This window comes from Balaenoptera ricei, chromosome 13, assembly GCF_028023285.1.
Source record: "Balaenoptera ricei isolate mBalRic1 chromosome 13, mBalRic1.hap2, whole genome shotgun sequence".
Lineage (NCBI taxonomy): Eukaryota > Metazoa > Chordata > Mammalia > Artiodactyla > Balaenopteridae > Balaenoptera > Balaenoptera ricei.
Window position 1 is genome coordinate 4,790,920 of NC_082651.1, and position 1,153,433 is coordinate 5,944,352.

The window sequence follows — 1,153,433 nt, forward strand, 5'->3', positions numbered from 1 at the left end:
TTTGAATGTGGAATTCTGTAAATATTACCAATGATAAAGAAAACGTTGGGTATGGTGTATATATATATGATGTATATATATACACAGTTTCCCAACTCTACATACATTCCCCACAGACACACGTGGATGTGGTTAATACACCTGCTGTTGAGTAGGGATTCACCAGGCATGAGAAGCTCCTTTGGGTGATCTTACTGGGTCTTCATGCTATCTTGAATTTTCCCAGCCGCTTAGATAGTCTTTCCATTATAACTCTGCCCACTTTCCAAGTACAAAATCTTATCCAAACAACTCTAACACTTTCCTAGGTATTTCATGTGACATTGGTAAAGGGAAGGGCAGTTTCCCAGCAACACCAGGTCCCACTTTTAGACATAGCTGAGGTTTATTCCTTAAAGCAGTATACACACTTTGATTTGGTTATGAGTTTTTAAAGGATAACTGTTCACCATATGACTACATAGATCTAAGCATATTAAATAAAATATGACATATCATCTTAAATATATAGCTGACATTACAAGAAAGGAAGGAAAATCCACAGACTCTGAAAATAAAGAAGCTGACCATCTACATGACAAGTGGGTACTGATGCTTTAACAGTCATCAGGGCATTTGCTTGTCCGTGTAACCCAGCAATGTATATTTCTAACGCCTACGAAGTGAAGAAGACAAGGTGAGGAGATGAAGCTAAGATAGTGACTTAAAACTGGGTCTGAGTTTACCTTTAGCATAAAGGTACATTAGAAAAAACAGTCCATCATCCAATAAGATAAGGGAATGACTGAGGCTTGTCATGGTTTGGACTTTGCCTGGAAATAAAATTGTTCTCTGAAGATTCATAACCATAATACTACCTTCCCTTGGATTTGGGGTTCAAATTTACATTGCATTGAAGGTCCAGAAAACCCTAAATTGAGAACTTAACATGGAAATCCATCTCAGGTTTTAACAGAACTAAGAAATACAGATGCCCCCCTCTCAAGAAGTTCAGATAATGGAATGATCAGACATAAATTCTAAAATAATTATGTTTAAAATAATGAAGGAAAGAAAATTAAGATAGTCTCAAAACTTGAGAGAGGAATGCAGTATTAAAAATTAAATGTATTTGAAAAGGAACCAAAGAAAACTTCTATGAATAAAAAAAAATTTGTCATTAAATTTAAACACTTAATGGGTGAGTTAAATAGCACATTAGACACAGATGAAAATTCAAATACCGAGAGAGAGATTTTTATGGAGGTACAATGGTCAGAGAAACATCAAAAACAACTTAAAAGAAGAACAAGTTAGGGGATTTGCCCTACCAAATAACAAGATCTATTTAATAAAGCAATATTTTATAGCAATTGGAATAGAATAATGTTGGTGCAGGGATAAATATAGTGTAATGGAGAAAAAAGCCATAATACTCAGAAACAGACTCACAATATATGCAAATCCGATATATGACATGGTAAATCAGTTGGATAAGGACGCATATTTCTGGGACAACTGGTTACACACATGGAGAAAAAAGATGAAGTATATCCCTACCTTATACTGTACACAGACATCAATTTCAGCTTCTCTTCCTCAACACCCCCCCCCCCCCCGCCACTGCTCTCTCCTCCTTCCCCTTTTAGGAAAGGAAATTTTTTAAATAATTTAGTTTATCCTGATATTTTATTTATATCTTTTTAATATATAAATAAATAATATTTAATATAAGCAAACTTTACTTATATATGCAATATATATGAAATGTATGTATATATATATATACACATTGCAGTGTATTGTGTGTATATGTATTCATACTACTTTTATGTGTGTTTGTATTCATACCCTTTACCCTTCTTAGATGGACAGTAGCATACTACACACTTTTTTCTATCTTGCATTTTTCACCTATGGTTATAACACTGTATAGACCTATTCCTCATTCCAACAGTTACATAATACTTCACCATGTAGAATATGTACTGTATAACCTAGTGACGTTGCTTTTTATTTTTTGACTTAGAAAAACTCTCAGGTGCATATGAATGTCCACTGTCTACAAAAAAATTAGAGCAGCTCAAATGGCGGCCCACGAACGAAAAAGGAAATCATGGTTTATTCAAATAAAAGAATATTATGCTGTGCTGACAGGCTCACTAGTGTGTAACCTTAGATGACTTACTTAAACTAAGTGCTGATTTCTTTAATGGTTAAGCAATGGTTATATTACAAAGAAGCTGATAAGTATTAAATAGAATAACATAAGGGAAATGTTTAGTACTATACCTGTCACAGATGAAGTTTGGTCGTTATTGGTGCTATTTAGCAAAGGGACCTGGTGGAGACTGGAAGAGGGCAATGCATATTACCAATGGAAAACAGTTGGTGAAACTGGTGCCTCTACTATCTTGGAAGGGAGCTATGTGACAGTGGATTCCAGCTCTCAGGGAGGAGGCTGGACAATGGGATGCCAGCAGCATGTGTGGTTACTATCAGCTGCATTAAACAGATTATCACAAGAAAGAGATGAATTCACAAAAGAACTGGTCAATTTGAAACCAGGGGTGAAAGGGAATGAATAGATACCAGGAAAGCAAGGTTTGCAGGGGTAAAAGGGAAAGTTGCTCTCTGTGCCCAGGGTAAAAGATAAAACTGAAGAGGTCTTGAGCAAGAGGGTCTATTAGAACTTAGACTTGCAGCAAGAATAAAATCAAGGGCATGACTTCCACATCCTTTCGTTAAAAAACCTGAAGGTCTTAAGGTGTTTCAGAGTGTAGACGCTATTAGGCTTTGATACCCAGTAAATCTGATCAATTGGACAAAACGTTTCAGAGGGAAAAAAAAAAAAAGATTCACGTGTGGTTCTGAAGGATAGGTTCATGGTTCCAACAATTAGGTAGAGAATGACAGCATCATGTAAAGGAAAGAGAACAGTAAATCATTAAATGTGTCTAGAGAAGAACTATGAGTGTAGCTATGATGTGGAGCCATTGGAATCAAAGTATCACATAACAAGTCCATTATATTTTAATGAAGTTTAAGTCCAAAGAAATCCTAAGTCTGACCTTAAAAACTGTGATTTAGTCAAGACACAAAATAGCCCACGATCTCCCACCATTCTTTGGATGGGAACCCCTCTGAGAAAGCAGTTTAGCTCCAAGGAGAACAGATTCTCCTACGCCCTTTTCAGAGATGGCCAGGGAGGAACTGAGATGGAAAAAACTCCCAGAGGGTGGATGTTGAGCTCCATGCGCTAAACTAGGTGGAGCTATTGGGTTGGCTCCTTTCAGGAGGGAGTGAGTGCTTTATGCCCTTTTGGTCCCGATAGTGTTGGGTGGGGCCGTGTGATAGGTGAGTGGTGAGCAGATGGGAAATTGCAAGGCACTTGGGGGCCAGAGCATTGAAGTGCAGAGGAAACACATTGCTGGACTCTGCCAGTTGAGATGGTTGTCGCTTCATCACTCAGAGTCTCAGAGCTAGGAGACCTGGAGCAGAGTCCCCAAGCGTACTGTGAGCAAGAAATGAAATGTCATTGTTTTAAAGCAGGAAGAAGAAGTGCAGGTTGTTCACCACCACAGAATAACCTGGTCTGATGTGATTTATCAGTAAGAGCACAGTACAGTAAACAGACATTATAATAATGAAAATGTTAATGAGTAATAATGCTAATATATTACTCACTAATGGTAGTCTCTTATCTTACATCACTAAAAGTTTACATAGAATGGATAATGGACATTTATATTATGTTTATTTAACAGGTCTCCTCTGTTTAATTGCATCATTTTTGCCTCTTAAGATTTCCTGTTTCCTCACTGAGCCTTACCTTTTCTCCTTCTACATAAATATTAACAATCATCTAACTTGTTCTTGTTCCATTTCTCATCCTCATTTTATATTAATCCCTATACTTCCTTGAACAAGGGTAGAACTTTCTTTGTGTTATCCCCACTTTTGTGCTTTTCCTTAAACAAGGGGAGAGTCCACTTTGTATATACTCAGCACCAACAGAGCGCATGGGCAAATTCCCTCTGTCCCTGCTCTCTGATCACTGGGTGAGGACTGAATCCTTTTCCCAGATGGAGTCAGGGGTGTTGGTTACGGTGCCCAACTCAAAGGGTCCCCTCTTCAGTGGTCAGATATAAAACAGTGTGTGTTCCGTGGAGGTAAGACTCTCCAAACCCCTGCCTGATTCTCTGACACACTGGAGAGAATGGCTGATTCTCTGAACATCTCAACCAACACAGCAATTCCAGGTGGCCCTCCTTCTCTCCTCTTTCCTCCCTCGTGGACTCCAGACTCCCTCTAGGATGTCACTTTTTATCATTAGTCCCTTGCCGTAGGGATGACCTGTCATATTTAACATTTTGGAGAAAGGAAGTAAGGAAAAAAACACAATATTATGGGTTTAATTGTGTTGCCCTGCAAAAGATATGCTGTAATCTTAACACCCAGTACCTCAGGATGTGAACTTATTTAAAGATAGGGTATTTACAGAGGTAATAAAGTTACAATGAGGTCATTAGGGTTGACCCTAATCTAAAATGACTGGCGTCCTTAGAAACAGGAGAAAATGTTGGTGGAGACAGACATGCATAGAGAGAAGATGATGTGAGGAGACACAGGAAGTCTGGAACAGATCCTCTCCTCCCAGCCCTCAGAACTAAGCAGCCCTGCCAAAACCTTGATCTTGGACTTCTAGCCTCCAGAACCACCAAACAATGAATTTCTGTTTTGCAAGCCATTAAGCTGAGGTACTTTGTTATGGCAGCCCTAGAAAACTAATATCCACATGTTTAGAAATTTCATATTATTATTAAAACTAATAATTAAAGCAGTTATGCCAAGATTTTAAGCATATGATGCTTCTACGGAACCGGGATTTAATGATGATTTCCATGGTTCCTCCCAAAATATGGATGATGGCTTTTCCTCCAGAATCTATGCTCTAATCTTCTGATCATCCAGTTATTTGTGGCAGGACCCCTGCCATCCTGTGGACTCTCAGGGTGACCACTCTTAGACTGTCTCAGTGATTTCTCTTATTTTAGGTGGAAATTACATCGCAATGCAACTTTTTATTTTTGACGTTAAAAATGGCAGCTCTCTGCAGCCCACCCCAGGAAGCTACAGATTCTACAGAGGAATCTTAGAGGAAAAATATGAAAACTCAGACATCTATACACCTTTAGTCTAAGGAAGCAGGAAAGCTTAGTCTGGAGAAGTGAAAGTTGGGGAGAGACTAGACACATTTCCTAGCTGTTGACCATAACTAACGAGGATAAAGCAAATAATTCCTGAATAGAGACTAAAATAGGAAATAGGTTTTCGCCAAACATTGTCACCAGCTCTGTTGCTTCCCAGTCTCAGCTCTGACACTGCTTCCTTGATTAAATCCCAGAATCTCAAGAGCCCTCTGTTTCCTTACATGTTAAATAATGGCAATCATGGACAGTAAAGTAAGATATTTTACTTACAATTCTACAAGTGTAATTGATTCTACAATTAAAATATATAAATTTTACAAAAATGTAAAGGGCTTTAAGTATTGACAAAATGTAGTATCAATGAATAAAGCTTTTTTGTCCAATTGTTTCAAAACTTTCAAACATGAACACTCTAAGGTAAGTAAAGGCTCCCTAACTTAGTTTAAATTAAGAAAATGTACTGTCTACGTCAAATGGCATAAACCACCCAATAGTATAATAAAATAATAATCATATAAATCGTTGCATACTGACATAAGATTTAGGTGTCACTCTCACTTCCTTGCTCCCCCCAAAAAGCACATAATTACACACTCATTTATACACATACATGTACTCACACACATAGATTCTCATGTACTGTGTACATTTCCTACCCAGTTTTCCAAAGGTGAAAGTCGAATGAATACTGCTTCCCTCATGTTATTCCTGTAGAAACTCCGACACGGAGAGATTAGGTGATTTGCTTAAATTTATTTAGCACAGAAAATAAATTGTGGAGACAAGAAACAAATCAGAATTCCCTGGCTCCCATTCCCAATGCTCAGTAGTAGACTTTAATGTCTCTAGCTATCATTCTTGCATGAAACATACCAAATAAATATGAGAATGAGGTCACCTTTGATTGCACAAAATAATTTTACTCTATTTCTTAAAAAAAAAAAAAAAAAATAGGGAGGGAGAAAGGATCCCTGAGAAGATGTCATCGGCAGATGTTGTCAGGCTGTGTCTCTACCACTTTTTTTGTGAAGGCTGCCCTAATAGAGGTTCACTGCTTGACAGCGAAATGCCTCTTACTGTGTAGGACTGAAAGAGAAAGATAACTGCGCGACTGTACACTGTGTCAATGGCAAGAAAAACTGTGTCTCTTTCACCTCCAAAGCCTGAAAGCCCTTTGAATACTTGAGCCAGGATCTCCTAAGAGGAATCTATTTTCCATGTAATGGTGTGAATCTCCCACATGGAAACTAAATATTCATGACTTCATGAAAGAGCTAAGCTTCTGGAGGAAAAAAAAAATAGATTCTAAGTCCGTTTTATACATTTTGGACAAGCTAGTATTTGACATACTCTATGTGTTCTGAATAGTATTATAATTTCAAATAAATCTCTACTGACATCATTTCAGTAGTGTCAGATCCTGAAAAACCATCTGATAGGTGAAGTGCCCTTTTTGCGGATTAACCAAATAGACACATGAGGAAGGATGTAGAGAAGGGGAGAGAAAGCAAGCCAAGAGGAGGCGCCCTCTCATGTTTTGAGCTGGGATTGTCCCTTATCTCAGAGCTGCTTTTCTTTCTAAGCATCTTAGAAAGTCCTCCGAAACTTCTTTATGGCTCAATGCCTGGGGCATTTCACAACACAGTCAGTACATAGTAGAAAGAGTTATTCTTGCTCTCTTTCTCTATCTGGGGAAAATATTAAGCAAAGCGGATTACACAGGGGTGTCTCCTTTACAAACTGAGCCAGGTAGGGCAACCAGGTGTGGCTAAGGCATGTGGTCACAATGATGCAAGCAAATGGCCTTATAAAACTGAATAAACCTGTCCAAACCTCATTAAGATGTTCTTTATATGCGGAGAACCATACCTGTTCCTCTTTGTAACCTCTCCCTTCGCCACCCCACCCCCAGGAACTAGCTTCCTACTCACTCCAAACATACTGATTTTGTTGAATAACATACAAAAACGACTTGAATGCAAAATTTCAAGCTGAATCGTTAGTTGATGAATATATAATTCTTTAATTCTATTTTTTTTTTTAATTTTATTTATTTATTTATTTATTTTTGGCTGTGTTGGGTCTTCGTTTCTGTGCGAGGGCTTTCTCTAGTTGTGGCAAGTGGGGGCCACTCTTCATCGCGGTGCGCAGGCCTCTCACTATCGCCGCCTCTCTTGTTGCGGAGCACAGGCTCCAGACGCGCAGGCTCAGTAATTGTGGCTCACGGGCCTAGTCGCTCCGCGGCATGTGGGATCTTCCCAGACCAGGGCTCGAACCCGTGTCCCCTGCATTGGCAGGCAGATTCTTAACCACTGCACCACCAGGGAAGCCCTAATTCTATTTTTTAAAATAACATCAAAATAGCTAAGAAAAAGTACATTTTTATTTTTAAGTACAACCTCAAAAGTTTAGAGATGGGGTAAGCCATCAAACCTAAAAAGCCATCATTCTTTGCTAATTCAGCTGAGCCCTCAGAAATCTCTCAGTCAAATAAATTTGCATTCTTCTAATATTCCTGTTTTATGTCCAGTTGTTCTTAAAAAGGAGTGGATTCAACACTTCTTGGTTTCCAATAAAATATTCCATGTACTAGAAGCTATTCAATGACGATTGTGAACAAAAGCCAGTCCTTACTTTTAAATTAGAATATAGTAAGGGAGAGACACAAGGAAACAGTGCAGAGCAAGGAGTGTATATGGGAAGCAAGAGAAGGCTATTTCCCTCCAGGCTCCAGGCTTGAACTCTGAAGTTTTGCCCGTGTGATAGGAAGGATGGAAATTTGGGCATCCTGCCCACATACTGGTACTGAGAGTCCAGCTCTATTCTAGACCTAGAGAGTCCCCCTGCAGACAACTGAAATTCTCTCCACCATTGCAGCGGCTCTCACACTGTACCTCCTGTACCTCCTATACATTTGGCCTTCTGATACCTCCCAGGTAAAGGCTTTCTTGCCATTCCGTCTAGTCCTGACTACTTTCTTAATCGTCTCCTCCTCAATCTTCCAGATTAGCCAATATACCCTCCAAAATTCTTAGCTCTCCAACCCAGGATTGCATTTTGCAATTTTCTCAAATTCAGGGGGCACGCGTTTGAACCCCAAACATCCAAGTTAAGAGTGACCCGGTAGAGACTCTGGGGAGGCAAGATGGCAGTGTGTGAGCAAGGGTGAAAATGGGAGGGGAGTCACCCATTCTAGGCTGCAATTCCCTTTATTCTATGAGAATTAGAATACCATCTTCATATTGACTCCAGGAGAATAGTTTCCCATAAATCACCCTTATCAGGTCAATGTGATATCACTGCAACCTGCCCCATCATGAACTACACAGCTTTCTTCCAGGAACATAGTAACTCCAACATCCTTTGCCTCAGAAGACTCTAATGGCTAGCACAGCCACTGTGGACCCCCTGCAGATTTCACTCCACAGGAATTTGCACGCAAAGACACCGACCTCCTGAGTGTCTCCCTGTTCCCTTCCTCCCTCCCTCCTGCCTCTGCCAGGCCTGGGACCTCAGCAGCAGCCATCCCTGGCCAGTGGTGTTGTGCTAGTGTAAGAAACCAGCCTAGACCTCTGCAGCTGCCCCCATCAATGCATGCACACTTGGGGCTAGCCTCTCCAGCTGTGCACCTGCACACCACTGGCCTGACACCTGTCATGGGCCTCCATGTATACGTGGGAAGACTACGGAGCTACAGGAGTGCACGACCACTGCCGGGACTCTTGGGCTGCTTATGGGCCTGGGTCTGGCCCTGTCTCCTATCACCAGCTGGCACCCAGGGGCTCACTTACAGCTAGTTCCTTTAGCTGTGCACCTGCACACCCTTGGCCTGACTCTTGACACCAGCCTCCAATGCCACAGGCCCTTGGTGAGACACAGCATCCAACAGCCAGGGTTCCTGTACCCGACAGTGTGCTCACAGTAGGCACTTACCATTGCTGTTGGGAATCATAGTGTATTACAGAAAATCATCAATTTACAAAGGAAGACAGTAAGAGAGGAAGAAAGGAGAAAATAAACTACAAAACATCCAGAAAACTATTAGATGACAATAGATGACAAAAACAAAAAGATGACAATAGAAATTCCCTACCTATAAATAATTACTTTAAATGTATACAGATTAAATTCTCCAATAAAAAGGCACAGAATAGCTTAATGCATAAAAAAAACAAGACTCAACTATATGCTGCCTGTAAGAGACTCACTTTAGCTTTAAGAAAACCATAATTCAAAAAGACACATGCACCCCAATGTTCACTACAGCACTATTTACACTAGCCAGTGCATGGAAGCAACCTAAATGTCCATCAACAGATGAATGGATAAAGAAGATGTGGTATACATACAATGGAATATTACTCAGCCATAAAAAAGAACGAAATTGGATCATTTGTAGAGATGTGGATGGACCTAGAGTCTGCCATACAGAGTGAAGTAAGTTAGAAAGAGAAAGACAAATATTGTATACTAACACATATATATGTGGAATCTAGAAAAATGGTACAGATGAACCTATTTGCAGGGCAGGAATAGAGATGCAGGCATAGAGGATGGATGTGTGGACATGGGCCAGGGAAGGGGCGGGGTGGGATGAATTGGGAGATTGAGATTGACAAATACACACTACCATGTGTAAAACAGATAGCTAGTGGGGACGTGCTGTATAGTGTAGGTAGCTCAGCTCGGTGCTCTGCGGTGACCTAGATGGGTGGGATGGGGGGGAGTGGGAGGGAGGTTCAAGAGAGAGGAGATATATGTATACATATAGCTAATTCACTTCTTTGTACAGCAGAAACTAACACAACATTGCAAAGCAACTATACCCCAATAAAAAAATAAATAAAAATAAAAATAAATAACAGCAAAAAACAAAAGTGGAGGAATAGAAAAATATCTTCCTTGCAACTGGAAACCAAAAGAGAGCAAGGATAGCCATACTTTCATTATACTAAATAGATTTTAAGTCAAATATTATAACCCGAGACAAAGACAGACTAATGGACAATACTCCCTTGAGACTTCAATATTCCACTTTTAACAGTGGATTGATCATCCTGAAAGTAAGTCAATAAGGAAATATTGGACTTGAACTATACTTTAGACAAAATGGACCTAACAGACACAGGCAGAACATTCTGTCCAACAGTTAGTAGCAGAATACACATTCTTCTCAAGCACACACGAAACATTCTCCAGGCTACATTATATGTTAGGCCACAAAGCAAGTCTTAGCAAATTTAAAATAATTGAAATCATACCAAGAATCTTTTCTAACCACAATGGTATGAAACTAGAACTCAATAACATGAGGAAATCTGAAAAATTCACAAATATGTAAAGATATTAATTGTATCCAAATAAATCAATAAATCTAATACAAAGGCAAATATAATTTTTTCTGGGCAAAGTTCAGATAGGCTCATGGCCCACTATAAAAGATGTGGGCTCCCTAAGTTTGGGGTCTCCCTCCTGTCAAACAGCTCACTGTGTCTGCAGGCAACCCCTGCTTTCTCTGCATCATCTACTGGGACCTGTGGCCCAGTGAGCCTGCACAAAAACGATGACATTCTGGCTACTTCTAAGGCTGCAACAAATAAGCTATTCTTTGTCCATTACCCAGTAGCCTAATGTCTCTGTCAGCGTCTGTGTAACTGTGGCAAACCCGTTTGTTAACTCACAATTAGGTTACCCATATCGGAGAAAATAAGATTGAATTCCTACCTTAAAACACATGTCAGAATCGATTTTAGCTTGATTAAAAGCTTAAATGCAAAAGCCGCATGATAAAAACCATAAGAAGACATTACAGGAGAATCTTTAGGGCCTCAAAGTCAAGAAAAATTTAGGTCATAAAAAATACAAACTGTAATAAAAATTGATGAATTTAAATCATTTAATATTGAGAACTTCTGTTTATAAAAAGGCCCCAATGAAATTGAAAAGGCAAGCCATAAACTGGGAAAGGATGTTGCTAAAACAGATAATTGACAAAGGATTAGTATTCAGAATAAGTAAAGAACTTCCAAAATTATCAATAAGATAAAAACAAACAAACCAGTTCTTATAGAAAGAAAAAAAATTCTATGAAAAGACATTTCACAGAAAATATATGAAAAGCTCATATAAAAAAATGCTCAATCTTATTTAGAATCAGGGAAATGCAAATTATAACTACAATGAGATACCTTTCCCTACCCATGAACTGTCAAATATCTTCTTAAAAATCAGTTTATATCAAACATTGACTAGGATGTAGAATAGCAGAAACTTTCCTTTGCTGTTGGTGGGAGGGTAAATTGGTACTTTTTTTTAAACATCTTTATTGGAGTAAAATTGCTTTACAATGGTGTGTTAGTTTCTGCTGTATAACAAAGTGAATCAGCTATATGTATACATATATCCCCGTATCACCTCTTTCTTGCATCTCCCTCCCACCCTCCCTATCCCACCCCTCTAGGTGGTCACAAAGCACCGAGCTGATCTCCCTGTGCTATGCAGCTTCTTCCCACTAGCTATCTACTTTACCTTTGGTAGTATATAGAAGTACATGCCACTCTCTCACTTCGTCCCAGCTTACCCTTCCCCCTCCCCGTGTCCTCAAGTCCATTCTCTAAGTCTCCATCTTTATTCCTGTCCTGCCCCTAGGTTCTTCAGAACCATTTTTTTCTTTTTTTTTTAGATTCCATATATATGTGTTAGCATACGGTATTTGTTTTTCTCTTTCTGACTTACTTCACTCTGTATGACAGTCTCTAAGTCCATCCACCTCACTACAAATAACTCAGTTTCATTTCTTTTTATGGCTGAGTAATATTCCATTGTATATATATACCACATCTTCTTTATCCATTCATCTGTCGATGGACACTTAGGTTGCTTCCATGTCCTGGCTATTGTAAATAGAGCTGCAATGAACATTGTGGTACATGACTCTTTTTGAATTATGGTTTTCTCAGGGTATATGCCCAGTAGTGGGATTGCTGGGTCGTACAGCAGTTCTATTTTTAGTTTTTTAAGGAACCTCCATACTGTTCTCCATAGTGGCTGTATCAATTTACATTCCCACCAACAGTGCAAGAGGGTTCCCTTTCCTCCACACCCTCTCCAGCATTTATTGTTCGTGGATTTTTTGATGATGGCCATTCTGACTGGCATGAGGTGATACCTCATTGTAGTTTTGATTTGCATTTCTCTAATGATTAGTGATGCTGAGCATTCTTTCATGTGTTTGTTGGCAATCTGTGTATCTTCTTTGGAGAAATGTCTATTTAGGTCTTCTGCCCATTAAAGACCTAAATGTAAGGCCAGACACTATAAAACTCTTAGAGGAAAACGTAGGCAGAACACTCTATGGCATAAATCACAACAAGATCCTCTTTGACCCACCTCCTAGAGAAATGGAAATAAAAACAAAAATAAACAAATGGGACCTAATGAAACTTAAAAGCTTTTGCACAGCAAAGGAAACCATAAACAAGACGAAAGGCAACCCTCAGAATGGGAGAAAATATTTGCAAATGAAGCAACTGACAATGGATTAACCACCAAAATTTACAAGCAGCTCATACAACTCAATATCAAAAAAACAATCCGATCAAAAACAGAAATATAGATCAATGGAACAAGATAGAAAGGCCAGAGATAAACCCATGCACATATGGTCACCTTACCTTTGATAAATGAGGCAAGAATATACAGTGGAGAAAAGACGACCTCTTCAATAAGTGGTGCTGGGAAAAGTGGACAGCTACATGTAAAAGAATGAAATTAGAACACCGCCTAACACCATACGCAATAATAAACTCAAAATGGTGCAACATTTTTTGAAAAACTTAGGCATGACCATTTAAAAACTGAACACGTGCATAGCTTTTAATCCCCCAAGTCCAATCCTAAGTATATAGCTGGAAGAAACAGCTGAATCAAGACACATTTAAAAGAATGCCCATAGCAACATTGTTCATAATGGTAAATACTGGAACCGACCCAAATAACCTAAGTAATAACAATGGCCAAGTAAATAGTACCATAGTCACACAAGGAGATATAGCAGTAAAACCTCAAATCAGGATAATATTATGATTACCCTTATGAGGAAGAGGGATAATCATAATATTAGTAATATTGATGATGGCATAGAGGGAACTTCTTAGGGCAGATAATGCTTTGTTTCCTAATCTTGGTTGCGAGTACAAGGACATTAATTTTATTATTATTATTTTTTTAAATATTTGTTTATTTATTTATTTATGGCTGTGTTGGGTCTTCATTTCTGTGCGAGGGCTTTCTCTAGTTGTGGCAAGCGGGGGCCACTCTTCATCGCGGTGCGCGGGGCTCTCACTGTCGCGGCCTCTCTTGTTGCGGAGCACAGGCTCCAGACGCGCAGGCTCAGTAGTTGTGGCTCACGGGCCCAGTTGCTCCGTGGCATGTGGGATCCTCCCAGCCCAGGGCTCGAACCCGTGTCCCCTGCACTGGCAGGCAGATTCTCAACCACTGCGCCACCAGGGAAGCCCTATTATTTTTTTTTAAATAGGTGTATAGTATAAACATTTTATAGGTATACTGTATTTCTCAGTAAAATCTTAAAAGACATTTTAAATTTAAAATAGAACAGTGTGACAACTCCTTCAACATACACAGTATGATGTATAGAAAATCTAATGTCCTTCGTAGTTAACTGAGATAAATTATTTGTTTTAAATGATGTATTTGCATTACTGCTCAAATATCTCGTCTCTAAGTCACTTGCCCCTGTACTGTAGTCGTTACCTCACATCCTCTCCTTGTTTCCAAAACTGGGCTCAACTGCACATTGAAATTGCCTTTGCTCTGTTATTTTTTGGCAAAAAGAATAAAGCTATAAAATACGTGTTTTTTTGCTGGCAAAATGTAAAAGAACTACCAACTCTAGTGCTTTGGGCTTTTAAGGGTGTCTATTTTTCTGTATATAAATTTCATTGTGAGTTAACATTATAGAAGTTTTTTGATGAGTCAGGCAGGCGATCCTGGTGAACATCTTGGCAGATGACGGGATAATGCCACCCTCAAAACGGCGTTAGCTTGTGACACTTCTGAAACGGAGACAAGTATTTCTCCAGCAGAGACTTCAACTCTGTCTCAACGTAAAAACTTGTTTGCATGACATCTGTCCTGTTATTTCCCTTTGACCTGAGATGTCTGTTCTTTCTTTCATTTATGCTTTCATAGAAAGTCTAAAACCAAGGGGTTAAATGATTGTTAAAGTACCTATCAGAGAAAGAAGTAAGGAAAAAGCCACTGGATTGCTCAAACGAATTAGAAATGTTGATTACTACTGCTCCAGGCCAGCAATATTTGTGGTGTTTCAGGCCCAAGGGTGCCAGGCCAACTGTGGAAAAGACAAAATTAATTAATGTTTTCTGAGATTAATTAGAAAATTAAATGGAAGTCTAATGAAAACCAGCATGGCTTAGTTCACTGCATTTACAACTGTGTGCCGCTAAATTTTAGAGTTTTTCAAAATTTCTGTGCATTATTCAAATAAAAATGTAGTGAGATTAGCTGCAATCATTTTTTTTTCAACTCTAGCACCTAATTCCAAACAGAATCAACTATACTCCAATAAAATTCATTTAAAAAAAAAATAATAATAACCACAAAAATACCCAAGGTCCTACTGTATAGCATGGGGAACTATACTGAATATCCTCTAATAAGCCATAATGGAAAAGAATATGAAAAATATATATGTATATATAACCACTTTGCTGTACAGCTGAAATTAACACATTGTAAATCAACTATACTCCAATAAAATAAATTTTTAAAAATGAAAAAAGAAAAAAGAACTACTAAGGACTTCACAGCATTATAAAGCATAGAGCCATCCGATGGCCCTGATCTGAGTTCATGTTCTCCAAAGTACCTCTATGTGGTATAAATTTAAGTATTCCAACATTTTTGGTGGAATTTTGGAAGGTTGCCACAGATTATTTTGTTGACCCCTCAACTGGATGGTCCTTCTGGATTCCATGGGCCTTTTTCCAGTCAAAATATTTGGCCAGTGTATGACTTCTTCCATCAACCAGAGGAGGTGTGAGAAAAAAACACAATGATAAATGCGAGTGGGAATGTGGGAAGAGCCAGAGCATCACGACCTCGAATGTGCTGCATGGAAGTTACGTGACACATATTTTCACCTTCTTTTACCCTGAGTCTTGTTTTCTGTAAAATGGGTGTATTCTAAATGTTTTCCATATGTCCACATTGAGCTGTCAGATACAATGAAATAGGAATTAGCCAATTATCAAGTGACTAATCCCATCAGTGGGGTCCTTATTATAGTTTAATATGGCCCGCATTTAAGGGTATTTGGTAATTGAAAATTATTTTTAACTGCATACAATTCTGAATAAATGCAATTGTCTTTCATCAGACTTTAGAGGTGTCTTATCTTTCTCACGAGCGCTGCTAAGGGTCTTGTTCAAACCACTGCTGCCCGCTTTCCAAATCCAGCTTCTCTGAGCTCCTTTTTTGCTGGTCTCTTTGTTACTTTAATCTCTTGATGCCATAAGATAGAGTTACGTATAGTGGGACAAACAGAAAAGCAATCAAACTCACCTGCTTGACATCAGCTAGGCAATCACCAGACGCAATAAGATGCAGCAGATAACTGACTATGGACTGTATTATGTTTCAGAATCCTGTGATTAGGAATAGAGCAGGAAATTCTACCTGTTTTCACACCTACTTTCCTTGTTCTAAATTTTTTTTTCTTTTTTTTTTTAGGGAGAATAGTCTAGCAGTAGGTTTATTCTGTTTTCTTTTAAAACATATCTAGTACAATATCAACAATGGCCACTATAAAAAATTTTCTTAAGTTTCGAGATATCAGTATTATGCAATTTTTTTTTAAAAAGCCATGCTGTTATATTTTTAACGTCATTTGTAAAGCTTGTCCTTTTACTTTCTTCAGTTACTGAGTTAAACAAGACTTCTTTACTTAAAGACTGAGATTATAAATAAAAACTAAAACTCACCTCCTTTTAAATAGAATAATGTTATATCTCATGATATATTATTAACATTTTTAGTATTTAGATTGGTGTTTCCCAAAGAGTCCTCAGGTTAACCTCATTTGATAAGATGTTCCTTGAATAATTTTTTTTGTGATGAAATAAATTAGGGGAAGGCTACCTTCTCTTGGATTTACCTGGCACATGAGAAATGTAAACCCCGAGAATTCTTTCAAGAAGGACACTGGTCTGAATTTGTGTAAACATACTTGTCTATACATAAAATTTTAATTTAATATCTATTTAGATCTTTAGATACTAATTCAAACTTTGTGTTCTCCAATCAGGAATTGGACTAATCTTGTAAGATTCCTACCAGAGTCCCACAGGCTAATAGTAAGTTGTCCTGGGCGATATTTTGGTTCCATAAGTCAACTTTATCCTAGATTAGTAAAAAGGGAATTGTAATGCCAAGGCACATGTGGAAATATGATGATATTCAACACCCCACATCATAGATCACATCAAATTGAGATACCTGGAACCTACAATAGCCAGAATGAATCTAATTTCTAGTAGAGTTTTTTTTAGTAATGTGTATGTTTTAGTCTCCACAATAAATCTAATATGGTCCCTGTGCTAATTCACCTTTGTTCTCGTTACACTTATGTTACTGACCAGGGTTCTTAGACTCGTTAATCAATGGAAATTGATTCCTTGTCCAGACAAGGAATTCAGGCAAGGCTTTACTGGGACTCGTGCAGGAGGGAGTGAAAACAAGTAACAGGTGCCCTTGCTTGCTCCTGAGGGAGTGGTGAGCTGGTCCCTTAAATGGGGTGAGGTCCAGGGGTCAGGATGGAGGGTGGCTTAGGTGGTCTGCCCACCCCCTTGGCGGTGCTGTGTGCAAGATGCATGGACAGTACCCTGCTTTTGCTCCCCACACCTCAGAAGTGGCAATTGGGTTTTTGGTCTTTTTGTATCTTGTTTTTCATAATTTGTCCCAACTGTGCATGCACACAGCTATTTTTAGACCCTTATAGTTTCTTTGTATTTTGTTGCTGGAGGAGACGTTTGTCCAGGTGCAAGCACTGCAGCAAAGTGTCCCAGGTCCCAGGTCCCAGACTGTCTCACTTAGAAGCATGAGGTTAGCTTTGAGATGACTGGCATACTTGGAGGTGTAGCATCCTCTGGGGACTCCTGTATATCCATGGTCCTGGCCTCTTGTCTTCCTCATTAGCTCTCAAGATGATTCCAATAGGCACCATGCTTGAGAAGTACCCCACTATTGAAATAAGGAGTTTTCTTTCTTTTTGTTCTTTTATTATTCAACTCCCATGCCATATCACACCCCTGCAACAAAACATAACCCCCAAATAAACCAGTTGGCAAGATGCTAAACTATTATAGAGATGGAACTCTCCCTGAACACTCCAGGGGTCATGGGTTTTGCTCACGGAGTAACTGATGTAACAGGAACTTGATTTCATTGGTGAAACTGCCCCACCACGTCATCTATGAAAGGTACAATTTAATGTGTAAATGACCTGTTCTCTTTTGTTTCCGTCACTCTCAGAATGATCAGGTACTCACCTCATCTGTGCTCAATCTACAGTGCGGTTCCGAGAAAGAATAATCACAGTGGAGGTAAGGAAACCAGGCTTCGGACTTTAAAGATGAGATAGATTCAAGGGCAGAAGAGGAAAAAGCAACCCAAGAAGGGCAGTTTATTAATATATTAATATAGCTGGATGACACATGGGAGAAAGACACCAGATTCAGCATTTCTGGTGTCCGAGAAGGACTACGGGGCAGGGGGCTTAACAACCAATGTCACTCACACCGGCATGAAGTAAAGCAGGCAAACTGAAATATTGGATGGAATAAAGGTAGAATCAGGGTCATTCATTGTCACTTTCATGTAAATCTAGTTCCGTTTAGCCTTAATCTGAAACATTCTGGGACTTGCTCAAGGAGGAGAAAGGATGCTTTCACACCCGAGTTTCTGTGTTTAAGAAGCAAGCCCCCAACTTCCTTAAGTGACTGAATCCCTTATAAGCACTTCATCCTGGTTTAGAGGGAAATAAAGCATCCTGGTTAGCATAAAAAAACCTCAACAGCGAGCCCTTCAAGAGCTTTGCTGAGAAATCGGCGCTTTGATGAAATAAGACCCACAAGTGCATACACACAAAAATTCAAAATTTCTTCAAAACAATCCTTCTTGATTTAAAATAGGATATAACAACAACAACAAAATGGGGTTTTCTACAGCTTTCAAATTATATTGTACTCTCAAAATTACAGGTCAGTTACACCCATCTGAGAGGTCTTTTTTTTTTTCTTTCCATCCTCCCTCCCTACTCCCTGGCTTTCCCTAGTACAACTTTTCTTTTCTTTTCTTATTGTTCAGGTAGCACTGTGGATAAAGATGTCAGGAAAAAAATACCAGTGCCCAAGACACTTTGATGGCCTTTTCACTGTGTAATTATACTCACTCTCGAGAACACTAAAGGTGTCCCTTATTGGTGGTGGCAGAAAGACCTTCTTTTTCAGAGGGAGATGGATTGTTTCTGTGGGCCTTGATGGTCTTCAAATTATCTGAGCGCAGAAAAGAGGGCAGAGTGAATTTTATTTTAACGCATTTTATTTCTGAATTTATTTCCCAGTAGCTAGGAGGTGGCGACTGCCCCAGCAGTCAAGTCAGTTGTTATCTGTGAGACTTGATTATGTTTGGACCCAGTCGTTCATTTTGAGCAAGACACAGTTAATGAGGAGAGAAATGAAAAGTGCATCGAGACCCAGTGTGTTTGTGGTAATTTGTGACACATTTACTCCCCGGTTCTTTGTTTTTTCCTCCCCCCTCTGTGCAGGTTCTCTAGAAAAAGGAGCAGATAAGTGAATTCACTGGTAGACAGCTAAGGATGTGGTAGGTAATGAATCTCTCTCTCTATTTCGTCTCCATTGTTGGCAGCAATTGGGGCACCGTTCATCTCTACAGGAAAATGCCAAGAAAGCTCATCTTAACGAAACATCTTTTTTTTCCCATTATTTCACAACCTATTTTTCATTGACACTGATAGTTTCCATTTTCACTACGTCTTTTTTTTTTGGTGCTCTCTTTGCCACTTTTCTAAATAATAGTCCATTAAACAGTTCACAGTGTGTGTTCTGTAGAAATGTAAAAAAGTGATTGGATGATACTAATTAAGGAGAGATTTTGTTTCCACTCATTGCAGATCAATGGTGGGTTACATTAAAGCTGCATTTTGTGATGAGTTTAACACAAAAGAACAGCTGTGCTAAATACATATTTCAAGACATGCAGGTAGGTCAAATAAACATTCCTTTCTTTGAAAAGTTTATGTGTTATAACTATAAATTCTACTTGCAGAACCGTGGGGAGACACAAAGGCTAATTATTCACTACAATTATTATTGATTTTAGTAGAAACTGTTAAGGATAAAACTGAGCTATGTTCGGTAAATGCTAGTTCTTACTTTAATCTGGGTCCTTCAATGTATTGGTTTAACTGTGATATTTTTCCAGTCTGATTTTTAACAAAATGTCCAGTTGAATCAGGTTTTCTGTTGTTACAACAACTTTGAATTGAGAAGGAGAAATGTCAATGAATTTTTGTGACTTAACCATAACTGTCCTCATGATTATCTTTACTATGTGGTGGGTTTTACTTGTTCCCAAGGAATACGATTTTCCTCTACACAAGTTTGAGGAAATACAGTTCAGTTGTGTGAGTAACAATCAATATCCATTAAAGAGTATCATCAACTCTGAGGGACACAAATACTTGGATTAATAGAATTAGAGAGCAGAGGAAGAGAAAATATTTACCTCTTTCACATAAGTTTAGCCTGCAGTGGCTTCATTTCAGACTGTACGTGTGCAACCCAGATTTATACACATTTCTTTCAGTGAATGCTATTTTTTATAGCAGTATATTCTTTGTGCTACCTTTTTGACATTTAGATATAAACAATAGATACTTTATAGCAACTTTCTGCTCCAACTGTAGTGTCACTTGCCTGCAACAATGTCTGCTGCAGTTACTGGCTTACCTACTCATATTCTCACAGATGCAATGTTGCTATAATATTGATTTTTGTCAAGCATGCTTTCTGCTTATGTTTGGGCATAAAAGGTTAGACACTCTAACAGAATGAGATTGATTAAAAGGCTTACAAGGGAGGAGGAATCCAGGATGACTTTCCCAATTCCACATCTGACTTGTTGGATGACCTGGGGCCAGTAGCCCTGCACTCTGTCTAGTCCTCAGTAGAACCTTCCTTAATGGAAATGAGAGCTACCTGGCAGCCCCTGTATGCAATTGGCTTCAAAGGGGTCACATGTTTTGAGGGAGATGCAAGCCAGGTTGTAAAGTTAGGGAATCGGGCCGTGGAAGAGCAAATGTCTTTCAACATGGGATGGAAAGCTTGGGAGGCTATGGTTGGTTATGGAGCTCAGCTTTTCAGAGGAAAGCACAGAGTTCATATTGGTTCTGAATTAAAGGAAATAGTCTTCCACGTGTTTTTGTATTCCAGGGCAATAAGATGAGATGGAAATGAAATTCCCGAATGTAATGTGAATGCCATTGTGTTTTAGTAGATGTATCTATATGTATTTTCATGCATATTTTCCCACATCAATTATGATTTTCCTTTACCACCCAGATATGTGAACTCAACATCTCAGTTACCTTATTTATAAAATCGGGATTGTACTCTCCTTACCTCAGACTCCTCATGAAGGCTAAAGGAATCCAAAAATGGGGTGTGGGACTAGCCCGTTGTAAAATAGACATCATTGTTAACATTGTCGGTTTGTCATGGCATGGCTATGGCAGAAATTGGCACTGATTGTACATGCAATATTTGAATTGATTTTAATTGCTTTTTTCAACAAAAATGTACCGAGCGCTTTCTATAAGGCAGGCAATGTTGTTGGCACTCAGATATGAGTGACTGGTAATAAGTGAAATGAACATGAATCATGTCAGACACTCTGAAGTCCAGAATTAACTTCTCCTTATTCTGTGTTCTTATGAGGTGTCATTATAAATTTACATTCCTCCTTCTTTTCCAACCTCCCCCCATGACATGTACATGGGGTGGGTGAGCTCTGTGATGGACTGGAATGGGAGACTGTAGCATCTCTTCTTTGCAGCTCAGGGTCCAGAATCTAGAGATTGACACCAGATTGTGCATCAGAAAGGGTTCTGAGTGCCTTAGGTGGGAGTTAAGGCCTGAGATGAGAACATGAGGGTCCAGGAGCACTGGGGAGGGGACCGTGAGTCTGTACAGACCACAGAGACGTCAATCACTAGGTCATGCTTTACCACTGGTTGGCTGAGGATTATTTGCATGTTATTATTTGGGCCCAACAAACGATTAACGACTTCCACAGGAGAGATAAGAATTGTCATGTATGAGAAATAGAAAAGCCACAAATGCCAAATGGAAAAATCTGGAATCGAGTATGAATCATTCAAGCAGTTTCCTTAAAACTCTGACTTTCGTTACCTTGATCTTTACAGAGGGAAAGACATGTCAATCTTATAAGATAGCTGTTGCATAGACTGGATGTTTGTGTCCCTCCAAATTCATATGTTGAAAACTAACCTGCAATGTGATGGTATTTAGAGGTGTGGCCCTTGGGAGGTGATCTGGTCATGAGGGTGGGGTCCTCATGGCTGGGATTAGTGCTTTTATAAAAGAGACCCCAGAGAACTCCCTCGCCCCTTCCGCCAGTTGCAAAGCTAGACATGTATTTTTAAAAAGTAAGACATTGACGCTGCTGCAAATAGCATTGTTTCATTCTTTAGAGATGATCACACTGAGTGAAGTCAGACAGAGAAAGACAAATATCACACAATATCACTTATATGTGGACTCTAAAAAAAGCGATACAAATGAACTTATTTACAGAACAAGAAATAGACTCACCAACATAGAAAACAAACTTATGGTTATTAAAGGGGAAAGGGGGGAGGGATAAAGTAGGAATTTGGGATTAAAAGATATACAGTACTATATATAAAACAGACAAACAACGAGGTCCTACTGTATAGCCCAGGGAACTGCATTCAATCCTATAATAAATCATAATGGAAAAGAATATGAAAAAACAGATATATAGATGTATAACTGAATCACTTTGCTGTACACCTGTAACATTGTAAATCAACTATACTTCAATAAAAAAGTAATAGACATTGATATAAATATTAAATCGTTATATTGAGCTTTCAAATTATTCTGACTTACATTTATTACATTATTAACTTCATGTAACCATATAGTATCTCTTATTTTAAGCACACACAGAGTCAAATCAAAGGTTCACTTGAATACACATGGTAGATGGTGGCCAAGTGTGGAATATTAAATGGGGCGAGTCAAAATCAACATTCAATCAAAGGCTAACATCACCATCATAAGATGATGAATCTATGAGATATAGGAATAAATATGAAGCTTTGTCCCAAAAGTATTTAATTATTATTGCAATTTTATTATGAAAGAGGAGTCATTGAATTTTAGGTTGGCATTACAGCACAGGACAAACATTTCACACACCATCAGCTTTTCCATTGCTCTTACAATCCGCTGTACTTTAAACTAAATTGAGATTCATTTTTTATTAAGGTTAAGGGAAGAATAAGATATTTTGAGGGTGGCACATACTTCCCTAATATTTCATCTTTTGCTCATACTGAATACATACTATATATTCTTTATATAGTGTCTGGTTTAAGACAATGTCTCATGGATGACATGCATGATTTTGGAATGTTTCTTCACTTAACTTTCAAATGGTAAAATAGATCTTCTATTTTTAGTTCATTTTCATGAATTGTAAGGAGTTCCCACAAATTGAAAGACTCATTGACCAATGGAATTAAACAGCTAAAAATTAGAATTACAATCAATTCTCATAATTCAGAATAGTTATGTTCTGTAAAGTCGCAGCCAACACTGAACCATTGCTCCCAGGGGAAATACAGGGTTAGAATCCTGCGAGCCTCTGGTTACATTTTCATCAACCTTGTCTTATGTGTGTTTTTGTTTAAAGATACTTTACTTAATACATAGCATTGAGTCATTAACATTGAACTCACAGCCAACAGCACCATAACTCATGCTGCAAGGAAACTTACGTAATATGTATTTTTTTCCCTAAGGCATATCTCAGTTATTTCATGCTTCTGAACCCTAGAAAGCACTTCAGCACTGCATTCAGGAGGTTTTTTAAAGGGTGAAATCACCAGTAACAATCACAAGGATGCAAAAAACAGTGCACTAAATAGGCCAAGAGAAGGAACCTTGTTTACTGTATTAGGGTAGAAACAGAAAATCAGAACATCTCTTGTTCATCCTCAGCTCGGAATATACCTGTACGGTGGCTGAAAGTTTTCACTGCTTTGTACACGTTTGCATGTGATCCTGAAAGTACAGGCTTCCAGTATTGATTTTGGACTTACAAATAAATTTTGGCAAGTAGGCAAATTTGCAAATATTAAATCTATAAGGAATGAGGATTGACTGTTGTTTTAAATAATATTTTATTTGTTGTATGACCCTTAATAGCAAAAAAAAATGCTCCAAGAAAAGAAATATAAAACAGGAGTATAATATTGTTTACATCTAGTTATTCATGCAAGTTGTTCAAAAAATATATTATTCCTGAATTTGGCTAACTCATTTTTTCTAGTTTTAACTGTTAATCTATTTATTTAGTTGTCTGAGATTTCCCAATAATAGGCCTCTGTATAAAATTTACAGTTTTAACAGTTGTCATAAATTATTGCATAATTCCCCCTTGCAATTATAACTATAACTTTATATTTCAGTAGAATTTTACCGTCTAAAACATATATAGAAAAATGTTCTCGTTTTTTCTGATTTTCCAAGAGAATCTAAGTGGTATGCCTTGTTTATATATCAGACGTTATGCTAAGTAGGAGATATGATAACCTATGTTAAATACAGGACCACAGGATCATTGACAATATAAAATTCAGGAGATCCCAAACTGATGGCCTTCTAAAGGCAGTTGGGAAAGTTCAAAGGCAAGTTAGAGGGGTTAACCCAGTGCTAAGGAAAAGCCAAATTTCAGTGCATCCCCTTCAAAATGCTGAGTCTCTTGGTTCTGATCCATTGTTCTTTCCTTCATATCACTCCTGCCTCAGCACAGCCCTACCTTCCTGTGTAAAAAGATCCATAATTGTATTCTATTACTAGCCAAGATCTTACAATTTAAAATCCATTCTTGCGTGAGGAGTCCTTTGTAAAGTAAACAGTTTCTCATCAACCAAGAATGATTTAGGTAGTTTCTTGACTAAAGGCTGGAGACAAGGCAAACTTCTGAATGCATGGCATAGGGGTTTGTTGGGTTTGTTCCAATTCTTTCTTCTGAGAGGCTGTAGAACTTGGAGGTTAGGCTCACACTCTCTGGCGTCAGACTGTCTCAAGTTGTATCCCAGCTCTGTCACTTATTAGTTGTGCAGTCCTGGGCAAGTTACCGCATCTCTGTGTGCCCCAGTTCCTCACCCATCAGTAGGCAGTAGGCACATCAATGGTCCCTATTTTGCTCACCGTGAAGAATATATGAGTCAACATATGGGGAGAGAGGCTGGCATGTAATAAGCACTCATAAGTCTCAGCCAACACTTTATCTCATCACCAATGCCCTCATGGCTTCTTCTATAACCTCTGCAATTGTCAGCACTGTTCCTGGACCTCCCTGCCAGACTCAGGTGAGAGCAGTGTTGAAGTTGAATCCCGCCTCTGTACCCGACACTGAATTAAATCTAGGAGACAGAGTTTTGGGTGAGGTAGAAAAGAATAGCTTTATTGCTTTGCCTGGCAAAGGGGGCCACAGCGGGCTAATGCCCTCAAGACTATGTGTCCTGACCTGGAGGGGGTAGTGAGGAGTTTTACAGTAATGGTTCAAAGAGGATGTGATCAGCTCATGGACATTTTTATGATTGGCTGGTGGTGAGCTAATAAGGAGTCGGCATCATCAACCTTCTGGTTCCAGCAGATCTGAGGTCTATGTGCTTGTGGGCAGCAGACAGTTAACTTCTCCCACCTGGAGGGGGCTTCAGTATCTGCAGAAGAGCTCAAAGATATTGTTGTGTGCATCCCTTGAGGGGAACCAGGACCCTGTCCCAAGGCTGCGCTATTGTTTCCTGACTGCTCCTCTCTTGTCTTTGCATCTCCTCACTTCCCTAATCAACAACTGTTTGAACCTATTCCTTGGAACTCAGGGAAGGTCCTGGAGGCTGAACGAAGCCTATTTCCTATAATCAAGAAATGGCGAACACAGAAGTGTTACAATTAATTTTGGATTCCCCAATTCTGGCTGAAAGTTTAATTTTGATTAGGTTATGTCATGAGACACAAGTAATAGGATAGTCACTTTTGTGACTGAGTTACATTTTATGACTCCATCTTAGTTGGGCAAAGAAAGATTCTCCTGCTGGCATTAAAGGTGCTGTGTTGCAAGAGGGTCCCATGGGAATGACATAAGGGCAACCTCCAGCCACTGAGAAAGATCCTCAGGTAACAGATACGGGGAAACCTGAAACCTCATTTCTCCAACTACAAGGAACTGAACTTTTTGAATAAGCCGAATGAGTGTAGGGAAAGGCCTTGAGCTCTAGATGAGAACTCAGTTCTGTAGTCATCTTGCTTTCAGACTTGTGTGACCATGAGCAGAGAACCCAGCTATGCTGTGCTTGGACTTCTGAGCTACAGAAACTGTAGGATAAATAATAGGTGCCGTTCTAAGCCACTAAGTTTGTGGTCATTTCTTACACAACATAGAAATCTAATACAATAGCCTGAAAAGTGGGAGGGGATTTTTGATGACAACGCTGTGGCCACATGGAAAAGATTCTGTCTGTAGACACAGCCGTGATGTACCAAGCCCTGATATTCAGGGCACGGTACATGCTGGCAGCAATATATGTCCTTTTTCTTATCTGAAGACTTAAACTTGAGGTCGTATGGCCTATGCTTCAATCCCAAAGGCCACATCACTGTGTCTTTCAAGGAAAATACATATTTATCTTGATGGCCATTCCAGCTGGCCAAATTAGACATCACCCTTGAACAAGAGCTATAGGTTTATTTTGGTATCTTGAGCCATAGAGGAGAATTTAACACAATGGCTAAAGGATCACCATCATCAAATACATCTTATACACAACATATACAACTACTGATTTCAAAGAGAATTAATGCACTGTTGGCAAGACAAATGTCCATGGAGACAAATGACAATCTTTCTTCCTTCCCTTTGTGTTCATCCAAAGGAGAAAGGCATGGCTATTTATTGTTTGCAAATGTTCCCTGCACGTCCTTGTCAAAACAATCTGCTACAATTTGAATAAGGGACAGTTTTGAAATCCTTCCCAACTTAATGTTTTCAAGGGTAATATTTTCTTTCGAGTTGACAGACAAAGCCTTCATCTGACAAATGAATGCGCTCAAGAGATTATATCAATGGCTAATCCAATTAAAATTCTTTGAGATGTTCGGTTATCTCTGCTGTGAATTGGATGAGCTGTAGATTGTGGAGAACTGAAAGTTACATTTCCTTCTCTCTTAAATCTTTATTAATTATTTTTTGTACGATTAACTTTAGGGAAATTGTAACTTCTAATTATTTTCCTTACCTTTAGAATGAAGATGCTAACAATAGAAGAATAATCCTACCCCAAACCTGTTTTTTTTTTATATTAGTTTTCCCTTGATTATCATCTTAAGCTTAAACAAACTTATTTTACTAAACCAGTGGATAGAAACAAAAAGAAACCCATGAGTGGGACCAACCAAATGTTCCATTCTTCTCTGTGTGTGTGTGTGTGTGTGTGTGTGTGTGTGTGTGTGTGCACGCGCGCGCGCGTGTGTGCGTGTGTGTAATTTGATTAGTGATACACCTCACAATAAAGCATCAATTCATTATGTTGACTCAATTTCCAATTAGTTACTTTGTGATTCTCTAGACAGAGCTACCAAGTATGTGGTTTGTATGATATAATTTTAGACTTTCAGAAACTTTGCAAGAAAAATAACCAATGATTATTTTGGAATAAAAACACTATTTGAAATCCTTTTAGAAATGAAGATATTAGTGGACAATGGGAACATGACGATAGTGAGGACCTTTTGCCCTTCTTACTTTAGACAGTGGGGTTTTGCCTTCTTGTTGCTATGTGCTTGTCTTTGTATGAAAGTAAGGAAGGAGCAAGGCAGTGTTTTATTTCATTTCATATTATATTATCCTCTTATTTCACTTTATATTTGACATGGATAATACTAATCCTCAGATTTGTGACTTCACTTACTTTGTTAAGAGAGTTATTTTTCTGATTTACAAAATGTTTCAAACTGTCTCCCAAATCTTTCCAATAAATATCAAAGTGAGAACATGAATACACCATAAGGATGTTGGAAGCCTTATGAATATCTGGACATTTCTTAGGGGCAGCTCTGCATCTTGCCTGAGAATTTCCAAACTGGATTATTGTATCCAGTTCTCTAGCAAATTCCACCTAAGGAAAAGGTGTTCCTCTACATCCACTTCACACCTTGTTTTATGTTTTTAATTCTACCTTATAAAATGTTACAACCAGAAAAAAACACATTCCAGTGAAAACATTTTCCTTTATTAAGTGGTTCCTCCATGAAGAGAGCATGGCTATGATAAGAATTCTTTTCTTCCAGTCATTTGGCTATCATAAACTTGGCCCTTCTCTCTTTTACATCCCTAAAGCTTTGCATGTGCGATTATCATAACTCCCTTTTCTGTGGGATTATGTGTAATTAAGTTTTCAATCAATCTGACTAATTAAATGGAAGCACTGTCTGTGGGCTAGATCAGGAGACTAGAAGTCTGGGTTTCTGAGTATTACCACTAGTTCACTAAGTGGATACAGCAGGTTATTTATCTTCTAATTTTGCAATGTGGGGAGTAGAGGGGAAGTACTCAAGCTCAGGTCTACAGGTCCCAATTTTTCTAAGAACCCCAAATTCCTGTCTCTATCTCCTCATGCTCTCTTGAGCCTCACATTAAAATTCCCAAATGCCTCTCCTTGCAGGAGAGTTTGAAAACTCACCAGGTCCATCTGAAAAGTCAGCCAAGAAGGGCTAGACAACCCTGAGGGGTACTGCAAACCCTGGCTGAGGGTGCTGAGTGCCATCCTTGTGCTGGGTTTTGTAGGTTTCACTGCTCAAATGGTGGTAGATACAGGATGGAGTCTACTTTAAATTCATGGGTAAAGACTTTGACTTTCTCTTATTTCTCCATTAGGCATGAATGAAGTATTGTGCTGGGAAAATATCCTTTGTTATATCAATGTTTTCAACTTAGGAATAAATACAAAATAATAGGGAGTCATTTCTGGACGGTACCTTAGAGACACTGTAGCCCAACGTCCTTACTTTCTGTAAGGAAGCTGAGGCCCATGAGGGAAGAGGATGTGCTGATCCCAGAAGGAGCTGGAACCCTATGCTTCATTCCCTGTGCTCTCACCACTCTTCACCACTGACACTAAGGTATGGCTGCTGTTGACACTAAGCATGATGACATTTTGCCAGAATGAGTCAATATTTGAGCAAACGTGACTCCGCTCGGTGGCAGGACAGTGGGCCACCATCCAACATCTCTTAGGTATCCAGAGAAACAGGAGCTCAAGAGCCAAGTGCAGCAAATCCGCCATGTGACCCCTACATCTGTCTCATTTCCCCCAGGGCACATCATTTTGTCACCCTGGGGAGCAAATGAGAGCGGCGGGAGGAACCCTTATGGAACTCATGATGATTCCCAAAGGACAAGCAACTCTCTAAGTGAGAGGGAAGAAGCATATAATTGCCTTCAGGATATCAGGCATCCAAGAGCTTCCAGGCTGAGATGAAGAAAGCTCACTCTTGGTTCCAACTCTTCCCTCCACTGGGCCTTTCCTCCAAAACCCCATTCCCTCCACCAGACCCCCAACTTGAAATCACACCCCTCACCTCACTTAACCCACCCTGAATATTCATTTCCTTCAAAGAGCACATCGGTGCTGACCTAAGCTTCCTTCTTTGGCTGAACACAGCACAAGGGAAAGTTTCCCTTACTTTAAATTCTTCAGTATTTATTTAAATAGTCTGCTCTGTACTATCACGCATTACTAATATGTTGCCTTAGATATGTTCTTTATTTATTTATTTCCTGTGTGTTTTTCACATCACCCTGTAATATTACAAGTTCCTCGAGGGGAGAGGCCCTGACTCTTTCTTTGGTGTTTCTAACAGAACTTACCACTTAATAAGTGGGAATTGAGTTTATATAAATTTCCATGGAGACTTGAGAAAAGGGTGACTTTGTTTGTTTGTTTGTTTGTTTGTTTTCAGCCATTCTTTCAATGTTCTTGTCATGGTGAAACCAGAAAATAAATGCCATGGGCTTCTGGGGAGTTTTAACTAGCTCAGTATCCAAGCACCAATTCATTAAAAGCACGTATAGTTTCAAAATGTAAAACAAATGTTTTAAATGTTTTGTTTTTTTAAATTGTGGATTATGTAACTATATTTTGAAATTAAAACATATATTTAAAAGGTAATATAGATAGATCAATAACTAATAAAGTTTTTGTAGATTGGTTTATAGTGACCCCGGAATCAATAGTTTTGATCTAAAAGTATGATATATCTCTACACTAGAAATGAAACCATTTTGCTTTTCCCTGCTAAACTAATTCTTATTCCGTCATGCTTCCTGCTCACAAATGTTTCAGGGAATAATATGTATTAGAGCTATTAGGAACAGCTCTGCAATGTTAAGTAGTAGAAAGTCAAAAATGGCAAGTCTTGTCATTTAATGTGTCAAGGATCAGATATTAATATTGTATTAAAACTAAGCGATGTGCACTCATAGTTTGCTATTCTTTTCACTTGCAAAATGTCAGCAGAGAAGCAACAGGAAATAGCAGAATGTGGGAGAAAAAAGTTGCCCACACTTAAAGGATGGCAATGAAACAAAATGAAGTTTAATTGAAACAATGAATTGTTTAATTAAAAGAAATTCACATCTCCTATTCATTAAGATATGCATCATTGGGATTCATTTTAGAATAAAAATTTAATATCTGCTTTGTAACTTCAGTGATATTTTCACATACTCTGTTTTTCAGAATAATACCGTCTTATGGAGGAGGAGGGGAAAGAAGTCTGCATTTATGCTTCCTTATGTACTGAGGATATGCCATTGTCTCAAATAAAATTAACAACTTCAAAAGAAATGCATCAGAAATTGTGATTAATCCAGAGATATAAAGGGAGGTGAGAAGGAGTATGACTCAGAACATTCTTGAAAGCTTTAAGATTTAAGTCTCTTAAAATTTACATTCATACCCACTGAATGGTGACAGATCAAGTCATTTCTAGAGAACTCTGAAGGCAGTTGGCACCTTGGATATTGCTTTTTATGGGAAAATTCAGAAGAGTAGAATAAAAAATTCTCTATTAAAAATAAAATTGACTGTTAGAGGAAAGAAACTGATTTTAGAAATACACACAACCACAATTTTAAAATTCTATATTGGTTGAAGAGATCTTACCTCTTGGATCATGGTGAAGAACTATCAAATTATGTGGAGTGACATCTGTCTCCATTAAATAGAGTAATTTCCCAGAGAAGAACAAGACTTTCAACATAACAGGAGACTTGCCAGTTGACAGGAAAGAATGTTCCCCGACTTGACCATTGTTGATGGGACCCTGATGTGTTCTCCCAGGAGTGGATGGTCTAAAACATTGATTCATTAGTCTGTTTAATCTTCAGGCTTGCTAGGAAAGAGATCCTCCTTGATTTAAAGGCTGTCAGGCTGTCATCTCAAGAGGTTCCTCCCTTGTCATTCCCTCCATCCACAATCAAAGAAAATGACATTTCGCCCTGTTATAAAGAATTAGCATAAAGAAGAAAGCCATCTAGAAATAGAACCTGAAATTTTCAGCTAAGGACATCTGCACTGCTAGCTCTACCTACTTCTGTTCCCACTGTAATTTTCAATCATTCAGGTAGATATTTTCTATTCTCAGTATAATGACATCAGTTTTAAAAATCTCTGTGGAAAAAAAAAAAAAACCTCATGATATGGTTAGTGTTGAGTTGACGATTACAGCTTTAAGTCCAATCTTAGTTTTGTAATCTTGGTGTTATCATTTAAAGTGAAAATGTTGATACAGGAACCCAGACACATTGCAAGGAAAGTTGAGAAGAAAAGATTTTGTTGGTGGAAGGAGGAGAGAAGTGTCAACGTTCAATAGAGCTAAGTATTAGGCTGCTCTAAAATTAGTCTTTGAAATATATAACATTGGGTTAGATGGAAATTCACACTGGTTTGAGCTCTGCTCTGAAATTTCCAGATATATTTCACCAGTTCTGAACATGCAGTTTATTAAGAGTCCAAGGTGAAATCTACATGCCTAGTAACTGAATTAATATTATGAAAATATTGTGTGTTTTTAATACCAGAGGACAATATTTTTTTAAATATTTATTTATTTATTTAGGCTGCACCAGGTCTTAGTTGCGGCACGCGGGATCTTTAGTTGCAGCACGCGGGATCTTTGGTTGCGGCATTCGGACTTCTTAGCTGTGGCATGCATGCGGGATCTGCTTCCCCGACCAGGGATCGAACCTGGGCCCCCTGCATTGGGAGCATGGAGTCTTACCCACTGGACCACCAGGGAAGTCCCCCAGAGGACAACATTTACCTGGCATTGTGACATTGTAAACATGGGCAGATACCACTGTTTATAGACAACCATATTTATATTTGCATGATTATCTTTAGTTACCACCCAGATCATATTGACTGATGGTTAAGATGTGTTCTATTTCTCAGCTTCCAGGTCCTAATTATTGAGTTTGCTGGTGTGATCTCCACTGATTATTGGTCATATGTAGAATGGGGATGCTGAAACACTATTAGGATGTTTTTGCAGGTTTGATTGGAATAAAGATACTAAGTATTTAAACATATAGAATTGAGCGCAAATAAAAAGAAATTTAAAAAGATACTAAGTACTAAGGGTTCCTACAATTTCGTGACTGGTACGTAGTTTTGCACTATGTTATCTGGAAGAGAAACATTCCTTCATTCATTTCTCTCCACCTGCTTCTCAATACAGTATTCATCAAGACTCTGTCTTCGGTGGACCACACCCCATACTCCCTTTTACTAGCCCCAGCCTTATTTGTGACTCCATCTTCAACCTGCTTCCACCAAATATAAAATCACTTTCTGCTTACCATCCATTCTATCTTGGAAATATTCCTAGGATGAGCATTCAACATTCTGCATATTCCATGGTCTCATTGAGGCTCTCAAAATGATGTCCTAACTGGGCTACCCACCTTCAATTCTTCCCCTTCCTAATTCTTTGTCAGATACTTGTCAGAGTAAATGCCACATCTTTCTCCAGTTAAATGTCCTAATGCACAATTCCTAGCATCATTTTCTCCTGCTTAAGATATCCTGGGCCCCCCTATTGTCCGTGCCATCAAATACACACTCATCCACTGAGGTATCATCACTGTAGTCCTAAGTTGCGGATTCATTCATCTTCATAACTGGATCTCTCTTCCTACTCCCATCAAAATGGACCATGTGCGATGGCTCCCTTCCCTCACCTTCGCTCTCTTTTCTGCTTCACCTCCACCTGGAAGTGCTTGTCCTCCGTATCTGCCTGTCCTAATTATGTACACTTCAAAGCCCAAAAAGGAACCTTCTCCCCACTACTTATATGAAGCTCTTAACAAGAAAAAAATTTTTCTTTTTGCTTTCTTTTCCCCCTAAACTCTTATGTCATCATTTCCTAGAGCTTCATTTATGAAATATCATTTCTGCTACCTACTTTAGTTATTTACACATTAACTGTACATTTGGGGCTTCCCTGGTGGCACAGTGGTTGAGAATCTGCCTGCCAATGCAGGGGACACAGGTTCGAGCCCTGGTCTGGGAAGATCCCACATGCCGCGGAGCAACTGGGCCCGTGAGCCACACTACTGAGCCTGCGCGTCTGGAGCCTGTGCTCCGCAACAAGAGAGGCCGCGACAGTGAGAGGCCCGTGCACCGCGATGAAGAGTGACCCCCACTTGCCACAACTAGAGAAAGCCCTCACACAGAAACGAAGACCCAACACAGCCAAAAATAAATAAATTAATTAAAACAAAAACAAAAACAAACAAAAAAAACCTGTACATTTCTTACAATCAAAGTACATGTCTTTAAGGCTTTCTGACTCTCAAAAAAGCCACCAATATATACTTTTAAGATGCATATCATAATCAGAAGCATGGTTAATTACAAATATTTTCCAGAATCTTTATTGTTATTATTCTCAAGGAAGTCTAAATCTACCCAAACCAACAGTTTTCTGTCATCACATATTTATTTCTTTTTTTTTTTTTTAATTAATTTGTATATTTGTTTATTGACTGTTTTCCTCCAATAGAATGTAATCTTTTTTTTTTAACATCTTTTTTTTTTTTTTTTTCACACACACACACTGTATTTTATTTTTACAAGAGATAAATCGACTGACACCAAGCATTGTACATGGATGACCACAACAAAAGCAACAATGATTGCAATTACCAAACATGAAACACACTCATACTACATATTTATTTCTGATTTTTGACTCAAGCTGAAGAAATAGAAGAATATTGGGGGGAAAAGCCATGGATGCTTCTATTAAATATTGGCAAGTACGTGAAAGATGAGTTTTTTGGGGGAGTGGGGTGGGTTGTGCGGGAGGACTCCACATACATTTTTGAAAGAAAAGCTTGTGCCCCAAAGAAAAGAGCACACTTCTGCCAAGATGAAAATCAACATGCTTAAGAACACTCCTGTACTGAAACTACAGTCACTCAATGCCTGACCACTCCACAATGTAATAAGCCCTTGAGTTGGGATTTCATTGAAGAGGAGGTATTACCTGATGCCACTGCAGACTCTAGTCTTAGACCCAGGAACACGGTCTTCCCCTAAAACGTTGTGTGTGAGTAATTAGAATTAGAACTGCTGGGGTTGGACATTTAAAAAGAAATAGGTGGTGCAGTATTAGTAGCTGTTACCTGAAAGTGATCCCTTAGGCAAGATGAATAAAGTCAGGTGATGCACAGTCCCTTGGACCACTCCCTTTCATCATTAAATACAGGACTAATGAGGTCAAGACAGAGCACTTGAGTGGGAGAGGTGAATTCTGGAATGACATCTTTCAGGGAAGGGGTATCTATAGAACAGTGAAGTTGCCAGACTGAAAGACAGAGAGGGGAAGAGATGGGGGGAAAGGAAGAAGGTCAAAGGGCTTTTAAATAGTCACCTAGTGTGAAGAAATGAAGTTGACAAGAATTTCACCTTTTCCCTAACATTTTCCTGTCTAGGAGTGCCATGTTAAGATATGGATAAGGAGAGGTAACCAAGGAACTTCAATACTATCCAAATAGGTAGTCATGGAAAGAGATGAGAAAAAAGAAATCTAGATTGTATGGCCCCAGAATGAGTGCAATGCTACGCCGACCACAGGAGAACAGGGTCCTTAGAATAATAAATTTTTCTCCCTTTAGTATCTAAGGAGTCTGTAGTCTCTGCCTTCCTCCCTTTTCTTAGAACCTGATTTTAGCCATTTCCTTCAATCAAATAGAAATGACAGGGAGCAGCTTAAAATGTCATCTTTCCCATGGACATGTCTATTTTAACCAGGGATTAGTCTTTAAGCTTAGGTGCCTTCAGTGATGTTTCAAGCAATCTCTCCAAAATGGGGTATCACTTTAAAGACATCTAGGTTTCCATGCCATCTCTAAAATCTCTCCTAAGTGGCCACATGGAGAACTAAGAGCTGATTAGAATATGCTACCCCAGCTATACCTGTTTGAAGGAGGTGCTATCTTTTATGAGCCAAAAAGCAGCTCCATTACTGAGGATAATTAGCTTAAGAGCTCTTTGCAGTAACTTGGCTTCTTTAAATGCCTTGTTAACTTCAATTTCCCTGACTTACAATTCACCTCCTTTGTGATACACATTATTTGTACCTACTTCAAAAAAAAAAAAAAAAACACTGAAGGTTGCTTTTGTCCAATTGTCGCTAATAGGCTGTTGAGTTCCACACAATTCCTTTCTGGATAAGAATATATTAAATATCTTTAATTGACCCTTGTAAGAATGGAAGGGTTTAGTGTTTTTAAAAAGGAGTTTATAGGAGGAAGTGCCTTTTTCCATCTCCTTTCATGTGTTGTCATTGAAGGAGGCTGATTTGCTAATTAATCTCAGAAAACTGTGATGCTTGCAGGGGTCATAGTTGTGGCAAACTTAGAAACCAACACGTATGCTACATAATTAAAAAAAAAAAATCTTGTTGGTTTCCTACAGGGCAAGCACTGTTGCAGTACCTGCAGGGGTGCAGCAGGAAACAAAACAGAGAGGTATCACTGTGTAACCAAGCAGGGCCATTTGGGGCCTTCCTGGGGCAGGCCCTTCCCCCATATCCTCTGCTGTAGCTCTTCTCTGAAGTACCCAGATAATAGTATCTGATGCACATTTCCTGAGTTGTTTTTACTGATGTGAAATCCCCCACCAAATGGAAGACTTTAACTACCTGATGACCATGAGCACCTGACCGCCCCCGCAAGACCCCAGGCCTCCTGGAGCCCAAGGATTGATAAGGTTAACCACTGTGTCCCCGCCCTATTACCCCACCATCAACCAATCAGATTGTGCATGAGCTGATCACATACCCTGTGACACCCCTCCCTCACCTGGCTTTTAAAAATGCTTGCTGAAACAGAGTTCAGGGTTTTAGAGCATGAGCCACCCGTTCTCCTGGTATCGGCACCTTTACAGTAAAGGCTGCACTTTCCTTCACCACTACCCAGTGTCAGTAGATTGGTTTCACTGCACACCGACAAGCGGACCCAAGTTTGGTTCGCTAACAACTGCCCATGTGAGGCTGACACTGCATGCGACGGTTGGGGTCAATTCAGTTCTAGGTGCTCTGGCAAGTAGAACAGTCACCTGATTTAGACAGACCTGAAACATCTTACTCAATACTCCACATTTTTAAATAAATGCAGGAAAAATTTGCACAATAAAGATTAACATCAAAAACTTGAATAAGCATCTAATATGCTAGCTGAATGAGTGGATTTTGAATTTTCACCTATCTTACTATAAAGGAATACAATAAAAGTCATAATATCTCTATATGTAAAGGGTTAGAACAGTAATTGGAACTAAAATACATTATCCCATTCCAGCCAATTAGCTCTTAGAATGCAAAATCAAGTATTTCCCCAATAGGGAAATTTTGTTGCCTCTCTGATAACTGGACAAGAAATTTAAATAAATCATGCCTCAACTCCATCCTCTGATGCTTCCTGTAGTTTTATTAAAGATTTAACCATGACCGAGGACCATACCAAAAAGTACAACTTTATCTGTCAATTGCCCTAATTAATCCAGTTTTGATTAAAAGAAAACTGACATAAAAATATTCCATGTTAATGTTAAATTATGTGCAGTTACTTTGAAACCATATCTTGAGAAACAATAAAAGAATGGAATATAATACATAGTTGCTGGAGATGAGAGAAAACAAGACTTATGTAGGCAAAATACACACTACTATGTAAAAAAATAGATAACTAAAGAGGACCTACTGTACAGCACAGGGAACTCTACTCAGTACTCTGTAATGACCTCTATGGGAAAATAATCTAAAGAAGAGTGGGTATATGTATATGTATAACTGATTCACTTTGCTGTACAGCAGAAACTAACAAAACATTGTAAATGAACTCTACTCCAATAAAAATTAAAAAAAAAAAAAAAACAAGACTTACATAGGCATTGATGATAAATCAACACCCACCTCCTACCTTCAGGTCTGCCTGCTGTACTTGCCTGTTTTCAGCCTCCAGAGTCCCGGGTGCAAAGTAGTTCATATTCACAGACAGACACTCTGGGCTCAACATCATTCATGTTCACTGTCAAGTCATCACAAATCCCACATTCCCCTCATCTCTCAGGCTTAAAAAATTCATTTAACACCAAGGGCTAATTAATTAACTGGATTTTCTTATATTTAATGGAGAACATTCTAAGCCATTAGAATGCAGACTTGTTCAAATTTAGGTCACTGAAAAGTTCTAAAAGTATGCCTGTCAAGAGAAAACCTAATGATTTTTTCCCAAGATTTTACCTTTTTAGTAATCAGGTTTTTTTTAATTTTTTAAAAAAATATCATGTGAAAGCAGAGCAGGGACAGATGTGTACTGGAATGATTTCATAATCCCTATCAGCATGTAAGTCCTTATTACCAAGATGTCTTTATTTTACACACAAAATAAACTTCACTTTTAAAATGTGCAGCATCATTAATTCTGAAAATAGTGTGAAGACCTGTTGTTAATGTTTGTGTATATTTGATTATAGCAGGGTGCCTCATTGTCTATGGCTAAAGGCAGACAATGAACTTCCAGAAACTATGATTGTCAATTTTTCCTATGTTGGAAATCTAATATCTTAGCTAGTCTTCTATTTGAGGCTGGCAAGCTTCCAACAGCAAACAAAAGCATGAAAGAAAATAGGGATTTGTAACAGTGTATACAAATAAAGTGGTCTTATTCTGCAAAGCTTCAAATTTGCAGATATTCACATATCAATTTTCATAAACACCTTAACTCTGAAAGTAGATCATTTCTCCTGTGCAAATCTAAGGCTTCTTTTTCCTGAGGCTGAGAAATTCCAGGTTCCCTATTGCTATCAGAAATGTACTTTTCTTCATTTTGTATTACCTGCTCAGATTTATGTAAAGATTGTTTTCCAAAATAAAACCCAAATGCAGCCCGAGATAAATTCACAGTAGAAAGATTCAATCAAGCGCCAAATCATTTTTAAAGATTTATCCTTGTGGATGTGCATGGATTATTCCAGCCCCAGCTCTCTGAAATCCTTTGGGTTAAAGTTTGATGACAGTACTCAAAACCGGATTTCCAAAAATGTTAATTCCCAATGAAACTGCATTTTAAAATGTTCAAAATAATATAAGAGGTGGTTTGGGATTTATTTTCATATTCTTCCCCTGGAAATGTAGCTGAGAATATTTGCTGAGGTAAAAGCTCTCTGAGACTTTCACCTCTAACTCAAAAAAGCCTTTCTAGAATGAAGAGGAGTAGAACGTAAACCTCACGAAAATAGGATTCCCACAACATTTCTGTCATATTCTTCAGTAAGTGAACAGACTGACTGTGGACCATATTAACTCATGTGACTCTCTTCTGAGCCGCTGTTCATTCCACAAAATCCAGACCTAAGTCCCCAGGACATAGATGCCCTCAGGTAGCAGCTCCAGAAACATAAACAAGCCTAGAGTCTTGTGAGGGTCGGTGGTTAGGGAGGCTGGATCCATTACCAGGTGGTTGAAGGAGGTTTGAACAACTCCACCATTTTCAGTGTAGACCCTGAACCATAAAAGTCTCTTCACAACCACGACAAAACTTACTAAACTTCCAGAACATTCACAGGACGGATAATGACCACAGGTGCTCCAGATAGTTTTCGAGACTGCAGATGACCTGTAAATGGGTCAGTTTCCCTCACTCTGCAGCTGACACTCAGTCTCCTGGTCTGAAGAAGCCTGAGCATGTAGCAATCACCTTGGAACTTTTGAAAGCCCTTGACATTCCTAAGGAATGACCATCACAATGACCAAGTACCCATGTTGAGAATGCCACAGTTTCTGTCACTTAACTCATAAAGTTTATTTAATAGTAACATCGGTGACTTTAGTGAAAGTGAGTGTGATTTCAAGGAACGTAAGAGCAAATTATGGGCTGCTAGGATCCGGCTTCTGCTAAGTGTTCGTCTTCTAGCTCGTTACCTTTTCATCAGGAGACTCGAGTTCATCTTTTTACGGAAAAAGTAAAAGTTTCCACAGCCCACAGACCTTCCAGGACTAAACCATGAATGCTTAATATGAGCACGTCTGTGATCTATAATACTTTCTGTGAATCACATCATCTTTCAGGATAGGACTGAAACATTTCTTGATCTGCTGACAATACCCTGCAAAGTACCTTGCACTGGACAAGCATTCCTTAAATGCTTATTATTAAAATGAGAAGTGAATGAATTACTAAAATAATATTCACCATAGTTGCTCTTTGTACCAACTCTTTGGAGTGGCTGAAAGCATCACAGATATAGCAGGTTTGTACATTCTGAAAAGCCTAGGTCCAGGTAATTCTTCTATTTATTCGAAATTCCTGTTACATACAATAGGATTCTACCAGGAAGTATGATTTAACTTCTTTTAATTTATGTCATCATCCAATTCTATTTGAGAATAAAGTACAAGTGTTGATACCAAATAAAGCATCTTAACACTATTTGTATATATCCTGAACAACAGTAACATTATTGAAATGGTGATGGTAATGAATACTTTTAAAATCTGACACTATGAATGTTAAAATACAGTAAAATAAATATTGAATGGGACTGCTGCTAAATGATTTCAAATTTTTAAACCCAATAATATTTAAATTAGAAATCACATGTTTATAAATAATTATTATATGTTAATTTACTCACATGCCTTATCATGAGAGAAACTAATAGTTTTAAAAAACCTTTATATTTCTTTCATATAGTGATTTTCTGGACGTTCTATCTCACACTCAAAAGCATATATTCATTTTAAAAAATTGAACAATAATAATACTGCCATGTCATTACCTCAATTGTGAAAATGTTATTATAAACTTAAGGATTTCTTGGGGACTTCCCTGGTCCAGTGGGTAAGACTCCGTGCTCCCAATGCAGAGGACCCGGGTTCGATCCCTGGTCTGGGAACTAGATCCCACATGCATGCTGCAACTAAGAGTTCGCATGCCGCAACTAAGGAGCCCGCCTGCCACAACTAAAGATCCCACATGCCGCAACGAAGACCTGTCACAGCCAAATTAAATAAATAAAATAAATATTTTTTTTAAAGTAAGGATTTCTTAAAACAGTGCCATGAAACAATTTATAATATATTTCAGTGGTACCTATAGGTCAGTGGGAATTACACATATTTTAGAAATCCAGTGTAGTTAATTACTCAATATTTGAGACACGTAGGTGTCTCATTCCTTTTCTAAAGCAGCGTGGCTTTTTCCTTTGTCAACTGTTTGCTATCCAAACAAGGAAGGAAGGAACAAGGAGGAGGAACCCTTAGATAGCCAGTGGGAGTCCTTCTCAGGGCAGGTTTCCAAAGTAAGTGTACAGTTGCCTCAGCTCCACAAAAGATGAGCAGGAAGACAGAGGTGGAGTGGGAGAAAAGATGCCTTGACGGAGATGCCTATAAAGCCCATCAAGGACCAAGCAAAGCAAAGAGGTGAGGAAGGAAAGATGCGAGTGGGGCTGCGGGTGAGGTGAGACAGGTGAGGTGAGGCTTGGGGTCAGCCCAGAAAACTCCAGGGGAACCTAGCTGCTGCTCTTGAATTCAGCGTACTTGCTGGGGCTCAGGCTGCCTCTGCCGGGCAAGGGTAGAGGTTACATTTTATAGGGGAAAGACTTGGAATGGAATTATTTATAGGATTTTTGTGCTCACTTCATTTATATCATTCTTTTTTTTTTATTTTTTTTATAAATTTATTTATTTATTTATTTATTTTTGAGTGTGTTGGGTCTTCGTTTCTGTGCGAGGGCTTTCTCTAGTTGTGGCAAGCGGGGGCCACTCTTCATCGCGGTGCGCGGGCCTCTCACTGTCGCGGCCTCTCTTGTTGCGGAGCACAGGCTCCAGACGCGCAGGCTCAGTAGTTGTGGCTCACGGGCCTAGTTGCTCCACGGCATGTGGGATCTTCCCAGACCAGGGCTCGAACCCATGTCCCCTGCATTGGCAAGCAGATTCTCAACCACTGCGCTACCAGGGAAGCCCCCCATTTATATCATTCTTATTGCATATTTTCCTATATTACCATCAGCCGAATGTAGCAACTCATTACGTGTTTATTTACTTTGTCTTTATTTTGCTGTGCCTAATTTGTGGGTACATTTAAATAGTTGTCACCATATTGTAAGTATATTTTTACCTAATATAGTTTAAACAATACTAGCCTTAACATTCTGATTACAGTATCAGAGGCATCACCGATATTGAGTGTGGTGATTTCCTTGTGGATCCTCACATATGCTCTCTTTCCCATTCATCCAGGCCCGTCCAAACTGGGCTATGTGCCTGGGGTCCTGAGTATCCCTTCTGTACTTCTCATTGGGGCTTGATGCTTTAACCGGCAGATAAATGATAATTTCCCCCTATGTCTTTCAATTGCATCCCCTCAGTTTTGTAGTTTTGTATCTAACTAACATTTTCAATGTTTCTTACATTTGGATTACACTTATATCCTAATTTCTAGCACTGATCCAGATTCTTTCTTGTATTTTCTTCATCATTCTTTTCATGTCTGAAAAGCCAAGTGTTAGAAGATTTTGTACAAGTCATTATCCTGCCCTTGTTACAAACCTCCTATCTTGGTAGCCTCCCAGCCTGGTACTCTTTTTATGCCTGGAGCCCTTTCTACCTCTTTCAAGTTCCGCCACAAGAACAACTATTCTGTCTCTGAATTGCACCGGGCTTGTTTCTGAGACACAGAAACTTACTAGTACAAGTACCTTCCTATTTGAACAGGTCCTCTATCTACATTCTTTTAGGCAGTTAGAGGGAAGAGGAAAGGTTCTTTCTAAGTCTTCAGGGCCTTAAAAATCAGCCTAAATTACTCTACATGCTTAAGAGAGACTATTTGGGGTCACATTTTGCTTCCCTACAGTGGGTTCAGCCACTATGACCAACAGGATGGAGAGTCCTCAAAAAATTAAAAATAACACTAACACATAATCCATCAATCCTACGTTTGGGCATATATCCAAGAGAAATGAAAACAGGATATGGACAAGGTATCTGCACTCCCATGTTCATTGCAGCAGTATTTACAATAGCCAAGATATGGAAGTAATACCTAAGTGTCTGTCAAGGGATGAAAGCAGATGGGAGACATACACACACACACATACACACACTCACACACACACACACACACAATGGAATATTACTGGAGGAAATGCTGCCATTTGCAACATCCTGAATGGACCCTGAGAGCTTTATACTTAGTGAGATAAGTCAGACAGAAAGGCAGATACTTACTGTATGATATCACTTCTATGTGGAATCTTAAAAAGCTGAACTCATAGAAATAGAGAGTAGAGCGGTTACCAGGGGCTGGGGTGGTCGGGGGGGGGGGAATTGGGAAATTGTTGTTAAAGGGTATAAACTTGCAACTAGATGATGAATATGTCCTGGAGATCTAATGCACAGCACAGCGATTACAGTCAACAGTACTGTACCATGTACTGTAAAGTCGCCAAGGCTAGATCTTAAATGTTCCCACCACACATTCCCACCACATGCAGAAAAAAGGAAATGATTCCTATGTGATCTGACAACAGTGTAAGCTAAAGCTGAGGTAGTAATTCTGTTGCAACATACAAATGTATCAAATTAACAGGTTGTGCATCTTAAACTTACACAATGGTATATGTAAATTATATAACAATAAAAATTTAAATACAAAAGAAAAAAAGATGGAGCTTAGAGTGGGGAATCAGAAAACCTGGATTCAAAGTGTGACTTTGTTACTTTTGAATGTGAACAATTAAGTCCCTTAACTACTTTCATCTCAGTTCCTTTGTATGCCAAATGATTATACCAACACTTGCTCATAAAGGTATTATAAAAAACGATTGAAGAAGCATATGTAAAGTAATACTTTCGAGTATAAATGTTTAACCCTAAAGTGATATGTATTATGTGATGGTCAGCTTGTGTTTCTAAGTAACACGATTGTATTACTGTTTATATATTGTGAGTCTCTCCAGCCCAAGACCACCAGGAGCACACTTGTATTTGGATGCAAGTTGGATGCGTTGCTCATGGCAGAGGGAGGGTGCACAGGACCTGACAGGAAGCATCCTTTCTAACACCCCCTCAGTAGGTATTACCTTAGAAGGAGGGTAGACGAAAGTACAGCTGAAATAAGCTGCATTTAATTGCGCAAGAAGCAGTGGTCATTCATAGGAGCCAGAATAGAGGGGTGTTTGGCCATTTTTGTGGTTTAGAGGGCGGTGCTTATGACTTTGTCGATCTTCAGCCACGATTGTGCAGCGTTTTTGTTTTTGTCTTGTCCATCACAGAGTGATCTTGTCTGATGCAGCTGTTCTGTAAAATTGTTTCTGTTCAACAGGAGAACACCAGGTCCTGGCTGTGAGTACCACCAGGCCAGATCCTGGAGGTCAAGGTCTGCTTTTCTCCTTCCTGAAGTAAATGTGTGTACGTGCACACGTGTATATACACATATCTAGAAGCTCAGTGTCAAATTCAAATTCTTTAAAACTGAATAAATTAAATTCTCAACGTATTTTCATTAATGGAGATGAAATCCTTTCCATTAAGAAAATTCAAGCCAACTCTTTATAATTTGGGAAATTATATAGTTCCTTTCTTTTTTATATAGTTCCTTTCTTTTTTTAGTTAGCTTTAAGATTAAAGCTCTATAATATTGAACCAAAAAATGTGTAATTGTCAGATAGCTACAAGTGGTATGAAAAGTATAACCAAGTGTTAAAACATTAAGCAAAAAATAATAACTTTCTTCCAAAAGGGAGAACACTTAAAACTTTGTTGAGGTGAAAAATGTAAATAAACAAAATTTATATGGATGTTTTTCTGAGTTCTAGGTTTGATTATGTCTTGAGCTACCCTGTCTGCCCACTGCCAACAAGAATGAAAAATTATATTTGTGGGGCAAAGAAGAAATAATTATTATTTCCAAAACATAGTGATTCCAGTATGTAGCCCTCAACGATGCTGCTGAAGACAACACAACAAATCGTCCTCAGTCTCAGCCATGCTTGTGTTTTGCACGGAACTATCTATGCCAAATGGTCATTTTTCTCACATTTATTATGTTAACAGGATAAATGCCAACATTTGTCAACATCTTGTAAATGATGCGTCTTAATGAGGCAAGCTACTGTTTCACTCCTCCGAGGAATTTCATAGCAGAATAAGCAAAATATCAGGTTAAAGCAAGTGGGAGGAGATCCCAGAGAGCAAACCTTTCCTATGAACGTATATTCCTTGAGGTTTTGCTTAGAGTGTGTTCTAGGATCCAGGCCAATTTGGCCTAAACCTTTATACAACATTTTAATTATATTTTTAACAAATCCTGCAAAATGAGGTTCACATGTTGATTCAGCCAAAAAAAAAAAAAAAAGCAGTATCTACAAGCTGAACAGAATGCAAGAGAGAGGGAGTGATTAGCGATGTTGCCAAAAACCAATGAATACAGCGTTTTTATAATATCGTGCCCCATTCCATTCATATTGGGTAGATATAAAGACTGGTGGAGGATACATCCTTGTTCTAGAGTAAATGGACCAATAAGTTTTTATTTTACACATGTGTACTTGACTCAGAAGTAGAAAACGTGGCATTTACAAAAACACGGTTAACCTCCTGAGGATGTAAGGCCAGACAAATGTTAAATAAGATAATGCGTAGGCTTGCCCATGTGTGGAAGTCAACACAAGATTATAGTTAAAGCCATAGGTTTGGGATCAGAAATATTAAGTCTCTGCATTTAAGTCCTGACTTAAACTGAATACACTTGGGCAAAGCACTTTATTTCCCTTAATCTCAGTCTCCTGATCTGTAGAATAGAGATAATAATGCCTACTATATGAGATTATTACAATAATTAAATGTGATAATATACATAGAACAGTGCTCATTAAAAAGCAGTTATTGTCACCATTGTATCTGCTAATGAAATTGAAAATTGCTAATCCCTGTCATTAAACGTAAACAGTGGTGGCTGGCTGCTAACAGTTCTGTAAAATAACACGCGTCTTATTGCATTTAGGTTTGTGGGTTGGAGGGAATGGGAGCTTCCTATGCGAACCTAGACTCCTTTACAAAGTAATGAGTAAAGACTTCAACATCTTTATCCGCTATTCAACCCTCGGAAGTGTTTCCTACTCAAATACCTGATCTGCAGATAAAGAAAGATTTGGCAATGGGCTTGGCAACAATGACCAAACCTTTACCATCACTATGATTATCTGAGAGTCAAGGTGGCAGCTGCAGCTCTGGGCATTTTGTCCAAATCCCAGGCAAGAAGAAGCAGCACGGCAACTATATCAGGAAACCAAAACTTTCACAGAAATCATAAGCACATTTCCACATATATATCACACGGCCACTCCTAATTTGTGTTTGTTTGGTCCTTTTGTTTTAAGTTGGACATTTGCAACTACAAACAGAACCAGGGCTCTGCTAAGGAAATTAGATTACCTAAAAGATAGTTAGTCAAATCACACTATGTGTAGTAGATAAGTGGTGAAGGGAAGGTTGTCAGTGGAAGGGAGAACAGGGCCGAGAGAGAGAGACAGAGTTGGAAACCAGTGGTGCTAAGGAAATTTATATTTTTATCCTAAGTGCTATGGGGAACCACAGGAATGCATAGATAGATGTATGCTTTAGGAATATCACTCTCCACACAGTGTGAAAAATTGGACTGGAGTGTACAGTGGGGTGTGCGGCAATACATTCACTCTGCTGATCATGTTAAGGCAGATCATGGCTTAAGTTTTGGGCTTATGGAATGTGAAGGACTTTTTAGGTCACCCAAGTAGAGATGTTAAACAGCAGTTTGGATAAATAGGTCTAAAGGCCAGAAGAAAGAGTAGGCCCATAGACAGAGAGTTGGCAATATTTAGCATAGAGAGAACCAGAGCCATGAGCATAGATGAGATTGTACAAGGAGAATGAATAAATTCTGAAAGATGAGTGGAACGAAGACCATCTACTCAGAGAGACATTTGAAAACCAAGGAGAAGCTTTGAATGATTTGCTTTGCAGAAAGAGTTGTTATAGTTATAATGGAGTGGCAATGTATTGAGGTATTGAGGACCTGAGGTGCCAGTTACCCAATAAAGCCTTTTACAAGCATCCTTTCATTCCAAACTTAGAGCATCCATGGGAAGTAGATACTTTTACTGGGGATTTAGAAGAAAGGAGACTGAAGCTTAACTACATCAAGAAACTTGCCAATTAGGAAGAGATGGATCTAATATCTAACAGGTGTTTGTTTGTTTGTTTGTTTTTTATTTCAGGGATAGTACTTTTATCCATTATAAGCCAGTTAGAAGAGAATGAAAGGAAGAGCTGACCAGGGGAAGATAGAAAGATTCTGACCAATAACTGGACACCTTGACTAGAACATCGAATTCTGCCTAGTTGCATAGTCCCCTTAAGGTGGTACAAGATTAATTACACGAAGACACCAACTGTCCTAAAAGACCTGACATGCGAGAGATTATCCCCTGATCCAATCAGTCATCAAATCCTATTTCTTTTCCTTCAGAAGGGTTGTAGTATATAACAGGAAACACTTGTTGAGACATTTCTGCTATGTTCCCTGGAAAGTAGGCTTGAAAGCATTGTTCAGCAAAGGAAAAAAAAATGGGGTCCACATAGGGTGGGAAATAAAAACCAGCATCGAAGGTGATCAGACAGTGTGAAAGAGAAGTGCACTCAGAAACCCAGACCAAGACTTGGAGCCAGAGTCATTCATTTGTTCACTTAGATAAAATCAGTTGGTACCCACGGTGTGCAAGGCAATGGACTAGGCCATGAAGAGAGGAAATGATGGTGGATGGACAGGATCTTATCTCAATGAACCTACGCTACTGGGGAGGTAAAAGCCATGAGCCATGTCCCTAAAACATGAGAGGACTCAGAAAGACGGTTGATCATGTCTCTCTAGAAAACATGTTGAATGGCCATAGTGAGCCATCTATTTTTTCCAAGCATTAGCTTTATTCACACACACACACATACACACACACACACACACACACACACACACACACACACACACACAGAATCCAAATGGTTGGTTTGTATAACATGATGAAGAAAATAATCTATTTTCTTCAGTAAGTTCCATTTTATACTCCCGTCTTGGAATTAATCCCTCATTTTTGATTCCTCACAGAATCACTCACCTTAATCACTATGTATGACTCCAAATGATTTGTAACTATTTCAGAAAACTGTTTCTGTCATCCAAGAGTCCCTGTCGTCCCATGTGAGAGTAATTAAGGAACGTGCTTAGGTTCTGACGGTGAGCATCTGACACCAAGGTTTGAAAGCATCCTTGACCTCCCAAAGCCAAGTTTTTGGAACATACAACATGTATTCAAAGTCCAAGGTGGTCTTTTTATTTTCTGGCCACGTAACTTTGCTATTTTGAGAGCGGAGGCCACAACTCTTCAGTAATGGATTGCTATATTTTCTTTCTGGAAAGTCTTGTGATTACCGAATAGGAACAGAAGGATTGCTAGTAGGAGCTCCCTGAGTGGGAAAAGAGGAAGAAGAGGGAATGAGACTTTCGAGTTACCTGCTTGGTAGAATCTCTGGGCAGGATTGTTGAAGAGGACGCTGTAGGTAATCAACGGATGCCTCTCTTCCTGGTTCCCCTCCAAGTCACTCCAAGGACTCAAAGCATCAGACACTATTTTAAGGTAAAGAATCAGAAAGTACTTTAATTACATAACACATTAATATGGAATGTGCTTTCTGAACTACTTTCTTGATATACTGTGTGTGTGTGAAGGAGAGAAATGGCAGAGGTTTAAATTTAATAGGGGTCAACTCAAAACCAATTTTGGCCTGAAGTTGGAAACTTAGAAAATGCAGAAGTAGAAAGAATTAAATAAACAGCATGTAATAAAAAATGTGGAAGTTCCCCGTGAAAATATATACACTTTCTTTCCTGTTAATTAGTTACTGTCTGGATCTTAAATCCCAACTTGAAGATAAAGTCAGAAATAAGAAAGTTACACTGATATTACCAAACAAAGCCTACTGGCCAGAAGGCAAATGTGTACTCATCCCAGAGGTCCATATAAATAGAGAGGAAGAGAACAGGTGATTCAAGCATGAGTTTATCCTTGCTGCCTCCAAGGCATCCAAGGTTATTATTAAACATCTCGGGGACAGGGTTGGAATTAAACAAATTGTCTCCAGGAATCTTTTTTTAAATTATTTATACATTTGAAGTTTGTTATCTAAAGAGAACACCTAATACAGATGATAATATTGATACAGTCCTGATTATTCCTATGGGACAGTAAATAAATTCAGAGCTTAGCTTGTTTTCCTCTTTTTCAAGAAATATTATTTCCATTTATGTGTGCTATTATAAAGAGTAGGAGGATTCTGGAGAATGAAAGCATTAACCATGTAGCAAAGTAAAGACACACACTGATTAAAGGAAGTAGAAGAGGTTTAACATGAGAAAGAGATACTAAGGTGTTAGCCTAAAAAAAGTAAGCCTGACAACATCCAGTGTTGGTGCAGCTGTAGAGATACAAGACTCTCAAACACAGTTAACGGGATTATAATTTAGTGCAGCCACTCTGGAGGGCATTTTGGCAGAATCAGGTATAACTGAAAAGGTGCATGTCCAGAAATTCCACACTTCCACGACGAGCATCCAGAGAATGAGGAAATTAGGTCAATAATCAAACCCTATCAGGTACGCTTGTCTTCCTGATCAGTGTTCGTGGAAAATTTCAGAGGAAGGACACTCTCTGTGCAATTCAGAATGCCATTACACCACATTAGATGTAGTGTGGCATTACAGTTGCCATCTTGATTGCAGACTTAGATATAGGTTCTTTTCCTGGCTCTGGCATTGAACTAACTGCTGCTTGACATTGTGTAAATTATCTAATTTTTCTGTCTTAATTTCCTCATCTGCAGCATGTCAGCAATAGTAATATCCACTTCATAGACTTATTAAAAGGATTATTTAAGAACACGTATGGAAAGCATTTAGGAAAGTTCCAAGACAGAGTAAGTATTCAGTAAATATAGTTCTATAGGCATCGCAATTGTAACTATTAGTATACAGGCTTTTTTCAGACAAGCTGCTTAAGCATGTTGTCTATTAATTTTTTAATAGCCTAAGCTATTGTCTTTAGAAGGCAAAGTCACCCTGGGCGTTTGGACCACCCTCAGGAGCAAGGCATGGCTGCTGAGGGAAGCAGCAGTGTCGAAAGACAAGATCCTCAGCCACGTAGACAGACAGCACTCAGCTGAAGACTAGGAGATCCCCACAGCCTCTATAAAGCTGGCAATTGCTGATGTGTTTGGACTTTAGCCCCACAGATACCCAGAGGGAAGGTTAAGGGTTACAGAGTTTCTCCTTCACCACTGCACACAACTCCTGAAGGAAGAGTCTAAAGTCAGCCAATAGGAAAGTGGTGATGACGATGACGACAGGTCATACTATGTGCCAGGCACTGTTCCCAGCAATTGACTATATTCTCCCTCATTAACCCCACAGCAATCTTCCGAGGCAGGTACTATTCTTATCCTCACTTTAAAGATGGGGTAAGGGAGGGACACTGACAAGAAATAAGTGGCTCACAATAACACAGTTAGTAAATAGTGGAACCAGCGTGTGCACTTAGATGGACGGTTTCCAAGTTTCCTGGCTCTTAACCACCAGCAATGGGTCTGAAATCAAGAACCTAAATAGAGGCTAAAGGCGTGGATCCTTTGCCAGAACCCATTACCCCATCTGCCAGATAGATCTTGGGAAAGAGTCGCTAAGCTACATGGTAGAAGCTGGTTGTATTGAGTCTAAGCTGCGTCTGAGTGAGGCCATTTTTAAGTATTGGTGTTCAGCTGGTGCAAAGTGTGCAAATCAATGTTATAGTAGTTTAAGCTTGAGCTTAACAGGCAAACATTATTCTGATACTGCTGTTCTCTAAGAGAGAGTAGTCTTTCTCTATTCTTTCATATGTACAAAATAATAATAATCATTTTAGAAAGCTGAGTGTGCAGAAGCTAAATCTACAGTTTATTTCTTTTTTAAGTTATCACTTTAAGTAGGCTCTTGCAAACCACTTAGCCGAGGGGAGGTCCTAACACACTGATGTTATTGATAATGTGCTCATCTATTCTTGACTGACATCCTGTGTTGCTCTGTGCCCCCAACTGCTGCTATGAGCGTGCAATTTCCACTGACTTCGTAGAATTGCAAGCTGGTTGGCTTCTTAGAAGTAGAGAGGGAAAAGGCTAGAAACAGATCCTTGGCTGACACAGAAGGAAAAGAATGCTGCAAATCTGATGAATAATAACAGTCCTATTTGGATGAAGGTGCCAGAAAATAGAAGCAAACAATCTTAAGATGGGTCAAGGCTACTTTCTACAGAGAATGGCATGTAATGCTATCTGATGAGGGGAATGCATTTGTTTCTTTTCTCTTGTGCCTGCTAAGTTATGTAGGATTGAAGGGGTTGGAAGAATAGGGAAGTTACAGAGATGCAAGCTGAATAGCACCAGGAAGAGGGCACTGCACAATTCCAGAGGTTAGGATGTAGATTCTTCGGCCAAAAGCAGACCGTTTGCAATTGTGTATGCTTGCAAGGGAAATAATGGCTTTCCATTAGTCAGTATGAGTAACCCTGACAATATATGTTTGAAAGGCTTTTTTAAAAAAAATGCACTGGGATTATTTGTTAGGCTGAAACACTTAGAAAATCACTTTTAGTAATGTGGCATGGAGCAAATTAATGTGTGTTCATGTCCCTGTACCGTGTTTCTGATTTTTCTTTTTCTGTCTACGTGAGGCAAACCCAGCATTAATGTCCTGGTGCTTAGATGTTTAGGCACGGGGAGAAGGGAGTCCCAGCAGCTGGAGGAATATGGGTTTCAAACCAGTAAGATATTGAGCATGCACTGGACCGAGTGATACTATTTAGACCGAGAGTGAACAGCATTAGTGGTTCATATGCTTTTTTTCTCAAAGTATCTGTGCTTTTTTTATTGATTGACCAGAAAGTTAACCTTTATTTACATTTATCATAAATATATGATAAATTTTTAATTTTTAAGTTAAATTTGTCTGTGAAAGGTTTGGTGTAAAGAAATGCTTAATTTTTAATCAAATAGATGAATAATTTTCTATATAATTTGGGTCATCAGTTTCATACTTAGAAATCCTTTGCTCATTCTAAAAATAGTTAAACCATTGTTTTTTCTTTGCAGTTTTAGTGCTAGTGATATTGATGGTGATGCTTTCATATTTTACACTCAATCCTTCCATGTATCTGAAATTCTATCCTCAACCATGCTTATTTAAAACTAAGATATTTAGATCACATTTAAAAATATATACTTGTTGAATTCAGTTAGCAAGAGTGTTGATCTAGTTTTTCATAATGACTACCATCACCAACTTCAATCCAGATAATATGCTTTAAAAAAAAAAAAAACACACAATCTGCACTGTTAAGTATGTTTTCCCTGAGAGAGCTTTTAACCTTTTCAGACATTCTGTAAGAAACCCAATCTCTTTTAAACCCCAGAGAAATAACACAGAGCACTTAAAGATTACAATTATTATGTGATATGTTATCACCAATATTTTTCGCCAGGTAGCTGTAGTTTTAAAAAACAAAACAGTGCTAAATGTTGGTCATCTTTGTGCTATTTTGTGAGCTATCCTCTGCACCCTTAAGATAAATTCTTAACTCTTGTCTGCCAGGTCACTGAGTACATTGTTGGTATCACCACTAACAACTAAAACAATAGCTCCTGCAATCAGAACAGTCCGGTACCCAGACTGCAAGCTCCCCCACTCCCAAATGCACTATTACACACAGAAGTAAGCACAGCCTTTGTCTTCGACAAGAATTGAATGAGCACAAGAAAAAGAAAAGATAGCAGAGAGTAAGAGCAACATTAGGCTTTCCCAGGTTCTAAAATAAAAGTCTCAAAACGTGTCCCTCACCTTAAACTACCTCCTTCTGCACAGGAGGGGAATTAGATGCTTTATTGAGAACGGAAGTTTAACTTATAGAAAAATCACTGTCATTCCATCAATGGTCCTAATGGAGAATCGCTTATTCTAAGAACGTGGTTCACTCCACTTTTACATGAAACCCTTAATAAAGTATGGCTGTAACTTCTTTGAGGGAAGTCAACTGGGCCCACGTTGTCTATAATTACACCCTAAAATATCCTGTTACAATCAGAAAAAAGATTTAAATCCATATGAATAAAAAGTAGTTAGATGGGAATGACCTGAGGCTGTCCATCACATAATCCACAGAGAGAAATCAAAAGTTTTACAGAGAAATCTCACATATAGCATTTGTGGATTATTGGACACATTTGTTCTTCAATTAATTATATTTTAAAATACACCTAGTTCTCTCTCACCAGTATGGATTTATCTATTCTCAACAAATGGTTTAGCTGTCAAAAATAAATGTTGCCATTCATTGTAAACAAAAGAAGAAAGGGAATTTTGGTGAGTATTACTGTAACAGCAAGAGCAATTATTATGTACCAGACTTTGGACTAGAACAGGTGTCCCCAACCCCCGGGCTGTGGACCAGTACCGGTCCGTGGTCTGTTAGGAACCACGCTGCACAGCGGGAGGTGAGTGGCAGGCATGAGCAAAGCTTCATCTGCCGCTCTCCATCGCTCCCCATTGCTCATATTACCGCCTGAACCATATCCCCTCCCCAACCTCGGTCCATGAAAAAATTGTCTTCCAGGAAACCGGTCCCTGGTGCCAAAAATGTTGGGGACCGCTGGACGAGAAGATTCCTTCGCACCTCTGGATGTCTACCAGCAAACCAGGTGTGCAGTTTTCCTTACACGATTCTTCCATTACAATGCTCATCACTCTGGCGTGTGAAAACACTCTGTATTTAACTTCTCACTGTATTGAACACATGTGTCTAGTGTGTGGATGAGTTAGTAAATCTCAGATATCGGTTACCTGTGCTTTAGTGATAGAAAGCAGCCAATCCTGGAATTAAGTCATTTCTAAAGGCTCTTTGAAGACAGTCACTTTGTGAAAGAGGTGAATGGCTATGGCAGATGATGTGACAATAGCCCGCCATGTCGGCACGAAGTTCCAGAATGGAATTGTTCTCACATGAAATAGCCATAGAAGAGAATCATTTGTCTCCCTAGTCATTAACGCTCAGAGGCACACCAGCTGAGGAAACTGCGGCAAACTGTTAGGAGGAGGAGAAGGAAAACGTGATTTAGTTCATATTTTTTTCCATGAACATGTTTCCCCGGAAAGGTATTCAATGGTACACACATGGATGTCACAGATATGGGCAGATGTACAATTGCATTGGAATATGTGGTCTCCCTATGTGAATGGGCTGTGGTTTTGATCCAGAGGCCCCCAGTGAAGATGCAGATGTGGATAAAGGTATACTCTGCAGACACACTGGCTAAAAGGCAGGGCTCTGGGAGAATGCCCGACTGCTTCCCTCTGCAGTTCTCCTGGATTCAGGAGCACAGAGATTCTCTGCTTGACCAAACTCCACTCAGGCACTTCTGAACTCTCTTCTCAAAGAGGCCCTGTCTGGGGGACTTCCATGCTCATCTCTGTGTTGTCCAATTTTAGCAAGAATCCTGCTCCGGCAGTTTACCAGAATCTCCCATCCTTGCTCTCTGGTCATCCTTGATATTTGATCAGGTTTCTCCTCCACCCTCCTTATCCCTGGTGTTTCTTCCCAATAATTTTCCATCCACTGACACCACCCCCCAAACACACACACACATGTCCTGCTCCTTAGGTATAAGTTCCCACTTTTCCTTGTATTTGGAATTGAACCCTATCTCTCTCTCCTACTGCAAAACCCCATTGCACTGGTTCCTCTTTGTCTCATGATAGCTCCCTTTGAATAAAGTTTGCTGCCTATCTTTTTTCAAGAAATCTTTTTAACAGGGGAATGAATTTGACAGAATCAACCAAATTACTGAACACCCACTCTCCCACCCACCCCCATGATAAAGGACTTTCTGAAAAGTAGCGGGCAAAGATACTTCTCATCTGTGAAGCCTCTGCAGCTTGCAAGCAGGTGTTGGAAGTGGCTGGATGGTACCAAACTGAGCTCATATTCTGGACCTTGGCCCAATAAATAAGCACTTTCATATATAAGCATATATATAAAGAGATTCTGAGCCCACTAAACTTAACTCTTTTAGTTTTTCCCTGCTTATTTTCTTTGCATAGTTGAGACCTAAAAGATACACATGCCAACACCACCAAGGTCTGAATCGTCCTTTTCCTGTTAGTGCCCTGTGAGTACAGAGACTAGAATAATCTACATAAGCTGCAGTGCAGATGTACCAGATTTGTCTGCCAAATGTCACACGAAAGCAAAGGAATTTGAGAGGATGGGTTGTCATCAAGTAGGGGCAATGACTTATTTATTCACTTGGAAACTCCCAGAGAGTTTTCTGGATCAGCGAAAACAAGCCAAGATTGGTTTACCAACATGTTCTTAAAGGTCACAGATGATTTTGAGGGCTTGTGTTGAAATGAATGTGCTTGGTAATCAAAAGTGCATAAAATATTTGTTTCAAATCAGTTCTCATAAGTCACCACTCATCCAGGTGGAGATTAATAAGTATAGGGCCATTTAGTGAGTCCTGCTGTATGCAGAGAACATGTATAAGGAGGAACCTATACCAGATCGCTCGTGAGGAAGAATTGAATAATAAAGGGCTGGAAGGAAGCTTGTTGCAGGTGGACCCTGACATGAACAATGCAATAGAAATGGGAAATCAGAAGACATGCCTAGGAAGGAGGAAGCCCATCCTAGGGCATGGGGACCAGGGAGAGAGGCTGGGGTGAAGCTGAAGCCACAGGTTAAGACAAGCTGGTGCTCAAGCTGGCTTCAGAGTTACTGAGTATTTGTTCTAACACTTATTAGCTTTGTCATAAGGAGACAATATTATTTAGACACTCTAGGACTCAGTTTACCTATCTGTGGGAAAATCAAAATATTATAGTAGACTTATTTCACAAGTTTGTTTTAAAGATTAAATGTAGAACTACATATGAAGCATTTTGCGTAGCTCCTGTAGCATAGCAAATGTACCCCAAGCAAGCCAGGGTTATTAAGTGTTTTCTAATTAGAAAAGGTGATTCACATTTGGATTAGCACTGTTTCCTAACTCTAAAAATTTCCTCTTGTGATTCCCTCTATCTGGAGAATAGAGCTTCAACATATAAATTTTCAGGGGGACACAATTCAGTCCAAGATATTGTCTTAACCCTGTTTGTTTGTCCACCTTTGCAAATATTTTTTGGCCATATTTTTGGGGGACTATTTTTGGGTTCTCTACTCTCTATCAGTGATCTATGTTTCTATCCTACTGATAATACTGCACTACTTTGGCTACTATAGCTATATAATAGCCCTTCATATCTAAACAATGATTTCTCCCACTTCATTCTTCTTTTTCAAGATTGTTGGAACTACCTCAGGGTCTGTTCATTTCCATATTAATTTTAGAATGAGCTTGTTATGTCTACAAATATTTTGCTGGGATTTTGATAGAAATTGCATTAAATCCGTAGATCAATTTGGGAAGGACTGACATCTTTACTACTTGAATCTTCTAACCCACGAACACATTGTATGTCTTCATTTATTTAGGTGTTCTTTGATTCCTCTCTCAACATTTTGTAATTTTCAGTGTACAGATCATGTACATGTTTTGTTAAGTTTATATCTGGCATTTAATTTTCCTTGGAGTGTTTATAAATGGTAGTATGCTTTTAATTTTGCTTTCTATATGTTGATTTTTAGTATATAGAAATGTGATTGAATTTTGTGAGCTGATCTGGTCCTGAGATGTCACTGAAGTTACTGATTAGCTCTGGAAGGGTTTTTGCTTATTTTTTGTTTATTTGGGTATTTTTTGTTTGTTTCTTTTTCAGATTCCTTGGGATTTTTATGTAAACAATTATGTCATCTTCAAATAGGAACAGTTTTATATCTTTATTTCTAATCTGAATGCCTTTTGTTTCTTTTTCTTGCCTTATTGCAGTGGCTAGAACTTCTAGTACTATGTTAAATAAGAGTAGTTAGAGTGTGTGTACTTGCCTGGTTCCCAATCTGAGAGGCAAAGTCTTTCAGCATTAAGTAGGATGTTAGGTGTAGAGATCACTCCTCACCGGGCTCTGCTGATACCAGAGGGGCAGGGAGGAGAACTGACTAGCCCTGCTTCCAACCACCTTGTTAAGTCTCCTTGGTGCTAGGTGGGGATGGAGGTTCAGCCTGAGGCTAGATCCTGCTACCACCATGCTGGCAGGGGAATCTGAGCACGCTTCGTTTTGCAGGATGGGGTGGGGGCATGAAAGGTCAGCTCTCTGCTGGGCCCCACCAACACTTCCAGGTGAGGGGAGAGGAGCTCACTACCAGTTTCTAGAGGAGTGCAGCGAGGGTATAGCTTTCACAGGTATTTGGACGATATGGGGGGGAGGGGGAGAGGGGTATTTCCAAAAAGGTCTTCTGTTGATAGGTCACTCTTTCTCAGTCCTTTGGTTAGGAGAAACAGGCTTTTCTTTGGGGTTTTGTTTTTTGGGGGGTTTTTTGTCAGTGCCTATTGGTGATTCTGGATGGAGGCTCCTGCTGGGCATGTAGGGTACTGTCCAGGATATACAAGAACAAAAAGGAAACTCAGCACAAGCCACTCCGCTCCTCATGTCCCAGAGACCCTACACAGTCCACCTTCTACTTTCCATCATCTTTCAGAGTCTTTTTTGTTTGTTTGGTGTGTTACGTCCAGCATTTTTATTTGTAAAAAGGAGAATTACAGGCTACACTGTTTTGCTGCAATGGGAGATTCTTGCCAGTGTCCTTTTAACATGCGGCTTCCTCCTGCCTCTCCAATCTCACCCCCTGCGATGCTTCTTCTCACTCATCTCCTCCTGGCCACAGTGTCCTCCTCACTCTTGCTCCAACATGTGAGGAAGCCCCACCTCAGGGCCTTTGCAGCTGCTGCTTCCTCTGCCTAGAGCCATGTCCCTCTAGATACTCACATGTCCTCTGCTCTCTGTTCAAGTAGTCTCTTCCATATAAGGTCCTCTCTAAGGAACCTTCATATAATAGCAAGCTTCATCCCAGTATCTGGGGCCCGCACTGCCATGCTTTATTTGGATTCATAGCAATCATCACTACTGGACGTGCTATGTCCTTACCTGTTTATTATCTGTCTCCCATTCTAGATGAAGGGCAAGGACCTTGTGTCTGTTAGTTCCCTCAATAATATGAGTCCAGTGAATGAATAAATGAGATAGAAATTATCTTTCCCATTTTCAAATGACAAACGAAAGTAGAAACTGAAGTGTAGAGAGATTAATTGACCTGTATGAGATTAGCTTCTTGGGGGAAGAACACTGCCTTGCACATATAGAGAGTAAGATTCTTTCCTCATTCCTGCTCCTCAGATATCAGTTAATTGACTGGACAATCACAAGCTGAGTGTGTTTAAAATGTCGCCCTGACAGCTGTGCAGGGTGTGTCCAACGCCCATGGCTCCCCCGGACAGCAAAATCCTGTGTAGACCTCCACCTACCGAAGCCATCCTAGAAAAACCTTTTGAGAAAGCATTTGCCTGGGGAAATTCACGCCATTTCCCAGGCACGCATTTGAGTGTTTAATGTCAATACTCAAGGATCTACGTGCTACATAATATTCATTACTTTATAATTATATTTCAATTTCAAAAATGTTCATTCTATTTGTTTTCAGGGAATCTCTTTTGAAACTTGTCAAGTAATTAGTTGATCAGCTTACCTTTCAGCATCAAGTGGTATTTTATCTTAATCTAAGATGTCTTTAATAACAAGGTATCAGTGATGTGATAATTCAATTCAGAAGGCTCCAGAGACTGACTTACGTTATATTTGTCATACAAAAGCAGAGACTTACTCAAGTGGAATATGAATATCTGTGTTCAGTTATATTTAGCACTGTGGATAAACTATGCCTTGAAGATATAACAAGTACTTCTAAACATAATATGTATAGTATATGAAAGTAAAGGGTGTAATATTTGTTTAATATAATAATACAACTATTTCATGATATAGTTCCTTTTTGCCTTATGTTTTGAAGATTTAGAGCCAAATCTAATTTAGTAATCAATTCATTTCGGGTATCTGCAAGAACCACATCTTCTGCACCTTTTTAAATGGACTTTACACTTTTATTCTCTCCTCCCAACCTCTTCCTCTTCCCTCCCTCCCTCCTTTTTTCCTTTTTCTTTCTTTCTTCCTTCCTTCCTTCTTTCCTTCTTTCTTTCTTTTCTTTCTCCCTTCCTTCCTTCCTTCCTTCCTTCCTTCCTTCCTTTCTTTCTTTTTCTCTTTCTTTTCTCCCTTCCTTCATCCTCAAACATCTTAAAACATTTTAAATCTTTCTTTAACTCTTTTTTAAACTTTTTCTCCTTTTTTTTCTTTGGCTGCATTGGGTCTTTGTGGCACATGGGATCTTTGTTGAGGCACGCAGGATCTTTTCGTTATGGCTCGCGGTCGGCTCAGGCTTCTCTCTAGGTGTGGCGTGCAGGTTTTCTCTCTCTAGTTGTGGCGTGCGAGCTCTGGCGCACATGGGATCTGTAGTTTGTAACATGCAGTCTCTCTCGTTGAGGCACCCGAGCTCAATAGTTGTGGCACGTGGGCTTAGTTGCCCCGCAGCATGTGGGATCTTAGTTCCCCAACCAGGGATCGAACCTGCGTCGCCTGCATTGGAAGGTGGATTCTTTACCACTGGACCACCAGGGAAGTCCCTCTTTAACTCTTAAATTCCTCCAGTGCATCATTTTTCATATATAATATGCTTATTACACCTTGAAATAAATGTTATAAATGTAATTAAAAATTGGCTCTACCAAACAATCTGATTTCTCTACAGAAACCTAATTCGACCTTGTAGGTTTTAAGGGTTGAATGAACTCTCTCATATCTTGCATTGGTATTTGGGGTACCAAGAAATAAAACTATCTGGTAAACCTACCTCCTTTATTTTAGAGAGCCCATGCAGGTGTGCAATATATGCTAAAATATAATGATTGCTTAGCTTGTTTGTTCCATCCAGAATGTTTGGGATATTCTCTTAGTGTTCATCTTTTGAGGGGTGTGGAACAAGTATTTGGACAGGTATTAGGTGTTTAGTTATAATCTCCCATCATAATTGAAATGTGGGATTTGAAAATTATTGTCCTAGTATTAGGACTATTTCTTACGAGTGGTAAGCAACAGAGACTTCCAAGAAATTGTATAAAACACAGGAAAAGAGTGATGCTCAGAGACAGAAACACCTGAATATGCAGACCGTAAATCTAGAATCCTGGGTTCCACTCCCAGCACCCTCACTCACTACATTGGGATCTTATACAAGTTAGTTATTTGTGCAAGGTTTCCCTGTGTGTAACACGAAAAGCATAACATCACCTGCTTCATGGGATTGGTATGAGGTTTAAATGTGTTAATCTTCCAAATGCACCTGGAACAGTGTCTGGCACATAAGTGTTAGCTGTTATTATTTCTGAGTAGAAGTTGACCTTATAAGGCACTAGCATCTATGGGCCAGGAGACCTCAGTTACATTACCCTACAAGCAGGTCCCCCAATGGCACAACAGAACAAGAATCAGAAGCTACTGAATATGGTTAAAGGAGGGCATGATCTCACCACTGTATCATTTTTAAGTAACTGTACTGATTCTGAATCTGTGTCTTGTTCATTTCCTTATTGAGTCTTATCAGGAATGCTTTTACTTATATATTCATTCAAAACATATTTATTCTCCTGTATGTAGGAGAACAAATAAATAGAATAAATAAACCTACAGGAATTCTCCTGTAGGTTCTGTGGGAAAATCCAAGATGTAATAGATTCTACCTACAAAGGTGTATGGCTAGTATCATAAGAAAAAGTAGAAAATTAGAAAGATGGATGGCTAGATAAAGGATAGATAGATGCATACATACATACATACATACATAAATGCAAAGATGATAAATAAAGGTCAAGCCTAAGACATAAAGATCAGATCTTCATCTATCTACCTATCAGCTCCCCCCAAGACAAGGATTTTACCGCCCCTTGCCCTACTTCTTGGGAAGTTCTTAGAAATATCTATTTATTTTTGTTGATGATTGATCAATGTTCACCTTTGATATTTCTAATTGTCTATTTATGGTTAGCTAAACCCACCAAGCTGTTTGCTTCTCTGCGGACAGATTTTGCTAAATCGATGCTCAGATTCTGCCAGCAACGTGGAGCAGGCATGTCTTTGCTTTTGCAAACACTCTGACGCCCTCCAGCCCCTCACAGTTGGATTGTTTCTGGGATCAGTGGCCAGCCAAGGCCCACCGTGTCCACCCAAATCACACCCCCTCCCAGTTTCACCCCTGCTGGGCTTCAGACCACAGGCAGGAATTGCCTGGGGTGCTAACCCATGCTGCACTAAGGGCCTTGGTTAGTGATATGTGGATTGTTAGAGATTCTGGCTTGCTGGAGACCTTTTGTTTATGGGGTGGGTGGGAGCGGGGAAGGGAACCCTGCCAGCAGCTATATTTGCTACTTTTGCCTAATGTTTCAGTGGACGAAACTTCCCTTGCAGCTTTCTCCCAGCACAGTTCATCCCTGTGCCCTCTTCTCCCTTTTATCTCCTTGCCCTGATGTCTGCTGCCCCCAGGACCTGCCTGTTTCCACCCTCTTGGGTTGGGTGCTGCCTTCAGCTTCTTTCTTTCTTTGTAACTCTTAATGATCTTTTCTCTGTGACTCTCATCCTCAATTATGTTCTCAAAAGGCAAAGTCTGTGCATATGTACACAACTGGGGGACTGTCTTCTCCTTGTTTTTCTTATGATTGTGCCTGTGAATAAAACCCTGAAATTATCAATTGGATAATAGAGCCATGCCGCTCTTCCAAATGGTTGAGTTAAATTGGCTGTGGCTTCAAGTAGTATTATCATTAACAATAACAGTAATAACCCTTCCATCAGTCGAATATTTACTAGCACAAAATAGCATGGTAGCCCCCAACTCGGGATGTATCCAGGGGATTGCTGTCTGGACAATCCTCTAGAAAGGGGATGCCTGGAGGTGTTGCAGGAAGGGGGACCCCTTCCAGGGCCCAAGAGTGGGGTCCTGTCTAACACTCGGAAAGGAATTGTCTGAGGAGACACACGTGCTGACAAAGCAAGGGAGTTTATTGGGAAGGGGTGCCCGGGTGGAGAGCAGCAGGGTGAGGGAACCCAGGAGGACTGCTCTCCACGTGGCTCTCAGTCTCGGGTTTTATGGTGATGGGGTTACTTTCCGGGTTGTCTCTGGACAACCACTCTGGCTCAGGGTCCTTCCTGGTGGTGCATGCAAAGCTCAGCCAAGATGGATTCCAGCGAGAAGGATTCTGGGAGGTTGGTAGGACATATGGACCGGCGTCTCCTCCCTCCTTTTGACCTTTCCCAAATTCTTCCGTTGGTGGTAGCTTGTTAGTTCCACGTTCCTTACCAGGAGCTCCTGTTCTAAGAGAACTCATGCAACTGGCTACTATGTTGCCTGGCCAGGGTGGGTGCTTTCAGTCTGTGTTTCCCCTCACAGAGGGACCTGCCAAGGAAGGGTCCCATCCACATTCCTCGCAGCTCTGGTCTTTCCTCAGGCCCTCCTTCTAGTACCGGTATCCCTGGCAGCCCAAGCCCTTAATGATCCTTCCCCTCCTGACTGTATTTACTGTCTCTTACACTCATTTGTCACCTTACAACACTGCCTCAGATTGTTATTGATCTTTTAATGTGCATCCTGTCCCGTTTACTTTGATCTGGCTGTTTCACCCCAATTCCCGCCTTCTACTCCTATAAGATTTAGGTCTATCAGAGGTAGCTACTGTGTCTCAAACTTCTTCTAAGGGTCTTAATTAACTCAGATAGTTTCCTTTGTACCCTCCCATCAAGGTAGTGTCCCCACATCAGAAAGAATTTGTTACAGTTGTCACTCTTGGTGACACCACTAATAATATGACCAACATGTACTCATCACAGATCTGACTCTGCGTCCAGGGGTAGGCTGAGTCCTTAGAGAGCATCATCTGGTTAACCCTTGTTATGGCAATAATCCTTATTAATTCAATGAGATGGGTAATATTCCCCCCATATTATAGGTGTTGTAACTAACGTTCAAAGAGGTTAAGTAAATTCGTCAAGGTCATGACCCCAGTAGTTTTTAGAGCTGGTCCAAACCCAAGTTCAAAGTTCTTAACTGCCATGTTACTGTGATGGTAATGATAAAAGGAATCTGTAGGATGCATTCTCTCCTGACAGGCACTATCCTGTGCATCATGTAATTCTATCCCATAACACTGAAAAGAAGAAAACAGGGCAAATTATGAAGGAAAAAGTGACCCTGGACATCCAGAAGTCAGAAATAATTGTCAGATTCCTTAAGTATCAGGATGACCGCGGCTTGGTGGCCACCATTACTGCGGAGGTTATTTGAAGAATTGTGGAAGCGGGAGCTGGCGGAACAGGGAACAGATACCCCTCCCCCTTCCCAAGGCACCATTTCTTCTATTCATCTATTGAGGCTGGCACAGCCCTGCTTCTGAGCTTGCCTCTCTACTGACATGGAAATCCTCTCAAGTCCCTGTGAAATACTTCCAAGCAAAAGTATTTCCTTCAACAATATTTATCCTTCTCTAATCCCAGCAATACTCTTTTCTATATGCCATGCCTCATAGGCATGGCATAAAATATTTAGAAGCTTAATAAACCATCATTTTTTCCTGTACATTCCGGTTACATTATCAGAGGTCCTTGGTGATAAATGCTTTCCTGGTATTTATCCCAGCACTTTTGTGACCATCATTTGTAAAGCTTTCTTTGTATTCTGTTACCTTCAGCTGTGCTTCTCTGTCACTTGATTGAATGTATTGCATTCGTTTGGGGCCTATTGTTGAATGACGAAGGAATTGATCCTTTAGCAATTACCTACTTATTGGGGCCAAGCAAGGTCAAGGATATTGCTGGAAATGTTTTAATGCTGGTAAAATCAAACCAATAAGAATTCCTTGTCTGTCATTTTCCCTTAGATATTAAATGATGAAATTAAATAAAATATGATTGTGCCATTTTGGGTGATTGACAATATCTTCCTCTGATTTCTCATTACTTTCTTATTGTTTCGTCAGGTTTTCCTTTGTTTAATTGGCGTTGCTGGCTTTCACTGCTTGGTTGGAAGGTCTCTCTTGCTAGGATTTTCCTTCCTTCTCCTCCTCCACAGATCCATCGTGCAGCCAGGGGAGACTGGCGTGACTCACCTTTCACATTTCCCACTTTCCCTGCTGATGGGGATTTGTTGACATTTTCTGCAAACCCTGTTGCTATTATGAATTGAAAACTAGATTTCAAGCTCCAGCACGCTCAGAGTTAAGCTGCCTTGAAAAGGTGGAAAAGAAATAAATGGGAAAAACATAAAGATTTAGATGAAGAGTCCATTTGTAACAATAAAGCAATCGCATCGCCCGAAACGCAGCCCTCAAACATCCTCTACTGCAGTTATACCAGGAGGGTTTTCCCCTTTCAGAACTTTCTAAAGCTAGACTCCTTCCACTTCTTAAGCTACTGATTGTGATCCCAGCTAATAAACAGATCACTTTTATTATCATGATCATTATTGTAATTCATATATAGTTAGTTATACAGGAAAGAAAAGCCTTGCAGATAGGGAAACGTTCCTTGTAAACTTTAAACACCCTATGGCATTTTTGTGGTTTTGAAACAGAAGTGAAACCAGTTACTTAGAATCTCTTTGTGTGTATCTGCCGATATCCAAGTGTCACAGTTTTGGAGAATCCGATGCTCTTTAAAGTATTACCTAAATTATAGTCTGTTAGATTCTAAGTTGACAATTCTTAAGTCTCCATTCAAAGAGATCTATCCCTATGTGATCCGTACAAACACATACCGTGTAAACACCAAAGTGAAGGCCAAGGCTAAATAAAGGAGGACATTTATCTTTATACACGGGTGGGAATGTAGGTAAACTGTGTGATTCTACATCCATGTAAACTCACACACACACACCCTGATGCCCCTCGTGATTGGTTTAGCCTGTTTTCTGCTACTGGGTTTCAGAAGATTTTCAGACTCGTCCAAACGTTTGATTTTTGTAATTATTGTTGGGATTTTTTTTTTTATCTTGCTCTACATGGAAAATAAAATTGTGATTGAGAGAGTTGGGTCCCAGTGGTCCTGTCTGCACTCTGCAAATGGTTCCATGTCTCTCCCTGCCTCACAATATAGGAGCCACTGAGCTTGGCTGCAGCTAATCCTCTGAGCCCGTTAATAAGCTTAGGAGCACGTTCACTGAAGGCTGACGGGCTGGGCACAAACAGGGAGAAAATATCTACTGGGGGAAGCTGAATTGGTTTTAATCATCTGCTAATCACCAGTAATGAGACCTACTCTGGGGAAGAAAAGAAAAACAGATAGTCGAAGGGAGGTTTTGTTCTTCACAGCAGAGTAACAGGGAATGAGAGGGCAGCTGTTATTAGGAAAGAAAGGATAGAAAGAAAGAAGGGATTTGGCCAGAGCAGATGAAGCGTCCTCTGCAGCGCTCCGTTTTGTTAGCTGAGTGTTTCTTTCATTCGGTCTCTGAAACTTCAGATCTTGCAGGCTCCCTGACAGCCCACCTCGAAGATATTGCTTCTGGAAGAAAGGGGCCTTCCCCTGGCATCCTCCCCGCCACCACCCTCTGCGTTTGCTGCACAGCACTTTACAGGATATCTTAGCTGGAGGAGAGAAGGAAAGGCAATGGCAGTTCTGGATTGGCACCAAAAGAAAACTGGGTGTGTGCAGGGGAGGGGGGTGTGTGCAGAAGGCTGGGTGAGGGCAGAGAGACCCCTGGTCAGGAGGGCGAGGCCTGACAAGGAATCCAAAAAGGAAGAATCAGTTGTAAAATGTCAGTCCTAGCCGAATTGGGTAGATGGTCTTTTTGAGTCCTAGGCACTGTGTTTCAGGAAATTCAAGTGCGGTTATGACTTGTATGCCATTTTGGATGCTGTCATTCACGGACCCTTTCTTCAAAAGTTCAAACTCTTGCCATTGCTAATAATACAACCATATTTAAAGCAGAGGATTAGGAATGCTGTTATCCACTGGACCAATGTTCTCCATGACAAGTTAATAATATACTCATTTGAATCATATTTCTGGAATAATTAACATAATGACTGAACTATGACAGTAGTTTCCCTGTCCACAATGACTCTTCTCTCTTCAAACACTCCTGTAAGCTGTGCCAGAGTGAAAACCCCAAAGCACAGCATCTGTGCTTTGTCTCCCTACCCTCTGTCCCCAGCTCAAAAATTTCCATCAGCTTCATATTGAAATCTAAACCCTGTCCCTGCATTCAAGTTTCATCATACTGTGGCCCTGTTCTCTTCTTCCTGTCCCATGGTCTACGCCTCTGCCCACATGGGCACTACGTCTGCCAAAGCCAGGGCTTACTGTTTCCATATAGTCTGGCCTGACTAATGCTTTTGATTTTCACCAGTGTTTAATAGTTCGCAAGGAAGAGCCTTCCCCCAGCCTAGACAGTCTACTACCCCTTCTCTCTGAGCTGTCATGACAATTTGCTTTCAAGCATCCTGCAGCACTAATCATGTTCTCCAGAATCACAACGATTTCTGTACAAGTCTCTTCTACTCCAGGGCAGTGCCATTTTTCTTTGCATCCTTCACACCATCTAAAACCAGCCAGTACATAGGAAATTCTCCATTTCTTGAAATATACTGAATATTAAGACCTCTAGCAGAAGAAATCAAGTTAAGATTCCAGCATTTTGTAAATATATATTTAAATGGTTAGTTGGGACTCTGGGTATAAGAAACAAGACAGACTTGAATGTTCATATTTATTTTTATTTGTTAGTCATTTATATTCATTATTCCAGCTAGAGGCAATGAGTTGAGACTGGGGAACAGCAGAGTAAAACTATAAAGTATATTTTAGAGAAAAACAGAAAAAGCAAAGCTGGTGGAAAACAGTTACTGTACATCTGAGTCATCATTTCCTAAAACTCTTCACACAGTACCCACAAGTGCTGAGCCTTTGAGAGCTAAGGGCATGCAGTCTCTGCCTTAGGGGAGATCGCAGTCTTAGAAGGAAAGGAAACCATGTAAACAAAATGGTAGCCATCAGCGCTATCACACGGCACGAGCCTGCAAACACCCTGGCAGTCCTGAGGGGCAATCCTCCCTCTGGCTGAAGGAGCTTCCTTCGGGAGAGCTTCAGAGAAGAGGCGACCTGGAAGTCGCAGTCTTGGATCCTAAGAGATTTCCAGGAGAAGAAAGCTAGGACTTCCAACAAGAGGAAAGGTAGAGGCATCAGGAGATCACAGATGTCACTGTGCCTGTGAGAGGGATGCCGAATCATCTGGTGTGGGTAGAGGGGATTTGTAAGGCCATCATCAGAGTTCAAAGATGTAGACACTGGGCACAATATTAAGTTCTATCTCTGAGCCTCGTGACGAGCAAATCCAGGGGGGAAGACGTAAAAGCCAGCGTGACTTCTCTTCTGATCGCTGCCCGTCTTAGCTACTCTGGAGTCTGTGTTCTAAGGACGGAGAGCCCTCCCATCCAAGGACCAGTCCACAGTCCCTTTAAAGTGTGCAGCAGAGACCTGAGCACTTAGTGAGCACTCAGGGTTTACGTGCTTATCACTAACATCGTCATTGTCATCATTTATTTCCAATACTCAGAAAAGTTGAAAAGGAAAGTAGCTAAATTCCTTTATTTTAAAGGAGTGGATTGTGGTCCAGTCAGAGGAAGTGACTTACCAAAGATCAACAATTAATGGTAGTGACACCTTTTATTAGCATAAGACATTTCAAAAGGCTTTGACTTCCATTGTCTCAGACATGGACCACGTGAAGTAGGGTGTAGAGCTACCATTACCCGCAACCTGCAGATGATGTGCTGGGTACCTGGTGCTAATCAGAGGCCAAGGTAGAATTTGAACTCAGAAACTGCCCCAGTGACCACATCTCCCTCAGTCAATACATCTGCATTCTTTCAGCAATTGAAAGGTGAGACCTATCCAAGCCCAGTATTCACGGAGTTTCAATTTAAGTTATTAAGGAGAGTTAGGTTACTGATAAAACTAAGCATTTAAAATGCTGGTTAGGGACTTCCCTGGCGGTCCAGTGGTTAAGACTCCACGCTTCCACTGCAGGGGACACAGGTTCGATCCCTGGCCAGGGAACTAAGATCCTGCATGCCATAAGGCATGGCTAAAAATTAAAAAAAAAAAAAAGGTAAAATGCTGGTTACATGGGTGGGCAACATTCTACTGTTGTGAAACAATGGATTGGCCAGAATACTCATTCTGGGGCTTAATTTATGTTTAGTGGCCATACAGATGCTAGGGCAAGACAAGACCTACAAGCTCATATGATATCTCCCAGTTTAAACACACTGCAGATTTGGGAACTGAATTCAGAGACATGAAGTAACTTTCCCAAAGTCACACAGCAAGAATATGGAAGATTCTTCCTCCTAACACTGCACCTCCTTGCCTGCCTAGGAAGATACAAAGCAGAACAGAGAATGCCAAGTGCAAAAAGAGCTGCCCCATCTACAAGAGCAATTAAGGAGATGCAGTAAGAAGCACAATCCCCTTCTTGAAGGAAACCAGGGAATGCCCAGAGCACCTTTGAAACCCAGTAGGACCCTGTGGGGCTCCTGGGCACAAAAGTCTTTCTGTGTCCCCCATTTCTTGATTACAGGAAATGGACTTCATTCAGCCTCCATAACCTTCCCTGAGTTCCAACAGGCAGGTTCAAACAGATGCTAATCAGGGAAGGGAGGGGATGCAGAGACAAGGGAGGAGCAGTCAGGAAACAATAGCGCAGCCTTGGAGCAGGGTCCTGGTTCCCCCTTGAGGGAAAACAATATCTTTGAGCTCTTCTGCAGATACTGAAATCCCCTCCAGGTGGGAGAAGTTAACTGTCTGCTGCCCATAAGCACGGAGACCCCAGACCGGTTGGAACCAGAAGGTTGATGATGCTGACTCCTGATTACCTCACCACCAACCAATCAGAAGAATGTCCACGAGCTGACCACGCCCTCTTTGAACCATTACTGTAAAACTCCTCATGACCCCCTCCAGGTTGGGACACACAGTCTTGAGGGCATTAGCCTGCTGTGGCCCCCTTTGCCTGGCAAAGCAATAGAGCTCTTCTACTTCACCCAAAACTCTGTCTCCGAGATTTAATTCAGTGTTGGGGTCCAGAGGCCAGATTCAGCATCAACTTTCAATCCTAACTGAATGAAACTGCCTAGAAAAACACTTCTAGGATTTAGAAGCCAAGGCTCTTGATTTTGCTTTTATATCAACCAGTTTCCTGTGTATGGCCCTTAATCAACCCAAGACTCAGTTTCCACTTCTGTAAGATGACAATGAAAATAACACCTGCTCTGTCTACTTGTACTGGGTTGTTGTAACCCTGCAAAGAACATTCTAAAGGTAAACCTGAGGAAGGAGCAGGGAATGGAGAAGCTGAGGTGATACCTGAGCCAAGGGCCTCAATGGGATTAGAGGGGAGAGGTTGAGAAGAGATAGTGGACCCCTGCCCATGGCAGAAAGACCTGTGCAAATGCCCTTGAGTGAGATGGGAGAGACGTGCCTGTAGAGAGCTGTGAGCAGGACCCCAGCCAGAGGGTGAGCTTGGGGCAGAAGGGCTGGACCTGTTGCCAAAGGCTGGGCTTCTACCCTGCAAGGTGTGAGGTGTCTCTGGAAAGTTTAAGCTGGGGAAACTCACATTAGCTTCAGGTCTCTAGAAAGATCGCTCAGGCAACAACGTCAACATTGAATTTGAAGGAGACAGTAAAGGCGAGGCCTGATGGAGACATCTCCTGAGGAATGCCTATGGAAAAGTAGGGAATTGGCAAAGTTGAGTGCAATTAAGGAGTCTGAATCTTTAGGCCATGACAAGTAGTGGAAGGGAATGACTCCCAGTTGGCTGGATAATGGTGCTTCTACTGAATTGCAATATCAGAAGAATGGGTTGGTTGCAATGTGGAATTAAATTTTGTATGTCCTGGTGAGGAAGTTTAGCCCACTGTTGAAAGGAATGGACTTTGAGGTCAAGACGACACAGGTTTTAATGTTGGTTTCAGCACTTTCCACACATGTATGAAACAATGATGTAAAGCCTGGAAGATAAAGAGTACCACATAATTCAGGTGCAGGATGATGGTGGTGGTGGTGGTGGTCATTGGTAGCACAGCCATCCAGGTAAGCATTCCAGAAGGAGAGAGCGCTGAGCAGAGTAGGTCACAGTACACTTAGAACGGGGAGAGTGGTGACATATGCAAAAGAGTTAAAATAAATCACCCATGGGTCATGTATATAGAGGAGAAGGTTGGGGAAGACACAGTGGAAGAGAAGTTTGCCCTGAGAAACGTGGCAGTGGTATAAGACAAGAAATGGTTATTGAGTGAAAGTTGATGCATGGTAGTTTTCCAACTCAAGTGTACCCTTCATGAGAGCAAAGACTGTGTCAGGACTGTCTTTGTATGGCTTATTACAGCACAATGCCTGAATTGGTGTAGGTGCTAAATAAAAACTTACTGAGTACAAATAACTCAATTTTGTTTCTTTTCATGGCTGAGTAATATTCCATTGTATATATGTGCCACATCTTCTTTATCCATTCATCTGCTGATGGACACTTAGGTTGCTTCCATGTCCTGGCTATTGTAAATAGAGCTGCAATGAACATTTTGGTACATGACTCTTTTTGAATTATGGTTTTCTCAGGGTAAGTCAGAAAGAGAAAAACAAATACCATATGTTAACACATATATATGGAATCTAAAAAAAAAAAAAAAAAGGTCATGAAGAACCTAGGAGCAAGACAGGAATAAAGACACAGACCTGCTAAAGAATGGACTTGAGGATATGGGGAGGGGAAGGGTAAGCTGGGACAAAGTGAAAGAGTGGCATGGACATATATACACTACCAAATGTAAAATAGATAGCTAGTGGGAAGCAGCCGCATAGCACAGGGAGATCAGCTCGGTGCTTTGTGACCACCTAGAAGGGTGGGATAGGCAGGGTGGGAGGGAGGGAGACGCAAGAGGGAAGAGATATGGGGACATATGTATATGTATAACTGATTCACTTTGTTATAAAGCAGAAACTAACACACCATTGTAAAGCAATTATACTCCAATAAAGATGTTTAAAAAAAAAAAACTTACTGAGTAAATGGACTTAAATACCGTATCATGCTTATTATAGGCTCCCTTAATGGCCTCCAATGTTCTGGTCTCAGTATATCTGTATCCAGAAAACAGAATTCTCAGTTCAGTGGTTCTCAAGACTTTTCATTATACGTTTGGTCCTAGGATTCGTGGGACCCTTCACAGCACCAAATGTGGTTATGTGTGTTTGTGTGTAACAGGTGTGTGAGTGTATGGGTGTTATTTGGTGTTTGGTAAGTGAGGATTATATATATATATATATATATATATATATATATATATATATATATATATATATATATATGGAATTATTTCCATACTTTTGAGGAAGGGAGGAATAAAATAATGGCAATGCTTTAATTGACTAATGACTAATTTGCTTTACATATTAAACATAGTCCAACACAAAAAAGAGGTATTTGGGATAATGATGTCATATGTGGAATATGTAAAAAAAAAAAAATAGGACCTTCAAGAAAATCTAAAGGTTCACCAAGAAACCAGTAATAATAATATTTCGAGGAGGTGTGGGGGAGATGTATGTAATAGGTACGGACCCTGCTACTGCCATTGTCCTTGGAACTCAGATGTTCTTTGGGGTCCTTTTTCAAATACTTCCACTATCCCTGCTCAGGTATAGAAATCCCACATTAAGAAATTTCGAATCTTAAGGTTCTCCTACAGAGAAACTTTATGATTGCTACCTTGATGGACTTAACACAGAATCATAGATTTGTGGCTTATAAAATTGTGAGTGGATCATTCTGTCTGTTCCCTGACTTCTAAGATACCTGTATATTCTCTAGTTTGCCTTTAGAGGAGGGCTAGGTGGCATAAAGCAGAAGACAGATTTTAAAGTCAAATATATAAAATTCCAGAAAAGTGACTGTATACACTTAGGTAAGTTGTTTATCCTCTCTGAGTTTCCTTTCCCTTTTTTTTATTTAACAAGTGATGAAATGTTAACATCTAACCTCTTTTTTCCTGGGAGCCCAAAATGAAATGGCTTATTAAAACATCTCACACAATGTTTACAATGAAGAATGTATTCCGTAATTTCCCTTTATCCTCCTTATCTAGTCTAAGTATAGTAATAAACTAAATAGGTTGGTTGCTGACGTGTGAACTCAAAAGATCTATGCAATTCAGTTACTAGAAATAGTTACTTATGTGGTTCTGTAGCCTTTAGTCAGAAAAAGACTGGGTAATGCTGCAGTAACAAAATAACCCTGAAGTCAATGCTATACCACTGCAACAGCTTATTTCCTGCTCATAGTACATGTATCTAATTGTGTCAGCTCTATCCAGTTGCTCACAAATTCAGAAGATCAAGGACGGCTCACCTGGTAGCTGGACCACCTGAATTCCAGACCCTACATTCTCCTCAGCAAGAGAGAAGGCTGGAAGGTCACACACCAGCTCTTAAATGCTTTGACTCAAGAATGGCAAATGTAAAAAAAAAAAAAAAAAAAAAAAAGAATGGCAAATGTCATCTGCACCCAGCCAGTCATATAGCCCCCTCTTACTACAGGGAGACTTGAAAAATTGGGAAGTCCATGGATATTTGGTGAGCAGTAAATGTCTCTGCCAAAACTACAGAATGACATATGGCATTCAGCGGGCACTGCATTCACCATGCATTGGAACCTCCAATTAGGACTTTCTATGTATTTCCCATCCCATCCATGACTTTTTAAACTATAACCTTATTTCCTGCTCAGTTCCCACAAAAAGGAGATTACTGGAACATGCACCAGTGAGCTTGCTCACTTTGCTGGGCTTAGAATAAAAATAGTGAGTTGCTTCTGAGGCTCTGTCCAGCTCTAATCTTTGGGGCCACCCAGGAAGAGCTCCACCCACAGTGACCAGCGGACTGCGTGCCCTTTGGTTCTTCTTGGTTCCTTACTCCCTCCTGTCTTTCCCAGTTTCCCCACTAGTGTGCCTGCCTCTGCATTTTATCTTTCTGTCTGTCAGGCCAATTAGCATAGTTTGACAGATTAAAAGGCTAAGGTCAAACCAACAAACCCCTAAAGAAATACTGCTAATTATTTTCACATGTTTTTAAAAATACTTTGCTCTTCAAAGAATTTAACAAGGAATGAAATTCAACTTTGTCTCCCAAGGGTTGGTTTAATATTATATTAAAAAAAATGAATCCCATAGCTTTCTGTGTTCCGTGTTGGAGGAGAGCAATGAACTCATCCCTGGGGTCAGCGATGGTCGTCGGCACTTCCCATGAGGCTCTTTCTAAACTGATACACAAAACGGCAAGCAGAGTCTTACAATACTGCAATAAAACAGTTCCGGGAGATGAGACTGGCTTCGTGTCCACATATAACGCCTGAAGTTAACATCAAAGCAGGAAGGGTAGCCAACAACCCCGAGAGACAGCGTAGCATAATCGTTAGACTCTGGTGCTGCTGCTGTGCCCAGGTTTGAATCCTAGTCTCATCCTCTGTGAGCTGTGAACACTGGCCTCATTTATTCCCTCCATGCCTCAGTTTCCTGATCTGTAAAATGGGGGGCTTGGAACTACAATATCCATCTCATCAGGTTGTCGTGAGAATCAAGATGAATTTGAAGAGTGTCTGGAACTATAGCATCGTTCACTGTCAGTACTTCCTTGACTTGGTCTCCCCACTTTCACGTTGCCACAGAGCAGCTGACTTCTTTGATGCTCAGAAGGAAAATTCGAGTATTTTCTATTTCCTAAAGGATTAGTCATCTGACTGACAGGTATGCAAGGTAACGTGCCAACCCCAACTGCTGCAGGTTAACCGTGCCACGGTCAGCAACACATTCAAGGTCATTGCCGGTCATGCTCAGCCCTGCCAAGAGCAGTGCCTGGGAGGACGGGGTCTGGAATGGAGACGTTCAGTCTCTAGTCACCCGTCAGATTTTTTAAAAACCGATTTAGAAAATGATAATTGAGCCCTGTTGATGGCGCTGCTCCTCCAACGTCTGTGCCTTGTTGGTGATGAGCTCTGGCTCATTCCCAAGTGGGTTATGTCAGGGGGCTCGGGGCTGGGGTTGGGGGGAGTCCAGAGGAAGCTGGGGGCGGGTGGAGAGGAAAGAGGAAGGAGCGAAAGCACTAAACTCAAAAGCTCATTATTCAGCCTCCTTTGAAAGACAAGAACAGGATAGCCTCCGAATAAGAGGCAACTAAAGAGCTCAAGAAAGTCTCCAGCGAAGTCGTTCACTACAGGTGAAAGGCCAAATTACCAGATCAAGTGGCTACATTATCCAAAATTATTCTATTGATTTCAGGGAGGTGTATTTTCCCTGAGATGATTGCCGGCATCTAAAACCTCCTTTCCTGCTGATTTGGAGCACGAAGCACCATCTCCGAGTTTCAAGTTGTTCAAGATGCTTACGAGTCTGTGGGTAAGCGCAGGTCGGCCTGCTGTGAGAGTCTAGTTAGGTCTGGCTCAGAAAGGCAGGCAGGCCGCCCTGGTCCCCAGGGCCAGGGTCTTTGTCACTGTTAAGAAATTTGGTGCAATGAGCATCATTTGCACAGGGAATGTTCTGTGTTCTGGATTTTGGGGGCACGTTTTCTACACTGGATCCTATTTTGGGAAAATGCCACCTTGAACCACTGGGGGCCTCCCAAATTCATTTGGTCACAGATGGAAAGCAGAAAGACAAAGCATTTAACTTCACACATTATGGACCCGCAGGGCAGAGATGCACTAAAGTCAAAGTTGGCGGGAGGGAGGCGGGGAGTGGGGAATAGAGGTGCTTCTAATTTCGTCTAGATTGTCAACCGCAGTCTTTATTTTTAAGGAATATTATGAGAGAAAGCATTTTTAATTGACATATAATTGAACTATAACACTGTATTCGTTTTAGGTGTAGCACATAATGATTTGGTATTTGTCTATATTGTGAAATGGCCACCGCAGTAAGTTTAGTAGACATCTGGAGAAAAAGAATGGTTACTAGAACAACGGTCCATCTAAGTGAAAACTGGAAAAGAATCTTAGAAGGGCTTCTATTTTTTAAGAAAAAAAAAAATGTTCTCCTTACTAGTCTGAATACAATGCCATTTTAACAGTTCAACTAGGTTGTTCCCCACGAATGATTTCTTTGGGGTACAGGGATGGGTGGATAATGCCAGTGGGTAAAAAGTGTCATGAATTCTGCCTATAGTATCCCTCTTCATAGCATCAGAACTCTTATCCCACTTTCCAGGCCACTGTTCTTGGATTCACAGTCAGCGAATGTAAAACCAGGTTGATACGGGGCGTTCTGCAGTTTATGTTTGAATCAAAACCAAGAGAAAGCATCCTTCCCATGTTGGTGAACTTGCACTTCGCATGGGTCCAGAGAGCACCACTGTGTCCGTAAATCCAAACACGGAGGCCGCGGTGCCCTTGCACTTTAAGCCAGTGACCACCGCACTTGCTCTCCGTGGAAGGCCTTCTCCTTCCTGGGACCCCTCCGGCTGATGCTGAACATATTCAAATCTTCCCCTAAAAAGTTTAGTCGGGGTTGCTTCTTCAGTACTGTTTTAACATTAAATATGCAAATAATCATCATTACACTTGCAACAATTACACATGTTTGCGAGCACCTTGTCAAGGGCTGGCAGCGGAGCAATCATTTGTAAAGACAAATATTCCATTCCAAGAGATGTCATGCTGCTCAGAAGATTCTTTTTTGTATGAGTAGCCACACTGCTGCTTCCTAAAGTGTACGGATGAACACGGTCCGACCTGCCAAGAGCTGCCAAGACCTCCCCGCCGCAGAGCAGGTGCCAATCACTTGCCCGGAGCCGGCGGAGGAGCCGCTAGACTCTGAACGGGTCCAGGGCATCCAGTAAGGATGGAGAGTCTCCTCCAGGCCCTCCTCCCCCTGCGGCCCCTCCCCGTCCCCCCCTCCTCTCAGAGGGGCCTTGTGCCTCCGGGATATCTTAACTCCTGAGCTCCGGCCATAGGTTTGTAACAGATGAATTGTCATTTGTAGCTCGGAGGTGATGGGAAGGGCCGCCTGAAACCACAGGCCGAGAGTCACAGCCGGACTTCGTTCTCTTCCCCACGTTTTTTATCTCTCCTCCCTTTTTCCTCCTCTCCCCTCCCTTCCCTTTGCACTCTGCTTTTCCCCTCCCGATTCTTCACGTAGTGACGGATAATTGTCACCATTTACTTTTATCGCATCCAAAGTGGCGGCTTAGAGGGGCCTGGACTCGAGTCAGGACTAATCTTGCCTTCTCCCAAAGTCGGAAAATCCCAAGTCTTGCGGGGTCCAATTGATAACCCTTGTGCTTCTTTTCCATGAAAGACGGATGGCTCTGGCAAGCTTGGGAGACTGCAGATAATGGGATTGACTTGGTACTTAAATCTCAGTGAACCAGGACAGCATAAGTAATTAGTGAATTGGATCTATCCTGGGGTGCTAATGATGGCTAAGTCTGCCCCCATGCCATTCGGAAAACGGCAAGAGGCACATCCATCTCACACAGATAAAAACCAAAGGGACACTGCTCACAGACACCATTTATTCCTTCTTTAATGCACAATTTATCCTAGGAGGGGGAAAAAAAATCTAATTTTCCTCGAGTGATACCCAGAAGACCAAGTGACCACGCTCCCACCAGAGTTCATTTTGATCACAATACTGCTGCTGTTTTTAATTAAGAAAGGCTAATTAAGAGAAACTCGACATTTATCTTCTTATCTGCTTGTCTGCACAGACTCGCAGACATTACCCATATTTGTTTACAATTTGGTTACTGGCTTTCTATCAGTGAGAAGTCTCAGTTTCTATCTGGGTTAGTGCTTTCAAAAGTGTAAGCTCTCAACGGCTTCCCACAAGGATAACTTTTAGCCTCTCAGATCCTGGTTTACATAATATATACATACGTGTATATATACACAATTACATCCATGCATACATACGTATATAGTTTACATATATATGTATGTAAACACTGATTACACCAGGAGTCCTTGTCTTTTTCCTCAATTAATTCAAGTGTAAGGCATCTGTGTACAGACCAGCCTTCTCTCCCATTTTTCTTTTTACGCAGAGTGACGGCACTTTTTGAGGATAATTTAGATAAATGTCTTTTCGTGGAGTTCACTTATCCTCCCAGCAAACATGATCAACAAAGAGCCACAAGAGATGAATGGCATTGCATTTTGATCCAACATGCGTTCTGTCAATGGAGAAGACTTCAAGGCGGACATCTTCCTTCCCCGCCCCCCCACCATCTGATTTGATCAACATTCCCAACAACTAAAATGTCCACAGAATACACTCTGGTGAAGATGACCAGGGACTCTGAGAGCTGAAAGTGAAAGTGTGAAGCAAAGGCATTTCACCTCCAAAGTTCTCAGCAGCCAGATGTGCCAGCCTGACCATTTTTGTACTGATTGATCAGAACTCAACGTGACAGACTGTGAATCCCTTTCCTCGGCTTTGTCCTGGCAAAGGAGCCTTAGCGCCAAACACAGGCTCTGCCTTCCTGGTCTCTTTCAGCCCCACTCTGCAGTGATTGCCTTTCTGCCATCCTTTCATTTGCGGGCTGGCTGGAGCGGAAACACTCAGGAGATGAACCCAAACAATTGGTCAGGGAGAAGCTCGCTTGTAACTTACGTTCCTCCCCCACCCCATCCTACAGCCTAATCCTTTTTGGTCTTGAGGTGAGGTTTCTTTCCGTGATGCTTAGTTTCCCAGTGGCTGGCTTCTCAGAAGGTGTGTTTGTGCACAAGTACAGAACACACGCACATCAGTACATAATTGTATCCAGGACCGAGTGCCCTGAAAACTTTCTTAATATTTAATATTGGAGGAGAATGCGGATGAGGAGAGGATCCCCTTTTTCCTCACAGTCTGTCCCTGATGGGGATGCATTTAGACGAATGTCTGAGGAAAGGCAGTCAGGGTCTCCCTACAGAGAATGTGGAGGGAGAAATTGAGCTCCCTCCTGGATCCTCATGAGTTCTGATTCGAGTTTGTTTCCTAGATATGGATTTTCCTAAGTTTCAGTCTAACTAAAACTTGGCTTTTATGTTCAAACCAGACCAGTCGGTATTAATATTCATGGTTCAAATTATGTCTATCTCCCTTGAGCAAAGGAAGTTTATGTTGATTATATGACTTTGCTCAGAAGAGGTCTTATGTGTGCGCTGAGTGTGTGTGTGTATGATATTCATGTGAACATTGCTTGGAACAGGTCTTTCCACTAGTCAACAAGTTTTCCTCCAAAAAAAATTTATTTTAATTATTTTCTGCTTATACTAAGGAATAACGTAGACTGATGCTTTATTTTATTTATTATTTTATTTTATTTTATGTACTTATTTGGCCATACCACGCAGCTTTTGGGATCCTAGCTCCCCGACCAGGGATGGAACCCGAGCCCCCTGCAGTGGAAGCGCGGAGTCCTAACCACTGGACCGCCAGGGAAGTCCCATACACTGATTTTTTAAAAACTACTTTTACCAATATAACCCCTCAGCATGTAAGCCCACCTTTCTAGCACTCATCATGGTACCACAACAGGAAAATTAAAATACATGTCTTACAATTACTTTGGGAAAACTAGTGACACGTTAAAAATGTTAATTTTACATTTTAAAAATAGCACTGAAGGGGCTTCCCTGGTGGCGCAGTGGTTGAGAATCTGCCTGCCAATGCAGGGGACACGGGTTCGAGCCCTGGTCTGGGAAGATCCCACATGCCGCGGAGCAACTGGGCCCGTGAGCCACAACTACTGAGCCTGCGCGTCTGGAGCCTGTGCTCCGCAACAAGAGAGGCCGCGATAGTGAGAGGCCCGCGCACGGCGATGAAGAGTGGCCCCCGCTTGCCACAACTGGAGAGAGCCCTCGCACAGAAACGAAGACCCAACACAGCCAAAAATAAATAAATAAATAAACAAATAAAAATAAAAATAGCACTGTATATCAGGTGGACTTGAAATGAGGAAAATACCTTTTATCTCTCCTGGGAACAGTGGCACTTCTATAGGGTACTTTTCAGGATAACACATATGTCCAAATTAGCTAAGAAAACTCTGTTTAAAAGTTACAAGATTTTGAAAAGCAAATAGGTGTTACTATGTTATAGCAAAGTAGGCAAGAATAGAGGATGTTGCCGTCCGATTGCCTGGGTGCGAATCCCCGACCTCACCAGTCAGAGCTGTGCTTTCTTGGGCAGGTCCCATCAGCACTCCACCTCAATTTCCTCGTCTATAAAATGGGGATAATAATAGCACTAACTCATTAGATTCCTGTAGGATGAAATCTGTTTCTCCATGTAAAATACTTTAATAGCACCTAGCACATAGTAAGCACAAACAAACCATCCGTTGTTTTTAAGAAAGTTGTATCTTATGAATAAAAAATAAGTTTTGTTTTTTTCCCTATGCCTAAAGGACTTTATGCTTCTACCAGAAACTGGTGACTTCTGAGGTATCCCACTTGCTAAGGAAAGAAGACCCACCTCACAGGTAATATTCATGCAGCCAGCGCTGCCGTTGGCATTTTTCACAGCATGATCCCTGGGAGGAGATGATGAGACTCCTGAAGGTTCAGGCCAAGTGATGGTCAGCCCTGCATCCCCCATCAACCTGGTGTGATGCTTTGCTCATAATGTTCATTTCCGGTCTATTTGGTGGGGGATGACTTCCAGACCTAGACTCCTCCCCTGCCCCAGAATAAGAAAATAACTAACAAGTGTGTTTCTGATATGAGCTGTGATGACATATGCTTTTCAAAGAAGCACGTGACTGAGTAAACGGGACTTCCCCTTTCCATAGCGCCGTTTGTGAATGATTATCTGATTCTGTGTGGTACTAATTGAGGGATCGTGTTTAAGAACTAAATGTAATGTTATGTTAATATTACCCTACAGCAGTTGGGAATTAATGGTGAGATGGAAGGCAATGCCTTCGATGTCAATCTGGTTTCTATGTTTTAATGTTCTGTACCTCCTTTTCCCCCCGGTCCCTAAATCCTGGCCACTAAAAATGTTTCCTACTTTTCTCCATGGATTCATTTGCACGGTAATTAAAAAAATTTTGAGTGTGTTGAAAATTAAAGGAGAAAAGATTTAATAGAATGTAAAGATCTTTTGGTACGATGCTTGCCCTACTACAACCATTTATTATATTTCAGTTTTGATGTTTGTCCTGGAAGCTTTTGCACGATTGTCATGTAGCAGGGATGACGTTGGTATGTGAACTTCCCCAGCCCTAATGGAGAGTTCCTTCACTTCATGAGAAAATGGGGTCTTTAAATGGGATCCTGGCGGGTGGAAGAGCCACGCTCTCTGAGGAGTAGGGTTACTTGGGCAACTTCGATGAAATCTATGAGGTATTCTTTCTCTGAAAGCGACTGAGAGAACTGAAGAGGAAGAAACTGAGAATGAATGATTAAATGAACTTGAGGAGCATTTTTATCTGAGAGACAAGTGTGAAAGGAGGAATAATAAATGACTCCCTGCCTTTCTAGAAAACGATTGCTATCCATTGTCTACTCTGGAAGCCATCTGATAGCCTATGCTATCCACCAATGGGCATAGAAAAGTGGACAAAAAAAGCACAGGGGTCAGCTAAGTAGAGAGAAGAGGCTTAGCCAAAACAAACCGAAATGCTTCATTTCACTGAGGTTTGATTAATGGGATATTAGACACCATCATCCGTGAAGACAAGAGCTAACTAGCCTCCAGCAAACTGCTGTGAATCACACTTCACACATCAAGATGTGAGGTAATGAGATTCTCAAAAAGTCCTACATTTAGAAACAACCCTTTAAACCCAAGCACACAATTCCCTGCTCCCGCCAGCCGCTGGCACAATTCCACTGGTGAAGTTGGAAAGGAAACTCGGCATTTTTTTAGGGGTACTTTTTGTTTGTTTGTTCTTGACCACGGATAGCATGATGGAGCAGCTGGTGTGAGAATAAAGGAAAATATGTGTGTATTGGCAGCAGACAGTTTATAACACGGCGTGATTATTCTCTCAGAGTCTTAAGCATCAGAACTTACAGCTTAAAAAATAATAATTCGCATGGACTACTTTACAACTGCACATTGAGGGTTATTTGCTATTGTTGTTTGACGTGGGATTTTTAAAAGCCTCCTCCCCCTCCCTCCAAAGATCAGTGTGAATTCGTGACCCACATGATTCATAATTGATCAATTTTGAACATTTTAAATTTTTGTTAAGGATTTCACAGCCATCACAGGCCATTTTTAGCCAGGGAATGGCTGCTTGGTAAACCTACATCTCCACCTAGTGGTGCCAGGGAACAGTTAATGACTTTGAACCACAAGGAAATCAAGACTTAGTCATAGTTTGCAGCCAGCATGAAAGCCCTTGGTCTCACAATATTTAAAGATAACATTTTAATCTCAGAATATTTTTACTTCCTTTCCACCCCTCCCCCATACTTTCCTTCTCCTCAACCCTAAAAGCTGGCATTCTTACATTGCAAAAGAGCTGAAAAATATTCCTCCCACTTTATTTTGTATTCTTACACTGTGCTCAAAGGCTTTGACCAAAAACTCATTTGGGTAGCCAAGGATCATCTCTCAAGATCCCCCTCACCCTCCTCTGCTTTCTTATTCTTTGCCAGCTCACTATTTGGCAGGCGTCTCCATTGCTAGACAGGCCAAACTCAAGTTTCTCTATAGAATGCTCAGGGCTTATTCTCAGTCTGCTTGAAAAAAATTCCTGATGGTGGTCCCTCACCCTTCAGGTGAATGAAGGCACCACCTCTGCCCTCCCCACCTCGGATTCTCCCAAGCAGAGAAGTCACATCCAAACTGTTTCCAAGGCAGCAGCCCAGCACACCCCTCTCCCATTAAGCCCTGATGCCCCGGCTTCAAAAGCAACTGTTTAACCCAACTCAGATATCTCAGGTTTATACGATTTGCATAATCAATAAACAATTAAGAATGTTTGGCTTCTTTAATACCTAAAGGACATTTGAATCTGGTCACAGTTAACAGGAAATAGTTTGTTTTGCTTTTCATTTGATTTGCAAGATAGCAGAACCCCTGTTCCTTGGAGATGTGACTGCGGCCAATTAGAGAGAGATTCTTCTATAGTGTTCCTTCTCGCCACTGGACTCGTCCAGGGTATCACCTCCACTGTTGTGAAATATGAGGACCAGGGCTTTTCGGCTGGTACATGTCTAGAAAAATTAAAGCTAACTACGAGAGTCGCTGCTTGCTAATCCCTGTAATTAAATGCTACTTGTCGGAGGGTATATTACACTGAAGCTGCTAACACTGTATTGGACCCCAAAATGTTTAATAATCCTACCCTGCGATGCTGAATTTTTTAATACCTGTTAATGAACACCCATTAACTTCTATAGAAGGCAAAAAGAAATAAATGTATTAAATGTCAGTTCGCTTCTGCTGTAACCTATCTTTTCCCTTAAACCTGGTGTTCTGGCATGCAGTTCCTTAAAAGTGAGGAAATGCTCCATGTGCAGAGAAATCTATGGAGAAAAGCTTAGAGCCATGGAATTTCTAGAGCTTCCTCCACCTTTAGGGCAAATGTTCACAGTCTTTAGCTGAGATGTTTAAGTTCTCCAGTCCTCATCCTCTGTGTCACCACCAGCCAAGAGCAACACACACGTGGTGTGTTTTTCCTTGTACCTCCCCCCTCCGCCCCCGTTGCTTCCAAAGTGCTGCCTTGACAGGTAGGGGGGATTTCACTTGGTTCGGTTGGTAATGCGTTCTCAATATTATTCTCTTTCCGTAAGGAAGAACTGTCGTTGACCACCTTTTGGCCAGATTTGTCTGCAATTACATGGAGATAATCAACACCCCCTCACTCCTTGAATGTCCTTTGGATTTTCCCATCCTTCAACGCAAGTGGGAAGTGATAAGAACATGAAGCGTTCACACCAAGGACACTTTAAGCTTCCACAGAAGGACAGGTCTAGAGCGAAGGAACAAAGAACCAGACAGATTCTCAGAGACTATGTCACACAGGGAGGTTGGGTTTAGGTAGAGCAGGTGAGAAAAGTATCTTGAGTCTGTGGGGCTCCACTTGACTTCCTGGACTCATCCAGCGGCTACACTGCAGCACAGACTCTGCACACAGTCCAGTCCTCCTGGGCCCACCTGTGACAGACACTTCTGTAGGGTGACCCAGGATGGTCTAGTGATGTGGGAACACAAGAGGGTTTCCAGTAGTGCTTGCACTGGACACACACGCACACACACACACACACACACACACCCCAGTCCATCATCCTCAGTGTCGAGAACTTCCTAAATGAACATGAACCCTGTATTTTAAAACTGTTAAGTATTTAGGTAAGAGAGGTACCATCAGTCTGTTTTATTTATTTATTTATTTATTTTGGTCACACTGCGTGGCATAGGGAACTTCCCCTGACCAGGGACCGAACCCACACCCCCTGCAGTGGAGCGCTGAGTCTTACCTACTGGACCACCAGGGAAGTCACATGTCACTTTAGAGGTAATTTAAAGCTTGGGTGGGTGGAGTTGCTTCTGGAATCTCATTGCTCCCTCCCCGACCCCCAGTGCCTGTTGATCTAAGGAGTTGCAAAGGGTCAAAGTTCTGCAGTCAAACCAGCCGGTTTCCCAACACGGCTACTATCAGGGAGAAGACATGGAGGTCTGCTAATAATTGCTTACGCTCCAGAGTTAGTTATTCCCAAGGCGAAAGTCTTTCTGACTTAGTCAACTGCTTTGGCCCCTGTGACAGGGGTCACACCAGCTCCTCTGTCCCTGCTACACAGGGACCCGTACAGTCTGGTGGGTACTGGTCCATCGTGGAGCAGGTGCCTTTGCTGCCCCCGCTGTGGCAGTGAGGCTGCTGGGCTCTGAGAATGAGGCTCTTTCAGCACCACTGACATGGTCAGCACCCATCCCCCCCAAAGGAGTGATGAGTCATGAGCAAAGGGGCTTCAGACCTCAGCCCACAGTAGGTGGAAGATGGTTGAGGGGAACCCTCCCCCCTCAACCAAGAGGCCTTGGGGTCTTGTCACCAGCACAGAACCTTTTCCTTCACGTTTCAGGGAAATTAAACCTCCCACACTGGGCTGTGTCACCTCCTCTCCAGAACCCCCTCATATCAAGGGCTCTTACAAAGAGTAGGGCTTCAGCAAACCAGAAAGCTTCTACTCTTTTCCTTGGTGCAAAGAGTAAGTCTTCTTCATTTACATGACAAAGAAGAGACTCCTCCAATATACAAAGGAGAAAATCTGCTCCAAGATGATTCAATGTCCCATCCCATATGTGCTAACTCCTGTGAACCTAGACAAAAAGGCACCAGTCCTGTAATATACATTATATTATTCTCTGTTCATGCTCAGATCCTTCACAGCTTGGCGAAACTTATTCTGTCATGAAAATAACATCCCAACAGCAAGGCTCTACCTGTCCCATTGCCTTCAGTACAAAATGGGTGGCTTCCCTGTTCCAGGACAGGAAAGGTCTGGTCTAGAAAGGACTGTGGGCCTTAGAGGTCCAGGCCTGGGAGAGGGATCCTGACACCGGTCCCCAGTGAGGAGGAAGTTTCGTGTTTTCATCATGGAACACGTAGGAGAACCCGAAACACACTCGGTGGGTGTTCTTCCTTATCAGTCCTTCCAATTTTGTTTGTTTTTAATTTTATTCCTCTTTTGTATAAGGAAATGTACAACATCAATAAAGGAACACCGGTGGAAACCAAAAGAATCAGCTGAATAACGAACTGATATCTTTTAAAAGAAAAACGCAATGCTGCGGCATATGCTACAGTGTGCCCACATGACAACAGGACACGCCAACTGGAAGATCCACCAAAAAATACCAGAAGAATAAATGAGAGATTGTGTGGAAATAAAAAGGAAGAGACTGAATTTATTTCCAGGACAAAGGCATTCTCACAAGAAAGATACTGCACCAAAAAATACTTATCGCCAAAAGTGTACAAAAACTATCCTTTTCACAAAATCAGGGATTTGTGCCTAAAGTCCCACATTGATTCAAGTACGTACGTCCGTGGTGGGGGAGATCTAGTTTTTCTAAAGTCAAGTGTCTTTCTGTAAGGATGGGCCCTAACAGGAGTCAATTTTCCTTTCATTCCACGTGAGGCACCTAGCGCTCCGAGGAGTGTTTAGAGAATTAAATAAGATGGTCACTTCCTTCTCTTCATCCCCTGAGTAGTCCTTCAGCCCCTACAGAATTTAAAACTGTAATATGTTTGGAATTACTGGATGGAGAGAACAAGAGAGAAGTCCACACTGTGTGATCCCCATCAAAGGCAAACTGTGTAAGCAAACACTTGGCTGGGTTTCCGGCCACTTTCTGCAGCTCCCTCACAGAAACGCTCCCATGGCTTTCTCAGAAGTGCCAAGAGGACGTCACGAGTAGTTCTCCAGTGATCGTCTTGCAGGCCCAGTGCTTAAAGGATAGATGTTATTAGGCCTTGAGAAACACTGTCACCAGCCCCAAACTGAACCTCAGGGTCTAGAAGTGGGACCTGGGAAGAAACTCAACATACACCTGTACATTTGACTAAATTCTGTAGTTCTCTGCTCTGAGGTGTAGAGCAGACTGCGTTGTGAGGAATTCAGCACAGTGACAGCCCTCTCAGCCAACCTTGTTGATGACTTGTAACTGACTATAATGAGTATCAATGCATGCTCTGTTCGTTTATCTGCCCCCTTGTCTACATTTTGATTTAATTCAGAGTGACGATCATTGCTTATCCTGGAGTCTCCCAATGGTTACGGCCACGTGCGGCTTGGGGTGGACGTTCAGGACATTGAATTAATTGTCCTTCATGAAAATAAGATCTCCACAGCAGTGGCTCTTATTCACTCTTGAAATGCACCACTTTGTCGTGTCATTCCTACGTCTGTGTGAAGGTGTGGGGTCTTTGAAGGCTCTCTTTCCCTGGGCCTTCTAGGAATCGAACAGGATGATCCAAAGCGGAGCACTGATGGAAGAGGGATTAGAATGAAAAAACTGTCCAAATCCAAGAACTATTCCATCACCTCTCACCTACTGTTACTTCAACAAGCCTAAACTTATGCGGATCAATGGTACTAGAATCACGACAATCTGATTGCTTGAGAAGATGCCGAGGCGCAGGCTAACCTGTTTTGTTTCCCGTTTCTTCATGGAAACAACTCAAAGAATGTAGCAGCTTAAGGAAGACTTTTCAGCATGCCCAAGTTTTAACCACAGGTCCTCAAGGGAACAGAATATCTCAGAATGTGCTAACCCCACCTATAAACTATCTGAGAGTTTAAATAAATCCTTATATCGCTGCCCTTGCCCAAGTTGAAAATCTTAATGAAGTGATGGCGGCTCTACAATTGCCTTTTATTTCATTTTTTGTCTATTTTTTTCATATTATTTCAGGATGTCCCTTTTCACTCTCCAAGGCCCCATATTTCTCCCGTCTCCTATATTCTCTGCCAGCACAATCACAAAGATAAAGTTACGGAGAGCGGTGCGGGCCCATGGCATCTCTTCCCCTTCCGCCATCTTCTTCTTTAGACTCTCTTTTACCCCCAATTTTTCTAATCAAGATGAAGAAAAGTAAGCTGCTGTATCCCACACGAGTCCTTTCTTCACCTTATAATTATGGTAAATAAGGCAACGCATGAGGAATGAGGGAGAAACGGGGCCCCCAAGGGGTGGCATTTGGGGAAAGGTCGGTTAAGAACCAGAGGCAGTGGAGAGCAGTGGTTAAGACCGCCTTGCAGAGCAGTTCCATCTCATCAGTTTCTCTCCTAGACCCCTGTCTTTAAAGTGGAAAGGAAAATTGTATTGATACTTGCTACTCAACTGCTGTGAAGATTAAATTAAATGATGCATAGGAAACACCTAGTGCAGCCTCACTGGGCTGGCAATGCCAGCCAAGAAGACAGCAGTCCTGTTAGACCTAACAGGACTCTATTAGACCTCCTCCCTCTCGCTCTCATTTCCATCCTCCCGTTCCGCCCCCCAGGCCCCCCTTCCTGCCTCTCTCTCCTCCTGTTCTTTCTTCCTCCTCTGTTGTTTCCCTCTATCTCTACTCCTGATTGAGTTTGTTAAGGGCACATATAAGAGTATAATATGTTTACTTTTTCAATTAAAAAGAAGCGTGGTCCTATTTGTGCAGTGACTTACACCTACCCCTCAACACTTCCTCATCTAAATTCCCAAATACGAGCAGACAGAGCCTCAAGAAACATGGAGGAAAACCCTCACGGCAGTTGCCTTCTAGGGTGCCTTGCTGGAAGGCAGCAAATGCTTTCATCAATATTAAAATTGCAGACCCATCTTTCCAGCGTGCCAGGCCCTGTTTTAGGTATGGGATCATTTCAATATACACGACCTAGTCATGAGACACACTACATGCCAGGCATCGTGCTGCAGGTGCTCCTCACGTTGACCCCGCAATGTCAGTGCCCTCTTAGGCTGAGAACACCAGGAACCAGCAAGGTCATGCATCACACACACTCACCTAGGCCACCCAAGACAGAGCTGAGAGGAAAACTAGGTCCGTTGGACTCTAAGACTCACACTTTCCCTATTACATCTCTTGAAGAAGAGATTAACATCTCAGGAAAAAATGTTCTACATAATTTTCTAGACACCTGAGTGTAGACTGCCTTTCTGAAATCTACCAGCATTCCAGTGAGGTGACATGAATCTGACATCCTGACTTTTACCTCATGGAGCAACCTTTTTACCCCCTACGGACAAACTCCTACTGGACAAGCCAGGTGTGGTTGACTGCAGATTGTCCTTAACCATGGTGGACTCGTCTATCTGACACCCCTGTCACCTGGATAAGAATCCCGGGACCCCACCTACAAGGCTGATTTTCACGGTGCTTCCCTGCACTTTCTCCTCTCAGATCAGCCAGTCCCCGCTCCCATCCTGCCCTGGCAGGGGCTCTTCTTTCATAATTTTTCCTTCAGACATACACTAATTCTTTCCTTTCTTAATTATGGCTTAAAAACACAGCACTGAGACACGCTGCGTTTGCGACTATAATTCATTAGCACTGGAGGCTGTGGGAAAATGTCCTCACCTCTCATCGGCTATTGGAATGTGGATTCTCTGGCTGTTGAGTTTTCCACGATCTTTATGAAGTGAAATGCAATATTAGTTTCGAAGGCTTTCCCAAGCAACTGTCTTCTAATGGGAAAACTTTAACAAAAAATATGTATCGCATACCAAATAGCTAACCTCACTCTCATAAATATTTATAGTGTAGGCAGAGTTGAAACATCCCTGGTAAGATGGATGTGCTTCTTTGGATTTCCAACAAGAAAATGCCTTGCAAGCTGAACCGTTTCTACCGCCAATAGGCACAAGCCCTTGGTGGTGGTCACGGGGCTGGGCCACAAAACAAAATCACTAAGTGTTCCAGGAAGAGTTCATCCCAGAAGAACTTCTCCAATATCCTCCTCTTTCCACGAAAGAGGAGGATGAAAACATAAGAACAAATGTTGGGTTTGGAAGGACCTCAAGCTGCTATTTTGAAGCCACATGTAACTTGGAGGGGTCGGTTATCTTAGCAGTGACTGGTTCTCAAAGTGTGGTCCTCGTGCCAGCAGCCTCAGCATCTTCAGGGAGCTTGTTGGAGATTCCTTCCTCAGGCTCCACTACAGACCCGCTGAGTCAGGAAACTGAGGGGGGGGAGATGGGAGCTGTTCTACCTTTAACAAGCCCTGCGGTGACTCTGATGCCACTAGGTTTTGTGAAACATAGTCGTTTATGATCTCGGAAAAACCTAAGCGTGAATCCTGTCTCCAGGACTGCCCTTGGTGCATGACTTAACCTCTTCAAGCCTCATTTTCCTCACCTATGAAAAGGGGATGATATTACTCACTTTATACAATTGCTGTAAAGATTCATTGAGAAAATCCGTATAAATTGTGAGTCACAGTGCCTGGCACAAAATAAGTATGCAACACAAATTACCTATTATCATTATTATTGTTATTGTTACAAAATCAACACAGTTTAATTAAATGATCTAGGAATAGGTAATACGTGGAGGAAAAGAAAGAGTGACAATTTCAAACAATGTATTCACAAAAGTCAAAGCAGCTTTCTTTCGTGATTAAACGTGAGACTCAAAGGAACTTTAAACTTGATGATTAAAATAAACTTGCTGGGCTTCCCTGGTGGCGCAGTGGTTGAGAATCTGCCTGCCAATGCAGGGGACACGGGTTCGAGCCCTGGTCTGGGAAGATCCCACATGCCGCAAAGCAACTAGGCCCGTGAGCCACAACTACTGAGCCTGCGCGTCTGGAGCCTGTGCTCGGCAACAAGAGAGGCCGCGATAGTGAGAGGCCCGCGCACAGCAATGAAGAGTGGCCCCTGCTTGCCGCAACTAGAGAAAGCCCTCGCACAGAAACGAAGACCCAACACAGCCAAAAATAAATAAATTAATTAATTAATTAAAAAAAAATAATAAACTTGCTGATGAAGTTTTAACTTGATTAAAAGTAACTGCATATGTAACAACAAGGTCCTGCTGTATATAGTACAGGAAACTATATTCAATTTCTTGTAATAACCTATAATGGGAAAGAATCTGAAAAAGTATATATATATACACATATATACTTTTTGCTGTACACCTGAAACTAATACAACATTAAAAATCAACTATACTTCAATTAAAAAAATTAAAAATAAAAAGTAACTACATGTGAAAATCGAATTTTCCTCTCCTATCAAAAAGATAATTTTTGAGGGACCATCCAACGTGATGGGCATCACTGTAGATCCCCTGGGCCCCTCCTTCTGTTCTGACGCAGAGATCACTTCCGAGCCGATCTGCCGGCTCTGGAGGATGCAGCACTCAGTGCCCCGCACTCACTCCAAGGCTGTACCTCCACCTCATCTTCTGCTCCGGGACTTCTCACAGAAGGCCTGCGGGAGCTGCTCACTAGTCACTGGTGTGCAATCTGTAGTCGAGGAGAATTAAGGACCACGAAGCCCCTGTACTTACGGGAGACAGGAGCCAGCGGTTACCCGTCCCTCCTTCCATCCTCCAGACGGACCATCCTGAGACATTTCAAAAGACCCTTGGAAAGGGGCTTCCCTGGTGGCGCAGTGGTTGAGAATCTGCCTGCCAATGCAGGGGACACGGGTTCGAGCCCTGGTCTGGGAAGATCCCACATGCCGCGGAGCAACTGGGCCCGTGAGCCACAACTACTGAGCCTGTGTGTCTGGAGCCTGTGCTCCGCAACAAGAGAGGCCGCGATAGTGAGAGGCCCGCGCACCGCGATGAAGAGTGGCCCCCGCTTGCCGCAACTAGAGAAAGCCCTCGCACAGAAACGAAGACCCAACACAGCCAAAAATAAATAATAAAATAATAATAATAATAAAAAGACCCTTGGAAAGACGAGGTGCAGCTCAGTCAGACATTCTTGAGTTCAATTTCCTTCCTTCCCTGCTGCAATCCCCACCCTCTTGGTCTCCTGCTCTCTGGACTCACTTCCAAAATAAGCCACCTGCCTTCCAAAGTGAATCTCAGCCTCTGCTTGGGGACCTAGGCTGAGACAGCCAACTCCATCCAAAAGTAATAATGGCATAGAAGTAGATATTTTAAAGGTTGCTTAATAATTTTGGATATAGAACAAGGATGTGTAAGCTGAGATCCATGCATGGCCTTCAGATGGTTCCATAAAGCAACTGAAATTTTATCCAAATTTTATACATGTATGGTTTTCTATGTTGTATCTACAATAGCAGATATTCAAAGGAGTCTATGACTAAACAAAGTTAAATTGACTCTTTTTTACAGGTCACAGGACAAATTCTACTTTAATACATTTGAATGACTCTTTAAATTCTTTTCGCATATTCAAGCTTCAGCGTGTTAAAGATTATTTGAAATAGATAGAACATCAATTAGTTCTTGATTTTTGTTTGTTTGATTGATGGTTTGATTGTTTCTTCAAGAGGAGCTGAGTCACTCATGACGTTACGTATTCATCCAAATCTCAAGCCTTTGTTTTGACCAGCTAGGTCTTTGTCCTGGCTCTGGCCTCTGCGCCCCTCCAAGTTCATGTGCTTCCATCCTTACTGATGTTTGTGTTAGCTTTCTACCGCTGCTGCAGCAAATAACCACAAACTTGTGGCTCAGAACAACACAAAATTATTCTCTTACCATTTTGGAAGTCAGAAGTCCAAAATCAGCCTCACTGGACCAAAGTCCGGGTGTCGGCAGGGCTGGTTGCTTCTGGAAACTTTGGGGAAAGAGTCCATTTCCTTGCCTTTCTCACCTCCTAGAGGTCACCGGCATTCCTTGGCCCATTGGCCCTTCCTCAATTCTTTCCAATATTTTGCTACTGTCCCCACACCTCCTGCTATTTATTCTGACCCTCCTTCCACCTGTTATAAGGACCCTTCTGATTACGGTGGGCCCATCCGGGCAACATCTCCAGATCCTTAACTTAATCACGTCCTCAAAGACCCTTTCACTGTCTAACCTGTTTATGCGTCCCATGGATTAGGACACAGATATCTGTGAGGGCTGTTGTTCCATTTCCACAGGGCTCTCCGAGCACATCAAGAACACACCACCTCAGCCGATCTGAGCTGCTGTTCCCTCTCCCCAGCCTGTTCCCGTTATTTGCATGACCAGCACCCTCTCCTCACCCAGGTGTCTGCTCAGATGTCACCTCCGCAGAGAAGCCCCTCAGAGTCATATCTGTCACCACTCATCGTGCCCTTCTTCCTCTTTAGTCTTTTTTAAACACTTGCATTAAGTGCCTCTATGTTACATAGTCATTAATTCATCAAGTTTCGAAGGAGCTTGTGGATCCAGTAGGGAAGATAGAAGGAGACTGAGAAAACAGAAAGGCACAAAACAGAAGCAGACTCACAGATTTGGAGGATGAACTTTTGGTTGCTGGGGGGAAGGGTTGGGGGAAGGGATAGTTAGGGAGTTTGGGATTGACCTGTACACACTGCTTTATTTAAGATGGATAACCAACAAGGACCTACTGCATAGCACAGGAAACTCTGCTCAGTATTATGTAACAACCTAAATGGGAAAAGAATTTGAAAAAGAATAGAGACATGTACATGTAGAACTGAATCACTTTGCTGTACACCAGAAACTATCACAACATTGTTAGTCAACTGTTCTCCAATATAAAATAAAAAGTTTAAAAAAATAATAGAATGTGGCAAACCGAAATAAATAAGGTTCTAGCTCAGGATGACCCAAGGAGGCAAAGGCATTCTGGGGGACACAGGAAAGGTTTCACAAGGTTTTCTGTGAAAAAGTCTTACCTTGATCAGAATAGAGAAGAAAGGGAAGGACTTCAAACCTTCAGTCATGGTTCCTCTGAGCACAGCTGAGATGTTACCATAGCCCAGAGGTCCTGCCAGCCTCCCACACACTGACAGCAGCACCTGTGATATCCAGGGCTCTGGTACCCACTAGGTGATGGGACCTGTACTACCTTTGTCTTCCTGCTCCTCAAAGCCCTATCCATCTGTAGATCTGGCTGCAGAAGGGAGATGCCCCCTCCCCCGACATTTGGCCCATCAAAGTTCCTTTTCAACATCCCCTGGTGCACTGCTTAGCCTTGCAAAGCTGCACTTATAAATGCAGATGCTGTTCCAAATGAAGGAAGCACCAGAGGTAGAGACGCTCTTCTCTAAGAAGAACTGATTATGTAACAGTCAGCAGAGACTCAGGAGGGCCTTTCTGGAATCTACACCTGAGGCTTGAGATTTAACCCAAACACAACCACCCGCAAGCCCAGCTACCACTCCTAGTTGGTAGCTTTGTGTCTGCAGGTATGAATCTTCATAACTGTACCCCTGACTATGTTACCACTAAGAGAGAAAAACAGCCGGTGGAGAAAAGGCAAAATATGTAGAAATACACACTAAAAAATAAAATTCCATGGCAGCCAGTTATATAAAACACACTGCAGAAAGGCCTGTCCTTGGGATCTGACTGGCCGACTCCACACACTGGCTCCACCATTACCTGGGGAGTTCAGTGTCTCTTCCATGTCCGTGACTCAGTCTTCTCCTTGATGAAATGTGGATAAGGATACCATTTGCTTCAAGTAGATTGAGGATAAAATGAGATCATTTACATAAAGCAAAATAATATCTGGCATATAATATCTATTCAATAAACATTAGCTCTTTGTATCATTTGGGTTTTTTTTTTAGCTTTTTATTTTATGCTGGGGTATAGGTGATTAACAATGTTGTAAGTTTCAGGTGTACAGCAAAGTGATTCAGTTCTACATATACGTGTATCTATTCTTTTTCAAATTCTTTTCCCATTTAGGTTGTTACATAATATTGAGCACAGTTCCCTGTGCTATACAGTAGGTCCGTGATGGTTATCCATTTTAAATGTAGCAGTGTGTACAGGTCAATCCCAAACTCCCTAACTATCCTTTCCTCCCTCCCTTCCCACCCGGTAACCATAAGTTCCTTCTCTAAGTCTGTGAGTCTGTTTCTGTTTTGTAAATAAGTTCATTTGTAGCATTTCTTTTTAGATTCCACATATAAGTGATATCATAAGATACTTCTCTTATTTGTTTTTAATCACAAATGGATGTTAATCTTGGTACTGGTATTCACTCTTTGACATGGAAATAATTAGTGGTATCAGTCATATCTTAGCCTGTTTAGACTGAGTGACTTATAAATGACAAAACTTCTTTCTCACAATCCCAGTGTCTGGGAAGTCCAAGATCAAGGCGCCAGCAGATTCAGATTCTGGTGAGAACCTGCTTCCTGGTTTGTGGGTGACCATCTTCTCACGGTGGAAGGGAGTAGTGATTGTTCTGAGCATTAATTCTATTCATGAGGGCTCTGCCCTTACGACCTAATCACCTCCCAAAACCATCGTAATGGGGCTCAAATCTCAACATATGAATTTAGAGGAACACAAACATTCAGTCGAGAGCAAATTGCATATAACAGAATCCCGTATATTCCTCTTTATAATTTATTGACAAAAAGGAGTCATATTTAAAACCATAAAAAAGTATCATATCACTGTACCCATCAGATTTTAAACAAAGGCGTGGTGAAGTAAGATGATGGCCCTAAAGTAAATCAAACTCATCAGCCTGAACACTTGGCCTTCATAAACCATAGACAGCAAAATACTTACAGAGGCGGGGGAAAGGCAAATTGTCACAAATAGACCATTCTGTCTCTGAAATTGAAACACATCTCCCTATTTCAGGTCAATTAACTCTGAAAGAAGAGAAGCTTGGTACCTCACCATATTTTCTTTATTTTTGTGGGCAGCCATTATACGTCCATTATTTGGGTCTAGCGCAGAACCTCAACTGCATATTTACAGCACAAAAAACGAATTTTTCCCGCTCTGTGACCTCTGCCCCCAAAATTGATTTCCCTCTTTGCTATGTGGAAGGTAGTGACACTTATTTTTATTTAACGATGTGATCATGGTGATTTTGTTTCAGCAATCATTTCAATTGTATGCTGTGTGGAGCTGTCATCTGAGAAAGGCTGTTACTGATGCTTCTTTATCTACCTACACCAAACAGCTTTCCCAATTATGTCAATTACTTTCAAATTAATGAAAGATCCTACCTAAACAAATAATCGCTTTTTTAAAAAAAGTTTCCCTATCGAATTATATGATATCATCTTCATATGACAAGTACCGCTCCTTAACCCTCCAAGATAAAAGGCGTCTGTTGGTGGCATTTCGATTCTTATCCATTATTTATACAGGGCATAGGTGTAGGTGCAGCTCATGCTGGGTGCACCCATGCAGACAGAACAAAGCAAGAACTCTCCTTTGGGGGATTAAGGTATAAATGCACACAAGGACACATGAGACAATAAAACGCAATGCAACGTGAGGATGTTGAGAAGTGTGTGGTTATTGTAACTGAAATACTTTGCGAAACAGATGGTTTTTAAGGAGGTTTGTGATAAAAGAAATTGAGTGGGTTTGCTGTACATTAATAGGAGGCTGCTCTGGGATCCTGAGGAGAAGAGAAAAAAGTGGCCATGGGAAGGAAACTCCTTTCCCCTCCACCACCTGGGTACCTCTCCTTAGCTTCCCTGTTACCCGTGTTCCATCACTGGAGAGATGGCACTTGGCCAGTAGATCTATTTCTTCTAAATAAAAGAGAAAGGGAATGAATAATGGTCAGGGAGAGAGGGAAAGAATGTGGTGAGTAGCCTGAGCCCTGGGATTAGGCAAACCGGGGTCAAATCTTGGTAACTGGGAGTCCTTGGGCAGGGAACTCTGCAAGTTTCAGTTTGCTGATTTTCAGATGATTACTACAGGCCCATACATCCCTGGAACCAGATGTATCTTGGAATTCAGGACAATGCAGAATTAACACGGGTAATATGATATGTACGCTGCATAGTACACACCACCCTGGCAAGGTCTGGGGTAATAAAACACAGACCTAATTTTATAGCAAATACTCAAAGCAAGTGGAATAAACAAAGAGAACAAGTCAGCTCAGTCCGGGCTTTTCTGCCCAATGAAGTCGTGTTATATTTCGTGGATTGGGGAGTCATGGCACATCTTTCTGTGAGGAAGATGGAGATCCAGCACACGAGTGGATCAGAGAAATTGATCTGAAGTAGAAATTGATCAGAGCAAAGACCGGCTAGATCACAGGTCTTGACACTATTATTTCATTTCATCCTTTGCCAAGTCAAGGTGGTCTTACCTCGTTCACCCTGCTTCTACCTTCAGCACCAGCACTCTAGTCCTAGTTACCAGCTTTCCTCATGGTCAGCCCCCAGTGGTCACCCAGATCATGAGTCTGCTAATAAGGAGGGGCCACTCTGAGAAGCTGTGTCCCTGTAAACTGTTCTCCACACTGGAGCCCACGTGATCTCCCACCACAGGCAAATCAGATCCCGCCATCCCCTGGCGGAAATCCTGCAGTGACGTCCCATGACCCCCAACCTAGTGGCCCAAGCCTTCGACAAGGTCTACCAGCCCAGCCCCCGGTCAGGCGGCTCTCAGTTCCTGAGCTCCTTCTCCTGTCTGAGGCCTTCGTACCTGCTGTTCCCTCTGCCTGGAATGCTCTTCCTCCCCTCTTCTCCCAGTTCCCATCCTCTTGTTCTTTGGAGCTGACATTCAGGTTGCTCTGTGCTGCCCACACCTGGCCATGCTGTCCTGCCCTACTAGCCCCCAGCACTGTCCTCCTGAGACTCTCTCCAAGGTGGTCGGTGGATATGCTTCTGTGCTTGTGATCGCACAGTCCCTCCAACGGGACATGAGTCCCATGAAGTCAGGGCACCTGTTTTGCTGGCTCTTGGATGGCAGGGCTCAGCACCTTGCTTGGCACGTGGTACCCCGTCAGGCAGGTGCTACTGTCAACTATGTAGTAGATGTTAACAGCCAAGTCTGACAAGAATCAAGTAACTTACACAACATCACAGAGCAAACACAGTGTGAACTCGGGGCTGGGGCAGAGGCATGCCTCCCCTCCGCACACGGCCACGGAGCCGGTGCAGGGCCAGGACGGACACGGGAAATGCACCTGTGTGGGTACAGGCCAGGATGAAAACACAACAGAATTTAACTTTCAAACTGAGGTGAAGAGCTGGTTCAAGACTCTGCGGGGAAAACGCTTAGAACATTTGCTTATAATTGAAGTTCCCCCATCCAGATAACAGAGCTTACAAAAAAACTATTCTGGCTGGCCTCCTGCTCCCAAGTCCGGTGGTGTCATCTGCTCTCTGGGTGGGTCCGGCATGGCTGGCAGAAACGCAGAGCAACCTCACTTTCCAGCAGAAGAAAAGATGGGGTTCTTTCCTTGGTCACATGTCACCCCAAAACACCCTCCGCACTGATACCCCAGGTCTATCGTTGCCCTGATGATAAATGCGTGGTCAGCTGCTCTTTTAACCCCAAAGCAAGCTTGCAGAGTTTATCTTTCAGGGAGTTGTCTGCTCTGACTGAGGTGTTAAGTTCTTTACTTAACATGAGTTCAGTGACTATTTCGATTCTGTATTAAGGTAATAGGTGATGATAGTCATTTAATCTCTAGAAGAGACATCATCATAATTCTTAAGTTCTTTACCAAAATCGTAAATGTCATACCTCTTTTTAGGTGCATACAATGATAGATCAAAAAGTTAGAAGTGTATATTAGACCTATTTACTTTCAGTAAACACTTGTTGAATAATTCCTCTCAATCGTCACGTCTGTGGGAAAAATAATGTATATTTTACATCTTTAAAGAAGAGAGTAACCAATGATATGGTACCTCTTTCGCTACGTATGTATAATCCTTGAATGACATTATACAATGCAGCTTCTTTAAGAAGACTTATCACATCTTAGGATAAACATATCAGACGGTTATCATTTGTCCAAAGATATGAACACAGTAGAACATATAAAAATGAAAAAATGTCTCAGAAAGCAGTGCTAGAAAAAACAAGGCGAATTTCATCTGTTTTTAATGGTAGTATTGAGCTGGACAGATAAGTTGGATTAATCCGGAAATGAAGACTTAAAATATTGAAATGATTCAGAAAGATGAATCTGAATTTAGCACAGATGTTCTAGAAAGAAATTTTTTTAAAATACAATTTAATGATGAACATGCCAGAGCTTTCCTCCTGAGCAATTTGTGGTTTTTGGTCCTGGCTCCCAAATCAGATAGCTTGTGTCTCAGAGCTGCAACTTCATCCATTGTAAAAGGAGGGTAACAGGGCTATTGCCAAAGTTAAATAAAGTCATACTCACATCTCGGCACTAACTAAAGTGATGGAATTATCCCTTTATAGAATTTTCTGGAATTTCCTATATTAGATAATTGGGGAACTTTCTTATTAAAATAAATTCTAATCATTTCATGTACTTGGGTTCCATCCACGATACTGTGTGAAGATGTTAATTGCAAAGGTCAACTGGCCATGACCTTTCCAATCAGGCCTTTGTAGGAATGACCCCATTCCCTACCACCTATTCTCACATTAAATTAAAGCTGTGATGTTTTGATATACTGGCCCCACTGCTGGTCCCAGAGGATCTATCCAGGGCTGGGCAATTGAGTTAAACTGGGCCAGTGAGAACCTTCCCCCCGAATTTGTGGACATGGAACCAGTGAGAGCATAATTGAAGTTCCCCCGCAACAGGCTGAAATAATAAAATGTGAAACTGAGGCGATAAAGAGGGCCAGGATCCAGCCACCTGGGGTGCTTTTGCAGTGAGACTTTGGGGCAGAGAGAAGCTCTGAGGGTCACACGCTTGCCCACTTGCAGCCACGGCGGCTGTAATGTCTCTGGTGAGCTGTGGAGAATCATACGCGGTTAAATGATAAATGAGTTAAGACTATTGATAAGGCTTTTAGGATATAAAGACCGTATGTGCCCCGAAGTACCATTCATGTAACTTGGTCCCTTGATGTTTGTATAAATCATCAGCTGAAGCTTCCAAGAGATTAAAATACTTATTTTTGAGAAACATCAGGAAATCTGATGAAGGTGATACCCTGAAGTGAAAAATGAAAACCAGATGATAGATAAAACGTGATTAAATTCTTCTTGTCTAAAATTAAATTGGTTGATTTTATAGGTGAACCAAAGGCTTATTTATTCTTTAACTATTTTCCTTCCGTATCTTAATTATTGACAATTTTTGTCAATATAAAATATCCACTTTATATCCACTAAGCTGTAGCTGAAGCTAGGCACGTAGGAAGATATTAATCATACATAATACATTTGTGAAAAATGAGAAGTATAGTAAGCCTGGTAACCTATTCTCTAATGCTATTTAATTTAGAAATAAAGTAGGGCCTATTTATAGGGGTAAATGCAATGAAATAATTCTGAGTTATGTATCCAGAATTAAAAGCAAAGCACATAATATGGTGAAAGTTAATTATATCAGCATATAGCTCCTAATGAAAGGAAGTATACTTATTAAAGTGAAACACCCAGGGAGTTTGTGTGGTGGTCAAAGATTCTATATCTAGATTGTTAGTTGCTGAAATCCATTATACTCTTCAACTATAATAATAACAACAATAATAGTAAGTGGCACTTAAATAGCACTTTTCAAATGCAACATCATAATACTTTGCATTTATGTGGGCGTTCACAGTTCACAGAGCACTTCCCCACACAGTGCCTCATGGGAAACTCACAAAAGATCCTGTGAAGCAGGCTGGACGGAGATGCTTCCAGTCAGAAACATCAGGCACCTGAGGTCACACCGGGGTACCGACAGGAACCTGGCCCCTACTCAGGTCTCTTGGCAGTTTCCACATCTATGTGGGAAACAAGTGACCCCTGTAGTATGTTATTCCCTGTAGGACACATGTGCCTGTTTACAGGAAGGCTGAATGAGCCGCAGGTCCTTGAAAACACTCCCTTAAAATGGGATACCTCTTTTGCAGTCATTCAAAATCAAAAATTATAGTAATTATTTTGAGTGTATCTTTAATTTCTATGGCAGCTTGCAATTTACAAAGTACTTTCCTATACATGATGTCATTTAAACCGCATAACTTCATCATCATACAGAAAAGACAGGCATTCTATTCCAATTTTAGCAGAAAGAAAAAAATCCACGACCAGAGAGTCTGACTAGGTCAGCCAAGTTTTCCAAGCTAGGAATGGCCGAGGGAAAACGCTGACAAGCAAGGTCTTCTGATACAAACACAATGCAGTGTATGAAGGAACCCTACCTTTTACATCATTCTAAATAGTGCAAATGTCATTTTACCTCTGAAAGACACGTATCGGATGCCAACCATGGGCTGGGATACAAAATGGTGGCTGATGTTAAGGACACAGAAGTGAGTCTCAAAGTCAGATTTCTTAACTCTGAGGCTGCTTCCCTCAATTCCATTTTCCGGAGGTTCACGGCCACGCTGCTGGGGAAGCAGCCGTGATGCTGGAGTGACCAAAGCACAGGTTTGAGTGTTGGTCTGGCTTGAATTTAAATCCTCACTCTGACCAGCTCTGTGACTCACACGCGTTATCTCCTGTTTCTCTGAGCTCATGTTAAACGTTGGAAAGATAACCTCCACTTAGCAGATTTATTTTGAGTATCCAATGAGATAAAGTATGTAGCACCCATAGACCAGGATCGCACATATAATAAACATTCCTTAAACAGCAGCCTGAAAAGCAAAGAGCCTTTTTTATATATGTTATGCTCAATGAAACAAACAAGGCCAGAGAATCCAAGAAATTCACAACTGATCTCCTATCTGGATGCAGTTTCCCCTCAGCTCCACTTCTCCTTCCACCCCCTGGGTCAGATGATGAACCTCCACCCTCAGCAGCTCCTTTGCCCGAGCAACTTCATCTCCACCCTCACCCTCCTCCGGCCCCTCCTTCTCTTCCAACAACCAATGACCATTTACAATGTGGAAACAAAGACTAATCAAGTGAGAACCAGCCAAAGCGATGTACTCAGAGCTGGCTATAGCAGGGGAGTCAGCCATCACCTGGGTTTTGGTAGAGACTCAAAGGCAGGCGGAGGAGTGGGAAAGATTTAGCGCAGACAAAAAATAGTATTTCATATATGCCCTGATTAGAGGCTGTGGGCATGGGCATCTCAAAGCAGACTAGCTAGAAGTGGGATATTCCATGTGATTGTTACCGGTGCGTATTTGGCTTTCTCTAGTTGGTCCTAAGTTGGAAGTAGGAACAAAAATTAGGTAGGATGTCAATTACTAATCAAGTCCTGGCCATTTGGGGTTGATTATCACTGGGGTTATTGGTTGACTTTTTGGAATATTGCTAGAGATTGTCACCTACAAATTGGCACTTGCCATCTATCTCTACAAGGATTAAATCATGTGCTGCTGCAGCTGCTAAGTTTCAACACCCTCTGAAAGGAGTTCAGGGTGGAGAGCAAGAATGAGGCACTCTGTGCTGTGGGAAAAAACTGGCAGAACAGGTCTTCAGATAGTTAGATATTTTCAGGAGAAGATTTTATGAGCCCAATTCTTATATCTCCTCGTAACTAGAAAAGCACTAAAATCCTTCACGGTGACGTCTGCTCCTCGTGACTAGCGGTAACCTTCACGAGACTAGCAGAAACCTTCTACAAAAAATATGTGCTTGATTGCATGCACTCCCCCTTCACCAAAATCACATATATACTGACTTTCCCCCTACCTCTTTGGAGCAGTTTCTCAGAGTTATCTGAAATGCTGTCTCCTGGGCTATAGTCCTCATTTTGCCCCAAATAAAACTTAACTACATCTCTCACGTTGTGCATTTTTTTTCAGTCGACAAGATCACCTCTGACTTCCTGGGAGTCTGACCTAGAGATAGCAGGCTGGCTTCCTGGGCTTACTGTAGATGTTGGGTCAGTTTCCTGGGCTGGTTGTTGCAGATTATGAGACAGGGTTCTATTTCTATATGTAATCTGGCCACTGGCCATTTGTATATTCAGCCTCTTGACAGTTTTCCATGGATTCCTCCTCCACCCCTCCACTCACTTGCCAACTTCCCCGTAACACTTTTAACTCACAGCGCCCTTGGAGTTATCCCAGAGAACTGGATCTCATCCTCTTTTGTTTACAACTCTTCTTGCCTAAAATCTCCAACCCGATTCCACAGTGTACTTTACAGTGTCAACTCACAAGCTGAGTCTAGAGGGAAACAGCTCTATCCTCGGAGCAGGGCAGTAAGTCCTGGCCAGCACAGCTTCCAGCAGGTACTACCCCTCTCCAGGCACCAGGTTCCATATGCATGTGTGAGGACAGCAGTGGAGCTTAGGTCACAGTCGTGGGTTTACACACAGGTAAAGGGCCCTACCCCCTCCCTCTTAGCTCTACGGGTCAGGGTCTCACCAACCCCTGCAGCTCCACTTCCGGGGCCACCTCCTCTTCCATCTTTTTCCTTATATATCATCCATCCTTAATCACCCAAATTTCAGAAGATGCTAAAATTTCAATAAATACTTGTAGGATGAATTTCCTCCTGGACCTGTGCTTTGTTAGCATGTTTATCTGAAGTCAAATCTAATAGGTAGAATGGTTTGAAAAAGCATTAAACTCACCTTGATATTTGGAGAATATTTGGTGGCCATTCACATATAAGGAGGGTGGCCTGAGTCCTCATGAAGATAATTAAACATTTATCATCATGTGTAGAGAAGCAAGCTTTTCTGTCCAGGAGAGTTTTTGAAAAGATTGCAGTTAACCCCATGGATGCCATAGGGGGCTCTGCTCTTTGGAAGGTCTGTAGTGGAATTCCCTGGGCTCTCCTGGTCTTGGCCTGCAGAACGTGCCTCGTTGTAACAGGAAAAAGCAGGGCTGAAGACAGCTCCAGGCATGTGTGGACTAACATAAGGCAGCGCTTTGAAAGCATCTGATGTTTAGGAAATTCACCTTGACCTTTGGTTTCCTCTTCCTCAGAAATAGGGTCAAAAATTTCCCCCAACACGCACCTGTGGCCAGCAGATGGGAGACAAGATTCCCAATTTGTGGCATTTTGCTCTCTGTTTCTTAGGGCTTGTTTGTGTAAGTGGTGGGGAGGCTGAGGGGAGAAAATTGGGGGGAGATAATGAAGGGAGGGGAAAACTACTGAGTTTGGGGGTCCAAGGTCATTGTTTAATGTGACAAAAGAAGACATTTTAATTGTAAGTAATTAGGCCATCCCTGTTTTGTATCGACAACTCTTCCCTGGGAAAAGAATTTTGATATTACTTCTTTGGGTTTTAAAATGTTTCAGGGTTTCAAAGGCAGACAGGACACATGCTCAAAGCTGGAGAGACCGTGGTCATCTGTATCTCACTGTTGTCCCAGCTCAGGGCCGAGACCCTGTGGACGCTGCCATGTTCTCCCCGGGGACCCGCTGAGTCAGCCTTGAAGAAAGTAGCAAGAACCAAGGCGTTTAGAGCCTGAAAGCCCGGAGTCCTGTCTCATGAGGAGGTACTCATAAAAAGATGTTTAACCTTCAAGGGAGATGCCCTATTGTTTCGACCTTCACGACAATTGGGTGTAAAACTCTGAGTAAACACCTTCCTGACACCTATTACAGGGACTCAGCGGGAGGTGCGGCCATTAATCAGAACAGCCGCAGGGGGCAGGGTTGCTGATGGAGCCCTGGAAAGATGGCTTGGTCCCCTGCAGTTCTCTCTCTTTTGCTTCAAATTAAAACCCAAGGAAATCGAGAAGGAAAGAAACTCCATTTGATTCCTGCTCGCCTCCCAGAGGAAGGGGCAGCTTCGACCTGCCTGGGCAGCAGGAGGCACCTGAAGAATGCTAATGCTACCTGTGCTTTACTTTCTCAGGCAGGGAGGAGTAAAGGGAGCCCAGCGATGGAGGAGCTCCCGCCAAGGGACTAGAGGAGCAGATAAGGCTGAGCTCGTGTGACAGGGCCAGGACTTTCCCAAGGACACACAGGTGGGCAGGAAAGAGGTGGGGAGGTGCCACACAGAGAGCCCCTGGCGGAGGACAGAAGATGGGCCGGCAGGATGGAATCAGCGGAGGTGGGAACCGTGTCCTGGTGGGTCAGGGATACGCTGCAACGCTGGCGGCTCCTTCTCCATCTGCCGCCACCTCAGAGCCACAGAGAGCAAGTGGAGAGCAGGGGCTCCGGACTCAGATCGTCTGCGGGCGAACCTGGCTCTGCCGATTGAGGAACTGACATCACCCCGTGTGCCTTGTTTCCTCATCTATTAAATGGGTTTAATAACACTAAAAACCAGCAGTTAGAATTTTTGCAATGCTGCATATTATTATGACAGTATCTGAAACTCAGACAACGAGTGAGGAGTCATTCATGCCCCAGGTCATTTCTGAGGCAGAGAGAATGAAGCCTGTTATGAAGGATGGTGTCCTCCGAATTAATGGTGAGAGAGAAGTAAAATTAAAAACAGCTACTGGGGATGAAAAGCATCCTTTCACTCTTCCACAGTGAAGGGAAAACATGCGTGCTTAAATTTTAAAAGGGAGGGACTTCCCTGGCGGTCCAGTGGTTAAGACTCTGCACTTCCAATGCAGGGGGCACGGGTTCGATACCTTGTCAGGGAACTAAGATCCCACATGTTGTACAGTGCAGCCAAGAAGTTTAAAAACTGAATCAATAAATTCTTTTTTTTAAAAAAGGTAAATTTTGTAAAGGAGAAATGAATATTACCGGTATACGGAGGATTATGTTAGCTGGCAGCATACAGAGCAGAAGAAAAGCAAAATTTAAGTCTGAAGGGCTAGAAAGCATCTGCTATTCACACGCATTCTCTGGGAGGCCTGGGGAAAGTGGGTGCAACTTTGAAATGCCTCTTATTTTCTCAGAACTTGACTTTTAAACCCCTAAGAAAAAGTTTTCAAATGCAAAACCCAAATACTGATTGAATTACAGGAGAAATGAGAGGAATTAGCTAACTCAGATTTGGGCCTTTCACGGTTTGGGGCCTTCTCAGTTCCCACCCTGCTGCATGGCTGGGTCTGGTTGAGTCTACAGCCACGCGCTGCTTGTCCTTGGCTGTGATAGGTGACCCTGGACTGTTGCTGTTGGTTGTGATATGACAGGAAGTGATATGATGTCCTGTCCACTGTTGGACCGTTCCTTTCGCTAAGAAAGCACCCGCCCACCCTTCGCCCTACAGGTTACGTGAAGGAAAGAATTCACTGAGTCAAGATTAGGTTTAGCTTTCTTTGACTTCAAACCACACACCAGTTTTTGCTGGAGGAGGAGATAAATGTTTCTCCAGATTATCTATAATGATTAGATAAGTTATTTTATTAATAACAAATGTAAATTGTGAGCAAGTCAGATACATAAATGTCCATCAGTAAATCTGACTGAGAAACCAGCCTGTTTATTAATGAGATTTTGTATATATTTTATCTAGGGTCTGGGCCTGCTGCTTACAGGCAGTTCCTTCTGACTTAAAGAGCTCAAGCTCCATTTCTAATTCATGGCAGTTTTTGTTGTCCTTGCTGTCTTGTTGTTACTACCCTCCCCTCTTAAAATAAATATCCTTAATAAAAGTCATTACCGCATTTCCAAATATGTCCATGAATCTAAGCCTGGCCCTGCTTGGAAACAAACCTGATCTAGTAGGCTGGCCTCTCCGTAGTCATCCTCAGGCCTTTCTTCCTTCCCAGGTCCCATCAGAGGGGCTAAAAGCCAGAAAATCTACAGCAGCTTGAGAGGGGTCAGAGGACCCAGACCCGGCCAATGAAGTAAGAGGAGGAATTCTGAGAAAAATATTCCCTCTTTGATGAAAGTAAGGAGGAATAATGGGAATCATCTTTCACCTGAGGGTCAGCACCCTGCCCCTAATCTCCTTTAACACAAGGATGTGATGCTTGTCATTGTGGCCTCCATCTTCTCACAATGAGGAAGGAAGCTTCCAGAAAAGAACCATTACCATCCTGCTGAAGTAGCCCCGGAAGATGCATGGGCAGAAACTTGGGCCCTCAGGATGCTGAGCTACCCACAACTCTGGGACTCCCAATCCAGGACTTCTTACTAAGGAAATAATAAACGAACGTTTTCTAGTTGGGTTTTCTAAAACCCATAGCCAAAAACAATCTAATTGATACATTGGCCTTCTTTTGTGCTTGAGTTTAAAATTCAAAGCTTGAAAACCAAATATAATGTCATCAATCAATCACACATCTTTATTTGTTTGTATGTAATGGTCCATTCCTACATCTATTTGTGGAAAACGTGTTTGCATTTAGTTCTGAGTAAACTACAGTGAGCACAATTCCTTTGTATCTGTCTTCAAAGACTAACATAAAACCTTCATGTTTTCAACTCCCAGGTGGAGCCGAGTTCCACGTAGAACGTATAGCCCTGTGAAACTGGAAGCCCTAAAGGAGAGATCAAATGCTAAGGCAATGCACGTGCAGAAGAGAAAGTGATGAGATTCAGAAAGATGGAAACCATGGAGATAGCAGGAAGCAACCCAGTTGAGATACTAGCAATATACAATACCACTTTAGAAACTAGTCTCCCTATGCTCAGTGTTCAAAGGACAGCGCCATTATGATCCAGGGAGAAGAAGTGCAAAGTGGTGAGTTGTGCAAAGGTGGGCGAGGAGACGCTGAGGTCAACAGGGCTTCAGAGCTGGGACCCCGATACACACATTGTGAGGTGAGGACCACATCTGACACAACTATCGGAAAGTCTCCACGAGTGAGTGAACTAGGGATAAAACGGGGTGTCCCATTGACAGACCACTCTTCAGGAAATCCAATGTCCAATGATTTCTTTTCTACCTGCCTCCCTGCGTGACTCAACTTGCAATGGCAGAGACTTCTAAGGAATAAGTGACCCCTCTTGGCCTCCTAAGAGAAGATAAAGGACAGCAGTAGATCTAAATCAGAGCAATGAGCGTGTTTGGAACCTGGCTAGCACCTTCTTTCCCTGATGACAGGTCTGTTTCTGGCTCCTTTTCAGATGAAAGACGTAAGGAAAGCTGTGGATATTATTATTCTCTGGGAAACGTAGAGATTTGGCGCTCTCCTTTCCCCCCTTTGCCCTGCTGGCTGACCTGTGGCATCTCTCCACTGGTCTGTTTACAATTAGGGTCCCCATTCAGCCCAGGTGTGCCTGTCCGCACATGCTGCACCCATCTGGGAGATGAAGATGAACAAATGTTGAAAAAGTTAACCGTTCCCTCCTTTTCTCACCCTCTCTCCAAAACATATCATATAACTCTTGTTCCACACACTTGTCTGATTATACAACTTTAGCTACCAAGAAACATTCTGATGATCCATCGGATGTTGAAATTACTGAGACGTAATTAATTGTATTGTAAAAGGTTGTCAACCAAAGTCCGCTTTCCACTTTTTCTTCTTTCTCTTGGGGATGTTGACCTCATGAGCTACGAACTTACAAACATCTGTAACTCTCTGTTTTAAAAAAAATCAAAGAAAATAAGCAGTGCTTCCTCACGATGCACTCTGATGAGAAATAAAATCTCGAAATAGAGCAGTTGGATTTGTGAGCATTTGCCAGGAGGCACAATTGAGCAAGTGGTTTCCTAACCTGTGTACCCACTGCCCTTACCAACCAGGCTCCCACTGAACCTTCAGACACTGATTCCCACAAAGCCTGCAAGAGATTACTGGGTACTCTTCTTGGAGGGAAACTCTCAATCTCTCTCTCTCTCTCTCTTTCTATATCTATCTATCTGTCTATCTACCTATCTACCATCTATCTATCTTTTTCCCCTCTTATTTTTAAATTTTTGTTGCCATTATGATATTTAAAAGCCACACTAGCAAAGAAAAATCTATCACTGAACTTGCCCCCTCAGATAAATGCTTCAAACAACTCAATTCCTGCATGATTCAGATAAAGTTGGATTTGGGTTAAGTGTTCCTAATAAAAGTTGTGGAGAACTTTCCAAATGAAGTTGCATAAGAGGTCTTAGCAAAGCATGTCATAATTGTTCAGCCGAAATGCTGTGCCAGGTTGAGAGCAAGTTCATCGGCTTTCAACTGGTTTCCTCAAATAATCGGATTTAAAAATATAGCTTGGATCCACAATTTCCTGAGTTCTATGTATATCCTTCTTGAATTTTCTAGGGGAAAGGATAGCTAAATAATACTTGGCTTTGGGCTGTGTGAATATTATTTTCTTATGTCTATGATTACTGTAATAGGATATCATGAATATACCTGAAACAATGTAACAAAGCAGATTTAAAACAAAGGCTTAAATCTTCTGATACAATCTGAGAAATCACCAGCATTTGCCCTATGAGTGAAGTAAAAGTAAAAAGACTAGGAGATGTTGGCTTACATTTAACTCATAACTAATAATATGCTGAGAATAATTAGCGGTCATTGAAGAATCAGCCATAAACCAAGCAGTAGAATTAATACAAGACTCCTTCAGTGAGAGAAACAAAGACATCTTGCAATGGGCATAATTACGGTCAATACTTTAAATCATTAATTTTTACCAAACTGTGGTTGATCTGCTTTGTACATTGCAAGCTAAGTTAAATGGGAAAATGATGTGCTACTGGTATATTTCTTTAAATAATTAGAAATACACTTTTAGCTTTTTGTTAAATTCTTTAAACTATACAGAATCTTTATCCATAATTATATGTGATCCAGAGAAAGAGAAGATGCTCATTCCTCATCAATTTAAAGATTTTTAAAAATCAAAATCACCAAAATAATTTTAATTTAATATAATTTGTGCATACCTATACATGTGCTATTAAAGTAGACTTGAAATCCATATTACAATGTTCTTATAATTTCTTGTGTTTTAGGGAAAGGATTATTAAAATTCATTTAGAATATTCCACAAATTTCCATAAAGGAAATCTGGATCTTTGATACACATCAAAATGCAATGTGTGTCAAAAATCACTCAAAATTTTTTTCTTTTTAAAAGTGAAGAGTATATACTTAAATGCATAAACAAAAGGAAAATTGAAGTCATGGAAGACTGTTATAAAACAAGGCTTTAAACGTTCACTTGAAGAATGAATTTTAAACATAAAATGCAATACTGTGTGTGTTCCAGTTACAAGGAGTGTCATTTGTAATCCTCCAGCTGATAGAGCACTGAATGCTCTGAGCGGAGTTATATATTGTGGAGAAAGAGTGGGCGGAGGGCTGTTAGGCTAGGCTTTAGAGAACGTTTGTTCATATTTTATAATTACAAAAGCAAAAATGCATATGAGTAACAATGTTCCTTTAAAAATCCACTCCCAAATCATATGAAAATTGTAGAATTGATCTTCTTAATTATACAGTTAACTCCTAATCGTTAGGCATTCTGGCTATAATTCATTTACTCCTAATCTTTGGCAACAAATCACTGGATTTTCTTGCATGTTTCTGTAATGTGTATAATATGAAGACAAGGCTAAGGTTTCTTAAACCCATCAGAAAGGGGTGCATTATTCTGGCCTGATAATGTTTAGACACTTATTTTTAATGAATTTGAGAAGGATCTTTAATTCAAGTTTTGTAGAAACTCCATAATCCAATTTTATATGATTGAAACATACAATACGGAAATGAGAATGATACGCAATTTAGCAACCAGTCAACTGCAGCAGCATTTTATCCTCCAAACCACAAGTTTCATCTGGTGCACTTCTGCTACTATCAGAATTGTGATGCAGCTGCACTAGGTACTGCGTAAAGGTACAGCTGCCTTACTGCCCTGCGTTATTCTCACTTGTTGTCTGTTTCCTTCCCTGCCCGGAAGCCCGCTGCCTCACTATCGTATTCTCTGCATTCCAAATTGAAATGATCATCATCTGTACTTCAAAGTAGAAGCTTTTCAGACAATTTCCATTCTCCCTGACAGCATTTACTCAAATTTCCAAACTTACAACTTCTTCATAAACTCACTACCATTATGTCTAACGATCTTGATCTTCATTAACTGTTTTTCAGATCTGAGCAGTCCTGGATATTACTTTAAAACTGGATCTGTGAATTGCCTACTGTCAGTTAGGCAGGGGATGGCCTGTCCACCCACCCGTTTCCTTCTCCTGGTCTGCAACAGGCCCCTTTCCTCAGCAGGAAGGTTGAAGAGTTCACATCCGCTTAAGATGCTGACCCTGCCCTCCAAGGTCATAGACCTCGTGACACTTCCTAAAACATGCATAGAGGATCCTACCCCGGCTGCCACTGTTCAGGATTTTATTACTCACTCATTTCCTACTTGCAATCAGTAAGTTAGATTTCTTTCAAAGGAAGTTTCTCCATATATATATATATATATATATATATATATATATATATATATATATATATATTTTTTTTTTTTTATTGTGGCAAAATATGCATAACCTAAAATGTGCCACCTTAACCATTTTAAGCATATACTTCAGGGGCATTAAGTACATTCACATGCTGTGCTACCGTCATCATCAGTCATCCACAGAACTCTTTTCATTTTGCAAAATTAAGACTCTACCCATTAAGAACTAACCATCCCCACTCCCACCTCCCCAACCCTTGGCAACCACCAACTAACTTCCCAACTTTGGTAATGCTGACTTTCCAACACTGTAATATGTAGACATAGTAAAGGGAGGCTTTCTAAATATGTTTGCCTAAAACAGTCACACTTACACGTCTGACCCAGTGGACAACAGTGGAACACAAGCTCCCATGAGCTTATTCAGGAGCCAGCACCGAGTCACCATGCAGCCCTCGGTGGCAGACACTGAGGCCAGTTCAGGTCCTCTGTATTTCCTGGATGTCATGCTGTCCTCCCTTCCCCCATCCGAGGTCACCCCCTCCACCCCCAATCATAGTTAAGTGTTCAGAAATCACTTAATATTTGACTTATTAAAAATTAGTATTCACAGGTAACATTTTATTGGATTTTTTACAATTATGTAATCCCCTTTATCATCAATTCTACATATAGAAATAAATATTAAGTGGTATTTAGCATATATATATATAAATTAAATATGGCATTCTTTTTTCACTAATATTTAAGGGATAATAACACTTTCTGGATTAAGCATATAGAGGTGAGAAGAGGAATGTAGAAGAAAATGTATATATCAATGTTAGGAATATGTACCTTTGCCTATTGCTATTCTATGATGTTCTAAAATGTGGTAGCAAAACTCAATGCTAATTAAGGTCAAATGATATATTTATATATGGTATCTGTTTAAAATTGAAACTGTAATAATGATTCTGACCTATAGACTGGGGAAAAAAATAAACAGTATGAAGTACTGACAAAACAAGGCTGATATGTTGAAAAATATCAAAATATTTACTTGGAATCTGTGTGTAACATATAGGTTTTATATAAGACCTATAATGATGTGTTTAATTGTGCAGAAGGAAATTTAAGATCAAAAATAAATAAAAGGAATGTAGGCTCATTAAAAAAGCTACAGATAAAGGTACAGCTAAAACAATAAAGTTAAAATACCATAAGCTCTTAGCCATTGTCTGTGTTTTAACTTTAGAATCATATCATTTTTATACCACATTCATATCAAACTGTCAATTCCTGACAAAGTGATATTACCATATACTCTGAAATATGCTATGTTTCTTCCTTGGATAAATACACATTCCTCCATATCCTTTTAAGAGAAGATTCCAGGGTATTTTCCTTTGTAGATATTTCAGTGGAGAAGCAGCATTTACAGTCTGGGTTGGTATAAAATGATGAAAACTTTTGTGTGACTATATAGATGTCAATGGCTTCTTAGCTTACAAGGACATCAAATTTAAACACATCCAAAGAATATCAGTAATATTTTAGAAGTATGTTTGGAAAATATCACTATTTTCTTTTGTCCAAAGTTTTAAACAAATAATGTTTATAACTTAAGCCTCAAATTCAGTTGCTGATTTCACTTAATTGCTCCATTTCTTTTTCTTTTTTGTCAAATGTTGTACAACTTGTGACTTCTTTTGTTATTCATCAGGTCAGGTTTGAATTTAATGATATAAGTAGCATTTTCTCTGGTTAATACAGTTTGATATTGCTTAAGCTAAAAAAGCATCTCTTAAATGCAAATCAAAACTACAATGAGGTATCACCTCACACCGGTCAGAATGGCCATCACCAAAAAATCTACAAACAGTAAATGCTGGAGAGGGTGTGGAGAAAAGGGAACCCTCTTGCACTGTTGGTGGGAATGTAAATTGATACAGCCACTATGGAGAACAGTATGGAGGTTCCTTAAAAAACTAAAAATAGAACTACCATACGACCCAGCAATCCCACTACTGGGCATATACCCTGAGAAAACCATAATTCAAAAAGAGTCATGTACCACAATGTTCATTGCAGCACTATTTACAATAGCCAGGACATGGAAGCAACCTAAGTGTCCATCAACAGATGAATGGATAAAGAAGATGTGGCACATATATACAATGGAATATTAGCCATAAAAAGAAAAGAAATTGAGTTATTTGTAGTGAGGTGGATGGACCTAGAGTCTGTCACACAGAGTGAAGTAAGTCAGAAAGAGAAAAACAAATATCGTATATTAACACATATATGTGGAATCTAAAAAAAAAAAAAAAAGGTCATGAAGAATCTAGGGGCAGGACAGGAGTAAAGACGCAGACTTAGAGAATGGACTTGAGGACACGGGGAGAGGGAAGGGTAAGCTAGGACGAAGTGAGAGAGTGGCATGGACATATACACTACCAAACGTAAAACAGATAGCTAGTGGGAAGCAGCTGCATAGCACAGGGAGATCAGCTCGGTGCTTTGTGACCACCTAGAGGGGTGGGATAGGGAGGGTGGGAGGGAGGGGATATGGGGATATATGTATACGTAGAGCTGATTCACTTTGTTATACAGCAGAAACTAACACACCATTGTAAAGCAGTTATACTCCAATAAAGATGTTAAAAAAAAAAAAAAAAGCATTTCTTTTCCCCTAACAATTTGGTGTATGTTTCTCCAACGAGCCAAATCATTCAGCTAAAAACTAGCCTCATTTCACTCAAAACAGAAATTTTAAAACAATTTTAAAAGGTTATACTTATGATTGCAGGGTGTTTATATTAAACACAATAGGAAATTAACTCAAAACACTGATAAAAAAATCATGTAACATTAATGTCAAGCAATGTTCCTTGTCATGCAATGATAACCTCAAAACACCTCCCTCAGTTTGTAAGGGTGACTGCAGCCGAAGGCTGTGTTCGACTTTTCTACATTGAAGAAAACATTTTTATCAGTTGGAGGAAGAATTATTATTTTGTACATAAAATATATTTTGTGTACTCAAATCAGATGAAGTTTCCAAGCATTTTATTCATAATTTTCTACTTATGTATATTGACCTTTTTTTTACTGGTTTCTTCTAAGTGCTCCACACTGGGATGTCAAAAACTGCTTGCAAAAAAAAAAAAAAAACTGCTTGCAGAAATAAAAGTATCCTCATTATGCAAATTTAAGTTCCACTGATAGGCATGTTCTGTTTTATAAATTACATCCTCTTGTCAGAAGTCAAAGTGTATTTGAATAACTTCATGGAAATTGTCACCAAGATTTAAAACTGTGTGTCTTATATGCCATTGTTGGTTTAATCCAGGGGCTGAAAAATGGACATGTATTTATTTTTAAATGTGTGCATGATTACTGCGTCACAAATGTTATCTAAATGAAACCTAGATGCAAGTGTAATTTTCATGTATATTTTGATAAAGTTTTGCATTTTATAAATGTATTTTAAATTTCAGGTTTAATAAGATATGCTAAGTAGTGTTAGTTGCTGTATATTTTAGTGCCAACAAATTTGTTTCCTACACACTTGGAATTTTCCTAAAGGGTAAAATAAATATACATGTTTTCACAAAATTATTAAAATATCAAAAATTAAAATGAAAAGGGGATTTGATTTATGAAAATTATTTCCTGTTCGCCAAGATGAAAAACATTACCAATTTGCATTTACATGTCACATACTGGAAAACAAAATGTGGTCTCATTGAAATTGAGAACATTTACAAATATCCAAACATTGAATAAATGATTTTTTAATGTGAGCTAAAAAAAAAATCTAATAGTTTTAAATTTACTACTTACACCATCAAAAGAAATCTGGAAGAGAACTGAAGGCATACACTGACATGATCATTTTATTATAGAAAAAAAATGTATTACATTTCCTTTTCAACCATTCCTGATAAAAGATCAGATTTCAGTTAAAAAAAAAAAAAAAAAAAAGTACGTCCTATACAGAGCGGTTGCGTTCGGTGCTCATTTGATTTTACTTTTCAGAATGACCAGTACCACTGTTAGAGTAATCTTTGATGTTACAAAAAGTGGAAAAATCAAAGTAAAGAGCTAAATCTGTTCGGTTTTCAAACATATTAATCTTGTCAAGATAATACATAAAAATCAATCCTTGAAATTTTTTCCAGAGCCCGTCTCCTCTCTTTTATCCAAAATATGAAACCACTTAGGAGGATAAAGCAATGTAATGTGAATGACTTCAGAAAAATATCCTAAGTTATATTTTGGCTAAATATATTTGAAAATGGCCCAAGTGGCCTGAGTTTGCATGGTCAGAAACGATGTTTTTATCACCCCTGGCATTCGTCATAGGTGCTCAGCTCATGTGTATAGCAGACTGAGATTTCTAATACTGCTTTTTTAAAAATTCAACTGAGTTTCAAGCCCCTGACAGTAACAAATACAAATTGCACCAGCCCCCCCAAAAAATTGTCGGGGCTAATTTTAATATTAATGAATTCTTTACAACCTCAGTTCAGCGGTTTCGATTAAGCTTTAATTAGTAGCCAGAGGGGAATCCAAAACAAAAATAAGGAGTTGAATTGCTAATTAAGTTAGTCTGATGAGGTAGAGTTTTAGTAAAAGACTGGTTTTTGTTAGCTGTGCAAGTTCTGACAACCTAAAAATACTAAAGATTATCATTATTGTAACTAACGTTCTATGTTACCAACAGCTTTCTGCACAGAGCAGGCAGTTCCTTAGAGTTCCATGCTTTTGTCTGTTAGTACTGGAATTAAAGTCTTGTTAATAAGAGAGCACTGTATGTGGATGAGAGCCCAAGACAAGCCTGTGGAACTTGAACTCTGATTGGTTATAAATTAACCAGTTACTACACCTAACTGAATGTATTTACCCACCAACAGTTTTCGTGTCATTCACTACAGTTTCCACAAAGATCTTATTTATTTGAAACTGATGTTGGAAAGGAATTTGCTTTCTACTGTTGACGGTGACTCTATTTTTGTTTATGTTCAGGTCCTGAACAACTCGCAAAATTTCATGATTTGTAATGAATTTGAAATTTAGAGAGTGGAAAACAAGAAGAGCCCACCTACTATTCCCAATAAAATATACCTCCTCCTATACCTCTATTGATACTCACTGTATGGAAATAATACCTGACATCTTTTTTTGATTATTTGGATGCTCTCAACAATAGGTTTTGTTGAAGAAGAAAAAATAACATGGATAATTATTATTTCAAACCTGAAAATTAACCCTTTAGTACAGTTGCCTATTCCTAGTGCAATACGGATGCTCCCTGGTACCCCAAAGACTACTAATTATCCTCTTGAAAGCTCTCTGGTGACGGGGATTCGCCCAGACTGCACCAGAGGAATGTGAACCATCTTCTTCAGGATTGTGGAGAATGTAATTTGATTTCTCCATACGCCAATGTTTTCTGTAATTTGTATTTTATCCTTTTGCTTAAGGTTTCAAAGCCTACAAACCCAATAACTTAGGGATAAGAGAAGACAGAAAAATAAATGATATTGTTTCTAGGGTATTAAATATAAGCCCGGCTATCAGAGCTGCATGGCACTGGCGAATCGTAATCAGGTGCTTTGATTTAACACGGTTTTGTTTTATAATAAGATGGTTGCCATATGTTGGAAAACCTATCTGCCTGTATCTGAGGGGCTCCATACCTCTGTAACAAATCCAAAAACTCATTTTATAATACCTTAAATCTACCCATTGTAATGTAGCTCCACAAGTGTAAATCCCCATCAAACTTTGCTCATGAATGTGGCTGGAAGATTACCTATATTATCATCGAAAGCCAAAGGGAAGCAGTGAATTAGAATGCAGTGGATCTCGCAAAAATAACTTTCAGTAAATCTTTTTTCAATGCATAGTTTACAATCTTCTTTTGCTCAGCATGAAACTGATTAAGATCCCCCTTCTAAAGAATATTTTCCCCCTCACATAGACGCATTGTTTAATATAGTTACATCCCCCAATACTTGACAAATCAGAATTTCAATGCCGCAAATGTGATGCTTGTTTAACAGCAGCAGAGAGTATTAATAATTTATCTATTTGAATGTAGAATAGGTTCCAATTATAGTATTTCACATGGTGCAGCAACTGAACACACTTTCTCTTAGAGGCAGAGAGAAATCTTCAGTGTAAGCAAGCCCTTGATATCTGCTGGAGGATTCATAAATTGCTACACATTGTTAAATATTTCTATCAATAGTCACTTAGTTACATTTTAAGTGATTAAATATTAGAAGTTAACATTTAAACAAGTGAAAAAAACAATGAAAACAAGGAGAAAACTTTTCTTTAAACCAACGCTATCGGTTTCTAAAGAAGCATTCTGGAAATCTAAAAAATTAAGGATGAAATTTAATCCCCAACATTTTTTTAAAAAAATTTCTTTCCAAAAAAAAATGCATACTACAGTTTGAGGCAAGGTATAAGAACAAAATAATTAGAACATTTACACTCTTGCTTAAATATCTCGCTCATAACAATTCATGGTTATGTTTCGGGGATGCCAAGATTAATTAATTCAGTGAGTCAGAGTCAAATTAAAATATTAACAAACAAAAAAGTCAGATAAACTTGCTATTGGAATACTTTTTAAAGGGTACTGAGGGTTTTATTTTACTAATAAATTATTTTCTGGTATTGGTGTAGACAAAGTCTAAAAAATAAAAACTGCCTTTAAAAGTAGAAATGGATATTATTTGTTACTTCTTGATTACAAAATATCTCAAAAAATTTGTTCTTTTTCTCATCATTAAGATATTAAAGGATAATGCTTCAAGTAGGTTTTTTCATCTCACAAGAATACCCCTGACTTCAACACATGAAGTCAAACAGAGAGCATCCCAGGAAAGATATATTCTTGGGCTTGGATGTAAAGAATATTTAAAATATGATAAGTCTACAATGCTATGGGATTTCTTTTTTTGATGCTTTTAATATTTTCTTTCATCTTGTGAAATTCTGTCTTTTCATGTTATTCATGAATATAACTGATGAGATATGCATACAAATATGCACCCACTTAGAAAAAAAATTCAAATGTGCCTCCCAACACGGCACCAAGGAAATAACTAGGGTAAGGGCTGTGTTCCCTCCTGTTCACTCAGTGTCCAGAGGCAGGGTCTCCTGTTCCTCACCCTCCACACTGGAGTCCCAGAAAGTCTCAGAGTGAACGTGGGGAAGCAGATTTACTTTTATGTTCAAGGGTCTTCTTAAGATCAGATTGCTTTTACAATTTTAAAGGTAGAGAAGTCACTGAGAAAAGAAAATGATAGAAACCTTTAAATTTCATTTGAAATCATTAGATGATACTTTCATGTCAAGAACTTGTTCAGGCAGAGAGAAATTAAGAAAAATTAGCACTTTTTCTTTTTCCTTGTCATCTAGCTGTGGAAATCTAAAAGAAGCAACTGTTTCGCGGAGATGCATCATTTTTAGGTTTCTGAGTAGCAGATCTTCTTCGCTTTGATGCCAGAGATAAGAGCCTACAGGAGGTTTTAAAAATGAGTATTATGAAAATAATAGAGTTGCTTGCTGCTTAGCTGTAATGCTTACTTTATCTGTCCTTAAGTAAATAAGACAGCAGCAGCATGCAAAACCATCCTGTAAACATAATCACCTGTTCTATGAAACCCCCGCAAGCATTAGATTTTTAGCAAAGTGAGCTCAACAAGAATTTTGAATACTATATCCTGATGTTTTTTAAGAGATTTTAACATTTTTGTATCTTAAAGGTTTATTTGGTCTATAACTTGAGAATAACATACATACTGTATTGAATGTTTTTACATGTGTTATTGTATTTTATTCTCAAACCATGGGAAAGAACAATACTAGCATTTCTTAAGCATTTACTGGTGCCTAAGTTCTGTGCTAAATCCTTTCAAAGCCTTGTGCTGTTGCTTTGGAGATATTCGCAAGAACACAGGCAGCATGCTGCAAATGCCATTTAGCAAAGCAGCTCTGAGCCTTGAGCTCCACTGCCATGTCTGAAAATGGTCATATGACTGCCTTTGATCACGGTTACCTCCACCCAGCTACCCAGCCCTTCACAGTAGGATCTATCCTACACAGAAAGCAGGTAAAGGAGGTGGTGCCCAGGAGGGATATTTAGAGCATGAAAGATTTACTTGGCAATGCGGTGGTGAAGGTGGAAATTAAGTCTTTGAAAAGATTTTGTCTGCTATTCCATTTCGATATCAGAGGAAAGGGAAGAAGCAATAGAGTCTTATGTGCTTATTGCTTTTCCTCACCCTTGCAGGTCACTGTCTGGTGGAGTATCTGGCACATAGTAGGGAGTTCATAAAGATTTGCTGATGAATGAATGAACGAAGCATCTCCCTGGGACCAAAGCCACTGGTTGTGTAAATTACATTTCCACACCAACACAGACACTGAAAATGCCACCCTACCCTTGAAAACAGCAAAGTTAAGGATCAGCACGTTAGGTGCCTGGAGAATCAGGCCAGGGCAGGAGAGCAGCAGAAGAGGCGCTTCTGAGTGATGAAGACTGCTGAGTAACCAGGAGTGCTGCGTGGAAGAAGGGGGCCTTAGCATCAACACAGACACCACCTGTGAAGAGGGACAGCCATCTCCAGCAAGGTGATGCCCTCGGGAGATGCCTCTGTCCATGCACAGTGCCGCAGATGGGGCGAGGTGTGAGCAGGGCATGGGACTTTGACCGGAAGCAGGTCCCTCTTTGAGTTGGGTCTCCCTCAAGAACAAGCCACATCTACGAATCTTAGTCTGATCAACTATACAGTGAAGAAAAGTTCCAACCTACCTCAAAGTGGGTTTGGAGGGTTGCTTGAGGCAACGTGTATGGACCACTTATTAAATGAGCAAGTTCAATATAAGGGTAAGAATTTTTCCAATCAACCGTTACTGGGATCTGTGGAGCTCAAGATTAGGATGGTGTCTCATAGACCTGGCTTCCCTCCCCAGCTCTGCTTCTGCTGTCAGTGACCTCTAACATGTTACCAAACCTCAGTTCTCTCACTGGTTATACAGGCAGCACGGTCGTGCCCAGCTCCAGGGCCAATTGTGAAGATGCAATGAAAGGGTGTCTATCCCATGTCATAGCCAGTTGGACAAACGCAGGCCATGCTGCTACGTGGAGCACGCCCTGTGCACCAGGCAGGGGCTCAAGCCATGGGCGTGCATCACGCTGAAGATGCTTGACACCACCTGGGGTGTGGGGCCATGTGAACGTGCTTCCCAGAGGAAATGACAGAGGGACAACGTGATGCGGGTGACGGGGGAGTGACGCGGACGACAGGGGAGTGACATGGGTAACAGAGGAGTGACGCGGGTAACAGGGGAGTCATGCGGGTAAAAGGGGAGTCATGCAGGTAACAGGGGAGTGACACAGGGAACAGGGGAGTGAGGCAGGTGACAGGGGAGTGAGGCAGGTGACAGGGGAGTGAGGCAGGTGACAGGGGAGTGATGCGGGTAACAGGGGAGTGAGGCAGGTGACAGGGGAGTGACATGGGTAACAGGGGAGTCATGCGGGTAAAAGGGGAGTCACGCAGGTAACAGGGGAGTGACACAGGGAACAGGGGAGTGAGGCAGGTGACAGGGGAGTGAGGCAGGTGACAGGGGAGTGAGGCAGGTGACAGGGGAGTGATGCGGGTAACAGGGGAGTGAGGCAGGTGACAGGGGAGTGAGGCAGGTGACAGGGGAGTGAGGCAGGTGACAGGGGAGTGACACAGGGAACAGGGGAGTGAGGCAGGTGACAGGGGAGTGAGGCAGGTGACAGGGGAGTGATGTGGGTAACAGGGGAGTGAGGCAGGTGACAGGGGAGTGACGCAGGTGACAGGGGAGTGACGCAGGTGACACTGGAGTGCTTCACAAGGGGAGCTTCTCCTTGCCCTCCATTTGCCTCTTTGGTCCTTCTCATCACTGGGACATACTTAAGATACGCTGCCAGCCTGGAGAAGTGCAGCCTCCTCCCTCCCCAACTCCTTCTGTAATAATGCAGCATTCAGAGAAGTTGTCCTTTTCCTACAGAGTGGAGCCTACACTGGGAAAACCAGTGACATTTCATCTTCACTGAAGACTCCTGGAGGAGCAGCTTGCACTTCTAGATTCGCTCAGTCTCTCTTTTGACGCTTACACTTGGCAGCAAGCTCACTCAAGGCAACAGCTCAGTGCATCTCCTGCCCTGAGCCTCCAGCCTACCCTCTGGAACTGGACTGCCCTACTACTGCTTTTTCCCCAAAATGTGCATAAAATAAGAAGAGAGGAATAGGGCAGAGAGGGGTGATTGTCAGCCTCTTCACCAATAATTCCTGCCACTTCCAGAGTTCTTCTCTAATGGGTCATCAGAAAGGGGGCTTGCAGAGGTCACTGTGAGGGAGTAGGGAACTGGAGAGATGAGCTCTGGAGAAAGCAGACTAGATGTCCACCTAAGACTTCCAGATACTGACAGAAAAAGCCTTTTGCCTGCACAAGAACTTTCACTACTTGATATGTAAACATGATGGTTAGCAATATGGTCCTTTCTTCAAAACTGCCACTTGTAGGGAACTTGTAGAACAATTATCTGAAAACATCAAGCCAAATGACACCACATACTGTAAAATCCATGTGAATGATAGACTAGAGACATGCTAAAGTCTATGATGGGTTTTGTTCTTTAATGGCTCTATTCTGAAAACTGCCCAAATTTTAAGAAACACCAATACACTAGTTCCCAAATGATACATGGGACCTGTATTCATCATGACCTCTCTAGAATCTGTGATTTTATTTGAAATGAGATAAGCATATTATGCTTTCTAGAACCACAATGATACATCTCCCTTCTAAAAGAGGAGTTATTACAGTTATTGTGAAACTGACTACTTGCAAACATTCTCATAGCTTTGTAAAAACTTTTCCCTCCTGGATCTGTGGAGCCAAGGGACCAAGGGCAGTGTCCAGTCTCAGCAGGATCCTCTTGATGGAGGACATTATTATCACAGAGGAGGGGGACATACATGCCTTGATAACATTTCCATTCATTGCACATGTTTAATGAGTTATGCCATGTTTCGGATCTAGATAGAAATGGTCTGGGAAAAGGCAAAAGGATTGTTCTTTTGTCCTTTTTCACAAACTATCAGATCCTATTTCTAAAAATTAAGGTCCAATACAATTCTTATTCAGAGATAATTAGCCAACAGCTTTGTGGCCAGGGATAACAGGGCTGAGGTGCATCTTCAAAGCTGAGCTCCTCAAGGTGTGAAGGGCTAGGTCCTGAATTTGCCTTCAGAGGTTATGACCTTTCCTGGAGCTTACAAGGTAGTAGGCAAAATGCAGCTTTCTTACCTGTTGTGGTTTTAAAAGTAGCTGAAACCAAGTAAATTGTTTAAATCCCTCTCTCACAGTTGAGAAAAATAAAAAGTCTATTATTAGTAATAAGCTATGTCTTCATTAGAATGTGTCATGTAACAGGTTTCGAGAAAAATGTGTCAATAACTGGCAAAGGTTTGCTGATCATTAATTAACACCTCTGAATGAATACAAACTTATTATCCTCACGTATTATAGGTGAAAGTTTACCATTAAAATGTCTTGACATTTATGAATATTGTTTTTTGAACTCTTATAAGTTATATTTAATAGGTTAATTTAAAATCATTTTTTTTTAAAAATCCCCATTTCAAAAAATTATTCTCTGGGTGAAAGATGACGGTGTCTTAAAAGTTAATGCCTGTAACAGTCCCTTAGGAAGAAATTAGATAATTTTGTTTTTTATATAAAATCGCACTAATTTTAAATTTGCTTTCATTTTCTCACCTGTCTTTGTAGAAACAAAGCATAAATGTAGTCTAGTTGCAATATGTCATTCAGGCTGTTTTTCACCTGAATTACTCTGGATGCCTAAAGTAAAATGCTAGCTCTTGCCAGCAGGAAACACAAGTCAGAAGAAAACTGGTAAGTCAAATTCAGTACATAAAACTTCAGTACTGTTTTTTTTAAGTTTGTCACAAGTGAACAGTTTAGGTTAAAAGGTTAATAGAAACACAAATATGATTTTCCTGATAGTTACCTCTAATCTAATTTTCATTCAAAAAATAGAGTCAAATCCCCTTTTCATATTCCTATCCCTTCTAAAAGAATACATTTTTTCATTACAGATGTATTTTGAAGGAACGAGGGAATCTTCGTTTGAAATGACTGGGACAGGATTAAGAGAAAAGAAGAAATGGCTTGCCCCGTCGATCTATTTCTAGTTAGGACAAAGTAGAGCGTTGTTCACTGAGGGGTGAAATCCCATGTTAGTTTTATCTCCAAGAAAGGCAAATGGAGAAGGAATAATTTTGTGGTAAGATTCCAGTCACTTGTTTTCCTAGGTAGGTTATTTCTAAGTTTCAGTTTGTTGATGTGGAATCTGGCAAGGCCCCAGGTGTGCCTGTATTTAAATTTTAAAAATTTAAAAATTAGAATCACAATGGCTTTACTTCCATTGAAAATCTAAATATATGGCAAATAGCCACGAATGCATTTAAGCATTGAACATTGTTGAATTTTTTAAAATGCAGTTTCATTATCAAGCACTCACATGATTTAATGCAAAGATACATGAATTCATGAATCTAAATCATGGGATACATAAATTACTTAAGTAATAGATTGTTTTAAAAATAAATGTCTATTCTGGAGAGAAATTACAAATAGTCTATATTCAAGACTTATAGCTCTTTAAGGCACATTTCTCATTTAGTGAAAAGAATTTAAACCATTTATGATTAAGAATACAAGCTGGTGTGAGAACATAACTTATAAATACATGCGCATGAGTGCACTTGTGGAGAACTCTCCACTGCCTAGCTCAGATTACGTAAACTTAATGCCCACTTGATATCTTTTCTAAGTTATCTGGTAATTATGTACATGCATTCCTCGCTCCATTTTATGCTATTCTCTTTTATTAATCAAATTAACAAGATAGGCAGTTAAGGAACAGCTAAGTCATTTTTAAAAGGTAATATAATTCTACTTTGCCATCATTGAAACATTAACTCTATCAGAAGTTTCTGTTCCATATTTGACAACCCCGGTGCTTCATACATGGTAACCAAACACCCTAGACTAGCGTCACAACTATTTAGATTTCAAAATTCTATTTCTGTGCCAGACCCCTGTCAAGCCACATGTTCAGAGCTTTTATCTGGAGAATTTAACCCAGTTAGGTTAATGTAGGATTGATAACATAGTTCATGCTAGAAGGATTTCCTTATATATTTGGTTTATTTGGAATAAGTAACTAAAAGATAGTTTAGACGTTCTCTTAAGAAGTTTTGATGAATTTATTTTCCTTTTCTTCTTTTTGTCAAGTTTTACAATACCTTTGGTTTATTAGTTTATATTTGGGAACATTTGCTACCATTATTGTTGTTATCCCATAGAATAACAAAATATCATACATTGCATGCTATATATATATATAGCATTATGTACGTTATATATTATAGATAATATGTGTTATCTATAATAAATAAATATTTTATGTCTACTCAATTATATAATTTGTGCTCCAAAATAAAAGGGGAATCTTCAAGTCTATCCAGGTAAAAAGGTGTATTATAAATTCCATAATAGCATCAAAGAATAGCCTAGGAAATATAGTTTGAAAGGACAGATTTATGTATCTATAGCATCTAATTTTACCAATTTTAAAAATATATAAAATCTTAACAATTCTAAAAGATTGCCGTTATTTTTCACTAGTTAATATGAGTGTTTAAAATTTGGTTTTAAAGTAAACATGGCTTACACATTTCTTAAAGTTTTCACAAATTTACCAATTTGTCATATTCTAGTGAATCTGCTCCTTAATTTGCAAAAGCTTGCACAGTCTTTGTACATAAAGAATATTACAACTTTAAAAATAGCTTTCAGACTCTTGTTTTATGAAGATGCATAAAGATGAGTCATTTGTCTAGGAAAATAAAATGATAGTGAAGACAAATGTGCTTATGTCAATACACTTATATTAATATTAATTTTATGTATTGATTATTAACTACTTGTGTGCTGAACTATTTTATTATGTTATTGACAATTTGACAATTTATTTTACAGCATTGAAAACTTCTTCATTATTTAGGGGTCATGTTAGAAATAAATACAAATTGGTAAGACGTTTTGACCTAAATATTCCTTTGAAATCATTAAAGTATCCAGCTATAACTTGAAATATTTTGGCAAAAGTATCTAAGATTTAAGCCATATCAAGTAGTAAATAAATATCTGATTTTTTAAAATCTTACATTTTAAATATACCCTAAGAAATACCTATTAGGGGTTTTTAGGTTAACATGAGTTTAAAGTGTCTAAACACAAGTCAGCACTTGAATGGCAACAAGAAATAAATGTTAAAACTCCTTGAGGGTTTGGGTTGAGAATGATTATGTTTATGTTACTCATGATAATGTATTTTAATACTTATATTTCTGTGTCTTTGGGCTTATATTCCAATATAAGTGATTTTTTTGCACCAAGATGTCATATCCTGGTTTACAGCCGGGGGATTCATGTACTGCTAAAGAAATCTTAGTGCTTCAGATTATCCTTAGAAAGTCACCATAAGGGGAGGGGCGGGGAGGGGACAGCATCTTTTTGGTGTCCAGCCTCTTTTCTTTAAGGGTTAAGGTAAAAGAAATTCACTAAGCTTTCATTACTGCATCTGTAAAAATTGTTAATAATATCCTCCCAGACTACTATGAGAATCAAAGTAGGTCATGTGTGCTCAGTAGGCTTTGTGCTATAAAACATCCTAAAAATGCTATAAAGATTTAATAAGCATCTTTTATAAAAAGTAAATATATCTAAACTTTTAAAAATGCCATTTGTGTGCTCGCTTCAGCAGCACATATACTAAAAATCCCATCTGTATTTTCAGATTTTTGTGTTTCTCAGGGTAGAGTATTCCTTACATTTACTACCTCTGTGTAAAGTGGTTGTTCAAAAATTGCTTCTTCAAAATTATATATATATATATATATATATATATATATATATATATATATATAAGAGATCATTGATCAAAAGTCTTCAGACAAAGTCTACAGTGATTGTTTTATGTGAATGTAAAAGATCACCCACTAGATCTATTTTATTGGCAAAAAGTTTACTATAAATGTAAATACAAAACGTCTGCATAAAAATATGACTCTTTGAAATCAACGACACAGAACCTGAAATCAAAGTAAATACTGTCCTAATTGAAAACTTCTTGGTAGTTCATATACTTACCCTAATAATGCTTTTGCTTAGAAAATTTTGAAACCCATATTTTTTGGAAGAGGCTTTGTACTTTATTCCATATTTTTGACCCAGAAAAGAATCGGTTAGCCATGTCGTTAAATTAATTCAGCAAGATCAAATGACATTTTACTGTTTAAAATGAATTTTAAATGAATCTAACCCACTCAAAGCACATTTGTTATCAATGAGAATATTTTTTAAAATGTACAACTAACACTTAGAGAAATTTCTGAAGACAAGTTCCAAGACAAATTTGAACAATGGCACAGATTTGAATATGTGTAGGCTTGAATTGAGATGTCAGTCCAGACACATGTGGGTACTACGGAAAGTCCAACAATGACTTTAAATAATTCTTGAGTATTTATTTAGAGGAGGTACTTGACACTGCGTGGAGAAAGCCCAGGAGACTCCTCATCTCAGCATGGCATGTCTACTTAGCAAAGGAAAGTTCTATGGCAAACAGAATCAGCCCTCCTTAGATGACAGTTGGTGGCCATTTATTGGACCAAACCATGGGTTCTGTGACACTTCACCATTCTCCATCCCAAGAGATTTATTCTTTCCAACTCTGGCAATCCCATGTGGTACTATACATATGAGGATTTCTTATAAACAGAATTTTCTCCATCCTGCTATATTTTCTGTGGTGTTTCATTGTTTCTTGTGTATTGGTCTCCAGTTGACATGTTATGTTCTTTATCCACACAATTGGTCATGGTACTTTCTTTTCCATAGTCACAGTTTATCGTTTCAAAAGAGTTAACTTACTCAACCCAGAGGTTATTAATGGGATATTCAAAGTGGTGGGTACGCCCTTCCTACCTTTGGAAATAGGTGTCATTCTTTGCTCTCCTCCGTTACCCGAAGAGCGGCCTCAGATGGAAACTACATGAGCTAGAAACTGTAGGAATGACAAGGTTGACCTAATGAACAATGGCCTTGTTTGGGTTATGTGGATCCCAATATCTATCCACTAAATGACTTAAAAACTTACCCACTTCCCTTATGACTACCCATTTGTTACTAAATAATATTTAAGAAATGATGGTGTATATTGTTGCAGGAAAATTATGTGCCCAAGAGAACATAATTTCTCTGAGAGTTTGTATATTAGAAGTCAGTAAATATTTGTTGAATGAAGGCAAATGTGAGATGAAAGAATTCTGGGAATATTTGGTCTGGTTGTAATATTATGCTTTGAAATGACAGGTGGAACTACTATTCTAGGACATAATGTACTTAGTCAGACTAAACTCTTTTTCAAAATGAAGGTAAAAGGAACCAGAAATTTGAACATGGTCTTTGGGGAAAATACTTGAGACCATTAAACTATCAATTATACCAAAAATAGTTGAACCAAATATGAATATCATTAGTAAATTATTTTTGTTGCCAGCATTCAGAACATTGAATTTAAGAAAAGAATAGTTTATAAAGGTTTGGAAGCTCCTTATGCATTTATAGTTTTATCTATATGTCTCTATGAAAATATCAAAACAAAATTGCATTGTGTCCTTCAAACTGATCATGGAAATGTCTTTTTGTCTTTTGCCTACATTTTCACCTTGCCAATAACAAGTTTACTGACACTAAACCATGACACATAAAATTTTATGAATATGAATGTGTTTTATGAATATGAATAATATTAAATTAAAATGAGTCAAGAAATATAATTTGGTAGAATGTTCTTGATATACACAATCAAGTAGGAATATTTTACAGCCTTTAAGTAGGTATTGTCCATTAGAAATAAACTGTGTATAATCATGCTGTTAAGTAGGTAATATTAAATTAGATTGTTAAGATATGCAATTCAGTTCTTGGAATACATGTCCAATTGCCCTGAAAAAGTGCAAAAAATGACTTGCCTTAATTGCTTTTCTTTCATTTTTTTTTTTGGTAAGCCCAAGTCAGGGTGCTGGTTTGGTGTAAGAAACTACTCACTTTTTGTAACAAAGTAATCTCACCAATTTGCAAATTATACTAATACTGCCTTGCAAGGTCTACCAATAACAGCTTCAGTCCAAACCTCAGGACCAATATGGATAACTCAGGATCCAAACATTACTCACAGGAACCAATGAACAGATACTTTTTTTCTTCCCCATTGTGAGTAAGACTAGGCTTTGAAGGGGCACCTATCTTTAGCTAATATAAGCACTCTGAGTATACCATTTGACACACAGCATTTATAGGGCTAAAGAGTAAAAGCAGGCATCCCTACTCTCTCAACTTTGAAAAAAATGTTGAAATTTGGAGCTACAGGATGAGACCTCATCACATTTGATTTGGCAGTGAAGGTTACGGTTCAGGTGGGAGTTAACAACAGACAGTGGAGAGATACTAGCATTCAATTAACTAAATAAGAACTACCAAAAAAAGTGGTATTTGATTCTGTAAGTTTGAAGTGAAAAAAACAATGCTTGTTGAAGTTAAAGCATTGAAGTTACACATTTTTCAGTGTGTGCAAAACCCAGGATCAGCTAAAAACAGTTTACTTTTAGCCTAAAATTCTAAGAAAACCCTCAATACCAAATAGAAATATATTAGAATAAAGAAACTTAAAAAAGAATAATGCAAAATATGATGGAAAATTACACCTCCTAAATCAAGGTTTTATCTATTATCAATATTGTGTTGTAGATAAAATGTACCCTTTCTTAAAGGGATGACAGAATGTTTACAATTTAGCTACAATTCAAGTTTCTTTGCACTCAGTGTGGACTTTAAATACATCACTCATCCATTGCCTTCCTGTGCCATTTTTCTAAGATCTTGACCATACGATGCTTTTCAAATGGCCAACATCTACAATGTTGAGATCTGCCAAAGAGCAAATCAACCTTTATAATTAAAGTTGACAAGCTGACAAGAAAAATGAGTGTGTACTTGTATATATATATGAATTTTTATGTCACATTGCAGTCTGTACACTTGTTTGGTTTTTGTCAATAGCCGAGGGCTCATTTCTCTGTACCAGAAGCATGTTATATTCCAAGGTCTTCAGACAGCTCCCCTTCGCCCTAGTGAGTCCGTTGATTAATTTTGGATACTCTTTTTAATTAACACCCCCAAAGGAGATCTAGATTATCTAGCCTATAGTCCATGAAAAACAAGTGAATCTGAAGAATAATGACCCAGGGAGACAGGCACACTCTCTCCAAATAATGTTATAAGAACACTGAGTCTCTCACAAGTCAAAATCGTGTCAGGCAATGCCTAGGGAGGACATAGGCCTTTAATCAGGGCAAAAGAGAGATTTGTATTAGTCTAATTTAATTTTCTTTTTGACAAGGAGAGGAGTGATAGATGCCCCTTGACAGATGAAATATGGTTCCCCAATGCAGTCATGGTTGCCATTGGCCTTGATTAGTAACTGGTCCCATTTTGACCTCCAGGAAGATGAATTGATGAGTGACAGAAAAGAGCGGAGCAATTAAAACAGTAGGACGAAGTAGGAAACTAGCTAATTGTACCCAAACCTGTGAAACCTAATCATAGAACCAAGAAATGTGATGCTCATGGCAGCTTTCATAAGTATGTCTAAAGACATTAATCCTTTACAAGTGAGGATTACAACTGAAAAACTCTGACAAGACGAGCTCCAGAAAGAAAATTTGAATTCATACCTTTAAAAAAAACCTTTTCTGGCGAGCAATTTTGAGAATTGTTTGTTAAACCATCTGTTGCATCTGTCAGAAATGATAGGACGTTCAGCCCTCAATAATTTCCAGACTGCATAAAGAATAGGTGAAAAAAATTTTTTAGCATGACTTTTCAAGCAAAAAAACTTTTTTAGGAAATCAAACTAATCTTGACACCTAGGGAAAAGAATCTCAGATCAATCTATTAACTACAGCTTTCACTGTATTTCATTCTAGACCACTTGACTTTGCATAGCATAGTCAAGGAGCGTTTTCGAAGCTGAGTCATCTAATCACTACTGTTGTGCTAGTTGTATTCGGCCCTGAACAGCTCCACATTTAGAAAAGCATATGCCATACTATCTGTTCTTCTTTGAGGAGAAAAAGAAATCTTCCAGTCGATACTATGTATTCCATTTTTACCCTTACTAACAAAATGCTGAAGTTGTTTCTTCCTCATCATTTGGGTGTTTAAAACCTCTAACCTGCAAAAGCCTGAAGCTGGGGCGAAGTGAGAGTAGCATCGACATATACACACTACCAAATGTAAAATAGACAGCTAGTGAGAAGCAGCAGCATAGCACAGGGCGATCAGCTCCGTGCTTTGCAATGACCTAGAGGGGTGGGATAGGGAGGGTGGGAGGGAGGCTCAAGAGGGAGGGGATATGGAGACATGTGTAGCCATACGGCTGATTCACTTTGTTGTGCAACAGAAACTAACACGGTACTGTGAAGCAATTATACTCCAATAAAGATCTATTTAAAAAAAAAAAGCCTGCTAAGTAGTCTATTTTTAACACATTGCTGTGACCAAATGTGGATGCACTTTATTGAATTTCTTAACCTAAAATAAGAATGAATGGCCATAACTTAAAGTAACAGTTAAGCAGGTTACCATTTCAAGGCAGCTAGTCTTAAAAGAAGAAAAGTAATTGTAAATAAAGTTATTCTTCAATGTGAAATATGAATTCCTACTTTCACAGTATATATTCATTCAGTCAGTCATTCAGGCAGCAAGCATTTATTTAGTGCCTTCTATGGATCAAATGCTGTAAAAAGTGCTGTGCTTACAAAGTGAATATAAATAACTCCCAAAATGGCTCCAAATTCCCACCTCCCTGTACGCTGGACACCCCCTTTGCAACTTGACCTCCCCACTCTTATAAAAAGGTGGAGTCTATTTCTCTACCCCTTAAATCTGGCATTGACTATATAATGTACTGTAGCCAATGGGCCATTGGAAAACATGAAACAAACAGCTTTGAAAAGCACTTTCCCACCGGTACTAGGAAAGGGAAAGCCTGGAACACCAAAACTTTGGGTGATAACAGAGAAAAGAATTAAGTAAAAGAGACTGAGACATGGAGATGTCAATCATACTATTGTATTAATAAAGTTACATTAATATGAAAAAATCTGATATCAATAGATTAGTCTTATGAATATTATTATGACTAGAAAGATTTATAATTGAATTATTATTAATAAAATTATTAACAAATATACTAGAATTTACTAATCCAAATTCTTAATTACCTTCCAAGTTTTTAGCTTTGAGATATATACTTATAATTCTATATTACTACCACAAGTTATTTTGAAAATATTTTTGATAATGCCCTATTCACTGTATAATCTACATAAGGAAATCTATCATATTATTAAATCTATTGGTTTGGACAGAAATTGTATTATTCAAATTTATCTCTCCCCCATCTAAAGGATTGCACATTTTCAAAAAATAAATATAGCTATTAAAGAATGTGCTATTTTTGAAAATACAGATCTATCTCAACTTACAATAGGGTTACATCCTGATGAACCTATCACAAATTGAAAATAGCATGAATCCCAATACGTTTAATACACCTAACCTACCAAACATCATAGCTTACTCTAGGTTATCTTAAACATGCCCAGAAAACTTACATTAGCCTACAGTTGCACCAAATTGTTTAACACAAAGGTTAGTTTATAATAAAGTGTTGGCTGTCTCGGGTACTTTATTAAATACTGTAATGAACGTGAAAACCAGAATGGTTGTATGGTGGTACAGAATGGTGGTAAGTGTATCAGTTGTTTGCCCGCAGGATCGCGCGGCTGCCTGGGAGCTGTGTGTTGCCTCTTCCCAGCATCACAAGAGAGGACAGTACCACATACGGCTAGCCTGGGCAAAGACCAAAAGCCAAAATTTGAAGCACACTTTCTGCTGAATGCCTATCACTTTTGCACCATCATAAAGTGGAAAAAACGTAAGCTGAACCATCATAAGTCAGTGACGATCAGTATTCCAAGTACTGTGTTATAACTTGAGAATTTCCTTTCTAAGAATACTTAGTAAATATGGTGGAGGTCATTATACAGTTGAGAAAAAAGATAGCCAATAATAGGATAGCCTAATTAAAAAAAAAAAAAAAAAAAAAAAAGACAAAATCGATCCCTACCACACAACCTGTATAAAAGTCAATTCCAGTTAGACTGTAGTTTCAGCATAAAAATAAGACAATAAATCTTCTGGGAAGTGGCATAGGAGAATATCTCTAAAACTTTGGGTAGGAAAAGTATTCTTAAACGAGACACAAAAAGCAATAAGAAAATAAAAACAAATAAATAAATGTATTTGAAAAAAAATTATAAAAAATAAACCATAAATGAAATGATTTATAAATTAACTACATTAAAATTAAGACTTCTTTTTATCAAAGACATTGTAAGTTGAATAAAAAAAAAAACCCACCGATTGGAAGTCTCATGTTCAAAATATACATGAAGAACTTCTATAATAAAAAAGGAGTGAAGACCCAGTAGAAAATAGATGAGAGGCTGGAAGAGGAAGAGTATATCCACAGAATAAGGACTTTCCAGCAGCCAATCAATATTAGTAGTCAGAAAATGCAAATTAAACCATAATAAGACCCCACTAAAGATCCACCACAGTGGTTAAAATGAAAAATACTGAACAATTAAAGTAAGAGAGAAGAACTTCCTGTTTCACCTACAATACGTAAAGAACTTGAAATTCATTACTTCATCCTTACAACAAGAAAAAGCTAGAAAAAACTGAAAATCAGCAACTCTTCTTGGACCCATCAGGGAACTGAGTTTGCAAGTGAAACTGACACCACAGAATGTATAGAGTCAGGCGCATCCAGGAAGATGAAGTACTTGAGATTTGCTTACTTGCAACAGAAGCTACATAATGCTATATAACTAGTAGAAACATTTAAATAGTTATTTTGACTAAAAGTTGGAAGCTGAGTGAGACCTATTATGAAAGTCATAGGGGGTTCCCACACTTTCACTAGCTTTCCCTCTGGAAACCCTATTAGGTTTGCACAGGAATACAAGAAAGTTCCCCAGTGACCCCTGCAAAGGAAGGGAAGAATAGCCTTTGTGGAAACCTCTGACACTTCTCCCTAACGAAGACCTAGTTGGGACCTCCCTGGTGGCGCAGTGGCTAAGACTCCACGCTCCCAAAGTAGGGGGCTCGGGTTCGATCCCTAGTCAGGGAACTAGATCCCACATGCATGCCACAACTAAGGAGCTGACCTGCCACAGCTAAGGCCCGGCACAACCTAATTAATTAATTAATTATTAATTAATTAATTTTTATAAAAGACCTAGTCCCTTGGGAGAAGAATTTCACCAATTCAATTCTGGGTGAAGAGGAACTCTGCCCTATTCCATCCGAATGCCGTGGCTAGTAAGGAGCTAGGAGGCATGAGGGAAAAACTCAACACTGGAGTAGGGATAGCAGTAGTCCTGAAAGCCAACCATCCAAAGCACCGGTACACTGAGAAAGTGAGACTTAATCGGAATATCAGAGAACATCTCCCTCCCCTGCACACCGCAGTCACACTGACAAGCCTCCAGTAACAACAGGAAATTACAGCTGAAAGAGCTGGGAGACTCAGATCCTCTCAGAGAAGTAGTAGAAAGGCAAACCACAAAGCCAAGATGGGAAGGCAAAGCAAATCCACCAGAGGAATTTGAACACTCTGGTATCTATAGCTAAAACATACTCATTTTATAGCTGAATTAAGATAAACTCTACCACTAAAGTTCTATTGCCTTAGGACCTATTACCTGATACATGTCCATCTTTCAAGAAAAAAATGCAAAAGCCATGATAAAAAGATATATATATATATATATATATATATATATACACACATACTGTAAAGAGATAAAGCAATCATCACACCAGATATATATACGATTAAGTTGCTGGAATTATCAGGCACAGAATTTAAAATAACTATGGTTATTATGTTAAAGAATTTAATGGAGAAAGTAGACAACATGAAATACCAAATGGATAATGCCAGCAGATATAAAAACTATTAAAAAGAAGCAAAAAGAAATGCAATATTGACATCAACAAAAATAGCAGAGGGAGGACATTCAAAATCCTCTCTTCCATAAAAGCAGCAAGAACAATGGCAAAGATCGTCAATTTCAACTTTTTCAGAACTTGCAGCAATCCATAAGAAACAAACAAACAAAAATAGTAAAATAGCACGCATAAATTCTAACCTCTTGGCAATTTCATTAAATGTAAATTAATTAAATATTCCAATCAAAAGGCAGAGATTGACAGAATGTATTAAAAAATAGAAACCATGATTCAATCATGCTATCTATAAAATATGCTTTAGGTTTAAAAACAGAAATAGATTAAAAGAAAAAGGATTTCTTAAAAAGTACAATGAAAACAGTAATCAAAAGACAGCATTAATGCTATACTAATATCAGGCAAAATAAACTTTATGAAAAAATTAATAGATATAAAGAAGGATATTTTATAATGATAACAAGTTTAATTAATCAAGAAGATATAACAATCATAAGAATGTATGTATTACTATCTAACAATAGAGCCCCAAAATACATGAAGCAAAAACTGACAGAACTGAAGGCAGAAATACGCAATTTAACAACAATAGTTAGAGACTTCAATACCCAATTTTCAGCAGTGGGAAAACCAACTAGATAGAAGACCAACTAGTTAATGGAAGACTAAAGCAACACTATAAAACAACTGGAAACACATCTATAGGACACTCTCAAACAAAAGCAGAATACACATTGTTCTCAAGTGCACATCAAACATTCTCCAGGGTACTGCATATTTGAAGCTATAAAACCAGACTTAATACATTTAAGAGATTGAAATCACACAAAATATGTCTCTGACCATAGTGGAATGAAGTTATAAATCAAAACCAGAAAAGAATTTTGAGAAATTCACAAATATGTGGAAATTAGGCAATACACCTCTAAGTAACCGACGGGATCAAAGAAGAAAACATAAGGAAAATTAGAAAATACTCTAAGATGAATAAAAATAAAAACATAACACATAAAACTTCTATGATAAATGGACTGAGAGACAGGAAAGAAATACATGTACCTGGGAAATTTAAAGTAGTACAGTTTGGCTGAGGTGTACAATGCATAATAGGATTCAGAGGAGAAAGGAAAGGTGAGTTGGGAGAATAGCCCCCAGAGGAAGAGTGGCTACATAATAAATAAACATTAAGGTTTTGTACTTGATCCTGGAAGCATTCTGGAACTATTTTGATTTTTAAGCACGGAAGTAAAACTTAGGATTTTAGCCAAGATGATCTAGCATGGCAGGAAATTCCTAAACAGATACGGTTTCTCCTGGAGACCCATCCTTCTTTCACTCCCTTCTAGTCCTTTTCCGTTTTCACTGGTTTTCACCCAGTGCCCATACTCACTGTGACCCAGTGAATCTGCCTCTTCCATACCAGCTAGAAGAGGCAGAGTTCCTTACCAACTTTTCAAATTTTCTCCAGCAAAAATGCCCTATCTTGTGTTCCTTTCCCTGGGAATTCCATGCCTCGTTAATGACTAATGAAGTAGAGGTAACAGATTAATGAAATAAACACATTCAACACAGAAGTATTCACTGAATACCTAGAATGTGCCATAGAGTCAAGTCAGTACTGACAGCCAATGTTGTTTTGTACGCCAGTATATACATAATGTTTGCAAAACAGTATCTCATTTATCACATTCTTTGAAATGCATTTTCTATTCCCATTTCATTGGTAAAGAAATAAAAATGTAGACAAGTTCGGACAAAGATGACAAAGGCAGAAATGGAGGTTTTGCCAGAGATGACAAAGGCAGAAATGGAGGTTCCTTGATATAAGGTCAGATTTCCTGAGAAAACAATCCTGGATTTACTCAAGAAATTACCACAATCAAAAAAGTCATCAGCGTTAAATTAATGTTGAAAATTAGGGGCTGTTGACCCTGATAATGTATAAGAGAAATACCTAAGAAAGATATTTAAGCTAATGAAATATGGTCTTGTTAAATGTTATGTGAATAAAATAGTCCATGCCTTAAGTATGTATGTATAAGAAAGAAAGAGGGGGAGAGAGGGAGGGGAAAAGGGAGTGGGGGAAAGAAGGAAGGAAGGAAGGAAGGAAGAAGGAAGGGAGAGAGGGAGGGAGGGAGGGAGGGAGGAAGGAAGGAAGGAAGAAAAAATACTGAAAGAGTATAAAAGTGACCTGATCATCATGGAAGTGCCTTTTCCTACTTGAAGGTGAGTAAACATTGTCATTTCTCTACAGACAGAATCTGAAGATTCCCTACAAACACTGCAGAACAGCTTTTAAAAAAAAATCAGGTAAACAAAAGTTAGGCTAGATGGCAGAAACCACAGCCAAGTTCATGCCATCATAGCAATCTGGTTAGAATGTTGTCAATGCCTGAGATTCATGGCTGTAGAACAGGACACCAGTACTATGAATATCTTTTAAACTGTCTCCATACCCTCGGGTCAGTATCTGAAATTTCACCTCTGTGGAAGGAGGTTTGGCTAAGCTTGGGTCACATGCCTTTGTCCTGCCTGGGCTGTCAGGGGCTGGGAAGGTGGGCATCTCCCTGGTTTATCCTGCAGTGAAGCAGGTACTAGATCCCACCATCACTGCCTATAATTGGGGTTTGTGTGTTCAGTGCCTACAAGGATGAAAATACGTGCACAAAATACTTCTTTTGTGGCCTAATAGCCACGTTCTTCTTCCATTAGTAAGACTTCCAAATGAAAGGATACCCACTCAAGAGTGTAAAACTGTCCCTTGCAGAAGTGGAAGTACACTCCTACCTTTCTCAGTGGGAGACAGTGTTGTCAGTTATTGCATCCAGCTCCAAACACAGGATTCCTGCCAATGCATATCCTTCATCTTATTAAGCTGGAATCACATCCTGGAATTCTGTAATATTTGGACAAAATTTAATAATTTAACTACTGCCAACACACCCAAGTTTTATATATATATATATACACACACACACACACACACACACACACAATTTATATATAATATATAATAATGTATTATAGAATATATAATAATATGTATTTGTTATTTAATATATTTAAATATACCATGATATAATGATATATGTAATATGTGTGTAATTCATATACACATGTATATCTACATATGCAGAGAGAGAGAGAGAGAGAGAGAGGACATACAGATAAACACTAAACTCTTTGTGTCCCAGATGGTCATGGCTGGTACATACGACTTCCTTCTTTCACTACCAACCTCATTTTGTCTTTAACCAACAAAGCAGCTGGTTAGACTTCTTCACCCCCTGGGGTCATCCAGTTTCATGTTGGAGGCATGTGACTCCTTGGTGGTGTCTTTGCTGTAGGATCACAATCCTCTCCCATTAACTTCCTCTCTGAATAACGTCAGCACAGAAGGAGCCCCAGGAGCTCACCTATGCTCCGTCCCCAGGACTTGCTACCCCACGGCAGAGCAGCAGCCCCAGTTCCTCATTGATCGTCCAGGTCTCCATAGCTCCCGTCTGCACCATGATGGACAAGTGGGCAGACACTGCTGTGGCAGGAGGCTGTCTGACACCCACGGCTGGGCTAACACGTCCTCTGATACCGAGGAGACTTTTTTTGCAGCGGGAGCCTTTTGATTAGCATTCACATCAGGCACACATATTCTCACATCTGCAGTCTGTTCCTAGCTTTCTATCCGCATACCTGTTCATTGTCAATTCACAACTATTGCTCATTTCGAATCCCCGACCATCCAGCCAAACAATTTGCCCCATTGTATAAATTAGCATCAATCCATATTTCAGCTCTCTCCTTGCCGTGTAAGATAAACTATTGGGAGTTCTGCCCGTGGGGAGGATTTTCATTCTGCATTGTTTTTTTCACGTATGAACAGGGTTTTAACACCCTTAAACCCTCTTCCCAGTGTAGATAGCCACCTGTAACTCAGATTCCACTTTTTTCCTTCTCGCTGTAGGGGACTCCTGATGAGTGTAGAGGTGTGCATGGGAGGAGGGTGGCAAGGAGGCAAGAGAGGGCATGATCGGAGCTTGACCGAGGGCTCATGCCTTCTTCACATGCCTGGCTGTCTCCAGCCTGTCCCCTCATAGCGCACCTCCCCCACCTGAGGATTCAGTGCTCCTGGACATGCCAGAGCTTCTGTCAACAGGAATCAAGCTGACACCCAGTTCTTCATGTGAAGCATGGTTGGCACGGCTACCTGGAGCCCCAGGGTCGTTTTCCACCCGGGCAGAGTAACAAACCAAGAACCATTTCTAAGAAGGAGGCAGCTCACTCAACACCTTGGGATGTTCGCTGTGAATCTACTTGGCAGAATCTCCGCACAGTGTCCAGAGATGCAACATAAGCTTTATAATCTAATGAATTTGCAGACACAAGAAATTACGCCTCATGCGTTCAACTTGAATAGACTTAGCGGGTTCAGACCTTATTCTTACGTGGCAACTTAAGCTAGAGGAGATTTCATTCAATTCGCTGCTACAAAACCTTCCCAGCTGAGGTGTTTCGGCACTTGCGGCTGTTAGAACAAAATATTTAAACTGACAATGACGCTAAAGGTCACTTCCTTATCAGAGACCACTCCCCAGTTTTCAAATACAGCTTCCCACTAAATTATAGCAGCCTCTTCGTTGAAAGTTACACGTGAGCAGAACAAAAATTAATTTTGGTTCATTTGCCTACTGTGGGCTAATTTCAGATTCTTTCAGAAAAGGCCAAGAAATTGCTCAGGGAAGACAAGAGTAAAGATTTTAATATACTGAATGGGAAGGGAATCAATTTCCAGACGTATAATCCTGTAAAACAAAGTGTGTTGATTTCAGTTTGGGGATGAGTGTTTAATAAGCTTGTTCAAGAACCCCGTGCCCCTAAAAGGTTAAGAATCATTGATCTGAGGAATATCTGTTAGTAGATTTTTCACACATTTTAAGCAATAGCATCTGCCACGGCTTCTCACCTCACAGTTTTTATTATTTTTAATTATATTTTCTGAATGTTTACATGTTGTTCTTATCTCACTTATAAATACAGTTAACTTGTCTTTAAAAAAAAAGGGAAAACTTCAAAAGTCAAATGGAACACTTTACTACATAAATTAAGGATTAAAGAGACAAATGATAACATGATAAAGTGATAATTGCAAGTTCAGTTTTGATCAAAAGAACATATTTTGTTTGTCTTTTACTTGGCATAAATTTAGCAATTTTTCATATGCCAGTTACATTGATATTTTTCTAGGAAATAGTCATTGTTAAGTGTGATCACAGCAAAATACTTTAGAGCATTTAGTAACACCGATTTCATGATGTTTACTGTAATTCTTACTAATGCAGATGAAAATGGACTTTGTTTCACATCAATTCACTACATTCAAGCTAAAGTGGGTTTTGGTTTGGCCCCCAGTTAACTAAAGTCCCAACCAGCAGAGATGCTGGTGCTTTGGGTTGACTTTAAGGGGATGTATCTCCATTGACTGCTGCAGGGTCCAGGCAACACTGTCGCTGTTGAGGACCTAGAAAAGTTCCTGGGCTTGAAAAGACAGAATAGGTTTTTTTATGCTGAGTGAAAGTTAGTTTGGGGGGGTTTTTTGCTTGTTTGTTTTTGTAATGGACTTTCTGCTGAAATTATACATAATCCCTAAGCAGTATCCTCATTCAGAGACCTTATGAGGGTTAACTATTCCTGAGTGATTCATTAAAGAAACACAGAAAAGCGGACCTCTCCCACCCCACCACCACCTAGGCTGGGACACCCTTGAAATCTACAACCTTTGAATGCCTCTTTATTCTTGACCCATATCTTTCCATCATTACAGATACTGGATGGTCGTGACCAGATGCAAAGTGGTACTTTCTAACAAGAATTTGGGTAAGCATTATCTTTACTGTACCACAGTGATGTTCGCTATGCACTATAACAGGAGGACCCTTTTACAACTTCAAAAGTTCCTTTCTCTTACACACACACACACACTTACACATCTTAAGATATGATATGCAGCCTCGGCTGCAGTAGAATATTAAACCATGTTTTCTGTCAGTGTGATATAAAGAAACAAGAGGCCTCATGTAATTTGGATTTTTCCAGGTATCTAATTTCAATCTAATGTACTGTTGTGAAACTAAGCCAGTAAATCTATATGGCTGGTCCATTTGGGGACTTGGTCTGCTATCTTCGGTCTGTGACAATTTCTGGTTTCCATTCCTTGTCCAGGGATGATCACAGTGTGATTTGCAGGTATAACTAACAAATGAGATCAATTAAAATGTCTACAGGTGGCACCTGTCTGAGTATAGGGTTGCACTAAATGATTCCCACAGCTCCGTTTCCTGTCGCCCTACCATCTGCAGGCCCTCTCCACATGCAAAGTAACAATGAAGGGTTGTTTCCTAATGGGCATAGACCGAGAAAGCAGACCTTATTCTATGGCCTGGCTATATGATTATTATCACTAACGGGGAAACAACAGGTGTATTTTTCAACTCCATTTACACAAACGATCCCTGTGTTTCATAGCATTCATTAATATAGCTTCTTGAATTGCCCAATTTGTTACAAATTTGTACTGTCAGCTGCCTTTGTGATTGAACTGAATTTGTAATGAAACTGAAGCTACCTTTCATTTGTGTACATTATTGAATACTTTGATCATTACAAGACAAATTTGATACTTTTCAAAGTACTTAGGTCATGGAGAAGGGGAAAATGGTTACTTCTGGATAAAAGTCACAATTGAATAAGACATGCCAGAGTATTTTTACATTTATTCTACTAAATCTTTGTAAAAAAATAAATAAGTAATGGACACTTGGCCAAAATTTATGATCATAAAGCATTATTTTAAGTAGTATGTAGAAATTATGGTGCAGGTATATTTTTGTTTTTAGGTTTGAATCCAGTTAAAATGTTGAGTTGAACTTTGTAAACATGCCTTTCATTTTTGTTCTTATTTTGGGACAACATGAGCTAGGTTGTATAATCAAAGGTGAATATTTCTGTTCCAGGATATATTTCTCAAGTCACAAATTGTATTTATGAAATAAATTGATATTATTAGTATACTTGAAACTACAACTTAATGGAATTCTCAAAAGCTAGCCAGAGTCTCCATTTCTAAGTGACATAAATCTCAAAATTAGAATATACCAGAGAGTGTGAGTAGAGAGATTTTTGCCTACTAAATCATTTGCAATTCTCTGCCTCAAATATCTAAGCCTCATATGAGTCAGATGGCCACACGTACCAGCTTGCCTGGGAAGGTCCATGGTTAATGCCTATTCCCCATGCATATTTTAAAATAGGCCCCTTTTATCCTCACAAGTGGGTTTGAACAAGCAATCATCCAGACATGCAACTTGTAAGTCTAACAAAATAACACTATTCAAGTTAGTTACATCTTATTTAAGAAAAATAAGATCGCAGTTATAAAAATCTAATTAAAGGCACTCATTCAAATAAGCCGCAGTTAGATACAAGTGATTTCCTTTTTCTATAAGACAGCCAGAGCACCCTCAGTTGTGTAGACTGTGGCTTCAGAGACGCTAAGTGTGATATGATTCTTGCGTGTTAATGTTCAACTGGTTTAGTCCTTTAAAAATAGTCACACAGAATTGCCATTTAATTATCATCAGTCCCCACATACAGTACTACGCCATATCTTATTCAGCAACAAAGACTAAAATACACGGGGAGGAAATCTAATTATACCTTATCTCTCATACCATTTCTCTGCTATAGGTTGCAGGCAGTAGGATTCAAACTACAGAATCAAAGCTACTCTAATCATTTCTAGCATGAAGAGTGGACTCAACAAAGTTTATATCACAAAGAAAGAAGATGCTCACACATTTAAATTTTTAAAAACATAGGCCACTGAGAAGATGGTCATAAAACCTGTAGGAAATGGTGCTCATCTGGGGGCAGTACCATGCATTTAAAATCTTATTGTATTTATATCTAGATAGATAGATAGATACAGAGATAGATAGATATAGAGGTATGTATCTATATATAAGAGAGAGATATATTTTAATTATTCTCATAAAAATAATATTGCTGAAATTGCTCGAAGCTTCCAGAAACTTCTTAGCTAATAGTGTGTTGGAATAGATAGAATCTGAGAAATAATATAGCTCAATCTCTTCCAATAAGTCTTCCTGAAACTTAGATTCAGGAAGGGAGACTAATTTACTCAAGGTCATAGAGGAAGATAGCTTTAGAGTTAGGGTTCTAGCTATCTCTGCCCTCCCTCCCTCCCTTCCTTCTTTATTCTTTAGTATCTTTCTTAGGCAGCCTGGCACCACAGCCCTCCCTGCTGCCCTCGGAGCATTCAAGGGGCACAGCTGTGCCTCATGTTCATGGGCAGAGATGCCATTTGCTCATGTGACCTGATCTAGTTCACACCAAAGTTCTTCACTCCGTGTCTGGTGAATTTAGAAGTTTCGAGATACCTTCATAGCTGATAAGTGTCTGCTAGAGGTGGAGGTCTTGACATCACACAGTGATTCATCCACATTCCTAACATCCACATTTCATAAGCCCTCAGGAAGCGTTCACAGGATACTGTGAGGATCACTGTTCGGTAGAGTGAGCAGTGACCTAGTTAAGTAACTGCAATGAAATACCAGATACTAGGCTGGGATGACTCCATGGGCTATCATTGTTCTGAATACAAATTTTTGCCACTACACTTGTTGCAATGGGCTAAGACTGTGTTTTTTCTCCAGCCTGTCCTCTCCAGCTAGACCTTGAGCACGTTGAGTATTGCGTCAATGTTTTTTTTTTTTATGTCAATTCTCATCTGCAGTACCAAGCTTTCACCCTTTAGTAAGTGATTATCTAATGGATGAAAAGATGGATGGATGGAAGGAAGGATGGATGGATGGTTGGATGGATGGACAGACAGGCATTCAATGGGCCTAAGACAGGCAATTTGATAAATAGTATTTTAGGAAGAATAAATTTAAGAAAGGTGGAAAAACTCAGAGATTTATTGAAAACTAGTATCAACTGGGGTGAGCTTTTGTAGGGCAAGTGATGCTGAGAAGGACATATCACTGAGGACTTTGTTTGATCAACTAAGGAAATATTTCTTTTAACGTTTTGGCCATGCCACACAGCATGTGGGATCTTAGTTCCCTGACCAGGGATGGAATCCATGCCCCCTGCAGGGAAGCATGGATTCTTAACCACTGGACCACCAGGGAATTCTCCTAAGGAAATATTTCTAATGAAAGAGTTTAAAGTTCTTAATAAGGGGAGGGAAGAGACTTGATTTGCATATTTTTGAGGTAGTTGATCTACCAAGTGGGTATAGAATAATTATCTCTGTCTCCAGGTTTATTTAAATATGGGAGAAGTAAAGTATAAATGATATTTTCTAGAGGTGTAAATATTATATAAGCAATTCTGTGAAAAATGAATCCAAGCCAACCAACCAGAAGATTCTTGTCTTGTGTCATTCAGTCATCTGCATGCCCATCAGACCTAAACACCAGCTGTAGTAAGCTCAGGCCTGGATTCAGAGTTTAGAAAAATTCACAGTCTAGGCCTACTCATTCAGCTCACCAAGCATGGCAGCCCCAGATTTGGAAAACTTTCAGGTACCTTTTCATCCCCTGAGACCTATGATCTCAGGCCTCAGTCCTTATCACCTTCTACCAAGGAAAAGGAGAAGTCAAAGTCAGAGATAATAGTAAGAATAATAATAGCTCATCATAGTCATGAACAAAACAAAATTCATCATTTTTTTTTCTTTTTTGCAATAGACTAGCAATCAGGATTGGCCATATGATGATTATTAAGGAATAAGAAATAGGGTTCTAACAAGGGATCCCAGTGCGGGCCATCTGCAGGGGTTAGTTACAGCTACAGCACATAGGGAAACCACTCTTTCCTCTTGTGTTTTTGAATCCAAGTGATTAATGTTGTGTGCTCTTCTATTCGGGCACTGTGCTTAAAAGCATTGTTTACCATCACCTTGTAATCAGAGTGCCTCAGCAACCTCCTATTACCCTTGAAAACAGTGTGGCTGCAATTTAGACCTGAAAGAAATAGGTCTTGGATGGGTCCTTTGAAGCTTAAAGCTACTCTGAAGTCCTGCTATCTCTATTTGTAATTTGTTTTCAAGAACAGTGATTTACATTTCAGTTGGATTACACCTTTTAATGCATCACAGAGGTAAAGTGGCCACAGCGCAAACAGTTAGCTCTGCCACATTTCAAACGATGCATTTGAGCCACTGTAGAGAGGGTTACAGTTACAATTAAAACCCCAAGTGGGACAGTTCTTTTCAGGATGTGGCACTAACCATTTGTGGGTGATAGAAAGAGACATTACTGCTGTCCGCACTGCTATTTTAAAGTGGCATGAAAAAAACAACTCTGTGCCAGGAAGAGTTTCCATATCCCCAGCCACCACTGAACGAGTGAAGATGAGGGCTCCTGGGAATATTATCTCACAAAAATTAAGTAAAAATAAGGTTCTTGTGGGGCTGCTTCACATTTTCTATGAGTGTACAACTTCTGTTGGTAAACAGATTCTACTAAAAGACCAAATTAAGCCAAAATGAGATTGCAGAGCAAAAGTAATATCAATATTATGATGAATTATTATTTTTAACAAGTGCTTATTTATAAAGATATTTATTAAATGCATTCATATTCACTTCATTCTATAATTGAGATTATTTTTTAATTTTCAGCTGTATTGAGGCATCAACTACATATAATAAATCCATCCACATTTGGTGAATTTTGGCAGTTGCTTGCAGTCACATAACCACCACTACAATGAAGACATAAAGTTGTCCCATGGCCACTGAAGAGTTTCCTCGTGGCCTTTTTAATCAATTCTCTCCCCTGACCACACAGCCCAGGCCACCATTGATCTGCTTTATGTCACTATACTTTTGCCTTTCCTAGAATTTCACATAAATGGAATTATATAGTGTTGTTAGGACCTGACCAATCCTAACCCCCAGTGATGATAGTATTAGGAGTCGGGGCCTTTCAGATGTGCATGCATCATGAGGGTGGAGCCTTCACGAATGGGATTAGTGACCTTATATAAGAGATCCCACAGGGTTTCCTAGCCCCTTCTACCATGTTAGGACACAGCAAAAGGTGGGAAGTCTGCATCCCAGAAGAGGACCTTCACTGCAACCCAACCAGGCTGGCACCTGATCTTGGACTTCCAGCCCCCCAAACTGTAAGAAATAAATTTCTGTTCTTTATAAGTCACCTAGTTGGTTGTATTTTGTTATAGCAGCTTAAACAGGCTAAGACAAGTATGTAGTCTTAGCTTTACATTTTTCACTTCGCACATTATTTTTGAGATCCAGCCTTGTTGTTGCATGTATTAATGCTTTGTTATTATTTTTATTGTTGAGTAGTAAAGCACTATTGATGAATATTTTGAGTTGTTAGGGGTTATTATGAATATTGCCATTACTTACATTGTATAGAAGTATTCAGTACTTATGTGGACATGTGCTTTCATTTGTCTCGGGTAGATGTCTGGAAGTAGGATTGCCAGGGCACATGGTAGAACAACATTTAACTTTCTACAATACTGTCAAACTGATTTCCAAAGCAGTAGTACCATTTTGCATTCCTCCTGACAATAGGAGAGTATTCCAGCTGCTTCACATCTTCATCAATACCTGGCCTTGTCAGTCTTTTGAACTTTGTTCATTCTTGTGGGTACATATCAGTATAATATTCTGGTTTAATTTGCATTTCATTGATGACTAGAGATGGTGAGATGTACTTTTATGTGCTTACTGGCTCCCTTTTCATCTTCTTTAGTAAACAGTTCAAATTTTGGCTTTTATTGGGTTATTTTCCTTCTTATCATTGATGTACATGAGTTTCTTATGTAGTCTCAATATAAACCCTTTCATACATATATGTTTTGCAAAAAATTGTTGGTTTGGTTTGGTTTGGTTTCGTACTTGGCCAGGCCAAAAAACAAACCAAAACCAAAACCAAAAAACTTCATAGAATGTTTTTTGTTGTTTTTGTTTTTAAAATTTATCTTCTAATAGTTTAGGAAACAAAGACTTTGTATTAAATGATTCTACATGTATGTTAATGGTCTAAACTTTCTGTGCCCCAGATACCCTGAAAAGTATTTGTACTATAATTGAAAAATCAACTAATAAAGTTTTCTTGAATGTCCCTTGGAAATTCAGAAATAGTAGGTCCAAAACTGAACTCATCATTTTCCCTTGTGAAATGTAAGGCTTCTTATATGCTCCTATTATTCGCCTCACAGTCACAAATTTGGGAGGCATTGGGTACCTCATTAATTTGGCACATCTAATTGGTCACTAAGTCACATGGATTCAGCCTCCTAAATTAAGTGTAAAATTCATGTCTCTCCTCCATCCATGCCACTCCCCTAAATAGAGCTAGAACTTCGTTTGACCTGTTTAATGATGTCCTGACTCTTCCACTGCTTCCAGCCTAACTGTGCCCATGGTGTCCTCTTCTCTGTTCACAATGCTACCAGCTCACTTTTTTGGCAGAAAAAAATCTAGTCCAGAAAAATCTTTCCAGTGCCTTTAGGATCATATCCCAGCTCCTTAAGAGGGCATACCAGGGCTTCCCTGGTGGCGCAGCAGTTAAGAATCTGCCTACCAAAGCAGGGGACATGGGTTCGAGCCCTGGTCTGGGAAGATCCCACAAGCCACGGAGCAACTAAGCCCGTGTGCCACAACTATTGAGCCCACGAGCCACAACTACTGAGCCCGCGTGCCACAACTACTGAATCCTGAGCACCTAGAGCGCATGCTCCGCAACAAGAGAAGCCACCGCAGTGAGAAGCCTGCGCACCACAATGAAGAGTAGCCCCTTCTTGCCACAACTAGAGAAAGCCCGTGCACAGCAACAAAGACCCAATGCAGCCAAAAATAAATAATAAATTAATAAATAAATTTTTTTTTAAAAAAGGAGGGCATACCAGCTCATTACACTATGGCTGCAAATGGATAACACATCCTGCTTCACAAGTCCTCCACCCATCACGAGTACTGAACTATGTGTCATACTAAGTATTTCATACTGTTTTACAAATCTTTCCCATCTGTTTCCTCTTCCTGAGCCCACTGCCCACCTGCTTGTCCTACAAATGTCAGTAACTGTGGCACATGCTCCAGAAGTCTCCATGACATTTCACCCCCTGACCAAATCATGTCCTTTCCCTGAGGCTGCCATAGCACCTGGCATGCCTCTGTCATAGCACTTATCACACTTCACCACCACTGAAGGATTATCTCTCCCATGGGTATAAATAACTTATGTGGTTTTTGCAAGATAGATACTATAGAGTTGAGAAAGTATAGAACTAGGAGTGATGGTCTGGCAAATGATGTACTAGAGAGATTCAAGAATCAGTTCACCCATTCAAGCACTATATCTATAAAATAAAGAAATTAGAAAAAGGAAATGAAATAGAAAAAGCTGAAACATACTGGAGCTTAAAAGTACAATTGCTGAAATGGAAATTTTACTAGTGTTTCAACAGCAGATTGGAGCAGGCAGAAGAAGAATCAGTAAACTTAGACATAAGACAATTGAACGTATTGGGTCTGAGAAGCAGAAAGAACATGAATGTAGAGAAATAAAAAGAGTCTAAAGGACCTGTGAGACATCATAAAGTGTATCAACATTCACATTATAGAAGTTTCAGAAGAGGGAGAGAAAGAGAAAGGGATAGATGGGACATTAAAAAAATAATGGCTGCATTTTGGTGAAAGACATAAATCTATACATTCAAATAGCTAAAAGAACTCCAAGTAAGATAAACTCAAAATGATCCACACTGAATACATTTTATTCAAATCATTTAAAGACAAAGGCAAAGAGAGAATCTTGAAACCAGTAGGTGAGAAGCAACTTGTCACTTAAAAGGGGTTCTCAATAAGGTCAAGAGCCCAGCATCATCAGAAACCATGGGGGCCAGAAAGCAATGGGATGACATATTTGAAGTGATGAAAGGAAGAAAAAAGAAAAAACCTGTCAACCAAGAATTCAACATCCAGTAAAATGATGCTTTAAAAATGAAGGAGAAACTAAGACATCCCTAGACAAATCTAGGAAGTTTGTTGGTAGCAGGTCTACTCTGCAAGAAATACAAAAAGGAGTCCTTCAGGATAAAAAGATGCTAGGTAGTAACCCAAAGCCATACAAAGAAATAAAGAACACTAGTAAAGATAATTGCATTGGTAAAGATAAAAGCCAGAAGTATTGAAATTTTTTGTTTAAATCTCATTTTTGTTTTCATATAATTTAAAACACAAATCATAAAAAAATATAAATCTATGTCAATGGCCACACAGTATATAAAGATATAATTTGTAACAACAACAGCATAAAGGGAGAGAGGGAAGAACTGTGTTGAAGAAGAGTTTATAAATGCTATTGAAGCTATTGTCAATTTAAGTTGGATTGTTATAAATTTAGAGTTTTAAATGTAATCCCCAGGTTAACCACTAAGAACATAATGTAAAAACATACAGAAAAAGAAATGAGGAGGGGAAAGCATACACACACAAACACAAACACACACACATAAAGAATCAAACACACAAAGAAGCAGGCAGTATTAGAGGAACTGAGTAATAAAAAAGATACGACATATAAAAAGCAAATAACAAAATGGCAGAAGTCCTTCCTTATCAATAATCATTTTAAATATAAATGGATTAAACACACCAATTAAATACAGCTATCTAACAATACACTGTCTACAAGAAACTCACTTTAGATACAAATAAGTTGAAAGTGAAAGAATGGAAAAAGATATTTCACGCAAATAGTAACAAAAAGCTAGAGTAGCTGTATTAATATCATACAAAATATACTTTAAGTCAAATACTGTTAAAAGTGACCAATAAGAACATAACATATTGATACAAGACTCTATCTATCAAGAAGATATAACCATTCTGTATATTAGATTCAACTACATATTATATTATATATAATATAGTACAATTATATATTATGTTATATATATAAAACAGTTATATATTATATTATATATATACACATATATGCACCAAGCTACAGGGCCACAAAATATATAAAGCAAACATTTACAGAATTGAAATAGTTCCACAATAATGGTGGGGGGGAGAGAAGAAGATGGCGGAAGAGTAAGACGCGGAGATCACCTTCCTTCCCACAGATACAGTAGAAATACATCTACACGTGGAACTGCTCCTACAGAACACCCACTGAACGCTGGCAGAAGACGTCAGACCTCCCAAAAGGCAAGAAACTCCCCACGTACTTGGCTGGGGCAAAAGAAAAAAGAAATAACAGAGACAAAAGAATAGGGACGGGACCTGCGCCAGTGAGAGGGAGCCGTGAAGGAGGAAAGGTTTCCATGCACTAGGAAGCCCCTTCGCGGGCGGAGACTGCGGGTGGCGGAGGGGGGAGCTTCGGAGCCACGGAGGAGAGCGCAGCCACAGGGGTGCGGAGGGCAAAGCGGAGAGATTCCCGCACGGAGGCTCGGCGCCGAGCAGCGCTCACCAGCCCGAGAGGCTTGTCTGCTCACCCGCCGGGGCGGGCAGGGCTGGGAGCTGAGGCTCGGGCTTCGGTCGGATCGGATCGCAGGGAGAGGACAGGGGCTGGCGGCGTGAACACAGCCTGAAGGGGTTAGTGCACCACAGCTAGCTGGGAGGGAGTCCGGGAAAAAGTCTGCAGCTGCCGAAGAGGCAAGAGACTTTTTCTTACCTCTTTGTTTCCTGGTGCGCGAGGAGAGGGGATTCAGAGCGCCGCCTAAACGAGCTCCAGAGACGGCGCGAGCCGCGGCCATCAGCGCGGACCCCAGAGACGGGCGTGAGACGCTAAGGCTGCTGCTGCCGCCACCAAGAAGCCTGTGTGCGAGCACAGCTCACTCTCCACACCGCCCCTCCCGGGAGCCGGTGCAGCCCGCCACAGCCAGGCTCCCGTGATCCGGGGACAACTTCCCCGGGAGAACGCAGGGCGCGCCTCAGGCTGCTGCAACGTAACGACGCCTCTGCCGCCGCAGGCGCGCCCCGCCTCCTCCGTACCGCTCCCTCCCCGCCCCGAGTGAGCCAGAGCCCCCGAAGCAGCTGCTCCTTTAACCCCGTCCTGCCTGAGCAAAGAACAGACGCCCTCAGGTGACCTACATGCAGAGGCGGGTCCAAATCCAAAGCTGAACCCCGGGAGCTGTGCGAACAAAGAATAGAAAGGGAAGTCTCTCCCAGCAGCCTCAGAAGCAGCGGATTAAAACTCCACAAACAACTTGACGTGCCTGCATCTGTGGAATACCTGAATAGACAACGAATCATCCCAAATTCAGGAGGTGGACTTTGGGAGCAGGATATATTAATTTTTCCCCTTTTCCTTTTTTTGTGAGTGTATATGTATATGCTTCTGGGTGAGATTTTGTCTGTATAGCTTTGCTTTATAATAGCTTTATTTTACTTCACTATATTTTATCCTCTTTCTTTCTTTCTATTTTTTCTCCCTTTTACTCTGAGCCGTGTGGATGAAAGGCTCTTGGTGCTCCAGCCAGGCATCAGGGCCGTGCCTCTGAGGTGGGAGAGCCAACTTCAGGACACTGGTCCACAAGAGACCTCCCAGCTCCACGTAATACCAAACGGCGAAAATCTCTCAGAGATCTCCATCTCAACATCAAGACCCAGCTTCACTCAACGACCAGCAAGCTACAGTGCTGGACACCCTATGCCAAACAACTAGCAAGACAGGAACACAGCCCCATCCATTAGCAGAGAGGCTGCCTAAAATCATAATAAGGCCACAGACACCCCAAAACACACCACCAGACGTGGACGCGCCCACCAGAAAGACAAGATCCAGCCTCATCCACCAGAACACAGGCACTAGTTCCCTCCACCAGGAAGCCTACACAACCCACTGAACCAACCTTAGCCACTGGGGACAGATACCAAAAACAACGGGAACTACGAACCTGCAGCCTGCGAAAAGGAGACCCCAAACACAGTAAGATAAGCAAAATGAGATGACAGAAAAACACACAGCAGATGAAGGAGCAGGGTCAAAACACACCAGACCTAACAAATGAAGAGGAAATAGGTAGTCTACCTGAAAAAGAATTCAGAATAATGATAGTAAGGATGATCCAAAATCTTGGAAATAGAACAGACAAAATGCAAGAAACATTTAACAAGGACATAGAAGAACTAAAGAGGAACGAAGCAACGATGAAAAACACAGTAAATGAAATTAAAAATACTCTAGATGGGATCAATAGCAGAATAACTGAGGCAGAAGAACGGATAAGTGACCTGGAAGATAAAATGGTGGAAATAACTACTGCAGAGCAGGATAAAGAAAAAGAATGAAAAGAACTGAGGACAGTCTCAGAGACCTCTGGGACAACATTAAACACACTGACATTCGAATTGTAGGGGTCCCAGAAGAAGAAGAGAAAAAGAAAGGGACTGAGAAAATATTTGAAGAGATTATAGTTGAAAACTTCCCTAATATGGGAAAGGAAATAGTTAATCAAGTCCTGGAAGGGCAGAGAGTCCCATACAGGATAAATCCAAGGAGAAACACGCCAAGACACATATTAATCAAACTGTCAAAAATTAAATATAAAGAAAACATATTAAAAGCAGCAAGGGAAAAACAACAAATAACACACAAGGGAATCCCCATAATGTTAACAGCTGATCTTTCAGCAGAAACTCTGCAAGCCAGAAGGGAGTGGCAGGATATATTTAAAGTGATGAAGGAGAAAAACCTACAACCAAGATTAATCTACCCAGCATGGATCTCATTCGGATTTGATGGAGAAATTAAAACCTTTGCAGACAAGCAAAAGCTGAGAGAGTTCAGCACCACCAAACCAGCTTTACAACAAATGCTAAAGGAACTTCTCTAGGCAAGAAACACAAGAGAAGGAAAACACCTACAATAACAAACCCAAAACATTTAAGAAAATGGGAATAGGAACATACATATCAATAATTACCTTAAATGTAAATGGATTAAACGCTCCCACCAAAAGACACAGACTGGCTGAATGGATACAAAAAGAAGACCCATATATATGCTGTCTACAAGAGACCCACTTCAGACCTAGAGACACATACAGACTGAAAGTGAGGGGATGGAAAAAGATATTCCATGCAAATGGAAATCAAAAGAAAGCTGGAGTAGCAATTCTCATATCAGACAAAACAGACTTTAAAATAAAGACTATTACAAGAGACAAAGAAGGACACTATATAATGATCAAGGGATCGATCCAAGAGGAAGGTATAACAATTGTAAATATTTATGCACCCAACATAGGAGCACCTCAATACATAAGGCAAATACTAACAGCCATAAAAGGGGAAATCGACAGCAACACAATCATAGTAGGGGACTGTAACACCCCACTTTCACCAATGGACAGATCATCCAAAATGAAAATAAATAAGGAAACACAAGCTTTAAATGATACATTAAACAAGATGGACTTAATTGATATTTATAGGACATTCCACCCAAAAACAACGGAATACACATTTTTCTCAAGTGCTCATGGAACACTCTCCAGGATAGATCATATCTTGGGTCACAAATCAAGCCTTGGTAAATTTAAGAAAATTGAAATCGTATCAAGTATCTTTTCCGACCACAACGCTATGAGACTAGATATCAATTACAGGAAAAGATCTGCAAGAAATACAAACACATGGAGGCTACACAATACACTACTTAATAACGAAGTGATCACTGAAGAAATCAAAGGGGAAATCAAAAAATACCTAGAAACAAATGACAATGGAGACACGACGACCCAAAACCTATGGGACGCAGCAAAAGCAGTGCTAAGAGGGAAGTTTATAGCAATACAAGCCTACATCAAGAAACAGGAAACATCTCGAATAAACAACCTAACCTTGCACCTAAAGCAATTAGAGAAAGAAGAACAAAAAAACCCCAAAGCTAGCAGAAGGAAAGAAATCATAAAGATCAGATCAGAAATAAATGAAAAAGAGATGAAGGAAACAATAGCAAAAATCAATGAAACTAAAAGCTGGTTCTTTGAGAAGATAAACAAAATTGATAAACCATTAGCCAGACTCATCAAGACAAAAAGGGAGAAGACTCAAATCAATAGAATTAGAAATGAAAAAGGAGAAGTAACCACTGACACTGCAGAAATACAAAAGATCATGAGAGATTACTACAAGCAACTCTATGCCAATAAAATGGACAACCTGGAAGAAATGGACAGATTCTTAGAAATGCACAACCTGCCGAGACTGAACCAGGAAGAAATAGAAAATATGAACAGACCAATCACAAGCACTGAAATTGAAACTGTGATTAAAAACCTTCCAACAAACAAAAGCCCAGGACCAGATGGCTTCACAGGCGACTTCTATCAAACATTTAGAGAAGAGCTAATACCTATCCTTCTCAAACTCTTCCAAAATATTGCAGAGGGAGGAACACTCCCCAACTCATTCTACGAGGCCACCATCACCCTGATACCAAAACCAGACAAAGATGTCACAAAGAAAGAAAACTACAGGCCAATATCACTGATGAACATAGATGCAAAAATCCTCAACAAAATACTAGCAAACAGAATCCAACAGCACATTAAAAGGATTATACACCATGATCAAGTGGGGTTTATCCCAGGAATGCAAGGATTCTTCAATATACGCAAATCAATCAACGTGATACATCATATTAACAAATTGAAGGAGAAAAACCATATGATCATCTCAATAGATGCAGAGAAAGCTTTTGACAAAATTCAACACCGATTTTTGATAAAAGCCCTGCAGAAAGCAGGCATAGAGGGAAATTTCCTCAACATAATAAAGGACATATATGACAAACCCACAGCCAACATTGTCCTCAATGGTGAAAAACTGAAACCATTTCCACTAAGATCAAGAACAAGACAAGGTTGCCCACTCTCACCACTATTATTCAACATAGTTTTGGAAGTGTTAGCCACAGCAATCAGACAAGAAAAAGAAATAAAAGGAATCCAAATCGGAAAAGAAGAAGTAAAGCTGTCACTGTTTGCAGATGACATGATACTATACATAGAGAATCCTAAAGATGCTACCAGAAAACTACTAGAGCTAATCAATGAATTTGGTAAAGTAGCAGGATACAAAATTAATGCACAGAAATCTCTTGCATTCCTATACACTAACGATGAAAAATCTGAAAGTGAAATTAAGAAAACACTCCCGTTTACCATTGCAACAAAAAGAATAAAATATCTAGGAATAAACCTACCTAAGGAGACAAAACACCTGTATGCAGAAAATTATAGGACACTGATGAAAGAAATTAAAGATGATACAAATAGATGGAGAGATATACCATGTTCTTGGATTGGAAGAATCAACATTGTGAAAATGACTCTACTACCCAAAGCAATCTACAGATTCAATGCAATCCCTATCAAACTACCACTGGCATTTTTCACAGAACTAGAACAAAAAATTTCACAATTTGTATGGAGACACAAAAGACCCCGAATAGCCAAAGCAATCTTGAGAACGAAAAATGGAGCTGGAGGAATCAGGCTCCCTGACTTCAGACTATATTACAAAGCTACAGTAATCAAGACAGTTTGGTACTGGCACAAAAACAGAAATATAGATCAATGGAACAGGATAGAAAGCCCAGAGGTAAACCCACGCACATATGGTCACCTCATCTTTGATAAAGGAGGCAAGCATATACAATGGAGAAAAGACAGCTTCTTCAGTAAGTGGTGCTGGGAAAATTGGACAGCTACATGTAAAAGTATGAAATTAGAACACTCCCTGACACCATGCACAAAAATAAACTCAAAATGGATTAAAGACCTAAGTGTAAGGCCAGACACTATCAAACTCTTAGAGGAAAACATAGGCAGAACACTCTATGACATAAATCACAGCAAGATCCTTTTTGACCCAGCCCCTAGAGAAATGGAAATAAAAACACAAATAAACAAATGGGACCTAATGAAACTTAAAAGCTTTTGCACAGCAAAGGAAACCATAAACAAGACCAAAAGACAACCCTCAGAATGGGAGAAAATATTTGCAAATGAAGCAACTGACAAAGGATTAATCTCCAGGATTTACAAGCAGCTCATGCAGCTCAATAACAAAAAAACGAACAACCCAGTCCAAAAATGGGCAGAAGACCTAAATAGACATTTCTCCAAAGAAGATATACAGATGGCCAACAGACACATGAAAGAATGCTCAACATCATTAATCATTAGAGAAATGAAAATCAAAACTACAATGAGATATCATCTCACACCAGTCAGAATGGCCATCATCCAAAAATCTAGAAACAATAAATGCTGGAGAGGGTGTGGAGGAAAGGGAACACTCTTGCACTGTTGGTGGCAATGTAAATTGATACAGCCACTATGGAGAACAGTATGGAGGTTCCTTAAAAAACTACAAATAGAACTACCATACGACCCAGCAATCCCACTGCTGGGCATATACCCTGAGAAAACCATAGTTCAAAAAGAGTCATGTACCAAAATGTTCATTGCAGCTCTATGTACAATAGCCAGGACATGGAAGCAACCTAAGTGTCCATCATCGGATGAATGGATAAAGAAGATGTGGCACATATATACAATGGAATATTACTCAGCCATAAAAAGAAATGAAATGGAGGTATTTGTAATGAGGTGGATGGAGTTAGAGTCTGTCATACAGAGTGAAGTAAGTCAGAAAGAGAAAAACAAATACAGCATGCTAACACATATATATGGAATCTAAGGAAAAAAAAAAGGCCATGAAGAACCTAGTGGCAAGACGGGAATAAAGACACAGACCTACTAAAGAATGGACTTGAGGATATGGGGAGGGGGAGGGGTGAGATGTGACAGGGTGAGAGAGTGTCATGGACATATATACACTACCAAATGTAAAATAGATAGCTAGTGGGAAGCAGCTGCATAGCACAGGGAGATCAGCTCTGTGCTTTGTGACCACCTAGAGGGGTGGTATGGGGAGGTTGGAGGGAGGGAGATGCAAGAGGGAAGAGATATGGGAACATATGTATATGTATAACTGATTCACTTTGTTATAAAGCAGAAACTAACACACAATTGTAAAGCAATTATACTTCAATAAAGATGTTTAAAAAAAAAAATAATAATGGTGGGGAACTTCAATACCCTTCTTTCAATAATGGATAGAAGATCCAGACAGAAAATCACTAAGGAAATAGAAGACTTGAACAACCCAGTAGACCTACTAAGACCTACAGACACTCCACACAACAGCAGCTGAATACACATTTTTCTTAAGTGCACATGGAACTTTCTCCAGGATAGACCATAATGTTAAGCTTTAAAATAAGCCTCAATAAATTTTAAAAATTGAAATCATATGAAGTATCTTCTTTGATTACAATGGAACTAGTTAGAAATCAATAACATAAAGAAAATTGGAAAACTCACAAATATGACAATTAAACAGCACATTTTTAATCAACCAACAGGTCAAAAATGTAATCACAAAGAAAATTAGAAAATATTTTGAGATGAATGAAAATTAATAGGATGCAGCAATAGCAGTGTTCTGAGAGAAATAGCTATAAAGGCCTACATTAAAAAAGAAGAAAAATTCAAATCAGTAACCTAACCTATTTCTATTACAAATAGAAATACAAAAGCAGACCTAACCCAAAGCTAGTGGAAGGAAGGAAATAATAAAGATTACAGTAGATATAAATGAAATGGAGATTAGAAATACAATATAGAGAACCAATGAAACCAAAAGTTGGTTTTTTAAAAGATTTACAAATGTTGAAAAGTCTTTAGCTAGACTGACTAAGAAAAAATAGAGAAGATGCAAATAACTAAAATCAGAAGTTAAAAAGGTGACATTACTGCTAATCTTAGAGAAATTAAAAAAATTATAAGAGAAAACTAAGAACGATTGTACACCAAAAATAGATAACCTAGACAAAATGGAAAAATTTGTAGAAATTGCCAAAACTGACTCAAGAAGAAGTAGAAAATATAAACAGACTTATAAAAGTAAAGAAATTGAATCAGTAATCACAAACCTCCAAACAAAGAAAAGTCTAGTACCAGATGGCTTTACTGGTGACATCTACCAAATATTTAAATAAGGATTATCACAAATCCTTCTCAAAATCTTCCAAAAAATATGAGGGGGGTGGGGAATATTTCCTAATTCACTTTAAAAGGCCAGCAAAGACACCACAAGAAAAGAAAAATAATCAACATTTCTTATTAACATCGATGCAAATTTCCTCAATAAAACACTAGTAAATGGAATGCAACAACATGTAAAAAGGATTACAACCATGGCCAAATGGTACTTATCCCCGTAATGCAAGGGTTGTTTAACATAAGAAAGTCAATTGATGTCTTATACCACAGTAATATAACAAAGAAAAAACACAGATGATTATATAAATTGATGTGGAAAAATCACCCGACAAAATTCAACACACTTTCATGATTAAAAAAACAACAACAACTCAGAAAATTAGGAATAGAGGAAAACTTACTCTATATGATAAAGGACATTTTTATAAAGCCCACAGAGAACATCATACTCAACAGTAAAAGACTGAAAGTTCCCCTGTAACATCAGGGACAAGGCAAGGATGCCCACTTTCACACCGTTGATAGTCAACATTTTACTGAAAGTCCTACCCAGAGAAATTAGACAAGAAAAAGAAGTAAAAGGCACCGAAAATTGGAAAAAGAATTTTATTTCTATTTTTAGATGACATGATTCTATATATTGAAAATCCCAAAGAATTTTTACAAAACTAACTAGAGCTAATAAATTCAGCAAAATTACAGTTTATAAAATCAAACAAAAACAAAAACAAAATACTCCATTTTGTTTGTATACACTTGCAATCAACAATCCAAAAAAAGAAATTGTAAAAAAATAAAATTCTACTTTAGTATCCAAAAGAATAAAATGGTCCAGGATAAATTTAACCAAGGAAGTAAAAAACTTGTATACAGAGAACTAAAAAAAACAAAAAAGTTGCTGAAAGAAATTAAGAAAGATTTAAATAAGTGGAAAGCATCCTGCATTCATGGATTGGAAAATTTAGTAGTTAAGATGATAATACTACCCAAAGAGATCTACAGATTAAATGCAATCCTTATCAAAATTTCAATGGCCATAGATTATTAGATATGACACCAAAACCATCCATGACAAAAAAAAAAAAAAAAAAAAGAATTGGACTTCATAAAAAATAAAAATAAAAAAAACAAGGCTAGGTCTGGCAGACAAGATGGTGTTTCAGCCAGAAATAGGAGACTGACAGAGTGCTGTTGCTTTTGTTGTTGAGATACCTCTAAAGAGCTACATGTGTAATGGAGGCTAAAGGAGGGTAGAGGACAGACATTCTAGTTTGAGAAAAATTTCAAAGCGTCAAAAAGTTTGTAAGAGGGATGGGTTAGTGTTATAGACTGAGGGGGTATAGGAATTCTCAGTGTGCATATGCATTCTGCAAACTTGAGGTTTGAAATGAATTCTTCATAGCTGTGGTAGGCAGAATAATGCTTCCCCAATTAAGAAAAATGCCCATGCCCTAACTGTGGGAACCTGTGAGTATATTACCCTATATGGCAAAAGGGACTTTGTAGATATGATTAGGGTTAAGGACTTTGAGATGTGGAGATTATCCTGGATTATCCAAGATAATCTAATGACATGATGCCTTAGAAGAGAGAGACCAGCATAAGAAGAATTCATGCCGCCATTGCTGACTTTGAAGATGGAGGGAGGAGCCATGCGCCGAGGAATGTAGGCGATTTCTAGAAGCTTAGAGAGCACAGAATGGATTCTCCCCTAAATCGTCCAGAAAGGCATGCAGTGCTCCCCACACCTTCATTTTAGCCTTGCGAGACCCATGTGAACAGAGCTGTAAGATCACAAATCTGTACTGTATTAAGTCGGTGGCAATTTGCTGTGGCAGCGATAAAAACGAACACAGTAGTTTTGGGTTACTAACATACATAGATACACATCTATATTGAAATTGTGTGTGCCTGTGTGTGTTTAGGTATGACTAGAAATGCTAATTGCCTGGTCATTCATACAGTAAGTAGGGAGCAAGTCATTGGTGACTAGCACAGAAAGGGAATCGCCCCTCCTGCTCAATCTATCCTATGCATTATCTCATTTAATACTCCTGAAAACATGCAAGGAAGTTGCATTATTCCAATTTTAGTAATGAAGAAATAAAGAGATGTTATTGCCCAGTGTTACAATCTAGTAAATAACAGATTTTTCTGTTTCCAAATTCTTTCTGATTCTTCTCTACCAGAACTGCCCTCTGAGGAAGGTCAGAGGGAGGTAACGGTGGCTAAATCTGATGTGATTGTGCCTTGTACTCGGCATATACTCACAGCAAGCAAGGAATCATCATAAACTGAGGGACAGGGTTTCTCTAGTGCTTTAGAAATGCCCTCTTTTTCCACCCTCCAAACCACCAACTTCACAAATCCTCAGCACAATGCTAAGCTCTCAAAACAAGTAACTAAGGGAAAAACCAGGGATGGCCTCTTTCTTCAAGAGGCTCACAAGTATTTGGAGAGACAAGAGAGAAGGAAACTTGAAGAATGTAATTAAGCACTAAGTTATACAGAGCTAGAGGTTCCTAGAAGGCAGAACCAGTGGGATCTGGGGATATCAGTGTTGTCCACACAAACAGGGAAGGATTTGGCCAGACTCAACAGTGGAGCTGAACCTCCAGATGCCTCAACCCATCCTGCACCATGTCTGAGGGCCAGATGGACACCAGACTCTTGCTGGGTGTCAGGAGACATCACTTTGCCCTCAAGCCTCTCACAACTGTGGTACGAGGTTGAGACCAACTTTGCGTTGGGATGTGATATGTGCACATCAAAGAATTTAGATAAAAATTGGGGAGGAGAGAGTAGGATCAATCCTGATGGTGTAGGGTAGGTTCATCAGACTCAATATCATGCCACGATTTGTTTGTTTATTTATTTTAATTAATTTATTTTTGGCTGCGTTGGGTCTTTGTTTCTGCACGCAGGTTTCTCTAGTTGCGACGAGTGGGGGCTGCTCTTAGTTGCGGTGCACGGCCTTCTCATTGGGGTGGCTTCTCTTGTTGTGGAGCGCGGGCTCTAGGCACGCGGGCTTCAGTAGCTGTGGCGCACGGGCTTAGTTGCTCCGCGGCATGTGGGATCTTCCCGGATCAGGGTTCGAACCTGTGTTCCCTGCATTGGCAGGCAGATTCTTAACCACTGCGCCACCAGGGAAGCCCCTGTTGTTTGTTTTTTAATAGGTTTGTGTCTGCAGTAATTCAAACTTAGGTAGTTTCATGTGTTGTTCGAAAGACACCGTCTTGCCAATTTGTATGTAAGTTGAACCCCAGAGGTGGGCACCCCTGGAGTTCCAATGACTGGGAAGTGCCGAGTATTGGTAGAAATGAAGGGAACTGGCTAGCGTTTATGCCATTTGAGTTTCACTATAGTATACGGAGGATCATTCTTTGACGAAATGAAATACATTTTGAATGTATTCATTTATAAACTCCCTTGTACAAAAATTCAGACACACACACACTGCATTTTACTCACCTAACTTGTACTGGGTGTATTCTGCGTTCTGATCTGAGAGTAGTTAATCTACAGTGAAATGCGTTTCAGAAAATAGGTCTCTTCGTGCCTTGTGGCCCTTGTAGACTTTGATGACTATCTCTTGACTGATGCATACACTGCCTTATTTTTCCCAGGGGAACTGACTTTGTTTCTCTGGCTGTTAACTCTTTTTTTTACACAGCATAGACATCTACATCTCTGCCCTCTTTCCCTTGGAAGAGTTTCACCAAAATACAGCTCTAGCTCATCCTTGTTTCTCTTTCTTTTTTTTTTTACCCTGCAAAAAACCTGTTGCCCAGGAAGCTTTGCCTGCCCTCCTGAGCAGCTTTCCCCCCTCACTCTGAGAGCCACCAGACCCAGACTCCAGCACTTCCATCAAGATGGAAAGTGCCCGTGCTGTGGGGTATTCCACATGGGCAGCTAGCCTACTTAAGCCCTTTATCTGGAAAGCCTAATTTGCAGAAGAATTCTCAGATCAGTCACCACTTAAACAGTTTATAGGCAGCCAGAGCCAGGAGGGGTTAAGAACAATCTTTGAAGTGGGCTTGGATACAGAAAAGGATTTAAAAAAAAAAAAAAAAAAACTGAAATATTTTGAAGGTGTTTAAGTTTGCTTATTACATGTCTTTTTCTTCAAGGTAACTGCTTGATATATGGTTGAAATTCTGAAATGATGCCAATTGAAATGTAAAATAATCAGAACTTCCTGCCCCATTCTTATTTGAATAAACCTTATTACACACTGCTTTTACCCGTGACTGGGTTATTGCAGCATGGAGTCGATATCATTCACATGATTTAGATTAAATTACACCAGCACGGGTCTCTTTCCTTTCTTTTCTCTCTCCTGAATATAAACTCACTATGATTTTCCTTTGGCTGGCATTTGCTCCTTTGACTTTCCCCCATATTCATGAGATCGTGTATGCTCCAAACACATAACATTATCAACTTTAAGGGCTGCAACTGATTGAATATTTTGACACATATACCTCTCTAATTCCTGAAGCCATATGGACGTGCAGGATGCCATATGGAATAAAGTACTCTGCCTCATGAAATGATCCAAAAGCATTTTTTTTTTTATTAGCGGTTATTTCCTTGAACTGAAAACTGATTAGATTTTGAATATTCCATCACTGGCAATAGTAATCTAGCCAACTATATATTCTTAGCAGCATCTTTAGTGATGGAAGTATATTGCTGAAGCAGAAGTCCTTGATGGGGGTCAACCGCATTTAAAAAAATATCAGGGAACAGGCTACTTCTATATTCTTTGTATGTCCCTTAGGACTCCCTGCAGAAAACAACAGAAAAGCCTCAATTAGCTGTCTTAACAATGTGGAAAATGGAATCTTTTTGTATAAGGAGAAGTCACTGGCATCACAGTGAAAGGGTTGGTTGGTCAGAGGTTCAGTGATGTCACCAGGAACCGGCGCTCTTTCCGTCTTTGCACTGGATTCCCCTGGCATTTCAGCTCCACTCTCCAGCTGGCTGCCCTGATGGTTGTGAAATGGTTATATCAACCTGGACATGACAACCGCACACAACAGTGTCCAGTGGAAGCAGATAAAAAAATCTCTTCCTGACGATCACTTTTATAAGAAGAAATCCTTTCTCAGGAATAATTCAGCAGATACTCCCTCACGACTCTTCTGAGTTGTCACATGCTGGCTTCAGAACGAAGCGTATGTAAGGAAAATGAGATTTCTGTGACTGGCCTAGTGAAGCTTGTGGCTGTAGGAAAAAGACAGAGATCCGGAATCAAAGCAGTGCGCTCTGAGAAAGGAAGACAGAGGCAGGGGCCACATGGAGAGCCTTGCTATACTCTTATATTTCTTTATATTAAGAAAATTAACATGGTCAGACCACCTCCACAAAAACCTGCTGGGTAAATTCTTTAACATGGAGTAAATGAATGGAATTACCCCCAAAGACCATTAGAAAAATAGTTAATTGAAATCTGAGACAGTTCAGCCATGGGTATTCATTGAAATTGACTTTTCCAGGGCTACAATATCTATTTCTTAGAGAATATTTTACTGAAAATAAAGGATATGTAGAATTGGTTTTCTTCTTCTTTGCCAAATGGCTGTATGGGTGTTTTCAAATCACTAATCTCTAATCTGCAATTCTTTTTCTATTTATAGAATGTGGTGCTTTTTGAATATCTTCTATGAGGTACGAAAGATGGTAAAGTGAGATGAAGGGCATCCATCAGGCACTCAGAACTGGGGCTTCTTTTGGCAGGTCAGGCCCCAGACCTTCCACGTGGCTTGAGACAATAAATCCCTTGTCCACTTGAATACTGAGTCCACACGGTGGCTCCTTAAACAGAATTCTGAGCTTTTTTTTTTTTTTTAACATTTGCAGAAAATTTGAACTGGCCTATCACGCTGAGGAGCAATGATGGCCCTGAAGTTTGGAATCCCTAATCTATACAAGCTCATTCTCTGACTCACCGTGTGAACTACAGCGGCTTACACGAAGAGGGACTCAGAGACCATATCCTCAAGGCAGGGGTGGGTGAAAATGGTACTCGGTGATTTCTGAACTCAAATTCAGCTCTATGGTTCTGTGATTCTCATTTGAGTGAAAATAAAATGTCCCAAAATGTCAAATGGAAGCAAATCATGGTGCCCAGCCAAAGCTCAAAGCCACAGGTAATCACTGAGTAATGCTTTGACTATAGCTTCTGTGCAAATATGGGCATAGAAGTCAAAGTTTCTGTAAACTACACTTCACAATTAATAGATTCTAACCCAGAATGGATTTCTCAGACTCTATTTGCCTCAAATGTTAAAAAATTATTTTGTTTGTTCGTTATATACAAAATATGACTTTATTTTTGGCTACAAAGTATTCTCTAGTAAGAAATCTAGGTTTTAGAGGTGAATGTACAAAAAAATTGGAAGCCACTAAAGTTTAGCTTTCCTTGTCTAAGACTAAATTACATTTCTACCTCTAAAATCTAAGGTAACAAAGAATATTTTGTGTCAATAGTATGTAGGAGAAAATAAGTTGTAATGTTTACAACTTGTTTATATGTCATCTACTCTCATTTTTTTTGTTCACGATTCATTTTCCTTCATCTTCATATTATGTATTGAAATTCTTTTATCCCATTAACACCCTTTCTTTCAGAAATCTGTAAATGAACATAATTAAGAAACATTTTTTTAAGCACTAGCTTCTGAAATATTCATTATTAACCTGCTGGCTACACTTGTCCCTTTTTATATTTATATAATTAATTATCTCATTCTGATATATACATTTTCAAATAATTCATTAATACTATTCAGGTTTCGACTTGTCTACTTCTTCTTTCTGCATTTAAAGGAAATGTTTTTTGTTCAGCATTTCTCTCACCTTTTAATTTTCTAGTAGAGTTGAAACACTTGAAGACAGTGAAAGTTGAACCATTTTTCTATTTTGCTGAGAAAAGAACATGACAATATATTTAAAGAACTTGAGGAAAGGAGTAGCACTAAATATAAATGGTGGAAACATAGAAGATGCATGGCCCAGATATTAATTCTGGGGAATTCATGGGGTCAGGTTAGTGCCAGATCCAAATAATCTAAGACTGCTGCTTTTAAATAGTATTTGAGTTCTAATTTTGGTTGATGAGTCCCATCCTGCAGTTTTTCACAGATGATTTAATATAAATAATCCTTGTACAGTTTCCAAGTTCTAATTTTCTATATTAGAAAAAAATTGGGCCCGGGCTAGTAATGAAGCCATGTCTGGCTCAGAGGATGAGCCAGCATCATTCAGTGAGCTGAGAAAATTTAGCATCAGGATACTCAGCACCTACAAACCATCTTACATTGTCTAGAGTCACCAAGGAAGAACCCCGATGATATTACAATTGTTTTTAGCGACAAATTAGCGGCTTTCGGTACTTTCATCCAACTGAAAATAATGTTAACACAGGAAGAAAGGAAGTAGAGAACTTGGCACCACTTAAAGTGTTTCCAGACCTTGAGTCTTCTTTAAATGACTAAATTACTCTGGAAGATTCATTTCATGCTTGTTTACTCTGCAAAAGCCCTTCACTGGATGGCTAAGAAAAATTAAAATCGGGAATGGTCATGGTGCTGCTAAAAGCCACAGCTGATTTTCCTGAATAGGAATTTCCATCTATACAAAAGTCAGTGAAGTTTTACAAAGATTTGCTGATTCTAGCAAATTATGCTGCCAGATTGGGCCTGAGAATAGTTGTCAGAGAACAATCTGAAGGTACCCATGGAAGTCAGCTAGACGCCTTGTTCAAAACGTCAAAGAACTACATTGACACTACACTACATTGAGCCTTGATATTGTGTATCTATTGTGCCTCAAAAATAATACTTACAATTTTAAAAAATTGTATATGTCTAAAAATGCTTGGACGGAATTTACACTCTCCTCCCTTATTCCAGCCATTTATTTAACAAATAAGTCACACCCTGAACGCATACCCTGTGCCAGACACTAACGTCCCAGTTGGGGAAGACAAATGAGCAAAAAATAAAGCAATGACGTCAGATATTATGTTTGCTTATTTGTTTTTCTCGTGTGGGTGTATCAGCCCCAATTGTGTGGCTGGCCTTTGGACAAGGTGACAGAAGAGGTGACATTTAAGCTCAATCTTGAATGACAAAAATGAATAAGCCAGTGGTATATCTAGACAAAGGGTTTTCCAAGAGAGGAAACGGCTGGTACAAAGTCCCAAAGACTGAAAAAAAAAAAAGTTAGTGTGTTCAAAGGCAGTAAGAAAACCGTGTGGTGTGAAGCTTGTACTTGGGTGAGGGTCAGGGAGGGAAATAGTGTAGGAGATAAAGGAAAAGAATGAGTCAGAATCCAGGTCAGTAGAACCTGTAAGCTTTGCAGAAGACTTGGCTATAATTCTAAGCGTGATGGTGAGCTGCAGGAAGTGGCAGGTATGAGAATGGGTCATGAATTTTAAAATCCTTCTGCCTTTACAGGGAAAATGAATTACAGAGGAATCAAAAAAGGGGGTCAATTACAAGGCTATTGCCTATTACTCAGGCAAGAAATAATGGTGTCTAGGATGCAGGAGGTAGAAATAGATTGACAAGATATAGATTCAGGGTATATCCTGAAGATACTTTAGAAAGGACTGCTGAGGAGTTGGATATGGAGAAATGTGGGGAGGGGAGGGTCGTGCCTGATGGGGGGGCTTTGGCTGGAGAACTTGCTTGTGAGGTGGTGCAGGTAACTGCCCTGGGGGACACTGAGCTGTAGGAGGGTGTGGGGAGTGAGGACTCAGGATCTCTCCCTTGTATATACCAAGTCTGATGTGTAAATTAGGCATCAGAATAGATACTTAATAGTTGATACTCTGGAGACCTAAAGAATTTAGGTGTGGAATTTTAAGTTTGGAAGTTGTCGATATTTAGAGAGAATGTACACTCATGGAACTGCTTGAAGGTACCTAGAAGACCAAGTGTAAGTTCTCAACACATTGGTATCCATTGGGGAGGAAGAAAGCAGGAACAGAGGCTAATACAGACTGGCCTGGGCGGGATCTAGGGGGTAATTAGCCCTAGATCTATGCATTAAAAGCAAATGCACACTTTTCAAATTTTAGGACATATTGACTGTTACAGAACTTACATCCAAAATAATGCCATCTAAATAGTTTTATAGTGCATGTGTGTAGGGGTGCGTGTATGTGTGTGTGTGTGTGTCCCATAAAACAAAGTCCACACTTCAATATAATGAAATGTATTAATGAGAACAGGAACCATGTCTGTTTTACTTATTATTTTATCCTGGTATTTAGCAGAGTAAATGGTACATACTAGGTACTCCATGTGAATGAATGAATGAATGAAACCAGAAAATCTTGCTTTGTTGACAAAATCATCTTGGAGCATTTATGTATCTTGTATGCAGTTCTGAGCTTCCAAAAGCTTAGTGTCAAAGACCCTTCTCTTACTCAACAACCCTCCGTGTGCTGCGTGTTTCTGTCATCTATGACGGCCTCTCTGAAGGGCCATGCAGCCTTGTAGCCTTCTCCCACAGCTGGGAGACCGATTCTGTGCTGAAGACATGTCAGGGACACTCTCCATACCAACCATACAGCCTCTTCCCTCTAGGTCACTAACAGTTTCACTTCCTCTCTTCGAAAGGAAATTACTAGGTAAGATTTTCCAATTTGGTGCATTATTAATATTTCCCACCAGCATATAAACCTATCTACCACATATTTACCACAATTCCGGTCTTTAAAAGAGAAAACGAAACCTCTCCCTTGAATCCGGACTCCCTGCAGTACACAGGGTAGGTGACTGGATGAATGGAAGCACCCTGTCCAAGGCTCCACCTGGGAAAACTCCTTTCTCCCCCCTCAGCTCACCTGGGGCACATCTGGGACTCACGCTGACTGGTACTCAGGTGGCCGGCAAGAGTCCTGCCGTACCAGTTTGTTAAAATACAGAACTGAATCACTTTCATCCAGATGTAAAGAACCACTGCCCTGAGCCTCCCAAAATAGCCATCCCCGGGCCTTCATATCTCCCCAAGATACAGCAACTAAAGTGTTAAACTCTGCAGCTCTGTGGTCAGTGTTCAGCCAGGTTGATCTGACTGGAAAATGCACCTTTTGGGGATACATCCCTGGACGTCTGACATTCAAACTGGGTGAGAGTGTGAGAGGTAGTTTATATTTGAAATATTACCTAAGCTCAAATTCTTTTTTATTTGTTTAAGTAAGATAAATAGACAGGAATTAATGATCGTGTTCTCTCCCTGAAGCCCACTTTAAGAGCTCTGGACTTAACAGTATCTAAGGTTTCTTTGAGATTACAAAAAAGAAATCTTCTGGGATCTTATAATCCACAAAGGAAACTCTTCAAATTCAAAATTACATTTATAGTGTTTCATATATAAAATTCCATTTTACAGACAATTTTTTAGAAATATAGCTGTTCTAAGTATATCCACTGATACTCTTGTGTGCACAAATTTTGTTCATATCAACAGATATAAGGGAACTAAAACATGATGTATAAATTCAAATCCAGTATTCATTGCTTAGCCTTGTCAACTTGGTTAACAGGACACTCGAGGTCACATGATTAAGGGTAATTCTGAATATGTGAATTCTTCAGCTGTTGATCATATTTACACATGTGGACTTTCTATTTGGCTGCATACTCTGTGGGCAATTTTTCTACTTCTGTTGAATTAACTTAATAATGTCGCTGCTTGAAATAGCCTAGGATGTAGAAAAATGTCAATGATTTTCAAAAATGTCACCTTTCCAATGTAGAGAATGGTATTTTGTTTTCTTTTAAAAAAGTAACAAAAATAAAGCATTTGTATTAAAATATTCTCTGTGAAGGCACCTAGGAATCTGTGTGTTACACACGGGTAGACACTAATTGATCTTTAAGTGGGCTTGTTGGCCTTACCCAAATGAGCAGAAATAGGTTGGACCATCAAAACTTCGGGGTGGTTGTTTTTGACTTGAGTATGGCAGCATGAATAAAACCCTCCCAGAAGGAACTCATTATATTTAGAACTTTCTCTTTTCAGGTATGGGACAAAAACTGGAGTTTATTGAAGGCCATCAAGTCTTCCGGTTTCTAAAGGGACTGAGAAGATAAGCTAATTTTGAACTCAAGACAGAGACCATTTTGGTGCATCCCACTGAATTCTGTTGTTATGAGAGAGGATTGGTAAAGAGCATACATGTTTCTTTCTGTGCAAACACATTTGAGATTCAGAAAAGTAAAAGCCCCAGATCAAATACAAACCCCTATCAAACTAGCCCTAAAAGCACTAAGGACATCAAAAGCAATGTCTGGCCCGCACATCAAAACAAAACAAAAATCAAATAAAATCCTCCATACCTAGTGAGGGTCTGTTTTAATGAAAGAAATCATATACACCGCTGTGAATTACACAAATTCTGGGGTAAATGCATTGAAAATTTGCATTTTAACTGCCATTTTGATATCCATAAGCTAATGGAAAAGAAGAAAGAATGGAGTGGTACCATGCACACATCTGCAAATGGGAAGCTGGAGAAAAAAAGTCAAAACCACAGAATAAAAAAAAAACAAAAAACAAAAAACACAGAATAACAGAGAATGTATTTTCCAGGTAATTTTTTGCAGTATTACACTTGGTCCTTCCAACTATCTCAAGTATCAGGTATTACTATGGGCCCCATTTTTTTAAGGTTTATAGAAACTAAATATATTGTCAGGGGTCAAACTGGCATGGACCAGGGACTGAAATCCAGATTCATCAATGCAGAGTTTATGCGTTGAATCAGGATTCCACAAAGAAAGAAAGATGTTCCTGTGAGCACTTGTGCTGGCACTTTACATAGTGTCTCTTGTTTAATCTCCACATTAATTTTTCTCCACGTGGTTGGAAGTTAAGTATATGTTGAAAGAATAAATGTAGTCATGAAAAGTGACTGCATCTTATTCCTGGGCCAATGCTGGAAGGACAGAAGGAAACAGCAACAAAAGGCAGAAACCAGAGATCAGACCCAGGGTTACTGGGATAAATGTAACATCACCACACACAGCCCTGGAGAACATCAATTCTACCATATATGGGACACATGTTAGAACATTTTTAAAGGACAGGATTACCCCAGCAGGCATGAAGACTTGGGGAACATCCAGACATCTGGGTTTTAAAAAATGAGTTAAGAAAAGTTGAGGAACGTTTGACATAGGCCCTTCAGTCCCTCAAAGGTATTGTAATAACTGTGGTTCTGTTTTCTTTGACATATAAAGTATTTTCTACTAATAAGTTTAACTGGGATTAACTCAAGAAGTATTACCCTAGATTTAAGAATAACACACTTTTTAGTATAGCAGAGAAAATGTAGAAAAATAGTATCTCTTAGTCGCTTTACTGGGAAAGCAATTATAATATCATTGCATGAGTTAATTTTGGACTTTGGGGCGCCATCTGGCCTCATTTATGTACCTCACGATCTCCTACTAATTGTATCAGTGAGGCTGCACTGGGTTGCAAGTAACAAGAAACCCAAGTAGAATAAGCTGAACATCCAGGAGCTTATTTCTCTCCAGGAGAAGAGGTCAGTGGAAGGGAGAGAAGGCACAGGTCTCTCGGCTTCATGATGCCATCGGGACCCAAAAGCAAACGGGTGGGTGCATCTCCACCATTCCATGCACGTCCAAGGTCAAAAGGAGGAGTGAAGAAGACAAGAGGATTTTGCCTCCAGCAACTTTGTCTTTTCATTCAGGAAAGAAACTTCCTCTCCTCCTACCCATCTCCTGTCTCACCCTCCGCCCCCGACCCCCTAGTAGACTTGGCCTTTAGGTCTCATTGACTGCACTGAGTATATATGGACATATGCTCCCTCTTTAACCAGTAGTTGGCCAGTGGGAGGGAGATTGGAGGAACTGATTGACATTCATCAGTGTTCATCTCTGGGCTGGGCTGGAAGGTCTGCTCACCCTGACTTCAAGTGTTCTCAACCAGATGCCTGGCAATGAAAAGTTCCACTGGCGGGGAAGCCTGGGGGTGGGATGGGGTAGATGGCTGCTGAGTAACCACTAAGCTTCTGCATACCAACGGCAGAAATTTTATTTCACAAGGTGTAGAGGCTTGATTGAAATTAGTGCGTTTCGTTATCCAAAGAGAATCCAACAAAAATTCATTTTAAAACCTCTATATTTACCTTTACAAATAAAACATAGACTGGGACCACACATATTGAAGGTAATTGAGAGAAAAATGTGATTTAGGACTTGTGATTCTATTTCCTTTAAAATTAAATGATGCATATTTCAGGCCAACACATTTTAATCTGCGGTTTGGAAATGCGCAAAGTGGCCCTTATACTAAGCAAATGGAATGATTAACATAACTACTATACATGCTGCTTTCTATTTCTAGTGAAACATCACTTTTCTTCCATGTTATCACTGCTGCACCATTATTTCAAAAGGCCATGAACTGTAACAACATATTTTTGAAAATAAAACCCTAGACGGCAATCCCAGTGTGTAAATGTACTCATTATATATAATGAAATGTTAAATTCCTAAAAGGCAACTATAATTAAATGGAGGAGGGAGAAACCACACTGTTAGATTGCATTTATTTGTTATATACTCAATAAGACACCATTGTTTGTTTAATGTTTTAAAGATTTGATGAATGCTTTATTATCCTTATTATAAACAACAAAAATGGTAACATCAGAGGATAGATGTTAAGGAAGGGGGAGAATATTTCAAATAGGCTGAGTTTAAAAAAAGAAAAAAACCCTGCTATTTACAACTTAATCATTTCAATTCTGTGACATTAATAATTTATCAGACCCTGCAGCCTGGGGGGCAGTTCAATATGTGTAATTTATCTTGTGGAATCACTGCTGATGGTCAGTTAACCTAATATGTCCTGAGTGACTCAGCTTGTTAGAAGATAATTTAGTCACCGTCCAACAGTTGGCTCCCTTAGAAACTCCATCATCTGCCATCCTCCGCTTCAAGTGCCAAGACAGTCATGGGAAAAGAGGTGAGGGCTTAGATTAAGTACGAGATCGTACGCAGGTAGCTCTTACACAAATACTCAGTGGCAGTGCCAGATGTTCCCCGATAGCAGCATACCAAGAAGGCACAGTTACAGAGCTCTGTTAGGGTAACATGTTTTTATTCTTAAACTATGCAAAAACATCTCATTCTCTCAAGACCAAAGCTGACTTGTTTTTATAATTTGAGAGCCCTCAGTTTCATAGAATTTCATGTGGTATTTATTGTGGGCATCATTCAGAAAGCGTCCCTTTCGATTTAGAATTTGCATGTATATCAGGACCAGAATTTTCTCATAATATCAAATTAAAAGGCAGGGCAGGGGTGGTCTCCAGGTTTCACCAGTAGCCTTTGAGGCATGACAGCTATCAGGGAGAGACTTAAGAAGGAGGAAAAAACCAAATCCAAAGCCAAAATCAACAATTTAGAGTTTGGGATCCCTTAAAAAGAAAACAAAACGAACAAACAAACAAACAAAATGCCCCTTTGTAAAATAATGAGTTTCCGACCTTGGTAATGAGTTAGCCATTAAGCAATTTTACTACTAAGGAAGCTGGTTACTTTCGTTCCATAGCACAAGAAATGTGAGGAAGCCATTATCTGAAAGGACATCTTTCCTAGACCAAGATAAGGATCTTGGTCTGCCTTAATCTGCCACCAGAAATCCCAGCTCGTGATTATTGCTCACCCTTAGCTAAACGTCAGCTGCAAATTAACAGATCATGACATCATGCAGCAGGTTATCTGGGCTGGGTTTTACCTAATAGTCTGAAGAAAGCACTAATCTTTCCCTTCACTCCTGAACGCCGTGGCTAGTCTGGGTCCCTTCTCTCTGGCATTTCTGCGGGATAAGAGGCAATGCATCCTTTTCACTCCAATCTTTCCCACACTGCTGTAGCAAAGGGGATTGTGCACCCTGATGGCTTGATTGGTTGGAAGTGTAAACTAACTGGGAAAATCCTGAATGGATTTTTTTTCCCCCCTTAATCCTTGAGCCAGCTCATTCACATGCACGTGTTTTTAATTTCAGAAAACTGCTACGTTTTGTTCTTAGAAGCGAGGGTGTCACAGAAACCACGAATAGTTACTAAGTCATGAAACTTGTCATTCTCTCAAATGCATCCATCGTTTCTCTTCCCACCATAGACCTGTCCTGCTTTTAAAGTAGAGACGCTGGTCTGCAGATTTGTCGAGGCTTAAGAAAAAATGTGGACTCACATTATGTCTCTCTTGATTCAATTGCTCATGATTTGGAACCTAGGCATACAGCAACATTTTTATCGTCACGGGAAAAAAAAGTTTTAAATGCATTGCAGTACTTATAACTGATATTTTGTTGATGATTTGGAAAATCTCTTTGGAATCATTCCATACGTTTCAAAGAAAACCTCATGCCAGAGGAGGAGAAGAACGAGAATCTAGGCATGAAGGAGTTATTGAGGAGAAAGGATATGGTGGAACAGGGGAGAAATGTGTGAAATACAAACAAAAAAGACCAGAATTGATTCAGTGAAGAATGAATTGAATTAAAGCCTCAGCAAGAGCCCACAGCCGGGCAGCCCTCCACGTGTAAGAATCTTGCCAGTGAACTTTGCAAGTCTCTAAAGTAAGAACGGAGATATAAATGCCCACCAGGAACCAGACACAAGGAAAACACTTTTTTTTTTTTAATCCAGAAAAAGAAAGAAATGATATATTTAACACACACCGACCGTCTAGATGGTGCCAGCTGCGTTCAAAAGCTCATCTCTCAAATCAAAACCATGCTTTGCTTGGACTCTGCAGATCAAACAAAGCTGTTGGAAGATAATTATGCTCTAATCCATCTGCGGTCTCCTTGTAGGTGTTTGGGAAAGCGAACTCAATATTCAACGGAGCAACTTCTCTAACACTTTGGGTCACTAGGATTGCCGGCTCGAGACCCCGATTTAAAAAGCATTGGGCAATGAGTGAAGGTGCTTGCTAGTCTCTGGATTTTTAGGACCCTTGAGTCTTTGCTTCATTTCTACCTTTTCCTCAAGGCTGAGATCAGAAAGTGACTTTGTGTCTTAGTTGTAATTGTACACCGGTTATGGACAATTTGCACTGAGTCTTATTTACGATCAACGAGGTTATGTTTTTTCTCTCTCTTTTCCTCTTTTCTTTTAGCCATATTTGGCGAGAGAGGATTGGCAGGGCGTTCTCCTTTTCAGTATACTTCCCTAGTCAAGGACTTGATTAGCACGTTTTTGCCAGTAAAACACGCCGTAATTAGTTTTTAATAATCAGTATATTTTTGCTCTATCAGCATGCAATCTCCAAGCCTGCAATATTTAAAAACAGTACTCATGGCACAGGATGCCACATATTAACTTTGGGGCAAATATAGCTTTTAGAATAATGTTTTGAAAGCAGCCCCCTGTAAATATAAGGTGGTATAGCACCATATGGAGACTGGGTTTCTGACATATGGCTTGAATTAACAAGTTTAAAACTGTTAGGATCAGTTTTTCTTTCACTGAAGGCAAAACCACAAGATTCAGAAGTGAAATGTGCTCCAGTCGCTGATACAAAGGCTCACCAAACGCTGAGCCTCTTGGGCTAGAATTTTTTGTTGGCAGTAAGTACAAATTATCAATAGTAAGACAAGTTGTAACATGACGAGGAATCACAAGGCTGCCGAGGCTTAGAATTTCACTTCAAATGGTGCTTGCGTGGGCCGACACCACACTCTCTAGCAAAGGACATTGCCTCTTTGAAAGTGGCTTTTGAATTATGATTATTACATCCTCAAAATAAACTGTTTTCCTGGGTTGATATAAAAGATATTTGAAAAGACAAACTTGAGTGACAGATGGAAATGGCCCAGGGTGCCGTGTCTTCTGATCTCTCCTAATTGAACCTTTGTAGGATGAATTGAACAGGAGCAGTTCAAAGATCCGGGGTCCGTATTACACAAATATTGTTTCATTTAATCAAAACTGTCTTTGAAGTATGGCCCCTGTGGGCCACCTGTAGCTTTGAAATTTAAGGTCATATAAAAGCTTTAGTAATGCTGGAGAGGACAGTACACAGCTACAATAAGCAGCTGGACAAAAAAAAAAAAAAAAAAAAAAGATCAAGATGGGAATGAAGGCGGTTTTCATATTCATGTTTCCTTTTATTGCCCTTTTATTTTCTTCAGTGAGCAGAGCTCTCCAAATTTGTGAAGAAAAGCATTACTACGTTCAAACATCCACAGGGCTGATTGTCACCATTGGAAATGTGTTTGTTTGCGGTGCCGCATCTAAACCATAATTATTCCAAGCTTTGAAATATCTGTTCAGTGTTAAGTTGAGCCCAGCTCATCTGAGTTCACTCGCTCCGTCTGCAACTCCCTGTAGGAAGAACATTACAAATTGTCTCTCTCAATTTGTAGCAAGAGTAAGGTTTCCTTTTAGAACTTGATTGGAGTGGCATCAAATATATTTGTAGCCGGAATGGGAAACGCCTACAAAGAAAGAATATTCTCCTAATTGGGGGAAATGCCATTGTAATAATACTTAATAACAATAACACAGTTTGCAAAGCACTAGTATGTACACTACCACCACTGAATCCATAGAGCAGTCTAGGAGACAGTGGGCCTTCTTCCCATTTTATAGACCAAAAAAAAACTCACGACTCCGAAAACTTAAGTGATTTGCCTAATAGATCTCAGCTAGTCAGCGCCAGAAGGTGGACTTGAACTTGGCACTTAAACTTCAGGCTCTGAGCTCTGTCCATCATATCCCTTGAACAGGCTGGTCTCTCCAGGGTGGGAGCACTGCCTGCCCTTGCTGTGGAGCTCTCACCTGGAACAGGAGGGAGATGCATTTCAGGCCCCGTGCAAGCTGGTCCTCGGGATGGAGGACACGTTCCATCGTCTCAGTTGTCCCCTCCTCTGGCTGCCTGGCTGCTGTGGGAAGGCAGGTAGGGGAACAGGGGCAATGGGGCGGTTCAGCCACGTGAAAACTTCGGAGCGTCCCGGGGTCTTGCTTTACTCAGCAGCAGGGCACTAACCATGTTCAAAAATTTTTTTCAAGTGAATTCATTTTCTGGCTATAAACACACATATAGGCCTTTCTTCTGGAAAAGCCTTCTAAGTTATACTTCCACAAGGTCTGTGCCCCTTTTTTCTCTACAGTCTTCTGGGTCAGATCGCAACTGCACATGATTCCTCTCGATCCCAAGACCCTGGTCTTCCATAAATACCTTTAAATGTATGGAGGCCTATAGTGAATCTGGTAATGATTATTACATTTTTCCAAACATTTGTTTCTGCCCTTATACAAATTTTTGGCCTAGCTAGAGAAATTCCACTTAATCCTTTAGTTTACAAAAATCAGGAGAGAATCAGAGAGCAGAGAGCCATCTAGGGACCATCTGGTCCAACCCAGTTATGTCATAAATGAGAAAACTGAGGCTCAGAAAGGCTAAGTGACTTGCAAAAAAAAAAAAAAAAAAAATCACAGAACTGCAGGGGCAAGCACCCAGGCCCCGACTCCCTGATTCCAGGACCTTCTTAGTCAAATGATACTTCCTGAGTGTTCTCTACTAAAGCAAAAAAACAGACAAAAAGTACAAGATTTCAGGCCTTTCAACCCATCGCTCGCCTGCCATGTTTTATTTATTCTTCTTAGCATAACCACCTCCTGACCTAGTACACATTAATTGTCCATTATTCGTCTCTCCTCCAGGAGAATATAATCAGTGGTGTGCTGTGTAGATGATTAACAAGCAGCTCTCTGAACATAAGGAAACCAATGTGACTCGTAGCATTTGCTGATCTCTGAGGTGTCAACCCGCCCACCGTGGCTGATTCCAGGCTCCCGGCGGAATGGACACAGACTCGGAAAGAGATGGCGTGCAGCTGGCCCAGGTGACCTAGAGCAGCCCGGCCCAGAGCGCTCCTGAGACCAGGAGTTACAAACCCTCTGGCTTCTCCCCCATGTCTGCAACAGAGACTGACACATATTGGCGGCTCAGTCTGTACCCATGGGACTGCCTTACAGGGGTCACAGAGACTAGTTTTCTGGAAATTGTGGGAATTCTGCTGCCTCTGTGCTCCTCTTACCATGCAAGGCAGCTGCACCTCTTTTCTGGGGAGAATGTGTACTTTCCCAGCTTCCCTGTTTCTGGTTGATGGACATTGGCCACATTCTGTTTTAACTTAACCTTTAAATGGAAGGAAGCATAAATGGTTGTTTCAGGTGAAATTGTAAATGCAGACGGGGAAAAACTGCATTATCATAATGAGACTCTGGTGTTTGGGAACATTGCAATAATAATATGATTCTTTGGCTGTTTTTTTTTTTTTTTTTTTTAAACGCTTGGAATGACTTCATTCATTCCCTCCTTTGGGAATGCAGGTCAAGCCCCTGGCAGGCATTTTCACAGCATCTCCCTCTCTGCAGCCTCCTTCCAGGAGCTACTTGCAGAGGCTTGAAGCCATTGTGAATCGGGGCCTTTGTAGCGGGATAATGTAGCCCATTATGACTGGAGTTGTATGCTTTAATAATGAGAAAAGGAAATCCCGGTTCCGCTCCGGTAATTAGCGTAACTGGAACTTAAGTCAAAACCAAATATGGGGAGGTCTTCGCTCCACCATATATTTTTGACATTTTTATCTGCAAAATGCTTTGTAGGAAACATGGCCATCATGAAGCACATGTCCAAGAATTTTGATGAACCTAAAGTCAAAACATTCATGATGTGTCGGAGTAGAGAGGCATCTTCAAATACGGAGTTTCTTTCTCAAAGGGTAGTATGTTTTTAAACATAAATTATGGTATGTTCCATAGAGAATTCCAACAAATGACCAACGGGATGCAACAGAAACAGAAATCTATATTATCTCACACACAAATATATACACGTTTCATGCATGTTTTATAGGATTGATCAGAGTCTCGGCCTTTTCTCACTATGGCATGTAATGTAATTCCTATTCAGTTTCACACAGACAGTGAAAATCAGTGAGACATTTAGCTCAAGGAGTTTCTGGACTGGAAAGGTCAAATAGTCCACTGGACATTTATACATTTAGGAATTTCAGGGAACTGAGCTCTTTCAGAAATTCATATGTTCTAGAACGTTATTCCAGGTCATACATTTAATTTCAAGGGAGTGATTTAAGAGGAAACAACTTTATAACCATGGAAAAGTCTTAAAAAATAGAAAATCCAGCAAGGAGTGGCTCAGTGTCAGGGCGCCTTGAATACCTAAACTCTCACCGACACACTCCTTGGGGCAGGCGCTCAGACTCTTCCATTTTCTGTCTGCCTCTGCCTCCGCCCACCCCCTCCCTACCACCCCACTGCATACAGTGAGCACTCAATGTGTGCACACTGGCTCGGATGAGAGGGAATGATTTCAATGGGCTCAACCAGCTAGTCAAAAGCTAACCCCCGTGATTCATAACGGTATTGATGAGAGTAGACTTCATTTTGGGTTGATTCTTTAGGGAAAACGTCCATCTTTCTTTACAAGCTCTCTGACTTCATCTGTATTAGCAATGTTGACTTAGAACAGAACATTTTAGACAGTTTGGTTCTTCAAAGCCAGCCCAACTCGGTTGCCTAATTCGGTTCCAATGGAAAATGTAATATTCATATTTTCCTTATCCCTCGAATGAATATCTTGGGCAAAGTCTAGACCATTAAATGAGGAAAGTGATGGAAATACTGCCACAGAAGAGCATTTTCTTTTTCTATTTACATGAAACTGGCTAATAGCCAGACAGTCTGGTGTTTCACTTAAAACACAGAATCATTTACTGCACAGAGCATAAGCCAGTTGCCTTACCTGAGAGAACCCGTCCCCTTCCAGAGCTGTGCTTTGAAGGAAGTTTATTTCAAGCTTATTCATAACCACCCTGGCAGGGTCATTAGGAGAGTTATGTAAGGCAAGGAGCAGCCCGGTGTTTAATTATCAATCCGTCAAAACACTAGTAGCAATCCCCACCTAAAAAGAGCAATGGCTTGTTGAATGTGCTGAATGAAAAATGTTAAAGCAGTAAAAAATAGTTCACAGGCGAGTTTTAAAGCATAGATTATCACGTAACCAGAGTTTAATTCTACAGTTCAGATACTGATGCAAAACAAAACCAAAAAATAAAAGGATTAAAAAAGAAACACTCGAGGTTTTCTTATGAAAAACACGAAGACTAAATATCATATCAAGAACTGCACTCTCTTCTTTTCAAATGTATGGGTCTAGGGAGCTCCAAGAAATTTTATTTAAAAAGGATGACGCCATGAACGAGGGAAATATTTGACATTTTCTGGAATTTCTGCAACTTAAGAAGCTGTTTTGTGAGGAACAAGTGTTGTCAGTAAACAAGGCAGCCCGGGGCCACCGTTTTCTACCTTGACGACTTCTGCTTGCCCTGGCTGGTATGCTTTTTTAATTTCTGGAAGCTGCAATTTGAGAAGTTTCAAAGCAAACAAAGTAAAGGTTAGTCCTAAAGGGGATGTATTTAGCCTAAAAATAAATGAGCTTTCATAACTCAGGTGAAGTTTCTCTCTCTCTCACTCTCCCCCCACCCCCCTTCTGTCTGTCTCAGGCAAACAGCTATATTAATAGTCATCTCATAACCACAGCATTTTGCTAACAGTCACAGAGCTATATTTAAATTCAGGGCGCTGCTGCCATGAATTCGACAGTATCTTTATAATCTTGTCTTTAAAATACTTGCTTTTGCCCAGCGTCTTTGATCCCTTAGTGACCGCAGAGATCTTGCTGCCATCCCCTCCTCCTTCCCCACCCTGCTGGAGAGGCTGCAGGTGGGCGTGGCCAGAGCTGACCCCTGCCCTTGGGCGTACAGGAAGCATACCCAAGGGTCTGGGGCCCAAACTTATCTGCTTTGCTCCCAGGTGACCTGCTTTGGAGGAGTCCTGCTTTGTTTTAACCCAACACTTAAAATGCACAAGGGTTTTCAGGAAGGGGTCCGAGGTGTTGACCCAGGGCGGTTCAAGTCCTTCCTGGCTTTCAGTGTCCATGGCGACCTCCAACCTGCCACCAACCACACATCCATTCACTGCAAGATAATTATGCAAATATATACTAACTAGGTTTAGTTCCCTACTTAGACTTCCTTCCCACTCCTAGCTCCCTAGCACGGGTGCTGACAGTGTTTTGGAAGAGTTACTAAATAGCTGGAAGGCTTTCTGAATATATCTATCCCGGCCTGTCAAAGCTAGAACAGCGACGGTCCATCTGGGCCTGGAAGACAATTTCCATGGTGTAAAATACTCTTTCAATTCTTTCCTACCAGAGACGACCAGCTGGTGCTGCAATGAGACAGCCAAATCCACTGTGTGTAGACCTCCGCTCCAAGCTAAAGAGTGGCCTGGGATGACCCTGAAGTCGCATCTTTGGAGCAGTGAGCAAAAGCCATCGCAAGGGGAGAAGGCAGTTCCTGGGTTGGTGTCACCGTCTCGGGCTGAGGCCGCAGAAGGCGACTCCAGAAGGATAGCCAAAGCTCTTGAGCAATTGATAAAAATATGTTTTTCTTTCCACTCTCTGGATATTAAGCATAGGAAGGGATTTGGGGGAAAAGAGCCTGAAGTTTTTCGAACAAATGCCTCACTTTTTGAGTGTCTATCTTAGCCAGAAGCCCTTTCTGGCACTTTCCTGTTGTGTGATTGTATATACCATTTTAAAATCATAAACAGCGTTTGAATTTGGATATGTGGGAAGAGTGGAGGAAGTTGGTTCTTTCCCCGGAAGTCCTGAGATTCTGCTTACCCTCCAGTTCTTCCAGAAACATAGTTTGTGAGTGTGTTTCAGTGCCAATCTGGATCTGCAAAGAGTATTAAAAGCCCTGAGGACCTGACAGTGACAGGTCCTCAGTAAGGACCTCTGCCTTTGTCCACATTTTACCTTCTGGGAAGGGTGAGAGGTGTGATCCTTTCCTGAACCACCACGGCAGGGCTCAATATTTGGTACACTGTCACAAAGAACAAACCAAATTACCCAGCCGTGGGAGTCACTGAGGCTCAACACCCCTCAGCTCCCGCCTGGAATCAGAGGTGAGGGGCGGGGAAAGCAGGTGTGGCCACGTGGAAGCTGGGGACATTGTTAGTCGGTCAAGTCAGTCAGAAAGGGCAAAAACTAACAGAAAAATAAGTCAGTCTGCTTAGGTGACGCAAATAAGATTCAAAAAGGAGAGAAATTTTCCATGCCACAGTCCAAGGGAAAGTCATCACATCATCCCAGGGGCAAAGAATTCTCAGAGACCTTGAAGGGGCAGCTCTGAAGTCCACGGTCTGCACAACTTCTCTCTAAACTTAAAGTCTCTATTTTGATCAGGGCTAGTGCAGGAGATGGCATGCTGCAGGAGGTGAGCTGATGAATGCCCTGGCTGGGCCCTGTCTCCACAATTCTTGATGTCTGGGTACCTTGGTACCTGGGTACCTTGATGTCGTGGTGTTCCTGGGAGGAGGGGCCTTTAGAGACAGCAGCACCCCAGCCTCCATGGCATCTGGTTAGGCAGCCCCATCACGATGTCACTACAGTCGGGAGAAGAGTATCCAAACAATATATCCTGGTTTAATCATGCGCTTGGCCAGTTTGGATAGCACTTTGATCTCTCCCAGTGTGGCCAGTGACTTTCTTACCACTCTTGGGGAGGTAGAACAGGGTCCAGCATGTGCACACGAGAACCCTGCTGTTGGGATGCCACAGGGGAAGAGAACCTTGGCTGGATTTGCTTCAGTGCTCTTGCCAAGATTATAGAGAGACACAGGAGGGATTGACAATGTCCATAACGTTACAAAGTCCCTGATGATCGTGGTGGTGAGACCAGGATGGAGGACAGGGATTGGGCGGCTCAAGCTAGTGATGCTTGTGGACATGGGGGCATCACCTGTCACTGAGAGCCCACCTGCTTGTTCACATAGAGTCAAGAGTGGTCCTTGCTTCTAAAAGTGAGTTTAAGGGAAGGATGTTCCATCATGCACAGTAACAGCGCTGACATCCCCAAAGCAATGTATATTGGAGATCAGGCTGCCTAATAAAAGACTTGCCACACCCCAGGTAACCACACCCCAGGTCTGCATGGATTCTCATAGAAGCCTGGGACACAGGGTTAAAATGGTGCCAGGATAAATTGAAACAATGAGATGTCACTACATACCAACCAACACTGCTAAAACTAAAGGATGACAATACCAAGTGAGAGTGAGAATGATGAGCAACTGAAATCCTCATACACCCACCTGGGAGTGGTGGTATCAAGACTTTGGAAAGCTGTTCGGTGTTAATCTACTGAGGTTGAGACCCAGCAACTCCATTCTTGTGTACATAACCCACAGAAATGCCTGAACACCCCCATTAAGAGAGAGGTATACAAATACCCACAGCTGTGTTATTCACAATAGCCCCAAATATGGAAAAACAAATGAACAAATGATTGCCATGATTATCAAAATGGATAAATAAATTATAAAATATTCAAAGAGCGACCAACTATCCCAATTTGCCCAAGACTGAAGACTCTCTAGGAACATAGCACTTTCAGTACTAAACCAGGATGGTTCAGGTTTTGGGGTACAGCACGTAAGAAGCTTAGAAGTTGTCACTCCATCCTAACAAGTAAAAAGCAGAACAAACTGAAAAATCAACAACTCTTTTAAGAACAGTCATATAAGTGAGGTTACAGGGCAAACCACTATCCCAAAATTGGAAAGACATACAGGCAAATACAAAGAATTATAACTTACTAGAGCAGGAACCAATGAGTTGAAACCTTCACAGGAACCAGAGAACTGTACTTGACAAATTGCTGGAGGCCCAGTGTGGACAGATCTGAGAGTTAAAAACTCTAGGGGGACCCAGTCATACCAGGGCCCCATGTTTTTTGTGAGTTTTATCTGTAGGAACTCTATAAGATCCTCAAAGTGAATACTGGAGAAAAAATCCCCTCATGCTTCCTACAGGGGAAGGGGAAAAGGAACCATTCTGAAATAAATCAGAGTATCTCTTCTTCCTAGCAAGGCTTGCCCTCAGGAGAAACTTTACCTGATGGGGTTTTCTCAGAGCCTAAATGACGTGGGAGAAGGGAAATACTCAACTCCAGACTTCTTAAGCCATCGTGTTACACTTAACAGAGATGGGGGCTTGGGGGGGATGAAAAACTCTTGTGAAGATTAGGGTCCAGTGGTACAGACTCATTAAAAGACTGAGACCTAACCATAGGACTGTAAAACACTTCCCCACACCCCACACCTTACCACTACTACTTACTATACTACATTAATAAGGTGTATTTATTACAGTTCCCTTTATGCAGTAGATCATAGCCACCTTTCAATAAAAAATCATAAGGCATATCAAAAGGCAAAAAATACAGTTTGAAGAGACTGAACATGTATCAAAACTAAAGTCAGATATGGCAGGAATGTTGGAACTATCAGATGGGGGATTTTTAAAAACTATGATTAATATGCTAAGGGCAGAAAACATGCAAGAACAGATGGATAATGTAAGCAGAGAGATGGAAATTCTAAGAAAGAGTCAAAAAGAAATGGTAGCGATAAAAAAACACTGTAATAAAGACCATTTTTGACAGGCTCATAAGTAGATTGGACACAGCTGAGAAAAGAATCTCTGGGCTTGAGAATATGACAATAGATGATTCCAAAGCTCAAGAGAAACAGAAAAAAAGACTGAAATTAAGAAAAAAAACAGACTATCAAGGAATTCTGGGACAACTACAAAGAAATAACATGGGCATAATGGGGACACCAAAAAAAAAAAAAAAAAAAGAAAGAGAGATAGGAATAGAAGCAATATTTGAAGAAATAATGACTGAGAATTTTCCCCAAATTAATGTCAGACACCAAACCACAGATGCAGGAAGCTCAGAGAACACCAAGTAGGGTATATGCCAAAAAATTACATCTAGGCATATCAAATTCACATTTCAGAGAATTAAAAATAAAGAAAAAATTTGGGCAGAGACCAGAAGGTAAAAACAAACAAACAAACAAACAAACAAAAACCAACTTTACCTATACAGAAGCAAAGATAAGAATTACACCCAACTTCTCCTCAGAAACCATTCAAATAAAAGGAGAGTGGAGTGAAATATTTAAAGTGTTGCGAGAAGAAAACCACCAACCTAGAATTCTATACCCTGAGAAATTATTCTTCGAAGGGAATGGGAAATAAAGACTTTCACAAACAAAAACTGAGGGAATTTGTTGCCAGTAGACCTGTCTTGCAAAAAAATTAAATGATTAAGAAAAGGAACTTGTATCTAAATGAAGAAAGAAAGAGCATCAGATAATGAATAAATGAAGATAAAGTATAAACTTTTATTTTTCTTATTCTTAATAGACATGAAGATAACAGTTTATTCTAAATAAAAATAGCAATAATGTTGTCAATTATCCTTACATATATGAATATATATGTACATATAAAAGTACATATATACACGTACATATATATGTACTTATTTAAAAGTATACATATATTATTATCTATGATTATATATAAGTGAAATAAATGACAGCAATGATACAAGGGAAAGGATAAAAGAAGTAGGAGTATTTTGTTTTTATAAGGTACTTGCACTATCATGAGGCAGTATACTATTTCTTTTTTAAAGTGAACTTGGATTAGTCATAAATGTATATTGCAAACTCTAGGGCAGCCATTTAAAAAAGTTTTTTAAAAGTATAATTGATATGATAAGAAAGAAGAGAATATGGAATCATATACCATGCTCAATTAAAACTACCAAAGGCAGGAAAAGTGTGGAAGAGAAAAATAGAAATGAAGAACGAGGGCAACAAAGAGAAGACAGTAACAAATACAGTAGATATTAATCCAATTATATCAGTAATCACTTTAAGAAAATGGACCAATTGAAAGAGATTGTCTAAGTGTATCAAAAAATAAGATCCAACTATATGTCTTCAAGAAACCCACTTTAAATATAAAGAAGCATATAGATTAAAAGTAAAGAAAAAAGAAAGATATAACATGTTAACACTAATCAACAGAAAGCAGGAGTAGCTATATTAATTTCAGACATAGCAGATTTCAGAGCAAGGAAAGTTATCAGGGATAAATAGGACCGTATCATAACGATAAATGGTCAATATTCCAAGAAGATATAACAATCCTTAATGGGTATTCAACTAACAACAGAACATTGAAGTGCATGAGGCAAAAACTGAAAAGCTGAGAGAACTTCAAAGAGAAATAGGTAAATCAAATATTATATGTGGAGACTTTAACATCCTCCTATCAGAAATTGACAGATCCAGCAGGCAGAAAAATCAGTAAGGATGTATTGAACTCAACAGCACCATCAAACAACTGGATATAATTGACACCTAGATACATCATATGTCTTCCAACAACAGTAGAATATACATTCTTCCTAAGTTTACATGGAACACTCAACAAGATGAACCACATTCTGGGCCATAAAACACATCTTAAAAGATTAGAAATCATACAATGTCAAATTTCACACCACAGTGGAATTAAACTAGATATCAATAGCAGAAAGATGCCTAGAAAATTCCTGAATACTTGGAGATTAAATAATACACTTCTAAATAACACATGAGTCAAAGAAGAAGTCTCCAGAGAAATTTAAAATTAGTTTGGACTAAATGAAAACAAAAATACAACTTACCAAAATGTGTGGAATGCAACAAATGCAGTGTTTAGAGGAAAATTTATAGCATTGAATGCATATACTAGAAAAGTAGAAAGATCTAAAACCAATAATTGAAATTTCCGCCTTAGAAAACTAGAAAAAATTACAAATTAAATTCAAATTAGCAGAAGAAAAGAAATAATAAAAATTAGGGCAGAAATCAATGAAATTGAAAACAGGAAATCAATACAGAAAGTCAACAAAACCAAAAGCTGGTTTTTTGAAAAGATCAATAAAATCAACGTCTCTAGCCAAGTTAATTAGGAAAAAAGATAGAAGACAAGTTACTAATATTAGAAATGAAAGAGGGGACTACATTTCCTATGGACTTGAAAAAGATAATCAAGAAATATTATGAACAACTCTATGCCCACAAATGTGATAATCTAATGAATGGTCCAATTTCTTGAAAGGCACAATATGTCAGAACTCACACAAGAAGAAATAGACAAACTGAATAGGCCTATATCTATTAAATAAATTGAATCAACAATAACTTTCCAAAAGAGAAAGCACCAGGCCCAGACATGTTCACTGGTGAATTCTATCAAACATTAACAAAGAAATTATACCAATTCTCTACAATCTCTTGCAGAAGATAGAAGCAGAGAGAATACTTCCCAACACACTCTATGAGACCAGCATTGCCCTAATATCAAAATCTAATATCAAAATAGAAAAATAATACAAGAAAACTAAAGCTCAATTTCTCTCATGAGCATAGATATAAAAGTTCACAAATCAAATTCAACAATGAATAAAAAGAATTATACAGCATGACCAAATGGGATTTTTCCCTGTTATGCTGCTTCAACATCCAAAAATCAATTCATGTAATCCAACACATCAATAGACTAAAGAAGAAAAATCACATGATCATATCCAAAGATGCAGAAAAAACATTTGACAAAATTCAACACCCATTCATGATAAAAACTGTCAGCAGGAAACTAGAAGTTTTTCTGCTAAGATCAGGAACAACTGAAAGACGTCCTTTCTTACCACTGATTTTCAACATTGTACTTGAAGACCTAGCTAATACAATAAAACATTAAAATGAAATATAAGGTCTATATATTGGGGAGGAAGAAACAGAACTGTCTTTGATCAGAGACAACATGATCATCTATGTAGAAAATCTGAAGGAATCAAGAAAAAACTCTGGAACTAGTAAGTAATTATAGCAATGCTGTAGGGTACAAGGTTAATGTAAAAATCCAACTGCTTTCCTATATACTAGCAATGAACAAATGCAAATGCAAATACACATAAGGCATACACTGGGTATATTGAGGGTTCAGTTCCAGACCACCACAATAAAGCAAATACTGCAGTAAAGCAAGTCACAAAATTTGTTGGTTTCCCAGTGCATATAAAAGTTATGTTTACACTCTACTGTAGTCTACTAAGTGTGCAATAGCATTATGTCTAAAAAGACAATGTATTCAGTACAAAACATACCTTAATTAAAAAAATATTTTATTGCTAAAAAATGCTAACCATCATCTGAACCTTCACCAAGTCACGGTAGTAACATCAAAGATCACTGATCATAGGTCACCATAACAAATATAATAATAATTAAAAAATTGAAATATTGTGAGAATTACCAAAATGTGACACAGAGACATGAAGTGAGAAAATGCTGTTGGAAAAATGGTGCCTATAGACTTAATTGATGGAGGGTTGCCACAAACCTTCAATTTGTAAAAAATGCAGTATCTATGAAGCACAATAAAGCAAAGTGCAATAAAATAAGGTATGCCTCATTACATTAGCACCCCAAAAATGAAACATTTAGGTATAAATCTAACGAAATATGTGTAAGATCCACACAAAGGAAACTACAAAACTGATGAAAGATATCAAAGAAAAACTAAAGTGGAGAGATATTCCACGTTCCCAGATAGGGAGACTCAATATTTATTGTCAAGATTGTGGTTCTTCCTAACTTGACCTATAGATTCAATGCAAACCCAATCAAAATCCCAGCAGTTTATTTTGTGGATCTTGTCAAACTGATTCAAAAGTTTATATGGAAAGGCAGAAGACCCAGAATAGCCAAAACGATATTGAAGAACAAGTTGGAGGACTAAGGCTAACTGACATCAAGACTTACTATAAAGCTACAGTAATCAAGAGTGTGGTATTAGAGAAATAACGGACAGTAGATAAATAGAACAGAATATAGAGTGCCAAAATTGACCCACATAAACACAATGAATTAATCTTACACAAAGTAGCAAAGGCAACACAATAGCACAAACATGGCATTTTCAAAAAACAATACTGGAACCACTGGAAATCCACATGTAAAAAATGAATCTAGACACTGACTTTATATCTTTCACAAAAACTAACTAAAAATGGATCATAAGCCTTTGTGTAAAATGCAAAACTATAAAATTCCTAGAAGATAACATAGGAGAAATCTTGGATATGACGATGATTTTAAATACAACATCAAAGGTACAATCCATGAAAGAAAAAAATAAACTGGACTTCATTAAAATTAAAAACTTCTGCAAAAGTCAATGTCAAAAGAATATGAAGATAAACCACAGACTGGGAGAAAATATTTGCAAAAGACACATCGGATAAAGGGCTCATCCAAAATATTCTTAGAACTCTTAAAACTCAACAATAAGAAAATGAACAACTCAGTTTAAAATGGGCAAAATACCCAGATGGACACTTCATCAAAGAAAACTTACAGACAGCAAGTAAGCAAATGAGAAGACATTCAACATCTTATGCCACTATTAAATTGCAACTTAAAACAACGAGATACTGCTACACACCTATTAGTATGGCCAAAATCCAAAACTCTGACAATACTAAATGTTGATGAGGATGTGGAGCAACAGGAACGCTCATGGGTGAATCTCATAACCATACTGTTGACTGAAAGAAGTGAGACACAGAACAGTACACTCTGTATGATCCATTAATATAATGTTTTTAAAGCAGGGAGAATTAAATTACTGTGATTTGAGGAACTTCCCTGCCGGTCCAGTGGTTAGAACTCAGTGCTTTCACTGCTGTGGCCCTGGGTTCAATCCCCGTCAGGGAACTAAGATCCGCAAGCCACGTGATGCGGCCAAAAAATAATAATGATAATGTGGTTTGAGATACATACAAACTACAAAGAAGAGCAGGGAAGATTACCTAGAAGAGAGTGGTTACCCTTTCCTTGGGTGGCCCTGGGGTTTCTGGAGTTTGGAACTGAGATGGTTGTTTCACAGCCTTAGCTATATAATAATGCGTTAAGATGTATTAGTGATTATTTTACTATTCTGTTTTTGTGTTATCCAGTTGACCCTGAACACCATGGGGGTTAGGAGTGCTGACCCTCCCTTTAGTCTAAAATCCAACTATAATTTATAGTTGACCCTCCATATCCATGGTTCCACATTCATGGATTCAACAAATTGAGGACTGTGTAGTATTTACTATTAAAAAAAAAAATCCATGCATAAATGGACCTGCTCAGTTCAAACTCATGTTGTTCAAGAGTCAACTGTATCTCCCAATTTTAAAAGGTCAAAACAAAGGAGTAGGAGGAAGAAAGTAGCATCACATCTCAGCAACAAAGCTCTTTTCCTTATTTATTCTAGAGAGTAAGGATTAGAGCAGAAACTGCAGAGATTTTTGAGTCAGAATACCTGGTTCAAACTCTGTTTTTGCCATTTTTTAAACTCTGTGGCCTTGGAAAAGTTGTTAAATAGATCTCAGGCCTGTTTCTTCCTATTTGGGGACAAATAATAATAGAAGCTCCATTTTACGGAGGACATAACTACACTATGTGTTTGGTGCTTTACTTAAATCCTGGGTGTCATCTAACATGGGGACAATAATATCTACTTCACAAAGCTGTTATGAGGGTAGAAAGAGACAATGAAAGCGAAGTGCCCAGCAGAGTGGCCGCACACGTTAGAGGAGCAGTGTCAAGTCCCTCCTCTGCTTCCCACCCTGATGGCTTTAGGACTGTTCTCTGCAAACGTAGTCCTCTCACACTGGCAGGAAAACGTCCAGCCCACATTCGATCTCAGAACAATGTGTCCTGCGGGCATCAGAACACACGTGGATGCTCTGGGGCTGTAGAAAGGGAGGGCCCGGCTCCTTCAGCAATGTCTGGTCTCACTTCAAGTTCCTACCCACCTGCCCGCATCCACTTTCACTTCTGAAGAAGGGCAGCAAATCTCAACTTCATCTTCATCAAGAGGGGAGGACCCGAAATAGTTAAATAGAATGGGCCAGATATGAAGTAACAGAAAAGAATGAATGAAAACATCAAGTCCCTGCTATGAATCCCACTGTTTGGAGCAGGACTGCCCCATCACACAGCTTCAAGAAGACCACGACAGCCCTGGATTAGGACACAATGGTAAGGGAAGGAAGCACGGTCCCTGCCTTGAAGGAGCTGGAGGTGTGGTGGGCTCACGCATGAGGAGAGGCAGGCAAACGTAAGCAGGTAGGTAAACATGAGCAGGTCTGACCCCTCCCAAGAAGGCATGCTGGGGGTTCGGCCTTGCACTTGATCCCACGGCATCAATTCAGCCACTATTATGAAAACCCTGGAGGGGGTAGAATTGGTGTAAGTACCAAGAGACGTTGACTCTACAGCAGATGCTTTGCTGGACGGTAGCTGAGTTAATTCACTTGGTCCTCATATTGCCCTTATTTAAGAAGTGGAGAAATCGAGGCTCAGAAAGATTAAGTCTGTGCTATTAATGGAATGAAGCAGTAGAACCAGTTTATAGAGTTAGGGTAAAGCACATTTTTTTCTTTCCACCATAACCGGAGAGCTCTTTATTAAGCTATTTATTTATTTATTAAGCCTTCTCCATAGGATGTCATAGGTCAACATTTCCTAAACGGTGTTCCACAACACACCATGGCCCACAAAATGTTAAGATGAAGGGTCTCATTTGGTATTAAAAAACAAAAACAAACAAACAAAAAACTAAATAATTCTTCCTCATATAAGACTTCACACCACTTCAAACATACTCGTATCAATTGTGACCTTCCAGAGAATATTTGCTTCAAATTTATTTTACCACTTAAATCTCTTTATCTCTCTCTCACCTGAGTGTTCCATGGTGCAGAGTTTGGGAAACGCTGCCTAGATTTCCACCTACATGATTCTCTGCATATTTCCCCCGACACAGAAAATAACAAGAATGGCAATACCTCCCCACAGAGCCTGTAGAAGGAAGCTTCATAAACCCAGCTAGTATCTTCATTGTTGGAGCATAAACCCAAGTGTGTGCTTCATGAAGAGGCTCGGGGAAAACTCCTGCCCTTCAGCAAACACCACCAGACTTGTTTTTTGCTTTGTCTGTTTGTCTCTTAGAGGAACTCAGAACCTTACCTAAGATTATACTCCAAGGACAATAGGCTGAGAAACAAACTGATGCTTAAATCTATAAATAGAAATGACATCTCAGTGGCCTCCTTAGTAAAAAGGTTCTTAGATCTGGATGCCCACCAGAATTACTGGCAGAACCTTTAAAACACACAGCCCACTCCTCTGGTGGGTCCAGTGCAGCTGGTCTGTTTTGTTTTGTTTTGATGTTCCATGGGTCTAGGCCACCGAGCTGTGACCCTCCAATAGAGGAATTCTACTTCACTAATACAAAGACAGAAAAGGAAATGTTTCCAAGTATTGCCTTGACGTTCTTCATTTAAAGCATAATTTCGTAAAGAAGTTGGGTATACCCGGATGCATAAGAACAGAGAATTTATTGAATAAAATATGGTACATCCTCACCTTCCCAGTTCCCGGAAGAGCTCCCCTCCCCACTTCCTGCTCTAAGTCACGTCACCCCTCTCCTTCGCTTATGGGAAAACTCAGAGATGAAATCCACCACTTCTCCACCTTTTTGTGGATTTCATCATTTAGAAACCCCTTCCTCTCCCCACAAAACTTGACTCTTAAAGTCACGGCTTTCCTGCGAAAGTTGAGTGCGAGCTCTGAAACTTTTAAGGAGCTGCGGTCTTTTCCTCTCAACCCCTCCCCTGTGTCCTGAGCTTCAGGACTCAGCCTTGGCTTTAGAAGCTACAGGGAAACAGGATGTGAAGAGGACAATGAAAGGACAATCTATTTGCAAAATATTGGATCAGTTACAATTTAAAAAAAACAAAAACAACTTGCTTTTTTCAATCTGTAACTTTACCATCTGCCCACCTGGCCATTTCCTCACGTTGCTAGAAAACTCCAACTCTTCTTTTTCCCGTGTTGCACCAGCACAGGGGGCCCAGGTGGGGTCCGTGGTGGAGGGGACTGGCTTGCCCAGCAGGAGCAGGGCTGAGGAGTTGGTCTCCCTCTGCAATTCAGGCCACGAGGAGGGGAGCGGCCAAATCTGGGACGGAGACGCGCAGTCCCATGACCACCCCATGCACGGGGGACAGTGGGTCACCGGGCTCCTGAGGGCAGAAGCAGAGCTCTGGGCACACAGAACAGACACCTGCAGGCGCCTTGAAACCTACCCTCAGTACCGGCATCTGAGTTCAAATGATCTACTTGTTTTGCCCCCAGACACTTATTTTCCTTTTCCTGACTGGGCTGTTTTCATTGTCTCCCTCTTCTTCCAGCTCCAAGATTATACACAGCTTTGTTATCAGAGGGTATGCTTGGAATGTCAGATGCTCTAACCAATCAAATCATTACGCGGTGTAGCTGGGATGTACCTCAAGGGCATAGCAAGACCAATGCCTTCTTTTTCCCGGTGACAGCCAGAGAGGTTATCTGACTCTTCCGGGGGTACACAGCAAGGGAGCAGCAGTACAGAAACTAGAAATCGGGTCTCCTATTGTGTTTCTCCAGTCGCCCTCATGTGTATTCACAGAAGACAAATACACGTTAACATCAAGCAACGCGCAGAATGCCAAATCCGCGCACGCACCCCACACGTTGCTCTCTAGAACCACACATACATGCTTTTCATTATCTGCCTTTAAAAAAAATGTTCATTTCCTTGCTTATCCTCCACAACTGCATGAGCTCAGATAACTAAAAGTTGACTCCGTATCTACATTTTTAAAGCTCTCTTTCTTAGAAGCGTTGCCCATTTTGCAACAAGCCTAAACATATGTGAAAAATGTCATGCTTTATATCATGTGGTGCCTCTGGGAATTTTGTCAAATTATTTCCATTTTTCCACTCGGAGTCCTAATGATCCTAGACACTCACTATGCGAGGGAGAGAAATGCGTGCGCTGCCCCCCTCCCCCTGAAATATTCACACTGGCATGGAGGAAAGGGCTTTCGGGCTCAGTATGCTCTACTCCGATGCATCGCGATCGTCCACGTCCTCTCTTCATACTTGTGACTCTGTTCTTGCTATTATTGCATCTACATCAGCGCCCCGATCATCGGCAGCCTGTCTTTTCTCCTTTGGAACAATCTCTGTTCTCTATACCCAAGCTGCCAACTCTGTGCTTTCATTGTGCTGTTCCCACTGCTACCTTGCTGTCTGTGTATTTGTACCCATGAGTGGGAGCAACTAGCAGGAACTAGAGTACATCCGTTCAGCATCTCCCCCATGGAAACAACAGCAGGCCCCTCGGGTCTCACGTAAGACCTCCATTTACAAAGGGCTCCACTGGGTCCCAAAGGAAAAGGAACGCCTACCAGGACCAATCCGGCGAGGAGAGTGAGAGGCACGTCCTTCCTGTAACGCCAGCATTCTCTTGCTCTGTGGGCATATTCCACACATCTCTGAGCAGGGACAGAAATCAATTCAAACCCTTCCCGGGCTGCAGCAGGTCCCAGGAGGACTGGGGAGCTTGCAGACCTGGTTTACAAACCTTAATTCCCCAGGCATAGGCTCGGCGCTTCTGCTAATTGCCATGCCTGGGTCTGGGGTTGGCTCTAAGACCTGCTTTCAGTTAAATGTCCTGGCTACGCCCCTCACACTGAGGGGCTTTCTTTAGAATTGATTAGAGTGTCCACAAAATAGTTCCCTTAATGCAAAATGTTTCTGTTTTCTCAGGAGAATGAAAGCATCAAAAATCAGATGGAATATTTTAGCAATGGAACAGTCCAAAGACCTCTATTATTTCCCAAATCACAGAAAAGAACTTACTAGGAAAATCATAAATTACATCACTGTGCTGAAATTGCCGAATATTTTGTCATTGGTAAAATAGGATAATGCAAAATTCCCAGGAAGGAATAAGGGGGAACTTGCTAACCCTGAGGTCTTAACACTCTAAGATGCTTGCTTATGCCTCCTCTTAGATTCTGCACAGGGATATGAAACAGCTGCCCACAAGATAAGATTTCAGGGTCTTGGAAGGCCTTGCGGCTGGCAAGGGGAAAATGCAGGAATTCTCTTCCAGCCATTGATGGGAGCCTGAAATTTTACTCTTAGATAGAGATTCAATTTTTTTTTTTTAATTTAAAGATCCATGCTCTGATCAAATGCAAATGAGTCCAAGAGAGTGTAATATTCTCAGCTAGTATTGCTTATTTATACCTTACAATGAAGGATTTGTCAAAACCTTGCTTTCGAGCAAACTTTGACCAGGGCAGGGGAGGTATCGAGAGAGGGTTTTCAGACTACGTTGGTTGAAGAGGGTGGGCAAAGGTGCTTACAGCCCTGGAGGCTAGAGGCAGAATGGGAAGATACACCAGCACATTGATTTTGAGTCCGCTCGGCCCTGTTCACAATATCCAGAGTTGCGGAGCTCCCCGTCAGTGGAAGTGTTCTAGAACACGCTGGCAAGAATGCCACAAACAGGATTTAAATACCACGCGCAGGGCTGGACTCTATCCAGGCCATCATTACTTTAGCAAACACGGACTGTGTACCTTCTACCAGACGCTGCGACAGGATGCATCCCACATCCTCGTGTCTTCAAACAGCTCATTGTCTATGTCAATAGGTAAATCCCACCAGCTCTGTTCACCAGCATAATTCCTCCTCTTCACGAAGTCTGTGGAGTATAAGAACATTCTTACTTGAGCAGCGATGTTAACTAAAGGCTTTGCCCAAAGTGTTTAAAAGAAGCCAGTTAAGTGGCACAGGGTGCTTCTAACCCCGCCACAGCTGCCAAGGGAGCAGCTCGTCGTCTCTTCCGAGAGCTGCCTGCGCAGAGAGCCTGCAGGACTCCGTGGAAAGGGATCTGATTTGGGATGTGCAGCCGCTGACACATAAAGAAACTGTGTACCTTAGACGTTCAAAGCATCCTCCTAAACAGAATCCCAAAGACCTGTTCCTTAAGAACTATTTAAATAAATGATTTGCAGAACCGGAAAGACAAATATTCACCAGAAGTAATCGGCTTTTCAAAAGTAAGTGATTCAAGGGAAAAATCAAAGTCGAATCCAGCCTCTTTCATTTTATTTACAGCACCATCGAGGGGCTTGTAAATCACCAGTGTTCTCCTGTGCTTCCCACAGCCCACCCATGGGGAGGAGGGGTTGAGGCTCAGCTCAAACACTGAAGAGGTGCAGGTCTGATCTGAGTAGAACCAATGGATTGTACTTGTCTTTTTTTTTTGCTTAAGAATTTTTCCTTTTCCCATCCTAGTGCTCGTTATTTCCATGTTATCTTCTCTTCCTATGTGAGATCTGAATCTGGCCATATAAGTGAGACAGCCAGGATCATCTTCTGAATGGACAGACCACCAGTGATCAACAGCATTGAGTCAGGTATATTCTTGACTCAGGTACACAAATGTTGGAAGCAAAGCCATTTGATCAAAACTAAATATTACCTGGTCATGATATAACGATATTGGTAATAGAATCATAATAAAGGTAAACCAGAAGTTCATCTTGACACTATTTCTTATAACATATAGGAGTCCCAGTAATAATAACATTGTGTTTTTCAAAGCATTTTCACATACATCATTGACTTTAATCTTCAAGAAAAAAATACTAGGTAGATATATTATCTCTATTTAAAATATGAGCAAACAGAGTCAGAAAGTTTATATTTCTATAACAGATGAGTAGGTAGAAGACCTAAGATTTGAACCAAGTCTTAGGACTCTGATGTTAGCATTCCTTCAGCTAATATATATATGTATAAATGTATATATATATTATATATATTAATGTGTATATATTATATATATTAATGTATATGTATTTTATATATATATATATATATATATATATATATATACATTCTCTAAAATACTGACTTTTTGACAATATCCAAGAATTTTAATTATGGAACTATAGAAAGTTCTTTCTTTATTCTGTAATTTCATCAGTCTCTCCATTAACAGATATCATACATAGGGCTGATGAGTGGAAGATTCAAAGAAAGCTCAGAGATGTCTTCTACCTTCAAATGAAACAAGTAACACACAAAGGAAAACATAATCTGTGATAGAGTGAAATACTGAGAAGCAAAAGATCAATGAGGATGGCAATTGTTAGGGAAGGCTTAAGAAACAGATTGGATTTGATAAGGAATTTGCCGAAAAGCTCCAAAGGCAGGATAGCGTGGATATGTAGGGAAGGCAGTAGATAATACCTGAGGTCAAGTAGACATTTAGAATTTTACATAGTGCCAGGACTCCAGTCCATAGTATGGTAGGAATTGTGTCCTAGATGGAGACTGGCAAGTAAGTGCCAGATAAACACAATCTGTGGTTTGAGACAAGACTATAATAACAGCAAGCTTCTCGGGGGCTAAAACAGGAAAAGCCAAGGTGGTGACCCACTGGGGTTAAAGGATGACAGTGGTCTGTGGACACCTAGAATAATCTAAGCACAGACGCCCAACCTACTGCAGCCATGCTTGGTCCATACCGTGCCAGTGGGAGCTGGCTCTGAACCTACTGAAATAGTGTACTTGCCCGAGCTTGGCTGAAAACAACAGGTTAGATGGGGTGCCACTGAGTGCCAACCGCTGAGCAGGGTGGGGAAGGCTGGCCTTGGCTGACTGATGGATGACTGAGAAAATTAGAGACAACAACAAAAGTCAGTGATTGTGAAAAATACCACATTTACATGTAACTCAGCTGAGAGGGACCTGGAGACCTTCAATATGGCACCACTAATTGAGAAAAGAGAATTTGTGGCCAATTTCTACATCGTCAGAAGATCTCTGTCTTGTAACATAGTTGAAGGAGCCATGAAGAATCAGAACCAATTATTATCTTCATTATTTTTTTATTATTGCAATATCAATAGTATTATTCAAAATGCACAATAGATTGTATTTATGGAGTGCTGACTCTGTGCAAGCCCAGGGCTGAGCACAGCACACACGGCCTCTCAGTTAAGTACAGTACAACTGAATGCACAGCATCTGTCTCCATCCTATGCATCCAAAGACTCTTCACTAAGGAGGGTGAGAACCAGCGTTCTTACCCCACTGTGTCTGATACCGAGACCAGGGTCTTAACCATTATATAATAAAGGCATTTTTTCATTAAAGATGAACTTCTCCTCAATCCTCCAAGGGACTGAGGAGAAGAATTCCACTCTGCATTTAGGAAAGAAGTGAGCCACCATTTGCGGTCCGGGTTGGAAAACCCCAGAGAGCAAATGGGACTTCGGGAATTTGTTTAATAAGCTGTTGCTAGTGCTTGTGTTTCTCTAGGTGAAGGAGGAAGAACTCCTCCTTGAAACTCTGCCCTGTGCCCTGATGTCACAAGTCTGCTCAGACACTTCCTGGGATGTCGTGGACCTCACAGAGCGAGTTCTCATCTCCCTTGAGCTGCATAAGCTGAGCTGGAGGACACTGCCTACCGTTCGCTGTGGGAGAAGTGGACCCCCCGGCCCCGGACCTTAACTCCAACTACAAGTCCACGGGATTTCCATTAAGGACATGAAAGCCTAAACTCTTACGCAGAATTTTTTTGTTTTTTTAATTTTTGTCTCAACCTGGCATTTGTGGTACAGAAATGAAACAATTCATTTTGACAAGTTGCACTAAACTGAGGCCTGAACCATACTGTGAGAGCCTCTCTGTGGATCCCATAAAATACTCAGGAAATATGCACTTGACATCTGGTTTGCTGGATTCCTGCTGAGAAATGGAGGCTTTGGTGTGAGGCTGTCGATCCGGACTGGCAGATTGGCTGTGCATACAAACGTGCATGAATCTACACAAAGGGGTCATGTTCAGGCATTAATTGGGCATGTTCCAACAGAATCTTAAGGAGGCACATGAGCAGAGATTGAACAGTTGGACTCTTGTGCAGGAAGGCGGTGGAAACTTAGGGATGTGAATGTCAGGCACACACCTCTCAGAAATACAGAATATGAGGTGCATGTTGCAGAAAACAATTTAAATGCCAAGATACTTTTAAGTAAATATACTTAGGAAAAGAAAGGGGAAAAAATGATCAGGACTTGGGAATTACTAACAAAATTGCAAAGTTGTATTTCTCAGTGCTTCCCTGGGTAGGATGAGCAGCTAGCTAGATCACCATAAAATATTTTAAAATTTTAATGTGGGCCCCAATGGATGTCCATTAAATAGAAATGAAATATATGAAGACTAGCTTACCATAGATATACGTAAAAGGCCCATTAGCAAAGAGACTGCTAAATAACAAACCTAGCTGAATGTTTACAATGTCTTCTAATATATGTCAGTGTCTTATACGTCAGAGATAAAGACCACAGGCTTTAGAGTTAGGCTCCAAGTTTCAAAGTTGAAATCTACCACTTCCTAATAGTAGCCTTAGGCAAGTTACTTAAACTACTTGTTCTTCATTTTTCTCACCTCTAATGCAGGATGACAATATATTTTTCACAGTACTGGTGTGAGCTTTAAAGGAGGTAAAGAATGGGTCTTGGAGCTTCTCCACACAGACCTCTCCATGGGCCATTTGGACTTCCCAACATCATGGCGGTGAGGTTCCAAAAGTCAGTCTTCCCAGGGACAGGAATAGGAAGCTGCCATTCTCTGTAGGCCTTAGACTGGGAACTGGCACCACTTTACTTAGACGCTATTCAGCTCATCAAAGCAGTTACAGCATCCGCTCAGATTCAAGGAAAAGGGACATCAACCCACTTCTCAATGGGAGGCCTGTCAAAGAATTTGTGGCCATCTCTAATTCGCCACCATATGGAGTCATAGATTCCTTGGCAAATTTAGTGAAATTCATGAGCCCCCTTTCCAGAAATGGGCATGTACAAAGGTACCAGGCAGTATATTGACCAAATGTTTTATTAAATACTAAAAATAACAGCGACACAAACTAGATAGAAGGTTTAAATTTCTCTTACAGAAAAGTCTGGGATGACAGGGGTATAGCTTCAGACACATACATCATTCAGGGCACCAGGTTCCTTCTGATTTAATACTCTGTCAACTCTGGGATAAAGCCCTTCTTGGCCAAAACTCATTCAACATCAATGTATCTATGTTCCATCCTAAGGAAAGAGTGGAGAACAGCCACGGGGCGACAAAGAAGCTGCCCCTATCACTTTTGCTCACTCTCTCTTAGTCCTTTGGTCACACAGAACCCAGTCACTTTGTCACAACCAGTTGCAAGAAAGATTGGGAAATACACTCATCTAAGTGGTCATGTGACCAAATACAACTTTGTATATTCTATTAATATCAATAATCTCTTCCGCCGCAGGTAACAACAACAACAAAAATTTGAATCCAATTTCGCTTGGTTCCTAGAAACCATAGCAGGCATCCTGGGATCTCAACCAAGGATCCAAGGTTAAGAGCCACATTGTTTAGAGCTTTAAAAGACAGCATTCTAGCTTACAATATTTTAGGGTTGGAAGTATCTTTTCAAATCATCTAATTCTATTCTCTAATTCAAAGATAGAAAACCAGAAAGCTAGAGAGGCTATTTCTTGCCCAAGTTCACATACCTAATGACTAGGGCTAGCTTAGTTCTCCTCAAGGTCAATCCGTGTTCTTTTCACTATACATACCATGACTCACTGTTTAAATCAGTGAAACACCATGGTGGCAGATAGAGATGAGGGAAGGGTTAGTCTCTTTGGAAATGTTAAGCTATTCTTTCTTATTTTCATTCAAAGCACATGTATCTGGCTCTGTACTAGGTGCTGAGAATACCGGATAAATCATAAAGAACAACAAAACACAAAAGTCTTGCCTAGAGCTCAAAGTCTAGTTTTGGAGGAAGTAAATCAGGGTTTATAACATAAGATGGTGAAAATGCTCCACTGGAAGAGGAAGAAATATCACAGAAACACAGCAGGGGATGCCAACTCGAGGAAGTCAGGACAAGAAGGTAATGCTTGAGCAGGGGTGCAACAAGGGGAAAGAGGAGGAGGGTGGCTGCAGGAGAGGACAGATGGGCAAGGGGAAGGAGGACATGTCAAATGCATGGTTGGCACTGGTGTGTCCAGAGGCAGGGCATTTCCTCAGTCTCACTAGGGGAGAAACCATCATTTAAATGAAGGCAACGGCAGAAGCGGTGGAGAAGATGCATTCAAGAAAACCTAGGAGAAGTTGGAATCTAGGGTGTCTCCTCTGTGTCCTGATCAGACAACTGGGTGGGTGGCAGGACCACCCAGCAAGGAAGGGATAGAAGAGGGATTCTCTGTATGTGTGGGAAGAAAATAAATTACATTTTGATACATCGTGTTTGAGGTAGCTTTGCTTACGTTGGTGAAAATATAGAAAATAAGCAGGCAAAGTCATGGTCTTACTATTAGAAGAGCAATCTTGCCTGGAAATGCAGACATGGAAGATCATGGTGTTTAGAGGTGGCCAGTAGGTAAAAAAGCCTCCCAGGAGTGTGCTGGGTGAAAAGAAATTTAAGGGGAATATTTGTGACCCCCTGTGTTTAGCGGTGGCATGAGGAATTGTAGCCAATAAAAGAAATGAGAAAGGGTTGCAAAGGAGAAAGAGGAAAACCATGGAAGCAAAAAGAGCAGTGACATTCAAGAAGAGAACAAATGCCAAATGTGGCTAAGATATCAGGTAAGCGTGAGGACTGAAGAGTGTCCTCTGGCTTTTGCATCAGGAATTATTATCAGTGTTAGAAAGGGCAGTCCCGGAGGAACAAAGGGACACAAGGCAGATTTCAGTGGATTAAAGAAACGAGCCAGAGGCGGCTGCTACTGTAGGCTACTCAGGAGGTCTGGCCACGACGTGAAGGGCAGGGACAGGGTAATAATGGCTACAAAAGATACAAGGTGAATATTATTTTAATGAGGGGAGACTCTTGAGCATGTTTGTATATTGGTGGAAATTAGACAGCAGAAAAGAGGAAATTTAAAATCCTTCAAAAGAGAGGAGCTAATTGATGGAGAAAGGTGTGAAAAAAGACACACACACATACACAAAAGGCTGACTCTGGAGAAGAGATGCAGTTAGACTTGCAAGAGTATAGAAAAAAATTCTCTGGAGAAAAAAGACATAGAGAGAGAAAGGAGGGACGGTGGGGAGGAAGGAAGGAGGAGAGATGCAGGCGGGAGGGAGAGGTCAAGGGGGGCAGGTACAAGGTCAGTGTTGCTGAGAATGGGAGGGGAGATGGTGGAAAAACGTCTAAGAGGAAACAGAAGGCTTGGGATGGGAAAGAAAATGGCCAGGGACACATGGGCTGCAAGTGATGTTTTTGTTCAGGGTTGTTCATCAGCCCAAGAGTGACTTGGTCTTGGGGGTTGGGGGCTGCTGCATTCTGTTGGGAAGGGGAACAGCAGGGACATTAAGAGCCTGGGGAGATGCAGGTGAAGTAGGTCATGGGGACCAGGCTGGACGGAGAAGTAGAAAAGCTTAGAGAAGTTATCTCAGATGGCCTCGGCCTGCAGCAGCTTGAAGCAGGATTTCGGTTCCTCAGCCAGAGATCGAAGTCAGCCCTGGCCCGTCGGCTTCGTAGAAATGAATTCCCACAAAGAGACTGCGCAAGTAAAGTGTTTATTAGGAGGAAAATGCGTACATGTGAATAGCTTCACAGGGGCGGGCTGAGAGAGAGAGTCGTGCCCTCATGGTAGTTTGAATCACTTATGTGGGGCATTTCTTCAGGTTTCCTTTGATCAATCATCTTGCTTTGCCTGGTTCTGAGTCCGTATTGGTTTATCTCAGGGTCCTCCCATGTGCACCCGCACATCGCTTAGCCAAGATGGATTCTAGCAAAGAGGCCTATGGGTAGGTTGGCATCACCTACTATGAGGTGGTGCCCCCTCCCTTTTGACCTCCGAGGAGCCTTTCTGTGCATGTGTAGTCGGGAAGGTCTCCTTGACCTCGAGAAGGAGAAACATGCGGTCTCTTATCTGGGCAGAGCTTAGCTCGCCCTCCTCTTCATCTTGGAGTATCCATCCACAGGGGAAAACCCCAGCTACTCAGCCTGGGGCCCATCTATCTCCTGCCTCAGGAGAAGTCTGGCAGACTGGGATCAATATAGAACAGACAGGACCGAAGGTCCCTCCGAGAAAATAGAGCCTGGGGGAAGAAAGTAAGGGCCTGAGAGGGAAGTAAGTACAGATAGTAAAAGGTTCAGGGCGAGAATGCTGAAATAGAATAGAAGCAAACCCTACTGAAAATGGCAAAATACAAGAGGTTGAGAGGGGAGTGGGAGATGCATGGATCACATGCAGCAGTGGCCAGGGCTGGAGAGGAGAGGACGGTGACTTCAAGCCAGCAAGAGACAGGCTCACTACCCCTTCCACAGTGTATACACCACATGGTTTATGTGTCTCATGCCAGGACCTGGGACTTTCAGGATGGTTGTTTGCAATGTGATCATGTTCTATACTTTAGGAATTAATCATGCCACATCTGTAGCCCTGCTCTTCAGGATCTCAACAGCTGGTTCTGAGATGAAAATGCAGACTGGATGCAAATTTCACATGAGTAGCAGCCGAATGACCACTGGGCAAAGTGCCGGTACCAATCTCTTCTCTGAGATTAGCAGCTCGCAAAGGGTATAGTTTTAATTTTTAATTTCCCCCATAGAAATCACTCTGCAGCTGCAGGAAAGTATGTGCAAGACTGTATAATGTCCTGCCCTATTTACCAAGCCCCTGAAGTCCCATGATCTTGGGTAACAGCATCTTCTCTACCTGACTGTGAAACCAATGGTGGTGCTTTAAGTTTGCACCAACTGATCACTCTGTGTGAGGTGATTATGACAGCGGGGTTGTGTCCTGTTTCTGATTCTGGTACAACCCCCAGGACTGTACAAATCTCCCTTCAGTCCTGTGGCCACAGTGAGGAAGGATGTGGGGAGAGAAGGAGGAAGGATGGAGGGACATCAGAGGGAAACAGCTAAGCAAAAAGTTAACAGAATTTATGAAGCAACAGAAATCATAAAATAAATTTGAAGATACACTGCAACAAAAATGGGCTATTTCATTATATTTCTTTGCTATTTTTTGAGCCAGAGAACCATAGCCAAGCCCACTTGCCTAACTCGTCTACCCCACCTTTTCCAGATTCTTCCGCACATGGCAAAATATGCCTGTGGATTATGAAGGTTAAATACATCCAAATCTCCAAACCTATTCATGTGAGAAAAAAAAAAAAAAGCATTCACCATCAGCCCCTTTCACTCATCCAGGGCATTCCTGTAGAAGTCTTCTCAATGGTTCTCAGATTTGCAAATTGTCTCCCATTCAGTTCCCTTGAGCAGAAGTTTACTGAAAACTTCCGAGGTGCTCAGCGTTAAAGAATACGGACTCCAGAGCCGAGATACATGGGTTAAAATGTAGACGTTGCTTGTTTGACAAGTTAACTTAAAAAACCCCTTCTTCAGTTTCCTCACAAGAAAAACATGGAGAACAGTAACACTACATCCAAGATTGTTGTAAGTATACAATGACATGATATGTGGAGAGATCTTAGCACATTGCTTGGCTGACAGTAAGTACTCAACCAATGCTTGATATTATCATTAATCCTATCAAGTGTTTACAGAGTGTATTATGTGAACATGCACCCCAATGTTCATAGCAACACTATTTACAATGGCCAAGACATGGAAACAACCCAAGTGTCCATCAACAGACAACTGATTTAATAAGAAGTGGTACATATATACAATGGAATATTACTCAGCCATAAAAAAGAAAGGAACAAAAAATTTCATAATTTGTATGGAAACACAAAAGACCCCAAATAGCCAAAGCAATCTTGAGAAAGAAAAACGGAGCAGGAGGAATCAGGCTCCCTGACTTCAGACTATACTACAAAGCTACAGTAATCAAGACAGTATGGTACTGGCACAAAAACAGAAATATAGATCAATGGAACAGGATAGGAAGCCCAGAGATAAACCCACGCACATATGGTCACCTTATCTTTGATAAAGGAAGCAAGAATATACAATGGAGAAAAGACAGCCTCTTCAGTAAGTGGTGCTGGGAAAACTGGACAGGTACATGTAAAAGTATGAAGTTAGAACACTCCCTAACACCATACACAAAAGTAAACTCAAAATGGATTAAAGACCTAAATGTAAGGCCAGACACTAGGAAACTCTTAGAGGAAAACATAGGCAGAACACTCTATGACATAAATCACAGCAAGATCCTTTTTGACCCACCTCCTAGAGAAATGGAAATAAAAACAAAAATAAACAAATATGACCTAATGAAACTTAAAAGCTTTTGCACAGCAAAGGAAACCATAAACAAGACGAAAAGACAACCCTCAGAATGGGAGAAAATATTTGCAAATGAAGCAACTGACAAAGGATTAATCTCCAAAATTTACAAGCAGCTCATGCAGCTCAATATCAAAAAAACAAACAACTCAACCCAAAAATGGGCAGAAGACCTAAATAGACATTTCTCCAAAGAAGATATACAGATTGCCAACAAACACATGAAAGAATGCTCAACATCATTAATCATTAGAGAAATGCAAATCAAAACTACAATGAGATATCATCTCACACCAGTCAGAATGGCCATCATCAAAAAATCCACAAACAATAAATGCTGGAGAGGGTGTGGAGAAAAGGCAACCCTCTTGCACTGTTGGTGGGAATGTAAATTGATACAGCACTATGGAGGTTCCTTAAAAAACTACAAATAGAACTACCATACTACCATTCGACCCAGCAATCCCACTACTGGGCATATACCCTGAGAAAACCATAATTTAAAAAGAGTCATGTACCAAAATGTTCATTGCAGCTCTATTTACAATAGCCAGGACATGGAAGCAACCTAAGTGTCCATCAACAGATGAATGGATAAAGAAGATGTGGTACATATATACAATAGAATATTACTCAGCCATAAAAAGAAACGAAATTGAGTTACTTGCAGTGAGGTGGATGGACCTAGAGACTGTCATACAGAGTGAAGTAAGTCAGAAAGAGAGAAATAAATACCATATGCTAACACATATATATGGAATCTAAAAAAATGGTCATGAAGAACCTAGGGGCAAGATGGGAATAAAGACACAGACCTACTAGAGAATGGACTTGAGGATATGGGGAGGGGGAAGGGTAAGCTGGGACAAAGTGAGAGAGTGGTATGGACATATATACACTACCAAATGTAAAATAGATAGCTAGTGGGAAGCAGCCGCATAGCACAGGGAGATCAGCTCGGTGCTTTGCGACCACCTAGAGGGGTGGGATAGGGAAGGCGGGAGGGAGGGAGACACAAGAGGGAGGAGATATGGGGACATATGTATAACTGATTCACTTTGTTATAAAGCAGAAACTAACACACCATTGTAAAGCAATTATACTCCAAGAAAGATGTTAAAAAATAATAATAATTTAAAAATAAAAATTAAAAAAAAAAGAATGGAAATTGCCATTTGCAGCAAACATGGATGGACCTAGATCTTTTCATATTGAGTGAAGTAAGTCAGACAGAGAAAGACAAATATTATATGATACCACTTATAAATGGAATCTAAAAATAATACAAATGAATCTATATACAAAACAGAAAGGGACTCAGAGACATAGATAACAAACTTACAGTTACCAAAGGGGAAAGGGAGGGGGGTTAAATTAGGAGTATGGGATTAACAGACACAGACTACTATGCATAAAACAATGAGCAATAAGGATTTACTGTAGAGCACAGGGAACTATATTCAATATCTTGCAATAACCTATAATGGAAAATAGTCTGAAACATATATATATATATATATATATATATATATATATATATATATATATATACATACATATATATAAAATTGAATCACTTTGCTGTACACCTGAAACTAACACAATATTGTAAATCAACTATACAATAAAAATAGTGATACAATTCTTGCTCTCAGTCTTGTTTGGAGTGACAAGAGAATGACACAAGATTAGTGATAAAAACAGGCATAACGTACACTGAAATGTGTAAGTAATCTGAATGAGAAATAATCGGTGTTAGCAGAGGTTTTATATGTGATTTGAGCTCACAAGAAGTGGAAGGGTTTAGCTAAGTAAGAAGGAAAAAAAAGAACATGGCAGAAAGAGGATTTTAAATAAATAAAGCATAAGATAGGAATGATTGTCTAAGACAGAGGGAAAAAAGGAGAACCAGATGGGCTCTGAGCATCATGCTGGAATTCAGGGAAATTGGATGGAAGGATTGGCATTCCAAAGCAATACTGCACGAACACTGAAATGTGACAACTCTGTCTTGGTGAGAGCAAGACACACCCTCTGACACATCAGAGAGGAAGTTTGGTGCTGTGCTTCCTTCTGTGAACTTTCTCCAGCCTCCCACCATGCCATGAACTCCTGAGAAGACCATACCTTATTCTTCCTCAAAACCACAGCTCCTCGCTGTGAATGGCATGAAGGAAGCATTCAATAATTTGTACAATTCAAAGAAATGGAGGGAAGAGGGGAGAAAAAAAGAAGAAAAAGAGGGAAGGAAGGAGAAAGACAATTTTCATTTTGGGCACAGGTCAAGGTAACAGCCAGCTCCAGGAATGGAGGGTATAATCCGGACGGGACAGCCCGCACTTTTCTATGGATATCCATGAGTTTTCACTCTTTCAACTCACTATTTTCTCTGCTGATTGAGCTCGGGTTGCAAATTAAACTATCTGCTCTTGCTTCATTTTTGGTGACTGTCCCAAGGTATTCCGTTGAGATCAGCCCCAGTCCTAAGGAGGCAGGTCTGTGCACCAGCAGAATATTGTCTGCTACTTTTAATGTCATCAAGCAGTTATGTGCTAAAAGACAAGCTAAAATAAGAGTGCAACTGAGCAATGAGATGAAAGCTGAGTGACTTCATGATGGGAAACAAATGTAGCAGAACAGACTTCCCCCTCTTTTCCTTGTTCTGTAAATATGAAATTTACTAACACTCCGACTTGCCGCAGATAGCTGCATAAGGCTTGAAGTATATAAATAGTGGCTGTGAGCTCATCAAAGTTGAAGAGACGGGGTGAAAAATCGCAGGGGTTAAATCACAGTTCCATCAGTAAGGATCACCGGCCGGAGATTGTGACTGGCTTCAGTGAAGAGAAATGGGTGCTTCTTTGGAAGAGACAAATTTCACCAAGTCATTCCAAGAGCAAAGTGGAGAGTGAGGAAACAGAAAAATCACTCCCCCGTGGAAGCCTTTCTGCCTCTTGTTTAGCAATGATGGAGTGGTCCCTTTAGGTTTGTGAAAATGAAGGATACAGACACGATTATTCAATTTGTGATTACCTGTGCTTTGCATCTTTCCTATTTCAGAAGAGTTTCAGTTCTTTTCAAAACTCCACACACAAACCACCAGGGCTCCAAACCACAGAGCAGAGAGATTGTCAGGAGTCCTACCAAGGCAGCAGCGGGGGGGAAAAACCAAACCTTCACCCTCACGTGTTTCTTTTTTGCTGTTGTTTTTTAAATAAAGCTGCAATTGGCCTGGCACGATCTGATAAGTGTCTTATTATAAACTTGAACATCAACGGATGGTAGAAAAAAAAGATGAAACTTGCAACTAAAAAAAAAAAAAAAGAAAGACATAAAGAGAAGGATCTGAATGACTGGCAGTTCCCATTTCTTTACAAGTGTTAAATTTCAGTCCCCTGACACTACCACATGTTTCCTGTTCACAGATAATTTGTACAACATATTTTATCATTCAGTTTTAGACACAGTTGAAAGGCTTTTGCCTAAGGCTTGGAACACTTTGAAAACTGTATACCATTTGCAAGGTTTTCTTCTGCTTCACTGTGCAATTAGGTGACTGTCTTTCTACAGACGTCGAATTTATCATTTATGGGATTGTGGATGCATATGTGTGTGTGTGTGTGTGTGCTTAAAACCAAGGTGAATTAGAAAATGAATGGGAATAACCTCCAGAGGAGGGCTAGAGAAGCAAAACGGAAAAGACTGGAGCTCTCCAACAGCAAGTGGGTTTTCCCTCTTAAAGAAGTTAGGTTCTAGAAGGTTTTAGTTCCAAACGTTGTTTACATATTTACTAGGCTCTGCAGTCTCCACGAGTAGTTAAATCCTGGTGTAACAATCCTAAAGAAATCCAGTCTCATTCATCTCTGTGAAAGCAACTGCAGGACCTTTGGTAGCATCCCGCATCTCCTTTGCCCTGTCTTGCCTGCATCTCGCAGTTTGCCTGCGAACCACTTATGTGCTCAGAGCTTCCCCTGGTGGAAGTTGCCCGCAAAAGGTGTTCCAGCCAAGGAGGGCGAATCTGGGACTGGTTCCCAGCAGCGGCCTCCACGGAGTGTTCTGTCGCCCAAGAACAGAGAGTACATAATGTGACTGGGGGTTCTGACTGAATTTCCTATGCGCTTCTGCGTTTTACATAACCCGAATTTTAAAGTCAGATTTGATAAAAGATAACTTATTCCCGTCATTATGCCACTTTGTATTTTTCCACTGAATAATGCAAACGAAAAGAGGGAGCGAGGGAGCCTGATCCAACCCTCCCAGGAAGAGCTTGACTTTCCTGGAGGTTGAATTCCGCACCCATCGTTATGCGGCGAGGCGGTTCTTCTCCAGTGTTTAAAAACACAGCAGTAAAACGGTTGTGGGCGAGGCTGAGCAGCACTGACTCTTTTGCTGGGAGAGGATCTTTAAGGCCTCCATCCGCACTTTCAAATGCTTTTCTCTTCTTCAGACACAGGCGAAGTTTCCACGTTAATTTCACTTGTAACGTGGTTCTATGATATTTGTTAGCCTATAAATCCTAGATATATGTGTTATGTTTTAGGTGATAAAGATTTTCAAGGCAGGTTTTTGTGTTTTTTTTTTAGAAGGGTTTAGAGAATTGAAAAGAGTCCATTAATAAATGTGGCCACTGTCAATAATGATGACTAGGATGACAGATCTGAAATTCATGTCAGTAGTGGGACAGAAGCAACAGAGTTTGAAATCTATTTAGAAAATCTTCACAAACCTAAAGCAAAACTTAGCAGTAAACAGCAGGGGCTGGGGGGAGGGCAGAGAAACCGATTTGCTCCATCTGGTACTGTTACTGGTTTCAGGAGACACTATCGGTCAAATAACACTGACTTTTTGAAACAACTAATCATTAGATTTAAATAATTTTATAGTCCGTATCACTCGGAATGCTAAGCAGGCTAGACACGCCAGAAACGTGTTCTGATGTAAATCTATTGAAATAATTGTAACACACTTTCTGCGATTATACGCTTATTACAGATACAAAAACAAAAAAACAAACACACAATTATATTCAAAGATCAAGTCCACCTAACCGTTCAATGACCCCGTCGATTCAGAAATAGAAGCTGGACCACAGAGAGCTCACAGGTCCCCCATTCACATAGGCTGTTTGACTCCCTTGCTTTTTTGACAAAACATTAAGGATAATGTAAAATGAAGCCACTTAGAGACGCTATCCTCTGTAAGTAATAGGAAAGGCCGATGAACCCTGCACAGACATTTGTTAGATTTATACATGTACCCGGAGCCAAGACTGAGGGGTTTGGGTCAGTCAGAGTGTCACTGTAATCATAATTTACGGAAGGGCAGCAGCTGGCCCAAGCAGCAAAGACACCAACGCTTGAAAGAGCCATCTGAATAAAGTGTCACTTTCCTTTTTGAAACCCATCCAGGATATTTTGCAATGACATAGACTTTTGGACCCAAGAAATCAGGACAGTTTAAGTCATCATTTTATCAAAAGCCTGCCGTCCCTAGGGAGGACCTGCCTGCTGCCTGCTGGACACTGCGACCTCCCAGCAGGACCACTCACAGCGCTTTCCAGTTTCCAGAGGACAGGACACAATTCCTGCGCACATGCGCGAACCCTATTACCTTTCTAATCAGCTCAGCTCCTGAAGAGGCCCTGATAAGTGATTCCACTGTTCTTTACTAGCCAAGTGGGGATGGGGAAACATGCGGGGTGGTCTCGTTTTAGACTGTCACTTCCTTAACATATGGCCCAAGTAAGAGCAAATCCTGAGAGATGGGAAAATAACATCTCTTAAAGATCTGATCATCTTATCCATATGGAGTTTGGAGAAAACCTTTAACCATGGTGGTTCAAAGATACCTACACCTAATAGGCAGTCTCCCCTATGCTGAGCTCAGGGGTGTACAGGAAGTGAGGACGAGCCTTCCCAGGCACGTGAGCAGCTGAATTCACTGTAAGAATTGCCCGGGAAATTGAGCTACCGTGGGCTGCGTCTAAAGTAGGACTTTCAGGTTTCTGAGTTGAACTTATTCTTGCCACTGACTTTCTATATGACCTTGGGCAAATCATTTAACCTGCAAGGGCCTCAGCTACCAGAGCAGCGTGATTCTTGGTCTAAGACGCAATTTCAGAACAGAAGCTCCATGTTAATTTTTCCTCCCTTCCCCTCACTCGACCTCATCTTGGCAGTGCTCTCATGGTGCTTTTCGACTGACCTGCCTGCCCGTAGTATTAGGAGGCCTCGTTGCTCACGCTGGAGGAATGTGCAATGTGCCCCTGGCTGGTTGGGGGCTCTCCTGACGCTGGGACAGGCCTGGTTCACCACCCCCGTACAGGTGTGCAGGTCTGAGCTCCTCGACGGACTAGACCCTGCTCCCCTCCCTGGATCACTGTGCAACTGACTGAAGGTCCTGGTGTCAACCCTCATCTTACTCCGCGCTGCGTGTCAGCCCTCGTGCTCTCTTGGCACACACAGAAACCAGTACCACCATACCTCCCAAGTGCGGGGCAGCAATAAAGCATCCTCCTTAAAAGCTCCGCTTTGGTGGGAACAGCTCTGGGTTCAAAGCCTGCTGTTGCCCTTTACCAGGTACGGGACCTTCAGGTACCCTCTGAAAACCCTCATCGTCTCTGCTATAGTCGGGGAGAGGAACAGCCCCAACGCTGAGAGTCCTGAGAATTAAATGACGTAACATATGTAAAGTGTCTGGCACATACGTGATACTCAGTTATCTCTGGCTGTTATATTTTTACATATGTCAATCATCCCTGTTTCTACAAGACTTGTGCACTCAGATCTCAACCCTGTAGGGTCCTTGAGCGCAGGATTCTCCATCCTCCCCTGTAGAGCTATGAAAATGCAGCAGTAATGCTGGAGAGGTAGCATGAGAGCTGGTCTCATGGTCTCCATTTAGTGCTCCTTCCCCCAAACCATGGGCTGCCCCTGCCCTACTCAGGCTCAGCACGTGGCGGTGAGCGCCTTCTCCAGTCTTCTGCCCACCCCCGTGGTCGTATGGCTACTTGGGAGCTCAGGGTTCCATTTGAGTTCCACGCTCCATGTTAGGGTTCCACATTCAATGTCTACTAGTCAAAAAGCTCTTCTGTTTGGCTTGCTGCATTTGAGTTCAGTTGAACAAACTTCTCCTGGGCTCAGAAATCTTGGCACCTGTGCCATCCTGGGGGTTAAGGGACAACAAAATGGCACGGCGACTACAAACAGCTGACGTAGGATCTCATAATGAGTGGAGAGCAATACGGGGGTTCAGACCCAGGCCTGTCTGAACGAAGCCTGGTCACTACCTTGGAGTCAGTGGGAAGGCAGGCAACATGCCTAGATGATTCTTGTAGGATATCGACTGCTAAGTACTGCAGGTGACACTGAAGCACAGAGAAGGGCCCTCAGCCCTGCCTGGTTTTACAGGGATGGCTTATGAGCTGAGACTTTGGTGGGTGCATGAGAGCGAGCTAGGCGAATAAGGAAGGGTGAGGCAGCAGGGGGGATTCTGAGCAAGGTGATGGAGATACAGAACAGCATGGGGGATGGGGGGGCAGTGGACAGAATTATCCACAGGCAGTATTGCTCCGTCAGAGGTTCTCAGACTTGGGCATGCATCAGAATCACGGGGAGGGCTTGTTAGAACACAGATGGCAGCTGGCTCTTGAGTTTCCTATTCAATGGGTCTTAACTGGGCCCAAGAATTTGCATTTCTAACAAGAGACCACACTTTGAGAGCCCCTGGCCTGGGGCACAGAGGTGATAAAGTCAGGCTGTAGAGGAGATAGGAGTGCCCTTACACCCTCCCAAGTGGAGAAAAGTAGAAGGTCCCTGCTTCTCTCTTCGCATCCCCTATTCTGGCAAGAGCCGGATGCCTCAGGCTTCCTCCTCTGGCCTGAGAGTGAGGATGGAAAGTCCTCACAGGACTGATGCTCTGGGTTGAAGTCTTGGCATGACCTCCCCCGGTGTGCCATGCAGATCCACCAGGTCCGTGCCAGCTCTTGGGGGCACCACTGAACACAGACTCGTAGTCATAAACCTTGATAAAGAATCTATGGACTAACAGCACACACCTGCCTTATAATTGAGCAAGTGGAGAAGGTCCCTGAGCTATTCCAGAAAGTGGTGGCCTGGTGCCACTTTGGTGCCATGGGGTGGTAACTGCACCCGCCAGAGACACAACCTAACCACCAAGTCTCAAGCACTTAGTGAACCGAACTCAAAGATGTTGAAAACATTTTAAGATCCTTCTAAGAATGCCATGTAGAGGGACTTCCCTGGTGGTCCAACGGGTGAGACTCCACGCTCCCAATGCAGGGGGCCTGGGTTTGATCCCTGGTCGGGGAACTAGATCCCACATGCGTGCCGCAGCTAAGAGTCTGAAGGCCGCAACTAAAGATCCTGTGTGGCACAACTAGGACCCGGTGCAAACAAAATAATTAATTAATTAATTAATTAAAAAAAAAAAAAAGAATGTTCTGTAGAAACTGGGTCTATTAATCTTAGCATCTTCCATTTCAGGTGCTGCTTTCAACCAGTTCACAGATTTTCCCTACATATTCTGCAACTATATTGGTTTAATAGTACTCAATTTGTGTATCATTTTGGGAAAGGATTTTATACACTGAATACTTGTTTATATTAAACTGTACTACTTTTTTCCCCTAAATCTGAATTTTTCCAGCTAACAGAACTTAGCAGAGCTATGAAAATTAATAGTTTTTTCAATGAAAGTCTTCATCCAGTATCACTCTATTTGTCAATTCTCATTGGCTGCCTGACAAAAATAATCCAATTTTTCCTTTCTTTGGAGAATTTCTTTGATTACCATTCTTGGGCTTTATAAGAAAATGATTAATATGGTGACTTTTTTCCCATGAGAAATGCAATAACTCACACTGCATTGCACAGGAAGAAAAACAGAGAAATGGAAACACAAACTACCGAATGCTTTAATAAAAGTAGACCCTAGTGGCCCTTATGTCCCTTTAAATGCTTCCAAAATCTCTAAAGTTCATTAGAGGTCACGTCGAGTGGATTGCATTTTGTAGTGCTATACCCTATGTGTCTTTAAATTTGGATTTGACACATTCAATGTATTTTAGGCTGAGAGTAAATTCAAACACTATGTTTCTTCTCACATTTTCTCAATATAATCCTTGTAAATGTGATCCTGCAGTGGGTACCTTTTACCTCTTGGTTGAGAGGTCAACATTAGTTGAATAATCATAAATAAATGTTTCCTGAGAACTCTTTTCAAACATATAAAGCCTAGAAGGGAGACAAACTGCTTCAAAAGCTTATGAGGCACTGTCCTAGCTCATGAATTTCAGGCTCATATCTTGTGTTTTTCAATACGATGTTTTGTCCTAGAAATTTCCCCCATGTCCAGGGAATGACTGACACAGTTCCAAGCAATAATGAGATACCTAAGGTGTTAGTAGAGAATGAGTGAGGTTTGGTGGGTAGAAAACACATTCAGCATCAGAAGGTCCACCTCTGAGCTAAACATCACTCGTACCAGCTGTGCCCTGGACAACCCCTTCCAACTTTCCTCACCTCCAGAATGGAAATAACAGGAAAACAAACCTCGCAGGATATACATATTGCTAAGTAAACAAGAAAGTGTATGCAAAGAACTTTTAAAAAGTAAAGCAATTTATAAATGTAACAGGTTATCAGACTTGTCCATGGTGTTAAAAATCCAATGGGCTTTAGAAATTCAACACATAGACTAATAGATACTGTTTTTGTTGTTGGACCAGAAAGGAAATTCTAAGTATGAATCCCCAGCTTTCTTTAGTCCCTTCCCTTCCCTATTGCTAAATGGAGACCATCTCATCTTTGTGTGTCAAATGCAGCATATGTGAAAATACCTCACGATCATCTTTCACAGGAATTCTTTCCAAGTGAGAAAGCAAGTAATGGGGTCACGGGCTTTCTGGAGTAATACAACCCAGGTTTCCTGTGTGATTTTGATTAGCAAATTCTGTCCCCAGTCTTACTGTGTGTGGGTAAGCTGCAGTCTGTGATTTCATGCACACTCTAAAGGGAAAAGAAGGAAACTTAGAGATAGGTATTTTATAACTGTTCATAAGAAAGGATCCTGAAGTTCTCAAGGAGTCACTTAAGATAGCCCCCTGCTAACCCACGCTAGGTAACTAGTCATAACGCAAATGACAAGTCACGAATTAACAGACAGTGCGGTGCACATTGGCGTCACTCGCATTCTCCTCGTCCTCCTCTTCAGTACCCGTGGTGAAAGTAGTAAAATGCGGGTGCACTGGTCTCTTCTGTTTTGCTTCTTAAAAAAATCCAATTCACACAATTTTCAGCCCAAGCCAAGCTTCCTTGTAGAAGATTTCAGTCTATATTGAGAAACACTTCTATTTTCCTCTCTCTCCTTTTCTGTGGTTTTCAAGTCCTGCACTAAAGTATTAATGAGCCTGAGAACATATACAAAGTATATATTCCTACTATTAAACTTAGGTGTTCTTGAGCCCAGATTACCTACTTTATCCCTGATGTCACCTGTTTACTAGAGGGCCTCTGTAATTCATGTTGGCATTAACAAAAATAAGAAGTATGGGAATAAAAAAAAAATTTTTTTTTTTCAAGTAACTTTGATTTAATCTGAAGCCTTAAGCAAACTCCAAGAACTAACAACTTCAGCTACTCCAAAATTAGATCTCATCTGTAAATCATTAGGGTAGTTTTTGGAGCAAAACCAGAAATTTTTATAATACCTTCTGATTTGGCAGACATCACTCTGCCTATAAGTTAATTTGAGTGGTATTGCCATCGAGTTATTTGTGGCTGGATTGCATATAGCAGCAGAGGGAACAATTTATATTATCTTGGTGAATAAGCAAGAAATTTTCCATAGCAATGCTAGAACAACAAATTGGCTGATAATTAAGCTGGTCTGAATTCAGAGTGTCCACAAAGGTCTGGGATTCAGCACAGCCCAGTATTTGTCTCATTTCTCTATAACGTCTAAGAGTTTTCTCCTAGGAGACTAATTTGGGAGCAGAATTTGGTAGATCTGGTTACAAAAAAGTACATCTCTGGCATATAAAATATTTTCAAGCACTAATTCCAAAATGAATATATGAGACACGTAAAGAGAAGCTGAATAGAGGAAATGATGCCATGAATTTCTCTACAGTAAGAGGCTCTTTGAATAAAATCTCATATCCACACACACACACATGCACACACATGTGCACACTCACATTCGCACACATTCGCACAGGTTAAAATCGTGCACTCCAACCTCCGTGGGTGATTTATGAATTGCTAACACCCCAAGACCAGGGGCAGAAGGAATTGCTTTCTCAAGGTAGCAACTATTTGGAACAGCAAAGACCTAAGCTTTGTGGCCAGAGAGGCCTGGCTTGAACATTAATTAACTGTAAAAGGCCAGCCAAGTCACCCAACCTCTGATCCTCAATTGTTTCCTCTGTAAACTGGGGGTAAAACACATACGTGATACATGATACCTCAAGAAGAGTTCATGAGGTAATGTCCAAGAAGCACCCCTAACCTCGTGGGTGGCGCATGGTGGTTTTCAGAAACTGGTGCATATCATTAGCGATGTCTGCAAACTTGACACATGTAATAGTGCAGCTAATTTCCCAAGGAAGAAAGAAGTTGAGAGAAGGGATAGAAGAATTCAGTTCTAACTCATGTAGAACAACTCAATCCAGAAGACAAGCCCAGAGTCCTTACCTTATTTCAAAATAACTGCCTACCTCTGTTTACCAGAGAGTAAATTTGATATTCTACCAAACTGTGAGTTACGTGCTGTAGAAATTAAAATAATTCACTTTTTCTCCACAGAATTCTGCAGTAAACTGGGTGGATATGGCAACTCAGCATCTTTAAGCTAAATATGGACGCTTCCATCTCCAGGACCCCAAGCTAACAGAGAACTCTCATCTTTGTCTCTCTATCCTTCACCTCTGGCGCCCCAGTGTGCAGACAAAATTTCAGATCTACCAAAGCCTTGGTGGCTGGCGTTGATCAGACATCCAGCATGGTGAGCTTTCAACTGCACTGCTACACTCCTGTACCCGTCTCCTCATCTTGATGACCACTGTATTTTAGCTTATAATAGAAGTTCCTCGGATCCATCTTAGAATTTCAGCCCTTTTCAATTCTTTGTGCTGTGACTTTTTCTTTTCGCACCCTTTATGTTCTTTTTATCAGTTTTAAGAATCTGTAGAGGAGATGGCACTTCTGTATATTCTTCCTTGTATTCCACCATAAAGAATCAGCATGCGAGGGCAGGGATATTGCATGCTCTGACCCACTTCAGGACACTGTTGAGAACTCATTATAACAGCAGGACATGGTACAATTTAATCACACTCAGGAAATTTCATTTCGTAGATGGAATGTTTGTTTCTATTTGGCTTATCCATATTCTGTCATTTCACTGTATCTCACACAAAACAAACAAAAAAAATTGTAGGGAGGAAAAAAGAGAAAATCTGGGGGGAAAAAACGGAGACAGTTTTGCTACCTAGATTCCAACTCACTGAATTTGGAGAAAGATTTGCTCCCCTAAATTGACCAAGAGTAATGAGGACCACATATGTTAAAGTGCAAATTTCGTTCCTAATCCTTCCCTCTTTAAACATTTGAAATGTACTGGGTGGGAAAAGGGGCTCCGAGTTTGATGTATCATCTGCTATAGAGCAGAGTTCATGTTGCTTCGATGTTGCAGCCTGGTGTGTTTTATCTGGTCTACATCTGCCCATGGTTTTAATAATTCAGTTCGTTCTGAGTTTGGGGCATATGTGTTCATCAAGGTTCTCTTTTGTTCAAAGGGATTTTCTGTGACCCAAATCACAAGTTCTTCCTTTAACTGTGTCCTTCCAGTTCTGCAAAGGGGACATCATATTTTTATTTATAAGGACCTCCTCACCATTTTTTTTCCCATGGGTAGAAATAGAGGTAAATTATTTTATCTTCAAAATGTTTTCCTAATGTTTTAACATTATTGTGTCTGACGTCCTTAGGAGCATTCCTTAGAAGTGCATATTTCACTTAAAATCATCTAAAATCCAATTGCAATGGGCTATTAATCCTATTTAGTTTAAAGCCATGTTTAAACTTCCATTCACTTTATTTCTCACCAAGGGACTCCAGGACCCTGATTTATTTTGCAGAACCACAATCCCAGGTTACTACTCCTCTTATACTATTTAGAAGAATCTCATGAGATTCTAGAACCTCCCAACAAGAAAATATATTTGGGAAATTATGTTGCTTGGCTAAATCTCCACGAAGGAGAATAAGAGTGTTGATAAGGATGAAAGTAAATGCTTCCTCCTTTCTGGTGGTTTCCATGAGGGTGTGTTGCCCCTAAACACCCTGGCCTTCTGCTTCACCCACAGCCCCTCCTCCTGGAGATGAAGTGAGTTACCTGACTCAAGACCGGAGACGAGCAAGCGGGTGCGGCCAGCTCGTCCTCCTTCCTTCCTGGAGCCAGGTCCCCACAGGAAGTATCATTCTGCTGGGCTCTCCCCTGCCATCTGTTTACAGAAGCAGACCCCCAGTAGGGACCCACGCTGCCTGTGACCGCTGGACCTCAGTAGTGGCAAGCACACTTTGCTGCACACCCAAGCCCTGTGCCCCCAAATCAGCTTTAGCAATGAGAAAGGAAATCGAATCACAGACCCCCTGAGAGCCCTCTCCCTCATAAAATGCCTCCCAAATCCAAAACATGCACACACAGTTAGTGATGCGCTGGCTCTTTCTCATCTCACTTCCTTACTGACCAGCAGACCAGCAAACCCCAGGTTTGGACCCAAAGAATGTCACCTGAGGTTATAGATGGTCCCAGCTTTCACAGTACTTCCCAGCACCTAACCTATATCCCTCCCTTTGTTGCTCGAGTAGTGAATGAAGTTAAGGTAAATAAAAAGCACAGTGCTGTCAGCATAAAATAACATTTGGCAAATTCACAATAATGAAACAATATGATAATGGGCATTAACACTTGGGTTCCCTAGGACTGTCAGTGGGTGAGCTCATCCACGTGGCTAAATATTCTGGAATTCAGTGGGAAACCTGACAGCAGAAAGCCAGAGTTCAGATCCTGGCTCATCCTTTCACCTGAGGGATCAGATAAAAGTTACTCCCTTCTTTAAGACATTTAATTAGAATTAAAAGGGAGGAATAGGCTACAGTCTAGCCTACTGTAGAGATCAGATGAGCTAATAAAGCTGAAAGGATATATTACTATCAGTAATAGTCTAAATACTCAAGAACTAACACTTCAAATTAATAAAACTTTATTTAGTTCATTATTATTTAAATTCGAATAAAAATAATTGGGCAACTTTTCAAATTTTTCTAATTAAAAAACAAGAACATACTTATGGTAAGAAATTTAGAAAACAGAGAACAGCATAAGAAAGAAAATTAAAATCACTCTTAATTCTGCAATTCAGAAATATACTCTTAACATGGCAGGATCATTTTATCGAATTGTTTTCTGAGTATGGGACATCATATCAGTTCTTATTTGGCTTTATGTTTAAGGGGGCCCCCATGGTTCTCAGCTGGAAGTGATTTTTGCCCCTTTCTCTTCCAGGGGCGTTTGGCAATGTCTAAAAGTATTCTCTTTGTCATGTGTGTGTTAATGAATAAAAGCAAGGAATTCTGCCTAAATATCCTACAATGTGCAAGACAGCCCACAATGAAGAATTTCTAGCCCAAAATGTCCATAGTGACCTAACCTCATATGACAAAGCATCAGGGCAGCTTTCCCTACCCGAAACAGCCACTGTTATTTGATGCGGCACACAAACACCATGGGAGGAGTAATATTTAGAACAGCATTTAGAAAACCGAATGAAGAGGATACTTGTGAGTCTCCAACCGCAATCTGCACTCCATTGTTCCACTCCAAATCTGTGACGTCAATACAACATAATACAAGCGTAATTAGGAAACAACATTCCCAAACTGTTAGCCACTTTGCCACACATCCGATTAGCTGTTGATATAAGTCATTCTCCATTATATATCCCCAAATTATCTGATTGTATTAAAGATATTTATCCTGACATTTTCCTCCTATTATATGAAATGTCTAAGAGTAGACCAGAAATGATTTTCCTTCCCAGTTTCCTCAAACTAAACAATAACCACTTCCACTTCCATCTCTTGGGTCCTCCTGTGCCCCCCTCCCCACCTCCAGTCCTAAGCTGCAATCCACTTGGGCACTTTGGTTTCACATTCTTTTCCCAATTAGGTTGGAAATACCTGACAAAAGGAAATCAACCTTTATTTCAAAATATGGGAAGACCAGGAATTAGAAAACCTGAATTCAGTTCTGTTTCTTATTGGTTACCATTAAATAGGTTCATTAATCTCACTTAGTGTCTTTTGTTTGGATATAAAGTGACCTAATAGTTCCAAGAACCACCCTGATGACCTCAAACAGTTGCTGGGAAGAAACTCTTCAAAGAGGAAAATGTGTCTTGAAATAGGTAACCAACAAGGACCTAGTGGAGAGCACAGGCAGCTATACTCAATATCTTGTAATAACCTATACTGGAAGAGAGTGTAAAAAAGGAATATATATTTACACATATATAACTGAATCACTTTGCTGTACACCTGAAACTAACACAACGTTATAAATCAACTATATTTCAATAAAAATTTTTAAAAAAGGAAAATGGGTCTTGAAGTCTCTGAAAATGTTGAGCCACCAGACAAAGTACACAAAAGTAAAAACAGTGTGCTTACAGCAGGCGGCGTATAACGTGGCCCTGATGATCTGCATTTCCCAGGACTTGTGTCCTTGTAGTCCCCTCCCCTTGAGTGTGGGCTGGACATATTAATTCATGTCTAAGGATTAGAATATGGCAGAAGAGATGGAACATTAACATTTGGTTATAAAAAGACAGTGGCTTCTGTCTTGGGTGCTCTCTCGGGTCACTTGCTCTGGGGGAAACCAGTTGTCCTGAGAAGTGGCCTTGTGCAGACATCCACAGGAGCCTTCCAGCTGCCACGTGAGTGAGCTCAGAAGCAAAGTCTCCACCATCTGAGCCTTGAGACCCTTGCAGTCCCAGGTAACACCTTTGATTGCAATTAAATCTTCAGAGTAATTCAGTTGAATTTTGGTTTTAACAGTAAAATTAAGACAGATCCAAGGACTCAGGAGAAGAGATACAGAGGGGAGATTTTTTGTAAGTTCTATACTGAATTTTCTGACTTAAGTCCCTGGAGATCTGATCACTGATCAATACCAAATATTGAACAGACAAGGTAAGGCATTTGGTACGCTTGAACAGAAGGCGACTCATTTCCTACTGGCATGGAACTTCTGAAATTTTCAACAATGATGTAGGTTTGATGAAAGAGATGGTTTTTCGGCCTTTCTGCTACTCTGCATTAACATAGCATACTTGGTACAGTGCCTGTATACTTCAGTGATAAATGGCATTCGTGCAGCTTTCCCAAACGCAGAAGGAAAGATAATTAAAACCAAACATCTCATCTCAGAGATGTGTGAAGATTAATAAAATGATTCCTGTAAAGGTCCCTGAGCTTTTGGAAAGAAGAATACACCATACAACATATTACTATGTAGTTTCATTTGTAGTGATGTGAGGCAGTTTATAAGCACTTTACATCAAATGAAAAACATAATTAGTACTCCATTAATGCTTCAAAGGTCATTTTATATACAAGGCAATAAATGTAAAATTTGAGCATTTAATCATAAATTAATTTATTGCACAGCATATGTTATGTATATTAAGAGATATATTTTAGAATTTAACTAATTATAAAAATGATAAAATAAGAACAATGCAGGTAAGCTACTTGATTTTCTTCAATTTAAAACTAGATAAAAAGACTTTGAAGAATCCTTTACTGCTCTCTTTCTGTGTGAATTCCAAATTAAGGACAGGCTTCTGCAGACAAATACAGTTAAATGTGGAAAAGAACTTTCTTCAACTATGTTTTTGAACTTTCAATCTAGATGCAGTGGATGGGCTGGATTGGAGTAGAGAGAAGGTGTAGGTGAACAGATCAGTTAGGACTGATGCAAAAGTTCACAGAACAGGTCATAGGGTCTAGACTTTGATGGTGATGGTGGAAGTGGGAAGAATGGAGGCGAAAAAGAAAGATTATTTAAGAATTGTCAGGTCTTGTAACTATCAGTAAAAAACAGAAAGTGGTCCTTTTTCTCTAAAGAAACTGCCAGTATGAAGACATGGAAGAGTACTGAGTCTATTCCAGCTGCTGTGACAGAACTCTACAGACTGGTGTCTTATTTATTTCTCCCAGTTCTGGAGACTAAATCCAGGATTATGGCACCAGCAGATTGGGTATTTAGTGAGGGCTTCTTGGTTCATAAATGGGGCCTTCTTGCTGTGTCCTCACAAGGTGGAAGGGGCTAGGTAGCTCTGTAGCACCTTTTCGTAATGGCACTAATACCACGCAATAGGGCCATGGAAGAGAAAACCACAGGCCCAAAATGGCATCACTTGTGCTAAATCCCATGATACCAAACCCAGAGGTCATATTCAACTTAAATGCAGTTTCGACCTTCCTAAGAAATGTAGTCTTAATCAACCAGTCTGGAATTTTCTGGTCAGCAAGGGTCACGTAGGCCCTCTCCACCCTCCTTCCTTTAAAAACCATCCACTTTGGACAACCCCTCACAACACTCTTGTATTACACTTGCTAAATGGGGTGATGATCGATTCATGAGCTGCCTAATAAAGTCAATTAGACCTTCAAATTTACTCGGTTCAATTCTGTTTTCTAACAGACTGATGGCAGCAACAAGATCTGACGTGAACTTCCGACGGCCTTCAGGGAAAAAACAGGAAACACAGGCGTGGCTCCCACAAACCCCATTTTGAGTTCACTGTCTTTCTCGCTGTTTCCAAGGGCCTTTGGTGAGGTTCTGTGGGTTGAGCTCTGCTCTCTTTTGCATCCAAGCTCCCGCTCTAATTGTCTTTTCAGACCACAATTCTCAGGTTTCTGAGTGGGAAACTCCAGCCCTCAGCTCTGTGCCTGGATTCCATGTTGGAAACTGCTGACAGTTTAGTCTACAGTTCTCCATTTGTTTGAAATCAGTCTGCAGTCCATATTCTGTGAGGTTTGCTGGCTCAACCCTTTCTTCCAATTCAAAGTACCATGGGAATTATTGGCGGTTACCAGCCAGGGTTGGATTTGGTTCTGATGTAAAATCCTGACTGGGTCTGGGATCAGACTTCGTCTAATTTGAGCTGGACTGGGTCAGTGGGAGCCCTCAGGTGAATATTAAGTAAAGGCTAGTTACTAATGGGAAAAAAAATAAAGAGCCACAAACATTGGTGGGCACTGACCGAGCATTGAAAGGCTGTTAGAGCTCTCACCACCTCCCAACTCTGCAGCAAAGTCCCTCTTAGGTATTATTTTGGCTCCAAAAAACCCAAAGGCCTAGATAAAAGAAATGGGTTATTTATATGCAAAGAGTTGAGCATGTCACCTACCAGCACACCTGCTTATTTAATGTTTAAGAATTATAGTCCCCGAAGCTGCAGATATTTAGCAAAATGGCAAAGATTTACTAAAAACAACCTAGAATTGCAAAGGCCATTATGAGGAATGTTCCAAATAGATAAGACAATATATAAAGTACACTTAAAAATGAGGGCTCCCATATTAAACAGAGTGAATACCTATTGCAATTAGTATGCAGAAGACTCCAAACGTTTTCAAAATTCCAAGATAACTTCATTGAAAGATTTGTTGCAAAGGCTGATGAAAAATTAAAAGCACAAAAGTATCTAAAACAACACCTGATTCTCCCACATCTAACCCTCCTAGGGGTTCATTATCAAAACAGTGGCCCAGAAATTGATGTCTCCAGTTGTAATTACCTAGGACACTGGAAAAACGATTGTCCTCAAAGCCCCTATGCAAACTGGTCAATATTAACTTAAATGCCCACACATGGGCCCCTCCTGGAGTAGAAGAAATTCTTAGGGATTTTCTGGTAAACTGATATATTATTCCCTTAAACAGCCAAGAGGAAACTAAAATTAAATTTTATGGGGTTATTCAATACTGTCCAAAATATTTACTGTTTGTCCTGGTTAAAACCTGACAAGATATTTGAAAGGATTTAATAACTCTGATCAGAAAGTTGGCCAAATTGGAAACTGATATTCAGGGCCTGACAGGAATTCGTTAGGCCTTCTTAAATGTACCCAGAGGAAAAGAAACTTTCCAAAAATAGGTGGATGGGTGTGTCAGTCCTTTTTGCCAATTCCAAAACCTCCCCTATTTATCTCAAAATACTTGTAGGTATTGGGATATTAAAGATAGAATTGTCCTCCAAATATACCCCCAAATTTTCTTGTGGAGATACCTTTTCTGGGCCTTTGTGATGTAGATTTACTACCCCCTTTTTCTCTAGAACCTAAAAGCCATTCTTTGAAATGCAAATGTTTTCATCAGGAAAATAAAGAAAGAGAGAGAGAGAGAGGAAGTATTTGGAAATTGGGCTAATGAGAAATCTTACAAATCTTCTCCAGAAACATCTGTCTGCATCTGTCTATATGTTGTGTGTGTGTCCATATAGGTATGTCGTAATGGGAGATATTTTTCTACCAGCGGATGGTATTGCCAAAGTTAACTTGTAAAAGAGCTCTATTTAGCTGGTTTGAAGACAAGCTTTTAAGGATTAGGCATTCTAAAGTAATCAAAAATATAACAGAAACTAAGCCAATGCTTTTCAAGTTCACTTGAAAACTAGTAAATAAAAGCTAGTTTACGTTTACTAGTTTAACTAAAACAGCCTTAAAGTTATCAACTTTGAATATAACGCAGATAAACAACTTTCATTCTACCTCAGTTTATTAGTCTAATATGTTATCTCTGTTACAAAATTTGTCAGCCAAAATAACTTAGAATGATGGCTGATTTTGTCTAATGTTTCAAGCAGTTTTCCTTGGTAATCTAAACATAACTGTTAAGGGCAAGTAAGTAAAATCAATGAAAGTAGGATAAAAAGATTTTTCCAGTGAACTTTCCAAATAAGTTTTCTAAATCTTTTCGGCAACCTGAAACCTTAAAGTTTTGCTAAGATTAAGTTAAATGACGAAAATGTATTAAATATCCAGATCATTTCCAAATAATATAAAATAGTGAAGCATTAATTACTGAACACAGGTTGATCTACTTTTATTGCAGAGAAGCTAAAGATAAAATTGGTTCTACTAGCAAACATGTTTTAGGCCACAGTGAAAGCCATATTTCTAAAAATTAAGTCAAGTGAGTCAGAAAGAGAAAAACAAATATGGTATAATATCGCATATATATAGACTCTAGAAAAATGGTACAGATGACCTTATTTGCAAAGCAGAAATAGAGACACAGATGTAGAGAACAAATGTATGGATGCCAAGGGGGGAAGGGGGGGTGGGATGGATTGGGAGATTGGGATTAACATACCGACACTATTATGTATAAAATAGATAACTAATGAGAACCTACTGTATAGCACAGGGAACTCTACTCAGTGCTCTGTGGTGACCTAAATGGGAAGCAAATCCAAAAAAAGGGGATATATGTATACATACAGCTGATTCACTTTGCTGTACACCAGAACGTAACACAACACTGTGGAGCAACTACACTCCAATAAAAATTAATTGTAAAAAAGTATTTGTGGGCTTCCCTGGTGGCGCAGTGGTTGAGAATCTGCCTGCCAATGCAGGGGACATGGGTTCGAGCCCTGGTCTGGGAAGATCCCATGTGCCGCGGAGCAGCTGGGCCCGTGAGCCACAACTACTGAGCCTGCGCGTCTGGAGCCTGTGCTCCGCAACAAGAGAGGCCGCGACAGTGAGAGGCCTGCGCACCGCGATGAGGAGTGGCCCCCACTTGCCGCAACTGGAGAAAGTCCTCGCACAGAAACGAAGACCCAACACAGCCAAAAATTAAAAAAAATAAATAAATTAAAACAAAAAAAACAACAAAACCCAAAAAACATGTAGGGAAAAAACCAAGTCAGCCACAACATTAAAAAAAAAAAGTATTTGTAAATTTGCCAAACCACAGAATGCTAATGTAAAACACAGTACATAATTGCTTAGCTCTTCATTTTCACTAGAAATTAAAGGTTTCTAAGGGGTAAAAATTCTAACATAGGTTACTGAAGTTACTAAAAATAATAAGGGAAACAAACAAGATAAGTAGGATGTGTTCTGGGGTAAGAAAAGGTATGAAGAATGAGAGGCATTTTTGTTAGGGGAAATGAGAATATTTTTGTCTAAACTGGAAATTCTAGTTATTAAGGACAGATTTCCCTTGTGTAGTCAAGTTGATTAAAATTTGGATTACTACTATAAGGGTTTTAAAAATTAAGCTCTAGTATCAAGAGTTTACTTATGTAAAACTAGAATTTAATTTTCTTTCATCTGCTAAATAGACAAGTAGTCTATTTCATATTGATCTGTGATCTTATTTAGTCAAGTGTCTAAACCTTTTGATACCTTTGACAAACTTCCCTGGAAATCAAATTCTAAAAGTGAAGTCTTTTGACCTCAACTAGCTTTGGAGATTTTCAGATGGTCCCTGAAATATTTGAAAAGATTTCTTCTCTCTCCTTATAAAAGGAGAGATATTAAGCTAATTAGTTTCATTTGGTATTTTATCAATAAATTGAATGGGAAGCATTGTCAAATAAGTGATGCTAAACCTTTCTGATTAAATTTGTCTAAATCTATGTTAATAATACAAATATTCTAGAAATTGTGTGAGATTCCAAGAAATCTCATATGTCCTGGTACAATTTTACCACTTGTAATTCTAGTTTTTATCTTAAAATATTGTATGACATGCTCTGGGACCCCAATAAGAAATGGGCAACAAGTAAACAAGCTTCTTACTGTTGTTCTCTCACCTTCTGAAATTGGTGTCATCAAAACTGAGAGCTACACTAAAAGTTTTGAACCTGACTATCAGGGGTACCCTGGCTGACTTTCAGGCAACAGCAGCAGCAACTGAATCTGTAAAGATTGCGGCACATGTGGATGACATCCATTCTGCTTCTGCAAAACATGATCCCTCAGTGCCAGATTTCTGCCATCCTGATGTCTTTGTAATGTGGCAACAAATCTGCTCTTGAATCAGAGAAGTTAAGATGGGTAAACAATGGCTGTAAGTTAAAGGAACAGTCAGGGTTATGGGAAACCCAAGATGGCCCCTTGGTTCTTCCTGGCTTCCTGGCAAACCTGATTTTCGTTTTTTGCAATCCTTCACCCATCGCAGTGCATTTAAGAAAAACTAACTTTGTCCCTAGAGCCCTCAGACCTCGTCCCTCTGGACCCTTTGAACACCTGCAGCTTCAGATGTTCATTCCACTGCCACTTAGTATGGGTTATCAATATGCCCTTGTTAACGTGTGTATGCATGTTTTCCAGATGGGTTGAAGCCTTCCCCTGCTGCAAGAGTGATGCCCTCACAGTGGCAAGGACACTGTTAGAAAATGTGTTCCTCATTGGGGGTATACCTTCCACAGTCTCCAGTGATCAAGGCACCCACTTCACCGGGCAAATCATATGAGCCTTAACAAAAACCCTGCAAACTTCTTGGAGTTACCACGGTCCCTCTCACCCTCAGTCATCAAACAAGGTTGAGAGAACTAATGGAAAAACTGGACTCAAGCAGAACGAGAATTAATAACATGGGACTGAATGAACTGACGAGGATGACTATAATGTAACAAATTTGTGTTTGAAATATTGCTGGTTCTTTAATGTTTTTTTCAGATTTAAAGAAATCTTTTAAGCTATCAACAATTTGGTAAGATATACCCTTGTGAATAAAGATAAAACATTTACTTAATCTTCCTACCTGATCCTCCAGAATTCAGAAATTCTCAGTGAGTATTCTTATTTCCATGACAGTATATTTGTTGCATAAGTTCAATGAGAATCTGTTCTCCTTGTAACAGGACACAGTTAGAAACATTGGCTATATTACTAAGGATTTGACTGAAATGTCATGTTTGAGAGAAATATGCAGACTCAGATACGACCAGAGAAATATGCAGACTCAGATATGCCCAGTCAAGGAACTGCTTGGAAAAATCAACCTGGTACCTTGCTTACGAAGTTCCAGCAAAGCAGTCTTAAAAAAAGAACTTAAAACAGTCAGTCATTATCCAGTTGTCTTTGAGGTTTTGTTGTACACCTGTAAACTGAACTGGATCATGCATTCTTCTATAGTTTCCTCAAATATCTGGCTAGGACTCACCAAACTTACGTTTCCAATTTTCTCCCACCCTTCCAGTTTGGAATCACTAGGAATGAAGGCAGCCCTTGAGCCCCCGTGGAAGGGACCTCACAAAGTGCTCCTGACAACTGACACTGCTGAAAAGCCAGAAGGCATTCAGACTTGGGTATATACCTCACAGCAAGGAGGACCCCACCTGGCATCTGATACTGTACAAATGCTGGAGATCTCAGAATCAAACGCATGACTTCATACTCAAACATGAAAACCTTTCTTCTTGTCTTTCCTTTATTCTGACATGTAACACCCTCTCTTCACCCCCACTTTCCCATGGTTAACTGGATCAGATAAGTCCCCACTCACTAAGAAATCTCACCACCAACACCCATCTTTGTGAGGCATTTAGGATAACTCTTTATTTTAGGCTATGAGATTCTCGTCCCACATGTGCTAAAAACCTGACTGATCCCTGGCTTAAATGAGTAAATGCAGCAATCCATGTGAATAAATCTATTCCCTGGTTAGGAACAGATACAAATGGGAATATGATCGGAAACCTCTCTTTAACTCTTGGAGACACTGCAGATTCCATTGCTAAAACACTAACTACCCAACAAAAATCATTAGACTTTCTGGCCAAGATTGTTCTTGTTAATAAGATAGCCCTGTATTATCTTTTAGCTGAGCAAGGAGGTGTGTGAGCTGTGGCCAACACCATCCGCTCTACCTGGATTGACATTTCTGAGGAAAACTGAAAGTTACATCAGATCACTGAGCAAACCACTTGGTTTAAAGGGGTGACTCCTTCAACGGGGTCTCTCTTTGATTGGTTTGGGTCTTGGGGACCATGGCTCTGAAGACCACTCCAAACATTGAGAATTGTTCTGCAAATTATAATCATAATAACCTCCCAGTGCAATGTATTCTCTCAAAAGTATGTTCACAGCCCACTAACCACCAGACAAATTGTCTCCCTAAGATGGGAACATTGGAAAAGGAACGAAGAGAATGACTTAAAAATTTGTGAACCCGGAACTGTGGATAGTACAGAGACTAAACAAAAATCTCATGCCACAGTTCACACCACGGATCAACTAAACTGTAAAGCAGTAGCTGAGAGTGACACTAATGCCTTAATTTTTTATCACATCTCTCTATTAAGCTAAGAGTCTAATCAAAAGGGGGGAATTGTTAAAGAGAAAGTGAAATCACGGGACCAAAATGGTGTCACTTGTGCTAAAGCCTATCAGACCAAACATAGACTTAATACCTGACTTGACTGCAGTTTCCACCTGCCCCAGATATGTAAACTTAACCAACAAATCTGGAATTTTCTGGTCAGCACCAGTGAGGATATCTGCCATGTGGGCCCTCTTCATCCCTAGAGGAAGAATAAGAAATCTGCATGATAAAAACCTCTGACCTCCCCTTCCCCTGAAAAAAGAAGATGTTCTGGCCTAAAAATAATTTTTTTTTTTTTTTTTTGCTAGGAGCTCCCTTGTCCTCCTTCCTTCCCATAAAAACTTTCCATTTTGTACAATCCCTTGGAGCACCCTTCCACTTGCTAGATGGGATGCCGCTTGATTCATGAACTGGCTAATAAAGAAAATTAGATCTTCAAACTCACTCAGTTAAATTTTGCTCTTTAATAGGGCTCTACCCTTATGACCTAATCACCTGCCAAAGGCTCCACCTCCACCTCACACTAGGCAGCGGGTTTCAACATAGGAATTTTGGAGGGGCAAACAGAGTTGGACCATAGCATCCCACCCCTGCCCCTCCCCCCAGTTCATGTTCTTCTCACATGTCATCAACTCAAGAGTCCAAATCCAAGGTCTCATAAATATCATCTAAGTAAGATGTGGGTGAGACTCCAGCTATGAACCTATAAAATCAAATATGTTATGTGCTTCCAAAATACAGTGATGGGACAGACAGAGGAGAGACATCCCCATTCCAAAGGGGAGAAAGAGAAAGGAAAAATGAGTAACAGGTCCAAGGTAACTCCAAAATCTAATGGAGCGAACACTAAACCTAAGTCTCGAGAACAATCCTCCTGGACTGCCAGACCCAGTAGGGCAGGAGCTGGGCCCCCGAGGCTCAGGGCAGTCCTGCCCTCATAGTTTTGCTGGGTGCACACTTCACAGCCGCACTCCTGCAGGTGAGTGCCCGCATCGCTCCCAGACTAGAATCGCATGCCACGGCCTCTACAGGCTGGGCGGGGGGTGGCCCTGCCCCCTCGGCCCTGCTGGAGGCTCTCTGCAGTGGCCGTACGCCCACAGCAGCCCTCCGCCTGGGGTGCATACCAGGCAGCAACCCTGCCAGCTGCGTCAACCCTGGGTGGCTCCAGGCTGCTCCACCCTTTAAAATCTAGGTGGAGGAGCCAAGCCCCCTGTGCCTTGCTGGACCCGGTGCATGCCCACTGGGGGCTGCTGGAGCCACACCTGGGGCAGCCTGCAAAGTGAGGAGGTGCCCACAGCAGCAGCTTCTCCTTTGAAATTGCTCTGACTCCCAGACCCATGCACTCAGGGCCTGAGATGAGAGGGGCGTGATCTCCAAACTGTCTTGGACAACAGGTCTCGGTTTTCATTTAGACGGATGACTAATCTTCCCACCGTCTTGATGAAGAGCTCCCGGTTTCTGTTGAGATGGCCAAACCATGCCAGTATCCTTACCAAAGTAGGCCAAACCCTTTCTATTCTCTCCCAAAGGAGCTTTTCCATTCCTTTCCATATGAACAGGCTGAGAATTTTCCAAACTCAAATTCTGCTTCCTTTCTGATGAACAATTTTGTCTTTTTTCTCTCTTCTCATATTTTACTATAAGGATTCACGAGAGGCCAACATTTTGCTGAAATATTTCCTCAGCCGAATAGCCAACCTCATCGCTCACAAGTTCTTCTTTCCACAAAACACTAAGACATGAGCAAAATTCAGCCTTTCTACTTTATAAAAAGGATCACCTTTCCTTCAGTTTCTAATAACATATTTCTCGTTTCTGTCTAAGACCTCATCAAAATGGCCTTTAACACCAAATTTCTACCAACATGCTGTTCATGACCACTTAGATATTCTCTAAGAAGATGGTGGCTGTTTCTATCTCCAAACTCTTGCAGCCTCTACCCAGTACCTGATTCCAAAGCTGCTTCTACATTTTCAGGTGTGCAGCACCTCTACTTCTTGATACCAATTTTCTGTACTAATCAGGGTTCTCCAGAGAAACAGAACCAATAGGAGATCTACCTATCTATCTATCTATCTATCTAGATATATATCTTGACTTAAAAAAAAATGCACAACGTAAGAGCCGTGAGTTGAGTTTATTCAGTGTCTTACTGAGGACTATAGCCCGGGAGACAGCATTTCAGATAGCTCTGAGAAACTGCTCCAAAGAGGTAAGGAGGGAGGTCAGTATACATGTGATTTTTGTGAAGAGGGTACATGCAATCATACATCTCAGTATAAGGTTGCCGCTAGCCACGAGGAACAGATATCTTAGTTAATGGGTTTAGTGCTTTTCTAAGTATGGGAAGATGCAAGAATCCAGGTTTATAAAATATTTCTCCCGAAAATATCTAACTATCCAGAGGCCTGTTCTGACAATTCTCCTAGAGCACAGAGTGCCTCATTCCTGACCTCTGTCCTGATTCCTTTCAGGATGTGTTGACTGTCAGCAACTGCAGTAGCTAATGACTTAATTCTTATAGAACTGAGTTTCTGGCAATATGTAAGAGGAGATTAATTACAGAAATTGGCTCAGGTGGTTCCAGAGGCAGAGAAGTCCTATGAGCTCCATCTGCAAGCTAGAGAACCAGGAAAGCCGGGAATGTAATTCAGTATGAGCCCGAAGACCTGAGCATTGAGGGGCTGATAGTATAAGTCAGGATCTGAGTCTGAAAGCCTGAGAACTGGGAGTGCTGATGTCCAGGGGCAGGAGAAGATGGATGGCTCAGCTCCAGGAGACAGAGAGAGAATTAGCCCTTCTTCTGCCTTTTGGATCTAATCAGGCCATCAGTGGACTGGCCCACCCACACTGGGGAGGACCATCTTGTTTACTCACTTCACCAATTCAAATGCTAATCTCTTCAGAAAATACCCTCAAATACACACCTAGAAATAATGTTTTACCAGCTATCTGGAAATCTCTTACCCACTCAAGTTAACCCATAACATTAAGCATCACAAATGCCATCCAAAGAGCTTTCTGTGACGATGGAAGTGTCCTAGACCTGCACTGTCCAATGTGGCAGCTACTAGACACAAGTGGCTATTGAGCCCTTGAAATGTGGCTACTGCACCTGAGGGGGCTGAACTTTCCATTACATTTTATTTCAATTAATTGCAATTAAAATTAAAAAGTCCCTTGTGGCTAATGGCTACCATACCGGCCAGTGCAAATCAACAAGAATTAATAGCATCAAAAGGGCCATTCGTAGGAAAAGGGAAGGCAGAGACAAGAGTTTGCTTGGGAAGAAGTAGGGGGCACCGATAATGCATGAGTATATCCCATAAGAAAAGAGTACATCGCAACATCATGTGGTGAAAAAGTAGGATAAGAACTACAAGCCATCCTTTAAAAAATGTAAAATCCCTGTTATTCTTAGTGCCCTTCAGTTCACTCTTTGCAGTCTCTTTTTCTCCGTAAGTACCATTCTCCTGGTACACATTCCATTCACACCACGTATTGACAGCCGAACACACTACCCAGGAGGTCGTGTGAGGGAGGAGAAATTCAGCCCTTGTAAAAGCAAGCAGATACTAAAATATCAGGGGCAGAATTTTGTGGAGTAAATCTATCCCACTTCCTTGAGGTCATCGTACTGACACTTATTAAAGGCACGTGATTTCATTATGTGAACACTGAGCAGACCACGATACAGTCAGAGTTGATGTATGGAATAAAATTCAGAGAACAGTAATAAAGGCTTTTCACAATTGCAATAATAACTCATAAAGGAACAGATATCTGGTGCAAGAAATGTTTTAGGTTACAGCTGCTAACTTAACAGAATATGAGTATATCGTGCTTCTCTTCCCCATTTTCAGATTTCCAAAACTTCCCTGAGGTTATGTATAATTAAACAGCTTACTAGCTAATGGAAGTTCACATTTTTTGTTTTACTTTAGCTACTTTCCAAGGGATAAATGAAATGTGGTTCTGTGTTATATTTGAAACTGCAAATACTATGCATAATAAAAATTAACGTGAATAATGGGAACTTTTCAGGTTTTTTTTTAATCTCAATGGATTTTGTAAAAGGTACAAAGTATTAGATCTGTGTACTCGGTAACAGTTTATTTATACCATGGGTATGTTTGTACACAAGTTGACTACTTCTGTATTTATTGCTTTTGATCAGCAAACAGCTTTCAGAAACAGGTATACCTTAGCAGTATGCTGTTATACGTAAGCATAATAATGAAACAGTTTACCAAGTTCACCCCAAAAGGTATAAGCTTTCATCTTATATATGATTACGGCTTTGTCATGACATGATGTTACAGTATAAGGCCCCTCCCAGCTTTAATATTCTATGAGCCTATAGTGTTCAAAATGTGAGAACGCCACACTTTGCATATTAGACTGTTTTTCAGGTCACAGTTTCAAAAACAAAAAAGTCTGTTAGGTGGGTTTCTACGCTCTTCACGGTGGTGATGTAGAGGCATGATGGATTCAATTCAGCCTGTGCTCCCATGAGGATATATCCCACTAACGCAGTGGTTTCCATACTATGCTATTATCCAGGTTGCAGGGAGATAGGGGAACACACTGCAGGTAGCTGCTTCTCAGCTTCTGCCTCAGCCCAGACAGCTTGGTTTTTAATGTTTTATCTATTGACATTCCTGGCAAGGTTTTGTTTTAAAAGCGGTTCTGTTATTAAAACCAAAGAACAGAAAGGAACACAATATTGCAAACACACACACTCACTATACACATACAGACGTGTATGCACACTCAGCATGCATCTGTGATGATTTTTTCCCCATCTGTCCCTCCAGATCCACTGTCTGCCCATCTGACCCTGCCCTGCGCTCCAGGAGGCTGACCTGTAGGGACAAGTCATGAGTTGCCCTGTGCATTGTCCCCTGGCTCCCGTGGAGCTTTAGGCAACAGGAGGTCCATTCAGGAGCCTCCAGAGCAGGAGAGGTGGAAATTAGATGTTTCTTTCTGCTCTCTCACCAAGGAGTCCGGGGGGATGGCTGTGTCCCTCGAGTGGTCTACTCCCCAGAACTGCCCTCTCCAAGGCCACTGACCACTCACGTCAGAACTGTGCACTACCCTTTCTCATCCCCTAAACCCTGCCCAGAACTCTGTAAAGAGTATTTCATTAGACTCTCCTCAAGTGACCCAGGCTGAGAGTGCCATTTGTTTCTCGCTGGGACCCCAAGTAATACACACTTACTTCTGCACATACATCATCATGTGCACACATGAGTGTACACACACGCATACACATGCACACATAGAGAAAACTCCCACCTCCATGCAAACTACCACAATATCAACATCACCGTAAACAAAGGAAAGAGAAGATGCGCATCTCTCCTATTTGTAATTTCTCTAAATGGATATTTTCCCTGGAATTACACAGAAAATTCACTTTTAAAGAGATGCAGTGTTTTTTAATATTAGAATAAAATTTTATTCAATTCTTCAGTTTTTTAAAAGTCCTCTTTACTGTAATTTGAACTGGGCATACCCTTCAAATCAGCAATTACACTTCTAGTAAAGTATCCTTTGAAAATGTGCGAGCGCACATCAATGTATGCTTAAGGGTGTATATAATAGGGGAAGAGCAGCATTATATAAAATTTTTTAAATTGGGAAAATCCTTAATGGCAATCCTTAGGGAACCAAATTTTGGTATGTTTACACTATGTAATACTATGGAGAGAATATAAAGAATAAGAATAGGATCTGAAATGGAAAGAGGTTGCAACAAGTTGAATTACTGACAATACATATAGTATTATTCCTATTTATAAAATGATTACACACATCTGGGTATATTTACACATGTTAAGTCATGTGGGTGGTTCTGGAAGGTGTTTTGCGTGGTTGTCTCTGGAGAGGAAAGTTGGACAGTGGAGGCGGGGTGGCAGGTGGCAGATGGGGACTGCATGCAACTGTAAATCGGTGAGAAGAGCTCTAATTATTTGATAGAAAATACCCCCAACATATGAATCAAAACTATGTATTCCCCAACACTACTTTTTCACCTCTTAATCATTTAGTGTAAAAAATATCAACGTGGAAAAGCAAGTACACCTGTCCTTAACCATGTCTGTTTATATTGAATAGAATTACGTAAGTAGGCAGTTTTGTTTGTTGGTTTTCTTTTGCTTTTTTGCAGTCTCACATGTTGCTGACTCATGCTGCCAAAAGCTCCTATTGGTGCTTTGACCATTTTTTGGAGGGGAAGGTAAACGCCCTAAGTTATTTGACTCTTTTTACATAGTTTAAAATTCACATTTTATCTAGTTATAACTATTTTCTCCTTATCAATAATTATTAGCCAAACAAAGACTATCACTCTATTGTGTGTTTATGGAGAAAAATAAAAATTCAGGGGGCTTCCCTGGTGGCGCAGTGGTTGAGAATCTGCCTGCTAATGCAGGGGACACGGGTTCGAACCCTGGTCTGGGAAGATCCCACATGCCGCGGAGCAACTAGGCCCGTGAGCCACAACTACTGAGCCTGCGCGTCTGGAGCCTGTGCTCCACAACAAGAGAGGCCGTGATAGAAGCCCGCGCACCGCGATGAAGAGTGGCCCCCGCTTGCCACAACTAGAGAAAGCCCTCGCACAGAAACGAAGACCCAACACAACCAAAAATAAATAAATAAATAAATAAATTAATTAATTAAAAAAAAAAAAATTCAGAGAGGTCACAATGTAAAATCATCGTGAGAGATGTTTCTCTCTTCTTTAATTTTCAAGTGTCTTGCAAATTTTCCAAAATAGTTTTCAAACAATAGCGAAGAGAATATAATAGCTATTCTTTCCTCTGGTCTGGAAGTTTATATATTCTTCATGTAAAGTGCTCTATCAATGCTACTGAATTATTTTGTGAGGTGAAAATATGGCCAAATAGGAAAATGAGATATCATTTGCTATGAAGAAATTAAAATATCAAGGCAACATACTTTAGAAAGCAACTAAAATTGCTCAAATCCTACAAAGAAAATTGTAAAAAAAAAAAAAAAACAGTATAACAGTAGTTATCAACATGCAAACTAGTGTAAAATATTTACTTTAGGCTTATTTATTTTCAGATATTTTACTTAAAGTTAGAGAAAACATTTAAAATAGAGTTAAATGCTCCCAAAAAATCCGAATTGGCATGATTGTTTTAATATGAGCCAAAGAAATAGTTGCAAACGCATAAAAACAAATAAATAAAAAACTGACCTGGGGCACATTCATAGAAAACATTCAAAAACGTTGATGAGAAGCTTGACAGGTAAAAACTTCAAAATGCTTAAATTTTTGGAAAACTTTCCAGCAATTCTTGGAAATGGTCCATACGTAAAATTTAAAAGTTGTTTGCAAAATAGTCTTTTACATTTATTTAACAGTAATTTTCTGGTAAGTCATCTACTTTGAATCTCTGAGTGATTGTAGGGGATTCAGGAGAAGAAAGAAGAGAAAATTAGGCAGGAGTGCCATGATGACAGACCTTGTATACCATCCTAAGCCATTTGTTATGGGGAGGGTTATTGTGGAATTTTGTAAGTGAGTGATTGAGGTTATTTGATATGCATTTTGAAATGATTTCTTTAGCATCAAGTTGAAGTAAGGTGGGGACAAGATCAACATCACACAATAAGTCAAGTTAGGAAACCATTAAGATAATCCAGCAGAAGAAAAAAAAATGTACAAAGCTGAATGAGCAGAATCAACAAGATTTGAATATTGGGTGTGTGGGAAGGGAGTCTATTATAACTTCCAATCTTGAGCAATGTGTGGGTACCAGAAGAAGGACCTCCCTGCCCTCCAGGATGCCACTTTCCATTATCCTTTCTGCATCAGCCTCTCCCTACAGAGATGGGGGTCCAGTTGTGGCTGGAGACCAAGAATTTATAGTGATGCCCGTGTAGGGGAGCAAACTTTGCCACCCCAAAATGTCTCTTTGGCGTGTGGATTATTTTGATCTGAAAGCAATCAAAGCCCCAAAGACCCAGGAAGTCTTTCTTTTACCTCCCCCTTAGCTGCCTAAAGAATTTAGATAGAGGGCTTGCTCCTGGAATAGACTATCACCAGAGATACTTGCAAAAAACAAGGGCTAGGTATGGTGGGGTAAACTCTTCGAGATCAGAGTTCTCTCTGTGTCCCACTGTCTCTGCCTCGCCCAGAAAACATTTATTTACCAAACACTTGCTGTTCCATCTCCACGTCAAGTCAATTGCCTCCCTCCCCTTTGAAGTGCCAAACCACTACCCCCAACATCCCCTTTGCCTTTAGCTGAAGACGGTATTTAAAGTGAGGGTTTCAGTCACTTAGGCGAGTTACTCAGTTTTCCTGAGTCTCTCCCACGTATACATGTTGTTAATTTTTTGTGTGCTTTTCTCCTGTTAATCTGCCTCATGTCAATTTAATTCTTAGACCAGCCAGAAGAACATAGGGGGATAGAGGAAATTTCTTCCTCCCCGATAGCTGGCGACGAGGATGGGATGTAACTTTATTGTCTGGACACTGCTCACCCCAAAGATGCTGCACATAAGAGATGCTGGGACACCTGACAAAAGCCATCAGAAGGTGAGAAGTCTGACCATGTCCATCAGCCTCCTGGACCTCTGCCTGCAGGGTCTGCTGGAAACAAGACTGGTAAGAGTTTTTCTCTTTTCTAAAATTAGATTAGCAGGAGAAAATATTTGTAGGGCTAGGTCCTTGGAAACTTTTGTTGGATTTTCTCCTGCTAATAGATCTCATGTCAATTTCAATTCTTAGACCAGCCAGAAGAACCTAGAAGGGTAGAGGAGAATTTCTTCCTCCCCGACACAAGTTATCAAGGTTAAGGACCCTAATATAGTCAGGCTTTGCCTCCTGGTCCTTTCTCAGGAGGACAGAGTACTGGTTTTCTTTCTCACCCTGACCCTGACTTGTCTAGATCCTTTCAGAGACAGTGACTCCCAGGGAATAACTGTCAAGCAGGGAGGCATCATGTCACTGGCGGGGTAGATGTGTGGCCCATGTTTTAGGAAATATAGTTCCTGAAAGTCGAGCAAGGTGGGCAGATGCAGAAAGCACAGAATCTTTAGAAGTAGTTGACGCTGTTTTCGTCTCTGACAACACAGATCTATTAGGAAATCAAGCAGCAGGCGGGAGGAGGCACCCCACATCAGGGCAGAGCTGCCGTTGGAGGAACGCCAACTGAAAAAGGGAACTGGAGTAGGAGCATCTTAATATGAACCAGCCTTCCACTGCAGGCCTGCGGAGCTCTGGTCATCCCCCAGTGGGTGGAGAGGGCAGCCAAGAAAAATCAAGCTTGTGAACAAACCATCTAGGTGGATTACCCCACCTTTCAGCATGTTTAAATAAGAAAACAGAAATAATATTAGTGAGACAGAAAAATTCCCAACCTGAAGAACAAGGGAAACAGAATAATATCTAGAGGAAGAACATTCAGTAAAAATGACACATGGCAGCAACTAGAAGGGAACTTCAAGCCAAATCCTCAAGAGCAGCGAGAAGACAGGCCTCTGTAACCCAGGAGCTCTGAACAGTGAGGAGGGACAGGTCACGTTAATAAGCAACAACAACTGATAAAATCAAGCAAAATGAAAAGGGAAGGGGCTTTTATAAAGAGGACTAACAAGGAAGCTAAAAATGCAGACTAAAATAAAATCCAGATTCAATACAATAAAGAACAGAACCATTAAGGTACGAATCTAATCAGTGATGGGACAAATTTGAGAAGCTCTTCCAAAGCACAAGAAAAGCTTAAAGAAAGGAAGTGTGATTAGTACAGACATCGTTTCTGTTCTTGAAGAAGAGATGAAAGCAAATAGATGAGAAACTATAATCAAAGAGATGGAAGAGTCCTAGCTAGACAGATTTACAGTTGCTCACCTTATTGAGGCAAGATTAATTAAAAATATTTCCACAGGTGGTATTCCTGAACAGAGAGAATTAAAAATATGCCATTTTGCTTTCACTCTGAAAATGAGAGCAATAAAACAATAAGGATAATATTAATAATTTAAAGTATTACATTTATTGATGTCTTATGTTGTGCTAGTAATGCTTCTAGGAACTTTATGTGTATTCATTCATTTAATTATCTATTATTATTTCTGTTTTGCAGATAAGGAAACTGAGTCAGAGAAAGGGCATGCAACTCAACAAAATCACATAGCTAGCAAACATCAGAAGTGGAATACAAAGCCAAGTGCTCTAACTATGGCTTTATGTCTTGAAGAATATTAAAAAAAAAAAAACAAACAGAAAACAGAATATATACCTTCAGAACAGTGAAGAAGATGAAAACAAAAAAACCAATATGTGTATTCCAAAATAAATAAACGGATATGACAAGCAAGTATATGGACACACACAGAGAAAAAAAAGCACAAAGATGACACAAGTAAAACTAAATGTAACATTATACTAAAAAACATCAATCAATTAACTTTCTATTATGGATAAAAAAGCTTTATTAGGCAGAAAGCAAATGCCAGCAATGTACGGTGATCCCTTGGTATCCCTGGGGGATTGGTTCCAGAACCCCTACAGATACCAAAATTTGGGGATGCTCAAGTCCCTTATATAAAACAGCATAGTATATGCACATAACCTATGCACATCTCCTGTGCACTTTAAATTATCTCTATATTACTTATAATACCTAACACCATGTACATGCTATGTAAATAGTTGTAAACACAGTGTAAATGCTAGTAAATAACTATTTTGCCTGCATGCTTGCAAATTCAAGGTTTGCTTTTTGGAACTTTCTGAAATTTTTTTTTCAAATATTTTTTATCCACAGTGGGTTGAATCTGTGGATACGGAACCAACTGATACAGAGGACTGACTGTATTTCTTGGGAAAAATACACCAAATACAGAGAGATGTAAAAAATGGAAGGAAGTGACAGGATAGGAAAAGATAGATCTGACAAGTGCAATAAAGGGAAATCAGAAATTGAAGTATTAACATCAAAGAAAACTGAATTCAAAATAAAAAATTTGGACTTCCCCAGTGGTCCAGTGGTTAAGGCTCTGCGCTTCCACTACAGGGGGCGCGGGTTTGATCCCTGGTCAGGGAAGTTCCGCATGCCGTGCAGTACAGCCAAAAATAAAATAAAATAAGATAAAATAAAATTTAAAAAAAAAATGTAAAAGAGGCAAGGGATAATTTTTCTAAAAAGCACAGTTCTCAAAGGAGATATAATCCCAGGGACAATTCACTTCCTAAAAGCTTATAGGTATCACATACATTTTTACTAAAACATATTAATTATAAACTACCGTTTATATAACACAAAGGGAAATGAACAAATAAAGATGACATTAATATACTATCATTGAATGATCTAATAAATGAAAAATAATCTGCAAGAGATAATAACGTTGATCAATGAGAGGAGGATTCAGTAGAGAGAGAAGTTGACAGATCGTGCAGTGGCAACTGAGTTCTCAGTTGAACCTACAGAGCTCTGGAGCTGGGACAGCCCTCCAGAACTGTCCCAAATTAATTCAAGGAGCCTGGGTTTCTGAATCCCTGCATCAGCCAGGCATTAGCCACAGGCAATTAGCCAGTTAGAGAACCAGCTGTGAGCCTCCAGCAGCTGATATTCCCAGCAGCCTGAGTAGCAGTACAACCATATCCTAGACAACGTGTAGAGATGTTGCTGGAAGGGGGTGGCCTTTACAAAACAACCTCCAGAAGGGGCTAGGGATGACCTCTCACCCATAAAATGTGTGTGGAAGTGATGTTTGCGCTTTGGGGCCATGTGGTTAAGAAACAGGCGTGCCTTCCTACATTGCAGGTTACGGCTGTCACAGAAGACAACTCCAAGATCCCAGTGGTAAACACAATACAAGCTTATCTCTTGCTAATGCAATGTCCATTGTGCATCCAGACATTTCTCCAGGGCAGCCGTTCTCCATCTGCTGATTCAGGGATCCAGTCTGCTTCAATTGTGAGGCATCCACATTCACCGTGCAGAAGAGAGACGGGAGAAGTGAACTGTGCCTGGGATTTCATTGTCTCTGTCTGGAAGTGACGCGCATTATTGCCACTAACATTTCGGTGGCCAGAACTGATCTAATTAACACCACATAATGGTAAAGGGGAGAGAAGTATCGTCTTCCAGGAGCAAGGAATAAGAAATGGAATCTGGGGAATCTACCTCTCCACTCCTTTTTGACTGTCTGCTAGCTGGAGGGAAATGACTACTACAGAGGTCCAATAATTGATCCAGGATGTACTTTTATAACCACAGCAACTAGATGACTGTCTGGGTGCTCCGGGTTTGTTGTTAAATATGTAGCTGACTGACTACCTGAGTAGATGGATAAACTAGCAAAAACAAGAGCAGTCAAAATATCCATCCACGCTCGCAGATTTAGCGAAAGCTCCGTTGGTCACTGCTGCTCTTAGGAAAACTATACTTTTCAGCTTGACCTTCAAGACCTTCCACGATGTGACATAACCCTTCCTCTAGGGTCATATCTGACCACTTGTGCACATGTAGTTTGCAACACAGTTATCCAAAACTATGCATCATTCCTTCAATAATCATTGTGTCCCTTCTCACACTTCCGAGCTTGTGTCCAGGCTGCGCCCTCTGCCTGGAATGCCGTTTCTCTCCTTATGCTCCTAGCAGCTCATCTGTTTTTTTTAACATATTTATTGGAGTATAACTGCTTTACAGTGGTGTGTTAGTTTCTGCCGTATAACAAAGTGAATCAGCTATACATATACGTATATCCCCATATCTCCTCCCTGTTGCGTCTCCCTCCCACCCTCCCTACCCCAGCCCTCTAGGGGGTCACAAAGCACAGAGCTGATCTCCCTGTGCTATGCGGCTGCTTCCCACTAGCTATCTGTTTTACTTTTAGTAGTGTATATATGTCCATGCCACTCTCTCACTTCATCCCAGCTTCCCCTTCCCCCTCCCCGTGTCCTCAAGTCCATCGTCTACATCTGCATCTTTATTCCTGTCCTGCCCCTAGGTTCTTCAGAACTATTTTTTTTTTAGATTCCATATATATGCATTATCATACGGTATTTGCTTTTCTCCTTCTGACTTACTTCACTCTGTATGACAGACTCTAGGTCCATCCACCTCACTACAAATAACTCAATTTCGTTTCCTTTTATGGCTGAGTAATATTCCATTGTATATATGTGCCACATCTTCTTTATCCATTCATCTGTCAAAGGACACTTAGGTTGCTTCCATGTCCTGGTTATTGTAAATAGTTCTGCAATGAACATTGCGGTACATGACTCTTTTTGAATTAAGGTTTTCTCAGGGTATATGCCCAGTAGTGGGATTGCTGGGTCGTATGGGAGTTCTATTTTTAGGTTTTTAAGGAACCTCCATACTATTCTCCATAGTGGCTGTATCAATTTACATTCCCACCAACAGTGCAAGAGGGTTGCCTTTTCTCCACACCCTCTCCAGCATTTATCGTTTGTAGATTTTTTGATGATGGCCATTCTGACTGGTGTGAGGTGATACCTCATTGTAGTTTTGATTTGCATTTCTCTAATAATTAGTGATGTTGAGCAGCTTTTCATGTGCTTCTTGGCCATCTGTATGTCTTCTTTGGAGAAACGTCTATTTAGGTCTTCTGCCCATTTTTGGATTGGGTTGTTTGTTTTTGATATTGAGCTGCATGAGCTGCTTGTATATTTTGGAGATTAATCCTTTGTCAGTTGCTTCATTTGCAAATATTTTCTCCCATTTTGAGGGTTGTCTTTTCGTCTTGCTTATGGTTTCCTTTGCTGCGCAAAAAGCTTTTAAGTTTCATTAGGTCGCATTTGTTTATTTTTGTTTTTATTTCCATTTCTCTAGGAGGTGGGTCAAAAAGGACCTTGCTGTGATTTATGTCATAGAGTGTTCTGCCTATGTTTTCCTCTAAGGGTTTGATAGTGTCTTGCCTTACATTTACGTCTTTAATTCATTTTGAGTTTATTTTTGTGTATGGTGTTAGGAAGTGTTCTAATTTCATTCTTTTAATGTAGCTGTCCAGTTTTCCCAACACCACTTATTGAAGAGGCTGTCTTTTCTCCACTGCATATTCTTGACTCCTTTATCAAAAATAAGGTGACCATATGTGCGTGCGTTTATTTTAGGGCTTTCTATCCTGTTCCATTGATCTATATTTCTCTTTTTGTGCCAGTACCATACTGTCTTGATTACTGTAGCTTTGTAGTAGAGTCTGAAGTCTGGGAGCCTGATTCCTCCAGCTCCGTTTTTCTTTCTCAAGATTGCTTTGGTGTTCGGGGTCTTTTGTGTTTCCATATAAATTGTGAAATTTTTTGTTCTAGTTCTGTAAAAAAATGCCATTGGTAGTTTTATAGGGATTGTATTGAATCTGTAGATTGCTTTGGGTAGTAGAGTCATTTTCACAATGTTGATTCTTCCAATCCAAGAACATGGTATATCTCTCCATCTCTTAGTATCATCTTTAATTTTTTTCATCAGTGTCTTATAGTTTTCTGCATACAGGTCTTTTGTCTCCTTAGGTAGGTTTATTCCTAGATATTTTATTCTTTGTTGCAATGGTAAATGGGAGTGTTTCCCTAGTTTCTCTTTCAGATTTTTCATCATTAGAGTATAGGAATGCAAGAGATTTCTGTGCATTAATTTTGTATCCTGCTACGTTACCAAATTCATTGATTAGCTCTAGTAGTTTTCTGGTAGCATCTTTAGGAGTTTCTATGTATAGTAGCATGTCATCTGCAAACAGTGACAGTTTTACTTCTTTTCCGATTTGGATTCCTATTATTTTTCTTCTCTGATTGCTGTGGCTAAAACTTCCAAAACTATGTTGAATAATGGTGGTGAGAGTGGGCAACTTTGTCTTATTCCTGATCTTAGAGGAAATGGGTTCATTTTTTCACCATTGAGAATGATGTTGCCTGTGGGTTTGTCATGTATGGCCTTTATTATGCTGAGGTAGGTTACCTCTATACTTACTTTCTGGAGAGTTTTTATCATAAGTGGGTGTTGAATTTTGTTGAAAGCTTTTTCTGCATCTGATGAGATGATCATATGGTTTTTATCCTTCAGTTTGTTAATATGGTATATCATGATTGATGTGCATATATTGAAGAATCCTTGCATTGCTAGGATAAACCCCACTTGATCATGATGTATGATCCTCTTAATGTGCTGTTGGATTCTGTTTGCTAGTATTTTGTTGAGGATTTTTGCATCTATGTTCATCAGTGATATTGCCCTGTAGTTTTCTCTATGACATCTTTGTCTCATTTTGGTATCAGGGTGATGGTGGCCTCGTAGAATGAGTTTGGGAGTGTTCCTCCGTCTGCAATATTTTGGAAGAGTTTGAGAAGGATAGGTGTTAGTTCTTCTCTAAATGTTTGGTAGAATTTGCCTGTGAAGCCATCTGGTCCTGAGCTTTTGTTTGTTGGAAGATTTTTAATCACAGTTTCAATTTCAGTGCTTGTGATTGGTCTCTTTATATTCTCTATTTCTTCCTGGTTCAGTCTTGGAAGGTTGTGCTTTTCTAAGAATTTGTCCATTTCTTGCAGGTTGTCCATTTTATCGGCATATAGTTGTTTGTAGTAATCTCTCATGATCCTTCGTATTTCTGCAGTGTCTGTTGTTTCTTGTCCTTTTTCATTTCTAATTCTGCTGATTTGAGTCTTTTCCCTTTTTTTCTTGATGAGTTAGGGTAATGGTTTATCAATTTTGTTTATCTTCTCAAAGAACCAGCTTTTAGTTTTATTGATCATTGCTATTGTGTCCTTCATTTCTTTTTCATTTATTTCTGATTTGATTTTTATGATTTGTTTCTTTTTGCTAACTTTGGGTTTTTTTTTTTCTTCTTTCTCTAATTGCTTTAGTTGTAAGGTTAGGTTTTTTATTTGAGATGTTTCTTGTTTCTTGAGGTAGGATTGTATTGCTATAAACTTCCTCTTAGAACTGTTCTTCCTGCATCCCATAGGTTTTGGGTCGTCACGTTTTCATTGTCATTTGTCTCTAGGTATTTTTTGATTTCCTCTTTGATTTCTTCGGTGATCTCTTGGATATTTAGTAGTGTATTGTTTAGCCTCCATGTGTTTGTATTTTTTACAGTTTTTTTTCCTGTAATTGACATCTAGTCTCATAGCACTGTGATCAGAAAAGATACTTGATATGATTTCAATTTTCTTAAATTTACCAAGGCTTGATTCCTGACCCAAGATATGATCTATCCTGGAGAATGTTCAATGAGCACTTGAGAAGAAAGTGTTTTCTGTTGTTTTTGGATGGAATGTCCTATAAATATCAATTAAGTCCATCTTGTTTAATGTGTCATTTAAAGCTTGTGTTTCCTTATTTATTTTCATTTGGATGATCTGTCCATTGGTGCAAGTAGGGTGCGAAATCCCCTACTATGATTGTGTTACTGTCGATTTCCCCTTTTATGGCTGTTAGCATTTGCCTTATGTATTGAGGTGCTCCTATGATGGGTGCATAAATATTTACATTGTTATATCTTCTTGGATTGAGCCCTTGATCATTGTGTAGTGTCCTTCTTTGTCTCTTGTAATAGTCTTTATTTTAAAGTCTATTTTGTCTGATATGAGAATTGCTACTCCAGCTTTCTTTTGATTTCCATTTGCGTGGAATATCTTTTTCCATCCCCTCACTTTCAGTCTGTATGTGTCGCTAGGTCGGAAGTAGGTTTCTTGTAGACAGCATATATACGGATCTTGTTTTTGTATCCATTCAGCCAGTCTGTGTCTTTTGGTGGGAGCATTTAATCCATTTACCTTTAAGGTAATTATTGATATGTATGTTCCTATTACCATTTTCTTAATTGTTATGGGTTTGTTTTTGTAGGTCTTTTCCTTTTCTTGTGTTTCCCCCCTAGAGAAGTTCCTTTAGCATTTGTTGTAAAGCTGGTTTGGTGGTGCTGAATTCTGTTAGCTTTTGCTTGTCTGTAAAGGTTTTAATTTCTCCATCGAATCTGAATGAGATCCTTGATGATTAGAGTAATCTTGGTTTTAAGATTTTCCCTTTCATCACTTTATATATGTCCTGCCACACCCTTCTGGCTTGCAGAGTTTCTGCTGAAAGATCAGCTGTTAACCTTATGGGGATTCCCTTGTATGTTATCTGTTGTTTTTCCCTTGCTGCTTTTAATACTTTTTCTTTGTATTTAATTTTTGATAGTTTGATTAATATGTGTCTTGGAGCATTTCTCCTTGGATTTATCCTGTATGGGACTCTCTGCCCTTCCTGGACTTGATTAACTATTTCCTTTCCCATATTAGGGAAGTTTTCAACTATAAACTCTGCAAATATTTTCTCAGTCCTTTTTTTTTCTCTTCCTCTTCTGGGACCCCTATAATTCGAATGGTGGTGCGTTTAATGTTGTCCCAGAGGTCTCTGAGACTGTCCTCAGTTCTTTTCATTCTTTTTTCTTTATTCTGCTCTGCAGTAATTATTTCCACTATTTTATCTTCCAGGTCTCTTATCTGTTCTTCTGCCTCAGTTATTCTGCTATTGATTCCTTCTAGAGCATTTTTCATTTCATTTATTCTGTTGTTCATCATTGTTTGCTCTTTAGTTCTTCTAGGGCCTTGTTAAATGTTTCTTGTATTTTCTCCACTTTATTTCCAAGATTTTGGATCATCTTTACTATCATTACTCTGAATTCTTTTTTAGGTAGACTGCCTATTTCCTCTTCATTTGTTTGGTCCAGTGGGTTTTTACTTTGCTCCTTCATCTGCTGAGTATTTCTCTGTTTTCTCATTTTGCTTAACTTACTGTGTTTGGGGTCTCCCTTTCGCAGGCTGCCGGTTCGTAGTTCCCGTTGTTTTCGGTGTCTGCCCCCAGTGGGTAAGGTTGGTTCAGTGGGTTGTGTAGGTTTCCTGGTGGAGGGACTCGTGCCTGTGTTCTGGTGGATGAGGCTGGATCTCGTCTTTCTGGTGGGCAGGGCCGCGTCCGGTGGTGTGTTTTGGGGTGTCTGTGAACTTAGTATGATTTTAGGCAGCCTCTCTGCTAATGGGTGGGGTTGTGTTCCTGTCTTGCTAGTTGTTTGGCATGGGGTGTCCAGCACTGGAGCTTGCTGGTCGTTGTGTGGAGCTGGGTCTTAGCATTGGGATGGAGATCTCTGGGAGAGCTCTTGCCAATTGATATTACGTGGAGCCAGGAGGTCTCTGGTGGTCCAATGTCCTGAACTTGGCTCTCCCACCTCAGAGACTCAGGCTTGACACCTGGCCAGAGCACCAAGACCCTGTCAGCCACACAGCTTGCTCAGAAGAAAATGGCGGGAGGAAGGGGCAGAGCTGGGGCTGTGCATTCCTCTGTCAAATCACCAAGCTGAATTCAGAGCACCACCTTAGCAGCTCATTTTTCAAGATGTAGAATAAATGTCTTTTCCTCTAGGAGGATTTCCAGCAAATAACCTCACTGTGCATATCCATGCCTCTGTTATGGTGTCACATTACAGTGTTGACTGAATCTCTGGGTGTGGTTCTTGTGTGCACACTTGTCTTCCCCGCCAGACTAGAACCCACAGAGAGCAGCTCCCTCTTTCCTCTGGGACCACATTTCTTTGTCTCATAATCAGGAGTCTTTCCCATCACCTACCCCACTGCCTGACACTGAACAGACATTTCATTCCATGTTTATTAAATAATTACCTAGGCTCAAGGGGAGAGACTTTATTCTTTACCTTCTCAGGTTTTAACTTTTGAGGTCCTTGTGCATCTGCTTACCTGGGATTAGGACACATAATACTCGACCCCTCTGGAGGACACAGTGAATTAGAGTCTACCAAGGGCTTTACCTCAAGCTAAGGTTTGGATCCTTGTGCTGAATCTGGGAAGTCTTGCTAACTTGGTACCTGCAGGATAAGTGTTCTTGCTTTTTGCTTATGATCTGGGGGGAAAGATGCGCACAATATAACATTTAGATTGCTGTCCATTTAAATGTCTTAACGTTATCTGAAAATGTAATTTGAATCCTTTGTCTTGCCACCATCATGCCATTAAAAAAAAAAATTAAACAGAAACCATGACAAAATTTTGTTGCTATGTTCAGGGTCCTGTCATTACAACCCAGTCATCGGTGTACTTTTAAAGATACTTTACAGGCCATGGTAAATTGAAAGTTTAAATTTCTTCGTGCAATTTGTTTTTTAAAATCGGAAGGAATTTAATGGGCTCAGTAAAAGCAATTCTAACCCATCACATTTATCTCAGTGTGAAATGTCTTACCATGAGAATATTGCCATATAATGGTAATTATGGAGAATATATTTTTCAAATATTAAGAATAAGCAAAAATTTTAATGTCAGAAAATTTAAAGTAACTTCTAATTAAGAATCTTAAATTAGACTCTTAAATTAAAAATTTAAAGTTAAATTTTAAAATTAATTTTTAATTTACATTAAAATAATTTAATTTGTATTAAAATTAAATTGTTTTATTTTATTAAATATTTATTATTTTGTTAAATTAAAATTTTATTTTCTATTAAAATAATTAAAATTTTAAAATTAAACTTTTAAATTAAATGAATATTTTTAAATATTCATTTCTAAACCAATTGGTAAAAAGAAATACATTGAATAGATATAGCCTTTCTAACCCACTTTTTAAAAATCTAAGATATGATAGAGAACTTTATATTCAGCACATTTACTCATCTTTGGATATAATCAAGAAGAAATCTATCAATTAAATAATCTATCAATTAATTATCAATTAATCTATCAATTAAATAGTTTTATAATTTCATCCAGTCATGGTAGTAGATTCTTATGCATGCATACGGAAAGGAAATACATAGTGAAAAAAAGAACAGTTCTGTAGTTACTTCTATTCTCTGGGTTTGAATAATATTTTATGTTTACATAAAGGGCAATGCTTACATCTATTTGTAACTTATTCACTGTTATTCTTAAATTCCAAATTTTACAATTGCCAAGTAGTCAGGCAGGGAATATTAAGTTGGAATGTATTTAAAACTGCAAAATATTGTAATATAAAATTCTTAACCTTGAAGCATTATATGAATATTTGTAATATATTTAGACATCTCTTAAAACAATAATCACAGTGAATCTGGCATCACTGAATTTAAAATATTTCTAGATTACAATATATTGTATAATATTTGTCCAGAGATTCAGTAAATAACCTTTAATCCAGATATTAAATATTTGTCTTTATTTTACATTTACAAAAATTTGTGTTTGCATATATGCGCTGAATTTCTGTTTTATCTAAGTCTATGAGCAAATTCTGACTTTTCCTTTTTTTTTCTCCTCACTTTGTGAGGAGAAAAAAATGACATCAATGTCAAAATCCTCTGAAACAGAAATATCCAGAGAGCTGGCAAACTCGACAGTCATGGGACCAAGTTCAATCAATTATCTGAGGAGAATTGCTAACTATGTGTAATTATTTTAATACGTATCATTAGGCCATATTTTTGTAGTGTGCAGTTCCTCTTTTACATTGTTTCCTTGTTTCCAGCCCAAGGACATATTTCAGTGTTATAATTTGTTCCTCTTAATGTGACGATTATTTGTGTTTTAGGAGTGATTTGTAGATTTTTTTGACAAGGGACAGGGGGCTCGTCATATTATAAATAAATTACAGAAAATTGGAACCAAACTACTGTTACTCATTGTTATGCTGACAGTTTAGAGGATTCACAGCTCATGAGCTTTGCTAACAAATTTTCAGTACCTTCTCTCTCTTTTAAAATTTTCTGTTTCTTCATCATTGTTGATGGCATTTTCTCTTCTAAATGGCTTGCCCTGTGTATCCATTACCACTGACCAGCCCTGCCTGCATCTAAAGAATAGTAAAACTATGAGGGGCTCCATCTTCTGCCCTAAAACCATCCTCCAAGGTCTGAGCAAACCAGAACAAAGAGGTTCTACAGCTGTTGGGCAGGCTAACTTATTTGATCCGTATAAAGATCTCTTGCCATCAGCATTTTTCAGGTGGGGAAATGCAGACTGGAACCAGTAATAACCTGCCCAAGGAGTCCCAGCTCGGGACCTGCCAGGGGGCCAGCCAGGATCTGAATCCTGGCTTCTCATCCCCACATCCTTGCACCTTGCCTCTACCATGTTGGGAGAGATGCTGCATTAGTAGTGAGTAGAGAGATGTTAGCCTGAAGTTACCATTTTGGTTTGATCAGATGGGAAGAATGGGAAGTTCAGAATCCATGACACCCCACAGTGGTCCCAAGACGTTACACACCAAAGTGGGCCATGTTCGTGGGTTAGATGTTGGAGGTACCTCTTGGCATCTGGGGAAGGCGATACTTCTTCCATGTGTGTCTAAAGTAATGCAGAGACCGTCCCCCCCCCCCCTTTTGTGTTTTATTTCCTGTCTCGTATGAATCATGGAGCACAGTTCTGGCCCTTGGGAACAGTGTCAGCTTAAGGCTGTCGCCCCAACAGAAGGCTCATCGTAAAGGATGAGTATTATGTCTCTTTCATAAGAATTAAAGATCTAATCTGACCAGGGTTCCATCAATGCTGATCAGGGGGAGGGGCTTCTTCAAAAATGGAAGACACATGATCAGCTTTTATGGTCGAGATATCCTAATTATACAGTGGGGATTCATTTTGGGTTACAGGATTTTTATTGGAAACCATTTAATTTTCAGTACCTGTCATTTGAAGTGGACAAGGAAGAGGCACATATAAGAATTACTGAAGCACTAAGCCGGGGCCTCTGTCATTTGCATACATCCATATAATATAATTTTTATCTTCTTTTCACATAGGAAGGCAGTGAAATTGCAGATATCACCCACAGACCGCTGCCTAGCATATTCGTCATAGCAAAACTGTTAAGAAGAAGAAGAATGCGGGAAATTCAATTTTAGGAACTAGCTATATTTATCCACACAAGGAGAACTTTCTCAGATGCTAACAAGGAGAACTTTCTCAGATGCGAAGTAGAGCAAACGAAGGAGAGACTATATTTCCCTCCTGCTCTTCTGCTGTTTTACTGTTCCCCACGTTCAAAATTAAACCGAGTGCATAATTTCCCAAAGCAACTTGGTCATTTTCATTTTGAAGATTAAACAAAAAGCAGACCAATGAGAAAGAAGAAAAGAAACCAGAAGCAAATAAGCAGGAGTTGAGATCTCTAAGTTGTGTTACTAATGCATGCTGCTGGTTGATCTTCGGTCTATTAAAGCAATTTGTGAAGCTATTACGTGTGGTCTGTGCAGCGGAGGGCTATCACCAAGCCAAACAGTGATGCTGCCACGCTAAGCACTTACTCTCGCGCCCGCTCACATCCTGAGAGATGCTGTTTGTCACCATTCAAATGAGGCTTCCAGAAGACACCTTGTCTGCAGAAAATATCACCTTGTCAATAAATCTGCATTTCATCTGAGGCAGAATTATTCTAGGAAGTGCCTTTCAGAATGGCGTACTTACGGCACTGCCTTTCCAACTGTTTGATTCACAGAGCTTTGCCTTCAAGGCGTCTTCTCCATCCCTCCACACGTCCCACGGGCTCACAGTAGCCTCCCAATGCCACCGCCAGCAGGGCCAGGAGAAGACAGGTGAGATCCCCATGATCTTACAAAAGCGAGTGATGAGGCGATTTTTCCCTCCTGGAGAGGACCCAGGGTCCTGCCCCTGGAGGAGGCCCTCGATAATCGTTAAATGAAGGAGCGCAGGACTGAACGGGAGGGAGGATGGCAGGACAGTGAAACACTGGGCTGGTGATGAGAGGGCCCCCGGCTTCACAGAGTAGGAGGGAGACAGGTAAAGACAGGATAGCGAGCATGTGATGGGGCTTCTGCCTGAGCTCCTGCCGGCAGTTTTTACTGTTCTAGACCTCAATTCAAGAAATACCGCCGATTAGGGGCTTCCCTGGCAGTCCAGTGGGTAAGACTCCCAGCTTCCACTGCAGGGGGCATGGGTTCGATTCCTGGTCGGGGAACTAAGATCCCACATGCCGTGTGGCCAAAAAATTTTAAAAATAAATAAATAAGGAAAGGAAGGAAGGAAGGAAGGAAGGAAGAAAGGAAGGAAGGAAGGAAGGAAGGGAGGAAGACTGATTAAATAGGCGGTCATTAGAACTAATTATTTCTTCAACGGACTCTGATACAAGCTTCAACAAATCCTATAAATGAGGGCTTTCAGGAACATATAAGGATTAGGCGCATGACCATGAGAAGGAGGCACTACATTATTGCTATAGGTCAAGGGGATCCGGTGCCTTTCTAATGAATTCATTTTTACCCACTGAAGGCCTCAAAGTTCTCCTGAAGTTACTACGTTGCCTGCGATAAGGTGACCTCTGATATAAACACGTTGAACCGGTGGCGTCTAGGTATCCATAAAGCTCTATCACACAGGACCGCTCCCTCTCATCACATCCTCTGTACCGGCAGGCGCAGTAGTCCCCACCCAGCCTCCCCGCGCCGAAGGCTTCAACGGACGTCCCCTGTGAGCAGGGATTTGGGGAAAGTGATCTGGGGAGAGCCCGGTGTCAATAAATTCATATCGACACTTTGATCACAAGCAGCGTGGGACCGAAAGTTTTTGAACAACCAACCATTTGAGAGTGTGTAACATGCTTGTGAAAATATTCAAGGCATAATTAGATAAATAACAGATCCAGTGTCTATTTTTACTTTGCCTTGATGAGAAGCTTTGCAGGAGAGACTGCTGGTAGTTAATTCTCCTTAACAACAATCTGTGTAATCACAAACCCCAATTAGCCGTGCCTGTTTTATGCTATACAAACTATTTCCTTAGCGCTTCACATCACTACTTTGTAATTAGCTTTCATCTACCCGAGCTTTGACTAAAAAAATATAAAAGAGTGTAAGTGATTGTACTGCCACTCAGTATTCTGAGAAATAATCACCCGCGATTTCAATCAGATTAATTTTATCACCCGTATTAAGGAAAATTACCTCGCTCTTCACTCTCTACAGCTGAGGGCTATTTCATTTCCTGAGATGTTCATAAAAGCATAATATAAAGCAATCTGTAATTGTAAATATCCTTCCCTAATAACTTTGAGATATTTCCTTAATACATCTTTACATTTGGAGTTTCCGTTCCATAAAATACAGTAACAAGTGCTCTATTATGTTTTAAGTGTGTGCTGTTAAGCCGGACAACTCAGTGCTGTCCTTCCTGTTTTTACATAGGGTTATATTTAACTTGCAGATAATGGGAACAAGGTTTAGAAGTGATGGAGCGGAATAATGGCGTTACAGCAATAATATATCTTGCCTTTGTGAGGAATAGAACTTTACAGCCCTATTTCAGGTCAGCCAACACCGATGCCATTTTTCACAGCCTGACAACTTTCACCTTCACCCAAACTCCTAATGCGTTTGCAACACCCTTTCCAGCCAGGACACAGGCCTCTCGCTACTGGTGCCCTTCCTTGTAGAGCCCTTCGGAAAGTAACAAAAAAAGGATGAGAAAAGAAAAGGAAGGAAAAAAAAAAAAAGACTGTACTAGCTGGTGGTGGATTCTTGGGGCATCCAGAGATCCCACACGCGGCAATGCAAAGGGTTGAGACCTTCCACTGAGAGTGAGTGATCACAGGGAGGGTTTCAATCCCGGATGTGTGGAGAGCGGGAACTTTCCCACTGGACCGAGTGCATTACGGCACTTGCCTTCATCAGGTGCAGGGCAGGACTGTTGTTCTGATTAGGCGGCGGGTGGCTGTCTAAGCCGTGCTGAACACTACACTGCAGCTCTCTGACTCCCTGACAAGACGAATTATTAGGTGGGTCATTCCATCAGAGTTGTACCTGGAAGGTGGAGTTTAGAAGTATTCAGGATTCTGAGCTCAAAAACAAGTCAAAGCCCCAAAGCTGGGAACCCTGGGGGGTCTACTTGAAGCCTTGCTGATCATATTAAAATATAATTTGTATCCTGAGCCACCAATCCATAGTTTCATGCATAAGAAGTCTACCAGCATCTAAGATGCGGCATACCTAGCCAACACACACAACTGTATACATCTGTCCTGGTGGGCACAGGTCGTTTAAATTTGATAAAGACCACAGGGGGCAGGCTGGTGTGGAAGGGACGTTCCATCGCTCTGTGCAGTGGACCTTGAATTGCTCTCATATAGGCAGGCCCCATAGGGAAATGAAGTGTTCAGATCGCTTTAATCTGCTCCCCTCCAGCAAACACAGTGGCTTTTGCCGGCTCAACTCAAAAGTGTTCTCCCTTGTTTAATATTCTTCCTGCCTCTCTGTCTCCTGGCAGGTTTGCAAAGGTTTTTTTGTTGTTGTTGTTGTTTTGTTTTCCTGCAAAATAACGTAATGTGGACCAAAACTTTGGGATTTGAAATGGGAAGGGGAAGAAAAGAAAGTGAAACCATTTGTTGTTTTCTTGGTTTTCTGATGCAAGACAGGGCATGGCAGAGACATGCACTTGGGTGTGGAAGCATGTCCAATGAGAAAGGTCCACAGCACCCATTTCCCATATTGAGATTTTTCTGTAAACACTGTTCTGACCCCGACTGCTGATGTAGGCAATGCTTTGACCCTGACTGCTGATGTAGGCAATACTGTGACCTGGGGCAACCTGTGACATCTCCATACCTCTGAGGACAGGCTTTCCAGGATGTGAGCAGTGAAACAAAACTGAGACCCTATAAACTAATTAGCCTCCCTTGTTTTATTCCCCTCGCTGTCAAAAGAAAGGGTTTAACACATGTTCTTGCCTTGTATATTCTAATCCTTCCATCAAGACAGAAGACCTTTTAAAACATGAAGATGTCATCTACTATTACGAAGAAGACTCAGGCTTGTGCATTTCACATAAAATCCAACCAGCACCCTCCCAGACGCTGCTGTAGGGTTGCCCCTGTGCAGCATTCATTTGAAAACATCAATGGGTTACATCACGTTAGGGTACAGAATAAACATTTAACCCTGACCAGGGAAGCTTTGCTTTATGGTATCCAAAGATGTAGCTTCTATTCTAACTTATTACCTATACCTCCCAACATTGAAAAATTAATGGATTATCGCAGGTGGAGTAAGGGCCAACAAGTTAGGGACAAAGAAAGTGTGCGTGTACGTGGGGGAATAATACACATTGGACAAGTGGATGGTTCAAAAGAAAATGTCTGTTTTGAATACCTCTTGTCAGGCATTAGTAACGACAGTCGTCTCCTGGAGGACGTTGGATCTCTTGCTATTTTCCCTGAAGTTCTATGGTATAAGGAAAAGCCAGCAGGCATACAAACAGTGGTGACCGGGACCCACGTTCACACGAGCGAGCCTGACGAGCGAGGGTCGGCGATGAGCCAAGGAAACGTGAGCTGGGTCCCGGGCATCCACCCGTGCTGTCCTGTTAGGTGGACTCGCTGAGGAAAAGCTCAACTGCTTTTTGTTTTTATGGAGGTCAAATTACTCAATTAATTAAAGATTTTTCTTTCACCGTGTAGGAAAATTACCTTGGGAAAAAGCTTTAATTTAAATATCGAAATATTTCTTAACCTGTGAATTTCAAAAGCTTATAAAGGCCAGTTTGATTTGGAATCATCCCTTTTTTTGGGGGGTTGGGGGGCTCGTGCCACGCAGCTTGCGGGAACTTAGCTCCCCGACTGGAGATCGAACCCAAGCCCCCGGCTGTGGAAGCGTGGAGCCTTAACCACTGGACCGCCAGGGAAGTCCCTAGAATCGTCGCTTTCAAACTGAGCTTCAGAGAGTTATGACAGTTCATTTCAGAATGTATTCATTCCCTACACACTGATTTTTATTGAACATTTACTATATGAACACTTACTATATGTTGAATGTTATGCTAAGAACTGGCTGTCAGAGGGAGGGTCTTTTTTTAACACAGTCAATGGAAAGAATATTCAAAAACCTTTTCTTTGGTTTTTTTGTTTGTTTGTTTGTTTTTTACTTGGTCACTGTTTGCAAAAGTACCTAGCTTGAGGAAAAGACGCCAAGACTGAAAACTATGAAATCCTTTTATAAGTTTCTCTTCATATTACCAGGAAATGCTCCCTAGAGATAAGGGTGCGGAAACTCAAATAACCTAGCACATGTAAAATTTGCACTTTTTAATAATAAAAGTAATGGGAAATAAAAAGATCTATGCTGATTCAAGTTATTGATTTAAGTAAGAAAAGTCAGAAATGTGTAATTTTGTTTTTGAGTGATAGTATTCAATGACAAAGGCCCAGCTTCATTAGCAGAGGTACAGTTCCTATTGTCTGACTTGACACCTGACTCACTACCCAGCCTGCTTGCTGGGAACCGAACACCTTGTCCCCAGCTGGTGGCACCTGTGGGGACTAAGCAAAAGGAGAGGCGGCCAGAATGGCAGGGACAACCCACTCAGTTTACAGGCAAGAAACACCAACACAAGTCGCTTCTGCTTGGAGCATGTTGACAGGCAGGGAAAGCACAACGATAGTAGGGGAACAATACGCGCTTAAGATGAAAAGGCAGAAAGTAATTAAAAGGAAGAGAAGGCAAGGAGGCCCCTGGGACCGCATTTTCTCCAGGTTCAGTGGGCTGGTGCCCAGTCTTCCCGTGGCCCAGCCTGACTGCAGAGAGAAGGGGACTGAAGGCCCAGCCCGGATGGAGGGGAACACGATTCTGACCCAGGAGCGATGGGAAAAGCACCAGTCCTTCCCCGAACTTCAGTTGGCGAGGTCACAAACGGCATGAGGCTCATGGTTTTAAAATGCCCTGCTTAGATCGTTCAGGGATATATTAGTATCCTCAGGCGGCTGTAACGACTATCACAGACTGGGGAGCTTAAAGGACAGAAATGGATTTCCTCACAGTTCTGGAGGCTAGAAGTTCATGATCAAGTTGCTTGCGGGGCTGACGTCTGGTGAGAGCTCTCGCCTTGGGTGGCAGGCAGCTACCTTTTTGTTGTGCCTTCACATGGCCTTTCCTCAGTGTATACACACACACACACACACACACACACACACATCTCATGTGTCTCTCATAGCGACACTCATCGCACTGGACCAGGGGCCACCCTTGCCCTCTCATTTAACCCAAATTACTTCCTTAGAGGTCTTGTTTCCAAAAACAGTCCCACTGGGGGTTAGCGCTGCAACATATGAATTTTCTGGGGACACAGACATTCAGTCCACAATAAGGGAATTTTACTAAAATAAATGGCTCAAGTAAGATCACCACACAACGACTGTCCTAATTACCTTAGATGTCATCACACAATAGAGATGGAGGGGTGGAAAAGGGCCTTGGTGAAGAAGCTTAACTGCATCACGCGATTGAAGGGTCGTAGCTGCTTCCTTGGACATTTGTGCCAAACGTCAGACAAGGAGGAGCACGCAGGGTCCACAGGCTCCCAGGGTTCCCACCCTGCCCCATCCCCTGCGGGAGTGAATGCTCAGAGGAGACCCCTTCTGTCCCTCCCGCAACCAGAAGTAAATACAATGGTGCTATTTATTCGCTTTGCTTTGTTTTTTCAGAAGACTCCCTCTTTCCACAGGCTTCATTTAAACAAAACCACATGAAGTTTTGACTCTTTTTTAGGAAAGCCCTTGTGAGCTGCCCAAGCTCCGTGGGGTATTCTGCCCTTTCTAGTCCTTTGCCTGCTACAGCCATGAGCAGACATGTAGTAGCGCTCGTACATTTTTGTGGAATGAGTTTAAAAATAAAGAGAGAACTTTACTCTGTGAACAAACACTTCAAATAAATCCATGTACAGATATACCCAGCAAAACGTCTCTCTGCTGAATATTTTCCTGGTAGGATAACTCCTGGTAGTGTTTTGTTTTGTTTTGTTTTTTGCTCGTCTGTTTGTTCTGTTTTTAGCTATCTCTCTTTGTTTTGCCCCTTAGTGATTGCTCTAGCATCTAAAATATGCATCTTTAACTTAGAGTTTATTTACCTTAAAATAATACTATATCATGACATATAGCACAAGAACCTTACAAGGGTACACTTCTCTTTCCCACTTCCCAACTTCTGTGCTATTGTTGTCACATATTTTTGCATATGTTAGAAACCCCACAATATGTTATTAGTTTACTAGCTTTAGACAGTCAATTATCTTTTAAATAACTGTAAAAATGAAAAAATACTATTTAACATTTACCCATGTATTTAACATCTTTGACGTTCTTCACTCTTTTGTGTAGATCCAAGTTTCCATCTGGTATTACTTATATTTAGCCCAGAGAACTTCCCTTAATATTTCTTGTAGGGCAGGTCTGCTGATGACAAATTCTCTCAACATTTGTTTTGCTTAAAGTGTCTTTATTTTACCTTTATTTTCAAGGGGTTTTTTTCCCACAGGATGTAGAATTCTACATTGACATTTTTTGTTCTTTCAGCATTTAAAAAATGTTTCATTGACTTTGGGCTTGCATAGTTTCTTAACAGAATTGGCACTAACTCTTTTCTTCATTCCCCTTAATATAATATGCATTTTTTTTCTATCAGATTTCAAAATTTTTGACTTTTCACTGGTTTTCAGGAATTTCATTACCATGTACCTTACTGTTTATCCTACTTGAGATTTTTGAGTTTCTTGGATCAATGGGTTTATAAGTTTTATTATACTTGAAAATTTTAGGCCATTATTCTTGAATTATTTTGTAGCACCCTTCTCTCTTTTTCCTGCTAGGACTCAAAATACACATATGATAGGCCAGTTAGTATTGTCCTTCAGGTCTGTCCATTTTTTAGCCTTTTTAAGCCTGTACTTTGTTTCAAAGTTTCCTATTGTCTTGCCTTCAAATGTACTGATCTTTTCTTCTGCAATGTCTAATCTGCTGTTAATCCTATACAGTGAATTTCTCATTTCGGATATTTTGTTTTTCAGTTCTATGGTTTCAATTTCTTCCTTTTTATTGTTTCCATTTCCATCTCCATTATGCTCATGATTTTCCTTTAAATTCTTGGATATATTTATAATAATATTTTAAATTTCTTATCTGCTAATTATATCATCTCTGTCATTTCTGTGTCTGTTTCTACTGACTGATTTTTCTCCAGGTATGGGACACATTTTCCTTCTTCAAATGTCTAGTAGTTTTTATTAGATGCTACACATTGTGGTTGTTACATTGTTGAGTGCTTGATTTTGTGGCCTTTATGTAGAGTGTTGAGCTTTGTTCTGGCAGACAGTTATTAGCAGGTTATTTTTATCCTTTGGAAGCTTGTTTTTAAGCTATATCAGGGTGGGCCTAGAGTAGTTTTTATTGAGGGCAGTTTAGCCATACTAACAAGGCCTCACTCTGCTGAGGTCTCTACTGAAGGCCCTGCAAAGGCAACAGAATTTCTTCACTCAGACCAGCTAGAATGTTATTGCCTCCCAGCTCTGTGTGAGCTCTGGAAGTGTTCAGCTTACAACTCACTGGTCATTATTTTTTTGCCCTGATCATGGAGTTTTACTGTATGCATGTACAGTTTAGTACATAGAAAGTCTTGAGGAAACTCCTGTAAGAGTTCTGTCTTCTCTCTTCTTTCCTCTCTCTCTCCTTCCCTCTCCCTCTCTCTCCCTCTTCCCTCTCTCTCTCCTCAGTGGTACTCTGCTTTGAAAATTCCAGCCACGTGAAACTACCTGTACTACAATCTCTGTCTTGTCAGCTCAGTAAGACCACTCTTCTCTGCCTAAGTTCTTCCTCCTTATGCTCCAGTTTTAAAGAACTCCAAGCAGCAAACTGGGGCGACCACAGCACTCACTTTGTTTGTTTCCCTCTTCTTCAGTATCCTAGTCCTGCAGTGCCTGGTGTTCAATGTCTTTAAAAAAATCATTTCATAGATTTTGTCTAGTTTTCTAGGTATCTATGGCATGAGTGCAGGTTGGTTACTTCAGCATGGCCAGATGCAATCATCCTTTTGCTTTTTAATTTTAAAACTACATAACTTATCTTCGTCTTCCAAAATAATGTCTTTTGACAAATGTTCATATAGAAGTATTATTTTTATATCCCCCAAACTCAATACAACATACCAAGCAATTGCCTAACCAAGCAATACGCAGAAAAGCCTTGAATTACAGTCCATATGCAACTCACAGAATCATGGGTAGTTATGCTAAAATTCACACCAAGTGTCATCATCAGAAGGAATATGTGCTTCAAATGTTGGAGCTAAGAGTGGCCATGGAACAGCAGTAAAAACAACTGTTGGCTAACAGCCTAGGTAATATATTAGTGATCTGGAAGTAGAGCTTACATTGTGCATCTTAATACAGTGGCTTGTTACAGCTATGTGGGACACTTGGAGTACTTGCATTGTATTCAGGACATTAGCTAGGGATTTTGTGTTCACATGGAAGGCCATAAATTTTCCCATTTATGGTAACGGAAAATGACCATCCACTGAGTGTTCTCAGGCAGATATCTGTTTTTCTGCATAGGATCCCTGACGTTGAGCATGAAATGATTGCATTTCCTAATGGAAAGGCTTCTCCCAAAAACATTCCAAAGCTTCCAGGGTAGCGCATTCTCATCCTTAGCAAGGCTCAATTCCTGTCTAAACACCTAGAGAATAGTTTGTGAGGGTTCATTTGAATAAAATCATAAGGAGATTATTTGAGAAATGTCTGAATCTCGACATTGGAGTCCTGCTGAAAGATGAGTAAACCATTCAATCAGGCTCATGCCGAGCTGACTCTAGTAAATAAAAGAAAAAAAATTCAAGAGAGAACCTAAAACATTTTGACCTAAAGAACTGTTAATAGCATGAGAAGCTCTTATGATGAGTGCACATGAAAAGTCCTTATCACAAAGGAGATGCCTAGTTATTAGACAGCTTAACGAAATTTCTGATGTACAGTATTAAAACAATAGAAAATTCCAGTACTGAGGACTGATGTCTCAAAATTCACAGAATGATTATTTTTGACCAAAACCCATTGATTTGAAAGGATTAAATAAGACTGAAACCTTTTCAAACAGAAGCACCCAATTTACTAATGATTTGTACCTATAGGCAAATCAAATTAATTGCACTATTTCTGGAAATGTTACAAGTAGAGAGGGAAATTTCGCATTCATCAAACCCATTTAAATCCATTTGGAACCCTTTCTGAGAGGCATTAAAAAGATTTAGCTGTTTAAGGAGTGAGCAAGGCTATTTAGACACAATTATTTAAAAGTATTAAAACATGCTTCTGGTTTCCCCTTAATTTAGTAGCACGATGTCCAGGACCTCTCTGATGCACTGAATCCATCGTAGGTTTGACATTGGCCTCGGTTGTTTTCTTTTAGCAAAGATTCTGGCATCATAAGAGCCCAGGCCACTTTCTCCTTCAAGAAATATATATTATTAAGTCTCTAATTAGAAAGGAATCAAGAAATAAGCTGTCAGCTGAAATTTATGATTCCTTATAAAATGCTAAGGGCCACAATGGTTCATTTTAAAACGCCGGCTGCCACACATTTCCTTTCCTTTGGCTGCAATCACTTAACAAAGAAAAAGCATTTCTGAGCCACAAATATTACATCTAAGAACTCACAGGAGCGATGTTCAAATGAAGTACTTTGTAGGACAGCATCTAATCATTCTGATGGGATTGGGTTTTATTCTCGCTTACCTAGACTCTGTTTTATAGCCCTCCCTATACTCGTTTGGGGGAAAATGCAGCCATTTTCCCCCATTTTAGTGGCATTAATAGACATAAATGGGTAAGGCTAGGAGGGGGCAAAGAGGCTGGGGAGAGAGGCCAGAGATGCCTTGTGTACAGAGTGGGGGAGTTCAGCAGCATCTCTGCCATTCCTGGTAATAGAAATCGCGCGGTTATAGCCCCAGTCTCCCAGTGGACAAGTACAGTACCCCAGCTTCTCATTACAGAAGAACTGCATCCCTCCCTTTTCCACATTAAACATGGGCTACACTTTGTGAAGGAAACACCCAAGGTCTTGGACCAGTGATTTGGCTCCAGCTTCAACTCTGTTTACCGCTTGGTAGAGCGGCCCCTGCTCCGTGGTGAGGGGACGTGTGCAAGCAGTGGGCAGCGAGTCTGGACACGCTGGTCACCACTCTTTCAAAAGGGCAGCCTCAAGATTCCGGGTGGAATTAGCTCTGCCAACTGCCTTATTCCCTCTCCTCCCACAGACCCACACGCTACAGTCTTTAACAGAAAGATTTCCTGTGAAGTTAAAATCAAGGAGCCCAGCAACTTTTTTTAGATGTGTTTTGAAATGGACATAAATCTGAACAAACCGTACAAACGTGCCTAACGCCAGTTACAGAGCTGACCGTTTACTGCTTTCTACTTTTTTAAACCTATCGTCCCATTTTCAAGAATATTTTAAAGTTACTTTTTAAAACGCCTTTATGCTTAGCACGACATGGCCCCATGTGGACTGGGGAATTTTTCAGGATGCTGGAATGTTAGGCAGAGTTCTCAAGCCTGACAGGTCCTTTTCTCTCTCCATCATCCTAATTTTTAAAGTGTTAAAAGGTCCCCACTGATCCCCTAGACTGCATTCTGACCCAGCTTCCTCTGTGCTTGTTGTTCTGGCAACCAAGCTGTCTTCTAGTAATAACTCCAACACCTCTGCAGGGCTTCAGGCTGTTACTAAGGTTTCCTTGTACCCAAGGTGCCTTATCTCCTTGAATTTGTTGATCTTCAAAAGCAGGGGATGCTTTCCCACTCTGGATAGGGTCAACATCATCTTGCTGGCAGAGTCAGCCAAGCGTTAGCAAGCTGCCCTTGTTTCCAGCACCTTCTCAGCCATGAACAGCCCACATCATGCCCCATGAAGCATTTTCTCTCAATCCTACTTTAGGATCTTATACTTTTATTCTACTTCCAAGTTTCTTGTGCCCGGGCTCCCACTGCCTTCCCAACCCTATTCTTCCTCCACCAAAGCTTAATGGTTCCACTATTACTTAGAAAGAATCCTGGACTTCCAGCGCAGGTAAATAAATGAGATGTAATCTCACCTTGTTTCCCATTTTACAAATAAGAAAACTGAAGAGCGTGTTGACGAAGTGAGTTGTCCAAAGTCACAGCTGATCCCGGGAATTCTCACCTAGGGTGGTGCTTTCCCAGTGTCAAGGCTGGGTCTTGCCCAGTGATTGGTTCTTCATGCCTGTATGATAACCCAAGTGTTTAAGACAAAGAGTGTCAGCTTTCCATGTGCTCTAACTGAAGGAGGGATGAGTGGAGGGGTTACAGGCACCATGTCAGGCAGTGTCTCTCAGCTGCGCCCCCTTCTGGCTACCAGCCACTTCCACTGGGACTTTTGTCGACTGCACAGAAAAGAAGAAACCCACCACCAACTCTGCTGTCACAGGGCCACCTCCTTTTGAAACAATGCTGTCCTGGATTATCTGTCTTCTACCCTCCAAAATTTTTCTTCCCCTCCCTTGACAAAGGGGACAACAATTGCAACAAGTATCTTATGAGGAGTTTGGAAGAGCTGGAAGACCAAGCCATCCAAGGATGCCTGGAAGAAAGGACTCACCAGGGGGACATGCTTGATCCCGATGCGGCCACAGCCGCTGGAGCAGAGACTGTGGAGGTGGAGGCTGCAGCCCTGGAAGGCATCTGAGTGATGGCCCAAGGGGCCAGGCAAAGCATTGCCGATGATGGTGGTTACCCTGCTGCAGCCCTGACGCACACAGGACTACCCTACATGCCAAAGGCAAGGACCTCTCCATCACTGCGAGTGTTCAAGTGGGGATGTGAGAGAGGAAATCCTGTCTCCATACCTGCTAGGGCTCTGGGGTTTCATTGTGCATTTTTCACAGTCGTGATTTTGACTGTTGCTGTTGACCGTGAAGCGCCCACATTAGCAGCCAGCCCTCGACCACACAACTGTGCCCACTTCAGATGTGTGTATTTTCTCACACCAGCCAAAGGGCTGTTGTTTTCCTGCCCTTCTAGTTTGGCTTCCATTTTTAGCTTTTATTTTTTTTGCTTCGGACGTCAATGGCTGTCCTCTTTCGTAATGATCAAATGAGCACTTTGTAGGCAAAAACCTATCAGAATAGACGATATTATAATTTTTTTTTTAATTTTGAGGGAAAGGGGGAATAAAACAATGCACACATTGCCAGGAAAAATGATTCCTCTGAAAAGTAAGTTTGCTTTTAAAATACAGATAATAAAACCACCAAGTTCCCATGCCAAACACCACCATCAACAAATTAAAAACCTTCCACCCTCACACCACAAATGGTAAAAGCCTTGATATCCAGGTGCAGGAAAAGCCATTGAAGACACAGACACCTTGATATCTAGGTGCGGGAAAAGCCATTGAAGATGCAGACACCTGATTTGTAAATACAAATACACATTTTCATATCCACAGAAACTTATATGTGAGAAAGAAAATCACACGTGCAAACACATTGGCTGCTTCCGAAAACTTGGCCCCGAAAGTCGACTATATTTTGCCATTGGCAGATGTTGTTGTTGTTTTTATCATTGGATACGTCGGTATTTTTACACACTTCAGAAAGGATCTCTGAAATCACGAATGTTTTCTAAAACAAACTTAAAGTAAGCATTTACATTCAGGGTCCAAAACAAGGTACCGGTAGAAGCTGGCCCTCTAATGAGATTTTTTTTTTTTTTTCCTTCCCTAAACAAATGCAGAATGATGTGTGATGCACTTTCCAAGCCAGGTCACCTTTAAGAACCCAGGGATGGCCATCGCCACTGAATTACCCGCCAGCCCTCACCAGAGATGTCTGCCGTGCAAAACCTGTGACAAAGGACTGAAATGACAGCACTCTGACTCACTCTTACATTGTGTTTGTTTAGGAAGGTCCTAGAAATTGTATTTCACCAACCACATTCGCTATCAACACACAATTATCTGGCTTAATCATGTGGAACAGTGGCAAATTCACCTGGGGCTTAAGAACTAATGACATTCTCGTCTGAGCTGCTTTAGTGAAATGGCCTAGCACCTGAAGCAGGAACAGCAAGATTGCTCAAGAAAATTTGGTTTTCTGTTTTCATTTCACAGCATAGGGCCTCTGCTCAAATCAACAAACACTCCTGATTAAATAGCCGTGGTAGCTGGCTTCTCCGCACTCCCGCGTGTGGCTCGGAATGTACATCGAGCACCCCAGCCTTTACAGGGAAAGGACTGTCTGCGACTTGTTGGTGATGCATTGTCTTTCTGACGGGGAAAAGAAGTAAATCAATCAGCAGTGCATAATTTGGGTCTGATTACAGTTATTAGCGTGGGCAACCCTTGTGTGGCTGGAAGCACCGCCAGCCCTGCAGCCCCAAAGTCACGCGAACACACTCAGGTGTATGTTTTCCTTTCCTCTTGCCATCTGGGGCGAGGGCATTAAGATTCTGCTTACTCCTGAAAAATCCAGCCCCTACCCTCGGCCTTAACCCCCAGTGTGCAAGGGGCTTTGTAGAGTCACTGCTGACTCTGCTGCTAAATCCCAAGGAGGGGAGAGGCCAATTTTCAAAAGCTGGCAGGGGCGAGAAATGGAGTGTTCAGACTTCCAAATGCTTCAGAAAACGGGGGGCAGGCTCAGCGTTTCTTCTGGAGGGCTGCAGGAGGAACGGCCTTCACGCAACAGAGAGATGGTTGATTTGCCTTAGCAGGCAAAGGCAGACCAGGAGAGCCTACCGAATTCCTGTTTTCCCTCTTGGTGCGTGTTCCACACCAAATGTCCTTTTATTTCTATTTTTGTTTTATCCCTCTCATTAGCATGGGCTGCAGGGCTATCAGTGATAAGCAGAACGCTTTAACTTCAGCTAGAGTTTTTGGTGTTACTGCTAGCTCTGGTGCTGGGCTGCCTGCAGCTGAGCCCAAAAGCCCACTGTTTAGAGAAATTCCGGAAGTCCTTAGGTTTGCCAGCTGTAAGCGTAGCTTCACATGCTCTCCCTCTGATTCCGTGTCCTCACCCTGTCTGCATCTGTCTCACGACTTCTAACTACCACTGACACCACGACTGTCCCTACCCATCGACTATGCGGGAATGCATAAACTGGGAAAAACAGTACTCAGAGCAGAAGCAAAAATAATAATGATAAACCCAAGGCAGTAAAGGATAAAAGAGAGAGAGAGAGAGAGAGAGAAAGCAATAAAGGCTAAAAATTCTCACAAGTCTGAAGATTCGTTGTCATACTGACTTTCAATACTACATTTTTTAAAAAAAACAGGTGGCATTTTATAGGAAAGCCTTTTGATACTTGACAAACTAAAGGTCTTTTTGATTGCGCTCCAAAAGTAACCTGCCTCATAATAAAACGGCTAATGGCACAAACACCAGCTCCCCCAGGCTCCTAAGTGGGTGAATTCATCACACTCTTTTTCACCAGCCAAGTTCAGTACGTGTGGTTTCTCGGTGGACACGCCTGCCAATGTGACTGCTTTGATCGCTGTGAGACAAAGTGTAATCAACCTTCATTGTACAGTTCAAATAAAGTTCCTACATACTCATCACCAACAGTACACGGCTGCCGATCATTGGCCAGAAGCAGCAGTTCCTGACTTCATCAGAAAGAGACACAATACAGCCCCAGATGACATGAGCTATGGGATATTTCTCATAAAAAGGAGGCACTTATTGATACATATGAGGCAGTTTCCATATGAGGAATCGGGGCTCAGACAGGAAATAGCACTAGTTCAAAATCAACTAGCTCTGAGAAGTATGGCTACAACCTGCATCAGTTGCTTCTATGAAGCCTCGGAAATGGAAATGACTTAGAAAAATCTAAAACCACCTTCTTACAAAACAGTACATACCCGGAAGTCCCTTGCCTTGGTAAAGGGCTCAGTGTTGTGCTGCTTTTGCATCTACTGCAGCTTCAGTCTCCCCCAGAACCTCTCCCTCCCTCATCCTTCTACCTACCTTCCACAATGCTGATGCGTCCACCATCCACTATGTGAAAGGGACCTGAAGCTGAACAAGACACAATTCTGCCACTAAGCGGACTACAGTGTGGGTGTTATAGGGCTAGAGAAAAATAAAACTAACGAGTTTTCAGCATCCACTATAATTATAGAAACATATGCAAGAGCTTAAGGAACATAAATGGAAACGAGCATTCTATTAGCAGAAGAAAGTACAGCAACTTTTCACAACGAAAAATGATATTTACACAACAGCACTGAGTTTTGTTTTAGTATCTCAGAGAGGAAGGTTGGGGACGTGGCCTTCCAGGTGGAGGAGACAGCATCGTGCCCTTGTCCACTCTTCTATTCCCTCGATAATAATTAGTATTGCTCTAGGCACCGAAAACAGAGGACTGGGGAGATGATACCATCTCTGCTCTTGTGAACTGGAGGCTACCGGGGGAGACATAAAATCACCAAATGATCACATAGCCACAAACAGTGCCAAGTAGTATGAAGAAAAATAGGGACAGGAGTTCAGAGCAGTGCCAGGCCTCTCTGAGGAGGTGATGTGTAAGCCTAGACCTCAGGAATGAAACTGAGAGACAGTCATGTGCACGAGGCAGGGGGGAAAGCCCTGCTAAGGAAGGAAGACCCCTGCTAAGAGCTGTCACATTTTTGTCTAGACCAGTTAAATCCTGACTATTGGCAAAGGGTCTAGACCTCCTACCCCAAATGGACAAACCGTGTAAATAACCCACTTGGTGGAATTCTGGTTTTACTTTTCTCTCACCACCACGTGCTGCCTGTGACTCTGTGTGAATCACTTCTCTTCCACACATCCACTTCTAGACACATGAGCAAAACAAGAAAAAGCTCAAACCTGACAATAAGTTAATAACAGAAAATCAGTGATGAAAAAAGTTTATCACCTGAAAGCAGTGGTTTTCTCTTGACATGACCAAACTATTCCATTCCCTCCCCTGTAGTCCTGGGACAGAAACAATCTTCCTACTGTCTCAAAGTGAAACGCTTTCACCATCTCCCTCAGCAAGTTGGATTATAAATCCTATCTGACCATTCAAATCTACATGAAGTACTTGTCTAAAAAAAAATTTTCGTTGTTCCATAATCCACTTATTTCCAAAATTATCTCACAATTTTTAATTAAGGGGGGATGAAGTAAAAATACCCAGACTAATTCATTACTAAAAAGAACTCTATTATTCTCTAACCTTAGAAGCATATTTTAAGTTGCAAAAGGAAACTAGCACTCAAGCTACAGGCTAAGGACAGTCAGGTAAATGTTCAGGATAATTTAGAAATGAAAACAAGGGGAATAGTCCATGTTTGCCAAGGTGGAAAAACTCAAGAGTAAGAATACATAGCAACATAGAGAACTGGACACTGCTCAGCGGCTGACCAACAGTACTATCAGGTAAAGTCCTCCTAATCCCTATTTTTTTGGACTCAGATTCTCCATCAGCTGTAATGACCCCTACTCTTCCAAACTACTTAGGCAATGAGAAAATCAAATGAACCACCATGGCTTAAAAAAATATGCTTTTTCTTTTTCAACATTTTTATTGGAGTATAATTGCTTTACAATGGTGTGTTAGTTTCTGCTTTATAACAAAGTGAATCAGCTGTACGTATACATATGTCCCCATATCTCCTCCCTCTTGCATCTCCCTCCCACCCTCCCTGGTGGTCCAGCGGTTAAGACGCTGCACTCCCAATGCAGGGGGCCCAGGTTCGACCCATGGTCAGGGAACTAGATCCCTCATGCTGCAACTAAGACCCAGCACAGCTAAATAAATAAATAAATAAATATTTTTAAAAATTAAAAAAATTGAGATCTTCTTTCAATAAATAGATAAATAAATAAATATTTTTTAAAAATAAAAAAATAAAAATTGAGATCTTTAAGTAAATATTTTTTAAAAATAAAAAATAAAAATTGAGATCTTCTTTAAATAAATAAATAAACAAATAAATAAATATCACCTAACTAAATACATGTAAGTTTATTATACTTTCATTACAAATGTCCCTCCTAGGTCATTAAAGATGGTAACAAATTCTCCATCACTCTGTGCGAGAACAAAGATAAAGGAAACCTTCATAAAACAAGAGAGAACACAGAAAATGCACAGTACCAGGAACAATCCCACCATCAACTTAAAAACCCTTCCCCTCATGAATTACCTCTAAACAACCCAACATGTATTCCAAAACCACCCCTGACCCTTTACCAAAAAATCCCTTTGTCGCTTGTTGTAATTGTTAACACTGGACTATCATAATGTTTCTTCCCAGGAAATTATAAGAGCACTTTGCTCATTAGAAAGAGTCAGGATGCTTCACTAGTCCTGTTCCTGGAGATTCTGATTCACTACATCAGGAGTGGATACCAAGGATCTGGATATGTAACACACACCGCGAGCGATTCTTGCTATCAGGAAGTTTTGAGCAACGCCACCGTGGCCTGAGTGAGCAACTGAGGAGCCTTAAGCAGGAGCCCGGCACCCTCCAATCTGTGCTAAAACCAATTTACAAATGCCTCACCTGGGAGCTTTCTACTTTGAGTCAGAGACTGGCTTCTGGAAATCGGCTAGGGCACTGTTAAAAATCCCAATACTCAGGCCAGAGCTCCTCAGACTAATTACAACAGAAGCTCTTGGGGGCAGGATCCAGACACAGCATCTTTAAAGCTCTCCAGGTGATTCCAGTGTGCAGTGTTGAGTGGACAGAATTCTGAGCAATACTCCCCTGGCTCCTTACACAAACAAGATGACCCCCTCTCTCTCTGACAGGCTTTGGGATCTAGTAATGAAAAGTCAAGGCTCATTAGATTAGCTTTCACTGTCACTTGCTTTATTTTTCTTTGTAGAACTTATCATTATCTAACATTTTAATATACTTTAGTAGTATTTAAAACACACACACACACACACACACACACACAGAGTCTATCTCCCTTTTTTAAAATATATGTTTCATTAGATTGAAGAATTTTTCTGGAATAGTGTACCTAGTATATGGTTGAAAACATTTTTGTGCTGTTATTGAATTGATACTACATATATACTATCAGTTGGCAGAGGATGGGGGGGGGGATAAATATTATTATTAGCCGATGCAACCTTAACTAAGTAGATGGATATTCTGGATGAAAAGAAAGAAAAAATAACTGTGAATTAAGATGTTATTGGCAATGATAATGAAGAGAGATCTTAGATGTAGCAAGAGAAGTGGTCCAAAACGTCAGTGCACTCCTAATAACATGGGCAGATTAGTAATGAATCCGCCACCATGCCGTAAAGGGAAAAATTCTCGTAAATAGCCAACCATCATTAAATGTTTGCCTCACAAAGTCATTTAAATAATAATATTTAAGTGGCTCTAAACTCTTTATGTTCATAACCTCTTATACCTCTGTAAAGCTCAAATCAAACACAAACAAGACCACAGACCAATAAAAGTTCATTTAACAAAATTAATTTAATGTCATACATGATGCTACCTTGCAAAAACAAAAACGCTAATTCTACATTTAATAGGAAAGAATTCTTTTTTTTTTTTTTTTTTACCTTTAACTTGTCCAGTTGTCTCTTTTTATTTTGAGCATAATGAAACATCATCTGATCAACTTTGTTGAAATGTTGTTATTTTCTTTTTGAACAATAAATTTGTATTTTAAAGGTAATCCTTAACTTTAATGAGCATGTATATTTGACAGTGCACTTCAAAATACAATACTGGCAAAATATAAAATGCCAGTTTAATCAAGTTCATCAATGTGTGACAACCATGATACTGACAATAAATATAAGTTATCTGAAGAGATCGGCTCCCCCCCAGGCACACACACACTGTAAATACGGTGCTAAGAGCAGGTTTGAGTGCAAGAACAGGATTTGGGTTACCAGATGATAATAGGTAACATGTTTATATGTGTGTATTTTCAGATAAATAAATATGAAAAAAAAAGACTGAAGTATTGTAAAAGGCCAGTAGCAGTTACATCAGAGTAGTGAGATTACAGATCATTTTTTAATTTTTTGTGTTAGTTTTTGTTTTCAAATATATATGCATTTGTTGAATAATGAGAAGCTCTCCCTTTTACTAAATACCCGTTAAGTGAAGGGTTTCAAAAAGTTACATGTAGTATGAGCTGATTTTATAAGGAAAATGATATAAATGCATCCCAAAGTATTGAAAAATGTCTGTATGTCTATGTACCTAAAACTGAAAGATAACTATCTCTGGGTGATGAGATTACAGATGATTTTTAAGGATTTGTCTCCTCTGTGCTTTTGTGTATGTGTCAGGCACCTCCCAACCCAGCTGCCAATAATTCCCAGCACCCACCAGCGAGGCCTTTGTGCCACCTGCTTCCTTTAGGGTGAGCGAGACTGACTGACTTGCTCCTAACAAAGAGAATTGAGCAGATGTCACTTCCAAGACTAGGTTTAGAAAGACTGTTGCTTCCATCCTGAGCTCTCTCTTGCTCTTTCTCTGGCTGCTGGTCCTGGGGAAGCTGGCGCCATATTGTGAGGCAGCCGTGTGAGAGGTCACTAAGCGCCCTTGGGTGAGCTTAGAGTCAAATCCACACCTGCACCCTTCCCACTCCTAGTGGAGCCTTCAGATAAGACCACAGCCCCGGCTTGACTGCAACCTCACAGGAGACCTTGAGGCAGACACTCTCCGCTCAGCCACCAATTCCTGACCCACAGAAACAGTCAGATAATAAGTGTTATTGTTTAAGCCACTAAATGTTGGGGTAATTTATTATGCAGCCAACAGATAACCAATGAAATGTAGGGTTTTCTTCCCATTAAAAAAATAAACATGTTTACTCTATAATCAGAAGGAGAATTTTGGTCAATTGATTTTCTCCCTCCTTGTGTTTTTCCTTTTCTTCTCCCTTTCTCTTTCCCAGAATTCTATACCTAAGTAGGATTACTCAAAACACTGGGAACCTAATCTCAGTGGCCTTTGCTAACACTATACTCAAACTCCCTGTCCTCTTGTTCTGATTTTGATCGCACCGACGTTTTTCATTTCCCAGTGTACACTTATTAAAACTGCACAAAGTACACTTTTTAACTAGACAGACTATGTAATGAAGTGACCCTAACCTACCTCCTGGAAACCCTGTTCTTGGACTGGCATTGCTCTAACAATAAGCCTAATCCACCTCTTGAAGCCATCTTTGGATGAATAAGTAGAAGAATCTGGCTCTGTGCTTTTTGCCTTGGGATTCCTCATCATAAAGATAAAGCAGCCATTTCTCAACAAGCAACACAATTAACGGACTAAACACCAAATAAATACATCTGTTCCCTGCTCTAGTCAAAGACACAAAAATTGGAGTCTTAAAATGAAGAGGAGATGATGGAAAGCAACAGGGGACCCATGTGATTTGACATCTAAATGGAGGTATGCAAGCACGTCCCATCATGAACAGCACCTAGCACCACTTCCCGCACAGAAGCTACTGACCCCAGGTTCTAGATGATATGTCTGAATCAGGAATAATTTGGTAACTTTCACAGCTACAGAGCGGAACATATTTATGTTGTAGCAGCTGAATGTGTCTTCATGTCACGTTCCAAGAATCACGCCACAGGATGGAAGAGAAAATATTTGAATGAGATGTGGACAAGCCCCAGACATCCCGCTTCAGAAGCCAGATTGCTTGTTGATAGAAAACACTCTCCCTGTTCATCAGGGTTGAGAGCCGATGGTGAGCTTAATTAAAATCAATGGAGAAAAAAATTGAATACTGAGGAGCACTATTTGGGGCTCATGAAATGTAAATGGGTCAAAATATGAAATATCCAAACAACCTTGGGTCCTGGGCTTTGTTGAGCGAGCACCTTGCTGACCCCTGAGAGCCACGTCTCTTCTTTTCCTACCTCTGCCATGGCTGATGAGGAGCAGCTAGAGCCTCTGGTTTTGGAGCAGAAGTCTCTGCACTGCTTCCTTTTGCCTACACTGTCCCCACCTTCCTTTCACCTTTTGTTCTGTTTCCCTGTGAGCAGTCTTGTCACTGTCTCTGTTGCTCTTTTATTGACACCTACAGAGCAGAGAGAATGCCAGCAGGCTGCAGAAAAAGCTTGTGCTTTCGAGTGGCCCAGAACTAAACACTGATTCCAAATAAGAGGAAGATGCACATTTCTTCCTTTTACCTCATTTGGGCACGAGAGTCCCATTTTCTGCACCTGTGATTGGCAGTTCCAAAGAGGTCAGCTGAACGACAATGCACTCGATTCACTGTAACTGATATCCTTTGCTTTTAAGGGATTCATTTAATAGCAAATGTGCAGTTTGCAAAAATGGCCAAACTCCTCAGCCCTCCCACTAAAAATGCCCGTTGTCACGTGGCTTGGAGTTCTCATGAAGGCAGAGTGTATTCCTCCAACCCTCCTGTTTGAGTTGGGCCAATAAAAGTGAGTGGGCGTGTCAGTTCCTAGTCAAGGCCTCAGGAGCCTTCGGGCTTGCGCTTTCTTACTCTGACAATGCTGCCATCAACAGGAGACACACCCAGGCTGGCCAGCTGGGGGATGAGGGGCACTTGGAGCAGAGCCAGATTGTCCCATCTGTCCACGTGGAGGCCATCTCAGCTCACACAGTAGCCAGTTCCCAGACACGTGATCAGGCCCAGCCCAAATCAGCAGAGCCCCCAGCTGAGCCCACACATATAAGCAATAAATGCTCTTTGCTGTGTGCACTGAAGGTTTTGTGGTTTTGTTACACAGCATTATAATGACAATAGATAACTGATACAGGAGAGTCTCAGTACCTACTCTCACTAGAAGGTCCACTGGAGAGACTGATTTGGAAAGTAAACTGGCATGTAAGCCTTGCTAGGGTGTGTGTGTGTGTATGAAACGGAGAGAAAGGACACAGTTGATGTTTCTCTACATGAATAACTATAAGCTGTGTTTAGTTCTTTAATCTCAAGATAACACACAGTAATGTGCCCACAGAACACTTACTCATTCATTCATTCACTAACTTAATAATTATCTATCAAATAGCTACCACATACAAGACATCAGGGATGTAAAGGCAATAGGCTGTGGTCACTGCTCCTGAAGAGCTTTCTGTCTACCTGATGACATATTGGAAAATATAATATAATGAAATGAGTGCTTTGCCTTCTCTTTTTTGTAAATTATAAACATGAGCGAATGTTGCACTTTAGCTCATAGTTATTCGCTTTTATAAATACTATCTTCTAATTTTCTAAAAACAAAATAGTCCAAATGAAAGAAAAGTCAATTTGTTTATTCCTCAGTTTGTAATGTCACACCTCAAGGTAAGACTCCCTTTGAAATATGAAACTCTTGACATTGGCAGTATGGAAAAATAAAGTACATGTCGCTCAGTGGGGGCCAGGGACCTATATTATGTCCTACTGTTGGTTACAGAATTTTCAATATTTCCTTATCCTTTTTCACTCATATGAACTGCAGCTTATAGCAGTGGTAATCATTTCCTGTGTTTGAAAAAGAGATGAAAGCATTCATGGATGAAAGCAAGTTGGATTTAATCTCCTTCTCTCTCATCCAGTGCACTGTACTGATCATTTTCCAAAAAAACAAGACTTAAGCTCATTTTTGTCATGACAAAACTAGTTTCATAATAATCAGATGGCAATTCCTAGTGTACACAATTCTAATATAATTACCAGGAGGAAATGTAGAGGGAGTTGCAGGTTTGAGATAAAGAAAAGCCTGTGAATTTTGTATTAATGTCTCAGACTCTCTTATTTGTGCAAGTAATCAATCTTTCGGGGAGTAGAATAGTAATTCTTTGTGAAAAAAATGACAAGAGTCAGAGGAAGAAAGAAGATAATCTGAGTTCCATTCGGTACACAGCGGGTCAGCTGTGATTGACAAAGCTCATCACAAAACTATAGCTCACGGAGTAATCCCAGTAGCAGAGTCTCATTTGCAGCCCAAGCCGTGTTAATGACATGTTTAACAGCTGCTTGTTGAAGTCTGGAATCTGCATTAACCCGCAGAGCAGTGAACAGAGAAATGAGGGAAAGTACTGAAGTCAAGCCTTCATTATTCTGACAGCCCAGGTGAAAGGGTGTCCAGAGGTTATGGAGAGGCAGGGAGGCAGGTCTGGGAGGTGGAGGGCTCAATTGCATGTGAGGACCACCTCAGACGTGACAGGGGCTGATCAATAAACGGAGAGATTACAAAAGCACACCGACCTGCTCCAATCCGAGGGATTGAAGCAGGAGAGCCTGGCCATCAGAATGAAGCCCTGGCTTGGGACACCAGCTATTACGCTGGCATGACAGTCGCTGTGAATCAACTCAGCGCTAGATTCCGCTGGAGGTTGTCACACTGGGGAGACAAGTAATGCCAAGTTTTCATGCTCCTTTATCCCCAGGAATGTTATTTATTCAGCCCAGCTCCAAAAGCAAAGGCGTATATGTGCCACAGCGTGTTTCCTAGACTTCCTAAAAGAGTATCTGTTGGATTAGCTTAAATGAATGACTAAGCGTGTTTTCCTTAAATACAACTCTTTATAATGGCCCATTGTTCTGTGGATGTGTTTCTCTGGCCTCGCCCTTATAAGAGGGCATCTGTTACTGAGGACAAAGAATGAGGACACAGAGGAAGAGTCGGGGGATTTGGGGCAAATCCCAACTTCTCTACACTTTTTTAAAGTAGCCTTTGGCAGCTTGTGCAAAAGCCCTGAGCTTCAGTGTTCTTACGTATAAAATGGAATAATAACACCTACCTTACAGGGTTATTGTAAGGATTAAAGTAAAACTTGGAAAGCCCCCAACACAAGTAGACACTTCATCCGATAGACAACGTGAGTTTTACTGGAGATGACCACCGTCAGCAGCACAGGTGTGGCCAGTCTGCACAATGGCCCTCATTGGCATAAATGGTACACACACACACACACACACACACACACACGCACACACATACACACACACGCACACACACAAAGCTGCCCTCTGATAAACTGTCAACTCCATGAGACCAGTGCAATTTTTCTACGTTGTTGACTGATTTATCCCAAAACGCTGAAACACTGGCAAGCACATACTAGTCCCTCAAAAAATATGTGTGGGTGACTAAGCCTGCTGTCCCAATATGAGGTGTCTTTCGCTATGCTGCATATTGCTTCTCTATTAGGCTTTCTTCATTTAAAAAAAAACCACTGGAATCATTGAATTACAACATCTTAGAGCTCATTTCATCGACCCTTTCATTTTGCAAATGAGGAACCAACCGAGGCCCAGAGAGAGGTTGACATGTCAAGGCAAAGCAGGCTAAAGAATGAAGACTTTACAACCTCATGGAGTTTCACGTGGGATGGTGTATTCCTTTATACCATGTCTGGATGCTCTCCCTTTAACCAAAGCACCGGGCAGTGAATTTTCATGGTCATTCAGTCATCAAAGCAGGCTTGCCCATAGGCATTCTTTCTCTGGCCTAAGTCATTTTACCTCTCAGGTCTTCTGTGTCCTCTTATATAAAATGAGGAGATTGGAGAAGGCTTTGTTTTCACACTGTGTACTGGGGAACATGGTTGTTTGGGGGAAGTGCAGTGCAGGGGGATCTAAACCCACTTCCATCCTTATATTCCTACACAAAACACAGCACCTTTTTTTTGTTTGTTTTTTGATTTTAAAATGGACATCTTTATTTTTCTCTCAACAATTACTTTTTTTTTTAACATCTTTATTGAGCACCTCTTTCTTAAAATCTATTGTATATACAAGCTTCTACTTAAGATTTGTTTAGGGTTAAAACAGTTCCTCCAGCTAAGTCACACTCGACCAGATGATCTCTAAGCTACCTTCCCTCCTGTCCTTCTTGAGAATAGAAAGAACAAAGTCGATCCAGTGAGAAGGCACTGACTCCTGACTACAGCCCTCCCCGACTTCTCCTTCCAGAGGGATGAGGGTCCCAACAGAGAAGAAGAGGAAGAGGGAGAGGGGAGAAGAAAGGGGACCAGAAAGAACAAGAAGGTCCAGAAGAAGAAGAAGTAAGAGGAAGAAAGCAAACAATTCTATAGTATAGTCAACATTTTTTGGTCCATGTGTATCTGTATCTACCATCTTACTTAATCGTCACAAAAATCCAGTGGTCTAAGTACCAATGGTATTAAACTGGAACAGTAGAGGAGATAAGATAACGTCACCTAACTCAGGCTGCTTCCTTATGGCAGTTTGTCTTAACATTTAGAAAACAAGAATGGTCCAATGGCTCACGTCTTTGAAGTCTCCAAACACAGTCAGCACTGCTTTCCCACAGATCACGGCTTACGTCTGGAATAGCCAAACATCTTCAGAGAACTCTCGTTACTCGCAACGCTACGTGCATTTTTCCGCTTTGCATCTAGGTAGGGAATGCTCTGTTGCAGATACCCTAGCTAGTCATGAGGCCAATAAACAGTTAATTAGCAGGAGGCATCAACCTCAACTCCTTTTATGGCATGCAAATGAAGATAATTAGATATTCTGAAATCATGCCAAGTGTTTAGAGCACTGAGGTTCCTATTTCTGGTTTTGTGATATTCTGGGATTCCCCCCTCCCCCAAGCCACTACTCCCCACCCTCTCCTAGGACCTGAGGGCTTTCTTAAATTTTCTTAAAATGTCTTCAAAGGCAAATGCTTTAAATTCACTTTTCACATATATCTACATATATGTTGGTGTAACTGTAAATATTCATTTTTCACATGTAGCTACAAATGTGTATTTTAAAATGTTCCTTTGGAGGTCCTATACCTCAGTCCTTTATAAAAACCAAATTCAAGAGCCAGCTGGGAAAGTTTGGCGGTCTCCCTTGCTTCCTCCTGCCCTAGTACAGAAGCTTCCCCATTCATTGTGGCTTATCCCAGCATCCCTGACTCTCAGTCCTAAAGAGGGATGCCCTCCCCTTTCTCCCCCAACCGGGTAGTAATAGTAATAGCACCTACAGGCTACAAAGCACCTGCTATGTGTCAGTACCATGCTGGATGTTTTATAGATACTATAATTCCCCCCAAAACAAGAGAGTTACTAGTATTATCTGCCTTTTATATGGAAAAACTGAAGCTTAGAGGTTAAACAAATGTCTAAGGGCACATAAATACTAAGGGAAAGGACTGGTATTCCAACCTAGGTCTGTTTTCCCTAAAGCCCATAATATTAGCAATTAAACTGCGTTGCACTTCCTGGGGATCTTCCTGTGGATGAATGGGATCTTAATGCAATGAACACATGTGTATGAAATGCCTCCTCTCTGGCAGACACCCTTCTAGGCGCGTCAGGTCTGGCAGTAGATGAAACTGACAAAAATCCCTGCATCTGTGGCGCTCACACTCTAGTGGGGAAGACCAACTACGAAGAAGACTAGTAAATCTGCCGCATTAATTCTTGTTTCCTAGGTGAATAGAGTTGAATCTATTACAAAACGGGAGATGATTTGCCTTTCCACATAGCCTTCTGGGAAGCTCCAGGCCTGATTAAAGAGAATGGCTTTTAAAGGGAGGGCGCATGCAGGCACATTGGCAGGCACGCTGGGGGCCTCCAGCAGAGACTGGCAAATCTCACCTCCAGCAAACAGCTTCTTGCACGATCCCTGCCAAAAATGATGCTCCTACTTCAGAAGTTTGGAAATCACTCTGTTTAAGTACTTTAAGTCCATGGAGTCCTAAGGATTCCATGTCAGATGAGAACGTGGAAGCATTTTGGACTGTACAGACTAGTTTAGGTTAAAGATTCTATGAATGGGGCATTTGCTGGACCCTGTCAAGACTTTTCTGAAGAAAGTGAGTTTATACTGACAGTACCAAACAGGAGTTTACCACTGAGACCTGGGCACCTCCCAGGCTGCTCCCAAGGGTACACAGAACATCTGGTGATGCGTCTGGTTAAGGAAATACATGGTACTTTTGCCTTTGAGACACATTAAGACAACAGACACAACCCAAGCTTTTTTACAAAGAAAAATAAAATTCAAGATGCAATTTACCTTACCCCATCTCTTTCATTACTAATAGACTCTTCTAAAAAAATTAATTTGTTGAAGGTTTGATGCTCTGATACTTATTTTAACAAAATGAAGTTGACTGAAAAAGAGTGCCATTCAAGTTCACCTGGGGAGTTATATTCCAAATTCAGTTATTAGAGTTCCTGCCAAATTATTATATTAGAGTGAGTCCATCAGAATATACTGGACCAAATATTCAGGGATATGCATACGGCATGTATATTTTGCATCACTGATGGAGAATTGCTGGCATTCTCATATATGTAACATTTAATATTTCTTTATAAGGTTCAACATAGAAAAATATTTAATTTCTTATCACAATAATATTTTCCCATAAAATGGGACAAAAAGCAAACTTCACATCTTGACCATATTCTCATTAAATTCATATTCTTGATACTCTCTTCACAGTGACAAATTAAAATTCACCATGAGATATTAGTAAGAAAAAGAAAGAGGAAGAAAAAGAAAGAAAAGAAAGAAAGGAAGGAAGGATGAATGAAAGGAGGGAAGAAAGAAAGGAAGGAAGGAAGGACGAAAGAAAGAAAGAAAGGAAGGAAGAAAGGAAGAAAGGAAGAAAGAAAGAAAGAAAGTTGAAGAACATCTTATATGCCTGAAAATAAATCAATTCTTTTAGTCCAAACCCACCCCTCGTCCCATGTGGAGTTTTAGGATCTTCCTAGGCTACCCTGGTAGCAATTAGTGCTATTAACCAAATAATGTCCAGCTCTCTGCCTTCCAGGAACACAGTAGGACTGCACTTCACTGCCATGTTGGAAGTAAGCCATGGCCATGTGACTGGCTTGGGCCAATGAAAAGTAAGCAGACAGGTACTTCAAGGTGGGAGTTTTAAGAACCTGTGCATAATTCACCATCCTCCCAGCCCCCTGATGTGGTGGTCCTGGAAGTAAGTGTAGAAAAGGCACCTGAGTCCCTGATAGACCACAAGGGCCACAGTCTCCTTTCTGGCCCATAGTGGGCATGCAGCATAAGTGAGGTAGAGTTTTCTGTTGGGTTAAGTCATGAAAACGTGGGGGCTATTTGTTCCTTAGCACACCCTAGCCCATCCTTACTGATGCAGCTCAGAAGTGTCACGTGCCCTCAAAGTCTAAAAGCCAACACATAAGAACCTTCTGACTTCTGATGATTTCAGTGGCCTTATTCCTCATCTGTAGCGGCTGTTTAGGGTGGGAGATGAACAGCTGGTGCACAGACTAAGTAGTCCTCAGAGTACTAATTCAGAAAGCTCACCTTATGCCTTGCTTGCTTTATTTATTTATTTATTTATTTATTTATTTATTTATTTGCATTTATTTATTTTTGGCTGCTTTGGGTCTTCGTTGCTGCGCGTGGGCTTTCTCTAGCTGCGGCGAGCGGGGGTTACTCTTCGTTGCAGTGTGCGGGCTTCTCATTGGGGTGGCTTCTCTTGTCGCAGAGCTCGGGCTCTAGGCATGCAGGCTTCAGTAGTTGTGGCACGTGGGCTCAGCAGTTGTGGCTCACAGGCTCTAGAGCACAGGCTCAGCAGTTGTGGCGCACGGGCTTAGTTGCTCCACGGCATGTGGGATGTTCCCGGACCAGGGATTGAAACCCGTGTTCCCTGCATTGGCAGGCAGATTCTCAACCACTGCACCACCAGTGAAGTCCCATGCCTTGCTTTAATACACCAGCTACATGCTCCTGAATTCCACCTCATTCCCTCACCCATAAGACACTGCAGCAATTCACATGTGATCATGTCTTTCTACATAAGATAGCAACCAAATGATTACAGTGAAGTTAATCTTGCATGCTACCTTCTCCCTTTCTAATATTTTGCAGAGAAATGGGAAAAGGCAAGCAGAAGAAAATGCAGGCAGCTGAGACTCTGTGTGAAGTTGAGCAGTTTGGATTTAAAATCCATGGGTTTTAGGAACGTAATTCCTGAACATAAGTGTAAGCCTTCATTTCCAGTCTTTATATATAGCTCAGTAAAAGAGAGAGAAATTGTGTGTTAGGGTTAAGATTTAGCTCTCTTATAACAGAAATATACAAAATATTACTCTACTGCCTGCCCCTTTCCTGTTTCTGGCCCAGAAGTTCCCCAGGTGTTGCTTGAGCTGAGCCTGCTGGCCCCTATCAGACTCTGGAGAAGCAGCAGGTGGTTGAGCATTGACTTGAGAAAAGGAGATATGCAATGTGATATTAAATGGGACTTTTCTTGTGGTCCTGGTTGAGACCCCAAAGGAGAGGACAGTATGGAGACAATTGTCTCCTTTATTCTCAAAAGCAGGCAAAACATCTACATTAGTTTTCCATTCCTGCCGTATAAATCACCACAAATTTAGCAGTTTAAAACATCACAAATTTATTATCTCATAGTCATTCATTCATAAGTCCAGGCAAACTTGATGGGTTCTCTGCTTAGGGTCTCACAAGGCTAAAATGAAGATGTCAATAGGCTGGGCTCTTATTGGGATGCTCTAGGGAAGATCTCCTTCCAGGTCACTCAGCAGGTTGGCAGAATTCGGTCCTTGCCCTTGTAGGATGGAAGTCCCCATTTCCTTGCTGGCTGCCCACTAGGGGTCATTCTCAGCTTCTAAAGACCACCTTCATTCCCTGGCTGGTGGTTCCCTTTGTCTTCAAGACCAGCAGAAATGAGGTGCATTCTTCTTACAGACTGAATCTCTGTCAACCTCATCTTCTCTACCTCCTCTCTCCTACCTCTAGCTAGAGGTTTTCTCTTTTTAAGGGCTCATGTGATTAGGTTGGACACACTGGAAAAATCCAGGATTATGTCCCTATCTTAAGGTCCATAACCTTAATTACATCTGCAAAGTCCTTCTAGCTGTATGCTGTAACATATTCACAGATCCCCAGAATTAGACCAGGCACATCTTTGCTGGGCCATTCTACCAGTAGCATACCATCTGTCTCAGTCAGCTTGGGCTACTATAACAAAGTACCATAAACTGAGTGGCTTGTAAACAAGATAAATTTATATCTCACCATTCTGGAGGCTGAAACCAGGTGTCAACATGGTCAGGCTCTGGTGAAGAGCATCTTCCAGGTTGAAGATGACTGATTTCTTGTGTCCTCATATGGTGGCAAGAGATCTAGCTAGCTCTCTGGCCTCTTATAAGAGCACTAACTCCATTCATGAGGAATCCACCCTCATAACTTAATTACCTCCTAATGCCATCACAATGGGGGTTAGATTTCATCATATGAATCTTGGGGGAACACAAGCATTCAGTCCATAACACCATGTATGACTTGAGAAGCTAAGGGATAGCCTAACTCCAATTCTGTGGCCTCTTTACCAATTGCCACCCACCAGCCTAAATATGGGAGGACTAGAATCTGATTGGAGAAGGGGGTGGGATGTGGAGTGAGACAGAGGTTTATTTGAAGAGACACAGGCTGAAGTATGTTTATAGGGAAGAGGAGTGTTTTGCTGCCTTAAGGGAGGGTCTGGAGGGACACTTACACTCCCTCCTGGTCAAGTGAATGGGCTTAGTAGCCTGGAGAATCTTTGGAGAAAACTGACCTGTGTCCCTAGACTTCAAGGGGCACAGAGACCATGCCCCTGCAAACGTCTGAAGGCAAGAGGCTGCCTATGGCCACAGAGCCGTGGAAAGAGGTTGCGATGAGAGATGTTTGCCTCCTAATGTTGGGCTGTCATGGAGGCCTGGTGGTTCTCCAGGGCCTTCCACGTGAGGGTCCTCACCAGAAAGAAGCTCTAAGCCAGGGGGAAAGATGGGGTGTCATTGGAAGGTGAGAAAGAAAACACAGCAGCCAAGCTGGTCAACAACAGTGTCAACTTGACTGGATCACAGGGTGCCCAGGTTAAACATTATTTCTGGGCACGTCATGAGGGTGTTTCTGGAAGAGATCAGCATTTGAATCAGCAGACTGAATGGAGCACATTGCTCTCCCCAATGTGAGTGGGCACCATCCCACCTGCTGAGGGCCTGAATAGAACAAAACATGGAGGAAGGAAGGATCCATTCCCTTCTTCGTTGCCTGCTGAGCTGTGACTTTGGTCTTCCCTGGCCCTTAGACTGGAACTTACATCCTCTGCTCCCCTGCTTCTCAGGTCTTTGCATTTGGACTGGAATGACACCCCTGGCTTTCCTGTGTCTCCAGATTGCAGACAACAAATTGTGAGACTTCTCAGCCTCCTAAAAGGTGTGAGCCAATTCCTCATAATAAATCTTTGGTCTGTTGCTCTGGAGATCTCTCACTAATACAGATTTGTAGGAACTGCCTATTTTAGGTCTTCAAAGAGCTCATAAATGTTGTCCATGAGAGAAAATACCAGCAATACTGGCATTTGCAACCTACCACTAAGATGACAGAACAGTACAATTGCAACATCCCAAGCCAAGTATGAACTTGCTTCTTAACCTTGCATCTCTCCTCTCCATACCAACTCTGGAAGAGTTAGAAGAAGCAGTGTAAGTATAGAAACTTAGAAAAAAAGAAGGAGAAACAAAGCAAAACAAGGCACCTTCCTTCTTCACTGAGGTTTCAAGCTTGATTCAAGCTTGAGTTGCGGGCAGAGGAAGTGCTCTCCCCTGCACGACAAGTTCAAATTTTGATTTGGATGAGATTTAGGTCTGAGGACTGGTTGATAATATGAGAAAGTGAGCAGAGGAGGTCTGAGCTCTGGCTGATTTGTTATCTTCAGTCAGGGAAGGGAAGGGATATCCTTCAGAACTTGTTTGAAATAGTGGTAAGAAATTGTGAAGTAGTTTCCCTCCAATCTATTTGGTAACCAGTTACATTTGATTTCCTTTGTGATATACTGAGATATGAAAATGCATATAAATATATTCAGTTCTGTATTTGAGCTTTAATTGACATATAGTATGTTTATTTTATGGACAGACCTCTGGAAAATGAGGTACCAGAACACTTGCATAATTCTGAGAAAGAAAATTTGCCATATTTCCCCCAGTAAGGACCTTATATGCTTATATATCAGAGCCTTTGCTCAACTCCAGGAAAGAACTCTTGAAATTATTGGTTGGAATACATCTAGCATTCAGAAATGTTTGGATGTGTTCAAGGCAGGAGCTCTAACTTATGCCTACATGAGTTACTCCAATCTAATTTATTTTTATTTTTGAAGATACTGAGAAAGACATCAATATTTGTGGAACTGTGAATTCTTTAAGTAGTACCTAATCTCTCGCATGCTCAACTTTTTACTTTTTAATCAATAAAATAGAGACATTAATGCTGAGCTTACAGGAAATGTTGTTAGGATTAAATGAAAGAAAGTAACATCTATGAAGGATTGAGCACAGTTTATGGTGGGTACTCAAGAAATGACAGTTATTAACATATACAATTCTCTGCTTGGAAGTAGATGGAGATATTTTTAATACTATAGTTGCAATGTAGGCAAATTGAAAGCTAATTCATTCCACAAACTTTTATTGCACATCTAGATGCTGGGAGTATAAGGTTGAGGAGATATGGAGTCTACCTCAGGACCTGGAGATATATAATTTATTCTGAAGAAATAGGCATAGAATATCTGTTTAGTTCATTAGGGAAGACACATGTAAACTGGCAATCCATTGCAGTGTGACAGTTACCACGTACCAATGTACAAATTGCTCAGACCCACATGTGAATGACTAAGCTATGTGGGGCACTGGAAAGGTAGTAAAATGGTAAAAAGAAAAACAAAGTATCCCAGAGGGAAAGCTTCCATGGAGTCTTAAAGAATACTGACAAGATGGACACATGGGGAACCAACCACCATCATCTGTGTTGCGACAGAGACGGTCACTGTCGGAAGGGCTGTATTAGCATTGTGGGAGGGGGAGAGGATCACATTTTTAAAGTCTGGACTCTTGACTAAGCTAGAGAAAAATCTGCCAATTAGGTTGTATTTGGATATCAAATCCCCACTTTAAATAGACTGGCCGCATCAAACCCAAAGAAATGTTATGAAGACACGCCAATGCAATTCTCTCTACAGATCAGGCAGTGAGCACATTGATCCTCCAAACTTCCCCAGTGAGTAGCCGCCTACACCCTCTACAGTCTCCAGGAGCAAGGGCACTGTCCCCTCCATGGAGATGGCCTGGAGATGCTCCTTCTGGCACACATCCCAGCAGGTTCTATAGCACTGCCCCATGACTTAATTTGTTCTGCTGAGGTCTGTACACTTTACCTTGAGTCCAAATAGTATGTGGGTCCACAAGAGTTACTTCCAGGTTACCCCATAGACACTAATGATTAATAGGTATCCCATTAGTAATTAGTGTCTTGTGCAAAGTCCTTTACTTTCAGCTGCCAAAGAGGAGTTTTACTTTTTGTTCTTTTTTTAAGTCTTTATTGAATTTGTTACAACATTGTTTCTGTTTTATGTTTTGGTGTTTTGGCCCTGAAGCATGTGGGATCTTAGCTCCCCAACCAGGGATCGAACCTGCACCCCCTGCATTGGAAGGCAAAGTCTTAACCACTGGACTACCAGGGAAGTCCTGAGAGTTTTTCATTGGAGACATTCTACCAGCAAAGGAGTCAAGACCTTCCACCTTCCCCATAATTAGATGGTGTGTCCCTTGCCCAAAGGGCTGTTTGCTAATTGTACAGAAACTGAAATTGAATTTTTGTCCCCTTAGCTTACTTACCAGTTACTGGCTAAGATACTGGCTACGTTCTGGGAAAAGCTATGTTAATAATTGCTTCTTAGGTAACTGGGGTGGATTGTACAATATTCCAAAATATGAATAGAGAAGATTAAGTAGATTTAACCCATTGACATCAGGTTTAGCCATGTGAATTAGAAAGACCTTCTTTACAAAGGGATTATACCTCCCTGCCCTATTGACACCAGTCCTGGCCATATGACTTCCTTTGGTCAGTGAAATGTGAGGGGAAGTAGCTTCTGACACTTCTGAGCAAAAGCTTTAAAAACTCACATGTGGCTCTGTTATATTCTCCTTTCCCTCTGCCATGAAACTCACAGTTTCAAAAAGAATTGCTTCTTTATCCTGGATCCAAGAAATGTAATTGACCTGTAGTGAATGTGTAGCATGGCCCAAAAATTAATTTTGATTTTTATAAGCCCCTGACAGTTGGGGGATATTTGTTACTATCACATAACTTAGCCTAAGCTGACTGATACAGACCCTGAGATCTGAGGTCAGCTTTCAGTCTAGTGAAGATTGAAAAACTCAGTTCTCAGAATATATATCTCATCAAAGATGTGTGATACTTATTTGATCAATCTTTGTAACATGGCCTACAGAGAAGGAATTTCTAGGTATATTCCTTCAGAATTCGATATTGCTAGTTGATACTACCAATGAGCCTCAGCCTGTTCCAGAGGATCTGGGGGGAACAGAATAGAAAAATTCAGTATCCACAAGTCAAAGCAAGCCAGGATGGACACTTGTCAGTCAAAGTGTGTCATGTTTACATTCAGCCAAAAACTATTCAAAATTCAGATACTATAAGAGTCTTCCCACAATGCACTGGAGCCTTCCTGGAATGGGAATCATGCAAAGGAAGGTGCACACCCTGCTTTAAATAGCATGTGTTTTGTCTACAATATTTCAAAGAACATCTTTGCATTATTTTAAAATTATTACCAAAAGAATAAAGATGCTTTGTTATGTTCACTTAAATATATGCAGTCCACTTTTAAATATATGCAATCCACTTTTAGGGATAACTATCCCTATGGTAAAAATCCACTGTTCAGACAGTGGGACTGTTATTGTTCTAATCCTGTCTAACTCAACAGGTCCTAAGCACACAATTTCGATAACTCTGAGCTATTCAAACATTCAACCATGAACCAAAAAAGATTAAAAGCATCTCTGAATGGAATCAGGTTTTTAAGGAAATTTAGTCTGCTCAGGTATCCAGAATGTGTCTCTGTAATCATACCTGTATAAAATGAATTTATTTTATATCTGTATTAAATAAATGTTATCAAGTTTATGAAATTTAAATCATAACTGCTTGTACTATATTCTGTTAAAATTTGAAGAATTACAAATACCTAAGATATTCCTTTTGGTCTTTTTTCCCCTTTAGAAATACTTCATTACTTATCCTTCAGGCTAGGGGCAGAAAATCTACGATTTTAGAAATATTGTTATGTGTCCACTAAGAAGAATGGAACTCACAGAGTTTGGCCACAAGAAGATGTATAGACAATCTTTAGTCTATGTCCAAGTTGAACTGATGATTCACTTGAAAATTACCAATCAGTTGGCCAGAAGTTACAGGACATTCTTTTGATTTATTTAATTCTATAATTAAAGTTTACTTTCTTTACATTTTCTTTCAGTTCTTTTTCAAGTTGAAATGGAAATTAACCATAATTTATTCCTTTATGCATCCAAAAGTCTTCATTAGTATCTATATGAGACATCATATGTAACAAATCCTGACTGCCATTGGTATAGCACATAGGTGTGATCTTGATCAAGTTTCTTAACTCATTTGGGTCTCTTTGTGGGGCTAAGAGCAGCTCCCTGGTGAAACAGTGGTGACCAGGAAAGAAGGAATCCCACGTAAAGCACTTAGCCTGCTGCCAGGCATGTAGTAAATAAATGTTAGCTTTTATTATTGTGATGGTTTTATTATTGTTGCTATTTTTATTTGTATTTAATAATTATCCCTAAGGTGTTTCAAAGAGAAAGCAGGGGATGGAAGGTGTGGACAAGATATACACTTTGCCCTTAGCCAGGGGAGAGTCATTCTCAGGACCCTGGAGAAGTGCTGGTGGTATCTGGTGTGCACTTTCCAGACGTTCTGTTCATTTTTCCTTTTATAGATGAGGACACTAAGTCTGAGGGAGGTGAAGGCTCTTGGCTAAGTCAACAAAAGTCTTGAATGGGGAGCAAGAATCTGAATCCCTGCCTCCAAAATCCCCGCCTCTTTTCCATTACAAGCAGTTTCCAAACTTTTACTAAAGAAACACAAGAAAGCATTGTACAATCTGTTTTGAGATTTTTTGAAAGTTTGACTTGTTGTATAGGCAGCATGTTCATGGTTGTAAATTGAAAGACAAAGAAAAGGAATAACATGAAATAGCAGGTTTTTATTGCCTACGTCCTATGATGGCATATAAAATTAGGGAACAATATGAAAAAAAAGGTATATTGCCATAAAAATAATAAGTACACCACTGATGTTTATCATTGTGCTAAAAGATAAAAATTAAGAACCATTCCTTCAGAATTCTGAAACTAAACATTTTTAATAATCATTTTTAAATTCTCACTAACATTCAGTCTGTTTATAGCTTTTCAGTAGAAAATGGAACTCTGCGTTCCTCGGAATCCTCTTTTAGTATTGCCTGTTGCATGAAAATGGCTAATTTAAACTATTCTTTTCTAGCCTGTTCATCAATGTGCAATATCCCAAAAGGGTAAAATAAAAACGACAAATTTATTTACACACAAAAGCAGTGGCATCCAAAGTGAAAAGAACAATGCCCAAAGAATGAGAATAAAAATAAACCATGAACTTCAAACCAGCAACAGCAAATCCCAAACAAGAACTTCTGTGAGGAGTCATCAGTATCAGAGTGAAGCATTCTCCCTTCACTTCCCACTCTGACCAGGGGCGTTTTGCTACAGAGTTCTTCCCTTTCCCCTGCTCTTAGCTAAATATCCTACAGGCACAAGGAACACCTGCAAAATATGAGCATTGTGATTCCCATCGCTTTGTACTAAATACCAAAGTGATGAAATACTTTCAAGCCATCTCTTCTTTATCTGAAAAACAGAGAATGGCAATTGAATTTGGTCTTGGGTGGATTGATAGTAGAGGGAAAAATAACCCTTTATGACATATTCACTTCTTTGTAAGAATTCCCTGATAATATGCACCTCTTTGTTACTACAATATAAAGACCTGTGGCAAGGGAAGGTTTTGGTTTTGGTTGCTGTTTGTTAAAGAGTTTCAAGGGATCAAAGCCCTCCAGTTGAGGAAAAGGAATTTCAGCAGTCCTTCACCTACACAACGTGCTTCTAGAAGCAGGGAGCCCGAGGGCAGAGCTGGAGACAGCTCTCTATGCCTGGTTGTAAGCTTTTATTGCTGAGACCACTGAGACTGGACTAAGTTTACTCTAATAATGCTTTCACTTGCCCTTTCTGGTGACCTGAATTTTGTCACCTGAAAAATCATATACTGAGGTCCTTATCTCATAACCTCATAATAAATACACAATGTGACAGTATTTGGAAACAGTGCCTTTAAACATGTAATTAAGTCTTTGGGGTTGAGCCCTAATTCAATATGACAGGTGTCCTTATAAGAAGAGATTAGGACACAGATGCTCACAGAGTAAGACCACGTGAAGATGCAGCAAGAAGAGGTCTATCCACAAGCCAACGAGAGAGGCCTCAGAAGAAACCAACCCTGCTGACACCTTGATCTTGGACTTCTGACTTCCAGAATGATGAGAAAATACATTTCTGTAGTTTAAGCCCCGCCAGTCTGTGGTACTTTGTTATGGCAGCCCTAGCAATTAATATATCCATCTTTAACAATTCTAATGAAAGAATATTTTCTTAACCAAAATTCCTAAGGCTAACATTTATCGAGTGCTTACTATGTGATAAGAGCACCACACTGGTATCTCTATACCTGAGTGTTTATATCTGTAAAACAGGATATTAATCATACCTGCCAAGTTGTAGTGAGGATTGAACTAAATAAGCTATTTTAACTGCTGGGTTATCATTATCATCCTTACCCCCTCACAGTAGTCCTGCAAGGTATTTTTATCCCCATTCTACAGATGACCACCAAGGGCCAGATCCTACTAACCCAACCAATGGGCAAACTGAAACTCATACTCTCCCAAGTATTTAAATAATTAAGCAACAACTTGGTTAAAGACGAGGACACTGAGGCCCAGAGGCAGCCAGGGGATCAGGACATGAAGAGGTGAATGACCTGCTCAGGGTCACACACAGCCCAGTAAGTGGCTGGTGGGTGTTAGATGGAGGGTCTGACTCCAGACCTCACGTGTTAACCATGGAAACTCACTGCTCCTTCCTTGCCTGTGCGTGGAATTGTCAACCGTGGTGAACCTCAGCCATCAGGAATCAGTGGTTGAATGAAGGACACAATAGTTTACAACATGATGTTTAAAACTTGAGCCTGGATTTCTACTCACATTAATTTAAGCCATTCATATTTTTTAGTAGTGTGTTCATTCTCCACTTTGTACCTATTCACATATTTATCTGCTGAATGAATGAGTTTGGACTTCTCACTTTAGCTTTATGTATTTCAGAAGCTGTTATCACTGTCGCTAGCTACTCCCATTCAACTCAACAGGTGAGTTTTGACACAATGGAATTAGATCATGAGATACACCTTTGCCCCAGGAAAGCCCATCATATTTCCATCTGTGTGAAACTGGAGGAGACTCCTCCTTGATATGCAGAGAAAATTTACTGTCTTGTCTCTAACATTCAGTCCCTGCCCCATTCAGAAGTGGAGCCCATCCAGAGAGCTGACCCAAAGAACATCAAGCAGGGTGCAGGACCCCAGGCTCTGGGTGCTCTGCAAGGCTGTGTACATAGGACCACTCACTGCCACCTGTTCTCACCTCAGGTATCAGCTGAGTCTACAAGCTGCACCCCAGTTCCTGTACTTCCAGCCTATCTCCTGCTGGTTTCTGCCCTTCTGGGGTGGGGGAGTATATCTGGAAATACCAATCTCCTCACTGGTGTGTATATATATATATATATATATATATATATATATATATATGTATATATATGTATATATATGTATATATTTCATTTTCCAGAACATGTTACTTTAAAATATTGTTCAATTTGGAAGCAGAACTAAAGAACATGCCTCTGATCTTTTTATTACCCAGTCTGAACACTTCCAGGCTTCCTGAGGCAAAGCCACTGGCAGGGAGTAAAGGAAGAGGGATTTGTCAATGTGTCAGGAACTGGCCTGAGGCTTGGTTGGCTCACTAGTGCCCGGAACGATGACACCAAGGCAAAGACTTCATGGCAGCAGCCTGGGTTCTCTGGAAGGTCAGGCTGACACTAGCGCCAACCCCTCACCTCACACTTGGTTCATGTAAGATGCAAGCAACAGAAACGACAAAGGCAGGTTTTAATCTGTTGCGATAAGTTTCTAAAGATGAAGTGAACTGAGAATCACCATGGTAAGTGGAAAAATTTAAGTATCTATCTGAGTACATCAGGTTACAAATAATTTTTCCATATTCCCCCCTTGAAATTAAAATCAAGTGAACTTGGGTCATGAATCTTTTAGCAAATGAACTATTTTGCTAGCAGGAGGTTTAGCCAGAAAGGGACAGAAACCTTTTTAAGTTTTTGAAGTAATTCTCTCACCACAAAAGGAAAAAACCTTCCCTCTTAAGAAAAATGTTCTAATTGTACCTGTGTTCAAATTATAACTGGTTTGCTCTAAATGCAATACAATCTTGGCTGTGTATCAAGTAGTTTAACAGCTTTTCTCCAGGTTTTTTTAACCTCCATAAAATATTAATTTTTTTTCCCTTTTAAACATCGTTCCAATCAGCTTGGTTAATGTGATGAGGCGCGTGTGGTGGGGTAACAAGAGCTGTGTTATTACCACCAAATGCTCCACACGATACAGCACAGTCTTTCAGAAGCAAAAGGCACATTGAAATAAAATCAGACTAAAAGTGTTCTTCTATGTTTATGTCTCACAATAGCAATCACCACCACCGTGCAGGGGCGTTTCTTAGCAAGGACTTACTGGCTGAGGTTAACTGCCCAGAGTACAGTTGAAGGCCACCAATTCTTCCCAGCCACTCATTAACCCCCAGGAAATCTCCTGAACCCTGAGGGTCATTGTTCAGTCCTTTAGAGGTGATTTTCCAAGTATTTTGAGTACTTGTTCTTTCCTGAACACCTACAGCCAGCCAGATCGTGTTTGTATAAAGAAAGATCCTTTTTTCTTAAAAGTGGATTGAATTCAGCCTCCCCATAAGGGCACCTTAAAGGGCAGTGGCTCAGAGAAAGCCGCTTTAATTGCATTTTGTCTTCTCCCTTTCTCTAAGGGACCAAGAGAATGGAGAAGCTGAGGGAAAGTAGGGGAGGGAAGGAGACTAGGAGAAGGCAGCGGATCCCAGACACCAAATTCCTCCTTCTCCCAGGAATCACCCTGTAAAGGACATAAGAGCTGCGGGGCTTCTGGGGAGTAAGGAGAGGGCTGCTCAGGACACGAGGAGGTCAGCACGAAGGAAGCGGAGTGCCTCGGCCAGAGCCACAGGGTCCCTCCCGCCAGCCACACAGCCAGGGCCGGGGCAGCAAGGGGCGCAGGCCAACTAGAGGCCAAGGCTCAACTCAACAGGCGGAAGGCAACCTCACCAATTTCCTTCAGCAAATCCGAGGGATTTCTGTCAACAGAGTCCCAAGCATGCATGATTTAATACTGCATGCATATGAATAGTAAAAACTAATTTGTCTATTTATGGCAATAAATAAAATTAGAGACCAAGGTTCAACTCAGCAGACAACCCTACTGATTTCCTTCTGCAAAACCAAGGGATTTCTATCAACAGAGTCCCATGCACACATGTTTTAATATTGCAGAAATTTGAATAGTAAAGGCTAATTTGTCAATTTATGGCAATAAAGAAAATTAAAATTTTTGTCCCCTTTGCCAAGAAAAATTTTATATTTCACCTCAACATTTAATATCTTCTAGATCAGGTGTCTGATATTAAGAAGTTGTATAAGTAACAGAGATTATTTTTAAACCACAAATTAGTTACAGTTGTCTAATGTTAACTTATTGGGGTGTTCTAAGTACCATGCATGTTTTAAGTATCGTGTGTGTATGTGTGACAAAAAGAGAAGAGGGTAGGAAAAAAGAAAGAAAGAGGAAGAGGAGAGAGAGGAAAGAATCTTCTTCTGAGTCAAAGTGGCGTCGTATATTCTATGTGTTAGTATCCCTTCTTTCAAATCATTTCTCTATCGCTTATTAGTGCCCCATAAGAAAAAAAGTGTCAAATGAAAATAAGGATCTTCTGAATAGATATTGTTAAAAATCAGTATATCCCTATTATGACTTAAAACTATTAGGTTCTCTTCTTAGTCATTTAAAATCAGACAAAAGACTGGATACACAGAAAAGACAGATATTTTGTTTATAAATTAAAAAAAAAGTGAAGGCTGTCTCAAAGGACCAATGGCTTTCTAAAGTCATATCGCAGAAAAATCTCTACAGATTCTTCCTTTGGATGAGAGAAGAGAGGAAAACTATTTTCATAATCAGACACATACCAAATTGCCCTACATCGACATTCAGGAGATCCCTAGCTCCCTTACAATCTAGTGATGGGTTTCCCATATAAATTTATGAAACATTATTTTAAATCAGTCCAATGCAAGTCAGCAAGCAGTGAATGGGCATCTGGTCGGAGAAGAGTCCAGCCCCTGTATTTTTACTAGGAGTGTAAAATGAATTGTGACACCCTAAATGCAAAGGGAAGGATGGGAGTTGCCTATTCAACCAGAGTAGAGCCAAGGGAAATTTCTATTAAATGTTTCCTAATTTGACAATGTCTACACAAGCAAAATTACAGTCTTGGGTAAAGCACATTCCATTATTTCTATATCTTGGGCGTTGACATAAATACATAGCAAGTCAGTAATTCAGTCAAACAAAAGTAGTGTCGGGTTCAGTCTTTATAATGATTTGGTAACTGGCATGAATTCAATCATAAAATACCTCAAACCAAGCCTGGACCCCAGAACGCGTGTTGAAGGAGGTGTTCTTGCACCGTCTGACTCTAGGACTTCTAATTCAGAAAGAAGCAAACAGTTTAGCTCAATTGCACTTCCTTTGCCCCAAAAGACTCCGGATCCCCAAGCGTGAGAAGGAGAAATGCCTTCCACGGCTGACTTCAGTCCTGCTCACAGACACTCTGTCCTCAAAGGCTACCCGGTGACTACACGTAGCAGAGTCTGCTGAAGCCTGCCAAGTTGTGATAAAAACAGTTGGACCAGGACTTCCACAATAACTGTTTGGGTGGGTAGGTACAGTTAATTATTATGTTTTTCTTCACCCTTTCAGAATTCATAAACTCTGCCTCAAGGTCAAGGCATGATTTTTCTGTACTTTTAACAGGTCATTTATTCTTAAAATGTTTTGGGATTTTTTTTTTTTAGAGAGAGAGTGAAAGAGCTATGTAACTCTAGGGAAAAACCAACAACTCAATTTGAAGCGATGGTAAATGGGGGAAAAAATGTTTGTTTTTCTTAAATATTTCATTCATTTTTCACCCTGGGATTTTTTTTTAAAGCTGCATGTTTGGGATCATTATTATATGCCAGGTATCTTGCTAAGAACTTTCATACATTATCTTTAGTTTTCACAATAACCATATGAAGAAGATATTTCATTACCATTCTCATTTTACATACTGGAAGTTAGAAAATTTCAAAACCTTTGCAGGAGTCATGTAACTAGCTAGACACAGAGCTGAGATGTGAATTCAGGTCTGTCTTGACTCCAAATCTCTTTACCCTAATTATTGTGTAATTTTGCAACTGAATCATGTTTCTGAGGTAGATTGACTCAGATAACAAAATGAGATTTGCGTTGCCTTCCCTGCTATCATGTTCAAAGGATGATATTTAAAATCAACACTAAATTAGATATTTATTGCCTTGTCATTTTCTTCGCTTTTGCTAAGAGCCTCATGAAATAAAAAGTTTCTTTTCAAAAGACAATGACGATTTCTTTCTCAATTCTATTTCACCTTAAGGGAATCTTGTATAATTAAGGAAGACATTGGCTACCCCCCATTTTCACCCAAGAAAAGCTTTTCTAAACCACTAGAGCTTAGTAGTGACATGTTGATATTATGATGGCTGTCTATCTACCCTGGTGTAGTACTAACACTTTTAACCAGAAAATTCACATTATCAATGTAGAAACGCCATATTATAAATTCAACCCTTTTGGTCCCCTTGGAAATGTTCAACTGTTTACATCTTTGTAAAGGGATCGTTCATATTGTACCAATAGCATCACCTTCCTGCTTCCAGCTCACACACACACACACACACACACACCCTGATCTCATTCTTAGAGGGAGAAATAATGAATAGGGTATTTGAATAAGCAGCTAATTAAATGCACTTAGCCTACATTGCTATCAGCTTTCTATTCAGCTTAATGTATATTCCTTTACCTATGTAATCAAGGAGTATACCCCACGCTGTCAACACCTCAGCCCAAATAATCAAAGCAGCTCCTGGATAATAAAGAAACAATACGCAAACAAAGTGTATCTATATCCTTATGAATTTATGTATGGCTCGAATTTCTTAGATACTCTTTCTATGAATTTCTGATTCAGTTATCATTCTACCTCCACCCAAAAAAGAGTGAAACATCCTTGAATAGTTTCTTATGCCAGTTTATGCTATTTACTCACAATCTAAACATTTATTTAATAAGCGTTTCATGTAATTTTTAAAAGAATCTTCATGAGAAAATGTAACAAAGCAGCATACATAGAAGAATGAAAGAAAACGTGTTCTCTTTTAAAAGAGTATGATTTAAGAGTTCAGATTTATCCATTAAAATGCCTGTTTCAGCCATCTGAATGTTTCTTTCACAGGGAAACAGAAGAATATCCCAACTTGTTTTACAAATATATTTCACATTAATTACCAGATCACTATCAGTCTGGAAAGAATTGTTGTTTTACCAAGTTTCAATAAGTATGAAATGATCCTTGAGGAATGAATGCATAATAAAAATCAAATTGGAGTTGCCTTGTTTCCCAAATGCAAACTTGTTAATTTGTGGCCCGTTTATATACCACAATTCTGAAGGGGAGAATTAGGTCCTGAATGGATATGGCTGAGAAACGGAGGTTGAAGAAAAAGGATATGACATTTCTCAACCAAGCCCAAAGTGTTATGAAAATACATAATGCAATGTGACGCCCTTCCTCATGAAACAGTGACCAGTACAATTATAATAAATATACCAGTGTCAGTGGTGAAAGGCCAGGCAAGATAGTCACAGGGAAGTTACTTTCTTAGATAAATAACACATTGCAGATTTATATTTATGTATTTTCACTAGAGTTGATAATGGGCAAAGGTCTATGTACATTGCAAACATTCAGGGTGTAAAATCTTTTTAACCAGACGCGCTGTGTGCCAAGGAAATAGAACAGTGAAAATAAAAATCAGGAAAAGGTACTGATTTTGAAAAAGTTTAAAAATGTGTTAGCTTTCTTTTATTTTATACCAGTGTACTAACATGGTAACTAAAAGTTGAAACTATCAATGTAAAAATGCTATAGTATAACAAAACCACCCCTTGCCATTTTAATGTGATCCAATATCTCTCTTGGCAACACAGCCTTTAAAAAGTGCCAAGATTTATTGCTTTGGGAAAATATAATAGACTATAAATCAAGCTACGATAACAACTATGAAAACTTCTCTTACTATTTTCCACCTCTGGGCTCACCTCTGCCCAAGGAAGCCCTGGAAACCTTTCCATTCAATAGACTGTGTTTCCAAACAGTTATTTATCACACCTTGTGATAAGGTGGCTTAACCACTGCAGCGAAGTGTCTTGATTTGTCTTCACTTATAGTTATGAGAACAAAGGAAACTTTGATTCACTCGGTTGGGATGAAATGTATCCATATCATAGCAATATTAGGACCTTTTAATCGTCTCTCCATAAGAAAAGATTAAAATGCCTTGGTTATGCGAGATTAAATGCTCATTCAGTAATTGCAACAGACAGTATGCTTTCAGAGTGGGAGAATTAAATTAAAAGAAAGACAACTCTGGAAAATGTACTAGTGGTAGAAGTAGAGAATGTTTCATCAGATCCTGATGTCTCTACAGTAATGAATCTGCCAAAAGATAATAATATTTTAGCGAAAGGTGTGATTGGATGTCACATTATTTATTAACTGTTACCCTAAAATATCGCCTTTGTCTTATTATTAAGAATGGTTAGAGGGCAGCCAGGAGGCCTGACACAAGGCATTAAAATTGGATGGTGTCCATCACAGACCCTGGAGGCGTGAGCTCCACACTCAGTGGTGGAACTCACTAGCACGGCCCACGGACTGGAAAGGTCTCAGTCAAGTCCCCAAGATCAGTCAGTCAGTCATTCACCTGGTCCTTTCCAATGGCCTAAACAAGAGCTGGTCTTTAATTTCTAAATTTGCTTTTCAAAAATTTTCAAATAGACGCACATGCTGGAGAAGACTGTTGGAGACCAGGAAGATTAAGGTTATAAAAGTTGGTGGGAAAATGTCTCCAAAGCCATCTCTGGAGGTTACTGGCATTCTCCTGGGAAGCAAACTTTCACAGGACAGCTTAATTTAACTCCTTAAATTCTCAAAGAGTGTGTGTGATAAAGACTGTGATGGTGAAACAGACACCACTAAAGAGCAAAAGAATATAGACTACTTCAAGCAAAGCAGGCCTGGGGGCTAAGGGAGCAACAGGCAATCGGTAGCTACCTTGAATTTCCAAGGGCCTGCAATTAACCCCCTGAACGGGAATATTAATCTAAAGCCTAAGCAGTGCTGACAAATTGACAGGCATTTATCTGGTCATCCAAAAAAAGAAGAAGAAGGAGGAGGAGGAGGAGGAGGATGGGATGGGGAGGAGCAAAAGGAGGAAAGAAGGAAAAACATAGAATAGAAAAGACAACTAACCACCCCAGGATTCCCTTTCATGAAATACAGAGTAGGTGAAAAACCCGAGGGGACTGCCTTAAAGTGTGATGCCTCTTCCTGCAAGTCTCAGGCGAGGACCATGTTAGTATCTCAGTACAATGGAGAGAGGTCCTTTTGTCCTGGGAAAATGACCCAGAGTCTCAGCACATTTCTGTTTGTAGTCTTTATGGATCATAGAATCGTAGAATAAAAGGGATATTAAGGAACCCCAGGCTTGTTGGGGCTTACAATTAAGGAAGGGACCTTAATTGTAATTCTCAAGATTGGTCCAGCCGGAGGCAGAACCGGAGCTACGGTCATCAGTCATCTGCGCCCAGCGGACACGGACCTGCACCAGCATAGCCCTAGTCCCGCCATGCACAGCACGACCCTGGGCACTGGTCTGCTTGTATCTTTATGCAAGTGTTCACTCAGGGTTTTGTTGCTTTTCATCCAAGGACTCTGCATGCAGCTCCAGCCCTCTTGGGTCAATATTCAATACTGTACTTGTTAACAGTATCTCATCATTTTGGTTTTATTTTCATTCCTACTGATCACAATTTAAAAGATTGTCCCATAGCTCTAGTCTCTAAATCCCTGCATATACAAAATGTCTAATTTCATTAAATAGAACTTTATTTAGTCAGACTGTGTTGATAGGATATCACTGCAATACCCAACATAGTGAAAGATTTAGTAAAGTTACTGGTTATATCACGTAAAACTAACCAAAATGGAGTCAACCCCTTTCCCCTTTACATCCACACAATGACTTGTATTTTTTATTGAGCTGCTGGATTTAGTTGTTTTAGACACATTCTGAGTTCATATTAGGGATTCCCAATATTTTCTACATCAAGACCCAATTTGCTACATTATCCATGTAATGAAATATATCCAACTTTATAATTTACCCACGTATCACATCTTTTCAAAGAGTTTGTCTACCAAACTGCCTTTATTAAGAAAGAGTTTAAGAGTTTCTCCCTCAATCTTTTTTTCTAAAAGGGCAGCAATTATAGTGTGACAAAAGTTAATAGCAATAGGAATAAAAACAGCTACACTCAGTAACATAATTTGCAGGGCCCAGTACAAAATGAAAACGTGGAGACCTGATTTAAAATCAGGAAACAAGCTTCTCTTTTCTTCCGCAGTTTCTCTGTTGAGCTGTCGTGGTACTTTTTGATTACTATTTAATGTAGTGATCCTTCTGGCACGATGATACTTGCCAGGTGAGCGCAGACAACTCCCTGAAGCCTGGAGCTTCCCAGGAAGGCAGGTGACAAGTTGTGGAACCACACTTCATAGTCCCCACCCCCCGAGTTAACTTGCAAAACACAAATTCAAAGATAAAATTTTTAAAAATTCAAGGCGACGATCACAGAGCATCAAACCCCTTCTCATCACCAGGCCCTGGGTGACTACACTAAAGCAGCCTTGAATGAGTAACAACCTTCCTCATCTAAAGACATGAGTGTCATTGCAGTTAATCTATTTTTGGATAAATGTATAATATTAAATACTTTTGAAATATTAAAAGTAGTAGGAACCTGTATTTCACATTTCCTCATTGTTCTAGAGCAGTGCTGTTCAACAGTACAACTAATAACAAGAGGCTATTTTGAGCCCTTGCAATGTGGCTTGATCTGAATTAAGATGTGCCGTAAATATAGAATACACACAGACTATTAAAAAAAAAAAAGAAACGAATAAAAATAGTTACCATGTGATCCAGCAATCCCATTCCTTGGCATACGTCCAGAGAGATACATGTACCCAAGTGTTCACTGCATCACTATTTATAATAGCCAAGACATGGAAGCAACCTAAGTGTCCATCGACAGATGAATAGATGAAGATGTGGCACATATATACAATGGAATACTACTCAGCCATAAAAAAGAATGAAATAATGCCATTTGCAGCAACATGGATGGACCTAGAGATTATCACACTAAGTGAAGTAAGTCAGACAGAGAAAGACAAATATCATATAATACCACTTATATGTGGAATCTAAAAAATAATAAAAATGAACTTATCTACAAAACAGAATCAGACTCACAGACATAGAAAACAAACTTATGAGATTGGTTCAAGATGGCGGAGTAGAAGGACGTGTGCTCACTCTCCCTTGAGAGAGCACCAGAATCACAGGTAACTGCTGAACAGTCATCAACAGGAAGACACTGGAACTCACCAAAAAAGATACCCCACATCCAAAGACAAAGGAGAAGCCACAATGAGACGGTAGGAGGGGTGCAACAATCATAACAAAATCAAATCCCATAACCACTGCGTGGGTGATTCACAGACTGGAGAACACTTATACCACAGAAGTCCACCCACTGGAGTGAAGGTTCTGAGCCCCACGTCAGGTTCCCAACCTGGGGGTCAGGCAACGGGAGGAGGAATTCCTAGAGAATCAGACTTTGAAGGCTAGTGGGATTTGATTGCAGGACTTCGACAGGACTGGGGGAAACAGAGACTCCACTCTTGGAGGGCACACACAAATTAGTGTGTGCATCAGGACCCAGGGGAAGGAGCAGTGACCCCATAGGAGACGGAACCAGACCTATCTGCTAGCGTTGGAGGGTCTCCTGTAGAGGCAGGGGGTGGCTGTGGCTCACCATGGGGACAAGGACACTGGCAGCAGAAGTTCTGGGAAGTACTCCATGGCATGATCCCTCCCAGAGTCCGCCATTAGCCCCACCAAAGAACCACGTAGGCTCCAGTGCTGGGTCATCTCAGGCCAAACAACCACCAGGGAGGGAACCCAGCCCCACCCATCAGCACACAAGTGGATTAAAGTTTTACTGAGCTCTGCCCACAAGAACAACACCCAGCTCTACGCACTACCAGTCCCTCCCATCAGGAAACTTGCACAAGCCTCTTAGATAGCCTCATCCACCAGAGGACAGACAGCAGAAGCAAGAAGAACTACAATCCTGCAGCCTGTGGAACAAAAACCACATTCACAGAAAGACAGACAAGATGAAAAGGCAGAGGACTATGTACCAGATGAAGGAACAAGATGAAATGCCAGAAAAACAACTAAATGAAGTGGAGATAGGCAGCCTTCCAGAAAAAGAATTCAGAATAACCATAGTGAAGATGATCCAGAACCTCGGAAAAAGAATGGAGGCAAAGATTGAGAAGATGCAAGAAATGCTTAACAAACACCTAGAAGAATTAAAGAACAAACAAACAGAGATGAACAATACAATAACTGAAATGAAAAATACACTAGAAGGAATCAATAGCAGAATAACTGAGTCAGAAGAAGGAATAAGTGACCTGGAAGACAGAATGGCGGAATTCACTGTCACAGAATAGAATAAAGAAAAAAGAATGAAAAGAAATGAAGACAGCCTAAGAGACCTCTGGGACAATATTGAACGCAACAACATTCACATTATAGGGGTCCCAAAAGGAGAAGACAGAGAGATAGGACCAGAGAAAATATTTGAAGAGATTATAGTCAAAAACTTCCCTAACATGGGAAAGGAAATAGCCACCCAAGTCCAAGAAGCGCAGAGAGTCCCAGGCAGGATAAACCCAAGGAGAAACACGCCGAGACACATAGTAATCAAATTGACAAAAATTAAAGACAAAGAAAAATTATTGAAGGCAACAAGGGAAAAACAACAAATAACATACAAGGTAGCTCACATAAGGTTAACAGCTGATTTCTCAGCAGAAACTCTACAAGCCAGAAGGGAGTGGCATGATATATTTAAAGTGATGAAAGTGAAGAACCTACAACCAAGATTACTCTACCTGGCAAGGATCTCATTCAGATTCGATGGAGAAAGCAAAAGCTTTACAGACAAGCCAAAGCTAAGAGAATTCAGCACCACCAAACCACCTTTACAACAAATGCTATAGGAACTTTAGGAACTTCTCAAAGTGGGAAACACAAGTGAAGAAAAGGACCTACAGAAACAAACCCCAAACAATTAAGAAAATGGTAATAGGAACATACATATCAATAATTACCTTAAACGTGAATGGATTAAATGCTCCAACCAAAAGACACAGGCTCGCTGAACGGATACAAAAACAAGACCCATATATATGCTGTCTACTAGAGACCCACTTCAGACCTAGGGACACATACAGACTGAAAGTGAGGGATGGAAAAAGATATTCCATGCAAATGGAAATCAAAAGAAAGCTGGAGTAGCAATACTCATAGCAGATAAAATAGACTTTAAAATGATGTTACAAAAGACAAGGAAGGACACTACATAATGATCAAGGGATCAGTCCAAGAAGAAGATATAACAATTATAAATATATATGCACCCAACATAGGAACACCTCAATATATAAGGCAACTGCTAAAGGCTATAAAAGGTGAAAGTGACAGTAATACAATAATAGTGGGGGACTTTAACACCTCACTTACACCAATGGACAGATCATCCAGACAGAAAATTAATAAGGAAACACAAGCTTTAAATAACACAATAGACCAGACAGATTTAATTGATATTTATAGGATATTCCATACAAAAACAGCAGTTTACACTTTCTTCTCAAGTGAACACGCAACATTCTCCAGGATAGATCACATCTTGGGTCACAAATCAAGCCTCGGTAAATTTAAGAAAATTGAAGTCATATCAAGCATCTTTTCCAACCAAAACGCTATGAGATTAGAAATCAATTACAGGGAAAAAAATGTAAAAAACACAAACACATGGAGGCTAAACAATATGTTACTAAATAACTAAGAGATCACTGAAGAAATCAAAGAGGAAATCAAAAAATACATAGAGGCAAATGACAATGAAAACACAACAATCCAAAACCTATGGGATGAAGCAAAAGCAGTTCTAAGAGGGAAGTTTATAGCAATACAATCCTACCGCAAGAAACAAGAAAAATCTCAAATAAACAATCTAACCTTACACCTAAAGCAACTAGAGAAAGAAGAATAAAACAAACCCAAAGTTAGTAGAAGGAAAGAAATCATAAAGATCAGAGAAGAAATAAATGAAATAGAAACAAAGAAAACATTAGCAAAGATCAATAAAACTAAAAGCTGGTTCTTTGAGAAGATAAACAAAATTGATCAACTTTTAGCCAGACTCATCAAGAAAAAGAGGGAGAGAACTCAAATCAATAAAATTAGAAATGAAAAAGGAGAAGTTACAATGGACATGTCAGAAATACAAAGCATCGTAAGAGACTACTACAAGCAAGTGTATGCCAATAAAATGGACAACCTGGAAGAAATGGACAAATTCTTAGAAAGGTATAACCTTCCAAGACCAAACCAGGAAAAATAGAAAATATGAACAGACCAATCACAAGTAATGAAAGTGAAACTGTGATTAAAAATCTTCCAACAAACAAAAGTCCAGGACCAGATGGCTTCACAGGTGAATTCTATCAAACATTTAGAGAAGAGCTAACACCCATCCTTCTCAAACTCTTCCAAAAAATTGCAGAGGAAGGAACACTCCCAAACTCATTCTAGGAGGCTACCATCAGCCTGATACCAAAACCAAGCAAAGATATTACAAAAAAAGAAAATTATAGACCAATATCACTGATGAATATAGATGCAAAAATCCTCAACAAAATACTACGAAACAGAATCCAACAACACATTAAAAGGATCATACACCATGATCAAGTGGGATTTATCCCAGGGATGCAAGGATTCTTCATTATACGCAAATCAATCAATGTGATACACCATATTAACCAACTGAAGAATAAAAACCATACGATCATCTCAATAGATGCAGAAAAAGCTTTTGACAAAATTCAACACTGATATATGATAAAAACTCTCCAGAAAGTGGACATAGAGAGAAACTACCTCAACATAATAAAGGCCATACATGACAAAGCCACAGCAAACATCATTCTCAGTGGTGAAAAAGTGAAAGAATTTCCTCTGAGATCAGGAACAAGACAAGGATGTCCACTCTCACCACTATTTTTCAACATAGTTTTGGAAGTCCTAGCCACAGCAATCAGAGAAGAAAGAGAAATAATAGGAATCCAAATCGGAAAAGAAGTAAAACTGTCACTGTTTGCAGATGACATGATACTATACATAGAGAATCCTAAAGATGCCACCAGAAAACTACTAGAGCTAATCAATGAATTTGGCAAGGTTGCAGGATACAAAATTAATGCACAGAAATCTCTTGCATTCCTATACACTAACAACGAAAGATCAGAAAGAGAAATTAAGGAAACAATCCCATTCACCATTGCAATAAAAAGAATAAAATCCCAAGGAATAAACCTACCTGAGGAGGTCAAAGATATGTACTCAGAAAACTATAAGACACTGATGATAGAAATCAAAGATGACACAAACAGGTGGAGAGATATACCATGTTCCTGGATTGGAAGAATCAATATTGTGAAAATGACTATACTACCCAAAGCAATCTACAGATTCAGTGCAATCCCTATCAAATTACCAGTGGAATATTTTACAGAACTAGAACAAAAAATTTTAAAATTTGTATGGAGATACAAAAGCAGTTTTGAGGGAAAAAAATGGAGCTGGAGGAATCAGACTCCCCGACTTCAGATTATACTACAAAGCTACAGTAACCAAGACAATATGGTACTGGCACAAAAACAGAAATATAGATCAATGGGACAGGATAGACAGCCCAGAGATAAACCCACACACCTATGGTCAATTAATCTATGACAAAGGAGGCGAGGATATACAATGGAGAAAAGACAGTCTCTTCAATAAGTGGTGCTAGGAAAACTGGACAGCTACATGTAAAAGAATGAAATTAGAACACTCCCAAACACCATACACAAAAATAAACTCAAAATGGATTAAAGACTTAAATGTAAGAATGGACACTATAAAACTCTAAGAGGAAAACATAGGCAGAACACTCTGACATAAATCACAGTAAGATCTTTTTTGACCCACCTCCTAGAGTGATGGAAATAAAAACAAAAATAAACAAATGGGACCTAATGAAACTTAAAAACTTTTGCACAGCAAAGGAAACTATAAACAAAACGAAAAGACAACCCTCAGAATGGGAGAAAATATTTGCAAATGAAGAAACTGACAAAGGATTCATCTCTAAAATTTACAAGCAGCTCATGCAGCTCAATATTAAAAAAAACAAACAACCCAATGAAAAAAGGGGCAGACGACCTAAGTAGGCATCTCTCCAAAGAAGACATACAGATGGCCAAGAAGCACATGAAAAGATGCTCAACATCACTAATTATTAGAGAAATGCAAATCAAAACTACAATGAGGTATCACCTCACACCAGTTAGAATGGCCATCACCAGAAAATCTACAAACAACAAATGCTGGAGAGGGTGTGGAGAAAAGGGAACCCTCTTGCACTGTTGGCAGAATGTAAATTGATTCAGCCACTATGGAGAACAGTATGGAGGTTCCTTAAAAAACTAAAAATAGAATTACCATATGACCCAGCAATCCCACTACTGGGCATATACCCAGAGAAAACCATAATTCAAAAAGACACATGCACCCCAATGTTCACTGCAGCTCTATATACAATAGCCAGGACACGGAAGCAACCTAAGTGTCCATCGACAGATGAATGGATAAGGAAGATGTGGTACATATATACAATAGAATATTACTCAGCCATAAAAAGGAATGAAATTGGGTCATTTGTAGAGACTTAGATGGACCTAGAGACTGTCATACAGAGTGAAGTAAGTCAGAAAGAGAAAAACAAATATCGTATATTAATGCATATATGTGGAATCTAGAAAAATGGTGAAGATGAACCAGTTTGCAAGGCAGAAATAGAGACACAGATGTAGAGAACAAACATGGACACCAAAGGGGGAAAGTGGGGTGGTGGTGGGATGAATTGGGGGATTGGGATTGACATATATACACCAATATGTATAAAATAGATAACTAATAAGAACCTGCTGTATAAAAAATTTAAAAAAAACTTACGGTTACCAAAGGGAAAAGGGAGGGAGGAATAAATTAGGAGCTCGAGATTAACATATACACAGTACTATATATAAACAACAAGGTCCTACTGTATAGCACAGGGAACTATATTCAATATCTTACAATAACCTATAATGGAAAACAATCTGAAAAAGAAAAAGTGATTCAGTTATATATATATATAATCTATATATATCTATATAAATATACACACACATAAATGAATTGCCTTTCTGTATACCAGAAACTGACAACAAAAAAAGAAAAAAAGAAAAGAAATGCAAATATTATTTATCTCATAAATAGTTTTTAAAATATTGAGTACATGTTGAAATGATCATATTCAGGATATGGGTTAAATAAAATACATTATTAAAATTAATTCCTTCTGGTTCTTTTTACTTTTTTTAAGGTGGTTACTAGAAAATGTAAAACTGCTTATGTGACTCACACCTGTGGCTCGCACTATATTTTCTTTATTTATTACAGAGCAGACACATCCTGGTGTTATCATTCCCAATACACATCCCCGAGAACAGCATACCTTCTGCGTCCCTCTCATGTCTTCTTTTGATTGTCTAAGATTTTGCTTTTTGTTCTTGAAGGATTAAGTAAACATGTTTTGAAAATAATAGGAAATTGAACAAAAATCAGGGGATCTGGAGCATGGTTCTTACTATTTTACTGAGATGACCTGGGCTCCTCTTCTGTTAAATAAAAAAAATGGAATTGAGCCAGATCATCATTGGGTCCCTTCCAGCATTAACTCCCCAGTGTCCTTACTGCATGTGGGAAAGTGCACTTCAGTAACTGGGAAAGTTATGTAAAAATGTTACTAGAAGAATCTCCCCTACACCCCATTCCTCAGGAATGACTTGTTCAAAATTATGAATTAGTAAATGAATTAGTATCAGCCCTCCAAATAGCTATTGATTAGAATAAGGGAAATGTGTCCCACAGTGGAGAGATCTGATGACCTCGGCCAGAGGTCGAGCTTGGTGGGCATGGTCAGTCCTGACTTGGCCTGGCGTCCTGAGCACCCTGCATCCTGATGTGGTGCCACGAGCACTTCCCAGAAGCACCCCAGAGGCGAGAGGCATTTTGGCCATGCTGGGTCAGCGGTGGGAGCAGCCCATGGGAAGCGGGACTGCCCTGCGGGTGTGAAGTGATGGCTGCAAATCACAGCCGCTGGGCCCCGGCGACCAACGTCCATTTCCTGCCGCAGCTCTGAGCACCCGAGCAGCACATTCTCGTGGCTGCCACACTGTGGGCCCCAGGGGTCTGCTCCTGATGCTCAGCTTGAGCTATCCCACCTGGGGAACCACCCTTCCCGGAGGTCCACGTTGGAAAGGGTGCTTCTCTCCTTGGCCTCTAGGAACACAGCATCTACTTGTGAGGTCCCAGACACAGAGAAAGTCACCAAGCCCAGCCAGATTCAGCTTCTTTATTCTGAAACATTGAGAGCTCCCTTGGGCCTCTGTTGAACCCTCCCAAATCTTACTAGCGCTTTGTGACATTTTTAAAAATAAAACTTTATTTTTATGCGGAACAAGAGCTATCCTTTAAAAAGCTCAGAACAATGGAAATCCCAAATTAAAAAGGCGTAATTCTGGGGCTTCCCTGGTGGTGCGGTGGTTGAGAATCTGCGGTTGAGAATCTGCCTGCCCATGCAGGGGACACGTGTTCAAGCCCTGGTCCAGGAAGATTCCCACATGCCGCGGAGCAACTATGCCCGTGAGCCACAACTACTGAGCCTGCGCGTCTGGAGCCTGTGCTCCGCAACAAGAGAGGCCGCGATAGTGAGAGGCCCGCGCACCGCGATGAAGAGTGGCCCCCCTTGTCGCAACTAGAGAAAGCCCTCGCACAGAAGCGAAGACCCAACACAGCCATAAATAAATAAATAAATAAATAATTTTTTTTAAAAAGCGTAATTCTGCTCTGTCGGTGGTTCCAGCTCTCTCTGTATTAGTCACGGTTCTCCAGAGAAACAGAACCAACAGAATGTGTATGTGTGTGTGCACATATACATATACATAAGTAGATATATGTATACATATAGAGAGAAAGGGAGAGGGAGAGAGAGAAATTTGGAGATCTGTTTTGAGGAATTAGCTCACAGGACTGTGGAGATTCAGCTCCAAAATCTGCAGGCTAGGCTGTCAGGCTGAAGACCAGGGAAGAGCTGCAGTTCCAGTCCAAGGGCTGTCAGCCGTCAGAATTCTTTCTTGCTGGGTGGAGGTCAGACTTTGTCCTACTCAGGCCTTCAACTCATTGGAAGAATCCCACCTTCATTATGGAGAGTCATCTGCTTTACTCAAAGTCCACCCATTTAGATGTTAATCTCATCCAAAAACCACCTTCACAGAAACATCCAGTATGTTGGGCTAAATATCTGTCCACAGTAGCCTAGCCAAGTTGACGCATAGAATTAACCCTCACAGTTTCTAAATGGACTCATCACTTAAGACCCAGCTGACTGAATACCTGGGATAAAAGCTACAACATCATTTTCAGAGAAAAAATAAAAGAAATAAATCTGCAGATAAAAATGGACCCCTCCAAGGCCCAGACGTGAAGAAGAGAAAGAAGCCAGGATAGGACCAATCAGGAAGAATGATTTCTTTACATAATAAAATCATTTCATCATTTCAACTTTTCTCAAATTGGGGCAAGTGAATAACTATACAAAAAAACAAAAGATTGTTTAATAAAATATTAAATCAAGCCCATGCATAATTGTATTACAGGGTGTCATGGTTAATTTTATATGTCAACTTACTTATTGCTCTAGTGCTCAACTGTTGGGTCAAACACCAGTCCAGATAATGCTGCAAAGGTATTTTTAGGTGTGATAAACATTTAAATCAGCAGATTTTGAGTAAAGCAGATGACCCTCCATAATGTGGGTGGGCCTCATCCAATCAGTTGGAGGACTTAAGAGAAAAGTCTCAGGTCCTTTGAGAAAGAGAAAATTCTGCCTCCAGACTGCCTTCAGACTTGAGATTGCAAACATTGACTTCTGCTAAAATTCCCAGCCCAGAGATGCAAAAGCACTCTGTGAGGAGACCGAAGGCAGACAAAATAAAAATATGATCATTAATTTTAAAAAATAAAATAAACTTTCCAGCCTGCTGACCTGCCCTGCCAGATTTACCAGCCTCCACAAGCACACAAGTCAGTTTTTATAAATCTTTCTCTCTGTCTCTCTCCCACTTTGTCACTCTCTCTCTGTCTCTCTCTCTATATATATATGTATACACACAACCTATTGGTTCTGTTTCTCTGGCGAACCCTGACTAAATACAGTGGTGAAGGGGTTTATGGCACCAATGGGCTCAGTATCTAAAACACTTCTCTTCCAAAATAGGTGTGCTGGTCTATAAACAATCCTTATATCTTATTTTTTAAATGTATATATTAATGCTTATTTATTTTTGTTACAAACTTTAAGACATACTTGTGTTAAATTCACAATTGACCAGCACAGAACTCCAGGAAGAGGAAACTAAGATTGCCTGAGATCTGTTCACTGACTCTCAGACAGCAAGCACTTTTTGCGTGACTGAAGTTTACCAATTAATCAGAGGTTTGTATACTCTCCTAAGCATTGGACAAGACGTAAGCTCTGTAAGTACAACATGGTAGGTGGACAGCATTCCTTAGCTAATAGCCAGAAGAGGAGAGACATTTGGTTGGCTTTCACCAGCCTCTACTGCCCATGTCTCTTATCCAGCAAGTTTTAAAGAACTCCAAGAAACAGAATTTACTGACTTTCCCGGTAGCTAATTCCAGAACACACAGCACCCGCCTGCGTGCTAGAAATGATGTTCAGTGGATGACACAAACTACTGAAGTGAGTTCCTCATTCAGTTAATATTATGGTAAAACCAAATATGCACATGCAAAATTATTAAAGATTTGTTTATGTGGGACTCTGATATTTGCCATGAAAATTCCTACAATTAAAATCTGACTGGGCTTCCCTGGTGGCACAGTGGTTAAGAATCTGCCTGCCAATGCAGGGGACATGGGTTCGAGCCCTGGCCCGGGAAGATCCCACATGCCTCGGAGCAACTAAGTCCGTGAGCCACAACTACTGAAGCCCGCGCACCTAGAGCCTGTGCTCAGCAACAAGAGAAGCCACTGCAATGAGAAGCCCGCGCACCCCAACGAAGAGTAGCCCCCGCTCGCCGCAACTAGAGAAAGCCCTCGCACAGAAACGAAGACCCAACGCAGCCAAAAATAAAATAAATAAATAAAATGAATAAATTTATTAAAAAAAAAAGTCTGACTGGAAAAAAAAAGACTTTTTCCCCCCTTTCAAAATCAGTTTCAAGAAACCCTTGATAGAATCAGCTAGTTAATTCTTGGCCTCTTTAACTAACACCACATTTGAAGTCATGTGCCATAAATCAGTTTCAGTTGAGATATTAAAATCAGATTATAGCAGAAAAGTCTTGCAAATATTTGCCTCCAAATGAGTTTAAGAATAAATATATATTCAGTAATTCATCCATATTTAGCAGATATTAATAAGACAAAGCATAGCTTTAAATTCACTTATCATTTAATACAAAGGAGGAAATAGGAAAGTGGGCCTGATTAGCTTGTTTATTCTTAGGCTTGGTAATACCTTATTAAAATCTGAAGTTCAAAATTGATATAATCAGTCAAATGTCAGCAGAAATATTTATTCTGTAAATGAAGCTTTAGTTAATAGAACTTTAATTTGAAGTATTTTACATTTTCTTTTCCTCCATAAGGAAACTGGAAAGGGGGTGGGGAAGTCTTGATAGGAATGTGAAATTAACAAAGAGGTCTGAATTTCCCTTCCAGATCTGTGCTGACACTAGAGGTCAGCAACCTTCCAGAAATGATATCTCAAATCTTCATTTACTCACTGTAATTTACGAATTTTTTTGTGACAAGAACCACAGAATTTTAGGTCAGGAAGTGGTCTTACTAATGACCTAATCTGCTGTTTTTTTTAGAGGAAAAGGGAGTGAGGTCTAGTGAGATCCAGAGACTTGGCTGGTCTCACCCTTACACAGACGCAGGACTGAACTGAGGATGCTGGGAGCTGATCAATAACACTTAGCGATGGGGATCTTCATGGCCACCAAGTTACAGAGAAATTAGGCACTGTGTCCTATAAACGTAGACTAATAACGTTGGAAGGGACAGGGGAAGGAGAGGAGGAGTTACAGGCTTAGAAAAAACATGGTTCCTGGAGAAAAGACAGGGATGAAAGAGCTAAGAAGTCTGCCAACAGCTTAGGGATGCCAATTTCACAGGTTCCACTACCTCTTCTCTCTTGACCTCCTCTCCACGGGGGTCTGGGGCTTGGACACTTGCTTCATTTCTTTCTAAATTCCAGTGAAAATTCCCATAGAGAAACCTTCTCCAGTGTCTAATTAATCCAGCTCTTTACTAGGTTCATAGCACTCAAATCCACCTCATGATCTACCCTTGGCCTTGGGCCTTCATGTGCCAGCCAGGATCCTCATTCTCATCATGGCCTTGGGCCAAATAATCATCACCCCCCCCACCCTCCAATCCCCCCACCCCCCCACCCCACCCCCTTCCTTGTGGTGCAGCGCATAAGAAAGGAACATCAGCTGGAGGAATTGTGGAGAAGTGGCCAAGCCCTGGGTGTTGGGAGACCAGACGGTTTTTTGGAATTCCTGCCCTGCCAGTAACTATGTAGCTTTAGGCAAGTTACTTAGCGTTTTTAAACCTTAGTTTTCTCATGCTTAAAATGGGGATTGTATTAGTACTGGCCTCACAAGTTTTCAAATGTATTAAGTAAGATGTACACATGGGTTTGTCTGTAAGCGAAAGATAATTCGACTCAGACTGTCTTATTAAAAAACAATGGGACTAGGGTGGGGAGGAAAAGTCTAGGCGTGCCGCTGCCGATCCAGGGTCCGCCCTCTCCCAGCAGCCCTTCCGGAACTCACCACCGCCCTGACTGAGTCCAGGAGAGGACAGGGTCCGTGCCTCAGCACCCCAGCTAATCCCCCGGGACTCCTGCTATCTCTGCCCTTACTATAGGCTGCTTCTCCAGTCAATAAAGAGGGGAAGAGATGAGAGTCCCAACAGGTATAGATAGTTGTGTGCTTGGCACATGGCTAAGACTTCAATAAACGTCACCTGCCCTTCTTGTCGTCATTATGATTGTAAGTCACAGTCGCCTACATCTTGCTCACTCACAGCAACCTGTTTGGTTTTGACTGACGAAGGAATGGAGGTTCACAGAAGTTAAGAAATCTGTCCCCATGATTTGGAGTGTGGACTCATACTGTGTCGTTCTCAAGTCTTCCATCACCACTAGGCCCTGCACTCTGGTTAATCAATACATGAGGCATGTCAGGAATGGCTCAAAAGGCTTCTCTGTACTGAGAATGCAACCCTGCAGGAATGGAAATTAGCTATGATACTCAGATTGATGCTGGGTCAGAATAAAGGCAAAATAATTGGTGGATAATTTGTTTAAGATGGAAAGATACTTTTTTTTTTTTCTCAAATGGCTAGATAGGTTGCCTACAAGACACGAAATACTCAATTCGGATTTTATTGATAAAATCTACCCAATTCCAGTATTTTCAGTACCACAGAGGACCTTAATGCAATGATTTTGAAGAAAAATTAACCTCTGAATCTATTCTAATGCATGTCTGTAAAATGTCTACTTACTTTAGAATGGGAGATGTTCAACTTTAGCCTGAGGATACTTCCAAAGCTTTCCAGTCTGTCAGGTTCAGAAGACATACCACATGAGGGGGACAAAGACCCCACTGCTTTGCTTTACTGAGAGAGGCTCAGATAGCTTTGGTTTTGTTTTGTTTTGTTTTGTTCTCTCCCTCTTCCTGACACTGTATCTTTTGAAATTACAGAAGAAAAACTTAAGTTTGTGACTCCTGAAATGGTCAATTAGAAAATCACTTTGAGTGAATATGCAAAACAATCTAAGTACTCTAATACCATAATTAAATATTTGGTGATGGTGATTTCTTTAAAAAAATTAATTGCTGTCTTAAGTAAATAAGTCCAAGTGAGGGTAAAATGACTTTTGAATTTGGGAAGTGGATAAACTACATGTAAGAAAACTCAAGTTATGGCCTGCTATCCAAGATGACCCGTTCATAATTCACACTTTTTTTGTACAGAAACTGACCACTGTCTCCCAAGTATGTTTCCATCGTTTTCTGAGACATGCACCAGGTCGTAAGAAGATAAATATGTTCAAATGAGACTGTTAGCCCTACTATGCATTCCTTCCTTTCCACCAAAAATGTACAAACTGACTTCCAGTTTTGGTGAAATGACATAAATTATTCAAAGGTAAAAACCTTTACAGATCAAAAAATTTTAAGTGCTTTTGTATATCATAAACTTAACATCTATTCTCTCCTTTTTTTCAATAATACTGTCATTTGAATTTTCTTGAAAAATTATTTTTCTATAGGAACAATTTGTTTGCTTTTGTAGTATTATAAATAAGAAATATAAGAAATTACCATGAAGCAAATCCATGATATCTAACAATAAGTGCCATTTTTTATGTAACTCTTCAATCCCATGATTTTTAAGTATTATATTAACATTAGTACCAGGTATTATTTTGCTCTCTAAACCCATGTCTGCACAAGTATGACAGTTATTAATACCCACAAGTTTTCTTCTTCTTCAATTCTATTCAACAAAGTCTTTTAAGAATGCCTACATGACAAACAATATGCTAGGTAATTCCATTAGGTTAATGACAAAAAGAAGTTGTTGAGATTTTTGTTTGTTTGGTTTTGCTTTCAATATTTGTACTACTTTTTTGACAGTGTACACATGCAAGTTCTTCATAAGACATTAACATCACAGTGAGAATATTGGGATAAAACCCATTTCGTATTGCTTTGAAGACTGGCGTTTGACCCATTAATGAGATCACGACCTCAGTTTTCAATACACCCACCTCCAATCTTTATAAAATTTATCGAGCTATTATGCTGAATGCTCAGTTCTAAATGAAGCCAGTGAGACCACACAATGTCATGGTTGGTAAAGTCGACCAAAATAGAGCACTGTGGTCAGTCAGAAAGTTCTCAGGGGTTGGAACAGAAACTGACTTCATGACACATCTTGCTTGGCGTCTAATTCCAACCAGCCAATTAAAACCTCACCTTTGATGTTTCCTGTGTTACTCTTGCTCCACTGAACTTTCCTTCTCTGAATTCAGATAACACTTTTTGCCCCATCACTTGTCTTTAAATGTAATGCTACATGGAATTCTTGCTTTTTAATTGTTTCCAGGGTAGAAGGGTGAGACACTGGTCTTCTCCTGCCCTTGGACTGGGATTTACACCATGAGCTCCCCTAGTTCTCTGGCCTTTAAACTTGGCCTACAACTACACCACAAGCTTTCGTGCATTTCCAACTTGCAGAAGGCAGATCACAGAACGTCTCAGCGTCCAAAACTGCATGAGTCAATTTGTCATAATATATGTACATATTTAAATATCTACATATATGGATAGAATATAGATAGATACAGATATAGATATATGTATAGAGGTAGATGTAGATAAAGATATAGATATAGATACACATATTTCTCCTGTTGGTGTTATTTCTCTGGCAACCCCTGACTAATGCACAGCTCTTCTTTTTTTCCAAGTTAATAACAGTGCAAGGTACCAATGCATGTACTAGTCTGCTCAGGCTGCCATAACAAAATACCACAGACTAGGTGGCTTAAGCAATAGACATTTATTTTCTCACAGTTCTGCAGGCTATAAGTCTATTATTAAAGTGGCAGCAAATTCTGTTTCTGGTGAGGACTCCCTTCCTGGCCTGCAGATGGCCACCTTCTCACTGTGTCCTCACACAGCCTTTCCTCTGTGCATGTGGACGGAGAGAGCTCTGGCCTCTCTTCCTTTTCTGATAAGGACACCAATCCTATTGGATTAGGGTCTCATCCTTATGACCTCACTGAACTTTAATTACCTTCCTAAAGGCTTCAAATACCATCACTTTGAGGCTTAGGGTTTCAACACATGAGTTTTGCAGGTAGAGCACAATTCAGTTCATAACAGCACATGATTGATTAGTGTGAAGACTGCATCTCCCAGCTGCCTTTGAAACTAGGTCACTAAGTTCTCATTAATGAGATGGAAAAGGAAGTGCCATGGGACAGTTTTGGGGACTCTACTTCAAGAAACTGTCCTCTGTTCCTGCTTCTTCATCCCTTCCTCCATCTCGCAGCCTGGAAAAAAAAGACTACGGAGACAAGGGTCACACCTCAGGAATGGTTGGAAAGGATCTGGGTCCCTGGGGGCCTGAGGAGCAGAGATGCCAGACTGCCCTGAGCTGTCTATGGACTGACTTGGATGAATGTGAGAAATAAATTTCAGTTAAGCCATTATTCTTTGAGATTTCCTTTCTGCTTGCAGCCAAATGTTATCCTAATTAATATACAAGATTTACTAAGCTACAGTGAAGTAGATATGTCGTGTAATTACCAAATGTCTTGGGGAAGATTTGAGTTTGCACTTTAAAGTGGGAAAAAACTTTACAGTTTATCGAACATAGGGGTTTCCAAAGTAGATGTCCATTTGCTAAAGCCAACATAGTGTTAAAAATGAATTCTGACTCTTTTAATTGGGGCTTGTATGCCTCTGGTTGCCTCAGGCTCAAGCACCCCGTGTCATTTACACCAGGCTTGCTGTCCACATTTCATTTCCTGCCTGGTTTCTTACATATTTGAAATTGCAATGACTGATTTATTCTAATCCAAATTCTTTATTTTACAAATGAGGAAGCAGAGACTAAGAAGAGTAAAGTAACCAGAGATTAAAGAAAAATGAATACTAGTATTTAGGGCTGCTGACTCCCAGCCAGGGCCTCTTTCCATTGTTTGGGCACCAGTAATCCCTTTGAGTCACCTTGGGAAGAAATACGCCCTGGGGAGAACATTCTGTCTGCATCCTGCAGCTTCCCTGTGGGCCCAGCTCTTTCCTACCATCTCAGCTCCAGCAGGTGCACCAGCGACAGGACACCTCACCCTGCAGTTGGACTGCAGTAGGATGGGAAGCCGGAGATGCTACGTGTCTCCATTTGGCACTTCCTGTCAGCATTCAGCTTTTATCACACAGATTGAGGGACCAGTGTATTACATTCTCAACCCTCTGTCATCTCCTATCACATTAATGTGATATCATCTTAGTCTATTAGAGTGCCGTAACAAAAAAGGAGGTGTTAGAGCATGACAGCACCTGTCAGAGTGTTGCAAGTACTTATTTGAAATCTTGGATTAAAACGGTGTCATGTGGCGTTAGTGGTGGCAACTTGTCCCCAGAGAGTAAGTTCCTTTATTTGCACTACGTAAATGAAGGCGTCGCGCGCGCAGGCTATCCTTAAAGAAAATGTCCCCTCACGGAGTTAAGGAATCAAAAACTGTCGCATGGAGAGGAGCGTAGCGGCCGTGAAGGACCATGCTAGGCACTCCTCTGCTTGAGGGCTGGTTGTCTCAGTGCTGAGCAAGCCAGTCACCTTGTTCATGAACGCTGGCTAAGCTTCTCCAGCCACACGGGTGGACATCCATACTGCTTTGATTATTTCCAAATAGGGCTTTCAAAACATCCCAGCATCCTCTCTAATCTATCTGCACTTGTGTTTCTCATATTCCCTTGACTGCAGACTCCCTGAAAGAGTCGGAATCATCTTGCCCTGTTCCTCTCCACCTCAGCATCCAGCACCATGGTTTCCTCATACCAAAAGCACAGTTTTTATTACCTGAAGATCTAGTGCAAGCTTTTGTTTTTAACAGATGAGGGAACAAGCCAACATACAAGAGCTATTCAGCGGAGGCAAATTATTTAGTCACATTCCTTAAAGCTCACGTGTTTTTATTATACAGAGTAACAGTTTCACTCCTGACTTATAAGGATACAGGCAGACCCTAAATTAAGAACTTAAGATTAGGCCTTCAGATCTAAAACTGGGATGTGAAGTTATCCATCTGGAATTTGAAGACTTCAGTTTATAGCCACAGATTATTACTAGGTGGCTGGACACAAAATATTTACTTTCTTATTATTCCGACTATGCTCTACGTTGGTGAGGAAAGACTAGGAAGTATCAGCTCTCCCAGGTAACAGGGTATTTGGAGAATAATTCTATTGGTGATGATGACCATGGTGGGGGTGACGATATGGCAACATGAGCCATAGGAAAGCTCCAGGGCCCAAGTTGCAGTCAAAAAGGAACGAGCCCTCCAGGGAAATGACAAGCAGATTTCAATGTTGACATTATGCCAGCTCCTTTCCTTCTGGTTTCCATTTTCTCTAATGTTGGATGTGAAAGGTTTAGAAGAAGGAACTGTGAAGTCATGTCCATGCTCTGGGGTTCAATGAACTAAACATGGGAGTTTAATAATTTTAAATAAATGTATTACAGGCTGATGAAGAAACGGAACACTGCATCTCCTCAGAAGCCCCCTCCCAGCCCTCATCAAAAGTGACCACTGTCCTGACTTGCAGGGAAATCACATCTTTGTTTTTCTTTGTACTTGTACAATATGAGCATGCATATTCCTAAATACTACGGCTTAGTTTCACCTGTTTTGGAACTTTTGCTCAACATTATGTTTGTGAGGTTCGTCTATGTTTTTGTGTTCAGCTGTAAATTTGTTAATTTTCAGTCCTGTGTATTATGCTACTATATAGATAAACCCAATTTATTGATCCATTTTATTGATGATGGCAATGTTGGGTTTTTTCTGTTTGAGATAATTCATAATGCTGTTAAAACACTCTTGTATGTGTAGATAGAGAGAGAGACAGATATAGATATAGCTATAGATATAGCTATAGATATAGATACAGATATAGATATATAGATATTTCTTTGTGCACATATACATGCATTTCAGGGGTATATTTCTAGGTATGTAATTTCTGGGTCAGAAATTTTGATTTTCTTCAATTTTATTAGATAATTATAAACTATTTTCCAAAGTGATTCTACCAAGATTTACCATCATTAGCAGTGTGTAAGAATTAATATTGCTTCTTTTTCTGGAACACATTATCTGTCTTTTACAATATCAGCCATTCTGGAGGTTAACGTGGTGTATTTAATTCTGTGTGTGTTAGATGTTCCTGATTACAAATGAAGTCAAGTGTGTTTTAATATATTTATCAGTCACTTTTGAGGGGTGCTCTTCCAAGTTACTCATTTTTTGATTGAATTGTTTGTCTTTCTCTTAGACACATAAGAGTTCCTCATATATATATATATATATATATATATATATATATATATAAAAAACATCTTTATTGCAGTATAATTGCTTTACAATGGTGTGTTAGTTTCTGCTTTATAACAAAGTGAATCAGTTATACATATACATATGTTCCCATATCTCTTCCCTCTTGCATCTCCCTCCCTCCCACCCTCCCTCTCCCACCCCTCTAGCTGGTCACAAAGCACAGAGCTGATCTCCCTGTGCTATGCGGTTGCTTCCCACTAGCTATCTATTTTACGTTTGGTACTGTATATATGTTCATGTCACTCTCTCACTTTGTCATAGCTTACCCTTCCCCCTCCCCGTATCCTCAAGTCCATTCTCTAGTAGGTCTGTGTCTTTACTCCCGTCTTGCCACTAGGTTCTTCATGACCTTTTTTTTTTTTTCCCTTAGATTCCATATATATGTGTTAGCATACTGTATTTGTCTTTCTCTTTCTGACTTACTTCACTCTGCATGACAGACTCTAGGTCCATCCACCTCACTACAAATAACTCAATTTCGTTTCTTTTTATGGCTGAGTAATATTCCATTGTATATATGTGCCACATCTTCTTTATCCATTCATCTGTTGATGGACACTTAGGTTGCTTCCATGTCCTGGCTATTGTAAATAGAGCTGCAATGAACATTGTGGTACATGACTCTTTTTAAATTATGGTTTTCTCAGGGTATATGCCCAGTAGTGGGATTGCTGGGTCGTATGGTAGTTCTACTTTTAGTTTTTTAAGGAACCTCCATACTGTTCTCCATAGTGGCTGTATCAATTTACATTCCCACCAACAGTGCAAGAGTGTTCCCTTTTCTCCACACCCTCTCCAGCATTTATTGTTTCTAGATTTTTTGATGATGGCCATTCTGACCAGTGTGAGATGATATCTCATTGTAGTTTTGATTTGCATTTCTCTAATGATTAATGATGTTGAGCATTCTTTCATGTGTTTGTTGGCAATCTGTATATCTTCTTTGGAGAAATGTCTATTTTTGATGTGAACTTTTGGGGTTATATGTATGTAGTACAAATATATGCTCCAACTTGGTGACATTTATTTTCATCCCTAATGAATGTCTTTTGAGGAACAGAATTTCTGAAATTTAAAATCATGTCTCTAGTCTACTTCATCTGCGTGGTCATCTACCTTTGTGATAATAACACAGTGTCTTAGGGTATAATATTTTAAAAGTCTCAGTTCTGCCATGTTGTTATTCTTTTTTCCAATAATGTCTTAGCCATTCTTAGACCTTTGTACTTCACAGCAATTGTAAAATAAAACAATAAAGTTCCACAAAAATAAAAGTTGAATTTTGATTGCAATTGCTTTGAAACTCTAAATAGGTTTGGAAATAATTAGCATATTTATGAAATCAGGCTTTCCAACCTACAAGCTTAATATATCCCTCCATTCATTTAAGTCTTCTTTAATTTCTCTCAGTAAGGTGTCATAGTTTTTGTGTAGAGTTCTTAAACATTTTTCATTTGATGCATTTTTAGGTACAATTATATTATTGTAAAAGGTATGGTTTTCATTTTAACTTTCTAATCTTCTATTTTTGGTAAGCAAAAATCTAATTTATTTATGAAATTTTGAATATTATATACGTACTTTGTATATTTACACATTTGTATGCTGTTATACACTGAATGTTTGTGTCCCCCTCCAATTCATAAGTTGAAGCCCTAACCCTTGATGTAATGGTACCTGGAAGTGGGGACTTGGGGAGATAATTAGGTGTAGATGAAGTCATGAAGGTGGGACCCTCACGATGGCATTAGTGCCCTTATAAGAAGAATATCTTTCTCTCTCCCTCTCTCTCTCTCTCTCTCTCGCTCTCTCTCTCTCCATGCACAACCAGCAAGAAAAGTCTAGGTGAGCACACAGCCACAGGTGCTGAGTATAAGTCAGGAAGAGAACCAAGATCCCAGTCCCTGGATTTTGATCTTGAACTCCCCAGCCTCCACAATTTGTTGAAAACAAATGTCTGCTGCGATAGCAGCCTGGACCAAAACATACACTGCTCACCTCTCTTGCCAAACTTGTTAATTATAGTAATTTATCTATAGAGTCTTCTAAATTTCTATATATGCAGTCATAGTTATATCATATCATTGTGCCATATTTATTGATTTCCAATTATTATACTTATTTATTTTTCTCACCCTATCTACTATTTGAGCACATCAAGTAAAAAACTGAATAGAAAGGGTGACAGCAAAGCTCTCATCATTTTCTGATCGCAAAGAGAAAGCTTTCATATTTCACCCTAAAGATGGTGTTTGCTGTAGGCTTTTTATAGATCTTTTTCAAGTTAAGAGAGTTTTATTCTACTGCCAGTTTGCTGAGTTTTTCTAAAATTATGAATGCAAGTCAAATTTATTTAAAAACGTCTGCATGTACGTTTTCTCCTTTATCCCGTTAGTAGGATGAAATACATGGATTGATCTTCAAATGTTAAATCCACTTTACTTTCCTGGAATACACCCAACCTGTCATAATGTACTGTCCTGTCTATAATTGTCAGGATTAGGTTTAATATTATTCTGTTTAGAAGTTTACATCTATTTTCATGAGTAGGAATGACCTGTAACTTTCCTTTCGTATAGTGTTCTTGCCAAATTTTGATACCACCGTTACACTGGCATCTTAAAACTAGTTGTGGAATATTCTCTCTTTTTTCCTTCATTCTCTATAAGAATTTGTGAAATACTGATAATATTTATTCTTTCAATACTTGGTAAAATCCACTTGTAAGTCACTTGGACCTGGAGTTTATTTGTGGGAAGGTTTATAATTACTCTTCAATTTCTTTAAAAGTGAAAGGATCAGTAAGGTTTTACATTCCAGCCTTAGTCATTTTGGTAACTTATGCTTTCGTACAAATTCAACCATTTCATAAAAATTTTCAAGCGTATTAAAATAAATTTGCTTATGATATTCTGCCATGATATCTTAATGACTATAGGATCTTTACTGAAGCATCCTTTGGCATTCCTGTTGTTGCTAAGCAAATAAATATTGCTTATCTCTGCCATCTATTTTATAGGTGTTATTAAAGTTACAAACCCTTTTCCAATTAATTATTATTTATTACTATTTCAATTAAGTATTAATTAACCTATTTTTGTTTGTTTTCTTTTTTGTATTTTCTGCTTTTTCCTCTCCCCCACTTTATTTGAGTTTACTTTGTTATTATTTTTCAAATGTTTGACTTAAATGCTTAGTTTATGTATTTTCTTTCTTTTTTTAAATTTAATTTTATTTATTTATTTATTAGTTAGTTTGTTTATTTATTTATTTTTGGCTGTGTTGGGTCTTCGTTGCTGTGCACGGGCTTTCTCTAGTTGCAGCGAGCAGGGGCTACTCTTTGTTAAGTGCGCAGACTTTTCATTGCAGTGGCTTCTCTTGTTGCGGAGCATGAGCTCTAGGCGCATGGGCTTCAGTAGTTGTGGCACGCGGGCTCTAGAGTGCAGGCTCAGTAGTTGTGGAGCACGGGCTTAGTTGCTCTGCTGCATGTGGGATCTTCCCAGACCAGGGCTTGAACCTGTGCCCCCTGCACTGGCAGGAGGATTCTTAACCACTGCACCACCAGGGAAGTCCAGTTCATGTATTTTCAAATCTTCTTTTCTATCATAGGCACTTACTGCTATAAATTTCTAAGTGTGGCTTTAGTTGTATTCCACAAATTTGATATATTTAGTAATTTTGTTATTCGTTATTTAATTTTAATTGTGATTCTTTCGCTTTGATACATACATAGGTTATTCAGACTTTGTTATTATTTTCTAGCTTAAATGCACTGTAGTCAAAAATATATGTTGCTTGATATCAATCTCCTGAAATCCCTGAGGCTAGCTGTGGAAGACTGCGTTGTTGCCCAAAACATGTGCTACCCCTTCTTCTGATGCTCCTCTCTGCAGTAGAGCTGTACTCTTACACCCTAACATCAATCTTAAGCCATGAAACTTGCTTTGCCCAACAAAATCTAAGTGGAAGTGACATGAGATACTTCTGAAATCTCTTTTTCCTCTGCCAAAAAATAGACAGGGTCTCAGATAGAGTCAACTGTGCTATCTTGAGTCATATAATGAAGACATGGAGAAGAACCAGAAGCATTCTCAATGCTATTTGGGGTCATTTGTGACTACAGCATACTCTAGTGTGGTGGGCAGATGTGAGGATAGCCCTGCAGGACCTCTACGTCCTGGAATCCATACCCTTATGTAATCCCTCACCTTGAGAATTTGAGGACTTGTTTCCTGGAATAGAATGCAGCAAATGTGATGAGATACCATTTCTGAGATTGGGTTACCAAAGGACCATGGCTTCCACGGTGGCCACCTTCTCCTATCCTCTGGTTCTCTCTCTCTCTCTCTCTCTCACACACACATCAGCAGACGCCACGTCATGACAACACCCGGGCAGCCTATGCAGAGACCCAGATGGCAAGGACCTGAGGCCTGCCAGCAGCTACATAAGTGAGCTTGGAAGCTGATCTAAGCCAGGCACATAAGTGAGCTAAGAAGTGGATTCTGTAGCCCCAGTTGAGACTTGGGATGGTTGCAGGCCCAGAAAATATCTTGACTGCAGCCTCATGAGATTCCCTGAGCCAGAACTATCCTGCATAGCCACTCCTAAATCCTTGAGCCACAGAAACTATGAAATAATACATGTTTTTTGATTTAAGACACTAAGTTTTGGGGTAACATTATGTAGCAATAGCTAAATAATACATATTTTGGTACCTGAAAATGAGGTGTTACCATGAAAAGATACCTTAAAATGTGAGGGTAGCTTTGAACAAGACAGTTGGTGGAAGCTGGAAGGATTTTTAGGAAATGTTAGAGAAGCATAAATTTCCTTGAACAGACTGTTAGTAGCACTCTAGGTTTTGAGGACTCTGAGTGAGGACTTACAAGGAAATGACAAATATATTTTTGGAAACTGGAGGAAGGGGGATCTTGGTTATACAGTGGGGGAAAGGTTTGCAGCATTATCACCTGCAGTAACATGGAAAGTAGAACATATGTCAAATGAACTAAGGAGATTTCCAAGCAAGTTGCTGAAGGTACCAAATGGTTTCTTTTTGCTGCTTGTAGTACATGCAAAAGGAGAGACATAAATTGTGGGAAGGACTGTTAATCACAAAGGAGCCAGGACTTGCTGGATTTGAAAGTTCTCAGACCCTCAAGATGACAAATGGTTATTTCCAAAGTGGAGAAATGGCTTCCAAGTAAAGGTCAAATCCAGGGCACTCTCAGCAAAATATGGTCTAGAGAGGAAGCTGAGGGTGGGCGTGTAAAGTCTTCTGTTAAATCTTCAGAACGATCAAAGCTGATGCTCCAGAGTGCTATTCAGTCACACAAAAGGTCCTTTAAAAAGTAAGGGCTGGGGGGACCTTCAAGATGGTGGAGGAGTAAGATGTGGAGATCACCTTCCTCCCCACAGATACATCAAAAATACATCTACATGTGGAACAACTCATACAGAGCACCTACTGAACGCTGGCAGAAGACCTCAGACCTCCCAAAAGGCAAGAAACTCCCCACATACCTGGGTAGGGCAAAAGAAAAAAGAAAAAGCAGAGACAAAAGAATAGGGACGGGACCTGCACCAGTGGGAGGGAGCTGTGAAGGAGGAAAGGTTTCCACACACTACGAAGGCCCTTCGCGGGCGGAGACTGCGGGTGGCGGGGGGGGGGAAGCTTCGCAGCCACGGAGGAGAGCGCAGCCACAGGGGTGCGGAGGGCAAAGCGGAGAGATCGGTGCCAACCAGCACTCACCAGCCTAAGAGGCTTGTCTGCTCACCCACCGGGGTGGGCGGGGGCTGGGAGCTGAGGCTGGGGCTTCGGAGGTCAGACCCCAGGGAGAGGACTGGGGTTGGCGGCGTGAACACAGCCTGAAGGGACTAGTGCGCCACAGCTAGCCAGGAGGGAGTCCGGGAAAAAGTCTGGAGCTGCCGAAGAGGCGAGAGACTTTCTTACCTCTTTGTTTCCTGGTGCGAGAGGAGAGGGGATTCAGAACACCGCCTAAATGAGCTCCAGAGACGGGCCTGAGCCGCGGCTATCAGCGCAGACACCAGAGACGGGCATGAAACACTAATGCTGTTGCTGCAGCCACCAAGAAACCTGTGTGCGAGCACAGGTCACTCTCCACACACCCATCCCCCAGGGAGCCTGTGCAGCCCGCCACGGCCAGGGTCCCGTGATCCAGGGACAACTTCCCCGGGAGAACACATGGCGCGCCTCAGGCTGGTGCAACGTCATGCTGGCCTCTGCTGCTGCAGGCTCGCCCCGCATTCCAATAACTACCATACTCCTCCCTTCCCCCGGCCCGAATGAGCAAGAGCCCCCTAATCAGCAGCTGCTTTAACCCCGTCCTGTCTGGGAGGGAACAGATGCCTGCGGGTGACTTACACACAGAGGTGGGGCCAAGACCAAAGCTGAACCCCAGGAGCTGTGCGAACAAAGAAGAGAAAGGGAAATTAAAATTAAAACTTGAATTATCATACAACCCAGCAATTCCACTTATGAGTATACACCCCCAAAACTGAAAGCAAGGTCTCGAAGAGATATCTGTATACCCATGTTCATAGCAATGAATTGGGAGATTAGCATTGACATACATACACTACCAAAAGTAAAATAGCTAGCTAGTGGGAAGCAGCCGCATAGCACAGGGAGATCAACTCAGTGCTTTGTGACCACCTAGAGAGGTGGGATAGGGAGGGTGGGAGAGAGATGCAAGAGGGAGGGGATATGGGGATATATGCATAAAAAAAAAAAAAAAGTAAGGGTGTACTTCACAGATCCTCTCAACTGAACAAGAAGCCCTCTGAAAAGCTTAAGTTCTCACTAGAAAGGGATCCGGAGGTATGGCTTTGTTTAATGGAGTGAACCACAAAGAGATTCTAAGGAGGCCCACAAAGCTTTTGAGAGAATTTTGTTAGGGGAAATATGATCAACCTGGAATGAAATAATCAGAATCAGTACGCAAGGAAAAGAGCCATTTGGACCCCCCAGATTCTATTGGCGGGAGGCAGGTAAAGAAAACTACTCAGTTGCAAACAAGTGCTACATTTCATGAAAAAGAAGGATGATTTTGAGGATGGAATCAAGAGTCATGGAGACTTTTTTCCAGGCCTGCAGACCTAATCAACAAACTTCCAATATTTTTCCTAACAAGATTTCAAAATTGCTATGGACCAATGACTTCTTTTTTTGGCCCCTGATTTTCCCATTTTGAACAAGAATGTCTCAATTATCCCCTATCTGTCCCACCACTGTATGTATATGTGGGGGACATATAAATTCTCTTCTTAGTTTTACAGATTTACAGATAGAAATGTGCTCTCCATCAGAGCTGTACTTAAGAACTATACCTGAGGCACCTCATCCATACCTGGACCTGATTGAAATAATGTCATTCAGAACTTTGAGCTGAGTTTAGAATGGGATGAAACTTTTGTGGGCCTTGAGAGGGTGCGGATGTATTTTGTTGGTTAGAGGGGCAGGACTCATAGGAGGCCAGAGGGAAGATTGTGTTGGGAAACCTGTAGGGTTCCAATTAAACATTTATTAAAACTTCACTGTATGCCTCTTACCCTCTTTTCTAATTTTTCTAATATTTTGTCTTTCTGTGCTTCGATTTGAATGTTTTCTTGTGAGTTATCACCCAATTCATTCCTTCTCTCTTTAGCTGTGTCTAATCTGGTCATAAAACTCTCCACTAAATTTTCAACTTCAGTTATTATATTTTTAAATTCCAGAATGCCCATCTGTCACTGATATCTCCAATATCCTGACCCCTGATCTGGCTTTCTTTCTTTGGTTTTATGTCAGGCTGTCTTATATCTCAATCAGATAAGTTTCAATCAGCTAAATTAGTCAAATTTGTACCGTTTTCTAGGTATTATATTTGCAAAATTACATGTAGAAATAAGTCTAGGCCTTCATTGATATCTGATGTTTGCTTGGCCAGGTACGTGGGGACACTCATACTCCAAGATTCACTCCAATTTTAGTGATTGAGGTGCCATCCTCACAGAGATAGTTCTCCTCAGTTGTAGCACTTAGGAGCTCCAACTCTAAGCTGAGGTGTTTCACCCTCTTTTAACAGGTCCTAGATAACAATCCTTGCTGTCTTAGGCCCTAGATATTGTCAAAAGCAATGTCCAGTCTCTCCCTCTCTCAGCTTCTCCCTTATCAACCATTAGTTATCTTTTGGAGAAAAGATGGCCAAAAACCAGCATCAGTTTTTTGGACCTCTGCCCCCCCTTTAATCTCAAACCACAATATAGTTGATTAGGTCATTACTAAAACATTAATAGGAGGCTCGCTGGATCATACAGAGGCAACGGGGCCAGAACTAACATTTGTGAACAACTTCTAAGTGCCATATGTTTACTATATGACAACCCATTTAAGCATCACTTTAACAAGGTAATTCTTTTGTCCCTATTTTTACATACATAACCCCGAGATTCATAGTGATGAATGACTTGCCTAGGATTACAGTCAGAAAACGGCAGAAACAGAATTTATATACCAAGTTTACCTAACTTCAAAGACCCTTTCCTAGACCCTTCGACCAGTTCACAGGGAGAAAAGGACAGAAAGAAAGTTGAGAGCAAGCATCCAGAGACCTGTACAGCAATTTGGCATGGCCATGACCTCCAGCTGTGCGACCAAGGTCTCCTCTGCTTGGACGGGGTTTGGCAGTATCTGGGAGCTGCTGAGCTCAGACACTGAATCACATGTCACAGGGCACATGCCAGCCTGGCACAGCAGGACTCAGTAGGACAGGAGCCCATGAACCAATGGAAAATTTTAAAACGTGTCTTGCACAGCAAATAACTTGAGAAGCACTGATCATTGACTAGTGTCCATTTATGTGCTACTCTGGGTTGGTGCTCTTGCTTTCCCCTGACGGGAGTCACCCTAGCAACAGCTGAATCTTGGACTGGTCACTCGTGCTGGAGCCTCTGGACCTAGGAGCCTGTGCATGGTGCCAGCTGCCACGCCTGCCCTCTGGCAGGCTTATGTCCATGGAGGCTGGATGTTCCAGTGGCCGCCTGGTCAGGAAAATGACACGACCCAGAAGTGGGGGGACCGTCCCTGGGGCAGCATTAATCAGTTGTTGATGAAAGACTAGGGAGAGTTGGTAGATAAATTCCCCTCCTTGCTCTCTCCAGGCGATGAGCTGGCTTGTTACAATGTGAGGGCTGCCTGCAACACAGCAGCACACACCTCATGTGGGTCTTCCCTCCTTCCCTGCTTCCTGTTTTTCGTCTCCCTCATGCCAGCTTCCCAGGGACCCTACACCCCGGTAAACTATTAGCATATAAGCTTTAGCCTCAGGCTCTGTTTCTAGAGAACCTAGGCCAGGACATATATTATGTAAAATGAACTTGTGAAATGCTTTTCTAATGCTTTAGACCAGTGGTTCTCAAAGCATGGGCCCCAGAGCAGCATCATTCGTGAAATTGCTAGAAATGTAAATTCTCAGGTCCCACTTCAGAGCAAATAAGTCAGAAACCCTGGGAATGGGACCCAGCAATCTGTTTTAACAAGGCTTACAGATGATTCTCTTGCATGCAAGTCTGAGAACCACTGCTTTAAGCTGAATTAGAACTGGAAAAGCTTCTTCCTTTTCAAAGTGTAACTGTACGCTAGAACCTCAGCTCAAGGATGGACCATTTCTTCAGTGATATTCATGATGTTCACTTGACACTATTATAATGGTATATAATCTCATAGCTAAAATATAACATTTCTGCCAAGTACCAGATCAACTGAAAAAAGAAATGCTGCATATTAAATTTGTCATGATTTCTATATTTTAACCCCCATTTTCCTTTATTTTTTTCATAACTTAGACCAACACAGAGAAAACTAAACCTGGGACCATACTGCTGTGTAATTTATTTATTTTACCTCTCATTGCATCCTTCCTGCTTGCTCTTCCTTCTAAGATAGCTATCTAAAATTATAACTTTGTTTTAAATAAAGCATATTAAAGCTAATTTTTAGACTTTCGCAACTCTTCAGGCAATCCACAGGACACCCCCTGGGCTGCTGAGGACATCCAGATTTGGAAACCCCACTCTGATCAGAACCCTGGGTGCAAGTTAGAATCACCTGGGAAGCTTTTAAAATATACTCATGCATTGCCCCCGCGCCACAAAGTAACTGATTTAGTTGGTGTACCGGAGGGACTAGGTTCTGTCTATTTCAACAGCCCTGAGATACTATTCTAATGTGTAGCTAGGGTTGAGAAACACTTTGAGGCCAACTTTAGCTCACAGAGTGCTTACTTTTTGCTCTTTGACCCCGTAAGCCCTGGGGCAAACACACTATTTCATGTGCTTCTGCCTTTCCAAGGCAATTTAAAGAGCAACCACCACTACCACTACCTCACAACCATCAGGAAAAGTTCTAGTAAAATTACGTTCTGGAAGTTGAAGTCAAAGGACAAATCAGAGTCCATTTAAAATTACTCTCAAACTGCAACTCCAACAGATACAGGGTTTTGGGTTTCATTAAAAATGGTTTGCAATTTTCTTATGGAATTGTTACTGCCTCTTGTATTCCCTGCTTCACGCTGTAGTCAGAGCAAACTTGGTCTCCCACAGTCCCAGCTCAAAGACTGCAGCCTGGAGCTCTCCAAGGTAGATGGAGACTCCCCTCGAGGTAACCCAGAACGTGAACTATCCAGCTCCGAACAGTCCCTGGGTGCAACTCCAGGGGGCTGGGGGCCAGCTTCCAGCAAGGCTTCGGAACCACAGGCGCTCCTGAGCCAGCACCCCAGAGTCTATACCGCAGTCTTCTGCCTCACTCTGTGAGTTGGTTTGCGCTGAAATTTTGTGTTTGATTCTCACCTTCTATTCCCTTCGTGAAAATCCCATTATCTCTAACAGCTGTGTGTCAAGAAAAGACATGAATTTTGTGTAACAACAGAAGGATACCAAACTTGTTTTTCTAGGTAGCCTTAGGCAAAACCGTTTTAGCTCGCTTTCTTCACTTATTATATAAAGACTTAAACTTTGTGTAGAAAGAGGGGAGTTGCATTAGGGTGGGAAACTTTTGAAAAAAGGAATTCAATCTCTACAGCACAGAAGAAAGTTTATAATGATATTTTTTAAATAAAATACAGCCTGGATGAAAAAAGGTACAAATTTGCCACTAAAATATTATTTGCGATTTATCATTTCTAGATAAATTCATAAAGTGAAAGAAAACCAGGAAGGTGACATACACTGCTTGTGTAAGCCTTGAAATTGATTTCAGAAGCATCAGTGCTCACTACAAAAGAATTTCACAGTTTAATTAGGATGGCTCAAATCCAGCATCTATATTTAGGATAAGCTGGAAATTACAGTGTAGAAATGAGAATCATCCAGCAACAGTCTAAATGGAGGGGGGGGGGGGGATTCTATAGAAAAAATACCACAGCTTTTCTCAGCTAACCATAAAATTTCTTAACTTTTGTTTTTCAGTGGATACAAACAGAATAATCTCTAAGGATTTTACCAATTCAAGCTGAGGAATGCATTTTTACTAAAATTCCTAAATATGAACTTTTAAGTCTGCACCTATACATATTACCTAAATTATTTTTAATACCTGTATGATCTGCTTAAACACAGATCAATTTGGCAATTAATTTATAACATATCAAAGGAATCTCATTAAAATTCTGAATGTATATAAACATATTTTATACCGCTAATATTTTGGCTTCTTTTTTTAAGTGGTTGGCAGAGTTCTCATGGCACTCTATCATTAATTCCTTAAATATTCCTGTTTTCTTCTCATCATTGGTATATCATCAAATAAATCAGTTCAAACCCAAGATGTTACAGAAAGAACCATATGATTAATTTTTTTTTAATTCAGGAAATGTTTTAAATAATCTTGTACAAGTTATATTGGCTTACCATCCCATAATTTATTAGAGTAGCACATGATTATTTATGACCATAATTATGGTTTTTGGATGTCGAACAAGGGTGTTTTTCTTCTTCCTCTTTCTCTTCTTTACAGTGACCTGGGTCTGCGTTTATATACACTTGTCAGTAATTTCCCTAAAAGCAGTTTAAATGCTCTAAATAATATACTCCAAATTGTTAAGAAAATAAATCGCTTTAGCGAGCTGACCTCCGCAGCTCTGATGCACAATGAGTATGCAGCCAGAAAGTCACAGAGAGAAATTAGAGTCTCAGGAGTAGAGTCTGAAATTCTTTCAAATTAAAGTTACTTGCCTTGGCTGAAGGTTTAATTTTAAATTACAAGGAAGGAAATACTCTAGGTAAAACAGCTCTTAGCCAATTGTAACTAACAAATCAATTGCAGATATCCGGTGCAGAGGCTGAGTGTGCCTTAGTCACATATTAGTGAATTACTTTCTCCTCATTTCTTGATTTTGCAATAGTTCAAGCACTGCCCTGCTCTGTCACCCGAACGTCAGGCCTCTCATTCAGCCTGATCATTCAAATTTTTTTTTTGGATTTTATTTATTTTTTATACAGCAGGTTTTTATTAGTTGTCTATTTTACACACATCAGTGTATATACATGTCAATCCCAATCTCCCAATTCATCCCACTACCACCACCCCCGCCACTTTCCCCCCCCCCTTGGTTTGTTCTCTACATCTGTGTCTCTATTTCTGCCCTGCAAATTTTTAAATGGTCCAGAATTCACCAAACTCCCACTCTGAAGACCCAATGTAATTAAGTTGAGTTTGCTTGCTTGTGTGTTAATGTAAATTGACAGCAACTACTTAACAGGTACACAAATTAACTCATTTAATGTCACTTACAGATAGGGGTTCACACTCTACAGACGAATAATCCAAGGTTAAGTATAAGTCAGTAAGCTGGTGCCACAGCCTTAATGTAGAACCCCTTCCAGGTCAACACTGTCATTCCCTGTGCTGTGTCTGTTTCTGTTCCAGTCTCTGATGAAGCAGTTTTGGAAAGATGAACTTGATCCATCCAGGAGGTGTCTGACATGAGGATGAAAAAACAAGCACTTCCTGTTTCCCTGAAGCTGTCTAGTAACTGAAGGTGAAACCAACAAAGTTGATTGTTCTCTTTCTGGGAAAACGCCCGGGAGCTGGGTAAGGGGATCATGAGTGGAATAAACACCGTGGGCTGCCTTTATTTTCTAACAAATTAGCTAAACACCCTTGATGCCTTATTGCTTATTTTAACTCAAATTAAAAACCTTCAGTCTCCAACCAAAAAACTTTCTTACACTTTCAAACGAACTAATCTGGAGGACAGCCAGTGATTTCTATGACGAGGCAGGCAAACCAAGCCGGGCAGATCTTGTCAGCCACCCTCATTATAGGCACAGGCACTGAGCGGACCCCAAGGAGAGGGGCTTTGGGCAAGATGAGCGGCCAGCCGGCCTGAAGCTGTTCATTTTGCTGGTGCGTGCGCCACTGTGGCTGGCAGGCACCAGGAAAACGCAGAGCATCAAGGCAGAGGCGGGGCAAGGTCGCTTCCAATGTGCAGGCGCACCCAAGAAGGAGATGTTGTGCCTAACACTGCCACCAGGTGGTCGTTCCTGGGAGAGACTTATTTAAATAAAACAAAACCCGCTGAGGTTTTCCTGCTAAGGATCAGAATCTAACCAAGTCTCAGATCTATCATCAGTTCACAGCCAAATGGAGGATTCAATCAGCCAAATGCAGAAGAACCCTGAGTCTTCAAGACAAATAACCCACTTTTCTTCAACACATTAATGGCAGGAAGAAAAAAAAGAAGGAAAGGGAGCTAGAGGCAGGGAGGGGAGGGAAGCTACCTTAAAGGGCACTTAGATACACCGATGAGATGCACTGGGTATGTACATCTCATTCAGATCCTGAGTCAAGCGAATCAACTGTAACAAGCCATTTTTGAGCCAACTGGGGACAACTGGATACAGGCTGGGTGTCAGGTGATATTACAGAATCATGACTACTTTTGCTGATAATACTATTGAGGTTTATTTGTAAAAGAAGGGCGCTTTAACTAATAGATGGATAGTATCCACTGGTGAAATAATATAGTATCGAGGATTTGTTTTAAAATAGATCAAAAAGGGCTTCCCTGGCGGCGCAGTGGTTGAGAATCCGCCTGCCAATGCAGGCGACATGGGTTCGAGCCCTGGTCTGGGAAGATCCCACATGCCGTGGAGCAACTGGGCCCGTGAGCCACAACTACTGAGCCTGCGCGTCTGGAGCCTGTGCTCCGCAACAAGAGAGGCCGCGACGGTGAGAGGCCCGCGCACCGCGACGAAGAGTGGCCCCCGCTTGCCGCAACTGGAGAAAGCCCTCGCACAGAAACGAAGACCCAACACAGCCAAAAATAGATAAATAAATAAATTTTTTTTAAAAAAGATCAAAAAAAGAGCAGGGCTGGGGGTAGATGAGAGGAGGCTGGGAGACTGTTGATACCTGTGGAATCCAGGGAACGAACACATGGGGTTATTATACTGTTCTTTATACTTGCATGTTTGAAAATACCTTCAATAACAATCTGTTTCAACAACCTGCTAATTTACAGGGGAAATTATTGATAATTCTGAGTTAGATATGTGTGTATATCCATGTACATATATCTTTTTAATCTGTCCTGTGGCTAATTCTCTTCACACACACACAGGTGCAGAAAGTTGCCACCTCAGTTGCTCACATGACACATGTGCTGTTGTAAACACTGCACATCAGGTCCTACAAAGGAAAGTTGGCTTTTGAAACAACTTTGATTAAGCAAAGCAGCCGCCATCCCTCTTTAAAGGTCTACAAATCTTAGGAGTCCATTTTGTCTTCTCCGGCTAAAGGCTTTTCTCAGTCAGACACGTTAAACTCTGTAAGGCATACATTTCCCTGTTCATTCAGTTCTATGATGTGGAAGGTTAGAAAACAAGCGTAGGAGATGTCCATTTCTCTTTTTAAAAAACTCACTCCTTGAACACATCTTAATATAGTCCTCCAGGACTTGGGGAAAAAAACCTAACCTACTTTAATAATAATATAACAGTACCTGAACTCAAAGTCAAATTAACATTTTGTATTCAAATTCCATTTCGTATTCAACTTTTTTGTTGTTGAACACTCACAATAAGGCCCCACTTAATCCTCCAGGAAATACAACAAATCAGAGCACACTCATGAAACTGGGCGCCAGTCAGCTTTGATTTTTCTGGTTTGAATTTCATAAGAACAAGAACTACAACATAGAGCAACCATTGGTTTACAAAAGGTTAGAGTTATGAAGGAGGAGGAAAGTTTTCCAAACAGGTAAAGATAACAAAGATATGTTTTACACTGAATTTTTAAAACTTTCACTTAAAAATAGCTATAAAAATATTTCTCACCAAAAACATTTAGTTTTGGTGGTTTTCTTTTTTGTTGTTTTTTTGCTTGGGGATGGCGGGGGTGGGATATAAGAAAACATACCAATACGACCAGGGCAATAGTAACTCTCCTTGTTAATAATGCATGTTATGTTTCTGAATCAAGAAGATCACTTCAGGTGATTAAAAGATGCCAAAAAGTCATTGGATATGTTTCAATTTTCCCCAAATTGCCATTTCCATCAATTCAAGAGAGAGGATTTGTTTTGCTTCACAGCTTCCACAGAAGTTTCCGTCTCTGATCATAAACTTACCGGAGAGGCTTGAGTGCTCCCTGGCTAACTGGTCTCCTGTCTATGCGTGGAGCTGACCTAGCATCACCCAGAGGGCAGGGCTCTGCTCCACAGCCTGGGCTCAGGTCCCAGCTCTGCCCTTTACCATGGTGCTGAGCACAGCAAGTTATTTCATCTCTCGGTTTCCCCAGTTTTAAACTGGGCGTAAATCACACCACTGATGTGAGGATCCAGGCAAGTCTACACCATCAGAGCACTCAGGGGAAAATAACGGGGCAGAGCACCCACCCAGCTCCCCGAGGGGCCCGGCCCACGTGCACGCGCTCCTGGGGCCCTGAGCTTCTGCCTGCTGCCCGGCGGGTGCTGACGATTCTAGGCTCCGCACCTTCTGTTCTCTCTGCCTAGACATCCTCTCCCTGCCCCCACCCCCGACCCATGCCAACTCCTGCATCTCCTTCGGGGCTCGCCTTCAACGTTAACCCTTCCGGAAGCGTTTCTTCACCTCCAGTTAACCTCTGCTTCTGAGAACGTGAAGTCCCCTGACCATCTCCTTATGATTCCTGGGCTTTCGATACTTATGGGTAGTTTCACAACTAAACACCACTCCCGCCAGGCTAAGTTCCAGCAGAGAAGGATTGCCTGTCTGCTCACTGCTCCTCCTGTGTACTTGGCACATGGTAGGTCCAGACTAAACATGTATGCAGAACACACAGGATTTTACAGAAATCTGCCCAAGGGACAGCCAACCCATCCTGTGGGAAGGTGCTGGGGGGGGGGCGGGCAGGGGTTAGAGGGGCTTCCAGGAGGAAGTGGTTCTTCTAAATTCGATACGCACAGAGATGCAGAAAGACAAGGAAAACGGTAGCTGCAGTTGATGCTCACAATGTATCCAGCACTATTCTAAGCCCTCATCGTGTACGAATTCTAATTCTTACCGCCCTCCCGCAGAATTAGGAGTTATGATTATTCCCACTTTACAGGTGAGACAACTGAGATACGGGGAAGTTAAATGAATGTTCAAGGTCATGCGGCTAGTGAGCAATAGAGCCTCTTACGGACAAGCTGGGCGAGCCGGGCGCTGCCCTCCTGACCACCGCCCTGCTGCCCAGCCTGGCTCCGCTAACGGTGCCTGCCTCCACATGGACACCTGTAGCTGCAGCTACGCCTACAGCCAGAGCCACACATAACACGGCAGGCACAGGGAGAAAAAGTTCTTTTCTCCTAAACTACACTGTTGCCAGTGCTTATCATTTTTTTTTTTTTTTTGGTATTTCTTTCAACTTGTAGAACGAGGCTACATGTTAATAGGTGCTCAATAAATAATTGTTAAATGATCAAGTAGAAGGCTTTTACCTAATATTGCTAAATTGAATCCTGAAATATAGCTGCAAGGTTTCTATGATTACTAGGAAAGAGTTAATTAGGAAGAGTACCTACAGGAGTACTCATTATTCTTATAAGAATTCTTGTTATTCTTATAAGAATACTTATTATAAGAATAGGAGCTGTGCAACTTCGGACAAGTTACTTAACTTCTCTGTGCCTTAGTTTCTGCCACTGCAAAATGGGATTAATAAGAGTCCCTGCCTCGCGTGGTTGTTGTGAGGGTTAAGTGGGAACATCCACTGAATATGTATAGCCCCGCACAGCATCACTGAGTTACGCTCCTGGTACACTAATACTGCTTCGCTAGGACCAGTACACCAGCAGCTCCCCGGGACCTGGAACCCTGACTGGCAGGTGGAACAGGAACAGCATTGGCTGACGGCCCTCAGGCTTCCCCAGGGAGCACAGTCTCTGAGTGTCACCCTCCAAAGCCACACCTTCTCTGCTCCCGGAACTCAGGTAGCCTTCCACCCTTAGATCCAGCCACTGCTATTTTCCTCCTTGGGGAAGAGCTGTTACTTTCCATCAAGTCACCAGGGGGCAGTTGTAGCCTAGAGCAACTTCAGGGTCTCGGAAGAAGAGGAACAAGGTCACTCACAGCAGCAATATGAAGGGTGTACATGTCAGGGTGGAGAACCCTTTAACCTTGGGTGACTGGACCTTAAGTCAATGCCGGTGGAGTGGGGGACCCCTATTCCCATCAGCCTCTGCAGCCTCCCATCCCCTGCCCTGTCCAGCCTTGCCCTGCAGGACCAGAGCAGAGCCTCAGCCTGAGATGTCAGCAGGCCAGGCGGGCCCATGCAGAGGGCAGCCCAAGGAAGAAAAGACCTTTGGCCCCAGGCAGAGGCCTGCCTTCAGCCTGGAGGGACTGGCCCAAGTCCCAGTCAGGAGGGCCTGGGAAGCAAATCAAGCCTCCTGCCTGGATGCAATTAGCTACGGACAGGCTCTGGGAATTTGTATGCAAATGTACCATAATGCAACCTTAGTTATTTTCCAAAGCCATAATTTCGTTTTTTAAAAAAACCTCATGCAGGGATAGAAATATCAGAGACAAGTGGCCTCTGCTGACCACTGGGTCACCGTAGAGGTTCCTGGTCACAAAGCCCTATCCATTAATCACCCTGACAGGAGCAATTACGGAACCAATGTGCTACAAAGGGACTGTTGCATTTCCCTGCTGCATGTGAACTGATGAGGGAATGGATAATTGGAAGCATTTTTGGAAAAACAAATACTATTATCCCCAGCTCTCTTTAATTATAAGTTTAAACAGGTATACATTTCCTCCATTCATTCAATAAATATTTATAAGACATGATATGGTACAGGAGAAACATTTAAACAATAAGCATTAGGAGTAAAAGTAGTAGAGAAGCATTTAAGCATCAAAGAGAAAAAGATTTTAAGACAAATTCAAGATTTGTTCTCTGCTTCCAAGTGGCTTGCAACTAATTGGGAAGATGCTTTATTTACAAGTGAAAGATAAATGGCAATCTACACCCAGATGTGATACATGTTCAGTGAATGGTTTGTACCAGCAGTGGTGTAAGAGCTCCGAGGAATGAGAGACCATTGACCACTAAAGAAGTTTCAGGAAGGGGCTGGGACAGAAAGGCTTTGAGAGACGAGTAACAGGGAGGAGAGGAAATTCCACGAAGAAGAGTGAAATTTATAGGAGAACCGTTGGGTTTTAGAGAAGAAATTTCTCAGGGAATTGTGAGAAATTACATGATTGGAACTATATCATGAACAGATTAAATCTCCAATAATGTATCAGATTATATCTGTCATTTGCTAACAAGGGAGATTGACTCTGGGTGACTTAGGAAAAAAAAAAAAAAAAAAGACTAGTTATTGGGGGATGTCAGGGTAATTGAGGGAATGTTAGGATATCCTGAGGGGGCCGACCTGGGCAGCCGAGGCTCAGGTGGGCAGAACCCGGCCGAGTCCAGGAGCCTTGGCAGCCAGGGTTCTTAAGGGGAGGGAATGCCATTCATGGGTCTCAGTGTCCATGACTTCAGATCCCAGTGTCTCTGCGTTACAGATCTCCTTTGCTTGGCAATAGCATCTCTCCGCACCCATTGGATCAGAAGCCTTCCCTCTGCATCAACAGCTGTGGCCAAAGGGCAGTGCCAGTAGCCCCCCTACGCATCAAGACCGTCCCCGGGGAAGGGGAACTGGCTGTGATCCAGGCGACCACGGAGAGGTGTCTATTGTAAGTAAACTCACACCAGGTGCCAGGCACTTTGCTACATAGTGGTGTCCCCTGACTCTGACGTTAAGCCCATTCTCTATGAAATGGGAAACCCGAAGGTGCAGAGCAGGGAAAGAACAAAATAAAAATATGTCTTTAAGAAGAGCTTTCTATGAGTGAAGTGCCTTTTGGATTTAAAGGTAGAACTGACTTGAAGTCAGAGGTGTATGTGACCATGGTCCCCAACAAAATCCGGAGTGTATGTCAAAGCCACGTCCTCCTGGGCCCCTATACTCTACAACTCGGAAGACATGGATCCGGGGGGGGCTGGAACTGGTGTCTGGGGAGACCTCCCCAGCTACTCAGGAGCCACTGAGATAGGAAACCAGACTAGTAATCCTGCCAACAAGCAATGCGAAAAAGCAGCAGACAGAGGAGATGGTGCAGCCTTTGAAAATGATATTGCCGGTTCAGGGACCTGCTTGGAAATGGAGGGTCGTGATTAAGGACAAGTTGAGGTGATCCCAACGGTTCAAGGCCAGGGAAAGGGGACAGCACCAGCAAATGGAATAAAGAGAGCAGAAAGGACACTGGACCATACAGATAATGATTTTGCATTCGTGTCCAAGCAGGACGTCTGAGCAGAGACGGTCAGTAGGCATTGGAACCCAGATGAGAAAAGCAGGTTATCTTCCTAGAGGTTATAATTTGTACATGGGTAATAATGTATGAACAGAATCTATTCAAAATGAAATTAAAATATTAAGATAATAACGAAATCTAAACAGTATTTCAGTGATGCATCTGGATTCAGATTTAACTAACCATAAGAGGTGCTTTCATGAATATTATTTTATTTAACCTTCGCAATTACCCTGTCATGGAACTGAGCTTCAAAGCTCTAAATTATGTAAATTGTCCAAAGTAACACACACATGGGTTGGAGAAGCAAGAATCTGAACCGAGAGCCTTAGATTCCTGAGTTCTTTCTATAACATCTTACCCCTCCTCATTAAGAAACAAACAAAACACCTATCCAGACTGCCAGCAAATAGGAGAAACACTTATATCCTTACTGACACTGTGAAATGTAGATATCTACCTTGTTAATGTCCGTATGGATGATTGTGTTTCTTAAAACTTGAAAAGCCAGGTGAACTAAAGAGATCAAAGACCACAGTCACTGCAGATTCTCAGCCTCGGAGTCAGCGGAGGGAGTGTTTCTGATTCCTCCGTGTCATTGCTACGTAGCCTGGGTACAATTTTGGTTCAAGGGTTTTGATTTGCGGCTCAGCTAGCTAACACGCAGCTCCTTTTCTTCTCCCTATTTTAATAATTCCACAGTGACACCTGCTGGGAAGAAAGCACTGCTCAGCCCCATCCTCACTGGGGGGTCCTGGGCAGGGACGGTGGGGGGCGGCAGGTTCTCCCCTGCCCTCCTCCAACAGCTGCTTCTCATTGGGTGAGTGCGGAGCTCTTCAGGATGATTCCTACCCGGATTCTGGTGCCCTCTGAGCTGGGTGAGTTCCAGCCAGGTCCCAAAGCAGCAAGATCCCCAGGGACTGGCCAGTGAAGGGGACAAGCCTACGTCCCCTTGTCGCTGTGTGACTGGTCCAGCTTCCTCTCCCGCCTCTGCATGTAGCCATCAGTCCCCTCCATCACACCCCAGCCATGATACCACCCGTGGGTCTCTGTGATGCTGTACTTAATAACAAAGTAAAATTGAAAAAAAGTCCCCTGGCGTAACTGAGAAGAAAACGACTTCCGCGGAGAGTGCCAAAATGTTTTAGAAATAAACGGCAGACAACAGAGTCATTGCATATTTCACTAGGCAGGATAGTAATTTATGTGATGTATTTTTAACTGTGAGAAGTGATGGGGGAAACCACTTAAATATAATGTGAGTTGAAGATTTGTCAGTTACGTAGTTCATGCAATGGCAGATCTGGAAAATGTTATAAGAATGGAAGGATTACCAACAAAGAATGCCTACAATTGGAGCTCTTATTTGAGTTCCGACTCCCCCTATCGCTGGGAATTTGCTCCTTTCTGGGAATATTTTGCTTTCTGTGGAAGAAGCTGGAATTTTACACTGTCTGTCAAACGTTCTTTTTTTAATCATCTCTCTCCATTTTTGCTTTTATCCCTCAGGTCTCTATTTTAGCCTCTCTAAGATGTTGAGTTGGCCAGACACGAACTCTGTGGTCCCCTATTCTCTGTGCCCGAAGAGCAGTTTCCCGACCCAGGAAGATGCCTGTATCCACTGTGGTTCCTGCCCTGTCTTAGGTGGACAGGCCCTGTGGAGCACAGTGGAGCATTCGCCAGATCTGTGTCCCCCCATAGAAGACTTAGGTTGGAGTAAATAGTCTTGAATTTGTCCCTGGAATATGTGCTGTGTATATTGAGGCCACAACAATCAGGAAAAAACAGCCTCGTAAGCCGCAGTGACTTCACGCTGAGACACACACCTCCCCCAGCTGTTACCCAAGGATAGAAGTCTCTTATCTCAGGCTGCCCTTTTCTTCCCCCCCAACCCCCCCCCCCGCCACCCTAATACCCCCCACCCTTTGAGATGTGCTCAAGAGCCTTTTGGAAAATTCCCGGGTTTCCAAGGGAAAATTTTCTTTATAGATGAAGCAAGCCCTCTAGTGGCGATTTTGCAAGTTACAACCTCTATTTTAAGATTTGTGAGGAGGCAGGTTCAGCTTCTTCTTTCTTCTAACGACACACCCCGAGCTGGTTCTCACTAGGAATTGATGTGACTTCCATTCCTTGTTACTTTTTTTCCCCAAAAGAATTCTACACTCCTTTCCCCAGTTTGCAGCATCCCTGAGAAACTTTATTTTTGTCCACTGTAATCTGTGCAACTCATTCTTACCCATCAGTCTGGGATTCTCTGTCCCCGTGCCCTTCTCTGCTGTAGAATTGCTGGCCTCCTGACTTCACAAGCCACGTGCTGAGAATGACACCACACTGGCCGTGTGTCAGCTGGACTAGCAAACACTTCTCTCTGAACAGTTTGGCCACGAGCTACAGCTGCAGTGCATTTGAGTTTCAAGGTGTTTCAATGTTTACCCCCAAAGTCACACCATCTGCCATGTCGGTCATATCTAACACCTACACTTGTGCTGTTCTAGTGCTCAAAAAAAGCTGAAAAAGCACATTTCGACTATCTAGGATAGGGTGCTGGGTATGACGTGAAGCCGCTAAAAGCAAAGAAATCCGAAATCAGTGCTAACTCAGATGGGTCCTGCGGCTGCTGGAAATTGCTCTGCCTCCTTCTAAAGCATTTAAATCAACAGACTAAATCCACAGAGCCTCTTAAGAGGACAGCTGTGATGTCCTTTTCGGGATCCTAACCAGTCAGAAAATGGCATGTCGCTTGTATTTAGCCCCCATTGTTTACACCATGTGAAACAAACGTTAAGTACAAAGGCAGAAAGAAAACTCCTGGTGACCAAAGTGCTCATGGTCAAATGAAGAAGAGAGCAAAATAAACAGGTGAAAATCAACTGGGAAGCTGAGCCCATCAGAAACATTAAACACAAGCACGATCGCTGCTGGTTACTCAATGCTCTACAGCGTAGTCCCAACAAGAAGGCCTGCTGTTCCCTCAGATGGAATCCAGGACTTGGTTCATGCACCTTGTAAGAGACAAGCCATCCTTGACTTCTCTCCTTCACTTCTCACATCCAAGATGTATCTAAATCCATTCCCTCGCTGCCCCTCCTGTGCCAGAGGCTTGGCTGAGTTCTCGGGGTCTCTCTGCCTGAACAGCTGTGACACCCTCATGGGTTCAAGTCCTCATGGTCATTTCACCCCAGGCCCCAGCATCCGTTCTCCATGGAGCCCTGTTTCTAAAATGCGCCCCGGATCTCATTCCCACTGCAAACGCCATCGGTGACCTCCCTGTCCTTTGCACCAGTGTCCAAAGTGTGCTGAGGATTTTGATGCCTCAGGATGTTAGTTACTACTGACAAGTGAGAAGGGGCCTCCATGTGGGAAACGACAAAGGTGACGTGTGAATCACCAGGGGACACTGGGGAGAGACAAGGACAGTACTTGGTAGTTTCCTCCGGAAAACCTTCCCCAACCACCTGCAGGTAAATGAAGCCCTCCATCCCCTGCACATCCTAACACGTTATACACACTTATCCCATAGCCATGTGCTTTACACTCTGTGAACACATGAGCCCTTGAGAGGGGGACCACGCCCAGGGTGTTCGTGGTCCACTGTACCAGGCGGTGGAACTAACAGAAAAAACAGTACGTTTCTGAACCAACAAAGTTAGGTCCTCGGTTCAAACTAGAGCTTTCTGTCAAAAGTGAGGACTGAGCTTCATGGTTTTCTGTTTTGAAATTTAAGACTCACGAAACCTAGCCCAAAGTAGGGAAATAGAAATACAACACCATGTATGGGGGTGGAAGTGGATAATTCAGTTTATCAAGGTAAAGGGAATAAGACTTTGTGAATTTGTAAATGGTCATCTAAAAACATGAATCAGTATTTCTTTTTTTAAATTAATTTTTATGGGAATATAGTTGCTTTACAATGTTGTGTTAGAGTATTTCTTACTAATAAGTTCACTGTGAAGGGGTTTGTAGCCCATGAATAGAAAACAGGAGAATGCAGCTAAAGCAAGTCCACAGGATGTGCTAAGGGCCCGTCAGCCCCCACCTCTACCGCCTGGTGGAGTGAGGCTCATACCCCTCCCCAACCCCCCTCAGCCCCTGCACCAGCCCATCCCCCCGCCCGCTCCCGCTCCACCACTGTTCTGTGAACCGTGTTGCACGGGGGGTTCAGTGGTCCCATCAAGGTGGCATCACAGGGCTCCAGAGTCCCACAGAGCCCGCTCGCAGCACCGCCGCACGTAAAGATGATACCGGCCTGCACTGGCCTCTTTCACCCTGACTCTGCCGTCAGTTTTACACGTTCTCCTCTTTCCAAGAACAGAATCTCCATCCTATTAACAACAGCAAAGCATTCTACAGGAAATCTGTAGAAGTTAGTCAGTGCTTTACAGTTGGTGCTTTTCTATTATTCTCTAATTCAAGTTAGAAACAAATGATTTTCCTTATTTGAATGAGCAACTCTACAATTCTTGACATTTTTGGAATTACAGCCACCTAAACTGAAAAAAATCCACAAAGGTCACCTTCTTATGTCTAACATTTGTTTACAAAATTGAATTGGGTTGGAACTAATGTTCTAAGAATTCTCTGTCACGTATGAAAAAATTAGAAACACCACAGGTAGCATAGAGCTGGGAATGGAAACTACCTAAGAAAACAATTAGCATTGGAGGGAGGTCCCGTAATAACACAGAGGCTCATCTGCGCCTGGTTTTCGTGTGCGGGGCAGGGAGCATATTTCAAGCAGATAGCAAGGCGATGTTAAGTTTATGCTGCAGTCAAGAGAGGTCTTCCGTCTCTAATCTGAGCATTAAATTATATTAAATACATTCAAAATAAGCACTGGGTTTGAGAACCTTGGAATAGTGGTCATATATCAAGATTCATCAGTATCCGGAACTGCACACATTATGTCGGAGGCCAGTCTCCACATGACCGATGGCTGAGAAGTTGGGCAGGGCCGACAAAAATCAGTTCTCTTCCTGTCCCTAAGCAGCCGTGACTTCCAGGGAGCCCTTCAGAGATCTGGAGTCAATGTCCTTGTAAAAGGGGCGTGTGGAGGAGCACACCAGCGCTGTCCAAGATCGGCTGCTTCACCTTCCACAGGAGCTCCTCGGCCCACGTGGCTTTGTGCTCGCTGTTTATGGGACCATGGGCAAGTTACGTAGCCTCTCTGAGCTTCCCCTTACTTCTCTGTAAGGGGGAAAGACGAAATCATAGCACTCACTTCCTAGGAGTTTTGTAAGGATTAAATGAGATCCTCATTTATAGTGCTTGGTCCAGTGTCCGGTACATAGTAAGCCCTCAAGAGCTTTTAGCAAAATGAGATACCACTGCACACATATTAGAATGGCCACAGTCCAGAGTACTGACAGCACCAAATGCTAGAGCGGATTAGAGCAACAGGAATGCTCATTTATTGCTGGGGGGTACGCAAAGTGGAAGACACTTCGGCTATTTCTACAAAGCTGGATGTTCTCTTAACATACAATTCAGCAATCACACTCCTTGGTATTTACCCAAAGGAGTTGAAAACTTATGTCCACACAAAGCCTGCACACGAATGTTTATAGCAGCTTTATTCATAATTGCCAAAATTGGCAAGTAACTAAGACGTCCTTCAGTAGGTGAATAGATTTTTTTAAAAAACTGTGGTACATTCACACAATGGAATATTATTTAGTGCTAAAAAGAAATAAGCTATCAAGCCATGAAAAGACATAGAAGAAATGTAAACGGGTATTACTAAGTGAAAGAAGCCAATGTGAAAAGGCTGCATACTGTATGATTCCAACGATATGACATTCTGGAAAAGGTAAAACTGGGGTGACAGTAAGAAGATCCGTGATCGCCAGGAGTTAAGGGGAGAGAGGGGTGAATAGACAGAGCAGAGGATATTCAGGGCAGTGAAAGTACTCTGTACGATACTATAATGGTGGCCGCATGTCATTATACATTTGTTCAAACCCACAGAGTGCACACCAAGAGTGAACTCTAATGTAACCCACGGGTGATAATGACACGTCAGTGTAGGTTCATCAGTTCTGGCAGATGTACTACCTCAGTGAAGGATGCTGATAATGGGGGAGGCTGCTGGGATCAGGGTGTGGGCGGAGGACATACGGGAAATTTTTGTACCTCCTGCTCAATATTGCTATAAACCTAAAGCTGTTCTTAAAATATTGTCTATTCAAAAATTTTAGTTGTGGTTATTGTTATATAAAATCCCCTCCAGCTTCAGACTCTGACGTTATATGTAGCCAATATATATTTGTTGAATGAAGTTCACGTTTACCGTGTTACCCTGGCCTCTGGTGGTGAATTTGCAGAGATGTCATAATTCTTACGTCTGCATTGAGCATTTCCATAGCACTTCTCCCTGATGATGGTTTTTCCTGAGCTGTTACAAATTTTGAGCCTTTCCCACCCCCTACAATTGCTTTGTATGCAGCTGATTACTATTATTATATTTAATTTCCAAAGGAGGAAACATGCACAATGGGTCCTCATCTAGGAGGTGTAATTTGGGCATAAATAACACCTCAGGTGAAACAGGTGAGGCACAATTTGCATCTTGGCATTAAATTAGAAGTAAACCCCAGGAATATTTTATTCCTGAACTAACAATCACCAAGTGGAAAAACAAGAGTGATTAACTAACGTTCCTTGGCTTTCATAATAACTTGGTAATGAATTCAGAGTTGGAGCCGCCTGCCTACGTGCTGGATGGCTCTGGACCTGCAGCCGCCCAGCCTCTCCCGCTGGAGTGCACTGAGTGTCCGGGCAGGTCAGCGGACTACGCATCAGAGAACCTGGGCCCCGTCGCTGACGCTGCACTGCCACGGCCATATGACTTCGGCAAGTCCTTGAACTTTTCTCAGCATCGGTTCATCAGTTTTTGGTGGTTTCGTTTTTGTTTTCAATTTACGGAATGAAGATAACACTCTCTCTGATTTTCCTATCTTGCTGGGTTAAGGGGAAAAAAAGATACATGTGGCATATGCAGATAAAAAAGACAACCCCTAAGGTGGTAACTGGATCAGTGCTCCTTCCTTTAGGTGGGCTGTTGTGTGTAGCGCTCATCAATGGATCCTCCTTCAGCCTCAGAGTTAAGACCAAGGCAAAGTGGGGTCAGGGCTTGACTCACTGATGGCTACAAACAGCCACAGCATTACCAGAGATGTGTTTAGACCTATATCCATCATGCTGGCCACAAATCACAGAGCACTGAAATGAAACACGCAAGCCCAACCAATGATGCAAAGCACTGAATACTTACTCAAGGCCCATACATGCAGTAATGAAACACACAAGCCCAACCAATGATGCAAAGCATTGAATACTTACTCAAGGCCCATATGTGCAGTTTAAACTGCATGTCTTCTAAACTAATAGTTAACACAAGGTTAGCTAAGCTCTTTTGCTAACCCAGGCCCCATTCACAGAAATGGAATATGCTCTATGCTGCTGACTTAGCAGACCCCACCTTGACTACGGTTACATCACCAGTAGTGGGGCATTAATGTCCTGCATCTCAGGATACGACGCACCAAGGCTACATCATCTCTGTGATATTCTTTCCCAAAAGCCATATCTCCAACTTGTCAAAACATCACACAATCCCAAAAGGAGAGACACCTGACAAGGTAATTGACCGGTACCCTTCAAAAGTGTCAAGGTCGTGAACAACAAGGAAAGACCGAGGAAAGGTCACAGACGGGAGGAGGCTATGGAGACCCGGCAACTAAATGCAGTGTGGGATCCTGCATCGGATCCTGCAACGGTGAAGGACATTGGAGGAAAGACTCGTGAGACCCAAAAGAGTGTGCAGTTTTAGTTAGAGGTATTGTACCAGAGCGAATTTCTTGAGAGTTGGCCTGTGGTTTCTCTGTCTATAGCTGCAACTGCTCTGTAAGTTTAAATTTATTTAAAACTAAAAAGTTTTGAAAAGAGCTTGGTGCTTGATGTTCCAGTCTCCATGCACAACAATTCCGAGGAGATACTGGGACCGGGATTACATGTGGTGCAGGATGGGAATGACATCTACCCTGCTTAGGATCGATGCAAAGGGTCAAAATGAACACGGTTGCTATTTCTACCAAAAGCATATCCATAATTAGCTTATGCCAGACTGTGAACAAATGATTGAGAATTAGCTTGATAAGCTCCTGCCAGCAGTCCTCTTATTCCCTATCCCACCACCCCTCCTCCGACCTCCCACTTGCCCGCAAAAGGCAAGTTCCTCCCTGAAATCGCCTGTTCCAGTTCTTGTGTCGACCACTGCTAAGGCACCAGCTCTCCTCTCCTTACATTGTTCCCATGAAGTATGCCGTTAGGGGCTCAGAATAATAAAGACCGCTGTCATAATTAAGCTCTGGGATGTATTTCAAAGACTCACAGACGTCAGAGATGAGGAGGACCCAGCAGGTCATCCAAGCCCATCTCCCTGCCAGCGCACAATGGCTGTGTGGAATTTGGCAGGTCTGTCATCAGGCTATAAAAATTCTAAACTATTCAAAAAATTACCACATTGTATAAATTATGATAAAAAGTTTACCTTATTCCTGGATGATTCTTGAAAGTAGAGGGGGAAAAAAGGAAGTCATGAATAGCTTCCTAAAAACAATTACTGTCCTATTTAGAATATATTTTCCAAGGTGAAAATGTGGTTATTTTCCATTCAGTGAGATAGCCTGTGCTTATTGTTATGCAAGAGTTGCCTCTCTGCATCTGATAAATTAAAATTTAGCCCTGACCCCAGCTGTCCCTCAAACGATATTATAAATGCGGTTTGCCATAGTTCCAACTTCTTCTGGCTTATATTTAAGTGCTGGACTTGAACACAGCTGTATGTGAGGCTACCATTGGCTCAGAACTCCTAGCGCCAGTGTCAACATTCCCCAGGAATGAATGTTACAACAAAACCCCCTAAGGACCTTCGAAGAATCATACTTAAGTGCCTGTACCTTATCAAGTTGGGTGAGGCCTTTTCCAATCAGAATCGTGAAATGTACACATGGACATATAAATCCAGCAGAAAAGGGCAACAGCAACTATGATAACAGAAGCAGGAAGTATTTTCAGTGGATAGAACTTGGAGGAAGATTGAAGAGAATCATTGAAACGTAAGGGTTAATTCCGAAATACATCCTTGGGCTATGTTTCGATGATGTACAAAGTGGAAACCTGGCAGAATAAAGGATAAAGGCGGATGAAGGCGGATGAAGGCGGATGAAGGAGGATGAATTCCAGTGAAAAATGTGACCACTGTGTCCATCACAACCACTCTTGCATGCTGGGCATGCAGAAACGGGTACAGAAACATGAATTATGTCAATATTTTCCATTTTTCTTGAGTTTTCTCTACTTGGCACATATATTTCACCTTTAAACAAATAATACGGAAGAAAATGTAGGTCTGTGCAGTATGGGAAAAAAGGAACATTATAGCAAAACCCATGCCTGGCCTTTCTTTACAAGTACCATGTTAGCTGGGTACATCATGTCTCTCATAAGTCATGGTGGAAACTCACATATGAAGCATATCCCAAGAACCAGAGTTCTGTGTTTGAAATTCTTCATCACTTCTTTTAATGTGACTGCATGGAAAATGTATGCAGATGGGTCCCTGTTTATAAACGGTCGGTCAGTTGGTTGAAACTTAGAATGCACTTTCCCAAAGCTCCAGTGTTGTAAACAATAGCCTACTTCCCAGGGTAGCTCACAAAAGCCTCCTTATCAGAGCTGGTATCATGAACTTGCCCACCTCTATACACAGAATACTTTAAACCTAAGTGCTTCAAGACCTATTCATTCATATACCACCAGGGCTTAATGCCAGCAATCCAGCACTTGTGAATTCTGAATCCTGAGTCTATAGGATAAGAATGGTCATTTGTATGAAATGGTTGTCAAAACTCAATTGTTCATGAAGTTTGAGGATCATGGTATTAAAAATAATAGGTAAAGTTTCAGACACTGCAATTAGCAAGAGTAATAAGACATTTATATGACTATAACAATGAATGGGGGCAGATTAGAAACCAAATACTCTGCAGAAGACATAAACCCCTAGACAGAACCGGGTGAATAATCAGTCCTCCACGATACAGATTTCCTGATTCCCTCCATGGTACTGAAGCAACACGAGCACACTTCCTGCCCCTCTCCCCGTTACTCTTACAGGGAATACGAACTGACCTATCGTCGGGGGACTGCCCCTATATTTTCCTTTTCAGTTTTGGTTTGGCTCTTTGGGTTGCCAAGAATGTGGACTCCCTCAGCTAGTGTAAATGGGGGAGGGGAATATTCGAACAAAACAGATGGTACAAGAAGAGAAAGTCTCACAAAAAGCCAAGAACAGGACACAAAAAGGTCTAGGCTGACTGGATCCTTGAGTTGGAGGCCAGGAGGCACCGACGGCCACAGCAGCAAAAGCTTCCGGATCTCACGACAGCCATCTGGTATTCACGGGGCCCCTCTACACTCTCATGTGGGTGACTTCCTGACCTGCTGGCAAAAAGCTTCATGTGCTTTCTAATGTCTCCATCCCCCTAAGCCTTCTGACTGTTCCCATGACGACTGCTGGCTTCTGTCTCTACTACTTCCTTAAGATACCAAGCAGGACCCTGTGGGACTCCTGGGCACGAAAGCCTGTGTCCCCCATTTCTTGATTACAGGAAATAGGCTTCATTCAGCCTCCAGGACGTTCCCTGAGTTCCAACGAGCAGGTTCGAACAGTTGCCGATCAGGGAAGGGAGGGGATGCAGGGACCAGGGAGGAGCAGTCAGGAAACAACAGCGCAGCCTTGGGGCAGGGTCCTGGTCCCCCTCAAGGGATGCACACAGCAATATCTTTGAGCTGTTTTGCAGATACTGAAACCCCCTCCAGGTGGGAGAAGTTAACTGTCTGCTGCCCACAAGCACGGAGACCCCAGACCAGTTGGAACCAGGAGGTTGATGAAGCCGACTCCCGATTACCTCACCACCAGCCAATCAGAAGAGTGTCCACGAGCCAATCACGCTATCATGGAACCATTACTATGAAACTCCTCACAACCCCTCCAGGTTGGGACACACAGTCTTGAGGGCATTAGCCCGCTGTGGCCCCCTTTGCCTGGCAAAGCAATAAAGCTATTCTTTTCTACTTCCCCCAAAACTCTGTCTCCCAGAATTAATTTGGTGTTGGGGTACAGAGGCTAGATCTGGCTTCACTTACACCTCTGCATATGTCCCCAGTATAAGCTTCTGGGAGAGCAGCAGCTGGGGGAGAAGAGAGAAGGAGGAAGGGGAGAAGGAGAAGAACCCAACGGCCCAACTTTTGTCCCGGGCTATGGTCCTAAGTCACGAGCAGTTGGATGGACTATGGACTGGCTATCCATAGTCCTGGGGCCACATCTTGACACAACTAGCTGTTCTGGTTTTGTGGCATAAACTAGGGGCCGGGTCCCTAGAAAGTATAACAGGAGCCAGTTCTGTGACATTATTACTACCTTTCCTTATGAAGTATGTTTCAACAAAGTGCTCCAAGGAAATAGGATATTCTTAATCCACTCATGCTCGGTGTACGTTAGCTGCACTTAAACTCCTCCTGCTAATTAGGACACATTAAAAGAGAAAGACAGAATCCAGAATATCTGCTAACTTCTGCTCTGTTCCAACTCCTTAAAGAATGACTTTCATTTTCCTAAATGAACATAAATAAGCCACAGAATATTTGTTTAATATAAACATTTATATGCTGCTTCTGTTTCTTCTAAGTCATCAATAAAAGTGACCTTGCTCTGGGCTCACCTCACCCTGATCACTTCCCTTCGCTCACTCAGTCCTTCATTCACCCAGGCGGTGTTTACTCAGTACCTACTGTGGAGACGCCATCACAGAGGGGTTATCAGCCACACCCCTTAGCTGGGCCATCACTGGGGACAGTTAACGACCATGACGGACAGGTAATCTTGCACCAGAACCAGAAGGGATGTCAAAATCATAACCAGTTTTCCTGATGGGTCTTTTGCAAAGATAACACATGACAACCTGGGACATTAGCTGGCGACCTTGTTTTCCAAGCTCTTTCAATGAATGACTCTTTCAATTTCACAGATAGAAAAGATAAGTAATGTCTTTCCTGAGATCACAACCTATATCAGCCGTGAGTAGAAGCAGTGTCCTCACTGCCACTTTCCCATAAATACTAGGAATTCTATTAATTTGTTCCACCAGGGATAACTTTCTATTACATGTGACCTGAGACATGTTTAATACCCTTTGATCATTCACAGGGCAGGGACTGGATTTCTCCTCTCTGGTTAACAGCTGCACAGAGCTGTATCTTCTAACCAAGTCACATTCCAAAACATTTTTATTTCTCTAATCTTAAAACCAGAGGTCACTGCTATCCAGTGTATGTATTGGCCAAATCTGTTTGGAAGTTGCTTGTTTGTCTGTCTTGAACATTCTGTGACATATAAATATTGTATAATAATGAAGGGGAGGCTTAAATCTCCTCTTCTAAGGCTCAACACTCAACCGCACTTCCAAATCTTGTCTGAGGCTTCTTAGGCTGGGCAAAAATGGTTTCGTTTCAATAAACAATCTTCCAAGATCAATGATGCACAAAGTACTTCAGTTCGAAAAGAGGAGACGAGAGGAAAGCCAAGTAAAAAGTAACTCAGACTGGAGGGCCTTGAAGCTGGGGGATTTTTTGAAGTCGTTCACAGATGCTGAATCTACCCTTGACAGGTCATTTCATCCCATTTAGCACTTTTTATTCTTTGTGTTTCGAAGCTCTTAAGCAAGCGGAAGAGGGAGGAAAACGAACGTATCTGATAACGCAGTCTATCAGACTGACAACCTAACTGAAGTTCCCCTGTGGTGCAAGCGAGCCATGGTTCCAAAAAGAAATAACGCAAAAGAAAGGAAAAAGAGGATCACAGAAATCATGCCTTCACGTTTAATTTCAGAGAAGAAGACCTGAAGTTGATTTCTGTGTAGATCAGTTGTGTACCAGTTGGGACACGGGTACCCAGCCCTGCAGAGCAGTAATATGAGCTGGGCTTTAAATAACTGCCAAGTAGCCACGTGGCAGCTGGCGGCAGGCTGGAGAGCGATGTGGTTCAAAGTGAAGCCGCGTAACGAGGGCGCAAGAAGGGCTGGTGTGCAGAGGGCCGTTCTTCATTGCCTTTCTGTGCTTTCCTTTTTATATATATTTAAATGTATTCCCCATTTAAAAGGCACTAATTCAATTTGGATTTTTTTTTTTTTTTTTTTGGTTAGCCAACCACATATGGAAACCCACCCCAGGAACCTCTGAGATAACTTGCCTTTGGCAGTCTATTTTCTATAAAAGGGACCTAATATTACTGTTGTCCCCCTCCCCCCAAGTTCTTCTGGCTCTCATCACACTCCTGGGCAATCTTATACACACAGAGTCAATGGGATGTAAGATGTTCCTAAAACGAGTGTAGGAATGAGGAAAAAAGAAGTGGTCCTGGAAAAATTATATCCACAATCTTTGAAAAGTAAGGTAAGAAGTCTTGGATCAGAAATTATAGAAACATGGTCATTCAAAACTAGAATAAAATAAAAATGAATATAATAGCAATGATAGAGAGCATGTATTAAGTGATTACTCTGTGGCAGGCACTGTTCTAAACACTTTGCATGACCATTTTTGCTGTCCTTACTTTGTGGACAAGGAGATTGAGGCAGAGGGAAGTTCTATAGTTGCTCAAAACCACACTGCTAATAGCTGAACTCGGATTCCAAGCCTGGCACTCACTCTCTCTCTCTCTCTCCCTCTCTCTCTCTCTCTCTCTCTCTCTCTCTCCAGGGCCTTCTCTCTTAACTGGAAGGCCTTCACCCCTGCTAATTGGCGCTCAGTGGGAAATCTGTTCCGAGCCAACCACAGACTGGACACTGCCCTGGGGGCTTTGCCCAATGATATCGTTTGGAGAAAAGTGAAGAGGCTCAGTGACCCGCCTAAGGGACCCAGATGGGTTTTCGGCTCAGAAGTCCACTGCCTTTCCCTACACATAGCTGGAGGTCCTCTCCAACACGGCGAGCAATGGCCTCCAATAATAAGGCAAGGAAGACACTCCTGCAAGGCGGTATCTGCTTTCTAAACAGTGGGCTTTCTATTTTGCACTCAAGGGGCATAAGCCATTCAAGTGGCTTCAGACTCCTATTGCCTCACAGCAGATTTCAGGTGACTGATGTCCGTGCCACACGGACCTTGACATCTGCACCATCCCATTTAATGCCTGAAGCCCCAAGACTGCAGTAGAGGGCGTAGTCAGTGGAGGATCTAAGAGTAGCTCACTTTGTGGTTTTTCATTCATGCAACTAACCCAAGCTGTAGCCCTAATCATTCACAGAAATCTTTCTGTTTTTACTGAAATATGTTCAAAATATTTTCCCTCCACTATTAGGGAGAAGCCAAGTGGTATCACAGAAAGAGCATGGAGATTCAAACACCTAGAAAACCATCTCCAATCCTTCCTAGCTGCGTGGCCTTGGGCAATTTCCATACCCTCCCAGTTTCAGTGCCCTCAACTCCCCATGGGAATGACACCACCAAACAACGTATGAAAGGCTACTGGTACACAGGAGGTGCTCGAGAATCAGAGTCAGCCCATTGTTAATCTTGTCTGGACTTTCACTCAGTGGAAATCTATTATTTTTGGGATACGATTTGCAATTGTCCACAATTATTTAACTCACAATAACCTAGGGTGGACGTTCCCTATCATTCCTCCATTTTAAAATATGTCCACATGGAGAACAAAGTGACTCAAAAACAGTTGGCTCTCCAGAGTCAAAGACTCCAACACAGACCAGGCTGGCATGTGTCTGATATGTGCTGGCTTGGCTGATATTCAAAGAGTGTAGATAATCTTTGAAATATTTAATGACACAAAAATGTTAAAACTGTCATATTAAGTAAAAATCTAAGTTTACAAAACATTTTTCTGGATGACCCTTTTGGTTACCTATTAGAACCATTTATATACCGCTTGACTCTAGTGGTGGAATTATGGGTGAAATTTGTTTCTTTCTTTCTGCTCATTTGTACTTTCTGAATTGTTTAATGAATATGTATTGCTTTTGTAAAGAAACACAGTTTGGAGAATTAAACAGTTTTTTTAATGTCTTTTTTCTGTCCTATTGTGTCTGTGAACAGGAAGTAACAGAACTTGGAAACTGTATTTTTCTGAGAGCTGGGTAGTTAGTGAAATTGTAGGCTTTGGCGTTCACACTTTATGATTGAAACAACAACGTCATGAAGCAACCACATTAATGAGAAACATCATGCTGTCATGTGGACAGGCAAAAGTATTAGAAATCATAACTGTATTGATAATGCTATTGATCAATCAAAACCTACAGTATCTACAAGCATAAGATGTACCCCATATTCCCAGCAGCCTTGAGTTGGTCCACTGGTTGTGCTAGTAAGTCAGTCAGGCCAAGTAGAGAGAGAGTAGTAAAAAAAAGACAAGAACACAACTCTTCTATATATCCTGTTTTAAAAATAAACTCCTCTAATTTTACTACTGATGAATTAAGAAATATAAGAATTTCTTAGAATCCAAACTGAGCCAAATTTTAAACCCTCTTTCTGATAGTTTTATTTTATCACCCCTCTTCCATATACTGTACTTTTCCTTTTATCTTAGGGTATTTTTCCAGATCAAAAATACAGAATCCAGATCCAGGGCTCTAGTGCGGTATCTGGTATGTCTTCTGATTGTCCTTAAAGAGGAAGCTGAGTATTCCCACCACACCAGTGAATGGCTTTCTGACAGTCACCAGATTCTTCTAGAAAGGAATAAAACTAATGCCATCAGATGTAAGCAAGAAATCTCCTTCTCAAACACTTGTCTGGAGAAGTCAGGGAGTATTGAGCTTTACAGCTTCACTAGCAAGATGGAATCGTCTACATAGGCAGTAAGATCCTGACGGATCCACACTGAGACACTGAATCTGCTGTCCTTTCTGTTGACTCCCTGGGGTCCTCTGTACATGCTCGGCTGACAAGCAACGAAGAGTATTACATTTGACCTACACAAGGGACTTGCCAATCTCTCTGTAACCCCAACACCTAATGCTGGAACAAGTACGTGGTAAATGCACAGCCGGATCTTTGTTTGTTTTTGTCAAATTTAATGTAACGAGTGCTCTCCACATCCTGGTGTTTTTAGACATGGACCCCCTGTGAGGGCGGCAGGTAGCGCTGCCCCTCCACACACACTGGCAGCTCCTTGGCTGCACTCCAGCCATGCCTTCCCACATCATCAACTTTCCCTTTGGACAGGATAATTTTCAGAACACACAGACTTGCTCTCATTCTCCCAGGTCTTAAGAATGCTTTCTCTGGTCCTCATATCCTCTTCCACCCAGATCTGTGACTGCTCTCCTTCAAAGACCACCTTCTCTTAGAAGTTGCACAACAAGCTTTCTCCACCTCCTCACCTCTCATTAACTCCTCTTACCAATCAAATCTGGCTTCTGTTCCGGCCACCATGCCAAGACTTCTGCTGTCACTGTCACAACCTCCACGCTTCCACAGCCTAAGGTCACCTTTCCTTCCTCGTCTTAGTCATCTTCTCAGCAGTTCCTTCTCAAAACAGTCGCCCCTCTGGGCTTCCTCAGTCTCACATTTCCCACCAATTCTTCCATGTCTACTTCTGGCCTCTCTTCAGGCTCAGTCTTCGGCTCAGTCTCTAGATGTTGGGTTCCCAGGGCAGAGAGAGTCACTCTCTCTAGCCATCCTCCCTGGTGGCCTCATCTTTCCCATGGCTTTCAATCTGGTGACTGTCAAATGTAAGTCTCCAGCTCAGATGGTTCCTCTGAGCTCCTGATGGCCACATCCGATTATCCACCACCGTCTCAACTTGCACCTTTCACAGGCTTATCAACTATCACAGTATCACAACGAGCAAGGGATTCCTTTCTCCCCCAAGCCTTTGCCTTCCTCTCGTCCCTGCTCCAGTCTCTTCCATCTACTCACTCACTGAAGCGAGAAATCTGACGGCGATTCCTTATTTGCCCCTCTCTCACCCCATAGCCAATCCACCAGCAAGTTCTTTCAGTTTTACCCTTCAGACTATACTCTAATGGCTCAAGGGTTCTGAAGGATGGGGCCTTTCCTACTTCTCCAGCTGTACCACAAACCCTCCCTTCCATGCCAGCCACACAAGCCACCTTGGTGTTCCTAGAACATGCCAAGCTCCTCTTCACTTTCAGGCCTTTTCTCCCCCGAGTTCCCCTCCCTGAAATCCTTTTACTGCTGCTTTTCACCCAGATGGACGCTTCGTATCTTTTATGTATCAGAATACTCAGAATTCTCTTCTTAGAAAGAAATTCCTGGACTATCCAACAGTCATGGCTTTATCTATCATTACGTCTTGTGTATTTTTCTTTAGAGGATTTATCACAATTTATAAATTCATAGTTATTTTTTTTTCACTTGTTTGTTGTCTATATTTCTTCCTTGAATCCCAGTTTGAAGAGTGACAATTAAAGGTCTGCTTTGTTTAGTTATACCCAACATCTACCCAACATCTAGCACCATTTGTGACATACAGTGTGTACACAATTATGAGTGTATACACAATTAGTGTGTATTTGTTGAATAAATTAGTAAATATTTTAGATGAAGAACTCACCAAAATGAGGTGGAATAACTTTCCAAACCACAAGTTTAAAATCCAGAATCGGAGTGCAGGTCTTCAGATGCAGATTTATCACCTTCCCCACCACACCATAAGCTTCTCCCTAAGGTGAACCAAATAAAGAATCTATGGGGGGATCCACTCGGCTTAATGTTCTGCAGGGGGATTGAATGAATGTATCAGCAAGGCGTGCTGCTTTATAAAGGAATCCTTTTATCCAGCAAAGTTTATAACTGTTAAATATTCACCAACAGCTATCAATTGCTAGGTATCAATTGCTAGAAGATGTTCAAGACAGGGTCACTGCCCTTGGGCCTTCACAGGGTAAGAGTGAATAGTCCACTGCACATGCATCACCACATATGCCCTGGATCCAAGAGAGAGAGGCCATGACACCACTCACTGAGTCTCCCCGATACCCCTCACCCTCCATGGGGACAGGCATGCAATAGCATGAAGATGACATGTGTCCTCCTGTTCAGCAAACCTTAAGAGCTTGGAAATGCCTGAGACAGACAGCTATGTGGAAATCCACAAACAATAATGTAAATGTAGGCATTTCTTATATATATACATGTATATATTATAGATGTAAAAATATTTTTGTAAATACACATATATTATGTATATAGGTACATGTGTATTCAGACGTATACCTACTGACAAATATACAGTTTTATCCAAATCTGTATCCAAATACATATGCATACATACCACATATGTATATACATATAAACACACACACACAGAGATTAATCCAACTTTCTCTTTGACAACTCTCCAGATATTTACATACACCCATAAAAATCTTGAGAAAAAAAATGTCTCTTGTATTTTCTGGGGGTGAAGACAATATGCCAGTATTTCTTATAGTGTCTTGCATATCCCACAGCAAAATATGAGGGAACAAGCATTATTCTTTAAGCTGTACTGTACTCTTCTCTAAGCTGTATTGTTTAAATATCTATTTGTTTAGATAGTCTGCAATACCAATGCTATCTGCAAGCACTGGTGAATTTTTTAACAGTGGCAGTCTCTTGTTAGAATTAATGGATAAAGAAGTGCTAAGAAAAGAAAAAAAAAGAGTTGCCATATAAAGGAAGAACCATTAACTCCTGGATTCCCAGAAGAATGGAATATTAAAAGTTTTTATTCTATTGCAGTGAGTCTTCTCCCCCCCAAATTACCTGTACAATACTCAGGTGCAGTGCAGGACGCCAGTGGCTCCAACCATACTTATCTCATAAAGCCAGTTTAGACTACCGCTGTCATTTGTGCGAACCAGAAAAACCATCACTTCAAGAATTAAAAATCATTCTAATTTACTTACTTATAGATACCTTATAGCTACTTATAGACACCTTATGTATAATCAGCCCTCCCCTCCATATGCACCAGTTCCACACCCACAAATTCAACTGTGGATTTAAAATACTAGAAAAAAATTTCAGGAAGTTCCAAAAAACAAAACTTGAATTTGCCATGCTGGGATCTATTTACATAGCATCTACATTGTATTAGCTATTAAAAGGAATCTAGAGATGATTTAAAGTATAGAGGAGGATATACATAGGTTATATGCAAATACAATGCCATTTTACATAAGGGATTGAGCATCCGTGTATTTTGGTATCTGCAGGGGTCCTGGAACCGGTCCCCCATGGATACGGAGGTACTGAGGGAAAACGCACTCTCTCTCTCTACACACACTCCCTCTCTCCATACACACACACACACACACACACACACCCCACACATATATATACATATACATGTGCAATAGAATTACTAGCTATACCATATGATTCTTTACAACCAGAGGTGGATCATTTTACAAAGTTCAACCATCCAATTGCCCCTTCAATTTTGCACGTGAGGGGAAAAAATGACCCTTCGAAAGCCAGAGGGGGCCTCTTGTACTCCTCTGTCATTTCAGACTTGTTCTCTCTAATAATCCCATGTCCACAGCCAGCCCAGGCTGATCGTAATGGTCCTGAGGGTACAGCTCCTACCACTTGCCTAAGCTGGCTAGTTCAGAAGCTCTAAGCTCTAACTGGATGTTTTTATTCTTTCCTCTTTCCCTGCTAATCAGATTAAATGTTCCTTTGTTTACTTTATGCTTATTATAATGTGTATGATGTTAACTATTTTCCCACCCTCCTTGGTTTTTAACATATCTAACATACCCTATTCCTAAGATTTTGTTGGAATTTCTCTGCCTACACTTGATCATCACTGAAAAAATGTCTCCATATATTTAACTCCTTCAGACAATCAATACAAATTTAGTTTCTATTTCATCTCTTTCGTATGAGATGCCATTCCTGGTAGAGCCCACCAGGGAAACAACTATGTCACTGTCCCTGAGAAACCGAATTTTTTTAAAATGTGCTATTCAAATGTATTGATTTCCACTATTCACTTTAACTCTATCCAAATTTATAAATGTAACACACACATACACACACACACAAAGTTGATGACAGATAATTACCAAACATTGACACCGTTTCCATCATAATATACTCTTGTAAGTGGATTTAATCTTCAAATTCAGTAAATACATTTCATAGATTAGTCATAAAAGCAGCCAATGACCAGTAAGAGCACACCTAATAGTATTATTTAAAGTCCTACGCTCAACCCCAAATTGAACACCTTCATTCATTGTCTCTGGAGGGTTTCCTAGCCAGTTTCCTGTGCTCCCTGCCACACGACTGAACTAAACTCCTTGGGCAAACACGATATGCAGAGATCACAGCCTTCACCAAAGTCCAAGGACATAACTCACTGCCCTCTTTCCTCACTCTTTCTAGAAGTGTCACCAAAAAGATATCTTATTTGTTGAACTGAAACTTTATGACGCAAAATCAATCCTCTTAAAAAGATTTTTAAGACTTCATTTGAAAGCTTTTGGAAATAAATCAATACACCAAATAGAGAAATAAAAGGAAACATACTACCCCAAATGAGATAGAAGGCTGTGACGAGAATATATCTGCTATTTTTAAGTATATTTTACTCACTGACACAGCAAATACAACTCACCTTCCTTTCTTCCATGGATTGCTGGTGAAATAGGTCAGGAAATGTGTTTGAACTCATGTGACCGATGCATTACACCTATGAAACACTTCCAAAGTGTGGATCTGTGTAAAAGTGTCATGTACATCAGATATTCAGCCAATTGCCTTAAGATAAATATATGGTAGTCGCATAAGTATTAGAAAGTACGATTAACCATCTGAAAACTACAAATATTCAAACCTTTACTAAAAGCAGCTTGCATGTGAAATTTAAATGATGTATATAATACACAGAAAAAGGCTCCATTCCAAAGTTCCACAAAAAGGAATTGTATTTACAGATGACATGAACTAAGCAAATACATCTAGCATCGTCTGGAAAACTTAATAGCATGCCACAACTTAATATCACAGTCAATATGCATAACAGAACCCATAATTATTTTTGTAATAATCAAGCCAAAAGCAAAGAAATAAATGAAGCAATATAAAAAGGAAACAGAAGAAGACAAAGGAAAGGACCAGGAAAACATTTATGATAAAACTGAAACAGCTTCAGAGACCAGTTAAGGCCCTGAAGTCTTTTTTTTTTTTTTTTTTTAAACAGGCAAGTCCTGTCACTAACCCTTAAAATGCCCTGGTGATCTGCAGATACCTCAGATCTTCACTCTTCCCCCAGAGCGCCCTCCCACTGAAACAAGGTTCAATGGAAAGTACAAGATGTGCAGAGAAGATTCAGGCAATCTCCCCATCATGGGACCCCGGGGTGAAAGCAACAACGCCTCTATCCTACAGCGGCTTCTAGGTGGTCACCGTTTAATGTGCCTCCGAGTCAGGCCCTCAGTATTCAAACAGCTGCGGAGTAAAATGCTGTGCCTGAAACACACTCCGCACACCACGCAGGGCCTCTGTTCCTTCACCAACAGGGAACTCCTCGGTCAGGAGGCTTCCAAAACGCAAATACGACCTAGGATTCTCAGATGGATTTGATTTCAATCAAAATTAGTGCCAAACAAAAATCTCTGATATGCAGAATGTCTACTCTAGTGAATAATAAAGAATCATTCCCACAACCATCCCCCAAAAAGTTATCTTCCAAGAGGTTAAAGGAAAGAGCAGATCTGTAAATGTTAACATACCTGCTGTAAAGCTGAAGACAGGGAGGGACGATAGTTAAGGGAATCAAATGATCAGAAAGACTATAATCCATAAGGTCCTGGGAAAAGTTCACATTTCATGGTCTTTAATAAAGCAAGGCTGTTAGCCTCATCTGGAAGTACTTTGAAAGTTTATAGTTGAGTGCATATTAAAAGCACGTTTCGTCAATAAATTTTCACATGCTGAACATATTAGCAATATAATTTTTAAGTGAAATCTAAAAATATCGAATAGAATTATGTACAAAGGGAAGGCGCTTGGTTTTTACATGTTTTCAACCATATTACAAATACAATTAACCCACTTGAAGTTCATAAAAATCCAATCTTCATTGTATGTGATTTGGTGTACAGATTTGCTTCTTTTAAATATAGTTTAGGATTTATGTAAGCATGCACAATTAAGTGAATACGTTACATAACCAAACTTGTTTTTGGTAAGAAAGCGGGATAAGTGCACGTTGTTTTTGTTGTGACCCACTGTAACTGATGAGTTCACGCAGCCCCTGCTACAAGAACAACTGCTGTCTATTTTTAAATAATGAATAATCTGCTCACAGGTGTCAGTACATGTGTATGTGGATATTTATGTGTGTGGAGAAGAAATGGAGTAAATTCTCTGACAACATTTGTTTGTTGTTCTTAATTATAATCTCCAAAGGACTTTTTTTTTTCTTTGGCCATTTGTACATCATCTTTGGAGAAACGTCCGCTCAGGTCATTTGCCCCTTTTTAAATCTGGTATTTGCTTTGTTGTTGTTGCTGTTATTGTTGTTAAGCTGCAGGAGTTCTTAATATATTCTGGATAGTAACCTCGTTATCAGATACGGGATTCCAAAGGATTTTTTTAATAGCAGCAGAAGTGAATGCCAAGGAGGACGCTTAACTCAAATCATGATTTGCCCCTGGTGACTGTTTTCTGCTACTGCCAGGCCTTTGTTACCCGCAAACTCTAACAAGTGCAGTGAAGGGAAGGCCCATGTTACCTGCTCCCTAAAAAACTAGATAAGATGGTAGCAAGATGGAGTCTGGAGAGATTCTAGGACCCTCTTATTAGAGAAGATCACAAGTAAAATGCATAATTCACATAGCAGCTAAAAAGTTACATCAACTCATTCTATGCTAGGATCATGGAGACAAAATTTTTTAAAAAATGCTCTGTTTTAAAATCTCTCAAGAAAATACTGGTGGCAACAGTTTGATTAGTGATGTAACTGAATATGCCGTGCAACAACTAGAAATAGTAATCCAGCTAGCAAAGAAAAAAATATCCCCGCTGGGGCCAGAAAAAATGACCAGCCGTACAGCACAGAAGGGGTGAAATCCAAGCAGTCTTTCATTTTCATGTTTTTGTAGCTTTCCATGTCAGCCACTGCCTGGACCCAGATGACATACAGCATCACCACCAGGGAAAACAGGATGCCTGAGAAGGACAAAACAAGAGACCTTTAGCCTTTCTGAAGATGTCTGCCCAAAAATGCTATATCAGACCAATCATACGCCTGATGATATAACTATAAAAATATAATTCTAGCTAAATAACCTACTTTGTGTCAGACTTTTTATTGTATGCTTTATAGGCACATCATTGATCTTTAATTTTCAGAGCACTGAGGTGAGGGCTATAGCTGCAGAAGAAAAATGGCAACAGATGACGTGTATTTACTGAGTGCTTACTGTGTGCCAAGCACTGTATTAGGTGCTTGTGAACTATAAGAGTCAAAGATCCCTGCCTAGCGGAATTTATTTTCTAACATTTATCCATTTTTACTGTATGCCTCATTTGTGACAAGCACTGTTATACATTATTTCTTTCAATATGTACAATAAACTTGTGAAACAGGTACTATTAACCCACAGTTTTAAGTATATGCAAACTCAGCTGGTAGTTTTTTGTGTGTTTTTTGTTTTTTTTGCTGTGTTGGGTCTTCGTTTCTGTGCGAGGGCTTTCTCTAGTTGCGGCGAGTGGGGGCCACTCTTCATCGCAGTGCGCGGGCCTTTCACTGTCGCGGCCTCTCTTGTTGCAGGGCACAGGCTCCAGACGCACAGGCTCAGTAGTTGTGGCTCACGGGCCTACTTGCTCCGTGGCATGTGGGATCTTCCCAGACCAGGGCTCGAACCCGTGTCCCCTGCATTGGCAGGCAGATTCTCAACCACTGCGCCACCAGGGAAGCCCCAGCTGGTAGTTTTCATAGCTGATTTTCAGTTCAGGTCTTTCTGACTTTTGTTATATTATTGTAACACAGCTAACTGGTGTTTCAGTTACATATGGCAATGAAAATAGAAGGCAAGGTAAGTACCAGACAAGAACAGAGATGGAAGCACTGAACTAATGTAAAAGAATATACATGACTCTTTAAGAAACATTCTGTGGAATATAAAACCTCAGGTTTGAAATCAAGAGCCTTATTAAACAAAAGAAAGGAAGGAAGAAAGAAAGGAGGGAAGGAGGGAGGGAGGGAGGCAGGAAAGGAGGGAGGGAGGGATGGAAAATGCTTAACCACTAACTAGAAGGCAAGATAATTTATCAACCATTTCAATGTAACTGCAATCCACCTATTCAAAAATATTGTTGGAATTATAAGGGTAGAGAAGTACCATGGTGTTGGACCCTTGACCTTAACAAGCAATATGACAGAAGATCTTTATGAATGCTAAAATTTGAGAATACTACTAAGCATATGCTTTTCCATGTGACTGTTACTGCAGCAACAGAAGGAGGCGATACCACTGCACTGAGTTGCAGATTCAGAAGAGCCTGCTAAGCTGACCCACTAGTGAGTGAGGTCCCCGCACACGAATTTGCCCCAAAGCAAGATATACTTAAGGACACTTGCAATTTGTCCAAAAGTTCAATCCAAACTCACCAAGGATCCACTGTACTCTCTGAATTAACTAACTGGACCATCAGGTATAAAATCTCCATAACCTAATTGATACTCTGTCTAGAAGGTAAACACCACCCTGTGGTCAGGAGCAGAGGCTGGGGAACGTGGGCAGGAGAGAGCTGCTCTTACAAGCCTAGCCGTCCATCACTCTTCTGGGGTTAACTGTGTTCCTCCAGCATTTAGGATGTCCCCTCCCTCTTGGGTCATCAATTTCATAAAGAGTCTTGACAAGTAAACACGGAAGAAGGGCCCATACGTATGTTGAAGTATGTCAGCATCAGAGCTGGAACTTTCTCCTAATCATGATACAAACTACAAAGCTGTGAAGAACCAATGTAGATGCTTCACTAATAAGAACCATGCTTCACTCTGCTGTCTGTAATGTAAATGCAAATACCGGAGCACACAATAGAGCAATTTAACCACTGAACGACAACTGCATCACAGAAAAATAGTAAAGCCATAGCCGGCGAGCAAACTCCTCACAGAGCCGAGCCGTGCCTCAGATTTTGACAACAATATGGTGAGGCCATGTGTTGTCTAGCAACTCTGAGCATTTCAAAACATTTTTTCAGAAGATATACAGACAGTATGCTCTGCTAATGTAAAGGTTTGGCTTGGTTATTTGCATACCATTTGCCTTATGCCAACACACTGCAAACCTTTTTTATTATTTGTTGATATGTTTTGTTTGTTTTTTTAATTTATTTATTTATTTTTATTTTTGGCTGTGTTGGGTCTTCATTTCTGTGCGAGGGCTTTCTCTAGTTGCGGCGAGCGGGGGCCACTCTTCATCATGGTACGCGGGCCTCTCACTGTCGTGGCCTCTCCTGTCGCGGAGCACAGGCTCCAGACGTGCAGGCTCAGTAGTTGTGGCTCACGGGCCTAGTTGCTCCATGGCATGTGGGATCTTCCCAGACCAGGGCTCGAACCCGTGTCCCCTGCATTGGCAGGCAGATTCTCAACCACTGCGCCACCAGGGAAGGCCCCTGTTTTTTTTAATCTTCCTTACATCATGTGAATCTCTTGTGCTTTCAGGTATTTTCATTTTTAAAAATTTACTTTGTGAAAAACCAGTAGATTTATACACCTTTTCTTCAAAAATTGCAAAACCCATTACTGAATTTACAGTATTTTTTAAAAGTATTGCAGGACATCATGTAGATGATTCTTAATAAGGAAGAATTAACTTATATTTAATTATTGCTGTTACTTGAAGAGCAATTACAGCCTGAAAGCAATGAATAATAGTTGTTTCTATCACTACAACCTTTTAACTTGTTCACTAGTTGGAGATATAGTCCATTTAATTCATATCAGATCAGCTTATGATTATACCCATGGAGTAAAACAGCGCTTCCCTACTTTCCCTGCCCATTAAATTGCCAGTGTTTTATATGTATACATGTGTGTTTGTTTGTGTTTGTGTGTGTGTGTATGTGTGTGTGTAGGTAAAGACAGACAGATAAACAGAAGGAAAATGAACTAACAAACATGGAGAAACTATACCAAAGGCCAATGGTTTAGCTACTATGGCAGCAAAAATGGATGATGGGGGCCTGCATGAAGTAAGGGGCTAAGAGTCAGGAGACTGGTACTTATAGCTAGACTAATCAAATAAATACATATATTGAGGTTAATTGGAGTCAAGTTCTTCACTGCCTGAAAAGGGAGTTACAAATTTGAAAAGGGGGAAAGCTAGAATGAACTTTATGGTGTTTTTTAGAATTGAATGTATCAGTGTGAATTTATGGTTTTAGATAGATAAATGAATGAATATAGAAGTAGAAGTATATGTTTGTTTTAAAATATACCTTTGTGCGTGTATGTACCGAGATATATTTTCTGGCTCTGCTTCCTGAGAGGGTCTGGGAGCAACAACACCCCAGGAGCATGGAGGACACCAAGTGTCCAGATCTTGGCTTCTAAATACCAGGAATTAGGCCATCTCTAAGAAATAGCTGAGTCCAGGCTGGGACAGAAAGTACCACGTGAATCTGGAACATCATGTTATACCAAAAAAGTACAGATGTGCTCAGAGAATAATGTGGGCATTTCAGAAGCCAGATCATGGGGCTTCTGCTAGCCAATTCTGAGAACATTTGATTATCAAACAAATAGTGATAGAGGCCCATTACATCTCATCAAATGAAATAGGAATACATGAGCCCACAGAGATATAAATAAGCGAGTGAATAAATAGTGGGGAGAAGGGAATGCCTTTCATTCAGAATGCTAACTTACAAACGTAGAAGGAATAGCTGAATTAGAAATCACCATTTGGCAATCATTTAAGTCATAATTAATTCAGGCAAGAAGCAAAAACAGATACTAAAACTAGTGGATGAAATTTAGATGAGAAATAAATATTTACACAGGCTCAAAGTCTTTTCCCACAAAACACATATTAGTCATAAAGAAAAAATAGTAACTTCACACTAAAGAAACCTGGCAAATCCCACCTTACTCAAGTGATCAAAGTTAATATCACCAAGGACATGACAAACTGATGTCACTCACCACCTCATGAGATTCAATGAGAACACAGCATCACTGCTATGATACTGCAGCGAAAAAATGAAGAGCCTAAATCCAATCATGAGGAAGCATCCGACAAATCAATTCCAGAACATTCTAGAAAATCACAGGCCTGTACTCTTCAAAAGAGCCAAGCTCATGAAGGTCAAAGAAGGATTTATTCTGGTTTGATGGATACTCACATGACACATCTAAATGCAAAGCATGTTCCAGGACTGGATTCTTTTGCTATTAAAGACATTATTGGGAAAATTAGCAAAATTTGAATGGAGTCTCTGGGTGAAGCGACTTACAATTTCTGTGTAAGTCTGAAAATATTTCAAAACAAGAAACAAAATTAATTACTCAAAAAAAAAAAAAAACGTGTGGGGCAAGTCTGGGACTGCGTGTGTTGGAGAGTGCATATGTTGGATATGTTGGGGTGGGAGGAGAGTATATGTGTTTCTTTCACACACTCAGAAAGACACATCTTCTTTCTGTGGGATATCGTGACTATTAATGAACAGTAGTACTATTGATTTGGTCCACCTACCAGGTGAAGAGTCTCCTCTGGGGCAATACCAATACTATGGAAAAATCTTAATCTTTTTCCCTTGATATCTTAAGACCCTCATTCATAAAAACACAAGCAGTAACTGTCTTGAGTGACAAGTGAGTTACATTTCAAACCCACTTGCCACGGTGATTTTAGCAGGAATAGAAAATATTGCCAATATTCCGGTAATAATTTGTTTTAAATGAAGTTATATTTAAATTAGGTCATACATTTTGAAAGCATAATTTATTTCCTATTGAATTTTATAATTTCTATCTTTTGAAGTCCAACAAAAATTCATAAAATTGCTCAATGGAGGCATAATCAAAATATGGTCCCAAAGCCCACGGAGATTTGTGATCACAATGAAACAATGGACAAATAACTGTCACATCAAGAACATGTTGGGTCTCTTTTATTGGCAGTGTGGGGAAGAGCCATTCAAGCTTACGATTTTTGCACAGTTTCTCTCACAAATGTCATACATTCAATTTGGAAAACATTTTTTGAAACAAAGGTCACATAAAAATCAGTCACAAATTAGGGACGCAATTACTAATGATAAAAAACATGGAAATAAAACCAAAAGGATTTCCCCAACGCCAAGTCACAGACTGAGAAATAAAACTGCACGTCTTCAATATTCCACAGATACAAGAACAGAAAAGAAGGCATCCTAGAAAGATCATTTATTTATTTATTTATTTATTTATTTATTTATTGGCCGCTGGCACAGGGCCTGCGGGATCCTTAGTGCCCAGACCAGGGATGGAGCCCATGCCCCCTGCACTGGAAGCGTGGAGTCTTAACCGCTGGACAGCCAGGGAAGTCCCTAGAAAGATCTTTTATACTGTATTATAAAAACTGGATTTTAAAATGCATTCCTAGGGAAAAGCTAGCTACAGAAATGAAAACTTTCTTCTTCAAAAGATAGGCAAATGCCAAACCCCTATATTCTTGCCTAGAAGTACATATACCTATATTTAAAAAAAAAAAAAAAAAAAAAAGCCTTTTGGAGTTACTGAAAAACAATAAACTTGATCTTTAGCTGCTTAGATGTAACTGAATTGCCTTTGAAATGTACTTAAATAGATTGAATCATGGACAGTTATTGGTTACTTGGGGAAGAATCATAAATTCAAGATGATTCATTGGCCTCTTTGCTTCCACACAAATTCAGTGGAAACTCATTTCGGCTTTCAGTGGCCATAGGAAAGGCCGTGGAATTCCACAGTCAAAAAAAAATGCTTCATGAAGGAAGTTATAGTGAATACTACATTAGAATCAGGAGAACTCATCTTTTCTCTGTTCAGAGGACACACACACTGGGGGAGACAGGGCAATTTTCAGCAAGGGCATCTACATAGAACTAGAAAGTAAGCTTCATTAACATTCTAGGGATGATAATACCAGCTTACTCATCGTGTCTATTTTCAGAGGATGGAAATGAGGTCTGCAGTAGTTAACTGTCTACCGAGATCAAAAGTTTAGCCTGTGGCATAACTCAAACTGAAACCCTGATAGCAGGTGTGACACATTAGGTTGAAGACATTCCAAACTATCCTACAATATGGAAAGTATTCCAAGGAGGCAGCTGGAGACTAGGTCTAGCTGGAGGTACCTGGAAGGCAGGGCAAGAGTTCATCTGAAGTACAGACAGAAAGAACAACGTCTGGAGTGCGGGTGAGAATGCTAAGGACAGCAGCATTCATGGAATGGTAAGCCTAGATCCGACATGCTCAGAAGAAAGGACAAAAAGGAAACGTGATAAGCTATGTATTTACTATCACTTTCTAAAAGGAATCATGGCAATTCATGAAGAAATATATAAAAAATGCCTTCTGCAGATCTGCACAGGAACAATGACGTACATAACCGACAACATCCCCACAAGGAGTTTTTGAGGAAGAGACACAAAGTCTTCACACAAACATTTCTTACATTAGCCCATACTAATATCTGAAGGCATTATGGTAAGCTCCCATGGTTTGAAGGTTTTTCTAATGGGTAAAAAGCATTCATTTATTTATTGTTTACTGTGTCTCATTATTTCTCAGTCTTTTAATTGAGGTATAAGTTAAATAGAGCAAAATGTATGGACTTTAAGTGTATAGTTTGATGAGTTTTGGCAAATCTAAACATCAGTGTAGCCACAACCCACTAAAAATAGAACGTATGCATCACTGTACCTCCAGGGAGGTTCTTCATGCACCACCCACCCCCCGAAAGCACCTATCACTATAGCGTAGTGTTGCCCTTAGAACTTGATAGAAATGACATCGTAGCAGCGTGCCATCTTTTGTCTCTGGCTGTTTTTTCCCAACATAATGACTGAGAATCCATCCATGCTGTTGCTTGTGTTAGCAGTTTATTCCTTATGGCTGAGCGGGATTCCACCGTATGAACCTACCAATTCATCCAGTGGTATCCACTCATCTATTGGTGAACATTTGGGCTCTTTCTAGGTTTTGGCTATTATGAATTAAGCTCCTATGAAAATAATATTGCGTTTTGCGAGGATGAGTAGCATTTCCTTAGGCAAACGGTTTTGAAAGAAAATTGGCAAAAAAAAACCCTTTTTACAAAACATGATCTTATTCCCAAAAGAGAAAATGGCCCCGGGCTTACCGATGTTACAGCGGTGACCTAGAGCGCAGCTGCCCAGGCTCACCCCACACCCCGAGCAGGCCCACTAAGCCCTACTGAGGGCACAGTTGTTTTTCTGACATTCTCCTCCTCAAACATCAATTTTGCCAACAAAACCTTGGGCAGTCATGCACTAGTGCTCACGAAGAGGCTAAGCTCTCCAAGTGCCTAAAGCACAGGGATTTTCTGTAACCGGTTGTTTTCAATTCCCTTTTTTAAACTTTCATTATGTATTATTTGAAACATATAAAATATGACATAAAAATGAATGTTATGAAGTTTCATTATAAAATGAACCCCTGGGAAGTGGTCCCCGACCTAGGAACCAGACTACCATCCATGAACTGTTTTTTCTGGGACTCCTTTGGAAAGAGAGTTGCTCCTCAGATACTTAAAGAGAATCTCTGGGCTTTAAGTCAGTGGATAAAATTTAGATATCTCCCTTGAGAACTGGCAAGGGATTTGACCTTTTGGGATGGAATCATGTGCCCCCTCATGATATGGATGACATTGGGGTCTATTAGGATTATCTGATTTGAGCTCAATACTCATACAAGACTTTGGATAATATCTGCAAATTGTTATGTGTAGAGCCACTACCTTTATGTATGTATTTTAAAAGCATGGAGCATTGACTTATCAAATGTAAACACTTAAAAAATTCCACAATATATGAAAACGAATTTTGACATGTGTTAACTTTTAATATGTTAGGAATCTTAAAAATTGCAGTGTTTGAGGCGTTTCTCAACTTCTAAGAAGCCCTATGTGCCATTCAGAGGAGGAAACACGAGCATTAGTGCAGGCTGAATCTACTCTCACAGGTCCATCCAGAGTCTAAATGTACACCTATTTTTTTTTCTAATCATTATATAACGGGGAAAGGAAAATTTACCAATTCTACATTTTCTAAAGAGTAATACTTGTTATTATATTGTAATATACTTCCAAAGCAGTCTTGCATATAGTACATATTTCATTCATTAAAAAATTAGCTTTTCTGGTAAAATAAACTAGAAGTTCTTAAAAATAATTTAAATTGCATTTATGTAACAGCTTGTTCTTCTTTAAATTAATACACATTGCCTTCTCTTATAATTCAATCATGCTCGCTTTTACATATCATATTTCAGAAATTGTAAAACTACCAATGCACAATGGTCAACCGTCAACATTCTTTGCTTACCTCCACTCTTCATTTTCTCTGACTCACTTTCCACTGATTTTTCTCCAATTTTCTGAGATGGCCTGAATAACTTAAACAGTTATAACTTCACAACTGTACATTTTCATTACATCTGTCTGATTTCCAAATATTCATTGCTGCCCTCACCTCCTCATACTACTTCCCAAATACATGAGTTGCCTCTTCCCTTTCATTTTCTGGCCTCATGTTTTATTTAGTCAACCAAACCTACATAATGTCTATCATCTGTCAGATTTTTCAAATATTTATTACTTTCTTAGATTGGTGTAATAACTTTAGGCATTAAACATCCTATATATTCAAAACTCTGTACTCTCTTGAGAAATAATTATTGATAGAGAACGATCATGAGGTTATATCCATCCCTACAAATAGTTAGGGGCTTAATCTGAAAAGCAGGTTCACTTAATGCCAAGGAAGTGTCTACTGATGGTAACTGAGTTTCAGGCAGTATTTAGTGGTTGAAGAGCACAGGTGTGGAATCTGTCTGCCCTGCTTCTAGGTTTACTGTCCAGAAAGCTTTAAACTTTACTAGCTGAGTATCACTGAGCAAGTTTTTTACTTCTCTGTGTCTCCGTTTCTTCATTGGTAAAATAGAGATAATTCAAGTGCCCACCGCAGAGAGCAGTCACGAGGAATTAACGGCGGTGAAGTACTCAGCAAGTCTGCCTCGAACAGGGCTAGCACATAATGAGCACTGGCTACTTTTACTGTTACGCTTTGGCATGAGCTCTTGCTACGGCTAGAAAAGCTGTTCTCTGAAATCTTCTAAAGCGTCAGAGCTTTCTCATGTGACTAGGCTATTTCAGGGCTGGCCAAGAGGCAAGAGAATAAACTTGCCATGGGGCCTTCCCGTTCTGAAGGAAAGGTCGCTTCAAACGTGTCTGCCAGTGTCTCGCTGGAATTCTCCACCAGGTGGCACATGCCACCTCACAGCCCCACTAGGGCACATTCTGGAAAGAACATCAGGTGAACCCAAACTGGGGCTTATTCATATTAAGGACGTTTTCTTTTTCCACTGTCCAGTCAAGCAAACCTCCCGCCCCTCCTCGACAGCCCCTGAGTTACAGGAAGCAAAAATTCTTCCTAGGACAAACCCAGCCTATGTTGATCTGATCATTCAGATGAATCTGTACTCTGTGTGCTTCTCTTCTACACGAGAAAGTATAGATTAAAAAAAGGCCTCAGAAAACGCATAACATAATCTAGTAAAGAAACCAAAGAGCAAAGTGACAGTCTGGGGGAAGGGTGGGGAATGAAACAGAATATTTGCAAACAAACTAAATGCCTTACAGTACTGGGCAAATAGTAGATGTTAATGACACATGTACTTTGGAAAAGGAGAATGAAGCAGATGGAAACTCATTCTGCCCTTCCACCATGGCAAAATTAATTCCAAACCAGAGATCCTATTTATAGGCCAGAAAGTCTGGTCACTTAACACATCTGAAGACTCCCTTTCAGGGTGGAGATTAATTACACCCCATAGTAATATGTCATGTGAGTGAAAGCATTTATTTGCCAGGCCTGTTGCTCTAGCTCTCAGAAAAACAGCTCAGGGCTTCCCTGGTGGCGCAGTGGTTAAGAATCCGCCTGCCAATGCAGGGGACACAGGTTCAAGCCCTGGTCCGGGAAGATGCCACATGCCACGGAGCAACTAAGCCCGTGCGCCACAACTACTGAGTCTGCGCTCTAGAGCCCGCGAGCCACAACTACTGAGCCCACGTACCACAACTACTGAGCCCGCATGCCACAACTACTGAAGCCCACGCGCCTAGAGCCTGTGCTCCGCACCAAGAGAAGCCACCACAATGAGAAGCCCGCGCACCGCAAAGAAGAGTACCCCCTGCTCACTGCAACTACAGAAAGCCCATGCGCAGCAACGAAGACCGAATGCAGCCAAAAATAAATAAATAAATGTTTAAAGAAAAGAAAAGAAAAACAGCTCAGATACATTTTTAATGGGGGTGGGGAGCATTTAGTCAAGTTTTCAGAAAAGTTCCACCAAAGCTATTACTGAGCGAGCCTCTCACACCTCGACACACCTGAGTAGGAGTCGACCAGGAACCAGACTGTCTCCAGCAAGGACGGTGTAACAAGCTCAGGCCAGGGTGGGGACTCACAGGAACGTGCCAGCTCTGGGTCTCCTCTCCCCCCTCGCACCCCTCCTCCTTCCCACAGCCTTCATCTGGTTGAGACACTGAAACTCACTGAACTGGGTGTGACGTGTCCCTTTTGAATTCTTCCTCTGGGAACCTGTTTCCTCACTTTAGTGTCACATACAGGCGGACCGTGTTTTATCGCATTTTGCTTTATTGCGCTTCTCAGATGCTGTATTTTTTAATAAATTGAAGGTTTGTGGCAACCCTGCTTTCAAGCAAGTCTGTTGGTGCCATTTTTCCAACAGCATTTGTTCATGTCATGTCTCTGTGTCACACTTTGGTAATCCTCACACTATTTCAACCTTTTTCATTATTATTATATTTGTTAGGGTGATCTGGAATCAGTAATCTTTGATGTTACTATTACAAAAAGATTACAACTTGCTGAAGACTCAGATGATGGTTAGCACTTTTTAACAATAAAGTATTTTTTAATTAAGGTCCGTACATTTTTTAGACATAATGCTATTGCACGCTAATCAATTACAGCATAGTGGGTCTGGAAGCAAACGCACAATATCTCCAGGGTGTACCTGTGTTCTCCATATTGGTTCCTATTCAAAACCAAGTCTGGACAAGTCTGATTCTAACAGCCTGTTACACATATTTCAACTGATAAGCAACATGGAGAAAAATAAATGCTCAAAGAACTATCTGAGAAAGAAAATAAGGCTTTAAAGTATTTTTGTAAATAAAAGCTCTTCTAAGCGCTTTCCTATTTAATATTAACCAAGGTTGACTTGTTCCAGCACTTGACATCTATAAAAAATGTCAGATCAAGGACATTAAAATTCCACATGATAATAGTATCAGTATCCCACACAATAATTTGGGTTGGATACCTGATACTATCCAAATAAATTCCCAAAGATGACAACTGAAGGCAGAAAGCAAGTGTACAAAGCAGGTAGTTTTAGAAACATAAGAGTGACTGGGTCTTCTGTTCCTACTTGGAAAGCAGATCTGTACACCCAAACCTTTGGACTGAGCAAGAGGGAAATCCGAGCAGCCCTTCCGCAGTTCATGAAAATCTGAGACACTAATTCTATGACAAAAGTACACCTGGCTGATATATCAGTAATACATAGTTTTTATTAACCACTATTTCTTTCCCCCACCCACCTCCAACCAACCAGAGCTCTGAATAAAACGCTGAAGTCCTGGACTTTGGTGAAATACTCAGTTCCGTACTGGGAAGTTATGCTTTTGATTTTCCCCTGAGAGCCTACTTCTTGCATGCTAAGAAAGACGGAGGCTTTGGAAAAGCTGGCAAGTACTCGCTGGCCCTCCTGGCCCGTTCCCCTCACACAGGAGGCCCCCTCTGCCTCTCGGGGTCAGCGGCTGTTTACAGCATACAGACGTGGGGACAGCAGGTGCAAGCGGGGAGATGAATGTGCTTCCCGTAAGTTTAGAATGCCTGCCTCTAGGCTGTCAGCAACTCTCCCCTAATCCCCTCCTGCTCTGGGGCTGTTTCCTCCACATATGCTCCTCCTGCTCTGACTGCCGCCGTGTTCTGCTTTGTCTGGAGGAAGGCGTGAGGAGCAAGGCACGAGCCCCAGCGCCTCCTGTGAGCCACGTGTTCAGTCTCAGCCGAAGGAAAATGAGCGTCGGAAACATGTCCCTTGGCTTTTGTGAGCTATTTTTTCTAGGATTAAGGCAAAAAAGTCTCTTGTATTATGCATCCGTCGCATCTATCTTATCTCAGGTCGAAATGAGTGATGTTTATCATGAGCTATACAAACTCCACTCATCTTTTTTAAAGAAATAAAAAAACAAACCGCAAATCCAGTTTACTTCAGAGTCAGTTTTGCCCTCCACATGTAAGAATGTTATATTCCCTTCATATCCACTTACCCTCCCCATACTGTTTTTAAGGGGGTTCATATCCCTACACTCTTAGAAAGCACTGTCCTCCAGAGCAGAAGGGAGCAGGTTTGAGCCCCATAAGGACGTGCTCAGGCTGTCTGTCCCACCTGGCAGAGGGTTTATACAACTCACCCCGATTCACACCACTCACATTCCCGGTGACCAACAGCAGCTTGGCTGGGCAGACAGCTGGTGAAACAGCTGTCTGGGCAAGAAACATACCCTGTGGTCACAGAATGGGGCAGGAGTCAGGCCACAACTTTACCTCCATCACCTTGCAAAGGACTAATTACACAGCAAAGGTGTCCCTTCCTTCAGCTAACACACCCTGGGCCTGGAGTGTGGGCTTCTATGTTCCTCCGACTTACGAGACGTCTGTGTAGTCTCACCAACGTGAGACTCTAACAAGGAATTTAGCCAAGATTCAGAAGCTTTCCAGGCCCCTCTACTCAGGTGAGACTCTGTCTAGCTCTACATCCAGCAGAAAAATGTAATCCCAGGTTGTCATTCAGGAAAAGGGGATTTCAATTATGGAAGAAGAATCTTTCTACCCTGATATGCTGGTAAAATACTAATTTCTAGCTTTTATGTGTTTTCACCCAATATCAGTCCCAGAACATCCAGATCCCATCCCCATTCTTACTTGTACACTTAGGGATCTTACTCCTGTGTAGCAATTCCTGTATTAATGTCACTTTGCCCAGGCATTAGGAATATTCAGCTGTACAATAATTTTCTCCACATAATTCAAATGTTTTGTAATGTCACGCCTTCTTGCATCTTTCCTAACACATCCAATATCACAGGGTTAGGAGAAAACATGAGTCGGCCCTTTGTATCTGAGTACCCCTGGAGTCCACATTGAAAGAAAATTCAGCAATTGTTTAGGCATTGGGAGGTGTGGATGAGACTCACTGAAACACACTCGGGTGTCATAACGTCCTGACCATTACTGTGTGCTTGGTCCAGAACTGAACTCCCGTGGGGAACACATGGCCCAAGCTGAGGAGGCATCTGCCCAAGTGCAGGGAGTGTCAACATATGGCCTCCAGACCTTTGAGCCATTGACAGAGCAAGACGAAAAACACGGACCCCACCCCTTGCTCACACGTACAGCTGTGACATCAGCATGCCACGGCCATGTGTGGAATGCCCCAAAACAGTCTTCTTGCTGATGCCAAAGAGTCTTTGTATGTGCACACACCCAGCAATGGCCACTTGGAATTTGGTTCTGCCCTGTCTTAAGGCCATCTGTCCAAATAAAGAGAGAGTGTCCAATCTTGTTTGTGGCATTGATAAAGTAGTCACAGCAACTGTGGGCCCAGGCTGCACCTGTTCCCAACTGCCCGGCGGAGCACAGTGTTGGCAAAGGAAGACTGTGAGGCAGGGAATGACAAGGTAAGCCCTAAAAGGGACAGATTTTGGAATACTAGTCCATGGAAAGAGAGCTCTTCGTTTTGAAAACATAACATCTAACCAAAGAAAGCATGACTAATTCAATCCAGTTTAACTCAGTAAAAGACTACATGCACAGTTCCATATTAAACGTAGTACAGAAAAATCTTGGCTGCCCCCAAAAACCTAGCGTTTAGCACATATTTTCCTAGTGTCCATATAGAATAGTATGTAAGTTTCCATCTCCACATCTGAAAGGATTAGTTGCCTATTAACAAATCTGGGGATGTTAATAATAGACAATTGAAAGATTTTGAAAATTCTTCTGTCAATAACACTCAGATTTGAGGATGATTTATTTGCCCCATAACTGCTTTAAAAGATGTGTCTCATGGTAGAAATTGCTACCTGACTGTAAATTTTAGTTATTCCTGAGAACACCACTTTTACTGCCCAAACTGATAAAAAATAAACAGTAATTTTTTTATCTCATCCAACAGAATATCTCTCTGTGTTCTTGGGAAATAAACAGTCCTACACAAACAGTAAAGAATTGTGCCATGAAGGAAATTAAAAGTCAGATTTAAAAAGAAGCATCCTCATGACCGTCTGCTTGAGTGGCTTTCAGGATGGGCTCCCAGAATATGGTGGATCCCTCCCAACCCAGGGCGTTTCTGCATAAAGACCTGAGCCAAGAGGACTTCAGACCCACACCCACTGCAGCTAAAGATTCACTGGAAAAAGAGAATCCAGTGGTCACAGGCACATGGGTGCGAATCAGATGCTTTATCTTCCTTCAGAGTCCTCAGACAAAATAATTCTTTAGCTATATTATTTTCTCAAAAAAAGTATAAAATGGAAAAAATGACCAACAATTTTTTTCAAAAGCACCACACACACACACACACACACACACACACACACACAGAAACACACAATTCTCTAATAAGCCCAAACTCAGGATCAGAGCATTTCTGAGTTTAAAACAATTATGTTGCCCATAATGTTAGTGCTAAATTACTCCTACTACATATTCCCTTTATTGACAAAGATTTTAAAAGATTAAAAAGCAAAGAAGAAGAAGAAACAAATATTTACACATTTTAGTAGAGAGCTATTATTTCTGGGAAGACCATGCAAAAACATACACCTTAACTAGACCTTTGAATAAAGCAAGAGTAGAATGTGATTTGGGGGAGAAGAAATATTTGGTGAAGAAGATGCTCAGTTTTAAGGCATATAAGGGGTTTGGTCTTATGGAATTATGAAGTAAAGAAGAGAGATTATCAATTACGAGATCTAAGTGAAAGAAGTCAGACACAAAAGGCCACGTATTGTGTGACTCCATATACATGCAATGTCCAGAACAGGAAACCCATAGAGACAGAAAGCAGATCTGCGGTTCTCAGGGCTGGAAGGAGCAGAGGATGGGGTTTCCCTGTGGCGCGTGATAAAAATATTCTGGAATCAGATAGTGGTGATCTTTGCCCAACTCTGGGAATATATCAAAAAACACTGCATTATAGACTTTAAAAGGGTAAATTTTGTAGTATGTGAATTATATCTCAATTATTAAAGTTATTTCTTTAATTATGAGCTCAAATGGCTAAATCTGGGTCCTTGAAAACTCAGTGAAGAAAAGAGTTTTAAATAAAAGACAAAAAGAAAGACAGAATAAGCTAAATAGAGGGCCCTGGTCCCCACAGTGGATTTTGGTTTTTGTTTTTTGTTATTGTTTTGTGGTTTTTTAAGCTCTTTGAGCACAGGATCTATCTGATTATTCTTTTTATTCCCTCTGCAAAAAAATTAAGCACAATATTATGCAAAAATAGTGTTTAAAGGAACTATTTGTTAATTGATCATCGATTAAATGATTTTGGGCAACAGCATGAGCCATCTTTGCAGTGATTAGAAAGGCAGTAGAGCTACCCACTCTGTCCCTTTCCTTCATGGTCACTACAATCCCAGGTGAGACAACTGGTCCCTTTTATGGGATGCTGCAATAGAGTAAACTCAGGTACAGTTTGGTCTTAGTCGTACTGTAGTTTGTCTAAATTCCCAGAATGTTTATGTTTACAAAAAACCTTGTGCTTATGTTTTCAGGTTAGTGCTCTGGCTTTTATTTCCTAATTAAATTTAAAAGTCTTAAAATTCACAAGACTCACCTATTCAATTATTTTCCTATTTGTACTATGATCATTTTAGCAGGAATTAGACTAGTTGGAAAGCTAACAAAAATACAGGTTTTACAAAGAAGAGAAGGTATTTAGATAATGCACATGAACCACAATTAAGAAAATGGAATGATGATGATGTAGAAAAAGATGCTTTTTACCTATTAATGAGGGTTTGTAATATCATAACGGGGCTATCTTCTTAAGAGCACACAAAAAGCTTCACCTACGTCCAGATGTTACAGAGAGACATGTTATAACCCTCTTTTATAGGTAGAAAATTAACAGGATAAGAGAGATTAAAAGGCTCTTACAGCAGAGCTTTCCTGCCTAGTGTCTTCATTCATATAATGTGGATACAATGAGCAAATGGAAAATGGGAAGTCCCTGGAAAAGTGTGTGACATATAGGTAGCACTCAGGAAATATTGTACATGAATATTAACATATTATTACTACTAGAAGCATCACCCCTGAAACCAGAAGTGGAAAATATAAAGATATGGGGAAAAACCACGGCTGGAAATCATACCCTTCACAATGGACGTACCTGCTGCGATGTAGGAGCCTCCCCCGGCTTTATAGAGAAGATGGCTGGCGAAGGGGGCTGCGCAGATGATCAAAAAGCTCGCAGTCACCACAGAAACTACCCCAAGAAGCATCAGGACCGCCCAGAAGCCACGGTAAACTGCAGACCCCAGGAGAAAAGGACAAGAGAAAGGCACACTTAGATTGTGAATGCAGCAGACTGTCACACAGTAAGTTTCTCTCTTCAGTTTTCTAATTTCAGCCCCAGCACTGCTGGACGGAATCCCAGGCTGTGGTCCTGAGTTCTCTTTAAAAGGAAGCCTCACCAGACGACTTTGGACTCAATGATGCCGAACTTCTATCAACAAGCGCTTGGTATTTACACCACATATGTGCTTAATATACTCTGGGAGCTCATTTTTCTAACCAGATTATCCATGTTAGAAGTGGGAACACCTAATGTTCTATAAAGACTCCTCTTGAGCAAGTTCCCAGATAGGTCACACATAGGTGTTCACACCAAAAGGACAAGGACATAAAAAGGCATTCACATTCACAAATGCTGCCTCTTAATTCCTGCCAAGATAGTGCTTATACCACAGTGATCCCTTAGAAGCTGGTAATGGTCCCACCAGTCTCCTAACAAAAAAGTACACTTCTATTTAGATTGTGACTCTACTGGAAAATAGTCTTGAGGTAATAAAAATGACAAGCAAAGCCAAAAAAAAAAAAAAAAAAGGGTTTGTACAGACTGAGATTTAAGATCAGATATATTTAAGGCTTACTACTTTCTATTAATATTTGCTCCTAGAAAAATTTAAAATGAGAAGTTATAGCAGTCTCTTAGTCAAGGGCCAGTAAGTCTGAATTAATGGATGCAGCTGGTGATAAATAAATTGTGGATTTGGTGACATACAGTAATCAAATAAAGATGTTCTTTTTTTTTTTTTTTTTTTTAAACATAGGTGTAGAGGATCCTGCCCTAGACTGCACCTTTGCTCGGGGAAGGTTTTTGTTGTTGTTGTTGTTGTTGTTTTTTAAAATTTATTTATTCATTTATTTTTTTTTTGGCTGTGTTGTGTCTTCGCCTCTGTGCGAGGGCCCTCTCCAGTTGCGGCAAGTGGGGGGCCACTCTTCATCGCGGTGCGCAGGCCTCTCACCATCGCGGCCTCTCCCGTTGCGGAGCACAGGCTCCAGACGCGCAGGCTCGGCAGCTGCGGCTCACGGGCCCAGCCGCTCCACGGCATGTGGGATCTTCCCAGACCAGGGCTCGAACCCGTGTCCCCTGCACCGGCAGGCAGACTCTCAACCACTGCACCACCAGGGAAGCCCCTAATGTTCATTTTTGAGTGGGATAATTACCGATCTCTTAAACAAATTCATCATTTCCCAAAGGCTAAAATACAAAAATAAATTCCTACGTGTGTAAATGAGGGAAAGCTCACTGAAACACATTCATGAAATTACAATTTTTTATGAAAATACAGAAACTTTATAAGGAAGCAAAGAATGATTTTTCTCAACAAGCCCACCTGGCAAAGGACAAAATATGTCAATCAACTGGAATCTTTAAGAGAAAAGAGAATGGGAGGATGGAAAATCGAGGAGAGGAACCACTGCAGTTAAATCAGAAAAGAAGGCTTACATTTTCGTGTGAATAACTCGGTTTTGAAGACAGAAACAAAAGGCAGGCTTCCACCTCACATGCCAACACCATCCATTTGGCAGTGGCTGCCAGGCTTACTGGTGAGGAAGTATTCTGCGGCTGTATTCAGGCTCCTCAGGGCACAGGGCAGTGAAGTACTGATCAGCTCTCAGTGTGGGAAGTAAGGGTGAAAGGCTTTGGGCCAAATGTTTGCCATCCCTGTCCTACCAGAGTTTACTAGATAATTGGTGAGCCTCACATTTTACACTTTCATTCACTTCATTTAGCGCACTATCACGCGGTCGTTCTGTGGCAAGTGCTAGGGGTATAAACATTAGTAAGAGGTGGTCCGGGGAAAAGGAGCCCTTCTATCACCTCTCCGATCACCCTCTGAGCACCCTCCAATCACAACTAAGACTAGACAAAATAGCAAACAACACGAGTGTGGAAAGTAAACAACAGCAAGTGGATTAAGGAGGGAAGTAAAACCTTAATGAAAGATCAACTCAGCTACAAGGGGTTTTCTGGGTTTTTTCTATTTTTTTCATCCAGGATTTGGCCTCAAGGCAAGCCAAACTGGGAACTGTGTAAAAAGGTTCAAAGAGCACAATATCCCTAGTGAAGGCCGTCATGCTGGCTAGAGAAGCAGGAGAGGGGCTCTGCAAGCCAGAGTATGGGGACACCTCATGTTTTTATTCTCCTCACCCTGCTTCACAGCCAGCTTCAAACATAGATCTGCACTGCCACCCCCATGGGGGAGTGGGCATTTAACATCCCAAAGATGATCCAACCCTCAGGACAAAAGAATCAGAAAAAGAAACCCAACTGCGCAAAGAGTGGGGGAATCAACTTTTCTCTTGCTGGTCTGCACTGGTGCCGTTGCAGGGAACTCTGCCACAGCACAGGAGACCAAAACACTGAAGGAACCCAATCTTTCTACCCAGAGACACTGGGAAAAAGGGGCCCTGGAAGCCAGAGGGTGTGGCAGAAAATCCCACAGATGAGAGAGGGCTGGACAAGAGAATCTCCAGTTTTGTGTTTGAATCTGTACAAGTACTGAGCTCACTCCCCACGTTGCACACATGCAGAAAACACCCAGAGATGTATAGCAAAGGCTCTGAGAACTGAATTACAGTATAAAAACCACCCAAGTACCAGAGCAAGCCCGGAGCGGTGATGCCCCAGGCAGACCCAAATAGCATAGAGAACCAAACTGACAATGCAACTACTATCACAGAGGAAAAGGACAGAACCATGCCAGTCAGTTGCCTATTCAAACAACAAATCAGTATTCTCCAGAGGATTTTCACAATATGTGGAGACTGACAACAAAATATTCAAAATGTCCAGGATACAATCCAAAATTTCTTGATATACCAACAACCATGAAAATTTGACCAATTCTCAAAGGACCAAGCGATCAGTAGATGCCAACACAAACACCATCCAGACATGTGAGTTATCAGACAGACTTTGAAGTAGCTTTTAGAACCAGCTTCTATGAACTAAGGTGAACACTCCTGAAATGAATAGAAAGATAGAAATTCTCAAAATAGAAGTAGTATCTATAAAAAAGAGAACTAGGCTGAACTTTTAGAGTTGAAAAATACAATATGTGACACAAAAAATCCCTTAGATGGGCTCTCTAGCAGAACAGGGAGGAGAGAGGAAAGAGCAAATGGACTTGAAGAGAGAACAGTAAGAATTATCTAGTCCGAACAACAGAAGGAAAAGAGACTGAAAACAAAAATGACTAGAATCTCAGGTACTCGTGGGACAATATCAGAAGATCTCACATTTGTGTCACTGGAGTCCCTAAAGCAGAGGGAAAAGATATTGGTGCAGAGAGAACATTTATAGAAATAATGCCTTCAAACTTCTTAAACTGGGTGAAAGACAAATTTACAGATACAAGAAACTCAGCAACCTCCAAAGAGGGCACACTCAAAGAAATCAGCCTAGACACGTAATAAGAAAATTACTGAAAACCACAGGCAAAGTCTTGAAAGCAGCTGGGGGTATGGGGGTGGAGATGACCCATTGGATGGACGGGAACAGTAATTCCACGGACAGCAAGTCTCTCATCAGAAGTGACTGAGGCCACTGCCCAAGTCAGAGTGGACACTGCGAGCTGTGGGCACGTTGTCACAATCACTGCAAAGTAGAGGAAAAGGGATCCTGGCAAAGATGTTGACTTGGGTGGTCCCCTTTCATGATCACAGGGTGTGCCTTCGCTCAGAGGGGCTGCTCGAGGACTAGGGCATGCTGGGGACAGAGCAGCCCTGTGTGAGCAGAGGGCAGAGGAGGTCTGACAGCTTCCACTTTCAGGTTGGGGACCCTGAGTAAGCACACAACAGTAAAAGTCACGGCAAAGAAACGACTGAGGCCAGAAGACAGTTAAACAGTATCTTAAAAGTGCCCCAGAAAAAGACCTGTCAACCTAAAATTCTGCCTCCAGTGAAAATATCTTTGAGGGAGGAAGGGAAAAGAAAGCCATTTCTCAAGGAGGAAAATATAGACTTTGTCATCAGTAGACCTGCTCTACAAAGAAATGCTAAAGAAATTTCTTTAGGCTGAAGGGAAATGACACCAGGGTTTCCTTGAAATTTCAGAAGTGCAGGAAGAGAAACAGAAAAGGTGGATATCTGTGTAAATATAGTAGATTATTTTTCTCATCTTAATTTCTTTAAAATATATTTGACTGTTGAAAGTAATATATATATATATATGTATATATATATATATATATATACATATATATATATATACTTATATATCTATGGCATAATACAGTAAAGAAATGTAGGTTTCAGAATCAGAGTGACCTGAGTATGCACTCTTACCTGCAATGTAACCTTGGACCACTTACTTAAACTTATGAACCTGTAAAATAGGAATGCTTTCTGAACCTTCACTTCTGTAAAATAAGAACGTTTGTGTCCATCCTTTAGAGTTCTTAGAAGAACTACTAATAATGTATTTGAAGTGTGTGGCATATCACAAGAGACCAATGAATGGCACTTATTTTGTGGTTGCTTTTATTGCTGTTATTGTTAAAATTGCATTAACGTGACACAGCAGAGGGTATTATGTTCAGTAATAGGAAAGTGGATTACTTCCCCCAGAGAGCCTTGCACACTGTTTTTTATGTGTCACTGACATTAGGAAATCCCTTTAGATTACAGCATACAGTACAGGTCGTGTTGGCCAATACACACAGTTCCACAGAGCTTTCACACTGTCTTCCATGGGAAGGTTCCCTGTCCACTAAGAAGGCACTGGCCACGTTTCATACTGCATGACTCTACTCTTAATTACCCAAAATACAAACAAACGGGGTCAGATACCTGACACAAAGACCAAAACATGGTGGCCTCTGACCCATGCAGAGATGAGCTGAGCTAATCAGTGTGACCCCCTGAGAACGGGAACACTGCAAAAGGGAGAGGATTCACAGCAGAGTCGAGGCTGAAAGGAAGCGCTGGTAGCTGATCCAGAGGAGCTGTGGTGAGCCACGGCCATACCCAAGCAAGAGGGCGGGAATTATGACTCAGGCCATAGAGAGGGCAGAAAAAGCAGAGGAGCCTCTCCACAGAGAGAAGCAGGGGGACTGCCAGAAAGAGAAAACACCTGGTGAGGGTGAGAGAGACAGAGAGCCAGACGGAAACGGGGGATAAGTGCCCCCCAGAACTGCTGTTCCTGAGACCTGCTACTTCCTGCCCTTGGTCTGCCCTAGCAGAGCGGCCTGACTTTTGATTCTGAGTCCCCGGTGAAAGGCAGGAGCAACCGATCTGTACTTAAAGGAGGGGACACCTGGCTGCCTGGAGAGTTGTGACCATACAGACATGGCTTCCAAGTGAAACTCCTTACTGCAGTCACCACAGGCTTTATTTTCTGCCTGTGCTTCAACATTCCAAAGTGCGCAACTTTAAGCCTGTTTCAAAATTTCTTGGAATTTCCTGTTTCTTAGCTAATTATATTACCTAGTTTGCATATGTGGCACACTTTGATTCCAGAATTGAAATGTTCAGTTGTAACGAAGAATCAGCTCCTGGAATTGGGTAGTTCTTTCACTGTCTGAAGTAAAACTGAGGCAATCAGAGAATTTTCAAAATAAAATGAATGTTTTGAGATATTACTAACCGGGTGACTCTGAGAGACCACAGTTTTCTAACATAAAGCACAGTATCCTTCAAATAAGTTTACAAGAAGGATTGAGAACATATATGAAAAGTAGCTGCATGCAGTAAGGAATCAAATGTATTTACTATTATTTTTACGTGCCTTGTAATAAAATACTCTTGTCAACAATGTACTTGACACTTAAAAGATATCTATTTATTTCATGGATCTAGGATGGGGACAAGCTTTCAGTTCTAGTATATAGACACTTTAAAAATTTTAAAGGATGTTCTTGTTTGGTTAGTGGTTTATACTGTTTAAGACTCCTAGACCTTGAACGTATCTCTGAGAATACTTAATTTGTTTCCTTGTTCTTAATATGAGCCCATAAAAACTGCAAAGCCTTGCCTTTGAAAGCTTTGGACTGTACCAAGTGAAAACATCTCTAAAAATCCAATTTGACCATTTAATACAATTCAAAGCTCAACTTAAACAATATTGAATTTCTATTAACTCCTTAGAACATGAAGCAAGATTTACAGTGTAAATAGATTTACATGTAATCTGTATCATCACAATTTGGATTAATTAAAGGAAAGCTTCATCTGAATCTGTGAAACGCCAAAATTAACTACTGTTTTCAAAGAAATGAAGTTCTGTCAATTCTAAATAAATTGGTGAACTGACCTAACAAAGTGATCCTTGGTCCGGTGTCGTAATGAGGAAGATGATGAATAATTAGTCTAACAACAGACTTAGAAATGGTTCTCCTGAAGTACTCAGTTTATTTTCCTAAATCAATTAAACTTTTACCTTTACAGTATTATCCTGTTGTTTTTATTAGAGAAAAGAGACATCAAATCATTAGAGACTGTCTAGTTTGTTAACTAAGATTGTATATGAATGCAAAACTATGTTCATGATGTCTCAGTTCATTCATAAAAAATTGCATAACGTAAAGAGTCTTAACTGTACTGCAAATTCAAATTTCAGATTCAAACAAATACTAAAGGATCTCATGTCCCACAAAGTACCCAAAAGGTCTAATTCCAAGTGACATACCTAGGAAGTGTAGGGAGACATCTATTAAGAATCCTTCAAGTAGAAAACATACAAATCACCCCAAACAACAGGACAGTGAAGGCCATGAAATAAAGTGGGCTTTTAATTATACACATGAATATGTGTGCACGTGTGTGCATGTGCGCATGTATATGTAACTGTGCATGTGTGTGTGTATGCTTGTGCAGATTACCACAGACAGGAAGCCAATGGCAGAAGTGGCATCTGTTCCAAATTTCATGTAAAGGGTTAAAAAAATAAAACCCTACAGTATTTCTTTTCCACTAAAAATGTAATAAAAATGTACAGAAACCTCATTAGTTTAGATGATGGGCAGAAGCAGCCTGAAGTTTTAACTGTGGAATATTTTAGAATAAGTCCCATTCCAAGTCATTCACATCCATCCAATAATTCAAACTGATGTCTCACAAGGGACCTCTGGGCAGGGCCCTGCCAAGCTTGCCTGGTAAATGGGCACGCTGCTGACAACCAGAAGCCACTTAATTTGGCGAACATATTTTGACGGCTCTCCAGGTGCCAGGCACCAAAACCCGCTAGAGCAAGACAGAACCCTTGCCCTCACAAGTTCAGTCCAGTGAGGGAAAAGCAAACCACTTAACGCTGTGGGCTAAGTGCCCTAGCCGAGGGGTGCACAGAACATCACGAAGCCAGATGACTCCTGCACAGAGAGGCCACTGTTTCAGGGCTGGATGGTAGCAACAGAAGGCCTACAGTACTGGGTACAGTTGAACTGGGTCTTGACGTTTGCCTAGGATTTCAGTAGGCAGAAAGCAGGAGGAAGGTGATGGGGGAAGGGAAAGCAGCTTCCCTGAACTGCCACCCAGGTGGATGAGGGGAACGACAGTGAGGAACCCAGGAAGGCAGCCAGGGCTTCACAGGCCACTCGAGAGCTGGCGCTTTATCATACTGGTCCTAGGAAGCCCCTGTAGTCAGTGATCTGAGCTGGTGGCCACATCTGTATGAGAGTATCATTCCTGTAACTGGATAGAGAATGAACTGGCAGGAAAAAGGACAGAACAGGGAAAACAAGTTATGTAGTTATGACAGCCCCCCAGTGGGGACTTATGCCAGGCAGTTGGAGGAGAGGTGAAATGAGCTTCAGTGATTCTGTTGTTACAGGTAGGAAGAAACCAGCAAGATAAAGGCTGTCTTCATGGATTTCATTCATATATCAAAACAGTTTGTTCTGTTGAGATACTAAGAAATCTCGTCTTGATTTTGTAATATTTCAACTTACACGACAAACCCTCTTTCATACAGAGCATAGGGGGAAAGTCAATCCAAATGATCACAATTCCAAATTCGTAGCGTTTTGATAAATTATTTTGTTGGGCATATAAAAATGTAAATATTGTATTTGCAGTTTAAAGATAAACTTAAGTGTTATTCGTTTTTCAAAACTTGCTATCTTGCCTCAGACACCTCATAAAGCTAGTTCAGAAAGCTAATCCTGTATTTCGACACATCCTCAAGCACACACAGCGCGAAGTGCTATAAAACGGTCTAAATGAAGCCAAAACAAAACACGTCACCCCCTCCACCATCCTCGGCAGCAAACGAGAGCCCCCAGCATATGTTGCCGTAGCTTTAGGCAAGACGCTTCTGCTACACAGGCCAGCAAGCCTGTCCTGCATCTCCATGTACTACTTGTCTTGGCGATGTCGGGCAGGTCTAAAAATACAGCAATGCCCGCACCAAAGCAGAAGGACAGGCTGTACAGAGTGTCCGTGTCGGAGCTCCACAGGCCTCGATGTGCCAAGCCAAGCCACGTGCTCTGCTCGGGCCACTGATTTTTCAGGACAAAAAGAACACTGAGAGACCCGACAGAGTTTACTGACTTCCCTCTTGTACACTTGGCAGTGAAGGAATAGCTGAGAGGGAGAAAGCGCCTCGGGAAGGAGGGGCAGGGCCCTCGCCACCCACACTGGCTGTGACCTTGGGAAAGGCCCAGAAGCAGGAGGAGCACAGGTTTCCTCACAGCGTTAATCATTCTCAAGTTTCTCTTCCTGAGAGTCTTGGGGAGGGAGGGGCTGGAAGGGAGGCCTGCTGGGGAGCTGGGCAGAGGGGCGCTGCAGGCATGCAGGTAGGAGAGGTGGCGGCACCCTCAAGGTCACAGTAGCGAGGGAACCCAGGCTCTCGGAAGTGAGGTGAAGGGGATCAGAACAGGCCACCCTCACATATGCCAGTTTGGTATAAGGATTATTTTGAGCTGGGAGCAAATGAGAGTCAATGAATGCAGAAGGAAACCTCGTAGGAGTTTTCCTTATCTAACTGGGAGGAGAAACTTCTGAGAAATGAGGACTTCCAGGGGAGTTTTATGGCCATGAAAAAGACAGCAAGTCAACACCAACGTGGGTCTTTAAACAAAGCTACAAATACAAGCCATATCTTCCATTGCTTTCTCTCCTATATTTTTCCTGGTCACTTTCCCACAGTTTACCACCTGAGCCCAAACCTCTTTTTCCTTTGTCTTGTTGCATCTCCACGTTCATCGTTCTTTGCTAAAAGGCATGTTAAGTTCCGAGGCCTATCTGCTTCTTTGGGTCTTCACGTTTCTTCTCTGTATGCACACATAACCATAAACCTCTCCTATGTCAATGCCCACTTTTATAACCTAATTTGCAGGGCCCAGTTACTGAACCTAAGGGGGTAGAGGAAAAAGTTTCTTCCTTCCCTATGGCGGTGCTGTGTACAAAGCCACTCAGATCCTCACACAGGGGACCAGGTGAGCATCCAGAGTAAGCTCCAGCTCCAAGGTCTTCCTCTGACCCCTGCTGCCTGAGGGGGCCTGGACTGATGGCTCCCCTCCCCGCTCAGCTTTCAGAGCCACCCTGGAGGGTTTTAACATCATACCCAAGCTAGGATTCCAAACCACACCACCTGAATGAGAATCTCTGAGGGTGGGCACAAGCAACCGTACTTTTAAAAGCCCCCTAGAAGAATGGGACGTACAGCCAGGATGAGAATCACTGGACTGTTGAGTCTCTCTGGAGCTGCTAATTTTATTGAGAAGGTGCTGCTCAGCCTTTGCAGGTATTCTCTCCTCTGTCATCACAAAAATCCCTATTTTGTGTTTTACAGGTGAGGCTCAGAGAGGTGAAGTAAAGTCCCCAAAATGAAACAGCCAGTAAATGACAAGGTCAAGATTTGAACTCAGGGCTATCTGAGCTCAATCTCAGACACCATTAGCCTCAATGTCTGTGGTGTTTATTTCCAATAAATTGTCACTGATCCATCTAAGGCTTCTAGGCTCAAATCCTCCCACCCTGGCTCCTCGTACCTTATCCTCCAGAAATGCTGAAATTATACTGAAGTTTCCAGTGGGGAAATGCTGTTATCACGCCTGTAGGCTTTCATAATACCGCCTCCGTTAGCCAGAATACACAGCTTTCCCACTTGTCCTTTGAGATCCAATGAAGCATCCTCCCCGCTCCGCCCCAAAAGGACATAGTGGAGTTACGTCCTCATCTCCACCAGAAGGCAGGAGAGTGTAGAATCAGACTCAAGAGCCGGAATATCTCTTACCAGTTGTGTGACCTTGGGTAAATTACTTAGCTCTCCATGCCTCACTCTCCTTCCCTAAGATGTGATAATAAAGATACCCATCCTATAGTGCCCTTAAGAGGACTGAAAGAGTTAATGTGAGTCAGCCCTGAGCAGTGCCTTGCCTCTGCACTCCATCAGGGTCTTGACACATGCCCGTCACCAGACAGCACTCTGCGTTGTGCTTCTGTCTTTACATTCCCACCTCCACTTCTTGCCTGTGCATTCCTGCAGGGCAAAGACTCAGTCTTGCCCATCTTTCTAACCCCAGGGGAATCTTTATGGCTGGCATGTAATAGATGCTCAATAAAATATGAATAAGTGAATAATCAATAACTTATCACTCAGTCCCCACTGAAATCTCAATGTATACAGTAAAGGTTAGTGAGATATTTAATGGCCATGGGACAGAATGAAGCTAACTCATTCAAAACGGAAATGAATTGATAGTCTTGGCCTATCATCACAACGGCTAGGGATCACTTAAATCCCTACTAGGGAGAAACAGGCACTTGGAGGAGAAGAGCTGAGGAATCAAGTGATGAGATGTTGACACCTGGCTACTAAGTAAGAGTATGAAGGACTATGTAACCATCCTTTCCAGGCTGCTGAATACCCAGTACATAGAAATGAGTCAAGAATATTGGGAACTTCTGTAAATGTTCCTGCCCAACTCTTAAAAATGCCAGAAGAGAGACAAATTTCCTCATTAACTGATTCCCTCTTAAAAAATCAGATCTATTCCTGAGAAGACTTGCTGTCTTTTATACTGAGCCATGAAAGGAACATTTTTAGGATCCCTTTATTCATATACTTTTTTTAAACATTGACTATGAACCTATTTACCCAAAGCTTTTGGCAGACAATTGAAAATAATTATAGCAAAGCCTTGCTTACTTGATTGCAAGTATTCTGTTGTAAGTTTTCTAGGACTCCTGAGCCTTCATTTTCATGTCTTTCAGATGATTTGCCTCCACAAATCTCTAACACCTTAGAAATCACACTTCTCTGAGGAATTTTATGGTCTTTCATTGCAACTATACATCCAGGAATCTTTCTCTAAGGGATGTGGCTCAAAAGTAGTTTCTATATTTCTTTATCAGAAAAGTTAGTTTGAGAATTGCATAGCACTAAAATGATTTGATATTTCCCCTCTATTTTGATCATAAAACACCAGCAAAAGAAGTGATTAACAACTGAATTGAATTCCACTCTTTCATTTACCCATGCTCAAACACTGATTGAAAAATCTATCTTGTATCAGGTGCTGTGCTAGATAAGTAAATACTGGTGATACGCCATGAAAAAAAGTCCAGTATGTGCTATCAAGCAGTCTAATGGGAGAGAAACACACAATCAGATGACTGTCAGCTATGCCAAGGGCAAGGGGAGGACTCTGTGGTATATTACACGGGAACAGAGGAAGGGTAGTTGACCCAGTCTTGGCATATTTGCAGAAGGCTTCTTGGAGGAGATGATTCTCTTTTTTTTTAAATTTTTATTGGCTATATAGTTGATTTACAATGTTGTGTTAGTTTCAGGTGTACAGCAAAGTGAATCAGTTATACATACACATATATCCAATTTTTTTTAGATTCTTTTCCCATATAGGCCATTACAGAGTACTGAGTAGAGTTCCCTGTGCCATACATTAGGTCCTTATTAGTTATCTATTTTATATATAGGAGGGTGTATGTGTCAATCCCAGTCTTTGGAGGAGGTGATTCTTGAACAGGAGAACAGTAATGCAGGAAGTGAAGGCAGAGAGCAGAAAGTATGAACAAAAAACAAGAAAGAAAGCGGGTGTGCGCAAGTAGCCTAGTGTGAAGGCCCAGAGAAGGAAAGCTTTGGTGCTGGGGATGTGGTGAGAGAGAGAAGGTATGAGGCAGATCATGACGGTCCTTGTAGAATATGGTCGTTTACCAGGGGAGCACTTTGGTCCACGTTACATGAAACTTTCCCTACAAACAATATGAAAAATCACTGAACAACTTAAATTAAAATAGGTGTTTTGTCCACATGGAGCTTCAATCTATTAATAATCAAACCACTGGCAAACAGTTTGCAGTCTGGTTTTGTGAGGCGCGGGGAGGTGTTTTCAGTGCGAAAGAGGGAAAAAAATGGCAGTAAAACACCTACTCCCTTTTCTTTATTACAGGCATTTATATTTTCTTGATATTTTTTTCTTAGGGGTAAAATACTTAGAGATAAAGGTACCAAAATATCTAGCAGTACTTCATGGAAACTAGCCTCTCCTGTGAGTAAAATGAAATGGGCAAGAGACCTTATCAAGGAATTGTAATAACAAAAGAAAGGAAGTTAAAAAGTTTCTAGCAACAAAATAAAGGTATAGAGCTGGGAGTAACCATTGGCTGCTGGGGTGAGAGGGTTGTGCAGGCAGTAAGCAGTGGCCTGTCCCAGCCAGCAAATGCCTTGGAAAAATACTCAGCCAGCTTAGAATCTGGACCTGCGTGGTCTGGGATGTGAACCACACACGCGAGGCGTGCTAGCACAGCCGGTGTGAGATGACCATCCCCTGGGGACAGACAAGACAGCTGAGACATAGCTGGCGTCCCTGGCTGGGCAAGCACGCCTCATTTACTCCAGAACAAACATTCACACTTTGTTTATTCACAAACAGAGTCACATTTTCTCCACTGAGCAGGAAACATGATCTCGGCTGTTCAAAGTCAGCATTCACCAAGGACCTAAACCCCTCTTGGGCATCTCTCACTGACTTGGCCTCTTCCAGGGCTCAATCTGAAGGAATGGGGTAGAAATGCCTATCGGCAGCCTTCAGTCTTCACTGACTTGTCCGTGATTTGCTGTGTGTTCTTCAGAAGTGGGCCACTTGTCCAGCCTCCCTGGTTTTCTGCTTGCTCTTGATAAAAAGGTAGACTATCAGTCTCAGAAGTCACTTCCAACTCTTCTGCTTAGAGTCCCAACAAGTGAATAGTCAATATTTCCCTTTGATAGCGAACTGCATAGACTGAACTTCCAAGTCTCCACTCGAAAAGACCAGCCTTCTGAAACTGCACGTTCAAGCAGAAAATCATTGAAAAGATCAAACTTAGCATTCCCATAGCTACTCTACACACGGTCTAGTGGGGGATTTGGTTGTATTTATTTATTTGCAGTGATAAGATACATCTTGGGAAGACTTCCCTCTCTAGCTACTCAACATAGCAAGCTGTTGGAGCAAATGCCCTTCATATTGGGTAACAACAGCTGTGGCTCTGGAAACGAGTTAACGCTTCGCTTTCCATACAACGCGTCCCTTCCCTTAATGATACTAAATCAACACTCTGTGGATGTGAATAATTGCCGCGGCCACTTGCACACTTGAAGCAATGAATCTGAGTCCTAGAAAAAGTGCTTTATAAAAATCAATCATACTTTTTAAAAACTATATTTAAAAATCACTTTTATTTTATTTCTATACCCCCAAACTTGGCTGTAAAGAGTAATAGTAAAAGAAAGACTCATATCGAGTCACCATACGAAAACTAAGAAGTAATATAATAGAACTCACCAATTCTCCCCTAACTAACAATAGATTTTGTTTTAAACTATATACTGCTTGTTAGAAAAATGAAACATAATCTCCTTTACAATGTTATCAAGAAGCTGATTATGGAAACTGAGGCAGCTCACTGCAGAGCATGAACTTTGAGTTGAGAAACCCAAATGCTCTAAGTTTCCTTGGCCTTGAAATGGCAGCAATGAACTCTACCTCACAGCACTGTCATCAAGATCCAAGCAGACAATCTTTGTAAAATAAAAAGTAGGTGGGCTAGCCCAATGACTGCACACAATAGGAGCTTATCATAAGAAATAAAATAAGTCATTTTCTTGTGATATTAATGATTTTTATAAAATAAATAACATTTTTCTTTCTTTATATATTTGTCAGTAGATTAGTAGGTTTCGACATGCAGAAACAAGAAATAAGGATATAAATGAACAACTCTGAAGAAATTATGATGGTGCCTTTGTGCAATTAATGGCTCCAATTATTCATAAACTCACTGGATCTAATCCCTCATGCCAGCACTGAAATTTATCAAGCAGTACTTATGTTTACCATTCATATATTATCATTTAAGAGTAAAAGAAAGAAAAAAGAGATTACACAAAATGTGATCTGTCAAAGGGGAAATAGTGGTAGTGAGCCCAAGAAGAAAGAAATCCAGGTTGCAAAACACTAGGTCAAATTGCTGTGGACAGCTTGCGAAATTCAAGGGTCAGCTCTCAGTCCACGCCCTACTCTACTTCTTAGCAGCATTTGGCCAAGCTTTTCACTCCCTTCTCTGAGAAAAGCTTTCTCTTTCTGGTTTCCAGAACACCATACTCTCCTGGTTTGCTTCCTGCTTCCCTAGCTGCCCATCCTCAGTCTCCTTTGTGGGTCTCTCCTCTTCTTCCTGACCTCTGAACAACAGAGCAGCCTAGGGCTCCGTGCTTGGATCGACCTCCCTTCTCTCTACACTCACTCTCCAAAAGCTCTTATCTTGCCCCATGGTTTAAATATACCTCCATGCAATGACTGCCAAATGCACAGTTTCTGCTCAAAAAGCAACCTTTAACTCTAGACTCTGCGATCCAAAAGCCTACATAACATCTCTACTAGGTGTCCTCAACCTAACAGGTCTGAAAACTCCAAAGCTTCCTCTTAACAATCAACTCTACGCCAGCTTTCCCCATCTCTAAAAATAACAACTTCATCCCTCCAGTTGCTAAGGACAAAAAGTGTCATCATTAACTCTGCTCTTTCCCTCACACCTCAAAATGAACCATCAGCAAATCTGGTCAGCTGTTCCTTCAGAATGTAATTAGATAAACTGAACTTCTGCTTCCAGGAAGATGAAGCAAACATACTTTTCCCTATTGTTTCTTTTAATCACAACTAAAATCCCTGCCGATTATCTATGAAACAAACAGAAGAAGATTCAGAAAGAAGGAAGAGAAGAAGACCAACTAGGAAACTTGGAACCCAAGGAATGATGTGATGGTGAGTTCCCTGGGTTTTGTTTTTGCTCATTCATCCTATACCTAGAGCTAGGGGAGCCAATAACCAGGAAATGGCAATGGACACAGACAACAGCAGGCCCCAACCGCCCTGCTAGGGAAATGCCAGAGAAGGAAGGGAGGTGGGACTTTTATCACCACAGGTGGTAATGGTCAGCTCCCATCCTGTGGTGTCAGTGGGGATGGAAAAGCAAGCAACACAGAAGTGCCAACAATCACGGTCAAAAAATTCCCAACAAAAGCTGTTTGTCCAAAGAACCAGGTAAGGGGCTACCTATCAAAGCAGGAAACTTTTAGTAAATAACCACCTGACACCAAACACTGCAGAATAAAACGTTGGCCCCAACTCCACTGTGATCAGCAAATACCAAGAGGGGAACCTAGTCTTTGACTCTTGATAGACTGTGGTAAGGTGCCCTCTCCCAACTCCACACTCACACATGGATGTATCAGAGAAAGCTGAATATGGAGTCAGGACTTTGATCTCTGCAGGGTAATGAGGCCACCATTCACAGTGACAGTGGAGACCACGTGGGGAACCTGGACTTTCACCCCTACAAGGTGGAAATTAGACAGCCTTTCCCCCTGGGGTGGTATCAGAGGAGGCTTAGTGGAGATTCCAGGACTTTCATCACCACCCAGTAGTAATTAGGCTACCTTTGCATACCTACCATGTCAATGGCAACCATGGTTAAAGTTGTAATGATTCAATCCTGCCCCTCCTGGTCAGGATGGTATCAGTGGAAACATAGTAGGAAGCCAGAACTTTCACTACTGCCCAGCAGTACCAAGAAGAGTTCTCCTTATGTCAACACAGACTAAATGGGGAGCGTGGAATTCCATCCCACCTGATTTTATTGAGGCAAAGCCCACCCCTTCTCCTGCAGGAGCAGTATCAAAAAAAGCCAACCAAAACAGAAGATCTAGAGTCTCATAACATAATACATCCTAATTCCTGGTTTTAATTTTAAAAGATGATGAGTCATCCAAGAACCAGAAAAATCTCAACTTCAATGAAAAAGATCACTCAATAGATGTCAATACAGAATAGAGATGTTAGAATTATCTAAGAATGATTTTGAGCGAATCAGGATAAAAACGTCTCAAAGAGTAAATACGTATATGCTTGACCCAAATTGAAGAGAAAACAAAAGTTACTGGCAAATAAATAAAAGATATAAAGAAGAACCAAAAGGAAAATTTAGAAACAAAAAATATAGTAGCCCAAAATAAAAACTCAGTGGATGATCTAAACAGTGTAGAGAGAGGAGATATACTCTAAAACACATATAAATCAAATGGAATGGCCTGGAATGGAATTTTTAAAAATTCAAGTAACCCATAGAAAGACAGGATAAAGAAAATAGAAATGAAAAACAGACAGAACAAATAGAAAACAAAAATTAAAATGACAGGGTTAAGGCCCAACATATCAATAATAACATTAAGTATAAATGGTACAATACACTAATTAAAAGTCCACTTTGCCTTAATGTACATGTACCTAACAACAGAGTATCAAACTACATGAGGCAAAAACTGATAGAACTGAAAGGAGAAAAGGATGAATTCACTATTACAGTGGGAGACTTCAACACCTCTCTATCAGAATAGACAAATCCTTCAGGCAGAAAATCGGTAAGGACATAGCTAGACTCAACAACACCATCAACTGGATATACGGTTGCGGCCCTGGACGACACGGGTTTGAACTGCATGGGTCCACTAACATGTGGAATTTTCTCAAAAAATATATGGTTGTCCCTTGGTAGCCACCAGGTCCACATCCATGGATTCGACTAACCTCAGATCATGTATTAAGTGTGCAATCCACAGTTGGTTGAATCCACAGATGTGCATCCTGCAGGTGCAGAGTACCAACTGTGGGACTTGAGCATCTATGGATTTTGGTACACCTGGTGGATCCTGGAAACAATCTCCAGCAGATACCCAGGGACAACTGTAATAAATATCTATAGAGTATTTCACACAACAGAAGCAGAATACGCATTTTTTTTCGAACTCACATGAAATAGTCACTAAGATAGACAACATTCTGGGCCATAAAACATAATTTAACAAATTTAAAAGAACAGAAATCAAACCAAGTCTGCTCTCAGACCACAATAGAATTAAATTAAAAATAAATAACAGAAAGATAACAGAAAAATCCCCAAATACACAGTGATTATAAAACACACTTCTAAATAACACGTCAATCAAAGAAGAAATCTCAAAAGAAATTTAAAACATAGCTTCAACTAAATGACAATGGAAACACAGTTTAGCAAGATGTGTGGGATGCAGGGAAAGCCGCGCTGAGACGGAAACTTAGAGCACTGAGAGCTCCTCCACTGGTAGAGGAGGAAGATCGACACTGAGCTCCTCCCTTGGAAGAGGAGGAAGATCGACACTGAGCTCCTCCACTGGAAGAGGAGGAAGATCGACACTGAGCTCCTCCATTGGGAGAGGGGGAAGATCGACACTGAGCTCCTCCCTTGGGAGAGGAGGAAGATCGACACTGAGCTCCTCCACTGGAAGAGGAGGAAAATCGACACTGAGCTCCTCCCTTGGAAGAGGAGGAAGATCGACACTGAGCTCCTCCATTGGAAGAGGGGGAAGATCGACACTGAGCTCCTCCACTGGAAGAGGGGAAGATCGACACTGAGCTCCTCCACTGGGAGAGGAGGAGGATCGACACTGAGCTCCTCCACTGGAAGAGGAGGAAGATCGACACTGAGCTCCTCCCTTGGAAGAGGAGGAGGATCGACACTGAGCTCCTCCATTGGAAGAGGGGGAAGATCGACACTGAGCTCCTCCCTTGGAAGAGGAGGAAGATCGACACTGAGCTCCTCCATTGGGAGAGGGGGAAGATCGACACTGAGCTCCTCCCTTGGGAGAGGAGGAGGATCTACACTCAATCATCTAGGTTTCTACCGTCAGAAGTCAGAAAGAGCAGAGCAAATTAAATCCAAAGTAAGAAGACGCAAAGAAATAATATGAATTAGAGCAGAAATCAAGAATCTGTAGGAAATCAATAGAGAAAATCAACAAAACCAGAAGACAGTTCTTTGAAAAGATCAGTAAAATCAATGTCTCTAGCCAGGCTCTCCAAGGAAAAAATAGAAAGGACACAAACTGCTAACATCAGATATGAAAGAGATGACATCACTACAGGTCCTGTAGACATTAAAGAGGTAATAAAGGAATACTATGAACAGCTCTATGCCCCAAAATCTGACAATGTAGTTGAAATGGACTAATCCCTTGAAAGACACAATCTGCCAAAACTCAAACAAGAAGAAACAGACAATCTGACTAAACATATATACATTACAGAAATTGAATCAGTAATTAATAAACTTCCTAAACGGGAAAGCACTAGGCCCAGATGGGTTTACTGTTAATTTCTATCAAACATGTAAGGAAGAAATTATACCAATTCTCTACAATATCCCAGAGGAAAAGAAGCAGAGGTCATATTTCCTAACTCATCCTATGAGGTCAGTGTTATCTTAATATCAAAACCAGACATTACAAGGAAAGAAAACTACAATCAATATCACTCATGAACACAGATGCAGAAATCATCAACGAAATATTAGCTAATTGAATCCAACAATGTATAAAGAGAATTATACACCATGATCAAGTAGAATTTATACCAGGTATGCATGGCTGCTTCAACATACAAACATCAGTTTATGTAAACCATCACATCAACAGGCTAAGAAAGAAAAATCACATGATCATGTATCAGTAGATGTAGAACAAACATTTGACAAAATCCAACATCCATTCAGGATAAAAACTCTCAGCAAACTAGGAATAAAGGGGAAATTCCTCAAGTTCATAATGCATATTTACAAAAACCCTACAGCTAATATCATTCTTTTTTTTTTTTTTAATTATATGTATGTTTGGTATGATGTTAACTGTTTTTTGTTTGTTTGTTTGTTTTTATTTATTGATTGATTGATTGATGGCTGTGTTGGGTCTTCATTTCTGTGCGAGAGCTTTCTCTAGTTGTGGCAAGTGGGAGCCACTCTTCATCGCGGTGCACGGGCCTCTCACCGTCACGGCCCCTCTTGTTGCGGAGCACAGGCTCCAGACGCGCAGGCTCAGTAACTGTGGCTCACGGGCCCAGCCGCTCCGCGGCATGTGGGATCCTCCCACACCAGGGCTCGAACCTGCGTCCCCTGCATCGGCAGGCAGATTCTCAACCGCTGCGCCACCAGGGAAGCCCTAATATCATTGTTAATGGTGAGAAACTTGAAGCTTTCCCACTAACATCAGAAATAAGACAAGGATGTCGCCTCTCACCACTCCTTTTCAACCACACTGGAAATCTTAATTATGCAATTAGATAAGAAAAAGAAATAAAAGTTATATATATTGAGAAGGAAGAAATAAAGCTGTTTTTGTCTGTAGATGACATGATCATCTAGGAAGAAAATCTGAAAGAATCCATTAAAGACTCCTGGAACTAATGAGTTATTATAACAAGGTTGCAGGACACAAGGGTAATATAGAAAAGGCAATCGATTTCCTCTATACCAGCAATAAACAAGTGGAACTTGAAATTAAAAACAAATGCCATTTACATTAGAGCCCCCTAAAAGAAATATTTAGGTATAAATCTAACAAAATATGTACAAGATTTATATGAGGAAAACTACAAATCTCATAAACAAAATCAAAGAATTAAATAAATGGAGAGATGTTCCACGTCCAGAGTAGTAAGACTTAATATTGTCAAGCTGTCAGTTCTTCTTAACTTGATCTATACATTCAATGCAATTCCAATAAAAATTCCAGCAAGTTATTTTGTAGATATAAACAAACTGATTCTAAAATTTATACGGAGAAGCAAATGACCCAGAATAGCTAATACAATATTGAAGAAAATCCAAGTTGGAGGACTGGTACTACCTGTCTTAAAGACTTACCATAAAGCTAGCGTGGGGCTTCCCTGATGGCGCAGTGGTTGAGAATCTGCCTGCCAATGCAGGGGACACGGGTTCGAGCCCTGGTCTGGGAGGATCCCACATGCCGCGGAGCAACTAGGCCCGTGAGCCACAATTGCTGAGCCTGCGCGTCTGGAGCCTGTGCTCCGCAACAAGAGAGGCCGCGATAGTGAGAGGTCCACGCACCGCGATGAAGAGTGGCCCCCATTTGCCACAACTAGAGAAAGCCCTCGCACAGAAACGAAGACCCAACACAGCCGTAGATAAATAAATAAAATTAAAAAAAAAAAAAGCTAGCGTAATCAAGATAGTGTGGTATTGGCAAAAGAGCAGACATATATAGATCAATGGCACAGAACAGAGAGCCTAGAAATAGACCCACAAAAATATAAACAACTGATATTTGACAAAGGAGCAAAGACAATAAAATGGAGCAAAGAAAATTCTGCTGAAACAAGTGGACATCGGCGTGCAAAAAAAAAGAAACTAGATACAGACCTTACACTCTTCACAAAAATTAACTAAAAATGGATCGTAGCCTTAACAGTAAGATGTAAAACTATAAAATCCTTAAAAAACAATATAAGGAAAACCTTGGGTATGATGATGGCGTTTTAGACACAACACCAAAGGAACAATCCATGAAAGAAATAATTGATAAGCTGGACCTCATTAAAATTAAAAACTTCTGCTCTGCAAGAGACAATGTCAAGAGAATGAAAAGACAAGCTATAGCCTGGAAGAAAATATTTGCAAAAGACACATCTGATAAAACACTGATCCAAAGTATACAAGGAACTATTAAAACTCAACAATAAGAAAACAAACAACTCAATTTTTAAAAAATGGTCCAAAGACCTTACTTAACAGACACCTCACATAATAGAGCTCGTATCTCCCCTGCCTCTGCTACCCCAGGCCCCTTACTTTCCAGCCTCTTTCCATGTTTTATGTTTCTTCGGGCACTTGTCATTTTCCAATGTACTATATAATTGGCTTATTTTATGTTGCTTTGTCTGCCTCCCCTCACTAGAATGGCAGCTCCATAAGGGCAGGGAATAGCACACCATCCCTCCCACAACAATCATCTGGCCCCAAATGTCAGCATGCTGAGGCTGAGAAACCCTGGTCTAAGCACCAGGAGGTGCCCTATCATTAGAGGGGATTTCTACTTCTGAGTGTGGCTGACAGCTCCACAGATGTTACCAGAAGCTTCTGTCAAGGCTGCAGCCTGTCCTCTGTGAAGGGAAGCAGACCCACATTGTTGTAAATAACCAGTCTTGTTTATAGAAAGCAACTGTCCCCATTATTGGAGGGAATGACATAAACTGCCAACCAATCCTTAGATGCCCGAGACTAAATTGTAGAGAACGCAAAACAGCACTCTCTGAAAAAGTGATTTTTAATGACAGCTTTGATGCTGGGCCCTGGAACTGAAAAGCCAATGTTACCCTCAGGAGCTGCAGCCTGTGAAGCCTGAGCGAGTTGCCCTGTGGGCAGCACTTTAACCTGAACGAACACAAGAGAGCCCACACTGGGGCCACAGATGAAAAGTCAGCAGGAAACCAGGAAGTACAGCCCCCCGGTAATATCGCTCTGTGTCTGTCGTCATGGCTGCATGATCCCAAATGTCTGAATGAACAGTAGGAAATTAAGTGAATGTTAAGGTATTTCCAAATATCTAGGTACTTGACATTTGTGACAAAAAAAAAAAAAAAAGACGAATTGTATTTTCCATTAAACTTTGCAGAGTATGCTTTTTTTTTCTACACAACTAAGGCAGAGCAGAAGTATTTAAAACTATTTGGTGAATTTACAACAATGTCCAGAATCACCACATACGAACACAAAAAAATTGCTACATAAGATCCAGCTACACTAGCATAATTGATTTGTAAGTAGAGTTGGGACGTGGGGATCCCTATGTGATTAGATTGCTATGACATGTTGATGTGTCTCCTCAATTATTTAAGAATTTATATTAACTCTTGACTCAAATCTTAATTCATTTACTTGCTGTTTAAAGCTGTGGTGTATAAGGGCATTCATTTTTATGGTTTATCTTGTCTTGTAGCGTGAAGCACGGGATTGTTTTGTGAGGACCTGGTGCTCTCTGCAAGGCTGTGCTCTTTTGGTTGCTATTCCAAGTCCCAGTGTCAGCTAATTGCAAAGGACACCCAGTGTGAGGTGTCACGTTCCTTTCATCGTGCTGCTCTGCCCCCCTTTAGGAGAATGGCTGCCTTCTGACCTCTCCTGGGAGAAGAGGAGGAGGAAGCCTGCGGTAGGGCTTGGCTCTCAGGAGGATTAGGTGACAGAATGCACAGGAAAATGGAGGGGAAAGGCATTGCCACGAAGAGAGAGCAGGGCCCTCAGGCTCCACCCAAGGGGACGGGCCGTGCACAGAAGTGGGACACAGAGCACAAGGTCTGGAAGTCTCAGGCCAAACCAGCAGGGCCTGTGGGTTTATATTTCAAAGGAGCTGACTTTATGGGCCTCTTTATGGGTCCTTGGTGGGGAGGGAGCTACCAGGAGCCACCAGAACTTCTTCATTATCAGCATGTTATCCAATTCCTTTTTGCCCCCTTCTCGTTCTCATTCACTCTACACCTGCACTGAGGACCACCACGTCTTTCCCAAGACTCTCACCTGTGTAGGCGCCTCTGACAACACACCAGTCTGCCCATTGGCTTGCTTCTCAATACCACTTCCTCCTCCTCCTTTCTGGACTGTCCTCGCTTCTTTCCTTCTCCTACGTATAACTGATATTTTACCATCTCCTTTCCTATGACATTTTTTCTTGAAGATTATATCTGATATCAAAAACCATGTCTGCAATTCCTGATCATTATCAGTTGTGCTAATTAATGTCTTTTAAATTAATCGTCAGTTCTGCACATCAAGCTCCTTGTTGAATTATTTCAAACTGGTATTCCACCATCAACCCAAATTTACTGTGTCTAAATCCAAACTAAATCCCCATCCTCCACTTCAAAACATGCCACCTCCTCCTGATTCTCATATTTCTATCCTCCCTACCAAATTTTCTTGAAATAATTCACAGTTCAGTGCTGGTTGGCAAGCAATTTGGTACCTTGGCACAATAACGATAATGCAATTTTATTCCTATCTTTTGATTCACCACCATTCACATTTATGAAAACATAATCCGAAGAACCAAAACAAATTATGACAAATATAACACACATAAAATCATATTTAATGTGGAGGTGGCAACTAGCATTTAAAATCTGAGAAACTATTAGGCACAAATATGGAGACATATGTGCTGACGTAAAAATAGAAAAGTGAGATATACATTTGCATTTATAATGATTAAAACAATGTACAATATGCACGTAAAAAAAGACTGGAAAGAAATACCCTAAAATAACATTTATTGTCTGGAGGAAAGTGACCATATTACCTTGATTGTATGTTGTTTAAACTGAATTGCATCTTGTTCAAAAAGCAATTTCTTCATCGTCCTAGATTCCTCCAGCTTTCTTTTGTTTGGCTACCAAGTTTTACATTTAACTCTTTAAATATCATTTCTATCCATCACTCCCTTTTCACCTTTGCTGCCTCACCCTTGTCCTGCCCTGATAACTTCCAGGCAGGATTACGATGCTGGTCCCCTGAGGAGGCTCCTCTGGGTTGATCCATCAACACTCCCAGCCCTTCTCCTCCTCTGCCACAGAGGCTAGAAAGCAAACAACTCCACATCCCAGCCCAGCAAGGCCCTGTGACACAGTTCCAATGAAGAAAGCATTGGCAGAAATCTACGGGAGAATTCTAGGGACATGTCTGCTCTTCTGAAGATGGAAGAACATGACAGGGGCTATCCACCTGCCAAGGATGGTGGAAGAAAAGGTTGAAAGGGCCTGGGTCCCTGACAACATCATTATAGCAGCTGCTTCTGAACTTCTTATTGTGGGAGAAAAATAGCCCTTATGTTTTAGTTGCTGTTTGTTTTCTGCTACTTCCAGCTTGATGTGCTGCTGACTAATATCTTGCCTAGCTGCTTTCCTGCTTCTAGTCTTACATCATTCACATCACCCTATAATTTTTATGAGTGAAGGATGAACAGACCAGAAAAGAAAAGTAAATAAATAAATATTGACAATAAAAGTAAAGGACAGTTGACACGTGAAAACAATGTTGAAGACCTAAAAAATTATAAAAAGTATGAAAAAAAAAATTAAGAGTAACCACAGTCCATTTAGTAAAGGTTTAAAAAATTCCTACACACATTATTAGTTACTCAGGGCATCAGTATCAGCACCAGAGTACAGCACAGTTAGTGGAGACTCTCAAGAAATATTAATTCTACAAAAATATTCAGTCTACAGTGGATACAATGGTGAGTCAAACATAAAAGGCGTCATAGCAGTGGAGCTTAGAGTTGAATCAGGAAGGAATACGTGAACAAAATAATTATGCAAGTAAATGATTAAAATCTGTGCTACAAATTATCAAATTAAAGCATGGTTTTTATAAAGGAGAACCTGGTCTAGTCCAAGTATTAGTGGGGATGGGGGACCAGGCGCTACACTAAGCTCTGGTGATATAAATTTGAGTAGGTTACATTCTGTGCCTTTGGGGAGTTGGAATAAATAATTAAGAAGCCCAGTAAACAAACAACTACAGTTAAGTACAAGGAGCACTCTGATGGGTGTGATCAAAGGCTATGGGGACACCAAAAAGAAATGACTGATTCACTCAAGGATTGAGTTACCTTGAAAATTAATCTACATTCAGTACATCATCACCAAATGTTACCAAATTAATGAACTATGACTGAATTTAAGCATGAAACAAACCAGAAAATCTAAATTCTGACATATCAAAAGGTAATGAAATTGTTTAATGGATTTTGAAGCACAGTCCTAGCTCAGAAAATAATTCTGAGAATTAGATCACCCCCTCTAAGCTTGGTCAACCATCCAAATGACTAGATTTGAACCATGATTGTATGCATCTGAGATTAAGACAAAAATAAAGGAAACAATGAATTAGACCAGACTGTATACACAAGTCAGGATCAGACAGAAAGGCAGAAAAAGCCAACATAAGTTTACTCTGTTCTTTTATTGAGATCCAACTAAAAGACTTATACTTAAAAGATTTAATACTAAGAACTAAAATCAGCCTTTTCATTCACTGTAGTTTATAAGATTATCAATAAACACCCAGAGACTTGGACCTTACATTAGTTCTGCCAGTGATCAGCTGTGTGAAGACAGAATCACATGGCTTCTCTGAGTCTCAGCCTCCTTATCATGAAAAAGAATAATTTCATCAGTAATATCCAATAATTCTAAAATAGACTTTCCAGAAAAACCATCCACCACTGTATCATTTTCACTGATTTCAAATATTGGCTAACTGTAACTGTAAAAAATCAGGAGAATACAAAGACATTTTACCAATAATTTGCCAGGCCACGATACATCAGATTTCACAAACAATACTTTGAATTTTCCTAAGATAAGCTGGCAAATGTATGATGCCTGATAATTAAGAAGCTATGAAGCCAAAGAGTAGTTCTGGAGTCTAGTGAAGTCTATGTGGCCTCATTAACCAGGAAGCACACACTTTCAACCAGGTGGAATCTTTTTGATGAAATCTATGTCCTTCTCTTGGATAAAGGAAACAATAAAATAATCACCCAAATATAATGCCACATATCATTGTACAGTATTATGAAGATAAATGAAACTTGCATATAGTATTTCTGCTGTAGGACATACCTCTTCCCACCTCAGTCATTTTTACTTAGAGTGTCTGATAAAGTTGCTTAAAGTGAATAAGGAGTTACAATATGTGTGCCAAAGAGGAGTTTGACAATTTAAACAAAATGGAATACAGTTTTGTCACTAGATTCAAAAAATGACACAGTAATTATATGTAATGCCACATAATAATCCTAATGTAATTGCAGTGTAATTTTTCTGACATGCATTTACTATCCTTCTCCATTGTAATTATTATGCACAGATAACGTTACCTTGTTTTTCAAGTTCTCCACTATCTCCTTGAGGTGCAAACTTTTCAAATATGTAGATTCATTTTTAAATATATGGTACTTACAATACCTATCTTATCACAGGACCTCAACATATGAGTATCAACAACAGCAATACTAATATTTATGCAAATACCTAATGTTCCAGAAAGAATGACAAGGAAGGGGTACCATTTTCATAATTTTTTGTAATGTAACTTTTTTGTAACTTTTTGTAGTATATGATTAAATGGTTTGGGACTTCCCTGGTGGCGCAGTGGTTAAGAATCCGCCTGCTAATGCAAGGGACACGGGTTCGAGCCCTGGTCTGGGAAGATCCCACATGCTGCGGAGCAACTAAGCCCGTGAGCCACAACTACTGAGCCTGTGCTCTAGAGCCCGTGTGCCACAACTACTGAGCCTGCGCTCTAGAGCCTGCGAGCCACAACTACTGAGCCCACGTGCCACAACTACTGAAGCCCGCGCACCTAGAGCCCGTGCTCTGCAACAAGAGAAGCCACTGCAGTGAGAAGCCCGCACACTGCAACAAAGAGCAGCCCCCGCTCGCCACACTAGAGACAGCCCGGGTGCAGCAACGAAGACGCAATGCAGCCAAAAATAAAATAAATAAATAAATAAATAAATAAATATTTTTAAAAAATGGTTTATCCTGCTCTTCCCATGCCATCTGTTCTCTCGTCAGTGAGAGGGTCCGTGTCATCCACGATGTAAGAGGGTCTGGCTAGTGTGAATGAGGTGTCTCATGAGGTTTTCAATGGGAAAAGCATCTCCGCTGCACATGCTTCAAGGCCAACAGCCACAGACCCTCTGAGCACACGCAAGCCTGGTGGACAAGCACAGCTGCGTCCTCACCCCTTTTCCTATCCGGACCCACACCCGCTCCATAAAACGTCATGTTAATGATGTGATATAAGCAGATGCTACAGCTTTGACAAACTCAGAACAAAATTATAATGTGTGGAAATACAAATTTTATATAAAGATGAAAAAATGGATGAATGATGTAAAAATTCATTAAGTTCTGTGATGGTTAATTTTATGTGCCAACTTAGTTAGACTATGGGTGCCCAGTTGCTTGATCAAACAGTAGTCTAGATGCTGCTGTAAAGGTATTTTTTTAGATGTGATGAGCATTTACTATCAGCAGACTATAAGTAAAGTAGATTATCCTCTAGAATGAGGAGGTGGGCCTCATCCAATCAGTTGAAGGACTTAAGAACAAAGACAGGTTTCCTGAAGAAGAAGGAACTCTCCCCAAGATTGCACCACAGATATTCTACCCGAGTTTCCAGCGTTCAGACTCAAGACCACAACATCAAGTCTTATCTGAATCTCCAGCTGCAGGCTTGCTCCAGATTTCAGACTTGCCAGCCTCCACAATAGTATGAGCCAATTCCTTAAAATCTCTCCATCAATCAATCAATCAACCTCAATCTCTCTTTGTATACACACACACACACACACACCCATATATAATCCCCTACTGATTGTCCGGAGAATCCTGACTAATACACATTTATTCAGAATGTTAAATATATTAAGTATCTTCTTTGAAAAACAGATATTTTTTGGCTTTGTTTATGACATTGGTAAATTCTGTACCAACCCTAGTTTTAAGGTTTGGATAAACAATAGTAAAAACTTCATGAAACCAGCTGACAATAAAGTTGACATACTGAGCTTATGTACTTTCTAAAATTAGATTTGTGTACTATATATTGTGTACTTTCTATAGAAACTTAGTTTATATATTTTCTATAGAAAAAATAGTATGAAAACATGAAAGAATTCAGGTAATCATGACTCCTAGTTAATGACATCAGACTCTACTTCTTCTATGGGATATCACACACAGCAAAGTTCAATCATTTTGTAGAAATACAGTAGCATAATCATATTCTTATGTGTAACAACTGCAAAAAAATGTTTTAAAATCAGGGTGTATATTCCAATATTTTCCATTGTAAGACCAGTTTTACATCTTAAGGAGCAGTTCTTCCTGATGTACACCACTACTTTCATATCAGAAAACACACTTTTAAAAAAATTATCTTTATAAGTAGAAAGCAAATTACAATGGCTTTAATTTTAGACCAAAGTTGTATTTTATTAAGATTATAAATGGTGTTTTAAAAATGGCATCTTATTATTTTATACATAACAGACTGGTATCAAAAAACATGTTGAAATTATAAATGTTAAATTATTTTTTAATCGCCCACAGAAATGCTGTGGTGGGCATCTTTCAGAAAGACAGGCCCCTCTCAGAGGCCCTCTGAGGAAAGAGGTACTTACTAACTGCAGAGTCATAGGAGGTCGAGTTGTGCTCTCCTCTCATGAAGGGATATGGCGACAGGTAAGCATGCGTGCAGTTCTTCAATGGTGGCTGATTGGCTAGGAAGGAGAGCAGAACAAAGGTATTTGTTACTGAGAAGCTGAGTGAAGGTTTGTTCCTAACAGAAGAGAAATACAGGATCTGGGGGTACACAAGCAAAATAAAACTATAGGTTAGATCAATAAATTCAGAGAATTATTGAATAAGGGAGGAAACTTCCTTAAAAACCTCATATGGTAAAGCACAGGGGACCTGGAAAGTGGATTCATTTATAACATCTAGCTCATGACCTAATTCAAGGGAGAGAATGCCCTTAATACCACCCTAAAATTGAAAGCACCAGATTTCATTCGTTTTCACAACTATATTCTCCAATTCCTAACATAATGCCTAGCACATAGTAGGTATTCAAAAAATAGTCATTTAAAAATCTAATAAATTTAGATTTAACCTTGATTGGTTCTAATTAATAGAAAATTTCTTCTATATTCTATTTTCAGGGAAAAGGTGTAAATGATAGACCATACAAGTTAATAATTCAAGTACATTTTTAGCATTTGAAGAAACCACAAGAAAGAATTTTAATGTTGTTTGACATCGTGAAGATTTCATCATATACCCTCTAAGGAGTAAAATACTCTTTCCTTCTCTAAGTCTTGGCAAACTCTTCCTCTTGCAAAGTCTGACCTACTCCACTTTACCAAAGTCTAAATAATTTTCATTGGCAGATCACATGCTTATTCTCCTCCCCCAAATGACAATCAGAAACTCTATGAAATATTTCTCTCAAAATGCCATTTCATCATTACTTTGTTCCTTTTACATATGCCATTTACCGTTGACTCGTCTTCTGTGATCTCATATTTTTATGTTATATTCCATGATCTTGACTATTATTTAAATACCATACTTTGATTTATCACAGGAGTATTTTGATAAGAACACTGATAATTTCAACCCACAATAAGTTTGAAGGTAATAAACAGTTCTTTCATTGCTGGATGCAATAAGATAAAGTCTAGCTATTTTCAGTGAATTGATTTTCAAAGATTAACACAACATAGGAAAAGCAGTTCAAAGAATGCATCATATTTTTAAGGAGCTATTCTACTTCAGAAAAGAACTTTAAAGTTTCTATGAGAGAATGGAAACATCAAAAGCAAAGCATTTCTTAATATTGCCCACAAACTTGGTTTAAGCCCAAATAGAGCAAGCTTTCATCTGCCACTGCTGATCACTGTTTTGTTATAAAGAAGATTTTTTTAAACTTTGAAGCTCTTAATATAAAATAATACATCTTTAATTCTGGATTTTTAAACTTGGGGTTTCAAGCCCCCAAAAATAGCCAAAAAAAATAAAAGCATTTATTTGCAACATAGCAATAACAGACACTCGAAAAAAATACTATAGATAATATCTGTTTTGTTTATTAGGGTTGGTATATTTTAAACATGAGCAAGGAAACAGCGGATTATTCAATTTTGCCATAAATATTCAGACTCCAATTTCATGTTAGAAAATAATTATTCCTATAGCCATTTCTACTTAATAAAAAGGAATCACTTTATGAACATTTGAAAGATACCCTATTGAGATTCTACAACTAAGAATCCAATCCTATTTTATAAGTGACATGCACCAAATGAGAAACTGTTCATTTTTATTTTAAAGCCAAGGGGGAAAATAAAGCTGAATTTCACTTACTGTACCAGAACTGCCAGATATTGGAATCATTCTCTTCCACAATCCCATTAAACCAACATCTCCAGAAGAATCCTTCATGGTGGAAAGTGACGTTTTCTATCTGTACAGAACGCAAATGAAGTAACTTGCCATCAACACAAGGAACATAATCTAAATAATTACCTCCAGGAAATTTTTTAAGCAATGTATTTTTTCCCAAATAATGATGATCAGTAGCTTTCTACATATCTCTTCTATGAAGAAATAGACATTCCACTACCATTTTCAGATTTCAAGAGGATACATAAAGCTATCCTCATTACTATCAAGTACAACAATATTGTGAAGAAGAAACGCACATTCTGTTCACCTGAACACTTTCCCACTTCAGTCGCAAGAAGCCAATAATCTGATCCAAAAGCCACCAAAAAGAGTAAAACCCCCAAAGCACCAAAGAGAGCCCCAAAGAAGATGGCAATATTTAGTCTCATTTTCAATTCACTGGTTTCCCTTTAAATAAAATAAGAAAATAAAAAACAGCGAACACCTAGCTCCTCAACAAAAAAGAATAAAGATTTTTGAGTAGGCAGAATCTTCTTGAGAAGTGTCTCTGAGCTCCTGTTTTGGTGGCTTCGCTCTCGCACCCAGCTGGTGAGTTTGTATTGCCTCTGCTCTCCCCTGGAGGGACTCCAGCCCAGCAGCTGAGAATGGCTGACTATTTTAGGATACTGATTGAGGAGCTCTCTCTCTCCCATGGGGATCAAAAAATAACTGACCTTCCCCTGACTGTGGAGGGGGGTATCAGGAGCTGGCCAGAATCATCGTTACTGCTGCTGGGTGATCCACAGAAGTGGAAAGAAGACGGAATGGTATGAAGTCATTGACAGTATTGGCCCAAAGTCTTAAGTGTCTGAACAAGCCCCTCTTAATCCAGAATGACCATTACAAACCCAAAGACACTTACGACTCTCTTTGAAGATATATAAATCGCAGCTATAAAGAACCACAAAGACCTCTCTTGAATATAACTGAAGTTGTAATTAACATCTTAATTCTTTTTGGATATTTTTGGGATATAAAATAATTAGTGGGTTGACTGATCTAACATAACAGTGAGCACAATTCAGGTTTTAACTTATACATTCATAAGTGTATTTAAAAGATCAAGAATATGGTAACAGAAACTACTTAAAGTAGAAAAAAAATACTTTTATGTAGCATACACTATGACATAAAAACAGCACTTTATATAGCAGCTCCCAGATCTTGTACAAGTTATTCCAAATAATCATCTCAAAAGTGGACTAATGAAAAAAAAGTCTCAAAAATATATTATTTTCTGGATTAGGATGAAGGAATATGGTCTACTTTTTGTTTCCTTCATGTTAAATATTCAACCTCCTCAAAATATGGGTCTTACTTGATACCCATACAAGTCACCAAATAGCAGTGAATCTATACTTTCTTCATGTCTAGTCTCTATAGCTCACTTCTTTGTTTTTGTTCCATGTCTAAATATGCCCGAGAGCATTTTTTTAAGTATTTGTGTAATATTTTAAGCTCTGCCTTAATTTCTGCCCCAAACTGCTTCCCTAAAGGTTCCAGTCTTAATCGTATCCTGTCCTCCAAGGCTGTACAGCACGTTTAAACTCTGTCGTATGACAGAGCTTTCTGATATTTTGAAGAAGCAATCATTTCGTGCCTCCCTCAAACCCCACTCCACCCCTTAATATAGGTCTTCATTTTTCTAAGCTAAACATCCCATTCCTTTAAACATCCCTTAGATTGGAACAACTCCAAATCTCCTTGCTGTTCTGATTCTTTGCTACGATTTGCAAGTACTTGATTGAGGTGAGGCATAGCGAATATACCGGGTAGAATCTAACGAAGTTAGTATCACCACCTTTCGTATTTGGATGCTGTGATGAGCAGAGTAATGGGTTCCCAAAGATGTCCACACCCTAATCCTAAATATAATCACGTCATCTGTGAATGTGTTACCTTACATAGCAATATCCTGGATTATACAGGTTGACCCAATCCAATCACATAAATCCTTAAAAGAAAAGTAGAGAAGCTTTCCTGACAGTACTCGGAGAAAGAAACGTGACCACAGAAAAAGGGTCGGAGAGTAGCTGGTTTAAAAATGTAGGAAAGAGACCACACGCCAAGGATTGTGGGCAGCTTCTAGAGGATGGAAGAGGGAATAAAACAGATTCTATCCAAGAGCCTCCAGGAAGGAATGTTGCCCTACCAACACCTTGACTTTGGGGATTTCTGACCTCTGGAACTGCAGGATAGTAAATCTATGTTGTTTTTAAGCCACTAACTTTGTGTTAATTTGTTACATTGCTACCGCAGCAATAGGAAACTAATAAAGATGCTGTTCTATAATTAATACAATATAAGATCAAATTAAGGGGGTTTTTGTGGGGGGGCGGGGGAATGCATCTTCAGGAAGTGCTGAGAACTTGCGAGGGTCCAGGCATTTTATCAGATACGCAGGGCCTGATCTTGAGGAGTTCATGAGCCAGTGAGAAAAAAAGATTCTTTAGAATGAGGTACATAAGGTTGAAATTATAAGCTTCTGGCCGCCCCAGACACATCCTAGGGCTGAGCCACACACCCCCCATCCCAAGATGACTGTGGTTGTGGTTTTGCAGCTTTACTGTAGGTGACAATGTTGTTGTTTGGAGAGGAAGAGGAATCTTTTTAAGACGGTTTTATTTATTTTATTTATATTGTAATGACTTGTAAAAATCTATGCATTAATACTAAATCTTTAACAAACACACATTCACAAATACACACACAAACAACTGGATTTTTAAAATAAGTAGAAAGAGTGTAGGATCTGTTACTGCTACAGTTCATCTCAATTTTGGTTTCTGTCACAAAGAATCATCTTTCTGGATGAGGTCTATCAACTAATATTTTTTCACCATGTTTTGGTGTATCCAAAAAGGTATAAGCATCATTATCAAAATGTATATTTATCAAAGCAGCTACTAATGTAACCAATCTAATTGTTTCCAACCATTCGTTCATTCGTGGGCATCCATTTGAGAAAGATACCATAGACTACTTCCGCCATCATCAAACTGAACTCCTTTAGCTCAATTATCCTCAGTGCTTCTCACAGTGCTTGACACACAAGGGGCACTAAGATAAAAGAAAAATCCATTTGTATTAGGACTCTTGGCTGTGATACAAATACGTAGCTTCCTGAGCTATCCAACTGGTAATCCATCAAGAAGAAATGGCTCTGATCTGGCCTGCTCTTTGTGAAACTTGGAGAAGTGGATTTTAGCATGGTCTGTGCTTCCTCTGTAGATAATCTCAAACCATCTTTTTAAGAATCCATAGTAGACTCTTATTTAGAAATAAAATAGAACTTACCATCCAGGGGTCAAAAAGTATCTTTCTTCTTTAGAAAACTGAACCATTTGTCTACCATTTGAAACTCCTAATTTACCATGATTCCTAAAATGTTCCCAACAATCATTCAGTATCTCTTCCCCAAGTTCTCTAGGCAGCTTAAAAAACTGTCTATACTCCAGGGTGATTGTTAAACAGCTGCTGTGTTCTCATGATCTCTTTACAAATTCAGACGTTGGATCTTTTCCCTTTCAGCCTCTTTTCTAGACCAGGTGATGAGGGGAGACAGACATACCCTAGCACCAACCTCAACTCACAGTAATCCTATAATAGAACAACTCCATTGCTACCATACATGCCCACTCCTTTGGTGAATACTGAATCTGTTTTACGCTGATATGATTGTCATAGTGAATCTGCAAGGGCACAAGCATAAGTAAGCATGGTGTCTCAGGTTCAATCCTGTGGGAGACCTTGATGGTCAGAAATGTAAATGGAGGTGCATAATAATAACTAATACTCATGAGCATCTACTGTGTGGCAGACACCATCCCAAGCATATTAGATGCCTTGAGTACAAGTAAGTCTTCAGTAGGTAGAATATGAAATAATCCATGTCTTGGGTGGGAATTTCAGCATCTAAAGGTCTTTTTGGTAGGAGTTAAAGATGTTCCTGGTCTCATGTAGAAGGCCAGAGGTAAGCAAAGAGAGCTCTGCATGGGGTCCCACTGCCAAAGGCAATTCACAATAATTTACAATAATTTGTTTATAACTTTCAGTCTGTCCTCTGGGTCCCTGAGGCTACTCGAGAAGGCAACGTGGCTGACTGGGGACCAGGAAATGACCCTCCAGGATCTGGTGAACCTGGGACAAGAACAGGAACTGCAGGGACCAGCTCTCATTCCCACGTTCTCCTTTGTTACTTGGTATTTCAGAACGAGTATTTCATTGAATTAAGAAGAGGGGGACTTCCTTTCACAGATGACTGATATTGGGCAAACGGTTCAACTCTCTGAGTCTCTGAGTTTTTTTTAATACGGAAAATGGGAACAACGCTGCAGAAGATGATTGGGGGTATCAAGTAAGAGGACGTGCATCAAAGGAGCTGGTGCATCACACACATTAGGCTTCTCTTCTATCCTGCCTTTAGCTGGGGATCATTCTTGACGAAAAAGAAATATTTTTAAAACGAAAATAAAATAAAACTCCCTATGCTAGCATCCCAGATCTGACTCAGGTTTATTTCAACAGGCTAACTTCTCACCAAGCGCTCCCAGCCCTCCTCACACCCATACACACCATCCTCCCTCCTAAGTCACCAGCAGTTCCCCAAATCTCTGCCTATTCTGCTCCCCACGGATGAGAAGTCCCTTCTCTTCCTCCTAGCTGATGAACTCTTCATTAATCCATTCCACAAACATTTACCATCATGCTACTGTGTGCAACATGTTCTTCTAAGTGTTGAGTTACCATCAGCACTCTCCAAGGAGACTGTATTATACAACCTATACCACTTTCCCATATACGTAACTACACTCCTGCTCTTCTAGACAGTTTTGAATTCCTGTGTCTTGAAAAAAACTGGGTCAAGAAATTTTGTTCAATGAATAAATTAATAATGAATGAACAAATGTCCCATGGACAATCTGCCCCATTATCCTTCAAGATGTTACTGGGGACACAGGTCCCAATATCTACAGTGTCCCATTATGAAGACCAGGAGGAAATTTGTGGACGCTAAAAAATGTTGTGTTTCCACAGAGCACTACTGTTATTTTTCATCTTACAGACATTATACTTGATTCATTTGACAAATGCGTATCACTTGCCTGTTCTAAGACAGAGTGCTGTGTCCTCGAACCGTGACAGTGAATAAAATGTGCTCTCTACCCTCAACGAGCTTAATTCTCATGGCACTGAGAGTACTTTTCTTCGTTTTGGTACCTGGAAAGCTCGGAGGCAAATGTGCAAAAGGTGATGTCCCAGCTTCCTGCTTCCCTCCCCCACCCCGACTTCCTTAGTTTCCTTTCTGCGTGCCCCTGACTTTCTCTCTCTCTCACACATATTTTTAATCTAGTATTTTGTATGTGTTTATATAAGCAGCTTCAAATACTTTTGAGAACAACATAAAGACTAAACAGTGAAGCAAACAAACATAGACACTTTGTGAAATCAGATATGAGAAGTCACGATGTTTGGGTTGTGTTTTTCCATTCTGAAAGATCCTTGAATTCTCTGTTCATCCCTGCCTTTTTTCCCCTCATTCTGATTATTTCTACGGTCATAATTTCACTTGGCAATCCTCCTGACTTCCTGGAAATAGCATCCCTTTTAGAGACTCTTGTCATTGGGAGAAATTATGGCAAAAATGTTTTTAATTTTTCAATCTAAAAAATTTTTAGTCAACCTTTTAAAATCTTGAGGATACAAAGATCATTAGCATTCCAAGGTGGTGTGGTAAATTTTTTTTTTTAACAAATTAAATAAAACTTGACAACCAAAGGCTAGATGACCATAGACAATGGAAGGCTTTGCCTATTTTGATTAAATGTCTTTTTATTTAATTAACTGTGTTTTTTTATCGGTAAATACACTAAAACTTAGCAAAAATCCCAAGCCATGCTTAATTTGTGAGTGATAAGGAGCAAAACATTTTTTTCTAAGGTCATAATTTCTAATCCTGATATTGTAATAGTCTTAATTATCTCAAAATATCTAATGAAACTATCTAAACATTCTCCAAAAAAATTAATTCTGGTTCACTTTAGTTTAAAAAAAATAAAAGAATGGCAATGCTCAACATCCAAAAGTGCTGAACAAATGTGTAAACAAATATAGAAATCAAACTTTCAGAAAACTGGAGTGGTTTTTTGGAGATTTTCGGGTAGATTCTTTTTTGTCTTGGAATAATATATTGCAGATCCACAATACTTATCTGCCATTCCAACATCCAAAATTTCTGAAAACCAAAAGCTTTTGGCAAAGCAAACCTGATTGGCATGAGGGTGCACATAACCTATCGTGTGAATTCTTACATATTTGACTTCACAAGCATGAATGTGTTTGATTACAGGGCTCGCCAGGTTCCACAGGGGTTGTTAAGTAATGTACAGTATATGCATGTTGCTACTTTTTCAAAATCCTCAAAATTCTGAGTTCTAAATACACCTGGCCCTCAAGGTTACATATAAGGTTACATATAAGGGATTGTGGTCCCACAGTCCTAGACACAAGACAATAGACTAAATGATGACCCTAAAATTAATTGTTTCCCTTTGATCACTATTGAAACAGATTTTTCCTGCCCATGAACCATTACTTTACATCTCTGTGACTCTAATGACCTTTGTAAATCTCTGTTTTGTGTTATGGTTCTTGGTTCTTGTGTGTCATCCTCCCTGCTACCTCCCCCATCCAACAATATGACAATAGGACCACAATCTGTAATTTTAAGAGACTATTTTCACAAGTCTTCTCATCCTACACAGAGTACAGGAACAACACATAAACTCTATGGGGGTGATAAGAGGTTCTGTTTTTGTTTACTGCTACATCCCTAACACCTAGCACAACGCTTTATGTAGGTGCTCAGTAAAAACTTAGCTGACCAAGTATCAATCTTATTGAGTTGAATTAAATTGGGTTGAACATTGCCATCTGCTGGCCACAGTAAAAAATTGCATTCCATGGTACACTGGTCCACTGGGATTTTTATATAACGCAAATATTGTAAAGCAAGGATTTGCTATTGGGATTTTTATATCACACAAATACTGTAGTGCAAGGATTTGCTATTTTCACAGGATCTGATGCTGAACAGCCTTAACTAAGATGGTGCCATCAAAGTACCAAGGCCCTGATAAATAGCTTATGCTGAACACAACTGTATCAGGATCCACAGGCTCATTCACTTCATTAATGTGGGCAGTTTACACTCCACTAAACTGAGAGCTACTTACACAAGTAACTCACACAAGGGGAGTTATATTACAAAATTATCTTTCACTTTGAAAAAGGGTCCGATGCCTAGCTCCAAGCTCAATTCCCATAAAGAACTTAGTGCACTTAAGTGCTTTAACTCTTCAAAGGGGCAAAAAACTTGGAACTTATTTTTTTTAAAACCTGCCTTCAATTGCAATCAACACACAAAAAAACATTTCAGAAACAAAACTGGGGACCAAGGGGGAAATTTTCTGATACATGAAAATAGAAATGAAAATTATCTAACCTACAGGAATGTATTATATAAACAAATACACATTTAACGATTATAATTTTGATTTAATTTACTCATCCCTTTGTCTTGTTGTATTTCCTTCTGAGGGTACACGTATATTCCATATACCAGAAGCCTTGTGAATGAAAAGGTTCCCCTCTCTGGTCTCTTGGTTGTCAAAGTGCTTTGCATGAATCTTGCATGCATGACTTGAGTCTTAATCTAGAGAAAGACATTTTTATTTATCCTCGGCTCTGGGGATGTTGCCTTCCCCTTAAATACCTTTGCCACTGGGTCTTTCTTTATTTGTAAAGATGAAGATGGACTTTTACATTTCCATTCCTAAGACTTTTCCAAGAAGGGACTTGTGAAAAGTTCAAATGAGCCGCAGGTCTGTGAGCCAGCTCAGGTCGACCCCAAAGGAAAGACAATCCAATTCATGAGAGAGTGTGGGAGGCAGGGAGAGACACAGCCGTGTGACCTTAGTGCCCCCTAAGGGTCTCGTCGGGGGAGAAGTAGCTGGTGTTGCATTGGTGTGAAATTACAGTCAGAATACAGGCAGAAGGGTCTGACCGCTGCAGGTGATACAGACTTCTCTTCATGTTCTGCTCAGCCAAGTCCCTTAAGTTCTATTTAATTTAATTACACGTGTGGTATAAGGGGTTAAGGGAGGACTTATCAGGATACTCAAATAGCACAAAAGCTAAATAACAAAAAAGACAACAGCGACAAAATAATAACACCCAGCACATACGGAGCACTCACTTTGTCCGGAGCATTATTCTAAGAGCTTTGGGCTTATTAACCCATTTAACCTCCACAATAACCCACTGTGGTAAGTGTTGTGGTTTCCCCCCTTTCATCATCGAGAAAATCAAGGCAACTCTGAATCTCTCTATGGCAGAGTTCGTTATTACGGACTGATTTGTTACTCTTCCCCAAATTCATCTGTTGAATCCCTAACCACCAATGTGATTATAATTGGAATTAGGACCCAGGAGGAGGTAATTCCAGTTAAATGAGGTTGTAAGGGTGAGGCCTTAATGTGTAACCCCAGAACACGGAGATAAAGTCAAGAGTTAGATGCTCTAGGCAGATCTCAGCATCAGTTGTCAAAGAAATACTACAAGGTGAAAAAAGTAATAAGGCTTCCATTTTCATCTGGGAGTTTAGAGAACTGGGAAGAGCATTCTGCCACCTTTTCCACGAGTAAAAGGTGAGACAAACTTCAAATGAATGACTTTCCTTGAACCCATGGGAGAATCAAGTTGGTAAACAATCAACTAACTTGTCTTTCTGAGGAAAACTTGTCTTTCTTCTGTAGGAAGAAAAAGGACCCAAGATTTGGGGAAATGCAGAATGGCAAGCATATAAGTTCCTAAGAATATTCAGCTAAAAAGTTCTAATGCTTTGCATTTCTCTAATAATTAGTGATGTTGACCATCTTTTCATGTGCCTCTTGGCCATCTGTATGGCTCCCTTGGTGAAATGTCTATTTAGGTCTTCTGTCCATTTTTTAACTGTATTGTTTGTTTTTTTGATATTGAGCTCCATGAGCTGTTTGTATATTTTGGAGATTAATCCTTTGTCTGTTGTTTCATTTGCAAATATTTTCTCCCATTCTGAGGGTTGTCTTTTTGTCTTGTTTATGGTTTCCTTTGCTGTGCAAAGGCTTTTCAGTTTAATTAAGTTCAGTTTAATTCAGTTTAATTAATTAAGTTCAGTTTAATTAAGTCCCCTTTTCAGTTTAATTAATTAATTCAGTTTAATTCAGTTTAATTAATATTACTCAGCCATAAAAAGAAACGAAATTGAGTTATTTGTAGTGAGGTGGATGGACGCAGAGTGTGTCATACAGAGTGAACTAAGTCAGAAAGAGAAAAACAAATACCGTATGCTAACGCACATAAATGGAATCTAAAAAAAAAAAATGGTGCTGATGAACCTAGTTGCAGGGCAGGAATAAAGAGGTAGACGTAGAGAATGGACTTGAGGACACAGGGTGGGAGGGTGAAGCTGGGGCGAAGTGAGAGTAGCGTCGACATATATACACTAGCGAATGTAAAATAATTGGCGGGTGGGAAGCAGCAGCGTAGCACAGGGAGATCGGCTCGGTGCTTTGTAATGACCTAGAGAGGTGGGATAAGGAGGATGGGAAGGAGGCTCAAGAGGAAGGGGATATGGAGACATGTGTATGCATATGGCTGATTCGCTTTGTTGTACAACAGAAACTAACACGGTATTGTGAAGCAGTTATACTCCAATAAAGATCTATTTTTAAAAAAAAGGTCTAATGAATCAATACAGGCCAAGTGTGGTCAGCATGAAGACCCTGCAGGTCCCATTAAAGGAGGATTTGATCAGCTTACTTTTTCTCAACAATCCTTGAGATCCTTTCCCATCTTGGTATTGGCTGGGAGAGCAGAAAAGCAGCCACTGCCAAACCACTGACCTCTCTCCCCTAAGGAACAAAAGCCTTAATCTGCATGGGGAAGAGCAACAAAATTGTCACGTTAGGGCACTGGTGGAAACCCTCTGTAGCTGAGTAAGACAAGAGGTTAATAAAACAAGAAAGAAAGGGATAGAGAAAGAAAGGAAGGAAAGAAGGGAGGGAGGAGGAACTTTCTCCCCCTGAGAGAAAAGCAGGAATATGCACAGAGCATGCAGAATAGTAGTGAAACTACTCTGTATGAATCCATAATGGTGGATACAGATCCTGATACATTTGTCCAAACCTACAGAATATGTAACACCAAGAGTGAACCCTAAAGTAAACGATGGACTCTGGTGGATAACTACCAGTCAGTGTAGGTTCACTGACTATAACAAACATACCACTGTGGTGCAGGATGCTGATACTCAGGGAGGCTGTGTTTGTGTGTGTGGATACAGAGGATATATGGGAACTCTCTGTACTTCATGCTCAATTTTTCTGTGAACCTGAAACTGTTCTAAATAATAAAGTCTACTAAAAAGAAAACAACCAAAAAAAAACCTCTGTCCCTAAGAGAGGAACTGGAATATGTGATGCCAGGCCCAGCACTACAGCTGAAAGAGGGATGGGAGCACTTGTGAAGGCTACACCCCCAAGACTCAGGTTCGCAGTGCCCGTTTAAGACAGAGCCTGGCTGAGACACAGTTATCAGAGAATGCTCCCCTCCCCTGCCAGCCACCAACGTGCCAACATGGGTCAAGTACAAAAAACAGTGGAATACACCTAGAACTGTAAGAGAAAGACTGTCTCTGAGGACAGTGCAGAGGGAAGACCCAAAGCAAAGACAGGAGCAGATGTAATGAAAAATGCTCCAGCAAACCAGCCCACACCTCAAACGTAAGGTAGGACTAGAGCAGTGTTTCTTACCTTCGGCACTACGGGCATTAGGTACTGGATAATTCTGTTGTGGAGGGTGGGGTGCTGCCCTGTGAGTTGTAGGATATTCAGCAGTATCTCTAGTCTCTATTCACTAGATGCCAGTAGCACACCCCAAATTCAAAGACGTCCCAGGCAGCGCCAAATGTCCCCAGGAGGCAAAGTCACCCTAGTTGAGAAACACTGCACTAGAGAAAGGTCAAGCCTATGGTGTATGGAGGGCAACCGCGGCAACAACAAACTACAATCTCAGACCACTCTCAACCAGATTAACACACACCCTCACGCTGAAGGACTAGCAGGAGGAAAAGTGTGTGTATATATGTGTAATAGTATAATTTCATTATTACTGCCCTATACCACATGCCAAGCTTTCAACAAAATATTACAGGAATGTGAAAAGCAAGAAAAACCAGTCTGAGTTCTACTTCCAGAATGACAGCCAGGGCAGTTCCACGGATCCATTCCCCAGTGAAACTAGTGTAACTCGTGAAATCTATTTAAAACATCTGACCATTTAAATTCTAAGAAAATTGTCCTAAAAGCAAAGAGCAAATGATGAAACATTTGTTCAAAAAAATCTACATAAATTTTGACAAGAACAGCAAGAGTCCTTGACATTTTAGCCATGGCCCACTCCCTCCTTATCTCACAAAATTTACAAAAAATAGTAATTCACAATAGACTACAGGCCTAAATGTAAGAGCTAAAACCATATAACTCTTAGTAGAAAACACGGGTATAAATATTCATGACCATTAATTAGGCAATGATTTCTTATATATCACAGCAAAAGCACAAGCAATACAAAAATTAGATAAACTGGACATGATCAAAATAAACTTTTGTTCATTAATGGACACTATCAAGTAAGTGAAAAAATAACCCTCAGACTGGGAGAAATATTTGCAAAGTATATATCTGATAAAGGACTCGTATCTAGAATATATAAAGAACTCTTACAACTCAATAATAAAAAGACAAACAACCAGTTAAGAAATGGGCAAAGTGTCTGAACAGACATTTCTTCAAAGAAGATATGCAAATGACCCATAAGCACATGAAAAGGTGCTCAATATTATTGCCCATCAGGGAAATGTAAAACCACAATCATTAGATAGTAAGTGTTGATGAGGATGTGGAGAAATTAGAACACTCATATATTGCCGGTAGGAATACAAAATGGTGCAGGCACTTCAGAAAACAGTTTGACAGTTCCTCCATGTTTAAACGGAAAGTTACCAAATGACCTAGAAGCTCCACTGTGAGAGAAATGAAAACATATCTACACAAAAACTGGTACACAAATGTTCATAGCAGCATTATTCATAATATCCAAAAATTGGAAACAACCCAAATGTCCATCAACTAATGAAGAAATAAATAATATGTGGTGTAACCATACAATGAATGTTATTTAGCATCCATGCTATACCATATGGATGAACTATGAAGTCATTATACTAAGAGAAAAAAAAGTCACAAAGGAACACATATTATATAATTCCATGCATTATGAAATATCCAGAATAAGCAAATATAGAGTCAGAAAGTATATTAGTGGTTACCTAAGCTTTGGAGGGCTGGGGGTTTGGAGGGTTATGCTTAAGATGTGCAGGTTTTCTTTTTGGAGTGATTAAAATATTCGAAAATTGATTTTTGTGATGGTTGCACAATTCTGTAAATATTTTAAAAGTTATTGAATTACACATGTTAAATAGGTTGATTGTGTAGTATGTGAATTATATCTCAGTAATGTTGTTTTAAAAAAAAGAAAGAAAAAACACAGTCTGAAGAGACAAAGCAATCATCATAACCAAACCCAGATATGACACAGATGTCGAAATGATCACACAATGAAATTAAAATAATTATGATAAATATGTTAAAGGTTATGTTGGAAAAGGTAGACAATATTTAAGACCAGATAGGCATCTTCAGCAGAGAGGTGTAAACTGTAAGAAAAAATCAAATGCAAATTCTAGATATCAAAACACAATAACAGAGATGGTGATTGTCTTTGACAATTTCATCAGCAGACTAAACGCAGCCAAGGGAAGAATCAGTGAACTTGAAGACAGTTCAATAGAAATTATCCCAGCTGAAATATGAAAAAAAAAAAAAAAGAGTGAAAGAAAAAAATAAACAGAACACATCATTCAAGGTCCAATGGGTAATAGCATTAGGTCATGCTACTGCATCACTGGAGTCCCAGAAGTACAAGACAGAAAATGGGGCAGAGAAATATTTGAAGAAATATGGCTGAAAATGTTCCTAAATTAGAAACACAGCAAATAACAGATCAAAGAAACTCAGAGAGTATAAAGCAGGATTAATACCAAAATAGAAAAAACACACAAGTAGGCCTATCATATTCAAACTGCTGAACATCAAAGAAAAAGATAAAATCTTAGAGGCAGCCAGAGGAAAAAAAACAAATTACCTACAGAAAAATACAGCAGACGTATCATCAGATAATATACAAGGATGAAAACAATAGAGTGAAATCTTATAAGGACTGAATGAAGAAAAAACCCACATCTCACTCTAGAATTCTATACCCTTTAAAAGTAAAGGAAAAAACAAGCCTAGTCATACAATAAAAACAGGGGGAATTCATTGCCAGCACATAAGATAAGAAATGTTAAAGGAAGTTCTTCAGGAAGAAGGAATGTGATATAGATCAGAAACTTGGTTCTAAACAAAGGAAGTAAAATTGCTCTTCTTCTAGTTTCCTACAGTGGAATCCTGGATTATTGATTTTAGATCTTTTTTCTAACATATGCATTCAATGCTATAAATTTCCAAGTGCCACATTTGTTGCATCTGCCAACTTTGATAAGTTGTATTTTCACTTTCATTTAGTTGAAAATATTTTTTTAAATTTATTTTGAGAGTGTATCTTTGACTATGTGTTATTTAGAACTGTGCTGTTAATCTCCAGATATTTCTGAGTGTTTCAGCTTTCTGTTATCTACTTTAACTCCATTGGGACCTAGTTCTAGTACATTTTTTTGTAGATTCCTTGGTGTTTTCTACATAGATGACCATGTGGTTTATGAATAAGGACAGTTTTATATCTTTCTATCAAATACAGATGTCTTTTATATCTTGTGCTTGCCTACTGCATTCAGCTGGGAAACTGATGAAACTCACTGGGAAGCCACCAGAGGTGGGTGCCTATGGAAATGGCCAGGAAGTTACTTGCTGGGGCACCTGGGAGGTTCCCCTGGAAACCAGCTGGGATGCCCACTGAACTCGCTGCCTGTATGGGTGCCACTGAACCTTGCTGGGGGCTAAGGAACACTAAGTGTCTCACATTCTCACGGCTGCCACACAAAGCACGTTAGTCTGGAAGAGAAGCTCCTTCCCCATGCAGTGTCCCTCAGCACGGTCTATTGACAGAGTTTAACATCATGCCACCTAGCAAAGGAGATAGATATGTTTACAGGGTCCAGCTCCAGGATCACACAGCAGGGCAATAATGCGTGTATTTGGAGCTAATAGCAATAAACTGAAAACTGGCACAGTCCATTCTTTGGTACTCAGCTTCCAAATGCATCCTTCTGTCCACATTTCAATTTTCATAAAACAACTCTATTTTTCCACCTAACAAAAGGAAAAAAGCCTCAACAGTCGTTGCACCCATTCTGGCTCGATACATTACTCCACAATTACTCCTCAAATTCAGTCAGTCTTACTAAATTTTCTGTTACCTAAAGACTAAATTGTAAAGTTAGGCTCCAACTGCTTGTATGTAAAATTACACTTGGAAGAAGACAGAAGAAGATTAGCATACGCGAACACCCACATGTATAACAGAGAGAAAATATGCAAAGCTTCTACTGGGCCCGGGCCCAAGGTCATAGCTGATATCTATGGCTTCCTTCTTTTGCTACCTATTTCTTTTTTTTTTTTTTTTTTTTGCCAAGGTTCTTTATCTAAAGGAGAAAACTTTTCTAGAGATTTCAGAAACAGTAGTAATGTTAATGACCTAATTCAAATTGATAACAGCATGACAATTAACATATAAAATTTCATATCTCTAAATGAAGCTTGAAACTAAGTGTCCCTGGATCAATTTATTGCTGGAAACAGCTATTATAGGAATAACAAGATACACTGATTCCAAAACTGAGATTTTTTTTCTTTGATTTTTCTTTTTTTTTTTCCTACCTATTTCTTCCTTCACTTGCCCTCAGCCTAAACATACGCTGGTCAGGGGCCTTCACCTCATGCAAGGATGCAACTCTTCGCTTCTCGAGTTCAGGAACTGATTCTTCCTGAGTTCTATCTCCTTTTGTTTCTATGTTTCTGGAATTTTCCACATAAAGTCCTTCCTCCCGCCACTGTACATCACCCCATTTCTCCTCGCTAACCAGGCTCCATCACTCCAGCCAGGAGAGGTACCCCTTTTGCCTCCTGACGGGCTGGTGGCCTGCGGAGGCCCAAACGCCCACGTGAGGGTCTCCTCTCCTCTCAGGAGAACCTTTGTTACGCCCCTGGTGGAAGCCCTGCCCTCCTGCGACGGAAAACCTCAAAACCAGGCGGCTCCAACTGGCCAAAAGGGCAGCGAATGTTCCAAATGTGAGTCCCCGTCGCGCGCCCCGGAGAAAGCGCTCGCGGCTTTCGTAGAATCCTCACAGCTGCAAGAGGCTGGTCCACACTACGTCCTCCTGTGTTTCAAGGGGGCAAACCGAAACCGCGAGGGGCCAAAGGAACTTTCTCCAGGTCAGTCACAGCCAACTAGGGCCCAGCGAAGCTGACCCTACCACCTAGGCCCACCCCTACCCCTCCTCAGATGAAGCTCATCATCTTAATTACCTCCAGCCCTCCAATAGCATGGGCGGCGGGCTCTTTATCCCCAGGATACGCAGAGCTTCATCAACACCGTCACAAAACCAGCGCGTCGTGCACACACGTCCACTCCCCGGGCGGGACGCGAACCAGCGGTGACCCGTGCAGACCCTCCCGCCGCGCCTGCTTAGGAAGCACAGCCCAATGAGAGCCGCCCGCGGCGTTCGGCTCTGCGCAGGCGCAGCCGCTCGCTTCCGCCGGGGGGCGGGGACAGCGCCGCGGGCCTGTCACGTGAGCGCAGCTCCCCGCGCGTGTGCGCCTATGGAACGCGGGGGCCGAGGCGGTATGTCTCCGGACCGTGGCCTGGCCTCGGCGACACCGAGGCCGCGGCAGGGGCCCAGGCGGGGGCTCCCGGCCCCGGTACCGTCGGAGCCCGCCGCTTCCTGCTTTGTCTCTACGTGCTGGGATTCCTGGTGAGTGTGTGCGGGGCTGGGCGCGAAGTGCCGGCTGCGTCCGCGACCTGAAACCCGATCAAGGGTGCTTTTCTTTGCAGCGGTCTGCCTGGTGATGCCTCCCTACCTCTCAGTCCCGCTCTTGCCCCGTAACCGCCTTACCTCTGCACATGACCGCAAATGAGGCTTGCCCCTCGCGCCTGCACTGGGTCCAGTTCGCGCCCCCCAGTCGCAGCCCCGCTGTTTAAGACGCTCCAGCACCAGCTTCAGTTGTGACTCGGTGACCCGAGTCGCGCTCGAGGGTGACCCTGGGTGTTAGATCCTGTGGCAAGTGCATCACCTGCACCCTGGACAGCAGGGGCGCACGGGGCAAGCTCGGGGAAGCCCAGCTGTGCAGTAGCTGCGGGAGCGGTAGGAACACACAGGCCCTTTTACCAGGCCGGGTGGGCAAGTTCCGTTGATCACCTCGCTTGGGCAGAATGAGGTACATTTTCCTTAGCGTTCCTGGTAGACTGGAATGCTTAAAAATGCAAATCACAGTGAATTATACACATCTGCCTTTCGACAAACTGTTTATATATTGCACAAGACAGGTTCGGTTTTGTTACGACTTGTGGTGCGCGTCCTGGTTTAGTAAGGACAATTATTAATTTCCCATGTAGAATGGAAAGATTAGAAAACTGAGTGTATGGTAGGGTAAGCCATCCAGCCAGCCAGCTGGCCCTCCATTTATTCATGGAATTTCTGAAAACCTGTTATGGGGTAGGGGTTATGGAGCTCCAGGCACTGTAATACACGTTCCCAACCGGGAAGACCTTGCAGTATTACTAACTGAGCTTGTGTTGGTAGTTCCTGTGCCATTATATGCGGGAACCCTACATCTGCCTCTTCACCCCTCTTTTCCCAAGTCTAGGCCTGGTTCAGTTGCCCTGGTTGTGAGCTAATCCGGGTTAGGGCAGCCTTGGGACAAGGACCCAGGAGGATTTCCTCTTGGCTGGGCCTGGGACTTTATCTTGAAGGCAAAAGGAGCTAGTCAGGTTGTGTCGATGGGAGAAGGCTGCCTTCTGAGGCCTTGAAGATGGTCCCCAAGGGCACTGGGTCCTGGCAAAGAGGAATTACTGTTTTCTGCCCAGATGCAGGTGAAGATCACAACTCCCCAGGCTGATGCCTGACTCGAGTTAGGATGCTGAGCTGTGCTTAGCTAGGAGAGGAGCGGGGGGACAGCCTCCTTCCCCATCCTCAGTGCAAGGTGTTCAACAGTCTGTCAAGTTTAATATTGAGTTAGTAGCTGTTAAGACAACGATGGAAGCGTATTCATCAAATCCCTTAGACACAGAACCATGAGAGACCCACCCAGGGAGGGCAACGTTTGCACCAGGATCTGTGTCTCCAGTTACCATGGCGACCCCACCCCAGGCTCAGTGCTTGGGTTCAGAGCCTGGCTCTCCTTCTGATCCCATTTCTTTAATCTTAGTTCAGTCTCAGGATGTGGTGCCTCTTCAGCCTTCCAATCCAGTCACCCAGAATCCAGAACCGTCCACTCTGGGTGTTTCTTCAAATTTGGAAAGGGAGTTCTGTGTCATCCATGCTCTGGTAGGGGATGGGGACCACCCTAACTCAGATGGTACTGGAATCTGGCTCTGCCAGATGAAAAGGATTTGGACCCTTACCTGGAAAGTCCAGACCAGGGTTCAGAGAGTTTTGGAGACCAACATGACGAGAATGCAAAATAGTTTGAGATTTTAAAAATAAATTTGCAGATCATTCAGTATGGCCTTCCGATACAGATTTGAATATTCCAAGCTTCTCGTATGTTGGCTACATGCTGTGCACATGGCACAGTCTAATCTAGCAAGCCTGATGGAAAGTTTTCATAATTTTAATAATTAAAAAGAATCATTAGGTCTCTGATATCTTAAGGAGAAAATGTAAGATTTCCCAGAGTTAAAAGAGAATAGGGAATTTTTTAATGGAAAACGTTGTAAACAATTAAAATATATGCCACTTTGGGTATCCTTGAAGAATCTAAAGGCTCTTTGTTAGCTAACATCTAAGGAATATTATACATAATTTAGTTGTTATTTTTAATATACCTAGGGATGTAAAGACCCCTAAGACTTTTGGGAAGATGCTTTCCAATTGGGAGAGGAAAGGAATAAGATTAAAGCATTTGTCAAAATGTTTTGTTTTTAGCTCTTATCTGTGTTTCCAGGTTTTAATTTGTTCAGGAAGGAAGACTAAGATGACCCTCTAGGTACTTTTTGATTAGCATCCTAAGGTGATGCTAAGAGCTATGATTGCGGTCCTTTCTTTCCTCCAGATACTCGGAGAGATTTAGATTCCATTGAATCAGCATTAGTCAGGTGATAATTCTTTTTAAAAGAAAAAAATAATCCGCGCTTCCCTGGTGGCACAGTGGCTGAGAATCTGCCTGCCAATGCAGGGGACACGGGTTCAAGCCCTGGTCTGAGAAGATCCCACATGCCGCGGAGCAACTGGGCCCGTGAGCCACAACTACTAAGCCTGCACGTGTAGAGCCTGTGCTCCACAACAAGAGAGGCCATGACAGTGAGAGGCCCGCGCACCGCGATGAAGAGTGGCCCCCGCTCGCCACAACTAGAGAAAGCCCTCGCACAGAAACGAAGACCCAACACAGCCAAAAATAAATAAATAAATTTATTTAAAAAAAAATAATCCACTAATCAAGAAATATTTGGGTTCCTACCCTGAAAAGGGTCCTGAAACTTTAGAATGTATTCATCAGATATCACCGAGAGAGGTAGATGTTCCCCGAGAAAGGTTTAAGTGGTCCCCTCTCACCTGATTTCCTTATAAATGGTTATAAGCACATGACCAGTTGCCAGATTTGAAGTGCACTCAAAAGAGGGTGGTTTTGAAGAAGCTATGGCTTCAGAGGAAGGGAGAAGTTGCCTTTTATAGTCATGGAGAAGTCTATTTTAAAACAGAACTTCCTGAGTGGGAAGAGCTAGCAGCCAGCTAGAGAAAGATAATATTTTTCAGGCTTACTAAGTGTTAAAATAAGTCTATCATGAGTTGCTGTTTTCATATTTACCTCCTATAGATTTCAGCCTGACTACTTACAGCTTCCTCTCCCCTTCTCATTTAGAATAATCATTTGAAATAAATGACAAGTGGTACTGGGAATTTTTTTGGAAAAAAAAATCTTGTTGGACAATTGAGTTTCCTTTTCTGAAAAATCCAGAAAACTCAATAGCTAGCAGATGTATTTTGAGTCTTATAAATCGTATAAAACATCAGCAGGCTGATGGGGCAAAGCTGATAGTAAAGCTCAGAAGAAATTGGCTCAGAACCAGAGGAAATTTTAAGTAATCTTAAAATTGAAATAATGAGCCATGGTTCTGGTATTATAAATGTGTCAGCTATTTAAGGTCACTGGATATTAAGTCTATGGCCATCTAAAGCTGTAACCATGGAAGAGGGCCCCTAAGAAGCGTATTTGGAAGTTCGTGTTTCTGTTAGGTTAATGTGCAGCCACCAAGAGAAGGAAGCAAAGGATTAATTGTGGAAGAGAAAAGATATTTCTATTTAACCAGGATTACAGGAAAAGGAATTTATATAAAGAAAACTGTGTGTGTGCAAGATGTGTTTTTCCTCTCCTGAACCAGTTGTAGCAGGTAACCAAGTGACAGAGGAAGGAAAGCAAAACTTAAAGGAAAAAATGTCTTTCTACTAACTCAGAGTATTAGCCAAAACGATCAGTACTTACCCCAGAATTGAAGGAAAGAGGACACGTTTCCACTTCTGCCGTGTCAGACCTCTCTCAGCCATCATGTCTCTTAATGTTCATCCTGTTTCTACCAGGCAGGTACTGTTATCCCCATTTTTTACAGATGACAGCACGGAAGCTGGTAACATGAAATAACTTTCCAAGGGCACATGCGTAGTAAGTGATGGAGCTGGAATTGAAAACCTCTGAGCTCAGAGCCCATGCACCTTCTGTGCCTTAAGTGAAAAACAGCAGGCCATCCCCTAGTACCCCAGCCTTCTCTCTCCTTTCTGCTGTACTGAGACCTTCCCTTCAGGTCTTACCTCGTCAGGCTATAGACGGCACATGGGTCTCTTTCCTTGACTCCGGGAGGAATTTCACATTATTTAACAGGTGCTGCTTTGCTCAGAAATATGCATTATCCCTCCCTCTTTGCTCATTTCATTACTCCGCATTTTTTAAATTTGAGGAATGCATGTAGTACATGCTCCTTGAATATTAAGGATCAGTGACAAAGAAGCTAAAGTTAAAATGGATTCTCTGTCAGGGCGATCCAGGCATTTACAGGTGGCAACTGTTGTAACACATTGTATTTGGATTCCTTGATTCCTTGAACCTGATGAGTATAGCTTACTGTAGAATACAATTTTGAGTTGTTTGCTCAAAATTTTAGATACTGTGTTTTTTTTTTAATCGGTTTATAATTAGGATCACCACTTTAAAAGCACTCAGGCCTCAGTTTCCAATTTGCGTTAATGAGCGTTTTGTTGCTTAGGATTTGTTTGGTGTAAGCATGGTCGTCCCTTTACTGAGCCTTCATGTCAAGTCTCTTGGAGCGAGTCCAACAGTTGCTGGAATAGTAGGTGAGCAATCCTGCACATTTTCAGAGCACTGATTTTCAACCCCCCTGAACTGAGTACCTGAAAACACATCAGTCTTTTAGCTAAGTAATATCCAACGGTGAACTGAAAAGGGGATAAAATGAATTTTCAGACTATTTCAAAGTACGACCGTGGAGCAAATGTAGTTCATCTTTTCCTAGACTACGTATGTTCGGAGAGGTTTCTGGATATAGCGTCACCCCCGTGCCCCAGGCCACCTGTGACGTCACAGGTACTTACTGAGCCTCTCTAACCAGGGAGCTGGTTAGGCATGGACTCCTGCCTGCGGGAACCCGTAGCCTAATGTTATAGTCATGGAGAAGTCATGACTTCTCGCCTCACGCAGGGTGAGAAGGACGCTCTCAAGGTCCCTAAGGGTGACCTTTGCCTCTAGTCTCTCTCCTGCTTTCCCTCAATTTTATTCTGAAGGCCTTTTACTAAAAATTGTATTACTTTACTCTTCCATCTGAAAAATTATTATGGGGTAATTTACTTTTTAAAAATGGTCTTTTTTTCCCTAATGTTTTTCTGTTCATTTCATCCAGTTTTGCGATGGTTCCAGCTGATTTTATGGATGTTACTTATGTTTTTTATAGGCTCCTCCTATGGCGTTTTGCAGTTCTTTTCCGGCACATTGGTGGTAAGTCCTCTTCCACCTGGCAACACATCTTGAAAGTATAACCCTACGCCTCTGAGGCCACCCATCATGGCTGTAGTGAAATAAGGGTTTGAGGTTTACCAAAAAGGAAGTGTGCAGATGGTGAGGACTTGCAGTGCCCTTAGATCAAGAAGGATCCCTCGGTCATCTCTCTCCCTCAGTTGACCTCTGAGAAGACATAGGCCTGAAGAGATGGCATGGCTGGATCTGAAAGGACCTCGCTGAGTCAGAATGAGAGCCTGCTTTTTAAACTGTAACATGTTTTTCCCATGATTCCCTGCCAACTTTTTACTAGGAGAAAAGAATGTAAACAGAAGTTATTACCAGTTTTGTTTGTTTCAATTAATTGACAATCATCAAATCCATTCAGATCTTAGGATTCTATTTGAAGTTGGGCCTTTTTGAACTACATGGCTTATCAATTATAAAACTTAAGTGTGTAGACAGAGGAGCTACTGGGAGTGGTGGGTTGTACACCGACCACAGGGGATAGAAATACCCAGAGCTGATCTCGCCACTGCCACTTCTGACCATGCAGTAGTTTGCAGTTCAGAACCTTTCACTGATGTGCCCCTTCTTTCCTGCCCCTGTGTGCCCTCCACTGCACCATGCTGGTCCTGAGGCCTCGGCGTCCAGTGATTCGTGTGCTACAAACAGAATGGTCAGTTTAGTCCCAGGGATTGATCAGCTGTGACCTTGGTCTAAATAGCTGGTCTCACAGTGAGTGAACACCATGTACATACAACACTATGTTTCCCAAGAGTGGCTCATGTGTAAAATATATTTTATTATTTGTTTTTGTTAATGAATTTATTTGTTTATTTTTGGCTGCGTTGGGTCTTCGTTGCTGCGCGTGGGCTTTCTCTAGTTGCGGCGAGCGGGGGCTACTCTTCATTGTGGTGCACGGGCTTCTCATTGTGGTGGCTTCTCTTGCTGCAGAGCACGGGCTCTAGGCGCGTGGGCTTCAGTAGTTGTGGCACGAGCACTCAGTAGTTGTGGCTCGGGGGCTCTAGAGTGCAGGCTCAGTAGTTGTGGCACATGGGCTTAGTTGCTCCGTGGCATGTGGGATCTTCCCAGACCAGGGCTCGAACCCGTGTCCCCTGCATTGGCAGGCGGATTCTCAACCACTGCGCCACCAGGGAAGCCCCTGAAACTACTTTAATACTCTTAAAAATTCTTCTTTCACAAATTCCAGCTCTCATGACCCCATTTAGTACAAATGAGAATGGTTTTGATGTATAAATATAAAAGTTGGAATTTCTGGGGCTTTCCTAGTTTCATGTGATGTATTATTTTCTCCATAGTGATTAATTAAACATTTCCATGTAATTTAATATTTTAAACTTCTGTATGACATTTCACAGAAACCAGGAGAAGCGCTCCTTTGTCAGCATACACACATAAAATTTCTGTTTGGCAGATACTGTAACTGGAGGCTTCATTTAAATTAGAAATTTAAGTAGAAAAAAAGCCTCGTTTAAATTAGAAATTCAGTTACCACTCACTCGTACTTATGACTCAGCAGGACCCAATGAAATAAAAAAGGGGAAAAACATTTGAATATTTAATTCAAAGTATTTCGTTACAGAAGTGAAAATCAGAAAAGTCACCACCAGTATGTCCAGCATTAAGTCTGCTGGGCATCTCACGGAGGGATTTTCTCCACCCTACAATACGAGGATGACGGGTCCCCATAAAACCTCTGTGACAGACTGAAAGGTCCCGAGCCATCCAAAAGAATCAATACGCCATGCAGGTTGAAACGTGACCGTCCATTTACAGTAGCTTGGTTAACTCTGTACACAGAAAAACTCATTCCCTGACCAGACCGGTATGAGAACTGACCCACAGTTTATTGACTATTCTTAGAGGTAGTCAAGTAGAATTTTATTTGAAAAAAAATTGTAGAAAACTAGAAATATAAAAGGGATTGGAAAATGATGTGCCAGCAGAACACTGAAAACACTCAACAACTAACTAACCATGTGGGTATCTAGCCACCATCTGCTGACCGACCGTCTGAGGGTGTCAGCCACGTGGGAAGTGAATGACATTGGGAAAAATTCCAAAGGGGGCTGTCATTTCTTGTCATTTCTCGTGGATGAGAGCTATGGTCCCTGCCAGGCAGCAGTTACCAGCTGGGGCTCTCACTTGCATTGCAGGTAGGCTGAAGAAAGGACCTGGTTAAAATGTGGGATATAAAATACCAGCAAGCTGGGACTTCCCTGGCAGTCCGGTGGTTAAGACTTTGCCTTCCAATGCAGGGTGTGTGGGCTCAATCCCTGGTCATGGCTTGCCACCAAAAAACCAAAATATAAAACAGAAGCAATATTGTAACAAATTCAATAAAGACTTTAAAAAAAAAATGGTTCACATCAAAAAAAAAAAAAATCTTAAAAAAAAAAAAACCAGAAAACTACCCATTTTGCTCTAAAAGTGGAGAAAAAAAATGAACCAGAAAACCCCAGATCGCCAGACAGTTCTGATTCATGAGCCTGACTTGTTCAAGCTGATGGAGGGAATCAATATTCAGTGTTCAGGCCTCAACATAATGTCACAGCTACTTCAACTGCACAAAGAAACCTTTCAATCACTCTTGAAAGAGTAAAGTATGCACTTGGAACTCATAAAATATTATAGTTCTCATACTTGTTTGTGAAATGCCAGTTTTAACATAAACATGATTTGGGCAATGCAGCAGATGCAAAATGTGCTGAGACATGTAATAAATAACTGCTTCTCGCTTCTTATATAAACAAACATGCCCCCCCCCCCGCCCGCCAGGTAAAACGGTACACTCCGACTCCAAAGCTTAGCAAAAGCCGAAGGGAATTTCACCCTGAAAGTTTGGAGGCATATACAGCAAACACATGTTTCTAAAAAGTGTCAGACTTTGGGGCCAATTTCTAATCGTTTGCTGACAACATAGCTGCTCCCAACAATCGGCCTTAGCATCACATATAAAGAAATAAGCCCTGACTTTGTAAGTAGTTCAAATCAATTTTTTTTACAACAAACATTAAAGACCCATCAAAATTCCCCAGTCACACTGGAACTTTGGCCGGATCAAGTGTTGTTTGAAACAAGGGAATCATTTACAAGGGCAGGATGTTTCTGTACTGCAGAAATTTAGATTGTTGTGACATTTAGTTAAAGGGTTTCAACTCCATACCCTCTCCTCCTGTAGTGTCTAGAAATTAATAATTTCATAAAAAGAAGGTACAGAGAAAAAACTAAAGTCAAATTTCTTTTTCATCTATTTTATCATTCCACAGATAAGGAAAAATTTAAACTGATAATAAAGATAAAATGACATAAGTGTTCCTTTTTAGAAATTTACACAACGTCATCCAAGTGTTTTACCTGACTTTTAATTGGTGAAAGCTGAATTTGGTCTACGTGCTTAACAAGAATGTTTATCATAATAAACATTTCCATGTTTCTCTCCTTCCGTTCCAGAACGTTACACTCCTTCTAATATTTATTAATCTAGGACACCAAGAAAAATCAGGAAATTCATTTTTAAGATCATTTTACATTTCAACCTTCCTTTTCAGATTTCATAAACTGTAACTTAGTCTTCAAACTCTCAAGAATATACATCACATCTCTTGATAAATCGTAGTCCTATAATGAAAATTCTAAATTAAAAGTTTTATTTCCAGCAGATGAAACACATATATATTTTTTTATATATAAATATTTCCATTTAAAATCAAGAATTTTGGCACAGGGTCCTAAACTTGTAGTTTTCAAATTATGTCTACATTGCTTTCCACTGATCAACCTGGGAGAGTTTGGGAAAGAAATTGTGCACTTTTTGAACTTGTACCTTGTGTGTTTACCCTTCCCTCTGTCTCATGCCCAACAATCTAGCAGTATTCCAAGATTTTAGAATATGAGAAAAAAAGGTAGAAGATTTACTTCACGTTGGTGGAGGAAGAAGGAAGGGATAAGATTTACGGCTGAGGATTTCTAAGTACCGGATCTTTTTGTTTAATTTATTCATATTTTTGCAGCAATTGTATGTGGTCACTTGTCTCCTTTGCTGTATCTCCAGTGTGAATCCAAGGGACTACATGAGTGGCTTCATCTCATATCTAAACCCAGAAATTTTGAGTCTTGTTCTAGTCAAGTTTTAAAGAGGGGGTTTTTCTGGGAAAAGTGACAGGCCAATAAAATCTATAGTCTGAGAGATTCCAATATTAATCTTTAATGATTATGTTCCACTTCTTGTCTTTCTGCTGTACTTTTAAAAAGTACTCAGTACTCAGTAGAATTCATTTTTAGATGAAGAATTTGAGCTACTACTTTCTTGAGGGGGGGAGAGGTAACAAATTACAGACTAGTGCAAAAAAAAGAGAACTCCCACATTCTCCAAAGTGCTTCCTGCATAAAATTCAAAACCTGAATTCTCACCAATTTGTTAAACATTGGAATATTGTTTATCCCTACTTTTATCCTTGTCTGCTTGGAGCCTCTGTCCTGGATTCAAAGTTCTAGAATGTGCTACAGAAAAGGTGTAAAGCAGGTGGCTGCAGGTGGGCGTGACAGGGGATCTCCTGCGTCTTCCTCCCAGTATTGCACAATATAAAACCCGGCAGGCCAGCTGTGCAGGTGCTGCCCTGTCATCTCCACACCCACCACGTGAGGCCAGACTTCATCACAAGCTGGCTCTGAGTCTGGCATACAGCATAAGCTGGATTCACCCACACAGCCCTTCTCTTTGTACCATTTAAACACGACGGGGAGATGGACTCTAGATGTCTGTCACCCAAAACGACATCAACGAGGTCAAATGAGGAACGAATTGCAAACCAGCTGGCTCTCATCGTTTCATAGGCGCTGCAGTCCGGGGGCCAGGCCACGAGGTTCTGTCTAGACGCTCCGGCTGTTGCCGTCCTCAGGGGTCTCTGCTCCGTGCTGTGCTTTTCCTTAACTGGCATCAGCTCAGGATCAGGAAACACCACCCCGAGCTGATGGCCCCCCATCCTCTAGGAGCTGCCCTGGATGCCACGGAAAGGTGTTCTGAGTATTTTCAGTGCCGTTCACTGAAAAACTAATTACAGATATACATATTTTTTCATAAATAAAATCTGAGGCATATATGTATATATTAAAGCTTTCACCAGCAAGGGTGTGTTAAAAATTTCAAGTTCTGTCCTTCAAGCTCAATACAGGCACACGTGGCTTTTTTTTCTTCAGGCTTGCAAAGGATACAACTGCTAGCAACAGGTCATATGAGACATTTTATGGGGCTTCTGTTTCTTTGATTTTCTTCTTCTTGGGATAAGCATTCGCCCCGTGGATCAAAGGCATGGCTCTACCACCCAAGGACAGTATTTAGATGCACAGAGGGTTGGAAGTGGATTCCCTTGCTGTGTCAGGTTGCTGAGTAACCAGCCACAGCTGGGCAGGGCCGGTCCCCCCCGGGTCTGCTTTGGCCATTTCCATTAAGGCTTCTCACTCCCGAATCGACCTTTCCGGTTTCCAGGTTCTGATGCCCTTCGGACCAGCCTAGGTGGCGCCTTGGGTCGGATGCCTTCGTTCATACGGTCGCCCCGCACGGAGCCAAAGTGGCCTTTGGAGAGGAGGGGCTGGCAGAGCACACCTGGGGCCTGGGGGCCCCCCTCTTTGCTGTGGGCAGCTGGGGAGCTGTAGGGCTGCCCTGGCCCGGAATCAGCGCCTACCTCGTTCTTCCATTCCATTTTACAGGCCTGGGGGGCTTTCTTTGAGAACTGTTCTGGCAAGAAGCGCCTGGCTCGGGGCTGCAGGTTGAGGACGGTGGTCCCGACGTCTGGGTCTGAGTCACTGCTGTTGCCACCTGCCAGGGAGCAAAAGAATGACAGCGTGGGCGGGCCTTTTAGGGAGAAGGTGTGACAGGCGACTGGCCAATACATTCGTGGGTCCGGCACCTGCTGTGCCCTCCCTGGGGCTCTGGGGCTCGGGCAGGGAGGCCAGAGGGCGCACCCCGACTCCGGCTGAGTCCTGGGCACGTGCATAAGTCCCGTGAGCACGGGTGTCCACAGGTGTGTACTCTTGCTAATTCTGAAGAGCTTCCCATGTGCCAGCCACTGTCCTAAGCACTTTTAAATGCATTAATCTACTGAATAATCACCCACTTTACATATGAAGTAAATGAGGTTCAAAAGATATTAGTAAGGGGTGGAGCTGGATGTCAAACTGAGACCACCTGGCGGCAGCTGTGCGCTCACCTGCCCCATCCGAACGGCCCCAGGGGGCTCAGTTCAGTGTCTGGCACACAGTAAACAGATCAATAATTAGCTGCTATTATGAAGATTCTTGTCTTGATCTAGGATGTACAATCTCATGCACAGCTTTATTTCCTTTATATTTTCATAAAATGGTCAAAACACCAATATGGCTTGCAATCTACATAAAGATTACCATCAAATGAAGAGGTATTAGCTGTCATGTCAAAGCTTTAATAATTACAGCCAGAAGTCAATTATATAGTTGCCTTTATGAAAATATATTAAAATTATTATGAACATTTAAGTTAGAAATGTTGTAAGAATTACAGAATTAAATTTAAACCTTTGAAGATTGACAACTTACTATTTACCTGTTCACCAACCACACACGGTGACATCTGCTTTTGCTATATCGAATAGAATCAAATAACTGATTGAATTACGTATAACGTGCACAGAACTCCATTCCAAAAGGATGCAACACTAATTAAAGTCACCAAATTATTATTATAGATTTGCAAACGACTGAACTCATTGTCCTTAAAAAAGAAGGAAAATTTTTCTATTTTATAAACACTAATAAATAAGTTTAAAGTCTTTTTGCTCCAACTGTATTCAATACCTGCATTAGAAATATTCTTTTTCTTTTGTAGCTTTTCTGGAAGCTTTGTATTTTTTGGTAAGGATAAATATCGGGAGGTTGAGGTGGAAGCCTGTAAAAAAAAAATAGAAAACCTTATTTAGATGACACACATGTCATTTATTGTATGTTACAGGCTTAGAATTCTATGTCAAACCTAACGTTGGTGTTAAAAATTAAAATTTTAGCTCTGGATTCCAAAACTACTGGGTGAGGAGCTGTAGGGATGGGGAGTAAATTTCCAAGTAATAGTCATTTTATTTAAAAAAGGTAAAACCTCTCCTAAAATATCATGGAAATCAATACTACTAAGGAAAACAGAAATAAAGTGGGACCCTTAGGAACAAGGTATGAAAACCACCGGCTTTTCTTAAAGAAAAGCTACAGAAATACCCACTTATAAAAGCATTACTAAAAAAGACTTAGAAGCTACATGGATAGGGAGGAAGATATATGAAAAATGTAGCATGTTTAAGTTGTATTTACTTTCACAAATCTTGAAAATGACAGAACAAAGTGTTACTATAGCTAACTTGCTGGCATTTCCAAAGCCACAGTCTCTAGTTTCTTTAACTTTTAATCGATGCTGCCACATTTCACATGTAAAAAAAAAATAATATTGGGCTTCCCTGGTGGCGCAGTGGTTGAGAATCTGCCTGCCAATGCAAGGGACACAGGTTCGAGCCCTGGTCTGGGAAGATCCCACATGCCGCGGAGCGACTGGGCCCGTGAGCCACAATTGCTGAGCCTGTGCGTCTGGAGCCTGTGCTCCGCAGCAAGAGAGGCCGCGACGGTGAGAGGCCCGCGCACCGTGATGAAGAGTGGCCCCCGCTTGCCGCAACTAGAGAAAGCCCTCGCACAGAAACGAAGACCCAACACAGCCATAAATAAATAAATAAATAAATAATTTTTAAAAAATAATAATAATAATATTGTTCACACATAACCGTTTTGGTCTCTGACAACTCAGTATAGAACATTATTGAGAATGAGATGCACTGCCTGCTATGTTCGATCGATCAATCAGAATATCCTTTTAAAGTGGCTTCCTTATCTATGGCAATGCCCTGGACCAAGTAGAATGCTGAGCACGTAGCATCTGAAACTCCCCTGACGTGCGCGCGCGCGCGCACACACACACACACACACACACACACACACACACGGCCTCCTAGAAGTTTCCACACATGCACACACAGCAGCCCCCCTTCAGGCTGCACCCTCTCCCTGGAAAGGTCAAACAAGACTCTCCAAATGAAGCCTGGCCCTTCCATTCAGTTTAAAACTGTACCCTGTAGGACCCTTCCCCGTCCTCCCAATCTCCTTCCTCAGCCCTTTTAGGTTTATTTTGTCCACAGCACTTACTGCGTCTAACATAACAGATAATTTTCTTATTCTGTCCATTCCTGATGGCCTTCTCCCCCACTAGAATGTGAATTCCACAGGGGAAAAGAGCTTTGTCATTTTGTTCACCAACGTATTCCAAGTGCCTAGACAGTGTCTGGAACGTGATAGGTGTCCGAGCAACGTCTGGAAAGACGTGATGATGAACTCCATCCCAGGATGCCTGTGAATCAGCCCCCCAAGGCCGTCCTGGGCTTTGCTGTTGGAAGCCTTCTGCGTCCCAGAGCCACGAAGTCCCCTTACCCTGTGCTCCCGATTCAAGCTGCTGTCCTTCCGGATGCTTTCCCGAAGGCTGTGCCTTCGACGGATCAGGATCTCCTTGGCTTGCCTCTCACTCGTGTCGGCCGTCAGATTGTGTCGGTTGTAGGACAAAGTCTGAAATGAAAACACAAGCAACATTTTACAAAAACGATGATCACTGCCCGGAAATTCCAAAACTTTACTACATTTCTTTGGCTTTGCACCTCTGATAGGTACGTAACAATGAATGTGCAGAGGGGAAAAACAAGAAGTATAGAAGTTAACATTCTTTCAAATTTTGAACGAATTCATGTGCTACCAAATCTCGATTTCAGGGTAACAGTGGTAGTAATTTCAAGTTATTTGTAGAGATATATGATATATGGGTGTCACAGAAACCCTTAGAACTGCGCTGGGCACAGAAGTGCTCAATTGATATTACCTACTGTTACTAGCTATGATGAAGATGGTGATGGTGGTGGTCTTGTCTAAATGTGTCAGAGCAGGAGCTGTATTGTATTCATTTGTATCTTCTGCAGGGAATATAGTGCTTTGTTCTATTCATAGATATATTCAATACATATATCCACACATGTATTCAATAACTATGTATTTGATTCAACCAATAAAATCCTCTACTTAAGAAAAAAGAATTCATGTTCTAATAAAAGTCGGTGAATACTTTTTTTTTCATTGAAAAGTGTGATCTTTATAAATGAGAAAACGATCGAATTCATCAAGCACCTTCGACTACCTTGAAGTACCCTGTCTGTATTTACCCATCAGTAGTGGCTGGGGAAAAAAACACAAGTCAACTTATACCTTCCCTATTGAATAGTAATTGCTAGTATAAAAACCAACCACTTTGGGCCACTTGGTGGCGCCATGACCCTCTATTAAGTCAAGAACATTTCTTCTTTTCAAATTGAGAAAAGCTGCTGGCTCCGTCAGTAATGATCATGTCCTGGTATTTGAAGCCATACAATTTATAAACGAGGGCTGTCCAGGGCATAATATTTTTAGTTTTATGAGCTCTAGAGAAATCCACTTCCTAAAATAAATTGTATTTAGTAATTAAATTCATTTTCTGATAGAAATAACGTGTACTTCTCGGGAATATCCTTATCCCCAGAACTATATCAGACCTAGCAGAGATAAACAGAGGTAACGCAGAACAGCACTCAACTCCTGCCTTGAGGAACTGGCTATCTAGTTGGGCGTTGAAAGCTAACAAAATAATACTAAATCATGAAAGGAAGTACTAAAACTACGTGGCATGTAGGAGCTCCAAGTGCTATCCCATTCAAAGACAGGTCTGGGAACAACATAGAGGGTGTTGGGGAAACCCTAAAAATCGGAGAATATGGATGGACTGACAGAAAGGAGTGGGACATTCCAAGTGGAGATTCAGGGGAAACCAACACAGTCCAAGGAATGAATTCAGACCTGTCCTCCGTGGGTGTCTGGGTGGGTGAGGGAGAGGTAGAAGGGGGAACTTGAAAATAGATCCCGAAGGCTGAAAGAACAGTTAGTTTAGCCTGAAAGCCACGACTGCTGTGTCTCATTTTCAATAGGAGGACGCTGCGTTAAAAGGGGCTTGAGGAAAAGAATGGAGCAGCCGTAATGTCGGATGGAAGGGGATGGTCTGCGGGGAGGCCAGCTAAGAAGCCACAGAAATGACCCTGATGTGAGTGACTGGGACCCCTGACAACTGCTGTGTCCCTGTGCCACTTCGCCTCACTGTGCCTCAGTTTCTTCATCTGTAAAATGGAGACAACAACAACACCACTTGTTAGAGGATTAAAAGAGGTAATACACGCGACACAGAGAAATGGGGCTTGGCAAACTGTATGCACTAAGTGTTAACTGTATTATTAGCAAACTATGAGAACGAGGTGTTAAAAATGGAAATGGTTTGAAGAGAGTGACTCAGAAGATACAGGAAAGGAAGAAACGATCGCACTTTATGAACAACAAAGAAGGTTAAATACATTTTTAAAAGGCTTCTAAGCAATAAAGCTATTTCATTAAAAAAGCTATTTCATTAAAAAAGTTTTAAAAGAGCAATCAATTGCTTTCTTCACCGTTAGATAACACACTTTTTTTTTTTTTTTTTAATCTCCAAGCCTTTGGTAGCAGAAATCCCAGCTCCCTGGGCCTCCAGCCTAGAGCCTTGACCAAGATGTCTGGGAGGAGAGCAGTACCCTAAAAGGACAGACCCTGGGGTGGGTCTGAGGGAAGGAAGTGTCTGGTGTGGGACCTGCTGAGGGTGCATGATGGTGGGACAACGGCCACTGTAATTGGATAGCATCTAATCTGAAGGCATGTTTTTAGCCAAAGGCAGATACATATTTTGCTAAATAAATTATTCTTACTCGCTGACGGATCTGATAGAGATTTCTTGATAATATTTCTCGAATTTCATCCATTTCGCTAGGTGTGAGCTTCCTTATTTTTTCTTCACGACAGTCACTGTGAAAGTTTAGAAAAAAATATTTTACTATTCAACATGTATCAAATTCATCAATTTTCTTTCTCAGAGATATAACATCATCATTGAAGGAGAAGAATCTTGGGACTTCCCTGGTGGCGCAGTGGTTAAGAATCTGCCTGCCAATGCAGGGGACACGGGTTCGAGCCCTGGTCCAGGAAGATCCCACGTGCCGCGGAGAAACTAAGCCCATGCACCACAACTACTGAGCCTGAGTTCTAGAGCTCACAAGCCACAACTACTGAGCCCACGCGCCTAGAGCCCGTGCTCTGCAACAAGAGAAGCCACCACAATGAGAAGCCCATGCACCACAAGGAAGAGTAGCCCCCGCTCACTGCAACTAGAGAAAGCCCACATGCAGCAATGAAGACCCAACGCAGCCAAAAATAAAATATTAACTAATTAATTTAGAAAAAAAAGAAGAATCTTAAAGAATAACATTTAGGAATTATTCAATATTTTTAAATAATTCAAAAATCTAAAACATTGATTTCAGTGTCAAAATCATTCATACAAGTTTAATCATGCACAAGTTTTTTCAGGGTCTATTCATGCAATTATTTAAGGAGGAAAGACCAGAGTAGCTTGCAATGCTATCACTTTATTATTTCTAATACTCCATAAATTAATATAGGATGCTTTTTCCAACAAAAACTTTAGCTGCATTTTGCTATTATGGCCTATTCTTTTAAATACCTCATTAGAAACATTTACAAAGACACCATTTGTAATATGTATGTACATACAATTGATCCTCATTATTCAGGGATTCCGTATTTGCAAGCTCAACTACTTGCTAAAATTTATAAACACATTATCAGTACTCATCGCACTGTCCCAGTCATTCACAGACATGTGCAAAGTGGAGAAAAACTTGAGTCGTTGGGCATGCATGTTCCCAAATGAGGCCAAACTCATCTGCCTCCTTGTCTCAGCTCTCATGCTGTAAAAAAAAATTCCTTTTCACAGTCTATTTAGTGCCATGTTTTTCACATTTTTGTGCTTTTTATTGGTGATCTTGCTGTTCTAAATGGTCCCCAAGTATAGCTCTGAAGTGCTGTCTAGTGTTCCTAAGCACAAGAAGTTCCTAAGTCTTAATTCTACTTTTTCTGAAGGATATTTTAGCAGGATATGGAGCTCTAGGTTCAGTTACATTTTTTCAGAATTTTTGAAGCTATCAATGGTGTCCACTGGTTTTGCTGAAAAATCAGTTGCCAGGTTTCTTTTCTCTTTTGAAGAAAGTAAGTCTCTTTTTCCCTCTGAGTATGTTTAAGATTTTCTCTTTGTATTTTTTACTTTTAGCGGTGTTACTAGCATGTATCTCATTTGGTTCTCTCCTCATCTAATCTGCTTGGGGTTTTCACAGTTCATATCCTTTATCTATTTGGGGAAATTCTCAGTCACTATCTCTTAAAATATTGCTTCTACCTTTCTCTCTTATCTCCTTCTGGAACTTTTCACTATATATATATGAAACTATCCCATATATTTCTCACTTTCTTTTTCATCATTTTTTCACTCTGTTCTTCATTCTGGTTATTTCCTTCTGTCCTATCTTCCAATTAATCACTTCTCTCTTCAGCTGTGTCTAATCTGTTTTTATACCTATCAAATGAGATCCTAAATTTAGTTATTTTTAGCTCAAATATTCCACTTAGATATTTTTTGTTTATATAATCTCCATGAGGATGCCAAAAGTGTCAATGCCATTTTCTTTCCTTAAACGTGTTATTATTTCTATTTTAAAGTCACTGTCTGATGAATCAATTATCTGAATCCCCTTTGTGCCTATTATTACTCTATGTTTTGTTGATCTTTTTCTCAATGTTTTCAGTCACATTTCCTTGTCTACTCATATGCTTGGTTATTTTGGATTGAGTGCTAGACGTTATATATAAAAAAAATCATGGAGATAGTTTAACGCTCTTTACAATATTATTTCCTCCAGAGAAGATTTAAATTTACTTCTCTTGAGCAGCTGAGATAGAGGCAATCTCAGTCTCTGATGATTTAAACAATCATGAATTGAGATACTTCTAGGCTGGACTTCTTTCCTTTGAGGGTTAAGGTGTAGGGTTTTGAAGGAAAAACCTATAGCTGAGTACATACAAATGCTCCTCCTTCTTCGTAGGTTCTGAATTCCCATTTTATTCTCTAAGACCAATTAGTCTGTCAAAACCTCTGTTTTAGCTTTTTAGAGTCTCAGATACATTCTCTGTATTCCAGAGAGAAAACACCAACAAATACCAGTTCTATCGTCTAGAACTTCCCTCTTTTTTGAATCTTGGCCAAGAAACCCTTCCTCACTGTAAGGGTACTCTCCAGCTTTCAAGCAGATATTTAAAATATATTTTGGGCAAAACATATTTTGTCCTTTTTTCTCTAGTTTTCTCAGAAGGTAGTTGGTCTGGCCCTCAGTTCATTATTGCCAGAAATATGATTTCCTATTGCCTCCCTTTTTTGCTTCTACCTTCCTCTAAAGAAAACATTTCAGGAGAGATGGAATGGTCAATATGGCAATCATTTACCCAACTATGTAGCTATCCATTAATTTTGTTACCTACTTTCCCTAACCCTAAAACGTTTGCCTTTACTGGCTTCTACCACTGGTTTCAAAATGAACTGTGAACAGAGGTAAAAGTGAGATTTCCTTCTTCTATGACCACAAAGGCAATGGCTCCTTTTTGAGAAGCTGGACAGTTGAATTATTCCTTGCTGCAAGCACAAAAGGAACAGTGCATAAGAAAGATCATAAATTGTAAAGCTAGAGTAAACTTTAGGATCAAGTCTAGCCCCATTTTCTACTTGAAGAAACTCAGCATCAGGGAAACAGATGGACCAGCTTAAGGTCACACAATGAGTTATTTGCAGAGCTGGGACTATAAATCAGTCATTCTGCTCAAGCACCACTATTTCCAATTCAGTATAAGGCCTTTATTTCTGAGCCATCCTGACCACTACCTTCTTTTTATTCTTGATTGTGTAAACTACCACAATTTTTACAGGGGACTATAGTCCTAGTAAAAATCACAGTTTATATGGTTGGGTGTGATTTGTAGCTTCCTCTCTCGTTTCAACCCTCCCATAGATAGCATTTGATTTAGGTGACATTTAGCTTAAATGAGCTTCAGGCTCATCAGTGAAAGAAGAAATCAGCGGAACCTGTAATCTGTCATTTTTGTATAGAGGAGGAATGACGCTTACATGATAAACTTGTTTGCTAATTTGCTAACAGTATTTACTGTTCTGCTATGGATTTGCTGTAAGAGTCTGCTGTAAGACTTTAAGTCACTTTACATTCTGGGTCTTCATTTCCTCATTTTTAAAATTAGGGAGATAGACTAGGTCAATGCATCTCAATCCTGGATGCATATTAGAAACTTCCATAAGTTTATTATATACTTATAAATAAACCTATACCTGGTCCTCAACACCAGAGATCCTGATTTTATTGGTCTGGGGTGGGGGGTGCCCAGGCATACATGTTATTTAAATGCTCCTACAGTATTTCTAATGTACAGCGTGGGTTGAGAACCACTGCACGAGATGATCACTGATGTTCTTTCCAAGACTTAAACTATGACCCTGCAAATAATCCATGAGGAAATAGCTTTGTAGTTACATGCATATTTATAATTGCAAATTATAACACACCTTAAAATATTCCATTTCAAAATGTGTGCTAAAGAGGCTTTACTTTCAGAACACATTGAATTGCCCAAAGCAAATATCATAAAGGCATAATCATCCTAAATAAGACAAAGACTTTCTGACTAGTCCACTCTGCAATAACACAACGTGGTGTGATGTGACGTGACAGGACATAACATAATGGACACATTTCCAGGCTTTCACGTTTTAACCAGGATCTTGTTCTGCTGTGAGGTCTTAAGGAATCATGTTAGGAAATAAGTCAAATTTGTTATTATTACTGGTTTCACAAAACTATAAAGACACACTTAGTAATACTAACTTTCATTTGCAAAACAGGACTTACTTCAGAGATGCAAAAGAAGGGACAGTACTTATCATTCCCGTCTCTGCCATCTCAATGGCATGTTTTATTTCAAGCTTTTTATATAAAGACACAATGCTTGACTTGGGTTGGTTCTCCCGAATCAAAAGCCTCCGCAGGTACTTGTCATCAAATTTCTTAAACCTAGAAATAAAGAAAATCAAAGCTTCGATTAATTAACATGCCACGGATTAAGAAGAAAAAGCTGGTTTTACCAATAAAATCATTTCCACTACTCCCAGGGAAGAAAATTAGTAGCAGTGGTTAGTTAGTCTGATCATTATATTTATTTTTATATGTGCAGACCTGAATATATATGTATATGTAGAGCACATACTAGTATATTTCTGTATATACCCATAACACACATATATCTAATATTCACTAATTATAGATTAAAATGCAAATATTTCTACATTTCCTATGTCTCTGCTTCTCCCTTCAGCAAAATTATTCAAAAATGTTGTTAATACTCCCTTTCTCCAATTGCTCTCCTCTGATTCTCTCTTGAACATTCACAGGTCAGGCTTTTGCCTCTAACTGTCCATTGAAGGTACTCATACTGAGGTCATCAGTGACGCCCACGAAATAAATCCAGTGGTCAACTCCTAGTCCTCACCTTTCCTGACCTCTCCTGCTTAAAACAGTGTCTTCCAGGACACCACACTCCCCTGGGTTCCCTCCTACCACCTTCTCAGCCTCTTGCGTTGGTTCTTTTCCTTCTTTCCATCCTCTTATGTAGGAGTGGGTTCAGGCCTGGTCCCCTTCTCCACCTGCACTCGCTCTCCTGTCTTGTCCAGCCTCGTGGATTTTAATAGCATCTCTATACCCAAAACTCCCAAATTTGTGTCTGCAGCTCCAACCTCTCTCCCAAACCCCAGAAATGAGTGTCCAGTTCCCTGCTCAACATCTCCGCTTGGGCATCTCATAGGCATCTCAAACCTGGCATGCTCAAAAAGATCTTCTCCCAAGTCCTCCCCATCTCAGTTAGTGACAACTCCACCAGGTAAAAAACCCTGCTGTCATCTTTGATTCTCCTCCTTCTCCCATATTCCATGTTATGGCCTGAACTGTGTCCTGTTAAAAATTCATACGTTACAGATCTAGTGCCCAGGACCTCGGAATGTGACTGTATTTAGATTAAGTTAAAATGAGGTCATTAGTGGGCCCGAATCTAATATGACTGGTGTGTGTATTATAAGAGGAAATTCGAACACAGACACGCACAGAGGGAAGACCATGTGAAGAAGCAGTAAAAAGAAGGACACTACAAGCCAAGGAAGGAGACCTGGAGCAGACCCTTCCCTCACAGCCTTAGAAGGAACCAAATCTACTGACACTTTGCTCTTGGACGTCTAGCCCACAGAACTATGAGAAAATAAATTTCTGTTTAAACCACCACCGTGTGGTACTTTGTTATAAGCAGCTCTAGCAAAGTAATACTCCACATCCATTCTATCAACAATTTCTGTTGGTTCCACCATTAAAATACACACAAAAATCGAACCATTTCTCACCATTTCTCCTGCCATCACCCTGGTCCCAGCATTATCATCTCTCAATGGGTTCCTGCAACAGGGACCCAATTGGTCTCCCTGCTTCCACCACTGTGTTCCTATGGTCTACTCTCGACACAAGCCAGAGTGATCCTGTTAAAATGTAAGTCAAACCACACAACTCCTCACTTCAGTAAAAGTACAATGACCTGGAGGCCCTGCACCATTTGGACCTGCCCCTCTCAGTGCTGTGCTGCTCTAACTCAGGTCCAGCCTCTCTGAGGTCGTTCCTGTCCTGGAAATGTGCCAGCTGTGCTACCACCTCCACGCCCCTATACTTACTATTCCTTCTACTAGCAACACTCTTCCCCGCACACTTGCAGGGCTCGTTCACAGACCTTCTTTAAGTCGTTCCTTGAAAGTCGTTTTCTCAAAAGAGCCTTTCCCATCCATCCCATTAGAATTGCATTCCCAGAACTCCCTATTCTACTTCCCAGACATATTTTTCTCCATAGCAGACATCACTTTCTAACAGGCTATATAATGTACTTATTTATTTTCTTTTCTGTCTCCTAGCACTAGAGTGACCCATATGGGCAGTTTTTTGTTTTGTTTGTTTTCCTGTCTCACCAGTGCCTAGAAGAGTGCCAGGTGCGCCGTAAGCACGTAGGCAGACTGGATCATCTGGTCCCAATTCCTCCCTGGATCCACACCCTGTAACACATCAAGTTACCTGGCAATGTCCTTCCACCATGGCCGAGGTGCCCTGCTCTGTCCAGCTTCCTGCCGCTGAGCTCAATAATGTCACCTGCTTTGGTCAATGGGCTATTAGCAGACACAATGATGAGAGCAGAGGCTATTAATGGGCTTGTTCATTGAAGCTCACTTCTTGTGCTGCCACATCGCCATGAGAAGGATGTGTACGTAGAGTGACTCAGCCCCAGGACAAAGGTGGAGGTCGCATGAAGCAGAGTTAAGTCACCCCACCTACACCAGAAAAGGCCAGCCGGGGTCAGCTGATGACTGGCCAACCCTCTGAAGCAGGAGCAAGACCAGGCCAGATCAGCCAAGCCCAGCCCAGATCAGCTGACTCTCAGCCTCCTGACTCAAGCACTTTAATAACAAGTGACTGTTCCTTTGAGCAGCTGAGTATTGGGTTGGTTTGTTACGTAACTGTTATGCCAATATTCAAGTGAATCAGCATGCAGTATTTGTTGAGAAAAAAATTAATGTGTCACAGTGATCCCCATAAGCCCAAAGAGGTTAATAGGCACACCTGTGCTATGAAAGGAAGCAAAGTTAACCCGCATTCTTGGTGCTAGCCCTTTGTTCCGAATACTGGAGGGCTAGGAATAATTACAGATTCATCCTGAAAGGGCTTTGCTATTGACTGGCCACTGCACGAAACACTGGGTCTACTTTTTTCTAAGTTTATTTTGAATTTCACGTGAAGCTCATTCAACCAGGACACCTGCCAATAACACAACATCTTTTTAAACTTTTAGTAGTAGTAGTAGTAGTAGTAGTAGTAGTAGTAGTAGTAGTAGTAGTATTGTTTTAGCTTTTCACTAGAGATCCACAAAAGGAAGAATAAACATTAAAGACAATGACATCTGATCTATGTAGTGTAGGAATTGTGCACTTTCTTTTTTTTTTTTTTTAATTTATTTTATTTATTTATTTATTTTTGGCTGCCTTGGGTCTTTGTTGCCGTGCACGGGCTTTTCTCTAGTTGCGGCGAGCAGGGGCTACTCTTCATTGCAGTGCGTGGGCTTCTCATTGCGGTGGCTTCTCTTGTTGCGGAGCCCAGGCTCTAGGCGCACAGGCTTCAGTAGTTGTGGCACGTGGGCTCAGTAGTTGTGGCTCACGGGCTCTAGAGCACAGGCTCAGTAGTTGTGGCGCACAGGCTTAGCTGCTCCGCGGCATGTGGGATCTTTCCGGACCGGGGCTTGAATCCATGTCCCCTGCCTTGGCAGGCAGATTCTTAACCACTGCACCACCAGGGAAGCCCAGTACACTTTCCTTCTTTTTTTTTAATTTATTTATTTATTTATTTATTTTGGCTGTGTTGGGTCTTCGTTTCTGTGCGAGGGCTTTCTCTAGTTGCGGTGAGCGGGGGCCACTCTTCATCGCGGTGCACAGGCCTCTCACTGTCGCGGCCTCTCTTGTTGGGGAGCACAGGCTCCAGACGCGCAGGCTCAGTAGTTGTGGCTCATGGGCCCAGTCGCTCCGCGGCATGTGGGATCCTCCCAGACCAGGGCTCGAACCCGTGTCCCCTGCATTGGCAGGCAGATTCTCAACCACTGCGCCACCAGGGAAGCCCCACTTTCCTTCTTTGCTTCATTTCCATACCTTTCATGTGCCAAGCTACACATAGGTGGCTTCTTTCATTATCATTAGACAACTTTTGCCAAATGTGAGGAACTTCCCTACTGCATGACCCTTTCATTTTGTTCTCAAAGGATCAAATGACTCAAGAATTCTCTGGCAGAACCATTAAAAATCCACAGTGAAAGGACTTCAGAGGAAAGGGAAAGATACCCAACACACCTAAAACAATCACTTGTTTTTTATGCCATTTTTAGTAACATCAACAGTTATGTACAGATCAGAAATGAGATAGGAGAACTGATTTTAAAAATGGCCTGTGCCAGCACCAAATCCCTCCATAGTAACTTCTCTTCTCTACTTGCAACGTACAGTGTGATTGACAATCCAGGAAATTATTTGAAATTTACCTGGAAAACTTCATGCATGGAAATATGTAAGGGTCCACAAAATTATTGAATAAAGTACGTACACGGCAGAGAAAAATGTTAGGCATGTAACAATAATACCTTTCAGACATTTAGTATTGGGTTGGCCAAAAGGTTCGTTCGGGTATTTCCATATGGAAAAACACAAACTTTTTGGCCAACCCAATATTTATAGTCCAATTAGCCCGGTGCCTGTAGGTGTCTGCCTGGAACAGACTTACATATAAAGTATCTCTGCCCGGAACACACGATGGAGCCGGACTTTCTCTGACATCCAGTCCTTCACCTGAGTCCCAGACCAAACCACACGATCACAGCGTTCACCTCTTCCATCACCTACCACTGCCCCAGGGCCTGGGGACCTGATTCTTACACCACGTCTCGGTTTCCCCCTGTAGAGGTAGAAGGAGTGGGATAAATTCTTAGTCCAATCTTCCCTCAGGAAAAGAACAAACTGTTCTGGGTTACCACGCTCACTTACCACTTCAGGAAAGGATTGACAGGATGCGAGAGAAAGAAAAGTGGTTGGGTTGAAAGGGAGACGGAAGATGGATAAAGGCTTGGCTGTGAAAACAACGGAGAACAAGAGGCAGAAAAGCCTGTATCACAGGCTTGGCGGAGACAAGGAAGGTCCCAGGGACGTAAAACAGGGTAACGTTGAAAGTTACGAGGCAGACAGCTAGGGCTCTCTGCTCCACCTCCTGCCTCCCAAAAAGTGCATACTGCCCAAGATAAATGGCCTTTTGTTTCACACTTTCACAATGGAGATTTTAGTTTGCTTTATTTTATTACTATGTGCCCCCATCTGGCTAACTGGGTACTCTGTCCATACAAACAAAATATTTTTCCTTTAGTTATGAAGTCAGGCTGGATCCAAGGGGCCTTTCTACATTAGTAAACAATGTGGTCAGGCTTGTAAAGGTTGTGCCAGCACTTATGGTCTCTGCAACTCATTACTTACCAATGTCTCACACACACACCACACACACACACACACCTGTTTGCTGTGTGACTGTTTTGTTGCCTTTATTATATTGCAAAATTTTAAAGGCCCAAGTCTATGGCTTGTACTTTTCATGTACTCCAGTATCATATCAGAACATGTGAGCAAACAGTAAGCACTCAAAAATGCACTTATGTTCAATTACATAAATTGGTAGGTTGGTCAACTTCAGGTAAATCAGCAGTGGGGAAAATCTGTTAGCAAGTTAGAAAAGAAAAAACAAGAGGGTGATAAGGATCTACCAAGTACAGTTTGGAGCCTGTCCATCTCTCTTCAGGGACCAGCTGAAATGCACGCCTTCAAAAGGCTTTCCCAGCCAGTGATGTGTCGGTGAATGTTAACAAATTACTTTCTGAGAAAAAAAAGAGGCCCTGATTTGTAGCATCTGTCGGTCCCCTGGCACACTCTCACCATGGCTGATTCAAGTCACCAATGTAGATGGCATTGAACTTAGATCAGGGAGGAGATACACACAGTCAGCTCCCACCAGCCCATGCGAGCTGGCTCCTCCTGCACCCCACTGGCCCTAACCCTGCTGTCGGAATCAACCTTACTTCTTGATCCCGTAAGTCTGTTTTTCAGAATATATTAAAGTGTGCACCTAATTCTGCCTGGCCTGTCTACCTCTTGTATTTCAACTCTGAGATCCTTGAAGAGAGGCACTGAATCTTAATTATCATACATATATACATATATGTAAATAGAGAGAGAGAGAGATACACATCTAAGTAACTGCACATAATCTTCCAGAGAAGGGTAGCTTTAAAAATATTTGTTATTTTGGCAAGTCTATGTATCTCCTCAGGTGCTCTGGAGTTCTGCATTTGACAAAGCCCCTCAACATGTATGGGAGAACAAATAGTAATGGAGCCCCCAGTTTTTAACCAAACAGACTGCATTCCTCGGCCGCCCATATAATTAGTCTGGGTCATACAAGGCCAGGCCATGCAATTCAACTGGAAGAACTGTGTGGAATTTCTGATAACTTTGGTTAGGAGGAAGCTAGTATATATTCTTTGTCTCTTCATTCACTTTATTCCTGGAATGTGTACACGATGGCTAATGCTGCAGCAGCCATTTTGGTCTAAGAGGCAACCTTGAAAATGGAGGTTCTTGGTGGAATCAACTAGATGGAAGGGTTCCGGAACCCTGAGGAATCTGTGGAGTGTAGCTCATCTATTAAAGGTACATTGACTACCTGATATTTACATAAGAGAGAAATACGCTTCTATCTTGTTAAACCTACTATTGTTCCAGGTCTCTATTACAGCTGAACTTTACCTTAAAGGACATACTATGGCACAACAGGAAAGATCTGAAACTCTGAAAAATAACACAAGTCAATATGCCCTTCTTCCGATGGAGCCTTCCTTGCTCCCTGTACTGTCCCAGGCGTTTACAAATTGGTTGAACCATGTTTTTATTTTTTCCACCACCTCAAGGCCATACCATTTTTCTTTTTAATATACAGACCATGCCTTGCACAGAGTAAGTGTTCAATAAATATTTGTTGAATTGATTTTCCTGCTCAAAAAAAAAAAAAATGTCCTGCTTCCAGACTGATTCAGAGCCACGTCATAAATTAATGGCAAAAGGCCTTCTTACTTGTCTCTCCAAAAGTTGTGACCCCAGTGTCCACAAACATCTTCAATCCCAGTCTTCACGTGATCGAAAAACTAAAACAGAAAAAGCAGGCTGATTAATTTTACCTCAAATCAGTCATTTCCATTTCTATTTATAAAAATTAGGAATTTCTATTTACAGAAATTCTAATTCTTATTTCTACTTATATTTGTAAACATTTCATCTGTAGAAATTCTAATTATAGAAATTTCTCTTAATATCAAGCTTAAACGTCAAAGACCCTGACAGTTTTTGCTTTTTGTTTATTTGAATAAACAATAAAACAACAATTCATCTTCGAACAAATTGATGTTTGTCATATCAATCTTAGGCAATTCGTAGATTATTTTTCTCATCATGTATATGTATGGCTGAGTCGCCTTGCTGTGCGCCTGAAACTATCACAACGTTGTTAATCGGATATACTACAATATAAAATAGAAAGTTAAAAAACAATATAACAGCCTGTTCATAATTTTGGAAAATATGAAATATGGTAATAATTTTCCAGTAGAAACATTTCAGGTTGAAGGAAGTGATACTCCTGTATTCCTGGAGGAGTGTAGCCTCCGTGGGGCTGTGTTCATTCTACCCCCAATTCACGCCCTTCTGGGTCCATCCCCGGCCCTACCCACCTCACCCTCTGCCAGCTACCTCGTCAGGAAATGAGCGCCATGGTGTCAAGCAGTCTGACTTAATCCAATAATTTTCCCTCTAACCATTTAAATTGTTACACTATGGATACATTCACACCTACCCGGCAATGGATTTCCTCACTGACAGCTTGCTGTTTCTTATTGGACCTCTTAACATCAAGGAACTCCACCAGCGGTCGGATAGTTATTCCCTGCACAGAAGAACAAGGGGGGGAGGGGAAACTTCTTGTCAAATTCAAGAATAACTTTTATTCTCCTAAACTTTGATAACTGACAGAAGATACCCTGCCCCCAAGACTTAACACAGCATATGTAACATTTTGTTACTTTCCTTCTTCCTCTCTAACAGCTGGCCTATTTTCAGAGGGCCATGTCCCCAAACCTGCTACTAGAAGCAAAACAGTGGACAGAATGCAAGGAATTTAAAACATAATTCTATGTAATTCTAAGAAATAGAAAAAGAAAGTAATTCTAAAAAATAATAAAGTATTATCCAGTTCAGAGGAATCACCTACTTGTATTATTCATAGAAAACATCTCAATGATTCATTAATTAATCTATTAAACAATTTTAATTGAGCTTTTATGGCGTACATGTCGGCGGCTCGGGCATTTGGGACACAGGGATGGATGGCTAGTTAAGGACCTCAGCTCAAGGACTTCGTAGTCTCATGAGGAGAAGGATATGCACAAAACCAGTTACAAAGTAGGCACAGGAGGAAGGAGAGAGATACACAGGGAATGGGTCAAGGAAGGCTCTGCAGAAAGGGAACCCTGGATCAGAGTCTTACAAGATGTTGGAAGCAGAACCTAGCAGAGACCTAACAGGAGCACAGGACCAACCGTGAGAAAGGACCCAGTGTGGGTTTGGGCATGTTCACAGGGCACTTGGGAAATGGAGAGAAACATAAGCTATTTAGTAAACCAGGAAGAGGAAAAAACTCCTTAATATAATAAAAAATATCTGCCAGAAATCTCTAGTGAACATCTGACTTAATAATGAAACATTAAAAGCATTTCCATTAGAAGTAGGAACAACAAGGACACTCCCAACCTGCTGTGCCACAATGCTTGTCCTGGTCAGTGAAATAGGAAGAGACAGAGGGGAAAGCAGAGATACTGAAAATAGAGTGACAAGGTTTTTGTTGCTCAAGGATGACCTAGTTTTTGTCCTAAAAAATCTACAACAATCTTTTTTCATTTAAAAATAACAAGAGGGCTTCCCTGGTGGCGCAGTGGTTGAGAATCTGCCTGCCAATGCAGGGGACACGGGTTCGAGCCCTGGTCTGGGAAGATCCCACATGCCGCGGAGCAACTGGGCCCGTGAGCCACAACTACTGAGCATGCGCGTCTGGAGCCTGTGCTCCGCAACAAGAGAGGCCGCGATAGTGAGAGGCCCGCGCACCGCGATGAAGAGTGGCCCCCACTTGCCGCAACTAGAGAAAGCCCTCGTACAGAAACGAAGACCCAACACAGCCAAAAATAAATAAATAAATAAATTTTAAAAATAACAAGAAAATTTAGTAAAGTGACTAAACATAAAAAGAACATACACAAATCCATCCCATATACTAATTTAAAAAAAAACCAGAATAAACACCTACAAAATAGCAATGAAACATACATGTATAGTGAGAGAGAGAACGGGAGAGAATATATTTAATACTAGTATATACTACTATATTATATATTATACTATATGGATACTAAATATATATATATATATATATATATATATATATACACACATACTTCTATACTCTCTACAGAAGTATATAGTACAGTATATAATCCTATCATGAAATGCAAAAAAAGCCTTCACAAAGAGAACTGTAAAATGTAATTAAAGGATATTAAAAAGATTTGAGTTTGAAAAAGACACACACATTTCCTAGATGGGATTAGTTAACAATATTATGATGGCAGTTTTATCTCAATGTACGTGCAATACAATTTCGATAACATATTCCAAAGGATTTTTAAGAAACGTGAATATTTAGAAGTTGAGAAAATGTTCAAAATTAATCTGGAAGAGTAAATGGAACCAGAAAAATTTAGAGAAAGGAGAACAATGGGGAACTAACAGCTCCCAAAACAAACTATCGCTATTATGTTTAAAATGATGTGATACGGGCACTAAAATAGGCCAAGGGAGGAGGGGGTGACAATGCGGGGTCCAGGAAGATCCCCAAGTTTCTTGCCTGGTTGGTCGACGGCTGCCACCACTCGGCATGAAGAATTCACGACCAGGATGGATTACTGGATGTACGGGGAGGGGTGGATATGCTGAGAGACGCTCCCTGACACGACTGATTCCTCGCTCACCTCTCTGCATGTCTTTAAGAATGTTTCTGATAATATAAACTGTGACACACACACATTTTGTAAAGGAGGTCATTAATTTTGTTCCATCAGTCCAGCTTTGGGCATTTTTCAGCTTCACTTTCACTTTCTAAAACATGAATGATTTTGAGCAAGTTTGGCATGAGGCACCTTGTGTTCTAACTTGTAGGTCAGTCTGCCACTCTGAAATAACATAGGCGGTAACAGCCGTTTTCCAATCAACACATATTCTGTAATTTTTAACTTATGTAAATGAAAATAGGTGTCAACATGTGGTTTACAGTGATGGGTGATTTCACTGAGTTTCAGATTCCATGAAGCCTCTAGGTTAATAATAGCTCCAGGAAAAAAAAAAAAAAATCAACAAAGTCAGTGCTATTTATAAAATGAAACAATGTGTTCTGAGGATACTAAGTGTTGTTTCACATGCTTTTCTCTACCAGGTATTCATTCAGTTAATAATAAGTGAGCGCCTTATATTTGTAAATATAGGACATAAAGGTAAAGATGGGACACGGGGCCTGCCCCAGTCACTAGGCTGATTTCTTCCACTAGACGGATAACCTAGAATACATAAAACAAAACTGATCTACTACAGGAAGCAAGTGTGGCCCAGAGCCCAGGTCAAGTCGAGTTTCTAAAACTACAACATAATTAAGTTTATAATTAATAAAAGTATGGATGAGATGCAATGGCACATCTCATTTAAAAATACATATTTGTACAGATGAACCTATTTGCGGGGCAGGAATAGAGACACAAACATCGAGAACGGATGTGTAGACACGGTGGGGGGAAGGAGGGGCGGGATGAATTGGGGTATTAGGATGGACATATATACACTACCATGTGTAAAATAGCTAGCTAGTGGGAACCTGCTGTACAGCACAGGGAGCTCAGCTCCGTGCTCTGTGATGACCTAGATGGGTGGGATGAGGGGGGAGGTCCAAGAGGGAGGGGATATATGTATACACATAGCTGTTTCACTTCATCGTACAGCAGAAACTAACACAACACTGTAAAGCCACTATACCCTGATAAAAAAATAAATTAATTACATTAAATTAAACCCCAAAAAGAAGTATTTGTTTAAACAGTTCCTTTTTAATAGTCCCCATTCTCTCTTAGAATTATTTGCAGTTGTCATGCTGTGCTCAAATGGAATTATTCGATAGGTTCTGCCTTACTTTCTCTCCCTCCCTTTGTTCGTTCCTTCCTCAATCCATCTATTTTGGAGGGAGAGTACATGGCATCCGAATGTCATATTAAGTTCCCCAAGCTGGATGTTATATTCTAAGAGCCTGGGTCTCTGGTTGGGGGACACAGGAAAAAAAAAAAAAAAAGGAATACCTTTGAAAATGCACCTTATTTTACCACATTGCAAAATTCCTCATTTTGGTCACCCGGGGAGCAGCCTGACAAGGCTTAGAATAACAGCTTGTTACCATCCATGTGGGTTAAAAAATAAAGAAACCCCTTCGTTTTCCATCAAACCACTGAAAAACATATTTGCAAAGCACAAGTTAAATTTTCACCCATTCATTTGGCTTTAGCGCAGTAAACCCAACACCCCAGAGTCAGGCCTGGCAGAGGGGAGAACTGTTACACAGGAGCCCCGGAAGAGTGACAGCGAGGTAAGCTTTCTTTTCTCCCTCCACCATCTCTGCTTTCTGCCCACCGCCACCCTTCTGCTCCCAGTAAAGTGAGAAAGAAAAAGGCACTGCTGCCTGATTAAAGAAGGAGCATCTTTGGGTCTGTTCTTTTGGAAGAAAATGATTTCTTTCATTTTTGTTTTTTTGCAATTAAATTTTGCAAAAAACAAAGGGGTGGGGGGTGAGGGCAGGGGGGTGGGGAACGCCTTTCTATTTCTTTGCTGATTTAACAGGCAATTTCCAGAAAGAAGAAACTGTTTGAAGAAACTGTTTTCATTCATTAAAAAATATTACTCTCATTGCTATGCTATCCTATATAAGGCTTTTTCACGTTCCAAACTTGACCACAGAGATCATAAATCTGGTTGGGCACACAGTGTTTATTTTAGAATGGGGTAAATGGGATGAGAACCATAAAAGTATTCAAGGAAGAGCTTGTCACCTTGCAAGTAGGGTGACATGCAGACACATCAGTTTCGGACAATGACTTAACAGCAGATTACAGCACTAATCTAGGATGGAGGCAAAAAGAGGCTCCGCCCTTGGAATTCCAGTCAACCTGGCTCCCTGATGGACTTCTCCTTAACTACTCAATGAATTTCCAGAATTGTGAGGATCTGCCCTATAATTATAGGGACTAACTGAATAATAATAATTGGGCTCTGAAATACATTGAAAGGCATTAAGTTTTTCTTTCTGCTATTATCATTTTACTTAATGTTATAATGCAAACAGAGCAAATCATCAGGTTAAAACCTTGCATCAGGTATTGTGTTTACATACATATTTCCTCTCTACTGCCTGGGAGGGAGGTACCATGGTTCAGATCTTACAGCAAAGCAAACTGAGGCTCATAGATCCTATTAAGAGCTGGGCCAGAACACTAACCCAGAACAGCCTACTCCAATGTCTGTGCTTTCTACTGCTGGATTCTACCCTGCCTCAATCTTGAATATCATTTTAAAACAAGAGAGATAGCTTATATTTTCTATATCATTACCAATCTTATTTATATGACAATGAACATACACGTCCAAGGAATCAGAATCGTTTACTCATTCACTATTCTCCAAGCAAGACTGTTTTCCGGGAAGATGTTAATGGCTTCATCAAGAGGCTACTTTCTCTAATTATCAACGTGATTCAAGGAACGTTAAAATTCTCATTATAAATCTTAGTATCAAATAATAAGCCACGCGTCACAGGAAATTCTGCTTTAGAAGATGGTGCTAACTCAAGAGTATCAGGATGGAAGTATTAAAATATTTCCTACAAGAAATATTAAAATAAGAGGGAAAGGCATTTTAATGTTTAATGATAGGTCCATCAACATAAAAGTTGTCATTTGGAGAAGAATGCATCGCTATTGATCAGAAGGCAAAATTGTATGCATGGATGATAATTAGTTATTTCTACTATGTTTGGAACCCACTAAGTCTCTCCTCCCAGGCTCCTTTCCCTGAGTCCCCTAATAATGGATGTATTCTGGAAAAAAGAACCTTTCTGAAGGCAGCGTGTGTGTATTTGTGTGTTTGTGCATGTGTGTGTTCATCGTCTCCTAAAGACCAGTGGGGGATAGGAAATGGGAGGGAAAGAGATCAGGTCAAGGACCCAAGTGATAGCCATTAGTCTCCAGTCTTTGCACACAAAGCGGGGATAGGGCAGACAACAGCGAAGGGAAGGGAACAGGAGGCGTGGGACCACACAATTCCTCTTCCCATGGGCGTCACAGTGCGTGTCGCAGGGTCATCCTTAAACCTAATCAGGACAGAAGACTGTCCACGGGGCATGCTTGCAGATGCCGAATATTGACCCCCAAAAAATCTCCATCACTGAAGGGTTAACTTGATACGTTACCGTACCAAACAGAGCCAACACAACTATTTTGTTTGTTGCCACTACTCTTTTTAATTTGTCGCATTAAAAACTTTCTTGGGGCTTCCCTGGTGGCGCAGTGGTTGAGAATCTGCCTGCTAATGCAGGGGACACGGGTTCGAGTCCTGGTCTGGGAAGATCCCACATGCCACGAAGCAGCTGCGCCCGTGAGCCACAATTACTGAGCCTGCGCGTCTGGAGCCTGTGCTCTGCAACAAGAGAGGCCGTGACAGTGAGAGGCCCGCGCACCGCGATGAAGAGTGGCACCCGCTTGCCACAACTAGAGAAAGCCCTCGTACAGAAACGAAGACCCAACACAGCCAAAAATAAATAAATAAATAAATAAACTAGGTGTTAAAAAAAAAAAGAGTGAAAAGAGCAATTTATTAAAAAAAAAAACTTTCTTAATCAATGTTAACTATTGATGTACACAGTGTTCATCCAAAGTGGGTGTGCAGTCTTCTAATATGGGGAATCAAAACTTCGCTTAGACCTTACGCCTGAGTTACAATTCCAAAACGCCAAAATACAAAGAGTGTAAAAATGACACCTTATATTAACCACCTGTACGCATACATTCAATGAACAACAGTATACATTTATTGTAATATTTTTCTTTTTCCTATGTGATGTTTGTTCTGAATGCAGAAGTGCAATGTTATGTCTGTCGAATCTAATAACTAAACAACCTGAGCTTGCATTTTGCGTGTCCTCTCTGGAATTACATCTTTTTATTCAGTCTTTTTTTAATCTCACTTTACAAGGCATAGACCCATGGGGTTGGGGGCACGGGGCTGGTTTTACACTACGGATATTTGTGTAGACATGCGGCCGATGGATTCATCTCCAAACGACCTGGTTCTTAATTGCTCTAGACTGACATGCTTCTATTTTTGTATTTGATACTCAGATGTGACACCTTGATCTCTGAGAGCCTGGAGAAGAGTCCAGAGCATTGACTCAGGCTGGGCAGGGCTTTCTGTGGGGCGTAAGGACAGGGCAGCTGGCTTGGGAAGAGGCGGAGACCGACTCCCAGGCCTGACTTGTCCCCCTCAAGCACTCTGCCCTAGGCTGCTCCTGAGACATTAAAGCGCTCAAGGCAAAATGGATTCACTTCCTTTTTCAAATTCTTTCCCATTTGGGTTTTTACATAATATTGAGCAGAGTTTGAAAAACAATTTGTGTCATTAACGCGGGGCACTTGTTATACTATCCTCTTTACACTAACGTATGTTTGAAAATTTTCCTTAATGAAGTTTCTAAAATGTCAAAAAAATAAAAAAGAAGAAGAACAGGCAAATGAGCAAGCACATTAGTGGTTGCCAGGGGGTTGGGCGAAGGGAAGGGAGGGGAGTGACTGCCTAATGGGTATGGGATTTCCATTTGGGGTTATGAGAAAGTTCTGGAGCTAGATGGTCATGATGGTTGCTCAACATTGTAAATGTATTTAATGTCAATGAATTGGACCCTTTAAAACTGTTACAATGGTAAGTTTTATGTTATGTGTATTTTACCACAATAAAAAAAACTGGGTTGAAAAAAATAAAGAATAGAGACATGTATATGCAGAACTGAATCACTTTGCTGCACCCCTGAAACTAACACAATATTGTTAATCATCTCTACTCCAATATAAAATGAAAAGTTAAAAAAAATGGATTCCCTTCACAACGCTGCCTCAGACGTGTGAGACTAGCTAATCGGATGCTTGTTCCAAGGTTCCTGCAAACACACAGTGAAAAGATGAAGGCAGGGAATCTGCTTAATCTCTCCACCCCTGGGGCGCCATCTCCCTGCGTTGAGAAACTCAAACCAACCTGGGATGCTTGAACCAAACTAGTATGTGTCCCTCTAACTGGAACTATCCCTAACCGTAACCGGGTAATACTGTCTTCTCTCTCGAGGGTGGTCAGCAGAGCGCCCCGCAGTTCTGAGCTTGCCTCTGGAGTCGGGGTCCCGGGCTCACCCCCAGCCTCCATCATTCACCAGCCTCTGCCCCTTCTCGCCATCTTGCCTGATCACCGCTCTGGGTCCCACACTGCCTTTCCCACTCGTACCCTTTCCTCTCAACAGCCTCTTCTCACAGCGGCCAGGGGCTCCTTTATACCAAGTAAGACGCATCACGCTTCTGCCCCAAACTTGGATGCTTCCGTTTCACCTGGAGAGGAGCCAACGTCCTGACACTGGCCCGACGGCCCCCGCTGGCCCCTGCCAGTCCCACGTGACCTAAGACTCCTCCGGACTCTCCCTCACCTCCTCTGTCCCAAACCACACTGCCCTCCAGCTGCCAGGTGGGCCACGTACACACCGCCTCCAGACCTTTGTCTTTAGTCCCATTTGCCTGGAATGTTCTTCGGCTCAGCTAATCCTTTTACCCCCCTGCAAACCTTTACTCAAGCATGTTTTTCACCGTGGCCTTCCGCGACTCTTCCATCCAGAATTGTAACCGTACTCCACCCTCACCAGGCCTGAGCCCTACAACTTCCTACTGTCCAGCGTCTCTCACCCTCTAACAGACTCTAATTCCCTCACTTCCTCTGTTTACTTTCACTGGAATGGAGGCTTTGCAGGGTCGGGGATATTTCTGGGTTTTGTTCACTCTTGGATCCTAAGCACCCAGAGCCATTGTCGGGCACACAGGGGAGCCCCAGACATAATTTCTAAATGACGATCTGCAGAACAGAATCCCCTAAGGGCTGGATAATTAACTTCAAGGGGCTGATTAACTTGCAAAGTCAGGATCTTGACCCAGACCCACGCCCTCCTACCACAGCTCTCCACCTCCCCATATTAAATGTGTAGTCACCCCTCCCATCGTTTCAAGGGACGCACAGCTCAGCAGTGAACCCATGTCAAAGAGCTGCTGGGAGGTCATCGCACAAGCAGCATTTAACGAGCACATTTACTAGGTCAGAGAGGAAGACAAATGCCGAGGATTAGCAAGTGCAGCTCATAAATTTCCAGGAGGGAGCTCAGCTCACACAGCTGAGTTTCCTTAAATAGTAATTCTTCTGTGTCAGCCAAGTGACCAAATTGGACTCGCTCAGGCCCCTGCACAATCCAGTGACGTGAGGAAACACCATTTTCCCTCGTGTCCTAACTACCTAAGCCTCAAGATACCTTGGCATCATGTAAAAGGAGTTCACGATGATCACCTGAGTGACCTTGGTTCCTCCTGATAAAGGGAGAGACTTTGCTGGGAGACTGAGCTCTACTCACCAGGATGAAGACAGTGAAGAATATGACCACTATTGCCGCCGTGATGAACAGCTTTTTCCGGGGAAACACGGCAGCAGGAAGAAGAAACACCAGCGCGAAGCAGATGGCCCCGCGGAGCCCACCGTAGGCAATGATGAACTGGTCCTTGAAGGTCAGGGGAATCGTGCGGAACCAGTTAATGACCTGAGTCAGGACAAAGACACCTGAGAAGAAAAACAAAACCAAAGGAAACAGACTGTGTGAGGCCAGGACACAGGAACGTGAAGACGCATTTTTCTGGGCTTCTGTTTCAGGGCAAAGTATTTCAGAACAGGTCCCTTTCCTACCATCCTGCCCGCATTCCTCCTCCTGGCTCGCATCACTGGGCTCTTGGAATCAGAGACGCCAAGAGAGGTTAATTCCACTTAAAGCAAACGCGTGAAGATACTCCGGGGAGGAAAGAGTATGTCAGGATGAGGGGAGAGGAGGAGAAGGAGGAGAAGGGAGAGGCCGTGGAGAGTGAGGAGGTGGAGGAAGGAGATAAGAAAGACAAGAGCCCAAGACGAAGAAGAGAAGCAGCGGCAGCAGCGACAAAGGGAAGGGGCAGGAGGAAGGGCCCATCTCTCCACGCGCGACACCCAGCGCTCACGCAGGAGACACGTGCTCATTACCCAGCGCCCTCCAGATCAGGCAGAAGGCCAGGGTGAAGCAGACGAAGGCCCAGTTCCATTCGTGGTTCTTCCCGACGGTGGACACGCCCATGAAGATGAAGATCAGGGTCTCGCTGACGCTGCTCAACATCTTCATGAAATACTTGATGGTCGTGTAGGATTTCTGAGACACGTTTTCTTCCACGTACTTATTCATGGTCATTGCGCAAGCTGTGATTCTACAAGAAGAGAGGCAGCCTCAATTGAAACAGGACGAGGGTCCCAATCAGAACATGAGTCAGCACTTAGCTAAATGGTGGCTCGACCCTTCCACCCGCGCCTACAGCACCATTGACTGATTTTTGTAAGTGAATGTGATTTGCATCCTTGGAAACCCTACTGTCTCTGGAGGTCTTCGTCGATACCCATGGCCTCAACTGCCCGGCTCTACACAGCTTTCCAGCCTGGGGATGTGGACTTAGGCACCATCACCTATACTGCCAGTATCACAAATATAGACAAACAAGTCCATAATACACTCAAAACCCATCATCTTCCTATAAAGCCAGTTCCATCTTCTCTATTCCTCTAGGGCCCCAAATGCTAAGCTATCGCTTAAAATCCTAAGCTTGAAACTAGGGTCACATTGGAATTCTCTCTGCATCTCCTTGCTATCCCCCTCACCATCTTACTGGTCACCAATTGTTTTCTAACCCTCATCCTGAATCTCTTGGACCCACCCACTCTTTTTTACCCCGACGCCTTAATTCCGGGTCTCCTTTCTACTTATCTACGATATCCACTTCTGGGAAATTCAAAACGTATTCACAGGCTCTGAAAATTCCTAGTGGAAAGAAACGGTTTTGCTTGTTTTCCCAGCACTTCCAAAACTCTGGGACCACAGAGGTCTTCATGTCCCTTTCCCTTGACATCTATTTTTTTTTTAACTTTTTATTTAATATTGGAACATAGTTGATTAACAATGTTGTGTTAGTTTCAGGTGTACAGAAAAGTGATTCAGTTATACATATACATGTATCTATTCTTCTTCAAATTCTTCCCATTTAGGTTGTTATAGAATATTGAGCAGAGTTCCCTGTGCTATACCGTAGGTCCTTGTTGGTTATCTATTTTAAATATAGTAGTGTGTGAGCTTCCCTGGTGGCACAGTGGTTAAGAATCCGCCCATGCAGGGGACGCGGGTTCGAGCCCTGGTCCGGGAAGATCCCACATGCCGCGGAGCAACTAAGCCTGTGCGCCACAACTACTGAGCCTGTGCTCTAGAGCCCGCAAGCCGCAACTACTGAGCCCACGTGCCACAACTACTGAAGCCTGTGTACCTAGAGCCCATGCTCCGCAACAGGAGAAGCCATTGCAATGAGAAGCCCACGCACTGCAATGAAGAGCAGCCCCTGCTCACCGCAACTAGAGAAAAGCCCGCGAGCAGCAACGAAGACCCAAGGCAGCCGAAAATAAATAAATAAATTTATAAAAAATAAGTAAATATAGTAGTATGTACATATCAACCCCAAACTCCCTAACTATCCCTTCCCCCACCCTTCCCCCCGGTAACCGTAAGTTCCTTCTCTAAGTCTGAGTCTGTTTCTGTTTTGTAAATAAATTCACTTGTATCATTTTTTTTCAGATTCTGCATATAAGCGATATCGTATGATAGTTGTCCTTTTCTGTCTGACTTCACTCAGTATGATAATCTCTACGTCCATTCACATTGCTGCAAATGGCATTATTTCATTCTTTTTGATGGCTGAGTAATATTCCATTGTCTATATGTACCACATCTATTATAATACCACACCTCTGCACAGTCTGAGGAAGGAAGGGCTCAGGATGCAGCCCAGACTCCTAGGTTGGACGCCCGAAGCTCTGCACACTCTCCCCTCAGTGACAATTCCAGGTCCCCCGACCCCCAACCCTCTCTCCACTGAGCACCCAGCACATGCTCAATGGTCTGTAATTTCCCAAAGGGGCCCTGCTCTGTGCTGTCTTCTTGGCTGGAATGTACCCCTGGCCAACTCAAAGGCCACCCACAGGGGGAAATTTAGTATCAGCTGGGTGATAGCTCATACCAGCCTCCATCTAAGGAGACACAGTTACTAGAAATTACCAAAAAGGCATCATTATCCAAGGGTGCTGTAGAATGAAACAGGACAGAATCTGAGTGAGCTGCCCGCCTTCCACTGAGCGATAACTGTGCCATGAGCTAACCGCTGGTCATGATCTGTGAAGTTTCCCACCTTCTCAGAGCTCTAGAGCTGCAATGACCCTACGAGCTTTCCCCCAACCCCCTTCAACCACTGCACTTAGTCTCCCTTACCCTGAGATGTCTGATGTTTTACCAAAATCTTCCTACTTTGAGCATAAGGATAAGTAGAAGAATGAAAATCTAAGGGCCTTCTGAGTTGAGACCTAAACAGGTAACCATGAATATATCTCACTGCAAGGAACAGACCTGTTCCTTCCATAGAAAACATGTATATCTATTCTGTGCCCCCTACGAAAACAAAACAAAGACCCCACCAAGCCAAGGACCATGCATTTAGCCTCAACGTCCCTGCCCACAGATTGAGCAGGTATTTCTTTCCGATTTATATGAGTGAGGAATGCATAATTCCTGTGGCTCCCCAAACAAAGAGAACCTTATTAAATGGGCCAGTAAAATTCAGCAGCACAAACACACAGCAGAACCTGTGAAGAGCTGAGGGCTTATCTAATAAGAGTCCATGTCTACAGAGCCTCCACTCTGCCAGGGACGGTGCAAACGCTTTGTGTGAGTTATGTCAGTCAACCTCCTCACAAGCCTCTGAGGCAAGTGCTGTCATGGTTCCCATTTTACGGATGAGAGAACAAAGGCAGACAGAGGTCCAGTGACTCAAGGTCACACAACTAATTGATGGTGGTGCCAGGATTTTAACCCAGGCAGTCCGACTCAAAGCCAGCGCTGTTAGGGACCTACCTCTCGCTCTTCCTGAGCTCTCAGTGAGCTCGATTATCCCTGATAAAAGTGAGGTCCTCCTCCCCTGCCAGGCCCGTGTGCATCCTTTCCCAAGCACAAGCCTCTTTCATTGGTTTCCTATGGCTGTGGTATTAGCAAATACTTAGTGGCTTAACAATAACACAAGTTTATCACCTTACACTTCCAGAGGTCATAAGTCCAAAATCATTTTCATTCTCTTCTTGACCTGGGGCTAACGCCAAGGTGCCGACAGGACTGTGTTACTTCAGGAGGCTCTAGGGGAGAATCAGTTCCTTGCCTTTTCTACTTTCTGGAGGCTTCTCACATTCCGTGGCTCGTGGCCACATCATGCCGACCTCTGCCTGCCTGGTCCCATCTCCTCTGACTCTGACCCTCCTGCCTTCCTCTCATAAGGACCTCTGTGATTTCATCCAGCCCACCTGGATAATCCACTGTTCTCTCCCCATCTCAGGACCCTAACTTGATCACATTGGCGAAGTCCCCTCTGCCATGCAGGGTAACATATCCCCAGGTTCTGGGGACTTAGACCTTTGGGGACCATCGCTCAGCTGGCCACAGTGTTATTGGCACTCACCTCCCTTGTGTGGTGGCCACGACCAAGGGCACGTCCCCCGTGGGCGCGGCCAGGGCTGCTTACATGTGCCTGGTGACCGAAGCAAGCGGGAGCTCTGTCACACTGGCCTGACATGAAAGCCTGGACCCTCCCCCAGCACAGCGGGCAGTAGACACTGCGGACCACAGTGGCAGGTGGCACCACTGTCAGCACCACCTGAATATAAACCACTCGTTTACGGCATTTCTGAACATTTTCATCTTTCATATTTTGGCTCAATTTTTTTTAAATCAGACTTTAAAAAGTAAAAGTTGCCCAATACTAAGTAATGAGGGCAAAAGCCAGAAGAATCTGAATCATACTATGTTTTATGAAGAAAAGACACATACACAGTAGCACACACTAATGAACCTTCTTAAATGGTGCCAAGTTGAAAGTCTGTAACAAAACCAATAAGGGCCATCATTCCTTCTTGAATTCTCTTATCCCGTGCAAAAGATGCTTTAAAATGGTTTGACTATTAAGCATTTAAACTTAAAGACAAATACGGAGAATGATAAACACCAAAGTACATACCACCCAGCTTTTTCCAATCACTTTTACTTTTAACAATAAAGCATCAGCTATAGAGTTGAAACCCCTACATTTCTCATACCAACCCTATTTCCCTCTGTCCCTCTTGGATTTGGATTTTTTGTTTATCATTCAAAAAGTGATTGTTAAAAGGCTAAAGAAAGTTGCTCTTGTGTATGTGCTAATTATTTCCCTCTGAGATCACGTTCACATCATTCACTGGGAAAAATACAAACCATACAGGCAAAATGTAATCTTCAGCTCGTTAAATGAGCAATTAAACAAAAATTTCTATTCAGAAATTATTGAAAACTATAGCTTTGATGTAGGAATAAAAAAATACATGAGGGCTTCCCTGGTGGCGCAGTGGTTGAGAATCTGCCTGCTAATGCAGGGGACACGGGTTCGAGCCCTGGTCTGGGAAGAGCCCACATGCCGCAGAGCAACTAGGCCCGTGAGCCACAACTACTGAGCCTGCGCGTCTGGAGCCTGTGCTCCGCAACAAGAGAGGCCGTGATAGTGAGAGGCCCGCGCACCGCGATGAAGAGTGGCCCCCGCTCACCGCAACTGGAGAAAGCCCTTGCACAGAAACGAAGACCCAACACAGCCAAAAATAAAAAAATAAAAATAAATAAAATAAAAAATACATGAATTATACATGAATGTTCACGGGATCATTTTCCATTGCTTTGTATCCTTAACATGACACCAGAGTGAAGCTCCTGTGTGCCAGATACCTCCCTGTAACTCAACACCACCCCCGAACAGCACAGGTGCGATCCTCCGGGGGAAAAACACCCTCAGCAGGTACCAGAGGCCCCAGAGCCCGGCAATGCCCTGTTCAGGAAACGCGGGTGTGTCTATGACGCGGATGCACCATACAGGCTGGGGACAAATGTTTCAAGGTCGCGTTCCGACCTGTCACGTACAGCTCCATACACACACCCTCTCAAGCAAAGGCCAGGAGGTGTTTCTTTGCAAAGAGGGGTCTTGTTTGCTGTAGGATGCTCTAACCTACATCAAACCACCTCACCTTCAGTAACATCCTACGTACACAAAACTACAAATGAGTTAGTCTCCCTTCAATTAGGGAGGGACACACAATAATACAGTCTCCCTGGAAGAGAGAAGAATAAAACCTTCCTGCCCCTTTCCTGGATCATCACCTATAGCTGATAGTATTAACCATCAGCATAAGTTTGACCCTCCTTCATTTTTCTAAAAGAATTATGAGACGCTTCTAGAGCTGGGAACTGGTGTGGACTGGAGCCTTACTGGGTTTGGAGCTCGTGGCCAGCAGTGCCTTGGGTAGGAGGTCACATCATAGCAAATCACAGTAGCACTGAAGCACGTACAAAGAGGGACGATTTCTTTCTCCACCAGAGAGAACTCATGAAACTTTCACACCTGAAGTCCACAGCCTCTCGCCCTCATTCTGAACATCAGTGTGATAATATCCACACCAAAATAATAACCAAAATAACTCGTTACATTTTAGAAAACTCTAGTTGAATTTCTTAACTCTAAAGCTCCTTCAAACATAAAACTATTGGCCTTCAGTATTCCCAGTCTGACCTTACTTTTATCAGCTCACGTCATTGAATCATCTTTCTCCCTGTTTCCATGTAGATCTCTCTGTCCTAATCTTCCAATTTAGTTCATATGATCAGGAATAACAACTGAACATTAACCAATATTTTCTTAGCGTCTACTCTGGGTCAAGTTCTGGGCTGGGATCTAGGAAGATGAAAGCAAATAAGAGGCAGCTTCTACTTTCAAGAGTTCGTGGTCTAAGAGGAGAAAGAGTCATGGAAAGGTAACTGTAACACAGCATGGCAAGTGCCAGAAACGGAGAAGGGGAAGGATGCTTCGGGAGCACAGGAAAGGAAATCGTTGCTTCTGCCACAAAAGAGGGGACATTTGAGCAGAATCTTCATGGGTAAGTGAGAGCTCCCCGAGCAGGAAGAAGAGGGAAGTGATCCAGGAAAAGAAGAGGACACATTCAGAGCCATGAAAGAAACGAACAGGTTGGTATATTCAGGGACCTGCAGAATTGACTCTGCTGCAGGGGAGAGAGAGGAGGAGAAGGTTCACAGGTGAGGACACGGAAGTTAGGGGCCAGGTAATGACATGTGACATAACTCTTACATGTCATGCTTAGGAGCCCATTGTATAGGCTGGTGGGGAAAATGAGAGATTATATCTTCCACCATGTAATTCATGTTTAATCTCCCCAAACCAACTGGAAGCTTCATGGGGGAAGAAGTGTCATCAATGCTTATCACAGTGCCTGGCACCTCATTAATGTGTTCTGAATGGATGATGACGCGGATCCAAGGATGGATTATTCATCGGAACGGTGGTGTGTCATGGACAGATTTGCATTTTAGAAAGAGAACTCCGAAGGACATGGAGAGGACAGATCTGGAGGAGAAAGACCTAGAGCTTGGAGTCCATTTGTTTCCCACAGTGGTTTTTCGTTCGGTTTTCAAAATCCATTGCAGCACCTGGCCCGTATAACCTCCCAAAAAAGGTCTATGTTTGGACAGGTGTTAGGTTCCATTCCGTGGGACCACGTGGAGGTAAGGTTCATATAGAATTCACTGGGGCCCTCTGCTTTGTTATTATCTTGCCTCACATGGTGGTTTAACATAAATGTAGGGTGATTATCACCAATTTAGAGACGGAGAAGCTAAAGCACTATAATTAGCGGTTTTTACATTCACCAGCAATTGAGGTTTTCTTCATCACTGTATCACTGTCAATGCAGCATACAAAAAAATTCAGGCCAGCTAATACTGTCTCAACGGGCTTCCGGGGGAAAACAGACTTTCTATTCAGATAATCTGTCGCTGGACCATTCTCTGAATAGAAAATTCCAACAAACACTTTTATCTATAGTACTCCACGACTCCACCCTGGCAGCCAATGAATCGATGTTCACGTCTGTGGATGTTCACTTCCTTGCCACCAGAACCCACACTCTGAGAGAGCAGGGGCGACCCTTCATCCACAGGTAGCATGGGTCCCTGCACGCAGCGGTACCAAGCGTACGTTCGCCTGATGCTGGCTGCGTCCACCTTAATGGAGATCCACAGCCCTTCACTAGGCAGTCGGCGGCATCTGTAGAACCAAAGGGAACGGCATCCATGAGGATGGCGGGCGGTGAAGGCAGATTTCTGGCTGTGAAGATAAAACATACACATACCTTGTCTGTGTTCACTTTCATATGGTGTAGCCATGACTCGGTTAGTTCAGTTTATAAATACTAGTGCTTTTATTTTTTTGAAGAGTGGTCAATTCTCTAATTTCGATTCCCACGTTAGACCTGTTCGGTAATCTGAACTGTTAAGAATTAGAACTGAGCTGACAGAAAGAATGTTGCAAAATTCTTTCATGCCTACTCCATGCCTGTGCGTGATCTTAAAAAGTATGGATTCAGTTGCAGGCAAATACAGCCCAAATAACTGTTGCATATTCTCCATAAAGACTTTGCCAAACATAAAAGCATACGCTACTAATCAGTGCCAAGCATTAGCAAAGATGAAGAACAATTAAAAAGCTTTCTCTGTATTGATTAAAGCCAGGTCTGTGGTGACTCAGGGTACACTGTATGTTCTCAGAATAAAGTACTCACTCATGTGAGGTAAATTAATTATTCCAGGGCACGAATTTACTATACAATGGATTGCCTCTTCCAGAAAACCTGACAACCAAGAGAAAGTGAGTTTGACATATGAGAAAAATTTTTTTTAAATTCTTTTTCAAAGAAATATCCAACCACCAAAACTGAACAACCTTTCTTAAAATAGCAAAATGAAATAAATTCAAACAATTATAGATGCTTGATTATTCACGCAGTCTTGCCCATTTCATGGATTTTCCACATCTTGTGTTTTTTTCTACTTTAGATGCTTTCAATTCAGCTACTGTTTATAGCTCATTTCCTGCCTCCTAAAGCAAGCATGGTCTTGTGGAAAGAACACATAAGAGATCACAGCTCAGGGTCAAAAGTGTGATGAAACACAAGGCATCAAGGGACCCACGGCATCCACTGACTCTAGTTGGGGACTGTTGACAAAGGCATGAGAGGCAGGAAGACTGGACCAAGAGCTTGCTGATGGAATTGAAGTTTTCCAGCTGGAGAATGCCTGGTGGGCACTGGGGGTGGGCTGCAGGTGGGACCTGGGTATGAGAAACAGCCACGTGACAACCTTGCACCAATGAGCATGCAGGGTGTTCTCAGGATTCAACAGGAGCACCAGGACCGTCAGCGGAAGTTGTTCTGTTCTGGAAGCTCTCGCTGCTCCTCGCACAAGTGGCACAGCAGTATTTCTAAAAGTACGGTTTGTGGACCACGTGATCATGAGAAGTCCATGGAAAGACGCAAATGCCAAGGCTCCCTCTCAGACCTATGGACGCAGAATCTCTGGCGGGGGCCTAGGGTTCTGTATCTGTAACAACCTTTCCAGGTGATTCCTAAATACATCAAAGTTTGTGGAAACCAAGGGGGCACAGGCAGACAGTTCAGAAGGGGATGAATGAATGAGAAAAAGAGCTGACATTTGAATGCTGTTATTTAAAGATTTATTGGGGAGGGAAAATAAGGGCTAACATGAGATTTGAGGACTAGTGTGGATTTAATGACACTTTCCCACCTATTCTCCCTTCCCTTCCCTTCTTTCAAATTCCATTACTTGTACGTTCCCACCTTCTCTTGCCTGGACTAATGCACAGGTGCCTTCACCCTGCTGCCGGCCACACGTCCCCACCCTCCTGCCCAGACAGATTCCTCAGCCCTGGGGCGTCCAGTGAGCCTGACACCATGCCCTCCAGCTTCCACCCCAGAGTACTATTCAAATATTATCAGTGTCATACGGGATGGTGTAGAAGGGTTTAGAAGCTCTCCAATCACGTATTCACTAGAAAGCAGAAATAAAGTGTGTCACCTCCCTGCTTATTACAGTTTCCAAAGGCTCCTGATTGTCTACAGAACAAGACAGGTCAAGACTAGGCATCTGCTAGGGGTTGAGGGGAAGGAGGGATTGGGAGTTTGGGATTAGCAGATGCAAACTATTATATATAGGATGGATAAACCACAAGGTCCTACTCTATAGCACAGGGAACTCTATTCAATATCCTGTGATAAACCATAATGGAAAAGAATATGAAAAATAATATATATATGTATAACTGAGTCACTTCGCTGTACACCAGAAATCAACACGACATTGTAAATCAACTCTACTTCAATAAAATTTTTAAAAAATTAAAAAAAGACTAGGTATCCGCCTCTCTCATCACCCTCGACTCAGTTCTTGGATGTAGCCCAGCAATTCACCTGCGAGGCTTCTGCCTCTACCCAGAATGCCCTTCTCTCCATCACTAGGGCTTCAACCCGGGGAGGGGGGGGGTCACCAGCCCCACCTCCACTGTATCATTTATATGCTTTATTATCAAGGACCGAGTTTTCCTTGACTTGTAGTCAACACAGATGGGAATGGCCATCTCCCCCCAAGTAAGTTTATGCTCACTGCTTTCTTCTGCTAACAGACTATTTCTTAAACCGTAGGGCTGGTCATGTGACACAGTCTGATCCAATCACAGTTCTCCAAATCCCTGGGCCAATCAGAGTCCTTCCTTTGAAATTCCTTCTAACTGGGGCTGGCAGGGTAGATCTCTCTTTATAGGGACAGGGTTGTAGAGATATAGAACTCAATTTGTCTGTGACCTTTGTTTTGATGAGAAGGAAGTCATCACATAGAGGAAGACAAAGTTGAGAGAGAAAGACGGTCCAGGTGACATGGGAGTCCCTGGTCCCATCAACCCAAGGCCAAATCTACAAGAATTTATTTATATGAGCCGACACATTCCCCCTTTATGGTGTAATCTGGTTTGATTTGGGTTTCCCTTACTAACCCAGAGGCTCCCTCTATTGCCTGAGCTGGGCTCCTGGTTACAAAGACCCCGGTGACTCAAGTTATACAGCTGCGGGTTAGCTGTGAGAGTGCAGTGGGAAGACAGACTCATGGCCCCTCGGGCCTGGGAACACTGAAGATGTCAGACCATGTGCGGTTGGGGGGAGGGGAAAGAGGCAGCAGAGAGGGAGGGCACACGAAGAGAAACGCTAGAGCATCAGAACGCTCACAGAGTCTCCTGGCCAGGAAACCAAGCGAGGAAGGCTTAGGGTTCACACCAGGCTGGCTTCCTACCCTGAGCAGGGAACAACCACACCAAGGGGGGTTCCATCAAGGTCAAGGGGCAACAGGTTTTCCTTTGGGCAACTATCTGTTCTTGGAAGAGCAAAGCTTGACCCCCGCCCATAGCTGAATTCCCTGGTCTAATGCCCTCACGAAAGGAATGGAAATGTGATCTTAGTCGTGTGTCCAAAACTGTCATGCTCAGAAGTGCAAGCTGGGTGGTCACTGTACACTGTGTCTCACTATCAGTTTTCTGAAAATGTTTTCATTAAAACAGAAAAGGGAATTATTCTTGGAAATTATACCATATTTACATTTCTGTTTATAATCCTATTTTGCACCTTGGCCTACATATTACTAGAAAATAACTTTAGCCTTATTATTGCTTAGCCTTCAGAGTCTGAAAGACGAAAATGCCACTTTAAATTGTAAGCTCTAGACCAAGAGCAATGTAGTGATGACTTGATCATCAAATCATTTTCTACAATATACTTGAAACACAGGCCAGCAGTAATATAATCATTTTCAGATAAAGACAAAGACCAGTCAAGAAACAGTCAGAAAAGTAAAGTGATGGCAGAACCAAACAGCAAAAACTAATGGTGAGCTCTATAGAGCAAAGCTAACGGAGATATGATACAAGCCATATATGTAATCTTCGATTTTCTAATAGTCATGGTTAAAAATGTAAAAAGATGCTGGTGAAGGCAACTTTCATAATATGTTTACTTAATGCAACAGATCTAATACACTGTCATTTCAACATGCAAGCAATATAAAAAACATTAATGAGATATTCTACAATCTCTTCGTACTAAATCCTAAAAATCTGATGTCCATTTTACACTTAGAACACACCTCAAGTTAGACTGGCCACATTTTAAGTGCTCAAAAGCCACATGTAGCACATGACCACAACAGTGGATTACACTCAGGAAAACAAAAAAACTGGCAGTCTACCAGTTTTGTTCCTCCTTCAAAAAACCAAGCAAATACTGGAGTTTACCAGCAGAATCTATTTCATTAAAAGTTTAAACCATCAAAATAAATGAAAATAAGTTCCCGAATCATTTACACTAATCTGGGCAGGTACTGTGTGATCTCACGTATCTGGAATCTAAAAAAGCAAAGTCACAGAAACAGAGAGTCAATTGGTGGTTGCCAGGGGCTTGCAGGGGTTGTACGGGAAACAGGTAACAGTGGTCACAGGCTACAAACTTCCAATTATAAGATGAATAAGTTCTGGGATCTAAGGGGCAGTATGGTGACTGGAAAATCCTGGATGTGATGGTACATTCGATAGTACAGGCAGTTAACAATACTGTTATTGTGTACTTGAAAGTTCTCACCACACACACACAAAGAAGGGTAGCTATGTGAGGTGATGAACGTGTCAGCTAACTTTATGGCGGTGATCCTTTTGCTATATACATATATTATCTAATCATCACGTTTTTACACCTTAAACTCACACAATGATGTGTGTCAATCACATCTCAATAAAGCTAGGGGGAAAAAAAGGGTTATCATTTCAAATCCCTTCCTGCCTTTTCTAGTCTTGCCCTGCAGGTGAGGCAAAATTATACAAAAGAAAACAAAAGATAGGTGAGTCACCATTAAAAATACAATACAGCTTTGTTTCTTTTTCACTTTTTTCCTGAATGTGTCCAGAAAATTAAGGGAGATACGATTTGTCCTTTTTCTATTATTTAACTAATTTCCTGCCTCAGTTTACTATCTTCCTCCCTTACCCACTGCCCCCTGCCATGTAGTGTTCGAGGTGGCCATATAAGGGTTTTTTTAAAATATTTTATTTTGGCAGTTTTGAAATACATACTGTTCTTCCACTTTCATAGGTTTGTTATTTTACAATTTGATTTAACTTAAATAGAACTGAATTGGTCACTGTAACAAACTCATTCTTTCTGTTTTGTTTTGTTTTTTTGCTGCACCACGCAGCATGCGGGGTGCAGGATCTTAGTTCCCCGACCAGGGATCGAACCTGGGCCCCCTGCAGTGGAAGTGCAGAGTCTTAACCACCAGACCACCAGGGAAGTCCCCATATAAGATTTTAAAGAGGTCAGTTCTGACCAGTCAGAGCTATCGGTGAAGGCATACAGCAGCATCAAAAACAAAGCTTTTATTTGCCAAGACGATATAAAGTACAAAGAGACGGTGAACAACAGAGCACGAGACCCAGAGCCATAGACGGAAGCCTGCGTTATGGTCCCCTCTCTCCTTTCCCTCCAAACTCTACCTCCCTGCTGTTCCACGTGATGTGCGGGCATGCACAGACACCCCCAGCACCTGGACTTAGCCCTGGTCTAAAGCGTCCTCTCTACCTGTCCTGCTCCAAGAGCCCCAGCTGGCCTGCACTGAAGCCAATAGCTACTCTGCATGCTGGCTGCAGGATTAAGCCAGTTCTTACGCAACTGACTCAGTCTTTAAATAGCCATTTCTTCTAAAAGAAAATTTTTTTGTTTGTTTCAGGGGAAGATGTGGGTGTTAGGTTAGGGGTGAGTTTGAAGTTTAAAGCTCCAACTAGAAATAAGATGATGTGGCCTGCTCGCTCTCTGGTTTTTCAGGCTTTAAGACTAATTCAATTTACATGGAGGCCAGGCCAGAGACTAGGTGATAAATGATGACTTGTGTGCAGACTAGCATTTATCCAGGTTGTGTTATCCAGATTGTTTTGTTAAAGCTCCAGGTCACCTTCTTACACGGAGAAAAACATCCAGTAAACATGAGAAAAGGCTAGGGAAAACTAATAAAAGATACCTGTCTTACACTCAAAATAAACAAACCATCAAACATGATGCTTTGGACCATGTTTTATGAATGTCTTGAAATGTCACGTGCTCTTTTCTTTTGAGAAGACCCGTAAACGTGAACTAGTCATCCCGGCCTGTAGGGCTCTGGTTTCGTATGACTGTATCTTGAAGAGATGGTCTTCTAACTGCTACAACTGGTGGGCAAACCAGGAGCAACCAGAAGAAGCAGCTACAAAATGGCCAGCAAAAGCATGCTTTCTTATTGTTCTCAAAGTTTTCAATAGATGACAATCACCAATTCATACAAAGGAAAACAGGAAAGAAAGGGAACATGATCTTCACAGCTTCCACAGTGACCGCTTCCGTCCAGCGAGATCAGCCCTGCTCCTTGACTTTATCCCTGAGCCTATAATTCTGGAAATTCCTGTTAAAGTCTCATTTTAAAAATATCATTGAAAGGTGCTTGTTTTTGTTGTTAGAGTGGATACTGGGACATATCCTGGACGGGCCTGTTAACTGGAGACCCAGGGCCCAGGCCTCACCCTACAGCCATGGTTTTTGCCCACCAGGGCCTCACTTTGCTCATTCATAAGATGGAACTGGTAATTACCATTTCCTACTTTCTTTGCAATAATGCTGCTAGAATAATTGAAACAACAAATAGAAAATATTTTAAGTGCCCTCTAGAGAAGAAAGACTAAGGAATTATCAACCCATGAAAACAAAACTAAAGAATATTGGGTGCCTGCTGTCCTATCAGAAGGAGGACTTGGCCATGTTCTTGTAAATTCGTAGAGCACAGCAAAGAGATATCAGTATTTCCCGGCAGGCTGCCGGCTGCTGTGGGGACCAAGCATCTCCCTCTTCAGGACGGTGGATTTTCAGCATCCCATGACTGGATTCCAGGGCAATGTACAAGGTGAGGACCAGAAAGGTGCCTGATGTCCACAAGGGGGAACAGAGTTCCAGCTCAGTTCATGTCGGTGTGGATCTGAACTTAGGAATTCCTTAGGCATCTGTTAGTGTCCTTGGGTAAGGGGGATGATGGGAATCATTTTTGTTTTATCTCTGCGCAGTTTTCTGAACATAAAGCTCAAAACACGTGAGCCAAGACACAAATTTCTAAAATCAATGCTATGAGTCCCCTCTCCAACCCCAACTATTGAGCTGTGGTACTCGAAGTGTCCAATGCTATTGAGACGTGAGGGGTCTTGTTTAAGAGACTAGAAACTTTCCCTTAACTTTAGCTCTAGAGCTGTGGAAACACACTCTGACGCATGCACATGCACACACACACATGCACATGTACACACTTTCCCTACCTACAACAACTTATCCCAGTATAGAAATGAGCAGAAAGATATTAGAAAATTAGAAAACAGGAACTTTCATCTACCCCCTAGTGTTTGAAGCTAAAACTCTCCTGAACACACAGGAAGACGTGGACACAAATAATTCCTTAACGTTAAATTAAGAATTGAAGTATTAGGAGAGGCCACAAAGGGGAAAGAAAACCTAAGACTGTCCAGAAGTCAGCTCTCCAAACAGCTTCTAAGACAAAGAACGAGAAGACAGATGGAACTCCACCTCCTATTAATTTACTTGTTGTCAGTGAAAAATCACATCAGATCACAAGTTCATGACAAAAAACCAATAGCAGTGATAGTAGGCTTTGTGGATACCAAGATACACTGCTTCCAACATCTTTCCAAAGAAATCAAAATGCTAGAATCCTGCCCAGTGCTTTCCTACCTACAACTAACACAACACTGTAAAGCAACTATACTCCAATAAAAATTTTTTTTAATTTACATAGAGTAAAATTCACTTTTCTTTGGTATAGAGTTCTGTGAAGTGAGATAAATGCAAACAGCTGTAGAACCTTCACTACAATCAAGATATAGAACAGTTTCATCACTCCCACAAATTCTTTCATTCTGCCCCCTTCTAGTCAACCCTTCTCTTCATGTCTATCCTCTGGAAATCACTTATCTGTTTTGTCTCTATAGGTTTGCCATTCACAAAATATCTTATAACTGGAATCACACTGTATTTATCCTTTAGAATCTGAGTTCTCTCACTTAGCAATATATATCTGAGATTTATCCATGTTGTTGCATATGTTAATTAATAGTTCATTACTTTTTATTGCTGAGTGGGATTCCATTGTACACATGTACCATAATTAATTTATTCATTCACCAGATGAAAGACATCTGAGTTGTTTCTAGGTTTTGGTGATTATGAATAAAGCTGCTGTAAACATTCACACACACACACACAAAAAAGACACTGCATTTTGAACCCAGACCCATCTTCTGCTCTACAGAAAGACGTTTCTTTTTCATCACACTTTTGTATCAACTACCTGCTCATTACATGATCTCATTCTAAGACAGGCTGCCCAAGAGTCCACCCAAGACAAAGCTGAAGCACAGGGGCATCGGAAAGGCATTAAGAAGAGGAAGGAAGAAGGCGAGAGGGATGGAGAAGTGGGAGAGAGGGGAGGACAAACCCTGGGAGGACCAGGTTTCACGCTCCACACTTTTACAAATTCAGAGAGAGAGGCTTCAACCCTTCTCTCAGCTCCCCAGCTGTCTGACCCCTCTGCTGATTTCCCTTTCCGTGTGGCTCCCATTTCTCTTAAACAAACAGAGACTCTACTGAGCATGCTCAGAAGTCACGTGCCTTCACCCCCATTAACCTTAACATCTGCTTTTAAACGGTAAAAGGAGGTGCCATCAGCATGAAGTACGATAGGAATTTCTACACTCGGTACAAGTTAAATGCGGAACAAATGACGAGTTCTATAATAGAGGTGTCCGTGGATGTGCAATGTTAATTACGTCATGACACCAACGCCCTGGACCGACATCCTCCAGTAAGGACGGTGATTACAGCGTAGACGTGCACACGATGCACTTTCCAAAGGGCGGACATGCACGTCTGTGATGTACCCCATACAGGGACAACACACACGGTCAGGTTTTGAAGACCACGCTAATCACCCCACCTTAGGAAACAGGGTGTGACTTCTGAGAACGAACACACTACGACGGAAATCTGTCCCTTCGCTCGCTCTCACAGCATTAACAGGGGTACATGGTAAAATGCAAAAGTGTCTAAATCTCCTGGAATATTTCATGTAATTGTTAACATAATTTCAGTGCACTCACTGTGTGCTATGACAATGTTCATGTCAACGTAATAAAGGACTTTTCTGTGCACTAAGTTGTACGGTGAATGTTCACTTTGAAGTTGTGGACAAAGGTGAGGTTTTTCATCTGCCGACAAACCACAGTAGAGAACTACCCGTGCAGTTTCCCAGGAACACGTGGCCCCATTTGTCCCTGACGTCCTAATTCCCAGAGCAAGGAAAGCCCTGATCCCGTCTTTGCAGGAGGTCGGGGGCGTGAGGCATCACAAGCGCTGTGGACTCTGGGCCCCTCAGACATTTCTAAGCAGAGACGCGCCAGCACTCCAAGCCCATCCGACACTTCACCTGTCCTCCCCACACTCGGGACAAGCATATTTAGGTAACTCTGTGAGGGTTCTAGAACTTCTACATGGGCACTTGGTTGAAATATATTCAAGGTTCTTACACCAACCATTGCTACAATACTGCTGGGAAACTGGACACAAAGTCCCTGCCCTGTAATCTTTGCAGAGACCTTGTCACCAGCTGATCGGACACTTTCAATGACACCAGTCAAAGAACAGTGAGGAAACTGGAAGTCATACAAAAATGATATGAATAGCCACCAGGAAGACACTGCACATTTCATTACTGGGTCAGACTGGATTAATACGGTGCTTTATTTAGGTTCCCTGGGATACAGAAAACCACACAACCTTCTAACGCATGGCTTTCGCTACAGTGGGTTCCACTCTGCTCGTGGAGGGAGACGAAACCTCATCTGCTTCTGCTATGAAAGTGGTGATACGGGGCAAAAACAAAACCATCTTTAATCAAAGCATCACCTAAATCAGGGTGCAAGAGAAAACTTCAGGAAGAACTAGACCTACGTTTACAACATAAAACTCTAAATAGCATAGCAGGCCCCAGCAGGAGAGCCTAACATGTATTAAGCTGTAAATAAATATTTGTCAAAATTAAAATTTTTTTTTTTTTGGCCACAAGGCTTGAGGGATCTTAGTTCCCTGACCAGGGATCGAACCCAGGGCCCCAGGAGTGGAAGTGCGAAGTCCTAGCCATCGGACTGCCAGGGAATTCCCCAAAATTAAAACTTTGACAGGCATTCCATTAGTAAGCATTTCTCACTGGCCCTAGACAAGGTGTGACCATAATATGACAGGCTTATTCTTGGAAGCTGCAGAAACATCCACACCCAACAAGTACCCTCCTTCAAAGTGACCCTCCAAAGGCTAAAACTGGATCCAAACGCTACCATTCTTCGGCCACTTGTAGAACTTTTTGAGAACGTCCTTCCAAATCAGTTAGTGAATGATACACAACTGCGTATTTAATAAATAATTTCTTGCTTTATCCACTTCTTGCTTTATAACCATACCTCTTTCTTTAAGAAGCTGAACTCAAAGTACACGATGGCGTGCCTTATTCACTGAATTTTGCTTTGAATGATGTAAAGCTATGATCTCAAATCAAATCTAACATACAGAGTGAAGGTTCTCTACTACTAACATTGTTCAAAGGAATTGACATAAGCAATTCCAGAATTCCAGACGAAGTTTGGGGGAGACAGCCTGGGTGGAGTTAGTGGACCTGAGCAACACTGAATGGGCATCAAACTCAGAAAATTCTTGGTGCCTGACCATCCGCCCCAACCCTTTATTGTCTTATTTCATGAGATCCAAGAGGTCACTTTTAAGGCTTCCATTTTAGCACCGGGTCATTTGCCTACATTTTTTTTTTTTTTTTGGCCGCATGCGGGATCTTAGTTCCCGGACCAGGGATCGAACCCGGGCCCCCTGCAGTGGAAGCGCGGAGTCTCAACCACTGGACTGTCAGGGAAGTCCCTCTTTAGGATACACTTGGCTGATCCATACTTTCATTTCTTTGAAACAAAGAGAAAATCTACTTTTAATTTTTCTTAAAAGAATTCAAGAACATCTACTCTTTTACATAACATATTCAACTTTCACATCACAGCTTAGAATACGTGAATTCCACGAAATGCCACCAAGTGCTTTTAACAAGGAGTCCAATACTTACGCCACGATGCCCGACAGGTGGAACATCTCGGCTGTGATGTAGGACAAATAGCTGTACAGGAAGACGAACAGCGGTTCGATCACGCGGATGTTGTGTGTGAAGCGAGTGGTAAACGCCGCGATGAAGCCCAGGAAGATGCCAATCAGCACCCCGCCAATCCCCACGACGAAGAAGTTGGCGATTCCAGCAAACACGTCGATGGTCTCGATGGTCTTCATCTGACAGAAAGACTTGAACAGGTTGTACAAGACCTATGGGAGAGGCAGAGGGCACGTCAGGACCCCCCAACTTCCCCGACATCCTCACGGCCCCAGAAATCTTCCTGCCTCCTAACAAGGGCGTGTCTTCTGCACCCCAAAGTGGACGATCAGTGGGAGTGGCTGGCCATCTCTTTATCTCATATTTTAACAGTGCATTTAATAGCTGCAAACAAAAAGCACTGATGAAAGCGTGTCATCAAGAAAACTATTTCTAGACGTGAGAGAAAGGAGACTTCAAAGTTATTTACATGACTTACTGCTAAAACATCATTTTTTGGATCCTAAAGGATTATTTTAAACGGCTTGGTTGCCCTTCAACATACCCTGCTTGCGTTGCCAGTGCTTGGGAAGGAGTATGTCACGGAGAAAGCTTGTCAGTGCTGGCTGTGAATTTAGGGACACTTCAAGGACCCTGTTGTGGGGTTGCACCATGGAAGGGACCCACCCATCCATAGAGGTCCCCTCCCTGAAGACCATCCTCCTCCCAGGTCACTGAGGTCCTTGCCCCGCCCACACATGCACCTCTGGCGAAACACAAGACCCGATGGGGTTTTCTTCAAGCCAAGAGGCAGCAACCAGTGTGTGTGTGTGTGTGTGTGTGTGTGTGTGTGTGTGTATCTACTGTAACTTCATGCACATTTGTCTTTCTAAAGTGATGAGACTACACTATTGCTTGGTTTCTGAAAAATTTACACAGTCTTTTACATAGTTTAATTAAGTCAGGCATTCACACCTGCCGGGCAGGATGCTTTCAAACATGTTTCCAAGGATCACTGAGCAAATGGCATGGGAAGTGATGCCTTCCTCTGGAGTAATTTTTTCATGAAGCCAGCAAGTGAAATACAGTCAGGCACATGCCCTGCTTCTTGTGATATTTGCCGAGGGAATCTCTAAGGAAGCCGGCTAATGGGACACTGGGATGAACACCTTTGGAGTACAGGCCATGCTACACCCTCCTTGGGATTCTGAGAGACTCAAAATTAAACCCATCCGTCCACGGGCACACAAAACGTCAGAGGCGATACCAGGATCCAGGTCTCCTACCTCTGGGTCAGTTCTTCAATTTTAACCATGAGAATGAGTCAGACACTCTGCTAACCAGAGTGTGTCCTGGCAAAAAGCCATTTCACCCTTTTCTACTTCACTTACGGTCCTTTATAGCCTACACATTACAGGTTTCGGGGAACCTTTTTCTCTTTCCTACTGGATCATAAAGTCCTTGTAATTAAGGATCTCACCTTATTATGATTTACTTCTTCCATGTTGCCTAGTAGATAACAATAAATGTCTGTTGGTTTTGACAAAAACAAAAAAACAAAAAACAGTGGATTATTACTTAGAAAGCACTGGGCTTTTCCCTTCTCTTGATTGTTGGTGTAACAGTTGAGAGCATTTGGTATTGGACCAGCAAGAAATGACTTGAGTTTAAGAGAAGAAAAAAGGCAACTCACAAGCCCGAGGACTTAAATATCCTGAAGGATCATCATTTGCCAGAAAAGAACTGGCTTCAAGTCGTGCTGCTTCCTTGCAACCAGAGACTGCTGCGTACGTCAGATTTCATCCACATCAACACGCCACGATCACTTCCTGAGAGCGGATCAGAGACGTGCTATATTTACCCCTTGCCTCTAAAGAGCCCACTCACCGGTCACCTGCTGCCCAGGGAGAGGGACAGATTTTCCAGCCTCCAGCCCTGCACAGATAGCCTCCCCGGGCCACTCGGGCTCTGGGTTCCGACCCCCCGTTTCCACTTGCCTGCCTCCCGCCTGCACCAGTTGAGTGCCCCCTGCAGCTACTACAAGACTCACTTCCTTTATTCCATTCCTCGCTCTCAAATTGAAAATCGCTGGCTGCCTGACTTAGGGAAGAAGGCTCAATACACCTGATGCATTTTTTTAATGCGTTGTGACACCCTGCGGTCTAGGACAGGGTCTCACCACGGCTCTACAAAGCACACCGTATGTATTCAGCCCTGCCCCTGGCTTCTCTCGACAGAAACCCAGCCCCTAAACCGAGGGAAACTCTATCTGTCTTCCATGGCGCCGCTCAAGTCGCTGTTCCTCTCCGGCCTTCCTGGATTCGTACAGCGCCTGTGAGTCGTCCTTCCCTCTGCCCCTCCTGCAACACAGATGATGCCCCAAGCCATCCAGCATTTGGGGACGCGCCATCCATCCTGCGTTGCTGGCGCTGCCTCTTGAATGCCAACCTCATTTCCTCCGAGAAATTAGAAACTCCCTGTGCACAGAAGCCATGTCTTCTCCTCTTTCTGTCTCAGCTCCCCTCCCTACCCCATCTAGACACTGATGAGGCCTCCAAAGGAAGCCCAGGTACTCGTGCCAAAGGAACAACGGGAATACACCGTAATCTTTCCCAAGCTGTTTTCCTGGCAGCCCCAGCCGTGGCATCTCTCAAAGGTACATTCTGTGTTTAATATCCCTTTAGGTTTTTGCAAAGAGTAAAGCTGAGTCACAGGCCCTTCACCTTCAGTGCGTTGTCAGAAGCTCCAGTTTCATCATTCCACTTCCTCGGATGCCGGGGCCACCTTACGAGAAACTAGCTTAGGTAGAGACGTTACCTTGACAACCAGAAAGCTTTCCATAACCTCCCACCCGTTGTACACTGAACCTGATACCTAGGGATGGGCACAAGATAAAATTCTTTTAGTTACAACCAGCCGTAACCCCACAGTTAGTTCATGCCAGTCACGTCCTTTAATTTTACCACAAGGGAATCTATATAGAAAGGTGCTTTTGAAGTTATCATTTATATGTAGTCTATGTATATGTATTATGTATGTGGCTACAATTATGTCTCTAGTTGGTCTGTGCAAAGTTGACCTCAACTTGACAACTGTATCTTTAGAAAACCGAAAAGCCAGGGGTGCCTGTCTGCTGGATGCTATCAATATAACAGGCTAATGTGACAGCTGAGTACTTTCAAATGTTTCTATTCATTATTATGTTTTTAAAAATACTTGTGTATATTAAAATTAGATATGATCTGTTCTGAACTTTGATTTAAAATGTGCAACAATGCAGTGAAATTATGTACTGCAAGGACACAAACAATACAGGGTTTTTGTCCAGCATAGCTCTGTTCCAGAAAAATCGTTTTCAGGTCACTTTTCCTGACATGAAACACAAAGGATAATCATTTTTGCATAAGTAATTTTAAATCTGCTCTGCTATTTGCATAAGCAAAATTAAGGACCAAGTGGTCACTCTTTACTCTCCAGCTTCCTGAGTTAAATTCCACTGCACGGCACATAATGTCTGGGCCGTTAGTGTGTATCCCTAGCTTCTGACTTAAGAGCCAGCTCTCCTTAACCAACTCTAGTTAGGGTAGACTGAGGAAACTCTTGAAATGTTCTTGGAAAATGTGTCAGAATATTCAGTGGTTGCCTTCACACCTTCTAGAAATTACCGTGTAAGCCTAACTCATTCGATCATGGACTACAATGGGAACAGCAGTACTTCTCAGACAGCTGAGAACCCGAACAATCTTTACCCAATAAGCGAAAGTTTGAAAGGTTTTCTTAAAATATTTCCTATAAGGGAAAGCACAAAAATCCTATTTAAAAATCTCAGCTTTTTCTTTTTTGACTGTCATTTCTCCAGTTAATTCCATTCTATGATAGACCCAGACCATAGAACAAAGATTTTGACTTCAATTTATATTATATATTATCAACTTCCCTTTGCTTTGAGACATTTTTATGGCAGGTTTTCTCCCTTGCAAATCTTCTAAGCTCACTATTGAACTTACCAGTTAATTGCCTGACCTACAATTCTGCTCAAGCACCAGCCTACGTTTTTAACCTGACTTCTCTCTGTTTACTCTCTACCCTTCTAGCTGCAGCATTTAGTGACTCATCCTTCTCCATGTATGCAGCAGGGTCTATGTTTTTCATACTTTTCCCTAACCCATGAGTTCCTTAAACCTCTCCTAGAGATAAGACTAGATGAATGAATCAAAGAATCTTCTATAAAACATCTCTACCTCTATTCTTTGAGAACACCTGACTAGGAGACAAAATTATAATTTTTTATACCATCTTCTAATTGTTCCTAACACCTGGTCAATTCAGCCCACTATTCAGCCAGTCTGGTGAAGGAAATACCTGGCGGGTTATTCTTCAGTGTTAGGTGGGCAAACCCCCCCAAGCATGCCCTGATACCTGTGGGAGGTGGCTTTAAGGGTCCACATGGCTTTCGGCCCAGGGTAAATAACCTACCAACGAAGCCTCTTTCATCTGAAACCACTAGAGTCCTTCTGACTTACAGGCTTTGGCCTGGAAACAAGGGCTCCACGTCTAAAGAGCAGCCATATGCCCTTTCTCCGTCCTTGGCCTGCTTCCTGCAGTAGAATGGCTGGCCCTCAACCTGGCTCACTGCCCTCTCCGGGGCAGCCCTCCGTCTCGTCCGTAAAACCGCATCTGATGGCTTCGAGCCTCTGGACAGAAAGCACAGGATGTGCCTCTGGAAGGCACGCTTTAAAGGGTAGTTTAGCCAGATCGTTTGCTGAGATCTGATTCTTGACACACTCAAAGAATGGACCACCGAGGCGACTGAATGAGAAATCTCAGAAGAGAAGGGAAAGCAGTGCAAAGATACGGCAGGTCATTCTGAAACTGACCTGATGTTGCTACCTTGCCCTAGGAGGAATGCAGCAGGGTGCTATTATTTCTTTGTAAAGTTTCCTATACCCTAAATAGACCCAAGATTCCCACACTGAAATTCCCACAGTCTCCCTAGAACCAAGGTAAAAATGTATATATCAAACATTAGTCACGATGGAAAACTTCATGCCTCCGGAAATGAGAATGAGTTATAAAACATCTTCATTGTTATGGCAGTTTCCCAGTTAAAATTTAATACTGGTGAGTTAATGACTAAGCACCGTTAATGAATAATGGAATAAATGAAGTGGGTTTTGTTACTTGAGTGAGGTAACTGCACTGTCTCGAAATAGCTCTTAGCTATACTAAAAAATGGGGTTTCCTTATCAGTAAATTATTTTTATGTAATAATATCTACATGGAGTTGACAAACATCCTTAAAGGTGATATTTTATTCAGGTCAGGGGTCTGAATACAGGCTAACAGAGAATAATGTTGGTTTCTATGTTAACCTGTTTTTTGTGTGTCACATTATTGTAAAGTTTAACTGAATTATTAAAAGGATATTCTAAGCTTGTTTCTGAAGCTGATCACAGTAATCTATCTTTGGACAAGGATCAGATGCCCCATGACCTGCACACAAGACATTAAACATACTGGAAAAGACATCAGTTAAAGAACCCTCTCGGGGACTTGCCTTGGTGGTCCAGTGGTTAAGAATCCACCTTCCAATGCAGGGGACGTGCGTTCGATCCCTGCTGGGGGAGCTAAGATCCCACATGCCGTGGGGCAACTAAGCCCGCGCGCCGCAACTACTGAGCCCGCAGGCTCTGGAGCCCGCGAGCCACAACAGAGAGAAGCTCGCACGCTGCAACGAAGATCCTGCGTGCCGCAACTAAGACCCGACGCAGCCAAATAAATAAAGTAAATAAATAAATTTTTCAAAAATAAAAATTTAAAAAAGTGACAAATTACAAAAAGAATCCTCTCTCCAACTTAGATGGAGGGACCCTCATCAGGCACTCTTTAAGTAACACATACACACTAAAACTGAAGCGAATTGACTCTTTTTTCTCTTGAAATCTATGTTAACTTTTAAATGAATCAGGAATACCATTTTAATAATAGGAACTAACAGAGGGGATAATATAAATTACTTAAGTTACTTAAATACACTTTACTTAACATTTCCTTCAATTTTCTTATTTGCGAAATGGGAAGAATACCTATTTCGTAGGCTGTTATAAAACTCCGAGCACAAGGTATGCGTTCGCTACCATTCCTATCACCATCACTACTACAGAATCCTGGCTAACATAAAACAGCATCACCAGTGCCCGCTGACTGGTTAACCAGCCCAAGGTCACCTGAGTGTCCTTGACTGGTGGAGAAGGTCTGGACAGCCATGTGGGGGAGGGGAGAGGCTTCTCGCCTGAGCTCAGGAAGCAGGTCAACCCTCCTAACGTTCAGCTCATGACAGCCTCTGACTCTAATTATGTGGCAATTAGTGAGAATTAAAAATAGTTTGCATTTTCTGAATAAATACCCATTTATGGGAAAATGGTGAGGACCCGAAGTCTGCCGGCTAAGAAGAGGAAGTGAGTTGTGTGACGAAAAATTTGCCTCCGATCTGGAAATAAAAAATACACCCTCCCCAGATGGAGAACGGCACCCAGTGGGCGCGGTCCTTTCACCTGTACTATACACGTCACACACTGAGAGCAGCACTTCCCACAAAGAACGCTGGGGCCTTGAGTCCTTTGAATTCTGATCAAAAGCCATCACTGTGGAAGCTGTCACAGTGAGAAACCTCCAGGGGTACACAGGTCACAGTCACTGTGATGCTTCTCTGGCAGCAGCAAAGCCGTACAAGCAGACACCAGCCGTACAAGCAGACACCAGCCACACAGCTGGCAGGATCCAGGCAAAATGAAGTGAGGGGCCCTTTGTAGAATCACAGATAAATAACGAATAATAAATTTGCTGAGAATTTTAAGACAGCGAGAACAGAGCCTTGAACCAAGGGAGGGGCCCTTCCCAGCGCAGGGCTGGGGACCGCTCAGCTGCCTGCCCTGCAAACAGGGTCTCCCCTCGGCGGCTGGTGGGTGGCGGCCCCGGCCTGGTGGAGTGATGTCGTGTGAACCGTCACTCACCACTGTCACGGCATCATTCAGCAGGGACTCCCCGAAGACCAGGATGTAGAGCTGCTCGTTGACTTGGATATTCTCGAAGACAGCGAGCACGGCCACGGGGTCCACGGCCGAGATTAAGCTGCCAAAGAGCAGATTCTGCAGCAAAGTGATGTCACTCAGGCCGAAGGCTTCGATCTGGCAGATGCCAAACAGGGACACCCCGATGCCAATGGAATTCCAAAGCGTCCCGACCACGGCGTACCAGAAGATGGTGCCGATGTTCTCGAAGAACGGGCGGGTGGGCATGAAATAGCCCGCATCCAGCACGATGGGGGGGAGGAGGTACAGGAAAAACACATCCGTCTTCATGGCCGGGGGGGATTTCTCATCCACTCCAAAAATAATCCCACCCAGCAGAAGTCCAACCATGATGAGGAGGCAGCTCTCAGGCACTATGGTGGGTAACTTGTGATACAGATGGAAGCCTGTTCAAGAAGAAATAAAGAAAGACGAAATTTGGGTTATGTGAGAATTCTGGAAAAGGCAAACTGGTTCTCTCTGACAGAACCAATAGGTCCTATTTCAAAATCTCCCAGGTCAACGTAATTGGCTACACACTGGCTTTAGATATTACGATGCAAAAAGTCAGATGATCCCCTTAAAACTATTCACAAAGCACATTCAGGTACACATTTCAATTTAAGTCAGAAGTAGAATACTATAGGAACATGATATCTAAACAGCACAGCTTTCATCTAAATGCCTATTAAGTTTTCTTAAGTAAGACAATGCAATTTTACATTTGAAGCAATATTGTGATTCCCAAGACATTTTCAGATGTCACAAACAATTTCATCCTCATAAAAACCCTGAGGAGTAGGCAAGGAGGCATTTTCACCCCTTTTTTTATTTAAGTGGAAACTGAGGCTCAAAAAGATACGAGGTCTTGCCAAGGTGGCCAGACCACAGGCCAGGTTTTGGATCACCGCGGTCCCCTCTGGTATTGAGAAGAGTTTGTAACTTCCTGAATATCAGTATTTCTAATTTCAGATTCCTTCATTTGGAATGCTGAATACGTTTAATTTTCAGATGTCTGCTCCTTCAGAGACAACCAAATCAACATCAAAGGTCCATCAGATAACTACCGAAAAGTGAGGCGTATAAACACGCCATGATCTCCAATGTCATAGAGTTTCTAATCAAGGCAGGAACAGATGTGTTTATGACTTACTCTAGTATAAGGCATCATATGGTAAAGCCCCAGTCAAGCACTAAGGGAACAGAGAAGAGGAAATCTGCTGAGGATGGCATGGACGAGGCTGCATCTTGCATTAATCACGTAGAGAAGGCAGGAAGAGTCTCCTAAGAAGTGAAGGAACGGAAGAAAACACCTTTTCCTAATTCGTGGTGGAGCCCAGTGTGGCTTTAATGCAGACACCATGTTAGGCGGCGGCCCGTAGCAGGGAAACGGGAGGGAAATGCGGGTGGTACCAGCGTGTGGGCAACACAGGAAGCAACCTCACACACGGAAGTCACCTGGCAGGGCTTACGTGAGGCCAGCCCTTATTGGCAAGGCAATAGCGGGCCATCCTGAAGGCATTTCATACCTTTTAGAATTAAAGCAGCAAATGGAAATTATCTGAATTATAGGAAGATTGTATTAAAATGCAGAGTAAGTCCTTAGAAACTTACAATCACCGCAAGTTTAACAAGTAAACCCTTAGAAGCCTACAAACCACACTGAAGTCATAGCATGAAATATGTGTGGCCCCCCCCCCCAAAACGTAACCATAATTTGAAGAAATTTTAAATTTCTTTAAGAGTTAATTTCTAAATAATAAAGTGAACATCTTTTTATATTGGGTATTCAACTCATCCCTCCAGCTTGGATTATTTTCTTACTCATGTTACAGCAGACTCCAATCATCATCGGAGAATAAATGCATTCAGCTGATGCAGCCACACCGGACCCCTGACCCTCTGGCCTGTTGACCTCTCTGTGTTAAACAGAGAAGTTAAAAAAAAATATGTCCACTGAAAACCACATATTTGCAACCCCTCCGCACGCTGACTCCTGCTTCTATAGCAACTTTCCCTGTAAGATAAGGATAACCTGGTACAGCCTCCCTGGCCCCCTGGGGTCCAGTGCGATCTGCTCCTTGGTGGAATGCAGAGCACAAAGGCCCAAGCTGAGGGCGCCCTGTGTGCCCCGGGCCATAACAGCTGCCCCCTGGTTTGGAATCCAGCTCCCCCCTGGTTTGGAATCCAGCTCCCCGACTCCCTGCGTGTGGACTCGGAGGGGTTCCCACCAGGCCCAGGCCAGGTGTGCTCATCTGTGAAATGGGGACACACACACCTTTCCCATAAAGAGCGGTAACAGTAAGTAACCACCGGCCTGCAATGTCACGCATGCCCCGACATTTTGTTTTCTGTCTCTCTTCTACACGAAAAAGCAAGAGAAAACGGTTCTCAAGAAATGCCCAGAAGCAAGGAACAGGATCTCTGCAGACCAACTGGAAACTGGACAAAGCCTGCTTTGGCGGGCTCCTGCTTCCTCTTCTGCCTTTTTCTTTCCTGTTCTGCCACCCAGCCTTGGTACCCTGTGCTCTCACACGGGGGTGCCGTCCTTCACCGTGTTGAAAGGAGATCCTTGCTCCTAAGAACGGAGCGTGGGAGACCAGGTAGGTGGGAGAAAGGAAGAAACCCTGCCTGCTTAAATACATCACAGGGAGGGACCAACGGCCGCCGTGCTCGCCACGTGACTGATCCTGACCAGGGCCCCAGGTGAGCGGGAAACCAGGATGGAGGGCTAAAGGAGGCCTGGAGGAAGGGAAGGGAGCAGGGGAAAATCCCGTGGTCGCCAAAATCAGAAAAGAACAGCAACAGGCCAAGCGCACTTGTTTAAGAAAACAGGTGTTTATGTTTAGAAAAGGCTGTTCGCCTTTCTCTTCTGAATGCTTAGACCATTCAGAACTGGTCTGAGTGACCCTTGCTTGAAATAGGACAGCAGTTACTGAATCTGCCCAGTTGTTCCACAGGCAAGAAGGGATTAGATGAAGCGCAGTCACAAGAGATCTGAGTCCGGTGCTTTTCGGGGAAACATAAGCAGAGACGCTGACTTTTATAACACTCCCTCCTGGCAAAAAAGATTCTGTGCGGAAGTGTCTATTCTTTCACCAACCACAGGAGTCAAACCTCCTAGCAAAGTAGTTAGTCAAAACAAAACAAAATAAAGGCTTCTTAAATTTCACTGTTCACAGAATAAAACAAATAAATCAGCATTTACACACGTGCATATATTTATGGCCCCCCTGGCCACAACCAAGTATTTCTTGAAGAGAAAATGAACTTGAATAGATCAGGGTCATTATCCCACCTAATAATATTGACAAATACATCAGTTATCAGGAGAAAACGTTTTGATGATTTTTACAAGGCTGAACATGAGCTACTGCAGGTATAATCTACTATTTAGTCCAGGGGTCAGTTAACTTTTTTCTGTAAAGGGCCTGATAGTAAATGCTTTCAGCTTGCAGGCCATACTTTGCTATTATAGTACAAAAGTAGCCAGAGATAATATCTAAATGCATATAGATATGTGGTGTGGGTGTATTCCAATCAAAGTTTATTTATGGGCATTGAAACTAGAATACAATTTTATATCTCACCCAATATCATTCTTGTTTTGATTTTGTTTAACCATTTAAAAATGTCAAAGCCATTCTTGACCCACAGACCATATAGAACCATCCTGGGGGCCCTCTCTGGCCCCTGGGCTATGGTTTACTTACCCTGGTTCAGTTTGTACCTTGTATTTCCTGCTAACTTCTATTTAGAGGGTCTGGGGCATTGTACTTGTGTCATTTACTTTTTATTTCTGGAACATAAAAGTCTGTGAGGATGGATGCTTTAAAATTTATTTTATTTTAATTGCAACAAATTCACTTAGTGGCAAAGGGAACAGAATTAGGATCTCATACCAAATACAGAGTCGAGGGACTCTATCTTCATTTCTCTTTGCATGTAAGTGTTGGAATGAACTGAGCTTAAAAACTATAGATCTGGGGGGCTTCCCTGGTGGCGCAGTGGTTCAGAGTCTGCCTGCCAATGCAGGGGACACGGGTTCGAGCCCTGGTCTGGGAAGGTCCCACATGCCGCGGAGCAACTGGGCCCGTGAGCCACAACTACTGAGCCTGGGCGTCTGGAGCCTGTGCTCCGCAGCAAGAGAGGCCGCGATAGTGAGGGGCCCGCGCACCACGATGAAGAGTGGCCCCCACTCGCCGCAACTGGAGGAAGCCCTCGCACAGAAACGAAGACCCAACACAGCCAAAAATAAAAATAATAAATAAATAATAAATTTTAAAAAAATTAAAAAACAAAACTATAGATCTAGGTATAACTGAGTGCAATGCAATTAATTCACTATTTCCTCATTACACATAAAATAATCCATTTGTTAAATTCTGGAAAGAAAGCAAAGTGAACAATAACACAGGAAGCTTCCAGAGAGCAGGATCCATAAAAGAGCAACAATGTAAAAATCTGAATCAGAGAAAACCACCACCAACAACACCAACAACAAAATACAGTTCTAATTAACCAGCAGCACAACAGCAAGGGAAAGCGGAAACCTGCAGAGGTAAGAAGAAACACCTTCAGCTGAGAAACTTCTCACTGGAGGTGAATACAGACACACACGTTCTAACTCATGCTCCATGTTTTAAGAGAGCCTAAAAAAATAATGATATTTATTAGATCCACAAATATTTGCCAAGCCCTGTGTTAAGTAGGGGACAAGTACCCTTGGGAACAAGGTCAGTGAGGGCAGCCATTGTGGCTGCCAGACCCAGAACTAGCTTCCCCGGCTGGTGCTTCTTGAAGCAACTCTGGGAAACTGCGGATTTAAAATAAAGAATATTCAGAAAGTTAGGCCTATTTGGTTGGAGAAGAAAAGGTAAATCTTTATGGAATACATTAAACTTGTTTTTAAGAGAAATAAACAAGTTCATTCAAGTCTAAAAATGCTGACTTTATGTATCCCAATTCACATAGCAATCAAACATACATTTAAAAAAACAGAATTGCAACATGCAGTAGACAGAAGCAGAGAGAAAATAGTAAGAAATACCACTCTGATCAGATACATGAAAACAAACTATCACTGCATGATAACTCTAGTCAACAAAGACCAAGTAAGAAAATTTAACTCTAAAAATAAGTAGAATCAAATTGAGTAAATAAATAATACAAGCAAATAATAAAAAGATAAGCAAACAAATACATAAAAAGAATAGAAGTCAGTAAATAGAGCAGAATTAACTGCTCTATGTCAGTAACATTAACCTGTGAATATGGACTTCTCACAACACTTAGTCACATGCTGGGATTGAAACATAAATCTAATATCTCTCCATCAAAAAGTAGCACAACTGTGAAGATAGAAGTCTTAAAAATGCTCCACTTATGAGATCTGCAAAGGACTTATAATAATAGATAATTGAAAAATATGAAATTATAAAGGAAACATTAAAATTTTGTTGGGATTATCCCAAAGCAGAACTTAGATGGTATTTAATTTTTCCAAATGACTTGACCACTTACACAAAAGAGAAAACCAATATGTGTTTAGTCTGTCCATGAAGAACCTGAGAAGGAACAAGCAGAGTTAAACCCTTAAGAGGGTATTTGTTGAGTACCTTCCCTGTATAAGACTCTAAGGGGGGCTTCCCTGGTGGCGCAGTGGTTGAGAGTTGGCCTGCCAATGCAGGGGACACGGGTTCAAGCCCTGGTCTGGGAAGATCCCACATGCCATGGAGCAACTAGGCCCGTGAGCCACAACTGCTGAGCCTGCGCGTCTGGAGCCTGTGCTCCGCAACAAGAGAGGCCGCGACAGTGAGAGGCCCGTGCACCGCGATGAAGAGTGGCCCACACTTGCCGCAACTGGAAAAAGCCCTCACACGGAAACAAAGACCCAACACAGCCAAAAATAAAAATAATTTTAAAAAAAAGACTCTGAGGGGCCCAGAGATGGATCACAAATGGGCCATGTCTTCAGTGAGCTTATATTTGGCACATAAGACTGTAAGTAATTATAGTACAAGATAGAAAATGATACATGCTATAAAAGAAGAGGTTTAATAAGTACCAGGGAAGTACGGAGAGGAGGGAAATTAATTCAGATGAGGAAATTCAAGAAGGAACTGGAGGAGGTGGCATGGAGATAGCTGGATGTGGGTATTTCCATTCGGAGGGGATGAAGCACCAGGAAGACAGGAGGAAAGGCTGGGCATCCTGAGGACAGGGTGGCAGGGCTGGGCTGAATATGAAGTGTACAGGGCAAGTCGACAGAGAGGGGCCATCCAACAGGGAGCGGCCACACTGTAGAAGGCCTGGAAAGCTGATCCTTCAAAACCCGCCTTTGTTCTGTGGGTAAGGGGAGGGGGAGCCAGTGAGGGTGTCTCAAACCATCCTTGTCTTCCACACATGGAGCAGACAAGCTCCTCCCAAGAAACCAGAGACCAGACTTCGGAAATGAGAGGATCAAGGCTGTCCAGTTAGAGTTTTAAACCAGATGTATGTGATTAACCATGGGTAGAAATAAATAAAAAGTTGATGCCAACATGTGACTAAAACGTGTAAGAACAGCCCAAACTCCAAAGGGATCTATACATAATCTCATAAAGTCCAGTCTGTAAGGAGAGCCACTCAGCACAAGGAGGGGTTAATGACAGAATCCTACTATTTAGCAATGAAAAAAAGAAAAAACCAGTTACATATAACAAAAGAAAAAACTACATTGCAGCATTATATAGGACAGGGAAAAAGCAAGCAATAAAAAGTATCCATCTCATTCAATCTTTTTTTTCATACAATAGACATTTATGGAGACCCCACTATGTGCTGGGTACCATATCAAAGCACTAGGGATGTAGTGGTGAATAAAAGAAAGCTTTTTTCACTGGAAGGCTTCAGTGATGGGCAATAAAATATATAAATCAACCAATAAATACACAGTTGACAGGTGCTGATGAACACTACAAAGAAAGGCAGAGAAGGCTGAGGGTATCCAGAAGGACAGGACAGGATAGAATCTGACATCAGTGTGGGCAGGGAAAGCCTCTTTGATGGGTGACATCTGAACAAAACCCTGCATGAAGTGAGGGTGTGGGACATGGTGGAAGAACTTTCTAAAACAGAGAGGAACAAGGGCCCTGAGTAGGGAGCACCCCGAGCAAGGGGGCTACTGTGGCGGGAGCATGGGAAGTAAGGAGAACATGGTAGGAAATGATGAAAGAGAGGCAGCAAAAAGCTAGAGCATGCCAAGCCTGTCACCACGGGAAAGACTCTGGATATTCTCTGAGACCAACAGGGAGCCACTGAAGGTTTTTGAACAGAGGAGTGTCATAATCAGACTAACAGTTTTACAGGGTCATTCTGGCTGCTGTGGAAGAAGAGAAGCAGGAAGACGAGTCAAGAATCTTCCGGTGGGGCTTCCCTGGTGGCGCAGTGGTTGAGAGTCTGCCTGCCAATGCAGGGGACACGGGTTCGAGCCCTGGTCTGGGAGGATCCCACATGCTGGGGAGCAACTGGGCCCGTGAGCCACAATTACTGAGCCTGCGCGTCTGGAGCCTGTGCTCCGCAACAAGAGAGGCCGCGATCGTGAGAGGCCCGTGCACCGTGATGAAGAGTGGCCCCCACTTGCCACAAGTAGAGAAAGCCCTCACACAGAAACGAAGACCCAACACAGCCATAAATAAATAAATAAATAAAATTCAAAAATTAAAAAAAAAAAGAATCTTCCGGTAACATGGGAAAGAGATGATGGTGGCTTTCACGAACGTGGTGGGGAGAATGAGGAGAGGTTGGATGCTGGATATATTTTGAGAGTTGCTCCAACAGAATGTGTTGCTGGCCTGGATGAGGGATGTGAGTGTGATACTGTGATATAATTTTTAAAAAATAGCTATTTTGTTCTTCATCCCCAGCTCCTGGACAGAGCTCCTAAAACCTTGTTAACTCCCTAAGTGATAAAGGTGCTAAGAGCCTCTTTAAAAGTTCTACTATTTGGTCTTTGCCTTCAAGTCTCAACACAGAGTTCTTAACTTCGTTGGAATTTTCTGGGTGATAGCAGCATCTTTTGCTCTAATCTTGGTAGGCTCCTGGATACGTCACCAGAAAGACCAACTATGAGTAGAAGCTTGGAATGTTCAGCTCCACCCCTCCCCCACCATGGCGACGGCCTCACTAATTGATCTGGCCCATGTGATGGAGCCTCAGTAAAAGCCCCTCAACTATGGGGTTCAGAGAGCTCCTGGGTTGATGAACAAATCTACCCACTGGGAAGGTGGTACATGCCAACTGCACAGGGACAGAAGCTCCTGAACTCAAGACCCTTCCAGACCTTACTCCATGTATCTCTCTATCTAGCTGTTCATCCGTATCCTTTATTATATAATAACCCAGTCAACGTAACTGTTTCCCTGAGTTCTGTGAGCTGCGCTAGCAAATTATTGAACCCATGGAAGGCATCGTGAGAACCCCAGTTTATAGTCAGCCAGTAAGAAGCTCAGGTGACCACCTGGGACTCACAGCTGGCAGCAGCAATGGGGGCGGTGTTGTGAGACTGAGCCCCGGACGAGTGGGACCTGATGCCAAGTCCAGGGTGATAATATCAGAACTGAACTGAATTGCAGGACACCCAGATACAGTCCACAGAGGACAGAGAACTATGTGGTGTGGAAAACCCGCACACGTTTTGGTGGCCAGAAGTCTTCTGTGAGTGAAGAGAGAAAAACAGGGAGTGTTTTTTCTTTCAGTGAGACAGATGAATCAAAGGTGAATCCAAGGCTTTTGGCTCAAACATCTGGGTATAGAGTGGGGTTATTTACTGAGATGAGAACAGGGAGAGAGGAGATTTCAGGGGAGAAAAATCGAGATTGTAAATGCCAATCAGAACCTCCTTGGAAAATACCCAAGGGAGCTTAACAAATTGACAACAAGATCTAGCTAGAAGAAATGGCAGACGATTTCTATAGAACATCATAGATGAGCGATGAGCTACTAGTTCTTTTTTTTAAAAAACGTTGTAGGGCTTCCCTGGTGTCACAGTGGTTGAGAATCTGCCTGCCAATGCAGGGGATGCGGGTTTGAGCCCTGGTCCGGGAAGATTCCCACATGCCGCGGAGCAGCTAGGCCCGTGAGCCACAACTACTGAGCCTGCGCGTCTGGAGCCTGTGCTCCGCAACAAGAGAGGCCGCGATAGTGAGAGGCCCGCGCACCGCGATGAAGAGTGGACCCCCCTTGCCGCAACTAGAGAAAGCCCTCGCACAGAAACGAAGACCCAACACAGCCAAAAATAAATAAAAATTTTTAAAAAAAAGTTGTAAATGCTCTTTATTAGTTTTCAACTTTCAGAATCAACTTAGAGAGGAAAGACGTGAACTATGGTTAGAGGCCAGAATGTAAATCTTACCAACCTTGAAAATATAAAAATAAAGGTATATCTGGTCAAAACTGGATGGAAGAGAGAAAGTTCTTAATATACTCATTTTTGAATTTGGGAACTGAGAGATATTGGCTAAAACTGATACAGCAACAAAAAACTCGTCAGGAGATTAAAAGCATTTACCTCTGAAAAGCAGGTCTAGGCTTAAGGAACTGAGGGAACTGTTGTTATAAACTCTTTAGGATAACTTAAAAAAGTTTTTAATACCATACATATATTACTTTCATTAAAAAACAATACTCAATGTTATTTTAATTGAATAACACACCACTGTCAAAAATACATTGCCCTGTGTTCTTATTAAGCCCATAATGGACAACAGGGTGAAACAGCAAGTCCAAATAATGTCCAACAGTGGTACAAGAATGGGGAAAGAAAGCATAATTTAATCAGAGGTATTAGAGGTCATAAATAAAGAGAAATCACACACACACACATAAATACACACACCCATACACACACATTTCTTTTTTGCTTCTACAACTGTAGAAAATTCCATATAGATCAAAGAGTTTAAAATTTTAAAAATCTATGAAAACAAGAAAACTCCTATGCTGCAATCATCTCACTTACAAAGAAGTGATATATTATAATCAGTGGCCAAAAAGTAAAGAATTCTAAGATAAAAGCCAGGTATGCCTGAATTCACCTTTGTAAAGTCTGCAAAAAAAAAAGTAAGAAAATGAAGATTAAAAAAACAAAAAACCAACTGTTGCTTCTGGGAAGATGGAGTATGTATTTTTCTCTATTCCTCCCACTTAGTACACTTAAAAAGCCTAGGTATCATGTACAAAACAAGCACAAGGAGACTCTGAAAGATGGAGAGAAGAAGGAGGATGGCTAGGGACCTCGAAATCTGAAGAACAGTACGGCAAGGTGTTCCCTGTGTTTCCTTTTTGCCTCCAATATCCCAGACTTGGAGCTGAAGAAGCCAGCAACCTGGAAATGCCAACGGGTGCTGAGAACAAGAGCCCCAACAAAGCCCACTCCATCCAGACAATGGACCAGGAAAGAGGCAGCCTCACAACACGTAATACTTCTAGATAATAACTGCTCTATTCCAGCCAAACCCGCAGAGCAAAGACTGAGCAGAGATTCTAGATCCCGCCCTTACTAGACTGTAAGGAACACCCCAGCCTCCCTACTAGGGTGTGTCAGAAAGGAAAAAGTAGGGCGGTGGGACTTTCTCCACCACTGGGTAGAAATGAGCACCCCCTCCCCCATAGTGCCTGTGAACACTATGTGGGGGACCTGGAATTTGCAATGACAAGGTACCCCATGTCCTCCTCACTGAGGTGGACCAGAGGAGGCCTGGTGGAGAGTCAGGACATCCACTTCCACCAGATGGTAATGAGGACACCACTCCCCTGGGTGTCAGTGGAGGCCACCAGGAGAGCAGCAAGGAGGCACCCCTACCCCATCTCAGCCAAGAAGGTGTCAGTGCAGGCCTAGTAAGGACCAGGGACGGCCGTCGCCATATAGCAGTAATGAGCAGACCCTCGGTGGGCAACGGAGACAAAGTGGAGAACTTGAAAATCTACCCCACTGTAAGTAATGAGATGGCAGCTCCTCCCCACCCCCCCCCCAAGAGTGGTGTCATAAGAAGTCACCTAAAACAGAAGGTATAAATAAGACCCATGGTCTCATAATGTAATACCCCAAATGTCCATGTTCCAATAGAAAACCACTCATCATACCAGGAACCAAGAAGATGTCAAACTGAATGATAAAAACACAATAGATATCACCATCATGATGACAGAGATGTTAGATTTATCTAACAGAAATTTTAACACTGCCATGATAAAAATGTTTCATGAGCAATTACCAGCACACTTGAAACAAATAAAAAAAATAGGAAGCCTGAGCAAAGAAATTTAAAACCTGAGTAAAGAAACAGAAGCTACAAAGAAGAACCCTATGGAAATTTTAGGACTGAAGAATACAACAACTGAAATTAAAAATTCAATTGTAGGACTTCCCTGGTGGCGGAGTGGTTAAGAATCCGCCAGCCAATGCAGGGGACACAGGTTCGAGCCCCGGTCTGGGAAGAATCCACGTGCCGCGGAGCAACTAAGCCCGTGCACCACAACTACTGAGCTGGTTCTCTAGAGCGTGCAAGTCACAACTACTGAGCCCACGCGCCACAACTACTGAAGCCCGTGTGCCTAGAGCCCGTGCTCCACAACAAGAGAAGCCACGACAATGAGAAGCCCATGCACCACAATGAAGAGTAGCCCCTGCTCACCGCAACTAGAGAAAGCCTGTGCGCAGCAACGAAGATCCAACACTGCCAAAAATAAATAAATAAATTTTTTTTTTAAAAAATTCAATTGTATTGGCTCAACAGCAGAATATTAGTAAACTGCAAGTATGAATTAGTAAACAGGAAAGAATTACTAAATTAGAAGACAGAATGGTAGAAATTAACCAATCTGAATGACAGAGAAAAAACAGGCTTAGAATGTGAGGGACCTGTAAAATTATAGTGAAAGATCTAACATTCATGTCATCAGAGTCCCAGAAAGAGAAAAGAAAGAGGGTGGGGCTGGAAAAGTACTCAAGAAATAATGGCTAAAAACTTCCAAAATTTTGCAAAAAATATAAACCTACAGAATGAAGAATATGAATGAGCCCCAAAAAGGATAAACCCAAAGAAATCCACATCAAGACAAGCTATACTCAAACTTTTGAAAATACAGAAAAAGAAAAAAATCTTGATAGCAGATAGAGAAAGGACACCTTATCTATAGATGAGAAAATAGAATTTTAGCAGATTTCTCTTTGAAAATTGTGGGGGCTATAAGGAAGTGGCACAACATTGTTCACATGCAGGAAAAAAAAAAAAAAAAAAGAACTGCCAACCCAGAATTCTATACCCAGCAAAAACAGCCTTCAGTAATGAAGAAGAAATCAAAACATTCTCATTTGAAGGAAAACTAAGAAAATTTGTTGCCAGCAGACCTGTCCCAAAATAATGGCTAAAGGAAATTCTCAGTATGGAAAGCAAAGGAATCTTGGAACATGAGGAATTAAGAAAAAAGTAAAAATACAAGAAATTCAATACATTTTCTTTCTTCCCTTGAATTTTCTAAATTAAGCTTGGCCACTAAAGCCAAAATTACAACGCTGTTTGATGTGGTTCTCAATGTACATAGAGAAAATGTTTTTAAGACGACTATATTATAAGTGGGAGAAGGTAAAAAAACATAAAGGGAGGAAAGGTTTCTTTACTTCACTCACACTGGTAAACGACCACATGAGTAAACTGCCATTAGTTACATATTTATATATATATATATATACACACACACACACACACATACACATACATATACACATACTGATGATGTAATACTTAGAGGAAACACTAAAAAATGCTATACAAAGAGATACCCTCAAAAACACTATTGATAAATGAAAATGGAGTTCTAAAAAGTGTTCAAGTAACCCACAGGAAAAGAAAACAGAGAAATGAAAAACAGAGAGAAAACAGAAAACAAAAGAAAAAGTGGCAGATTTAAACCCAAACACCACAAACACACCAATAGTTACAAAAAAATGTAAAGTGTCTAAATGCATCAATTAAAAGACAGCTGTTAGTAGAATGGATTAAAAAGCATGACCCAACTATATGTTGTATAAAAAAATTTCACTTCATATACAATGATATAAGCAGGCTGAAAATTAAAGAATGGATAAAGTTACATCATTAAAATATTAATCAAAAGAAAGTGTGATTGGCTATATTAATATCAAATAAAGTAAGCTTCAGAGCAAAGAAAATTACCAGAGACAGGGAGGGACGTTAAATAATTATAAAAGGGCCAATCCACCAAGAAAATATGGCAAGCCCAAATGTGTACGCACCAAATAACAGAACTATAAAATATATGAAAAAAAACCTGATAGAACTGAAAGGAGAAATAGGCAAATACATAATTATAGTTAAAAACTTCAACACCTCTCTCAATAATTGGTAAAATAAATAAGTAGATCATCAACGAACAGGATCTAATTCTATAGAAGACTTCAACCAACAACAGCAGAACACACATTCTTTACAAGAATCCACAGATTATATACCAAGATAGAACATTTCCTTGGCCATAAAAACAAATCTCAACAAATTTAAAAGAACTGAAATCATACAGAATACATTCTCTGATCTCAACGGAGTGAAACTGGAAATAGGTAACATACAGAAAACAGGAAAATCTCTTAACTTGGAGACTTAACCACACACTTCTAGCTAATCTATGGGTCTTCACACCCACTAGGATGGCTGTAATCAAAAAGACAGATAATAACAAATGTTTTTGTGGACGTGGAGAAATCAGAACCCTCATGTGCTGGTGAGAATATGAATTGTGCAGCCATTTTGGAAAACAGTCTGGCAGTTCCTCAAAAAGTTAAAGACTTATCATTTGACCTAGGAAATTCACTATTAGATATATATCCCAAAGAAATGAAAACCTGGCCACATAAAAACCTGTACACAAACATCCATAGCAGCATTATTCATAATAGGCAAAAGGTGAAAACAACCCAAATGCCCATCAACTGACAAATGGATAAACAAAATGTGGTAAAACCATACAATGGAATCTGATGTGGCCATAAAAAGGATGGCATACTGTCACATGCTACTACAAGGATGAACCCTGAAAATGTGCTAAGTGAAAGACAGAGTCACAAAAAACCACATACTGTATGATTCCATTTATAGGAAATGTCCAGAATAGGCAAATTTACAAAGACAAGGTAGATTAGGGACTTCCTAGGGCTGGGGCAGGATGGGGAAATTGCCCAGGCATAGCTAAAATATACGGAATTTCTTTTGGGAGTGGTGAAAATATTCTAAATTTGATTGTAGTGATGGTTGCATGTCTGTGAATATACTGAAGACCGTCAGATTGTACATTTTAAATGGGTGAAATACATGCTATGTAAATTACATCTCCATAATACTATTCAAAAAAATCCATGGGTCAAAGAGGAAGTCTCAAGGGAAATCAAAAAATTGAACCGGATGAAAATGAAAATGCAACATATCAAAAGGTGGGACACAGCTAAAATAGCACTGAGAGAGAAATGGACAGCACTACCGCATTCATTAGACAAGAGGAAAAGTCTCAAATCAATAATCTAATCTTCCACTTCAGGAACCTAGAAAAAGAAGAGCAAAATAAACCCAAAAGAATCAGAAAGAAGGAAACTAAAGATAAGAGCAGATCTCAGTGAAATTGAAAACAGAAAAATAGAAAAAAATCAGTGACATAAAAAGCTGGATCTTCTCAAAGAGTGATTAAAATCGACAAACCTCCAGCAAGACTACCAAGAAAAGAGAAGACAAAAATTGTCAACATTGGGAATTTAAAAGGGTACCACTACAGAGCGGGAGGACATCAGAAGGATGGCAAAGGAATACTATGGAGAACTCTACACACACATATGACACCTTACATGAAATGGACCAATTCCCTAAAAAACACAAACAACCACAACTCACCCAAAATGAAGGAGATCAGTTGAACAGCCCTGTAAAATAAATTGAATTTGTAACTTAAAACTTATCAAAAGAAAAAAATCTCCTGATTCAGATGGTTTCACCAGTGAATTCTACAAAACACCACCAATTCTACACAATCTCTTCCAAAAAATAGAGGAGGAAAGATGTCCCAATTCATCTTATGAAGCTAGTATTACCCTGATATCAAAACCAAAGACAGGACAAAAAGGAAAGCCAGAGACCAATATCCTTTATGAGTATTGCAAACACTGTGTTTTAAAATAAGAAATATGGGGGCTTCCCTGGTGGCGCAGTGGTTGAGAGTCTGCCTGCTAATGCAGGGGACACGGGTTCGAGCCCTGGTCTGGGAAGATCCCACATGCCACGGAGCAGCTGGGCCCGTGAGCCACAACTACTGAGCCTGCGCGTCTGGAGCCTGTGCCCCGCAACGGGAGGGGCCGCGATAGTGAAAGGCCCGCGCACCGCGATGAAGAGTGGTCCCCGCACCGCGATGAAGAGTGGCCCCCGCTTGCCGCAACTAGAGAAAGCCCTCGCACGAACCGAAGACCCAACACAGTCAAAAATAAAATAAAATAAATAAATATATTTCCAAGGCAACTAAATGTAACTTTAAAAAAATATATATATTAAAAAAATAATAATAATAAAAATAAAATAAAATAAGAAATATGTTTTTGGTCTTTGACCCTCAGTTCCTGGCACAGAGCTCCTAAAACCCTTGGTATTTCCTAAGTGTCTTTTGTTATGTTAATGAGGTCACTTTCGGAAAGTCCCTGGGGCCCCTTATCTTGTCTGCCCCATGGGCGAGGGGCTCCTTAAGGAAACAAAGTTTCACCTGAGAAATGAAGAGGAATAGGAATTGTCAAAGCCAAGAGGGGTGGAGGAGTCTTCCACGGCAGAGGGAACAAACAGCACATGCAAAACTCTCTGGAGTGGACATGACTGTGGTCCATAGGAGGTGCTGCCAGAAATCCAAGAGAGAGGGTGAGAACAACCAGTCCTGGCCTTGTCGTCCACAGCCTGGATTTACCCCGAATTAGTGGGAAGTAGTAACACCCGACATGGTCAAGGATATGAAGAAACAGGTACACTTTTCAATCAAGACATTGACTAAGTGTTTTGAGAGGACAGTGTTGGCCCACGGGGCTCTCTGCCCTCAGCAACACTGTGCCGAAGTCTTGAGAAGAGGTTTCTTGCACTAGAGCACTTGACCCTGCCTTTGATCTGGCTCCTTTCCGGGGATTTTACTCCACATCTACGGAGAGACACACAGGGAAAAGGTATGAGCTGCACGCATTCTCTGTGGAGGTTCCTATACCTGAACGCTAAAAATTGTGTGCCTCACCTTTTATCGCAGTCTCTCACTTTCCTACTTCCAACTTCTCTAGCTGTCTTCTTTAATCTTTAAGTTTGTTCTTCTGTTTCCCAATGGAATGCATGGCCAACTGGTTTCTATCTGATTACACTAAAGGTTTATGCTTTTATCACTGCTGGCAATTTGCACCTTTGTCTCAATCTTGTTAAGGTTGTAAGAACTACACTATAAAAGTTAAATCTTCACTTTAACCAAACACAAAAGAACAAATATTGCATGATTCTACTTATATCAAATACCTAAAGCAGTCAAATTCATGGAGATAGAAAGTAGAATAGAGGTTACCTGGCACTGGGAGGAGGAGGGTGGGGACTGTTTAATGGGCAGAGTTTCTGCTTGAGATGATGCAAAAGTTCTGGAAATTGATAGTGGTGATGGTTGCACAACACTGTGAATGTACTTCATATTGCTGAATTGTACACTTAAAATGGTCAATTTTATGTTATATATATTTTACTACCATGGACAAACTCTTCACTTTCATTTTTCACTTTCCTACTCATTTTTATCAAATAATTATGGCAAAGTAAAATGAAATATTGACAGAACTGCATAAACACTGCTAAACAAATAAGCATGAAAAGATGATGTCTGCTGATAGGCACTGTCACCATGCATATCACCCCAAATATTAACTCGTCGGCTGATCCCCAGCCTCTGAACTGGGCCTTTGAAAGACAACTGTAGGAGCAGTGATATAAAATGTGCAAAGTCTGAGCTGTTCAGAAATAAGAAGCAAAAAAGAATTTTTCTGCAATTCAAGGCGTAAAAAATGTAATTTTTACAAAAATGATCATAGTAAGACATCAAAAAGAGGGAAATGGGTAAGAAATTATAACATATTAACATAATATAACAATATCATGTAACAATATAACAATCTACTGCTGCACATATGTTTATTATATCAATATTTCCATGGGTTTATTCAAAATAATGGTCAGTGAACAAGGGCACAAGAAGAGTTACAATATTGTTTTAATTATATTTAAAACTGTTAAATTCACTGATTTTATTCATCGAAATATTTTAAAGGAAAGTGCTTACATGGGACCTGAGAATCTACTGAGACTCTAAGACCAGATATTCTTTTTTTTTTAATTTTATTGCTGTATAGTTGATTTACAATGTTGTGTTGATTACTGCTGTATAGCAAAGTGATTCAGTTATACGTATACACATTCTTTTTCATATTCTTTTCCATTATGGTTTATCACAGGATATTGAATATAGTTCCCTGTGCTATAGGGATCTTGTTGTTTACCCATCCTTTATATACTAGTTTGCATATGCTAACCCCAAACTCCCACTCCATCCCTCTCCACCCCTCCCCCTCAGCAACCACAAGTCTGTCCTCTATGTCTGTGAGTCTGTTTCTGTTTTTGCAGGTATGTTCGTTTGTGTCGTATTTTAGATTCCACATGTAAGTGACAGATATTCTTATTTAAATTGACAAAACAGAAGTTTTCTCAAGGGTAAGTAACACTTTCACTTAGGGTACGAATAACTGTCAGGATGACATTTGATTTACCCACAGCATTTACCTTTCACAGATGATGAAGCTGCTGTGTGATCCAACTAAACATCAGAGGCAACGTGAGAAGGACCCGCCGGCCTCCTAACAGCCATCCCAGCACTGTTTCCACGCCTGGGATCCTTATTCGAGGTGTAAAACATGAAAGCCTCTCACTTAGACATTCCATAACAGCCTTCCCATTTTTATCAGTGGTAAGAGTATGTCACCATTTGTATTTACTTACTTCTCTTTTTGTAACATGATCCCACTCTGAGAATGGCATTTATTTTGATTATTATTAAGTGGACTATATAACACATTCCAGATGATCCTGAGTGCATAAGTGTCCCAAACAACAGACTGTGCTCCCTTCAGTATAACCAGGTATAAATCCTAGAAGCAAAATTTCAAATAACATGAAAAAGTCTGGACCAGAGGTTGCAAACTGGCAGGCCACGGGCCGTCATGGCCGGCAGGCCTATTTTGTTGTGTTCATCTGGTGTTTTTAAATATTGAGCTAATATGTGGAAACAGAGTTTGCACGTACAAATTCTCTTGTCTGGTTTATCTTGAAAAAATCAGCAGATTGGGCCCTCTGTCCCCCCCCTCCATACCAATGTGTGCAGGGGGGCAACCAGCTTTAGCCAAGACAAGGGTTGGTCCTCCAGCTCTCCTGCCTGCTTCCCCGACCCTGGGCCCGCTACAAGCATCTCACGGGACCTGCTCACGCACCGCTAGGCCCACTCCGTCTGCTACCTGTCTAGACCTCAAGTCCAAAAGCCAATCTTCAGATGCTACTAGGACTGTAATGGAGACTGGGGGAGGGGCAGAACCTTCCATTCTATTTCTCCCCACTAGTCTTTTTAGACTTCCGACTTCAAGTCTCAGCCATGGCAATGAGATCCCAGCTCAGGCACTGAGATTCCCTGAATTAAACATCTGGCTTCCCACCTCTTAAGCAGGTGAGTGAGGGGCCAGGGGCCTCCCTGTCCCTGCTGGGCTGGTTTCTGCCAATGGGCTGAGTTCTCTGACACGTGCCGGCCAGCACGTGGAGGTGGTGACGTTCACTTCTGCAGGCGGACGTAACATCTGAGGGTACACTGCCGCTGGCCTGGGAGTTTCCTGTCCACTGGAGGCAGGTCAGATCCTGATCCAGTCCTGGAGCCAGGGCTGGGCACGGATTCGACTCACGCCCTGGTCTCATGACCACCTGCACTAAACCCATCCTTCAATCTCAGACTCATCATTTCTATTCCCGGGCCATCAGTCAGATGAGATCAATTCCCAGTATTATATATTCCTCTGTATAAGAAGTTGGGCGCCAAGAATTAGCCTGTATCTAACGAGCAGGAAAAGTATTTTTGCTGAGTAGACTCTGCAAACATCCATAGCTAGAAATTTCATATTTAGTTTTTAACTGGCAGCCTCATGACAGACTGGAAAGTTGTGTGTGTGCCTGTGTGGCGGTGTGCATAACACACGCAGACAAGGACACACACACACACACACACACACACACACACACAGAGTCATCCATGAAGCCCTTTGGGTTCATGGTGCTTCATGTAAGATACTGTATCCAAAGCTGACGGAGAGTTTCCTGTCACAGAAGGACACATCTGCTGGGGCCAAAGGCAGAGGCAGCTGGAGATGCTGCTTTATATATACACACACACACACACACACACACACACACACACACACACATACATATATATATATATATACACACATACGTATGGGGGGGGAGACTATATCTCTCTGGATTTCAAGAAAAGTCACAAATCAAAAACATAACAAGCTATCCCTTCAAATGACAGAACTCTTTGGTCCCACCCATGGAGGTGTCTGGGAGGAACCAGGCTCTGAGCAGGACTAGGGTGGCTGGGAAGATGCTCCTGGCACTGGATCCCTCGGTCCACAGGGTCCTGGGGGCCAGCAGACAGGCCCAGGGGCCTCCCAGGCTTCTGCTGCCCCAATCAATCCGGGGTAGGCCAGTCACGAGCAAAGTTCTCCTGGCTGTTAAAGAGGCTGAAGCAGGGCGGCGAGCCCAGTGAACACGTGGCAAAATAAACAACCCATTGATACAGCCCCCCATCTTGTGCCTCACGGAATTTCTAGAACCCTCCAATCTCTCTTTAAAATCTATTCCAATGAAAGGACAAGCACAGGCCCTGTTCACTAGAGGGCTATGTCCGTGGTCCACAAGGTCACTATTTGTCCAGGGATTTTCCAGGAGATTGACATGCAAGAGACCGGCTGGCTAACCGGCATCAATGTAAAGTATACGTATGATAATTATTTTGCATAACGATCTTGTAAAAAGCAAATCAATCTCTTCCTTTCCAAGATAAGAAACTGTGCTTGAAGTCTGAGGGACACCAGGGAAGAAACAGTAAATAAATAAACACACTGTACTCTTCTGTAATCATATTTCTCACGTCTTCCTTAGAGTTATTCATGGTTTTGAATTTTCTATTCAGTTGTTTACCACTAGCTGGCTTTCAAAAAACCAAAACCAGTTACGTACTTTACTGCCTTGGCTACTTCCTGCCAGACCATCTTGGATTACTCTGGTAATGGGTCATACTCTCCTTCCTGAAGCCACAGGAGCAAGGGGACAGGGGGATGGGTTCCAAGGATGTTCAGTTCTTGCTATCAGCACACTCAGATTCTAGGGCAGCCAACAGAGGAACGACGTGAGGTTTGTATCATATCAATTTTGCAAAATGTTCCGTGAGCACAGTGCAGCCGAGGTGGGGTACACATCCCGTACCATCCAGACAGACAGACAGCCCGGCAAAGATCACCCCCAAAGCTCACCAAGGCAGCAACTCTGCCTCAGGAAATAACAATAACACTGGACAGTGGTCAAAGTATTTCTGCGTATATGACGCCTGGGCGTGAAATACGTGCCTCCTGACACGTATCTCATCCGGAGGAATAAAGTGATCTGGGGGAGTTTCTCACACAGCCAGGTGGGAAACAAGATCCTTGCTGGAAAAATGCTGAGCGCCAGCCCTGGCCACGATGAGCATTCTTATTTAGAAAAGTCTCCAGCTTGTGTTTCATGTGAATTGCAGCTCAGAACGGTCGCAGAACTTGTTCTGCATCTGTCCGGACTGCAGGTTTAGATTGTACAACTGTGAAGCGAATCCTGCAGCCCTCATTCGGTACTCAGCATGCTTAATTTTACTGGGTTTCATCTCCTTGTGCCTCTAGAACCCCATTTTTTTTCTTTTTTTTTTTTTTTTTTTCTTCATTTTCCATTTTAGTGACAGAAGGGGTTTGACCAAGAAAGGATTAGGTTTGGAAGAGATCGTTCGGAGGGTAAAAACTTTCCAGTGTATAGGCATTGTTCAGGGGGAATTACAGAATCCAGGGAGTAGTCAAGTTCTGGTGACTATTTCAGAACAGACCCTTTGCAGAGCCTGCTGGCAGCCGGGGGCTGGCAGGGAGGGAGGAAGCTCTGAGCTGAGGAGTGGTGATAAAACGGTAACCTAGATTCAAAATTCTCCGTGCGGGGCAACAGTTGAAAGCAATTTTTCTTTTATTGCCCCGGGTTAGACGTTAACTCCTGGGATTTGTCTTTCAGCCCATGCGCTGGTAAATGAGTTATGGCAATTGGGGTTTTACTGTTTGCCCACTGTCATCGTGAAGTGATACAAGGCTATCCAGGGAACCTACCCCATCCACCCAAGCACCTTGTGCCAGAGTTTTATTTTCTGTTTGGTTTTCAGTCCTTGAAGAGCCTGCCTTCCAAACAAATTGACCACTTGCTTAAAATAAGCAGATCGAAGTATAGGAAAGGAACCCACAATTGCCGGTAATTGCTACCTGATTCCATTTTTCAATCAAGTGGTTGCTTGCACTCAACTCTAGTCAGCAGTGATTTACATGGTGGGGACCTATGGGCACACTGGGGCCTCGGGCTAAACTAAGAAAGTGCTCTATTTGGCAAACTTACACTCTTTTCCAAACGTCCTAGAATCATAACATTTTTGTCCACTTTGCTTCCTCCCTGGCTTCTGATTACCAGCTCAGCGGTCTTCATACACCCACGTGTCGTACCATTTGCCTTTCACTGCAAAGACCACCAGGGTTTCAAGGAACATCAGGATGTATGAATCTTAAGGATCGTTATGTAGATTCTTACGGCTCCACCTTCATCATACTTAGTATGCTTCATCAAGATAATAGTCAAACCTACTAACGCACTTAGTGGAAAAACGGAGGACCGCACTCCTGCCAATGATGCACATTTGTCCAAAGATTTAGGATCAGTAAGTAACAACTCCCCTGATGTCATGTGACTTCAAAACACAAAATTGAAAACAGCAAGACCAAATGAAAAGAAAAAAACATACAAACAAAAGAAAATCACTGCAGAGAGGAAAGTCGTTAAATACACACATTAAGCTATCAAATCAACCAATCCCTTTGGCAAAACCATTAGCACTTAAAAGCCGGGTTAAGGATGAGGCAAAATAAAATAAAGACTCCTGTGAGAAGCAACATTGATGCTAGATGTGAAACAAATGAAAATATAAAACAGTATTGAGAATGTAGACATGGTAAGTTTTACCACCCAGCGTCCCAAGCTCCACAGAAGTAGACAAACACAAAAGATACAACGTATCAATCCCGGAAACCAGTACAGGAGGAGGGAGGGACAGTGAGTACACAGCAGCTGATAAACAAACAACCACATGTCAGATAGTGATAAAAGCTCTGCAGAAACTCAGCCGGGACTACGGGGCACAGAGAGACTCGGGCTGGAGCTGTTGCAGGCTGGCATATATATTTTCTAATTCCCTTAAAAACGTGAGCTCAAGCTAGAGGCGGCATCTTCCTGGCCTTCCAGACAGTTCACCAGAGAAGGCACAAAGAATGATGTCCATTCTCCTAAGGAGACCAGCTGACACCAACAGTGTATCATTCCCAACCCTGCAGAAGGGAAACTTCAATCAGATAGGAAAGCGGGGGCTGCGATTTCTCATCATCCCTCCTCCTCACCATTCCAGTGTTTTGTTAGAGAAAATGTACAGTCAGCCAATATGTAATTCTGCTTTAGGATACTGGTGATAGGGAGGGTCGGTGGACAGTTTTAAAATAGCAATAATGACTTTGGGTAGCATTTGTTTGAAAACTCTTTCCCATCCAGATTCCTAAAGGAGCCCCGTTTGTACACAAAGGGACTTGGAAATCTACTGAAAAGCGCATTTCCCCTGCCTGTGTGTGAGTGGACATGTCTGGGGACCCCAATGACACTGAGTGGACTCAGCAGCTCGGGGGTGTCAGGATGAGGGTCTGGAAGACAGGCTGCCCCTGCAGAGGAGGGCTCACCTGACTCTGAGTCTTCAGTTTCAAGACAGGAACCTGGGATAAAATGAAGCATTTTCTTTTCCATTGCAAATTAGCTTACAAAAGCAGAATGATGATTTTTAAATGTATGCAACATCAGAAACCGAAATATGCATGATTCAGAGAGAAACCTTTGCATAACACCAACAGCAGGAGACAGGAGCATCTAGACAATCTGATGACTTGCTACAGAACCACTGGACAGGAGAGACTTTGGGGGGCATAATGCTCTGAGGCTTTGGAGAAGGAAGCAGGACATCTGTTCTCATCCAAGGGCTAACCAAATCTCCAAGGCCTGTAAGGCAGCAAGTTTTCTAAGTGGATTAACTGTATCCTCCCAACAACCCTATCAGGAAGTGACCGTCATTATCCTACAGATTAAATAACTGAGGTTATAGAGGTTTATTAACTCACCCCCGGATCCACCGCTAGTAAGTGGGTGAGCTCAGATTTTTGGGCAACAGAGCCTAAGTCACCACTCCAAGCATGTGCAATAAACAGAGGTGCATGATAAGTGACCGAGTGAATTACCATACAAGCTAGTAGATTTCAGAGGGAAAGGGCACAGTATTAAGATATGTGCTAGGACAAGAAATGTAAACCATGAACACCATGGACAAACCAGGATGGATGGTAACCTTCGCTACCACCTGATTTAAGTGAGATGAAACAAAAAGTATCTTTAAACATTATTTAGTTATTTATTTATACAATGATTATTTATTGAGTACCTACTACGTGCCAGGCACTGTTCTAGACAGTGAGTCAAACAGATAAATTCCCTTCCTTCATGGAGCTTACGTCCTAAAGTGTGCATATGTGTCTATGTGCACGTGTGTGTGCGCAATTCAGTACGTGTGTATGCGTGTGCAACAGTGAAACAGATTTAACATCTTTTCTCCTGTAAATCTGTTGAAATAGAACTTTGTCCTATTAAAATTTACATGGTAGCTCAAGTTATAATGGGTTGAACCTCTAACCTATGAATCCTTAATAGGTTAAAAATATATTTCAAAAGCATTAGAATTCTACATTCCCTAAGTTAGGGAGGTAGAGAAGGCTAGACCAAGATTCAGAAATTTTAGATGCACGTTCTAGCTCTGATATTACTTAGGAGTGAGGTTACTTTGCCTTCTCGTAGCGTTTTCTGTCCTACGTAGTGCAGAGTCACCGTGAGATCACACTCACCTTAACTTTGCAGTCACAACTTGCTTTCACGTATTATTTCAGTTGGTCCACACAATGACCCTACGAAGCAGGCAGGGTGTTATTTTTGTCCGACTTTACAGTGAAAATCTGAGACGGTCCAAACGACGTAACAAGGCTCCAGCAGGAAACTCAAGCGCAGGCCCCTGGGTCCAGGTTAAGGGCGAGGGAGACAAGGCACATCAAGGCGCTCCAGAGACCACGGACGGAGGTCTAGAACTTCATATTCGTCTCCATGGAAGGCAGGGTGACAGGGCGAGGCACAGCGGAGTGACCAAGTACACCTGCCACGGACCCACCCCTTCCACTTAACAGCTGTGACACCTAGGCTCTCTGAACCTGTTTCCTCATCTAATTTTTAAAACTGGGGGTCCTAATGGTGCCCGCCTCCCGGAGTTGCTGTGAGGATTAAATAAGACAATGGGTTTAACGCACCTGACCCAAATACCTGGCGTGGAATAAGGCTCCATCCTTGTTAGCTATTGTTATTCTATGAAAGAAGCCACCATGGAGGGATTACCCAGCCTCACCCATCTCTACCCTCCATGCCGCAGTAGGAGACTGTGCTGGGGCGCATTGCACCGCTCAGGTTTCCCAGCCCGTGGGTCACAGGAAACAAGCTCAGGAATCGGGAGCAGCACAAATGGCAGTGGCAGAGTCACAGAAATACGGCAATGGGGTGTTTCACGGCCCTGTGCCTCCATAAGGGGCGTCCAGTGGTTAACAAAACCTTTAGGCTGCCTGAGAGGAGTTCCTCCAATGCAGGGTGGGCACGTGTACTCTGTTTCAGTTTCAGTCGAGACTGCTAAACGTAATGGTGAATTTGATTTTTCTGTCTTTCGACACGTGAGCCTTTGTATGCCAACACTAAGGAATGACATGAAATTCACCTTTAAAGTACGACTTTGTCCTTGCTGGTTATCTGTTTCATATATAGTACTGTGTATCTGTGAACCCCAAACTCCTAATTTATCCCTCCCCCGATTTCCCCTTTGGTAACCATAAGTTTGTTTTCTATGTCTGTGGGTCTACTTATGTTTTGTATATAAGTTCATTTGTATCACTTTTTTTTAGATTCCACATATAAGCGATATCATATGGTACTTGCCTTTGTCCGGTTTACTTCACTTAGTATGATCATCTCTAGGTCCATTCATGTTGCTCCAAATGGCATTACTTCGTTCTTTTTCATGGCTGAGTAATAGTCCATTGTGTGTGTGTGTGTGTGTGTGTGTGTGTGTGTATACACACACACATGTATACACATATATATGCGTATATATATATATATATATGTATACACACATATATATGTGTATATATGAAGGAAGAGGGGGAGGGAGAGGAGGAGGAGGAGGAGTATATATATATCACATCTTCTTTATCCATCCCTCTGTTGATGGACATTTAGGTTGCTTCCATGTCTTGGCTATCGTAAATAGTGCTGCAATGAACACTGGGGTACATGTATATTTCTGAATTACAGTTTTCCCCGGATGTATGCCCAGGAGTGGGATTGCAGGATCATATGGTAGCTCTATATTTAGTTTTTTAAGGAACCTCCACAGTGTTCTCCATAGTGGCTATACCAACTGTATAGCACAGAGAATTATACTCAATATTTTATAACAAGCTATAAGGGAAAAGAATCTGAAGAAGAATATATATATATATATATATATATATATATATACACACACATATATATGTGAATAACTGAGTCACTTTGCTGTACATCTGAAACTAACACAACATTGGAAATCAACTTGACTCCAGTTAAAAAATTAAATTAAAAGAAATTAAAACATATGATTTTGTCACAACCACAAAGAAGGCCTTCAGAGAGCTTCCTGTGCCCTCCCCTGGAACTACTGAAGAGGGAGAGGAATACACACATCTTCAAACAGGAATAAACTATACAAGTCAAGATGAAGAAAGCCCTTGGACAGTGATGAACAATGTGCAGGATTGTTGCAGGAAGTGCATCAATTATGATTCATTACATTGAAGAGATGTAACCGCAAGAGAGTAAACTATAACGGTGCGTGTCTTATTTAGCATGACAAGACACCCATGTTCACACAACACTTTAATGTAACGAACACATGTTTCTCTTGGCCTAAGTTTCTTTTGCTATAGAAGTAAAAGCTTAGCTGTAAATGTTTTCCTCCCCCACAGAGTATCTCATATTATCCCCATGGAAATATTAAACAGATGACACAGATACAGATCCCTACTTCTACTAATTAAATGCAAGAACCAAGTACGGAAGACTTGCCAGGATCACAAGGCAAAGTTAATGGCAGAAGTGGAACTGAACAGGGTCTTCCTACTTCTAATCTGGAGATATCTTTTCCAAAATGTAGGTCCAACACTTCTTCAACTGCTGAACTATTGCTCTTCTATCCAAGTATGGAAATATAGCAGATAAAACAAAGGCAGAATAATCAAATCCTTCATATTGAAAAACTAGGAAAGTGCATACTATTTTCACCTTACATTAAAGAGAACCCATTATGATAGTCCATAAGCAGGACATATCCATGGGCTTTAAATACTACATAGAAAGCACTTTTTTAAAAAGCACCATGTAAAATGTCACTGAGCAATCCAACAATGTGGACACAGAGCCTCCTCTCACTACAAACATATAATATTGATATCTAGCCACACTCAAAATAAAGGGAAATGAGTAGGAAGCCAGGAATAAGGAGAGTAATCAAAACAAGAGATGTCAGTAGGATTTCAAGCCACAGTGAACCAGGGGGATTCCAGACAAAATACCTGCCCTGTGTGCTAGGACCTGGCATTTGAATACCTACACGAGGACAAGAAATGTGACTTCACACCAGTAAGGGAAGGACTCACGCATAAATTCCTGAGTTCCAAGAGCTACTTCGTCCTAAATAAAAAAATAAATAGTAAAAGTTGCCTATAGCCAGGAAAAATGGAAGGAAACATGTCAACTTTTTATGGCCTTGGGCAGAGGGAAAATTCAGCTGTGAAGTATAAAATTCAAGGTCTACACCACCTTATAAGACATATAAGATCTATTTACCTTGAGTCATTTAGGAAAACCAAATTCTTGAGTCATATAGGAAAGCCAAACTGAGAACCAAGCTAAAATCAAGCTAACACTAAAAACCAATCACTGAAACCCTGGGTCCCAGCAAGAACACTCAAAACCATTCTGTAAGAACCTTTCGCAACATGAGGAAAACAGACCACTACCAAGTAAACATCCCCTACTGAAGCTAAATTCACAATAAAAGCTATAATCTATATAAGGAAGTAAATACCCAAAAGGGGAAAGTCAGTAAATGTGATAAACATAAGAATTAGCAACCCAACAGCTAAAAAGAACAATCTGAAAAAAACCTATTAAATGAATACAGTTTAAATAAATAAAACAATTAAAGAAGGAGTAAAAACTATCATTAAGTAATAGAATAGTATGAACAAAATGCAGATGAACTTGAAAAAGAACCAAAAGAGCACAAATGAATATATAATTAAAAGGAATAATCTAAGGAGTAGGTTAACTACAGATTAGAAACACACTGAGAGTAATGTGGTAGGCTGGAAAAAAAGATCTGATAAAAATCACCAAGAAGTAGAAAAAAAAGGAAAACAGATGAAAAACAGAAAACCATAGTTAAGAAACATGGAAGCGCAACAATTTCCAAACAGGAAAAATAAAATAAATCCATACTTAGACACATTGAGGAACCAGCAGAATATCTGAAATAACCAAGTGAAAAATCTTCACTACAAGCAGAGAGAAAAGTCAGGTTAACTCCAAAGGGCAATGAGAGTAACAACATAATTCTCCTTAGCAACCAAAGAGAACAGAAAGTAATGAAATAATACCTTCCAAATGATAAGTGATAATAATTCCAGCACCTATACTCTGTTATATAATATTCAAGAGAATACTCAAAATAAAGACATTTTCATACAAAGACCAAGAGAATTTATCATTCAAAGCCTCCCCTCCCAAAGTATCCACTAAATAACACATTTCAATAAAAAGAAAACAATCTGGACGAAAAGGGTAGAGAGAAGAAGTAACAATGAAGAAAAATCGGCAAGCACGTTTACAAATGTATGTAAACATTGCTTATAAAAATTAAAAACTAACTTGGAGGAAATTAAATACAAACCAGGTGTAAATTACAAGACAAAAAATCAGAATTCTGAAATTGGCAGATAGCAGGTAAAATTTTTTTTAAGTTTAAGTATTATTCATGAAGAGGATAAAACAATAGTAAAAATAGCAAATACTATGTTTACTATGTTCCAGAAAGTAATTTTAATCTTTTACTTATATTAACGAATTTAATTTTCACAACAGCCTAGGACATTGGTACTTTTATTATCCCCATTTTACCAACAGGGCAACTGAGCTCAGAATTTAAGTTATGCGCCAAAAATCATACAACTACAAAATATGTAGGAAAACGTACCTGGGATGTGAGCCAAGGCAGTCTGGCCTGGCTCCTGCTAAAGCAGGTAATCATATTAAAACTGAAGTGTAACCACAAAAGGAATAGAAACAGAATGTATGAAAATGTATAAAAAAATGAAGGAAAAATTTGACTAAGCCAAAATATGGCAAGAAAAGAAAACTGAAGACACAAAGTAAAAGCACAGTAAACAGAGAGCAAAGTCCAAATATATCATTATGCACAATATATGTAATTATATGTCTCCTTAAACTACAGATATTTGAAAATTTAAATTAAAGATAGAAAATCAGCTACAAGTGGTTTAATGAGATACAGCTAAAGGAGAATTATCCAGTTGATTTGATAGTTATGGTAAGGGAAAAGATATGTCTGGAAAATACAGATGTGAAAAACATAGATACAGAAAAAAATACATATGCAAAATGAAGTTTATTTTGAATAGCAGTAGGAATATAATAAAAAATAGACTCTGAGCCACAAGAAAATTATTTAAAATAGAGAAGTTAATACGTAACTTAAAAAGTAAAGGAAGAATTCACTCAGAAGATGTAACAATATTGAACTAGTATGTACCTAATAACATAGCATCAAAATATTGCTATATAAAGCAAAAAATGACAAAATTACAAACAGCAACTGACATCACAATCTTAGAGGTTGATTTTAATGTACCCCAGAACGTAAAAGATAAAGTAGCCCAAAAAATTAGTAACGCTATTAAAGATTTGAACACTATAATTTGAAATTTCATCTAGTCCTCTGTGGGTATGTATATATGTGTGTCTGTATATGTGCACATGTGCCGGTATAAAACTCTGCACACGATAAACAGAGAATACACAATCTTTTTAAAGCAAGCCTTGAAATGTATTTTTAAATGACCACCTATTAAGTCAGAGAGGACATCTCAATCAATATCAAAAATCAATCAGGTCTATATAACCAAAATGGACTAAAATATGAATAAAATAAAAAATAACCACACATCTCTATGTGTTTATTAACGAACTACTACAATTCGAAATAATTATCAGGCTACAGTAAAAAAAATCTCAAGGAAGTTTAAAAATACTGAAAACTGAAGAGCGAAAACTCTATATATGAAATCTATGCAATGCAACTAAAATAGGATCACAAGGATATACTTCTAGCCTTAAATACATATATTGCCATTCCTCTAAGTTATACCCATTTGGGTCATGAGAATTCATATTTAAGAAGAGTTTCATTTAATATTCCTATTTCATCTCATAAGGCATTTATTTGACTTCATAAAGACCAAATTGGATTTTATAGACTTTAAATTGGTGGCTGATACATCACGTAGTCATCTTTTCAGTTTTATCACTAATATGTTGTGTTAAGTTCTCCTCAGAATACAGATGGTTGCATCATCTCCCTGAATTCTTTAGTCTTTGCCATGTTGTTTACTGTTATTATAATTTGCAATAAAGATAAATTTACATAACTTAGAGTATCATGAATATGTTTTGTTTGTAACATAGTCAAGTGTCAGTTTTTCATTGCTTTGAATTTAATGAGAACAAGTAAATAGTCATATTTTGAATAAATTTATTAAGGGAAAATGGCTTATTAGAAGTTATAACAACTAAAGTAAGCTACTGAAATACCTTTGTCCAATTTAATAAGACTAATGTCATTTAGCCATGCCAACTGTGGAGCTTATGAGTTCATAAAAATATTTATCATTGAAAATATTGAAAGCAATGTTAAATATGTTTTCAACTGTAAGTGTTTTTTCAGGGATTAATTACCCTTGTAAGGTGGGAGTCAACATATTGGAAAACAAGTAAATTCAATAATTAATGAGCTAAGCTTTCAATTCAACAATTTTTTAAAAAACACACGCAAATAAAGTAGGAGTAACTAAATAATAAAGTGCAGAAATTGATAAATTAGAAGCCAACCAGAATCTAATTCTTTGAAAAAGAAGCCAACCAGAAAAATTCATAGATAAACTTCTATGAATTTTGATCAAAGTAAAGAAAGATGAAAATAACAATAATAGGAATAATAAAGTAGAACTTAAATACGAAGTGGAGATTTTTAAAATCATAAAAAATAAATTTCTTCCCATAAATTTAAAAACACAAATGAAATAATGACTTTCTAGAAAAATAAAAATACAGATACCAAAACTGAACTAAGAGGACATAGATAAGTCAAACAGAACTATAAACTTTAAAGCAATTAAATCATTAGTGAAAATCTACCCATACACCAACCATCCAATTCACTTGGTTTTACAGTGAGTTTTTAAAACCCTACAAGGAACAAACAAGTTTACACAAAAGGTTCTCTGTATACCTCTTTAGGGCTTCAAGCTATATGAAAGAATTCTGTAAAAAATAAAGCATCTTATTAATAATAAATATTATTCTCATTCTTAAAGTTGATACAAAGAGTAATAGTTTTGGTAGAAAATCACCTGCTATTATTTTAAAAGGTACAAGAATATGTCTGTGGTAGAGTGCAGTGATAATTCTAGAAGGCACCTGAAACAGTCGCTTTAGAAAGAGACCCACTGAAGTCATCCTTTGGACAGAAAACAGGAAACGTATGGTTGGCCCAATAGGAAGGGTTGGAGGTTTTGAGACAGTAAGAAATTAGAAGTCTTCTTTGAGCTTTATTAGGAACACACACAGTCCATCAGGAGGACCTGGCTTTAGACGTACGTTCAAAGCGAGATGTGGTTCAAATAATAAGTGAAGACCATGAGCTTCATCCACTGACCAACCAGCCAGTAAATATGCTTCAGGAAAACAAAATATGACAAAAAGAAACAGATCAAAGGCAAGGATAGGTTTTTTCCAGAGATCAGGATCTCAGTAATCAGGCGGATATTAACCAAAGAAAGTCTGGTTTCTATTTTAAATTCAGGATAGTCTGGAGCCCAGAGGAGAAACCTTCATGGACCAAACTGCTTTGTCTTTCCCTTAAAATAATAATACAAGTTATTTACTTTCAAGACAACAGGATGAAGAGAAGTGGAAAATGCTGCATCCTAAGCCCAAGTTCAAGGGCAAAGGAAGTGAAAAGGGCAGGTGAGAGCTCACACCTGGAAGAGGCAAACAGGCCAGCTTCCCAAGACTGCAAGATAAATGAGGGGGTGTCTGGGGAACCACTGAGGACACAGAAGGGGGCTTTGTTACTTTAAACAGCAGGGGACCCACTGCTTTGTCCCAGCACCCTGAACAGAGGTAGAATGCATGCCCAAGTTTACCCAGTTTAGGACAAATCCCACTGACCCACGTCATGGGCAAGGAAATCAGAGGACACAATCTTAGAACACTCTAGGAAACTTTTCTCTTCTTCATTCTTTGGCTACCTATTATTCCGAGCTGTAGAACTCCATCCCTGTATACAGGATTTACCAAGCAAAGTAAGTATTTATAACTGTTTTAAAAATCAACGGTTCATTCAAAATATAAACACTCAAAATGAAAGAACAATAAGAGTTCACATGCATGAGGATCTAAGTGAAAAACAAATTGGGAGATGTTTCTTGCCAAAATTTTTTTAAAAAACTTTTCAAAGGTGGACTGAATTTGCTATGTTCTTTTATTTATTTAACCTACTTCACACACACATACACATCACCATCATCATCATTTTAGGAAACTTTCTTTTCTACAGAACTTTCTTTCTGACCAAACAATTAGAAAGTCGAGTATCCCTGATAATCAAGTAAAACAATGAAAAGCTGAATCATTCAATACTCTGCCAAAAATGCATATTCTCACTTCTGACTGTAGTTATTTCTAAGCTTATATTGTGCAGCAATCTCGAAAACGATTCTGAATTCACCCTCGGGCATGATTTCAACCTCCTACAAATGCTATTAGGAGCCTCCATTGGGGGCAATCTGTGATCCCTGTTAAGCTTAATCACTAGCAATGTTTCTCTACGTTCTCTGGGGCAGGTAAGCTCAGGGACATTAGGTACACAGCATAAAAGTGCCCCAAATAGAAACCATGGCATTTTGCATGTGTTAACACTCCTGTTACCCCATAGCCTCACGTCCCCCTGCGCTGCTCAATTCATCACCCTACCCAAATGTGAGCCAATTAAGTCATATGAGTCCTGCCAAAGCAATAGTTTTTCCAGTGTAAGAGTTAAAATAGAATTTGAATGGCCAGACCACAGTTTAATGGGCTGTAAAAGTGCCCTTGGTACCAGCACAGTCTTCTCCAAAGCCAAAGAGAAAGTTTAGGGCCTAGGGGAGGTAGAGGGGGGATCCCTGGGCATTTCCCAGCTCCTCTAGGAACAGAGCAGCAACAGGAGGACAGGGCTGGAATATATCAAGGCAGCACCTAGAAAAGACCCTCAAGCACTAGCTTTTGGTACTGGAAGCCTACACTTATTTCTCTGAGAACCGTAGCCTTCACCCCACCACGGCGGTTTCCACTCCACTCAGACCGTTCTGGCTGGGAGATACGAACATCTGTCTGTTTCCGTCTCGGCGCCACCTCAGGTGCAGGGAGGAAAGAGGAAACAGTAGTCAGAGAAGCTCCACTTTTGGTACAGGCAAAGAGACAGGCAGGACAGCAAGTGCCAGGGAACAGAAACACATCTGGATGAGAAAACTGCCCACAGGCAGGTAAATACACCTATGAGCTCACACAAGCAAGAACGCCTTCTAATAAAATACCATACAATTAACATGATAACGTCACATAAGATGAATAGATTGTGATAGAAACAAGCAAGTGTAAAAAGGCCGTGCTCAGAGTAAGAACGCTTGGAAAAGGCAGAGCCTAAAACAGAAGCAGGAAAATGCAAGAGGCAGCCCCGTCCAGGGGAAAAGGAACCGTAGTGCCAGAAAACTGCCGGAGTAAAGCCCTGCTACTCTTCCACCACTCCTGATGGTGACAATATTCAGCGCTCACTACAGGCCCAGCACTGCCCTAAGAAGGGTACACATATCTCTTCTCATTTAACCCTGACACCAAACAAGCCTCCAGGGTAGACAGGAAGATGAGACATCGAGCAGAGCTGGCTGGAATTCTGGCTCACCGTCCGGCAGCAAGGTAACCTCCCCAGCTCTCAGTTTCCTCGTACCTGAAACGCGGTCATCATACCTGTCCCGGGGTGGATGTGAAAATTAGAGATAATGAACTTAAGTGACTACTAGTGGCTGTTATTAGTGTGATTGATCAGATTAAAATAATCAAGAGTGAGGAACAGAAGAAAGCGCTATAATTGAATAGAAATGGCAACAGAGAAGCAGTCATGGAAACAGGGCATGAAAGCACCCCTTCAGTGACAGAGGCTCAGAGAGAGAAAGAGTAGACAGAGCCTGCGCTTGGCTCCGCACTTTGTGCGTCCGTGGGCAACTCGGGCAAACTCTCTGAGTTTCAGTTTCCACCTCTCCCGAGTGGGTATTAATATCTGCCCTTCCCACTTGGCAGGGCTGCTGTGAGGACCGCATGAGATGGCACCTGCGTTTACTATGACAGGCAACGAGTTTATGCAAATGTGCATAAGACAGGGACATCCTTTCCCCCTTATTCCATTTCCCAGGAGAAATTAAAACACTCAACCAGTAGAGCCATGTCAAAACCAGGCAATTACAGGTTGCAAAGCCTTTAAATAGCCCATGCCTCCTTTGGTCACCATTAACAGAATCTAGTTAACTTAATCTGACATCGAAGGTTTGTTTTGGGCTTACTTCCTGCACCCTGCACTTTTCTATAAACCATCCCTGCTTTGCGCTTCCCTCTCAATTTAGGCCTTTGCTTATTCCTCTCTGGAATGTTGTTCCATTTCATCTCCAATTGACCATCTTCTGCTCATCCTTGAAAACCTAGTTTAAACGCATCCTCGGCATGAGGAAGTGCTTCCCTTCTCCCTACACTGCATATCATCTTTTCTGAATGTCTTATCCCACCTAGCACTTTCCTGGATTATGAGTGCTGTGGTGTATGCCATCTCTCCCACCAATCTCTAGGCTTGGGGATGCAGCCATGTTTCTTTTCATCCTTTATGGAGACCTTAGAGCATGGGACCTCTCAAGGAGCAGGTGTATAAAACAGACACAATAATGCATAAATTCTGTCGACCTGATAACTTTTTGGAATCATTACAACAACAGTAGTGGCCGTATTTTAAATTAAAAAGTATTTAAAATATAAAGTACAAATAACGTAAAGCTCCACGATCCTAACAAAAGTTTATGTGGGGTGAAAATAAATGAAGATGAGAAGATCCATTCGGAGGCTCCTGCTTTCCAAAGGAGACTAAAATGTAGTTTGGAAACGTGGGTTAATTATTCTTAAACATGCATCTGACTTCACTGGCCTCAGTCACCACGAAAATGCTTCCTGGAGAGTGACAGCCTCAGCCCAGAGAAAGGGAGGAGACAGGGCGTCGCCGTCGTGCTGCAGGCACTCAGGTGTCCCTGGTCCCCTTCCAGGCACCTCACTAGTCAGGTGCACGGCAGGGTCTGCGTCCCTGCCAAGGCACGTCTCTCTCCCAAGCATCCAGGGCTTCCACCGTTCTAGCCTGGGTGCTGCTGGCGCCCCTCTCCCAGTAGGTGAGACCCATGAACTTCAGCCCACTGCCCTCCTTCCTCAGTAAAGAGATCTCAGCTTTAGCAGAAGCCTCTCACACTCGGCGTTCCAGGCAGAGCAAGCCGCAAATCGCTAAGTTTGCACGGGTTAAAACTCCGGGGCTATTTCCAGGCCAAGGTCCACTCAAGAGCCAAAGCATGAAACTGCCCCTCCCGCGGTCCCTTTCGGCCAGATGAAGCTGCTCTGTCGTCCCTGCCCTGGTGCACTGGGAGGCGGCCACGACCCAGAGGTCAACTCGCCGAACCGGGCACCCTCCCGGCCTTGGTCCCCGCCGCACCCCGCGGGTCCAGCTCGCTCACCGATCTTGGCCAGGGAGGCCAGCAGGATCCACAGGGTGATCTCGAAGGGGATCTGCACGTGGGGGTAATCCAGGGTGAACACCGGCAGTCGGCTCTCCTCGAACGGCGTCGTGCCCGGAGCCACCACGCTCGCGGGGCTGGGCGAGCTGGAGCTGGTGCCCATGGCCCGCGGCGCGTCCAGCAGGGTCTCGGCCAGGGCGCCCGCCGGCCCCGCCACCTGCAGGAGCAGCGGTAGCAGCAGCGGCGGCGGCGGCGTCCGCCGGCTCCGCCGGGTACCCGCCGGCTCCATGGGCTCGGCTCCCCCCGCCGCCGTCGTCCCCGAGCTCGGCCCTCGGCGCGCTCAGCGCATCGCCCCGGAGCGGGCAGCGCCGCCCGCCGGGCCCGGCACGGAGCGGACAGCGAGAGCCGCCGCCGCGGGGCCGGAGGTCTGCCGCGCACCGGCCGGCTCCCTGCCGCGAGCGGGCGCGCACGCGACGCGAGGCCACGGCGCGGAGCCTCGGCGCCCTCAGCCGCCCTCCGCCGCCAGCCGCCGGCCCATGTCCCGTCCGCCGCCCGCCGCGGCCCGCGGGCGGGGGCGGGGCGGGGCGGGCGCGGCGCCGGGGCCGCGGGGCGGGAGGACGGGCCCGGGGCGGGCGCGCGACGCACCGGCCGAGCCCGCGGGCTACGCGGGGCCCGGAGCCGCGGGGGCGGCGGCCGCGCTCGCCTGGGGCCCAGGCCGCGCGCCGAGACCCGCCAGCCTCGGAGCCGGCGAGCTCTGGGCGGAGGGGCCGCGCGGTGGCCGGAGCTGTCCCCGCCCCGGAGGCCGCGGCGGGAGTCCATCCAGGGAAGGGGCCGTCGCGACCCAGGCGGCGCGCGCAGGGGACCCGGGGCGCGGGGCCGGGAGGAGACGCTGGCCCAGCCCGCGCCCCGCAGAGCTCCGTGCCCCTTAGGGAAGGTTCAGAAAAGCCTCCTGTCGTTCCCCTTCCTGGACTTCATCAGGTCGCGCATAGGGCACGCTCTCGGGGCGCTGACGCTCCCCGTGCAGAACTCCGGTTCCCACGCTCCCATCGAAGCCCTTTCTTTTCTTTTCCACCGTGTACGGGTGTCACTCATCGGACCCCTGTCGCTTCCACTTTTCTCCTCCCTGCCCCCGTCACGAAAAAGAAAAACATCCTCTCTGTTTTCAGGCTTCGAGGTGTCCATGTCCGCGAGCAGCAGAACCACCATTATTTCGTGGAAAGCCCGTGATTTGCCGAGCTCGAGCTCGGATTGACCGGCTCCGCTAATTACAGGACGGGCTGTGGTCAGGGCAGGGGAGGGGAGGAAACGTGGTCCTTCTGCACCCGAAAGAGCCTCGTCCGCCAGCGCAGCCCGTCCTCCTGGTTCGCGCAAGGCGTCTTAGACCTGCCTGCAATCTGCTGTCCCAGCATCTTTATCACCAGGAACTGAAGGGACCCTAAAAGCTGACCAGTTGTCCCTCAATTAACTGAAACCATTTTCCCTTCGGTATTTAGGAAATAAAATCCTTCTCTTTTCTCATTTTTTGAAATGTGTCCAAACATGGCTCCTGCTATTAAACACCCTGCAGTTCAACATTCAAAGCAGATTTTCTTTTCAAAGTTCTAACACAGGAAATCCGTGAAATGTCAGCAGAAGGTACAAGAAAAATAATAATAATAATAATAATAATCCTCCACCTAAACAGAACCATATAAGGAACAGCCACCTTCGGACCTTGAAAGTAATGCAGAGACAAGGCCAGGATAAAAATGGGAGGGTTCTAGGAGCTGGCACAGAACACTTCACTTAACACTTTATAAAGCATAACTGTTTCAAAAGTGCAACAGAGGGCTTCCCTGGTGGCGCAGTGGTTGAGAGTCTGCCTGCCGGTGCAGGGGACGCGGGTTCGGGCCCTGGTCTGGGAGGATCCCGCGTGCCGCGGAGCGACTGGGCCCGTGGGCCACAGTTGCTGGGCCTGTGTGACTGGGGCCTGTGCTCCGCAAGAGAGGCCGCGATAGGGAGGGGCCCGCGCACCGCGATGGAGAGTGGCCCCCGCTTGCCGCAGCTGGAGAAAGCCCTCGCGCGGAAACGAAGACCCAACACAGCCATAAATAAATAAATAAATAAATAAATTTAAAAAAAAAACAAACAAAAAAAAAAGTGCAACAGAACAGAATGTAAGGATGTTCTGTCCTCTTAAAAAAAAAAAAAATCATGGAGCCCTGCAAAAATCTGCCTCCTCTTCTCTATTGGAAATTTTCTGGAAATCTGCTGGAAATTTGTATTAAAGGGTGAGTGTCACATTCCTTGTAAGGAAGGAGCAGCAAATGACAACTGCTTTAAAAAAAAAAAATGTGTATCTCTACATGGGAAGCTCTATGCAAGGTTTGCTTGTATTTTTCTTGTTGTTGTTGTTGTTAATCATAAAAGCCAAAGAGATAGACATTCTTGTACCCATTTTATAAGTGAGGAATTATAGATGCAGAAAGGTTTGAAAACCATCAAACAAGCAAACAGACTTACCCAAGTTTACAAATCAAATAAGGGTCCAAAAGGAATTCAAGCCCAGGCCTGTCCATATAACACTCATTCCATCCCACCCTCCACCCTGTGACTATTAGCCCCAAAACAGCAGGTCAGTTTCTCAGGTGCCTTCAAATAGAATAGTGGAGACTATTTTAGGAATTATCCGCAAAAGCCATAGCAGAATAAAGTCTTATTTCCAGTAAGTGACTCAGGCCAGTTCTACACATTGAGTGAAATAATGGTAGGGCAAGGGCACATTCAGACAATAATTTCTAGAAGTTTGAGTCACATAATACTTTTAAGAATAATTGTGCCTCAGAACCAGGAAAATGAATGACAAATCTACGTTTCTGGGACCTTCCTGCCCATGGTAGCTGTAGTGACTACAGACTCCAGTATCACTTTAACTTTATGAATCTAGGCTAGTGTAGTTAAAGGTTATCAACCTTTTCTTACACTTGGAAAAATGCTCTTTTATTTATTCTTATCCATGGAAGATGAACAACTTGGTTTAAAAAACACTTCTTTCATTTCTCCCCTAAAGCAAATAAGAAAGAGTTAAATTGCACCCGCTTGCTGACAAGGACTTGGCTGAGCCATTTCTTCAAAGGGCCCCATGACTGGAGCTCAGCCCCTGAAAGTGATACCACCACCCATTACTGTACCCATGGAATGAATGAAGGCAAGAAGATCCTGTCTCTACTAAGTTAAAATCTTTAGTGGCTTCCTAAGTGGCAGTGGTCCCCCTCCACCACTGCATGGCGCCAGCACCCTCTCCACGGGTCAGCGGCTCCCAGAGCCTCCAGCCCTGTGTGTGAGCTTGATCAGGAGACCAGAGACAGGGAAAGCCTCCATTGTCAGGTACTAGTATAATATAATAGTCAGGAGAGCACCTAGCGACAGAACTGATATTTCACACTATTTATTCCTTACAGATTTTTATAATATTCATACCTTAACTCCCCCTTCTTTGAAATCTGCATTGTACAACCATGAACCCTTAGTTTCATAATAATATTTCAATTCAAAAATCTTTGCCTGTAAAAAGTTGCCGCCTGTAGTACTGTTGATGATTTTTTTTGGTTATATTTGAGGTCTTAACGTCTGAACTAGCTTCCTTTTTTTTTTTTTTTAAGACTTAGTTCTCAGCAAAAAGCTGGAGCCCTCTTCTTAGAAAGCAGCCCTATCAAGGATCATGCAGTGGTATTTTATTGGTTTTTATTGGTGGTTTTTATTGCTGTTCGTGGAATTAAATGCTTTTCTCTCTTTCGTTTTAGCCAGAGGTATTTGTTTCATTTCAGCAGAGAAATGTTTTACTATCTGAAAAGCTACTTTCTGCAAATTCAAGGTTATAAATGAGTGGTACTTTTAATATCAAAATCTCCTAGTCTATTTAAGATGAGATTCTGTTTTCAGATATTCAACCAGGAAGTTTTTCAGAGCCTCAGTTTTCCTCCACAAAATGAGAGACTTGGAATAGGAAACCTTCTTTCCTTATAAAAGACTTTACAGATCTACAATTTGAATCCAACACATCTGTGTGAAGAGGACACACACCTACATCCTTCCTCACCCTCCTCAGGCACCTCGATGTCACCTGTGGGAGGAGAGACGCCCTGTCCTTTAAGCTTTGCCACGTTGTGTCTGAACTCTGATGTGCAATGCAGTCAGAAAGCAAAAAGACAACCCATAGGACCGTCTGAGTAGTATCCCACTCCTCCACCTGAGGCACACTCATTCATCAATTCAGCAGATATTTGTAGAGTCCCTAGAGTTGCTGGACATCTGCAACTAGAAGTCTCTTGGTACCTTTGGAAGCCCAATAAGTAAGAGTGCTTCAGGGGATTATGGAGGAGGAAACATAATTTTCCCTCTACCCTGCTGAGTGTTTAGCTGAGACCCCTAAAGGTTAACAAGGGAAAAACAAACAGAAGTTTATTAACATGTGTATCTCATGTATACATGAGAGATATCCAGGGAGAAATGATCTCTCTCCAGGGTGAGATTCAGGATGAAACACCATCTTTGTAGGGAAAGGGAAGTGGGGATGCAGCCTTTTAGAGGAGAATAAATTATTTTTAGGAAAATATGAATGGGCCCTTAGAAGAAGAGATGGGAGATATGACAGTTGGTGGCACAGTTTGTCTGATGTCAGCTTCTAGTCTCCTCTCCTGTGACCAATCCTTCCTGGTTGAGGAAACGTCCAGGGAGAAGATTTATGACAGTTGAGTTCCTTTTAGAGGATCTGTCCTTGGGCAGGGAAGGGACGTTCAGAGAAAGCTTCTCCCTGCACTGGCTGTTTGTTCTTCAAGTGATTGCGGCTCAAAATAATCAATATACCAAAGTGGCAGATTTGGGGGCGGCATATTCTGCTACCCTTCAGGATCATGGCAAAGATGTTTCTAGAAACAGGAGTTGGAGATGAGGAATATCTTTGCAAATGTATATTTTGTTTAGTGTTCTAGAATTTAATCAATGTCTACCATAGTGGAAACAGACAGAGATATGACCAAACCCAAACCTGGAAAAAAAGGAGCAGAGTTTAAAACACTGATCTTCATCTCTTCATCTAAGCATCTCCGTCCACTTCCCACTCCCTTGAATCATGAGTAATTCCTTAAAGCTTTCTGAGTTTCCATTTATCTGTCCAAATGTCACTGTCAAAAAGCATGCTTGTGCAGATTTTATTTAATGAGGTCACTCTGAGAAAATCTCATCAGCTGCCTCCAGTGTAAACTGTGGTCCAGACTGTTCACAGCAGACTGTTTCTGGGGTTTCCTAGTACTTTCCCAATGGGGAGGAGCAAAATCTAATGTATATACTTCTGAATCTCTGGGCTTTGTACAGTCCTTCAGCACCTACTGTTTTATGATCAGCCTTAAAACCTGAAAACAGCTTAAAGAGACAACATTAGTTTAAAGCTTACTGTGTGCTTCATTATTCCATGCCTATCTTTGACCTATGTTTTCAATCCATCCATTCATTTATCTCCTCAAACAACCAAACATCAAGTATTTATTTAACTTTTTGAGAACCTACTATGTGCTAGGTATTCATTCCTGCAGGAGATACAGAGACGGACCATATGAATCTTACCCTTGAGAACTACACAGCATGGTAGAAAAGGTGGAATGATAGCAATGGCTACATTTACTGAGCACACACAACGAGATGGACTCTTTTTCAAATATTCATCTCATTAAGTATTCATAACACCTTACAGTATAGATATTATTAGTACAGCCCATTTCACAAATGTGTAAATTAAAGACAGAAAAGTTATGTAATGTGCCCAAGGTCACAGAGTTAGTCAAGATTTTAATACAGGTGATTTAACCCAGAAGCTACACCGTTAAACACTATGCTATAGAACAATGGTCATGATGATGACAGTGGTGGTGAAAATGGCAGTGATGATGGTGATGATGCTGGTGATGGTGATGATAGTGCTGATGGATGGTGGTGATGGTGATGGTGATGGTGATGGTGGTGATGATGGTGATGATGGTTGTGGTGGTGATGGTGGTGGTGGTGGTGATGATGATGATGGTGATGATGGTGACAGTGCTGATGGTGATAGTGGTGATGATGGTGGTGGTGATATTAATGAAGCTGGTGATTCTAACAATGGGTGATGGTGATGATAATTATGATATCAACATGAATTTGGAGCTTTCATATGTTTTTTTTTTTTTTACTCACTAGAAACCAATAATCCTATGTGATGAGTGTTATTTCCCCCAGTTTTGATATAAGAAATGTAAGACTCAGAAAAATTAAGAAAGTTGATCAAAAGCTATTCAGCTGCTAAGTAACAGAGTTGAAACTAGAACAGAAGTCTCTTTCTACTTTTCTAGGCTGTGCCTACGTAGCCATGAAAGTGCCTCAAATGTGATAGAAACCACAGAGAAATAGATATCAAAGGTTGTAGAAATTCAGAAGTGGGAATCACAGTGGAAACGGGCTTTATCATGGAAGGCTCTGGAGGTCTTGACAAGGACATTGGCATTTTACACTAACATGGGAAATCTTTAAGAGGTTTGAGCAGAAACAGGAGAGATGACCTGACTTTTATTTTAGCAGGATTCTTCCAGTTCTTGCCTTGAGAATGTAAGTCAGGAGGCTCTTATAATAATCCAAACAAGAGATGAATCTAGTTGGATTCAATGTGGTGGCTGGAGTGGTGGTAAGAAGTGGTTGAATTCTGACAATATTTGACTCCTGGATATATTTTGAAGGTAGAGCTAAATTGTAAGCTGAAAGTTCAGATTTGGAATGAGAGAAAAAGAGAAAAACCTAGGTAAACTATAAACATTTTTTTTCTCTGAGCCATTGGAAGAATGACGTTGCCTGAAGAAAATTCTGTTTCTTTAGGACAGACAGGGAAGGCTGTGGAGGAACTGGTTCACAGAGATGTTTATTAGGAACTTTGGAGACAGTAAATTTAAGGTGCATATTAGACCTCCAAGTGGAAATGCCAAAGGCGGTTGAGGGTTCAGGTTTGGGGTTTAGGGAAGAGACTCAGAATGAATAAATAAATCTGTGAGGCATTAGCCAAGAGATTGGTGTATTAATTTAGGCATTAGCCAATAGATTGGTGTATTAATTTAGGACATACCAGTTTCCACTACAGAGAAAACACAGCCTCTAATTGACAGAACTGAAACTCAAACCCAAAACCTTACTGGGTTAAATTAATAGAGATTTTTCATTCCTTTTAAAGTCCAATCCACAGTGGGAATGGGGAGAAGGGGGAGGGGCCCACATGGTTATTCAGGGACCTAGGCTCATGGCGTATTGGCCATAATGGCCAATAATAATGGCATATTATTCTATGGGCATAATTTTATGGGCATACTATTCTATCTTTTCTACCATGCTCTGTAGCTCTCAAGGGCAAGATTCATATGGTCCATCTCTGCATCTCTTGCAGGAATGAACGCCTAGCACATAGGTTCTCAAAAGTTAAACAATATGTTCATATTCCATGGGCAAGAAATGGGCTAGTGGTCACAATTAGATGTAAGAACTTGGACATTATCTCTGGCTGGGCAATCTTTTTCCCAAGCAAAGGTCTATGCTAAAGAAGGAGAGCCCTAGTCTTCAGCACTTAGCTGGGTTCCTCTTCCACAGGGAGCCTTGAGGTCACCTATGGCGTGAGAGCAGGAGGAAAAAAGAGGTTCAAGCACTGGTCTGTAGGGTCTGCTAACGCTGCAGGTTGGGGAGCCAATGAAGAACCAGTAGAAAAAGATTGAGAGTGAACATTGAGAAAAGAAAACAAAATCCATGTGAGTGCTACGTCCTGGAGTGAAGAGAGCAGGCTCATGGACAGAAGAATGAATAACAGCACCAAATGCCACTGATGGGTCCAGCAAAATGAGAATGCAGGCAGGGCCTTTGATCCAGAAACATGGCAGTTTGGGGACCTTAAGAAGAGCAATTTTTGTAGAACAGTAGATGTAAAATCTTGATGGGAATGGATTCAAGGAAGAAATAGAGGAGAGAAGTTAGAGACAGTATCAACATCTATTTCAGGGGTTTTACTGAATGGGGAAGGAAATAAATAGAACAGTAGCCAGAGGGAAACATGAGGTCAAAGAAAGAAAAAATTGTAGAGATTGAAGAAGTAACAGCATATTTGCATAGTGATGAGAATGATCCAATGAAAAGGGAAAAAATGAATGACTTGGAGGAGGAAAAGGGGAATTGCTTCACTATTCCAGTTAGCTGAGAGAGATGGTATTTAGTGTGCTGGTGGAGGGATTGGGCTTGGCTAGAAGCAAGGGGAGTTTATCCACAGCAACAGGAAAGGCAGAGGGGCAGGTCGGTGAGCCTTTGCGATGAGAGCAGCTTTATCAAATTCTGGTCTCATCTCTTTCATTTTCCAGTGAGACTGAGGATGAGGAAAGAGGCACTGGAGATTTGAGGAGAAAATGAAAATATGAAATATTTGTCAAGGGGAATGGAAGAGAGAATGACTAAGGATATAAATTATGAATTCCAAACAGAAATAGAGCACTCTTGAGGTTAATAACTGTGAATATAAAATGGGACCAGTCAGCTCAATGGTGTGTTTTCTGTATCTACATTTTCTTGTGCATGCAGTGGGCAGAGATCAGGTTTAACCTGCATTGTGGTTTCACCAGGTGTGCAGGAAGGTGCAAGGTGGTTGAGTGCTTGTGCAGGGAAGTAATATAATGTGGACCAGAGCAGTTACATCAGGTAGGATCACTGGACTCAAGTGCCAGTGGAAGCAAAGGTAGATGCCATTGGGGGATTAGGGGGAGTGAGCTCAAAAGATAAGAAGGAGGAGTAGAGAGTGGAATGTTTACAGTTTGAATTTATTTATTTCTGAATTTGTTTATTTTAATATATACTTTGGTTTATGAGAGAAGGGCTACAAAAGGCTAATGTAAATAATTTTTGAAATGTGTTCATTCAATATTCATGTTCATTAAACACATGATTATTCAACTGAATTTTTGAAGACTTTGTAAGAGCTGCTTATAATTGCACAGCAGAAAGTGTTTTCATTAATGGAACTCATTTTCTCATGCGTTGGTATAAATCTTACATAGTAACTCAAGCTCAAAGAAAGTTCTGGCTGTAGAAGCAAATGAACTGCCTATAAGATACTGGCCTTGTAAGCTCAAATTTATAAACCAAAAATGTGGATCACAAGAGGTTTTTGCATGGGACAGAGCCTGGGATTTCTTCAGAATTCTGTGCTTGAGCAAATGTGCTACTTGTATTAAATACTAATTCATCCCTAACATGAGCATACACATTTCAAGAATTATACAGACTTAGAGCAAGATTTAAATACCCTGTAGTGCTGAATCGATAAAATATTTCCAAATAATTTCTGGTTTGGAAAAATTAGATTTAAATTTAAATTTAAAATTTCTTGTTTAAAAAAAAATCACCCTGACCTCTAGGACCCTACTTCCTTCTGGGTCTAGACCTTGCTTAGAGGTAGTTTTGTCAATTTTGGAATTCTGAGGAATGTTATAAGGAAGAAAATCTGTGCAGATGACTTTACACAGCACTTATTAGCTGCTTACAAGGTACCCGATGACTCTCTTCCCTGTCAAATGTTTGCTTGCTCCTTGCAGTTTTGTCTAAACTCTCTGCATTAGTCTGTCTCACATGCTTTTCTCATTCTTGGAAAGTATACAGATAAAGAAAAGGAAATTGAGCCCTGTAATACACAAGTCCTAGCTTGGAACTGGCTTTTTCTGCTCTGGAGTCCTGGGAACATCTTCACAAATCATAACTGTCCCATGCATGGCTTCCCTCCTGAGGTGAAAATGACTGTGGAACACCAAAGACAGCTCATCCGGAGCTACTTCTGGAGTTGTGGAACCAGTCTTCTTTAAGCAATTGATGGCTTCTCGGGAATATCCTTTTTTTTTTTCATATGATGAGCAAAATAATAGCTTACAACATCATGTAGAGTGGGTTTTTCAAAGCAGCACTGCTTGGTGTGTCTCTAGGTTTGCCCACAGTCCAAGTCTGTTGTTGGACAAAGCAAAAGGATCATCTCAAGAAAGGCTGAGGGTGAGCACGGTTTGGGGCAGAGTCACCTTAGTCCCGATTTTTGGACACAGCAGAGCATTCCCCACTTATACCCCGTGGGGGACAGTCCCTCTTCTCTCTTCTTGTCCCAAGAGGGGTGACATTAAAACTTCGATTTAAGGTGCCAGTTGATTAAACTGAAAGGAAATGAAAGGGTCGATGTACAAGAAAACCTCAATGGAAAGTATAATATAAAAGCAATTCCACACTGTCATTCAGGTGAGTACCAATGGCGTTGCCGTGCTGTACACATTACCCTTCCCAACCGAGTTGTTGCAGCGCTTCCTTCGTAAAATGAAACATTTTCAAAAATGTAACCTCTCCAATCCTGCTAAAATGAAGGCGTTACTGCAGTCGCCTCTCCATGTGTGCCTGAGTCCCATGAGTGCATTCTTGGTCTCCCAGGTCAGACTGTGCCCGCGGTGTGGTAGATCCTCACAAATGGACCAGGTGAGTCAAACCCTTGTATTTTAAATCTTAAAAGTATAAAAATTAGATCTCCAATTTATTATGACAGTGGGAGATACAAAATGGATGAACCTGATAAATACAAAATCAGGGCCATAGGTTTCCTCCTACCTCACCTGAGGGCTCCACATGTTCCCTTTTGGAAAGAAAATGGGAACTTAATGCAGAACCACACTACCCATGGCGTCTAATTTGATTAATACGCTATTTACATGTTTAATTTTTTACGTTTTTAGAAAACAGTGTGAATTTCCTGCTTATGCCCCAATCTCAGGGAGAGAACCATTTACTCATTCTGGGTTTAGAGAATTGAGATTATTCAGATACATTGTTTGCAAAGATACCTGATACAGCTTCTACACAAATTGTGTTTCAAATATCAAGAAAGTTTTACTCCCTAAAACTACTTTTAAATGCATGTTTTATGATACGCATTTAATATATTCGAGTTCTTCTAGGTTAGAATACAGATTTAATTTTATGAAAAATACTACAGTAGCTTTGATAAGTATAATTTAGTTTGCTGTATTAGAAATAATGATAATATGATGATATAAATGATGATAATATTACCCTCTTATTGTATTTTAAAATTATATGTCCCATAAAATAAAGAGGCTATAAACATCCAAAGAGGATTCCTTTATAAGAGGCAATATGGCATCATCAACATAAATAACTCAAATATGCACAACCACTGGCCCTAGGAATGAAATTTCACATTATACAGTGAGGCTCCCTGAGAATTCTACTGAGGAAGTAAAGTGACCCTTCTGTAAATATTCCCTTTTCTGGAATAACTGAGCAAATAGTAGACTTATTAGTGCATATTATTGTTACCATCCCTTTGATGATTCAACTTAAATTTTATACTTATACTTATTATATTTTTGTCTTGAATTGTTCTTTATAAGTGTGAATATCTTTCTTATCCTAGAATTATTTGAGACAAAAATGATACACAGGCACAAATGAATGAACGGTAAGGAAGACGTGGTAGTCATCATGAAGGTGCATGGTACTTATGTGCATGCTTAGATGGGCACGTTTCTGCAGCTTCCCAGGTCTCAATTTCTGTACTTCTTCATTATGAAATTGAAGTAATAATGTCTACTGTAGAGAGCTGCTGTCAGGATTGACTGTGAAAATGTATGTACAAGCACCTGGCCCAGATCTGCAAAGAGTACACACTAAATGAATATGGCTGTCTCTCCTACATGGCCCCTGGAGGTCCCTGCCAGCCCCAAGATTCTCTGTGTCACATGATACAATGCCTAATGACCATCCATACTGGTCAATAACACTTGGGTCCTCTATGAATCCCAGAAAATCATAAGAATATATTTTCAGACTAGGCCTCATTCCACTTACTCAGGGGATGTCAGTCTGAGCTGGTAGAAATATACCTCCTTCACAAGTGTGGTTAAGAAATGCAATTCTTTGTCTTTATGGATCCAAGGGACTTAGATTGTCAATGGTTCAAAATTAACTTGTAATTTATTTCTATTTTTTAAAATTATGTAGGCACTATGGAAACAATCCGATGGAAATAAAAATAATGAAGGTGGAGGTTATAATTGGCCAAAGCACCAGTCTTTATCATGTACTCAAGCCACCATTTGCCTTTGAATCTGTAGGCACACCGTACATCAAGAATGGCTAAACCCTATTGGCTATACAAATAAAAAATTAACTTTAGTTCTACTAGACTTAATTTCAGGTCTATTTAGGTTTAAATTCGGGCTTTGAGTTCTAGATTAAATTCATGTTTATTTGGATTCATGTCCAACTACTTGAAAACTCTGACCTAGTTACTAATCTAAGGAGTTAATGGTTCAATTATCCGGGAACCCTGTGGAGTCCCTGATGTTAAAGGCTAGCAGAAAGGACTTCCAACAACGATTTGTTAAGAATATATGAACTATAGCCAGCAGGGGGGCCGCCAGTGAAGAGTTACACTGGGCCTGGGACCCTGTTTTCCCAGATGTTGATGCTTTGTGATTACATCACGGGTAGGGACCAGATGACCCAGGCTTATAAACTAGCACCAAATGAATCACTGAAGCCGAAAGGGCTCAGAATCCTTTTCATCAGCACTTACAGAGGGGTTTGACAGTCTCCACAATACGAAACAGTAGAAGAAACAAGGAAGTGAAATGTCCATAAGCCAGTTCTAAGGAATAGCGTGTTCAGTGCCTCTCCTCTCATAAATCAATCTCCGAGCATCCAACTGAAAAGGAAGAAGCTGAACAAAAAAGAGCTGGGTCTTCCTCTTACGGGGGAGAACTTACACATGTGCACACACACACACGAACAATCTTTTCCATTCCAACACTTGCATTTACAGGCGAAGAGAATGAATAAGGTCCTAAAAGATGCACTGACTTAATCAAAGATCAGCGCCACATCCCAGTAGGAAATTCTGACCTCCTGACTCGGTAGCTTGGTCTCTTGCCATTCAGCTTAATAATCCTTGTAGTTGATGGTCCAAAAAGGTTAATGAACCTTAAACATTTCCAGGAATCTATCTGGAATTTGCTGGAAAATTTTCCGCTTGACTATGAATAAAGCATAATCACGGAAGTTGTACAAACAATGAGATTCCACGCTACTAGATTATCATTTTGAAATATTATATGTTTATCAAGGAAAATGAGATTTAGGAAGAAAGAGTTAGCTAAGAGTTTATCAAAGTAAATGAGATTTAGGAGAAGAGAAACGCAAATGATTTTCTGATCCCCAAGTATGCAGAATATCCTCGTCCATCCTCCTGACCTATAGAAAAGAAAGAATTGTAGAAAGTTCTTGTTAATTTTCCATGAAACTACAGGTCACTCAGGAGCTGAAACCAAATCAAGCTAAACTCAAGAAACTTTATACTGCAACACACACACACACACACACACACACACACACACACACCCCTAGCTCGGTGGTGGCCTGGATTCTCAGCAGGAAAGTCAAGCAGGGCCTTTACTGACACCAGCACCTGCTGCCTTTCATGCCCTATTTTCTAGACGCCCACAACTTTGCCTGCCTCTCTTAGGGAAACAGCTGCAGAGAGGAGCCTTTGGTGACGAAGCAGAACAGTTCCCATGTGGTAAAGCTTGGGAACAAAGGTCAGCTGTGATAAGAATCTCCATAGTTGTGGATGAGGAGGAAACAAAATTAGAAAAGAAATCTCAACCCAGTTTCTCCCGTGCTCTGTACTGACCCACTTAATGATGTCCTCACTATTTTTCAAACTTCCAGTCTACTGACAAGTGGAAAATTTTTAAATTATCTGAATGAATGAAGTAAAAGAAAAGAAATGGTTATGTCAATGAACACACTTCCCCCCGCCCCTTAAATTACCTGTATAATTAGTTCTCTTCTCCATGTAGTTTTTCTGATGAAGAACTGATCTCCAATATAACCCCAACAAAGGCAATCACCCCCCATTGCTATATGACTCTCTCATTCTGTGTATGGTCCATATTATGAATTGCATTTAAATGCACATCACACACTCTTAAATTTATTTATTTTTTAAATCACTTCTGTATGTTTATGTGTTTTGTCTTTCCCTTTGTATTTTCACAAAAGAGAGTAGGGAGACTAAAATTATCCCTTAGGGTGGGCAGGGACAGTGCCCTGTGCTTTTCACACGTTTTTCTCATGGTGTGTCTGTACATTGCTCCCCCTATCCTCCCCCTTCTCCTCCTTTTCCTCTTCCTTCTACCTCTCTCTCTTTCCTTTCACACACACACATGCGCTATATATACATACTTACATACTTCAGCTTGAAGCCATGTATAGAGAATTAAATGATTTCCTCTGATGATAATATGTCAATATCCAGCTTGCTCTATCTATCTATTTATCTATCTATGTATGTATCCATCTATCTATCATCTATCTATCCATCTATGTATCTACGTACCTATCTATCTATCTATCTCCACCTCCATAACTTTTCCACATCTAAACAAGGAAGCATGCTTCCTTTTCTTCATAATCCAGTCTAAATCTAACCTGTTCCAGGGTTTTACTATATTTCAGCTGGTCAGAGAGTGATCTCTGATTACTCTCAGCTTCTTCATTTCATTAATACCATTTGCTATGGTCTCAGAGAGAAGGTCTCTAGGATTCAGGCTTGTAAAATGACCAGGAAAACCTGGAAATTAAACTCCAAGGAAAAAAAAAAAAGAATATGTCCATTAACCTAAAAATAGTGGTTAGGCAATATTCACAAGAACAAATTATTTGGCTTATGTTTGAGTCATTTTTAACAAACGGTGTGGCTTGCGGCCTGAGTCATAGGTTATGAACACAACCAAAATATATGGGATATTTGGCTCACCCACCTTGTGTATATTCAACTCAAGGTAAGAGTTAGTTTACTTCTGAAAAATATGCCTACAGTGCAATCCAGTTCTTAGTATTTAAGAACCAGTTATAAACCTGTTCTTAAGACCAGTTGTTTAATTCACAGACATCAAACAAAGCTGTAAAACCAGTTCCTCTATTAGGCTGTAACAAGAAGACAAGAACCTATTTCTATAAATCTTTTTATTAGATTATGTATTTGTCTCTGTAAATGGACCTGTATTCTTCTACTAGTACCTGCAGTCTACCTTTTGTAATTGTTGTATATATTGTTCCCATTTAAGCAACCCATGACTTAATCACAAGACGCTTCACCGCAATTTTTGAATGTAATGGCATCCTCATGTTCTCCACAAACATCTCAGTGTGTTTCTATCCTGAGATGTGTTTACACTCCTGGAAATGGGAAAATACTTCATCAGGCATGGTTGTACTTTGGTCTGAAAGTCTGTGGTTGAAATGATGCCTATTTTAAGGTATATTTCCTAGTTAGATGTATTAACATGTAAAATGTTGATCCATGTAAATTTTTTCAAAAATTTTGAAAGTATCGTGGTAAATTAGCATATTACTATATAGGCTTTGTCCCGAGGTATTTGGACATAGAGAATAAGAAAAACTAACAAATTCTTCGTGTCCATTGAAGTCACCTGAAAAGAAACATAAGAATATCAACTAGAGATTGAACAAGTAAGCATGCATTATTATGGGGAAACCCATTTTTATTTCTTTACCATTGACTAAACAGTTGATTATTTTTGAGAAGCATCAAAAATAACTAAACTTCTGAATTTTTCAATCAATTCTAAGACAATCTTTACAAAAATAAGAAGTTAGTTTTGAGCAAATCCAACATCCTCAAATCCTGTGCTGCATTGTGCTTCTGGCAGGCACTGCACTTGGCAAACTCTTACTGGGATTAAGCCAAACGTCTGGCTTCTGTGTACGTACACACAAGCACGAGTGGGAAACATCGCAGGTATTAAGGTCTGGGACATGATCAATTCACAATCTCCCACCACTCCTGGACCCTTCATGCTGCCAGGACAACAGCTAGGTTTTCTTAGTTTTCTCTCCCAATTTGCAGTGTTTATTTTTTTCAAACCTTCTCTACTTTTCTCAAGAATAGTAATTCACCTCCTTCCCTCACCACTCTGCCCTCCTTTAAAAAAAAAGAAAGAGAAAGCATCAGCAAGAGCTCTCTCACCTACACCAGATTAACCATCTATTTGCTTTCATACCCGTATTCTTCTCTTTCCCTACTGATGGGGGCCTCAATGCCTACCTAAATTTTATTCTTCAAATCTCATTCTCTTGGGTCTTGTCAAGAAGTTATTATCCTGATGTTTCCCTGGCTCTTGGCTAGTTAGTCTCTCCCTCTGTACAAGCAGGGGTCCCCTCTTCCTCCACAGCTTTCCTTCTGTGGCTTTGGAGGCACATTCCTAGCCCCCCACCGGCAAGATCCCCTCATCTACCTGCCCCTTAATTTTCGAGCTGTTGATCAACATCCTTCATCCTTCTGTCTTCTTATTCTTGTATTTTCCATGAACATTTTCCCCTTCTCCCCTGGTGTTCAAATCTGCCAGTATTTGTGATATGTAAATCGACCACCAGCCCTAAATTCTCTACAGAACTCAAATTCACATTTACTGTGGGACAATGCCTCCAGGGTATCTCACAGTTGTTAAAGATAAGACAACAGCCCCAAATGGAGTCACTTATCTAAGCCCCAAGTCACCAAAACCAGACTTAACTTAATTACAGTTTCGGCTCTCCCAGTAATGGAATCTTAAACCAGTCAATCAGGAATCACCTCACCAGTACTAGGGAGGTCATCTGCCTGATAGACCCTTGCTAGCCTTTAAAGGAAAGTAATCTTGCTATAACCAATCCGTTTTTGTTTTTGTTTTGCCTTCAACAAGTGTAACTTCCTTGTTTCTGCTCCCTTCCGCCGATGCAAGTCTTTCATTTTGTACAGCTCTTCAGAGCTCCTTTCTCTCTATTTTAAACACAGAGAGTGTTTAAATTGGGGCATGTTTAAACAAAACTATTACACCATAGTATAAACTGGGGCAGATGTGCATGCACACACACGCACGTGCACACACACACACACGCACACACACGCGTGTGCACACACACAAGTGTTCAGGATTTAGAACATGGTACAGAGTGATGAGAACTAAAGTTTGTTGATCTCTGGGTTCCAAGATTAGTAAAAATAAGGACTCGGCCCTAAATAGAAATAGTTTCATTTCATTTCATTAGCTAGTGTAGAAGATCACAAGGGGCCATCCCCACATATGCCACTTTGGCACATGGATTATTTTGAGCTGGAGGCAAATGAGAATCAACAGATACAGAAAGAAGCTGTCTCAGAGCTTCTGTTATCTGAATAAAAGCAGCAACTGCTGGGAATGAGGAGTGCCATCAGTCCCCTCTCCTGGGGAAGCTTTGTGGCCGTGAAGGAGAGAGCAAGCAGGCACCGAAACGGACCTTACCAACCAACCTCGCTCAGATGCCTTATCGCCCATTAGTTCCTCCTACATATTTACCCTCCTACAGTTTGCAGCCCCTAGAAGCCTGAAAACCATTTTCTTTTGTCTTATCCCTTCCCTACACCTTTATTTCTCTTTGTTAAGATGCTGTGTCGGTCCAAGTTCTAACCACCTCTGAGTTACTCATCACTGAGTTTCTTCCACAGGTATGTGTTCTGCGCATGTTAATAAGCTCTGTTGTTCTCTGGTTAATCTGTCTTTTGTCAGTCTAATTTTCAGGCCCCAGCTGGAAAACGTACGTAAAAGGGCAGGGGGAAAAGTCTTTTTTTTCCTTCCTTACACTAACAAGCAAACAAGCAGAGCCAAGGCTGCACCAGATAAAAATGCCCAGTAAGAAGATGCAGCTGCTCAGGGTCTGGCGTCTGGTCGGGTGCAGAGCCCGGGGGAAGCCGTTCAATTCGAGGAAACCTGAGGTCTTGAGAGTTCTACCTGTGCTCTGCCAGGCAGAGAAGTGTCTGCCGACCTCAAACATCTCCCTGCCTCGTGCTACCTTGTACAGTTACGTCTTGTTGAGACAAAATTGTGTTCTACATGTTGCTGTTTTTCTTCTCGAGGCAATAGGTCTTTGGCAGATCACGCTGTGGCTCCCTCAGGACCATTTGAAGCATTCACTCGTTTCACAAATACCACGTGTACTCAGTAAAAAGTACTATTTCTTTTCGTTGTTAAATTTTGTGTAGGGAGAGCACCTTATCTTATGGTTCAACTTATGGTAACTATCACCTTGAAGTGTAGTTTTGAATTTCGATGATTTCTTTCTTTCTCCCTGTGTGACTGTGTGTGTTTCTCTGTCTCTGTCTCTCTCTCTTTCTCATCTATCTGTATATTTTCCCTACCCTCTTTGGCCAGGACAAGCTTTATTGATGTTGATATATAATTTAAATACAATAAATCACAGAACTTAAATATTGAGTCTAAAGAGTTTTGTCAATTGTATACACCACCCACCAAAGATAGAAGACATTTCCAAAACCCCAGAAAATCCTCTCAAGCCCTTTCCTAGTCAGTTCTGTGCCCCTCCCCACCAAGAGAAAAACCACTACTTTAATTTCTATCACATAAATTCATTTTGCCTATATTGAACTTTACATAAATTGAATCGTACTATTTATGGGTTTGTGTTTTTTTTTTTTTTTTGCTTCATTTAGTGTTTTTGAAATTGATCCAAATTGTTGTGTGTGTCAGGGGTTCCTTTCTTTTTACTGAGAAGCATTCCACTAGGAGTATACAATTTGCTTATCCATTCATCTGTTAATGGACATGTGGGCTGTTTCCAGATTAAGGTAATTATGAATAAGGCTGCAATAAGCATTCTTCTCTAAGTCTTTTTGTGGACAGATAGTCTTTACTTCTGTTGAGTAATACCTAGGAGAGAAATTTTTGGGTCACGGGGTAAGTTTATCTTTATGAGAAATGGCAAAGGAGCTCTCCGGCGTGGTCGGGCATTTCTGTACTCCTACCAGCAATAAATGAGTGTTCCAGTTTTTCACAGACTACCCAACATTTGTTTTGTCAGGTTGTCAGGTTTTGGGGTAATAGCTGCACTAGTATGTGTGAAGTAGTATCTCATTGTGGTTTTAATTTGCATTTCCCTGATGGCTAATGGTGTGAGCACCTTTTCATGTGCTTATTGGCCATTTGTATTCCTTCTTTCGTGAAATGTTCCTCCCAGGGTGAAGTGGGTTTTGTTTTTTTTGTGTTTTGTTTTGTTTTTGCCATTTTAAATTGTTTGTCTTTTTATTTTTGCTTGCTATGAGTTCTTTTTTTCTTTTCTTTTCTTTTTTTTTTTTTTTAATTTTTGGCCATGCCTCACGGCTTGTGGGATCTTAGTTCCCCGACCAGGGATCGAACCTGTGCCCCCTGCAGTGGAAGCCTGGAGTCCTAACCAGGAAATTCTTGATATATTCTGGATTTAACTCTTTAGCAGACATATGTATTGTAAATATTTTTTCTACAACTTCACTATTTTTTAATGAACAATGGCAAGTATATATCACAACCATTCTCTGGAATAGCTGTACCCAAACATTCAAGTGACAGACATATCAGGAAGTTACTGCTGCAAGAATTGGGTGTCAAAAAAACTACCCCAAAACTCAGTGGCTTAAATCCATAAGGCTTTATAGAGCAACAATGGGTCCAAGTCAGCTGAGGTCAGCTGAGCTAGGCTGGGGTTAGCTGAAGCATCCTGGCTGGGGGACCTCTGCTCCATGGGTCTCTTATTCTCCTCTGGAATCAGTGGGTCTGCACAGCCATATTCCCCTGGCTGAGGCTGAGGCACAAAAGGACCAGCAGAAACACTCAAGGCCTCTTGAGTCTTAGACTCAGAAGGACACAGCATCATCTTCACATCAGTCTATTGACCAAAGCGCATGTTATGGTTGAAACCAGAGTCAAGAGGTAGGGAAATGTGCCCTGCCCACAGTTAGAGACCTGTGCAAAATTATGTGACAAATGACACCGATACTGGGAGGAATGGAGAATGAGAATAAATGGAATCTGTCATAAACAAGTAAAAGTCATATGTGTATAAATGCATTTTAAGAATTTATGATAGGACATAGACATTATAAATAATTTATAGACTATTTTGTCCTCATGCATCACTTTACTGAGTGAATCATTTTCTTCCCTCAACCCGACTTATTACCATTTAGTCTTCAGCTAGTCCTAAAACGATTTGCTTATCTATGAATTCATGACTTTATTTAAGAATTATTTGGAACATTCCCTCCATGCCAGGCGCTGTATGCCAGGTTCTAGAACCACAACAGTGAACAAGATAGGCAAGGTTTCTGAAATTCAGAAGTGGATACAGACAACTAAGTAGGAAGTTTCAATTCAGTAGGATGCTACAGGAGCCCACTGGAAGGGCGGTTTACCCAGACTCATAGTGTGAAGGAATTTTTTACAAAGAAAATGACATCTAAGCTAAAGCCTAACCAATAAGTGTGAGTTAGAAAGGCAAAGGTAGAGAGGAATGGGTTGGCATGTGCAAAGGTGATGGAGGGCAGGATGACTTACAAGTTAAATTAGTTGGATGTAGCATAGTGGTTGAGTGGAGAGATCTCCATGGCCACAGAAGGGAGAGTAGATCTCAGATGTGGAAAAACAGGAGGCAGGGAGGCTATTGCAATATGTAGGCTAGAGGTGATGGTGGAACAAGCGGGTGGATGCAACAGGGATGCAGGGATATGAATGGGTTCCAGTGATATTTGGAGTCACAGTGAGAAGTGGTGGAGTTTGATTCTGTGTAGGATTAAGGGGGAGTGAGAAATCAAGTAGAATGCCAAAATTTCTTGAGCCATCAACACATGGTTTTGCATTTAATGAAACAAAGATTAGGGTCACATTGGATGGATGGGAAGAAAAGATAGTAAATTTTATTCTAAAAATATTGTTACCTGTGTTTAAAATGCCCCAATCCTTAATGAGAGTTGATATCACTGCCCTCTAGATGGGTTCGCCCTAATCATTCTTCCTTTATGAGTTACACTTTCTTTGCTTAATACCATAGATGAATTTCTGAGGAAACTGTGTATAAATCAGTTGTCAAATCATTTTCATGCACTGGAAAGACTCTATTTAAAGGACTTGCTATTTAGAGAAATATTATACAGAACCTCTATATAATTGTGGCAGTGTCCCTGGTTACAAAAGAAGGAATATGTTCGTTTTCTCAAAGAGGAAGTGAATGCACTGGGAAGGTATCTGGGGCTCAGAGCAGTAACAGCCTATGTTCCAAACCAGATAACGGCCACAGGGCACTGTGTAGCAAGAACCACAGCCAAAGTCACATGCAGGCGCAGGACACGCACACAGCAGCGGCCACTAGAGCAACTGTGGCTTCATCCAGCGCCCTCGCCCTTGGGTCATTCTCTCCAGCGTCAGAGGCCACCAGAAGGTCCGACTGTCCAAGGGACTGTCCCCTACCTGGGACCCCCCCTGCTTTGTTGAATGGAGAGTAGGGATGATTTGGACTGCACACGTTCCAGAGATTTGGGCTCTACCCCCGAATCCAAAGGCACAGGAAGCCACAGTTCTCCAAAGAGTGATCCTTTAGTGACTGCGAAGTGTGAAAAAGGACTGGCAAACAGGAAAGGGTGCTGAGCAGCCCAAAATGGACAAATGTCAACCACAACTTCATCCATAACTGATGAACTTCAAGTCCATTCAATATGGAGGTATAATTTCTTTTACCTATAAGACTAAAAGACACATAAGATTAAAATACCCATAGTGAGTTACTAAGAGCTCTGGAAAGTAGTCTCTTATTCTGTGAGTTGGCATGTAAATGGATTTAATCTATTTAGAGGATGCTTGGCAATGTCTAACACATTTAAAACTGTGTTATCTCTTTGAATCACAGTTGACTTTCTAAGGCTTCACCTACAGTTCTCCTAACACATACCTGCAAAATGGATTTACAAGGGTGATCTTGGCAACATTGTTTATACAGCAGAAGACAGAGGAAGCAACTTAAATTGTGTTCATCAAGAGAAACATTGTCAGGCAAAAGATGGGACCTCCAAAAAATGAAACAATATACAGCTTTTAAAACCTTTGTAGATATGGAAAGATCTCCAAAGAATCTCTTGTGTTAAAAAAGCAAGTTGTAAAACATCATGTATACTATGGACACATGTGTTAAAGTAAATATGTTAAAGACAAAAGAGTGGATAAAAGAAAGGCATATATAACATCTATGCTTATATACATACGTGGACATTTTCTTAAAGGATCCAAGAGAAACTCTCAGTTGGTTTTGCTTCTGGATAGTGAACAATAGGTTTGGAGTAGGAAAGAAACCTTTCATTGTAAATCCTATTTAGTGTTTTTAAAACACATATTGTAATACTTGTTCAATTACATTTAAAAAATAAAAGGGATTTTACGTTGCATATGTTTGGAAGCTGAATACCCAACATTTATCTTTTACTGAAGGAAATACCTGCAATAATTGCTAAAAGAAGAATAGTCAAATTCTTTAAGCAAAGCTAGATTATTGCAAAATCCATAATAACCATAAGCACTTCATATTACGTATATAAATTAAATTTTATAACATATATAATGTTTACTGACAGGAAACTCCACGTTGGAGTTTCCTGTCCAAAACTGGGAATCAGAGAAGTTAAGTGATTGGAACATCAGAACCAGCGAAAGTGGGTCAAGAATTTTCATGGGCTTTGCAGATTCCTAATCAAACTGCTAATTCACTTTTTGTCCCAAGACAGGACTGATCTGAGAGAACAACTTTATTTACTCCCAAAGATTCAATACAAACTTAACTAGGATAAATTGTGTTGTTTCCCTCAATATTGATGAACTGATGTTCACATAGCTTCGTAAAGAAACTTGCCACTAATCCACCTGAAAGAATTGGCCCCTTCATGGACCAGTGTCTCAACAGATTAATAAACATCAAGAAATTTTATACTCAAAATTTTGTTTTGTGAATTCAATAAAATTCTTGATTGTCAAATCAGAGATTAATTTTGAATTCTAAAGTACTGGGAGTACATTTTATTATTACATGTACAAAGTTTTAGAAGGCAGATTTTGAAAACTATATTTAAGCATATTTAGTGAGTTGAATGTGAATAAAGAGAAAATTCAATCCCCCATCTTGATTATGTGTTTAAGTAGTTACATTGAGAACAAGCAATGCTTGAATTTTTTCAGACTAAAATTAATAGAATAAGTTATCGAATGAATAAAGTAGCTACATTTATCCTTCCTGATAACAACTAACCATGATAGGGGCAATCTATCTAGAAAAAAAAGAGGGGGGGGACTCAAATGGCTTTGGTGACAGCATATTCTTCCTAATCATCTACATTTAGTTTTAAAATGTGGTACTAAATAGTTTAAAAGTGTTTAGAAATATTTTTGAGCTTTATTTTACATGTAGCCAGTTCTAATGCATTCAAAGTTAAAAATACTTTAAAAACTTGTGCAGTCATTTTTGTCAAATGCCTTTTTTAAAAAAATTATGACATTTATTTATTTATTTTTATTTATTTATTTATTTATTTATTTATGGCTGTGTTGGGTCTTCATTTCTGTGCGAGGGCTTTCTCTAGTTGTGGCAAGCGGGGGCCACTCTTCATCGCGGTGCGTGGGCCTCTCACTGTCACGGCCTCTCTTGTTGCGGAGCACAGGCTCCAGACGCGCAGGCTCAGTAGTTGTGGCTCACGGGCCCAGTTGCTCCGCGGCATGTGGGATCTTCCCAGACCAGGGCTCGAACCCGTGTCCCCTGCATTGGCAGGCAGATTCTCAACCACTGTGCCACCAGGGAAGCCCAAATGCCTTTTTATTAGCAATTCATGCTTTAAAATACATCTGGAACATCTTACTAGGTTCTCGTACTCCATTATATAGGTTCCCACGCTCCAGTAGATTGATCGGAAGCTCTACTTTAAGAAATTAATCTACACTGGTGTCCAATCATTTTATATGGCACCAGAAACAGAAAAAGTAAACAAGCAAAAACACTGGTATTCCACAAACTGTAGGCGAGCAGTAATGACCTGCCCATATAGTAGATCTATGTGCATTTTAAAATAAAACCTCTTCTAATTCTCAACTACCCCAAAAAGTGCTTTCCTATCAAGTGTTTTAATTTGTGAATTTGTGCGAATATTTTTCTCCTGGATACTCAAGATCACTAAGCTGTAGCCCTGACCTTCCTGCTGCCGGTCTCTGCAAGCTGTTTTATATTTTGATCAATACTGTAAACACGCCCAGACCGAGGGATTTGCATTTCTATATGAGGCCTTTATCCAGGGTTGCCAGATTTCACAAATAATATACTGGGTGCCGGCTAAATTTGTATCACAGTTAAACAATGAATAATTGTTTTGTGGGAGTGTCTCGATTGTTTATCTGGAATTCGAGTTAAACTGGGCCCTGAGGAGTAATTTAAGGAAAAGTCCTGTGAAACTTTGTATTAATATATTGTTGAGGACATTGTTTATTCTATTGCGTAGCTTCTTTTTCACAGAGACCAAACATAAGGTTTTTGTTTGTTTGTTTGTGTTTTTTTTTTTTCTCCTGGTCTTAATGCCAGGAAACCTTCGGTGTCTTCTGTGAAACTATTTGTTTTGATTTTAGAAGGTCTGCACGGGAGCCCTTGATCAGTCTACTGTTTTCACCCTGGCTGCTGGAAGTCTTAGAGCCACATTTGTGGCCCATACAAGTGTAAGAGAGCACGTGGGGTACCATGTTTATGCATATTTTTAGCTTCTTTTCTGGCTCCATTTTCTGGCCCCATCTTGCGTTTCCTTTCTTCTGTTGCTTCTACTTCGTTATTGTTATTTACTCAGTTTTTGTATCATTTTTAGCACTCTTCAAAAGTCTTGGGGACAGGGTGTGTGAAGGAAAATAAATAGACTAAACCTGCAGTCTTATTACAAAAATAGTTTGATAATTTGATATGGAATTCTTTATTTTGAATTGCATCTAAAATGGTTTTGTGACTAAAGATTTACTTAATTGCTACGAGGAGGTTGACAACCTTGGCCCATTTTGAAGGTGATCCCACAGCTGAAGCCCCAAAGTTGGCCATGGAGTAAAGATCCAGTGTGTTTCCATTCTCCATTCAGGAAATAAAATGTTTGAATTTTTCACCTGGTGTTTTGTAGACTCTTTCCTTCATTACCACCTCTAAAATCATCATTTTGTTCAAATAACATTTGTATTAATATCGCGTTTCCAGACAAATAAATACCCTACCTCCTGTTTCTTTCTTTAACCTCTAAGTTATCAGTACACAGATAAGCCATTTTATACCTCCTTGTTGATGGGGAAACAGGACGGCTGTCCATATGGGATGCTTTGTGTGTAGTCCCATCTGAAAGTCGAGTTAATTGGGCAGAAAATTAAGGGATTCAGTCAGTGCAAAGGTTAAAATTCAAGCACTTAGTTTAGAGCCAGAGTCCAAGTTAACTCTTGGCTGACTGATCTCCCACAGCAAAGTGTTTATGATTTGCATTCCCATTTTTACTTCTTTCACTGGATTAAAGTGTCTTACATTTAATTTCTTTTAAAATATTTATATATATGGAATCTAAAAAAAAAAAAGGTGCTGATGAACCTAGTGGCGGGGCAAGAATAAAGACATAGACACAGAGAATGGACTTGAGGACACGGCGGCAGGGGGAGGGGAAGCTGGGGCGAAGTGAGAGTAGCATGGACATATAATCACTACCGAATGTAAAATAGCTAGTGGGAAGCAGCTGCATAGCACAGTGAGATCAGCTCGGTGCTTTGTGACCACCTAGAGGGCTGGGATAGGGAGGGTGGGAAGGAGATGCAAGAGGGAAGGGATATGGGGATATATGTATGCATATGGCTGATTCACTTTGTTGTACAACAGAAACTAACACAGTATTGTGAAGCAACTATACTCCAATAAAAATGTATTAAAAATAAATAAATATTTATTTATTTATTTATTTTATTGAAGTATAGTTGATTTATAATGTGCTAATTTCTGCTGTACAGCAAAGTGATTCAGATATACATATATATATACATTCTTTTTCATATTCTTTTCCACTATGGTTTATCACAGGATAGTGAATATAGATCCCTGTGCTATGCAGTAGGACCTTGTAGTTTATCCATTTTATATATAATAGTTTGTATCTGCTAATCCCAAACTCCCAATCCATTCCTCCCTCACCCCTCCTTCCCTTTGGTAACCACAAGTCTGTTTTCTGTGTCTGTGAGTCTGTTTCTGTTTCGTAGATAAGTTCATTTGTGTCGTATTTCAGATTCCACATGTAAGTGATATCATGTTTGTCCTCTTTCTGACTTACTTCACGTAGTATGATAATCTCTAGGTCCATCTATGTTGCTGCAAATGGCATTATTTCGTTTCTTTTTATGGCTGAGTAATTTTCCATCGTACATATGTACCACATCGTCTTTATCCATTCATCTGTCGATGGACATTTAGGTTGTTTCCATGTCTTGACTTGTATTGAATTTCTTAAATGGCTTATAAAAGCTATCACCTTGGCCATGTCATGGGAGGCTGTCTCTTCCATTTCCGTTTTCTCTTGCTTGACATCAAGTAATAGGAATATGTGGGAAGTTAGGGGGAGTTGGAGATGTGGAATTGGATGCACGGCTCCACGCATCAGTACACAAACAATGAGAACAAATAAAAATTAAAAGAATAGTTTTTTAAAACTACTCTAAAGCACCGTGACTTTTTAAAAAATGTGGCATGGAGTTGTTAAACTTCCTTAACTAGAATACCTTGGGTAGCTCAGAAAAAACCAACGCGCAGTACGAAATATTTAATTATTTAAATGATGAAAAGCTAGCAAACCCATTTAAAAGAGTGAAGTTAAGCTCGTGCCTCTGGAACGTGGCCACGGAGAGACAGAATCAGACAAGCTGTTAAGAAAAATGCTGGGCTGGGCTGCAGGAGCGCACTGCCGTCTCCCCTTTTGCCTCAAGCTCGTTCACCTCTGATAGCATTTCCGTCTGAGACTGGAAATAGCTCACATTTCAACCTCACTTTGACTCCTTTCTGGAGTTTCTCTCACTGCACTTTCTGGTTTCATCAAGAGAGGTCACTGTGGCACTACTACTAATAACCGTCTCTTCAGCTCCCAAAACAATAGAAAAGTGCAGTCAATCAGTCAGTCAACAACCATGTATTGGATGGAATGAGGCACTATGGCCAGGCAGTAGGGGTAAAGAGGTGGGTAAAGGATGTGGTCTGGATCGCATGGGAATGTCGGGAAGGAGGAAAAGAGGATACAGTTAAACAGGCTAAACCAGTGAATTTGGACCAGATCGCTGGCAAAAGCGCAAATATCCTCTTTGCCTTTGGTAGGCATTGTGTTTAACAGCTTTATGTAACATCTCAAACAGGAAGCACTACTTTTTAAAAGATTTGATTAAGTCACATCATTTAAATCCTGTCTATATTTCAAAATACCTTGGAGGCATTTCTTCAAAACAAGCAAGTAAACAGACCAAATAATCCTCATGAATCTCTTCCTTTGAGAAATAAACTCATATGCTATTATCCATCTTTTATGAATGGAGGTCCCTACATCAGGGAACAGTCAACCCATATCCGTTATCCATGCTCCGCCCCCCCCCCCCCCCAGAGTGCTGAGGGGTTCTCAACCTTGGTTGAGGGTCTTTTAGAAATCCCCAGGCCAGTTACATCAGAACCATGGGGGTGGGGTTGGTGGGGGCATTAGTATCTTTTACAGCCCCTGGGAAAGTCCAGTGCACAGCCAGCGTGGACAGCTTCTGCCCAAGGATGCCTTCAGCTGTGGTCATCAAATTGTGTTGTCATCCAACACTGAAAATGAGATTTTATAAATGGTTTAAGAAAAAGCCCACTTCACAGAAATGGAGGAAATGGTGGGGTTGTGAGCTGGTACCCTTTCAAAGGCTGCCAACCGCTCTCTGTGGGTCACGTGAAATGAGATTCATGTCAGTAGAGGAGAAGCTGTTTTTTCTGGGTGGTTAAGTACTTTTGCCTGGTTAAATAAGCAAACAAATGTGGGGTAGGGAAAAGAGGGAAAGGCGCCGATTTTGATTGGCTTTGTGTCACTAGACAAGAGGGTTCCCTTTCCCTTCGTTTGGTCTCAAACAGAAACTGGACCTCCTGCCTCTGCCCCTGCTCTGTAATTGATTACAAAGAGACCTTTCTACCCGGCATATTCACTGGTTCTCATCCCAACAGGGAAAGGTACACAACTTTATTTTTACTTCTTCCTCAAGTGAAATGACTACTCTTTTCATTAACATGAGCTCTAAGCTATGTGAACACGAAGTGCATGAAGAGAATCAGTTTTAGTTAAAAAGGTTGTGTGAAAATGTAGTTTATTAATATCTGTGGAGATTATTTTTAATGCATAAAAATTGCTAAAATATTTTCCACTACATTATGGACAAAGTATGGGAAAGTAAAGAAAAGAGTGTAAGTCGATTGAAAATTGTTCAACTTCGTTTACAGTAGAAGACCACAAATGAAAGCAATAATGAAGTTACAGTATGAAATTATTTAAAAAATTATAGTGTGTAGTACTGGTAAAGATGTAAATGGAACTGGTATATCTGTCCATTGCTGGAGACCACATAAAGTGGCAGAAAACATTTGAAAAATAATTGAAAAATACTTTTTTTTTTTTTTTTGAAAAATACTTTTTTAAGAGCTTTAAACATTCATATCCTAAGTAATAGCAACCAAGTAATATTAATATAATACATGATATATGTAATATTATGTTTAAACACTATGAAAGAAAACTAAATGTTTAAAAATTACAGAACCATACGTAAATGCAGAGGAGACCCACAAAAACAGTACCTTTTCTTAAAATTAAAATCAGAAAATAGAACAAGAGTATACATTTTTTTAAATATTCACAAATAAAAATATTTGGAAAATAAATCAATATAAATATCTAACAATACAGTATGTAAGTAATTATAAATCTACATACAAGGTATTATTGCTATGCTGAATATGTTAAAGCCATTAGTTTCAGAATTTAAAAATTACCTGTGAAGCAACATAAAAAATGGTCATGCCATTCATATATATGATCACGAATGAGTCCACTCCAAGCTCAAGGTACAAAGATGAGTTGCTTAAGATCTGGATAAGGATGAGAAAAATCAAGTGGCATGCACTCTTTGCTATAACAGAGGTGATCATTATTACAGGACTTGAGATGGGGAGACAATCATTTATATTGCGGGATTTAGTAAGGTTTTAGAATGAAGAAGGGAGCATCTGAAATAAAACTGAAAAGGACAGTACCAGAAAGCAGATATTTGTGTAGAGTAGGTTAACCACCTATAGAATGCCGATCAAGCAGAGGGAGAAATACACGAATGCAGAAGGCATGGTGGGGAAGTGAAAATAAATCATTTTGTTGAGAAAAAAATTCATACCTTTGGGCTTCCCTGGTGGCGCAGTGGTTGAGAATCTGCCTGCCAATGCAGGGGACACGGGTTCGAGCCCTGGTCTGGGAAGATCCCACATGCCGCGGAGCAACTAGGCCCGTGAGCCACAGCTACTGAGCCTGCGCGTCTGGAGCCTGTGCTCCGCAACAAGAGAGGCCGCGATAGTGAGAGGCCCGTGCACCGCGATGAAGAGTGGCCCCCGCTTGCCGCAACCAGAGGAAGCCCTCGCACAGAAACGAAGACCCAACACAGCCATAAATTAATTAATTAATTAATTTAAAAAAAATTCATACCTTCTTACCCAGTAATTCATTCATTCAATCAGCCAACATCTATTGAGAAGCTACTTAGACCAGACACTTCCTGGTGTACATTATAGTGGTGAGCAACACACCATCCCTGCATTCCGGGGGCACATATTCCAAAGCATAAGACAGAAAAGAAGTGTTAGATTAATATAAGTGCAACGCACTGGTATGGGGTGGCTATGCTTCCGAATAGTTATTATTAGATTTACTGACAATAATAACCTTATGAATTGGAAATTCTGTGTCAGACCTCTGTAGTTTGGCAAAGGGGTAACAATGTAGACATCAACACCTAAACTAAAATTGCACTCTTGTAAGTAAATTTCCCACCAGAGGGTAAGGACCAGCAGGAAGAGGGGATTACAACATTTTTTGAATGTGCATGTAAGCCAATAGTCTTTCACTCATGAGACTTTCTCCCCCTCCCATTTCTGTCCTTTAGGATTCTACCTGGGTTTTGAGATTCAGTATAAAATCCCACCTTCCTTATTTAAGAAAAGCCATTTCATTTAGTGAAGAAATAGTTAACCTGGTACTTATTCTATGTTGGACATCCTCTTAGGCCCTGGGGACACAGTCAAGAAAGTCTTGCTCTCTGTCCTCAAAGAGCGTGGGGTCTCGTGGAGGAGACCAAGGATGGGGTGATCAGTGCAGACAGGAGCGCACTCCAAAATCAGATGGGGGAATCAGGGCCAGCTTCCTGAGGGAGGTGTGATTTAAGCAGGGTTTTGAAGGGTTAGTAAGAGTTAGTCAAGTTAAGAGAAAGTGTGGAATGGTAGAAAATATTAAATAAAGAAGGATACAGTGACAATAAAGATCTTATTATTTATTAAGCTCTTATACTGGTTGTCATACATTTTATGTGCATTCATCAAATTTTAGAATAACCTTATGAAGTAGGTATTACTACTGTCAACATCATTTCTATGTTATAGACAAAGATACTGAGGCACAAAGCTATGAAGAAGTGTGCCTCTAGATCCTGATTTCTATCACTAGAGACTAAGTAGATGATTCTACCTCTCACAGTGTTGGGTCCTTCTCCCCAACTACAGCGCATGCTATTGGCTGTGCCACGCCTGGTTATTTTCTGTTCATGAATGTGTTTGATCTCCCATCTATGCTGGATGTTCCAGAGAGCTGCACACCGCGCTTCTTGTTATAACATCGACACTTACTTTACAGGAGAGCTGAGGCTTCATTCCACCTGTTCATTGAAGAAGAAATGTCTGTTTTCAGCAAACCAGTGGTTTTTTTTTTTAAAGTAAAGAAAAAAGAAATCCTCTTGGGAGAGATGATACAGGTCTGTCTCGAATGTTAGAGAAGAGTCTGAACATACTTAATTTTCCTTAAGTATTTCTTCATGTTTGCAACATGCATAAATGTCTCCAGAATGTTCTTAAAATCTTGTACACGATTTATTTGCTGATAATAAGTTGTCTATCTTTAATCCATCATTTGTCGGGTAATATATTTATCTTCCTAAAACTATCTTTCTCAAACTGTGACAGGACGTTTTTTTTAGGCGTCAAGGCCAGGTGGTGTTACTCTTACCCATATGTTTTTTCCGTGATTCTGAAGTAAGAGGCTAGCACTCCACGGTCCCCCATGGTACCAATCGGTTCTGCCCTTCTGAGTCTGGGGTCTTACTGGGGAATTTTTGACTTCCCAGATAAACAGGTGCTAACCTATTTATTCTGCTTCCTATGAAAACTTCTGTACCATTTTAATCTTATAAGGCCCAGGTCCAGGGATTCGATGCGTGGTGCATGGAGCTTGGTCGCCGAGGGGAATGGGCAGAGCAGGCAAGGGGAGAAGGAAGGGCTGTGGGAGTCCCACACACAGCGAAGGCCAGGAAAAAGGGTGGGCTCCATGGCCCTGCAGGTTAATGCCACCCTCTGATTTACCCAAGAGAGGACACTGTGCGTATTTCTCAAAATGCAGATGCCTGGGCCCCAGCACAGACCTAATGGGTCATTTCAGGGGAGATGGGAGGGAGAGTGTGCAGATACCTGTGCTTTGAGCACATTCCCCAGGTGACTCTCATGCACAATAAAGTTTGAGAATCATTAAGATAAAATGTTGGTATGACAAGCGTTATTTTTACATGTAATTACCCTTGTTCTTAAGAAAATATTTCCTGTGTCCAAAGTCCAGAAAATAACCTTTAAACTTTCAACTTGTCCAATTGCCTCTATTGAAAGACCTCCCCCCAAAAAAGGCAGTTTAAAATTGTGTGGCAAAAACAATTTTCTTTTCTTTTCTTTTCATATTTTCATATTCTTTTCAACTAAGCTTAAAGAGACACTCAGAAGTGCTTTCTAGTTTTTATTGCAATAAATTGGGTTTAAAGTGGTTACTTCAAGTCAGTTCAGTTCAAAAGATCTGATTCAGATCACTGCTTTGGTTTGGATTGGTACCCAGATCTGAGCATATCACATTTCTTTTTAAGAAGCTGTTTTTAGAGTGAGAAGGAAGTCCCTCTTTCCCTCAAAAACCCCTTTCAACCATTTTTTTTTTTTTTAGCCACACCACGCGGCACGCAGGATCTTAGCTCCCTGACCAGGGATCAAACCTGTGCCCCCTGAATTGGGAACGTGGAGTCTTAACCACTGGACTGCCAGGGATGTCCCTGTTTTCAACCACTTTGATGCCTGAAATTCATTTTTTCTCAAGCGAGGCTCAAATGCTAGGGCTCTGAGACATCTAACACACCAAAATGGAAGGTGCACATTCAGAGCCTTCCTGAGAAGGGAATCTTTAGATAAAGTGAAGGGGGCAGGGTGAAGCCCAGAGGAGGGGAGGAACTTGCACAGCAACAACGGGCTGGACCGCTTTAGACAAAATTGCCCCCTTTATTTTCCCGGGGGCCAGCCCTGCTGGTTTCCACTTCTTTCCCCCAAAGGGAAGGGACCAGCCATCTGAAGGTGATGTCTGGGACCACCAGAAGCACAGCTACTGGAGCTAAAGGAACCACTAACTCCAAGTCTGGCCCCTGGTCTGAAAGGAACAGAGGAAAGATTGTTTCCCTTTACCCAGATAATAGATCAAACTGGGGAGAACTGATTAATCCATGAAAGCCTTTCAGCCAGACTCCATTTGCCATCCAGAAAAAGAAAGGCATTCTCTTTTAGCTCCTCTGGGCCTCCTCCCCAGGCTGAGCTAATTAAGGGTCACTTCAGGATCTTCTGAGTTTTCTTTGGTGGCTTCAGAGGCGAAAGATAGGAGGCGGCTTTGAACAAACAGGAACCCCACCCATAAAGCCAATCTCAAATTTCAACCTCAGTTCTTCTGCCAGCTAAAGCATCCACATAGAGAAGGGAGTGGGCCATTATGCAGGGAATTCACCCTTAGGGAAAGACAAAACCCCAGCAAGCACGGAATAACAAAAGGTAATCTCAGAAACACACACGAAACCTTAATCCCTTATCGTTGAAGATAACAAGACCAAACATTGGGTCCCTCTGGTGGAAGGGTACAGCACGTACTTAGGCATACGAGTTGGTGTTCTCCAAATTAAAATCAGAGGTCCTCTGAAGTGTCTTGCAAACTTTCCAGTGTTTCCCAAAGCCTCCTCTGGTTCTCTTCAGCTTAGAGCTTGGCAGTGGTGACCCCTGGTAACTCTTCGTGGTCTTGGGGTGTCACCGGGTGATTCTGTCCTCAGCTCCACACTGCCATCCTTAAGCCTGAAGGCATTTCCTAGTAGGATTTGAAGAACAGCCAAATGGAAAGGCAAACAGGCAGAAAGCATAGCAAGAGATTAGTTCATATTAAATATGTGTGTTTTGGTGCCCTGCAGGGCAGTATTGTACATGCAAAAGCTATTTGGAGGTTTACTTTGCTTTTAAAAAGTTGATAATAAATTTACTAAAGTTACACATTTCAAATTCAAAGTTATTTCTCTAAACATTTAAGGTTGGCCCTCACCTGACGAATGAAACTTATAATTGTTGAGAAATTTCAATCCTCTTTTTTTTTTTTTTTCAAACTCATTAGATTTTTTTTTTTTAAATTTTATTTATTTTTGGCTGCGTTGGGTCTTTGTTGCTGCGTGCAGGCTTTCTCTAGTTGTGGTGAGTGGGGGCTACTCTTCGTTGTGGTGCGCGGGCTTCTCATTGAGGTGGCTTCTCTTGTTGCGGAGCACGGGCTCTAGGCGTGTGGGCTTCAGTAGTTATGGCACGCGGGCTCAGTAGTTGTGGCTCGCGGGCTCTAGAGTGCAGGCTCAGTAGTTGTGGTGCACGGGCTTAGTTGCTCCGCGGCATGTGGGATCTTTCCAGACCAGGGCTCGAACCCGTGTACCCTAGCATTGGCAGGCAGATTCTTAACCACTGCGCCACCAGGGAAGTCCGAGAAACTTCAATCCTTTTAAACTTTCCATTGCTATTTGTAGTCTTGCTAAGATGCCTATTTAAAAATCATGGGACTGTTTCAAGTGCTTAAGTATTCATTTTATATTGGAATTTAAGGCCAATCTGTTGTCTCTATCAATTCAAAATCCCAAACCATACAAATATATAGTCGCAAACATGCACAGTTTCCTTAATTCAAGATATCAATATGACAGATTAGATCTCACAAATATTTTCTATATTTAGTGTTAAGCTTTCCCACCATTGAAAGATATTTATCCATTAAGGAAAAAATTATGGCATTTCACACAATTTGGGGGTCACTTTCTTATACAATTTTAGGGGGTGACTTCTCAACTTGGCGAGTTTCTTTTTTTTTAACTATTTGCTTTTTTTTTAATTTTTTAAATTAATTAATTTATTTATTGATGGCTGTGTTGGGTCTTCGTTTCTGTGCGAGGGCTTTCTCTAGTTGCGGCGAGCGGGGGCCACTCTTCATCGCGGTGCGCGGGCCTCTCACTGTCGTGGCCTCTCTTGTTGCGGAGCACAGGCTCCAGACGCGCAGGCTCAGTAATTGTGGCTCACGGGCCCAGCTGCTCCGCGGCACGTGGGACCTTCCCAGACCAGAGCTCGAACCCGTGTCCCCTGTATTGGCAGGCAGATTCTCAACCGCTGCGCCACCAGGGAAGCCCCAGGCGAGTTTCTTAATGACCAGAGATTTCATTCAGGACATGACCGATCCTTGTCCTTGATGCTGATGGATTATACCTGACCCTACATGTGGTAGCTGGGTCCATGAACCCAATATTCAGAGGAAGTAATCAGATAGTCCCAGACTTAACAATTAATTGTATAAGGACTAACTATTTGGGAAAGACCCTCAGAAGCTGCACCATAATGCAAAGTTTTAATTGGATCTTAAGATACGTAATATTTTTTCATTTAACCCTGAAGCTCTTTAGACCTGGTGGAATCTCCATTTTTTTTCAAATACTTCCTCTCTCTTACTGATATCAAATAATACCTGCTTGAATTTTGACTCTCCTCTCATGACTCGTTTGAATACTTGATCCCAGTTTTCACAGTCGTTCTGTTAACATTGAGATCAAGTTGAGAGCGCCTGGCTACAGAGCTATTTCAGGCTCATTCACTGGAACACATGTGGACGACAAAGCAGAGGGCTCCTTTGCTAAGAGATGAACAAATTTTCCATGCCATCTTTTTTTTTTTTTGAAGTATAGCTGATTTACAATGTTGTGTTAGTTTCAGGTGTACAGCAAAGTGCTTCAGGTATACATGAACAGTTAAGTCTCCCACATACGAAACTTCAAATTGTGAACTTTCAAAGATGTGAATAACCTACTACCCAGACATCATTGGATTGTTTTTTCAAGAGGGTAGATAGACTTGAATCCAGCAAGGAACCAGAACCTGTGCCATCAGTGTCAGGCGTGAGTGAAATTGCAGCTTGCCCTCCGTCTCCTATTGCTGACGATCCTTCAGCTCTACCATCTCCCACCTTCTCTCCCTCCTCCCATCAGTAACTCTTCTTGCCTGTTCACTCGATGCCAGCCCCTGGATGCCAGCTGTTGTACTGTACTACTGTACTTTTCAAGGCACTGTACTGTGAGATTAAAAATGTTTTCTTTATTTTTTGTGTTTGTTTTTTATGTATTATTTGTGTGAAAAGTATTATAAACTTATTATAGTTCAGTACTATATAGCCAATTGTGTTAGTTGGGTACCTAGGCTAACTTTGTTGGACTTATGAACAAATTGGACTTACGGACGTGCTCTTGGAATGGAACATGTTTGTATGTAAGGAACTTACTGTATGTGTGTGTGTGTGTGTGTGTGTGTATTCTTTTTCAGATTCTTTTCCACTATAGGGTCCAGGTACAGACCCACACATACATACATAGTGATTTTTGATTTATCTATTCAAATTCAGGTAGGTCAATGTGGAATCTGTATGGCTGGACTTACACATTTAAAGCTACAGAGTTTCGGTAGCTGCACCCAAACTGCAAGCACTGGAGATTTGTAGGTGTGAAAATGTTTTAGTGACAAACAACTGCGTCTTTAACATGTGATGGATGGAAGATAGTGAGCCAAGAAAAGCCAAGGTTTTCTGAGTTTGTTCAACAGAGGACTCCTTCCCTACCTCAGTATACCACAACTTTCACTGGAAGTGGTTCTATAATTCTCCTGGATAAAAGGGGTCAATTGCATTCTAGTTTAGATTAAAGTGTACTTTAAATAATGACAGTGTGCTAGTTTATCAGTGTTATTGACAGGCCAAAGGAAGTTTGAAAGAGGTTCATATTTTGTTTGGAAATAATCATAGCAATTCACATGGATTGAGCAGTTACTATTGATGAATATCTTGAATGCTTTCCAAGAAGTGTATTAATTTCCCAACTCACATGACCACTATCATCATTTTTGAGATGAGAAAAACAAAGATTACTTGCCCAACATCATAAAACCAATCAATATAAAAGCTTATATAAAAAACCAGGTATTCAGTCTCCAGAGCTACACTCTTAATTAACCACTGGTATCAACTCCCCCAAAATAAACACTTTGATGCCTCCTTTTCTTGGCATTTTTCCCCCACATTTGATCTTTGCAATTCTTGTTTCATTCCCCACTCAGCATACTACTTTAAAATAAGCCCTAGCAGCCATGAGGTATATGTATTTGAGGAAGCTTTCATAAAATTCTACCAAATGTCCTCTCCATTTGTATTCTACAAAGGTTGTGTGTAATTGGATTATTGGCAAAATACTGAGGCACAAGTGCTCTAAACATCACATTCATATCAAAAACACCAGTCTTGTTTTTTTCCAACCTCCTTTGACAAACATTTCCCCACCCTGTGCTCAACCTATTTTCCTTGTTACCAGTCTGTGCAGGGGTGAATTGCTACATTTTCTGAGTATGATTCCTTACCTCTCTTTCTGAGTCATATTTACCATTGTTATTTCTTGGTTTCCATATTGTCCTTCGTATGAGATGTCTAAGTTTCAGGGAAACTCATGCTCATTTCCTTATCTTATACCAAACCAAACACTCTTTCAGAAGACTTACAAAAGTCTTGTATTTAAGCAACACTGCTGAAGTAAGAACTTGGTATGCGTGACTCCTTTATCTGAGTTTGTTTAATGTAGAGGTGAAAATCGTTTTGCTAAATGTGTTAGGTACCATACTAGGCTTTGAAGAAATAAAGATAAAGAAAACCTGATAATTGCCCTCAAGCAGCTAATGAGTGATTCAGTGGCAGACTGGTTAATAGACCCCTGTGTGGGGTTAGAGAAAGGCTAGAGAAGAAAACCCAGTCTGACTTCCAGACTGAGACCCTATGACTGCAGAAACCACATCTCCATATATGATTAAATGAATTGGTCATTTGTAAAAAAAAAAAAAAAGTAGTTGAATGCCTACCATGTGGCAGACATTGTTTTAGGATATTTAAGTGGCATTTGAAAAACTCTCCACAATCTTAAAAAGTAGATATTAACCATTATTACCCCCATTTTATAGATAAGGAAAATAAGCCACAGAAAAGTAGAGTAACTTGCTCAGGGTCACCCTGCTGGAGGAGATGAAACCATATTTTCAATTAAAAATATTCTGACTACAGAATCTGTATTTTTATCACCAATATCACATATTTTCACTAACTGGGTAGTCTCAGACAAGTTATTTTCCTAAAAGTAAAATGATAGTATTTGTTCTACTTCAAAAGAATAATTACCATTAATGGAGTAGCTGCTATATTTCAAACACTAATTTTAGACTCTAGAAAAAACAATAGTAAACCTTGAACTCATTGGTGTGCATCATAGCAGGCCATATATCAAGAAGCCTAGCTAGATGGTATTTATTCATTTATTTCTTAAATCATTTAATAACTATTTCCTGAGTATTTATTATGGTTTAGACTCTGTCACAGCCAGGGCTAGAAGATACATTCATGAACATGATACTCCTAGGACTCATGAAACTTACACTATAGACAGAAGAAACAAACAATAATTACATAAATAAGCAAATAAATTAAGCCTATTTATTTTGATGTACCTACCCTGCTTTTTTTTATAACTATAACCGTCTTGTGACTTACTTGGATGACCTTGGATTTTTACTGAATGAAGTACCCATTTTCTTACACATATATGTCTTAGCAAGACATTAATACTCTTTGCTATTTCCTGGTCACGTAGCCTTATCAGAATGTCATCAATGTGGTGGACAAGCATGTCCTCTGGGATGGTAAAATAACCAAAGTCCTTACAGTCTAATTTATGGAATAGAACTGAAGTTGTTATAACCTAAAACAAAATGGTGAAAGTATACAACTACCCCTTCCAAGTAAAAGAAAGCTGCTGCTGGTGTTCCCTATTTATTGGAATAGAGAAGAAAGGCATTTTTGAATTAAATAACTGCATACTAAATATCAGGGCTTCTGTTAATTTCTTTCGGTAAATCTACCAGATCCGGAACAGCAGCTGCAATTTAAGACACAGCACGATTAAGCCTGTAATAATCCACTGTTACTTTCCCAGATCCATTTTCTTATGTCAGCTTCCTCAGGAAACAATCTCTGAGACAGAGCTTTGTGTGCAGAAAATTTTTTGGAGAGTGGTGGAGGCCATTTTGGGCACAGAGAGAAGTTAAATTCAATGTAGTTGCAACAAAGTTTCAGCTGAGTTCACAGGGTGTTCAGATGCTGAAAAATTCAGAAATGTCCTGAATTATGTAGGAGGGATGGCCTTTTTGTCTCCATACAGATGAGTCACTGGATGCAGTCAGCCCCTATGGAGGGGGAGAAAACTTTCACAAGGCAGCTCTCTTCACCTGAGGATAGTTTCTGGGGAAGGACTCAGCTATCAATGAGCAACACCCCTGAAAGCTGGCAGTATGAGTACAAAATTTTGAAGGGGGATCTGGGCAGTTTACTACAGGATACAATATAGTCCACCCTTAGCACCACTTGAATCCACTTGCCTTGTAAAATAAGATGCCCCTATCTGGGGACAGCAAATTCAGGATTCCAAGGGAATCTTAAAAGAGGAAGGTTAGTAGGATGAACTGTGGCCACCAACCCTCTAGCTGGTCTTGGGGCTGTAACTAATACCCTCATCTTCCTCCTGCCTTATTCATTCTCGATTCCCCTCACTGTCATCTAACATTTCTGCTCATCTAGGTGGCTTTTCTGGTGGGATGGCTCATACCACATCCCTGATGGCTTTGAGTTACTACTCACCATGCCCTTCTAAGGCTGTGGCTGCCTCACTTTTCTGTTTACCATAAACATTGGTAAAGTTATTGACATATTTTTATACAGGGGAAAGCTGGCTCTTTGTAGTGAGAAGACAGAGACTGCTTCTGTTATTAATGGATGCAGAAGATGGTCTGCAGCTTCAAGTTCTCAGACTCATTGTTGTCTCCCCAGATTTTGCCATCTCAGGTCTCAGGTTTCTACACTTGTCCTGTTCTTAGCATAAGTGACCTGGTAGGGTTGAGCATTTAATTGGAGATTCAACTCTGCAACACTACAATCAGGCTGGCCCAGGGCTTCATTATAATATTTACCCTGGGAGGTGGAGGTAACATATGCTGCGTTTGTAAGTGCTTCTCTGATATATTTACCTGGTGATTCACAAAACTGCCAAATTTGAGTGAGGCACAGAGAAACAGAAGGCTCTCCAGATAATTAAGGTTATAAAACAAGCAGCTCTTCTTCTTGACCCTTATGCGATCACAGATTCAATGATGCTTAAAATATTATGAAAGATCAGAGGCCTTTAAAGCCTGTGGCAAGTCCTAGTAGAAAAATCATAGCAGAACCCCCTAAGAGTTTGGAGTTAAGCCATGCAAATAACTTTTAAGCAAGTAACTGCATTTCTTTTGAGAGTGCCTGATTTTGAGACACCAGGTGGCCATGCTGTCTGAGTTGCCCATCATAAATGGGGTTTTACCTGAACCACCAAGCCAAACAGCACTCAACCATCAAATAGAACTGGAACATACAGTGTATCGGTTTTCAACTGCTGCGTAACAAATTGCCACTATTATAGCAACTTAAAACAACACAAGTTTATTATCTCACAATTTTTGAGGTCAGAAGTATGATGGTTAATTTTATATATCATCTTGACTGGACCATAGGATGCCCAGATATCTGGTTAAACATTATTTCTGGGTGTGTTTGTGGTGTTGTTTCTGGAAGACATTTGCATTTGAATTGGTGGACTGAGTGAAACAGATGGCCCTCCCCACTGTGGTTGGGCATCATCCAATCCATTGATGGCTTGAACAGAACTGAAAGGCAGAGGAAAATTGAATTCTCTCTCTCTTTGTCTGACAGCTTGAGCTGAGATATTGATTTTCTTTTGCCCTTGGACTGAGACTTACATCATTGGCATTCCTGGTTCTTAGGCCTTTGGACTCAGACTGGAACTGTCCCATTGGCTTTCCTGGGTGTCCAGTTTGCGGATGGCAAATATATATATATATATATATATATATATATATATATATATATATATATATATACACATACGCTAAGTTGAGTTCTCATCTAGAGACTCTGGTGAAAAATTTGCATTCAAGCCCACTATTATCATTTATTATTATTATTATTATTTTTCAGAATCCAGCTCCTTGCCATTGTAGGATGGAGGTTCATGTTTCCCTGCTAGCTGTCAGCCAGGGGCCACTCTCAGCTTCTAGACCTAAACATTTTCTTCATTCCACGGCCCCTTCATCATCAAGGCAGCAATGGAGAATTTCACCCTAGTTGAATGCCTCTCTCTTGCATCCTTTCTGTGAACAGCCTGAGAAAACTCTCTGCTTTCAAAGATGATTAGATAAGCCCCACCCAGATAATCTCCTAAAGTCAATTGTGTCATATAACATAACCGAATCCCAGAAGTAAAATCTATCCTATTCACAGTTCCATGGATTATGCAGGGTATTACACTAATAGGAAATCTTAGGGATTGAATTACTTTACTATTGCTGCTGTAACAAAGTATCTCACATGTAGTGACTTAAAGCAACACGAATTTATTCTCTTATAGTATCAATACGTGAGGTGATAAATCTGAAATATGTCTTATGAGGCTAAAGCCAAGGTGTCAGCAGGGCTGGTTCTTTCTGGAGGTTCCAGGGGAGAATCTGTTCCTTGTCTCTTCTGCCTTCTAGAGGCCTCTGGCATTCCTTAGCTCATGACCATATCACTCTAATCTCTACATCCTTCATCACAGAATCTTCTCCTCTGCCTTCTGACCCTGCTGCCTCCTTTTATAATGACTCTTGTGATTACACTGGACCCACCCAGGTAACCCAGGATCACCTCTACATCTCCAGATCCTTAAGCTAATATACCTGCAAAATCCCTTTTGTCTTATAGGGTAACACATTTACAGGTTCCTAGAATTAGCATATAGACATCTTTTAGGGGTCATAATCCAGCCAGCCTAGCACAGGAGCCACCTTAGAATGCTACCTACCACATTAATATTGGGCTTTACAAGACCTAAAGGTCTTATTTATAATGAAAAGTCTGCCATATTACCATATTTAAGTATTAAATAATTAGGAATTGATTTTTATGTAGGATGAAAGATGGCGATTCAATTTTTTTTTCTGATGGAAGCCGGTTTTCTCATGAACATTAATTGATAATATGTTTACATAGATGGGTGAGTCCATTTCTAGAGTCTTCAGCGTTGTTCTATTTGTCAATGCATTTACCCCTTCACCAAGACTGTGCTGTCTTAATTACTGCAGATTTATAAAAAGACTTGAGATCTAATTTAACTAGTCCTCTAAATCTTCTTCCTCTTCCTTTTCCCCTCCTTTCCCTCTCCCTTTCCCCCTCTTCTCCCTCCCCCTTTCCCCCTTCTCCCTCCCCCTTTCCCCCTCTTCTCCCTCCCCCCCCTCCTCTTCCTCCTCCTCCTTCTTCTGTGCCTTGCCTATTCTTGAGACTTTGCACTTTCATATACATTTTAATTTTAAAGTCTCCTTTTACTCTTAAAAATTTTAAATATTGACAAATTCTGTATTAAACATGTTCATATTTCTATTTAGATTTCATTAAATATACAGACACATTCAGGGAGAATTAATATATTTATTATATTGAGTCTTCCAATCCATCCTCTCACTTGAACTGGGTCCTCATTAATATAATCTCAAAAAATTTTATAATTTTCTCCAAAACAGTCTGTACACTATATTTTTAGAGGGAAAAAGATGTTCAATAATACCAACGAATGGTATAAATACGAAATAACAAGAACATTTAAAACACTTCTGATGGTGGTGTAAATAGGTATGCAATTTGGCAGCATCTTCCCCAACCAGGGATTGAATTCGTGTCCCCTGCATTGGCAGGCAGATTCTTAACCACTGCGCAAGCAAGGAAGTCCTACATGAATTCTTTAAGTATCAAATCTATTGAAATCACAGTGTCAAGTCTGCTGAAAAGACAAAGGAGTCAAATTTGAATTAGTTGCAAGTTTGAGGAGTAGGCAATACCGGTTTCCTCCAGTATCTGAAAGGAGAGCCTTCAGTATGAAATTTTCCTAAACCGAAATGGTGTAAAGCAAAGAAGCAATTACCTTAGGACACTTCTTGCTAATGGATGCTTAAAATAAAGAGAGATAAAGCACAGATAATCAGATACAGTTCAAAGCCATGGGGGCTTGGTGCTGAGATGCCGAGCGTGGTTCCCAGGGAAGGAACTTGGTGGTTCCGAGGTGCTCCGGGTGCACGCTGCCTCTGTAATGGGATCGCTGCAAAACCAACGCTGAAAGCTGTTTTCACTTAGTGGCTTTTTTCATAAAAGCAAAAATCCTCTTCAGATTTCTTCCGGTTAGCGAAAACAGGTCCTAATAAAACAGGACCTGTTTAAAACAGGACCTTATAAAACACGTCTTTCATAAAAGCAAAATGGCGTAAACTTTCTAAAAGCAAGGGATAGGTGTAATCTGAATGATGTTTATCCCCTTTGCCAGAGAAACAGGAACTTTCTGGGTTATAGTATTTCCCGTCGGTTTTTAGCAAACGGGAATTGAAATTCACAACATTAGAGTACAAAAAAGGTCACTTTCTCTTATTTCTAGATTAACTTTAATCAGCTAATAAGCGCTGTTGTTTTAGTCTTTCAGCTAATTACAACTCTATAAATTGTAGAAAACTAATACATTGCAAGTGTTCTTTGTCCATAGACAGGCAAGTGGATTCCGTCAGGGGGAGAGACAATTGATTTCTCTTCCTCTGTGCTAAAAGCTTATTTTGCATCTATCAGTAATTTCTTTTTAGCATTCCTGATTGCCTATAAATGAGGAGTGTTTTGAATTTTCCTTTGATACACCGTATTGGTTCCCTCATTAATTAACGAGTTAAATATAATCTTTAACAAATTATTCTTTTTTTTTTTCTGAGAGTCATGATTTTACCTTAAAAAAAAAACCAAAAAACACTTTACCCTTTCACAGGGTCTAGCAGTTTGACTCCATTTGCCCACCCCTAATTGCAAAAATATACTAACACCTTCACTGTGGTAATAGGCAAAGTTTACTGTGCACTAAGTAGATCACAAGAGCTCTGCTAACAGCTTGAAGAGGTTAAAACAAGTTGCCTAAGTAAAGTTTTACAAAGCCACAAAAAAGGATTCAAATTCAGGTCTGCTTTACTCCTGGGCTCCAGCTGTTAACCGCCGGGTTATATTTATTCCTGAAGTACTTTCATAACCACAGAAATTTTGTGCTTGCTCGAGACTGATGCAGGCTCTATACTTCAGAGTCTGGTAATCTCTTGGCCTCATTCCCAAGTCACAAGCCCTTCAGAGCGTAGGGAGAGTAGATGTCATTACCCTCAATTTACTTACATGGGGTAACTCGTGAGGTTCAAGGACTTGGTCAACATCGCACAAACTCCAAGTGATGGAGCTACTTCTCCAACCCGGACCTTCTGATTCCGAATTCTTCCATGCTGCTCTATTGGAAGAGGAGGCTGCGGGGTCGCCCCCAGACAGGCCAGGGGGGAGGAGTTTACCGCCGGGTGCCCACACTCAATGACATCCTGGAGAGAGTTCCGAAGCTCTGCAAGAACTGACCATGGAGCGCTAAACCAAGCTTGGACCACTGCTCTAAGACACTTAGATCTTAGGACTATTTTTTTTTCCTTTTTTAAAATTAAAGTATAATTTTAAAGTATAATTAATTTACAATGTTGTATTAGTTTCAAGTGTACAGCAAAGTGATTCAGATATGTATATATACACACACATATATATATATATATATATCTTCAGATTCTTTTCCATTATAGGTTATTACAAGATATTGAGTATAGTTCCCTGTGCTATACAGTAGGTCCTTGTTGGTTATCTATTTTATATATAGTAGTGTGTATATGTTAATCCCAACTCCTAATTTATCTCCCCCTTAATCTCCTTTGGTAACCAGAAGTTTGTTTTCAATGTCTGTGAGTCTATTCCTATTTTGTAAATAAGTTCATTTGTATCATTTTTTAGATTCCACATATAAGTGGTATCATATGGTATTTGTCTTTCTCTGTCTGACTTACTTCACTTAATATGATAATCTCTAGGTCCATCCGTGTTGCTGCAAATTGCATTATTTCAGTTTTTTTTACGACAGAGTAATAGCCCGTTGTATGTATATACCACATCTTTATCCATTCCTCTGTTGATGGACATTTAGACTGCTTCCATGTCTTGGCCATGAAAAGATGCTCAATATCACTAATTATCAGAGAAATGCAAATCAAAACTACAATGAGGTTCCACCTCACATGGGTCAGAATGGCCATTATCAAAAAGTCTACAAATAATAAATGCTGGAGAGGGTGTGGAGAAAAAGGAACCTTAGTACACTGTTGGTGGGAATGTAAATTGGTGCAGCCACTATGGAGAACAGTATGGAGGTTCCTTAAAAAACTAAAACTAGAACTACCATATCATCCTACAATCCCACTCCTGGGCATATATAGACCCTGAGAAAACCATAATTCAAAAAGAGTCATGTACCACAATGTTCATTGCGGCACTATTTACAATAGTCAGGACATGGAGGCAACCTAAACGTCCATCGACAGAGGAATGGATAAAGATCTTAGGACTTATTAGGACATGAATGCAACAACATTTCCCCAGGGCTTTCTTTATATCTGGCATTCAAAGAGTTTATAACCTAAAAGCAGACAGGGGGCAGCTTCCCTGGCCTTGAAAATAATTTATCAAATATAAAACTCTCTTTCTGGGTATGAAGTTTTCCTGAGTCTACCCTAAGCACTAGGAAGACTCTAATGAGATGTAATCCCAATTACACATTTTCTCCTTCAACAAATTCACCCTCCCTCCTCAAGTCATTATGAGATTCCTAACCCCCCTCTGTGAGGTCCTCTTCAAAGAGCTTATTTTCTTTCATTCTGCCTGGAAGAATTACCTTAATTCACCATAGATGTATTTTACCTTGCAAATATTCATTTTCATTCTTGTAATGAATGAGATGTAATGAATATTCTTTCCAGACTTTTTTTTCCCAGTGTTTTCAAGTTTGACATGTTGTTATTCACCAACCTAATCAGTCATTTTTTTTTTTCTTCTTCTTTTTCAAATTCTTTTCCCTTTAGGTTGTTACATAACATTGAGCAGAGTTTCCTGTGCTATATGGTAGGTCCTTGTTGGTTATCCATTTTAAATATAGCAGTGTGTACATGTCAATCCCAAACTCCCTAATCTTTCCAGATATTTTTAACAGAGAGCTGCCTGAAGCCCCGTGTGTGTGGTGCAGTGAAACTGCAGGAATTCCAGCGGTATTGTCTACATTCAGAACTTGAAATTCAGTTCCGGGGGTGTGGGTGGAGGACGGCAAGCATTGTTTGCTAAACCCCACGCTCTTAAGACTGCTGGCTTGTACTGCCCTGCTCTGTGTGACTTTCCCGTGGGTGGGTCCCTCGCTGAGGACCTGTCCTTTTGTCCTCTTGTTTTAAGAATATCCCCTTTTTGGAGGACAGAATTTTTCCCTCCTTTCCTCTTTCTGATTCGTTGTGGTTTTTTTTAACTTCTGCATTTATAACTCTGGGGACACCCCCCTCCCCATACACACAAGCCCTTTTGAAGATAGCATAGTCAGATAACAGGGCTGCTTCCTGAACCAGGTCCAGGACAAGCACAAACTCAGAACAAGGGCAGCCTTCACCCGTGAAACAGTACACCAGCGAAACCCAGAATCCGAGTTTCACTTGCTCTTAGTTACCCAGAAAAACTCCTGTGAGGAAACAAAATAAATGAAACCCTGTGAGGCCTTCCTTCCTTTTAAACTGGTCCAGGGCCATGGTGCTAGGTGACCCCTTATTTTTAAAGTTTCTAACTGGCTCTGCTTCTAGTGTTTCCATTAGTTCAAAGATAATATGCCAATAGGAATAAAAATATTGAAGTAAAAAATTGCTTAAAGGATAATTCACATTTCCACTTCACTGCCCTGAATCCAAGATGCAGACTCCCGAATCAATAATTTGGCTATAGCCACTGTCAGCTTCAGTTAGCACTTCAGCATTATGTAAGACAGAAAGGAACCTTGGGAAAGTGGCAGTAGCCCATAAACAAGACCAAAACTATTACTTGATTTCGTGAAGTGATCTTAAGAATTCATATGGTGGTGGCAGAAGGCATATTCATCTTTTCAGGTTACTCAATGTCTTCTTTGCAACAGCTAGGAGGCTGTTACTACAGCTTAGTGGATGGAGGGAGGGGCTCTGGGGTCAGACAGCTCTCAACATAGATATACCGCCATTTGTGTGTCTTTGATGAAAACTTGGACCAGCGCTGTGTCTTGGTGAAAGCTATTCTGAGACTCAGTGTCTTCTCTGCAAAGTGGGGATAACAGTCATAATAACTACTTCTAAAGATTGTTTTAAGAATTAAATGTTTAAAAATGTGTATGTACTGTTCTTAGTGAAAATCAGGGCACAAAGTACGCTTTCAATAAATGGTACAGTTACCAAGAATATGTTCCTCTTTAAATATTATACAAAGTCATTCTCCCTGCCCTCTTCCATCCTTTCAGTGGGTTGTCGGAATATATTTCCATCATAAGTAAATAGCATAGTGCAGTGGTTCAGAGTCGCCCAGGGCTGTGGAGATTGTCTGGGTGGGGACCTCATTTGGGAACCAAGAACAAAGGTCTTTGGAAACAACATACAATTGATATTCAAAAGAGACTCAGTTTAAAATCACTCACAAAACATTTTATTTGTCTTCAGAAAATAATCTTAATGACACAAATGATCAATCTTGCTTGTCATCTGATTTTTAGATCATCTATTAAGTTTGTAAAAACAGATTTTCAAAATCACATCATCTTCCACTGTATTTATTTCCATTTTAAAGCAAAGTTCTTTTCTGGCAGGGTGAAGTTTCTGTTTCTTCCCATTGGATCCTTCCCAAGTGAGAAATATAACGATGTGCGGATTTGAGACACTTATCAATTCTTCTCAGGGAAAAAGTTTACGTCAATGACTATAAACCAGACAGACCTGGTTTCCAACGTCTTCCTTGGAAGCAGGGCAACCTCGGGCCAATTACTGCATCTCTCTAAACCTGTATCCTTTCATTTAAGATGGGCTGATGCTGGGAATTCCCTGGGGGTCCAGTGGTTAGGATTCCAAGCTTCCACTGCAGGGGGCACGGGTTCGATCCCTGGTCAGGGAACTAAGATCCCGCCAGCCGCGCGGTGCGCCCAAAAAACAAACAAACAACAACAACACAACAAAGACAGGTGATGCTGCATCTACGTATAAAAAGCATTTTGAATAGTGCCCGACATGTAGTAAGCGCTCTGTAAATGCTGCCTATTATGACTGTTCTAGTCAAGCCTGATTTCTTAGCACACGGAGTATGTACCTTGATTTTAGGACCACCCATTTTGATTCGCGATCTGTATTACTCTGCCTGGAAACAGAGTAGTGACCCTCTTGGTTCATTTTACAACATGGTTCCAGTTACCTTGTTGAGTAAGAAGCCTGGGGGGTGGAAATTGTGACTTCTCACCTGTCATACTTCTTGAGCATCCCTGGCTTGGAAGCTGGTTAGAGTCTCAGAAAGAAAAAGAATTTATTAAATCAAATACTGTGGCCAGATGAAACAACATATCCTTTGCTAATTAGAGGAATGGCTAGCACTGAGGCAGGCATCTCTTTTATTCCCCTTGGCTTATGGCCCAATTAACAATTAACAGCGACTGATGTTCTAACAGGGAGCTTTCTGTCTGCATGGCTGGGTTTTCTCAGGAGGAGTTAGAAATAAGATACTTGACAGAGTTTAGTCAGGAAAGAACAATTAAAAACTACAAGAAACCACCCGTATTATTCATGGATAAAATATACTTGCAAAAACTTTAGACAACATCAATACGTTCGCTGATTTTATTTATTAAAAATTAACTTTTCCTAATTTTAGAAAGTTATGACTAGAAGCTATTTTTTTCCCGTGCTTAAAATTCTTAAACACCTATCTCTCTAGTTAATATTTATAAGTTAAGGGAATCACTTTTCTGGAGGATAGATCTTCGTATAGGAAAGATTCCAAGTTGAAGAATGAAAGCCCATTGATGTTTCCCCAAAAAAGAGGAGTTTTCCCTTTCTCACTGGGTGCCTATCGTAATATGCAGAGACAGGGCTTCTCAACTCACTGACTTCTGAGAATCAACGATGATTAGAATTGGACACAAGGGTAACTGTCTCCAAAGCAAGAAAATGCAGTAATTTTGAGGTAATGACACAAACATAAATGAGCTTTGCTTGAAAACCATGAATCCATATCCAGACCTTATTTCTGGTTTTGCTGTTGGTTGATGGATGGCTGGAGACTCGACCGGGTAGAGTCGTGATGATGGTTTTCAGTGCTCTCTAATTCTGTCACATCTTCTTCCCAGTGCCCCGAAGTATCCTTTGTTATGTCAATCAAACTGCCTCTCAGAAAGGTCTCAGATGTCTGTTATCACTCTTCATGTGATTAAACCAATGTATGTCCTCTTTCATGAACACATATATTTTAGCCTAAATAATTATAGCCGTTAATGATCAAGCACTAAGCTAAGCATTTTACATATATTATCTTATTTAATCCTCACGATCATTCTGGGAGGTAGATAAAATTATTACCTTATTTTATCAATTGGCAAATTTCAGCTTAGGGAAGATAATTAAGTTGCCCAGGGTCCCACAGCTAAAAGTGGTCTGACTTCAGAGTCTGAGCTCTGAACTAACTATGTTGATTTAAAAAGCCAAATCATTTGAGTGGCAGGCACCCGAGTAGGTGAAGAGTATTCTGCAAGCCTCCCTGCAGGCTGGAGACCTGAGCTTTGCCGCACACCTGGCACAGCACTCACCCCCTATGTAGGAGGGGTCATTCTAATCACTGAACTCAGGTGGTAATTACAGCTCTACCGCCTGTGACCCTGTAGCTTTTTCCAAGAAGAGAAGCACAGAACTACATGGCCGTTATGAGAGAGAGAAAAGCATGAAGGAAGAACAGTAAAGTATCCAGAATCTCATCTGCACTTTGTCATGGCGGACTCCCTTCTACAGCCTATGTTTCTCTTTTACCAGGTTGATTAAAGACAGAAGAGCTCCCGTGGCATCACATCAGGTTTGGGGAGGATAAATAAGGACATTTACCACATCCCAAACACCAGAAAACATGTGGAATCCCTTTTAAGGTGGAAAGCCTCTGCATAGGATGAATACAAGGAAATGCCCCTTTACCCAACTTCAGAATTCACTGAAATCCAAGACCATTCAATAGGAATAGGTTTGAGAAAGTAAAAAACCACACAAAAAACTTATGGAGAGAAGCAGGATCCTGTGGGTTGTGTGTCCGATTTTTTTTTTTTTTGAGCTGTAAGATTTTTTTTTAACGTTTTCCTTTTTTTTGAAATTTAATTGAATTTTACGTTAGAGTATATTTGATTTACAATGTTGTGTTAGTTTCAGGTGTACAGCTAAGTGATTCAGTTATACATATACATGTATCTATTCTTTTTCAGATTCTTTTCCATATAGGTTACTACAGAGTACTGAGTAGAGTTCCCTGTGCTATACTGTAGGTCCTTGCTGGTTATCTATTTTATATATAGCTGTGTGTATATGTTAATCCCAAACTCCTAATTTATCCCTCCCCACATGTTCCCCTTTGGTAACCATCCGTTTGTTATGTGTGTCCGATTTTTTGAGGTTAAAGATAAAACAACAAATTCTGCCCTTGGTGGATGAGGTGTGCTGCTCAGCAAGCCAATGGCCAGGCCCAGGAGACCCCCAGGGTTTCTTCCCCTTCCTGAGCTGAGTAGGGAGCAAGAACCAGAGCTTTCTCAACACTCAAGAGGAAATCTTCTCTGCTGCATTGCTTGGTGCCTGTTGGCAAAACTCATCATGCGAAACTGATACCCCAGAGCACTCCCGGGGTACCTACTACACCCTCTACCAATCCCCAGAGTGGGCTGGGGATCCTCTGTGTCCTTCAGGCCACGGTCGACCCACATGCACATGTATAAGTGTAATTCCCAGATAAATCCTGTGACCTATGCAAAATGGCGTGGGCTCTCCTAGGAGGAAGGGGATCACTTGATTGCTTCTGATTAAGGGGATAAAGTCAGGTCTGGGGACTCCTGGGATGCACTGGATGGTTGCCTTTAAATATGCATAAGATTAAATCAATTGGGGATGTTTATAGATATCAAACGTGGCAATGATAAATGATACTTTGGCTAACTGATTAGTGCAGATTAGTTAGTTGGCACAATCGATAGCTCTTGTAAACTCTTGTTAACCTATGGGTGGGTGGCCAGAAGAGAAGAGGAAGAGAGTGGAAGGAGGGTGGAAAGATAAAGTTAGGCAGCAAAGTTGGTGAGCTGGAGTGTGAAGTTCAAGTTCAAGGTCAAGTTTGGGGATGATGAGGATGGAAAATTAAATTGGAAATTAGCTGCAAACCCTAGGGGAAAATGTCATAGCCTACAAACGCACATCTAATAAATACCCATTGTTTGTGTCATTGCTATTAAAGCGTGTTTATGGCCGTTTTGTTTCTAATATCCTTATTTTTCAAATAAGCATTCCAAGTACAAAAAAGACTACAAGCCCACAGGTGACAGATTAATTCTATATTCTGTAGCACATCTATTATTGCTACTGATTACATATAGCAATGGTATGACCAATTTTACCTCTCCCCAGACATATCACTTATTGCATAGTGCATATCAAAATCAAAATTGAATGCATTCCCTTGGGAGGGAGGACAATCAGCTTGTGAAGGCAGCACCTCACCACGTGATCTGGGCAAGGTGTCCTTATTTGTAAACACAGGGGGCTGAGCCAGGCCGTTTCCGAAGCCCCTCCTGGTTCTGACCTGACTAGAAGTTGCCCATGCACAGAGTCAAGGGGAATTATTGACCAATCATGTTTGTATCTCAATAAATTACATGAATGACACATTTAGTGAATAGTTCCTGGGGTGACTGACGTCTGTCTCTCACAGGGAATTCATCTACAAAGCACACCTAAGCACAGCTAAGAACGTGGAGAAGCTTGCAAGTCTGCTCCCAGTCATCTGAAAAATCTCCTTGCCTCTTAGAGAGTCATAATAGCTTCCAAAAACCAGAAACAAACACAAAACTCAAGGGACTTCCCTGGCGGTCCAGTGGTTAAGACTTCGCCTTCCAATGCAGGGGGTGCAGGTTTGATCCCTGGTCGGGGAGCTAAGATCCCACGTGTGGCCAAAAAACCAAACTATAAAAAAAAAACAAAACAGAAGCAATATTGTAACGAATTCAATAAAGACTTTAAAAATGGTCCACATCAAAAAAATAAAAATAAACAAGAACAAAACTCAATTGCTCTCTTCAGAACTCTGAACATTCTTCTTTCGCGATAATCGGAACATGGACTCTGGAAAAACCCAACACAATCCTGTGGACCATGACATTACTTTCTTTGGAGCAAAGGCCTATGGGATCTGTGGAGGTCCCTGCTGGGTCTGTGCTCCGTTGACCATCGGGACCCAATGGCTGAGGCCTCTTCCTCACTCTCCTCCCCAGATTCGAACTCCTCATCTACTGCGTGAAAGAGCGGTTTGGGCCTCAAAACCGCCCTTCTGCCCCTGCCCAGTTGTTCTTCTTGGCTCCTATTTCTTTGATAACCCAAGTGGGGTGGCTTCCCTCCTCTGTGCAAGCTCTTCATCGGGATTATTTCTTGCGTCCGTCGTCCTTCCTGAAGTGACCCCATTGGAGAGTGTGTGTTGAACATGATGGAGGGGACTTCTGCGTCACTGCCGTCGTGATCTGGGAAAAGATGATCGAAGGAGGAAAGAAGAGGACTTAAGATCAGAGAGTGGAGACTTCACATCCAGGCGAGAGAACTCAGAGGGAAGCAGAGCCCTCCTGCTGTTCCAGCTCCTACACTCACCTTTCTCATCAGCTTGGTTTTCCCTTTCCGAGGTTGCTACCCCAAGGTGGGGTGTAGTAGAAGCTATAGATGCGGTGTGAGAAATAAACAGAAATGCACGGAAACCCGCGAGTCCAGCTAGGCTCTCCCAGGGAAGTGAGGGAGTGTTTCTCACAAAATCAGATCCATTAGCCATAAAGCACAAAAAGATGCTTTGTGTTGTCAAAGACCAACGCTAAACTGAAGGTTACAAGGTACTATGATATGAAAAGGGTGGATTTTATCTAGGTTTGTTTGTGGTTTTTTGGTTTGTTTTGGTTTTTGTTTTTTCATTCTTTAACTCTAGGTTTGTTTTTTAATCAGTGGCTACCAGAAATCATTAAATCTGAGTTTCATCCTTTTGACCTTGAAATAGCTAATCTTAGAGAAACAGGGATGGGAGAGTCACGAGTAGCAAAATAGCCGTGATGCCTTCCTTTCAGAGGAGGTGAGGAGTGAACAGGGTGCGTCTGGCCCACGACGGCAATGAGAAGGATGGGAACGTCCACTTACTGAGAACTTACTCTGTGCTGATCTCTTTACATGTTATGCCATTTAATCCTCACAACAGCGCTTTGAGAGGAGGAAACGTGTGAGCCTCATTTCACAGGTGAGGAGGCTGAGGTCTCTAAGAGGTTAAGTGACTGTCAGTGTCCCACAGGGAGGGTGGGGCTGCAGTTGTCTGAGCAGCTGGCATCTGCTTCTCTCCAGGCTGTCCCTGTCTCCTTTACAAAAGCTGTGTGGGGGTCAGGACAGCTCCGTCAGGAATGCAGGGCAGCCTTTGGGTACCTGTGTAATGTCCCCCCCAAATACCTAGACCATGTCGGGGACATTGCCTTTCCCTCCTTCACTGTGCGCATGCCTTCAAGGGACTATTTTTCAGAAATCTCATTTCTTCTCATTTCTTCAAGTTCTAACCTTAGACATTTATTTTCCCTTTAAATATTCTCCTGAAAACGTAGGTATTTTAAGACATCTATATTTAAATCTGAAATAGGGTTCTTTCTCCCACTCTCTACTTCCTTCTAAAAAACAAAACAAAAAAACAAAACATAAACTTCACAGCTAGAACTAATATGTACACAGGTTTATACTTGACCAAATGTGTTTGGAACGTGGGACATCAGAAAAACTTAAAATATCCGGTTCAATACTATTTTTCCAAAATGTGACCAAATTATCCTGAGAAGGTTGTCTGGAAGTTGAGGAGGGAGTGGGAGGTGGGAGGAGGGGAGTCAGCTGTTTTGAATAAAAAAAAAATTAGTTAAAATATCTGTCCATTTTTTCAGGACGTCCCTTTAATTTGTGCTTTACGATCTGGTCTGGAACCAGAGTTCCTCTTGATCCTTTGGCGTTTGGAACACTAACTAAGAAAACAACGGCTGGCCCTTCTGCCCCCAAGAGCCGTTCCTTCCTCTCTCTCCCCTCAGCCCGCCTCCTGGTTTCCAACCATCCTTCTGAGCTATGGCCCCCCTCAGAGGACAGATTCTAGCTGCGTCTCCTGACCACCTTCTGGTTACTGAAAAGTGGGGTCCTAGAATGAGGCAGAGGCTTGGGCAGGTGACTTGCAAGCTTCCACTCAACTCAAGTCACTAGATCCGTCCAAAATGGGAGGAAGGAGTTGCTTGGAAAGTGGAAGGCGGAAGGAGGGAGGGTGGGGACTCTCCTATTCGCACGGTCCTCCTCCAGGTTGGCGCCAGGCAGCGCAGTTCCAGGGAGAGGTCAATGGAAACCTTTGCAGCAAAATCTGAGTGTCCGTTCCTCTACCTTCCACCTGGCTGAGAGCTTTAACTTCTGGACACGGGCACCGGGGGGTGGGTGAAGGAGAAACAGGGAAAGGGCTTAGGCAGGGCTGAGCCCAACCCACACCTGATACAACAAACGCTGTTTAGAGACCCAGAACTTGCCCTCCACATGGTCTTGTTTTGTTTCGTTTTAATTGTGGTAAAATACACAAAACATAACACTTACCATTTAACGATTTTGAAGTGTAGAGTTCTGTGGCATTAGATACACTCGCATAGTAGGGCACCCATCACCACACTCCACCCGCAGAAGTTGCTCATCTTCCCCACTGCTCCTGGGTTCTAGGAGGGTTGTCCAGGCAGGACCTCTCTACTTACAACACCAAGGGAGCCCCAAAGGCAAAGGAGCTTGGAAGAGTGTGTGGAGCCTGCAATCCAGCAGGGAGCACCCAAACATCTAGAGAAGGGGTGTCCTAACACGGGAGGACAAGGGGGGAGCGAGGAGGGACAGTGCTCTGTGTGTCACAGCCCGGTTAGCTGCGGGGGACATCAGGGGACTGCCTGATGGACGCTACAGCTCCCTCTACGTCCTCCCCAAGAGCCCCTCCAGCCATTCCCTGACCTCGTCCTGGGGCGTAAAGGCTTCAGATTTGGAGAGAAGGTGGATGCAAATAATTGTGCCCAGATACCCATGGAGGACTATCTCAGTCTAATCCTGATTATTATTATAATTCTTTAAAACTTAAGAATAACTGATAAAATAAGTCCCACTTCATTACTTTTCCTTCACAGATTTCTAGCTTACCCACTCTTTTTGCTCACCTAATGAAATTTAGAACGAGTTGAGCACATTTGAAAGAAAAAAAAATTCATTGGGACTAAGATTTCATTCCACGTCTCTATTAATTCATGTAGAACTGACATTTCTGAAGTACCGTCTTCTTTTCAAGAACCCCCCTATCTACCCAAGTCAAGTCTTCTTCGATACCCCTCACTAGTAATAAAATTAATAATGGCTAATATTTCTTGCCCACTTACTTGGTTGCTGGCACTGTTCTAAGGGTCCTATCTGCACCAAATGGCTTCACTCAGGGCAACACTTTTGTATGTGGGAGGTACCAACATTCTCCCCTTTACAGAGAGGAAATGAAGCGTGGAAAAGGAGAGTTTTATGTTGTCTTCATATAAGTCCTATATATGTTTTCCTAGGATTTTATGATTTTTATTGAAAGCGTGAGTGAGATGTGTTTTAGGGCATCTATTAAAAGGACGCTTTGACCTATTAATCTGGTGAATAATGTAAATGCATTTCCAAATGTTAAACAACCCCACCTCTGGGATAAGTCCTACTTTGTAAGGTGTAGTATTCTTTTACTATCCTGCTGTGTTCTATTTATAACGTGTTTGTACATTAGTGCTCAGCTGAGGCTGCTGTGTGGTTATTTTTTGCTACCGTAGCTTGTGATATTGACGTTCATCTCAAGAAATGACTGTGAGGCTTTCGTGTTTTCTGTTACTCAAGCAACATAAATAGCTCCAGCTGCTTGTACCAGGAAGAGTTTTAAAAATTAATCTATTATACACCCTATACCTGATGTTCTTTTGTATTGTTTGTTTGCTTTTGTTTGTGTTATAGCTCTTTTTAACATAAAATAATACTACTTAGAAGAGTGTGACCTGGGAATAGATGACTAGATCGGTGAAACAGAATTAAGTGTCTAAAACTTTCTAGTTTAGGAGTAAATGACTAGTACAACAAAAGTGGAAAAGAAGGTGCTGGGGCAGGAGCATGGCCATTTGAAAACAATTTGAAATGTGTCTCTGTCTAAACCTACACAAAGATAAATATCTTTATATTTATTATCAAAATAACTATTAGCCATTTGGCTTGAAATTGAAAAAATTAAACAATGAAAGTTCTAGATTTTAAATTACTAGGTGAATCATTTTTCTAATTTTTCTGTGGAAGATTGAGCAGATTTGATGAATCAGAATACAAAAATTTGAAGACAAGTATATCTAAAAACGAAATGATAAATGCGAAACTTTAGGAAAAATTATTGGCAGCAAATATGAAACAATGGGTGATATTCGTATTGTACGGTGTTCTTCAAATTCGTTTTAAGAAAAAAAAAGCAGAAAACATGGGCAACGGCAGAAACAAAAACTTCCTCAAAAGAAATATGGTTGCCTCTAAAAATGTGAAAAGATGTTCAACCTCACTGAAGATCAAAAAGACTCAGATGAAAATTAACTGTGGTATATAGATTTTATCCTATCATATAGTAGACTACTCAAACGTTCACTCAAAATAGCCCAGTAATGCTGATAACGTTCAGAAATTACCTTTCTCACAATTGTTGATCTGAAGGTAAATTTAAATATACATAATTTTTGATCTAAAAATTTTGCTTCCAGGAAAATATACTAAGGGAGTAATTGGTTATTTGAGCAAAAATCAATCACAAGTAATCCAAAGAAATTATTAGATATCATTGCTTATATTCATTAAATATTGGAAGCATCTTAAATATTTGTTAATAAGGATTTTGCTAAATAAGCTATGGGGCTTTCATATAATTGACTATTATTAAGTCATGAAATGATTACTAGGTTCATATCTATTGATACTAAAATATGTCTACAACATATGGTTGAGTGAACTAGACAATTTATAAATATTGAAAAACAATGACTGTATTATGAGTTTATGTATAATACCTTGCTGTGTGTTTGTGACTTTTTGTTTGTTTGTTTGTATCAGGTCCAGGTAGGGTAGAGATCAGGATGATACAGATAGAATTATAGAAGGATGTTTACCAAAATGTTCTATAGTGATTATCTTGGGTGTTGGAGTTTCGAGTGCTTTTAAATTTTTTTTTATGCTTTTCTCCACTGGCTGACTTTGATTTTATATCAAGTATGTTTTTACATCAGAAAAAAATAAAGTTTCATTGTAAGGAATAATTATATTCCCTCTTGAAAGATTTAATTTTCAAATCCTATGTGTTTAGTTTATTCAAATTTCCAATGTGATTCCAAGTCTTAAAAATTTAGGAATAGTAAACTAGAGAACATGGCATATCGTATATATTATATGCCACTTTATGCTAGTAGAAAATCATTTTATATACATGTTTAAAAAAAATAACTTAGCTTTTATGAGCACAATAGCCAGTTTCAATAACTTTAAGAATTCTATTTAAGTAATAGGTATTAAATGGGAAACATCCAATCAGTAAATTTGGTGAAGTTATTTTAGTAAAATTTAGCCAACTTTGGAGAATTCTGCTAATTTATAAACCACAGGAGAATCTCACCACTTTAAAGAAGGGCCCATTTTATGTTTCCCTAAGACAGGGGTCAGCAATTGATGACCCCCAGGTGTATCTCTCTGATGCATCTTTTGGTATGGCCCCTGAGCTAAGAATGGTTGTTACACTTTTAAATGGCTGAAAAAAATTTTTTTAAAGAATATTTCCTGTTAAGTAAAAATTATATGAATTTCAAATTTCAGTGTTCATCACTATAGTTCTGAATTCAACTAATAAAATACTTGTGTTCTCTTTTTCTTGTCATATATGTACTTACATGATATTCTTGATTTTGCCTTTTGGCCCACAAGCCTGAAACTATTTACCATCTGAACCTTTCCAGAAAAGAGAAGCAGCCAGGGATGCAGGTTACCTGTGAATTCAGCCGCCCTCACATCTCCGCCTGCTGGCTGAGGATGGCTGTAAGGAAAGGAGAGGTAGCGGATGTTTTTGGTACCAGCCTGTGGGTAACAAGGAGAAATAAAAAGCAGAGTTAGGCACGCAACTGACAGCTTCACACGACAAACAAAGTGAGAGATACAGACCCACTCTGGAGCATCGTTTCTGGATCACTGCCTTTCAGTTACTTCAGCTTAAGGAAAACAAAATGTCTCCACCTTCAACATATGTCCTTTCCCTCTCATGATAAAATAGACCATGATAAACCTCTCAAAGTTTCTCCTGCAGCCCCCCTGACATTAGGGTAGAGATTAGGGGCTACTCCAGACCCAACCTCCATTCAGAGTCCCAGTAAGATTGCTTGGATATGGCCTCAGATGGAGTAGTTCAGATGCACAGTGGGTACCACGAAGATAGGGTCCAAGAGACGTGGGGAGAACAAATTCCTCCCTGTATCTCCCTGGGGGAGAAGTAAGCTTCCTAGAGCCAGGGTCCCCGTCCACGGAGGGTCGCCTGGAATGTCCAGCCGTGGCCGCCGTGGGAGCTAGTCTAGCCTCGCAGCCCAGGGAGTATGGTCCAGTCACTGAACCATCCTGGGGGGCAGCTTGCTGCCACATACCCCGGGGACCGATGCCTTGGGCTCCAAAGGGCCCAGGCCCAGAGAAGGGGGTGTCTGGTGTCCTGTACCCCCTTAGTTTTGTCTTTTTCTGGCAACGAGGTAGTGGTTTTGTTTGTTTGTTTAAACACTGAGGTAGTCACCTGACTAAGCCCTGCTCGGGGACCAGCCCAGCTCAGGTGAGTCAAGGTCCCCGCCTTACCGTCCTTCCCCAGGGCAGGCTGTGACCTTTCCTCGTGCTCTCCCTGAAGGTGTTCTGGCGGCGGATCAGAATTTCTTTCGCCTGCTTCTCACTCGTTTGGGGTTTGAGGTTGTATTTGTTGTAGGACAGGGTCTGTAGAAAGAAGGGGATGTCAAACATGTACAGACATCTCAGTACAACTTCCAGCCTCAGGAGACCATGGAAAAACCAAGAACAAAGACTAGTAGAGCGAGAAAGTGATGCCCAGGTCCTCTGAGCTTTTGCCTCAGTTACACAGGCACAAGCTGTGGCCCCGGAGGAAAGGTCTGTGCTCGGGGCTAGCCCATCAGGACCAAGCTGCGGTGGGAGCCTTGCCTCTGGCTCACAGGGTGGTGCCCCCCATCTGTGCTGTCCCCCTGTGACCCTCCCACAGTGATCACCCCCGAGGTACCCACAGACGTCGGTGCCCCCCCAGCCAACACACACTCTCTTTCCCAGGTCATGTCTGCTATGCTAGGCCAGCGGTTACTGAGTGTTTAGGGATCAGGGGAATTTAAAAACGACTTTGGCAATTTCTAGAAGGTTGCTATTTTAAAATGTTGCCAATCAAAGATACGTGCAAAAAATCAGCCCATTAGTATCACCACCATCGGTTCAAAAAGGAAAAAGTCTTTTAACCAAAGTAGTAGGACGGGCATAATCTTAGATACAGAACAGTTTTTCAGATTGAATCAGTTTAGTTTTATGAAAAATGTCTTCCTTATCCTCACCGAGGCCAGTGAAAATGTGTCTTGAACCACAGACCAGCATGGTCCTCAGATGTTTATAAAGTGCTTAACGGGAATCTCTTTCACCCAAGCTAGAGAACTACAGATGTCACCTTTTGTGACAAGCCTCAAAACTGTAGACTTCCCACTAGCAACAAAGCAGACAGACAGTTGTCCTGGATTGCATCTCTGGTTTTTCCTTCAAGAGAGCAAGAGAACCGTGGCGGAGGAGAGGAGTCACATGAACGACGTAAAGACAGGATGACAACCAACAGGGACCTACTGTGTAGCACAGGGAACTCCGCTCAGTACTCTGTAATAACCTAAGTGGGAAGAGAATTCGAGAAAGAATAGATACATTGTATATGTATAACTGAATCACTTTGCTGTACACCTTTGTCAATCAACAACATTGTTAATCAACTATACTCCAATATAAAATAAAAATTTTTTAAAAATAAGAAAAATAAAGGAGGCTTTAAGGGAAAAAAAACGTGGCTAATCCGAATCGTAATGTGCTGTAAGAATAAGCTATACACTGACTATGAAGACATTAATTTAAAACAAAAGAGTACAAAATATCTCATTGGTAATTTTTAAAATTTATGATGTGTTGAAATAATATTTTTGATATAGTGGTTTAAATAAAATATATTATAAAAAAATTTTTTTAAAGGTTAGGATGAGAAAGGAAAGACAGAAAGGGTAGGACTGGTGAGTCTCATTCTCCCAAGTAATAAAAGAGGAAACAAAAACCATCTCAGGGGTGGAGGCCCCTCTGTTTACTATGTGTGTTCTCCCCATGGGACTTTCCATCACCTATTGGCTCTTCTTGATCAACAAGGAAGGGGGATCCTGCACAGCTTAGAAGGGAGAAACCTGGAGGTCAGACTGAGTAGGCATCGATAAAAGAAGAAGAAAGGCGATTATTTAGGAACCTGACAAAAAAGAGAGAATGGACAGTTAGCCTCGTTTTTCGGTGGCTTGGAGTTCCAGAATCTCTCTCTCTATTTCTGGACTTTCCCTAAACTCAACCTCCACCACCATGGGGCAAGTCTGAGTACCAGGCACCCTCTGGACTCCGGCCCTCACTAAGCTGGCCGGCATTCTTCAAACCAGGAAGCTCTTAACTACTTATCTAAGGCGGAATGTGATAGTCTTGCTGAAACAGTTTCACTTGGAACGATTTGAAAGCTGCTGAATGTACTCGAAGTGTGCTATGAGTGCTGCTGACCTGTGTTCCTCCAGCAGGTGCAGGGCCTTTTTGCTGACACATTCCCCTTCATCACTGACCTTCTCGAAACAGCAGCCAGAAAACGTTCCCTCGCCCTGGATCATGTAATTCTGAAGTCATGGAAAGAGCTGTGGGTGGGTAGCTGGCAGACCTGGGTTCTTAACTCAAATTCGTTTTGAGATCTTAAACAAGTCAGAAAAACAACTCCTCTAACCTCAGCATCTTCTACTTGAGAAGGAGGAACTTTGACTAGATGAGTTTTTGGAGTCCCATGACATGGTCACAAAAACCAAGGCCCTCACGGTGAACTCACTTATAACCCTACTCAACAATTGGGATGTTCCATTGAATCCTTAAACTTAAATAACTCCTAATTAGAGGACACAAGTGAAAACACCATTTGATTAAATCAAAGTTTCAGGAGGATTCACTTACTGCCCCTGAAATGTTCTTGCTGTGAACTTTGGGCCAGGTCCCAAGTGCTAGTATAGCCTCCATACCCTTTTCCAAAATTGAAAAATACTATGCCTGACACGTCTCCTTTTTGTGGCTATAAAAATATATATATATATATGTGTGTGTGTGTGTGTGTGTGTGTGTGTATGTGTGTGTGTATATATATATATATATATATATATATATATTTTTTTTTTTTTTTTTTTTTTTTTTTTTTTGGCCGAGTGGCATGTGGGATCTTAGTTTCCGGACCAGGGATCGAACCCATGCCCCCTGCAGTGGAAGCTTGGAATCTTAACCACCAGACCGCCAAGGAAGTCCCTGAAATGTCTCCTTTTTTTCCCTTAGGCTGTCAGCACTGTGGTTTCGATATTCTAATCTAAACCATCTCAGTTTTCTAAGCTCTATTACAGTCAACCACGCTGAGACAACTCTACCATCACAGGCATCCTGGGGCCATCTTTATTCCCTGGTGGATGAGTGTCACTGCTTTTCTGTCTCTGGAGGGGGAGGGAGCCCTGCTGGTTCTGGAAAACTCTGGGGCTGCAGGGCTAGGGCAGCCTGACCCCTAGGGCCAGCAACTGGATTTGCATTTCTCTTTATACCACGGGTGCCAATTTTGCTGCAGAAACATAACAATTAACTTTCTGTTCTCCAAACTAAGCAGAGAGAAATTGTTCATCCAGAAGACTGCTTTGGAGAGAATAACATGAACAAGAACTGATTCCTGGAGGACTGGATCCGAGGACAGGGAACAGGGACACGTCTTATACACACCCTTTGTCGAACTTGGTACATGTTGTGTGTCAGAATGTCCCTCATGGACTCCACATCTTCAGGGCAGAGTCTTTTGGTTTCTTGTATCCTCTGGGCCCTGGAAACATCATTGGAGGGAAGCCAAGCATTATTCTTCCATCTTGGCAAGGGGACCACAAAAGCATCAATTTACTTTCAGGACTTCTAATTGATAAACATAAAGGTTATGTTTTTAACATAACTTTTCCTGTTGTTTTAGTAAATTCATATGAAATGTCAGCACGTGTGTCTTGACTTACATTTTGAACATGTGGCTTCTTTGCCTATAGCTTGTATATGGGAATTTCTCTAATCTATTTTTAAAAAGGAGTTTAAAGTCACGGCAAACCAGTTACTTTTTTCCTCCGTATCTATTATGAACAGACACGTTTGTAAAAAACAATAAAAATCAATGATTAGGAAATACATTTTTGGAAAGGATACCACAAATGGCAAACCAAATGTTTCACTGTTAGATTCAACAGAAATAAGATTATTCCTTCAAGGCTCACGGACAACACCATGTTAGTCCCACATTTTGAATAGCACTAATCTCTGCAGTACTGAATTTTTACGAGTACCTTTATAAGTACATTTATCTTGGAATTGTCCCTTTAGGGAATTTATCTCTGGTTAAAGAATAATGGTAAGAAACTAAAATCATATTTTATGAGGAGAATTAAACCATTGCCACCATGAAAATCAGGCCAGCTCAGAGACACTGGACCCTCTGAGATTCTAGAAGCAGTTGACTTCTTTCTGCCTTCTTCACCATGAGCACCCCTCCCGCCCCCAAAAAAAGAGCTCAAAAGCCAAGTCATGGCCAGGTTAGCAGTCAATGAACAATTGTCCTCTGAGGATTTCAGTCATGACATCGCTATGTGCAGAATTCTCATATGACACACATATTTGATTTCAATCACTTCTGTCTAGTGGTGGTAATTTCTAAAAACTTATTGTATGAATAATATACGCTCACTGTAGGACATAGGAACAACAAAAAAAGGAGAACTAAAGAAAATTAAACCCATCTTTTAGTACTATTACCTCCCTTGACATATTGGTATAAACCCTTACAGAGCTGTGATTTTTTTTCTTTTCTGGCTGCAGAGTTTTGAAATGCACACGCGTGCTGATGTGTTGTTACTTGCTTGCACAGGTCTTAGGATAATTGACCATAGAGACAAGAAGTTATTGGTTTCAAGACAGGCCACTTTTTAAGTCCCTTTCCCCAAACATTAGTAGCAATATCGCCATAAATAGCAAGGATATTTTTGTAAGTAATGCACAATGAGTAAAAGATTTTTAAGGGCTTGGATGCTGGATATCACAGGACCAGGACGCCAGCATTTACTTAGCAATGCGATCTGTCGACTGACTGACTAATGCCCTTCCTACAAAATCACTGAAATCAGTTTCCATATCGCAGAGCTGCAAACGTCAACACTATTGATATTCAGTTACCACCCTTGGTGATTTAAACATTATTATCAGGGCATTTCAACCTAACTGTTTAAATGTCCCTCAAATAAAATTTATTCTGATTTAGATACACCCACGCATTCCCACAATCTGAACACATTCCTTTATTATGGTGGAAGGAATCTATTGCTAAACAGAAACAACAGCTAAACAAATAGTTCCACTTTGTGTGTTCATAATAAAATGACCAAATAGGAAAAAACTATGGGTAAAGGAAATGGTAAAGTTAAACCTGAGATAGGAAATCTAACTTGGCATTCTCCCCAGTTTATAATTAACCACTCTGGGAAGGACCAGACTTAGTTCAAGCCCTTTTAGGCTGCTGGCTGGATGTGCAGTACAGGGTTCCCAGTAGCATTGCCTCGTATTTATTCTCACTGAGAAGCTGCAGCTATAGAATCAGAAGGATGAATTATTGATTCGGGCAATTACTGATGCATGGACTTTCCTACCTGCTACTTCGTTAGCAAAATCACTCCTGAAATGATCATATCATGAGCACAGGAAAGATACAATCCTCAGAAAAACTGAATCTTAGTAATCTCTAGGGCAAAAAAGTAAAATTATAAAGTGAAAGTCTCATCACTGGAACAAGATGTAAAAGAAGCCTCTATTACCTTAAATAAAAGACCACTGGTAATTTCATGGCCATTGAAATCAAACTGGGGAAATCTGAATCTTAATGTGTTTGAATAAAAGGCTCACATTTCCCTTAACTTTTTAAAAAAAATCAGATGCTATAATGCTATAAAAAGAGGTTTCAATTCTAAACACAGCGACAGAGATATGAAATCTAGTAGATGTTATCTTCATGCCATAAGGTGAAGTCCCAAAAGATCAAATATATCCTGATTTATTTGGAAGAATCCATGCTCTTTTAGTAGCTTCATACATGAAATCCAGGGAAATGCATGGTGACTGAAGGATGTGCCCACTAAGTAAACAATGGTACCAACAGCTCTTCTGTGTATGTGGTTGCCTTGTGTCTTCTTAGAGAGGTCACCAAGGTGACCAACACTGAGAACCAGTGAAGAATGCGGAGCTGTGGGCCCGGCTCCTTACAAGGCAACGTCCCATCATGGAAGTGAACATGGCATCAGAATCTTCATACTAGTGTCTTTGGTGTCAGAACGCATGACTGTGAACTTACACCTGTCAATATGTGATCAATTTAAAAATTCTTCAACTGCAATAAATTAATTTGTGCTTTTTAATAAATGACATTATAATTATTTGGGAGTTTCTAAAGACAATATCCTGAAGTCGTACAGCTGTAGTGTGTTATGCCTATACATTTATTATAAATATATATTTTTTATCTTTCATTTTCTTCTTTTTTAACATCTTTATTATAAATATTTTAATATCTCTTTAATAGTAACCAAATATTTTTTAATCGGCTTGAGCCTCTACCCACTGATGTTTCTAAAAACTTCCTACTCATGGGTAAAGCAAGGTGCCTCATAGTCAGAATAATAATCCAAGTACATAGTCTATTTATTCCATAGGGTTGTTTTGAGAGTCAAATAAAATAATGTATGTAAAAGTAAAGGAACTCCCCAGAATGAGCATTGTCTGCAGTGTGCCATAGACAGCTTCTAGGGGTAGCGTTCTCCTGAAGGTCACAGAGTTTGGAAATCTAAACCTCTTGTAGAACAATTGCTTAAACTTCTAAAGAAAAAAAATATATGTGCGTTTTATTGTTATCCTCTCATACGGAGTCACAAAAAGCGAGCTGAGTACACATTTCTTTTTCCTATTATTGTATGAAGGTTTGTTTTTTAAGAAATTACTGCTTTGATCTTAGGAGAGGAATTCCTTTTTGCTTGACGTCCTACAGATTTCTGATGAGATCAAATGAATGCAATTTAAATACTAAACTTGTAGTAAATATCGGTTTAAAAAAATCTCCTCTCCCACCTCGGTTAACTAACCGGTTTGGGCTATAGGGGGAAAAAATGTCTCCAACCTAGAAGGCTCTCTTACTAATCTTGAGTCAATGTCTGAAAAATAATTCACTCAACACAGGGCATCCTCTAAATGAAACTGGCTTAAAAATTGCCTTGAGGTTAGGAACTGGGAAACCTGCTTATGACCAGTGCAACGTAATGTACAGAGATTCAAAATATATTTTAGCACATGAGAGGCTGATTCTCATTTGAGATAAGCGCCCCTACATTCCTAGACCAAGCGCTTACATCACTAGTGAGTAGAAGGTCGAGGAAGTTCCTCACGGTCTAAACTGCCTGCACCCGACCAGGTCCAGGCCTCCTAATGGGCGTTGAGTTAATTCTCATCCATCCTTCAGTGAGCAGGTCAAACGCTTGGGGACCAGATGAGGTTCCCTCCCACCCTCTCACAGCTCCCTGGGCTTTATGATCATATGTTTGTGTGCCCTATTTTATTACCATCAGGACCCTGCTCCAGGGGTGAGCTCCCTGAGGGCAGGGACCGTCTGCTTCCACAGGCCGTGGCACATAACAGGTGCCCTCGTACTCCCCTTCGCCAAGGGGATGCCCAAAAGTTCAGGAATCAGGTGAAGTAGGATTTGAAGGCAATATTGTAGAAAATAAAAGAACGCAAAATTATCCATGATGAGTGATATAGCAACATTTTAAATAAAGACAAGATCAGTATCCCCGATTATTTTTTTCTGCCTCAGGCTCTCATATGGCTCAGCATGGTGTTGCCAATAAATATTTGTTAGCACATTCCCATTTTAGGACCAGAAATTTCCTTAAAGCCATGTAATGGGCAGCACCAAAACAAACCAACCAACTCACTGAGAAATAAGGCAGAAAGCTTTCTGTTTATACAAAGATGCCCTCAGGGATGCTCCTTTAGATTTTTCCCTGGCTGGAAATTTTCCCCATGTAAAAAAGGTGATGGTGCTTCTGATTCATTAGCAAGTAAAGGATGAGAAATAACACTCAGGTGTTAATGACAATTTCATTGCCATCTATTCTTAGCTCTTCTCTCAACTTGCTTTTCAAAGGTGAGGAGGTGGGGAGATAATTGAAACTCATTATCTTCTGAAGAGGTCAGGATGGAGGGGTTTGTGTTCCTTATGCTAAATATACGTTGTGACTAATTTCCCCAATTCCTAAACCATTTCTCGGGAGAAAACTGGGCATCTTTGGGGAGGGGGTGAATTAATTCTTATGACATTCAAGAAGTTCTCGTTAAATGTCAGAGACTTAAAGCAGCTTTAAAAAATGTCTAACCAGCTCTTGGGACAATTGGTTTCCAGATGCTCCAACTGAAGCACCAGGCTTCAAAGGGCATCATCTTGTAATGATGGGGTAGGTACCAGTCTTACCCCACCCTCTGTTCCACTGGTAGCCAGTTCCCTCCTTGCTCCTGTTCACAGCTAGTCTCACACAGACGTGGCATTCTCCCAACTGCACACAGATCTTTGCCTGAGACACAATTACAAACACGGCCTTCTCTTTAAATATCCCACCAATCACCACACCTCTTGCTCCTCTACCACTCATGCCCGAATCCAACTTAGTATCCTAGGATGCTGACCTGGTCTCTCCTCATAGAAGACAGGAAGAGAGATGACTTATGGGAGAAAGACAACGGCAATATTAGCAGAAGCAAACGAGCACGGGTTAAAGGGTAGACATGTCTAAACAGGAAGACTTGTGACATATGCTAAAAATCTTCTATAAATTCATTTGCCCTGCCCTCCCAAAGAAAGATGTCAAAAAACTCTCATCTTTTTGCTAGAAAGTAATTTTCAGAAACTAGGTGAAACAGATCGAGCACGGACCAAGCTATAAGATGCCAAGATTTAGATCTTATTTCTTCCATTTTTCCTTTGTCATATCTCTGCCTCGTCACTCCTAATAGTACCTTTAAATGGAACAATGAGTTAGTGCCCCCTGTAATTCTGACATTGAAAGTCTACATCGAGGGCAGATGTCACTTACTGATGGGGGATGGAAAAGGCTGTAGAACTTAGTATCCCGGTCTCTGCCATCTCAATAGCTTGTTTCATTTCCAGCTTCTTGTACAAAGAAACGATGCTCGATTTTGGCAGGTTCTCTCGGATTAGGATTTTCCGTAAATACTTATGATCGAACTTCTTAAACCTAAAAACGGAAACCAACAGTTTGGAAATCTTCAATCTCTGTATGTGTTATGTAAGTATATACTTTTTCTAGAAACAAACTACACTTAACTTTATTCTGAAAAACACCACGACAGTACCTGGAACACATGTGACTTTGAACACATTTTTGAAAAAAATAATCATAGCATTTATACATTTTTTAAAATAAAGAAAGAATGGCCTAGTGACCTGAATACGTTGAAAATCAACCAAACAAAAGGAAGGGACAAGCTGTAATCAGGGCAAAAAGTGGGCATTAGTGGGGAGCTGGGGAGGCCAGCTGAGTTCTAACTGTGGGAGAAGAAACGGGGTCGGGGAGTCTGCTGTACCCTCCCAGTAGCTCCTAACCGTGGCAGCTGCACTGACAGTGGTGCTGGCCTGTTCAACCAGAGCCCACAAGTTTAAACAGCCTGGTAGTTACAGTAGATTTGCCCATTACGCTGCAGATCGTTTTGAATCCTGCCACTTAGGCAGGGTGTGGGGAGAACCCACATATACCCTGACAGTCTGAGTGATGGAGCATCTGAATAGGCCAGACGCTGATGGACGCTGACTATTGCGCCAAAGCTCCGGCCGACCCATGAGACCGAGCCACGTGGCGCATACGGTGCCTTCGGAGCCCACCATCTGTTTGGAGGAGGAATTTGCCACACCTTCAATCATTTTCCATTCAAAGAGTAATTTGCCGCCTGATTTATTCTGGGATGCTGGCTCATCTGGTGGTCGGTTAGTCTCCTGGCCTGTGAGGTGGATGGACTCTTTATCAGCCGAGGCTCCTCTGGGTTAAGCAGTCTGTGATTCCTTGGGCTCTGTGATCTGGGTTTGGTTCATACCAGGCTCACTCTGGCTCCAACTGGCTCAGCCCTCAGCCTTCTCACTTTGTGCCTTTCTTCATGAGAAGCTATTGTTGCTGTTTATTCCTCAATCTACGGCCATCGGCACCCCACCCATCAGGACTTCTCTGATGCCCCTCACCCTGGGTTCGGGTTCACCTTGACCTTGTGCTGGTCAAGGCCAGTGGTTGCCATTGCCCTTGCCCTATTAGCCACTGGCTTCTTCTGATGGGTCACTGGGTCACTTATTCTGAGCCCTGCACATTCTGCTTCCCTTCCAGCCTTGCTCACGACTTCTTCCAAGTCTCCTCTGCCCTTGCTCTTCCTTACCTGCCCCAGAGGCATGGAAGCTTCTCAGAGTCCCGTCCCCAGGAAGCTTCCCCTCTTCACCGGCTGGTAGTCATCTCACCCACACCCACGGCTTTGGCTACCAAATACTCACTGACAACTCACAACCTCTATCACAGCCACGATTTCCTCCTGAGCTTGAGGCTAAATTCCAAACGGGAGCTGAGTGAGTATCTGAAGCATCTTAAACAGAATCTGTTATTTAACTCCAAACATTCTTCTACAGACTGTAAGCTTAACCATGGCACTGTTACCTCCCTAGGTTCCGTGTCTGAAGGTCTGATGGTCATTCTCATTTTCCCTTTCCTCATCTTCCCCTCCTTACGCCATAGCCAGCCTGTCTACCCCAGAAGTATTTCAGTACCCCTTCTGCTGGTCCCTTACCCTCACTAGTCGGAAAGCTCTGCAGCTCACTGAAAACAAAAGACCTGAACCCACATCAAGGTTGCGCTGTACAACAGGTTAATCGACCTCTTGGAGTTGGTTCGCTCATCTTTAAAATGAGACTAGGGACTTCCCTGGTGGTCCAGTGGTAAAGAATCTGCCTTCCAATGCAGGAGACATGGGTTTGATCCCTGGTCAGGGAACTAACTTCCCACATGCTGCGGGTCAACTAAGCCCGTGGGCCACAACTACTGAGCCCGTGTGCCGCAAACTACAGAGTCAAGGTGCTCTGGAACCCACACGCCACAACTAGAGAGAGAAAACCCGCATGCTACAACTAGAGAGAAGCCCGCACGCCACAACTAGAGAGAAGCCCGCGTGCTGCAGCTTAAGATCCCGAGTGCTGCAACTAAGACCCGATGCAGCCAAAAGTAAATAAATAAATAAGTTTAAAATAAATAAATAAAATAAAATGAGACTAATAGTGATAACACAGGACAGTTAAGGAGATCATGTGACAGATAATTCCTCTCTTTCGAATCCAGCTTCCATATGGCTGTTGTAGTTTGCCTTCCAAAAGTCAAGTATGGTCATGCCACTCTCCTATTTAATAGCCTTTTGATATGAGTTTTAAAGGTCAAATAGAACTTTATAGTGTTAATGGCTTAGCTCTGTACCATAAAAGCGTGTCCCTGTCTTTCCAGCCATGTCCTCCTTTTTTCTCACCTTTTTCTCACCTTGTCACTCTCCCACATCCAAACCATGACACGCTCCCCCTTTTGCCTTTGCAGATGGAAATACACTGCTGCTACTGCAGTTACTTGGCAGGCTTTCCATTCTTCTTTGCCTGGAGAACTCATTTATTTTCCAAACTCACTCCCATTTCTGTATTACTATAGTTCTATGCATTTGCCTCTGTTATAACATGCGCCATATTGACCATAATTATTTGTTCAGGCTCTTTCTCTTCTCCCCCACCCCACCCCCAGGACCACATGCACTACATTGTGAAGACCTAGAACACAGTGAGGGTGTCTTACTGCTCTTGACATAGTTTAGAAAGTTAGGTATAGATTCGGCTAAATGGAAGAATATTTAATCATGCTTCATTGGAATAACTATGGCATTTGAACTTAAAAAAAAATCCATGGCCTAAATTCTGGATCGGTGGATAGTCACAGAATTTAAATTCTATTTTAACACTGTAAGGACTGCTAAAACGACGCTTCTTTCTACCTCATAAAAAAAAAATCCCACTCAGGAGACTTCCCTGGCGGTCCAGTGGTTAAGACTTTGCCTTCCAATGCAGTGGGTGTAGGTTTGATCCCTGGTCGGGGAGCTAAGATCCCACATGATCTTAGCCAAAAAACCAAAACATAAAGCAGAAGCAATATTGTAACAAATTCAATGAAGACTTTACAAAATGGTCCACATCAAAAAATCTTAAAAAATAAAATCCCACTCAAAAGCTCTCAGTTTCTGTGCCACCACCGTGCAAGAGCCAGAATTTTTAAGATCTAGTCTCTCTTGGCATCACCAACATCAATATGTTGGAAATGTCTACCACTTGGTTAATTGAACTACTGCTAACGCCTACATCCTCCAAACAGCAGTGTAAAACTTCAAAAATCTCGTCTTCCTCATCCTCAATAAACTCTCCTCAGAGCCACGTCATTAAGAAATATGGCTGTAGACTAAATCCAGAAGAGGATGAGTTCTGAAATGTGAGATGTGGTGGAGAAGAGGGCCCCCAGCATCCTTACAGAATCGTTATGCGGGAAGGACCTCCCCCACGATGGAGGAGTCTCTTCCCCAGGATCCCTGATGACTCGCCAACCCTCCTTCGCAGCCTCCTGAAGCCTGTCATTCCCTGGTTGTGCTTCTCGTATCACTGGGAAATTGTCCTAGTTTTAAACTTAAATCTGGCGTCTCTAATTTCCACCTGTCCATTGTACTAGTTTCCTCTAAAGCAACCAAGCCCAAGTTCACTGCTTCCTCCACCTGGTAGCTCTCCATTTCCCAGGACTTCTGCCTGCTTCCTGTATGGTATGGCTCCCAGGACCTTTATCTTCCTGGCCACCTTCCTCAGGATTCCTTCTAGTTTTACCTTATCCCATCTACCTAGCTTCCAGTGGAAACTTCTGAGGTTCCGCATGTCACATATATCCCTCCTCGGTGGTGAAATCTCTGCCTCCTTACTTGTCTCTCACTTGGTAGTGGCTCCACTGCCCACACACATCTTCAATTCCAGCCTTCAAGTGATCCATCAGCTGCCAAACCAAACACAGAAAAATGATTGCTAATGAAACGTTAACCCTACAAGACACACAAGGAAGGTTAATACACCTTGGAAAACAAAGGGGGCTTTACTTTCCAGGAGCATACCCTCTTTTCTATCACTCTGTTCATGTAACTGACGCTTATAATGCCTTTCCCAGTAACACCACTTAGTTTCATGATGCAAAGTCTCTGTAGATAATTTCTTTAATAAAGCACATAACTTGCAATGAAAACAAGGTACCTGCTTTCCTTTGAATACTATTTTTCTAGAATGATCTAGGAAATTTCTCATTACTGAAATCACATGGATATAAAGTCTAATAATTAACTATTCTTTTAATTTCATTGAGAAAGAAAAGAATATGCCAGTATCCAATTTATACAGCTCCTGGAAATATAATTCTACAGGTATTCTATTATAATAGCAACATATAACAACAAAATTTATCTATAGGCCTCAGTTTTTGCTTTTTCTTTTTTTGGGTGGGCCGTGCCACACGGCTTGTGGGATCTTAGTTCCCCGACCAGGGATTGAACCCGTGCCCTCAGCAGTGAAAGCACAGAGTCCTAACCACTGGACCACCAGGGAATTCCCACGCCTCAGTTTTTATCTGATCATTTTGTCTCAGTATTTACATTTCACCATCCAAGCCAATTATACTACATTTGCTTTATCCAAATTGTTTATAGGAATTTAGGAAAAAACACAGTCTCTTCATAATTTATTACTTTACAAATAATTTAAATTTGTCATCATTGAAGTTTAGCATGGCTTCTAAATTTTTTTTTGCAAAATAGATTAAAATACTAAATTAATTCTGAAATAATTATGTACTCTCTACCAATAATTATACCTTTTTTTTGAGAAAAAGAAAAATAAGAAAGGGGTGAAATATCCAAGTTCTATTGTCTTAGGTATATATCTTATTTCTTAAAATAATGAACAGAGGGGATGAAGAGAGACAAAAATCTTCAGTTGGGTTAAAGCACTACTTATTTTAAAACGCTCACTCCCTATCCCCATCTACTGAATAGTTTCAAATGGCCTTGAAAAATTTTCATTTGCGTTCCCTGGAATTAAAATTACTTTATTTCCTTAGGTGATTTTGGCCATGAAATTCAGGTCTGACTTTTGAAAGACTTCATCAGTTTCTCCAGCATTAAAGTTATGGACGTTCAGGCATGAAAGAAACCTCCAAATTATGTGGGCCAATCATCCCCTCCAAGCCTGAATCTCTTGTACAGCAACTATGCCGAGTGTTTCCGGTTATTGCTTGCACACATCCATTTCACCTTTGGGTGAGCCATACAAGCAACTGTCCAAACACTCTTCATTAACAGAGCTGAAGCCTCTCACCCTATGTTTTCCATACATGAGTTCTCATTTCGATTTCCTGTAGCCACATGAAACGCCATCCCTTCAATACTGTGTTGGACTTAAAACAAACTGGCGGAAACCATGATCGACTTCATTTTCACTTTTGTCAGAGTTGGATGTTTTCACCAAAACTACCACTAGGCCATGTCTGCTGAAGTGGAAGCTGTTACCCCTTCTTTATTATAAGTTCAGGAAGAGCAGAAAATCCCATGTTCCATTAGAATAATGATTTCTTTCTTTCTTTCTTCCTTCCTTCCTTCCTTTCTTCCTTCCTTCCTTCCTTCCTTCCTTTCTTTCTTTCTTTCCTTCCTTCCTTCCTTCCTTCCTTCCTTCCTTCCATCCTTCCTTCCTTCCTTCCTTTTTTAGAACAATGATTTTAGAAGCAAGTCAGGCAACTCTGAACATTATTCATCGTGATAGTTTTCTGAGGTGTCAACTTGGCTAGGCTACTCCCCTGTTATTATTAATACCCGTCTAGATGTTGCTGTGGAAGTATTTGGTAGATAGGATTAAAGGTCACTGATCAGTTGCCTTTAAGTAAGGGATCTTATCCTAGATAATCTGGGTGGGTCTGATTGGATCACTTGAAAGGCCTGAAGAATAAAGCAGAAGAAAATGCCACTTGCTTTTGCCTGAGAGTTCCAACCCACCCTTCCTGGTGGCCTGTCCTACAGACTTTGGACCTGCCTCCCCAGCACCCATTGTAGGTGAGCCAATTCCTTACAACAAAGCTCTTGATATACACCTCCTGCTAGTTCTGCTGCCCTTGTTGAACCCTGACAGAAACACTGCTAGCTTGGACCCAAAAGGGAGAGAGAGAAGATGAAACGAAAGAAAGCTACTGGGCCCCAAATTTTACAGGCAAGAAGCAGGCTGATCAAACTAATAAGCCGCTAGAGTTACAGATGTAGAAAACATACTTATGGTTACCAGGGGGCAAGGAGGGGGGGAGGGATAAGTTGGGAGATTGAGATTGACATATACACACTACTATACATAAAATAAATGACTAATAAGGACCTACTGTAGAGCACAGGGAACTCTACTCAGTACTCTGTAAGGGCCTATATGGGAAAAGAATCTAAAAAAGAGTGGATATATGTATACATATAACTGATTCACTTTGCTGTACACCTGAAACTAACACAACCTTGTAAATCAAGTATACTCCAATAAAAAATTACAAAACAAAACAAAACAAAACTAATAAGTCACAAACACCTGCTACTGTTCATGAAAAAAGAACTGTGACTCAGAGGGTGGAGGGGAGAACACAGAAGGTGGAGCAAAGAATCACAGAAGATTGTTCCCAGGACTGGAAACCAGGACTGGAAACCCAGGCAGACTTGGAAATTTGCTTGGGGTAGATGACTCCTTTTTTCCGTCCATATTTCCCCCTTTTGGAAAGGAAATATCTATAGCCGTTATCTGATGACTGTCTTACCAGTGCGTTTTGGGAAAAGATGATTTGTTTCCTGAGTTTCACAGGTTCAGAGTGAAGAGGAACTGTGTCTCAGGATGGATTATACCCAGAGCCTCACCCATCCTTGATTTAGATGGTTGAGATGCTGAGAGTTGGGTCTTTTGAACTCACAAGATGTAGGTGAGATTTTTGGTCTCTGAGTTCATTCTATAGTGGATTGAGGCTTCTGAGATGTTGGGATCGGTTAATGTATTTTGCATGTGGAACAGACATGAGTCTTTGAAGGGCAAAGGACAGATGCAATAGGCAGAATGTATGGTCCCCAAAGATGTACAGGGTCCTAATCCCCAGGGCCTGCAAATATGTTACTTTTTATTCAAAGAGGAATTAGGATAACAGATGGATTTAGGCTTGCTATTCAGCTGACCTTATGATAGAGAGAATACCCTAAATTACCCACATGGGCCCAGTATAACCATAAAGATCTTTAATGTGGAAGAGGAAGGCAGAAGAGTCAGTATTAGAGTGATGCAGCATGAGAAAGCCCTGACTGGTCATTGTTGGCTTTGAAGACAGGATGGGTCCACAAGCCGAGGAATGCCAAGACCCTCTAGAAGCTGGAAGAGGCAAGAAAAGAGACCCTTTCCTAGAACCCCCAGAAAGAAGTACAGCCCTGCTACATCTTGATTTTATCCCAATGAAACCCATTGTGAACTTCTGACTTCCAGAACTGTAAGATAAAAACTGTAAGATGTAAGCTACTAAGTCTACGATAATTTCCTACAGCAGCACCAGGAAACTAGTACAGTCACTGTTGGTGGAGCTGGAGAGGAAAGAGGCCATGTCTAGTGACATATACACACCTCATCAAAGTTCTAAATCACTCCCATAGGTGACAAAGAGGGAACATCTTATCAACTTATTAATTATGACCAAGAGATAACTTACACGGGTATGAAGCTCTTCATTGATGGATTCTTTTTTATTGGTCTTTCTAACATCCAGGTACCTGACCAGAGGGCCAATTGTGATTCCCTAGATCATAAACCACAAAATAAAGCATTTTGTTGTAGTGAAGACTGTCAGGATAGAGAGCAAATCTATTGCAAATTTAGAACTTCCAATTTTAATGTCTTTGTTTTGTACTAGTTTCTCCTGGATAAATGCTCCAGTGTTTACTTTAGTTCTTACTTAATACCTTTACACTCTGCAATAAAAATAGGCCTGATGTCTATAATTTAAAGCAGGGATTTAGTTTCATTCCTTAAAATAACCTCCCATTAGTTTGCTGAGAGCTAATACTATAATAAAAACTATAATAAAAACTATTATAATAAAAGCTATAAAAAAACTATTTAGTACTAATTGTTATCTCATTTTCAGCAATAGACATTCACCTGTACAAGGGGATATTTTGATTAATATGTTTTATCAATTAAAAGGTCACAAAATGTAGAGGTTACAGGATGGCCAAAAACATGATCTAGAAATATTTGGGAATTTAGTTTGGGTATTGGGCACTTGTCTGAAAATCAGATAAAGTGTCCCTTTCTTGGTATTTTACTAAGTTAATACACAATCCTGAGAAGAATCGACTTATTTCAAATATGAAAGAAATCTACCAACCTGAATAAATACAGTAAAATATATAACTACTAGAGTAGCAGTGACAAACATTTTCTTCCTAGGAAAAAGAGACAGAGGAAGCAAAAATGCAAGTGAAAAACTTCCAGCTCCTCGGACACCACTGTAGAAAATTATGCACTGGTCCTTGATGGAGAAGGGGAAAGTCCGAAACTGGTTACTGATATAGAAGAGAGCAAACACGCCTAGAAGGGGGGAAATATGTATTAGAGCAGAGGGTCACAAGTGAGGAGACACAGCAGCGTTAGTGAACCCAAGTCGTGTGCATGTGCCCACAAAACAAGGGAACCTAATTCCATCACACCCATGGCAGTCCATCCCAAACAGAACAGCTTACAAAACTTTTTACTTCTTGGGTAGTTGTGAGACAGCAGTGCTTCAAGTCAGAAGTGTTCTCTGGTAGTTTCCCAGCACGACTGTCTCTGTGTGTGTGTGTGTGTGTGTGTGTGTATTTAAAGTAATAAATCTTGATACTTTTGATATAAGAAATGGTATATATTTTCTAATCTATTTTATAAATTTTGCTCAGCCTTTCAAAACCAAGAAAAGCAAGGGTATCCCTTGGAGGGTAGAAGCATTTTTATCAGCTCATACTCTCACTGGGTCAGCAGAGGAGGGGTGTGATTTTGAAGGTGAGATGAGCCCTAGCAGTGCCTGGGGTCTCTGCAGGTGAGCAGATCTTTTGTGGTTGGTTTGGTTCTTCTTGAGGCTCAATGCAAAAAAGAAAGGAAGTTGGCAAGGGGTCCAAGGTGGGGCTTCTTACTGTCCGTAAGTGGAAGGTGGAGGGCAGGAGAGCTTGCTGAAAACACAGAGGTGTTTTCTACCACATTGGCTTTTCATCCCCATGTGGCTGAGCTGCCACCCGGACAGTGGTTCCTAGTGAGAAAGGTCCCTTCACTGATGCTCTGACTCATCAAAGCAGAGGTCTCCCTGGAGAGCAATACACCTCTCGGTATCCTCATGTGGTTTCTAATCGCACAGACATCACAGCAAGCATCACTGACATTAACTCTACTGCCCTGTAGATCCCCACAGTGTTAGAACTGAAAGGGACCTAACAAATTTGTCCACACCCACTGTTTTGTGGCTGGGGAAGAAGCTTTTGAGTAGTTAACTGTCTGTCCAAGGTCAAATAGCTAGTTAGTAACGGTGATAGGACTTGATGTGACATTATAAATTTATATCAGAGTACCCTTAATTCTTTTCTCTCCTGAAGACCCAACAGGCACATATAGTCAGAGTTACTTTTATGAATATTTTAAATATTTCTACATTCTTGTTATTCTTTCCTAGCATCCTCTGAAAGCAGGGACACTGACAGTGCAGGAAACAGTAAAACTTAATTTTTCTCATTTTGTTTTGTTTGTCCCGGCTCCTCCACGAGCTAGTCCTATGACCTTGGGCAAAAGTCAATCTTTTCATGTACGCAGTCTTCTCACCTGCTTTCTGGAGGTACTGAGTACTTACACCGGAAGGTGGACGTAAGGTTTAATAATTTAATATCTATGAATAACATAAAGCCCGACCTTCTATGTTATAAGCCTTCATGAGTGTGAACTATTCTTAGCTACGATGAGTCAGGCAGCAGTGGGAGAGCTGGACGCCGACACCTGGCTCTGTCCCTCGCTGTGACGTGGCCAAGTCATTCTCCTGGGAACTGTTACATCATTTCCCTCGGATGGAAAATGAAGGAGCTGGGTGGCTGGTCACCAAGGGTGAAGCATCGTGAGGTCTCCCCAGCATTAATCCCCCAGCTGGTTTCTATGCTTGTTGGCTGGGCGGAAGCTCTGAGGTGGTGCTCCTCTTGACATTAACCCTCCTCTCCTGTAGATCCCTCCAGTATTAGAACTGAAAGGGACCTACGAAATCTGTCCATACCCACCACTTTGTGGTTGGGGAAGAAGATTTTGAGTAGTTAACTATCTGTCCAAGGTCAAACAGCTAGTTAGTAATACTGATAGGACTTGTGAGATTATAAATTTATATCACAGAATCCTTAATTCTTTTCTCTCCTGGAGACCCAATAGGCACATATATTCAGTTATTTTTATGAATTTTTTAATATTTCTACATTCTTGTTATTCTTGCCTAAATCCTAAAAACCATTCTAAATTTAGAATGGATATGTTCAAGATGAGTTCTGAGCCATTTCTCCTAATTTCTCTTTGAGCAATTGGCTTGAAAATACTGATCCAAGTCATGTAAAAAAAATGCTTCAAATATTGGTTAAAGTCATTTAAAAATATAGTCGCTTCTAATCAAAAGGTAAAGCATATCTTGTAGTTCAGTACTGAGTGTTCTTTCTAGCTCCAGAAACATAAATATACAAGTTAAATTAAAAGCCATTAGTCAAGACACCTTGTGTTTTTAAATTAGGCATATTTTATAGGGTCGATACCAGTTACATTGTAGAGTTGCCTTTACTAAGCACTTTTCAAAAATAGAGATTCACTTCCTTCGTTTTCTATATATCACACTCAACCCTTGACTAAAACCACCTGTAATATTTAGGAGACTGTTTTCTAACAGTACTTGCCTTACAAAGACTACAGTTTGTGAGATCTCACTTTTCCTGTCACAAAAGTATAAAAGAAAGCCCGCAGTGTATAATCTATATCTGATTTAAGGTGCAAGAACTCATAAACTGGCAAAGAAGTGAAGAGCAAGGGATAAATGTACTGAGTTATATTTAAATGCATAGATGTGAAAGTTTTCTCTCAATTAAAAAAAGGTGCTCCTCCTCCAGCCTTGCTTCAGTGCAGAACCTTATCGGCCAGTAATTATTCTGAACGGATTGAGGAAGCAAACGGAGAACATTCCTGGTCACCACAAGGTACCCAAACCCCCCTAACCAGTAAAACCAGTTGGCATCACCTCATTGCTTATGCTTTAACCTTGCAGGAAGGAATAAGAAAAATAAAAAAAGAAGCAGGTGGGACTCTCCAGGCCCTGCTGTGTCTTACTGATGGCTCTCCAGATCTGGCAGAAGGCCAGGGTGAAGCAGACGAAGGCCCAGTTCCACTCGTGGTTCTTCCCAATGGTGGACACGCCCATGAAAATGAAGATCAGGGTCTCACTGACGCTGCTCAACATCTTCATGAAATACTTGATGGTCGTGTAGGATGTCTGGGACACATTTTCTTCGACATACTTTTTCATTGTCACTGCACAGGCTGTGATTCTGCAAAAGGAAAAGAGTCTCAGGGAGAAGCCACAAGACCTTGCCCCTCATTGGAAAGTCCTCCCTATTGGTGATGGCACAGAGACACAAATCCTGTTTTTAATCCAGAAAGAACATCTTCTCCAGTCCTCTTTCTGGCTGCAGGTTTTTCCTGAGATTTTCTTTCTTCCTCTTCTTCCTCCCTAAGGGGTCTGCACAAGTTGAGTGTGGTAGGGAAGGTGGGCATGACATGGTTTTCCCGCAACAAAATGTCACACAATTCATGCACGAGCCAGAAGCAGGACTGTTTTTATTTTGCTCCCTCCACCCCCATCATGAGCTTTGTCAGCCCCACCTCGTACTCTCTACTTCGCCTGCCTTAAACCAAAATAACCCAGTGCAGTTACCTAGAAAGAATACTTCAGCGAGACCCCCTCATGTTGTAATGTTTCCTACAAAATTTTAATGAGAAATTTTTCCTTTAAAATGTTTTGTTTTAGAGCCACTTAGCAAGTCTGGATGGGAAAGAAAGGACTTTGTCTTGTCTTAGTAGTTTGCTAACTTTTAAGGTGGGAAAACGATGAGTGCCTAGACTTTACACTGTTGTATTTAATGAAGATAAATATTTCTATACAGTAACATTGTGCCCAAGTGGCTGGGTATGAGGATGACGTCATAAAGAAGGCAACATGATCAGATAGAATAAGCCAAGTTGCGAAGCCTCATTCCAAGATCTACACAAGGATAAACGTTTCAAAAATATTTTCATTAGGAAAAACAATCTGAATTTCTAGTCTTCTCCCATCTACCTAGTTTCACTCCACACTGACCGGTCCTGGAGCTGTGATGTGATTTGAAGGAAATAGCAAAAGGCAGAGCCCAGGAATGATAGTTGCTCATGGCATGCTTCCCTTTAACTTTAAAATAATGCATTTTTCAAGGAAAAAACATAACGACTGAAGTGAGACTTTAACCTTGAACCTCCCCCAGCTCTTTGCACCAGCTTTTCTGAGCGTTATAAATTGACCTTATAATTGCTATGCAGGAAAATCACCAGAACAGAGCAAAAGCAAATGCTGGAGAGAACATTTGTTTGGCGAAGGATCTGAATTGGATTTTGCAAAAGTTCAAAAAACCTGAATCCTGAAACGCTTTTGAAGATTAGCATTAGGAGTCAGGTCTTTCTCAAAGGCTGGTCCACAAGATGTGGTCCTAAACTCTCTTTCATTGGATGAGAGTTGGTCCTTGGTTTGTACTCACGCCAGGATGCCAGAGAGATAGAGCGTCTCAGCCGCTAAGTAGGACAAGTAGCTGAACATGAAGACGATGAGGGGTTCAATCGCGGAGATGTTCTGAGTGAAACGTGTGATAAACGCAGAAATGAATCCAAAAATGACGCCGAAAAACACTCCCCCGCACCCCACAATAATGAATCGGGCACATCCAGCCAAAATGTCCACAGGTTCTATGTCTTCAAATTTATGCATCTTTGTGAAGGCGATTAATATGTTATATAAGACCTAGACAAAAAGAAAATGAAAAAAAAAAAGTAAACATGAATTAGAAATGAGAAACAGCTTACACACAGATTCTTAACTTTGTGTCTAGTTAATACACCACAAAAATTACATAACAAGAAATATTAACACGGCTGCCTAACATTTCAATGCCTTCCAAATAATTTACATTTATTCAGTTTCTCCGAGTAAGAAGTATAACGCTCACAGCTTTCAATCACTGAGCACCTACTATGTGCCGGTCTCTTCGCTAAGCTCTGTGTCATTATCAATTGATTTCCTCTGGCTCCGGATGCACCCTTCAACATAGGCTTGGTAATATACAGTGACATTCCTTTATTTCTCCTTTAAAATGAGCACCACGTTAAGCTTGCTCAACTGAGGGGCATTTCAGGAGGTAGGGGCTTCCTGCAACTTCCGTGGGAGGGATAAGAGTCAGCCATGTGGGCGTGAGAACTTCCAGGGGGTCCTGTCAGGGCCACAGGGTCTGAAAGTGGTCCCTCTGCCACCCTGCATCCTCTACCTGAGTGATGAACTAGCCACACACCTCTTGACACAGGACAAAAAAGCCCCAGCACGGCCCTGGTGCAGCATGCCCATGGCCAGGGGTCCACCTCAGCAGCCTTGCCTCTGTGAACCCAGCCATGCAGGCTGCTGGCTCCTCTTGAGCCCAGGCTCCCACTGCCCAGTGCCACTGACTGCAGAAGACTGCTCCCTGTCTGCCCTCCTTGCTCGCCCATCAAGTCCAGACCAGCTCTAGCTTGGCTAAATCAGCCAGCTTCTCTGCTGTCCAGTGGCCCATCCACATGTTCTCCAGGGAGATCAGAACCCCTTCCAAGTTCGTCCTCCTTTGGGGGTCATCCCTCAGCCCTAGGGTACCCTAAAAAGTTCTCTTATATCTCGTAGCTATTCCTTTATTACAGTTAATAATTTTGATATTAAAATTTCTCTGTTTAACCTACGGTGTGCTTTCTCTTTCTTGGTTGGACCCCACCTGCTTTCCATATACAGCATCTCATTAGAATCCCCCAAACGACTCCAGTCTGTGTGATACACACTCTCAATTTTCCTACTATTTCGCTTATTTTCACATTCATATGAAGCTGCAGGGATCGATTTATCGCTATTGCATGCCACTTGGCAACCCAGAACTTGGACTGAACTTCCGCAAAGTGGCAGCCTGCCACACAGTGAGACACATAAACAGGTAAAGTAAGATCAGTGCAGGAAATGAAGACCTTTGAGACCCCCAGACCCTGAAGGGTCCTGCTAAACCACAGCACACACCTACTATCAACTTCGCTTAGACCAAGACAAAATCAGAGCAGGGCAGAAGTTAAACTCAAGGAAACCACGTCCGTGATGGTGTCCTGTGTGCTGAAGAACTGCAGCAGTGCCGCGGGCCCTCCAGCGCGGGTAGGTCTACGCCCCATTCATTCCCTCTCCTCCCTCACACTCCGCTCTCCCCTCACCTCTGGGCATCACCCCGCTCTCTGCCTCCTGTTCACTCCCTCTCCATCCCCAATTCTTCTTTCCTGACAGAGACACTCAGCGGCCCCTCTGTTCTTCAGGGTGCCCTGACAGCGTTTGGATTCTACCTTGGCTTCACCCCTAGGGCTTACCAGACTGCTAGCTGCCCTGTGCTCATGCTGACCCCTCAACCACGGTCTGCTACCTGCAGACAGCTGCAGCCATTTCTTCCCAGGTCCCCTTCCCAGGCCTGGCCCCTCCAGGTCCACTTGGTGCATGGCCTCTGCTGACTTCCCATGACATCACCTTTGTGAGTGAAGATAGGTGTTTTCCCACGGAGAGGCTGGCAATGAACCATCACCTGCAAACGGTCCCTAGGCTGCTATCTTGTTCATGTTCATGATCATAAACTGTCAGGGTGCATTTAAAACAAAGCCCCCCTTCATCTCATTTGCACTCTCTGGTCAACAGAGAGAAGCAGAAGAACCAGCTAGTCTGTGAGGATGAGCATCTCTGCTCTTGGGTGACCTGGAGCCATGAAGGAAACTCTTTATACACTTTTTGCTATCTGTTTGCACGTGAAGATGAAGAATTTTATCCAGCCCAGCATTTGGCTTTGGAAGGTGAGTTGGCAGAGAGGACCAGTCCTCAACGTAGCTCAGGTGTTACCAACCTCCATCTAGGGTGCTTCATCTAGTGAACCTTGTTGATGGAGGGGAGGGAACACGAGGAGGGCACACAATGACCCCTCTGCTCATGAGTTCTTGGTCCTCGTGCCCCTCTCCAGAGCAGCTTTGTCACATCGCCTTCTGTGTTAGTTCCCTAGGGCTGCTGCGACAAAGTACCACAAACTGGGTGGCTTAATTCAGCAAACATTTATTTTCTCACTGCTCTGGAGGATAGAAGTCTAGAATCAAGGGGTGGACGGGATCATGCCTCCTCTGAAGGTGCTGGGGGGGACGCAATCTGGAAAGCATGCCTTGGCTTGTGGACACGTCAATCCCGTCTCCGCCATTGTCTTCATATAGTCTTCCTTGGGTGTGTCTCCCCTGCATCTTCACATTGCCTTCTTATAAGGACACCCGTCATTGGACTTAGAGCCCACCTTAATCCCAAATGAGCTCATCTTAACTAATTATATCTGCAAAGAACTGTTTCCAAATAAGATCATATCCTGAGGTTCTGGGTGGACATGAATTTTGGAGGGGACTCTATTGAACCCAATGCAGCTTTTGTAGCCAAAATGACCTTACAATGCAATTAACTTGTAAAATAGGCTAGAAGATCTTAGTTATATACCCTTTCAGGGCACAACTTCATTTTGAATTTCATAAGACCCTAATCTGGGGCTTGTTCTCCAAATGGATCCATTATGCTTCTTTGGAGAGCCCAGGACACATGTTTTTCTGTGTCTGGATTAGTTCCCAATTTTTAGCGTACAATAATTATCAGCCAGTAACCTACAAACTTGCTTAGGTAAGGGAAAGTGGACAGAAGGTTATAAACAGGCTTGTTTCTTATCCCAAAGAGATGTTTCCAGTGAATTTTCTGGAAGAAGGAGAATCTGGGGTAGGTGAAAAAGAAGAATCAGGAAGCTTGGTGCAAATTGGCCCAAGCAAGGACACACACACACACGCGCGTGCGCCTGCGCCCGCGCCATGAGCATTGCCAATTTCTGAAATTAGGAAAGGGATTACTTTAAAAAAAAAAGAGAGAGAGAGAGACTTGTCGAAATCTCAAACCAGATTTAAGAATACACATACCGAAGTGCAGAAATTTTGGAAAATATGAAAGTACAAAGGAACCTCCCCCCATACAAAAATGTTACTATTTCCCGAGAAAACCACTGTAAACATTGTGTGTGTGTGTATATATATATACACACACACATATATGTATATATACATATATATGCAATATTATATATAATATAATATCTCAGCCAAAGACCTAGTGTGGCAGGGTTACTAAGGCAGGTCCATTTCTGGAAGGCACGGGACTCCTCTGATGGGTGTCCTTAGCCTGAAGACTCCTGATGGGCTTGATAAACTCTTGTAGAAATGCATCCAGTTTCCCTCCATCCCTCTCTTTCCCCTGGGGTCACTCTGTTCTCCCTTCTCCCTGAACTCCATCCCCATTTTCTCTGGCAAGAGTTTCCCCTATAAATCTCTTGCACATCTAACGCCCTCTGTGTGTCTGACGCATGGATGGCCTGAACAATATCTAGCTGTCTCATTGTGTATCAACTATATTTTACAAAACTGCTGTAATATGGGTCTATTTTATTTAAGCAAAGTGAAGCCATGTTCTAAGAAAAATCTTGGCTGAGTGTTTGCAAGAAAATTGTGATTTATGGTTTCAAAAGAAATCCAAAAGAACTTTAGTGGTTGTATCCCAACTCAGTGAGTTGGTTTAGTTCAGTTTCATCTTCTGCCTGACCTCGGACCAACCCACACATGGGTCTTAGAAGCCCTGGATGTTGCACCTTTGGAGCTGTGCTCATGTTCCAAGGAGTCAGATGCTTGCACAAGACTCAAAAAAGGCGAGTTTGAATGAGTTTAATTGGGACCTGGGAGTTTATTTGACTCTCAAACCCAGAGGAAACTCAGGGAATATGATTGAGACTCAAAGATTTGCATGTTGAGGCCACAAACGAAAACTCTTTTGCATAGCTCTCCAGATTATAAGTAGCTACCCTGTCTGTTCCTAGGGCCTGGGAAAATCAACAGGGCCAGCCCTGTCCCCGGACGCCAGTGCACCCTGCCAGGAAGAGGCCATGGCAGTTTCAGAAGCTAAAGTAGTACATATAATTAAGAAGACTACATTTACAGACACAATCCATATGACTGCATGAAAAACAATTCTTATCTTTCAAATTATATGGCTCTGGATGTCATTACGGTTGTGAAAGATTTTCTTTGGACTTCCTTCAAATCACAATCATGTGTGTGTATTTCTTACATATTGAAAGGAAAAACTCAGCTAATGCTAAAGCTCAAACACGTCCTTGGCACTAAGGGAAAACAAGATTAGATTTACCCTCTTCACTCAGTGGGGAGGTGCAATATTGGGACATAATAAGAAATATATATTTTGTCTTTGTCCCCAGTAGCTGACACAGAGTTCCTAAAAATCTTGTAATTCCCTAAGTGGTAGGGATGAGAGGAACATCTTTGTTATTTGTAATGAGCCCCTTTCAATCACTCCTGAGTTTATGCTAATGAGGTGACTCTTGCCTGGGGTTCCCCCCACCCACACCCCGCCCCAAGGAGGGGGACTGGTTGCCATAGGAACCAGCCAAGTGAGTAAAGGGTTGTAACTTTCATCCCCACCCCTGAACCTCCAGGAAGGGGAGAAGGGCTGGAGCTTGATTTCAATAAACAGTGGCCATGGGGGAGAATGGATACATGCATAGGTATGGCTGAGTCCCTTTGCTGTGCACCTGAAACTATCACAACATTGTTAATCGGCTATATTCCAATATAAAATAAAAAGTTAAAAAAAAATAATCAGTGGCTAATAAATTAATCAGTCATGTCTACATAATAGAACCTCCAGAAAAACCCAAACAACGGGGTTCAGAACGCTTCCAGGTTGGTGCTAGGAGGGCGGTGCCCCTGACGAGGACACGGAAGCTCTGCACCCCTTCCCACGTACCTCGCCCTGTGCATCCCTTTCATTCGGCTCTTCCTGAGTTGCATCTTTTCTAAGAAATGGGTCATAGAAATTAAACTGGTTTTCTGAGTTCTGTGAGCTGCTCTAGCAAACTGTCAAACCTGAGGAGGGGTTGTGGGAACCCCCAATTTTACAACCAGTCAGTCAGACATATGAGAGGTCCAGTCTTGGAACTGGTGCCTGAAGTCGGGGAGTCTTATGGGACTGAGCCCTTAGCCTGTGGGGTTTTGGGGTTTGTGCTAATTCTGGGTGGTTAGTGTAAAAACTGAATTAAATTGTAAGACACCAAGCTGGTATCTGGAGAGTTGGAGAACTAGTTGGTATGGGAAAAAACGCACACATTTGGTGTCAGACGTGATGCTGTCAAAAAAAAAAAAACCAGTTCAGAGAAGTCTCAGAAAATGGTCCTTTCCTGTTACCTTTAACAAGCTCACCAACCTCCCAAGATCATAGTACTGGTAACCCTTTATGGATACCACTGTAAAAGTTTGCAAAGCCCTTTCAACACACAGAATACAATCACTTATTCCACTGAATTGCATAAATAGACTTTTCTCCATGTTAAAGAAACTTCTATTTCTGGGATGTATTTACCTTATGTGGCCATGACTTATTATCCTTTTTATATATTGCTGAATTTGATTTGCTAATGTTTTAAGTATATTTTAGTCTATATTCATTCTGCAATTTTCTTTCATTGCATTATCTTTGGGTATCAGGGTAAAGGTGGCTTCAAATGTGAGTTGAAAAGTGATCACTCCTATTTTTGAAAGCGTTTATGAAGAATAAGTATTAGTTTTTCCTTAAGATACAGGCAAGATGTCATATCTTTTAATTTATTATTTATTCTATTATTATCATTTATTATTATTTTTACTATTGCCTTTATTTTACTTACTTTAGATTTACCTTGCTCTCTTTTCTTTAGTTTGAAGAAATTACCTGAAGAAGTAGAACATATGTCATTGATTTTAGAACTTTAAAATCTTTACTATAAGCATTTAAAGCCATAAATTTTCCTCTGGTACATCATTACCATTTGTTAAATATACTTTTTAATTTCCTTTGTAATTTCTTGTTTGAATCATGGATTATTTAGAAGTGTATTGTTTAATTTCCAAATATTGGGATATTCCTTAATGTAATTTATTTTTAATTTAATTCTGCTGGGGACAGAGAGCCCACTCTGATTGCATGGCTTCTAAGTCTATTGAGGCTTTTTTTTACAGTCAAATATGTGGTCATTTTTGATGAACATGGTATTTGAACTTGAAAAAAATGTACAGGTTGTAGTTGCTGGGCCCAGTGCTCTATAAATATCAGTTAGAATAAGGTGGTTGATGGTGTTCAGCTCCTCAGTGTCTTGCTGACATTTTGCCTATTTGTTCTATCATTTTCTAAGTGAAAAGTATTAAAACTCTTGCTGTGATTGTGGAATTGTCATTTCCTTCCTTTAAATTTGTCCATTTTTACTTCATGGCCCTACTACTGGGTGCATGCATAATTGCACATGCATATGCACATGCATAATTGTTAGGTGTTCTTGATGAATTGACATTTTTTTGTCATTATGAAACATCCCTCTTTATATTTGTAAAATTTTCTACCTTTGCGTCTATTTTAATTGACATTAATATAACCACACCAGCATTCTAATGCCTGGTAGACCATATGTCTGGTATAGTTTTGCATCCATTTATTTTCAGCTTATCTGTATCTTTATAGCTGTGTTTCCTGCAAATAGGATGTACTTGGGTCTTGCTTTATAATCAATTCTGATAATCTCTGACCTTTAATTGGAGTGTTTAGTCTACTAAGATTTAGTATAATTATTGTCATGCTTGGATTTAGATCTACCATTTTATTACCTGTTTTCTCTTTTCCTCCTCTGGTTTTGTTCTTTTCCTGCATTCATTTTGATTGTTTGAATACTTTTTAGAATTCTTTTATAATTTTATGATTGGCCATACCTCTTTGCATTATGTTCACTGGCACTCTACAATATAACATTCTTAACTTTTTACAGGACACTCTGGGTTAACATTATACTACTTCACATAAATAAAGAAAACTTATAACCATGTAGGTTCATTAAACGTACTGACTTTTAACTATCCTTAAGAACTGGAGTGAAGAAGCTCTTCACAATATTAAATCTCCTGGATTTCTTTGACACTGAGAGCTGATAGCTTAATGATAACTGATTGCATACTTTTGACTACCAATCCTCCTAGACTTGATAACCGCAGTCCCCACCGTGCTCTTGGCTCCTTGTAAGGGTAACATCTATGACAAAGCATCTGAGGAAGAGGAGGAGCCTTGTGTGGCTACAGTACTTTCAACCAGAGACCTCTCATTCAAGAACAGGAGTTGACAGACCCTTGAGAAATGTGCTCATAGACTAGGGACCATGAAGTAGCTTGAGGTGAAACCCTCTGCCCATTTATGAGCTGTAGCAGCCATGTCTTCTGAGAAGTATGGAGATAATGGACCAGGAGTGGATGAACAGAGAAGTCCAATGAGGCAGATTCAGAGATTATGAGGGGCCATAAGGAGGGATGGGTTATGTGCACCAAAGAACTGTGAATAATAAAAACTAAGGAGTAGGGGACAGATGATGGAGGAGATTATGTGGAAGCTACTTGGAGAGGGAAGAGAAATGCGAAGATCTACAAAAATGCAGCAGTCTGAGCAAGTGGCCAAGTTGCATCTATGGTGGGGCTCTGGAGTAAGAATATGATAGTTATTAGCACTGTTCACCCAGTATTTCTTTTCCTTCAAGGCATCTGATAGGACTGCATGTCCAGCCTCTACCATGTGACTCTGCCTGGCCAAATTTTGTGTTTAAATGAGTTTTGAGCAGAAGCTATATGTCCTTTATGGGATTGGGCGTTTGTTTGCTGAGGTGAGGCTTTCCATGAATCTTCTCTCCTTCCCTCTGGCACAGAGACTGGCAGTGCTCAATATGATGGCTGCTCTATAAGCCCAGATCCTGAAGAATAGAATGGAATGGAATAGAATAGAATAGAATAGAATAGAATAGAAAGAATAGAATAGAATAGAATAGAATAGAAGAATAGAATAGAGGGCTCTGTTGGCCAATAGAAGACAAGAAGTGTAAGTAAGAAATATACCTTTGTTGCTGTAGGCCACTGAGGTTTGGAGGGATGTTTATTACCAGAACATAACCTGGTCCATCCTGACTGTAAGATAAGATCTGAAATCACTAAAACCAGCTAGGTTCTAGTTACAGCCTTTGTGACACCCCTCATAAAGCACTTCCTATTCCTGGGTTACTGTGGGGTCTTCTATGGGCTGAATTATGTCCCTCAAAATTCATATGTTGAAGGCTTGAGCTTCCCTGGTGGCTCAGTGGTTAAGAATCCGCCTGCCAACACAGGGGACACGGGTTCAAGCCCTGGTCACGCCGCGGAGCAACTAAGCCCATGCGCCACAACTACTGAGCCTGCGCTCTAGAGCCCGTGAGCCAGAACTACTGAGCCCACGCACCACAGCTACTGAAGCCTGCGCCCCTAGAGCCCATGCTTCACAATAAGAGAAGCCACTGCAGTGAGAAGCCAGTGCACCGCAACGAAGAGTAGCCCCTGATCGCCACAACTAGAGAAAGCCCGCGCGCAGCAACGAAGACCCAACGCAGTCAAAAATAAATAAATAAAATAAATAATTTTTTAAAAATTATAAAAGAAAATTCATAAAGTCTTAATTGCAGAATGTTACTGGATTTGGAAATAGGGTCTGTAAAGAGGTGATTAAGTTAAAATGAGGTCTTAAGGGTGGGGCCGTTAATCCAATAGGACTGGTGTCTTTATAAGGAAAAGGAAGAGACACCAGGAGTGCACACAGGGCAAAGGCCGTTGTGAGGACACAGCAAGTGAGTGGCCACAAGCCAGGAAGAAAGGCTCCAGCCTCCAGAACTGTGAGAAAATACATTTCTGTTGTTGAAGACACCCAGCTTGTGGTATTTTGTTATGGCAGCCTTAGTGGACTAATAGAAGATCTATGTCTTCCTGATTGTCTTGTGTATCTTTTAAATTAATCCTTATTACTTGAGCTTGCCATAAACCCAGTTCCTTAAAAAAAAAGCCTAACTAAGTACTGACTCTACACATGTAAAAAAGCATTGGTGTATGCACATGGCTGATTCGCTTTGTTCTGCCACAGAAACTAACGCAGTATTGTGAAGCTATTACACGCCAATAAAGATTTATTTTAAAAAAAAACATTGTAAGTTCAGAGCCACAGCACAGTACAGCAGAAATGATCTTCACTGTACATGAGATGCTGGAAAGGTACAGAGAATAACACACACACACAAACTGTATTCATCAACCTGACACAGGAAATTAAATAATGAATCCCGTTAATTTTCCATTTTGTATGAAAGGGCACTGGCACGTTAAGTTGTCATAGAGCAGTTCCTTGGCAACCACTTTCTTTGACTATTAAAGGAAATTAACTAAGAAATAAGAAACCCAGCAGTTACCTAGCAGTCGCCAGAATGATAGAGCCAGAAAAAGACAAATAGCATATGATACCGCTTATATTTGGAATCTAAAAAAAACATGATACAAATGAACTTATTCACCAAACAGAAGCAGACCCACAGACATAGAAAACAAAGTTATGATTACCAAAGGGGAAGGGGGGTGGAGAGAAAAATTAGGAGTTTGGGATTAACATATACACACTACTATGTATAAAATAGATAACCGACAGGGACTTACTTTATAGCAGGAAACTATACTCAACATTTTGTATATGGGAAAAGAATCTGGAAAAAAATATTATAACTGAATCACTGCTGTACACCTGAAACTAACACAACATTGTTAATCAACTGTACTTCAATTTAAAAAAAAAAGCTAAAAATAAGGGACAGAAGAGAAGAAGCTTTTATACTTCACTCCTTAAAGGAAGGGAAAAAAGATCTGAAACTCAGGACAGGAGATGAAACATGGGATCTCCCGACTCTCTTAGGACTGACATCCTTGATCATTAGCTGCTTATAATCTCAGAGAGGCCAGGAAGATGACCTAAGCGGAGGTCAGAAAATTTAACAAAGAGAAGTAAGCGGCAGGGTTTTATTGATTTAGGGCGCAGCAAAGATGTTTCTTTTAGGAAATTCTTTTCAATTTAAAAAGTCTGAACATATTCTTCTCAGCCTGAAGAACAGCAGGGTAGAGGACGGGCCATATTTCATAGCTGCTCTTCCCACCTACCTGCCAATAGCTCCTGCATACATATCTTCCACCAATCTTTCTTTCCCCCAGTCTCCAGACTTCTGTCTCTAAAACTACGGAAAATTTCTTTTCAGTGGCCTGCAGGTAAACGAAACTTAGCAGTTCAGAGCTAATAGCAATCACACACCCACACCCACACCCACCCCTGTTCCTCAGCCATGATCTCTTCAAGGAACCGCCCAGCCTGGCCCCTCTGAGTCTGTGCAATCTTCCCCTCCCATCACCTCCATGCCAACTTGAAGCTAACGCCCAGAGGACCGACTTTCACCATCTGGTGCTAGTACACCTGCAGGACAGGAAAAGTCATTTTAAGGCTGTTTAACCTCCAAACTTTTTAAAGTATAAAAGCAAACATCAGTTGTGACCAGCAGATGTCAATTCACTGAAGACTAGCTCTGTGATTTGCTTCTTCTGAGAGGGTCAGTCTGGCACAGTGGAAATGTTACTGAGTCCAAGTTTGCTCTGCTGGCTGCACGACAGGCTAATAAACTGGAGACGAGGTGCTGGGCAGACCGAGAAGATGGCAGACTAACGTCTCAAAATAACCATCTTTTCGGGATTTGGATGCCAGTTTCTTTTATAGCACAGAGAGGGGGAGGAGATGAGGAAGTAAAGTAAAAAGGCCATGAGATTTGCAAATATCCCCTGGAATGGCCAGCCTCGGGGAGGGGATGTGTTAATTTCTTCTTTCTTGCGGCCATCCACAGGTGGACAGGGTCCGGATGTTTCCCTGAACAAAGGCACTTTGGTTTAACCTTCAGGCAGAGGGGCAGGGTTCCCTGAGGCAGCCCATTATGTATACACAGTATCCTTTCAGTGAACAAAAGCAGCAGAAAGCAAAGGTTAAAGTAAAAGAAACAGAGCCAACATGTAGTCAGATTTGGCTCTTCCCTGTTATAGAAAGAGCAGTTTCTGAGAAAAAGTACTGCTCAGTAATTTTTTTTCATGAATGAATGAATGAATGACGAATGAATAAATGAAAGATTCAAACTCAAGGGAACTCTGGCTCAATCAAACAGGAGTAAACTTTGAAATAAAGTAGTTGGATTTCGCGAGCTCTCCATTTTCTCCCATGCTGCTAGGATAATGCTCACTTACGTGATCCCAGGTGAGCAGGAGGGAACTGGGGCAAACCACAGCCTGGGGACAGAGCCAATGGCTCTGTCTCTGACCCATCACCTGGATGTGATGTGACAGAGCCGGCCCGCAGGACAGGTTCTGCCAGAGACTGTTCGTTTTACATAATCATTGAGGAAGCCACGGGGGAACAGACTAGCTGCTCACATCTCTTCCAAACGGCCAGCTATTGGGACTGCTCACATGACCCTGAGCAGATTTTTTTTCCACACCAAAGCCTGACACACCTGACACACCCTTGAGAACACATGCAGGCGTGCTCTTTGGGGCGGGAGAGTCTCTTGAAAACCACTGAACTAGGAAACTCTCTTGGCTGTCTGGAGTCCCAGGCTTAGAGTTCGCTTTTCTCCCGAGAAGAGTTTCCTTTCCAAATCCATTTCCATAGCTGCTCAACCCTACCTCCTGACAAAGGAAGGACAACTTGGTAACCAGGCAAGGATCCGTTCTTCTTCTTGCCCTTGTGAATTGGAGTTAGTTCTAACCACCCACCAGGGGCTCACAGCGCAGGCTGCTGGAAAACCTACTTGTACCCCTCAGACTTCAATTAGTCTGTTTCTTCAACCAGAAGACAATGAACCAAACCAGTGTTTCTGAAACAGACTTGAGGAATTCCAGTGACCTACGGTTGAAGTGTCCCTCTGCGACCCTGCACTCCCTGAGCGCATCTCTGAATTATTTATACGGGCCCAAGGAGCAGATCTTTCAGGCTTCTGGTTAACAGGAGCCCACAACTGAAACCCCAGGCGCGGGGAGGTAAAGGTGTCTCCCAGTTGGGGAAGCTTAGGAGTGAAATCTGGCTTCTCTGTTGGTGAACGTCTGACCCCCCCGAACATCCTTGTTTGCTGGGGCCAACCCTGGGCTGCCCTCTGCCCTTCATTTCTCCCAGCTCCTCCCACTCCCCCGACCTGGTCCAAGCGCCAACCCAAGCTATTCTGTGCGTTGCATCACACGCACCCCCACGGGCTCCACGGCCAGTACCGTAACTGATGACCAGTGGCAGCTGTGAGCTGAGGAGAAGCTCACCAGGCAGACCTCCAGAGGCTTTGATGAGAGTCGGGCCAGAAGGAAGATGCCTGGGCCCTGGGCTGGGTGGGCGCTTCCCTGTTGGCGCTAGGAGGGTGGTGCGCCTAGTGTCCATCTGGGGTTTGGGCCTGATCCCCGACTCCAGGCCGACAGGCACCAAGCAGATGGTCCATCTTGCGTGGAACCTCCCCTCGAACCCGGGAAGGGCAACGGGACGCTGATTCCTCACCTACTAGGTGCCGGCGTCTGTGTGTCTGATTTCACAGCCTCCTCGAAAACACCCTCTGGGGTCAGACTGAACATTCCCATTTTACACCTGAGGAAGCGGAGGCACAAAAGGATGGAGTCACTTGCTCAAGATCACACTTGTTGGGTTCACGCCTCCCTTGTATATACCCACATTCTTGGCCGGAGGAAACTGTCTACTTGTAAAGGTATCTGCAGCCTCTCTCCTCCTTTCCTAGGAACGTGCAGAAAATGAAGGTAAATAAGGAGATAAAAAGAGGACAAGAAAAACATTGCCCGACACTCCCCCAGAGAGAGTCTGCTCAGGTCTGTGTGCTGCGCTTCTCGCGGAAAAGCTGAGACCGCCAAGTCCAGACAGATGGGGCGTCGCTCAGGCTGTGAGAAAGGCTCTGCGGCTCTCAGGCACTCACGGAGGTGGACTTCTATAAATAACACGCCGACCCTGACACGGGTTCCGACGTGTGTGCTTCTTTCTCACACCATCAAGCAATTAACTCAATTTGACACCATCTACTTGGAGACAGGGTCGGATCCCACAGGTTGAGGGCTCAGCCCCCCAGGACAGCCTCTCCCCCCGCTTCAGATGCCCATCGCAGGTCCAGGTTGTCACCTGGGCTTCTAACCCACCAGCCATAGTTGAGAGGTTCCAACAACCCCACCTTGGGTTCGATTAATTTGCTAGAATGGCTCAGAGAACTCAGAGAAACATTTTACTCACTAGATGACCGGTTTACTACAAAAGGATCAAATGATATCGCTTATATGTGGAATCTAGAAAAAAAGGGTACCAATGAACTTATCTACAAAACAGAAATAGAGTTACAGAGATGTAGAAAACAAATTTATGGTTACCAGGAGTTAAGGGGCGGAGGGATAAATTGGGAGATTGGGATTGACATACACACACCTGTATATAAAATAGACAACTAATAAGGACCTCCTGTATAGCACAGGGAACTCTACTCAATACTCTGTAATGACATATCTGTACGTGTATAACTGATTCACTTTGCTGTACACCTGAAACTAACACAACACTGTAAATCAACTATACTCCAATAAAATTTTTTTTTTAAACATTTTTTCTTTTAAATTAAGAAAAAAAAAAGGAACTGCCAGGTGGGAGAGATGCTTAGGACAAGTTATGGGGCAGGGGCAAGTTATAGGGCAGGGGGGAGGCGCTTCCATCACTCTCCAGGAGCTCCAGCCTCCCCGAATCTCCACCAACCTGGAAATTCTCCAAACCCAATCCTCTAGAGTTTTTATGGAGGCCTCATTACTTGCACTTGGTTGATTAAATCACTGGCCATGGGTGACTGAATTCAATCTCCAGCTCCTTTCCTGGAGGTGGAGATTGGGGGTGGTTTAGGGAGGGAGACTGAAAGCTCCAACTCCTTAATCACAAAGTCCATTCCACTGGCAACCAGCCCCCTTCCTTAGGTTACTTAGGGGCTTTCCAAAATTCGCCTCATTAGCATAACAAAAGGCAGCTCTCTTCACTTAGGAAATTTCAAGGGTTTTAATGAGCTCTGTGCCCTGAATGGGGACAAAGACCAAATATATATTTCTTCTTATAAATCATAATATTAGAAACACTTTGTCCTGAACACTGTGCCAGGCACTGTTTTAAATGCTTACCTGTATCAACTCACTTTAACCCTCAAACAACCTGATCTCCAGTTTACAGAAAGGAAACTGAGGCCCAGAGAGGTTAAGTGGCTCATCTGAAGTCACACAGTTTACTAGTACAGGAGCCAGGACTAGAACTAAGGCATTTGGCCTCACTCTCCATGTTCTTGGGCACAATTTACTGCCTCTTGCACGGGATGTTCCTGGAGCTAGGACTTCTTTGAGGTAGGAAAATATAAACCAGGGAGAATCCTGGAGGAAAATTCACCCTTAAATGAATGTTTTTAAAAATCTTTCCCGGATTAGACGCAGCTTCCTCTGGCAAGCTGTTCCCTGCCAGCTAGCTTGGTTTGAACTCGCCATGGCATCCTCACACCGGCAGGGTCCATGACTGTCCCCCACCACTGAGTGATGGGCAGAGGCGCTCAGCTCATCTTCGCGTGCACAGTGCCCAGGACAGCGTCCACAGACATGGGTCCACGAAGGTGCGGCAAGGAAGGACACTGAGACTCTTCTCTCCCTGCGTGCCTACCCCTGGTTGCATCCCACCTCTAGCCTTTAGTCTCAGGGAGCAATTCCAAAGTTCCGTGATGGGAGCTGGTCAGAGGGAGAGCCCCCTGGTTTGCTCGCAGCTTCCCTGACAAATCCCAATTCAAACGGAGTGACCCTCTTGGGAATCAGAGGAGGAGGGCTGTGGTCACAGCACAGCCTGGGCACAGCCTTTCCTAGTCCCCATCACTCCTTCCATCATTCAGTTATCCCCTCTGTAGGCGGCATCAGCATCTTTGAGGCTCAGAGCTACCTGCTGGGTCCTACGATGATGGCGGGAGGCCTTAGGAGAAAAATCATGAGGGTCGACAAGGAACAAGTCAGCAAAGCTGGGCTGATAAAGGGAGGCAAAGAGGAGATGAGAAGAGGTCAAAGGAATTCTAGAATAAGGGATCAGGAAATTCAGGCTCTAATGCCAGCAATAAGAATGCATAATAAATAGAGGGGCAACTTGAATGAAAGGTATAAGGTCAATGCTAAGAAGCTGTTGTTACTGATTGTGGGCTGCGAAAAGCAGTGGAGGACAACTTTTCACTATATCTTTTGGTTATTGAGCCGCATAGAATAAATTATATTCAATAAATGACTTCTCTGACAGTCCGTGTGTTTATAATAAAAATAACAATGAAGAAACTTAAGCATCTGGAGATCTGGTAATTCACCTGAGAGGCTCAAAGGACCAAGAAGGGTCAGCACAGACATGTGGGCACAGACGTGCCAACTGAAAATTGTTGCTCGCCGGCGGGTTCTACAAGGATGAAACCAACGGCCTCTGCAGTTGCTGACCTGAAACACCCCCTGAAAGGAGTTCAGGGCAGAGATCAGGAATGAGGCTCTCTGTGCTCCAGGTAGGTAGTTTCAGGAGAAGATTTTATGAGCCCAATTTCTTGCATCTTCTCATATCTAGAAAAGCACTAAAATCATTAACGGTGACACCTGCTCTTCGTGACTAGCGGCAACCTTCTGCCAAAGTGTGTGCTTGACTCCACGAACCCCCTTCACCAATATCACATATATATGACCTCCCTTCTGACCTCTTTGGAGCAGTTCGTCCAAGCTCTCTGAGAGGCTATCTCCCAGGCTGTGGTCCACATTTTGCCCCAAACAACTTAACTCACGACTTTCACGTTGTGCAATTTTTTTCAGTTGACAGACATTTGGGGTTGGGGGGTCCTCTGCTCTTAAGCAGTGTATACTGCTTCTTCACAAAATGGGGACAGCAATCCCGCCACAGTAGGTTGTGATAAAGCTCTAAGAAGAAAAAGCAGATAAAATACCTGCCAACGTGACTAGCCCAAGGGTCCTGCACAGAAACGTTATTGCTGTTCCCTCTACCACTCTAGCATCCACCTTATGCCTAGAGAATGGACTAGAGTGGCAGCAAGATGCGAAATGCAGACATCACCAGAGGAAGGAGGGAAAACCAGAGGAAAAGAAAGTGGTGGGGAGAGAGGGAGGGGTGAAGAGAAAGCATGGAGTAGGAGTTAGGAGCAGAGACACTCTGGAGCCAGGATGCCTGGGTTCCGATCTCAGGGGGGGGATGCGGGGACCTCCCAGGTGAGGTGGAGGAGGGGGGATGCGGGGACCTCCAGGTGAGGTGGAGGAGGGGGGATGCGGGGACCTCCAGGTGAGGTGGAGGAGGGGGGATGCGGGGACCTCCCAGGTGAGGTGGAGGAGGGGGGATGCGGGGACCTCCCAGGTGAGGTGGAGGAAGGGGGATGCGGGGACCTCCAGGTGAGGTGGAGGAGGGGGGATGCGGGGACCTCCCAGGTGAGGTGGAGGAGGGGGGATGCGGGGGCCTCCAGGTGAGGTGGAGGAGGGGGGATGCGGGGACCTCCAGGTGAGGTGGAGGAGGGGGGATGCGGGGACCTCCAGGTGAGGTGGAGGAGGGGGGATGCGGGGACCTCCCAGGTGAGGTGGAGGAGGGGGGATGCGGGGACCTCCCAGGTGAGGTGGAGGAGGGGGGATGCGGGGACCTCCAGGTGAGGTGGAGGAGGGGGGATGCGGGGACCTCCCAGGTGAGGTGGAGGAGGGGGGATGCGGGCACCTCCAGGTGAGGTGGAGGAGGGGGGATGCGGGGACCTCCAGGTGAGGTGGAGGAGGGGGGATGCGGGGACCTCCAGGTGAGGTGGAGGAGGGAGGATGCGGGGACCTCCAGGTGAGGTGGAGGAGGGGGGATGCGGGGACCTCCCAGGTGAGGTGGAGGAGGGGGGATGCGGGGGCCTCCAGGTGAGGTGGAGGAAGGGGGATGCGGGGACCTCCAGGTGAGGTGGAGGAGGGGGGATGCGGGGACCTCCAGGTGAGGTGGAGGAAGGGGGAAGCGGGGACCTCCAGGTGAGGTGGAGGAGGGGAGATGTTGGCACCTCTCAGGTGAGGTGGAGGAGGGGGTGATGGGGCAAGATGATAGAAACCTTGGTGGCATCACCTTGTTGCTTACTCAGCAAACTGATGCAGGAAGACCAGGGAGGACTACACATATAAGGACAATCTGCCTACGATGCATGAAGTGCAACAAGTGCCTTGTTTAAAACCAAATGCTTGTTACGAGGGAGTCAACCGCCATGCGTGTCCCCGAGTTGGCGTGATAAAAAATCATAGTCAGCATGCCTGGAGTTCTCACTGCACGCTGAACACTCACTATACTAAAGGCTCAATGGGGATTTTCCAGTGACCCGACGAGCTAAGTAATACCGTCACCCCGATTTTACAGAAATTAGGCACAGAGATGACCAGAATCTTTCCCGGAGCCACATACTGGACTTGGCCAAACAAGCCAGTTCTGTTTCGGAGAAAGAGCCCTGGGTTTCCTACCAACTGGACATGAGCCCAGTCTCCTCATAGGTAACATATTGGTTGTCTCCTGTTCCTCTCAGCTCCATGAGTTGAAAATTCAAAAGGTAAGAATAAAAGAAAAGAGATTGGGAAGAGACAGACGTGGGCACCCATGTCCGGTCTGTCATGGCCAGGCACGATGCCCTTGTGCAATTTATTGTACTCCCTTTGCCTTATTTTCTTCATCTGTGAAATATGACTATTAATTCAGCCTCACAGTAAAATCTAAGGATTTGATAAAATAATAAATGTACAAGTGACCCCATACAGGGCCTGGATATAGTGGCTGCATCTCTCTTACTGCTATGATGCTGGCCACGAGACTTCAACTGGGGATACTAGTTATTATTTGAAAGCTACTGGGGTTTTGTCTCTTCTCCCTTTGCCCACCATTAAGGAAGTTCTCATGATTGGAGTCATAACCTAAAATATTCAGCGAGAGGGAGAAATAAGTGGACAAGAGACCTGGGGGGTCAGGTTCATTGCTCTTTCGACGGTTGCATCTCCTCTGGAGCGTCTCCTCTTTAGTGAGAGGCAGCTGTTTTCGTGGGATAAAGATCTGCAAAGTTGTCACACGTAACCCACTAATCACAGGTCTCTGTCTGGATGACTCAGACCTTCTGCTGAAAGAGCCCGCTTGTGACGGCTGCCCTCGGGAAGGCTCCCTCCTCGATGAAAGGGTGAGTCCAAGGCCCTTGGCTCAGAAGACAACTGCACTGCATTAAATACCAGTTGCTCTCAAACTGCTTTCTAAATCCGGCCCCGAGCTTCTCCAGTTTCACGCAGGGACGCAGAAGTGCCCCAGCACACACTTAATATCACTGTGCTGTGGGTGACCCCAGGGTGACCCCCGGGTGACCCCAGGGTGACCCCGAGTGACGTGTGGGCACCTCCATCCCCACCCCGGAGCCAGCTCTGCAGCAGCTTCACGGCGTGGAGGTCACAGCAGTGCCCTCAAGCAGATACTCTGGTCAGCTGAAAATTACAATTTTATTTGGAAATGATCATGTCAAAAAAAAAGTCCAAGTGGAAACAACTAAACTTTGGGAAAGTCAAATGCAGTTAGCAAAGAAACCCCAGGCCGTGATTGGCTCTAGATGTAAAGTCTAGAGAAAACTCAGGCTGAAGCGAGTCTCAAGTTCAGAGGCAGCACCACAGAGGGAACAGAGCCACATGTTCTCGTGGGTCGTTAACAAAGACTATGTCTTGGCAACAACGTTTGTAGGTTGTATCAAGAAAGAGCTTGGTCTGTGAAAATTAAGTGAGGTGATATTGTCATTGCTAAATTTCCCTAATGACTTAGGAAGGGAAAGTTGCATAATTATCTCAGAACAGGCTGCCAGAAGGTGGCCTTGATGTTGACACAGATGAACACCCTCAATGGCATTGCTTTCGTGCGGTTACAGTCAGCAAGGGACCCCAAAGAACTTGGATATGAGTTAAAATGAGATGCTCTCTGGATAAACTGTGAAACGGAGGCATCGTGGCTCAGAGGGGTGCCTTAGGAGGTGGAATCGGTTCCCAGCCAAGGGGACTTATTCCACTGTAACAAAACCCAAAGTAAGAAAGCACCTGAAGAAAGAATGGGTGGAGACAAATCTAGCCCAGTCCTTTCCCAGACGTAGCATCGTTTTAGATCAAGATATATCAGCTCTCGCCACCTAAAGGCCATGAACAAGTAGTTCCCAAACATCAGCCATCCTCTGAGGTGCTGGTTAAAAATACAGATTCCCAGGCTCTGGTCCCAGAGAGTGGGGGGGTCAGTGGTCCTGGGTTGAGGTTTGGCCATCTGAGGGCTCACCAAGCCCACCTGGGGGATTCTGAGGCACGTGGCTTGAGGGCCACACACTGAGAAATGAGATACGTAAATGGGATAACAGGCTGGAGTTCAGGCTCCCCTGGCAACCGGCAGACAACTTGGCTTTCTGAGATGCTCGCCCAGCAGGGAAGGACAGGCAGGTCTGATGAGTCTAGCATCTCACTCAACAGTTAGAGATTCTCATTATGAATAAATAACCTGGCTTCTGACTTCAAGCGTGGGTCTCCTCCACTTGGTGAATCCACCCCGGATATCTTGGATTATTTTCAAATGCTTTCTCCCCCAGTACTATCCATTTCGGCATAAAGTCCTCACGATAAAATATTGTGTGCCACGATGAACAACAAGGTCCTCCTATTGACATATAGCACAGGGAACGATATTCAATATCCTGGGATAAACCATAATGGAAAAGAATTTAAAAAACAATATATATATATGTGTATTACTAGGTCACTTTGCTGTACAGCAGAAATTAACGCAACGTAAATCAACTGTATTCCAATAAAATAAATAAATTAAAATTTAAAAAAGAAAAAATAAAGAAAATTATGAATAACAACACTAAAAAAATTGTGTGCCAGGTGAATTAAATAATTAATTGTAAAAGGGAGAAAACTTAAAGAACAAAACAAAACATGTGTGCGTGTTCTTTGGTTAGGCACAATCTTGGAAGGCAAAATGTGAAACCCAGGGCAATAAAAGAATACGTTAGTAGGTTTGACTACATACACATTTAAAACTTTTACATGTAGAAGACACATGACTTAAAAAAATTTAAGTGACAGAATGGGAGAAAATATTTGCTTTTTATGTAACATTCAAGTTTAGATAATTTAAAGTTTATCTAAAGCTTAAAGTTTAGATAATTTAATGAGTTTCTACAAGTCAATTAAAAAAGAAATAAAACAGCAACTGGTCTCAAAGAAAAATTGACAAGAAGCAATATTTGCATACAATAATTGGGACGTACTGATAAAAAATTACTCACTGTTTATAGGAAATTCAAATTTAACTGGTATCCTGTATTTTTTTTAAGTCTGGCAACCCTGAAAGGACACGAATTTCCAATTCATAGCGGAAGAAACGCTCATGATCCACAATCTTTGAAAAGATGCTTAATATCATCATGCAGATCATAGCAAACATGTGTCGTCCTTTTTTGCTCATTAGATGGGAAAACATTAAGAAAGCAATGCCCCTTGTTGACAGTGATACAAGGAAATATGCGCTTAATACACCGTGTATGGAGATGCAAGCCCATAAAGATTTCTGGAAAATCTTGGCAGCTGTATACATAAAAACTAAAATTAAGGTTTAATATATTTGGTAAAATGAGAAGGGTCCTGAATGGCTCTACTGCAAGTTCCCCCTGCAATCTGACCCCACGGTAAGGTCCCCCAGCCCAATAACTCTCCTTACCAAGGGACCAGGCACAGTACTTGTATATCCCTGTGTACTGGGGATCAGTTCCCTGACAGCCTGTGGAATTACTCAGAAGACTTTGATGGGCTTCCCTGGTGGTGCAGTGGTTGAGAATCTGCCTGCCAATGCAGGGGACATGGGTTCGAGCCCTGGTCTGGGAAGATTCCATATGCCGCGGAGCAACAAAGCCCGTGTGCCGCAACTACTGAGCCTGCGCTCTAGAGCCCGCAGGTTACAACTACTGAGCCCGCGTGCCACAACTACTGAGGCCCACGCACCTAGAGCCGTGCTCCGCAACAAGAGAAGCCACCGCAATGAGAAGCACGTGCACCGCGACGAAGAGTAGCCCCCGCTCACCACAACTAGAGAAAGCCCGCGCGCAGCAACGAAGACTCAATGCAGCCAAAAATAAATAAATAAAATAAATAAAATTTTAAAAAAGGGATTAAAAAAAAGATTTTGAAGAAGAATAGATACATGTATATACGTAACTGAATCACTTTGCTGTACATCTGAAACTAATACAACATTGTTAATCAAGTAGGCTCCAATATAAAATAAACATTAAAAAAAAGGAGAGCAGGGGACCTCGTCTCATTCATCATCATGGCCACCCAAGCAGTTAGCACTGTGCCCAGAACACAATAGGTACCAAATGAAAGTTTGTTAAATTAAAAAAAATAATAAGCCAATCACATCATCCCCTAGGAACCAGGAGGTACCCCATCCTTCTACTAGTTCCTCCCGCAGTCCCTGAGAGCTCACTCTGTTCCCCAGTGCAGCACCCGTGTGGCCCTACATGGTGTGCGGTGGCCCCCTACCCCGGGCTGTGAGTATAGGTGACAAACACACTTGTCATTAGTCTCATCTGTTTAGCGTTGGTGTCACTCCATAACCTTCTGGTGGGAATCCCTCCTCCATCATTTGAATGAAGAGGAGGTGATTCTAGCAGCATCTCTCAAATTTTTAAGTATACCTACTTTTTAACCCAGAAATTTCACTTCCAAGAATATATCCTATACAAAGACTCACAAGTGCGAAAAGAGATGCACGCAGAAACAAGAATACTTATCGCAACACTGTTTTTTAAAGTGAAAAGTTGACAACCACCTGAATATTCATCCATCAAGGACTGGTTAAATAAATCTTTATAAACGTAATCTATGAAATACTCTGCAACAGTGGAAAAGACCTAGAAAGAAATCCAAGATTTGTTACATCTAAGCAGTACATATGATTTAATGCCATCCACTTTATGTAGAATGATGTATCAATACATCTCTATCTGCGTACGTATATGCATGTGTCCATGATAAAAATGGGGAGGGAAACGCAAACTGGATCCAAGGCGGAGGGAAGAGGGTCAGGCGGAGGCTTTTGTGTTTTATGCTGTATGATTTTGTACTATTTAAGTCTTTTACACTGAAAATGCATTCTAGTATTACTTATGTGACATGGTATAAATGTAAGAATAAGAAAAGTACATCAAAGTTTATATAAAATCACATAGACTAACTCCTGGTGAAGGTTTGCAGTAATGTAAGGAAACTGGGCAATGCAGCAGCCAATCTGGAATATTTCAGCACCTCTAGCCAAAGACATGTCTGGGCCTTAATGCTCTGCGCTGATCTGGCCTGTAAACGCTTCTCGGCCTCTCTCTGGAAGGACTCCTAAGCAAAGCTGCTCTATCACATTCTCCTTGGGAGTCACGCAATTGAGACTGATATACAAGCCAATGCATGTGTGCAAATCCTCCGTCATCTCTCTCCCTACCCCTATCTTTTATTTAACTTCATCATCTAAAACAGAGCTTAAAAAAAAAGCATATAAAGGGAAGGAGGGTGAGGTCCCATTACTAAGAGTAAATAAAAGCACAAGTACTGCTTGTCCTAGTGTGAAAACCCAGAAGAGCCTTTAGCCACGGTTTCTGCTTGCTCAGTGAAACACCGAATTCACTAAAGAATCACACTTCCTCTCTCCTGCTTCTCCTTTAAAGAAGCCAGTGGATGGCAAACAGCGTAGTGAGCAAGCGTGGGCGCCGTGCAGATCCCAAGGGCAGTGGCCAGACCTGGGGCCACACTGCCCTGGCCCATCCCTGTCCTGCTGAGGCCCAGGCCTGCCCGGCCTTCTCCACCCCCCAGGCCCCTTGTCTCCCTGGGGACGGTGGGGGGGGGGGCACATCTCACCACGCTGATGCCGTCATTGAGGAGGGCCTCCCCGAAGATCATCATGTACAGCTGCTCATTCACCCGCGCCTCTTCGAACACGGCCAGCACGGCCACGGGGTCCACGGCCGAGATCAGGCTCCCGAACAGCAGGTTCTGAAGCAGGTTGACGTCGCTCAGGCCAAAGGCCTGGACCTGGCAGATGAGGTAGAGCGAGAGGCCAATGCCGAAGGCATTGATCAGGGCCCCCAGCCCTGCCCACCACAGGATGGAGCCGATGTTCTCGAAGAAGGGCCGGGTGGGCATGAAGTACCCGCCCTCCAGGACGATGGGCGGAAGGAGGTACAGGAAGTAGATGCTCGAATCCATGACCGGAGGCGACTTGTGGTCGGTGCCGAAGATGATGGCGCCCACCAGGGCCCCGACGAGGATGAGCAGGCAGCTCTCAGGCATGAGGCCCGGCAGCCGGTGGTAGACGTGGAAGCCTGCGGAGAGTAGAGAACCACGTTTAGATGTTGGCAGAGAACCCGGCTGTGGCCCCCAGGACACCAGGGGAGGGGTGTGCAAGGGGCCTTGCAAAGCCACGCAGATGGCGGCATCTCCGGGCCCAGCCTCAGCGCCCATCTGTAGCAGCAGCTGCAAGTGCGGCTGCAGCTTGAGGTGACGAAGTGCTTCCCATGCTCAGTGCAGGCTCCCGCATCTTCTCAGCCAGCCGTGCCCTCCTGCTTCCTCCTTCCTGTTTTCCCCATCCCGAGGGATCTGAGCGGTGGAACTCTTCTGCTCTCATGCAAAACCCACCTTTGAAGCTCCTGCAAGAGTCTATCACAGTGACCTAAACCCCAGCTGCTTCCAAACTTACCTTACCTCACTTCCTTCTCTACCACAAACAAATGAATAAAAATGAAAAGTCTTTATTTTGTTTCCTTTATTTAACCAATGACATTGCCACCCAGTCAGCCACTTGAGAGAAAATCAAATCGCATTCTTATGGGGACCCCATCACCTCTGCCCCTTCGTGCAATTGGCAACCTATTTCATCAGTTATGTCTCCCACTGGCTGCCCCGGAAGTCCGTCTCCTCCTATTCACTCCTGCAGCCACTGCCTTCACTGAGGACCTCCCCACTTCTCATCCTACTTACTGCGGTGTCTTCCTGATCTCCTCCCTCTCCCTCCCCGTCCTGGTCTATTCCACATCCTGCTGTCAAATGACTATTCTACACCATGTTAATCTGATTGTTCAATTCCCCACCTAAGACTCTGAAGGCACACAAAGCGTCTCATAGAATTTAAACTGAGAATATTTGTTAAGCATCCCTGTGACAAGAACAACCCACTGTAAGTCCTGTGAGGTGGGGGACCAAACATGTTTTCTACAATTCCAACTATTGATGAAATTTTAGAAACGTTCTTAACAAATAAGAAGATAAAGCCAATATAATGTATAAGTATACAGAGAAGTGTATATTGAATATATCAACAAATATGACAAGAGATCCAGGCACAGCAGGCCACCTGGGGCTCTCCCCGAGTCCGTATCCCACACACTCTGCACTGTCTTCATGCATCTTACATTATAGCCAAGCTCACGCCTTTTCATCCAGGAGGCCTCCTTTCTTGTCTTTATGTATTATTATTGTTGCCGGCATTGTCCTTCCCTCCACCCTATTTTGGTCCTGCTCAATCCTTGAGGTTAAGCTTTTCCCAATCTCTTCCCAAGGAAATAATATGTCCTCCTTTGCATTATTGTAACATTTTATCTGTACCTGTTTAACAACGATCCCTTTCTACCATTTTTGGTCCATGACTTTTCTCCCCTACTAATCTCTAAGCTCCTCAAACTCAGGCAGAATGGCACACATCTTTATATCTCCCCAAAACGCTTAGCAAGATGTCTTGTCCATAACAGCATGTCTAATTGCTAAAAGAATCTTAAGTGTATAAATGAATGAATGAACAGGTCAGGTGTTCATCAGAGAAGTTCTTGCATGGGAAGGAGAAGTTGAACAGGTTTTGGAGAATGAGTGGGACTTATATAGTTGGACAACAGAGGGAAGGCATTTTAGGAGGGGAGAACTCCAGGAGAAAGAGGGGAGAGACAGGGATGGCCCAGCCAGATATTTTTGACATTCACTGAGGAGATTCCTCTGGCCAGAGCAAATTTTAATGGGGAAGAGTACTGATATTTTTTAAAAAATTTTATTGGAGTATAGTTGCTTTACGATGTTGTGTTAGTTTCTGCTGTACAGCGAAGTGAATCAGCTATACGTATACATATATCCCCTTTTTTGGATTTCCTTCCCATTTAGGTCACCACAGAGCACTGAGTAGAGTTCTCTGTGCTATACAGTAGGTTCTCATTAGTTATCTATTTTACACATAATAACAATAGTGTATATATGTCAATCCCAATCTCCCAATTCCTCCCATCCCCTCTTCCCCCTTGGTATCCGTACGTTTTTTCTCTATGTCTCTGTCTCTATTTCTGTTTTGTAAATAAGATCATCTATACCAATTTTTTCAGATTCCACATATATGCATTAATATATGATATTTGTTTTTCTCTTTCTGACTTACTTCGCTCTGTATGAGAGATTCTAGGTCCATCCAAGTCTCTACAAATGACCCGATTTCATTCCTTTTTATGGCTGAGTAATATTGCATTGCATATATGTACCACATCTTCTTTATCCATTCCTCTGTTGATGGACATTTAGGTTGTTTCCATGTCCTGGCTATTAGAAGTGTACTGATTTTGAGCCAAGCAATGGAGGGCCTGAAATTCAAGGCTAAGGAGGTAGGCTCCCTCCCATAGGCCTTGGGGCCATGGAATGTCTCCTTAGGAAGTTTTAGGTTCAGCCATCCAAAGAACACGTGGGTTTCCCTGACCACAGCTTTGAACTTCTCCATCCACCATCAGCAGGCAGGTTAATACAATGGAGTATCAAGAGACATTATTCCAAACCACTCAGCCCACTGGCTTCAAGACCAGCTTAAGGCCTCCTTCTAAAGTCCTGCTCTCTCCATTTCCTAATAACAGCTTCCTTCTTCTCCTCTCTCCTCTTCCTTCTTCAGTTAGTTCTTATTTTAACCACACTTAACTTTTTAAATATGTAAAGTAGGCGGAAGAGCCCATAGTGTGATTTTCTCAGGCCCTGTGTCTCCCCAGTCTGGTCCTGCTTCCAGGGATCTAGTTTCCTGAAATGGATCCAATGTCACCTGCCTGAATCCAAGTTGCATCTACACAGTGATAGCAGGAAGAGGGTTTAACCTGTAAGCAGGGCCCTTTAAGGGAAATGCTACATGAATTTCACATTTCAAAATTCTTCTCCCCTTCCATAATGGACAATAGAGTCAGTCACTTTGAGGTTCTAGTTCCCTGGCCTGAAACTTAAAAGGCCACGAAGTCCAGCCTGAAAGTCAAAGATGGCCCTGTCGGAGCACCTATAAGGCAGTGCTAGATTCACCCATCTTCCCCCTTGAGGCTGGGGACCACAATCATTCCTACACCTTGCCTGGGTGCTCAATAAATGTGTCTTGATAGAATGACGGAATAAAAGAATACTAGCAATTATTAACTATATTTTGATTCAAGATTTATAATATAGAATCTAAAAAAAGCTATACGGTTTCCTTAAGTGTTAAAGTTTTATGTCATTATTATTATTTTTTTGCCCCAGGTGAACAAGCTACCATATATAAAGCTACAAGACCAGTACTTGGATCACAGTATATATTCAGTAAATTTGATCCTCTTTTCATGTACAATATAAAAATAATCTGAATTCTTAAAGACCAGCAAATATGAAATTGTGCTTGAATAAGCATGATCCAACTGATAACCTACTTCAGTTATTTTCTTTTTCTAAAGTATGTTGAGTTGCATCCACATGAATATCAAGAAGATTTAAACAGCAATTCTATGAACAATAGCGTCCTTACAGGACTCTGAACTTGTAGACGTAGTCTGGGCACACACAACACCTCTAAAGGACAATCTGTATATTATGCTAATATAAAACATATACTTTGAGCCTTGAGAGGTTCACTGATATAGAATAGAAGCCTCTTTCCATTAGAAAATTCTTATTTGTACCAAAAAGAGATCTCAGAAATAATTTCACAGATGAATGAACTGAGATGAAGAAAAACAGAGCTAGTCAGTGGAATCAGCGAGTTTCCTGATTCCAGGCCAACTTCACCCATTACTGTGAAAAGGAAGGGAGTGGGCGGAGTCAGAATCTCTGGCATTTTGACAAAGGAAAACTCAAGATCACATAAGACCAACTTGAACATTCTCAGTATCCACGTGTTTTCATGAAAGGTGTTAGACCCCTAGTTCTGAACTGAGAATATCATCCCTTTGGAAACCCATTTTTACTTGAGCCCTTCTCAGAAATAATGTGCAACCCTCTGTGTCATTTAGTCATTTGATAAACTGCACAAGAGCTCTTCAAACTAAGAATTTCATTCTATCTTCACATCTTATGAGCTCAAAATGAACGGCAGTTATGACGGGCACCTAATGAATATGCCAGCACCCCCCAACATCCATGGGCAGGGAGTTAGATGAAAAGACAGAGCCCAGCATCCTGATGCCAAGGAGTTAACTGCCCGATTTCACGGCTCACCCCATATTTCACAGCTGTTCCAGAGGAAACATATAAACAAGCACTAACGTGATTCATAGGGTCTATTTCAATGAGGCAATCTTATCTACTCAAATAACAAAGTTCATAACTAAAGCAAAGGAGACATTATGCTTGACAATTGAGATATTCGTATCAGTTTTCCACTCTGGAATAAGCTGTTTCTAAGGAGACAAGGGGGTGAATTTGGAGATTAAATGGTCACAGAGTGGAAACCATCACTTTGGTTTGGGCACAAAGAATCCTGGTTAGAATTTCATCTATTAACTTGAATCCACTTTATGTCACAGAGGAAACCAGGGGTGCTCTACTGGCTCCATTCGACTCAGGTGTAAACAAAGATTTTACCGACAGATACCATCTCTGTTCCACCATATCCCCATATCCCATCACTGAGTGATAGGAGTTGCTTCGGGTTGCCTTGTTTCTTGCTTTCTGTCAATTTGCAAGGAGCACATGCCACTTTTAAAGAATAAACAATGGGCATCGTTGATGAAGCCCATGGTTCCATGGCCAAGAACGAAAGAAGCACATTTTACAGAAGAATCATTATATGGTTCCTGAAATTTCCAATGGGTGTCATTCCAAGCTCGACATACTTTACTCTGTATTTCTTAAAGCATAGAACCCGAGATTTTTATATGCCAAATAATGTCACATGGCTGTCACCCTGAAAGGAGAGGAAATCAAAACAACCGAAAGCCCAAAAGTAGGCTCTTAAATTTCAAAACACAACCTGAAGTATTAAATGGCTTGACAAAAATCAGTTATGACTTTCCCTTGACTCAGGAATAGAATTTTTTATGTAATAGCACCAAGAGTTAAAATCCAGTTAATTCACCATCTACAAGGCATTTGCACACACCTTATCTCACGTGGAAAACAACTCCCCAAACCAGGAAGATGTTTGGGACCTTACCTATTTTTGCAAGGGATGCTAGGAGTATCCAGAGGGTGACCTCGTAAGGAATTTGCACATAATTATAATCCAGTGCGAAAACAGATACCGTCTCAGCTGGCTCAGAGCCGGCAGCAGCAAACCGAACATTAAGCTCATGCTGGGCAGAGGAATTTGTGGATTCACTCAAATCAGAAGATGCTCCACCACACCTGAGGGCCACTAGCAAGAACAACCAATTCCAAGGACCGAAAGGCACAAGCATCTGAAAACCCATGCTGCGGGCTTCTCTTACTGTGTGTGCCCTTGGGTGCCGCACTTCTGAAGTGAGGAGGGTTTCCAGAGAGCGGCAACATCCACCTGGGTCACAGGTGAAATACGCACAGTCCGTGGGTCATTCCGGGAAGAGTCCGAGCACGTCATCGAGTTCTGAGTATAGATATTTTCAAATCACCTTTAAAGTATTTGTGTTCAGGCAACTCAGCCTCTGGCCCCAATGCATCTAGTCATTCAATAGAGTTGAGAAAGCCCAGGGAACTACCTGTGCGACCTTCATCCGATCGTGATTTGAAGAGCAATTTGTGAAGCAAAAATACTTCTTCAAAGCTGTTTCCTCACCTCACTGCACACTGGTTTCACTTTGTGAGTGAAAATTAAAAAAGGGCACCTCGGTGCTCATTCCAGATGTCACTAGAGCCCTTCTAACCAGGAAGAGAATCCTTCCCTCTTTTCCAGATCCTAGGAAAGGAGCTACCTGTTCTGCACCCGCTCTTTCTCTCCTCCCCCTGCTAGCTCACTTGTTTTGAAGGGCCGAGGCTGCAGGTAGCTCTTGAACTACACTTAATTATTTGCTCAGATTTGACTTTTGTAATGAAATGCTTTCCCTGAGTTCTCTGGGGGTTGCGCTGCTGACACCTAGTGGGCGACCACAATACTACACCTTAGCCGGTTCAAGGATGAATGACCGTGTAATTCTCATCCAAACCAGGGCACTTCTGAAAGTACAGGAGACCTATTAATAATCATACCAGACCACAGGTGGAAACCAGAACAGTGCTGGAAAACTGTGTCATGTGGTCACTGTAAAAGAGGAAGGAGGAGGAGGAGGCAGCATAGAATATGTCTGGACAGTAATTCAAAACACGAAGCTCTAACGCTCCATAAACTTTACACAGTATTAAAAAAAAGAACAAGCAGAGGGACAAGCTCCATGAAATACCTCTTAAAACCAGTTTTGAAAAATTCTGTGGCACATCCAAACTTTTCATTTTAGAGAATCGTGTTATTACGGCCTATTTGTTCAAAAGAAGCAGTATAACAGACTGTTTATGGAAGAATTTTGAGATGAATGCCATGAATCTATTCCTATTTCCTCTACATCTGGCCAGATGACTGTAGCCAAGTCACTTATCTTTCAAAGCGTCCTTGTCTAAAAAGAGGGAACGGAATAATATATATCTCATCGAGTGGCTAGGATCATTAAATGAGATAAAGCAAGTAAAGTATCTGGCATGTAACTGATGCTTAATAAATGTTAGTTTTTATTATTAATCACATCTATTATTCTATCTGAGGATAAGAATTCTGTTGCAGTGATGAACAATGCTCAACAGAGAATGAGAATTATTATTCATAATCCATAGACTATCTCAACACCTATTCCATATCAAACTGCAGGATGATTTGCATCTTTTTTCATCATTCATATTAGTGCTTGTAGATGGTTCCCACTTCAGCCCCACACTCAGCGAAGATCACTGGAAAATTGAGGTGGAAAATGTTGAGGAAAGCCAGCTTCTAGATGTAACTTCTTAGTAAGGCAATAGAATGAAAAGCTCACATTTGGATTTTTTTTCTTCTCTTTCCTTCACAGTTTGCCTCTAAAATTGACCAGATCCAGTCACTAAAATGAGACTATCAGGTGAACCACAAGATGATGGCTATATTGGGTCAATTTTTTTTTTCCAGAAAAGTTTACATGAATAGCCTTGTAATGGACAACTTCTTTATAATAGATATTTTATCTTTTTATTTGAATTTTATTTTATGTTTCTTCTAAAAAGAAATGAGAGAGAGAGAGAGAGTTTCCCATGGTGCTCTGTGGAAAGACAAAAACTAAGCATCAGGAAGCCTCTGTCCTCAGACATTAATTATATGACTGACTTTGAGAAAGTCACTTTACCTGTTTAAGCCTCAATTTTTTCATCTCTACAATGAAGATGCTATACCAGGTATCCTTTTCCTGCTCTAAATTTCTGAATCTTTGTGAATACATGACAACATGTTTTAATCAATTGATAGCTGATGGTGTCAGAGAAGTGATGCCAATATAGGGAGGGTAATAGAAGAAAAACTAGAATTCTGTGACATCCTGCTATCTTCTTCCAGGATGAGGTTTTCTCATCAACCTGGTCAACTCTTGGTATCACTTCCACCCATGCAGTAGTACTTTCACACAGCTGCCTGAATATTCTTTCTAAAGTGCCTTCTTAATCCAGGTTCCCTACAAAACAGTGTAAGACAAAGATTACATGAATTCTGTAAACCAAAGGCAGCAAGAGTAAGAAAAAAAGGGAAGCAAGGGAAAAGCACTTTCAGAATGACAGCATGAGAGCCCTAGATGCTCTCCCTAGTGGAAAAACCATCACTGGTGAGAATTGTTAAAAATTAAAAAAACCAAAAATCAAAAACAACCATTCAGTCTCTGGAAATGGTACTGAGAGCATACAGCAATTGAAGACAATCTTCTAAGTATTGGTAAAACCTGCAAGAGTCTGTGTCCTGGACTGTTTCCTTCTCCTACTTCCCAGCTCAGTGTGAGGAAAACTCTACTCTGGGTGGGCACAGCCAAGAGGATGGGGCTCCCTTGTAACCCCAGCTCCCTGTCCAGGGCTACAGTTTCTACCCAGAAAATCAGGCTGTCAGTATTTGTCATCAACCCCCCTTCCCCGCCCCAAGCAATGTGTTGCACAAGCTCTATTGCAGGCAAATATGACTGAGAGATCTCCTCTTCTAGAAGCCCCTACTCACAGGCTTGCAATTCTACCCCAGGCATGGCAGGCCAAGAATAATGGGCCCCAAACCCTCTCACCCTGGCTTCCTCATAGGGCTGAGTTTCTGTGCAAAGGGAGACAAGCCAAGAAGAGTAGGAGCTACTGCCCCTGTTCAGCACCCCATTCATAAAGCAGGGGTGTCTCTCTAAAAGAAGCAGGTTGTTGTTCCTGTATCCCTTTTCAGAGCAGTGGAATAGAGGTTCTGTTAAAGTGGGAGGCAGCCCATAGAACAGAGAACTCCATAAGTATCACTAAGGGAACTTGCTTCATTTGGAACAGAGTGTAGGGAAGTTCAAGCCTAAGGGAACTGTCAAAAACAATGGACATTTAGATAGTGAGCAAGTAGGAAGAGCTGGTTTCTCCATGATATCTATACACGAAAGGGGAGACCAGTTAGCAGTTTAAAAGAAGAACTATGGAAAGAAATGGCTGTGAAGAGCCATTGTGGGGTCAGAGAAGTGTCAAAGACTGGCCTCAAAGTTTACTCCTGTGAAAATTACCCTGCACTTTAACTGAATCAGACTGTGGAGCAATTTCTGACCCAAGGCATGTAGAAAACAGTAGATCATTCGGCTAGCAATTACTGGGTGTGGAATGGTATCAACAGAGACAGCAGACCAGATAGAAGCTTAACTGGGAGATCAGTGAGAGTAAAAGAGAACCCTGGTTTCACTGTCATCCTGGGTGAGAGAGGAAGAGGTCAAGGGGATTATGAGAATGCCCAAGGCTCTACTGGCTGAGGGCAACATTAAAGTCTGCGTAGGGAAATAGACTTTACTGAAATAGTTCATCCAAGTTGCTAAACAAATAAATAAGCAGATAATCAAACAACAACAAAACCTGGAGGTAGGGGAGGGGGAGAATCAGTATCAAGAATTACTACAAAGTTATTTAAAATGTCCAGTTTTTAACAACAATAATAAAAATGAGACTCTATGCAGTCTACAGAAGATACAGTTTTAGATTCAAAGGTTCAAGTAGATTGAATGTAAAAGGATTAAAAATGGTACACCATACAAGCAATATGGTAAGAGAGCCAGAGTGGCTATACAAATAACAGACAAAATAAACGTGAAGATTGAAAAAAATGTTACTAGAGATAAAGAGGGGCGTTTTATAAAAATAAAAAGGTCAATTCATCAAGAGGATATAGCAATTATAAACTTAACCTATATCAAGTGGGATTAATCCCAGGAATGCAAGTTGTTTTAACATACAAATGTCATTTAATATAATACATCATATCAATAAAGGACAAAACCACATGACCATCTCAGTAGACTAGGCAAAGGCATTTGACAAAATCTAACACTGATTTTAAGAATACTCAACAAACTATGAATAAAAGGGAACTTCCTCAATATGATAAAGGGCATCTATAAAAAATCTGCAGCCAACATCATTCTTAATAATGAAGACTAAATGAATTCCTCATAAGATCAGAAACCAGATAAGAATGTCCAATCTTGTCACTTCTGTTCAACATTCTAGTAGAGGTTCTAGCCAGGGCAATGGATAAATGAAGGATGTCAAAATGGGAAGGGGAAAAGTAAAACTATCTTCATTTACATATGACATGACCTCTTATATAGAAAATCCTAAATAATTGACTAAAATACTGTTAAATCTAATAAATAAGTTAAGCAAATTTGCAAGATATGACACATACAAAACTAAATTGTATTTTACAGTAAAATGAACAAAATGAAAAAAAATTGAAAAGGCAATGCCATTTACAATAACATCAAAAACTAAAATTATTAAGAATACTCTCAATAAAAGAGATGTAAAACTTGTATTCTGAAAAACAAAGTGTTGGAAGCAGTCAAAGAAGATTTAAATGTAAAAGTCTTCCTTATCTGTGGAAGATATATTCCACGACCCCCACTGGATGCCTGAAACAGCTGATGGTACCTAACCCTATATATGCTGTGTTTTTATCCTTACATTCCTACTTATGATAAAGTTAAATTATAAATTAGGCACAGTAAGAGATTAACAACAATAACTAATAATAAAATAGAACAATTATAACAATATAATGTAATAAATGTTATGTGAATGTGGTATTTCTCAAAATATCTTATTGTACAAATTTAATGCCTTTTTCCGTCTTAACTAAGCACTTTTACAGTTTGAGGTGTGACAGCAAAACTAGGACAAATTTCTTTTTCCTTCTTCACAATTTCACAGATAGAAGATTCATTTTTACTGTAGGTCTTAGCCAGCTCAGTATATGATTTTTTTTCCCCCTTTCTTATTAAGTTGAGAACTTTCACCTTTTCACCTAAAGCAAGAACTTTATGGCTTCTCTTTAACATATCTGAATTGCCAGCATCACTATTCTTGTGCTTTGGAGTCATTGTTAAGTAAAATAAGGGTTACCTGAGCACAATCACTGTATGCAATACCCGGACGATCAAGCCGATAACCTAGACACGGCTACTTAGTGACCAACAGCAGGATATATATACTGGAAAAAAGGATGATTCACTTCCTGAGCTGGATGGAGCAGGACAACTCAAGATTTCCTCACGCTACTTACAACAGTGCTCAATTTAAAATTATGAATTGTTTATTTCTGGAATTTTCCATTTAATATTTTTGGACCAAGGTTGACCAAGGGTAACAAAAGCCACAGAAAGGAAAACCACAGATAAGGAGGGAAAGACATCCTTGTTCATGGATCAAAAGACAATATTGTTAAGATGGCAATACTCCCCAAAATGATCTACAGATTCAACACAATCTCTATCAAAATCCTAGGTGTCTTTTTTTCTATTTTAGAAATTGACAAACTGGTCCTGAGATTCGTATGGGATGTGCCTATAAGAGCCAAAAAAATATTGAAACAAGAAAACAAAGTTGGAAGATTCATACTTCCCAATTTCAAAAACTTGCTACAAACAAAGCTACAGTAATTAGAATAATGTGGTACTTTCATCAGAAAGTACATATAGATAAATAGAACAGAATTGAGAAAGCAGAAATAAACCCTCATATTTATGGTCAATTGATTTCTGACAAGTGTTCTAAGGCAATTAATTTGATAGGTTTAAAAAAATGACTTTTTCAACAAATGGCGCTGGAAAACTTGAATATGCACATATAAAAGAATAAAGATGTACTCCTTTTTACTACCATACACAAAAAATAATTTAAAATGGATCACAGGCTAAATGTAAGAGCTATACCCTAAAATTCATAGGAAAAAACCAGGAGTAAATTTTGATGATCTTGGATTAGACAACACTTTCTTACATACACACCAAAACCCATAACCAACAAAAGAAAAAAGTAGATAAATTGGACTTCATCAAAATTTAAAAAACCTAAAAAACAAAAAACACTATACTACCAAGGGAGTGAAAAAAGACAACTGACAGAATGGGAAAAAAATACTTTCAAATGACGTATTTGGTAAGAGACTTGTATTCTGAATCTATTAATAACTCTTACAATTCAATAATAAAAAGATAAATAATCCAATTTAAAAATGGACAAAGGATCTGAAAAGACATCTCTCAAAAAAAGATATACAAATGACCAATAAGCACATGAAAAAAAGCTCAACGTCATTAGTCATAAGGGAGATACATACAGAAATACACACAAATCAAAACCACAATGAGATATCGTTCACATTCACTAGAATACTGGGCAAAATAAGCCAACCAACCAACCAAACAAACAGAAAACAGGTAATAACCAATGTTGTCAGTGCTGGCAAGGATCAAGGATGCGGTGGAAATAAGTGCTATTGGAAATCTAAAATGGTGCCGTTTGGCTGTTTCTCAAATATTAAACACGGAGTTACCGTATGACCCAACAATTCCACTCATAAATATATACCCAAGAAAAATGAAAACATATATCCAATCAAAAACTTGTACATGAATATTTTTAGCAGCATCATTCACAACAGCCAAATAGTGGAAACAACCCAAATGCCTATCAAATGTTGAATGGATAAGTAAAATGTGGAATATCTCTGCAATGGAATGAAGTGCTGATATACGCTACTACCATGTGGATGATTTTGAAAAAATTATGATAAATGAAAGAAGCCAGTCACAAAAGACCATAAGACTCTTTTAATATGACATGTCCAAGACAGGCAAATCTGCAGAGACAGAAAGTAGATTAGCTGTTGCCTAGGGCTGAGGTGAGGGAAGTGGAGGAGGGGGATGGAGAGCGACTGTTCATGGCTGTGAAGTTTTCTTTGGGCTGATAAAATATTCTAAACTTGTGGTGATGCTTCCCCAGCTCTGCAAGTATACTGAAAACTATTTGAATTGTACACCTGAAATGGGTGCATGGTATAGACTGTGAACTATATCTCAATAAATCTCCCTTAAAAAACTAGGAAGTGGGACAGGGAAGGGGGTTCATTTGTTATTACTCAGCAGCCATAACTTCACAAGAAAATGCAATTGGTGCCTTGGTCACATGGGGCATCTTCCAGAAAGCCCTGTGGAATCACCATGCTTCAGAAAGTTCTACAGGAGATGCAGAAGAAGAAAAAGGATTTATCTGGAGGGTCCTTTCGATCTCCCATCTCTTAATGGTCCCCCTTTGTCCCACAGGGCATTAACTCCATATATTCCGGATGTGTTTACGGAGTACCTGTGGAAGCCTGATCGTACACCGTGAAATGGGGGGGCTTCACATCGGCCTGGAAGCAGGAGGAAGAGCCATAGCCTCCTTGGGTCCAGCCGGGCTAAGACCATGGAGGGCTTGATCCTGCAGGAGCCATTGATACGGCCCACCCCACATATACATACAATACTGCAGCCCAAAGGGTCAGAACCGGAGGATGAGCTGCAGGTCTTGCATGAAGCAACATGATGCTACTCGTCACTGGTCATGAAAGGTGACCTCAAAGCACGTGGAGAAATCCTGGGCATTCTAACTCCCTAAGACTACCGTCCATCTATTGGGTGAGAAGCCAGTGTTCCAACAATAGCTACTGGTGCACTGGCTCAAAGGCATCTGCCCCAGAAGAACATTCTGTTGTGAGACCAGGTGAGCAAGCAAGCTTATAGCAGCCAGAGCAGGTGGTCAAGGCCCACGCAGGTGGAGCCCAGCAAATCCCAGGGGCAGGAGGAGGTGATAGCACATAAACCGGGTCTGGTAAAAAAAAAAAAAAAAAAAAGCGCCTCTCTGATCAATTCATCCCTTAGCATGATCTAAGTGTTTCTAATCCTTGATTACACCTCATGCCCCAGTTACCCAAAACTACTTAAATTTCCTGGGAGAAGCCTTACCTCTCTTTTCAAACCTACATAATTGTAAATGTAACTCCCTTAGACTGGAATAACCCAGTTCTATCCCCCATCACTGCCCTTAATCTGAATGTTTCTGCTCTTTAGGACCCAGGGCAGAAGCATCTCACTTCTTTCCACTCTGGGAGGGGGTTTCTCTTGGAAGTCCTTCCAGAAGATGGTGAACTCATCAAAGCAGGGTTGCCACGCTTACCTTCGAGTTTGCAGTGCCTGGCACAAAGGGCTGCACTTGATTGATAGATGCTGAAATCCATGTTGAAAGGAAAAGTTTTTCACACCAGCCTCAGTTGTTCCACGATCTGGAAAAATTAAACTCTTCCTTCAAAGTTTCAGAGCAAACTCATTTCCATCCAAGGGTCAAAATTAAGGTAGACTGCTAGCAAGTCTTGCCGGAAAATCTGTATCTTGAGAAAGCTTCTTCGTGAAACAATGCCATGGGGTGGTTAAGGACACAGGTGCTAGAGCCTAATGATCTGGGCTCAAACCCCAGCTCTTCTATTTACTTGGCTGTGTGACCTTGGGAAAGTTACCCAGCCTTTCTGTGCCTTGGTTCCGTCATTTGTAATGTAAGGGGAAGAATAAACATAAAAGTGTTCTGTGTATTCAATGACTTAATATTCATAAAGTGCCTAGAACAGTGCCTGGCACATAAAAAGCACTAAGTATGAATGTAAAATAAAGGGGGAGAGGATGGAATGAAGGTGAGGAGGGCTTTCTTCACTGAACAGACATGAAGAATTGTTGTCGTATGTTCTGAGGATAAGAGGAAAGAAAAGGTGTTCTCTCAGGAAGAGAACGTGATGTTTCAGGAACACGTTTTACGTGGTGCAGGTTTCCCTGATTAGAACCAAGAGGATGCAGACATTTGGGGGGAGTGGTCAGGGCAATTGATAAGAAGGTGCCTTTTAAATTCAATCCTCATAGTTTAATTGAAACAAGTACTTCCTGATGTGTCTACATGGTAATAAGATCCAAATGATAATTATTGGTTAACTTAATTCCTTGGGAAAGATCAATTCATGAGGCATCAGAGCACCACAGAACTGTTGACACTTCCCTGACTATAATTGCACATAGAAAAAGAGATTTGAAATATGAAGGAGGAAAACACTCAGCTTTTACTTGCAAAGCAGAGCATTAAAGGAATTATTCTGGAATTTCAGGTCAGCAGCAAGCTACTGAATTATCTGAAGCTTTTGGTCTAATTATCCAGATAGCTGTATTAGCAGTAGAAACCTTGCTTGCTCTGACCGTCTTTGGTGCCAGGTCCCAAGAACCCTTGGGATCCTTGTCATCTGCTCTTCTAAACCTGTCTACTGAGAGTCCAGTGGTGGGGAGGGAACGACACCCTACCCCCAGTGGATTCCTTATAATTTAAGCGACCAAATCCGGTCCACCCTCATGAGACTAATTAAGGGGTGATGCACCCAGCAGGGAACCACCTATCACCCAGGGCTTCAGCTGTGCAGCTAGAAGCAGAGTTTTGGGGGGTTGATTTTCTTTCCTTTTTACCCTCAGTTTCCCAAAGCAACTTTTGTCTTAGAAAAGTTCCAAAACAAACAAGAGCAAAACTGACTACTCTGTGCCTTCCCATGGTGAAGTAGAAAATCATCTCCCTCCAAGAATAGTTCTAAACAAAATGATCAGCTCATCTTTTCTTCCTTCCCATAGTATGCGCTATAATTGACCTTACTGGAAGTATCTGCACAGCACTTCTGGAACTGAAGTATTTGTTGTTTGCCTCTGAGCTCTTGTTACTTTTTGGGGGCTCGAATTTTATTCTTTTTTTAGGAAGAAAGAAGAAGAAGAAGAAGAAGAAAGCAGTGATAGAGAATTGGTCAGTGCTGTCCAGAAACATGACTTGCTTTCCAAGCCCACAGCTAGCAATTAAGCTGGATGACCTCAGATCAAGGTCTGGCACATCATACCCCTAAATTGAAAGCCTGCATCCTGAGCTGGAGTGAAGTCAAGAGCTTTGACCCTGTTTTCAGGACAGAAAAGCCGAGCTCTGTCTCTGCTTCCCAAAGTCAAACTTCTACTACTCAGAGGGTGCTGCAGAAGGGGGTAATTAACTCTGGGAGACTCCGCATTGTGAGGTGGAGAGGAGAGGCACCATGGTGGTGCAGGTGGAAGGGACTGGGCATGAAGGTGGTCTTCGAAGTGGAACAGGTCTTCACTCCAGAGTAGGGTTAGTGTCATGGTCTTACAATTCTAATGTGATTGCTGCCCTAAGGGAATAGGGATTTTGTAGCGGAGAGAAGCTTGAAGTTGTGTGATCCTGGTTGTGTCCTAAACACCTCCAAGCTTCAGCTGCCTTATTGATGATAATGTTGATGGTGGTGGTGGTGATGGTGATGGTGGTGGTGATGATAGTGATGATGGTGGTGGTGGTGGTGATGGTGATGGTGGTGGTGATGGTGATGATGGTGGTGATGATGATGATGATGGTGATGGTGGTGATGGTGATGGTGGTGGTGGTGGTGATGGTGATGATGGTGGTGGTGGTGATGGTGATGATGGTGGTGGTGGTGGTGATGGTGATGATGGTGATGGTGGTGATGGTGGTGATGGTGGTGGTGGTGGTGATGGTGATGATGGTGGTGGTGGTGGTGATGGTGATGGTGGTGGTGATGGTGGTGATGGTGATGGTGGTGGTGGTGGTGATGGTGGTGATGGTGGTGGTGGTGGTGGTGATGGTGATGGTGGTGGTGGTGGTGATGGTGGTGATGGTGATGGTGGTGGTGATGATGGTGGTGATGGTGATGATGGTGATGGTGGTGATGGTGGTGGTGGTGGTGGTGATGGTGGTGATGGTGATGGTGGTGGTGGTGGTGATGATGGTGGTGATGGTGATGATGGTGATGGTGGTGATGGTGGTGATGGTGGTGGTAATGATGGTGATAGTGGTGGTGATGATAGTGATGATGGTGGTGGTGGTGATGGTGATGGTGGTGGTGGTGGTGATGATGGAGGTGGTGGTGATGATGGTGATGGTGGTGGTGGTGGTGGTGATGGTGGTGGTGGTGGTGATGGTGGTGATGATGGTGATGATGGTGGTGGTGGTGGTGTTGATGGTGGTGATGGTGATGATGGTGATGGTGGTGATGGTGGTGATGGTGGTGGTGGTAGTGGTGATGGTGATGATGGTGGTGATGGTGGTGATGATGATGATGGTGATGGTGGTGATGGTGGTGATGGTGATGGTGGTGGTGGTGGCGGTGATGGTGGTGATGGTGATGGTGGTGATGATGATGATGGTGATGGTGGTGATGGTGGTGATGGTGATGATGGTGGTGGTGGTGGTGGTGATGGTGATGATGGTGGTGATGATGATGGTGATGATGGTGATGGTGGTGATGGTGGTGGTGGTGGTGGTGATGGTGATGATGGTGGTGGTGGTGGTGATGGTGATGGTGGTGGTGATGGTGGTGATAGTGATGATGGTGATGGTGGTGATGGTGGTGGTAATGATGGTGATGGTGGTGGTGATGATAGTGGTGATGGTGGTGGTGGTGGTGATGGTGATGGTGGTGGTGGTGGTGGTGATGATGGTGATGGTGGTGGTGGTGGTGGTGATGGTGGTGGTGGTGATGGTGATGATGGTGGTGGTGGTGGTGATGGTCGTGATGGTGATGGTGGTGATGATGATGATGGTGATGGTGGTGATGGTGGTGATGGTGATGGTGGTGGTGGTGGTGGTGATGGTGGTGATGGTGATGGTGGTGATGATGATGATGGTGATGGTGGTGATGGTGGTGATGGTGATGATGGTGGTGGTGGTGGTGATGGTGATGGTGGTGATGGTGGTGGTGGTGGTGATGATGGTGATGATGGTGGTGATGGTGATGGTGGTGATGGTGGTGGTGGGGATGGTGATGATGATGACTATCTTAAAGATGGTGTGACGATCCAGTGACATAACATATGACAGAGGGAAATGCTTGGTACATATTAGATACCAGATGAATTTTAGATTCATTTTATTTCAAAGAGATTATGAATTCTATATAGGCAGAAGCCTTCTATCCCTTTGTATTCACCATAGTTCCTAAGCAATTTCTTTTCTGCAACATCCCCTAAATGAATGAACCGGATGACTGAAATAAGACACCAGGTGATTAAAAATGAAATGCTTCATCTTACTCTACTTACGCACATTATCACCAGTCACAGCTGTTCAGAAGACGAGTCATAACGTTAGTTGAACCCAGACTAATGTGGTGAGCTAGCATCTGTACTTTCCCCCCTCTTTCTTCTCTGTTTCAGGAGCGTCACCTCCCTCCCCAATCCACTGCCACCATCACTGGTACTAAGAATGCCTAGTAGGTTGGTTCTCCCTCTCTACTTTCTGAAATTACACTTCCTTTCCTTTCTTTCCTCAATTCCCTTAGGGTGACTTTGACATTGGATGTCAAGGAGCACTGATTCTCTCGATGGTGAGTGGTACCATGTGTTGCCACTGGGGAGAGGCTGCCTTTGTTAGCCCAGGAGAATTGCTGGTGGGTATTCAGGCATTTTGGTTAAGTGGAAGTGACAGATACAGGCTAGTGAGATGTGGCGATATCACGGGCCAGAGGAGGTTTCCAACCTTCTCCTCTAATTGGGCTTCAAGGCCACAGATGGATGTGGAAAAAGCATAGCTGTGACCTTTTTTCACAATTCATCTTCAAGGAACCCACTTGTATGCCAGTAAACCACTGATGAATCCCATTTTCTGTGACTCAATCCAAGTGAGAGAGCTCCAAGAGAAGAACTCATAGAGATGGGGCTTGTCTGCTGGCTGGGAAGACTGAAGGTTCCCAGAGCTGAAGATGTGTCATCCCAACAGCATCTGTGGGACTGGGATGTAGAGGAGTAAAAAAAGATTCTTTTTTTTAAATTAATTTTTATTGGAGTTTAGGGGCTTCCCTGGTGGCGCAGTGGTTAAGAATCCGCCTGCCAATGCAGGGGACACCGGTTCGAGCCCTGGTCTGGGAAGATCCCACGTGCTGTGGAGCAATTAAACCCTCGAGCCACAACTACGGAGCCCGCAAGCCACAGCTACTGAAGCTCGCGTGCCTAGAGCCCGTGCTCCGCAACAAGAGAAGCCACCGTGGTGAGAAGCCCACGCACCTCAATGAAGAGTAGACACGCTCACCGCAACTAGAGAAAGCCCGTGCGCAGCAACAAAGACCCAATGCAGCCAAAAATTTAAAAAATTAAATTTAATTTAAAAAATTAAAAAAAATTTTTTTTATTGGAGTATAGTTGCTTTACAATGTTGTGTTAGTTTCTGCTGTACAGCAAAGTGAATCAGCTGTATGTATAGATATAACCCCTCTTTTTTGGATTTCCTTCCCATGTAGGTCACCACAGAGCAATGAGTAGAGTTCCCTGTGCTCTACAGCAGGTTCTCATTAGTTATCTATTTTATACATAGTAGCGTATGTATATCAATCCTAATCTCCCAATTCATCCCACCTCCCCCCAAAAATTCTTGGGAATTCATTTCTCCTTTGGAATTCAAAGATCAGACTGGTGCTGACCCTCAGCAGGATATCAGTGAAAGTAAGAGACCAGCTGGAGCAGAGGAGAAACAGTAGGTGCAGTGGTGGGAAAGTGGGCATCTGATTCCCCATGAGGTGGGTGAGTCACAGTGGGAAAACTGACCATGAGGGGCTTCACTGCACGGAGCAGGAGACGAGGGGTGTCCAGAGAAGGCATGACCTGTGTCAGGTGCACCAGGAGCAGTGGAGGTGCTGGTGGGATTTGGGGGTTGGGGGAGGGTGTCCAAAGAACCCACAAGAATGCCTCAGACAGAAGGAGCTAGAGGTTTGGCATCACGTAGAAGAAAGGGCATTCCACCAGTAAGAGAGAATTTCAAAGAGCACCATCTGAGTTAAAGAAAAATCTTCCCTCCTTCTCCTTTACTTTCTCCTCCCTCTAAACACAGTGAAGAAAAGAAGCAGACAGGAGGAAACAGAACAGGAGAGAAAAATAGACCACACTCTCTGTCCCATTGCCGGTTGGACCTAAGCTGGGGTAAAAGGAGAAGTTTGAACTGGACTGGAGATTAAAGTTTTGATATTAGATTAAACTAGTCTTTTAAAATTTTTGTTTTAAAATTAACATAGAACAAAATCGGCCTTTTTGGTGTACAACTGTATGAATTTTAACACATACAGATTCACATCATCACCAAGAGAGGCAGGTTACTTTCTTGCACTCCCCTTTTGTGTGTCCCCTTTTCACACCTTCCTCCACCCCTAACCCCTGGAAACCACAGATCTCTTCTCTGCCACAGTTTTGGCTTCCTGCAAATGTCATATAAATGGAAAAATGTAACCTTTTGAAATTAGATTTTTTTCACTCAGCCTTATGCTTTGAGATTCAGCCAAGCTGTTGTGTGTCTCAGTAGTACATTCTTTTTTATTTCTATGAAGTGTTTAATTTTTGCACGTGCAACTATTGATTGATTGATGTACCCTGTGCCAGGTATCACTTGATTACCTCTGAGCCCCATATTCACCATTCAGTATCTGCTCCATGGAATAGACTGGAGTTTTGAAGCATTTATCCCTTCCGGTGAGTACAAAGTTGAGCTCCATCAGCGGAGGGAGTTGGAGGGGCCTTGCAGGAGGGCCTTCCTGGTTCCAGCTGCAGTGTTTTGTGTCATTCTTCCTGTCGCTGCACCATCAGTCAGCAGCATGGGTGTGTGACATCTGTTGGTGCCCTGCCCAAGCTGTGCACACAGAGGAGATTACCTCTCAGGCACCTCGCAGTCCTGGCCTCTCAGGGACACTGTGCGGTCCAAGCCTCTGGCCCACGTGGCCCTCCGCATCCCCCCCTGCACCCCTGCCGCAGCTTTGGCTCACCTGCAAACCAAAACTTTGGTCCCTGAAGCTCCCACAATGCGGACCCAGGTGCTCCAGACCTCATGCCCACAGCCGTGCCCCCATTCATGCCGTGAGTCCGTCCACCAGCCATGGTTTGCTCTGTCCTGGGAGTCTGCTGGCTGCTTTCCAGCAACTATGGACTAGCTCTGGCCCAGGCAACTAAGAGAACTTTGCCATTCAGTGGGCAATATCTCACCTTCTCTAACAATGTCCGAACCCCAGACTTGGGGAGGGGATTCCTTCCAAGTTTGTCTCCCTACTCTCCTTCAGCCCCAAGACACTCCGGAGTTCTACTGACATCTCTATACTCACTCTCTTATAGCCAAATAATTGTTTATATTAAAGATTCCCTTTAAAAATTACTGTGCGGTTTCTGTCTCCTGATTGGACCCAAACTGATACACACTAGTCGAAGGTCGTTGAGTTGTTTCCAGATAGTGTTGATTTTGACCAGAGCTGCTATAAACATTCATGTACAGAGTATGTGTATGTATGTGAACAGAATTTTCATTTCTCTGGGACTGATATCTAGGAATATATAGTAAGTGGATGCTTCACTTTGTAAGGAGTTGTTAAGCTGTTTTGTAGAATGGCTGGACCATTTGCTCTCCAGGAGAAGTATATGAGAGCTCCACGTGTCCATGTCATCATCTGCATCTGGTATTGTCAGTTTTTTTCTTTTCTTTTCTGGGGGGCTATTTTAATTTACGTTTTCCTAATAGATATTGATGTTGCACATCTTTTTATGGGCTTATTTGCCATCTATGTGTCCTTTTTAGTGAATTGTCTATTCAAATTTTTTGCTCCTTTTTTAAAATTGGGTAGTTTGCTTTTTATTATTGAATTTAGAGAGATCTTTACATATTCTAGATACAAATCCTTCATTGGATATGTGATTTTCAAATATTTTCTACATGTTTAGGCTTGTTTTTTCATTATTTTGACAGTATTTTTCTCGTAACAAATGTTTTTAATTTTTTGAAATCCAATTTACTAATCTTTTTTTTTATAGGTCATGCTTTTGGTGTCATATCTAAGAACTCTGCCTAATCTCAGGTCATATTTTCTTCTAAAATTTTTATAGGTTTAGTTTTACATCTAGATCTATGGTCCATTTTGAGTTAATGTTTGTGTAAGGTTTCAAGTTCATCTTATTGCATATGACAGCCAACTTATTGCATATGATGGCCAATTATTTAACACCCTTTGTTTAAAACTCTGTCCTTTCCTCATTGAATTACCTTTTACACTTTATCAAGACTCAACAGGCCATATCTGTATGGGTGTATTTTTGCACTCTTGATTTTGTTTTATTGATCTATTACTTAGCCAATATAGCATTGTCTTGATTGCTGTAACTTTATACTGATTTATAAAGTTGAGTAGTGTAATTCCTCTAACTTTATTTTCTTTTGTAAATTGCTTTGATAATTTTTTTAAAATTTATTTATTTGTTTTTATTTTTGGCTGCATTGGGTCTTTGTTGCTGCGTGCAGGTTTTCTCTAGTTGTGGCGAGTGGGGGCTACTCTTTGTTGTAGTGCACGGGCTTCTCACTGCGGTGGCTTCTCTTGTTGCGGAGCACGAGCTCTAGGCGCGTGGGCTTCAGTAATTGTGGCATGCGGGCTTCAGTTGTTGTGGCACACGGGCTCAGTAGTTGTGGCTTGCAGGCTCTAGAATGCAGGCTCAGCAGTTGTGGCGCATAGGCTTGGTTGCTCCGCGGCATGTGGGATCTTCCTGGACCAGGGCTCGAACCCGTGTCCCCTGAATTGGCAGGCAGATTCTTAACCACTGCGCCACCAGGGAAGTCCCTGCTTTGATTATTTTAGGTTATTTACTTTTCCATTAAAATTTTAGAATCAGTTTGCCTGGATCTACAAAAAATTCTTCTTGGATACTGAAGGAAATTATGTTAAACTTCTAAATCAATTTGAGGAGAATTTATTTGAGAATATGTTGTGGATTTGTCTATTTCTTTATTTAGTTCTGTCAGTTTTTGTTGCATGTATTCTGAAGCTCTGATGTTAGGTGCATACACATTGAAGACTGTTATGTCTTCTTGGCAAATTCATCTTTTTATCATCTTTATCCCTGGTAATTAATTTCCTTTTCTCTGAAGTCTCCTTAAGCTGATGTTAATATAAGCACTCCAACATTCCTTTAATTATTGTTTATAATATGTTTATATCTAACCTTTTACTTTCAACCTGCTTATATCATTATATTTGAAATGTTTTTATTACAGAGGGATATAGTTTAAATACAGTCATTTAAAAAAGTGTGTTCTCCATTTAGTAGTTGTCCTAATCATGCCAATAGGGAGGTTTGTTTTTTTCCATATTATTTTTCCTTGATTATATTCTGTTTATCTCCATTGCTTTGTATAAATCATCCTGTAGAGACTTTTCAATTTTATTTAAAATTTAAATGTGATATTGTTGGAGGTATTATTACTCATAACTGTCTCTAATAGAGAAGATCTTGAAATCAACTCAAAATACCTTGATTTGAATCTAAATCCTGGCTCCACTATTTACTGATTTACCTTAGGCGTCTATAAAATGGGAATAAAAACATAGGTCCTAGGTACACTTACTTGATACTTGTGAATATCTGAAGGGCTAATGTATATTGAAATGACTTGAAAACTGTAAATAGCTGTGTCTGTGAACACAATCAAATGATTTAATTCATGCTCAATTCTGGGGTAATAATAATACTAATAATAAAATAACAATAACACCAAAAAAAAAAAAAAAAAAAAAAATAAAAAAGTGTGTTCTAATAATCTTGATCTTTTACTTACTATGTTTATATATTTGACATTTGATATAATTATTAATATATCTGGATTTATGTCTACCATTTTATTGTTTGATTTCTGTTTATTTCCTCAGTTATTTGTTCCTCTATTTTCCTTTTCCTTTCTTCTTTTGGGTTATTTTAACACTTTTATCAGTCCATTTAAATTCATCTATTATGTTTTAACAATACTTGTTTTTCATTTGTTTGTTTGTTTTAGTGGTTGCTCAAGGGATTAAAGTATGCTTTCACTTTCTTCTTAGAATCAATATTTTACCATTTCAAGTAGGATGTAGTTACCTAACCACCACACAAGTTCCCCTACTCTGTCCCTTTTATGTTGTAGTTGACTTATATATTACACCTACCTACATCGAAAATTCCATCAGAAAAGGTTATAACATTTTGCTTTCAATGGATTGTATCCCAAATATTTAAAATATTATGTCATGAAACTCTGGATCCTGTTGAAATCCTATGTAGAATGCTATTTTTGTTTAAGCAGGCAACTGACCTAGTTGGATTCAAGCCCAAAATTCTAACCAGCCTTGTGGTTTCAATGTCAGTTCTATTTCACTGCCCTTCGGTTCTATTTAGACTTGTCCCTGGAACTCAGGAAGCAGTCTATCCTATAGTTCAATTCTCAGAGCTTATGGTATTCTATTTAGGGTCAGACTCAAGCATATGCAGCTTGGGGATGAGCCTTGGAGTTTGTAAGCAACTTTATGGGTTTGCTTTCCTGAGCTCCTCTCTGTCAGCACTCTGCACAGTACTTTCAGGTTCTATAGGTCTCTTGTCCTCCTCTCTGTAGTTCTCTGGCAAGAGTGCCAGTGCTTTAAGTACTCCACCCTGCGGTGCACTTCCCCCCACTGCTTCCACCTCCCCAGCCAAGTGGTAAGAGAGACACACACAAAAAATCAATAGAGATTTGCCACACCTTGAGACCACAGCTCCTTGTATCAAAATGGACAGTTCTCCCTCCCACAGAGATATAGGCTCTTGAGGACCCCTCTTGTCTCTGCTTTTGTTGATGTCACTGATGCCAACACAGGATTGCACAGGGGCTAGGAAGTAAGAGAACATAGAAAGGAAACTATACGGGAGTGTTAGGAAACACCTTTCCCAGTCTTCAAGGCAGAACTAGAGGGCTTCTTCTGGAACTAGTGTTAACACTAATGTCCACTTCCGGGTTTTGGACTGCGCTGAATCTAAACCAAGAGATATTGGAGGAAAATAAAATCGTGGAACTTTGAATTCTTGTCTTCTCCAATCTTCCTGCTTTGATGTACTTTTCAAAATCCTCAAACCGATTTTTATATGCACTTTATTCAGGTTTCATAGCTACAGTGAGTGGGAAAGGTAGGGGGCTGTGTGCTTACTCCATGTTACCTGGAGCTGCAATCTGGAAATGATATAGATAGTAAATGTGGGTACTAAAACCCAAAAGAGATCAAGAAAGCTGTGAGATCGCCTGAGACATCATCCAAGGTCAGTAAGGACTATTCTACAATGTGCACTAGAGGTAAGATGACCACCATCCAAAGTAGGACACATTTTCAGAGTAAGAAATTATACTTGGTCTATGAAAATTATAGCCGGACAACCAGTGTAAAACCGGAAGCAGAATAGATGGACACCTTATTTAGAAGGTGTGGTGGGAATCCATCATTCCTTCTCATTGTATTCTACTGAGATCAATTGTTTAATTACCATCAGTCTTCTGTATATAGAAAACTTGTTTTGGTTGTCCACTTTGTTTTGACTGATTTACACATAAGAAATGGTAAATAAACCCTTATCCTAAATGTTAATTTGTCATCCTTAGCGTACCCACTCACCTGGAAGAGTGTATTCTGTAAATGATCGACCCAGATAGTTTCTTTTTTGTGTGTATGCATAAATCTGGGGATCATTTTGAGTTTTGGTTAAGCTAAGAACAACACTCTGGACCTCTGGATATATCAGCTACAGCCATCCTTATTTTAGAATAAAATATATCTGGACAAACTGGCCAAAAGGGGTTTCTGAGTCTTAGATGTCTGAGGGTGATTGGCAGGAAAACCAGGGATTCTAGTCATCACCAGGACACAAGGGCACAATGACAGTGTCGGTCCTTCCCTTCTGAGACCCTACGATGAGCTTTCCCGCAAGAAAAGTCCTCCAGGAGTAATTTATACCCTTTAACTCATCTTTAACTTTATCACTGAAATTCCCAACAAGGATGTTGCTTGGTGCCAAAACCACAGTGGTTTTTGTGATGTGGGTGTCTCCGTGCAAAAAGACCTCAACAGCCTTTCACATAGGCACCCAGCAGTGGCCAGATGGCAATGACTCTGAGCCCCTCCAAACCTGGATCACATTCGTACAAGCGGATGGGACACATTAAACGTGAATGAGTCCAGAAATTGCTTTTCTTTATTGCTCAAATAAATCGCGCCCTTCTATCGGGGAAGATGAGTGTTGTACCTTCGTATGAGACTAGAACACCATTTTAACCACACATTGAACTCTCATCAGGAAAACACACTGGTGAGAATGAAAGGAGCCTCGGCTACGTGGAACAGCTACTTGGTCCTCTAGCCTAAGGCCCATCACTTAGGAGGAACTCAACGAGACCAGAGAGTCAGGAAGCATATGGGGACCACCAGCCTCGAGAGGCAAAGGCTCAGACTTAAGCGCTGTTCAAGCCCCAATCTTGCTGTCTTTTAACCAGTGTAGACACTTATTTTCCAGACTCTTGCCCTGGCTTCTGACTCCTGTCACTGCCTTTCTACTTTGCACATACCTGCTGGTCTGTTCCTTGTCTCCTCCAAATCATTTTGGCCTAATTGGTTCCTACTTCCTGTGGCCCAGAGTAAGGTTGTGTACTTCATGCCCTGCGCAAAGGCCAAGGCGACAAGGACGAGCTGAAATTAGCCCCACTCTTCTCCCCAAGCCCTGTGTCCTGGCTCAGGGCTACACGGGTCCCGAGGAAGGGGCTCTTCCTTCTAGTTCTCACGAGGACACAGTAGAGAAGAACCGTGGCCCTGTCTGCTCCTTGGCCCCTGGTCTCTGCCTTTCCTACTTGCTTTCTGTGCTCCAGTGAATGGGTGAACACGGAATAAGAACTATCTCCTTCACAGAGACGGTTTAGGCAAAGTTTAAATCACTTGTTTCTAATAAAATAACATTTATTTGACTGCAAAGATATATAAAGTGATGTGAACAATACGTAGAAGACGTGACAGTCCATAGCCACAAAGCCAAGTGGCTGTATCTGCTGATTCCGCTGAGACCACTAGGAAAATCTTAGGGGCCGTGTGGGCTGAATTCGCTCTCCCTCCGTCCAGGAAATCAGAGGCTCCCACCATAGTTTTCGTGTCATTCCCGTGCCTGCCACGCTTGCTCAGGGCTGGCAGAATGCTTCCTATTTTATATCAGCCTCATCCACGCCGTGTGTTCTATCCATCAGGGTCTGTCTCTACTCACCAGGGACAGGACGGGAGGGGTGTAGGAGGAGGCAGCTCAGGGCCCATTTCACCGTCCTTCAGGCTGGGAGCGCCTCCCAGTGGTTTCTGTTTTACTGAGTCTTTTCTAGAGAAAAAAATCCTCGGGATAATTCTGAGATGATTCCACGTGAATCCTTTGGAGCTTTTCACAGGCATGTGGTAGCGTATTTGGGTCCAGAATCTGGCATTGGGAGGAACTGATTTGAAGCCTCTCCAAGTGACAGTGGGCAAAACCCTGAGAGCTTTTTTCACTAGATGAGGTAGAGACTCCGGCTCTTGGAAGGAAGAGAACTTAATTAAAATCAATTTCAGTGTTTGATCCTCCAAGGCAATGTTCACCGCTGCTTGTAGTTCAAAGACACTGGGTCCGTTGACGTAGCTGGGGCTCAAGATAAATATTCCTCTTCTACTTTTCTTAATAATGCTCACAATGTCTTCCGCATACACTGGAAATAAAAGATTTAATTATTCGACATTGTTATTGGCTTTTTTTTTTTAATGACCACGGTTAAAGATTTGATAAAAGTTCATAATAATGCAATTGACAAGGAAATTTAGTTATTTCTGAGATACACATTTTAAAGTAATAACTAGAATTATGACTTATTACATTATACCAGAACATATATGATTTTTAGAAATTTCATGTAATGTCTGAAACATTTATATTAGCATACTTCCATACAAATAACCCAAAGAAAGTTTAGTATTAGTTCTTTTTTTGTTTGTTTGTTTGTTTTTTTATACAGCAGGTTCTTATTAGTCATCAATTTTATACACATCAGTGTATACATGACATTGTTGTTGTTAAACCTTGAGTCACAATAACCCTGAATCTCCCAGATCCACCCAGCGGGTTCCTTGCAATGGGCACTCTTAGGCAAAGAGGAAAGGAAGCCTGGTTTTCTTGATCACTTCTACTAAATCAACTCTGTGGACAGTTGAAGATATGTTCCAGAGTCTAGTGACTGTCAGTTTCACATTCCTCCCTGTGTTCTGTCTCCACAAATTGCCAATTCCTCCAGGAGCAAAGCTCGTTGGAACAAGGTTGGCTGGGATAAGAGAGGGGCATGGAATGTCCCAGGCTCCTGGGTGGGGCATCTCAGGCAGAGGAGGTCAGCAGGACAGGATGAGGTCTGCATATCTGATCGTGCCCAGGACTGGGCCCGGGCCTGGGGAGCCTGCTGGACCCAGTCCTGAGTTTGTGGCAGGCACAGTCCCAGAAAACAAGGGACCACCCGTTTGGGAGGACAGAGATAACTTCCTGCTGAGGAGCCAGAAAAGAGATCTTCATTCTGGAGGGCTCCCTGGGCTCCAATATTTTTTTTTTCCTGAAGATGGATTATTTTCCCCTTGTGGCAATTTTTTTTATTTTTTAAATTTTAAAATTTTAATTTTATATTGGGGTATAGTTGATCTACAATGTTGTGTTAGTTTCAGGTGTATAGCAAAGTGGTTCAGTTAGACATATGCATATATCCATTGAAGATGGATTTTTTTGATGATGGAGCGTGCCTCTGAAACACACATTTTTCTGTGTTGTTGCCCCAGAAGTTCTAAGCTCATGAAATCTTCCAGAAGATAAATAGCCCAACAGAAAGAATGACAAGACAACGTAGAGAGTGCTTGCACGTAACTCTCCTTCTTGTGCTACGTTTTCTGTTGGTGTGCAGGACTTACCTCCTCCTGGGGCCACGTCTCTTTCAAGCAAACACAAGGTGTATCCATATTTGTTTTCCAAAACTTCAGGGAATAGACTCAGAGCCAAATTTTCCTCACTCAGAGATGAAGTGGCCTCACTCTCAAGAGAGCTCCATTTCCCATAGGATATGAAAGCATCGAACTCCTTTTTATCTGAGGAAGAAGCACAATAAAGAATGCAAGCCACTGACAGATTTTTTACTCCCGTGGCATACCTACATACGCTCGAACCATATGGTAAATGGATAAGAATTAAGATTTGGGATCCTTACTGCGCTGATTTATTAAATGAAAAGCAGCATCTGTGTTCATTTCAGAATCACACTGCTGAGGGGTATTGATTGTTCACCCAGAATCAGATTCTAATCGATGAGGCTCTCCTGCACCTTCACTGACGTCAGATCAAACGGCTGGGGCCTTCTCTGATTAAATCACATGTTCTCAGGAGTTCCTCTGAGCTTTTTCTGCTCTGCAGCGTTGCTGTCTCATTAGTCACACATCAAAGTGGAGTCTCCTCCACCAAAGCCTGATAATACCCAGTGAGCAAAGCACTGCAGAGACCCAGTGCATTAGCGAGCTGACAGCACATGTGTCTGTGTTTGAATCCCCATATGTAAAATGAGATAATAATAGCTCCCCGGCATGCTTCTGTCAGGGTCGCCTGGGATAATGTATAGGAAGGATTTGGTGACGGACTTATAGCAGACACAAGATAATATTCATTCCTTTCCCTTTTAGATGGAAAACTATATTTTGGAACTTGTTTTAGGGTATTTTTAAGGTCTCATATGCCTCTGTTGACTCAACTATTATAAATGCACATAGACTCTGGGATGTGCTAAGGAACTAACTGGAAGCCATAGAAAATCTCAAAAGCTAACCCATGGGCTCTGGAGTTGGACACAGCTGGCTCGTCTTCCAGCACTTTGCACAATGCCTGACAAATAGTATTATTACAAAGTAGTAAACAGCAGTGCTGTTACTGATGCAGTTTGGCAGTTTGTTCAACGTGAACCTAAGAGGCTTTAGCTGACAGAAGTGTCAGCAACAGAAAAGGAAGAGGGAAACACAGGTGGTCTGGCGTCAAGAGAGGAGGATGCCAAAGAGCGAGGTCCTGGAGGTGCATCTAAGATGCTTCTCATTGGCCAGGTGGGGAGGCGGCGGCTCAGGGGGCGTGGCCAGCAGGTACATGCTATGCAGTTCCTGTGTGACACACCATAGTCACCCTGATTTTTTCCACATCCCTGTGACACTCCAGCAAACTAGGATTTTTCTATAACCTGAAAATGTTAAATTTCTTTTGTAATAATATTAGAGAGTGGGAGAATTAGATGATCCCCACAATTCTGACATCCTATGTCTCTCCAAATTTTGGGATATTCACAGGAAACAGTCTTTTTGCTGAAAAACATTAGATTGGCCACAGAATGTAATGAATCACTGTGCTTGAAAACTGGGTTCTGCCTCCCTGTCAGATTACTAAAACGTTGCCTGTGCAAACGAGAGGGGACACATTTAAAATACCTCACAGTTTGGGATTAACATATACACACTGCTGTATATAAAACAGACAACCAACAAGGGCCTACTGTAGAGCACAAGGACCTCTACTCAATATTCTGTAATAACTTATAATGGAAAAGAATCCATATATGTATATATATATATAAAACTGAATCACTTTGCTGTACACCTGAAACTCACACAACATTGTAAATCAACTATACTTCAATTAAAAAATAAATTAAGGTAAAAAACATCCCTCCAAAAAATAAGATGTTTCACAGTAGATTGAGTCTTCTGTACAAGCTCTAGAATCTTAAGAAAAATAGCATTTTAGAAAAAGAAGTATGAAGTTGTCTAGGAGAACAATTAAGACAGTGATTAGATAATTTGTTCAATTCAAAAAAGCTAAAAAGCTATTTGAAAAATAACCTCAAAATCCTCTTGGCGTAAGGACTTCTAGTGTGTATGCTCAGTCACTGGTCTAAAGAAAAGTGTGATTGATGCATTTCTTTGCTGCCCCTTTTCCCAGTGATCTGCCAGCTCTTCAATGAGTTCCTAGTGTGGGGAAACCACTGGTGTGTGTGTAAAGGGGCATCCCAATCAGGTAAGTATTTAATTGTCCCTGGAATCCAGCAGAAGGGATTCTGCTCTTTCCAAGCAATAGAATCATTCACTAAAACTGCCAACGTTCTAACCTTTGAGCCTTCCGGGACTAGAAAAACACGCCAGCAGCTCTTCTAGTCTAAAGAAGCAAATGTTAATAAACGCTATTAACCTGTCTCATGGGAAAACTGACAGAGACTTCATGGATAGTGCTAGTGCTAGTATTTTACAGAACTTCACTCTTTTAGGGACATTTCCACATCTCCAAACCCCTCACTTTACAGAAGGAGTTAACTGAGGCAATAGCTAATGGGGGCTCTAAACCAAACTGCCTGGATTCCATCCCAACCTCTTAACATCCCCTAGCAGTTCCACCGGGGGCACAGACTTCACGCCTCTGCCTGGCTTGTAGCATTTCAGTGGCGATTACCGCAGCTGATACATAAGCCTGGCGTGCACTCAGTCCTCAAGAGGTAATGAGAGCTGGAGCTGGCGTCACTGAGTGCTTACTATGTGCTACATGCTGTTCTAAATGCTCAATATGTCTTAACTCAAAGAACCCACATTGCATTCATTGTGATTGTGATTACAACCCTACTTTGCAGAAGAGAAAACCAAGGCATGGAGACGGTAAGTCATCTGCCATCTTGCTTCAGGTTGGTGAGTGGAGAGTTATTTTCAAGTCCAATGTGCCCTACAGTAACATCGTTGGCGAGATTCCTAGTAACTTGGACGAAGAGAATTTGTTTCTCCCCTGGGCTCCCAGCCCTTCCCAGGTGTGAAGCCACCAGACCTGCAGGAGGGTCTCAGAGCCTGAGGGTCATGACTTCCTCCATCGTGGGACATCCAATTCTCAAGCCCCTCCCTCTAAGTCAGTTCTGAGGCGAGTTGGGTCATCTTACCCCCGAGGGTCTCATCCTTGTTTTGGTAGGTTCGGTACAGCAGCACTATTTCAATCCAGTACATGTAGAGGAGCGCACCTGCGGTCAGCACACCTGCCAGGGCCATGACGGTGCCGAGGAGGATGTAGAGGAACACCACTGCGGAGACGCGGCCGCCGTGAGCAGGTACAGGGGCTGCGTCCCCTCCAACACCCGCCTCCCCTATAAGGCCACATTCAGGCCTGCCCAGCACCTTTTCCAGCCCTATTATTTTTTATCAAAATCTACTGGAAACATTTCTCTTGAATCTGGACACATCTTAAATCACATCTTGAGGGAATTGCCATAAAATGAACTCAAGAAAACCCAGGGTAATGGGTAGTTTCTGATTGGGGTGGCCGGGAAACTGACAAAAACTACTTTCTAAAATTTTTTTCTCCTATAAGCTTCCACACAACCCATTTGTGTCCCTCTTATTGCATACTGTAAATTATTTTCACGTGTTATCGACCTTGCTAAAGTCTAAACTCCCTGAAGCCCAGAGCCACACCTGACTTACTTTCTCACCTCCACCGTACCCAACACGTGGCAGACTTACTATCTCACCTCCACTGTACCCAACACGTGGCAGACTTACTTTCTCACCTCCACCGTACCCAACACGTGGCACCTTTGACCCACCTCTATGGAGCATGCACCAGGAGCACCAAATGTGTCTTATTTAAGCCTCACAAGCATTCAAAACCTGCTTGTTCTCTCATCTCTATTAACTGAATGAATGAATGATATCACCTCCATCTCTGAGCATCTTCTTGAAGAAATTTAACAGCTCTTCCTTACCAGGAATTTCCTCTCTGGCTTTAAAAGGCTATGATCTGTGATATACACATATCGCCCCTAAACTGAACAGGAATACTCTTTCTCCCCTCTTTTTTCTCCTTCACTCTCTGATACCAGACCATCACATTCTCTGGATCTGGAAGCCAGGGGAGGAAAATAGGAAAGGGAGCTAGGTCCTAGTACGATACCTGCCACATAGGGCATGCTCTGTAGGTCTTTGTAGAATGAATGAGTGAGTAAGTGAATGAACTAAGGAGTGAATGAATGAATGAATGAATGATAGGCTTTTCCAACACAGCTCCCGTATGCAGAATATTAGTAAGAGGACCAGCTCTGGATCACCAATGTGAAACTTACTAGTTGTGTGGCCTCGGTCAAGGTACTGAATGAATCAGCACAAGCACGTTGCTTACTTAGAATGTTGTCTGGCATCTAGAGCATGTTAGTGGCGATCATCACTGTGGCCACTTCCTTAGGAAAGTTCCTCTCCTCCCAGGTGAAAGCAGTTGCATGCATTCTGCAGTCACCTTCAGGCTCACCTCCTTTCTTTTCTTTCAGTTGGATGGACTGGGTAGTGTTCCCAATGGAGTTCTGGGCAAAGCAAATGAACTTCCTGCGAAGATCACTCCGAGTAACTTCTTTCAGGAAGACAACACGCTCGACGACTTCATCCTTTAAGGTGGATTTAACACTAGGAAAGGAGGGAAAATACCACACCCCTTTAGTGACACAGATTGACACCCATTTGCAATGTTTGGAACACGTATAAGTAGATAACCGTTTGGCTTTCAGAAGAGCTGTGGGATCAGATGGTACAAGGCGATGCCGGAAAGACAGAGGATGGTCAGAGGTGGCTCGTTTTTTATTAAATGATTGAATCAGCTAAGCATCTTTCTAAGCATTTACACTAGACGATAATTACTTGCGAGGCTCATCTGATCTTCCTTACTCTAAGATTTCCCCTTGAGCATAGATACAACAATTTAAGACTAATGTTAGAAATGACTAGCTTCTACTGAGGGCTGTGTGTATCAGACGGTCCTCTGGTCCCCTGAGCGCTAAATGTGGAGGAGAGGATCAAATCTCCTCCATGGCTCCCCTCACAGGAGCCCCACCAGTTAATGGTGTGATCATCCTGACTTGAGCAGCTCAGAACAGGCAAGAAGGTGGGTGACAATCCAAGGTCACACCGCTGGGAAGTGGCAGCGTGATTCCTGGCCCTGTGTCATTCTGCCCTGTCCAGGAAGTGTGAATCTCGGCACTGATTCACAGTTTGGATTCTCTAAAGTGGCCCGTCTGCAGTCTGTCTTCACATTAAAGAATATTGTCTCTGTGGATGATGTTTCAGGCTGTTTTGTTTGGAGCCTACAATACCCACTCTTATTCACTGGATGCTTCCTGCCTGCCAGAGACTGTGATAAGCGTATCACCTCTACCGTATTTACTCCTTACAGGGACCTTGCAAAGTGAAGTTTGCTATCCATAGATGATAGATGGCATGGTGGAAGCTCGCAGAGGTTAAGGTGCACATTGCTAAATGGGTAGAAAACAGGGATTCAAACCCAAGAACATATAAAGTCAGTGCATACTCCCTTTACCATGCTTGACTACCTTCAAGTTTGAGTATCAGCTTAATATGGGACCCAATGAGTTCCCTTGTCTTAGAAGTTCTTTCTAAATTTGATTACTGTTACCAAAACCCATCCTTTATTTTTTAAATGATGTATACTCTTCAAAGTGATATTACATTAGTCTGTTGAAGTGTTTTAAAAACCAGGAGGAAGTGCTTAATACAGAGGCTATTACTTTGGAACAGATGTTGGAAAAATGAGGGTCACTAGCTCCAAATGTCTAGAGTTTTATTTTCCATTGAGCCAAACTGTCTTCCCAGTAAATTCTTCCCACTAATCTGGGTTGCAAACTAAGTCTAGCTTCTCATAAAACTTAATGGCTTCGAAGTACTTCAAGACAGAGATCCCACATTACAACAGTAATCGGATCTACGGGAGAGAACGAGGGTGACTGTAATTGGCAAATGTCTGGGTAAATATAAGACTATTTTTTCTTTCTTTAATTTCTTTAAAAGTTATAGTTTAACATATGCAGACAACAATAAAATGATACCTCAGTTATCAATATCCTGCCATTTTTGTATCATTTAAGCCTTCACTAATTCCCTACACCTACTCCATTGTCATTATATGGTTCTTTTTGGTAATATTTACCTACAATGAAGTGCACAATGTCTAGGTGTATACTTTTTTTTTTCTCTCATGCATGGCATGAGGGATCTCAGTTCCCCGACCAGGGATAGAACCTGTGCCCCTGCAGTGGAAGGCAGAGTCTTAACCACTGGGCCACCAGGGAAGTCCCTAGCTGTATACTTTTGACAAATGGTTATTAGGGTATAGAACATTTTCAACTTCCCAGAAAGTTCCCTTGTATCCCTTTCCAGCCAATGCCTAGCCTACCAGAAGGAATAACAGTTCTGATTTTTTTCACCTTAGATTAGTTTTTCCTTCTCTAGTTAGTTTGTTCTTTTTACTGCTGAATAATAATCCACTGTATGAATGAATGTAACCGTGTTTTAATTTTTGACTATTGTAAATAAAGCTGCTGTAGATATGCCTAAAAAAAACAAAAACAAACAAACAAAAAAAGGCAGCTATCTCATCTCTGGGTCTCCTTTTCCAGGTTGGATTGCATCATCTATTCCTCACTTCTCATATTTTCGGTCAGATCGCTTATTATTGTGCCATTTTCTCTGCATACGCTCTGGACTGTTAAGGACCCCAGTACTGGGGCTCTGACTCACCCCACTCTGGCTGGACGGCACAGAGGGGAATGGAGAGTGGCTGACTGGGGTGCAGAATCCTTTCCCATTTGTTCCATGTGCCAAGGCTCTTCAAGCAGCATGGGTTGTTATGCCTGCTTGTTAGTTTGGTGGGCAAAGCAGCCGCATCAAATTGTTACTACAAATTGAACTTTAAAACAATTGATAAAAAATAAAATAAAAAGATTACTTTAGAAAAAGGTGGGGGGAATTCTCTGGTGGTCCAGTGGTTAAGACTCACCACTTTCACTGCCTAGGACCTGGGTTCAATCCCTGTTCGGGGAAGTAAGATCCCACAAGCCGTGCGGCCAAAAATAAAAAATAAAATAAAAAATAACAATAAAAAAACCCTGGAAATATTTCATTCTATGGCCCTCTCTGAAACTGCATTTGGCCCCCAAGTTTAAAATTAACTCAACTTTGCATTTCTATACTTTTATTTGCACCACTAGTTGGCGCTAGTGGCCACACCAACTCCATCTGTTTCTTCAGCTCTGTGTGTACATTTCAGGGGGTTCTAAAGGTGAAAGTTTTTAGTGTGAGTTGCGAAGAATAAGTTCGCTAATTTCTTTCTTACCTTCTCCCCTCAGGTGTTGGGACTTCCCACTCCTGGTCAGAATCTTTGACGTACCATCTTATCACAGGCTTAAAGTTTATTTCGAAGCCAAATCGGGCCGTGCAGTTAAGAGTTAAAGGCTTTCCTGCAAAAAGGGGCCACAGAACACAGGAAGGAAGCCCGTGAGAACACTTTGTCCTGTGCAGGAGGAAGACACCACCTGGAAACTGTTCCCTGAGGCAGTCAGGTTCGCAGGTAAAACAGGTGTGCCAGACAATGCCAAACGTCTACCTGTATCTCATTCGGAAACAGGTGAAACCAGGGATGTTTGTCTCTACTGGGCAACTCTTAGATCTCAAACCTGTGACTACTTTCTGCAAATGAAGATTGGCATGGTCACAGCACTACGGGTTCTGATGTGGTTTAAGGATAAACACCAGGAAAATGAGCAGTTTCAGGGACCAGCTCTGTCTTCCGACGCTGCTGTTGAAGTAGTACAAGGGTGCCAGTAAAGAAATACTAACTAGAATTTGCATATTAAATGAAAATGCTGAGGTTTTGGCGGCATGTAGTTTAAAGAAGAAAGTATTTAGATATTCAGCTGTATTTTGAACGATGCACTGTGGACGGACATGCATGTTACTACGCTATCCTCTTTCTGCCCATTTTCTCTGTAAGGGGTATCCAGATGTGCTCTTCCTCAAACTCAATATTTTAACCGTGAAATGTTTAGGGACTCCATTTGAAAACTCACCTTTGCACCTTAATAATGCTTTCCCCACAGTAATACTTTAAAATTCATTGGTACCTTGCGTAACTTGGCTATTTTTGAATTAATTAATGTTTTCCCTGCTTCTTTCCTCCTTCCTTTCATTCTTGTGATTTTTGTCCGTACTGTTATTTCTATTTCATAATCAGGACACACCGCTACCGCCACCTAGTGGTGATTTGCCATAATATCTATTTTTACATTTCTTTCTATAATGATAAATATCTTATTAGCATTTAAAAGAAACCGCCACCCAGTGGTCTTTTACCATAATATCTACTTTTACCTTTCTTTCTACAACGATAAACATCTTATTAGCACTTAAAAGAACACTTATTTTATTGAAACAACCAGCACTTGGTTTTGAAGAGAACAGTTCTTATTTGGCTGTGTGGGACGATGTAGATGTAATTGAAGCTGACAAAATCAAAGGGGACCACAGGAAGTCGCTTTCCCCCTCTACCCCAAAGAAGACACTACTTTGGAATACAACTTATTTGAGCAAGGGTTGTAGTATTCTCCTACAATTTATCTTAAAGTCTAGACCAAACACTGTATTTGTAGAGGTTAATGCTACCTAAGTTGGTAAACTGGTTAAATTTATAGATTTAATCAATGAACCTAACCAATCTGTGTAACCCACTGTTCCTGGGTGGAGTAAGGAAGAATCTTAAAAAAAAAAAAAATCTATTGATCATGCCTAACATACAAGTCACCTAATATATCAATACATCATCCCATATTTCTCATTGTAACCTTGTGAGGTCAGTTTTATTTTGTCTAGTTCCAGATTTATAACCTGAGGCTTCAAAAGATTAAATAACTGTATAAGATCACAAACCTAGTCAGTGGCAGTGTCTAGATTCACCCCCAATTCTGTTTAATTTGAAATCCCGATGCTCTTCCTTGTAACACGCTTAGACCTGCTCCCAGAAGCAAAATATCATTCAAGGGTGATCACACCACCCAGCTTACCAAGTTCTACTTCCAGGGTGTCCTTGATGGGATCCAGAATATCCGGTTTGAGATTAGTGTTTTTCACTAAAAGATGAAAATAAAAATTATTATTTGCACTGGGAAATCTGAAGGCCTGCTTCCTGAAGATTTGAATGCACAGTCACACTTTGATCTAAATGTTTTGGAACTTCCTTTTCAAATTTCATCCATAATGTACAAGGCTAGAGACTCAAGTTTCCGTGTGAAAATCACGCCTCCAGAAATGACTGTGACATCAGGTTGCAGGTGCTAGCAAAACATGAGTCCTTGATAAATCCGTACCTGCCCGGGGGGAACCTTCTTCCAGGCCAGCCCCGCGGGCCCATTGCAGACGTGAAACCCCACCCCATCTTCTCCTCCAAGATTGTTTTTTGGTGCATCCGGCTGAGTAACCCAACAGGAAGGAGGACGCACCTGAGAGAATGCACAGGTCAGCCAGATCGAAGCCCACCCCTCCCTCCATCCTCAAATTCATGGTTTGTTTCACAATAAAGGTGAGCTCAGCCCTTCATGAATCATGTTATCCCTCAACTTCCTGCCAAAAACTTTCACATATGCCTCCACTGTCAAACTCCCTCCTGAAGATGTCCCATCTCCTAAGAAAGGAAACTTCATCACCTCTGTTCTGGAATTGTCCTCTCTTAATTCTCAGGGACCTCCTTCCCTCAATTACATCATCTTCCTCCTGTATCTTTGACTCTCTCTCTCTCTCTCTCTCCTTCCCATCAGCGTTAATCCATGCTCAGTCTCTCCATCTTAAAAAAAAGAGAAAAAACCCTCACCTTACACCCCCGCCCCATTCATTCTCCTTCGTTTGCAGCCAAATTGTTGAAAGAGCGCTGTGTGCTCATTTCCTCCCTCCCTTCCCCTGCCCTGCAGTCTGACTTCTGCCCCCATCACTCCACTGAAACCGCTTTGGCCAAAGTCACCAGTGACCTCCTTGCACCTAAATCCACTGGGCACGGCTGAGTTTTTAATCTGCTTTCCCTCTCAGTAGCATTGGATGCCGCTGGGCGTGCTCTCCTCTCCTCTTCGGGGTGCACGTTTCTGTGCTCTGATGTTCGCCTTCCCCCTCTCTGCTCACTCCCCTGAGTGTTACGGGCTCCTCCTCCTCTGTGCCTCTTGTGAGTATCACTTCTCCCCGGGCTCTCCTTGTGGTCTTCATTCCACCTACTCTCCTTGTGGGGCAGCTCACGCTCCAGGCCTCTTCCCTTTGAAAGTTCTTGGCCCTCAGAATGCTCTCTCATCTCACCTACGTCATCAATTTCACTTCCTTTACTGCTCCCTCCCCACCTTTCCACGGATACCCTCTTGCTGATGTAAATCATGACCTCCCTCTTCCCAAATCCAAGGATCAGTTTCCAGGCTTCACCACATGAGGCCGTGCATCACTCCCTCTTTCTTGGGACACTTTATCGCTGAGCCCTGGGATAGTTATTCTCTGTTCTCACACCACTTCTCCATCTCCCGTGGGGATGCTTCTCCTCCCCCGTGCCTCCCAGTGCTGGATGTTCCAGGCTCTCTCCTCTCTATACTCAATCCCCATGTGACCCCACTCTCCCTCGGCTTTAGATATCGTGCCGGCGGCCACCCTCACATTCACATCTCCTGATGTAGTAGCCTGTATCCCAGACTGGTTTATCCGAATACCCACTTGTCATGGTGACTTGATGAATCAAAGTCCTTTCAAGCCTAACACTGAATTTCTTCCTCAGACCTGCTTCTCTTTCAGTATTTTTTCTGTCTCATTACATGGTGCCGCTGTTTACCAACTCATCATGCCAGAAAAGTAATCCGTCATTGATTTCCCTCTTTCACCTTGCACATAAACTCCATCAACATGTTCTGTTGACACACACATAAAGCCATTTCTAATCACCTCGGCTAAGTCTACTCAAAGAGTGACCAGAGACATCTTTTTAGAACATGATTCAAACCTGCTGCTCCCCGCACCCGTGCCTTACACCAGCCCTTATGTATCCCATCCTACCCCTTCCACTTCCATCCCATCACATCCCACCCCTTCCCATCCAATCCCATCCCATCCCACCCCTTCCCATCCCATCCCATCACACCCCATCCCATCCCATCCAACCCCATCCCATCACATCCCATCCCACCCCTTCCCATCCCATCCCACCCCTTCCCATCCAATCCCATCCCACCCTTATGTATCCCATCCTACCCCTTCCACTTCCATCCCATCCCATCCTATCCCACCCCTTCCCATCCCATCCCATCCCATCCCATCCCATCCAACCCCATCCCATCACATCCCATCCCACCCCTTCCCATCCCATCCCATCCCATCCAACCCCATCTCATCACATCCCATCCCACCCCTTCCCATCCCATCCCATCCCATCCCATCCAACTCCATCCCATCCCATCCCATACAACCCCATCCCATCCCATCCCATCCCATCTTCTCTCAATAAGTTATAGAAAGTCCACCTCGTTGCCCAGCATAAAACCTGGCTCTCATACTGGACCCCTCCTTTTCCCTCTTTTCACTCCCAATTCCCAAACCCTTTCACGTGTAACTTCCTAAGTATTTCTGGAGTTTGCTCTCTTCTCTCCATCCCTACTGCCCCTCCTAGTTCAGGCCTCCATCAGCAGTTGCCTGCTTGACCCACAGCAGCCTCCTAATTCTTCTCTCTGTCTCCCTTGTTGCCCCCCCAAACCCATGTTCTACATAATAAGCAGAGCGATCTATCTCAAATCCAGATCTATTCATGACACTTTCCCACATAGAACCCTCAATGGCTCCCCATTTTTCCTTGGATAAAGTCCAAACTTACTAGAACAGTGTGATGTCTGTTCTCCTTCCAGATACCCTCAACTGACCTTCTCTTTCTCCCTGGAAAGCACCATGCTGTCTCTCATCTCCTGGATGTTAACTGTACTGCTCCCTCTGCCTGGAACGGCATCCTTTCCACCTTCACTGGGCTAGTTTGTCCTCACCCCTCGGTTCTCACCCAGCCTCAGGGTACCCAGGTCTGGGTTTGTGGGTCCCCCACATGCCCTGCTGCTTCCCTTTCTCTCCACTCATCACACTGAACTGTAGTAGCCTGTTTCCTCTCTGTCTGCCCCACGAGACGGTAAGTTCTGGGAGGCCAGAGAAAGTGTCCAGGCGCTCATTCTTACAACCTTAGCACCAAGGCCAGTGCCTGACACATATCACATGTTCCACAAATACTGGTGTAAGAATGAATAAATGAAAGAATGAATGAGTAAATGAGGAAGACAGGAATGATGTCAGAGAAGACTTAAAAAGATGTGACAGAGGTTGAAAAGCATCCTCTGGGAGAGAGAAAAGCAGATTCTGCCACTGAAAATTTGATGGGCGAGTTATCATGCCCGAGGGAAAGAGCAACCACGCTTAGAGGGGCAAGTGGTCCAAGTTGGGTATTTGCCTTCTAACCCCTCATCCAAGCAACAATCTAATATAAATTTAAATCGATGAGGTCTAAAGTACTGCAGAGTGCAAGGGCCAGGAAGTAAGCAGGGGAGTTTGACTTGGTCTCAGGACGCTCCATGTGGTTTGTATCTTGCAATGAAAGAAAAGGAAGTAAAATTGATTACTATATTTACTAAGAGCAAAGTCAACCATTCTGTATGGTTATGTTTTGATATAGGCCATGCTTAAATTGATTACATCATACAGTTTATCCATGCTTTACACTTGTATATCTAATAAGAATCACCCAAGGGAAAGCCTGGGCCAAAAACAGACAAGTCACAGAAGAATAAGCTCAATGGGCCAATAAACAAATGGCAAGATATTCAACTTCATTAGTAGTCAGGGAAACGTAAATTAGTATGAAAAAAAGAGAGTCCACTTGACACCACAGTCTGAAACCACCAAATATTACTTGGGAATAATGGGAATCTGTTCATTGCTGATGTGGGTACAAATTAGCAAAACAATGTCTATGAACAATACCATGTGTTTATAACACAAAACACATTTTATAACATAAAACAATATTCTGTTTTACTAATGGATACATACATATGTAGAAAAAGCATAAAACATAAATGGAAAGGATTATCAGCTAAGAGTGGGCTATATCTGCAAAGAGAGGAAGTGGGAAGGCCTCAAGTTGTATCTGTATTGTTTTGTTTCGACAAAGAAACCATGAGATGGAAAAACCATTATTAAAGCTGGTGATAGGTACATGAGTGTCACTTATTTCTGGGTGTGAAATATTTAACATTGTTTTTTAATTTATTATCTCTTATGTGTGAAATCTTTAATCTTGTTTATTTCTTTACATGAACCTTTAATATTGTTTTTTAATTTATCACAAAACAAACCAGAATCAATGCATAAAAAACCCAACTTGTGACAACTTGAATATGACCCAGAACTAGGCCTTCCTTGGAGGATGGAATCTAGGTTAATGGAAAATTGATGTTCACCAACATTCCAGGCTTTACATGACTGTAGGCTATGACTGTCTCCTTCCTCACCACAAAAAAAGGAAAAATATCACTAAGCCAAAGAAGATAACTTTAACTGGGTAATTGGGGTTGAAATCTCAAATATTGAAACCAAAAACCTCACTTACCAATGGTTTTCACTTGCACAACAGCTCTGGCTGTCCATAAGCTTGAGTTATCTGACTGAGTGTAATCACACACGTATGTGCCTTGGTGATAGTCATAAACTTCATCCACTTCAATTGGGTTGCTCCTCTTTTCAGAGAGTAGTTTTCCATTCTAATCCAAGAGACAAGAAAATTAAATAATTTAACCAGAGAATTACTATTAATATTAAGCTAACCTATAGCGAAACTTCACAAATTTGAACCAAGGAAGGGGAAGGTCAGTCTGATATAAGGACATTGCAGAACATAATACCCCCAAGCTATAAAAGATTCTGCTCAAAACTATATTTGTAAGATTCTTACTTGAAATGAGAAGCATTTTCAAAGACAATTACATGTGGAGATCAAGACAGCCCAGCAAGAGCTGTTTAACCTGGTAAAGCCCAAAGCGTGATTCAGGCCCCTAGACTCTAGAAAACTCATAGTGGTCTAAGTGGTCGATACCTAAATGAATTTTTTAAAAACACGTATACTTATATATCTGGAAATTGATATAGATTTTCTGTGTATTGGGCTTACATAAAGTTTCTTCTTTAAATAAATTTCACTCGAATAAAAGAAAAAAATGTTAAATTGAAAACATTAAGCAAATAACTAAACAGATGTATCTAAATTTGACAAAGAAGGACTGGGATTCAGGAACAATTATTTAACTCCTAGTGGACTCAAAGTTGAGTGAGAACTAAAATTCAATTATGAACATTTCTCTCTCCTACTTAGAACCTCTCATGGACACTCCTTTGCCTTGAGGGTAAAGTCTAAAATTCTTCACAGCCTAATCTTGCCATTCCTTCCCCAACTCATTTCCTGCTTCTGCCCCTCTACCCACCTGTCATTCCCTACATAACCACGTTCTTTCTCAATCAACGTGTCTCCCACCACCTTTCCCCACTGGGAAGGCTGTTGCTCAGTCTTCAAATCCAACTCAAGGGGTGGCTCTCACGGAGAGAAGTTATCAAGTCTCCCCGAGCACGATCAGTGACTTCTGCCCCATCATCACGATAGCCCTTTTATAGTAATGATGCATTGGGGTGTCTCCTCCTGTGAGTTGTCGAGGGCAGCCTTTGTGCCAAGACATTTAGCTGGTCCTGGACACACTGGGAGGAATGAACACAGATCCCTTCTCTGAGCGAGCTCTCAGCCTAAGGATGCACGTCTGAGCAGTAAGCCAGAGTATGGCACACACAGGTGGCTCTGCCTCATAGGAAAAGTAGGGACTCTTCCCCCAGTCTAATCCGAGACTTGAAGGATATGCAGGAATCAGTCAATACCAACAAGGACCTACTGCATAGCACAGGGACCTCTGCTGAATATTATGCGGCAACCTAAATGGGAAAAGAATTTGAAAAAGGAAAAAAAAAAAAAGAAGAAAGTAATTGACATTTTAGGAACACTTGAAGCAAAGCCTGTATGTAGGAAACAAGGCCAAGGTGAAAGCGCTGACGCAAGTAGATGTGTTTGATCTTTGTATCTCCGGGATACAGCAAGCATGCCAGCAAGAATAAGGTCTTTGTAAATAAGGGGTGAATAAATGCAAGTCAGTTGGAAGAAAGGTTTGGAAGCATAAGAGTCACATTATCAGACATTTTTAGAAAAATGACTTGCAGCTCTTTTTTGACTGTGGAAACTCTTGTAAATTTAAGCAAAGACTATCATAATCACCCTTGGATCTTTAGGGTCTAGGAAGTGGTAGGGGCACAGTAGTATTTATTGAATGATGGGGTATCAGTGTATCATTAATCTTATAATCATTAATCCTCTAACCTCCGTGTAGCACCTGGCTTTCCAATTTCCTACTAAGAGTACTAGTGGTATATCTTTCACCACTGCAGTCAAAAGAAAAGAGATAAACAACAAAAGTAACAAAATATCAATAGTAAGAACTCATTACCTATGTAGACTACAAAGTTATTTCTCATGTGTATCTCGTATGAACATTCAAAGGATTCTCTGACTTGGTTTGCACAGATTCTATGTCTTCCATTTTATAGATGGGAAAACCAAGGTTCTGAAGTTTGTGTTTTGTTCTATACCATATAGCTCATGAGAGGCCTGAGAATCTATCTACGTTTTTTCTGATTCTGAGTTTCATGTTCTGTTTGAGGAATTTCCCTTCCCCTTTGCCTGATGACTCGTAGAAGCAGAAATTCCCCTCCCCCAAGTCTCTGGTGTGGTTCCTGTGGCCCAAGAAAGAATTTCCAGTAGGTTGGCAGGGAGCTGAGAAGAGGGTCAGAACTGGTCAGAGCTGGGCAGCTGCAGGTAGGAAGTAAAACAAGGCCAAGAGGTGGGACTGACAAGGTTAAACATCTATGAAGAACATTTTAAAAGGAAGCTTCAGGGCACAGGGTAAAATTCAGAGATGAAACTTCTAGAGGACATGGTAATAACATACAAAAAGCAGAAATTGGAGTGGAGGTGTGTCATAAATCACATGAGAAATTAACACAGAGGAGGGGATGCAGAGTTGGAACCAGACTGCAGCTGGGCCATAAGGAGGGTGCGTAATTGCAAAGTGGGCCTGACTTTTTTTAATAAAAAGATAAATATGGCTTAGTGTGTATCACCAAGACTTTATGGGATGGAACTCAAACAAAACATCAAAGAGATAAGGGGCAAGAAATTTGTGTCAAGAATGATGGGGGGCTTCCCTGGTGGCGCAGCGGTTGAGAATCTGCCTGCCAATGCAGGGACACGGGTTCGAGCCCTGGTCTGGGAAGATCCCACATGCCGTGGAGCAACTAGGTCCGTGAGCCACAACTACTGAGCCTGCGCAACTGGAGCCTGTGCTCCACAAGAGAGGCCGCGATAGTGAGAGGCCCGCGCACCGTGATGAAGAGTGGCCCCCGCTTGCCGCAACTGGAGAAAGCCCTCGCACAGAAACGAAGACCCAACACAGCCATAAATTAAAAAAAAAAAAAAAAAAACAGTAAAAAAAAAAAAAAAAGAATGATGGGAAGCTGATCTAATAACATAATCACAAATGATCCTAGTAGGAAAGAGAAGTGCCAGTGAGGCCACACAGGAAATTCTTTGTTTTGCTCGGATGTGAAACAGTCAAGAACAAATTACAGAAGGAGGAGCATCAATCAGTAAGTCCCAGAGAGAACTGACACATGTGACAACCTGCAGATTGTAGCATTGTACACACTGTAGGAAGTTGCCCAGGATTCTGAAATTTCACAGCGAGAACAATCGAATGGGCCAATGTATGGACCTTGGAAACAGCTTCCAAAAAATCGAATCTAAATGACCTTTACCTCTTCCCTACCAGGAACTGCATCAACCTTTGGTCTGGCAAGTCTCACCATACTCACCGGCTCTCCATGTCCCTGGGCTCGCAGGATGCCACCAGGTGCCGGGGACAAGGAAAACAAGGCCAAAGGAAATGAGAAGAAGTGGCAGGTCTATGTGCGAAAATTCCACGGAACTCAGGGTTCAGAGATGACCCAGCTGCCACGTCAGCACTGTGGCGTGTGAATGAGGTTGACTTAAACCACCAGTGGAAAAGTCATTCAGGCACAGTCTTACTGCCAGGACGTCACAGCCATGTCACAGGCACCCATGTCTCGGTGCCCCAGGCCCTTGCAGAAGAGCCTCTCCCACTGCCCTGTGTTATAATTCTGCCTGGTGTCAAAGATTCGCTTAGCTAAAGAACCGAAAACGCCCTCCCATTAATGTAATATCATCTAAGACGAAGTCTGCTTATGCCAAAGCTATTTTTCATTATATTTTTATTTTAATTAATTAATTTATTTATTTATTTATTTTTGGCTGCGCTGCAGGATCTTAGTTCCCCAACCAGGGATGGAACCCGTGCCCCCTGCAGTGGAAGTGCAGAGTCCTAACCACTGGACCACCAGGGAATTCCCATTAGATTTTTATGAATTAGGAAAATATTATTAGAATGAAGAACAGATAATTCCCTTTATTCTGACTTCTTCATCGTTCAATATTTCAGTTAAGATTCTCCAAGTCTATTTCTGTTTGAATTAAAAAAAAAAAATTCCCACAAGGACTCAGAGGCAAAGACTATACAAATCAATTTTCACTGCAAAGTAAAGGAGCTGTTACAGTCGAGGATTACTGGACTGAATGTCAATATTATGACATAGCATGAGTGTGTTTCGTGTTTGGTAATCGCAATCATTGTTGCTTTTGCTGTGGTCATCCATGTACAATGCTTGGTGTCAGTCTATTTATCTCTTGTAAAAATAAAATACAGTGTGTGTGTGTGAAAAAAAAAAAAATCTCCAAGTCTAAATTTTTTGCGGAGTCTATTAAAAATATTTTGGAATCCCCCAGAGACTACAGCACATGGATTTATTTCGCTTGGTTGTTCTATACAACCGGCAGGTTCTTCCCTGGTCAGCAGTTTCATGTGCCTTCAGTACCACCGTTGTTTTCATCCTCTCAGCCAGTGTTAGTGTTGTCGGTTTTGAGATAATGTTAAGTGTGATCCACCCTCCACTTGAGTACCTGTGGTTTAGCATGAAGAAAAGGAACACTGGGTATTATTTCCTGCCTAATGTCATCACTTTTAGTGATATGCTACTTCCATGGGGTCCGTGACTTTCCAGGACACTGTCTGTGTGCGTGTGCATGTGTGTGTGTAAGCACGTGTACACACACATGCAATTCATGCATTTCATGCAATTCATGAAACATAACCTAAATAATGACCTGTCCAAATCTCCGTCAGAAGATACAATTTTAACAACAGCCATCGTTTGCCTACTTTTAAGACAGATGCCTAGTCACCATTAAACACATCCTGACATTTGCAGTCAAGGCCCCAGAGAAGAGGAATAAAGCTTCCTTTTGTGAATGTCATACAACGTTAGGGTTTAGTTCATAAGAGCAGTATATGCAGAAATCTGGCAACTACCGTGTGGCTTGTGCTTACCAGAAAGTGAAAATAGCTTTCATTTCAGGGATACAATCATTGAAAATTCAAATGCATTTTCATTTTAAGTAACGGGGCAAGCCTGGTTTGGGAACAGCCTACCTTGACGTAGTAAGACATCTGTCATCCCAGATTACAAGTATTTTTGAACCATGGGAAGTTTTGTTCTTAAGAGTGAACTGAAAATAATTAACAGAACCATCGGCTACTCTTACCAACCTCATTTTAGAGGTTATGAAATTAACGTGTTTCTTTTTTTTTTAATTGAAGTATGTTGACTTACTATGTTGTGTTAGTTTCTACTATACAGCACAATGATTCACTTTACATATATATATGTTCTTTTTCATATTCTTTTCCATCATAGTTTATTACAGGATATTGAATATAGTTCCCTATGCTATACAGTAGGATCTTGTCGTCTATCTATTTTATATATAGTAGTGTGTATCTGCTAATCCCAAACTCCTAATTTATCCCTCCCCTCTTTTCCCCTTTGGTAGTCATAAGTTTGTTTTCTATGTCTGCGAGTCTGTTTCTTTTTTGTAAATAAGTTCATTTTTGTCATATTTTAGCTTCCACATATAAGTGATACCATATGGTATTTGTCTTTGTCTGACTTACTTCACTTAGTATGATAACCTCTAGGTCCATCCATGTTGCTGCAAATGACAATATTTCATTCTTTTTATGGCTCGGTAATATTCCATTGTGTATATATATACCACACCTTCTTTATCCATTCATCTGTTGATGGACATTTAGGTTGCTCCCATATCTTGGCTATTGTAAATAGTGCTGCAATGAACATTGGGGTGCATGTATCTTTTCAAATTAGAGGTTTTTCCGACTTTCCCAAGAGTGGGATTGCTGGATCATATGGCAACTCTATTTTTAGTTTTTTAAGGAACCTCCATACTGTTCTCCATAGTGGCTGCACCAATTTACATTCCCATTCACAGTGTGGAGGGTTCCCTTTTCTCCACACCCTCTCTAGCATTTGTTATTTGTAGATGTTTTTATGATGGCCATTCTGACCAGTGTGAGGCGGTACCTCATTGTAGTTTTGATTGCACTTCTCTAATAATTAGTAAGGTGCTTCTTAAATTAGGATTTTATTGAGGGCAGCACAATTTCAGTGTCATTTTAAAATATAAAATTGAGACCTTAAGCACACACTCACCCTCCCTGTACGCTTCTTTCTACAAGGGACATAATAACACCAGTTGTCACTGAATCTCAAGAGAATCAAGTGAGGAAATATTGTCTCACCCATTGGTAATTTTACCTCCAGGAGACTCTGATTGCTAAGTTTTGAGGTACAAAAAGCCAACAGATAAACACGGGCCACTTTCTGGACTTTGATCAGGGGCAATTTAAAATGATATTTTTATATTAATAGATATCTTTGGAAGTCAAATTTAAAGTTTTGCATGATTTCTTAAAACAAAGTATGGAACTTCAAACAATTATCATAGGGACTTCCCTGGTGGTGCAGTGGTTAAGACTCCATCCTCCTAACACAGGGGGGCCTGGGTTCGATCCCTGGTCCAGGAACTAGATCCTACATGCATGTTGCAACTAAGAGTTCACGTGCCACAACTAAGGAGGGGGTGAGCCACAAGTGAGGAGCCCGTGAGCCGCAACTAAGGAGCCTGCCTGCCGCAACTAAGACCTGACACTACCAAATAAATAAATAAATATTTAAAAAGCCAATTATTCCAAATGTAGGAGGCGATTTAAATTCTATTCCCAGATTCCATCACCCTGGGTCAACTGACATTCCCAGACTTTGGAAGAGATGCTTACGCGGCATTTATATATCTGTTAGGACTTAGAAAAACTATAAAATACAATGGAAATGTGAAATGTTTTTGTTATGAAGTTTACTCACATGTGGTTCATAACTCAGAATCATTCTGAAACTTGTCTTTTCCTGATTCCTGTTCCCTTTTTCTCTTAGCACTGCCCTCCCTCCCCACTGACTCACCTGTGCAAGACACATGTCACCCAGGCCACCAGGTGCTTGCCTTAACTGTCTTTCCAGAGGTGTCCTCTTTGGAAAGTACTCCAGTCTCGTGCTTCTTTCAGAAACCCTTCAAGACATGCTTGTCGGGTGTTCCTTTCACCCTAGCAATGCCCTTTGCTTTCCAAAGGCAGTAAAATTGAACAAATCTGGTCTTCTGCATGAGTGGGTGTTCATAAGTTTATGTCTTAACCTCACATGTAATGTACTTGAATTTTAGAAATTTTTCTGGCACTGATCAAAAGGATGGTTCTAATAACTGGAACATCAGACTCTGTGGCTACCTAGGGGAAAGCTGCTTTAGAAAGTCAGGTCTTCTCTGCAGGCGTGAGGCCAGTCTTTGGGAAACTCTAGAGCTCAGATTCAGACTCACATTTCTATAAATTACATAAGGAGATGCTACCATAAAAACTAAACTCTGGCATCAGTTTCAGTGAAGTCATTCTTACCTGGTACCAGGTCACCTCTGGACTTTGTGTATCACTTTGGGGGCTGAGACCGGGGCAATAAATGGAACCCATGCTACCAAGAAGAAGGAGTTGTTCCTGTGATATGGAACTCCCACAGGACATATTTGTCTTGGGTTTAACTTCTAAGATCATCTTGACACAACAGGCCTCATCCTGGGGGCTCCTAGGAAAGTTAAGAAGGTCCTGTGAACACAGATGTTATATCCAGATAGTAAAGGATTTGGTAATGTTTTCAGATAAAAATGTACTTGGGACTTACCTAATCCTAGGTCTACAAATATATGACCCAGCATTATTCATCTCTGTGGTCAAAAAATGAAGGGTGCTCTTGTCCTGGATGACGTGAGGATAGTTTCGAGTAATTTCTACTAGCGGATCTCCGTTTTGAGGTTGTAGGTACCATTGGACATCAGATAGGTTCTTACTACCACTGCAGGGCAGGTGTTCAGAGCTTTGGGTTGGTGAGAGTTGACTTCTGTGGTAGAAATGGGATTTCTGTGGCTCTGGAAAATCACAAAATAAGACAAACTCCTCCCCACACCTTGCAGAGTATGTCTTAAGAAGTTTTCCAGTGGAGCAATCTGAAAACCACAATAAACAAAGGAACACAGAAACACATTAGATGAATTCTAACATATTTACAAAGAGTACTTGGTTTCACAAGGGATTAAGCTCCCTTGGGTGTCTTTCTCCTTCATGGTTCCCATTCTGTGGGGAAAAGAAGTTCATGTTCTAATTCCCTCCCACTGGTCTTCAGCATCACAAGTAGCAACGGAGGTTTCCTGTTAAACATGCCAACCCACCTTTAATTCCTCTTCAGCTGCTTCCACTGAACACCCAGATATAGTAACTGAGTTCCACATTGTTGCATGGTATCAACTGAAAGCTGTTCACCCCAATAATTTCTCCTCCTACCCCCATCTTAAAAGTAGAAAGACAATGTTCTATATTATTATGCCATGCTGCCGATGTATCACAGAACACCTGTCACTTTAAACTTGGACCATAAAACTCACAAGGTTAGCATGAAAAGTGAAAAACCCCTACCTGAAGTATTAAATCCTTTAATTTTCCCTCCTGCGATAAGCCAAAGAAATATCCAGCTCAAATAAAGCATTGTTCTCTCTGGGTCTTGTCATTGCTTCAGGACATTTGTTCTGTTGCCAGAGTGGAGGACATTGTAATTCTGGGCTCCACCCTGAGAATCATCTTCATTTCTGTAAATCAAGAAATGGGAAATGAAGAAATCGGAACCAGTGATCAAAACGCAAGTCACACAGGAAGCTTTGAAAGGGCAGGTCCTACCCAAAAACCTTCACATGCCCACACTTGAGTCGTATTTTCAACAGCGTGTGGCAGGTCCTGCATATGTCACTTCTTACACAACTAAAGGAGGAAGGACATCTCAGACTCACGGTACTGCTTGCACCTACACTCCGTACGGTGTGATCTTTTGATGCCATTTCTTCATAGAATCCTTTTCTCTTTCCCCAAGGTTCTGACCTAGTACGTATATTTTCATGGGTAATTTGCAAAGAGTTAAGTGAAAGTTTTCCTGAAAAGCTCATCCAAGTTGAATGAAAATGTCAGGTTCTCCCCAGTTAGGGAAACTAGTGCGGTAGCTCATGTGTAAACTTGAGAATGTCTGCACGTTGCTAATTTGTAGTAACTGTTAGAGAATAGAGGATGCTTGACTCTTTGTGCCCCAAACAAGACAGGAAAAGTTGTCACTGGATGGCGTTTCTACCAATTCTCTGAAGTATAAAAGGGAAGAAAGGTCACCCTGGGCTGTGTTCATGGTGGTTCTGTCCCTCTTGTTGACAGTGTGGCTGTTGGAACTTTCAAACTATTTACAATAGAGGAGAGATAAGGTTGCTGGGTGGGTGTCCTAGTCCATTCAGGTTGCCATAACAGAAAACCAAAGACTGGATGGTTTATATCCAACAGAAATGTATTTCTCAAAGTTCTGGGGTCTAGGAAGCCCAAGATAAAGGCACCAGCATGGTTGCCTTCTGGTGAGGGCTCTTTTCCTGGTTCACAATTGGCACCTTCTCACTGTGTCCTCACCTGGGGGAATGGGCTACCCATCTCACTGGGGTCTGTTTTATAAGGCCCTAAATCCCATTCGTGAGGGCTCTTCCCTCAAGACCTAAGCAGCCCCTAAATGTCCCACCTCTCAATGCCATTCTCTTTGGGGTTAGATTCTCAGCATATAAATCTGGGGAGAGAGTCCTTTGGTAAAATATGACATCACCAGACTGACTTACACTTTGTCGTGCAATTTGACGTGCATGACAGTTTAACTTTTTACTCAATGCTGTATGGAAAAACGTGATCATTAGTGGGCTAAAGAAAAAAAAAAGGTCTAGAGCTGGGTGTGGACGCTACAAACCGTATTGGTTTTTACCAGAAGCTTTAAACACAGCTAGACTATTCTGACTGTGTTTAAAAATTTTAAACTATAACTTCTAAACTCAGAATCTTGAATTGCAAAGATAGGAAGGCTATTTCTGCAGTTTACCAGTGTCTTGGAATATTTTCTTTTGTTAATGAAAAGACAACTTATAAACATGTTTTAAAATACAAATTTATTGCTGTTGGTTACAGTACTACAGCAATTTAATATAATATGAGGTCTGTAATTACCATGATTTGTTGTTAACATAGGTAAGTTTTGTCACAAACTATGAATGTCCAAAATATTTTATTCCACTCAAATGTCATTGTAAATAGCTGGAGGGGAAGCAGCTGTGGGGTAAAGTTTAGCAATCTGAACTATTTCAAATGGAATTAAATAAAATTTCTGGATGGTAAAAAAAAAAAAATCTGGGGAAAACACAAACATTCAAGCCATAGCAGTGGGTGATATTTAATTATTAAGTAATTTTGTTTTGAGCAGAAAATACAAATAATTTCACTATAGAACAGCTTTATCTGTGCCTCTTAGAGTTCTGAACTATTATCACTATCATAAAAATAGCCTGGGTATTATTCTTGGGGTTGTAGAAATAAAGTAATTTAACCCCTGAACTTTAAACAAATTTCTCCTAAAACACCCCCATACTGTCTTAAGCCCTTTAAGTGGGATGGGTGGGCAGGGGACAAAATAAATGGTATAGTCTCTGTCCTCAAGGGTCTGATACAGTGTGGAGAACAATGTTAAAGAAAAAACTATTCTAACATCTGTTAAAACAGTAAGAAATATTTTGTTCAAGACTATTGCAACAGGGGAGAAAGATCAAGCTCAACTCAGAATACAACAAGGACAGGTGAGGATTTAAAGCTAAGGAGGAGGGTGAGGGATCGGGGGTGGAAATTTACTAAGAGAAGCCATCAAGGGGAGGGGAATTCTTACCAAAATGACCAACAAGATTCTTGCTAAAGGTGGATTAAGGGCTTAGATATCAAACCTGGGAGATGAGGAACTTAATCAGATATCAAGGATGAGAGGATGACTTAACAGAATTCTTTGCTAAGACTGAGCTGGGCAGGCTGATGGCAGGATGGGGACCACGGTTGAGGCCCATTTGAGAGGAGGTCTCAAGGAGCCTGAGTAAAATTTGGTGAAGTAAAAAGTCTTCGCCAATAGAAACATGCAAATAGACAGTGACAGGAAAATACGACAAAGAAACAAATGCAGTGATAACAGAAAAGAAAAAATTAAAGAGGGAAAGTAAGGAAAAAAGAGAAAGAGAGGGAGGGAGGGAGGGAGAAGGAAAGGAATGGGAAGAAGGAAAGAAAGAAAGAAAGAAGGAAAGAAAGAAAGAAAGAAAGAAAGAAAGAAGAAAGAAAGAAAGAAATTTTACTAAGTATCATATGGTCCCTCTAAACGATCTCCTTAAAAGTCTTCTTCCCAGAACATCTCTGTTTCTTGGGCAGTTGACAAAAATCAATCTCTCTCTCTCTCTCTATCTCTCCCTCTCTCTCTCTCTCAACCTCTGTCTCTGTCTCTGTCTCTGTCTGCCTGTCTCTCTCTCGCTCTCAACGCCCACACACACACATCTAACCATCATGCACATTCCTCTCTTCACTGCCCCCTGTGCTCACTGGCCATTCCTGCAACCACTCCTTCCACCCAGACTTTCCCAGGACCATTCTCTTCAGGAACTTCCATCTTTTATCACAAATAAATACTTTACTTTCCTCAACTTATAAAATTCTTCATTTCCAAACATTTTTACACACACACACACAGCACCCCATGTCTCCAACATCTTCAGATGCAGAAAGGAGTAATTTTAATATCTATAAATGATCAACAATTATGTTTCTCTAACAGAAACATTGAGCTTGAGGTGCCTTTGGGGATCCACAGGGGAGAGTTCCAGCGAGAGAAGTCAGGAGGCTGCGAGGAGAGAGCAGATAGACTTCCCGGAGGAACACCAGCCTGGAAAAGTGAGTCAGGGCCAAGGGAAAATTTAAAAGGATAAACCCAAAGGGAAGAGAAGAAACAGAACAGAGAGACCACCCTGACACTAAGCAGAGAAGTCGGGCACAAGAAGGACTTAGTTTCCATCAGGTCTGGCCACTGATAGATCAGATCAGCACGTGCAGAGGGTTTAAGGTGATGGAGACGAGGGATTCGGGAAGGAAGGTGGGGAGTGGGGACGAGCCATGCCCTCCCCAGGCTACACTGCACACGGAAGACAAGACGGGGAGGTGTTTCCTCCTGTGCTGACTTGATTCCACCATGAGGGGAATGAGCTGGCAGGGTAGCAGGCCAAATGCAAGTGAGAGTGAGAAGAGCGTGTGTGGACAAACTTCTCTGAGGAGGCAGGAAAAGACAAACCCCGAAAACCACAAAGACATTGTCTTGGACAGAGGCGGACAGAGTCATACACTCTGGGAGGTCTCTCCAGACCAGTGTACCCAGGTGGGACCAGAAGTACAGGATGTTTCCACTTGGCTGCTGACCCGCTGAGAGGAGGGTGTGCTCAGCCAAGAAAGGGCTTCATGAGATGGTGGAGGACCTAGAGTGCCACGGACTGGGACCAGAGTCACTGCATCACTTATCCCCATTGGTGACAATGGGTAGTTCTTCTTTCCAAGACTGTGGTCTAGGAACGAGGACCTAGGATAAGCAACTGCCTTTCAGATGTGGCCTACCTCCCCCTATCCCCTGCTTCCCCTTCCTTTGCCCACAAAGCCCCTGAAGGGTCAATCTCCCCATCTCCGGCCACTGGAAGCATCTTCCTAAAAATCAAGCCTGAGGATGTCATTTCTGTGCTGATAACCTCACCAGCCCCACTGCCCACTAGATAAAGAGTCCATTCCAAAGCATCAGATGCAAAACCCCGTACGACTCAATATGGCTCTCTCATGATTTATCTTGTGTCTCATCCTCAGAGACACCTCCACTGACCATGTGCATAATGACATTCCTCCTCTCTATTCACCACTGCACCAGCCAGCAACCATCTCTCTTATTACTCATGTTATATTATTTTGTCTTAGCACACACAACTGTCTGGAAAATATCTTGTTTTATAAACTTCTCCCCTAACTAGAACCAAAGCTCCATGCCAGCAGAACTGAGCCCGTCTTGCAGCCTGCACACTCTCTCAAGGGATAGGGCGTGACTCACACAGGAGTTCAGTAAGTCCTTGTTCAGAATTTATCCACACCATAGTGAAATTGTTATTTCATATACCATGTCCTCTCACTAGGTTGGGAGCTCCTTAAAAGAAGGGATCCTGTTTCAGAAATCTTATCTCCAAATCCTAGGAAAAGCTTCATGCATAAATTGTATCAATTCTGTTGTCCAAATAAATGCAAAAGAACTCAGGAGAAGTCAAAATAAATGCATATCAACCTAAGTTTAACCATTAACTTGCTGTGTGACTCTAGTTAGCCTCTCTCTGCACTTCAGTTTTTTTATCTGCAAAATAAATTATTTGGACTGTTATCAGTTGTTCCTCCACCTTAGGGCTAGGGGGTCTTAACTTCTGGGGATTAAACTGGAAAATCTGCATTTTTTTTTTAAAGTTCCCTGACTTGAGAATCATGGGACTTTATTATTTCTAAGATCATCTCAGCTCTAACATTCTGTGATTCCATGTTTGAATTACCAAGCCTATAGAAAATTTTTTACTGTGACACCCAGAAGTCTCCAGACCTCAGGAATTCCTGTCCCAACCTTGAGTGGTCAGATGTTCTGTCCATGATACCCTCACCTACTGGCGTAGGACCTCAAGCTGCCTGGGGCTGTTTCTAGGCTACAGCTTTGTCTCTGGGATTGTGTTTCTCAAATTATCTCCATTACAAGAATCACCTGGAATGCTTTTTATAAATTCAGATATCTGGGGTCTCCAAGTCATATTAAATCAGATTCTCAAGGAGAAGAACATTGGACTCTATATTATAAACAAGTGTCAGGGAAATCACTGTGATTCAGGGATCATCCCTGGGAAGCCCTGCTCAGGGACAAGAATAGACCTTGGGGAGATGGGTCTGTGCTAAGTTATAGCAGTTATTACCAACACTGTTGGCAACTGAACAACACAAGAGCAAGCCCATTCTGGAAACCCCATCGATGTGGGATAATGCAACTGATATTGTTTGTCAACATCTACCTCTTTAAGATCTTTTGATGTCTGTGTGATGCCTTTCATTCCACCATCACCAAAACACTTCCAAGAATCATAAGGAATCACACAAGGTGATTTATCGAGCAGTTTTCAAGCATTGGGCAACTTAACCAAGCCAGGCTGCAGGTCTGTTCTTGGCAGTAAATCAATGCGCAGGTGGCACTGAATATAATGGTGTCCTGCTCTCTTACGTACTTTCTGTCACACTCGGGAAGATGGTTGCTGTCCTTCATGTTTCACTGATGGACCACCAAGGCTCACATTGCTTGAAGAGTGGTCCCCACTATTAATGATAATTGCATATCTTATAAGTATTAGAAGAGGAATTCATGTCCATATGAAAAGGGTCTCAGAGACTCTGATTTTCCTATCAGCATATGCCGTCACCTCACAAAAGGAGATAAGAGCTCAAAAGGGTGACTTCAAGTATCTGAAGGGTCTCTTCTCCAAAACAGCATCCATACCTGCTTTTTGAGAGCCATATTTTTTTTGTTACAGGTTGAAGATTCCCCCAATCAGTTGGTCAAGACTACACCTTCAACTATCTTTGGTTGATGATGAACTAAAATTTTTTCTGACCAAAGCTTTTGGTGGGAGGAGAAAAAGAGGAAAGGCAGGTGGAGAAGGCAGGTGTCAACAGGGAATCTGAGGCTCAGGTAGGAGAATCCCACAGTTAAAGACAATTTCCCATAAGATCAGCAATGACTATACCCAGGGAACACATGTACATGTAAACATTTGGTCTGGTGTAACAGCAACTATTTAATTCAACCAATATTATTATGGTTCTCACATGATCCATGGTAGCTTTATATCCCATTGTCTAGGAATTACAGAAAATCAAGAGTGTAGTTCCTGCTCTCAAAGATTTTACAGTCAAGTCAAGATAAGCATTTAAATTCGGCAAAAACTTTTTTTTTTTTTTTGGTGAAGTAAATTGTCCAAAGTCATGCATTTAAAAAATGATGACGCTGGAATACAGATATGAATAGCTTAACAAAACCCAATCTAAACTAAATTGCCAATCTTGGTCATACACATTTGTACAACAATTATTTGCTGAATTCTTGTCATGTGGCAAACTCTATGCTAGATATTATAGGTACGATCTATGCCCTCTATTTTTGTTTGCTTTTTTGTTTTTTAAATTTTTATTGGAGTATAGTTTCTTTACAATATTGTGTTAGTGTCTACTGTACAGCAAAGTGAATCAGCTATATGTATACATGTATCCCCTCTTTTTTTGGATTTCCTTCCCATTTAGGTCTCCACAGAGCACTGAGTAGAGTTCCCTGTGCTCTACAGCAGGTTCTCATTAGTTATTTATTTTATACATAGTATCAATAGTGTATATATGTCAATCCCAATCTCCCAATTCACCCCACCACCCCACCTTTTCCCGTTGGTAACCATATATTTGTTCTCTATGTCTGTGTCTCTATTTCTGCTTTGTAAATAAGATCGTCTATACCAATTTTTTTTCATATTCCACATATATGCATTAATATATGATATTTGTTTTTCTCTTTTTGACTTACTTCACTCTGTATTACAGCCTCTATGTCCATCCACGTCTCTACAAATGACCCAATTTTGTTTCTTTTTATGGCTGAGTCAGCAAACATTTTGAACCCCTCTGCTCTCCACCTTTCCCACAAAATGCTCAAAGCACTGTAGATAGGTTTATTTCATAACCACCAGGTTTTGTTTTTTTATAAAGTCTCCATATATGTGGAGATGTAAAATTTGCTAATTAGGTAGCAAATTTATTAGTACAAATAGTTTATGAAAAAGAATAGTGTTAGCAATCCATTTTGAAAATGATTTAAGTTCTTTTCTCAACTTATATTTGCTGGTTAGGAAATCTAGTGGAAAAAAATATATACCATTGTCTTACCTGTATTTCCTGTCCTTAAGACATTGAAAAAGAGAAAGAAACTTCAAGTCTTTCTTTCAGTGACTGCCGGCTTTTCTATCTGAAGATGAGCATGTGAGAATATCCATTTTCAAAGAGGTCTACAATATCTCTTCCTATCCAGAGAGATAAATGGAGAAAGTACATGTAACTCACACAAGTTTGTAAATAATGAGCTAAACCTGGAGAAAAAAAAAAAGGAAAACCTTTAGTATTTTGTAAATGACCACTGACATTGTCAAATTCATGGTCATACAGAGGAAAATCAAATTAATGACCTCTATAAGTAGAAGGAAATGACCTGAAGATGAAGCATCTAAAACTCTCCCCAGACCAACCTCCTTGACTAGATAAGGTTTGTGGTTAGGTTTAGTTGAAAGAGTGAGTAATCCTACTTCCTTTACAGGAATTTCCTGTAAAGATTATTAGCACTCAACAGTTTCTCAACTGTGGGTTTTGGGTGTTTTTTTTGGTTTTTTTTCGTTTTGTAAAACTAACTCCCAAAAATTTAACCTTTATTATATAACCTAAAGCTTTTCGTGGGATTAACATTTTTTTAATTCTGAAAAAGTAAAAAACATCTCTCTAACACCATTTATTTGAAACAATAATTTATTGATACAGACAGGGAAATAAATTTAAACTCTGAAATCACCAAGATTTTTTGGTACCTCTTTATTAAAACAAAGATTCAAAATATAACATATAATTAAGAACCCCACTGTTCCTTTGATAGAACAAATCAAATCACTTAATAAGAACCTTAGGACACTCTGAGACCACACGGGTCAGAAAGAGCTTTATCTAGAAAGCAACCTGGTTAAGCCTAGATATCACCCATCCTCAAGAGGCTGATATTCTAACAAAGATAAAGCTGACTCATCTGAACATATGAATGCTTCAGGGCGGCTTCTACACATAACTAGAGGATAACATAAAATACAAAAGAAGACTACATTTGCTTTGGGATGAAGGCAAAATGAGTGTTTCCCTGAGGTGGAAGAGAGCATTTATAACTAGGAATGAACCAAAAAAATATATCTGCCCTGGGTCACGAATCTCTCTAGGATTCCAAGAGGATATGAGGTTTTTGACAGGCCTATTTCAACACAGGTCATAGGGAGCAGCTGAACGATATTCCAGGCACATGAAGCTCCAGGCTTATGGAGTCACGTGAGAGCAACACAGTGATAAGAATAAAGGCAGGATAAAGTCATACTAAGTTCACAGACACCCCAAAACACACCACCGGCTGCATCCTGCCTACCAGAAGGACAAGATCCAACCCCACCCCCCAGAACACAGGCACCCGTCCCCTCCACCAGGAAGCCTACAAAAGCTACTCAACCAACTTCACACACTGCGTGTCTGTGACAGGGGCAGACACTTAAAATAATGGGAACTTTAAACCTGCAGCCTGGGAACAGGAGACCCCAAACACAGTAAATTAAACAAAATGAGAAGACAGAGAAACATGCAGCAGATGAAGGAGCAAGGTAAAAACCCACCAGACCAAACAAATGGAGAGGAAATAGGCAGTCTACCTGGAAAAGAATTCAGAATAATGACAGTAAAGATGATTCAAAATCACAGAAATAGAATGGAGAAAATACAAGAAACATTTAACAAGGACCTAGAGAAACTAAAGAGCAAACAATGGTGAAAAATACAATAAATGAAATTAAAAATACTCTAGATGGGATCAATAGCAGAATAATTGAGGCAGAAGAACAGATAAGTGACCTGGAAAATAAAATAGTGGAAATAAGTGCCACAGACCAGAATAAAGAAAAAAGAATGAAAAGAATTGAGGACAGTCTCAGAGACCTCTGGGACAACATTAAACGCACCAACATTTGAATTATAGGGGTCTCAGAAGAAGAAGAGAAAAAGAAAGGGTCTGAGAAAATATTTGAAAAGATTATAGTCAAAAATTTCCCTAACATGGGAAAGGAAATAGTCAATCAAGTCCAGGAAGTGCAGAGAGTCCCATACAGGATAAATCCAAGGAGAAACACACCAAGACATGTATTAATCAAACTATCAAAAATTAAATACAAAGAAAAAATACGAAAAGCAACAAATAAAATACAAGGGAATCCCCATAAAGTTAACAGCTGATCTTTCAGCAGAAACTCTGCAAGCGAGAAGGGAGTGGCAGGATATATTTAAAGTGATGAAAGGGAAAAACCTACAACAAAGATTACTCTACCCAGCAAGGATCTCATTCAGATTCAACAGAGAAATTAAAAGCTTTACAGACAAGCAAAAGTTAAGAGAATTCAGCACCACCAAACCAGCTTTACAACAAATGCTAAAGGAACTTCTCTAGGCAGGAAACACAAGAGAAGGAAAAGACCTAGAAAAACAAACCCAAAACAATTAAGAAAATGGTAATAGGAACATACATATCAATACTTACCTTAAATGTAAATGGATTAAATGCTCCAACCAAAAGACACAGACTGGTTGAATGGATACAAAAACAAGACCTGTATATGTGCTGTCTACAAGAGACCCACTTCAGACCTAGGGGCACATACAGACTGAAAGTGAGGGAATGTAAAAAGATATTCCATGCAAATGGAAATCAAAAGAAAGATGAAGTAGCAATACTCATATCAGACAAAATAGACTTCAAAATAAAGACTATTACAAGAGACAAAGAAGGAAACTACATAATGATCAAGGGATCAATCCAAGAAGAAGATATAACAATTGTAAATATTTATGCACCTAACATAGGAGCACCTCAATACATAAGGCAAATGCTAACAGCCATAAAAGGGGAAATCGACAGTAACACAATAATAGTCGGAGTCTTTAAGACCCCACTTTCACCAATGGACAGATCATCCACAACGAAAATAAATAAGGAAACACAAGCTTTAAATGACACATTAGACCAGATGGACTTAATTGATATTTATAGGATATTTCATCCAAAAAAAACAGAATACACTTTCTTCTCAAGTGCTCGTGGAATATTCTCCAGGATAGCTCATATCTTGGGTCACAAATCAAGCTGTAGTAAATTTAAGAAAATTGAAATCATATCAAGTATCTTTTCTGACCACAACGCTATGAGACTAGATATCAATTACAGGAAAAAACTGTAAAAAATACAAATACATGGAGGCTTTACAATATGCTACTAAATAACCAAGAGATCACTGAAGAAATCAAAGGGAAATCAAAAAATACCTAGAAACAAATGACAATGAAAACATGACTCAAAACCTATGGGATACAGCAAAAGCAGTTCTAAGAGGGAAGTTTACAGCAATACAATCCTACCTCAAGAAACAAGAAAAATCTCAAATAAAAAACCAAAACTTACACCTATAGCAATTAGAGAAAGAAGAAGAACAACAAAAAAACCTCCAAAGTTAGCAGAAGGAAAGAAATCATAAAGACCAGGTCAGAAATAAATGAACAAGAAATGAAGGAACAATAACAAAGATCAATAAAACTAAAAGCTGGTTCTTTGAGAAGATAAACAAAGTTGAGAATCCATTAGCCAGACTCATCAAGAAAAAAAGGGAGAAGATTCAAATCAACAGAATTAGAAATGAAAAAGAAGTAACAACTGACACTGCAGAAATACAAAGGATCATGAGAGATTACTACAAGCAACTATATGCCAATAAAATGGACAACCTGGAAGAAATGGACACACTCTTAGAAAAGCACAACCTACCGAGCCTGAACCAGGAAGAAACAGAAAATGTAAACAGACCAATCACAAGCACTGAAATTGAAACTGTGATTAAAAATCTTCCAACAAACAAAAGTCCAAGACCAGATGGCTTCACAAGTGAATTCTATCAAATATTTAGAAAAGAGCTAACACCTATCCTTCTCAAACTCTTCCAAAATATAGCAGAGGGAGGAACACTCCCAAACTCATTCTATGAGGCCACCATCACAATGATACCAAAACCAGACAAAGATGTCACAAAAAAGAAAGCTACAGGCCAATATCACTGATGAACATAGATGCAAAAATCCTCAACAAAATACTAGCAAACAGAATCCAACAGCACATTAAAAGGATCATACACCATGATCAAGTGGGGTTTATTCCAGGAATGCAAGGATTCTTCAATATACACAAATCAATCAATGTGATACACCATGTTAACAAACTGAAGGATAAAACCCATATGATAATCTCAATAGATGCAGAAAAAGCTTTTGACAAAATTCAACATCCATTTATGATAAAAACTTTCCAGAAAGTGGGCATAGAGGGAACCTACCTCAACATATTAAAGGCCATATATGAGAAACCCACAGCCAACATCATTCTCAATGGTGAAAAACTGAAAACATTTCCTGTATGATCAGGAACAAGACAAGGGTGCCCACTCTCACTATTATTCAACATAGTTTTGGCCATGGCAATCAGAGAAGAAAAAGAAATAAAAGGAATCCAAATCAGAAAAGAAGAAGTAAAACTGTCATTGTTTGCAGATGACATGATACTACACATAGAGAATCCTAAAGATGCTACCAGAAAACTACTAGAGCTAATCAATGAATTTGGCAAAGTAGCAGGATACAAAATTAATGCACAGAAATCTCTTGCATTCCTATACATGAACGATGAAAAATCTGAAAGAGAAATTAAGGAAACACTCGCATTTACCATTGCAACAAAAAGAATAAAATACTTAGGAATAAACCTACCTAAGGAGGCAAAAGATTTGTATGCAGAAAACTGTAAGACATTGATGAAAGAAAAGATGATACAAACAGATGGAGAGATATACCATGTTCTTGGATTGGAAGAATCAACATTGTGAAAATGACTATACTACCCAAAGCAATCTACAGATTCAGTGCAATCCCTATCAAATTACCAATGGCATTTTTCACAGAACTAGAACAAAAATTTTCACAATTTGTATGGAAACACAAAAGACCCCAAATAGCCAAAGCAATCTTGGGAAAGAAAAACAGAGCTGGAGAAATCAGGCTCCTGGACCTCAGACTATACTACAAAACTACAGTAATCAAGACAGTATGGTACTGGCACAAAAACAGAAACATAGATCAATGGAACAGGTTCGAAAGCCCAGAGATAAACCCATGCACATATGGTCACCTTATCTTTGATAAAGGAGGCAAGAATTTACAATGGAGAAAAGACAGCCTCTTCAATAAGTGGTGCTGGGAAAACTGCACAGCTACATGGAAAAGAATGAAATTAGAACACTCCCTAACACCATACACAAAAATAAACTCAAAATGGGTTAAAGACTTAAATGTAAGACCAGACACTATCAAACTCTTAGAGGAAAACAAAAGCAGAACACTCCATGACATAAATAACAGCAAGGTCCTTTTTGACCCACCTCCTAGAGAAATGGAAATAAAAACAAAAGTAAACAAATGGGACCTAGTGAAACTTAAAAGTCTTTTGCACAGCAAAGGAAAACATAAACAAAACAAAAAGAAAACCCTCAGAATGAGAGAAAATATTTGCAAATGAAGCAACTAACAAAGGATTAATCTCCAAAATTTACAAGCACCACATGCAGCTCAATATCAAAAAAACAAAAAACCCAATCCAAAAATGGGCAGAAGACCTAAACAGACATTTCTCCAAAGAAGATATACAGATTGCCAACAAACACATGAAAGGATGCTCAACATCACTAATCATTAGAGATATGAAAATCAAAACTACAATGAGATATCATCTCACACCGGTCAGAATGGCCATCATCAAAAAAATCTACAAACAATAAATGCTGGAGAGGGTGTGGAGAAAAGGGAACCCTCTTGCACTGTTGGTGGGAATGTAAAGTGATACAGCCACTATGGAGAACAGTATGGAGATTCCTTAAAAAACTAAAAATAGAACAACCATAGGACACAACAATCCCACTACTGGGCATATACCCTGAGAAAACCATAATTTAAAAAGAGTCATGTACCGCAATGTTCACTGAAGCTCTATTTACAATAGCCAGGACATGGAAGCAACCTAAGTGTCCATCAACAGATGAATGGATAAAGAAGATGTGGCACATATATACAATGGAATATTACTCAGCCATAAAAAGAAACGAAATGGAGTTATTTGTAGTGAGGTGGATGGAGTTAGAGTCAGTCATACAGAGTGAAGTAAGTCAGAAAGAGAAAAACAAATACTATATGCTAACACATATATATGGAATCTAAAAAAAAAAAGTTCTGAAGAACATAGGGACAGAACAGGAATAAAGACGCAGACGTAGAGAATGGATTTGAGGACATGGGGAGGGGGAAGGGTAAGCTGGGACTAAGTGAGGGAGTAGCACTGACATATATACACTACCAAATGTAAAATAGATAGCTAGTGGGAAGCAGCCGCACAGCACAGGTAGATCAGCTCTGTGCTTTGTGACCACCTAGAGTGGTGGGTTACGGAGGGTGGGAGGGAGATGCATGACAAGGAGATATGAGGATATATGTATATGTATAGCTGATTCACTTTGTTATAAAGCAGAGACCAACACACCATTGTAAAGCAATTATACTCAATAAAGATCTTAAAAAAAAAAAAAAGCTCTTAGAGGAAAACATAGGCAGAACACTCTATGACATATGCAGAACACTTGATGACAAATCACAGCAAAATCCTTTTTGACCCACCTCCTGGAGTAATGGAAATAAAAACAAAAACAAACAAATGGGACCTAATGAAACTTAAAAGGTTTTGCATAGAAAAGGGAACCATAAACAAGATGAAAAGACAACCCTCAGAATGTGAGAAAATATTTGCAAATGAAGCAACTGACAAAGGATTAATCTCCAAAATATCCAAGCGGTCATGTAGCTCAATATCAAAAAACAAACAACCCAATCCAAAAATGGGTGGAAAACCCAAACAGACATTTCTCCAAGGAAGATATACAGATTGCCAACAAACACATGAAAGGATGCTCAACATCAATAATCAGTAGAGAAAAGCAAATCAAAACCACAATGAGGTATCACCTTACACCAGTCAGAATGGCCATCATCAAAAAATCTACAGGGCTTCCCTGGTGGCGCAGTGGTTGGGAATCTGCCTGCCAATGCAGGGGACACGGGTTTGAGCCCTGGTCTGGGAGGATCCCACATGCCACGGAGTGACTAAGCCCGTGAGCCACAATTGCTGAGCCTGTGCGTCTGGAGCCTGTGCTCCGCAGCGGGAGAGGCCACGGTAGTGAGAGGCCCGCGCACCGCGATGAAGAGTGGCCCCCACTTGCCGCAACTAGAGAAAGCCCTCACACAGAAACAAAGACCCAACACAGCCATAAATAAATAAATAAATAAATAAATAAATAAAATTAAAAAAAAAATCTACAAACAATAAATGCTGGAGAGGGTGTGGAGAAAAGGGAAGCCTCTTGCATTGTTGGTGGGGATGTAAATTGATACAGCCACTATTGAGAACAGTATGGAGGTTCCTTAAAAAACTAAAAATAGAATTACTGTATCACTCAGCAATCCCACTACTGGGCATATACCCTGAGAAAACCATAATTCAAGAAGAGTCATGTACCATAATGTTCACTGCATCACTATTTACAATAGCCAGGACATGGAAGCAGCCTAAGTGTCCATTGACAAATGAATGGATAAAGAAGATGTGGCACATATATACAGTGGAATATTACTCAGCCATAAAATGAAATGAAATGAAATTGTATGCTAAAGTGTACATATGGAATCTAAAAAGAAAATGGTCCTGATGAACCCAGGGGCAGGACAGGAATAAAGACGCAGACGTAGAGAATGGACTTGAGGACATGGGGAGGGGGAAGTGTAAGCTGGGAAGAAGTGAGGGAGTAGCACTGACTTATATAAACTACCAAATGTAAAATAGATAGCTAGTGGGAAGCAGCTGCATAGCACAGGGAAATCAGTTAGGTGCTTTGTGACCACCTAGAGGGGTGGGATATGGAGGGTGGGAGGGAGATGCAAGTGGGGGGCATATGGGGATATACATATGCATATAGCTGATTCACTTTGTTATACAGCAGAAACTAACACAACATTGTAAAGCAACTATACTCCATAAAGATGTTTAAAAAAAATAAAATAAAATCCATGGAAGATGAATGGTAAAAAAAAAAGAATAAAGGCAAGAGACCTGGGAAGAGATGTGGCTAAGATGGAAGGAAAAGGCTAAACGTAAGGGGTTGTCTATGACCGGTATTCAATACCTATTGAATTGAACTGGATTCAAGTGAGTTGGGGTGTGGGAGCTATCCTTCTGAAGCTTCAGATATCCTGATGCAGACCTTGAAGTTGAGTCTAAAGTTGTTTAGAGAGGTGATTTCCAAAGCCAGTTTGATCACTTTAATCGAGTTTGGATAGGGTTTGCAGGAGACAGAATACCCTCCTACAGGCATTGTGGGGGTAGTCTCCAAAAATGGCTGCCATCAGTTCCTCTGGTCCTTCATGTGCATTCTTCATGTCCAGAGGTGGAGTCTATTGTTCCTGTTCTTGAATCTAGGTTGAATTTGTGACTTGCTTTGACCAACAAAATGCAGTGGAAGTGCCCATCTGGATCTAGTTTTTTAAAGGTCTTCAGCTTTCTCTTGGAGGCCAGATACAATATTTCTTGTCCAAATGTTCTGAGATCACCTTGCTGTAGGAAGCTCAAGTAGCTGTAAAAGCTAGTTGTAAAAACATGAGGAGAGAGAGAGAGTGAGCTGTCTGGTCATACTCCAGTTGCTCCAACCATCTTAGTCTACACATGTGAGTGAAGAATATATTAGATGTTCCAGCCCCAGCAGACACCACATGGAGCAGAAAAATGGTCCAATGGACCCCAACCTAGATTGCAGAATTGTGAGAAATAACAAACCGTCAATGTTTAAGCAACTAAGTTTCGGGGTGATTTGTTAGATAGCAATAAATAACTGAAACATATAATATTACCGGTGGATAAATGAATTCTATTTCACTTGGAGTAAATTGCTGGGAGAAATAAAAATGAATCTATTCTGTGCATTCATGGTTCCAAGCATTTTATGTGTCTATTATTGTATCAGAAATATGATACAAGGATAAATAAAATTCACACGCCCTACCCTCAAAGAGCTCATATTTGGGGGGAAAGGTAAATAATTACAGTGCACAGTAATAAGTCCAGTCTAACAAACATTTGCTAACTATCTACTATAGGCAAGATCTCTTGCTGGTAACTGTGAACAGTTAGGCTGGTCAAAGAGGGACTGGACCTCTGAAGATCATTTCTTAGATGATAAATGCTAAATAGAGGTATGCACAGTGGACCATAGGAGACGGGCTCTTAGCCAAACCGCAGACTTGGGGATGTCTCCCAGAGGGATTTCTCTGAATTTTAATTAATTTTTTTTCTAACCTCATTTGTAGATGGTTAAATTGATCATTTGTCATATCTTCAAACTCTTCCCTGGACTTTCTTACCCCTTTCTCACTGTTGCTATTTGACTCTCTCCCGAGGACATTGTTTCCCTAACAGCCCACTTAAATTCTGGTTGTTTTCTCTCCCAGACCCCTTGAGCCACTGATTTCCAGCCATTATACTCCCTCCTCCCTAAAAATCCCCAGCTTTGAATAGCATGTCCTCACCCTGTAATACCACCCATTACTCACCTTGTTGAGGTTGTCCCCAAACCCCTGGTCACACTGCTGCATTTGTTACTGAACAGAACTTGGGTCTACATACAGCAAAACCAGTCTACTTATACCAGGTTGTGGTGAAGGAAAGAACAGCATTCATTGCAGGGTATCAAGCAAGGAGAACAGGTAGCTTGTGCTCCAAAGACCTGAATTCCCTGGTGGCTATCAGGGAAGGGTTTTTAAAGATAAAGTGAAGGGAGAGAGTCTCAGGGTATGAGATCAGCCCATGTACAGTTCTCTGATTGGCTGACGGTGAGGTAACAGGGTCATGTTTTGGAAATCTCAATCGTCAACCTTCTGGTTCCAAAGTGTCTGAGGTCCACATGCTGGTGGTCAGCTTGCAGTTAACTTTCTCCAGCTGGTGGGGGCTTTAGTATCTGCAAAATAACTAGCCCTTGAGGAGGAACTAAAAGTCCTTCACTTAATTTTATGGCTAAACTATTATTATTTTGTCTTGCTTGACTGCTTTCCTTTGTTTTTGCATTTTTTTGCTTCTCTGATTAAATTTGTTCTTTGGAACTCAGGGAAAGCCTAGGAAGCTAAAGCTCTACAAACAAGAGGTGGAGGACACAGGAGTCTGTTCCTGGGAAAGCCCCACAGGGCTCCTCTCAGTTTCACATTCTCTGAAGAGTTTAACCGCCCACTTATTCTTATGCTCACCATAACGCTCCCTGTTTTGATTCTTGGTAATTTTAGTATTCACATAGATGATCCATGGAACACCCTGGTCTCTCCATTCTTTAACTTCCTCTCTTCCAAATGTCTTGACTTCCACACCTACCTCAGGCATTTATTCCTACACCTGCCATTACTAGTATTTGACATGCCTCAATAATCTCCGTTTCAAGAATCCTATCATCTTACTCCCTGAAACACTCCGATATCAATTCATTTGTGACAATCATGTGGTCACAGAAGAATCTTATATTGCTCTTACCAAATCTTCAATGACACCCTCTATACACGCATTTTCCAACTTAAGTTTTATTGTCGTGCATTATTATGAGTCGCTTACCTATACCTTTAGTTCACTTGACGTTCTCTTATTTTATCGCATTAGCTTAAAAATTACTAACTCTCTTCCTTAGTTGAACATACACAACTGAACATGGCTGGAGGAAACACGCAGGCATGCTGACTGGTCTCCATAACCTGAGGGAGACTTTAATACTTGTTAGCAGCCGTGCTATATTTCTCTACTTCATTCACTATATTATTTTCCTAGAAAACAACTTCATATTTCTTCCTTTCTTCTAAAGTTTCCTCCCTCATCCTCATTCTCAGCTGATGACTGAGAAACTTGCAGTAAACAGAACAGCAAACAGAAAAGAACCTCTTTAAGCTCCGTCAAAAGCATCTACTCACCTATTTTTGCAGGCGTTAGTAAGGGACATATGTAAGGCCGCTTCTAAGGAGCTATTATAGAGAACACAGGTCCAGGGTAGAACTTCCTGACTGAATATGAAACATGGGAGAAAGACAATTAATATAGGTGACCCTCAGCTTCCTGCTTGGAAGAAAATGGTAGAAAATGGTTCTACAATTTTCATCAGGTAGAAAATGGGTTCGTAAAACCAAAACAGAGGTACAGGCTTTGGGAAACTAGAATCAATTCAGTATAAATAGTTGAGTTTTAGATGTTATGTACGTTTCTAGATAAAGTTACCCAAGGTAGAGCTGAATGTGTGATTCTAGAGCTCAGAAAACAGACCACAGATGGGAAGAGGGATTTTTTCTCTTTAGGTTTGCTAAAGCAATGGGCAAGGATAATATGCAGCATGAGAAGGAAAGAAGATTCCAGAAAGGGACCCTGGAAAATTTTAAGGGAGGGGTGGCATGGAACAGAGAAAGAGAAACCACCAAACAGTATGAAAAGGGAATATGAAAATGGGGCTATGAAAACCAAGAGGGAATCTTTTCACAAATCCAAGGAGGTTTCAGAAGAAAATTGGGGTGACTAGTGTTGACTACAACAGAGAAGTCAAGTGGGGTTGAAGAGTTCCTATTAGAGCTGGGGATCCAGAGCCTTCAGACGTCCTGGACTGCAGAGTATGGGAGATATTGCAGCAAATGGACCAGGGATTAATGAGAAAGCAAAGCATAGCCTGTTTTCTAAGAACCTTGACTTTGAACAAAATTTTAGATATAATCTGTTGACTTCCTAACAATGAAAGGTGTGATTTACGCCCCAACACCTCCACTACCACAAACACGTTTTCCCTCCTATCCTGCCTCCAAATATAGTTATACCATAATTTTAGTTAAATAAATGTTGAATATTTACACCATTGTTACAGGTAAATACTATTTATGGCTGAGCCATATAATGCTGTTTTACTACATCTCTTTTCATGTACCAACTTTTGTTTCACTAGAAGCTAATAATTATTTTTCTACATTTGATTAAATTTCTCTATATTTATCATTAACTCATTCCTCAACTTTCCACTAGAAATGTAAATGACCTCTCAATGCATTAAACACACTGGAAAATCTGTCTTCCTCCTGAAAACGGTCTATCTGGAACTTGCTCTCAATTGCCATCCTGGGATTTCCATTTACCGTCAGCCTGGAGACACTTTTTACCACTCTCCTAAGTTGGATCCCTTATTTCTGAGCCTTCTTAGAGGATGTTCTCTTTTTTGGAGAAGCACCTCTTCCAGTAGACCTCAGACACAAGGTACATGGGAGGTAAATATCTTGAGGGCTTATATGTCTGAAAACCTCTATTTTGTCCTCATATTGGAGAATAATTGTTTGAGTATTAGACTGTAGGGAGCACATCACTTTTCCTTCCAAGTTTGGAAGTGATTCTCTATGCGTTTTTCTGGAAAATTGGTAGCCCTTTCAATCTAGAAACTCATGTCCTTCAATTTTGAGATATTTTCTTTACTTATTTGTAAAAAAATTCCTTTTATTTCTCTATTCTCATAGTATAGGGTGTTTGCTTATTCCCATTTTATAGATATTCTATTACATTAATTTAGGCCAATATTCTAATTCTTTTTTCTCCTCTACTTTCAATTTAATTAGCTTTTTTTTTACATTCTGGGTGGCACCTCACCACCCTCTAACCTGGATATTGTGTTTTCCGCTTCAGTTATCTCATTTTTAATTTCCAACTCCATTTTGTTGTGCTCTGATGTAATATCTTTCTTTGTTTCTCTGAGAATATTAAAGTTTGTTTGTAAGTATGTTTTTCCTTGGCTTATCTTCAAGCTCTGTTTTGTTGTTAACCTTGACCTTTCATAGTAAAAATCTTTCTCAAATATTTAATGATTTTTCACTGTTTGCTAATATTAAGAATACTTAAAGATTGTATACTTCTTTAAGATTGAATACTTAAACACACACACACCCACACACACCTACAGCTCAATCTTGCTTAGAAGCAAATATGCAAATTCCTAAATAAAGTATTAGTGAACAAAATACATAGCTTGTTTTAAAAAAATCTTAGGATGAAGTGAAATTTACTCCAAAATGCAAGAATAGTATGATATTATGAAAACATTAATATTCTCTAAGGAGAAAAATCATATAATGACTTTTGTATAATAGTTGCATAAAAAGGCATTGGACAAAAGTCAATACCCATTTATGTTTAAAAAAAATCAGGATAAAATTGGAACTAACGGAGCTGTGCTTAATTTAATTACCTATATAGTATATATACGGTGTAGGTATGTAAAATAGTGTCATACTCAGTGGGGAAACACTAGGGGCTTCCCACTGAAGTCAGAGAGAGACAAGAATATCTACATCCACTATTATTAACATTACACTGGAGGCTTAATTACTAATGCAATTAAGCAAGAAAAAGCAATTAGAAGCATTGGAATTGGAAGAGAAGAGGGAACAATCCCCAATCTCTTTTTGCAGATGATATGAATCAATTAAATAACTGCTACAAGCAATAAGAATATAATAAAGTAGCAGATGATAAAATCAACAGAAAAATCAATTGCCTTAGTGTATATAAATAAAAACAAATTAGAATACCATTTTAATAGCAAAATAGCCCAAACTTAACATGAAATATCCAAAATCTCTATGAGTAAAACTATAAAACAATCCTGAATGAACCAAATGCATATTTGAACAAGTGAAGAGACATCCTATGTTCTTGGCTAGGAAGACGCAATCTCAAAAATAAGTTGATCCTCCCTATATTAATTTAAAAATTTAATGTGAACTCAATAAAATGTCATCAGTTTTTTTTTTCTGGAGCTAAGCATACTAATTATAAAGTTCATTTGGAAGAAAAAAACATGCACGAAAAGTCAGGAAATCACTGAAAAATAGGAGCTTTGGGGTGAGGTTGGGGACATAACCCCTACAAGATATTAAAATATGTTTTAAAATCTCTGCAATTGAAACAGTGTGGTATTACCACATGAATAGCAAGTTGACCAATAGAATAGACTAGATAGTCCAGAAATAGATCTAATAGGAAATGGAAATTGAGTATAAGTTTGAAGGGGCATTCCCAAATCAGTGGGTAAAAGTAAAAAAGTAGTATTGTGGTAACTGGACTGTCATCTGAAAAATGATTCAATGGATTCATTCCTTGCACTGCACACCAGTACAAATTCCAAATGGACTGAAGATTTAAATTTTAAAAATTAATCTATATGAGTATTGGAAGTATGGGTGAATTCCTCTATAATCAGGGAATGGGTAAATACCAAAAGCAAAGTTAAAAACGCAAGGGACAAAGTGGGAAAGAAAAATATTTGCAACTTACATCACAATGTCATTTGTAATATGTAAAGACCTTTCAACAACAGGGATGAAAAAGATTAACATCGCTACAGTAGAATTGACAAAAGCTAAGGGGTTAGTGCTCCTTACATTGCTGATGGGAACGGAAAATGATATTACCCCTATGAAAAGGAATATGGCAATATCCAGCAAAATTACATACACATTGCCCTCTGACCCATGTATTCTACATTTGGAATCTATCCCCAAAATAATCTTGAAAAATGTGAAAAGATGCATGCACAAGGGGACTTCCCTGGCGGTCCAGTGGTTAAGACTCTGCACTTCCATTGCAGGGAGCACAGGTTTGATCACTGGTCAGGGAAATAAGATCCCACATGCCCGCGGTGTGGCCAAAAAAAAAAAAAAAAAGAAAGAAAAAAAAAGATGCATGCATAAGACAATTCTTTACAACATAATTTGTAATAGCAAAAGACTGGAAACATCTGAGATTGGCTGAATAAACTATAGTATAACCAAGCCACACAATGGTGTACCATGTAACTGTAAGAATGAGAAATAACTCCATATACAGTTAGGGAGTGATCTCTGGAATATATTGAGTAGGAAAAGCAAGGTGGAAAAATTGTAGTTAATACACTACCATTTATCTGTAAGACGTGGGGGGATTAAATATGTATGCCTATTTAATTATATTACAAAACAGAAGGGTAAATCAACATCACTTTTAGAATGGTTTACCTGTGGGGAAGGGGCGAACAAGAAGGGCAGAAGATGGACTTCTCTGCATATACCTTATTTTGCAGATTTGCTCTCAGAAGGGTGTAAATATTTTGCATTATTATAAAACAAAATAAAATTTAAGCAGCAATTCCTAAAAACTCACAGTAAAAGAAATCTAACTGTATACTGAGTCAACAAAACTACATCAAGAGGAGTCATTTCAAATGACTTTAGAACACACCGACTTGACTTTACATTCTAATGGGAGGTTCTCAAGGGATAAAACAGTCCTCCCAAAATCTTGAACTGTTTTTAGTCAACAAAATATTGATGGCGTTGTTAGTATTATCATCATTCTGAGGCTATTGTGTATATTGTGGGATAAAGCAAATTAATAACTAAGTCGCTCCTGGTGGACTCAGTTGGGTGAACAGAAGCAGTTGTGTTTTTTAGCTCTCAGCAGCTCCACAGCCAGCCTGCAGAATGGTTCCGAGCTGGCATCTGCAGCAGAATCTTCATGATTCCAGAGATTTCTTCCTGTCTGTGGCAGGATCAACAGCTCTTGGCATCCCAGTGTTTTTGTGGGTGACTTTGGACTATACCTTTGGAAGAATAGCCTAGAGTCTATTTCTTCCCCTTTCTAAACAATTCTATAACTATTTCTGTTTAAACTAGCCAGGGAGGATTACGTTCATTACATCGAAACCATGGCCTATTCAGAGGTGTTTGATTTTGCCAAATAAAATTGTTATGGTGGAATCTCAACATAAAAATGGGTAAAAGCAGCACTACTCCTGTTGAAGTACTGATATTTGGAAGGAGTGGGAGGTAGGCAGAGGGCAGGGGCCAGGACTCCTGAAACCCCATTTGAAAGTCGATTTTAACATGCCCACCATGAATTATGAAACTTGCACATCAAGTTGTAGCAATTGTTTACATGGGGTATCACATTCCCCGGATGGTATGTGCAACCACAAGGTAGGCTGTAAAGAGAGGAAAGCTGGTTTTCACAAGCCTCTCGCAGAAAAGTAGGTGTTGGTCTCAGCACCCCAGCCTGCATGCGATGGCTATCAGTGCGGCCCGCAGGTGGGCTGAAGCACTCAGTGTCCTGCCCGCAGCGCACACGGCCCGTTTCCTGTTAGAGTTGTGGCCTGGCCACCACTTCTTGGCTCCTGATCCCGTTTCTCAGAGTAGCTTCTGCTCAGAAAGATGGCTTCCCCCAAACCCTGGCTCTCCTCCCTCGGAGGTGCACTCGTGCCAGGTTGATGAGCTATTTCCTCTGAGTATTTAAAGCTATGAGTCAACTCGGTTTTGCCAGTATCCCCGGTTCAGACAAGCATGTTGATGGCTGCAAGGAAGTGCACCCGCTCTGTGCCTTGCTGACAGTCCTCCACAGCCAGCTGGTCAACCACTCAGCATCAACTCAGGATGAGCTCCTAGTACCTCTCAGGGGTCTTAACGCCCCTTACCTCAGCGGATGCCACAGTCACGTGTACACTTCCATCCTGCAGAGGATTTGAGTGCTATTCCCCCTCCATCCTTTCCCTAGTAGCCTAGAAGAGCCCTTGTACTCTTTTAACCTCCTCCGAGCCAGTCCTAAGCAGTCCTTCTTCCTCTCTGCAAGACTGTTCTAGACCCTCCTAGTACAAGGCGCCGCCCCAGGAAAGCGCCTACAGCCTCCCAAAACTTACCTCGTCTCCCTGCAACAGGCAATTCCAGAGAGGAGACGGTACCCCTCTCTGTCCCAGCCTGGTCACACTAGCTAAATGCATACCCAGGTCAAGTCCCTGGACTGACCGTGTCTCAGGTTCCCGGGTTTAGAACATGTGGGTAATAAGGTCTCTCTCTGCTTTACGAGAGTATAACTCGAATTTAATAAATGTTTCCAGCATATAATAGACATACATGGGTTGTTTCTTTATACATCTTAGACAGCTGGTTGTTCACTGATTCTCTGAAATGGACTCCACAGTGTAAGGACATTTGAAGTCATAGAAGAGAATGACATTATTCTATCAATAAAAGTTAGGTACTGGTCCTGATTGGAAATGCTTGGCACTTACATTTTAAAATATGCACATGAGTTAACTGGCACGTGAAGACCTAATATTTGTGCTGGACATTGGGTGGCCTTGTGAGAGGGAATGGAATTCTTCTTTTGCTCCTGGATGGATTTTAAAGAAGGTAGGTACAAAGTAATTTGACATAAAAAAAAGAAAGATCTAAGCATTCATTTTGAATGACCCATATCTCATTTACAAAGGTGGGAATATATGTTGAGACTGAGGGATTGAAATTTTAAACTAAGTGAAAAAGATGTCGAGATTTTTCAAAAATAAAGGCACGAGACCAATGGTTCATTAATGTATTTTAAAGCATATATTTACTGTACACATTTAACACATTTAATACAAAATACATTTAATGTATTTAAAGCATACATAATAAAAAAGAAAAGCAAATCATTCTATGTATTAGAGACTATGATGATAGCAATAAAATTTCTCATGACCATATATTTTCACACATAAATCTTCTTAGTGATTAAAATCCTTTACTTTTTTTAGCCATCCAACTAGCACGCAAAATTGTAAGTGCTACAAAAATTAGACCACTTTCTTATACTGAAAATCTGATGAAAATCTCATTTTTCTTTGATTTTCAGTAGTATCTACCACAGCTGTTTTATTATTTAAGTTGCCTGATTTAATTTTTTTATTTAATTTTTAATTTTATATTGGAGTATAGTTGATTTACAATGTTGTGTTAGTTTCAGGTGTACAGCAAAGTGATTGATTCACCTGATCCATTCTTTTTTAGACTCTTTTCCCACATAGGTTATTACAGAACATTCAGTAGAGCTCCCTGTGCTATACGGTAGGTCCTTGTTGATTATCTACTTTATAGATAGTAGTACCACAGCTGTTTTACAGTCTCTGCTTTAAATTTTTCTGGAACATTCATGCTGCACCCATATCTTCTAACCAGCCTTCCAAACTTACTCAGCTCTTTCCTTTCTCTGTAAGGCTGCTATTTATCACTCACTCAGTGATTTTCATGAACAGACCTCTGAGGCCATCAAGAAGGCCCAGTACTAAGGAGACAGATATATGTCTTCCAATGTGAAAAGTTGCAGACGTCCAATGCAGATATGCTGATGTGCTGCTCCTCTATGCTCCTCTGTAAGAATGAATCGCCTCAAGTCAAAACTGCCTTCCTTTCCAGATCTTGTTCTCTTTCCACCGCTAAATACCTGACCTAGGTGATAATTAATAACAATAACAAAAGTAGCAATACCGACACTTATTGAGTGTTAAGTTTGTGTCAAGAACTGTTGTAAGAGCTTCATTTGTATTTATTCACTTAGTCCCCCTGTACAGGTCTTATAAATTCTAATGTTGCAGATGAGGAGACCGCATCACAGATGAGTTAGAAGAGTTTCCGGAGACCACAGAGGAGGCAGTAAACCCGGGATTTGAGCTCAAGTGTCTCGGCTGCCATGCTGCCTCCACCCAAAGGGCATTTAAAATCTGTCATCTTTTAAAAATCAAGCAAGTGACCATCCTTTTTTGGCTGCTGAATAACTCATCTGATCTGGCACCCATCCTGTGTCTAAACGTTTATGCAAAATCAACAAATGTTTTAGACCATTTTTTTGAAAGACCCAGAAAATTATTTGAATTAAAATTTGTGTCTGGCAGGAAAGATTAAAAAGTTGTTTTGAGTTCCTTTTAAGAAGTTCCCACAGATAGGTCCAATTAAGCAAGCCCTCTGCAGCATCTTGGTGGGGTTTCAAGAACTGTGGGCCTGCAGCTGTAGCCAGGAAACATTAATGCACATGCTCTGAGGCTGAGGCCCTGTTACAGCAGCTCACACCCCACACCCTGCTCTGCTCGCAGCCCTGTCGGTTCTCCCAGACCCCCGCCCTGCACCCCGCATCCCAGGCACTGTCAGAGGTGTTTAGAGGTAGGAAGCTATGGTGGGGTCGTGAAGGCACCATTCCAGTTCCTGTGTCAACGACGGGCTCATAGAGAAATGCCACTTTGTGAACTTAAAATCCTTCAGTTCAATTGTTAGCATGAAAAATCTCTTAAAGACATATCCTTATTTTAAGGCGTAAGTTATTCTGCACCGTGTGCAGTCTCCCAGTTGCTGAATATGGGATTGAGCAGAGTGCCTGCATCCAGTTACGGAAGAGGGAGAAACAGGACACCCATTTCTGTTGAATTCCAGGGTCTTCTGAGAGCCCACGACTATAGCTCAATGTTTAGTCTTATCCCCGGCAACCTAATGACAAGTTTCATCTTCAGAATGTGACTAGGACATTCACAGAGTAGAGTTAAATATTTGAATAATGCCCTTCGTTATCAACAGGCTCATACACTCAGTCCCCAGAGTGTCAAGAGTTCTTTCTTCTGCTCAGCTTTTCTGAAGATCAGGGCTGCGAAAAAACAGGCAAGACTTCTGCTTCGTCTCGACATGGTTTGGCTGCTTTTGCGGGCATCAGATAAAGAAGATTCTTCCAGAACCTTGAGTTATAAGACAGAGATTTATCGGCCTGCCACTTCAGAACTCTGTGGGATTTCAAAAGCTTCAGTGATTGAGGCAAGAATGCGAAGTCGCCGACTGGTGTAAATTCAATTAAGATGATTTTAATTTTCCTTTCCACTAGTGCTTCATGGAGCCCACTTTCAAGTTCATACCTGACTTCATTAGACATATAACTTTTACTCAAGACAATGATCAGCCTTCGGCTTTTCTCTATCAATGAATGGATTTCATCAACAACAGCTGAAAATACAGGAGGTGGCAGATTAATTTAAGAAAACTGAAAGGGTGGGCATGAGATGAAAATCATTTCACACAGTCCTATTTTGTATTAACTCAAATTCACTAGTTTAAGTTTTTCTTTGAGATAAACCATTAATTCTCAATTTTATATGCCTATTAAAAAAGCAATCATCTACACAATGATATAATGAACACCTACTTGGCACTTTCTCTGTGCCATGCCTTCTTCTAAATATTTTATGTATATTAACTCATTTAATCATCATAATGACCCTATGAAGAAAGTATTGTGATCACCCCCATTTTACAGATGAAGAAGCCAAAGCAGAGTGGTTAAGTAACTTGCCCGGAGTCACATGGCTAGTAAATGGCAGAACCAGAATCTGAACCCAAGTGGTCTGGTTCTGGAGTGTATGTTCCTAACCATTCCACTATCTTTCCTCTTTACATGGATGGTGGAATATGCTAAAATTTGAATTAAAAGATTTTTTAAAAAATCCTGCCATTATTCTAGACCGCAGGTTGATAATTTTTTTTCCTGTAAAGGGGCCAGATGGTAAATATTTTAGCCTTTGCGGGTCATACAGTCTTTGTCACAGCTACTCAGCTCTGCTGCTGTGACTCAAAAGCAGCCACAGATCACACATGAACATGTGTGGCTGTTTCAATAAGAGTGGCAGGATGGACCTGACCTGTGGGTGGAAGACTGCCAACCTCTGTTCTAGACCTCTAGCCCTCCTCAGATAGAGTTCTTAGCCAAAACTAATCACAATCGAATATACAAACATTCTTTATTTTTATTTAAGAACTAAGAAGAAATCTGTTTTTAAAATGACTCTTAGAAAAATAACAGAAATATTGGGTTGGCCCAAAAGTTCGTTTGGCTTTTTCTGTAACATCTGATGGAAAAACCCAAACGAACTTCTGGGCCAACCCCAATATAATAAAAATGATGTAAAGTCAAGCAGAAATACTTTGTAAGTGACAGAATGTCTTCTTAGATACAAAGAGTGACGCACAAAAATATCACAGTGTTGAATGCATCTGACAATTTGGCATATTATTCCTTTTGAGAAGTTATCTATTACTAAAAAGTATTTTCTATTTCTGATTTGTAATATTTTCCCTTCTTAATTTGTAACCCAGGAGGAAAAAAAAAAACCCCACAACTGTTTCTTATTTCCTACTCTGTCCTAAATGCCCAGCTTAGAATTTGGCACAAGGATGGTGCTCAGTAAATGTTGGATGAATGAATGAGTGATGGTAACTATGAAGACATTTGTATTGCATCATTTGTGATGCGCTAGCATCCAAAATAATTTGACACCAGATTCCAAATCTCTGGAAGACTTCAAAGCTCTGGAAGACTTCCAGAGAAAACACGGAAATGTTACTAAATTTCTTTGATTTTAACTGTAATATACTTCAATATATGTGTTACAGCCATTTGTATTCACAGATTAATTAAAAAATAAAATTTCACAACTAAATTATGCTAGGAACCACCAATCTCCTTTTATTTATCCTTTGCCATCAGTCTTAATTTCTACTTCAATTTTCTCACCAATGTTAAAGCGATAAAGAAGAAACATTTTCTGGTAAGAATTAACCTGTTTTATAGTCCAAAGGATCACATATTAAATTAAGAATTGGTTCTGCTGTACAAAATATCATGAAAAGAGGTATTCTTACTGTGGGGTATTTCTAGATAAATGCCTCATGATAATGATTCTGGACCTGCTTCTGAGAATGGAATGCCCACTTCCTTTCTCCAAAGACTCAGAGAACTGTGAAGCCAGGTGAAGAGACCAGGTCCCCAAGAGGTCATTTTTGGAAACAGTGCAATTTTCTCATCTTCTCACTACTGCTTGTATTGACTTAGCTGGTTATTTATGGTTTAGAGGACTACTTCATTTGTTTGTTTTTAAGCAAGCAGAATAGCCTTCTGTAAGGCTAAGCTCTTCATCTTCTAAAAGTAAAGATGAAGTTAAAGATGAAAACTCCTCTAGTTTTCTATCTGATATTTCCTTTCTTACCTCTTCCAGGCACCACATCCCGTTCAAATATGCATAACTTATACCCAAAATGTTTCTCCAACACCCTGGGCAAAATCTCCACAGCAAAGGTGTGCTCCTCTCCGTTCTCGGGCCGACATTCTTTTAGGTAAGACACAAAAGCATCGTACGTTTTCCCATCTAGGAGATAAGGTTGACTCTTTTAATTCGTGTGAAAATAAGGGTTTATTTAAGTACAAATTTGAGCGAAAGTTCTGAAAAATGGGAACAGAATCATTGAAAAAGAAAAGTTAAATATAGTATCCTCACCTCCAAATGCATCAAACAGCACACATTAAATATGTACAGTTCTTTATATATTGATCATACCTCAATGATGCTCTTAAATAAAAGAATAAAATATTTTTCATAGAAAATAAATAATTCTATAACTTAATGACAAATTTAGCTCAAAGCAAAGTGAATTAACTTCTTTATTTTTATATTAGTAAATTAGAAGTTGTAAATGTGAATAATGAATCTATAAAAACTCAAAGGAAAAATATGAAAATTATTTTATGACTTTGAGGGGTTCAAGACTTCATGGGAGAAGTAACTGTAGCTATGATGGAAACAGCAAGAGAACTAGAATTAGAAGTGGAGCCTGAAGATGTGACTTAATTGCACGATGAAACTTTCAATGGATGAGCAAAGAAAATGTTTTCCTGAGATGGAATCTACTCCTGGTGAAGATACTGTGAAGATTGTTGACATGACAACAAAGGACTTAGAATATTACATAAAGTTAGTTGATAAAGCAGCAGGTTTGAGAGGACTGACTCCAGTTTTGGAAGAAGGTCTACCATGGGAAACATGCTATCAGACAGCATTCCACGCTACAGAGAAATCATTTGTGAAAGGAAGAGTCAATCAATGCAGCAAATTTCACTGTTGTCTTATTTTTAAAAATTCCCACAGCCACTCCAACCTTCAGGGGCCACCACCCTGATCAGTCAGCAGCCATCAACATCGAGGCCAGACCCTCGAAAAAAGACCCAACAAAAAGATTATGACTTGCTGAAGGTTCAAATAATGTCTAGCATTTTCTAGCAACAAAGTATATTTAAGTTATGGTATATACATTGTTTTTTAGGCATAATTCTATTTTACACTTGATACACTACCTTATGGTGTAAACATATTTTTTATATGCACTGGGAAACCAAAAATTTCGTGTTACTAACTTTATTGCGATATTAGCTTTATTGCAGTGGTCTGGAACTGAACCTGCAGTATCTACAAGGTATGCCTGCACATTAAAAAGTCTTCCAGGTAGCACACCACTATCAAGAAAGTCAAAAGCACACCACTATCAACAACCTGGGAATCATATTTGCATTTTATATTATAGACAATAGGCTAACCTGCCTAAAATGTAAATAGCTGCTAAAAATGAGCAAGCAAAAAAAAAAGTCAACAACCCAGTAGAAGCATGGGTAAAGAATATGAATGGGTACTTTGAGAAAGGAAATACAAATGAGTCTTAAACACATGAGAAGTTGTTCATACTTTTGCACAGTAAGCAAAATGCAAGTGAAAACTATGCTTCGATACCCCTCAGATTTTTATCTATCAGATTGGCAAATATCCAAAAGGTTGTGGGTAAGGCTATGAGAAAAAAACGTACTCCTGTCCTTTGAAGGTGGTAGGCAGTAGAGAAATATGGAGCGCAAACTGGTAATATCAATCAAAATAACAACTGTATCCACCTCTGCACTTCTAGTAATTCTACTCTAGGGAATTTTTCCTTCAGTTACACTGCACACATATGAAACAGTAACTGTACAAAAGTTATCCACCACATCATTTCTGCAATAACAAAAGGTCTTCAGCAACCCAAATGTCCATCACATGGTGACTAAATAAACAATAATACATCCACAGAAATAAAACACTGTGCAACCCTAAAAAATGAGAGATTTTATAAACTAATATGGAAGGGTATCCAAGGTATAGTACAGCAAAGTTCAGAATAGGGCACATAGCATGCCAAGATTTGTCTTTTAAACAGGAGTGAAATAAGATTCTCTATTCATATTCGTTTGGATATACTATCAATGTGGGATGGGGTGGGAAACAGGCATGGGACAAGTATACATGTATAATTTCTAAGACTTTTGGTGTTTGAACTATGTATGTCCTACACACACACACACACGGAAACAAAAGCAAGTGCAATGGATTAGATTGATTTTTTAAAATTTGGTAGCTATTTTGAATCTTGAGGACTTCTAGTCACCTGCAAAAATAGAGAAACTGAGACAGTCACCAGATAGAGGTTGGAGTAGATGAAAACTGGCAGATCTAGGGGACCGGAACTCAGGTCATTTGGTGTGCACTTCAAGGTTCTTGCAAGTACATCATGCAGCCTCCTTTGCCAGGTTAAAATAATGAACCATAATACAATTCTTTGTTTTTTGGCCTTGCCGCGTGGCACATGGGATCTCTGTCCCCTGACCAGGGATTGAACCCGTGCCCCTGCATTGGAAGCACAAGAGTCTTAACCACTGGACTGCCAGGGAATTCCCAATTCAATTCAACTGAAATGACCGTTATTGAGTGTGAACTTTGTAAAGGCACCAGATGGCAAAAAGTGTGAGCAATGACATTCAGACACACAGTCCCTGGGCCTAACCATCTCACAGGGCATTTAGAAGGACACGACACACATGCATGAAACAATTAGAGAACAATTTTTGGCAACAGATAAGTAAGCACAAGAAAAAGTGGCCCAGACAACATTCATGACAGATGATTCGTTCAGATCAATTTTTCTTATGGAAAACTTCTACTGCCAATATGTCTACAATATAATCAAAATGAGGTGAAGATTAATGTTTATTTATATAGCTTCTGAATAAAACTGTAAAATAAGAAATCCCAGCATGACGACATTCGTTACCTGTTAAGGTTTCATCTCTTCCCAAGAAATGTCTATAAAATAGAACCAAGTCAACTCTATAAATGGCACCCACGGTCACTAGGCACACAATGACCACTGAGATCAAAACAGCTACGATCATTCCTCTAGTGAAGATGTGGCCTGGGATGTCAACTGGGTCTTCTAGAAAGAAAAAGAAAGTGGGATAAATTAGAGAAATTTCACCAGCATCTTCCGCCATCACTCTGCGGTGGACAGCTTTTACCTTTAACACAAATCTACTTGTCTATCCAACACATTCCATTGAGTTACTCTGCAGTCCTGCCTTTAGTCTCCAGTGGTGACCTCTCTGTTCCATAAAAATGTGTACAAGGGTATTCAGAGACGTGAACTGAAAGCATTACAATGTAGTCCGTCCACACTTTTGGAAGTTGGATCTCTAGGATGATAAGACACTAGGATGAAATTCAGAGGGACCCACACCTAAACGTCAGCTAGCGGCTTGGGAACATGTATGGAGGTGCAGAACCTTGAGAGAGCAAAGCACTGAGCTGAGTCTGTGTGGGCTCCAGGCTGGCCCCATCATCTACTTTGTATCCTAGGGAAAGTCACTGACGCCCTAACTCTTAGTATTTCATCTGTACACGTAATACAGCTATGAAGCTAGTAATATTTTCTCCTTCACTTATAGGGTTGCTGTTTTGGAGGAGGGTTAAATATTACACATAAGTAGTTAACACAGTGCCTGGCACTCAGCTCTGAGAATTTTTGTATATTTTTATATGAAAGTGTCCTTTGAGAAAAAAATTACGTTTCCTAGATTGATTCAGTTTATGCTCATTATGGACAACATGAGATAACACAGAGGAGTATAAAGGATAGAATAATTATTTAATAACCATCCCACAGTGTGGCAACGGCCACTGCCAACATGCTAGTACATTTCCTTCCAGGTTTTGTTTTTTCCCTGAAAACATTTACTTAGTTGGAACCATCTGGTGATCACTCTTTATTTCTTAACATTATATTATGAGCATTTCTCTAGGTCTTTAAAATTATAACTCATACTATCTCAGTATTTAGATCGACTGCAATTTTTCATAAATATACATAATGCTGCAATGAACATAGGCATAAACCCTTATCTATGTTTCTGATTATTTTCCTAGAGTAGATTCTAATGGAGGTGGGATTTCTAGGTCAAAAAGAGTAAGCATACATAAAACTCTTGCCATCTTGACACAATTTTAGGGATTATCTTTCCAGTAAAATTAATTATCAGGATGTAAGTAAGCAATCATCATTGCTTAGTAAGTGAACTCTGAATAAAGCCAGCCCCTGGGGTTCCTGCATCTCTGAAAGGCCTACGTATCTATGACTGTGCCGCACAAATACACACACTCTCACGTTGGCCCACACGCTCCTCCAGGGATAATGGTGGAGTCAAAGACCCTATTCCCCACACAACATCTGTGAGCCCAGCAGAAGGAAAAAATGATCAGGGTAGAAACATCTATGGCAGAGATAGCACAGCCATGCGTTGATCTAGGACAGTTTACAGAACTACTTCTGAGCAGCTTCTGAGCCTGTGGCCCTCGGCTGGACTGTTCCGGTGGAGGATGGAAGTTGGACCGTTTTGGTGGAGGGTGTCCTCCATCAGGCAGGCACTGAAGAACTCTGAGTCCAGTGACCAGAGCCATCAACTAACTGTCCGCTTGCCAGGTCCAGGGACTAGCCCAAGAGAGGGAAGCCTAAGTTAGTCTTTGCTGAACGAAAGACCACACCCAAGGGCCCCTGTGCCCAGGGCCCAGCTAAGGTAGGGTGGAGGCGGCAATTACTCCTGGACCACTGGCCTCATCCTACACCAAGCTGCAAACTTTCCTCCTGTTGTTCAGAGTGTGCCAGAGCTGCCCGGACCACCTCCCCTGTGACACTCACCCACCAGCATCTCCACCCCTGAGCTCTGCCTACCTCCCCGCTCTGGGCCCCTGGTTGCTACACAGGATTGGCATATGAGTGACAGCAAAAGAATACACTTGAGGTTTTCATTCTCTGCTTGGAATCAGGGCACAGGGGATCACAGCGAGGGCTGAGCACCAGCTCTGCCACCGAACGCCTGTGACACAGGGCGAACCCTTCACCTCTCAGGAGCTTGGTTCCCGGTGTGTAAGATGAGGAAGTGATGAGCTATGACAGGTCTCTCAGCTGCAACAGTCTAGGTTCCCACAAACTGCCAAAGGTAAAGTTTCTCACACCTTTTTTCAGTAAGATGAAGCTTTTGGTGTCTATGCCTCCCTCGCTGGCTGCAGTGCAATTATATGAAAAGTTTAGATTGTTTTCAGTAACATTCTCAATTCTCAGTATTTTTGAAGCGAGCCGTTTGCCTTCTGAAGTCCTGTAAGAGAGGAAAATGGTTTAGCAATAGCCTTTGCGTCATTGCCAACAACGTCACCCACGAGAGAGGAATTTGTATGTGCAAATACATCTGCACAAACACAGGGCGCTGTGGACTCCAGGGAATCGTCCCCTTCTGGTGGGTTCTCTTCAAGTGTGAGCCCCCTGTTCCCCGGGGCTCTCAGTCCTCCTGAGACCACCTGGGGACGGCGCTGTAAACTGCCTAGAATGAAAATGCCCGGGAGGTAACGATGCTCAGTTGAAAACACAAGAAAATATTCTCTCTCTCAATTACAGGCACACTTCATTTTACTGAGTTTTGCTTTATTATGCTTCGCAGATACTGCACTTTTTACAGATTGAACGTTTGTGGCAACAGGGTATCAAGCAAGTCTTTTGGTGCCATTTTCCCAAGAGCATTTGCTCCCTTTATGTTTCTGTGTCACATTTTGCTAATTCTCAAACTTTCACATTTTTTCATTATCATTATATTTGTTAAGGGGATCTGTGATCAGTGATCTTTGATGTTACTATCATAATGGTTTGGGCATTTATTTTAGCAATAAAGTATTTTTAATTAAGGTATGTACATCATTTTTTAAGATGCAATGCCATTGCACACTTAATAGACTACAGTATAGTGTAAACATAACTTTTATATGCATTGGGAAATCAAAACATTCACGTGACTTGCTTTATTGTGATATTTGCTTTATCGTGGTGGTCTGGAACTGAACCCTCAGTATCTCCCAGGTGTGTCTGCGTTTTCCCCTGTTCCTCCTGTCCTGACTACTCAGGATTCCTCCCACTGTGAAGTCTCCACCAGCCGTGATGATGCTGCGGATCGTTAATACAGACGCAGATTCATATCAAGTTCGTCCTCGCGGTCCTAACGATCACTCTTCTTTTGTTCAGCATTTAAAATAAATTAAAACCACTATTCTCAGACACCCGCAAGCACATGAGAAAGGCCAATTAAGCTGTTCAGTGAGTGTCAGAACGTGACCGGAGACCACCCGGAGCAGCCAGCTCTCTTTCTCTACTAAAAAGACTCAAGACATCCTGTCCTTGATGCAAGGCAAATGCTCTTGACATCTGCCTCCTGCTAGTCGCAGGCTCTGAAGGTGTGCGGTCAGCCAGCACTCCCAGGTGTAGTCACTCACCCGCCAGGCCCCTCGCAGCTGGGATGTGGTACCCACTGTAGCCCCTAACTGTCTCAAATGCATTTTAGAAGAGAAGTCATAACTCTGTACGGAAGTCACCAACCCAGAAATATCAACCATCTAACATCAATGTAAAATCCACAAAGAAAGCACCAAAAAAACCCCACCGAGAAGCCAAACTAGATGACATAAGTTCAAGCACCCAGTATACAGAAAGATTTAGCCTCGCTTAAGCCCTTAGTTTAGCTTAAGCTCCAATTCTAGTAAGTTTGGTGAATTGGTCTTCTATGCCTCCAGAGGTTAACAATGGATCATGAGAAGGAGGAAATGCAGGAATCCGGACAAGATAAAGTGGCAGGATAGCCACGCAATCCAGCTGAGCCAACACTCCATGAGCACTAACCACGCACCTGGTTCTGGGCGAGGGTATAAAAAAACCCTCAAAAGTGCAGCCAAGGTGACAGACACCTTAGGACCACTACTCACTAGAACCTGAGTGTATAGTTACCTTAATAATGACAGTAATGACCCAAAGCCATTCAGAAACATTGTAATGGCCATAGGCTTAGCATGTTTTGTTTTAATAAGTATAACCATTCCTTAATATAGGCTATTTAAACTAGATGGCATTTGGAAATTTTTGCACCAACTCTGCCTCCTAGATATTTATATCTAACCACTGCCCTGTTTGCTTTTTCTAGCTGGTCTTAGTGTGATTCTAACTTCCATTAATGACCTCTGACAGGAGAGTGCTGCCATAATTATGATCAGTGTCAACGGACCAACGACGATGCCACAGGGCAGGAGGCTGGTCGTTTAAATTAGTATTTTCTTGGGTCATCACTTACATCTGACAATCTTTGGGGACCCTTCCGGACTTGAGAAAATTCCTCACCTCTCACCTTTAAGAAAGATAATCCCTGTAAGGAGTGTTCTAAAAAGAAGCTCTGAACTATCTCTAAAGAGCAGGAAGCAGTGTCTGTGTCAGCATATCTCATGCCCAGCAAAGAAATCCACCCACCCCACTCCCCCTGCCACACACACAAAGCTGTCTTCAGAGGGCTATTTCTCTCTTTGTGATTTCTGGTCGTTCTCAAGTATCTTATAATGAATTATTTTCAACAATCAGAACAAAGAAAGGTGTGTGTGTAAGCCAAGTACAGGGCGTAGATCTGGACAGGTAGCCATAGATGGGTGGCCTGCCTGTGTCCAGGGCTGCCCCCAGGGTCCTCAGGGAAAGGCACTGATGATGTGCTTTGTCACCTATGGATACCCAGCGGGCCGCATGGTGACACGTGGGCAATGCAACTAGGCACGCCTACCGCACACAAGGGGCCCAGAATAACTTGTACGTGTCCCAGGCTCCTGACCTGGTCTTTTCTCTGGTACACTAGTAAAAACAAAGCATTTAACACAATTTTCACAATTCAAATGACAGTGGCCTAGGTAATCACTCTTTTATAAGATGCTTAGGTAAAGTCCCCAACCCCATCAGATCCTGACTGACCAAAAGCTACTTCTGTAAGGCAATGCTAAAAAGCCTCATTGACCTTCTTTTTCTAACTTAGGTCTCAGCAATAAATTTCTGCATAATGCGTCAGTCTAGAGTATGCGAATTATAAAATATGTAAGCTATAATTGTAAGTTAAACTCATCTCAAGCGTCCTATCAGCCATTCGGGAGTCTGGTGTTTTTACCTCATATATATATCATACTGTATGATCTTTGTATATCATGATATGTATTATATATATCACATATTCATACCTAATTCTTGTCCCTTCCTCTTCATGTACATTAGGATCCTTTCCATTTTTTTTCCAGATGTTCCAGTAAATCACATCCTTTTCATTCAGCAAAGCAGAGCAGTTGAGCTGTACCTCTTTTCCTAGGTAAAAGTTGACAACCGATGTTCAGATTTTAGAAACTCAGGTTTCTCAAAGGTTGAAATAAATACAACCATGTATATTAACCTAATATACAATGATAATATAGAGCTGCATCTAAGAAAAGAAAATGCCTTGTTTTTCAATTAAAAAAAATTATAAATCAGAGAAATTAGGTTGCAATTACAAGTCATCACCAAACTATGAATTGGCTTCTCTTCAAATGTTTATGTCTAAATCAATTATTAAAACATAGGATGGCCGGTGGACTTTCTTTTCAACCTATAGTCTAATAGGTAGTGTCAGGCCTACGTACCCACTGCAACTTCTGGAAAAACAAAATGGATACAAAACAGAACAAAAAATTAAATTAACTAAAAATTAAAGACATCAAAGTGCAGGGAAAACAAAGAGAAACAGATGAACTGAAGTTACAGTCAGGAACAAAGTCCTTCCAGGGCGAGCTGAGATAGCCACCATTTTATTCCTTGAAGGAATTTGCTTTGGTTTGTACAAAATAGAGGGAATCTCATGGAGAAAAGAGAGTCCAGTGGAGATGTTGACAGCCACATGGGCTCACAGGATTATTGCTAAGGGCTTGGGCGGCACAGGAGGCTGGAAAGGCTTAATGATTTCTCCTGCAGTCTCAGGGTCCTTAGCAGAGTAAGTCCCACTGGAGGACAACACACACGTGACTGGAGTCTCCCCTCAGCCATAAGAGATGAAAAGCAGGTTAAATCCAACAAACCTGCATCCTAGCTACTGCTCAGCTCCATTCCTGCCTGGATTGAGATGATCAAACCCTCACATTATCTGCCTAACAAAGAAAAGGCAAACACTCTTAGGGAAAAGTAATACAAACCTCATTCACCTTGGTTGTTTTAGATACAGAAAGATCAACAACAACAATCAACAACAACAAAGAGAGACACACAAAAGGGCAAAAAAAGGGGCCAATAATCAATAGAAAAAATAGGTAATAAAACGTAAAATAGATAGCTAGTGGGAAGCAACCACATAGCACAGGGAGATCAGCTCTGTGCTTTGTGACCACCTAGAGGGGTGGGATAAGGAGGGTGGGAGGGAGGGAGATGCAAGAGGGAAGAGATATGGGAACATATGTATATGTATAACTGATTCACTTTGTTATAAAGCAGAAACTAACATACCATTGTAAAGCAATTACACTCCAATAAAGATGTTAAAAAAAAAATACAGGATATCCATTATGTACAAATACTTCCAGACAAGATACAACAAGTGTGAATGTAAGCACTTGGGAAAAAAAAAAAAATTAGGTAATAGAGGTTGACCCAAAGATGATCCAAACGCCTGACTTGGCAGAGAAAGAGTATGAAATAACTAATATAAATAAGTTAAAGAAAACAGAGGAAAAGATGGATAAGTAGATGAAAAGATGGATGTTTTCAACAAAGAAGAGTAACCTATTTTAAAAGAATCAAATGAGCAATTGATAACTGAAAAAACCATGAAGTTAAGAACTCACAATGGTTTTAACAGAGACTGAGCATAAAAGAAGCCAGGATTGCTAAGGCTGAATACAGGCCAAGATCAAAACTAAAGTACAGAAGGGAAAAAAATAAAAATAACAGAACAAGAGCATAAGAAACAAGAGCATAATACATGTAATTGGAGATCCAGAAGGAGAGGAGAGAAGAAAGGGGCAGAAGAAATATTCAGACATAATGGCAGAGGATTTCTCCCAAATTAATAATACATCCTTTGCAGACTCAAGAAGCTCAGAGGAACCCAAAGCAGGATAAATGCAAAGAACACCACACCCGGACGCATCAAAATCAAAAAGAAAGAGAAAATTTTGAAAGCAGCCAGAAGAAGACACATCAAAGTACCAACAATAAGACTAAAGGCCAGTCTTTCAGCAGAAACTATGGAAACCAGTAAACAACAGAAGGGCATCTTTAAAGTAAAGGAAAAAACTGCCAACCTAGAATTATTGAAATTATTGAAAAAAATCTTCAAAATTGGAGGTAAATAGAGATATTTTCAAGTAAATAATAGCCAAAAGAATTTATTGCCAGCATAAACACACTATAAGAAATACCAAAGGAAATTTTTCACTCTCAAAGAAAAATTATCCCAGATGAAAGCAAGGACATACATTAAGAAATGAACAGTGCAATAAAGGACAAACATTTGGGTAAATACAAAATAATTTTGGTGTTTAAAGCAATAATAATTCCAAATTCTTGTGAGTTTTATAACATATGCAGGAGAGAAATACATAAAATAGTAGCTTAAAGTGAAGTAAGAGGATGAATGAACTGTTGTAAGGTTCTCACGTGTTTGCAAAATTGTCAACGTACTAATACGTGCATTTGTCTTACTGTAGTAAGAGGATATATATTGTAATCTCTAGGAGAACTACTAATGAAGAATACAAAATGGTATAACTAAGAGGAAAACAAAACAGATTAAATAAAAAAAAAATTAATCTGAAAGGAAAGGAGAATAAAAGGAAGAAATAACACATAGGACAGCTGGAAAACAGCAAGATGAGAGGTCTCAAACCAACTGTATTAGTAAGTCATTAAATGTAAATGCACTAAACACCATACAGACTGGATTTCAACAAAGATCCAAATATATGCAGTTTACGTGAGACATATTTTGTGTATAAAGACAATGAAATGTTAAAAGTAAAAGGATGTGAAAAAAGATAAAATATGCCAGTCCCAAACAAAAGAAAACTGGTGTGTCTATCTAACATGAGAGAGAGTAGGGACTGGGAAAAGATGTAGTATGATAGATAAAGAGAGAAATTTCATAATGTTAAAGCGTCAATTCAAGAGGCATCAATTTGTATGTGCCCATAAGATAACCTCAACATACATAAAGCAAAAATAGACAGAACTAAAGGATATATAGACAACTTGACCATCATAGCTGGAGATATTAACATCTCTCTTGGCAACAGATAGAGAAAGCACACAAACAATTAGTAAGGATATTGATGATTTGAAGAGTACCATTAACCAACTTCACCTAATTGATATTTATAGAAGGACTAAACCAAAATCTGCAGAATACACATTTGTTTCAAGCGCACTTAGAACATTCTGGTCCAAGTAAGTTACTACAAATTTTAAGATTTAAATGATACAATGTATACTCTTGGACCATAATGGAACTAAACTGGACATCAATAACAGAAAAATAACTAGAAAATCTTCCAAATATTTGGAAATTAAGAAACATAAGTAATCCATAGATGAAAGAAATATCACAAGGAAAAATTTTAAAAATAGTTAAAACTTTGAACTGAATAGTTATGAAAATATGGCATATCAAAATTGTTGGAAACAGCTAAACAGTGATTAGAGGGAAATTTACAGCTTAAAATACACATACTACAGGAGAGGAGAATTGAAATTAATTATCTAACTCTCCATGTGTACAAAGGAAAAATGAGGTGCAAATTAAGCCTAAAATGAGAAGAAAAAATAATAAAGTTCAGAAATCAATAAAACTAGAAAGCAGGCAAGCCACAAACACAAATGGCAAAGTATCTGAGCAACATTGGGCATGTGTGGTCATTTACATGACTGTGGCCAGCTGTAGTCAAAAGGTGTGTGCTTTGGAAACAATCAACAGGATCAAATGACAATCAACAACAAACAAACAATGTAAGAAACTTGAATCCCAGCTCTGCCCCTTTCCTGGGGTTTAACTTCAGACAAATTACTTAACCTTTCTGAACTTCGGTCATTTAATCCGAAGCTTAAATGGGAACAATACCCCTCAGAGTTGCTTTGAGGATTTAATACAATAACATATTTCAGTTACCTAATACAATACTCAGTTTAGCATATGTGAATTTATTCTTTTCCTTCCTTCCTTTCTCTTTTGAAAGAAATTACTCAACTGGACGTATCGATTCATCAAGACCGGTCTAAACAAACCCTAAATGTAGAGTCGAGTCCATTGATTCAAAGTGAACCCATTAATCAAATATTCAAACCACACAATAAGTTTGAATCATTTCTCGAGTATTCTCATTGAGTTTTCATATTTAAAAATGATCGTAGATATTATTAGAGAAAAGCCACATACAAAGTGACTAAAACCACAGACCTGCAAACCACAGGCACTTCCATAATCTTTTGAACAGACTGTTAACTGTAATTATTGCTAAAAAGGGCAACATTCAAACAATGACAAGGTTTTCCTGCTTTTGCAATATTCTTCAGTAAACATGGTATGTGTTATGAACACAATGTTGATCAATAAGGAACCAGATTTAGCCTTGGAAGACTATTATGACCCCCGTTCACAAATCCAAAATATATGTATGTCAAAATATACCTAATTCCACTTTAACATGCGTAAGCTTTGGTCCAAGAAGAGCTGGAATTATATTACTGTTGTCTGAAAGTGAAAAAAGAAAAGAAACATGCATTAGTGTTACAAGGAGTTTTGCTAAGACAGACATTTGTTGTAATACACTTATTATTCCAGGTAACCAAGATTCTAACAGTCACCACTTTACATTTATTATTCAATGTATTTTCATTAAATAAGGGTTGCAGGGAATACCGGTCGTTGTTTCACTTTCCATCAACTCGAAGCTCACCTCGCTGGAGAAAGCACACTGAATTTGGTCTCCCCTCAACTCCAGCCTCTGGCTTTCTGCCACTGCAGCTAAAAGCCAGAAGAAGATGCTCATCCAGGGAGACAATGAAACTTTTAGGACTTAGAAGATGCAAAGTCACTGGGACATGTCTTTCTGCTCTGCCTTTCTTCCTTCCATCTGCTCTCAACTCCTCAAGATCGATTTATTGGGTGCAAGGTCAAGACTCAGGTAGGGTAGGCAAGGCACTTACTCTCAGAAGCCTCCTGAGACCCTCCCCTGGCAGGACAGTGAGAGGAGTGCCCCTGGTTGCCTCACTTGCCTCACCTTAGTCCCGGCCCTGCTGGGGTGTCCACCCCTGTAAACTCAGTTCTACTTCTGTTCCTTAGTGACCTCTGACCCAGACTGGAGGTACATAGGTATTCTCCATCTCAGCCTCGTTGAGTAACACTTAGGAAGGAAGCAATCCCCCAGCAACCTCCCACTGAGGACTATCCCACAACCTAGGATGCTAATAAGTGCAGAACATGGACAGCCCTGTGGTCCCGCATTCACATGGCTATGTAGTCCAGTCCTTGCTGCTCCTATTATCAGCATTGGCAACTTTCTTCATGACCTGGACTCCCCCTTCTAAGTACTTCCGGTGCTTCTGGGGCATTTACAGGTAATGTCCAGTGCATCCCTCATGGGGGCTCCCAGGCGCCCAGCAGCTGTGCTTGCTCATGGACTAAAGGGGACTCAGGTGCTCTCCTGCAGCACCCATGCCCTCCTAGGCTCTCCCAGGAAGCACGTGCTACAGAGTGAAGAGCAAAGAAGGGGAAGGAGGAGTATGTGGGCAAGGATACAGAAAGAAACTAGTGCAGCAAAACCCCAGGGTAAGGGACTTCCCTGGAGGTCCAGTGGTTTAAGACTCCGTGCTTCCACTGCAGGGGGCACGGGTTCGATCCCTGATCGGGGAACTAAGATCCCGCAAGCTGTGCAGGACAGCCAAAAATAAATAGATAAATAAAAATTTAAAATAAAATAGTTAAAATACGGAGATCTTCAACTACCTTCATAATAAGCTGAGAGGTAGATCATAGATAATTAAAAAAAAAAAAAAAAAAACCCAGGGTAAGAATCTCTTCTGGGATTCAGACTCTGGGCAAGACTAGAATTCACGTCGGCAGGAGAAGCTGGAGGAGCTGCCCCCAGACAAGGAACTAACCCTCGGGTTTGAGAGCCCTGAGGAACATAGGTTGCTTCAAGCACAGAGGGGCAGGAGGTGGTTTTGAGTATCGGAGAAAATTGCTACTGATTATTTCTCTCTTCATTGATCTTCTTTTCTCAGGAATTTGGTGGGAGTCCTGGGAAGAGGCGGTGTAAAGGACATCTTTATGGAAGGACATCTTTGAGAAAGGATGCCATCTACTAGAACTCAAAGTATATCATGGAGAACCCAGAGCAGCACTGGGTTTGTAAAACTGGTGTAAAGTGAAGCGTACAATCCTACTGGAGGTAACAGAAGGAAGAAGACACTTCAGTGTGTGCCCCTGGCGTGTCTAGTCTACCTATGAAGTTACTATCCCTGGATCAAAATGGCACAGAGGTTGTCAGCTGCAGGAGGAGAGACGTCAGCGGATCAGCCAGAGTGTGAGATGAAGACAAATGGCAGAGGCCAGGTGGGTTGAGTAGAGTGTGATCCGGAGCAGGGAGGCTCCCCACGTGCCAGCTCAGAGATCTACAGCCGTGAGCACAGACAAGGGAGGCGCTCAGTCCCGCCGTCCTCAGCAGAGGCCATGATACCTCCTGATCATCAACTTCAACTCTAAGCTCTACGTTTTAAAAGAATGGTGGCAAACTTCACCAGATCCAAAGGAAAATGGCCAGGATGGTGAAGAGTCCTGACTTCCTGCTGAATGAGGCATGACTGAAGAAACTGTTCCTATCTCAGTACAGAACGACCTTGGAGGTATTGCGGGTTCTGTCCAGACCACCACAATAAAATGAATGTGACAGTAAAGTGAGTCACACAACTCTTTTGGTTTCCCAGCACATATAAAAGTTATGTTTACACTATACTATAGTCTATTAAGTGTGCAATTGGATTATGTCTAAAAAACAATGTACATATTTTAATTTAAAAATAATGCTGTTGGAAAAATGGCGCTGATACACTTGCTCAATGCTGGGTTTCCACAAACCTTCAATTTGTAAAAAAAAAAAAAAAGCAGTATCTGCAAAACGCAATAAAATGAGGTATACCTGTAATTCACTCAACAGACATGTAATGAGCACATGTACAAAGGGCCAGCTGTAAGTATAGGAGAGACCAACATGAGGAATAGAACACAGGTCAATCCCTTCTTTCCAGGAGCTTCTCATTCTAGTGACAGAAACAGACATGTCATCCGATTCTGACAGCAACCAGAAATAAGAACAAGAGGCCATGGGAGCACGGAGGAGGACGGACATTTAGCTGAGTCCTGAAAGACACAGGTGGCGTTCTCCAAGAAGACGAGGAAAACAAGATGGGTGGTTAAGACAGAAGAATAGCACGTGGGGCAGTGTGGGGATATGGGGGTGAGGAGACGGTAATACTAAGATGGTAATAACAGAGCTTTCCATGTCCCTGGCACTACTATCAAGGCTCTACACCCTCACTCACTCGGTCCTCCAGGCAACCCTATGAGGGTATGACTCAACTCATTACTGTCCCATGTCACTAGTGAGGAATGAGAGGCAGAGAAAAACTCAGTCATTTAACTCACCCAAGGTCACAAGCTCACAGGGTTCAATGAAAGCATCTGGCACAATTCCTGGTCTTGTGCATGCTCTTTTGATAACGGATATTCTTATTGCTCCTTCCAAGAAGGAAGGAAAGAGGAGCTGATGGGCAGAAAGCAGAGATGGATGGAGGGAGGGAGTTGGTGGTGGAAGTGTCAAGGGACCAGAGATGTAGGGTTGATATGATATTAAAGAAAGTCAAACTGAAGAATTTAAGGTAGATAAACAGAACTTAATGAGTTTAAGAATTTAGTTATGGGATACCCAGGTTATGGGGTGTGACAATGCCCCACACCGAAGGTGTTCACATCCTAACCCCCAGATGCTGAATATTATACCTTACACGGCAAAAGGGACTTTGCAATATGATTTAATTTAGGATTTTCGGATACAGAGGGTGTTCTGGATTAGCCAGGTGGGCCCAGTGTAATCACAAGCATCCTCATAAGCAGGAAGCAGATGGTCAGAGTCAGAAAGGGAGACAATGAGATGAAGGAAGGGGTGAGAGAGATCTGAAGATCTGAAGATCACTGTGGGCTCTGAGGATGGAGGAGGTGGCGTGCACCAAGGATGCAAGATGCCTCCAGAAGCTGCAAAAGGCAAGGAATCGATTCTCCTCCAGAACCTCCAGAAGGAATGCAATCCTACCAAAACCTTGATTTTAGCCCAGTGAACCCGTTTCAGACTTCTGACCTCTAGAACTGTAAGATAACGCGTTTGTGCGGTTTGAAGACAGGAAGTTTGTGGTACTTTGTCCATTTGCAATGCGTGGAGTACAGCTATATAAGTGGATGGCTGGAGAGAAGAGGGAAAACGCTGCTGAAGTCAACGAGTTCTAGTAACTGTGAACCCACAACGTTGTTGAATGAGTCATCCCAGGAGTTTACAGCTTCCTGCATGATGGGAAAGAACGTGAAGGGTGGATAAGCCACCTGTCTTCAGACACTCGAAGGAGCTGTCATTTTCAGAAGGGACCAGACAATCTGTGGGGTAGCTCAAGGCAAACACAAACAGTGAGTGGAAGCTACAAGAAGGAGTAATTGGACCCAATGAGAAAAAAAGACTTCTCTACAATCAAGCATTAAAATCTGGACCCAGGGCTTCCCTGGTGGCACAGTGGTTAAGAATTGCCTGCCAATGCAGGGGACACAGGTTCGAGCCCTGGTCAGGGAAGATCCCACATGCTGCGGAGCAATTAAGCCTGTGCACCACAACTGCTGAGCTTGTGCTTTAGAGCCCGTGAGCCACAACTACTGAGCCTGCGTGCTGCAACTACTGAAGTCCGCATGCCTAGAGCCCGTGCTCTGCAACAAGAGAAGCCATCGCAGTGAGAAACCCTCACACCGCAATGAAGAGTAGCCCCCGCTCGCCGCAACTAGAGAAAGCCCGCGCGCAGCAACGAAGACCCAATGCAGCCAAAAGTGAATTAATTAATTAATTAAAAAAAAAATCTGGACCCAGCTGCTGTGTGATTTGGTAATTTCCACGGTAGCTCCTGAATGATCTATTATTGGCTGAGTCATATGAAGGATATCTTCATCGGATAGGGTTTAATTAAATTACTTCTAGGGTCTCTGTCACCCTAAAATTCCAGGCTTCAGTTTTTCCATTATATATGGTCTGGGTTCATGATAAACCAGACTCGTAGCCATCATCCCAAAATGTACAGCCCTTTTCTACAGCCACGCCTGTGCTCCTTACACGTTTTTATCCCAGCCCATCCCAGCAGGTCCTTCTGCCCTTCCATCACGCGCAGCCTCTAAGAACCAGCTCAAACAGAGCCTCCGGCATCTGTTCTACCTCTGGACTCTCTCTGCACCCTTAACACCTCACAGATGACTCCAATTTCATATTCTACGGTGCTTCTATGTGGCTTATCACCTTGATACTGAGCAGGACCCTGTGGGACTCCTGGGCACGAAAGCCTTTCTGTGTCCCCCATTTCTGGAGTACAGGAAATAGGCTTCATTCAGCCTCCAGGACCTTCCCTGAGTTCCAAGGAGCAGGTTCAAACAGTTACTAATCAGGGAAGGGAGGGGACGCAGAGACAATAGAGGAGCAGTCAGGAAACAACAGCACAGCCTTGGGGCCGGGTCCTGGTTCCCCCTCAAGGGGCGCACAGAACAATATCTTAGTGCCGTTTTGCAGATACTGAAACCCCCTCCAGGTGGGAGAAGTTAATGGTGATAAATGGAATACTGCCCGCCATATCAGTAAACAAAGATGTCACAGTAATCCACGATTGCAGCCCTCCAAGTGAGCTGGTGAGCCCTGAGGAAACTCAGGAAGGAAAGAATACCTACCATCTAGCAGCCATCAGACTGCCGCCACTCCTTAGGGTGCCCTGAAGAAACTCAGGGTGTGAAAACACAGGATACTGGCCCCAGATAGCTGGGGTGCACATCAAAGGAATGATGCCAGAGAGCCCAGACTCTTGTGTCTTCCCATACATAGAAAAGCAATAAATTCCTTAACTTGGGATATCTGGCTTTCTTTAATTAACAATAATCTTTTGACATTCAGACTACCTGCCCTTTGTTGCAAAACTTCTACATAACCTGGCTTCCCCCCTCATCTCCTCAGAGCAGTTCTCTCAGGGTTACTTGAGATGCTGCCTCCCAGGTTTGAAGTCCTAAAAATTCCCGCCAAATAAAACATAACTCTCAGCTTTTAGGTTGTGCATGTTTTTTAAGTCGACAACAGTAAGCACATAGATCCCAGACCGGTTGGAACCAGAAGGTTGATGATGCCGACTCCCGATTACCTCACCACCAACCAATCAGAAGAGTGTCCACGAGCTGACCACGCCCTCTGAACCATCACTAAGACTCCTCACTACCCCCTCCAGGGTGGGACACACAGTTCTGAGGGCATGAGCCCGCTGTGGCCCCCTTTGCCTGGCAAAGCAATAAAGCTATTCTTTTCTACTTCACCCACAACTGTCTCAGAGATTTAATTCGGTGTAGGGGTACAGAGGCCGGGTTCGGCTTCAACCTTTCCTGACTATAATCAAATTCCTGAGAATCGTACATTTTTCACTTCATTTTGTATTTCCATGCTTCCCTTATCTCCCAACACTCATTACAGTTTATTGAATATAGACACCCATCAATAAATATTTACTGAGTGCAAGCAGATGCTTAATAACAAAAGATTCCACAATTTAGTCAAATACCAAATAAGAGAACTGACACATCAGAGGTTCACCTATATAAACTTTCATTACTATCCCCCTCCAAAATTTTTCAGCATGGCAGGTGATGCCAAAATGATTTTCACCCTTATATTTGAACTAGTGATGTGGTCACAACTCCAACTAAGTTTGCCTCTGGCTTCCTGTACGGCTTTAGAAAAAAAGAAAATATTCCATTTTACTAAGATACATTTGTTTTTTCCCGATTCTAAGATTTCTCTTACCTCCAACTATTGTTATATTGAAGGTTTTGGTGACGTTAAATAGTTTGCCATTATGAAGAAGGAAAAACATGCAGGTATAATATCCCTGATCTTTAAACTCTGCATTCTTCTTTAAAAATGGGTTTTGATTGTTCTCTATCTTTTCACAGTTCTGTTATTAAAAAAAGCAAGTTAAAATATTTTAAGTAAGAGTGGTATCATACGACAAGAATTCAAAATTTTAAAGTTAAAGATCTTTAGAGAAAGAGGGAAATAGAATGAAAACTAGCAATTTCTGAGCAAATGTCTCAGTGATTTGGCACTGCCTCTACTGGAACAATGAAATAGAGTCCCATTCCTGGTATTATCGTTATTATTAATACATGCTGGGAAATAGAGTATAGGGGGCACTGTAGCTGCTTTCCTCATTTTCCTTTAATCTCTCTCTTTACACACAAAGAGAGGGAAGAGGAGGAAGAGGAGAAAGGAAAAAAACTTACTACAACAAAAAAATCGCTGCTTGGGTCAAAACTTTCCACGCAATTCTATTTCTTAATGCTTTTAGCCGAATTCCATGTATTCAGGACTACCCATCCTGGGGATGGGTAGTGGAGGTCGGAGCAGAATTACTCAGAGAACCAGGTACCTAGCAGACTACCCACACCCGCTGATGCCCTCCACCAGAAGACAGTGGACTGATTAGAAATGCATGAAAAATATTCCAATGTATAGGCACACACAAACATGTCTCTCTATCACAAATTTCCATATGTTGTAGGCATTAATAATAACAAAAAAGCCACCTTTTTCAATCCAGCCATCAGGTACCCATAAATAGGTTCTGAAGCAATCTAAGAATGAGATGAGGAAAATGGAAACTAAATTGCTAACCTTCACTATGTGACACTGTTCCTGTAAATACCAACCAAGGAGTAGCTACTGCCCACAGACTCCTCTCAAAGCTGCCGAAGCTGGTAGCAAGAGGAGCTAGACCCAGAGGGTGCTTAGAATGGGCTTGTGAAGCACCCACATGTGTATCTCACATGAGTGAATTGTTTCTGCATACATCAAATTTTTATAAACCCAAACTTATTTTTTGTAAGGCATATTAAAATATCAATTCCAAGGCATATAAAAATCTTTTTTTTTTTCCCAATCGTTTACTGATTTAGCTTCCTTGTTCCCCTCCTCTCAATTTTCTAGCTAAAAACATTCTCAATACGTCTGTTTTCTAAATTCAAATACCTGCATAGAGGGATTTCTTAAAACCCAGTACACTGATCCCCCCAAATTTATATATACTGTCAAAACATTTGTACATGTGACAGGAAATAGCGTCAAGTCAACTCAGGGCTGATACAGATATTTGGAAAACATTTTGGATAAGAGCTTCCCTTGAAAAATCACAAGTAAACAGTGTTCAAGCAAAAGGTACAAACAAACGTTTCTAAGGAATCATCATCAGTAGCTTGAACTTTCTCAAGGTCATCTCTTCAGAACACCCTCTCTCACAGCTCTTCAAAGTTTCCATGACAGAGTTACACTTTTCAGGTTTGTTCCTCTATAGAAATAATATAATTTGTGTTGTGTGTGTGCATGTATGTGTATGCATATTATGTATGTACATGTGACTGCATATATACTTGTGTATATACAATTTCCATAGTATTGTCTAAAGGAGCTCTTACAACTCAACAGGTAAAAGGTACATCAACTGAAGAAAATAGTTCACAAGAGAAGTAATATTAAGATGCAATAAATACATAAAAATGTTTAACCTGTTATTAAGGAAAGAAATGGGGGAAAGATACTAAGAGTTACAGAAGTTTTGCACGTCAGATTTTTAAATGTTCTTAAAGTATTCATTCCCATGTGGTAGTGGTATGAGAAAAAGAGGGTTTTAAACTGGTGTAGCTCCCTGGAGAGCAGCTTGATAATTTAAATCAAAAGCCATAAACATGCTCATAGCCTTTGATCCAGTTATTTTACTTTTAGGGATTTAGTTAAAGAATAAAATTATAATACACCTTCTGAGTTATAGGAATGATATTTATTTTAGCCTTATAAATAATAGTGAAAAGTAGGAAATTAACAAATGTCCAATAACAGGGGCTTAGATACAAGTGTATACACAATGGAATCCATGTTTGGGAAAATGTTTAAAGATGTGGGGGAATCATCACAATATAATTTTTAGTGGATCAAGGAAAATGCCACTTTTTAAAAGTATATGTTTACATGGAGAAAAACCCTATTCTCTGGCTGGTGGGATTATGAATGATCTCTGCTATCTTCATCATTCATTTTTTCCAACTTCCAATTTTGTAAACGCATATATTCAGAATAAGCATATACAACAGAATTTAACATTTTAAGTATATGCAGCAGAAGAAAATGAGCTAGCATTCCTAAAAATTAATTTTTTTGAAAGAAAAGGAAAATTAAGGAAGGGAGAGGAAGCCGTTATCATTTCTTGAATGCCTAACATGGGGCAGGAACCACTTGCGTTACATGTAGGAGCTCAGACAGGCCACCTGAGCTGTGTGGACTCAGTTTGTATATTACAAGACCAACATGCTTCACAGCCGTCAGACCCTCACTTTGGAATTTTGTCTCTTCTGTCAAGTTTTAAGTTAAAATATTTTAAAAGCATTACCTTATACAATAACGTTCTGTTGACCAGTTTTTGATAGTAACCATGTTCACAGGCTACCTGCAAAGATTTTTTAACTTCCACAGATTTACTCATTATTTGTTTCTCAGTAAAACAGCTGTGTTTAGGTCTTCTGATGACATTTAATTTCCAGTCATGAGTATCATTTCTAGGAAATAAAGGGTTAGACATATTTTATCATTAGTACAGAGACTTTGCAAATACCACCTTTTAGTAACCAATCCAGTGAACATTTTCCCTTATTTTTGTATAAAGAGACTCATTCATTGATGCCCAAATCCTGCTCTGTCTCTTTTTGGTTCAGTGAAGCAAGAAATTTAATAACTGCCATGGGAGGGGGGGAGGGGGTAGGAAATGAGAAAAACCCGAGATGTCCTAAACACACACACACACACAAACACACACACACACACACTCACACACACATACACACACAAACCTACATCAGACCATATGTATTATGGATGTCAGGACAGAAATGTTTAAAACGTCAATGATCTTTAGAGATGGACAGGTTCAAAGATTCTTAACCCAGGATGGGAGAGTGGAGGTGGTTTCATGAGGACTGTAATGTTTTCTGAAGGTGTATATACGCACTGCAGTTTATATTTCTCAGGGCACTTTGTTCCTATCCTCTTCTCTTACTGTTGAGTAAACCATGTCTGGAGTGGCAGCTCTCCATGTAGTTATATTAGCACTTGAAGTACCTTACTAAGCAAAAATTAGTTTGAAGAGATGTCATTGTTGTTCCTTCTGGTTAGAAGTTAGGGATGTAGAGGAGGAAAAAATTTTAACAGCGTTTTTGGAAACAATCTTTTTTTAAACTTTTTATTTTATATTGGAGTATAGTTGCTTAACAATGTTGTGTTAGTCTCAGGTGTACAGCAAAGTGATTCAGTTATACATATACATGTATCTATTTTTTTCAAATTCTTTTTCCATTTAGGTTGTTACATAATATTGAGCAGAGTTCCCTGTGCTATACAGTAGGTCATTGTTGGTTATCCATTTTAAATATAGTAGTGGAAGTGATCTTTTAAAACAGAAAATGTTTGCAATCTCATGTTTGCTTGAACTGCACGTTATATAGAGATCCATATACTAAATACTACACGAGGTTACGTTGTCCTGTGTGCCTGACACATTTGTACTCGCCCCCCAGAGGCTCTTCCAGCTCTCCTTTGAGTCTACAATCGGATGGACAGAAAACTGGCACTCACAGAGTTCCAGGTATTGTACCACGTGTGTGCACTGAGATGACTCTTTTCCTTACGTTAGATGAGAAACCTAACCTTCAGGCAAGGTTAAATAACTTGCCCAAGGTCACACACCTGGTACACAATAGGGCCAAGATGCAAATGCACATCAGTTTGGCCCTCAAGGCCAGGAGTGCTTTGTACAATACTACACTCTCACAAAACTTTGATCAGACAATGGGATTTTCGCTGCACGATTAAAGTATCAGTCTCCGGAGACATTTATTAGTAGAGGACTCCTGAAAAATTAAAGGAGGATTCCAGGAGTAGGGTCTAGTCATTGATGACTCCCACACAAAACTACAAAGACTCACTCACCCAAATGATGTACACACACATACATGCACACATACACACATGCATACACACACACACACACCTCTGTGCAAAAACCGAATACTGTTCACCAGTTGCACTATATTTGAAAAAGTTTCTATCTTCAAGGCTCCCAGGTGTTCAAAACCACCTTCTCCTGTGTAGGGTCCCATTTATCTTCAAAACCACTGTTAAGGCTGCTCCCACCATCGCTTTAGTCTCGTATTATTCATTAGCCTCCAACACCTTCAAAGCTTATCACACAGCACTCTGAGCCCCCACCCTCCCTGTCCTCTTCCTGGCCCCTCCATGCCTCTCTGACGTCCTGCCTCCACCTGATGAGTCCACTTTCTCTTCCCACCCCAGGCTGTGTTCTCCACCTTTCACTCCAGAAAGACAGTTAATGCCCCCGTCCCTCCCTGTCTCCAAGTGACATTCGTAGAGGACTGACTCTCCCCATCAGTTTGTCCTTTCTGCCTTGTCCAGAATAGTTTGTGCATTTAAATCATGCCTTTCTTCAATCAGGATTAGGGAGATGTTCTTCTTCCTCTACCCCTATTGTGAGCACACATTCTACCTTAGTTTGAAAAGACTCAGTTGTGACCCACTTCTGGAATCGTCCCTCTTAAAAGGTCACATAAAATTCATTGGTTAAAAAGAGTTTTTGAACTTCTTTCTAACTCCTGGGAGTTCCTATGTATAAAAACAAATCAAAATGACCTCTTTTTGTGCAAAACCACAGGAGTGCTATCAAGATTTCACCGTGATCTCTCACTCTGCTCTCACAGGCACTGTTGATAATGATCAGAACTCACCCAGAGGCACTCGTGAAAGAAATCGACTACATCTGGCAGCACACCCTCCCCCCTCAGCTGGCCCTGAGCTGGTTTCTACAGGTCAGTCTCAAATCTCGATAAAAATACACACATACAGGCTTCCCTGGTGGCGCAGTGGTTGAGAATCTGCCTGCCAATGTAGGGGACATGGGTTCGAGCCCTGGTCCAGGAAGATCCCACATGCCATGGAGCAACTAAGCCCGTGAGCCACAACTACTGAGCCTGCGCGTCTGGAGCCTGTGCTCCGCAACAAGAGAGGCCGCGATAATGAGAGGCCCGCACACCGCGATGAAGAGTGGCCCCCGCTCGCCGCAACTAGAGAAAGCCCTCGCACAGAAACGAAGACCCAACACAGCCATAAAAAAATAAATAAATAAATAAAATTTAAAAAAAAACCACACATACATAAGTACAGACACAACATCACAAATGTACTGGATAAACACTATGCCATCAATGTTCTCACTAACAGTTCATCACATAGAAGATTTCTTGTCCCAGTTACTCCTTCCCCATCTCACCAAATAAAGTATAAAGAGAACCGAGTTCAGTAATAATCATGGACACATTCAGTGGGTTGCCGTCATTTCACAGAATTTAGGATTCTTGACTACGAATATCCTGGAAGACTCTAGGGTTAGCCTGAGAAGGCTGTGCAAAGCCCTTTCGGTGGCCCCCTCTCTCACTGTCCCTGGCTATAAATTTGTGATTGGCTGACACAAACGTCTTTCACCAGTACCGCCACCTGGCTCTGAACAAACCCCTGAAAACTGGATTAGGATGTGTCTACGCCAATTCCAACCCATCTCCCCAGCTTGAGGTTACCACCCAGGAAGCTGACACTGCCCTCCTTCACTACCTGCTCCTAACACTACAAAGCCCTCACCATTTATTTCCTTTGACCGGCAGCTCTAGGCAACAGAAGCAGCTGAATTTAAAAATGAATTTCATTCAATCCTCACTTATCTTTGGCAAGGATCACCTAAAAGTAAATCATACTAAGGTCATCTCCTTTCATTATGATTACTAAGAAAATAAACACAGGGCAGTATTTAATTTAATTTTTCAAGAATGAAGTATTTATTTCATGTTGTAGGAAGAGTAGGGAGAAGAAAATGCATGGATTATCTGACCTTCCCGATTACTGTATATTTGATTTGCTGAACAAAGTCCAAGAGTGCTATGAAATACGCCAACGCAAAGAGAGGGTATACTCACCCCATTCGGATAGAGTAAGATCCGCTGTCATTCAAATGAACTGGCCAAAACTCCAAAACATAATCGAGCAAAATGATTCTGGGTGAACTACTCGAGCTCAGCTCAAGGGGTCCATGCGATTCATTTTTGTACCATTTTATGGTGGCTGTTTTATTCTCATGCTCAGATGAAGATGAGCAATACTTCAGATAGAAAGGTTCCCCTTCAACGGCAGTAATGTGAAGACGTGAGGTACAAGTTTCTTCTAAAGATTAGCAAAGTAAAAGAAAAAAATAAAAACAGAATGACAAAGGTAAATTTTTTTCCCTAATGCATTAGGTGAAGAAGCTGGGTCAGTAACATCGTGAAAAATCTCAGTGTCTCATTTTTGTGGATTCTTCTATTTTAGGGTCAATCTTTCCAATACTAAGAAACAGGAGGTCAATCTTTCAAACACTAAGGCACTTTCAGAATATAAATGAAGACAGAATAACCTTTCAACAGCTTCTCCCAAACAGGAAGATACCAGAACTCAACGTACCAAAGCTAGAAGACACATAAATGCACTGTAATCTTTTAAAAGAAATGTTACACATTACAACTTCCTCTTAAGGAAAGCCACCAAAGTCACAGTGTTGCCACACCTACCCCAAAACATCCCTAGCTGAGGAATCTCCAAGGAAAATAAAAAGAGAAACCTAGAGACCTCAGAGTTTTCCACCTGTATCGTCAGAAGTCTCACTGGTCTTGTTCTCAGCCACTCTACCTAACCATTCCCCGGGCAGACGTGGGTATGGTTAAAGGTGCGCCTATGTGTGTATAGATCCATTACCTCTCTAGGTTACCATGTGGATTCTCAATACATCATGCATACAATTCATACTGATAATTAATTCATATTGACTCACTCCAAATCTGGGTACCTGTCACTTCCTCTTTCTGAGATCTCCTCTCTCTCTCTCTTCTTCCCTCTTTCTCAACTAACCCAGATACTCTGGCTATAGAAATTTATCTGATCCTTTGTGCTGTACAGGGTCGTCATTCCCCTCCTTCTTCACTTCCAACAGTTCAAAGTCAGTGTGAATGGACCGTCCCTGTATCCTGTCTTCCGGCAGCAACCTTTGACTGTATTTTGAGAATAAGAAGTCTTAAACTGAACAGAGCAATTCTCTGAGGCCACAGAGAACATGCTTTCTCTATAGTCAGGGTTTATTTCTCAAGCAACTGTCTGGTTTTAACCACAAGGTAGAGAGGAAGTGGCTCTAATGGCAAAAACACTCTTTGAAAACATGGCTGTCAAACCTACCTGGAAGCACAACATTTAAAGAACATCAACGTTGCATCTGGTGGTTGTTATTAAATCTTTATCTTACAGTTCAGGACTTCAGCTTAGAAGGTGTGATGCATGTGTAAATGTGGGTGTTAGTTTTAACTGACACCTAAAAGGATGTTAGGTCATTAACAGCTTGATTTATTTTCTAGTTTTAGAGATATAATCTACATATAACAAAGTGCAAAAATCATACATCATGTGCTCTATTGTGTCTGGACTTTTTGTACACCATTATGTCTATGATGGTCAATCATATTGCTGCATGAAGTGGTGATTTGTTCTTTTTTTCATAGTTATGTAGTATCTCATTGTATTAGTATTTGACAATTTATTTATCCATTCTATTGGTGTTGAACATTTGGGTGATTTCGAGGTTTTGGTCAATCATGAAAAAGCTTCTATGAGAGCTATGATATGATCCAGCAATCCCACTCCTGGGCATATATCCGGAGAAAACCATAAGTTGAAAAGATACATGCACCCCAGTGTTCACTGCAGCACTATTTACAATAGCCAGGACATGGAAGCAACCTAAATGTCCATCGATGGAGGAATGGATAAAGAAGATGTGGTACATATATACAGTGGAATATTACTCAGCCATAAAAAAGAACAAAATAATGCCATTTGCAGCAACATGGATGGGCCTAGAGATTGTCATACTGAGTGAAGTAAGTCAGACACAGAAAGAAAAATATCAGATGATATAGCTTATATGTGAAATCTAAAAAAATGGTACAAATGAACCTATTTAAAAAACTAGAAATAGAGTCACAGGTGTAGAAAACAAACATGATTACCAAAGGGGAAAGGCGGGGGGCAGGGATAAATTGGGAGACTGGGTTTGACATACAAACACTACTATCTATAAAATAGATAACTAATAAGAACCTACTGTATAGCACAGTGAACTCTACTCAACACTCTGTAATGACCTATATGGGAATAGAATCTAAAAATGAGTGGATATATGTATATGTATAACTGATTCACTTTGCTATAGAGCAGAAACTAACACAACATTGTAAATCAACTATACTCCAATAAAAATCAATGAAAAAAAAAAGCTTCTATGAACCCCTGTGCCTGTGTTTGTACAGACATAGGCACTTATTCCTCTTTGGGGACAGTTATCACTTAAAGAAACCTAGCCTGGAATTCATACTCTCCAGGGTGCATGGTTGGCAGTTGAAAGTTCATATTCCCCAGGCAGCTAATGGCTTCAGCGATCTAATCTTACATTTAACATTGCAGGCTTTGTTGATGTGAAATGGCTTTTGATTGGAGAAATGAGTGGAGTTCAAGGTGTATGGATGGCCCAGAACACCCTCCCCATCTTACATGAACGGAGCACCAGAATCCAGCAGGGTCAAGAGCCTATAGCCTCTGCAACGGTGTCTGGGTTTGGAATTGTCTTGAGTTTGGGCAATAATAGGATGTCATCTAACTTCAGCTAAATGAATCTGACATGTAAAATATTGTCATGTCTGCCTAGAGAGACCCCTTCACAAAAGGTGCTCTTCAGGGCTTCCCTGGTGGCGCACTGGTTGAGAATCTGCCTGCCAATGTAGGGGACACGGGTTCGAGCCCTGGTCTGGGAAGATCCCACATGCCGCGGAGCAACTAGGCCCGTGAGCCACAACTACTGAGCCTGCGTGTCTGGAGCCTGTGCTCCGCAACAAGAGAGGCCCTGATAGTGAGAGGCCCGCGCACCGCGATGAAGAGTGGCCCCTGCTTGCCGCAACTGGGGAAAGCCCTTGCACAGAAACGAAGACCCAACACAGCCAAAAAATAAATGAATAAAATAAATTTAAAAAAATAAAAAAATAAAAAGTTGCTCTTCAAATACCTCAAAGGACAGAGAGCTGGGACCTTAGCATACTTACAGCAAAAGCTACATGGCTGTTTGGAGCCTGCAGCATGTTTTCATTATAACCTGGGAGCAAGGTTTTCAGCCTATGTCTATAGGGGCCTTTAGAGCAAGGGGCCTTTTCATATGATGCACACTTTCCTACACCTTGGTCTCTCTCACCTGTTCTGACAGGTCCTTCCATATCAACAAGAAGAGGCCTGTCTCCTTCCTTTAACACCTGGGTAGTGTTGCATTGTGTGGATCTCAACGATACATAGATCCTCTTAAGTAAATATACCCAGATATTGGACCTGAATTATTTGAAAGTATCAATAACCAAACTGTAATCTCTTCATTAGTAATTCTCAAAGTAGGGGACATGTGCTCATGTCTCCCCTCCCCCAGATACCGGATCAAGGCAAATCAACAATTGTGCCCCTTCTTTCTTCCCCAAAGCCTTTGGAGAACCTTGTTAATCAATCACGGAACTCTTCTTCAGAGAACCCTGCTGAGGTCTCAGAACCTTCTCAGCGAGAGTCTCCAAGCAGTGACTGCTAATAAATTAAAATCGGTACCTGACACCGGACACAAAGCCTACCTGCCTTCCTGGTCCGAGCAGACTCTTTCCTATGTATTCCTTCTAACTCTAATATTTTCTTTAAGATCTGTAAGGTACTCCCACTCACTTTCCTCACTACCTAGATAATGAGATGAATTTTTGCCTTCCTTTCGGGGAGGAAGCAATGTGTTAAAACTTTGTAAAAATCAGTAACAAGGATGGCTGTGATCGCTTCAGTTTCAAATAACGTGAAGCTAAGCAAATTTTCATCTCAGACAAATGTATTTCAGGATAAATGTTTTCACTTCCTGCTCTCTCTACATAAACTCACAGGGCTGAATCCTTTCTTTATTGGTAACTCCACATGAGTCTTTACTCGATCCCAGTCCTATGAATCTTTTATTCTCTATTCCAGGCATACCAAACGGTTGGCAATTTTCTAAAGTAAAATTTTAAACCACAAATTTTAATAAATCCAACATCTTCAGTAACCACCTCTACATAAATATGCCACACTTTGATATTCTCTCTAGACGACCAATGAAGTATGTTTGTGATTGATTGTAATTACTTACCTGAAGTGCTTATAAACATAAGCACCAAAAGTGTCAGGGGTATTTCTCTACGATGCATGTTTATGATTCTGCTTCAAATGGTTTCTCTGGAAAACAGAATAAGACAGGTTCAGCCAAGACTTTCAAACAAAAGCATACCTGTCTCATGAAGGAGGCTTTAAAAAGTCTTCTGGCATACAGACTTAAAAAAAATCAGCCCAGCAAATTTTCATATCCCTTCGTAGAGTCACTAGTTTTCCTCAGAACTTCCAGCCATGTAGAATTAATAAAATTTCAAGGCATAAATTTGGGCACCCAGGGGAAATCCCTAATAATGCAAATTTGTAAGACAAGAGAGCCTGCTGTATTTCAGGTCTGGTCTACTAAATCTTACCTCCAAAGTCAAAGTTGAGGACAACAGTATTTCCAGAAAATCTACCATCCTATGAATGGACAGTCTGCCCATGTAGGGGTGTGTGTGTGTGTGTGTGTGTGTGTGTGTGTGTGTGTGTTCCAGCCTCTTTTTTTTCCTCTCACCCCACCAAAATGTTCATCACAATCTTCACTTATGGGCTGAATTTTAAAATATTGATCTTTCTTCAGAGCTAAGTTAAGAACTAAGTCTGTTTTGTTCATCACTGTGTCACTAAAATCAATGCCTCCCGCAAAGTAAGCACTGATTAATTCTTGTTAAGAGGAAAAGGTGTGTGCCTGTGTCTACACTCACATGCCCCTAGTGTTTATTTTAGGAAATGAAGACACAAATCTGGGAGTTTCCTACAATCCAGATACCTAATCCACATCCACTCAATGAACGCAAATCTGTGTTGAATTTTGAACCTACTGCAACCTATCTTTGGTTCTACCAATTACAAGTTGAGAGAGTAGAGGAAGGGTGCACTGGGGCTCATACACCAAGTCTGACTATTTCATAAACAAACACATGCTCCTTGTGTACCACACACCTAGCCCCACTGGGTGGAGGAAGAACAGCACGATGGAAAGAGCTTGGATTTTGGGGCACACACAACTGGACTGGCATTCCTGCTTGAGTCTTGACAAGCTGTGCAACGTTGGGCAAGTTACTTAGAAGTCACAGAGCCTGTTTGCTCATTACCAAAATGGGGTTGATAAGAAGGCCTATCTGCCCAAAGTACTGAAGTAAGTATTTGTGAAGCCTTCCTGGGTGCATGGTAGCCACTTAACCCCAAAGAATTCTTTCACCAACTGTCACTCACCGCCGCCCCATACTGGGCATACTGTTAATGCCCAAATCCTTGGTGAAGTTTAATGGCTAAACTGCCAAACCATTCACATCAAGCCTTATGAATAACATCGCCAAGCCTTTGATGTAATTTCCAAGAGGTAATAATCAATGATGTAAAGACAGAGGGATAGTATGTATGGAAAGTGCCAACTATTCATAACCAAATTAGAATATGGCTATGGTTTGAAATCAGCCCTCCACCCCACACACACACACTTTATTATTAACTCTCTCCATCTTCTTATCTCAGGTAGAATGAAAAGTGTTGTTTCCTCTGGTTTAGGTCGACACAGCCTTGCAAAGGGCACTGCTGGGTTTTTTTGTTTGATTTTTTTTTAATTATCAAGGTTTAGTAAGAGATAAAGTTATTACGAGATTATTCAGCATTCTGATGAGTTAACTCTGAGTTTCAATATGAAACATGTTAAGATCCCAGGATGCAAATTAGCTGATATTTGCCCTGCTCTCTGTATGTGTATATATAAAATTTTTAATGTACTTATCATGGATTTAAAAGATTAAGATATTAAATAATGAAACTCATTTCCAAAAGAAAAATCTGTCATAGATACCCTAGTAAGTATTAATAAAATATATGTAGGAGGATATAAATATTACATTTCTTGCGTATGGGAATTTTTGGGGTTTTTTTTAGTGTTATATTTGATGATGGTACCATTTTTTGGCCTTGTCATAATTTTTAAATTTCTTCTTCTGTTTCTTTTGTTCTTCCTTTCTTTTAAAAATTTTTTCTGATTTCTAAAGTAACATATCCCCATTATAGGACACTTATAACATGAAAATAGAAAAGAAGAAAATAATCTCAACATGCATAATACTTTAGCATTGTCTTATACTTTTTCTATATATTTTCAAATAATTAAGATTTTAAATAATCTCATATCCTGCTGTTCCTACTTAATAAAACAGCATTTTCCTGTGTCAAAAAATACTGTTATCATTTTAATTGCCACACAATATTCCTTCTTGAGGATATATTATAATTTACAAGATGTATTTTACTATAAAATAACCCCATGACCATCTTCTCGTGTAAGGCAGTACAGATCAGTTTTTGGAGCATGACCTCTGGCACCAGACTGGTGACTTCTACCCTTTACCAGCTGAATAACATTGGGCTGGTCACTTACCATCTCTGTTCCTCAATCACTTTCTCTGTAAAAGGGAATAACAATACTATCTCCCAGAGCTGATGTGAAGGTTACATGAGTTACTACGGCAAATAGTAACTCGTGAATAATAAATATCACTAAGCTATTACTACTTATCTGCATTTCTTATTATTTTCTCGGTGCTACTTCATGGCAGTATCGTCTATGAGTCAAAGAGTACATTTGAAACATGATAAATGCATACCACCAAACCGCACCCAGAAATGTAATCATTCATACCCCTCAACAGTGAAAGACAATATCCCTCCCCTATACCCACAGAAGCATGTGAGCACTCTCGTTCTTTAAATTTAAGTAGGTATTTAAATTGGTAAAATGGTATCTCATGGCTTATTAATCTGCATTTCTACTGGTATAAACGAGGCAAAATATTAATCATGTATTTTTTAGCTATTTTATTTCCATTTTTTTATGCTTTTTTGTCCAGTTCTTAAATTTTCAGTGTTTTTTTTCAACTTGTTGCATAGTTTTCCTTTCCAATTCCTCTTTTGATGTCTTAACATATGGACAATTTTATATTTATGCAGTCAAACCTATCATTCTTTTGTTTTGTGACTTTTCCGTAACTTTTACATTTAGAACATTCCTTTGCCCTCAGTAGTCAGATAGATACCTACCTGTATTTTCTTCATTTTTATGGATTAATGGGGTTTTTATGCATTTAATTTTTTACCCTTCAACAATTAACTTTGTTGTTTGGTATGAAGATAGGGTCTAACTTAATTTATTTTTCCCAAATGGCTACTAATTACTACTCTATCATTAGTTAAAAATCCTGTCTTTCCTTTAGAGTTGGTTGATACTGTAGTTATATTGTACAGGGCCTCCTTGAGCAATCTATGGAAAATCTAACATAGAAAATCTAACATCTGCTTGAGAGCGAATACACACAAGCATGTGAGCGAGTGCACATGCGCAAGAACGTGTGCGCGCGCGCACACACACACCCCTCTCTCTCTGTCTTTGCTCTCCCACTTTGTTTTGTTCTTTTATTCCTAGCACTTATCACCAACTGACATACTATCATCTTATGTTTGTTTGCTGAATTAATGAATGCATCAAATTCATAAAATATGTACAGTTTGGAGTCTTACGTGATTATCTGATCCATTATTAAAAGATTAAGATAATCTTCTACCTGTGACATGCTTCTTAAATCATAACATCTTGCAAAGTACGTTTTAATGACTGATGTTAAGTCTAGGGCAATCATTCTTGCTTGGTGCTTGAAAAAAAAAAATTGATGCCTGGGTTCCGCCTAGATGTCTGGAATACAGTCTGGGCATACCGATTTGTAAAAATCCTCCAGATGATTCTAATATGTAGCCAAGGTAAGGAGACACTGATCCAGGGGACTTACTTCTATACTTAAAAGTAAATTTAAAATATCCTAAACATATATTTAATAAGAATACCTAATAATTAAGATATAAGTATATGTGCATGTATATGTATGAATACGTGTATGTATGCACATGTAGGTATGTATGTGCATGTATATGTATGAATACGTGTGTGTGCACATGCAGGTACGTATGTGCATGTATATGTATGAATACGTGTGTGTGTGCACATGTAGGTACGTATGTGCATGTATATGTATGAATACGTGTGTGTGCACATGTAGGTACGTATGTGCATGCATATGTATGAATACGTGTGTGTGCACATGTAGGTACGTATGTGCATGTCTATGTATGAATACGTGTGTGTGCACATGTAGGTACGTATGTGCATGTCTATGTATGAATACGTGTGTGTGCACATGTAGGTACGTATGTGCATGTCTATGTATGAATACGTGTGTGTGTGCACATGTAGGTACGTATGTGCATGTATATGTATGAATACGTGTGTGTGTGCACATGTAGGTACGTATGTGCATGTCTATGTATGAATACGTGTATGTGTGCACATGTAGGTATGTATGTGCACACACACACACACACCCCAAGAAAACTCACAAACGTTCCCTAAATCACCCGATGGCATGAAGTTTTCTCTAAGTGAAAAAGGCTCTCTTCCAAAAATTGTGTGACCCTGGCTGAGGGTCAGATACAAGCTGACCACTCCCTCTGCCCCGAAGGCTACACAGTCAAAGGCGCCCCCAGAACATCTGAATGGTCATCTCCTGAGCCCCTCGTTCTGCCCAACTGCCCTGTTTATAGACCCCATTCTGAGCAAAGCGACGGTTCTCTAGAAAAAATAATGCACAGAAACTCAAGAGTTGTTAGGCCCCGTCAGAGCTCTTTCTCTCAAGGAACCTGAGACTGGACCAGGTGAAATGATCAAACAGTGTTTGCTCATTCATCTTTTGAGATGACAAAACAATCCAACGCCAAGCGGAGAAAATGATCTTGGACATCACGCATACGTACAAGCGTGTATATGCGTGCACACACTTCTGCTCTAAGGAAGAATTTATGTCGAAATAGGTTTCTCTTGGGGAGGCCAGGAGAATCCTTCCCGTCCCGCAGTCCTGGCCACACAAATGTCTGCTGTTGCTACCCTGACGCTTCCCCAGCCGCCTCCACCCGTGGCTGTGCTGGTCCTGCCGCTGGGGTCACCCTCCGCGCTTCCAGCTCCACGCTCCGTGCGGTCCTAGCAGTATGGCCCAGTGGCTGCCTCACGGAAGCTCTCCAACTAGCCCAGAACCTGCACAAACCCAGCTTCCTCCAAATTTACCCCCTCCCGGCCCGTCCAAGGCCCTCAGATTGGAAAGTGGGCCCCAGAGCCCAGCACCGCACAGCAGCGAATGGGTGTTAGGTAATACAGCGAGCTCAGGTGCCTGTGCCTGAAGGGGCTTGCCCAGTCATCTGTGGGTCTGCTAACCGCAGTACAGCTGCCGGGCTTCTCACTCCTGGAGGCACCTCGGGTGGAGACGAAGGTTTTGCAATCAGGAAAATCTGGGCGTGAATCTGGGATCTGTTACTTAGTAGCTGGATGCCCTTGGGTAAACTACTGAACCTCTCTGGGCTCGGTTCCCCTCCTCTTAAGAAGCATACTGCATTTGGCCTGTAGGAGGCTTAAGCGAAAATCATGCATCTAAAAGTGTCAGACACAAGTAACTGCTTAATAAATGAAAACTATCACTTCTTTTAGCTGTTCTCACCTTTCTAGAAAAAAATTGGGACTGGTTTAACCACTAAAACTACACTATTAGGGAAGGGTGACGATGCTGAATCACCAATTATTCGTGTGGGTACACACATATGTATGCATATATGCTAATTACTTAAAATAATATATATTATGTATAATAGCTATACGTATATGCATGCATATTTAACCGATCTTTCAGAATCCCTGCCCCTGAGGCTGGGTCGCCCCTTGCCCCCAGCCGGCAGCAGAGGGCGGTGGAAGGGGCCGCAGGTGGCAGAGGCAGGTCTGTCCTTACCTTCAGGAGGCGTCCCGAGGCTGGGGAGGGGGCGGCTGTCCCCCTTGACACCCGATGGCGAGGCAGGTGAGAAAGAGCGAAACCAGAAAGGAGAGGAGCCGCAAGCGTAATGCAACAGATAAGGCAACCAGAGAAAGCTGAAAAAGAAAAAAGAGAAACAGAAAGTCTGAAGAAAGAAAAAGCGTCTGGCAAAACTCGGCTGGTCGAGGCCGCGGGTGCGGCGCTGCTCCCGGCCCCGCGGCCTGGGCTGTGTCCTGGGTCTGGGACGCTCCTTGACGGGGTTTGTTCTCGGTCGGGGTCCTCCCACTCCGGCGGGTCCGCGGGGGCGCTCCGGGTCCGCAGTGCTTCCGGTCTGGGGGTGCCGCGGCTCCGGGCCGCTCCCAGGCTAAGGATGCTCCTCCGCGGGGGCGTTCCGGGTCCTGGGCGTTTCGGGTCCCGGGCGCTCCGGGGCGGGCTCCTCCCAGGCCGGGGATGCTCGTCAATGGGGGCGCTCCGGGCCGGCGTGCGCGCTCCTCGCGGCGCTCCGGGTACTGGCGTCTCCGGCTGGGCGCGCCGCCCGTGCGTTCCGGGAGCGGCTCGCTCGCGGGGGCGAAGGCGCGCAGCTGGAAAATCCGGCACCTTGCCGGGGGGCCGAGGAGGCTGCGGCCGGGGGCGGCGCGCCTGGGTCCCGGGAGCTGGCGGGCCGTGGGCGGTGGCCGGGCGACCCGCGGGGCCAGGAGGGGGCGCTCCTGGGCGGCTCCTACGCACCCCCCGGGCGGCGGGGCCGCCGGGACCAGAGCCAGGTGAGGAAGTTGTCAGCCCCGGCCTGGCGGAGGGACAGCATCTGCGCTTGGGGGAAGGGGCTGGGGCCGGCTGGGGACACGACGGAAGCCGAGGAGTCGTCCCAACGCCACCGGGCGGCCCCCCGAGGCCAACCAAAGGTGCGGAGGACTTGTGGCTCCAGCCCTGGGGTCCTGGCTCCGTCCTAAGGCCTTCTGCTTAGCCTGAGGGGTGGGTGGTTCGCCACTGGGAAGTGGAAGAGGGGCGCAGAGGTGTTAAATTGAGATTTTAAATTGGTTAGAAGAAAAGGAGGCCAGTGGAGAAAGCGTGTTCCTAAGTTTTTATGGTGTGGTGGAACTCAGGATACATTTTTAGACTGGTCTGTGATTGGACCTTTCAAACAAAAATGAGAAATGAAACCCACAGCAGACAGCGAAAAGGTTTAATGAGAGTGAATTTCATTCTTTTTATCCAATCATTCACCACATAATAAAAGAGAAAAATCGTATAAGTATCTCAATAAATGCAATTAAAAAGCATCTTGCACTTGTCAACACCCTTTCTTGATTAATAACACCTGAGAAACAGAATAGAGGGGACCATTCTTTTTTTAACATCTTTTTTGGAGTGTAATTGCTTTACAATGTTGTGTTAGTTTCTGCTTTATAACAAAGTGAATCAGCTATACGTATACATACATCCCCATATCTCCTCCCTTTTGCGTCTCCCTCCCACCCTCCCTATCCCACCCCTCTAGGTGGTCACAAACACCAAGCTGATCTCCCTGTGCTATGCGGCTGCTTCCCACTAGCTATCTATTTTACATTTGGTAGTGTATATATGTCCATGCCACTCTCTCACTTCGTCCCAGCTTACCCTTCCCCCTCCCTGTGTCCTCAAGTCCATTCTCTAGTAGGTCTGCATCTTTATTCCTGTCCTGCCCCTAGGTTCTTCATGACCTTTTTTTTTTTTTTTAGATTCCACATATATGTGTTAATATACGATATTTGTTTTTCTCTTTCTGACTTACTTCACTCTGTATGACAGACTCTAGGTCCATCCACCTCACTACAAATAACTCAATTTCGTTTCTTTTTATGGCTGACTAATATTCCATTGTATATATGTGCCACATCTTCTTTATCCATTCATCTGTCGATGGACACTTAGGTTGCTTCCATGTCCTGGCTTTTGTAAATAGAGCTGCAATGAACATTGTGGTACATGACTCTTTGTGAATTATGGTTTTCTCAGGGTATATGCCCAGTAGTAGGATTGCTGGGTCATATGATAGTTCTATTTTTAGTTTTTTAAGGACCCTCCATGCTGTTCTCCATAGTGGCTGTATCAATTTACATTCCCACCAACAGTGCGAGAGGGTTCCCTTTTCTCCACACCCTCTACAGCATTTATTGTTTGTAGATTTTTTGATGATGGCCATTCTGACTGGTGTGAGATGATATCTCATTGTAGTTTTGATTTGCATTTCTCTAATGATTAATGATGTTGAGCATTCTTTCATGTGTTTGTTGGCAATCTGTATATCTCCTTTGGAGAAATGTCTATTTAGGTCTTTTGCCCATTTTTGAATTGGGTTGTTTTTTTTTTTGTTATTGAACTGCATGTGCTGCTTGTAAATTTTGGAGATTAATCCTTTGTCAGTTGCTTCATTCGCAAATATTTTCTGCCATTCTGAGGGTTGTCTTTTTGTCTTGTTTATGGTTTCCTTTGCTGTGCAAAAGCTTTTAAGTTTCATTAGGTCCCATTTGTTTATTATTTTTTTTATTTCCATTTCTCTAAGAGGTGGGTCAAAAAGGATCTTGCTGTGATTTATGTCATAGAGTGTTCTGCCTATGTTTTCCTCTAAGAGTTTGATAGTGTCTGGCCTTACATTTAGGTCTCTAATCCATTTTGAACTTATTTTTGTGTATGGTGTTAGAGAGTGTTCTAATTTCATTCTTTTACATGTAGCTGTGCAGTTTTCCCAGCACCACTTATTGAAGAGGCTGTCTTTTCTCCATTGTATGTTCTTGCCTCCTTTATCAAAGATAAGGTGACCATATGTGCGTGGGTTTATCTCTGGGCTTTCTATCCTGTTCCATTGATCTATATTTCTGTTTTTGTGCCAGTACCATACTTTCTTGATTACTGTAGCTTTGTAGTATAGTCTGAAGCCAGGGAGCCTGATTCCTCCAGCTCTGTTTTTCCTTCTCAAGATTGCTTTGGCTATTTGGGGTCTTTTGTGTTTAGAAGGGACCATTCTTAATCTGATGAAGAGCACCTATAAGAAAGCTGCAAGTAACTTCATAATAAATAGTGAAACACTTGGCGTTTTCCTAGGATGGGGAACAAGATGAGGATGTCAGCTCTCACCTAGGACACTTGTTTTGTAATTGAAATCGTTTTGAAATAAAAATACAAGGCATAAATATTGGAAAGGAAGAAATAAAACTACTGGTTTTGACAGAGGGTATAATTTTATGTAGATCACCCTTTGAAATCTACAAATAAAGCCTGTTGGAAACAATAACTGAGTTTAGCAAGGCCATGGAATACAAGGTAAATATACAAAAATCAGTTGTAATTCCATATACTAGTAATAGAAATATGAAAAAATGAACTTTGTTAAAAAATACCCACTTACAATAGGATAAAAAGCCAAATACCAAAGGAGAAAATTTTTGAAAGATGTACAAGATATCTACTGTGAAATCTACAAGATATTACTGGGAGAAATGAAAGACCTCAGAGAATGGAGGGCTATACCTTGTTCATGAATTGGGAAACTCACTGTTAAGATATCTATTCTCCACAAACTGGAGAGTTTATAGAGTCTATACATTTTTAGACTCTGTAGGTTATAAAGTCTATATATTCATACAGTCTCAATCCAAATCACAGGAGGAATTTTCAAAGAAATTGAGAAACAGTTTCCAAAATTTATATGAAATTGCAAACGATCTACAATAGTCAGAGCAATCTTGAAAAACAAAGAACAAAGTTAGAGGAATTACACTGACTTGGTTTATAATAAGGCAGTAGTAATCTTGGCAGTGTTATATTTGCATGAGCATATAAGTGGAAAATAAAAGAGAGAAGAATAATAGACCCATATATATATAGTCTATAGATATTTGACCAAGGCACCATGTCAATTCAATAGGGAATGAAAAGCCTTTCACAAATGTCGCTGAAATAACTGTGTATCTCTATGGGGAAAAAAGAAAAGAGTCTTGACCTTTACCTCATTCTATATACAAATATTAATTCACAATGGACCATAGACTTAAACATAAAAGCTGGAACCATAAGCAGTTTATAAAAATACATAGGAGAATATCTCCATGACCTTGGAACAAGCAAAAAAAAATTTAGGACACAGAAAGCACTGACCTTGTAAGAAAATTTGATAAATTGGATGTCATCAAAATTTTAAATGTCTGCCAATCAGTAATACCATTGAAAAATGAATAAGTAAAAGCCTGGGAAATTCTCACCTTACATCTCTCTGAAAAGGAACTTGTATCCAGAATATAGAAATAATTTCCACACATCAACAATGAAGGGAAACAACACCAATTAAAAAATGTACAAAAGGTTTTACCTTCCCTGAATGATACATGAATGCTATGTTGTGTGGAAGTAATGCTGGCTGACTTTATTGATATGAATTCCAAGATTGGACGAAACCAATCCACAGAGATAGAAATCAGAACATTGTTTGCCTTTGAGGAAGGAGAGGGATTGACTGAGAAATGGCAGGAGGAATCTTTCTGGGGTGAAGGAAATATTTCTATCTTGTTTGGGGTGATAACTACACAGGTAGGTATGAATGTCACAACTCATCAAACTTAGGAGCTGCATTTTATCGTACGCACGTTTGACTGAATTCAAAATAATTCCTTGTGATTTTTATAATTCATGGGAATTTTCACCATGATCATATGGTAGACACTCAACAAGTTTGACTGAATTCATTTTATTCACAGGATCTTGTGTGGAAAGTGAAGCATCTATTACTCTCACTGTACAGATGAGGCACAGACTTAGAAAACAAACTTATGGTTACCAAGGGGAAAGGTGCAGGGGATAAATTGGGAGTTTGGGATTGACATATACATAACACTATATTTAAAATAGACAACCAACAGGGACCTACAGTATAGCACAGGGAGCTCTGCTAAATATTCTGTAATAACCTAAATGGGAAAAGAATTTGAAAAAGAATAGATACATGTATATATATAACTGAATCGCTTTGCTGTACACCTGAAACTAACACAACGTTGTTAATCAACTATTCTCCAATATAAAATAACAATTTTAAAAAGATTTAAAAGTAAAAAAATAAAATAGGTCAACAATTGTTTAAAAAAAAGAAGAAGAAGAAACTAAGAGAGGTTAGTGGCACTGCTGGTATGAGAAGCCAGGTCTTCTGGCAGTTCCCCAACCTCTCTGTGAGTGTAGGGCTTGGAACCCTGGGCTATCGGAGCTGAGAAAGCCCTCACAGCTCTTCTTCTCCATCCTCCCACTTTTCAGTTGCAGAAACTGAGGCCCAGGGAGCTCAACTGGCTTGGGAGGTGGAGGGTAAGTTTAGGACGAGGAGTGAGGGGGAAATGAGCTGAGCAATGTCAGAGTTCTTCCCGAGGCCAGCCCTGTGTGCATTTTCTGAAGGGCTTCCTCTTCCTTCCGAGTTCACACTGTGGACTCCAGACCTCGTAGGTAAATATGGAGGTGCCTTGCTCACCTGTGTAGCTTCCTCCCCAGTCCTTCCTCTCCCCACCCCTCCCAAAGAGATACTCAGCACACATCCAGAAAATGTAGGTATTTGTTGAATACTTGCAAAGGAGCTAATAGTATTGACAATTAAAATATATTTTAAAAAGAAATATGGGGCAAATTGAAAACAAAGTTAATACGGAGGCAGGGAAAAGATTATTATAAATTCCCTGTTATAATATCCCATATACTAGCTGTAGAAAGAGCCCAGATTTGCCTCCATGCTTTCAAGTAGCTAATGTAAAGAAGGAAATAAAATCAGTTCCCAAATGTCCCGTGTTCATAAATCAAAAACATCTCTGTCATTCTAAGTGGTAGTGAATCTGGAGAGAATGTATTCCTTACAGTCCCAGACTGAGAGAGAACATGGAATATAATACAGATTACAGGAAAGTGTCTTAACAACTGTAGCCATTTATTAAATTTATTAAATTTTATTTCCCATTTGATTAGCACAGAAATAAAGGATTTTGATATGATTGTTCTCATTTTGCCTAAGGTGACTAAGTTTTTGAGAAGTTAAGTAACTTGCTCATGGTCACGTAGCTAGCAGAGGATGACTGTTGATTCTGAATTCTATGATGTTAATCAACTCTACAGCCTCTTTTTCATTGGCTACATTTTTAGTAATTCGACAAAATCAGATATCACCACATAAAAGCACAATAATACTACCAGGGTAGGGTAACCAGACTTAGCATATAAAAATACAAGACCCCCAGCTAAATTTGGATTTCAGATCCTTTTCAGATGAAATTTCATTCTCTGAATTCACCTTTAACTGATGTCTTATATTTTATCTGGCAACCCTAATCCAGGCTGTAGAGATTTATATTTTAGGGTACCTAGAGGTATGGGTAACTACAGACCCTTTAGACAGCCTTACAGAAATATGAGTTCTTTTCAGGCAAGATTCTGTAAGGTATTAAATAACAGGGAGTTCAAGATTACACTCCCTGTCAAAGGTCTGGAGTTCAGTTTTCTTGTTCAATTAAATATAAAATCATAGACTTTACTAAGCAGCTCAGTTGAGGATAGGACCTCCATCCACTTGCAAAATCTGAGCTCTGACAGGACTCCCAGTCTGAGGGTCCCTCAGCCTTAGCTCTGGTGGGCTCTGAGGCCCCTGAGGGTGTGCGAACTCCAAGGAACTGATGGGAGTGGCCTTGACTGTGCAAATTAACTTCAGTTAAAACACTAAAACACTTCTGCCAAAATGCCCTACTTATTTCATGGAAATGTTACAACAAATTAATTTGTTTCTCAAATTTAAAAAATTTTTTTAAATTAAATTTTAAAAAGTTTCTCAAATTAAAAAAAAATTGTTTTAATTGGAAGATATAAAGTATAATGATATGGCCACTGCAGAATTACTTATAATGATGATTATTTAAATTGGACACAACTTAAATATCCAACAATAAGTAATTAGGCGTGTCACCTGTAGCACAACCATGAGCTGGAACACTATGAATATTTTAAAACGTTAAAATTTAAATGACTTCTCAAATGCTCTTATTATGATTTTAAGTAGATAAAAATGTAAAAACTACATGCTGTGTAATCTCAGCTATATAAATGGTATATTTAAGTATAAATTAAAATTTCTTAAAATGCAAATTTACCAAAATGTTTAAAAGTCATAATCTTAGGATGATGGACTTATGAATAATTTCTGTTATTTTTTCTTTCATACTTTCTGTTCTTATATAACTTGTACTGTGAGAAAAGATATTTCTAAAGAGAATAAAAATATATGAAAGAAATTTTAGAATTAAAAAAACTTAAATATAATGATAATTGGGTAATTGGGTAAGGTACTCCATCCAACCAAATGGGACAGTATTGATATGATAAAACTTAAGCATCTGATCAAATAAAATCTAACACATTCTGGCATTGGGAACAAGATTTAGTACCAGTGTTCTGCTTGAAGGGATCTGAGTGTTCAAGATCACATGAAAATTTAACTCTAAAACTTTCAGTTTGATGTTCAACATGTAGAATATCGACAAGGAATAAGGAGAGAGAGAACGAGAGAGAGAGAGAGAGAGGAAGAGTAGTGAGAAGATGCTGGGCCACGATGGAGAAGGACCAGCCACGGGAGACGAGGGAGGGGATGTGAGGTGGAGACAGGGAGCTTGAGGATGAAAATCTCGGGGTATTTTGCATCCAGCCAGAACCCGGGAAATGGAAGTAAAGTCAGTGCATGAAATCCGAGGTGTGAATACCCTCGATACTAGTATTTCTGGAGCCTCAGCCCCCAGTGTCTGGTACAGCCGCGTGACCCAGCTGGGAGGGATTTGGATCCCTCAAATGCAGTGCGTTAGCCATCAAAGCAAGCACTGCTGCCCCTGGGCGCTCGAGGATGCCGAGCGGGTAGTCTTTCTTGGAAGTTTGCTTGGGACCGGCATGTGGTACCTTACGTGCTTCCAGAACTTGGAATTCAGGGACTGTTTCTTGGCCACGAGGTCCTCCCTCCACTTGATGGTCCCCTGCACTTCGACGAGGTGCTTGAGGGAGTCCTGAAGCTCTCCGATCTGCAGTCCGCCGGGCGGGCACAGTGCCTCCATTTCAATAAGGATGGCCTTGGAGTCGTTCTGGATGAGGGTGTTGTGCAAGGCGATCTCCCACTCGTAGGTAAACTCCTTGCTGTGCGTGACCTCAGGAGTCAGGATGAAGATGTGCCGCCTGCTCTTCTGGATGCTGGTTTCCACTGTGGTGGCTACATCTAGTGATAAAAGGCACAGTGGAAGGGGTAAGAACACACACACAACCCTTTCACGGTGAGACTATCAGCCCCAAGCCCTCTTCTCTCCCAGGCAGAGCAGTCCAGAGTCCTTCGGTTCAATGGGAATGTAGAGATCTGTAGCAGGAGACCTCAAATTCAGGTTCACTAGCTAGCGATACATATTATCTTCTTAGAATATTAGCTTACATGTTGTAAAGGGTCTTAGGATTTTAACTCTCATATTACAGAACATTCCATGCAAATGCAGGAGAGCACACGTTCTTCTCAACACACATGGTACATTCTCAAGGTTAGATTATGTGTCGGGACACAAGTCTCAATAAATTTAAGATTGAAATCCTATCAAGCATCTTTTCCAATCACAATTGTATGAAATTAGAAATCAACTACCAGAAGAAAGCAGGAAAAATCACAAATATATGGTGGAGAGCATGCTGTCAACACCCACTGGGTCAATGAGCAGAGCAGTGGTTCCCAAGGGGGGAGGTGCAGGGAGGGCAAAATGAGTAAAGGGGGCCAAATGTATGGTGATGGATGGAAACTAAATTTTTGGTGGTGAGCACGCTGTAGGTTGTACAGAGGTAGAAATATGTTGTACCTATGAAACTTACATTAAACGAATGTTACCTCAAGAAAAAGAAATCTTAAAGAAATAAAAAGGGACGGTGGGGAAAAAAAATAGAGCGCAAACTCAGGAACCCTTGCTTCTCTGAACTGACTCAAGTCTCTAGGGAGTCCTGGATCCGCTTCATCCCCTAAGAGTCTCTGTTTTAGAAGCTGATTTGATCCAGACTAGGGAAATCTTAAGGAAGATCAGATCCCCTCATCAAGTCAGTGTTTATGGATCGTCAACTCCATGGTGACTTCAGTTCACTTGTGGGTGGACTTAGAACATGTAAAACACCCAGCTCTCACGGCAAGGAGGGGACAGCATGATTAAGGAAGCACAACCATGAACAAAACAACTCAAGACATTCTTAGGCAGTGGAGGCTAAAGACTGCCTGTCCACATGGTCTGAAACAGGAAACGAATGTCGAATAGTGCCCGACAGAGACCTTGTGTCAGTCAGGATCCTAGCAATAAAGCTCGGCACTCTCAAAAGCACTGACTAAAGAGAGTCTAGTGAAAGGACAGTTTATAAAAGATGTGGGCAGAGCCCAAGGAAATCAACAAGAGATGGTGCAGAGCCCCGCAGCAGGTGATGTCAGGGAGTCACAACTGCCCTCCAGGTGTGAAGGGAGGGGAGCGGTCACGGAGCCCAAAGCAGGTACGTGTCTGAGGACGGCCAGCTGACGGGAGCCAGTGCTCCAGCAGAGAGGGGCACAGCTACCCAGGGGGCCCCACCCAGAGGGAACAGGGAGGCACCCTGCCCTCCGAGCACCTGCCAGTACCTCCCATTGGCCAAGTCCAGCGTGGAGCAGAGAGCAAGGGGGTGATGGCTTCCATAAGGATCAGCCACCAGGCCACTGGATGGAGGAGGGTGCAGAATGAATTTGAAGGAGCAAATGGAGAGTAATCGTCATGGGAAGAAATACACTGCATGGGCCAGCCATGAACTTTTTCTAAGGGAAGAGTGAAGTTTCGTGTTGTTTTGTTGGATTTTGTTTTACTTTGGTTGAGGTAAGGTCAGAGGACATACTTGAGAGAGGGGGAGGCGGGAAACTTTTCCAAATGAAAAACAGCACGATAAAGGCCACACAAGCTTGAGCACCGGCGAGCTGGCACTCACGTTTGGCTGGGGAGAGGTGTAACTAGAAATGAGGTTGGCAGACCTAAGAAAGAAGAGATGGAGAGCATGTAGCACCTGGTGTGACGTCACAAACAACTGGAGTCCCTGCAGCCTCATAAGCAGATGTGTAACAGGCAATGAGCATCTGAATACCATGACATTGCTCCCGACTTGCAGGGGTAGCCAGTGGGGAGAGCTGAAGGAAGAAGAAAGCCTCGGGAGAGACGTGGGTTACATTTTCCTGAATTGCACTCTATACATGTCTCCCAAGCTGGTATTAGGCCATTAACATTATCCAAATATTGCAGGATAAACCAGATTCACCTGTCGTGTGTACGTTTGATTCCATAGACACTTGAATCCCTCTTTGCGGTAGGAATGCCAGGTTAAACTCACAGTCTATTAAACATTGACTTTAGAGGACTTACACTTATGATGTCCCTGCCTTATTCATATTCCACACACTTCCTGGTCCCTGAGGAATTTGAGAAGGGCTAGAAGGAGGGTTCCTAGATACTTGACATAAATATGGAAGGAAAGGAGAATGACTACTGAAATGCCAGAATTGTGACCCAACTGTCAAAATCACATGAAATCAACTAGGAATATTAAGAAACAGAAGACACAATTCTATCTGTTCTTGTGAAGATATAAATTTGCAAATGTTTCACCAATATAAGGAAAATCATAAAGACTTTGAGTCCTTTCAAATATTTTAGCCAGTGCCTCTGGATAGTAGAACAAAATTCCTTGGATTTCAAGCCCTCCTTCAAATCTTCTAGAGGGACTTCAGAGATGTCAGTTATCCTAGTGGTGGACATGGGGAGTGAAGTAGGGGCTGGACCCTACTAAATCCACAAGCAAGGATGCCTTATCCTGTCTTCATATCACTGACACGACTGTGAAGACCTCAGGATCAGGGTGGTGATGGGGGCAGGAGAAGCAAAGAGTAAGTACCTCCTTCTTCTGGAGAAATATTTAAAAGCTCTAGTCTTATGGCCTGGAATAATGATTGCAGCTCCTGATGAAGGCAGGGATAAGACCACCTATTACTTACTTAGCCTTCTGATGAATGTGAATTTCTGTCCCTGATGGTTGTTGATAGTTTTACCTTCTCCAGGGAGCAGATCTCTCCCGTAAATGTATAAGTCGTAGCCACATTTATTTTCAAGAACGTCAGGCAGAATCTGGTGAACAAAGTACTCCACAGAGCTGGCCCCCTCTGGAATGTTTTTGCAGTTCCGTGGATAGATCACGTAAGCATCATAGATCTTCCCATCTGAAGATGAGAACAAGGAACACAATGTTATTACTTGGTCCTCAAAAATTCTCATTTGACTCTTAGTAGACATTCTTCTGGGAGTTTTATGGCTGTTGGTGAATGTATCTCATCCCCCCAAATACTCTAGAATCCAGAGACGATGACAACAATCTACTGCCACAAAATGTCATCAGGAAACCAATCTTAGTCCCAAAGTTCTCCTTTTTACTGTCTCAGACTGAATGATAGAAAACAGGCAAGAGCCTGACCAGTTTAGTTCAAACCATATTGTCAAGTTGGATTAATAATCTATTAATAAGTATTTATACTCATGGCTAAGGGGCTTTCTGCTCTGCTGAGCAGATCTCAATTTTAGCTTTTGTTTTCCCCATGGGGAAGTGAAAATGCTAAAGGGTAATTAATGGTGGCAAAAGAGTAGAAGTTTTTAAGGGATCTGAATTTCCCACAAATCAAATAATTAGCTCTAGTTGAGTGACCCATATGGAAAATCTAAATTTTATCTGCCTCCAAATGAAAGAACGGTGTTCATATTTAGCAGGCAGCACTGTCTTCTTTCATGGGTATACATATGTAGGTAGGTAAGACTCTTTATGGAACAGGGTTTCTGGTAAAACACACTGCATTCTGATGGACCTTTCTAACCTGTTCACATCTGGAAAACAGGAACAATTTTGTTAATGTTTTGACTTCCATAAAGTTTTCCCATTTTCCAAAATGCCCTTTCTGGGCTTGGAGCAGATTCTGCTACTGGGGATTTAGTAGGAACAGCAATTCTACGGGGGAGAAAATTGGAGCTGTTGAGATGGATCTCAGAACCACGAGGAGTGACAAGGCAGGATGGAGAGTGTCCTCTGAGTGGACTCAAAATGATTTATTGCTAATATGCTAGCAAGCAAAAGGGGATCTGTGTTTGGTAGCATAACTATTAAGAGATTATTCGATAAACAACCAACAGCCATTATAGAACCTTTTCTTTTGAAGAAAACTTGAAACTTGCCACTTACCGTTCCTAGTTTTGTGAGGTCTAGCTATGTCTCTCCAGAGCAGAATAATCTCAATCCAGAATGCTTTTAGAATTATCACCAAGACATTGATTAGCAAGAATAATATGCTAAATCCTGCAAGCACGTAGTAGGTGATTTGTTGATCCACTATTCAAAAGATAGGGGGAGGAGAAAAATGATCATTATTACTCCTAAAACAGGAGAAAATAAACAAATACATGGATGCTGGCTTCCCCTGGGAGTATGAGAGATTTATACAAGGGATGCCTACATGGCATTTTCATGGCTGTTTTAAGAATCAGTAAATTAATGTTTAGTGAGCCCCTACTCTGTGCAAGGCACCAGGCTAGGCATTGTAGGGGATTTTCAAAGCATAAGAGGAAGACAGACACATGTAAACTTAGCTAAGATTGGAAGTGAAAGCATTAGTTTTAGCTAGCAGAGGTTTTCGGAAGGTGTGTTCACTCCATGCTGGATTGGGCAGTGAAGGCTTCCTGCAGAATAAGGTACCTGGAGGATGAGTAAGATTTAGATAGCTGCAAAAAAAAAAAAAAAAAAAAAAAGTTTGGGGAATTACTGGAACATATGATTGGAATGGTGGGTCTAGGGCTAGGCTCTGATCAGATTTGAGGCTCCAGCTAAAGCATTTTGTCTCTCTTCTGGTCATGAAAGCCATTGAAGAGTTTTAAGTGGTTCATTAACAGTGCAAGTGGTTTTCAAGCAAGATTAATCTGATGGTAGTGGAAGTTTTGTTTCCATGACCCACAGGTCCTCGGAGTAGAATGGGATGAGAAGTTACTGCAGTATGGGGGGTGAGAGATGAGGAGGGGCCAGATTCATGTAATAATGAGAGAGGAACGGACAAACCTGGCGTTGGCGGCGTTAAGGAGAAAGAATCAACAGGTCTTGGGGACTTATTGCATCTGGGGTTGGTGGCACAGGAAAGCAGGGAAGAAACAAGAGCTATCTAAGTCTCTAATGGGTATTTAGAGATGACTGGGTTTTAGGTCCTAAATATGCCCTGTATTTCCCTTCTGGTGAACATTATTTAGCCATCACTGAACTTTTATCCTTACTCATTGCTTCATAACATATGTATATATGCAAGATGGTCCCCGTATTTATTGAATCAGATATATACAAATTGAATGTAAGAACTATGCTCATAAATAGTATTTTTGGCTGTTTTAAGTTTACTTCCCTCCTTAGAATCGTTAACTATCCCATCTTACAAATAGTCCCACTTAAAGATAAATGTGAAAAGACTCTCAAATGAGATTTGACTAGATAGCTCCCTTTTCATTTTCATCTGATCTCAAAACACAGGCTCCCAGTTTTGCCATAGAAAATCCCTGGTCTGTATTTGCAAATTCCTTCATTAGTTCATCAGCTCCCTGAGTATCCACACTATGAAATCAACAATGACCAAGGTGGGGACTTCCCTGGCAGTCCAGAGGTTAGGACTCCGAGCTTCCACTGCAGGGGGTGCAGGTTCGATTTCTGGTTGGGGAGCTAAGTTCCCACGTGCTGCATGGCATGGTCAAAAAAATTTTTTTAATAAAAAAAAAAAAATTAAAAAAAGAATGACCAAGGTGAACCAATCCAAAACTGAAAATTGTTGAGTGAGCCTAGCATCTGCACTGTCATCAGTTTAAATGATAAATACTCCCTAAGTGAATTATTTCAACAGGATTCCTTTCCAGGTCACTCTTTCTAAAAATCCTATCTGGACGCATGCCGGGAATCCCTATTTCTTGTGAAGTACTTATGCGTGTGACTGGCTAACTAGAAGAAAGAAGTTAATCCAAGACATTAAGGCGAGTTGAAGTTCATTATCTTCCTAAATGTTAGTTATTTTATAAATGTATAAGTAATCCTTGTACGTGTTGACTAAAACACTGAATACTTTCTGTAAGCGCTTATAAACAGGAAACACTGCTTGCCTTTGAATCCTGGCTCTGTATCTGTAGCCTGGCCAATTATTCAACCTCTCCTTGCCTCAGTTTCCTCATCTATAAAACTAGATGATGGTAATAGTCTCTTCATCGTGGATTTTTGATAAAATAAATGAAAAATTATATGGGAAATAATGACAGGTCCTGGTACCTAGGGAATAATGAATAAATGTGTACTACTATTATTAATAGTAGTAGTATCAAATGTTTAATGATATTTAATAATATGGGGACACAGGCTTTTTAGTTTTTGTTTTTAAAATTCAGGACAATGTGTAATTTCTTTTATTGTATGATTAGAAATAAAGGAATTCATTGTGACCATTGAGAGAAGTTGTAACAATTTTTGTTTAATTAACATAGTTGTTGAGACAGAGTATAATTGTGTCGCTTTGAAGAAACACAGGTGAAAGGTAGCATATACAGATGAATTAGAAGGAACAAAATCACTAAGTACATGTAACATGAAAACAATTCCAATACACAGGTACCCGAAGAACGTTCATATAATGACATCGTGAGAAAAGCATGGGGATAAGGACACCATGGCAGTGCTAGGGGTGGAGGTGGCTTCCTCTTTCCTACGGGATCTTCCGTGCCCACCAGAACCACAAATGTCACCCTAAAATGACATCTCAACAGGGTCTACATGTCCTGGGGTGACACAGTTATAACTGGCAGAATCCTGTCGACCCATTAAACATGATAGCATTTAAAATCATCTACAGTAGTCATGATTCCGTTTGTTTTATAAAAACTTGCAAATCCGTGGTTAAAGTTGAATTCAAACAAGAAAAATCCCAAGCACCCCCTCGGGCAGAGACTAAAAGACCCTATCTGATTGGTGGTCTGTTTTCTCATCTCTCCCAATCATGTTGTGCCTTTGTGGGTTTATCCAAATTAATCTGGACTATACCGCACTTAGGGGTATAAACTAGGAGTTTACCTCTCCCTATGACTATGTGACAAACACATTAAATAATTTCTACGTAGTGGTACATGGAGTGACAAGTAAAAATATCAAAATTTTCTCCCCACCCTTTATTGCACGGGATTGAATGCTACATCTAACCAACGGGGTGTCTTTATCTGGACATGCAAACAAGTGAGGGAATTGACAGGTGGTCAGGAAGGAAAGGTTTGTAAAACTACTTTTCTGCCATCATTGTGCGCGCAGTGATATAGGGAGGGAGTGGAAGGAAAATGCCTTTGCGCCCGAGAGGAGGGGTCGCGTCCTCACGGACTTGTTTAACGCTGTCTGGACGTGCTGACGATGCCAAGCACAGTGAATGTGGCGTGGCTTCGTTTTTGTCTTGAATTCTCTACACACAATGTGTCCTCCTGTTGCCTACACCCAAGACAGATCTTTTCTCCACCTGCCTCCAGTTTCTGAGATGGACCACTCTGTCCTGATGGAGTCCCCTGTAGCCACACTCCAATACACTGTTCTCTAAGAATATGATTCGGCTTACAGTTGTGAACAGCGAACTCAGGCGACCAAAGTCTCAGAAACATGCCTTACTTGGATTTTTCCTCCTCAGTCTTACGGTGTGCATGATCAGGCCACGGAAATTCATGGCCAGACAGTCGTACTTCAGTGATAAATCCTCTTCTTTTACATCCGCTATTCTTAACACGGCGTTTAGGCAAGTCAGCTCACTGCGAGAACTAGGAAGACAACCTGTTACTTTCAGTGCTTATTTTGCAGTTGCAAACCGTGTGGGAAGGGAAGGGGATGCTTGAACTGAGATTGAAAAATACCTTTGATCTTGCTCTCGCAACACTTGTATTCTTGCTTCACCGAAGTTCTCAACGTTGCTTCTGTTAACCTGCCACAGGATGTCAGCCATGGTCTGAGAGCCTTTCCCAAAGCAAGCAGAGCACCTTAGGTCTGCTGGTTTTCCTAGATGAGAAGGAAAGAGATTCACCGATAAAATTCAGTTCTGCAGAGAGGATTTAATTTCATTGCATGTGAAAAAAAGTCATTGAACGTCTAGTGTGTGTCACGAATGGATTTCCATTTCCTTTCCTCATCTTCAGCACCTTCCTCCTTCTCTGCCCTCGCTTTGCCACCTCCTCCGTCTCCCATCATTTTCATTCCACCCACAGTTCAGGCTGAAGCTCAGCCCCCTCTCCCCTGCAGTGGAAACTATAGAGGCTTCACCAATGCCACGTTATAATCTAAGATTTCCCCTTACTACGCATTGCCATTTCTTTTCCTTTTTTTTTTAATTGGAGTATAGTTGCTTTACAATGTTGTGTTAGTTTCTGCTGTACAGCAAAGTGAATCAGCCACTTGTATATATGTATATCCCCTCTTCCTTGGATTTCCTTCCCATTTAATGGCTGTCTTCCACTCCTTTTTTCTCCTATGGAACTCCCTTCATCTCTCTGTAAGCTACCTTTGTCAGTAAAACCGTTTCACCTGAATCAGCCACAATCCCACTGCTTAATCGTCCAACAAGAGCCTCTCCGCTCCCACTCCTGTTAATTTGAGACTTCCTCCTTTCAGAACTAAAAGCTTAAGGGCCGATTCCTGCCTTGGGTTGGGCACTCAGCCATCCTTTACTGAGTTCTTAGTCCCTGTGTCAAGAATTAAGCATCTGAAGAGGGACGAGGAGCTTAGAGTCTCCAAGGAGGTGACAATGGTATAAGCAAATGATCAGAACACATGGTATTCTAGTGTTTTAATAGAAAGATAGACAAGTGGCATGGGAATACAGAGGGAGACATCAGGGCAGGGAGCAGGGCTGGTGCTGGTGGCCTTGGACTTGACCAGATGCTGGCTCTCATCGTGCTCCCTGGCAGGTAAGGAGGCTGGCAGGGGGATTTCACAGAGGAGGGGATACTTGAGCTTCATGTCGAGGGGTGGGAAGGAGGGCATGGGCGAAAGCAGGGAGGAACGTGGAAACCCTGCAAAGCAGTAGAGCAGCTCTGAGGCAGTCAGTGTGGTTTTGCTTTACATGCTAAGAACTTTGATTCTCACCCCATTCTCTCAGGGAACCAGGAAAAGCAGAGACGGACAGAGGCATACAATCTGGGTTCTCCTCCTTCTGTCAGCATTTATTCCCGCCACATCCTTGGGTACGTCATTGAGCCTCTCTAAGCCTAAGCAGCCACAAGGATAAAGTGGGGACGATATCTACCTCCTTGGATAGTTGGATAGAAGTGAGAGGGAAATGAGGCAGCACGCATGAAAGCACCAAAATAAATAAATAAAATAGAGCAAAGTGCAGTACAAATGTAAGCGCTGTACGTTGTTGTGACCACATATTCCTAATATTAGCAAGGGCCCAAGGTGGGTGTTTCCAAATATGCATCTCATTTAATCCTCAAGATCCGCTATGGTAATAGCCTGACCCCTGCTTGGGGAATTCAGAACAGGGGTCGTATGGAAACATTTTCCAGACAAAACATTTACAGTATTCTTAAAGTTTTCTTACCAATTTCCACTTCCTTTGTTTCATTCTGTGGAGGGGCTATAATTACTGGAAGCAAAGAAAAGCTTCGCTTATCTGAAATCAAAGACAAAAAAGAGAATATAAATATTAGGCAAGCATTGGGTGGTCATCAGTATAAAGCTTGTATTTTCATATTTCTATCCTTTTTCACAGTGATGTTTCTTGGATTTTTCTGATTGTGATCCATGGCAACAAATACACACACACACACACACACACACACACACACACACACACCCAAAACAAAAACATTCAAGCAATACATTCTCTTACTACCTATGATGTTTTCTGATATTTTCTATTCTCTTTTTATCATTAAAACAAATGCCATCCAAAGCATTAAATTAATTACATGACGTAGCAATTGTCAGAAAACCACGATTCTATAGGATAAGCATAACGAACGCTACAGGCAAGAGTTCAAACGACTCCTGAAAGTGATAAACACATAAGTCCACACTTCTGCTCACAGCTTTCCACCAGTGTGGCCCACCCTATCAGGAAGTTCAAATTCCCGTGGCACTGACGCCTAGACACGGTGAATGCACGGCTGCATTCCTGCACCCATTGATTCTCATTTATTTCGGGATGGTGTGATTAAGGACCCCTGCAGGTTTTGATGTTGAACACTGAGAGTTACTAACACAAATGTGGTCCAGCGATGCTTATTTTACAGCGGTGGGGCACTGGAAAACTACAGACAAAAACTCTTCTCCACTACTGCTCTGCCCTGAGAAATCTGCCAGACATACAGGTCCTGCTTCATCTACACCCATAGATCAAGCTCTGCTAAGGAGACCCCAACTCTTTGTAGATTTAACAGGCTTGACTGTGAAATCTCACCCCTGATGGACTCTTATAGAATTTAAAGTAATTTTGAAAAAAAAAAAGTAGAATTAAATGACCTACTTAAGGTCCTGGATGATGATGAAAGCATTGCAAATCAAGATTGAAAATCAGCCAACAATGTCTATGTATCTCTTTATAAAGCTTCTCACTCAACTTCTAATCCGGCTAGTTATGTTAGAGAGGAAATAGATTTTCCTCTATTTACAGAACCTCTGACAACAAATTGGGAGAAAAAGAGTTAATCTTGCTCTCCAAATTGTTGTATTGCCATTCAAAAAAATGTTAGGTTAGCATTCAGATCACATTATCTTTGAAAAATTAAGCCATAGAGGAGAGAACAGATGTGGCTTTGGATTAGCAGCGTTATTTCCCTCCAAAATATCTTAGATCTTGATAGTGCATTTAGAAAATCTCTTTGCGTCACATTAGAGAATACACGTAAGATAAGATGAGTCAGGAGGAAGTTTGGGGAGGAGCACGAAGTACCGGCAAATCAACAAGATGGACACAATTTCTGTCACATTATCGTTTTTCAAGTGTTGCATTTTGTTAAATTCAGTAGCTTACCAATAACTGTGAATGACCTGGTTGCAGTCACAGTATAATTGACTCCATTTTCATTGTGCGTAAATTTGCATGTATAATCACCAGCGTCCTTGCTGTTTGCATTGTCAATCTGCAAAAATGACTTGTGTGCTCGGTACCTGGATCCTTGAAGAACTTCACAATTCTGAAATGAAAAGTCCCAGTCTACATTCAGTAATTCTTTACTTCCACCTATTTTGATGGTGTAATTTTCATCTATTTCCCGCATGTTTCCTTTTACCTTAAACCACTCCACAGGTGCTGTCCAGTTGTAGAGGTCAATTGTAGGACAATATATTCTGGAATTTTTTTCTGATCCAGATGTTGTTGAATATATCAGAAAGTCTGGAATATCACAACCTGGTTGTTTTTTATAAATGGTGACATTCACATATCCAGTCTTACTGGAGGTAGGACTATTAAAATAAATCAAACAATTTTTAAAAAGTCACTTAGCATTATGAAATAACTTAATCCAGCTCTAACTTTTACTTAATATTGCTTTTCTTCCTAAAACAACTGACAGATAGTGGTTCTTCTTTTAAAATAATCATTAAAATCTAGAGTTTTAAATGCTTTTTGTTACATTTTAGGTAAAACACAACCCCTACAGTAGCCTTTAAAATGACTCCCTCGGGGCTTCCCTGGTGGCGCAGTGGTTGAGAATCTGCCTGCCAATGCAGGGGACACGGGTTCGAGCCCTGGGCTGGGAAGATCCCACATGCCGCGGAGCAACTAGGCCTGTGAGCCACAATTACTTAGCCTGCACGTCTGGAGCCTGTGCTCCGCAACAAGAGAGGCCGCGATGGTGAGAGGCCCGCGCACCGCGATGAAGAGTGGCCCCCACTTGCCGCAACTAGAGAAAGCCCTCGCACAGAAACGAAGACCCAACACAGCCATAAATAAATAAATAAATAAATAAATAAATAAACCCAAAGTTAAAAAAAAAAAAAGAAAACTCTTTCCGTTTAAAAAAAAAAAAAAATTACTCCCTCACCATTTCTGTGTACACTGTATGTGCTGTAACACCGAGACCTGATGTTATAAAGATAATTAGTATTTATTAAGAGTTTACTGTGTATCATTCATTCTATTCTCACAACGACGCTTTGAAGTGGGTTCTACTATCACGTGTATTTTACAGATGAGGAAACAAGGATGGAGAAGTAACTTACCAGCAATGCACAGCTAACTAGTGACACACCGTGACTTTGAAACTAACGCTGTCTGACCTCAGAACCTAGGCATCTAACTGTACCCATCTTGCCTTTTGACTTAGTTCATCTGACATCTTGTACGTACCGAACAGGCACAAAATCACAAGAGGTGGCAATTTACGTGTAGAGTAAGGGACTTGTGGGCCCCCAGTCTCAGGTAAACTTCTTGGGCTTGCCCCTCATGTGGGAGGCACAGATGACCCCCCTTTTACACCCATCGTAAGCCTCCTGACGCCCCACATCTAGGCTGTTGGTTTGTTCTGATTTGGAGCCCAACGTGAGCGATTGCTCTCAGTTTTCCTGGTCACTAGAAAAGCAAGGTCTTTTTCTAATTGGGCTACAAATTAAGCCCTGTCATTATACATCCAGAGAGTTCACCGTCACCTAAAGCCCAACCTGATGGTGTTCCTCAGGTGCTCTTTTATTCCAATCACTTTATAAATTCAACTGCTGCAGAGAGGTCTAGAAAGAGAAGGGAAGTGAGGCAGCTCAGACTATCAGCTCTTAAAGACAAAGGAGGAGGACTGGATAATACCTTCTGATAATGCAAGTATAAAATCCAGAATTGTTGACTTTGGCTGGGAGAAACTTAAGACGTTCCCCTGAGGCAACTACACGACTTCTCTGGGTGGTAATACGTTTGTTGGTTTTTGAGTAATACCAGACAACAGGGTATCGAGATTTTTCTTGTCTGGGACATCTCACAATTAAAGCCTCATTTTCCAGGCTCCAAGACGATTTGCCTGCAAATAAAAAATATATATAAATATCATCCTGAAGTGATCATATAAAAAGGATTACAATTTCTGTATTCTAAATATCCCCTTCTAGGATTAAATTTAGAAACTGGTCACACTTTGAGAAAGAATAAGTAAATGATCTAAGATCTTTTATGAAATATTCTAATGGATACACAGATTAGTGATTTAATTTGGAGCTAGATCCTTCACATTGCTCCAAAGGAAAGCAGACATATTAGTGATTTAATTTGGAGCTAGATCCTTCACATTGCTCCAAAGGAAAGCAGACATGTCATCTACACAAAGCATGTTGTCAGTCAACAAGTGCTGTCAGTACCTTCTACGTGCAGGCACCATATTAAATTTTGACATATTTGAATATGTAAAATTAAAATTATGCTATATTTGTTATGAAGAATTTGTCCTGATAGATTGGTGATGAAGAATGACTGTAGAACATAAATGAATTTTCTAGGTTACCATTCAGCTAGAGCAATTGGAAGCAAGCAATTTAAAACTAGGCAAATGTTCTTGGAATTACTTAATTAAAATAATTTTAAATGTCAGTTCAAAAGCAATACTTACTAAATGTAGCTGATGTGGAAGGTAAGAGAATTGTTAGAATTACCAAGACCCAAAGTCTCATTCTCAGTTTCTCAATCTAGAGCAAGTGTTGGTGACCAATTCTCAAGATGATTCAAGTCAAATCTGTGACATACGATGGTGAAGCTCCCCTCTAGGTGGTTGATGGTATTCCCTAAGATTTATAGTTGGAAAGAGTTGTCAGTATCTCTGACAAAAAGATACCAAAAAATAAGTCATACAGAATCACAAGCAAAATATTTACAGCCATGACTTTTACTTGCTCAATACCTCCCAGGAAAATTATTCATGAACAGATCTTTAATATGTACAAATATGTATAGGAGCAGACTTCAGACATGCATCATTACATTTATTCCTACTGGACTTTTGGATCACGCAGGGCTTATGACAGCCATGCTATTTCACTGTCTCGTGAGAATGTACTGAAGCTAAATTAAGAGGAAAGAAAATGGGTTTCTATTTTTGAAAAAAAAGAAAATTATAAAATTCAACAGACCTTAGAAAATACAATATTATAAATGCAGATATGAAACCCAGACATCCACACAGGCTGGCAGCTGTGTGTACACACACATGACTCCCGCCTGCCCTCAAGCACACAGGCAAACAGTCATCCCAAAGCAACTAAGGAATATAGAAAAGAGATGGGTAAAACAGTCATCAAATAGTTGCCCTAGACACTATACCAAGCCCTCAGAAATGTGTCCCTGCCCCTGCTTATCCCCAAGAGTCACCAAAAGCTTTCTAAGAAGAGTTGAAGGTCTGTGAAAAATAATGACATATTTTTTCTTTCAGCAAAAGGATAACTTAACTATATCATTTTTTTCTTAAAAAGTCAGGGGAGGGATGGAACCAATACAGAAACTGACAAGCATAGAATGAATACAACAACGCTTAATATATTTTAAAAAATCACATTTCCTCTAAACATGAACTGTTGATACTTTCCTTATTACATGTCTGAAAAAGTTTTTACTACAAATTTTAGATAAGTAATTGATGCTTACCCAAACTGAAGGGCAGGAGGAATGAATTTCAAGTGAATGACTGAGCTGTGAATAGTTGCCAGCTCTTGTAGCTCCTTCCTCGCAGACTACTCACATGCACTCTCTCTTTTATTTTAAAGGGGAGATACTCAAAGACGTCCTTCAACTCACCACTCCACCCACCCTGAAATTTGATTTCTAGCCAAAATTCATGACTTGTTCAAAAATGCTGGTGCATCATGTACCAAGAACTCTGACCTTGGTACATAAATATTTAAATGTAAGGACAACATTGAATAATCCTTTAGAAAAAGTAATCAAATCATCTCCCTGTTTTAGCATCAGTTACTCAAGCTAATGCTTGTTATTTATCGCACTGATATGATTACACTGAGTTCCAAATGATCTGGAAATCTTGGGGCCTTGAGACTGCTCTTCCAGATTCTCCTTGACACTTCATTTGGCAGACACTAGTTAGGAAGGCGCGGCCAGTTACAGCAGCTTTGGTGCAGAGAGTTTCGAAAGCAAAATGGGGGCACGCAATGAGAAGTAAACAGGACTTTATGGGATTTTGCAAATGTTCTGTTTAGGGTCCAGAATTGACACGGTCTCATCCAAAAACAGATTCCAGATCCTCAGATTTAAGTCCCTACAGGGCTCTTGGATGGGAAAAAGAAGTTTTTCTAAGGAGTTCAGAGAAATAGAGGGAAGTTTTGAGTACGAAGGCTGCCTTAAGGGGAATGACAAGGAAAATCATAACCCTCAACTCCTGGGCTCCACATGAAACAAATGCTAACCGCAAGATTTGCTTTTAGCTCTGAATAACTGGTATGACTCAATCATGAGTAAAGTTGACTTACTTTTAAAACTCACCACATCCCAGAAGGATTCGGGGACTAATTCCAGACCCGTACAATAATATAACAACAAAAGCTAAGCCTTCTCTGGAACTCACTCTATGCCAGATACAGTTCTAAATGACTTCCATGTATTAACTCCTTCATTCCCATAACCACCCAATGAAGCAGGCGCTACCATTATTATGGCCGTTTTACAGACAAGGACACTGAGACACGGAGAGGGTAAGCAAACCGCCCAAGTCATGTTATGCTAAGAGGAGGAACCAGTATTTGAACCCAAGCAGGTTGGCTCCAAAGGCTAGATTCCTAACCACTAAATCATCCTGCCACCAGGTGAAGAAGGTTAAGAGAGGGGGAGCAGCCAAAGAACAATTCTAGTAGGTTTTTGGAACCAGTTGACCGTACCGTCCCCCTCCCTCCACTCCCCTGTGGCTGGCAATGTTCTTGAACAGGCGTCTCTATCTGCAGGGACACCAGTCATGCGCTCTCAGAGGAAGAGATGCAAAGCCTTGTCACTGCTGGGAGATTCACCACCACGTTTGGTGTCACTTCAAGGAATTAGATCTGTTCATTGCTATTCTTGACTTACTTGTCAAGATCATGAGTTTTGGCACTGAGACCACAGAGTCAGGAGCAGGCAAGATTGGAACAGTGCCCAGGGCACTGTAAGCTCTAGATAACATCTTTTTAATTAATTTTTTTGGAGTACAGTTGCTTTACAATGTTCTGTTAATTTCTACTATACAGCAAAGTGAACCAGCTACACATATACATATATCCCCTCTGATTTGAATTTCCTTCCCATTTAGGTCACCACAGAGCACTGAGTAGAGTTCCCTGTGCTATACAGCAGGTTCTCATTAGTTATCTATTTAATACATAGTATTAATAGTGTATATATGTCAATCCCCATCTCCCAATTCATTCCACCCTGCCCTTTCCCCTTTGGTATCCATATGTTTGTTCTCTACGTCTGTGTCTCTATTTCTGCTTTGCAAATAAGATCATCTGTACCATTTTTCTAGATTCCACATATATGCGTTAATATACGATATTTGTTTTTCTCTTTCTAAATAAAATGATACCAACTTGAACATTCTTACACTTGAATACGAACTTATATTTTGTACCCTAAAACATCTTAAAAATTTTAAATTAAATTTAGACATTTATTCATTTAGATGAGGCCATAGTTACCTTGATTTCTTAGTTTTAAATAAGGTTTCAGTTAGAGTTTTAATATCATAATCATGACATCTTGCAGAAGCATTTAATAAAGTCTAGCTATTATGATAAACAAAAGCTATTGTTTTAATTCAGTCCATTATTCAACAATGAAGTCCTTTCATTCAAAGTAAAATACTGCATGGTACTTTCAGCATCATTCAAAGTTTACAGATTTAAATAAAAACCCAAGGACGAGACTGGTTAAATAATTTGACCAAGCTCACCCAGTTGTGGCTGGGTTTGAAACCAGACTTGCTGAACCTCAAAGACAAGGCTTTTTTTTTTCTAATATCAACTAAAAAGAGAGAGAGAGATTAGAGTGGTAAAGCTTTCCTTCTTATGATTGTGACTGGGAGATTAAACAAAATAAGCAGCTCTAATTTCCTGTAAGCCTCTTTTCTGTAAAGAACCAGACAATTCTGGCTTCTAACCACTATGACACCATCCAGCGTAAAAGTATAATAGTTTATAATAACTTAGCAAGACAAGGGCTTCTAATAAATAACTAAATCCAAGATCTTGAGCAGCCATGAATTCTGCCAAGTTAAGCAGAAATCTTCCAGTGCCTGCTGGTTTCATTGGCAGATATCGTCTTTTTAAGACTCCTCAGAATTACTCTTCATTTTCAAAATTATTCTAACCTAATTTGGCCATAAATTTTTTTCTGGTTTTGGGGTTACAGTTTAGAAATCTTGCATGTCCCCACATATAATCTAATTCTCTGACATTTCCACTTACAAACAAAACCTTTATTTGCCAGAGGAACATCTAGCTTCTTGCACCCAAGTATTTCATAACTTAGAAGATATCCTGTGAGGCTCATTCATTTGTTTTGGCCGGTGTCACAACTAAATGCAGATACGACGTCTTAACACGCTGCAGAGCTTGGCCATCGGTAGCCTGGTCTTACCGTAAACACGTGAAAACCAGGAAATATTTGTCCTATTAAACTTTCATGTATTTAAGTGGGTCAGGTTCTCACTCAATAACACTGACGATAAGCAAATGGATTTTTTGCCCCCTCATTCCATTAGAGAGCATTTTAGACACCACTTTCCTTCTGTCTTTCCTGATGAAAATGTGCATAAAGCCTGTGACAGTTGGGGGCAGATCCTGTGTAGTGTTAGGTAGTCTACCCTGCATCTCCAGAAAAGGCTCTGGGCCCAGTCTACCCACTGTGTCTCCTTTGGTTACACTTTTATCTCTTTGCTGCTTCTTTGCCATACTCCAAACTCTTGGGACACTCAGCATTTATCTCCTTCCCTCCATGCTTCTTTTGGCCTCAGCCAATTCTCCCCTTCAAAAACTAGAAGCAACTGGTATATATTCAAAGACAAACTGGAATTAACTTTATATCTCCAGAACTAAACTGGAGATCTAACCCTCCAAGCCTCCTCCGCTCCCTCGCTCCTAAGAAAAACTTCTCCCACAATCTTCCTTGTCTCAGTGACAGCAACTCCATCTTCCCCCTTGAGAGTTGCTCAAGCCAAAACTCTCCATATATGATTGGCTCTCCTCTTCCTCATGTATCAGGACATCCTAACAGTTTCATCTTCAAAGTACATCCTACCTACAATGACATCCCCCATCCTCCCAGCCCCACCTCCACGGTCACCTCCTCATCCGAGCCACCATTATCTCTCACCTGGATTTTAACAATAGCTTCTAACTGTTCTCTCTGCTTCCACAAGTGCCCCTCTTCAGACCATTCCTGATACAGAGACTCCGGAGATCCTGTTAAAACCTAAGTCAAATCATGTGCGCCTCCACTTCACCCAGAGGAAAAGCCAACACCCTTACAGCAGCTATGGTGCCCACATTATCTGAGGCCACCTGGGTCCTCCTTTCCAATCCTGCCTCCTGGGTCCTCCTTGAATGTACAGCCAGTACTCTGCACTCACTCTTCCTTCTGTCTGGACGCCTCTTTCCAATTACCTACAAGGCTAACTTTCTCACCTCCTCAAAGTCGGTGCTCCTATGGCACCTTCTCAATAAGACTTAGCCTGACTATTCAATTTTCTTTACTTTTTTTTTTTTTTTTTTTGCTGCTGAATAATTTTTTTATTGATGTTAAATTCACATAACAAAAAATTAATCATTTTAAAGTGACAATACAGTGACATTTGGTACATTGACAATGTTGTGCAACCAACACCTCTATCTAGTTCTAAAACAATTTCATCACCCCAAATACCATGCAGAACAAAGGAAGACAGAAGTACCTGCCCATGTGGAATTTGCAGCCCAGTGGAGAAGGAGGATGACATTTATATAAATAAGTAAAATTATTTATAAAAGGTTTTACATGGTGATACATTCAGGGAGAAAAAGAAAGCAGAGGAGGGAAGTAAGGAGGATCGCAGAAGTGTGCAGTTTTAGGTAGGGTGACCTGGAAGGCCAACTAGGAAGGTGGCATTTGATAAACAGCCGAAGCACAGCCCAGGCAGAAGCACGCCTGGTGTGTCCGAGGAGCAGCAGGGAGCCCTGTGACTCGAGTGGAGAAAGACGGCAGGGAAGTAAGAGCAGGTCGGAGAGGTCTGGTGACCAAATGGTGCACCGTGAGTCAACTTAAGCACTTTGGTCCTTGCTTAGTGAGATGGGAACCACAGGAGGGCACAAGCCAAGGAATGGCAGGACCTGACGTGGGTTTTAGCAAGAAGGCTCTGGGTGCTGAGAATAGCCTTCAGGAGGGTAAGGGATGAGGAAGAAAGCAAGTTAGGAGGCTTTGTGATGGCCCAGATGAGAGAGATGGTGGCTTGGACCAGGCTGTGGAAGTGTAGGTTGTGAGACAAGGTTGGATTTTGGCTGTATTTTGTGGTTTGCTGACAGAATTTCTTGATGAACAAGATATAGGGTAGGAGAGAAAGACAGTGGGCAAAGACGACTTCAAGACTTTTGCCTGAGTAACTGGGCATAGGGGGTTGCTATTTACTGAGATGGGGGACTGGACGTGGAACAGGTTTTGGAATGAGAGTCAAGCAGTTTTGGACATATTCAGCTTGGCATATCTCGTAGACATACAACTGGAGATGTCAAGTCACCAGTGGGCTGTTTGCTTCTGAAGTTCAGGAGACACATTTGGGCTAGAGATATATCATCCAGATACACATAAATTTGGAATATGTCAGTGTATAGATAAAATTAAACCCACCAGACTAGATGAGATCTTCAAGAGTGAAAGTATATAGATAGATCATGAGGTTACAAAAGAGCAACTGCTTATTTTCACTGGAAAGCTTCCCTGGGGAGAGATAGTCATCTTTCCCAAACAGATAAATTTGCATCTCTGTGTGTAAATCACTGCGGAAGTGCTGAGAATTTAGCATAAGTTAACATAAGTTTCTATTAGAATCCTTTCTTTCTTTGTTTCTGTTTCTCATCTTGTTTTGTTTGTTTGCTTGCTTTGCAAATAACCTTATAGAATCTGAACCCACTTTGGAAACACTGCATAGCTTCTTTCCTTAAATTTCAATTCTGTTAATAACTAGTTACGATTGTAATGGCATCCTGCCGTTGTCAATGCCACCAATTACCTCCACGTAATTGCTAAAACCACTGTGTGTCCTTAGTCTTCATCTTGCCTTGAGCTCTGAGCAGCCTCTGTCTCAGTGGAACAGTTTCTCCCCGTCTTTCTTCAGGACACCGCTGGCTGCTCTTCACATCTCCTCTTTTCCCCACCGCTGCATGGCTCAGTCCTTGAATCTCTGTCTACACTCATTCTCCATGTGACGTCATCCACTTGCCTGGTTGTAGACTTCATCTATATGCGGATTATACTCTCAAAGTTAAACCTGCTGTCCAGACTATCCCCCTGAACTTCAGACTCAGATATGCACCTGCTCACTTGACCCTCCACTCATCTGTATCCTAGACGTCTCAAAATTAACCTGTCAAGACTTCTTCCTGTTCTTCACACCAAAATCTGCCCTTCCAACAGCCCTTATCATCTTGGTTGATGGCAACTTCATCGTTACAGCTGCTCAGATCAAAATCCATGGCAGTTTCTTTATGCCTCTGTCTCCAACACATCTCATCCAAACCATCAGCAAGTCCCACTGAATCTACTTTCCAAGTATATTCAGAGCTCAACCACGTGACCACTGCTCATGACGCTCACTGGTGGTCCAGGCTACCACCATCTCTTGCCTGGATTATTGCAATAGCCTCTGAATTAGTCTCTTTGGTCCTTCCCTTGCCCCCTTAGAATCTATTTTCAAAGCAGAAACCAGCATGATCCTTTTAACCACTCCTCTCCTCAAACCTCTCCTTTTATTCAGTGAAAACCAAAGTCTCTGTAATGGACTAAAAGGCCCTCCATGGTCTGCCGCCCTTCACACTTCTCTGATTCAGGTCTTCTATGTGTCCCACCCTCATTCCACACTTTTCTCCTTCCTCTTCCCCCAACATCCCAAGCTTGCCCCTACCTCAGAGCTGGGATTGGTATCCCTTGGATACCCCCTTGGATATCAATGTTACCCAAATCTCTGGAGATCCTCTCCTTTGCACTTTTCTGTCTCTGCATTCACAGAAAACTGGGAAGTGTGGAGGGGTGAGCAGAGAAATATGGACCCTCATAATCACAGGACAAACATTTTGAAGGACATATATGAAGAGTTCTGCTGGAAAAGCAGGAATCTGAAAACCAAAGACATCCCAGATCTGTCTGAGCTATTCGTCCACATCTTCAAACATAGAGGGAGCAACGTCCTCATCTATACAACCTGTTCAAGAGCAGAGACAACCCAATGTCCTGCTGAGGATTCTGTAATTCAAGTCAGCAGCCCCGGCATGCTGCCAGCAGGGCACAGAGATGAAGGTTCCCAGAGCAGGAAAGGTAAAAATTAATGACGATGGCTGACATTATTAAGCGTTTGCTGACAGCTAGGTGTGGTGCTGTTACTTTACATCCATTTAATCTTTAGAAACCACCCTCTGGGCTTGGTATTAGTACTAAGATGCTGGTTTTATAGGTAAAGAATACAAGAATTAAAGAGGTCAGATGAGTGGCCTAGAGTCATCAGTAAGTCATCGGCAGGGATTAAATGCAGTTCTGTGTAAGTCAGAGCTTTCTCTCACATACTGTACATAGAATAGCAGAAAGGGGATAACAAGGTCCATACTGAGACTCTGGGGGCAATGACACATGAATATTTTTGGCCTCAAGAACTGCTGCAAAAAAAGAAAAAAGAAGGGGGCTTCCCTGGCGGTCCAGTGGTTAAGAAGCCATGCTTCCACTGCAGGGGTTGCAGGTTCGATCCCTGGTCGGGAAACTAAGATCCTGCATGCCACATGGGGTGGCCAAAAAAAAAAAAAAGAGAGAACTGTTGCAGCCAGAGGAAGCACACCTCCCACTTCTCTGTCCCTGACACTCAGGGGTACGGCTTTGGGGGCCAGCTCTGCCACATCTGACTCTACACGCTTTGTCGGGAGACTTCAGAGAGGAAAGAAATGGAGCTGTCAACTGGAGGTGCCAATGCCAAGCGTGAACTTAAATCAGTTATTCCTCCCTACCCACCACTCCCCCAGAAAGATGGGACCTCAGCAGCCCTGCCCCTCATACCTATCACTCTCCTTTTTCATCCCGTATCTCCTTCTCCCTGAGGGTCTGACTTCTCTTCCCCGTACCACATACCCTTTGCCCCGCAGCTCCTTGCTTGCTAAGCGCTTTTCCCTTCACTGTCTGAGCAGATTCCACTTCTGGACTTCAGTGGACTCCAGCAAGAATAATTCTGGCGTATGAGCACTTTGTATGTACTGTATACTGCAAGGTCCCCTCACAAGCCCATCCTCCCCCATTTATTTTCCATTACACGAGGCCAAAGTTCCATATCATACAAACAAGACTTCACGGGACTTCATCAGTCTATAACTTAGGTTTCCCATGGGTAATACTACCTTTTTCATAAACAGAAAATTGAGAGCAATGATTAAGTTTAACCCACATTTTTGTTTTAAAATTCCATTCCCTTTGTGATAAATGTATTTTTGTAAAACGCCCCAAGGAAAGACACTTACCATCAGTCTGATGCGTGCTTTCTTCCTCAACTTCCTACCAACGGAGTTTGTTAACTCTAAAAACCAATTTCTCTAACAGCTCTGTGCTAAATACGACAGCCACCTTTCTTTTAAAACCTCCCATTTTCCTTATCAGTTAAGACACAGGAACCGGCTTACTGATAAGCTAAAACTGATTCACTGTACTGTTAACGAAGACCAACTTCAGTTTGCATCACATTCTCTATTCGAAAGGTCTCTGATGAAGATGCACTTCCAGTTGTAACATTATCTCCATAGATGGTCACATTTCCTCTTAATTCTATTTTACCTCCCTTGTGGGTGACTTCCTCAGCAAAACCTCCCGACTCCATGTAAGTGGCAGATCACTCAGTGCCCTTACAGTGTGAGATGGCAGCTATAACCTTCCAAAAGCTGCAGCTCTAAGAACAACAGTGCACTTTTCTGTAGGAAGTTTTACTGTTGATGCATCAACGTCAATGTTTTGAAAACATCTGATACGATTGGGTGCGTTAGGTGTACACCAGGCTCTGTGTGCAGAGACTTTTGCACACAGTGACACTTTCATTCCTCAGAGGCTTACTGGAGGCTCAGAGAGGCAGATTAACTACCTTACTCAAGGCAAGAGCCAGTACAAGGTAAAGCCAGAATCCAAAGCCTCCATAACTGGACTCTTTCCATGTGTCTCCAGACGGCCTGTCTTGGATGGTTGTAATACAGATTTGTGGACTCATGTTGCACCTGTTAGAATTCTGAATAAACCAACTTAATCATCTATGTGATTTTCTTTTTCAGACTGTTGGTGACTTCCAAATGATCAAGATGTGCCAGCTGCCAAAGAACTAGTAGAAAGAGCAGGAGCTTTAGATACAGCTGGTTTTCCTCTCACTGACAGTGTAGCTTGGGTCAAATTCTCCATCCTCTTTAAATCTCTTGTGCAAAGGGTATGGTTATCAATATTAAATGAATAATCTATGTAAGGGATCAGCCATATTAATGAACACTGGTGGCTTTCTGTCCTATCATATACTCAATCCACCAAAATTGTGCTAAAAAAAAAACTTCAAAATTTATTTTCTTTCATATTTGCTTACAGACCCCAGTCTCACCAAGGGAGCCAAATCTCCTTTTCTCCTTACCTATGGTCACTGTACATAAAAGATGAAAATCTACAGCACAATCCAATTACTTACTACACAATCTTTTTATGGAGCCTACTTTTACATGGGGTCATCTATCACTTCTTCTCCACAGCTACAGAATTAAAGAAAATGCACTTGAACAATAAACCAAGCAGTATTTATTGATGTATCCAACGTTGTGTTGGGCGTTATGAGAGATGTAAAGTAAGTTTGAGACTCATTACTGATCTCAAGGAACTTACGCTTTACCAAAAAAAGGATGGGAGGGGAATGTAACATTTTACAAATCTGAATATTTTGAGTTTAAATTAGAAATCTGCAACAATCTGAATATTTTTAAAAAGTAGAGTAGGTCATCAAGAAACTATAAAGTAGTCTTTGTTCAAGAGTGGAATTTTTCAAATCTTTCTGGCATGGTTGAATTATGGCTCTACCCTAAATCTAGATCTCTTGATGTGCGTATTAAGACAGCAGGACAGTGTTTAGAAACTTGGGCCAACTCTGCTGTGGAATCTGCCTTTCAAAGAGTTTGTCAGCACTGGCACTTACGTACTTGACTGTTACCAAGATGACTAATAGCATCTTCAATGTTTCCATTGACTGTTCAAGACATTTCATGAAGTCCAGGGAGGCCAGCATCTATCAAGGCCTATGAGGTTTTGTAATAGAGAAGGGAACATTTGATGTAAGATAGAGGGGCCTCAGTAGCCATGGGCTGCTTCAGGAAGTTCCTCTTTATCCTTCTGTCTTCAAGGGCTCTGCAAAATGTAGAATCCAGAGATTCTTGCTGATGCATCCAGCCGGCAGGGAGAGGCTGGGTGAGCCTGGGAGGGGACACAGCCTGATCCCTTGAGGATCTCTCTCCAGGCCCGAAGATCTGACATTGCACCCCACGTATAATTTGCTCTCAGGCCACACTCACTAAAAATGACTGTACCCCTTGGAGGTGACTCTCCTAAAGAAAAGTGACCCAGAACCGATGGAAGGCGATGCTTCTCTATGGGGGCACAGAACATCTGTGACAACTCACCATTCAATGACATGAAAGGAAAGATCAAAACTGGCCAAACTTGTTTGTCTGAAATGAGAACAGATTGGTGCAGCTGGAAGAGCAGAAATGTGTTTGTTGTGCGTGTGTGTGTGTGCGCGCGCACACACGTGTACAAGAGCTTACTTGTGTTTGCATGTGGGTTTTGTCCACGTAGAGAGGACATCTTAGCTCTGAACCCAAACCAAAAGGAGCTTTTAAATGTCAAAAATCTCACTGACCTGCCAAAACAGAAAAGTTGGCTGGGCTTCCTTGCGCCTTGGAGAAGTAGGAATAATTAGTTCAGACCCACTTCCAATTCCACAACCATATAACAGCCCAGAGTCTTCCCTATGAGGTCTACTAATTCCGGGGGCTCCTGGTCTCGAGGTGTCTCCGCCTCAGGCTTCTGTGCCCAGGAGTCCCGTCTCTGTCCTGCTCAGCATCAGCCCGGGACTCGCCCTTTCTCCAACTTGCACAAGAAATCCATGTACACCAACAGTTCTGAAATGTGGGGCGCCAAGCTAACGATGTGTACATCACCTGGAGTATCTCACAGCTTCCTATCCTTCCTCGCCTCTTGCACCTGCTCTTCATCAGCTCTCCCCTCCCAGAGGTGCTCAGAAGCCCCTCACTTCTCCTCAGTGTCTGTCCCCAGATGTGCACACCCCAAATCCCCCGCGGTGCTAGGCAGCTATGAAAGCTGCTCCCTTTTAGAAAGAAGCTGAGGCTACAGATTGCAAATTCATTTTTCTGTCGCATCTGCCTTTGCTCTCCTCCCCTCCCCATGAGAGCTTTTCCCCTTCTAGCACCTTCTCTCCTCTTGCCTGGTTACTACAACTCACCAAATATGTTCACCAGTGAGACTTGCTGCTTCACTCCCCCAAGGAGGAAAGAGTTTCTTGAAAAGCAGAAAAACCTTATAAATACAGGTGTCCAAATAGCTTATAAAGGAATCTCAGCATCTATGAAAAAGAGAAAATTGTAGGATTAATGTTTTACCCCAGAAAACTAGAATCAAATCTAATACATAATCAGAAACGTTCCCTCCTTGTGAGTCTAGCCCTGTACGTCTCTGCCTCGCCCTTCAACCTGGGTCAATGTCCTCCTCGTCATATTTAACAGGAAATAAAAACTCGACCTTATTTCATAGTCACACTATAGAAAGTTCTTTCAGATCTTTTATGATCACATAAAGAAGTAACAAGCTTTCTATTTTCAGGAGTTTCTATATTCTTGACTTTCTGAAGCAATTGTCTTCAATAATTGACTTCTTATCCTAATTCGTCTGTATAAGTCAAAGATTTTGGCTTGCAGTACTCTCTCTCTCTGCCTCTTTCTGAGAAATTAAAACTTAAAACCGAGCACAGAAGGTAGTATTTTGTCCCTTCCTTCTTACTCCTATCCCATAGTTCCAAAAAAAAAAAAAAAAAGTCTGTGTTTAGCTGAGAGTTCACAGAGGTGCTTGCTTTGGGAATTGAAGAATAGGAGTTATGCTGAAGCCATACGTCAATTGGAAGAAAAAATAATTTTGATCTGAAAAATTAGATTTTTTTTTACATTCTCTCTTTCTTTCTCTCCCTCTCCGTTTCCCTCTCCCTCTCTTTCTTTCTCTCCCTCTCCCTTTCCTCCCCCCCCCCGTCTCTGTCTCTCTCTCCCACATACACACACACATCTCCTCCTCCAAAACAACAACAACAACAACAACAAAGAATGGAAAATGTTTAGTCAATGGCTTTTATAAAATATGTTTAGCTCCCTCCATGGTTTAACAAGGTTCAAGGTTCATGTGTTCCCTGCCAGACCTGAGTAGTTTAAACGAAAGGATGAGCAACTGACTCCCTAGAAATTGTGAGGTCCCAATAAAAAGCACCTTTAGCAAGTGTGGTGGCCAGGCTCCAGGATGGCCCCCAATAATCCCTGCTTCCTGTTGTTCACACCTTTGCAGGGTACACACTCTGTACCAGGGAGGTCGACGTGACCAGTAAATCACGGAGTAAGTAATCACATGTCACCTCCAAGATGAGGTTGTAAAAGGCATGTGGCTGCCATCTAGGGCTCTCTCTCTAGAATCACTCTGTCTCAGAGAAGTCATGTGTCGAGCAGCCCCATGAGTGCTCCACATGGAGAGGTACCAGAGCTTTCTGACAACAACCCACACCAGTGAGCTTGGAGGGAGGTCTTCCAGTTGCATTCAAATCTTCAGAGATGACAACTTCTAGCCAACAGGTTGACCACAACTTTATGAAAGACCCTGAAGTAGAACCACCCAGGTAAGTCACTCTCAGATCCCTGACCATCAGAAATATGTGTGAGATAAGAAGTGTTTACAGTTTAGGCTACCAAATTTTAGTCATTTATTATACAGCAATAGGTTACTAATAGTTGATAATAATGTGTCTATCACCATTTTCCTTGTGAATCTATTGACAGGAGGTAGAAGTCTGGGGTCCTTGTTAGCATGAAATGGCTTTCGTTCAAAAATACAACTTCTAGTCCTACTTAAGAGGCCTTTTGCTATCTGTGTTGTCAGGAAGCTGCTTCACTGTATCTCTTGGGTTTCCCTTATCAGAGGCAACTTCCTATGTTAGAGATTGTTCCACTGTTCTTAAAAACACTCCTTCCCTAGTCTAATCAGATAAAGTTTCTTCTCTGCTACATGCTCACTTTATATATTCAACAGATTATTGCCTGTGTATCAGAAGGAAGCAAACAGTGTTTTATCACAGGAAGCAGCATTTCATCATGCTGCCCTTGAAATACTGGTCAGCAGGGGCATCTGAGAGGACTCATGAGGACAGGTCTCTGTGGGCAGTGAGATGACCCACATGTGGGTATCAGGAGCACAGCAAACAGGCAGCAGATGTCGCAGGAGGAAAGTCAAGGGTTCAGAAGAGCAGAGGTCAGGGGCTGTGGCTCGGGCAGGGAGTCCATGACTTTGGGTTGACAGTCTTTGACTTGATCAGAAATGTTCTCATCTTGATATGATGTCTCCTCTAGCAGCCTTTGCTCCCTGGAATCTCACACAAATGCTTTAGCTTCTAACACAGTGAGAGTGTGAGAGGACATCTGATGTGTAAGTTATGGTCTCAATACTCCCCTGCGTGCTGGCCTTTCTTCTCTGGGGTCTCAGTTACAGCCCCTGCCTTCTAACTCTGTAAGAACCTAAGAGGAAAGGCCCAACTGTAGGTCCTGTTCTCATTCATTCCTCCTGTTTAAACAAATGCCAACATTTTCTTTCATGGCCCTACATCTTCTAAAACCTAGAAATCTAGAAGCTTCCATCTGGGGTTGGTAAAAATTTAAATGTGTTTATCACTTGCTGAAATTCTCCAATCCTGTAAATACTTGTTCTCAGATTATCTTCTGAGATCAAGTCCAGATATTCTGAAGCATTCCAAGAAAATTTAGACTTAGGAAGGAAAGAGGGTTAGGATTAGGATTAGGATTATGGAGGGAAAAAAAGGTAATTTCACAGAAACCACAGTCATGCATTTTCAGGATGTCACTTTAATCATCCGCTTAAAATTGTTTTCTCAATGTCCTATACAATTCTCGTGAAATCAACTTCCCTAATTGATAACACATTTAAAAAAACAATTTGCCAATATACTTGTGCATTACATAGCACATAATATGTAACAGATACTGCACTTTTGTCTGAAGCACAAAGCAATAGAATATTGGGGTACCAGACTAATTTAAAAATCATGTATTTCTGACTATTATGAGTAATATTCAGTGAAGAAATTTTGAGTATTTCTGAGTATTATCCATAATACTTAGGATAATCATTTTAAACATGCTCACATATTTCCTGTCAGCCCTATTTCTAAGAATGTGTATGTGAATACAATTGTGCAAGGTATATATAATCATGAATAAATATTTTATATATATATACACATACAACAAAAAGATGTAAAAGAGACACAAAACAAGTAAAAGGAGAATCCTATGATGTTTCTAGAGAAGACTCAATAATAAAAATCATAATTATTTTGGACTTTGACAAAATAATTCTAAAATTAAAATTAAAAAGAAATAAAAATAGCAAAACTAACTTTTTATGCAATGCTCATGTGTGCTAGGCACTGGTTCCGTCCGCCATAATAATCATCATCATAATAAACTAATAAGGTAAAGACTATTATTACCCACACTCTCCAGGTAAGGAAACTGTGCCACAGAGAAGTGAGTGTATTTGCTGGGCCACCTGCTAGTCAGCTGGGGACCTGGGATTTGAACCTGAATGCTATGAAAGTGAAGCCTGCTCTCTACCTGATGTCTGCATGGCTTCTCGACTTTCCAGGAATGTTTGAGACCGGCCACTGAAATGTTAAAAAGCAGTAAAAAGTTAAGGGAATGGATGATTTATCCTTCCACATGTTTTCTCTTGGGCCCACTGTTGTCCAATTAAGTTTCAGTAATTAAAATAATATGGAAAAAAGAAAAAGAAAAACAAATTAAAAGCAAAACAAAACAACATAATATGGAACAGCCACAGGAGGAGACAGCTTAATAGAACAGAATGGAAAATCTAGAAACAGATCTAAATATTCCTAAGAATTTATCATAAGATGATAAAAAAAACACAGCATATCAAATCTGGGGAAAAGAATAGATTCTAAATAAATGGTGTTAAGACCATTTTAGATTTATTTAAGCATTGTAAATGTTTTAATATAAGCATTATAAAATATATTACAAACCATAGAAAAATCAAGTTCAACTGATGAAAAAATTAAATTCCAGATGGATTAGAGATTACACAGTAAAAAATTTAAAGCTGTAAACAAATAGAATATAATATTTATTTGATTATGCAGTGGGAGTAATATTGGCTTTCTAAGCACAATAATACATATAGAAACCAAAACAGCAGAGATCAAATCAATTTCATTACATCTGAATATATTATAAATAGACAGCAAGCAAAAGGCTGGGAAAATATTTGAAAATTTGAAAATTTATATATAGCTTATATATATAGCATATATACATATATACACACTCAAATATATACATTCTATACAAGTATATTTTATAAATCACTAACAGGAAAGAAAACAACTTAATTTTTAAGATAGGCAAATGTTATGAACAGGCAGTTCAAAAAAGAGGGTATAGGAGTTTTCAATAAGCTTTAATAGAATATAATGCATCAAAAAGTAATTGAGAAATTCAAATTAAAATCAATAAATACCATTTTCACTCATCAAATTTGTAAAAACATTACAAAATTATAATATCCAATACTGACAAAAAGTGTGGGGAGATTATGGATGTATAAACTGGTACAAGTTTTCCAGAGGATAATTTGGAAATTTATATCAAAATACTTTAACTTGGTAGTGTGTCTTCTATTAACATATTTGAAAAAATCATGGATGTTCAAAAATATTTAGCCTCTCATTGGCTGTGTTGTGGACAATAATGGGAAAAAAACTAAATAAACAAATTGAACAATTGATTAAATATCTATGGTACTTCTAAATAATAAAATACTTTGCAGTCATCAGAAATGATGTAGGCTAATCATATTTAAGAAACAGGAAATGTTTGTGACATATTTTAAATGTTTGAAGAACAGGTTTTCTGATTTTCACTTCCAGCCAAAGTGGTGTAACAGGGACTAGATTTACCCTCCTTTCTAAAACAATTAAAAACTGCACAAGATATATGAACCAATAGCTCTCAAGATACTGACGTCAGGCAATAAATGATATTGAACTCTGAGAGATGGGAGAGATCCTGAGATTGCCCCAGTTTACTGCCTGGAGTGTTTCTAGGCTATGGCACTGGGAGGGAGAGAGAGATGGAGCCCAGGAGTGGCTCTGAGTTGAGGGTCAGAACTGACAGTCTGGAAAGCCAAGGTAACTAGAGTTCAGAAAGCAGAGTACCAACAAGCAGAGCACTGCATAGAGAGATCTGCAGAAGGTCCCTTCAGTTTCTCAACTGAGTACCAATCAGCTCATGCTTATGAGGAAATTATCTGAAGCCAAGGAAAGAAACACCCCAAAAGATTAGAGGGAATAATCATCACAGTTCATATAGGGCCAGGAATAGTACCTATTCCCACATTCAGAATAGAAAATGATGTAATTCATGAGTTGTCATATAGGCTGTTTAGAAAGATTTTGTCTCAGTAGTAGTATAAATTAACCTTAGACTAAATGCTGCTCTGGTTACACCTAAAAAAATTTAAAAGACCCCAAAAATCCAACTGTTTCAGTGCAACTTAACACTGATTCAGAGCATAGATAAAGAACAGTTATAGGGATACAAATATATTCAGTATCTAGCAAGTCAAAATGAACATTCCCTGACATCCAAAGATTATCAAGTATATAAAAGAGCTGAAAAATACTACTCAATGAAAAGACAAACAATTAAAACTGACCCAGAATTGACATACAGGGTAGAATTAGTAGAAAACATTAAATCAGCTATTATATCTGAATTTCATATGTTTCAAAAAACTACATGAAAGACTGAAAGTGTTAAGCAGAGACATGGTAGATACAAAAAAAGACCCAAAGAGAACTCCTACAGTTAAAAACTAAAATATTTCAGATGAAAAAAATGCAAGGTATGTTAATAGAGGCTACACAAAATGAAACACAGAAATTAAAAAAATCAGAAAAAAATAGAGCATCAGGGAGGTGTGGGAAATTTTCAAGGTATCTCATACAAATGTAATTTGAGTCTCTGAAGGAGGGGAGCTAGAAATGGGACAGAAAAACGTTATTTGAAAAAGTAATGGCCCCACAATGTTGCAAATTTGATGAAAATTATAAAACCCCCAAGTCCAGGAAGCTCAGTGAAACTCGAGAATGAAGAGCATGAAGAAAAGTACCCCAAAAGGCACACCACAATCAAGTGATAAAGAGAAACTTTTAAAAGTCATGGGGGGGAAATCATGTTACTACAGAGCGACAGAGATTATATCAGATTTCTTATCAGAAACAAGCAAGATGGCAGTGGAACAAGATCTTTAAAGTACCAAAAAAAAAAAAAAAGTCACCTTAGAATTCTTTACCCAGTTAAAATATTGTTCAAAAATGAATGTGAAATAAAGACTTTTTCAGACATATAACAATTGAAAAAATTCATCAACAACAGAAAAGTGTTATGAGAAATTTTAAAGGAAAGCCCTTCAAACAGAAAGAAAGGTACCAGACAGAAATTTGAAACTGCATGAAAGAATGTGGAGCACCAGAAAAGTTAACTATGTAGGTCAATATAGAGATTTTTATTTCTTACCATTTAAATCACTTAAAAGATAATTGATTGTTTTAATCAAAAATGATTACAATGCACGTGGAGTTTATAATATAAGTAGAAGTAAAATATATGACAACAATAGCACAAAAGTCAGAAGAGAATTGGAAGTATACTACTGTAAATCTCTCGTTCTATAAGTGAACTGGTAAAATAATCACTTCAAGGTAGACTGTGCTATTTAAACATGTATAGTATGAAGCTAAAGAAACCACTAAAATAACACCACAGAGTTACAGTGAATGAGTTTACAAAGGAGGAAACTGGTATCAAAGAATATGCAACTATTCAAAGGAAATCAGAAAAAGGAGAAAAGAGGAACAAAGAACATTTGACTCAAATAGCAAACACACACAAAGCAAGAAGAGAGTTTTAAACCCAACCATATCAATAATCACATTAAATGTAAATGATCTAAACACACCAACTAAAAGGCAGAGATTATCAGATTGGATTAAAACAGGAAAGCCAAACATTATGCTGCCTACGGGAATTCAACTTTCAATAAATAGGTTAAAAGTAAAAGGAAGAAAAAAGATATACCATATTAATACCAATCAAAACATAGCTAGGATGGCTATATCAATATCAGACAAAGTAGATTTTAGAGCAAAAAATATACATATTACCAGGAATATTAATTATCAAAAATGTTATTTCATGATAAAGAAGACAATTCATCAAGAAAAGATAATAGCCCAAGATATTTATGCTTCTGATGATGGAGCCTCAAAATATCTGATGAAAAACTGATAAAACTGCAAGGAAAACAAAGAAATCCTGAATAAGAATCAGAGATTTCAATATCCCAATTTCAGTAATTTATAGAATAAATAACATACTGGTAAGGATATAGAAAACTTGAAAGACTTTGTCAACCTATTTGACCTAATTGACATTTACAGAACTCCACCCAACAGCAGCAGAATATTCATTCTTCTCAAATACATATGAATCATTTACTATGATAGATCATATTCTGGTCCCTAAAAAAAGTCTCAATAAATTTAAAAAGGTTCAAGGCATACAAAGAAAGTATGTTAATGGACAACAATGGAATTAAATCAGAAATCAACAACAGAAAGGTATGTAGAAAATCCTCAAATGTTTGGAAACTAAATGACACACTTCTAAATAACCCACAGATCAAGTAAGTCAAGTGAGAAATTAAAAACTATTTTGACTGAATGAAAAAGAAAACACAATATATCAAAATCTGGGAAGTGCAGCTACAGTCTTATATAGCAGAATATTTACAACACTAAATGCCTGTATTAGAAAAGAATGAAGGGCACAAACCAATATTCTTGGCTACCACTTTAATATATTAGGAAAAAAGAGCAAAGGAAACACAAAGTAAGCAGAAGAAGGGAAATAATATATAAACATGCCTCATTTTATTGCACTCTGTGAATATTGCTTTTTTTACAAATTGAAGTTTTATGGTGGCTCCGAGTCAGCAAGTCTACCAGCACCATTTTCCAACAGCATTATTTTTTAATTAAGACATGTACATTTTTTAGACATAATTATTCTGCACATTTAATAGATTATGGTATACTGTGAACATAACTTTTATACACATTAGTAAACCAAAAACAAAATCATGTGACTCACTTTATTGCGATATTTGCTTTACTGCAGTGGTCTAGAACTGAACCCAAACTATCTCTGAGATATGGTTGTAAATCAATGCAGAAAACAATGAAATAGAGCACAGAAAGGCAATAGAGAAAAATCAGTGCAACTCAAAGCTGGTTTGTTGAGAAGGTGAATAAAGTTGATAAATCTCTACCCACACTGATTGGGGGCAAAAAAGAAAGGGCATGCAAATTACTAGTATTAGGCATGAGAGAGTTGACACCACTAAGTTTCTACAAATATTAAAAAGATAATATGAAAAATAAAAATACTAAAATAATTTTAAAAGAAAAAAGAAAAAGAAATGACCTATTGATACATGCAACAACATTGATGAATTTCAAAATAATTATGTTGAATGTAAGAAGCTAGGCAGAAGAGAGTACATGCTGTATGATTCCATTTATATAAAATTTTAGAAAATGCAAACAAATTTATGGTAACAGAAAGAAGATAGTGGATACCTGGGGATAGGGTAAGAGAGGCAAGAGCCAGGAATTTCAAAAGGATGAGTGGAAATTTGGGAAGTAATGAATATGTTCGTTGTTTTGATTGTAGTGTTGGTTTTATAGGTTTATACATATGTCAAAACTTATCAGCTAGTACAATTTAAATATGTGCAATTTATTATGTCAACTATACCTCAATAAACCTGGGGAAAAAGGTTTCAAATGGAATATAAATTAGGATCTCAACTTATAATAACATGCACACCTGCAAGTGCATAGGTGTACACATATACAAATACATACATGTATACATGCACACACACACACACACACACACACACACACACAGAAAAATTTCTAGGAAACAATACCTCCTAAGCCTTGGCAATTGTTATCTGCATGAGTAGGGGTGCAAATGATTTTCGTTTTCCTTTTTTTGTCCCTCTGGATTTTCTATTTTCCTACAATGATATGTATTGTTTGTGAACACGTATTATAACAAATACGTTTCTGACTTTAATTTGTGAATATTGGTTTTATCACATTTATACTTCTATATATTATGCCTACATGACAGTGATGATGAACATTCTTATCTCCAGCCTGGGAAAACAGACCTGTATTACTGTAAAGGCAGACCCAAGAACATATACAAATCCAAAAGTTATGCTGTTCAAAAGTCAAGGATATAGCCCTAGGTCAAGGATACCACAAAAGTTAAAAGGTGATTTAAGAACAAATACTCAAAAGCAAAAGCTAACCCTCATATATCCCTATTTACCTCAGGAGTTTTCTTCTTTCCTGAATTCACATACACATGCACACAAGTACACACACATTTTAAAGATATTCTCAACAAGGAGGCATTGGCAAGGTTCTGAATTTAGACTCTGAGACATGTAAGGTCCAGAGAAGAATATGTCCCAGATAAATACCAGAGGTTATTCAACCCTTCTTGTAATTCCAGGCAAAATTACAACTAACCTAATTCAGACAAAGAATCTCCTTATTTTGAAGATGCCAAGGAAGTTATGACATAATGTATGCGTCAGTAATGACAAATGTGGTCTACTGTTTCTCATGGGAAATTCTCCCTCCAGTACCTTCTGTAATCTATTATAACCATTTTTACTCTCTGTTCTCCAGTTTTCTCATGTATTTTAACCTGATTGCCAGTGATTATGACACTTCCATTCCTGGTGTCCAAGCCCACTTTGGCCGAGACCAGGGATGAACATAAATCCTAGTTTCTCAATAAGTGCTAAGATGACCCATGAGACAAATGTGCAAATAGGACAATTATTTCTCATTCAACTTCTAATTATTTACTATAGAAACTTTTATTATGCATGTTCTATATTCCAAGTCCTATATTAGATATTAAAGAATAAGAGGGAATAACAGATAATTCCTATCCTCATGGAGATGCATTTAGACTAGTAACCATGATAAAATGCTCAAGAAAGCATTAAGAAAGATATACAATTATCTTTACATAAAATTTTAAAATTTTGTGTCAACACAACCTTAGGAATAGCAATATCTCCCCAAACCTATGACCGTCTGGGTTAACTGTTTCTTATCTATAATCTAAATAAATAAATCCTTAAACAAATTAAGAAGGCAATGAAAACTGGAAGAAAAAATAGGCTCACTGTATACGTCAGACTTTAACATCCTTAATACATTAAGAAACCTTATCAGTCAGTATGAAAAATAATTTTTAAAAAATCAATAAACTCCACAATTTACAAAAGAAAAATCCAAGTGACCAGTAAGGGCATATAAATGTTTTGAGGTATAGTACGAAAAATACATTTTAAATAACTATATTTTTAATCTACCTGTGAGGTGATAAAAAATATATAGTTTGGTCTCTGTCTCCAATTCCTGGCACAGAGCTCTTAAAACGCTTGTAATTTCCTAAGTGATAAGGGCACTCGGAACATCTTCTGTTCTAATGAAGTGACTCTGAGGGGGCTCCTGGAGGGCTCCTGGATGGGCACTGGTCACCAGAAAAACCAAGCCATGATTAGAAGCTTGGAATGATCAGCCCCACGCCCATATTCCAGAGGGGGAGGGGGTGGAAATGCAGTTAATGATGGATCATGCCCACGTGAGGAAGCCTCCGTACAATCCCAAAAGAAGGGGGTTCAGAGAGCTTCCAAGTTGGTGAACACATGGAGATTCAGGGAGAGTGGTGAGCCCAGAAGGAATGCAGAAGATCTGTGCCCTATGTATACCTTGTCCTATGTATCTCTTCCACCTGGCTGTTGAGTTACATCCTTTTAAAACAAACTGGTAACCTCATAAGTAAAATGTTTCTCTGAGTTCTGTGTGCAGCTCTAGCATATTAATCGATCCCAAGGAAGGGATCATTAGAACCTCTCACCTATAGCCGATTGGTCAGAAGCACCGGTGGTGATAATCTGTACGTGCAACTGTCATCTGAAGTGGGGGGGTGTATGTGAGGGCCATCTCTTGGGACCAGCCCTCAATCTGTGGAATTTGATGTTACCTCCAGGTTAGATAGTGTCAGAATTGAGTTGAATCGTAGGACACCCAGCTGCTGTCCAAGAATTGCTTGTTGGTGTGGGAAGCACCCACCACACCACACACACACACACACACACTGGAATTGGGTGCTGAATCCTGGTTGGTATGAGAACATTTTACTACCAAACTGGTAAAGATCAGAAAAACTTTTAATGTTCTGCTTCTGAGTAAAAGAGTTAACTTTCCAGAACCCACAGTTGGTTGGAGAGCCTAATCAGAGAGGAAGTCTTGTGTTTCCTGCACCGAAGTTCCCATTAGACTGGTGACATTAGGTAAAAGGGCATCTGAGTTTCTCAACGCCACTCCTCTTACAGCTGACACTGAAAGGCCAACTGTGAAAATGAAACAGGAGATTTTTGAACACTGTTTCATTTAGCCTGCCAAAAAGCCAATATTGCACTTTTAGAAACTCACCTAAAGTGCCATCAGATAACCTTCTTGGTAATGGACTGTATCAGTTAGCGCTCGCTCAAAATACCCAGTAGAAGTCAACGTCAAGAAAACTGAATAGAAATCTCAAACAAAAGATAATCTGAAGAATGTCTACACCCGACTCCCTCATTTTACAGTGAAGCCTGGTGATGTAATGAGATATGTTGAAGACAGCTAATCTGTGGCAAATTCAAGGACAGACCCAATGGCGCTGCTGAGCCAGAGTCCTTCATTCAAAGTAGGTGACAAATGTCTTGACCCTCCTTTTCTCCCGAGGACAACTGCTCCACCCAGGAATCTTCTAACTGTCTAATCTGGAGGAAGTCACCCAAATTCTAATATAAGTCACAGACACCCCATCTGTAAAAAAGGGATAGTACCAAGTTGTTGAATGGTATAAATAAGATAATAGTGTGAAAAAAAAAAGCTAGCACAGTATCTGGCAATAGTAGATCCTTAATAACTGCGCTTTCCTTTCCAACCCAAAGGCATTATTCCCAAATGATTGTAGACTAACCACTTTGGAGCATAGATTATACTAGTTAAGTTAGTAATTTCATGTACTCCCTTCACAGAAACAATAAGGAAAATTGGGAGAGTTGAACACACAGTTAATGGTGGAAATTCATATGGAGAGGCTATTTTAAGGAAGAAATCACTTCTTGGTGTCCTCTCCAATTGTAGCATGCTTTGCCTAAATATATTATAATTCCTGCTTTTACAAGCTAAGCCTTTATCCTGATGCTTAAACAGTAGCAGAATAAAATTTTTAAATAACCATTTCTGTAGAGAGAAGTATTATATTATCTGTAAAAGAAATACTGACGTTCTAGGCTGACCTCCATGTAAGAAGCACCTATTAATAATATCTATATCACAAGTTCGGTGAAAAAAGTATATATTCTCCACTAGATGGGCTGCAATGTGGAATCAGCAGTGAGCCAGTTCCAATCATGAGGCTGAGGACCACACCCCAGAGAATGATGGAGCAGCAAGTTGGAAGGACCCCAGGATTCTGAATGGCTCCAGGAAGCCCATCCGTCCACAATCCCCAGAGCACCTCGCCACCCACACACTGCTACATGAGAGGGGAAGAAACGTATGTCTTGTTTGAGCCATTATATTTTTGGTCTCTTTTCTTCCACCCTGACTAATGTAGAAGACATCCTGTATACAGAGTGACTAAGTGATGTTGATGGTGACTAACCATATTAAGTGTAGCCTGCCAGGGAATGTTTACAAGTTCAAGTCTCACTCAAAAACTGCCATTACAGCTTCCAGTCAAGGTATGTTTTCCCAATAGAAACCTTCCTTCTCAATATGAAACCAGACATCTGCTGGTTTCAATGTTCACTTCTCCATGTACTGATTCACTGGAAGAAGATTCCTAAACCTAACTATTTTTATACACAGAATATATTGTCTTGAGTTACAATTTACATAAATTCACAGATCTCAAGTGCACAGTACTATGATTTTTGACAAATACATCAACCCAGATGGCCAATGCCTTGATCAAGATATTACTATTACCCCTGAAAACTCCCCTTTACTCACCAGGATGTTATATCTTGCTAAATAACAAATTACCCCCAAAACTTAGCAACTTAAAACAACAAGATTTTTTTAATTTTTTCACATGGTTCCTGAGGGTCAAGAATCTGAAGTGGCTTAGCTGGGTGGCTCTGGCTCAGGGTCTTTCATAAGGAAGAGGAGGGGGAGGGGGAGGGGAAGGAGGAGGATAATCCATCTTCCTTTATGAAGTATCTACACAAGTGTGTTGTGTAATTTTTTTTTGAATTTTTGAATTTTATTTTATTTATTTTTTTATACAGCAGGTTCTTATTAGTTATCCATTTTATACATATTAGTGTACATATGTCAATCCCAATCTCCCAGTTCATCCCCCCACCCCAGCCCCACCACTTCCCCCCCTTGGTGTCCATACGTTTGTTCTCTACATCTGTGTCTCTATTTCTGCCCTGCAAACCAGTTCATCTGTACCATTTTTCTAGGTTCCACATATATGTGTTAATATATGATATTTGTTTTTCTCTCTCTGACTTACTTCACTCTGTATGACAGACTCTAGGCCCATCCACCTCACTACAAATAACTTAATTTTGTTTCTTTTTATAGCTGAGTAATATTCCATTGTATATATGTGCCACATCTTCTTTATCCATTCATCTGTTGATGGACACTTAGGTTGGTACCATGTCCTGGCTATTGTAAATAGAGCTTCCATCCACCTCACTACAAATAACTTAATTTTGTTTCTTTTTATAGCTGAGTAATATTCCATTGTATATATGTGCCACATCTTCTTTATCCATTCATCTGATGATGGACACTTAGGTTGCATCCATGTCCTGGCTATTGTAAATAGAGCTTCAGTGAACATTGCGGTACATGACTCTTTTTAAATTATGGTTTTCTCAGGGTATATGCCCAGTAGTGGGATTGTTGTGTCGTATGGTAGTTCTATTTTTAGTGTTTTAAGGAACCTCCATACTGTTCTCCATAGTGACTGTATCAATTTACATTCCCAGCAACAGTGCAAGAGGCTTCCCTTTTCTCCACACCCTCTCCAGCATTTATTGTCTGTAGATTTTTTGATGATGGCCATTCTGACTGGTGTGAGGTGATACCTCATTGTATTTTTGATTTGCATTTCTCTAATGATTAGTAATGTTGAGCATCCTTTCATGTATTTGTTGGCAATCTGTATATCTCCTTTGGAGAAATGTCTATTTAGGTCTTCTGCCCATTTTTGGATTGGGCTGTTTGTTTTTTTGATATTGAGCTGCATGAGCTGCTTGTATATTTTGGAGATTAATCCATTGTCAGTTGCTTCAGGTAGCAAGAGTGCAGCTCAAAGAGTGTTCTTCTTATGTTTTCCTCTAAGAGTTTTATAGTGTCCAGTCTTACATTTAGGTCTCTAATCAATTTTGAGTTTATTTTTGTGTATGGTGTTAGGAAGTGTTCTAATTTCATTCTTTTCCATCTAGCTGTACAGTTTTCCCAGCACCACTTATTGAAAAGACTGCCTTTTCTCCATTGTATATCCTTGCCTCCTTTGTCATAGATTAGTTGACCATAGGTGCATGGGTTTATCTCTGGGCTTTCTATCCTGTTCCATTGATCTATAGTTCTGTTTTTGTGCCAGTACCATATTGTCTTGATTACTGTAGTTTTGTAGTATAGTTTGAAGTCAGGGAGTGTGATTCCTCCAGCTCCGTTTTTTTCCCTCAGGACTGCTTTGGCTATTCGGGGTCTTTTGTGTCTCCATACAAATTTTAAGATTTTTTTGTTCTAGTTCTGTAAAAAATGCCATTGGTAATTTGATAGGGATTGCATTGAATCTGTAGATTGCTTTGGGTAGTATAGTCATTTTCACAACATTGATTCTTCCAGTGCAAGAACATGGTATATTTCTCCATCTGTTTTTGATGTCACAATTTACATTTTTAAAATATCGTGTATTCATTAACAGATTATTGTAAGTCTAGTTATTTTTAATACTTTTATCCTTTCACTTTTATACTATGGTTAAGTGATTATCACACCACCATTTTCAGGTATTCTGAACTTGACTATATACTTGCCTTTACTAGTGTGTTTTATATTTTCATGTGTTTTCACGTTACTAATTACTTTCATTCCAGCTTGAAGAATTCTTTTCACATTTCTCATAAGACAGGTCTAGTGGTGATGAGCTCAGCTTTTGTCTGGGAAAGTCTTCTTCTCTCCTTCATTTCTAAAAGACATCTTTGTCAGGTACAGTATTCTTGGTTGGCAGTTTTTTTTTTTTTTTCCTTTCAGGATTTTGAATATAATATCTCACTCTCTCCCAGACAGCAATGTTTCTGCTTAGAAATCCACTGATACCCTTGTATGTGAGGAATTTTTTCTCTTGCTGCTTTAAAAAGTCTCTCTTTGTCTTTGATTATAGACATTTTATAATAATGTGTCTTAGAGAAAATATTATTGGGGCATATTTTGATGGACACCTATGAGTCTCATGAACGTAGATGTTCAAATCTCTCCCCAGATTTGGGAATTTCTTAGCCATTTTTAAAAATTTTATTTTTTTTTTATACAGCAGGTTCTTATTAGTTATCTATTTTATACATATTAGTGTATATATGTCAATCCCAATCTCCCAATTCATCCCACCACCACCACCCCCATTATTTTGAAATAAACTTTCTACCCTTTTCTCCCTCTCTTCTCTTTATGAACTCCAATAATGTGCAGATTGCTTCTCTTAATGGTATTCCATAGTTCACACAGGTTTTCATCACTCTTTTTCATTCTTTATCCTTTGTCTTCTTCTGATTGGATAATTCCAAATGACCTATCTCCTACTTCACAGAACCTTTTTTCTGCTTGAAAATGTTTGATGTTGATGCTCTCTACCGCATTTTTTCATTTTATTTATTGTATTCTTTTTTAAAAATAAATTTATTTATTTTTATTTTTATTTATTTTTGGCTGCATTGGGTCTTTGTTGCTGCGAGTGGGCTTTCTCTAGTTGCGGTGAGCAGGGGTTACTCTTCATTGCAGTGCGCAGGCTTTTCTCTTGTTGCAGAGCACGGGCTCTAGGCGTGCGGGCTTCAGTAGTAGTGACACGCAGGCTCAGTAGTTGTGGCTCGTGGGCTCTAGAGCACAGGCTCAGTAGTTGTGGCACATGGGCTTAGTCACTCTGCGTCATGTGGGATCTTCCCAGAACAGGGCTTGAACCCATGTCCCCTGCATTGGCAGGTGGATTCTTAAGCACTGTGCCACCAGGGAAGCCCTATTGTATTCTTTAACCCCAGAAATTCTGCTTGTTTCCTTCTTATGATTTTTATCTCTCTGTTAAACATCTTGTTTTGCTCATGCATTGTTTTCCTGATTTCATTGTATTAGCCTTCTGTATTTTCTTGTAGCTCACTGAGTTTCTTTAAAACAACAATTTTGAGTTCTTTATCAGGAAAATTGCAGATCTCCATACCTTTGGAGTCAGTTACTGGAAAATTATTGTGTTCCTTTGGTGGTGTCATATTTCCTTGGTTTTTCATGTTCCTTGAAGTCTTGTACTGTTGTCTTTGCGTTTCAAGAAGCGGTCACTCCCTCCAGTCTTTACCGACTGGTTTTTGGAAACAGATACCCTCTATCAGCTCTTTTAGGAGTTTTGCGGCTTTCTCAGACCTTCAGTGGATACACCTGCTCCACACTCTTGTTCCCTCTTGGGAAAGGGGCGGATTATTAAGATTATATGCCTTCTATTCATCCTCCAAAGCCAGGTCAGGTGCTGACTCCCTCGCATTTGCTTTTCCTGGGGTGGTGCCAAGTGTCCAAGTGTGTGTGCTTTCTCCCAATCCTGCAAAGTACAGCCAGCTTTCTGTGTGTGCTCACTAGCCGTGCTTACTAGCCGTTTGCAAAGGCTCACTCTCACCACCCACAGGGACATGCACAGGGAGTCGGCCGTGGTACAGGGGCGGCAGAGACTGTGTGTGGGTGAGGTGCACAGAGCACTGGGAGTGCCCATGGGCCAGCTGGGGGGATCTGTTGGTGAGGCATTCCCAGCGGCTCTTGGGCAGCCTTCCTTATGGAGTCTGCAAAGTGGTGAGTAGGGTCTGTATCCCTTGAGTGCCCTTTGAGAGCCCTGGCTGCTGTTCTCGCAGCTGCCCCCTTCTCCCCAATCATGTGGCACACCTCAGAAACCTGGGTAAGAGGAAAAAGAAGTAGGCCTCTTGGGCAGCATCTCATATGGCTGGGAAGCCAAGTGGTCACTCACATGCTCTGCTTTTCCTCCATGGGAAAAATCATGGGCCAAGAAGGTCTCTCTTGGCGCTGAGCTGTGCCATCCTGGGGGAGGGGGGATGTGGGAAAAGTGAAGCTGTTCCTCTGACCCTCTTCCATGTGTCCAATATCAGATGTTTTGTGTAATATGACTTCTCTACTGGACATCCACAAAGGCACTCTCATCCATGAGTGTCAAAACTGATGTTCTTTGAAGGAAGGACAGTAGAAAACTCCTGAGACTTCCCTTGTGGTCCAGTGGGCAAGACTCCACGCTCCCAATGCAGGGGGCCCGGGTTTGATCCCTGGTCGGTGAACTAGATCCCACATGCATGCCACAACTAAAGAGGCCCACATGCTGCAATGAAGATCCTTCATGCCACAACTAAGTCCTGGCACAGACAAAAATAAATAGTAAATAAATACATAAAGTTTAAAAAAAAAAAAACTCCTGTTCTTGCCTTGCCCTAGAAGGTTCTGATATATTCCAGCGTGCTCTAGACGTTATGGAACAACCTTACGTGTGAAGGAAATGTTTGTTGTGAGAAGTGCAGTACATTCAAAGGGATGGTTTCAAAGAAAGCCAGTTACATAGCAATGATATTGCTTTGTAATTCCATTTGGGCGAGATTGACAGGCATTCAAGTTGCTCTGCAGCTGCCGGGACAAAGCTACTGATCTGGAGAGCTGAGGTTCAGCTGAGAGTCAGGTGTTGGAGTCCATGTGTGTGGAAACATCAGGCGATGGTGGTAAGTCATACACATGCTCTGGAGCACAGGGCTTTGCCCAGTTCTGGTTTGATTTTAGTGGATTTGTGCAAAGACTGAACGTTCTTCCTCCTCTGAAAACTTTACCTCATTAATTCTAAATTTCTATTGCCCGTGAAATGTTTCAGAACTTCATAGAAATTCTGCCTTTTGCAGGATCCCAGATGTTATGCCCTATTTATTTTAAAATTAAATGTTTTTTCTGAATAGAAAATGATACATATAATAATAGCAAATAGAAAATGAGTATAAACCATAAAATATCATAATACATAATATAATATATAACAGATATAACACACAATCATTTATTATTGTATATTATTATAATATTATTGTATAATATGCAAGCATTTATATATAGTCTCTAATACAACATATCATATATATGTAAATGGAAAGTACAAAGAGGAAATAAAAATTACCTATCATCCTGCCACGTGTTAACAAATGTTTGAGAAGAGCTTGACCATGAAATCATAGTCTATCTGTTCCAGCTCTGTCTGCCTCTGCTAAGAGTCAGGAATCTGTCACCTCATGGGCTCAGCCCTGACAGTGAAACCCTTATCTGTGAAAATCCCTATCTTCCCTAACAAGGAGGATCTAGAAGCCCCCTCTGTCCCCGTGCACAGTGAGTTTGCCAATGGGAGCCACCGTTCTTGTCCTACAAGACCACATGCCTCCCTGCACCTTCAGAATGGGGGGAAGCCTGGCCTCCTCAGGTTCCCCTTTAGACTGAACCCTCAACCTCACCTATTAGGCCAAGGAGTCTGAGCCTCACCTCATTGCTATCTTGCCCCTTCTCCAGGGTTGGGTACCAGTTCTCAGATAGCTATGAAGCACTAAACCCGTTGCCCACATGAAGGAGATAAAGCAGCAAGCAGAAGTTTGGAAGCTGCCCCACCTCCTCTGCAGGTCAAACTCTTTGTGAGTTAAACCAGGTGCAGGTTGAACTTGAGTTTGTTCTCTACCCCTCTGACTAGTGACATCAGACTCCTTGGACTGCCTTCATAGTCATTCCCCTGACATTGTAGTTCCAGCTCAAGCCTGCACTCCTTGTTGATGAGGGTTTGAGGGTATTAATCCTCTCTGAGTTCTAGCTCTTGATGAATACATACAAGACATCTTCTATGGACAATATATATCATCTGTATTGGAGAAAAAAGGCAGAAAATTCTACCTCCTTGCTTGAACACATGCCTTGGAACCATAAGACCCTGATTCACCCTCCTGACTATATGGGCAAGGAAGGCTTGTGTTTGTTACATAAAAAGACAGTTAGGAGAAAGAGGGAGGGGACAGAAAGGGGATAAGGAGAGGCCCACCCTGACAGAATTTCAGGGCAAAACCTTCATCTCCTCAGTAAGGTGCTGCTTTAAAGTTAGAGCCTACTTAGTCTTATCAATAACAGAAACACTCTCAGGGAAACCGGAGGAAAGGAGGATGTCATGCTTTCCAACATTCCCCAATTGTTAGTTCTCTAAACTCATTGGGCTTAGCAGTCAAGCCTCTGACCTCCTCAGGCGTGACTAGACTCTTTGAGAGAAGAGGTCAGTAGTTGGTGAAGGAAGTCCGGTTTCCATGTTTTGATCTGTTTCTCAGAAAAGTACCCACTGTTCCTCTGTTCTGAGAAGAGAGTTCAGCTTTGCCAAAACACTCTCCAATGGGTTAGCACAGGACACTAAATACATGTTTGCAACTGAGGCCAAAAACTCATGGCTTAATCTCCTAACGGTCTTAAGTCATGCCCAAATACAATATCCATACAGACCAGCAGAAACTGAACAATAAACCCAAATGACAACATAATAATATCCCAATTCCAGCAATAAAAGATCCCCAAATTAAATTGTCCTCCATTATTAAAACCGCAAAGAGAAATGAAAGTCCCAGGTCAATGCACCTTGAATTAAAGACCAAAGATCCAAATCATTTTCTACTCGCTTTTTATTCTGATAAAAGGCCAGAGGAGTCCTGGGTGCCTTTAGCATCAGTTTGGTCATTTCCTGCTGGAAACCTCTCCAAAGTTTATTTCATCTAGTCATATCCTTCACGCATCCTATTTTCCCAAAATGCCCCAAGCTCATAGCATTATCACATCACAACCCCATTGATACCCATAAAATTTAGAAAACAAATCCCAGCCTTTACCACTCTCATCCCAGTCAAATATTATTATTTACAGTATTATGTTCTATAATGTCACTGCAAACACTGATTTGCAAATACTGGGCCATTGTTCTTGGAGAATATACGGATTTAGCTTTCTGTGAGCCACTGGTCATAACATTTACCAGTTAATATATAATCTTGTTTTATGTGTGTTTCTACTTAAAGACATCTTATTTAATATAGATTGTTGACTCAATAACATTAAACTCATAGCCAACAGCACTATATCTCACACCTGAACGAAGCTTATCTAATCCACATGTTTTATCCGCAAAGCACATCACAGCCTTCTTGCATTTAGGAACATGAGAGGGCACTTTAGTATTAGGCTTGGGCCAATTTAAACAGCGAAATCAACAACAAAAAGCACAAAAATACAAAAAACATGGCACTAAATATACTGTGAAAAGGACCTGCAATAAGAAGGCAAAGCCTCCCCTGTTCCACATCAACTGAGAACATACACTCAATTTTTTGCTGCTCTGTGCGTGTCTGTGAATGACTGAAAAAAGGTCATGAGTATTGATTTGCGGGTCACAAATAAATTTTAGCGAGTAGGCAAATTCACAAATACAGAATTGGTGAATAAAGAGGATGGACTGTATGTTCTCAGAGCCCAGGACCCAGTACTTTCTAGATCCATGTGATGTTGCCATCCAAAGACCACAGGAAATATCTAATTCTTCTGGAGGAAGGAGTATAGACAAGGAAATGCAGAAGAAAAAGAGATCTTTTGTTACCTTTGCCAAGATGCCAACTTGTTTATGGCTCTTTCTCTGTGTCTTTGGCCTCCGAAAGTCCTCAGATCTGGAGGAAATCTTTCCCTCAATGGTCATTGTGACCCTGTGCTCACCAATGTCCTTGGAGGTAAAAGAAGTCCCTTTCTGCACCCAACCTCCTCACTCGGGAGCTTTGGGTCTTTTAGCATCTTCTTATCAACCACATAGACCCTACTGATGAGGAGGGTTCTGGGATAACAATCCCAAATGTCCAACATACCTTTTGTTATCCGGGAAACTTCCAGGCTCATGACAACCATGACATCTGAGAGGCAAAGTCCAACATGAAGAAACCAAACCCTCTGACGAAAGCTGGTGGCAGCCGCTTGATTTCAGCACTCGGCTGAGCTGCAGTCTAGGGCTCTCCTTAGGTAGATTTCTGGGAATCAAATTCTCTAGTAAAGCCTCACCTTTCAACTTCAGGGTGTGAGTCTGCAGGCTTCAAAACACAGCGTAATGAGAGGATCCTTAAGTGGCTAAAGACTGTAGGCCCCCCAGGGGCTGGAAAGCAAAGACTAGGAGATCACCAGTGTGTGACTGCAGGCAGAAGCTCATCTAGTTTTCTCCCCTTTGTTCTGTTTCTCATCTAGGAATATAAATTGCAAATCTCCAGGGCACGTGTGCCCAGGAACTTTTGTTCTAGTGTCATCACCAGGACAGGCAGGGGTGGGGGGTGGTAGCAGTAAGTTGGCTGCCCATGTTCTATTCTTTATAAAATTCAGGAGAGATTATTGTTGATGGAGCTACCTCCTGGGTATAGGATGCCTGAAACAAGCCCTCAAGCACAGAAGAGAAAGACTTTCCTTCAAAGTTTGTATTAGCTCTGGATCAGCAGTTGCAACATTTCTGATAAAGTTTGTGGATTTCAGTGACCAGGGCTGTGGGCTCAACCAGAGGGGTGAGTATTTTTATCAGAAGATGTTTATAAAAATGATGGATGGACAGAGAGAAGATGGCGGAAGAGTAAGACGCGGAGATCACCTTCCTCCCCACAGATACATCAGAAATACATCTACACGTGGAACTGCTCCTACAGAACACCCACTGAACGCTGGCAGAAGACGTCAGACCTCCCAAAAGGCAAGAAACTCCCCATGTACTTGGGTAGGGCAAAAGAAAAAAGAAATAACAGAGACAAAAGAATAGGGACGGGACCTGCGCCAGTGGGAGGGAGCCGTGAAGGAGGAAAGGTTTTCACACTCTAGGAAGGCCCTTCGCGGGCGGAGACTGCGGGTGGCAGAGGGGGGAGCTTCGGAGCCACGGAGGAGAGCGCAGCCACAGGGGTGCGGAGGGCAAAGCGGAGAGATTCCCGCACAGAGGCTCGGCGCCGAGCAGCGCTCACCAGCCCGAGAGGCTTGTCTGCTCCCCCGCCGGGGCCGGCGGGGCTGGGAGCTGAGGCTCGGGCTTCGGGCGGATCGCAGGGAGAGGACTGGGGCTGGCGGCGTGAACACAGCCTGAAGGGGTTAGTGCGCCACAGCTAGCCGGGAGGGAGTCCAGGAAAGGCTGCAGCTGCCGAAGAGACAAGAGACTTTTTCTTACCTCTTTGTTTCCTGGTGCGCGAGGAGAGGGGATTCAGAGCGCCGCCTAAACAAGCTCCAGAGACGGCGCGAGCCGCGGCTGTCAGCGCGGACCCCAGAGACGGGCATGAGACGCTCAGGCTGCTGCTGCCGCCACCAAGAAGCCTGTGTGCGAGCACAGCTCACATCCACACCGCCCCTCCCGGGAGCCGGTGCAGCCCGCCACCGCCAGGCTCCAGTGATCCGGGGACAACTTCCCCGGGAGAACGCACGGCGCGCCTCAGGCTGCTGCAACGTCACGACGCCTCTGACGCCGCAGGCTCGCCCCGCCTCCTCCGTACCGCTCCCTCCCCCCGCCTGAGTGAGCCAGAGCCCCCGAAGCAGCTGCTCCTTTAACCCCGTCCTGTCTGGGCGGGAACAGACGCCCTCAGGCGACCTACACGCAGAGGCGGGTCCAAATCCAAAGCTGATCCCCAGGAGCTGTGCGAACAGAGATGAGGAGGGGAAATCTCTCCCAGCAGCCTCAGAAGCAGCGGATTAAAGCTCCACAAACAACTTGATGTGCCTGCATCTGTGGAATACCTGAATAGACAACGAATCATCCCAAATTCAGGAGGTGGACTTTGGAAGCAGGATATATTAATTTTCCCCCTTTTCCTTTTTTTGTGAGTGTATATGTATATGCTTCTGGGTGAGATTTTGTCTGTATAACTTTGCTTTATAATAGCTTTATTTTACTTCACTATATTATAGCCTCTTTCTTTCTTTCTTTCTATTTTTTTCTCCCTTTTACTCTGAGCCGTGTGGATGAAAGGCTCTTGGTGCTCCAGCCAGGCATCAGGGCCGTGCCTCTGAGGTGGGAGAGCCAACTTCAGGACACTGGTCCACAAGAGACCTCCCAGCTCCATGTAATACCAAACGGCGAAAATCTCTCAGAGATCTCCATCTCAACATCAAGACCCAGCTTCACTCAACGACCAGCAAGCTACAGTGCTGGACACCCTATGCCAAACAACTAGCAAGACAGGAACACAGTCCCATCCATTAGCAGACAGGCTGCCTAAAATCATAATAAGGCCACAGACACCCCAAAACACACCACCAGACGTGGACGTGCCCACCAGAAAGACAAGATCCAGCCTCATCCACCAGAACTCAGGCACTAGTTCCCTCCACCAGGAAGCCTACACAACCCACTGAACCAACCTTAGCCACTGGGGACAGATACCAAAAACAACGGGAACTACAAACCTGCAGCCTGCAAAAAGGAGACCCCAAACACAGTAAGATAAGCAAAATGAGACGACAGAAAAACACACAGCAGATGAAGGAGCAGGGTCAAAACACACCAGACCTAACAAATGAAGAGGAAATAGGTAGTCTACCTGAAAAAGAATTCAGAATAATGATAGTAAGGATGATCCAAAATCTTTGAAATAGAATTGACAAAATGCAGGAAACATTTAACAAGGACGCAGAAGAACTAAAGAGGAACCAAGCACGATGAAAAACACAATAAATGAAATTAAAAATACTCTAGATGGGACCAATAGCAGAATAACTGAGGCAGAAGAACGGATAAGTGACCTGGAAGATAAAGTGGTGGAAATAACTACTGCAGAGCAGGATAAAGAAAAAAGAATGAAAAGAACTGAGGACAGTCTCAGAGACCTCTGGGACAACATTAAACGCACCAACATTCGAATTATAGGGGTCCCAGAAGAAGAAGAGAAAAAGAAAGGGACTGAGAAAATATTTGAAGAGATTATAGTTGAAAACTTCCCTAATATGGGAAAGGAAATAGTTAATCAAGTCCTGGAAGCACAGAGAGTCCCATACAGGATAAATCCAAGGAGAAACATGCCAAGACACATATTAATCAAACTGTCAAAAATTAAATATAAAGAAAACATATTAAAAGCAGCAAGGGAATAACAACAAATAACACACAAGGGAATCCCCATAAGGTTAACATCTGATCTTTCAGCAGAAACTCTGCAAGCCAGAAGGGAGTGGCAGGATATACTTAAAGTGATGAAGGAGAAAAACCTACAACCAAGATTACTCTACCCAGCAAGGATCTCATTCAGATTCAACAGAGAAATTAAAAGCTTTACAGACAAGCAAAAGCTGAGAGAGTTCAGCACCACCAAACCAGCTTTACAACAAATGCTAATGGAACTTCTCTAGGCAAGAAACACAAGAGAAGGAAAACACCTACAATAACAAACCCAAAACATTTAAGAAAATGGGAATAGGAACATACATATCGATAATTACCTTGAATGTAAATGGATTAAATGCTCCCACCAAAAGACACAGACTGGCTGAATGGATACAAAAACAAGACTCATATATATGCTGTCTACAAGAGACCCACTTCAGACCTAGGGACACATACAGACTGAAAGTGAGGGGATGGAAAAAGATATTCCCTGCAAATGGAAATCAAAAGAAAGCTGGAGTAGCAATTCTCATATCAGACAAAATAGACTTTAAAATAAAGACTATTACAAGAGACAAAGAAGGACACTATATAATGATCAAGGGATCGATCCAAGAGGAAGGTATAACAATTGTAAATATTTACGCACCCAACATAGGAGCACCTCAATACATAAGGCAAATACTAACAGCCATAAAAGGGGAAATCGACAGCAACACAATCATAGTAGGGGACTTTAACACCCCACTTTCACCAATGGACAGATCATCCAAAATGAAAATAAATAAGGAAACACAAGCTTTAAATGATACATTAAACAAGATGGACTTAATTGATATTTATAGGACATTCCACCCAAAAACAACAGAATACACATTTTTCTCAAGTGCTCATGGAACACTCTCCAGGATAGATCATATCTTGGGTCACAAATCAAGCCTTGGTAAATTTAAGAAAATTGAAATCGTATCAAGTATCTTTTCCAACCACAATGGTATGAGACTAGATATCAATAACAGGAAAAGATCTGTAAAAAATACAAACACATGGAGGCTACACAATACACTACTTAATAACGAAGTGATCACTGAAGAAATCAAAGGGGAAATCAAAAAATACCTAGAAACAAATGACAATGGAGACACGACGATCCAAAACCTATGGGACACAGCAAAAGCAGTGCTAAGAGGGAAGTTTATAGCAATACAAGCCTACGTCAAGAAACAGGAAACATCTCGAATAAACAACCTAACCTTGCACCTGAAGCAATTAGAGAAAGAAGAACAAAAAAACCCCAAAGCTAGCAGAAGGAAAGAAATCATAAAGATCAGATCAGAAATAAATGAAAAAGAAATGAAGGAAACAATAGCAAAAATCAATAAAACTAAAAGCTGGTTCTTTGAGAAGATAAACAAAATTGATAAACCATTAGCCAGACTCATCAAGAGAAAAAGGGAGAAGACTCAAATCAATAGAATTAGAAATGAAAAAGGAGAAGTAACCACTGACACTGCAGAAATACAAACGATCATGAGAGATTACTACAAGCAACTCTATGCCAATAAAATGGACAACCTGGAAGAAATGGACAGATTCTTAGAAATGCACAACCTGCCGAGACTGAACCAGGAAGAAACAGAAAATATGAACAGACCAATCACAAGCACTGAAATTGAAACTGTGATTAAAAACCTTCCAACAAACAAAAGCCCAGGACCAGATGGCTTCACAGGTGAATTCTATCAAACATTTAGAGAAGAGCTAACACCTATCCTTCTCAAACTCTTCCAAAATATTGCAGAGGGAGGAACACTCCCAAACTCATTCTACGAGGCCACCATCACCCTGATACCAAAACCAGACAAAGATGTCACAAAGAAAGAACACTACAGGCCAATATCACTGATGAACATAGATGCAAAAATCCTCAACAAAATACTAGCAAACAGAATCCAACAGCACATTAAAAGGATCATACACCATGATCAAGTGGGGTTTATCCCAGGAATGCAAGGATTCTTCAATATACGCAAATCAATCAACGTGATACACCATATTAACAAATTGAAGGAGAAAAACCATATGATCATCTCAATAGATGCAGAGAAAGCTTTTGACAAAATTCAACACCCATTTATGATAAAAGCCCTGCAGAAAGTAGGCATAGAGGGAAATTTCCTCAACATAATAAAGGCCATATATGACAAACCCACAGCCAACATTGTCCTCAATGGTGAAAAACTGAAACCATTTCCACTAAGATCAGGAACAAGACAAGGTTGCCCACTCTCACCACTATTATTCAACATAGTTTTGGAAGTGTTAGCCACAGCAATCAGAGAAGAAAAAGAAATAAAAGGAATCCAAATCGGAAAAGAAGAATTAAAGCTGTCACTGTTTGCAGATGACATGATACTATACATAGAGAATCCTAAAGATGCTACCAGAAAACTCCTAGAGCTACTCAATGAATTTGGTAAAGTAGTAGGATACAAAATTAATGCACAGAAATCTCTTGCATTTCTATACACTAATGACGAAAAATCTGAAAGTGAAATTAAGAAAACACTCCCGTTTACCATTGCAACAAAAAGAATAAAATATCTAGGAATAAACCTACCTAAGGAGACAAAAGACCTGTATGCAGAAAATTATAAGACACTGATGAAAGAAATTAAAGATGATACAAATAGATGGAGAGATATACCATGTTCTTGGACTGGAAGAATCAACATTGTGAAAGTGACTCTACTACCCAAAGCAATCTACAGATTCAATGCAATCCCTATCAAACTACCACTGGCATTTTTCACAGAACTAGAACAAAAAATTTCACAATTTGTATGGAAACACAAAAGACCCTGAATAGCCAAAGCAATCTGGAGAACGAAAAATGGAGCTGGGGGAATCAGGCTCCCTGACCTCAGACTATATTACAAAGCTACAGTAATCAAGACAGTTTGGTACTGGCACAAAAACAGAAATATAGATCAATGGAACAGGATAGAAAGCCCAGAGATAAACCCACGCACATATGGTCACCTTATCTTTGATAAAGGAGGCAAGCATATACAGTGGAGAAAAGACAGCCTCTTCAATAAGTGGTGCTGGGAAAATTGGACAGCTACATGTAAAAGTATGAAATTAGAACACTCCCTGACACCATACACAAAAATAAACTCAAAATGGATTAAAGACCTAAGTGTAAGGCCAGACACTATCAAACTCTTAGAGGAAAACACAGGCAGAACTCTCTATGACATAAATCACAGCAAGATTCTTTTTGACCCAGCTCCTAGAGAAATGGAAATAAGAACACAAATAAACAAATGGGACCTAATGAAACTTCAAACCTTTTGTACAGCAAAGGAAACCATAAACAAGACCAAAAGACAACCATCAGAATGGGAGAAAATATTTGCAAATGAAGCAACTGACAAAGGATTAATCTGCAAGATTTACAAGCAGCTCATGCAGCTCAATAACAAAAAAACGAACAACCCAATCCAAAAATGGGCAGAAGACCTAAATAGACATTTCTCCAAAGAAGATATACAGATTGCCAACAGACACATGAAAGAATGCTCAACATCATTAATCATTAGAGAAATGCAAATCAAAACTACAATGAGATATCATCTCACACCGGTCAGAATGGCCATCATCAAAAAATCTAGAAACAATAAATGCTGGAGAGGGTGTGGAGGAAAGGGAACACTCTTGCACTGTTGGTGGGAATGTAAATTGATACAGCCACTATGGAGAACAGTATGGAGGTTCCTTAAAAAACTACAAATAGAACTACCATACGACCCAGCAATCCCACTACTGGGCATATACCCTGAGAAAACCATAATTCAAAAAGAGTCATGTACCAAAATGTTCATTGCAGCTCTATTTACAATAGCCAGGACATGGAAGCAACCTAAGTGTCCATCATCAGATGAATGGATAAAGAAGATGTGGCACATATATACAATGGAATATTACTCAGCCATAAAAAGAAATGAAATGGAGGTATTTGTAATGAGGTGGAAGGAGTTAGAGTGTGTCATACAGAGTGAAGTAAGTCAGAAAGAGAAAAACAAATACCATATGCTAACTCATATATATGGAATCTAAGGGAAAAAAAAAAAAAAGGCCATTGAAGAACCTAGTGGCAAGACGGGAATAAAGACACAGACCTACTAGAGAATGGACTTGAGGATATGGGGAGGGGGAGGGGTGAGATGTGACAGGGTGAGAGAGTGTCATGGACATATATACACTACCAAATGTAGAATGGATAGCTAGTGGGAAGCAGCCGCATAGCACAGGGAGATCAGCTCGGTGCTTTGTGGCCACCTAGAGGGGTGGGATGGGGAGGGTGGGAGGGAGGGAGATGCAGGAGGGAGGAGATATGGGAACATATGTATATGTGTAACTGATTCACTTTGTTATAAAGCAGAAACTAACACACCATTGTAAAGCAATTATACTTCAATAAAGATGTTTAAAAAAAAAATGATGGATGACCATATCACATGGGCATTTAGCTGCCCCTGGGTTGAGATTAAAACATAAAAACCCAACAAAACCTCAACAAGAACCTAAAGGAAATTCAAGAAGATGTACACTGTCTCTAAGCACACTGCCAGCTGGGAAACTAAGAAGAAATGGTGTTCGTTTAAAAAAAAAAAACAAATTGAAACAAACAAACAAAAAATGCGTTGATCCTGTAGTCAGAACAGGTGTGGTATTAGAACTTTTGGTTTTGTAGATGAAAAAGGACACGGGAATATTGAGTTGGAGAAGAGAGGCATTTCCTTAAGAAGAAAGGAGAGATCATAAGGGGTAGGATAGAGCTTTGTAGAAGGGAAAGGGTGATGCAATGGATGTATTTCTAGAGATCACAAGGGCTCTCACTGCAGAGGCAGCTAAGAAAGGGAAAAATGGAAGATGCAAGAGAGGATTGGCTGGCTGTCCTGGAGGAGCCAGGGGCTTCTCTCCTTAAGTCAAGAGGGGGTTCACAGCGTGTCTGGGAAATCCTCACTTAAACACAGACGAGGTGGCTCATGAACATTTAGACTGAGCTGAGGATCAGGGTAGAATCTGTTGAATGCTATTGGGTGGGTTTCACACAGTTTCACAGAGAACGCATACACACACACACAAAATAGTCACAGCATGCCCTGGGGGAAGAGGGTGGTGGGGAGAAGTCTTCAAGGGCAGGTGAATCCCCAAGGGGCAAGCGGAGCAGCACAGGGGGCAAGAAGCCCCAGCACACCCCATCGTCAGCACCACTGTGCTGAAAAGTGTCTGTTGACAAAGTTACTCCAGGAGGGCCGGTATGTTTTAGAACAATATGTATTTACAAAAAGAAGAAGAAAGTCCTTAGACTGCATTATCAACCCCTTCAAGTAAAAAAATTCCATGATGCCTGCATTCTAAAAATAGAAAAAGACCTTCAAACCCTTGGGCTATTTGATTACATACATATACATTTTTTAATATTTATTTATTTCGTTGCACCGGGTCTTAGTTGCAGCAGGCGGGATCCTTAGCTGTGGCATGCGAACTCTTAGTTTTGGCATGCATGTGGGATCTAGCTCCTGACCAGGGATCGACCCAGGCCCCCTGCACTGGGAGCTCGGAGTGTTATCCACTGCGCCACCAGGGAAGTCCCTGTTTATTTTTTTTTTTTTAAGGAAAGGAAGCCTTTCCATTCCTAGCAGGGAAGGGCACTTAGAGGATTCGACCTCATCTGATAGTGATTTAGACTCTGCCACTGAACATAAGGATGGACAGAAAGCCCTCTTACCATTGACATGTCATTGCAGGGCTGGAGCTGCTCTTAACCTCGAAGTGCCAGCTACACGAGCTGGTAACAGTGCTTCTGTTATTGTTCCAGGGACCGAGACATTCCAGGATAGCTGTTTTACATAGACAGGTCAAAGCTTCCTTTAGAGCTCTTTTGGTCTTTCTTTCTTTTTTTATTCCTTTTCAGATTGTTTTTAATATGTTCACCACCTACAGGCAAATTATATCACATCACATCCCCTGGCCGTTCGGCCACATGAGCTACCACATCAGTCACCTCCAGAGACAAAATCCCCTGCGGAATCTAACGGGAAACCTCTCAAGGGACACGAGGCCCCGCCAGCCACATAAGGACCTGGAAGGCAGACAAGCACAGTGGTTAAGGGCAGCGGCTTTGAGGCCAGACCACCTGTGCACGTACCTCCCCCACTGCTTACCAGCAACGGGACCTTCGGCAGGTTACTTAGCATCTCTAAGCCTCAATTTCCTCATTTATAAAATAGAGGTAACTACTACAATGTTCCAAGATTATTGCAATAATAGGTGAGAAAATGTGCGTAAAGTGCTTGGACCATAATAAAAGCATCACGAATAGTAGCTACTCTTTTATGGAATAGGGTATGGTCTGTTTTTTATTTATTTATTTTTTTGAATGCAGAAAAGTTTCCAACCCCATCTCTCCTGAAAGAGAAGTGGTTATCTTGGAACAGATCTTTTTTTTTCCTTGAGTAAGGTCAGTTGATGCCCTCTTAGGGATGCAGTATGGGTGAGTTGGCAATCAGTGTCCTCGGAGAAGAATCTAATGTTCAGTAAAAGTCCACTTCTGTTTGGATGGTAGCAAAGCTGCCTCAGTGGGGCGATAGACTTTGCTGCACAGAAACCTAAAATTTTCTGGGGTGCAGAAAAACTGTCCCCAGAGATTCCCAGATAGGGAGGCATAGCAGGGGGCAGTAGGGTGACCCTGCACAAGACCCTGCAGTTGTGAGTGGGGACTGGTGGCCAGAGTCCTCATTGCAGTGGTTGTATCTGGAAAGCAACAAACACTGAGCCTGGAGGAGCCGATCAGAAAAGGGCACCTCCAAGGCCGGTTAGTTCACCCTGGCAGCAATGGCCATTCCCAACAGTGACCGTGGGGCGGAGGACCACAGTGGTATCCAGATCCCCCTGAACTGATGAAGCAGGTAGTATCTGTAATAACTGGAAAGGATTTTTTAATGGAGAAAAGTATGCTATTCTTTAAGGATCTAATTGTGACCCCAAAGCAAAAATCCATATTGATTTGCAGGGCCATTTGAGGGGTGTCCACTGAGGAGAAGAATTTCCTCTCAGAAAGGTTCACTGTGCCCTCAAATCTTTAGGCAAGGGTCATGGTCTCGCACCTGCTGTCAGATTCCTGGAGCAAGAATTGTAGAGAATGGCCGTCCATCTGCATCTAGAGTACGCAGACAGGCATCTGACCTAATTCAAGTCACTCTTCCTCACCAGCCTCAGAGAGACGCCTCCGGCTGAAAGCATCAGGCCAACCTCTGCAGAGTCCTGAACAGAAAGCAGTTAGGGAGTGAGCAGAAAGACTGTTCCATTTCTCATTTATTAACATATTGCCTCATTTTCAACAAGAGGTGTCAGGTCCAGAGATTTATTAATAAGTCAATCTCTCAACTGATTCAAACTCAGCTGACAGCTTATAAAGAAGAAAGGTAAGAATGTATATTTATTTCACGTCTTTTTCAATCACTGCATCCTGGGAAGTAGTCTTTCTAGAAACTGGGGAATTGGATGAGTAACTTCCTCCTACCTTTTCTAGGGTCAGAGAGCTTGTTATATAAGGACAGGTGTTCAGCTGGTATACTGTGACATCAGTACATTGGCAACCATGACATGTACCTCCCAGGGGAAGCTGAGCAGATCCACAACCATTGGGAGCATTTCCTACAGAACCAAAGATGTCATCTCTTCAGCTGTACCTGAATCTTCAACATTCCCGGGGGCGGAGCTAGCATTCCCTCTGTGATCAGAGCAGCTGCTGAAATCAATGCACTCACGGTTCCCACGTGCACTAGTTTAACACAAAGATAACTCCACAACTTCTTACCAAAAAAAAAAAAATGGTGGGGAAAGAGGCTGTTACACCTGGCAGGGAGTACTGTGGTTCAAACCATAGTGTGTGGACAAAAAAAAAAATGTTGCCCGCCATTGCAGTAAACAATGAATGTTGCCCTCCATCAGGCCAACAGCGACTGAGATGTCTGATGTTCGACTACTTAGGGTTTTTTTTTCAGCAAAAACTCATATATATTCTGGCTCCTCCCTTACCTGTTTGGAACAGTTCTTCAGAGCTATTTGAGAGGTTGTCTCCCAGGCTATAGTCCTCAGTAAGGTCCCTGAATAACAGATAACTCTCAACTTTTAGGTTGTGTGATTCTTTTCCTGTCAGCAGTGGCTGCCATTTATTGAGAAATTTCTATGTGCCAGGCCCTGGGCTAAGCTCTTTACATATGTTACATGTACACATTTATACCCCATTTGCATGCTAAAAACAACTCTGAGATTAAGGTATTAGCACCCTGGTGGTATAGGAAACTGAGGCACACAGAGGTAGCAGTCACATAGTCAGTAAGCAGGAAAGCCATGATCAAGGTTCAATCAAGTGGACCCCAACACCTGCTCCTACCGTGATTCTGTCTACCAAGCCTTTGTGTTGATTGCCCACTTCTCTTCCGTCTTTGAGGTGGGAGGCTTTGGCTAAGGGTAAGGACATAGGGTGTGGTCTAATCAGTAACGTTAGCAGTAACAAATGCTATTGCAGCATCTTGTTTGCCTTGTGTTTGTAACTGATGCCCAGTAACCCTGAATAGATCATTGATCTAGACATGATATGAGAATAGACCACACATAAGCTTCCTGCCTTCTAGAGCTTTCCGTGCCAAGAGGGATGTATTGACAGCATTTGCAGAGACAGATAAGTTATCTCAAAATAAATGCACATGCTCAGAGAAGTATAAATGTCATGGGATCCCCCAGAACTGACTATTCAAGAAATGCTTTTGAAAGAAAAAAGTCAACACATTTCTAGAAATAACAGAGGACCTCAGAGTTCTCTAGGTCAGCATTCTCTGAGTTTTCTTGAACAATAACACTTAAAAATAATAATGCATTGACCCAATACTGTAAGGGATTATGAGATATTTTACATACTTAGAATAAAGTACAAAGCAAAGATGATGTTACAGATGAATTAACTATTCAGGAAATGTTGAAAAATTTGTAGTTTCTCCTTTATGACAATATTTTAAAACTAGATGAATTGTCATATGTTTTGTTAAAAGGACAAAATGCCACAACTACATGTTGAAATACATGATTAGAAATGCCACAGAATCCACGGACCTTAGGAAAACAGTGTGTTGGGAAATAAGCAGATGGAACTCTGAGCATTCATGCGTGATGGGATCCCCCATATTAAATCCTAGCATGTTCTGGTATGGCTCACCCTTCTTTAAAGGGAGATTATTTAAAATGAAGAGAACTATAAATTGAAATTTAAACTTTTCTTTTCTTTTAATTTTATTTTAACTATATTTCAGAAAATGCATATCCATGGCATTGTTTGTTTATGGAAGAACTCAGAAGAATATCTGAGGAATAAAACAGTGATCCAAGGAATTAGGGTTGATGGGAGGGAGTTGTGTAGAGAGAAGAGATAGGGACGGAGAAAGGAGAAATAGGGAAGGGTCCTCATCATTCTATCCCACAGCTCTATGAAACCCAACCTTCATTATCATTAAATACAAGAGTCAGTTTGGGTTCTAAATTCTTATGGTAACAGCTTAGAGGATCCCAGGTAACCAACCAGAAAGTGAGATACCAGTTGGGAGCCTCCTGCAAGAATGCCACCAAGAGGTGGTAAGGGCTTGAATTTAGAAAACGGCTGTTAGAATGAAGTAGGAAGGAAGAACAAATTGTATTCCTATGTTTAAGAGTAGAATTAATTAGATTTATCAAGTTATTTTGCATTGGGAAGAAAAGATGGAAAGGAGTTGGGGGGATAGCTCTCAAACAAGGTGGGATGTTTGATAACCATTCACAGAGATACCAAATACTGGAGGAGGAGCAATTAGTAGGAAAGCAATGGTGGGTTCAATTTTGGATAAACTAATTTTGAGGGGCTGTCTTGACATTAAGCTATTAGAAATATGTCGGTAAAAATTATGGGCTAGACCTAGTAATTTGGGATTTGTCAGTGTGCAAATTGTACTCAAGTCATGGGGATGATCCAGGTCCCTTCAGGAGGAAAGAACAGAGCAAGAACTGCAAGGGACAAGGAAGGAGTCCTGGGAAGCATGACTCCCGATGGGCAGGAGGGGGACTGGTACCCACACAGGAAAGTAAAAGAGGTTAAAGATGGAGAAGGATGGAGAAGTTCCCATCAGCAACCAGTGCAGTCACTAATGACCTCATTTAAAGTGACTTCAGAGCTGCTGAGGGTGGCCCAGGCAGGACACAGTGAGTTGGAAAGAAATGCTAGGAGAAGTGAGAACACTAAGTGCAATGTGTGGTTGTTTGGAAATGGCAACGAATGCGAAGACCCCTGGCCTTCTCCTCTCAGAGACACGAAGAGGGGAGATGAAGAAACCCCACAGAAGACTTGGTGTCCTCAGAAGAGAATCAGGTCTCGGTTAAGTCCAGGAGCTACAAAGAATGTTCTCTGAAGAATTTAGGGGTGAAGGATGTCTACTAACAATGGAATGGTAACTGTTGGAATTCCTTAGATATTTTGGATATTAACTCCTTATCAGATGTATGGTTTTCAAATAGTTTCTCCCATTCCATAGGTTGCCTTTTTACTCTGTTGATTGTTTCTTTTGCTGTGCAAAAGGTTTTAACTTGATGTAGTCCCACTTGTCTACCATATGATCTATCAATCACACTTTGGGGTGTGTATTCAAAAGCATTGGAATCAGGATCTTAAAGAGACTTCTGCACTCCCATGTTCGTTGCAGCATTATCTGTAAGTCAAGAAATGGAACAACCCAAATATCCACCAACACATTAATTGAGGAAGAAAATGTGGTTTATACATACGACGGAATATTATTCCACTTCAAAAAACAAGGAAATCCTGACATATGTGACAACACAGACAGACCTGGAGGAAATTATGGTAAGTGAAATAAACCAGTCACAGAAGAAAAAGTACTGCATGATTCCACTTTCTAAAACAGTCAAACTCATAGAAACAGAAAGTACAATGGTGGTGGCTAAGGTCTGGGGAGAGGGCGAAAAGGGGTTTGCTGTTCAATGGGTCTAAAGTTTCAATTACACAAGATGAGTAAGTTCTAGAGACCTGCTGTGAAGCACTGTGTCTATAGTTCACAATACTGTACTGTGTCCAGAAAAATATAGTAAGGTAGATCTCTTGTTAATAGTTCTTACCACCAGAGAGAGAGAGAGAGAGAGAGAGAGAGAGAGAGAGAGAGAGGGAGGTAAATCATGAAACTAGATGCGATCACCCAGATGGAGAAGAAGGCAGAATGAGCCCTGGGTCCCTCCTGTGTTGAGAGGCTGGGTAGAATAAGAACTAGCAATGGAGAAAGGGAAAGAGAGACCAGTTAGATGGGAAGAAAACCAGGGGTGTTTGGAATCTAAGAACTAGGTGAGAAATATTTCAGAGAGGAAGGAATGATTCATCACGCCAATGCTGTGGGCAGTTCCAACAGTATGAGGACTGGGAAAAAAAATCACTGGCTTAACAACATAGATGCCACAGCAACATTGAGAAGCTGGTGTTTGTAGAACAGTAGGTATGAAAACCTATTGCGAATATTTTAAGAAAGAGTGGGAGAAAAGGAATTAAAGACAGTAAGTATATAGAACTACTCCAGGGAATTTTGCTGTAAAGAAATGGAGCACAAACTGGAAGGGAAACGGAGGCAAAGACAAATGTTACACGCCACGCAGGGGCGGTCAGGGCCACATATGTGGCCACGGGAGTGTGCTTTTGGGAATCAGTCCCCAAAGCAGCCTCCTACAGGGTTCCCAAAGCAGTCCCATTGTTAGTTCCAGCCAGGATACCCAAAAGGATAATAAGGAAAATGTGAGTCAAGTTGTCAAACCAGCAACGTCGGGAAGCATAAGAAAGTTGATGGGTGAGAGAGGGCAGGGTTAGCCGGTGGGGAGGAGAAAACTGGACGTTTCCCTGGACCAACCAATGTGCAACTAGCAGGCCAGGTACAGCACAGCCCTGGATGGAGACGGGACGTTGGATGGGCAGGAGCGCTTGGGGGAGGAGGAGGGAGCCTCTACCAGGCTGAGCGTGATCTGAAGGGGGTCTGGGGAGGCCTGACCACAGGTGAAGGACCAGGGCTCACCTGGCCTTCTCGCAGTGGTGCCATCAAGAAGATGCCCCACAGCGCTGTGGATGTCAGAGCAGCGGGGCTCTGCAATCCGGCCTCCCTCCCTTCCCCAGGAAGGTCTCCCTTGGGGGCAATAATACTCAAACTTCGGTGCAGGTCAGGATCCACCAGCCCCCTACAGCAGAGCCTGGACCTGGGAAGGATGAAGAAGACCCCACAGGTGCTTAATTCTGCTCGACACCCACATTTAGAAATCACTCCTCTACTACCAAGTGGATGCTCCGGGTTGTACTCTTATGAAGGGCCATTAAATGTCTTTGTGTCCCAATAAAGGTTTTATTGAGTGTCTAGGCCCTGGACTGGCTTTTAGGGAACTGTGGAAGGGGTGACGGTAACAGACCTCAGCCAAGGCTAGGACAGTGAGGCAGCTCAGGGCTCAGGAAGTGGACCCCCTCGGGGTGGCAGGAGGGGAGCCAGGGCTGGGGAGCCTCACTGAGCCCAGTCTGGGAGCAGCAAGGTGTCTGGGAAAGGCCATGAGTATCCAGCCATGAGGCCAAGGTCTAGTGCGTGGCTGTGGCCTCAGGAGTGGCCGGGCAGCCAGCGGGGTCTGAGCGAGGACCCAGCTGGGCAGTGGCAGAGGCCAGAGCTGAGAGACAAGGCAGTAGCTGGCAGTTCCCTGCAGCTCTGGCACGCTGCTCCTGCATTTGCTTGACTTTGCTGCCTGTGTGATAAAGCAACAGGCTCTTTCAGATAGGACCCCCTTGACACTTTTTGGGGAGACCCCCAGGTCCAGAGGCTCCAACGTGATAAGGAGTCCCCTTAGTTCCCTGAGCCCAGGCAGGGGGCTCGGTTCCTGCTACTCCAGCCACAAACAGATCCCTCCAGAGGAAACACCACCGTCCACTGGAACATGACATTTTCTGTCCTTCCATCACCGTTACCATCCTCAGCTCTCCTGGGCTGAAGGCTCATTGCAGCTCAAAGGCTTTGCTGAGAACCTTAGCTCCACTGTCCCCTTTGATCACCTAGTAAGAAAAGTCACCCCAACTTTGTAGGTCAAAACCCTGCATCTTAATGAAATAAAATGATGGTGTGGGGTGGACGAAGGGGAACAGGGGCTGAAACTCAGGTCTCCGGCCTCAGCACCACTCTTTCTTATTATCGTGATCAAATGCACATAACGTAAAACTGACCACTTTAACCCATCACTTCGTGTAGGTCCCGTGGCTTTAAGTACATTCACATTGTGGTACAGCCATCACCACCGACCATCTCCAGAGCTATTTTCATCTTGCAAAACTGAAACTCTGTCCCCCTTCACTAATAACTCCCCAGATCCCTCCCCCGGCACCGACCCTTCTACTTTCTGTCTCTATGGATCTGATTCCTCTAGGCTCCTCATATAAGTGAAATCAAACAGTTTTGTCCCTTTGTGACGGGCTTATTTCACTGAGCATAATGTCCTCAAAGGGAGACAGAACCATAGGGGAGGGTGGTTTCCATCCCACAAGCTCGAGGTTAGGGGCCAGCATTTTCCACTGCACTCCCTGCTACTGAAGCCCACACTCTTGATTTCACTATGAATGGCATTCTGGCTGAACTGTGTCCGTCCCCCCCAAAATTCGTAGGTTGGATTCCTCACCCCCGACCCCGAGTATACCTTGGAATGTGGCTGTCTTGAGAGATAAGGCCTTTATGGTTTCATAAGCTTAAGTGAAATCACATGGCCGGGCCCTAACCCACTATGACTGGGGTCCCTGCTAGAAGAGAGATGCCAGGGATGGGTGCACAAAGAGGAAAGACCCTGGAGGACCCAGGGGACACAGGGAGAAGGTTGCCGTATGCATGCCACGGAGTGAGGCCTCAGGAGAAACCACTCCTGCCAGCACCTTGATCTTGGACTTGCAGCCTCCAGGACGGTGAGAAAAAAAACTCCTGTTGTTTGAACTCCCTGATCTGTGGTATTTTGTTACGGAGGCTGAGCTGACTAATACAGATGTGGCTACGTGTTACCAGATTTGAAAGACCCACGTCCCAGAGCGGCTGCAATCCATCCCCAGTCTGATTTTTGTGGGCATGGAGCATAGAGGTTACTTGACTCTGCATTTCTGTCTCATTCAGAGAGGGATGCGGTTTCTTAGCCTGCCCAGGGGTCTGCCATGGATGACCTTTCAGAGCTCTGAGTTTCCACTAAGAGAGCCCAGCAGTTGGCCCCCAAAGCATGGCTTCACTGGCCCAACCTGCCTTATTTTCACCAAGCAGTGCCCGTTCCCAGGGCCGGCAGCCCCGCAGAAATGTCAGGGATTTGCCAGCCAGCCATGTGAATCATTCCTCCGCAGCCTTTCTGCTCTGGGAGAGGAAAACGCTCACAGAGAAAATAACACGGCCCAAGAAATGAGCCCCTCCCCCCTGCAAGGAAAGTCACCAGCCGCCTAAACACAAGGACAAGAATCTTTGGTCTCAGACTCAGAGTGATTCTCTGCTATTTCTCAGTACACTGGGTTTGAAATTGTCCCTTTCTGGTATCATAATGTATGTGTAATTTTTGCTTTTCAGCCAAACAAGTAAAAAAGAATTTTCCCTTTTTTTTTGCCTGTTCTAGGGCATATAAGTTCCAAAACACAGCCTCCAGATGGGCCAGGGAAGCTGATGGCCTTGAGAGGATTTCAGAAGGGTGAAATGGGGGTGGAAGTATGGGTTGAAAGAGCTGGAGAGAAAGCCAGACACCTTATCCAGAGATGAGGCTGAAGGAAACAGGCAATTTCTAGAAGAGTCTCAGCGAGGGCCACTCAGGACACATGATCAGGAAGATTACACCCCCAAAGTGGCCTTGGAAATGTGTAACCCAACACAGGGAAACTGAGTAAGAGCGAGAATACCCATTACTGGAAACGAGATTCATAAATTTTCATGTAAGACTTGCTCAAGGGAACATCAGCCATGTCACTGAGGCCACCGGTTCCCAGAGAGATGTTCCAACCGGAAGCCAGAGAATCAAGACACAGATTCCAGGCAGGGAAAAGGTCTTCAGCCTTCAAAGAGCAGAAGAGAAATGGGGTGGTGGAGGAGGGTCGTAATGAGGCCAACGCGAATGGATTGGTATGAAATTGGAGGACAGAAATTAAAGATGAACTCAAAACCAAAGGGGTAAAATCTGGTTGCAGAGAGCAACTGAAGCCTTTAATGGAGAGCAAGCACAGGATGGGGGCTGAGCCAGAGCAGGTCTGGGCCTCCGCCCATCCCAGGCCAAGGTCACCTGTACAGGGGTAGCCCCCCGAGTGACAGGAATTGTCTGTGTACGTGATGGATTGCACTTCGCTGGGTGGACCTGATTGAGGAGAGGAAACTGATGAAAAAGAGAAAGTGGGGAGTTTCTGTGACCCCAGGGCACCATATCTCCCTCTTTATTCATTTGAGAGTGACAAGGGGAAGGTCTCTGGCGTCAACAGCAAAGGGACTTGCATTTGGTGGTGGACCCAGGGTGGGGTTCCCTTCTGGTCCTGCATCTTCCCTAATCTTGTTTTCTCCACTGGTTACTAAATAATGCTGGCGGTGCTCACCTCATTTTACTGACCAGCACAATTACAGAATGTGTCCATTAAGCAGGTATTTACGGAGCCCCTGCTCTGGCCAGGCACTGTGTGATATCGTAGCAATGGACTGGTGAGATAAACATTAATTTCTCTTTATCAGCAGGATGAATAGAGTTTCTCTCCTCATAAAATTAACAAATCCACAGTTACCCCACTGCAGTGGGAGGCCTGCCACAGTCCTGACCCACCCTTCTATTCACCCAAAGCTCCTTTCCCTTACGTTCCCATAGCATCTTTCAGACCTTCTGTTTGGCTTGAAAATTCATCACGGAAAACCTCGCTATGAGCCACTGGTCCCATCTCCTAGCCACTGAGAAAAGGGACACCACCTGAAGTAATATCTCTTTCCCAACTCAAAATTTCCCAGGCTCTTCACCCATATTCTCCATCCTCCTTGAGATGGGGGCCTCTTTTCAATTTGATCTCTCAACCCCCAGCCCAGATGCAGTCTTACCTCTCAAAGGTTCTCCCTGGTGTCATTCTTACATCTGTCCCTACCGGCTTCCTCTACCCAGTGTCTACAATATTCTGGGCTCCCCACCATAACTAAAGCCTTCCCTTGTATTATTCACATTCCTATGAAACTGCTGCCCCGTCTCTCCTTCCTTTCCCTGCCCACGTTCTTAGAGAAGAAGGTTCTGCTGCAGCCTTCACCACCCCCACTGCACACCTACTCCTTGGACCCTCAGAGTCTGATTCTGCAGTACTGCTGGCACTGCTAGTTAAAAAGTACCCGAAAATCTCCTGGTTTACATTCTATTCTCCACTGGGACCGCTTGACATCGTGACAACTTCCTCTTCGAAACGCCACCCATGGCCTCCGTGACACCTCACTCCCCACTGGGTCTCCCTCTTGTCACCCTGATGGTGCATTTTGGATGCTTCACTGATTCCTCTCGCCAGCCCCACAGCTTAGCGCGGTCATCGTCTAAAGATCTGTCCTTACTGCTTTCTCCAGGGACACTCATGGATTCCCACTTCAAATGTTGCAGCAACAATAGAAATGAGACTTTTCTTTTCTGATAAATAAGGAAAATAAGGAAACAATGAACAGGCTGGGGAAACAGCATAAACAAGCCTGAAAGGGTTAAGCAATCTTGGTTATTCTTTAGCTGTTACTACTAACAAACACTTGTAGCTAGATGTGTCCTTCACAGAGCTAATTACTCTCTGACTCCATATGAATTACACCCTGCACCTGGCATTCTTCTCCCCCTACTCCCCCTTGTAGCACTCTTCATTTCAGAAAGAAGGTCACAGGCCGATAACTTCAGGGACACCAGACCCAGTTGCTGAACCTCCTGACACCAGCTTTGGCTATGAATTTACAGAAGAAAAGAAAAAAATGTAAGACCTTCATTACTCTGAAGCTTATCACCTACCCCAGACCACGAGCTCCAGCTATAATAACCTTTCCCTACTCCGCAGGGGAGGAGGGCACAGTCCTTGAGGTGCTAGCCTACTGTGTTCTCTCTTTGCCTGGCAAAGAATAAAGCTACTCTCTCTTTCCTCCAGACTCTGTCTCCATGCTTCTCTTTGACATCGGTGCACAGAGAGCCAACATTCTTGCAACACAACTCTGAGCAGATGCTGATGGTCAAGATGCATATCAAGGTCCCACACCTCCTCACGTCACCCTACCTGAACATTCCTTCACGCTACCTACACAATACGCACTGTGTTCAGCCATCTTTCATCACTCACCACATGGCCCAATTCAGACCTTCATCATCTCACCAGGACTCCTGCAATAGCTTCCTAACTATCCTCCACGTGTGCCCTAGTCTCAGTGCACTCAATTTAGTGCCTTCCTCAAAACCCAGCGATGGGTCACAGAGTCCTTACAATAATGTCCAAATTCATTGCTTAAGGGTCTTCTCTCTGGATGTGTGTCCCTGTTCCAAATGAGCTGTGGGTTTTGAAGAAATTATTTTCCTTCCTTGAGCTTCTGTATTTCTACCACAGAGTGTTGCTGTAGGAAAAGTTGCTCAGGTTGTACACTGCACAAGTGTGCCCAGCGGATGGAGCATGTGGAAACTGAAATCCAGCCCATGCTCTAATCACCAGATGGGTTCCCTGGTCTGGGCTGAGCCTGAGTCTGGTCAGAAGAGGAAGCTCCTTTCCCTAATTTGCCCAAACGTAGAGTAAGGATTGGGACTTCCCCCTTCAACACGTACACATTCCTCTCCCTACTTGACAGTCAGACCGAAATCTTCTATTTTTTCCAAACATGCCGCGTACTCGGACAACCTAGTGCGTACGTTTCCATCATCTCTGCAGCGGTGTCCACCTGGTGAAAACCTCATTCTCCAATGTCCCTGGGCCTGGGAAGGTTCTGTGCATCCTCCCAGCTCAGAACTTTCCTCTTTAGCTCCACTGTGTAGATGGTTGCACGTTTCTCGAGCACTTACGTCACCCTTGTTTGCATTGTGATTTTGATTAGGAATCGATCTCCTCCATTGTTGGGTGATCTGACAGCAAGACGCAGAGTGGAGCCCACTCATGATGCTGGTTTGAGTTCAGTATTCCTGGCAAAACTGGATTTGTAGCCCTATCAGTTTGCAATTTGGAAAGCAAAGGCACAGAGCAGACCTTAAGGAGGATACGTGTAAATCTTGAAGAAGCCAGCTTAAATAATTGTTTGAAACTAACATTTTAAATTATAGAAATAATATCAATGACCATATGTAAATTAGAAAAATATAGATAAGTAAAAAGAAATCAAAATTACTTCTAATCCCTATACCTAGAGATAGCCATTGTCATCATTTGGTTCTGTAACCTTACAAATGTCATTATACATATATTTACATATATATATGATTTAACCCAAAAATGAGATTATTATAGTACCTACTTTTTCACTTAGTTTCATGAGCATTTTCTGATGATATAAAATATTTTTCTATAGAATTATTATTTTTAATGTCTGCATAGTATTTCACTGGATGGCTGTACTGTAACTTATTTAAACACACCCTCATTAGGTTAATTTTTATTTTTCTCTATTTTATGTAATACTGAAGTTAATATCTTTGTAACTAAATATTTGGTACAAAATGAATTTTCTCTTAAGAATAAATGCCTAGAAGCAGAACTGCCGGGTCAAAGGTTAGGTGCACTTTTAAACCTTTTGCTCTCTGTAACTAAACTGGCCCTGAGAATCACCATAGCAACATACCCATCCCATCAGAGATCAGTGACTTGCCAATTTCACCACCCTCACCAAAACGGATCTGATTCTGTCAGATCACAGAATTTTAAAGCTGGAAATAATCTAAGAGATCTGCCCAAAGGTCTCACACCTGCTGCCACTGGAATCAACTGGGGCTGGGGACAGGGCATTATGTATTTTTCTAAGCTCTCCAGGTGATTCTTCTATACAGCCAGGTTTGAGAACCACTAATATTGTCCATATTCCACATTCTAGGTTTGGGGAAACTAAGGACAAGGAAAGGTACGTAACAAATTGACCCAGGAAAGGAAGGCAAATGAAAATGTCTCCAAAATATAAAGGAGAAGAAAATGATGCATTTAGGTGGAAAATTAAGAAGTAGTAATTTATAGGTAATTATTGATAAGAGAACTGGTAAGTCCCTAGGTGTTTATATTTGAAATCTCATTCTAAGTCTGCAGACTATTTAAGAACACAGAATGAAAGGAATGCTGATCTTCTATTCCATGGAAAAACCACTCATAATATCAATTCATAACCATTTGTTCATCTTAAAACTTGCACTTTTTTGAAAATTATCATTTTGATCTGAATGCTTCTCATTTTTAGTTCAGCATTTATACTTAACCTGATGTGATTTTACAAAAGAGTTTAGATTTACCTAACTTCCAAATTTTATAGTTTAATTTTTGTAAGCAATAGAAGAAACATCCTTCATCAATGATGACACAAAAAAGGGATAGCACCTGAAGGGACAATGGGTAATTCTACCCAAATAAATTCTCAAGAGTTTGAGAAAAAACACTTGCACTTTTTAAAGTGTATCCTTATAATAACAAAGGGGGGGGGGGAAGACCATGGATGCCGAGAGATGAACTTTACATGAGTGGGGTATAAAAGACGCAAAAATACATTTTTAAACAAATATCAATCCTGAAGATACAGCAAAATACTATGTTTGTTCAGCACATAGGGAAGAATAATTGTCTGTGTGTGTGTGTGTGTGTGGCAGGGAGGAATGAAGGAGATGGGGAGGGGGTGGAAAGGCTGAGGAATTGTGCCTAAGACACAACGTCTTCTAGAGACCAGCTGAATCGGTGATTATGACAAAGGGTTGCTTTCAGTTACCACTTTACAAGAAAGAGTGATTGTAGCACCTTTTTTCTGAGAAAGGAAATGTTCTCAGAAAGGAAAGAAACTTTTTTTTTTTTTTTTTTTGCTTTGTTATTTGCTGCTTTCAGGAGATACACTGCTTGTGGTTTTGAAAGTCTGAATTGCCTGTCACTAAATCCATCTTATCACTCCCACTGGTGAAATGAAGAGCTATTTCTTCAGTATTAGTCAGCCAATGAGCAACTCTGTAAATGAGAATCCACTGCATTGCCGAGAGTGGCCCCAGACTTGGCCTCAGATTCCCAAAGGGCTTAGAATACAGAAAAGGGAGGTAAATTCACTTTCATGGAGCATCTCACGCCCCAGGCAAGCTTCCCCTTTCACTGAACCTCCCCACAGGAGCCAATCAAAGCCCAGTGACATTCTTGGAAGCCATTCTGCTGGTTGGTACCATCAGACCAAAGGAAAGAGCAGTCAATAGAGGCTGGAGAAACCAGGGCAGCTTCATTCAGGAGATGATCTCATCTTGCTATGGGTCAGTGACGCTAAACCTTCTGGCTTATTCTGCCCTACTTCCATACGGCATATCAGAATCCTTCAGTGACCACACCTGGACGGAACTCCCCAGGTGCTTCTGAGGGTTTCTCAACCTCAGCACGATTGCCGTCTGGGCTGGTAATTCCTGGTAATCTTCATCGGGGGCACTGTCCCGTACATTGTAGGAGGTTCAGCAACATCCCTGACCTCTACTCACCTGATGCCACTAGCTGCCCAAATCCCCCCAGTTATGACAAAGAAAAATGTCTCCAGACATTGCCAGATGTCCTCTGGGGCACAATCCCCCCTCCCCTGGTTGAGAACCGCGTTCTAGAGGCGAGCTCTGCTCTGGGGGAGAGTGAGCACAGAGAAGCATCAGAGATGTTCCAGAGATGGGGACCGAGCAAAGGCACAGACTGCAGAAAGGAGAGTCTTGTCTGTGGCATCATGAGGAGGCCGGGCTGGCTGGTAATAATAACAACAACAGCAGCTACAGTTTGAGAGCCAACAGTGTTACAGGTTCTCATTTTTATCCCTAAACATGTCCACACGTTATTACATCTTGCAGATGGGAAAGCAAAGGCTAAGCAGTACTCTTAAAGTCACCCAGATATTGTGACCCTGGGCTGGGATCTGAACTCAGGTCTTCCGTGCTCTTTCTGTTGCTATAACAAGGACCAGAACTAATGATAAACTGTGGCATTTTGAACAAAATAAGGTGCAACTGGGTCACGTTAGAAAGAGCCTAGATTACCAGGGTAAGGAGGTGGCTTTTCCAAATGCAGGTGACACTCTTCTCACCCATTTTGTCACTTTTTCACAGGTAATGGATATTAGCTTTGAGCAAGAATGTACATTTTAGGAAAAGAATGTTCAGGGATAATTAAGAAGGCAAAGACAAATATTAAAGAAGAATAGAGTAGGAATTGGGAGATTGGGATTGACACATATACACTACTGATACTATGTATAAAATAGACAACTTATGGAAATATACTGGATAGCACAGGGAACTCTACTTAATGCACTGTGGTGTCCTAAATGGGAGGGAAATCCAAAAGGGAGGGGATATATGTATATGTATGGCTGATTCATTTTGCTGTACGGTAGAAGCTAACACAACATTGTAAAGCAACTAGACTCCAATAAAAATTAATTAATAAAAAAAGAAGAAGAAGAGAGTAATAGCAAAGCAACCAGTTGTGGTCCGGTTAGAAACTTAAAGGTATACATATGAAATTTTGTTAATGGTCTCTACATAAAAGAAAGAAAATAGAAATTCAGGGATTATTTCTTTTTTCTTATGTAATGAGTGGCTCTACCAGAGGGACACCTCAGCCAGAAATTAAACGTGAATATATATGCAGGGATTGATCCTCTTAAACGAGAGAAGTTTCCACTATGTTATAATATAAGTGAGGATAAGAAATCTCTTGGGACCCCCTGCGAGGCCATCCTCGTTTAGAAAGTCACATCACCTTTGAATCACTGGCAAGGTCTTCCCTTACAGGGGTAGATGCAGGGAAAAGAGGAAAAGAGCAGTGGCTTTCCTGGGGGGAAAGAGTGACCCCATATAGGAGAATGAGTTGTGGCCAAAGAGACCAGCACAGATGGGAGTTCTGGTCCACAGTGTAGAATGCCCTAGAAGGACACCTGCCTCAGCTCACTGTAGCTGCCAGGACAGTGAACGCCGCCTTGCCTGTGATATTCCAGCTGTGCCCTTCAGGAGCAGTTCTTCACTAGATGGATCCCCACCCCCATCATCCCGACCAGCCTGTACTTACAACAGAGCTCAGAATGCAGGTTTCTGTATCCCAGACCTCCACCATCGCGTGCCCCTGAGGTAACAGCACCCTTATCAGTCTCTGAGCTGTGAGGGACAGGAAGTGACAGGTTAGAGGTGAAGGTACCTTTCACATGTGCCCTCTGGCAACAGGTACGCTTACAGCACTTTTTTTTTTTTATTAAATTGGGGTATAGTTGCTTAACAATGTTGTGTTAGTTTCTGCTGTACAGTGAAGTGAATCAGCTATACGTATACATTTATCCCGTCTTTTTTGGATTTCCTTCCCATGTAGGTCACCACAGAGCACTGAGTAGAGTTCCCTGTGCTATACAGCAGGTTCTCATTAGTTATCTGTTTTATGCACTTTGAACCATGTCCAAGTTATGCTTGGCTGGACATAGTACTGTAGACTTAGCAGTTTGTGAGTAAAATGATTTGAGAATGTGCAAACTTGGAATCAAAGTAGTAACAGGAAAATTATCATCTTCCTTCTAATGCTAATGGGATTACAACAATGTGTGCAAGACATTATTTAACACTCTACAGTAAGTCCCCTACATACGAACAAGTTCCGTTCTGATAGTGTGTTCATAAGTTCAATTTGTTTATTAAGTCCAACAAAGTTAGCCTAGGTACCCAACCAACACAATCGGCTATATAGTACTGTACTGTAATAGGTTTATAATACTTTTCACACTAATAATACATGAAAAACAAAGACAAAAAATAAACATTTTTAATCTTACAGTACAAGTACTTTGAAAAGTACAGTAGAACAGTACTTCTTAGCAGTACCAGCTACATCACCGCTGCTTTTAGGCTTCCTTCCGGACATCCTGGGCTTGAAATAAAGATACTGTACTACTGTGCTCTATACAGTACTGTACAGTAAAGCACAACCACTTGTAGAGGATGCACACACATGACAATGTACGCCAGACACATGAACTAACTTACATGATTGGACATGTGAACACATGTTCGCATCTTTGAAAGTTTGCATCTTGAAGGTTCATATGTAGGGGACTTACTGTATTGTAAATGGGAAAGAATAAATTTCCTGGCCATGAGTCAATAAAACTAGAAATAATTAACAATGTTACATGCAAACAAAGAACCACTAGAAAAAAAGAAAGTCACTAAAATTGGTCAAAATGGAAATTGAGACTTAAAAAATGAAAACTTGTGGTAATCATTTCGTGATTTATGTAAGTCAAATCATTATGTTGCACACCTTAAACTTACAGTGCTGTATGTCAATTATATCTCAATAAAACTGGAAAGAAAAAAAAACTTAAAAATCAAAACTTAAATATTAGCCAGAAGAATGTCACATATCAAACTTCTGGGATACAGCTAAAGCTGTAGAGGGGAAAATTCTTTATATCTTAAAAATAAAGTACTTGAATTAAGTTACTAAGTATTTATCTTGGGAAGTTACAAAAATCAACAATCAAAAATAAAGTTAAAAAAAGAGTAGACAAACTTAAAGATAAAAATAAAAAGAGGGGCTTCCCTGGTGGCGCAGTGGTTGAGAATCTGCCTGCTAATGCAGGGGACACGGGTTCGAGCCCTGGTCTGGGAAGATCCCACATGCCGCAGAGCAACTGGGCCCGTGAGCCACAACTACTGAGCCTGCGCGTCTGGAGCCTGTGCTCCACAACAGAAGAGGCCACGATAGTGAGAGGCCCGCGCACCACGATGAAGAGCGACCCCCGCTCGCCGCAACTAGAGAAAGCCCTCGCACAGAAACGAAGACCCAACATAGCCAAAAATAAATAAATTATAAATAAATAAAAAGAAATAAATAAATAAAAAGAAATTAATTGACTAGGAGAAAATGTTTGCATTGATAAATCCAAGTGGTATGGAGGGTAGAAGGTGAAACAGACGTCTCTGCCTGGTCAAAAGGCAGGAGGGAAAAGTGAAAGCAAAAGGAAACAAAGTTAGAGATGAAACAAAGAACGACAGTGTATACATTTAGGACATGAGTGCTTTTAGGAGGATTACTTATATCTCTTTATGGTAATTAATTTAAATTTTTGATGTCTCCACAATTTCTAGATAATTGTAAAGTAGCAAAATTGATTAAAGAAAACTTTTTAAACCAAATTAATCAATAAATGTGACAGAAATAACAAATACGATGTAAGGATCACCACCAAAGTGATACTGTACTCAGATAGTTTCATGGGCAAAGTCTTCAAACCTATAGGGAAGAAAGAGTTACCAGTCTATGTTAACACTTCCAGAGCCAATAAAAGACGGAAATCTTCATATTCATTTTATAAAGCCAGCAAAATTTCTACAGGACAGAGTTTTAAAAAGTAAAGATCAATCTTATTTGTAAATATAAATGAAAATTCCAAATAAAATTTGATAAATGTAATGTATGAACAAATAAGAGAACAATGGGTATTCAGGAATGCAAAAATGGTTTAATACAAGGATATGTATTAACATGGTTAATCACATCAAAAAGTCAAAGGAGAAAAAGCATATAATCATCTTAATATATGCCAAAGACTCATGATAAAATTCAAGCACATTCTGATATCAACTTTTAGTAAATTAGTCCTGAAAGATTATTAAACTTAAAACAATTTGAATCTGAAATCATTTAAAAATCTTAACAACAGCCAACATCATAGCTAAAGTTAAAACATACAGACATATCTATTCTCATTTCTATTAATAAAATTCTAGACATTCTAACAATTAGACAAGAAAAAGAAACAAGTACCATCAATAATGGAAAGAAAAAGACAAGTCTATTACTATTTTTGGTTATGATCATCTATGTAGGAGAAATAATTGAATCTTCCCCCAAATATTAAAACTAATGGCAATTGGTCAGTTATAAAATAAAAATACAAAAATCAGCAGTACCCCATTAGTCAAGAATTAACGGTTAGAAGAAAACTGGGGGAAGAAGATAGTAGTAACAGTCCTAATAACAACAAAAACAAGATGATTCCTGAGAAGGAACTCTATAAGAAGCTTGGGCAAAGACCTATATGGAAAAATTATTAAATTATATGAAGGGACCTTAAAGAAATATTGAGTTGAGAGATATTACAAGTTTTTAAAGAGGCATAATGTAAATTAATGCATAAACCCAAAGCAGTTCAAATCAAAATACCTTTATATTTTGTGTGTTGAAACTTGGGAAACGAATGAATAAACAAGAAGAGTTAGGGAAGTGCTGAAAGAAAGTATAGTAATAAGTATAATAGTAAGGGATAGCTCGCATTTCTAGGTGTGAAAACAAAGTATAAAAATATGAACAGGGCTTCCCTGGTGGTGCAGTGGTTGAGAATCTGCCTGCCAATGCAGGGGACACGGGTTCGAGCCCTGGTCTGGGAAGATCCCACATGCCGCGGAGCAACTGGGCCCGTGAGCCACAACTACTGAGCCTGCGCGTCTAGAGCCTGTGCTCCGCAACGAGAGGCCGTGATAGTGAGAGGCATGTGCACCGCGATGAAGAGTGGCCCCCGCTTGCCACAACTAGAGAAAGCCCTCGCACAGAAACGAAGACCCAACACAGCCAAAAATAGACAAATAAATAAATAATAAATAAATTTTTAAAAAATGCTGGGAGTTATCACCATCATTAAAAAAAAAATATATATATATATATATATATATATATATATATATATATATATATATATGAACAGTGTTTATGTCTGTATGCTAAGATTGTGAATGTTTTTCCTTGTGCTTTTTTGCATTTTCAAAATTTTACTCGAGTATTTATAATCAGAAAAGTCTTTTAAAATGTAATCCACATACGAAATCCTAACCCTCTCTCAGTCTGTGCCTTGCTCCAGGCTCCCACTCACCCCCTTCCATCACCCCCTCTGCTCACCCACGTTTCAGCCCCACCCTCCTTCCAGCTTCATGCTCTGGCTCCAGTTTGATAGGGGGTCACATTTTCCCAAAAGTTTTCTCTGACCTCCTGTGCCCCATCCTCACTGCTCCTCCTACATCACATTAACATCATGTGCAGGTAAGAAAATTGATGAAAGAAGAACAGACTTAGATTGAAGATGGCGTTTCACTGCAAGAGGGAGATATATTTTATCTTATGCTGAAAACACTTCAATTTATTTCTTAATCAGATTATTTTCAAGATCTGTGTCACATTCATGTTTTAATCTTGTAGGGGAAGAAAAATAACTTTCCCTCTACCCTTCTAGATTCTGTAACTGAGGTCTCCCTGCAATAAAAGACAGATTCACAAGAGGAAAACAAAAGTTTAACAACAGGTATACCTTCTGCTATATGGGCGAAACCCAGGAAAACTTAGTAAAACTCCCTGAAATGGCCCAAGCCACCACCTTAAATATCATCTCCAGTTAAAGACAAAAGAAAGATGTTGGGGGCGGGGACCAGTTATGGGAAATTATCAGAAAAAGCACAATAAACAAGGGTAAGGTTGTTATGCAGATTTCAGAAGGGTGCCTTCTCCCTGGATGAATTTCTTGTGATTCAGAGTCATTCTCTTCCTGGTACTGAGGGGAGACTTACAAATGGAGACTTCCTTTATAAATGTAAATATCTCTTAGAAAAGGGTAATTTCTACTCTGTTCCAAGCTTCTCCTATATCTGCCATTTCTTAAAAATAAGCAGCTCAAAATACTCCTTAAGCCAAACAGGCAGATTTTGAGGTGGCAGATTTCGCTCCTCTCCAACCCTCAGACTTAAGACCAGCTTATTGTTCTCAATCAAAATATCTTTTAAAACACAAATTGGTAGCATTACGAGGGATGTTTATAGTTCTGTTCTTCAGTCAGATTTCAGTAGTCTGTTTGAAAATAGGCATTGAGAAACTTAAAATACAGAGTTTTTTAAGTCTTTATAAGTAGCTCTCTGTTGAGATTTCTAAGGCAGAACAGGTTTCCATTGTGGCCTTCACTGAAGTTTCATGTTTTATTGTTCAGAATACTCTCTGGCCACTGCCTGTTCTGTTTATCCTAACATCAATGATCCACATCTCTTTCTGACCTTTCTGATCTTCAACGGTTTCCTTTTGAACTGCCCCCTCAACAGGTACCTTACGATTGATTCTTCTTTCTCCTCTGCAATATTTGCTTGTTGGTTTTTTTTTGTTGGTTTGTTTTCCTTTTTTGAAGGAAGGCATCTTATTAGTGAGCCCAGTCAAGGGAGTAAAAAATAAATAAACTCTTTTGTTCAGGAACAAATAGGAGTAAACAAACTTGTCTTTTCATGTGTGAATTCACACATGGTAGTAGTGGTGAGGTGGTAAGTAAATCAGGGCTTCCTGGCCAGAAGAAACAACTGCATTCTATCAGCAGAATTTGTTTTGTATTTCTGCAATTTATCCTGTACCTGTTAGGCAGCAACATCAGAGAGAGAGAGAGAGAGAGAGAGAGAAAAGAAGAAGGAGAAGAAGAAGAAGGAGGAGGAGGAGGAGGAGGAGGAAGGAGAAAGAATGAAAGAAAGAAAGAAAGAAAGAAAGAAAGAAAGAAAGAAAGAAAGAAAGGAAGGAAGGAAGACTGTATCGTGTACTGCTAATTCTAGCTAGCTCCTGGTTCCAGCTAAAATAAAAGGCACAATTCTTACAGCTCTCCCAGAAAGCTGCTCCCATAAGCTCCCCCTCCTTCAAACAACCAGAGGAAAACCCAACGCACTAAGCCATCACCATAATCAAAATCTGATTCATTATGGCAAGACATTGTTGCATGATGCCATATCTAAATCCACCTATGTGGCGTGATTTAAGTAGTCTTTACATTGTGCATTGGAAAAAGAAGAGAAAAAGAAAGAGACTCCTCTTTATTTGGTTGTGTCAGATATAAAAAGGAAAATCCTTAAGCATTTCCAGTTGCCCCAGGTGGTACCAAGATGGGCTGTGCTCACAGTTGGGGCATTCATCTTCTGGGCAGGTGAAGGTGGAGAGGCATGTGATGGCAGTTATCCCCCTTACCCCAAAGCCTGCCTGTGCTCAGCCCCCATTTCTGTGGCTGATTGGCTTGTTCCCATGGGGAAGCTGCATCATTTGGTGCATGCTTGTTCCCATATCTTGCAGCATAATTTGGACAACCCAAATGTGCCAGCGGCAGCCCCATTCCCCTCCTGGGTGTGCTGCCCCTTGCTTGCCTGCCAGCTGCCCAGAAGAGACCCATTAATAACTAACCTGTCTGCTCCAAGCTGCAATATTAGTAGCAGGGATCAGCCCCCATTCACTCATTTATTCCTAAGACTTGTGGTGGGAGGACATAGTGAAGGAGGGTAGGGAAGACTGCCATTGTTGGTTCAGCTTTCATTTCATTTTACTGACCATCAAAAGCATTTATGTGGCTAGGTTATACCAAATAGATACATTAAAAATTGCTTCTGAGCCATTGAGCCATTTTATAATCTAAACCAAAACATTCCCATCAAAGGAGCTCCAAACCTAATATGGTTCTTTTATCTCCTTTGTTAAGGGGGGAAATAAGCAACATTATTCTGAAGAAAAAATTGCATTGTTCATGCTGATGTCAATAAGAAAGAAAATCTGAAGGAAAAGATTAAAATGTTGATGAGGTTTATATTTGTCAGAATTCTTTCAATTGCAAAAAGCAGAGATCCAATTTAAGTAGAAATGAGGAAGATCGAATTCTTGAACTTCAGCATTCTAAGGGAATTCAGGCACGGCAGGATTCAGGGTCTCCAACAATATCATGAGTCTGGCTTGCTCTTTCTAGCACACTTTCTCCTTCTCTGATTCTGCTTATCTCTGTAGCTTTTCATTTTTGGCATGATTCTTTGTTAAGTCTAACAATTTCTATGTTTATGGAAAGAAAAATTGCTACTGGCAATCTACTTCCAAGAGAGAAAGAAAAGAGACACAGAGAGAAGCAGACAATTTTCCCCACTTAGTCCAGCTGAAAAGAATCTTGGAGGATTCTGGCTCACCCATCCTGGGTCACAAGGCTATCTTCAAATTCTGTGCAGACAATGCTGTATTAGGATTGACCAAGCCTGGGTCATAGACCACAGGGTCCATATGCATAAAAGAAGGAGTTTCTCAATGGAATCAAAAGAAGGGTGAGAAAATGTATGGGTTAGACCTGAAGTGTGGTCCACCACAAACCCGGGTCCTGTCTAGGAACAAGGAATAAAACAGGAGGAAAACCGTCATTTAGAGACATCATGGCATATTGAATTTTAAAGTCAGCTAACCCTGGGTTCAAATACTATTATGTATTTGGGAAAGGTGTTTAAATTCCAAAGCTTGACTTTTGCATCTGCAAAATGTACCTGGGTGTTGTGAGCATTTGTAAGGTAAGTGCCCGGCGCATAGTAGATGCTCAACAAAACATTAACCCCTGTAGTCATCAGAAGTACCATTTGAAGTTACCAGGTGTAGTGTCCTGTGACACGTTTACGTGTTTTTACAAACACCCACATTCATTCGACTTTGTCCTTCCTCCTGGTTACAAAGAACATACACTGCACCCCAGTGTGGTGCACATGTATACTCTCTCCCCACAGCAGTCCACGCTGTCAGTTCTTCATTCCTTTCCTGTAACAAAGCTTCTATTTCATACCTCCACTCCTCAGCTACCCATCACGCTGTGACACAATCAACAAAGTTTCCCCCTGCATGTGTGTGAATGGGGACATCTTCATTTTACGAAACTACTCTTCCTGGTACTACATACACTTAACTGTTTTTTTCACTTAATTCCAGAGATGAGTGTAGTAGTAGACTGATGGAGATTTTTTGGAGGAACATAGGGTTCTAGAGTCCCTAAAATTTGACCAGGTAGCCAACCAGCTATGTAGAAAGCCAAATCTAATTGAGACACAGGATTAAGTATTAGGCCTCAAGGACCATTCAAGTCAATAGAGAGCTTTTGTCTGTGACATAGAATCAAAGATACTCGGTGTTCAGTGACGTGCTGTTCCCAAGAGCTTGAGCCCAGAATGACATGTGACAATCAAAGGATCCTGCATTAGATTTAGAGGTGAATAAGACGATGATAATCTCACAACTAAGATTACCGTTTGTTCTGTTTCAAGGACATAGTATAGGCATGCGAGGGCCACACGGAGACAGATCAATTTCAGGTTTTAAAAATTATGGTACAATATACATAACATACATTTTACCATGTTTAGAGTACAGCTCTGCGGTCCCAAGTCCATTCATACTGTTGTGCAAACATCCCCGCCATCCATCTTCAGAACTGGTTCATCTTCCCCAGCTGAAACTCTGTCCCCATTTGAGTTTGGTTTAATAATGGCATGCTTCGTGCATGTAAAGAAAATACAGAGAATGATATCATTAACATATATGCATCTATCTCTCAGCTTCCCCAAATTACGGTTTGTAACATTTGTTTCAGATCTCCTCCCCCTTCTCCTTTTCTTCTTTTTAAGGAAATGAAACACTTATTGATACAACCGGTCACCCCCATGGGGCCCACCCGGCCCATGTCACTGTCTTCTTCCCCCAGAGTCGCCACTGCGTTCACAATTTCATAACATCTAGGCATATCCATAAGTAATATATAGTACTGCTTTGTACGTTATTGTATTTTTATATGTAACTAGTTTAAATATTGTGTGTGTTCTTCTGAAACTTTCCATCAACATTGCTTTGAAGTTGACCCATGTTAATATGTGTAGCTCAAATTCATTCTCTTTAAACTGTGAATAATAGTCGATCTGGGAGATATACCACAGCTTAGATGTTCTCCTATCCATGGGTATATTTAATTTGCTTCCAAATTTTCTCTCTTACAAACGATGCATCAATAAGTACTCTTACACATGTGTCCTTCTTCACATATGTGAATTTCTTTAGGCTACACCTTGGACAGCTACGAGCTCTCCTCCACTGCTGATGACACTGCAAATTGGTTAAATCACTGCGGAGAGCATTTGGCAATAGCCAGCAAAGCGTCCGCTTTGGATAGGCCTTGGGGGATTTTCTATGAAAATCCACTTTTCCTTTTGATGACTTTACAAAGATTAGTAACACCTTTTATGGAGGGTCCTCTGTCATAAAATTATGGATACCAGATCTAATCTTCACAGTGCACTGCTGTGTAAATCATTTGTCCCCCTGTTGCAGATGATGAAACCAGTGCTCAGTTCTGATAAATGATTTGTCCAAGGTCACAAAGCTGCTAAGTGACGACCCAGAAGACAGATCTGAGGCTCTGTGTTTCTGTAACTTGAAAGTCAGATTCTTGTCATTCACAAGCTTTTCACTTTTTTTTTTGGGAAATTAAGAGACTATTTTTTTATGAGATATCACATTTTATTCTTTCAAATAAGAGCAAAAGAAAATTCACTTGTAATACATAGAATCATTAAAACCATAAACAATTTCATTGAAAACTTTTGCTATTGAGTTGAACAATTTTCAAACTTACAATTAACACTTGACAAATATGATATTTCATCATATGTTTATATTTTTGAATATACTGTTTAAGGGAATTCTATTAAAACATATCTTAATATATCTTTGAAACCAAGAGTTATTTAGCCAATATCTGTACTTATTTTCTTTTGGATTTGGGCCAAGTTTATGTATGCTATTTTTTAAATTAGCATAGTTTTCTTACTCGAAATATTTTGGTGACCTATGACATTTTTTTTTTTTAATTGGGGTATAGTTGCTTTACAGCCACTATGGAAAACAGTATGGAGGTTCCTTAAAAATCTAAAAATAGAATTACCATATGACCCAGCAATCGACTACTGGCTGTATACCCTGAGAAAACCATAATTCAAAAAGACACATGCACCCCAATGTTCTAATTCAAAAAGACACATGCACCCCAATGTTCATTGCAGCACTATTTACAATAGCCAGGACATGGAAGCAACCTAAATGCCCATCGACAGATGAATGGATAAAGAGGATGTGGTACATATCTACAATGGAATATTACTCAGCCATAAAAAAGGAATGAAACCGGGTCATTTGTGGAGAGGTGGATGGACCTAGAGACTGTCATACAGCGTGAAGTAAGTCAGAGAAAAACAAATATCGTATATTAATGCATATATGTGGAATCTAGAAAAATGGTCCAGATGAACCTATTTGCAAAGCAGAAATAGAGACACAGACATAGAGAACAAACATATGGACACTAAGGGGGGAAAAGGGGGTGGGATGAATTGGGAGATTGGGATTGACATGTATACACTAATATGTATAAAATAGACTACTGATGAGAACCTGCTGTAGAGCACAGGAAACTCTACTCAATGCTCCGTGGTGACCTAAATGGGAAGGAAATCCAAAAAACAGCAGATGCATGTATACATACAGCTGATTCCCTGTTTCTCTTAAGAGCTCTCTCCCATCAAAGCCTGCTCCAGTCCATGTCAGGACGACCCCAAATGCCTCTCACAGCCCTTTCCTCCACCCTTTCCATCTCCTTCCTTTCCCTGACACTGATTCACAGGTGTGTAGGGTCAGAGTTGGGGGAACAGAGGCGAGGGGGTGACTCTAGCATCATGCCTCATGGGGTGATTCTGGGAAGAGCCCTGGATTAAGGGACCTAACTCTGCTCATGGAGTGTCGACCTTGTCACCTAAAACCTTCTGTCTTCCTCATCTAAAAATCTGTGAAAAAGGAATCCAAGCAGGATTTTTTTCTCTTGTCCCTAATTTTCAAGACTGAGGAGAGAATGTGCACAATTCCCCATGCTCTAAGAGCAGACAGCTCCACCGCAGGCCCACTGAGAGGGAGGAATGTTGCAGAGGAGCCGGCCCGACCCCTCCTCACCGGCGCACACACCCCACCCCAAGGAACAATCACCCCACGTCCGGAGAGAAGTCATGGGCCACCTCTGCTATGAGTAGTCGGTTCATGAGAAGAGGCTATTTCTTCTCTACTCTCCTGGTGATGGAAGCCCAAGAGAATTGTTCCTAAATCTTAAGAGTGCCAGCAAGAAAGAGGGACGGGATCTCAATTCCTGTTGTGTGTCCGCTTCACTGGTAGATTGACTGAAGGGCCCCTGTGCTTCTGAGCTACATAAAAGTTGACTTGAGAAGAGCTGGCTTGGTGGGCACCGCCAGGTGGAGCAGGCCAGGGATGCCCACTCCCACCTGCGCCCACAGCACCAGGGGTTCTGGCTTCCAAGCGGTTGGAAAGATGGATCCCGCGTGTGCGAGACCATGGCAGGAAGCTGAGCCGGGAACACAAACATCTAGGTGTGTGGTGTGAGGGCCCACACCGCATGCCGGCCCGGAAGGACAGCCAGGTGTGAGCTCCTGGTAGGTAAGACATGAAGTTCACCATCCACCCACCTCAGTCCCGTGGGCAACGAGCTAGGACAGCCACTGAGATGCCCCAGGGAGGGGGCTGCCGCCATGTACAGTCAAGGATACAGGCTTCTATCTTTTCCGTCTCACTGTTCCAACTAGGGTAGGAGAGAGAGAGCAAGAGGAGGGGTGCATGACCTACACCCACCGTCAACCCGACCACTGGAGGCTCAGCTCCCATCTCCCCCTTGCGGCAGAGAGGAGCAGAAAGGCTCTGAATCAAAGGATGACGTAATCTGGACTAGAGCTGCATCCTCTAGACCCCAAATGACACTTCAAGGCACCAAAAGTGACCACGAAGCTATCAAATCCCGCCAAGTGTTCATTAAGGGAGCTGACGGGGAAGGGGGCTCAGCATTGGCGGGTGGGGGCCGACCACATTAGTACCACAGCCACGGAGCTCGGTTACCTGGGGACACCTGTCTTCCCCCTGCTGCCAGTCTTAGGGAGGGGGTGGGATGATGGAGTGAGATTTCATGTCGCACTTTTCCATCCTCGATGGGCCATCTCTAGAAGAATCACCAGCAAAACGCTTACCCATCCAACCGTACCAGAGGCTAAGGCTGTGAGTTGTGTTTCTAAAGGACGTTTTTTTGTGTTTCTGAGGCAAGGAGGAGGAATGTAGAATCAGCTAGCCAGTCTGTTCTCCCCGCATATTTTATTAGCATAGATTTTTATTGCTTTGTGTCAAATCAACGTTACAGTTCTTTACAGGAACCCTTAGAAATTGAAGACAAAAGTGCCAGGGCGCCCCCTGTAGGACACTTGGAGCAATCGCGGGCGCCACGTGGGCGGCCTGCTTCAGCACCGGGTTTAAGGGTCTGGGACATCCCTGAAGCTGCCTGCAGGGGCTTTTACAGTCCGTTCTTGTCCTTGGGAGCAGACAGGTAGCCACCTCCCAGGGGAGTCGGCGGCGTTCCCAGAGGGGCTGAGCCACAGCGACCCGCCAGCCGTGATTGGGGGCGGGGCTGGGGGGCTGGGGGTTGCCCTGGGGCTGAGGAGGGGACCCAGATTCTCTGTCATCAGCGAGGCTGAATCTTCCCCCCTTCCGCAGCTGCCGCCACCCTCCCCAACCTCGGGACAATTTCCCCGAGTACCAAGGGAAAACCACTTTAAATGATTTATTCTCCATTCTCCGAAACGGACATGTCTGGTGGAGGGTTTAGTCTTAGGTTTAATTTAAACCAACCAGCTTGGCAGACGCCACAGCCCTGTTCAAGCAACCCAGTGGCTTCTGGCCGCAGCTCTTTACCACGCGGACGCCTGATGGCCGTGGGGAGCCGGACCATGGGGGACGGGGGTGCTCAGTGGAAAACAGCTGGGTCCCCGCAGCCTCTTCATTTAGCAAGGTAACATCCAGGCCAGCCATGTGCCCTTGTGCCCTTTGTTGCATTTAAAATATTACAGATGATACAGATAGCTAGAGATACAGATACGATACAGATACAGATACGATACGATCTCCAATCAGTTAATTTTCTCCCCCATGATTTTTTCTTCTCTCCCTCTGCTCTGTATCCCCCTGCACCCTCTGCCCATCTCCCCTCCTTTTTTTTTTTAAATTTTATTTATTTATTTATTTATGGCTGTGTTGGGTCTTCGTTTCTGTGCGAGGGCTTTCTCTAGTTGCGGCAAGCGAGGGCCACTCTTCATCGCGGTGCGCGGGCCTCTCACTATCGCGGCCTCTCTTGTTGCGGAGCACAGGCTCCAGACGCGCAGGCTCAGTAGTTGTGGCTCACGGGCCCAGTTGCTCCGCGGCATGTGGGATCCTCCCAGACCAGGGCTCGAACCCGTGTCCCCTGCATTGGCAGGCAGATTCTCAACCACTGCGCCACCAGGGAAGCCCTCCCCTCCTTTTTAAAAAATATTTATTTATTTATTTTTGGCATGCGGGATCTTTAGCTGTGGCATGTGGCCTTCTTAGTTGTGGCATGCATGCGGGAAGGGATCTAGTTCCCGGACCCCTGCACTGGGAGGACGGAGTCTTACCCACTGGACCACCAGGGAAATCCCTCCTCTCCCCTTCTTGCTGCTACCTCACCTGTCCACTAGCTTGCACAGACCATCAGGGCAGAGGCCGGGCTGTTTTGTTCATCTTTGTATCTACGTAGGAGGCCCATTTGCTGAATGAACACATGGTAGAAGATGACAATAAAACCACAAAAGTCCTGTTTGGGACGCGTGTTGGAGCACAATACCTCTGCCAAACGACCTCCCAGGGCTCTTTCCTGGTCTCCTGAGTGTCTACAGACTGGACTCTCGCTGTTGGTTTGGAAGGTGAAGGCTGGAGCAGGTGTGTGTGTGTGTGTGTGTGTGTGTGTGTGTGTGTGTGAAAGATGGGGCTTCTAGGAACACAGGCAAAGCACGGCTTCCGGGTTCCCTGGCCACACCCTGAGAGGCGGGGCAGGCACAGCCCTGGGAGGGGCTCCTGCCCAGTGTTGGGCTGCTCACCCGTTCCCCGCTTCCCCGGGGGCCACACTGGGCAAAATTTCCTAAGGGAGACCAGCACTGCAGCAGTGCAAGGGAAATCTGGCACAATCTCAGATTACAGATACAAAGAACATCAGGCCAAAAGTAAATGTCGCTGCGTCCCACGTTCCCATTGCTCATTCATCCGCCGACCTCTGCCAGCACCATGGTGTGCTGGGGGCCCTCGACTCCCCCAGAGGCAGTGGCTGTGTCTCTGGGGGCACACATGGCCACTGTCAGAGTCAAGAGGTGCGGATGCTTTATCTTCACCCTGAATGAGACGGACAGAGCCTGCCTCTCATTCAGTTAGTCATTTGTGGGGATTTTCCAAGCTGACTGATGTTACTTGAAACCAAAAAGGTGGAAAACTGAGAAGGGAATGGTTTTTCAAGCACAAAGGCTAGGAGTACATATCCCGCTATTGGGGGAGGGGTGCACCCACCCCTCCCCCAATAAAGGATTTGGTTTTGTTGATTTATTCCAACAAGCAGATATTAATACTTACACACAAGACCTAGAGCCTTCTCAAGGGCCCAAGCATTTCTTCTCAAGAATATCTGTGCCCTATCAACTATGGTGTGTGAAATGAACTCAGAGAGGGTGACATCAAAGCAGGGCAGGGACATCCTGAAAGCCCAAGCCTCCTGTTAGTTTTAGGGGCTCGCACGCCTCATAGGGAAGCGGCTCACCACTGCAGCCTATCTGACTGAGCTCCATCCTCTTCCCTGCGGGGCCCTAAAGCTAAAGACCCCAAAGACATTGGCCTCTCTCACCTGGCGGGGGTGGGGGGGGGCGGTGGGAAAGGAGAAAACACAGTCGGGTTGTGACTTGCTGTTGTGGCAGTAACTTACGCTACCAGCGTGGGTAGCAGTAGCGGCAGCCTAGATGCCACTCCCCTTCGTTTGGAGCCCCGGACCTCTCCTAATCCCAATACTATGGCTCCTCAAGGTTTAGGAGGCAGCCAATTGGGTGGGGCAGCAACAGAAATCAAACCTGCAGGAGTGGCCCCGCCTCCACGTCAAAGTCCTGCTTGAGACCACACCTCCCAGGGCCACCAGCAGCATAGCACACTGGATCCCGCAGGTGCCCGCTCCAGGGAGACGGGCCTGGGAATTACACAGCTGCACCCCAGCACCGAGTAGTGTGTGACCACGTCCTTCAAGACCCAAGACATCCCACCCCATCCATCTTGTTGATCATCTCTTTTGAGACATCCAAAAACATATGAAACAAGAAATTTCCCATTGTTATGACCAAAATAGGAACTCAAACATGAGCCTGAAATTCTTCACTGGGACACCTTAGAATAAATACTTAACGCTCTGGCATCTTCAACCAACATATGGTCTGAGTCACAACCACAAACTTTGTGGAGGGGAATTTGGAAGGATGTTTCAGATGTCTTAACCTAGAAATTCTATTTCTAGTCATCTCTTCAAGGCAAATCATCAGATGAATGCACCACATTTGCAAAAGTAACCAATTGGAAACAACCTAAACATCCTTAAATCAAGGATTAGTTTAAAAATTCTAATACATCTATCCAGTGGAATGCTATGCAACCATTAAAAATGGTGGTGTGTGGGGGCTATAGTTAGTAATCCTGTTTTGTATATTTGAAAGTTGCTAAGAAAGTAGATCTTAAAAGTTCTCATCACAAGAAGAAAAATGGTAACTATGTATATTGAGGGATGTTAACCAGACTTATTGTGGTGATCATTTCACAATATATACAAATATTATAACATTATGTCGTACTCCCGAGACTAGCATAATGCTATATGTCAATTATATTTCAACAAAAAAAGATGTAGTTCTATTTTACTGGCTTGTAATTATGTCCATGATATGTTGTTATGCTGATATATTAGTATTTTATTGGGGAACAATTAGATATGTATTGCAAGATCAAATCCATGTAAATATTCATATATACATCAAAATGCAAATAAATATTGTTTTTTAAATAATTTCACGTTTTTATGAATTTTTCCAATGAGCAAATGATCAGGAAAAGAAGAAGCTGATTATATGTTGAAAACAAAAGAAAACCAAATGCCTTTTTCCCTAGCTAGAAAAGAAAAATGTGTTTCTTTTTTCATAGGCAAATTTGCTCAAGTGTCTGAGAGTTAGTTGTTTTTTAAAAATCTTTTAAAATACTTTAATGTTCAAGCTTACTTTGGAGAAGATTTCATACATATCCAAAAATAGAGAAAATAATATGATGGGCCCCCATGAGCCTCATTCATGGCCATCTTGTTTCCTCCATTCTCTGAAGGGCTCCTCCTCTCCCTACACTGAATTATTTTGAGGCAAATCTCAGACATCTTAGTATTTCATCCATAAATGCTTCACTATATCACATCTAAAACACAAGGACTCTTTTGGAAACATAACAATGCTACTATTATCGCACCCCAAAATTTAATGGTTATGTTACAGTATCATGAAAGACTTAGTGATACATTTCCTAGGGCATTTCTTACAACTGCATTACCCCTGGGTGATCTCTTACATCCTTAATTTATTCATTTTTAAAGTGGAGAAAATATAGGATCATTGAGAGTAATAAATGAGAGAATATATTAAAGAGGTTAGCATAGAGTCTGGCACATTGTAACTGTCCTAAACTAGTAGCAACGGGTGATTTGCGATGTTTTCCACTTTCTCATTCACTAGGCATTTGCACGAATTAGCCCTTATTTTGTGAATTTCCTGTTTATATCTTTTGGCCCTTTTTCTAGGGGGCATTAAGAACGGCAGCCTTTATCTTTCATATGCTTGCTCACATTCTTTTCCAGTTTATTCTACACTTTTCTATTTTACTTGTGATTATGTAGTAAAATATGTCCTTCCTTTCCTTTGTTTGGATCCAATATAATATACATCTATAGTTTTTCAGTGTTTTGTGGTTTCATGTTTTTTTAATTTGGTTCATATAAACTTTGAGAATCACTCATCAAATGAACCCTGTAATCTATACTTTCACTAAAAAAGCAAAAATATAATCACTCTCTGAATTCATGAGCTTATATATTTTTTGGTAGAATCAGGTTTTTCTTAAGGTAGAACTACTCTAAATATGTACTCAGTGATATAAGGTAATCTTGGGTTTACCATATTCACAGTAATACCAACTAGCCGTTTTGTCTAGGGCTTAAAGTGCTTTCCACATATTGCATTTAATATGTAACATCCTCTTATCAAGGAAGTATTATTCTCATCTGGATTCTAGGGATGGAACACTGGCCTAATGGAACAGAGAGATTAGCTACCTTGAACCCAGGTTATCTGCCTCCCAAGCCCCTCTAACACCAGACTATGCCTCCTTCCTCACCTGCAAAGTGAGGAAGGTCCTTAGGGTGCCACCTCACAGAGCTGACGATGAAACAATAAGTATAAAGCATGCAGAAGAATGTCTGAAATGTTTTGAGTGCTCCATAAATGTTACCTTTCATCTTCGTCATCATTACTGTAGTAACAAAAATAATAAGTGCAAACTAATAGAGTATAAATAATATTAATTATTACAATACACTAATAATAACAGCCAATGTTCACTGAGGTATTGCTAGGCACCAAGAAGCATTTTACTTGCTGGTTATCCTACAAGGTAGGTACTTTTATTATCCCCTTTTTACAGAGGAAGAAACTGAGGCACAGGGTTTGTGACTTGCCTGAGAAGCTAAGAAGTCACCAGTTTCGCAAATGCACTCAGTTAGTAGGTGGTGGAGCTGTGACTGGAATCCAGGCAGTCTGATGGCAGGGCGACCTTTATGGAACCACCACCTTAGACCCCTGCCTTGTGGGCATATAATCAGGACCTCCTGGTCCCCATCACAACTTGTGGACAGATGGCTGCAGTCTCGGAAGCCCAGGGATTACGAACACAGTGACAGACTTAGAAAATGGCACGCTCTCAACGTTTTCCACAGCCTAAGAAGAAGAAAGAGACTCTTGGCCTTAAGCTGGAGACTCCAACAGGCTGCGCGCGAGCGCCAGCGAAGATGAGGATGCGTTCTCGGCCCAGGGATGCAGCCCCTGGCCCAGGGGGTTCCGCGCGGAGGGATGGAGAGCAGGGTCTCGGCCACCAGCAGAGGGCGCAGTCGCGCCGTGGGGAGGCCACACGTGTCCTCTGATGTCTCCAAGTTGGGGGGTGAACCTCAGTTTCCCTGGGTCTCAAGAGAGGAAATGCTTTTCTCTTTCACAAGGTTCTTCACCCGCGGGGCTACTTTCTTTTCCTCTTGATGTCATCCTGTTACACAGGCAGGAAGTTCTGTTCACTTGGCTGTTGGGAAGACTTCTCCTGCCCTGTGGTCACAAAACAACAAATAAAACGAATTGACCCAGAAGTTAAGCAATCAAAGAGGAGCCAAAATCACTATTTGATAAAGCCTGTTGATTGAAGAAAGCAGACTATCATTCCTGCGTGGTGACCCGCAGGCTGGGAAGCTGGATCTGTGTTTGTCTGATTGCTTTGGAAACACGTAAGTGGGTCATTAAACAATCGAGGGACTGGACTCCACATTTCGAAAAAATTGAGCAAAACTCGACAGAATAGAATGGAACCAATAATAGAACAGAATTTTGTTTTCATTCTTTGTGTGCGTGCGTGTGCTTACTGAGTTGCGATGTAAAATATATCTAATTCTGTAGTTCTCAGTTGAAACAATGTGAAAGCTGCTGGTAGATGATGCGAGCCCTTCAGGCAAATCCTGGGAATCCAGGCTCTGCAGCCCTGGTCTGTCTTGCACGTCGCTTGGTCTGGGGGGCTGGCCACGTTTGATAGATGTTTTGAAAAATCATCCAGCCCCTGCCCAAGCCTCGGTCCTCATTAATGTTTTTATTTTCCAGAAAGATGCTAAGGGGAGTGGCGGCAGAGGTGGTGGTGTTTGGGGGGAGGGCGAGTAAATCCCGCTGATACAGCACTAAAAAGGGAGGGAAATGGGGGGAAATGAGGGTCAGAGGGCCTGCGGGAACTACAGCACCATCATCATATAAATCTTCCATCTCCAGGGTTTTCCAGGTAAGTTCAGGGACAACACGAATAAATCAATAAAACAGTAGATGCCAGTGATGCAGATTAAGAAAGAATACATCCACTGAGTAAAGGGGAAAATTTTTTCTTTTGCCCATTATCCTCACATTTTTCTATAACTGTAACCACACTTTGGGTTTTGCCAGTTTTTCAGTTGACACCAGCACCCAGGTATAAATACTTAAATGGTGACCAGCTGGTTACTTAGATGTAATGGAAATAGGTTTTAATTTTCTCAGTGGATAAAAAAGAATTTTGATCACTTTTCACGAGCGCTCAACAAATAAAACTATTATTTATATTTCAAAATTGAGAATGAAATTTTCTTCCTGGTCCGCTGATATTTGCAACAGTGATAGCTTAATATTTCACTGTGGACAGAGAGGGGAAGGGGCACACGCACAGGCTTTCTGCCCACCGAGACCCCAGGCTCTCACCCCATCCATCTCTCCTCTGTGGCTAAGCCCAGCTGGGTCTCCAGGATCCCACCCCCAGCCCCTCCTGCAGCAGGAAATTGGAAGCAGGCAAAGAGGAGACAGAGCAAAACACAGCATGATCCATCCAGCAAAACACTTTAGTGCCGCCTGTTTCGGCCGGTGTGAGCGCACTCCTAACCCCCTTGGCCCCATTTTGGGCCTGAAATCCGAAAAGATGCACTTTTGCGTCTTCCGAGGGGGATGGGAGATGGGGGCTGGGCAGCCTCCTGATAAAGACAAGAAAACCTCCACCTTGTGGTCCGATCATCTGATGGTGTCTCCCTGTGGATTCCCTTCTCTCTTGCTCTCCCTTCTCCTTCGGTAAAATCTTTTTGGTCCTTGCAGATAAGTGTCAGCTCTGCTCCTAAGAATGGTTAGGCCAGAGCATCAAAGGTGAGCAGTGGCCACTGTCATTAATAAGAGAGCCTCTGACAAAGACAGCTTAAAATGCAAACCCTTCCACAGCAGTCAAGAAAGGCAGGAAAAAGAAAACAGCTACTTGTCATATTAAAGCAGCTTGTGTATACCCTGCCAAAGTAGAAAAGAGCTAATTTTTGTGTTTTGTCAGAGTTTGAGTCGATGGTTGACCCAAACCAACAGATTATCTAGGAAAAAATAGACACATTACTGAAAAACCTACCTAAATGGATTGGTTTTGTGCAGGCAAACATGCAGATTATGGATTCCACACTTCCCTTTACCACTCACAGGTAGGCATTGTGTTGTTGGCTTTCTCGATTTTGTGGATTTGAGTTAAAAAATAGTAATAACAATAAAAGAGCCTTTGGGGAGAGGTGACTCAGGACAAGACCCAGGGCTACAAGGTCTGCTTCCCCCTTCCTCTCGGAGGAGGACGAGGGTTCAGTTTCACTACGACAACGTCAGCGTCCCTTAGAAGCTGCCTGGGTTTGGCAGGAGAGGAGGGATGGATGCACACAGAGTTTCCATCCTTGAAGGGCCCCAGAAGAATTCCTTTTGAGATCTGTGGCTTCCAGCAGTTCAGGCCCAATGTCCTGCAGCTCTGAGAGCCCGGGTCACCACCCGACGCAGCCCGTCACTTATTCCAGATGTTGTGGCTTTGTCATCTATAGAATAGTCTCTAAAAAGGAAACCAGGGAGGAATTATCCACTTTCTTAACTTTCCAGACACAGCCCTGGATAAATCAACCACACAAATGAGTGTTGAAGGAAAGTTTATAAATATGAAGCCGGATGGAGAGCTGAGGAAAGGTCAGCGGCCTGGGACACAGCAGGAAACCTTGTGAGTCACTGGGGGCGGATAGGGGGTGGCAGGAGGCACGAAGGGTCAGGGGCTCCGCTGCCCGCTCCCCACGTTAGTCAGACAGTGCCTCGTGGAACCACAGAGCGTGCCAAGCACTTACACGTGTGTATCTGCATCTCAGTCTTTTGGGAAAAGACCAGGCCTGCCTGGACCCTTTAACTGATGTGACTCAGCCTTTACCCTGCCCTTTCTCATGGGCAGACTTACGGTGTTTGAGGTGAGAGACCAAAGGAAGTGGGTTTTGTGGCCAGCTCAGTCATTACAGGAAGGTGAACCAAAAGGTAATGAGGGGCGCAGCACCTGTATTTCACCTTCCCTCTGACCTATTCACCTCTCACTGTAACCGAGCGGGACCCCATGGGGCCATCCCGGGGGGGGGGGGGGGGGAACAGACCTCCCCCGCCCCGCCCCCATATCCTCTGCTGTAGCTCCTCTCTGAAGTACCCAGATAACAGTATCTGATGCACATTTCCTGAGTTGTTGTTACGGATGTAAAAAACTCCCCCTCTCCAACAAATGGAAGATGTTAATTGATGACCATGAGCACATAGCCCCAGGCCTCCTGGAGCCTAAGGACTGATAATGTTTTGTTTTGAAATATTTATTTATTTATTTACTTGGCCGTTCAGGGTCTTAGTTGCGGCATGCGGGCATGTGGGATCTAGTTCCCTGACCAGGGATCGAACCTGGCCCCCCTGCATTGGGAGCACAGAGTCTTAACCATTGGACCACCAGGGAAGTCCCAAGACTGATAATGTGAACCCCTGTGACACCACCCTGCTACCTTACCATCAGCCAATCAGAGAACTGTGCACAAGCTGATCACAGACCCTGCAACACCCCTCCCTCACCCGGCTTTTAAAAGGGCTTCGGGAGACTCAAGAGGGAGGAGATATAGGTATACGTATAGCTGATTCATTTTGTTGCACAGCAGAAACTAACACAACATTGTAAAGCAATTATACTCCAATAAAAAAAATTTTTTTAATAAAAATAAAAGCACTTTTCTGAAACCCTTCGGGGAGTTTGGGCTTTTTAGGGCATGAGCCACCGGTCTTCTTGCATGGCCCTTCAATAAACCTTTCTCTGCTCCAAACTCTGACGTTTCAGTTTGTTTGGCGTCAGGCGCACGAACTTGCGTTAACATCGCCCCTACCTCCAGGCCAGTCTCTGTCCTCTCTGGTTTACCCAGGGGACATGGGGCCCACCCCCAAGGACAGGTGACAAAGCTCCTTTTACCTCACTAAGCCCAGCGGCTGAAACATGAGTGAATGAATTAGTGGTGGCCTTCAGCTCTCCTATAACCTGCCTTTTTGTCCATTTCCATTGGCACTTAAACCTTCTTTCTTATGCACATTTGGGCCTGAGCCCGTGTCAGCCGACAAATGAACATTCTCAGCCCTTATGGGCCAACCTACACTTCAGTGGCAAAGCCAGGCTAACTCCTTTATTTGTCTTTTTTACCTTATTGCATCCCTACGATTTCATTAAAAGCAAATGGAGTTAAAAATGAAACTGAAACTACTAGTAATAAAACTGAGAATGATTTGGGATTCACTGGGTATTCACATGGCAAATATTCCCCAGGAGGTTTCCACTTCGTTATCTTTAGCAGCTTAGTGATCTGTTCAGTTGCTGAGATAAAATATTAAAGAATGTCTCCAAACTAGTGGAAATGCACATTTTAAGGACTGTATTGTGGATGTCACTAGTTCCAGCGCCACTTCCCTCAAATCTCCATTGGGAATCAACCCACTCTCTGACATGGGTAATTAACGGTGTCTCCGTCTTAGATCAAGGGCTTTCTATACAAATCCTTTTCTCCCACCATCACCCCAAACAAAGGGTGCCTCTGAGCCCCTGCTGTAGAAATTCCGGAAGGCTCTAAGGGAAGCACAGTCTTCAGGGAAAATTGGCAAGTCTCATTTCGGGAGTGCTGGGATGAAACAGACAGGAGAAGTGAGCAAACTCCAGGACCTGACAGGTTGTTTGGAATCAGAGCCACTGAGTGTCCGAGGAAGAAAGGATCCTGGTCTGAGAGGCGGTAGAGGTTGGAGGAGGGGTCCACGGCGCGGTCCCCCGGAGCCCAGGGTAGGGATGGCTCTGTCGATGGGGTCTCCCCATTTCAGGTACTTCCTTCAAAGACTCTCCTGGCCTGGGATCCTGCGTGGTAGAGTGAGTGCAGGTGAAGGTTATTCCTGGCTCCCACCTCCCAGGTCCAGGCTTCAAAACTCCTGAGCCCCCATAATCACCAACAAGCAGCAGGTGAGGAGAGTTATCCAGACCACATCGGAGTGGAGCTGCATGCGTACCCAGGGGAGCAGGAAGGCCAAGGTCCCTGCGGAAGTGGGAGGGAACACCGGCTAGCACCCAAGGCAGGATGGTTTGCAAAGTCACTCCAGCCGAACGTGCACAGCAGGGGGGCACAGTCATGGACCCCGCAGAGCCCAATATGGAGAACCCCGTCTCCAGGGGCATTTGGTGTGTGTGACTTTAAGAAGCTAGTAGAAATTTTTATGAGCTGCCTACTGCAAAACGTTCAACGTCGATTTTTTTTTCCCCTTCAGTTCAACCTTTTCCCTAAATATTATGGCTTGAGTTATTTCAAGCATTCAACCTGTCCATAAATAACAACTGCTTTTCATACGGTGCCTCACATATGTCATCTCTTCCCCTCACATCATCACGAAATGAGGACACAAGCTCAGGGAGGTTGACAAGCTTCTCAAAGACCCCTCCAGGTAGTTAGTGGAGGAGTTTCAGACTCGAATCCCTCTTGCTCTTAACCACTAGGCACAGCCCCAGATCCTCAGATTCCTAGGAGGCAATGAGGCAAGAGGTGAAATTAACTCCAATGCTTCCCCCCCGGAGGAGTGTCTCAGATAAAGTTGTCCCAGGAAGAAAGGAGATTAATTGAGACGGAGCCTTATTCATCAATGTCATCTTAAGATCTCCAGCCATGCGGAAGGATCCATTCAAGAAATGTAAAACTCACTGAAGGAGTTCTCCATCTTGAATGTTACATCTCACGTGCACCTAAATGCTATAGTTTTCTTCACTGCCAGGCAAAAACAAGGCAAAACAAAACAAAAGTGTGTTCACTCCCGAGAAAGCCCAGAGTAAATCGAGGGAAATCACTCAGAAGCCTTCATTGTATACTTCCAGAGGTCAGTGTCCAGGTTTCTAGAAGTTAGTTCCAACCAGCAATTGGTCTCACAGGACTGAGAGAGTCAGAAAAAGTTGCTGTAGGGTAAGAAGCACAGCGCAAGTAGCAGACCACAGTGCCTGCCCGACAAATGACTGTGTCTCTGGTTTATCAGCCTCACTTTTCTGGACCTCGGCTTCCTCCATGGTGAAATAGGCGCTGTCATATGGGCTCCACATAAGACCAATCGAAGGACAAAGTGTCAGCCGTCCTACAGGTGAGGAGACTTCTCCAGCATTGCAGACAACGAGGGACAAACCAGAGAGGAGAAGACTGACGGAAGGTGAGGGGAACACGATGAGGGGCACATGTGGCGGTCATCATTGTGCTCTTGGGCGCACCACGAGAAACAGCTTATTTTACCTAAACTGGAAAATCCTCCACGAAGAGCTATGATTCCCAGGTTGGCGAGATAAACCAAGATGCAAAAAATTTACAAACATCTGATTAGAAGGGCCCTAATGAGCTTATGACTTCGGGTGGTCGTCCCTCTCCCTGTAATAAAACAGAGAATCTGCCCTCCCCTCACTGTGCCCTTCAAGTAGGGAAGGAAAAAAAGGAGGGAGGGACTAGGTGAGAGTAGTGAACACAAAGCAAATATTATGGAACTCTGAGGGCAGAATGCTAAGGAAAATAAGCCAGTCACAAAAGGACAAATACCCTATGATTCCACTTCCGTGAGGTACCTAGAACAGTCCAAATCATAGACACAGGAAGTTGCCAGGAGCCGAGAACAGGGGTCCTGCGGGGAAAGGGGGAATGGGGAGTTAATGCTTAATGGGGACACAGTTGCAATCGTGGAAGATGAAAAAGTTCTGGAGCCAGATCATGCTGATGGTTGTAAAACAGTGTGAATGTACCTAATGCCACTCTACTGCACGCCTAAAAATGGTTAAGGTGGTAAAGTTTGCACGTTATATATATTTCCCATAACTTAAAAAATTTTAAAGAGCAAATAGTAAATAAAATAAAGAGTGGGTTGATGTTCATTCCGGACCTGAGTATGACGATAACAAATGTGTACAGCTGGGTCATCTCGGAATATAAATCCTGAGAGACGAGCGTGGGCTCCTTGTCACCTAAGATTCTGTCAGGCACTCAGTGCCATCCACGGCCTGTGAAGAAGGGCACAGACCCACCTGACCCTGCTCCCCCAACACGTGGGGCCTCTGCTGTCCCCGCTAACCCCTGCTGCTCCCCCCCACCCCGGCCCTGACACATCTCCTGTGTGGTCCATAGACTGACCCCCTCCGGTCTCTATGACTCTTCATTAGGGCCATGCCCTCATCTGCTCGGCTGCTATAACAAAATACCATAGACTGGGTGACCTATAAACAACAGAAATTTATTTCTCAGCCTTCTAGAGGCTGGGAGTCTGAGACCAGGCTCTGGAAGAGGTGAGGTCCCTCTTCCAGACTGCAGACTTCTCATTACACCTTCATGTGGTGGAAGAGGCAAGGAAGCATCTGGGATCTCTTTTACAAGAACGCCAAGAAACGAATACCGTATGCTAACACATATACATGGAATCTAAAAAAAAAAAAAAAAAAAAAAAAAAAAAAAAAGGTTCTGAAGAACCTAGGGGCAGGAGAGGAATAAAGACACAGAAGTAGAAGATGGACACAGAAGTAGAAGATGGACTTGAGGACACGGGGAGGGGGAAGGGTAAGCTGGGACGAAGTGAGAGAGTGGCATGGACATATATACACTACCAAATGTAAAACAGATAGCTAGTGGGAAGCAGCCGCATAGCACAGGGAGATCAGCTCGGTGCTTTGTGACCACCTAGAGGGGTGGGAGGGAGATGCAAGAGGGAGGGGATATGGGGATATATGTATATGTATAGCTGATTCACTTTGTGATACAGCAGAAACTAACACACCATTGTAAAGCAATTATACTCCAATAAAGATGTTAAAAAAAAAAACACCAATCCCATCCATGAGGGCTCCTCCCTCAAGGCCTAATCACCTCCCAAGGCCCCACCTCCTAAAGCATGACATTGGGTGTCAGGATTCCAACATATGAATTCTGGGGACGGGAACATTCTCACCATAGCACCACCTTTGAATGCTGCTGTTGTCAACTACAGAATAAGAGAGTTGGACTATATCTAAGCTCCAACAGTTTGGGTCTTTGAAAGTAATGATAAGAGTTTACAGCTAAATTTTAGTGTCAGAAATCTTTGTGACTTGTTAAATCATAAACTGTGATGACCTGTGATGAGAGTGATGCCAGCTATCTGAAAGATGGCTTTGTTTACTTGGAGTAGAAGTACATCCTCTTGGTGTGGTAACTGCATCTATCATGCGTGGCTCAGAATTCCGGCTGACGGAGGCCAGCTGGAAAAAAAATAAGTGAGTTCTTACTTATTTTGGTTTGACAGGTAAAGTCTTTCAAAGCATGGGGCCCACCAGCAGGGTGATTAATGGGCAATCTCGGTGGCACCAGAGTTGGTCCCCACAGGTCTAGGTGACCTCCAAGTTGCTTCCAGTGTCAAGGCGCTCAGACTGCAGGGTCACAGGTATTTATTTGCATTTGAGGAGTGAGAGGGGCTCAGAGACACAGCAAATATTCCCTGAAGACAAGGGCCTTGCACACTGGTCAGGCATGAAGAGTGAGGGCCATTACCTTTGCCAGCCCTACCCAAGCCCACACTGCCCTCCTGCATCATGGCTACCCAGCCCCACTGGGGCCACACCACATGCCAAACCACCTGACATCTGAACTGCCACTCTACAACCCTCCATGTCCCATCCCCAGGGAATCAAACGCTAATGCTCCACGTTCATCAGTGTTCATGAGCCAGTCAGTTAATGAGGGCTTCGGGAGAGGTAATGTCTTTCCCTAACGAAGTAGCTCTGAGCAAAATGAGCAAATAAACACAGTCCTTTCCACAAGTACACAACCGTGAGCTTCAAGCGAATGGCCCAAAGGCAGTGCATCCTTATTTAAATGTGAGCCACCACATGACAACCAACATCTCCATCACGGGGTGATGAACCCCACGTTGGCCTCCCACTTGCTGTCCATGAGGTCGAAGGGTGTGTGCTTTAGCAGCTGGACAGGGGGAGAAGGTGGCCACCTTTTGGGTGGCATGTGATACCTCACTTTTTTCCAGAACTTGGTCTTTGCACACTGTGACTGCTCTGTGAAGTCCCCACTCCACTGGACGGCCCCATGCTTCTGTCTGATGTACTGAATGGACTCTGGCAAGGTTGTATAGTCCTTGACCTTCTCCAGTTCAATCAGAATGACCTTTATCCCGTCCTGGATGAGAACATTGTAGACTGCGATTTGTTCTTCTGACATGTTCCTTAATAGGTCAAGGCTTAGCGCTTCGGGAACTATGAAGATGATCAGTCTTCTGCACAGCTTAATATTTTCATCGATGACATTGACCACAGCTGGAAATAAAGAAAGAAGATGCAGAACATCTCACGATTAAAAGAGCCACAGACCATGCACTACTCAGAACAAGGATCTTATCATGTCTAACTTTGTATCTCCAAACTTAGCTGAAGGTCTGGTATATAGTAGAGGATAAATACTTTTTTAAAAATAACAGACTTTTAAAGGATAGGACACAGGTAGTTAGCTCAAATGTTGTACTACTAATCTTTATTTGTGTTTTCCTCTTGTGTTTCATAGCTATTTAAATGACCAGGACTTATAAGACTAACTTGAAACCAAATAACATATCCTAATGATTTCTTGGGAAGGGGAGGGGAAAGTTCTTGAAATATCCAACGATGGATAAAACTTGGTCTTTTTTCAAAACAAAGGCCAAGTTTTATATCCTCCTTATTCTTAGGATATAAGAATAGACTGTAACCTCCCCAAGAGCACTTCCTTCTTCTCTTTGGTTTATTTTAATATTTCTAGTGCCTACAACATTACCTGGCACATAGCATGTGCTCAATAAATACTTGTTGAAGAAGTGAATGAATGAATGAATATTGATATGCTTATGAAATGAGAGCTCTTCTGCAGGTTTATAACAAGCACTGGATCACATTTTCATTTCCTCACGGAGGATGATTTCATAACTTGAAACGATGTGATAAGCTATGGATAGGAGCAGCCTACAAATCCAAAGTTCTTAGAAACCTTTTAAAATGACCCAGAACAGGCCACTAGGTAGTAATCTTGGTTTCCTGGTGATATTTCAAATATCAGCTGTTTACTGTATCGCCTTCTAAGAAAGAGAAGGTATAGGATAAGACGGATGTTTTCATCTATTGAGTATCTAATATGTGCTAAGCTCCATACTGGTCCCTACTCAGGTTTTACCTTTACCTTTATCTTTTCTCTCAACTGAGTCAGGGAAGCCATTGTCAACCCCATTTGACAGACGAGACAACTGAGGTTCAGTGATGTTAACTGCATTTCCCAAAGCTACTCTCCTATTAAAAGGGGGAAATAAATAACTTCTGTTTTATTTAGGTAGGGCAGGGTTGGAGAGAGTTGAAGTTTATAAAACCAGCCTGAAACATGAGCTCTTTTACAAATTCAAATTGACAGAAAATACTCAGTGGTTAGACTCAAGGATGTGACAGCAAATGACCAGTTGTCCCTTTTTAGTCTCTTGGCCAAGGCTCTGTATGTCATCATCCAGCGGTTCATACAAATGGGTCAACCAGATCCTTACCCAAAGTGAAAGTCACATGATTTCAACCAGGAATCCCAGTTATCCTGTTGTAGGGATGAGCCTAATGAGAGAAGAGAGCCTGGTTCTACCTCCTCAGCTCAGGGGCTGTGGGCAGGGGAGTGAAAGGCTCCCTGTGGTTCTGTGGGGAAAGGCAAGCATAGCTCCTTCTGTTTGTAAAGTCAAAGAAGAGAGAGGTTCCTTTCCATTTTTTTTTTTTTTTTTTTTTTTGGCTGCATTGCAGCTTGCGGGATCTTAGTTCCCTGACCAGGGATCGAACCTGTGCCCCCTGCAGTGGAAGCGCGGAGTCCTAACCACTGGACCATCAGGGAATTTCGGTTCCTTTCCATTTTATTCATTTCTTATTTTTATACCTCATTTAAAACATACCTTGTCCAGGAAAGTCATCCCTGCCAAATATAAATAACTTGTATCCACACTGCCTCTCCAGCACCTTGGGGAGAATCTTCAACACCAGAGTGTCCACATCATGGCTCTGGCTTTCTCTTTGAGGCTTGGGGCACAAGACGTATGCATCATACAGCTTCCCATCTGAAAAGGAAATGGGACAAGCTCGTGAAATTATGCCTACCAAATTATCTTATGTGAACAAAGTGAAAATCTGAGTTGCTATCATGATGTCTTTTTTCTTGGGTTCAATGACTTCAGGGTGCCCAGCTGGCTGACTCATTGCCAAGCACTGCATCTCATTCTTTCAACACTTTAAATTTTCACTCCAATCTCTTCTTTCACGCATGGTTTTTTGAGGATAAGTTGAATGTAATTCATCTTTGTTTCTCTAGAGGTAAGGTGTCTTTTTCCCCTGGCTTCTTTCAGAATTTTTTCCCTATCTTTTATTCTGTAGTTTGAAAATGATATGCCTAGGTGTAGTTTTGTTTGTTTGTCTTTGGTATTTATCTTAATTGGAGTGCTCTGAGCTTCCTGGATCTGTGGTTTGGCATCTGACATTAATTTGGAGAAATTCTCAGTAATTAGTGTTTGAAATACATGTATGTTACACTCTTTGTAGTTGTCTCACAGTCATTGGATATTTTGTTTTGTTTTGTTTTGTTTTTTCCTGGTCTTTGTTCTCTTTGCTTTTCAGTTTTGGAGGTTTCCACTGAGGTATCCTCAAGCCCAGAGATTCTTTTCTTAGCAGTGTCTGGTCTAGTAATAAGCCCATCAGAAGCATTCTTCATTTTTGTTTGTTTTCTGCTAGCATTTCTTTTTGGTTATTTCTTAGTATTCCCATCTGTTTACATTGCCCATCTGTTCTTGCATGCTGTCTACTTTATCCTTTAGAGTCCTAAGCATAGTAATCATAGTTGTTTTAAATTCACAGTCTTATAATTCCAACATCCCCACCATATCTAGTTCTAATGTTTGCTCTGTCTCTTCAAATTGTGGGGGTTTTTTTGTCCTCTAATAGGCCTTATAGTTTTTCTTGATAGCTGGATGTGATCTACCAGGTAAAAAGAATTGCTGTAAACAGGTCGTTAGCAATATGTGGTGAGGAGTGGGAAGAGGGGAAGTATTCTCTAGTCCTATGATTAGATCTCAGTCTTTTAGTGAGCCTATGCCTCTGGACTAGGAAATGCACAAACGTTTCTCAGTGTTTTCTCCCCCCTTAGGTTGGGCAGGATGGCTAGAGAGGGCTGGAGTTTGTTATATCCCCTTGCCCAGGCCAGTCAGGCCCTGATAAAACCCCAGCAGGTTAGGCTCTCATTAACTAGTGTATCCTGAGGGCAGTCCTTGTTAAGAACAGAATGCTCTGGTGTCTTTCAGAATGGTTCTTTTTCCCTTCTCCCTGCTGGAAGCACATAAAGGAATTTTTCTCTGATATTTACCAGCAGAGCTTGGTCAGGCTCCTGGAAGTAAAACTCATGAAAGCGTGAAGGCCCCTTTATGATTGGGTCCCTGAAGAGGGTTCCCAGACCCAATTGCAATATGTGTGTGTGGAGGTTTCCCCACACCAACAAGCAATTCTTGGATGCCAGCAGGGTGTCTAAGAATTCAACTCCATTCCGACAATTTCTACCCAGAGATAGAATCAGATTGCACAGGGAAAGGGCTCAGTCCCACAAGGTCACATTCCACTTCAGACACCCAGTTGTTACCTGTGCTTCTGACCAAGGCGCTACAAACTGGAAGTTCCAACGACTCACCCCCCCCCCCCCACCACCACCCCAATGTAAGCAGCTCCTTGCAGGAAGCAGCTCTTTGCAGGAGGCCCTTTTTTGTCCTGTCACTCTAGCAAAGCTATATTTTAGCTTAACTTTTACACCAGGTGCCTTCATGCTTAACTAACCTCTGGCCAAAGCACACCTTTCAAATCTTTTGATCACACAATGCCTCACCTAACCTGTTGATTCTTTTCTTAGTAGAAATGAAGAATAAATAATTAACAGATGACTACATCTTTTCCCCAGCTTCCCCTTCAGTAATCTCACAAGCAGACTGTGTGAACAAGATAGCATCTAAAGAAAGATCATGTGGCGTCAACAAGCCTGCAGGCAGTGGGAGATGGTGAAGAATCTGACCCCCTTTCTCAGTGATTAGCTGAGATTATTTCCTCTTTTCCCTTTAACACTTTCATGGCCACGCAGAATCTTTGGAGTTGGTTCTGGGACAGCGGTCCACCTTCTCCCCTGGTTGCCGGCCTCCTGAATAAAGCAACATTTCCTTTTCCAACCAACCCTTGTCTCTCGAGTATTGGCTTTCGAGTGATGAACAGCCGAACCTGAGTTTGGCAACACTAATTCAGGATACCAGTAGCAAGTCCAGGGTGTTACCTGTACTCCGGACCAATTGGCTGTAAACCAGATTCCCACGACCCCTTCCTTGGGTTCGATTAATTTGCTAGAACAGACTCAGAGAAACATGTTACTTACTAGACCACTGACTTATTATATAAGGATTTTAAAGGATATGAATCCACAGCCAGATGAGGAGATGTGCAGGGCAACCATACCCTCTCTGGGGGGCACCACTCTCCCCGAACTCTACCTGCTCACCGGCCCAGAAGCTCTCCAAACCCTGTCCTTCCAGGTTTTATGGAGGCTTCATTACATAGGCTTGATTGATTAAACTAGGAGAAGGAAGCTTCACAAAGCTCATCCCTGATTCATCCTGTGCAACTGTGTCAGATGGTATTTTCCAAAAATAGCCCCAGCAGTATTTCCAGTCTCACAAGTTCTTTCTGCACTTTGCCACACCCCACAAAGAGGCAGAATCTATTTCGCCTTCCTTAGAATTGGGTAAGACTCTGCAGCTGCCTTGACAAATGAACAAGGTAGAATTGATCCTAGAAATTCAGGGTCTGAGTCATTTAAAAAAAAAAAAAAGGGCTTTTACCTAGCTCTGCCGTTCTTGAAACACTAGCCCTTGGAAACCATCGCATGCTGTGAGGAAGCCCAGTGTCGTAGCCCCCATAGAGAGGTTATTTGGAGAGGAGCCCAGGCCACCAGTCAACAGCCCAAATCAGCTGCTCATCCTCTAGCTGAAGCCCCAGGCATCATGGGGCTGAGACAGGCCACCCCCGCTTTGCCCGTCCACACTCCTGACCCACAGAATCCAGAAGCAAAATAAGTGGTGGTTTTATGCCGTAAAGTTTTGAGGTAATTTGACTCCCAGCCACAGTAACTGGGCCAGAATTGGGGAAATAACAATGAATAGCAACAAATAACCATGAGGTGGACCACCCCCGGCAACTGTCTACATCCTCAAGAAAATTACAGAGACACAGACCTACTAGTGAGTTTCCTAAGGAAAGTGGGCCCTGCTCTCTCTGTGTAATGGTGGGGAAACAGTGCATCCAGGTTCTGGTGAAGTTCCTTTCATTTTCTAAGGAGATTCATCCCTACTTTTGATGTTAAAGCATCTGCGTACACCCTCATTGGCTGTTGGCAAAAATACAGTCATTTATTTGCACAACTTAATGTTTATGAAAGCTGCCTAAAGATTATTTGATTCCCTACTTCTCTCAATACGATGTTGCTAAATTTTAAACCTGATCAAACTGGTCCCGTGGAAAAATCAGATGGAATCAATTTGACCTTCAGGTAAGTGCGCTAACTGAATTGCATGAGTTTTTGGCGTTTTTGCCCTAGCATGAAGACACTGGGAGAAAAGGCACATTAAACATGCTTTTACATTTACCATGGGAATTTTCTTGCAAGCAAAGTTCATTACATCACATGCTTTAAAGACAAGATCTCCCTACAAAACAATTTTCCTGGGGGATTGGCCCAGAAAAAGCCATGTGCCCTCATGAGTGAATGAAAAGTTTGTGTAAACAGTGCCATGAACCTTGTTATGGCTTTGCCTTCACTTTTAAAGCGAGAGCATCTTTAAAAACCATCCAAGGTGGGTCATTAACTGTCCCCTGCCCTGCTTATGTTATCATTCTACCCTTTGTTCACTGTACTTGTTTTGTTTTTGTTTTTAATTTATTTTACTTTTGGCTGTGTTGGGTCTTTGTTGCTGCATGCGGGCTTTCTCTAGTTGCGGTGAGCGGGGGCTACTCTTCGCTGCGGTGCGTGGGCTTCTCATCGCGGTGGCTTCTCTTGTTGCGGAGCATGGGCTCTAGGCACATGGGCTTCAGTAGTTGTGGCATGAGGGCTTCAGTAGTTGTGGCCCGTGGGCTCCAGAGTGCAGGCTCAGTAGTTGTGGCTCACGGGCTCAGTTGCTCTGCGGCATGTGGGATCTTCCTGGACCAGGGCTCGAACCCGTGTCCCCTGCATTGGCAGGAGGATTCCCAACCACTGCGCCACCAGGGAAGCCCTTGTTTTTGTTTTTAATCGTCTGTTCTACAGGTACATTCCCCACAAACCTATTTGGAATAAGGTGAGGCATAGATATATCTCTCGCGTAGATTTGTAAACTAATCCTTATATTTGTGTACACACATGCACACCTGCGATAAGAATTTTTAAACTCCCTCCTGTGATTTAACAGACAATACACAGAGCTCGTGGACTTAGCCAGGCCTGTCCATGACTCTTAATAAAACTGTGAGTTATACACACCTCACTATTAATCACAGCTGCAGCTTGACTAATCTGGTTGGAATAAACAACTTATCACGAGAAGGACACATGTTCTCTCTCTGCCTCACTTGTATTTGTCATCCATTACTCCACATGTTCCCAACTAACCAGAAAATATCCTCAAGGGACACAAAGCTGGAAACAGCATCCGGGACTCGTCTCAGGGTCTCATCACTAACTCACTGCTGAAGTCACACTCAAAGGGGGCTCACAGGGCAGTTCTCAGAGACTGAGCTGGAGGAAATTTCATCACAAAGGGCGCGTGTACTTTTCTGACTTAAAAGGAAGAAGACCAGATAGCCTCAACCACCAGAGGGCAGACAACAGAAGCAAGAAAAACTATAATCCTGCAGCCTGTGGACCAAAAACCACAGTTACAGAAAGATAGAGAAGATGAAAAGGCAGAGGGCTATGTACCAGATGAAGGAACAAGAAAAAACCCCAGAAAAACAACTAAATGAAGTGGAGATAGGCAACCTTCCAGAAAAAGAATTCAGAATAATGATAGTGAAGATGATCCAGGACCTTGGAATAAGAATGGAGGCAAAGATTGAGAAGATGCAAGAAATGATTAACAAAGACCTAGAAGAATTAAAGAACAAACAAACAGAGATGACCAATACAATAACTGAAATGAAAACTACACTAGAAGGAATCAATAGCAGAATAACTGAGGCAGAAGAACGGATAAGTGACCTGGAAGACAGAATGATGGAATTCACTGCTGCGGAACAGACTAAAGAAAAAAGAATGAAAAGAAATGAAGACAGCCTAAGAGACCTCTGGGACAACATTAAACGCAACAACATTCGCATTATAGGGGTCCCAGAAGGAGAAGAGAGAGAGAAAGGACCAGAGAAAATATTTGAAGAGATTATAGTCGAAAACTTCCCTAACATGGGAAAGGAAATAGCCACCCAAGTCCAGGAAGCGCAGAGAGTCCCATACAGGATAAACCCAAGGAGAAACACGCCGAGACACATAGTAATCAAAGTGGCAAAAATTAAAGACAAAGAAAAATTATTGAAAGCAGCAAGGGAAAAACGACAAATAACATACAAGGGAACTCCCATAAGGTTAACAGCTGATTTCTCAGCAGAAACTCTGCAAGCCAGAAGGGAGTGGCATGATATACTTAAAGTGATGAAAGGGAAGAACCTACAACCAAGATTACTCTACCCGGCAAGGATCTCATTTAGATTTGATGGAGAAATCAAAAGCTTTACAGACAAGCAAAAGCTAAGAGAATTCAGCACCACCAAACCAGCTCTACAACAAATGCTAAAGGAACTTCTCTAAGTGGGAAACACAAGAGAAGAAAAGGACCTACAAAAACAAACCCAAAACAATTAAGAAAATGGTCACAGGAACATACATATCGATTATTACCTTAAACGTGAATGGATTAAATGCCCCAACCAAAAGACATAGACTGGCTGAATGGATACAAAAACAAGACCCATATATAGGCTGTCTACAAGAGACCCACTTTAGACCTAGGGACACATACAGACTGAAAGTGAGGGGATGGAAAAAGATATTCCATGCAAATGGAAATCAAAAGAAAGCTGGAGTAGCTATACTCATATCAGATAAAATAGACTTTAAAATAAAGAATGTTACAAGAGACAAGGAAGGACACTACATAATGATCCAGGGATCAATCCAAGAAGAAGATATAACAATTATAAATATATATGCACCCAACATAGGAGCACCTCAATACATAAGGCAACTGCTAACAGCTATAAAAGAGGAAATCGACAGTAACACAATAATAGTGGGGGACTTTAACACCTCACTTACACCAATGGACAGATCATCCAAAATGAAAATAAATAAGGAAACAGAAGCTTTAAATGACACAATAGACCAGATAGATTTAATTGATATATATCGGACATTCCATCCAAAAACAGCAGATTACACGTTCTTCTCAAGTGCGCATGGAACATTCTCCAAGATAGATCACATCTTGGGTCACAAATCAAGCCTCAGTAAATTTAAGAAAATTGAAATCATATCAAGCATCTTTTCTGACCACAACGCTATGAGATTAGAAATGAATTACAGGGAAAAAAACGTAAAAAGGACAAACACATGGAGGCTAAACAATACGTTACTAAATAACCAAGAGATCACTGAAGAAATCAAAGAGGAAATCAAAAAATACCTAGAGACAAATGACAATGAAAACACGACGACCCAAAACCTATGGGATGCAGCAAAAGCAGTTCTAAGAGGGAAGTTTATAGCTATACAAGCCTACCTAAAGAAACAAGAAAAAGCTCAAGTAAACAATCTAACCTTACACTTAAAGAAACTAGAGAAAGAAGAACAAACAAAACCCAAAGTTAGCAGAAGGAAAGAAATCATAAAGATCAGAGCAGAAATAAATGAAATAGAAACAAAGAAAACAATAGCAAAGATCAATAAAACTAAAAGTTGGTTCTTTGAGAAGATAAACAAAATTGATAAGCCATTAGCCAGACTCATCAAGAAAAAGAGGGAGAGGACTCAAATCAATAAAATCAGAAATGAAAAAGGAGAAGTTACAACAGACACTGCAGAAATACAAAGCATCCTAAGAGACTACTACAAGCAACTTTATGCCAATAAAATGGACAACCTGGAAGAAATGGACAAATTCTTAGAAAGGTATAACCTTCCAAGACTGAACCAGGAAGAAATAGAAAATATGAACAGACCAATCACAAGTAATGAAATTGAAACTGTGATTAAAAATCTTCCAACAAACAAAAGTCCAGGACCAGATGGCTTCACAGGTGAATTCTATCAAACATTTAGAGAAGAGCTAACACCCATCCTTCTCAAACTCTTCCAAAAAATTGCAGAGGAAGGAACACTCCCAAACTCATTCTATGAGGCCACCATCACCCTGATACCAAAACCAGACAAAGACACTACAAAAAAAGAAAATTACAGACCAATATCACTGATGAATATAGATGCAAAAATCCTCAACAAAATACTAGCAAACAGAATCCAACAACACATTAAAAGGATCATACACCACGATCAAGTGGGATTTATCCCAGGGATGCAAGGATTCTTCAATATATGCAAATCAATCAATGTGATACACCATATTAACAAATTGAAGAATAAAAACCATATGATCATCTCAATAGATGCAGAAAAAGCTTTTGACAAAATTCAACACCCATTTATGATAAAAACTCTCCAGAAAGTGGGCATAGAGGGAACCTACCTCAACATAATAAAGGCCATATATGACAAACCCACAGCAAACATCATTCTCAATGGTGAAAAACTGAAAGCATTTCCTCTAAGATCAGGAACGAGACAAGGATGTCCACTCTCACCACTATTATTCAACATAGTTTTGGAAGTCCTAGCCACGGCAATCAGAGAAGAAAAAGAAATAAAAGGAATACAAATTGGAAAAGAAGAAGTAAAACTGTCACTGTTTGCGGATGACATGATACTATACATAGAGAATCCTAAAACTGCCACCAGAAAACTGCTAGAGCTAATTAATGAATATGGTAAAGTTGCAGGATACAAAATTAATGCACAGAAATCTCTTGCATTCCTATACACTAATGATGAAAAATCTGAAAGAGAAATTATGGAAACACTCCCATTTACCATTGCAACAAAAAGAATAAAATACCTAGGAATAAACCTACCTAGGGAGACAAAAGACCTGTATGCAGAAAACTATAAGACACTGATGAAAGAAATTAAAGATGATACCAACAGATGGAGAGATATACCATGTTCTTGGATTGGAAGAATCAACATTGTGAAAATGAGTATACTACCCAAAGCAATCTACAGATTCAATGCAATCCCTATCAAATTACCAATGGCATTTTTTACGGAGCTAGAACAAATCATCTTAAAATTTGTATGGAGACACAAAAGACCCCGAATAGGCAAAGCAGTCTTGAGGCAAAAAAATGGAGCTGGAGGAATCAGACTCCCTGACTTCAGACTATACTACAAAGCTACAGTAATCAAGACAATATGGTACTGGCACAAAAACAGAAACATAGATCAATGGAACAAGATAGAAAGCCCAGACATTAACCCACGCACCTATGGTCAACTAATCTATGACAAAGGAGGCAAAGATATACAATGGAGAAAAGACAGTCTCTTCAATAAGTGGTGCTGGGAAAACTGGACAGCTACATGTAAAAGAATGAAATTAGAATACTCCCTAACACCATACACAAAAATAAACTCAAAATGGATTAGAGACCTAAATATAAGACTGGACACTATAAAACTCTTAGAGGAAAACATAGGAAGAACACTCTTTGACATAAATCACAGCAAGATCTTTTTTGATCCACCTCCTAGAGTAATGGAAATAAAAACAAAAATAAACAAGTGGGACCTAATGAAACTTCAAAGCTTTTGCACAGCAAAGGAAACCATAAACAAGACGAAAAGACAACCCTCAGAATGGGAGAAAATATTTGCAAATGAATCAACGGACAAAGGATTAATCTCCAAAATATATAAACAGCTCATTCAGCTCAATATCAAAGAAACAAACACCCCAATCCAAAAATGGGCAGAAGACCTAAATAGACATTTCTCCAAAGAAGACATACAGATGGCCATGAAGCACATGAAAAGATGCTCAACATCACTAATTATTAGAGAAATGCAAATCAAAACTACAATGAGGTATCACCTCACTCCTGTTAGAATGGGCATCATCAGAAAATCTACAAACAACAAATGCTGGAGAGGGTGTAGTGAAAAGGGAACCCTCTTGCACTGTTGGTGGGAATGTAAATTGATACAGCCACTATGGAGAACAATATGGAGGTTCCTTAAAAAACTAAAAATAGAATTACCATATGACCCAGCAATCCCACTACTGGGCATATACCCAGAGAAAACCGTAATTCAAAAAGACACATGCACCCGAATGTTCATTGCAGCACTATTTACAATAGCCAGGTCATGGAAGCAACCTAAATGCCCATCAACAGACGAATGGATAAAGAAGATGTGGTACATATATACAATGGAATATTACTCAGCCATAAAAAGGAACGAAATTGAGTCATTTGTTGAGACGTGGATGGATCTAGAGACTGTCATACAGAGTGAAGTAAGTCAGAAAGAGAAAAACAAATATCGTATATTAATGCATGTATGCGGAACCTAGAAAAATGGTACAGATGAGCCAGTTTGCAGGGCAGAAGTTGAGACACAGATGTAGGGAATGGACATATGGACACCAAGGGGGGAAAACTGCGGTGGGGTGGGGATGGTGGTGTGCTGAATTGGGCGATTGGGATTGACATGTATACACTGATGTGTATAAAACTGATGCCTAATAAAAAAAAAAAAAAAAAAAAAAGGAAGAAGACCGCCGGCTGACTGTAGGTTCCCATCTCCAAACCCTCAGCCCGCCGGTTCCAAATCTGGGCAGCAGCTCGGTCTGAGCAAAGGGTGGGGCACCCTGAGTCAATCAACTGTCCAGCTTCCCCTGCTCAGGGTGAGGCACGATTCCTTTTTCTCTTCCTGCTGCACTTGACCTCACTCGCGGCGCTTTCACCACACACTCGGCATTCACGCTGCGGGGATCCCGGTAGGTCAGGGAGGGAGTTCCGGGGACATCGCTGAACCCACGCAGCCCCCTGTCAGTCAACAAACAAAGCATCTCTGTGTCAGAAAAGACAAGCAGCGGTGCTGCCCTGAGGTCTCTTCTCAGACAGATGCAGGAAGAGCGCAGGCAGAGGTGGGCTTACGCAGAGCAGGCCCTACAGGGGCCACGGCCCAGCTCGGCGCCTGCAACCCTAAAAGAGCTTCAGGCCGCGTTGGACGTGCAACGCCGATTTCCACAAGTGAATTGTACCGGCAAAGAAAAGAAAAAAAAAAAGAATCCGTTTTTTTCCAGGTTGCTCAAGGGCTGCCAATTTTGAATTCTGAAATTTAACTTAAACTCCAAGTTAGGACACTTATGCTTTATCAAACATGTGGACAAACACGTGTGTTTTATATGCAAAGCAGGCACTTAGTGTGACTACCACCCTTCTGTGTAATAGGGATTCCTAAAACGTGCTGGGACCCACCCCACCTCCCTGAGTTCCCGTCAACACCGCAAGTCTACGGACTTGAAAGGGATACGATTGTGTATCTCCGTGCAGGAAAGCTGCACAGACCTCTCTCAGCCGGGTGTGACTTTTCTACCCAGTTAGGAGACCTTAAAGCAGATGTATTACTTTTCTACGAGGCTTTGATTGATCACATCTATTGTGAGATACAAAAGAAATAGCACAGAGTTGAAAGCACAGCGATGGGAAATGCCTGACGCTCAGATTCCGGATCACACGGGCGCTTCTCCGGTGACTAGTGCTGTCAGGACACGGCTCCCCACACCAAAATGAGCCCCCAGGCAGAGCGGCAGGGGCAGCTTGCGTGGACCTTCAGGCACGGGAGCCCCCTGCACCCCAGGACCCTCAGTGCTTTCCTGAACGTCAACTCAGCTATTCCTACAGGACTCTGTGAGGTAGGCTCTGATCATCGTCTCCTCCCCTCCCCTCCCCTCCCCTCCCCTCCCTCCCTCCTTCCTTCCCTCCCTCCCTCCTTCCCTCCCTCCCTTCCTTCTTTCCACCTATACCTGAGAAAGAGAAGAGAATTAAATACCTAAATCACACAGGGAGTAAGTGGAGAACTCAAGTTCAAACCCAGGTCTGTCTCTCTCCAAACTTGAGAGCTGGAGACAAATCTTTTTGGGCACCAAGCCCAGGCCCAGAAGGAGCCGCAAACACAGGCAACTCCTAGCTCTCTGTGACATAAATTCTGCATGCACATGTGCTGTGTTGAAGATGTACCGTGAACAGAGCTCACGCTGCTCCAAGAGAAGTTTTTGTCTTTTGCCAACACCGGTGGACGTGAGAACCTTCCTAAAACAGTTGCACTGGGAGCCAGAAGATGATCTGCCAGGTCACTCCTAGCTTGCAAGCCTTATGCGATTGTACAGTGCCGGTGGCTATGGGCAAATCCTTTCTCTAAAGTACAAGAAGCCCCAGGGAGACGCTCTCCTCTAAAGTTGCCAACAACACGAAAGGCAAGCTAGTAGAGATGATCAAGTATATTTACAACGGTTATACGGACGAGCAGATTCCAGGACAATGCATTTTTCAATGGTTACTCACCATCTATGGGCCCTGCAGAATGGAAGGCACTTCGATACCAGAGTACAATGTCGATCTTAAAAACGTTGTAGATACACACAGCAGACACCGCCACGCTGGTCAAGACAAGAAGCCCTCCTATCAAGTAAGCTTGAAAATCTGGAACTACAAATGATGGCAAAAAAAAAAAAAAACAACCAATAAATAATAAAATAATAATACTACAAAGAGTCAATTATACACTTAACTTACACAAGTCCCATTACATATGCCAGGTGGGTAGTAGATGTCAGTGAGGGGAGCACTTAATTATTCCTTTACAGTTAAGTAATAGGTATGGGGAGTAGAACAATTTGGTCTTGACCATGAGTTTGGGGAAGAAAATGTGATCTTGGGAATCTGGAGAGGGAAAGTCTGCAGACCCCTAGCTCCAGACGGTGGGTGTGGCATGGCTGTGACCGCAGGAAGACTGCCCCCCTATCAAAGCACACATGGCCGGGTCCTCCTTACTCAACACTAGACTCTCCAGAGGTGGAGCCTGAGAACCTTTACTGGGGAAGTTCCCCAGGTGGTTCTGTTGCATGTTCTTCATTATATTACTGTTATAACCGCCTTCCCAGTTACTCAAACTTGAACAGCAGGACTCGTGTCATAAATAACCTTCAGCTGCCTCTCCTGGAAGCCATCTCCGTGGCTTCATATGACTGGCTGAGAGCCAAACTCCCACCTCATCCCCTCTGGGCCAGCAGAGGCCAGGCTGGGCACCTGTCTGCAAGACATGGTCTCAGGAAGGGCGTTTACACCCCGCTCTGTTTTGTGAGCACATTGCCAAGCAATTAAAGCAAAAGCAGTGGGCAAGAGATGACCAAGGAGAAGAACCAATTTCTCTGGAACTCCAAGCCCCCTCAAAACATGCTCCCACGTATCTGAGAAGAGGAACAGCACAGCTTTCTGCCTGACCACAGCCCAAAGTGGTGCTGTCAAAGAAGGAGGCTCTAGGAAGGCGAGAACTAGAAAAGAGGAAGTGGGAGAGCGGAAGAGAAATCCTCCCCATTCTTAGGATCCACCGCACGTCCACCACTTCCTTCATTGGCCCCCTCCCTGGTCCTCCGGTCCCCACTGGAAAGTGTGTGTGGGTAGGAGGGTGGGCGGGAGGGGGGAGGGGAGCTTACTGAAGAACCGATCACAACCTGCCCTAGGCCACACCATGTTGCAAACATTTTGTAAAGAAATCCCTATGTGTGCTTGTATGTCTTCAAATACATGGCATAATAAAGCACAATAACTAAAAACACATTCTGTGTCCCCAAAATTAATCCATTGATTAAGTCCCAGCATAGCCAAGTGGATCTGCTCTGCACGCTGGTGCCCAGTTGGTCCTGACCGTGAGTTTGAACCTCTAGCTTCTATCTGTTGGATGGAATCGCCTCCTCCCCGCTGCCACCTCCCGCTTCTACGCTTTTTACCAGCTCTTGGAGCAACAGTGCCACCTCTCCCCTTGGGAAGACCTGTGTGTGGGGACCTTTACTGTACACATCAGGGATCTTGGCACTGCAAATGGTCATGATAAAAAGACCATGGCCACAATATTTATGAGATTCAAAAAGCCTCTGGTAAGTAAACAGGAGTGTTGGCCTGAAATTCTTGGGTTGATCACGCACTGCATTCAGGAGTGTCGATATCCTCTGCTCTATAATTGAGCTAAAAGACAATGAAATTCCAAACAGGAAGTTAATGAATAAGTTCAAAGGAAGTATTGGCTTTGAAACTGAAATAAGTGGAAAACTCTCTGTTGAGACATCAGGTGACCTATTGAAGGCCCTATTTAAGGGGGTATTTACCTTTTGGGTCCACCTGGCTACCACCAGCCTTAAACTGAGATGGTAGCTGAGAACAAGTGATTAAAGGAAATTCATAGGAGGGCACACCCAACCCAAACAACTTTCTAGAGAGCCTGCTTCCGATCATCCAAATATGATTCACATCTGAAGGTGTCTTCAACAAAAATCGGAAGTCCAATGGAGAAGTTGTAACCTTACTTCAGGTCCCAAGGAAACCAACAAGAGGCTTGGATTTAAGAGGGTTTGTTCCTAAGAATTTAGGGAGAACAAAACAGAGTGCACACGTCCAAATATACATTGCATGTGAGATATGAAATAAGTGTTGATAGGAACAAAGATGAATTTAGTAAGCGTAGATTTCTTAACTAACATAAAACAAAGGAGATTAAGGACATGTCCCCCCTCCTGTATGATCACCAGGTGTTAACTGATAACATCATTAGTTGCTCTGAGCCTGGACTTTGCCTCAGAATCCTTCTGAATACAGTACTTCCACGTGGTTACTACCTATAAGGCAGTATTGACATAGAAATTGACACTGGTCTTCCTCAGTCTAGGTTGAGGCAGATTTCAGTTATAACCACTTCAGGTCTTGTGCAATTTCCAAGGCTTCCCACAATCAGGTCCCCCTCTTTTCTCTGGTGTGGACCCTGAGGCACTCTCTCCAGCAATTTTACTCCTAATGATGTATCACAAAGGAATGCTTCTACATGAGCGCCAGCACCAACACACAAGAATTTCCATAGCATCATGATTTGTTAACAGTCCCAAACTGGAAACAACTCAAGTGACCACATAGTTACAGTAGAATGGATACACTGTAACCTGGTTATTCAATGGAACAGGATTCAGCACTGAAAATGAATGAACTTCTGCTACACGCTACATCACCGATGCCTCAGTGAACCCCATAAACCTAAGAAGAGAAGCAACACATCAAAGAAAACCTACTATGTAACTCTCTTTATATAAAGTTCAAAATCTGTCCAGTAAGCAGTTGGAAATGCAGAGTTGCCACGTGGGAAGGGAAAATGTCATTGGAGACGTGGAGTTTGTTTTCACGCACACAGGGATGACAGTTGAAACCATGAGGATAAGGGATAGTATCAGAGAGGAGGGTATAGAAAGAGTGGCTCTGAGGATAGAATCTCAAGAATCACCCAGATGTGCCATAGAGGGAGATGGGATGCACATGACTGATTGGGGGAAAGTGATCCCAAATGACTTTCGATGACAAAGAAAAGCCATTGAGCAGAGGAAAAATAGACAGTGATGGCAGATGAGCCAAAACTCCTTCTACCTGAGGCACCCAAGAGGGCTCCCCCTGGTCCAGAGTGAGAAGGGGGAGGTGCTGTGTGCTCATTCACAGGAAAGGCACCTGGGGACAGTGTGACCTTGGCCTCTGGGCATGGAAGTGAGGTAGGGAAAAAGCCCAGTCAGGAATGCAGGCTGCTGTGTACACACACCTACTGATTGCCATTCAAAGGGAGGGGATGGACGCTAGTGAGACTTTAGCTAGACGCACGCAAACATGGCTTTAACTGATCCTTAAGGGACACTGGAAAATTCAAGCCCTCTCTCTTGTGTGTAGCTATCAAAAAAAAAATAGGTGATATTAATAGAATTATAAAAAAGCTGTCTTGGTAAACTACAGGCTTGGTAAACCTCTTACAAGGTACTTCAAACATTTCCCCTGATACATTTAAGAATTGAAAGTTTTTCTCGAGATTATGATTTCATCCTTCACTATTTACTCTCTGGTTCCATCACCTCCAATGGATAATCAGCACACTCTGTACAGTGTTAAGTGCACAATCTGTGTACACACATGGAATTTGAAGCCTTCCTGCTCCAATATCAGGATTCAGCCTCTACAGATAATTTTACAAAGTTACATGATAAAAATATACATTAGCACTTTATTTTTACATCACATGATTTATAATGAACAACCTAAAAGCTGAAAATCACAAGTACATGATTATAAAAGTTGAGTAAGCAGGTTTAATAAAGGAATACTTCTGTGTTTTCTTGAGTTCTGACGCATAAAATCTCAATGCATACTAATAGGGAGCTTTCTAAGGACACTGTAGTGAAGCCACAGCCTGACCCCAAGAACATGACTAGACAGGGTATCAGCTTTTATCTAGATTTCATATTGAGTTTCCCTATTTAATACCACTCTGCTGCCTCACACCAAACATTTCAAGTCACTCCTCTTTCACTTGTGTTTCCTTGCCATCACCTGGAACACTCTTGAGCCGAATGCATCCCACTAGAGTATTACCTGGGAGTTTTAGTATAACGTAAGCTGCAGACACTCCAGCATGGCATGTGAAAGGATGGCCATAATCTTCCATTTTCACTTCTAAGAAGGTTATGTTCATTGTGTAAAAAAGATGTCCTTGAAAAACAGTGTAGTTTCTATGAAAGAGGAGCCAGTCATTAATATGTACATGAGTTGTATTTAACCAACATATTTTATAACCTTTTGTCTGGAGAATAAAGTTCTTTCCTGGAGAACACTTGGGGCCATCATTTCACCTTAAGAATAGCCTGCTGGCTCAATGAGGTGATGGATTGTGTAGCACCAAATTTGCATTTTCTTCTAGACAGTGATGCAGAAGTGTAGTCCTTTTAATTAGAGACACCATCCTCAGCCCAAAGGGGCCTCCCCCTGTCCCTCTCCACTCATCCTAACCTACCTACACTGCAAAGCCCAACACAAGTTCTTCTGCCTTTTGACTTCATTAGTCTTGTTTCATACCACTCAACTTAAACCACCATAAATTGGGTTTACACCACTCCAGTAGGTAATGATCATGCATCGTCTCTCCCCAAAATCCCTGTGTTGTGGCCATTTTGCTATTTAAGCCTTGAAGGCCCATGGCCTTCCTAAATAGGAATGAGACTGGTTGTAAGGAGTAGCTGAGAGAAACTGATCTTGCTGCTTGGAGCCATACTTTGTTGTTTTGTCTCCTCTCTCTATGATCCAAGCAGGAGTAATAACATGAGCATCTTCTCTGAACCAGACGCTTGGCCCCACAGTACTGAAAAGGACTTTGAAAACTACAACTAAAAGGAGTGAGGGGAGAGACAGTGAGAGCCACCTAAAATAAAGCAGTACCAGCACCAAAATCATTTAGATGGAGAAATTCGTGCTAGGTTTTAGGGAAGCCAGAAAAGCAAAACACCTACTCGCTTCCTTCTTGAATTCGTTTGGATTCCTTGTAGTAAACATTGACCAATGTGTTATTGACCCTCCAGTAGCGCGGGTTTGTGTTACCCCGTGTGTCTGTTATATTGCAGTCCACGATGAGGGTGGAACCTGTACAATCAAATTCATAAACACACAATGAAAACACTACCAAAGTGACCTGCTTAACAAAGGCACCTTGCTTCTGAGCCTTGAATATATTTCAATTACCAAAAATGTCCCCCTGAGGTCAATGTTCATCTACTGTACATTATTCTCTCCCTGGATGGAAAGGACGAGGACACATGACCTTCCAGGATGCCTATTGTACAGAGACAGGAATAAGCTGTCAAACGTCACCAGCTTCAGACCAATTTCCCCACAATATCAGGGGCACACATACTGCTTCTACTCTCAGTAAACTTAGCAAAGTTTACAAAGTTTACAAAGTATTTCACACACGTTTTCTCCTTCAGTCTTCTTATCGTTCAGACACTCCTACAAGGCAGAAAAGGGGCAGAGCTATTATCCCCATCTTAGAGATAAGAACACTGAGGTTCAGACAGATCAAGTGCTTTGCCCAAGGTCACACACTAGAGGAAGGAACGAGATGTGACTCTGGTTTCCTAATTCCAAATCCAGTGATATTTCTACTTCACCATTTGTGACCCCTATCCTTTCCCTCTTTCCTTTATCCTGCCTCCACATGCATTCAAAAATTATATTAAATAAATATACATTTCATTTCATTTTATTTTGCCCCCAAAGCCTAATAAATTCGATCTATTTACTACATGTAAAAAAATTACTGTACTTCTAAACAGTCTACTTTAAGTTTCTTTATTCTAGGTGGTATTAAGTTTTTTTTCTTATTTGTAAAATATAACACAGTTATGGTAAAAAGTATAGAGTATAAATGTAAAGTTACTGAATTATTAAAAATCAAATATCCATATCACCTTCACCTCATCCAGAAAATAGTATATTGCCAAAACCCCAGAAGCCACCCACTTGCTTTCCTTATTTTATATTTTATCACTTCCTACTCACCCCTGAACCCTGGCTTCCAATGATCCATGTTTAGTTGGTGATGCTCACTCATGCTGTTGTGTGTCACCATAGTCCATACAGACAATGGACCATACTAGTTTTTTTTTTTTTTAATCTTTATTGGAGTATAATTGCTTTACACTGTTCTGTTAGTTTCTGCTGCATAACAAAGTGAATCAACTACATGCATACATATAACCCCATATCCCCTCCCTCTTACGTCTCCCTCCCACCCTCCCTATCCCACCCCTCTAGGTGGTCACAAAGCACCGAGCTGATTTCCCTGTGCTATGCGGTTGCTTCCCACTAGCTATCTAGTTTACATTTTGTAGTGTATATATGTCTATACCACTCTCACTTCGTTCCAGCTTACCCTTCCCCCTCCCTGTGTCCTCAAGTCCATTCTCTATGTTGGCATCTTTATTAGTGTCCTGCCCCTAGGTTCAGCAGAACCGTTTTTGTTTTAGATTCTGTATATATGTGTTAGCATACCGTATTTATTTTTCTTTATCTGACTTACTTCACTCTGTATGACAGACTCTAGGTCCATCTACCTCACTACAAATAACTCAATTTCATTTCTTTTTATGGCTGAGTAATATTCCATTGTATATATGTGCCACATCTTCTTTATCCATTCATCCAATGATGGACACTTAGGTTGCTTCCATATCCTGGCTATTGTAAATGCAGTGAACATTTGGTGCATGTATCTTTTTGAATTATAGTTTTCTCAGGGTATATGCCCAGTAGTGGGATTGCTGGGTCATATGGTAGTTCTATTTTTAGTTTTTAAGGAAACTCCATACTGTTCTCCATAGTGGCTGTGTCAATTTACATTCCCACCAACAGTGCAGGAGGCTTCCCTTTTCTCCACACCCTCTCCAGCATTTATTGTTTGAAGAATTTTTGATGATGGCCATTCTGACCGGTGTGAGGTGATACCTCATTGTGGTTTTGACTTGCCTTTCTCTAATGATTAGTGATGTTGAGCATCCTTTCATGTGATTGTTGACAATCTGCATATCTTCTTTGGAGAAATGTCTATTTAGGTCTTCTGCCCATTTTTGTATTGGGTTGTTTGATTTTTTGATATTGAGCTGCATGAGCTGCTTGTATATATTGGAGATTAATCCTTTGTCAATTGCTTTGTTTGCAAATATTTTCTCCCATTTTGAGGGTTGTCGTTTCATCTTGTTTATGGTTCCCTTTTCTGTGCAAAACTTTTAAGTTTCATTAGGTCCCATTTATTATTTTTTGTTTTTATTTCCATTACTCTAGGAGGAGGGTCAAAAAGGATCTTGTTGTGATTTATATCATAGAATGTTCTGCCTATGTTTTCCTCTATGAGTTTGATAGTGTCTGGCCTTACATTTAGGTCTTTAATCCATTTTGAGTTTATTTTTGTCTATGGTGTTAGGAAGTATTCTAATTTCATTCTTTTACATGTAGCCATCCAGTTTTCCCAGCACCACTTATTGAAGAGGCTGTCTTTTCTCCATTGTATATTCTTCCCTCCTTTGACAAAGATAAGGTAACCATATGTGTGTGGGTTTACCTCTGGGCATTCTATCTTGTACCATTGATCTATATTTCTGTTTTTGTGCCAGTACCGTACTGTCTTGATTACTGTAACTTTGTAGTATAGTCTGAAGTCAGGGAGCCTGATTCCTCTGGCTCCGTTTTTCTTTCTCAAGATTGCTTTGGCTATTTGGGGTCATTTTTGTTTCCATACAAACTGTGAAATTTTTTTTTTTCTAGTTCTGTGAAAAATGCCATTGGTAGTTTGATAGGGATTACACTAAATCTGTAGATTGCTTTGGGTAATAGAGTCATTTTCACAATATTATTTCTTCCAATCCAAGAACACGGTATATCTCTCCATCTGTTTGTATCATCTTTAATTTCTTTCATCAGTGTTGTAGTTTTCTGCATACAGATCTTTTGTCTCCTTAGGTAGGTTTATTCCTAGGTATTTTATTCTTTTTGTTGCAGTGGTGAATGAGAGTGTTTTCTTAATTTCTCTTTAAGATTTTTCATTTTTAGTGTATAGGAATGCAAGAGATTTCTGTGCATTAATTTTGTATCCTGCAACTTTACCAAACTCATTGATGAGCTCTAGTAGTTTTCTGGTAGCATCTTTAGGATTCTCTATGTATAATATCATGTAATCTGCAAACAGTGACAGTTTTACTTCTTCTTTTTTGATTTGGATTCCTTTTATTTCTTTTTCTTCTCTGATTGCCATGGTTAAAACTTCCAAAACTCTGTTGAATAATAGTGGTGAGAGTGGGCAACCTTGTCTTGTTCCTGATCTTAGAGGAAATGGTTTCAGTTTTTCACCATTGAGAACAATGTTGGCTGTGGGTTTGTCATATATGGCCTTTATTATGTTGAGGTAGGTTCCCTCTATGTCCACTTTCTGGAGAGTTTTTGTCATAAATGGGTGTTGAATTTTGTCAAAAGCTTTTTCTGCAACTATTGAGATTATCATATGGTTTTTATCCTTCAATTTGTTAATATGGTGTATCACATTGATTGATTTGCATATATTGCAAATCCTTGCATTCCTGGGATAAACCACACTTGGCCATGGTGATACTTTTAATGTGCTGTTGGATTCTGTTTGCTTGTATTTTATTGAGGATTTTTTTTTTTTTTTTTTGCTGAAAAGGCAGCAAATGCAGCAGGAAAGAAGTTTCGAAAGAAGAAGAAGTTTCGCAATTAAGATTCACCAAGCAAATCACAAAATTTTACATCTCCCCTTTATTTATGACTAAAAATATTTTGAAAACTAACACGACCATCACATAAATTAACATAGCCTGGCCCTATTTATATATAGGGATTTCTCTTTGGAAAAAGTTGATTTTAGAGAGGATTAATCACATGCCCCTTGGGATAAAAATAGGGGTGTCTACAAAGGATCCACTCATGCTTAGACCCTCTGAGGAGGAAAAAAAGGAAAATAACCTCAATCATTTAACATTTTTGTAAAGTTTTCAACATTTGGTTATTTAAAGAAAATTTAAAACATTTAGAAAATATAAAGTTTGCTAACATTCAAAAATTTTAAAGTAATATGATCAAAGATACGTGAGCAATATTGTAATTATTATGTGGAGATGTGTGTGTAGGGGGGAGATGGTGCCCTTTTGTCAGTTGCACATTCAAGTCCAGAAAATTGGTGAAGCTGGGATACAGAGATCTTGTTGCCAGTATAACAGTCACAGTTGAAACCAAAGAAATGTTATATGTGTTCCTGGAGCATGTGTGTGTTAGTATATGACCAAAGAACTAAATGAAGCTATAAAAAGGACTTAAAAGATAGACTACTTGGAAAGTTTGGGTTAAAGGTAGAAGCAGGAGAGCTATTTTCCTTCTTTAGCAACTGAAACAGGAGGAAAAATAGATTTTATCCAGATTCAATGTTGTGTTCCAGTGAAATAGTATTAATATAATTTTAATTTGGCCAGGAGGTAACGTGGCCCAGCCTATCTTGTCTCCAGTGGCAGAAATATGCATCTTGGCTAAAGCAACTCACGACACCCAAGGAGTGTTGGTCATTTCTATTAATGCCTCTTGGTGGGTTATTGCTTCCTTTATGTCATTATTCACGGGACGTCTATTTTGTAGCATACTGCTTTCTTGGGATTTCAGTAAATAAGAAATCTCCTATTTTGTGTTTACTGCTTGGAATAAGCAGCCTAGTAATAAAACTCACAATGACATTCATAGGTGGAGTTAGTGAAACATCTCTATCTGCTCTCTTTTATAGAAAAGCTTTTATTCCAAGAATATTTAAGTTTTGCCTTTTGGGTAAAATAAGGACCTGCTATGAGAGAATTAAATATCAAGAAGTAATTTACTCTTTACACATTCTTCCAGAAGGAGACATTGTTAGTAGAACGTTTCTTCAGCTCATGCTACTATGCTATAAGAACAGTCAAAGCTGTCAGTCCTTTTGTATGGTGTTTCTCGGCGCAATTGAGGACTTACCCAGTTTTTTCTCAGGCTTAAGGTGTGTGTCAACTTTTTATCTATTCATAACTTTCATGCTGGTTTCTGACTAGTGAATGCTAGAATAGGTTGAATTATTTGATACTTCAAAACTGCAGTTAATGACAGATATTTGATACATTATAGTGCATTTTACAGGGAAAGCAAGATTGGAGAACTCTAATCCTTCCCACACAGAGCAGCATTAGAGCTCTCTGGATTGGAAAGCAGTGATGAGGAAAGAGAACTGAACCTAGGCGCCAAGTTCAGTTCTCACTAACCCACCTTAGAGGTGCTCACAGTATGTGTTTTGAGTACAGTTGACTCGAACAACACGGGGGTTAGGGGCGCTGAACCCCATGCAGCTGAAAGTCGGAAACCTTAAATAGTAGGCCCTCTGTATCCACAGTTCTGCATCTGAGAGCCAACTGTTCAACTGCTTGCAGATCATGTAGTATCAGTACTTTAGTGTGGATTTATTGAAAAAAAATCTGTGTATAAGTGGACCTGCCCAGTTCAAGCCTGTGTTGTTCAAGGGTCAACTGTATTATAGTTACATTTTAACATGCTCTTTTTTTGTCTCCATTGATCCTTTTTTTTTATCTTATATGTATTTTTGTAAGCCACATAAGTAACTTGGAACAAAGTAGAGAGTTATCAACAAATGTAAAATACCTTATTCAGTGAAATAAACTGAAATGCTTCAGCTAAAAATCAAAAAAAAAAAAAAAAAAAAAAAAAAAAAAAAAAAAAGAACAGACAGAACCCCAAAACAAATGATAAAAGCAAAACTAAACAGACAAAATCACAGAAACATACACACACACACACACACACACACACACTCACAAAAAGAAAAAAAAACAAAAAAAACCCCGAACAGACAGAGCCCCAAGACAAATGGTAAGAGCAAAACTAAACAGACAAAATCACACAAAGAAACATACACACAGACACTCAGAAAAAGAGAGAGAGAAAAAAAAGAGAGCAACCAAACCAATAAACAAACCCACAGGTGAAAACAAACACTAAAAACTAAACTAAGGTAAACATAAAACCAAAAACAAATCAAATGCAGAAAGCAAACCCTGAGTCCACAGTTGCCCCCAATGTCCCCCACCTCAATTTTGGGAACACTCGTTGTCTATTCAGGTATTCCATACATGCAGGGTTTACCAAGCCGATTGTGGGGATTTAGTCCACTGCTCCTGAGGCTGCAGAGTGAGATTTCCTTTCTCTTCTTTGTTCGCACAGCTCCTGGGGTTCAGCTTTGGTTTTGGCCCTGCCTCTGCGTGTAGGTCACCCTCAGGCATCTGTTCCCTGCCCAGACAGGACAGGATTAAAGCAGCGGCTGATTAGGGCTCTCTTGCTCACTCAGGCCCGGGAGAGGGAGGGGTATAGTAGTCACAATTGGGTTGCCGGGAATGCCTGCGGTGGCAGAGGGCAGCGTGATGTTGCAACAGCCTGAGGTGCGCCGTGTGTTATCCTGGGGAAGTTGACCCTGGATCACAGGAGCCTGGCAGTGGCGTGCTGCATAGGCTCCTGTGAGTGTGTGGGTAGTGACCTGTGCTTGCACACAGGACTCTTGATGGCAGTGGCAGCAGAGGTAGCGGTCTGTGTCCGCCTCTGGTGTCCAACATGATAGCTGCAGCTCATGCCCATCTCTGGAGCTTGCTTAGGCAGTGCTTTGCTGTCTGCAGGCTCACAGAGCAGGAAGCCCCTCTCCTCATGCACCCCGAAACAATGGTCTCTTGCCTCTCCGGCAGGTCCAGACTCTTTCCTGGACTCCCTCCTGGCTAGCCGTGGCGCACTAACCCACTTCAGGCTGTCTTCACACAGCCAACCCCAGTCCTCTCCCTGGAGATCTGACCTTTGAAGCCCGAGCCTCAGCTCCCAGCCCCCACCCGCCCTGGCGGGTGAGCAGACAAGTGTCTCAGGCTGGTGAGTGCTGGTCGGCACCGATCCTCTGTGCAGGAATCTCTCTGCTTTGCCCTCTGCACCCCTGTTGCTGCGCTCTCCTCTGTGGCTCCAAAGCTCCCCACCCCATCCCCGCCACTGAGGGGGCTTCCTAGTGTGTGGAAACTTTTCCTCCCTCACAGCTCCCTCCCAGAGGTGCAGGTCCCATCCCTATTCTCTTGTCTCTGTTTTTTCCCTTTTTCTTTTGCCCTACCCATGTACGTGGGGATTTTCTTGCCTTTTTGGAAGTCTGAGGTCTTCTGCCAGCGTTCAGTAGGTGCTCTGTAGCAGTTGTTCCACACGGAGATGTATTTTTGATGTATTTGTGGGGGGGAAGGTGATCTCCACATCTTATGCCGCCACCATCTTGAAGGTCTCCAACATACTAGTTCTTACTCATTTCTCTTACTGTTGCTATATACGCACTGACATGGTTTCTATTATTTACCTCCTATGCCTATGGCCTATTTGAACTCTCTTCTCTTCTGCATATGTCTCCCAGGTCACATGTGTATATACCTCATGTATACACACCCATGTACACGATGAGTATACAGAATTATCTACCAGTAAAATTGGGAGATTATACATTATGCCTAGCTCCAACTTGAAATGACATGCCAAGCTGTTTTCTAATAGTTGTACCACCTGACGCTTCCACCAGCAGTGTGAGAGTTCCTGTTACTGCACAGACTCCGATGCCTGGGATCGTCAGTCTATTTACTTTAGCCATCTTTATGTATGTGTCCTGATATCACCTAGTGAACTTAAGTTACATCTCCCTAGATTGCACCTGGTCGAGCACCTTTTTAACCTTTTTATTGGCTGTGTTGATATCCTCTACTTGAGCTGTCTGTCCAAGTGGTTTGTCTGTCCTCCCACCAGGTGGCCTTCTCCTCATTATTTTGGAGGAGCTTGGCCTAGATCCTGCCTACGAGACCTTTGCTCACTTACTTCAAGTATCTTCTTCTACTCAGTGGCTTGTCTTTCCACTCTCTGAATAAACAGAAGTTCTTATTTCTAATGTAGCCTCACTTACCAATTTTTTCCTTCAAGACTAGTAATTTGTATGTTCTTCGTTTTTTTTAACCTTTCCTTACCCCAAATCATAAAGGTATTTTTCTAGAAATGTATGGTTTTGACTTTCATAGGTAGGTCTACAATTCACTTGAAATTATTTTTAGAAAAGGCACGAGAAAGGGGGCAAGTTTTGTTTTATTCTATATTACATCCAGTTGTCTAGGGCCATTTATTGAGAAGACTGCACTTTCCCTATTACTCTGTAGTGTCAGATTTGTCAAAACCAAGTGCTTTGCATGCATGGATCTATTTCTGGGCCTTCAGTTCTGTTCTACCGTCGATCCTCATACCAGGACTAGATTGTCTTTTTAGCAAATCTTTTTAAAGCAAATCTTGAAATCTGGTGTCACTCATCCTCCCATTCAGTTCTTCTTCATTAAAAGTGTCTTGAGCGGTCCCACCTCCTCGCCCAGAACTGAGCCCACGTTTCCGCAGAGCTGTAACTCCCGGCTCGGGGTCTCTTCCCTCCGCCATCACTGAAGTGCCCCGGAGCCCGAGGGGAGGGCGGCCTCACTGAGGCTGCCGGCTCTGGAAGGGCCCCGGCGGCCGAAGCCGTGACAGTCCTGGGGACCGCAGGCCGGTTGTTTCAGCAAGTAACTTAAAAGTGTCTTAACTATTATTCAATCTTTGAGTTTTCATACCAATGTCATAATCAATGTATCAAATTCTACATAAACCAAAATCTGTTAAGATTTTGACTGTCTTCTTCCTCCAAACAAAGAAAAAGTGTTCAATAAGTCAGTTTTGAGTGTGTTGTTCCTATAGGCTTTTAAAAATAGATTTTAAAAAATCGGATTAAGGACATTCCCTTCTATTCTTAATAAAAGAGTTTATTTTTTTTTAATAATGAATTCCCAGTTCAAGTTTTCTAAATGACTTTTCTGTGTCTATAAGGTAAGTGTATTATTTTTCTCCTTTAGTTTGTTTATGCAAAATAAAAGTGTGAATTATCTAATATGAAACAACTTTGTATTGCTCCGTATAACCCCAGTTTAGTCCTTTATGTATGTTGTTAAAATAAATTTGCTAGCAATTTGCTTTACATTTTTCATCTGTGTTTATGAATGAGATTTGGCCTGAAATTTTCCTTTGTAATAATGTTCTGGACTTCCCAGGTAGCACAGTGGTTGAGAATCCACCTGCCAATGCAGGGAACACAGGTTCGATCCCTGGTCCAGGAAGATCCCACACGCCACAGAGAAACTAAGCCCGTGCACCACAACTACTGAGCCTGCGCTCTACAGCCCGTGAGCCACAACTACTGAGCCCGTGCGCTACAACTACTGAACCCTGCACGCCTAGAGCTCATGCTCCACAACAAGAGAAGCCACCACAATGAGAAGCCCGTGCACCACAGTGAAGAATAGCCCCAGCTCGCCACAACTAGAGAAAGTCCGTGCACAGCAATGAAGACCCAATGCAACCAAAAATAAATTTTAAAAAAATTAGTAATATCCTTGTTGGGTTTGGGTGTCAAGGTTTTCCTGACCTTATAAAATGAGATAAGGACTATTTCCTCTTTTACTTCTCTCTGAAACAATTTGTTGAAAATTGATGTTATCTCTTTATTAAATGTTTTGTAGAATTCACCAGTAAAACCAACTGAATCTGGAATTTTGTTTGTGGGAAGATTTTAAATTTATTTAATAGTTATATGATTATCTTCCTCTCTATGACTTATCATTTTCTTTCTAATTATCTAAACACAATGGCTAGAATTTTCAAAGACAGGAGAGGGGAACAAAGTTAATTAAGAGAGTTAATAACAGGTATATTTATCCTTTCTAGGTGTTTATGAAATCCACTAGGGTATTCACATGGTGAGTGATATGTAGACAACTATCTCTTATTATAGGCATTATTATTTCTTTGAAAGTTCAAAAGAACTAAAGAACTCTCCTTGAAACATGTGGGTCCAGAGCCTTTTAAGTATTGAGTAGATTTCATCTCCTTTCCATGTGTTGCTTTGTAAGCTTTCTCATTTCTGTCTTTAATGTTTGAGTTTCTCTGCATTGGGGGGATTAGATTTGCTGGAGTTTCCTCTATCTTCTTTTTCTATTCCACCCCACCCCCGCCCCAACCCTTCTATCCCAGAACCAACTTTGTAATTTATCAATTCTATTTGTTGGTTGTTTTCCTTATAATAACTTTATAATTTTTTATGCCTATCTTTTTTATTTCCTTCCATGGAGTTGTTTAGTTGCTCTTTTTTATAGAGTTAAAGGGTTAGATTATAGATTTTAATGTTTTCTACACTTATTATTAATAATAATGATATTTAAAGATACATGCTTCTTTAGAACTCACTGTTGGTCACATTCCATGAAGTTTGATATCTTCTCTCTGCCATTATTTTCTAAATATTCTGTACCAATGGCTTTGGCTTAATCTAACCAAGAAAGTAAATAATTAGAAGCTAAATTTGTTGTTGCTTAATTTTTTTAATTAGTGGATTTATTTTTTGTTGGGTTTATCATTGTTTTGATTTTAGCTATAAATTTCTAGATTACCTACATGGGGATTATACCACGTGGTCTGTATAATTTCCTCTTTTGGGACTCTGAGTTTTTCATAGATGTTTATGAATGCTATCCATTAAATACATTATTCTTAATATATTACTAGAGTATTTTAGATCCTTATTTGACTAGCAAATTTGTCAAAGCCAGAATATGTTAAAATCTCCCACTATAACTGAAACTATTGTACTGTCTTGTTGTATTGTGCTTGTATTTCTGAGAGTTTAGCTTTATATATTTTATTTTGATGCATGGCTATTTGACACATAAACATTTTTATTTGGGGAGGGATAATTTTTATTAGTATAAAACGATTCAATTTGTCATTTAATTTTTTGCATTGAAAGATATATTTTCAGATTGAAAGATTAATATTGCGAATCTGATTTCTTTTTATTGCTATTGTATGCAAATCTTATGCATATCTTGCTTATGCACTGATTTTTAATCTTCTAGGACATGTATTTTTAGATCTGTGTATTTTGAGGAGAGCATATAATTGGATTTTAATATTTGACTCAACCTGAACATCTTTTTTTTTTTTTAATTTTTTTATTTTTTGGTTGTGTTGGTTCTTTGTTGCTGCACGCAGGCTTTCTCTAGTTGCGGCAAGTGGGGGCTACTTTTCATTGTGGTGCATGGGCTTCTCATTGCAGTGACTTCTCTTGTTGTGGAGCATGGGCTCTAGGCGGGTGGGTTTCAGTAGTTGTACCGTGTGGGCTCAGTAGTTGTGGCTCACAGGCTCTAGAGCTCAGGCTCAGTAGATGTGGCACACTGGCTTAGTTGGGACATGGCATGTGGGATCTTCCCAGACCAGGGATTGAACCTGTGTCCCCTGCATTGGCAGGAGGATTCTTAACCACTGTGCCACCAGGGAAGTCCCAAGCATCTGTCTTTTAATAAAAACTTTGTTTAATTTATTTTTTCTTTAGAAGGTACTCAACACATTTTTACCTTACTAGTGATTACCTTTAAATTTTAAAAAAGTATTTGAGTCCCTTTTTCTCCACTTAGATCACAAACTGAGGCAGTGTTTATTGATCCCTTCCTATGTAAAATAAGGAAAATAACATGGCAACTTCCTCTACTCCTTTCATATCCTTCCTAGTGTGAGATAATATAACCCAGAACTCTTGATCAATATTACTTAACAGTAGTTTGATATTACATATCATGTCTTTCAGGAAGAATTTGTCTTTGCGTGAACAGATTTACAGTAATCTTTTAGACCCATAGTGATTGCAGCCAGACCTTTCATAGCACAATCTCCCCAGCCTTGTGCTCTGTGATTTTTTATTTTGATACCTCTCCTGATGAACTCAGGTATATACAAAGCTGGAAACTGGATACACCTGTATGGTATTTATCTTCATTCTTAAAATTCAAAAACATTCACAAGGATGTGTGGACTTACTGATTCCTGCCCTTAGTGATTTCAGAGGCTTCAATAAGTTTACTCACCAAGGTTTACTTCAATTGAATTATTTTTTGGATAAATGATCTTAGGGATTCTTCTTCCATTTCCTACTTTTCCTGATAAGAAATCATACCCAGATGAAATTGTATTAGAAACATTCTCAACTATTTGAATGCAATAATAACATAAAGAAAACATGGTACTGAGCAGACCTTCAATAAACATTGGTCAAGAAAAAACAAAACTCATGATGTGACAAAATATCGCTCCATAAATGCATATTTTTCAACCAGAAATAATTGAATTGCTAAGGGGAAAAACTAAAAGCTGGGCTACTAAGAGAGTTCACATCACCATTATATATTTGACATAAATATAAACTGATGAGATTGTGTAATAAATTCTCATTGCCTAGTCATCCAGTACACATATTAAGCAGTGGTGATAAGCAAAGTTCTGGCCTGGGTCCTAGACAGAAAGAAACAGTGACCCTAATGGTCTGTCTTCGGTTCCACTCCTCCATCCTCCAACCCTGCTATTCCATATTCTTCTCAGACCTTCCTTATTCTTCAGCTTTTTCATCCCTCTCCCTCACTTTATAACTGCCTTCCTTGTATTGACTCCCCACCCCTTTGTCTTTCTCCATGCCTTCCCTCCCCAATTTGTCTACCAATATTTAGCAATCACCCTCTGGATCCCACATTCCTCCTCTCTATTTGGGGTGTGAGGTGAAAAAGTTATACGAGGGAAGCTATAAAAATGCAAAAACATATGTCCTTCATGATGGCAATAATATTTGCACATTCTACAAACAATTCAAATTCAGTACAGTAAGTCCTCTGCATACAAACCTTCAAGTTGTGAACTTTCAAAGATGCTAACTTGCGCTTGTGTGTCCACATAAGTTAGTTCATGTGTCTGGCGTACATTGTCACATGTGTGCATCCTCTACAAGTGGTTGTGCTTTTGTGTACTTTACTGTACAGTACTGTATAGAGTACAGTATCTTTATTTCAAGCCCAGGATGTCCAGAAGCAAGTGTAAAAGCAGCGGTGATGTAGCTGGTACTTGCCTGTTCACTCGATGCCAGCGCCTGTATGCCAGCTCTCATACTGTACAACTGTACTTTTCAAGGTACTGTACTGTAAGATTAAAAATGTTTTCTTTATTTTGAGTGTTTGTTTTTTATGTATTATTTTTGTGAAAATTATTATAAACCTATTACAGTACAGTACTATATAGCCGATTGTGTTAGTTGGGTACCTAAGCTAACTTTGTTGGACCTACAAACATGCTCTTGGGATGGAACTTGTTCTTATGTAGAGGACATATTGCATGTCCCAAACAGAAGTCATCACCAGCCAGTTAATATACCATCTCCCACTCAATCACACACATAGAAAATCTAGATGTCATTCTAAGCAACAGCTTTTCTCCCACCCTCTTCATATGACCATCACCCAGCGAAACTAATTTTACCTCTTAGCATTTCTCAGTCTGTGCCTCTTTCTTTACACCTAAACCCTATTTTCTACTCTCTACTCTTTCCCTAGGCACTTTCATTCACATCCACCTCTTCAATTACCATCTAAAGTTCAATGACTTTGCAAGGTGTAACTCTAAGCTCCAGACCCATATAGGCCATGACCTACTTGACATCTCAAGTCACCAAATACTCAGCTCACCCATGACCAAACTCATGATCTCACTCTTAAATCCAGTTTTCCTCCAGAGTTACATTTTTTTCTTGAATAGTATCACCATCCAAAAGGCCTAGCTTCCTGGACCTTGCCACATCCCTCACCCCACATTCAATCTGACACTAAGACCTGTGGATTTTACCTCCTAGAATGCCTGGAGTCCATCCACCTCTCTCCATCTTCAGTGCTACCATGATGACTGTGCCTACCTGATGTCTCACCTGCATTTCTGCACCTGCCTCCTAACTGCCATTCTTATCTATAGGGATCGTTCTGTGCACAGTGGCCACAGTGAGCTCTCAGAAACATGTTACACCATGCTACTCGCCTGCTCTCAACTGCTCTGGCTGCTTCCCATTGTTCTTAGGAGAAAATCCATGCTTCCCATCTTCACTTCCAGCGAAGTTCAGATAGTTACATCCAGATGTTGCAGCAGCCTCCTAAGTGGTCTCCAGGCCTCAAGACCCCCTTCAACTCCTGCTCAAACCATCTTAGGACTGATCTCATCCATCACAAATGCAGCCTCGTGGCTCTGCATTTACACTCATCCAAGGGTTCTTCAGCGCTTCATGGTAAAACCTGCGTATAACCAGCCCCCTTGACCTTTCCCCTGTTTAACTCCATGACTTCAGTTCCCGCCACTCCTCAGCTCACAGTTTTTTATGCTCTAACAAAATTACTTTTAGATCCAACATAAACTATCATGGTAGACACTTCCATGCTTTGCCTGAGACACTTCTCTCTGTCCCTCCTCCCTCTTCTTTACTTCTGTAAATCCTGCTCATCCTTCAAAATTCAGCTGAGAAGACATTTCCTCTTGGAAAGCTTCCAAGACCATTTATTTACTTGCCACCCATGCAGCTACTTCTGATTTTTTTCCTGCTCCCCTGGACACTGTCTATAACACTCTCCTTACCACATAATGTTAAGATGATCTATTTACATTTCTAGCACCACTACAACCAGGCTGAGAGCTTCTCAATAAAAGAAAGAATTTAAAAAAAAATTTTAATTATAGGTTTTAACAATTTTTGGCATATAATAGATTATAAATAAACATTTATTGCAATGACATAAAATACAGATTATTGGACTCAATGATCTCTTAAGGTATTCTTCATTTTGCCTTTGAAATTCCATCTTATAAAGAATTCCCTCAGCCACCAACGTAAGACTAGAGTGTAAGATCATTGAGGTATTCATGTTTGCCCTTTACTGAATACCTATACTTCGCCAGGCACCCTGAGTGCTACTCCATAGACATGATCTCATTTAATTTTCATGAATAAACCCAGAATTTTGAGTCTTCCTTTTTTTCAGATGAGAAAACTAAACAGCCCATGCCCTTTCGCCCCACACTTCCTACCCTCTGATTCTAATAATGACGTGTTTGAGGGACTGCTAACCCTCAGGAAAATCAAGATCAGGAACCCCTTCTGCCCAAAGCCAACCTCTCACGCAAAGCCAAGAGGCAGTCAAGGTGATGGGTAAGAGTGTACTTACTGATCTTCACAGAAATGCTATTTAAAACAGTGTGCTGCTTCTTTGCATATGTGAGCCTGGCTTGACACGCATAGTTCCCTCCATCCTTTGCTGAGACATTCGTCACTAAAAGCTTCCTTCCCCAAGAAATAAATCGTTCTCCTTCAATCTCTTTACAGTCCTAAATTTAAAAAATATATATTTCATTTCAAAGAGTATTTTGGGGTATCAGTTACATTCCTAGTTAGCACCGTTCTATGAACCATGGGGAGACAAGAAACCTATGTGATCTCTAGACCTTAGGTAATTTACAATCTAATTGAAGACATATGTATATTTATATAAGATATATACATATCTCCCCAGAAAACTGATAAAGAATATTCTACAGGTTACAGTGAGAGCTATAAATATGAGGTCTACTGGGAGTTGACAGAAGAGAGGCTTATGTAGGCTGGAAGGAAGACTTTATGGAGAAGGATTGGACCTGGTCCATAAAGGAGTTTGGTAGGAGAATGTGAATAGGCAGGAAGGTCCTCCATGTCTCTCAATGGACCACCATCTAATGGCACCAAGCCCCTTTGCAAGATTGCAAGCCCAGGTGAATAAGGACTGCGTCCTCTGTGTTACAGGTCCAATCACACCTTCTCCACCTATCAGGGGTTGGACTTTGTCGAGGTCCAAAATAACTCTTCACCAACCTTCTATCTGGAGGCCTAAGCAATAGTCAAAGTACGTGGCAAGGTTAAGGGGAGCAGATATCACGTCACTTCTTAAGTCACCCAGGCTTCCACTGCATCAACAAGGAAACAGCCTCACACAAAACCAACTTAAAGACTGGTTAGTCTCAGGAAGGCCTTTCTCATTGTTCTCCTCAGTTTCCACCCAGAGGGCAAGCCTCACCATTCATCTGTCCTGTCATAAGCTCACATTCTCATGTGAATCGTTTTTTCCAACGCAGAGGCCCACTCCTGAACTCTTTCTCAAACCTTTTCCCGTTTCTTCAGGAAGTGCCAATCTACAAAATAACAACTGGGATAATTGAGTCCATTTATTCATTCAAATATTTTTCTTGCTCTTTGCTAGCATTGTGAGAGGCCCTGGTCATGCACGAATAAGATGCAGTCCCTCTCCTCAGAAAGCTCACAATCCTTATAATAGAGAAGACAAACATACAACCCCTAATTATATAAAGATGTAATCACTCAAGTTTTGAGCTCTCTCCTCACTGAGTCAACCATGGTCAGAACTCACTCTCCACCATTGGAACAGTGTGAATGCATCCATTGTGGAAGGTGAAACTCAATAATGCCAAAATGAACATTTGTTTATTTATTTATCATGTGAACAATAACTTTCTAGAAGTCTTATATTATTTTTTCTGTAAACACTCTATAGGGGAAACCAAATTATAATCAGATCATTGCTTACTGAGTAGAATGGGAATTACTAGTAAGAGTCAGATGCTGATAATATGAGTGATGTTGCCTTCTTTAGAATAGGGACAAACAAAAAGTGTGAGTGTTTGGATTATGGAAACCTCGCTCCTGGGTGGGGCTTGGGTGGGTGTAATCTCTGGGACTCCATTTCTATGCTCTGATCTTGATCAGTCCCCTTTCTGATTGACTCATTCAAGACATACAAATATTTAATCATATTAAAGTTTAGCCTGGACAGCTGAAGAACCATTCTGCCCTTTTTCAGTAACTAGAACTGTCTCTATTGTAATCCGCTGCATTATTTTACAGTTTTAATACTCAGAAGGCTTTGATTTTTAGCTAAAAATGAGTGGTGATATCTCACTAATAAGATTTTAATTAGTAATATTAGCAGCCAAAATTTGAAAATTTTTGTCTTTCTAGCACCAAGAAGAACAATTCTGACCCAGCATGTACAATGGTTCACAGGTACAAAATAGACGAGAGCATCCTGGCTAAGCTGTAGTGGTCATAGGAGAGTGGTGAAGATGAAACTGGTGAGGGAGTCAGGAGCCCAATCATAGAAAACCATGAAAAGGGGAGGAGCACCTGAAGCTGTCTGTGCAAGGGACCAAGGTGTGCATAGTTGCCTTTGAGCACAATCTGTCTGGTTGCTGTGTGGGAAAGGATTAAAATGGGGCAATCCTAACGACTAGGGAACAATTTAAGAAGTTATTTCCGTACACTAAGGCTGAATAGAACGTGAACTAAGGCAGTACACTGGGGATAACCAGGAGGGAACAAAAAACAGTGATTTTAAGCAGTTCTAATTCACAGCCTTAGTGACAAATTTGGACTATGGAGATGGAACAGGACCGGTATGGTCCCAGCTTAGGGATGCAAAAGTGTCCTTAGATAGGAGATGGAATGCAAAGAAAATACAGAAGAATGATCAGATTTGAGATTAAGATAAAAAAGTGGCTCTAGACATGGTGAATCTGGTGAGTTGTGTGATGGGAATGTCTACATGGAATCTATGTTAGATTGTTGGATGAAGTATCTGGAGATGGGAGAAAGGAGAGTTGGGAGCCATTTGTGTGCGATGGTTCTATGAGCCTTCCACCTGAATGCAATCAAAGCAAGAACTGAAGATGACCATGGCTGAAACTGGGAACCCCTAAAATCTAAGACCCAAACACAGAGAATGAGAACACAGTAATGATTACTAAGGAAAAGCCAGGGAGTGGGGAGATAAAGAATGAGTAAGTTTCAGAAGAGAGAGAAGAGGAAGCTCTCAGCTCATGGGCACATCCAGCAGTGATGGACACCACAAGAGATCAAGATCAGGATTGGAAATGAATGTTAGATTTGGCAGCTGGGAAGCCAGTAGTAACTCAGCAACTATAGATCCAGTATGGTGGTGGGGCAGAAACCATTGTATTGAGAAGTAATTTGGAATTGAAAAAAAAAAAAGGAGACATTCCTGCTTTCCCAAATGTGGATACTTCACAGTCTATGAGCATGGATGTTCTAACACCTGAACCTTCTCCTCTGGAACACCTTCATTCTCAAGGACAACCTCTACTCCTATGAGTCTTCAATTCTCCCTGCCACAAGCCGGATTTTGTCATTATCCAGAACTACTCTGTCTCTAAATTCTTAAAAATAAAAATATACCATTCTGGGGGGACCTTCAAGATGGTGGAGAAGTAAGACGTGGAGATCACCTTCCTCCCCACAAATACATCAAAAATACATCTACATGTGGAACAACTCCTACAGAACAACTACTGAACGCTGGCAGAAGACCTCAGTCTTCCAAAAAGGCAAGAAAATCCCCACATGCTTGGGTAGGGTAAAAGAGAAAAGAAAAAACAGAGACAAACGAATAGGGATGGGACCTGTCCCTTGGAGAGGGAGCTGTGAAGGAGGAAAAGTTTCCACACACTAGGAAGCCCCTTCACTGGTGGAGACGGGGGGTGGTGGGGGGGAAGCTTCGGAGCCACGGAGGAGAGCACAGCAATAGGGGTGCAGAGGGCAAAACGGAGAGATTCCCGCACAGAGGACTGGTGCCGACCAGCACTCACCAGCCTGAGAGGCTTGTCTGCTCACCCGCCGGGACGGGCAGGGTCTGGGAGCTGAGGCTCGGGCTTCAGAGGTCAGATCCCAGGGAGAGGACTGGGGTTGGCTGCGTGAACACAGCCTGAAGGCGGCTAGTGCACCACAGCTAGCTGGGAGGGAGTCCAGGAAAAAGTCTGCAGCTGCCGAAGAGGCGAGAGACCATTGTTTTGGGTTGTTTGAGGAGAGGGGATTCCTTCCCCAGCTGCCCACAGAAGGCAGAGCACCACCTAAACGAGCTCCAGAGACAGGCGTGAGCCGCGGCTATCAACGCAGACACCAGAGATGGGCATGAGATGCTAAGGCTGCTGCTGCCGCCACCAACAATCCTGTGTGCAAGCACAGGTCACTATCCACACCACCACCCCCCCGGGAGCCTGTGTAGCCCGCCACTGCCAGTGTTCCGTGATCCAGGGACAAGTACCCCAGGAGAACACACGGCGCGACTCAGGCTGTTGCAACATTATGCTGGCCTCTGCCGGCGCAGGCTCACCCTGCATTCCAATAACTACCATACCCTTCCCTCCCCCCGGCCCAAATGAGCAAGAGCCCCCTAGTCAGCAGCTGCTTTAACCCCCTCTTGTCTGGGCGGGAACAGACGCCTGGGGTGACTTACACACAGAGGTGGAGCCAATCCAAAACTGAATCCCAGGAGCTGTGTGAACAAAGAGAAAGGGAAATCTCTCCCAGCAGCCTCAGAAGCAGCGGATTAAAGCTCCACAATCAACCTGATGTACCCTGCATCTGTGGAATACCTGAATAAACAACAAATCATTCCAAAATTGAGGCAGTGGACTTTGGGAGCAACTGTAAACTTGGGTTTTACTATCTGTGACTGATTTGTTTCTGATTTTTATGTTTATCTTAGTTTAGTTTTTAGCACTTGTTATCACTGGTGGATTTGTTTATTGGTTTGGTGGCTCTCTTTTTTTTCATTATTTTTAATTTTTTTAATTTTAATATTATTTTTTATTTATTTACTTTTTTCTTTCTTTTTGTCTCACTTTTCTTCTGAGCTGTGTGGCTGACAGGGTCTTGGTGTTCCGGCCTGGTGTCAGGCCTGAGCCACTGTGGTGGGAGAGCCGAGTTCAAGATGTTGGACCACCATAGACCTCCCAGCCTCACGTAATATCAACTGGCAAGAGTTCTCCCAGAGATCTCCATCTCAACACTAAGACCTGGGTCAACCCAACAGCCAGCAAGCTCCAGTGCTGGATGCATCATGCCAAACAACTAGCAAGACAGGAACACAACCCCACCCATTAGCAGAGAGGCTGCCTAAAATCACACTAAGTTCACAGACACACCACCAGACGTGGCCCTGCCCATCAGAAAGACAAGATATAGCCCCACCCACCAGAACACAAGCACCAGTCCCCTCCACCATGAAGCCTACACAATCAACTGAACCAACCTCACCCACTGGGGGCAGACACCAAAAACAATGGAAACTATGAACCTGCAGCCTGAGAAAAGGAGACACAAACACAAAAAGTTAAATAAAATGAGAAGACAGAGAAATATGCAGCAGATAAAGGAGTAAGGTAAAAACCCACCAGACCAAACAAATGAAGAGGAAATAGGCAGTCTATCTGAAAAAGAATTCAGAGTAATGATAGTAAAAATGATCCAAAATCTTGGAAATAGAATGGAGAAAATACAAGAAACGTTTAACAAGGAACTAGAAGATCTAAAGAGCAAACAAACAATGATGAACAACACAGTAATTGAAATTAAAAATTCTCTAGAAGGAATCAATAACGGAATAACTGAGGCAGAAGAACAGATAAGTGACCTGGAAGATAAAATAGTGGAAATAGCTACCACAGAGTTGAATAAAGAAAAAGGAATGAAAAGAATTGAGGACAGTCTCAGAGACCTCTGGGACAACATTAAACACACTAACATTCAAATTATAGGCGTCCCAGAAGAAGAGAAAAAGAAAGGGTCTGACAAAATATTTGAAGAGATTATAGTAGAAAACTCCCCTAATGTGGGAAAGGAAATAGTCAATCAAGTCCAAGAAGCACAGAGAGCCCCATACAGGATAAACCCAAGGAGAAACATGCCAAGACACATATTAATCAAATTATCAAAAATTATATACAAACAAAAAATATTAAAAGCAGCAAGGGAAAAGCAGCAAAAAACATGCAAGGGAATCCCCATAAGGTTAATAGCTGAACTTTCAGCAGAAACTCTGCAAACCAGAAGGGGGTGGCAGGACATATTTAAAGTGATGAAAGGGAAAAACCTACAACCGAGATTACTCTAACCAGCAAGAATCTCATTCAGATTTGATGGAGAAATTAAAACCTTTACAGACAAGCAAAAGTTAAGAGAATTCAACACCACCAAACCAGCTTTACAACAAATCCTAAAGGAACTTCTCTAGGCGGGAAACACAAGAGAAGGGAAAGACCTACAAAAACAAACCAAGAACAATTAAGAAAATGGTAATAAGGACACACACACTGATAGTTACCTTAAGTGTAAATGGATTAAATGCTCCAACCAAAAGACATAGACTGGCTGAATGGATACAAAAACAAGACCCATATATATGTTGTCTACAAGAGACCCACTTCAGACCTAGGGACACATACAGACTGAAAGTGAGGAGATGGAAAAAGATATTCCATGCAAATGGAAATCAAAAGAAAGCTGGAGTAGCAATTCTCATAACAGACAAAATAGACATTATAATAAAGACTATTAAAAGAGACAAAGAAGGACACTACATAATGATCAAGGGGTCAATCCAAGAAGAAGATATAACAATTGTAAATATTTATGCACCCAACACAGAAGCACCTCAACACATAAGACAAATGCTAACAGCCATAAAAGGGGAAATCGACAGTAACACAAAAATAGTAGGGGACTTTAACACCTCACTTACACCAATGGACACATCATCCAAAATGAAAATAAATAAGGAAACACAGCTTTAAATGACACATTAAACAAGATGGACTTAATTGATATTTATAGGACATTCCACCCCAAAACAACAGAATATGCTTTCTTCTCCAGTGCCCATGGAACATTCTCCAGGATAGATCATATCTTGGGTCACAAATCAAGCCTTGGTAAATTTAAGAAAATTGAAATCATATCAAATATCTTTTCCGACCACAACGCTATGAGACTAGATATCAATTACAGGAAAAAAACTGTAAAAAATACAAACACATGGAGGCTAAACAATACACTACTAAATAACTAAGAGATCACTGAAGAAATCAAAGAGGAAATCAAAAAATAACTAGAAACAAATGACAATGAAAACACGATGACCGAAAACCTATGGGATGCAGCAAAAGCAGTTCCAAGAGGGAAGTTTACAGCAATACAATCCTACCTCAAGAAACAAGAAAAACCTCAAATAAACAACCTAACCTTACACCTAAAGCAGTTAGAGAAAGAAGAACAAAAAATACCCAAGGTTAGCAGATGGAAAATAAGCATAAAGATCAGATCAGAAATAAATGAAAAAGAAATGAAGGAAACAGTTGCAAAGATCAATAAAACTAAAAGCTGGTTCTTTGAGAAGATAAACAAAATTGATAAACCATTAGCCAGACCCATCAAGAAAAAAAGGGAGAAGACTCAAGTCAATAGAATTAGAAATGAAAAAGGACAAGTAACAACTGACACTGCAGAAATACAAAGGATCATGAAAGATTACTACAAGTAACTATATGCTAGTAAAATGGACAATCTGGAAGAAATGGACAAATTCTTAGAAAAGCACAACTTTCTGAGACTGAACCAGGAAGAACTAGAAAATATGAACAGACCAATCACAAGCACTGAAATTGAAACTGTGATTTAAAATCTTCCAACAAACAAAAGCCCTGTACCAGATGGCTTCACAGGAGAATTCTATCAAACATTTAGAGAAGAGCTAACATCTATCCTTCTCCAACTCTTCCAAAATATAGCAGAGGAAGGAACTCTCCCAAACTCATTCTATGAGGCCACCATCACCCTGATACCAAAACCAGACAAAGATGTCACACATACAAAAAAGAAAACTACAGGCCAATAGCACTGATGAACATAGATGCAAAAATCCTCAACAAAATACTAGCACATTAAAAGGGTCATACACCATGATCAAGTGGGTTCTATCCCAGGAATACAAAGATTCTTCAATATATGCAAATCAATCAATGTGATATACCATATTAACAAACTGAAGGATAAAAACCATATGATCACCTCAATAGATGCAGGAAAAACTTCTGACAAAATTCAACACCCATTTATAATAAAAACTCTCCAGGAAGTAGGCATAGAGGGAACCTATCTCAGTATAATAAAGGCCGTATATGACAAACCCACAGCCAACATCGTTCTCAATAGTGAAAAACTGAAACAATTTCCTCTAAGATCAGGAACAAGACAAGGTTGCCCACTCTCACCACTATTATTCAACAGAGTTTTGGAAGTTTTAGTCACAGCAATCAGAGAAGAAAAAGAAATAAAAGGAATCCAAATCGGAAAAGAAGAAGTAAAGCTGTCACTGTTTGCAGATGACATGATACTATACATAGAGAATCCTAAAGATGCTACCAGAAAACTACTAGAGCTAATCAATGAATTTGGTAAAGTAGCAGGATACAAAATTAATGCACAGAAATCTCTTGCACTCCTATACACTAATGATGAAAACTCTTAAAGAGAAATGTAGGAAACACTCCCACTTACCATTGCAACGAAAAGAATAAAATACCTAGGAATAAACCTACCTAAGGAGACAAAAGACCTGTCTGCAGAAAACTATAAGACACTGATGAAAGAAATTAAAGATGATACAAACAGATGGAGAGATATACCATGTTCTTCGATTGGAAGAATCAACATTGTGAAAATAACTATACTACCCAAAGCAATCTACAGATTCAGTGCAATCCCTATCAAACTACCAATGGCATTTTTCACAGAACTAGAACAAAAAATTTCACAATTTGTATGGAAACACAAAAATCCCCGAATAGCCAAAGCAATTTTGAGAAAGAAAAACGGAGTTGGAGGAATCAGGCTTCCTGACTTCAGACTATACTACAAAGCTACAGTAATCAAGACAGTATGGTACTGGCACAAAAACAGAAATATAGATGAATGGAACAGGACAGAAAGCCCAGATATAACCCCATGCACATATGGTTCCCTTATCTTTTTCAAAGGAGGCAAGAATATACAATGGAGAAAAGACAGTCTCTTCAATAAGTGGTGCTGGAAAAACTCGACAGCTACATGTAAAAGAAAGATATTAGAACACTTCCTAACACTGTATACAAAAATAAACTCAAAATGGATTAAAGACCTAAATGTAAGGCCAGACACTATCAAACTCTTAGAGGAAAACATAGGCAGAACACTCTATGACATAAATCACAGCAACATCCTTTTTGACCCACCTCCTAGAAAAACGGGAATAAAAACAAAAATAAACAAATGGGACATAATGAAACTTAAAAGCTTTTGCACAGCAAAGGAAACCATAAAAAAGATGAAGGGACAACCCTCAGAATGGGAGAAAATATTTGCAACTGAAGCAGCTGACAAAGGATTAATCTCCAAAATATACAAGCAGCTCATGCAGCTCAGTATCAAAAAAACAAACAACCCAATCCAAAAATGGGCAGAAGACTTAAATAGACATTTCTCCAGAGAAGATATACAGATTGCCAACAAACACATGAAAGGATGTTCAACATCACTAATTATTAGAGAAATGCAAATCAAAACTACAATGAGGTATCACCTCACACCAGTCAGAATGGCCATGATCAAAAAATCTACAAACAATAAATGCTGGAGAGGGTGTGGAGAAAAGGGAATCCTCTTGCACTGTTGGTGGGAATGTAAAGTGATACAGCTACTATGGAGATCAGTATGGAGGTTCTTTAAAAAACTAAAAATAGAACTACCATACGACCCAGCAATCCCACTACTGGGCATATACCCTGAGAAAACCGTAATTCAAAAAGAGTCATGTACCACATGTTCATTGCAGCACTATTTGCAATAGCCAGGACATAGAAGCAATCTAAGTGTCCATCGACAGATGAATGGATAAAGAAGATATGGCACATATATGCAAAGGAATACTACTCAGCCATAAAAAGAAATGAAATTGAGTTATTTTTAGTGAGGTGGATGGACCTAGAGTCTGTCATACAGAGTGAAGTAAGTCAGAAAGAGAAAAACAAATGCCATGTGCTAAGACATATATACGGAATCTAAAAAAAAAAAAAAAAAAGGTTCTGAAGAACCTAGGGGCAGGACAGGAATAAAGGCGCAGACGTAGAGAATGGACTTGAGGATACGGGGAGGGGGAAGGGTTAGCTGGGACAAAGTGAGAGAGTGGCATGGACATATATACACTACCACATGTAAAATAGATAGCTAGTGGGAAGCAGCTGCATAGCACAGGGAGATCAGCTCGATGCTTTGTGACCACCTAGAGGGGTGGGATAGGGAGGGTGGGAGGGAGACGCAAGAGGGAGGGAATATGGGGATATATGTATACATATAGCTGATTCACTTTGTTATATAGCAGAAACTAACACACCGTTGTAGGAAAATTATACGCCAATAAAGTTGTTAAAAGAAAAAGAGGACCTTTCTGACAAGGTCAGTGGGTGAAATAAGAACATGGCTAGCTGATCCTCACTTGGCGAAACGTTGATTGTTTCTGAAAAGAATCCCCAGAGCCAATTTCATGTCTCTGTTCCTAAGGCTATAGATGAAGGGGTTCAGCATGGGAGTCACCACTGTGTCCATCGATGAGGCAATCATGTCTTTGTCATTGGAACTGCCCGATGAGGAGGAAAAGTACAGTGCCATAATCATTCCATAGAATAGAGACACCACAGGGAGCTGCAGATGGACAGGGCCTTGCAGGTCCCTTTGGTAGAAGGGACCTCCAGGATCGAGACCCCAGTGCGGTCATAAGAGATCAGGATGCCAGTCAATGGAAGAATGACAACCGCAGCCCCTGCAGTGAATATAACCAACTCATTAAGAGAGGTGTCTGAGCAGGACAGCTTGAGTAGGATGGGGAGGCTACAGAAAAAGTGGGGAATGATGTTGTCAGCCCAGAAGGACACCAGGGCCAGCAGGAGGGTGTGCAGAAGGGCACTGCCACAGCAGAGAGTCCAGGACCCAGCCACCAGCAGCACACACAGCCTCTGCATCATGACGGTGGTGTAGTGGAGAGGGTGACAGATGGCCACATACCTGCCACATGCCATCACGGCGAGGAGGAGATTATCAACACAACCGAAAAGTATATAAAAATACACCTGTGAAATGCACCCTGCGTATGTGATAGATTGGTATTGAATCTGCATGTTCATCAGTATCTCTGGGACAGTGACAGATGAAAAGGAGACATCGGTGAGGGCCAAGTGGCTGAGGAAGAAGTACATGGGGGTGTGGAGGCGAGAGTCCAGCCTGATGAGTGGAGGACAAGCAGGTTTCCCAGCACCGTGGTCAGGTACATGCCCAGGAACAGGGCAAAGAGCACGCCCTGCTGCTCTGGAAGGGTGGGGAGCCCCAGGAGGAGGAACTCGGACACACTGCTGTGGTCCTCCCTCCTCATGCCATTCTTATCTCTGCTGGGAATGAATAGAAACTGGAAATGTCAGGAACTTAGACATACTGAGCATAGCAACTACCATATGGTCACATACTTTCTCCAAGTCGCTGTGTCACTGCACAGACAAATCTCACTGCATTGCACTCACACTTTGGTGCCTCATCCAGTCTGGTGAGAACAGTGAAGTGTGATTTGTCTGGACACTGACACAGTCACTTGGAGACATCATTCAAACATCAATCAAAGAAACATCAATCAAACTCTTCAGCTGAAATCAGAAAGAACTCATTCTTTTTTTAATATAGTGAAGACACTATGACAGACTTTAGATGGACCTGGGCAAATATGAATCAGGAGTGGGAAGGGGACTTTCTGGGGCATGCCTTCTGATACTTCGTGATTCTTGAACCCTATGCGTGTACTACCCATTCAAAGAAACTACTTAATTAATCTTAATTAAAAAGAATAACGAAGGATAGTCTGAAAAGTAAGAATAATTGGGGGAGGGGTGGATTCCAGTAATAAGCTATGACCAAGCTCTAATAACTACAAATTAAAAAAATAAATAATTAGCAGTGTTAAATTGTCAATAGCAATTAGTTAACAAATCTTACATACACAAATCTCTCTCTTTACCCATTCTGCTTTAAAAGGTACAACTTAAACTAAAAATCAAGTAGGTTTTAAAGAAGAGGAAGGAAAATATCAATAGGAAAATTATTTTTTTACCTTATACCACTTTACTGAATCCAAATCAAAACTGTTCGGGAAGTTCAGATGACACATAAGAGTGTCATCTTTTCCAACATATAAAATCTGTTTGTACTCATCTGGCACGTTCGGTTGACTGTTTCTGGAAGTACCACACCAATGTTTTTTAAATACAGTGAGGTTGACTTGCATTCTGGGACAGATGTTTGTATCACTGTAAGAAAACAACAGATTGAAACCTCATAAACTCAAACAGTCACAAAACCAAATAATTCTGTTTATCTCCAAATATTTCCAAATCCTCTTCCAAGCACTCTGCAAAACCTCTGCCTCAAACAAGACAGCATACATCTCACAAGTCATTCATTATGAAAGGGAAAAAAAAAGTATTCGGATGGTGGAAACATGGGAGGACATCTTAACCAAATAATCAAAATGAACATCACCAAGCAGGGACACGCTGATGCTAGGTGTCTCTGAGTGTGCTGTCTGAAGAGAATGCAAACCACTTCCATAGCATTCCAGCCAAGAAGGCTCAGCCTGAACCGGCTCATGAAGAAATATCTGGCAAACCCAAATTAAGAGATACAATATAAAATAATTGCCTGTACTTCTTAAAAATGTCAATGTCACACACACAAAACAGGCTGAAGATCTGTTCCAGATGCAAAGAGATTAAAAGTACATGACAACCAAATGCAATGCAATGATCTTGGATTGAATCTTTCACAGGAAAAGGAAGAAAAACATTTATAAAAGTCATCATTGAGAAGATTGATAAAATTAGAATACAGATCGGTTAGTAGATAAAAGTATTGTGTGATGGTTAAATTCCCTGAACGTGATAACTATTCTGTGATGATGTAAGAGAATATTCTTGTTGAGAGGAAAGACACGTTGAAATATTAAGGGGTAAAGGGACCTGTTGCATACAACTGAGATGATTTGGAAAAAAATGGTTTAGAAAAAATACTGTGTGTAACATACACAGGGGATGATGGGGAAAATGTGGCAAAGTGTTAAATAATAGAAATCTCGATAAAGGGTAGACAGGAGCTCTTTATACAATTCTTGCAAATATGATATGAATTTGAATTATTTCAAAGTAAAAATATATAGTTTACTAAACACGTATCATATCTGTATATTAAAGATTTGTGAGAATTCATGTTTACTTTCTTCCATGACCGACAGTATTGATGTCTACGTTCTAGGAAAGATTATTTTGCCCCATTTCACAGCTCCCATATTTAAATATTTTAAATCAAGCCTGTGATCCAGCAATCCCACCCCTGGGCATATATCAGAGAAAACCATAATTCGAAAAGATACGTGCACCCCAATGTTCATTGCAGCACTATTTACAAAAGCCAAGACATGAAAGCAACCTAAATGTCCATCAACAGAGGAATAGATAAAGAAGATGTGGTATATATATATATACACACACACACACACACACACACACACACAATGGAATATTACTCAACCATAAAAAAGAATGAAATAATGTCATTTGCAGCAACATGGATGGACCTAGAGATTGTCATACTGAGTGAAGTAAGTCAGACAGAGAAAGACAAATATCATATGATATCGCTTATATGTGGAATCTTAATAAAATGGTACAAGTGAACTTATTTACAAAACAGAAATAGAGTTACAGATGTAGAAAACAATCTTATGGTTACCAGGGGAAAGGGGGGGAGAGGGATAAATTGGGAGATTGGGATTGACATATACACACTACTATATATAAAATAGATAACTAATAAAGACCTACTGTAGAGCACAGGGAACTCTCTACTCAATACTATGTAATGACCTATATGGGAAAAGAGTCTAAAAAAGAGTGGATATATGCATAACTGATTTACTTTGCTGTACAGCAGAAAGTAACACAACATTGTAAATCAATTATACCCCAATAAAAATAAATAAAAATGAAGTCCCAGTTAGAATAAAAAATAAATAAATCCAGCCTGGACGTCCAGACAGATTTGTGTGGCATACGATCTCCAACTCTGGTTGATGAATAACCTGAAGTAAAGAGGAGAGCAGACCCCCTCAAGATGTCAGCAGCTGGTCTGAAGAGTGAGTGAAATTTGGGGGAAGGGGCTACTGGCACTTCCACCTGTGCCACTGAGTAACCATGTACTTTGAGTCAATCACACGGAAATGAGGAATCTGGCAGGAATCAGAGAAGGACGTGGCCATCCCTGAAACACAGAAAGAGGCTGGCAAATACCAAGGAACCACAAGAGAGGGAGGATGCAGCTACATTCCTGGAGTACCTACTTCACACATGATCTGGGGTCATTTTTACTTCTACCCTGTCTGGCTGGCATTACTTCCACTTTACAGATAAGAAAGCCAAGGCTCGTGGAGGTCAAATAACTCATGAAGGTCATGCACATTAGCAAAGGAGGATAACAAAATTGGGGCCCTCAGCCAAAATTTGGTCCACGGATGTGTTTTAATTAGGACACATGCACAAAGCTTATTGGAAAGTTAACCACACACACACACACACACACACACATTCTAATTTCCAGGTTACCTTGAAAATTTGGAAGATGGACTTGAACTGCATAGACCACCACCTTTGGTGTGACATATGCTTTCTGGTTCACCACAGTGCCAACCTGGCTCAATTATCTCCCACCAGACCTGTGTCACTTACTTACATTCCTAGCATAAGGCTTAGCATGGGGTCTAGAACATACTTGATGCTTGGTCACTGTTAAATTCCTATAGCAGAACCCTTACAAAAAGTGCTTGAAGGAGGCTTATACCTCTCTGATGTACCACCTGTCACAAAAACTTTTAGCATTCCAAGAAAGAAGGCAGCAATCATATTGGGATTAAACAGGCTTTGTAAGCTGGTCTGGCCTTGGACATCATTTCGATAGGAAAAGATGCAGTTCACGGTCCAACAACTGATTTACAAATCTGTTCTGCTTAAAAGTCTGTTCATTGAAACCATCGCATAACAATTACAAAACTATATTCTTCTCATTGTTTTCTACATTGATTAAGAGTGTATCAAGAGTTTTTCTACAGGAATTATATATTATATAAATATTATACATATATTATATACATATGAATGAGAGAGAGAGAGAGTTCTCATGAATGAGGAACTTACTTTGTATCACAGTGGTAGATCCCAGAGTCCTCCCCTTTCACAGGGAGAAACAAAATCCAGTTTTGGTCCTGGTGGATCCTAGACTGTATGTTTTTGGATACTGGGATTTTCCTAGGATATTTATACCATGTTGCATCTACCCTCCCAGATGTTGGCAGAGGGTATATGCAGTTAAAAGCCGTAGGCTGGCCTACTGACACAGTCTCCTGCACACTCACATCCTCGCAAGCATCTAGGGAAAGAAAGGAAAAAAATAATCACAACCGAGAGCGCTCATGTCGGTTATTATTAGTTTCCACAAATACCTCAATTTTCTTGCTGATTTGAAATTGTATGTGAGAGTTTTCTCAGTATGGGAGTTTCCTAAAAACAGTCTGCTGATGTGAAAGCATAACCCGAAGTCCTTCACATCTGTCCATAAGAGTGAATGTACTCAGTCCTCCCCCTCAACAAGTGATCTCCCCATTTGGAACGATTCCCCTCTTTCCCTTCTATTCTAAGACCCTTAATTCCTTCATCTTCCTCCTTCAGAGTAAACGTTCCTATTCTGAGCCCCACTTGACCTGTTTTCCTTCTGCCCTGCTACCGGGTTAATTCAATCCGTCCCCAATAAAAGGTGTAAGGATCTCCTCCCCAAAAGGATTGTTAAACAATCTGCTCGCTTTAAAGTTCGTTTCTAACAAAATGCTTCGTGTTTCTTGGAATTAATTTGTTCCGTTGCTGGTTTCTTTGCTATTACCTTGGGTCTAACATGTCCCTTTGTCATATAAAATAGAAGGTATTATAGATCTATTTGAGCTTTTTTAAAAATTTTATTTATTTATTTTTGGCTGTGTTGGGTCTTCGTTTCTGTGCGAGGGCTTTCTCTAGTTGCGGCGAGTGGGGGCCACTCTTCATCGCGGTACGCGGGCCTCTCACTATCGCGGCCTCTCTTGTTGAGGAGCACAGGCTCCAGACGCGCAGGCTCAGTAGTTGTGGCTCACGGGCCCAGTTGCTCCGCGGCGTGTGGGATCTTCCCGGACCAGGGCTCGAACCCGTTTACCCCGGCATTGGCACGCAGATTCCCAACCACTGCGCCACCAGGGAAACCCCTATTTGAACATTTTAACTCGAGCCTTGACTTGCAAATTTGCCCAACTCCTCTCAGACCCCTGCAGCTGAAACTTGCCGTTTCCGCCTCCCCCGGGATTCTGCCTGGACCCCTGGGGCGAGTGTCACCGGCCAGGCTCCGGTCTCACGCGATCCCCCAGGAGGTCTGCACAGGGGATCGCCCAGAGCGGCAGGGTGGCAGGGAGGGAGGGGGCCCACTGAGACCCGAACCAACCGAACATACCTGCTCTGATAAATCGTGGAAGAGCGCTGGACACGACGCAGAGCAGCAACAACAGCATTCCCCTACCGGCTGCGAGGAAGCAAGAGGGGGGGATGGAAAGGGGCGCAGCGGGCGGAGCGCGCCCTCTGCCGGCACAAGGCCGGGGTTCTGCGACCTCTGAATCTCAGAGACCCCAGCTAGGCTTCTGACCTTCCCTTCTCCATGGGGAGACCTCCAACTTTGGCCCCGGATGTATCCGGACGCGCCCCCAAAGACTGCTCCCTCCCTTGCCCCGCCCTTGCTCCGAGCGCCCACCTCCAGAATCCGGGGGGAGAGGCATCAGTGGGAGGGGTCGGGAGGGGTCGGGAGGCGCAGTGCGGGCATCGGGGCGGGTCCCCTCTTCCAGGCTGCCCGGTCGCCTCCTTTGGGGGCGCAGGGACGTCCCATTCTGCCACGCAGCTCGCCGCCCGACCCGCCCGCCTCAGCCCGCGGCCCCCGCTCCCCGTGGTGGCGTCCGGGTGCCCACCGTGCGTCGCGCGTAGCCTTCCCTGCGCGTCCTCAGCCTCAGGATCCTCCTGGGCCCGGCCGTCTAAACGGAAACCTGCTCACTCGGGAGAAGGCAGCTTAGGCCTATATGGCAAAGGCCGGCAGGAAAAGAGGGAGGAAGACGGGCCGGCAGTGGACGCGGCCTCCACACCTTCGCCCACAGACGGAGTTCGCTCCCCCAAGGTCGCCCAGCCGGTCAGGGGCCGCCCGGGAGTCCCGATCGCCGCCCCCCGCCCCAGTCGCGCACATTTTTGCCATCTCCTCGCCCCGCCCGCGCCCTGCTCAGCTGCAGACTCCGCGAGCCGGCTGTGTACCTGCAGGACTGGATCGGAGCGCGCAGGAGCTCCTAGAAAGTGGAGACTGACAGCCCAGGACTGAGCTCTGTCGTGGCATTTCCATACCAGGCTAGTTCCTCACTACGGTGGGCGGGGCAGCCCTACCTTCCCAGTGGTAGCTTAGGAAGGAGCGTGCCATCGCACTAGGAAGTGGGTTTGAAGGCTTTTAGCCGGATTTTCTGGCAGCTAAGAAGTCCTACATCCCCATTAATTGTCTGCTGAAATCTATTCCAAATTGTCCCACCAAATGAACTACTCCTTCCTTTCCGAACTCCATTCGGGGAGTTATTACATGCCCTGCATTGGCCTATATAGAATGCCCCCAAAGTAGACGCCGACCCAGATGGCTTTTTTTTTTTTTTCAATACCTGTATTTATTTTATTTTATTTTTCACACACACACACACACACACACTGTATTTTATTTTTACAAGAGATAAATAGACTGACACCAAGCATTGTACATGGATGACCACAACAAAAGCAACAATGATTGCAATTACCAAACATGAAACACACTCCTACTATGTCATAATATTGACATTCAGTCCAGTAATCCTCCACTGTAACAGCTCCTTTACTTTGCAGTGAAAATTGATTTGTATATTCTTTGCCTCTGAGTCCTAGTGGGATTTTTTTTTTTAATTCAGACAGAAAGTCACAAAAATTATACTCATCCTCATCAGTTCACTCAGTCCCATGTAATTAATTTTTTTTTCATCTTGATCTTTTGTTAGCACTTTTATGAGTTCATCAGTTTTTCATTAGAGTTCTGAAAATGCTTATTCATTCAGTTCAGCAGTACAGTCAGTTACCAGAAACCTGTACTTGTCAGAGTCTTTTCCATGAATTTCCTGAAGATGAAAACCTTTTATAGGAACATATTTACAAAAGCATCAGAGTACACCCAGAACTGTCTGTAAATGACAAAAGACTTAAAAATGACCACGGTTAAAGATTTGATGAAAGTTCATAATAATGCAGTTGACAAGAAAATTAGTTATTTCTGAGATATACATTTTAAAGTAATAACTAGGATTATGACATATAACATTATACCAGACCATATAAGATTTTTAGAAATTTCATGTAATGTCTGAAACATTTATATTAACATATTTCCATACAAATAACCCAATGAAAGTTTAGTATTAGTTGTTTTGTTTCTTTGTTTTTTTATACTGCAGGTTCTTATTAGTCATCAATTTTATACACATCAGTGTATACATGTCAATCCCAATCACCCAATTCAGCACACCACCATCCCCACTCCACCGCGTTTTTACCCCCTTTGTGTCCATATGTCTGTTCTCTACATCTGTGTCTCAACTTCTGCCCTGCAAACTGGTTCATCTGTACCATTTTTCTAGGTTCCACATACATGCGTTAATATACGATATTTGTTTTTCTCTTTCTGACTTACTTCACTCTGTATGACAGTCTCTAGATCCATCCACGTCTCAACAAATGACTCAATTTCGTTCCTTTTTATGGCTGAGTAATATTCCATTGTATATATGTACCACACTTCTTTATCCATTCGTCTGTCGATGGGCATTTAGTTTGCTTCCATGACCTGGCTATTGTAAATAGTGCTGCAATGAACATTCGGGTGCATGTGTCTTTTTGTTTTTTTTTTTTTTTTTTTTTTCACACACACACTGTATTTTATTTTTACAAGAGATAAATCGACTGACACCAAGCATTGTACATGGATGACCACAACAAAAGCAACAATGATTGCAATTACCAAACATGAAACACACTCATACTATGTCATAGTATTGACATTCAGTCCAGTAATCCTCCACTGTAACAGCTCCTTTACTTTGCAGTGAAAATTGATTTGTATATTCTTTGCCTCTGAGTCCTTGTGGAATTTTTTTTTTTTTTTTTTTAAATTCAGACAGAAAGTCACAAAAATTATACTCATCCTCATCAGTTCACTCAGTCCCATGTAATTAATTTTTTTTTTCGTCTTGATCTTTTGTTAGCACTTTTATGAGTTCATCAGTTTTTCATTAGAGTTCTGAAAATGCTTATTCATTCAGTTCAGCAGTACAGTCCGTTACCAGAAACCTGTACTTGTCAGAGTCTTTTCCATGTATTTCTTGAAGATGAAACCCTTTTATAGGAACATATTTGCAAAATCATCAGAGTACACCCAGAACTGTCTGTAAATGACAAAAGACTTAAAAATGACCACGGTTAAAGATTTGATGACAGTTCATAATAATGCAGTTGACAAGAAAATTAGTTATTTCTGAGATATACATTTTAAAGTAATAACTAGGATTATTACTTATAACATTATACCAGAACATATAAGATTTTTAGAACTTTCATGTAATGTCTGAAACATTTATATTAACATATTTCCATACATATTTCCATACAAGTACAAATATAAGATTTTTAGTAATTTCATGTAATGTCTGAAACATTTATATTAACATATTTCCATACATATTTCCATACAAATACAAATATAAGATTTTTAGAAATTTCATGTAATGTCTGAAACATTTATATTAACATATTTCCATACAAATAACCCAATGAAAGTTTAGTATTAGTTGTTTTGTTTGTTTTTTTATACTGCAGGTTCTTATTAGGCATCAGTTTTATACACATCAGTGTATACATGTCAATCCCATTCGCCCAATTCAGCACACCACCATCCCCACCCCACCGCAGTTTTCCCCCCTTGGTGTCCATATGTCCATTCTCTACATCTGTGTCTCAACTTCTGCCCTGCAAACTGGCTCATCTGTACCATTTTTCTAGGTTCCGCATACATGCATTAATATACGATATTTGTTTTTCTCTTTCTGACTTACTTCACTCTGTATGACAGTCTCTAGATCCATCCACGTCTCAACAAATGACTCAATTTCGTTCCTTTTTATGGCTGAGTAATATTCCATTGTATATATGTACCACATCTTCTTTATCCATTCGTCTGTTGATGGGCATTTAGGTTGCTTCCATGACCTGGCTATTGTAAATAGTGCTGCAATGAACATTCGGGTGCATGTGTCTTTTTGAATTACGGTTTTCTCTGGGTATATGCCCAGTAGTGGGATTGCTGGGTCATATGGTAATTCTATTTTTAGTTTTTTAAGGAACCTCCATATTGTTCTCCATAGTGGCTGTATCAATTTACATTCCCACCAACAGTGCAAGAGGGTTCCCTTTTCACCACACCCTCTCCAGCATTTGTTGTTTGTAGATTTTCTGATGATGCCCATTCTAACAGGAGTGAGGTGATACCTCATTGTAGTTTTGATTTGCATTTCTCTAATAATTAGTGATGTTGAGCATCTTTTCATGTGCTTCGTGGCCATCTGTATGTCTTCTTTGGAGAAATGTCTATTTAGGTCTTCTGCCCATTTTTGGATTGGGGTGTTTGTTTCTTTGATATTGAGCTGAATGAGCTGTTTATATATTTTGGAGATTAATCCTTTGTCCTTTGATTCGTTTGCAAATATTTTCTCCCATTCTGAGGGTTGTCTTTTCGTCTTGTTTATGGTTTCCTTTGCTGTGCAAAAGCTTTGAAGTTTCATTAGGTCCCATTTGTTTATTTCTGTTTTTATTTCCATTACTCTAGGAGGTGGATCAAAAAAGATCTTGCTGTGATTTATGTCAAAGAGTGTTCTTTCTATGCTTTCCACTAAGAGTTTTATAGTGTCCAGTCTTACATTTAGGTCTCTAATCCATTTTGAGTTTATTTTTGCGTATGGTGTTAGGGAGTATTCTAATTTCATTCTTTGACGTGTAGGTGTCCAGTTTTCCCAGCACCACTTATTGAAGAGACTGTCTTTTTTCCATTGTATATCTTTGTCTCGTTTGTCATAGATTAGTTGACCATAGGTGCGAGGGTTTATCTCTGGGCTTTCTATCTTTTTCCATTGATCTATGTTTCTGTTTTTGTGCCAGTTTATATTGTCTTGATTACTGTAGCTTTGTAGTATAGTCTGAAGTCAGGGAGTCTGATTCCTCCAGCTCCGTTTTTCTCCCTCAAGACTGCTTTGGCTATTCGGGGTCTTTTGTGTCTCCGTACAAATTTTAAGATGATTTGTTCTAGCTCCGTAAAAAATGCCATTTGTAACTTGATAGGGATTGCATTGAATCTGTAGATTGCTTTGGGTAGTATAATCATTTTCACAATGTTGATTCTTCCAATCCAAGAACATGGTATATCTCTCCATCTGTTGGTATCATCTTTAATTTCTTTCATCAGTGTCTTATAGTTTTCTGCAAACAGGTCTTTTGTCTCCCTAGGTAGGTTTATTCCTAGGTATTTTATTCTGTTTGTTGCAATGGTAAATGGGAGTGTTTCCATAATTTCTCTTTCAGATTTTTCATCATTAGTGTATAGGAATGCAAGAGATTTCTGTGCATTAATTTTGTATCCTGCAACTTTACCATATTCATTAATTAGCTCTAGCAGTTTTCTGGTGGCAGTTTTAGGATTCTCTATGTATAGTATCATGTCATCTGCAAACAGTGACAGTTTTACTTCTTCTTTTCCAATTTGTATTCCTTTTATTTCTTTTTCTTCTCTGATTGCCGTGGCTAGGACTTCCAGAACTATGTTGAATAATAGTGGTGAGAGTGGACATCCTTGTCTCGTTCCTGATCTTAGAGGAAATGCTTTCAGTTTTTCACCATTGAGAATGATGTTGGCTGTGGAAGTGTCGTATATGGCCTTTATTATGTTGAGGTAGGTTCCCTCTATGCCCACTTTCTGGAGAGTTTTTATCATAAATGGGTGTTGAATTTTGTCAAAAGCTTTTTCTGCATCTATTGAGATGATCATATGGTTTTTATTCTTCAATTTGTTAATATGGTGTATCACATTGATTGATTTGCATATATTGAAGAATCCTTGCATCCCTGGGATAAATCCCACATGATCATGGTGTATGATCATTTTAATGTGTTGTTGGATTCTGTTTGCTAGTATTTTGTTGAGGATTTTTGCATCTATATTCGTCGGTGATATTGGTCTGTAATTTCCTTTTTTTGTAGTATCTTTGTCAGGTTTTGGGATCAGGGTGATGGTGGCCTCATAGAATGAGTTTGGGAGTGTTCCTTCCTCTGCAATTTTTTGGAAGAGTTTGAGAAGGATGGGTGTTAGCTCTTCTCTAAATGTTTGATAGAATTCACCTGTGAAGCCATCTGGTCCTGGACTTTTGTTTGTTCGAAGATTTTTAATCACAGTTTCAATTTCATTACTTGTGATTGGTCTGTTCATATTTTCTGCTTCTTCCTGGTTCAGTCTTGGAAGGTTATACCTTTCTAAGAATTTGTCCATTTCTTCCAGGTTGTCCATTTTTTGGCATAAAGTTGCTTGTAGTAGTCTCTTAGGATGCTTTGTATTTCTGTGGTGTCTGTTGTAACTTCTCCTTTTTCATTTCTGATTTTATTGATTTCAGTCCTCTCCCTCTTTTTCTTGATGAGTCTGGCTAATGGCTTATCAATTTTGTTTATCTTCTCAGAGAACCAGCTTTTAGTTTTATTGATCTTTGCTATTGTTTTCTTTGTTTCTATTTCATTTATTTCTGCTCTGATCTTTTTGATTTCTTTCCTTCTACTAACTTTGGGTTTTGTTTGTTCTTCTTTCTCTAGTTCCTTTAGGTGTAAGGTTAGATTGTTTACTTGAGATTTTTCTTGTTTCTTTAGGTAGGCTTGTATAGCTATAAACTTCCGTCTTAGAACTGCTTTTGCTGCATCCCATAGGTTTTGGATCATGGTGTTTTCATTGTCATTTGTCTCTAGGTATTTTTTGATTTCCTCTTTGATTTCTTCAGTGATCTCTTGGTTATTTAGTAACGTATTGTTTAGCCTCCATGTGTTTGTGTCTTTTATGTTTTTTTCGCCTGTAATTCATTTCTAATCTCATAGCATTGTGGTCAGAAAAGATGCCTAATATGATTTCAATTTTCTTAAATTTGCTGAGGCTTGATTTGTGACCCAAGATATGATCTATCCTGGAGAATGTTCCATGCGCACTTGAGAAGAACGTGTAATCTGCTGTTTTTGGATGGAATGTCCTATAAATATCAATTAAATCTATCTGGTCTATTGTGTCATTTAAAGCTTCTTTTTCCTTATTTATTTTCATTTTGGATGATCTGTCCATTGGTGTAAGTGAGGTGTTAAAGTCCCCCACTATTATTTTGTTACTGTCAATTTCCTCTTTTATAGCTGTTAGCAGTTGCCTTATGTATTGAGGTGCTCCTATGTTGGGTGCAGATATATTTATAATTGTTATATCTTCTTCTTGGATTGATCCCTTGATCATTATGTAGTGTCCTTCCTTGTCTCTTGTAACATTCTTTATTTTAAAGTCTATTTTATGTGATATGAGTATAGCTACTCCAGCTTTCTTTTGATTTCCATTTGCATGGAATATCTTTTTCCATCCCCTCACTTTCAGTCTGTATGTGTCCCTAGGTCTAAAGTGGGTCTCTTGTAGACAGCATATATATGGGTCTTTTTTTTCTATCCATTCAGCAAGCCTGTGTCTTTTGTCTGGAGCATTTAATCCATTCATGTTTAAGGTAATTATTGATATGTATGTTCCTATGACCATTTTCTTAATTGTTTTGGGTTTGTTTTTGTAGGTCCTTTTCTTCTCTTGTGTTTCCCACTTAGAGAAGTTCCTTTAGCATTTGTTGTAGAGCTGGTTTGGTGGTGCTGAATTCTCTTAGCTTTGGCTTATCTGTAAAGCTTTTGATTTCTCCATTAAATCTAAATGAGATCCTTGCCGGGTAGAGTAATCTTGGTTGTAGGTTCTTCCCTTTCATCACTTTAAGTATATCATGCCACTCCCTTCTGGCTTGTAGAGTTTCTGCTGAGAAATCAGCTGTTAACCTTATGGGAGTTCCCTTGTATGTTATTTGTCATTTTTCCCTTGCTGCTTTCAATAATTTTTCTTTGTCTTTAATTTTTGCCATTTTGATTACTGTGTGTCTTGGCGTGTTTCTCCCTGGGTTTATCCTGTATGGGACTCTCTGCGCTTCCTGGACTTGGGTGGCTATTTCCTTTCCCATGTTAGGGAAGTTTTCGACTATAATCTCTTCAAATATTTTCTGTGGTCCTTTCTCTCTCTCTTCTCCCTCTGGGACCCCTATAATGCGAATGTTGTTGCGTTTAATATTGTCCCAGAGGTCTCTTAGGCTGTCTTCATTTCTTTTCATTCTTTGTTCTTTAGTCTGTTCCGCAGCAGTGAATTCCACCATTCTGTCTTCCAGGTCACTTATCCGTTCTTCTGCCTCAGTTATTCTACTATTGATTCCTTCTAGTGTAGTTTTCATTTCAGTTATTGTATTGTTCATCTCTGTTTGTTTGTTCTTTAATTCTTCTAGGTCTTTGTTAATCATTTCTTGCATCTTCTCAATCTTTGCCTCCATTCTTATTCTGAGGTCCTGGATCATCTTCACTATCATTATTCTGAATTCTTTTTCTGGAAGGTTGCCTATCTCCACTTCATTTAGTTGTTTTTCTGGGGTTTTATCTTGTTCCTTCATCTGGTATATAGCCCTCTGCCTTTTCATCTTGTCTATCTTTCTGTAAATGTGTTTTTTTCCCCACAGGCTGCAGGATTGTAGTTTTTCTTGCTTCTGCTGTCTGCCCTCTGGTGGTTGAGGCTATCTAAGAGGCTTGATGGGAGGCTCTGGTGGTGGGTAGAGCTGACTGTTGCTCTGGTAGTCAGAGCTCCTTAAAACTTTAATCCACTTGACTGTTGATGGGTGGGGCTGGGTTCCCTCCCTGTTGGTTATTTTGCCTGAGGCAACCCAACACTGGAGCCTACCTGGGCTCTTTGGTGGGGCTAATGGCAGACTCTGGGAGGGCTCACACCAAGGAGTACTTCCCAGAACCTCTGCTGCCAGTGTCCTTGTCCCCACGGTGAAACAGAGCCAGCCCCCACCTCTGCAGGAGACCCCCCAACACCAGCAGGTATGTCTGGTTCAGTCTCCCCCAGGGTCACTGCTCCTTCCCCTGGGTCCCAGTGCACACACTATTTTGTGTGTGCCCTCCAAGAATGGGGTCTCTGTTTCCCCCAGTCCTGTCAAAGTCCTGCAATCAATTCCCACTAGGCTTCAAAGTCTGATTCTCTATGAATTCCTCCTCCCGTTGCTGGACCCCCAGGTTGGGAAGCCTGACGTGGGGCTCAGAACCTTCACTCCAGTGGGTGGACTTCTGTGGTATAAGTGTTCACCAGTCTGTGAGTCACCCACCCAGCACTTATGGGATTTGATTTTACTCTGATTGCGCCCCTCCTACCGTCTCACTGTGGCTTTTCCTCTGTCCTTGGATGTGGGGTATCCTCCTTGGTGAAGTCCAGTGTCTTCCTGTCAATGATTGTCCAGCAGCCATTTGTGATTCTGGTGTTCTCGCAAGAGGGAGTGAGAGCACATCCTTCTACTCCGCCACCTTGGTTAATATCCCCAGATGGCTCTTAAGGAATATTATTTATCTGCCTGGGTCGTGCTGTTAACTTCTGTAAAGCAGACATCCCACGGGGATCCTCAAATACCTGGAGCAGGAAAACTGTTCCCGTCTGAAACTTCCAACTCTGACGATATCAACAGGGACTTGTTGCCCTGACCATCAGGAGACACCCGGAGACATCCTGGAGGACACTGAGACTTAGAAAAAAATATAAAATGTAATCTCCATTCAACAGATTTCTGGCCAAGCTATTTCTGGTGGTCCTTGTGGGATTCCGAACAGTGAGAAAAGCAGCCATAGCAGCAAGAGGAGATGACAGCAAAGCTTTCTGTGATAAGCTGGAAGCCAGTGGTTTGCAAATTTCTACACTCAAAAATTATTGAGGATTCCAAAGTGCTTTTGTTTATGTGGGTTATATCTGTCGATATTTACTATGTTAGAAATTAAACTGGAGAGTGGTTTAAACATTTATTTTCTTATTTACTTAAAATAACAATAAACTCTCTACACATTAATATAAATATCATATATTTTATGAAAAATAACTCTACTTTCCAAAACAAACAGACTTACTGAGAAAAGTGGTATTGTTCTACATACCTCTACATACGCATACTCAGTGTTTGGAAATCTCTTATTTAATGTCTAATTTAACAGAAGACAGTTGGATTCTCATATCCAGTCTCTTATGATGTTACATGTCATGTAGCCTCTGAGAAAGTCCACTGTCCACTGGTGAGGGAATGAGAGTAAAAAAGACAGAGAAGGTCTTAATATTACGATGAAAATGGTTTTGATTTCAGGGATCTTTTTAAAAGATCTCAGGGCTCCCTAGGGCTCTTTACTCTGAGGCCCCCTTGGTAAGCCGGAAGTGGAGATCTTTATTACTTTTCCCCTAGTATCAGCATTAAGTGAGGTTCCTCTGTACTTATACATTTTGCAGGCTTTATGCCCCCAAACTAGCATTACTATAAAAAATATCAAGTGACTCGCATACAGAACTATTGTTATAAGCAGTGTTGAAAGTTATTTCTGAATCTTTATTGTTGTCTTGTTCAGTTTCTACCTTATAAATAGAAGAATCTGTGTCCTATCCTGTTTTGTATAGTTTGAGGATCAACTTGCATGCCAAGTTCAGTCAGTATAGTTGCTCCGAAGCTTAGGAAGTTAAGACGGGCGTCCCAGTCCTCCTGCAGGCCTCCCTCTGATGGGACATGGCTGACACTTCACTTTGTTGGTGAGGCTGAGGACGCGAAACTTGCACTTCCAGAGATGGTTTCTGTACCAAATGTGTTTCCCGGTACTGGGGGAATGAACCGCTTGGCTCTGAAGGCACAACTGACTTGGGGATTGCAACCTTTGCAATTAAAAACAACAGAAAATCAAAACCTTTACTGCAGGCTCTCAACTACCCTGAAAAATCAGAGAAACTGGAGAACATTGTTTGCTAATGAGAAAGGGGAAGGAAGGAATCCAAACAGGTTTGCTTTGTTATGGTGATGAGAAATGCTGCTTTCTGCTGAAACTTCCTCAATTAATTCACTTTATTCTTCCTCTCTGACTTTCACATTTAAAATTTTCTATTTTAATGGGCGTCAGCAATAGTTAACAGCTAAATAATTCAATAAGTCATAAGTCATATAAGCAAGACCCAGCCTCAGAAATCATAATTACCAAGTTTCCTGTGTACCTCTCTCCCACCCTCCAGATTCACCATCCTAAACTTGTTTATCATTCTGACGTGTGTGTGTGTGTGTGTGTGTGTGTGTGTGTGTGTGTGTATTCCTTAAGCAATATATTCTTGTGTAGGGTTTTTTAGTGTTTATATTAAAAGTACTATATACTTATGCAACGTTTTATTTCATTCAATATTATATTTGTGACATTCAAATATTTTGAGAAGTGTAATTCTAGTTCACTCAAGGAAACTACTATATTGTATTCTATTGTATGAATATTCCACAATTTTTGTATCTATCTCCTTTGGATATTTAAGTTGGATATTTAGATATCAAATTTATGTTTTGCTTTAAAAATAGTGCTGCTGTGAAGATTTTTGTAATGTCCTCTTGTGTGGGTTTTTGAGAGATTGTCCAGTGAGTGAAAATGCAGGATCACTGGGTAGATGCATCTTCAACTATACTAGGAAACCCTAATTTTCTCCATTTAGTATTCTTTGGAGGATAAGCATTTCATTGCTTCATGTTCTTGCCAATATTTGGTATGTCAGACTTTTATATTTTGCCTGTTTTGCCAGCCCAGTGATGGAAAAGCTATTGTATGATTTTATTCTACAATTCTCTAATTACTAAGAAGGTGGAACATCTTTGCCTCTGTTCATCCTTTGTCCTCTGTGTGAAATAACTTCTCATGTTTTTTCCGTTTTCCCCACCTGGTTGTTTGTCTTCCTCTCATCGATTTATAGAGAACTCATTAAATTCTACCTCTGATGTTTCACGTGGTTACCTTCAAAGTGAAGCACAGGTGTACCTCACTGTTCTCTCCCTGACAGGGAGCTCAAACCCAGCAGCACGCTTTATCTATAAAATAGCGATGATTAGACCCACTTTTCAGAGGTGACATTTGTAAAACCTCTTTTGCAGAGCGCCTGACAATAATAGAAACTTGATGAGCACAGTTTGTTACCATCATCTTATGACTAATTCTTCCTTGCCACAGTATTTAATATTGCAGATAGCTTTGCAGTGAGAATATCCTTAGATATTCATGCCATTAGCCACAAGCCACAGGTAATGGACTCTTTCAATTGTTTTTGTTTTTTTTTATGAGCTGAAACAATTCCTCTACCAATTCATTACCTCATCCTGAGCAGGTATGAAACAATGCTTTGAGTGCAACGGATGCATTGCTCAGTTCGAACTAGTTGAATTGTACCCTCAATTGATTTGATCTTCAGACAAGGATGTGATGTTCATTCAGAAGAGTAGCAGGGCAATATGTTTTATTAAAGATTTCATATACGAATGTATATATAATACAATGCATAGTAATATTATTTGTTCTAACTAACTAGCTGATCATTTCCCATTGAACGTAACCTGCAGCTAGTTTCCCAGTAAGAATGAGGTGATGTGGCAGGTGTAGGCCAATGTCAGTGGACATGCACATATGGAGACCCATTTGCGATACATTAGAGGGTCTCTCTGTTCCTTCTTCAAGTCAGTCTATCTTAAATCAAATTCAGAGAATCACAACGTCACAGGGTTGGAATGGAACCTAAGGTTTGGCTATCACTTGAGCAGAGTAATAAGCACCCTCCTACACATGGGGCAATAATTAACACTTTTCAGGCCTCACAATTTACGTGCGTGCGTGCATGCACGTGCGTGCGCGCACACACACACACACAACAGCCGTAATCACACCCCCCCCAACCCAGCCAGCACCGGTCAACTTGGCTCTGGACAGCACCCCTCTAGAAACATCCCACCCACAAGTCACCCATCTTAGTCTCACACCCAGTGTTCAGATATCTTCATATTCTTGCCAAGAGTTTATTCAGATCAGGCTTGAGGGAACTCATTCCCTCCAAGGCAGCCCATTCCAAATTGTAGGCCTACCAGCCAATCCCTCCTTCCTAAAAGGAAGAGGAAACCTCAGCCATGTAGGGATTCTTGTTCCATCCTTCGGATCCATAGAAAGAAGAATGCAGTCTTCCACGTTGCCACACATGCAATGTCGCCAGAGCTCCTGCAACCATTGATCGCTCCAGACCTAGTACCTGAAATCAGGGCCTCCAACAGCCCGCAAATCAACTAAGCTGCTGACCTCTCAAACATGGAGAACATGGGACCTTCATCCCTGACATTCTAAGTGTTAGGCTTGTGTTAACATCACCTGTGGTCTGGTTTGGCTTGTACATGTTTGTTTTGCTTTGGTTTTCATTCTGGGGTTTCTGCACACCAACACCCTAAATGTTTTTTTTTTCACGTTTGTAGCCACTAAGCATATTTTTTCCACCAGGGTTTAGGCATGTTCCTTATTGGAAGTGAAGGGTCTTACATTTATCCTTAGTCAATGTCATCTGGTAAAAGATGGTGAGTTAAAGAGGTCATTTATCTGGGAGGCAGAACATCTGGGCTCCCTTCTCAGCCCTCTTGCTAACTAGCTGAGAATTGTAACAAATTTGGGGGCAAGGGCTGCCCCCCACAGGTACAGTGAATGTTGACTGAACCTTTCAACCACATTATTTAACTTGCAGATAAATATTTATCACAGTGATACCCTTTGTGTCTATCAAGTTCACAAAGATTTTTAAATGACTCTTTTCAGTGTCACACACTTCCTATGGGAAAGCAAAGCAAATGTCTCTACAGAACACAATTAGTGAAGAACATGAAAAGGTCCATTGCCCTCTGGCCCATTGATCCTAAGAATCTATGCTAAGCTAATCATCAAGGAAGTGGACAAAGATATTTGGGCAAAGATGACTACTTCATTTTGACCCCTGAGAGCTACAAACTGGAAATAATCTAGATGTACAACCAAAGCAGAAAAGCTAAAGTATAGAGCATCCACTTGATAAACTGAATGATCATTCATAGATCATATTTTAAATAATAGTAATGTGGGCAAATATTTTTACTAAGTTTAAAAAGTTAAGGTGTTAAACTGCATATATTATATGATCTCAATTATATCCATAGAACTACAATGAAATGTTAATAATTATCTCTAGTTGTTAGTTTTTTCTTCCTTATACTTTTCAGAAATTTCTGTGTTCTCTCAAACCTACATTGCTTCTATCATACAAAAAAGTATTTTTAATTTATTTAAGAAAAATGTTCCTAATACAATCAACTCACAGAGGGATTTCTGTCCCAAGTTCCTAAGACTTCCCTCTCTGACCCTTTACTCCCTGCTAATTTGCCTTCATAAAAATACCCACCCCTCCATCAACACTTTACGCCTTAGTGTTCTCCCATTTAAAAATCTCCAAGAGCTCGCATATACCAACTCCAGATAATAAAGTCCAAATGTTTCAGCCAGGGATTTAAGACCATCTATTGTATGAGTTCGTTTCCTGAGCGGCTTTCTCTCCACACTACACTCTATGACTAGTTTGTTTTGAACTTGGAAATTTTCTCAGTGTCTAATATGTTAGGCACATAGAACTTTTAAAACAATCCGAAAGTCAACTTGAGAGCAAAAATATTCCCCTATTTTAGGATTTGATGAAAGACTGGGAACCACTTGGGGGAAACATAAGACTTCAGAAGCAATTAAGTGTAGTGTGGACGGAAGGATTATGGAATATCATGTAACAATAAAGTACTTAAACGGCTACTGTCCACAACTAAAAGGCACATGGGAGGCAGGAATCTGTCTCAGGCTAAGAGGGATAAGCGACGTGAGATGGCTGAGGAGGGAAAAATTGAGTAGCCAGGCACGATTCACCACGTGAGCAAAGGCAGAAAAGGGTTCACACTACGGCCGTTAAACATGCAATACACTCGCACTGAAGACGTCCGAGGAATCTCGTTCCAGGATGTGTTTAATGAAAGGAAAACCAGTGAACACTGCAGACTGGTATCAGTGCAACTCATCTCAGACCCAGAAACAGGAACTAAGTGACACTTGGGGTCACTTTCAGGTCAAAGGTTCTGAGAAAAACAGGCTTCCTTGACTTTCACTCTGAGTAAAGTCATCTCCCCACTGGCTGAGCTCAGAGCAAGTCAACAGGATCCTGTGAGTCTTGATGACTCAGGTGGTCCAGACTCAACTGGTCTGACAGCTGAAATTTGTAGTGATTGCTGCCTTTGTGTTTGGGCAGCAGATTTAAGGTGAACATACAGGATGTATGAACTTTAAACAGCCAGACCTTCCCTAGAAGGCATCTGAGCCATGCATGTTAAGACAAGCATGTGTGGAGATTAAAAATTAATATTCACTTTAAATATTGTCATCTATTTCCTATAGCTCTTCCTCTCCCTAAAACCAACACACACACACACACACACACACACACACACACACGTACTTTAGTTGCAAAATAAATGTTAGTGCGACAAAAATGTCCCTCCCAGCTGTCTCCCCATGTACATTTTTTCAGGAGGTGTCTATTTTTTCCCTGTTTTTTGAATTCTTGCTCTTGTCATGATTCACCTGTGCATTTTATTTTAGTAAGAAAGGACTTCCCCCTTCTACACCCAGATCATTCTCTCCCCCACCTGCTACCCTCTCTGTGGCCTCCACATTAAGCCAAACTCACCACACTCACAGATTCTTGCCTCAAAGGGGAAAAGGTTTTCTTTTGACAAACTAGCTTATGGAAATCTCTGATTTTCTAACTGTATGATATTTATACTTAGCCCTTCAATGAATGTTTGTGAAACCTACTGTATCGTAAACACCAAGCCAAATCCCGACTTGCTAAAATTGGATTAAATAGAAGCTATTATCATTTTTAGAAGCTGACACCAGGACTATCTGCCCTCCTCTCCCTCCACTCCCCAATCCCCAGAATTTGAAAAAGATTCATTCTGGATTAAACGAATTTACTCTTTTACTTGTACTGATCAAGAGGTAAAATTAAGAAAATATATTGAGATTCTGTCTCAGATATTGGACGTAGACTTTCTGTCATAGGGAAAAACCTTTGTATTCTATTACAAGTTAATCACTAAATGGGTGTTGCCTGTAAGCGTTAATTATACATCATGGTCCATCTCTGGGAACCCTGCCTCTCAGGTAATGATCATGAAGCTAAAAATACCTCTGTTTAGCTCACGGGAGACATCCTGACCAGGCCCATCTGTGAATGCCTGCAGGACAAGGGAAGTTAACACCTCCCCTCTGCAGCTCACCTGACCCAGGAAGTGTTTGACTTGACTCCCGCCCTTTGAGTATAAAAGAAGCGTGAATTCTAACTCAGGCAAGGTGGTGTTTTGGGGGTGGGAGTCTGCTATCTTCTCGGTCTGCTGGCTTTCCGAATAAAGTCGCTAGTTCTTGCCCCAACAGCTCGACTTTCAATTTATTGGCCTGTCACGTGGTGAGTAGTAAAGTTTGGACTTGGCAACAGATTTTGCTGAAACCCGCCAGGGGCCTTGCTGCTCCTGGCCAGCTGATCGCAGCCTGGGAATTTGGGGGTAAGGCCCTGGCCGCTGCCGGGACCGCTTGTCCGAGGATCTTCCCTTCAACATTCTGGCCGCCCCAGCGCCTGGCAATTGGAGCAAGGAATCAACATTTGGGAGCCGAAGGCCTCCACGCAGTGGGGTAAGTTGCTCTGGTGTGTGCAGCCAGAAACCTCTCCGTTTGGGGCTTTTATTCTGCGGAATAAGCCAGTTTGTTTTGTATTTGAGTGGGGCACCCTGTTGGAGAGAGGAAAGAGTTGCTGGGCTTTTACCCAATTTGTGAACCAGTTCATTTGCTTCTTCGGTTTTTTTAAAATGTATTTCATTGAAGTTTAGTAGATTTACAATGTTGTGTTAATTTCTACTGTACAACAAAGTGTTTCAGTTATATATATATGTGTGTGTACATATATATATGTTGTTTTTCATAATCCATTCCATCATGGCTTATTACGGGGTATTGAATTTAGCCCCCTGTGCTCTACAGTAGGACCTTGTTGTTTATCTATCCCATATATAATAGTTTCCACCTGCTACTCCCAAACTCCCACTCCATCCCTCCCCCACCTCCCTATCCCTTGGCAACCACCCGTCTGTTCTCTACATCTGTGAGTTCTCCTGTTTCATAGATAGGCTCATTTGAGTCATATTTTGGATTCCACAAATCAGTGATATCACACGTTATTTGTCTTTCTCTATCTGACTTACTTCCTTTAATATGATCTCTAGTTCTATCCATGTTGCTGCAAATGGCATTTCATTCATTTTTATGGCTGAGTAATATTCCATTATATATGTACCACATCTTCTTTATCCATTCATTTGTTGATGGACATTTAGATTGTGTCCATGTCTTGGTTATTGTGAATACTGCTGCTGTGAACATTGGGGTGCATGTATCTGTCTGAATTAGAGTGTTGTCCGGATAACATGCCCAGGAGTGGGATTGCTGGATCATATGGCAACTCTACTTTTAGTTTTTTTAGGAACCTCCATACTGTTCTCCATAGTGGCTCCACCAATTTACATTCCCACCAACAGTGTAGGAGGGTTCCATTTTCTCTACAACCTCTCCAGCATTTGTTATTTGTAGATGTTTTAATGATGGCCGTTCTGACCAGATTGAGGTGGTACATCATTGCAGTTTTGATTTGTATCTCTCTAAAAATTAGTGATGTTGAGCATCTTTTCTTGTGCCTATTGGCCATCTGTATGTATGTATTCTTTAAAAAAAAGGTCTTTTCGGTCGTCTGCCCATTATATGATTCGGTTTTTCTTTTGATATTGAGTTGTAGGTGCTGTCTGTGTATTTTGGAAATTAATCTCTGCTCGGTTACATCATTTGCAAATGTTTTTTCCCATTCCTTAAGTTCTTTCCATTATGTTTATGACTTCCTTGGCTGTGCAAAAGTTTCCAAGTTTAATTAGTTCCCATTTGTTTATTTTTGCTTTTATTTCTATTGCCTTGGGAGACTGACCTAAGAAAACATTGGTACAATTTATGTCTGACAGTGTTTACCTATGTTCTCTTCTAGGAGTTTATGGTGTCATGTCTCATTTAAATCCTTAAGCCATTTTGAGTTTATTCTTGTGTATGGTGTGAGGGTGTGTTCTAACTTTTCATTTTGTCTGTACTGTTTCCACGTTTATTGCTAAAAAAATTTTGTGATATTTAAAACTTCTACAGATGTCGAATAGAGAAAAGGAATACAAGTAAAAAAGACCTGGCTGTAGGACATTCCCAGGGAGAAGAGAAAGGTTCCACTTGGTTCCTAAAATCACCAAAAGCCCCAGTCCAGAAATCAGCCAGGTTGCCTGATGCCCAGGCAGAAAGGCATCCTGTTAATGGTTAGAGATGATCAATTGCTATTGATGGTTCTATGGTGGCTATTCTGTGAAGAAGAGGGAAAGAATGATGAAATTCTTTACGTACAAGCATTTCTGCGATTACATCAGGGAAAATAAGAAAAGGAAGGTAATGAGGGTGAGGATATATTGCTTCAGACCTTAACTCCTCCAGCTGACGTAGGTGTCCCTGCCACTGTAGCCATCATTCCACTATACCCACCCCTCCACCACCTTCCGTGTCTCTCCAGGTCCAGTTCCTGACACTGGGGCTCACGGCTGTCCATCCTTACAGGGATCAATTAGAAAATCCTGCGTTAGTTCAGCTGGCTGGGTTTCTCAGGCTTGTTTAATTGGAAAGATCGAAACCCTCCTTACAGGGAGGATCTTCTACACGTGAAGCCCACTTAGCAGCACCCACAGGTAAACCAAATTGGGACCCTAATAAAGGACAAATGCCCTTATTAGAGTACTCCCAGATGTGCATGGTGGCAGTTTTTTGAAAAGGGAAACAAAGCAAAAGAATTTGAACTAAATTCAAGAAATTAAAAAAACGGAGACCTCTTTGAATTTTTGGAAAATCTTTATCAGGCCTACAGACATTATACTAATGCAGATCTTGAGGCCCCTGAAAATATTAGAATGGTAAATTTGACCTTTTCTGAGGAAGGGGTGCAAAGTTCCTCAGATATTGGGAGAAAAGTTGCAAAATTTAGAGCATTTGGAATGAACCTAATGCGCTTTCTCAATTGGTAAATGTTCCTTTTAAGTGCTCAACAGAGAACAGACACAGAAGAAAAATATACAAAACAAAAACTTCACTTTTTTGGCAGTGACACTGGATTCCCGGAAGGCAAGTAACCCAAAGAGACGTAAGCCACTACTGGGGAAGAAACAATGCACTTACCGTCAGGAGAAATAACATTGGAATTCAGGTTGCCCTAGGCTAAAACATAAGAGGAAAAACAACAAAAGATGAGAGCTTCTGGCATGGTAGACAGAGACTAACACCCTGAAGAATGAACAGGGAGTCCTGGGGCTCCCTTGGACATGAGGTGCCTAATTCCCCAAAGGAGCCCTGGGAAAAAATGACAGTGGGGAATGAGCTGATTGACTTTTCTTTTTTTTTTTTTTTAAGGTTTTTTAAATTTAATGTGAGCCATTTTTAAAGACTTTATTAAATTTGTCACAGTGTTGCTTCTGTTTTATGTTTCGGTTTTTTGGCCACGAGGCATGGGGGATCTTAGCTCCCCAACCAGGGATTGAACCTGCACCCCTTGCTTTGGAAGGTGAGGTCTTAACCACTGGAGTGCCAGGGAAGTCCCTGATTAACTTTTTGATAGACCTCACCTTAAAGTGTTTTCACCAGAACAGCTTGACATTGGAGTCCCACCAGAACATGCTTTCAGCCTACAGATGGTGCTCGTGAAAACCTTTGCAAAGGAGTCACAGCTCTCTCCTCCTGAGGTGTACGAAAAGCACAGGGTGTGTGTAGGGTTGTGTACAGTCTTGTGACATCTGGTGATTTTTCTTTAGATACTTTCTTTTTCACACAGTGTGTTCATGAGATTACTGAAGGTAGAGCTAGGGAAGATATCTGGTCATCTGTTAATTACTTACTCTTCTACGTTGATTTACAGAAAGAACCAATAGATTAGGCAAGATATTGTGTGATCAAATATTTGAAAGATGTACTAGGGCTGGAGACTAGTAGAGCATGGGGGCATCTGGTTTAAGGTTAGTAACAAGGCAATAGGGTGCCTCCTGCAAAGAGAGCTTTCCTGCCAAAAGCTGCTTGTAAATCCCCTTTGTCAGAACATCATTCCATTTCTATGAGATTATGGGTGAAGGTCCATCTTTAACTTCTTCCTGCTGACAGAGGGCGCCGTATTCTTAGACTGGAAGATGTCGATGTGGGTTTGTAGCATCTCTTGGCTGACAGTTGTAGTTGCCCACTTACATATATGGGCAGAACAAGCTGCAATTATTCAGACGCCCACAAATATATAGATTATGAGCAATAGTGTTAATACCATTGTCTTAAGGCCAGTTCTTGGAATTGTGCTAGCAATAGGCTCAGTATTGCTCAAGATGGAGCAGCTTGTGTCATGGCCGCAGTCTGGTCATCAGGCAGTTGGCTTTTTCCCTCTGGTGGCAGTTACAGTATCTGTAAAACAACTCGGGAATATGTATCAGACACTGAGTCTGTGACCCAATTTTCCTAATCATTAGTGGCTTCCGCCTGCTCTTTTGAGACTCAGCTTTTCTATAAACAAGAAGCATGCGACATGGAGGGGCTTTTGTACTGGGGCGGGGGAGGGTGGCCTGCAGGGTTCTGATTGGTTCCATCCCCCCTTTGCTTGATATCCCTTAATCCTGAGTAGGGACAGATGCAGAACAACAATAACAAAAAAGAGTAATGTTTTGGATAGAGAGATTAATTACAAACTTGACTGAGGAACCCACAGGGTCCTGTTCAGTTTCACCAGCAGACACTTTTTTCAGAATGGCTGGTGGTGTTTCAGTCTGACACAACTCAGGGAATTCAAGTTCTTGGCAATACACAATTGTATATGGAATGACATCCACAATGGCCACCCAGTTTTACCTTGGTTGTCTGAACCACAGCTACTCCATTTTGACTTTCAATTACGTTTCTCTCCTTAATGGACAAAGCAGGTGTCGCCATTAATGATTTTAGTGCTTTTGTAGATATGAGGAGATGCAAGAATTTGGGCTCCTGAAAGCTTCTTCTGAAAATATCTCACTATCTGAAGGCCTGTTCTGCCAGTTTTTCTCAGAACACGGAGTGCCTCATTGCTGATCTTCACCCTGAACTCCTTTCAGGGTGTGTTGAAGGTCAGCTGCTGCAGTGGCTTGTGACTTAATCCTTGCAGAGGCAGATGGCAAGTGCCAAGTTTCGGTCGGCAGGGGCCCCTCATGGTGATAAATTCGACCATGGTTTGGAAGGCATTTCATGACCATTTCATCCCATGGTGCTAGGAATGTTCATTCCTAGGTCAGGCGAGGATTTTAATAGGCCACTCAAAGTGCTATTACTGGACTAGGCCTTATTACTAGTAGCCAAAAGTCTCTGGACCACCTGTCTTACTAGTCTGTTATGGCCCAGGAAGAAATTCCCTCTTGTTGCTTCTTCTCATATCTAGAGCTACACTATTACAATCACTGATCTTACATGGAACTATATATCTGGTCAGCTGTTTCAAGTCACACAGTCGTCATTATTTTTATCGAGGTCTCAGCCACACATTTTTTTTTTAATGTATTTTTTTAAACGCATTGTTTACTTTGTTTTTATTTATTTATTTATTTTTGGCTGTGTTGGGTCTTCGTCTCTGTGCGAAGGCTTTCTCTAGTTGTGGCAAGCGGGGGCCACTCTTCATCGCGGTGCGCGGGCCTCTCACTATCGCGGCCTCTCTTGTTGCGGAGCACAGGCTCCAGACGCGCAGGCTCAGTAATTGTGGCTCAAGGGCCTAGCTACTCTGTGGCATGTGGGATCCTCCCAGACCAGGGCCCGAACCCGTGTGCCCTGCATTGGCAGGCAGACCCTCAACCACTGCGCCACCAGGGAAGCCCCTCAGCCACACATTTGGTAATAGAAGAATCAACAATTTTGTAAAACAAATTTTAAAAATCTACAAATAATATATCCGGTAAGTTCATAAGTAGCAATTTAAGAACTTCCATCAGGTGCAGCTCAGTATATCCCCAGGTCATCTGACTTAGTCTGCTCTATACCAATGCTTATCTTTAAGGGAAATTATACATTGGCATTGTCCATAGGGCACACAGCCCAATTTCCTAGTGTTACTAGGCTGGTTATCCTTAGTGTGGTTTAATTGTTCCCAACATAAGGGAGCCTTTAAACTTAAATGACCATAGCCTGGTGTTAATCACATAAATCCATCCCATAATTGTGGGAGGTTATATATATTTTTTTCATTTAACAAACGTTTATTGAAAGCCATGTGCTAGGCACCAGGGACACAAAGATGACTAAGACATGTCCTCATCTTCAAGCTTAGTCTATTAGAAGAGCAAACATGTAAAATTACTAGGTAAGGAATAATGTACAATGATAACAGCAATGGATTGAAGCATATTAAAAAATGTTTAAGTCTAGGCATTCATAATGATACCAAAACCAAAGCAAAACAAAAAACCCTAACAGGTCACCACTGGTGAATGCTAGTAAACCAATTCATTATTCTGAAAATTGATGAATCAAAAGAAAGAATCAAGCATTTATCCTGACTTTCTTATATGAACTATACGACTGGGTAATCACATAGTAGATAAGGGAGAGTTTCTCTTTATAGAAGTATTCCATCTAATAAATAAAGAATAACAGATTAGAATATCACTATTTTGCAGCTCTTAATGATTTAATGGATCTAAGCAAAGATCATTAATAGCTACTGACATCACAAAAAGAGAGTCAATACCTCCTGATAGAAGTACTTACCACTCTTGAAGTCTGAGCAAACTTCTAAATTTAAGTACCAATTTAAGGGAAATGCAGAAGGGAAAGGAACATACTAAAGGCACCACAGAGATGTGATCAGCAAAATTCAGACTGAAGGAAACTACAAGAGAAATGACCCAGTTTTTACAAGAAAAAGTTACAAAAGAAAAAAAGAGAGATGGACAGTCTTAAAAGATAAATCAACCAACTGTACTGTACAAATTTATTTGCATTCCAATGCAAACACACTAGAAAAAAAAGTATGTATGTATGATACAATTGGGGAAATGCAAACACTCACTGGGTTTTGCTGCTGTTAAAGCATTATTGTTAAATTTTTAAGTATAAGAATGGAATTATGGTTATTCAAAGCCGTTATCTTTTAGAGATGTATATGGATATGTTTGTAGATGATGTTATAAAATGTCTAGAATTGGCATCCAATAATCCAGGGAACAGTCTGGAGTGAGTAGAGGTAGTACAAGGTGGGTGATGGGGTACATATTTTACATTGTCTACTATAAAAAACATTAAAAAGAAACAGTAAAGATCAAAATAACACGAGAAAGAGAGAGGCTGACTGTATGTAAAGCACTTAGGCTGTACATCACAAGTACTACTTATAATTATTATAAAGCTTAAGGATTGGATTAGATGACCTCTCAGGTACTTTTCAATTCTGAAAAGTCTAAAATGTTATGACTAGATTATTTTTAAAGGTCATTTTTATGTCTCAAATTCTTTGGTTCTTCCCCAGGGATATGGCTCAACTTTCTTCTCCCACTGGTTAAGAGTAGCACACAAAAACACTGAACAACAACTACTTTTAAAAAGCACACAAAGTGGAACTGACTCCCAGTTCAATGCTTGGAGGTTTTGGCTATCCCGCCCACCTCAGTTCTGGAGTCTGGCTGTCATACTGCTTAAATACTAGGTTAAACAGCCAGTACTGGTTAAACACATGGAAAATTTTGCTTTATCCAATGGTGATAACTCCTATGCTTCTTTTATCCTACACATAAACAGTTTGGGAAGAGTGGTCCAGAACCCCATGGAGATAGTGAGGCACTTTCAGGAGGTGCCTGAGATCAAAAGTATTTTTGTGGTAATACTAAGATGATATTTTCCTTTTTTACTCTCATCTCATAAGTGTACAGCGGGGTTTTCCAGAGGATACAAGATGTGTGGAAATTCACCAGATCAAATGCAAAAGCAGATATAAAATTCAAGCTGTGTTTGTTTGTTTCTTTGTTTGTTTATACTGCAGGTTCTTATTAGTCATCAATTTTATACACATCAGTGTATACATGTCAACCCCAATCGCCAAATTTAGCACACCATCATCCCCACCTCCCCACGGTTTTCCCCCCTTGGTGTCCATACGTTTGTTCTCTACATCTGTGTCTCAACTTCTGCCCTGCAAACCGGTTCATCTGTACCATTTTTCTAGGTTCTACATACATGCGTTAATGTACGATATTTGTTTTTCTCTTTCTGACTTACTTCACTCTGTATGACAGCCTCTAGATCCATCCACGTCTCCACGAATGACTCAATTTCGTTCCTTTGTAGGGCTGAGTAATATTCCAGTGTATATATGTACCACATCTTCTTTAGCCATTCGTCTGTCGATGGGCATTTAGGTTGCTTCCACGACCTGGCTATTGTAAATAGTGCTGCAATGAACATTGGGGTGCATGCGTCTTTTTGAATTATGGTATTCTCTGGGTCTATGCCCAGTAGTGGGATTGCTGGATCATATCGTAATTCTATTTTTAGTTTTATAAGGAACCTCCATACTGTTCTCCATAGTGGCTGTATCAATTTACATTCCCACCAACAGTGCAAGAGTGTTCCCTTTTCTCCACACCCTCTCCAGCATTTGTCTTTTGTAGATTTTCTGATGATGCCCATTCTAACTGGTGTGAGGTGATACCTCATTGTAGTATTGATTTGCATTTCTCTAATAATTAGTGATGTTGAGCAGCCTTTCATGTGCTTCTTGGCCATGTGTATGTCTTCTTTGGAGAAATGTCTATTTAGGTGTTCTGCCCATTTTTGGATTGGGTTGTTTGTTTCTTTAATATTGAGCTGCATGAGCTGTTTATATATTTTGGAGATTAATCCTTTGTCCGTTGATTCATTTGCAAATATTTTCTCCCATTCTGAGGGTTGTCTTTTCGTCTTGTTTATGGTATCCTTTGCTGTGTAAAAGCTTTGAAGTTTCATTAGGTCCCATTTGTTTATTTTTGTTTTTATTTCCAATACTCTAGGAGGTAGACCAAAAAAATCTTGCTGTGATTTATGTCAAAGAGTGTTCTTCCTATGTTTTCCTCTAAGAGTTTGATAGTGTCCGGTCTTACATTTAGGTCTCGAATCCATTTGGAGTTTATTTTTGTGTATGGTGTTAGGGAGTGTTCTAATTTCATTCTTTTACATATAGCTGTCCAGTTTTCCCAGCACCACTTATTGAAGAGACTGTCTTTTCTCCTTTGTATATATTTGCCTCCTTTGTCATAGATTAGTTGACCATAGGTGCGTGGGTTTAATCTCTGGGCTTTCTATGTTGTTCCATTGATCTATGTTTCTGTTTTTGTGCCAGTTTATATTGTCTTGATTACTGTAGCTTTGTAGTATAGTCTGAAGTCAGGGAGTCTGATTCCTCCAGCTCCTTTTTTTTCCCTCAAGACTGCTTTGGCTATTCGGGGTCTTTTGTGTCTCCATACAAATTTTAAGATGATTTTTTCTAGTTCTGTAAAAAATGCCATTGGTAATTTGATAGGGATTGCATTGAATCCGTAGATTGCTTTGGGTAGTAGAGTCATTTTCACAATATTGATTCTTCCAATCCAAGAACACGGTATATCTCTCCATCTGTTGGTATCATCTTTAATTCCTTTCATCAGTGTCTTATAGTTTTCTGCATACAGGTCTTTTGTCTACCTAGGTAGGTTTATTCCTAGGTATTTTATTCTTTTTGTTGCAATGGTAAATGGGAGTGTTTCCATACTTTCTCTTTCAGATTTTTCATCATTAGTGTATAGGAATGCAAGAGATTTCTGTGCATTAATTTTGTATCCTGCAACTTTACCAAATTCATTGATCAGATCTAGTAGTTTTCTGGTGGCATTTTTAGGATTCTCTATGTATAGTATCATGTCATCTGCAAACAGTGACAGTTTTACTTCTTCTTTTCCAATTTGTATTCCTTTTCTTTCTTTTTCTTCTCTGATTGCCGTGGCTAGGACTTCCAAAACTATGTTGAATAATAGTGGTGAGAGTGGACATCCTTGTCTCGTTCCTGATCTTAGAGGAAATGCTTTCAGTTTTTCACCATTGACAATGATGTTTGCTGTGGGTTTGTCATGTATGGCCTTTATTATGTTGAGGTAGGTTCCCTCTATGCCCACTTTCTGGAGAGTTTTTATCATAAATGGGTGTCGAATTTTGTCAAAAGCTTTTTCTGCATTTATTGAGATGATGATATGGTTTTTAATTCTTCAATTTGTCAATATGGTGTATCACATTGATTGATTTGCATATATCGAAGAATCCTTGCATCCCTGGGATAAATCCCACTTGATCGTGGTGCATGCTCCTTTTAATGTGTTGTTGGATTCTGTTTGCTAGTATTTTGTTGAGGATTTTTGCATCTATATTCATCAGTGATATTGGTCTGTAATTTTCTTTTCTTGTAGTATCTTTGTCTGGTTTTGGGATCAGGGTGATGGTGGCCTCATAGAATGAATTTGGGGGTGTTCCTTCCTCTGCAATTTTTTGGAAGAGTTTGAGAAGAATGGGTGTTAGCTCTTCTCTAAATGTTTGATAGAATTCACCTGTGAAGCCATCTGGTCCTGGACTTCTGTTTGTTGGAAGATTTTTAATCACAGTTTCAATTTCATTACTTGTGATTGGTCTGTTCATATTTTCTGCTTCTTCCTGGTTCAGTCTTGGAAGGTTATACCTTTCTAAGAATTTGTCCATTTCTTCCAGGTTGTCCATTTTATTGGCATAGAGTTGCTTGTAATAGTCTCTTAGGATGCTTTGTATTTCTTCAGTGTCTGTTGTAACTTCTCCTTCTTCATTTCTAATTATATTGATTTGAGTCCTCTCCCTATTTTCTTGATGAGTCTGGCTAATGGTTTATCAATTATGTTTTATCTTCTCAAAGAACCAGCTTTTAGTTTTATTGATCTTTGCTATTGTTTTCTTTGTCTCTATTTCATTTATTTCTGCTCTGATCTTTATGATTTCTTTCCTTCTGCTAAGTTTGGGTTTTGTCTGTTCTTCTTTCTCTAGTTCCTTTAGGTGTAAGGTTAGATTGTTTACCTGAGATTTTTCTTGTTTCTCGAGGTAGGCTTGTATAGCTATAATCGTCCCTCTTAGAACTGCTTTTGCTGCATCCCATAGGTTTTGGATCGTCGTGTTTTCGTTGTCATTTGTCTCTAGGTATTTTTTGATTTCCTCTTTGATTTCTTCAGTGATCTCTTGGTTATTTAGTAACGTATTGTTTAGCCTCCATGTGTTTGTGTTTTCTACATTTTTCCCCCCTGTAATTCATTTCTAATCTCATAGCATTGTGGTCAGAAAAGATGCCTGATATGATTTCAATTTTCTTAAGTTTACTGAGGCTTGATTTGTGACCCAAGATGTGATCTATCCTGGAGAATGATCCGTGCGCACTTGAGAAGAAAGTGAAATCTGCTGGTTTTTGATGGAATGTCCTATAAATATCAATTAAATCTATCTGGTCTATTGTGTCATTTAAAGCTTCTGTTTCCTTATTTATTTTCATTTCGGATGATCTCCCCATTGGTGTAAGTGAGGTTTTAAACTCCCCCACTATTATTGTGTTACTGTCGATTTCTTGTTTTATAGCTGTTAGCAGTTGCCTTACGTATTGAGGTGCTCCTATGTTGGGTGCATATATATTTAAAATTGTTATATCTTCTTCTTGGACTGATCCCTTGATCATTATGTAGTGTCCTTCCTTGTCTCTTGTTACATTCTTTATTTTAAAGTCTATTTTATCTGATATGAGTATAACTACTCCAGCTTTCTTTTGATTTCCATTTGCATGGAATATCTTTTTCCATCCCCTCACTTTCAGTCTGTATGTGTCCCTAGGTCTGAAGAGGGTCTCTTGTAGACCGCATATATATGGGTCTTGTTTTTGTATCCATTCAGCAAGCCTGTGTCTTTTGGTTGGAGCATTTAATCCATTCACGTTTAAGGTAATTATCGATATATATGTTCCTATGACCATTTTCTTAATTGTTTTGGGTTTGTTTTTGTAGGTCCTTTTCTTCTTTTGTGTTTCCCATTTAGAGAAGTTCCTTTAGCATTTGTTGTAGAGCTGGTTTGGTGGTGCTGAATTCTCTTAGCTTTTGCTTGTCTGTAAAGCTTTTGATTTCTCCATCGAATCTGAATGAGATCCTTGCTGGGTAGAGTACTCTTGGTTGTAGGTTCTTCCCTTTCATCACTTTAAGTATATCATGCCACTCCCTTCTGGCTTGTAGAGTTTCTGCAGAGAAATCAGCTGTTAACCATATGGGATTTCCCTTGAATGTTGTTCTACGTTTTTCCCTTGCTGCTTTCAATGATTTTTCTTTGTGTTTAATTTTTGCGAATTTGGTCACTATGTGTCTCGGTGTGTTTCTCCTTGGGTTTATCCTGTACGGGGTTGCTGCGCTTCCTGGACTTGGGTGGCTATTTCCTTTCCAATGTTAGGGAAGTTTTCGACTAATCTCTTCAAATATTTTCTCTGGTCCTTTCTCTCTCTCTTCTCCTTCTGGGACCCCTATAATGCGAATGTTCTTGCGTTTAATATTGTCCCAGAGGTCTCATAGGTGGTGTTCATTTCTTTTCATTCTTTGTTCTTTATTCTGTTCCACAGCAGTGAATTCCACCATTCTGTCTTCCAGGTCAATTAACCGTTCTTCTGCCTCAGTTATTCTGCTATTGATTCCTTCTAGTGTAGTTTTCATTTCAGTTATTGTATTGTTCATCTCTGTTTGTTTGTTCTTTAATTCTTCTAGGTCTTTGTTAAACTTTCTTGCATCTTCTCGATCTTTGCCTCCATTGTTTTTCCGAGGTCCTGGATCATCTTCACTATCATTATTCTGAATTCTTTTTCTGGAAGGTTGCCTATCTCTAGTTCATTTAGTCGTGTTTCTGGGGTTTTATCTTGTTCCTTCATCTGGTACATAGCCATCTGCCTTTTCGTCTTGTCTATCTTTCTGTGAGTGTGGTTTTTGTTCCACAGGCTGCAGGATTGTAGTTCTTCTTGCTTCTGCTCTCTGCCCTCTAGTGGATGAGGCTATCAAAGAGGCTTGTGTAAGTTTCCTGATGGGAGGGACTGGTGGTGGGTAGAGCTGACTGTTGCTCTGGTAGGCAGAGCTCAGTAAAACTTTAATCCGCTTGACTGTTGATTGGTGGGGCTGGGTTCCCTCCCTGTTGGTTGTTTGGCCTGAGGCAGCTCAACACTGGAGCCTACCTGGGCTCTTTGGTGGGGGAAATGACAGACTCTGGGAGGGCTCGCACCAAGGAGTACTTCCCAGAACTTCTGCTGCCGGTGTCCTTGGCCCCACGGAGAGCCACAGCCACCCCCCGCCTCTGCAGGAGACCCTCCAACACTAGCATGTAGGTCTGGTTCAGTCTCCCCTTGGTCACTGCTCTTTCCCCTGGCTCCCGATGTGCACACTACTTTGTGTGTGCCCTCCAAGAGTGGAGTCTCTGTTTGCCCCAGTCCTGTCGAAGTCCTGCAATCAATTCCCCCTAGGCTTCAAAGTCTGATTCTCTAGGAATTCCTCTTCCCGTTGCTGGACCACCAGGTTGGGAAGCCTGAGGTGGGGCTCAGAACCTTCACTCCAGTGGGTAGACTTCTGTGGTATAAGTGTTCTCCAGTCTGTGAGTCACCCACCCAGCAGTTACGGGATTTGATTTTACTGTGATTGTGCCCCTCCTACCATCTCATTGTGGCTTCTCCTTTGTCTTTGGATGTGGGGTATCTTTTTTGGTAAGTTCCAGTGTCTTCCTGTCGATTATTGTCCAGCAACTAGTTGTGATTCTGGTGTTCTTGCAAGAGGGAATGAGAGCAGGTCCTTCTACTCCGCCATCTTGGTTCCTCCCTCAAGCCTCTCCTAAGACCTCCAAAAGTCTCATCTGATTATGGCATTAGATTGATGTCCAGAATCTTGATATCTAATTCAGGTCCAGGTGTGATTGAGGTTCCTCAGATGCAGTTCCTCAGGTACAGCTCCTGGAGTATAATTTCTCTTGATCATTCTTTTTTGCATAAGGTAGTGTTCTTCCTGCTTCTACGCTGATGCATTCTCTGGAGGTTATATTCTTTGGCTGAAAATTTGCTTGTTGCTCTGACTGAGCTTGAGTAACTTTAGAAGAAAATTCACATTTATGGCCAGGGTCAGAGCAGGTATTATTAATTGTCCAGGTAAGGGAATCCCACCTAGTAATGGTCAGTAGTCTCCTGAACAGATATTATAATTTCTTTCTTCTAGAATAAATTTCCTAAGAGCCAAGCAATAAGAGCCATGGAGTGGAGAAATCCCCAGCGTAACCCATAAGCACTGGTTCTAGGTAATTGAAGATAACCCTAACAATTGGGATAAATTTAATTCTGCATAGATTGTGAAATACCTTTTTTTTTTTTTAATAAGCAGAGGTGTGAGCAATTATCAAAGTAATTGGTATACAGGCGTGGTCTCACATGTTGGATAAGCTGTCCACTTCAGATGTCTTCTTATCCTGGTCTGGTCATTTCCCCTCTGAGCATTGTTTTTAAGGTGATTTTGAGGTCAACCATCCTCTCTATAGGCCAGTGCAGTGCACAGGCCCTTTCTAAGTGGAAATATTAATCCAAGAGTCAATTCTCATCACTTTTGCTGTGCATGAGCCAGTTAAGGGTATCTGATAAATGTCTTTCCATCTAGGTTGGAGAAAGGCTTTTAAATGATGCCTAATCTTCTGGTTGTGGGTCATGGGACATCTGCTCTCTATTCAAAGATAGATTACTGAGATAAGCTTCAGAAACAAACTTGGTGTCCTTTTACTAATTCCATTAAACTTTGCAACAATATAGCCTAACAGCAAGAAACTATCTGGGAAGCGAGTCATAGTAAATACATCTCAGTTGACAAAACTAGAATTTAACATTCTCTGAAACATATCCTTTTTCTGTCTAAAATTACCCTTATTTCTACCAAATATAGCCAAAGAAGAATTAGGTGTTTTGTTTTGTTTGCAAAGTGAGTCTGGTTACCTGATCATGTAGACTCTTTTAATCTGATTGTGCTAGAAGTTTCTGTAAGGAATCTTCAGATTAAATCTTTTCTTTTTTATTTTTTTATTGACATATAGTTCATTTACAATGTTGTGTTATTTTCAGGTGTAAAACAAAGTGATTCAGTTATACACATATATACATCTATTCTTTTTCAAATTCTTTTCCCTTAAGGTTATTACAAAATATTAAGTATAGATACCTGTGCTATACATGAGGTCCTTGTTGGTTATCTAGTTTATATATAGTAATGTATTTATGTTAATCCCAAACTCCTAATTTACCCCTCCCCACTTTCCCCTTTGGTAACCATAAGTTTGTTTTCTATGTCTGTGGGCATATTTCTGCTTTGTATATAGGTTCCTTTGTATCACTTTTTTTAGATTCCACATATAAGTGATATCATATGTTATGTGTCTTTCTCTGTCTGACTTACTTCACGTAGTTTGATAATCTCTAGGTCCATGTTGCTGCAAATGGCATGATTTCATTCTTTTTTTTAAGTCTGAGTCGTATTCCACTACCACATTTTCTTTATCCATTCATCTGTTGATGGACATTTAGGTTGCTTCCATGTCTTGGATATTGTAAGTAGTGCTGCTATGAACATTGGAGTGCATGTATCTTTTCAAGTTAGAGTTTTTGTGTTTTCTGGATATATATCCAGGATTGGGATTGCAGGATCATATGGTAATTCTAGTTTTTTAAGGAACCTCCCTACCGTTCTCCATAGGGGTGTACCAGTTTACATTCCCACCAACAATGTAGGAGGGCTCCTTTTTCTCCACACCTTCTCCAGCATTTATTATTTTTAGAATTTTGATGATGGCCATTCTGGTCAGTGTGAGGTGATACCTCACTGTCATTATGATTTGCATTCTCTAATAGTTACCGATGTTGAATACCCTTTCCTCTGCCTTTTGGACATCTGCATGTCTTCTTTGGAGAAATGTCTATTTAAATCTTCTGCCCATTTTTTGATTCAGTTTTTTGTTGATTTGACATTGAGTTGTATGAACTGTGTGTATATTTTGGAAATTAATCCCGTGTCAATTGTATCAGTTACAAACATTTTCTCCGTTCAGGAGGTTGTCTTTTGGTTTTATTGTTTCCTTTGTGCAAAATCTTCAAGTTTAATTGGTTCCCATTTGTTTACTTTTTTATTTCCATTACTCTGAGAGAAATCCAAAAAGGTATTGCTGCAATTCATGTCAAAGAATGTTCTGCCTATGTTTCCCTCTAAGTGTTTTATAGTAGCTGGTCTTACATTGAAGTCTTTACTCCATTTTGAGTTTACTTTTGCATATGGTGTTAGAGAAAGTTCTCATTTCATTCTTTCACATGTAGCTGTCCAGTTTTCCCAGCACCACTTTTGAAGAGACTATTTTCTCCATTGTATATCCATGCCTACATTGTTGTAAAACAATTGACCATTGTTGCACGGACATATTTCTGGTATTTCTATCCTATTTCATTGATTTTTGTCTGTTTTTGTGCCAGTACCATACTGTTTTGATGTCTAGCTTTGTAGCATAGTCTGAAGTCAGGGAGCCTGATTCTTCCAGCTCTGTTTTGCTTTCTTAAAATTGCTTTCTTTCTCAGGGTCTTTTGTGTTTCCATACAAATTTATAAATTTTTTGTTCTACTTCTGTGAAAAACATCATTGGTAATTTGATACGGATTGTATGGAATCTGTAGTTTGCCTTTGGGAGTATAGTCATTTTGGAAATACTGGTGTTTCTGATTCACAAACATGGTATATCTTTCCAACTGTTTGTGTCATCTTTGATTTCTGTCATCAGGGTCTTATTGTTGTGGAGTACAGGCCTTATGCCCCCTTACGTAGGTTTATTACTATGTATTTTATTCTTTTTGATGTGTGGTAAATGGCGTTGTTTCCTTAATTTCTGTTCCCGATCTTTCATTGGTAATGTATACAAATGCAGCAGATTTCTGTGTATTAATTTTGTATCCCGCAACTTTACCAAATTCATTGAGTTGTAGTAGTCTTCTGGTAACATCTTTAGGATTTTCTGTGTATACTTTCATGTCGTTTGCCAACAGTAACAGTTTTACTTTTCCAATTTGGATAACTTATTTATTATTCTTCTCTGATTGCTGTGACTAGGACTTCCAAAACTGTGTTGAATAAAAGTGGCGAGAATTGACATCCTTGTCTTGTTCTTGGTATTAGAGGAAATACCTTCAGCTTTTCACCATTGAGTATGATATTAGCTGTGGGTTTGTCATATATGGGCTTTATTATGCTGAGGTAGGTCCCATCTATGCCTGACTTTCTAGAGAGCTTTTATCATAAATGGATGTTGAATTTTACCCAAAGCTTTTTCTTCATCTATTGGGATGATCATATGGGTTTTATTCTTTACTTTGTTGATGTGATGTATCACACTGATTGTGTGGATATTGAAAAATCCATAAACTCTTGGGATAAATCCCACTTGATCATGGTGTATGATTCTCTTAATATATTGTTGAATTTGGTTTGCTAGGATCTTGTTAAGAATTTTTTGCATCTATGTTCATCAGGGATATTGGCCTGTAATTTCTTTTCTTGTGGTACTTTTGTGTGGTTTTGGTATCCCGGTGATGGTGGCCTCATAGGACGAGTTTGGAAGTGTTCTTCCTCTGCAACTCTTTGGAATAGTTTCAGAAGCATTCGTGTTATCTTTTCACTAAATGTTTGGTTGAATTCACCTGTAAAGCCATCTGATCCTGGACTTTTGTTTGACATTGGTTTCAGCAGATTCAATTTCAGTACTCGTTATTGGCCTGTTTGTATTTTCTATTTCATCCTGGTTCAGTATTGGGAGATTGTACCTTTCTAAGAATTTGTCCATTTCTTCTAGGTTCTCCATTTTATTGACATGTAATTGCTTGGAGTAGTCTACTATGGTCCTTTGTATTTCTGTGGTGTCCACTGTAGCTTCTCCTTTTTCATTTCTGATTTTATTGTTTTGGGTCTCTCCCTTTCTTTCTTGATGAGTCTGGTTATAGGTTTATCAATTTTGCTTATCTTTTTAAAGAACCAGCTTTTAGTTTCATTGATCTTTTGTATTTTCTTCATCTCTATTTCATTTGAAATTTCTGCTCTGAGCTTTATGATTTCTTTTCTTCTGCTAACTTCAGGTTTTGTTTTTCCTTCTTTCTCTACTTGCTTTAGGTGTAAAGACAGGTTGTTTGAGATTTTTCTTGTTTCCTGAGGTAAGCTTGTATTGCTCTAAACTTACCTGTTAGAACAGCTTTTCCTGCATCCCGTAGATATAGATCATTCTGTTTTCATTTTCATTAGTCTCTGGGTATTTTTTTGATTTCCTCTTTGATTTCTTCAGTGATCCATTGGTTGTTTAGTAGCATATTGTTTAGCCTCCACGTGTTTGTGATTTTTGCAGTTTTTTCTTGTGGTTGATATCTAACCTCATAGTGGTGTGGTCAGAAAAGATGCTTGATATACTTTAAATTTTCTTGAATTTACCAAGGCTTGCTTTGTGGCCCATCATGTGATCTATCCTGGAGAATGTTCCGTGTGCACCTGAAAAGAATGTGTATTCTGCTGCCTTTGAAGGATCGCTATATAAATATCAATGATTCCTTCTGGACTAATGTGCCATTTAAGGCCTGTGTTTCCTTATTGATTTTCTGTCTGGATGATCTCTCCACTCGTGTAATTAAGATGTTAAAGTCCCCAACTATTATTGTGTTACTGTCAATTTATCTTTTATGGCTGTTAACATTTACCTTATATATTGAGGTGTTCCTTTGTTGGGTGCATCTATGTTTACAATTGTTATATCTTCTTCTTGGACTGAGCCCTTAATCATTATGTAGTGTCCTTCTTTGTCTCTTGTAACAGTCTTTATTTTAAAGTCTATTTTGTCTGATGGGAGTATTGCAACTCCAGGTTTCTTTTGATTTCCATTTGCTTAGGATAGCTTTATCCATCACGTCACTTTCAGTCTGTATGTGTCTCTAGATCTGAAGTGGGTCTTTTGTAGACAGCATATATATGGGTCTTATTTTTGTATCCAGTAAGCCAGTCAATGTCTTTTGGTTGGAGCCATTTATCTGTTTACATTCAAGGTAATTATCAATATGTATGTTCTTAATGCCATTTTGTTAACTGTTTTCAATCTGTTTTTGTAGGTCTTATTTCCTCCTTTCCTCTTCTGTTCTCTTCTCTTGTGATTTGACTTTCTTTAGTTTTGTGTTTGGATCCCTTTTCCTTTTGTGTCTGTATATCTATTAAAGATTTTCTGTTTGCAGTTACCATGAGGTTTTGATATAGCAGTCTATATATATACATTACTGTATTAAGTTGCTGCTCTCTTAATATGAAATGCATTTCAAGTATTCTGCATTTTCCCTCTCCTCCTATCATGAGCACTGGTTTATATGTCATATTTATTTGTAGATAATTTCCTACCTTTACTTTATGTTTGACTTTACCGATGAGCTTTCCCATTTAAAAATTTTCTTGTCTCTAGTTTTGGCCTTTTCTGCCTAGTGAAGTTGCTTTAGCATTTGTTGTGCAGCTGGTTTGGTGGTGTTGAATTCTTTTAGCTTTTGTGTCTCTGTAAAGCTTTTTATTTCTCCATCAAATCTGAATGAGCACCTTGTTGGGTAGAGTATTCTTGGATGTAGGTTTTTCCCTTTCATCACTTTAAATACATTGTACCAGTCCCTTCTGGCCTGCACATTTTGCTGAAAAAATCAGCTGATAGTCTTATGTGGATTCTCTTGTATGTTATTTCTTGCTTCCCCCTTGTTGCTTTTAATCTTTTCTCTTAACGTTAATTTTTGTCAATTTGATTACTATGTGTCTCGGTGTATTCCTCCTTGGGTTTGTCCTGCTTGGGACTCTCTGTACTTACTGGATTTCGGTGACTGTTTCCTTTCCCACGTTAGAAAAGTTTTCAGCTATTATCTGTTGAAATATTTTATCTGAGCCTTTCCCGCTCTCTTTTCCTTCTGGGACCCATATAATGCAAATGTTGGTGTGTTTGATGTTGTCTCAGAGATGTCTTAAACTGTCCTCATTTCCTTGTATTCTTTCTCCTTTATTTTGTTCCACATAAGTGATTTCCACCACTCTTGTCTTTCAGCTCACTTACCTGTTCTTCTGCCTAATTTTTCTGCTGTTGATTCCTTCTAGTGCATTTTTCGTTTCAGTAACTGTAGTCTTCAACTCTCCTTGTTTGTATTTTATATTTTCTAAGTCTTTGTTAAAAACTTCTTGTAACTTCTCTTGCTCTACCTCCATTCTTTTCCAGAGTTCTTGGATCATCTTTACAATCATTACTCTGAACTCTTTCTCAGGTATATTGCCTTCTCCATTTCACTTCATTGTTCTTCTGAGGTTTTATTTTGTTCCACTTTCTGAAACATATTCCTTTGCTGTCTCATTTTGTCTAAATTTCTATTTGTTTTTTTATGTATATGGAAGGTTAGTTATGTTTCTTGTCCTTGGAGAAGTGGCCCTCTTGTAGGGGATGTCCTATGTGTCCTAACAGTTCCCCCCCCCCTCATCATCCAAGGGCCAGGTTCCAGCTGGTCCTGGGTAGGTTCTCACCTGTGTTTGCAGACTCATTGCTGCAGGCTGTGGGATCATAATTTTCTTGCTTCTGGTGTCTGCCCCCTTGGTGTGTGAGGCTGGTCTAGAGGCTTGTTCAGGCGTCCTGGTGTGAGGGTGCTGGTGCCTGCCCACTGGTGGCTGGAGCTAGGTCTTGGCCCTCTTGTGAGTCGGGTCCTGTTAAGTGGTGCTTCTAGAGGTGGCTGTGGGCTCAGAAAGTCTTTAGGCAGCCTGTCTGCTGATGGGTGGGACTGTTCTCTCCCTGTTGGTTGTTTGGCCTGAGGCATCTCAGCACTGGAGCCTTCAGGCTGTTGGGTAGGGTCAGGTCTTTGTGCAAAATGTAGGCCTCCAGGAGAGCTCATGCTGATGAATATTCCCCGATAACTCTGTAAGCAGTGTCTTTTCCCCATTGTGAGCCACAGCCACCCCCTGCCGCCATAGGAGACCCTGCAAGACCAGCGGGTAGGTCTGGCCTATGCCCCTATGAAGTCACTGCTTTTTCCCTGGGGCCTGGTGCATGTGAGAACTTGTGTGTACCCTGCACTAGTGGAGTGTCTGTTTCCCCCAGTCCCGTGGAGCACCTGCAATCAAGCCTTGCTGGCCTTCAAAGCCAAATGCTCTGAAGGCTTCTCCTCCCTATGCCAGAACCCCAAGTTGGGGATCCTGACGTGGGACTCAGAACTCAATCCTGTGGGAGAACTTCTGTATATAATTATTCTCCAGTTTTGGGTCACTGACCCATGTGTTATGAGATTTGATTATATTGGCATTGTATCCCTCCTACCATCTCATTGTGGTTTCTTCATTGTCTTTGGGTGTAGAATATCTTGCTTGTTAGGTTCCAGTCTTTTTTAACGATGGTTCTAGAGCAGTTGTGGTTTTGCTATGCTTGTGAGGGGACGTGAGCTCAAGGTTCTTCTACTCCATCATCTTCTCGAGAATTCTAGTGTGGGTTTTTGAGAGCTTGTCTAATGAGTGAAACTGCAGGAGCACTGGGTAGATGGACCTTCGACTGTATTAGAGGTTCCCTAGCTTTCTCTACATTAGTATCATGTAGAGGATAAGCGTTTCATTGCTTCATGTTCTTGCCAATATTTGGTAATGTCAGACTTTTACACTGTACCAGCTTTTGCCAGTGCAATGATGGGAAAGCTATTGTGTGCATTTATTTTACAATTCTCTGATTACTAGGAAGATGGAACGCCTTTGCCTATGTTCACCTTTGTCCTCTGAAATTCCTTATCATGTTTTGCCCTTTCACCCACCTAGTTGTTTGTCTTCCTCTCATCAATTTGTAGAGAACTCGTTATATTCGACCTCTGATATTTTATGTGGTTACCTTCTTCAAAGGGAGGCACAGATGTACCTCACTGTGCTCTCCCTGAAAGGGAGTTGAAACCCAGCAGTGCCACTTACCTATAACATAGCAATGATAGACGGACTTTTCAGAGGTGGTATTTGTAAAAACTCCTTAAAAGAGTGCTTGACAATAATAGATACTTGCTGAGTACTGAGTTCTTTACCATCGTCCTACAAGCAACGCTTCCATGCCACAGTATTTAATATTGCAGATATTTTTGCAATGAGAATATTCTTAGAAGTTCATGCCATTAGTCACAAGCCACAGATAATGGACTCTTTCAATTTTTTTTTAATCACCTGAAACAATTCCTCTAAAAATTCATTACCTCATCCTGAGAGCAGGTGTGAAGCAATGGTCTATATGTGATGGAGGCATTGATGACTTCGGATTGGTTGAATTTTACATTCAATTCGTTTGATATTCAGACAAGGATGTGATGCATATTCAGAAGAGTAGCAAGGCCACATATTTTAAAGATTTCGTATACAAATGTATATTGAATATAATGTATATTAACTATTTTTTTCGAACTAAATAACTGATTTCCCATTGAACATAATGTACAACTAGTTTCCCAGTGAGAATGAAGCAGGAATGTGTCCACAGGGCATGGCCAAATGTTCCGAAACTCATTGTGTGGGGAGTGGGGTCCTACCGAGATCTTTATACCTTCAAGCTTAAGTTCTTACCTTTTTCATTTTCTCTCTGGGAGGCTTGAGAATACACAGCAGCAATTCTGCAGTTGACTTTTGTTGCTGGAGGAAAATGAACTTCTAGAGATGGAAGAAGCAACAGGGGTGACAGGAAGATGATGCTACCACATTTAGTGTCCTGGGGTCCTCAGCTCCAGTCATCAGTTCATTCCCTCACTCATCAAATATTTACCCAGTCTCCTCCTTTGTGTCAGATGATACTACAAGTGTTGGAAACAGCTGGACAGAAGACAATCTCAGAGCTTACAGTATAGTGGCTACTGTGTTTGGGGGGGTGATAGATGTGGGGAAAAAGCACTGAATGAAAGCACTTAAAGAGATGATTTCAGGTTGGTGAGAACCATGAGGATATGAAATACGATGAAGGAGGTAGAGAGTGTGTTGGGAGAGGCTTCACTGCAGAAGTGATTGTGGCCTGAGTAATGACAAGGAGATCCCCAGGTAGACATCTGGCGGAGACCTCTCTTCACAGAAGGAACAGCTGCGACGAAATATCTGAAGGAAGAAAGAGTGTGGAAATTTCTAAATAACAGAAATGAAGTCAGAGTGACCAGAATACAGTGAACATGTACGAGCGTTGGGTAAATACAGTCAGAGAGTAGCCAGGGCTGTACCGTACCGGGGCCTGTAGGCAATAGGAAGAAGGTTGGATTTTATTGTAGGCAAAATTGAAAGCTATTAGAAGATTTAAAGCAGAACAGAGAGAGAATGTTATCTACAGTTTTAAAATGTCATTCTGGCCATTAAAAGTCCACCAATATGGCTATGATTCCAGGCTGACAATACTAAGTGTTAATGGGGATATGGAAAAACTGCAGCTGTCATATGCTGCCAGTGGCGGTACAGATTGGCATGACCACTCAGGAACTCTATTTGGTGATTTCTACTAAAGCTAAGTCAGCAAGTCTATTTCTGACAGATACACCAAATAGAAATGCATACATATATTCACCAAAAGAGACATTTGCTAGAATGTTCATAGGAATAGTACTCATAATAGTCAAAAACTAAAAATTACCCAAATGCCTATGAACAATACAGTGGATAAAACAGGTGTGGTAGATTCTCACAGTGGAATACTATAGCACCATGAGAAACAACTACGTACAAATACAGGAAACAGTACGAATGAATTTCATGGATGAATCTCACAGATACCAACTTCCTCAAGACCTCTCCTTCTGACCCTTTACTCCCTTCTAATTTGCCTGCATGATAATGCCTGCCCCTCTGTTAACACTTTCCTTATTCCTTAGTGTTCTCCCCTTCAAACGTATCCAAGAGCTTCTATATATACCAACTCCAAATAATAAAGTCTAAATATTTCAGTCAGGGAGTTAAGACCCTCTATCATAATGAGTTGGTTTCCTGAACTCCCTTCTGTCGACACTACTCTCTATGACTAGAGACGTTAAGGGTTTTCCAGCTTTGTAATTTTCTCAGTGTCTAATATGTCAGGCACATAGTTAGCACTTTTAAAACATTCAAAATTCAACTGGAAAGCAAATATGTTCGCCTGTTTTGGAATTTGAGGGAGGAATTTGGGGTCCAGTTTTAGGCAACTAAGAATTCAGAAGCAATTAAGTGTAGTGTGGAAGGTAAGATTATGGAATATCACGCCACAATAAAGTATTTCAACAGATGGCCACTGTCCACAGCTACAGAGGCAAATGAGAAGGAGTGTGTCTCAAGCTAAGTGGGATAAGCGATGTGAGATGGCTGAGGAGGGGAAAATGTGGGTAGCCAGACAGGATTCACCATGTGAGCAAAGGCAGAAAGGGGTTCACACTAGGGCCATTAGACGTGTGATCCACTCGCACTGAAGACGTCCGAGGAATCTCGTTCCAGGATGTGTTAAATGAAAGGAAAACCAGTGAACACTGTGGGCTGGTATCAGTGCGCTCATCCCAGTACCAGAAGCAGGGACTAAGTGACACTTGGAATCACTTCTGGTCAAGGCCTCCGAGAAAAATGAGTTTCCTTGACTTTCACTCTGAGTAAATTCATCTCCCCACTGGTTGAGCCCAGAGCAAGTCAACAGGATCCTGTGAGTCTCCATGATTCAGGTGCTCCAAGCTCAACTGGTCTGACAGTTGCAGTTTTTAGTGACTGCTGCCTTGTGTTTGGGCTGCAGATTTAAGGTGAACATACAGGATGTATGAACTTTAAACAGCCAGACCTTCCTTAGAAGAAATCTGAGCCACGCATGTTAAGATAAGCATGTTTTCAGTTAAAAAGATTAATACTCACTTTAAATATTGTCATCTATTTCCTATAGCTCTCCTCCCTAACACCAACACACACACACACACACACACACTCACATATATGTATATATGCTTTGGCTGTAAAATAAATGTTAGTACACCAAAAGTCCCTCCCAGCTGTCTCCCCATGTACATTTTTTCAGGGGGTGTCTATTTTTTCCCTATCTTTTGAATTCTTACTATGGTCGTGATTCACTTGTGCATTTTATTTTAGTAAGAAAGGACTTCTCCCCTTCTACACCCAGATCATTCTCTTCCCCACCTGCTACCCTCTCTGTGGCCTCCACATTAAGCCAAACTCACCACACTCACAGATTCTTGCCTCAAAGGGGAAAAGGTTTTCTTTTGACAAACTAGCTTATGGAAATCTCTGATTTTCTAACTGTATGATATTTATACTTAGCCCTTCAATGAATGTTTGTGAAACCTACTGTATCGTAAACACCAAGCCAAATCCCGACTTGCTAAAATTGGATTAAATAGAAGCTATTATCATTTTTAGAAGCTGACACCAGGACTATCTGCCCTCCTCTCCCTCCACTCCCCAATCCCCAAAATTTGAAAAAGATTCATTCTGGATTAAACGAATTTACTCTTTTACTTGTACTGATCAAGAGGTAAAATTAAGAAAATATATTGAGATTCTGTCTCAGATATTGGACGTAGACTTTCTGTCATAGGGAAAAACCTTTGTATTCTATTACAAGTTAATCACTAAATGGGTGTTGCCTGTAAGCGTTAATTATACATCATGGTCCATCTCTGGGAACCCTGCCTCTCAGGTAATGATCATGAAGCTAAAAATACCTCTGTTTAGCTCACGGGAGACATCCTGACCAGGCCCACCTGTGAATGCCTGCAGGACAGGAGAAGTTAACACCTCCCCTCTGCAGCTCACCTGACCCAGGAAGTGTTTGACTTGACTCCCGCCCTTTGAGTATAAAAGAAGCGTGAATTCTAACTCAGGCAAGGTGGTGTTTTGGGGGTGGGAGTCTGCTATCTTCTCGGTCTGCTGGCTTTCCGAATAAAGTCGCTAGTTCTTGCCCCAACAGCTCGACTTTCAATTTATTGGCCTGTCACGTGGTGAGTAGTAAAGTTTGGACTTGGCAACAGATTTTGCTGAAACCCGCCAGGGGCCTTGCTGCTCCTGGCCAGCTGATCGCAGCCTGGGAATTTGGGGGTAAGGCCCTGGCCGCTGCCGGGACCGCTTGTCCGAGGATCTTCCCTTCAACATTCTGGCCGCCCCAGCGCCTGGCAATTGGAGCAAGGAATCAACATTTGGGAGCCGAAGGCCTCCACGCAGTGGGGTAAGTTGCTCTGGTGTGTGCAGCCAGAAACCTCTCCGTTTGGGGCTTTTATTCTGCGGAATAAGCCAGTTTGTTTTGTATTTGAGTGGGGCACCCTGTTGGAGAGAGGAAAGAGTTGCTGGGCTTTTACCCAATTTGTGAACCAGTGCATTTGCTTCTTCGGTTTTTTTAAAATGTATTTCATTGAAGTTTAGTAGATTTACAATGTTGTGTTAATTTCTACTGTACAACAAAGTGTTTCAGTTATATATATATGTGTGTGTACATATATATATGTTGTTTTTCATAATCCATTCCATCATGGCTTATTACGGGGTATTGAATTTAGCCCCCTGTGCTCTACAGTAGGACCTTGTTGTTTATCCACCCCATATATAATAGTTTCCACCTGCTACTCCCAAACTCCCACTCCATCCCTCCCCCACCTCCCTATCCCTTGGCAACCACCCGTCTGTTCTCTACATCTGTGAGTTCTCCTGTTTCATAGATAGGCTCATTTGAGTCATATTTTGGATTCCACAAATCAGTGATATCACACGTTATTTGTCTTTCTCTATCTGACTTGCTTCCTTTAATATGATCTCTAGTTCTATCCATGTTGCTGCAAATGGCATTTCATTCATTTTTATTGCTGAGTAATATTCCATTATATATATGTACCACATCTTCTTTATCCGTTCATTTGTTGATGGACATTTAGATTGCGTCCATGTCTTGGTTATTGTGAATACTGCTGCTGTGAACATTGGGGTGCATGTATCTGTCTGAATTAGAGCTTTGTCCGGATAATATGCCCAGGAGTGGGATTGCTGGATCATATGGCAACTCTATTTTTAGTTTTTTGAGGAACCTCCATACTGTTCTCCATAGTGGCTCCACCAATTTACATTCCCACCAACAGTGTAGGAGGGTTCCATTTTCTCTACAACCTCTCCAGCATTTGTTATTTGTAGATGTTTTAATGATGGCCGTTCTGACCAGATTGAGGTGGTACATCATTGCAGTTTTGATTTGTATCTCTCTAAAAATTAGTGATGTTGAGCATCTTTTCTTGTGCCTATTGGCCATCTGTATGTATGTATTCTTTAAAAAAAGGTCTTTTCGGTCGTCTGCCCATTATATGATTGGGTTTTTCTTTTGATATTGAGTTGTAGGTGCTGTCTGTGTATTTTGGAAATTAATCTCTGCTCGGTTACATCATTTGCAAATGTTTTTTCCCATTCCTTAAGTTCTTTCCATTATGTTTATGACTTCCTTGGCTGTGCAAAAGTTTCCAAGTTTAATTAGTTCCCATTTGTTTATTTTTGCTTTTATTTCTATTGCCTTGGGAGACTGACCTAAGAAAACATTGGTACAATTTATGTCTGACAGTGTTTACCTATGTTCTCTTCTAGGAGTTTTATGGTGTCATGTCTCATTTAAATCCTTAAGCCATTTTGAGTTTATTCTTGTGTATGGTGTGAGGGTGTGTTCTAACTTTTCATTTTGTCTGTACTGTTTCCACGTTTATTGCTAAAAAAATTTTGTGATATTTAAAACTTCTACAGATGTCGAATAGAGAAAAGGAATACAAGTAAAAAAGACCTGGCTGTAGGACATTCCCAGGGAGAAGAGAAAGGTTCCACTTGGTTCCTAAAATCACCAAAAGCCCCAGTCCAGAAATCAGCCAGGTTGCCTGATGCCCAGGCAGAAAGGCATCCTGTTAATGGTTAGAGATGATCAATTTCTGTTTATGGTTTTATAGTGGCTATTCTGTGAAGAAGCGGGGAAGAATGATGAAATTCTTTACGTACAAGCATTTCTGCGATTACATCAGGGAAAATAAGAAAAGGAAGGTAATGAGGGTGAGGATATATTGCTTCAGACCTTAACTCCTCCAGCTGATGTAGCTGTCCCTGCCACTGCAGACATCATTCCACTATACCCACCCCTCCACCACCTTCCGTGTCTCTCCAGCTCCAGTTCCTGACACTGGGGCTCACGGCTGTCCATCCTTACAGGGATCAATTAGAAAATCCTGTGTTAGTCCTGGAGCACAGGGATTTGGTCTGGTATCGGCTTCTAAGACTCAATAGAGCCCCCAGTTTGAGCCAGGAGTCACTCCCGGGGCAGGATAGTGTACTTTATGCTGTCATCTCACAGGGGGCCTAAATGCAAATGACCAGCTGGCTGGGTTTCTCAGGCTTGTTTAATTGGAAAGATCGAAACCCTCCTTATAGGGAGGATCTTCTACACGTGAAGCCCACTTAGCAGCACCCACAGGTAAACCGAATTGGGACCCTAATAAAGGACGAATGCCCTTATTAGAGTACTCCCAGATGTGCATGGTGGCAGGTTTCTGAAAAGGGAAACAAAGCAAAAGAATTTGAACAAAATTCAAGAAATTAAAAACACGGAGACTTCTTCGAATTTTTGGAAAATATTTATCAGGCCTACAGACATTATACTAATGCAGATCTTGAGGCCCCTGAAAATATTAGAATTTGACCTTTTCTGAGGAAGGGGTGCAAATTTCCTCAGATATTGGGAGAAAAGTTGCAAAATTTAGAGCATTTGGAATGAACCTAATGCACTTTCTCCATTGGTAAATGTTCCTTTTAAGTGCTCAACAGAGAACAGCCACAGAAGAAAAATATACAAAACAAAAACTTCACTTTTTTGGCAGTGACACTGGATTCCCGGAAGGCAAGTAACTGGAAGAGACGTAAGCCACTATTGGGGAAGAAACAATGCACTTACTGTCAAGAGAAATAACATTGGAAATCAGGTCGCCCTAGGCTAAAACATAAGAGGAAAAACAACAAAAGATGAGAGCTTCTGGCATGGTAGAAAGACACTAACACTCTGATGAATGAACAGGGAGTCCTGGGGCTCCCTTGGACATGAGGTGCCTAATTCCCCAAAGGAGCCCTGGGAAAAAATGACAGTGGGGAATGAGCTGATTAACTTTTCTTTTTTTCTTTTAAGGTTTTTTTTTTTTTTTTAATGCGGGCCATTTTTAAAGACTTTATTGAATTTGTCACAATATTGCTTCTGTTTAATGTTTTGGTTTTTTGGCCACGAGGCATGGGGGATCTTAGCTCCCCAACCAGGGATTGAACCTGCACCCCTTGCCTTGGAAGGTGAGGTTTTAACCACTGGAGCGCCAGGGAAGTCCCTGATTAATTTTTGATAGACCTCACCTTAAAGTGTTTTCACCAGAACAGCTTGACATTGGAGTCCCACCAGAACATGCTTTCAGCCTACAGATGGTGCTCGTGAAAACCTCTGCAAAGAAGTCACAGCTCTATCCCCCGAGGTGTACGAAAAGCACAGAGTGTGTGTAGGGTTGTGTACAGTCTTGTGACATCTGGTGATTTTTCTTTCGATACTTTCTTTTTTACACAGTGTGTTCATGAGATTAGTGAAGGGAGAGCTAGGGAAGATATCTGGTCATCTGTTAATTACTTAGTCTTCTACGTTGATTTACAGAAAGAACCAATAGATTAGGCAAGATATTGTGTGATCAAATATTTGAAAGATGTGCTAGGGCTGGAGACTAGTAAAGTATGGCGGCACCTGGTTTAAGGTTAGTAACAAGGCAACAGGGTGCGTCCTGCAGAGAGAGCTTTCCTGCCAAAAGCTGCTTGCAAATCCCCTTTGTCAGAACATCACTCCATTTCTATGAGATTATGGGTGAAGGTCCATCTTTAACTTCTTCCTGCTGACATAGGGCGCCGTATTCTTAGACTGGAAGATGTCGATGTGGGTTTGTAGCATCTCTTGGCTGACAGTTGTAGTTGCCCACTTACATATATGGGCAGAACAAGCTGCGATTATTCAGACGCCCACAAATATATAGATTATGAGCAGTAGTGTTAATCCCATTGTCTTAAGGCCAGTTCTTGGAATTGTGCTAGCAATAGGCTCAGTATTGCTCAAGATGGAGCAGCTTGTGTCATGGCCGCAGTCTGGTCATCAGGCAGTCGGCTTTTTCCCTCTGGTGGCAGTTACAGTATCTGTAAAACAACTCGGGAATATGTATCAGACACTGAGTCTGTGACCCAATTTTCCTAATCATTAGTGGCTTCCGCCTGCTCTTTTGAGACTCAGCTTTTCTATAAACAAGAAGCAGGCGACATGGAGGGGCCTTTGTACTGGGGGGGGGGAGGGTGGCCTGCAGGGTTCTGATTGGTTCCATCCCCCCTTTTCTTGATACTCCTTAATCCTGAGTAGCGACAGATGCAGAACAACAAGAAAAAACAAAGAGTAGTGTTTTGGATAGAGAGATTAATCACAAACTTTACCGAGGAACCCACAGGGTCCTGTTCAGTTTCACCAGCAGACACTCTTTTCAGAATGGCTGGTGGTGTCTGAGTCTGACACAACTCAGGGAATTCAAGTTCTTGGCAATACAGAATTGTGTATGAAACGACATCCACAATGGCCACCCAGTTTTACCTTGGATGTCTGAACCATAGCTACTCCATTTTGACTTTCAAATACATTTCTCTCCTTAATGGACAAAGCAGGTGTCACCATTAATGATTTTAGCGCTTTTCTAGATATGAGGAGATGCAAGAATGTGGGCTCCTGAAAGCTTCTCCTGAAAATATCTCACTATCTGAAGGCCTGTTCTGCCAGTTTTTCTCAGAACACAGAGTGCCTCATTGCTGATCTTCACCCTGAACTCCTTTCAGGGTGTGTTGAAGGTCAGCAACGGCAGTGGCTTGTGACTTAATCCTTGCAGAGGCAGATGGCAAGTGCCAAGTTTTGGTCGGCAGGGGCCCCTCATGGTGATAAATTCGAACATGGTTTGGAAGGCATTTCATGACCATTTCATCCCGTGGTGCTAGGAATGTTCATTCCCAGGTCAGGTGAGGATTTTGTTAATAGGCCACTCAATGTGCTATTACTGGACTAGGCCTTATTAACAGTAGCCAAAAGTCTCTGGACCACCTGTCTTACTAGTCTGTTATGGCCCAGGAAGAAGTTCCCTCTTGTTGCTTCTTCTCATATCTAGAGCTACACTATTGCAATCACTGATCTTACATAGAACTGTATACCTGATCAACTGTTTCAAGTCACACAGTCATCATTATTTCTATCAAGGTCTCAGCCACACATTTGGTAATACAAGAAACAACAATTTTGTAAAACAAATTTCAAAAATCTACAAATAATATATCCGGTAAGTTCATAAGTAGCAATTTAAGAACTTCCATCAGGTGCCGCTCAGTATATCCCCAGGTCATCTGACTTAGTCTGCTCTATACCACTGCTTATCTTTAAGGGAAATTATACATTGGCATTGTCCATAGGGCACCCAGCCCAATTTCCTAGTGTTACTAGGCTGGTTATCCTTAGTGTGGTTTAATTGTTCCCAACATAAGGGAGCCTTTAAACTTAAATGACCATAGCCTGGTGTTAATCACATAAATCCATACCATAATTGTGGGAGGTTATATTTTTTTTTCATTTAACAAACGTTTATTGAAAGCCATGTGCTAGGCACCAGGGACACAAAGATGACTAAGACATGTCCTCATCTTCAAGCTTAGTCTATTAGAAGAGCAAACATGTAAAATTACTAGGTAAGGAATAATGTACAATGATAACAGCAATGGATTGAAGCATATTAAAAAATGTTTAAGTCTAGGCATTCATAATGATACCAAAACCAAAGCCAAACAAAAAACCCTAACTGGTCACCACTGGCGAATGCTAGTAAACTAATTCATTATTCTGAAAATTGATGAATCAAAAGAAAGAATCAAGCATTCATCCTGACTTTCTAATATGAACTATACCACTGGGTAATCACATAGTAGATAAGGGAGACTTTCTCTTTATAGAAGTATTCCATCTAGTAAATAAAGAATGACAGAATAGAATATCACTATTTTGCAGCTCGTAATGATTTAATGGATCTAAGCAAAGATCATTAATAGCTACTGACATCACAAAAAGAGAGTCAGTACCTCCTGATAGAAATACTTGCCACTCTTGAAATCTGAGCAAACTTCTAAATTTAAGTACCAATTTAAAGGAAATGCAGAAGGGAAAGGAACATGCTAAAAGGCACCACAGAGATGTGATCAGCAAAATTTAGACTCAAGGAAACTCTACAAGACAAATGACCCAGTTTTTTTTTTTTTTTTTTTTTTTTTTTTTTTTTTTTTTTTTTTTTTTTTTTTTTTTTTTTTTTTTTTAAAGGTAAACATTTTTTTTTTTTTAAAGATTTATTTATTTAATTGATTGATTGGTTGCTATGTTGGGTCTTCGTTTCTGTGCTAGGGCTTTCTCCAGTTGCGGCAAGCGGGGGCTACTCCTCATCGCGGTGCGCGGGCCTCTCAGTATCGCGGCCTCTCTTGTTGCGGAGCGCAGGCTCCAGACGCGCAGGCTCAGCAGTTGTGGCTCACGGGCCCAGTCACTCCGCGGCATGTGGGATCTTCCCAGACCAGGGCTCGAACCCGTGTCCCCTGCATTGGCAGGCAGATTCCCAACCACTGCGCCACCAGGGAAGCCCAATGACCCAGTTTTTACAAGAAAAAATTACGAAAGAAAAAAAGAAAGTGATGGACAGTCTTAAAAGATAAATCAACCAACTGTACTGTACAAAATTATTTGCATCCCAATTCAAACACACTAGGAAAAAAAAACATGTATGTATGACACAATTGGGGAAACGCAAACACTGGGTTTTGATGCTGTTAAAGCATTATTGTTAAATTTCTAAGTGTAAGAATGGAATTATGGTTATTTATTGAAAGCCCTTATCTTTTAGAGATGTATATGGATATGTTTGTAGATGATATTATAAAATGTCTAGAATTTGCATCCAATAATCTAGGGAGGAGGCTGGAGTGAGTAGGGGTAGTACTAGGTGGGTGATGGGGTACCTATTTGATATTGTCTACTATAAATAATATTAAAAAGAAACAGTAAAGATCAAAATAACATGAGAAAGAGAGAGGCTGACTGTATGTAAAGCACTTAGGCTGTACATCACAAGTACTACTTATAATTATTATAAAGCTTAAGGATTGGATTAGATGACCTCTCAGGTACTTTTCAACTCTGAAAAGTCTAAAATGTTATGACTAGATTATTTTAAAAGGTCATTTTTATCTCTCAAATTCTTTGGTTCTTCCCTAGGGATATGGCTCAATTTTCTTCTCCCACTGGTTAACAATAGCACAAAAAAACACTGAAAAACAACTACTTTTAAAAAGCACATGAATTGGAACTGAATCCCAGTTCAATGCTTGGAGGTTTTGGCTATCCCACCCACCTCAATTCTGGAGTCTGGCTGTCATACTGCTTAAGTACTAGGTTAAACAGCCAATATTGGTTAAGCACATGGAAAATTTTGCTTTATCCAATGGTGATAACTCCTATGCTTCTTTTATCCTACACGTAAACAGTTTGGGAAGAGTGGTCCAGAACCCTATGGAGATAGTGAGGCACTTTCAGGAGGTGCCTGAGATCAAAAGTATTTTTGTGGTAATACTAAGATGATATTTTCCTTTTTTACTCTCATCTCGTAAGTGTACAGCGGGGTTTTCCAGAGGATACATGATGTGTGGAAATACACCAGATCAAATGCAAAAGCACATATAAAATTCAAGCTGTTTTTGTTTGTTTGTTTGTTTATACTGCAGGTTCTTATTAGTCATCAATTTTATACACATCGGTGTATACATGTCAACCCCAATCACCCAATTCAGCACACCACCATCCTCACCCCCCTGCGGCTTTTCTCCCTTGGTGTCCATACATTTGTTCTCTACATCTGTGTCTCAACTTCTGCCCTGCAAACTGGTTCATCTGTACCATTTTTCTGTGTTCCACATATGTGCGTTAATATACGATATTTGTTTTTCTCTTTCTGACTTACTTCACTCTGTATGGCAGTCTCTGGATCCATCCATGTCTCCACAAATGACTCAATTTCGTTCCTTTTTATGGCTGAGTAATATTCCATTGTATATATGTACCACAACTTCTTTATCCATTCGTCTATCGATGGGCATTTAGGTTGCTTCCATGACCTGGCTATTGTAAATAGTGCTGCAATGAACATTGGCGTGCATGTGTCTTTTTGAATTATGGTTTTCTCTGGGTATATGCCCAGTAGTGGGATTGCTGGATCATATGGTAATTCTATTTTTAGTTTTTTAAGGAACCTCCATTCTGTTCTCCATAGTGGCTGTATCAATTTACATTCCCACCAACAGTGCAAGAGTGTTCCCTTTTCTCCACACCCTCTCCAGCATTTGTTGTTTGTAGATTTTCTGATGATGCCCATTCTAACTGGTGTGACGTGATACCTCATTGTAGTTTTGATTTGCATTTCTCTAAAAATTAGTGATGTTGAGCAGCTTTTCATGTGCTTCGTGGCAATCTGTATGCCTTCTTTGGAGAAATGTGTATTTAGGTCTTCTGCCCATTTTTGGATTGGGTTGTTTCTTTCTTTAATATTTAGCTGCATGAGTTGTTTATATATTTTGGAGATTAATCCTTTGTCCGTTGATTCATTTGCAAATATTTTCTCCCATTCTGAGGGTTGTCTTTTCGTCTTGTTTATGGTTTCCTTTGCTGTGCAAAAGCTTTGACGTTTCATTAGGTCCCATTTGTTTATTTCTGTTTTTAATTCCATTACTCTAGGAGGTGGATCAAAAAAGATCTTGCTGTGATTTATGTCAAAGAGTGTTCTTCCTATGTTTTCCTCTAAGGGTTTTATAGTGTCCGGTCTTACATTTATGTCTCTAATCCATTTGGAGTTTATTTTTGCATATGGTGTTAGGCAGTGTTGTAATTTCATTCTTTTACATGTAGCTGTCCAGTTTTCCCAGCACCACTTATTGAAGAGACTGTCTTTTCTCCGTTGTATATCTTTGCCTCCTTTGTCATAGATTAGTTGACCATAGGTGCGTGGGTTTAATCTCTGGGCTTTCTATCTTGTTCCATTGATCTATGTTTCTGTTTTTGTGCCAGTACCATATTGTCTTGATTACTGTAGATTTGTAGTATAGTCTGAAGTCAGGGAGTCTGATTCCTCCAGCTCTGTTTTTTTCCCTCAAGACTGCTTTGGCTATTCGGGGTCTTTTGTGTCTCCATACAAATTTTAAGATGATTTTTTCTAGTTCTGTAAAAAATGCCATTGGTAATTTGATAGGGATTGCATTGAATCCGTAGATTGCTTTGGGTAGTAGAGTCATTTTCACAATATTGATTCTTCCAATCCAAGAACACGGTATATCTCTCCATCTGTTGGTATCATCTTTAATTCCTTTCATCAGTGTCTTATAGTTTTCTGCATACAGGTCTTTTGTCTACCTAGGTAGGTTTATTCCTAGGTATTTTATTCTTTTTGTTACAATGGTAAACGGGAGTGTTTTCTTAATTTCACTTTCAGATTTTTCGTCATTAGTGTATAGAAATGCAAGAGATTTCTGTGCATTAATTTTGTATCCTGCAACTTTACCAAATTCATTGATATGCTCTAGTAATTTTCTGGTGGCATTTTTAGGATTCTCTATATATAGTATCACGTCATTGCAAACAATGACAGTTTTACTTCTTCTTTTCCAATTTGTATTCCTTTTCTTTCTTTTTCTTCTCTGATTGCCGTGGCTAGGACTTCCAGAACTATGTTGAATAATAGTGGTGAGAGTGGACATCCTTGTCTCGTTCCTGATCTTAGAGGAAATGCTTTCAGTTTTTCACCATTGAGAATGATGTTTGCTGTGGGTTTGTTATATATGGCCTTTATTATGTTGAAGTAGGTTCCCTCTATGCCCACTTTCTGGAGAGTTTTTACCATAAATGGGTGTTGAATTTTGTCAAAAGCTTTTTCTGCACCTATTGAGATGATCATATGGTTTTTATTCTTCAATTTGTTAATATGGTGTATCACATTGATTGATTTGCATATATTGAAGAATCGTTGCATCCCTGGGATAAATCCCACTTGATCGTGGTGTATGATCCTTCTATTGTGTTGTTGGATTCTGTTTGCTAGTATTTTGTTGAGGATTTTTGCATCTATATTCGTCGGTGATATTGGGCTGTAATTTCCTTTTTTTGTAGTATCTTTGTCAGGTTTTGGGATCAGGGTGATGGTGGCCTCATAGAATGAGTTTGGGAGTGTTCCTTCCTCTGCAATTTTTTGGAAGAGTTTGAGAAGGATAGGTGTTAGCTCTTCTCTAAATGTTTGATAGAATTCACCTGTGAAGCCATCTGGTCCTAGACTTTTGTTTGTTGGAAGATTTTTAGTCACAGTTTCAATTTCATTACTTGTGATTGGTCTGTTCATAATTTCTGTTTCTTCCTGGTTCAGTCTTGGAAGTTTATACCTTTCAAAGAATTTGTCCATTTCTTCCAGGTTGTCCATTTTATTGGCATAGAGTTGCTTGTAGTAGTCTCTTAGGATGCTATGTATTTCTGTGGTGTCTGTTGTAACTTCTCTTTTTTCATTTCTAATTTTATTGATTTGAGTCCTTTCCCTCTTTTTCTTGATGAGTCTGGCTAATGGTTTATCAATTTTGTTTATCTTCTCAAGGAACCAGCTTTTAGTTTTATTGATATTTGCTATTGTTTTGTTTTTTTCTATTTCATTTATTTCTGCTCTGATCTTTATGATTTCTTTCCTTCTACTATCTTTGGGTTTTGTTTGTCTTCTTTCTCTAGTTCCTTTAGGTGTAAGGTTAGATTGTTTATTTGAGATTTTTCTTGTTTCTTCAGGTAGGCTTCTATAGCTATAAACTTCCCTCTTAGAACTGCTTTTGCTGCATCCCATGGGTTTTGGATCATCGTGTTTTCATTGTCATGTGTCTCTAGGTATGTCTTGATTTCCTCTGTGATTTCTTCAATGATCTCTTGGTTATTTAGTAATGTATTGTTTAGCCTCCATGTGTTTGTGTTTTTTACGTTTTTTCCCCTGTAATTCATTTCTAATCTCATAGCATTGTGGTCAGAAAAGATGCTTGATATGATTTCAATTTTCTTAAATTTACTGAGGCTTGATGTGTGACCCAAGATGTGATCTATCCTGGAGAATGATCCGTGTGCACTTGAGAGGAAAGTGTAATCTGCTGTTTTTGGATGGAATGTCCTATAAATATCAATTAAATCTATCTGGTCTATTGTGTCATTTAAAGCTTCTGTTTCCTTATTTATTTTCCTTTTGGATGATCTGTCCATTGGTGTAAGTGAGGTGTTAAAGTCCCCCACTATTATTGTGTTACTGTCGATTTCCTCTTTTATAGCTGTTAGCAGTTGCCTTATTTATTGAGGTGCTCCTATGTTGGGTGCAGATATATTTATAATTGTTATATCTTCTTCTTGGACTTATCCCTTGATCATTAGTGTCCTTCCTTGTCTCTTGTAACATTCTTTATTTTAAAGTCTATTTTATCTGATATGAGTATAGCTACTCCAGCTTTCTTTTGATTTCCATTTGCATGGAATATCTTTTTCCATCCCCTCACTTTCAGTCTGTATGTGTCCCTAGGTCTGAAGTGGGTCTCTTGTAGACAGCATATATATGGGTCTTGTTTTTGTATCCATTCAGCAAGCCTGTGTCTTTTGGTTGGAGCATTTAATCCATTCACGTTTATGGTAATTATCGATATGTATGGTCCTTTGACCATTTTCTTAATTGTTTTAGGTTTGTTTTTGTAGGTCCTTTTCTTCTCTTGTGTTTCCCACTTAGAGAATTTCCTTTAGCAGTTGTTGTAGAACTGGTTTGGTGGTGCTGAATTGTCTTAGCTTTTGCTTGTCTGTAAAGCTTTTGATTTCTCCATCGAATCTGAATGAGACCCTTGCTGGGTAGAGTAATCTTGGTTGTAGGTTCTTCCCTTTCATCACTTTAAGTATATCATGCCACTCCCTTCTGGCTTGTAGAGTTTCTGCTGAGAAATCAGCTGTTAACCTTATGGGAGTTCCCTTGTATGTTATTTGTCGTTTTTCCCTTGCTGCTTTCAATAATTTTTCTTTGTCTTTAATTTTTGCCACTTTGATTACTATGTGTCTCGGCGTGTTTCTCCTTGGTTTAATCCTGTATGGGACTCTCTGCACTTCCTGGGTTTGGGTGGCTATTTCCTTTCCCATGTTAGGGAAGTTTTCGACTATAATCTCTTCAAATATTTTCTCGGGTCCTTTCTCTCTCTCTTCTCCTTCTGGGACCCCTATAATGCGAATGTTGTTGCATTTAATGTCCCAGAGGTCTGTTAGGCTGTCTTCTTTTCTTTTCATTCTTTTTTCTTCAGTCTGTTTCACAGCAGTGAATGCCACCAATCTGTCTTCCAGGTCACTTATCAGTTCTGCCTCAGTTATTCTGCTATTGATTCCTTCTAGTGTAGTTTTCATTTCAGTTATTGTATTGGTCATCTCTGTTTGTTCTTTAATTCTTCTAGGTCTTTGTTAAACATTTGTTGCATCTTCTCCATTTTTGCCTCCATTCTTTTTCCGAGGTCCTGGGTCATCTTCACTATCATTATTCTGAATTCTTTTTCTGGAAGATTGCCTATCTCTACTTCATTTAGTTGTTTTTCTGGGGTTTTATCTTGTTCCTTCATCTGGTATATAGCCCTCTGCCTTTTCATCTTTTCTATCTTTGTGTGAATGTGGTTTTTGTTCCACAGGGTGCAGGATTGTAGTTTTTCTTGCTTCTTTCTGCCCTCTGGTGGATGAGGCTATCTAAGAGGCTTGTGTAAGTTTCCTGATGGAAGGGACTGGTGGTGGGTAGAGCTGACTGTTGCTCTGGTAGGCAGAGCTCAGTAAAACTTTAATCCGCTTGACTGTTGATGGGTGGGGCTGGGTTCCCTCCCTGTTGGTTGTTTGGCCTGAGGCAACTCAACACTGGAGCCTACCTGGGCTCTTTGGTGGGGATAATGACAGACTGTGGGAGGGCTCACACCAAGGATTACTTCCCAGAACTTCTAATGCCAGTGTCCTTGGCCCCGTGGAGAACCAAAGCCACCCCCCGCCTCTGCAGGAGACCCTCCAACACTAGCAGGTAGGTCTAGCAGGTAGGTCTCCCCTTGGGCACTGCTCTTTCCCCTGGGTCCCGATGTGCACACTACTTTGTTTGTGCCCTCCAAGAGTGGAGTCTTTGTTTCCCCCATTCCTGTCGAAGTCCTGCAATCAATTCCCACTAGGCTTCAAAGTCTGATTCTCTAGGAATTCCTCTTCCCGTTGCCAGACCACCAGTTTGGGAAGCCTGAGGTGGGGCTCAGAACCTTCACTCCAGTGGGTAGACTTCTGTGGTATAAGTGTTCTCCAGTCTGTGAGTCACCCTCCCAGCAGTTATAGGATTTGATTTTACTGTGATTGCGCCCCTCCTACCGTCTCATTGTGGCTTTTCCTTTGTCTTTGGATGTGGGGTATCTTTTTTGGTGAGTTCCAGTGTCTTCCTGTCGATGATTGTCCAGCAGCTAGTTGTGATTCTGGTGTTCTTGCAAGAGGGAATGAGAGCAGGTCCTTCTACTCCGCCATCTTGGTTCCTCCCTCAAGCCTCTCCTAAGACCTCCAAAAGTCTCATCTGATTATGGCATCAGCTTGATGTCTAGAACCTTGATATCTAATTCAGGTCCAGGTGTGATTGAGGTTCTCAGATGCAGTTCCTCAGATGCATTTCCTCAGGTACAGCTCCTGGAGTATAATTCCTCTTGATCATTCTTTTTTGCATAAGGTACTGTTCTTCCTGCTTCTACTCTCATGCATTCTCTGGAGGTTATATTCTTTGGCTGATAATTTGCTTGTTGCTCTGACTGAGCTTGAGTAACTTTAGAAGAAAATTCACATTTATGGCCAGGGCCAGAGCAGGTATTATTAATTGGCCAGGTTAGGGAATCTCACCTAGTAATGGCCAATAGTCTCCTGAACAGATATTATAATTTTTTTCTTCTCGAGTAAATTTCCTAAGGGCCAACCACTAAGAGCCATGGAGTGGAGAAATCCCTAACATAACCCACAAGCACTGGGTATAGGTAATTGCAGATAACCCTAACAATTGGGTTAAATTTAACTCTGCATAGATTGTGAAATACCTTTGTTTTTTAATAAGCAGAGGTGTGAGCAATTATCAAAGTAATTGGTATACAGGCGTGGTCTCACATGCTGGATAAACTGTCCACTTCAGATGTCTTCTTATCCTGGTCTGGTCATTTCCCCTCTGAGCATTGTTTTTAAGGTGATTTTGGGGTCAACAATCCTCTCTATAGGCCAGTGTAGTGCAGAGGCCCTTTCTAAGTGGAAATATTAATCCAAGAGTCAATTCCCATCACTCTTGCTGTGCATGAGCTAGTTAAGTGTATCTGATAAAGGTCTTTCCATCTAGGTTGGAGAAAGGCTTTTAAATGATGCCTAATCTTCTGGTTGTGGGTCATGGGACATCTGCTCTCTATCCAAAGATAGATTACTGAGATAAGCTTCAGAAACAAACTTGGTGTCCTTTTACTAATTCCATTAAACTTGGCAACAATATAACCTAACAGCAAGGAACTATCTGGGAAGCGAGTCTTTGTAAATACATCTCAGTTGACAAAACTAGAATTTAACATCCTCTGAAACATATCCTTTTTCTCTCTAAAATTACCCTTATTTCTACCAAATATAGCCAAATAAGAATTAGGTGTTTTGTTTTGTTTGCAAAATGACTCTGGTTGCCTGATCGTGTAGACTCTTTTAATCTGATTGTGCTAGAACTTCCTGTAAGGAATCTTCAGGTTAAATCTTTTATTTTTTATTTTTTTATTGACATATAGTTCATTTACAATGTCGTGTTATTTTCAGGTGTACAACAAAATGATTCAGTTATACACATATATATATATATCTATTTTTCAAATTCTTTTCCCTTATAGCTTATTGCAAAATATTGAGTATAGATACTGGTGCTATACATGAGGTCCTTGTTGATTATCTAGTTTATATATAGTAATGTATTTATGTTAATCCCAAACTCCTAATTTACCCCTCCCCACTTTCCCCTTTGGTAACCATAAGTTTGTTTTCTATGTCTGTGGGCATATTTCTGCTTTGTATATAGGTTCCTTTGTATCACTTTTTTTAGATTCCACATATAAGTGATATCATATGTTATTTGTCTTTCTCTGTCTGACTTACTTCACTTAGTTTGATAATCTCTAGGTCCATCCATGTTGCTGCAAATGGCGTTATTTCATTCTTTTTTTACGGCTGAGTCGTATTCCACTACCACATTTTCTTTATCCATTCATCTGTCGATGGACATTTAGGTTGCTTCCATGTCTTGGATATTGTAAGTAGTGCTGCTATGAACATTGGAGTGCATGTATCTTTTCAAGTTAGAGTTTTTGTATTTTCTGGATATGTCCAGAATTGGGATCGCAGGATCATATGGTAATTCTAGTTTCTTAAGGAACCTCCATACCGTTCTCCATAGGGGTGTACCAGTTTACATTCCCACCAACAATTTAGGAGGGCTTCTTTTTCTCCACACCTTCTCCAGCATTGATTATCTTTAGAATTTTGATGATGGCCATTCTGACCAGTGTGAGGTGACACTTCGCTGTCATTATGATTTGCATTCTCGAATAGTTACTGATGTTGAACACCCTTTCCTCTGCCTTTTGGACATCTGCATGTCTTCTTTGGAGAAATGTCTATTTAAATCTTCTGCCCATTTTTTGATTCAGTTGTTTGTTTATTTGACATTGAGTTGTATGAACTGTGTGTATATTTTGGAAGTTAATTCCTTGTCAATTGCATCAGTTACAAACATTTTCTCCATTCAGTAGGTTGTCTTTTGGTTTTATTTATGGTTTCCTTTGTGCAAAATCTTCAAGTTTAATTAGTTCCCATTTGTTTACTTTTTTATTTCCATTACTCTGAGGCAAATCCAAAAAGGTATTGCTGCAATTGATGTCAAGGAATGTTCTACCTATGGTTCCCTCTAAGCGTTTTGTAGTAACTGGTCTTACATTGAAGTCTTTACTCTATTTTGAGTTTATTTTTGCATATGGTGTTAGAGAAAGTTCTCATTTCATTCTTTTACATATAGGTGTCCAGTTTTCCCAGCACCACTTTTGAAGAGACTATTTTCTCCATTGTATATCCATGCCTACATTGTTGTAAAATAATTGACCATCTGTGCACAGATGTATTTCTGGGATTTCTATCCTATTTCATTGATTTTTGTCTGTTTTTGTGCCAGTACCATACTGGTTTGATATCAGTAGCTTTGTAGGATAGTCTGAAGTCAGGGCACCTGATTCTTCCAGCTCTGTTTTTCTTTCTTAAAATTACTTTCTTTCTCAGGGTCTTTTGTGTTTCGATACAAATGAAAAAATTTTTTGTTCTACTTCTGTGAAAAATGTCATTGGTAATTTGGAACGCATTGTATGGAATCTGTAGTTTGCCTTCGGGAATATAGTCATTTTGAAAATACTGGTGTTTCTGATTCACAAACTTGGTATATCTTTCCAACTGTTTGTGTCATTGATTTCTTTCATCAGGGTCTTATTGTTTTTGGAGTACAGGCCTTATGCCCCCTTAGGTAGGTTTATTACTATGTATTTTATTCTTTTTGATGTGATGGTAAATGGCATTGTTTCCTTAATTTCTGTTCCCGATCTTTCATTGGTAATGTATAGAAATGCAGCAGATTTCTGTGTATTAATTTTGTATCCTGCAACTTTACCAAATTCATTGAGTGTTAGTAGTCTTCTGGTAACATCTTTAGGATGTTCTGTGTATACTTTCATGTCATTTGCCAACAGTAACAGTATTACTTTTCCAATTTGGATAACTTATTTATTTTTCTTCTCTGATTGTTGTGACTAGGACTTCCAAAACTGTGTTGAATAAAAGTGGATCGTTCTGTTTTCATTTTCATTTGTCTCTGGGTGTTTTTTTGATTTCCTCTTTGATTTCTTCAGTGATCCATTGGTTGTTCAGTAGCATATTGTTTAGCCTCCACGTGTCTGTGTTTTTTGCAGTTTTTTCTTGTGGTTGGTATCTAACCTCATAGTGGTGTGGTCAGAAAAGATGCTTGATATACTTTAAATTTTCTTGAATTTACCAAGGCTTGCTTTGTGCCCCTCATGTGGTCTATCCTGGAGAATGTTCCATGTGCACTTGAAAAGAATGTGTATTCTGCTGCCTTTGAAGGAATGCTATATAAATATCAATGATTCCTTCTGGACTAATGTGTCATTTAAGGCCTGTGTTTCCTTATTGATTTTCTGTCTGGATGATCTCTCCACTCATGTAAGCAAGATGTTAAAGTCCCCAACTATTATTGTGTTACTGTCAATTTATCTTTTATGGCTGTTAATATTTACCTTATATATTGAGGTGTTCCTTTGTTGGGTGCATCTATGTTTACAATTGTTATATCTTCTTCTTGGACTGAGCCCTTAATCATTATGTAGTGTCCTTCTTTGTCTCTTGTAACAGTCTTTATTTTAAAGTCTATTTTGTCTGATGGGAGTATTGCTACTCCAGGTTTCTTTTGATTTCCCTTTACTTAGGATAGCTTTATCCATCACGTCACTTTCAGTCTGTATGTGTCTCTAGATCTGAAGTGGGTCTCTTGTAGACAGCATATATATGGGTCTTATTTTTGTATCCATTAAACCAGTCTGTGTCTTTTGGTTGGAGCCTTTAATCTGTTTACATTCAAGGTAATTATCCATATGTATGTTCTTAATGCCATTTTGTTAACTGTTTTCAATCTGTTTTTGTAGGTCTTATTTCTTCCTTTCCTCTTTTGTTCTCTTGTGATTTGACTTTCTTTAGCTTTGTGTTTGGATCCCTTTTCCTTTTGTGTGTGTATATCTATTATAGATTTTCTGTTTGCAGTTACCATGAGGTTTTGACATAGCAGTGTATATATATATATATTACTGTATTAAGTTGCTGCTCTCTTAATTTCAAATGCATTTCAAGTATTCTGCATTTTCACTCTCCTCCTATCATGAACACTGGTTTATATGTCATATTTAATTGTAGATAATTTCCTACCTTTACTTTATGTTTGACTTTACCGATGAGCTTTCTCATTTTTCAATGTTCTTGTCTCTAGTTTTGGCCTTTTCTTTTCTGCTTAGTGAAGTTGCTTTAGCATTTGTTGTACAGCTGGTTTGGTGGTGCTGAATTCTTTTAGCTTTTGCTTCTCTGTGAAGCTTTTAATTTCTCCATCAAATCTGAATGAGCACCTTGCTGGGTAGAGTATTCTTGGATGTAGGTTTTTCCCTTTCATCACTTTAAGTATATTTTACCACTCCCTTCTGCCCTGCATATTTGACCGAAAAAATCAGCTGATAGTCTGATGTGCATTCTCTTGTATGTTATTTGTTTCTTCTCCCTTGTTGCTTTTAATCTTTTAACTTTAACTTTTGTCGATTTGATTACTATGTGTCTCGGTGTATTTCTCCTTGGGTTTGTCCGGCTTGGGACTCTCTGTACTTACTGGATTTCAGTGACTGTTTCCTTTCCCACGTTAGGAAAGTTTTCAGCTATTATCTGTTGAAATATTTTATCTGAGCCTTTCCCGCTCTCTTTTCCTTCTGGGACCTGTATAATGCAAATGTTGGTGTGTTTGTTGTCCCAGAGATCTCTTAATCTGTCCTCATTTCCTTGTATTCTTTCTCCTTTATTTTGTTCCGCATAAGTGATTTCCACCACTCTTGTCTTTCAGCTCACTTATCTGTTCTTCTGCCTAATTTTTCTGCTATTGATTCCTTCTACTGCATTTTTCGTTTAAGTAACTGTAGTCTTCAACTCTCTTTGTATATTATATTTTCTAAGTCTTTGTTAAAAACTTCTTGTAACTTCTCTTGCTCTACCTCCATTCTTTTCCAGAGTTCTTGGATCATCTTTACAATCATTACTCTGAACTCTTTCTCAGGTATATTGCCTTCTCCATTTCACTTCATTGTTCTTCTGAGGTTTTATTTTGTTCCACTTTCTGAAACATATTCCTTTGCTGTCTCAGTTTGTCTAAATTTCTATTTGTTTTTTTTATGTATATGGAAGGTTAGTTATGTTTCTTGTCCTTGGGGAATTGGCCCTTTGTAGGGGATGTCCTATGTGTCCCAGCAGTTCACTCCCCTGTCATCATCCAAGGGCCAGGTTCCAGCTGGTCCCGGGTAGGTTCTCACCTGTGTTTGCAGACTCATTTCTGCAGGCTGTAGGATCATAATTTTCTTGCTTCTGGTGTCTGCCCCCTTGGTGTGTGAGTCTGGTCTAGAGGCTTTTTCAGGCCTCCTGGTGTGAGGGTGCTGGTGCCTGCCCACTGGTGGCTGGAGCTAGGTCTTGGCCCTCTTGTGAGTCGGGTCCTGTTAAGTGGTGCTTCTAGAGGTGGCTGTGGGCTCAGAAAGTCTTCAGGCAGCCTGTCTGCTGATGGGTGGGACTGTTCTCTCCCTGTTGGTTGTTTGGCCTGAGGCATCTCAGCACTGGAGCCTTCAGGCTGTTGGGTAGGGTCAGGTCTTTGTGCAAAATGTAGGCCTCCAGGAGAGCTCATGCTGATGAATATTCCCTGATAACTCTGTAAGCAGCGTCCTTTCCCCAGGGTGAGCCACAGCCACCCCCTGCCTCCTTAGGAGACCCTGCAAGACCAGCGGGTAGGTCTGGCCTATGCCCCTATGAAGTCACTGCTTTTTCTCTTTCACCTGGTCATGCGAGAACATGTGTGTACCCTGCAAGAGTGGAGTGTCTGTTTCCCCCAGTCCCGTGGAGCACCTGCAATCAAGCCTTGCTGGCCTTCAAAGCCAAATGTTCTGAAGGCTTCTCCTCCCAATGCTAGAACCCCAAGTTGAGGATCCTGACATGGGACTCAGAACTCAATCCTGTGGGAGAACTTCTACGATATAATTATTCTCCAGTTTTGGGTCACTGACCCACGTGTTATGAGATTTGATTATACTGGCAGTGTACCCCTCCTACCATCTCATTGTGGTTTCTTCATTGTCTTTGGGTGTAGAATATCTTGTTTGTTAGGTTCCAGTCTTTTTCAACAATGTTTGTAGAGCAGTTGTGGTTTTGCTATGCTCGTGAGGGGAGATGAGCCCAAGGTTCTTCTACTCCATCATCTTCTCGAGAATTCTAGTGTGGGTTTTTGAGAGCTTGTCTAATGAGTGAAAATGAAGGAGCACTGGGTAGATGGACCTTCGACTGTATTAGGGGATCCCTAGCTTTTTCCACGTTAGTATCCTTTAGAGGATAAGCGTTTCATTGTTTCATGTTCTTGCCAATATTTGGTAATGTCAGACTTTTACACTGTGCCAGCTTTTGCCAGTCCAATGATGGGAAAGCTATCGTGTGCATTTATTTTACAATTCTCTGATTACTAGGAAGATGGAACACCTTTGCCTATCTTCATCTTTGTCCTCTGAAATTCCTTATCATGTTTTTCCCTTTCACCCACCTAGTTGTTTGTCTTCCTCTCATCAATTTGTAGAGAACTCGTTATATTCGACCTCTGATATTTTATGTGGTTACCTTCAAAGGGAGGCACAGATGTACCTCACTGTTCTCTCCCTGAAAGGGAGTTCAAACCCAGCAATACCGCTTATCTATAACATAGCAATGATAGACGGACTTTTCAGAGGTGGTATTTGTAAACTCCTTAGAAGAGTGCTTGACAATAATAGATACTTGCTGAGTACTGAGTTCTTTACCATCGTCCTACAACCAACACTTCCATGCCACAGTATTTAATATTGCAGATATTTTTGCAATGAGAATATTCTTAGAAGTTCATGCCATTAGTCACAAGCCATAGATAATGGACTCTTTCAATTTTTTTTTAATCACCTGAAACAATTCCTCTAAAAATTCATTACCTCATCCTGAGAGCAGGTGTGAAGCAATGGTCTATATGTGATGGAGGCATTGATGACTTTGGATTGGTTGAATTTTACATTCAAATCATTTGATATTCAGACAAGGATGTGATGCATATTCAGAAGAATAGCAGGCAACATATTTTAAAGATTTCATATACAAATGTATATTTAATATAATGTATATTAACGTTTTTTTTAACTAAATAACTAATTTCCCACTGAACATAATGTACAACTAGTTTCCCAGTGAGAATGAAGCAGAAATGTGTCCACAGGACATGGCCAAATATTCCAAAACTCAGTGTGCGGGAGTGGGGTCCTACCAAGATCTTTATACCTTCAAGCTTAAGTTCTTACTTTTTTCTTTTTCTCTCTGGGAAGCTTGAGAATACGCAGCAGCAATTCTGCAGTTGACTTCTGTTGCTGGAGTAAAATGAACTTCTAGAGATGGAAGAAGCAACAAGGGTGACAGGAAGATGATGCTACCACATTTACTGTCCTGGGGTCCTCAGCTCCAGTCATCAGTTCATTCCCTCACTCATCAAATATTTACCCAGTCTCCTCCTTTGTGTCAGATGACACTCCAAGTGTCGGAAAGAGCTGGACAGAAGACAAGCAATCTCAGAGCTTACAGTATAGTGGCTAGTGTGTGCGTGTGGGGGGGTGAGAGATGTGGGGGAAAAGCACTGACTAAGAGCACTTAAAGAGATGATTTCAGGTTGGTGAGAACCATGAGGATATGAAATACGATGAACAGGTAGAGAGGGTGTTGGGAGAGGCTTCACTGCAGAAGTGATTGTGACCTGAGTAATGACAAGGAGATCCCCAGGTAGACATCTGGCGGAGACCTCTCTTCACAGAAGGAACAGCTGCGACAAAATATCTGAAGGAAGAAAGAGTGTGGAAATTTCTAAATAACATAAATGAAGTCACAGTGACCAGAATACAGTGAACATGTGCGAGCGTTGGGTAAATAAAATCAGAGAGTAGCCAGGGCTGTACTGTACAGGGGCCTGTAGGCAATAGGAAGAAGGTTGGATTTTATTGTAGGCAAAATTGAAAGCTATTAGAAGATTTAAAGCAGAACAGAGAGAGAATGTTATCTACAGTTTTAAAATGTCATTCTGGCCATTAAAAGTCCACCAATATGGCTATGATTCCAGGCTGACAATACTAAGTGTTGATGGGCATATGGAAAAACTGCAGCTGTCATATGCTGCCAGTGGCGGTACAGATTGGCATGACCACTCAGGAACTCTATTTGGTGATTTCTACTAAAGCTAAGTCAGCAAGTCCATTTCTGACAGATACACCAAATGGAAATGCATACATACATTCACCAAAAGAGACATTTGCTAGAATGCTCATAGGAATAGTGCTCATAATAGTCAAAAACTAAAAATTACCCAAATGCCTATCAACAATACAGTGGATAAAACAGGTGTGGTAGATTCTCACAGTGGAATACTATAGCACCATGAGAAACAACTACGTACAAATACAGGCAACAGTATGGATGAATTTCATGATTGAATCTCACAGATAAAATGTCCAACAAAAGAAAATAGAATAAAAGAGATCATACTACTTGGTTGCATTTATATAAATTTCAAAAACAGGAAAAATTAATCTATGCTGTTGAAAGTCAGAACACTGGTTTCCTTTGGGGCAAGGGTAACAAGTAACTTGGGAACATGAGAGTGATGTTTCAGTGCTGATCATCTTCCTTTCTTGATTTGGATGCTGGTGGCATGGGAGTGTCTGTGAAACTTCAAGGAGCTATTCACTTACGAGCTCTTTTCTAAATGTAGGTTATAAAAATTCAAAGGAAGTTCACTCTGGACACTGTATGAAGAACTGGTCACGAGGGGTGAGATGGCAAGTGGAGAAACGTGGCCCCGGTTAGGAGGCTACTGAAGTAGACCAAGGAAGAGGGGATGTGGCAGGTGTAGCCTGATGACAGTGGACATGCACATATGGAGACCCATTTGGGATACATTAGAGAGTCTCTCTGTCCTTCATATCAATCTATCTTAAATCAGATTCACAACATCAGAGGTTCTGAATAGAACCTAAGGCTTGGCTATGACTTGTGTAGAGTAGTGAGGACCCTCCTACATGTGGGGGAACGCATGGTGCAGTAATCAACATTTTTCAGCCCTTACAACTTAATGACTTATGTTACACACGGCCATAACGGCAACCTCATCCACCTACCAGCACCAGTTGACTGGGCTCAGGACAGCTCCCCTCTAGAGACATCCTGCCCACAAGTCACCTAGTTTAATCTCACATCCAGTGTTCAGATCTCTTCAGAGTCCTGCAGGAGTTTACTCAGCTTAGGCTTCAGGGAACTCATTCTCTCCAAGGCAGCCCATTCCAAACTGTAGCTAATCACTGCTTCCTAATGGGAAGAGGAAATCTCAGCCACGTAGGGATTTTTGTTCCACCCTTTGGGTCCTTAGAAAGAAGCAGCCAGTCTTCCACATTGCGACACATCCAATGTTGCCAAAGATCCCGCAACATTCCTTCTCTGCAGACCTAGTACCTGGAGTCAGAGGATGCAACAGGCCTCACAGCTACTCAGTTGCTGGCCTCTGAAACATGGAAGACATGGGAACTTCATCCCTGACATTCTAAATGTTAGGCTTGTGTTCAAATCACCTGTGGTCTCATTGGGCTTGTAAGTGTTTTGCTTTGCTTTTCCACATTCATTCATTCTGGCATTACTGAGAACTAAGACACCTTTTTTTTTTCAAATTTGTAGCCTCTAAGCCGTGTTTTCTGCACTTGTGCTTAGGCATGTTCCTTATTGTAAGTGAAGGGTCTTACATTTATCCTTAGTCAGTGTCATCTGATAACAATGGTTGGTTAAAGAGGTCATTTATCTGGGAGGCAAAACATCTGGGCTCCCTTCTCAGCCCTCTTGTTAACTAGATGAGAGTTATAACAAATTTGGGGGCATGGCCTGCCCCCAGGAACTGTCAGTGTTGAGTGAAACTTTGAGCTGCATTATTTAATTTGCAGAAGAAATATTTATCACAGAGATACCCTATCAAGTTGGCAAAGACTTTCAAATGACTATTTTCAGTGTCACACGCTTCCTGTGGGAAAGCAGAGCAAATGTCTCCATGGACACAATTAGTGAAGAACTTGAAGGTCCATTGCCCTCTGGCCCATTGATTCTAGGAATGTATGCTAAGCTAATCATCAGGGAAGTGTACAAAGATATTTGGGCAAGGATGACTACTTCATTTTGACCACTGATAGCTACAAACTGGAAATAATCTAGATGTGTAACCAAATCAGAAAAGGTATAGAGCATACATTTGATAAACTTAATGAACATTCATAGATCATATTTCAGATAATGTGGGCAAATATTGTTACTAAGTTAAAGAAAAGTTAGGGATTAAAATGCATGTACTATATGGTCTCAATTATATCCATAGAAAGACAATGAAATGTTAATAATTATCTTTAACTTGTGAGGTTATGGGTGAATTTTTCTCCCTCATAATATTCAGGAATTTCTCTGTTCTCTCAAGCCAGCATTGCTTCTACAATATAAAACGGGTTTTTAAAATTTATTTAAGAAAAATGTTTTTAAAACAGTCAACTCACAGAAGGATTACTATACCAACTTCCTCAAGACCTCTCTTTCTGACCCTTTACTCCCTTCTAATTTGCCTGCATAATAATGCCTGCCCTTCTGTTAACACTTTCTTTATGCCTTAGTGTTCTCCCATTCAGAAATATCCAAGAGCTTCTATATATACCAACTCCAAATAATAAAGTCTAAATATTTCAGTCAGGGAGTTAAGACCCTCTATCATAATGAGTTGGTTTCCTGAACTCCCTTCTGTCGACACTACTCTCTATGACTAGAGAGATTAAGGGTTTTCCAGCTTTGTAATTTTCTCAGTGTCTAATATGTTAGGCACATAGCACTTTTAAAACAATCAAAATTCAACTGGAAAGCAAATATATTCCCCTGTTTTGGAATTTGAGGGAGGAATTTGGGGTCCAGTTTTAGGCAACTAAGAATTCAGAAGCAATTAAGTGTAGTGTGGAAGGTAGGATTATGGAATATCACGCAACAATAAAGTATTTCAACAGATGGCCACTGTCCACAGCTACAGAGGCAAATGAGAAGGAGTGTGTCTCAGGCTAAGCGGGATAAGCGATGTGAGATGGCTGAGGAGGGAAGAATGTGGGTAGCCAGACAGGATTCACCATGTGAGCAAAGGCAGAAAGGGGTTCACACTAGGGCCATGAGACATGATCCACTCGCACTGAAGACGTCCGAGGAATCTCGTTCCAGGATGTGTTAAATGAAAGGAAACCAGTGAACACTGTGGGCTGGTATCAGTGCGCTCATCCCAGTACCAGAAGCAGGGACTAAGTGACACTTGGAATCACTTCTGGTCAAGGCCTCCGAGAAAAATGAGTTTCCTTGACTTTCACTCTGAGTAAATTCGTCTCCCCACTGGTTGAGCCCAGAGCAAGTCAACAGGATCCTGTGAGTCTCCATGATTCAGGTGCTCCAAGCTCAACTGGTCTGACAGTTGCAGTTTTTAGTGACTGCTGCCTTGTGTTTGGGCTGCAGATTTAAGGTGAACATACAGGATCTATGAACTTTAAACAGCCAGACCTTCCTTAGAAGAAATCTGAGCCACGCATGTTAAGATAAGCATGTTTTCAGTTTAAAAGATTAATACTCACTTTAAATATTGTCGTCTATTTCCTATAGCTCTTCTCCCTAAAATTTACACACACACACACACACACACACACACACACACACACACTTTGGCTGTAAAATAAATGTTAGTACACCAAAAAAAGTCCTTCCCAGCTGTCTCCCCATGTACATTTTTTCAGGGGGTGTCTATTTTTTCCCTATTTTTTGAATTCTTACTACGGTTAGATTCACTTGTGCATTTTATTTTAGTAAGAAAGGACTTCTCCCCTTCTTCCCCCAGATCATTCTCTTCTCACCTGCTACCCTTTCTGTGGCCTCCACATTAAGCCAAACTCACCACACTCACAGATTCTTGCCTCAAAGGGGAAAAGGTTTTCTTTCGACAAACTAGCTTAGGGAAATCTCTGATTTTCTAACTGTATGCTACTTATACTTAGCCCTTCAATGAATGTTTGTGAAACCTACTGTATTGTAAACAGCAAGCCAGATCCCGACTTGCTAAAATTGGATTAAATAGAAGCTATTATCATTTTTAGAAGCTGACACCAGGACTATCTGCCCTCCTCTCCCTCCACTCCCCAATCCCCAGAATTTGGAAAAAATTCACTCTGGATTAAACGAATTTACTCTTTTACTTGTACTGATCAAGAGGTAAAATTAAGAAAATATATTTTGAGATTCTGTATCTCATATTGGACGTAGACTTTCTGTCATAGGGAAAAACCTTTGTATTCTATTACAAGTTAATCACTAAATGGGTGTTGCCTGTAAGCGTTAATTATACATCATGGTCCATCTCTGGGAACCCTGCCTCTCAGGTAATGATCATGAAGCTAAAAATACCTCTGTTTAGCTCACGGGAGACATCCTGACCAGGCCCACCTGTGAATGCCTGCAGGACAGGAGAAGTTAACACCTCCCGTCAGGAGGCTGATCTGAACCAGGAATTGTTTGACTTTACTCCCTCTACTTTTTGTATAAAATAAGGCGGAATTCTAACTCAGGCAAGGTGGTTCTTTGGGGTACCAGTCGCACCATCTTCTCAGTCAGCTGGCTTCCAGATAAAGTCCCTGTTTATTGCCCAAACAAAGCACAGCTCAATTTATTGGCCTGTCTACAGTACTACAAGTTTGGACTCGGTAAAAAAATGTTTAAGGAACCTCCATTCTATTCTCCATAGTGGCTTTAATTTACATTCTCACCAACAGTGTAGGAGGGTTCCTTTTTATCCACACCTTCTCCAGCATATGTTATTTGTTTAAATTTTAATTATGGAAATTCTGAACGTTGTGAGGTGATACCTCATTGTAGTTTTGATTTGCTTTTCTCATAATTATCAATGTTGAGCATATTTCATGTGCATTTTGGCCATGTGTATGTCTTCTTTGGAGAAATAACTATTAGATATTCTCATTTTTTGATTCGGTTGTTTTTCCATTTCAGAAGAATGAGCTGGAGATTAGTGCCTCGTCTGTCGCATCATTTACAAATATTTTCTGCCATTCTGTGGATTCTCTTCATTTTGATTATGATTTCCTTTGCTGTGCAAAAGTTCATGAGTTGACTAGGTCACATTTGTTTATTTTTGCTTTTATTTTTATTGCCTTGGGAGACTGACCTAAGAAAACAATGGTAAGATTTCTGTCAGAATATTTTGTCTATGTTTTCCTCTGGGAGTTTTATGGTGTGATGTTTCCAGTTTAAGTACTTAAACAGTTGTGAGTTCCCTTTTTCATATGGTATGTGGAGGGGTTAGGAGGTTGTCCTAATTTCAGTGATTTACATGTAGCTGACCAACTTTCCCAAACCACTCGCTGAAGAGACCGTCTTTTCCCCATTGTATACTCTTGCTTCCTTTGTTGAAAATTAATTGACCATAGGTGTGTGGGTTTATTGCTGGCCTCTCTATTCTGTTCCATTGATCCATAAATCTATTTTTTATGCCAGTGCAACATTATTTTAATTACTTTAACTTTGCAGTGTTGTCTGAAGTCTGGGCGGGTTATGCCTCCTGCTTTGTTCTTTGTCCTCAGGATTGCTTTGGCAATTCCTAGTCATTTATGGTTCTGTATAAATTTTAGTGTTATTGTTTCTAGTTACGTGAAAAATGTCATGGGTAATTTGATAGGGATTGCATTAAATCTGTAGACTGCTTTGGGTAGTATGGTCATTTTAACAATATTAATGCTTCCAATCCAAGAGCATGGGGTATCTTTCCATTTCTTTGAATCAACCTCAATTTCTTTTCTTAATATTTTATGGCTCTCAGCATACAAGTCTTTCACTTCTTTGGTCAGGTTTATTCCTAATTATTTTATTTATTTTGATGTGATTTTTTTTTTAATAATTCTTTATTTTTATTTATTTTTGGCTGTGTTGGGTGTTTGTTTCTGGGCGAGGGCTTTCTCCAGTTGCTGCAAGCGGGGGCCACTCTTCATCGCGGTGCGCGGGCCTCTCACTATCGCGGCCTCTCTCGTTGCAGAGCACAGGCTCCAGACGCGCAGGCTCAGTAGTTGTGGCTCACGGGCCTAGTTGCTCTGCGGCATGTGGGATCTTCCCAGACCAGGGCTCGAACCCGTGTCCCCTGCATTGGCAGGCAGACTCTCAACCACTGCGCCACCAGGGAAGCCCCGATGTGATTTTTTTTTAATTTACATTTTTTCAAATTTCTGTATTGTGGTACAATATGCATAACATAACATTTATCATCTTAATCACTTTTTAAAAACTTTATTTCATACCGGAGTAGAGTTAATTTATAATTTGTTAGTTTCACTTGTATAGCCTAGTGATGTACTTATACATAAATCTATTCTTTTTCAGATTCTTTTCCCATATTGGTTATACAGAGTATTGAGTAGAGTTCCCTGGGCTATGCAGTAGATCCTTGTTGATTATCTATTTTGTATATAGTAGTGTGTGTATGTTAACCCCAAACTCCTAATTCATCCCTCCCCAGTACCTTTCCTCTTTGGTAACCATAAGTTTATTTTCTCAGTTTCTGAATCTGTGAGTCTGTTTCTGTTTTGTAAATAAGTTAATCTTTAAGGAACCTGCTTACTGTTTTCCACAGTAGCTGTACCACTTTACATTCCCACCAGCAGTGTAGGAGAGTTCCTTTTTCTCCACACCCTGTCCAGCATTTCTTATTTGTAAACATTTTAATTATGGAAATTCTGATCATTGTGGTGATACCTCATTGTACTACTGATTTGCATTTCTCTAATAATCGAAGTTGAGCATCTTTTCATGTGCTTTTTGACCATCTGTATGTCTTCCTTGGAGAAATGTCTATGTAGATCTTCCCATTTTTTTAATTGGGTTGTTAGTGTTTTTGATATTGATGTAAATGAGCTGTTTATATACTTTGGAGATTAGTCCCTTGTCTGCCACATCATTTGCAAATAATTTCTGCCATTCCGTAAGTTGTCTTTTCATTTTATTTATGGTTACCTTGCTGTGCAGAAGCTCATGACTTTGATTAGATCACATTTGTTTCTTTTGTTTTTATTTTATTGCCTTGGGAGACTGGCCTAAGAAAACAGTGGTATGATTTATGTCAGAGAACGTTTTGCTTATGATTTCCTCTAAAAGTTATATGGTTTGAAGTCTCGATTTAAGTCCTTAAGCATTTTGAGTTCCTTTTTTTTTTTGGTATGGTGTGAGGGTGTGTTCTAATTTCATTGGTTTACATGCAACTGTCCAACTTTCCCAACACCACTTGCTGAAGAGACTGTCTCTTTCCCATTGTATATTCTTGCTTTCTTTGTCTAAGGTTAATTGACTGTAGGTGTGTGGGTTTATTACCGGGATCTCTATTCTTTTCCACTGATCCATAGGTCTGTTTTTATGCCAGTACCATGTTGTTTTGATTACTGTAGCTTTGAGGTATTGTCTGAAGTCTGGGAGGGTTACGCCTCCTGCTTTCTTCTTTGTCCTCAGGATTTCTGTGGTGATACTGGGTCACTTATGGTTCCATATATATTTTAGTATTATTGGTCCTAGTTCTGTAAAAAAAAAAAAAAAATGTCATGGGTAATTTGATAGAGAGTACATTAAATCTGTAGATTTCCTGGCCATTTTAACGATATTAATGCTTCCAATAAAAGAGCATGTGATATTCTTCCATTTCTTTGAATCTTTTTCAAATTCCTTTATTAATGTTTCATAGTTCTCAGCATATAAGTCTTTCACTTCCTTGGTCAGGTTGAATTCTAAGTACTTTATTTATTTTGATATGATTTTTTTTAATTTCATTTCAATTTTTTTCAAAATTTCTTTATTGTGGTAAAATATGCATAACATAACATTTATCATCTTAATCATTTTTTAAGATTCTTATTTTATATTAGAATAGTGTTGATTTACAATATTGTGTTAGTTTCACATGTAGAGCCAAGTGATTTACATATATATATATATATTCTTTTTCAGATTTTTTTTTCCATATAAGATACACAGAGTACTGAGAACAGTTCCTTGGTATACAGTAGCTCTTTGTTGATTATCTATTTTGTATATCATAGTGTGTATATGTTATACCCAAACTCCTAATTCAACCCCACCCATCTCCTTTCCCTTTGGTAACCATAAGTCTCTTTACTCAGTCTGTGAGTCTGTTTCTGTTTTGTAAATAAGTTCATTTAATTTTTAAGGACCCTCCTTACTGTTCTCCTTGATGGGTATGCCAATTTACATTGCCACCAACAGTTTAGGGGGGTTCCTTTTTCTCCACACCCTGTCCAACATTTCTTATTTGTAGATATTTTAATTATGGAAATTCTGATCGTTGTGAGGTGATTCCTTATTGTAGATTTGATTTGCATTTTTCTAATAATTATTGATGAGGATCTTTTCATGTGCTTTTGGGCCATCTGTATGTCTTCTTTGGAAAAATGTCTATTAAGATCTTCTGCCCATTTTTTCATTGGGTAGTTAGTGTTTTTGATATTGATGTGAATGAGGTGTTTGTATATTTTGGGTTAGTGCCTTGTCGGTTGCATCATTAGCAACTATTTTCTGCCATTTGGTGGTTTGTCTTTTCATTTTGTTTGTGGTTTCCTTTGTTGTGCAAGGGTGCAAAAGTTTGATTATGTCCTCTTTTTTTTTGGCTTTTCTATTTCCTCTGGAGAATGACCTAAGAAAACCACAGTATAACTTCTGTAAGGGAATGTTTTGCCTATGTTTTTCTCTAGGAGTTTTATGGTGTGAGGTCTCCTATTTAAGACCTTATGCCAATTTGAGTTGCCTTTTGTGTATAGTGGAGAGGTGTGTTCTAATTTCAATGATTTATATGCAACTGTCCAACTTTCCCAACACCATTTGCTGAAGAGACTATCTTTTCCCCATTGTATATTCTTGCTTTCTTTGTCGAAGATTAATTGACCGTAGCTGTGTGGGTTTGTTACTGGACTGTCTATTCTGTTCCATTCATCCATAGTTCTGTTTTTGTGCCAGTACCTCATTGTTTTGAATACTGTTGCTTTGTAGTATTGTCTGAAGTCTGGGAGAGTTATGCCTCCTGCTTTGTTCTTTGTCCTCAGGATTGCTTGGGCAATTCTGGGTCATTCATGGTTGCATATAAATTTTAGGCTTATTGGTTCTAGTTCTGTGAAAACTGTCATGGGTAATTTGATAGGGATTGCATTAAATCTGTAGATTGCTTTGGGTGGTATGGCTATTTTGAAAATATGAATGCTTTTATTCCAAAAGCATGGGATATCTTTGCATCATCTTCAGTTTCCTTTATTAATGTTTTATGGTTCTCAGCATAGAAGTTTTTGACCTCCTTTGTGAGGTTGATTCCTAAGTATTTTATTCATTTTGATGCAATATTTTTGTATTTTATTTTATTTTACTTTTTGCAGATTTCTTTATTGTGGTATTACAGTATGCATAATACATTTATGATCTTAATTTTTTAAATTTTTATTTTATATTGGAGTAGTTGATTTACAGTATTGTGTTGGATTCAGTTGTACATCAAAGTGACTTACTTATAATTATGTCTATTCTTTTTCAGATTCTTTTCCCATATAGGTTATACAGAGTATTACGTTGAGTTCCCTATGCTATACATTAGGTACTTGTTGAATATGCCTTATGTATATAGTAGCGTGTATATGTTAATTGCAAACTCCTAACTTATCCATCCCCACCACCTTTCCTCTTTGGTAACCATAAGTTTGTTTTCTCAGTCTCTGAGTCTGTTTCTGTTTTGTAAATAAGTTCATTTAAATTTTAAGGACCCTCCTTACTGTTCTCCATAGTGGTTGTACCACTGTACATTCCCATTAACAGCATACGAGGGTTCCTTTTTCTCCACACCCTGTCCAGCATTTCTTATTTGTAGACATTTGAATTATGGAAATTCTGATCCTTGTGGTGGTAGCTCATTAATTTGCATTTTGTTAATTATTGATATTGAGCATCTTTTCATGTGCTTTTTGGCCATCTCTCTTCTTTGGAGAAGTGTATTATGTGGATCTTCTGCCCATTTTTTAATTGGGTTGTTAGTGTTTTCGATATTGATGTGAATGAGCTGTTTGTATATTTTGGAGATTAGCGCCTTGTCAATCATATCATTTGCAAATATTTTCTTCCATTCTGTGGGTTGTCTTTTCATTTTGTTAATGGTTTCCTTTGCTGTTCCAAGGGTCATAAGTTTGATTAGGTCCCATTTGTTTATTTTTGATTCTCTTTCTATTGCCTTGGGAGACTGAACTCAGAAAACAATGGTACCAGTTCTGTCAGACTGTTTTGCCTACATTTTTCTCTAGGAGTTTTATTGTGTGATATCTCCTATTTAGGTCCTTAAGCCATTTTGAGTTCCTTTTTTTGTGTGGTGTGTGGGTGGGTTCTAATTTCAGTGATTTACATGCAACTGTCCAACTTTCCCAACACCACTTGCTGAAGAGACTATCTTTTCCCCATTGTATATTTTTGCTTTTTTGGTCGAAGATTAATTGACCATAGCTGTGTGGTTTTGTTACTGGGCTCTCTATTCTTTTCCATTAATCCATAGGTCTGTTTTTGTGCCAGTACCTCATTGTTTTGAATACTGTTGCTTTATAGTGTTGTCTGAAGTCTGGGAGGGTTATGCCTCCTGCTTTGTTCTTTGTCCTCAGAATTGCGTGGGCGATTCTGGGCCATTCATGGTTGCATATAAATTTTAGACTTATTGGTTCTAGTTCTGTGATAAATGTCATTGGTAATTTGATACGGACTGCAATAAATCTTTAAATTGCTTTTAGTTGTATGGCCATTTTAACCGTATTAATGCTTCCAATCATAGAGCATTAAATATCTTTGCATTTCTTTGAATTATCTTCAATTTCCTTTATTAATGTTTCATAGTTCTCAGTATATAAGTCTTTCACCTATGTGTTCATGTTTATTTTGAAGTATTTTATTTATTTTTATGTGTTTTCTTTCAAATTTCTGGATTGTGGTAAAATATGCATAACATAACATTTATTTTCCAATCATTTTTAAATTTAAATTTTTATTTTATATTGGAGTAGAGTTGATTTACAATGTTTTGTTTTCAGTTGTACAGCAGAGTGATTTACTTATACATAAACATATATCTATTCTTTTTCTGGATCTTTATCCATATAGGTTAGTACAGTGTATTAAATTGAGTCCCTGTTGTATACAGTAGGTCCTTGTTGATTTTCTATCTTGTATATAATAGTGTGTGTATGTTAATCCCAAACTCCTTATTTATCCCTACCCACCACCTTTCTCCATTGGTAACCATAAGTTTGTTTTCTTAGTTTTTGAGTCTGAGTCTATTTGTTTTTTGTAAATAAAATTCTTGTAATTTTTAAGGCACGTTCATACTGTTCTCCATATTAGCTGTACCAAGTACATTCCCAGTGACAGTGTTGAAGGGTTCCTTTTTCCCCACACCCTCTCCAGCATTTGTTATTTGCAGACATTTTAATTATGGAAATTCTGATCATTGTGAGGTGATTCTGCATTGTAGTTGTGATTTGCATTTCTCTAATAATTGTCAATGTTGAGCATCTTTTCATGTGCTCCTTGGCCATCATTATATCTTCTTTGGCATAATGTCTTTAGATCTTCTGCCCATTTTTTGATTGCATAGTTAGTGTTTTGATATTGAATTGAATGATCTGTTTGTATATTTTTCAAATTAATCCCTTTTCAGGCTCATCATTTGCAAATATTTTCTCTCAATATGTAGCTTGTCTTTTCATTTTGTTTATGGTTTCCTTTGCTGTGCAAAATTTGATAAGTTCAATTAGGTCTTATTTATTTTTGCTTTTATTTCTATTGCCTGGGAGACTGAACTAAGAAAACAGTGGTATGATTTATGTTAGAGAATATTCTGCCTATGTTTTCCTCTAGGAGTTTTATAGTATCTCGTCTTACATAGGTTTTCAATACATTTTGAGGTGTTTTTTTTTTAAAGAACATTAGAGAGTGTTCTAATTTCATATTTCTGCATGTAGCTGTCCAGGGTTCCCAGCACTACTTATTGAAGGAAGAGACTGTGTTTTCTCCATTGTATATTCTTGCCTCATTTGCATAGATTATTGACCATAGATGTGTGTGTTAATTTCTGGGCTTTCTATCCTGTTCCAGTGATCTATAATTTTGTTTTTGTGCCAGTACCATACTCTTTTGATTACTTTGACTTTATAATATAGTCTTCTATATCTGAAATCATGGAGCCTGATTCCTCCAGCTCTGTTCTTCTTTCTCAAGATTCCTTTGGCTATTTGGGGTTTTTTGGGTCTCCATACAAATTTTAAAGTGTTTTGTCCTTGATCTGCAAAAAAATGCCATGGAAATTTGATAGGGATTGCACTGAGTCCTTTGATTGCTTTGGCCAGTATAGACGTTTTTGGTTTTTTTTTTAATATATTTATTGATTTATTTATTTATGGCTGTGTTGGATCTTCGTTTCGGTGCGAGGGCTCTCTCCAGCTGTGGCAAGCGGGGGCCACTCTTCATTGCGGTGCGCGGGCCTCTCACTATCGCGGCCTCTCCTGTTGCGGAGCACAGGCTCCAGACGCGCAGGCTTAGTAATTGTGGCTCACGGGCCCATTTGCTCCGCAGCATGTGGGATCTTCCCGGACCAGGGCTCGAACCCGTGTCCCCTGCATCGGCAGGCAGACTCTCAACCACTGCGCCACCACGGAAGTCCCTAGATGTTTTGACAGTATTTATTCTTCCAATCCAGAAACATGGTATACCTTTCCATCTATTTGTGTCATCTTTGATCTCTTTTATCTGCATCTTATGATATTTGGAGTACATGTGTTTTGCCTCCTTAGGTATGTTTATTCGTAAGTATTTATTCTTTTTGATGCAATGGTAAATGAGATTGGCTCCTTAATTTCTGTTTCTGATCTTTTTTTGTTAGTGTATAGAAATGCAACAGATTTCTGTGTATTAATTTTGTCTTCTGCAACTATAACAAATTCATTAATGAGCTCTACTAGTTTTCTGGTAGCATCGTTACGATTTTCTATGTATATATCATGTCATATGCAAAGAGTGACGTTTTTATTTCTTCTTTTCCAATTTGGATTCCTTTTATTTCTTTTTCTTTTCTGATTGCCATGGCTAGGGCTTCCAAATTATGTTGAATAAAAATGGCAAGAGTGGACATCCTTATCTTTTTCCTGATATTAGAGGAAATGCTCTCAGCTTTTCACCATTGAGTATGATGTTAGCTGTGGGTGTCATATCTGACCTTTATTATGCTGAGGTAAGTTCCCTCTGTGCCCACTTTCTGGAGAGTTTTTATCATAAATGGGTATCAAATTTTGTCAAAAGCTTTTTCTACATCTATTGAGATGATCATATGGTTTTTATTCAGTTTGTTAATGTGGTATATCAGACTGGTTGATTTGCAGATTTTGAAAAATCCTTGCATCCCTGTGATAAATGCCACTTAATCATGGTGTATGATCCTTTTAATGTATCGTTGGATTCGTTTTGCTAGTATTTCATTGAGGATTTTTGCATCTATGTTCATCAGTTATATTGGCCTGTAATTTTCTCTTTTTCTTCTTCCTTCCTTCCTTCCTTCCTTCCTTCCTTCCTTCCTTCCTCCCTCCCTCCCTCCCTCCCTCCCTCCCCTTTCTTTCTTTCTTTCTTTCTTTCTTTCTTTCTTTCTTTCTTTCTTCTCTCTCTCTCTCTCTCTCCCTCTTTCTCTCCCTCCCTCCCCCCCTCCCTCCCTCCTTCCCTTCCTTCCTTCCTTCCTTCCTCCCTTCCTTGTATCTTTGTCTGCTTTTGGTATCAGGGTGATGGTGGCCACATAGAATGAGTTTGGACGTGTTCCTTCCTCTGCAATTTTTGGAATAGTTTCAGAAGGACAGGTGTTAACTCTTCTCTAAACGTTTGGTAGAATTTACCTGTGAAGCCATATGGTCCTGAACTTTTGTTTGTTGGGAGTATTTAAATCACAGATTCAATTTCAGTACTTGTGATTGGTCGGTTCATATTTTCTATTTCTTCCCAGTTGAGTTTGGGAGATTGTACCTGTCTATGAATTTGTCCATTTCTTCTGGTTTGTCCATTTTATTGGCATATAGTTGCTTGTAGTAGTCTTATGATCTTTCAAATTTCTGTAGTGTCAGTTGTAACTTCTCCTTTTTCATTTCTAATTTTACTGATTTCAGCCCTCTCCCTTTTGTTCTTAATGAGTCTGGCTAAAGGTTTATCAATTTTGTTTATATTTTCAAAGAACCAGCTTTTAGTTTCATTGATCTTTTCTGTTGTTTTCTTAGTTTCTATTTCATTTATTTCTGATCTGATCTTTATGATTTCTTTCCTTCTACTAATTTTGGGTTTTGTTTTCTTTCTCTAGTTGCTTTTGGTGTAAGGTTAGTTGTTTTGAGATTTTTCTTGTTTCCTGAGGTAAGCTTGTATTGCTATGAACTTCCTTCTTAGAACTGCTTTTGCTGTGTCCCATAGGTTTTGGATTGATGTGTTTTCATTTTCACTAGTCTCTAGGTATTTTTATTCCCTCTTTGATTTCTTCAGTGATCCATTGGTTGTTTAGTATCATATTGTTTAGGCCCCATGTGTTTCTGTTTTTTTGCAGTTTATTTCCTATATTTGATTTCTAACCTCATAGTGTTGTGGTCAGAAATGATGCTTGATATGATTTCAGTTTTTTAAAAATTTACATAGGCTTGCTTTGTGGCCCAGCATGTGATCTACCCTGGAGAATTGTCCACATGCATTTGAAAAGAATATGAATTCTGCTGCTTTCCGATCGGATGCTCTATAAATAACAATTAAGTGCATCTGGTCTAATGTGTCATTTAAGACCTGTGTTTCCTTATTGATCTGTCCTGTCTGGATGATCTGTCCTTTGATGTAAGTGGGGTGTTAAAGTCCCCCACTATTATTGTGTTACTGTCAATTTTTTCTTTTGTGTCTGTTAGCATTTGTTTTATATATTGAGGTATTCCTATGTTGGGTGCATATATATTTACAACTGTTAAATCTTCTTGGATTGATCCCTTGATCATTATGTAGTGTCCTTCTTTGTCTCTTGTAACAGTCTTTATTTTAAAGTCTATTTTGTCTGATAGTAGTATTTTTTTCTCCACCTTTGTTTGATTTCCATTTGCATGGAACAGCTTTTCCCATCCACAAACTTTCATTCTGTATGTGTCCCTAGATCTGAAGTGGGACTCTTGTAGACAGCGTATATATGGGTCTTGTTTTTGTATCTATTCAGCCAGTCTGTATCTTTTGGTTGGAGCATTTAATCCATTTATATTTAAGGTAATTACCAGTATATACGTTTTTATTGCTATTTTGTTAATTGTTTTGGATTTGTTTTTGTAGGACTTTTTTCTTCCCTTCCTCTTTAGTTATCTTCTCTTGTGATTTGATGACTGTCTTTTGTGTTGTTTGGATTCCTTTTTCTTTTTTGTGTATGTATCTATTGTAGATTTTTGGTTTGTGGTTAACATGTGGTTTGGATATAGCAGTCTATATATATACAAGATTTTTTAAGTTGCTGTTCTCTTAATTTCAAATGCATTTCCAATATCCTGCATTTGTACTCTCCTCTTCTCAGGTTTGCTAGTTTTGAGATCATATTTGCATGTGGATCATTTTCTACCTTTACTGTGTATTTGTCTTTACCTGTGAGCTTTCCCTTTTCATAATTGATGTGTTTCTAGTTGTGCCTTTTCTATTCCTCCTAGAGAAGTTCCTTTATCATTTGTTGTAAAGCTGGTTTGGTGGTTCTGAATTCTTTTAGCTTTTGCTTGTCTGTAAAGCTTTTGATTTCTCCATCAAATCAGAATGAGACCTTGCTGAGTTGAGTATTCTTGGTTGTAGGCTTTTCCCTTTTATCACTTTATATATATCATACCACTCCCTTCTTGCCTGCAGAATTTCTGCTGTAACATCAGCTGATAACCTTATGTGGATTCCCTTGTGTGTTATTTGTTGCTTTACCATTGTTGCTCTTAATGTTTTCTCTTTGTCTTTAATTTCTGTCAATTTGATTACTATGTGTCTGGGCGTGTTCCTCCTTAGGTTCATCCTGTATGGACTCTTAGTGCTTCTTGGACTTGGATGTCTGTTTCCTTTCTCATGTTAGGGAAGTTTTCAGCTATTATCTCTTCACATATTTTCTCAAGGCTTTCTCTATCTCTGCTCCTTTCGGGACCTATGTAATGCAAATGCTGGTGCATTTAATGTTGTCCTAGAAGTTTCTTAAATGGTTGTCATTTATTTTCATTCTTTTTACTTTATTCTGTTCTGTGGCAGTGATTTCCACCATTCTGTCTTCCCACTGACTTACCTGTTCTTCTGCCTCATTTATTCTGCTATTGATTCCTTCTAGTGTATTTTTTCATTTCAGTTATTGTATTCTCCATCTCTGTTTGTTCTTTATATGCTATAGCTTTTCATTAAACATTTCTTGTATCTTCTTTGTCTGTGCCTCCATTCTTTTTCTGAGATCTTGCATTATCTTTACTATCATTACTCTGAATTCTTTTTCAGGTAGATTGCCTATCTCCACTTTACTTAGTTGTTCTTCTGGGGGTTTATCTTTTTTCTTCATCTGGAGTATATTCCTCTGCCGTCTCATTTTGTCTAACTTTCTGTGTTTGTGGTCACACAGGCTGCAGGATTGTAGTTCCTCTTGCTTCTCATGTTGCACCCTGGTGGGTGAGGCTCGTCTAAGAGGCTTGTGCAGGCTTCCTGGTGGGAGGGACTGGTGCTGCCCACTGGTGGGTGGAGCTGGGTCTTGTCCTTCTTGTTGGCAAGGCCATGTCAAGAGGTGTGTTTAGAGGTGGCTGGGGACTCAGGAAGACTTTAAACATCCTGTTTGCTGATGGGTGGGGCTGTGTTCTTGCTCTGTCGGTTGTTTGGCCTCAGGCGTCCCAGCACTGGAGCCTATGGGCTCTTGGGTGGGGTCAGGTCTTGGCATCAAAATGGCAGCCTCCAGGACAGCTCACACCAATGAGTACTCCCCTGTACCTCTGCCGCCACTGTCTTTGTGCCCACAGTGAGCCCCGTGCCTCCCCAGGAGACCCTCCAAGTCCAGAAGGTAGGTCTGGTCCAGTCTTCTATGAAGTCACTACTTTTTCCTCTGGGTTCTGGTGTGCACTGTACCTTGAGTGTGCCCCCCCTGAAGTGGAGTCCCTGTTTCCCCCAGTCCTGTGGAGCTCCTGTGATCAAGCCCTGCTGGCCTTCAAAGACAGATGCTCTGTGTCTCCTCTCAATGCCAGACCCTTAGAATGGGGAGCTTGATGTGGGGCTCAGAATTCTCACTCCTGTGGGAGAACCTCTGTGGTATAATTATTTTCCAGTTTGTGGGTCACCAACCTGGAAGGTATGGGATTTGATTGTATTACAGATTAGGTTCTCCAGCTGTCTCATTCTGGCTTCCTTTTCTTTGGAAGTAGAATAATTTTTTGGTAGGTTCCAGTCTTTTTGTTGATGGTTGTTCAGCAGTTAGTTGTGATTTTGGTGTTTTCAAGAGAGAAGGTGAACTCAGGTCCTTCTACTCTGCCAATTTGTCCTTGGACATCCTTCTTAATGTGATTTTAAAAGGGATCCAATTTCGTCATGGTGTATGATCTTTTTTACATGTTGTTGGATTTGATTTGCTAATATTTTGCTGAAAATTTTTGCATCTGTATTCATCAAAGATAGTGGCCTGTATTTTTCTTTTATGGTCTTTGTCTGGTTTTGGTATCAGGGTGATAGTGGCTTCATAGAATATCTTTGACAGCATTCCCTCTTCTTGAAACTTTGGGAAGAGTTTAAGAAGAATTGGTAAAAGTTCTTTGTATGTTTGGTAGAATTGCCCAGTGAAGCCATCTGGTCATGGACTTTTGATTGCAGGCAGTTTTTTTTTATTACAGATTCTGTTTCACCTCTAGTGATCAGTATGTTCAAATTGTCTATTTCTTCTTGATTCAGTTTTGGTGGGTTGTGTGTTTCTAAAAACTTGTCCATACACTTCTTCTAGACTGTCCAGTTTGTTGGCATATAATCATAGTATTCTTATTTTTTAAAAATTTTCTGTGGTATCATTTGTAATTTTGCCTCTTTCATTCCTTATTTTGCTTATTTGGGTCCTCTCTCTTCTTGGTGAGCCTGGCCAGAGATTTTTCCATTTTGTTTACCCTTTCAAAGGACCAGCTCTTGGTTTTATTGATTTTTTTTCTATTGTTCTTTTAATCTCTATTTTATTTCCTCTCTGATTTTATTATTGCCTTTCTTCTGCTGACTTTAGGTTTTGTTTGTTCTTTTTCTAATTCTTTTAGGTGGTAGGTTAGGTTGTCTTATTTGAGATTTCTCTTGTTTCCTGAAGAAGGCCTGTATCAAGATGAACTTCTCGCTAAGAACTGTTGCATCCCATTGATTTTATATGGTTGTGTTTCATTGTCGTTTGTCTCAAGATATTTTAAAATTTCCTCTTTGATTTCATCATTGACCCATTGTTTTTTTTTTTTTAATAAATTTATTTATTTTTGGCTGTGTTGGGTCTTCGTTTCTGTGCAAGGGCTTTCTCCAGTTGCGGCGAGCGGGGGCCACTCTTCATCGTGGTGCACAGGCCTCTCACTGTTGCAGCATCTCCCGTTGTGGAGCACAGGCTCCAGACGCGCAGGCTCAGTAGTTGTGGCTCACAGGCCTAGCCGCTCCGCGGCATGTGGGATCTTCCCGGACTGGGGCACGAACCCGTGTCCCCTGCATTGGCAGGCGGATTCCTAACCACTGCACCACCAGGGAAGCCCCCACTGGTTTTTTAGTAACATGTTGTTTAGTCTCTATGTAATCATTTATTTTTCTTTATTCTTTTTCTGTGGTTGATTTCTAGCTTCATGCTGTTGTGGTCAGAAAAGATGCTTGAAATAATTTCCATTCTCTTAAATTTGTTGAGGCTTTTTTGTGCACTCATATGTGGTCAGTCCTAGAGAATGTTCCATGTGCACTTGAAAAGAATATGTATTCTGGGTTTTTTTTAATGTAATGTCCTAAAAATATCAATTAAGTCTTATTGTTGTATCATTTAGGCTCTCTGTTGCCTTATTTATTTTCTGTCTAGAAGATCTGTCCATTGATGTGAGTGGGGTGTTAATATCTCCTACACTTTTTGTATTCCTGTCAATTTCTCCCTTTATTTCTGTTAGTATTTGTTTTATGTTTTTAGGTGCTCTTATATTGGGTGCATATATGTTGATGGGTATAATATCCTCTTCTTGTATTGATCCTTTTATCATTATACCATGTCCTTCTTGTCTTTCTTTATAGCCTTTGTATGAAAGTCTGTTTTCTGATATGAGTATTGTGACCCCTGCTTTCTTGTCATTTCCGTTTGCATGAAATATCTTTTTCCATCCCTTCAGTTTCCATCTATGTGTGTCCTTTGCCGTAAAATGGGTCTCCTGCAGCATATGTTAGGTTCTTGTTTTTTTTTTAATCCAATCTGCCACTCTGTCTTTTGATTGGAGAATTTAGTCCATTAACATTTAAGGTAATTATTGATAGATATGTACTTGTTGCCATTTTAAACCTTGTTTTCCCATTGATTTTGAGTTTCTTCTACCTTTCTTTTTCCTTTTGCTTTTCCTTTTGTGGTTTGATGATTTTCTTTTGTACTATGCTTGTGTTCTCTTTTTGGGTTTTGTAAATCTATTGTATGGTTTTGATTTGTGGTTACCCTGTTTTTCAAGTTTGTTAACCCCTTCTAATGTCTACTTGTTTTGACTGATAGTCATATAGGCTCAAACACATTCTGGAAAAAAAATAATCTACATTTTCTTACTCTCTTCCCCCACATGTTTTTATTTTGATGTCCTCTTTTACATCTTCACGTTTATCCTTTTGCTGTTATTGCAGTTATCATCACTTTCACAGAACTTAAAAAAAAATTTTTTTTAATCTGTTTACTGGCTTATTTAAGTGATTTACTTTCCAATTGTGAATTTTCTCTTTCCTATAGATTCTTGTGTCTTTTCTATTTAAAGAAGACCTTTCAATGTTTCTCTTAGGGTATGTTTAGTGTTGCTGTATTCTTTTCGTTTTTGCTTGTCTGAGAAATTCTTTATCTCTCCTATTCTAAATGATCTTGCTGGTACAGTATCCTAGGGTGCAGATTTTTCCCTTTCAGGACTTTGAATATATCTTGCCGCTCCTGTCGTACAACGTTTCTGTAGAGAAATCAGCAGATAGCCTTATGTGGGTTCCCTTGTAATGAACTCTGTTTTTCTCTTGCTGCCTTTAGAATCCTCTCTTTATTCTTAACTTTTGCAATTTTAATTATAATGTCTTGGTGTAGGTCTGTTTGGGTTCATCTTGTTTGGGTCCATCTGTTCTTCCTATACCTGAATATCTGTTTCCTTCTTTATGTTTGGGAAGTTTTCAGCCATAATTTCTTCAAATACATTTTGATCCCCTTTTTTCTTTCTTCTTCTGGGATCCCTATTATGCATAGATTGGCATGTTTATATTATCCCATAAGCCTCTTATATTGCTTTCATTTTTTTTTTCATTTGGCTTTCTCTCTGATGTTCTGATTTGGTGATTTCCATTATTCTATCTTCTAGATCACTTATTTGTTCTTCTGCATTATTCAATCTGCTATTTATTGCCTTTAGCAGCACAGCTTTTGTCTCAGCAAAAGAGTTTTCTAATTTCTCTTGGTTACTCTTTATAGTTTCTATGTCCTTTTTTTTACAGTAATTTGTATTTCTGTTGATAGCTCTTCCTAATTCCTTCAGTATTTTCATTATCTCCTTTTTGAACTCAATATCTATTATACTGAAGAAGTCTGTTTTGTTGTTATTTCAGGAGAATTCTCCTGATATTTTTATTGGGAGTGGTTCCTCTGCTTCATTTTACTTATTTCTCTTACTCTGAGTTTAGAACAAACAATTATCTACTCTGGTCTTGGAGGGCTATTTTTATGTGAGAGCATCCCTGTTATAGCCTTTGTGGGTTTAATATTTTGTCACAAGGGTTGTTTTTAGTATGGACACCTGCTGCATCTTCCCTGTGTGCTAGCCATTACCTCCATTACATCAGGTGGTGTGACTGGTGTTGTAGTGATCAGAGCTCTCACTGGATATTGAGTGGGACCTCCTCTTGGCTCTGCAGTTATCACTGCCCTGTCAGTTTCAGGGTGTGCTCCCTAGATATTGGAGTAGGAGCCCCCAGATCTGTTTCTAAGCTGCAGTGTGAGGTAGACAGGATTGGAGCACTCCTACTGGGTGAGGAGCCACTGAATATTCCTCCACAGGAGCTGTCCACAAGGGAGTGTGCTCTGTGGTGTCACCTGTGGCCTGTTATGTTGGCTCACAAAGTACCTTGATGTTGGCACTGCCCTCAGCCCTGCCTCCACTGTGGGAATGCAGGAAATCAGCCCTGGTGTCCCTCAGGTGCTGTGTTCAGAAGCCACCAGCATAGATCTGTAGGCACCAATCAACTGAAGTCAGGTATCAGGACCGTAGTAGTCGCACATCTGGACCAACCTAGGGAGCTATGGAAGCAGCCCAGACTACAGCCTTGCCACCATGAACATGCACCCAAAAACCCCACAAATGCTAAGGCTGGACCCATCCCAGCCCCGGGAGCACACTTTGTCCACTCAGATGTCCCACAGGAGCTGAGTTTACAAAGCCTGTGGCAGTGGCATAAATCCTCAGATCATACAGCTGAGAAATAGGACTCAGATTTCAGCCCTGCTTCCTAAGTCATGCAGCCCCTGGGGCTCAACTCTGATTTCAGGCCCACCTCTGTGCTTGGGCAAACCACTGGCACTTGTGCACTCCCAGAGCTCATAGAGGTGACACCAAGAAACAGGCTGCTAAAGCAAACCCCACTGCTCCCTTCATGCTCCCCTTAACAATGGCGCTTCACTTCTATGGCAGGCCCAGGCTTCTTCCACACACACACACCCAGTCAGGGTACATACCTCACTCCAGCCCCTTCAGGCTATCTCTGAGCAGCCAATCCTAGTCGTCTCCCCAGGTCTGTTCTCTGAAACCCAGGTTTTAGCACCTAGCCCTAGCACATACCAAAAGGTGCGCATCTAGGCCTGGAGACTGCAGTGAGCTAGCAAGTATCCTCTGAGCCAGTCTGTCTCTGTTCTGCCTGCCGCACACTGACTGCTGCACTCTCTTTCTAGTTCTGAAACTCCATTCCTGTCCCGGCTGATCTCCTTGCCAGTGAAAGGGCTTCCCAAGATACAGAAACCTTTCCTCTTTTGCAGCTCCCTCCCAGGGACTCAGGTCCTATCCCACTTCCTCCTTTTTTGTTGTTGCTGTTTCTTTCATCCTTCCCAGTTATGGGGAGATCTTTCCTACACTTCTGGGTGCCTGAGATCTTCTTTCAGTGTTCAGTAGGTATTCTGTAAGAAGTGTTCCACATGTAGATGTATTTTTGCTGTATTTGTGGGAGGGGGTGAGCTCCATGTCCTTCTGTTCTCCATCTTGATTGGAGCCTCTAGTTTGCTTCTTTGTATGCTAGCATTTGTGTGTGCTGTTTGTGTTTTGTTTCTCTTGAATTTCTGTCTTTAAAGATAGGTGAAACATTCCCCATCTCTAAAGGAAGTACTCTGATGCGCATTTTGGATAAGTGATCTGACTATAACCATGAACCCATGAGTGAGAAGATGATATTTTATCGTAATAATGTGTGGCCACAGTTAGGATCTCCACAAGAGGTTTAGGCAGGGTTATCTTGGGACCCTGTGCACCATTTACTGCTACCCTTGCTGTGTTCATTACATTGTTATGGTCTCCTGTGTCATTGGTATATGGAAAACCCCAAGACCAAACTTGAGGGTTTATTTAGTATTTTCTGTTTGTCTTTTTGGTTTTGCATTTCGTTTTGTTTGGTACTGTTTCTCCATTTACAGCCAAATCAATTTTGTGATGTTTAAAACTTTTACTGATGTCAAATGGAGGAAAGGAATAGAAGAGGAAAAAAGACCTGGCTGTGGGACATTCCCAGGGAGAAGAGAAAGGTTCCACTTGGTTCCTAAAATCTCCAAAAACCCCAGCCCAGAATTCAACCCAGTTGGTTGATGCCTAGGCAAAAAGTCATCCTTCTAGTGGTTAGAAATTATCAATTGCTATTTATGGTTTTATGGTTGCTATTCTGTAATGAAGTGGGAAAGAATGATGAAATTCCTTATGTACAAGCATTTCTGCTATCATATTACATCAGGGAAAAGAAGAAAGGGAAGGTAATGAGGGTGAGGAGATATTGCTTCAAACCTTAATTCCTCCAGATGAGCTAGCTGTCCCTGCCACTCCAGATGTTATTCCAATATATCCACCCCTTCCACTACCTTCCATGTCTGTCCAGCGCCAATTCCTGACCCCGGCAATCAGGACTATCCCTCCTTATAGGGATCAGTTAGAAAATCCTGTGTTAGTTCCTGGGGCACAGGGATTTGGTCTGGTATTACCATCTAAGATCCGACAGGGCACCCAGTTTTGGCCAGGAGACACTCCTGGGGCAGAATAATGTCCCTTATGCCATCATCTCATAGGGGCCTAAATGCAAATGACCAGCTGGCTGGGTTTCTCAGACTCGTTTAGTTGGAAAGATCGCAACCTGCCTTATAGGGAGGATCCTCTACACCTGAAGCCAACTTGACAGCTGAACCAAATTGAGACACCAATGAAGGAAGAATGCCTTTGTTGGAGTACTACTTATTAGTGCAGGGCTTTGAAAAAGGGGAACCAAAGCAAAAGCAGTTGAAAAATTTCAAGAAACTCAGTCAAAAAACGAAGACCCCTCTGAATTTTTGGAAAAGCTTGATCAAGACTACAGACATTATACTAACTCAGATCCCGAAGCCCCTGGAAATATTAGAATGGTAAATTTGACCTTTTTTGGGGTGGAGGTGGGGGGGTAAAGTGCCTCAGATATCAGGAGAAAAGTTGCAAAAATTAGATGGTGCATTTGGAGTGAACCCTTCTCAATTGGTAGATGTTGCTTTTCAAATGTTCAATAGGGAATAACAACGGGAGAAAGAAGATGCAAAATAAAATGCCACTTTTTTGGCAGCAGCACTGGATTCCCAGAGGGTGAGTAACCCGAAGAGAGGTAAGCCACTGTTGGGGAAGGAACAATGCTCTTCCTGTTCCTTACTGCAAGAACGCTGGAAATCAGATTACCCTAGGCTAAATCATAAGATGAAAAACAATAAAAGATTAGAGCCTCTCATATGGTAGGAAGAGAAGAACACTCTGATGAATTCAGAGGTCCAGGGACTCCCTTGGACTTGAGGCACCTAATTCCCCATAGGAGTCCAGGGTAAAAGTGACCGTAGGGAATGAGGTGATTCACTTTCTGATAGACCTCACCCTGAAGTTTTTCACCAGAGCAGCTTGACATCAAAGTCCCACCCGAACACGCTTTAAGCCTACAGATGGTGCTCATGAAAACCCCAGGAAAAGAGAGAGAACACTTTCCTCCGAGGTCTGTGAAAAGGTAAGAACAGATGTGTGTGCTAACAGCACCCAAGGGAAGGCCAAAACCACATGGCCACTACGAAACCCATTAAATAGGGACACTGGGACACCTAATCAAAAACAATATGCTCTGAGGCAAGGGGATCACTTCTCCCACAGATTGACTTGTCGAAATACCAGCCAGTGTAGTCAGAAGAGGACAAAGAGAGGGCCAAAGAGTGGGGTTTCCCTTGGATCCCACCTCACCTGGCTGAAAATGTAGTGTACAGTTGTTTTGATTCCTGAGGCGCTCTTGGACACTGTGCTGTCCCCATTTTGGGAGAGATGCCACCTTAATGGGTTCAAAAATAGATAATGGGGCCTAACCTACAAAAGACCATCCAGCCAGTCACTCAGAATTGTATGATTGGTGCTAAAAAGAACCCAAAGACTGCTCTTAAGCTTCCCCAGAGGAACCCGCACCACCAAGGACTGGACTCGAATGCCTTGAGCTGCAGGAAATTTCAGATACCTGCTAGTGTTTGTGACCATTTTTTCAGGATAGGTGGAAGTATGTCCCACCTGGACAGAAAAAGTCTGAAGAGTGCTGTTACCGAATCAGACCTGACTGCTTGCCATTCGAAAATCAATACGTGAGAGAGAGAGAGAGAGATTGATAGAAAGGAAAGTTGCTTTTCATCAGAATGCCAGCAATCTGGGGAGATGGTGAACTCAGTGTCCCCCAAATACCACCTCTGAAAATTCTGCTCAGCCATGAAAGTTTTTAAAAGGAAAAAGGGAAGTCATCTCAGTTAATCATTGAGATAGGGGGTCAGAGTTGTCGCCACCTCCCACGGTGTGCAGCCTTGTCGACTTCTTGTGATTTTTCTTACATACTATCTTGTTCACACAGTGTGTTCACACGATTACTAAAAGCGAAGCTAGGGAAGAGATCTGGTCATCTGTTAATTACTTATTCTTCATTTCTACTTTGATCTCTACAGAAAGAACCAACAGATTAGGTAGGATATTGTGTGATCAAAAGATTTGACAGGTGTGCTAGGGCTGGAGATGAGTAGAGCATGGGGGCGCCTGGTTTAAGGATAGTGGCAAGGGAAACGGGTGCCTCCTGCAGAGAGCTCTTTCCTGCAAAGAACTCTTTCCTGCCAAAAGCTGCTCACAAATCCCCCTCATCAGAACATAATTCCATTTCTATGGGATTATGGGTGAAAGTCCATCTTCTGTAACTTCTTCCTGCCGACCTAGGGCGCAGTATTCTTAGCATGGAAGATGTCGACGTGGGTCTGTAGCATCTCTTTGCTCACAGTTGTAGTTGCCCATTTACATATACTAGAAGAACAAGCTACAATTATTTTTTTTAATTAATTAATTAATTAATTTTTGGCTGTGTTAGGTCTTCGTTTCTGTGCGAGGGCTTTCTCTAGTTGCGGCAAGAGGGGGCCCCTCTTCATCGCGGTGCGCGGGCCTCTCACTATCGCGGCTTCTCTTGTTGTGGAGCACAGGCTCCAGACGCGCAGGCTCAGTAGTTGTGGCTCACGGGCCCAGTTGCTCCGCGGCATGTGGGATCTTCCCCGACCAGGGCTCGAACCCGTGTCCCCTGCATCGGCAGGCAGATTCTCAACCACTGCGCCACCAGGGAAGCCCAAGCTACGATTATTTTGATGCCCACAAAGGTATAGATTATTATGAGCAATAGTGTTAACCCCATTTTCTTAAGGCCATTCCTGGAATTGTGCTAGCCCTAGACTCAGTACTGCTCAAGATGGAGCAGTTATGTCATGACTGCAGTCTGGTCATCATGCTTTTTCTCTCTGTTGGCAGTTATAGTATCTGTAAAACAACTCAAGAATGTGCATCAGACACTGAGTCTGTGACTCAATTTTTCTAATCATTAGCTGCTTCAGCCTGCTGTTTTGTGACTCAGTGACGCCTGGGAGACTTCGGCTTTTCTATAAGCAAGAGGCAGGAGACAAGGTGGGGTCTCCATACTGGATGGGGGGCCCGCAGGGTTCTGCTCAGTTCTAATCCCCCCTTTTCTTTGATACTCCTCAATGCTGAGGAGGGACAGGTGCAGACCCAAAAAAAGGAGTAACGTTTTGGATAGAGAGGTTAATCATAAACTTGACCAAGGAACCCACAGGGTCCTGTTCAGTTTCACCAGCAGACACTTTTTTCAGAATGGCTGGTGGTGTCTTGAGTCTGACACAACTCAGGGAATTCAAGTTCTTGGCAATACAGAATTGTATATGGAATGATATCCACAATGGCCACCCAGTTTTACCTTGGTTGTCTGAACCACAGCTACTCCATTTTGACTGTAAAATACATTTCTCTCCTTAATGGACAAAGCAGGTGTCACCATTAATGATTTTAGTGCTTTTCTAGATATGAGGAGATGCAAGAATTTGGGCTCCTGAAAGCTTCTCCTGAAAATATCTCACTATCTGAAGGCCTGTTCTGCCAGTTTTTCTCAGAACACGGAGTGCCTCATTGCTGATCTTCACCCTGAACTCCTTTCAGGGTGTGTTGAAGGTCAGCAACTACAGTGGCTTGTGACTTAATCCTTGCAGAGGCGGATGGCAAGTGCCAAGTTTAGGTTGGCATTGCCCCCTCATGGTGATAAATTCGACCATGGTTTGGAAGGCATTTCATGACCATTTCATCCCATGGTGCTAGGAATGTTCATTCTTAGGTCAGGTGAGGATTTTGTTAATAGGCCACTCAATGTGCTATTACTAGACCAGGCCTTATTAACAGTAGCCAAAAGTCTCTGGACCACCTGTCTTACTAGTCTGTTATGGCCCAGGAAGAAATTCCCTCTTGTTGCTTCTTCTCATATCTAGAGTTACCCTATTACAATCATTGATCTTATATAGAACTATATATCTGATCAACTGTTTCAAGTTGTCTAGTCATCATTATTTTTATCAGAGTCTGTCATACATTTGGTAATACAAGAAGCAACAATTTTGTAAAACAGGAAATATAGAAAACAATATAGCTAGCAGTATTAGTAAGGTCATAAGCAAGAATTTAAGTTAAGAACTTCCATCAGGTGCAGCTCAGTATATCCCCAGGTCATCTGACTTAGTCTATTCTGAACCAAACCTTATCTTTAAGGGAAATTATATATTGGCCTTGTCCATAGGGCACCCAGCCCAATTTCCTAATGTTACTAGGCTGGTTATCCTTAGTGTGGTTTAATTGTTCCCAACATAAGGGAGCCTTTAAACTTCAATGATCATAGCCTGGTGTTAACTACATAAATCCATCCCATAAATGTGGGAGGTTATATTCTTTGGCTGAAATTTTACTTGTTGCTATGATTGAGCTTGAGTAACCTTAGAAGAAAATTTACATTTATGACCAGGATCAGAGCAGGTATTATTTATTGGCCAGGGGAGGGGATCCAACCTCCCCTGGCCAATAATATCAGTAGTGTCCTGAACAGAACTATAATTTCTTTCCCCTAGAATAAATTTCCTAAGGGCCAACCAATAAGGGCCATGGAGTGGAAAAATCCACCAAGGTAACCAAGAAGTACTGGGTATAGTTAATTGACTATAAACCTAACAATTGGGTCAAATTTAGCTCTGCATAAGATTGTGAAATACAGTTGGTTCATAAGCAGATGTGTGAGAAATTATCAAAGTAATTGATACATAGGCCTGGTCCAGTATCTTGGGTCAGCTCTCCACTTCAGATGTCATCTGCTTCTTATCCTGGTCTGATAGTTTCTCCTCTGTTTGAGCATTGTTTTAAGGTGATTTTGAGGTCAACAATCCTCTCTGTAGGCCAGTCCAGTGCAGAGGCCCTTTCTAAGTGGAAATATTAATCGAAGACTCAATTCCTTTCAGTTTTGCTGTGCATGAGTTAGTTAAGAGTATTTGATAAAAGTCCTTCCATCTAGGTTGGAGATAGGCCTTTAAATGATGCCCAGTCTTCTGGTTGTAGGTCAGGGGGCATCTGATCTCCATCCAAAGACAGATTACTGAGATAAGCTTCAGAAACAAACTTAGAGTGTCCTTTTACTAATTCCATTAAACTTTGCAACAATATAACCTAACAGCAAGGAAACTATCTGGGATGTGAGTCTTAGTAAATGCAGACCGCAATTAACAAAACTAGACTTTAATATCCACTGAAACATAATCTTCTCTCTCAAATTATCCTCATTTCTACCAAATATAGCCAAATTAAAATATTTGTTTGCAAAATGAGTCTGATTAATTGATCATATAGGCTCTTTTTAAACTGATTGTGCTGAAAATTTCCATAAGGAGTCTTCAGATTGAAGCTTTGAAAAGGCCTTTAGGAAAACCACACCAAGGGCTAGTCACAGGTTTTATCTTACAAATTTGGGTGAATTCCTTCCTTTTTGAGGTCCCCCAAATACCTTGAGATTTTGAACATGTTAGGAGGTGGCCTTCCTAATTTATCTGATAAAGCTGCTGGAACGAAGAATTTCCAATTTCTGGAGGGATCAGGTAGAGAGAAAAATGCTTCAGTTTTGCTTACAAAGGTATAATTTACCAAATTCCCATAAGTCATAATTACCTTAAGGGGAAAGTTTTCTTTTTACCTGGAAAAAGACAGATTAAAAACCAGTAATATTTTACACAAAACCAAAAATATAACCACATTCATCACTTACTCCTATGTAATCTTTTTTTTTTTTTTTTTGGTTTGTTTGTTTTTTGGATTTTTTTTTTGTTTGTTTTTTTCTGATAATAAAATTTTAATCATTAACCTTTCCTCAGACTGTTTTATCTCTTTCCCCCCCCCACACACTGTATTTTATTTTTACAAGAGATAAATAAACTGACACCAAGCATTGTAAATGGATGACCACAACAAAAGCAACAGTGATTGCAGTTACCAAACATGAAACACACTCATACTATGTCATAATATTGACATTCAGTCCAGTAATCCTCCACTGTAACAGCTCCTTTACTTTGCAGTGAAAATTGATTTGTATATTTTTTGCCTCTGGGTCCTTGTGGGATTTTTTTTTTTATTCAAACAGAAAGTCACAAAAACTATAATCATCCTCATCAGTTCACTCAGTCCCATGTAATTAATTTTTTTTCATCTTGATCTTTTGTTAGCACTTTTATGAATTCATCAGTTTTCCATTAGAGTCTGAAAATGCTTATTCATTCAGTTCAGCAGTATAGTCAGTTACCAGAAACCTGTACTTGTCAGAGTCTTTTCCATGAATTCCTTGAAGATAAAACCCTTTTATAGGAACATTTTTGCAAAAGTATCAGAGTACAACCAGAACTGTCTGTAAATGACAAAAGACTTAAAAATGACCACAGTTAAAGATTTGATGAAATTTCATAATAATGCAATTGACAAGGAAATTTAGTTATTTCTGAGATACACATTTTAAAGAAATAACTAGAATTATTACTTACAACATTATACCAGAACATATAAGATTTTTAGAAATTTCATGTAATGTCTGAAACATTTATATTAATATGTTTCCATACAAATAACCCAAAGAAAGTTTAGTATTAGTTGTTTTTTAGTTTGTTTCTTTGTTTTTTTATACTGCAGGTTCTTATTAGTCATCAATTTTATACACATCAGTGTATACATGTCAATCCCAATTGCCCACTTTAGCACACTACCATCCCCACCCCACCACTGATTCCTCCCCTTGGTGTCCATACCTTTGTTCTCTACATCTGTGTCTCAACTTCTGCCCTGCAAACTGGTTCATCTGTACCATTATTCTAAGTTCCACATACATGCGTTAATATATGATATTTGTTTTTCTCTTTCTGACTTACTTCACTTCATATGGCAGTCTCTAGATCCATCCAAGTCTCAAAAAATGACTCAATTTCGTTCCTTTTTATGGCTGAGTAATATTCAATTGTATATATGTACCACACTTCTTTATCCATTCGTCTGTCAATGGGCATTTAGGTTGCTTCCATGACCTGTCTATTGCAAATAGTGCTGCAATGAACATTGGGATGCACGTGTCTTTTTGAATTACAGTTTTCTCTGCGTATATGCCCAGTAGTGGGATTGCTGGATCATATGGTAATTCTATTTTTAGTCTTTTAAGGAACCTCCATAGTGTTCTCCATAGTGGCTGTATCAATTTACATTCCCACCAACAGTGCAAGGGTGTTCCCTTTCCTCCACACCCTCTCCAGTATTTGTTGTTTGTAGATTATCTGATGATGCCCATTCTAACTGGTATGAGGTGATACCTCATTGTAGTTTTGATTTGCATTTCTCTAATAATTAGTGATGTTGAGCAGCTTTTCATGTGCTTGGTGAACTGTCTATTTAGGTTTTCTGCCCATTTTTGGATTGGGTTGTTTGTTTCTTTAATATTGAGCTGCATGAGCTGTTTATATATTTTGGAGATTAATCCTTTGTCCATTGATTCGTTTGCAAATATATTCTCCCATTCTGAGGGTTGTCTTTTCGTCTTGTTTATGGTTTCCTTTACTGTGCAAAAGCTTTGAAGTTTCATTAGGTCCCATTTGTTTATTTCTGTTTTTATTTCCATTACTTTAGGAGGTGGATCAAAAAGGAACTTGCTGTGATTTATGTCAAAGAGTGTTCTTTCTATGCTTTCCACTAAGAGTTTTATAGTGTCCGGTCTTACATTTATGTCTCTAATCCATTTTGAGTTTATTTTTGCATATGGTGTTAGGGAGTGTTCTAATTTCATTCTTTTACATGTAGCTGTCCAGTTTTCCCAGCACCACTTATTGAAGAGACTGTCTTTTCTCCATTGTATATCTTTGCCTCCTTTGTCATAGATTAGTTGACCATTGGTGCGTGGGTTTATCTCTGGGCTTTCTATATTGTTCCATTGATCTATGTTTCTGTTTTTGTGCCAGTACCATATTGTCTTGATTACTGTAGCTTTGTAGTATAGTCTGAAGTCAGGGAGTCTGATTCCTCCAGCTCTGTTTTTTTCCCTCAAGACTGCTTTGGCTATTCGGGGTTTTTTGTGTCTCCATACAAATTTTAAGATGATTTGTTCTAGTTCTGTAAAAAAAAAAAAAAAAAAAAAAAAATGCCATTGGTAACTTGATAGGGATTGCATTGAATCTGTAGATTGCTTTGGATGGTATAGTCGTTTTCACAGTATTGATTCTTCCAATCCCAGAACATGGTATATCTCTCCATCTGTTGCTATCATGTTTAATTTCTTTCATCAGTGTCTTATAGTTTTCTGCATACAGGTTTTTTGTCTCCCTAGGTAGGTTTATTCCTAGGTATTTTATTCTTTTTGTTGCAGTGGTAAATGGGAGTGTTTCCATAATTTCAATTTCAGATTTTTCATCATTAGTGTATAGGAATGCAAGAGATTTCTGTGCATTAATTTTGTATCCTGCAACTTTACCAAATTCATTGATTAGCTCTAGTAGTTTTCTGGTGGCATTTTTAGGATTCTCTATGTAGAGTATCATGTCATCTGCAAACAGTGACAGTCTTACTTCTTCTTTTCCAATTTGTATTCCTTTTATTTCTTTTTCTTCTCTGATTGCCGTGGCTAGGACTTCCAAAACTATGTTGAATAATAGTGGTGAGAGTGGACATCCTTGTCTCGTTCCTGATCTTAGAGGAAATGCTTTCAGTGTTTCAGCATTGAGAATGATGTTTGCTGTGGGTTTGTCATATATGGCCTTTATTATGTTGAGGTAGGTTCCCTCTATGTCCACTTTCTGGAGAGTTTTTTTTTTTTTATCATAAATGGGTGTTGAATTTTGTCAAAAGCTTTTTCTGCATCTTTTGAGATGATCTTATGGTTTTTCTTCTTCAATTTGTTAATATGGTGTATCACATTGATTGATTTGTGTAAATATTGAAGAATCCTTGCATCCCTGGGATAAATCCCACTTGTTCGTGGTGCATGATCCTTTTAATGTGTTGTTGGATTCTGTTTGCTAGTATTTTGTTGAGGATTTCTGCATCTATATTCATCAGTGATATTGGTCTGTAATTTTCTTTTTTTGTAGTATCTTTGTCTGGTTTTGGGATCAGGGTGATGGTGGCCTCATAGAATGAGTTTGGAAGTGTTCCTTCCTCTGCAATTCTTTGGAATAGTTTCAGAAGGATAGGCATAACCTTTTCTCTAAATATTTGGTAGAATTCACCTGTGAAGCCATCTGGTCCTGAACTTTTGTCTGTTGGGAGTTTTTAAATCACAGATTCAATTTCAGTACTTGTAATTGGTGTGTTCATATTATCTATTTCATCCTGTTTCAGTCTTGGGAGACTGTACCTTTCTAAGAATGTGTCCATTTCTTCTAGGTTGTCCATTTTATTGGCATATAGTTAGTTGCTTGTTGTAGTCTCTTATGATCCTTTGTATTTTAGTGTTGTCAGTTGTAATTTCTCCTTTTTCATTTCTAATTTTATTCGTTTGAATCCTCTCCCTTTTCTTGTTGATGAGTCTGGCTAATGATTTATCCATTTTGTTTCTCTTTCAAAGAACCAGCTTTTAGTTTCATTGATTTTTGCTTTTTTCTTTGTTTTTATTTCATTTATTTCTGCTCTGATCTTTATGATTTCCTCCTACTAACTTTGGGTTTTGTTTGTTCTTCTTTCTATAGTCACTTTATGGGTAAGGTTAGGTTGTTTGAGACTTTTCTTGTTTCCTGAGGTAAGATTGTATTGCTATAAACTTTCCTCTTAGAACTGCTTTTGTTGCCTTCCAAAGATTTTGGATCAACACGTTTTTGTTTTTATTTGTTTCTAGCTTTTCCTGAATTTTCTCTTTGATTTCTTCAGTGATCCACTGGTTCTTCAGTAGAATATTATTTAGCCTCCACATGTTTGTGTTTTTTGCAGTTTTTTTCTTGTACTTGATTTCTAACCTCATAGTGTTGTGGTCAGAAACGATGCTTGATATGATTCCAGTTTTCTTAAATTTACCAAGGCTTGCTTTGTGGGCCAACATGTGATCTATCCTGGAGAAGTTCCATGTGCACTTGAAAAGAATGTTTACTCTGCTGCTTTCAGATGGAATGCTCAATAATTATCAGTTAAGTCCATCTGGTCTACTGTGTCATTTAAGGCCTGAGTTTCCTTATTGATATTCAGTCTGGATGTTCCGTCCATTGATGTAAGTGGGGTGTTAAAGTCCCCCACTATTATTGCCTTACTGTCAATTTCTCCTTTTATGTCTGGTAACATTTGCCTTATATATTAAGGTGCTCCTATGTTGGGTGCATATATATTTACAATCGTTAGATCTTCTTCTTGGATTGATCCCTTGATCATTATGTAGTGTCCTTCCTTGTCTCTTGTAACAGTTTTTATTTTAAAGTCTATTTTGTCTGATATAAGTATTGCTACTCCAGCTTTCTTTTGATTCCCATTTGCTTGGAGTATCATTTTCTATCCCCTCGCCTTCAGTCTGTATACGTCTCTAGATCTTAAGTGGGTCTCTTGTAGGCAGTATAAGTACAGGTCTTGTTTTTCTATCCAGTCAGCCAGTCTGCCTTTTGGTTGGAGCATTTAATCTGTTTACATTTAAGGTGATTATCAATATGTATTTTTATTTTTTTTAGGGATCATTGAAAGGAATGTTAATTTATCAAATTAGATTTTTCTTTTAATCAGTCATCAATTTTATACCCATCAGTGTATACATATCAATCCCAATTGCCCAATTCAGCACACCACCATCCCCATCCCACCGCAGTTTTCCCCCCTTGGTGTCCATACGTTTGTTCTCTACATCTGTGTCTGAACTTCTGCCCTGCAAACCGGTTCATCTGTACCATTTTTCTAGGTTCCACATACATGCGTTAATATACAATATTTGTTTTTGTCTTTCTGACTTACTTCACTCTGTATGGCAGTCTCTAGATCCATCCAAGTCTCAACAAATGACTCAATTTCGTTCCTTTTTATGGCTGAGTAATATTCAATTGTATATATGTGCCACAACTTCTTTATCCATTCGTCTGTCGATGGGCATTTAGGTTGCTTCCGTGACCTGTCTATTGTAAATAGTGCTGCAATGAACATTGGGATGCACGTGTCTTTTTGAATTACAGTTTTCTCTGCGTATATGCCCAGTAGTGGGATTGTTGGATCATATGGTAATTCTATTTTTAGTCCTTTAAGGAACCTCTATAGTGTTCTCCATAGTGGCTGTATCAATTTACATTCCCACCAACAGTGCAAGGGTGTTCCCTTTCCTCCACACCCTCTCCAGCATTTGTTGTTCATAGATTTTCTGATGATGCCTATTCTAACTGGTGTGAGGTGATACCTCATTGTAGTTTTGATTTGCATTTCTCTAATAATTAGTGATGTTGAGCAGCTTTTCATGTGCTTCTTCGCCATGTGTATGTCTTCTTTGGAGAAATGTCTATTTAGGTCTTCTGCCCATTTTTGGACTGGGTTGTTTGTTTCTTTAGTATTGAGCTGCATGAGTTGTTTATATATTTTGGAGATTAATCCTTTGTCCATTGATTCGTTTGCAAATATTTTCTCCCATTCTGAGGGTTGTCTTTTCGTCTTGTTTATGGTTTCCTTTGCTGCGCAAAAGCTTTGAAGTTTCATTAGGTCCCATTTGTTTATTTCTGTTTTTATTTCCATTACTCTAGGAGGTGGATCAAAAAAGATCTTGCTGTGATTTATGTCAAAGAGTGTTCTTCCTATGTTTTCCTCTAAGAGTTTGATAGTGTCCAGTCTTACATTTAGGTCTCGAATCCATTTTGAGTTTATTTTTGCATATGGTGTTAGGGAGTGTTCTAATTTCATTCTTTTACATGTAGCTGTCCAGTTTTCCCAGCACCACTTATTGAAGAGACTGTCTTTTCTCCATTGTATATCTTTGCCTCCTTTGTCATAGATTAGTTGACCATTGGTGCGTGGGTTTATCTCTGGGCTTTCTATATTGTTCCATTGATCTATGTTTCTGTTTTTGTGCCAGTACCATATTGTCTTGATTACTGTAGCTTTGTAGTATAGTCTGAAGTCAGGGAGTCTGATTCCTCCAGCTCTGTTTTTTTCCCTCAAGACTGCTTTGGCTATTCGGGGTTTTTTGTGTCTCCATACAAATTTTAAGATGATTTGTTCTAGTTCTGTAAAAAAAAAAAAAAAATACCATTGGTAACTTGATAGGGATTGCATTGAATCTGTAGATTGCTTTGGATGGTATAGTCGTTTTCACAATATTGATTCTTCCAATCCCAGAACATGGTATATCTCTCCATCTGTTGCTATCATGTTTAATTTCTTTCATCAGTGTCTTATAGTTTTCTGCATACAGGTTTTTTGTCTCCCTAGGTAGGTTTATGTTGCAGTGGTAAATGGGAGTGTTTCCATAATTTCAATTTCAGATTTTTCATCATTAGTGTATAGGAATGCAAGAGATTTCTGTGCATTAATTTTGTATCCTGCAACTTTACCAAATTCATTGATTAGCTCTAGTAGTTTTCTGGTGGCATTTTTAGGATTCTCTATGTAGAGTATCATGTCATCTGCAAACAGTGACAGTTTTACTTCTTCTTTTCCAATTTGTATTCCTTTTATTTCTTTTTCTTCTCTGATTGCCGTGGCTAGGACTTCCAAAACTATGTTGAATAATAGTGGTGAGAGTGGACATCCTTGTCTCGTTCCTGATCTTAGAGGAAATGCTTTCAGTGTTTCAGCATTGAGAATGATGTTTGCTGTGGGTTTGTCATATATGGCCTTTATTATGTTGAGGTAGGTTCCCTCTATGCCCACTTTCTGGAGAGTTTTTGTCATAAATGGGTGTTGAATTTTGTCAAAAGCTTTTTCTGCATCTATTGAGATGATCATATGGTTTTTCTTCAATTTGTTAATATGGTGTATCACATTGATTGATTTGCGTAAATATTGAAGATTCCTTGCATCCCTGGGATAAATCCCACTTGATCGTGGTGTATGATCCTTTTAATGTGTTGTTGGATTCTGTTTGCTAGTATTTTGTTGAGGATTTCTGCATCTATATTCATCAGTGATATTGGTCTGTAATTTTCTTTTTTTGTAGTTTCTTTGTCTGGTTTTGGGATCAGGGTAGTGGTGGCCTCATAGAATGAGTTTGGAAATGTTCCTTCCTCTGCAATTTTTTGGAAGAGTTTGAGAAGGATGGGTGTTAGCTTTTCTCTAAATGTTTGGTAGAATTCACCTGTGAAGCCATCTGCTCCTGGACCTTTTGTTTGTTGGAAGATTTTTAATCACAGTTTCAATTTCATTACTTGTGATTGGTCTGTTCATATTTTCTGCTTCTTCCTGGTTCAGTCTTGGAAGGTTATACCTTTCTAAGAATTTGTCCATTTCTTCCAGGTTGTCCATTTTATTGGCATAAAGTTGCTTGTAGTAGTCTCTTAGGATGCTTTGTATTTCTGCGGTGTCTGTTGTAACTTCTCCTTTTTCATTTCTAATTTTATTGATTTGAATCCTCGCCCTCTTTTTCTTGATGAGTCTGGCTAATGGCTTATCAATTTTGTTTATCTTCTCAAAGAACCAACTTTTAGTTTTATTGATCTTTGCTATTGTTTCCTTTGTTTCTATTTCATTTATTTTCGCTCTGATCTTTATGATTTCTTTCCTTCTGCTAACTTTCGGTTTTGTTTGTTCTTCTTTCTCTAGTTTCTTTAGGTGTAAGGTTAGATTGTTTACTTGAGATTTTTCTTGTTTCTTGAGGTAGGCTTGTATAGCTATAAACTTCCCTCTTAGAACTGCTTTTGCTGCATCCCATAAGTTTTGGGTCGTCGTGTTTTCATTGTCATTTGTCTCTAGGTATTTTTTGATTTCCTCTTTGATTTCTTCAGTGATCTCTTGGTTATTTAGTAACGTATTGTTTAGTCTCCATGTGTTTGTGTTTTTTACGTTTTTTTCCCTGTAATTCATTTCTAATCTCATAGTGTTGTGGTCAGAAAAGATGCTTGATATGATTTCAATTTTCTTAAATTTACTGAGGCTTGATTTGTGACCCAAGATGTGATCTATCCTGGAGAATGTTCTGTGCACACTTGAGAAGAACGTGTAATCTGCTGTTTTTGGATGGAATGTCCTATAAATATCAATTAAATCTATCTGGTCTATTGTGTCATTTAAAGCTTCTGTTTCCTTATTTATTTTCATTTTGGATGATCTATCCATTGGTGTAAGTGAGGTGTTAAAGTCCCCCACTATTATTGTGTTACTGTCCATTTCCTCTTTTATAGCTGTTAGCAGTTGCCTTATGTATTGAGGTGCTCCTATGTTGGGTGCATATATATTTATAATTGTTATATCTTCTTCTTGGATTGATCCCTTGATCATTATGTAGTGTCCCTCCTTGTCTCCTGTAACATTCTTTATTTTAAAGTCTATTTTATCTGATATGAATATAGCTACTCCAGCTTTCTTTTGATTTCCATTTGCATGGAATATCTTTTTCCATCCCCTCACTTTCAGTCTGTATGTGTCCCTAGGTCTGACGTGGGTCTCTTGTAGACAGCATATATATGGGTCTTGTTTTTGTATCCATTCAGCAAGCCTGTGTCTTTTGGTTGGAGCATTTAATCCATTCACGTTTTAGGTAATTATTGATATGTATGTTCCTATGACCATTTTCTTAATTGTTTTGGGTTTGTTTTTGTAGGACCTTTTCTACTCTTGTGTTTCCCACTTAGAGAAGTTCCTTTAGCATTTGTTGTAGAGCTGGTTTGGTGGTGCTGAATTGTCTTAGCTTTTGCTTGTCTGTAAAGCTTTTGATTTCTCCATCAAATCTAAATGAGATCCTTGCCAGGTAGGGTAATCTTGGTTGTAGGTTCTTTCCTTTCATCATTTTAAGTATATCATGCCACTCCCTTCTGGCTTGTAGAGTTTCTGCTGAGAAATCAGCTGTTAACTTTATGGCAGTTCCATCGTATGTTATTTTTCATTTTTCCCTTGCTGGTTTCAATAATTTTTCTTTGTCTTTAATTTTTTCAACTTGATTACTATGTGTCTCAGCGTGTTTCTCCTTGGGTTTATCCTGTGTGGGACTTGCTGCGCTTCCTGGACTTGGGTGGCTATTTCCTTTCCCATGTTAGGGAAGTTTTCGACTATAATCTCTTCAAATATTTTCTCTGGTCCTTTCTCTCTCTCTTCTCCTTCTGGGACCCCTATAATGCGAATGTTGTTGCGTTTAATGTTGTCCTAGAGGTCTTTTAGGCTGTCTTCATTTCTTTTCATTCTTTTTTCTTTATTCTGTTCTGCAGCAGTGTATTCCACCATTCTGTCTTCCAGGTCACTTATCCGTTCTTCTGCCTCAGTTATTTTGCTATTGATTCCTTCTAGTGTAGTTTTCATTTCAGTTATTTTATTGTTCATCTGTTTGTTTGTTCTTTAATTCTTCTAGGTCTTTGTTAAACATTTCTTGCATCTTCTCGATCTTTGCCTCCATTCTTTTTCCGAGGTCCTGGATCATCTTCACTATCATTATTCTGAATTCTTTTTCTGGAAGGTTGCCTATCTCCACTTCATTTAGTTGTTTTTCTCGGGTTTTATCTAGTTCCTTCATCTGGTATATAGCCCTCTGCCTTTTCATCTTTTCTATCTTTCTGTGAATGTGGTTTTGTTCCACAGGCTGCAGGATTGTAGTTTTTCTTGCTTCTGCTGTCTGCCCTCTGGTGGCTGAGACTATCTAAGCGGCTTGATGGGAGGCTTCTCAATTTGTAGTTTTTATTGCCATTTTGTTAATTGTTTTGGATTTGTTTTTGTAATCTTATTTTTCCTCTCCTCTTTTGTCCTCTTCTCTTGTGATTTGTTGATAATCTTTAGTGTTGTGTTTGGATTCTTTTTTCTTTTTTGTGTGCATATCTATTATAGATTTTGGGTTTGTGGTTACCATGAGATTTTGGTATAGCAGTCTCTGTATATACATGATTGTTTTAAGTTGCTCACCTCTTAATTTTTAATGCATTTTATTTTCTTTAATTTTTATTGGAGTATATTTGATTTACAGTGTTGTGTTAGTTTCTGCTGTACAGCAAAGTGAATCAGTTATACATATACATATATCCACTCTTTTTTAGATTCTTTTCCCATATAGATCATTACAGAGTACTGAGTAGAATTCCTTGTGCTATACAGTAGGTCCTCATTAGTTATCTATTTTATACATAGTAGTGTGTATCAAATGTATTTTAAATATCCAGCATTTGTACTCTCCTGCTGTCACAGTTACTGTTTTTCATATCATATTTGTGTGTGAATGATTCCCTACCTTTACTGTATGTTTGCCTTTACCAGGCAACTTTCCCATTTCGTTAATTGTCTTGTTTCTACTTGTGGCCTTTTCTGCTTACGAAAGTTCCTTTAGCATTTTGTTGTAAAGCTGCGTTGGTGATGCTAAATTCTTTTAGCTTTTGCTTGTTTGTAAATCTTTTGATTTCTCTGTCAAATCTGAATGAGAACCTTGCTGGGTAGAGTATTTTTGTTGTAGTTTTTTCCCTTCCATCACTTTCAGTATATCATGCTGTTCCTTTCTGGCATAGAATTTCTGCTGAAAAATTAGCTGAAACCCTATGGGGATTTCTTTATATGTTTGTTGCTTTTTCTTTGTTGCTGTTAATATTTTCCCTTTATCTTCAATTTTTGTTAAATTGATTACTATGTGTCTTGGAGTGTTCCTCCTTTGGTTAATCCTGTATGGGACTCTGTGCTTCCTGGGCTTGGATGACTGTTTCCTTTCCCAGGTTAGGAAGGTTTTTAGCTATTATCTCTTCAAATATTTTCTCAGGCCCTTTCTCTCTCTCTTCTTCTGGGACCCCTATAATGCAAATGTTGATGCATTTGACCTCGTTCCAGAAGTCTCTTAGACTGTCCTCATTTCTTTTCATTCTTTTTTCTGTTCTGTGGCAGTGATTTCCACCTGTCTTCCAGCTCACTTACTGTTTTTCTGCCTCATTTATTCTGCTATAGATTTCTTCTAGTGCATTTCAGTTTTTGTATTCTTCAGCTCTGGTTGTCTCTATACATTCTAACTCTTTGTTAAAAACTTCTTGTAGTTTCTCATTCTGTGCGTCTGTTCTTTTCCCGTGTTCTTGGATCATCTTTATGATCAGTACTCTGAACTATTTCTTGGGTACATTGCATATGTCCACTTCACTTAGTTGTTCTTCTGGGGTTTTATCTTGTTCCTTCATCTGGAACATATTTCTCTGCCTTCTCATTTCATCTAAATTTGTTTGCATTTTTATGTATGTGGGAGGTTAGTTATGTTTCTCAAACTTGGAGAAGTGGACCTCTGTAGGGATTGTCCTGTGTGTCCCTTCAGTACACTCCCTTTCTTCACCCAAGGGCCAGGGACCAGCTGGTCCCAGGGTAGGTTCTGACCTGTGCTTGGGGACTCATATCCACAGGCTGCAGGACTGTAGTTTTCTTGCATCTGGTGTCTGCCCCCTGGTGGGTGAGGCTCGTCTAGAGCCTTGTTCATGCCTCTGGGTGGGAGGGGCCAGTGTCTGCCCACTGGTGGGCAGAGCTGGGTCTTGGCCTTCTTGTGAAAATGTAAAAGTCTATACAGTGGTTGCCCTTATCAGTTTTTGGACTGGTAAAGGGTTCATAAGAAGACTCACATTTTAATCCATTTTAGGAGCAAGCAAACAGATGGAGTACAGCTGAGGCTACAAAGGGGAATCAGCCCTCATTGGTTAGCTAATGGTCTCTGACCTCCCCAGGCAGAAGGTGTCCTCACTCTCTATGGGACCTGGGAGTGTGCAGGTAAACTCAGGAGAGGGCCGGCAAAGAAACAGATTAGAAGGAGAACGGTCAATACCAGGTTTTGACAATTTTATTGGAAAATAAGTACAGTCCATTGATCAATGATATGTGCTGTACATGAATCTGGCATCTTACTGTATAAAAATATTTGGTATCTGCTGCAGAATTATACAAACAAGTTTAAAAATAACCCTTCATCATTAACCAGTGCAAATATAATTTATCAAAAATATCATTGAAAAAATGGCTCAATACCCTTTCTTTTATTGCAAATAAAATAGAGGCAGAAGGGGGAAAATAAAAATTCTGCTAAGCCAGTTTTAACGACTGGAAATGAAACACTTCATTGCATTTGCAAACTTAAACAGTTAGGCTGACCAGAACAAAAAAATTACCATCAGATAATACAGTAAAATCTAATTAATGGGGAAGGCCTGAAAGGAAGAGGTTAGAGGAAACCTTAAAAGAGATTTTCAAAAATTAAATAAGATAATCTGCAGACATTTTTAAACAATAAAGCACTACACAAATCTATGTTATATGTGCAAATTACTTCTGAAGGCACCTCCGACAAAGAGACACACCCACACCTCTCCTGCAGAGAGCAGGGCTCCTAGCTGGAGACAGAAAAAACTTCCCATAAAGTGACAGCCAACAATAAGTACAATCAGACTGAGAAAAAGAGAGCCAAGTGCCTTAGGGCAGTTTCTTGGGGAAATCTCTTGGAGGAAGTGATTTGGAGTAAATTTTGAGTTTCAGTAAAATTCTGGTCAGCTGGAGAAAATGTGAGGAGAATTTCCAGTCAGAGGAGACAGGAAGGAGAGGCAGAGATGGAGGGGCACTGGGGGCAGGTATGAAGGTGCACAACTTGGGATTCGCAGAGCAGGACCAAGAGGGGTCCAGCTGTGTTGGGGTGGTGAGATGCTAGTGGGAGAATGTGGGCTTCAGCTCCTGAACCAGGAAGAGCCGGTGGAAGTATTCTAGTCAGGGCAGGATGAGACCAGAGCAGCATCGTGAAGGCTGGTTCATCTGGGGCCGTGTGTGTATGACAGAGTATAAGGAGGAGGTGACTTGGAAGTTGTCCTTCCAAAGAAGGGACGAGTCAAGTAAAATGCAGAAGAATAAGGTAGAACCGAATGGTCATTCCAGGGGGAAGGCATTAAGAGGTGGATCAATTCTTTGCAACTCTTTCTCTTGAAATTCTCTCTCTCCTGCAGAAAGCTAAGGTTATTGCAAACCCTTCTAATACTGGAGAATTCCTTTGTTCATTGAAATGACAGTTTTAAAGGTCTGTGAAGTGAAATTCCATCTTTGGAAAGTGACTGCCAGCTGTCAAGGGGTATGGGAAATGCAAGGCAAATGGAAAGTTCTCCAAGAATGCGTCTAATTTCCCTGGGAAGTACGGGTCTCACTGTGCCTGCAGCAATGTCCAAGAGAACCGCTCGAGGACCAGTGACCCTGCTGTCCCCAGACTGGGCCACAGCCCTGCCCTCAGACTGTGGGTGACTTCCTAAAGCTGTCTATAGAAGGTATTTCCTGCATGTTCATTCCTCTTGTTCGCTGCCTCAGTGCCTTTTCTCAGCAGTTCAAACATTCAGACAGGGCATCTGCTGTCTTGTTAAAGGACTTCCCAAGCCCTCTGCTCTGAGTTGCCCTGGCCACAGGGCAATTGTCACTACATCCTGCTCCCTTAACAATCCAATTCTAGGTGACCTCAGGGATAAGGGACTACACAGGTGTGTGGTATGACTGTACAAGTCAGTGAGGCCCAGCCCCGCCTGCAATGCCTGAAGACAGGAGTCACCAAGGAACTCTTGGCTAAGCTTCTCTGCTACCCGAGGGGCACGTGGACCTCCAGTGGCCGTTTCTCCTTAGAGTCCAGCTGAGTGGCCGGGGACAGCAGCTTGTGGTTGGCTGAAGGCGGCTGCCGCTGGACTGGCATGTGGTACCTGACCTTCTTCCAGAACCTCGAGTTCGTAGACTGCGACCCTTCTCTAATGTCCCCTGACCAGCGTATGGCCCCTTGTTTCTGCTTAATGAATTTAATGGATTCTGGCATTTTCTCATAGTCTGGGATTTTCTCTAGCTCCAGCAGGACAACTTTAATTCCTTCCTGAATGAGAGCGTTGTACATGGCTATCTGCTCTTCAGATGAATTCCCCAGCCAGCAGAATCCTGATATTTCTCGGGCCAAAATGATGATCAGTCTTCTGCTTTTCTTTATGGTTTCATTAGCAACCTCAACAATGCCTGAAAAACACGAAGCACAGCAAGTAAACTTTCAACTTACAATCATTCCCTCCAGAACCAAAACCCCTCAAGGTTCTTCCCACCCCATGGCCTATGTCTCCTAATGCTCTTTTTTCTTGCCTTACCTAAGATTGAAGGAGTTTCTCATTTTATAGAATAGATCAAAAACTGACCCACAAAAGGTGAGTATTTCATGCAGGGGTCAGAGTACTTTAAGTAGAAATTTATAAACTTTCTTGTTAAACCACTGGATCTGTATCACTCCTATTTTACCATCAGTTGTGAAGTAACTACTGGATCTAACTAGTTAAGTTTTCCAAAACGAAAAAAACTTAGTTAATTGTTGCCCCAACAGAATATAAGAAAAGTAAACACTTTGCATTTAATATGAAAATCGTCATCATGCACCACTTAAGAGGCTCTTAAAATTGTCAAATATGTACACCCCAGGTCACAGTCTTCCAGAAAGAGGGAACCCAAGTTTAGTAATTAAATTAGTTTTACAAGACTATTACTTTTTCCATTGCATACATACTTTCCCCAACGTAGTCGTCTCGGCCACTGATGAACAGCTTATATCCACACTGTTTTTCCAAGACCTCAGGTAAGACGTTAAACACAAAAATATCTGAGTTAGAGGTGGACCCTTCCCCAGGGGTCTTTGGATATAGTATGTATGCATCATACGTCTTTCCATCTGAAGCTAAAGAGAAAATGCAATATATTTGGAACCAAAAGAAAAAAAACGAGATTTGGTAAAGTCAATATCGCAAACATGCATTTCATAGTGAATTATTAATTTTGTGTACAATGGTATGAAGCAACAACACCAAAAGTATAATGCCTTTTTAAAGTGTTCATCTCTTACAAGTTTACATTTATTCTGTTTTACTACAAAGTTCTTCTTATATTATTCGATGGTCCCCTCATATGCAAACATTCTTTACCCCTCAGTATGGAACTATCCTTATCTCACTGTTCTCATCTTCCCCAAATGTCTAAGCCCTGAATTCTATCCATTCTTCCTTTTATATATTAGTGTAGTGTTAGTTTTTTGTGAGGTTTAAACAAAAGAGAGAGTGCTTCCCTGATGCATGAAAATTACATCATTTCTTCCATTTGATGGCAGATCATGGGGTGATCTGTGTTCTACCCAGCACAGAGCAAGTCCTCAGCCACAGCTTCTGAATAACTGGATTTATAAGCAGATGCTCTAAATGCCTGTGTATCCCACCATTATGAACACCAGAGCAGTAACTTAGAAAATAATACTATTCAGTCTATTTGGTTAAGAAACTATAATTATGTATAATTATGTTATTTTGTATATGCCACATTTCATTTTAAAATTTAAATAAGACCCCTCCTAGTTAGCTTTTACATCTCTTAACTATCCCAACAAGAAAATACTGCATAGAATACAAAATTGTACCTTTTTTTGGGAGAAAATCATAGAAAGAATCTCTGTACCAAAGCACAATGTCAACCTTGAAGACTTTATAGATGAAAACAGAGCATGTAATTACCAATGTTAACATGACAAATACACCAATTGTGGGCGTCTGGAAATCAGGGGCTACAGCAGAAAAGAGGGGAAAAAATATTAGAACCCAAAGAATTTAAAAATTGAGCATAGCTAATTAAATATTATCATCCCAGAGAAACCATATTTGGGATTGGCCTGTAATCCCAAATCCCAGACAGTATTAACCCATTCATTATCATCTTTTATTAATGAATACTAATGTACAAAGTCATTGAGAATGGATACTGTATAAAACTAAGGTGCACTGTATTAAATTTTCACCTAAGTCGTATGTAATAACATAGAAAAAATACCAAAGACCATAGGATACAGCATTCCATAGGACTATGAGTAAAGTCAGAGTCACTCAAAAGCCTACAAAAGTTCTACAAAAGTAGAAGAGTCAGGTGGAGAAAGCTGAAGACAGTGGGAAAGGAGAAAAGGGTTTAGGGATGCCAGACAGTGTTTCACACTTCCACATCCTCCCAGCTTCACATGCTAGTTATTCATCTGATGACTGCAGAGGAGTCATGTGGAGAGGTAAGGGGGAGGAGAGTAGAGAAAGAAGGAGCCTTCTAAATGTCAGGGGCCAAGGAGGCAACCAGAAAGCTCTGTTATTTTGCTTTTCCAATTTCAGTCATTGATCCATCTGCAGTTGAACTGGCTATGAAGTGGAACTCAAGATATCCGATTGGCCCAATTGATAGTTCACATTTACAGTCTTAATTACTGTCGCTTTGAACAAGATCATGATATCTGAAGTGTAAATCTTCCCGATTTGTTGTTTTTATTCAAGACCACCTTGACTACTCTTGGCCCTTTACATTTCCAATATGACCTTTAGGATAAACGTGCCCACAACAACATGCCCACACAAATGCACACCCACACCTGCACAAATATTGCTGAGATTTTGATTGGAATTGTTTTGAATCTATAGATTAATCTGAAGGGAGCTAACATATTTATAATACTGAGTATTTCAGTCTTTCAATCCATGGATATTGTATATCCCTCCATCTATTAGGTCTTTAATTTATCTCAATAATGTATTTCTAGTTTGTATCACAGATTTTGAACAGCTGCTGCTGGATTTATTCCTACGTACTGAATATTTGATGGTTTTTGATGCTACTGTAAATGTTATTTTTTAAACTTAATTTCTATTTGTTGTTGCTACTTGCAGTAATACATAGAAATACTATATATAAACATATACACTAGTGATCATGCTAAATTCATTTACTAATTCTAATAGTTTGTCCATAGGTTCTTTTAGATTTTCTTCCATGTACACATTCATAAATACCGTATTTTAATTCAACTACAAATTATCTTAAAATATTTCACAAACACTTAAAGATTTTTTTATTGAAGTATAGCTGATTTATGTCATGTTAGTTTCAGGTGTACAGCAAAGTGATTTAGTTATATATACAAATAAAAAATATATATAATTTAGTTAGATATGTATATATATTGTGCATATATATATATTCTTTTTCAGATTTTTTCCCCTTATAGGTTATTTCAAAATATTGAGTATAGTTCCCTTGCTATACAGTATGTTCTTGTTGGTTATCTATTTTATATATATTAGTATGTATATGTTAATCCCAAACTCCTAATTTATCCCCCCCCCTCCCCTTCCCCTTTGGTAACCATAAGTTTGTTTGCTATGTTTGTGAGTCTATTTCTGTTTTGTAAACAAGTTTATTTGTTTTTTTTTTTTTTAGATTCCACATATAAGCAATATCATATATTTGTCTTTCTCTGTTTGGTCTGCTTCACTTAGTATGATAATCTCTAGGTCTATCCATGTTGCTACAAATGGAATTATTCTATTTATGGCAGAGTAACATTTTATCGCAAATATATACCACATCTTCTTTGTCCATTCATCTGTTGATAGACATTTAGGTTGCTTCCATTGTTAAATAGTGCTGTTAGGAACATTGGGGTGCATGTATCTTTTTGAATTATAGTTTTCTCTGGATATATGCCCAGAAGTGGGATTGCAGGATCATATGGTAACTCTATTTTTAGTTTTCTAAGGAACTGCCGTACTGTTCTCTATAGTGGCTGTACCAATTTACATTCTCACCAACAGCATATGAGGGTTTCCTTTTCTCCATTCCCTCTCCAGCATTTATTATTTGTAGATGTTTTGATGATGGCCATTTTGACAATAATAAGGTGACACCTCATTGTAGTTTTGATTTGCATTTCTCTAATAATTAGTGATGTTGAGCATTTTTTCATGTGCCTGTTGGCTATCTGTATGTCTTCTTTGGAAAAATGTCTATTTAGGCTTCTGCACATTTTTTGCTTGGGTTTTTTTTTTGTTATTATTATTGAGTTGTATGACTATTTGTGTATTTTGGAGATTAATCCCTTGTCGGATGCATCATTTGCAAATAATTCCTCCAATTCTATAGGTCGTCTTCTCACTTTGTTTATGGTTTCATTTACTGTGCAAAAGCTTTTAAAGTTTACTTAGGTCCCATTTGGTTTTGTTTTTATTGGCATTATCTAGAAGATGGATTGGAAAAAATATTGCTGTGATTTATGTCAAAGAATGTTCTGCCTATATTTTCCTCTAGGAGTTTTATAGTATCTGGTCTTACATTTAGGTTTTTAATCCATTTTGAGTTTATTTTTGTATAGGGTGTTAAAGAATGTTCTTTTTTAAAAAAATTATTTATTTATGGCTGTGTTGGGTCTTTGTTTCTGTGCGAGGGCTTTTTCTAGTTGCGGCAAGTGGGGGCCACTCTTCATCGCGGTGCGCGGGCCTCTCATTATCGTGGCTTCTCTTGTTGCGGAGCACAGGCTCCAGATGCGCAGGCTCAGTAATTGTGGCTCACGGGCCTAGTTGCTCCGCAGCATGTGGGATCTTCCCAGACCAGGGCTCGAACCTGTGTCCCCTGCATTGGCAGGCAGATTCTCAACCACTGCGCCACCAGGGAAGCCCTAAAGAATGTTCTAATTTCATTCTTTTACATGTAGCTGTCCAGTTTTCCCAGCACCACTTATTGAAGAGATTGTCTTTTCTCCACTGTATATTATTGCTTCCTTTGTTTAATTGACCACAGGTGTGTGGGTTTATTTCTGGGCTTTCTATCCTGTTCCATTGATCTATATTTGTTTTTGTGACAGTACCATACTGTTTTGATGATTGTAGCTTTTCAGTGTAGTCTGAAGCCAGAGAGCCTGATTCCTCCAGCTGTTTTTCTTCCTCAAGATTGCTCTGGCTATTCAGGCTCTTTTGTGTTTCCATAGAGATTTAAAATTTTTTTGTTCTAGTTCTGTGAAAAATGCCATTGGTAGTTTGATAGGGATTGCATTGAATCTGTAGATTACCTGGGGTAGTATGGTCAGTTTGAAAATATTGATTCTTCCAATCTAAGAACATGGTATATCTTTCCATCTGTTTGTGTCATTTTCAAATTCTTTCATCAGTGTCTGATAGTTTTCGGGGTACAGGTCTTTTGCCTCCTTAGGTACGTTTATTCCTAGGTATTTTATTCTTTTTGATGTGATGATAAATGGCATTGTTTCCTTAATTTCTGTTTCTGATCTATTGTTAGTGTATAGAAATGCAACAAATTTCTATGTATTAATTTTCTAACCTGCAACTTTACCAAATTCATTGATGAGCTCTAGTAGTTTTCTGGTAGCATCTTTAGCATTTTCTATGTATAGTATCATGTCATCTGCAAACAGTGACAGTTTTACTTCTTTTCCAATTTGGTTTCCTTTTATTTCTTTTTCTTCTCTGGTTGCTCTGGCTAGGAATCCTAAAATTATGTTGAATAAAAGTGGCAAGAGCCGGCATCCTTGTACTGTTCCTGAGGAAATCTTAGAGGAAATGCTTTCAGCTTTTCAGTGTTGATTATAATGTTAGCTGTGGGTTTGTCATATATGACTTTTATTATGTTATGTTCCCTCTATGCCCACTTTCTGGAGAGTTTTTATCATAAATGGGTGTCAGTGTTGATTATAATGTTAGCTGTGGGTTTGTCATATATGACTTTTATTATGTTATGTTCCCTCTATGCCCACTTTCTGGAGAGTTTTTATCATAAATGGGTGTTGAATTTTGTCAATAGCTTCTTCTGCATCTATTGAGATGATCATATGGTTTTTATTCTTCAATTTGTTAATCTGGTGCATCACACTCATTGATTGGTGGATACTGAAAAACCCTTGCATCCCTGGGATAAATCCCATTTGATCATGGTGTATGATCCTTTTAATGTATTGTTGGATTTGGTTTGCTAGTATTTTTTGAGGATGTTTGCATTTATATTCATCACTGATATTGGCCTGTAATTTTCTTTTTTTGTGGCATCTTTGTCTGGTTTTGGTATCAGGGTGATGGGGGCCTCATAGAATGCGTTTGGAAGTGTTCCTTCCTCTGCAATTCTTTGGAATAGTTTCAGAAGGATAGGCATTAACTCTTCTCTAAATATTTGGTAGGATTTGCCTGTGAAGCCATCTGGTCCTGAACTTTTGTTTGTTGGGAGTTTTAAAATCACAGATTCAATTTCAGTACTTGTAACTGGTCTGTTCATATTTTCTATTTCATCCTGTTTCAGTCTTGGGAGACTACCTTTCTACGAATTTGTCCATTTCTTTTAGGTTGTCCATTTTATTGGCATATAGTTAGTTGTTGTAGTCTCTTATGATCCTCTTATGACACTGTATTTCTGCAGTGTCACTTGTAACTTCTTTTTTGTTTCTAATTTTATTACTTTGGGCCATCGCCCTTTTTTCTTGATGAGTCTGGCTAAAGGTTTATCAATTTTCTTTATTTCTACTCTGATCTTTATGATTTCTTTCCTTCTACTAACTTTGGGTTTTGTTTGTTCTTCTTCCTCTAGTTACTTTAGGTATTAGATTAGGTTATTTGAGATTTTTCTTGTTTCCTAAGATTGTACCACTATAAACTTCCCTCTTAGAACTGCCTTTGCTGCATCCCAGAGGTTTTGGATGGACATGTTTTTTTCATTTGTCTCTAGGGTTTTTTTTTCTTATTTCCTCTTTGATTTCTTCAGGTGATCCATTGGTTCTTTAGTAGCACATTATATAGCCTCCACATGTTTGTGTTTTTTTGCAGTTTTTTTCTTGTAGTTGATTTCTAATCTCACAGTGTTGTGGTTGGAAGCAATGCTTGATATGATTTCCATTTTCTTAAATTTACCAAGGCTTGCTTTGTGGCCCAACATGTGATCTATCCTGGAGAATGTTCCATGTGCACTTGAAAGGAATGTGTATTCCCTGCTTTCAGATGGAGTGCTCTTATAATTATCAATTAAGTCCATCTGGTCTACTGTGCCATTTAAGGCCTGAGTTTCCTGATTGATGCTCAGTCTGGATGATCTGTCCATTGATCTAAGTGGGGTGTTAAAGTCCCCCACTATTATTGCCTTACTGTCAATTTCTCCTTTTATATCTGATAACATTCTCCTTATATATTGAGGTGCTCCTTATATGCTAGGTGCATATATATTTACAATTGTTAAATCTTCTTCTTGGATTGATCCCTTGATCATTATGTAGTGTCCTTCTTTGTCTCTTGTAACAGTCTTTATTTTAAAGTCTATTTTGTCTGATATGAGAATTGCTACACCAGCTTTCTTTTGATTTCCATTTGCATGGTATATCTTTTTCCATCCCCTCAGTTTCAGTCTGTATATATCTCTAGATCTGAAGTGGGTCTCTGGTAGACGATATACATATATATGGGTCTTGTTTTTGTATCCATTCAGCCAGTCTGTATGTTCTTATTGCCATTTTGTTAATTGTTCTGGATTTGTTTTGGTAGGACTTTTTTTTTTCCTTCTTCTCTTGTGATTTGATGACTACCTATAGTGTTAGTTTCCTTTTTTGTGTGTATATCTATTGTAGATTTTTGGTTTGTTGTTAACATGAGGTCTTGGTATAGCAGGCTATATATATACATTATTGTATTAAGTTGCTGATCTCTTAATTTCAAATGCATTTTAAATATCCTGCATTTGTACTCTCCTCATGATTACTGGTTTTCATATATTTGTGTGTCTATGATTTCCTGCCTTTACTGTATGCTTTCCTTTACTGGTGAGCTTTCCTGTTACATAATTTTCTTGTTTCTAGTTGTGGCCTTTCCTTTTCTGCTTATAGAAGTTCCTTTAGCATGTTTTGTAAAGCTGGCTTGGTGGTACTGAATTCTTTTAGCTTTTGCTTATCCGTCAAGCTTTTGATTTCTCCATCAAATCTGAAGAATAACCTTGCTGTGTAGATTATTCTTGGTTGTAGGTTTTTCCATTACATCATTGTAAATGTACAGTGCCACTCCCTTCTGGCCTACAGAATTTCTGCTGAAAAACCAACTGATAAGCTTATGTGGTTTCCCTTGTATGTTATTTTCTGCTTTTCCCTTGTTGCTTTTAATATTTTCTCTTTATCATTAATTTTTGTCAGTTTGATTACTACGTGTCTTGGCATGTTCCTCCTTGGTTTAATCCTGTATGGGACTCTCTGTGCTTCCTGGAATTGGGTGACTGTTTCCTTTCCCATGTTAGGGAAAATTTCAGCTATTATCTCTTCAATTATTTTCTCAGGTCCTTTCTCTCTCTCTTCTCCTTCTGGGACCCCTATAATGCAAATATTGGTGCATTTGACATTGTCCCCAAGGTCTTGTAAACTGTCCTCATATTTTTCATTCTTTTTTCTGTTCTGTAGCAGTGGCTTCCACCACTGTGTCTTCCTAATCTAATTTTGCAGCCCCATGGTAGGTCGATGGGTCTGAACTTTTAAAAGCAACCTATATGATTCTGAAAATAAGTGGCCTCAAGACCAAACAAGGAATACTAATGGTGAAATTTTGAGGAAAATAATTTTAGTGCAATGAAAAAGAAAAGGAGGCAGCAAAGGAAATAAGGGTACAATGAAGTAAGAGAAAGTACAAGAAGAAAAGAGTAGAATTTTAAGGAGAGTTGGCAAATGCTGCAGAGTATCAGTGAAATGAGGAGGGAGAGGAAGCTGAGTAACACTTGAAAGAGTCTGTAAGAGGCTTGAAATATCCAGTAGGCCATGAGGAATCACTGAAGCCTTTTAAGAATAAGAAACACAAGATGGCAGAGTAGAAGGACCTTGAGTTCACCTCCTCTCACGAGCACACCAAAATCACAACTAACTGCTGAACCACCATCGATAAAAGACTGGAACGTACCAAAAACGACATTCTACATCCAAGGAGTTAAAGAAGAAATCATGATGAGATGGTATGAGGGGCACACTCGCAATATAATCAAATCCCATACCACCCAGGTGGGCAACCCACAAACTGGAAAATAATTATATTGCAGAAGTTCTCCCACAGGCATGAGAGCTCTGAGCCCTACATCAGGCTCCCTCACCTAGGAGTCTGGCATCAGGAGGAAGAGCCCTCAGATCATTTGGCTTTGAAGGCCCATGGGGCTTCACTGCAGGAGCTCCACAGGACTGGGGGAAAGAGATTCCACTCTTGGAGGGCACACAAGGTCTTGTGCACACCAAAACCCAGGGCAAAAGCAGTGACTACATAGGAGTCATTACCTGCTGGTTTGGAGGGTCTGCTGGGCAGGCAGCAACTGTGGCTCTCTCTGGGATCATAAAAGCCGGTGGCAGACATATCTGGGAGTGTTCATCTACGTGAACTCTTGATAGAGGCAGATATCCTGCTTGGGTCTTTGGCACCAAGACCTGGCCTCTTGCAACAGCCTGTAGGCTCCAGTGCTGGGATGCATCAGGCCAAAAGACCACCCAGGGCAGGAACACAGCCCCACCCATCATCAGACAGGCTGCCTAAAGACTTCCTGAGCCCACAGCCAGCTCTAGATGTTCCCCTTGACACGGCCCTGCCCCCCAGAGGGCCAAGCCCCAGTGGCACCCACCAGTGGTCAGGCACTGGCCCCTCCTACCAGGAAGCCTGCATGAGCCCCTAAACCAGCCTCACCCACCAGAAGCAAGAAAACTATCATCCCACAGCCTGTGGAACTGAGTACACAAACAGGTCAGAAGCTACCCTGGGACCAGCTGGTCCCAGGCCATTGGGTAGCAAGAGGGGAGTGTACTGACATCGGACATCCCCTACAGAGGGCCACTTCTCCAAGACCAAGAAACGTAACTAATCTTCCATATACATAAAAATACAAATAGAAAGTTAACAAAATGAGACAGCAAAGGAATACATTCCAGACGAAGGAACAAGATAAAACCCCAGAAAAACAACTAAATGAAGTGGAGATAGGCAATCTACCCAAGAAAGAGTTCAATATAATGATCGTAAAGATGATCCAAGAACTTGGGAAAAGAATGGATGCACAGAGGAAAAAGCTATAAGAAGTTTTTAACACAAAGTTTGAAAATATAGAGGCAACCAGAGTTGAAGAATACCATAACTTAAATGAAAACTACACTAGAAGGGATCAATGGCAGAATAAATGAGGCAGAAAAATCAATCAGTGAGCAGGAAAACAAATACTGCCAATATTGTGTTTGATTACAGAATTCATGAAAACCAGTAACTTCTAACATCCTGTCTGGAAAGTGGATATTTAGGCTTCCCCTGTGCATTCATCATGTAGTAGTTTACCTAAAAATATTCATTAGGTACTGAGGATGACAAGACTTAAGTTGCTATTAGCTCTGGAAATAGAATGATTAGTAATTATCTGCAACATCACAGAATTTATATTCAAGTAAAGAAAACTAAGATAGATATGGACATGCATAGCAGAGGCCCTAACACCTCATCTGTTTGGGCAGAGAGATGGGTTAAGAGTAGGCAGCAGGACAGAAAAACCTCCTAGAAGAAGATATAGTTCAGCTGAGAAGTAAAAAAGGAACGGCAGTCCCCAGGTTAAGAGGAATCTAAGAGCATTCTGGGCAGAGAAAATAGCATTGTAAACCTCAAGGTCATGAAATCTTACTACAGGAAAACAAAATTGCACTTCAAATAAACAGCTGTGTTGTTTACCTGGATGTATTAATTGGATATATGCTGTACTCCTTCCTTCTGTATTCTTGGCTAAACAGATAAATGGATGTAGAAAAAATTTACTTTCCACTGCTGTAATATTAAGCCGTGCGATGACTGTACTCCTTCTTTTGTTTAAAGGATTCTGCACGCTGTTCAAAAGAGTAATAAAATTGTATAAATGGCATCAATTATAGATACGATAAGCATCCCTGGTTTATCGTTACAGCAGAAATAATCACCAGCCCTAAGCACAGGTATAAGAATCAGGCTGTTTGCAAGACTGATCTGATATTTCATAGCCCTAAGACCACTGTTAGTAAAAGACTCAGTAGCACAGAGAAATAAAATTAAAATTACCAGCTTCCAAGAAGGAAAATGGGGACATAGGCATTCTGGTCTCCATGGGGCACAAAGAATATATGAAACAAGAGTAGATTGGGACAGATGGGAAAGGGTTTGCAAGTCATGCTAAGAAGTAATAGGGCGCCATCAGAGACCTGAGCAGGGGAGTGCCTGGTTTTCGGCCACAATTAATGAGTCTTTTCTAAACTACTTTAAAAATGGAATGACATGAAGGATAATTCAGGACAATTGCTTCATGGGAATGCTGCAACATTTTTAACTGAATTTAAGAGAAAGCCTTCCAAGTGGTCTGGAATTTGTACCATGATGACATGTATTGTCACCTTCATTGGACAAGATCTTATGAATCCTGCTGAGCTTAGCAAAACTCAATATGGGCAGCAAAGGGTTAAGGACCAATCAATGACCAACTTGATCACTGCCACTAGATTCAACCATAATGGTTATATAACATATGACATGGAATTTAATACCAAAATGTCTCTATGGCATGTCTGGCTCTTAGCATACTTACTATGTAAACTCTTCCATCATCATAGGTTCATATTCCTTAATTGCTGACCCATTCCACCTCCAGTAGACAAAGTTACTCAACTGGCCGGTAACATTGCAGATCAACTGGAGCCAGGATCCTGCAAAAGAATGTATTTTTAATCATAACATTAATGGACTTCTACCTGATCTATCTAGATTAATAAATGACTGTTGAACAAAAATTTTAAATTATAGGAAAACAAAAAGAAGAAGAAATTGCCCTTATATCCACCACCGAGAGATAAGCACTATTAGTAACTTTACGTATCTCATTCCTTACCTGTCTGTGCACGTATGCAATTTTTAAAATGGGGTGTCATTGTCTACTATTTGTAATAATTGTACATTGAGAATTTCGGCTCATGTGATTAGCCTTCCAAAATAGGCTATTTCATGGCAGTTTACTATTCCATCATACTGACATACTATGATGAATTCCTTTCCTATTGCTAAACATAATTTGTTTCTAATTTTCCATTATTGTGATTAACATTCCAATGAATGTTCCTGTACATCAACATTGTACATATCCTGAAGTATTACTCTGAATAAAAATCTGGAAAAATTGAGTTAAAAGAGATACGTATTTTTAAAAGCCAAACGCCCTGTCCCAAGGGAGACTATACCAGTCTGCACTCTGTCCAGTAGTGTATGCAAGAGTCATTTATCCCAAAAAGCCCCAGATACCAAGTGTTTTTGGTTAGTCATTGCCAACTGAGAGAAGAAAAAAATTCTATTTAAATTTTCATCTGCATTTCTTGAGCTCATGGTGAATTAACATGTTTTTCATAAGCTTTAGTATTCATTTGCCTTTCTTTTAAGAATTGCTTGTTATGGGCTTCCCTGGTGGCACAGTAGTTAAGAATCCGCCTGCCAATGCAGGGGATGTGGGTTCGAGCCCTGGTCCGGGAAGATCCCACATGCTGCGGAGCAACTAAGCCTGTGCGCCACAACTACTGAGCCTACGCTCTAGAGCCTGCAAGCCACAAGTACTGAAGCCCACGTGCCTAGAGCTGGTGCTCCGCAACAAGAGAAGCCAACGCAGTGAGAAGCCTGTGCACTGCAAGGAAGAGTAGCCCCTGCTCTCTGCAACTAGAGAAAAGCCCATGCGAAGCAACGGAGACCCAGCACAGCCAAAAATAAACAAATAGAACAAATAAATTAAAAAAGAATTGCTTGTTGTTCCTAATGGCCATTACTAAACTGCATTCTCATATTATTAACCTTACGATGCATGGAAGCTCGTTATTTATCAAGGATAGTAACTCTTTATCATACATGAAAACTACTGCAAATATCTTTCAGAGTTTGTTTTCATTTTTTTATTGTTTATGGAAATTCTTTAGTGTATATATTTTTATTATTTGGCCAAATTTACAATTGTTTTATACTATCTGTTTTCACTATTTTTTTTTTTGTTGAAAAGCTCTCTCTACCATCAAATCAGGAAAATATTCCATGTACTTTTTTCTTTCAGGTATATATGATGTTTGCATTGTTGTGTTGTTTTGACTGTTTTAGTTCTTTAATCTGTCTAGAATATAACTTGGGTATGGTATGAGAGAAAGCTTTAACCTAATGTTTTTATCCAAATAGTTGACTGATAATTCCAGAATCTCTTATTGAATAATAAATCTCTTCCTCACTAATCTGTTATGTAATGTAAGAATTATAAAATAATTATTTGGGACTTTCTAGGTTGATCTGAATGTGTATACTGACGCCAGGGGTACCACACTCTTAATTATTGCAGTTTTAGGGTAAATATTCATATCATTTAGCTTTTCTTCCCTGTATTATTTTAGTAATCTCAGCATTTTATTCTCCCAGGTGAATTTCAGTATCACTTGCCAATTTTTAAGCCCATTCATATTTTTATTGGAATTCCATTAAATCTGTAACTTACTGTTGAAAGTCCATACCTTTACAATTTCCAGTTTTTCATATAGGAAAAACACACATCCTTATTACAGTTTTTCTTAAATTTGTGTTTCTCGAGATTGTTTTTATTATTGCTCCCTTTGGAGCTTTTTTGTATTTTTTTAATCCCAGTTGCCTAACTCTCCATGAATTTTTAATACCACAGATATACACTATATCTATTGATTTAGATTTTTTCACCTCCTAAGAACCAGTTTTCTCCCCATTGCAGACAACATCCCCCCATCCCTTTAAGAATGTATGCTTTAAATCTCCCAGTTTTTTGAGACTTATAGGTCAGAGTTTGTGGAGTTTTTGTTTGGTTGGTTTTTTCTTCCTTATAAATCCAATGTAATTTTTAAAGGTTTTGCTAAGCTATCTTATAGACATCTCTATGGCATTTACTGTTGCAAATAGGATCTCTTTTCCCATTGTTTTCTTGGTTTTTGCTAAATAAGTCTAATATTTTAGAATATTAATTTTATATCTGGCCAATACAATATTTGTAAGTACATAATTACATGATCTGAAAATATTACAGTTCTTTTCTCCCCTACAGTCAGCATGCCTTGGTTCTTTTATCTTTGCATTAGTGGGCACTTCTGGAACATGTTAAGTAAACTGGTTATATGGGCACCTTTGTCTTGTTCTTGACTTCAATGAGAAGGCCTAGACCTGTAGAAGGTTTAACACTATATAGTGTTTCACCATTAAAAATGTTGGTGACGATTGGTTTGAATTGATGTTATTAAGTGCAGAAAGTATCCCTCAATTCCTATTTTTCTAAGTCATTTTACTGGTAATTAATATGAAATCTTATCAAATAAATGCCTGATTATAGGATAAACATATGCCACGGTGATCAGGCCTCTGATCAATGTGATATATTAAAATTATTGTTTCCTAATGTAAACTTATTTTTAGATCTGTAGATCAAATCTAGGCTTTAGAGCTCTGAAGTATACATTCCTCCAGCATGCCTTCTCAACAGGGCAATATGTGTTTCTTGGCGAGGACAGCAAGAAAAGCTTAGCTATTGCAATGGTTTGTGGCCTTTCAAAGTGCCATAGTGCATATCTGGGTATTAAATATCTGAGAAAGTAAAGAGGATTAGGGAACAAATGGCTTGTTAGGTGCTACAGGGGAGCAATAATGGGGGAAAAAAGGGTTGAAACACTGCTCTGGATTCTATGGGACAATATTTAAAGTTTTCACATCTTTGTTTACATCTATGAATGTCTTTATATTACTTTCCACCATGAAGAACAACTTGGCCAAGTACAGAATTCAGAGGTCACAAATTTGACCTTCTAATCTCTGTACAATTGTTCTTTGTCTTCACGCAGTTACTATTACAGAATTCTATATGCCAGCCTGATTTTTGATCCTCTGATACAAAAAATCTGTTTTTATGTTTGGACCAGTGGTTTCCAACAGAACTTTCAGCGTTGGCAAAAATGTTCTATGGTTGTGCTGTCTCATACGTAGTCACTAATCACATGTCGCTCTTCAGCCCTTGACTCAGGGACTAACTTTTAATTAAACTAAATAAATTAATTTAAATTTACATGTAGGTAGCCACACATGCCTCGTGGCTATCGTATTGCATAGCTTAGATCTGAATGCTTATCATGTTACATCTTTATTCTTGAAATGAACATTATCACTAACTTGGAAAAATAATTTTCTAGAATAACTGTCTTTTTGGCCTGTAGTCCTACTCTTCTACCTAAAAGCTTAACTCTGATCATAAGAAATCCATCCTGCACCAAATAAATTACATTTCTTATTCCTAGGCCTATTGAACTTGGTCTGTCTTTGTTTTTCTTTTTTTTTTTAAGATTTTTTTTGATGTGGACCACTTTTAAAGTCTGTTGAAGTTGCTTCTGTTTTATGTTTTGGTTTTCTGGCTGCGAGGCATGTAGGATCTTAGTTCCCCAACCCGGGATCGAACCCGCACCCCCTGCATTAGAAGGCGAAGTCTTAACCACTGGACTGCCAGGGAAGTCCCTGAACTTGGTCTTCGGCTGATGCCTTCACGAGTAATAAGTGTCCATAGGAAAGTAAGGGTAGGCCAATCACACATGGCTAGATGTTTGCCATAAGAGGCAAGAAATCCAAAGAAAAACATTTAAGACATAATCTGTGCCACTTTCCCTCTAACTTTAGATATATCCACTAAACAGCTTAGGTTGTGTGCAGTAAAGGTACAGTTTATCTTAATCTCAAGTTCAAAAAATACTGATTTCAGCATATCCTGATTGTAGCCCACTTACCCAAGACCACTTCTATCGTCTCATTAGCTGGACTCACGATCTCAGGTCTCTTGTTCCTGGATTTCACTGAAAGAAAAACATCCATAAGGTCTCTTATAGACCAGAATCTCAAGTGATGACCACACTTGGCAAAATATACCAACAATATACTACAAGGCATCTGCCTGATATTCCCTCTACTGGCCAAAGCATATATAGCAGGAGACAGAAGGCCAGAGGTGAAGGTAGGAGGCTGACACAGAGACCACAGCAAAACTCACAGAGTTGGCCCTTCTGAACCCAGAGTTTGGTGCTGCAAAAAAAAACACACATCACCCGGCCCTGGGTCTCCAGACAAGTGCCCCTCTTCATGCAACTCAGGAAAAACGAGTCGTTGTGGAAAGGGACTTCCCTGGATGGAGCATTATTAATTAACCAGAAGGCCATCTATTGCTAGATCTGCTTGTATTAGTAATTTTCACAATGACCCAAGAGTGAAAGCCACAATTATTGAAGAACGCCAAACATTTTGGCATAATTCATTAAAATAAGCAGAAAAATACTAAGGAGCTCCAGAAATTAATCTGACTTTTATTTACAAGATGATTGGCTTCAAGAGTTGATCTGGGGCCAAGCCTGAGAAACTATGAATTTGAATGCCCAGTATTCATTCTGCCACAGTCAAAAAAAAAAAAAAAATGTTAGCTCCATCAGGGCAGGATACTGTCTCCTTTGTTCCCTAATGTATACCTAGAACAGTGCCTGAAACATAGTAGATGCCCAATAAATATTTATAAATCCACCTTTAGAAGAAAACAAAACAAAATACAACCTCACATCTGATTAAGTATATTATTTCTACGTAAGGGATCAGAAAGGATGGCAGAAAGTATTTAAAGCCCATTTGACCTATTTTTGAAATTCTGTAGTGCCCTGTTTTCCCTAAAATTTGGTCTGCTGGTCTGGTTGCAGTATCCCAAGAAAAACAAATCAGAGCTACACAATGACCAGAGAGGGGCTGCTCAGGAACTCAGGATGCTTGTGATTCAAGGACTCCTGAAAATGTACGAGTCACTGATGCTTGTAGGATGTAGGGGAGGAATTGATTCTGAGACAATAAAATTAACCTTTGGAAAAAAAATGAATTATTGTAGAATTGAGAAAACATAGCTCTCTGAAAAGTGATCATAATCTGGGTTTACCTGGGATAGTCCCTGTTTATGCCTGTTGTTCCAGAGTAATTACTGATAGAGACTGCTTTGACTTTCAAAGTCCTGGTTAAACTAACTCTATTCTTATCTTACTGAAAGCTTAGAAAACCCTGGTATTTACAGAAAGGTTGAGCATTCTGCCCATCCCCGGGTAACTTGTAGGAGTGCCTTGGTTTTATTTTGTTGTAGTTTTTAATATGAAATATGGTTAATAGAAGCCTCAGGAAAACTAACAAGAATAATCATCATGCACCTACTCATTTCTCATCTGTTTGGCCCCAGGCACAGGACCACAAGCTGAGCACACTTGATCTCTCACTTTTGCAAGAAGCTTGGAAGCTTGAATTTTCTTACAGAGGAGGAAACAGCCTTAGAGAAGTTAAGTGACTGGACTAACAGAGATCTACCAAGACTGTAACTTGTTCCAAAGTTCATTGGCATCCATCCATCACGCCAATGACTGCTAGACACTCAGACTGCCCAAGTGAGGGATCTCAGAACTGTCATTCCTCCAATGCTTCTCCAGAGAACCCTCTAGAGAAGCAGCTCTAGCCAGGCCAAAGAACGTGCCTCCTAGTTCAGCTGGAACACATAGCTCATCCTTGTCTGTTTGATCAGCACTGCCTCTGAAGTAGGAATGAGAAACACATACATAGCACGTAACAACAAAACCTTAACTAAAGCCAGGTGACCTCTGGCAAGTCATCAAGCTTCTCTTGGATTTAGTCCCTCCATAGACAATGAAGGTGATATTAGACTTATGGTCTCTGGGCCTTCCTGGATTTAAAATCCTAGGATTGGAGCTCTGACTCACCTAGAGTAATGAGTTCTATCACCCGGCTGACACGATACTGCTTTCCCAAGTGTGCGTAGGATGCATGACACGTATAGTGCCCATTATGCGCCGTAGTCACATTCGTGACGATGAGTTTATTTGCTATTCCAACAAAGTTTATATTGTCAAGAAGTAGAGGTTTGCAATCCTAGACAGAGGGAGAGGAAGAAGTATTGAAAACCAATTATTCATATTTATATTCGTACGTATAGGAATAGAAAGGTTCCCTGCATACAAGTTTTAATATTGCATTTTTTTGCAAAGTCATAATTACATTCCCAGGACTTACATTTTTATGCCTATGAGGCTTGCACTTTGAAGACAAGTGAAGACAAACTTACTTTGCAAGAGAAACACATTTGAGGAAAGAATGCTAACACTATAGTTGCTTAGTAATGCTATTCTTCCATTCTTCACTGATATTATTTATTTTGTATTTTTTAACCTCTACAAGATGATTGTCCATGTAAGCTTCAAGAAGCCGGGTAGATCAAAGATACCAGAATATGATGTATTCCATGGAGTGCTGGCCAATCGCCTTTCAGACAGTTAGAGAAACCACTAGGTACTCCAAGGACCACTTAATGTTTGTAATAAAACACAAAATAATATACTTTGTAACAAATAGTTATTTCTTAAAAACCCTAAATTTATAATCATCCTTATCTTTAAACATCTTTTATGCCTACGAGACTTTTCTCAACTCTACCTTATTAAACAAAAATGACATATTTTTAGTTAAGCTGCAAATTAAATGTGTACAGTCTTCAAACCTTTTGAAAACATCCTATTAAATTTCACCACTCAAAAGCAAAATAATATGCCAAATGAAAAAGTGCTTTGCAGATTCATCCTATTGTCTGTGATAGAAAAACTATTTTATTTGCTAGGTGAGTAGAATGCCATATGTAATATAAAATTACCTTATACCACTGTATTTGGGGTAACTCATTGTTTTCATCTTTGAAAAAATCCAAATAAGGACATACAAGTTGTCCATCTCCTGGAATCAGTAGTCTCTGTGTAAATACGGCTTGTGAATTGTAACACAAGTTAGGCTCATGCTGTACAAACTCTGCAGCTATTTTAGTTTTGAGGCAGTAAGTTGAATTGCTAAAATAAATCAAAATAGGTTTATTAAAATATTTTTCGGTCCTTAACTATTGCAGGTACATACAACACATGTTTGTAACATATTAATTCCTTTCTTACCTCACTGCACAGTAGTAATATCCGGAATCCTCTACTTCAGCAGGAACAAACCAAAGTTTATCTTTGTGCTGATGAATCCTGGAGTCTCTTTCCGTAGATACAGGTGTCTTGCCGTCATTTTTATACCAAATTATAGGGCCTTTGTGTTCACTTAGGATAAGAGGACATGAACGAGCATCAATTTCATGTGCAGACGAAACTAAAATAACTTCCTCTTCACGTTCCTCACATTTATCTTTAAAAGGGAGAAAGGGAAAGTCATTTCTATAAGAAATTTGTCAACGTTTCTTAATGTAATATCTAAGTATAAACACACCAATTATTAAATACATTAATTTGTGTTATACGTGAGACTGTTAGTAGCCTTATGATTAAGGGAATCATCTTGGAAGTCTAAAAGATTTCTAGCCAAATCCAGGATGTCACTTACTACTTGTGTCCTTGAGCAAGTTATTTAACCTCTCTCCTCCCCTCTTTACTCAGCTAAAAATTGGGGATAAGGTAGCAGGAAAAGATGGCTGCTTCAGTAAAAAGATGGAATAACCGTCATTTACCCTCCCACCTGAACAACTAAAAAATGCACAAAGTATATGAAATAACAATGTTCAAGACATCGAACATCAGGGAATGAAGGACACAAAGGAGGCAAGCCCTAGGGTTTTCCCAAATTACTGTGTAGAGAGTGATTCTAGGCCATGACATTGCTGGGAGGAAATGCAGGCAAAACCCAGTGTTCTCTCTTGAGTTGAGGAGATGGAACAGGGAATCCAGGTAAACCAAGAGAGTGGAGGGCAGAGTACCAAAGAGATTACAGCTCTACACAGAGAGTAAGCAAGCTTTGGAGGTCTGCAGAATCTCCCTCAAGTTTTCAGCTGAGTATCGATTAGCAGAAGCATGAAAGAAAGCTACCCAAGGCCAGAGTGAAAATTGCCAAAAGAATTAGAGTGGATAATACCCGGAGCACACACATGCTGGGAATAGTGGCTGTTCTCAACAGCCAGAATGGACAATCTTATCAGTCATGGGGCATCAGGTAGAGAATCCAGAAGGGTTTTGTCTCAGTAGATGGAGCAAGTTAGGCCTAGAATAAACCTTGTTCTGCTCCTGACTTACAAAGCTTAAAAGCAAGACCTAAAAGGATCAACTATTTCCAAGTAACACCCTTGTAAAAGAACAAAGCTCAAGAACATTTTTAGTAATAAAAAAATATCCAATGCCCAACATGGTAAAATCTACAATATCTAGCATCCAATCAAAGATTACTAGGCATGCAAAGAGACAGCATAATAAAACCAATATAAAGAGAAAAAAAATCAGTCATATCAAAACTGACCCATAAATGACACAGATAATAGAATAGATGGAAAAAATTAAAAGTTATTATCACTGTGTTCCACTTGTTCAAGGGGCCAGATCAAGCATGTTGAGTAGAGAAATGAAAGAGATTATTTTTAAAAACCTAAATCAAACCCCTAGAGATGAAAACTACAATGTTGACTTTAAAAAAAAATGGATGTGATTAATGGCAGATTTGACACTGCAGGAAGAAAAGCTTAGTGAACTCCAAGATATAGCATTAGAAACTCTTCAAAACTAAACACAGAGAGAAAAATAACAGAATGAAATAAACAGGATTCTAGTTAGCTGCAGGACAACTTCAATACATGTAATAAGAATCCCTGAAGAACAGGAGAGATGGGTTGAACAGGAAAAATATTTGAAGAAATACAAGTTGAAATTTTTCATGGTTTTATGAAAATGATGTAGTCACAGACCCCAAAATCACAATAAACCCCAAGCATAAGAAGCACGAAGAAAAGCACACCAAACAAAGACAAAGATGATGTAGCTTTCTTGCCAGAAACAATATAAGCCAGAAGAGGGCCGAATAAAGATAAGTACTAAAAGAAAAAAAATCATCTACCTAGAATTCTATATCCAGGGAAAGTACCTTTCAGAAATAGAGGCAAAATAAAGACCTTTTCATATTTATAAAGGCTATAAAAATTATCACCAATACACCTGTACTGCCAAAAAACATAAGGAAGTCCTAATAGAAAGAAAGAAAATAGTATTAGATGAAAAATGAATCTACATAAAGGAATAAATAGCACCAGAAATGTTTACTACATGGGTAATCATAATTTTTCTTATTATTTAAATCTCTTTAAATACAATCGAATGTTTAAAGCAAAAATAATGTATTTTGAGATTTATAACACATAAAGAAGTAAAATGTATGGAAACAATAAGGCAAAGTTCAGGAAGGGAGAAGCGGATATATACTGTTTTAAGTTTTTTATACTATTTGTGAATTGGTATAGTATCACCTGAAGGTAAACAGTGATAAGTCATAGATGGATACCATAAGCACTAGAGTAGTTATTTTTTAAGTTATTAATATAAGCCAACCCAGAAGACAAAATAAATCATGAAAATTCTCAATTAATCCAAAAGGCAGCAAAAAAGAGAAAACACGTAACAAAGAATTAATGGTACAAGGTGAAAATAAAACAAGATCCTAAAATAAAACCCAAACATATTAACAATCATATTATATTTTTTTCATGGTCTAAACAACCCAGTTGAAAGGCAGAGATAGTCAGACTGGATAAAGAAAGAAGGATCCAACTATATGCTAACACACACACGAACTCACACATAAACACACTTTAAGTGTAAAGACACAAATATGTTAAAAGTAAAAACAGGGGGAGGGGAGAGAAATATGTTAACACTAATCAAAAGAAAGTTTGAATGTTTATTATTATCAAAGTAGATTTTACAGTGAAAAATATTAACAGGGATTAAAAAGAGTCATGTAATTATGATAAAGGAGTAATTTGTCAAGAGGTACATAGTAATCCTAGACATTTACTCACCTACTGACAGGGCTTCAAAATACATGAAGCAAAAACTGATAGAATTGCAAAAAGAAATAGAGAAACCCACAATTATAGTCTGAGATTTCAACAATCTCCTCATAATAATTGGTAGAACAAGTACAACAATTAGACAGAAAATCAGTAATGATATAGAAGATTTGAACAACACTATCAACCAATTTGGCATAATCAATATTTACAAAAAATCCCACCCAACAACAGCAGAATACACATTCTTTTTAACTGCACACAAAAGAACTTACCAAGATATACCATATTCTTGCTCATAACCCAATAGTCAACAAATTTAAAAGAATTCAAAGTATGTTCTCTGGTGACAATGAAATTAAATTAGAAATCAGTAACAGAAAAATATCTAGTAATTCACCCATGTATCTAAAAGCTGAAAAAAAAAAGAAAAACAACCAACCAACCAACAAACAAAAAAATCACCCATGCATCAAAGAAGAAATAAAGGGGACTTCCCTGGTGGCACAGCAGTTGAGAATCCATCTGCCAATGCAGGGGACGCAGGTTCGAGCCCTGGTCTGGGAAGATACCACATGCCTCGGGGCAGCTAAGCCCATGCACCACAACTACTGAACCTGTGCTCTAGAGCCTGTGAGCCACAACTACTGAGCCCACGTACCACAACTACTGAAGCCCGCATGCCTAAATCCTGTGCTCCGCAACACGAGAAGCCACTGCAATGAGAAGCCCGCGCACCACAGTGAAGAGTAGTCCCTGCTCGCCACAACTAGAGAAAGCCCAAGCACAGCAACGAAGACCCAACGCAGCCAAAAATAAATAAATTAATCAATTTAAAGAAAAATGAAGAAGAAATAAAGGAGGAGATTAGGAGATAAGTCTTTTGACCTGAATGATAAAGAAAACACAACATATCAAAACGTATGGCATGAAAAGGAAACAATACTTAGAGGGAAACTGATAGCACTAAATGTCTGTATAAGAACAAAAGATCTCAAATTATGACTTCGGATTCCATTTAAGAAATTAGAAACAAAATTACACCCTAAGTAAGCAGAGGATAGTAAGAGATCCAGGAGAAAAATCAATGAAATGGAAAACAAAAACAACAGAGAAAAAAATCAAAGATACCAAAAGCTAGTTCTTTCAGAAAAATCAATAAAATGGATAAGTCTCCTGCCAGACTGATCAGGAAAAAAAGAGAGGTGACATCTCTCATTAAAATGATTTTAAAAGAGTAATGAGGAAATATTATGAACAGCCTAATGCCAATAAATTCAACAACTTAAATGGGCAAATTCCTTGAAAGTACAGACTATAAAATCTGCCTGAAGAAGAAATAGATAACCTGAATAGCCCTACAGATATTAAAGAAACGGAAAGTGTAGTTAAAAACCTCCCAACAACAAAAAAAATTTCAGGCCTAGATGGCTTCACTGGTGTATTCATAGACGGACCAACACCAATTTTACACACACTCTTCCAGAAAATTGAAGAGTCAGTAACACTTCCCAATTCACTCTATGAGGTCAGTATCATTCTAATTCCAAAACCAAACAAAGACATTCCAAGGAAAGAAAACCACAAAACAGTCTTCATCATGAACACAGATGCAAAATTTCTTTAAAATATCTTAGCAAATTGAATGCTACAATATATCAAAAAAGGACAATGCATTATGATGTACACAACATCCAAAAAAAAAACAACAAAACAAAACTAGGAATAGAAGGGAACTTCCTAAAGCTAATAAAGGACAGCTATAAAAACCTTACAGCTATCATATACAAGATTAGAAACAAGGTAAGAATGTCCACTCTAACCACTTCTATTCAACATTGTATTGGAAGATCTAATTAGTGCATTAAGGCAAGAAAAAGAAATGGCATACGGATTGAAGAGAAAAGTAAAATGTCTTTATTTGCAGACAACATGATTATCTATACAGAATATGCTATGAAATCTACCGAAGACCTAGAGGGTTTGTAAGTTGTAGGATACAATATGAATATGCAAATTTGAATGTGTTTATATATTACCAAAGAACAATTAGAAACTGGATTTTTTTAAATGCCTTTTACAATAGCATCAAGATATGAATAATTTAGGATAAATGTGACAAAAGATGCATCAGACTGATCCAATGAAAATTACAAAATAAATTTATTTAAATAAATTTTAAGAGATCTAAAAAAATGAAGACGTCTATACTTTGTTCATTGATCAGAAGACTTGACATTGTTGAGCTGCCCAGTTCTCTCCAAACCAATTAATACTCAATTCAATATTATCTTGATTGTGATGATGGTTTCAGGGGTGGATATGTATGTCAACACATCAAATTGTATACCTTAAACATGTGTGGTTTATTGTATGTCTATTATAACCTCAATAAAGCTATTTTAAAACAGAATGGAAATAAAAGTGGCTAGGCACTCAGCAAGGTACCTGCACTGATGGAGGACTGGTAAGTATTTAGCTCCTAGGAGTAACAGTAGTTAACAATAACAGTGATCAAAGAGTAAACCTTAAGGTCTCAGCTCTGGGGTTTGCTCCACCACTCCATCAAAACTGTTCTGATCAAAGTCACCTATGACTTTTAAGTTGCTAAATCAAATCGACAACTCTCGGATGTCATCTTACTTAGCACATCCGCATTGGACACGTGTTATTCTCATCCTTGAAACACGTTCTTCACTTGGCTTTCAGGACATTTGTCTGGTTCTCCTCCTACATTTCAGGCCAGTCTTTCACTGGTTCTCGGATGAATGGAAGGCTAACCACCCATCCCTGGAGGGCTGCAGGGTTCACTCCTTGAAGTTCTGTTCTTTTCTAACCACATTCACTCCCCAGGTAGACCCATCTAGTCTCGGTCCTAATAGCAGCTGCTTGCCAAGGTCTCCAATTTTATACTTCCAACCCCTGGCTCCAGACTGCTTAGTCAACATCTCTATTTAGACATCTAATGGACAGCTAACTTTAACATGTCCAGTCTGAACACGTGACCTTCCCCCCTCCCATCAACGGCAACTCCACTTTGCATGTGCTTGGGCTGAAACCCTTAGTCATCCTTGATTCTTCTCTGTTTCTCACACCCACATCCAATCTGTCTGCAAATCCTGCTGGCTCTGTCCTCAAAGTATATCCAAACTCTGAAGACTCACTTCTCCTTGTCACCCTTGAATAAGTTACCATCATAGCTTGCCTGGATTGCCGTAACGGCCTCCTAACTGGCCTCTCTGTTTCTCCCTTTGCCTCCCTATGATCTGTTCACAGTATAAGAACCAGAATGAGCCTTTAAAATATGGAAATTCCCTGGCAGTCCAGTGGTTAGGACTGTGCACTTTCACTGCTGAGGGCCCTGGTTCGATCCCTGGTTGGGGAACTAAGATCCCACAAGCCGCATGGCATGGCCAAAAAAAAAAGAAAGAAAAGTTAGATCACCTCTCTGGTTTTAAACAGGGAACCTACACAGTCTTCCCACCTCAGAGTACAAGCCAAGATCCTTAGAAAGGTCTACAAGGTTCTCTACACAGTCAACCCTCCACTGCCCCCCATTACCTGAATGACCTCACCCCGTATCACATCCCTCAGCACTCCCTCTGCTCCAGCCACAGCAGATTTCAGCCCCTGGAACATGCCAGTACTCCTGGCCTCAGGGCCTTGGCACATGCTGCCTAGAATATTCCCCCACCCCCAACCTGATCTCTATATAGCTCCCTCCTCCCGCTCCTTCAGGTTCAACTCAAGAGTCAACTTCTCAGTGAGGCCTTTTCTGGCCACACTATCAAGAAAATTTAACCTTCTGCCTACCCCAATCCTCAAAGTGTATACCTTCCTTTTCTGCTTCTTTTCCTCTCCACGCTTACTGCCATATGACATAATATATATTTACTTATGTAATGTATTGTCTCTCTGCCCTACTGGAATGTAAACCCCAGGCAGATATTTCTGTCTGGATTATTCACCACTGTAGCCCCAGCAGCTAGTGCCTGGCACACGGCCGGAGCTAAATGCGTTTGCAGCAAGAGAGGAGAGGGGAAGAGAAAGAATGAATAAATGGAGAAAACAAAGAACTGCCAGCTGTGGTTCATAAAGACTACATTTAACACCTCTTCTGAATGAAAGCTAGGATTTCCCATAGTACACTCTTCAAGCAGCAACAAAGTGGGAAGAGGCCTAGACTAGACATTGGTGATGTGGATTATAGCTTTTGCTCTGAAACTAGCTGCATGACCTTGGGCTCTTAACCTCACTGGGCTTCAGTTTCCCAATGTATAAATGAGAGAATGAAAAGTAAAGATCTTGAAAGGACATCCAGCAATACAGTTCTGTGACTTGGGCGTCCACAGACACATGTAAGAAAAATGACTCCGTTAAGCAAGGTACTTCATGTATTCTAAATAACAGATTTTCTTAGCAGACAGGGACACAAGGAAATGCTTAACTCACCAGCCTCCAGAGAAGAAGTCAGTAGAGCTATGAAACAAACAAGCCTGAATAATACTTTCATATTCTCCTGGAGAAACAGAGGAATGAAAGAAAAATTTTAAATGTTACTATTCCCAAAAACATGTCTAAAACTACATACACGGACTCCCCTCCCCCCGGTCCCACCCTTACCCGCAAGTCACACTGATGGGTTAGTCTCCCTACATCATTTATGTGATCATGCTTCTGGATGCAAACTGGGGAAAAGGGGAATGAAGATTTTTAACAGAACTGGGGACAAACTCACACAACTTAAGATTAACAAAACTTCCATCATCTGTTCCAACGTTCATTTCCATTTAAATTTCCCCCAAATCTAATCTATGCTACACCCAAAATAGACTACCCACTAGACCCTAAACCATCTTGCCTCTACTTACATGGATGTGTTCCCCACCTGGAATGTACCCACTGCCAGGACCCACTTGCAAAGCCTCCCCATACTTCCAGATCCCGCTAAAGCTCACACCTTCACTTTATAAGGTAAGACACTAAACCGTTTGTACGAAATGGTATATAGCTGCATAGAAATGCACCAGAAAGACTAAAAGAAATAATAACAATATATCAAAATTGGGTTGCTTCTTCTGGTTGGTTGGTTTGCCCCTTCTCTGGGGCTTGCTGGGGCTTTTTATCTAAAATTTCTATAATAAGCATATATTAATCTTATCACAAAGAAAAACAAAAATATAAACAAAACCTCCACAGCTCCCCTGAGTGGTTTAGAAGCGACACTAACATAGCAGCAGCTACAACAGGTATTGATCAGCCATAGGGCCACATATTAAGCTGAGGTCCTGGTAACCTAGCATTTCAATTTCCTAACACTCTGTCCATATACTTGGCAGGGGGCGTAATCAGATTAGGCACTTGACTGATGCTGGAAGGAAAGCACGCCCATGGCCTTATCCATAAAACATCCCTAAAATAATATCAATTGAAAAAGGAAAAAAACACTCCATTTTGCCTACCTTTCTAAACTTCTCAAGCCCAAATTAAGTTAATGTTCAGTACGGCCCCCTTTACCTTTTTGAACGTTCCTGTGCAGTGCTCCTGAAGGGGGACCTTACAACTACACGCAATAAATTCCAATCTCGTGCTTCCAATGAACTTATGCACAAGTCTATTCAACAACCTATGAATTCCTAATATTCCACAGGCCTCAAACCAAACTCATTCTCCCCACCAGCCATGCTCCCCACCTTAGTGACAGGCACAGCACTGCCACACCCCCACCCACCCAACGAGAGACCCGGGCTCAGTGACCCCGACACCCGCCATCTCCAGAGCTGTTCTCACCAGCCCTAAACAGTCCGGCTCCGGAGATCACCAAACCAGCCCGGTTCACTCCTACCCACTGCTGATGCCTCTTTAGCTCAACAATCACCGGCTCCTTCCTGGATTAATTATGCCAACTAGCTCCTTATCAGTCTCTCTGCCTATGGACTTACTGCTTCTATTCAATCCAGGGATCTTACAAACTCATAGTTACCAAGTGATCGGTTCAAAGCGCCTTCACCGGCTCCCCAGTGCACCCCAAACAGTCCGCACCCCTCAGCAAAGCACACAGGTCCTCTGTGCTGAGGCGCTGACTCCCTCCAGACTCAACCCTCCGCCCTTCTCTCCCCCTGCCCAGTCCATACGTCAGCCTTCACCTTGCCCGGTTCTCCACCCTCAGAGCCCTTGCCTTTGCTATTCCCTCCACCCTTCACCTGGTGGTGAAGGTACCTCCCCACCCATCAGGTCTCAGCCGGGGTCACCCTCCTCCCACCAGCTCCAGGGAGCCCCCAGAACCCTTGCCTGGCCAGACCGTCTTTCTCTGGGCCCCTGCAGCAACCTGTGTGAATGCCTTAGCACTTTTCACTGCAGTTACCCCAGGAAAGGGAGCCTCATGGGGGCAGGAACCACGACCCGCTTATCACTGCACCCACAGCTTCCAGCGCTGTGCTGGGAACTCAGAAGCCCTTGATGCGTGCTCACAGAATGAGTGAAAAAATGAACTAAAGAAATAGCTATCCCCTCTACCCGACCTCAGGGGCAATGGCCAGGGCAGACCGCATAACTTCATGCTTCAAAAAAAGCTGTCCTTTTCATTTTACAGAAGATGAAATTTGCCTGTATTCTTTTCTGTAGCCGTAAGTTAACTGCAAACACAAAATATTTTAACTAAGATATCACGAACCCAGATTCTAATAACATGCAATCATTTGAATATTAGCTGGACAATGTTCTACTTAAGAAGTGGTATTAAAAGGTATAAAAAAAAGGACAATGTGCTTTTTAAATGCAGGCATACCTCGTTTTACTGCGCTTCGCTTAACTGCACTTTGCAAATACTGTGTTTTTTAACAAATGGAAGACTTGTGGCAGCCCTGCATCGAGCAGGTCTATCGGCACCATTTTTCCAACAGTGCCCGCTCGCTTCATGTCTCTGTGTCACATTTTGGTAATTCTCACAGTATTTCAAACTTTTTCCTTACTATTATGTTTACGTTCATCTGTGATGAGGGATCTTTGATGTTACGGCTGTAATTTGTTTTGGGGGCACCACGAACCACAACCATATGAGACAGCAAACTTAATTGATAAATATTGTGTGTGTTCTGACTGCTCTACCATCTGGCTGTCCCCCCAACTCTCTCCTTGGGCCTCCCTAGTCCCTGAGACACAACAATATTGAAATCAGACCAACTAATAACCCTACAATGGCCTCTAAGTGTCCAAGCAAAAGGAAGAGTTAATCAATGTGGCAAATTTCAGTGTCGTCTTATTTTGAGATTGCCGTGGCCACCTCGGCCTTCAGCAACACCCACCCTGAGCGGTCAACAGCCACCAACCTCCAGGCCAGACCCTCCACCAGCACAAAGATGATGATTTCACTGAAGGCTCAGATGACGGTGAGCATTGTTTAGCCATAAAGTATTTTTTAGTGAAGGTATGTACCTTGCTTTCTTGGACATAACGTTATTGCTCACTTAATACACCGCAGTATAGTGTAAACATAACTTTTATATGCACTGGGAAACAAAAATTTCGTGTGACTCACTTTATTGCGATATAAGCTTTATTGTGGTGATCTGGAACCAAAACCACAATATCTCCAAGGTGTGCCTGCAAATGCAGGGAAAAAGAAGGCAATCTAAGCGTGAGAGACACCCCCATTCGCATCCTCCTCAGTTTACCCCCAGCATGAGGACAGTAATCCCTGTACCTGATTCAAGCCTTGAAACCTGCCTCAGAGCCATGAGACCACATTCCGTTAGTATCCTGTAATTCTGACATTTTACTCACATAAATTAGCCTTCTCCCAAATTAGTCTAGATTAAGAATATTATTATCATATTTACCTTGAACCTGTATTCAGATTATTAAATAAGATAGGAGGCTTTGACGTCTTGCAGTCTGGCTTATTAACTATTTCTGTAACCCTGAGGAAGTGTGTTCTAAATTTCTAGGATAGAAGGAAGTAAATAAAGGGTTAAAACATTTCCCAATTACCTGTTCCAGGCCAATCCATTACTCACATTAATTTATTAAAGACACCACAAAATCAACTGAACTCTGCCAGGTGTTAGTTCATTTAGTCACAAGCTCTGGCTTGTTCGATGAGTGGGCAGGGGAGAAGACAAGGAAGGTGCCAGGCTAAATTCATACAGAGTGTGTCTGGAGATATAATTCCAAATTAACTGTGGGCAAACAACGTTTAATAATTGCAAGTCCAAGGACAGTGTGATCTTGGACACACTCCTCCTGAGCCTCAGTTTCCTCGTCTGCACAGTTGGCAATGAACTGGATGACTTCAGACCCCTTCCTATCTAATAGTCCATAAAATGCAGGAGCCTGGCCCCAGGGGTCCAGGTTTTACTTCGCCTGCCCTGGAACTGCTCTGGGAAAAAGCAGGTGGGTGAGAGAAGCCCCTTCCCCTCAGTAGGGGACCTTCTGAATCCCTGTCAGTCTCCAGGATCCTAGGGCAAGGGGGTCGGCTCCAGGCCACGGGATGGGGGTTAAGAGTGCCATGACTGCGGACAGTATAGAGGAAGCAGGTAAAGACGTACCATCCAAGGCCAAACTAAACAAAAAAAATGAACAAAAACCCCCGTATGTCCCAAAACAATACAAAATTCCAAGGGTGAAGCCAAACCTGACTAGCCTTCACCCTGCTAGTCCTTGAAAGGCTGGCGAAATCAGAAAATCCCTCAACAACATTTGCGTTCTGCTGTATACCAGCATACACAGCCTGTATACCAGGCTGTATATGCTAGCGCCAGGGACAAAAATAATTTTAAAAATTCAAAATAAATAAAGTGAAATATAAAACAAGAACCTGCTCTTCAAGATGGTCACAATTTAGCCGTCAGCCACGTGTGATCACGCAATACATCCCACATACCCACCACTGGCACACTGGATAAAAGTTCAGCCTCTGTGTCGCAGTTCCCCCTTTGGACAAAATGGGGATGACGATAACAGTATTTGTCCTTGAAGGCTGTTGTGGGGACTCAGTGAGTTGTCACACATGAAGGGTTTAGAACATTGTCTGGGAAATGGTCACACTCTGAATTAGTTATTATACGTCACCCCATGCTCTGATGACAGATGTAAGTTTTGGTAAAATGTTCTCAGATATCCATTCATTTCTTTATTCATTTGCTGCCAAATCAACAACTGTATATGGAAGAGCTACTACATGCCTGTGTGTACACTTGGTCCTGGGAACAAAACTAGGAATAATGACCCAGGGGCTCGAGGAGCTCACCAGCCAGCAGGGAGAGTGGACATGTCTGCGGAGTTACACCACAATGCGGGACTGACTGTCCATGGGGAGAGAGATGCCCCGGGTAGGAGGGGAGACAGGGCCTAACGCGCCCTGAAGGAGGGCTTCTGGACCAGGTGAGCCTCACGGTGGGGAGAGCATGGGAGAGATTCATCATGTTCCGGAGCATAAGTCAAAGGTGAGGCGCCGGGACTTCCCTGGCGACCCAGTGGTTAAGACTCCGCGCTTCCACTGCAGGGAGCGCAGGTTCAATCCCTGGTCGGGGAACCAAGATCCCACGTGCCGTGCTGCGTGCGGCCAAAAAAAAAAGGTGAGGTGCCAAGAGGCAAAGCTGGAGAGATGGAAAGTGCCCAGGACACGAAGAGCCTTGCTGAGCAACTGGGACTGCCATTTGTAGGTGGCAAAACAATCACTTAATGGTTTTAAGCCACAGAGTGGTATACGATCAGATTTTCATTTTTTTAAGGAAATTTTGGCAGCCATGTGGAATATAAACGGGAGAGCAGGTGTCTGGGGAAGGGCTGTAGATGAGCAGGGATGCAGGCATGAGCGGCCAGCAGTGACAGACAGACGGAAGGGGGCAAATCTGAGACCCACTCAGAGGCAAGCCAGAGAAGAGATCTAGGACCCACCGGCCCTGATTCCCTCAGGTGGGACCAGCAAGGGCAGGGCAGGTGAGGAGGGCAGGTTCCGGCACCCACACAGCCGAGGAGATGCCTGGGGGTGTCCCTCACTGCACCACCGGCCTGGGTCTCCTGAGACCATGTAACAGAAATCAAGAATTCAATTGTGAGGTGGAAATTCAGTGAAATGGACATGGAACCCGGGATGATCTGGAATTGAGGCAGCTCAGACCTGCCCTGGGAGCCACCGTCACGTGGTCACAGCTGAAGCTGAAGGGGAGGCGACCCTGAGAAAGCGGGTGAGCAGTGCTTCTTAATGGGTTCACAGACCCCTTCAGAAATCAGGTAAAACCACGGAGATGTCCCAAAGAAAAATGTACCGCCAAAACCAAAATATTTTGTATACAATGGGAAATAGTCCAGAACTACCTGAAACAGGGTGGAGGACTTCAGCTGTTGACGAGAAAAGGCTGGCGGGCCCCTGGGGTGAATCAGCCCAGAAACTGTGGAGAAGGCCTTGTCTCGTAGGAAGTGACCTGCTCCTTACGAACGAGTCACCATCTTCCAGGGGCGCATCTACCTGGGGAAGGAAATGCACACACAAGCATGAGCTGGAACAAAGAACATCAAGTCCCCGACCACCACACAGATCTCAAGGGGTCCAAAAAAACAAAACAAGCTTACAAAGATGAGTCACCTGTTTGAAGGGCACGTGTTCCACAGTCCTTTGAGAAAACAGTTTCAGAAAATCAAGTCAGGGGTGAAGAATACAGAGGCTGACAACCCCTAGTTTTTTATTAATTTTTATTGGCGTAAAGTTGCTTTACAATGTTGTGTTAGTTTCTGCTGTACAGCAAAGTGCATCAGCTCTACGTATACAGAGATCCCCTCTTTTGGATTTCCTTTCCATGTAGGCCACCACAGAGCACTGAGTAGAGTTCCCTGTGCTATCCAGTAGGTTCTCATTAGTTATCTATTTTATACGTAGTATCTATAGTGTATATATGACAACGTCTAGTTTGTTTTGATTAAACGCACACACCTGGCACTTTGCTGCACACAGGGATGAGTTAAACCACCTCGGGGAGCCCACCACTTAACGCACCTGGCCACTTAACGCACCTGGAGAATAATGCTCAGGGAAACACACCAGATGCCAGGAAAACCTTCCAGGCCCTGTTTAATAACAGTCACACCCTCAGAATCTTCACTCTTCCTCTGCACCAAGCATATTAACACACTGGCATTCCAAATTACATAACTTTAGATAACTTCTAAAAAGCTGAGCTGGGAATGCCGTACTGTGACATCCTCTAGATGTTTCACCATTCATTCCCTGGTTTTGAAGTTTCCTTTTAGTGTTTTGGAGTGTAATATTTTTTTCTCAGGTCTGAATCATTTCCTTAGGCCTCTGAGAAGCTTGTAAGGCCTCAGCATAAGGCCTTTTAATGCCCAGTGGATAAAACAGCCTAATTCAACGCCAAACATTCTGCTTAGACTAAATGTGCTAAGTGCCACCCTTGTTATTCACTTCGGACTTAAGAGAAAGTACAGGGCATCCCATCAAGGTGTCAGAGCTCGTCATCATGAATCATAACAGGACACGAGATCAAAGACAAGCCTCCCAGATAGTCCCGTCTGCAGGCCCAGCAAAGGGCCCTCCCCACCTCCAGTCGTGTGGCCCAGAATGACCGCAGCTGATGGCGGTCCCGTGGATGACGTCTGGGAGAAATTTACAGACTGGGGGAGGGGTGGACGGGCAAGCGGACCGGATTTGTTTGGAAGGCCCAGGAAACCTTCTGCAGGGAAGGACACCCCACAGCCCTCTAACCACTTCGCTTTCCCTCCTCCTCTTTGCTCCAGAAACTTCTTAAAAGGATTTTCATATCCACTGCGGAATGGCCTGCCCTCTGCCCCGCCAGTCTCACGGCCCCTGTGAAATGAACAGCCCAGGCCACCACACGCTCCTGGTTGCTCCATGCAAAGGGCCCCCCTGTCCCCATCTTACTGGAAGGCTCTGCAGCACGTAGCTGCACCCACCGCCCCTCCTTCCAGACTCCCGGGGATGAGGGTCCACCCCCCTCCTCCTCCATCACCTTCCTGGCGGTCTCCTCTCTGGTGCATCTGTAAGGCCTGTGCCCTTCTGCGTCCTCAGTGCCTGCACAATGCCTCCCAGGACTGCCATTCGATGCGACCCTTCCTAGTTGGCCGGCCTCTCCTGTGACTTCTGACCAGCTCTGAGCGGATTCTGATCAAGAGCCTCTCCCAGGGGCCCCCGCACGCCCCCCTTCCTCCACAGCCAAGAGCACCAAGTCACACGGGTTCTCCCTGGCACTCTGCACCGGCTGTCTCAGACGTGGCCGGGGGGACGCAGGGCTCTGGCCGCGCCGGACGGCTCTCCTGGTCGCTGGACTGTCCTACCCGGCCAGGAGAGAAGGGTACAGGGCGCACCCACTCCTCTCCCGAACTCCTGGGAGCAGGGCCCACTCCTACACACCCTGCACGAGGGAAGAGCTCAAGAAATACTTGTGGGAGAAAGGGCGGAAGGAAAGAGAAAGGGAGGGAGCGAAGGAAGGAACCCACCCACCATCTTTGCACTAGACCAAAAAGAGACCAAAACCCGCCTGGAATCGAGGGCGGGGCGGATGGGATACGGGTACACGTGTGAGTCAGAGAAGAGAAATTCGAGGGGAACCGTCACTGGGGGCTGGAGCCGGCCGAGACTCATGCTGGAGACGGTGGACCACTTCTTAAGGCGTGGGACAAAGGCTCACAGCTGGAAGGCAGGGCGGCTCTGTGGGAAAGGGCAGCAGAAGCAGGCCTGCAGGAGGAGCACTTCAATGCCAGAAGGGACACTGGGTGAGCCTCACCCCCCGCCCGCGTCCAGAGGCGACAACCTAGCAATGTCCACGGTGAGTTTTGAAATCGATTTGTAATAAAATTCAAACTATCCCTTTAGAAAATATCGACAACAAAGAGTCACCGAGTTATTCCACTGTGTTATTTTTCAGGTGAACTGTCCACATAAAACGATTAATTCCCCCAATCAATGAACAAGCCCTGAGACACCGCCCGGCCTCCTTTCCTGCCTCGATGCAGAATGCCTATACCACATACGACGTTTCCCAGACCTGCTAACATCTCCTCCACAGCAGCTTCCAGCTGATGCGCAGGGGTGCAGCAGTGCACTGAGGTACCCCACTGCCCGACCCAGGGCCGTCGTGGGGGGGCCTGGGTCCACAGGCCTCGGCTACTCGCCCCACCTCCAGCAGCCCGGCCCGCTCACGACAGCGCACCGTGGAGTGGAAACACAAGGCGCGACTTTCTACGATGCTCGCTGCAGAAGCCAGCCCTGCTGAGCTCCCCAAGCACAGCTCCCATTGCTTTTTGGTGATGCCGTTTGGAAACTAGTAATCACAGCATGCCTGTGTGGCACATGGAACATACATAGAAGGCTAGTGGCTTATTAAAGACAAAGTGAAAGTACAAATGTGAGGCACAGAGCAATTTCCTCCTAGACCCAGAATGAGAAACTTCAAAGTGAGCTAATTTATAAGAACAGAGATTAAGCATGAGAATTTACAGTGAGCGTACTGGCCCCAACCAAAGCCCCCCCCTTCCGGGAAGGACTGACTTTATCCATAGTGCCTTGCTGTCACTGCAAGAAGTTCCACACCCAGTGCAGACAAAGGAAAAGAGACATGGGGGTGGGGTGCTGTCATGAGAACCCAAGGGGTTTCCTCAAGTCCCAGAGCCACAGTGAAGGGTGGGGCAGGGCATTTGCTCCAACTTTGTGGCCACAGAGCATCTATTAAGGCCTTCTTATTCTTGAGGAATTTCCTTCTTGTTTCTAAGGAATTTCCTTCTTGTTTCTGAGGAATTCCCCCTCTCTGTGACTCTTGCCTTCCAGGACAAAAGCCAGGCAGAGGACTGAGGTGGCGCACAGCAGATGCGCCCCAGATGCGTGAAGACACACTGTTGCGTGGGCCCAGGGTCCGGGCTGCACCGTCCCACACAGGGTCTACAGGGGGCAGTGCCCAGTGGGGCTTGAGCAGTTTCTTTCTACAGTAAACTCCAAGCCTGACTCCCTGGCCTGCCCCCAGCTCCATCCCATGTTGTGAGGGCCCTGAGTGTGCATACAGGCACACATCCTCCTGACTGGCCCTGGCCACTCTGCAGACCAGAGAGGCCCTCAGGCAGTGGAGTCCCCAGTGGACAACCCAGGAAAGAGGGTTGCACATGCCCTGGAATCCAAGTCCAGGTTATCTGGGCAGGGAATTCCGGGGCTCTTGGGCCCCTGGACCATCCCTGGACCCTGGACCCTCTTGGCCCTACAGACTCCTAGCCATGCCGAGGCCAGCAGCCGGCTCTGAGAAACAGAACAGAACCCTGCAAAGTACAGGGCCTGGGTGGGATCTCTCCTGCCAGGTCTAAGGGAAGTTTCTGGAGAAACCCAAGGAGAGACATGACAACACTAGGGGGCCCCATCCTCTTCCAGGGACCTTAAGTAGCAGAGCCCCGCCTCCTAAATATAAAAGGAAATCCTAACGGTACTTTCCACATTTCCACCTCATGCCTACTCACTCTCCACACTGAGCGCCGCGTAAAGACACGGACGGCATTATTTACTACAACTTCTCATCCCAAACATTAACCAACGTGGCCTCCACGTATATCGGACATCATGGGAAAATATTCAGAGAATGACGCTGCAACTAATTCACCTATAACTAAGCAGGTACAGTGGATGAGCCCCTGGGGAAAGCAAGGACTATAAGGCAGGTTCTTCAGCTCATGAAATGTCACCACCCACATGTTCTATTGAAAATCAGTGGAAACATGCATGGGGAATGGATGACGGTATTAAAATGAAGCTCATAATTATGATGTTCACCTGTTACCAGCATTCAACCAGCTATTAAACAGTCGATATTGTTCAGACCAAAAATGTCAGTTTTGGGAACTTATAAAGACAGGGAACTACACGATGGTGGGAAATACTTTAGAATTCTGTGTTTACACAAGTCCTTGTTTTCTTAAACTAGAGCCACAAATCCCCCCCCCCCCCCCAGAGAAGCTGCAGACGGCCAGGGAACTCAGAGCCCGTCTTCCAGGGGTCAGGGTTCTCCCTGAAGCTTTTCTAGGGGAAGTTATCATTTTTATATTACAGGATACAGGGCTATGTCATGAAGAGGAAAGAAAAGTCTCCAAGAGATAAAACATGAGGCAAAGACTGTTGGTGGGAATGTAAATTGATACATCCACTATGGAGAACAGTATGGAGGTTCCTTAAAAAACTAAAAATAGAACTACCATATGATCCAGCAATCCCACTACTGGGCATATACCCAGAGAAAAACATAATTCAAAAAGACACATGCACCCGAATGTTCATTGCAGCACTATTTACAATAGCCAGGTCATGGAAGCAACCTAAATGCCCATCGACAGACGAATGGATAAAGAAGTGTGGTACATATATACAATGGAATATTACTCAGCCATAAAAAGGAACGAAATTGAGTCATTTGTTGAGACGTGGATGGATCTAGAGACTGTCATACAGAGTGAAGTAAGTCAGAAAGAGAAAAACAAATATCGTATATTAACGCATGTATGTGGAACCTAGAAAAATGGTACAGATGAACCGGTTTGCAGGGAAGAAGTTGAGACACAGATGTAGAGAACAGACATATGGACACCAAGGGGGGAAAACTGCGGTGGGGTGGGGATGGTGGTGTGCTGAATTGGGCGATTGGGATTGACATGTATACACTGATGTGTATAAAACTGATGACTAATAAGAACCTACAGTATAAAAAAACAAACAAAACAACTAATACTAAACTTCCATTGGGTTATTTGTATGGAAATATGTTAATATGTTTCAGACATTACATGAAATTTCTAAAAATCTTATATGTTCTGGTATAATGTTATAAGTCATAATTCTAGTTATTACTTTAAAATGTATATCTCAGAAATAACTAAATTTCCTTGTCAATTGCATTATTATGAACTTTCATCAAATCTTTAACCGTGGTCATTTTTAAGTCTTCTGTCATTTACGGACAGTTCTGGGTGTACTCTGAAGCTTTTGCAAATGTGTTCCTATAAAAGGGTTTCATCTTCAAGGAATTCATGGAAAAGACTCTGACAAGTACAGGTTTCTGGTAACTGACTGTACTGCTGAACTGAATGAATAAGCATTTTCAGAACTCTAATGAAAAACTGATGAACTCATAAAAGTGCTAACAAAAGATCAAGATGAAAAAAAAAATTAATTACATGGGACTGAGTGAACCGATGAGGATGATTATAATTTTTGTGACTTTCTGTTTGAATAAAAAAAAAAAAATCCCACAAGGAGTGAGAGACAAAAAATATACAAATCAATTTTCAGTGCAAAGTAAAGGCGCTGTTACAGTGGAGGATTACTGGACTGAATGTCAATATTATGACATAGTATGAGTGTGTTTCGTGTTTGGTAATTGCAATCATTGTTGCTTTTGTTGTGGTCATCCATGTACAATGCTTGGTGTCAGTCAAAAAAAAACATGAGGCAAAGAACTATCCGTTAAGGTGATACCGTGGAGTGCTGGGTTGAGCACCTACTCTTCACTCCCCAAGAGCAGCATTTTGGAGGTAAGATCGGAGAGACACTATCCTGCGTAAGCACCGCAGTCATCTCTATTCCGTCCCGACCATGAGAAACGGATGCACTGGGGTCCCACAGACTCACACCCACCAGGCCAGGCGCACAGAGCAGCCCAGCCCCAAGGATGGAGGGGGCCCCAGGACGGCTCCATACGGGGAAGGAGAACATGAACGTGACCGCCTGGGGGTCGCCACGGTGTGCCCCCGACGTGACGTGATGACTGTTCCCATTCTGCAGAGATGAACAACGCACAGACATCCTGAACCCCGACTATGTGGTCGGCATGGCTGTCACGGATCTCCCCCCAAGAAAAAGCTTTCCACAGCTCTGAGCAAACAAAACCACTCCCACCACAGAGGTAAAAGGAACACTTATCCTCTCAGAAAATCCAAAAAACCCTGAAATGTTGGTGATCTTCCTCTCAGGGGACAGATCCAAAAGGCTAGCTCACAGAACTATTTGACTTATCTACCCAAACAGGACAAGGAAAGTTGCTTTTTTTTCTTTTATCATAAGGGTATCATGTACAGGACATGACTATAAAATAAAAATAGCCACAGAGATTTCCGGTGTTGCTAGGAAATCTAAGTTATTCAGCTCTCACACGGCTCAAAGCCACCAGATTGGTGGTGTCATGTGGGTTTTAAGGGCAAAGGGGAAAATGAGGCACAAAGGGAGTAATTACCGTCACAAGAGGGCTACAGACAGGAGTGGGCTTGACCGCTAGGCTGGAGTTTGGCAAGGTCTCCACTTTGCCTTCCTTGGGCTCCTGGACAAGAGAAACCAGACCCGGTGATGGGAGTGACTGTGGTCTCCATCCCTGGTGACCTTTTAAGGGCACCGCCTTGCCCCTTCCAGAATCTCATCCTGAAGCATAGCCCCAACCCAGACACTTGCCAAAGGCTCTGAGCTGAGTCCAGCCACACAGGACTTGCAAAAAGTCAACTGTGAGAGACAGAATGCCCCGAGCACTGCCTTCTGGTCAGCTGAGAACAGAGTGGCGACTACAGGTGAGTCTCAGAGGACCAGACAGTCTCTACAAGAATCTTCCAGTGTCTTCACTCCTGTGGGTTTTTTTTTTTAAATTAATTAATTAATTTATTTATGGCTGTGTTGTGTCTTCGTTTCTGTGCAACTGTGGGGTTTTTTAATTGAAGTAAAACATGCATATGATGAAACACACAACAAATCTTAAGTGTACGATTCCATAAACTGTGCCAACTGTATATACCAGGAACACCTCCATTGGGATATAGACTGTTTCCATCCCCCCTAAAGTTCCCAGGTACCTCTGAGCACTCAACCCCCGCCCCCCAACCCTGCTGCATGCGGCCCTCACCGGTCTGATTTCTGTCACCTCCTCTGCGACCCTCTGACAGTTCACGCGCACGCATCCCGCCGGCCAGCTCACATCTGCTACTACGAGTGCCCTGCTATTTCAGGGCGCAAACCCGCGTTGGCACTTTCATCGCTTATCACCTAGTGCTGCAGTGAAAGCCGTAGTTCTCCACGGGGCCAGCATTTCCCCTGAGGGAGCACATTTTGGAAACTGTGGGGAAGGGGACCCTTTGGGTAGCCATTTAGTGGCGGAGACAATGGGCGCTACACATCGGGAACGGCCCTACCCAGCGAAGACCTGTCCCTCATCCTCCTTGACTTCCAGGGTCCTGCAGACATTCATGGTGACAGAAGCATCGTTTACCACTTTGGGAGCCTAGCACCCCACTCCACGCTCCACTTAGATAAAATATATTTTGTTGGCACAGTTTCATCCCCCTGAATTTTCCGGGGGATGCAACCACTGTGATAACAGAGGGAGGACTGGCCCTGGACCACCACTTAGACCTTGATCAGGAGTCAGTCCTCCTCACGGGCAGCCGCCCCATGTCCTCACACTCGGTGTGCATAAAGCACCGCTGACCTCACAGGTCCTGGTGTGGCTCTGCCCAAGCATTCACACACCAGAATACACCACTTTAACCCAAATTACTTTACTTATTCTTTACGTCTACTATTATATTGATTATTTGGAAATTATGTTGTAGGTAAGTTCTATTATATCATTTTGGAATTGTAAAAGGGTGTTTACCATATTCGCATTCAAAGGGGGTATTGGGTTTCGAATGAGGCGAGAAGCACTGGTCTGAAGTGACAGCATCTAACTCTTAATTTGACTCTTGGTCAGGAGCCATCGGCTGTATTTTCAGGGATCCATGAGTTCTCTGGTTTGGGAAGCCAGAGGTGCAGAGCCCAGCGTGCCAAGATGCTCCTCCACCCCCATCAACAGCACCCTGAGTCCCGCTGAAATGCACCAAACGGCACTTTTAGCGGGGGTCCCTTAAGAGATGCCCTGAAACTCGCTCTTTGTACCTCTTAAATGGGGACCTTCAGGAGAGAGTTGCCGCTTCTCTCTACCAAGAATGCTTTTGCATCTCCTGAGGACTTCCTTTTCATCTCGAAGACACCGGCAGCTGTGCTCTGCCAGGTGTCCCCTCTCCCACTGCCTGCAGGAAAGTGTGTTGTTGCTGTCGGCCTTGACTACTCATTAGAACCACCCTGGGGGCTTTAGAAACACCAGGGCCCGGGCGCACCCCGAGATGCTCGTTAGGTTGCTCTGCCGTCCGGTCCAGCAGCGCTGGGAGGGCCCCGGGGCGGGGCAGAGGCGCCAGCATGGCCGGGGAACTGTGCTTTCCTCCGCCCCTGCAGCCCCGCTTGGGTCACCTTACAAGATACACACTACTACGTATAAGATAGTTAAACAACAAGGACAGGGGACAATATTCAATATCTTGTAATAACCCATAATGGGAACTAATATGAAAAAGAATATCTATATAGATGAATAACGGAACCACTTTGCTATACACCTGAATTATTGTAAGTCAACTCTACTTCAATAAAAACAAGTACATAGTTCATCAAGCTTTACCTTTTATACATTTCTAGACTCCTCTTTGTCTCCATTCTTGTTTTACTTTCTTCCCATTGTTAATTCATAGCATCTTACAAATCCTTTCCAGAACAGGTAGGAATGAAAAAATTGTCTCTGTTACTCTGCCGCATGCGTAAAAGAGGGGACAGCGCCGAATCCAAAGGTGGGCCGACAGGAAGACGCAAGCAAGTGCCTGCTTGACAGCAGCAGATGGGGAGCATCGTGGGGCAGAGCCCCTGATGACTTCTGTCCTTCATAGTGGCAAGTTCACATTGGTCTATCATGTACCATCATAATAACAACCTCTGCGCTCCCCTACCTGCTATGCTATGGTAGCTTCACTGCAATTGTCCAGCGTTGCCACTTTGATCAATGACATGTTCTCTCCACAACCTCTCTACCTACTTCCAGGTGGACACACCTCCCACCGATGCATCCCCGTCACAGGCTCTCCATCTGTCCTGGTCCAAAGCCATGGCTGAGCCAGAGTATATCAAGTGATGTCCTGCCTGAGGGCAGTCCGTTTCCCCACACCTTGTCCAAGGGGGCAAATTTCCAAGAACCGCATTATGCAGAGAGACCTCCAATGTCCTGTGACTTCATCCAGAGGACTCCCATCCATTAGAGGACAGGAGTTTGCATCTATCTTGTTCACTGCTCTATCCTCAGTACATGGAACAGTCCCCGGCACACAGTAGACATCCAATAAACATTTGTTAAGTGAATCTAAAATTAAATAGTGTTTCACCAACAGTGAAGGAATTATTCAAGATGCTACGTGTTTCAGAGCCATAAAAGAAAGCCCACAAAGGGCCCCGCAGAGCCTATTAGAAACGAGGAGGGTTTTTCCTGCCTCTGCCAAATTCATGTGAGAATTCAGGTCAAGTATCCTTTCTGGAACCGCAGGGAGGCCCCCTGAGGACATTCAGGTGCGGGAGATGCTCCACACACAGCAGAATGGCACCCAGCCAAACAAGACACAACAAATCAGGGCTCCCACACAACTGCCACACCCCTTCTCCATCAAATCCCATCCCAAAGGCCCCACGTTTTTGTCTAGCACAAAACTTAAGGTAGGATACGAATACAGAATATTAAATGAAATACTAAATAGGATATACTAGATAAGAAACTAAAAGGAGTCCAGAGAGAGAACGATGCCTGTAGCTGCACAGCAGATTGGGTGGGGAAATGGTAGCCACCTTCCCCAGCACCACCCGTAGTTCTCATTTTCTTAACGGTCCCAGAGTCCCATTTTGCACATTCACCTTCCAGAAGCTCTGGAAGGCAGGACCACTGGGAACTATCATGCCATAAAGTAGAAGCCATAGGGTGTGGAGTCCAGAGGTCTCTGTCTCCTCCTGGATGCCAGCCCTCCAACAAGTTAACCACCCTGTTTAAGCTTCTGCTTCCTCCGCTGGAGCAGGAGGGTGATAGTTTCATGTCTCTCACAAGACTGCTGGGAGGATAAGAGAGCAGTAAGTGTAAAGGGCCTTCGAGGCTCGTGTCAAAAGCACAAACCCAGAGGCTTCTAGCAGAGGGCGGACCCGCAGGCCCCAGATGTGCTGGTTTCTGCTTCAGGCAGAGCAGCCAAGTCCCCTGGGGGCTGCAGCCGGGTGTCCCCCCAGTTCTCTCCTCTAGGTCAGGCGAGGCCACACTGGATTCCCAGCCACTGGCTAGATGTGAGCTCAGAAATGGGATCTCCCTATTCACCAGTTAGACCCCAGTTCTACCTATGTCCACATCTGTCTTTTAAGTAAATCTAAAAGAACTGTACAGTGTTTGACCACATTGAATGGATGTGGCCCCCACGCATGGCAGAAGAAAGTGGTGCGGTTTAGTAGATTCTGGATTCCCGCAGACCTCGACTGGAATCGTTATTCTGTGGCACCATATTCTCTCCAAGCCCCGGGTTCTTCCTGTTTAAAAAGTGGAGCGTTGACACCTAGAATTCAGGTTTGTGTCAGGAGTTGTATATACGTATATATACATATAATAGTTCCAGACACATGCAGATGTGCAAATGTACCTAAACACATACAAAGACATCTAACGTAGCTACTTTTTAATTAAATTCAAAATATTAAAACAAATAATCACTAACCTAATTTTAAACCCTCTATTTTGGGCACCTTATAAATAATATATATGGATAAAATGGACAAAGTGCTGATCTATGTAGTGTCAAATAACTATTCCATGCCATGCTGCTTTCAGGATTGGTCCATATCTTTTTAAAGCTCCGTTCCTATGTAATAATGTACCTTTTCAAACTTGTCTTTACATTAGAAAATTACTTAGGGTGTTGGTAACACAAATCAAATACAAAATACTTTCAAATAAAAAGATTTGAAGTCAAAAAAAAAGTGTAAAGGGCCTTATAAACTGTAAAGTGCTGGACATGCCTGATGTGAATGAGTGTCTTCCTGGTGTCCGTAGCTTCACCACCCAGCATCATCCTTCATCTGAAGGGGCCACAAGCTACCCTTCCCCACTGTGTTTAGGGAATTCACACCTTATCTTCTCGAGAAGACAACACTTTTGACCCTAAACCCCAAAGACGGCCACTCCCACATCAGTTGAATTTGGCCGGATTAAACCGCCTGGAAGCAATTTACAGACACACCCTAGAACAACCCTCCAGAAAGATTGCCAAGTTCCCCAAAGACAGATTTGAACAACTTTTACTCCCGCTTCACACAGGAATAAAAACTCCCCCGCCAAAAAAAAAAATAAACCCACAAATCAAACTACCATCACCTTCTTTCACAACAAACTGACAAGCAAGGGTAACAGAAAGGACGCTTTCTGCGCGCTGCACAGGGAAAGGGGACTCTGCGAAGGTGCCAAAGCCACAGTCGCCCCCCCCCCACCCCCCCCGCCAAACCCTACCCGCCTGAACTCCGGCCCCGCGCCCCAGCGTCCTCCTACCTGGGCGCCCCGCGGGCGGCGAGCGGGGAGGCCGGCCGGGCGGGGGCGCCCTGGGAGCCGGGGGAGAATCACATCCCCGCGCTCGGGCCCGGACTGTGCGCTCCCAGCCGGCTCCGCCCTCGCGCCCGGGAAGCGCGGGCGCGGCTCCGGCTCCGGCTCGGGCTCCGCGGGGCGGGGACGGCTCCCACCCCGCCCAACTCGGGAGACTGGGAGACGGCCAGCCCTTTCCGGTGCCGCCCTCCCCGGGCATCCCCGCGCATCCCCGCGGGGGACCCCGGACGGCTGCCGCGCGCTCCCCCCGGACTGAGATGGAGCGACTCACCGAGACCTCGCCAGTCGGTTACCCCCCTCCACGGCGGGGTCGCTGGGCTCGATTTCTAACAGAGCTCCCGGCTCCCACCTCCAGCGACACTCACCCTTCTGTCCCCGAGCCTGACCGGCGGCCGGCCTCCGGAGCTTTGTGAACTTGGACGAGTCGGAACTTCTGCGAACCTCCGTTTCCTCTTCTGCGAAAAGGGATCGTAACAGCACCCACCTCGTGGAGCGGTTGGGGCGATTAAAGGATTTAATGCTGTAAACCTGGGCCAGGCGCGGAGTTGATACTACACGAATCACCTGCTACTTTTATTGTTACAGTTAAGCGCCTGAATGGAAAAGCAGCAGTGCAAGTGGTACAGTCTTGATACCAGACTTCTTGGCCAGACCTCGTGTGCTTTTAAGCTTAAAACCTACTTACCCAACCGGTTCGTTTTTGTTTTTGTTTTTTTTAACATCTTTATTGGAGTATAATTGCTTTACAATGGTGTGTTCGTTTCTGCTCTATAACAAAGTGAATCAGTCATACATATACGTATGTTCCCACATCTCCTCCCTCCTGCATCTCCCTCCCTCCCACCCTCCCCATCCCACCCCCGCCCAGGGGGTAACAAAGCACAGAGCTGATCTCCCTGCGCTATGCGGTTGCTTCCCACTAGCTATCTATTTTACGTTTGGTAGTTCGTTTTGAACTCAGAGGAATGCAATGAATGGGTCACACCTAGACCTCTGTTGGGGGGAGGGGAGGATGCTGGGGTCCTGGCAGCGCGCGCTCGGCTCCAAGCGGCCCTTCCCCGTCCAATCCGTGCCTCCAGCAAGTGACTGGACCCCAGCTTGTTTTGAGAGCCACCCAGGCCATCCTTCCAGGAGACACTGAGTAAATGATGATTGTTTCCTTCCTCATAGAACACACCACCCCTTCCTGTATCCCTTCCAGGCTGTGCAGGCACTCCTTTCCCTAACCCATCCCTTGATATCCACATCAGAAACTCAAGAATTGAGATAACCTGGGCCTCAGCTGCTCCAGATCATTCTGCGATGGAAAAAAGCATAAACGATACAGCAGCAGCAGCAGCACCTCTGCCCTAATGCTGCCTTGTAACCTCGAATGATGACATTTTCTCACTTTTTATTTTAGCTGGTTCTAGAACATGTATGGTTCCTCTTTCTCAGAGGAACTGGCTCACATCTGGGGCTAATGACATAGTATTATGAGAACTCACCACATGTCCCATCTCTTAGTTTATTCCTGCTTAGGTGGCCGTTCTCTAAACCTGGCCCACATATTAGAATCACCGAGGGCATCTGGACCACCCAACGCTCAGATCAGTCCTATCAGAAACTCTGCAGCTGAGGCCCAAACCTCAGGGTTTTTAAACCTCCCAGATGATTCCAACGTGCACGCAGGATTGTGAACAAGTGTGCATCCAAGCTCCTACACTGATGCCCTCCCTCTGTATCCTCCACCTGAAAATACTTCAGTGAGTGTGTCCGAGTGGCAGTGAATGAAACTAACACATTTCGACACCACAGAACTATCCCACGAGCGATAAACTGTCTTACTACTTATACAATGAAGATTTTTGAACAGTGCACAAGTAGAAAGAAAAATTGATTTGTGCAATAATGTAGAAGTAAAAAACTATACTTTCCTTTTATTTTTCTTTTATGTTCTCGATGCTTCCCATCTACCCCTACCCCAGCTGTTCCACTAGACACCGGGGCCCCTAAACCCAGGTGGGACCCTCAAACACCCCCCATTATAGGGATGGGATCTGAAGACCTGACCTTCTCACCTATAGCCACTGCTCTACTGGGACCATGAATTCATCTCCTCCCTCACAAAGCCATGCTGACCACCTTCCCTGGATTCTCCTCCCTCTGTTTCCTCTCCTGGGTAACAGGTGTGTCCACCTGCCTCACTCCACCCTGGGTTGGAGGCTTCCCGAGGTGGAGACTGTCACCCTACATCACCCTCTGCTCTGGTCTCAGCACCGCACAGATGCTCCGGATGCGGGCGTGTGCTTCAGTTCAGAGACCACGTCATGAAAATGATGACAGGTGTACTTGACAAAACCGTATGAGGAACAGAAATAACATCCAGAGCCTCGGGACCCCTCCTGGAGTGTGTGTCCCTCACTACCCTCCCACCTCTGAAACTTATCCTTTGGGAGACCTGACTGTCTGCCACCCCGGGCCACCTTCCTTAAGAGAGACCATATCCCTGAGGATTTTCAGCCCCTCCCCGACCTGTCAAGCTGCTCAGATCACATGACCCCCTTTGGAGGAATATCTAATAATGCACACGAAATAGCAGCCCACTGACCAGTACAGCATGCTCTGGTGATCTGAAACACAAGACACTCCCCATGGCCTGTGAGGCATGACACTTTGAAGGATTGTCCATTATAAACATTCACACTAGCCTTGACGGCTTTAAAGAGGAAGCCTTTGTGTGCTTGTTTCCTTAAATCCCCAAAGCCAAAGTGTTGGAGAACTCTGAGCCTTGACTTTATATCATAAACCATCGAGTTCAGAAGGATGTACGGTCATGTAAAGAATGAAAGGTATTTTTCCCACCCAAAGGAGCAGAGTTAAACAGCATGTGAGAAGGAAAGCAGAGGGGAGACGCCTGGTGTTTACTGACCCTGGAAGGTCGCTGAGAGGGGGCCCAGCACCCCCATTCTCCGCCACCGCCAAACAAGAGACACCCTAGCCTCCTCCCAGGAGAAGAGACTGAGGGGACCCTGGAAGAGAGAGGCACCCCTGGGCTCCCATTGGTGTGGCCCTGGACACCACCCATGTCATGGCAAAGTCTGGGGTCCAGCATGGCCTGTTCCGAGGGGCAGCCCGACAGCAGAACTGCCTGGACCTGGGGCCAGGCTGCTCACTACGTCCGGTGTATCCTCGAGTGTTCAGCGTCCCAGACCCTCCAAGGGGGCTTCAGAGGGACTGAGATGAGCCATTGCAGTTGGGGACCAGTAGGGGGCAAGCAGGAGCTCAGCTGAGGGCTGTAAGTCCAGAGGGCCGACCAGCAGGCAGAAGCCCTATCCAGGTACCAGGACAAGCCTCAAGCAGTCCATACCTTCACCCCCACCACCCCTGAAGAACCCCAGTTACCGTCCAGGGAAAAAAAGCCACTTGAAGAGGGAAAATTCTGAATAGATTGTGCTGTTTCCCCAAAGAGACGGAGCCTTGACCCAGCAGAGACTAAACAACTCTGCAACTTGGCAAGATTTTCTTCTGACCTCAGATGGAAATGAGGATTCATGAGCTAAGTTGACTTCAGTTGTGGAAATTTTTTTTTTTTTTTAATTACACTTGCGCCTCTGTGACTCTAGCTACGCCTATTTTTTGTTATTTATGGAACTGCCAGTAACTGCTCACAGAACCACAGCGTTCCCTGAGATAGATTTAAAAACCACTGTCTTAGATGGACTTCCTTCTATGGCCTAGTTTTTTGCTCCTTTCACACATTTTCCATCCACTGAGCTCCAAATAATCACTTTTTAAACCTATGTCTCTTTCCATGTAATACTTTGCAGTTTTAATCGGCTGAGGGCTCCCGTTCTCTATGCAGTCGTGTGTGGGCTTCTGTGACCACCTTTCTGCTCAAGTTCCTCTGATTTTGTAAGACCTTTACCAATCAGACAGCCAAGTGTGAACTAGAGAGGAGAGCTGGGGAGAAAGTATAAAATATCATAAGACTTCCACGGACAATAAACTATTTCTTAACCTCCTTTATGAAGAAGGAAAGATAGACATTGCCCTGCCAACTCTTAGTTCTAATTGTAGCTTTCATCTTGTTCAATGAAGGCAAATGATCACAGAGGCTCCTTGTACCTGGTTTTTCCCATGTTAACACAGAAAGTGCGCAGCAAGTTCCAGAGGCCAAGAGACTTAGTAACTTCCAAGAACTGTTAGTAACCTAACAGAACCAGACTGGCAGCCCTTCTCTTTTATACCAGCTGTCTTTGATTTGATGATTGCTTCAACACATAACAAAAGCACCAATGACCAAATCATCCATCACCATCCAAAAGGCAGCCATTACCAGCTTTCCCACGTCATCCAAGCAGGGCCAATTGAAACCTTTGTGCTTAGTCATATGCAAGCTATGTTAACAAAAGTACTGCTTTCCTTAAACACAGTTTTAAATCTAACAGTCTTTCCTGGTAATTCTACATGGTCCCACCACCACTGGTTCTCTGCAAGTTTCTGTAATTCATCCCTAAATTTTGTCACTTTCCCTTTTCCCCAAGCACCTTCCAAAATCCAGATTTTCATGTTGCAGCCTCTCAACTCTTAGATACTTCCTGAATATAACTGCCAATTTAATTTCTCTAAGTGGTTTCCTTTTAATATGATCACTCTAGTACATTAAAGATGGCTGCAAATTCTTCATTCCTCCTCTAATTAAGGGGCGAAGTCAGATTCCCTCCCCTTGAATCTGGCCCCCCCCCCCCCCCGAAGCAGTGACTTAACCAACACCCACCAATAGGATAAGGTGGAATTGAAATTTCTGGGACTTCTGAGGCAAGATCATCAAAAACCTTTCAGCTTCTTTCTGGGTCTCTTGGAGCACTCACTCCTGGTGCTCAAAGCTACCTGGTAAGAAGTACTACTCTCCTGAGACTGCCACACTATTAGAAACACTAAGCCTCATAAAGGCCACATGGATGCACCCCAGTCCAGAGCCCCAGCTGACAGCCAGAACCTACCCCAGCCATGGGAGCGCCATCTTGGATGTTAAGCCAGTAACCCTAGTCAGCTGCTTTCTGACTACACCCACAGGAAAGGCCCCAAAGGAGAACCACCCAGCTGAGTCCCATCAACCCACAGCACCATGAGAGATAATAACACACTGTTGTTTAAGTCACTGAGTTTGTAGCACAATAACAGACAGGCAAAGCAATGACCACACTGAGGAATGTGGTCTGATTCCCCATGGCCCTTCCTGCACCATGTAGAATCAGCCCAGCATGCAAAGTCTCTATGAATTAAAATGACGCCTATCTCCCTTCTCCAGCATCACCTCTGAACACTACCCAGTTACAGAGTTCCTTAAGATTATGACTGTCTCACCAGCAAATAAAGGAGAAATGAGAGTTATGAGATAGTCAAATAGGTTTAGCTTTACATATACTATTTTGAGTAAAGGAAGTAACCTTGTACTTTGCAAATGCTAACTGCAAGAATGATTTAGCTTCTAGTGTTGTTCTTTAATGGTTTTCCAAGAAATAGTGTGACCCGTGGGAAGTAAGCCTCTGCCAGCAAAGGTACTTGGAAGAGTAAGAGCAGGCCACGACTTCTGACAGTAGAAGCAGAAAGAAAATCTGGGCAGACTCAGGAGTGCCAGAGCTGTTGAATCGCTTCTCTAATGTCCAAAGATTATATTAACACTCACCTATTCGTTTCTCCTGTCTTTCCTCAGAACAAACAATTTGGCAATAACTCGGCGGCTGGTGAACTACTCCAATAATAATCACTGTTCTCCTGAGGCAGGAGGAGAGCTGTGTCCAAGGGGTGGGAGAAGAGGCCCTGGTACCGCTGATTCCTTCTTTGCCTCTTGCATCCTTACTAGTTAAGTCACTGAATTGAGAGCCTTGATGGCGGATGCTGAGCTATCCCAACTCTGGGACGGTTAGACCCGCTGATGAGCTCAGCCTGTGGTCAAGAACGTAGCTGGTACTGTCCTCAGAGGAGGCCAGCACCACTGGGCCTTGAGTCCTCCTGAGAGAGACAGTAGTAGAAGCCTATGATCCCAATTTCCCAATAACGGCATAAAAGATTCAGGATCCAGAGTTGGTACCAGTTTTGGGCAGGAGACACAGAAGATCCCTTGAGTGTGACTTCTGCATGGGCTCTCAGGACTAAAGATTCCCTCTCGTATTCCTCTAGATCTGTGCTATCCGATACGTGTAGCCTCTAGAAACATGAAGCTGTTTTAATAGTTAAAAATTGAATAATATTAAAAATCCAGTTGTCCAGTTGCACTAGCCGCATTTCAGGAGCTCAGTAGTCACACATCATTAGTGGCTGCCATATCGAACAGCACAGTCGTAGAATGTTCCCATCTCTGCAAAATATTCCATTGGACATTGCTGCTCTAAAGCCTAGACGATTCAGGGCCTCTGGAATAGGGGGTCCTTCTCTGGCCAGCTGGTTTTCATCCAAAATAGACAATCTGCTCATTTTCAACCTATACCTGAGCAAGAAACCTCTTCATACCTCCCTCTTTCCTCTCAATCAACCAGGTCATCATTTAGACTGCCTTTCATGGCTCAGCTCAACCATACCTCTCCACACCTTCCCTTTATATTTTATGTTCTCAGTTTGTATACTGTTATAACTACTTGACATTCATCAGTATAATGCTTTGCCCATAATCATTTCACGTCTATATTTTTTTATTTCTCTAGTAAATATAAGTATTTTTTTATTTCTCTAGTAAATATAAGATTTTATATTTACTAGAGAAATAAAAAAATACAAAACCATGTATTTTGTGGGGGAGGAAGGGGAATCCCTCCACACTCTGTCCCAAAACACTCATATCAACCATAGCAATACCCTGAATGTCAGAAGTAGTCAACAGACCAGCTAAGGAAGAGGGTGTAGAGGAGTTTTTATAGCAAGTATCACCCCATACTTGGACTGCCCCGCAATGAATTCTAGCAGAGACAACCCTGTAGTCCCTAGTCACAGGATCATAAAATCAGCAGCAGAACATTTATTACCTTTCAATTTAAAAAAAAAAAAAAAGACCAAAGATTTTAAATACAAGTATGCTAGTAAATGAAATTGAAAAATCTTACCACACTCTATGTTTTTGTCATTCCTTTCTGTTATTCTCTAAGAAATAATAATCACTTACAGTGCTTTCCTGTTGCTTTGACATATTAACCATGTGTTTATCAAGTAACTTGGTGTTGCCCAACTCAACCTGGCCATGGGAATAATGACACAGAGAAACGGTCTCAGAGAGAAGGTGCCCACCTAGAACCCAGGCTTTCCTAAGAGCAGGAAGAAGGGGTCCCAGTGCATACTGTTTTGAATGCAGAGGAAAGCCCTAAGTTTCCTGGGATGAGAGTTTTCTTTCCCTATGCTGTTTCATGAAAAGGAAAGCATCTCAGGAATGAATTGGTAATGGCTGAAAAAGGATTAAGTGCTTTTCTCTGCTTTCCCTGCTCCATGTATAGAAGAAGTGAGCTAGGTACCTGAAAGACCCGGTAAAAGCCAGTAATTTGGGAAAGATCTTGAAAAAGTCTCTGCGGAGAGAGCGGCATAAGCCAGGGAGGGCAGGAAGCAGAGACAGCAGACAAGAGCAGTGCCTCGCCCACCATGGGCTCAAGGGAAGGACAGTCTCCCACGGTTACCACCTCACATGCTGATCTTGTAAGTCTTTTGTCTAATTTATCCCTAAGTTTTCATACTGTTGATCCTACTGTAAAGGGTATTGTTTTTAAATTCCAATCCTGGATCTTCATCGCTAGTGTATGGAAATACAACTGATATTTGTACATTGATCTTGTGGCCCACAAAACTCACTTATTAGTTCTAGTAGCTTTTTAAAATAGATTCCCTAGACTTTTCTATATAGACCACCATCGTATCTGCAAATACAGTTTTACTTCTTCTTTTCCAATCTGGATGCCTTTTATTTCTTTTACTTGACTTTTTAGATCCTTTAGTACAATGCTGAATAGAAATGAGAAAAGTGGATATTCTTGCCTTCTTCCTGATCTTAGGGGAAAGCTTTCAGTATTCTACCATCAGGTATGATGTTAACTATAGATCTTTCATAGATGCTCTTTATCAGGTTGAGGAAGTATATTTGTATTCCTAATTTTTGGATATTTTTATCAGGAATAGACATTGGATTTTGTTAAATGCTTTTTATGCATCTGTTGAGATGATATATGGTTTTTCTTTTTTAGTTTTATTAATATGGTGAATTACATTTCTTGATTTTCCAATACTAAGCCAACCTTGCATTCCTGGGATAAAGCCTGCTTGGCCATGACATATTAGCCTTTTTATACATTGTTGGATTCAATTTTATTTTGTTTAAAACTTTTATATCTGTGTTCATGAGGAATATTGATCTATAGGTCTCTTTTCTTGTGCTGGTTTTTTTTTTAAGATGTTTTTATTTTTATTTTTTAACATCTTTATTGGCATATAATTGCTTTACAATGTTGTGTTAGTTTCTGCTGTATAACAAAGTGAATCAGCTATACATATACATATATCCCCATATCCCCTCCCTCTTGAGTCTCCCTCCCACCCTCCCTATCCCACCCCTCTAAGTGATCTCACCGAGCTGATCTCCCTGTGCGATGCAGCTGCTTCCCACTAGCTATCTGTTTTACATTTGGTAGTGTATATATGTCCATGCTACTCTCTCACTTCGGTTTTGATTCCAAAGTAATACTAGCTTCTTAGAGTTGGGACGAACTTGTGAGTTTGGAAATATTTACTCCCCTTCAAGTTTTTGGAAGAGTTTATGCAGAACTGATATTATTTCTTCCTAACGTGTTTGGTAGAATTTACCAGGGAAATTATTTAAACCTCAAGTTTTCTATGTGGAAAGATTTCTAACTGCAAATTCAATTTCTTTAATAGATAGAGGGCTATTCAAGTTATCTCTTGCTTCTTGATTGAGGTTGGTAGTTTGTGTCATTCAAAGAATTTGTCCAGTTCATCTAAGTGTAAATATTTTTTGCATAATTTTTTTCCTAATATTTTGTTATTATCATTTTAATATTTGTACTGTAGTGCAGTGATATCATCTAATTCCTGCTATTGATATTTCTGTCTTCTATCTTTTATTCTTAATCATTCTGGCTAGAGGTTTATCGGTGTTACTTATCTCAAAGAATTAGCTTTTAGTGTCATTGATTTTCTCTATTGTATTTCTGTTTTCTACTTAATTGCTTTCTGCTTTGATCTTTATTATTTCTTATCTTCCGCTCGCTTTGGGTGTAATGTTTCTTCTTCTAGTTCCTGAAAGTGGAGGCTGAAGTTATTGATTTGACACTTCTCTGCTTTTCTAAATAGACATTTTGTGATGAAAATTTCTCTTTACAATACTACATTTCCATTTCTCCCTGCCTGGCCTTTGTGCTATTTTTGTCACTCATTTTACTTTTACCTATGTTATAAACCTTGCACTGTACCATTATTATTTTGTTTAAACAGTCAGTTTTCTTTTAAAGAAGTTTAAGTAATAATTCCATTGCCATTTCTCATGGTCTTTATTCCTCTGAATAGATCCATGTCTCTATCTATCATCATTTTCCTTCTGCCTAAAGGATTTCCTTTAATGTTTCTGTAGTTCAGATCTTCTGGTGATGAATTCAGCCTTTTATGTTTGAAACAGTTTAACTTTGTTTTTGAAAGATATTTTCACTGTGTATAGAATTCTACGTTGACAGGGTTTTTGTTCTTTTTTCCTTTCAGTACTTTATAAATAAGGCTCCAAAGTCTGCTAGTCTGCACTGTTTCTGTAAGAAATCTGCCATTGTGTCATCCTCATTCCTCGGCAGGTGTGTTTATTCTCTGGCTGTTTTAAGATTTTATTCTTTATCACTGGCTTTAAGCAATTTGGTTACGATGAAACTTGGTATTTTTCTGTTTGTTTGTTGGGGTTCTTGGGTCTATGGGTTTATCATTTTCATCTCATTTGGAAACATTCTGGTCACTAATTTCAAATATTTCGTCTGTCACTCCCTTCCTTTGGGGGACTTCAGTTACATGTGTATTTGGCTGCTTGAAATTGTCCCAAGTACACTGATGCTCTGTTCTTTTGTTTGTTTGTTTCCCCTCTGTTTCATTTTGATAATTTCTATTGCTGTGTCTTTAAATGTATTCATCTATTCTCTTCAGTGTCTAACCTGCAGTTAATCTCATCCAGTATATTTTCATCTCAGACATGGTAGCTTTCATCTCTAGAAGTTAGAGGTGGGTCTTTCTTTCTCATATCTTCCATTCCACTACTTACTTCTTCGAACATATGGAATACGGTTATAAAAAAACTGCTTTAAGGTCCTCGTCTACTAATTCTAACACCTGTGTTAGTTCTTAGCTGGTTTTGACTGATTGACCTCTCTCCTCATTATTTTCCTACTTCTTTGTATAGGTGATTTTTTTTTTTATTGGATGCCAAACATTCTGGATTTTGACTTGTTGGATGCTGGGTATTTTTGTGTTCTGGGATGCATTTGAGTTCTTGGAAATGTTTGATGATTTTGGGTGCTGCTTTGTGCCTTGTTAGGCAGGGGCACAGCAGCTTTGGGTCTAGGGTTCATTTTGCCCCACTGCTGAAGCATGATCCTTCTTAGTCCTCTGCCAAATGCCTGCAAATTAGGTTTTCCAGCCTGGCTGGTAGGAAAAGAAATTACTCCTGGCTTTCTGCACCATCTAATCCTTTCAGGGTGGTACTTTTTCTGGCCTCAGGTAATTTCCTCACATACATGTGCAGATTGGTACTCTGCTGATTCTTAAAGGGGGCCCTCTGCAGATCTGAAGTTCTCTCTTGTTCCTGCTCCCTCTCCTTTGGCATCCTTTCTGTGAACTGTAGCCGCCTTGGTCTCCCTTGGCACTCAGCTTCATCTTAACCATTCAGGAAGTTGGCTGAACTCTGCCTGGATCCCCCTTCCCCAGGGAATTGGCTGGACACCCTCCCATGGCCCAAAACTTCTCTCAGTTGGTGACCAAGAGCATTCGTAAGGTCCACCTCATTTGTTTTCCTCTCAGGGATCACTGTCCTTCACTGGCTGATGTCCAGTATTTTAAAACCTCTGGTTTCATGTATTTTATATAGTGCTTTTTGTTGTTGTCTCTGGTGAGAAAGTAAATCCAGGCCCAGTGACTCAGTCTTGGCTGGCAGCAGAATTCTGCTGCATAGTTTCTGAAGTTCGCAGATATTACCCTCAGCCATGAACATGCCACAAATTCTTTACACATCTCAAAAAAATTTTTGGTTGGAAACATTTTTGAAATATTTATAAAACATAATCCAGAATTAATAAATGTCAGCCAAGACCAAGAATTTTGAGGAAGGAAGCAGATTGTGAATGATGTCAAGCAAAACACAGCCTGGCAACTGTCAGGTTCTAGAGGCACAGAGACCAGTCGGGAGGCACCAGAAAAACTCCCCAGGTTGTGAAGGAAGGAAGGAGGGTAGGAAGGGAAGAGAAGAGGAAAGGAGAGAGGGAAGGAGGGAGACCTCTGAATCCACTATCTCCAGGCTTGCCAAACCCAAGAATGCTGAAGGAAAAATTATTATCAATCATGATCACTTGAATACAGGCATCAGGAGGGAGGCATTGAGAAGAAATTGTAAGAATGTTGAAAAAAGATGTTTAAAGAGAAAAAGATATTCTACATTAGTGGTTCTCAAAGGTCCCTGAGACCCTTCCAGGGGGTGTGTAAGGTCAAAACTACTTTGATACTAATTCAAAGATGGTCTGTGCCTTTTCCACACACATTCTCTGGCAAAAACCTATGTGATGTATAATATCTCAAAGATTGAATGCAGATGCAGACATGAGAATTCATCTGTCTCCTGTTGAGCCAGATATTAAAGAGATTTCCAGAACAATGTAAACAATGTAAAATAATGCCAGAAAAAAGTCTATTTTTTCTATTTGTTTTAAAAATCTAATCATTTTATAAAAGAGATGTTACTTATGTTAACAGGTAATGAAGTTATTATTTTTGAATGATCAATAAAAATTCATTTTAAAATTTGTGTTCACTTCTAAAACTGTCAATATCAATAGTTAACCCATGTAAATAAATCTCTTTAGAGTTCGCAATAATTTTGAAGAGTGAAAGGGGTCCTTAAATCAAAAGTTGAGAACTTCTGTTCTACCTAAAGCTTGGGCAGCCCTATGGAGACCACTATGTAGTTCAGGGAAGCATCTTCCCAGAAGCAAGGACCAAGGGCAGATCAAGAGGTCAGAAGGGAGAATCACCCCCGCACCAGCTGCTTCACCTGTTACCCAGACTTTGAAATGATATTTCACTGAACAGCAGCCCCTCTAAGCCTCACCCATGAGGAACCGTGCCCTTGCTCACCACCGCAATCTGAGCTGCTCTCTTAGGTTACACAAGTCCCACCCTGAGTTTCTCAAAGGGTATGCAAAACAGCCAGTGCCATTTACAGTTTACTTCACTACCGTGTCCCTAACTGTTCCTCTGACCCAAGCCTAGTGATGGTCCTTTATGTAGGGAGGAAATGTACAAGCCACAAGCACCTATTACATGCCCGACAGTAAGTTAGATGCTTTAATAGGACATCCATTTAATGCTCACCACGCTGTGAGCGGTATCACTATCCCCTTATTTTATAGACAGAATCAGACATTCTAGGGAGCTTAAGGAACTCACCCAACTGCGAAATAACCAAAGGAACTGGAACTCAGGTCACTCTCCAAAATTGATGGTCTTTCCCATCCACACTGCTGCCGTTTACTGCTCCAACATTTGTCACCGTTGTGGTGATATTGTTTGTGAAGTTAAAAACTCCCAAGTATAGCTAGGAGCTGGGAGATCTGCTTTCCAGAACAAGAGTAGTATAGCCTGGTGGTTCACCATATCCGAGCTGTGTGGGGCTGAGCAAGTCATAGCTTCTCTGTGTCTGTTTCCTTGATGGTAAAATGATGTTATAAATAGTCTCCACTTTACTGAGCTGTTGTGAGGACTGAATAAGTTAATATGTAAAAAGCATTTAAACACTGTCAGACACATACATAGTCAACAGTAGAGAGGATCATTATTTGCCATACATTACCTATACTTGGGTAACTCGCTCAGCCTCTTTGAATTTATGGAAAGGGTATAACATTCCTGCCCTGATAACCACAGAGTTACTGAGAGACTTACAGATAATGAATATGCCTGAGAGTGTTTTTAACTGAATAATATATTATACAAATAAGCAAATATTACTGAAACATTATTAGCCATAAACTCTTAATGTGATATCATTTTGGAATAGGGATATTTCTGGTAAAGAGTGGGTCAATATTTCTGGCAAAAAGACTACATACACTAGTATATACACCACAGCTGATAAGGTCCTCATTCCAAAAACACCAATCAAAACCACATCTAAGAAGCAGGGTTTTTCTGCACAAATACTCCAGGCTAAAGTAATCAGGTGTGAGATGTACAAATAGCTTGGTCTCCATGTGATAGGACAGTGAATTTAGTCAATATCATGAAGAATTCTAAGGAACCGAAATCTAAACAGTACTCAAAGACCGTGAAGGGCTTCAGGGAAACAAAATGTTGGTTTGCAACCAGAAGTTTCTCAACATTCCTTACGCAAACCCAGAAATATAATTATTGCCATGCTAAAGTAGTTCTGCTTCTCTTCATTTCTCATTGTTAAAAAGTTTTACCCAAACCTGAATCATTTCCTGTCTTAACAACTGCAATCTCTCTTTCCCGTTCTTCCTACCCAACTAAACTCCCAATCACCGCTGTCAAAGAAATTCCCCTCCTCATTGCCAAATAGATATCCCAAGCCATAAGATGTCACGTGCACACATGTGCACGCACACACACACACACATGCACACAGATTCCTACCCTACTGAAGTCCCTACTGGTGCTTCACAGCATGTCACCATCTAACTTACTGTACATATTCCGTCATGATCTTGTTTATTAACCATCTATTTCTACTAGTACGTGGGCACCCAGAGGATAGAATTTTGGTCTGTTTTATTCACTGTCATATTATCATTATCTAGAAGAAAGCCTGATATGTAGTAGATGCATTTTACATTATGTAAGATGAATAAATGAACCAATCATTTAACTCTGCACTTTGAAAACTCTTGTGCTTGATTTCAGTGTTTTTCATCCCTTCCATTTAACAATACTTTGTCTTCCTTGCCCAGGTCTTTTTTTCACAGCCCTGATAGGACTCTTCAGCCGTCTTTGTTTTGTCTCACCGGGCACTGTCCGTGAATGTACAGGTCTTGAGTGTTAGGACAACTTTTCTGTATCGGATCCTTCTAAAGGCAGGCGGGGAGCTGACTCAGCCAATGGGACTTCAAAGGATGGAGACCTGGAGCAAAGTGTTTCTCACCCTTGACTCAGTGGGGGAATGAGCAGAGCAGAGAAAGCTGAAGTCTGAATCACCAGTCATCCAATCCTGCTCCCAATCCTGGCTTGCCTCCTGGGCTGACAAGTGGGCTAGGAAGAGAACTGACTCTGTTGATGCTATTTACTGAAGCATGGCACCTTCAAACCCACACTGGACAGCCACTGGCCCCAGATATGGGAAGTGGACCCCGTGAATAAGAGCGAGGGATACCTGGGTCAGGAGGCCCCATACCTGGCTGGGCACCAGAGTCTCCTGGACATTCTAGAGTCCTGCCTCCTGGGAATGGTGGTACCTGGGAATCTGTATGTCTTAAGAGCTACCAACTGCTCCTCAGACCAACCCTTGGTAACCAACAAGCCGAGAAGACCACTAAGGACCCTTCCGACCCATGACTACGAGACTCTGAGACCTCCAGAGAGGTAGGACATGGCCCAGGGGAGTTTTAAGTGGAGGTGGAGGTACTTTGGTTCGCCTGTGTTGGGGAGGGTGCCTTGTTTAGTGGACAGAAGCTGGGGCTTCTAGAGGTTCCGCAACACCCAGGACAGCACTACACAACAAATTGCCCCCCATCCTACCAAATTTTCAAACACCCCACACAACCTGAATGTAGGTAAAATCCGAGCCTGGAACCTAACTCTGTTTTTCATAGAAACAGGAAGTATTTTTGTGCAGATTTACTACATATTGAATTTTGCAGAAATGCAGTTACCATGAAAATTGAGGGGAAGTAGAATTTTTCTTCCTGAAATTAAAAAAAATATTTTTCACCATGGGAAAAGTCACTGATGGCTCCGCCACGCATGATATCTGAAGCTCCAGAGAGGGACAGACTATTTCCATCTGCCTTTGCAGCTGCCACGTGACAGACTTGTCTGTGCGTATCTGCACACCTGACGGCTTCTGTCTCCCTGTTCAGTGGTGCTCACAAATGTCCATGTTGAACTGAACATGGAATAGCTTTCATTTCTCCTTCACATTATGCTTAGTGTAATATAGTTACATGTTTAATGTCATGTATAGGTAGAATATGTTATCAGTGAATTTCATTATAAGTTAGTAAAGAGAATGTTATAAAATATGCATTAAGAAAAAGAGAATTAAGTCTGTTGAAGCCAAGAACCACTGACCCAAACCTCTTAACTCATCCCTCAAAACAAAGCCACAACTCAGCCATAAAAAAAGAATGAAATAATGCCACTTTCAGCAACATGGACAGACCTAGAGATTACTGTACTAAGTGAAGTAAGACAAAGACAAAAATCATGTGATATCGTTTATATGTGGAATCTAAAAAAATTGATACAAATAAACTTATTTACAAAATAGAAATAGACTCAGACATAGAAAACAAACTCATGGTTTCCAAAGGGGATAGTGGGAAGGGGCGGGGGGATAAATTAGGAGGTTGGGATTAACATATACACACTTCTATATATAAAATAGATAAACAACAAGGTCCTACTGTATAGCCCAGGGAACTATATTCAGTACCTTCTAATAACACATAATGGAAAAGAATCTGGAAAAGAAGAGATATATTTGTATAAATGAATCACTTTGCTGTATACCTGAAACTAACACAACATTGTAAATTAATGATACTTCAATTTTAAGAAATGGTTATAAACATCTTAACTCACCCTTCAGAACAAAGCTACTAGTTGGAGGAGAAAACACTATTTTCTTTGGCTCGTCCTTGTTGTTGGCTTGTTTACCCTTGACTTGATCCCATTCGTCATCCAGGTTTGTGACCTATTCAGTAATAAGTCTTCCAGTAGAACCAGTTCAAATTCAAACCAGTCTTCCAGTACAAACCAGATGCTTGTAGCATCTCAAGCATCACAAAAGAGGTCTTTTTTCATGGATGGGCCCCCAGGAGACCCTCTAAGCTTTGCTCAGCTTTCCTTTTGAAGCACAGATAGTGTGAGCTTTCTTTTTAGAACTTGGTTTTATTAATGGGAACTCTACTTTGACAGTTTACAGTCAAGACCACAAGGAGGGCTTGACATAACCACACTGGCTGACCCTGCTGGGCAGTAAGTGCCACAGTGGGGCTAGAAGCTCTTAACGTTTAGTGCTTCTCCTTTTTAAACATCTCCCTTCCTCCTACCCCTCACCTGTGTGCCACAGTGTACACTCCGGCTGCTAAATGTGACTGCTCTCAACGCACCTCAGAAACTCTTCCCTTCAATTCCTGGGGAAGCCCTCTGTCCAAGAAACAATAATAAGGTTACCAAGACCTGTGACCAAGGGGGAAAGGAGATATTGTTTGTACCAGACTAGATTCCGGGTGAGAATTATTCTTCATGCAGAGGTAATGAGGGAAGTTGCAAGAGAAAATCCTCTAGTGTGGTTTTCCGACCAAGTTGTTCTGCAGAGAAAAGATGGCACCTGCTAAATGATCAGTGGGTTCTAGATGGCTTGGGGGGGAGTAGCCGAGAAGGAGCCTCCAGGAGATCGTCCCAGCCATCATCCTCCAAAGCTGTAAGGGTGGCCATTCCGCCATCTTCCTCTCCATCCTCAGCTAAACCTCTCCTGCCTCAGCTGTGGGCGTTGCATCTGAGTGCTTTACTTAGATGGACTTTCCTCTCCCCCTTCCTCTTTCCATCCTTTGCCCCCTTTTCCTCTCCTTCTTATTCTTCATCTCCCTCTACAGTCTCTTCCAAGTCTCATTCCTTGCTCTCCATCCACCAAGAAAGACCCATATGAGATACTACCTGTATTTTTATATTTTCTTGGAATTGTATCAACATACCTTATTTTAAACTGTAACATTTTATCATTGTATATATGTAAAGTATTGATATAATTCATAACTCTTCCCCCCAGCCTTTTCATTTACCATTAATATTTATGGTATCTTCTGCTCTGATTTACTCAAATTTGTTTTAAGCCTAGAATTCTGGGAATACTTCATTCCGAAAAAGCTAAATGCATTTATGAGAAAACTCAGCTTGCTTCTCAAAGTGGGGCTGATGATGCTTTTCCCAATAAGATATAAATACAATTTTACGTATAATAAGAATAGCATGGCACTGGAACGTCTGAGGTTAAATGTCTTTGATTGATGGAATTTGGCGTTTTACTAGGTAATCCTCTGAATCAACACGTCTTGGATTGGAATGCAATGTCACCTTAAGGAAAAAGACTGAATGTACTTGAATACTTAACTCAAGGCCGCATTCAGCCTTGCTCCATTTATATAATGTCTTTGGGTTGGTGTCTACTCAGTGTAAAGTGTACCCCTCTTTCTCATGAAAGGGAACCAACTTCCCTGCTCCCCCACTTCCCGTCTATAGATGTGGGCCTAGGGGTGATACCCTGGGCCATGGCTGGCTGGGCCAAGAGCGTTTGCTAGGCCCAAAGCTAGAGCATTCACCTTCTCTCTCCCCAGAATTTTGCATCCAACCTGAAACACACATCCTATGACTCATGGTTGGAGTCAAAACAAAGGAGGTGCTATTCTGCTTAGAAACTCATCTGGGACATGCGGGGCAGCTATGTTTTCCTCTATATGAACCAGAGATGCACAGAAAGGCAGTTTTCATAGAAAGAGAGAAGCAAGAAGTGGAGATAAGAAGAGAGAAAGACCCCTCACGCTCTGCCAGGCAACCTCCCAGGCTGTTGCGGAAGCTAGGTGGCACCCCTGAAGGTTGCCTACAATTTCTCTTCTTTTTTTTTTTTTTTTTGCTTGAGCAAAGGCAGCTCATTTCAACAAGCTCATGGTTCTTGCCATTGCCAAATCCTATTGCTTGTAATCACCAACATCTACCTGAGTGCATCTCACTCTTCATAGTGAATTTTTTCTCAGATTTGGTTGTTATTACACAATATGGTCCCTCTCTACTTCATGTCCACTGATTCGTTATTGTGTGTGTGTGTGTTTGTGTGTGTGTGTGAGAGACAGAGACAGAGAGAGAACTGACATAGAAAGCTCTGACCTAAGTATAGAAGTTTTCAAAGAAAGGCACTGTTTGAGGTTAACCTGTTCCTAAAAAGGATGTCCAGCTAACCCCAAAGTGTCCTGAAAGATGGTCTTCACCTCTGGATCCACTGGGCCCTAGGGCCTGGCTCTCACTGTACAGACTCAGGAATTCAGGTTTTGTGGTGTTTCACACGCATACTGTTCTTGTGAGGCAGATGTGTCAGTCCAGAAAGGAACTCTGACTATTTAGCTTAAAATAAAAGCTATAACTTCCAAAGGGACAAGCTATTATTATTTACTGACAGCACATTTTCTTCTTCCAGGAAGGACACATTGGGAAACCACAATAGCATCAGAAGTGTTCTTAATGATCAAGGAATCAGACAGAAGGATGGGTCCAGTGTTTAATGGCATCCGTCTCGGGGACCTTCGTCCCCACTCTGCATCAGCACCTCTCAGCAGCTGTGACTGGTACATAGCTGGGGTGGGCACTATCGCATTTGTCCAGGAGTCCGTACCTCTTGCTTCAAGGCAGCCTCAGGCTCTTTTTTCTCTCTAGCTGTATTCCAGGATATAGCATGGAAGCCAGCCTATTGCATGAAGGTGGTCTAATGCCATTTACACTGATTAAAAGGGTGATCTTATGTACTGGGAATTCTATTTCTTGAAAGTATTAAACAATGTATATTCTTTCTGGGTCACCCTTTAATTGTCTCTGGTTGCCTGGTAGCTTCCTACCTTTGAAGGAGAGGTATCCATTACCTTGGGGAGAAGATGACGGAGGCTAGAACAAAGAAGGTATCGCTTGTCTTAAAACTCCAGAGTAGAGTTTAAGGCCATGGCCAGACAACAGCCTAAGCCAAGTGTCCTTAATTGTAATAGGTGCAGTAGGAAAGGAAAAAAAAAAATGCTGACAAGTAACTATGACCTATCATCTATTGCAGGATGTATCTTAAAATGTGGTGGAAAATGTGCCAGGCTTTGCCAAGAGACAAGAGGGATTTATTTGGAACTCCTCAAACTGGGCTTTACTTCTCAAGAGTCAGGGAGGAAGAGTGGACCCACACACCAGAGAGTGAGCTGGTCTGCACTAGGTCAGGGAGGCCTTCCACCCAGCCCAGGAGGGCACGGCCTGTGGCTGATGGGAAGAGCCCGCAGAAAGAGGAAAAAGGAGGAAGCAAGAGCTCAGCTCTGACGGTCAAGTCTGGAAGCGCGGGTAGAAACCTATGGTCACTGGGCTCGTGGCTTCCTCCCCAGGGGGAGCCCGGGAGGTAGCAATTGCCCCAAAAAGGTGGGCGCAGAGTGAGATCCGGCTTCCAGCCAGGCACAGAAGGATCCCAGAGCCCGGGGGCACCAGCAGAGTGGGAGAAGCCACCAAGAGCTCCTGGGACCAGGAAGCTGGAGTCCAGGAACCTCACATCTGGGGCAATGGCAAGGCCCATGGCTGTTGGCACCGAGCAGCTTCACGGCCCACACCCGGTGAGACCTGTCACACCACAGCTGACACACAGGGCACAGGAGGCCACAAGGACCCAAGGACAGGGGCTACCACCTGACCCGGCAGGATGAGGCATCTCCCCTTGAGGGGGGCAGGCTGGGACCTCTCCACACCCCTGCAGATGCCACACCAACTTAAGGGGGAGGACCAGACAGAGCCGGAGGGGTATGCCCTGAAAGGTCATTTCCCAAGAGTTACTGAGATTTAAGATAAACACAATGGCGGACATAGTCATGCCTGCACTGGGCTAAAAACCTTGACCTGGACCAAGCATGCTGGAACTCATTAATCCTGACATGTATTCATTCAGTAAATATTTACGGAGCACATACTACCTTCCGGGCAATGTTCTAGGTATTGGGATGGATCCGAGATCGAATCAGACAAAAGCCCTACCGTGGAGCCTACGTTCTGCAGGGGGTGAACCGACAGTAAACTGTGACCATAACAAAGAAGGGACTTACATGGGATGTGAGACGCGAACCTGGAAAATAAGTGTCTGCCTCAAGGAGTCTGGTCCTGAGAGCAAAACCGTGTCCAATTACACAATATCCATCCCCACCGGCACTCCTACACTTGTGTATGCCAGCTTCGCCTCCCTCTGAAGGACCCTGAGGACACAAAGATGAACACAAGGTAGGCTGTGTCCTCGAGGACCTGACAGCCCAGCCTGTGAGTTTGCACTATGGGCTTCACGGGGCAGGAACTGTGTCCTTTCCTTCATTTAATAAATGTTTACCGAGCACCCAGTGAAATGCATGCCTGGCACCGGGCACTCACACAACACACAAGACATTCACAAAGCACACACGACCTACACAGCACAGACAGAAAATATACACATACAACAAACAACACACGCTCAAACAATACCCCCTCACACAACACACACAGAAAAGTCACACAACATACCACATACACAAAACACACAAAACCACACACTCACAAAACATACACACAGCAAACACAACACCTGCCACACAACACACACGCTGACCCAACACACGCATCCAAGTCTCCGTGCTGAAATGTTTTCACATTAAAGCCCCCAGGACAGAGATGCAGGCTGATGGAGCCAACCTACCAGACAAAATATGACCACATGGAGGTGGTGAATGGAACGAAAGCCTTAAGACCTGGGTGGGGTAGGGGGGGTGTCCCAGTTGAGACACTTCAGGACAACACTTGGGGGGTCCCAAGTTCCCACAGGCGCCCCCCGCAGGCTCTGAGGAGGGATTTATGACCATGAGAGTTGTTTACAATCAAGAGCTCGGGGTCTGCTCTCATGATGTAATTTCTTTAAGATGCTCTAGACTCTGTTCCTGCAGGGCCGAGAGGGCCACCTGGCACCAGGTGTACCTGTGTCTCTCTCAACACCTGGCGCTTCAGTAAAGGTTATAATCACATTGTGTAACTGTGTCATCGGGGTTTCCTTTCCAGAAGTTAGCCTGATGCAGTGAAGTTTAAAACAATAACCTGCCGACAGCATGAAATTTATTTTCTAACTTTCAGCGGATCAAAGGAAGTGCAATTTGGCTTCCATAGTGAATATCCCAGCTTTGCATGACGACACAAAGTGTTTTGAGAGGAAAAACCCTCTGTGGTCAAAGGCATATCTTTGAAGTGCAGTAAGGAGCTTATGTTTTAACTGATATTCTTGAATTATTGAAAGAAAGTTCCAATCTCACTATGGCACGAAGTTACAGCTTTTACCATTACCCTCTGATAAACGTTTCTTTGGTCCCAGCTGAGCCGTATACTTATTTTGAGCAATTTTAAAAGAATATATGTATGTGTGCATGTGTGTGTGTGTGTGTATACACATATATATAGTATATATTGCATAGTTTTAAAAGAATATATATATATATATATATGTTTCTTTTCTTGATACTTTCCAAACATATTCTTTACCATGATTGTAATGAAAAACTCCCAGGAGGTAGCAGTTTTAACACTTTTTCAAGGTCTGAATAAATGAGATTAACTCTTGAAACTCAAGTGCTCAGAGTAAATGTTTTCTGCCCAGTAGTGTCCCCCGCACACAAGCGTTATTTCCTAGAAACCCATATCACACATCCCCAAGGGGCCATACAGACTTGGACAAACATTTAAACAAGCAACAAGCTGCCTCAAGTCCTTTTTGGAACAAGCTGAGATTCACCTAAAGAAAGAAAGAAGCAGGGAACATGCCAGGTGAAAGTTAGGATGGAGAATCGGAGGCGGCTCTGTGAGTGCAGAAGTGACTCAAGGGAAACGTTGACAGCTGTTCAAAGATCTGAGAGTTGGAGGTAACTAACAGTAACATATGCAGGCACTTTATTTACATTGCGATGTCAACAGGAGAGCTAAGCCACAAATGTGTGTGCCGGGGAGAGGAACCAAGATGGCGGAGTAGAAGGACGTGCTCTCACTCCCTCCTGTGAGAATACCAGAATCACAACTAGCTGCTGGACAATCATTGACAGGAAGACACTGGAACGCACCAAAGAAGATACCCCACATCCAAAGACAAAGGAGAAGCCACAATGAGATGGTAGGAGGGGCGCAGTCAGAGTAAAATCAAATCCCATAACTGGTGGGTGGGTGACTCACAGACTGGTGAACACTTATACCACAGAAGTCCACCCACTGGAGTGAAGGTTCTGAGCCCCACATCAGGCTTCCCAACCTGGGGGTCCGGCAACGGGAGGAGGAATTCCTAGAGAATCAGACTTTGAAGCCTAGTGGGAATTGATTGCAGGACTTCGACAGGACTGGGGGAACAGAGACCCCACTCTTGAAGGGCGCACACAAAATATTGTGTGCATTGGGGCCCAGGGGAAGGAGCAGTGACCCCGGGAGAGACTGAACCAGACCTGCCTTCTAGTGTTGGAAGGTCTCCTGCAGAGGCAGGGGTGGCTCTGTTTCACCATGGGGACAAGGACACTGGCAGCAGAAGTTCTGGGAAGTACTCCTCGGCCATGAGCCCTCCCAGAGTCTGTCATTAGCCCCACCAAAGAGCCCAGGTAGGCTCCAGTGTTGGGTTGCCTCAGGCCAAACAACCAACAGGGAGGGAACCCAGCCCCACCCATCAACAGTCAAGTGGATTACAGTTTTACTGAGCTTTGACCACCACAGCAACAGTCAGCTCTACCCACCACCAGAGCCTCCCATCAAGCCTCTTAGATAGCCTCAACCACCAGAGGGCAGACAGCAGAAGCAAGAAAAACTATAATCCTGCAGCCTGTGGAACAAAAACCACATCACAGAAAGACAGACAAGATGAAAAGGCAGAGGGCTATATACCAGATGAAGGAACAAGATAAAACCCCAGAAAAACAACTAAATGAAGTGGAGATAGGCAACCTTCCAAAAAAGAATTCAGAATAATGATGGTGAAGATGATACAGGACTTCGGAATAGGAATGGAGGCAAAGATCGAGAAGATGTAAGAAAAGTTTAACAAAGACCTAGAAGAATTAAAGAACAAACAAACAGAGATGAACAATACAATAACTGAAATGAAAACTACACTAGAAGGAATCAATAGCAGAATAACTGAGGCAGAAGAACGGATAAGTGACCTGGAAGACAGAATGATGGAATTCACTGCTGCGGAACAGACTAAAGAAAAAAGAATGAAAAGAAATGAAGACAGCCTAAGAGACCTCTGGGAAAACATTAAACGCAACAACATTCGCATTATAGGGGTCCCAGAAGGAGAAGAGAGAGAGAAAGGACCAGAGAAAATATTTGAAGAGATTATAGTCGAAAACTTCCCTAACATGGGAAAGGAAATAGCCACCCAAGTCCAGGAAGAGCAGTGAGTCCCATACAGGATAAACCCAAGGAGAAACACGCTGAGACACATAGTAATCAAATTGGCAAAAATTAAAGACAAAGAAAAATTATTGAAAGCAGCAAGGGAAAAATGATAAATAACATACAAGGGAACTCCCATAAGGTTAACAGCTGATTTCTCAGCTGAAACTCTACAAGCCAGAAGGGAGTGGCATGATATACTTAAAGTGATGAAAGGGAAGAAACTACAACCAAGATTACTCTACCCAGCAAGGATCTCATTCAGATTTGATGGAGAAATCAAAAGCTTTAAAGATAAGCAAAAGCTAAGAGAATTCAGCACCACCAAACCAGCTCTACAACAAATGCTAAAGGAACTTCTCTAAGTGGGAAACACAAGAGAAGAAAAGGACCTACAAAAACAAACCCAAAACAATAAAGAAAATGGTCATACGAACATACATATCGATAATTACCTTAAACGTGAATGGATTAAATGCTCCAAACAAAAGACACAGGCTTGCTGAATGGATACAAAAACAAGACCCATATATATGCTCTCTACAAGAGACCCACTTCAGACCTAGGGACACATACAGACTGAAAGTGAGGGGATGGAAAAAGATATTCCATGCAAATGTAAATCAAAAGAAAGCTGGAGTAGCTATATTCATATCAGATAAAATAGACTTTAAAATAAAGAATGTTACAAGAGACAAGGAAGGACATACATAATGATCAAGGGATCAATCCAAGAAGAAGATATAACAATTATAAATATATATGCACCCAACATAGGAGCACCTCAATACATAAGGCAACTGCTAACAGCTATAAAAGAGGAAATGGACAGTAACACAATAATAGTGGGGGACTTTAACACCTCACTTACACCAATGGACAGGTCATCCAAAAGGAAAATAAATAAGGAAACAGAAGCTTTAAATGACACAATAGACCAGAGAGATTTAATTGATATTTATAGGACATTCCATCCAAAAACAGCAGATTACGCTTTCTTCTCAAGTGCACACGGAATATTCTCCAGGATAGATCACATCTTGGGTCACAAATCAAGCCTCAGTAAATTTAAGATAATTGAAATCATATCAGGCATCTTTTCTGACCACAACACTATGAGATTATAAATGAATTACAGGGAAAAAAACGTAAAAAACACAAACACATGGAGGCTAAACAATACGTTACTAAATAACCAAGAGATCACTGAAAAAATCAAAGAGAAAATCAAAAAATACCTAGAGACAAATGACAATGAAAACACGATGATCCAAAACCTATGGGATGCAGCAAAAGCAGTTCTAAGACGGAAGTTTATAGCTATACAAGCCTACCTCAAGAAACAAGAAAAATCTCAAGTAAACAATCTAACCTTACACCTAAAGGAACTAGAGAAAGAAGAACAAAAAAACCCAAAGTTAGGAGAAGGAAAGAAGTCATAAAGATCAGAGCAGAAATAAATGAAATAGAAACAAAGAAAACAATAGCAAAGATCAATAAAACTAAAAGTTGGTTCTTTGAGAAGATAAACAAAATTGATAAGCCATTAGCCAGACTCATCAAGAAAAAGAGGGAGAGGACTCAAATCAATAAAATTAGAAATGAAAAAGGAGAAGTTACAACAGACACCGCAGAAATACAAAGCATCCTAAGAGACTACTACAAGCAACTCTATGCCAATAAAATGGACAACCTGGAAGAAATGGACAAATTCTTAGAAAGGTATAACCTTCCAAGACTGAACCAGGAAGAAACAAAATATGAACAGACCAATCACAAGTAATGAAATTGAAACTGTGATTAAAAATCTTCCAACAAACAAAAGTCCAGGACCAGATGGCTTCACAGGTGAATTCTATCAAACATTTAGAGAAGAGCTAACACCTATCCTTCTCAAACTCTTCCAAAAAAATTGCAGAGGAAGGAACACTCCCAAACTCATTCTATGAGGCCACCATCACCCTGATACCAAAACCAGACAAAGACACTACAAAAAAAGAAAATTACAGACTAATATCACTGATGAATATAGATGCAAAAATCCTCAACAAAGTACTAGCAAACAGAATCCAACAACACATTAAAAGGATCATGCACCACGATCAAGTGGGATTTATCCCAGGGATGCAAGGATTCTTCCATATACGCAAATCAATCAATGTGATACACCATATTAACAAATTGAAGAATAAAAACCATATGATCATCTCAATAGATGCAGAAAAAGCTTTTGACAAAATTCAACACCCATTTATGATAAAAACTCTCCAGAAAGTGGGCATAGAGGGAACCTACCTCAACATAATAAAGGCCATATATGACAAACCCATGGCAAACATCATTCTCAATGCTGAAACACTGAAAGCATTTCCTCTAAGATCAGGAATGAGACAAGGATGTCCACTCTCACCACTATTATTCAACATAGTTTTGGGAGTCCTAGCCACGGCAATCAGAGAAGAAAAAGAAATAAAAGGAATACAAATTGGAAAAGAAGAAGTAAAACTGTCACTGTTTGCAGATGACATGATATTATACATAGGGGATCCTAAAGATGCCACCAGAAAACTACTAGAGCTAATCAATGAATTTGGTAAAGTTGCAGGATACAAAATTAATGCACAGAAATCTCTTGCATTCCTATACACTAATGATGAAAAATCTGAAAGAGAAATTATGGAAACACTCTCATTTACCATTGCAACAAAAAAAATAAAATACCTAGGAATAAACCTACCTAGGGAGACAAAAGACCTGTTTGCAGAAAACTATAAGACACTGATGAAAGAAATTAAAGATGATACCAACAGGTGGAGAGATATGCCATGTTTTTGGATTGGAAGAATCAATATTGTGAAAATGACTCTACTACCCAAAGCAATCTACAGATTCAATGCAATCCCTATCAAATTACCAATGGCATTTTTTAAGGAACTAGAACAAATCATCTTAAAATTTGTATGGAGACACAAAAGACCCCGAATAGCCAAAGCAGTCTTGAGGGAAAAAAAACGAAGCTGGAGGAATCAGACTCCCTGACTTCAGACTATACTACAAAGCTACAGTAATCAAGACAATATGGTACTGGCACAAAAACAGAAACATAGATCAATGGAACAACATAGAAAGCCCAGAGATAAACCCACGCACCTATGGTCAACTAATCTATGACAAAGGAGGCAAGGATATACAATGGAGAAAAGACAGTCTCTTCAATAAGTGGTGCTGGGAAAACTGGACAGCTACATGTAAAAGAATGAAATTAGAACACTCCCTAACACCATACACAAAAATAAACTCAAAATGGATTCGAGACCTAAATGTAAGACCGGACACTATAAAGCTGTTAGAGGAAAACATAGGAAGAACACTCTGACATAAATCACAGCAAGATCTTTTTTGATCCACCACCTAGAGTAATGGAAATAAAAACAAAAAAAACAAATAGGACCTAATGAAACTTCAAAGCTTTTGCACAGCAAAGCAAACCATAAACAAGACGAAAAGACAACCCTCAGAATGGGAGAAAATATTTGCAAACGAATCAACGGACAAAGGAGTAATCTCCAAAATATATAAACAGCTCATTCAGCTAAATGTTAAAGAAACAAACAACCCAATCCAAAAATGGGCAGAAGACCTAAATAGACATTTCTCCAAAGAAGACATACAGATGGCCAAGAAGCACGTGAAAAGCTGCTCAACATCACTAACTATTAGAGAAATGCAAATCAAAACTACAATGAGGTATCACCTCACACCAGTTAGAATGGGCATCATCAGAAAATATACAAACAACAAATGCTGGAGAGGGTGTGGAGAAAAGGGAACCCTCTTGCACTGTTGGTGGGAATGTAAATTGATACAGCCACTATGGAGAACAGTATGGAGGTTCCTTAAAAAACTAAAAATAGATTTACCATATGATCCAGCAATCCCACTACTGGGCGTATACCCAGAGAAAACCATCATTCAGAAAGAGTTATGTACCACAATGTTCATTGCAGCTCTATTTACAATAGCCAGGTCATGGAAGCAACCTAAATGCCCATCGACAGATGAATGGATAAAGAAGTTGTGGTAGATATATACAATGGAATATTACTCAGCCATAAAAAGGAACGAAATTGAGTCATTTGTTGAGACGTGGATGGATCTAGAGACTGTCATACAGAGTGAAGTAAGTCAGAAAGAGAAAAACAAATATCGTATATTAACGCATGTATGTGGAACCTAGAAAAATGGTACAGATGAACCAGTTTGCAGGGCAGAAGTTCGGACACAGATGTAGAGAACAAACGTATGGACACCAAGGGGGGAAAACTGCGGTGGGATGGGGATGGTGGTGTGCTGAATTGGGCGATTGGGATTGACATGTATACACTGATGTGTGTAAAACTGATGACTAATAAGAACCTACAGTATAAAAAAACAAACAAAACAACTAATACTAAACTTTCATTGGGTTATTTGTATGGAAATATGTTAATATAAATGTTTCAGACATTACGTGAAATTTCTAAAAATCTTATATGTTTTGGTATAATGTTATAAGTCATAATTCTAGTTATTACTTTAAAATGTATATCTCAGAAATAACTAAACTTCCTTGTCAATGCACTATTATGAACTTTCATCAAATCTTTAACTGTGGTCATTTTTAAGTCTTTTGTCATTTACAGACAGTTCTGGGTGTACTCTGATGCTTTTGCAAATATGTTCCTATAAAAGGGGTTCATCTTCAAGGAATACATAGAAAAGACTCTGACAAGTACAGGTTTCTGGTAACTGTACTGCTGAAGTGAATGAATAAGCATTTTCAGAACTCTAATGAAAAACTGATGAACTCATAAAAGTGCTAACAAAAGATCAAGATGAAAAAAAAATTAATTACATGGGACTGAATGAACTGATGAGGATGATTATAATTTTTGTGACTTTCTGTTTGAATTAAAAAAAAGAAAATCCCACAAGGACTCAGAGGCAAAGAATATACAAATCAATTTTCACTGCAAAGTAAAGGAGCTGTTACAGTGGAGGATTACTGGACTGAATGTCAATATTATGACATAGTAGGAGTGCGTTTCGTGTTTGGTAATTGCAATCATTGTTGTTTTGTTGTGGTCATCCATTTACAATGCTTGGTGTCAGTCTATTTATCTCTTGTAAAAGTAAAATAGAGTGTGTGTGTGTGAAAAAAAAAATGTGTGTTCCGGGGATGCCACTAAAGCATGTGCCGGGGATGCCACTAAAGCATGTGCCGGGGATGCCACTGAAGCATGTGCCGGCGATGCCACGAGCAGCATTAACTCATAGACAGGAGAGGCTCAAGGTGCCTCCAGCTCTACCCATTCCAACTGTGCTTCGTCAGCCTCAGTTCCCCATCTGTCACATGGGGAAACCAGAGCCCACCTGGCCAGGATGGTGAACATACAGGTAAAGTGCTTATTGCTGTAGTTGGCACATAGTAGGTGCTTTGTGCTGCTATTTTTGGTCCCCCAAGATAGGTAGGGGACGTGTTACAGTTTCAAGCCTGGAGTAAGGATGCCTTCCCAGTCCAAAACTGGACCTGTGGTTTGATGAGAAAAGGTGCAGATATGAAACAACACTGCCCAACATTGAAAACTAAGACCTTTTAATATTTTTATCTCCCGACTATGTCACACATCTAAGATTCACACATAAATAAGCCTTACCTTTAAGAAGTGGCTTTTTCCTTCTTCCTTTACGACCAGATTCTTTCAAACTAGGTCAAACACTTATTGCAATGGGGTTATGAATTAATGTGAGAACAGTAAGAAGCAGAAGTGAGAAACTATAGACATGCAAAGTTTATCTAGAAAAATGTTAGCCTTGTCATACAGAAAACACGAGGACCCAGCATAGAAAGTCTGCTAACGTGATTTCACCCTTTTCTGCCAATGGGAGAAAAAGTGAACCCGAGAGTTTTCAGGACCATAAACATCCTCCTTCTGTGTGTGCATGTGTGTGTGTGTGTGTGTGTGTGTGTGTGTGTGTGTGTGTGTTGGAGGGGAGGGGAGGAATCCTCTAATGTGTCCAACACAATGCAAATAAATACCTCTTAAACTGAAATATGATTGACATGTTAGTTTCAGGTGTACAACATAATGATTGGACATTTGTATATACTTTGAAATGATCACAATAAGTCTAGTGAACAACCATCACCACCCACAGTTACAAATGTCTTTTCCTGTGATAAGAACTTACAAGATCTAACCTCTTAGCAACTTTCATATATACAAGGCAATATTCTTAACTATGGTTATCATGCTGTATATTACCTCCTAGGACTTATTTATTTTATAACTGGAACTTTGCACATTTTGACCCCTTCACCCATTTCACCCCTCCCCACCCCCTGCCTCTGGTAACCACCAATCTGTTCTATCTCTGAGATAATTCAAAATCAGACTTAGACAAAGTGATCTCAATTATAGGGAAATCGCTCTCTCTCCTCTCCCCTTTTAGACAGAACCACTAACAGCACTTTCTTATAAATAAAATTCTCAAAATGCATTGAAGAACATTTAGAAGCAATAAAATTAATCCAGAAACATCATTGGCAGAAGCATGTTGGCCATTTGTGCCAAAACCTGGCTGACCTTTCAATGTTATTATTGTATTGTGAAAAGAATCTTTAAACAAGCAGTTACCATATTTACTTAAGAGTCAATGTGGCCAAGAATGAAGTAAATACCGTGTGAACCATCAGGCCTCTTAATGACCAGAGACTCTTTTTATACTCAGAGTTTCACTGTCACTACTTGAGACAACAAGATTATATGTGTGGGAGGCTCTTCAATTTCCCCCTCAGAAGGGGGCCTGGGGAAGAATAAAGGAAGTTGTGCTCAAAGCTAGAGAAAAGGAGAGATGAATAAGGCAGCAATCAGGAAAAGTCTGAACCACCCTAATGCAACAACCCACCCACCCTGTGGACACAAAACTGACGTGTGGAACCTACGTGGGTGTTTTTCCCACTTTGTCAAATGAGATGGTTAGACCAACACAGGCTTTTCTTCTAAAGCATCCAGATTAGCTGGATAAATAGTGCTAGGCGAACCCCCACTTGCCCTTTGCTTGGGCTTTGGCAGTCAGAACCCACCCCCGCAGGGCTCCCACTCCTCTGGATGAAGCCAGGCCACTGGCTCTCATTCCAGACCCGCCTTGCCTCCCTGACCCCATCTTTCTGACAAGTTCCCCTCCTTGCCTTGATGCTTCTCGCCTGAGGTCAAATCACATACCAGTCTCCTTGCCAGTTTCTCCATTGTTCCCTCATTCCCTCTGCCCAGACTGTTATCCTTCTTCCTCCTCCTTCCAGGCCCATCCTCAATACTGTATGCTCCTTTCAGAGGGCATTCTAGGGTTTTCCCACCCTTCCAACCAGGGGAGACGGGTGACTATCTCCACCTCCTCTGAGCCCTTGGCTTCACCTCCCCGTCCCTGGTGGCACCAGCACCCCGGACTCCATATGGCTGAGCTCTTCTCTCCTTGATACTCATCACATGCTGAAAGGTAAGCTCTTTCCCTGACTGACCACAGCTTGAGCAGAGCAGATGTTTAAATCTTTGCCGAATAAATGAAAGCGGCTCCATTTACACTACTTACACCCACTGTCCCTTAGAAAATTCAGACCACACGGACGGGACAGAGAACCTGTGATCATGTTCAAGAACAAAGTTTTCTGGGAAATGTACCTAAATTCCCCCAGCAGAGGGATGTGGCAATCACTCAGGACAGGCTTGTTCTAGCTGGCTTCTTGTTGACTTGGGTAAATTACGGAAACTACGGCTGTCTATTTCCCGGGTCAGTGATTCTCAAGCCACATTACACCACCTGCACCCGGAGAGTTTTTTAAAAATCCCTCTGCCCAGGTCTGCTGCATCTCAGATCTATGCCATCAGAACGTCTGGGGGGTGGGGCCCAGGTACCGGTAGTGCTTAAGGCTCCCCAGGTGATTCCAACATGCAATCAAGATGGACAAAGGCTGGCCTAGATCACAGAGGGCGATCATAGTCAGTAGACGTTTGTTCTATTTGTACATAGCTGAGTGGGTCCCCTAATGCAGCAACGCCATTTTCTACACCGACTGGGCCGACAGGGGCCAGGCAGAGGAAGAGAGTCCAACTTCAGGGGTTTATTCACACACAGCAGGTTTCCCTGGAACCATAATTCATGACCCAGACATCAGTTCCAGACTAAAGGAAGTGTCTGTCTCCACCACCCCTCCTCCGCCACCCTCCCAGCATTTTTCACTTTCCTATGAACCTAGTTTTTATATACTATGTCACATTACCTAAATTTCTTAAACATTTCAACTGGGAAAGAAAATCTAGAACTCTGATCTTGCAGTTAAATAAATCTCAGAATTCGAGGTTGATGAGAAATATTCAAGTGTGCTGAGTGATGTGGGGTGTAATTTCCCACATTATTACAATAGCAAAAATGTAACCTCTCCTTCTCCTTATGAGTCAGCTCAGTAACCCACTGCGACAATCTAGAGAAGTGCTTAAACCTTGAGGGAAATTTGTTCAAAAGAGGTTGTCATGGCAAGTATCACATGAGATTTTTTAAATCAACAAGTCAAAGTACCCATTCTAACACCTCTGACTAGAATCATATATTTTCTCCCCAGGAAAGAAATGCTGTGATTTTTTGCATATTGTTTAACAGGTTATTATTTTGTTTGTTTGTTTCCCAGCTTAATTGAAATATAATTCACATATAACATTGTGCAAGTTTAAGGTGTACAACGTGTTGATTTGATACATTTTTATACCGTCAGATATGACCACCATAGTGTTAGCTAACACCTCCATCCCATCGCATAATTACCACTTCTTTCTTTGTGGTGAGAACATTTAAGATCTACTCTCTTAGTGACTTTCAAGTATGTAATACAATATATTAGCTACAATCACCATGCTGAACATTAGATCCCCAAACTTGTTATTCTTATAACTGGAAGTTTGTACCTTTTGACCAACATCTCCCCATTTCCCTCACTCCCCAGCCCCTGCAAATACCACTCTACTCTCTGTTTCTCTGAGTTCAGCTTTTTTTGATTCCACATATAAGTGATATCGTACAGTGTTTGTCTTCCTCTGTCTGTCTTATCTCACTTAGCTTAATACCCTGAAGCTTCTTCCATGTTCTTGCAAAAGGCAGGGTTTCCTTTCTCATGGCTGAATAGTATTCTATTGTATGTCCAGTATGTACCACATCTTCTTTATCCACTCATCTGTTGACACTTAGATTATTTCCATATCTTGGCTATTATGAATAATGCTGCAATGAACATGGAAGTGTAGGTATCTCTTTAAGATACTGATTTCATTTCCTTTGGATATATATCTAGTAGTGGAATTGCTGGATCATATGGTAGTTCTATTTTTAATTTTTTGAGGAACCTCCATACTGTTTTCCAAAGTGGCTACACCAATTTACTTTCCCACCAACAGTGCACAAATGTTCCCTTTTCTCCACATACTCATTAACATTTGTTATCTGTTCTTTTATTGATGTACAGATTATTCATTAACAGATAGATGATACAATCTGTGAAACTAGGTTTCTCCCACCTATTTCAGGCAGGGTATGTTTAATTCTTCCAGAGAAATATCTGTTGAGTTCCTATTATAGTTGAATTTTTACTTTATAATATGTATTGTATTGGTTGTAGCTTAAATATTATCTACAGACCATTTCAGAGGCTAGAAAATAACCCCTGTACATATGCCTTCTTTAAAAACTAGCTTACAGGTAACATGTGCCAGCTTGGACGATAAATTCCCATAAGAAATGGTAGAAGGGAGCCTTAATCATGTTCCTCACGTGAACGAACTCTGAAAGCTTCAGCACTCATACAAATATGAGTTCAAATACATCTCAAGAAGAATTATTCATCGACTAGCATTTCCCTTCTTTGGGTCCCGTTATCATATCAGCACAATGAAACGTGAAGAGGTTTGGGAGCCCAACTGACCCAGGTTCAAATCCTGACTCTGTCATTCATCTGCCACCATCTGGAGATGGTACCTGCCTAAATCTGCTAGCTCTGCCCCCCATCCTCCTTTGGGACAAATTGAAAACAGTAAAACCTGTGTACAGAGCACAAGTAATGTCTGTAAAGCACCCAGACGTCGCCAGGAGGAGCCAGATGACAGCTGAGCCTGGTTCATTCAGGACGGCGGCAGATCTGCCCAGAGCGAAGAGGTCGAAGAGCCAGCAGTTGAAATCCAGGTAATAAGTGGTCTGAGAAAAGTTGTCCCATGATTTCCAGTCAAGTTCTGCCCTCTCACTAAGTCCAGGAATTGAATGAGGGAGACCACATCAACCTCTGGGGTCTTAGTCATGGCTGTGGAATGTGTTGGGTTTTCAGCCATGTTGGAATATATTGTTGGCATAAGTGGCTGAGTGGATACAGTCAAAAAAACCAACACTGCTTACCTCAGCCAAGAAGTTCAGCATCTTCAGAAAAAAGAGGATCACGTATAAGTGTGTCCACTTCCAATAATTTCCCCTCAAATGATAAAAAAGGCAAACCTCCACAAAAGACAAAATCACGCCATTGCCTAGTTCTATAGCAACATCACCGTTCATTTGTTCATTGATTCGGAGAATGTCTGAAGCCTTCAGACATCCAACTTGCTAATATTCTCACTGAAATGTTAGTCATTGTCATGAACAGATTGAACACAGATATTGGAAAACCAAGAGCCTGAAAATCTATGAATCCTAAAATATTTATTTTAATTGAAATTAGCATAGATGCCGTTCAAGTTTTATAAATATGTTTCTGGACTTCTCCTTTGTAAGTATTCCTTTGGCTGCCTTGTAAGTATTCCTTTGGCTGCCTCTTTTACCTCCTTATCATTATCACTGGACAAGTCCCAACCCCACCCCACGTTGTGTTGGATTGGGCCACTCTGTCTGAGTTGAGCATCTGGAACTCATCTGTGGAGTCCCTTCTCCTCCGGAGCAAACCCTGCCCTCTTCTCCCTGGACCAGGAAGCAAAGCTAGCTGAGGTGTTAACTGATCTCACAGCTGTCCCACTTCCTGCCCAGGTGGTCCTATCTCCATGGAAACCTGCATCCCTGAACACGTCTTCTGGACCGGCAGGTCCTGAAGCCTTCATCCAGACACACCACCTGCACACACACGCGCGCGCGCGCGCTAGTCCCCACTCTGCTCTGGCCACAAATGACCAGTTGTGCCCTAGATAGGGGCCTGAGAGCCCAACCAACAATACTTGACCTCGGTCCCCTATGTTTCTTCACAAGATAGAAGCACCTCTGGGCTTAGAGCCTTAACCATCAGGCACGTGAGGGTGTGGTCCAGCCCTTCTGCAGGGCCCTGCCAATGCTACAGGCTTGGAAGCCAAGCAGCCCCATAATAATGGAACCAGAGGGGCCAAAGTGAAAGAGGATGTGGGGCAGAGAGAGAGCTTCTCCTCCAGGCCTTCCCCAACGATGAGGCTGAGGAATTTTGCTCTTTTGGGGATGCTTGGAGAGCGTCCTCAAAGAGCTCAGAATCAGGGGCTAGTCCCAGCTCCATCCTTGGCCCACCCCGTGGCCTTGAGGAAAGCTCTTGATTCTTCACCTCTAAAGATAGAAGGAACCCCCTACCTGCACCTCCAGAGAAGGCTATAAGAGAAGCTCCAGCCCCAGGGACTCCCCAGCACCAAACAGGTCCCCGCAGTGGTCTGCAAGGCCCGAGTTCTCATCTGGAACCAGAAGCGGCTGGGCCTCTTTGCTGCCCCCCTCCACCTACCTTTTGATCACTGACATTAATTCTGTCTCGAAACTGTAAGTAAGAAAGTAAGAAGCCGCTGCTCACTTTCTCCCTCTGTGTTTTCCCGTCCTCCTCCACCTCCTCCTCCTCTCAATACTGGAAGCACCGAGCACAGAGCTCAGCCCGGACTGGACACTCATGAATCATTTCTCAAAACCCTCAGTTAATTTAGCAAAGCTCGAGGGGATGAGCGAGAATGCCCTCTGTACACCTAGTTTCATGCCTGGGAGAGGCAGAGCGCGTGCCTGTGGAATGTCTCCACAACGACGTTCAGGCAAAGCACCTGTCGCTTGTCACGCACCCAGGAATTCAGGGCTGCGCGAGACAGCACAGTGTCCTGCGTGCCAGCCCTGTGGAAATGTCCGCCCTGCCACCATCTCTCATGGTAAATACAACGACGTCCCACAGTGCTTGGGCACAGGGATTGGGCTTCCCTAATATCACATAGGTGAGCACTCGTGGTCTGGGAGGTAAGACTGTACACACTCTGGCACCATCTCCCCAGCCTGTGACTGGGAAGTTCAGAATAAAACCCAAGCTCCTTACCCATGGCCCCATCTCTGTCTACACCACCGTGATCTGGCCCCATCTCTGTCTACACCACCGTGATCTGGCCCCATCTCTGTCTACACCACCGTGATCTGGCCCCATCTCTGTCTACACCACCGTGATCTGGCCCCATCATCTCTGTCTACACCACCGTGATCTGGCCCCATCTCTGTCTACACCACCGTGATCTGGCCCCATCTCTGTCTACACCACCGTGATCTGGCCCCATCATCTCTGTCTACACCACCGTGATCTGGCCCCATCTCTGTCTACACCACCGTGATCTGGCCCCATCTCTGTCTACACCACCGTGATCTGGCCCCATCATCTCTGTCTACACCACCGTGATCTGGCCCCATCTCTGTCTACACCACCGTGATCTGGCCCCATCTCTGTCTACACCACCGTGATCTGGCCCCATCATCTCTGTCTACACCACCGTGATCTGGCCCCATCTCTGTCTACACCACCGTGATCTGGCCCCATCTCTGTCTACACCACCGTGATCTGGCCCCATCTCCATCTCCAAGCTCCCTCTCACTCACTCAGCCCCCCACATACAGACCTTCTCCTGCCCCCCCTGCAGGGCTCAAATGCCGCTGTTCCCTCTGCCTCAGACCTCACGCCTCCTCACAAGGACCCCCCATCACCAGGTAACATAGACCCAGCCCCTTAGCCACTGTCTCAGCAGCTGTCTGTGTCTTTCACGACGCTCATCACACACTCGACTCGGGCTACTGCCCGGCCCCTCTGTGTGCCCTGCCCTACGGCAGCGTCCCATGGCTGGACGCCCACGAGGCTCAAAAAAACAATCGTTATGATCACAGCCGGTTTTAAAACAATCTCAATGCCACTACACACCCATTAGAACGGCCAAAATCCACAGCACTGATGGCAGATGCTGTCAAGGACGTGGAGCGCCAGGGACCCTCATTCACTGCTGGACGGGGTGCAAAACAGTGCAGCCACTTTGGAAGACAGTCTGACAGTTTCTCACCAAACTAAACATACTCTTACAGTACGATCCTGCAATCACTCTCCTTGGTATTTGCCCAAAGGAGTCGAAAACTTATATCCACACAAAAACCTGCACATGGATGTTTATAGAAGCTTTATTAATAACTGTCAAAACTTGGAAGCAACCAAGATATCATTCAGTTGGGGAATGGATAAATCACCAGTGGTCCATCCAGACAATGGAATATTATTCAGTGCTAAAGAGAAATGAGCTATCAAGCCATGATAAGACATGATGAAACCTTCAATGCATAATACTAAGCAAAAGAAGCCAATCTGAAAAGGCTGCATAGTGTATGATTCCAATTATATGACATTCTGAAGAGGTGAAATTATAGAGACAATAAAAAGATCGGTAGTTGCCAGGGGGCGGGTGGGAGGAGGGATGAACAGGCAGAGCACAGAGGACTTTTAGGGCAGTGAAAATACTCTGTATGATACTATAATGATGCATACACGTCATTCTATATTTGTCTAAACACAGAATGTACCACACCAAGAGTGAACCCTAAGGTAAACTATGGACTTTGGGTGATAATGATGTGTCAGTGTAGGTTCATCAGTTGTACTGAATGTATCCCTCTGGGGAGGGGGGCATACTGATAATGGAGCAGGTTATACACATGTGGGGCAGGGGGTATATGGGAAATCTCCGTACCCTCCTCTCAATGTTGCTGTAAACTTAAAACTGCTCTTAAAAAATAAAGTCTAAATAGAACTACCATATGACCCAGCAATCCCACTCCTGGGCATATACCAGGAGAAAACCATAATTCAAAAAGATACATGCACCCCAGTGTTCATTGAAGCACTATTTACAATAGCCAGGACATGGAAGCAACCTAAATGTCCATCAGCAGAGGAATGGATAAAGAAGATGTGGTACATGTATACAATGGAATATTACTCAGCCGTAAAAAAGAATGGAATATTGCCATTTGCAGTAACATGGATGGACCTAAAGATTGTCATACTGAGTGAAGTAAGTCAGACACAGAAAGACAAACATATGATATCGTTTATATGTGGAATCTTAAAAAAAGGGTACAAATGAACTTATTTACAGAACAGAAGTAGTGTCACGGATGTAGAAAACAAACTTATGGTTACCAGGAGATAAGGGGGAGTGGATAAATTAGGAGATTGGGCTTGACATATACATATTACTATATATAAAATAGATAACTAATAAGGACCTACTTTATAGCACAGGGAACTCGTCTCAATACTCTGCAATGACCTATATGGGCAAAGAATCTAAAAAAGAGTGGATATATGTATATGTATAACTGATTCACTTTGCTGTACACCTGAAACTAACACAACATCATAAATCAACTACATTCCAATAAAAATTTTAAAAAGTAAAAAAATAGTCTAAAAAAACCCCTCAGCTATGATATGAGATATGAAAAATTCGAAAACACACTGAGTTAACCTCTTCCCCCTATAAGATCACCAAAGCTAAAAAAAAAACAAAAAAACAAAAAACACAGTTTGCTAGCATACTGTGTCGGCAGACGTGTGGAGAAACATTTTCTCAAACATTCCTGGCAGAGGTGTTAACTGTTATAACCTGATGGGAGGTGGGTGGGCAAATCACAAATGCACACAAGCCTCTGACCCAGCAGTGCCACTTCTAGGAATTTAGCCAACAAATACGCTTGCTAGCACTTCTGCAAAATGACACAGGCACGGCTGTTTGTTATTCATTGCAACATTGGTTGTAATAGCAAAAGACTGCAAACAACTTATTAGTCAGCAAAAGGTTAAAAAGCAGCTCGTTAGATACAGATTTAGAACCAGGTACAGATGAGTCTACATCATTGGCATGTGTGATGATTAATTTTATGTGTCAACTGGACTGGACCATGGGATGCCCAGATAGCTGGTGTGTCTGTGAGGGTGTTTCTGGAAGAGATTAGCACCTGAATTGGTGAACTGAGTAAAGCAAATGGCCCTCCGCAGTGTGGATGGGCCCCATCCAATCCTTTGGGGGCCTAAATAGAGCAAAAAGGCAGAGGAAGGTTGAATTAACTCTGCCTGACAACTTGAGTGAGGATGTCGATCTTCTCCTGCCCTTGGCACTCCTGGTTCTTAGGCCTTCAGACTAGACAGGTGTCTACACCATTGCTCTCTAACTCTCAACCTTCTAACTACACCATCTGCTTTCCTTGGTCTACAGCTTGTAGACGGCAGATCCTGGGACTTCTCAAGTCTCCATGATGGCATAAGCCAATCCACACCTTATAATAAGTCTATTCCTAGACAGATACATAGAGACAGATAGACACATATATAACCAAGAGGAGACTGATATAGCTATATCGATACCTACATATCTACATATATATCAATCTCCTATTGGTTCTCCAGAGAGAGAGCCCCGACTAATACAGGGTCAAAGAGGTGGAAGAAACTATTAACTATCAACCTACTGGTGAGAAAGAGGGAAAGAGTTTGCTGAATAACCTTTTTAAAGCCTTTAAACTGTGCGTTATCTATTCAAAAGCACACAAACTATGTGTTTTTATTCATTTATTCTCCCTAGAATGAGACCGTGTCATGAATCCCAGTTGTGCACTAAGTACTGATGTGACTTTAGGCAAATCACGTCCCTGCACTTACATTTCTTAGTCTGCAAAGTAAGATAATAATAAAGACTACCTCGTACACAGGGCACTTAGAACCAGGTCTCACACGTAGAAAGTGCTCTATTGGTCATTTGCCATCATCGTTACTTATTCAATACCAGGTTCAAACCATTGCTAAATGTTCATTTGATCCCAATTTTAACAACCGACCACTGAGCTGAGGGTCAGAGTGAAACCCTGTACCTCCTGCAAAGCTTTCCATACATGCCAAGTCCATGGGACTTGCACTTACAAAAGCTGCGATCTCCGTTTTCCTGATTCTACCCTGGGTTTGTATTCATTTGCTTAACATCCATTAAGAGCATTAAAGTCTTACTCAGTAGAAACAGAAACCAACCCACACTAAACTAAACCAAGAAAACAATCAATATGCCCCAGATAAAGCTCCATTTTTAAATCCTCTGTAATTCCTTTTGGGGATATTCATTTCCCTGCAGAGTTGGGTAAAAAGGTTCCTAGCTCCCTTCCGCTGACTCATGCGAGAAACGTTCATCAAGCCCTCACAGGGTGTCAGACCCCAAACCAGGCCCAGGAGAGAGAGAAACACATAAAATCAGTCCCTACCTTTCAGAAGCTCTCACTGGGGATCAGAGTAAAGCAAGTGGATGGTGAAAACGCAATATGAGAAGAATGGCATATTATCCCATGTGCGGATGAGATAGATAGGCAACAAAATAAAACCTGTTTTTAATCTAAAGTATGTCCATGTGCTACTGAACCTGGGAACCAAGAAACATGTTGTAACACGCACAACTTTCCAAGTTTAGAATTAGAAGACATTGTCAAAATGCCAGCACCCAGCTCTCCCAAAACTAGATACTCTATAAGGTGAGGCTATAAATAAACTTCATATTAACACTAGTAATAGTAGCATTTGGTATTTTTACTTTCTTTCTATTTAAAGAACATTCCTCTAGCTTTTCTCTTTATCTTCCCAGTCGGATCATGTGGTGGAGCGGAAAGTCAGTCCTTACCTCTAAATTGTAGAGATAAAAGGAGATAAAATCATAAAGACTGAGGTTTGCCCTCAGTTGCTCAAATGGTAAATTAAAAAGTCAGAGCAAAAGCATTCGACTCCCACACACTCTGGGCGGACTTGCTGAGACACATCAAATGAGGTCAAAGGCCTCAGAAATTAGGTTGGCAAAAGTTACTGTGAGAGGGGATTGTTTTGATAATGTAACCAAAAAAAGACAAGAAGCGGAACCCAAAGGGGCAGAATGGGAAGCCAGAAGGTTTCACAAAAAGTGTCCTTGAAGCAAATTAAGACAACAAAACACTCTTGGCCAGTTATCAGGTTAGTACACTTTAGAAAAAAAAAAAAAGGTGAAAAACCCAGTGCTGGTGAAAGTGTGAGAAAAGGGTGTCCATACACTACTGGAGGGAGTATACATGACTAGTACTTTCCTAGAAAAATTTAGTAACAGAAGCAAGAGCTTCAAATACGCTCGTGCCCTTTGACCTCTGGGAATTTATTCCAAGGAAATAATCAGGAAGAGATGCATAGGTTTCCCTATAGGAACGTTAGTTTGGGGAATGTTAATAATAGAAAAGAAAAAAATCAAATATACCAACATGATTTAACAAATCATCTGTGTAATATGATTAAAAAGCTTTTGTAGGAAGAAATTCATTAGCATGGCCAAACGCTCACAGCACATTGCTGAAAGGGAAAAGCAGGTGATAAAACATCACGTACAGTACAAGCATGTTTTTTCAAAAATGTAAATGTGTTCAGAGAAAACCATACCCACCAAAATACTAACAGTATTTATCTCACAATGTTAGGTTTTTACGTTTCACCTTTTTCATTTATCTCTATGTATTGTTTTTAAATTTTATTTTTGACCATGAGCATGTGCTGTCTGTGTACGTTTTTAAAGGTTATATTTTAGAAGTGGATCATAGCCACTCCATGACCTCGCCTGTGGAATTTCTCTCCTCAGCATGTTAACAGTGCCCAAAAGGGTTTGTAGGTTAAAGACTAAAAACTGAATGTTGGGACTTCCCTGGTGGCGCAGTGGTTGGGAGTCCGCCTGCCAATGCAGGGGACACGGGTTCGAGTCCTGGTCCGGGAACATCCCACATGCCGCGGAGCAACTAAGCCTGTGCACCACAACTACTGAGCCTGCGCTCTAGAGTCCTCAAGCCACAACTACTGAAGCCCGTGCGCCACAACTACTGAAGCCCACGCGCCTAGAGCCCATGCTCCGCAACAAGAGAAGCCACCGCAATGAGAAGCCTGCTCAGCGCACCGAAGAGTAGCCCCCGCTCGCCGCAACTAGAGAAAGCCCGCGCGCAGCAACGAAGACCCAACGCAGCCAAAAATAATAAATAAATAAAATAAATTTTTTAAAAAAACAACTGAATGTTGAGTAGAGACAGGCCATAAGCATCTTTTAGAATTCATCACTACTCGTCGACAGATGAATGGATAAAGAAGATGTGGTATATTTATACAATGGAATATTACTTAGCCATAAGAAAAGAATGAAATAATGCCATTTGCAGCAACATGGATGGACCTAGAGATTATCATACTAAGTGAAGTCAGACAGAGAAAGACAAATATCATATTATATCACTTATATGTGGAATCTTAAAAAAAAATGATACAAATGAACTACTTTACAAAACAGTAATAGACTTACATAGAAAAAAAAAACTTATGGTTACCAAAGGGGAAAGCAGGGGGGAGAGATAAACTGGGAATTTGGGATTAACAGATATACACTACTATATATAAAATAGATAATCAACAATGTCCTACTGTATAGCACAGGGAACTATACTGGATATCTTGTAATAACCAATAATGGAAAAGAATCTTAAAAAGAATAGATATATGTGTATAACTGAACCACTTTGCTGTACACCTGAAACATTCTAAATCAACAATACTTCAATAAAAAATACCTTTTTATCATATGATATCACTTATATGTGTAATCTAAAAAAAAATTACAAATGAACTTATTTACAAAGCAGAAATAGAGCCACAGATGTAGAAAACAAACTTACAGTTACTGGGGGGAAGGAGGGGAGAGTGATAAGTTGGGAGATTGGGATTGACATATACACACTACTATATATAAAATAGATAATAAGAACCTACCGTATAGCACAGGGAACTCTACTCAACACTCTGTAATGACCTATATGGGAAAAGAATCTAAAAAAGAGTGGATATATGTATAACTGATTCACTCTGCTATACACCTGAAACTAACACAACATTAAATCAACTATACTCCAATAAAAATTAAAAAAAAAAAAATGCACTAATTTATAAGTTAACTTTTAAATTTAAATAACTGTGAAAAACTATTAGAAGTATAATAATATAAAGCAAATTGGAATAAATGTTGAAGAAACTCTAAAAATTACATTTTTAAATAAATAAAAATAAAAGAAATTTCATCACCACTATTAGGAAGATCAAATTCATCTCGAGAAGCATCCCTACTCCTTCCAGATGGTATGTCTCCTCCCTTTCCCCAACTATCCACACGTTTCCCGTGACCACAGATATCCCCCCAGCCTCCAGCACACACATGGTGGCCTCCAGTCGCCTGTGGGTGGACATGGTGATTCACCAAACCAGTTAGTCACTCGCTGCACCTTTTGAAATGTCCTTCCCACCATCCAGCCCTTCACACCCTCACACCCACAGTGCAAAGTCACATTTGGCATAAGAGCAAGAGGAAGTTTTAAGTTGAATTGAATTGAATGGTTAACCTCATTTTTGTTTTCTTCCTTCCTTTCTTTAATATCTCAGATTCTGTCCCATTTTCTTATTCTTTCACACAACAACATTATTATAGGACATAATGAGGTCAAGGGTGTCCAATAAGAGGACAAGTTCAGGGTGGTCAAGGGTGTCCAATAAGAAATACAAGGCAATGTTGACCAAACTCTGAGAGCCAACAGTCTTCCTTGCAACTCCAGATGTAACATTTTCAAAGCCTCTGAAAAAGCATGCTCAAAACAGTGCTGGCTGACCAGGGCTCCCTGAGCTATAAAGGCCTCTGCTCTGGGGGTGATGGCCAGTCCTAGTGTCTGAGTGATTCCCTAGGCCCAGCAAAGGGACCAAGTTTTCAGAGCCCAATAAAAATAAAAACAAACAGCAACAACAACAACCATGCTCAAGCTTTTAAGATTCCATTGTATCTATTGAGATGATCATATGGTTTTTCTCCTTCAATTTGTTAATATGGTTTATCACATTGATTGATTTGCATATATTGAAGAATCCTTGCATTCCTGGGGTAAACCCCACTTGATCATGGTGTATGATCCTTTTAATGTTGTTGGATTCTGTTTGCTAATATTTTGTTGAGGATTTTTGCATCTATGTTCATCAGTGATATTGGCCTGTAGTTTTCTTTCTTTGTGACATCTCTGTCCGGTTTTGGCATCAGGGTGATGGTGGCCTCGTAGAATGAGTTTGGGAGTGTTCCTCCCTCTGCTATATTTTGGAAGAGTTTGAGAAGGATAGGTGTTAGTTCTTGTCTAAATGTTTGATAGAATTCGCCTCTGAAGCCATCTGGTCCTGGGCTTTTGTTTGTTGGAAGATTTTTAATCACAGTCTCAATTTCAGTGCTTGTCATTGGTCTCTTTATATTTTCTATTTCTTCCTGGTTCAGTCTTGGAAGGTTGTGCTTTTCTAAGAATTTGTTCATTTCTTCCAGGTTGTCCATTTTACTGGCATATAGTTGCTTGTAGTAATCTCTCATGATCCTTTGTATTTCTGCAGTGTCAGTTGTTACTTCTCCTTTTTCATTTCTAATTCTATTGATTTGAGTCTACTCCCTTTTTTTCTTGATGAGTCTGGTTAATGGTTTAAGCTTTTGACAAAATTCAACACCCATTTATGATAAAAACCCTCCAGAAAGTAGGCATACAGGGAACTTACCTCAACATAATAAAGGCCATATATGACAAACCCACAGCCAACATCGTTCTCAGTGGTGAAAAACTGAAACCATTTCCTCTAAGATCAGGAACAAGACAAGGTTGTCCGCTCTCACCACTATTATTCAACATAATTTTGGAAGTTTTAGCCACAGCAATCAGAGAAGAAAAAGAAATAAAAGGAATTCAAATCGGAAAAGAAGAATTAAAGCTGTCACTGTTTGCAGATGACATGATACTATACATAGAGAATGCTAAAGATGCTACCAGAAAACTACTAGAGCTAATCAATGAATTTGGTAAAGTTGCAGGATACAAAATTAATGCACAGAAATCTCCTGCATTCCTATACACTAATGATGAAAAATCTGAACGAGAAATTAAGGAAACATTCCCATTTATCATTGCAACAAAAAGAATAAAATACCTAGGAATAAACCTACCCAAGGAGACAAAAGACCTGTATGCAGAAAACTATAAGACACTGATGAAAGAAATTAAAGACGTTACAAACAGATGGAGAGATATACCATGTTCTTGGATTGGAAGAATCAACATTGTGAAAATGACTCTACTACCCAAAGCAATCTACAGATTCAATGCAATACCCACCAAACTACCAAAGGCATTTTTCACAGAACTAGAACAAAAAATTTACAATTTGTATGGAAATACAAAAGACCCCAAATAGCCAAAGCAATCTTCAGAAAGAAAAATGGAGCTGGAGGAATCAGGCTCCCTGACTTCAGACTATACTACAAAGCTACAGTAATCAAGACAGTAATGGTACTGGCACAAAAACAGTAATAGAGATCAATGGAACAGGTTCGAAAGCCCAGAGATAAACCCATGCCCATATGGTCACCTTATTTTTGATAAAGGAGGCAAGAATATACAATGGAGAAAAGACAGCCTCTTCAGTAAGTGGTGCTGGGAAAACTGGACAGCTACATGTAAAAGAATGAAATTAGAACACTCCCTAACACCATACACAAAAATAAACTCAAAATTGATTAAAGACCTAAATGTAAGGCCAGGCACTATAAAACTCTTAGAGGAAAACGTAGGCAGAACACTCTGTGACATAAATCACAGCAAGATCCTTTTTGATCCACCTCCTAGAGAAATGGGAATAAAAACAAAAATAAATGGGACCTAATGAAACTTAAAAGCTTTTGCACAGCAAAGGAAAACATAAACAAGATGAAAAGAAAACCCTCAGAATGGGAGAAAATATTTGCAAATGAAGCAATGGGCAAAGGATTAATCTCCAAAATATACAAGCAGCTCATGCAGCTTCAATATCAAAGAAACAAACAACCCAATCCAAAAATGGGCAGAAGACCTAAATAGACATTTCTCCAAAGAAGATATACAGATTGCCAACAAAAACATGAAAGGATGCTCAACATCACTAATCATTAGAGAAATGCAAATCAAAAATACAATGAGCTATCACCTCACACCAGTCAGAATGGCCATCATCAAAAAATCTACAGACAATAAATGCTGGAGAGGGTGTGGAGAAAAGGGAACCCTCTTGCACTGTTGGTGGGAATGTAAGTTGATACAGCCACTATGGAGAACAGCATGGAGGGGCCTTAAAAAACTAAAAATAGAACTACCATATGACCCAGCAATCCCAATATTGGGCATATACCCTGGGAAAACCATAATTCAGAAAGAGTCATGTACCACAATGTTCATTGCAGCTCTATTTACAATAGCCAGGACATGGAAGCAACCTAAGTGTCCATTGACACATGAATGGATAAAGAAGATGTGGCACACATATACAATGGAATATTACTCAGCCATAAAAAGAAACGAAATGGAGTTATTTGTAGTGAGGTGGATTGAGTTAGAGTCTGTCATACAGAGTGAAGTAAGTCAGAAAGAGAAAAACAAATACCGTACGCTAACACATATATATGGAATCTAAAAAAAAAAAAAAAGTTTCTGAAGAACCTAGGGGCAGGACAGGAATAAAGATACAGACATAGAGAATGGGCTTGAGGACACAGGGAGGGGGAAGGGTAAGCTGGGACGAAGTGAGAAAGTGGCATGGACATATATACACTACCAAATGTAAAATAGATAGCTAGTGGGAAGCAGCCGCATAGCACAGGGAGATCAGCTCTGTGCTTTGTGACCCCTAGAGGGGTGAGATAGGGAGGATGGGAGGGAGACGCAAGAGGGAGGAGATATGGGGATATATGTTATATGTATAGCTGATTCACTTTGTTATAAAGCAGAAACTAACACACCACTGTAAAGCAATTATACTCCAATAAAGATGTTAAAAAAAAAAAAAGATTCCATTGTAAGCTCTTATGGAAGGAAGCATGCACAAATCTTGCTAATACGATATATTATAATTTTAAATGCAATCGGTGATGTCTGTTTATAGCAATGCAATGCCTTCACCCAAACACGGGCCCAGGTTATGCCCCTCTAGAACTGTAGAAGCATAAAGGAAAGTCATAAAATGTCTTAATTCTAACATCTACTACAGCATTTTAAAAGGACTTTACAATATCCTTCAGTTAAACCTCGTGATTTACCAAAAGACACATAACTATTGATGACTTATAGGTGGTATATACTCATAAAATATATCTCCCACATATTTCATAGTAAATCTTCCATGGAATAAAACATATGTAATCATAGGTGATCTTTTAATAGGGCTCACAGACACACTTAGGGTTAACTATGCCTACAGAGCCACATAACTCCAAGAAATCCTTCAAATCTTGTCTCAACAAACAGCATGACATTGTCAGTTTTATCAGATTCCATTTGCCCCTCTTAAATACTTCATCAGTGTATAACTAAACAAAGGGAAAAGGAGGGGAAAAAAATACAGAAACGAAAACCAAAGTGCAAATCAATCATCTTACCGTCCCCTTTCCTTATGGTTGGAGGCTTTGGGAACGGCTGGCCCCAAGGGAGGTGGTAAGTCAGGGTCAGCCCGCAGGGTTTCTTTCCCTGGTTGGAGCCCGCTGAGTTTGACGGTGGTTATTAAAAACAAAAGTGCATTTAGAAGTCAGCCCGGGATGGAGTTGCTAATTGCGTTTTTCTTTCCCAAAGAGCTTTGGGTCTGGTCTGTACGTAGGAGAGGGATGTCTCACAGCTTTGTCAGGAGACCCAGCTGCGCAGAGGCTGAGAGAAAGGAGAAAGTGGGCTCCGGTGAGGCCTCTTAGGGCTTTAATCCTCAGCTGTGACACATGTGGGGAACTAGAAACAGGAAACTCTGAGCCCGGCAGGCAGCCAGAAGCATTCAGAAAACGTGCCAAGCCCTTTCGAAATACCACACTCTGCACGGAGAACTCACTCCGAACAGTCCACAGGCTGCGTCTCTCTTCTCAAATGACTGAGCCATAAACCTGGGCAAGGCTGGCCCACAGACGTCCCGTCTGTCACAGTTTCTGTCATCAGAATCTGGACCAGTCCAGTCCAGGCCAGGCCTGGGTTCTCCTATGCCCTCCCTCTTCTGCCAACCTCCCAAGCCTCTTGTAATGACATCCACAGATGGGAGTTCCTGGCGATGCTGCAGGACCTTTCATTCAGGTCTTTGCATGTTTCAGACGCAGGGCCTCTTCCTACCGTGACCACCGCCCCTGCCATGTGCCCTGGGGACACTGCAGGGATCTCTTCTCAGCATGCTGGAGGCGAGGAGACCCAAGGGTCACCCCTGGGCTCAAAATCCATCAGGGCAGGGAGGATTCGGGGAAACGTAGCCAGAGCCTCTGGCTTCCATTCGCGGCAGCCTGGCGCATCCCCGAGAGGACTGTGCAGCCGAATCCCTCTTCTGTTTTCTCTCACGGCCCCTCCTGCGCCCCGCATCCAAGTTCACGTTCTCAACACAGCACGGGCCGCGCCTATCAGAGCCGTACTCAGAGTCTGCAGCGCAAGGACCAAAACGGCCAAAGCTCCTCTCCTGGCATCCAAGGCCCTCCCGCAGCTACCTCCGCATACCTGTCCGCTTTTCCCCACCGCCCTTTAAAAGAACCCCCCGCGCCAACCTGGATGGGGCACGACTCTCTCCAGAAGACAACGTTCAAACCTGTGTTTGCACGTGCCCTACAGCCACCAGCCTGCCCCGTCTCCCCTTCTCCTCTTGAACGTGATGTCACAACACGCACAACGCTCCCCCTCCTCTTCGTCCCCCTCCCCGCACTTCCGGTCTTCACCACGGTTCACTCACGCATGCCCCCTACTGCACCCTGGGGCGACGCTGCCTGCTCTGAATCCAATCTTCTCTCCATGATAATAACAGAGAGACAGCAAGGGTGGGCACTTCTTATGTATCAGGCGTTTTTCTAGGAACTGTAAATTCTTTAAGCCCATTTTACAGATAAGGCAACTGAGGCATGGAAAAGGTAAGTACTTTCCCCGAGATTCCCTCAGCCAGGCAGGGTGGAGCCCAACCTGGCCTTGCTCTTTGAGTCTTTCCAGGGACCTGTGCTATTTATCAATATTTGTGAACAGAGAGTATGTACTCAGGGAGAGTGCAATTTCCTCACCCTTCTCCGTATCCTTTCCAGAGCGCCTCCCAGAATGTTTTCCCATGCTAAATGATTACAAGTAGCTGTGACTAATTGGTAGACTAATGAGCTTTAACTGAGAGATCAAATGTTTCCACCTGAGCGGTAGACAGGACTTTCAACATTAAGAATAAGCAGAATGGTCTTGAGGTTAAGGTAACATTCCTGTAGAGGTTTTGCTGACATTTTTAGCCTACCTATCACGTGACTATTCAGGCCTAGGCCATCTGGTGCGTCAACAGACTGCTAAAGACATAACCTCACTGAAAAAGCGGAGATACCCTCAAATGTCGGGGGCTGGGGGAACTTTCCACCCTTCCTCCAATGTGGAGTAGCAGAGGCTTTCGGAGGCCTAATCCACCCCCAGCCCCAGGGGCAGCCTTGCTGGTCTGAGCCTTTAGATCCTTAGAAACACACTAGCACCGCCCACGTTGCTGGCCAGGTGCTACTAACGCTGGAAGGTGAATGATATTTCACTGAAGATGCTTCTGGCTTCCACTGAAGGCAAGACCCTCTCAATGCTCTTTGGAAGAAGAAGAACAACAACAAAAGATCAGGAAGACCCAGCTTTTGTCCCCAAGAAACTTACTACCCAGTTGATAGGGAGGCCATGGGCAAGACACTAGCAGGCTTAACCCACCCTAGGTATTTGCCCCAAAATAGGAGTTTGTTTTCCCAAGTTTTCCCTAATCAGTTTCTCTTTACTGAACATTTAGTGGAGAGGAAAGATTTTGTTTCCAGGATTTTTCTGACCCTCTTTTCCACTCCAGACAACGTCTCCCTTCCTCTTTCCCGCTTCTCAACAAGGAGACACACACGCACACACATGCACACACACACACTCCTGCCTGGGTTTTGTCAGTTGCTTAGTCCTCCCCGGCAGAGTTCAGGGAAAACAAATTGTCACAGTTGGCAATAAAAGTTCAGTACCAGAAGTTCATGGAAAATCTCCAAACTCCAATGTCCTTTACAAAGTCCGGAGCACAGCGCTCACTGAGCCAAGCCCGCAGCTTTTACCATGGAAACTCTCAGAAGACGTCATTATGATGCGATTTTATCAGCGACATGGTCTTTGCAGAACTCCATCTGTATTTATACTTAATAGGTCAGAGATCTATATTTATACTTAATAGGTCAGAAATAACTCATATATTTTCCCGTAATATTTTTATGGAAAAGTTTACACATTCAGAATGGATCTGCATTTAAGAATATCTTTAATGTGACTGTAACCCATTGCTCCATGTGTTTCCTTAATCCATGTGTTTCCTACACATCATAATCGATGAGAAAGGAGAATGCAAAGCACATACAACGTGTGTGTGCGTGTGTGTGCATGCATGTGCATGTGTGTGCTTGCGTGTGTGCCTTCAGGCAAGCATGTCCATACCTGGAATCTGACCTTGCCTGTCCTGCCACGTACTACGGGTCCTTAAGAAAGGGTGGTAAACCCTGCTTTACTAGGTCCAGCAATCTGGTAATTAATTTTGTAGTTAGACCTGGGCCCCAGGAGACCTGGATGAAAGAGCCTGCTCTAACTTCATGGATGTGGCTTTGGGGAAACCACTTTGCCTCTCTGCACTTCAGTTTCTACATCTGGAAAAAAATACAGTATAATCTAAATCCTTGCTACACAAAGTGTGCCCACAGGCCTGAGACATCATCAAGGAATGCACTAGAAATGTAGACTCTCAGGCCCCACCCCAGAACGACTGACTCAGAATCGGCATTTTAATAAGATTCCCCACGTGACACGTGTGAGCAGTAAAGTCTGAGGAGCACTGATCTAAATGTTCTCTGAAGTGCCTTCCAGGGGCACATTTTGTTAGTTTAACCCTTGTCCCTTTCAGCTAAAGAGTTAACATGCTATACACAATGGCTGCCTTGTGACCTTTTGGTTATGCCCCGGGAGGATCTGGCTGATTTCACTCCTGTTCCAGGCAATGACACATAAACAGATCATCTCCATGACTCTCCCAGACCACTAAGTCACACTCTGTCTTCCAGCCTCCTACCAAGCCTCTTAGGAGAATACTTAATACTTAACCCTTAATACTGCCTACCTCCAGACAGCTCCCACATCCATCACTGGGTCTGAGGGGTTGTGCAAGCACAGATTAGTGAACAGGAAAGATTCTAGATGAATTATTACAGCGATCGTCTTTAGCACTCAATGAAGCCATGATCACTAAGAGAAAGCATGAAGTGACTAAGAATGAACCAAGTCTGGTGAAGCTCATTTAATCTTGTATTCGATGGGGCTAGAGAGGTGGAGATTAGGCAGAATACTGTGAATTTAATGAATCAGGATTTCATGAAAGCATTTCAAACCTCTTTCTTGTAAGCAAGATGAAGAATACACTTAGTAGAGTTGGACACTCTCCTAAACGCCCATACTCCATGACAAATGGGTTAATGTGAAGAGTGGTCACCAGTGGACAACCTCGGGTGCCATACTTGGTCCCTCCCAGAAAAGAGGCAGCTAGGATGGGTGTGGACAAGTTCACGGTCACCCTCCAGCTGCAGCAAGTCAAGAGTAGAGGAGGTAAGGGTGGTTGGAAGGGATATATTCCCCCCTGCCAAAAAAAGCAAATTCAGGACTAAAAAGCAAAACTGAAATCTGAAGCCAAAAAAAATTACCAAGTGAGCATGGGCAAAAAAACCCCAGAGAGTGTGGAAGTGGTAATATTTCCAGGGGTCACGAGTGCAGGACAACAGAGGGCCACAAACCCAAGCCGGAGATTGGGAAGGGAATTGGGATCTGCAGAGTGAGTTCTACAACATGAGGGCCCAGCTCACCACGTGATGGGAGACCAGCACTTAAAATGGACTTTGAATTCACAGAGTGAGCAAATCAGGATCCCAAAAGATCCCATGAGGATGGAGCCATGGCCAAATCTAACAATAGGAAATGTAACAAGAGACAAATCTAAAGTCCTATTCTTACTTCCCAAACCTCATTTTGTAAGTACAGGACAAGGCACACAAAAAGCAAAAGCATGGGTGGAGGACAAAACCAAACAAATGTCAGGGTCTCAATTGACTAAGATGTCCTTTGTGAACCCTAAGTGTGATGGTAGACTGCGAATTCAGCTGCTCTGGTAGAAGCATAACTTCTCATACAAGGAGGGCGGTCACTCTCGAGATTGTCCTCCAGAGCAATGTTTTCCAAATGTTCTCCCACCATGGCACTCAGAGAAAGTGAGAACAAGGGCTGCTCTTGGCCAGAGAAGACCAGCCAAGCCCTCCACCCTGCCCATAGGTCGAGGGGATTGCTATCTGTACACCTGGAAGCCATCAGGCCGAGGGACCCTACCATAGACTCTACCCCAGAGATGCTGAAACAGGAAACCAGGGCCAGTAGGGACAAATCCAAAACTAGAATTCAGATCTGCAAACTTCAACACTTTTCTTGGTTACCCTATTCACAGTGCCTCACTGTATATATCTGTGAACTTTGAGTGCGGTTTTCAGCTCTTTCAGTGAATGTGGAAGTCACTGTTTTTTAATAAGGTAAGATGATATATTTACTATGTGTCAAGTTCTAAATATGAGTAACAGCCCAATAAATGTTCCCAACTTACTGTGCCATTAAATTTTACATGAAAACACTGTCTTTGGTTGTTTTTTGACACAAGTTAACTAGTGTCACTAAGTTTGTAGGAAGGTTCAAAACATTCCAATGAGTACAGATTTTTTAAATATTTTGTTACGGAAAATATAACCATGATACAGAAGATACGAAGGAAAAAAGAAAAGACTTAAACATTCTTCATGATCTTGCAGCCGAATTCCCATCACCGTTGGCATTTTGGAATATTTCCATCTACTCTTTTTTTTCTAGGCACATATGTCTTTGTAATCTCTTCTGATTTAACATTACATCACAAGTGGTTTTTTATGCTATTCCATGGCTTTTATAACTATCATTTTTAGTGCCAGGTACTGCATAGCACCTCCTATTCTGACACATTACCCCTTTTTCACAGTCTTGGCTCTATTGCTTTCATTTTACATTTAAAAAGAAAAAAGACTGTATCCACACACTATATTTTCAAAGTCTGGATGAGAGGAAATGGGGGGAGGGATAAATTATGAGTTTGGGATTAACATATACACACTACTATATATAAAATAGATAACCAAAAAGGACCTACTGTATAGCACAGGGAACTCTACTCAATATTTTATAATAAACTATAATGGAAAAGAATCTGAAAAATAATATATATGTATATATATATATATATATATATATATATATATATACACACACACACACACACACACATATAACTGAATCACTTTGCTGTACCTTTGAAACTAACACAACATTGTAAATTAACTATAACTAAATAAAAAATAAAGAAAAAATTTAAAAATAAAACATAAAAGTCTGAATGGGCAACACGTCCATGGCACTCACAGTGGTTGTTTGGAAAGGAAGGAACTGTTGATAATACAGGGTTGATTTCTTTGTTATATTTTTCTGCATGCTATAGATATTTTACCAAAGGTATGCATTCTTTCTAATAGAAACTCTAAAAATCTATAGAATATGACATTACAGACTCAGTGACTACAAACGGAACACGCAGGTGTTCCTGCCCCTTCTGTAGCTGACGCTCAAATGGCCCACAAACACCACTGCGTCCAGTGCAAGGAAATCAACAGAGCATGTTGATTCACTTAAATTTAACAGCCTTTGTCATCAAATGCGTTGGGAGGTGTGCGTGTGTGTGTGTGTGCGTAGCCAGAAAGCATCATTTCCCATGTTTATTAGACCTATATCCTCCTAGATGAAGATTTCATGAGCAAAAGACACATTAATTTTCCAGCTTACGGCAAATATTGTTTCAATTATAGAAATCATAAAAATAAAAAGGTCTAAACGTAGTTATGGGTTAACAAAGGGCTCGTGAGGCTGTACTCAGTTTTTTACTCCATGTCAAACCCTATTCTTTTGTAAGAAATATTTCTCCTTCAAAGTCAGTTCAGTCTCCTTACTTCATCCCTAAACCCCTCACTGTGGAGAAATCCTCACTAATCATGTTCCCCAAAGTTGATCTAAGTGATGCTTCTTTTCAAGTTATTCTTTCTGATGCCTCCATCTGCCTCCCTAAGAAATCTGAGTGCTTCTTGTCTAAAGGGATGGTTCTGTACAAGCTATTCTCATGATATTCTCCCCTTCCTATCGCCAGGAGAAGAAAGGCCCTTATCTGGAATGAAAAATCCAGGATCTAACTGCAGTCCGGACACCAGCGGTCATGAGCTATCCACAGGGCTCCTCTCCCCATGCCCACCACCCTGTTCTGTAAGGCAAGCATGGGGTGAAATGACCCGAAAGAGGTTCTGCGAAATTCAGAGACTGTGATTCATTTGCTTCTCAGGCCTATGTTTAGGACGTGAGGTCGTTGTTCTGAGGCCTGTCTCTAGGCAAACAGCCCAGCTCTGTGTGGCCCTGACCAAGTTTCTCAACCTCTCTGTGCCTTGGTTTTTCATCTATAAAATAGCAACAATATTTATGTGTTCTTCATTGTGTTATGGAGAATTTTAAGTGAGAAAATACATATAAAGCACTTAGAATAGTGCCTGGAGTATACAATTATTTAGTTATCTATAACTTTCTTTGTTCTTTTATTTAAAAAGACAATGTGCCGCGTAAATACAACTAAAACAAAATTTTCCTTTGGGAACATTTGACTCAGTGAACAATCTCCTCCTACCCTGGTTTTATGTCTCCCTCTCCGAACATTTCTTCTGTGTTCTGAATCCTCATCTTCCTCCTAACTTCTAGCTGCCACGACCCCCCAGGAATCACACCTGCCAAGTCAAGTGAGGCTCTTCTCCCACCTCTTTGCCTCAACCCTCCCCCTCTGGGAAGATGTGTGCTATTGCATCTCCAGCCCGGGCTCCTGTCCCAGCTCAGGACAAGTTTACCTGTCCCCTGGGCACTTCCCCCTGTGGTTGTTCAACATTCCTCTATTGCAAACTGGTGTCAAGTGCTGCACTGGCCTGAGAATACAGCTCTGAAAACCCTGCTTTCAGGAACCCTGCAGTCAAAGACAGCAGGATGTGGGCCAGAATCCTGTCCTGAGGACGTGGGAGATGTATGTCCAATGTTAGCAGGGTACGGGGAATCAGCACAAAATCAACTCGGCTACCTGAGCACCCCTTCCAGCTCCCCCCACAGACTCACTCCACACTCACATGTCCCCCTAACTCTCATCGCCAGGCACAATTATTAACTCCCCCTCGCCCTGTCCGTACAGGCATCATAACTCTTTTACTCTCATTGTTTCTTCACATTTGATTCTTTAAATAGTTAATGAATATTGGCTTGATTTTGCCTTAAAAATCTTTCTTCTAGAGAGGTGGGAAGAAAAGAAGCTATTTGTTCAGTCATTAACATTTTATATGCTAGAAGGTTGAAATTATATATATAATCATATATAATATAAATTATGTGCCTATATGCAAATATTGATGTATTTAGTGGCTTATATCAAAAGCCAGTGACCAGGGATTTCCACCAAATGGACTCAGGAACCTCTCTGCTAATAGACAGGAAAAAGATTTAAACCACATGGGATGAAGAGTAAGATTAAAAGCATCTCACACTTAAAGATAGAACACAGAAAGGATAAAAACTTTCTAGAAGTATGAACTCATAAAAGACAACCCCAGAGACAAAGAGCAGAGAAAACTGGTTGTCTCAGTCTTGTCTCTAGGTGAAGGTTGACAAAGAATTATCATCTCCCATGAAAATACATGCCTCCTGGCACACCTTTGTGAGGGGTTAGAGCCTGATTTTACACACTTTTATATGTTCTGAAAAGCCATAAGGCAATTTAAAGTAGTCCTAAGTCTCCTGGCTGAGGGAAATGTAAATACTCCCTGGAGAAAGACACTAGAAATGGACCTCAAAAAATTTCCACTGATTGATGTCAAACAAACATGACTTCACAATCAAAAATTTAAAAACATACAAGTACATAAGGTATTAAGCATTCACAGAAAAAAAACCCAAAAAAACAAGAGAACCAGGCTGACAAAAGAAAAAAACCTTCAAATATTGAATGATCAAATATAGACTATAAAGCAAATATATACATGTTTTAAACAATTGAAAGGAAATCAAAACATAGTAAGGAGTAAAAGAATATTAAAAATATTCAGGCTGACTAAAAAAAGACACATGTACTATTTATTAAAATTGACTCTGAAATTAGGCCATAAGTTTAGAACAAATTTCAAATTATTGGTATCAGACACAGACCCTATTCTCTTACGGCAGTGCAATTAAATTAGAGAGAATAACAAAGACACGCACATATTCGGAAATGTAAACATACACTTCTACCTAACTCAAGGTAATAACAGAAATTAGAATATACTTAAAATTAAATTATACTTTTTAAAAACTACATATCAAAACTAACAGTATATAAAAAAACTAACAGTATATAAGGGAGCATTTTTAGCTTTAAGATCAGATATTAGAAAAAAGGTTAAAATTAATGAGCTCAGCACCCTACTTAAGAAATTAGAAAAAGAACACAGAAAAATTTAAAGAAAGGAAGAGAAGAAAATATTAAATATGAGAACAGACATTAATGACATGGAAAGCAAAATAAAGTACAGCAGATCAGCAAGGCTCTCACACAGGCAAAAAAAAAAAAAAAAGACTAATAAAATTGACAGGCCTGTAGCAATACTGATGAAAGAAAAGAAACTTCATAAACTATTAGGAATGAAGGAATGAACAGGGATACATATATATGGCAAGAACCAAAAATAAGAGAATACCAAGAACCATTTCAAGCCAATAAACCTGAAAATTTAGATGAAAGGAATAAATTCCAAGAAAAATATGATTTATCAAAACCGGCTAAAGAAAAAAATAGAAAATCTGAATAGTTCCATGCAATATTAATCCACATAATAAACTATTTCTACAAAGAAAACACTTTGCCTAAATGATAGTCTGGGTGAGTTCTCCCATTTTTCAAGCTATAAATAAGATTACTCTCTTGGTTATAAGACTGCTATCCAAAAATGAGTTGTATTTCTGTACATGTAAAATCTTTATTAGCAACAGAAATTATAAGGACCTAGGAATAAATCTGGCAAAAATACAAGCAATACCTTTGTAGAAAAATATACAACTTTAATGGAAAACCTCAAAGAAAACTGAAGTAAATTGATAGAGAAACAGTAATCACAAAGATTTCAAACCTCTCCAAACTGATTAATACAGTTAATGATTTAATCCTACAGGAGTTTTTATGGAAATTTATAGGCTGGTTTTAAATAAATGGAAGAGATAGGACCAAAAATAGCTTTTTTTAAATATTGGGAAAGGAAATCAGATCAGGGCACTTGCATAAAGCAAATATCAAAACTTATTATAAAGCTATAGCAATTAAAGAATTGGTGTGAGGATATACAAACAGACCAGGAACAGAATAAAGGGCCCAGAAAGAGGCCCACACTGAGATGACAAGGCAGAGGCAATGCACGCTTATTAAATGTGTACGTGCCCCCCAAATTACCCCACCTCCCTTGTGGTATGCTTGGGGCCAACTAGTTCTGGACAAGTGGCTGTGAGCAGAATTGACCTGTTAAGGGTGCAGGTTTTTTAGCTTAACTCCTTTATATGTTACTTTTATTCCATTAAAAACTTCAAATATTTCGTAATTTAAAAATGAAAACATAATCATTGCTTCTCTCTTGTCTTCTTGTTTTTAAAGAAAAAAGAAAACTATGTTGTAGTGAAATGTCATCAGATAAAACAGAATTTATTGGGTTAGGGTTAGCAATATAAACAAGTGGAATTTTTCTCCCTAGTGGAGAAGTTGGCTTCCTTTCCTTCATTCTTTATCATCACTGCAAATTCTTTCTACCGCAACAGAAGTTGGGTTGGGCGTTTTTCCCCCATTATTACTATAAAAAATGGCATCATCACTACTACTGTGCAAGAACTGTACATATGTGACTTTCAGAGGAAATACCTGGTTCATGAGGTGGCAATAAGAAAGGACGCTGTGGTGGAGGGAGAGGATAAAGGTTAAAGGTTAAACTCTTGGGAAACAGCTGTGAAGCGGAAAATTCGATAAGTTTTGACATATGTGTAAGCCTGTGAGATCATCACCACAATCAAAAGAATGAATATACCCATCACCCCTAAAATTTTCTCATACCATTTTGTAACTCATCCCTTCTCCCCCTCCCGGACCACCACTGATCTGCCTTTCTGTTAGTATTGATTAGTTTGCATTTTCTAGAATTTTATATGAATGGAATCATACAATGTATGCTCTTTTTGTCTGTCTTTTTTCACTCTGCATAATTATTTTAAGATTCATCTATATTGTAGTATGTATGGATACTTGGTTCCTTTTTAGTGCTGAGTGGTATTTCATTGTACGGATGTACCACTGTTTGTTCACACATTGACTTGTTGCTGGACATTTGGAGAGTTTCCATTTTAGGACTATTACAAGTAAAACTGCTCTGGACATTTGTATACAATCTTCGTGGGCTTCCATTTCTCTTGGGTAAATACTTTGGAGTAAAATGTCTGCATCAGATAGTAGGTATATTTTGAACTTTGGGGAAAACTACTAAATTGTTTCCCAAAGTGTTGGTACCATTTCACATGCCCACCAGCACTGTTTGAGAGTTCTTTGTCCTCCACATTCTCACCAACACTTGGTGTGGTTAGTCTTTTTCATTTTGGCCATTATAACAGATTTTTCCCTGAGGACTAATGATGTTAAGCATCTTGTCATGTGCTTATTTTCCGTTCATACATCTTCTTGGATGAAACATCTGTTTAAATCGTTTGCCCATTTTTAAATTGGATTGTTTGTTTTCTTACTGTATCCTGAGGGTTCTTTGTATATTCTAGTCCTTTATCAGGTATAAGATTGGTAAATATTTCCTGTGGCTTGTCTTTTCATTCTCTTGAGTGTCTTCAGAAGAGCAGATTTTTAAAATTTTGATGAAGCCCAATTTATCAACTTTTTTTTTAATGGATTGTGCTTTAGTCACATATATATTTGCCTAACCCAAGATCACCAACGTTTTCTCTTACATTTTCTTCTAACAATTTTATCATTTTAGCTTTTACATTTAGTTCTATTATCCATTTTGAGACACTTTTTGTGGATGGTGTGAAATATGGATCAAAAGTTTTTTGGGGGGGTGTGCTTTTATTTTGCATATGGATGTGCAATTGTTTCAGCACAATTTGTTGAAAAAACTATCCTGTCTCCATTGCCTTTTTAAACTTTGTCAGATATCAGTTGTCCATATGTGTGTACCTCTGTTTTTGACTCTCTATTCTATTCCATTGATCTATTTGTATCTGTGTGCGAGTGTGTGTGTATCAGAGAACTGTCTGCTATCACTTCATGAAATAAAATATTTATCCTAGGAAATATGCTTCTATATAGCTCCCCTGCTGGGCTTGTAGATTGATTTCTTTGGAAATCAATCAAGTGTAAAAATTGTGTCACCTTAATCATTTTCAGTATAAATGTAGCGTCTCCTCACACACAGACACAGTGATCCACATTTATGGGGCCAACTCATATATTCTTATCTCTGATGTAGTTATGCATACTGTCATTTCCTAAATTCAATATCCAGCAACACAGAACTTTCTTTTTTTAACTTTTTCAAAAATTATTTTTTTGAAATATTGAAAAATATTTTTTTGAAATCAGCTAAAGGATAGTTGATTTACAATGTTGTGTTGGTTTCAAGTGTACAGCAAAGTTACTCAGTTATATATGTATAATATAAATATATTATTTTTCAGATTCTTTTCTATTAGAGGTTATTACAAAATATTGAGAACAGTTTTCTGTGCCATACGGTAGATCCTTGTTGGTCATCAGAACTTTCTAAAATTTTGGTAGTGATCACTTAATACCTTTTTCTAGGTAACCGGGTGGCAAAACTGGAGTTGATCCACTGCCCTACATAGAGCATGCATTACCTTGCACAAGGCTTTATGCGTGTTGTTTGTTCATTTTGTTTTGTTGCACAAGGGTTTCACAGGGTGTGCTCACTTCATCAATAAGATAAGTTAGACTGGTGCTGTTTTCTTTTCTGTCTCGTAAAATGATGGCTCTTTCTTCTTTTTCACTTGACCTTCCCCTCACTACCCGCCACCACCACCTTTAACCACCATCCACGCTGGGCAGTTTGAACCACAGGACCCTACATCCAGACAAAGTTTCTACCTCAAGTTACTTGAATCGCAAATAAGTCCATCACACCAAATATTATTTCCCCATCAACCTCTTAGTAAACAAAAGGTGGAAACCAATTAAAACTCAGTCTCTCAGTCTCTTATTTCAAAACTGCTCTCATTCCAAAATGCGCTCATTCTACGCAACGTCTCTATGGAGCTTTGCTTTAAGTATAAAGTTATCTCCCATTCTGGGCTCAGTTTCCTTTTCTAAGAGCATCTTAGCAAAATTTCACTTGATCGTAAATAAATACTAGCCTATGGACAAGATACTCTTTGTCGGCAAAATATCATAGTCCTGGGACTGGGGATGATTGAGTGGAAAACCATCTAGCCTTGGACCCCGACTCTCTCCACCCTACTCTCCCAGGCCTTCACTTGGACTTCCCATTCTTCCCTCTCAACCACCCTGATATGCAGATAAGCCCCACATCTAAAGAACAAGAGCTCCACTTCCAGAGGAACTAGAAACAGGCAAACATGTTTCCTCATGCTCTGTTATCTGACTTCGTATGTGGTGTGCAAAGTAGAATTTTCAGTGTTATTTTTAGCACAGGCCAAATTGTTATTTATCTCACTAATGAAGAAATGAATAAGGAAGACCAAAAAAAAAAACACTTGGTTTAAGGAACCCTGAGAAACATGGGTTTATATAACCAGTTGGGAAATGAATATCAAGATTTTCAAGACCTTCTACTTCTGGGGAAGATATACTAGATAAAAGGTACACTAGATCTTGCTGTAATCACTGGATAAATATGAATAAATTTAAGAAGCTCTATTTTTCAAAGGATCAGAGAGCTGTGAAAGCAATAAGGAGTAGGAAAAAAATTTTCGGAGAAGAGAGAACACTTACAATATGAACTTATAACTGCCAGCCAGTTTTTCTCTGACATCTACCAATTCTGACCGCAAGCTGAGAACTGAGCTTGGCTCAGACAGAGAATGCTGCTGGGGAAAGAGAAACCAGCAAAGATTTTCATCGTTACCTGGGACAACTCTGCCAGATTAGAAATTCTAGGGCTCTCAAACACATGACAGTTTGCAAAATAAAACATCTGCTGAGGCCTGGGTAGGGTGGGTAGCTGGGAAAGAAGGCTGAAAGCTTTTCAAATGCAGAGAGAAATCTCCTGAAGTCTTGAAGTAATTACAAATCAAAACCTCCCAGACAGACAGGGCCTGTCTCATGCTCATAACCCATTTCCCCCTCAAGACATTTGTCAGATCTTTCATCTCTGGGGACTGAACACTGGCAAGCAGGGCTGTGAGTCTCTGGGGAACATATGTGGATGTCTCACAATTTTTCAGGACTAGGGAAACAGAGACTCATAAGGCTCTCTACAAAAAGCCCAGAAAAGCCTCAACCGTGACACAGGGTTAGACCAGGGTCCAACCTGTCACTAAAGCTACGAATCTGACTGGATTGCGCTTACACATTTCATCTGCCTAACAGAAAAAAAGAGGGAACACTCTTGATAAATAATAACATTATCTGAGCCTCTTATGCACAATTGTCTGGCAAAAATTAAAAGTTACGAAAGAGGCAAGAGGACCAGGAGTCAAGAAAAGAAACCAGACAGTAGAATCAACTCACGGATGGTCAAGAAATTATGGTTAGCAGATGAGGACTATAAAATAACTATGATTAATATCAAAAGATGGAGAAAAATATGGGCTAAGTAGGTAAAAGGATAAAGCATATCAACAAAGAAGGGGAATCTATAAAAGGCAATCCAAAAGACAGTGTAAAACTAAAAACTATAATAGTTGAAATAAAAAATCTAATTGATGAGTTAACAACTGATTAAACACAGCAGAGCAAAGGGTTAGTGAAATGGCAGACAATTTTAACAGGAAATATCTAAACTAATGCAAGATTTTTAAAAAAGAGCATATGAAACCTGTGAGACATACTCAAAAATCTACATATTATCAATCAACAGATAAGTAGTAAATGAAAATTTTTAATGACATCATGCATAATCTCGCTAAAAATAGGAATCACCTAAAAACAAATCTAATAAATATGTAAGTTCTCTACAGCGAAGAAAATCACAAAAATTGCCAAGAGAAATTAAAGAATGTATTCTTCATCTTCAAAACTTGATAGACTCAGGATAAGCATACCTCAGAGATATCACTGGTTTGGTTCCAGACCATTGCAGTAAAACAAATATTACAATAAAGCAAGTCACACGAATTTTTTTGTTTCCCAGTGCATATTAAAGTTATGTTTACACTATACTTTAGTCTATTAAGTGTGATTATGCAATAGCACTATGTCTAAAAATCAATATACATACCTTAACTTTATTGCTAAAAAATGCTAACCGTCATCTGAGCCTTCAATGAGCAGTAATCTTTTTGCTGGTGGAGGGTCTGGCCTGGAGGTTGGTAGCTGCTGACTGCTCAGGGGGGGTGTTGCTGAAGGTTGAGGTGGCCACGGCAATCTCTTAAAATAAGACGACACTGAAGCTTGACTTCCTTTCACAAATGACATCTCCGTAGCCTGCAATGCTGTGTGATAGCATTTTACCCACTGTAGAACTTCTTTTAAAATTAAAGTGAATCCTCTCAAACCCTGCCTACTTATTAACTAAGTTTATTCTCATCCCTTTTTGTCATGTCAACAATCTTCTCCACATCTTCACCAGGAGTAAATTCCATCTCAAGAAGCCACCTCCTTTGCTCACCCGTAAAAAGCAACTCCTCATCCAATTCAAGTTTTATCATGAGGTGGCAGCAATTCAGTCACATCTTCAGGCTCTACTACTAATTCTAGCTCTCTTGCTATTCCCACCACATCTGCAGTTACTTCCGACATGAAGTCTTGAACCCCTCAAAATCATCCATGAGGGTTGGAATCAACTTCTTCCAAACTCCTGTGAATGTTGATATTTTGACCTCTTCCCATGAATCATGAATGTTTTGAGTGGCGTCTAGAATGGTGAATCCTTTCCAGAAAGTTTTCATTTGACTTTGCCCACATCCATCAGGGAAATCACTGTCTGTGGCAGCTATAGCCTTATGAAATGTATTTATTCAATAGTAAGATTTAAAGTCAAAATTACTCCTTGATCCATGGGCTAGAGAATGGATTTTGCATTAACAGGCATGAAAATAACATTAATCTCTTTGTACATCTCCATCAGAGCTCTTAGGTGACCAGGTACATTATCAATGAGCAGTAATATTTTGAAAGAAATCTTTTTTCCTGAGCCATAGACCTCAACAGTGGGCTTAAAATATTCAGTAAACCTTGTTGTAAACAGATGCGCTGTCATCCAGGTTTAGTTGTTTCATATACAGAGCACAGGCAGAGTAAATTTAACATAATTCTTAAGGGTCCTAGGATTTTCAGAATGGCAAATGACCACTGGCTTCAATTTAAATTTACCAGCTATATTAGCCCCTAACAAGAGAGACAGCCTGTCCTCTGAAGCTTTGAAGTCAGCTTTCTCTCTAGCTAAGAAAGTTCTAGATGGCATCTTCTTCCAAAATAAAGCTGTTTCATCTACACTGAAAATCTGTTGTTTAATGCAGCCACCTTCATTAATTATCTTAGCTAGATCTTCTCGATAACTTGCTGCAGCTTCTACATCAGCACATGCTGTTTCACTTTGCACTTTGATGTTGTGACTACAGCTTCTTTCCTTAAATCTCATGAATTCATACCTGCTAGCTTCAGACTTTTCTTCTGCAGCTTTCTCATCTCTCTCAGCCTTCATAGAATCAAAGAGAGGTAGGACTTTGCTCTGGATTAGGCTTTGGCATAAGGCAACGTTGTAGCTGGCTTCTATCCAGACCACTAAAACTTTCTCCATATCAGCAATAAGGTTGTGTCACTTTCTTATCATTTGTGTGTTCACTGAAGTAGCACTTTAAATTTCCTTCAAGAACTTTTCCTTTGCATTCACAGCTTGACTGTTGGGTGCAAGAAGCCTAGATTTCAGACATGCCTTCCTTGTTAAGCGTAATCATTTTTAGCTTATGATTTAAAGTGAGAAATGTGCAAGTCTTCCTTTCACTTGAACACTTAGAGGCCAACACAGGGTTATTAATTGGCCTAATTTCAATATTGCTGTGTCTCAGGGAACAGGGAGGCCTAAGTAGAGGGAGAGAGATGGGGGAATAGCCAGTTGGTGGAGCAATCAGAACACACACAACATTTATCAATTAAGCTCACTGGCTTAATTGGTCACGGTTACTGGCACCCGAAAACAAGTACAATAGTAACATCAAAGATCGCTGATCACAAATCACCAGGACAAATATAATAATAAGGAAAAATTTCGAAATGTCATAATTACCAAAATGTGACCCAGAGATGCAAAGTGAGCAAACGCTGTTAGAAAAATGGTGCCAATAGCCTAGCTCATTGAGGACTTGCCACAAACCATCAATTTGTAAAAAAACAAAAAACAAAAAAAAAACACAGAATCTGGGGCTTCCCTGGTGGTGCAGTGGTTGAGAATCTGCCTGCCAATGCAGGGGACACGGGTTCGAGCCCTGGTCTGGGAAGATCCCACATGCCGCGGAGCAGCTGGGCCCGTGAGCCACAACTACTGAGCCTGCGCGTCTGGAGCCTGTGCTCCACAACGGGAGAGGCCGCGACGGTGAGAGGCCCGCACACCGCGATGAAGAGTGGCCCCTGCTCGCCGCAACTAGAGAAAGCCCTCGCACAGAAACGAAGACCCAACACAGCCAAAAATAAATAAATAAATTTAAAAAAAAACAAAAAACAAAAAACACAGAATCTGTGAAGCATGATAAAGCAAAGTACAATAAAATGAGGTATGCCAGTATTGTAAATATGTCAGTTCTTCCCAAATGTATTTATAAATTCAATGCAATCCCAGTCAAACTGTCTGTAGGGTTTTTGTAAGAATTGACAGGTTATTCTAAAATTCATATGAAAATATGAAGTATAAAGGGTCGCCATGACAATCTTAAAGAAGAATAAATCTGGAGGACTTACCCTACCAGGTATCATCTTATTTTAATGCTAGAGTAGTTAGGACAGTATCGTATCAGTGCAAGGATAGATAAGCTGACCAATGCAACAGAATGAATAGTCTAGAAAGAGACTCCTTTACACACAGTTACTAAATTATGCCAAACATGACACTGAAGTCAAGTGGGAAAAGGGTGTTCTTTTCTACAAATGAATCATTTCAACAAATCAAATGGAAAAATTAAAATCAGACCTCAAACCACCACCTAACACCGTAGCAAAAATCATTTATAGACGGGCTGCTGATCTAAATGTGAAAGGTAAAACAAGAAAGCCTTTTAAGGAAAACATAGAAGAAAATCTTCATGACTTGGGAGTAGACAAAGATTCATTAAACAAGACAGAAAATACTTGAACCAAAGAAGAAACAATATTGATAAACAATATTCATAAATCAAGATCAGTTCATCCATTCCATTAGGAGAGTGAAAAGCCAATCCACAGAGCTAAAGAACGGATTTGCAATCGACATATCTGACAAAGCATTCTTATCTGGAACATATCAAAAACTCCTGCAAGTCAATAAGAAAAATACAAATGACAATAGAAATACAAACAAAAGATCGAACAGATACTCAACCAAAGAGAATATTTAGATGGCCATAAATATGTTTTTTAAATGTTCGACTTCATTAGCCATCAGGGAAATGCAATTTAAGCCAGAATGAGATACAAGGACACACCTACTGGAATAGTGAAAAAGAGACAAAATACCAGAATAGTGGAAAAGAGAGAAAATACCAAATATTGTAAAGATCTCAAGCAATGGAGCTCTCCAACATTCCTGCTGGGAGTACAAAGGAGTAAAATCACTTTGAGAAACAGTGAGGCAGTATCTACTACTAGCTGCCACCCAGAAACATATGCATATCCTCCGACCCAGGAATTTCACTCCTGGGCTTATGACCAATGGAAGAGTGTAGAAATGTTCATTACAAGACAAGATATGCATAGCAACTCTATGCATAGTAGCCCAAAACTAGAAGTTACCTGTGCCCATCAGCAGTACACTGGACAAATAAATCTCAGCATATTCCCAAAACCTGATTTTGTAAAAACTCATTGAGTTGTCTGTAATAAGTTCACTTTTCTGTAACTGTCACTTTTCTGTAACATCGATAGACTGTGTTTAATTTAATTGGGCTTCATTTAAATGGGCTTTGCAGCTCAGGTTTTTACATGGCCCTTCTCATTTGAGCCTCCCGTTACAGCTACTAAATCTTAGTTTTGCCAACAAGGAAACTGAGATTTAGAGTCTCAAGGAGGCTTTGGCCAAGGCCACAGAGCTAAGTAGTAAGGTCAAAACAAAATATTTATATATATATACATATATATATAATTTATATAATTATATATATTATATATAACAGATATATTATATATATAATTATATGTAATTAGCATTATATTAATTTAATATATTCATATTTGGCTAAAGTACATATTCATATTTCCATTTCTACAAAGCACTAGCCTATATTGCAGATTTTTTAGATAACTGGTAACTATAGCTTTAGGTGCTTGAGGAAAGGCCTTAAATGAATCACCAGCAGTGCTCAGATCTTTTGAACTGTTCTGATACTTGCCTCAGACACTGAACCACAGCAGCCTGGGATGGAAGAGTCCATACCTACTGGTGTCAAGATTCACTCAGGGGTTACCCTTGACCACTCAGACCTTCCAGCTATTTTATAAAAAAGGAACTAGTAGGATTATACACAAGGTGATGTCACTCCGTCCAGGTATACATACACCCAGCACTTTGGGGAACAAAGCATGCATTTGAGGAGAAGGTGACTCCCCAAAAGAAAAGAAAAGATTCTATTCTAGGTACTGTCAGTCCAAGTCAGCAGCTGACGGGTAGGAAACTTACATCTATTTGCATTTTCTTTCCAAACACCCACTCAAAGAAAGTGTTCTCAAAAGTGTGGAAATGAGTCAGTGTATGAAGCTTACTCCCCTGATGCAGTAGCCACAAGTCGTGGAGTCCAGAGCAGGACGAGATGTCCTCAGACACAGTCAGCAATTGCCACCCTGAGCCGACATGTGCCGGCCCTTGCAGAAGTTGATAGTCCCAGGGGAGGGCCCCCCCAGGGCTCCTGTGCTCTGACATCATTCCTGTGCTCTCACAAAACTGGCACAGGTCCAAACCCCAACCTCAACTGCAGTTCCTGGGAGGAAGTGGCTCTTCACGAGCAAAGCCCCACTTTTATCACGTGGTGAGTTGTTAGAAAACACTGAGAAACTCTAACCATCTCTGAAGGTACCCAGTCAATCGTACAGCCCAGACTCTTAGCTCTCACTTGCACTGACCGGGCAGCTATATGCAACAGCTCCCAGCACTAAATCTTTCTCTGAAGTAGGCCGCATTGATGGCACGGTCACTTGAAGCACTTAAAGAGAAAGAAAGAGAAAAACCATGCCACAACTTTACAAGGAAGTCTAGGACTCTGTCCCCAGAGGCTCTATTTTTTTTTTTTTTTTTTTAGAGAAACAGCAATATTTAATCTCTTTAAATGCTACTTGACTCCGTTACCTGTATTATAACAAAGCACAAGTGTTCATAGATTTCAACAATTAATATTGTCAGATAATTATTTTTCCCCTAAACATCTCTATAGTGTACTAGAGATACACATGTAGAATAGCTAAAGTGTTGATTTCATAAAAAGCTGACGTTTTACAAGTTCTTAAGATAAAAATTTCTAAGTTGGGTGGGAAAAGTCAAATTACTTTTGAATGTTTTTTAAGTGGATCTTAACATACATGTACGTTTACTAATTTAGTGTATGAAAAGTTTGTTTAAAAAAAAGATATATCGGGGGAGATCATTGAATTTATGAAAAGATTTTTCTCAGGATTCCCACAGTACAGGTATTATTAGCAAACTCTATTTCATTCAGGCCAAAGGGTTACTGCGATAGGGCCCTTAGCCCTCATGTTTCCTATCGTAATATACATCTTTTTGTAAAAAACACTTTTTATTTTATATTGGAGTATAGCCGACTAACAATGTTGTGACCGTTTCAGGTGCAAGGCAAAGCGACTCAGCTGTACATACGCATGTATCCATTCTCCCCCCAGTCTCCCAGAGGTCCTTTTTGTCCTAGCAGTCTGAACAGGAAAAAGCAGGAAAACCAACACCCCTGTTATCACTTAAGTTTAGCTGAGTGTGCGGAATAATCGTGGCATCATTTCCAAGAAACTGCTTTTACTTTACTCTGATTCCAAAGTTTTTATATCAGGTAAATAAACGATGTCCGAGAAAAGAGCATCCTTTGATCGCGAGCACCCCGAGATGCACTACGTATCCTTGGCTTCAGGACAAACAAGAGGATCATTTTTGAGAAGATACGATTAACATTTTCCTCTCTGTGTGCAAAATGGGCCACATAAAAAGACATCTTCCAGAAGTGACATTTAAATGAAAGGATTAGATTTAAAATGTCGTGAAGGCAACGTGCACGATGGGGAAACGGAGACAAAGACCAGTTATAAAGCCAAAAAGAAATGGAAGGAAATTTAAAGAAGAAAAAGAAGGAGGGGCTTCCCTGGTGGCGCAGTGGTTGAGAGTCTGCCTGCCAATGCAGGGCACACGGGTTCGAGCCCTGGTCTGGGAAGATCCCACATGCCGCGGAGCGACTGGGCCCATGAGCCACAATTGCTGAGCCTGCGCGTCTGGAGCCTGTGCTCCGCAACAAGAGAGGCCGCGATAGTGAGAGGCCCGCGCACCGCGATGAAGAGTGGCCCCCGCTTGCCACAACTAGAGAAAGCCCTCGCACAGAAACGAAGACCCAACACAGCCATAAATAAATAAATAAAATAAATTAAAAAAAAAAAAAAAAAGAAAAAGAAGGAGGAAGGGAAAGAAAAAAGTGTGTGAGTGGCTGGCAAAGTGGTGGGGTGTGTGTCCCACATCCACTGATGCAGAAACCCCGGAGGCGGGCCCCAGCATTCTGTGCCCGCCGGTGACTCTGAGGCAGGTTCGCGTTTAGAATCACTGATTGGAGCAATCTGTGACCCACATCTCAGCTTCTTTAAAGATGGTGGTCCAGTGGTTAAGACTCCGCGCTCCCTATGCAGGGGGCTTAGGTTCTATCCCTGGTCGGGGAAATAAGCTCCCGCGTGCTGCGAAGCACGGCCAAAAAGAGAGAAAGAAAGAAAGAAAAAAAGATGGTACTACACTTTCTCTGTTTTGAAGACTCCCAGTGTCGCAGGCAAATTGGCCGTTAATAATGATGAGTGACTGGCAGGGCAGTCGTGTTACAGCCACTGAGATAACCAAGAGAGGAGCCCCTGGGCCACCCCGGCCAGTGAGCCCAGGTCCACGAGCACCTGAGGCCATCGCAACACCGGGGTAGCAGTCCCCTGCATGGTCACTGTGATTTTCCCGCAAGCACCAAGCTGCCACCCACGTCTAATTAGCCCTGAGCTTCTAATCAGGGGTGGCAGGATCTCTGGCTTCTTCCTTGGCAGGAAGCTGGGTTACACACCGGGAGCTGAGGTGCTTCCCAAACCCCTGACCCGAGAATGGGCAGGAGCTGTTATTTCCTGTCCTTGGGTACAATGAGTCTAACTCAGTCCTCAACCTTATCCTATTATGAACACTTGATCATCTCTAGGGAAATGGCTGAAACCATCGTGGAGCCAGATGGATAGATGCTCTGGTGTGTTGCAGGTTTGAAGACTTTATCTTTGGTTCTTGGGAGATTGCCAGGTAGGCCACTGGGTGTGGTTCCAACTCTCCCAACCTCAGCCAGTTTCAACTAATTCAGCGTATTTCTATAGGAGTTTTTTAAGCCTCTGCATTTAGAAACAGGTACTCTCATACAGTCTTATTTTTAAGAAAGCTTTAGTGAGATATAATTCATGCACCATAAAATTCTTCCTTTTAAAAGTGTACAACTCAGTGGGTTTTAGTATATGCATAGAGGTGGGCGTCCATCACTGCTGTCTAGTTTCATATCATTTTCATCACCCCAGAAAGAAACCTCATGTGCATTAACTGTCACGCTCCATCCCTCTTTTCCCCAGACCCTGGCAACCACTAAACTACTTTCTGTTTCTGTGGATTTGTTTTTGTAGACATCCCATATAAATTCCATGCAATACACAGCCTTTTGTGGCCAACTTCTTGTACTTAGCATAATGATTTCAAAGTTCATCCATGCTGTAATATGTGTTGATAGTACATTTCTTTTAGTGGCCCAATAGTATTCCACTGTGTGGATATACCATATTTTGTTTGTCCATTCATCAGTTCATGGATATTTGGGTTGTTTCCACTTCTTAGCTATCATGAATAACATTGCTATGAATATTGGTGTACAGGTTTTTGTGTTGTTCATTTTGTTCAGTATGTACCTGGGAGTAGAGCTGCTGAGTCATATGGTAACCGTATGTGGAACATTTTGAAGAACTGCCAAACTATTTTGCAAAGTGGCTGCACCATTTTATATTTCTGCCAGCAATGAATGAGTGTTCCAATTTCTCCACATCCTCATTAACATTTGTTATTACCTGTCTTTTTTATTTTGTCTATCCCAGAGGATGTGAGGTGGTATCTTATTATATTTTGATTTACATTCCCTAATGACTAAAAATGTTGAGCATCTTTTCCTGTGCTTATTGGCCATTTGTAGATCTTCTTTGGAGAAATGGCTGTTCAAATCCTGTGCTCATTGTTTAACTGGGTTATAATGGTAACTTATAAGAATTTAAAAATATATTATGAATATAAGTTTCTTATCAGATATATAATTTGCAAATATTTTATCCCATTCCATAGGTTATATTTTCACTTTATTAAGAGTGTGCATCGGGGAGTGGTGTGGTGGTGGTGTGATGAATTGGGAGATTGGGATTGACATATATACACTAATATGTATAAAATAGATAACTAATAAGAACCTACTATATAAAAAATAAATTAATTAAATTTTTAGAAAAAGTCCACAGGCACTGGAAAAAAAAAAAAAAGAGTGTGCATCAAAACAACTGATGAAGTGCAATTTTCCTCTTGTTGCTTGTGCTTTAGGTGCCATATCTAAGAAACTATTGCCCAATCCAAGACCACAAATATTTACACCTATGCTTTTTTCCAGGAGTTTGATAGTTCTAGCCCATACATTTAGGTCTATGATCCCTTTTGAGTTGATTTTTGGATATGGTGTGAGGTAGATGTGCAAATATTTTCTTTGCTTGTGGATATCCAGATGTCCCAGCACCATCTGTTGAGAAGACTGTTCTTTTCCTGTTGGATTGTCTTGGCACTCTTGTAGAAATTGATTGACCATGAATTTAAGTGCTTATTTCTGGATTCAATTCTATTTCATTGATTTTTATGTTTAGGCTTATGATACCACCACACTGTCTCAAATACTGTAGCTTTGTACTAACCTTTGAAATTGGGAAGTGTAAGTCATTAAACTTTGTATTTTTGTTCCAAGATTGTTTTGGATACTCTGGATATCTTGCATTTCCATATGGATTTTATGATCAACTTCTCAATTTCTGCACCAAAGGCAACTTGGATTTTCATAGGGATTGTGATAAATCTGTAGATTGCTTTGGCAACTATTGCCTTCTTAAAAATATTAACTCTTCTGATCCATGAATATGAAATGTCTTTCAATTTATTGAGGTTTTCATACATTTCTTTTAACAATGTTTTATATTTTAGTGTACAATCTTGCACTTCTTTTAACTGTTACTAAGTATTGTATTCTTTTCTGATACTATTGTAAATGGAATTGTTTCTTAATTTCATCTTCAGATTTCTCATGGCTGATGTATAAAAATACAATTAATTTTGTATAATGATCCTGTTTCTTGCAACCTTGCTGAACTTGCTTATTAGTTTTAATATTTTTATGGATTCTCTAAAAATTTTTATATACAAAATCATGTTATCTGTTAATAGATAGCTTTACTTTTCCTTTCCAATATGGATGGCTTTTATTTCTTTTTCTGATCTTATTGCTCTGGCTAGCACCTCCAGTACAATGTTGAATAGCAGTGGTAAGAACAGATATCCTTCTCTCGTTCCTTATCTTAGGGGAAAACTATTCATCGTTTACCATCAAGTATAATATTAGCTGTGATTTTTTTCATGGATGCACATTTTCACGTCAAAGATATTCCCTTCTATTCCTAGTCTGTTGATTTTCATTTTATCATGAAAGGGTGTTGGATTTTGTCAAATGCTTTGTCTGCATCTATAGAGATGACCATGTGGTTTTGTCCTTTATTCCATTAATATGTTATATTACATTGACTGATTTTTGGATGCTGACACAATCTTGCATTCTTAGGATAAATCCCACTTGGTCATGGTATATAATCCTTTTATATGTTGCTCTATTGGTTTTCTGGTACTTTGCTGAGGATTTTTGTAACTATACGTATAAGGGATATTGATTTTTGTTTTACTTTTCTTATCATGCCTTTGTCTAGTTTTAGTATCAGGGTAATATTGGCTTCATAGAATGAATAGAGTCTATTGGTATCTTTTCTACAGTTATGACAACCACACGTACTGAGTCCTAAGAGGGATTCAGTCAAAAGCCCCAGGCCCTATTGGCTACGTTCATTTGGGAAAGACAGAGGAAAGCTGCAGGTAATGGGGGTTTATGCCCAAATGTCTGGATGACAGCTGAGCCCGCCTTGGTATAGAAACACAAAGGTTTGTAACAGGGAAAGAACTGCTTCACTAGAGAATGCAGTTGGGCACACTGCTTGGAAAAGAAGCTACAAACCCAAATAGCTAAATGACAGTTCCCTGGCTGTTCCTACAGGCTGTAGCCAAAGCAGAAGAGAGACCTAAGGCTTCCCACAACCTGAACCGAAGTCCAGTCAAAAAGGGAAGCTGAGGATGAGACTGGAATCGAACGCCTGGAAGGAGCACACTGAGGGTACAAGGTTGGTGACAGTGACCGGCCCAAAGCACCGCCAGAGCCCCCCGTCACACTGGCCGTCAGCAGCGCCCAGGCAGACGCCGGGGGACTGCAAAGTTCGGGGTGCCTGTGGGTCCGGAGGCACAGCGGGGCAGCAGGTGCTCGAATCACGCTGAGCTACCGACCTCACAGAAGCGAGCGGCAGCACAGCCTCAGGGCGAGGGGAAAACCAGAGGAGATATGAAAGTGGGAGAGGTGACAAGAACCAAGTTTAAAAACAATGACAACAAACTGCCTTTTCCTTCCTAGCGACCTCTTCAGGGAATACGCTGTCAGTGCGTTCCCTGAAAACGTTGCTAAGAAGGAAAGGGATCCAAGTTAAACTGTTCAACAGTGAGTAATCCTTTGCTGATGTACGTATTAAATCTTTCTTTTTACAGACAGCTCTGACCCTATAGTTCTGTGATTTCCGCAAACCAGTGGCATGTAATATTTGTATGTTTGTGTTTTAGTGGTGTCCTGAAATCAAGGGCTCAGAAATCGTATATATATAAATATACACACACACATACACACACATAAATATATTAGATGACAAGCTACCTACAGGTAGAAATCTAGTCTCCTTGACAGAATTGTGGTTGCCAAGGGGGAGGCGGGGTGGGAGAGGGATGGAGTGGGAATTTGGGATTAGCAGATGCAAACTATTATATATAGAATGGATAAACAACAAGGCCCTACTGTAGAGCACAGGGAACAATATTCAATATCCTGTGATAAACCATAATGGAAAAGAATATGAACAAGAATGTATATATATGTATAACTGAATCACTTTGCTGTGCAGCAGAAATTAACACAATATTGTAAATCAACTCTACATCAATAAAATACAATTTTTAAATTCTATTGGAGTATAGTTGATTTACAATGTTGTGTTTCAATAAAATAAATTCAAAAAAAAGAAATCTAGTCTCCTTGGAATGAGGTAAAATTTATCTTTTCTTTTGAAGTAGATGGTGCTCACCTCTGCTTTTTGGCAGCATTTAAACCTGCATCTCTCTTTATCAGTGTGCTTTTCAAAATCTGTTACAATTTTGTGTGTCACTGCCTCTCCCTTACCAACTCACAGGCTCCTAAGTGTAGGATCCCTGTACCAAGACCCTCTCAGCACCGACCATGTCTAGGACAAAGCCAGTGTCATGACATGGTCATCATACATCTTTCTTGAATGAACACATATTTGCTTATGTAACTGATTAACAGAGAAGATTTAGTGAAGAAGTTTCTGTCTGGATTGGATGAAGTCAAAGAGTTGAAGCTATGTCAGCTGGAAGGGTCGTTAGAGGTCATCTAGTCCAACTCCCACCATCACCGCCATGTTTTATTTGCAAGTCTTGGGGAGGCTGGGGGCTTGTGCAAGGTCACATGACATGGTTAAGGACCATGCAAGGTAATCCACGTTGACTACCGACTTTGCCAAGGTCCAAATCAGAAAAGAAGTAAAAGAAATGTATGAAGGATATACACATCGTGTAATATATTCATAGATACATACATCCAATAGCAAATGGCATTTTTTTCTGATTCTAAAAATGACGCATTGAAAAAATTCATGAGATGCAGAAATGTTTAGAAAGAAGAAAATAAAAACCATCAAACATTCCACCATCTGGAGCAGGCCATGTTTTACATGACAAATCCCTTCCTTTGTGGCTTTACTTGATCGAGAGCCATGGTGAAAACCAGTCCCACCTTTTCACTTGGCAGAATGGCTAGGAAAAATTGGTCCCTCCTTGTTAGACACTGCCGTGTACTAAACAAGGCTGCAAATTCTCTGCCACTGTCCCCTTCGAGAAGGGTGGTCTGTTTTCCTTCCCCTTGCATCTGGCAGGAGTGCTTTACTCCCAGGAGGCAGGAAGGGGTGCTGTGCCAGCTCTGGGCCAGTGCCTCACAAACATCCAGCAGCTTCCACTTCTGTACTTAGGAGAGTTCTGCATTACTGTGTAAGAAATAGGCCACCCCGCTGGAGGGAATGTGCGAGAAAAGACCACATGGAGAGACTCTGAGATGATGGTGACAGAGGTAGACTTTGTCATCACAGTGTGCCACGTGAGCCCTCGCCTTCAAGCTGCCCTCGCCGAGATGCCAGCCGTGGGAGGGGACCATATCGAACCCAGCCAGCCCAGTGAAGCCCTCACATGACCATGGCCCCAGCTGATGTCACGTGGAGCAAGAGAAATGCCCACCTGATCCCAGCCAACCCACAAAATCGCGACAGAAGAGAACACGGTTTTTGTTTTATGGATTTCAGGGCCAAGGGGCGAGTGGGTAGGTGTGACGACAAAGCAATAGATAACTAAGACAGCTAGCAAAAGTCTTCAGATGTGAACTTCTTCGGGAAGCATCAAAACTAAATCCAAGAATTAAATCTGAAGTTAAGCTGCAAAGCTGCAGACCACATGCTGGTCATCACTGATGAAGTGAAAAGAATGTGGGTTTGAAGTGGTACAACCAGGTACAAGAACTGACTGAGCTACTTAGGAGCTGTGTAACCTCAAGAATAAGTCACTCGACCTGTTTGCTTCTCCATCCTCTCATCGTAAAATAGGGGCACCGCTGATGTCAATTTCCGGGGCTTCTGAGAAAGGGCAGATGAAACCCTGTACGGGAAGATGTTTTTTACTGGTAAGTAGGGTTGCTTTTTGCCTCTTTTCTTTGAGCTTAGAGATTTGCTGATCACAAACAGTGGCTTTTAAAAGAGAACACTGCTGTCTCCTATCTTGGAAAGACAAGAGGATGCCAGACCTTGGTTATTGAAGAGGTAATATTTTATCCATCTGACATCCAAGAAAGGGCCCCAAAGGTTGTTCTCGTGTGCGCAGTATTTTAAGCCATTTCCCCAAGGTTCTGCGGAAGAGGCTAGGGGGCTCTGTGAAGCCTCTTTTATATGAGCACTAATCCTATTCATGAAGGCTGCACCTCATGACCTAATTGTTTCCCTATGTCCCCACCTACCAATACCAGCATCTCTGGGAGTTAGGATTTCAGCATGTGAATTGGTGAATTGGTGGGGACGGGGGGGGGGGGGGGGCGGGGGGGCAGGGAACCACAGCACTGAATAAATGCAGAGTCTCTACACTTTGGACCCAGACCCACTGTGCCAGGAAAGGGGCCTTGGGAATCTGCCTCTTAATAAGTTTTCCAAGTGCTTGATTTTCATGCACTCTTAAGATTGAGACCCATCAGAGCTTGCCTGGATCAAACAGGAACATTTAGAATAAACAACAAGAGGGAAAAGGTATCATGATATTCCAGACCCAAGGAGAAAGGGAGTTTTAGACCCACCGTCCCAGGAGCTGTTTCCAAACAGACCAATCAGCCCTTTTGGCTCAAGCTGAGGTCTGGCCAGGAAGGGAGCTGCCCAGCCCCTGGGCTGGGAAAACAGCCTCCCAGCAGCTCTTTGACACTGTTTCTGGGCACGTCGGGGGCTGGAGGACAAGCCCTGGTCTTGTCCTGACATGTGAAGCCCTGGGGTGAGGGAGTGTGTGTGTGTGTGTGTGTGTGTGTGTGTGTGTCCGTCCCTGTGTGAAGGCCAGGCCTGCAAAGGCAGGAAACAGGAGAACCATATGTCTGAGGAGCCAGGACAGGGAGGAGAGTGTAGCTGGAGAGTCATACAGACCAGGATGCAAACCCAACTTCTAATCTCACCCTTAACAACAAACGCATTTTAGATAAATCAGAGATTGAAATGAAAAAAAAAAAAAAAGAGAAAATCTAGAAGGACATTTTCATAACCCTCAATGGAAGAACTTCTCGGCATGATATAAAACTCAGAGGCTGTAAAGGAAAATAACTTAAAATGTCAGCTACATGAAAGTCAAAACCTGGGGACGTAGGGAAAAAAATAAAGTTTAACAAACAAATGAAAACTTAGGGAAAAGATTTGCAACATATACTACCAACAAAGGGTTAATGCTCATACTAAATTAACAAGTACCACAAATCCAACCCAAAACTGGGCAAAGGATATGAATAAACAGTCCACAGAAGAAGAAGAAAGACAGCCAATGAACATGAAAAATATGTTCAAGATTACTAATAACCAAAGAAATATAACTCAGCATAATAGGAAAATAATGTGTTTTGGCAGAGACTAAAAGATTCCTAATATCCAAGTAAGTGAGGTAGAAGGAATCAGGCATAGCTATTATAAGAGTACATTGCTGACATCTTTTTTGGAGGACAAAGTGTCAGCATCAAGCAAAATTTAAAACTTGCCCTCCATTTGTCCCAGCAATTTTATATCTAGGAGTTTATCCCAAACTGGTCATTGCACAAATGAACAGCTCTATGTGTACAGTACAAGGCTGGTTTTTTAAACAGCATCTGCAATTTTGAAGGATTTGGACTGAGTCTAGGGGCCCATTGTGGAGGATGTATGGCCCAGACGCTTCCATGGAAGATGACCCTTGACCAGTCATGGGTCAAGAAGGGGACATGGGAGACTTCCCTGGTGGTGCAGTGGATAAGACTCCACGCTCCCAACGCAGGGGGCCCGGGTGTGATCCCTGGTCAGGGAACTGGATCCCACAAGCATACTGCAACTAAGATATTGCATGCCACAACTTGCCCATATGCCGCAACAAAGGAGCTGGCGAGCCACAACTAAGGAGCCTGCCTGCCACAACTAAGGAGCCCACAAGCTGCAACTAAGGGGCCCGCCTGCCCGCCTGCCACAACTAAGACCCGGTGCAACCAAATAAATAAATAAATATTTAAAAAACTAAAAACAGAAAAAGAAGGGGACATGTGCACCAAGGGGTCCAACCAGGGTGAATTGCACAACTCTTGCTCACCATGTAAGGGGTAGCGTTTTCCTCTCCTCCTCTGTAACACTGATATGAAATTGTAAAGCCTGGTGTTGCTGTAATAACTATTTTGCCACCAACAAGGGAAGAACCTTCTAAAAAAAAAAAGCCAACATGCAGAGGAGGGCACATCAGAGGGAAAAGCCAATGATAAAATAACAACCAATGGAGCTAGAACCACTGGATTAAGCCCACCCTGAAGCCGCCATTTCTACGACTTCAGTTACAAAGGCCAATACTTTATTTTTTACTCTTTATTTTCTTTTTCTTTTTTTTAAAGTTTTTGGCTGCACCACGCAGCATGTGGGATCCTAGTTCCCTGACCAGGGATCAAACCCGTGCCCCCTGCATTGGAAGCACAGAGTCTTAACCACTGGACCACCAGGGAAGTCCCACAAAGGCCAATACTTTTCTTTATGAAGCCCAGCTGAGTCACTTTTGGATACTTGCAGCCAAATGCCTCGTGATATAGCCATCAGTAGAGAACTGGTTAAATAAATTATGACACAGCCATATAGTAAAATACTGTGAATGCGATAAAAAGTAAAAGTTGCTGCATAAGCAGTGTCAGGCACAGATTTCCATTAGGTATTGTTAATCAGGAAAATGGTGGGGACTCATATACATGGTATCAACCGTTCAGTTAAAAAAGTAAATTGAGTTCTAGATAGAGATAGAAATTAGAATCATAGAGGAAGAGGAAGCTTTTATTTCTACCTGTGTACACTTCTGAGTTTTTAAGGGTTTAGCAATAAGTATGTGTTACTTTTAATATATATGTATACGCATAAATATATATTTCAGTTTTGGAACTCTGAAGTGCTCTAGGTAACATCATTTTTAAATTACGATACTAAAAACAGATCTTTAAACAGATATTTAAAAAGCAGATTTTAATGGCATAGTCTCCAAATATCTCAGTTTTCTACATAAGATCAATTTGCATAACCTGATGCTTATTTAGCCTTTGATCACTTCCTCCAGTTTCTTGTCTGTCTTGAAACAGAATGTGTGTCTTGATCGCTAAAAGTAATAAAAATAAAAACCATCTCACAGGGTCTGGCACGAAATGACTGATCAATGGTAGTTCTTACTGTTATTTAATTTTCTCAGAAGGAAGGGAGCCCTTCCTGAAATCTATTTTTGCTTAGAGGTCAGTGAACCCTCTTCAGACATTACATTTCTTCAAACACCCTGGAAGCAACAGCCATTCCCTGAGTCCAGCTCAGGGGCCATGCTGGGCCTCCTGGTCCTGGAAATGACATGGCCATGAACGCCCCAAGGAAACCAGGAAGGCCCTTTAAGGGCCTCATTACCCAGCCAGCTGATAAGAAGCCTTGGAAAAACAATCCGGCTGCCCTACTCATTTTTCAGATGATTAGTGAAGACAAATCTCTTGGAATTTTCCTTAAACTGGACGTCACCTCCCATTTTCAACATGAAAAAATTCAAGTTAAGAGCTGCCAGTGAGTGAGGTCTTGGGCCACATGCCGCAGGAGGCTCTGGGCTAAGTTCCTTTCTCTGGGGGGGGGGGAGAGAGAAACAGGGCCAGCCAGGGCCGCAGTCTCCCCCATGCCTGCAGCTCGGGGCTCTGAGCCCTGCTTTGGGGCCTCCTGCCATCCCAGCCCCCAGCTCTGCAATGAGGAATATTACACACACACACACACACACACACACACACACGCACCACACACTATGATGTTTTTTAAGAGCCTTCAATAAAGTTTTAAATTGTTGTCAATTATTGTTGTCAGTTATCAGGCTAGCAATTCTTGTAACTAAAATGTTGAACAGGGCTGGGCTTTGAAGCTACCCCGCCCCGGTGTATGTGTATCTGTGTATGTACCTGTAATCTGCGAAAGATTCTTACGCGTATTGTGTGTGCAACAGAGACTTAGGAAAGATATCAAACTTCCTTGCAGATTTTCACTGAAGGAGGCCATGTCCTATGGTGTTATTTGAAAATGTCATAAAGTACAAAAGAGACAGGGATTCATGGACCTCCCATGTGACCCACAGGGGGTGCTCAACAAGTAATTGTGGGATGGTCGAAGGACTTTGCTTTGGGACCTGACACTAGTGACTTGCCTTTGTTGGGCCCGGGGTTTCCTCTCTGCGAATGGAGATAATCACCCCTACTCCGCAGCTGGGGTGAAGGCTGAGGCGATACGCTTTGTCCAGGAGAGGCATGCTGTGAATGTGAGACGCTAGGGGTGGAGGCATATACCCTTGGCATCCATCTGGGCCTCTCAGAAACCAACGGGTGACCTGAGGCAAACGTTCCAGGGAACTGCACAATCACCCTCCGCTCTTATCTCCCCGGGAACCCACATCCTCCCCTTCAATCAGGCTGCCTTATCAGCGTTTCCACACCCCAGGCTCAGCCAGCTCTGCACTTTGGTTGATGCCAGACCCCTGTGGAACAAGTGTCCAGGCCCTCCACCCCTTACCCTCTTTGTAAAGTCCAATCTCTAGGCTCATCTCTCCAAGAAGCCTTCAAACCACCCTCCAGAGCTGCCTTTCTCTCCTGTCACCACCCCCCCCCCCACCAAGCCCACCGTCCTCCCTCTAAGGCAGCAGGCAGCTCCCACTGGATGTCCCCTAACAGAGAGGGCAGGTGAGGGATTGAATCAAGAAGCCAGTTGATTTTCAAAAGGCTCTTCTTAAAAGCCTTGATTTTTAAGTCTGGCCCTTGAGCCAGAAGAAGGTTTTGTTTTTATGTTTGTTTTCCTTTGGTGGAATTCAAGAAATACATCCTTATATACCAAGAGCCAAAAGCTTAGAAGCCTGGGGCATAGAGTTTATGCCATAAACCAGAGAGCAACTGCTCAAGAAAAGTACCTATTCGAACCAGCACATAATACAAGAAGTACTGAGGGAATACGATTGGGTTTGGGCCTGCAGTGAAGGTGGAGGTGGGAGGGAGCCGAGACCAGGGGCCATCAGTGTCTCGATTTCCAGGCAAACCTTATATCGAAGTCCCACCTCCAACATGGCGCCTGTAAATGGGCAGCAAGGAAACTGGGATGAAGTTGGGGGGGGAAGCCTCAGAGTTCCAGTAGCCCCAGCGAGCTACAGAATGGCCCTGGAAAGTTCCTGGGCTACCTCCGCAAAGAACATGAGACCAAGGGCAAGGCAGGACACTCGCAAATCAGCAGCCCAGTGACCAGGTCAACAGGCATCCCCCAGGCAGCTCCCAGCACCGGCAGAGAAGAGGGGAGGAGGGGCAGATGGAGAATCTTGAACTAGTTTAAACCCTTGAGTAAACACACGTCATACTGAAAGGACCTGACTTACCTTGAACTGGAAAGACTGATGTTTTCCACCGTCAGCAGAAGTAAGGATTCATGAACGAAGTTAAGATCAGTTATACAGAGTTTGAAAAGCCCTGGTACAAAGGAGGGCAGCACGATAAAATGGAAACAGCACCAGAGTTAGCACGTGTAGATTCTAACCCTGGTTTTGACAATGATTAGCTGTGTGACACAGGACAACTCACAGCCTTTGGGGGCCTAACCTTCTCCTTCCTTCCTGGTCATCCGAGGGTCCTGGTAACTGAGAAGGGCACTGGGGAGCAAGAGGTAGCTGCTCTTCCTGGCTTGGGTCCCAGTGTCCCAGTGGAGCTACAGGAAAAGGGAAAACATGGAGAGCAAACATAGCTCTCCACTAAATGTAAGGATAATTCCTAGTTTCTAATATCCTATGCTCTAGTTCTTAGCAAATGTTGCTAATAAACCAAACACTTTGCAGAAAAAAGAAAAGATCAGTTATACAGAAAGAAAGTCCCATTTGGGTGTAATTGTGACTAAATGTCACACCTGCTGTCAGCTACCCACATCCCCTGGGTGACCAACCATCCCTGTTTGCCCAGGACTGTCCTGGGTGTAACTCCTAAAGTCCCTTGGCCCAAGGACTTCCTCAGTCCTGGGCAAACCGGGACAGTTGGTGGCCCTACCTGGTACTAAGCAGCACCTTCCCAGGATGGGCCGGTTTGACTTAAAGTGAGTGAGGGCAGAGACTCTGGTTCTATTCAGACTGTGTTCGTTCACCCAGCAAAGGTGAATATAGCTGTCTTTGCACTGAAGTCTGATGGGGGAGAACTACTCTTAAAGGAATAATTAAAATACTAAGTGAAGTAAGTCAGACAGAGAAAAAGACAAATATCACATGATATCACTCATATGTGGAATCTAATTTTCTAAAATGATATAAATGAACTTATTTATGAAACAGACTCACAGATTTCAAAAACAGACTTAGGGTTACCAAAGGGGAAACGTTGGGGGGAGGGATAAATTAGGAACTTGGGATTAACATACAAACACTACAATATATAAAACAGATAACCAACAGTGACCTACTGTATAGCACAGGGAACTCAACTCAACATTCTGTAATAAACTATATGGGAAAAGAATCTGAGAAAGAATGACTATATGTATTAATATATGTATAACTGTATCACTTTGCTGTACACCTGAAACTAACACAACATTGTAAATCAACTATACGCCAATAAAATTTTTTAAAAATACAGTGTGATACGGGGAAAGGTAAATTAATGCAACAAGATAGCAATGCACATCTACCAGAATGGCTAAAATCTAAAAGATTGAAAATAACAATGTTAACAATTGGAGCCACTGAAACTCTCAGACACAGCTGGTGGGAATGTAAAATGGTGCACTCACATTGGGGGAAATGCTGATATTTTCTTATGAAACTTAAATAGACACCTACCCTTTGACCCAGCAATTCCAATTCTAAATATTTTCTCAAGAGAAATAAAAACATATGTCCACTAAAGACCTGTACTTCATAGCAGCCTTAGTCATAACAGCCAAAAATTGGGAAAAGCCCAGATGCAGGAAAACTGGTAAATAAATCATGGCATATGTATACAAGGGAATAGCGCTCACTGGAAAAAGGAACGACCTTGTGCACACACAGAGATGAATCCCCGAAACCTTATGCTGAGTGAGAGAAGCTGGACACAAAAGCACGTATTCTGTGCACCGTTTATATGAAACGCCGGGAAAGACAAAGCTGATCTATTACGATAGAAATCAGATCAGGGGTTTCATAGGCCGGGGTGAGGGGGGTGGCCAGGCAGGGGCGCACGGGACCTTTTGGAGATGTAGGAAATATCCTGTATCTTGCCTGCGGTGGTTGTTTGGTTGTTGCATGGTTTGATGTATTTGTCAAAGCTCATCAAACTGCACACTTAAAATGGGTGCATTTTCTCGTTTGTAAATTACACCCAAAGAAGTTGATGTTTAAAAATCAGAACAAGAAAATATAATACGATAAGCACCGTAACAAACTTGCACACAAAGGGCCGAGGGGATAAGGGAGCCTTTACTGCTGGGTTAGGGCTGAAAAGTCAGAAGGAACTGCACCCGATGGAAGAAAGGAAGAGGTGGACCCTCGGCAGAGACCACCATGTGTCAAGATGCGCGGGAAGCGACGGATGGTGGGCTGCAGCCAGGGCGCGAGAAGAGGGGCGGGTGGAGGCCACCGTAAGAAAAGTGAGAATTGAAAGTTAGTTCTGAAAAACGAACTTATTTACGAAACAGAAACAGACTCACAGACATTGAAAACAAACGTATGGTTACCAAGGGGAAGGTGGGGGAGGGATAAATCAGGAGTTTGGGATTAGCAGATGCATACTACCATATAAAGAATAGATTAACAACAAGGTCCTACTGTACAGCACAGGGAACTATATTCAATGTCCTGTAATAAACCATAATGGAAAAGAACATGAAAAAGAATGTGTATATATATATATGTGTGTGTGTGTATATAACTGAACCATTTTGTGTACACCAAAAACTAACACAACATTGTAAATCAACTATACTTTAATTTAAAAAATAATGAAGAAAGAAAGAAACCAGACGCACACACACACACAAAAGAAAGGTAGGTCTGGAGAGTTCGGGAAAGGCCTCCTGTTCCCTGCAAAGGACGTTGACCTCTACCTCTGGGCTCAATCTTACTGTGGGCACAGCTAGGCAGCGTGGCACAAATAATATGTTACCAATTAGGACTCGGTCAAGGTGATCCCTGCAATGACTCTGTCCCTCGCGTGCAGGCTGTTGTGTTTTCTGAAGGGAGGGAGGAGAGAGAGGAGAAGGAGGGGTCCAGGGTCCAGGAGCACCCACGGGAAGGTGCTCCCCCTGACTGGGACCCTCCCCACGCTGCAGAGTAACAAATGGTCAAGGACCACTGCTGGGGGTGATGGTTGGAAAGAGATCTGTGCTTTACAAGGAGTCAGGGGAGGATTGGATGGAATGGGGCTAAACTAGAAGCAGGGAGACCGGTTAGTAGGGGGGGCAACGGTCCCCCCCAAATGAGAGGGATCTGGGTTAAGGCAGTGGTGACACAGGGAAGAATACAAACTGAAGGTACATTCTAGGAGCAGATACACCAGCACTTTGTAAGACTGAGAGCACCAGGAAGTTGGATAAACCACAAAACCCTGACTTGGTGAGTGGCCAGACCATCACTCCAGACAAGACAGAGAAGAGGGGGGCTGGGGTCAGGGAGCCAGTGGTTTTGCATGCGGTGACACTAGCAACAGTAGCCCGTGTTCGTGATCTTCTGTGTTCTCTGCCAACATCACAACAAATCTTTCCTTGGGGCTCTGCAGGGCACATCTGTGATATTCCAGCCTTCCTGGACACATAACCTCTTCCCAAGGGCGCCCCACTACCTACTCGAGACCAGAAATGATGCATCAGACCAGGTGACAGAGGTGCCCCTGGGCAAGACAGCCTCTCACCAACCTCCAGTCGCATCACCTACTACACGGTCGGCCCTAAAATACTTGATCGACAAACCCTGCTGCATAGACCTGGCCTATGCCTCTTAAGAAATCCAATTCAAAGTCCCCGCTCGGTGACAGGCAATGGGTCCTAAGAGGAACAAGCAAATCTGTAGGGTACTTGACCGTATGGCTCTTGCTTCAGGGTTTGTATAAATAAAACCTGGCAGGCTGGGGATTTATGTGACCAGATCCACTCAGCACAGAGTTTCCTGGAAGTGAGTTCAGAGTCCAGACTCCATCATTACAAGCCAGCCTTCCTCTTGGAGATGTTAAGAACTGATACGAAATTCTGGGACATGGATCCTGTATGATTTTTAAGGGTATACTGACAATAAAATTAAGCTCTGAGACGAGCACATTGCTTTCGTCTGGGGAATGGACAAGCAACCCGTGCACGCGGTAAATGCTTCTCGGAGAAGGGCTGGGATTGGGGTTAAGGAGCTGCTCGTGGGGCTGTCATCCTGAGCCCTGGACCCAGCACTGCTGGAGAGTGTCAGCTGGGGTCAGCGTGGGCAGTGACTCAGAGTCTACCCCGGCTTCTCAGGAACACATGGCCCTTTCCCTCCCGACTCAGGATTCCCCGCTGCTGAGCGGCCCTCCGCTGTGTGCTCCCAGCCCTCGCCGTCCTCAGACACCCTCCTCCCCGGCTGGCAGGGAGGGTCCCCCCCCCCCCCCCGGGAGCCTGTCTACAGCTTGTCGGCGCTGCAGCCTGGCCAGATTCCCGCCGGGAGGGAGGGCGGCCGCCCCTCTCTGGAGGCCTAACTCTGCCCCCTGGGGTGTTTCTGTTTCCTTCCATCTTTCCCTGTGGCCAAATAAGAAGCAGCCAGAGACAGCGAGGATGGGCTCAGACCCCCAGGGAGTGACGTCTCCGCTGTCTTCTTCGGGACAGCAGCAGGAATGGGGCTGGGGATTAAGAGGAGGGGAAACTTCAAACTTTCTGAGCCAGCAGTTTTATCTGTTGAAAAATAATCACTGGGCTTAGTCTGTCAGGAAGAGGAGAGGAAATAACATTTCTTAAGGACTCAAGGCTTATCTACTCATCCCACAAAATCTTTTTGAAAAAGTGATTAGTGGTTTCCGGGACCGAACAGCCCATGAGGAGCCAGAGTTTCTCCAGGCAGTGGGCGTGATGGAGTCAGGAGGCTGCAAGTGACCAGCTCTCAGACCCAGGCTGGAGCAGCCGCTTCCTGGGGACCTTGGGCGGATGGTTTCACCCGTCTGTGCCTCAGTTTCCTCATCTGTAAAGAGGAAGGTGAATAACGATGGAACCTGAGGTTTGGGTTTCCGGTGGGGACTGTTTGCTTATGCATCCGTGAGCACCCCCGTGAGCAGCCGCAGTTCAAGGTGACGGTGCTACATCAGTGCACGAAACAGATGCAGATTCCAGGCCTTCTGGAGGATGAAGGAAAAGATATAGAGAAGGGGGCAACTTAGGCTGCCTTTCTGCCACAGCGCAGGCCATAACTAATGTTTTTCATGGGCTTACCAAGTTATCAGGGTGAGGTGTGGGCAATGAGATCTGCTTAAGAACGCAAGGCACAGTGTAATTTATTTTAGAAAGATGAACATGCAAAATAGTTACAAGTTTCCAAAGCCTGGCGTTCAGAGCAGTGAGCTCTGATTCCCGGAAAATCCACTTAACAGCACATTTCCGAATGATGCCCAGTGAGATATGTCTGCTCCATAAGGATGAGTCAGGGGCGAGCAAGAGGCAAGGGGCTTGGCGACTCTGACGCACCAGAAATAGAGCTGGGCGGCCTTAAAAGCACTGGTCGCCTCCCTGAATCACAAGGTGAAGTTTAAGAGGAAACCAAGTTTCCGGAGGGGGATTAGCCGAGTCACAAAGGAACCACTAAATCAGGGAGGCCACACAGGAACGAAAATGCCGGAAAGATAGAAATTTCTAGCCACAGTGTCCTGAGGCGGGACCATGATCATTGAAAACAAGCCCTGGCAGCCGCCCCAGAGCCGGTGCATGAGGCGGGATGGGACACCGTCCCTCCAGCAGTTCTGGAGCCAGTGTGGTTCCCAGAGAAGCTCAAGCGGGAGTCACACGCCGTCAGCATGGCAGGGCACCAAGTCCATTTTCCATTCTCTTCTCCTGCCAAACAATCACTGCAAAATCCCATTCTGCCACTTGCAGCTGTGTGACCTTAGGCAAATTGCTTAACCTTTCTTAGCCTCAATAAATGGTAGCTAATACTACTGTTTATTGTTATTGAAAGTGGCTGAGTCTTTATAGGATTCTGTAATGTACTGCCTGTTACCATACAGCACCGGGGTGGGCAAACTTTTCCTGCAACATACCAGATAGTAAATATTTTAGACGTGGTGGGCCAAGAAGCAGACGCAAATTTGCCCTGTGTGGTGGGCACACTTTGGGCCCAGCTGCATCGGCTGGAGACCGTCTCAAGAAGAAGAGCAGCCTGCTGGGGGAACGGGGCCTGGAGGGCCAGATCGGCAGGGTCGGGGAGTTGACAGGGACTGCTTCAGGGTTTGTCAATTTCTCTTTGCCAGTGACACCCAGACCTGCTCGTCCTGGAGAGGCCAGCTGGCTCCCCTTGGGCAACTGACAGGAAGTGAGGTTACCGCATCTCCAACTCCCAGTGTGGGAGCCCGAAGCGTGGGGTCCAGCAGGTGCTGGGAGCAGAGTGGAGAGCAGGGGTGGAGAAGACACCCCAGTTTGGGTTCACAGTGTCCACCCGGTGCCCCCCAGGCCATGCAGAAACAGGGGACAGGCCTGTGGACAGTAGTTTGCTGACCCTTGATGTAGCAGGAGAAGCCCAACCCTAACCCCAGCGCGAGGCGGGCGGAATGACCAGTGGGTGTCCTCACCAGCCTTCCCCAGGGCACGGCCTACTAATGGGCTATGAGATAACTTCAGTGGCTCACTACCGGCATTTTTTAAAAAAATGAAACAGAGAATGGAATAAATCCAGGTTTGCAGCTGTGTCCATATGTGTATGAACCTGTGCTCTGGGTACAGTGTCAAATGTCTCTCTTACTGAGCACTGGACTCCAGGCATGCTTTTTGGCTTCTGCAAACCTCAAAGGAAGTGTTCTCATCTAACCATCAAGTACTCACAGAGCCGTTACCATGAAGGTTTCAGGAGAAGTTCTTTGAGGAAAAGGCTCAAGTCATAACCCTCTGTTTACCCTGAAACCTACCACCTTCGGTAGGAAATAGAGGGAAAAGTGAATCCGCTGGCCTGTGGCCAATGGATGTTCCCTGGAGGACCCTGAGGAGGGGCGGGTCTTTGCTAGCACACCTCCTCGGCCCCATGTTTCGCACACTTACACAACCAGAACATCTTATAGGGCCTCCAATCCAGTGGTTCTCAGACTGGGTGGGCTCTGAGGAACCCTAGGGTTCCTTGGCGCGCCCAGGAGGTGCCTGGGGGGAGAGGCTCTCGCCTTCACCCCCTGACTTCAGCCAGAATAGCTTTGCATTTTCTCTTCTATATTTTGAGATGACCAAAGGACTCCAATTCTAAAATATCAAACAACAAAAAGGCATGAGGGCCATCTATTTTGTCCAACACATTTTATAGCTGGGAAAACCTGAAGTAGCCACAGAAAAGGCAGCAGCATAGAAGGAAGACTGGCCTTCGGACCTCAGCTCCCACCCTGTTCAGTGGTCTTTCTACCCATTGGGATGCAGCCCAAGGAGAGTCCCAACCTTCTCTGGGGGCGACTCCCAGTGGCCACATCACAGCCCAAACAGACGATGTTGTAACACTGAGCTCAAGGTCAAGGTAAAGCCAAGAAGACACGCATCATTTCAAGTATTCGTTGAGGGGTGCCACTGGTTGTCCCCCGCTATTATTTATCACAGGTCAGGCACAGAGTGGCTTTGGGGTCTTGGACAAGTCAATTCCCTTCTCTGGACTTTGGTTCTTAAGTCCTCTCACCGTTCTGAGTCCTCACTGGAGAGAAAGGGGTTCTCGGGCTAATGCCCCAGGTGATCATGATGGCCATCCCCCCTTATCTGCAAGGGCTACATTCCAGGACCCCCAGGGGATGCCTGAAACTGGGGATACTACTGAACCCTATGCTTTTTCCTATACAGAAATACCTGTGATAAAGTCTAATTTATAAATCAGGCACTATAAGAGGTTAACAACAACTAATAATAAAATAGAAAAACTGTAACAACATCTTGTGATAAAAGCTGTGTGAATATGGTCTTTCTCAAAGTATCTTACTGTACAAATTTAATGCTTTTTCCTTCTTAACTAAGCACTTATCAGGCACTGTGGCCATAACTTTTGCAGTTTGAGGTGCAATAGCAAAACTAGCATGAATTTCTTTTCTCATTCTTCATAATTTCACAGATAGAAGATTCATTCTTATTGGATCTTAGCACCCTCAGCATACGATTTTTTTTCTCTGTCCTTACTGAGTCACGGACTTTCATGTTTTCACTTAGAGAAAGCGCTTTCCGGCATTTCTTTGGCGCATCTGAATCGCCAGCATCACTCCTCTGCACTTTGGGGCCATTATTAAGTAAAATAAGGGTCACTGAACACAAGCATTGAGATAGCGTGACAGGTAATCTGGTAACCCAGTGGTTGCTCAGTGACCAAGGGACAGGACACACAGGACAAAGGGGTGATTCACGTCTGGGCGGCAAGAGATTTCATCACACTATTCAGAATGGTGAGTGATTTAAAACCGATGAATTGTTTATTTCTGGAATTTTCCATTTAATATTTTCAGACCATGGTGGACCCAGGGTAATTGAAACCACGGAAAGTGGAGCCTTGGATAAGGGGGAGGACTGTATGAATGCCACTGCTATGACACATCCTGGTGGGGTGGCGACCGCCACCTACAGTCAGTCTGGCAGCAGGACAAAGCCTCTCTGAGAAGCCGTGGAGATGGTGACCGTGACTCAGACCCCTCTGCTCCTAACTCAGCTCAGCCATGCACAGAACTCAGGGAAACCGTATTTTGGGGTGGAGAGCATTGATTTAGTCGTCCTGACTCTTAAAGTGACTCTACTATTTCTCTCATACAGTTGAGGAGACCCAGCGATGCCACATGATTGTCCAAGGGGTGTAGAATTGGGATGGGGGAGAGAGAGAGAGACGGAAAGACAGGGGGAGGGAAAGGGAAGACAGGGAGGGGCTTGGGGTTTGAGGCTGGGAAATGTGAGTTATCATTTGTTGACTGTCTCCTGTGAAAGGATTTGACATACTTAATCTCACTGAATCCTCACAAGAACCATGCAAAAATAGATATAGTAAACCCATTTTACAAAAGAGAAAGGTGAAACTCAAAGAGTGACAGCTCTGGTCCTCTAACTGGTTTGTCTGATTCCCAAATCTTTGCTCTCCCCACTCCCTCACGATGCCTCAGGGCCAAACTAAACATGCCCAGAGTATCCCCCACTCAGTGTTACACGAGGCCAGGCCAGCGGAGGTGGTGGTCATCTTCACCACTTCAAGTGACACCTGCTACAAGAAGAACCAAGTTCTATCCCAGCTAGAACATCACTGCCTGAAGCACCTCTAGTCTGCTTCCCCAGCATCTCGTCTCAGATGCGCCCAAATCTGGACAAGACTGGTGTTCCCATGAGGAAACCAGGGAGACAAGGCTATCATTCAGTCCCTACCTCTTTGCCCCAATTAGCTTAAAGGTACGAATAGCCCTTTATGTCTTCACAAACTCTTTGACACTTTGAATAGTTTCCTGCAGAACTGGAACATTTTATGAAAAAGCTCATTTATAAATGGTGTCACCATAGTGGGAAAAGGGCAGGTTTGGAAATAAGTCCCTTTTTCCTTCTTGACCTTTGATTCTTCCTTGGCAAAAATGGGATAACCACCGTAACGTCCACACAGGGTCAGCATGAGGAGCAAATGAAGGGATGGATCTGGATCTTATAAGTCCCCGTAAGAGAGGAGTTGGTTTTACGCCGGCAGGCAGCTCACCATCCAGCCTTGCCCCACGGAGGGGCTATAGGTGAGGACGACGGTCCTCTAAAGTTCTATGGGCTTCTCTCATTCGATCCTCTCACCCTTTGGTAAGAACGACACACTATTCCCATTTTACGGATGGGAAGGTTAATGAAGTCCATTAAATGCAGGGCAGGCAGACTTGCCCAGTCATGAAAAGCTCCAGATCCCAACGTTACAGATAGAACAGCACACTTTGTCACCACCTCGACAGGCCCTGGAAGAGGCCCCCATTGTCCCACCCGGGTCAGAGAGGTGCCCTGGGTGTCTGGAGCCAACACTTGACCAGCATTACTCCAATATGAAATTAAAATTTTTTTAAAAAGTACACTTACTCTTCAACAATAAAGACAAATAACCCAATTTAAAAATGGGCGGAAGATGTGCATAGACATTTCTCCAAAGAAGGTATGCAAATGGACAATAAGCACATGAAAAGGTGCTCAACATCATGAGTCATTAGGGGAATACACATCAAAACCACAGTGAGGGCTTCCCTGGTGGCGCAGTGGTTGAGAATCTGCCTGCCAATGCAGGGGACACGGGTTCGAGCCCTGGTCTGGGAAGATCCCACATGCCGCAGAGCAGCTGAGCCCGTGAGCCACAACTACTGAGCCTGCGCGTCTGGAGCCTGTGCTCCGCAACAAGAGAGGCCACGACAGTGAAAGACCCGCGCACCGTGATGCAGAGCGGCCCCCGCTTGCCGCAACTAGAGAAAGCCCTCGCACAGAAATGAGGACCCAACACAGCCAAAAATAAATAAATAAATTAAAAAAAAAAAAAACCCACAGTGATATCCTACTTCTCACTCACTAGAATGGTTATAATCAAAAAGACAATAACAAGTGCTGGTGAAAACGGTGGAGAAATTAGAACTCTCATACATTGCTAGTGGGATGGGAAAATGGTGCCATCAATTTGTAAAACACTCTGGAAGTTCCTCAAAGGATTAAACATAAAGTTACCATATGTCCTAGCAGTTCCGTTCCTAGGTATATACCCAAAGAACTGAATACACAGGTCCATACAAACCTTGTACAGGATGTTCATAGCAGCATTATTCATAAGAACCCAAAGGCGGGAACAACCCAGTTGTCAATTGCTGAAAGAATTACAAATCATGGAATTTCCATACTGACACATGCGCCTCATGCAAGAACCTGAAAACACTATGCTAAGTGGAAGAAGCCATTTGCAAAACACATATTTTATGATTCCATTTATACGAAATAAAGAGAAAAGGCAAACATATAGAGATAGAAAGTAGATTTAGTGGTTGCCTAGAGCTGGGGATGATGGGAAAAGGGAATGACCGCTCATGAGTACAGGTTTGTTTTATTTTGTGGTGATAACAAATTTTTTAAATGGATCATAGTGATGGTTGTACAACAGTGATTGCACAGAAGAACCACTAAATTATATACTTTAAGTGAGTGAATTGTATGATATGCAGCTTATATCTCAATAAAGCTGTTTAAAAAAATGAAAAGAAAAAAATCCAAGGACAGAGAAACCCCTGGGGTGGAAGGAGGGAGTCAAGAAAGAAGGGCTCCATTTTTTGTAGGAAAACATCCTAGGCTCGGAATTTTGCTGTATGGCTCTGATTGTTTCCTGGGGAGCCTCATGTGGGAAGCAGTGAGGAAACTCCCTCCAGCGAAAAGCCAAGGAGCCTCGCTCTACAGGTCTTGGCCCACCTGCTCACAGGTACGCATCCTTGTATGCACAGAGATGCCCAGAGAAGCACCGCCCACCAACCTTCCCGGAATTGCTCTGTGGCCACAGGGGAGGGAAGGCCTTGAACTCACGTAAACAAACTTCAAAGGCCTGCTGGAAAGGGAAAACTGGTCAGGTACATTTGAAAAGAGGTCAAAGGACATTTGATTACAGGGGGAAGGACTATTTGTTCAGAAGTACACAGGTGAGTATGACATACAAGGTCCGTCCAGGGGTCATGAAGTCTATTCAAGGGAATAAAACTAAAGGTCTTTTGGCTTAGAGGAGTTTTTTTTAATTTTAGGATATGTGGTATGAAGTTCTGTTGATTACGGAAGGCCTGTTTCCTAAGGAGAATGCGGAAATAAATTACCCCCAATTCACCCCTGAAGCTGTGTGCAAATGTGTCTGAGGCTATGAGCAGCCAGAGAAGGAGTCAGGGTTCCAGGTGGGCCCCTACTAACGTGCGACATTGGCCTGGTGGCTCAGGTGACACCTCAGCTTCTCCACTACAAACAGAGCCCGTCTGGCTCTCCAAGTGAGAAGACACGTATGGGATCATTTCAAGCCTTTCAGGAGTTATTGTGTTATTCATTTCTCCGCCCCCTTCCCCCAGTCACTTGTTTCCACATCTTCAGGGAAAATCTCACGAAAAGGAGAATTTCAATTAACACCAAAGCACTGAGCTCCCAGCGTTGCCCCGAGAAAGTGATGACTCATCCCAGTTTTCAGGGGCTTTCCTATTGAGGGAGGCGACCCTGGACCCTGGTGATCCACTCCCCCGTTTCTGAAAAGGAAAAAGAAGTCCTCACCACCACAGCTTTTGTATGGGACAAAGCATTCATCAGAATAGCATGAGCATAAGCCAAATAATGCAAATTGTCACCACGTTCCATTTGAGTGCTCGAGCCCTTGATTTTGACCCATGAGAGACACACTGCCAAGGCTCTGGGATTTTTCTAGAATAAATCCCAAGCCTTTCATTTCAACCTGGTTTTCTACTCTGGGCTCTAGGTACAATAGTAGGAGCTAAAAAAAACCCAGAAGCAGAAAGTCCTTCATAAATTGAGAAGAAGGGACGAGGGACCACATTCCCCTCCCTCTGGGAATCCCGTGGAAGAATGACCTGCCTGAGTCTCTGACCAGCCAACATCTTGTTTACTCTGCAGGCGCCTGCATCCGTATTTGATTGAAATGCGACACCGCTGTCCCAGAAAATCAAGCACATTATGGAAAGAAATCACCAAACAATTTACCTGCATGACAGCCTTAAGAAATAAGCCAGAAGGATATTCTTCTCACTATTTTTAGAAATGAGGAAACAGTAATACAGAGGCACACTATTTGAGTTGTAGAATGGATGAGGACATGCCACCCAGGCCTGATCAATCAGATTATTACCATCCTATGGCCACGGTGACTAGTGCAGAGGGGGGCACAAGACACAAGCTGGACAAGTCAGACTCTTCTCTGAGCTCTTTCAGCCAGAGATATAGGTAAGATGATCTTTGCTCATGTGGGTTGCTATTCAAATATAAGGTACCCCTTGACCTACCAGAGGCTAATATGCCTACCACATGAAGAGAACCTGTTCAAGAGACACAAAGAAAAGGCACCTTATTGGCCCCCTGGATCCAGCCATGCCTGAAGCTGTCATGTTCCTGGATTTTGCTTAACTTTACTGTATTAAGAGCCAATAGATTCCTTCTCTTTCTCTCTCTCTCTCTTTCTCTCTCACATACTACTTTGAGAATGGTTGTCACTTGCAAATTAAAAAAAAAAAGTTTACTAATACAAGTTCTTAATTATAAGAAGTGGGATTATATATTAAAAGTTTTATATTTTTATTCATCTGTATATTTTGATCATGCTTCAGGGGGAAAAAAAGTGGCCTAAATGAAAAGTACATAAATTAGAAATCATGAAATATTACCTTTATAAATATGTTGAGGACAGAAATTGCCTGCTCGTTCCACCTAAACTTGAAGTTAGTCCTTGGTCAAATGTAGTCAAAACAGGGGCTTTCCAAATTTGGATCTATAATAGGATTTTGTTGTTTTGAACGCTATCCAAAGGAAATGCTTCCAAAAGAGAGAATGCTCAGTGGACCCACTCAGCCCTTTAATTCAATATGAGGAAAATGTTTATTGCTGTGAAGCGATAAAAACACTTCCAAGAAACTGAAGTCACATGTTTTCTGGAAAATCTAATTGCTGCTTTGCACTCACCAAGATGTTTTATTAATAAGAGGTTGTTAAATCGTGGCTGTTAAGTTCTGGTCTGCTGTTACTTGTGGACCAGGATTCTCAAGGCATCCCCCGTTCACTACGGAGTATGTTAGACATTATCATGATCGCAGGCTTCTGGTTACTGGACAGCAGTCTGAGCATATGTTGCCACAGACACAGCCTGAACTATGACCTTGTAAGGCACCTATTCTGATAGAGAAACCCCAGGAGGGTAAATGTGATCGATAGCTCGGTGCCCAAGATCACAGAGCTCTTCAACGGAGGAGCTGGAATTAGGGACCCAGTGGTGATTTCCCAGCCCAGTTTACTCTGGGTCTCATTTGGAAATGGTAAGAAAATCCATGAGGCAAGTGTAGTAGCCCCAGATCCCTGCCATTCTCACCTCTGCACATCAGAATAGAGTCAAGACCACGTGATCATCCTCTATGGTGATGTGAGATTTGGGCCATCAGGATGACACTTGTCCTGTAACCACAGTTCTCAGATCCTATTGCCCCGTGATTATAAGTCATGGAATATCGTCTCTGCGAGGAACTCGAGGGTCACTCAGAGACACTTATTTTCCAGAAGGGAAAACTGAGGCCCAGCAGGGGGAAGTGATGTGTCCAGGGTTACCCAGGCGCTGCCTGGTGACAGAGCCCAGATCGTGCTCACCTGCGGGAGCAGTTTGCCTCATAAGCACCTCTATCCGCCCATAAGCTTGCCTTCAGCTTGGACCTGGACCAGCTGCACACACTTACCCTGCAGGGCACCAGGTGGGCAGACGGGAGGCGAGCCGACAGGCTGGGGCTTTGCCTGATCCTGACTCCCTGAAACTCTGGAGACATTCCTTGCACTTGTTTTTTGTTTTCCGGAGGGTTTTTTGGCCATACCTTGCAGCTTGTCGGATCTTAGTTCCCCAACCAGGGATCGAACCCGGGCCCTTGGCAATGAAAGTGCGGAGTCCTAACCTCTGGACTGCCAGGGAATTCCCTCCTTGCACTTGTAAAATAGGATTTCTTTCATTTTCCTTTTGTTTTAAATGTTGGTTTTAATGTTTTGATAAGTCTAAAAACATCACTTTGAAAACAGGGCTTGAATTACTTGGTTTTGATTCATTTGTGTATGTGTGTATAAATACATAGATAGATAGATAGATAATAGCTAGCTAGCTAGCTAGATGATAGATAGATAGATAATAGACAGGCACATACATACATACATGTATATACATATACATACACGTAAATACACATAGAGAGAAAGGAAAGGGAAAGTCACAGCAGATCACGTCCCATAAAACAGTAGTTAAACTCTGGTCCTCTCCCCTCCCCAGCTCTGGCAGCTTCTTAAGCTTTGCTCACGTCCCCCTCTGTGACTCACAATGAAGAAGTCGTGCCCTTTGCTCCATATGGCCGCCCTAAAATCACCTCCAGAGCAGGGAGCAGGGTCTCTCCCAGCTGGTAAGCCCAAGCCAGCCAAGCAGATAGAATTCCTTTCAGGTTTTCTGCCCATGAGCTGAACTCTTTCAAACGACTACAAGCTTAGAGCAATTGAGAGGGCAAATAAGAAGGGAAAGCAGGGCTCAGTTTAGGTGCAAAATTAGAGAGGTTGGGATTTCAGGAGCCAACTGGCAAAAGGGAAGGAATTCACTGCCGTAAGAATAGGGGGAAAGTGCCCTGTAAAATGGCTCAGAAAGAACAAAGATCTTCGCTTTCTGGAGGGTCAGGGGACTTGTTTCTATACAGTGAAGTAGGATGAGGGGGAAGGAGGCACCCTGAAGGGGTGTAGGGCCGTGTGTGAGTTTCACACGCTCACGGTACAGGAATCTCTCCAAGGTGCAGCAGAAGATGCTCATGAGTCTCTAAGTCAAGCTGGCTGCTTGTCCGTAAAAACAGGAGTATTGACGTGACTGTGACGGCAGCTCAGAGGACTTGTCCCAGTGAAGGGGGTTTGCATGGTGCCCGGATCGAGGAATCCAGACCAAATTGCAAAGTTCCCTTGTCCGCATCTCCAAGTCCACACGAATGCCTGGTAACCAAGTGCCTTTTAGGTTCACACAAGGGTCTCTGATCTGAAAGCCAGGTAGTGTGCTGTCAAAAAGTATACACTGCTGGGCTTCCCTGGTGGCACAGTGGTTGAGAATCTGCCTGCCAATGCGGGGGACACGGGTTCGAGCCCTGGTCCGGGAAGATCCCACATGCCGCGGAGCAACTATGCCCGTGAGCCACAACTACTGAGCCTGCGCGTCTGGAGCCTGTGCTCCGCAACAAGAGAGGCCGCGATAGTGAGAGGCCCACGCACCGCGATGAAGAGTGGCCCCCACTTGCCACAACTAGAGAAAGCCCTACGCACAGAAACGAAGACCCAACACAGCCAAAAATAAACAAATAAATAAATAAAATTTTAAAAAAGTATACACTGCTGTATTTAACGTGGATAAGCAGCAAGGACCTACTGTGTAGCACAGGGAACTCTGCTCAATACTCTGTAACAGCCTCAATGGGAAAAGAATTTGAAAAAGAATAGAGACATGTATATGTATAACTGAATCACTTTGCTGTACACCTGAAACTATCACAACATTGTTAATCAACTCTACTCCAACATAAAATAAAAACTTTAAAAAAAAAATTTAAAAACTAGCACATGGGAGCCTGCAGCTGTCCGTGAAACCTCATGGTTTGTACTCGTAATGCTATTACTTCCCTTCGGGCCCATTGCAAACATGGAATTAAAAATGTTAATTAAATAGCGTATTTGTTTTCCCCTTAAAAGAGCTCTCTTCGGGTAATTAGAACTTCTAAAAAATTGCTCTGGTGCTTGATGTAAAAGTGGCCTCGTGCTCTGGGTGGGGAAAGCCTAGATAACTCTCCCTCCCTGGGCAGGGAAGGAGAGTTCTGCCTAGAGGTTCTTGTATCTTCGTAAGGTTCAAACTGGGTAGAAAGCTAATTATTCTGGGCGTCCAGGTCGCTGCCACCCTGACACACACAACCCCACTCACCAAAGCATCCCCTCCCGGGGCAAGATTACTCAGGTGACCTGTCAGTTCCTTGGTGACTTCCTAGAACCCACATCAAAGCAGACCCTACTGTAGAGCCCAGGGAACTATATTCAATATCTCGTAATAACCTATGATGGACCTTGAAGGCATTATGCTGAGATAAGTCAGACAGATAAGTGTAGGATCTCACTTATATGTGGAATCTTAAAAAAAAACTGAACTCGTAGAAATACAGAGTACAATAAAATGGTGGTTACCAAGGGCTGGGGGTGTGGGGAATTGGGGAAATGCTGTTTAAGGGTACAAACTTACAACTAGTAAGCAAATAGGCCCAGGAGGTCTAATGCACAGCATGGTGATTATAGTCAGCAATACTGTAGATAAACTCCAAAGCTGCTAAGAGACTAGATCGTCATTGTTCTCACCACAAAAAAAGAAATGATAAATATGTGACATGATAAAGGTGTGAGCTAACGCTACTGCAAAAATCATACTGCAGTCTCTAAATTATCAAACCAACACATTGTACACCTTAACCTTACACAATGTTATATCTCAATTAAAAAAAAAAAAAAAGGAAAAGAGCCGCATCTAATGAAGGAAATCCCAGCCTGAGCCCTGCAGCGTTTGACACACCATCCAACAGCCAATGGAGAGCAAAGGGCTCCACCCACAGCCCCGGACACAGTCATACATGGTCACAGCTGAATGAATGAAGGAGGGAGGGAGGGAAGAGGAGAAGGGGGAGGGGGTGGGGGAGGGGGAAGGGAGGGAACAAGTGAGAACACAGTACCTAGAGTACTAGAAATACAGGTAATGGAGCAGATGGGATTCTGCAGATGAGACCAGCCCTTTAAAGATGTCCTTTGAGCAACACAGAGAAAGGCAGACTCTTTTGACTACTGTGTCAGCTGGAGATGTACTGGATTGTGTGGTTGCAGAAGCAACACAGGGCAACGACAGAAGAGGATCAGGGCAGGACAGACACACGGCCACACTCCCAAGGGCAGCAGATGTCACCAGTTCTCCAGGCAGTATCCCTACACAGGTGTATACACATGTGCCTTATTCCTAATTGGCTGTGCACATTTCACAGGCTTTTGACCTTCTGGATTTGGTTTTTAGGATTGTAAAGTCCCGAGTCCAAGGCCTTCCTGAGGTATTCATGAGGAGATGGGGCTGAACCAGATGGCAGCAACATCTGTCAGCCCAGGGCACACAAAGGGCAGGGCAAGAAAGCAGCGTCCTCAGAGATGGGACCTGAACAGAGCCAATTCCGCTGTGCCGGTCCTGCATCTCATACAGGGATGTGATGACAGCCAGACGGGCAGCTTCCAAAATGACCCTCCTTTGCCAGAGATTCACGCCTTTTTATCTCAACTATTAGATCAGGACTGGCCCGCAGGAATGACGGTAGGTGGCTCCTAAGACCAGGTCAGAAGAGGCATTGCAACTGGCACCATGGCCTTTGGGATCACCAAGACCTTTGGCCCACTGAGTAGCTGAGAGAAGCAAAGGAAGGGCCATGCGCCCACCACCCTAACTCTCCTCCTATTTAGAAAACACAGGAGACAATTTTGGCAAACAAAACCAAACACCTAAATAATACATATGTGTGTGTACACCTAGGTACATACATGCACATATATACATATACATAACACACATATACACACACATATATTATACATTTATGTGTATATATGCACACACCCAGACATTATAACATTAATGAACTTTGGGAATTTTGGATCCACTTGGACCTATGGAAAATGGGTAAAATTTGATGCGTGAAAGGTCACTTTTAAGGGAAAGGACTGTACCCTGGCCAAGACAGCTTTGACTAAAGCCAAATGGATGTTCATTACACATCTAGAAGGGACGTGCTCAGAAGATGAACCAGGAAAGTCAAGTGGTCCAGGAACACAAGTCAACCACGAGCTCAGCCAGCCTCACTCCTGGCGTTTCTGAGGCTGCAAACGGGCCCTCATACCATGTGCCCAGATATTTCTGAGTTATTTAATATACACCTAGGAATGCTAGGCCCAAATTTCCACTTATTTGTGTCCGGGGCCTGCAGCCAGCAACCAGGGGATTCCCTGACCCTAAAACTAAAGATTCCCCCGCATCCCCACACCTCACTTTTCTGACTCAGATTTCTAGACAGTTCCCAAACCACAGCTTCCCAGAAAAGGGGCGGGAGGAAGTATAATTATTCAGGGAGCCTGGCGCTGCCCAGACCCCCGCTTTGGGTCATATGGAGCGGTCAACTCTGAACAAAAGCAGCAACTTGCTCTGAATGCTGAGAGCAGGGCTGTGATGTCTCCTCTCCCCACACGAACTCAGTGCTCTCCGCCCAGCATCCTCTGGCTCGGAGGGGTCCAGTTTGGTTCAAGCAACTTTCTTCCATGATTCCTTTTGGCTCAATTTTTGGCCAAACTTTCAAAAAACATTATGAGACTGAAAATACATTTAGAAAGAAGTCTTTGGGTTTTTGCTTATTCCTCTGGTCTAAGGACAGTTCTGATTCCAGCCATCCCTGGAAGATGCTCTTGGTCAAGGCTGGCTATGGATTCGCCACCTTTCTTGGATATGATGCAGTTGAGGGAAGAGAAGTATCTGACAGTTGACCACTAATATCCCTTCTAATGGAGATTCCAGCCTCTATGATCCTTTAATATCCCTCCCTGGCAGCTAGGCCTTGGTTAGGAATTCTGTCCCTCACTCCTTGGCAAATGAGCAGAGTAGATTCTTTCCACCCATGTGAACACTGGGCTGCCCAGGGTTGGGGAAAATGCACCAAAATAAGGACCAAGGGAATCAAATTTTGTCACCTTCACAATATGGGAATGAGTGCTTCAGCTTCCCTATCTGCCCACACCCTCCTCCCAAAGGGCAGGGTGGCCCTTGTATTAAGGAGAAAGATTAAACCTTCCTCTTCTTAGCCCCTCGGTCCTATTCGGTAATTCCACCTGGCGTTCCAGTATCACAGCGATTCTGTAGATGAAGGGTCAATAAACCACAGTTCAAGGATAGAGTCCCGCCCACCACCTGTTTTTACAAATAAATTTTTGCCGGAACACAACCCTGTCCACTTGTTTAAATATTATCTACGGTTGCTTTTGTGCTATAACAGCAGAATCGAGTCGTTGTGATACAGACGGTGTAGCCAGCAAAGGCTGAAATATTCACTATCTGATGCTTTACAGAAAAAGCTTGCCGCTCTCTGCTCTGGAAGGCGATGATGGCAAATAACGCTCCTAGTGGGTACCATGCACCTGACATTGTTCTTCATGCTTAACGTGGAGTCTCTCATTTAATCCTCACACCAAACCTGATGAAATTATATCAATTCCATAGATAAGGAAGAGAGACAGAGAAAGAAAGTTCTAAGGTTCCCCCTTAGAACAGCTTTTGCTGTGTCCCAAACCCTATGGGACGCAGCAAAAGCAGTTCTAAGAAGGAAATTTGTAGCGATACAAGCTTACCTCAGGAAACAAGAAAAATCTCAAATAAACACCCTAACCTTACACCTAAAGCAACTAGAGAAAGAAGAACAAACAGAACCCAAAATTAGCAGAAGAAAAGGAATCATAAGAGCAGAAATAAATAAAATAGAGACGAAGAAAACAATAGAAACGATCAATGAAACTAAAAGCTTGTTCTTGGAAAAGATAAACAAAATTGATAAACCTTTAGCCAGACTCATCAAGAAAAAAAAAAGGGAGAGGCCCCAAATCAATAAAATTAGAAATGAAAAAGAAGTTACAACTGACACCAGAGAAATGAAAAGGACCATAAGAGACTATTACAAGCAACTATATATATGTCAATGTCACCAGTGTAACTAACATTGGTTGGGACCCAGTCCCAGGAAGTCTGGGGCAGGGACCGTGCTCTTCATTGGCTACTTCACTGCCTCAACATTCCATCAGGCCTCCAATTCCTATGGGAATTGGTTTCATGCTCCCCAAGCTGCCTTCAGATCCCAAATTCAACCCCCCAGTCACCTCCATAAGTCACTGGGAAGGGACACGCCTACTGTAATTAACAAATTGATGTTCTGGAATTCATCAGCCTCTTGAATTTGGTTAGAAGAAGCCTGTCCCTGGGAGCCTGAACATCTCTGGACACCAGCAAAAGGGAGTTTCTGGCCTCAGTGTGAGCCTTCCTGAAGACTCCCGTGGCCTCAACCACACAAGGGCAACGGCCCTAAGTCTTTCCTGAGCCTCCAGCCAGGCCCTCTAGCCTGCACTGATCGGTCAGGCTGGGGCTCTTGAAACCCCAGTCCTGGGAAAACCAAGCTTTGCCTTCACGAACACGCCCGCAGCCCTTCCCATAATCGACCCTGTTGTTTCAGTTTGCCTCAAATGAGTGTCAAAGATAACCTCCTGTTAACTTCCACTGAGGGAAGAAATGACTATTTAAGCTTCTTGGCTTTGGTAGAGCATGATTATTTTCATTTCACAAGTCTGTTTTGAAGAATGAAAGCCAGCCACGGCTCAACAGGAGCCTTCAAAGCGCTGTTTGGTATCAATGGCCAGCAAGAGGAGAGCTTCTGAAAACAATGCCATTTGATGGGAGATCCCAGAAGACTTCATGCATCTTGATCAAAGAAACTACTGGCTTCCTTCAGCTGTTGGCCTGAAGACCAATTTTTGGCTTGACTTAAAAGGATTTAAATAGTCCCCCCCATCCCCCCACACAGGAGGATCTGTAGCATTTATTGGATCTCCTGGAAGTGATACAGACCCTTGATGTGCCCTTGTAATTCATCACCTAAATCACCTACAGAGGTGAGTAAGCGGTCTTGTGATCTGAGGACCCAGGGAAATTCTCCCAAATCTCTCTCTCATGCCCATGCCATGTCGTCTAAAACTCTATCAGCGCCATCACCAAAGACACCTGTTTAAAGGTAAATGCTCTCTCCAATGGCAACCCATAGCCTTATCAGCTAGTAAAACGTCAGCACACCTCAAGATGGAACTTACAGTAAAATGAGAAGAAATGGCGAGAGTTGAGGACCTTAGTCCGCTGAGCTACTTAAACCTCAGTCAAACAGGAGCAGTAAGGGTCACCTGCCATTCTCACAGGTTGTGGCGAGGATGAACTGAGTTCAGTATAAACTATACAAAAGTATGAGCTCACTATTTTCTTGCCTACAGCCAGACTATAGGAAAGAAGAGAAGGGAAGACCAAGAACTGCGGGGGGGCTTACCAGCTGGACCGAGGTTCCAAAAGGAAGGAGATGTTCAGAGACAAGGTGAGATAACCAGGAATGGACTCGTCTGCAGTGGCTTCAGGACACAGCTGCGAGACACCACGCTGACTGTTCTCCCAGAGGGCAACCCGAAGGTTCAAGATGTTCCCAATACTTGCTAAGCACCCGCTGCTGCGATGTTCTCTCCCTGACTTCTAGATCCTTAGCAAACGCCCTTCTTCCATTTGTACCACCTGTGGAGACAAGCTATTCCACGAGCTTGCTCTCTGTGGGGACACACATCCTTGCAAAATCTTTCATGTGCCACAAGGTGGTGTGCTGCTTCTCCTGCCCCAGAAACAGGTGGGCAAAGTCCATTTGCACTTTAAAAATATCTTTTATAGTGGTTTTACAGATTTGCATTCTCCAGGCCATAGAGTTCTAACCACTGACCTGCTCTCATTACACCCTCTCTGACCTGCTCATCACATAAAACCACCACTGGTTTGCAACGAGTAACTGAGGTTATTGCAAGCGGGGCTTGGATCTGGGTAGCACACATCAACATCTGCTGTGAGGGCTACCATGCCTGGAAGGGGGGTTTCAGGCTAGGCAGGATATTGGGGGAGACAAGAGAAATGATAATTCCCCAGAAGTCTGGGAAATCAACCAGCAAACCAAGAGATCACTGTAATCTGAAAATTCCCACAACCTAGGCTCATAGAGACACACAATTGGAAATCGTCATCTAAGGAGCATTATTTTGGAGATACTCACCCTATAGTACCTTAATTAATTTAATCTCCAAAGCAACCTTATGAAATAGGCATTATTCTGCCAGTTTACAGAAATTTTAAGGAACCATGGTCGCAAAGGGAGGTAACGGTTGAGCTGGGATTTGAACCCAGGCTAGTCTGGTACTTAAATAGCCACCACAGTACTCCACCATCTCCCTGGTCTGGTGCATTTGGGAGAAAACCAGGAA

The 1,153,433-nt window shown here is 41.2% G+C and overlaps 8 protein-coding genes, 1 long non-coding RNA gene, 2 other non-coding genes and 1 pseudogene across 24 annotated transcripts; 2 read left to right on the top strand and 10 right to left on the bottom strand.

Moving 5' to 3' along the window:
* Nucleotides 1-30,234: 30,234 nt before the first annotated feature.
* Nucleotides 30,235-420,992, bottom strand: TMEM182 (transmembrane protein 182). Of its 6 annotated transcripts, XR_009506440.1 has the most exons (8): nucleotides 405,368-405,727; nucleotides 405,030-405,129; nucleotides 403,286-403,384; nucleotides 374,603-374,740; nucleotides 192,066-192,190; nucleotides 135,165-135,273; nucleotides 47,763-47,876; nucleotides 30,235-31,145 (listed from the first exon to the last, which is right to left on the bottom strand). XR_009506440.1 is itself a non-coding variant. In XM_059942708.1 (5 exons), exons 3-5 carry the CDS (start codon nucleotides 403,326-403,328, stop codon nucleotides 357,845-357,847), a joined length of 402 nt encoding a protein of 133 aa, XP_059798691.1. In that variant the 5' UTR covers nucleotides 403,329-403,384; nucleotides 405,030-405,129; nucleotides 420,797-420,990; the 3' UTR covers nucleotides 354,983-357,844. The 6 variants fall into 6 exon arrangements, 4 of the variants coding, with proteins under 4 accessions (XP_059798691.1, XP_059798689.1, XP_059798692.1 ...); XR_009506441.1 differs by lacking the exon at nucleotides 135,165-135,273; XM_059942708.1 differs by lacking the exons at nucleotides 30,235-31,145; nucleotides 47,763-47,876; nucleotides 135,165-135,273; nucleotides 192,066-192,190; nucleotides 405,368-405,727 and adding exons at nucleotides 354,983-358,065; nucleotides 420,797-420,990.
* A 50-nt stretch (nucleotides 420,993-421,042) lies between these two features.
* LOC132377051 (uncharacterized) lies at nucleotides 421,043-439,288 on the top strand. Of its 3 annotated transcripts, XR_009506505.1 has the most exons (5): nucleotides 421,043-421,242; nucleotides 425,745-425,832; nucleotides 426,447-435,240; nucleotides 436,582-436,816; nucleotides 437,548-439,288. It is a non-coding gene; the product is annotated as an uncharacterized LOC132377051 (long non-coding RNA). The 3 variants fall into 3 exon arrangements; XR_009506506.1 differs by lacking the exon at nucleotides 437,548-439,288 and having other exon boundaries at nucleotides 436,582-437,059; XR_009506504.1 differs by lacking the exons at nucleotides 436,582-436,816; nucleotides 437,548-439,288 and having other exon boundaries at nucleotides 426,447-435,660.
* SLC9A2 (solute carrier family 9 member A2) lies at nucleotides 428,057-520,347 on the bottom strand. The gene is made up of 12 exons (XM_059942993.1): nucleotides 519,922-520,347; nucleotides 484,083-484,546; nucleotides 477,052-477,302; nucleotides 458,787-459,004; nucleotides 458,137-458,339; nucleotides 449,149-449,238; nucleotides 448,374-448,444; nucleotides 441,496-441,657; nucleotides 437,383-437,479; nucleotides 435,011-435,142; nucleotides 433,346-433,436; nucleotides 428,057-432,332 (listed from the first exon to the last, which is right to left on the bottom strand). Exons 1-12 carry the CDS (start codon nucleotides 520,208-520,210, stop codon nucleotides 431,962-431,964), a joined length of 2,439 nt encoding a protein of 812 aa, XP_059798976.1. The 5' UTR covers nucleotides 520,211-520,347; the 3' UTR covers nucleotides 428,057-431,961.
* On the bottom strand, nucleotides 471,068-471,140 carry TRNAG-UCC (transfer RNA glycine (anticodon UCC)). Its single transcript has one exon. It is a non-coding gene; the product is annotated as a tRNA-Gly (tRNA).
* Nucleotides 520,348-569,975: 49,628 nt separating the features above from the next.
* Nucleotides 569,976-630,178, bottom strand: SLC9A4 (solute carrier family 9 member A4). Of its 3 annotated transcripts, none has more exons than XM_059942851.1 (12): nucleotides 629,923-630,178; nucleotides 623,858-624,321; nucleotides 600,349-600,608; nucleotides 598,892-599,109; nucleotides 595,911-596,113; nucleotides 595,233-595,319; nucleotides 591,403-591,473; nucleotides 587,457-587,618; nucleotides 582,019-582,115; nucleotides 578,806-578,937; nucleotides 577,962-578,049; nucleotides 569,976-572,387 (listed from the first exon to the last, which is right to left on the bottom strand). In XM_059942851.1, the coding sequence occupies exons 2-12, from the start codon at nucleotides 624,287-624,289 to the stop codon at nucleotides 572,032-572,034; spliced, it is 2,106 nt and encodes a 701-aa protein (XP_059798834.1). In that variant the 5' UTR covers nucleotides 624,290-624,321; nucleotides 629,923-630,178; the 3' UTR covers nucleotides 569,976-572,031. The 3 variants fall into 3 exon arrangements, with proteins under 3 accessions (XP_059798834.1, XP_059798833.1, XP_059798835.1); XM_059942850.1 differs by having other exon boundaries at nucleotides 629,403-630,178; XM_059942852.1 differs by lacking the exons at nucleotides 569,976-572,387; nucleotides 577,962-578,049 and adding an exon at nucleotides 579,835-579,874 and having other exon boundaries at nucleotides 578,885-578,937; nucleotides 629,403-630,178.
* A 20,636-nt stretch (nucleotides 630,179-650,814) lies between these two features.
* IL18RAP (interleukin 18 receptor accessory protein) lies at nucleotides 650,815-674,696 on the bottom strand. Its single transcript, XM_059942858.1, is given in 11 exon segments — nucleotides 650,815-650,976; nucleotides 650,979-651,328; nucleotides 652,563-652,736; nucleotides 655,595-655,732; nucleotides 656,953-657,104; nucleotides 659,824-659,947; nucleotides 661,547-661,612; nucleotides 666,142-666,292; nucleotides 673,559-673,742; nucleotides 673,839-674,160; nucleotides 674,627-674,696. Coding segments are annotated over 11 exon segments (1,797 nt in total). The 3' UTR covers nucleotides 650,815-650,910.
* Nucleotides 674,697-701,170: 26,474 nt separating this feature from the next.
* On the bottom strand, nucleotides 701,171-740,098 carry IL18R1 (interleukin 18 receptor 1). The gene is made up of 12 exons (XM_059942630.1): nucleotides 739,554-740,098; nucleotides 733,718-733,803; nucleotides 729,420-729,663; nucleotides 725,777-725,942; nucleotides 723,142-723,292; nucleotides 720,418-720,519; nucleotides 716,694-716,756; nucleotides 712,231-712,351; nucleotides 709,162-709,301; nucleotides 706,928-707,089; nucleotides 704,008-704,166; nucleotides 701,171-701,971 (listed from the first exon to the last, which is right to left on the bottom strand). The coding sequence occupies exons 2-12, from the start codon at nucleotides 733,773-733,775 to the stop codon at nucleotides 701,616-701,618; spliced, it is 1,722 nt and encodes a 573-aa protein (XP_059798613.1). The 5' UTR covers nucleotides 733,776-733,803; nucleotides 739,554-740,098; the 3' UTR covers nucleotides 701,171-701,615.
* Nucleotides 740,099-754,866: 14,768 nt separating this feature from the next.
* Nucleotides 754,867-773,410, bottom strand: IL1RL1 (interleukin 1 receptor like 1). Its single transcript, XM_059942666.1, has 8 exons — nucleotides 773,375-773,410; nucleotides 761,252-761,423; nucleotides 760,462-760,669; nucleotides 758,951-759,125; nucleotides 758,692-758,854; nucleotides 757,258-757,329; nucleotides 755,576-755,717; nucleotides 754,867-755,482 (listed from the first exon to the last, which is right to left on the bottom strand). Exons 2-8 carry the CDS (start codon nucleotides 761,310-761,312, stop codon nucleotides 755,320-755,322), a joined length of 984 nt encoding a protein of 327 aa, XP_059798649.1. The 5' UTR covers nucleotides 761,313-761,423; nucleotides 773,375-773,410; the 3' UTR covers nucleotides 754,867-755,319.
* Nucleotides 773,411-846,083: 72,673 nt separating this feature from the next.
* IL1RL2 (interleukin 1 receptor like 2) lies at nucleotides 846,084-898,347 on the bottom strand. 2 transcript variants are annotated; one of them, XM_059942855.1, is made up of 11 exons: nucleotides 898,261-898,347; nucleotides 897,422-897,490; nucleotides 896,089-896,320; nucleotides 892,959-893,154; nucleotides 881,100-881,259; nucleotides 877,941-878,012; nucleotides 865,878-866,007; nucleotides 864,967-865,103; nucleotides 860,860-861,003; nucleotides 849,030-849,191; nucleotides 846,084-847,398 (listed from the first exon to the last, which is right to left on the bottom strand). In XM_059942855.1, exons 1-11 carry the CDS (start codon nucleotides 898,343-898,345, stop codon nucleotides 846,980-846,982), a joined length of 1,806 nt encoding a protein of 601 aa, XP_059798838.1. In that variant the 5' UTR covers nucleotides 898,346-898,347; the 3' UTR covers nucleotides 846,084-846,979. The 2 variants fall into 2 exon arrangements, with proteins under 2 accessions (XP_059798838.1, XP_059798839.1); XM_059942856.1 differs by lacking the exon at nucleotides 898,261-898,347 and adding an exon at nucleotides 897,927-898,035.
* Nucleotides 891,299-892,232, bottom strand: LOC132376943 (olfactory receptor 1J4-like; annotated as a pseudogene).
* Nucleotides 898,348-1,003,018: 104,671 nt separating the features above from the next.
* On the bottom strand, nucleotides 1,003,019-1,097,115 carry IL1R1 (interleukin 1 receptor type 1). Of its 4 annotated transcripts, none has more exons than XM_059942357.1 (12): nucleotides 1,096,822-1,097,115; nucleotides 1,037,208-1,037,358; nucleotides 1,031,343-1,031,409; nucleotides 1,024,018-1,024,252; nucleotides 1,023,729-1,023,918; nucleotides 1,022,785-1,022,953; nucleotides 1,020,781-1,020,846; nucleotides 1,016,565-1,016,682; nucleotides 1,015,685-1,015,836; nucleotides 1,006,588-1,006,731; nucleotides 1,005,691-1,005,858; nucleotides 1,003,019-1,005,155 (listed from the first exon to the last, which is right to left on the bottom strand). In XM_059942357.1, the coding sequence occupies exons 3-12, from the start codon at nucleotides 1,031,401-1,031,403 to the stop codon at nucleotides 1,004,737-1,004,739; spliced, it is 1,722 nt and encodes a 573-aa protein (XP_059798340.1). In that variant the 5' UTR covers nucleotides 1,031,404-1,031,409; nucleotides 1,037,208-1,037,358; nucleotides 1,096,822-1,097,115; the 3' UTR covers nucleotides 1,003,019-1,004,736. The 4 variants fall into 4 exon arrangements, with proteins under 4 accessions (XP_059798340.1, XP_059798342.1, XP_059798344.1 ...); XM_059942359.1 differs by lacking the exon at nucleotides 1,096,822-1,097,115 and adding an exon at nucleotides 1,034,729-1,034,832 and having other exon boundaries at nucleotides 1,037,208-1,037,285; XM_059942361.1 differs by lacking the exon at nucleotides 1,006,588-1,006,731.
* On the top strand, nucleotides 1,092,991-1,093,073 carry LOC132347132 (small nucleolar RNA SNORD86). Its single transcript, XR_009497091.1, has one exon. It is a non-coding gene; the product is annotated as a small nucleolar RNA SNORD86 (small nucleolar RNA).
* Nucleotides 1,097,116-1,153,433: the final 56,318 nt, after the last annotated feature.

What these genes read in the sequence shown, in the direction of transcription:
- TMEM182 (XM_059942706.1), bottom strand. Translation starts at nt 405,499, where the DNA reads ATGAGACTAAATATTGCCATCTTCTTTGGGGCTCTCTTTGGTGCTTTG. An exon ending in AGTGTTCAGGTGAACAGAAT is followed by an intron (nt 405,130 to 405,367) that starts GTGCGTTTCTTC and finishes CGTTCTGTACAG; the next exon opens with ATAGAAAACGTCACTTTCCA. An exon ending in CTCCTATGACTCTGCAGTTA is followed by an intron (nt 374,741 to 403,285) that starts GTAAGTACCTCT and finishes TGGGGTCTGCAG; the next exon opens with TTTACCGTGGCTTCTGGGCG.
- SLC9A2 (XM_059942993.1), bottom strand. Translation starts at nt 520,210, where the DNA reads ATGGAGCCGGCGGGTACCCGGCGGAGCCGGCGGACGCCGCCGCCGCCG. An exon ending in GTGAGGAAATCCATTGCCGG is followed by an intron (nt 448,445 to 449,148) that starts GTAGGTGTGAAT and finishes TTTCTGTTTTAG; the next exon opens with TTTTTCGATCACGTGAAGAC. An exon ending in CACAACTTTTGGAGAGACAA is followed by an intron (nt 441,658 to 448,373) that starts GTAAGAAGGCCT and finishes CTTTATTTCTAG; the next exon opens with GTTTAAGAAATTTGATGACA.
- SLC9A4 (XM_059942850.1), bottom strand. Translation starts at nt 629,658, where the DNA reads ATGGGTTTTCAGATGCTTGTGCCTTTCGGTCCTTGGAATTGGTTGTTC. An exon ending in ATGAAGAGCTTCATACCCGT is followed by an intron (nt 591,474 to 595,232) that starts GTAAGTTATCTC and finishes TTGGTTTGGCAG; the next exon opens with CTGATGGATCACTTGAAGGC. An exon ending in GAGGGCGGCTGAATTCACAG is followed by an intron (nt 572,388 to 577,961) that starts GTAACCTGCATC and finishes ATCTTTTCCCAG; the next exon opens with ATCACGACGGCAGTGACGCA.
- IL18R1 (XM_059942630.1), bottom strand. Translation starts at nt 733,775, where the DNA reads ATGCATCGTAGAGAAATACCCCTGACACTTTTGGTGCTTATGTTTATA. An exon ending in TATGTTTATAAGCACTTCAG is followed by an intron (nt 729,664 to 733,717) that starts GTAAGTAATTAC and finishes GCTAATCTTTAG; the next exon opens with AAGAAACTTGTACCTCACGT. An exon ending in TCTTACTCTATCCGAATGGG is followed by an intron (nt 725,943 to 729,419) that starts GTGAGTATACCC and finishes TTTATTTCCTAG; the next exon opens with AAATGATACTCATGACTGGA.
- IL1RL1 (XM_059942666.1), bottom strand. Translation starts at nt 761,312, where the DNA reads ATGAGACTTTGGGTCTTGGTAATTCTAACAATTCTCTTACCTTCCACA. An exon ending in AACAAAGGAAGTGGAAATTG is followed by an intron (nt 755,718 to 757,257) that starts GTAAGAAAACTT and finishes CTTCTCATCTAG; the next exon opens with GAAAACCAGCAGACCTAAGG. An exon ending in TTGCGAGAGCAAGATCAAAG is followed by an intron (nt 755,483 to 755,575) that starts GTATTTTTCAAT and finishes TTGTCTTCCTAG; the next exon opens with TTCTCGCAGTGAGCTGACTT.
- IL1RL2 (XM_059942855.1), bottom strand. Translation starts at nt 898,345, where the DNA reads ATGGAAATGCCACGACAGAGCTCAGTCCTGGGCTGTCAGTCTCCACTT. An exon ending in GCTCCGATCCAGTCCTGCAG is followed by an intron (nt 897,491 to 898,260) that starts GTACACAGCCGG and finishes GCTTCCTCGCAG; the next exon opens with CCGGTAGGGGAATGCTGTTG. An exon ending in TAGCATTTCTGTGAAGATCA is followed by an intron (nt 878,013 to 881,099) that starts GTAAGTACACTC and finishes ATTTCTTATCAG; the next exon opens with GAAAAGTAGGAAATGGAAGA.
- IL1R1 (XM_059942357.1), bottom strand. Translation starts at nt 1,031,403, where the DNA reads ATGAAAGTATTATTCAGGCTTGTTTGTTTCATAGCTCTACTGACTTCT. An exon ending in GACTTCTTCTCTGGAGGCTG is followed by an intron (nt 1,024,253 to 1,031,342) that starts GTGAGTTAAGCA and finishes TCCCTTTTAAAG; the next exon opens with ATAAATGTGAGGAACGTGAA. An exon ending in GACGATAGAAGTGGTCTTGG is followed by an intron (nt 1,016,683 to 1,020,780) that starts GTAAGTGGGCTA and finishes ATTCTTTTGCAG; the next exon opens with GATCCTGGCTCCAGTTGATC.